Source organism: Zophobas morio, unplaced genomic scaffold (assembly GCF_036711695.1).
Source record: "Zophobas morio isolate AGI-343-1 ecotype UQ-CSIRO unplaced genomic scaffold, CSIRO_AGI_Zmor_V1 ptg000040l, whole genome shotgun sequence".
Taxonomy (NCBI): domain Eukaryota; kingdom Metazoa; phylum Arthropoda; class Insecta; order Coleoptera; family Tenebrionidae; genus Zophobas; species Zophobas morio.
This window is the reverse complement of record NW_026972145.1, coordinates 3929681-5037732: the sequence shown is the minus strand read 5'-3', so window position 1 is coordinate 5037732 and position 1108052 is coordinate 3929681. Positions and strand designations below refer to the sequence as shown.

Here is a 1108052-nt window from a genome sequence, read left to right as displayed (position 1 = left end):
GTGTATTGCTGGTTGCGTGCTATTTTGGTGACAGGCAATTTGGAAAAAACGGAAGTTACGTGGCACAAATACCGTCTCTGTGCGTACAAAAGTAAAATTAGATCACGTTTTTGTTAACATGGAAAGGCTGCACACAATTAGAATTTAATTTACTTTGTAAGTTTGATTTATTGTTGACATAACCTCAAAATTGCTTATTCAACACACAATACACGTGTCATTTATAACAATTTTTTATTTCCAGAAATAACGATTACAGTGTGCTACAAAAGTGTTCACAAAGACAAACTATATCAAAAGTCATCGTATATCTTGTTCTTTTACATGAATCCGATTTACGTGGACTCTTAAATCACATTTACGTCTACTTTTATGAGGACACTGCTCACACTTGTACCATTTAACATCATTCCCATCTGAGTGGCGATTCTTCATATGACTTTTTAAATAACTCAGCAGCTTAGTTTTAAATGGGCAACATTTGCACTGAAACGACTTGACATCCAAATGGTGGACAGTTACATGATCTTTTAATGTAGCTTTCTTTTTAGTTTTATACGAACAGCTCCCACATTCGTACCACTTAAACCCTTCATCCAAATGTCGAAAAATCACATGATTTTTTAAAGTCGATGCGAGTTTAGTCTTGAAAGGGCAATTTTCGCATTCGTACCACTTAATTTTTTCTTCAGCTAGATGTTTTGCGATGATGTGAGTTTTTAAACATTTTTTATACATGGTTTTGAATGGACACTGTTCGCATTCGTGCCACTTAACGTCTTCTGCGTTCGAGTGTACGGTGCTAACGTGGTCCTTTAAATTCGATTTTGACCTAGTTTTAAAAGGACATTTGTCGCACTTGTGCCATTCACCGTCTTGTTCGTCTAAATGGATGGCATTAATGTGTCTTTTTAAACCACCTTTTCGTTTACTTTTGAACGGACACTTGTCACATTCGTACCAGTTAAATTTCTTTCCGTTTGAGTGGCGATTGTTGATGTGATCGTTCAAATAACTTTTCAATTTGGCTTTATAAGGGCAAAATTTGCACTGGAATGATTTGACATCCAAGTGGTGGACAGTCACGTGTCTTTTTAAATAATCTTTTCTTTTACTTTTATATGAGCAGCTGACACATTCGTACCACTTTACTTCGTCCTCATTAGTGTGTTGACAAATTACGTGATCTTTTAAATTCGATCCCCGTTTAGTTTTGAATGGGCAATTTTCGCATTCGTACCACTTAATTGTTTTTTCGCCTAGATGTTTCCGACTCACGTGCGTCTTTAAACGTCTTTCACAGCCAGTTTTAAACGGACACTTGTCGCATTCATGTTGTTTGTTTAAGTGGCGACTTTTCATGTGCCGAATTAAATTATATTTGAATCTAGTTTTGTAGGGGCATTCCGTACAGTAATACCAACGTATTTCGTCACTATTGTGGGTGAAAATTCGAAGGTTTTCTTTCTTTCCCCTGCACGCTGAAATATGCTGAAGCCACTTTAACAAGAGATTTGTTTCAAAAGCGCACTTTTCGCAAACGTAGTTTTGTACACTGAAGTCGTCTGCACACTCTCTCTTGAGGCCGTGATATTTATTCAAGTGTTGTTTGAACAAAATTGTTAGTTCCGTTTTAAAATCGCAATCTTTGCAGTAGAACTCTTCGACTTTGGCGTTTTCGCATGTAAATTTTTTAAAGAAGGAACGGTGTCGTTTCATGTGGTTCACCATAAGAAAAAATGACGTAGTAAAATATGGGCATCGATTACAGTTGTGAACGTTTTTCCATGAAGATTTTCCGTCTGTTAGGAAGGCTTCACAGTATTCCAAAACTGACATTGTGGCCACCTAAAATCGTTTTATCACACAACGGTGGAATAATGGCAGTTTTTTTACCCAAATTTTGTTGGAGTGCAGTTAAAACCGGAAACAATAAACAATTTCAACCGGTCAATTAACTTACATAACCTTAAAATTCGGAACGGATGATTAGCACCAGAGAACATAAAGAAGCGTCATCAGTGTTGGTTTCTGACTAGGAATAAAATTAACTAGAAAACATGTCATAATATTTTTAACGACGCGTTTTAGTTTCGATAAATTGACACTAGATTTACCAGAATATTACAAGCTGCTTACTTGTTTGATCTACAGACCAGAGCGCACTCAGGCCAATGTCGACTCTAAACGTTCGGAAACGATTTGATTTATAAGCCACGATCCGTGATCTGATACACATCCTAACCTATAATTTCTTGCTGTTTCAACTTTCGAATTCTCAGTTTTTCGAAATTTCAGTTTGGGGACTTTTAATTTCTCAATTTTTCAATTTCTCGGTTTTCAGTTTTTCTCTTCAATTTTGCGATTTTTAAATATTTCGATTTTTCAATTTTTGACTTTTATAAACTCTTTATTTGTCGATTTTTCAATTAATTGATTTTTCAGGTTTTTTGGTTTTTCAATTTTTCTATTGTTTCAGGTTTCGATTTTTCAACTTCACTTTTTTGATTTTTCGATTTCTCAATTTTTCAATTTTTTAATTTCTCAGTTTTTCGACATTTCAGTTTTAGGATTTTTCAGTTTACTTATTATTCAATTTTTCGATGTTACGATTTTGCAGATTTTTGATTTTTCAATTTTTCGTTTCTCTAGATTCTCAGTTTTTGGATATTTCAGTTTTGGGATTTTTCAGTTTTTCGATTCGTCAGTTTTTCTTTCATTTTTCAGTTTTTCGATATTTCAGTTTTGGGATTTTTCAATACTTCTGTTCTTCGACTTTTCCATTTTTGACTTCTGGATTTTTCGATGTGTCGACTTTTTACTTTTTCGATTTTTAAATTTTAGATTTCTCAATTTTTTTGTATTTTAATTTTTCAATATTTAAAATTTTAGCTCTTCCATATTTCAATTTTTCAAATGTTTCGATTTCTTAATCTTTCGATTTTTCGTCTTTCCGGTTTTAGATTTTCTGTTTTTCAATTGTTGTTTTTTCAAATTTTCGATTTTTCAATTTTCAAATTTGACATTTATAAACGTTAATTTTTCGATTTTTCAATTAATCGATGTTTTGATTTTCCCATTTCTTGACTTTCGAGGGTTTCGATATTCCTGTTCAATTCTTTAATTTTTCGATTTTTCAGGTTTTTGATTTTTCATTTTTTAGTTTTTTTAAGGTTTCGATTTTTCAACTTCACTTTATGGATTTTTCGATTGCTCAATTTTTTAACTTTTTAGGTTCTCAGTTTTTGGATATTTCAGTTTTCGGATTTTTCAGGTTTTCCCGTTTTTCAGTTTTTCTTTCATTTTTCAGTTTTTCGATATCTCAGTTTTGGGATTTTTCAATATTTTGATTCTTCGACTTTTCGATTTTTGACTCCTGGATTTTTCGATGTGTCTATTTTTTTGCTTTTTCGATTTTTCAATTTTTCGATTTTTAAATTTTAGATTTTTTAATTTTTAAAGTTTTAGATTTTTCATTTCAGTTCTTTGATTTTTCAATTAATTGATTTTTTAGGTATTTTGGTGTTTCAATTTTTCTATTTTTTCAGGTTTCGATTTTTCAACTTCACTTTTTTGATTTTTCGATTTCTCAATTTTTCAATTTTTTAATTTCTTAGTTTTTCGACATTTCAGTTTTAGGATTTTTCAGTTTACTTATTATTCAATTTTTCGATGTTACGATTTTGCAGATTTTTGATTTTTCAATTTTTCGATTCTTTAGATTCTCAGTTTTTGGATATTTCAGTTTTGGGATTTTTCAGTTTTTCGATTCGTCAGTTTTTCTTTCATTTTTCAGTTTTTCGATATTTCAGTTTAGGGATTTTTCAATATTTCTGTTCTTCGACTTTTCCATTTTTGAGTTCTGGATTTTTCGATGTGTCCACTTTTTACTTTTTCGATTTTTAAATTTTAGATTTTTCAATTTTTTTGTATTTTAATTTTTCAATATTTAAAATTCTAGATTTTTCTAATTCTCGATTTTTCATTTTAGCTCTTCCATATTTCAATTTTTCAAATGTTTCGATTTCTTAATCTTTCGATTTTTCGACTTTCCGGTTTTAGATTTTCTGTTTTTCAATTGTCGTTTTTTCAAATTTTCGAATTTTCAATTTTTCAAATTTGACATTTATAAGCTGCTAATTTTTCGATTTTTCAATTAATCGGTGTTTTGATTTTCCCATTTCTTGACTTTCGAGGGTTTCGATATTCCTGTTCAATTCTTTAATTTTTCGATTTTTCAGGTTTTTCATTTTTCATTTTTTAGTTTTTTTAAGGTTTCGATTTTTCGATTTCACTTTATGGATTTTTCGATTGCTCAATTTTTTGACTTTTTAGGTTCTCAATTTTTTGATATTTCAGTTTTCGGATTTTTCTGGTTTTCCCATTTTTCAGTTTTTCTTTCATTTTTCAGTTTTTCGATATCTCAGTTTTGGGATTTTTCAATATTTTGATTCTTCAACTTTTCGATTTTTCAAATTTTCGATTTTTAAATTTTAGATTTTTTAGTTTTTAAAGTTTTAGATTTTTCGATTTCTCGATTTTTCATTTCAGTTCTGCGATATTTCAATTTTTCAAGTTTTCGAATGTTTCCATTTCCTAATCTTTTGATTTTTCGACTACCCGGTTTTAGATTTTCTGTTTTTCAATTGTCATTTTGTCAAATTTTCGATTTTTTAATTTTTCAAATTTGACTTTTATAAACTCTTAATTTTTCGATTTTTCAATTAATCGATGTTTTGATTTTCCTGTTCTTCAATTCTTTAATTTTTTGATTTTTCAGGTGTTTGATCTTTCAATTTTTCGTTTTTTTAAGGTTTCGACTTCACTTTATGAATTTTTCGATTGCTCAATTTTTTGACTTTTTAGGTTCTCAGTTTTTAGATATTTCAGTTTTCGGATTTTTCAGGTTTTCCCATTTTTCAGTTTTTCTTTCATTTTTCAGTTTTTCGATATCTCAATTTTGGGATTTTTCAATATTTTGATTCTTCGACTTTTCGATTTTTTGACTCCTGGATTTTTCGATGTGTCGATTTTTTTACTTTTTAAATTTTAGATTTTTTAATTTTTAAAATTTTAGATTTTTCGATTTCTCGATTTTTCATTTCAGTTCTGCGATATTTCAATTTTTCAAGTTTTCGAATGTTTCGAATGTTTCCATTTCTTAATCTTTTGATTTTTAGAATTCGCGGTTTTAGATTTTCTGTTTTTCACATGTCATTTTGTCAAATTTTCGATTTTTTAATTTTTCAAATTTGACTTTTATAAACTCTCAATTTTTAGATTTTTCAATTAATCGATGTTTTGATTTTCCGATTTCTTGACCTTCGAGTGTTTCGATTTTTCTGTTCTTCAATTCTTTAATTTTTTGATTGTTCAATTTTTCGATTTTTAAGGTTTCTATTTTTCGACTTCACTTTTTTGATTTTTCGATTTTTCAGTTTTTAGATATTTCAGTTTTAGGATTTTTCAATATTTCAATTCTTCGGTTTTTCTATTTTTGACTTCTGGTTTTTTCGATGTGTTTTACTTTTTCGATTTTTCAATTTTTGGATTTTTAAATTTTAGATTGTTCAATCTTTTGATATTTTAGTTTTTCAATATTTCTGAGTCTTTCGATTTTTCGACTTCCTGGTTTTAGATGTTCTTTTTTTCAATTTTTCGATTTGTTAATTTTTCATTCCCGATTTATCGAGATTTGATTGTTCAGGTTTTCGATTTGTCAGTTCTTCAATTTTTTATTTTGGCCTATTTCGGTTTCTCATTTTTTCCAGTTTTCCATTTTTTCGTTTTTTTATTTTTCCGCTTTTCCAATTTTTCAACTTTTAACTTTTTGTTTGTCAATTTCTCTATTTTTCAATTTTTCGACTTCATCACTTTTCGATTTCTCGTTCTTTTGATCATTCAATCTCTCAATTTTTTAATTTTTCGAATTTTAAATTTTTTGATTTCTCGATTTATCGAGATTTGGATTTTCCGATATTTTGATCGTCAATTTATAAATTGTTCAATTTTTAACTTTTCGATTTTTCGATTTTGGCCTATTTCGGTTTCTCAATTCTTCGACTTTTCGACTCCATGATTTGTTGATATTTTGATTTTTCGATTTCTCGGTTTTTCGATTTTCCAGTTTTTCGAAGTTTCGATTTTTCAGTTATCCGACTTTTTAAATTTGGGAGTTTCGATTTCTCAATTTTTCGTTATTCGATTTTTAAATTTTAGATTTTTGAATTTTACATTTTTTCGATTTTCTGATGTTTCATTTTTCGATTTTCAGTTCTTCGATATTTCGATTTTTCAATGTTTCGGTTTTACGATTTTTTAAGGTTTCGATTTTTCGATTATTCGATTTCTCGATTTTTCAAATTTTCGATTATTTTAATTTTTCATTTTTTTTTCTCACTGTTAATATCATACAGTGTATTGACAACAACCACAAAAATTGCCACTAAAAACATTTAAAAATTCATACAAAATAGAACACAGTGTTTCCAAAACATTTTCCCGAAAAAAATCCATTGGGTTATTACGATTTCAACAATATTCTTGGTTTAAGACGTTTAGATAGTATAAAACACAAATAAAGAATCAATTCTTAGTTAAACAAAATATGTAAAATCATCTAAATATGTACCAAAAATATTCACCTCGTCGTTATAAAAACCGACTAAACAACTATTTCCCGCAGAAATTATAGTCCAAACCAACCAAATCGCTTCTGAACGCTTAGAGTCGACATTGGCCTGAGCGCGCTCTGGTCTGTAGATCAAACAAGTTCTCAGGCGACAAGTTGTAGTGAAACAAGTTTTTTTATTCGCGTCGACTATTGGTATCATGTCAATAAGGGTGGTTTTGCAAAATCAGACTGTATGTCGCATCTATATTAATCTATGCCTACATAGTCTTTTATAAGTAGGAATGCCTCATCTATAGTTATATTCAATATCTATGGTTGTGACGTAAAAATCTTAGGTTAGAATTCTGTCGTTTTAGAAAATGGACCTAACACAGTGTTAAATATCACGAGGATAATTTTCATTAACACTACTTTAACAAGATTTAAAAGGTGACTAACATTGCATTTGCTTCCGTGGTGTAATCAAGCTATTTTAGGTGGCCACAATGTCGACTTTGGAATTTTCGAAAACACTGGCTTCACAGGGAAGATCTTCGTGGAAAAACATCCACAACCGTAAACTGTGTCCCTATTTTACAACATCAATTTTGTCTATGGGGAACCACGTGAGGCGACATCACTCATCTCTGGAAAAATTTACATGCTCCAGTGCCAAAATTGAAGTGTATTATTGTAAAGACTGCGATTTTAAAACCGATCTAACGATTCTGTTCAAACAACACATTAACATACATCATGGCCTTAAAAGTGAATCTAGAGAAGTTTTGTCAATCGAGGACTTCAGCATACAAAACTACGTTTGCGAAAAATGCGCCTTCGAAACGAATTTCTTGATAAAGTGGCGTCAACATACTTCTACATGCACGGAAAGGAAAGAAAATATTCAAAATCTGAGTTCTCCGAGCCAGAATGTCACGTACAAAGAAATTGTTGAATGGCACAAGTGCGAAAAATGTTCTTTCAAAACTAAATTGAAAAGATGTTTAAAAAACCACATGAATAACGTACACTCGCGAGCAGAAGACGTTAAATGGCACGAATGCAAGGAGTGTCCATTCAAATCTAATTATAAGGAATCTTTAAACTTACACGTGATTGCGAAACATCTAGACAACGAAAAAATTAAGTGGCACGAATGCGAAAAGTGCCCGTTCAAAACTAAATATCGCTCAGCTTTAAAACTTCACGTAATTAATCAACATTTGAGTGAAGAAGAAGTTAAGTGGTACGAATGTAAGGAGTGTCCGTTCAAGTCAAAATACAAGATATCTTTAAAGAACCACTTCAATGCGAAACATGTAGGGGAAGAAAAAATTAAGTGGCACCAATGCGAAAAGTGTCCGTTCAAAACTAAACATCGCTCGTCTTTAAGATCTCACGTGATTAGTCAACATTTGAGTGAAGAAGTTAAGTGGTTCGAATGTGCCAACTGTTTGTATAAAACTAGAAAAGAAAATAATTTAAAACTGCATATAAGTGCTTGCCATCCAGATATCGAATCACTTCAGTGTGAATCATGTCCATGTAAGGTTAAGGTAGGTCATTTAAAGGAGCGTATATACAACCACCATTCCGATTGTATGCGGTACAAGTGTGAACAGGCTGCTGAATTGCACATGTGCGAAAAATGTCCTTTCAAAACTAGATCAAAAATATTGTTAGCGCTCCTGGCGGGGACATCTGTTCCGTCCCCTCCACTCGCAAGGGTGGGCCAGAGCCACCACCCACTTTGAAATAAGGGTGGTGAGAACCACCAGGTAAAATGGAATTCAATACACAGACAGGACTGACTAAAATACTTCTCGACCGTGAGGTCACATATTCTCTAAATCTTTTTTGTATATACCTACACTTATTATTGTCAATATACTTCTATCCTACAAGTTTGCTGGTCTTATCATTATACAAACAAAAACAAATATATTTAGGGCCGTTTGCACGAACATTCGATTTAAGCATTCCTTAGCTAAGAAGTTTTTAACTTTAAGCAGTTCTTAAAGTACTTGGGTGTTGCACCAACGCATCTTAACGTTGACATAACAAAGCAATACTTAGCTAGTGACTTTATTTGAAATAACAAATTCTGTTGGTAACAGACACAAAACTGACATTTGTTTAACCTAATTTATCGCAATAACCTAACTAATTCACGTGTAGTCTGTAGTGTTGTTCTTTATTTTATTACAAAAATGGATTTTGATGCGTTTGAGGACGACCTCGAAGTTCTTGAATTAATCGAAGTGGGAATACCGCGACAAATTTATTTAAGAGCCGATCATTTTCATGATCTGCCGGATCTTCAGTTTTTTCAAAGGTTTCGGTTTAATTTCATTGTTTTGTTTTGGTATATAGGAGACAGTGGTTACCCTGTTCGTCGCTATTTTTTAACTCCAATGTTAAATCCACAAACACAAGGGGAGCAACTCTATAACGAAGCACACATTCGAACTCGCAATGTTATAGAAAGAACATTTGGGGTGTGGAAAAGAAGATTTCCCATTCTAGCCTACGGATGTAGATTGAAACAAGATACTGTGCTAGCAGTAATAATTGCTTGTGCAGTCTTACATAATATTGCCCGGGAAAGGGGTGAAGAAGACCCTCCATTGCCAGCAGAAATCAACCAACATGAATTACAACAGTTGATTGAAGCTGGCAACATTCCAGAAGTTCCGGCAGCAATTAATGGTCGGGAGAGAAGGGGAGCAGGACACGAGTTTAGGAGGAGTTACATAACAAACTTTTTTAATAGGCAACATTAAATATTTTATTATCATAAATCTATATTAGTAAATTTTAGTTTTTTTAACTGTTCTTTTTTTATTGCTATGTCCAGTTCCATAGCTTCTTTCTTTAGGGCAAATTCTGTTTTCCTCCGTTCCGTTTCCTTTTTCCGTTCTTCGAGTTGAATTTTCATTTCTTCTAGTTGCACGTCCGCTAACTGCAATTTTTTCTTGGCCAACTCATCATACATTTTCGATATGTGGCTAGAATGCAATGCCTGTAGTGTAGGCCTCCTCCTCGAAGAAATTGTATGCAGTTGTTGAGATCTGGGTGTTTTTAAATGGCCAGTTTTATAATCGCCCCAGTCGAGTTTTTCGAGAACATTCTGTAATTAAATTTTGAGTAGGAATCATAAAGCAGCATAGAGAATAACTTACCGGATTTTGAACCGGACAAGAATCCAATTTTCGTTTGATTGGCGTTGACGCAAAATTGCCTGCATCAGTTGATATAGTCTAAAAAAATAAAGAAAGTAAAAATAAAATGCGTGTATATTACAAGGTACATACAACTTGGCCGGCATCTAACGATTTCATTCTTCTTGATGTTACTGGTAGTGGTACTGATTTTGAGATAAAAGATGGTATTGCCCTTGAAGTTGGTGGTTTCGCAAACTAAAATATTTAAAGAAAAATTATCGAAATAAACACTAAAATTTAGAACTAACATCTTCTGGGTTTACCTCCTCGCTGAATTCATTTTCATCGTCATCTTCCTCATCATCTGGCAAAAGCTACAATTATAAACACATTTTAAACAAGCATGTAAAACAAAAAATTGTTAATCATACTTCCGATTCTCCAATGGTGTCTCCTCCAAAATTTGTTGGTAATCTATACACCGTCGTGGAATCCATTGCCGCTAAAGTTAACTCTAATTCTGGGCCACCATCCTGCGTTTCCGAAGGACCGCCTCCTGTTTCTCGAAAAACCATTCGATTTTCCGCCACAGTTTTCCTTGTCTCTTTTTTTTTGTTGTTGTACCACTTTTGAAGTGATATCATCGACCTTAGCACCCCTGCTGGACATTGGGCATTAAATTCGTCAGTGAGTTCTTGCCAACACTGCTGTTTTTCTCTATTTGTTACGGCATCCGTCTTTTTATTTTCCAAAACGTGACGCCGATCAATAATTAAAGATAAAACAAGAGCCCTCTCATCTGCCGTAAAATTCGCGCCGCGTGTTCTTTTGTTGTTAGTATTCATCTAAAACATAATTAATAATTGATTGCTACACTATATTTCTTATTAACTGGGTAATATTTTACCTTACCGTAACTTTTATTCAACACTATTATTACTCACAGCTCTCAAAAAACAAAACTAAACGAATATTAAAAAACACGTTATCACTATTCAGCCACAATGGCGAGAATGGTACCGAAATTTCGGATTCCCAGACAAACATTTCGGATTTTACTTTGCGGTCCAGGTAGATACCGGATGTTGCAGATTGTTTTTAAAAGCGTGTATTTCAATTTTGTTATGATCGTTTCCATGACATCCACCCGATCTCGGCCACATTCGGTTCTGTTCGGTTTTTAAGAATTGCTAAACAAATTTAAGTCGCCGATGAACTGCTACTTATATTAAGGACTTCATAGGGCGTTGTAAGCATTTGTTAAATGTTGGTGCAACGCATTTCTGCGCTTAAGAGCTGCTTAAATTTTAAGTAACGTTGGTGCAAACGGGCATCAATCTCTCAATTTTTCAATTTTTCGAATTTTAAATTTTTTGATTTCTCGATTTATCGAGATTTGGATTTTCGGATATTTTGATTGTCAATTTATAAATTGTTCAATTTTTTTTAACTTTTCGATTTTTCGATTTTGGCCTATTTCGGTTTCTCAATTCTTCGACTTTTCGACTCCATGATTTCTTGATCTTTTGATTTTTCGACTCAATTTTTCGTTATCCGACTTTTTAAATTTTAGATTTTTGAATTTTACATTTTTTCGATTTTCTGATGTTTCATTTTTCGATTTTCAGTTCTTCGATATTTCGATTTTTCAATGTTTCGGTTTTACGATTTTTTAAGCTTTCGATTTTTCGATTATTAGATTTCTCGATTTTTCAAATTTTCGATTATTTTAATTTTTCATTTTTTTTTTCTCACTGTTAATATCATACAGTGTATTGAAAACAACTACAAAAATTGTCACTAAAAACATTTAAAAATTCATACAAAATAGAACACAGTGTTTCCAAAATATTTTCCCGAAAAAAATCCATTGGGTTATTACGATTTCAACAATATCCTTAGTTTAAGACGTTTTGCTAGTATAAAACACAAATAAAGAATTAATTCTTAGTTAAACAAAATATGTAAAATCATCTAAATATGTACCAAAAATATTCACCTAGTCGTTATAAAAACCGACTAAACAATTATTTCCCGCAGAAATTATAGTCCAAACCAACCAAATCGCTTCAGACTGTATGTTGCATACATTAATACTCCTATTTATTTTTCAATTTTTGGATTTTACAATTTCTCAATTTTTCAATTTCTCGGTTTTCAGTTTTTCTCTTCAATTTTACGATTTTTAAATGTTTCGATTTTTCAATTTTTGACTTTTATAAACTCTTTATTTGTCGATTTTTCAATTCATTGATTTTTCAGGTTTTTTGGTTTTTCAATTTTTCTATTTTTTCAGGTTTCGATTTTTCAACTTCACTTTTTTGATTTTTCGATTTCTCAATTTTTCAATTTTTTAATTTCTCAGTTTTTCGACATTTCAATTTTAGGATTTTTCAGTTTACTTATTTTTCAATTTTTCGATCTTACGATTTTGCAGATTTTTGATTTTTCAATTTTTCGATTCTTTAGATTCTCGGTTTTTGGATATTTCAGTTTTGGGATTTTTCAGTTTTTCGATTCGTCAGTTTTTCTTTCATTTTTCAGTTTTGGGATTTTTCAATATTTCTGTTCTTCGACTTTTCCATTTTTGACTTCTGGATTTTTCGATGTGGCGACTTTTTACTTTTTCGATTTTTAAATTTTAGATTTCTCAATTTTTTTGTATTTTAATTTTTCAATATTTAAAATTTTAGATTTTTCTAATTCTCGATTTTTCATTTTAGCTCTTCCATATTTCAATTTTTCAAATGTTTCGATTTCTTAATCTTTCGATTTTTCGACTTTCCGGTTTTAGATTTTCTGTTTTTCAATTGTTGTTTTTTCAAATTTTCGATTTTTCAATTTTCAAATTTCACATTTATAAACGTTAATTTTTCGATTTTTCAATTAATCGATGTTTTGATTTTCCCATTTCTTGACTTTCCAGGGTTTCGATATTCCTGTTCAATTCTTTAATTTTTCGATTTTTCAGGTTTTTGATTTTTCATTTTTTAGTTTTTTTAGTTTCGATTTTTCGATTGCTCAATTTTTTGACTTTTTAGGTTCTCAGTTTTTGGATATTTCAGTTTTCGGATTTTTCAGGTTTTCCCGTTTTTCAGTTTTTCTTTCATTTTTCAGTTTTTCGATATCTCAGTTTTGGGATTTTTCAATATTTTGATTCTTCGACTTTTCGATTTTTGACTCCTGGATTTTTCGATGTGTCTATTTTTTTACTTTTTCGATTTTTCAATTTTTCGATTTTTAAATTTTAGATTTTTTAATTTTTACAGTTTTAGATTTTTCGATTTCTCGATTTTTCATTTCAGTTCTTCGATTTTTCAATTAATTGATTTTTTAGGTATTTTGGTGTTTCAATTTTTCTATTTTTTCAGGCTTCGATTTTTCAACTTCACTTTTTTGATTTTTCGATTTCTCAATTTTTCAATTTTTTAATTTCTCAGTTTTTCGACATTTCAGTTTTAGGATTTTTCAGTTTACTTATTTTTCAGTTTTTCGATGTTACGATTTTTCAGATTTTTGATTTTTCAATTTTTCGATTCTTTAGATTATCAGTTTTTGGATATTTCAGTTTTGGGATTTTTCAGTTTTTCGATTCGTCAGTTTTTCTTTCATTTTTCAGTTTTTCGATATTTCAGTTTTGGGATTTTTTTAATATTTCTGTTCTTCGACTTTTCCATTTTTGACTTCTGGATTTTTCGATGTGTCGACTTTTTACTTTTTCGATTTTTAAATTTTAGATCTGTCAATTTTTTTGTATTTTAATTTTTCAATATTTAAAATTTTTGATTTTTCTTTTTCTCGATTTTTCATTTTAGCTCTTCCATATTTCAATTTTTCAAATGTTTCGATTTCTTAATCTTTCGATTTTTCGACTTTCCGGTTTTAGATTTTCTGTTTTTCAATTGTCGTTTTTTCAAATTTTCGATTTTTCAATTTTTCAAATTTGACATTTATAAACTGTTCGATGTTTTGATTTTCCCATTTCTTGACTTTCGAGGGTTTCGATATTCCTGTTCAGTTCTTTAATTTATCGATTTTTCAGGTTTTTGATTTTTCATTTTTTAGTTTTTTTAAGGTTTCGATTTTTCGACTTCACTTTATGGATTTTTCGATTGCTCAATTTTTTGACTTTTTAGGTTCTCAGTTTTTGGATATTTCAGTTTTCGGATTTTTCAGGTTTTCCCATTTTTGAGTTTTTCGATATCTCCGTTTTGGGATTTTTTAATATTTTGATTCTTCGACTTTTCGATTTTTGACTCCAGGATTTTTCCATGTGTCGACTTTTTTACTTTTTCGATTTTTCAATTTTTCGATTTTTAAATTTTAGATTTTTTAATTTTTAAAATTTTAGATTTTTTGATTTCTCGATTTTTCATTTCAGTTTTTCGATTCGTCAGTTTTTCTTTCATTTTTCAGTTTTTCGATATTTCAGTTTTGGGATTTTTCAATATTTCTGTTCTTCGACTTTTCCATTTTTGACTTCTGGATTTTTCGATGTGTCGACTTTTTACTTTTTCGATTTTTAAATTTTAGATTTCTCAATTTTTTTGTATTTTAATTTTTCAATATTTAAAATTTTAGATTTTTCTATTTCTCGATTTTTCATTTCAGTTCTTCCATATTCCAATTTTTCAAATGTTTCGATTTCTTAATCTTTCGATTTTTCGACTTTCCGGTTTTAGATTTTCTGTTTTTCAATTGTCGTTTTTTTAAATTTTCGATTTTTCAATTTTGCAAATTTGACATTTATAAACTGTTAATTTTTCGATTTTTCAATTAATCGATGTTTTGATTTTCCCATTTCTTGACTCTCGAGGGTTTCGATATTCCTGTTCAATTCTTTAATTTTTCGATTTTTCAGGTTTTTGATTTTTCATTTTTTAGTTTTTTTAAGGTTTCGATTTTTCGACTTCACTTTATGGATTTTTCGATTGCTCAATTTTTTTGAATTTTTACGTTCTGAGTTTTTGGACATTTCAGTTTTCGGATTTTTCAGGTTTTCCCATTTTTCAGTTTTACTTTCATGTTTCAGTTTTTCGATATCTCAGTTTTGGGATTTTTCAATATATTGATTCTTTGACTTTTCGATTTTTGACTCCTGGATTTTTCGATGTATCGACTTTTTTACTTTTTCGGCTGTTTCAATTTTTCGACTTTTTACTTTTTAAAGTTTTAGATTTTTCGATTTCTCAATTTTTCATTTCAGTTCTTCGATATTTCAATTTTTCAATCCTAACCTATAATTTCTTGCTGTTTCAATTTTCGAATTCTCAGTTTTTCGAAATTTTAGTTTGGGGACTTTTCAGTTTACTCCTATTTATTATTTAATTTTTAATTTCTCAATTTTTCAATTTCTCGGTTTTCAGTTTTTCTCTTCAATTTTACGATTTTTAAATATTTCGATTTTTCAATTTTTGACTTTTATAAACTCTTTATTTGTCGATTTTTCAATTAATTGATTTTTCAGGTTTTTTGGTTTTTCAGTTTTTCCATTTTTTCAGGTTTCGATTTTTCAACTTCACTTTTTTGATTTTTCGATTTCTCAATTTTTCAATTTTTTAATTTCTCAGTTTTTCGACATTTCAGTTCTTCAATTTTTTATTTTGGCCTATTTCGGTTTCTCATTTTTTCCAGTTTTCCATTTTTTCGTTTTTTTATTTTTCCGCTTTTCCAATTTTTCAACTTTTAACTTTTTGTTTGTCGATTTCTCTATTTTTCAATTTTTCGACTTCATCACTTTTCGATTTCTCGTTCTTTTGATCATTCAATCTCTCAATTTTTCAATTTTTCGAATTTTAAATTTTTTGATTTCTCGATTTATCGAGATTTGGATTTTCCGATATTTTGATCGTCAATTTATAAATTGTTCAATTTTTAACTTTTCGATTTTTCGATTTTGGCCTATTTCGGTTTTTCAATTCTTCGACTTTTCGACTCCATGATTTCTTGATATTTTGATTTTTCGATTTCTCGGTTTTTCGATTTTCCAGTTTTTCGAAGTTTCGATTTTTCAGTTATCCGACTTTTTAAATTTGGGAGTTTCGATTTCTCAATTTTTCGTTATACGATTTTTAAATTTTAGATTTTTGAATTTTACATTTTTTCGAATTTCTGATGTTTCATTTTTCGATTTTCAGTTCTTCGATATTTCGATTTTTCAATGTTTCGGTTTTACGATTTTTTAAGGTTCTGATTTTCCATTATTAGATTTCTCGATTTTTCAAATTTTCGATTATTTTAATTTTTCATTTTTTTTTCTCACTGTTAATATCATACAGTGTATTGACAACAACCACAAAAATTGCCACTAAAAACATTTAAAAATTCATACGAAATAGAACACAGTGTTTCCAAAACATTTTCCCGAAAAAAATCCATTGGGTTATTACGATTTCAACAATATTCTTGGTTTAAGACGTTTAGATAGTATAAAACACAAATAAAGAATTAATTCTTAGTTAAACAAAATATGTAAAATCATCTAAATATGTACCAAAAATATTCACCTAGTCGTTATAAAAACCGACTAAACAACTATTTCCCGCAGAAATTATAGTCCAAACCAACCAAATCGCTTCAGACTGTATGTTGCATCTATATTAATCTATGCCTACATAGTCTTTTATAAGTAGGAATGCTCTATCCTCTATCTATAGTTATATTCAATATCTATGGTTGTGACGTAAAAATCTTAGGTTAGAATTCTGTCGTTTTAGAAAATGGACCTAACACAGTGTTAAATATCACGAGGATAATTTTCATTAACACTACTTTAACAAGATTGAAAAGGTAACTAACATTGCAATTGCTTCCGTGGTGTAATAAAACAATTTTAGTTGGCCACAATGTCGACTTTGGAATATTCGAAAACACTGGTTTCACAGGGAAAAACTTCGTGGAAAAACATCCACAACTGTAAACTGTGTCCCTATTTTACAACATCAATTTTGTCTATGGTGAACCACGTGAGGCAACATCACTCAACTCTGGAAAAATTTACATGCTCCGAAGCCAAAATTGAAGCGTATTATTGTAAAGACTGCGATTTTAAAACGGATCTAACGATTCTGTTCAAACAACACATTAACAAACATCATGGCCTTAAAAGTGAATCTAGAGAAGTTTTCTCAATCGAGGACTTCAGCATACAAAACTACGTTTGCGAAAACTGCGCTTTCGAAACAAATTCCTTGATAAATTGTCTTCAACATACTTCAGCATGCACGGAAAGGAAAGAAAATCTTCAAAGTCTGAGTTTTCCGAGCCACGAAGAAAATGGTGAATGGCACAAGTGCGAAAAATGTCCTTTCAAAACTAGATTGAAAAGAAGTTTAAAAACCCACATGAATAACGTACACTCGCGGGCAGAAGACGTTAAATGGCACGAATGCAAAGAGTGTCCATTCAAATCTAAGTATAAGGAATCTTTAAACTTACACGTGATTGCGAAACATCTAGACGACGAAAAAATTAAGTGGCACGAATGCGAAAAGTGCCCGTTCAAAACTAAATATCGCTCGGCTTTAAAACATCACGTAATTAATCAGCATTTGAGTGAAGAAGAAGTTAAGTGGTACGAATGCAAGGAGTGTCCATTCAAGTCGAAATACAAGATATCTTTAAAGAACCACTTGAGTTTGAAACATATAGACGAAAAAAAAATTAAATGGCACGAATGCGAAAAGTGCCCGTTGAAAACTAAATATCGTTTGACTTTAAAACATCACGTGCTAAGTCAACATTTGAGTGAAGAAGAAGTGAAGTGGTTCGAATGTGCGAACTGTTTGTTTAAAACTAAAAGAAAAAATAATTTAACACTGCATATAAATGCTCGCCATTCAGATATCAAATCATGTCCAGGTAAAATTAAGGTAGAAGGTCAGTTAAAGGAGCATTTATACAACCACAATTCCGATTGTAAGCGGGACAAGTGTGAACAGGATGCTCAATGCCACAAGTGCGAAAAATGTCCTTTCAAAACTAGATCAAAAAAGAATTTAAAAAGCCACATGAGTAACGTACATTCGCGGACAGAAGACGTTAAATGGTACGAATGCCAGAAGTGTCCATTCAAATCTAAGTACAAGGAATCTTTAAACAACCACTTCAATGCTAAACATGTAGAGAAAGAAAAAATTAAGTGGCACGAATGCGAAAAGTGCCCGTTCAAAACTAAACATCGCTCGGCTTTAAGATGTCACGTGATTAGTCAACATTTGAGTGAAGAAGAAGTTAAGTGGTACGAATGTGCCAGCTGTTCGTATAAAACTAAAAGAGAAAGTAATTTAAAACTGCATTTAAGTGATCGCCATTCAGATATCAAATCATTTCAGTCCCAATATTAAGACATTGAATTGTACGAAAATGTGAAAATTGTGCATTTAAAACCAAAAATAAATATACTTTAAAAAAACCCAAATTTATTTCATTTAGAAGACGGTAGCTCGACTGGGAACCGCGCACTCCGCTTCTGCCACGTATTTCGGTGTTGTTTACCTCAATTCAATTTTAAATGTTCAATTTCTATGACTCTGATATTAACGACAACTGAACAAGTGTTATTAAAGTTTCAAAAAGAAAAATTTTAAATAACAAATAATTCTTATGCGAGATTAAAATTGTCGTTAAACAAATGATTCCTCCCCTTTATTAAGTACCAAACCAACTAATTTAACCTGGCTAACTTAGAGCGTCCTTTCACCATACTCTCACTCACGAAACCCAAACAACAATGACGCAATTCACCTCCCACCACAAAGCGGCCATCTTTTCTACCACCCAACCCTCTGAAAAAAAATATACAACGGGTGGGTGGGCGGCGCTAAATTATACTTTTTCCTACTTTGCTAGTTTTTGTTTTGTAAATATTACAATGTCGAGAAAGCACGTGCTTTTTCACACCCAACGGTCACATAGTTTTGAACGGGTAATCTTCACACTCGTACCATCTAATTTTTTCTTCGTTCAGCTGTTTAGCCATTACGTGCTCCTTTAAGGATTTTTTATGCTTTGTTTTGAAGGGACACTCTTCGCAGTCGTACCATTTAACGCCTTCTAAATGAAATAAATTTGTGTTTTTTTTTAAGTATATTTATTTTTGGTTTTAAATGCACAATTTTCACATTCGTACCATTCATTGTCTTAATATTGGGACTGAAATGATTTGATATCTGAATGGCGAACAGCTATATGCAGTTTTAAATGAGTTTTTCTTTTAGTTTTATACGAACAGTTCCCACATTCGTACCACTTAACTTCTTCTTCACTCAAATGTTGATTAATCACGTGATAAGTTAAAGTCGAGCGATGCTTGGTTTTGAACGGGCACTTTTCGCATTCGTGCCATACAATTTTTTCTCCCTCTACATGTTTCGCATTGAAGTGGTTCTTTAAAGATTCTTTATACTTAGATTTGAATGGACACTCCTTGCATTCGTACCATTTGACGTCTTCTGCCCGTGAGTGTAAGTTTTTCATGTGTCTTTTTAAATTCTTTTTTGATCCAGTTTTGAAAGGACATTTTTCGCACTTGTGCCATTAACCATTCCGTCCACATTTGTACCGCTTACAATCGGAATGTTGAAGTGATTTGGTATCTGAATGGCGAACAGTTATATGCAGTTTTAAATTATTTTTTCTTTTACTTTTATATGAACAGTTGGTACATTCAAACCACTTAACTTCTTCTTTACTCAAATGTTGATTAATCACGTGATAATTTAAAGTCGAGTGATGTTTAGTTTTGAACGGGCACTTTTCGCATTCGTGCCATTTAATTTTTTCTTCGTCTGCATGTTTGAAATTGAAGTGACTCTTTAAAGATTCCTTATACTTAGATCTGAATGGACATTTCGTGCATTCGTGCCATTTAACGTCTTCTGCCCGCGCGTGGATGTTTTTCATGTGGTTTTTAAAACATATTTTCAATTTAGTTTTGAAAGGACATTTTTCGCACTTGTGCCATTCACCATTTTTTTCGTACGTGACATTCTCGCTCAGAGAACTCAGACTTTGAACATTTTCTTTCCTTTCTGAGCATTCTGAAGTATGTTGAAGCCAATTTATCAAGGAATTTGTTTCGAAGGCGCATTTTTCGCAAACGTAGTTTTGGATGCTGAAGTCCTCGATTGACAAAACTTCTCTAGATTCACTCTTAAGGCCGTGATGTTTGTTAATGTGTTGTTTGAACAGAATCGTTAGATCCGTTTTAAAATCGCAGTCTTTACAATAATACGCTTCGATTTTGGCTTCGGAGCATGTAAATTTTTCCAGAGAGGAGCGATGTCGCCTCACGTGGTTCACCATAGACAAAATTGATGTTGTAAAATGGGGGCACAATTTACAGTTGTGGACGTTTTTCCATGAAGATCTTCCGTGTGCAACGAGTGCTTTCGAATATTCCAAAGTCGACATTGTGGCTACCTAAAATTGTTTTATTACACTACGAAAGCAATTGCAATGTTGGTTACCTTTTAAATCTTGTTAAAGTAGTGTTAATGAAGATTATCCTCGTGATATTAAACACTACTATGTTTAATCCATGTTCTAAAAGGGCAGAGTTCTAACCTAAGATTTTTACGTCACAACCAAAGATATTGAATACAAGTATAGATAGAGCATGCCGTAGCAGGCCGTAGTTTAAATGAAATGACGTTTGAGGAGTGGTCGACTTATGTTGGCGACAGTGTTTGTTTCTAACTAAAGTCTTTGCCATTTCTATTGAAACACTACCTATTGAATTTGACTAAAATTTAGCAATTGCTAATAGTTTTCGGTTGATTGACAACGGCTTTTAGTTATAAAATTGTCTGAATATGAACGTTGCCAAATTTACGATCAACAAGTGGTGTTTCAATAGAAATGGCAAAGACATTAGGAATAAAATTAACTAGAAAAAAATGTCATAATATTTTTTTTGCGCTGCCATAGTTGTAATTGACATTTTACGTTGACACGTGGCGTGTCGTAATGGCAATGAAAAAGGATCTAGCGCCGCAAAATACAAACGAGGAATTTAAGCTTTGAAAAAATAAATTGATTATCACAAAGTAATTACTACTAATTGATAATCATGTATCTAAAGTTATTATAACAAAAAGTGGCTCGAAATTTTAAAAAAGCGCAATTTAAGTTGTAATCTTAAATAGGGGAATTTGTTGATCAAAATTTGGATTTGTAGTAATTTGACAGTTGACACTATTCGATGGTTTGGTTTATGTTGTTGACAACTATTATGTTATTACTATTTGTTAGTAGTTCTTGTTAATTAAAAAAACCGTTTAAACTTGATGTTATTCGCAACCTCACGCTGAATCATAATCACAAGATTCTCTCTGATCTGGAGCCGTAAATATAAATGTTTCCACTGGTAAGTATTTCAGACTTCTTGGGCTTGTGTCATTCTGCCGCTTTAAAAACGCTGTTAACTTATAAAATTTCGAATGATTTATATTATGTTTGATGCCAAGAGTGCTTTTCAGAACTGAATATATTGTCCACAGTGTGGAGGCTTTCATGATTTCCGACTTAATTTGGAAATAAACCAAGAGCGTCGTTTCAGAAAATTCGCGTATTTTATTTTCTTCGCACCACTTGATGAATTTTTGATATTCGGCTTCATATGGACCTGCGGATTTTGCAGGCAACAAATTTGCAGTTGCTTTATCTGCAATTTTCTGAATACGTGCACGATTTTCCATTTCAACTTTGAAATTAAAAATCTAGACCGGACAAATTGACAGATTGGTATTTGACGTATTTGGTAATAAATTCAATACCAACATAATTTCGGTTCAGAAATATTTATTCTTTTAGCGATTGAAAAATGTTATTTTTTCAAAAAGGCAGCGCAAAAAATATTGTATGATACTCGTGTGAAAACTCCATTGCATTACTCACTTACATACAGCGCTCGACTGCGTCTCGCGCCGTATTCCCGTTCGTAATGCAATGGACCGTTTTCAACACTTGTAACATAAGTAACTATTTCGTCATACCTCTTTGTTATTTGATCATATCCGTAGTGTCTCCATGGAAGTTATGTCATCGATAACAGCCACGGACGTTATAATAACAGCCGTGAACGTTATTTATTTGACAATATAATTATTTTTAATCAGATTTATTCCATCACGTTTTTCAATATATTACAAATTAGTACAACACTAAAATAACCTTCTCCAGCGAAAAGTAGTCATCTGGTGCTTCCAGAAGAAATCTGATGATTTGCTCATTTGTTAGGATTTTTGCCTTTTTTGGTTTATAAAATTCAGATTTGCGTTTCAGGAACATAAAAAGTTTTCCATATCTATAATAAACGTAACTTTTGAGTAATAAGACATAACTAAAAATGGAAAATACTAGCCCATAAATGTCGATATGTTCATGTAATTTCAAGCATGTCTTTAACATGGAAATTTTTGTCCATAAGCTGTTTGGCGAAAAATTTTTGCTCAATTGTGAGGCGTCGCAGAGCAAAATATCGTCACTAATCCTCTCAACGCCTCTCTTTTTACGCCATATTGTAAAATCCTGATATTCCTTTTCATACCTGACACTTGTCTTCAGAGGCAATAAATCCAAACTTGCAGCAGCCGCTTCATCGCGAATATCTTCGGGAATTTCACAAACAGCTACATTTTTACGCAACATGTCAAAATTTTATTTTTGGTTTATAAACATGCCGTTACTATGGATAAAAAGTTGAGACTACCTGATTCGTTTCTTAAATTTGTATTTTTTATGAGTATTTTTTAATTAACCAGTTTAGGTATGACGAAAAATACTGAACGAAATACGGCCGATAAATCGTATAACAGTCTCGGATAATATTTATACGCCTCGGCTATCAAACAATTATCCTCGACTGTTATACGCTTAATATCGGCCTAATAACGTTAAATACTATAACTGCCCATTCACAATGGACATAAGGCATAACAAGTACATAAAGCTTACATAAATACGTAAAGTTGATACGATGGAAAACGTATACCCCTGTTCACAGTGGACAAACGTAATTCTTATGCTTATGAACGTTTTATGTAATCCTTGTGTGCGTACACAAAGTTGAAACAAGTTCAACTTTGTGCACGAATTATGTCAAAATTATGTTAAAATCTAGGGACTTTTGAATGCTGCTATTGAATTCCCTTTGACAGTTGACACTTGGCACTTCACACCTTTGATTATATTATATAAATTATAATCAAAGCTTCACACTGCGAGCCTGTTCTGTACTGCGAGTTGTCAAGTTCGAATATCGTATGAAATTGTAGGTTAGATATTTTGATTGACTCAGTTTGAGGTTAGCCGTTTCTATGTTTAGCCGGGAGTTATTCCGTTCTGCGTTTGCGCAGTTTAATAATTCTTACAGAGTTCACTCTGTCCACTGTGAACGTAGATAAGCATAAGCCAGACACAAACCAAAAACGTAAATTATGTTATGCGCGTTATAATTCTCAGTTTTCCGAAATTTTAGTTTGGGGACTTTTCAGTTTACTCCTATTTATTATTCAATTTTTGGGTTTTACAATTTCTCAATTTTTCAATTTCTCGGTTTTTAGATATTTCAGTTTTAGGATTTTTCAATATTTCAATTCTTCGGCTTTTCTATTTTTGACTTCTGGATTCTTCGATGTGTTTACCTTTTTACGTTTTCGATTTTTCAATTTTTGGATTTTTAAATCTTTTACTATTTTAATTTTTCAGTATTTCTTAATCTTTCGATTCTTCGACTTCCTGTGTCCTGGTTTTAGCTGCTGTATTTATACTTATATTATATCTTTGGTTGTGACGAAAAAATCTTAGGTTAGAATTCTGGCGTCGTGGCGCGTCTGGAACAAATTCACTCATTTCCCGTACATTTTGTGTAGGATTTTTCATTGGAGAGGTTGGTAGAAAACTCAAATTGTTTGACCACAGAATACCATACAGTAAGGACAGCTTTTGAAAGGCCCATAATAAGAAATGCACGTAACGGACTAGAACAACAATAATCGACCGTTGGGTATGGTCATGACGTTTTTCCATGAAGATCTTCTCCATGTTCGAAGAGATTCAGTATACTCCAAAGTATACAACATTTTGCTTGCCTAAATCTCCAGAGATAATCGTCAAAGAGTGTCAGTTTAGAAATTTTGACCATCTGACCAGAATTCTAACCTAACTTTTTAAGTCAAAAAGGACGTGATTTTTTGAAAAATACAATTCGAGGCGGATAAGTGGGTGATTGTTCTCGTTTCACCTAAAACACAAAAAATCGATACCAAAAATGCAAATTTTCTGGCAGAAATAATTACAAAATTATTACCAGAGAAAGAGAAGGGTCATAGCACAGGACGTCATAGTTTAAATGTGTTCTCTGGTTTAAATTAAATGACGGTTGAGGCCGAGGCACAGAATATTATACAGTAAGGACAGCTTTTCAAAGGCCCATAAGAAATGCACGTAACGGACTAGAACAACAATAATCGACCGTTGGGTAAGGACATGACCTTGAATTTGGGCTAGAAACTGTAGTGGCAAACCTTGTTACTAAATAAAATTTACCACCATGTCAACATTGTGCGTCAAATTTGACATTTTAGATGTTTGGTATTTAACATTGTAACTGTGATTTATTATTTTTACTGAATAGAAAATGCGCGTTCGAACAAATAAATAGAATAAATAATCTTGTGGAAACTGTACACAGGGCACAGGGATGTGGTATGCTGGTATGGACACAGTTACGAGGACTGCTTTTATTTATCGGCGACATGAAAGTAAAATTGAGTTGGCAGAAAATAGTGAAACAAATCGTTTTTCTAGGGCTGCAACATAAAAGGTGAATGCTTCATGTAGCATCTTAAGCCCGCCACTCACGTTCCAACGCCGCAGTACAATTGTGTTGGATACGACGAAATTGAAGTGTTTTTGAACGTATGTGTATGCGATCAAGCAAATCGGTTGGATGTGGACGGTTGGTGAACAAGTCTGTCTGCAGCAGTACAATCGTGTTGTATTGGATGGAAATTTGATCATGTGTGGACATGACTCGACAGTGTATGTTATTCAAACCGTGAGAGCAGCTATAAAAGTACATTTTCGTCATTTTGTCGGACATGTTGTCATCACGATCGCAAATTTTTAACTGCAAGGTCGTAACGTGTGTGTGTATTGCTGCTTTTTAACAGAATTGTACAACAGTTGCATCAAATACAATTGTACTGCAGCGTTGGAACGTGAATGTCCAGCTTTGGGATTACCAAATGGTGGATCATCATCAAAGGCGTTGAAGTGACAGAGAAGTTTATCATATATGATGACATTACGTGCAACGGCAAAATAACTACATGTTTCACAGGTATATTTCATCAAGCATTTTTTCATTAAGTATCCACAGACATAACTTAAAGAATTTTGTTCCCCCATGTCCAAATGTCTGTAGTCTGTCATATTTACTTCGACAGATTTATGTGCAAAAGTTGTTCAGGTTAAAACTGTATTAATCATTTGACACTGGTTACTATCTTTAGATTCAATTGCTAGTAAAATAGATCCTAAATCATTACAACTATTGGCATTTTCACTGTGCTGTAAAAATTGCATACAAAATAATTTTTTATTGATTATAGAATAATATACTTCTTTATATTTCTTATCTTACAGATTCCAAGGGAAATTAAAGAAGCCCCTGAAGCAGGTTTTTTCATTGTGCCTGCAATCACGAGGTGGTCTACCACTGTAGTCCATGTTACTATGAAAAGGTTCTCAGAATCACTTCACTAATTTAACTAACAACAAAAATTCAACCAAAAACATCAAAGTACTTTTCCCAGGGAAGATGAAAATAACAGCGTTCACTTTCTGACTCTTCAAACGGTTCACACTTGGCGAAAATTGAAGGCGTTGACAAAATAGGTAGTTGATACGTTTATGCTGAAATTAACTCTTCATAACACACTCCAAAAATTGGTTTCAGTTTATTAATATTCATCCGATGTTTATATTCGTTCCTTTTACATTGTTTTACGGACGATCTGTATTTGTAATTTAGGCAACCAATATTCCACTTCGTTTCAAAAATCCCGCCTAATCAAAACGGTTGGGTAAGGACACGTTGTTCCAATATTTGACGAGCTGTCTCTACTGTATGATATACTATGGTCTGGTTCTAGGTACAAGGTCACTTGTGTCATTAGAGAAATGTACGGCATGCTCCATCTATACTTATATTCAATATCTTTGGTTGTGACGTAAAAATCTTAGGTTAGAACTCTACCCTCTTAGAACATGGATTAAACATAGTAGTGTTTAATATCACGAGGATAATCTTCATTAACACTACTTTAACAAGATTTAAAAGGTAACTAACATTGCAATTGCTTCCGTAGTGTAAGAAAACGATTTTAGGTAGCCACAATGTCGACTTTGGAATATTCGAAAGCACTCGTTGCACAGGGAAGATCTTCGTGGAAAAACGTCCGCAACTGTACTCTGTGCCCCTATTTTACGACATCAATTTTGTGTATGGTGAGTCACGTGAGGCGACATCGCTCATCTCTGGAAAAATTTACATGCTCCGAAGCCAAAATTGAAGCGTATTATTGTAAAGACTGCGACTTTAAAACGGATCTAACGATTCTGTTTAAACAACACATTAACAAACATCACGGCCTTAAGAGTGAATCTAGAGAAGTTTTGTCAATCGAGGACTTCAGCATACAAAACCACGTTTGCAAAAAATGCGCCTTCGAAACAAATTCCTTGATAAATTGGCTTCAACATACTTCAGAATGCTCGGAAAGGAAAGAAAATCTTCAAAGTCTGAATTCTCTGAGCGAGAATGTCACGTACGAAGAAAATATTGAATGGCTCCAGTGTGAAAAGTGTCCTTTCAAAACTGAATTCAAAAAAAGTTTAAAAGGACATATGTATTACCTACACTCGCGGGCAGAAGACGTCAAATGGTACGAATGCAAGGTGTGTCCATTCAAATCTAAGTATAAGGAATCGTTAAGGCGGCACTTCAATGTGAAACATGCAGAGGAAGAAAAAATTGAATGGCACAAATGCGAAAAGTGCCCGTTCAAAACCAAACATCGCTCGACTTTAAATTATCACGTGATTAATCAACATCTGAGTAAAGAAGAAGTAAAGTGGTTCGAATGTGCCAACTGTTCGTATAAAAGTAAAAGAAAAAATAATTTAAAACTGCATATAAATGCTCGCCATTCAGATACCAAATCACTTCAGCATTCCGATTGTAAGCGGTACAAATGTGGACGGGATGGTGAATGGCACAAGTGCGAAAAATGTCCTTTCAAAACTGGATCAAAAAAGAATTTAAAAAGGCACACGAAAAACGTACACTCACGGGCAGAAGACGTCAAATGGTACGAATGCAAGGAGTGTCCATTCAAATCTAAGTATAAAGAATCTTTAAAGAACCACTTCAATGCGAAACATGTAGAGGGAGAAAAAATTGAATGGCACGAATGCGAAAAGTGCCCGTTCAAAACCAAGCATCGTTCGACTTTAAATTATCACGTGATTTGTCAACATTTGAGTGAAGAAGAAGTTAAGTGGTACGAATGTGGGAACTGTTCGTATAAAACTAAAAGAAAAACTCATTTAAAACTGCATATAACTGTTCGCCATTCAGATATCAAATCATTTCAGTCCCAATATTAAGACAATGAATGGTACGAATGTGAAAATTGTGCATTTAAAACCAAAAATAAATATACTTAAAAAAAACACACACAAATTTATTTCATTTAGAAGACGTTAAATGGTACGACTGCGAAGAGTGTCCCTTCAAAACAAAGCATAAAAAATCCTTAAAGGAGCACGTAATGGCTAAACATCTGAACGAAGAAAAAATTAGGTGGTACGAGTGTGAAGATTAACCGTTCAAAACTATGTGACCGTTGGGTGTGAAAAAGCACGTGCTTTCTCGACATTATAATATTTACAAAACAAAAACTAGCAAAGTAGGAAAAAGTACAATTTAGCCCCGCCCACCCACCCGTTGTATATTTTTTTTCAGAGGGTTGGTTGGTAGAAAAGATGGCCGCTTTGTGGAGGGATGTGAATTGCGTCATTGTTGTTTGGGTTTCGTGAGTGAGAGTATGGTGAAAAGACGCTCTAAGTTAGCCAGGTTAAATTAGTTGGTTTGGTACTTAATAAAGAGGAGGAAGCATTTGTTTAACGACAATTTTAATTTTATCTCGCATAAGAATTATTTATTATTTAAAATTTTTCTTTTTGAAACTTTAACACTTGTTCAGTTGTCGTTAATATCAGAGTCATAGAAATTGAACATTTAAAATTGAATTGAGGTAAATAATACCGAAATACGTGGCAGAAGCGGAGTGCGCGGTTCCTAGTCGAGCTGGCGAAATTCACTGCGAGCTTGCGACCGTAACGACCTGTTCGTCTAGGTACTCTTGGGGTGCTACCGTCTTCTAAATGAAATAAATTTGTGTTTTTTTTAAGTATATTTATTTTTGGTTTTAAATGCACAATTTTCACATTCGTAAAATTCAATGTCTTAATATTGGGACTGAAATGATTTGATATCTGAATGGCGAACAGTTATATGCAGTTTTAAATGAGTTTTTCTTTTAGTTTTATACGAACAGTTCCCACATTCGATGATAATTTAAAGTCGAGCGATGTTTAGTTTTGAACGGGCACTTTTCGCATTTGTGCCATTCAATTTTTTCTTCCTCTGCATGTTTCACATTGAAGTGCCTCCTTAACGATTCCTTATACTTAGATTTGAATGGACACACCTTGCATTCGAACCATTTAACGTCTTCTGCCCGCGAGTGTAGGTGATACATATGTCCTTTTAAACTTTTTTTGAATTCAGTTTTGAAAGGACACTTTTCACACTGGAGCCATTCAATATTTTCTTCGTACGTGACATTCTGGCCCCGAGAACTCAGACTTTGAAGATTTTTTTTACTTTTAAAAAAGTGGCTTATTTGGCAGCATTAACTTTTTTCCTTTTTGTAATTTAATTTTTATTTTATTTATTTTTTCTTAAATAAACCTCTTTCTTTTTAGATGTATTTATTACATTATTTTTACAATGATAATTAAACCTCAAGTATTCGGGGAAAGAATGTGCGAATTGTCAAATTGTATACCTAAGTAATAAAATAAAAACTGTAACAAATCATCGTGTTTATAAATTAAATATGGACTTTTCTTTTTTCTTATTGCGATTCGCGATTTTGAGCAAACTACACAGTTTGCAATAAATTGCGTACACGCATCAATTTTTGAAATTGTAAATGAAGTGATACTTTTTAAATTGGGTGGCGACATCTAGGAATAGTTTAGGCAACGACCACCCAAGATGGCTTAAAATTCGGGTCAGAAAGAACAAAGGCGCCGACACAAGAGCATACGGTATTTGTGCATAAGAACATTCAGGACTGCCAACTTCGAAAAACAGTTGGCCTAGTGTCATTACAAAAAGGCGGGAAAGGCAAAACATCATTAATTGCTGTCACTATAGTCTGAACGCGCTTTTTCTATATTCTTCCAGAATGGAATCCATAAAGTGTTCTGTCTGTGACAAACAATTTAATTTTGTTACTTCCAGGAATAGACATTTTAGGCGTTTTCACCGTGATCAAAGTGTTGGTAGGATTTGCAAAACAAAGATTTTTTGTCCAATGTGTGGGGATGAACCAGAGAGAAATTTGAAATCCCATGAAGAACTCAAAACTCATCTTGAAATAAAGCATAATATAACATTAGAGGTAGAAGAATTGATACTAAGTCATGAAGGTTTTAAAAATTGGATTTGCGAAGAACGAAGAGATGTTAAATATATTAGCCGAAAGCAAAAGAAAGATGTGCGTTACCGCTATCAGCTGATATATTATAACTGCAACAGAAGCTACAATGGTACATTATTATTGTAATTTGTTAAGAATATATTGTATTATTGGACATTTTAGGCTATGAAAGTAAAGCGTTTAAGAGATTTCCAAAGGCAGGGGGTTGCAAGAAAATCTGTGGTACTTGTCCATCAAGAATCACTGCAAAAATTTTTGATGAAGGTATGTTATCTATGTGCACACTTTACTGTATATTAATTGCATCAATTGTTTATAGGAACTGTGAAAATTTAATATATAAAAACACATGTAGGACATGAAGATGAGCTGAGATATCAAGGGTTGACAAAAAATGAAAAACAAGAAATTTATTCAAAATTGACGAATGAAGTATGTAAAAAGAGAATATTAGAAGATGCTCGGACCATTAAAGGGGATAAATTGGAAAGACTACACTTATTAACAAAAATGGATTTGAGAAACATGAGTCAAAGTTTATCAAAAACTAGAAATGCTGATGATATGGCTGCAACACACAATAAAGGTTTTCCATGAATGGAATCAAAGTGGCCAAAATTATGGGTTTTTATTTAAACAAATTGGTAAGGTATATGATTATTATTTTGTTAGCATGTGGTTTTTTACAATTAGGTAAAATTTTTGTTTAAAATCTGTGAATTAAGAGAAATATTCATGCATGTAGATTGTAGTTGGTGGTGTTGGTTGTTTAGCACATGCTTAGCTTGGCTTGTAGGGGAAAGGCATTCCATTCTTAGAGATGAAGATTTTGCAGTGGGCTTTATGAACCAGGTGATGGAATCTAAATTGAAACAATTCACAAATATTATTTGTATGGATGGGACGCACAACACAAATATTAGAGGATGGGAGTTAACAACAGTTTTAGTTAAAGATGATAGGGGTGTTGGTTTTCCCGTTGCATTTTTAGTGTCTAGTAGAAAAGATCAGTTAATTTTTGAAATTTTTTTAGATGCTTTAAAGAAAAAAGTTGGTGAAAAATTATGTCCCACCTATTTTATGACAGATGATGACCCAAAATATTATAATGCATGGATAAACGTTATGGAAACAAAACCAAGACATTTGTTGTGTAGTTGGCATATTAGAAAAAATTGGAACATTCAAGCAAAATTAAAAAATACAGAATTGAAGAAAAATATGAAGACCGAGATGGGAAAAATTTTAAAGGAAACAAATGAAGATAAATTTAAAGAGCTATACGACAGTTATTTTCAGATACTTTTTGAAGCGGGGGAAATTAATTTTTTGAATTATTTAAAAAAACATTATTTTCAGAATATGGAACGTATTAAAATGTGGGCTCACTGTTACAGACTAAATGCTGGGATTAATACAAATATGGCAATTGAAAGTCTGAACAAATTTATTAAATATGATGAGTTGAATAAGAAGAGAAATAATACAATAGAGAAGTTATTGGAAATGTTAGACAGAGTAGTGGAAGACAAGGAATGGAACAGAATAATAGAAAGAGAAAGACCTTCTACAGAAACGTATCAAAGCAGAATTGTAAGAGACAGACATAGAAAAGCAGAAAATTTACAAAATATGGTGGAGGAAGTTGGTTTTGGAGAGTTTTCAGTAAGATCTAATTCCAGTAAGATTTATAAGGTTGTGTATGGAGACAGAGTGTGTAGAAATGATTGTAGGCTCACGTATTGTGTAGTTTGCCAAATCTGTTTGCATCATTACAAATGCCAGTGTCCTGAGTTTATGGTAAAAAATAACATGCATATGGTTGCTTTGTTTGAAAGGGAACGGTATGAATGTGGGTTAGGGCAGACTAAAGACACTTTTACAGATATAGAAGAACATAATTATTGGAAGAGAGTATTAATGGAAACAGAAAATGAACACAATCATTGTGATATGCAGAAAAATGAAGAAGTAAAAATGTTAATAGAAAATAATCAGCAAACACCGTTGCCATTGGATGATGAAACTTTTCGAAAATTAAAGCAGGAGTCGCTTAATAACACTTTGAATGCACTTAACATAGATGATTTTAAAGAACTGATGAGCAATATTGATGGATGGTTAAGAAAAAAAAACGAGAAGACTTTAACAAAGAAAAGAGTGCAAGAGACGCAGCAATATTATCCCGTAAGTGAACAAATATGAAGCAACACTAGAGAAATGAGTGGATTTTTGTAACATGGGTTATTAATAGGTTCTCATAGAATCACCTTTATAAATAATAGGATGAAAATTTTATTTCTACAATTTAGTAATTATAATTTTTATTACTGCTACTATTACTATGTATTTTTCTGTTAGGTAAAGATGAATTCTGTTGTTGTATTTTTTGTTGATTCAGATTATTTCTATAAAGCAAATACACATTTTTTACAAATACATTTCTATTTTATGCGTTTTTTGTATGTTACGCTTGATTGAAATAGCACATTAATTAATAAAAAAAACTAAAGTTGTATTATTAAGTTTCATTATGTTGGGTAAAAGAAGCAACAATCATATACAATTATAATCACATACGTTGGTTATTCAATGCAAGTAGGTATGTCTGGAGGAAAGCATGATTATACAGTTTTTGGTGTGACCCTAAGTACATTAATATTAAATTTTAAGGCAGGTTATACGCAAACACAAACGATGATCAACTTATTATGAATTATATTTATCATTTCGATACTAATTCTGTTGTGATAACTGGGGGTTAATCCATTTGGTAATTCGCCGAGATTACATATATTTCAATTTACCACATTTTTTAAATGACAAGTGTAAACACCTACGTTTGAATTTACCGGGTTTTTCAATGACAGCTCAGGCATGCGCATACATACAGGTTCTTAGGCACAAATACCGTATGCTCGACACAAGCTGTCTCTACTGATTGATATCTATACTGTGCCAATAGTTTGTGAATTTCTCTATTGACATAAGTGACCTTGTACCTTGAACCAGACTAATAAATCAAGTCAAACATTCCAACAGCCGAAATGTTTTTATTTTAATACCATAAGACATAAATTGCATTTGATGTGTTACTCCAAAATAATTAGGGGAACCAATATTTTCATTTTTAAATCATATAATTACATATTATTATATGATCTACGGTTTTTACACGCAAAATCCCTACCATTAAAAACTTACAATAAATTAAATCTTAGGCGTGTATTTTCTTGTGCTTATACAAAACCGATCCATTTTTAACCTTGTAAGAACACTGATCGTATTTGTATCACTTAATGTCCGTTCCAACCAAATGGACCTTTACATGCCCTTTCGAATTATTTTTCGTTTTACTTTTATAAGAGCATTTCGCACATACATACCGTTTCGGTTTTTCCGAATGATTAACATTTATGTACTTCTTTAAAAAAAATACAATCTTTCTTTATTAAAGTTATATACACAGCTTAATGCTACTACACCAAAATTATACAAAATTAAATCCTACACATGTACTTTTTTGTGCTTATAGAAAGCTGATATATCTTTAGTTCCATGAGAACATTGTTCGCATTTGTACCACTTAGCATCCGCTTCATCCAAATGGCGGATGTTTATATGCCGCTTTAAGTGCCTGCTGAGTTTCGCTTTATATGGACAATTTTCGCACTGAAATGATCTGATATCTGAATGGCGACCACTAATATGCCTTATCAAATATTGTTTACTTTTACTTTTGTACGAACAGTTCGCACATTCGTACCACTGAACTTCTTCTTCATTCACATGTGTAGAAATCACGTGATAACTGAAATTCGAGTGATGTTTAGTTTTGTACGGACATTTCTCGCATTCGTACCATTTAACGTTTTCGGCTTGCGAGTGTATGTTATTAATGTGCCTTTTTAAATTATTTTTTAATCTAGTTTTAAAAGGACATTTTTCGCACTTGTGCCATTCATCATCCGGTTCACATTTGTACAGCTTACAATTAGAATGGTGGTTGTATATATACTCCTTTGAATGACCCACTACCTTAGCCTTACATAGACATGATTTGCACTGAAGTGATTTTATATCTGAATGACGAGCAGTTATATGCAGTTTTAAACTATGTTTTATTTTAGTTTTAAACAAACAGTTTGCACATTCGTACCACTTAACTTCTTCATTCGAATGATGATAAAGCACGTGATGTTTTAAAGTCGAGCGATATTTAGTTTTGTACGGGCACTTTTCGCATTCGTACCATTTAATTTTTTCTTTGTCTGCATGTTTCACACTGAAGTGCCTCCTTAAAGATACCTTATACTTAGATTTGAATGGACACTCCGTGCATTCGTGCCATTGAATGTCCTCTGCCCGCGAGTGTACGTAATACACGTGTTTTTTTAAACGACTTTTAAATTTAGTTTTGTAATTACATTTTTTGCACTTGTACCATTCACCATTTTTTTTATACGTGACATTCTGGCTCGAAGAACTCAAACGATTTTCTTTCCTTTCCGTGCATGTAGAAGTGTGTTGAAGCTTTTTTATCAAGGAATTCGTTTCGAAGGCGCATTTTTCGCAAACGTAGTTTTGTATAGTGAAGTCCTCGATTGACAAATCCTCTCTAGATTCAGTCTTAAGGCCGTGATGTTTGTTAATGTGTTGTTTGAACGGAATCGTTAGATCCGTTTTAAAATCGCAGTCTTTACAATAATACGCTTCGATTTTGGCTTTGGAGCATGCAAATTTTTCCAGAGATGAGCGATGTCCTCGCACGTGGTTCACCATACATAAAATCGACGTTGTAAAATAGGGGCACAGTTTACAGTTGTGGACGTTTTTCCATGAAGATCTTCCGTGTGCAACGAGTGCTTTCGAATATTCCAAAGTCGACATTGTGGCTACCTAAAATTGTTTTATTACACTACGAAAGCAATTGCAATGTTGGTTACCTTTTAAATATTGTTAAAGTAGTGTTAATGAAGATTATTCTCGTGATATTAAACACTACTATGTTTAATTCATGTTCAAAAGGGCAGAGTTCTAACCTAAGATTTTTACGTCACAACCAAAGATATTGAATACAAGTATAGATAGAGCATGCCGTAGCAGGCCGTAGTTTAAATGAAATGACGTTTGAGGAGTGGTCGACTTATGTTGGCAACAGTGTTTGTTTCTAACTAAAGTCTTTGCCATTTATATTGAAACACCATTTGTTAATCGTAAATTTGGCAACGTTCATATTCAGACAATTTTCTAACTAAAAGCCGTTGTCAATCAACCGAAAGCTGTTACCAATTGCTAAATTTTAAGCAAAATCAACAGGTGGTGTTTCAATAGAATTGGCAAAGACAATAGAAAAAATGTAATAATATTTTTAACGACGCGTTTTGCTTTCGACAAATTGACACTAGATTTACCAGAATATTACAAGCTGCTTACTGTTTCCTTCACTTTAATTCATGATCTGATACACATCCCAACCTATGATTTCCTGCTGTTTCAACTTTGGAATTCGCAGTTTTTCGAAATTTTAGTTTACTTTTCAGTTTACTCCTATTTATTATTTAATTTTTAATTTCTCAATTTTTCAATTTCTCAGTTTTCAGTTTTTCTCTTCAATTTTACGATTTTCAAATATTTCGATTTTTCAATTTTTGACTTTTATAAACTCTTTATTTGTGGATTTTTCAATTTATTGATTTTTCAGGTTTTTTGGTTTTTCAATTTTTCTATTTTTTCAGGTTTCGATTTTTCAACTTCACTTTTTTGATTTTTCGATTTCTCAATTTTTCAATTTTTTAATTTCTCAGTTTTTCGACATTTCAGTTTTAGGATTTTTCAGTTTACTTATTATTCAATTTTTCGATCTTACGATTTTGCAGATTTTTGATTTTTCAATTTTTCGATTCTTTAGATTTTGAGTTTTGGATGTTTCAGTTTTGGAATTTTTCAGTTTGTCGATTCGTCAGCTTTTCTTTCATTTTTCAGTTTTTCGAAATTTCAGTTTTGGGATTTTTCAATATTTCTGTTCTTCCACTTTTCCATTTTTGACTTCTGGATTTTTCGATGTGTCGACTTTGACTTTAAATTTTAGATTTCTCAATTTTTTTGTATTTTAATTTTTCAATATTTAAAATTTTAGATTTTTCTATTTCTCGATTTTTCATTTTAGCTCTTCCATATTTCAATTTTTCAAATGTTTCGATTTCTTAATCTTTCGATTTTTTCGACTTTCCGGTTATAGATTTTCTGTTTTTCAATTGTCGTTTTTTCAAATTTTCGATTTTTCAATTTTTCAAATTTGACTTTTATAAACTCTCAATTATTCGATTTTTCAATTAATCGATGTTTTGATTTTCCCATTTCTTGACCTTCGAGTGTTTCGATTTTTCTGTTTCAATTCTTTAATTTTTTGATTTTTCAGGTTTTTGATTTTTCAATTTTTCGATTTTTTAAGGTTTCTATTTTTCGACTTCACTTTTTTGATTTTTCGATTTTTCAATTTTTAGATATTTGAGTTTTAGGATTTTTCAATATTTCAATTCTTCGGTTTTTCTATTTTTGACTTCTGGATTTTTCGATGTGTTTTACTTTTTCGATTTTTCAGTTTTTGGATTTTTAAATTATAGATTGTTCCATCTTTTGATATTTTAGTTTTTCAATATTTCTTAGTCTTTCCATTTTTCGACTTCCTGGTTTTAGAGGTTCTGTTTTTCAATGTTTCAATTTCTTAATTTTTCATTCTCGATTTATCGAGATTTGATTGTTCAGGTTTTCGATTTATCAGTTTTTCAATTTTTTATTTTTCCGCTTTTTCAATTTTTCAACTTTAAACTTTTTGTTTGTCGATTTCTCTATTTTTCAATTTTTCGACTTCATCACTTTTCAATTTCTCGTTCTTTTGATCATTCAATCTCTCAATTTTTCAAATTTTTCGAATTTTAAGTTTTTTGATTTCTCGATTTATCTTTTATAAATTGTTCAATTTTTAACTTTTCTCTGTTTTTCGATATTTCAGTTTTGGGATTTTTCAATATTTCTGTTCTTTGACTTTTCCATTTTTGACTTCTGGATTTTTCGATGTGTCGACTTTTTACTTTTTCGATTTTTAAATTTTAGATTTCTCAATTTTTTTGTATTTTAATTTTTCAATATTTAAAATTTTAGATTTTTCTATTTCTCGATTTTTCATTTTAGTTCTTCCATATTTCAATTTTTCAAATGTATCGATTTGTTAATCTTTCGATTTTTCGACTTTCCGGTTTTAGATTTTCTATTTTTCAATTGTCGTTTTTTCAAATTTTCGATTTTTCAATTTTTCAAATTTGACATTTATAAATTGTTAATTTTTCGATTTTTCAATTAATCGACGTTTTGATTTTCCCATTTCTTGACTTTCGAGGGTTTCGATATTCCTGTTCAGTTCTTTAATTTTTCGATTTTTCAGGTTTTTGATTTTTCATTTTTTAGTTTTTTTTAAGTTTCGATTTTTCGACTTCACTTTATGGATTTTTCGATTGCTCAATTTTTTGATTTTAGGTTCTTAGTTTTTGGATATTACAGTTTTCGGATTTTTCAGATGTTCCCATTTTTCAGTTTTTTTTTCATTTTTCAGTTTGTCGATATCTCAGTTTTGGGATTTTTCAATATTTTGATTCTTCTACTTTTCAATTTTTGACTCCTGGATTTTTCGATGTGTCGACTTTTTTATTTTTTCGATTTTTCAATTTTTCGATTTTTAAATTTTAGATTTTTTAATTTTTAAAATTTTAGATTTTTCGATTTCTCGATTTTTCATTTCAGTTCTTCGATATTTCAATTTTTCGAATTATTTAAATGTTTCGATTTCTTAATCTTTTGATTTTTCGAATTCGCGGTTTTAGATTTTCTGTTTATCAATTGTCATTTTGTCAAATTTTCGATTTTTTAATTTTTCAAATTTGACTTTTATAAACTCTCAATTATTCGATTTTTCAATTAATCGATGTTTTGATTTTCCCATTTCTTGACCTTCGAGTGTTTCGATTTTTCTGTTTCAATTCTTTAATTTTTTGATTTTTCAATTTTTCGATCTTTTAAGGTTTCTATTTTTCGACTTCACTTTTTTGAATTTTCGATTTTTCAGTTTTTAGATATTTCAGTTTTAGAATTTTTCAATATTTCAATTCTTCGGTTTTTCTATTTTTCACTTCTGGATTTTTCGATGTGTTTTACTTTTTCGATTTTTAAGTTTTTGGATTTTTAAATTTTAGATTGTTCCATCTTTTGATATTTTAATTTTTCAATATTTCTTAGTCTTTCCATTTTTCGACTTCCTGGTTTTAGATGTTCTGTTTTTCAATGTTTCGATTTGTTAATTTTTCATTCCCCATTTATCGAGATTTGATTGTTCAGGTTTTCGATTTATCAGTTTTTCAGTTTTTTATTTTGGCCTATTTCGGTTTTTTCCAGTTTTCCATTTTTTCGTTTTTTTTATTTTTTCGCTTTTCCAATTTTTCAACTTTTAACTTTTTGTTTGTCGATTTCTCTATTTTTCAATTTTCCGACTTCATCACTTTTCGATTTCTCGTTCTTTTGATCATTCCATCTCTCAATTTTTCAATTTTTGGAATTTTAAGTTTTTTGATTTCTCGATTTATCGAGATTTGGATTTTCCGTTATTTTGATTGTCAATTTATAAATTGTTCAATTTTTAACTTTTCGATTTTTCGATTTTGGCCTACTTCGGTTTGTCAATTCTTCGACTTTTCGACTCCATGATTTCTTGATCTTTTGATTTTTCGATTTCTCGGTTTTTTGATTTTCCAGTTTTTCGATGTTTCGATTTTTCAGTTATCCGAGTTTTTAAATTTGGGAGTTTCGATTTCTCAATTTTTCGTTATTCGATTTTTAAAATTTAGATTTTTAAATTTTACATTTTTTCGATTTTCTGATGTTTCATTTTTCGATTTTCAGTTCTTCGATATTTCGATTTTTCAATGTTTCGGTTTTACGATTTTTTAAGATTCCGATTATTCGATTATTAGATTTCTCGATTTTTCAAATTTTCGATTATTTTAATTTTTCATTTTTTTTTTTCTCATTGTCAATATCATACAGTGTATTGAAAACAACCACAAAAATTGTCACTAAAACCATTTAAAAATTCATACAAAATAGAACACAGTGTTTCCAAAACATTTTCCCGAAAAAAATCCATTGGGTTATAAAAAAAATATGTAAAATCATCTAAATATGTACCAAAAATATTCACCTAAAGTCGCGATCTTTTCTATAGAACCACTCCCTAGTGTAAATTTTCAAAATTTGTTTGGTGTAAGTGACCTTGACGGGTTTCTGGGGGAAAACATATGCGTCAAAAATTTGACAGGTTAGATGGCCCCATTGTCAATGTAGATATTTTATTTTAATAAATAGATGAACAGAACATACAGTCTGCACGGGATACAGTACGGCATAGCTGAGGGCAACCGAAACATTCGTGTTGTACTAGTTTCGATTGCCATGTCAACTATCGCTACCAACTGCATTCGGCGTAAAGTACTAGATGACAGGGCTACCAACTTGACTTTTTATCGAGTGGTTCCGTAGAAATGACCGCTACTGTAGTCGTTATAAAAACCGACTAAACAATTATTTCCAGCAGAAATTATAGTCCAAACCAACCAAATCGCTTCTGAACGCTTAGAGTCGACATTGGCCTGAGCGCGCTCTGGTCTGTAGATCAAACAAGTTCTCAGGCGACTAGTTGTAGTGAAACAAGTTTTTTTATTGGCATCGACTATTTAAAATTGTCGCTTGCCTTTGGCGGTTGAGGACTCCAATGTCACAGCATGTTCTGTGATGGAAGGTGTACGGCATGCCCCATCTATACTTATATTATATCTTTGGTTGTGTCGAAAAAATCTTAGGTTAGAATTCTGACATTTTGGAAAGTCTCGTTAACGTGGTGTCAAATATCACAGAGGATAATTTCTAGCAACACCACTTTAACAAGATTTAAGGTAACTAAAATTGGAACAGCTTCCGTAGTGTAATAAAACCATTTTAGGTGGCCACAATGTCGACTTTGGAATATTCGAAAGCACTCGTTTCTCGGACAAGATCTTCATGGAAAAACGTCCACAACTGTAAACTGTGCCCCTACTTTACAACATCGTTTTTGTGTATGTTGAACCACGTGAGGCGACACCGTTCATCTCTGGAAAAATTGACATGCTCCAGTGCCAAAATTGAAGTGTATTATTGTAAAGACTGCGATTTTAAAACCGATCTAACGATTCTGTTCAAACAACACATTAACATACATCATGGCCTTAAAAGTGAATCTAGAGAAGTTTTGTCAATCGAGGACTTCAGCATACAAAACTACGTTTGCGAAAACTGCGCTTTCGAAACAAATTCCTTGATAAATTGTCTTCAACATACTTCTACATGCACGGAAAGGAAAGAAAATATTCAAAATCTGAGTTCTCCGAGCCAAAATGTCACAAGTGTTGAATGGCACAAGTGCAAAAAATGTTCTTTCAAAACTAAATTGAAAGTATGTTTAAAAAACCACATGAAAAACGTACACTCGCGAGCAGAAGACGTTAAATGGCACGAATGCAAGAAGTGTTCATTCAAATCTAAATATAAAAAATCTTTAAACAACCACTTCAATGCGAAACATGTAGGGGAAGAAAAAATTAAGTGGCACGAATGCGAAAAGTGCCCGTTCAAATCTAAACATTGCGCGTCTTTAAGATCTCACGTGATTAGTCAACATTTGAGTGAAGAAGTTAAGTGGTTCAAATGTGCGAACTGTTGGTATAAAACTAGAAAAGAAAATAATTTAAAACTGCATATAAGTGCTCGCCATCCAGATATCGAATCACTTCAGTGTGAATCATGTCCATGTAAGGTTAATGTAGGTCATTTAAAGGAGCGTATATACAACCACCATTCCGATTGTATGCGGTACAAATGTGAACAGGCTGCTGAATGGCACAAGTGCGAAAAATGTCCTTTTAAAACTAGAGTAAAAAATAATTTAAAAAAGCACATTAATAACATACACTCGCGGGCAGAAGACGTTAAATGGTACGAATGCAAGGAGTGTCCGTTCAAATCTAAATATAAGGACTCTTTAAAGAGCCACTTCAGTTTGAAACATATAGACGAAGAAAAAATTGAATGGCACGAATGCGAAAAATGTCCGTTCAAAACTAAATATCGCTTGACTTTAAATTATCACGTGATTGGTCAACATTCGAGTGAAAAACAAGTTAAGTGGTACGAATGTGGGAACTGTTCGTATAAAACTAAAAGAAAAAATAATTTAAAACTGCATGTAAGTGCACTTCAGCATTCTAATTGTAAGCGGTACAAATGTGAACAGGATGCTGAATGCCACAAGTGCGAAAAATGTCCTTTCAAAACCAGATCAAATAAGAATTTAAAAAGCCACATGTATTACGAACACTCGCGGGCAGACGTCAAATGGCACGAATGCAAGCAGTGTCCATTCAAATCTAAGTATAAGGAATCTTTAGACAAACATTTCAATGCGAAACATGAAGGGGAAGAAAAAATTAAGTGGTACGAATGCAAAAAGTGCCCGTTCAAAAGTAAATATCGTTCGACTTTAAATTATCACGTGATTTGTCAACATTTGACCGATGAAGAAGTTACGTGGTACGAATGTGCGAACTGTTCGTATAAAACAAAAAGAAAAGACTCTTTAAAACGACATATAAGTGCTCGCCATTCAAAATAAAATCACTTTGGCATTCCGATTCTAAGCGGTGCAAATGTGAACAGGATGCTCAATGACACAAGTGCGAAAAATGTCCTTTCAAAACTAGATCAAAAAAGAATTTAAAAAAGCAGGCAGAAGACGTTAAGTGGTACGAATATTAAGACATTGAATTGTACTAATGTGAAAATTGTGCATTTAAAACCAAAAATAAATACATTTAAAAAAAACACAAATTTATTTCATTTAGGAGACGTTAAATGGTACGAATGGAACCCTACGTTGTGCTTTTGGAAAATGGCAGGATGCGTTCAGATTGTGTTTATAACGGGCGATAAATTTACTTATTTTTGGAGAGGTTGGTATGAATCAGAACAATCGTCATTGTCATAAAAATCAAGGTTGTCCTTGTGAAACTTTGATTTTATGATTTCACACCATGGTAATCAAGGTTTATAATTTCACAGTTAAATATTGGCGCCGTTTGGCAGTTTTATAATTTCATGGTTTAAATTTGTTAATTTTAACAAAAAGCACATTTTGCCACTAAAAATCTTCATATTACAGTTAATTAAGCCTAATTTGGTGGAAGCACAAATACTTTTACGACTCCCCAAATAAACTGGTAACTGGTAAACAATTTTGCGAAAACAACTCCTTCGGAGGGGTCTTTACTTATAAAAGATCGAAAGATCCAAAAAAGACCAGAGTCCTCTAGCCAGTTGCCTGTTTAGTGTGTGTTTGTGTTGTGACACAAGGGGGTAAGTGTTGACATCTCCAAAAATGTGTACGATTTCATAAAATGTTTATAAACTTTTGTTTTTATTAATATTTTTAAAGTTCAGTTTAATTTTGATGATAAATCGCCCTTTGTATTGTCGATTGGATAACGTTTTGAGATTTATACCTAATTTTAAAGATTAATTTGCATTGAAATTATTAGTTAAACAGTTATATTGTTTGATGAACGCTGATCACGCAACTACTATAATGTTCCTTACCAATTTTTGAATTTTAACCAAATTTTGAGTTATGTTACAAAATTTGAGTTATATTGCAAATTTTGAGTTATGTTACCAAATTTTGAGTTACGGTACCAATTTTGAATTTTGTTATATATTTGTTTTAGATTTTTTTTTAAATGTTTGTTTTTTTTGTTGAAACTCCTTTACAAGTCGATTTTTATATATTTATACATTCTACTAAAATATTTTCTATCAAAAAATTATTCAAAAATTTTTTATTAATCTGTCATTTTATATATAAATCAATACACAAAACTGACAAGATTTAGATTCTCATCACTTCACTAATCACCTATTTATCTGAACAATAATATTTATTTAAATTTAATTGTTTGATACTCTTTTCCGCACCCCTTATGAGGTAGAGTATTATAGGCACGTTTTTTACGTGATATCTCCAGTAAACCTATTCCAACATTACTATTTATTCCTGTGTGTGTTTATACTGGAAGGACAAAAGATTTATATGAACTACACATGACGCGAATGCAAATAAAAAATATTAATTGTACAATTTTTTCTTTACAATTTGTCTAATGGGTTGACTTGTTTAATAACGAGAATCTACTCTCTCCGGAAGTAAGACATATAAATAAAATTTTTCTAGGGCTCTATCATATTGTTTTCTCAAAATTTATCATCTCGTTGAATTAAGCATTATTTAAATTGGACATTTTATATATTCCGCTAAAAATGTACAAACCGCATTGTCTTATTGTCAGTTTGGTGTTACTGCAAAATGCTTCAGTTGCCCTTGCTTTATTTTCTATGCAAAGATTTTGGGAGAGTACATGCTGAACTAGATTTGCAGGGATGTAAAATGTTTTTCACAGTACAGTAGGATTAGTCGTGTTACTTGTTCTCTCATTTTGCAAATTTTACCAAAATAACGTTCGGTTAGTCTAAAGGATTTGTTGGATACATCGTCGCCCGAGAACTTGTATGATCCACAGACCGGAGCGCGCTCAGGCCAATGTCGACTCTATAAGCCTCCAGAAATTCTGCGGGAAATAGTTATTATTTAGATGCTTTTGTTTACACACGTCTCACATGTTTCACTCGATTTTGACACTCAACTATTTTTTTGTTTAACTAAGAATTAATACTTTCGTTGCGTTTGATACTAACGTCCTAAACTAGCAATACTAGTGGAACAGTAATAATGCAATAGATTTTTTTGGGAAAGTACAGTTATTTTTATGTTTTAGCAGCAATGTGTTCTATTTTCTATTAATTTTTACATATTTTTAGTCACAATTTTGGTAGTTATTTTTTTAGTTTTATTTTTCGCAATAATAAATAGTCCAAACATGAAAAAATTCGTCTAAAGAGTTTAGACAGTACTTCCCTCGCTGTCGGAAACTTGACGACTGCATGCGTATTGTGTTTTTTCTCATTACATTTTTGTAGTGGGAATTTAAAAAAAAATTGCGATGACGTCATCAACATTTTTGCAAGGACACGTATATCAGTTTGGGATAGATGTAGTGTAATACTAAGAATAAAATTATTATATTCTCAAATTTTCAGGAAAATGAATTGGGTCGTTTTGAATATTGATTTGTAATAATCAATAAAATAACGAAACAATTTACTCACGTATACGTATCCCAGGCAGCTGAAAATCGTGTATGTATAAACATTCTTAATTTAAGATGACAGGCGTAACAGCATACTTGAGAGTCAAACAGAGAAACTGTAAACAAAACGACCGTCGGTTTTATTGCTTCGACTTCCGCTTATTATATAAAACATTGGGTTTTATTTTAATTCTTGACGGTGAAATTCACAATTGGTTGATTATAAACATGTCTATTTCACATTCGCGGAACCAAGTGAGCGCATAAAACAAATGCAGGTCTGTAATGTTAAAATCGACGTAAATAAGCGTGCTACCCTTAAGTTTCAACCGAGTTTTTCCTTTAACAAATTTTGTGTCTACCAAATTGGGTTGGTTGGGGTGTAATACTAATAATAAGTGTTGCCTTTAATTTAATCAATAAAATAAATTGCCTTCATTAATTTTTTTGAACCACCTCTTAAGAAAATCTAAAAAATATGAATGGAATGATAAATCACAAGTACAAACTCATCATATTTTTTGCATTTTAGATAGGATTTATTCAGCAAAATTTAAGGGTGACGTCATCAATTTTTTTAGGAGGGATGAACAAATACATTTTGAACAAAAGTTTACCATGCTTATAATAACTTTAAAATATTCCCAAGATTTCAAAGCATTCGGTTTTGTAATTCCTAATTAAATCGATAAAATAAATTCACGCCTTCATTAATTTTTTTGAGTCACCCTGCATATGCAAATCCAAAAATATGAATGGAATGATAAATCACAAGTACAGACTCATCATATTTTGTACATTTTAGATACGATTTATTCGGCAAACTTTTGAGCTGACGTCATCAAGTTTTTGGAGGGGATAAGCAAATATATTTTGACTAAACATTTATTATGCTCTTTATGACCTTAAAACATCTGCAAGATTTCAGAGCATTCGGTTTTGTAGTTCCTGATTAAATCAATAAAATATATTTACGCATTCATTAATTTTTTTGAGTCACCCTGTATATGCAAATCCAAAAAATATGAATGGAGTGATAAATTACAAGTACAGACTCATCATATTTTTACAGTTTAGATAGGATTTATTCGGCAAACTTTCGAGCTGACGTCATCAATTTTTTGGAGGGGATAAGCAAATATATTTTGACTAAACATTTATTATGCTCTTTATAACCTTAAAACATCTGCAAGATTTCAAAGCATTCGGTTTTGTAGTTTCTGAGTAAATCAGTAAAATAAATTTACGCATTCATTAATTTTTTTGAGTCACTCTGTATATGCAAATCCAAAAAATATGAATGGAGTGATAGATCACAAGTACAGACTCATCATATTTTGTACATTTTAGATACGATTTATTCGGCAAACTTTTGAGCTGACGTCATCAGTTTTTTGTAGAAGATAACCAAATATATTTTGACTAAAAATTTATTATGCTCTTTATAACCTTAAAACATCTGCAAGATTTCAAAGCATTCGGTTTTGTAGTTCCTGAGTAAATCAGTAAAATAAATTTACGCATTCATTAATTTTTTTGAGTCACCCTGTATATGCAAATCGAAAAAATTTGAATGGAATGACAAATTACAAGAAGAGACTCACCATATTTTGTACATTTTAGATATGATTTATTCAGCAAAATTTTGTGGTGACGTCATAAATTTTTTAGGGGGGACGACCAAATACGTTTTGATCAAAAATTTACCATGCTTATGATAATTTTAAAATATCTTCAAGATTTCGAAACATTTGGTTTTGTAGTTCCTGAGTAAATCAGTAAAATAAATTTACGCTTTCATTTATTTTCTTGAATCACCCTGTATATGCAAATCCAAAAAATATGAATGGAGTGATAGATCACAAGTACAGACTCATCATATTTTGTACATTTTAGATATGATTTATTCCACAAACTTTTGAGCTGACGTCATCAAGTTTTTGGAGGGGATAAGCAAATATATTTTGACTAAACATTTATTATGCTCTTTATAACCTTAAAACATCTGCAACATTTCAAAGCATTCTGGTTAGCAGATTAAAAATTAAATTTCAAAATGTTGTTTTATAATTTTGATTTTTTTTCCAAAAATCTGGACGTTTCGGGTGAAAAGTCGATTCAGAGTTGTAAACTACATGTGTAGGACTGTGTTATTTTATACAATTGAAAACCCATTTACTATGTACAATTTTGAAGTGACGTCATCGCATTAGTGGTGAGGATGATTAGACAAATTTTGGTTAGCGTTTTACCATCTACATGATATTCTTAATATAAGTACAAAATTTCACAACAATCGGTCGAGTACTTTCGGAGATTATCTGTCTAATAAAAATCCGGGACAACAGACGGACAGACGGACAGACGGACGGACAGACGGACAGACGGACAGACGGACAGACAGACGGAAATGGGAGACCTATTTCTTCGTCTTCTAGGGGTCATGAAAGATCGAGAAAACGTAAAAGTAGAGAGTCGGCCGACGGACTCGATTACAATACTTCCTTTGCTTACGCTCGGGAAGTAAAAATGTAATAATATTTTTAACGACGCGTTTTAGTTTCGACAAATTGACACTAGATTTACCAGAATATTACAAGCTGCTTACTGTTTCCTTCACTTTAATTCAGATCACACGAATTACAGTTCTTCGTCTGAGAACTTGTTTGATCTACAGACCAGAGAGCGCACTTAGGCCAATGTCGACTCTAAGCGTTCGGAAGCGATTTGATTTATAACCCATGATCCGTAATCTGATACACATACTAACCGGTTTCGACCATAATTTTTTGCTGTTTCAACTTTCGAATTCTCAGTTTTTCGAAATTTTAGTTTGGGGACTTTTCAAGTTTACTCCTATTTATTATTTAATTTTTAATTTCTCAATTTTTCAATTTCTCGGTTTTCAGTTTTTCTCTTCAATTTTACGATTTTTAAATATTTCGATTTTTCAATTTTTGACTTTTATAAACTCTTTATTTGTCGATTTTTCAATTAATTGATTTTTCAGGTTTTTTGGTTTTTCAATTTTTCTATTTTTTCAGGTTTCGATTTTTCAACTTCACTTTTTTTATTTTTCGATTTCTCAATTTTTCAATTTTTTAATTTCTCAGTTTTTCAACATTTCAGTTTTAGGATTTTTCAGTTTACTTATTATTCAATTTTTCGAACTTACGACTTTGCAGATTTTTGATTTTTCAATTTTTCGATTCTCTAGATTCTCAGTTTTTGGATATTTCAGTTTTGGGATTTTTCAGTTTTTCGATTCGTCAGTTTTTCTTTCATTTTTCAGTTTTTCGAAATTTCAGTTTTGGGATTTTTCAATATTTCTGTTCTTTCTGTTTCTTTTCCATTTTTGACTTCTGGATTTTTCCATGTATCGACTTTTCAGTTTTTCGATTTTTAAATTTTAGATTTCTCAATTTTTTTGTATTTTAATTTTTCAATATTTAAAATTTTAGATTTTTCTATTTCTCGATTTTTCATTTTAGCTCTTCCATATTTCAATTTTTCGAATGTTTCGATTTCTTAATCTTTTGATTTTTCGACTATCCGGTTTTAGATTTTCTGTTTATCAATTGTCATTTTGTCAAATTTTCGATTTTTTAATTTTTCAAATTTGACTTTTATAAACTCTCAATTTTTCGATTTTTCAATTAATCGATGTTTTGATTTTCCCATTTCTTGACATTCGAGTGTTTCGATTTTCCTGTTATTCAATTCTTTAATTTTTTGATTTTTCAGGTTTTTGATTTTTCAATTTTTCGATTTTTTAAGGTTTCTATTTTTCGACTTCACTTTTTTGATTGTTCGATTTTTCAGTTTTTAGATATTTCAGTTTTAGGATTTTTCAATATTTCAATTCTTCGGTTTTTCTATTTTTGACTTCTGGATTTTTCGATGTGTTTTACTTTTTCGATTTTTAAGTTTTTGGATTTTTAAATTTTAGATTGTTCCATCTTTTGATATTTTAGTTTTTCAATATTTCTTAGTCTTTCCATTTTTCGACTTCCTGGTTTTAGATGTTCCGTTTTTCAATGTTTCGATTTGTTAATTTTTCATTCTCGATTTATCGAGATTTGATTGTTCAGGTTTTCGATTTATCAGTTTTTCAGTTTTTTATTTTGGCCTATTTCGGTTTTTTCCAGTTTTCCATTTTTTCGTTTTTTACTTCCCGAGCGTAAGCAAAGGAAGTATTGTAATCGAGTCCGTCGGCCGACTCTCTACTTTTACGTTGTCTCGATCTTTCATGACCCCTAGAAGACGAAGAAATAGGTCTCCCATTTCCGTCTGTCTGTCCGTCTGTCCGTCTGTCCGTCTGTCCGTCCGTCTGTCCGTCTGTCCGTCTGTTGTCCCGGATTTTTATTAGACAGATAATCTCCAAAAGTACTCGACCGATTGTTGTGAAATTTTGTACATATATTAAGAATATCATGTAGATGGTAAAACGCTAACCAAAATTTGTCGAATCATCCCCACCACTAAAGCGATGACGTCACTTCAAAATTGTACATAGTAAATGGGTTTTCAATTGTATAAAATAACATAGTCCTACACATGTAGTTTACAACTCTGAATCGACTTTTCACCCGAAACGTCCAGATTTTTGGAAAAAAAATCAAAATTATAAAACAACATTTTGAAATTTAATTTTTAATCTGCTAACCAGAATGCTTTGAAATGTTGCAGATGTTTTAAGGCTATACAGAGCATCATAAATCTTTAGTCAAAAAATATTTGCTTATCCCCTCCAAAAACTTGATGACGTCAGCTCAAAAGTTTGTGGAATAAATCATATCTAAAATGTACAAAATATGATGAGTCTGTACTTGTGATCTATCACTCCATTCATATTTTTTGGATTTGCATATACAGGGTGACTCAAAAAAATTAATGAATGCGTAAACTCTGAAATCTTGCAGATGTTTTAAGGCTATAAAGAGCATCATAAATCTTTAGTCAAAAAATATTTGCTTATCCCCTCCAAAAACTTGATGACGTCAGCTCAAAAGTTTGTGGAATAAATCATATCTAAAATGTACAAAATATGATGAGTCTGTACTTGTGATCTATCACTCCATTCATATTTTTTGGATTTGCATATACAGGGTGACTCAAAAAAATTAATGAATGCGTAAATATATTTTATTGATTTAATCAGGAACTACAAAACCGAATGCTCTGAAATCTTGCAGATGTTTTAAGGTCATAAAGAGCATAATAAATGTTTAGTCAAAATATATTTGCTTATCCCCTCCAAAAACTTGATGACGTCAGCTCGAAAGTTTGCCGAATAAATCATATCTAAAATGTACAAAATATGATGAGCCTGTACTTGTCATTTATCACTCCATTCATATTTTTTGGATTTGCATATACAGAGTGACTCAAAAAAATTAATGAATGCGAAAATATATTTTATTGATTTAATCAGGAACTACAAAACGGAATGCTCTGACATCTTGCAGATGTTTTAAGGTTATAAAGAGCATAATAAATGTTTAGTCAAAATATATTTGCTTATCCCCTCCAAAAACTTGATGACGTCAGCTCGAAAATTTGCCGAATAAATCATATCTAAAGTGCACAAAATATGATCAGTCTGTACTTGTGATCTATCACTCCATTCATATTTTTTGGATTTGCATATACAGGGTGATTCAAGAAAATAAATGAAAGCGTAAATTTATTTTACTGATTTACTCAGGAACTACAAAACCGAATGCTTCGAAATCTTGAAGATATTTTAAAATTATCATAAGCATGGTAAATTTTTTATCAAAATGTATTTGGTCGTCCCCCCTAAAAAATTTATGACGTCACCCCAAAATTTTGCTGAAAAAATGCCATCTTCAATGTGTAAAGTATGATGAGTCCATACTTGTGATTTATCACTGCATTAAAATTTTTAATATTTGCTTATACAGGGTGTCTGAAAAAAATTAATGACGGGGTGAATTGATTTTGCAAAACTGAATACTTAGAAATCTTGACGTTTTGAAGTTATTGTAAGCGTGGTAACTGTTTAATCAAAATGTATCTCTTTATCAACCAACCCCAAAAAAAATTCATTACGTCTTCTCACAATTTTGCTGAATAAAGTATATGATCTGACTATACTTGTAAAATTTTTGATATTTGCTTATACAGGGTGTCTGAAAAAAATTAATGACGGAGTGAATTGATTTTGCAAAACTGAATACTTAGAAATCTTGACGTTTTGAAGTTATTGTAAGCGTGGTAACTGTTTAATCAAAATGTATCTCTTCATCAACCCCAAAAAAAATTCTTTACGTCTTCTCAGAATTTTGCTGAATAAAGTATATGATCTGACTATACTTGTAAAATTTTTGATATTTGCTTATACAGGGTGTCTGAAAAAAATTAATGACGGAGTGAATTGATTTTGCAAAACTGAATACTTAGAAATCTTGACGTTTTGAAGTTATTGTAAGCATGGTAACTGTTTAATCAAAATGTATCTCTTTATCAACCCCAAAAAAAATTTATTACGTCTTCTCACAATTTTACTGAATAAAGTATATGATCTGACTACACTTGTAACTAATCATTGCATTCAAATTTTTTAACTTGCTTATACAGGGTGACTCAAAAAAAGAAATGAATCAGTCACTTTATTTTAGTGAATAAATCAAGAATTGCTAAACTGAATATTTTGAAATCTTGCAGATGGTTAAAATTGATTGTGAGCATGGTAAATTGTTAATGAAAATATATCTGTTTATTCCCCCGAAAAAATTCATGACGTCATCTACAATTTTTGCCAAAAAAGTTTAACTCAAAATGTGCAAAATATGATGAGTTTTAACATAAGCAACTGTGGCCTGTGGTTTAGTGGAGGTGGAGTGTGCAGTGCAATTAGAAGTTCCGGTAACAGATCCCGGCACTTCCAACTTTTTCGCCCATCAAATCAAGAACAGCACTTCCGATTTTCGCAACAATAATGTTATAATATTTATTTATTTGTTATTGTGTGTTCGTGAATAAGCACCATAAATAGCAAATGTTGAAATTTTTTCGGAAGAATATCTCTTAATCATTTTATATATTGTCAATACATGATTAACTTCGACTGTTAATGTTTATACATCGAGAGAAGCAGAGAAAAAGTACATATGCATTTGCTTCAGTTACGCCACTGACCGTGTCATTTCTTTATCGCACGTTGAGACATAGTTTATATAAACAAACTCCCAGCCATAGCAAAAAGCGGAAGTTGGAAACGACGAGCGGCGCGGGGGGAATCACTTGTTTGGGTGGCGAGACGAAACAGTTGCGATTGCGAAATGCGAAGCCAATTCGAAAAAAAGGTAAGTTGAAAAGATTGTGCTAAACAAAAGCAAAGAATGATGGAGTGACGTCCAACGTGTTCTGAGAGCGAGGGAAGTACTGTCTAAACCCTTTAGACCAATTTTTTTATTTTTCCGCTCTTCCAATTTTTCAACTTTTAACTTTTTGTTTGTCGATTTCTCTATTTTTCAATTTTCCGACTTCATCACTTTTCGATTTCTCGTTCTTTTGATCATTCAATCTCTCAATTTTTCAATTTTTGGAATTTTAAGTTTTTTGATTTCTCGATTTATCGAGATTTGGATTTTCCGTTATTTTGATTGTCAATTTATAAATTGTTCAATTTTTAACTTTTCGATTTTTCGATTTTGGCCTATTTCGGTTTGTCAATTCTTCGACTTTTCGACTCCATGATTTCTTGATCTTTTGATTTTTCGATTTCTCGGTTTTTGATTTTCCAGTTTTTCGATGTTTCGATTTTTCAGTTATCCGACTTTTTAAATTTGGGAGTTTCGATTTCTCAATTTTTCGTTATTCGATTTTTAAATTTTAGATTTTTGAATTTTACATTTTTTCGATTTTCTGATGTTTCATTTTTCGATTTTCATTTCTTCGATATTTCGATTTTTCAATGTTTCGGTTTGACGATTTTTTAGGGTTCCGATTTTTCGATTATTAGATTTCTCGATTTTTCAAATTTTCGATTATTTTAATTTTTCATTTTTTTTTTCTCATTGTCAATATCATACAGTGTATTGAAAACAACCACAAAAATTGTCACTAAAAACATTTAAAAATTCATACAAAATTGAACACAGTATTTCCAACACATTTTCCCGAAAAAAATCCATTGGGTTATCACGATTTCAACAATATTCTTAGTTTAAGACGTTTCACCTAGTCTTTATAAAAACCGACTAAACAACTATTTCCCGCAGAAATTATAGTCCAAACCAACCAAATCGCTTCTGAACGCTTAGAGTCGACATTGGCCTGAGCGCGCTCTGGTCTATAGATCAAACAAGTTCTCAGGCGACAAGTTGTAGTGAAACAAGTTTTTTTTATTGGCATCGACTATTTAAAATTGTCGCTTTCCTTTGGCGGTTGAGGACTCCAATATCTCAGCATGTTCTGTGATGGAATGTGTACGGCATGCTCCATCTATACTTATATTATATCTTTGGTTGTGACCAAAAGATCTTAGGTTAGAATTTTGGCATTTTCGAAAGTCTCCTTAACATAGGGTCAAATATCACAGAGGATAATTTCCAGCAACACCACTTTAACAAGATTTAAGGTAACTAAAATTGCAACAGCTTCCGTAGTGTAATAAAATGATTTTAGGTGGCCACAATGTCGACTTTGGAATATTCGAAAGCACTCGTTTCTCGGACAAGATCTTCATGGAAAAATGTCCACAACTGTAAACTGTGCCCCTATTTTACAACATCGATTTTGTGTATGTTGAACCACGTGAGGCGACACCGTTCATCTCTGGAAAAATTTACATGCTCCAGTGCCAAAATTGAAGCGTATTATTGTAAAGACTGCGATTTTAAAACCGATCTAACGATTCTGTTCAAACAACACATTAACATACATCATGGCCTTAAAAGTGAATCTAGAGAAGTTTTGTCAATCGAGGACTTCAGCATACAAAACTACGTTTGCGAAAAATGCGCCTTCAAAACGAATTTCTTGATAAAGTGGCGTCAACATACTTCTACATGCACGGAAAGGAAAGAAAATATTCAAAATCTGAGTTCTCCGAGCCAGAATGTCACGTACAAAGAAAATGTTGAATGGCACAAGTGCGAAAAATGTTCTTTCAAAACTAAATTGAAAAGATGTTTAAAAAACCACATGAATAACGTACACTCGCGAACAGAAGACGTTAAATGGCACGAATGCAAGAAGTGTTCATTCAAATCTAAATATAAAGAATCTTTAAAGAACCACTTCAATGCGAAACATGTAGGGGAAGAAAAAATTAAGTGGCACGAATGCGAAAAGTGCCCGTTCAAAACTAAACATCGCTCGTCTTTAAGATCTCACGTGATTAGTCAACATTTGAGTGAAGAAGTTAAGTGGTTCGAATGTGCGAACTGTTTGTATAAAACAAGAAAAGAAAATAATTTAAAAGTGCATATAAGTGCTCGCCATCCAGATATCGAATCACTTCAGTGTGAATCATGTCCATGTAAGGTTAAGGTAGGTCATTTAAAAGAGCGTATATACAACCACCATTCCGATTGTATGCGGTACAAGTGTGAACAGGCTGCTGAATTGCACATGTGCGAAAAATGCCCTTTCAAAACTAGATCAAAAATATATTTAAAACGGCACATCAATTACGTACACTCGCGGGCAGAAGACGTTAAATGGTACGAATGCAAGGAGTGTCCATTCAAATCGAAATATAAGGAATATTTAAAGAGCCACTTCAGTTTGAAACATATAGACGAAGAAAAAATTGAATGGCACGAATGCGAAAAATGTCCATTCAAAACTAAACATCGCTCGGCTTTAAGTTATCACGTGATTAGTCAACATTCGAGTGAAGAACAAGTTAAGTGGTACGAATGTGGGAACTGTTCGTATAAAACTAAAAGAAAACATATTTTAAAACTGCATTTAAGTGCACTTCAGCTTTCCGCTTGTAAGCGGTACAAATGTGAACAGGATGCTGAATGGCACAAGTGCGAAAAATGTCCTTTCAAAACTAAATCAAATAAGAATTTAAAAAGCCACATGTATTACGAACACTCGCAGGCAGACGTCAAATGGTACGAATGCAAGCAGTGTCCATTCAAATCTAAGTATAAGGAATCTTTAGACAAGCACTTCAATGCGAAACATGAAATGGAAGAAAAAATTAAGTGGTACGAATGCAAAAAGTGCCCGTTCAAAACTAAATATCGTTCGACTTTAAATTATCACGTGGTTTGTCAACATTTGAGTGATGAAGAAGTTAAGTGGTACGAATGTGCAAACTGTTCGTATAAAACTAAAAGAAAAGATAATTTAAGACAACATATAAGTGCTCGCCATTCAAAATAAAATCTCTTTGGCATTCCGATTGTAAGCGGTACAAATGTGAACAGGATGCTCAATGACACAAGTGCGAACAATGTCCTTTCAAAACTAGATCAAAAAAGAATTTAAAAAAGCAGGCAGAAGACGTTAAGTGGTACGAATATTAAGACATTGAATTGTACTAATGTGAAAATTGTGCATTTAAAACCAAAAATAAATACATTTAAAAAAAACACAAATTTATTTCATTTAGGAGACGTTAAATGGTACGAATGGAACCCTACGTTTACTTATTTTTGGAGAGGTTGGTATGAATCAGAACAATCGTCATTGTCATAAAAATCAAGGTTGTCCTTGTGAAACATTGATTTTATGATTTCACACCATGGAAATCAAGGTTTATAATTTCACAGTTAAATATTGGCGCCGTTTGGCAGTTTTATAATTTCGTGGTTTAAATTTGTTAATTTTAACAAAAAGCACATTTTGCCACTAAAAATCTTCATATTACAGTTAATTAAATCTAATTTGGTGGAAACACAAATACTTTTACGACTCCCCAAATAAACTGGTAACTTGTAAACAATTTTGCGAAAACAACTCCTTCGGAGGGGTCTTTACTTATAAAAGATCGAAAGATCCAAAAAAGACCAGAGTCCTCTAGCCAGTTGCCTGTTTAGTGTGTGTTTGTGTTGTGACACAAAGGGGTAAGTGTTAAAATCTCCAAAAATGTGTACGATTTCATAAAATGTTTAAACTTTTGTTTTTATTAATATTTTTAAAGTTCAGTTTAATTTTGATGATAAATCGCCCTTTGTATTCTCGATTGGATAACGTTTTGAGATTTATACCTAATTTCAAAGATTAATTTGCATTGAAATTATTAGTTAAACAGTTATATTGTTTGATGAACGCTGATCACGCAACTACTATAATGTTCCGTACCAAATTTTTGAATTTTAACCAAATTTTGAGTTATGTTACAAAATTTGAGTTATATTGCAAATTTTGAGTTATGTTACCAAATTTTGAGTTACGGTACCAATTTTGAATTTTGTTATATATTTGTTTTAGATTTTTTTTAAATGTTTGTTTTTTTTGTTGAAACTCCTTTACAAGTCGATTTTTATATATTTATACATTCTACTAAAATATTTTCTATCAAAAAATTATTCAAAATTTTTTTATTAATCTGTCATTTTATATATAAATCAATACACAAAACTGACAAGATTTAGATTCTCATCACTTCACTAATCACCTATTTATCTGAACAATCATATTTATTTAAATTTAATTGTTTGATACTCTTTTCCGCACCCCTTATGAGGTAGAGTATTATAGGCACGTTTTTTACGTGATATGTCCAGTAAACCTATTCCAACATTACTATTTATTCCTGTGTGTGTTTATACTGGAAGGACAAAAGATTTATATGAACTACACATGACGCGAATGCAAATAAAAAATTTTAATTGTCCAATTTTTACTTCCCGAGCGTAAGCAAAGGAAGTATTGTAATCGAGTCCGTCGGCCGACTCTCTACTTTTACGTTTTTTCGATCTTTCATGACCCCTAGAAGACGAAGAAATAGGTCTCCCATTTCCGTCCGTCCGTCTGTCCGTCCGTCTGTCCGTCCGTCTGTCCGTCCGTCTGTCCGTCCGTCTGTCCGTCCGTCTGTCCGTCCGTCTGTCCGTCTGTCCGTCTGTCCGTCTGTTGTCCCGGATTTTTATTAGACAGATAATCTCCGAAAGTACTCGACCGATTGTTGTGAAATTTTGTACTTATATTAAGAATATCATGTAGATGGTAAAACGCTAACCAAAATTTGTCTAATCATCCCCACCACTAATGCGATGACGTCACTTCAAAATTGTACATGGTAAATGGGTTTTCAATTGTATAAAATAACATAGTCCTACACATGTAGTTTACAACTCTGAATCGACTTTTCACCCGAAACGTCCAGATTTTTGGAAAAAAAAATCAAAATTATAAAACAACATTTTGAAATTTAATTTTTAATCTGCTAACCAGAATGCTTTGAAATGTTGCAGATGTTTTAAGGCTATAAAGAGCATCATAAATCTTTAGTCAAAAAATATTTGCTTATCCCCTCCAAAAACTTGATGACGTCAGCTCAAAAGTTTGTGGAATAAATCATATCTAAAATGTACAAAATATGATGAGTCTGTACTTGTGATCTATCACTCCATTCATATTTTTTGGATTTGCATATACAGGGTGACTCAAAAAAATTAATGAATGCGTAAATATATTTTATTGATTTAATCAGGAACTACAAAACCGAATGCTCTGAAATCTTGCAGATGTTTTAAGGTCATAAAGAGCATAATAAATGTTTAGTCAAAATATGTTTGCTTATCCCCTCCAAAAACTTGATGACGTCAGCTCGAAAGTTTGCCGAATAAATCATATCTAAAATGTACAAAATATGATGAGCCTGTACTTGTCATTTATCACTCCATTCATATTTTTTGGTTTGCATATACAGAGTGACTAAAAAAAATTAATGAATGCGTAAATATATTTTATTGATTTAATCAGGAACTACAAAACGGAATGCTCTGACATCTTGCAGATGTTTTAAGGTTATAAAGGGCATAATAAATGTTTAGTCAAAATATATTTGCTTATCCCCTCCAAAAACTTGATGACGTCAGCTCGAAAATTTGCCGAATAAATCATATCTAAAATGTACAAAATATGATCAGTCTGTACTTGTGATCTATCACTCCATTCATATTTTTTGGATTTGCATATACAGGGTGATTCAAGAAAATAAATGAAAGCGTAAATTTATTTTACTGATTTACTCAGGAACTACAAAACCGAATGCTTCGAAATCTTGAAGATATTTTAAAATTATCATAAGCATGGTAAGTTTTTGATCAAAACGTATTTGGTCGTCCCCCCTAAAAAATTTATGACGTCACCACAAAATTTTGCTGAATAAATCCTATCTAAAATGTACAAAATATGGTGAGTCTCTTCTTGTGATTTATCATTCCATTCAATTTTTTTCGATTTGCATATACAGGGTGACTCAAAAAAATTAATGAATGCGTAAATTTATTTTATTGATTTAATCAGGAACTACAAAACCGAATGCTTTGAAATCTTGCAGATGTTTTAAGGTTATAAAGAGCATAATAAATTTTTAGTCAAAATATATTTGGTTATCTTCTACAAAAAACTGATGACGTCAGCTCAAAAGTTTGCCGAATAAATCGTATCTAAAATGTACAAAATATGATGAGTCTGTACTTGTGATTTATCATTCCATTCATATTTTTGGATTTGCATATGCAGGGTGACTCAAAAAAATTAATGAAGGCGTGAATTTATTTTATCGATTTAATCAGGAATTACAAAACCGAATGCTTTGAAATCGTGGGAATATTTTAAAGTTATTATAAGCATGGTAAACTTTTGTTCAAAATGTATTTGTTCATCCCTCCTAAAAAAATTGATGACGTCACCCTTACATTTTGCTGAATAAATCCTATCTAAAATGCAAAAAATATGATGAGTTTGTACTTGCGATTTATCATTCCATTCATATTTTTTAGATTTTCTTAAGAAGTGGTTCAAAAAAATTATAGAAGTCAATTTATTTTATTGATTAAATTAAAGGCAACACTTATTATTAGTATTACACCCCAACCAACCCAATTTGGTAGACACAAAATTTGTTAAAGGAAAAACTCGGTTGAAACATAAGGATAGCACGCTTATTTACATCGACTTTAACATTACAGACCTGCATTTGTTTTATGCGTTCACTTGGTTCCGCGAATGTGAAATAGACATGTTTATAATCAGCCAATTGTGAATTTCACCGTCAAGAATTAAAATAAAACCCAATGTTTTATATAATAAGCGGAAGTCGAAGCAATAAAACCGACGGTCGTTTTGTTTACAGTTTCTCTGTTTGGCTCTCACGTATGCTGTTACGCCTGTCATCTTAAATTAAGAATGTTTATACATACACGATTTTCAGTTGCCTCTGATACGTAGGTATACGTGAGTAAATTGTTTCGTTATTTTATTGATTATTACAAATCAATATTCAAAACGACCCAATTCATTTTCCCGAAAATTTGAAAATATAATAATTTTATTCTTAGTATTACACTACATCTATCCCAACTGATATACGTGTCCTTGCAAAAATGTTGATGACGTCATCGCAATTTTTTTTTAAATTCCCACTACAAAAATGTAATGAGAAAAAAAACACAATAGGCATGCAGTCGTCAAGTTTCCGACAGCGAGGGAAGTACTGTCTAAACTCTTTAGACCAATTTTTTTTACATATTTTTAGTCACAATTTTGGTAGTTATTTTTTTAGTTTTATTTTTCGCAATAATAAATAGTCCAAACATGAAAAAATTAAAAAAATTAAAATTGGAAAATCTAAAATTTGGAAATCGAGAAATTGAACAATCGTATAACTGAAAAATCGAAACATCGAAAAACTGGAAAATCGAAAAAGTAAAAAAAAATGGAAAATCAGAAATTTAATGAATTCCGAAAATTGAAAAACTGAAATATGCATAGAAAAACTGAAAACTCGAGAAATCGAAAAATCTAGAATTTTAAAAATTGAAAAATTAAAATATCGAAAAGTTGAAAAATTGCGAAATCGTATCAGTGAAACATCGAACAATCGAAAAATCGAAAAATAAAAAAATGGAGAAATTGAAAATTTGAAGAATGGAAAAATTGAAAATGTCAAAAATTAAAATACTGAAAAATTGAAACATCAAAAGTTGAAAAATCGAAAAACCGAAAAATCTCAATAATGTACATATTTATAAACCACAAGTTCAGGATTATGCTACAAAAAAATTGGTAACGTCATCTCAAAATTTTGCTGAATAAATTCTACTAAAAAAGTGCAAAATATGATGAGTTTTTACTTGTAATTTAACATTGCATTAATATTTTTTTAGATTTGCTTATATACCTAGGTGGCTCAAAAAATTAATGAATGAGTCAATTTATTCTATTGATTAAATCAGTCTCGACTCACTCCATTTTCCCAGAAATTTTTGGAATACGGTTATTTTTAGTCTAATCCACATTGATTTACGTGTCCTTGCAAAATGTTGGTGATTTCATTACAAAATTGTGTACCTAAAGTAAAAATTTAACTCGAAAATGCTGGATATGTTTCATTGTATTTTAGGTGCGAGGGAAGTTCTGGCGAAACAACTTTCCACCAATTTGTTTTGCTGTTATACTTGAACATAAACAGTTTATTTTATAATTTTTAAAACATTATAAAAAAAATAAAAAGTTGTGTTAGACCATGGTACAAGGAGACATGGTATAGGCATCCGATGTACCAATTTAAAAATGGTCTGCGCATCCATTTGTGACGTTAGGTGGCATCAACGACCTTGTGATTCTTGTGAGCTTCGCTAGGGAAGTCTAGGGAATTTCAGCTTGAGTTGTCATTGCTCTGTCCAATACGTCAATTAGTTGTCGGATAACGAATTGTATTTTAAATTTCGCGCTAATTTCACCCCACTTGACGTCACACCCGATGCGTATGCCTATACCATGTCTCCTTCTACCATGTGTTAGACTGAACCTTGTGGGTTTCTCAATCTATTTTCCGCAGCATTTTAAACTTTCAACTCAATTTCTTTCAAAATACATACAAATGGATTTCGATGGTTATTTCCCTGTACCCTTCATTTGAAAATAAATAGGCTTATCTGGTGTTGTTTACCGATTTGCATTTTATGAGGGACTCCCTACAGTGACCATAATCTTTCCTCTCTTGGGTCGCTACCTGCCGTGGATCGGTACTTTGGGTTGCATAATTACAAAAAATAATTCTTCTCACTGAAACCGATTTTGCGGGCGACGACTGGGAACCCTTAAAGATACTGTGTCAAAGCGATCAAGTGTGATCTTCAAGCAAGTAAATGCGTGAAATTATATGTCATAAAGTTTCATTTTATTAAAGTTATATACATAGCTTAATGCTACTACAGCAAAATTATACAAAATTAAATCCTACGCATGTATTTTTTTGTGCTTATAAAAAACTGACCGATTTTTAACTCTATAAGAACAATGTTCGCATTTGTATCATTTAGCATCCGCTTCATCCAAATGGCGGCTATTTTTATGAATCGTTACATATCTACTGCATTTCGCCTTATATGGGCAATATTCGCACTGAAATGATTTGATTTCTGAATGGCGAACAGTTATATGCTCTTTCAAATGATCTTTCCTTTTACTTTTATACGAGCAGTTCGTACATTCGTACCACTTAACTTCTTCTTCATCCAGATGTTGAGAAATCACGTGATATTTTAAAGTCGATGCGAGTTTAGTTTTGAAAGGGCACTTTTCGCATTCGTGCCATTTAACGTCTTCTGCCCGCAAGTGTAAGTTCTTCATGTGCTTTTTTAAATTCTTTTTTGATCTAGTTTTGAAATGACATTTTTCGCACTTGTGCCATTCAGCATCCTGTTCACATTTGAACCGCTCACGATCGGAATGCTGAAGTGATTTGATATCTGAATGACGAGCACTTATATGCAGTCTTAAATTATTTCTTCTTTTAGTTTTATACAAACAGTTCTCACATTCGTACCACGTAACTTCTTCTTCGCTCAAATGTTGACATATCACGTGATACCTTAAAGTCGAGCGATGTTGAGTTTTGAACGGGCACTTTTCGCATTCGTGCCACTTACTTTTTTCCTTGTCTAGATGTTTTACATTGAAGTGGTTGTTTAAAGATTCCTTATACTTGGATTTGAATGGACACTCCTTGCATTCGTACCATTTAACGTCTTCTGCCTGCGAGTGTACGTTACTCATGTGGTTTATTAAATATTTTTTTGATCTAGTTTTGACAGGACATTTTTCGCACTGGAGCCATTGAGCATCCTGTTCACATTTGTACTGCTTACGATCGGCTTGCTGAAGTAATTTGCTAGTTGAATGGCGAGCACTTATATGCACTTTTAAATTAGTTCTTCTTTTAGTTTTATACAAACACTTTGCACATTTGAACCACTTAACTTCTTCTTCACTCAAATGTTGACAAATCACGTGATATCTTAATGTCGAGGAGTGTTTACTTTTGAACGGGCACTTTTCGCATTCATGCCATTCAATTTTTTCTTCCTCTACATGTTTCACATTGTAGTGGCTCTTTAAAGATGTCTTATACTTAGATTTGAATGGACACTCTTTGCATTGGAACCATTTAACGTCTTCTGCCCGCGAGTGTAAGTTATACATGTGTTTTTTAAAACTTTGTTTGAATTCAGTTTTGAAAGAACATTTTTCGCACTGGAGCCATTCAATATTTTCTTCGTATGTAACATTCTGGCTGGGAGAACTCAGACTTTGAATATTTCCTTTCCTTTCCGTGCATGTTGAAGTATGTTGAACACAATTTATCAAGGAATTTGTTTCGAAGGCGCATCTTTCACAAACGTAGTTTTGTATGGTGAAGTCCTCGATCGACAGATCCTCTCTAGATTCACTCTTAAGGCCATGATGTTTGTTAATGTGTTGTTTGAACGGAATCGTTAGATCCGTTTTAAAATCGCAGTCTTTACAATAATACGCTTCGATTTTGGCTTCAGAGCATGCAAATTTTTCCAAAGATGAGCGATGTCCTCGCACGTGGTTCACCATACATAAAATCGATGTTGTAAAATAGGGGCACAGTTTACAGTTGTGGACGTTTTTCCACGATGATCTTCCCCGTGCAACGAGTGCTTTCGAATATTCCAAAGTCGACATTGTGGTCACCTAAAATCGTTTTACTACACTACGGAAGCTGTTGCAATTTTAGTTACCTTAAATTTTGTTAAAGTAGGGTTAATGAAAATTATCCTTGTGGTAGTTAACACTACTGTAAGTCTAAAACGGCAGAGTTCTAACCTAAGATTTTTACGTTCTCAACCAAAGATATTGAATATACACCTTCCATGCTGTCAAAAATGTGTGAAAACATTACCCCGGAGAGTGGAGTGAGGGAGGAGAGGTTTATTGCACCTCAGTCCAGTGCTTGACGAGTTTAAATTTATAATTAGTAATAAAAATGGGACATTCATATTTTCCCGATATCCACCGATTATCAATTTCTACAAACGTCAGCTGTTAAACACAGAATATCAGTATACCATACAGTAGAGACAGCTCGTCAAATATTGGAACAACGTGTCCTTACCCAACCGTTTTTAGTAGGCGGGATTTTTGAAACGAAGTGGAATATTGATTGCCTAAATTACAAATACAGCTCGTCCGTAAAATAATGTTAATGGAACTGATATCATAAACATCGGATGAATATTAATAAACTGAGACCAATTTTTGGAGTGTGGTATGAAGACTACGAAGAAAATACCATTTTGAATGATAAAAAAAAATTGTGGTTATATTTATTTTATTCATTAATAAAAGTCTATCACTTTGCCAAGTTAATTTCATCATAAACACATCAACTACCTCTATTTTGTCAATGCCTTCAATTTTCGCCAAGTATGAACCGTTTGAAGAGTCAGAAAGTGAACGCTGTTGTTTTCATCTTCCCTGGGAAAAGTACTTTGATGTTTTTGGTTGAATTTTTGTTGTTAGTTAAATTAGTGAAGTGATTCTGAGAACCTTTTCATAGTAACATGGACTGCAGTGGTAGACCACCTCGTGATTGCAGGCACAATGAAAAAACCTGCTTCAGGGGCTTCTTTAAATTTCCCTTGGAATCTGTAAGATAAGGAATATAAAGAAGTATATTATTCTATAATCAATAAAAAATTATTTGGTATGCAATTTTTACAGCACAGTGAAAATGCCAATAGTTGTAATGATTTAGGATCTATTTTACTAGCAATTGAATCTAAAGATGGTAACCACTGTCAAATTATTAATACAGTTTTAAGCTGAACAATTTTTGCACATAAATCTGTTGACGTAAATATGACACACTACAGACATCTGGACATAAGCAAACAAAATTCTTTAAGTTATGTCTGTGGATACTTAATGAAGAAATGCTTGCTGAAATATACCTGTGAAACATGTAGTTATTTTGCCGTTGCACGTAATGTCATCATATATGATAAACTTCTCTGTCACTTTAACGCCTTTGATGATGATCCACCATTTTGGTAATCCTAAAGCTGGCCATTCACGTTCCAACGCCGCAGTACACACACATGTTACGACCTTGCAGTTAAAAATTTGCGATAGTGATGACAACATGTCCGACGAAATGACGAAAATGTACTTTTATAGCTGCTCTCACGGTTTGAATAACATACACTGTCAAGTCATGTCCACACATGATCAAATTTCCATCCAATACAACACGATTGTACTGCTGCAGACAGACTTGTTCAGCAACCGTCCACATCCAACCGATTTGCTTGATCGCATACACAGACGTTCAAAAACACTTCGATTTCGTCGTATCCAACACAATTGTACTGCGGCGTTGGAACGTGAGTGGCGGGCTTAAGATGCTACATGAAGCATTCACCATTTATGTTGCAGCCCTAGAAAAACGATTTGCTTCACTGTTTTCTACCAACTCAATTTTACCTTCATGTGGCCGATGTATAAAAGTAGCCCTCGTAACTGTGTCCATACGAGCATACCACAACCCTGTGCCCTGTGTACAGTTTCCACAAGATTATTTATTGTATTTATTTGTTCGAACGCGCATTTTCTATTCAGTAAAAATAATCAATCACACTTACAATATTAAATATCAAACACCTAAAATGTCAAATTTGACGCACGATGTTGACATGGTGGTAAATTTTATTTAGTAACAAGGTTTGCCACTACAGTTTCAAGCCAAAATTCAAGGTCATGTCCTTATCCAACGGTCGATTATTGTTGTTCTGGTCCGTTACGTGTATTTCTTATGGGGCTTTCAAAAGCTGTCCTTACTGTATAGTATTCTGTGTCTGAACGCATCCTGCCATTTTCCAAAAACACAACGTAAGGTTCCATTTTGTTAGACGATGACAGCCAAGGGCAAATTTTGAATTTTTCGCGGGCTTCCAATTTTTTTTCCACAAGTCAATTTAAGGCGGTATGTTTGGGTTATCACAACATGCCCTTTCAAATTCTTTTTCGTACTTCTTTAAAGAGAAACTTTACTTAGTTCTGAAGGGACACTCTTTGCATTCGTACAATTTAACGTCTACTAAATGAAATAAATTTGTTTTTTTTTTAAATATATTTATTTTTGGTTTTACAATTGCACAATTTTCACATTAGTACAATTCAAAGTCTTAATATTTGTACCACTTCATTTTCTTTTTCATCCAAATGTTGAGAAATCACGTGCCATTTAACGTCTTCTGCCTGCTTTTTTAAATTCTTTTTTGATCTAGTTTTGAAAGGACATTTTTCGCACTTGTGTCATTGAGCATCCTGTTCACATTTGTACAGCTTAGAATCGGAATGCCAAAGTGATTTTATTTCGAATGGCGAGCACTGATATGCTCTTTTAAAATATCTTTTCTTTTAGTTTTATACGAACAGTTCGCACATTCGTACCACTTAACTTCTTCATCACTCAAATGTTGACAAATCACGTGATAATTTAAAGTCGAGCGATATTTACTTTTGAACGGGCACTTTTCGCATTCGTACCACTTAATTTTTCCTTCCCCTTCATGTTTCGCATTGAAGTGCTTCTCTAAAGATTGCTTATACTTAGATTTGAATGGACACCCCTTGCATTCGTACCATTTAACGTCTGCCCGCGAGTGTTCGTAATACATGTGGCGTTTTAAATTCTTATTTGATCTGGTTTTGAAAGCACATTTTTCGCACTTGTGCCATTCAGCATCCTGTTCACATTTGTACCGCTTACAATCGGAATGCTGAAGTGCACTTACATGCAGTTTTAAATTATTTTTTCTTTTAGTTTTATACGAACAGTTCCCACATTCGCACCACTTAACTTGTTCTTCACTCGAATGTTGACTAATCACGTGATAATTTAAAGTCAAGCGATATTTACTTTTGTATGGGCACTTTTCGCATTTGTGCCATTTAATTTTTTCTTCCCCTACATGTTTCGCATTGAAGTGCTTGTCTAAAGATTCCTTATACTTAGATTTGAATGGACACTCCTTGCATTCGTACCATTTAACGTCTTCTGTCCGCGAGTGTACGTTTTTCATGTGCCTTTTTAAATACTTTTGTGATATAGTTTTGAAAGGACATTTTTCACACTTGTGCCATTCAGCAGCGTGTTCACATTTGTATATGGAATGGTGGTTGTATATACGCTCCTTTAAATGACCTACCTTAACCTTACATGGACATGATTCACACTGAAGTGATTCGATATCTGGATGGCGAGCACTTATATGCAGTTTTAAATTATTTTCTCTTCTAGTTTTATACAAACAGTTCGCACATTCGAACCACTTAAATTCTTCACTCAAATGTTGACTAATCACGTGAGATCTTAAAGACGTGCGATGTTTAGTTTTGAACGGGCACTTTTCGCATTCGTGCCACTTAATTTTTTCTTCCCCCACATGTTTCGCATTGAAGTGGCTGTTTAAAGATTCCTTATACTTAGATTTGAATGGACACTTCTTGCATTCGTGCCATTTAACGTCTTCTGCCCGAGAGTGTACGTTACTCATGTGGTTTTTTAAACTATTTTTCAATTTAGTTTTGAAAGAACATTTTTCACACTTGTGCCATTCAACATTTTCTTTGTACGTGACATTCTGGCTCGAAGAACTCAGATTTTGAAGATTTTCTTTCCTTTCCGTGCATGCAGAAGTATGTTGACGCCACTTTATCAAGAAATTTGTTTCGAAAGCGCATTTTTCGCAAACGTAGTTTTGGATGCTGAAGTCCTTGATTGACAAATCCTCTCTAGATTCACTCTTAAAGCCATGATGTTTGATAATGTGTTGTTTAAACAGAATCGTTAGATACGTATTAAAATCGCAGTCTTTACAATAATACACTTCGATTTTGGCATTAGAGCATGTAAATTTTCCCAGAGATAGGCGATGTCGCCTCACGTGGTTCACCATACACAAAACTGATGTCGTAAAATAGGGACACAGTTTACAGTTGTGAACGTTTTTCCACGAAGATCTTCCCTGTGCAACGAGTGCTTCCGAATATTCCAAAATTGACATCGTGGCCACCTAAAATCGTTTTATTACACTACGTAAGCTGTTGCAATTTTAGTTACCTTAAATTTTGTTAAAGTGGTGTCGCTGGAAATTATCTCTGAAATTATCCTCTGTGATATTTGACACTATGGTAAGGGCACTTTCCAAAACGCCAGAATTCTAACCTAAGATTTTTTCGTCTAGGGGACAGGTATTTCGGAATTATTACCAACGTGGAACAGGAACAAGTTGTTACCAGTTGGAAATTAAATCAGCTGCGAAAGCGAAACGTAACGATAAGTGAATATCGTTTTTGGCTATTTTGTGAAATTATTAAATTTGAACAATTAATTAATACTTTTATTGTAAAGTAGGAGTATAATATAAAAATTTATAAATGAACACAAACTGCAAATTATAAATAAAAAGTTTATACATATTTGAATAAAATAAACATATAAAATAATAATACAATAAATAATAATATAAGCAGAAAGGTAAAAAATTGAGAATTATTTGAAATAAAGAATTTTATTTAATAAAGGCACTGCGGTATTTGGATGCAGTCATACAATAATTTATATATTCAAGAATTAATATATTTTTTAATTTAGTTTTTTCCAATAAAATAGTAAACTAAGAAATTAGATAACAGCAACAAGAAACAACATATTAACGTCAATTTTCTCATAGAGGCTACGTTGGTTATAAATAAAAATTATTAAATCTTTATATTAAATAAAAACAATCTTAAGTATTTATCAATTTCAGATTCCGAAGGCAAAATCAGAAGACCAAAATCGTAACGTAACGCTAACTAGTACGTAAAGAAAAAAAAACAGTTTTATCTGTGGTAGAGCCGCATAGTAGGTAGGTATACGGGATGAAAGTGTTCTTCCTAGGAAACGCAATAACAAATTGTTCCAGAATCACTGTTATTTGGAACTGTTCCTGAAAAAAGTAAGAATTCCCCATCCCTATTTTCGTCACAACCAAAGATATAATATAAGTATAGATAGAGCAGCTAAAACCAGGAAGTCGAAAAATCGAAAGATTAAGAAATACTCAAGGTTTCTTAATAGTAATCACTATAAAGGGACCTTGAGAAATACTAAAAAATTAAAATAACAAAAGATTTAAAAATCCAAAATTGAAAAATCGAAAAAGTAAAAAGGTAGACATATCGAAAAATCCAGAAGTCAAAAATAGAAAAGCCGAAGAATTGAAATATTGCAAAATCCTAAAATTGAAATATCTAAAAAATGAAAAATCGAAAAATCGAAAAAGTGAAGTCGAAAAATAGGAACCTTAAAAAATCGAAAAATTGAAAAATCAAAAACCTGAAAAATCGAAAAATTGAGAGTTTATAAAAGTCAAATTTGAAAAATTAAAAAATCGAAAATTTGACAAAATGACAATTGAAAAACAGAAAATCTAAAACCGGGAAGTCGAAAAATCGATAAATTAAGAAATCAAAACAATTGAAAAATTCGAAAACTTGGAAAAAATTGAAATATCGAAGAACTGAAATGAAAAGCGACACATCGAAAAATCCAGGAGTCAAAAATCGAAAAGTCGAAGAATCAAAATATTAAAAAATCCCAAAACTGAGATATCGAAAAACTGAAAAATGAAAGAAAAACTGAAAAATGGGAAAACCTGAAAAATCCGAAAACTGAAAACCTAAAAAGTCAAAAAATTGAGCAATCGAAAAATCCATAAAGTGAAGTCGAAAAATCGAAACTTTAAAAAACTAAAAAATGGAAAATCAAAAACCTGAAAAATAGAAAAATTAAAGAATTGAACAGGAATATCGAAGCCCTCGAAAGTCAAGAAATGGGAAAATCAGATCATCGATTAATTGAAAAATCGAAAAATTAACAGTTTATAAATGTCAAATTTGAAAAATTGAAAAAGCGAAAATTTGAAAAAACAACAATTGAAAAACAGAAAATCTAAAACCGGAAAGTCGAAAAATCGAAAGATTAAGAAATCGAAACATTTGAAAAATTGAAATATGGAAGAGCTAAAATGAAAAATCGAGAAATAGAAAAATTAAAAATTTTAAATATTGAAAAATTAAAATACAAAATAATTCAGAAATCTAAAATTTAAAAATCGAAAAAGTAAAAAGTCGACACATCGAAAAATGCAAAAGTCAAAAATGGAAAAGTCGTAGAACAGAAATATTGAAAAATCCCAAAACTGAAATATCGAAAAACTGAAATATCGAAAAACTGAAAAATGAAAGAAAAACTGACGAATCGAAAAACTGAAAAATCCCAAAACTGAAATATCCAAAAACTGAGAATCTAAAGAATCGAAAAATTGAAAAATCAAAAATCTGCAAAATCGTAAGATCGAAAAATTGAATAACAAGCAAGGTTAGTTAATAGAGAACAGGTTACCACATAAACGAGTCTGTGGGCAAAATCGCTTACGGGGGAGGAGAGGTGTCAGCCCCATGTGACGTCAAAATGAGGTTGGTATTACTTGGGAATTTTTAGTAACTTGTAATTTTGAGTTGGTGTGACCGATCAGCTGATGCCTTTAATATGTACGATCTGTACCGCTAATTCTGACGTTTGGTGTTAGTACTGCGACTCGTGTAACCCTATTTTGCCTTGTGTTTTATGTACCACTAAGTATTTGCTCTGCGTAATTTGTAGTTTGCTAGTATACTACAATCAAAAGATTTGTTGATTTATAATCATGCCAGGACATTATTGTGCAGTGAAAAATTGTACAAACAATTCTGTGAAAGTAAGTACAAATATTTAAATTTTACGTAAATTGGTTTTGAAATAAATATTTACAGAATAGAAGTCTAAATTTGGAAAATGTAGATCCATGTCTAAGTTTCCACTCTTTTCCGCAAAACGCTAACGTTCGAAAAATGTGGGAAAAATATTGTCAGCAAGATGATGAATGGCAGTCAAAGAAAACTTCTAGAATATGTTCAATTCATTTTGAAGAATTGAACATATGAAATGAGATATAAAAATGAAGTTCTTAAAGGCCCACTCCGACAGCGACTCAAAGCAAATGGTATATACTAGAACCAAGCAAATTTATCATAGTACAACATATATCTATATTTTAGCAATCCCCAGCAAACCATTGGTTTTTACTCCACCCTTGAATGTGGTTGATTCATGTAATCCACCAGAGACCGAAGAAGTGCATCAAGCAAAAGTAGTTTATTTAGAAGCAGAAATAAAAAATCTCCAAACGCAAATTACAACACTCACTGATGAGAAACTTCAACAGCAGCAATATATTTCGTATTTAGAGAAGAAAATAAAAGATTTGGAACAAGGATTTACAAATCGGAAACAAATAATTAATGTTGGAGAATTATCAAAAATGTTTTCTCCATCATTAACGGAAAATCAAATTAATTTATTACTTAAAAGGAAAGCAAAAGTCAGATGGACAAGTGATGAAATATCTAAAGCTGTGTTGATCATGATTATTCATTGCCACCATGGGTGAGCCATGTTTCATATGGTGGTTTAACTGAACCCTCAGATCTGCTGAAGCAGGAGTGTCGATTATTGAATCATAGGTTTAAAGTAATAAATAGAAACAAAAAATTTCGTTTTAAGAAAAAAATTGTTACTCGGATGACCAATTTGTTAAAAAATATGGTGGAGCTCCCAGAAGAAATCACAAGGGCTTTTTTAAAACAGAGAACTTTAATTAGAATTAAATATTTAAATAATAAATCTGAAAATAAACAAAAGTATAAAAAATTTAAAAAATTTGCTAAAACTGTTTGATGTATGTAAATAAAAATTATTATAAAATTTTATGTATTTTTACTTACCAGTAGTGTTAATGTTTAGTAGTAATATTTTCACAAGTTTAATATTACAGTGAATTAAAGTGGTGTTTGCCTAACAAAAAAAAAATTAAATTTATTTGTGTTTAACCTAAAATGAAATGTTTTGATATATTACTAGAAAAGAAAAAGTAAACCAGTAAATGCAGATTTTCAGATTTTTTGCATACAAAAATCAGTTAATAGTGTCGCATTTGTTATTTTCAAGTTCTACTGGCAGCAAAACATTTTTCTTGAGGTTTATTAAATTGTTCTTTACACAGGATTGAAATTTGCGAAGTAGAAGCGGTCACTTGATTAAAAGTTTCCGTTTTTAGTGCGTTACTCGAGTATTTAAAACGGGCAATTTTCGCGCCATTTGAGAGCACCTTGTGACGTATCAATATGGCGTCCCAATGTGACAACCTTATCTATTAAATGACTTTGAATAACAAGTAAATTGAAAAATGTGCGCTGTGGTCTGTAGATCAGACAAGTTCTCAGACGACGAACTGTAATTCGTGTGACCTGAATTAGACTGAAGAAAACAGTAAACAGCTTGTAATATTCTGGTAAATCTAGTGTCAATTTGTCGAAACTAAAACACGTCGTTAAAAATATTATTACATTTTTTCTAGTTAATTTTATTCCTAGTTAGAAACGAACATTGTTGCCAACATAAGTCGAGGAGTCCTCAACCGTCATTTAATTTAAACTATTTCGCTTCTCTATGTTCTCTGGTGAAACTTTATGACATATAATTTCATAAATTTACTTGCTTGCAAGGTTAGTTAATAGAGAATCTATTAAATGACTTTGACTTGCTTGAAGATCACACCTGATCACTTTGACACTATATTAGATTCTTATTGTGATTAACATTTTTCGAAAACTTTTTGTTCAGGACAGTGAAAACCTTTCAATTCTTCTTCAACTTTAGTTTAAATGGCCTTTGCTATGTCGTAGGTGGAACCATTTGTGTATTCTTTTGTGTACCTTCAGAGTAGAACATTATAAGTTAAAGGACGCGTCGTGGCGCGTCTGGAACAATTCACTCATTGTTAATAAGTAAATTTTGTGTAGGGTGTTTCATTGGAGAGGTTGGTAGAAAACTCAAACTGTTTGACTTTTAATAGCTGACGTTTGTCGAAATTGATAATCGGTGGATATCGGGAAAATATTAATGTCCATTTTTTATTACTAGTTATAATTTAAATTCGTCAGGCACTGGACTGCGGTGCAATAAACCTCTCCTGCCTCACTCCACTCTCCGGGGTGATGTTTTCACACATTTTTGACAGCATGGAAGGTGTACATACGGCATGCTCCATCTATACTTATATTCAATATCTTTGGTTGAGAACGTAAAAATCTTAGGTTAGAACTCTGCCGTTTTAGACTTGCCGTAGTGTTAACTATCACACGGATAATTTTCATTAACCCTACTTTAACAAAATTTAAGGTAACTAATATTGCAACAGCTTCCGTAGTGTAGTAAAACGATTTTAGGTGACCACAATGTCGACTTTGGAATATTCGAAAGCACTCGTTGCACGGGGAAGATCATCGTGGAAAAACGTCCACAACTGTAAACTGTGCCCCTATTTCACTACATCGATTTTGTGTATGGTGAACCACGTGCGAGGACATCGCTCATCTCTGGAAAAATTTGCATGCTCTGAAGCCAAAATCGAAGCGTATTATTGTAAAGACTGTGATTTTAAAACGGATCTAACGATTCTGTTCAAACAACACATTAACAAACATCATGGCCTTAAGAGTGAATCTAGAGAGGATCTGTCAATCGAGGATTTTACCATACAAAACTACGTTTGTGAAAAATGCGCCTTCGAAACAAATTCCTTGATAAATTGTCTTCAACATACTTCAACATGCATGGAAAGGAAAGGAAATATTCAAAGTCTGAGTTCTCCAAGCCAGAATGTCACGTACGAAGAAAATATTGAATGGCTCCAGTGCGAAAAATGTCCTTTCAAAACTGAATTCAAAAAAAGTTTTAAAAACCACATGTATTACTTACACTCGCGGGCAGAAGACGTTAAATGGTTCGAATGCAAGGAGTGTCCATTCAAATCTAAGTATAAAAAATCTTTAAGGAGCCACTTCAATGTGAAACATGTAGAGGAAGAAAAAATTGAATGGTACGAATGCGAAAAGTGCCCGTTCAAAAGTAAACACTCCTCGACATTAAGATATCACGTGATTTGTCAACATTTGAGTGAAGAAGAAGTTAAGTGGTTCAAATGTGCGAAGTGTTTGTATAAAACTAGAAGAAAAAATAATTTAAAAGTGCATATAAGTGCTCGCCATTCAGCTATCAAATTACTTCAGCAAGCCGAACGTAAGCGGTACAAATGTGAACAGGCTGCTCAATGGCTCCAATGCGAAAAATGTCCTGTCAAAACTAAATCAAAAAAATATTTAATAAAGCACATGAATAACTTACACTCGCGGGCAGAAGACGTTAAATGGTACGAATGCACGGAGTGTCAATTCAAATCCAAGTATAAGGAATCTTTAAACAACCACTTCAATGCGAAACATGTAGAGGAAGAAAAAAGTAAGTGGCACGAATGCGAAAAGTGCCCGTTCAAAACTAAACATCGCTCGACTTTAAGTTATCACGTGATATGTCAACATTTGAGCGAAGAAGAAGTTACGTGGTACGAATGTGAGAACTGTTTCTATAAAACTAAAAGAAAAAGTAACTTAAAACTGCATATGAGTGCTCGCCATTCGGATATCAAATCACTTCAGCATTCCGATCGTGGGGGGTTCAGATGTGAACAGGATGCTGAATGGCACAAGTGCGAAAAATGTCATTTCAAAACTAGATCAAAAAAGAATTTAAAAAAGCACATGAAGAACTTACACTTGCGGGCAGAAGACGTTAAATGGCACGAATGCGAAAAGTGCCCGTACAAAACTAAACTCGCATCGACTTTAAAATATCACGTGATTTCTCAACATCTGGATGAAGAAGAAGTTAAGTGGTACGAATGTGCGAACTGCTCGTATAAAAGTAAAAGAAAAGATCATTTGAAAGAGCATATAAGTGTTCGCCATTCAGAGATAAAATCATTTCAGTGCGAATATTGCCCATATAAGGCGAAATGCAGTAGATATTTAACGATTCATAAAAATAGTCGCCATTTGGATGGAGCGGATGCTAAATGGTACAAATGCGAACATTGTTCTTATAGAGTTAAAAATCGATCAGTTTTGTATAAGCACAAAAAAACACATACGTAGGATTTAATTTTGTATAATTTGGGTGTAGTAGCATTAAGCTATCTATGTGACTTTAATAAAGTGAAACTTTATGACATAATTTCATACATTTACTTGCTTGAAGATCACACTTGATCACTTTGACACAGTATCTTTAAGGGTCTCTAGTCGTCGCCCGCCAAATCAGTTCCAGTGAGAAGAATTATCTTTGTAACTATGCAACCCAAAGTACCGATCCACGGCAGGTAGCGACCCAAGAGAGGAGAGATTATGGTCACTGTAGGGAGTCCGTCATAAAATGCAAATCGGTAAACAACACCAGATAAGCTTTACTATTTTGAAATGAAGGGTACAGGGAAATAACCATCGAAATCCATTTCTATCTATTTTGAAATATATTGAGTTGAAAGTTTAAAATGCTGCGGAAAATAGATTGAAGAAACCCACAAGGTTCAGTCTAACTTAACTTTTTATTTTCTTTATAATGTTTTAAAAATATATAAAATAAACTGTTTATGTTCAAATATAACAGCAAAAAAAAATTGGTGGAAAGTTGTTTCGACAGAACTTCCCTCGCACCTAAAATACAGTGAAACATATCCAGCATTTTCGAGTTAAATTTTTACTTTAGGTATACAATTTTGTGATGAAATCATTAACATTTTGCAAGGACACGTAAATCAATGTGGATTAGACTAAAAATAACAGTATTCCAAAAATTTCTGGGAAAATGGAGTGAGTCGAGACTGATTTAATCAATAGAATAAATTGACTCATTCATTATTTTTTTTGAGCCACCTAGGTATATAAGCAAATCTAAAAAAATATAAATGCAATGTTAAATTATAAGTAAAAACTCATCATATTTTGCACTTTTTTAGTAGAATTTATTCAGCAAAATTTTGAGATGACGTTATCAATTTTTTTAGTAGCATAATCCTGAACTTGTGGTTTATAAATACGTTATTGAGATTTTTCGGTTTTTCGATTTTTCAATTTTTGATGTTTCAATTTTTCAGTATTTTAATTTTTGACATTTTCAATTTTTCCATTCTTCAAACTTTCGATTTCTCCATTTATTTATTTTTCGATTTCTCGATTGTCCGATGTTTCACTGATACGATTTCGCAATTTTTCAACTTTTCCATATTTTAATTTTTCAATTTTTAAAATTCTAGATTTTTCGATTTCTCGAGTTTTCAGTTCTTTTATGCATATTTCAGTTTTTCAATTTTCGAAATTCATTAAATTTCTGATTTTCCATTTTTTTTTATTTTTCGATTTTCCAGTTTTTCGATTTTTCAATTATACGATTGTTCAATTTCTCGATTTCTAAATTTTAGATTTTCTAATTTTAGTTTTTTTTTTTTATTTTTTCATGTTTGGACTATTTATTATTGCTAAAAATAAAAGTAAAAAATTGGTCTAAAGAGTTTAGACAGTACTTCCCTCGCTGTCGGTAACTTGACGACTGCATGCCCATTGTGTTTTTTTTCTCATTACATTTTTGTAGTGGGAATTTAAAAAAAAATTGCGATGACGTCATCAACATTTTTGCAAGGACACGTATAAAAGTTGGGATAGATGTAGTGTAATACTAAGAATAATATTATTATATTCTCAAATTTTCGGGAAAATGAATTGGGTCGTTTTGAATATTGATTTGTAATAATCAATAAAATAAAGAAAAAATTTACTCACGTATACGTATCACAGGCAACTGAAAATCGTGTATGTATAAACATTCTTAATTTAAGATGACAGGCGTAACAGCATACGTGAGAGTCAAACAGAGAAACTGTAAACAAAACGACCGTCGGTTTTATTGCTTCGACTTCCGCTTATTGTATAAAACATTGGGTTTTATTTTAATTCTTGACGGTGAAATTCACAATTGGTTGATTATAAACATGTCTATTTCACATTCGCGGAATCAAGTGAACGCATAAAATAAATGCAGGCCTGTAATGTTAAAGTCGATGTAAATAAGCGTGCTATCCTTATGTTTCAACCGAGTTTTTCCTTTAACAAATTTTGTGTCTACCAAATTGGGTTGGTTGGGGTGTAATACTAATAATAAGTGTTGCCTTTAATTTAATCAATAAAATAAATTGACTTCATTAATTTTTTTGAACCACCTCTTAAGAAAATCTAAAAAATATGAATGGAATGATAAATCACAAGTACAAACTCATCATATTTTTTGCATTTTAGATAGGATTTATTCAGCAAAATTTAAGGGTGACGTCATCAATTTTTTTAGGAGGGATGAACAAATACATTTTGAACAAAAGTTTACCATGCTTATAATAACTTTAAAATATTCCCACGATTTCAAAGCATTCGGTTTTGTAATTCCTGATTAAATCGATAAAATAAATTCACGCCTTCATTAATTTTTTTGAGTCACCCTGCATATGCAAATCCAAAAATATGAATGGAATGATAAATCACAAGTACAGACTCATCATATTTTGTACATTTTAGATACGATTTATTCGGCAAACTTTTGAGCTGACGTCATCAGTTTTTTGTAGAAGATAACCAAATATATTTTGACTAAAAATTTATTATGCTCTTTATAACCTTAAAACATCTGCAAGATTTCAAAGCATTCGGTTTTGTAGTTCCTGATTAAATCAATAAAATAAATTTACGCATTCATTAATTTTTTTGAGTCACCCTGTATATGCAAATCGAAAAAATTTGAATGGAATGATAAATCACAAGAAGAGACTCACCATATTTTGTACATTTTAGATAGGATTTTTTCAGCAAAATTTTGTGGTGACATCATAAATTTTTTAGGGGGGACGACCAAATACGTTTTGATCAAAAATTTACCATGCTTATGATAATTTTAAAATATCTTCAAGATTTCGAAGCATTCGGTTTTGTAGTTCCTGAGTAAATCAGTAAAATAAATTTACGCTTTCATTTATTTTCTTGAATCACCCTGTATATGCAAATCCAAAAAATATGAATGGAGTGATAGATCACAAGTACAGACTGATCATATTTTGTACATTTTAGATATGATTTATTCGGCAAATTTTCGAGCTGACGTCATCAAGTTTTTGGAGGGGATAAGCAAATATATTTTGACTAAACATTTATTATGCTCTTTATGACCTTAAAACATCTGCAAGATTTTAGAGCATTCGGTTTTGTAGTTCCTGATTAAATCAATAAAATATATTTACGCATTCATTAATTTTTTTGAGTCACCCTGTATATGCAAATCCAAAAAATACGAATGGAGTGATAGATCACAAGTACAGACTCATCATATTTTGTACATTTTAGATATGATTTATCCCACAAACTTTTGAGCTGACGTCATCAAGTTTTTGGAGGGGATAAGCAAATATTTTTTGACTAAAGATTTATGATGCTCTTTATAGCCTTAAAACATCTGCAACATTTCAAAGCATTCTGGTTAGCAGATTAAAAATTAAATTTCAAAATGTTGTTTTATAATTTTTTTTTTCCAAAAATCTGGACGTTTCGGGTGAAAAGTCGATTCAGAGTTGTAAACTGCATGTGTAGGACTATGTTATTTTATACAATTGAAAACCCATTTACTATGTACAATTTTGAAGTGACGTCATCGCATTAGTGGTGGGGATGATTAGACAAATTTTGGTTAGCGTTTTACCATCTACATGATATTCTTAATATAAGTACAAAATTTCACAACAATCGGTCGAGTACTTTCGGAGATTATCTGTCTAATAAAAATCCGGGGGCAGACGGACAAACGGACAGACGGACGGACAGACGGACGGACGGACAGACGGACGGACAGACGGACAGACAGACGGAAATTGGAGACCTATTTCTTCGTCTTCTAGGGGTCATGAAAGATCGAGAAAACGTAAAAGTAGAGAGTCGGCCGACGGACTCGATTACAATACTTCCTTTGCTTACGCTCGGGAAGTAAAAATTAAATTTAAATGAATATGATTGTTCAGGTAAATAAGTGGTTAGTGAAGTGATGAGAATCTAAGTCTTGTCAGTTTTGTGTATTGATTAATATATAAAATGACAGGTTAATAAAAATAATTTTTTCAAAAAAAATATTTTAGTAGAATATATAAAATTATAAAAATTTGCATACTTTTAAATCAGTCAGCAATGAAAGAAGTCGACTTGTAAAAGAGTTTCATCAATATTGGTCAGCTAAGAGTATTTATGAGTATTATGACCCAAAGTACCTGGACTGATTACCTGGAAGGGTCGGTCGGCAAAGCTCCCTGCTGTGTAAAACTCAGCCATTTATTGAAACGGAAAACTTTGTAAATGGGGTTGCCTAGTTCCACTTTATTTTCATTAGTCAGTATTTTTTTAAAAAGCAAATATTTTGATAAATATAAATTTTAAACAAAAATGACCGGGTCTTCCCCATAGAGCTCAATGTTGTCTTTGCACTGGTATAAAAGTTGAAGCGAAAAATGCTCTCTCCTCGTCTAAAAATGCAAATTCCTTCGAAGAATGAACGATTAATTAAACACCAAACAATCACTTATTTTAAAAAATATTGTGTCTTCCCCAGAGATTTAGACATAATCTACCAACTGAAATGTCGATCTTTTTTTCAAAGTTGAAATTACGCCCGTAAAATGAAAATCTATTTAGCTCATTTTTCGGTCTGCTACTGGGCACCCTTAATGGCGTGGAAGGTGTACGTCATACTTATATTCAATATCTTTGGTTGTGACGTAAAAATGTTAGGTTACAACCATGATTACAACTCTGCCATTTTAGAATGCGGGGTTAAGATAGTGTTAAAAATCACGAGGATAATCATCATTAACACTACTTTAACAAGATTTAAAAGGTAACTAACATTGCAATTGCTTTCGTAGTGTAATAACTAATAAAACGTTTTTAGGTGGCCCACAATGTTGACTTTGGAATATTCAAAAGCATTCGTTGCACACGGAAGATCTTCATGGAAAAACGTCCACAACTGTAAACTGTGCCCCCATTTTACTACATCAATTTTGTCTATGGTGAACCACGTGAGGCGACATCGCTCCTCTCTGGAAAAATTTACATGCTCCGAAGCCAAAATTGAAGTGTATTATTGTAAAGACTGCGATTTTAAAACGGATCTAACGATTCTGTTCAAACAACACATTAACAAACATCACGACCTTAAGAGTGAATCTAGAGACGATTTGTCAATCGAGGACTTCAGCATACAAAACTACGTTTGCAAAAAATGCGCCTTCCAAACAAATTCCTTGATAAAAAGGCTTCAACATACTTCTACATGCACGGAAAGGAAAGAAAATCGTTTGAGTTCTTCGAGCCAGAATGTCACGTATAAAGAAAATGGTGAATGGTACAAGTGCAAAAAATGTAATTACAAAACTAAATTTAAAAGTCGTTTAAAAAAACACGTGTATTACGTACACTCGCGGGCAGAGGACATTCAATGGCACGAATGCACGGAGTGTCCATTCAAATCTAAGTATAAGGTATCTTTAAGGAGGCACTTCAGTGTGAAACATGTAGAGGAAGAAAAAATTAAATGGCATGAATGCGAAAAGTGCCCGTTCAAAAGTAAACATTGCACGGGTTTAAAAAAGCACGTGCTTAATCAACATTCGAATGAAGAAGTTAAGTGGTACGAATGTGCAAACTGTTTGTTTAAAACTAAAAAAAAATATAGTTTAAAACTGCATATAATTATTCGCCATTCAGATATCCAATCACTTCAGTGCAAATCATGTCTATGTAAGGCTAAGGTAGTAGGCCATTCAAAGGAGTATATATACAACCACCACTCCGATTGTAAGCTGTACAAGTGTGAACCGGATGATGAATGGCACAAGTGCGAAAAATGTCCTTTTAAAACTAGATTAAAAAATAATTTAAAAAAGCACATTAATAAAATACACTCGCGGGCAGAAGACGTTAAATGGTACGAATGCACGGAGTGTCCATTCAGATCTAAGTATAAGGAATCTTTAAACAGCCACTTCCGTTTGAAACATGTAGACGAAGAAAAAATTAAATGGTACGAATGCGAAAAGTGCCCGTACAAAACTAAACATCACTCGAATTTCAGTTATCACGTGATTTCTAAACATGTGAGTGAAGAAGAAGTTAAGTGGTACGAATGTGCGAACTGTTCGTATAAAAGTAAAAGTAAACAATATTTGATAAGGCATATTAGTGGTCGCCATTCAGATATCAGATCATTTCAGTGCGAAAATTGTCCATATAAAGCGAAACTCAGCAGGCACTTAAAGCGGCATATAAATATCCGCCATTTGGATGAAGCGGATGCTGAGTGGTACAAATGCGAACAATGTTCTCATAGAACTAAAAATATATCAGCTTTCTATAGGCACAAAAAAGTACATATGTAGGATTTAATTTTGTATAATATTGGTGTAGCATTAAGCTGTTTATATAACTTTAATAAAGAAAGATTGTGGCATATAATTTGATAAATTTACTTACTTGCTTCAGAACTGAGTATATTTTCTCTTTAAAGAAGCACATAAATGTTAATCATTCTAAAAAACCGAAATAGTATGTATGTGCGACATGCTCTTATAAAAGTAAAATGAAAAATAATTCGAAAGGGCATGTAAAGGTCCATTTGGTTGGAACGGACATTAAGTGATACAAATACGATCAGTCTTCTTACAAGGTTAAAAATGGATCGGCTTTGTATAAGCACAAGAAAATACACGCCTAAGATTTAATTTATTGTAAGTTTTTAATGGTAGGGATTTTGCGTGTAAAAACCTTCGATCATATAATAATATGTAATTATATGATTTAAAGTGAAAATATTGGTTCCCCTAATTATTTTGGAGTAACACGTCAAATGTAAAAGTTGTAGAGAATAGAAAACTATATCTAAATCATTTTTTATTCCTTTTGTAACACCTTATGTTATTAAAATAAAACATTTCGGTTGTTGGAATGATTGACTTGATTTATTAGTCTGGTTCTAGATACAAGGTCACTTATGTCATTAGAGAAATTCACAAACTATTGCTGTACGGCATGCTCCATCTATACTTATCTTCAATATCTTTGGTTGTGACTACGGTGTGGTGTGACGTAATAATCTTAGGTTAGAAAAACCGATAAATCGAAAACCTGAACAATCAAATCTTGGTAAATCGGAAATGAAAAATTAACAAATCGAAAAATTGGTAAGCAAACCATCCAAAAATTTAAACATCGAAAAAGTAAAAAGACACATCGAAAAATCTAGAAGTCAAAAATAGAAAAGCCGAAGAATTGAAATATTGAAAAATCCTAAAACTGAAACATCTAAAAACTAAAAACTGAAAAATCGAAAAACCAAGTGAAGTCGAGAAATAGATTTTACAATACATATTTTGATTTTTCGATTTTTAAGTTTCTCAATTTTAATCTTTCGATTTTTGATTTCTGTAATTTTTCGATTTGAACTTTTTTCGTTTCGATTTTAGATGTTTCAGTTTGTGCAATTTTCAATATTTTGTTTCTTCAATTTTTGATTTGCAAATTTTCTAGTGTTCATTTTAAATATGTAATAAATTATTATTATAATATTATTTCAATTTACCAATTTTCGTTTTTTTCCAGTTTTTGGATTAATTATTTTTAGTTTCTCCATTTTTAGTTTTCCAATGTTTCAATTTTTCGTTTCTTCAGTTCTTCGAGTTACAATTTTTGGATTTTCCTCTTTTTCGATTTTCTAATTTTTCGATTTTTAAACTTTCCGCATAATATAAATGGAAAAAATGCAAAATTGTAAAATAAAAAAGAACTTTGAAAACTCTAAAAATTGGAAATCAAGAACTTGAAAAATTGAAGAAACGAAAAATTCAAAAATCGAAAGAAGAAAAGTGCAAAACTGAAAAAAAAATGTATTGTAAAAGTGAAATATCGGAAATTAAAGAAGTCGGAACAATTAAAAATTGGAAACTCGAACAACTGAAAAATAAAGGAAATAATAAAATGAAAAAATGTGATATAAAATTGAAAAAATTACAATTAAAAAATCGGAAAAATGAAAAATAAAAATCAAAAATCTGAAAAAACTAAAAAAAAACTAATGTCTAAAATTAGGAAATTGCAAAAATTGGAATTGAAAAAGCGAAAAATTATGAAACTGAAACACGAAAAAATAAAAAACACAAAATATTCATTTTTCGCTTATTTAATTTTTCAAATTTTCAATATTCGATTTCCAATTTAAAAAATTAGGGTTATTATAAAAATAAAATTCGCAAAATCAAATCTTATAATTTTTCGAAAAATCTGGATTTATTTTCCTTCGACCAATTTTTTTAAGCCACATTTTTTCGTTTTTTTTTTCAATGATTTTTTTAATTTTCATTTTCTCGATTTTATAATGTTTCATTTAATCGATTTTGAAAAAGTAAAAAGGTAGACACATCGAAAAGTAGTCAGTCAAAAACAGAAAAGTCGAAGAATTGAAAAATCGAAAAATTGAATGTTTATAAAAGTCAAATTTGAAAAATTAAAAAATCAAAAATTTGAAAAACGACAAGTGAAAAACAGAAAATCTAAAACCGGGAAGTCGAAAAATCGAAAGATTAAGAAATCGAAACATTTGAAATAATATGGAAGAGCTGAAATGAAAAATCGAGAAAACTAAAATTTAAAAATCGAAAAAGTCGAAAAATCCAGAAGTCAAAAATGGAAAAGTCGAAGAACAGAAATATTGAAAAATCCCAAAACTGAAATATCGAACAACTGCAAAATGAAAGAAAAACTGACGAATCGAAAAACTGAAAAATCCCAAAACTGAAATATCCAAAAACGGAGAATCCAAAGAATCAAAAAATTGAGAAATCGAAAAATCAAAAAAGTGAAGTCGAAACATCGAAACCTTAAAAAAAATCGAAAAATTGAATAATAAGTAAACTGAAAAATCCCAAAACTGAAACGTCCGAAAACTGAGAAATTAGAAAATTGAGAAATCGAAAAATCAAAAACGTGAAGTTGAAAAATCGAAACCTGAAAAAAAAGAAAAATTGAAAAACCAAAAAACCTGAAAAATCGACAAGTAGAGTTTATAAAAGTCAAAAATTGAAGAATCGAAATTTTTAAAAATCGTAAAATTGAAAAAAAAATGAAAAAATGTGATATAAAATTGAAAAAATTACAATTAAAAAATCGGAAAAACGAAAAATAGAAATCAAAAATCTGAAAAATTGAAAAACTAAAAAAAAACTAATATCTAAAATTAGGAAATTGCAAAACTTGGAATTGAAAAAGTGAAAAATTATGAAACTGAAACACGAAAAAATAAAAAATACAAAATTATAATTTTTCGCTTATTCAATTTTTCAAATTTTCAATATTCGATTTCCAATTTAAAATATTAGGGTTATAAAAATAAAATTCGCAAAATCAAATCTTATAATTTTTCGAAAAATCTGGATTTATTTTCCTTCGACCAATTTTTTTAAGCCACATTTTTTCGTTTTTTTTCAATGAATTAATTTTTCGTTTCCTTATTTTTTCAAATTCTTGATTTTTATTTTTCATTTTCCTGATTTTTTAATTTTCATTTTCTCGATTTTATAATGGTTCATTTCATCGATTTTGAAAAAGTAAAAAGGTAGACACATCGAAAAATCCGGAAGTCAAAAATAGAAATGTCGAAGAATTGAAAAATCGAAAAATCAAAAAAGTGAAGTCGAAAAATCTGAAAAATCGAAAAATTGAATGTTTATAAAAGTCAAATTTGAAAAATTAAAAAATCAAAAATTCAAATATCGAAGAACCGAAATGAAAAATCGAGAAAACGAAAAATCTAAAATTTTAAAAATTGAAAAATTAAAATATCAAAAAACTGAAAAATCTAAAATTTAAGAATCGAAAAATTGAAAAAACGACAAGTGAAAAACAGAAAATCTAAAACCGGGAAGTCGAAAAATCGAAAGATTAAGAAGTCGAAACATTTGAAATAATATGGAAGAGCTGAAATGAAAAATCGAGAAAACTAAAATTTAAAAATCGAAAAAGTAAAAAATCGACAAGTCGAAAAATCCAGAAGTCAAAAATTGGATAAGTCGAAAAACAGAAATATTGAAAAATCCCAAAACTGAAATATCGAACAACTGCAAAATGAAAGAAAAACTGACGAATCGAAAAACTGAAAAATCCCAAAACTGAAATATCCAAAAACTGAGAATCTAAAGAATCGAAAAATTGAAAAATCAAAAATCTGCAAAATCGTAAGATCGAAAAATTGGATAATAAGTAAACTGAAAAATCCTAAAACTGACATGTCGAAAAACTGAGAAATTAAAAAATTGAAAAATTGAGAAATCGAAAAATCAAAAAAGTGAAGTTGAAAAATCGAAACCTGAAAAAATAGAAAAATTGAAAAACCAAAAAACCTGAAAAATCGACAAATAGAGTTTATAAAAGTCAAAAATTGAAAAATCGAAATATTTAAAAATCCTAAAATTGAAGAGAAAAACTGAAAACCGAGAAATTGAAAAATTGAGAAATTGTAAAAATCCAAAAATTGAAAACTAAATAGAAGTAAACTGAAAAGTCCGCAAACTAAAATTTCGAAAAACTGAGAATTCGAAAAATCCAAAAATTTAAAAATCGAAAATGTAAAAAGACACATCGAAAAATCTAGAAGTCAAAAATAGAAAAGCCGAAGAATTGAAATATTGAAAAATCCTAAAACTGAAACATCTAAAAACTAAAAACTGAAAAATCGAAAAACCAAAAAGTAAAGTCGAAAAATAGATTTTACAATACATATTTTGATTTTTCAATTTTTAAGTTTCTCAATTTTAATTCGATTTTTGATTTCTGTAATTTTTCGATTTGCACTTTTTTCGTTTCGATTTTAGATTTTTGAGTTTGTGCAATTTTCAATATTTTGTTTCTTCAATTTTTGATTTGCAATTTTTCTAGTGTTCATTTTAAATATGTAATAAATTATTATTACATAGTTTTTAAAAATTTTCACATTTTTACGATTTCAGTTTTTTTTTTTATTTTTCGATTTTCCAATTTTCGTTTTTTTCCAGTTTTTGGATTAATTATTTTTTTCGATTTTTAAGTTTCTCCATTTTTAGTTTTCCAATGTTTCAATTTTTCGTTTCTTCAGTTCTTCGAGGTACAATTTTTAGATTTTCCACTTTTTCGATTTTCTAATTTTTCGATTTTTAAACTTTTCGCATAAAATAAATGGAAAAAAATGCAAAATTGTAAAACAGAAAAATCTAAAATAAAAAAGAAATTTGAAAACTCTAAAAATTGGAAATCAAGAACGTGAAAAATTGAAGAAACGAAAAATTCAAAAATCGTAAGAAGAAAAGTCCAAAACTGAAAAAAAAATGTATTGTAAAAGTGAAATATTGGAAATTAAAGAAGTCGGAAAATTGGAAACTCGAACAACTGAAAAATAAAGGAAATAAAAAAATGAAAAAAATGTGATACAAAATTGAAAAAATTACAATTAAAAATCGGAAAAATGAAAAATAGAAATCAAAAATCTGAAAAATTGAAAAACTAGAAAAAAACTAATATCTAAAATTAGGAAATTGCAAAACTTGGAATTGAAAAAGTGAAAAATTATGAAACTGAAACACGAAAAAATAAAAAACACAAAATTATAATTTTTCGCTTATTCAATTTTTCAAATTTTCAATATTCGATTTCCAATTTAAAAAATTAGGGTTATTAAAATAAAATTCGCAAAATCAAATCTTATAATTTTTCGAAAAATCTGGATTTATTTTCCTTCTACCAATTTTTTTAAGCCACATTTTTTCGTTTTTTTTTTTTTCAATGAATTAATTTTTCATTTCCTTATTTTTTCAAATTCTTGATTTTTATTTTTCATTTTCCTGATTTTTCAATTTTCATTTTCTCGATTTTATAATGGTTCATTTCATCGATTTTGAAAAAGTAAAAAGGTAGACACATCGAAAAATCCGGAAGTCAAAAATAGAAATGTTGAAGAATTGAAAAATCGAAAAATCAAAAAAGTGAAGTCGAAAAATCTGAAAAATCAAAAAATTAAAGAATTGAAGTACAGGAAAATCAAAACATCGATTAATTGAAAAATCAATTTTTCGATTTTTCAATTAATCGATGTTTTGATTTTGATTGAATGTTTATAAAAGTCAAATTTGAAAAATTAAAAAATCAAAAATTCAAATATCGAAGAACCGAAATGAAAAATCGAGAAAACGAAAAATCTAAAATTTTAAAAATTGAAAAATTAAAATATCAAAAAACTGAAAAATCTAAAATTTAAGAATCGAAAAATTGAAAAAACGACAAGTGAAAAACAGAAAATCTAAAACCGGGAAGTCGAAAAATCGAAAGATTAAGAAGTCGAAACATTTGAAATAATATGGAAGAGCTGAAATGAAAAATCGAGAAAACTAAAATTTAAAAATCGAAAAAGTAAAAAATCGACAAGTCGAAAAATCCAGAAGTCAAAAATTGGAAAAGTCGAAAAACAGAAATATTGAAAAATCCCAAAACTGAAATATCGAACAACTGCAAAATGAAAGAAAAACTCACGAATCGAAAAACTGAAAAATCCCAAAACTGAAATATCCAAAAACCGAGAATCCAAAGAAACAAAAAATTGAGAAATCGAAAAATCAAAAAAGTGAAGTTGAAAAATCGAAACCTCAAAAAATAGAGAAATTGAAAAATCAAAAAACCTAAAAAATCGACAGAGTTTATAAAAGTCAAAAATTGAAAAATCCAAATATTTAAAAATCGTAAAATTGAAGAGAAAAACTGAAAACCGAGAAATTGAAAAATTGAGAAATTGTAAAATCCAAAAATTGAAAAATAAATAGGAGTAAACTGAAAAGTCCCCAGACTAAAATTTCGAAAAACTGAGAATTCGAAAGTTGAAAAAGCAGAAATTATGGTCGAAACCGGTTAGGATGTGCTGTGATGGAAAGTGTACGGCATGCTCCATCTATACTTATATTCAATATCTATGGTTCTTGATCTAAAAATCTTAGGTTAGAACACTGGTGTTTTGAAATGTGCTCTTAATAACACAGTGTCAATCAACACCACTTTCAACGAAATATAAGGTAATTAAGATTGCAATTGCTTCCGTAGCGTAATAAAACGATTTTAGGTGGCCACAATGTCGACTTTGGAATATTCAAAAACACTCTTTGCACAGGGAAGATCTTCGTGGAAAAACGTCCACAACTGTAAACTGTGCCCCTATTTTACAACATCACTTTTGTGTATGGTGAACCACGTGCGACGGCATCGCTCATCTCTGGAAAAATTTACATGCTCCAATGCCAAAATCGAAGTGTATTATTGTAAAGACTGCGATTTTAAAACGTATCTAACGATTCTGTTTAAACAACACATTAACAAACATCATGGCCTTAAGAGTGAATCTAGAGACGATTTGTCAATCGAGGACTTCAGCATACGAAGCTACGTTTGCGAAAAATGCGCCTTCGAAACAAATTTCGTGATAAAGTGGCGTCAACATACTTCAGAATGCACGGAAAGGAAAGCAAATCTTGAAAGTCTGAGTTCTCTGCTCCAGAATGTCACGTACGAAGAAAATATTGAATGGCTCAAGTGTGACAAATGTTATTACAAAACTAAATTCAAAAGTTGTTTAAAAAAACACGTGTACTACGTACACTCGCGGGCAGAAGACGTTAAATGGCACGAATGCAAACAGTGTCCATTCAAATCCAAGTATGAGGATTCTTTAAAGGTCCACTTCAGTTTGAAACATGTAGACAAAGAAAAAATTAAATGGCACAAATGCAAGGAATGTCCATTCGAATCTAAGTATAAGAAATCTTTAAGCAACCACTTAAATGCGAAACATGTAGAGGAAGAAAAAATTAAGTGGCACGAATGCGAAAAGTGTCCATTCAAAAGTAAATATCGCACGTCTTTAAAATTTCACGTGAATGCTCAACATTTGAGTGAAGAAGAAGTCAAGTGGTACGAATGTGCGAACTGTTCTTTTAAAAGTAAAAGGAAATATTATTTGAGACTGCATGAAAGTTGTCGACATCCAGATATCAAATCACTTCAGGGTGAATCATGTCCATGTAAGGTTAAGGTAGAAGGTCATTTAAAGGAGCATTTATACAACCACTATGCTGATTGTAAGCGATACCAATGCGAAAAATGTCCTTTTAAAACTAGAATACAAAGGAATTTAAAAAAACACATAATTAATGTACACTTGCCCGTAGAAGACGTTAAATGGCACGAATGCAAGGAGTGTCCATTCAAATCTAAGTATAAAGTATCTTTAAACAGACACCTGAGTGTGAAACATGTAGACAAAGAAGAAGTTAAGTGGTACGAATGTACGAGCTGTTTATATAAAAGTAAAAGAAAAGATAAACTGAAAGAGCATGTAAAAGTTCACATAAAGCGAAACGCACTTAAAGCGTCATATAAATAGCGGGTCGTTAACTGGTACAAATGTGAACAATGTTCTTACAAAGTTAAAGAGTGACTGGCTTTGTCTAGACACATAAAAATACATGTGTAGGATTTATTTTTGTATAATGTGGTTGTAGTAGCATTAAGCTGTGTATATAACTTTAATAAAGCGAAAGTTTATAACATATAAAATAAATTTGCTTAGTTGAAAAAATTAACGATGAATATTAGTAGAGTGAACGCAGACTGGTAACACTTGTCTGGTATCTTTCCTGGTCGACTTTCTACGTCGGTTATTATGTCGATAGTTCATTTAATTTTTGAGGTTATGTGCCTCAATTGTCAATTTAAGACGCGATATAACATTTTTTAAATTTTCTGTATGGAAAAATGATATTAATCTAGATGTGTTTGTATTGATGAGGCTGATACTTGTTTAAACTCCATATTAATTTAGTAAAATGAAAAAACTTTCAGAGTTTAAAAAATATATTTGTAGTCACTGCTACACGTGTTTCGGTACACAGTACCGTCTTCAGGCAGAAGAGAAACTGAAACACGTGTAGCAGTGACTACAAATATATTTTTTAAACTCTGAAAGTTTTTTCATTTTACTAAATTAATCTAGATGTGTCTACATCAAACTGCAGACCAGTTATTAAGTTATTAAGGGTCCCCAGTCGTCGCCCGCAAAATCGGTTTCAGTGAGAAGAATTATTTTTTGTAACTATGCAACCCAAAGTACGGATACACGGCAGGTAGCGACCCAAGAGAGGAGAGATTATGGTGACTGTATGAAGTCCGTCATAAAATGCAAATCGGTAAACAACACCAGATAAGCTTATTTATTTTCAAATGAAGGGTACAGGGAAATAACCATCGAAATCCTTTTCTATGTATTTTGAAAGAAATTGAGTTGAAAGTTTAAAATGCTGCGGAAAATAGATTGAGAAACCCACAAGGTTCAGTCTAACACAACTTTTTATTTTCTTTATAATGTTTTAAAAATATATAAAATAAACTGTTTATGTTCAAATATAACAGCAAAAAAAAATTGGTGGAAAGTTATTTCGACAGAACTTCCGTCGCACCTAAAATACAATGACACATATCCAGCATTTTCGAGTTAAATTTTTACTTTAGGTACACAATTTTGTGATGAAATCATCAACATTTTGCAAGGACACGTAAATCAATGTGGATTAGACTAAAAATAACAGTATTCCAAAAATTTCTGGGAAAATGGAGTGAGTCGAGACTGATTTAATCAATAGAATAAATTGACTCATTCATTAATTTTTTTGAGCCACCTAGGTCTATAAGCAAATCTAAAAAAATGTGAATGCAATGATAAATTACAAGTAAAAACTCATCATATTTTGCACATTTTTAGTAGAATTTATTCGGCAAAATTTTGAGATGACGTTATCAATTTTTTAGTAGCATAATCCTGAACTTGTGGTTTATAAATACATTATTGAGATTTTTCGGTTTTTCGATTTTTCAACTTTTGATGTTTCAATTTTTCGGTATTTTAATTTTTGACATTTTCAATTTTTCCATTCTTCAAATTTCGATTTCTCCATTTTTTTATTTTTCGATTTCTCGATTGTCCGATGTTTCACTGATACGATTTCGCAATTTTTCAACTTTTCGATATTTTAATTTTTCAATTTTTAAAATTCCAGATTTTTCGATTTCTCGAGTTTTCAGTTCTTCTATGCATATTTCAGTTTTTCAATTTTCGGAATTCATTAAATTTCTGATTTTCCATTTTTTTTTAATTTTTCGATTTTCTAGTTTTTCGATGTTTCGATTTTTCAATTATACGATTGTTCAATTTCTCGATTTCTAAATTTTAGATTTTCCAATTTTAATTTTTTTTTATTTTTTCATGTTTGGGCTATTTATTATTGCTAAAAATAAAAGTAAAAAATAACTACCAAAATTGTGACTAAAAATATGTAAAAATTAATAGAAAATAGAACACATTGCTGCTAAAACATAAAAATAACTGTACTTTCCCAAAAAAATCTATTGCATGATTACTGTTCCAATAGTATTGTTAATTTAGGACGTTAGTATCAAACGCAGTGAAAGTATTAATTCTTAGTTAAACAAAAAAATAGTTGAGTGTCAAAATCGAGTGAAACATGTGAGACGTGTGTAAACAAAAGCATCTAAATAATAACCATTTCCCGCAGAATTTCTTGAGGCTTATAGAGTCGACATTGGCCTGAGCGCGCTCCGGTCTGTGGATCATACAAGTTCTCGACCGACGATGTATCAAACGAAGCAGTTGAAATACCTGATATGTCACAGCGCAAAAAGTATTTCTCAAAAAACTTTCAAACCTTGATATCTTTTTAATCGAACAAAACACAATTTGCGAATGCAATAATCCAGAATGGTGCGCAGAAAAATCCTTTAGACTAACCGAACGTTATTTTGGTAAAATTCGCAAAATGAGAGAACAAGTAACACGGCTAATCCTACTGTACTGTGAAAAACATTTTACATCCCTCCAAATCTAGTTCAGCATGTACTCTCCCAAAATCTTTGCATAGAAAATGAATCAAGGGCAACTGAAGCATTTTGCAGTAACACCAAATTGACAATAAGACAATGCGGTTTGTACATTTTTAGCGGCATCGCCAGACGGCTTAATAAACAAAAACGCTATCGTAGAAATTTATAAAATGTCCAATTTATATAATGCTTAATTCAACGAGATGATAAATTTTGGGAAAATAATATGATAGAGCCCTAGAAAAATTTTATTTATATGCCTTACTTCCGGAGAGAGTAGATTCTCGTTATTAAACAAGTCAACCCGTTAGACAAATTGTAAAGAAAAAATTGTACAATTAAAATTTTTTATTTGCATTCGCGTCATGTCTAGTTCATATAAATCTTTTGCCCTTCTAGTATAAACACACACAGGAATAAATAGTAATATTGGAAGAGGTTTACTGGAGATATCACGTAAAAACGTGCCTATAATGCTCTACCTCATATAGGTGGTGCGTAAAAGAGTATCAAAAAATTAAATTTAAATAAATATGATTGTTCAGGTAAATAAGTGGTTAGTGAAGTGATGAGAATCTAAGTCGTGTCAGTTTTGTGTATTGATTAATATATAAAATGACAGTTTAATAAAAAATATTTGAATAATTTTTTCAAAGAAAATATTTTAGTAGAATATATAAAATTATAAAAATTTGCATACTTTTACATCAAATTATGTCAGCAATGAAAGAAGTCGACTTGTAAAAGAGTTTCAACAATATTGGTCAGCTAAGAGTATTTATGAGTTTTATGACCTAAAGTACCTGGACTGATTACCTGGAAGGGTCGGTCGGCAAGACTCCCTCCTGTGTAAAACTCAGCCATTTATTGAAAGGGAAAACTTTGTAAATAGGGTTGCCTAGTTCCACTTTATTTTCATTAGTCAGTATTTTTTTAAAAAGCAAATATTTTGATAAATATAAATTTTAAACAAAAATGACCGGGTCTTCCCCATAGAGCTCAATGTTGTCTTTGCGCTGATATAAAAGTTGAAGCGAAAAATGCTCTCTCCTCGTCTAAAAATGCAAATTCCTTCGATAAATGAACGATTAATTAAACACTAAACACTCACTTATTTTAAAAAATATTGTGTCTTCCCCAGAGATTTAGACATAATCTATCAATTGAAATGTCGATCTCTTTTTCAAAGTTGAAATTACGCCCGTAAAATGAAAATCTATTTAGCTCATTTTTCGGTCTGCTACTGGACACCCTTAATGGCGTGGAAGGTGTACGTCATACTTATATTCAATATCTTTGGTTGTGACGTAAAAATGTTAGGTTACAACCATGATTACAACTCTGCCATTTTAGAATGCGGGGTTAAGATAGTGTTAAAAATCACGAGGATAATCATCATTAACACTACTTTAACAAGATTTAAAAGGTAACTAACATTGCAATTGCTTTCGTAGTGTAATAACTAATAAAACGTTTTTAGGTGGCCCACAATGTTGACTTTGGAATATTCAAAAGCATTCGTTGCACACGGAAGATCTTCATGGAAAAACGTCCACAACTGTAAACTGTGCCCCCATTTTACTACATCAATTTTGTCTATGGTGAACCACGTGAGGCGACATCGCTCCTCTCTGGAAAAATTTACATGCTCCAACGCCAAAATCGAAGTGTATTATTGCAAAGACTGCGATTTTAAAACGGATCTAACGATTCTGTTCAAACAACACATTAACAAACATCACGGCCTTAAGAGTGAATCTAGAGAGAATTTGTCAATCAAGGACTTCAGCATCCAAGACTACGTTTGCAAAAAATGCGCCTTCCAAACAAATTCCTTGATAAAAAGGCTTCAACATACTTCTACATGCACGGAAAGGAAAGAAAATCGTTCTTCGAGCCAGAATGTCACGTATAAAAAAAATGGTGAATGGTACAAGTGCAAAAAATGTAATTACAAAACTAAATTTAAAAGTTGTTTAAAAAAACACGTGTATTACGTACACTCGCCGGCAGAGGACATTCTATGGCACGAATGCACGGAGTGTCCATTCAAATCTAAGTATAAGCATTCTTTAAAGAACCACTTCAGTTGGAAACATGGAGAGGAAGAAAAAATTAAATGGTATGAATGCGAAAAGTGCCCGTACAAAACTAAAGATCGCTCGACTTTAAAAAATCACGTGCGTAATCAACATTCAAATAAAGAAGTTAAGTGGTACGAATGTGCAAACTGTTTGTTTAAAACTAAAATAAAACATAGTTTAAAACTGCATATAACTATTCGCCATTCAGATATCCAATCACTTCAGTGCAAATCATGTCTATGTAAGGCTAAGGTAGTAGGCCATTCAAACGAGTATATATACAACCACCATTCTAATTGTAAGCTGTACAAATGTGAACCGGATGATGAATGGCACAAGTGCGAAAAATGTCCTTTTAAAACTAGATTAAAAAATAATTTAAAAAAGCACATTAATAAGATACACTCGCGGGCAGAAGACGTTAAATGGCACGAATGCACGGAGTGTCCATTCAGATCTAAGTATAAGGAATCTTTAAACAGCCACTTCCGTTTGAAACATGTAGACGAAGAAAAAATTAAATGGTACGAATGCGAAAAGTGCCCATACAAAACTAAACATCACTCGAATTTCAGTTATCACGTGATTTCTAAACATGTGAGTGAAGAAGAAGTTAAGTGGTACGAATGTGCGAACTGTTCGTATAAAAGTAAAAGTAAACAATATTTGATAAGGCATATTAGTGGTCGCCATTCAGATATCAGATCATTTCAGTGCGAAAATTGTCCATATAAAGCGAAACTCAGCACGCAATTAAAGCGGCATATAAATATCCGCCATTTGGATGAAGCGGATGCTAAGTGGTACAAATGCGAACAATGTTCTTATAGAACTAAAGATATATCAGCTTTCCATAAGCACAAAAAAATACATGTGTAGGATTTAATTTTGCATAATTTTGGTGTAGTAGCATTAAGCTGTGTATATAACTTTAATAAAGAAAGATTGTGGCATATAATTTGATAAATTTACTTACTTGCTTCAGAACTGAGTATATTTTCTCTTTAAAGAAGCACATAAATGTTTATCATTCGGAAAAACCGAAATGGTATGTATGTGCGAAATACTATTATAAAAGTAAAACGAAAAATAATTCGAAAGGGCATGTAAAGGTCCATTTGGTTGGAACGGACATTAAGTGATACAAATACGATCAGTGTTCTTACTAGGTTAAAAATGGATCGGCTTTGTATAAGCACAAGAAAATAGACGCCTAAGATTTAATTTATTGTAAGTTTTTAACGGTAGGGATTTTGCGTGTAAAAACCTTAGATCATAGAATAATATGTAATTATATGATTTAAAGTGAAAATATTGGTTCCCCTAATTATTTTGGAGTAACACGTCAAATGCAAAAGTCGTAGAGAATAAAAAACTATATCTAAATCATTTTTTATTCCTTTTGTAACACCTTATGTTATTAAAATAAAACATTTCGGTTGTTAGAATGATTGACTTGATTTATTAGTCTGGTTCTAGGTACAAGGTCACTTATGTCATTAGAGAAATTCACAAACTATTGCTGTACGGCATGCTCCATCTATACTTATCTTCAATATCTTTGGTTGTGACTACGGTGTGGTGTGACGTAATAATCTTAGGTTAGAAAAACCGATAAATCGAAAACCTGAACAATCAAATCTTGGTAAATCGGAAATGAAAAATTAACAAATCGAAAAATTGGTAAGCAAACCATCCAAAAATTTAAACATCGAAAAAGTAAAAAGACACATCGAAAAATCTAGAAGTCAAAAATAGAAAAGCCGAAGAATTGAAATATTGAAAAATCCTAAAACTGAAACATCTAAAAACTAAAAACTGAAAACTCGAAAAACCAAAAAGAGAAGTCGAGAAATAGATTTTACAATACATATTTTGATTTTTCGATTTTTAAGTTTCTCAATTTTAATCTTTCGATTTTTGATTTCTGTAATTTTTCGATTTGCAATTTTTTCGTTTCGATTGTAGATTTTTCAGTTTGTGCAATTTTCAATATTTTGTTTCTTCAATTTTTGATTTGCAAATTTTCTAGTGTTCATTTTAAATATGTAATAAATTATTATTACACAATTTTTAAAAATTTTCACATTATTACGATTTCAGTTTTTTTTTATTTTTCGATTTTCCAATTTTCGTTTTTTCCAGTTTTTGGATTAATTATTTTTTTCGATTTTTAAGTTGCTCCATTTTTAGTTTTCCAATGTTTCAATTTTTCGTTTCTTCAGTTCTTCGAGTTACAATTTTTAGAAATTCTACTTTTTCGATTTTCTAATTTTTCGATTTTTAAACTTTGCGCATAATATAAATGGAAAAAATGCAAAATTGTAAAATAAAAAAGAACTTTGAAAACTCTAAAAATTGGAAATCAAGAACTTGAAAAATTGAAGAAACAAAAAATTCAAAAATCGAAAGAAGAAAAGTGCAAAACTGAAAAAAAAAATGTATTGTAAAAGTGAAATATTGGAAATTAAAGAAGTCAGAACAATTAAAAATTGGAAACTTGAACAACTGAAAAATGAAATAATGTGATATAAAATTGAAAAAATTACCATTAAAAAATCGGAAAAATGAAAAATAGAAATCAAAAATCGGAAAAATTGAAAAACTAAAAAAAAACGAATGTCTAAAATTAGGAAATTGCAAAAATTGGAATTGAAAAAGCGAAAAATTATGAAACTGAAACACGAAAAAATAAAAAACACAAAATAATAATTTTTCGCTTATTTAATTTTTCAAATTTTCAATATTCGATTTCCAATTTAAAAAATTAGGGTTATTATAAAAATAAAATTCGCAAAATCAAATCTTATAATTTTTCGAAAAATCTGGATTTATTTTCCTTCGACCAATTTTTTTAAGCCACATTTTTTCGTTTTTTTTTTTTCAATGATTTTTTTAATTTTCATTTTCTCGATTTTATAATGTTTCATTTAATCGATTCTGAAAAAGTAAAAAGGTAGACACATCGAAAAATAGTCAGTCAAAAATAGAAAAGTCGAAGAATTGAAAAATCGAAAAATCAAAAAAGTGAAGTCGAAAAATTTGAAAAATCAAAAAATTAAAGAATTGAAGTACAGGAAAATCAAAACATCGATTAATTGAAAAATCGAAAAATTGAATGTTTATGAAAGTCAAATTTGAAAAATTAAAAAATCAAAAATTTGACAAAATAACAATTGAAAAGCAGAAAATCTAAAATCGGGAAGTCGAAAAATCGAAAGATTAAGAAATCGAAACATTTGAAATAATATGGAAGAGCTGAAATGAAAAATCGAGAAAACTAAAATTTAAAAATCGAAAAAGTAAAAAATCGACAAGTCGAAAAATCCAGAAGTCAAAAATGGAAAAGTCGAAGAACAGAAATATTGAAAAATCACAAAACTGAAATATCGAACAACTGCAAAATGAAAGAAAAACTGACGTATCGAAAAACTGAAAAATCCCAAAACTGAAATATCCAAAAACCGAGAATCCAAAGAATCAAAAAATTGAGAAATCGAAAAATCAAAAAAGTGAAGTCGAAATATCGCAATCTTAAAAAAAATCGAAAAATTGAATAACAAGTAAACTGAAAAATCCCAAAACTCAAACGTCCAAAAACTGAAAAATCAAAAAATTGAAAAATTGAGAAATCGAAAAATCAAAAAAGTGAAGTTGAAAAATCGAAATATTTAAAAATCGTAAAATTGAAAAGAAAAACTGAAAACCGAGAAATTGAAAAATTGAGAAATTGTAAAATCCAAAAATTGAAAAATAAATAGGAGTAAACTGAAAAGTCCCCAAACTAAAATTTCGAAAAACTGAGAATTCGAAAGTTGAAACAGCAGAAATTATGGTCGAAACCGGTTAGGATGTGTGCTGTAGATGTTGGCCACACTCGGATAGCATGGACACAGATTCCTCAATTTTTTCACATTTCAATTTGGGAACTTTTCATTTTTTGGATTTTACAATTCTTCCTTCTTTTCATTTTCCCCTTTTCGGTTTCTCAATTTTTCAACATTGCGTTTCTCAGTGTTTTCGAAATTTTAGTTCTGAGATTTTTCAGTTTTTTTATTCTTTAGTTGTTCAATTTTCCAATTTCTCGTCTTTCACTTTGTCACTTTCTCGATATTCAATTTTTCGATTACTCAATTTTTTGATATTTTTGTGTTGGGATGTTTAAATTTTTCGGTTCTTCAATTTCTCCATTTCTTGATTTTTTTGTTTTTCGAATTTTCAGTTTTTCAATTGTTCAATTTTCCGATTCTTTGCTGTACCGATTTTTCGGCTTTTCGTTTTCTCAATTTTTCAACTTTTCAGTTTTTGAATTAATGACGTTTCTAAATTTTCGATTTTTCGTTTTCTCAATTTCTCGATTAATAAATTTGCTCACTTTCCATTTTTCGATTTCCCTACTTCAATGTTTTGATTTATCAGCTGTTCAACTTTTCCATTCTTCAATTTTACGATTTTTCGGCTTTCGGTTTCCCAATTTTTCAACTTTTTATATATCTGTGTTTTTGATATTTTAGTTTTGGGAATTTTCAGATTTTTTATTCTTTAATTGTTCGATTTTTCAATTTGACACTTTCTGGATTTTCAATTTTTCGATTACTCAATTTTTTGATTCTTGAAATTCTCCATTTTTGATTTTTTCGTTCTTCGACTCTTAATTTTTCGATTTTTCAATTTTTCAATTTATGACCTTTCTAAATTTTCAATTTTTCGTTTTCTCAATTTCTCGATTAATAGATATTTTCATTTTCCCATTTCTCGATTTTCCTTTCTCAATGTTTCGATTTTTTAGTTTTTCATTTTTTCAGTTTTTCGATTTTTCGGTTTTTCGATTTCCCAATTTTTCAACTTTCTATTTCTGAATGTTTTCGATATTTTAATTTTGGGAATTTTCAGTTTTTTTTTTATTTTTTAATTATCTGATTTTTCAAAATTTTTCCATTACTCAATTTTTTGATATTTTTATGTTCGGATATTTCAAATTTTCGTTTCTTCAAATTCTCTATTTCTGTTTTTTCTTCGATTTTCGACTCTTGAATTTTTTGATCTTTCAATTTTTCAATTTATAACATTTCTAAATTTTTGATTTTTCGTTTTCTCAATTTCTCGATTAATAGATTTTTCATTTTCCCATTTCCAGATTTCCCGACTTCTCAATGTTTCCATTTTTTCCATTGTTCAATTTTTCTATTCTTCAATTTTTCGATTTTTTGGTTTTTCGATTTTCCAATTTTTCAACTTTCTTTTTCTCAGTGTTTTCGATATTTTAGGTTTACGAATTTTCAGTTTTTTGTTTGACACTTTCTCGATTTTCCGATTACTCAATTTTTTTATATTTTTATGTCGGGATTTTTCAATTTTTCGATTCTTCAAATTCTCCATTGCTTGATTTTTTCGATTTTCGACTCTTGAATTTTTCGATTCTTCAATTTTTCAATTTATGACGTTTCTAAATTATCGATTTTTCGTTTCCTCAATTTCTCGATTAATAGATTTTTTCATTTTTCCATTTCTCGATTTCTCCCGACTTCTCAATGTTCCGATTTTTCAGTTTTCCAATTGTTCGATTTTTCGATTTTTCAACTTTACGATTTTTTGGCTTTTCGACTTCTGAATTTTTCATTTTTCCATTTCTCCAGTTTATTTATTCTTTAATTGTTCGATTTTCAATTTCTCAATTTTTTGATATTTTTGTGTTTCAGTTCTTCAAATTCTCCATTTATTGATTTTTTTTATTTTCCGGCTCTTGAATTTTTCGATTTTTCAGTTATTCAATTTTCAATTTTTCGATTCTTCGATGTTTCGATTTTTCGGCTTTTCGTTTTCTCAATTTTTCAACTTTCCAGTTTTTGAATTAATGACGTTTCTAAATTTTCGATTTTTGTTTTCTCAATTTCTCGATTAATAAATTTTCTCACTTTCCATTTTTCGATTTCCCTACTTCAATGTTTTGATTTTTCAGCTGTTCAACTTTTCCATTCTTCAATTTTACGATTTTTCGGCTTTCGGTTTCCCAATTTTTCAACTTTTTATATATCTGTGTTTTTGATATTTTAGTTTTGGGAATTTTCAGATTTTTTATTCTTTAATTGTTCGATTTTTCAATTTGACACTTTGTGGATTTTCAATTTTTCGATTACTCAATTTTTTGATTCTTGAAATTCTCCATTTTTGATTTTTTCGTTCTTCGACTCTTAATTTTTCGATTTTTCAATTTTTCAATTTATGACCTTTCTAAATTTTCAATTTTTCGTTTTCTCAATTTCTCGATTAATAGATATTTTCATTTTCCCATTTCTCGATTTTCCTTTCTCAATGTTTCGATTTTTTAGTTTTTCATTTTTTCAGTTTTTCGATTTTTCGGTTTTTCGATTTCCCAATTTTTCAACTTTCTATTTCTGAATGTTTTCGATATTTTAATTTTGGGAATTTTCAGGTTTTTTTTTATTTTTTAATTGTCTGATTTTTCAATATGACACTTTCTCGATTTTCAATTTTTTGATATTTTTATGTTCGGATATTTCAAATTTTCGTTTCTTCAAATTCTCTATTTCTGTTTTTTCTTCGTTTTTCGACTCTTGAATTTTTTGATCTTTCAATTTTTCAATTTATAACATTTCTAAATTTTTGATTTTTCGTTTTCTCAATTTCTCGATTAATAGATTTTTCGTTTTCCCATTTCCCGACTTCTCAATGTTTCCATTTTTTCCATTGTTCAATTTTTCTATTCTTCAATTTTTCGATTTTTTGGTTTTTCGATTTTCCAATTTTTCAACTTTCTTTTTCTCAGTGTTTTCGATATTTTAGGTTTACGAATTTTCAGTTTTTTGTTTGACACTTTCTCGATTTTCCGATTACTCAATTTTTTTATATTTTTATGTCGGGATTTTTCAATTTTTCGATTCTTCAAATTCTCCATTGCTTGATTTTTTCGATTTTCGACTCTTGAATTTTTCGATTCTTCAATTTTTCAATTTATGACGTTTCTAAATTATCGATTTTTCGTTTCCTCAATTTCTCGATTAATAGATTTTTTCATTTTTCCATTTCTCGATTTCTCCCGACTTTTCAATGTTCCGATTTTTCAGTTTTCCAATTGTTCGATTTTTCGATTTTTCAACTTTACGATTTTTTGGCTTTTCGACTTCTGAATTTTTCATTTTTCCATTTCTCCAGTTTATTTATTCTTTAATTGTTCGATTTCCAATTTCTCAATTTTTTGATATTTTTGTGTTTCAGTTGTTCAAATTCTCCATTTATTGATTTTTTTTATTTTCCGGCTCTTGAATTTTTCGATTTTTCAGTTATTCAATTTTCAATTTTTCGATTCTTCGATGTTTCGATTTTTCGGCTTTTCGTTTTCTCAATTTTTCAACTTTCCATTTCTCAGTGTTTTCGATATTTTAGGTTTAGGAATTTTCAGTTTTTTGTTTGACACTTTCTCGATTTTCGATTACTCAATTTTTTTATATTTTTATGTCGGGATTTTTCAATTTTTCGATTCTTCAAATTCTCCATTGCTTGATTTTTTCGATTTTCGACTCTTGAATTTTTCGATTCTTCAATTTTTCAATTTATGACGTTTCTAAATTATCGATTTTTCGTTTCCTCAATTTCTCGATTAATAGATTTTTTCATTTTTCCATTTCTCGATTTCTCCCGACTTCTCAATGTTCCGATTTTTCAGTTTTCCAATTGTTCGATTTTTCGATTTTTCAACTTTACGATTTTTTGGCTTTTCGACTTCTGAATTTTTCATTTTTCCATTTCTCCAGTTTATTTATTCTTTAATTGTTCGATTTTCAATTTCTCAATTTTTTGATATTTTTGTGTTTCAGTTCTTCAAATTCTCCATTTATTGATTTTTTTTATTTTCCGGCTCTTGAATTTTTCGATTTTTCAGTTATTCAATTTTCAATTTTTCGATTCTTTGATGTTTCGATTTTTCGGCTTTTCGTTTTCTCAATTTTTCAACTTTCCATTTCTCAGTGTTTTCGATATTTTAGGTTTAGGAATTTTCAGTTTTTTGTTCGACACTTTCTCGATTTTCCGATTACTCAATTTTTTTATATTTTTATGTCGGGATTTTTCAATTTTTCGATTCTTCAAATTCTCCATTGCTTGAATTTTTCGATTTTCGACTCTTGAATTTTTCGATTCTTCAATTTTTCAATTTATGACGTTTCTAAATTATCGATTTTTCGTTTCCTCAATTTCTCGATTAATAGATTTTTTCATTTTTCCATTTCTCGATTTCTCCCGACTTTTCAATGTTCCGATTTTTCAGTTTTCCAATTGTTCGATTTTTCGATTTTTCAACTTTACGATTTTTTGGCTTTTCGACTTCTGAATTTTTCATTTTTCCATTTCTCCAGTTTATTTATTCTTTAATTGTTCGATTTCCAATTTCTCAATTTTTTGATATTTTTGTGTTTCAGTTCTTCAAATTCTCCATTTATTGATTTTTTTTATTTTCCGGCTCTTGAATTTTTCGATTTTTCAGTTATTCAATTTTCAATTTTTCGATTCTTCGATGTTTCGATTTTTCGGCTTTTCGTTTTCTCAATTTTTCAACTTTCCATTTCTCAGTGTTTTCGATATTTTAGGTTTAGGAATTTTCAGTTTTTTGTTTGACACTTTCTCGATTTTCCGATTACTCAATTTTTTTATATTTTTATGTCGGGATTTTTCAATTTTTCGATTCTTCAAATTCTCCATTGCTTGATTTTTTCGATTTTCGACTCTTGAATTTTTCGATTCTTCAATTTTTCAATTTATGACGTTTCTAAATTATCGATTTTTCGTTTCCTCAATTTCTCGATTAATAGATTTTTTCATTTTTCCATTTCTCGATTTCTCCCGACTTCTCAATGTTCCGATTTTTCAGTTTTCCAATTGTTCGATTTTTCAACTTTACGATTTTGTGGCTTTTCGACTTCTGAATTTTTCATTTTTCCATTTCTCCAGTTTATTTATTCTTTAATTGTTCGATTTTCAATTTCTCAATTTTTTGATATTTTTGTGTTTCAGTTCTTCAAATTCTCCATTTATTGTTTTTTTTTATTTTCCGGCTCTTGAATTTTTCGATTTTTCAGTTATTCAATTTTCAATTTTTCGATTCTTCGATGTTTCGATTTTTCGGCTTTTCGTTTTCTCAATTTTTCAACTTTCCATTTCTCAGTGTTTTCGATATTTTAATTTTGGGAATTTTCAGTTTTTTTTTTATTTTTTAATTATCTGATTTTTCAATGACACTTTCTCGATTTTCAATTTTTCCATTACTCAATTTTTTGATATTTTTATGTTCGGATATTTCAAATTTTCGTTTCTTCAAACTCTCTATTTCTGTTTTTTCTTCGTTTTTCGACTCTTGAATTTTTTGATCTTTCAATTTTTCAATTTATAACATTTCTAAATTTTTGATTTTTCGTGTTCTCAATTTCTCGATTAATAGATTTTTCATTTTCCCATTTCCAGATTTCCCGACTTCTCAATGTTTCCATTTTTTCCATTGTTCAATTTTTCGATTTTTTGGTTTTTCGATTTTCCAATTTTTCAACTTTCTTTTTCTCAGTGTTTTCGATATTTTAGGTTTAGGAATTTTCAGTTTTTTGTTTGACACTTTCTCGATTTTCCGATTACTCAATTTTTTTATATTTTTATGTCGGGATTTTTCAATTTTTCGATTCTTCAAATTCTCCATTGCTTGATTTTTTCGATTTTCGACTCTTGAATTTTTCGATTCTTCAATTTTTCAATTTATGACGTTTCTAAATTATCGATTTTTCGTTTCCTCAATTTCTCGATTAATAGATTTTTTCATTTTTCCATTTCTCGATTTCTCCCGACTTTTCAATGTTCCGATTTTTCAGTTTTCCAATTGTTCGATTTTTCAACTTTACGATTTTGTGGCTTTTCGACTTCTGAATTTTTCATTTTTCCATTTCTCCAGTTTATTTATTCTTAAATTGTTCGATTTTCAATTTCTCAATTTTTTGATATTTTTGTGTTTCAGTTGTTCAAATTCTCCATTTATTGATTTTTTTTATTTTCCGGCTCTTGAATTTTTCGATTTTTCAGTTATTCAATTTTCAATTTTTCGATTCTTCGATGTTTCGATTTTTCGGCTTTTCGTTTTCTCAATTTTTCAACTTTCCATTTCTCAGTGTTTTCGATATTTTAGTTTTGGGAATTATCAGTTTATTTATTCTCTAATTGTTCAATTTTCAATTTTTTGACTACTCAATATTTTTATATTTTTGTGCTGTGCTGTGATGGAAAGTTAAAGTCACTAGATAGATGGTTATCTAGGGACTTTAATGGAAAGTGTACGGTATGCTCCATCTATACTTATATTCAATATCTATGGTTCTCGACGTAAAAATCTTAGGTTAGAACACTGGTATTTTGAAATGTGCTCTTAATAACACAGTGTCAATCAACACTACTTTAACAAGATTTAAAAGGTAACTAACATTGCAATTGCTTCCGTAGCGTAATAAAACGATTTTAGGTGGCCACAATGTCGACTTTAGAATATTCGAAAACACTTGTTTCACAGGGAAGATCTTCGTGGAAAAACGTCCACAACTGTAAACTGTGCCCCTATTTTACAACATCACTTTTGTGTATGGTGAACCACGTGCGACGACATCGCTCATCTCTGAAAAAATTTGAATGCTCTGAAGTTAAAATCGAAGCGTATTATTGTAAAGACTGCGATTTTAAAACGGATTTAACGATTCTGTTCAAACAACACATTAACAAACATCATGGCCTTAAGAGTGAATTTAGAGAGGATTTATCAAGTGAGGACTTTAGCATACGAAACTACATTTGCGAAAAATGCGCCTTCGAAACAAATTCCTTGATAAATTGGCTTCAACACACTTCAGCATGCACAGAAAGGAAAGAAAATATTGAATGGCTCCAGTGCGAAAAATGTCCTTTCAAAACTGAATTCAAAAGAAGTTTAAAAAACCACATGTATTACGTACACGCTGAAGACGTTAAATGGTTCGAATGCAAGGAGTGTCCATTCAAATCTAAGTATAAGGAATCTTTAAAGAGACACAAAATTGATAAACATCTAGACGAAGAAAAAATTAACTGGCACGAATGTGAAAGTTGCCCGTTCAAAGCTAAACAGCTATCGACTTTAAAACAACACGTAATTTGGCGACATTTGGACGAAGAAGACGTTAAATGGTACGAATGTGCCAGCTGTTCGTATAAATCTAAAAGAAAAGATCAATTAAAAAGACATGTAACTGTCTACCACTTGGATGTCAAATCATTCCAGTGCATACATTGCCCCTATAAAGCTAAATTTGAAAGTTATTTAAAAAGACATATAATCAACTGCCACTCATCTCAAACGGATTTAAATTGGTTCAAATGCGAACACTGTCCTCATAAAAACAGACGTGAGGCAGGTTTACGAATCCACGTAAACCGTGTCCATTTAAGAAAACGAGACATCGAATGTGAATATTGTGCATTTAAAACCAAAACTAAACATAACTTAAAAACACACACAAATTTATTTCATTCCAAAGACGTTAAATGGTACGAATGCGAAAAGTGCCCCTTCAAAACCAAGTTTAAAAAATCGATAAAGGAGCACGCAATCGCTAGACATATGAACGAAGAAGAAATTACGTGGTACGAATGTGAAAACTGCCCGTTCAAAACCAAGTGGTCAGACGGTTTGAAAAGGCACATGATTTCTCGACATTTAGGCAATCAAGAAATGAAGTGGTACGAATGCCAAGAGTGTCACTTCAGAACTAAGTTTAGTTTCTCTTTAAAGAGGCACGTAAATACTAATCATTCGGAAAAATCGAATTGGTATGAATGTGCTAATTGTTCGTATAAAAGTAAGAAGAAAACTAATTTGGACGCGCATGTAAAGGTCCATTTAGAGAGCTGGCCGTATCAGTGTGAATATTGTCCATATAAGGCGAAACAGAACGCGTACTTAAAGCGGCATTTAAACAGGCTGCACTTGGTTGGAACGGACGTCAAGTGGTACAAATGCGATCAGTGTTCTTGCAAGTTTAAAGATGGATCGACTTTGTATAAGCACAAAAAAGTGCACGTGTAAGATTTAATTTGAAAGTATTGGTTCCCCTAGTATTTTGGTCAAATGCAAAAGTTGTAGAGAATAAAAACCTGTATCTAAATAATTCTTTATTCCTTTTTTGTTCAGGGTTAAAAAAATTATTTCTTTATAAAGAATATAAAAAATACTAATTTATTTATTCAAAATATATCTTAAAAATATACAAAATGAATAAACCATCTGATCATAACTTAATGTTGAAGTAATACAGAAATATTAGCAAATGTGTTTTAATCTTTTATTAATTCAAACTTGATACAAGGACAATAATTCTCGCCACAGTATAAACAGAGAACATAGAGAAGCGTCATATTAAAAATTAAATAAGATTATTTAATTTTTAATTTTTCAATTTTTCAATTCCTCGGTTTTCAGTTTTTCTCTTCAATTTTACGATTTTTAAATATTTCGATTTTTCAATTTTTGACTTTTATAAACTCTTTATTTGTCGATTTTTCAATTAATTAATTTTTCAGGTTTTTTGGTTTTTCAATTTTTCTATTTTTTCAGGTTTCGATTTTTCAATTTCACTTTTTTGATTTTTCGATTTCTCAATTTTTCAAATTTTTAATTTCTCAGTTTTTCGACATTTCAGTTTTAGGATTTTGCAGTTTACTTATTATTCAATTTTTCGATGTTACGGTTTTGCAGGTTTTTGATTTTTCAATTTTTCGATTCTTTAGATTCTCAGTTTTTGGATATTTCAGTTTTGGGATTTTTCAGTTTTTCGATTCGTCAGTTTTTCTTTCATTTTTCAGTTTTTCGATGTTTCAGTTTTGGGATTTTTCAATATTTCTGTTCTTCGAATTTTACATTTTTGACTTCTTGATTTTTCGATGTGTCGACTTTTTACTTTTTCGATTTTTAAATTTTAGATTTCTCAATTTTTTTGTATTTTAATTTTTCAATATTTAAAATTTTAGATTTTTCTATTTCTCGATTTTTCATTTTAGCTCTTCCATATTTCAATTTTTCAAATGTTTCAATTTCTTAATCTTTCGATTTTTCGACTTTCCGGTTTTAGATTTTCTGTTTTTCAATTGTCGTTTCTTCAAATTTTCGATTTTTCAATTTTTCAAATTTGACATTTATAAATTGTTAATTTTTCGATTTCTCAATTAATCGATGTTTTGATTTTCCCATTTCTTGACTTTCGAGGGTTTCGATATTCCTGTTCAATTCTTTAATTTTTCGACTTCACTTTATGGATTTTTCGATTGCTCAATTTTCTGCCTTTTTAGGTTCTCAGTTTTTGGATATTTCAGTTTTTGGATTTTTCAGGTTTTCCCATTTTTCAGTTTTTGTTTCATTTTTCAGTTTTTCGATATCTCAGTTTTGGGATTTTTCAATATTTTAATTCTTCGACTTTTCGATTTTTGACTCCTGGATTTTTCGATGTGTCGATTTTTTACTTTTTCGATTTTTGAATTTTTCGATTTTTAAATTTTAGATTTTTTAATTTTTAAAGTTTTAGATTTTTCGATTTCTCGATTTTTCATTTCAGTTCTTCGATATTTCAATTTTTCAAGTTTTCGAATTTTTCAAATGTTTCGATTTCTTAATCTTTTGATTTTTCGAATTCGCGGTTTTAGATTTTCTGTTTTTCACATGTAATTTTGTCAAATTTTCGATTTTTTAATTTTTCAAATTTGACTTTTATAAACTCTCAATTTTTAGATTTTTCAATTAATCGATGTTATGATTTTCCGATTTCTTGACCTTCAAGTGTTCGATTTTTCTGTTCTTCAATTCTTTAATTTTTTTATTTTTCAATTTTTCGATTTTTTAAGGTTTCTATTTTTCGACTTCACTTTTTTGATTTTTCGATTTTTCAGTTTTTAGATATTTCAGTTTTAGGATTTTTCAATATTTCTGTTCTTCGACTTTTCCATTTTTGACTTCTGGATGTTTCAATGTGTCGACTTTTTACTTTTTCGATTTTTAAATTTTAGATTTCTCAATTTTTTTGTATTTTAATTTTTCAATATTTAAAATTTTAGATTTTTCTATTTCTCGATTTTTCATTTTAGCTCTTCCATATTTCAATTTTTCAAATGTTTCTATTTCTTAATCTTTCGATGTTTCGACTTTCCGGTTTTAGATTTTCTGTTTTTCAAATGTTGTTTTTTCAAATTTTCGATTTTTCAATTTTTCAAATTTGACATTTATAAACTGTTAATTTTTCGATTTTTCAATTAATCGATGTTTTGATTTTCTCATTTCTTGACTTTCGAGGGCTTCGATATTCCTGTTCAATTCTTTAATTTTTCGATTTTTCAGGTTTTTGATTTTTCATTTTTTAGTTTTTTTAAGGTTTCGATTTTTCGACTTCACTTTATGGATTTTTCGATTGCTCAATTTTCTGCCTTTTTAGATTCTCAGTTTTTGGATTTTTCACTATTCGGATTTTTCAGGTTTTCCCATTTTTCAATTTTTGTTTCATTTTTCAATATTTTGATTCTTCGACTTTTCGATTTTTGACTCCTGGATTTTTCGATGTGTCGACTTTTTTACTTTTTCGATTTTTCAATTTTTCGATTTTTTAATTTTTAAAGTTTTAGATTTTTCGATTTCTCGAATTTTCATTTCAGTTCTTCGATATTTCAATTTTTCAAGTTTTCGAATATGTTTCGATTTCTTAATCTTTTGATTTTTCGAATTCGCGGTTTTAGATTTTCTATTTTTCACATGTCATTTTGTCAAATTTTCGATTTTTTAATTTTTCAAATTTGACTTTTATAAACTCTCAATTTTTCGATTTTTCAATTAATCGGTTTTGATTTTCCCATTTCTTGACCTTCGAGTGTTTCGATTTTTCTGTTCTTCAATTGTTTAATTTTTTGATTTTTCAGGTTTTTGATTTTTCAGTTTTTCGACTTCACTTTTTTGATTTTTCGATATTTCAGTTTTTAGATATTTCAGTTTTAAGATTTTTCAATATTTCAATTCTTCGGTTTTTCTATTTTTGACTTCTGGATTTTTCGATGTGTTTTACTTTTTCGATTTTTCAATTTTTGGATTTTTAAATTTTAGATTGTTCAATCTTTTGACATTTTAGTTTTTCAATATTTCCTAGTCTTTCGATTTTTCGACTTCCTGGTTTTAGATGTTCTGTTTTTCAATTTTTCGATTTGTTAATTTTTCATTCCCGATTAATCGAGATTTGATTGTTCAGGTTTTCGATTGATCAGTTTTTCAATTTTTTATTTTGGCCTATTTCGGTTTCTCATTTTTTCCAGTTTTCCATTTTTTCGTTTTTTTTATTTTTCCGCTTTTCCAATTTTTCAACTTTTAACTTTTTGTTTGTCGATTTCTCTATTTTTCAATTTTTCGACTTCATCACTTTTCGATTTCTCGTTCTTTTGGTCATTCGATCTCTCAATTTTTCAATTTTTTCAAGTTTTTTGATTTTTCGATTTATCGAGATTTGGATTTTCCGATATTTTGATTGTCAATTTATAAATTGTTCAATTTTTAACTTTTCGATTTTTCGATTTTGGCCTATTTCGGTTTCTCAATTCTTCGACTTTTCGACTCCATGATTTTTTCGATTTTTCGGTTTTTCGATTTTCCATTTTTTCGATGTTTCGAATTTTCAGTTATCCGACTTTTTAAATTTGGGAGTTTCGATTTCTCAATTTTTCGTTATTCGATTTTTAAATTTTAGATTTTTGAATTTTACATTTTTTCGATTTTCTGATGTTTCATTTTTCGATTTTCAGTTCTTCGATATTTCGATTTTTCAATGTTTCGGTTTTACGATTTTTTAAGGTTTCGATTTTTCGATTATTAGATTTCTCGATTTTTCAAATTTTCGATTATTTTAATTTTTATTTTTTTTTTTCTCACTGTTAATATCATACAGTGTATTGAAAACAACCACAAAAATTGTCACTAAAAACATTTAAAAATTCATACAAAATAGAACACAGTGTTTCCAAAACATTTTCCCGAAAAAAATCTTTGGCGGTTGAGGACTCCAATGTCAATAAGGGTGGTTTTGCAAAATCAGATTGTATGTCGCATCTATATTAATCTATGATTACACCCCAAACAAAAAAAAATCTAAAAAAAATAAAAAAGCAAATTTAGAAACAATAAAAATTAAAATACATTCTCAGCCAATAAAATATACAATAAAAACACAAACCATAAATCAAAATAATAAATTCTTAAACAATAAAAAATAAAATAAATTCTCAAAAGATAAAATTTCTGCAATGATTATAATGACTGTAATCCAAACACTAATAAACAATAATGATAACGTCATAACCCAACATCCCATATGATTCCGTAATTAATATGACATTTCTTGTTGACAAAACCAAACAAAACGATCACCGAAAACCTTAAAATGAAAAAGAAACAATGTTCTTCAAGGTCGGAGCACCTTTAGAGACGCTAGTGACCTCTTTATGTCGTTCCGTAAGCTCCCTATGTATTTCTTATGGAAACCTTAGATCATATAATATATGATCTAAGATGGAAACAGCTGATGCTTTCATAGCCCTGATTATAACTGTGTCATAACTACATACATGACATAAATATATGCTTATTATTATTATTATTTACCGCCTTATCTCTTTACAATATAATAGGGATATTTGTTACTTCAATGTTTTTCACCAACATAAATCAACAGCTGGCGGATGTGGATGTTTGGAATTTGAACGAGTAATAATTTTGTAATTATTTCTGCCAGAAAATTTGCATTTTTGGTATCAATTTTTTGTGTTTTAGGTGAAACGAGACAGTTACCCACTTGTCAACGTCTAATCCGCCTCGAATTGTGTTTTTCAAGAAAATCACGTCATTTTTGACGTAAAAATTTAGGTTAGAATTTTGATCAGAAGATCACAGTTTCTAAAACAACAACCACAAGACGGTTGTAGACAACCAAAATGTCAACTTTGGAGTATTCCGAATCGCTTCGACAATGGGGAAGATCGTCATGGAAAAACGTCCACAACTGTAAACTGTGTCTCTATTTTACAACATCGGTTTTCTTTATGGTGAACCACGCGAGACGACACCGTTCATCTCTGGAAAAATGTACGTGCGAAAACGCCAAAATTGAAGAGTTTCTTTGTAAAGACTGCGATTTTAAAACGGAACTAACGATTCTGTTCAAACAACACATTAATAAAAATCACAGCCTTAAAAGCGAGTCTAGGGACGATTTATCACTGCAGGATTTCAGTGTGCAGAAGTACGTTTGCGAAAAGTGCGATTTCGAAACAAATCTGTCGTTGAAGTGGCTTCAACATACTTCAGAGTGCACGGGAAAAAAAGAAAATCCCCAAAGTGTGAGTTCGGTGAAAGAGAATATGACGGATATTTTCTATTTGGAAAAAATTGATGGAGAAGGTTGGTATTGCTGTGCACTATGTTCCTACAAAGTCAGAAATGAAGCCATTTTAAAATGCCATATGGAAAAACATTATTTAAACGAACGATATGCGTGTAAGAAGTGTCCATTAAAATACGAATCGAAAAGAACTTTAAGAAATCACATAAAACGAAACCACTTAGATGAACGTGATCTTGAATGGCACAAATGTGAAAAATGTCCTTACAAAACTGTAGTTAAAAGTCATTTAACTAGGCACATAAACAACTTACACTTGAAAGAAGAAGAGGGTATATGGTACCAATGCAGTGAGTGTCCATATAAATGTAGGACGAAATCTTATTTAAAGACTCACGTGACTTTAAAACATCTAAATGAAGAAAAAATTACGTGGTATAAATGCGAACAGTGCGAATTTAAAAGTAAGCATAAATCATCTTTAAAAAATCACATAAATATCCATTTAAAGAAACAAAACGGGAATGGGCATAAGTGTGAAAACACTGAAGAATGCAATGAGTGTCTGCTCAACAAAAATAAGCCGTACGAATGTAAATATTGCTCGTTCAAAACTAAATGGGGGTCCTATTTACAAAAGCATGTAATTTCTCTACATTTGGATGACAAAGAAATTAATTGGCACCAATGTGACAAATGTCCGTACAGAAGCAAATTTATTTCCGAATTGAAGAAACACACAGATGTTAATCATTCAGAAGAACCAAAGTGGTATGAATGTACTAAGTGTTCGTATAAAACTAAAATAAAAAAATATTTAATGCGGCATGTACAGATCCATTTGGAAATCAGATTGTACCAGTGCAAATATTGTCCATATAGAGCGAGACGTGCTCCTGATTTAAACACTCATATAAGTCACCGCCACACAAATCAGATCAATCCCGATGGTAAGGATGTTAAATGGTACGAGTGTGAACAATGTCCTTTTAAAACTATAAAAAAATATTCTTTGAAAACTCACATAAACAACTTACACTTGAATGAAGAAGAGATCAAATGGCATCAGTGTAATGAGTGTCCATTTAAGGCGAAAAATGCGTATCGTTTAAAACGTCATGTAATTTCTAGACATTTGAATGAAGAAAAAATCAAGTGGTATGAGTGCGAATATTGTCCACATAAGACGAAACTCAAGACCTATTTAACGTCTCATATGAATACATGTCATTTTGAGTCTTTACAAAAGTAAAATTTAAACGTATTTTTATAAATACAAAGAAAACTAGATAAAGAGAATTATATTTATTTTTAAATTTTTGCGTAAGTACGCCTTCTGCTTTAATAGTAACTTTTAAATATTTTGTGACTAATTTTTAATTAAAATTTCAAGAGAAAAATAATGTTTTATTTTCTACACAAGGGTGTGCCATAAGTGTAGTATTATCCATTCACGATCTTTATATAGTCACAGTAGATGCCAATCTCTCTTTAACTGCTGTTGTAATTTTAGTTACCTTAAATCTTGTTAAAGTGATATTTGAAACTGTGTAAAGACATTCGGAAATGCTGAGTTCTAACCGAAAATTATAAATTGACTTGAGTTTTCCTACAAGGGAATTAAAAAATTATAATTACGTTATGAGCGCAACAATTTCGGTGAACATAACCTCAAAAATTGATACACCAATGGGGCTAGAGCCGCTAGAGCAGGACGTGCTAGTGAATTTTAATTTATAGCGCCCAGTGTTGACCCTAGCGCCACCATACATAACTGAGTGGAAACATTATTTGGGGCATCATTAAAATGAAAAAGAAAATGAAAACGTATTGAATTATATGCCAGAAGCTTTCACTTTATTAAAGATATATACACAGCTTAATGCTACTACACCCAAGTTATACAAAATTAAATCCTACACATGTATTTTTTTGTGCTTACACAAAGCTGATCGATCTTTAACTCTATAAGAACATTGTTTGCATTTGTACCATTTGGCATCCGCTGCATCCAAATGGCAGATATTTATATGACTCTTTAAACACTCATTGCGTTTCGCCTTGTATGAACAATATTCGCACGGAAATGATCTGATATCTGAATGGCGAACAATTACATGCTGTTTCAAACGCTCTTTTCTTTTACTTTTATACGAACAGCTCGCACATTCGTACCACTTAATTTCCTCTTCACTCAAATGTTGATTAATTACGTGAGATCTTAAAGTCGAGCGATGTTTAGTTTTGAATGGGCACTTTTCGCATTCGTGCCATTTAATTTTTTCTTCGTCTGTATGTTTCAAACTCAAGTGGTTCTTTAAAGATTTCTTATATTTCGATTTGAATGGACACTCATTACATTCGTACCATTTAACGTCTTCTGCCCGCGAGTGTAAGTTATTCATGTGCTTGTTTAAATTCCTTTTTATTCTAGTTTTGAAAGGACATTTTTCGCACTTGTGCCATTCGGCATCCTGTTCACATTTGTACAGCTTACAATCGGAATGGTGGTTGTATAGATGCTCCTTTAAATAACGTTTTAACTTAGCCTTACATGGGCAATATTCGCACTGAAATGATTTGATATCTGAATGGCGAACCCTTATATGCAGTTTTAAACGATGATTTATTTTAGTTCTAAACGAACAGTTCGCACATTCGTACCACTTAACTTCTTCTTCACTCAAATGTTGACAAATCACGTGAATTCTTAAAGCCGAACGATATTTAGATTTGAACGGGCACTTTTCGCATTCGTGCCACTTAATTTTTTCTTCCTCTACATGTTTCGCATTGAAGTGGTTGTTTAAAGATTCCTTATACTTAGATTTGAATGGACACTTCTGGCATTCGTGCCATTTAACGTCTTCTCCCCGCAAGTGTACGTTATTCATGTGGGTTTTCAAACTTCTTTTCAATTTAGTTTTGAAAGCACATTTTTCGCACTTGTGCCATTTAGCATTTTCTTCGTACGTGACGTTCTGGCTCGGAGAACTCAGATTTTGAAGATTTTCTTTTCTTTCCGTGCATTCTGAAGTGTGTTGAAGAAAATTTATCGAGGAATTTGTTTCGAAGGCGCATTTTTCGCAAACGTAGTTTTGTATGCTGAAGTCCTCGATTGACAAAACTTCTTTAGATTCAGTCTTAAGGCCGTGATGTTTGTTAATGTGTTGTTTGAACAGAATCGTTAGATCCGTTTTAAAATCGCAGTCTTTACAATAATACGCTTCGATTTTGGCTTCGGAGCATGTAAATTTTTCCAGAGATGTGCGATGTCGCCTCACGTGGTTGACCATACACAAAATGGATGTTGTAAAATAGGGGCACAGTTTACAGTTGTGGACGTTTTTCCACGAAGATCTTCCCTGTGCAAAGAGTGTTTTTGAATATTCCAAAGTCGACATTGTGGCCACCTAAAATCGTTTTATTACACCACGGAAGCAGTTGTAATTTTAGTTACCTTAAATCTTGTTAAAGTAGTGTTGCTGGAAATTATCCTTTGTGATATTTGACACTGTGTTAAGGGCACATTCCAAAACGCTAGAATTCTAACCTAAGATTTTTACGTCACAACCAAAGATATTGAATATAAGTATAGATAAGATAGAGCATTCCGTGCACCTTCCATGCTAGTTATAAAATAATGTGATTGAGACCTATGGAAGATATTTCGAGCAATTATTGAATACAAATATATATAAAAACTGAACGGTGTGAGTTGTTTATTTCAAAACAATTTCCTTACTTGGTTCCCACTCCAGACAGGGTTCTAGAGAAACGAAATACACTAGTCAAAATCGCAAGATTGATCACCCGAACAGAGGACATAGAGAAGCGTCATAATTTAAATTAAATGACGGTTGAGGCAGAGATAACAGAGATATGACAGCTTTTGAATGCTCCATAAGAAATGCATGGGAGCGAAGTGAACACAGAATTTGACGTAAAAGACGGTTGGGGGCACAACATTTGTGGTGGTAAACCTGATACCCTAACATCTATGTTAAATGTTACTAAATATATTACTAGTAAAAGTGACATAACGAACGAAAAACACGAACTCTGAGATAACCTCAATTAAATATGATGCGATGGTTTCAAATTATAAAAGAAAAGTCATGTTAACTGCATATGTATGTATGTATTTATTACAGTTACATACATTTTAACAAACAATATACTATTGGTAAGTACAGGAATAGTTCTATAAAAATAACATCGATAAGTAAACCGATGATTTTCTGCAGCTATAATTAATTATTAATCGATGAAACTGGCAAATGCTCTATAAATGGGACAAAATTTTTAATGTTTTTTAAGTTGCTTCTGTAGTTCCCTATTATGGAATTTCAATGTATAAAATATACGTAATCGCACAAATAATGACAAAAGGGGTAATCAAGGGGGAGATTACTACATGGATGCTATTAAGGCCAGCTGGTTTTTAAGTTGTCTAGGAACTTGAAGCGAAAGTGTATTATCTACTGAAGGCATTTTCTAATTGTTCAATGTAATATGCAAACTGTTCATACGAAACATTAAGATTGCCATAAGATAAAGTTTCAGAATTGTGGGCTTGGAAACGACAATAATGCAGTTCTAGAATTTCTGCCACATGCATTTGTATATTCACAGCATATCTGAGAAGAGTGTTTTAAGCATGCATCCACTGAGTGTCCACATATTTATCGTAAGATATTTTGTTCAACTAAATCAAACTCTTTGTACTCTATCCTATCTATTTTTAGGGCATTATGAGGTGGTTGGGAATTATTAATTATGGTGGAGATGTTGTACCTCTCACTTAAATTGGAGATATCTTCATTAGCAGATAAGAATTGTGGTGTGATCAGATGATTAAAACAGGACTTGCGTTCGTGGTGTATTTATTTTTTATGTTGTCGGTTCAGTAGATAAGGGAAAAGTGAAGAGTGTTGCTGTGATTTTGAAAATGAAAAGACAGGTCGGTAGAGAGCGGTGAAACGGTTGTGTCGAAAGGGTTCTTAGAAGGTACTCGAAATCTTCGAAGGATAAGAATTATTGGGAAGGGCGAACAAAAGATAGGTTTTACGACATGCAGGTGGACGAAGAGAAAGTTTCAGGATGATAGTGGTTGGAAGTCAATAAATACAGACTATATACAAATATTACATGTTGCACAATTTTGTGGGATTTGTTAGCCCCCACAAAATGTTGCTAAATCAAAAGCACAATTACCAGTTGGGTTGTGCTGCATATATTTTATACAGAACAATAGCTTGTATTTGGTTATATTGTGATGTAAATAACTATTAATAATATGAGGATAAAAATAATTTTATTAACACCCGCACAGAACTAAAAGTGACTAAAGTCATCTTTGCAATGAAAAGGTAACATTCAATATTATAACTGTATTTGTACCCCTTAAAGTGTCGTCCTTGAATTTCAACGTTAGGTTGTAATAACAATCGTCGAATGAGCTAGAGGGTACTCTTATTATTATCCTCGCTATAAAATTGTACAGTTTGTGTTGTGTATGCACATTTTAGAGTTTTAAAGGATAAGAAAAGTTAATACAAGTATTTTGAGTAATTTAATGTTTTTTTTTATCCATTTACTATTAATCAGGATGTAAACATTACAAAAGCACCAACAAATGTTAGATATAATACAATCATTTTCGAATAAACTTAATGATTGTAATTTTTTTAATCTTGTCTTTTTCCATTTATGAGGAACCTAGTATTTTTGGAAGAAAGATTAACCACTTTTGGTATATTCTTACGATTGGAAATATCCCTGGTAATCAAATAGCCGCGCTACGAAAGTTTCACTCAAATTTAAATAGCGCGCCCGAAAGTGACGGTTTGGGGCGCAGTACATAAGGACTATTGTCGCTTAATTTTGCGAGCTGTCATATCTCTTTTATCTCTGGTTGAGGAGTCCTCGACTTATGTTGGCAACCGTGTTTGTTTCTAACTAGGAATAAAATTAATGTGATAATATTTTTAACGACGCGTTTTAGTTTCGACAAATTGACACTAGATTTACCAGAATATTACAAGCTGCTTACTGTTTCAGTGTTTCCTTCACTCTAATTCAGGTCACACGAATTACAGTTCGTCGTCTGAGAACTTGTTTGATCTACAGATCAGAGCGCACTCAGGCCAATGTCGACTCTAAGCGTTCGGAAACGATTTAATTTATAAGCCACGATCCGTGACCCGATACACATCCTAACCTATAATTTCTTGCTGTTTCAACTTTCGAATTCTCAGTTTTTCGAAATTTTAGTTTGGGGACTTTTCAGTTTACTCCTATTTATTATTTAATTCTTAATTTCTCAATTTTTCAATTTCTCGGTTTTCAGTTTTTCTCTTCAATTTTACGATTTTTAAATATTTCGATTTTTCAATTTTTGACTTTTATAAACTCTTTATTTGTCGATTTTTCAATTAATTGATTTTTCAGGTTTTTTGGTTTTTCAATTTTTCTATTTTTTCAGGTTTCGATTTTTCAACTTCACTTTTTGGATTTTTCGATTTCTCAATTTTTCAATTTTTTAATTTCTCGGTTTTTCGACATTTCAGTTTTAGGATTTTTCAGTTTACTTATTATTCAATTTTTCGATCTTACGATTTTGCAGATTTTTGATTTTTCAATTTTTCGATTCTTTAGATTCTCAGTTTTTGGATATTTCAGTTTTGGGATTTTTCAGTTTTTCGATTCGTCAGTTTTTCTTTCATTTTTCAGTTTTTCGATATTTCAGTTTTGGGATTTTTCAATATTTCTGTTCTTCGACTTTTCCATTTTTGACTTCTGGATTTTTCGATGTGTCGACTTTTTACTTTTTCGATTTTTAAATTTTAGATTTCTCAGTTTTTTTGTATTTTAATTTTTCAATATTTAAAATTTTAGATTTTTCTATTTCTCGATTTTTCATTTTAGCTTTTCCATATTTCAAGTTTTCAAATGTTTCGATTTCTTAATCTCTCGATTTTTCGACTTTCCGGTTTTAGATTTTCTGTTTTTCAATTGCCGTTTTTTCAAATTTTCGATTTTTCAATTTTTCAAATTTGACATTTATAAACTATTAATTTTTCGATTTTTCAATTAACCGATGTTTTGATTTGCCCATTTCTTGACTTCCGAGGGTTTCGATATTCCTGTTCAGTTCTTTAATTTTTCGATTTTTCAGGTTTTTGATTTTTCATTTTTTAGTTTTTTTAAGGTTTCGATTTTTCGACTTCACTTTATGGATTTTTCGATTGCTCAATTTTTTGACTTTTTAGGTTCTCAGTTTTTGGATATTTCAATTTTCGGATTTTTCAGTTTTTCTTTCATTTTTCAGTTTGTCGTTATCTCAGTTTTGGGATTTTTCAATATTTTGATTCTTCGACTGTTCAATTTTTGACTCCTGGATTTTTCGATGTGTCGACTTTTTTACTTTTTCGATTTTTAAATTGTAGATTTTTTAATTTTTAAAATTTTAGATTTTTCGATTTCTCGATTTTTCATTTCAGTTCTTCGATATTTCAATTTTTCAAGTTTTCGAATTTTTCAAATGTTTCGATTTCTTAATCTTTTGATTTTTCGAATTCGCGGTTTTAGATTTTCTGATTTTCACATGTCAAATTTTCGATTTTTTAATTTTTCAAATTTGACTTTTATAAACTCTCAATTTTTAGATTTTTCAATTAATCGATGTTTTGATTTTCCCATTTCTTGACCTACGAGTGTTTCGATTTTTCTGTTGTTCAATTCTTTAATTTTTTGATTTTTTAGGTTTTTGATTTTTCAATTTTTCGATTTTTAAGGTTTCTATTTTTCGACTTCACTTTTTTGATTTTTCGATTTTTCAGTTTTTAGATATTTCAGTTTTAGGATTTTTCAATATTTCAATTATTCGGTTTTTCTATTTTTGACGTCTGGATTTTTCGATGTGTTTTACTTTTTCCATTTTTCAATTTTTGGATTTTTAAATTTTAGATTGTTCAATCTTTTGATATTTTAGTTTTTCAATATTTCTTAGTCTTTCGATTTTTCGACTTCCTGGTTTTAGATGTTCTGTTTTTAAATTTTTCGATGTGTTAATTTTTCATTCCCGATTTATCGAGATTTGATTGTTCAGGTTTTCGATTTATCAGCTTTTCAATTTTTCATTTGGGCCTATTTCGGTTTCTCATTTTTTCCAGTTTTCCATTTTTTCGTTTTTTTTTTATTTTTCCGCTTTTCCAATTTTTCAACTTTTAAGCTTTTGTTTGTCGATTTCTCTATTTTTCAATTTTTCGGCTTCATCACTTTTCGATTTCTCGTTCTTTTGATCATTCAATCTCTCAATGTTTCAATTTTTCGAATTTTAAGTTTTTTGATTTCTCGATTTATCGAAATTTGGATTTTCCGATATTTTGATTGTCGATTTATAAATTGTTCAATTTTTAACTTTTCGATTTTGGCCTATTTCGGTTTCTCAATTCTTCGACTTTTCGACTCCATGATTTCTTGATCTTATGGTTTTTCGATTTTCCAGTTTTTCGATGTTTCGATTTTTCAGTTATCCGACTTTTTAAAATTGGGAGTTTCGATTTCTCAATTTTTCGTTATTCGATTTTTAAATTTTAGATTTTTGAATTTTACATTTTTTCGATTTTCTGATGTTTCATTTTTCGATTTTCAGTTCTTCGATATTTCGATTTTTCAATGTTTCGGTTTTACGATTTTTTAAGCTTTCGATTTCTCGATTATTAGATTTCTCGATTTTTCAAATTTTCGATTATTTTAATTTTTCATTTTTTTTCTCACTGTTAATATCATACAGTGTATCGGTAACAACCACAAAAATTGTCACTAAAAACATTTAAAAATACATACAAAATAGAACACAGTGTTTCCAAAATATTTTCCCGAAAAAAATCCATTGGGTTATTACGATTTCAACAATATTCTTAGTTTAAGACGTTTTGCTAGTATAAAACACAAATAAAGAATTAATTCTTAGTTAAACAAAATATGTAAAATCATCTAAATATGTACCAAAAATATTCACCTAGTCGTTATAAAAACCGACTAAACAACTATTTCCCGCAGAAATTATAGTCCAAACCAACCAAATCGCTTCTGAATGCTTAGAGTCGACATTGGCCTGAGCGCGCTCTGGTCTGTAGATCAAACAAGTTCTCAGGCGACAAGTTGTAGTGAAACAAGTTTTTTTATTGGCATCGACTATTTAAATTTGGCGCTTGCCTTTGTCGGTTGAGGACTCCAATGTCAATAAGGGTGGTTTTCCAAAATCAGACTGAATGTCGCATCTATATTAATCTATGATCCGAATTTTGTACGTTGTCACTAAGTTCCTTGCCATAAATTAGAAAAATCTGCCGAGAACGCTAACACATACTTAATAGTAGGCCAGGCAAAAAGGGTTTTATTGAACTAACCACCCAAATTATGTCGAATTCATACCCATTTTTTCGGTATTTTTGTTAAATTTTGTTAAAAATTCTGCTAAGCAATATATCATTAATTTTCCACTGATACTCCTGTTAAAATTATGCGACGTATTTTGCATTAATTTGTGGTATATTTATTATTATTTAAATAAATTGCACCACTACCAAACATTTAATACCTTAGCGGTCTGTAAAAAACGTTGCTTAGTCACTGTGAGAAGTTTCAAGCAAATTTATTAAATTATATGCTATAAACTTTCGCTTTATTAAAGTTATATACACAGCTTAATGCTACTACAACCAAATTATACAAAAATAAATCCTACACATGTATTTTTGTGTCTAGACAAAGCCAGTCACTCTTTAACTTTGTAAGAACATTGTTCGCATTTGTACCAGTTAACGACAAGCTATTTATATGACGCTTTATTAAGTGCGTTTCGCCTTATGTGAACTTTTACATGCTGTTTCAGTTTATCTTTTCTTTTACTTTTATATAAACAGCTCGTACATTCGTACCACTTAACTTCTTCTTTGTCTACATGTTTCACACTCAGGTGTCTGTTTAAAGATACTTTATACTTAGATTTAAATGGACACTGCTTGCATTCGTACCATTTAACGTCTTCTACCGGCGAGTGTACATTAATAATATGGTTTTTTAAATTCCTTTGTATTCTAGTTTTAAAAGGACATTTTTCGCATTGGTACCGCTTACAATCGGCATAGTGGTTGTATAAATCCTGCTTTAAATGACCTTCTAACTTAACCTTACATGGACATGATTCACACTGAAGTGATTTGATATCTGGATGTCGACCACTTATATGCAGTCTCAAATTATATTTCCTTTTACTTTTAAACGAACAGTTCACACATTCGTACCACTTAACTTCTTCTTCACTCAAATGTTGAGCAATCATGTGATATTTTAAAGACGTGCGATATTTAGTTTTGAACGGACACTTTTCACATTCTTGCCACTTCATTTTTTCTTCCTCTACATGTTTCGCATTGAAGTGGTTGCTTAAAGATTCCTTATACTTAGATTTGAATGGACATTCCTTGCATTTGTGCCATTTAATTTTTTCTTTGTCTACATGTTTCAAACTGAAGTGGTTCTTTAGAGAATCCTCATACTTAGATTTGAATGGACACTCCTTGCATTCGTGCCATTTAACGTCTTCTGCCCGCGAGTGTACGTAGTATGTGTGTTTTTTTAAACAACTTTTGAATTTAGTTTTGTAATTACATTTTTCGCACTTGAGCCATTCAATATTTTCTTCGTACGTGACATTCTGGAGCAGAGAACTCAGACTTTCACGATTTGCTTTCCTTTCCGTGCATATGGAAGTATGTTGACGCCACTTTAACACGAAATTTGTTTCGAAGGCGCATTTTTCGCAAACGTAGTTTTTTATGGTGAAGTCCTCACTTGATAAATCCTCTCTAAATTCACTCTTAAGGCCATGATGTTTGTTAATGTGTTGTTTGAACAGAATCGTTAGATCCGTTTTAAAATCGCAGTCTTTACAATAATACGCTTCGATTTTGGCTTCGGAGCATGTAAATTTTTCCAGAGATGAGCGATGTCGCCTCACGTGACTCACCATACACAAAATCGATGTTGTAAAATAGGGGCACAGTTTACAGTTGTGGACATTTTTCCACGAAGATCTTCCCTGTGCAAAGAGTGCTTTCGAATATTCCAAAGTCGACATTGTGGTCACCTAAAATCGTTTTATTACGCTACGGAAGCAGTTGCAATTTTAGTTACGTTATATTTTGCTGAAAGTGCTGTTGATGAAAATTGTGATATTTGACACTATTATGTTCACATTCCAAAACGCCAGAATTCTAACCTAAGATTTTATGTCACAACCAAAGATATTGAATATAAGTACAGATAGAGCATGCCGTACACCTTCCTTCGAATGGAATTGAAAATAGGCGAGATCGTTAATCGCCATTACCCCACGTGTTGATTACAATATTTTTTCGACGATCCATAATTTTTAACATTGTTATGCAACCAACAATACTTTGACACTTCTGTCGATTTTATTTTATTTAAATTTGTTTCACAATACATTTTCGATTTAAAAAGCACTCTGTTGATTCAACTTTTAAATATCGCATTAATTTTAAAAAACTTTAAAATTGAAATAACAAACTTTATTAGATTGGTATGCAACCAACAATACATCGACAATTCTTTCGACTTTACTTTAATCGTTGATTAATGAGACTCATTATTTATCAATTGTGAACACCAAATTTTTTTGTAATTTTTGCATTAATAAATGATCGTCGGAAAAATCTATTATCTAACAGCTTTAATTAACAAAAATTTCACCAAACATCCGCTTCGAACTTTTTCATTCCCTAAAAAATTCCCCCAACGTCCTCAAATTCCCCCAAATTTAAACAGTCGATGCCAATGAAAAAACTTGTTTCACTACAACTTGTCGCCTCAGTACTTGTTTGATCTACAGACCAGAGCGCGCTCAGGCCAATGTCGACTCTAATAAGCGTTCAGAAGCGATTTGGTTGGTTTGGACTATAATTTCTGCGGGAAATAATTGTTTAGTCGGTTTTTATAACGACTAGGTGAATACTTTTGGCACATATTTAGATGATTTTACATATTTTGTTTAACTAAGAATTAATTCTTTATTTGTGTTTTATACTCGCAAAACGTCTTAAACTAAGAATATTGTTGAAATCGTAATAACCCAATGGATTTTTTTCGGGAAAATGTCTTGGAAACACTGTGTTCCATTTTGTATGAATTTTTAAATGTTTTTAGTGACAATTTTTGTGGTTGTTACCAATACACTGTATGATACTAACAGTGAGAAAAAAAAAATGAAAAATTAAAATAATCGAAAATTTGAAAAATCGAGAAATCAATAATCGAAAAATCGAAACCTTAAAAAATCGTAAAACCGAAACATTGAAAAATCGAAATATCAAAGGACTGAAAATCGAAAAATGAAATATCAGAAAATCGAAAAAATGTAAAATTCAAAAATCTAAAATTTAAAAATCGAATAACGAAAAATTGAGAAATCGAAACTCCCAAATTTAAAAAGTCGGATAACTGAAAAATCGAAACATCGAAAAACTGGAAAATCGAAAAACCGAGAAATCGAAAAATCAAAAGATCAAGAAATCGTGAACAATTTATAAATTGACAATCAAAATATCGGAAAATCCAAATTTCGATAAATCGAGAAATCAAAAAACTTAAAATTCGAAAAATTGAAAAATTGAGAGATTGAATGATCAAAAGAACGAGAAATCGAAAAGTGATGAAGTCGAAAAATTGAAAAATAGAGAAATCGACAAACAAAAAGTTAAAAGTTGAAAAACTGGAAAAGCGGAAAAATAAAAAAAAACGAATAAATGGAAAACTGGAAAAAATGAGAAACCGAAATAGACCAAAATAAAAAATTGAAAAACTGATAAATCGAAAACCTGAACAATCAAATCTCGATAAATCGGGAATGAAAAATTAACAAATCGAAAAATTGAAGAACAGAACATCTAAAACCAGGAAGTCGAAAAATCGAAAGACTCAGAAATATTGAAAAACTAAAATATCAAAAGATCGAACAATCTAAAATTTAAAAATCCAAAAATTGAAAAATCGAAAAAGTAAAACACATCGAAAAATCCAGAAGTCAAAAATAGAAAAGTCGAAGAATTGAAATATTGAAAAATCCTAAAACTGAAATATCTAAAAACTGAAAAATCGAAAAATCAAAAAAGTGAAGTCGAAAAATAGAAACTTTAAAAATCGAAAAATTGAAAAATCAAAAACCTAAAAAATCAAAAAATTAAAGAATTGAACAACAGAAAAATCGAAACACTCGAAGGTCAAGAAATCGGAAAATCAAAACATCGATTAATTGAAAAATCTAAAAATTGAGAGTTTATAAAAGTCAAATTTGAAAAATTAAAAAATCGAAAATTTGACAAAATGACAATTGAAAAACAGAAAATCTAAAACCGGGTAGTCGAAAAATCAAAAGATTAAGAAATCGAAACATTTGAAAAATTCGAAAACTTGAAAAATTGAAATATCGAAGAACTGAAATGAAAAATCGAGAAATCGAAAAATCTAAAACTTTAAAAATTAAAAAATCGAAAAATTGAAAAATCGAAAAAGTAAAAAAATCGACACATCGAAAAATCCAGGAGTCAAAACTCGAAAAGTCGAAGAATCAAAATATTGAAAAATCCCAAAACTGAGATCGAAAAACTGAAAAATGGGAAAACCTGAAAAATCCGAAAACTGAAATATCTAAAAACTGAGAACTTAAAAAGTCAAAAAATTGAGCAATCGAAAAATTCATAAAGTGAAGTCGAAACCTTAAAAAATCGAAAAATTGAAAGATCAAACACCTGAAAAATCAAAAAATTAAAGAATTGAAGAACAGGAAAATCGGAACACTCGAATGTCAAGAAATGGGAAAATCAAAACTTCGATTAATTGAAAAATCTAAAAATTGAGAGTTTATAAAAGTCAAATTTGAAAAATTAAAAAATCGAAAATTTGACAAAATGACAATTGAAAAACAGAAAATCTAAAACCGGGTAGTCGAAAAATCAAAAGATTAAGAAATGGAAACATTGGAAACATTCGAAAACTTGAGAAATTGAAATATCGCAGAACTGAAATGAAAAATCGAGAAATCGAAAAATCTAAAACTTTAAAAATTAAAAAATCTAAAATTTAAAAATCGAAAATTTGAAAAATCGAAAAGTTGAAGAATCAAAAATTGAAAAATCCCAAAACTGAGATATCGGAAAACTGAAAAATGGAAGAAAAACTGAAAAATGGGAAAACCAGAAAAATCCGAAAACTGAAATATCCAAAAACTGAGAACCTAAAAAGTCAAAAAATTGAGCAATCGAAAAATCCATAAAGTGAAGTCGAAAAATCGAAACCTTAAAAAAACTAAAAAATGAAAGCTCAAAAACCTGAAAAATCGAAAAATTAAAGAATTGAACAGGAATATCGAAATCCTCGAAAGTCAAGAAATGGGAAAATCAAAACATCGATTAATTGAAAAATCGAAAAATTAACAGTTTATAAATGTCAAATTTGAAAAACTGAAAAATCGAAAATTTGACAAAATGACATGTGAAAAACAGAAAATCTAAAACCGAGAAATCGAAAAATCAAAAGATTAAGAAATCGAAACATTTGAAAAATTCGAAAAGTTGCAAAATTGAAATATCGCAGAACTGAAATGAAAAATCGAGAAATCGAAAAATCTAAAATTTTAAAAATTAAAAAATCTAAAATTTAAAAATCGAAAAAGTAAAAAAGTCGACACATCGGAAAATCCAGGAGGCAAAAATCGAAAAGTCGAAGAATCAAAATATTGAAAAATCCCAAAACTGAGATATCGACAAACTGAAAAATGAAAGAAAAACTGGAAAATGGGAAAACCTGAAAAATCCGAAAACTGAAATATCCAAAAACTGAGAACCTAAAAAGTCAAAAAATTGAGCAATCGAAAAATTCATAAAGTGAAGTCGAAAAATCGAAACCTTAAAAAAACTAAAAAATGAAAAATAAAAAATCGAAAAATTAAAGAATTGAACAGGAATATCGAAACCCTCGAAAGTCAAGAAATGGGATAATCAAAACATCGATTAATTGAAAAATCGAAAAATTAACAATTTATAAATGTCAAATTTGAAAAATTGAAAAATCGAAAATTTGAAAAAACGACAATTGAAAAACAGAAAATCTAAAACCGGAAAATCGAAAAATCGAAAGATTAAAAAATCGAAACATTTGAAAAATTGAAATATGGAAGAGCTAAAATGAAAAATCGAGAAATAGAAAAATCTAAAATTTTAAATATTGAAAAATTAAAATACAAAAAAATTGAGAAATCTAAAATTTAAAAATCGAAAAAGTAAAAAGTCGACACATCGAAAAATCCAGAAGTCAAAAATGGAAAAGTCTAAGAACAGAAATATTGAAAAATCCCAAAATTGAAATATCGAAAAACTGAAAAATGAAAGAAAAACTGACGAATCTAAAAACTGAAAAATCCCAAAACTGAAGTATCCAAAAACTGAGAATCTAAAGAATCGAAAAATTGAAAAATCAAAAATCTGCAAAATCGTAAGATCGAAAAATTGAATAATAAGTATTGACAGAAATATCTCGTCAAGTAAGTTGATTATTATTGTTTTCAAATTTCCAAAATTGTTTGTTTAGGTACGCAGTTGTTCATTTTCCTTACAACACAATCTGACAGGAGGGATGATAACCTTAGAAGCTTCACATTGTGAGTTACATATCTTTCTCTTATTATTATTGTATCTAATATTTGTATTTCTTGATTTGTTTATTTTATATGTATTTAGATGTATGATAATAAATAGTTTACATTACATTCTGTATACTTTTTGTAATTTCATATGAGAATTTACATTAAAATAAAATGAATATATCGCAAATTATATTAATAACCCGCAAAAGTAGCTGGTTGCCTATACAGAAGCACGTGATCCGCCTATTCAAATTTACGCGCGTATAGTATAGTTGGCCAGCTGCACACCGAGGGCGCAAATTTGTTTCCATCGTTAACAACGTAGAACGTAGGTTTCATTTCTTATATTGAAGTTCTGTGGTTACAACACTGGTGTTTTGGAATGTGCCCTTAAAACGACATTGTCAATCAACACCACTTTTAACAAAATATAAGGTAACTAACATTGCAATTGCTTCCGTAGTATAATAACTAATAAAACGATTTTAGGTGGCCACAATGTCGACTTTGGAATATTCGAAAGCACTCGTTGCACGGGGAAGATCTTCGTGGAAAAACGTCCACAACTGTAAACTGTGCCCCTATTTTACGACATCAATTTTGTGTATGGTGAACCACGTGCGGCGACATCGCTCATCTCTGGAAAAATTTACATGCTCTGAAGCCAAAGTTGAAGCGTATTATTGTAAAGACTGCGATTTTAAAACGGATCTAACGATTCTGTTCAAACAACACATTAACAAACATCAGGACCTTAAGACTGAATCTAAAGAAGTTTTGTCAATCGAGGACTTCAGCATACAAAACTACGTTTGCGAAAAATGCGCCTTCGAAACAAATTCCTTGATAAATTTTCTTCAGCATAGTCCAGAATGCACGGAAAGGAAAGAAAATCGTCAAAATCTGAGTTCTGCGAGCCACAACGTCACGTACGAAGTAAATGCTGAATGGCACAAGTGCAAAAAATGTGCTTTCAAAACTAAATTGAAAAGAAGTTTGAAAAACCACATGAATAACGTACACTCGCGGGCAGAAGAAGTTAAATGGCACGAATGCAAGCAGTGTCCATTCAAATCTAAGTATAAGGAATCTTTAAACAGCCACTTCAATGCGAAACATGTAGAGGGAGAAAAAATTAAGTGGCACGAATGCGAAAAGTGTCCGTTCAAAACTAAACATCGCTCGGCGCTAAGAACTCACGTGATTTGTCAACATTTGAGTGAAGAAGAAGTTAAGTGGTACGAATGTGCGAACTGTTCGTTTAGAACTAAAATAAATCATCGTTTAAAACTGCATATAAGAGTTCGCCATTCAGATATCAAATCATTCCAGTGCGAATATTGCCCATGGAAGGCTAAGTCAAAGCGTTATTTAAAGGAGCATCTATACAACCACCACTCGGATTGTAAGCTGTACAAATCTGAACAGGATGCCGAATGGCACGAGTGCGAAAAATGTCCTTTCAAAACCAGATCAAAACAAAATTTAAAAGAGCACATGGGTTACATACACACGCGGGCAGAAGATGTTAAATGGTACGAATGCACGGAGTGTCCATTCAAATCGAAATATAAGAAATCTTTAAAGCTCCACTTGAATGCGAAACATGAAGGAGAAGGAAAAATTAAGTGGTACGAATGCGAAAAGTGCCCATTCAAAACTAAACATCCCACGGGTTTAAAAAAGCACGTGATTTGTCAACATTTAGGTGAAGAAGAAGTTAAGTGGTACGAATGTTCGAACTGTTTGTATAAAAGTAAAAGAAAAGATACTTTGAAATTGCATGTAAGTGCTCGCCATTCAGATATCAAATCAATTCAGTGCGGATATTGTCCATATAAGGCTAAGTTTAAACGTAATTTAAATATGCATATGTACAACCACCATTCCGATTGTATACGGTACAAATGTGAATAGGATGCTGAATGGCACAAGTGCGAAAAATGCCCGTTCAAAAATACATACATAAAAACACATGTGTAGGATTTATTTTTGTATAATTTGGGTGTAGTGGCATTAAGCTGTGTATATAACTTTAATAAAGTGAAAATTTATGGTGGTCGACTTTCTACGTCAATTGTTATGTCGATGGTTTATTGAATTTTTGAGGTTATGTGTATCAATTGTCAATTTAAGGAGGAGATGTTTGTTGGTCACACCACAGTATACTATACAGTAGAGACAGCTTGTCAAATATTAGAACAACGTGTCCTTACCCAACCGTTTTTATTAGGCGAGATTTTTGAAACGAAGTGGAATATTGATTGCCTAAATTACAAATACAACTCGTCCGTAAAACAATGTAAAAGGAGCTGATATAAACATCGGAAGAATATTAAGAAACTGAAACTAATTTTTGGAGTGTGGTATGAAGACTACGAAGAAAATACCATTTTGAACAATAAAAAAGAATTGTGTTTATATTTATTTTATTCATCAATTAAAGTCACTTTACCGAGTTAATTTCAACATAAACGTATCAACTACCTATTTTGTCAACGCCTTCAATTTTCGCCAAGTGTGAACCGTTTGAAGAGTCAGAAAGTGAACGGTGTTGTTTTTATTTTCCCTAGGAAAAGTACTTTGATGTTTTTGGTTGAATTTTTGTTGTTAGTTAAATTAGTGAAGTGATTCTGAGAACCTTTTCATAGTAACATGGACTACAGTGGTAGACCACCTCGTGATTGCAGGCACAATGAAAAAACCTGCTTCAGGGGCTTCTTTAAATTTTCCTTGGAATCTGCAAGATAAGAAATATAAAGAAGTATATTATTCTATAATCAATACAAAATTATTTGGTATGCAATTTTTACAGCACAGTGAAAATACCAATAGTTGTAATGATTTAGGATCTATTTTACTAGCAATTGAATCTAAAGAAAGTAACCAGTGTCAAATTATTAATACAGTTTTAAGCTGAACAACTTTTGCACATAAATCTGTCGAAGTAAATATGACAGACTACAGACATCTGGACATGGCGGAACAAAATTCTTTAAGTTATGTCTGTGGATACTTAATGGAGAAATGCTTGATGAAATATACCTGTGAAACATGTAGTTATTTTGCCGTTGCACGTAATGTCATCATATATGATAAACTTCTCTGTCACTTCAACGCCTTTGATGATGATCCACCATTTGGTAATCCTAAAGCTGGCCATTCACGTTCCAACGCTGCAGTACAATTGTATTCGATGCAACTGTTGTACAATTCTGTTAAAAAGCAGCAATACACACACACGTTACGACCTTGCAGTTAAAAATTTGCGATCGTGATGACAACATGTCCGACGAAATGACGAAAATGTACTTTTATAGCTGCTCTCACGGTTTGAATAACATACACTGTCGAGTCATGTCCACACATGATCAAATTTCCATCCAATACAACACGATTGTACTGCTGCAGACAGACTTGTTCACCGACCGTCCACATCCAACCGATTTGCTTGATCGCATACACAGACGTTCAAAAACACTTCTATTTCGTCGTATCCAACACAATTCTACTGCGGCGTTGGAACGTGAGTGGCGGGCTGAAGATGCTACATGAAGCATTCACCTTTTATGTTGCAGCCCTAGAAAAACGATTTGCTTCACTATTTTCCACCAACTCAATTTTACCTTCATGTGGCCTATATATAAAAACAGCCCTCGTAACTGTGTCCATACTAGCATACCACACCCCTGTGCCCTGTGTACAGTTTCCACAAGATTATTTATTCTTTTTATTTGTTCGAACGCGCATTTTCTATTCAGTAAAAATAATAAATCACAGTTGCAATATTAAATACCAAACATCTATTAAAATGTCAAATTTGACGCACAATGTTGACATGGTGGTAAATTTTATTTAGTAACAAGGTTTGCCACTACAGTTTCAAGCCAAAATTCAAGGTCATGTCCTTACCCAACGGTGGATTATTGTTGTTCTAGTCCGTTACGTGTATTTCTTATGGGCCTTTCAAAAGCTGTCCTTACTGTATGATATTCTGTGGTCACACTTTGGTAGCATCTTTGGACGTGACGTAAAAGTCTTAGGTTAGAATTCTGGGATCCTAGAATGTGTCCTTAACATAGTGTCAAATATCACAGGATAATTTCCAGCGACAACACTTTAACAAGATTTAAAGGTAACTAAAATTACAACAGCTTCCGTAGTGTAATAAAACGATTTTAGGTGACCACAATGTCGACTTTAGAATATTCGAAAGCACTCGTTGCACAGGGAAGATCATCGTGGAAAAACGTCCACATCTGTAAACTGTGCCCCTATTTTACAACATCGATTTTGATTATGGCGAACCACGTGAGACGACATCGCTCATCTCTGGAAAAATTTACATGCTCCAAAGCCAAAATCGAAGCGTATTATTGTAAAGACTGCGATTTTAAAACGGATCTAACGATTCTGTTCAAACAACACATTCACAAACATCATGGCCTTAAGAGTGAATCTAGAGAAATTTTGTCAATTGAGCACTTCAGCATACAAAACTACGTTTGCGAAAAATGCGCCTTCGAAACAAATTCCTTGATAAATTTTCTTCAACACACTTCAGAATGCACGGAAAGAAAAGAAAATCCTCAAAGTGTGAGTTCTCCGAGCCAGAATGCCACGTACGAAAAAAATGGTGAATGGCACAAGTGCGAAAAATGTCCTTTCAAAACTAAATTGAAAATATGTTTTAAAAACCACATGAAAAACATACACTTGCGGGCAGAAGACATTAAATGGCACGAATGCACGGAGTGTCCATTCAGATCCAAGTATAAGGAATCTTTAAAGAGTCACTTCAGTTTCAAACATGCAGACGAAGAAAAAATTAAATGGCACAAATGTGAAAAGTGCCCGTTCAAAACTAAATATCACTCGGCTTTAAAATACCACGTGATTAGTCAACATTTGAATGAAGAAGAAGTTACGTGGTACGAATGTCCCAACTGTTCATATAAAAGTAAATGCAAATATCGTTTGAAACATCATATAAGTGCTCGCCATTCCGATTATAACCGGTACAAATGTGAACAGGATGCTGAATGGCACAAGTGCGAAAAATGTCCTTTCAAAACTAGAATAAAAAGGAATTTAAACAAGCACATAAATCGCGTACATGCGCGGGCAGAAGACGTTAAATGGCACGAATGCACGGAGTGTCCATTCAAATCTAAGTATAAGGATTCGTTAAAGAATCACTTCAGTTTGAAACATGCAGAGGGAGAAAAAATTAAATGGCACGAATGCGAAAAGTGCCCGTTCAAAACTAAACATCGCACGACTTTAACTTATCACGTGATTAATCAACATTTGAGTGAAGAAGAAGTTAAGTGGTTCGAATGTGCCAACTGTTCGTATAAAAGTAAAAGAAAAGATCTTTTGAAACTGCATATAACTTCTCGCCATCCAGATATCAAATCACCTCAATGCGAATCATGTCCATGTAATGTTAAGGTGGAAGATCATTTAAAGCGTTTCAAATGTGAACAGGATGCTGAATGGCACAAGTGCGAAAAATGCCCTTTCAAAACTAGATTAAAAAAGAATTTAAAAAAACACATGATTAATTTACACTTGCCGGCAGAAGACGTTAAATGGCACGAATGCGAAAAGTGCCCGTACAAAAGTAAATACCGCTCGACTTTAAGATATCACGTGCTTTGTCAACATGTGGATGAAGAAAAAGTGAAGTGGTACGAATGTGCGAGCTGTTCGTATAAAACTAAAAGAAAATATAATTTGAAAGAGCATGTAAGTGTTCGCCATTGTGAGGTCAAATCATTTGAGTGCGAACATTGCCCGTATAAGGGGAAACACCGCAGTCATTTAAAGAGTCATATAAATCGCCGCCATTTGCATGGAGCGGATGCGAAGTGGCACAACTGCGATCGATGTTCCTATAGAAGCAAAGATAAATCAGATTTGACTAAGCACAAAAAAAAAATGCATGTGTAGGATTCACAACCAACTTGTCTGGTTGACTTTCCACTTCGATTGTTATGTCGATGGTTCATTTAATTTTTAAGGTTATGTGCACCAATTGTCATTTTAACTTCCAAATAAAATATCGCAAACGATCATTTCCACAACAATTTTTTCACTAGATTTAGGTAACTAAAGCTGCAGGTGCTTTCGTCGAATTTTTGATTAATTAGGATTATCCAAAGTACAAGGTCACTTATGTCATTAGAGGAATTCGTTCACCAGATGCAATCACTCCAAATAATTGAAGTTTGACTGGTTTTTGTTTATTATTTGATAAATAACAATAAAATGTACAACGCTAAAATAAAAAATTATATAAATCCAGCTTAATACTAGCATGCCCAACTAAAATAAAAATAAAATCTACATATGTATTTTTTTGTGTTTACACAACGCTGATTGATCTTTAACTCTAAAAGAACATTGTTTGCACTTGTACCACTTGGCATCCGGTCCATCCAAATGCCGGATATTTATATGATGCTTTAAACGATAGCCGCGTTTCGCCCTATATGGACAATATTCGCACTGAAACGGCCTGATATCTAAATGGGCCTTTACATGCGCTCGCAAATAGCATTTTTTTGTACTTTTGTAAGAACACTTGGCACATTCATACTGATTAGAATCCTTTGCATCTGAATGGTGGTTGTTCATATGGCATCTTACAGAACGTTTCAGCTTAGCTTTATATGGACATAATTTGCACTGAAATGATTTGATATCTGAATGGAGGGCAGTTATGTGCACTTTTAAGTTATATTTTCTCTTACTTTTATATGAACAGCTTGCACATTCGTACCATTTAACGTCTTTGATTGCCAAATGTCGAGAAATAACATGGTTTTTTAAATTTGACACCTGTTTAGTTTTAAATGGGCAACTTTCACATTCGTGCCACTTAATTTTTTCTTGGTCTAGATGTTTTGCAGTTTGGTGGATTTTTACAGATTTCTTATACTTAGTTTTGAATGGACACTCTTTGCATTTGTACCATGTAACCTCGCCTTTTTTAAAATTACTTTTTGATCTAGTTTTAAACAAACAATTCTTGTGACATTCACTGTTTTCTTCATCTAAATGATCCGTATTTTTGTGGACTGTTAAAGGCACTTTATATTCACTTTTACGTGGACAACAATTTTTCTGGTTCGAAGAATTCAAAATGCATGCTGAAGTGTGTTGTCGCCACTTCATTAAGAAATTTGTTTCGAAGGCGCATTTTTCGCAAACGTAGTTTTGGATGCTGAAGTCCTGGATTGACAGATCCTCTCTAGATTCATTCTTAAGGCCATGATGTTTGTTAATGTGTTGTTTGAACAGAATCGTTAGATCCGTTTTAAAAGCGCAGTCTTTACAATAATACACTTCGATTTTGGCTTCGGAGCATGTAAGTTTTTCCAGAGATGAACGGTGTCGCCTCACGTGGTTCACCATACACAAAATTGATGTCGTAAAATAGGGGCACAGTTTACAGTTGTGGACGTTTTTCCATGAAGATCTTGTCCGAGTAACGAGTGCTTTCGAATATTCCAAAGTCGACATTGTGGCCACCTAAAATCGTTTTATCACGCTACGGAAGCAATTGCAATCTTAATTACCTTAAATTTTGTTAAAGTAGTGTTGCTAACCTAAGATTTTTATGTCACAATTGATGTTCCGATTTTTTTTTAAATAACAGCAAGTTGCAGTTGAAACACACCAAAATTATAGATAGGACTTGAATTTTCCCGCAAGGGAATTGAAAATTAGAATTACGTTGGTAGCGCAAGAATTTTGATGCACATAACCCCAAAAATTGATACATGAACCAATGACAGAAGGTAATGACACGTAGAAGTTGGAAGAGATTGCACCAGAGAACATAGAGAAGCGTCATAGTTTAAATTAAATGACGGTTGAGGACTCCTCGACTTATGTTGGCAACACTGTTCGTTTCTAACTAGGAATAAAATTAACTAGAAAAAATGTAATAATATTTTTAACGACGCGTTTTACTTTCAGGTCACACGAATTACAGTTCGTCGTCTGAGAACTTGTTTGATCTACAGACCAGAGCGCACTCAGGCCAATGTCGACTCTAAGCGTTCCGAAACGATTTGATTTATAAGCCACGATCCGTGACCTGATACACATCCTAACCAATAATTTCTTGCTGTTTCAACTTTCGAATTCTCAGTTTTTCGAAATTTTAGTTTGGGGACTTTTCAGAGTACTCCTATTTATTATTTAATTTTTAATTTCTCAATTTTTCAATTTCTCGGTTTTCAGTTTTCTCTTCAATTTTACGATTTTTAAACATTTCGATTTTTCAATTTTTCACTTTTATAAACTCTTTATTTGTCGATTTTTCAATTAATTGATTTTTCAGGTTTTTGGTTTTTCAATTTTTGTATTTTTTCAGGTTTCGATTTTTCAACTTCACTTTTTGATTTTTCGATTTCTCGATTTTTCAATTTTTTAATTTCTCAGTTTTTCGACATTTCAGTTTTAGGATTTTTCAGTTTACTTATTATTCAATTTTTCGATCTTACGATTTTGCAGATTTTTGATTTTTCAATTTTTCGATTCTTTAGATTCTCAGTTTTTGGATATTTCAGTTTTGGGATTTTTCAGTTTTTCGATTCGTCAGTTTTTCTTTCATTTTTCAGTTTTGGGATGTTTCAATATTTTGATTGTTCGGCTTTTCCATTTTTGACTTCTGGATTTTTCGATGTGTCGACTTTTTACTTTTTCGATTTTTAAATTTTAGATTTCTCAATTTTTTTGTATTTTAATTTTTCAATATTTAAAATTTTAGATGTTTCTATTTCTCGATTTTTCATTTTAGCTCTTCCATATTTTAATTTTTCAATGTTTCGATTTCTTAATCTTTCGATTTTTCGACTTTCCGGTTTTAGATTTTCTGTTTTTCAATTGTCGTTTTTTCAAATTTTCGATTTTTCAATTTTTCAAATTTGACATTTATAAACTGTTAATTTTTGGATTTTTCAATTAATCGATGTTTTGATTTTCCCATTTCTTGACTTTTGGGGGTTTCGATATTTCTGTTCAATTCTTTAATTTTTCGATTTTTCAGGTTTTTGATTTTTCATTTTTTAGTTTTTTTAAGGTTTCGATTTTTCGACTTCACTTTATGGATTTTTCGATTGCTCAATTTTTTGACTTTTTAGGTTCTCAGTTTTTGGATATTTCAGTTTTCGGATTTTTCAGGTTTTCCCATTTTTCACTTTTTCTTTCATTTTTCAGTTTGTAGATGTCTCAGTTTTGAGATTTTTCAATATTTCGATTCTTCGACTTTTCGATTTTTGACTCCTGGATTTTTCGATGTGTCGATTTTTTTACTTTTTCGATTTTTAAATTTTAGATTTTTTAATTTTTAAAATTTTAGATTTTTCGATTTCTCGATTTTTCATTTCAGTTCTTCGATATTTCAATTTTTCAAGTTTTCGAAATTTTCAAATGTTTCGATTTCTTAATCTTTTAATTTTTCGAATTCGCGGTTTTAGATTTTCTGTTTTTCACATGTCATTTTGTCAAATTTTCGATTTTTTAATTTTTCAAGATTCACTTTTATAAACTCTCAATTTTTAGATTTTTCAATCAATCGATGTTTTGATTTTCCCATTTCGAGTGTTTCGATTTTTCTGTTCTTCAATTCTTTAATTTTTTGATTTTTCAATTTTTCGATTTTTTAAGGTTTCTATTTTTCGACTTCACTTTTTTGATTTTTCGATTTTTCAGTTTTTAGATATTTCAGTTTTAGGATTTTTCAATATTTCAATTCTTCGGTTTTTCTATTTTTGGCTTCTGGATTTTTCGATGTGTTTTACTTTTTCGATTTTTCAATTTTTGGATTTTTAAATTTTAGATTGTTCAATCTTTTGATATTTTAGTTTTTCAATATTTCTTAGTCTTTCGATTTTTCGACTAGATTATTTTAGATGTTCTGTTTTTCAATTTTTCAATTTGTTAATTTTTCATTCCCGATTTATCGAGATTTGATTGTTCAGGTTTTCGATTTATAAGTTTTTCAATTTCTTATTTTGGCCTATTTCGGTTTCTCATTTTTTCCAGTTTTCCATTTTTTCGTTTTTTTATTTTTCCGCTTTTCCAATTTTTCAACTTTTAACTTTTTGTTTGTCGATTTCTCTATTTTTCAATTTTTCGATTTCATCACTTTTCGATTTCTTGTTCTTGTGATCATTCAATCTCTCAATTTTTCAATTTTTCGAATTTTAAGTTTTTTGATTTCTCGATTTATCGACATTTGGATTTTCCGATATTTTGATTGTCAATTTATAAATTGTTCAATTTTTAACTTTTCGATTTTTCGATTTTGGCCTATTTCGGTTTCTCAATTCTTCGACTTTTCGACTCCATGATTTATTGATCTTTTGATTTTTCGATTTCTCGGTTTTTCGATTTTCCAGTTCTTCGATATTTCGATTTTTCAATGTTTCGGTTTTACGATTTTTTAAGGTTTCGATTTTCGACCCAACTAGCACAACATAACCTCAATCTGTAATAAACAGCACGAGGTCCCTGCGTAAGACAAAATTGACTCCGTCAAGGCTAGGAAGTGGGGTATCACGTTTATCGTCGCAGATCCTAAAAAAAAATCGATTCAGCAGATCGTTCACAATTTACTAATCAACTTTTAAAATTCGGACCGCAGTGAATCTATTACAATTCTCTAGTGTCTAGTGACTATAGTGTCATTGGTTGTATCAATTTTTGAGGTTATGTGCATCCAAATTCTTGGCGGCCAAAATCATAAACTAACCACGTTAACCACAAGTTAATTTATGCTCATAACAGAACATAATTCTAATTTTTCAATAACCCTACGGGAAAATTCAAGTCCTAATAATAATTTCTGGTGTGTTTCAACTGGAATTTGCTGCTATTTAAGAAAAAAAATCGGGTGTGACCACCATAAAAATCTTAGGTTAGAACTCTGGCGCTTTGGAAACTGCCTTTAACATAGTGTCAAATAAGATTTGAGGTAAAACTAACATTGTAGTGGCTTCTGTAGTATAATAAAACAATTTTAGGTGGCCACAATGTCGACTATCGAATATTCAAAAGCACTCGTTGCACGGGGAAGATCTTCCTGGAAAAACGTCCACAACTGTAAACTGTGCCCCTATTTTACGACATCGATTTTGTGTATGGTGAACCACGTGAGGCGACATCGCTCATCTCTGGAAAGATTTACCTGCTCCGAAGCCAAACTCGAAGTGTATTATTGCAAAGACTGCGATTTTAAAACCGATCTAACGATTCTGTTTAAACAACACATTAACAAACATCACGGCCTTAAGAGTGAATCTAGAGAAGTTTTGTCAATCAAGGACTTCACCATAAAAAACTACGTTTGCGAAAAATGCGCCTTCGAAACAAATTCCTTGATAAATTTTCTTCAACACACTTCAGAATGCACGGAAAGAAAAGAAAATCCTCAAAGTCAGAGTTCTCCGAGCCAGAATGCCACGTACGAAAAAAATGGTGAATGGCACAAGTGCGAAAAATGTCCTTTCAAAACGAAATTGAAAATATGTTTTAAAATCCACATGAAAAACATACACGCGCGGGCAGAAGACGTTAAATGGCACGAATGCACGGAGTGTCCATTCAGATCTAAGTATAAGGGATCTTTAAAGAGTCACTTCAGTTTCAAACATGCAGACGAAGAAAAAATTAAATGGCACGAATGCGAAAAGTGCCCGTTCAAAACTAAATATCACTCGGCTTTAAAATACCACGTGACTAGTCAACATTTGAATGAAGAAGAAGTTACGTGGTATGAATATCCCAACTGTTCGTATAAAAGTAAATGCAAATATCTTTTGAAACATCATATAAGTGCTCGCCATTCCGATTATAACCGGTACAAATGTGAACAGGATGCTGAATGGCACAAGTGCGAAAAATGTCCTTTCAAAACCAGAATAAAAAGGAATTTAAACAAGCACATAAATCGCGTACACGCGCGGGCAGAAGACGTTAAATGGCACGAATGCACGGAGTGTCCATTCAAATCTAAGTATAAGGAATCTTTAAAGAATCACTTCAGTTTGAAACATGTAGAGGAAGAAAAAATTAAGTGGCACGAATGCGAAAAGTGCCCGTTCAAAACTAAACATCGCTCGACTTTAACTTATCACGTGATTAATCAACATTTGAGTGAAGAAGAAGTTAAGTGGTTCGAATGTGCCAACTGTTCGTATAAAAGTAAAAGAAAAGATCTTTTGAAACAGCATATAACTGCTCGCCATCCAGATATCAAATCACCTCAATGCGAATCATGTCCATGTAATGTTAAGGTGGAAGATCATTTAAAGCGTTTCAAATGTGAACAGGCTGCTGAATGGCACAAGTGCGAAAAATGCCCTTTCAAAACTAGATTAAAAAGGAATTTAAAAAAACACATGATTAATTTACACTTGCCGGCAGAAGACGTTAAATGGCACGAATGCGAAAAGTGCCCGTACAAAAGTAAATACCGCTCGACTTTAAGATATCACGTGCTTTGTAAACATGTAGACGAAGAAAAAGTGAAGTGGTACGAATGTGCGAGCTGTTCGTATAAAGCTAAAAGAAAATATAATTTGAAAGAGCATATAAGTGTTCACCATTCAGAGATCAAATCATTTCAGTGCGAATATTGCCCATATAAGGCGAAATGCAGTAGATATTTAACGATTCATAAAAATAGCCGCCATTTGGATGGAGCGGATGCAAAGTGGCACAACTGCGATCGATGTTCCTATAGAAGCAAATATAAATCACATTTGACTAGGCACAAAAAAAAAATGCATGTGTAGGATTCTACCATGGGATTCACAACCAACCTGTCTGGTTGACTTTCCACCTCGATTGTTATGTCGATGGTTCATTTTATTTTTAAGGTTATGTGCACCAATTGTCAATTTAACTTCCAAATAAAATATCGCAAACGATCATTTCCACAACAATTTTTTCACTATAGTCTTTGCCATTTCTATTGAAACACCACTTGTTAATCGTAAATTTGGCAACGTTCATATTCAGAAAATTTTCTAACTAAAAGCCGTTGTCAATCAACCGAAAGCTGTCACCAATTGCTAAATTTTAAGCAAAATCAACAGGTGGTGTTTCAATAGAAATGGCAAAGACAATAGATTTAGGTAACTAAAGCTGCAGGTGCTTCCGTCGAATTTTTGATTAATTAGGATCACAAACTATCTACTCTATATAGTAGGTGGTTTGTGATTAGGATTAGTTTTGGGCGATTACGAATGATATAATCGAGATATCTCGATTATACCCGAATAATCGATCATTCGATTATCGTTTAGAAATCATTCGTTTATTTGATTATTCGTTTCGTTTTTCGTTTCGATTGCGCACGAGTACACGAACCGATTACGATTCGAGATTTCGAAATAATTCATTCGGATTCAGGCAACTAAGCATGGAAAACACAAACCATTTACTAGAGTAGATAGTTTGTGGTGGAAAATAATCGAAATCATTAGGTAAATTTAATTTGTTAGGTTGGTGGTAGTGTGTTACAAGTGTGACTGATTATAACTAACTGCATAATATAATAATTTACAAACATATTGGGCCGTATGATTTCCCTTTTGTTAAGCCAATCGGTTTCTAAAATTTTGATTACAATGAGTGAGAAAAGAATTAGGATAAAAGTATATATCAAAGAGAGAAAAAAAAAAACGAACGTCTCTAAATATTAATTAAGGGAAAAGACTACGGACCACTGACAATGAAACTATTTTCAATCAATAAATAAATCGTAATTGAATGTTCGATTTAGATTTCGTCAAGCCACGCATGCGCACTGGACAATAATCGAATTTTCGAGTGATTATTCGATTATTTTAAACGATTATTTCGATTCATTCGATTAGTGAAATATGTCGATTATGCCCAACACTAATTAGGATTGTCCAAGTACAAGGTCACTTATGTCATTAGAGAAATTCGTTCACCAGATGCAATCACTCCAAATAATTGAAATTTTTCGCCAGATATACATACCCCCTCTAAAGCAACTTTGGACCCATTTTCCCATATCTAGATAAATTTAGAACTTCATTAATATTGTTTCCAAATTTTGCGAACCTGTTTATCATCAAATTTAGACTTGAAATTTTACAAAAGCAGTTTTTGTTTATTACTTGATAAATAACAATAAAATGTACAACGCTAAAATAAAAAAATTTATACATCCAGCTTAATACTAGTATGCCCAACTAAAATTAAATTAAAACCTATATATGTATTTTTTTGTGCTTACACAACGCCGATTGATCTTTAACTCTAAAAGAACATTGTTTGCACTTGTACCACTTGGCATCCGGTCCATCCAAATGCCGGATATTTATATGATGCTTTAAGCGATAGCCGCGTTTCGCCTTATATGGACAATATTCGCACTGAAACGGCCTGATATCTAAATGGGCCTTTACATGCGCTCGTAAATAGCATTTTTTTGTACTTTTATAAGAACACTTGGCACATTCATACTGATTAGAATCCTCTCTATCTGAATGGTGGTTGTTCATATGGCACCTTACAGAACGTTTCAGCTTAGCTTTATATGGACATAGTTTGCACTGAAATGATTTGATATCTGAATGGAGGGCAGTTATGTGCACCTTTAAGTTATATTTTCTCTTACTTTTATATGAGCAGCTTGCACACTCGTACCATTTAACATCTTTGACTGCCAAATGTCGAGAAATCACATGGTTTTTTAAATTTGACACCTGTTTAGTTTTAAATGGGCAACTTTCACATTCGTGCCACTTAATTTTTTCTTGGTCTAGATGTTTTGCAGTTTGGTGGATCTTTACAGATTTCTTATGCTTAGTTTTGAATGGACACTCTTTGCATTTGTACCATGTAACCTCGCTTTTTTTTAAATTACTTTTTGATCTAGTTTTAAATAGACAATTCTTGTGACATTCACTGTTTTCTTCATCTAAATGGTCCGTATTTTTCTGGACTGTTGAAGGCACTTTATATTCACTTTTACGTGGACAACAATTTTTCTGGTTTGAAGAATTCAAAATGCATGCTGAAGTGTGTTGTCGCAACTTCATTAAGAAATTTGTTTCGAAGGCGCATTTTTCGCAAACGTAGTTTTGGATGCTGAAGTCCTGGATTGACAGATCCTCTCTAGATTCATTCTTAAGGCCATGATGTTTGTTAATGTGTTGTTTGAACAGAATCGTTAGATCCGTTTTAAAATCGCAATTTTTACAATAATACGCTTCGATTTTGGCTTCAGAGCATGTAAATTTTTCCAGAGATGAGCGATGTCGCCTCACGTGGTTCACCATACACAAAATTGATGTCGTAAAATAGGGGCACAGTTTACAGTTGTGGACGTTTTTCCATGAAGATCTTGTCCGAGTAACGAGTGCTTTCGAATATTCCAAAGTCGACATTGTGGCCACCTAAAATAGTTTTATCATGCTACGGACGCAATTGCAATCTTAATTACCTTAAATTTTGTTAAAGTAGAATTGCTAACCTAAGATTTTTATGTCACAATTGATGTTCCGATTTTTTTTTAAATAACAACAAGCTGCAGTTGAAACACACCAAAATTATAGATAGGACTTGAATTTTCCCGCAAGTTAATTGAAAATTAGAATTACGTTATGAGCGCAAGAATTTTGATGCACATAACCCCAAAAATTGATACATGAACCAATGACAGAAGGTAATGACACGTAGAGAACATAGAGAAGCGTCATAGTTTAAATTAAATGACGGTGTGGACTCCTCGGCTTATGTTGGCAACAGTGTTCGTTTCTAACTAGGAATAAAATTAACGAGAAAAAATGTAATAATATTTTAACGACGCATTTTAGTTTCGACAAATTGACACTAGATTTACCAGAATATTACAAGCTGCTTACTGTTTCCGTCACTCTAATTCAGGTCACACGAATTACAGTTCGTCGTCTGAGAACTTGTTTGATACTAAAGACCAGAGCGCACTCAGGCCAATGTCGACTCTAAGCGTTCGGAAACGATTTGATTTATAAGCCACGATCCGTGATCTGATACACATCCTAAACTATAATTTCTTGCTGTTTCAACTTTCGAATTCTCAGTTTTTCGAAATTTTAGTTTGGGGACTTTTCAGTTTACTCCTATTTATTATTTAATTTTTAATTTCTCAATTTTTCAATTTCTCGGTTTTCAGTTTTTCTTTTCAATTTTACGATTTTTAAATATTTCGATTTTTCAATTTTTGACTTTTATAAACTCTTTATTTGTCGATTTTTCAATTAATTGATTTTTCAGGTTTTTTGGTTTTTCAATTTTTCTATTTTTTCAGGTTTCGATTTTTCAACTTCACTTTTTTGATTTTTCGATTTCTCAATTTTTCAATTTTTTAATTTCTCAGTTTTTCGACATTTCAGTTTTAGGATTTTTCAGTTTACTTATTATTCAGTTTTTCGATCTTACGATTTTGCAGATTTTTGATTTTTCGATTTTTCGATTCTTTAGATTCTCAGTTTTTGGATATTTCAGTTTTGGTATTTTTCAGTTTTTCGATTCGTCAGTTTTTCTTTCATTTTTCAGTCTTTCGATATTTCAGTTTTGGGATTTTTCAATATTTCTGTTCTTCGACTTTTCCATTTTTGACTTGTGGATTTTTCGATGTGTCGACTTTTTACTTTTTCGATTTTTAAATTTTAGATTTCTCAATTTTTTTGTATTTTAATTTTTCAATATTTAAAATTTTAGATTTTTCTATTTCTCAATTTTTCATTTTAGCTCTTCCATATTTCAATTTTTCAAATGTTTCGATTTCTTAATCTTTCGATTTTTCGACTTTCGGGTTTTAGACTTTCTGTTTTTCAATTGTCGTGTTTTCAAATTTTAGATTTTTCAATTTTTCAAATTTGACATTTATAAACTGTTAATTTTTCGATTTTTCAATTAATCGATGTTTTGATTTTCCCATTTCTTGACTTTCGAGGGTTTCGATATTCCTGTTCAATTCTTTAATTTTTCTACTTTTCAGGTTTTTGATTTTTCATTTTTTAGTTTTTTTAAGGTTTCGATTTTTCGACTTCACTATGAATTTTTCGATTGCTCAATTTTTTGACTTTTTAGGTTCTCAGTTTTTGGATATTTCAGTTTTCGGATTTTTCAGGTTCCCCATTTTTCACTTTTTCTTTCGTTTTTCAGTTTTTGGGATTTTTCATTATTTCGATTCTTCGACTTTTCGACTTTTGACTCCTGGATTTTTCGATGTGTCGATTTTTTTACTTTTTCGATTTTTCAGTGTTTCGATTTTTAAATTTTAGATTTTTTAATTTTTAAAGTTTTAGATTTTTCGATTTCTCGATTTTTCATTTCAGTTCTGCGATATTTCAATTTTTAAAGTTTTCGAATGTTTCGAATGTTTCCAATTCTTAATCTTTTGATTTTTCGACTTCGGTTTTAGATTTTCTGTTTTTCAATTGTCATTTTGTCAAATTTTCGATTTTTTAATTTTTCTAATTTGACTTTTATAAACTCAATTTTTCGATTTTTCAATTAATCGATGTTTTGATTTTCCCATTTCTTGACATTCGAGTGTTTCGATTTTCCTGTTCTTCAATTCTTTAACTTTTTAATTTTTCAGGTTTTTGATGTTTCAATTTTTCGATTTTTTAAGGTTTCGACTTCACTATGGATTTTTCGATTGCTCAATTTTTTGACTTTTTAGGTTCTCAGTTTTAGGATATTTCAGTTTTCGGATTTTTCAGGTTTTCTCATTTTTCAGTTTTTCTTTCATTTTTCAGTTTGTCGATATCTGTTTTGGGATTTTTCAATATTTTGATTCTTCGACTTTTCGATTTTTGACTCCTGGGTTTTTCGATGTGTCGACTTTTTTACTTTTTCGATTTTTCAATTTTCCGATTTTTAAATTTTAGATTTTTTAATTTTTAAAGTCTTAGATTTTTCGATTTCTCGATTTTTCATTTCAGCTCTGCGATATTTCAATTGTTAAAGTTTTCGAATGTTTCAAATGTTTCCAATTCTTAATCTTTTGATTTTTCGACTTCGGTTTTAGATTTTCTGTTTTTCAATTGTCATTTTGTCAAATTTTCGATTTTTTAATTTTTCTAATTTGACTTTTATAAACTCAATTTTTCGAGTTTTCAATTAATCGATGTTTTGATTTTCCCATTTCTTGACATTCGAGTGTTTCGATTTTCCTGTTCTTCAATTCTTTAACTTTTTAATTTTTCAGGTTTTTGATGTTTCAATTTTTCGATTTTTTAAGGTTTCGACTTCACTATGGATTTTTCGATTGCTCAATTTTTTGACTTTTTAGGTTCTCAGTTTTTGGATATTTCAGTTTTCGGATTTTTCAGGTTTTCCCATTTTTCAGTTTTTCTTTCATTTTTCAGTTTGTCGATATCTGTTTTGGGATTTTTCAATATTTTGATTCTTCGACTTTTCGATTTTTGACTCCTGGGTTTTTCGATGTGTCGACTTTTTTACTTTTTCGATTTTTCAATTTTTCGATTTTTAAATTTTAGATTTTTTAATTTTTAAAGTCTTAGATTTTTCGATTTCTCGATTTTTCATTTCAGTTCTGCGATATTTCAATTTTTCAAGTTTTCGAATGTTTCCATTTCTTAATCTTTTGATTTTTCGACTACCCGGTTTTAGATTTTTTGTTTTTCAATTGTCATTTTGTCAAATTTTCGATTTTTTAATTTTTCAAATTTGACTTTTAGAAACTCTCAATTTTTAGATTTTTCAATTAATCGATGTTTTGATTTTCCCATTTCTTGACCTTCGAGTGTTTCGATTTTTCTGTTCTTCAATTCTTTAATTTTTTGATTTTTCAGGTTTTTGATTTTTCAATTTTTCGTTTTTTTAAGGTTTCGACTTCACTTTTTTGATTTTTCGATTTTTCAGTTTTTAGGTATTTCAGTTTTAGGATTTTTCAATATTTCAATTCTTCGGTTTTTCTATTTTTGACTTCTGGATTTTTCGATGTGTTTTACTTTTTCGATTTTTCAATTTTTGGATTTTTAAATTTTAGATTGTTCAATCTTTTGATATTTTAGTTTTTCAATATTTCTTAGTCTTTCGATTTTTCGACTTCCTGGTTTTAGATGTTCTGTTTTTCAATTTGTTAATTTTTCATTCCCGATTTATCGAGATTTGATTGTTCAGGTTTTCGATTTATCAGTTTTTCAATTTTTTATTTTGGCCTATTTCGGTTTCTCATTTTTTCCAGTTTTCCATATTTTCGTTTTTTTTTTATTTTTCCGCTTTTCCAATTTTTCAACTTTTAACTTTTTGTTTGTCGATTTCTCTATTTTTCAATTTTTCGACTTCATCACTTTTCGATTTCTCGTTCTTTTGATCATTCAATCTCTCAATTTTTCAATTTTTCGAATTTTAAATTTTTTGATTTCTCGATTTATCGAGATTTGGATTTTCCGATATTTTGATTGTCAATTTATAAATTGTTCAATTTTTAACTTTTCGATTTTTCGATTTTGGCCTATTTCGGTTTCTCAATTCTTCGACTTTTCGACTCCATGATTTCTTGATCTTTTGATTTTTCGATTTCTCGGTTTTTCGATTTTCCAGTTTTTCGAAGTTTCGATTTTTCAGTTATCCGACTTTTTAAATTTGGGAGTTTCGATTTCTCAATTTTTCGTTATACGATTTTTAAATTTTAGATTTTTGAATTTTACATTTTTTCGATTTTCTGATGTTTCATTTTTCGATTTTCAGTTCTTCGATATTTCGATTTTTCAATGTTTCGGTTTTACGATTTTTTAAGGTTTCGATTTTTCGATTATTAGATTTCTCGATTTTTCAAATTTTCGATTATTTTAATTTTTCATTTTTTTTTCAAATCAACTTTTAAAAATCGGACCGCAGTGAATCTCTTAAAATTCGCTAGTGTCTAGTGTCTATAATGTCATTGGTTGTATCAATTTTTGAGGTTATGTGCATCCAAATTCTTGGCGCCCAAAATCATAATCTAACCACGCTAACCACAAGTTAATTTATGCTCATAACAGAACATAATTCTAATTTTTCAATAACCGTACGGGAAAATTCAAGTCCTATTAATAATTTTTGGTGTGTTTCAACTGGAATTTAAAAAAAAATCAGGTGTGACCACCATAAAAATCTTAGGTTAGAACTCTAGCGTTTTGGAAACTGCCTTTAACATAGTGTCAAACAAGATTTAAGGTAAAACTAACATTGCAATTGCTTCTGTAGTATAATAAAACGATTTTAGGTGGCCACAATGTCGGCTATCGAATATTCAAAAGCACTCGTTGCACGGGGAAGATCTTCATGGAAAAACGTCCACAACTGTAAACTGTGCCCCTATTTTACGACATCGATTTTGTGTATGGTGAATCACGTGAGGCGACATCGCCCATCTCTGGAAAGATTTACATGCTCCGAAGCCAAACTCGAAGTGTATTATTGCAAAGACTGCGATTTTAAAACGGATCTAACGATTCTGTTCAAACAACACATTAACAAACATCACGGCCTTAAGAGTGAATCTAGAGAAGTTTTGTCAATTGAGGACTTCACCATAAAAAACTACGTTTGCGAAAAATGCGCCTTCGAAACAAATTTCTTGATGAAGTGGCGTCAACACACTTCCATATGCACGGAAAAGAAAGAAAATGTGCAAAGTCTGAGTCCCCCGAGCCAGAATGCCACGTACGAAGAAACTGGTAAATGGCACAAGTGCAAAAAATGCGCTTTCAAAACTAAAGCAAAATGGATTTTAAAATACCACACGCATAGCACACACGGGCGGGGAAAACATGATAAATGGCACGAATGCAAGCTGTGTCCATTCAAATCGAAGTATAAGGAATCTGTGAAAAGGCATCTAAGTGTGAAACATCTCGACGAAAAAGAAGTTCAGTGGTACGAATGTGCGAGCTGTTCCTATAAAAGTAAAAGAAGCGATAAGTTGAGACAACATGTAAGTGTTCGCCATCCAGATATCAAACCATTTCAGTGCGAACGTTGTCCATATAAGGCTAAGTTAATAAGTCATTTAAAGGAGCATATATACAACAACCATTCCGATTGTCCCGAAGGAAACGTTAAATGGCACAAATGTGAGAAGTGTCCATTCAGATCTAAGTATGAGATATCTTTAATCAGGCACGTAAAGAACCAACATGTAGATGAGTGGTTCAAATGTACGAGCTGTTCATATAAAAGTAAAGAAAAAGATAAGTTGGAGCAGCATATAAATGTTCGACATTTAGAAATCAGACCATTTCCGTGCGAATATTGTCCATATAAGGCGAAACACAGTAGTCATTTAAAGCGTCATAAAATTCAGATGCATTTGGACGTTAAATGGTACAAATGCTTTCTATGTTCTTACAAAACTAAAAACAAATTGGCTTTGTATAAGCACAAAATTAAATGTATAGATTTTCATTTTTAATAATTTGGTTGTAGTAGCATTAAGCTGTGTATGTAACTTTAATAAAGCGAAAGTTTATGGCATAATTTGTGTGTAAATCATAAAAGTCCCTATAAGAAGTTAAACTTAGCTCCGCCCACCCACCCGCCTCCATTTCGGAGATTAATTTTATCTACTTTGGTAGAAAAGTGGATCTTCTACAGAAATAAAAGTCGCTAAAACGAGAAGATTTTTATTAACCACAGTTCACGTGTTTTAAAATATCTCATTACAAACTTAAAAAAAATAAACATTACACATGTATTTTTTTGTGCCTACGCACATAAGCTCCATCCTTGGCTTTAAAAGAACATTGTTCGCATTTGTACCACTTAACATCCGCTCCATCTAAATGGTGGCAATTCATGTGCCGCTTTAAATAATCGTTGTGTTTCGCTGTATATGGACACAATTCACACTGAAACGATTTTACATCAGAATGGTGGATGGCTATATGTCTTTTCAAATTTTCTTTTCTTTTACTTTTATACGAACAGCTCGCACATTCGTGCCACTCAATCGGCTCGTGATGCTTTTTTACAGTTGAATGTTTTGTAATTAATTGTGTCTTTTTGACAGTCGAATGTTTGGCAGTTATGTGTGTCTTTAAAGACGACGTGTACTTGGTTCTGAATGGACACTCTTTGCATTCGTACCACTTGACATCTTCTCCTTTCAAATGCAAAGCGTTTATGTGCCTTTTTAAACTAGATTTTGTTTTGGCCTTGAATGAACATTTTTCGCACGAGTGCGATTCAGTACCTAGTTTGTGTAAATGGTCGCAGTTTGTGTGTGCATTTTTAAATGGACACTTGTCGCATATTGAGTGGCTGTGTCTCATGTGATATTTTAAATAACTTCTGAATTTAGCCTTGTATGGGCAATGTTTGCACTGGAAAGATTTGATGTCCGAATGGTGGATATCCATATGCACTTTCAAATTATCTTTTCTTTTACTTTTATACAGACAGCTGGCACATTCGTACCACTTAACTTCCTCTTCGTCCAAATGTTGACAAATCACGTGATATTTTAAAGTCGGGCGGTATTTAGATTTGAACGGGCACTTGGCGCATTCGTGCCACTTAATTTTGTCTTTGTCTAGGTGTTTTGCAGTGACGTGCGGCTTCAAAGACGATTTATATTTAGTTTTGAATGGACACTGGTTGCATTCGTACAATTTAAAGACTTCTTCTTTTAAGTGGACCCGATTTACGTGCCTTTTTATACTAAATTTTAACTTCGTTTTAAAGGGGCATTCTGGACAGTAGTACCAACGTGCTTGGTCAGTTTGGCTGAAGTCTGAACTGTTTTGAAGCTTTTTCTTTTTTGAGCATGCTGAAGTATGTTGAAGCCACTTCAATGAGAAATTTGTTTCAAAGTCGCACTTTTCGCAAACGTAGTTTTGAATGCGGAATCCGGATTCTCTTTTAAAGCCGTGATGTTTGAACAAGAGGGTTAGCTCCGTTTCAAAATTGCAGTCTTTACAGTAGTATGATTCAATTAAAGCCTCGGAGCAAGTAAATTTCTCCAGACATGAACGGTGTCGTTTCACGTGGTTGTTCATAAGAAAAAGTGATGTTGTAAAATAGGGGCATCGTTGACATTTATGAACGCTTCGCTGAGCTGCCAGTGCTTTCGAATATTCCAAAGTCGACATTCCTAAAATCACTTTAATCCACTACGATAGTAGTTGTAATTTTAGTTACCTGAATCCCATCAAAGTACTGTTAAAATTGGAAATTATCGTTTGCGATATTTTGTGATTTTGACACAACACATTCTGGAAAGTCAGTTTCAAATTATTTAGAAAGTTCTTAACAAGCCTGCAACATTTCCGAATTCCGATGCACATAACCTCGAAAACTGCACAACTACAGCGTTGCCATATCTACCGAATTTTCCTGCTTTATATGTATAATAAGTCTGCCATTTCTATTGAAACATTACCTATAGATTTTGCCTAAAATTTAGCAATTGCTAACAGTTTTCGGTTGATTGACAACGGCTTTTAGTTAGAAAATTGTGTGAATATGAACGTTGCCAAATTTACGATCAACAAGTGGTGTTTCAATAGAATGGCAACGACTATAATTTTCAAAAATTGTTCGAAATTTCGCTAAATACATTTTCTTGTAGATTTCGGGCCCCAGAAGTCATATCCGTTTTCATTTATTCGATAACTCCAATGGTTCTTCCAGAATCGTCCTTAGAAATATTCAAAAATATGCAAAAAACGCACAATTTTCAACTAAATTTTCGAAATTTCACTAAAAACATTTTCTTGTAGATTTTGGGCCACAGAAGTCATATCCGCTTTCATTTCTTTGATAACTCCAATGGTTTTCCCAGAATCGTCTTTTGATATATTCAAAAATATGCAAAATAACCCCAATTTCCCATCAAATTTTAACAAAATTTTTGAAATTTCACTTAATACATTTTCTTGTAGATTTCGGGCCGCAGAAGTCATATCCGTTTTCATTTCTTCGATAACTCCAATGGTTTTCCCAGAATCGTCGTTTGAAATATTCAAAAATATGCAAAATAACCCCAATTTTCCATCAATTTTCAACAAAATTTTCGAAATTTCACTTAATACATTTTCTTGTAGATTTCGGGCCGCAGAAGTCATATCCGTTTTCATTTCTTCGATAACTCCAATGGTTTTCCCAGAATCGTCCTTTGAAATATTCAAAAATATGCAAAATAATCCCGATTTCCCACCGATTTTCAACAAAATTTTCGAAATTTCACTTGATACATTTTCTTATCGATTTCGGGCCACAGAAGTCATATCCGTTTTCATTTCTTCGATAACTCCAATGGTTTTCCCAGAATCGTCCTTTGAAATATTCAAAAATATGCAAAATAACCCCAATTTTCCATCAATTTTCAACAAAATTTTCGAAATTTCACTTAATACATTTTCTTGTAGATTTCGGGCCGCAGAAGTCATATCTGTTTTCATTTCTTCGATAACTACAATGGTTTTCCCAGAATCGCCCTCTGAAATATTCAAAAATATGCAAAATAACCCCAATTTTCCATCAATTTTCAACAAAATTTTCGAAATTTCACTTAATACATTTTCTTGTAGATTTCGGGCCGCAGAAGTCATATCTGTTTTCATTTCTTCGATAACTACAATGGTTTTCCCAGAATCGCCCTCTGAAATATTCAAAAATATGCAAAATAACCCCAATTTTCCATCAATTTTCAACAAAATTTTCGAAATTTCACTTAATACATTTTCTTGTAGATTTCGGGCCGCAGAAGTCATATCTGTTTTCATTTCTTCGATAACTACAATGGTTTTCCCAGAATCGTCCTTTGAAATATTCAAAAATATGCGAAATAACCTCAATTTCCCATCAACTTTCAACAAAATTTTCGAAATTTCACTAAATACATTTTCTTGTAGATTTCGGGCCGCAGAAGTCATATCCGTTTTCATTTCTTCGATAACTCCAATGGTTTTCCCAGAATCGTCCTTTGAAATATTCAAAAATATGCAAAATAACCCCAATTTTCCATCAATTTTCAACAAAATTTTCGAAATTTCACTTAATACATTTTCTTGTAGATTTCGGGCCGCAGAAGTCATATCTGTTTTCATTTCTTCGATAACTCCAATGGTTTTCCCAGAATCGTGCTTTGAAATATTCAAAAATATGCAAAATAATCCCAATTTCCCACCGATTTTCAACAAAATTTTCGAAATTTCACTTGATACATTTTCTTATCGATTTCGGGCCACAGAAGTCATATCCGTTTTCATTTCTTCGATAACTCCAATGGTTTTCCCAGAATCGTCCTTTGAAATATTCAAAAATATGCAAAATAATCCCAATTTCCCACCGATTTTCAACAAAATTTTCGAAATTTCACTTGATACATTTTCTTATCGATTTCGGGCCACAGAAGTCATATCTGTTTTCATTTCTTCGATAACTACAATGGTTTTCCCAGAATCGTCCTTTGAACTACATAGTCATAGTTACTCCCCCCCAGACAAATTTGCATTTTTCTCGCTTATTTGAAGAGATCCGGCAAAAGCGAATATGGAATCATAATCCTGAGGAAATTCCGGGTCATATGATACCCCAACGGAATGTCATAGTTCCTCCCACCGGAGAGTCATAGTTACTCCCCCCAAAATTCATTTTACTCTTTTTGCCCTTTTCCTCATTTTTCTTCCTTTTTCGTCCTTTTTCGTTCTTGTCCGTCCTTTTTCGTCCTTCTTTCGTCCTTTTTCGTCCTCCTTTGTCCTTTTTCGTCCTTTGTATCCTTTTCATTCCATATTATCTTTTTTCGTCCGTTTTCGTCCTTTTTCGTCGGTGTCAAGTTCAACACTATGCTTAAAGAGCCATTCCTGCATTTCACATTTTTTACTAGAAAAAGTGGGACTGGAAACTAATAATAGAAACTAGAACAGTCTAATAAAAAAAGTAAAAAAAAAACGCTAATCGTATTTTTTTTGTTATACTATTTGCCATAAAATTTATTTGTTATTTCATGCATCTGACCTGACTTGACCAACCGTGACCTGACCTCTTCTAGTTAGAAAAATAGTCGAAAATGTCAATAGTGTCAAAATCAGTTTTATCTTATCAAATATTAGCCCCGCCCACCCACCCTCTGTTTTTTTTGGAAGGTATTTGATTTGCCAAAATCAGCCTTATCTTAGTAAGTCCTAGCCTCCCCCCTCTTCTATTTCTAAGGACAAATTCTACTTCTGTTAAGTATAAGGTCATTTATTTGATTCAGATCGGATAAAATCGATCACTGAAAAAGCGGCAGGGTGGGTGGGCGGGGCTAGTTATGTTCTTCTGTCGAGTGAGACTGGAGACTAATAATAGAATCTAGAACAGTCTAATAAAAAAAGTAAAAAAAAAAACGCTAATCGTATTTTTTTGTTATACTATTTGCTATAAAATTTATTTGTTATTTCATGCATCTGACCTGACTTTACCTACCGTGACCTCACTTCTTCTAGTTAGAAAAATAGTCGAAAATGTCAAAAGTGTCAAAATCAGTTTTATCTTATCAAATATTAGCCCCGCCCACCCACCCTCTGTTTTTTTGGAAGGTATTTGATTTGCCAAAATCAGCCTTATCTTAGTAAGTACTAGCCTCCCCCCTCTTCTATTTCTAAGGACAAATTTTACTTCTGTTAAGTATAAGGTCATTTATTTGATTCAGATCGGATAAAATCGATCACTGAAAAAGAGGCAGGGTGGGTGGGCGGGGCTAGTTATGTTCTTCTGTCGAGTGGGACTGCAAACTAATAATAGTTAGAATTCTAGTTCTAGTTCTGATAAAAAAAGTAAAAAAAACGCTGACCGTATTTTTTTTGTTATACTATTTGCTATAAAATTTATTTGTTATTTCATGCATCTGACCTGACTTGACTAACCGTGACCTGACCTCTTCTAGTTAGAAAAATAGTCGAAAATGTCAAAAGTGTCAAAATCAGTTTTATCTTATCAAATATTAGCCCCGCCCACCCACCCTCTGTTTTTTTTGGAAGGTATTTGATTTGCCAAAATCAGCCTTTTCTTAGTAAGTACTAGCCTCCCCCCTCTTCTATTTCTAAGGACTAATTTTACTTCTGTTAAGTATAAGGTCATTTATTTGATTCAGATCGAATAAAATCGATCACTGAAAAAGAGGCAGGGTGGGTGGGCGGGGCTAGTTGTGTTCTTCTGTCGAGTGGGACTGCAAATTAATAATAGTTAGAATTCTAGTTCTAGTTCTGATAAAAAAAGTAAAAAAAACGCTAACCGTATTTTTTTTTGTTATACTATTTGCTATAAAATTTATTTGTTATTTCATGCATCTGACCTGACTCGACCTACCGTGACTTTCCCTCTTCTAGTTAGAAAAATAGTCGAAAATGTCAAAACTGTCAAAATATTATCAAATATTAGCCCCGCCCACCCACCCTCTGTTTTTTTGGAAGGTATTTGATTTGCCAAAATCAGCCTTATCTTAGTAAGTACTAGCCTCCCCCCTCTTCTATTTCTAAGGACTAATTTTACTTCTGTTAAGTATAAGGTCATTTATTTGATTCAGATCGAATAAAATCAATCACTGAAAAAGAGGCAGGGTGGGTGGGCGGGGCTAGTTATGTTCTTCTGTCGAGTGGGACTGCAAACTAATAATAGTTAGAATTCTAGTTCTAGTTCTGATAAAAAAAAGTAAAAAAAAAACGCTAACCGTATTTTTTTTGTTATACTATTTGCTATAAAATTTATTTGTTATTTCATGCATCTGACCTGACTCGACCTACCGTGACTTTCCCTCTTCTACTTAGAAAAATAGTCGAAAATGTCAAAACTGTCAAAATATTATCAAATATTAGCCCCGCCCACCCACCCTCCTGTTTTTTTGGAAGGTATTTGATTTGCCAAAATCAGCCTTATCTTAGTAAGTCCTAGCCTCCCCCTCTTCTATTTCTAAGGACTAATTTTACTTCTGTTAAGTATAAGGTCATTTATTTGATTCAGATCGAATAAAATCGATCACTGAAAAAGAGGCAGGGTGGGTGGGCGGGGCTAGTTATGTTCTTCTGTCGAGTGGGACTGGAGGTTAATAATAGAATCTAGAACAGTCTAATAAAAAAAGTAAAAAAAAAAAAACGCTAATCGTATTTTTTTTGTTATACTATTTGCTATAAAATTTATTTGTTATTTCATGCATCTGACCTGACTTTACCTACCGCGACCCCACTTGGTTTTTACAGAATCTTACTTCGAAATATTCAAAAATATACAAAATAAAACCCCAATTTCCCATCAACTTTCAACAAAATTTTCGAAATTTCACTTAATACATTTTCTTGTAGATTTCGGGCCGCAGAAGTCATATCCGTTTTCATTTCTTCGATAACTCCAATGATTCTTCCAGAATCGTCCTTTGAAATGTTCAAAAATATGCAAAATAACTCCAATTTCCTATCAATTTTCAACAAAATTTTCGAAATTTCACTTAATACATTTTCTTGTGATGACGTCACTTCAACATTGTATATAGTAAAGGGGTTTTAAATTGTATAAAATAACATACTCCTGCTAGAGACAACATTGGTAAATTTGTACAGCGAAATATCGATTTTGCAGTTAAGCTCCGCCCCTCGGTCTGACAACGAATGAAAAATTCATCACGTTTGAGATCGAGATGGATGGGTGGAGCTTCTCTTTTCGTTTTCTTTGGATAACACGATTACTAAAGAACATATTTCACATGGTAATTTCTCGTAGAAAAAAAAATCGTCAGAATTGAGATAGGGCAGGTGGGTGTGGCTTATATTTTGCGTTTTTGTTTTCGTAATATACATAGCCATCTTTTCACAACAAGAAACTTAAAACTTGGTTACAATGGTACATTTTTGGAAGAAAATATCGATTTTGCAATTATGGCGGGATTGTTTGTAGTTTCTCTGTTTCACGTATACAATCTCAACAAGTTAGAGTTTAAAATGTTACTAAAACACACGGAAAATTTACTTTATTACTTTATTTAGACTCAAAAACTACAAAATCTTCCTCGCACTGATACTAGCTAACATTCAAATGAACTTTGACATGATTTTTTAAATACTTCTTTACTTTAGTTTTGTACGAACACTCTTCGCATTTGTACCACTTGACTTCTTTCTCGTCCAAGTGTCGACAAATCACGTGATTGTTCAAAGCCCATACCCGTTTAGTCTTAAACGGGCAATGTTTACATTCATACCACTTGACTTTTTCTTTGTCTTGATGTTTCGCATCTACGTGATTCTTCAAGTTTGGTTTATACTTGGTTTTGAATGGACACTCGTCGCATTCGTACCACTTAACGTCTCCTTCGTTCAAGTGTAAGCAATGTATGTGTCGTTTTAAACTGGCTTTTATTTTGGTTTTGAACGAACACTTGTCACAGTTGTACCATTCAACGTCTTGTTCATCCAAATGTGTTCGATTTATGTGGTCTCTTAAAGGTGCTTTGCACGTACTTTTATACGGACACTGGTCGCATTTGTACCACTTACCGTCTTCTTCAGTCAAATGTAAGGCGTTTATGTGTCTTTTTAAACTAGATTTTAATTTGGTTTTGAACTGGCACTTGTCACACTTGTGCCATTCGTCTAAATGGATGCAATTCATGTGCCTTCTTAAGTGGTCTCTCAACTTACTTTTATAAGGACACTGTTCGCATTCATACCACTTGACTTTTTCTTCGTCTAGATGTTGCACAGTTACGTGTATTTTTAAAGACGTTTTGTACTTGGATCGGAATGGACACTCTTTGCATTCGTACCACTTAACGTCTTCTTCGTTCAAATGTAAACAATTTACGTGACCTCTTAAACTAGCTTCCAATTTAGTTTTATATGGACACTTTTCGCACTGATACCACTTAATTTTTTCTTCGTCTGAATGCTTCGAATTCACGTGTGTCTTCAAAGAATGTTTATACCTAGTTTTGAACGGGCACTTTTCACATTTGTACCAATCACGGTCGTGTTCATCTGAATGGACCGAACTCTTCAAATGGAGGTTTTTTATATGCCGCCTTAAGTTACTTTTGGATTTAGTTTTGTACCCACATTCGGAACAGTAATACCAAAGTATTTCCTCAGTGACACTCTCGTTTTTTGTATTTTCTGAACAAGCCGAAGTATGCTGAAGCCACTTTAACGCGGAATTTGTTTCAAAGTCGCATTTTTCGCAAACGTAGTGTTGTACACAGAAGTCCTGACCTGATAAATCGTCCCCCGGTTCTCTTTTAATACCATGATTTTTATTGATGTGTTGTTTGAAGAAAATTGTTAGTTCGGTTTTAAAATCGCAGTTTTTACAATAAAACGGTTCGATTTTGGCGTTTTCACAGATGAATTTTTCCAAAGATGAGTGGTGTTGTCTCACGTGGTTCATCATGGGGCAGAGTGGACGTTTTTCAATGACGGACTTCTGAATAATCCAAAGTCGACATTTTGGTTGCCTAAAGTCGTTTTATTACACCAGGGAAGAAATTGAAGTCTTATTTACCTAAATCTCGTTCAAGACTATCGTCTTGTCTCCACTCTGTGGTATTTGACACTTCGTGCTAACCTCACATTTTTACGTCACGATTCATGTTTCTGGTTTTTGAAAAAAGGATGATGCTCCATTCCAATGTACTCACTTTGCTTTAGATAGATTTTGTTTAAATGAACTGAGAAATTATTTAAAATTTTGTTTATGTTGTTTACAAGCTTGCTACATTTTCGATACACATAACCTCAAACATTGATTGAATCAACCAATGACATCACAAAAACGTGAGGGTCAACTAGGAAATAAAAAAAAATTAATGTTTTTTCAAATTTTACTCAAAATACAAAACATATTATACAAAATGTTGTTATACATGTTTTTTTCTATGTAGATAAAACGATGTTTTATTTTTCGCTTTGTAAGGACAGTGTTCGCACTTGTACCACTTAACATCCTCTCCATCCAAATGTTTGGAATTCATATGAAACTTTAAATCCTCGCTGCGTTTACCCTTATATGGACAATATTCACACTCGAACGATTTAACCTCCAAGTGAACATTCACATGCCTGTTAAAATTCTTTTTCGTTTTACTTTTATACGAACAATGCGCACATTCAAACAGTTTCGTCGTTTGTGAATGCGCACAATGTATATGTTTCCGTAGATTTTCAGGAAATTTAGCTTTGAAAGAACACTCTGTACACTCGTACCACTTAACTTCGTTATCGTCCAAATGCAGCGAAATTACGTGCTTTTTTAAATTCAACAACCACTTACTTTTAAATGGACAATGTTCACACTGATACCACTTAACTTTTTCTTCGTCTAGATGTTTCGCGGTTATGTGTGCCCGCACCGATTTTTCGTACTTGCTTTTGAACGGACACTGTTTGCATTCGTACCACCTAACCTCTTTGTCGTCCAAGTGTAACCCATTTATGTGGTTTTTCAAATTACATCGTGCTCTGGTTTTAAACGGGCATTGGTCACATTTGTACCATTCGGCGTCTTCATCGTCTAAATGGATACGATTTACGTGCTTTTTTAGACATTCTTTACGCGTACTTTTATAGGGACACTTGTCACATGCGTACCGTTTATCTAAATGGAGCTCTGTTACGTGAATTTTCAAATTCCTTTTGACGTTACTTTTATAGGGACATTCTGAACAGTAATACCAACTTGGTTCGTCTGTCTGATGATTTAGTTGCTTTCCGGTGCAGGTTGAAGTGTGCCGAAGCCACATTAATGACAAATACGTTTCAAAGTCGCATTTTTCGCAAACGTAGACTGGTATGTGGAAATCCTCACCCCCAGATTCTCTTTTAAAACCGTGATATTCATCGATGTGTCGTTTGAACACAATCGATAGTTCCGATTTAAAATCGCAGTCTTTACAATAATAGGGCTCAATCTCGTTTTCACATTTGAAACGTTCCAATGATGAACGGTGGCGCTTCACGTGGTTGTTCATAAGAAAAAGTGATGTTGTAAAATACGGACACAGTTTACAGTTATGAATTATTTTTCTGGAAGATCTTGACCGTGCTGCTGAATATTCCATTGACGTTTGGGGTGCCTAAAACCGTTTTATTACACAGTGAAAGAATGCGGCATTCTTTTTACCCAAAACTTGTTGAAACCCAGTTAAAAAATTGAAACTGTCATAGACATAACCTCAAAATTTTTCTTCAACTTCTGCTACAATTTTTCGTTTTGGGTGGGCTTTCCTGTTTGTAGTTGGTGTCTGTTTCTACTCCAATTGAGACACCTTCAGGAATAAACGTTAAAAGTTAGGGAACGACGGTATTTTTGTATGTTGTCCACGTTCACAGCAGCTGTCTAGGGTTTTTCACTGACTGGGTTGGTAGAACTTTTGACAGGAATTTGACAGACGATGACAGATCTTTTATTATTCGATAAATAACGACAAAATTAGATAAAAAGTTATAAATACACTTATACCACTTCATTCAAATGCCGGTTTTCTATATGACGCTTTAAATGACCACCGCGCTTCGCCCTGTATGGACAATATTCACACTGATACGACCTAATATCCAAATGGGCCTTTACGTGCCCTTTTAAATTATTTTTTATATTACTTTTATACGGACACTTCGCACATTCATACCACTCCGTTTTTCCCGAATGATTAACAACCATGTGCTTCTGTAAAGACAAATTGTGTTTAGCTCTGTACGAACACTCCTTGCATTCCAACCATTCCACACTTTGTTTTTTTAAATGGACGACTTTTATATGGATTTCTAACGCCGTTTCATACCTAGTTTTATAAGAACACTGGTCGCATTTGTACCACTTAAACTTCTTTCCGTCTGAGTGGTGACTGTTCATGTGCTCGGTTAAATATCGTTTCAACTTAGCCTCATACGGACACAATTCACACTGAAACGATTTCATATAGTCGATATCTAAATGTCGAAGGGTTATATGCTCTTTCAAATTATTTTTTCTTTTACTTTTGTATAGACAGTTGGTACACTCGTACCACTTAACGTCTTCCGCCGATAAATGTCGAGACACTACATGTTTTTTAAAATTCGATGCGTCTTTACATTTAAACGGGCACTTTTCACATTCGTGCCATTTAATTTTTTCTTCGTCTAGATGTTTCACGGCTAGGTGCCTCTGCATAGATTTTCTATGCTTAGTTCTGAACGGACACTGTTTGCATTCGTACCATTTAACATCGTCTCCTTGTAAGTGAAATGAATTCATGTGGTTTTTTACACTTTTTTTTGCTTTAGTTTTGAAAGGGCATTCCGTACAGTGGTACCAACGTATTTCGTCAGTGATTTTCTCGTTCAGACAAGTCAATTTTTTTTTCGTTTCTATGCATGCTGAAGTGTGTTGACGCCACTTTATCAAGAAATTTGTCCGAAAGTCGCACTTTTCGCAAACGTAGTGTCGAATGGTGAAGTTCTCACTCGACAAATCCTCCTTAAGACCGTGATTTTTGCTAATGTGTTGTTTGAACTCGATCGTTAGTGTCGATTTAAAATCGCAGTCTTTACAATAATACGCTTCGATTTTGGCTTCGGAGCATGTAAATTTTTCCAGAGATGAGCGATGTCGCCTCACGTGGTTCACCATACACAAAATTGATGTTGTAAAATAGGGGCACAGTTTGCAGTTGTGGACGTTTTTCCATGAAGATCTTGTCCGAGTAACCAGTGCTTTCGAATATTCCAAAGTCGACATTGTGGCCTCCTAAAACCGTTTTATTACACTAGAGCCAACAATACAATCTTAGTACCTTAAAAATTACAATTTCTTCGCAAAAATGCAATTTTCGACTGACATAACCTCACAAATTGAATCAACCAATCAGAACGTTCCGGAAAACTGTTACCAACCGAATGTAAATAAAAAAATTCCTGTCAATTATTTATTGTTTAAAAAAATATACACATTTAGCACTTATAACAATTCGATTCCATGTACTGCAGTCATGTGCCTCTCCAAAAACAGTTTATGCATACTTCTGAAAGGACACTCGTTACATTCGTGCCTCTTAACGACTTTCTCATTCAAATGAAAGCAATTAATGTGTTTTTCTAAATTCGATTTGAGCCTGGTTTTGAACGCGCACTTTTCACACTTGTGCCATTTCCCGTCTTGTTGGTTTCGATGGATTCGATTGACGTGCTTTCTTAAAGACGTTTCAAATTTACCTTTATATGGACACTCTTTGCATTCGTACCATTTAAGCTCTTCTTCGTTCAAGTGGATGGAAATGATGTGTTTTTTCAAATAAGATTTTTGTTTGACTTTGTATGGGCACTTTTCGCATTCGTACCACTTAATTTTCTCGTCATTTAAGTGTTTCATACGTAGGTGGGACACTAAAGATGTTTTATACTTTGTTCTGAACGGACAATGTTCACATTCATACCATTGTCCATCCGAGTGGTTTTCTTTTATGTGTTTTGTTAACGGTTTTTTACATCTAGTTTTAAATGGACACTTGTTGCATGCATACCGCTCGTTTAAGTGCAGTTCTCTCATGTGAAGTTTTAATTTTGTTTTCGTTCTAGCTTTGTATGAACAATTAGTACAATGATAATATAAATGTGTGTCTTCGGGTGGCTCAAAATCGAAACTATTCTGGTTCACTCCTGTGCAAATTGAAGCATGCCAACGCCACTGTACTGTGATATCTGTTCGGAAGTGGCAGTTCTCACAAACGTACTTTTCTATGTCTCTATATTCTGTTTTAAAACGGTGACGTTTGTTGATGTGTTGTTTCAACAGAATCGTTAGTTCAGTTGTAAAACCGCAGTCTTTACAATAGTACTTTTCAATTGGGTGTCCACAATCGAATTTTTCCAAGGATCGGTGTCGTCTCACGTGGTTTACCAACAAGAAAAGCGAAGTTGTAAAATAGGGGCACAGTTTACATCTGTGGACGTTTTTTCTTGCTGCAGAAGCTTCCGAATATTCCAAAATCGACATTTTGTTGCCTAAAACCGTCTGATTATTAAAACAATACTTCATAATTTATATAAACCTATTTGAGTACATAACCTCAAAACGTCAAACAACTAATGACAGAACAAGGTCAAGGAGTACAATGAACAGGTGTTCTCATTCACAATTTGGTGTATTTTTTAAAAAACGTTACATTTATTAAAACCTACACATGTTTCTTTCTGTGTTTATAAAGCGCTGACCGACTTTTGCTTTTGTAGGTGCAGTGTTCGCACTCGAACCATTTAGCGCCAGTTCCATCCAAATGACAGTTATTTTTATGATCGGCTAAGCTGCCACCGTATTTCGTTTTAAATGGACAATATTCGCACTGATAGGGTTTGGTTTCCAAATGCACCCGTAAATGACTGTCTAAATTCGGCTTCGTTTTAGTTTTGTATGAACATTTCCCACATTCAAACCAATTCGGAATTTTTGAATGTTCACGTTTCATGTGCGTCTTCAATTTATGGCGAAATTTGGCTCTGAAAGGACACTGTTCGCATTCGTACCACTTAATTTTCTCATCATCTGAGTGTTTTACAATTAAGTGGGTCGCCAAAGATGTTTTGTATTTCGTTCGTAATGGGCATTTGTCACACTCGTACCATTTTTCAACGAAATGGTTTTCATTTATGTGTCGTTTTAGAGGTGTTTTATATCGACTTTTAAATGGACACTTGGTGCAGGCGTAGCGCTCGTTTAAATGGAGAGCTCTCACGTGGAATTTTAAATTTTTTTTAGTTCTAGATTTGTAGGAACAATAACTGCAGTAATAGTACAAGTGTAAGTCTTTAGGTGGCTCGAAATCGCAACTATTAGTGGCATTCTGTTCAATTCTTGTGCAAGTTAAAGCATGCCGAAGCCACTTTAACGAGAAATTTGTTTCAAAGTGGCACTTGTCACAAACGTAGTTTTCTAAGTTAAAGTCCTCTCTAGATTCGGTTTTAAAACCGTGATTTTTGTTAATGTGTTGTTTGAATAAAATCGTTAGTTCGGTTTTAAAGTCGCAGTCTTTACAATGGTACGTTTCAACTGGGTGTCCACAGTCGAATTTTTCTAGAGTGGAACGGTGTCGTCTCACGTGGTTTACCATCAAGAAAAACGAATTTGTAAAGTAGGGACACAGTGTGCAGTTGTGGCAATTTTTCCATGATTTTCGCCACGTCGTGGATGCTTCAGAATACTCCAAAATCGACATTTTGGGGCCTAAAAGCGTCCGATTATACTGGGGATGCAAATCCAATTTGATTACCTGAATGACACCTAACCTAACATTTTTACGTCAAACATGACATTTGTATTTTTGGAACAACGAATTACGCTGTTTTCGTTGATTTTGTTGTTAAATCAAGAAAGAGGGGCCGCTAAATTGTTTAAAAATTAGTTTATTACGGTTAAATCAACACGTTTTCGAACACATAACCTCAAATAATGACAGTGTTGACACAACAGGAACGTCAAGTGGGTATAATGAACAGGTGTTCTCATCTACAATGTTTTTTTCTGTGTTTATAAAAAGTTGACCGACTTTTGCTTTTGTAGGTGCAGTGTTCGCACTCAAACCATTTAGCGCCAGTTCCATCCAAATGACAGTTATTTTTATGGTCGGTTAAGCTGCCGCTGTATTTCGTCCTAAATGGACAATATTCGCACTGAAACGGTTTTCTTTCCAAATGCACCTTCAAATGACTCTTTAAATTCGGTTTCATTTTGCTTTTGTATGAACATTTCGCACATTTATACCATTCCGACTTTTTCGAATGGTCGCGTTTCATGTGCTCGGTTAAATTATAGCGAAGTTTAGCTCTGAAAGAACACTGTTGGCATTCGTACCACTTAATGTCAATTTCATCCAAATGTACGGAAATTACGTGTCTTCGTAAATTCGAAACGTGCTTGGTTTCAAATTTGCAACTTTTGCATTTGTAGGTTTTGAATTGTTCTTGTAGATTTGGGTGTTTTGCAACTGTGTGAAACTCTAGAGATGATTTGTGTTTGGTTTTGAAATGGCAGTTGTTGCATTCGTACCATTTAGCGTCTTGTCCACTCAAGTGGAGCGAATTTTGGTGTCTTTTCAGTTTGTGTTTAAATGTGGTTTTGTATGGACAGTGTCCACATTCGTACCATTTGCAGTCCTTTTTACACGAACACCTTTTAGCTTTCTCTCTGGTACATCGCGAAGTATGCTGAAACCACTTTAACGAGAAATTTGTTGCAAAGTCGCAATTTTCACAAACGTAGTTTTCGATAACCAAGTCCAGACTTGATGAATCGTCTCCTGATTCTTGCTTAAAGCCGTGGTTAGTGTCGATGTGTTGTTTGAACAGAATCGTGAGATCAGTTTTAAAGTTGCAGTCTTTGCAGTAATAAGGTTCAATTTTGGCGTTTTCGCATTTAAATTTTTGGGGAGATGAGCGGTGTTGTCTGACGTGGTTGAACATAAGAAAAAGCGTTGTGGTAAAATAGGGGCATTGTTTACAGTTGTGGACGTTTTTCCGGGAAGATCTTCCATAGGTTGAGAGTGCTTCGGAGTATTCCAAAGTTGACATTTCAGCCACCTAAAACCGTTTTATCACACTACTGAATAATGTTGGAGATTTTCTTACCCAAAACTTACGGCACAGTTAAAACTATTACTAATTTTCAAACAGAAATTATTTAAATATTTGTTCTAACAAACTTGCAACGTTTTCACTGTACATAACCTCAATTTTTTGTGCACTAGAGTATATCTGGTTGCCTATCTAGCAATTTCATTTAGAAATTTGTTTACAAACCTGTAACATTTCTAACCTCAAAAATTGTACCAACCAGTGACATTACAAAAACGTGGAGGGTCAACATTATCAGTTTTGTCGACATAAAAAAAAAAAACGTCCTGGATTCTTTTTCTTTAAAATTTTAATCAAAAGATAGCCACAAAATATAAATCATGTAAAACAAAGCGCTGACACCAATCCCTAACCCTACTGCACCAAATTTAAACCAAACTTATGCTTCTTCCTGTGTTTGGTCAAAGACGACCTATTCTTAATCTTGTACGGACAGTACTCACACTGGTACCATCTAGCTTCCGACTCATCCAAATGGTGGTTATTGATGTGACACTTCAACCCACCGCTGCGTTTCGCCGTATACGGACAAAACTCGCACTGATACGCACTAACCTCCACATGAACTTTCAAGTGCTTCTTTAAATTATACTTCGTTCGATTTCTATACGAGCACTGCGTGCATTCAAACCACTGCTCATTCTCTGCATGATTAACATTCACGTGCTTCCTCAAATTCGAGCTAAACGTAGTTCTATAAGGGCACTTCTCACACTCGTACCACTTGACGTCTTTCTCGTCCGTGTGCTGACAAATCATGTGATTTTTCAAATACGACGCCTGTCTAGTTTTAAACGGGCAATTCTCACAGTGATACCACTTGATGTTTTCTTCAACCGGGTGTTTAGCGTCTAGGTGCGTTTTCAAAGACGTTTTGTACCTAGTTTTAAACGGACACTTTTTGCATTCGTACCAGTTGACCTCTTCTTCGTTCAAGTGAAAAAAACTTATATGTCTTTTGAAGCTATTCTTGAATTTGGTTCTAAACTTACACTTTTCACAGGCGTACCATTCGATGTCTTGTTCGGCTAAATGGACGCGTTTTGTGTGCATTCTTAGCGCCGCTTTCCATTTAGTTTTGTATGAACACTTGTCACAAGGATATAGTTTAACCAATTTGTCTTTTACATAATCTCCGAGTATCGATTGGATCGTAATAGTTTCCTTCAAAGCGGCGTAGTCTTTCACAGGACTCACACTTGGAAGATTTTCTTTCGTGCAACTTAAAGTGTGCTGAAGCCACTTTAGCGAGAAATTTGTTTCAAAGTGGCACTTGTCGCAAACGTACTTTTGTACGTGGAAGTCCCCCAAATCGGTTCCAAACTCTCTTTTAATTCCGTGATTTTTGTTAATGTGTTGTTTGAACAAAATCCGTAATTCGGTTTTAAAATCGCAACTGTTGCAGTAATATAGTTCGACTTCGACGTTCCCGCAAGCGAAAAATGACGTAGTAAAGTAGGGTAAGAGTTTGCAGTTGTTGGCTTCGTTCCATGATGAAGTTCCCCATGCTCCAGGAGCTTCAGAGTATTCGAAAGTTGACATTTTTCTAAAAAAATTAATGAAGTTGACCTACTGACATTAATCGTTATTGGGGGGCTTCACACTCTATTTTGGACTTTTAATTACGTTACGAGGTCTACTCTACTTTTATCGCTTCATCGTCCACAAATTATTACAAATTTCTTCATAAATCTGAAACATGTCGGGTCAACATAACCTCAAAAATTGACAAAGAACAGGTGTGCTCATTGGGCATTCCACGTTACTTACGTGTATTATTATTACATTTAAGCACTGTATTTTCACAAAAAATAAAGCGTAGCACGTATTTACTACTGTTATTACTAAAACAACAGTGTAAAGATCGTGTTTGTGCATTGACAAAACGTGACGTGATAGGCAACCAACTATACACATCCACACTTTATTTAACAGAAAAAATCTACACATGTATTTTTTTTGTGTGTTTATACAAAGACGCTCTGTTTTTACTTCTATAAGGACAGCGTTCGCACTCGAACCATGTAACATACGCTCCATCCAAATGGTGGTTATTTATGTGCCGCTTCAAGTACTCGTTGTGTTTCGCCTTATATGGACAAAATTCGCACTGAAACGACTTTACCTCCAAATGGACCCTTACATGGCTTTTTAAACTATTTTTCGTTCTACCTTTATACGAACAATTCGCACACTCATACCATTCTGGTCGTTTCGAGTGATTACGATTCGTGTGCTTCTTCAAATTTTCAAGAAGCTTAGTTTTGAAAGAACACTCTTCGCATTCGTGCCACTGAACTTCATTATCATCCAAGTGTCGCGAAATTACGTGGTTTTTTAAATCCCACGCCCGTTTAGTCTTAAACGGGCAATTTTTACATTCGTACCATTTAATTTTTTCTTCAGGTAGATGTTTCGCGTTTATGTGTGTCTTCAAAGACGTTTCATACTTGGTTTTGAATGGACACTCACCGCATTCGTACCATTTAACCTCGTGAAATACCTTTATATGTTTGTTTAGAGTGTTTTTTAACCGGGTTTTAAACCGACACTTTTCACATGCATGCCATTCAGCGTCGTGTTCTTTCAAATGGTGAAGGTTTATATGGGTTTTTAAACCCGATTTACGTGTGGTTTTGAATTGACACTGGTCGCATTTAAACCATTTACCATCAGTTTCGCTTGAGTGGCGCTTGTTTAAGTGATCTTTTAAATAGCTTTCCAGTTTAGTGGTATACGGGCAATAGTTGCACTGGAGCGACTTAATATCTGAGTGGTGGGCGGTCACGTGCATTTTTAATTGACTTTTTCGTTTACTTTTATAACAACAGCTGACACATTCGTACCACTTAACTTCAGTTTCGTGCAAGTGTTTGGAAGTTACGTGACTTTTTAAACTCGACGGTAGTTTAGTCTTGAAGGGGCAATTTTCACATTTGTGCCACTTGATTCGTTCTTCGTCTACATGTTTCACAGTTACGTGCGCATTTAACGATGTTTTATATCTAGTTCTGAAGGGACAGTGTCTGCACTGGTGCCACTTAGCTTCTTGTTCGTTCAAGTGCAAGTAGTTTATGTGGTTTCTTAAGTAACTTTTGGCTCTAGTTTTGAAAGGACACTTGTCGCACTTGTGCCATTCACTTTCTTGTTCAGCTAAATGAGTTTGATTCACGTGGATTCGTAACGCTTGTTTATATCTACTTTTATATGGACAGTTGGAGCATTCGTAGCGTTTTTTGGAGTGACAGTTTGCGATGTGTCGTTGTAAATATTTTTTGAGGTTAGTTTTGTAGGAGCACTGCACGCAGAAATGCTCTTTTGGAAATCTCAGACTTTGAAGATCTCTGGGTTCTGGTTTAAAACCATGATTTTTGTTAATGTGTTGTTTGAACTCAATCGTTAGGTCTGTTTTAAAATCGCAGTCTTTGCAGAAATAAGGTTCAATTGTGGCGTTTGAGCACCTAAATTGTTCCAGACTTGGTCGGTGGTGCCTCAAGTGGTTCACCATAAAAAAGGGCGAAGTTGTAAAATAGGGACACAGTTGGCAGTTGTGGATGTTTTTCCATGGATAGTCTAAGGGTGACATTTCGGCCCCCTAAAACAGTTTTATCACACTAAGAAAGAATATTTTGTTACCCCAACCTCGAAAACCACATTCAACCTAACCTCAATTCAAAATCCCATAGACATTGTTTCCGCTTGAGACGTCTTTTAATTTTTGAACAGATAAAACACCAGAAGTTTAAATATTCAAAATTTTATTGAAATAAATTAACCTACAGATGCATTTTTTTGTGTGTGTAATAAGACGACTGATTTTTATTTTTGTACGAACAGTGATCACATTTATACCATACTACATCGGCCCCAACCAAATGTTTGCAGTTCACATGGCGCCTTAAATCACCGCTGCGCTTCGCCTTGTATGAACAATACTCACACTGATGCGACTTGATCTCCAGATGGACCTTCACGTGCTTTTTGAACCGAATTTTACTGTTACTTTTATACGAACAATTGTCACATTCGTACCATTCTGGTTTTTTTCGATGCCGAAGATCTATGTGTCTTTTTAAATTGGCTTTCTGTTTGGCTCTGAAAGGACACTCCGCGCATTCGTACCACTTAATCTTGTCTTCATCCAAATGCCGAGAAACCACGTGACGTTTTAAATGCGACGAGGTCTTACTTTTGAATTGGCAATCCACGCATTCGTAACACTTAATCGTTTTTCCGTTTGAGTGTTGAGTAACCTCGTGTGTCTTCAAAGAACTGCTGTACCTAGTTTTGAACGGACACTGGTTGCATTCGTACCATTTAACACGGTTTCCGTCTGAATGTCGATAGTTTATGTGATCTTTTAAGTAGTTTTCCAGTTTAGTTTGAAATGGGCAATATTTACACTGAAACGATTTGGTGTCTAAATGGTGGACGGTGATATGCGCTTTTAACAGATCTTTTCTTTTATTTTTATACGGACATTTGGGACATTTGTACCTCTTGACTTCGTCTTCATTCCCGTGCACGTTATTTAAGTGTTTATTTAAATTACTTTTGGATCTAGTTTTAAAAGCGCATTTGTCGCACCGGTGCCATTCGGCGTTTTCAGCATCTAGATGGATCATGTTAATGTGGATTCTTAAGGCTGTTTTACCTGAACATTTGTACGGACACTGGTTGCACGCGTGCCGCTTTTTACGTTTGAATTTGGCTTTAGTTTTGGTTTTCTGTCCTGTGCACGCTGAAGTGTGTTGGCGCCACTTTATCAAGAAATTAGTTTCGAAGTCGCATTTGTCGCAAACGTAGGTCCTGATGTGGAAATCGTCGCCTGGGAAATCGTCTCTGAATACGTGTTTATTGGTGTGTTGTCTGAACAGAATCGTTAATTCTGTTTTAAAATCGCAGTTTTTGCAGTAAAATAGTTCAAGTTTGGCGTCTCCGCAGACGAATTTGTGTTTCCTTCGATACATATCTCGTTCGGGGAATTCCAAAATAGATTTTGGTGCCTAAAACCGCCTTATTATTATTTAAAGGAAGCAAATGCAGCTTTGGTTACCTAAATTCCGTCGAGGCAGTTCTAACCTCACATTTTAACCTCAAAAATGACGTTTCGATTTTTTTTTAAATAACACAGGAGTAGTTTAGGTGATGATTAGTGCTTGAATATTCTTGTTCCAGCCAAAACGAACTAAAATTATACCAGACGTAAATCGTTCTTCGCCGGAAATAACAACAATTATAATAAAGTGAGGTTAGGGATCATACAATTTTATTAAGACTAAAACCCTACTTATACACAACTTACACATGAGTTTTTTTGTGTTTATACAAAGACGCCTTGTTTTTATTTTTGAAGGGACAGTGTTCGCACTGGTACCACTTGACTTCGTCTCCAACCAAGTGTCGACAGTTCAGATGACGCTTCAAACCCTCGCTGCGTTTCGCCTTATACGGACAATACTCACACTGATACAACCTGACTTCCAAATGCACCTTTAAATGTCTTTTCAAATTCACTTTTATCGTACTTTTATATGGACACTTGGCACACTCAAACAACTCTGGTTTTTCTAAATGGTTAAGATTTATGTGTCGGTTTAAATTAATCCTGTGTTTGGTTTTGAAAGGGCACTCTTCGCATTCGTACCACTCGATTTCTTTCTCGTCTAAATGCAACGAAATCGAGTGTCTTTTGAAAATCGACAACCATTTAGTTTTAAACGGGCACTTGTCGCACTCGTACCACTTGATTTTTTCCTCGTCTAGATGTTTCGCAGTCACGTGTAAGTTTAACGAGTTTTTGTGTTTAGTTCTAAACGGGCAGTCGTTGCATTCGTACCATTTAACATCCTCGCCTTTCAAGTGTAAGCAATTGATGTGTTTTTTTAGGCTCATTTTCTGTTGGGTTTTAAACGGACAGTGTTCACACTTGTGCCACTTGCTTTTCTTTCCAGTCATGATTTTGTTCAAATACAGGTTCATTTTTTCGGTGTGAGGTATATACTTGTACAAGTACGACTGGATATCCAAATGGACTTTAACGTGACTTTCTAAATGACTTTCACTGTCACTTTTATACGAACAATACTCACATTTGTACCGTTTTATTTGTTTCGGGTGTTTAACATTCACGTGTTTGTTTAGACTTACGTGACACTTGGTTATGAAAGGACAGTCTTCACATTCGTACCACTTGATTTCTTCCTTGTTTAGATGTCGCGCGACGACGTGTTTTTTCAAATGCGCCATCCGTTTCGTCTTGAATGGGCAATTGTTGCATTCGAACCACTTAATTTTCTCCGCCTCTAAGTGTTTCGTGAGGATGTGTCTCTTAAAAGACGCTTTGTTCGTGGTTTTGAACGGACAATGTTCGCATTCGTAGCACTTAACGTGGCGATTTGAATTGCGTTCCGATTTGGTTTCAACACAAGCATCTTGTTTCATGTGCCGCTTTAAATTGTTGTTGAATTTCGCCCTGTATGAGCAATTCGGACAGTAAAACCAACCTTTTCCGTTGGCTTGCTTGAAGCGATTTTCGTTCGAGCATGCTGAAGTATGCTGAAGCCACTTTAGTGAGAGATTTGTGTCGAAGTTACAGTTGTCGCAAACGTAGTTTTGTATGTGGAAGTCGTTGGGTTTTGTTTTCAGGTGATGTTTATCGATGTGTTGTTTGAACACAATTGTTAGTTCGGTTTTAAAGTCGCAGTTTTTGCAGTGGAAGGGTTCGATTTTGGCGTTCGAACAGGTGAATTTTTCCGGGGGCGACCGGTGTTGTCTCACGTGGTTCACCATGAAGAAGAGGGAAGTTGTGAAGTAGGGGCATAGTTTGCAAGTGTGGACGTTTTTCCACGAGGATTTTCCACGTGTTGAGAATGTTTCGCGATATTCCAAGGTGGACATTAGGGGCGCCTGAAATTGTCGTGTTACATTAGGGACTAAGTATGAATTGTGTGAGTTTTCTTGCCTAAATTTCGCACTAGATCGACTAGAACTAGGAGTTTGGCACTCCTAACCTCACAATTGTGCAACTGCACGAAATTAATAAACAGGTAGGCTCATTGTCAAATTTGGTTATGACGTTAAAAAAAATACACCTTTATTAAAGTTATTACACAGGTTAATGCTACTACATTAAACAAAATTAAATCCTATACATGTTTTCTTTTGTGCTTCCATAAAGATGATGAATTTTTAACTCTATACGAACATTGGTCGCATTTGTACCACGTAACATCCGCTCCATCCAAATGGTGGATATTTATATGCTGCTTTAAACGATTTTTGCGTTTCGCCTTATATGGACAATATTCGCACTGAAATGATTTGATATCCGAGTGGTGAACACTGATATGCGTTTTCAATACATCTGTTAGTTTACATTTATACGAACAGCTCGCACATTCGTACCACTTAACTTCTTCTTCACCCAAATGTTGACAAATCACGTGAGATTTTAAACCCCAGCTGTATTTAGTTTTGAACGGGCACTTTTCGCATTCGTACCATTTAACGTCTTCTGCCCGCGAGTGTAAGCGACGCATGTGGGTTTTTAAATACCCTTTTGCTTTAGTTTTGAAAGGACATTTTTCGCACTGCTGCCATTGAGCGTCCTGGTCACATTTGTACCACTTACAACCGGAACGGTGGTTGTCCATGTGTTTCTTTAAGTGACTTTCTACCTTAACCCTACATGGACATGATTCGGATTCGATATCTTTATGGCGAGTCATATGCTGTTTCAAATGATCTTTCCTTTTACTTTTATACGAACAGTTGGGACATTCGTACCACGTAACTTCTTCTTCACTTAAATGTTGACTAATAACGTGATGTTTTAAAGCCGAGCGGTGTTTGGTTTTGAACGGACATTTGTCGCATTGGTGCCATTTAACCTTTTCTTCCTCTACGTGTTTCACAAGGAAGTGGCTGTTTAAAGATCCCTTATGTTTAGATTTAAATGGACACTCCGTGCATTGGTGCCATTTAACGTCTTCCGCCCGCGAGTGTAAGTTATTCATGTGGTTTCTTAAACTTTTTTTGAATTTGGTTTTGAAAGGGCATTTTTGGCACTTGTACCATTCACCGTCTTTTTCATAGGTGATATTCTGGCTCAAACGATTTTCTTTCCTTTCTGTGCATGCAGAAGTATGTTGAAGCAAATTTATCAAGGAATTTGTTTGGAAGGCGCATTTTTCGCAAACGTAGTTTCGTATGCTGAAGTTCTCACTTGTCAAATCTTCTCTAGATTCGCTCTTAAGGCCGTGATGTTTGTTAATGTGTTGTTTGAACAGAATCGTTAGTTCCGTTTTAAAGTCGCAGTCTTTGCAATAATATACTTCGATTTTGGCTTCAGAGCATGTAAATTTTTCCAGAGATGAGCGATGTCGTCGCACGTGGTTCACCATACACACAACTGATGTCGTAAAATAGGGGCACAGTTTACAGTTGTGGACGTTTTTCCACGAAGATCTTCCCCGTGCAACGAGTGCTTTCGAATATTCCAAAATCGACATTGTGGCCACCTAAAATCGTTTTATTACACTACGGAAGCAATTGCAATGTTAGTTACCTTTTAAATCTTGTTAAAGTACAATTATCCTCGTGTTAAGTCTATATTTTAAAACGACACAATTCTAACCTAAGATTTTTATGTCACCAAAGATATTGAATAGATAGAGCTGTCGTTACACAGCATATATTAATTTCCGTACAGGTGCCGACCAATCACAACAAAGTACATCGGCGCTAAATTCAAACTGGCGCAAAGTCGAATATCATTGCTTTCATCTGAGTGGTCTGAGCATTTTTGAAGTTTTTAGCTTTTCGATTTAGGATTTCTCAGTTTCTCGATTTTTGTTTCGTCAGTTTTTCAGGTTTCAATGTTATAATTTTTAGATTTGACAGTTTCTTTTTTTATTTTTCAACTGTTGATTTTTTTGTTATCCGATTTTTTAATTTCGGTATTTCAAATTTTTTTCGTTGCTCAATGTTTCGTTTTTTTTTTCAATTTTTCAGTTATTGATTTTTTAATTTTACAGTGTTTCGATGTTTATTATGACATTTTTGGAATTTTCAGTTTAAATTTTTTGTATTTTTCGTTTTTTTAGTGTCTAGATATTTTTAATTAATCAGTTTTTCGATTTTAGTTTCTTTTTTAAATTTTTCGAATTTTTCAATTATCGAAGTTTTCAGTTTCTCAAGTTTTAAGATTACAATTTTTAAATTTCTCCGTGTTTCAAGTTTTGTTTTTTCTAGTTTTGATTTTCAATTTTGCAATTGTTAGATTTTTCTATTTTTTTTTAATTTCATTCTTTCATTTTTAAGGTTGCAGTTTGTCCTTTTCCAATTGTTGACCTCTTAATTATTCGATTTTGAGTTTTTTTATTTTTCGAGTTTTCAGTTTTTAGTTTTTTGATTTATCAATTTTCAGTTTTACAATTTTTCGATGTTTCGGTGTTACAGTTTTCCGATTTTTTGTTTTCTTTTTAAATTTCAGTTTTAATAAATTGGCTCTTTGTTGAAAAATTAAAAAACGATAAATTGGGAAAACGAAATATTAAAAATAAATTACTTCCAAGTAATTAATTTGTTTTACAATTTTTCCGTGTTTCGTTTTTACATTTTTCGATATTACAATTTTTTTATTTTTCCATGTTTCGTTTTTACAATTCCTTATTTTTTTAGTTTTCCGGTTTTCATTTTAAAATTTTTGGATTTATAAATTATTTTTTTTTGTATTTTTGATTATTTAATTTACAATTTTTCAATTTCTCGATTTTTAATTAATCAAAGTTTGCAGGTTTCAATATTACAATTTTTCGATTTTTCAATTATCCAATTCAATTTCTCAATTTTTCAATTTTTTGATATTTTAAGTTTCATTTTAAAATTTTTGGATTTCGAAATTATTTTTTTTTTTGAATTTTTGATATTATTTAATTTACAGAAATTTTTGTTTTTCGTTTTCTCAATTTTTCAATTTCTCCATTTTTAATTAATCAGGGTTTTCAGGTTTCTATATTACAATTTTTCGATTTTTCAATTGTTTTTTCAATTTTTCAGTGTTACAATTTTCCGGTTTTTTGATTTTTTAAAATTTCAGTTTTAATAAATTTGTCCTTTTGTTGAAAAATTAAAAAATGAAAAATTGAGAAAACGAAAAATTAAAAATAAATTACTTACCAAATTACTTTGTTTCGTCGATTTTTTGATTTCTCAATTCGAGATTTTTATATTTTTCGTTTTTTTAACTGATAATTTTTCGATTTTTCCGCGTTTCGTTTTTACATTTTTTAGTTTTTCGATTTTCATGATGAAAGTGTTGGATTTTTCAGTAAAATTTTTGTATTTTCGATTTTTTTATTTGTAGATATTTAATTTTTCGATTTTCTATCTCTTGAATTTTACAATTTTTCGTTTTTACGATTTTTCAATTCTTCGATTTTTAATTTGTCTCTATTTCAGGTTTCAATGTTACAAATTTTCGATTTTACAGTTTCTTCTTTTTCTCGGTTGATTTTCAAGTTTTCATTTCTTCAATTTTTCCATTTTTAATTTTTTTTTTTCAAATTTATAATTTTGTAATTGTTTCATTTTTAAATTTGCCGATTTGTAATTTTTCACTTTTTTCAAATAATTATTAGGGTTTTTATTATTCAATTGTACAATTCTTGGCTTTTCGATAATCCGATTTTTCAGTTTCTGTATTTTTTCAATTCTTCGATTTCTCAACTTCTAAATTTTTAGGTTTTTCAGTATTTCGTTTTTTCGATGTTACAGTTTTTTTAATTTTTCCATGTTTCGTTTTTATGATTTATTAATTTTTTAGTTTCCCGGTTTTCATTTTAAAATTTTTGGATTTCGAAATTCAAAATTTTTAATTTATAGAAGTTTTTGTTTTTCGGTTTTTCAATTTTTCAATTTCTCGATTTTTAATTAATCAAGGTTTGGAGGTTTCAATATCACAATTTTTGGATTTTTCAATTGTTTTTTCAATTATCCCATTGTTCAATTTCTGAATTTTTTCATTTTGGATTTTTCAATTTTTAAATTTTCGATATTTCAAGTTCAGTTTTTAAGTCTAATTTTGTCGGTTTTTTCAAGTTTTCTTTATTTTTTCAATTCTTCAATTTCTCAATTTTTGATTTTTAAATTCAGTTCTAAATTTCGGTTTGAAAAATTTGATATCGAAAAATTGCAGAATTGCTTCGTTTTATCGATTTTTCTATTTTTCGATTTTTAATTAATCAGGGTTTTCAGGTTTCAATATTACAATTTTTCGATTTTTCAATTATCCAATTCAATTTCTCAATTTTTCAATTTTTTGATATTTTAAGTTTCATTTTAAAATCTTCGGATTTTCAAATTAAATTTTTTTGTATTTTTGATATTATTTAATTTAGAGAAATTTTTGTTTTCCGTTTTCTCAATTTTTCAATTTCGCCATTTTTTATTAATCAGGGTTTTCAGGTTTCTATATTACAATTTTTCGATTTTTCAATTGTTTTTTCAATTTTTCAGTGCTACAATTTTCCGATTTTTTGATTTTTTAGAATTTCAGTTTTAATAAATTTGTCCTTGTGTTGAAAAATTAAAAAATGAAAAATTGAGAAAACGAAAAATTAAAAATAAATTACTTACCAAATTACTTTGTTTCGTCGATTTTTTGATTTCTCAATTCGAGATTTTTATATTTTTCGTTTTTTTAACTGATAATTTTTCGATTTTTCCGCGTTTCGTTTTTACATTTTTTAGTTTTTCGATTTTCATGATGAAAGTGTTGGATTTTTCAGTAAAATTTTTGTATTTTCGATTTTTTTATTTGTAGATATTTAATTTTTCGATTTTCTATCTCTTGAATTTTACAATTTTTCGTTTTTACGATTTTTCAATTCTTCGATTTTTAATTTGTCTCTATTTCAGGTTTCAATGTTACAAATTTTCGATTTTACAGTTTCTTCTTTTTCTCGGTTGATTTTCAAGTTTTCATTTCTTCAATTTTTCCATTTTTATTTTTTTTTTTTTTCAAATTTATAATTTTCTAATTGTGTCATTTTTAAATTTGCCGATTTGAAATTTTTCACTTTTTTCAAATAATTATTAGGGATTTTATTATTCAATTATACAATTCTTGGCTTTTCCATAATTCGATTTTTCAGTTTCTGTATTTTTTCAATTCTTCGATTTCTCAACTTCTAAATTTTTCGGTTTTTCAGTGTTTCGTTTTTTCGATGTTACAATTTTTTAATTTTTCCATGTTTCGTTTTTACAATTTCTTAATTTTTTAGTTTTCCGGTTTTCATTTTAAAATTTTTGGATTTCGAAATTCAAAATTTTTGTATTTTTGTTTTTGATCATTTAACTTATAGAAGTTTTTGTTTTTCGTTTTTTCAATTTTTCAATTTCTCGATTTTTAATTAATCAAGGTTTGCAGGTTTCAAATTGACAATTTTTGGATTTTTCAATTGTTTTTTCAATTATCCCGTTGTTCAATTTCTCAATTTTTTCATTTTGGATTTTTCAATTTTTAAATTTTTCGATATTTCAAGCTTCATTTTTCAGTTTTTAAGTCTAATTTTTTCGGTTTTTTCAAGTTTTCTTTATTTTTTCAATTCTTCGATTTCTCAATTTTTGATTTTTCAATTCAGTTCAAAATTTCGGTTTGAAAAATTTGATATCGAAAAATTGCAGAATTGCTTTGTTTTGTCGATTTTTCTGTTTTTAATTAATCCGGGTTTTCAGGTTTCAATATTACAATTTTTCGATTTTTCAATTATCCAATTCAATTTCTCAATTTTTAAATTTTTTGATATTTTAAGTTTCATTTTAAAATCTTCGGATTTTCAAATTAAATTTTTTTGTATTTTTGATATTATTTAATTTACAGAAATGTTTGTTTTCCGTTTTCTCAATTTTTCAATTTCTCCATTTTTTATTAATCAGGGTTTTCAGGTTTCTATATTACAATTTTTCGATTTTTCAATTGTTTTTTCAATTTTTCAGTGTTACAATTTTCCGATTTTTTGATTTTTTTAAATTTCAGTTTTTAATAAATTTGTCCTTGTGTTGAAAAATTAAAAAATGAAAAATTGAGAAAATGAAAAATTAAAAATAAATTACTTACCAAATTACTTTGTTTCGTCGATTTTTTGATTTCTCAATTCGAGATTTTTATATTTTTCGTTTTTTTAACTGATAATTTTTCGATTTTTCCGCGTTTTGTTTTTACATTTTTTAGTTTTTCGATTTTCATGATGGAAGTGTTAGCTTTTTCAGTAAAATTTTTGTATTTTCGATTTTTTTATTTGTAGATATTTTAGTTTTTCGATTTTCTATCTCTTGATTTTTCCAAATCTTGGTTTTTTCGATTTTTCAAATTCCTCGATTTTTTATTTGTCTCTTTTTCAGGTTTCAATGTTACAAATTTTCGATTTTACACTTTCTTCTTTTTCTTGGTTGATTTTCAAGTTTTCATTTCTTCAATTTTTCCATTTTTATTTTTTTTTTTTTTCAAATTTATAATTTTCTAATTGTGTCATTTTTAAATTTGCCGATTTGAAATTTTTCACTTTTTTCAAATAATTATTAGGGATTTTATTATTCAATTATACAATTCTTGGCTTTTCCATAATTCGATTTTTCAGTTTCTGTATTTTTTCAATTCTTCGATTTCTCAACTTCTAAATTTTTCGGTTTTTCAGTGTTTCGTTTTTTCGATGTTACAATTTTTTAATTTTTCCATGTTTCGTTTTTACAATTTCTTAATTTTTTAGTTTTCCGGTTTTCATTTTAAAATTTTTGGATTTCGAAATTCAAAATTTTTGTATTTTTGTTTTTGATTATTTAACTTATAGAAGTTTTTGTTTTTCGTTTTTTCAATTTTTCAATTTCTCGATTTTTAATTAATCAAGGTTTGCAGGTTTCAAATTGACAATTTTTGGATTTTTCAATTGTTTTTTCAATTATCCCGTTGTTCAATTTCTCAATTTTTTCATTTTGGATTTTTCAATTTTTAAATTTTTCGATATTTCAAGCTTCATTTTTCAGTTTTTAAGTCTAATTTTTTCGGTTTTTTCAAGTTTTCTTTATTTTTTCAATTCTTCGATTTCTCAATTTTTGATTTTTCAATTCAGTTCAAAATTTCGGTTTGAAAAATTTGATATCGAAAAACTGCAGAATTGCTTTGTTTTGTCGATTTTTCTATTTTTAATTAATCAGGGTTTTCAGGTTTCAATATTACAATTTTTCGATTTTTCAATTATCCAATTCAATTTCTCAATTTTTCAATTTTTTGATATTTTAAGTTTCATTTTAAAATCTTTGGATTTTCAAATTAATATTTTTTTTATTTTTGATATTATTTAATTTACAGAAATTTTTGTTTTTCGTTTTTTCAATTTTTCAATTTCTCCATTTTTAATTAATCAGGGTTTTCAGGTTTCTATATTAGAATTTTTCGATTTTTCAATTGTTTTTTCGATTTTTCAGTGTTACAATTTTCCGATTTTTTGATTTTTTAAAATTTCAGTTTTAATAAATTTGTCCTTTTGTTGAAAAATTAAAAAACGAAAAATTACGAAAATGAAAAATTAAAAATAAATTACTTCCTAGTAGGTAATACCAAATTATTTTGTTTCGTCGATTTTTTGATTACTCAATTCGAGATTTTTATATTTTTGGTTTTTTTAATTGATAATTTTTCGATTTTTCCGCGTTTCGTTTTTAAATTTTTCGATTTTCATTATGAAAGTGTTGGATTTTTCAGTAAAATTTTTGTATTTTCGATTTTATCATTTGTAGATATTTTAATTTTTCGATTTTCTATCTCTTGAATTTTACGATTTTTCGTTTTTTCGATTTTTCAATTCCTCGATTTTTAATTTATCTCTTTTTCAGGTTTCAATGTTACAAATTTTCGATTTTACAGTTTCTTCTTTTTTTCGGTTGATTTTCAAATTTTCATTTCTTCAATTTTTCCATTTTTAATTTTTTTTTTCAAATTTATAATTTTGTAATTGTTTCATTTTTAAATTTGCCGATTTGTAATTTTTCACTTTTTTCAATTAATTATTAGGGATTTTATTATTCACTTGTACAATTCTTCGCTTTTCCATAATCCGATTTTTCAGTTTCTGTATTTTTTCAATTCTTCGATTTCTCAACTTCTAAATTTTTCGGTTTTTCAGTGTTTCGTTTTTTCGATGTTACAATCTTTTTATTTTTCCATGTTTCGTTTTTATAATTTATTAATTCTTTAGTTTTCCCGTTTTCATTTTAAAATTTTTGGATTTCGAAATTCAAAATTTTTGTATTTTTGATTATTTAATTTATAGAAGTTTTTGTTTTTCGTTTTTCCAATTTTTCAATTTCTCGATTTTTAATTAATCAAGGTTTGCAGGTTACAATATCACAATTTTTGGATTTTTCAATTGTTTTTTCAATTATCCCATTGTTCAATTTCTCAATTTTTTCATTCTGGATTTTTCAATTTTTAAATTTTTCGATATTTCAAGTTTCATTTTTCAGTTTTTAAGTCTAATTTTTTCAGTTTTTTCAAGTTTTCTTTATTTTTTCAATTCAAAATTTCGGTTTGGAAAATTTGATATCGAAAAATTGCAGAATTGCTTCGTTTCGTCGATTTTTCTATTTTTCGATCTTTAGTTATTCAGGGTTTTGAGGTTTTACTGTTACAGTTTTTCGATTTTTCAATAATCCAATTCAATTTCTCAATTTTTCAATTTTTTGATATTTCAAGTTTCATTTTTAAATTTTTGGATTTTCCAATTAAAAATTTTTGTATTTTTGATATTATTTAATTTACAGAAATTTTTGTTTTTCAATTTTTCAATTTCTCCAAGAAAATGAAAAATTAAAAATAAATTACTTCCAAGTAGGTGATACCAAATTATTTCGTTTCGTCGAGTTTTTGATTTCCCAATTCGAGATTTTTATATTTTTCGTTTTTTTAATTGATAATTTTTCGATTTTTCCGCATTCCGTTTTTACATTTTTCGATTTCTCCATTTTTTAGTTTTTTGATTTTCATTATGAAAGTGTTGGATTTTTCTGTAAAATTTTTGTATTTTCGATTTTTTCATTTCATTTTAATCAGGATTTTCAGGTGTCAATATTACAAATTTTCAATTTTTCAATTATCCACTTGTTTAATTCCCCATTTTTTTTTCATTTTCCGATTTTCCAATTTTAAAATTTTTCGATCTTCCAAGTTTCATTTTTAAATTCTATACTTTTTAGACGTTTCAATGTTACACCTTTATAACTGTCAGTTCAAATATATTTTTTATTGACGATGCACATCCTGACCGATATAAGATCTATGATTCAATTGACATGTAAAAGCTGCGTTGCCAAACTTAGTGCTAATCATAGAGGAAAGAATGCGTAATTAAATTCCAGTTCTTTTTTCGAAAATTTTATTAAAACGGCAGTCACAAACTATAAATACCTAAAAAACTGTCCTAACACAAATATTTTACAACATAAACTAATTTAAATGGGCCTTCACGTGCTTCTTCAACAGAATTTTACTATTACTTTTATATGAACAGTTCGCACATTCATACCGTCCCGGTTTTTCCGGATGATACAAATTCACGTGCTTCTTCAAATTCGAGTTCTGTTTGGCTCTGAAAGGACACTCTCCGCATTCGTACCACTTGACTTTCTCATCATCCAAGTGTCGACAAACGACGTGACGTTTCAAATGCGACGAGTTCTTAGTTTTAAACTGACAATTCCCGCATTCGTACCACTTAATCGTCGTCACGTCTGAATGTGTTGTAATTGTGTGTGTCTTCAAAGAACTGCTGTACCTAGTTTTAAACGGACACTGATTACATTCGTACCATTTAACATCGGTTCCGTTTGAATGTCGGTTGTTCGTGTGATCTCTCAAGTAACTTTCCAGTTTAGTTTTGTATGGGCAATATTTACACTGAAACGATTTGGTGTCTAAATGGTGGACAGTTATATGCGTTTTTAGTCGATCTTTTCTTTTATTTTTATACGAACAGTGGGAACATTCGTACCACTTAACTTCTTCTTCGTTTAAGTGTTGCGAAATTACGTGATTTTTTAAACTCGTTGCATGTTTAGTCTTGAACGGGCAATTTTTACATTCGTACCATTTAATTATTTGTTCGTGTCGATGTTGCCGCGTCACGTGTCGCTTCAACGAGTCGTTGATTTTGGTTCTGAATGGACACTCGATGCAGTCGTACCATTTAACATCTTCGTCGTTCAAGTGGACGTTGTTTATGTGTCTTTTTAAGTTACTTTTTATCTTAGTTTTAAATGGGCATTTGTCGCATTCGTGCCACTCAGCGTCCGCATCGTCCAAATGGGTGTAATTTACGTGGACTTTTAAAGATCCTGTACTTGTACATTTGTATGAACACTGGTCACATGCATACCGTTTGTTCGATTGACGAAGACTCACAAGATTTTCCTTCTTCTGTGGACATGCTAAAGTATGGTGGAGCCACTTCAATGAGAAATTTGTTTCAAAGTCGCATTTTTCGCAAACGTAACTTTGTATGTGAAACTTCTCACTTGATAAATCGTCTCCAGGTTCTTTTTTAAGACCATGATATTCATCGACGTGTTGTTTGAACAAAACCGTCAGTTCCGTTTTAAAATCGCACTCTTTACAGTAAAATAACTCGATTTTGGCATTTTCGCAAGTTTCTTGTAGCAATCTAAACACAAATCAAAATATCAAAACAAAAACAACTTTCTAGACAGGTTTATCTTACAACTTTTTTCTTGTTTTCGAATAGCTAACCATGGGCACTTTTTGCCAGGGAATTGAACCCTTCTTCAGATATTTTTTCTTGGAATTTAAGGTACCTTAAACAAGACTTAACCTTACTTTTTTAATGTCACGAATATTTTCCCCGTTCCTCTAGTGCACAAGATAACCGCTAGGTGTCAGCCACTTTGCACGATTTTCCAAGAAAATGTCTGGAATGTGTCACTATTCCAAACTTGACATTTCGACTAAAGCAATTTCAGGTACATTGTAACATAACCTCAAAATACGTACGACCAACTACAGAACCAGAGAACATAGAGAAGCGTCATAGTTTAAATTAAATGACGGTTGAGGACTCCTCGACTTATGTTGGCAACAGTGTTCGTTTCTAACTAGGAATAAAATTAACTAGAAAAAATGTAATAATATTTTTAACGACGCGTTTTAGTTTCAACAAATTGACACTAGATTTACCAGAATATTACAAGCTGCTTACTGTTTCCTTCACTCTAATTCAGGTCACACGATTTAAAGTTCGTCGTCTGAGAACTTGTTTGATCTACAGACCAGAGCGCACTCAGGCCAATGTCGACTCTAAGCGTTCGGAAACGATTTGATTTATAAGCCACAATCTGTGACCTGATACACATCCTAAGTTATAATTTCTTGCTGTTTCAGCTTTCGAATTCTCAGTTTTTCGAAATTTTAGTTTGGGGACTTTTCAGTTTACTCCTATTTATTATTTGATTTTTAATTTCTCAATTTTTCAATTTCTCGGTTTTCAGTTTTTCTCTTCAATTTTACGATTTTTAAATATTTCGATTTTTCAAGTTTTGACTTTTATAAACTCTTTATTCGTCGATTTTTCAATTAATTGATTTTTCAGGTTTTTTGGTTTTTCAATTTTTCTATTTCTTCAGGTTTCGATTTTTCAACTTCACTTTTTTGATTTTTCGATTTCTCAATTTTTCAATTTTTTAATTTCTCAGTTTTTCGACATTTCAGTTTTAGGATTTTTCAGTTTACTTATTATTCAATTTTTCGATCTTACGATTTTGCAGATTTTTGATTTTTCAATTTTTCGATTCTTTAGATTCTCAGTTTTTGAATATTTCAGTATTGGGATTTTTCAGTTTTTCGATTCGTCAGTTTTTTTTTCATTTTTCAGTTTTTCGATATTTCAGTTTTGGGATTTTTCAATATTTCTGTTCTTCGACTTTTCCATTTTTGACTTCTGGATTTTACGATGTGTCGACTTTTTACTTTTTCGATTTTTAAATTTTAAATTTCTCAATTTTTTTGTATTTTAATTTTTCAATATTTAAAATTTTAGATTTTTCTATTTCTCGATTTTTCATTTTAGCTCTTCCATATTTCAATTTTTCAAATGTTTCGATTTCTTAATCTTTCGATTTTTCGACTTTCCGGTTTTCGATTTTCTGTTTTTCAATTGTCGTTTTTTCAAATTTTCGATTTTTCAATTTTTCAAATTTGACATTTATAAACTGTTAATTTTTGGATTTTTCAATTAATCGATGTTTTGATTTTCCCATTTCTTGACTTTTGGGGGTTTCGATATTTCTGTTCAATTCTTTAATCTTTTGGTTTTTCAAATTTTAAGTTTAGCTTTTTTTTGAGTTTCCCGATTTTTCACCTTCTCGGTTTTTAATTTTTCGATTTTTTTTTTTTCAAATCTGGAATTGTCTCAATGTTTAAACTGTTCGATTTTTCAATTTCATTGTTTTTCAGGTTTTAGAATTTTCAATTTCTTGATTTTAAATTTTTCGTTTCAATTGTCGGGCTTTTCAATTTTAAATTTTCCAGTTTTTCAATTTTGAACTTTTGAATGTTGTCATTTATGATTTTTCAATGTTTCAAGTTTTGCAGTTTTCCGGCTTTTCAATTTTTCATGGGTTCAAATTTTGATTTTCCAATTTCTATAAATTTTAATTTTTCGATTTTTTCAATTTTTAGATTTTTAATTTTCACGATTTTTCGCTTTTTAGTTTTTCAATTTAAATTTTTTTGTTATTCAGTTTCTTGATTTTTAATTTTTTGTTTCAGTTGTTTAAATTTTTTAGTTTTTTATTTATGAACTTTTGAATCTTTCCATTTTAGATTTTTCAATATTTCAAGATTTGCAAGTTTCCAGTTTTTCAATTTTTCCATTTCTTAAATTTTTTGATTTTCCAGTTTATATATATTTTAATGTTTTTTTTAATATTTAGGCTAGTTTTTCGATTTTTAATTTTTGAATTTTTCGATTTTTTTATTTTTCAGTTTTTCAATATCTAAATTTTTTAATTCTTCCATGTTTCGATTTTTCACTTTCACGTTTTTTCAACTTTTAGATCTTCAGTTTTTCAAGCCTCGAGTTATTTCAATTTCCAAAATTTTCGATTTTTCAATTTCTGTATTTTTAATGTTCCTTTTTAATTGTTGGAATTTTTAATGTTAAATTTTTCCGTTTTTCAATTTTTGAATTTTTCCATTTCCATTTTTGACTTCTGGAATTTTCGATGTGTCGACTTTTTACTTTTTCGATTTTTAAATTTTAGATTTCTCAATTTTTTTGTATTTTAATTTTTCAATATTTAAAGTGATTTTTTTTATTTCTCATTTTAGCTCTTCCATATTTCAATTTTTCAAATCTTTCGATTTTTCGACTTTCCGGTTTTAGATTTTCTGTTTTTCAATTGTCGTTTTTTCAAATTTTCGATTTTTCAATTTTTCAAATTTGACATTTATAAACTGTTATTTTATTGATTTTTCAATCAATCGTTGTTTTGATTTTCCCATTTCTTGACTTTCGAGGGTTTCGATATTCCTGTTCAATTCTTTAAGTTTTCGATTTTTCAGGTTTTTGATTTTTCATTTTTTAGTTTTTTTTAAGGTTTCGATTTTTCTACTTCACTTTATGGATTTTTCGATTGCTCAATTTTTTGACTTTTTAGGTTCTCAGTTTTTGGATATTTCAGTTTTCGGATTTTTCAGGTTTTCCCATTTTTCAGTTTTTCTTTCATTTTTCAGTTTGTCGATATCTCAGTTTTGGGATTTTTCAATATTTTGATTCTTCGACTTTTCGGTTTTTGACTCCTGGGTTTTTCGATGTGTTGACTTTTTTACTTTTTCGATTTTTCAATTTTTGGATTTTTAAATTTTAGATTGTTCAATCTTTTGATATTTTAGTTTTTCAATATTTCTTAGTCTTTCGATTTTTCGACTTCCTGGTTTTAGATGTTCTGTTTTTCAATTTTTCGATTTGTTAATTTTTCATTCCCGATTTATCGAGATTTGATTGTTCAGGTTTTCGATTTATCAGTTTTTCAATTTTTTATTTTGGCCTATTTCGGTTTCTCATTTTTTCCAGTTTTCAATTTTTTCGTTTTTTTTATTTTTCCGCTTTTCCAATTTTTCAACTTTTAACTTTTTGTTTGTCGATTTCTCTATTTTTCAATTTTTCGACTTCATCACTTTTCGATTTCTCGTCTTTTTGATCATTCAATCTCTCAATTTTTCAATTTTTCGAATTTTAAGTTTTTTGATTTCTCGATTTATCGAAATTTGGATTTTCCGATATTTTGATTGTCAATTTATAAATTGTTCAATTTTTAACTTTTCTATTTTTCGATTTTGGCCTATTTCGGTTTCTCAATTCTTCGACTTTTCGACTCCATGATTTCTTGATCTTTTGATTTTTCGATTTCTCGGTTTTTTGATTTTCCAGTTTTTCGATGTTTCGATTTTTCAGTTATCCGACTTTTTAAATTTGGGAGTTTCGATTTCTCAATTTTTCGTTATTCGATTTTTAAATTTTAGATTTTTGAATTTCACATTTTTTGGATTTTCTGATGTTTCATTTTTCGATTTTTCAATGTTTCGGTTTTACGGTTTTTTAAGGTTTCGATTTTGCGATTATTTGATTTCTCGATTTCTCAAATTTTCGATTATTTTAATTTTTCATTTTTTTTTTCTCACTGTTAATATCATACAGTGTATCGAAAACAACCACAAAAATTGTCACTAAAAACATTCATACAAAATAGAACACAGCCTTTCCAAAACATTTTCCCGAAAAAAATCCATTGGGTTATTACGATTTCAACAATATTCTTAGTTTAAAACGTTTTGCTAGTATAAAACACAAATAAAGAATTAATTCTTAGTCAAACAAAATATGTAAAATCATCTAAATATGTACCAAAAATATTCACCTAGTCGTTATAAAAACCGACTAAACAACTATTTCCCGCAGAAATTATAGTCCAAACCAACCAAATCGCTTCTGAACGTTTAGAGTCGACATTGGCCTGAGCGCGTTCTGGTCTGTAGATCAAACAAGTTCTCAGGCGACAAGTTGTAGTGAAACAAGTTTTTTTATTCGCATCGACTATTTAAATTTGGCGCTTTCCTTTGACGGTTGAGGACTCCAATGTCAATAAGGGTGGTTTTGCAAAATCAGACTGTATGTCGCTTCTCTATGTTCTCTGACAGAACACTGAAAGTCGAAGAACAAACATGGAACAACAAACAGGTGGGCTCATGATGTCCACTAATAAAATACAATTTTTTTTTTCGAAATTTTAATGAAAATGATGACTTTTCACATGTTTTCTTAAATATGAACCCAATTTAGCTGTGTAGGGACAATATTTACACAAATACGATTTTATATCCGAATGGTGGATATTGATGTGTTGCTTCAAGTTGGCTTTTCTTTTATTTTGATACGAACACTGTGCACATTTATACCACTCCGAGCTTTTGGAATGACGAACATTCACGTGGGTCTTTAAATCCGTAATGAATTTGGTTTTGAAAGTGCACTCTTCACATTCGTGCCACTTGACTTCTCCTTCATCCAGGTGTTTACGAATAACATGGACTCTTAATCCCGATAAGCGCTTAGTTCTGAACGGGCAATTTTCGCATTCGTACCACTTAATTTCTCCTTCGTCTGAGTGTTTTGCAATAACGTGGGTCTGCACACATTTTTTATACCGAGTTTTGAATGGGCACTGGTTGCATTCGTACCATTTAACTTCAGTTCCGTCTGAATGGTGATACTTTAAATGATCTTTGAAATATCGCTCCAATTTAGCTTTATACGGACACTGTTTGCATTGATACTTGATATCTAAATGGTGGACACTTGTATGCAGTTTTAAATGATCTTTTTTTGTACTTTTATAAGAACAGTTGGCACATTCGTACCACTCAACTTCTTTTTCATCCAAATGTTGACTGATTGTGTGCTTTTTTAAACTCGACGCTCGTTTAGTTTTGAATGGGCACTTGTCACATTTGTACCATTTAACTTTTTCTTCGGCTAGATGTTTCGCAATTACGTGTGGCTTCAAAGAAGTTCGATACTTGGTTCTGAATGGGCACTGTGTGCATTCGTACCATTTAATATCTTCTTCGTTGGAGTGAAACCAATTTATGTGTCTTTTCAAGCTATATTTTAGTTTTGTTTTAAATTGACACTCTGCGCAGTCATACCAACCTATTTTGTCATTTTGGTTGAAGTCCCTGCACGATGAAACGTGTTGAAGCCACTTTAACGAAAAATTTGTTTCAAAATTGCAATTTTTGCAAACGTAGTTCAGTACACTAAAGTTGTCACTTGGTTCTTTTTTAAGAGCGTGATGTTTGAACAGAATCGTTAGTGACGTTTTAAAATCGCAGTCCTTACAGTAAAAGGGTTCAATTTTGGCATTTTCGCAATCGAATTTTTCCAAAGGGAGGCGGTGTCGTCTCGCGTGGTTCACCATAGGAAAAAGTGACGTAGTAAAATATGGACATAGCGTACAACTGTGGACACTTTTCTTTGCAGATAGTTTTCGAACTATAAATGTTGTCGGGAAGTCCAAAGTTGACATTTTGGTTGCCTAAAACCGGCTTAGTAAACAAAGGAAACAGATGCACTTTGGTTACCTAAATCCCTTTGTGGCACTGTTTCGCGTCCCAATTAAACCAGAAATAATAAATTTAGATCACTGATTGCTAATACATTATAGGTTAGGGCAGGGTTGCCAATCGTGAAAACAAATAACACTAGTTCTATTACGAAATTTCTTTTAATCCACAAAATAAAACATCGTTTTTTTTGTCCTTCCATCGAAATGACGGTTCTTCATATAACTTAAAGTTAAAACCGTTTTATCAAACTAGGGAATAACGCTGGCACTTTTCTTACCCTTTTTGTTTCTTCTTGACGCACCTAACCTAACATTTCAAGGTTTTCTGAAAACCTTAGTAATTTAGACACGTTTCAAGTTTCTTGTTGTTGAAGTAAGTCTACACATATTAAGAAAAAAAAGGGAAAATGTAGCCCCACCCACCCGCCCTATCATAATTGTGATGATTTTTTTATTCGTCGTGAGCCAAGGGGGCGGAGCTTAACTGCAAAAACCTTATTTCTCTACGAGAAATTAATAACATGTTTTTGACTATCGTATCAATGAATACTATATATATTAAGAAAAATTAAAGCCAAAAATTAAGCCCCACCCATACCTGCCCTGATCTAAATAGTAATGAAGTTTTCATTCGTTGGTAGACCTAGGGGCGGAGCCTAATTGCAAAATCCATATTTCCTTGCAAAAATGTACCATTGTATTATAATCATTCTTTAAGTTTCTTGTTGTGAAAAGATGGCTATGCATATTAAGAAAAACAAAGGTAAAATATAAGCCCCGCCCACCCACCCGTGTCTCAGTTGTGATGAATTTTTTATTCGTTGTCACATAGAGGGGCGGAGTTTAATTGCAAAATCAATATTTTTCCACAAAAACTTACCATTTTAGATGTTTTAAGTTTCTTGTTGTCGAAATAAGTCTACACATACTAATAAAAAAGGCAAAATGTAAGCCCGCCCACCCACCCTATCTCAATTGTAATGATTTTTTTTATTCGTCGTGAGTCAAGAGGGCGGAGCTTAACTGCAAAATCCTTATTTCTATTTCTACGGGAAATTAAAAACATGTTTTAGAGTATCGTGTTGTTCAAAGAATACAAGGTATATTAAAAAATAATAATAATAAAGCCAAAGGTTAAGCCCCACCCACACCTGCCCGGATCTAAATATGTAGTAATGAAGTTTTCATTCGTTGCCATTTTAAACGTGTTTTGAGTTTCTAAGAATAAAAAAATCATCACAAACGAGATGGGGTGGGTGGGCGGGGTTTATATTTTCCCTTTCTTTCTTAATATACCTAGTATTCTTTAAACAACACCATACTTAAAAACATCTTTTTAATTTCTCATAGAGGAGTTTGCAGTTACGCTCCGCCCCCTTGGCTCACGACGAATAAAAAAATCATCACAATCGAGATATGGTGGGTGGGCGGGGCTACATTTTGTCTTTTTTTTTTTCTTAATATGTGTAGACTTATTTCGATCACAAGAAAATTGTCTAAAATTGTAAATTTGTAATAATCAACTTAAATCCTCCACTTTTCTTCTACAATTCCTTTAAATACGACAAAAGTTGAACCTCAAAGTTACTATCAACGGCATGTTTTTGAGTATCATGTTGTTCAAAGAATGCTAAGTTTACTAAGAAAAACGGGCAAAATATAAACCCCGCCCACCCACCCAATCTTAATTGTGATGATTTTTTTATTCTTGAAAACTTGAAACACATTTAAAAAGGTAAATTTTTGTATGGAAATATGGATTTTGCAATTAGGCTCTGCCCCTCGGTTTACGACGAATAAAAAAAAATCATCAGAATTGAGATGGGGTGGGTGGGTGGGGCTTATATTTTGCCTTTTTTCTCGATATACGTGGTAGTTTTTTCAGAACAAGAAACTTAAAACATGGTTAAAATGGTAAATTCTTCTAGACAAATATGAATCTTGCAATTAAGCCCCACCTATCGATATGACAACGAATGAAAAATTCATCACAATTGACAGCTGACGTCGAGGCGGGTATGGGTTGGGCCTAATCTTTGTCTTTATTTTTTTCTTAATATACACAGAATCCTTTGAACAACACAATAATCAAACAGATGTTTTTAATTTGTCATAGAGAAATAAGGATATTGCAGTTAAGCTCCGCCCTCTTGGCTCACGACGAATAAAAAAATAATCCGAATTGAGGTAGGGTGGGTGGTCGGGGCTATATTTTGCCTCTTTTTCGTAATATGTGTAGACTTAATTCGAACTTAAAACATGTCTAAAATGGTAAATGTAGTAAATTCACCACTTTTCTTCTACAACCTCTTTAAATACGGCAAAAGTTGAACATCAAAGTTACTAGTTATTATTCGCCGTGCGCCAAGGGGGCGGAGCTTAACTGCACAATATTTTTTTCTTTATAAGAAATTAAAACATGTTTTTGAGTATGGTGTTGTTTAAAGAATACTAGGTATATTAAAAAAAAAGGCAAAATATATACCCCGCCCGCCCACCCCATCTCGATTGTGATGATTTATTTTTATTCTATCAATTTTTCAAGGTAGATTATCATCAACAAATATAATTTTTCGTGTATTTTATTGAATGGGTTTTTAAGTATCGATTTTTATAAAAATCAAAAGCTTCCAATATTCTAAAATCGATACCTAAAAAGTTATTCAATAAAATACATGAAAAATCCATATCTGTTGATGACAATCTACCTTGAAAAATTGATAGAATAAAAATAAATCATCACAATCGAGATGGGGTGGGTGGGCGGGGTTTATATTTTCCCTTTCTTTCTTAATATACTTAGTATTCTTTAAACAACACCATACTTAAAAACATCTTTTTAATTTCTCATAGAGGAGTTTGCAGTTACGCTCCGCCCCCTTGGCTCACGACGAATAAAAAAAATCATCACAATCGAGATAGGGTGGGTGGGCGGGGCTACATTTTGTCTTTTTTTTTTTCTTAATATGTGTAGACTTATTTCGATCACAAGAAAATTGTCTAAAATTGTAAATTTGTAATAATCAACTTAAATCCTCCACTTTTCTTCTACAATTCCTTTAAATACGACAAAAGTTGAACCTCAAAGTTACTATCAACGGCATGTTTTTGAGTATCATGTTGTTCAAAGAATGCTAAGTATACTAAGAAAAACGGGCAAAATATAAACCCCGCCCACCCACCCAATCTCAATTGTGATGATTTTTTATTCTTGAAAACTTGAAACACATTTAAAAAGGTAAATTTATAAAAATGTAGATTTCTTTTCACAATATGAAACTTAAAATAGGGTTAAAATGGAAAATTTATATAAGGAAATATTGATTTTGCAATTAAGCTTCCCCGCATAATTGCAAAATCCATACTTCCTTGCAAAAATGTACCATGCTTTAAGTTTCTTGTTGTGAAAAGATGGCCATGTATATTAAGAAAAACAAAGGTAAAATATAAGCCCCGCCCACCCACCCGTGTCTCTGTTGTGATGAATTTTTTATTCGTTGTCACATAGAGGGGCGGAGTTTAATTGCAAAATCAATATTTTTTAAGTTTCTTGTTCTAAAAGACGACTGTGTATATAAAGAAAAAAAAAACAAAATATAAGCCCCGCCCACCCGCCCTATCTCAATTGTAATGATTTTTTTTATTCGTCGTGAGTCAAGAGGGCGGAGCTTAACTGCAAGATCCTTATTTCTCTACGAGGAATTAAAAACATGTTTTTGACTATCGTGTCCTTCAATGAATACTATTATATGTATATTAAGGAGAGATTAAAGCCAAAGTAGTAATGAAGTTTTCATTCGTTGCCATTTTAAACGTGTTTTGGGTTTCTAAGAATAAAAAAATCATCACAAACGAGATGGGGTGGGTGGGCGGGGTTTATATTTAGCCTTTTTTTCTTAACGTACATAATATTCTTTGAAGAACACGATACTCAAAAACATGTTTTAATTTCTTGTAAAGAAATAAGTATTTTGCAGTTAAGCCCTGCCCCTTTGGTTCACGGCGAATAAAAAAATCATCACAATTGAGACAGGGCGGGTGGGCGGGCTTACATTTTGTCTTTTTGGTGTAATATGTGTAGACATCTTTTCACAACATGAACTGAAATCTGTTTAAAATAAAAAAAAAAAAACAGTTAAAAGACGAGTGATTGCATCCGATGTACAAATTCCACTTAGTGACCTTGTACATTGTTCTTGTTCAGCGTTTTTCATTATTTATAATTTTACAAGTTTCGTGTAAGTAAACAAAGTATATTTCTTTAGAAACATAATTAATTGTGCTACTAACGATAAACTGACTGTGGGGTACCCTATGATGCATGAATAACAATAAAAACAGTATCATTAAATTTTATGAATTATTTATTATACATGATTTCGACGTAGCTATCACATTACTCGAAATTCATCAGAAAATTAAAAAAATATGACATTTGCAGACCGTGTAATCAGTGTAATCGTTATTTGTGGAAATAAAAAATTATCATAAATAAACCGTGTATTGTGTGTTGCATATGCATCTTTGAGGTTATGTCAAATAATAAATCAAACTTATTAAAGTAAACTAAATCCTGATCATGTATTGCCTTTTTGTGTTCACAAAAACGTGATCTAATTTTACAGAGACGGCATTTGTACCACGTAACTTCCGTTTATTCCAAATGGCATTTTCTTGTATGAGCCTCTAAATGATGTCTGTGTTTCGTCTTATGTGGACAATATTCGCACTCGTACCACTTGCAATGTTTGCAAATTACATGACGTTTTAAGTGACCCGGGACTTTACTTTTATATGGACACTCTTTACATTCGTACCAATTGACTTCTTCGTGTGACCGTTTTATGTGGGTTTTTAAATAAGATTTTGTTGTAGTTTTGTACGGACAATATTTGCACTGAAACGATTTAGCCGCCCCATGGACCTTTACATGATTTCTTAAATAACGTTTCACTTTAGTTTTATACGAACACGTCGCACACTCATACCATTGCGGTTGTTCTGAATGATTAACATCTGTGTGTTCCTTTAATCGTGAAATTAATTTAGTTCTGTACGGACAATTTGTACATTCGTACCACTGAATTTGCTCTCCATCTACGTGTTTCACATTTATGTGGATTTTGAAAGAATGTTTGTACTTAGTTTTGAATGGACACTTGTCGCATTCGTACCATTTAACGTCTTCTTCATTCGAATGAACTCTATTTATGTGTTCTCTTAAAGTATATTTTTTTCTAGTTTTAAGAGGGCACAGGTCACATTCGTACCATTTAATTTCTTCTTGAGCTGTATGTTTTGCTATTGCGTGATTCTTTAAATTAACTTTATACCTAGTTTTGAAGGGACACTCAATGCATCGGTACCATACACCATCTTGTTCATCTAAATGGACGCCATTTACATGTTTTCTTAAACTTGTTTTATATCTACTTTTAAACGGACACTTTTCACATGCATACGCCTTGCTCCAATGGCACCTTTTAATGTGATCTCTTACGTGGCTTTGGACTTTGGCTTTGAAGTTACAGTCCGTACAGCAATGCCAACATATTCCGTCTTGCAGATAACTCACACTTTGGAGATTTTCTTTTTTTCCCGTGCACTCTGAAGTATGTTGAAGCCACTTCAACGACAGATTTGTTTCAAAACTGCACTTTTTGCAAACGTAGTTTTGTATAACAAAGTCCTGACTTGATAAATCGTCTCTAGATTCGACTTTAACACCGTGATTTTTATTAATGTGTTGTTTGAACAGGATCGTTAGCTCCGTTTTAAAATCGCAGTCTTTACAGTAAAATAGTTCAATTTTGGCCTTTCCACAAGTGAGTTTTGCTAGAGGGGAACGGTGTCGTCGCACGTGGTTTACCATAAAGAAAAGCGATGTGGTAAAATATGGGCACAGTTTACAACGGTGAACATTTCTCCATGACGATTTTCCCCAAGCTCGAAAAGATTCCGAGTACTCCAAAACTGACATTGTGGTGACCTAAAACTGTTTTATTGCACTACGGAAGCAAATTCAGTTTCGGTTACCTGAGTTGGTGGCTTGGAAAAACATTCAAAACCTAACCTAACATTTTCACGCCAATCTTGACAGTTTACCATAGAATGATTTATTGTGGATTGCGCGTTTAGGAAGTCACGTAGGCAACCACCAATACACGATATTTTTAAATAAAACAATAATTTTCTTAAAAACTTTATTGAAAAGTTCAAATTAATCATTTACGTTAGGTTCGCACGTGCAGACTTTTCACGTGCTTTCTTAAATACGTCGCCACTTTAGCTTTATAGGGACAATATTGGCAACTGAACGACTTGATATCCGAGTGGTGCACCATCACGTGTTGCTTCAAACTATCTTTCCTTTTGTTTTTATACGAACAATTTACACATTTAAACCAGTCCGAGTTTTTTGAATGGAGAACTTTCACGTGCCGCTTAAAATCCACAAGGAATTTAGTCTTGAAAGGACACTCTTCGCATTCGTGCCACTTCAATTCGTCTTTATTTGCATGCCTACGAAGAACGTGAAGTCTTAAACTCGATGATTGTTTAGATTTAAACTGGCAATTGTCGCATTCGTACCATTTAATTGTTTCATCGTCTGAATGTTTCGCTATTACGTGTGTCTTTAGACATTTTTTGTACCTAGTTTTGAACGGACACTGACTACATTCGTACCATTTAACTTCAGTTCCATCTGAATGACAGTAGGTTGTGTGGTCTTTGAAATACCGTTCCAAGTTAGTCTTGTACGAGCAATATTCACACTGAAACGATTTAATATCCGAATGGTGTACAATCACATGATTTTTTAATTGATCTTTCCGTTTACTTTTATATGAACAGGTTGTACATTCGTACCATGTCACTTCTTCGTCGTTCAAGTGTCGCGAAATTACGTGATTTTTTAAAGTCGTCGAATGTTGGGTTTTGAATGGGCACTTTTCGCATTCGTACCACTTTTTCCTTTTTCCTTCATCCGAGTGTTTTATGACTACGTGCGACTTTAACGATTTTTCGTTCAAACTTTTAAAGGGACACTGAGTGCATTTGTGCCACTTGTCTGAATGTCGTTGGTTCATGTGGTCTTTTACATACCGTTTTAATTTAGCTTTGTAGGGGCAATATTTGCAGTGAAACGACTTGACGTCTGAATGTCGCAGAATTACGTGCTCTTTTAACCGATCTTTTCTTTTATTTTTATATGAACAGGTGGTACATTCGTACCATTTTAAACTATTTTTGTTCGTGCATGTCAAAGTATGTTGAAGCCATTTCAACGAAAAATTTGTTTCGAAATTGCAGTCTTGACAAACGTGGTTTTGTGTGTGGAAATCCTCACTTGATAAATCTCCAGGTTCTGTCTTAAGAGTGTGGTGTTTGTTAATGTGTTGTTTGAATAAAACTGTTAGTTCCGTTTTAAAATCGCAGTCTTTGCAGTAATAAATTTCGATGTTTGTGTTTTCGCACGTAAATTTTTCCAGACGGTGTCGTTTCACGTGATTCACCATAAGAAAAAATGACGTCGTAAAATATGGACATAGGTTGCAGTTGTGGACAGTTTTCCTTGTAGATTGTGTCCGTACTATCAGTGTTTCGGAGAATTCTAAAGCTAACATTTTGTTACAGGTTAAACAAGTGCTTGAGTCACCCCAGCTACAAGGAAACAAAATTATACAGGATTTAAGACACTTTCCGCTGGATATAATTACAAGAATTATAAACTTGGGTCGTGAAAACTAGTTGACAATTGAAGATTGAGGTTAGGACACTTGGAAGCTTTGACATTACGGCGCTTTCGGTCCATCGCTCTATCATAGATTAATATAGATGCGACATACAGTCTGATTTTGCAAAACCACCCTTATTGACATTGGAGTCCTCAACCGCCAAATTTAAATAGTCGATGCCAATAAAAAAAACTTGTTTCACTACAACTTGTCGCCTGAGAACTTGTTTGATCTACAGACCAGAGCGCGCTCAGGCCAATGTCGACTCTAAGCGTTCAGAAGCGATTTGGTTGGTTTGGACTATAATTTCTGCCAGAAATAGTTGTTTGGTCGGTTTTTATAACGACTAGGTGAATATTTTTGGTACATATTAAGATGATTTTACATATTTTGTTTGACTAAGAATTAATTCTTTATTTGTGTTTTATACTAACAAAACGTTTTAAACTAAGAATATTGTTGAAATCGTAATAACCCAATGGATTTTTTTCGGGAAAATGTTTTGGAAACACTGTGTTCTATTTTGTATGAATTTTTAAATTTTTTTAGTGACAATTTTTGTGGTTGTTTTCAATACACTGTATGATATTGACAGTGAGAAAAAAAAAATGAAAAATTAAAATAATCGAAAATTTGAAAAATCGAGAAATCTAATAATCGAGAAATCGGAAGCTTAAAAAATCGTAAAACCGAAACATTGAAAAATCGAAATATCGAAGAACTGAAAATCGAAAAATGAATCATCAGAAAATTCAAAAATCTAAAATTTAAAAATCGAATAACGAAAAATTGAGAAATCGAAACTCCCAAATTTAAAAAGTCGGATAACTGAAAAATCGAAACATCGAAAAACTGGAAAATCGAAAAACCGAGAAATCGAAAAATCTAAAGATCGAGAAATCATGGAGTCGAAAAGTCGAAGAATTGAGAAACCGAAATAGGCCAAAATCGAAAAATCGATAAGTTAAAAATTGAACAATTTATAAATTGACAATCAAAATATCGGAAAATCCAAATCTCGATAAATCGGGAAATCAAAAAATTTAAAATTCGAAAAATTGAAAAATTGAAAGATTGAATGATCAAAAGAACGAGAAATCGAAAAGTGATGAAGTCGAAAAATTGAAAAATAGAGAAATCGACAAACAAAAAGTTAAAAGTTGACAAATTGGAAAAGCGGAAAATAAAAAAACGAAAAAATGGAAAACTGGAAAAAATGAGAAACCGAAATAGGCCAAAATAAAAAATTGAAAAACTGATAAATCGAAAACCTGAACAATCAAATCTCGATAAATCGGGAATGAAAAATTAACAAATCGAAAAATTGAAAAACAGAACATCTAAAACCAGGAAGTCGAAAAATCGAAAGACTAAGAAATATTGAAAAACTAAAATATCAAAAGATTGAACAATCTAAAATTTAAAAATCCAAAAATTGAAAAATCGGAAAAGTAAAACACATCGAAAAATCCAGAAGTCAAAAATAGAAAAACCGAAGAATTGAAATATTGAAAAATCCTAAAACTGAAATATCTAAAAACTGAAAAATCGGAAAATCAAAAAAGTGAAATCGAAAAATAGAAACCTTAAAAAATCGAAAAATTGAAAAATCAAAAACCTGAAAAATCAAAAAATTAAAGAATTGAAGAACAGAAAAATCGAAACACTCGAATGTCAAGAAATGGGAAAATCAAAACATCGATTAATTGAAAAATCGAAAAATTGAGAGTTTATAAAAGTCAAATTTGAAAAATTAAAAAATCGAAAATTTGACAAAATGACAATTGAAAAACAGAAAATCTAAAACCGGGTAGTCGAAAAATCAAAAGATTAAGAAATGGAAACATTCGAAACATTCGAAAACTTGAAAAATTGAAATATCGCAGAACTGAAATGAAAAATCGAGAAATCGAAAAATCTAAAACTTTAAAAATTGAAAAATCGAAAAAGTAAAAAAGTCGACACATCGAAAAATCCAGGAGTCAAAAATCGAAAAGTCGAAGAATCAAAATATTGAAAAATCCCAAAACTGAGACATCGACAAACTGAAAAATAAAAGAAAAACTGAAAAATGGGAAAACCTGAAAAATCCGAAAACTGAAATATCCAAAAACTGAGAACCTAAAAAGTAAAAAAATTGAGCAATCGAAAAATTCATAAAGTGAAGTCGAAAAATCGAAACCTTAAAGAAACTAAAAAATGAAAAATGGGAAAACCTGAAAAATCCAAAAACTAAGAACCTAAAAAGTCAAAAAATTGAGCAATCGAAAAATCCATAAAGTGAAGTCGAAACCTTAAAAAATCGAAAAACTGAAAGATCAAAAACCTGAAAAATCAAAAAATTAAAGAATTGAAGAACAGGATAATCGAAACACTCGAATGTCAAGAAATGGGAAAATCAAAACATCGATTAATTGAAAAATCGAAAAATTGAGAGTTTATAAAAGTCAAATTTGAAAAATTAAAAAATCGAAAATTTGACAAAATGACAATTGAAAAACAGAAAATCTAAAACCGGGTAGTTGAAAAATCAAAAGATTAAGAAATGGAAACATTCGAAATATTCGAAAACTTGAAAAATTGAAATTTCGCAGAACTGAAATGAAAAATCGAGAAATCGAAAAATCTAAAACTTTAAAAATTGAAAAATCGAAAAAGTAAAAAAATCGACACATCGAAAAATCCAGGAGTCAAAAATCGAAAAGTCGAAGAATCAAAATATTGAAAAATCCCAAAACTGATATATCCCAAAACTGAAAAATGAAAGAAAAACTGAAAAATGGGAAAACCTGAAAAATCCGAAAACTGAAATATCCAAAAACTGAGAACCTAAAAAGTCAACAAATTGGCAATCGAAAAATCCATAAAGTGAAGTCGAAAAATCGAAACCTTAAAAAAACTAAAAAGTGAAAAATCAAAAACCTGAAAAATCGAAAAATTGAATAATTGAACAGGAATATCGAAACCCTCGAAGGTCAAGAAATGGGAAAATTAAAACATCGATTAATTGAAAAATCGAAAAATTAACAGTTTATAAATGTCAAATTTGAAAAATTGAAAAATCGAAAATTTGAAAAAACGACAATTGAAAAACAGAAAATCTAAAACCGGAAATTCGAAAAATCGAAAGATTAAGAAATCGAAACATTTGAAAAATTGAAATATGGAAGAGCTAAAATGAAAAATCGAGAAATAGAAAAATCTAAAATTTTAAATATTGAAAAATTAAAATACAAAAAAATCGTGAAATCTAAAATTTAAAAATCGAAAAAGTAAAAAGTCGACACATCGAAAAATCCATAAGTCAAAAATAGAAAAGACGAAGAACAGAAATATTGAAAAATCCCAAAACTGAAATATCGAAAAACTGAAAAATGAAAGAAAAACTGACGAATCGAAAAACTGAAAAATCCCAAAACTAAAATATCCAAAAACTGAGAATCTAAAGAATCGAAAAATTGAAAAATCAAAAATCTGCAAAATCGTAAGATCGAAAAATTCAATAATAAGTAAACTGAAAAATCCTAAAACTGAAATGTCGAAGAACTGAGAAATTAAAAAATTGAGAAATCGAAAAATCAAAAAAGTGAAGTTGAAAAATCGAAACCTGAAAAAATAGAAAAATTGAAAAACCAAAAACCTGAAAAATCAATTAATTGAAAAATCGACAAATAAAGAGTTTATAAAAGTGAAAAATTGAAAAATCGAAATATTTAAAAATCGTAAAATTGAAGAGAAAAACTGAAAACCGAGAAATTTAGAAATTAAAAATTAAATAATAAATAGGAGTAAACTGAAAAGTCCCCAAACTAAAATTTCGAAAAACTGAGAATTCGAAAGTTGTATTTATAATTGTATAAAACAGTTCACATTAAATACAGTTATCACTATTCAAGTGAAACAACCGTATGTGGCTTTTTAAACGCCGCTTTACTTTGGTTTTAAATACACACTTATCACAATTATACCACTCAGGACTTAGTTCTCGTTCTATCGAATGCATCCGATTTGCGTGGTACCTCACAGCTCGTTTACGTTTACTTTTATACGGACACTGGTCGCATTCGTACCAGTGAACTTTGTCGTCTGAATGCTGCGTCTTTCGAGAACTATTCGAATGCGTTAAAACGTGTCTTTTCAAGTGGTACTTCCTCGTACTTTTATACGAGCAGCTCGCACATTCGTACCACCTAGCTTTCTCCTCATCCACATGTTGCGAAATCACGTGATGCCTCAAAGTCGATTCATTTTGAGTTTTAAAGGGGCAATTTTTACAGTCGTACCACCTAATCTTTTTCTTTGTTTTTTTGTTTAAGTGTTGTGCATTCGCGTGTCTGCGTACCGATTGTTCGTACCTACTTTTAAAAAGACAGTGGTTGCATTCGTACCATTTGTGAAGCTTTGTTTCGGAATGGCAACGGTCTACGTGACTTTTTAGATATTTTTTTAATTTAGCTTTATACGGGCACGATTCGCACTGAAACGACTTGGTTTCTAAATGCAGGAGGGTGATATGCTCTCTTAGTCCGTCTTTTCTTTTACATTTATAGGAACAGCTCGCACATTCGTACCACTTAATGTCTTCGTCGTTCGAATGCACGGAAATTACGTGCCTATTTAAACTATTTTTTTTCTTGGTTTTGTACGGACATTCGACACAGTAAAACCAACGTATTTGGTCCGATTTAGTTTGCTTGCACGTTGACATATGTCGGAGCCATTTTAACGAAAATTTCGTATCAAAATTGCACTTTTCGCAGACGTAATTTTGGATGCTGAAGTCACTCGATAAATCGTCTCCAAACTCTCTCTTGAAAGCGTGGTGTTTGTTGATGTGTTTTTTGAACTGGATTGTCAGTTCGGTTTTGAAGTTGCAGTGTTTGCAGTAATAATTTTCGATTTTGGCGTCCGAACAAGTAAATTTGTCTGGAGATCGGTGTCGCTTGACGTGGTTGACCATATGAAAAAGCGACGGAGTGAAGTATGGGCACAGTTTACAGTTGTGGACACTTTTCCTTGTGGATTTTGCCAGTGCTACGAAGGGCTCAGAGAATTCCAAAGTTAACATTTTATTACCTAAAAGTAGCTTGTTATACTGGGGGTTAGAGAAACACGGGCAGCTGTGCTTACCTAGATCTGCACAAAGCACGAAATGCGAAATAAATCGGAAATAATTCGTCTAACCTAACATTTTAACGTCACGATTGACGTTTCGATGGACGCTTTAATACGTCGATCGCGATATCCGTGGAATCGAATTGTACCTGCAGCGCCTCTAGCGTGCACTAATATAAACTAAAATAAAATCTTAATTGATTAAAACAGACTTTTATTATTATTATTGTTACAAATTCGACTTAGTTTTGCTTATGGTGGTTTCTCATATGTTTCCTTAAATACGAACTCACTTTAGCTTTGTATGGACAATATTTGCAATGATACGATTTGACATCTGAATGGTGGACGTTTATATGTTGCTTCAAATTAACCTTTTTTCTATTTCTATAGGAACAATCCACACATTCATACCACTGCGTTTTTTCTGAATGATAAAAATTCACGTGTTTGTTTAAATGTCTCTGAAGTTTAGTTTTGAAAGAACACTCGTCGCACTCGTACCACTTGATTTTCTCTTCGTCCAAATGTCTACAAATAACATGGTTTTTTAATTCAGATGGCCGTATAAATTTCAATGGACAATGTTCGCATTTGTACCACTTAGTATTTCCGTTTGAATGTTTTACCATCATGTGTGACCTCACAGAACTTTCATACACACTTTTGAACGGACATTGATTGCATTCGTGCCATTTAACGTCATTTCCGTCTGAATGGTAGTTGTTTGTATGTTTTTTCAAACAACTATTCCATTTAGTTTCGAATGGGCAATATCGGCACTTGTATGATTTGATATCCGAATGATGCATTCTTATGTGCAGTTTTAAATTATCTTTTCGTTTACTTTTATACAAACAGCTTGTACATTTGTACCATTTAACTTCTTTTTCGTTCAAATGTCGGGAAATTACGTGATTTTTCAAAGTCGTTGGGTGTCTGGCTTCATATTGACACTTTTTACATTCATACCGCTTGATTTTGTCTACGCTTAGATGTTTCGTGGCTACGTGTCTATTCAAAGACGCTTTGTCCCGAGTTTTGAGTGGACACTGTTTGCATTCGTACCACTTACCTTCGTCGTCGTTCAAGTGTAAAGCGTTTATGTGTCTTTTTAAATTATATATTTTTTTCGTTTTAAATGGACATTGCGCACAGTAAAGCCAGTGTATTGTGACACTTTGAGGATTTTCCTTCGTTTTGAGACACACTGAAATATGGTGAAGCCACTTTAACGACAAATTTGTTTCAAAATGGCACTTTTCGCAAACGTAGTTTCGTACACTGAAGTCGTCTCTAGATTCCACTTTAACGCTGTGATGTTTATTAACGTGTTGTTTGAACAGAATCGTTAATTCCGTTTTAAAATCGCACTCTTTACAATAATATTCTTCAAGCTTGTTCGAGCATAGAAATTTTTCTTGAGATGAACGGTGTCGTCGCACGTGGTTGACCATACGAAAAAGCGATGTGGTAAAATATGGACATATTTTACAATTGTGGACACTTTTCCTTGAAGATTTTGCTCGTGCTTTGAAGGCTTCTGAGAATTCCAAAGTTAACATTTTGCCTAAAACCAACTTGTTGTTAGCTAGTTACCAAAAGCTCCTTAAACCGTTGAAAAAACCCCACAACTAACCTAAAATTTTAACGTCACGATTGGTTCAATTTTTTTTTTTTACTAGCAGCAGTTTGAATATTCTCGTCCCGGAAATAATTACAAGAATTATAAATTTGGATCACGCCGCTACTCTAGAGAAGTTAGGTTAGAATACTTGACAGCCATCACAGACTTAGTACAAACAGAGAACATAGAGAAGCGTCATAGTTTAAAATAATGACGATTGAGGACTCCTCGACTTATGTTGGCAACAGTGTTCGTTTCTAACTAGGAATAAAATTAACTAGAAAAAATGTAATAATATTTTTAACGACGCGTTTTAGTTTCGACAAATTGACACAAGATTTACCAGAATATTACAAGCTGCTTACTGGTTTGATCTACAGACCAGAGCGCACTCAGGCCAATGTCGACTCTAAGCGTTAGGAAACGATTTGATTTATAAGCCACGATCCGTGACCTGATACACATCCTAACCTATAATTTCTTGCTGTTTCACCTTTCCAACTCTCAGTTTTTCGAAATTTTAGTTTGGGGACTTTTCAGTTTACTCCTATTTATTATTTAATTTCTCAATTTTTCAATTTCTCGGTTTTCAGTTTTTCTCTTCAATTTTACGATTTTTAAATATTTCGATTTTTCAATTTTTGACTTTTATAAACTCTTTATTTGTCGATTTTTCAATTAATTGATTTTTCAGGTTTTTTGGTTTTCCAATTTTTCTATTTTTTCAGGTTTTGATTTTTCGACTTCACTTTTTTGATTTTTCGATTTCTCAAATTTTCAGTTTTTTAATTTCTCAGTTTTTCGATATTTCAGTTTTAGAATTTTGCAGTTTACTTATTATTCAATTTTTCGATCTTACGATTTTGCAGATTTTTGATTTTTCAATTTTTTGATTCTTTAGATTCTCAGTTTTTGGATATTTCAGTTTTGGGATTTTTCAGTTTTTCGATTCGTCAGTTTTTCTTTCATTTTTCAGTTTTTCGATATTTCAGTTTTGGGATTTTTCAATATTTCTGTTCTTCGACTTTTCCATTTTTGACTTCTGGATTTTTCGATGTGTCGACTTTTTACTTTTTCGATTTTTAAATCTTAGATTTCTCAATTTTTTTGTATTTTAATTTTTCAATATTTAAAATTTTAGATTTTTCTATTTCTCGATTTTTCATTTTAGCTCTTCCATATTTCAATTTTTCAAATGTTTCGATTTCTTAATCTTTCGATTTTTCGACTTTCCGGTTTTAGATTTTCTGTTTTTCAATTGTCGTTTTTTCAAATTTTCGATTTTTCAATTTTTCAAATTTGACATTTATAAACTGTTAACTTTTCGATTTTTCAATTAATCGATGTTTTGATTTTCCCATTTCTTGACTTTCGAGGGTTTCGATATTCCTGTTCAATTCTTTAATTTTTCGATTTTTCAGGTTTTTGATTTTTCATTTTTTAGTTTTTTTAAGGTTTCGATTTTTCGACTTCACTTTATGGATTTTTCGATTGCCAATTTGTTGACTTTTTAGGTTCTCAGTTTTTGGATATTTCAGTTTTCGGATTTTTCAGGTTTTCCCATTTTTCAGTTTTTCTTTCATTTTTCAGTTTTTCGATATCTCAGTTTTGGGATTTTTCAATATTCTGATTCTTCGACTTTTCGATTTTTGACTCCTGGATTTTTCGATGTGTCGATTTTTTTATCTTTTCGATTTTTCAATTTTTCGATTTTTTAGTTTTAGATTTTTTAATTTTTAAAGTTTTAGATTTTTCGATTTCTCGATTTTTCATTTCAGTTCTGCGATATTTCAATTTTTCAAGTTTTCGAATGTTTCGAATGTTTCCATTTCATAATCTTTCGATTTTTCGACTTTCCGGTTTTAGATTTTCTGTTTTTCAATTGTCATTTTGTCAAATTTTCGATTTTTCAATTTTTCAAATTTAACTTTTATAAACTCTCAAATTTTCGATTTTTCAATTAATCGATGTTTTGATTTTCCCATTTCTTGACATTCGAGTGTTTCGATTTTCCTGTTCTTCAATTCTTTAATTTTTTGACTTTTCAGGTTTTTGATTTTTCAATTTTTCAATTTTTTAAGGTTTCGACTTCAATTTAGGGATTTTTCTCAATTTTTTCACTTTTTAGGTTCTCAGTTTTTGGATATTTCAGTTTTCAGATTTTTCAGGTTTTCCCATTTTTGAGTTTTTCTTTCATTTTTCAGTTTGTCGATATCTCAATTTTGGGATTTTTCAATATTTTGATTCTTCGACTTTTCGATTTTTGACTCCTGGATTTTTCGATGTGTCAACTTTTTTACTTTTTCGATTTTTAAATTTTAGATTTCTTAATTTTTAAAATTTTAGATTTTTCGATTTCTGGATTTTTCATTTCAGTTCTACGATATTTCAATTTTTCAAGTTTTCGAATGTTTCGAATGTTTCCATTTCTTAATCTTTTTATTTTTCAACTACCCGGTTTTAGATTTTCTGTTTTTCAATTGTCATTTTGTCAAATCTTCGATTTTTCAATTTTTCAAATTTGACTTTTATAAACTCTCAATTTTTAGATTTTTCAATTAATCGATGTTTTGATTTTCCCATTTCTTGACATTCGAGTGTTTCGATTTTCCTGTTCTTCAATTCTTTAATTATCTGATTTTTCAGGTTTTTGATCTTTCAATTTTTCAATTTTTTAAGGTTTCGACTTCACTTTATGGATTTTTTGATTGCTCAATTTTTTTACTTTTTGGGTTCTCAGTTTTTGGATATTTCAGTTTTCGGATTTTTCAGGTTTTCCCATTTTTCAGTTTTTCTTTCATTTTTCAGTTTGTCGATATCTCAGTTTTGGGATTTTTCAATATTTTGATTCTTCGACTTTTCGATTTTTCACTCCTGGATTTTTCGATGTGTCGACTTTTTTACTTTTCAATTTTTTGATTTTTAAATTTTAGATTTTTTAATTTTTAAAATTTTAGATTTTTCGATTTCTCGATTTTTCATTTCAATTCTGCGATATTTCAATTTTTCAAGTTTTCGAATGTTTCGATGTTTCCATTTCATAATCTTTCGATTTTTCGACTTTCCAGTTTTAGATTTTCTGTTTTTCAATTGTCATTTTATCAAATTTTCGATTTTTCAATTTTTCAAATTTAACTTTTATAAACTCTCAAATTTTCGATTTTTCAATTAATCGATGTTTTGATTTTCCCATTTCTTGACCTTCGAGTGTTTCGATTTTTCTGTTCTTCAATTCTTTAATTTTTTGATTTTTCAGGTTTTTGATTTTTCAGTTTTTCGATTTTTTAAGGTTTCTATTTTTTGACTTCACTTTTTTGATTTTTCGATTTTTCAGTTTTTAGATATTTCAAAATTTTCAATATTTCAATTCTTCGGTTTTTCTATTTTTGACTTCTGGATTTTTCGATGTGTTTTACTTTTTCGATTTTTCAATTTTTGGGTTTTTAAATTTTAGATTGTTCAAACTTTTGATATTTTAGTTTTTCAATATTTCTTAGTCTTTCGATTTTTCGACTTCCTGGCTTTAGATGTTCTACTTTTCAATTTTTCGATTTGTTAGTTTTTCATTCCCGATTTATCGAGATTTGATTGTTCAGGTTTTCGATTTATCAGTTTTTCAATATTTTATTTTGGCCTATTTTGGTTTCTCATTTTTATTCAGTTTTCCGTTTTTTCGTTTTTTTTTATTTTTCCGCTTTTCCAATTTTTCAACTTTTAACTTTTTGTTTGTCGATTTCTCTATTTTTCAATTTTTCGACTTCATCACTTTTCGATTTCTCGTTCTTTTGATCATTCAATCTCTCAATTTTTCAATTTTTCGAATTTTAAGTTTTTTGATTTCCCGATTTATCGAGATTTGGATTTTCCGATATTTTGATTGTCAATTTTTAACTTTTCGATTTTTCGATTTCGGCCTATTTCGGTTTCTCAATTCTTCGACTTTTCGACTCCATGATTTCTTAATCTTTTGATTTTTGGATTTCTCGGTTTTTCGATTTTCCAGTTTTTCGATGTTTCGATTTTTCAGTTATCCGACTTTTTAAATTTGGGAGTTTCGATTTCTCAATTTTTCGTTATACGATTTTTAAATTTTAGATTTTTGAATTTTACATTTTTTCGATTTTCTGATGTTTCATTTTTCGATTTTCAGTTCTTCGATATTTCGATTTTTCAATGTTTCGGTTTTACGATTTTTTAAGGTTCCGATTTTTCGATTATTAGATTTCTCGATTTTTCAAATTTTCGATTATTTTAATTTTTCATTTTTTTTTCTCAGTGTCAATATCATACAGTGTATTGAAAACAACCACAAAAATTGTCACTAAAAACATTTAAAAATTCATACAAAATAGAACACAGTGTTTCCAAAACATTTTCCCGAAAAAAATCCATTGGGTTATTACGACTTCAACAATATTCTCAGTTTAAGACGTTTTGCTAGTATAAAACACAAATAAAGAATTAAGTCTTAGTTAAACAAAATATGAAAATCATCTAAATATTCACCTAGTCGTTATAAAAACCCACTAAACAACTATTTCCCGCAGAAATTATAGTCCAAACCAACCAAATCGCTTCTGAACGCTTAGAGTCGACATTGGCCTGAGCACGCTCTGGTCTGTAGATCAAACAACTTCTCAGGCGACAAGTTTTTTTATTGGCATCGACTATTTAAATTTGGCGGTTGAGGACTCCAATGTCATTAAAGGTGGTTTTGCAAAATCAGACTGTATGTCGCATCTATATTAATCCATGGTACAAATAGATTGGCGTCGGTTGTCAACATGAGCAGGCAACCAGCAATACATAATAAAAGCAAACAACCAAGTTTTCTTCAAAACTTTAATGAAAACATGTTCAGAAAATATAAAACCTACTATACAAAACCAATACACACACAAATCCCGTTGTTTTAATTTTGTTTGTGATGCTTGTTCACGTGCCGTCTTAAATACGCGTTCAATTTAGCTTTATACGGACAATCTTTGCACCGAAACGGCTTAATATCCGAATGGTGCAGCTCCATGTGATGCCTCAAATGAAACTGTTTCCTATTTTTAAACGAACAATGCGCACACTCATACCACTCCGGTCTTTTCGCATGAACATTCATGTGCGTCGCCAAATTCCTCGGAAACTTACTTTTATACGAACACTTCTCGCACTGGTACCACGTGGCTTTATCTTCATCCACGTGTTTCCTAATAACGTGAACTTTCAAATCGTACGCCGACTTCGCTCTAAACGCACAACTTTCACATCCGTGCCATTTAATCTTGCGTTCGTCTGAGTGTTTCGCAATCACGTGCGACTTGAACGACGATTCGTGCTTAGTTTTAAACGGACACTGCTTGCATTCGTACCACTTGACGTCGTTTCCGACTAGATGGCGGCTGTTCATGTGTTGCTTCAAACAACGGTTCCATTTAGTCTTGTATGGACAAAGCTCGCACTGAAAGGATTTGATATCCAAATGGTGGACAGTGATATGCGTTTTTAAATTGTCTCTGCGTTTGCTTTTATACGAACAGGTGTCACATTCGTACCATTTGGCTTCTTTTTCAACCAAGTGTTGGAACATTTCGTGGGTTTTCAAAGTCGTTGGGTGTTTGGCAGTCATGTGACGTCGCAAACTCGACTTGTCGCGGGTTTTGAATGGACACTCGGTGCATTCGTACCATTTACCATCGTCCTCGTTCAAGTGGGTGCAATTCACGTGTCTTTTTAAGCTGTTTGTGGTTTTGGTTTTGAAGGGACAGTCCACGCAGTAGTGCCAACGTATTTCGGTGGTTTTCTTGCGTGAGTTTCGAGGATTGTCGTCGGTTTGGCTGCACCCTGAAGAGTGCCGAAGCCACTCCAACGAAAAATTTGTTTCAAAGTTGCATTTATCGCAAACGTAGTTTTGTACATTGAAGTCGTCTTTTTTAAGGCCGTGTTTGTTTAAATGTTGTTTGAATAGAATCGTTAGTTCGGTTTTAAAGTCGCAGTCTTTGCAAAAATAAGCTTCAATTGAGGCGCTTCCACAGGTGAATTTTTCCAAAGGGTGTCGTCTGACGTGGGTCATCATTGAAAACACTGACGTAGTAAAATATGGACATTCTTTACAATTGTGGACGCTTTTCCTGGTAGATATTGCTGCAAAAGTTAACATTTTGGTAGTCACGAAGAACTAACCTCACTTTTTAATGTCACTTTTGGTGCTACAGCGCCTCTAGTGTTCGCTACGAAAAACAACAACTAAGATTTTTTTTTAATTTATTGAAACGGCAATTACAAAATATATAAGGCATGTAACAGAGTATATACATATCAAACCTGTGCTTCTTTAAAAATCCCTTTGTCTATGACGTTTCGCACTGACGTGTTTCTTATAAAACGCTTCACACGTAGTTCTATAAAAACACTCCTCGCATTCGAACCACTTAACATCCAAATGTTGGTCTCGCTCGTGAATTTTCAAAGTTGGTTTGTGCTTAGTTCTAAACGGACAATATTCACATTCGTACCACGTAACTGTCGCTTCGTCTGCGTGTTTCGCAATTGTGTGTTTCTTCACCGAAGTCCTGTACCTACTCTTGAACGGACAGTGGTCGCATTCGTACCATTTACGATCCTTCCCGTCTGAATGTCGATTGTTCATGTGCAACGTCAAATACGTATTCAATTTAGCTTTATATGGACAATACTGACATTTAAATGTCGCTTCATCAGTGTGACGAAAAATTTCGTGCCGTTTTAACAGTTCTTTCTTCTTGGTTTTAAATGAGCAGCTCGCACATTCGTACCACTTGGCTTCGTCGTCGTCCAAATGCTGCGAATTTACGTGATTTCGTAAACTAACCGCGTGTTTAGTTTTGTATTGGCAGTGGTCACATTTGTACCACTTTATGAGTTCGTCGTCTAGGTGTCTCACCGCCACGTGTCGTTTTAAAGCGTCTTTGTTCTTAGTTTTGAACGAACACTCAGTGCAGTCGTACCAAACCACGTCTTCTTCTCTCAAGTGCATGTTAATGGCGTGCTGTCTTAACGAGCTTTTTGTTCTAGTTTTAAAAGCGCATTTATCGCACTTGTGCCATATCGCTTCTTGTTCAGCTAAGTGCGCACAATTTATGTGGGTTTTCAACACTTGTTTATATCCGGTTTTAAATGGACACTTGTCACACGCATAGCGCTTGTTGAAGTGGTAATTGTCCAGATGACGGGTTAGAGTTTTATTGAATTTAGCTTTGTAGGAACATTCCGTGCAGTAATGCCAACGTCTCTCGACTAAAATTCGGCGTTTTGTCTTGCCCGTGCACGCGAAATTGTGTTGGACCCACTTCAACGAGAAGTTTGTTTCGAAGTTGCATTTTCCACAAAGGTAGTTCAGTACGGTGAAGTCGTCTCGCGATTCTGTTTTAATTCCATGATGGTGTTCGATGTGTTGTTTGAACTCAATCGTTAGCGACGTTTTAAAATCGCAGTCTTTGCAGTAGTACACTTCGATTGAGGCGGTTTCGCAGGCAAAATTTTCCAAGGGGGCGTCGTGTCGTGTCACGTGGTTGGCCATACGAAGAAACGAGGTTGTGAAGTAGGGGCACTCTTTGCAGTTGTGGACGTTCGGCCATGAGGATTTTCCCCAGGAACTAGAGGTTTCGGAGTACTCCATAATTGACACTGGATCAAGATTTCTAACCTAACATTTTGATGTCAAAAGTCACGTTGCTGTTTTTGGCTAAAATAACAACAGGTGTTGCTAAATGGTTGAATATTGTTGTATCAGCGAAAACGACGTAAAATTGCACCAAATCTAATAATTTATTATCGGGAATTATTACAAAATACAACAATTCCAAACAGGGTTGCCAATTTGTTCATAATTGAAATTTGACAGTTAATTGACATTTGTCACTTTATATTTAAAAAAATTAAAAAATCAGATTTACATGTGTGTTTTTTTATGTTTATAAAAATTTGTCCTATCTTTACACTTGAATGTACACTGTCCGCACTTGTGCCATTTAACATCCGTTCCACTCAAATGTCGGTTGTTCGTGTGATTCCTTAAATAGTCCTGGCGTTTCGCCTCGTATGGACAATACTCGCATTGGTACCATTTAACGTCCGTTCCATTCAAATGACACACTTTTAGATGAATCTTTAAATAGTGACTGCTTTTCGCCTTATATGGACAATACTCACACTGATACGATCTAACCTCCAAATGGGTCAGCAAATGTCTTCTTAAATAACTTTTCGTTCTACCTTTATACGTACACTTATCACATTCATACACATTTTGTAAATGACTTCCGCTTATGTGGTTCTTTAAAGACGAATTCAACTTGGTTTTGAACGGACACTCTCCGCATTCGTACCACTTAATCTTGTCTCCGTCCAAATGTTTCGTAGCTACGTGCACCTTCAAGTATCTTCTGGTCTTAGTTTTGAACGGACACTCTCCACATTCGTACCATTCTTCACTCAAGTGTACACAGTTAATGTGTGTTGTTAAATTGTTGTTTTTTCTCGTTTTGAAAGGGCACGCGTCACACTCGTACCACTTAATTTTGTCCTCGTCTACATGTTTGGCAGTTACGTGATTCTTTAAATATCCTTTGAATTTGGTTCTGTATGGACACTCTTTGCATTCGTACCATTCAACAAGATCTTCATTCAAGTGCCTGCAGTTTACGTGCGTTCTTAAATTATACTTTCGTCTCGTCCGATAAGGGCACTCTTCGCATTCGTACCATTTAATCTGGTCATCGTCTAAATGTCTCGCGGCTACGTGTTTCTTTAAATTTGGTTTATATTTGGTTTTAAATGGACACTCGTCACATTCGTACCATTTGATGAGTTCTTCGTTCAAGTGCATGCCGTTTATGTGTGTTGTTAAACTGTCTTTTCTTCTAGTCTTGTAAGGGCACTTTTCGCACTTGTGCCATTTATCGTCTTTGATTTTGGATTTAGTTTCACATGAATTACCGACACTGATTTTCTTTCCTGTGCATTGTGAAGTATGCTGAAGCAACTTCAACGAGAGATTTGTTTCGAAAGTACATTTTTCGCAAACGTAGTTTCGTACGACGAAGTCCTCACTTAGTAAATCTTTGGATCCTTGATGTTTGATAATGTGTTGTTTGAACAGAATCGTTAGTTTGGTTTTAAAATCGCAGTCTTTGCAATAAAACACTTCAATTGTGGCGTTTCTACAGGTGAATTTTTCGATTGGTGAACGGTGTCGCTTCACGTGGTTGAACATAAGAAAACTTGAAGTCGTAAAAAATTGACACAGTTTACAGTTGTGCATGTTTTTCCATGACGAGTTTCCAGTTGTTACGAATGCTTTACAGTATTCCAAACTTGACATTTTGGCCACCTAAAATCGTTCCAAAACGGCCACTTTTTAGCTTACCCAAATATTTATCTTCAGATTACTAACCTAACTTTTTGACGTCAAAAGTCTTTTGACTGAGGTGCTGCTACGTAGTTGAATATTCCCGCATCAGCGAAAACAACTTAAAATCATACCAAATGTAATGATTTTGCATCTGGAATGATTACAAAAAGTCCAAAAAGTGTTTATATTACTAATCAAGGTTATGAAGCAATGACAGTACAAACAGCGTTGCCAAACTGCCGCTAATTGAAATTTGACAGTTAATTGACATTTGTCACCTTTGTTCGAAAAAACAATCAAGAAAGAAGTTAATTATCTCCAATTCCCATTTAATAAATAAATCAATTAAATCCGAGTTAATTAAAAAATACATAACAACTCCGTTGCGAGAGATAACTTGACAAGTGGCAACATGTGGTGTTACCACCAGAAACACATTTAAATTACCAAATGTGTTGCAAAATCTTGAACTACGTTACCATAAACAAACTACTACTAGAGTGGTTTGTTTATGTACGTTACCAACCTAACTCTATCCCACGGGATACCGACAACACATATGTCAAATCGACGGGTAAGTACAATCGGAAATAAAAGTACGCCACCACAGTTTAAAAAAAATGTATTCCATAAAACATTTACACATATCTTCATGACAATTTTAATTAAAAACTAGGTACAAAATATACAGTATATTAAATCCTATACGTGTGTTTTTTTATGATTATACAAACTTTTCCTATCTTTAGTTTTGAATGTACACAGTTCGCATTTATACCATTTAACTTCCATTTCAGTCAAATGACGGTTATTTGTATGATTCCTTAAATAGACACGATGTTTCGCCTTGTATGAACAATGCTCGCATTGGTACCATTTAACGTCCGTTTCATTCAAATGACGGTTATTTGTATGATTCCTTAAATAGACACGATGTTTCGCCTTGTATGAACAATGCTCGCATTGGTACCATTCAACGTCCGTTCCATTCAAATGACGGTTGTATAGATGAAGTTTTAAATGGTCGCTGCGTTTCGCCTTGTATGGACAATACTCGCACTGATACGATCTTATCTCCAAATGGGTCAGTGAATGTCTTTTTAAAGAATATTTCGCTTTAGTTTTATATGGACACTTTTCACATTCATACACAATTTTTGAATGAGTTCTGCTTATGTGTCTCCTTAAAGTTAAATTCAACTTAGCTTTGAATGGACACTCTTCGCATTCGTACCACTTAATTTGGTCGTCTAATAAATGGTTCGCAGCTACGTGATTCCTTAAATATCTTTTGGATTTCGTTTTGAATGGACACTCCTTGCATTCGTACCACTTAATATCTTCTCCCTGTAAGTGAAAGGAATTCATGTGGTGTTTTAAACTCTTTTTTGTTCTAGTTTTGAAAGGACAATTTTCGCACTTGTGCCATGTACCATCTTCAATTTTGGATTTAGTTTCACATGAATTGCTGACACTGATTTTCATTCCTGTGCATTGTGAAGAATGCTGAAGTAACTTCAACGAGAGATTTGTTTCAAAAGTACATTTTTCGCAAACGTAGTTTCGTACGACGAAGTCCTCACTTGGTAAATCTTTGGATCCTTGATGTTTGATAATGTGTTGTTTGAACAGAATCGTTAGTTCGGTTTTAAAATCGCAGTCTTTGCAAAAAAACACTTCGATTTCGGCGTTTCCACAGGTGAATTTTTCGATTGGTGAACGGTGTCGCCTCACGTGGTTTATCATAAGAAAAAACGAAGTTGTAAAAAATGGACATAGTTTACAGTTGTGCACGTTTTTCCACGAAGACCTTCCAGTTGTTGCGAATGCTTTACAGTATTCCAAACTTGACATTTTGGCTACCTAAAATCGTTCTATTAGACCACGTTCGAATACTGGCACTTTTTTCCTTACCCAAACCTCGTTGGCACTATTAAAACCAGCACTGATGAAAAATGTATTCACATACAACACACCTAACCACAAAATTTAAAACAACAACTAAACCATAGAAAATCCTACAAGTAGTGAGGATATTCTATGAACTAAACCGATGAATTCCCCACGTGGTGTTCTCCCCGCCCCGGGAACTTGATTCGAAACGACCAATCACAGTCCAGCGGACACATGGAAGGGGTATATAATAACATCGCTTCTTGTTTGACAGGATTTTGAAATGTTGTGACAGATGACGACTGGTAACATGTAGTGCTACCAACAGTACCTCATTGAAATTACCAAATGGGTAGCAAGATCACAGTATACCATACAGTAGAGACAGCTCGTCAAATATTGGAACAACGTGTCCTTACCCAACCGTTTTGATTAGGCGGGATTTTTGAAACGAAGTGGAATATTGGTTGCCTAAATTACAAATACAGCTCGTCCGTAAAACAATGTAAAAGGAACTGATACAAACATCGAATGAACTGAAACCAATTTTTGGAGTGTGGTATGAAGACTACGAAAAAAATACCATTTTGAACAATAAAAAAGAATTGTGCTTATATTTATTTTATTCATTAATAAAAGTCTATCACTTTACCAAGTTAATTTCAACATAAACATATCAACTACCTACATATTTAACGGTCGATTATTGTTGTTGTTGTCCGTTACGTGTATTTCTTATTGGGCTTTCAAAAGCTGTCCGTACTGTATGATATTCTGTGGCAAAATCTTGAACCACGTTACCAACCTAACTCTATCTATCCCACGGGATACCGACAATATGTCAAATCGATGGGTAAGTACAATCGGAAATAAAAGTACGCCACCACAGTTTAAAAAAAATGTATTCCATAAAACATTTACACATATCTTCATGACAATTTTAATTAAAAACTAGGTACAAAATATACAGTAAATTAAATCCTATACGTGTGTTTTTTTATGAATATACAAACTTTTCCTATCTTTAGTTTTGAATGTACACAGTTCGCATTTATACCATTTAACTTCCATTTCAGTCAAATGACGGTTATTTGTATGATTCCTTAAATAGACACGATGTTTCGCCTTGTATGAACAATGCTCGCATTGGTACCATTTAACGTCCGTTCCATTCAAATGACGGTTGTATAGATGAAGTTTTAAATGGTCGCTGCGTTTCGCCTTGTATGGACAATACTCGCACTGATACGATCTTATCTCCAAATGGGTCAGTGAATGTCTTTTTAAAGAATATTTCGCTTTAGTTTTATATGGACACTTCTCACATTCATACACAATTTTTGAATGAGTTCTGCTTATGTGTCTCCTTAAAGTTAAATTCAACTTAGCTTTGAATGGACACTCTTCGCATTCGTACCACTTAATTTGGTCGTCTAATAAATGTTTCGCAGCTACGTGATTCCTTAAATATCTTTTGGATTTCGTTTTGAATGGACACTCTTTGCATTCGTACCACTTAATATCTTCTCCCTGTAAGTGAAAGGAATTCATGTGGTTTTTTAAACTCTTTTTTGTTCTAGTTTTGAAAGGATAATTTTCGCACTTGTGCCATGTACCATCTTCAATTTTGGATTTAGTTTCACATGAATTGCTGACACTGATTTTCATTCCTGTGCATTGTGAAGTATGCTGAAGCAACTTCAACGAGAGATTTGTTTCGAAAGTACATTTTTCGCAAACGTAGTTTCGTACGACGAAGTCCTCACTTGGTAAATCTTTGGATCCTTGATGTTTGATAATGTGTTGTTTGAACAAAATCGTTAATTCGGTTTTAAAATCGCAGTCTTTGCAAAAAAACACTTCTATTTCGGCGTTTCCACAGGTGAATTTTTCGATTGGTGAACGGTGTCGCCTCACGTGGTTAATCATAAGAAAAAACGAAGTTGTAAAAAATGGACATAGTTTACAGTTGTGCACGTTTTTCCACGAAGACCTTCCAGTTGTTGCGAATGCTTTACAGTATTCCAAACTTGACATTTTGGCTACCTAAAATCGTTCTATTAGACCACGTTCAAATACTGGCACTTTTTTGCTTACCCAAACCTCGTTGGCACTATTAAAACCAGAACTGATGAAAAATGTCTTCACATACAACGCACCTAACCACAAAATTTAAAACAACAACTAAACCGATGAACTCCCCACGTGGTGTGTGGTGTTCTCCCCACCCCGGGATCTTGATTCGAAACGACCAATCACAGTCCAGTGGACACATGGAAGGGATATCCAATAACAACGCCTCTTGTTGACAGGATTTTGAAATGTTGTGACAGATGACAATTAGTAACACGTAGTGCTACCAACAGTACCTCATTGAAATTACCAAATGGGTTCAAGATTTTCAACCATGTTACCAACCTAACCGTACTCCGATTGGACACCCGACGTATAATTACAACGAAAAACAAGAACATGCCACCAAAGTTTAAAAAAAATTTAATCCATAAAACATTTACACAAACGTAGTAATAAAAATGTATGAAGTATATTAAATCACAAGTGCTTTTTCTTGTGCTTACTCAAAGTTGACTTATCTTTACTTTTGAATGGGCAGTATTCACATTTGTACCATTTAACGTCCGCTCCTTTCAAATGGCGGTTATTTAGATGAATCTTTAAATGGTCCCTGCGTTTCGCCTTGTATGGACAATACTCGCACTGATACGATCTTATCTCCAAATGGGTCATGAATGTCTTTTTAAACAACTTATTGTTTTACCTTTATATGAACACATCTCACATTCATACACTGCCGTTTTTTTTAAATGTCTTCGGCGTATGTGTTTCTTTAAAGGCGAATTAAACTTAGCTTTGAACGGACACTCTTTGCATTCATACCACTTAATTTTGTCTTCTTCTAAATGTTTCGCAGTTACGTGTCTCTTTAAACATCCTTTGATTTTAGTTTTGAATGGACACTCTTTGCATTCATACCATTTAATATCTTCTCCCTGCAAGTGAAAGGAATTCATGTGGTTGTTTAAAGTCTTTTTTGTTCTAGTTTTGAAAGGGCAATTTTCGCACTTGTGCCATGTACCACCTTCAATTTTAGTTTCACGTGAATTGCCGACACTGATTTTCATTCCTGTGCATTGTGAAGTATGCTGAAGCAACTTCAATGAGAGATTTGTTTCGAAAGTACATTTTTCGCAAACGTAGTTTCGTACGACGAAGTCCTCACTTGGTAAATCTTTGGATCCTTGATGTTTGATAATGTGTTGTTTGAACAGAATCGTTAGTTCGGTTTTAAAATCGCAGTCTTTGCAAAAAAACACTTCAATTTCGGCGTTTCCACAGGTGAATTTTTCGAATGGTGAACGGTGTCGCCTCACGTGGTTGATCATAAGAAAAAGCGAAGTAGTAAAGAATGGACATAGTTTACAGTTGTGCACGTTTTTCCATGAAGACCGACCAGTTGTAGCGAATGCTTTACGGTATTCCAAACTTGACATTTTGGCCACCTAAAACCGTTTTGTTAGACAACGTTCCAATACTGTCACTTTTTAGCTTACCCAAACACTTACGAGCAACTTTTAGACGCACCTAACCTCAAAATTTAAAACGATTCGTATGAGGTAAAAAGTAAATACTCATTTTATAAACGCAAAAAAATGCAGAAGCTCGAAACTCGAAAAGGTACAAAGAATTTAGAGGCAAAACCTCCACAACTAGTCAAAACGTTTAATAAAAAGAGACAACTTGTCAATTGTCATACCCTCTACCATTGACATTATAATACTAGATAAATACAAATACATAATTACATAACCTCAAACATTGACATTTCGCAGTTCCGTGTCCTCACACTCCACAAAATTTTTTTGAATCATGTTTTGTTCGCGCCATTGCGGGTTTTCCAAATGTTTCACATACAGATGTTCCTTTAACGTGTTCCTGTATTTAGTTTTGAAAAAACATTCTTGGCATTCGTACCATTTAATTCCTGTAATTTCTGCAATTTCCGCATTATTCGCATGTCGACGTTTTACGTGACATTTTAAATGGAATCGCCGTTTAGCTTTGAATGGGCAATATTCGCATCTAAACCATTCAATTTGGTCCTCATCTAAATGTAGTGCATTTATGTGTGCCTTTAAAGACGCTTTATACCTAGTTTTGAATCCACATTCAGTGCATTCGTACCATGGAGCGTCTTCTTCATTAGCGTGAACGAACTTGGTGTGTTTTTTCAAACCGTATTTCACTCTGGTTTTAAACGGGCACTTTTCACATGTGTACCACTGGGCATCTTCCTCTTTTAAATGGTGACGGTTCACGTGGATTCTTAAATCTCTTTGACTTCTAATTTTGTATGGACAATGTTCGCATTCGAACCAACGTTTTCCATTCAAATGGTGCATGTCCATGTGACGTTTTACGTAACCTTTCACTTTAGCTTTATATGTACAAAATTTGCACTGATATTGTTTGTTGTTGGAATGATGGATGTCTGTATGCACTCTTAAATTACGTCTATCGTTACTTTTATATGTACAATTGTCACATTTATACCATTTAGCGCTTTTTTGGTTTAAATGTACACTATTTATATGTCTAGTTAACCAACCTTTTACTTTGGCCCTGAAGGGACACTCGTCGCAATAATGCCAACGTATTTCGCCGCTTAAATCCACATTCTGAACATTTTCGTTTTCCCTCGTGCATCCTGAAGTATGCTGAAGACACTTTAAAAACGAATTGCTTTCGAAACTACATTTCTCGCAAACGTAGTTTCGTATAACAAAGTCCTGACGTGATAAAACTTCTCTGGATTCTTTTTTAAAGCCGTGGTGTTGGTTAATGTGTTGTTTGAACTCAACCGTTAGTGTTGTTTTAAAATCGCAGTCTTTGCAGTAGAAAGCTTCGACTTCGGTGTTAGAGCAAGCGAATTTTTTCACGGGGAAGCGGTGTCGCCGCACGTGGTTCACCATATGCAAAAGTGATGTCGAAAAATAGGGGCATTGTTTACAGTTGTGGACGTTTTTCCATGAAGATCTACCCCATGCTGTAAAAGCTTCAGAATATTCGAGAATTGACATTCTGGTTGCCTGAAACGGGGTTATCACACTAGGGACGCAAATGTTACTTTGGTTACCTAAATATCCCGGAAGCACTGTTAAAATTCGAAATGGTTTCGATTCAAGAAACGTCATAACCTCACATTTTAACCTCAAAAATTTTTAGATGACACAACCAGGTGACAAAGAAAAGGTGTGTTCATTGACTAATCCACTTTATATTTTACAAAAACCAGTACGAAGTTACAACTAAATTAACCCTACACATGTAGTTTTTTAATATGCCTGGCCAGAGAAGTTTTATTTTTAATTCTGTAAGGACAGTATTCACATTTGTACCATTTGGCATCCATTCCATCCAAATGGTGGTAATTCACATGACCCTTTAAACAATCATTGCGTTTCGCCCTGTATGGACAATATTCACACTCATACAATTTGATCCCCAAGTGTACATTAACATGCCATTTTAAATCATTTTTCGTTCTACTTTTATACGAACACTTCGCACATTCGTACCATTCCGGTTTGCCCGAATGATTAACCTTCATATGCTTCCTTAAATACGACTCCAATTTGGTTCTATAAGAGCATATTTCGCACTCATACCACTTAACTTCCTTTTCATCCACGTGTTGAGAAATTATGTGCCGTTTTAAATCCGACGCCTTTTTACTTCTAAACGGACAATTTTCACATCCGTACCACTTAACTTTATCTTCGTCTAGATGTTTCGCAGTCACGTGCGACTTCAAATATTGATTATCTCGAGTTTTAAAAGGGCATTGTTCGCATTCGTACCATTTACCTTCGTCGTCGTTCAAGTGAAAATTGTTTATGTGTCTTTTTAAAGTACGTTTGCATTTGGTTTTGAACGAACACAGTTCACACATGTGCGATTCTCGGTCTCTGGAATGGATACGTTTTATGTGGTCTCTTAAATACGATCGATGCTTGCTTTTAAATGAACACTGTTCACATTCATACCACTTGACTTTTTCGTCCTCTAAATGTATTGCGTTTACGTGTTTCTTTAAACAATGTTTATACCTAGTTTTAAATGGACAGTCGTTGCATTCGTACCATTGAACGTCTTCTTCATTCAAGTGGAAGATTTTTAGGTGTTTTCGGTAACTATTTTTCAATCTGGATTTAAATGGGCACTTGTCACACGTATACCATTCGACGTCTTGTTCATCCAAATGTATCTGATTTATGTGGTTTAGTAAATCAATTTTGCGGCTGATTTTATACGGACACTGGTCACACTTGTACCATTTAATATCAATATCGTTTTTAACTGAATGACGATTCTTGACGTGCCTTTTTAGATAAGTTTCCACTTTAGTTTGAAATTGGCAATGTTTGCATTGAAGCCACTTGGCATCTAAATGTTGGACAGTTATGTGCACTTTTAAATTATCTTTTCGTTTGGTTTTATACAGACAGTTGGCACACTTGTACCACTTGACTTCCTCTTCGTCTTCATTCCAATCACGATAAATTGCGTGATTTTTTAAATGCAACGCCAGTCTAGCTTTATATTTAGTTTTATATGGACACTTGTCGCAACCATACCGACAAACCAAATCATGTTGGAGCCACTTTAACGAGAAATTTGTTTTGAAGTCGCATTTTTCGCAAACGTAGTCTTGTACGTGATACTCCGCGTCGTCCCCAGATTCTCTCTTAAGCCCGTGATGCGCATTAATGTGCTGTTTAAACAGAATCGTTAAATCCGTTGTAAAATCACAGTCTTTACAAAGGTAAGTCTCAATTTTTAAGCAAGTGAAATTTTCCACCGGGAAACAGTGAAGTCGTGTGTGGTTCACCATACGCCAACGTGAGGCTGTAAAATAGGGGCACTGGTCACAGTTGTGGACGTTTTTCCATGAGGATTCTTCAGAGGCTGTGACAGCTTCGGAGTACTCCAAAATTGACATTTAGGTTGCCTGAAACCGTCTTATTAGTATTAAACTTGGGAAGCAAATGCAACTTGAGTTACCGAAATCTCTTTGGAACACCGTTAAAACTGAAAAAGAGCGTCTGAGTTAAATGTTTTGGAAACTCTTATTACTTTCTAACCTAACTTTTATGTGTCAAAAATAAAGTCCCTAAATGTATCTAGGGACTTTGGGCAAAAATGACGTATGGTGTATTTTGACGGTAAATAAGTGACATTTAAGTCGTATTGTGGGTTGCCTACTTTGGGCGCAACTCAAATATTTAATTTTTTCCGACATGAAATAAAATTCTGATAAGTAGAATTAATTTAATACATTACAAGATTAAACTGTACATAATTGATATGTATTTTTTGTGTGCACCTTTAGGTGCTTTTGTAAATACCTTTTAATTTGACTTTTATACGAACATTTCCCACACTCATACCATTCTGATTTTTGTGTAAGATGGACATTTATGTGCTTCTTTAAATTATGTTTCGTTCTGCTTTTAAACGGACACTTTTCACACGCATACCATTCAACATCCTTTCTTTCCAAGTGCACCCGTTTCACGTGGACTCTTAAATCCGATTTACGTCTAGTTTTATGCGGACAGTGCTCACACATGTACCATTTCACATCATTTTCGTCTGAATGACAGTTCTTCATATGAGCGCTTAAATAACATTTTAATTTAGCTTTATATTCGCAATACTCGCACTGAAACGACTTGATATCCAACTGGTGGAGCGACTCATGCAATTTTAATTTGTCTTTTCTTTTACTTTTATACGAACAGCTTGAACATTCAAACCACTTAACTCCGTCCAAATGTAACGAATTAACGTGTTTTTTTAAACCACATTTTGTCTTGGTTTTAAACGGACATTGATTACATCGGTGCCACTCGATTTCTTTTTCATTCAAGTGTAAGTTGTTGATGTGTCTTTTTAGACTCCATTTGACTCTAGTTTTATAAGGACATTGTTCACACTTGTGCCATTTGCCATCTTCATCATCTAGATGGTTCAGATTTACGTGGTGTTTTAAACCTGATTCGTATCTACATTCATATGAACACTTGTCACAAGCAAACCGCTTGTTCAAATGGCGATTTGCCGTATGTTTGTTGAAATATGTTTTGTGGCTAGCCGTATACGAACATTCCACACAGGAATATCGTTGGACATTTTTCTCTCTTCTGATGCATACTGAAGTGTGCTGAAGCCACTTCAACACCAGGTTTGTTTCAAAGTCGCACTTTTCGCAAACGTAGCTTTGTAAGCTTGATAAATCATCTCTCTTAAGACTGCGATGTTCGTTAATGTGTTGTTTGAACAGAATCGTTAATTCCGTTTTAAAATCACAGTCTTTACAATAGTACGTTTCAATTTCAGCGTTTTCACAAGTAAATTTTTCCAAAGATGAACGGTGTCGCTTCACGTGGTTCACCATAAGAAAAAATGACGTAGTAAAGTATGGGCATTGTTTACATTTGTGGACGTTTTTCCATGAAGATCTTCCATGAGTTTTGAGTGCTTCAGAGTAGTCCAAGCTTGACCTAAAATAGTTTTATTTCATTGTGGATCGGCATTGGCACTTTTCTTACCCTTTTTGAAGCGACATAACCTCAACTTTTGGTTTTCACCGTGTACGTTTAACTTGTAGAATTAGGTATTGTACTATAACATACACAATTAAGACGATTTGAAACAACGATTGTACGACTTAGAACTTAGTTTTCAAGTATCTTTGGTCATCAATGCACTTGGTATATAACATAACCTTAAAGTACGAACCGACCAATCACAAACCAGTTAACATGGAACAACAAACAGGTAAGCTCAATCGACTTTTATTTTTTATTCATACAACTATACATAAGATGAATCGTTTTTAGTTTTCTGCTCACACTTTCTACAGAAATTCTAAAATTCTGACCGAATTTGTGGAAAGATTCCAAATGTTGTGAAAGTCCTAAATATTCCAACCTTTTCAAAGGTTGTAAGGCTTTCAAGGATGTCAAGAACTTTAAGGAGTACAAGAATTTCAGGAATTTCAAAAAAATAAAAGACGCTACAAAAGCCGGCAAGTTAAAAATTCTAAAGGGATTTCAGGGATTTAAAAAATTCCGAAGATTCCACAGATTTCAAATATTTAAAAATTGGAAACATGATAAAAATCCTAAAAATCTAAAAATAATAAAATCTGAAAGCTCTAAAGGTTATAGAAATTCTAGTTAAGCTAGAGATTCTAAAAATTCCAAAAATCTTAAAGAACTTAAAGAACCTGGGGTACTAATGATCCTAGAAATTGCGAATTTAAAGACTGAATACTCTAACGACTAAAGATTTTAAAAGCTCGAAAGGGTCTAAAGACTCTAAGGAACCAAAAGCTAAAATTCTGTTTCGAATACTTGAAAGATTCTAAAGGTTCTAGAGGAATTCCAAAAAACCAAAGATTCTAAAATTTGTAAAAATCGCGTGAACTCAAATGCCAAAGAGTTCTCGATCATCCGATTTTCTGAGTTTTCAGGCTTAGTTTTTTTTGATGTTGAATTCTTGGATTTTGAAAATTTTTGTTTTTTAAATTTTCCTATTTATCAACTTACTGGGATTTCAATGTTTTGATTTTTTGATTGTTCAATTTCTCGATTTTTTGAATTTTTAGTTTTTTATACGTTTTTTTTCAAAAATTTTCAGTTTTTCAATTTATTAACTTTACGATACTTCAGTTTGGCCCGATTTCGATTTCTCAATTTTTCGACATATTACTTCTTCGATTTCTCGATTCTTCATATTTTCGGTTTCTCGAATTTCTTCATTTTTCGATTTCTCAATTTTCCGATGTTTCAGTTTTACGATTTTTATTTTTTTTATTTTTCAGTTTTCAATTTTTGACGTTTCTAAATTTTTCGATTAATTGATTTTTTGATTTTGCCGTTTCTCAATTTCTCGATTTTTCAATTCTTTCTTCAATCGTGATTTTTCAATTTTTCCATTTCTAAATTTTTCAATGTTTCAGTTTTGGGTTTTTTCACTTTTCCGATTCTTCAATTTTCTTTCCATTTTTCAGTTTTTCAAGATTTCAGTTTTGAATTTTTTCACTTTTTCGATTTTTCAATTTTCCTTCCATTTTTCAATTTTTCAGTTCTGGGATTTTGCAATGTTTCGCTTCTTCAATTTTTCCATTTTTTGATGTTTCGATTTCTCGGTTTTTCAATTTTTCGATTGGTATTTTAATGTTTCAATTTTTAAGTTCTACATTTTCCGTTAATTTTTTTGTTTTCCTTGATGTTTTGATTTCTCGATTATTCGATTTTCCAAGTTCTCGGTTTACATTTTTTGGTTTTCCAATTCTTCGATTTTTAAATTGTTTAATTTATAGATTGTTCAATTTCTCGATTTCTAGATTTTTCAGTTTTTCGGTTTACCGATTTTTTTCATTTAAAATGTTTCAATTTTTCAATCATTAACTTTTCGATTTTTCAATTTTGGTCTAATTTAATTTCTTAATTTTTTGATTTTTTGACTCCTCTACTTTTGATGTTTTGATTTATCGACGTTTCAGTTTTTGAACATTCCGATGTTTCGATTTTTCGACTTTTTGGCTTTTCGAGTGTTCAATTTTTTGATTTTTGAATTTTAGATTTTTGTTTTTTTTGATTTTTTGGTGTTTCGATTTCCCAATTCTTCACTTTTTCGATATTTTAATTTTTCAATTTTTCGAATTTTTAAATTTTTGATTTTTCTTTTCTTTTATTTCTCAATTTTTGGATTTTTTAAATTTTACATTTTTCGATTTTACTAAGTTGCAATACTCAATTTTTTAGGGTTTGAATATTGAGAACTTATCAATTTCTGGATTTTCAATTTTCAGAAGAAATTGAAAACATGTTTATGAGTATTGTGTTGTTCAAAGAATACTAGGCATACCAAGAAACAAAGGTGAAATGTATGCCTCGCCCACCCACCCAATCTTAATTGTGATGATTTATTTATTTTTTGAAACTTAAAACACATTTAAAATGGTAAATTTTTGTAGGGAAATATGGATTTTGCAGTTAAACTCCGCCCCTTTGGCTCACGACGAATAAAAAATTCATCACAATTGAGATAGGGCGGGTGGGCGGGCTTTACTTTTTCCCTGTTTTTTCTTAATACACATAGCCATCTTTTCACAACAAGAAACTTAAAATATGGTTAAAATGGTACATTTTTCCAAGGAAATATATTTTGCAATTATGAGGCGGAGCCTAATTGCAAAATCGATATTTCCATATACAAATTTTCATTTTAAACATTTTAAGTTTTATGTTATGAAAAGAGGTGTACACATTTTAAAACAAAAAGACAAAATATTGATTTTTTATTGTTTCGATTTTTGGGTGTTTTGATTTTTCGATTTTTCCAATTTATTGTCTATTTTAAGTATATTTCATTTTTCAATTTCCGCCTTCTGCGGGAGTATTATTTGTTGTGCTGCACTTGACGGGCGAGGGAAGTTCTGTCGAAATAACCTTCGATCAATTTTTATACTTAGCACGTGGGGTTCTTACTAAGCATTTCTTATTTAACCGAACAATTATTAATTTAACGAAGCAGCTATTATTTCACCAAGCATATATTATTTTTACTGAGAATTTATTTTTTAACTGAGCATTTGCATCAGGTAGATTTAAAGAAGAATTGCTGGTTGCGTTTAAGACAACAAAAGGCGCCCAATTCAAACTTGTCTGTTGTCTAGCGTTCCCCCTTAAACTAGAATATTTTATTTTTTGTATTTTATTCCGGATCGAAATTTAACTACATACAATAAAAATACAGGGGATTTACACCTTCTATATTAACACTACAACAACCCATTGCCAGGAAACTATATCCTACACGTGTACTTTTTTGTGTTTACGAAAATTCGAACAATATTTAGTTTTAAAATTGCACTGTTCACATTTGTACCATTTGACATTCGTTCCATCCGAATGGCGGTTTTTCACATGGTTGTTTAAATAACTTTTCAACTTAGCCTTATATGGACAATATTTGCACTCATATGGTTTGATATCTGAATGGTACAGATTTATATGTATCTTCAACGTGCTTTTTTCGTCACTTTTATACGAACAGTCCGCACATTCGTACCATTCTGTTTTTTCTGAATTGTCACGCTTAATTTTTTCTTCGTTTACATGTTTCGCAGCTGCGTGTTTCTTCAACGACCCTTTGACTTTGGTTTTGAATGGACACTGATTGCATTCAAACCATTCAACACCCTTAATCAAATGAACCGATTTTACGTGTTCTTTTAAACTCGATTTCGTCCTGGTTTTGAGTGGGCACTGGTCGCATTCATACCATTTAACATCGTCTCGGTGAGAATGCCGACATTTCATGTGACGGTTTAAATAATTTTTTAATTTCGCCTTGTATGGACAAAATTGGCACTGGTATGATTTGATATCAGAATGTCGTACAATTATATGTTGTTTTAAATCACTTAATATTTTACATTTATACGAACAAGTAGGACATTTGTACCATTTAACTTCTTCTTCGTTCAAATGTAAAGAAATTATGTGTGTTTTTAAGTTACTTTTTATTCTGCTCTTGTATGGACAGTAGCTGCATTGGTGCCATTTAACGTCTTCGTCGTCCAAATGCACGAAAGTTATGTGTTTTTTTAAATTCCGTTTTGCTCTAGTTTTATAGGGGCATTTGTCACACTGGTGCCATTCAGCCTCTTCATCCCCTAAATGGATCCGATTTATGTGGATTTTCACGTCCGTTTTGTATCTACTTTTATAGGGACACTTGTCACAAGCGTGCCATTTATTAAAATGGACTTTGTGTCTGTGACGTCGCAAATCAATTTGAAATTCAGCCTTGTAGGGACATTTCGCACAGTAGTGCCAACGTATTTCGTCAGTCAAACAAGTCACATTTGGAGGACTGCTTTTATTCGTCTTGCATTCCAAAGTATGCTGAAGCCACTTCAACGCGAAATTTGTTTCAAAGTCGCATTTTTCACAAACGTACTTTTCTATGGTGAAGTCATCACTTGATACAATATCGCTGGGTTCTATTTTAAGGCCGTGGTGTGTGTTAAAGTGTTGTCTGAACACAATCGCCAGTTCGGTTTTAAAATCGCATTCTTTGCAGAAGTACGGTTCAATTTTGGTGGTTCCACAAGCGAATTTACAGTGTTGCGCGTTTTTCCATGAAAACCTCCCACCTGTTGCGAATGTTTCATCGATCAGAGACATTGTGACACCTAAAACCGTTTTATCACACTATAGACGAATTGGCAATTTTGGTATACAAACCTCGTTCGAACTTATTAAAATTTCTACAATTGGTTAACCTAACCTCACAAAATAAAACTGCCAGTCTCGATTCGTTCACAGTTGTAATCTAACGCTTTTCCACCACACACTATAACCGTGATGCTAAATTAATTAATTAATTAATTTACTTGTCTGCTAAAACAAAGAATCTGTGACAATTCAATCAGGTGATTTTTTAAATTTCCGCTCTAGTTACCTTGACGCACGTCAGCTTGATGACGCAAGCGTCACGGTTACGGTAACTAGAGCAGAAATTAAAAAATCACCACACTCTCCCGTAGTTGCTAAAATGGGTAATCAAACTTCGCAAATTGCTTTAGAACTTAGTTAAATTTGCAACGTTTGCGATTCACCTAACCTCAAAAATTTATCGGTCAACAAGGTGATAACGAACAGGTGTACCCATTCATTCCGTTTCGTCATGATAAATAAAAGTGGCATTTTTGAGTTAAAATTATTATTACTAAAACAAACAAACATTCAAATTAATACTACAACTGCACGTGTATTTTGTTGTGTTTACGAAAATTCGAGCTATATTTAGTTTTGAAAGGACACTCTTCACATTTGTACCACTTCACATTCGTTCCGTTTGAGTGTCGATTATTCACGTGATTTTTTAAATAACTTTTCAATTTCGCCTTATATGGACAATACTTGCACTTATATGGTTTATTATCCGAATGGTGTAAATTTATATGTATTTTTAACGTAATTTTTTCTTTACTTTTATACGAACAGTTGGCACATTCGTACCATTCTGGTTTTTCTGAATGTTGAAAATTCACGTGCTTCTTCAAATTTGAGTTATATTTACTCCTATAGGGACACTCTTCGCATTCGTACCATTTAACCTTCTCGTCATCCAAGTGTCGATATTTTATATGATTTTTTAAATGCGACGACTGCTTAGTTTTGAATGTGCAATTTTCGCATTCGTACCATTTAATTTTGTCTTCGTCTGAATGTCTAGCAACTACGTGTTTCCTTAAAGATCCTTTGATTTTTGTTTTGAATGGACACTGGTCGCATTCAAACCACTCAGCGTCGCCTCCAATCAAGTGAATTGCATTTATGTGTTTTTTTAAACTGTCTTTTAATTTAGTTTTAAGGGGGCACTGGTCGCATTCGTACCATTTAACATCGTCGTCATCTGAATGGCGGCATTTCATGTGACGATTTAAATAACTTTTCAATTTTGCCTTGTATGGACAAAATTTGCACGGATACGATTTGGTGTCTGAATGGCGCACGGTTATATGTTGTTTTAGATCGTTCGTTCGTTTACTTTTATACGAACAGTTGGCACATTCGTACCACTTAACTTCTTCTTTGTTCAAATGTAAAAAAATTATGTGGGTTTTTAAATTGCTTTTTATTCTGCTCTTGTATGGACAGTGGCTGCATTGGTGCCATTTCACGTCTTTGTCGTTCAAATGTACGAAAGTTATGTGCTTTTTTAAGTTGCCTTTTGCTCGAGTTTTATAAGGGCATTTTTCGCACTGGTGCCATTCAGCCTCTTCATCACCCAAATGGATCTGATTTATGTGGATTTTTAAATCTCTTCTATATCTACTTTTATATGGACACTTGTCACATGCGTGCCACTTAGTTACATGGATTTTTTCTCTGTGACGTCGTAAACCATTTTTAAATTCAGTTTTGTAGGGGCATTTTGCGCAGTAATGCCAACGCTTATTCCCCCTGCATGTCAAAGTATGCTGGAGCCACTTTAATGAGAAATTAGTTTCAAAGTCGCACTTTTCGCAAACGTACTTTTGTATGTGGAGGTCCTCACTTGATTGTCTTTTAAGGCCGCAATGTTTACTAATGTGTTGTTTGAATAAAAGCGTTAGGTCGGTTTTAAAATCACACTCTTTGCAATAATACGATTCAATTTTGGTGTTTTCACATGTAAATTTTTCTGGAGATGAACGGTGTCGTCTGATGTGGGTCACCATAAAGAAGAGCGATGTTGTAAAGTATGGACATAGTTTACAGTGATGTACGTTTTTCAATTTTTTTCCACCTGTTGCGATTCGTTGGCAGTATTCCAAAGTTGACATTTTGACACCTGAAACCGTTCATCACACTATAGAATAATTATGGTGATTTTATTACACTTGTACCTTCTCGTTGGAACACAAACTATTACAATTTTTGACACATATATGAGCCTTGAAGACACCTAACCTCACAAATTAAAATTTATTTAATTATAGATTCCTTTGAGTTATGGGGTTGTATTCACTTTGTCGCGTCATTATACAGATTTTTTAATTCTTTAAATTATTTAAAAAGCTATTTGGAAAATTCCAACATTTTCGATTCATTTAACCTCAAAATTTCAAACAACCAATAACATAACAAACGACCTAGAAAGTCAGTCAGGTGATAAACTTCATTGACTAGTTCGTACTGATTCTTTCGAAAATGTTGCTCCGTGACCATCGACACCCTATATTTTTGGAATCAGCACGTCGAGATCTACGTCCCTGAATTTTTTCAGAATTTTTAGACGACTTTTTTGAAAGTAAAAATTTCCCCTTCTTCAAATTTCGGCCAAATTTTCACATTTTCGAAACTCAACTGAATACATTTTCTTGTGGATTTCGAGACCTAGAACTCACTTCCGGTCTCGTTTCTTTGATAGCTGCAACCGCTTTTCCGGAATCGACCGTCGAAATATCGAAATTTTTAGAAATTCTCAAAAATTACCATTTCGCGCCGATTCTTTCGAAAATGTTGCTCCGTGACCATCAACACCCTATATTTTTGGAATCAGCACGTCAAGATCTACGTCCCTGAATTTTTTCAGAATTTTTGGACAACATTTTAAAGATTGAAATTTTTCCAATGGTCCCCACTTCTTCAAATTTCGGCCAAATTTTCACATTTTCGAAACTTAACTGAATACATTTTCTTGTAGATTTCGAGGCCTAGAACTCACTTCCGGTCTCGTTTCTTTGATAACTGCAACCGTTTTTCCGGAATCGACCGTCGAATTATCGAAATTTTTAGAAATTCTCAAAAATTCGCATTTCGCGCCGATTCTTTAGAAAATGTTGCTCCGTGACCATCAACACCCTATATTTTTGGAATCAGCACGTCGAGATCTACGTCCCTGAATTTTTTCAGAATTTTAAGACGACTTTTTTTAAAACTGAAATTTTTCCAATGGTCCCCCCTTCTTCAAATTTCGGCCAAATTTTGACATTTTCGAAACTTAACTGAATACATTTTCTTGTAGATTTCGAGGCCTAGAACTCACTTCCGGTCTCGTTTCTTTGATAACTGCAACCGTTTTGCCGGAATCGACCGTCGAAATATCGAAATTTTTAGAAATTCTCAAAAATTCGCATTTCGAGCCGATTCTTTCGAAAATGTTGTTCCGTGACCATCAACACCCTATATTTTTGGAATCAGCACGTCGAGATCTACGTCCCTGAATTTTTTCAGAATTTTTGGACAACATTTTTAAAACTGAAATTTTTCCAATGGTCCCCCCTTCTTCAAATTTCGGCCAAATTTTGACATTTTCGAAACTTAACTGAATACATTTTCTTGTAGATTTCGAGGTCTAGAACTCACTTCCGGTCTCGTTTCTTTGATAACTGCAACCGTTTTTCCGGAATCGACCGTCGAAATATCGAAATTTTTAGAAATTCTCAAAAATTCACATTTCGCGCCGATTCTTTCGAAAATGTTGCTCCGTGACCATCAACACCCTATATTTTTGGAATCAGCACGTCGAGATCTACGTCCCTGAATTTTTTCAGAATTTTTAGGCGACGTTTTGAAAAGTGAATTTTTTCCAATGGTCCCCCCTTCTTCAAATTTCGGCCAAATTTTGACATTTTCGAAACTTAACTGAATACATTTTCTTGTAGATTTCGAGGCCTAGAATTCACTTCCGGTCTCGTTTCTTTGATAACTGCAACCGTTTTTCCGGAATCGACCGTAGAAATATCGAAATTTTTAAAAATTCTCAAAAATTCGCATTTCGCGCCGATTCTTTCCAAAATGTTGCTCCGTGACCATCAACACCCTATATTTTTGGAATCAGCACGTCGAGATCTACGTCCCTGAATTTTTTCAGAATTTTTAGACGACTTTTTTTAAAACTGAAATTTTTCCAATGGTCCCCCTTCTTCAAATTTCGGCCAAATTTTGACATTTTCGAAACTTAACTGAATACATTTTCTTGTAGATTTCGTGGCCTAGAACTCACTTCCGGTCTCGTTTCTTTGATAACTGCAACCGTTTTTCCGGAATCGACCGTCGAAATATCGAAATTTTCAAAAATTCTCAAAAATTCGCATTTCGCCCCGATTCTCTCGAAAATGTTGCTCCGTGACCATCAACACCCTATATTTTTGGAATCAGCACGTCGAGATCTACGTCTCTGAATTTTTTCAGAATTTTTAGACGACTTTTTTTAAAACTGAAATTTTTCCAATGGTTCCCCCTTCTTCAAATTTCGGCCAAATTTTGACATTTTCGAAACTTAACTGAATACATTTTCTTGTAGATTTCGAGGCCTAGAACTCACTTCCGGTCTCGTTTCTTTGATAACTGCAACCGTTTTTCCGGAATCGACCGTCTGAATATCGAAATTTTCAAAAATTCTCAAAAATTCGCATTTCGTCCCGATTCTCTCGAAAATGTTGCTCCGTGACCATCAACACCCTATATTTTTGGAATCAGCACGTCGAGATCTACGTCCCTGAATTTTTTCAGAATTTTTAGACGACTTTTTTTAAAACTGAAATTTTTCCAATGGTCCCCCCTTCTTCAAATTTCGGCCAAATTTTGACATTTTCGAAACTTAACTGAATACATTTTCTTGTAGATTTCGTGGCCTAGAACTCACTTCCGTTCTCGTTTCTTTGATAACTGCAACCGTTTTTCCGGAATCGACCGTCTAAATATCGAAATTTTCAAAAATTCTCAAAAATTCGCATTTCGCCCCGATTCTCTCGAAAATGTTGCTCCGTGACCATCAACACCCTATATTTTTGGAATCAGCACGTCGAGATCTACGTCCGTGAATTTTTTGAGAATTTTTAGACGACTTTTTTTAAAACTGAAATTTTTCCAATGGTCCCCCCTTCTTCAAATTTCGGCCAAATTTTGACATTTTCGAAACTTAACTGAATACATTTTCTTGTAGATTTCGAGGCCTAGAACTCACTTCCGGTCTCGTTTCTTTGATAACTGCAACTGTTTTTCCGGAATCGACCGTCGAAATATCGAAATTTTCAAAAATTCTCAAAAATTCGCATTTCGCGCCGATTCTTTCGAAAATGTTGCTCCGTGACCATCAACACCCTATATTTTTGGAATCAGCACGTCGAGATCTACGTCCCTGAATTTTTTCAGAATTTTTAGACGACTTTTTTTAAAACTGAAATTTTTCCAATGGTCCCCCCTTCTTCAAATTTCGGCCAAATTTTGACATTTTCGAAACTTAACTGAATACATTTTCTTGTAGATTTCGAGGCCTAGAACTCACTTCCGGTCTCGTTTCTTTGATAACTGCAACCGTTTTTCCGGAATCGACCGTCTAAATATCGAAATTTTCAAAAATTCTCAAAAATTCGCATTTCGCCCCGATTCTCTCGAAAATGTTGGTCCGTGACCATCAACACCCTATATTTTTGGAATCAGCACGTCGAGATCTACGTCCCTGAATTTTGTCAGAATTTTTAGACAACATTTTTAAAACTGAAATTTTTCCAATGGTCCCCCCTTCTTCAAATTTCGGCCAAATTTTGACATTTTCGAAACTTAACTGAATAAATTTTCTTGTAGATTTCGAAACCTAGAACTCACTTCCGGTCTCGTTTCTTTGATAACTGCAACCGTTTTTCCGGAATCGACCGTCGAATTATCGAAATTTTTAGAAATTCTCAAAAATTCGCATTTCGCAGCGATTCTTTCGAAAATGTTGCTCCGTGACCATCAACACCCTATATTTTTGGAATCAGCACGTCGAGATCTACGTCCCTGAATTTTTTCAGATTTTTCAGACGACACTTTTAAAACTGAAATTTTTCCAATGGTCCCCCCTTCTTCAAATTTCGGCCAAATTTTGACATTTTCGAAACTTAACTGAATACATTTTCTTGTAGATTTCGAGGCCTAGAACTCACTTCCGGTCTCGTTTCTTTGATAACTGCAACCGTTTTTCCGGAATCGACCGTCTGAATATCGAAATTTTCAAAAATTCTCAAAAATTCGCATTTCGTCCCGATTCTCTCGAAAATGTTGCTCCGTGACCATCAACACCCTATATTTTTGGAATCAGCACGTCGAGATCTACGTCCCTGAATTCTTTCAGAATTTTTAGACGACTTTTTTTAAAACTGAAATTTTTCCAATGGTCCCCCCTTCTTCAAATTTCGGCCAAATTTTGACATTTTCGAAACTTAACTGAATACATTTTCTTGTAGATTTCGTGGCCTAGAACTCACTTCCGTTCTCGTTTCTTTGATAACTGCAACCGTTTTTCCGGAATCGACCGTCTAAATATCGAAATTTTCAAAAATTCTCAAAAATTCGCATTTCGCCCCGATTCTCTCGAAAATGTTGCTCCGTGACCATCAACACCCTATATTTTTGGAATCAGCACGTCGAGATCTACGTCCGTGAATTTTTTGAGAATTTTTAGACGACTTTTTTTAAAACTGAAATTTTTCCAATGGTCCCCCCTTCTTCAAATTTCGGCCAAATTTTGACATTTTCGAAACTTAACTGAATACATTTTCTTGTAGATTTCGAGGCCTAGAACTCACTTCCGGTCTCGTTTCTTTGATAACTGCAACTGTTTTTCCGGAATCGACCGTCGAAATATCGAAATTTTCAAAAATTCTCAAAAATTCGCATTTCGCGCCGATTCTTTCGAAAATGTTGCTCCGTGACCATCAACACCCTATATTTTTGGAATCAGCACGTCGAGATCTACGTCCCTGAATTTTTTCAGAATTTTTAGACGACTTTTTTTAAAACTGAAATTTTTCCAATGGTCCCCCCTTCTTCAAATTTCGGCCAAATTTTGACATTTTCGAAACTTAACTGAATACATTTTCTTGTAGATTTCGAGGCCTAGAACTCACTTCCGGTCTCGTTTCTTTGATAACTGCAACCGTTTTTCCGGAATCGACCGTCGAAATATCGAAATTTTCAAAAATTCTCAAAAATTCGCATTTCGCCCCGATTCTTTCGAAAATGTTGCTCCGTGACCATCAACACCCTATATTTTTGGAATCAGCACGTCGAGATCTACGTCCCTGAATTTTTTCAGAATTTGTAGACAACTTTTTTAAAAGTAAAAATTTTTCCAATGGTCCCCCCTTCTTCAAATTTCGGCCAAATTTTGACATTTTCGAAACTTAACTGAATACATTTTCTTGTAGATTTCGAGGCCTAGAACTCACTTCCGGTCTCGTTTCTTTGATAACTGCAACCGTTTTTCCGGAATCGACCGTCTAAATATCGAAATTTTCAAAAATTCTCAAAAATTCGCATTTCGCCCCGATTCTCTCGAAAATGTTGGTCCGTGACCATCAACACCCTATATTTTTGGAATCAGCACGTCGAGATCTACGTCCCTGAATTTTGTCAGAATTTTTAGACAACATTTTTAAAACTGAAATTTTTCCAATGGTCCCCCCTTCTTCAAATTTCGGCCAAATTTTGACATTTTCGAAACTTAACTGAATAAATTTTCTTGTAGATTTCGAAACCTAGAACTCACTTCCGGTCTCGTTTCTTTGATAACTGCAACCGTTTTTCCGGAATCGACCGTCGAATTATCGAAATTTTTAGAAATTCTCAAAAATTCGCATTTCGCAGCGATTCTTTCGAAAATGTTGCTCCGTGACCATCAACACCCTATATTTTTGGAATCAGCACGTCGAGATCTACGTCCCTGAATTTTTTCAGATTTTTCAGACGACACTTTTAAAACTGAAATTTTTCCAATGGTCCCCCCTTCTTCAAATTTCGGCCAAATTTTGACATTTTCGAAACTTAACTGAATACATTTTCTTGTAGATTTCGAGGCCTAGAACTCACTTCCGGTCTCGTTTCTTTGATAACTGCAACCGTTTTTCCGGAATCGACCGTCTGAATATCGAAATTTTCAAAAATTCTCAAAAATTCGCATTTCGTCCCGATTCTCTCGAAAATGTTGCTCCGTGACCATCAACACCCTATATTTTTGGAATCAGCACGTCGAGATCTACGTCCCTGAATTCTTTCAGAATTTTTAGACGACTTTTTTTAAAACTGAAATTTTTCCAATGGTCCCCCCTTCTTCAAATTTCGGCCAAATTTTGACATTTTCGAAACTTAACTGAATACATTTTCTTGTAGATTTCGTGGCCTAGAACTCACTTCCGTTCTCGTTTCTTTGATAACTGCAACCGTTTTTCCGGAATCGACCGTCTAAATATCGAAATTTTCAAAAATTCTCAAAAATTCGCATTTCGCCCCGATTCTCTCGAAAATGTTGCTCCGTGACCATCAACACCCTATATTTTTGGAATCAGCACGTCGAGATCTACGTCCGTGAATTTTTTGAGAATTTTTAGACGACTTTTTTTAAAACTGAAATTTTTCCAATGGTCCCCCCTTCTTCAAATTTCGGCCAAATTTTGACATTTTCGAAACTTAACTGAATACATTTTCTTGTAGATTTCGAGGCCTAGAACTCACTTCCGGTCTCGTTTCTTTGATAACTGCAACTGTTTTTCCGGAATCGACCGTCGAAATATCGAAATTTTCAAAAATTCTCAAAAATTCGCATTTCGCGCCGATTCTTTCGAAAATGTTGCTCCGTGACCATCAACACCCTATATTTTTGGAATCAGCACGTCGAGATCTACGTCCCTGAATTTTTTCAGAATTTTTAGACGACTTTTTTTAAAACTGAAATTTTTCCAATGGTCCCCCCTTCTTCAAATTTCGGCCAAATTTTGACATTTTCGAAACTTAACTGAATACATTTTCTTGTAGATTTCGAGGCCTAGAACTCACTTCCGGTCTCGTTTCTTTGATAACTGCAACCGTTTTTCCGGAATCGACCGTCGAAATATCGAAATTTTCAAAAATTCTCAAAAATTCGCATTTCGCCCCGATTCTTTCGAAAATGTTGCTCCGTGACCATCAACACCCTATATTTTTGGAATCAGCACGTCGAGATCTACGTCCCTGAATTTTTTCAGAATTTGTAGACAACTTTTTTAAAAGTAAAAATTTTTCCAATGGTCCCCCCTTCTTCAAATTTCGGCCAAATTTTGACATTTTCGAAACTTAACTGAATACATTTTCTTGTAGATTTCGAGGCCTAGAACTCACTTCCGGTCTCGTTTCTTTGATAACTGCAACCGTTTTTCCGGAATCGACCGTCTAAATATCGAAATTTTCAAAAATTCTCAAAAATTCGCATTTCGCCCCGATTCTCTCGAAAATGTTGGTCCGTGACCATCAACACCCTATATTTTTGGAATCAGCACGTCGAGATCTACGTCCCTGAATTTTGTCAGAATTTTTAGACAACATTTTTAAAACTGAAATTTTTCCAATGGTCCCCCCTTCTTCAAATTTCGGCCAAATTTTGACATTTTCGAAACTTAACTGAATAAATTTTCTTGTAGATTTCGAAACCTAGAACTCACTTCCGGTCTCGTTTCTTTGATAACTGCAACCGTTTTTCCGGAATCGACCGTCGAATTATCGAAATTTTTAGAAATTCTCAAAAATTCGCATTTCGCAGCGATTCTTTCGAAAATGTTGCTCCGTGACCATCAACACCCTATATTTTTGGAATCAGCACGTCGAGATCTACGTCCCTGAATTTTTTCAGATTTTTCAGACGACACTTTTAAAACTGAAATTTTTCCAATGGTCCCCCCTTCTTCAAATTTCGGCCAAATTTTGACATTTTCGAAACTTAACTGAATACATTTTCTTGTAGATTTCGAGGCCTAGAACTCACTTCCGGTCTCGTTTCTTTGATAACTGCAACCGTTTTTCCGGAATCGACCGTCGAAATATCGAAATTTTTAGAAATTCTCAAAAATTCGCATTTCGCAGCGATTCTTTCGAAAATGTTGCTCCGTGACCATCAACACCCTATATTTTTGGAATCAGCACGTCGAGATCTACGTCCCTGATTTTTTTCAGAATTTTTAGACAACATTTTTAAAACTGAAATTTTTCCAATGGTCCCCCCTTCTTCAAATTTCAGCCAAATTTTGACATTTTCGAAACTTAACTGAATAAATTTTCTTGTAGATTTCGAAACCTAGAACTCACTTCCGGTCTCGTTTCTTTGATAACTGCAACCGTTTTTCCGGAATCGACCGTCGAATTATCGAAATTTTTAGAAATTCTCAAAAATTCGCATTTCGCGCCGATTCTTTAGAAAATGTTGCTCCGTGACCATCAACACCCTATATTTTTGGAATCAGCACGTCGAGATCTACCTCCCTGAATTTTTTCAGAATTTTAAGACGACTTTTTTTAAAACTGAAATTTTTCCAATGGTCCCCCCTTCTTCAAATTTCGGCCAAATTTTGACATTTTCGAAACTTAACTGAATACATTTTCTTGTAGATTTCGAGGCCTAGAACTCACTTCCGGTCTCGTTTCTTTGATAACTGCAACCGTTTTGCCGGAATCGACCGTCGAAATATCGAAATTTTTAGAAATTCTCAAAAATTCGCATTTCGAGCCGATTCTTTCGAAAATGTTGTTCCGTGACCATCAACACCCTATATTTTTGGAATCAGCACGTCGAGATCTACGTCCCTGAATTTTTTCAGAATTTTTGGACAACATTTTTAAAACTGAAATTTTTCCAATGGTCCCCCCTTCTTCAAATTTCGGCCAAATTTTGACATTTTCGAAACTTAACTGAATACATTTTCTTGTAGATTTCGAGGCCTAGAACTCACTTCCGGTCTCGTTTCTTTGATAACTGCAACCGTTTTTCCGGAATCGACCGTCTAAATATCGAAATTTTCAAAAATTCTCAAAAATTCGCATTTCGCCCCGATTCTCTCGAAAATGTTGCTCCGTGACCATCAACACCCTATATTTTTGGAATCAGCACGTCGAGATCTACGTCTCTGAATTTTTTCAGAATTTTTAGACGACTTTTTTTAAAACTGAAATTTTTCCAATGGTTCCCCCTTCTTCAAATTTCGGCCAAATTTTGACATTTTCGAAACTTAACTGAATACATTTTCTTGTAGATTTCGAGGCCTAGAACTCACTTCCGGTCTCGTTTCTTTGATAACTGCAACCGTTTTTCCGGAATCGACCGTCGAAATATCGAAATTTTTAGAAATTCTCAAAAATTCACATTTCGCGCCGATTCTTTCGAAAATGTTGCTCCGTGACCATCAACACCCTATATTTTTGGAATCAGCACGTCGAGATCTACGTCCCTGAATTTTTTCAGAATTTTTAGGCGACGTTTTGAAAAGTGAATTTTTTCCAATGGTCCCCCCTTCTTCAAATTTCGGCCAAATTTTGACATTTTCGAAACTTAACTGAATACATTTTCTTGTAGATTTCGAGGCCTAGAATTCACTTCCGCTCTCGTTTCTTTGATAACTGCAACCGTTTTTCCGGAATCGACCGTAGAAATATCGAAATTTTTAAAAATTCTCAAAAATTCGCATTTCGCGCCGATTCTTTCGAAAATGTTGCTCCGTGACCATCAACACCTTATATTTTTGGAATCAGCACGTCGAGATCTACGTCTCTGAATTTTTTCAGATTTTTGGACAACATTTTTAAAACTGAAATTTTTCCAATGGTCCCCCCTTCTTCAAATTTCGGCCAAATTTTGACATTTTCGAAACTTAACTGAATACATTTTCTTGTAGATTTCGAGGCCTAGAATTCACTTCCGCTCTCGTTTCTTTGATAACTGCAACCGTTTTTCCGGAATCGACCGTCGAAATATCGAAATTTTTAGAAATTCTCAAAAATTCGCATTTCGCGCCGATTCTTTCGAAAATGTTGCTCCGTGACCATCAACACCCTATATTTTTGGAATCAGCATGTCGAGATCTACGTCCCTGAATTTTTTCAGAATTTTTGGACAACATTTTTAAAACTGAAATTTTTCCAATGGTCCCCCCTTCTTCAAATTTCGGCCAAATTTTGACATTTTCGAAACTTAACTGAATACATTTTCTTGTAGATTTCGTGGCCTAGAACTCACTTCCGGTCTCGTTTCTTTGATAACTGCAACCGTTTTTCCGGAATCGACCGTCGAAATATCGAAATTTTCAAAAATTCTCAAAAATTCGCTTTTCGCCCCGATTCTTTCGAAAATGTTGCTCCGTGACCATCAACACCCTATATTTTTGGAATCAGCACGTCGAGATCTACGTCCCTGAATTTTTTCAGAATTTGTAGACAACTTTTTTAAAAGTAAAAATTTTTCCAATGGTCCCCCCTTCTTCAAATTTCGGCCAAATTTTGACATTTTCGAAACTTAACTGAATACATTTTCTTGTAGATTTCGAGGCCTAGAACTCACTTCCGGTCTCGTTTCTTTGATAACTGCAACCGTTTTTCCGGAATCGACCGTCGAAATATCGAAATTTTCAAAAATTCTCAAAAATTCGCATTTCGCCCCGATTCTTTCGAAAATGTTGCTCCGTGACCATCAACACCCTATATTTTTGGAATCAGCACGTCGAGATCTACGTCCCTGAATTTTTTCAGAATTTTTAGACAACTTTTTTAAAAGTAAAAATTTTTCCAATGGTCCCCCCTTCTTCAAATTTCGGCCAAATTTTGACATTTTCGAAACTTAACTGAATACATTTTCTTGTAGATTTCGAGGCCTAGAACTCACTTCCGGTCTCGTTTCTTTGATAACTGCAACCGTTTTTCCGGAATCGGACGTCGAAATATCTAGATTTTTAGAAATCTGCAAAAATTCGCATTTCGCCCCGATTCTTTCGAAAATGTTGCTCCGTGACCATCAACACCCTATATTTTTGGAATCAGCACGTCGAGATCTACGTCCCTGAATTTTTTCAGAATTTTTAGACGACTTTTTTTAAAACTGAAATTTTTCCAATGGTCCCCCCTTCTTCAAATTTCGGTGAAATTTTGACATTTTCGAAACTTAACTGAATACATTTTCTTGTAGATTTCGAGGCCTAGAACTCACTTCCGGTCTCGTTTCTTTGATAACTGCAACCGTTTTTCCGGAATCGACCGTCTAAATATCGAAATTTTCAAAAATTCTCAAAAATTCGCATTTCGCCCCGATTCTCTCGAAAATGTTGCTCCGTGACCATCAACACCCTATATTTTTGGAATCAGCACGTCGAGATCTACGTCTCTGAATTTTTTCAGAATTTTTAGACGACTTTTTTTAAAACTGAAATTTTTCCAATGGTTCCCCCTTCTTCAAATTTCGGCCAAATTTTGACATTTTCGAAACTTAACTGAATACATTTTCTTGTAGATTTCGAGGCCTAGAACTCACTTCCGGTCTCGTTTCTTTGATAACTGCAACCGTTTTTCCGGAATCGACCGTCGAAATATCGAAATTTTCAAAAATTCTCAAAAATTCGCATTTCGCCCCGATTCTTTCGAAAATGTTGCTCCGTGACCATCAACACCCTATATTTTTGGAATCAGCACGTCGAGATCTACGTCCCTGAATTTTTTCAGAATTTGTAGACAACTTTTTTAAAAGTAAAAATTTTTCCAATGGTCCCCCCTTCTTCAAATTTCGGCCAAATTTTGACATTTTCGAAACTTAACTGAATACATTTTCTTGTAGATTTCGAGGCCTAGAACTCACTTCCGGTCTCGTTTCTTTGATAACTGCAACCGTTTTTCCGGAATCGACCGTCTAAATATCGAAATTTTCAAAAATTCTCAAAAATTCGCATTTCGCTCCGATTCTCTCGAAAATGTTGGTCCGTGACCATCAACACCCTATATTTTTGGAATCAGCACGTCGAGATCGACGTCCCTGAATTTTTTCAGAATTTTTAGACGACTTTTTTTAAAACTGAAATTTTTCCAATGGTCCCCCCTTCTTCAAATTTCGGCCAAATTTTGACATTTTCGAAACTTAACTGAATACATTTTCTTGTAGATTTCGAGGCCTAGAACTCACTTCCGGTCTCGTTTCTTTGATAACTGCAACTGTTTTTCCGGAATCGACCGTCGAAATATCGAAATTTTCAAAAATTCTCAAAAATTCGCATTTCGCGCCGATTCTTTCGAAAGTGTTGCTCCGTGACAATCAACACCCTATATTTTTGGAATCAGCACGTCGAGATCTACGTCCCTGAATTTTTTGACAACATTTTTAAAACTGAAATTTTTCCAATGGTCCCCCTTTCTTCAAATTTCGGCCAAATTTTGACATTTTCGAAACTTATCTGAATACATTTTCTTGTAGATTTCGAGGCCTAGAACTCACTTCCTGTCTCGTTTCTTTGATAACTGCAACCGTTTTTCCGGAATCGACCGTCGAAATATCGAAATTTTTAGAAATTTTCAAAAATTCGCATTTCGCGCCGATTCTTTCGAAAATGTTGCTCCGTGACCATCAACACCCTATATTTTTGGAATCAGCACGTCGAGATCTAGGTCCCTGAATTTTTTCAGAATTTTTGGACAACATTTTTAAAACTGAAATTTTTCCAATGGTCCCCCCTTCTTCAAATTTCGGCCAAATTTTGACATTTTCGAAACTTAACTGAATACATTTTCTTGTAGATTTCGAGGCCTAGAACTCACTTCCGGTCTCGTTTCTTTGATAACTGCAACCGTTTTTCCGGAATCGACCGTCGAAATATCGAAATTTTTAGAAATTCTCAAAAATTCGCATTTCGCGCCGATTCTTTCGAAAATGTTGCTCCGTGACCATCAACACCCTATATTTTTGGAATCAGCACGTCGAGATCTACGTCTCTGAATTTTTTCAGAATTTTTGGACAACATTTTTAAAACTGAAATTTTTCCAATGGTCCCCCCTTCTTCAAATTTCGGCCAAATTTTGACATTTTCGAAACTTAACTGAATACATTTTCTTGTAGATTTCGAGGCCTAGAACTCACTTCCGGTCTCGTTTCTTTGATAACTGCAACCGTTTTTCCGGAATCGACCGTCGAAATATCGAAATTTTTAGAAATTCTCAAAAATTCGCATTTCGCGCCGATTCTTTCGAAAATGTTGCTCCGTGACCATCAAAACTCTATATTTTTGGAATCAGCACGTCGAGATCTACGTCCCTGAATTTTTTCAGAATTTTTAGACAACATTTTTAAAACTGAAATTTTTCCAATGGTCCCCCCTTCTTCAAATTTCGGCCAAATTTTGATATTTTCGAAACTTAACTGAATACAATTTCTTGTAGATTTCGAGGCCTAGAACTCACTTCCGGTCTCGTTTCTTTGATAACTGCAACCGTTTTTCCGGAATCGACCGTCGAAATATCGAAATTTTTAGAAATTCTCAAAAATTCGCATTTCGCGCCGATTCTTTCGAAAATGTTGCTCCGTGACCATCAAAACTCTATATTTTTGGAATCAGCACGTCGAGATCTACGTCTCTGAATTTTTTCAGAATTTTTGGACAACATTTTTAAAACTGAAATTTTTCCAATGGTCCCCCCTTCTTCAAATTTCGGCCAAATTTTGACATTTTCGAAACTTAACTGAATAAATTTTCTTGTAGATTTCGAAACCTAGAACTCACTTCCGGTCTCGTTTCTTTGATAACTGCAACCGTTTTTCCGGAATCGACCGTCGAATTATCGAAATTTTTAGAAATTCTCAAAAATTCGCATTTCGCAGCGATTCTTTCGAAAATGTTGCTCCGTGACCATCAACACCCTATATTTTTGGAATCAGCACGTCGAGATCTACGTCCCTGAATTTTTTCAGATTTTTCAGACGACACTTTTAAAACTGAAATTTTTCCAATGGTCCCCCCTTCTTCAAATTTCGGCCAAATTTTGACATTTTCGAAACTTAACTGAATACATTTTCTTGTAGATTTCGTGGCCTAGAACTCACTTCCGTTCTCGTTTCTTTGATAACTGCAACCGTTTTTCCGGAATCGACCGTCTAAATATCGAAATTTTCAAAAATTCTCAAAAATTCGCATTTCGCCCCGATTCTCTCGAAAATGTTGCTCCGTGACCATCAACACCCTATATTTTTGGAATCAGCACGTCGAGATCTACGTCCGTGAATTTTTTGAGAATTTTTAGACGACTTTTTTTAAAACTGAAATTTTTCCAATGGTCCCCCCTTCTTCAAATTTCGGCCAAATTTTGACATTTTCGAAACTTAACTGAATACATTTTCTTGTAGATTTCGAGGCCTAGAACTCACTTCCGGTCTCGTTTCTTTGATAACTGCAACTGTTTTTCCGGAATCGACCGTCGAAATATCGAAATTTTCAAAAATTCTCAAAAATTCGCATTTCGCGCCGATTCTTTCGAAAATGTTGCTCCGTGACCATCAACACCCTATATTTTTGGAATCAGCACGTCGAGATCTACGTCCCTGAATTTTTTCAGAATTTTTAGACGACTTTTTTTAAAACTGAAATTTTTCCAATGGTCCCCCCTTCTTCAAATTTCGGCCAAATTTTGACATTTTCGAAACTTAACTGAATACATTTTCTTGTAGATTTCGAGGCCTAGAACTCACTTCCGGTCTCGTTTCTTTGATAACTGCAACCGTTTTTCCGGAATCGACCGTCGAAATATCGAAATTTTCAAAAATTCTCAAAAATTCGCATTTCGCCCCGATTCTTTCGAAAATGTTGCTCCGTGACCATCAACACCCTATATTTTTGGAATCAGCACGTCGAGATCTACGTCCCTGAATTTTTTCAGAATTTGTAGACAACTTTTTTAAAAGTAAAAATTTTTCCAATGGTCCCCCCTTCTTCAAATTTCGGCCAAATTTTGACATTTTCGAAACTTAACTGAATACATTTTCTTGTAGATTTCGAGGCCTAGAACTCACTTCCGGTCTCGTTTCTTTGATAACTGCAACCGTTTTTCCGGAATCGACCGTCTAAATATCGAAATTTTCAAAAATTCTCAAAAATTCGCATTTCGCCCCGATTCTCTCGAAAATGTTGGTCCGTGACCATCAACACCCTATATTTTTGGAATCAGCACGTCGAGATCTACGTCCCTGAATTTTGTCAGAATTTTTAGACAACATTTTTAAAACTGAAATTTTTCCAATGGTCCCCCCTTCTTCAAATTTCGGCCAAATTTTGACATTTTCGAAACTTAACTGAATAAATTTTCTTGTAGATTTCGAAACCTAGAACTCACTTCCGGTCTCGTTTCTTTGATAACTGCAACCGTTTTTCCGGAATCGACCGTCGAATTATCGAAATTTTTAGAAATTCTCAAAAATTCGCATTTCGCAGCGATTCTTTCGAAAATGTTGCTCCGTGACCATCAACACCCTATATTTTTGGAATCAGCACGTCGAGATCTACGTCCCTGAATTTTTTCAGATTTTTCAGACGACACTTTTAAAACTGAAATTTTTCCAATGGTCCCCCCTTCTTCAAATTTCGGCCAAATTTTGACATTTTCGAAACTTAACTGAATACATTTTCTTGTAGATTTCGAGGCCTAGAACTCACTTCCGGTCTCGTTTCTTTGATAACTGCAACCGTTTTTCCGGAATCGACCGTCTGAATATCGAAATTTTCAAAAATTCTCAAAAATTCGCATTTCGTCCCGATTCTCTCGAAAATGTTGCTCCGTGACCATCAACACCCTATATTTTTGGAATCAGCACGTCGAGATCTACGTCCCTGAATTCTTTCAGAATTTTTAGACGACTTTTTTTAAAACTGAAATTTTTCCAATGGTCCCCCCTTCTTCAAATTTCGGCCAAATTTTGACATTTTCGAAACTTAACTGAATACATTTTCTTGTAGATTTCGTGGCCTAGAACTCACTTCCGTTCTCGTTTCTTTGATAACTGCAACCGTTTTTCCGGAATCGACCGTCTAAATATCGAAATTTTCAAAAATTCTCAAAAATTCGCATTTCGCCCCGATTCTCTCGAAAATGTTGCTCCGTGACCATCAACACCCTATATTTTTGGAATCAGCACGTCGAGATCTACGTCCGTGAATTTTTTGAGAATTTTTAGACGACTTTTTTTAAAACTGAAATTTTTCCAATGGTCCCCCCTTCTTCAAATTTCGGCCAAATTTTGACATTTTCGAAACTTAACTGAATACATTTTCTTGTAGATTTCGAGGCCTAGAACTCACTTCCGGTCTCGTTTCTTTGATAACTGCAACTGTTTTTCCGGAATCGACCGTCGAAATATCGAAATTTTCAAAAATTCTCAAAAATTCGCATTTCGCGCCGATTCTTTCGAAAATGTTGCTCCGTGACCATCAACACCCTATATTTTTGGAATCAGCACGTCGAGATCTACGTCCCTGAATTTTTTCAGAATTTTTAGACGACTTTTTTTAAAACTGAAATTTTTCCAATGGTCCCCCCTTCTTCAAATTTCGGCCAAATTTTGACATTTTCGAAACTTAACTGAATACATTTTCTTGTAGATTTCGAGGCCTAGAACTCACTTCCGGTCTCGTTTCTTTGATAACTGCAACCGTTTTTCCGGAATCGACCGTCGAAATATCGAAATTTTCAAAAATTCTCAAAAATTCGCATTTCGCCCCGATTCTTTCGAAAATGTTGCTCCGTGACCATCAACACCCTATATTTTTGGAATCAGCACGTCGAGATCTACGTCCCTGAATTTTTTCAGAATTTGTAGACAACTTTTTTAAAAGTAAAAATTTTTCCAATGGTCCCCCCTTCTTCAAATTTCGGCCAAATTTTGACATTTTCGAAACTTAACTGAATACATTTTCTTGTAGATTTCGAGGCCTAGAACTCACTTCCGGTCTCGTTTCTTTGATAACTGCAACCGTTTTTCCGGAATCGACCGTCTAAATATCGAAATTTTCAAAAATTCTCAAAAATTCGCATTTCGCCCCGATTCTCTCGAAAATGTTGGTCCGTGACCATCAACACCCTATATTTTTGGAATCAGCACGTCGAGATCTACGTCCCTGAATTTTGTCAGAATTTTTAGACAACATTTTTAAAACTGAAATTTTTCCAATGGTCCCCCCTTCTTCAAATTTCGGCCAAATTTTGACATTTTCGAAACTTAACTGAATAAATTTTCTTGTAGATTTCGAAACCTAGAACTCACTTCCGGTCTCGTTTCTTTGATAACTGCAACCGTTTTTCCGGAATCGACCGTCGAATTATCGAAATTTTTAGAAATTCTCAAAAATTCGCATTTCGCAGCGATTCTTTCGAAAATGTTGCTCCGTGACCATCAACACCCTATATTTTTGGAATCAGCACGTCGAGATCTACGTCCCTGAATTTTTTCAGATTTTTCAGACGACACTTTTAAAACTGAAATTTTTCCAATGGTCCCCCCTTCTTCAAATTTCGGCCAAATTTTGACATTTTCGAAACTTAACTGAATACATTTTCTTGTAGATTTCGAGGCCTAGAACTCACTTCCGGTCTCGTTTCTTTGATAACTGCAACCGTTTTTCCGGAATCGACCGTCGAAATATCGAAATTTTTAGAAATTCTCAAAAATTCGCATTTCGCAGCGATTCTTTCGAAAATGTTGCTCCGTGACCATCAACACCCTATATTTTTGGAATCAGCACGTCGAGATCTACGTCCCTGATTTTTTTCAGAATTTTTAGACAACATTTTTAAAACTGAAATTTTTCCAATGGTCCCCCCTTCTTCAAATTTCAGCCAAATTTTGACATTTTCGAAACTTAACTGAATAAATTTTCTTGTAGATTTCGAAACCTAGAACTCACTTCCGGTCTCGTTTCTTTGATAACTGCAACCGTTTTTCCGGAATCGACCGTCGAATTATCGAAATTTTTAGAAATTCTCAAAAATTCGCATTTCGCGCCGATTCTTTAGAAAATGTTGCTCCGTGACCATCAACACCCTATATTTTTGGAATCAGCACGTCGAGATCTACCTCCCTGAATTTTTTCAGAATTTTAAGACGACTTTTTTTAAAACTGAAATTTTTCCAATGGTCCCCCCTTCTTCAAATTTCGGCCAAATTTTGACATTTTCGAAACTTAACTGAATACATTTTCTTGTAGATTTCGAGGCCTAGAACTCACTTCCGGTCTCGTTTCTTTGATAACTGCAACCGTTTTGCCGGAATCGACCGTCGAAATATCGAAATTTTTAGAAATTCTCAAAAATTCGCATTTCGAGCCGATTCTTTCGAAAATGTTGTTCCGTGACCATCAACACCCTATATTTTTGGAATCAGCACGTCGAGATCTACGTCCCTGAATTTTTTCAGAATTTTTGGACAACATTTTTAAAACTGAAATTTTTCCAATGGTTCCCCCTTCTTCAAATTTCGGCCAAATTTTGACATTTTCGAAACTTAACTGAATACATTTTCTTGTAGATTTCGAGGCCTAGAACTCACTTCCGGTCTCGTTTCTTTGATAACTGCAACCGTTTTTCCGGAATCGACCGTCGAAATATCGAAATTTTTAGAAATTCTCAAAAATTCACATTTCGCGCCGATTCTTTCGAAAATGTTGCTCCGTGACCATCAACACCCTATATTTTTGGAATCAGCACGTCGAGATCTACGTCCCTGAATTTTTTCAGAATTTTTAGGCGACGTTTTGAAAAGTGAATTTTTTCCAATGGTCCCCCCTTCTTCAAATTTCGGCCAAATTTTGACATTTTCGAAACTTAACTGAATACATTTTCTTGTAGATTTCGAGGCCTAGAACTCACTTCCGGTCTCGTTTCTTTGATAACTGCAACCGTTTTTCCGGAATCGACCGTAGAAATATCGAAATTTTTAAAAATTCTCAAAAATTCGCATTTCGCGCCGATTCTTTCGAAAATGTTGCTCCGTGACCATCAACACCTTATATTTTTGGAATCAGCACGTCGAGATCTACGTCTCTGAATTTTTTCAGATTTTTGGACAACATTTTTAAAACTGAAATTTTTCCAATGGTCCCCCCTTCTTCAAATTTCGGCCAAATTTTGACATTTTCGAAACTTAACTGAATACATTTTCTTGTAGATTTCGAGGCCTAGAATTCACTTCCGCTCTCGTTTCTTTGATAACTGCAACCGTTTTTCCGGAATCGACCGTCGAAATATCGAAATTTTTAGAAATTCTCAAAAATTCGCATTTCGCGCCGATTCTTTCGAAAATGTTGCTCCGTGACCATCAACACCCTATATTTTTGGAATCAGCATGTCGAGATCTACGTCCCTGAATTTTTTCAGAATTTTTGGACAACATTTTTAAAACTGAAATTTTTCCAATGGTCCCCCCTTCTTCAAATTTCGGCCAAATTTTGACATTTTCGAAACTTAACTGAATACATTTTCTTGTAGATTTCGTGGCCTAGAACTCACTTCCGGTCTCGTTTCTTTGATAACTGCAACCGTTTTTCCGGAATCGACCGTCGAAATATCGAAATTTTCAAAAATTCTCAAAAATTCGCTTTTCGCCCCGATTCTTTCGAAAATGTTGCTCCGTGACCATCAACACCCTATATTTTTGGAATCAGCACGTCGAGATCTACGTCCCTGAATTTTTTCAGAATTTGTAGACAACTTTTTTAAAAGTAAAAATTTTTCCAATGGTCCCCCCTTCTTCAAATTTCGGCCAAATTTTGACATTTTCGAAACTTAACTGAATACATTTTCTTGTAGATTTCGAGGCCTAGAACTCACTTCCGGTCTCGTTTCTTTGATAACTGCAACCGTTTTTCCGGAATCGACCGTCGAAATATCGAAATTTTCAAAAATTCTCAAAAATTCGCATTTCGCCCCGATTCTTTCGAAAATGTTGCTCCGTGACCATCAACACCCTATATTTTTGGAATCAGCACGTCGAGATCTACGTCCCTGAATTTTTTCAGAATTTTTAGACAACTTTTTTAAAAGTAAAAATTTTTCCAATGGTCCCCCCTTCTTCAAATTTCGGCCAAATTTTGACATTTTCGAAACTTAACTGAATACATTTTCTTGTAGATTTCGAGGCCTAGAACTCACTTCCGGTCTCGTTTCTTTGATAACTGCAACCGTTTTTCCGGAATCGGACGTCGAAATATCTAGATTTTTAGAAATCTGCAAAAATTCGCATTTCGCCCCGATTCTTTCGAAAATGTTGCTCCGTGACCATCAACACCCTATATTTTTGGAATCAGCACGTCGAGATCTACGTCCCTGAATTTTTTCAGAATTTTTAGACGACTTTTTTTAAAACTGAAATTTTTCCAATGGTCCCCCCTTCTTCAAATTTCGGTGAAATTTTGACATTTTCGAAACTTAACTGAATACATTTTCTTGTAGATTTCGAGGCCTAGAACTCACTTCCGGTCTCGTTTCTTTGATAACTGCAACCGTTTTTCCGGAATCGACCGTCTAAATATCGAAATTTTCAAAAATTCTCAAAAATTCGCATTTCGCCCCGATTCTCTCGAAAATGTTGCTCCGTGACCATCAACACCCTATATTTTTGGAATCAGCACGTCGAGATCTACGTCTCTGAATTTTTTCAGAATTTTTAGACGACTTTTTTTAAAACTGAAATTTTTCCAATGGTTCCCCCTTCTTCAAATTTCGGCCAAATTTTGACATTTTCGAAACTTAACTGAATACATTTTCTTGTAGATTTCGAGGCCTAGAACTCACTTCCGGTCTCGTTTCTTTGATAACTGCAACCGTTTTTCCGGAATCGACCGTCGAAATATCGAAATTTTCAAAAATTCTCAAAAATTCGCATTTCGCCCCGATTCTTTCGAAAATGTTGCTCCGTGACCATCAACACCCTATATTTTTGGAATCAGCACGTCGAGATCTACGTCCCTGAATTTTTTCAGAATTTGTAGACAACTTTTTTAAAAGTAAAAATTTTTCCAATGGTCCCCCCTTCTTCAAATTTCGGCCAAATTTTGACATTTTCGAAACTTAACTGAATACATTTTCTTGTAGATTTCGAGGCCTAGAACTCACTTCCGGTCTCGTTTCTTTGATAACTGCAACCGTTTTTCCGGAATCGACCGTCTAAATATCGAAATTTTCAAAAATTCTCAAAAATTCGCATTTCGCTCCGATTCTCTCGAAAATGTTGGTCCGTGACCATCAACACCCTATATTTTTGGAATCAGCACGTCGAGATCGACGTCCCTGAATTTTTTCAGAATTTTTAGACGACTTTTTTTAAAACTGAAATTTTTCCAATGGTCCCCCCTTCTTCAAATTTCGGCCAAATTTTGACATTTTCGAAACTTAACTGAATACATTTTCTTGTAGATTTCGAGGCCTAGAACTCACTTCCGGTCTCGTTTCTTTGATAACTGCAACTGTTTTTCCGGAATCGACCGTCGAAATATCGAAATTTTCAAAAATTCTCAAAAATTCGCATTTCGCGCCGATTCTTTCGAAAGTGTTGCTCCGTGACAATCAACACCCTATATTTTTGGAATCAGCACGTCGAGATCTACGTCCCTGAATTTTTTGACAACATTTTTAAAACTGAAATTTTTCCAATGGTCCCCCTTTCTTCAAATTTCGGCCAAATTTTGACATTTTCGAAACTTATCTGAATACATTTTCTTGTAGATTTCGAGGCCTAGAACTCACTTCCTGTCTCGTTTCTTTGATAACTGCAACCGTTTTTCCGGAATCGACCGTCGAAATATCGAAATTTTTAGAAATTTTCAAAAATTCGCATTTCGCGCCGATTCTTTCGAAAATGTTGCTCCGTGACCATCAACACCCTATATTTTTGGAATCAGCACGTCGAGATCTAGGTCCCTGAATTTTTTCAGAAATTTTGGACAACATTTTTAAAACTGAAATTTTTCCAATGGTCCCCCCTTCTTCAAATTTCGGCCAAATTTTGACATTTTCGAAACTTAACTGAATACATTTTCTTGTAGATTTCGAGGCCTAGAACTCACTTCCGGTCTCGTTTCTTTGATAACTGCAACCGTTTTTCCGGAATCGACCGTCGAAATATCGAAATTTTTAGAAATTCTCAAAAATTCGCATTTCGCGCCGATTCTTTCGAAAATGTTGCTCCGTGACCATCAACACCCTATATTTTTGGAATCAGCACGTCGAGATCTACGTCTCTGAATTTTTTCAGAATTTTTGGACAACATTTTTAAAACTGAAATTTTTCCAATGGTCCCCCCTTCTTCAAATTTCGGCCAAATTTTGACATTTTCGAAACTTAACTGAATACATTTTCTTGTAGATTTCGAGGCCTAGAACTCACTTCCGGTCTCGTTTCTTTGATAACTGCAACCGTTTTTCCGGAATCGACCGTCGAAATATCGAAATTTTTAGAAATTCTCAAAAATTCGCATTTCGCGCCGATTCTTTCGAAAATGTTGCTCCGTGACCATCAAAACTCTATATTTTTGGAATCAGCACGTCGAGATCTACGTCCCTGAATTTTTTCAGAATTTTTAGACAACATTTTTAAAACTGAAATTTTTCCAATGGTCCCCCCTTCTTCAAATTTCGGCCAAATTTTGATATTTTCGAAACTTAACTGAATACAATTTCTTGTAGATTTCGAGGCCTAGAACTCACTTCCGGTCTCGTTTCTTTGATAACTGCAACCGTTTTTCCGGAATCGACCGTCGAAATATCGAAATTTTTAGAAATTCTCAAAAATTCGCATTTCGCGCCGATTCTTTCGAAAATGTTGCTCCGTGACCATCAAAACTCTATATTTTTGGAATCAGCACGTCGAGATCTACGTCCCTGAATTTTTTCAGAATTTTTAGACAACATTTTTAAAACTGAAATTTTTCCAATGGTCCCCCCTTCTTCAAATTTCGGCCAAATTTTGACATTTTCGAAACTTAACTGAATACATTTTCTTGTAGATTTCGAGGCCTAGAACTCACTTCCGGTCTCGTTTCTTTGATAACTGCAACCGTTTTTCCGGAATTGACCGTCGAAATATCGAAATTTTTAGAAATTCTCAAAAATTCACATTTCGCGCCGATTCTTTCAAAAATGTTGCTCCGTGACCATCAACACCCTATATTTTTGGAATCAGCACGTCGAGATCTACGTCCCTGAATTTTTTCAGAATTTTTGGACAACATTTTTAAAACTGAAATTTTTCCAATGGTCCCCCCTTCTTCAAATTTCGGCCAAATTTTGATATTTTCGAAACTTAACTGAATACAATTTCTTGTAGATTTCGAGGCCTAGAACTCACTTCCGGTCTCGTTTCTTTCATAACTGCAACCGTTTTTCCGGAATCGACCGTCGAAATATCGAAATTTTTAGAAATTCTCAAAAATTCGCATTTCGCGCCGATTCTTTCGAAAATGTTGCTCCGTGACCATCAACACTCTATATTTTTGGAATCAGCACGTCGAGATCTACGTCCCTGAATTTTTTCAGAATTTTTGGACGACATTTTTAAGATTGAAATTTTTCCAATGGTCCCCCCTTCTTCAAATTTCGGCCAAATTTTGACATTTTCGAAACTTAACTGAATACATTTTCTTGTAGATTTCGAGGCCTAGAACTCACTTCCGGTCTCGTTTCTTTGATAACTGCAACCGTTTTTCCGGAATCGACCGTCGAAATATCGAAATTTTTAGAAATTCTCAAAAATTCACATTTCGCGCCGATTCTTTCGAAAATGTTGCTCCGTGACCAGCGACACCCTATATTTTTGGAATCAGCACGTCGAGATCTACGTCCCTGAATTTTTTCAGAATTTTTGGACAACATTTTTAAAACTGAAATTTTTCCAATGGTCCCCCCTTCTTCAAATTTCGGCCAAATTTTGATATTTTCGAAACTTAACTGAATACAATTTCTTGTAGATTTCGAGGCCTAGAACTCACTTCCGGTCTCGTTTCTTTCATAACTGCAACCGTTTTTCCGGAATCGACCGTCGAAATATCGAAATTTTTAGAAATTCTCAAAAATTCGCATTTCGCGCCGATTCTTTCGAAAATGTTGCTCCGTGACCATCAACACTCTATATTTTTGGAATCAGCACGTCGAGATCTACGTCCCTGAATTTTTTCAGAATTTTTGGACGACATTTTTAAGATTGAAATTTTTCCAATGGTCCCCCCTTCTTCAAATTTCGGCCAAATTTTGACATTTTCGAAACTTAACTGAATACATTTTCTTGTAGATTTCGAGGCCTAGAACTCACTTCCGGTCTCGTTTCTTTGATAACTGCAACCGTTTTTCCGGAATCGACCGTCGAAATATCGAAATTTTTAGAAATTCTCAAAAATTCACATTTCGCGCCGATTCTTTCGAAAATGTTGCTCCGTGACCAGCGATACCCTATATTTTTGGAATCAGCACGTCGAGATCTACGTCCCTGAATTTTTTCAGAATTTTTGGACAACATTTTTAAAACTGAAATTTTTCCAATGGTCCCCCCTTCTTCAAATTTCGGCCAAATTTTGACATTTTCGAAACTCAACTGAATACATTTTCTTGTAGATTTCGAGGTCTAGAACTCACTTCCGGTCTCGTTTCTTTGATAACTGCAACCGTTTTTCCGGAATCGACCGTCGAAATATCGAAATTTTTAAAAATTCTCAAAAATTCGCATTTCGCACCGATTCTTTCGAAAATGAGAATTAAAGAATCTGTACAATGAAGCGAAAAAGTGCGCTCGAAAAAAATCAGATTTATTAAACCTTAAAAAGTGTGTCAAGTTAACACTACATATCCATTTCACTATGCTATACCCAGGTGTGTTTTTTTGTGTTTACGAAAATTCGAACTATATTTATTTTTGTATGGACACAGTTCGCATTTGTACCATTTTACATCCTTTCCATCTGAATGGCAGTTGTTCGTATGGTTTTTTAAATAACTTTTCAATTTCGCCTTATATGGACAATACTCGCAGTGGTATGGTTTGACGTCTGAATGGTGCAGATTCATATGTATCTTTAGCTTATTTTTTTCTTTACTTTTATAGGAACATTTGGCACATTCGTACCATTCTGGTTTTTCCGAATGTTGAAAATGAATATGCTTCTTCAAACACGAATTAAATTTACTCCTGTAGGGACACTGTTCGCATTCGTACCACTTGACTTGTTCTTCATCCAAGTGTCGATATTTAAAATGATTTTTCAAATGGGCCGGCTGTTTAGCCTTAAATGTACAGTGTTCACACTTGTACCATTTGATATCCTTCCCGTCTGAATGTCGATTGTTCATGTGATTTTTTAAATAACTGTTCAATTTAGCCTTATATGGACATAATTTGCACTGATATGATTTAATATCCGAATGACGCACAGTTATATGAAGTTTTAAATCAGCTTTTCTTTTACTTTTATACGAACAGCTGCCACATTCGTACCACTTAACTTCATTTTCATCTAGATGTCGACAAATCACGTGTTTTTTCAGCTGCGACACCCAGTTAGTTTTAAATGGGCATTTTTCGCATTCGTACAATTTAGTTTTTGGTTCGCCTTGATGTTTCACACTTACGTGAATATTTAAATTCCTTTTGTACTTAGTTTTGAAAGGACAATCGCTGCATTCGTACCATTTAACGTCTGCTTCGTTCAAATGCAAGAAATGTATGTGGATTTTTAAACTATGTTTTATTCTAGTTTTATACGGACACTGATTGCACTGGTGCCATTTAATGTCGTCTTCGTTCAAATGCACGGAATTTGTGTGCTTTTTTAAATTTGATTTTGCTCGAGTTTTATAGGGACACTTGTCACAATTATACTGTTTATTCAAATGTTCAGTTTGCTTGTTTTCTTTATTTCCTGTACACGTTGAAGCATGCTGAAGACACTTCAATGAGAAATTCGTTTCAAAGTGGCATTTTTCGCAAACATAATTGTGTATATGAAAATCTGCACATTCTCTCTTCGGACCATGATACTGATTGACGTGTTGTTTGAACACAACTGTTAGTTCGGTTTTAAAATCACAGTCTTTACACAAATAGGCTTCAATTTTGGAGTCTGAGCATGAACGGTGTTGTCTCATGTGGTTCCCCATAAAGAAAGGTGACGTAAAATTCAATGAAGACCTCTCACCTGTTGGGAGTGCTTTAAATTCCAAAGTTGACATTTGTGACATCTAACCTAAAACCGTTTCATCACACTATAGAATTGTGGCAATTTTTTTACACAAACCTCGTCGAAACACAACCAAAGCCGGAAACTACTAAAAATTGCTTCAACCAATGCTGACGAGCCAACAAAGTATTTAGAAAACTCTTCACAATGTTTGTAGATTTTCGATTCACATAACCTCAAACATTTGAACAACCACAACCATAGATGTAGAAAGTAAAGAGGGCTTCTCTAATTGAAATTTAAAGACCATACTTGTTAAAAACACGATTTATTTTATAAACTTAATACAACCACAAAATTAAATTAAAGTAAATCCTACATATGCACTTTTTTGTGCCTATAAAAAGCCGATTTATTTTTAACTTTGTGCGGACATTGATCGCATTCGAACCACTTAATATCCTTTCCACCCAAATGGCGGCAATTTATATGGCTTTTTAACTGATCACTGCGCCTCCCTTTATAGGGGCAATATTTGCACTGATACGATTTGACCTCCAAATGGACCCTTATATGATGTCTTAAATTCTTTTTTGTTTTACTTTTATATGAACAGTTCGCACATTGGTACCAATCTTCCGAATCATCAACATTTGTGTGCTTTTTTTCATTTGAATGGGACTTTCTCTTATGATAATTTAAACAAGTTTTGCTTTCACTTCGAAATGGACAGATGGCACATTCGTACCACGTGATTTCTTTCTCATCCACGTGTCGAGTAATTAAATGACTTTTTAGATGCTGAATCCATTTGGTTTTGTATGGGCAAATTTTGCATTCGTACCATTTATTTTCTTTGTTTTGATGTTTTACAGTCACGTGCGATTTTAAATTTCGTTCATACTTGGTTCTGAATGGACACTTTTTGCATTGGTACGATTTAAACTCGCCTGCGTTCAAGTGTCCAGCATTTATATGTCTGCTGAAGCCGTTTTTGAATTTAGTTTTAAACGCACATTTTTCGCACTTATACCATTCAGACTCGTCTAAATGGGCACAATTTTCGTGGATTTTTAAAAGCGCTTTACTTGTACTTGTAAATTGACACTTATTGCAAGCATACCGCAAGTTTACAGGTATTTCGTCTGCTTGCTCAATATTAGAAGTCACACTGTCAGCACTTTCGTTCTTTTCCGTACATTTTGAACTATGTTGAATCCACTTTAACACCAGATTTGTTTCAAAGTCGCAATTTTCACACGAGTAAGTTTGTACGCGAAAATCGTCTCTACATTCTTTCTTAAGGCTGTGATGTTCGTTAATGTGTTGTTTGAACAAAGTCGTTAGTTCGGTTCTAAAATCACACTCTTTACAATAATACAGTTCGATTTTGGCGCGTTCACAGTTAAATTTCTTCGGGGATGAACGGTGTCGTCTCACGTGATTCACAATAAGAAAAAGTGAGGTTGTGAAATAGGGACATCGTTTGCAGTTGTGAACATTTTTCCGGGAAGAGCGTTCCCAGGATGCTCCAAGAGCTTTGGAGTAGTCCAGGGTGGCCATCTAAAATCGTTTTATCACACTGGGGAAGAATATTGAGGTTATTCTTACTCGAACCCTAACACACGTGTTGGTTGCCACAACAAAACACAACACACAACTGACAGATCGGCCATTGACATTTTGACATTGACACAACTAGACTAGAAAATGAATATCCCCAGATTTAGGGAATTTCAGACGCATTTATTGAAAACGATTACACAAAGTGATGCTTTTTTAATACAATTTTGTGTTACTTTTACATTTCATACATTCGTACTACTCGACTTTGTCTTCATCCACATGTTGAGAAATCACGTGACGTTTCAAATACCAGGTGTTACTAGTTTTAAACGGACAATTTTCGCATTCGTACCACTTGACTTTTTCCTCATCTAGATGTTTCCTAGTCACGTGTTTCTTCAACGACGTTCTGTGCTTAGTCTTGAAATCGCACTCTTCGCATTGGTGCCACTTCACCTCCTCTTCGTCGATATGTCGACAAATTATATGTTGTTTTAAGTGCGACGTTCGTTTAGTTTTGAATGGACACATTTCGCATTCGTACCAGCTGATTTTTTCTTCAGCTAGATGTTTCGCAGTGACGTGATTGTGCAAATTTCTTTTGTTCTTGGTTCGGAATGGACACTCTTTGCATTCGTACCACTCGACTTTTTCGTCGTCGAGGTGTTTACAAACCACGTGACGTTTCAAATGCGACGAGTTTCTACTTTTATATGGACAATTCGCGCATTCGTACCACTTAATTTTGTTCTCGTTTGAGTGTTTCGCGTTGTTGTGGAGTCGCAGATTTCGTTTATTCGTGGCTTTGAATTGGCATTGTTTGCATTCGTACCATTTAATGTCGTCTGCGTTCACGTGTAGCGCGGATGTGTGTCTTTTTAAGCCGTATTTCACGGTGGTTTTAAATGGACATTTGTCACATGTGTACCATTCGGCGTCTTGGTCTTGTAAATGAACACGTTTTAAGTGGTTTCCTAAAGTGACTTGATCTTTACTGGATGGACAGTGTCCATCTGAGTGTCGGTTCTTCATATGACTTTTCAAGTAACTTTCCAACTTGGTGTTGTATGGGCAAAATTCGCACTGAAACGATTTAACATCTAAATGGTGGAGAGTTATATGCTGTTTTAATTTATTTCTTCTTATACTTTTATAAGGACAGGTTGCACATTCGTGCCACTTCACTTCTTTTCTGTCCAAATGTCGAAAAAGTCTGTGGCTTCTTAAATTCGACGCGAGTTTTGTCTTGTACGGGCAATTGTCACATTTGTACCACTTAATTTTTCCTTCGTCTAGATGTTTGACAGTTATGTGAGTTTTTAAATATTTTTTGTACCTAGTTTTGAATGCACAGTCAGTGCATTCGTACCATTTAACGTCTTCTTCGTCCAAGTGGACGCAGTTTATGTGTCTACTTAAATTACTTTTCGCTCTAGTTCGGAAAGGGCACTTTTCGCAATTGTACCATTCACCGTGGTGTTCATCAGAGTGGATTCGGTTTATGTGGACTCTTAAATCCCGCTTGTGTCTGGTTTTATACGGACAGTTGTCGCATGCGTAGCGATGGTTCAAGTGGCGACTTGCTGTATGACGGGTTAAATTACGTTTGAGTTTAGCTTTGTAGGTACATTCTGTACAAGAATACCAAAGTGATTCGTCGGTTTTTATACTGTGAAGATTTTCTTTCATTTCGGTGCACTCTGAATCATGCTGAAGCCACTTCAAAGAGAGGTTTGTTTCAAAGTCGCATTTTTCGCAAACGTAATTTTGTATGTGGAAATCGTTACTAGATTCGCTCTTAACGCCGTGATATTTAGCAACGTGTTGTTTGAACAAAATCGTTAGTTCCGTTTTGAAATCGCAATCTTTACAGTGGTAGAGTTCAATTTTAACGTTTGTGCATGTAAATTTTTCCACAGGGTGTCGTTTGAGGTGATTTTCCATAAAGAAAAGCGATGTTGTGAAATAGGGGCATAGTTTACATCTGTGGACGTTTTTCCACAACGATCCGCTCCATTGACAAGTTGACATTGTGGTTGTCTACAACTGCTCTATTATTATATGGACGAATTAATCATTCTGGTTACCTAAAATCGTCGAACTAGGGTTAAAATTGGAAATAAAAAAATGTTTCAAGTAATGTTGCAGTCCTAACCTAACATTTTTACGTCATAAATTTGTTTTCCATGTATTTTCTCGTACCAGCGAAAATCAGGCACAATTGTTGGAAATGAAATAGTTTTCCACTACAAATAATTCCAGAAATTGTAAACTTGTATTATCTAACTGTCATCGTTATCACCAAACGCCACAGTTGTTAATTTTGGAAGTGAAACTAGGGGGGCGATTTTGAATTATTTTCACTTGAAGACGAGCCAAAAAGCGACTACGTTACAGAGCTTAGAGAACGGGGCCCCAGATGGGGGCCTTTTCCTTTTCGAGTCTTAGTGACATATAGGGTATTTTGTGTCTAGTATAAAGATATGGTGGTAATAACAGTGATGAACTTTAACGGAGTCAATTTTGTTTTTATTTTGGACTATCATATTTATCCTTCGCTCTACCTCTAAATGTACTTTTATTATTTTGTTTATTTGTTTATTATTTATTGTTATCAACATATCCTTAACTAACCAACGTAAAGACACAAAATACCCCAAATGTCACTAACTAAACTGCCTCAAACTTGCTATTTTTCAAAAAATGGAAACAAGATTTGACGCTCCTGAAACCATTAGAGGTCAGTCTAAAGATATTAAGAAAAAAAAGACAAAATATAGCCCCGCCCACCCGCCCTATCTCAATTGTGATGATTTTTTTATTCGCCGTAAACCAATGGGGGCGGAGCTTAACTGCAAAATACTATCTACATTAAGAAAAAATTAAAACGAAATATTAAGCCCCACCTATAACTACTTGCCCTGATCTAAATATGTAGTAATGAAGTTTTCATTCTTGGCTACACCTAGGGGCGGAGCCTAATTGCAAGATCCATATTTCCTTACAAAAATTTATCATTTTCAACGTGTTTTAAGTTTCTAAGAAAAAAAAAATATCACAAGTGAGATGGGGTGGGTGGGCGGGGTTTATATTTTGCCTTTTTTTCTCTTAATATAAGTAGTATTCTTTGAAAACACGATACTCAAAAACATGTTTTTAATTTCTTTGTAAAAAATAAGTATTTTGCAGTTAAGCTCCGTCCCCTTGGTTTACGGCGAATATGAAAATCATCACAGCCTATACCATGTCTCCTTCTACCATGGCTCCGCCCCATAATTTCAAAATCCATATTTCCTTCTAAAAAATTTACCATTTAAACCATGTTTTAAGTTTCTTGTTGTGAAAAGATGGCCATGTACGTTAAAAAAAAAAAACAAAATATAATCCCGCCCGCCCACCCTATCTCAATTCTGATGAATTTTTCATTCGTTATTAGACTGAAGGGCGGAGTAGCTGCAAAATCGATGTTTCTCTAAACAAATTTACCATTTTAAACCTGTTTTCAGTTTCTTGTTGTCAAAAGATGACTACACAAATTAAGAAAAAAAGGCAAAATGTAAGCCCCGCCCACCGCCCCTGTCTCAATTGTGATGATTTTTTTGTTCGTCGTGAGCCCAGAGGGCGGAGCTTAACTGCAAAATCCTTATGTCTCTACGAAAAATGAATAACATATTTTTGAGTATCGTGTTGTTCAAAGAATACCATATATATTATGAAAAAAACAAGGCAAAAATTAAGACTCACCCATAGCTATCCCAAGCTTAACTGTGATGAATGTTTATAAATAATTTTTATTTGTTTATCATTTATTGCCATCAACATAGCCTTAACAAACCAACGTAAAAACACAAAATACCCCAAATGTCACATATAACCATATAACAATGACAGATAAGAACACAGATTACCCCCTCGATAAGAATGATCATTGATCAGCAATGATCAGTTTATAATTTCTGTAATTATTTCGGGTGGCAAAAATTAAGCACGAGTGAGTACATGCACCACTTATCATCGTCTAATCTGCTGCAAACTGTTGCTATTTTAAAAAAAATGCAGTTTATGACGTAAAAATGTTAGGTTAGGTCTCTGACATTCCTGGAACCGTTAGAGGGTGAGACGGTTATTTTCAATTTTTACACTACTCTAACGAAATTCTAGGTAAGCAAAGTTTTATTATTTTATCTCTAGTGTAATACAGTTGTTTTAGACACTAAAATGCCAACTTTCGAGTATTCGAAAGCGTTAACAGAATGGGGAAGATCGTCGTGGAAAAACGTGCACACCTGTAAACTGTGCCCCTATTTTACAACATCAATTTTGTGTATGGTGAACCACGTCAAACGACACCGTTTTCCTGTGGAAAAATTCACATGTACAAACGCTGAAATTGACTTCTACCACTGTATAGACTGTGATTTTAGAACGGAACTAACCATTTTGTTCAAACAACACGTCGCTAAATATCACGGCCTTAAGACAGAATCTAGTGAGGACTTCTGTACACAAAACTACGTTTGCGAGAAGTGCAACTTTGAAACAAACTTCTCGTTAAAGTGGTTTCAACATATTTCAACATGCACTGTAACGAAAGAAAACCTTGAAAGTGTGAATTCCGACGAAATACGTTGGTATTACTGTGCGCAATGTTCGTACAAATCCAAACTCAAAGTTTACTTAAAACGTCACATTCAGAATAGCCATGCAGCCAAGCGTTTTACGTGTGACAAGTGTTTGTATAAAACTAGACATAAACGAGGTTTAAAATACCACATAGATCGAGTCCACTTAGGTCTAATAGATGATAAGTCGTGGAATTGCGAGAAATGTCCTTTCAAAACCAGAACAAGGTACAATTTAAAATTACACATGTATTACATGCACTCGAACGAAGACGAAGTTAAATGGTACGAATGCACTGACTGTGCATTCAAAACTAAGCAAAAAAATTATTTACAGATACACGTAAACGCAAAACATCTAGACGAAGAAGAAGTTACGTGGTACGAATGTGAACATTGTCCATACAAAACAAAAATCGCTAACGGTTTAAGAAGACATGTAATTTGTCGACATTCAGTGAAGAGAGAATTTAAGTGGCACCATTGTGCGATCTGTTCATATAAATGTAAAACGAGGAATCAATTAAAGCGACATTTAATTCGCCACCATTCAGATACGAAATCATTTCAATGCAACTATTGCTCATATAACACTAAACAGGAACATTATTTAAAAAGACATATGACGAACTGCCACTCGGATGGAAAGGATATTGAATGGTACACATGCGAACAGTGTCCATTTAAAACCACAGTGAAAAACGGTTTAAAAATACATACAGATGCCGTTCACTTGAAAAAAGACATTGTTAAACCGTTTAAATGCAAAGAGTGTGAATTCAAAACTACGAATCAAAAAAATTTAAGCACACACATCAATAGAAACCATTTAGACGAAAACAAAAGTAAAAGGTACGAATGCGCACATTGTCCCTACAAAACTGTGAACTCGTCGCATTTAAAATGTCACGTGGTTTCTAAACACCTGGACGACGAAAAAGTCGAGTGGTACGATTGCAAAGAGTGTCTATACAGAACTAAGAGAAAAATCCTTTTAAACTTGCACATAAGGTCGAGACATTTAGATGAAGAAGAAATTGATTGGCACGAATGTCAAATTTGTACGTTCAAAAGTAAACAAGCGCAGGGCTTAAAACAACATGTAGCTTCTCAACACACCGCTGAAGAAGAAATCAAGTGGCACGAATGTGGAGAGTGTCCTTTCAAAACTAAGTACCAGGGACAGTTAAAGAAACACATAACGAGAAAACATCGAGATGAAGAAAAAATTTAGTGGTACGAAAAACCAAGGACGGTGTGAATGTACGAACTGTTTTTATAAAAGTAACTAAAATTCTGTTGAAAAGGCATTACTTTGTACACTATGTTTTATCTTTTTATTAAAATTTTGAAAAACAACGATTTATTTGTTCATTTATTGTCAGCAACATATCTTTAAGGAACCAACGTAAAGACACAAAATTCCCCAGATGTAACATATAATAATGACAGATAAGTTTATAATTTCTGTAAATATTTGTGGTGGAAAAAATTAAGCGCGAGTGAGTACATGCACCACTTATCGTCGTCTAATCTGCTGTAAACAGTTGCTATTTTTCAAAAAACGGTAACATTATTTGTAGGTTATGACGTAAAAATGTTAGGTTAGGACTCTGACGTTCAAGGAACCGTTAGAGGGTCAGAGGGTTCATTCCAATTTTAATACTACTCAAACGGGATTTTAGGTAAGCAAAATAGCGGTTTTTTCTATAGTGTAATACACTGACTTTAGACAACCATAATGTCTGCTTTGGAATACTTGAAAGCATTAACAGAATGTGGACGATGGTCATGGAAAAACGTCCACAACTGTAAACTGTGCCCCTGTGGAAAAATTTACATGCACAAATACCGAAATTGAATTCTACCACTGTACAGTCTGCAATTTTAAAACGGAACTAACGATTCTGTTCAAACAACACGTTGCTAAATATCACGACCTTAAGACAGAATCTGGTGAAGATTTCCATATACAAAACTACGTTTGCGAAAAGTGCAACTTCGAAACAAACTTCTCGTTAAAGTGGTTTCAGCATGTTTCAACATGTACAAATAATATAATTTTAGAAGGACACAATGCTGAAGTGTACACATGTGAAAAGTGTCCGTTTAAAACCACAGTGAAAAACGGTTTGAAAAGACATGCAGGTGCAGTTCACTTGAAAGAAGACATTGTTCAACAGTATAAATGTAAAGAGTGTGAATTCGAAACTACGATTAAAAAGAATTTAAGAATGCACAACAATAGAAAACATTTAGATGAAAACAAGATTAAATGGTACGAATGCGCGAATTGTCCCTACAGAACTGTATACCAGTCGCATATAAAACGTCACATGATTTGTAGACATTTGGATGACGAAAAAATCAAGTGGTTTGAATGTGAAAATTGCCAATACAAAACAAAAATCGCGTCGAATTTAAGAAGTCATATGATGTTTCGGCACTTGGACAAGGAAGAAGTGAAGTGGCACGAATGTGCGATCTGTTCGTATAAATGTAAAATAAAGAGTAAATTAAAGGAGCATGCAATTCTCCACCATTCAGATATCAAATCATTCCAGTGCAAATATTGCTCATATAACAGTAAACTGGAAAGTTACTTAAAAAAACATATGAAGAACCGCCACTCAATTGAAGATGGTGTTAAATGGTACAAGTGTAGGCAGTGTCCATTTAAAACTAATGATAAAGTAGTTTTAGGAAGCCACTTAGAAGGACACGATTCTGAAGTGTACACATGTGAAAAGTGTCCATTTAAAACCACAGTAAAAAACGGTTTGAAGACATATAGGTGCAGTTCACTTGAAAGAAGACATTGCTAAACAGTATAAATGTAAAGAGTGTGAATTCAATGTCGGTTCTTCATGTGACTTTTCAAGTAACTCTCCAACTTGGTGTTGTATGGGCAATATTCGCACTGAAACGATTTAACATCTAAATGGTGCAGAGTTATATGCTGTTTTAATTTATTTCTTGTTATACTTTTATAAGGACAGGTCGCACATTCGTGCCACTTCACTTCTTTTCTGTCCAAATGTCGGAAAAGTCTGTGATTTCTTAAATTCGACGCGAGTTTTGTCTGGTACGGGCAATTGTCACATTTGTACCACTTAATTTTTCCTTCGTCTAGATGTTTGACAGTTATGTGAGTTTTTAAATATTTTTTGTACCTAGTTTTGAATGCACAGTCAGTGCATTCGTACCATTTAACGTCTTCTTCGTCCAAGTGGACGCAGTTTATGTGTCTACTTAAATTACTTTTCGCTCTAGTTCGGAAAGGGCACTTTTCGCAATTGTACCATTCACCGTGGTGTTCATCAGAGTGGATTCGGTTTATGTGGACTCTTAAATCCCGCTTGTGTCTGGTTTTATACGGACAGTTGTCGCATGCGTACCGATGGTTCAAGTGGCGACTTGCTGTATGACGGGTTAAATTACGTTTGAGTTTAGCTTTGTAGGTACATTCTGTACAATAATACCAAAGTGATTCGTCGGTTTTTATACTGTGAAGATTTTCTTTCGTTTCGGTGCATCCTGAATCATGCTGAAGCCACTTCAAAGAGAGATTTGTTTCAAAGTCGCATTTTTCGCAAACGTAATTTTGTATGTGGAAGTCGTTACTAGATTCGTTCTTAACGCCGTGATATTTAGCAACGTGTTGTTTGAACAAAATCGTTAGCTCCGTTTTGAAATCGCAATCTTTACAGTGGTAGAGTTCAATTTTGACGTTTGTGCATGTAAATTTTTCCACAGGGTGTCGTTTGACGTGATTTTCCATAAAGAAAAGCGATGTTGTGAAATAGGGGCATAGTTTACATCTGTGGAGGTTTTTCCACAACGATCCGCTCCATTGACAAGTTGACATTGTGGTTGTCTACAACTTCTCTATTATTATATGGACGAATTAATCATTCTGGTTACCTAAAATCGTCGGACTAGGGTTAAAATTGGAAATAAAAAAATGTTTCAAGGAATGTTGCAGTCCTAACCTAACATTTTTACGTCATAAATTTGTTTTCCATGTATTTTCTCGTACCAGCTAAAACCAGGCAAAATTGTTGGAAATGAAATAATTTTCCACCGCAAATAATTCCAGAAATTATAAACTTGGATTATCCAACTGTCATCGTTATCACCAAACGTCACAGTTGTTAATTTTGGAAAGTGAAACTAAGGGGCGATTTTGAATTATTTTCACTTGAAGACGAGCCAAAAAGCGACTACGTTACAGATCTTAGAGAACGGGGCCCCAGACGGGGGCCTTTTCCTTTTCGACTCTTAGTGACATATAGGGTATTTTGTGTCTACTATAAAGATATGGTGGTAATAACAGTGATGAACCTTAACGGAGTCAATTTTGTTTTTATCTTAGACTATCATGTTTATTCTTCGCTCTACCTCTAATAAATGTACTTTTATTATTTTGTTTATTTGTTTATTATTTATTGTTATCAACATATCCTTAACCAACCAACGTAAAGACACAAAATACCCCAAATGTCACTAACTGACCTGCTTCAAACTTGCTATTTTCCAAAAAATGGAAACAAGATTTGACGCTCCTGAAACCATTAGAGGTCAGTCTAAAGATATTAAGAAAAAAAAGACAAAATATAGTCCCGCCCACCCGCCCTATCTCAATTGTGATGATTTTTTTATTCGCCGTAAACCAATGGGGGCGGAGCTTAACTGCAAAATACTATCTATATTAAGAAAAAATTAAAACGAAATATTAAGCCCCACATATAACTACTTGCCCTGATCTAAATATGTAGTAATGAAGTTTTCATTCTTGGCCACACCTAGGGGCGGAGCCTAATTGCAAAATCCATATTTCCTTACAAAAATTTATCATTTTCAACGTGTTTTAAGTTTCTAAGAAAAAAAATATCACAAGTGAGATGGGGTGGGTGGGCGGGGTTTATATTTTGCCTTTTTTTCTCTTAATATAAGTAGTATTCTTTGAAAACACGATACTCAAAAACATGTTTTTAATTTCTTTGTAAAAAATAAGTATTTTGCAGTTAAGCTCCGTCCCCTTGGTTTACGGCGAATATGAAAATCATCACAGCCTATACCATGTCTCCTTCTACCATGGCTCCGCCCCATAATTTCAAAATCCATATTTCCTTCTAAAAAATTTACCATTTAAACCATGTTTTAAGTTTCTTGTTGTGAAAAGATGGCCATGTACGTTAAAAAAAAAAAAACAAAATATAACCCCGCCCACCCACCCTATCTCAATTCTGATGAATTTTTCATTCGTTGTTAGACTGAAGGGCGGAGTAGCTGCAAAATCGATGTTTCTCTAAACAAATTTACCATTTTAAACCTGTTTTCAGTTTCTTGTTGTCAAAAGATGACTACACAAATTAAGAAAAAAAGGCAAAATGTAAGCCCCGCCCACCGCCCCTGTCTCAATTGTGATGATTTTTTTGTTCGTCGTGAGCCCAGAGGGCGGAGCTTAACTGCAAAATCCTTATGTCTCTACGAAAAATGAATAACATATTTTTGAGTATCGTGTTGTTCAAAGAATACCATATATATTATGAAAAAAACAAGGCAAAAATTAAGCCTCACCCATAGCTATCCCAAGCTTAACTGTGATGAATGTTTATCAATAATTTTTATTTGTTTATCATTTTTTGCCATCAACATATCCTTAACAAACCAACGTAAAAACGCAAAATACCCCAGATGTCACATATAACCATATAACAATTGACCAGTAAAGTAAGGTTAGAATTTAGAATGCGCGGCAGTTCATAATTCAAAAATTCTACTATGGGTTTCTTATGGGAGCTTGATTTTACAGACAAAATACGCCGCATAGGTAGAAATCTTAACTAGTTCATGCTACAAGCGATAAAGACTGTACAATTATCTTCCTGTTACTAAAGGTTTAACTATATAAAAAGCTTCTGTTAAAGATATATTGCAAATTAAAAACAACGCTATCCATCGAAGTAACGTACATCGTTTCTAACGTCTTGCGCATGAGTGAAACGGAAAATCCAGAAACACTTGGGAAAGAAAAAGAACGCGAATATTTTGCGGTACTAGTGACGTTTAGATCGTGAAAATCCCCAAAATATGACAGTTGATTTCGTATTTTCATCACAACAAACAATCATAATCACAATTTTTGGATGATATATTAGTTCTGTGATATTGATTCACATTGGGCTGTATGTATCTGTGGACTGGTTTTTTTGTATTTGTTATTAATAATGACAGAAAGACATGTGTTAACAATAGGGGCAATTGCCATTTTTTTTGTTGGAGAAAATTCTTTACAGTCAAATAATGTAGCGAAAGTCAATTGGTATACTGAATTAAATGTGCTTGAAGAGTTTATTCGAGCTAGAATGCGAGAAGATTATGGTAAGTTAATGTATATTGATAAATTCTGTGTCAAGTAAAATTATGACGTATTTTGTTTTATTATGCATAGATATTCCTTACGAGAGGCAACATGTGAAACCCCAAGAGGTGCATTTGTATATCATCATATGGCTACACCTGCCCTACACGGACGTTATAATGTATTGTGGACCAATAATTTGCGTGCTTGAGACGTACATCTGAAGAAAAGTGAATCAGCTGAGGTCCGAGCTGTTGTCTCTGAAAATTCTTTTAATCCCCAAGTCAGCCTAAAAACAGCTAATGTTGAGGTACAACTTCATGAAAGCTTAGGACAAACTGATAGGAGCGAAGCACTGCTTTTGCTATTGGGCCCTGAACTAGAAAGATCTGAAGAAAATCTACTTCACAGTGTCGAAGAACTATTAGTGTCCGAGGAATATTTTAATGGCCCATCAAGAAAACAGTTTGTGGGTCAGTTTTTCACCAAAAGTGAATCAGATTTTGCATTAGGAAGTGCAATTTTTTATTGTAAAATACTTTTTTTTTGTTTTGAAATAAATTGTTCTTTAAATTGTGATTTTTTTTTTTAAAGGGGTGTTTCAGACCCAATTCGTACTAAAATGAGAGTGATTTTTACTTGTACATGAAAGGTTTAATCAGGAATGCTAAGTTTTTCCTTTTCTAGCAAAAATGTGTGAAAAGAAAAAAGCTTGGGATTGATGATGATTCTTAAATCAAAATTTGGCAATTGATTGAAAACATTTGCAAATATGAGATCTCCTTTATGTATTATTTTAAATTCACAGCCGTATCTGTAGCATCTGAAAATCAAAGCCATTTATGTGGAGGGGGAAGTCAATGGCAGTATGAACCACTGTACGACATACGTTCGAGGCAAATGTAGTGGTAAAAGTTGAATTTAAATATTTATTAAATATCGAGCGAGCAATATAATTTGTAATCGAGTCATTTCTTGATTTTCATTTGTTTCGCAAAAGTCACGTCGATGATTGATCCACCTAGTTCATAACTTCATAATTAAATTGACAGATCGAAAGAAAAAAATGGCGTGAACTCAGAACGGAATTTAAATAATGAATTAATGAATGATTAACCATTTAAATCTTCAGATTTTTTATTTAGTAAGACTCATCTTCTTTGTTTTGAACGTATCCTGAAATGTGGGGGCGAATTCGGTGAATATAATTCCATAAAGTCTGACCACAGTAAAGGAATCGACTTTTAAATCGATGATGGTTTGTTTTCACCTTAATGAGGTAAATCGACTTGTGCAAACACATTTTTCAGCCAAAAACAAACCAAAATTTTGAATATTCATCATTTACTTTTTAATAAAAAAAAATACACTTAAATTCACAATTAATTTCTATTAGAGCATTAAACACTTTATTTAAAGTCCCCATTCACAATAAATGCTGAAAATGTTCCCCATTTTCTTGTAAACACAGCAAAGCTCTTCTTCGAACTGCATCAATGACATTGTTCAACATAACCTCATTGTTGTTTATTTCGTTAATTTTTTCGGTTATTCTGTTCCTTAAATCTTCCAAATCATTAACAGGAGTACAATAAATTGTGTTCTTTAAATGCGGCCAGAGAAAAAAATCAGCAGGTGTAAGATCACATGATCTTGGAGGCCAGATGTGTTCAGTATTTCGACTAATGACTCTTTGGTCAAAAAACTCTCGTAATGTCGCTATTGTTATTTGAGCAGTATGTGCTGTGGCACCGTCTTGTTGGAAAAAACCAAAAGCTAATTCATCATCATGGAGTTCTCTTATGAATGGCCCCAAAATTTCTTCCAGATATCGAATGGCTGTTAAATTGCCTAAAAAATGATAAGTTGAGGAGGAAAGTTAAAACTTTAGTTTTCATTTTCTTACCATTAAAAAAGAATGGGCCTATGATGCGTCTTCGGCTAATTGCAGCCCAAACACCAATTTTTTGTGCATGAAGTGGGGCCTCAACATAAAAAGATGGTTTCTCTTGGCTCCACATTCGCATATTTTGGGAATTAACATAACCACTCAAGTGGAACCAAGCTTCATCCGTAAAAAATGTCTTCTCTAGCAGTTCATCATCAAATGTGTTCAAAAACCACTCACAGTATTCACGTCTGATTGGAAAATCCCCGTGATGTAATTCTTGCACACATTGTAATCGATAAGCAAATAATCCCAAGTCTTTTTTCAATATTGTTCGGCAAGTGCCATATGACAAGTCCACTTGTTGTTGCAAATGACGAACAGACGTTGTTGGGACTTCGTCCATGATTTCTCGAACATTTTCGATATTTTCAGGAGTTCTCTTGTTTTTTGTTTTGCCAGTTCCTGGTTTTCTTTGGAAAGACCCAGTTTCTCTGAACTGTCCCACACTACGCTTTAAAGCATTGCAAAAATTAGCATAATCCACAATATTGTTTGGAAATTGCTCTCTAAATTCGGTCCACGTGTCAGGAATTGAATATTGCCATTGTCCGTCGATTTTTTGACCATTTCGAAAGTAAGACTCAATCATAAAAGTCTTATGTTCCAATGTAAAAGCCATTTTTCATCAAGTTCTTGAATTTGTTGAAAATTTAAGCCAAAAAACGGCCCAAAATGAAAACAAGCTAGTTCTGAAAAGAACTGTTTTTTTAAGAGGATTTTCACTACGAAACACAACAAAAGAAAAAAATCGTTCGTTACGGCACTTCAGTTACTTAAAGAATTCAGAAAAAGATACAATTCAGTTCGAAAACACTTGGAAAACACAATCAACTTAACCTCAAACGTAACGAACAGTTGAACAGTGGTTCAAGTTACATCCAATATCGGTCAAGGTCTTACTGCAAATACCACAGGCGAATACATATTCAAATCATGTAAAAAATAGGGATGAATTTTAAAAACTGCAGAATTGCAAAACTGAACGACTCAGTACAATTTAAAATTTTTAGCATTAATTTTAATAAAATTTCCAAAACCCATTAATGCAGCTAAACGGCGGAACTGTAGACATCATTAATCGTCAGAATTTGGTAAGACACACGTACCTTGTTCAAATGTTTTTTGCAAATGTAACTCGATTACAAATTATATTGCTCGCTCGATACTACCGGTTCCGTTCATGTTTGGTATCAAGATCAACAGTAAAAATATCAGTCTTAATGGTACAGGTAGTGGGATATATAAGAAAATTACTTTAATGGTACAATTTAAGCGTTAAAGTGACGCCTCGATTTCACCCATAAGAATTACACGGGGAACTGAAATACGGGTCTCGTGTTATGAACTGAGTTCAAATTTCGCGCGTCATTCACTTTACTGGTCAATTACAGCAGATAAGAACACAGACTAGCAGACTACCCCCTCGATAAGAATGATCAATGATCATTGATCAGCAATGATCAGTTTATAATTTCTGTAATTATTTCGGGTGGCAAAAATTAAGCACGAGTGAGTACATGCACCACTTATCATCGTCTAATCTGCTGCAAACTGTTGCTATTTTAAAAAAAATGCAGTTTATGACGTAAAAATGTTAGGTTAGGTCTCTGACATTCCTGGAACCGTTAGAGGGTGAGACGGTTATTTTCAATTTTTACACTACTCTAACGAAATTCTAGGTAAGCAAAGTTTTATTATTTTATCTCTAGTGTAATACAGTTGTTTTAGACACTAAAATGCCAACTTTCGAGTATTCGAAAGCGTTAACAGAATGGGGAAGATCGTCGTGGAAAAACGTGCACACCTGTAAACTGTGCCCCTATTTCACAACATCAATTTTGTGTATGGTGAACCACGTCAAACGACACCGTTTTCCTGTGGAAAAATTCACATGCACAAACGCTGAAATTGACTTCTACCACTGTATAGACTGTGATTTTAAAACGGAACTAACCATTCTGTTCAAACAACACGTCGCTAAATATCACGGCCTTAAGACAGAATCTAGTGAGGACTTCTGTACACAAAACTACGTTTGCGAAAAGTGCAACTTTGAAACAAACTTCTCGTTAAAGTGGTTTCAACATATTTCAACATGCACTGTAACGAAGGAAAACCTTGAAAGTGTGAATTCCGACGAAATACGTTGGTATTACTGTGCGCAATGTTCGTACAAATCCAAACTCAAAGTTTACTTAAAACGTCACATTCAGAATAGCCATGCAGCCAAGCGTTTTACGTGTGACAAGTGTTCATATAAAACTAGACATAAACGAGGTTTAAAATACCACATAGATCGAGTCCACTTAGGTCTAATAGATGATAAGTCGTGGAATTGCGAGAAATGTCCTTTCAAAACCAGAACAAGGAACAATTTAAAATTACACATGTATAACATGCACTCGAACGAAGACGAAGTTAAATGGTACGAATGCCCTGACTGTACATTCAAAACTAAGCAAAAAAATTATTTACAGACGCACGTAAACGCAAAACATCTAGACGAAGAAGAAGTTACGTGGTACGAATGTGAACAGTGTCCATTCAAAACAAAAATCGCGAACGGTTTAAGAAATCATGTAATTTGTCGACATTCGGAGAAGAGAGAATTTAAGTGGCACCATTGTGCGACCTGTTCATATAAATGTAAAACGAGGAATCAATTAAAGCTGCATTTAATTCGCCACCATTCAGATACGAAATCATTTCAGTGCAACTATTGCTCATATAACACTAAACAGGAACATTATTTAAAAAGACATATAACGAACTGCCACTCGGATGGAAAGGATGTTGAATGGTACACATGCGAACAGTGTCCATTTAAAACCACAGTGAAAAACGGTTTAAAAACACATACAGATGCCGTTCACTTGAAAAAAGACATTGATAAACCGTTTAAATGCAAAGAGTGTGAATTCAAAACTACGAATCAAAAAAATTTAAGGATACACATCAATAGAAACCATTTAGACGAAAACAAAAGTAAAAGGTACGAATGCGCACATTGTCCCTACAAAACTGTGAACTCGTCGCATTTAAAACGTCACGTGGTTTCTAAACACCTGGACGACGAAAAAGTCGAGTGGTACGATTGCAAAGAGTGTCAATACAGAACTAAGAGAAAAATCCTTTTAAACTTGCACATAAGGTCGAGACATTTAGATGAAGAAGAAATTGATTGGCACGAATGTCAAATTTGTACGTTCAAAAGTAAACGAGCGCAGGGCTTAAAACAGCATGTAGCTTCTCAACACACCGCTGAAGAAGAAATCAAGTGGCACGAATGCGGAGAGTGTCCTTTCAAAACTAAGTACCAGAGACAGTTAAAGAACCACATAACGAGAAAACATCGAGATGAAGAAAAAATTTAGTGGTACGAAAAACCAAGGACGGTGTGAATGTACGAACTGTTTTTATAAAAGTAACTAAAATTCTGTTGAGAAGGCATTGCTTTGTACACTATGTTTTATCTTTTTATTAAAACTTTGAAAAACAACGATTTATTTGTTCATTTATTGTCAGCAACATATCTTTAAGAAACCAACGTAAAGACACAAAATTCCCCAGATGTAACATATAATAATGACAGATAAGTTTATAATTTCTGTAAATATTTGTGGTGGAAAAAATTAAGCGCGAGTGAGTACATGCACCACTTATCGTCGTCTAATCTGCTGTAAACAGTTGCTATTTTTCAAAAAACGGTAACATTATTTGTAGGTTATGACGTAAAAATGTTAGGTTAGGACTCTGACGTTCAGGGAACCGTTAGAGGGTCAGACGGTTCATTCCAATTTTAATACTACTCAAACGGGATTTTAGGTAAGCAAAATAGCGGTTTTTTCTATAGTGTAATACATTAACTTTAGACAACCATAATGTCTGCTTTGGAATACTCGAAAGCATTAACAGAATGGGGACGATCGTCATGGAAAAACGTCCACAATTGTAAACTGTGCCCCTGTGGAAAAATTTACATGCACAAATACCGAAATTGAATTCTACCACTGTACAGTCTGCAATTTCAAAACGGAACTAACGATTCTGTTCAAACAACACGTTGCTAAATATCACGACCTTAAGACATAATCTAGTAAGGACTTCCATATACAAAACTACGTTTGTGAAAAGTGCAACTTCGAAACAAACTTCTCGTTAAAGTGGTTTCAGCATGTTTCAACATGTACAAATAATATAATTTTAGAAGCACACAATGCTGAATGAATGGTTCACATGTGAAAAGTGTCCGTTTAAAACCACAGTGAAAAACGGTTTGAAAAGACATGCAGGTGCAGTTCACTTGAAAGAAGACATTGTTCAACAGTATAAATGTAAAGAGTGTGAATTCAAAACTACGATTAGAAAGAATTTAAGAATGCACAACAATAGAAAACATTTAGACGAAAACAAGATTAAATGGTACGAATGCGCGAATTGTCCCTACAGAACTGTATACCAGTCGCATATTAAACGTCACATGATTTGTGGACATTTGGATGACGAACAAATCAAGTGGTTCGAATGTGAAAATTGCCAATACAAAACAAAAATCGCGTCGAATTTAAGAAGTCATATGATGTTTCGGCACTTGGACAAGGAAGAAGCGAAGTGGCACGAATGTGCGATCTGTTCGTATAAATGTAAAATAAAGAGTAAATTAAAGGAGCATGCAATTCTCCACCATTCAGATATCAAATCATTCCAGTGCAAATATTGCTCATATAACAGTAAACTGGAAAGTTACTTAAAAAAACATATGAAGAACCGCCACTCAATTGAAGATGGTGTTAAATGGTACAAGTGTAGGCAGTGTCCATTTAAAACTAATGATAAAGTAGTTTTAGGAAGCCACTTAGAAGGACACGATTCTGAAGTGTACACATGTGAAAAGTGTCCATTTAAAACCACAGTAAAAAACGGTTTGAAGACATATAGGTGCAGTTCACTTGAAAGAAGACTGTTAGAGCCTCTGGCGGGGACCTGTTTCACCCCTCCCCACCCGTAAGGGTGGGAGCCAGAGCCACCCCCACCTTGGAACACAGGGTAGCATTCAATTCTTAATTCTTAACTCATTCATACACATTCAATTCTCAATTCTCAATTCGTAACTAACATTCAACTATCTCGACCGCACGGTCACATAATATTCTATTCTTATCATTCTTATTTATCCTAACACTTGTCACTAGCAATATACATTTATCTTACTGTTCGCTGGTCTTATTCATTTATACAAACTTTCGACATGGTCCTTCGAGCCGGATTAGCGACAGAATAACAGTGGTAGTGATAAGTGTAATTCTCAACATATCATTCATCGGCTGGAATTCAGCAAAGTAGTTATCAAAACATCACCTAGAAATCATCCGCGCAGTGTTCAACTATCGGTGACGACCGCGAGTGCTGTGCAAAATCCTCAAGTATCATTCAGCGTCAGCCAAGATAATTCTATCCAGGAATCCAGGATTCCAGGTAAGCTTTAATTCTGTTTGGTTGGTGTAATACATTTATTCTCGTACTCAAGATGGTGGTAATCCAAGACAATACTTTTGTTAAATTTTCAATTCTTCTCAGCGAAATAGATTCACATTCTAATTTTATATCAAATGTTGCAAATCATCAAAAAAGAGGCCACTTAAAGCGTCGATATGAAGACGTACAGCGAATTTATTCAGAATTACAAATGCTTGTAGTTCAGCAAAAATCCGAAACAATGGTAGTCCCAAATGACACGAGTAACACGGAAACGATCAAACCTATAATTTATAATATCAGAGACGTGCTAAATTATATTCAAAAAATATCCGAATTATATAAGGCTCTCATTGAGAAAACTAATCCATTGTGTACTTTCTCGAATTCATGTAAGATAAACACTAACGTACCAACCACGGATCTAGAAAAAGCTTGTCAAAACTTAACGCCTCTAAAGGTACACAAATTAAGAAATGGAGAACCCATCAAAATTCACAAAACCCATTTCAATGCTCTACGTAAATTGCGGTTCACTGTTGGTAAAAAATCCCCTCTTGATTCCGTTATTTCAAAAACTCCTAGTATAATATCAAATCGTTCAAAATTTCCAAATTCAACACCCAATGAAGAGAAAAATAATCTTTTTAACGATTGTTACAACTCCGAAGGCGTATCTCAAATTAATTTAGATAAAACTTCTAATGCAGAGTCATCTACCGCACTAGACAAAGTAAAAAGTCCTCCAGTTAATTCAAAAAACTGTGGCTCATTGTTAGTCTGTAACCAATTTAAAATTAGGTCGCAATATTTATGTGAATCCGTAGACTCAAATATTAAAGACAACACGTCAAACGTAGCAATACTCGACAAGAAAAAACATTCCGAAAATGCTAAACCCAAAATAACAAGTCATTTCAGTAAAAACCCACCGGTGCTTCAAAATACCGCGCTGGGGTTGATTCTTAGCGGCAGTTTTGCATATTTAAAAAATAATACTTCCCATCATCACAAAATTAGTTCAGCCCAAATTATTTCTCGGTTCTTGGAAGCTGAAACCGTCAAAACCGGAAGTAGGTCATTAAGCAGAGGGTTTAAAAGCGATCTTTGTGCAACCTCTTTTCAGTATACTACCACAGGCCATTCACCCGATGGCTATTTCATGGTCAAACACCCCTTTTCGGAAAATCAGCCGCGGTTTACACAAATGCATCCAAAGTGGCTATTATCAGTCGAGAGGAAGTTGGGGCATTCCACAGTCCCTTATTTCGAAAATCTACCTAAATTAGGAAATTCCCCAGAACTCGCTCTCCAACTGCTATTGTTAGCAGAGGGGCATAATCATAAACGTAACGAGGGTTTTATTGTCTCTCAAAGGAAGTACCTAGACCTTGTACACCTGAAGGTACTTAAGGAGAATTCCTCAAATAATTCCGTTTACCTGTCACACAATTGTATTCTAAATCCCCACATTTCTTCCAATAAACTTTGCGAGGTTGTTGACCGTTCCAATCTTAGTTCAAAGAGTTTAAATATGAATCGCCGGAGTTATAACGAAATTACTGGTAAAAACCATCTTGAGGGCGAGGGCGTGTGTGCGCTCGCTGTCAGGGTTAAAGCCGTCCTGAATTCGCGCCTTTCGAAGCCTCTGTCCAGCGACCGCAATAATTTGGTCGCATTTATACCTGGCCAGTGCCTCTTTCGGCCAGCCATCAACTGGTCCCTCAGGAAAAGACCACGCTGTCGTTCCCATCAACAGGCCATCCCTTGCCACCTCATCCACGCTTACCATCAACACTTCTGGAAGTCGTGGTACCTCGAATATTTGACCACACTGAAAGGCAGGTTAGGGTGGCAAAGGCCATCTTCCAACGTTCTAGGAATGGCTAGATGGGTCCTCGCGAAGGAGGAGAAATTTCCGCGTCTACAGTGGCGGTTAGGACGCGGCCCTCCAACATCATTTTGGAAAGGAAGTGGTGGTGTGTGTAGTGTCGGTGAAGTGCAAAAGATAATTTCGCAATCGCATGCATTATCAATCTCTTTAACCATATTGCATATATCTTGTCAATTTGTTATATACATCTCATTGTTGATTTATTTTACTATGTTCTAAGTATTCATATTTGTATTATTGTTATATTCATTCGCCATATTATTCACCCATCGTATTTTTCATTAATTTGGATTATTATAATTGTTGTAAATTTACATTTAGGTCTATTGTAAATATTGTGTATTCACTGATATTGTACACATGTAATTTGTTTTAGATATCTTTTTTTAAAGTTTAATGCATTTCTTCAGGTTCATTGCTTTCTGTAACAATGTCCACCCAATTCATGTAATTTCATCTGTATTTATCATTACTAAATCATGTTTTCATTCTAATGTTCCATATAGTTTATTTTTGATCTTAAAACAATGTAATTGTTTCAAGGCGGGGGGTATGTTAGAGCCTCTGGCGGGGACCTGTTTCACCCCTCCCCACCCGTAAGGGTGGGAGCCAGAGCCACCCCCACCTTGGAACACAGGGTAGCATTCAATTCTTAATTCTTAACTCATTCATACACATTCAATTCTCAATTCTCAATTCGTAACTAACATTCAACTATCTCGACCGCACGGTCACATAATATTCTATTCTTATCATTCTTATTTATCCTAACACTTGTCACTAGCAATATACATTTATCTTACTGTTCGCTGGTCTTATTCATTTATACAAACTTCGACAAAGACATTGCTAAACAGTATAAATGTAAAGAGTGTGAATTCAATGTCGGTTCTTCATGTGACTTTTCAAGTAACTCTCCAACTTGGTGTTGTATGGGCAATATTCGCACTGAAACGATTTAACATCTAAATGGTGCAGAGTTATATGCTGTTTTAATTTATTTCTTGTTATACTTTTATAAGGACAGGTCGCACATTCGTGCCACTTCACTTCTTTTCTGTCCAAATGTCGGAAAAGTCTGTGATTTCTTAAATTCGACGCGAGTTTTGTCTGGTACGGGCAATTGTCACATTTGTACCACTTAATTTTTCCTTCGTCTAGATGTTTGACAGTTATGTGCGTCTTTAAATATTTTTTGTACCTAGTTTTGAATGCACAGTCAGTGCATTCGTACCATTTAACGTCGTCTTCGTCCAAGTGGACGCAGTTTATGTGTCTACTTAAATTACTTTTCGCTCTAGTTCGGAAAGGACACTTTTTGCAATTGTACCATTCACCGTGGTGTTCATCAGAGTGGATTCGGTTTATGTGGACTCTTAAATCCCGCTTGTGTCTGGTTTTATATGGACAGTTGTCGCATGCGTAGCGATGGTTCAAGTGGCGACTTGCTGTATGACGGGTTAAATTAAGTTTGAGTTTAGCTTTGTAGGTACATTCTGTACAATATTACCAAAGTGATTCGTCGGTTTTTATACTGTGAAGATTTTCTTTCGTTTCGGTGCACTCTGAATCATGCTGAAGCCACTTCAAAGAGAGATTTGTTTCCAAGTCGCATTTTTCGCAAACGTAATTTTGTATGTGGAAATCGTTACTAGATTCGTTCTTAACGCCGTGATATTTAGCAACATGTTGTTTGAACAAAATCGTTAGTTCCGTTTTGAAATCACAATCTTTACAGTGGTAGAGTTCAATTTTAACGTTTGTGCATGTAAATTTTTCCACAGGGTGTCGTTTGAGGTGATTTTCCATAAAGAAAAGCGATGTTGTGAAATAGGGGCATAGTTTACATCTGTGGACGTTTTTCCACAACGATCCGCTCCATTCCAAAGTTGACATTGTGGTTGTCTACAACTACTCTATTATTATATGGACGAATTAATCATTCTGGTTACCTAAAATCGTCGGACTAGGGTTAAAATTAGAAATAAAAAAAAATGTTTCAAGGAATGTCGCAGTCCTAACCTAACATTTTTACGTCATAAATTTGTTTTCCATGTATTTTCTCGTACCAGCTAAAACCAGGCAAAATTGTTGGAAATGAAATAATTTTCCACCACAAATAATTCCAGAAATTGTAAACTTGTATTATCTAACTGTCATCGTTATCACTAAACGTCACAGTTGTTAATTTCGGAAAGTGAAACTAGGGGGGCGATTTTGAATTATTTTCACTTGAAGACGAGCCAAAAAGCGACTACGTTACAGAGCTTAGAGAACGGGGCCCCAGATGGGGGCCTTGTTCTTTTCGATTCTTAGTGACATATAGGGTATTTTGTGTCTACTATAAAGATATGGTGGTAATAACAGTGATGAACCTTAACGGAGTCAATTTTGTTTTTATTTCGGACTATCATGTTTATTCTTCGCTCTACCTCTAAATGTACTTTTATTACTTTTTATTTGTTTATTATTTATTGTTATCAACATATTCTTAACCAACCAACGTAAAGACACAAAATACCCCAAATGTCACTAACTAATCTGCTTCAAACTTGCTATTTTCCAAAAAATGAGAACAAGATTTGACGCTCCTGAAACCATTAGAGGTCAGTCTAAAGATATTAAGAAAAAAAAGACAAAATGTAGCCCCGCCCACCCACCCTATCTCAATTGTGATGATTTTTTTATTTGTCGTAAACCAATGGGGGCGGAGCTTAACTGCAAAATACTATCTATATTAGGAAAAAATTGAAACGAAATATTAAGCCCCACCTATACTTGCCCCGATCTAAATATGTAATAATGAAGTTTTCATTCTTGGTCAGACTTAGGGGCGGAGCCTAATTCCAAAATCCATATTTCCTTACAAAAATTTATCATTTTCAACGTGTTTTAAGTTTCTAAGAAAAAAAAATATCACAAGTGAGATGAGGTGGGTGGGCGGGGTTTATATGTTGCATTTTTTTTCTTAATATAAGTAGTATTTTTTGAAAACACGATACTCAAAAACATGTTTTTAATTTCTTTGTAAAAAAATAAGTATTTTGCAGTTAAGCTCCGCCCCCTTGGTTTACGGCGAATATGAAAATCATCACAATTGAGACAGGGCGGGTGGGCGGGGCTTACATTATTTCTTTTTTTCTTAATGTGTGTAGTCATCTTTTGACAACAAGAAACGATTTTGCAATTAGGCTCCGCCCCATAATTGCAAAATCCATATTTCTTTGAAAAAATGTACCATTTAAACCATGTTTTAAGTTTCTTGTTGTGAAAAAATGGCCATGTATGTTAAGAAAAAAAGCAAAATATAAGTACCGCCCACCCACCCTTTCTCAATTCTGATGAATTTTTCATTCGTCGTCAAACTGAAGGGCGGAGCGTAACTGCAAAAATATTTCGCTATACAAATTTACCATTTTAAAACTGTTTTCAATTTCTTGTCGTCAAAAGATGACTACACAAATTAAGAAAAAAAGGAAAAATGTAAGCCCCGCCCACCGCCCATTTCTCAATTGTGATGATTTTTTTATTCGTCGTGAGCCAAGAGGGCAAAACTGCAAAATCCTCCTTATGTCTCTACGAAAAATGAAAAACATTGAGTATCGTGTTGTTCAAAGAATACCATGTATATAATGAAAAAAACATGGCACCCATATCTGTCCCAAGCTTAACTGTGATGAACACTTAGATCATATAATAATATGATCTAAGGATGAACATTTATAAATATTTTTTATTTGTTTATCATTTATAGTCATCAACCTTAACAAACCAACGTAAAAACACAAAATACCCCAGATATCACATATAACAATGACAGATAAGAATAATCAGCAATGATCAGTTTATAATTTCTGTAATTATTTCGGGTGGAAAAAATTAAGCAGTAGTGAGTACATACACGACTTATCGTCTGATATTTAAAAAAAAAATGTTAACATGATTTGCGGTTTATGACGTAAAAATGTTAGGTTAGGACTCTGACATTCCTGGAACCGTTGGAGGGTGAGACGGTTATTTCCAATTTTTACACTACTCTAACGAAATTCTAGGTAAGCAAAGTTTTATTATTTTATCTCTAGTGTAATACAGTTGTTTTAGACACTAAAAATGCCAACTTTTGAGTACTCGAAAGCGTTAACAGAACGTGGACGATCGTCGTGGAAAAACGTGCACACCTGTAAACTGTGCCCCTATTTTACAACATCAATTTTGTGTATGGTGAACCACGTCAAACGACACCGTTTTCCTGTGGAAAAATTCACATGCACAAACGCTGAAATTGACTTCTACCACTGTATAGACTGTGATTTTAGAACGGAACTAACCATTCTGTTCAAACAACACGTCGCTAAATATCACGGCCTTAAGACAGAATCTAGTGACAACTTTTGTACACAAAACTACGTTTGCGAAAAGTGCAACTTTGAAACAAACTTCTCGTTAAAGTGGTTTCAACATATTTCAACATGCACTGTAACGAAGGAAAACCTTGAAAGTGTGAATTCCGACGAAATACGTTGGTATTACTGTGCGCATTGTTCGTACAAATCCAAACTCAAAGTTTACTTAAAACGTCACATTCAGAATAGCCATGCAGCCAAGCGTTTTACGTGTGACAAGTGTTCATATAAAACTAGACATAAACGAAGTTTAAAATACCACATCGATCGAGTCCACTTAGGTCTAATAGATGATAAGTCGTGGAATTGCGAGAAATGTCCTTTCAAAACCAGAACAAGGAACAATTTAAAATTACACATGTATAACATGCACTCGAACGAAGACGAAGTTAAATGGTACGAATGCACTGACTGTGCATTCAAAACTAAGCAAAAAAATTATTTACAGACGCACGTAAACGCAAAACATCTAGACGAAGAAGAAGTTACGTGGTACGAATGTGAACATTGTCCATTCAAAACAAAAATCGCGAACGGTTTAAAAAGTCATGTAATTTGTCGACATTCGGAGAAGAGAATATTTAAGTGGCACCATTGTCCGACCTGTTCATATAAATGTAAAACGAGGAATCAATTAAAGCTGCATTTAATTCGCCACCATTCAGATACGAAATCATTTCAGTGCAACTATTGCTCATATAACACTAAACAGGAACATTATTTAAAAAGACATATGACGAACTGCCACTCGGATGGAAAGGATATTGAATGGTACACATGCGAACAGTGTCCATTTAAAACCACAGTGAAAAACGGTTTAAAAACACATACCGATGCCGTTCACTTGAAAGAAGACGTTGTTAAACCGTTTAAATGCAAAGAGTGTGAGTTCAAAACTACGAAACAAAGAAATTTAAAGATACACATCAATAGAACCCATTTAGACGAAAACAAAATTAAAAGGTACGAATGCGCACATTGTCCCTACAAAACTGTGAGCTCGTCGCATTTAAAACGTCACGTGGTTTCTAAACACCTGGACGACGAAAAAGTCGAGTGGTACGATTGCAAACAGTGTCTATACAGAACTAAGAGAAAAATCCTTTTAAACTTGCACATAAGGTCGAGACATTTAGATGAAGAAGAAATTGATTGGCACGAATGTCAAATTTGTACGTTCAAAAGTAAACGAGCGCAGGGCTTAAAACAACATATAGCTTCTCAACACACCGCTGAAGAAGAAATCAAGTGGCACGAATGCGGAGAGTGTCAGTTCAAAACTAAGTACCAGAGACAGTTAAAGCAACACATAACGAGAAAACATCGAGATGAAGAAAAAATTTAGTGGTACGAAAAACCAAGGACGGTGTGAATGTACGAACCGTTTTTATAAAAGTAACTAAAATTCTGTTGAAAAGGCATTACTTTGTACACTATGTTTTATCTTTGTATTAAAATTTTGAAAAACAACGATTTATTTGTTCATTTATTGTCAGCAACCAACGTAAAGACACAAAATTCCCCAGATAGATAACAATGACAGATAAGTTTATAATTTTTGTAAATATTTCTGTTGGAAAAAATTAAGCGCGAGTGAGTACATGCACCACTTATCGTGTTCTAATCTGCTGTAAAATGTTGCTATTTTTCAAAAAACGGTAATATTATTTGTAGGTTATGACGTCAAAAAGTTAGGTTAGGACTCTGACGTTCCGGGAACCGTTAGAGGGTCAGACGGTTCATTCCAATTTTAATACTACTCAAACAGGATTGTAGGTAAGCAAAATAGCAACTTTTTCTATAGTGTAAAACACTGACTTTAGACAACCAAAATGTCAACTTTGGAATACTCGAAAGCATTAACAGAATGGGGACGATCGTCATGGAAAAACGTCCACAACTGTAAACTGTGCCCCAATTTTACAACGTCACTTTTCTTTATGGTAAATCACGTCAAACGACACCGTTCCACTCTAGAAAAACTGACTTGTGAAAACGCCAAAATCGAAGCATTTTACTGTAAAGACTGCGATTTTCAAACGGAACTAACGATTCTGTTCAAACTACACGTTGCTAAATATCACGGCCTTAAGAGAGAGTCTAGTGAGGACTTCGACATACAAATCTACGTTTGCGAAAAGTGCAGCTTCAAAACAAACTTTTCGTTAAAGTGGTTTCAGCATATTTCAACATGCACCAGAACGAAAACCGACGAAATACGTTGGTATTACTGTGCGCAATGTTCCTACAAATCTAAATACAAAGTTAACTTGAATCGTCACACTCAGAATAGCCACTGGGCCAAGCGTTTTGCGTGTAACAAGTGTTCATTTAAAACTAGACATAAACAAAGTTTAAAATACCACATAAATCGAATCCACTTAGGTCAACAAGTTGGTGAGTGGTGGAATTGCGAGAAATGTTCTTATAGAACTAGAACAAAGAACGATTTAAAAATACACATGTATTATGTACACTTGAATGAAGACGAGGTTAAATGGTACGAATGCAACCAGTGTCCTTTTAAAACTAAGTACAAATCGTACTTAAAGACGCACGTAAACGCAAAACATCTAGACGAAGAAAAAATTACGTGGTACGAATGTGAAAATTGTCCGTACAAAACAAAAATCGCGTCGAATTTAAGAAGTCATGTGGTTTTTCGGCATTTGAATAAGGGAGAAGTTAAGTGGCACGAATGTGCGACCTGTTCGTATAAATGTAAAACGAAGAATCAATTAAAGCTGCATTTAATTTTCCACCATTCAGATATGAAATCATTTCAGTGCAAATATTGCTCATACAACAGTAAACTGGAAACTTACTTAAAAAGACATTTAAAGAACTGCCACTCAGATGAAAATGATGTTAAATGGTTCAAATGCGAACAGTGTCCATTTAAAACTAAATATAAAGGAGTTTTAGGAAGCCACTTTAATCATATTCACTTAGAAGCACACGATCTCGAATGGTTCAAATGTGAAAAGTGTCCGTTTAAAACCACAGCGAAAAACAGCTTAAAAAGACACACACGTGCAATTCACTTGAAAGAACACATCGTTAAACAGTATAAATGTAAAGAGTGTGAATTCAAAACCACGAATAAAAAAAATTTAAAGGTGCACAACGCGACACATTCAAACAAAAAGAAAATTAAGTGGTACGAATGCGCGAATTGTCCGTACAGGACTGTGTACCAGTCGCATTTAAAACGTCACGTGATTTGTAGACATTTGGATGACGATAAAGTCAACTGGTATGAATGCAAAGAGTGTCCGTTCCGAACTAAGAGAAAAAGAGATTTAAACTTGCACATAAGTGCGAGACATTTAGACGAAGAAAAAATTAACTGGCACGAATGTGGAAGTTGTACGTTCAAAAGTAAACGAGTGGAGGGTTTAAAACGACATATAGTTTCCCAACACACCGATGACGAAAAAGTAAAGTGGCACGAATGCGAAGAGTGTCCTTTCAAAACCAAGTACCAAAGAGCTTTAAAGAAACACATAACGAGAAAACATTGACTAAAATTCTATTACTTTGTGCAACATGTTGTATCTTTTCATTAAAATTTTGAAAAGCCGATTTATTTGTTCATTTATTATTGTCAGCAACAGTCCTCGACAAACCAACGTAAAGACACAAAATTCCCCAGATGTCACTAACATCTTTCTTTTTCTATGGTTACTTCTACCGAACGTGAATGCTTAATTAAGTTTATCATTTCTGGGATTATTTCTGGTGGAAAAAATTAAGCACGAGTGAGTATATACACCACTTATCGACTTATCGTCGTCCAGTCTGCTGCAAACTGTTCCTATTTTTCAAAAAATTGAAACATGATTTGTAGGTTATGACACTAAAATGTTAGGTTAGGACTGACGTTCCTGGAACCATTAGTGTCAGACGGTTATTTCCAATTCTAACACTACTCAAACGGGATTTTAGGTAAGCAAAATAGCTAGCTTTTCTCTAGTGTAATATAGTGGTTTTAGACAACCAAAATGTCCACTTTGGAATACTCAAAAGCGTTAACACAATGGGGAAGACCGTCATGGAAAAACGTCCACAACTGTAAACTGTGCCCCTATTTTACAACGTCATTTTTCTGCATGGAAAATCACACCAAACGACACCGTTTCCCTGTGGAAAAATTTACATGCACAAATTCCGAAATTGAATTCTACCACTGTATAGTCTGCGATTTCAAAACGGAACTAACGATTCTGTTCAAACAACATGTCGCTAAATATCACGACCTTAAGACAGAATCTGGTGAAGATTTCCATATACAAAACTACGTTTGCGAAAAGTGCAACTTCGAAACAAACTTCTTGTTAAAGTGGTTTCAGCATGTTTCAACATGTACAAATAATATCATTTTAGAAGGACACAATGCTGAAGTGTACACATGTGAAAAGTGTCCATTTAAAACCACAGTGAAAAACGGTTTGAAAAGACATACAGGTGCAGTTCACTTGAAAAAAGACATTGTTCAACAGTATAAATGTAAAGAGTGTGAATTCAAAACTACGATAAAAAAAAATTTAAGAATGCACTACAATAGAAAACATTTAGACGAAAACAAGATTAAATGGTACGAATGCGCGAATTGTCCCTACAGAACTGTATACCAGTCGCATATAAAACGTCACATGATTTGTAGACATTTGGATGACGAAAAAATCAAGTGGTTCGAATGTGAAAATTGCCAATACAAAACAAAATTCGCGTCGAATTTAAGAAGTCATATGATGTTTCGGCACTTGGACAAGGAAGAAGTGAAGTGGCACGAATGTGCGACCTGTTCGTATAAATGTAAAATCAAGAGTAAATTAAAGGAGCATACAATTCTCCACCATTCAGATATCAAATCATTCCAGTGCAACTATTGCTCATATAACAGTAAACTGGAAAGTTACTTAAAAAAACATATGAAGAACCGTCACTTGATCAAAGATGGTGTTAAATGGTACAAGTGTAGCCGGTGTCCATTTAAAACTAATGATAAAGTAGTTTTAGAAAGCCACTTAGAAGTACACAATTCTGAAGTGTACACATGTGAAAAGTGTCCATTTAAAACCACAGTAAAAAACGGTTTGAAAAGACATTTCGGTGCAGTTCACTTGAAAGAAGACATTGCTAAACAGTATCAATGTAAAGAGTGTGAATTCAAAACTACAAATAAAAGATATTTAACGCTGCACAACAATAGAAAACATTTAGACGAAAACAATATTAAAAGCTACGAATGTGCGAATTGTCCATACAAAACTGTGTACCAGTCGCATTTAAAACGTCACGTGATTTCTAGACATTCGGATGCCGAAAAAATCAAGTGGTACGAATGCGAAGAGTGTCCATTCAGAAGTGAGAGTCAAAGGAACTTAAACTTGCACATAAGTGCGAAACATTTAGACAAAGAAAAAATTAACTGGCACGAATGTGGACGTTGTACGTTCAAAAGTATACGAGTGGAGGGTTTAAAACGACATATAATTAGACAACATACTGATGAAGAAGAAGTCAAGTAACACGAATGAGGCATTACTTTGTACATGTTTTATTTTTTTATTAAAATTTTAAAAAACTACTGAGTGTTGTATTTTTCACAATAAATGAACATAGTGTATGGAAAGGACTAAAACAATTTTTGTGATTATAAAAATCATTTATTTATTTTTTACTAACTAAATCATGCACGTGTTTCTGTCTGTGTCTATAGAAAGTCGAAACATCTTTAGTTTTGTGAGGACACCGTTCACATTTGTACCATTTAACATCGTCCCCAACCGCGTGGTGTTTGTTCACGTGTTTCTTCAAATACGCATCCAGTTTAGCCTTGTATGGACAATATTTACACTCGTACAACTTGGTATCAGAATGCTGGGTTTTCATATGTTTCGGCAAATTATACTTAATTTTAGTTTTGTACGAGCAATTCGCACATTCGTACCACTCTGGTTGTTCCAAATGTTTATTATTCACGTGCTCTTTTAACGATCCTTTGAATTTAGACTTGAAAGGGCACTCTTCGCATTCGTACCACTTGATTTTTTTGTCATCGAGATGTCGCGAAATTACGTGATTTTTAACAATGGATGGTTGCTTCGCTTTAAAGGGGCAATGTTCACATTCGTACCATTTAACTAGTTCTTCGTCTAAATGTTTCAACGTTATGTGTCTTTTCAAGGACGAGTTTTGCTTGGTTTTGAAAGGACACTGGTCGCATTCGTACCACGTAACGTCTTCTCCGTTCAAGTGAAACGAATTTATGTGTCTTTTTAAGCCACTTTTTTTCCTAGTTTTGTAAGGGCATTTTTCGCACTCGTGCCATACGATTTCTTGTTCGTTTAAATCGATGCAGTGGTCACACTTGTGCCATTTGCTCATCTGAGGGTTTAAATAACTGTTTAATTTTGTCTTATAAGGGCAATATTTGCACTGAAACGATTTAACATCCGAATGGTGGAGTAGCACGTGTCTTTTTAATATATATTTTGTTTTACTTTTATACAGACAGGTCGCACATTTGTACCACTTAATTTCTTCATCCAAACTTTCACAAATCACGAGACTTTTTAAACGCGACGCGTAATTTTGATTTTCTTGTTCCTTAATTTTTTCTTTGTCTCGATGTTTAGCATTTTTGTGTCTCGTTAACGACTTTTTATACTTAGTTTTGAACGAACACTCGTTGCATTCATACCATTTAATGTCTTTTTCGCTCGAGTGTAAGTAATTGATGTGATTTATCAAATTGCTTTTTGCTCTAGTTTTGTAAGAACACTTTCCGCACTTGTGCCATTCTGCGTCTTGTTCGTCCAAGTGGATCATATTTATGTGAATTTTTAACACTTGTTTGTACCTGCTTTTAAATGGACACTTGTCACATGCATACAGTTTGTTTAAATTTTCTTTCGTTCCAGTGCACTCTGAATTATGCTGAAGCCACTTTAACGAGTGATTTGTTTCAAAGTTGCACTTGTCGCAAACGTAACTTTGTACTCTGAAGTCCCCTGACAAACTCTCTGTAGGTTTTTTTTTAACATTGTGATACTCATTGATGTGTTGTTTGAACAAAATCGTCAGCTCTGTCTTAAAATCGCAGTCTTTACAGCAATAAGCTTCAATTTCGTTTCCACACGTGAATTTTTCCACAGCGAAACTGTGTCCTCTGACGTGGATCTCCATTACGAAAACTGATGTTGTAAAATAGGGGCATAATTTACAATTGTGGATGTTTTTCCATGGCTTTGTTGGCATTTTGGTCGTCTAAAACACCTTTATTACAACATTGAAGAATAATACAGCTTTTGTCTACCTAAATTAAAGGTTCAAGGAGTGTCAACAACATAACCTAACTTTTTTCGTCATAACTAAAAACCATTTTTTGAAAAGTAGAGACAGTTTGTGAACGTCGTAGACTGTGTGGAGCTGAAACTTGGAACGTGGGGGTCAATTTTGTAATTTTTCTGCTTGAAGACGACTCAAAATTCGATGACATCACAGTAACATTTGGGGTTTTTTGTGTCTTAACGTTGGTTTTGTTAAAGATCTGTGACATAAAAAAATCCAATCTACACATTTTCTAATTTTATTATTTATATTAACACCTAGACGTGTTTTTTTCTGTGTTTATAATGCATTTGGTTTTGAACACATGTGCAATTCTCTACGATCTGGAGTGGACACGCTTTATGTGGTTTCTTAAATTAGATTGATGTTTGCTTTTAAATGAGCACTCTTCACATTCATACCAATTGGCTTCTTCGTCCTCTAAATGTAGCGCATTTACGTGTTTCATTAAATAATGTTTATCCCTAGTTTTAAATGGACACTCATTACATTCGTACCACTTGCCTTCTTCGTCCTCTAAATGTATTGCATTTACGTGTTTTTTTAAACAATTCCTATACCTAGTTTTAAATGGACACTCGTTACATTCGTACCATTGCACGTCTTCTTCATTCAAGTGCATAAATTTTAGGTGTTTTCTGTAACTATTTCTTAATCTGGATTTAAATGGGCACTTTTCACATCTATACCACTCAACGCCTTGTTTATGACTAATTTCATTTTCAACTGGGTGACGATTCTTCACGTGCCTTCTTAGATAACTTTCCGCTTTAGTCCGAAATTGGCAATATTTGCATTGGAGCAATTTGACATATAAATGTTGGACGGTTATGTGCAGTTTTAAATTAGCTTTTCTTTTGCTTTTATGCGGACAATACGCACACTTGTACCACTTGACTCCTTTATACCTAGCTTTATACTGACATACTAAATCATGTTGAAGCCACTTCAATGAAAAATTTGTTTTGAAGTCGCATTTTTCGCAAACGTAGTGTTGTACGTAATAGTCATTGAACAAGTCATCCCCAGATTCTTTCTTAAGGCCGTGATGTGTATTAATGTGTTGTTTAAACAGAATCGTTAGTCCCGTTTTAAAATCACAGTCTTTACAGAAATAAGTCTCAATTTTGGAGTTTAAGCACGTGAAAATTTTCACAGGGAAACGGTGTCGTTTGACGTGATTTACCATAAAGAAAAATGACGTTGTAAAATAGGGGCACAGTTTACAGTTGTGGACGTTTTTCCATGAGGATTCTTCCCAAGCTGTGAGAGCTTCAGAGTACTCCAAAATTGACATTTTGGTTGCCTAAAACCGGCTCATTTGGCAGCAAATGCAAGTTGGGTTACCGAAATTTCTTTGCAACACTGTTACAACTGAAAATAAGCGTCTGAGTTAAATTTTTACGAAACTCTTATTACTTTCTAACCTAACTTATATGCGTCAAAAATAAAGTCCCTAAATATATCTGGGGACTTTAGTCGAAAATGACGTGAGTGACATTTATGTTGTATTGTGGGTTGCCTACTTTGGGCGCAACTCAGATTTTTAATTTTTTCGGACATGAAATAAAATTCTGAGATAGGGCAGGAGGGTGGGGTGACCTACATTTTGTTAGTCACAAACAAGTAAATTTTCACCACCAAATATATTTTTTATTGTACAACTTACAACATTTATATCCTAATTGTGTTTATGAACACAATTATCCCCATTTTCGTCACCCGAATGTCGAAATTTCACATGATTTTTCAAATGCCACACCCGCTTAGCCTTGAATGGGCACTTTTCACATCTGTACCACTTAATTTTCTCTTCATCTAAATGTTTCGCAACCACGTGCCTCTTCAAAGACGAACTATGCTTGGTTTTGAACGGACACTCCTTACATTCGTACCATTTAACCTCCTCTTCACTCAAGTGCAGCAAATTTGTGTGTTTTTTTAAACCCTGTGGCACTCTGGTTTTAAACTGACACTTGTCACACTGGAACCATTCGGCATTTTCTTTTTTTATATGGATAAGATTCACGTGCATTCTCAAATCCGTTTTACGTCTAGTTTTATAAACACATTGTTCACACTTGTGCCATTTAACATTCTTTCCGTCTGAGTGTCGATTGATAACGTGATCTTTCAAGTAACTTTTCAGTTTTGCTTTATACGGACAGAATTTGCACTGATACGACTTGATATCTACATGGTTGACTTTTATGTGCACTTTTAAATTATTTTTTCCCTTACTTTTGTAAGGACAGGTCGTACATTTGTACCATTTTACTTTATCTTCGTGCGAATGCTGACAAACTACGTGATTTTTTAAACTCGAAGCCCGCTTAGTTTTGAACGGGCAATTGTCACATTCGTACCACTTGATTTTGCCTTCGTCTACATGTTTCACAATCACGTGAATCTTTAAATAACTTTTGTACTTGGTTTTAAATGGACACTGGTTGCATTCGTACCATTTAACCTCTTGTTCGTTCAAGTGTATGTAGTTGACGTGGTGTCTTAAGTTGCTTTTGGCTCTACTTTTGAAAGGGCATTTTTCGCACTTGTGCCATTCTGCGACTTGTTCGTCTAGGTGGATCATGTTTACGTGGATTTTTAAAACGTGCTTATATTTACTTTTATAGGGACAGTTGTCACAAAAATAGAATTTAGATTCTAGACATCGTGTTTCATTGATTACCTTCATTCCTCTGCATATTACAGTATGCCGAAGCCACATTAACCATGAATTTGTCTTAAAGTCGCACTTTTCGCAAACGTAGTCTTGGATATTTTCACTCGATGATTGTTTTTTATGAGCATGATATTTACTAGTGTGTTGTTTCAACAGAATCATCAGCTCTGTTTTGAAGTCGCAATTTTTACAATAATAAAGTTCAATTTTGGCGTTTTCGCAGCGGAATTTATTCATCGTAGGAAAAAGTGACATTTTCGTTGCCTAAAACCGTTTTATTACACTAAGAACGAAGAAGGAGCTTTAATTACCGTTAAAGTTGGAAGAAATTATCATCAAACAAAGAATTCTAACCTCACATTTTTACGTCATAAATGATATTTCGATTTTGGAAGTTTAGGCAGTGATAAGCACATGAATGTTGTCCTTCCAGCTAAAACAAAGCAAAATTATACTACGTGTGTTCATTTTCACGTCTAAATAACCGCAGAGATGATAAATTACATTAAACACATCTTAGTAAAAAATTTAGTGCGGACATGTTGGTACTAGTAAATGACAGGTGTCAATCGCAGATCCCCACAAAATTTAAACAAATTAAGAATATTTATCTATAGTTTTATAAGGACAGTCTTCGCATTCACATCACGTCACTTTTTCCCCATCCGAGTGTTGTTTTTTTGCATGTTTTTTCAACAGCCAGCGCAAAATATTTCGAAATTTGGTTAATCGTTTTTCGGTGTACATAACCTCACAATTTAAATTCAAATGACATTTAACAACTGTCATCGAATCGCGATTCGATGTAACAATTCAGTTTACATCGAAATTTTTCGATGAAGGGGATCAAAACATTAGATTTTGCCAGTTTTTTTTTATAAAAAATACAATTTAACTAATGTTTGACAGCTACGTGTCTTTTTAAAGACTTTTTATGCTGAGTTTTGAACCGACATTGGTTGCATTCGTGCCACACAACTTCTTCCTCGTTTAGATGTTGACAAATCCCATGACTTTTTAAAGCCGATTCGTGTTTGGTCTTGAATTGGCAATTGTCACATTCGTACCACCGTACTTTTGCTTCGTCTAGATGTTTCGCAGTCACATGTCTGCCTAAAGATCTTTTATACTGAGTTCTGAAAGGACACTGGTTGCATTCGTACCACTTAATGTCTTCTTCATTCAAGTGACACGAATTTAGGTGTTTTTTTAGACTATGTTTCCACCTGGACTTAAATTGACACTTGTCACATGTATGCCACTCACCCTCACTTTCCTCTAAATGGTGGTTGTTCATGTGACTTTCCAAATAATTTTTTAATTTTGCTTTATACGGACAATATTTACACTGAAACGACTTGACATCAAAATGGCGGCGAAATATATGCATTTTTAGATCGTATTTTGTCTTGCTTTTGTGTGAACAGTTCGCACATTCGTACTTAATTTTTTGTTTGTTCAAGTGACTACTAGAATTGTGACTTTTTAAACAAGTCGCTGATTTAGTCTTGAATGGGCAAGTGTCACACTCGTACCACTCAACTTTTTCTTCACCTAGCTGCTTTGGAGTCACGTGCGCCTTTAAATTATTCTTGTACCTAGTTTTAAATGGGCAGTCGTTACATTCGTACCACTTAATGTCTTCTTTGTTCGTGTGTAAGTTTCTTGTGTGACAATTCAAAGTACTTTTTACTCTAGTTTTAAAAGGACATTTTTCGCACTTGTACCATTCAGCGGCTCGTTCATCTAAGTGGACGCAATTTATGTGGATTCTTAAGGCTGTTTTACGTTTACATTTAAAGGAACAATCGCCACAGCAATACCAACGTATTCCACGATATGTTTTTTGGTTCTTTCTCGTGCATCTTAAACAATGCTGAAGCCACTTCAACGAGAAATTTGTTTCAAAGTTGCATTTTTCGCAAACGTACTTTTGTATGTGGAAATCTTCGCTTGATAACTCTGTAGATTCTTTTTTAATACGGTGATATTTATCGATGTGTTGTTTGAACAAAACTGTCCATTTCGTACTAAAATCGCAGTGTTTGCAGTAACAGACTTCAATTTCGGCGATTTCGCACCCCAAAGTTAACATTTTGGTTGCCCAAAACCGTTTTATTACAAAAATCTGTGGCAGTTTTAACATAACCTCAAACTAGAGATGGGCTCACCGATTCAATTTTTATATTTGTAATTTCGATTCGCAATAAATGTTAATCGATTTATCGCTACTTTTTGGTTGTTGAGTAACCACAGTACTAAATATTTTTCGTTATGAATTTGTACTTGACATGTAATTCTAATTTGTTGTTAACATCAATAAGCACATCTCTAACCCGTCCCACTCATGTCTGACGTTTTCTTTGACAGTTCTAATACGAGATTGTTACTCTTCCAATGACATTGTAAACATAGACTGAACATTAATGAATAAATTTGGTCATGTGTTTATTTAATGGAAAAAAAACACTTTCTGTTTCGTTTCGCGGTATACACTTGTCATTGTCAGTGACATTTGCAGCGGTTACCAATCTTAAAAACAAATAACACTAATTCTGTTACGAAACTTATTTATTATATGTATTTTATTGTATAAAATAAACAAATAGTTTTTAGTGTGTATTATTCGCATTTAAATCATTTATCATCCGTTCCATCTGGATGTCGGTTCTTCATATGAGTCTTTAAGTAACTTTTCAGTTTGCTCTTGTACGGACACAATTTGCACTGGAACGACTTGATATCCAAATGATGTATAGTCACATGCATTTTCAAATGATCTTTCCTTTTACTTTTATACGAACAGCTCGCACATTCGTACCATTTCGCGTTCTCTTCATGTAACGACTTTATGTGTTGTTTTAAATACTCTTTCGCTCTAGTTTTAAATGGACAATATTTACACTGACTCCATTGAACGTCTTCGTTGTTCGAATGCAAATTGTTTATGTGTCTTCGTAAACTAGTCTGGGACCTAGTTTTAAAAACGCATTTTTCGCAGTAAAACCAATTAGCGTCTTCATCATCTAAATGGATCTGATTTATGTGGAGCTTCAAACCTGACTTTCGTGCACTTTTAAACGAACACTTGTCGCAAGCGTATTGCTTGTTCAAATGACGCGCTTCTATGTGAGCTTTTAAATAATTTTTCACTTTGGCTTTGTAGGGACATTCCGTACAGTAGTACCAACCGATTTCGTCGCTTTGCTTCAAGTAGGAGTTGTACTTGATGTTCTCCTTCGAAGAAACCACAGTTTTTGGTCGCTTGCAAAACGAAACATGTCGCAGCCATTTCAACGAAAAATTTGTTTTAAAGTTACACTTTTTGCAAACGTAGTTGTGTATATTGAAGTCGTCGTTTGATAAATCGACTCCGGATTCTCGGTGATGTTTGTCGATGTGTTGTTTGAACAGAATCATTAGTTCGGTTTTAAAGTGGCAGTCTTTGCAGTAATAGGGTTCCATTTTGGTGTTCTCGCAGGTAAATTCTTCCAGAAATAGACGGTGTTGTCTCACGTGGTTGAATATATGAAAAAATGATGTCGTAAAATAGGGACATTGTTTACAATTGTGGACGTTTTTCCACGAAGACCTACATTGTGCGATTGTATCACAATATTCCAAAGTTGACATGGTGACCAGCTAAACCGTTTTTTGAAACTAGGGTAAACACTGGTACTTTTTTACCCAAATCTGGTCGAATCAGGTTACTACATAACCTCAAAACGACGTAGCAACGTAGCAACCATGGAACTACAAACAGGTGGGCTCATTGTACTTTTACATGACCTGCGACGTCTTCACGTGCTTGTTTAAATCACCCATTGTCTTAGAGGCATTTCTTACTTAATTTCGCGTTCGTCCTACGAAGTTAACATTTCAAATTGCCTAAAATGTTTACAAATTTTTGTTTGTAAACATTGACACGCAAGGCTACCACCCGTAGAAACTAAAAAGCACGGAAGGTCGCTACATTGAATAAATAATCACCATATTAGCTAAAAACGACTGTGTAATGACCACTTAAACTAGAACATGATGTTCAACAATCGTATTTATATCGAATCGTTGGGTTCATTTTGATTTAATAATAATTATCCGTCAAATTTGATACCAACCGTAAAATAAAAGTCACTAGCAAACTCAATTTTTTACTAATCATTTTTGGACAATTTTTTTAACATGTAACACTTCTCATCCTCTTCGTGGCGCTTATTGTGGGTGTTCAAATTCGACCGATGTCTGGTTTTAAAAGCGCACTCTTTACATTTATACCATCTAGCTTCGGCATCATCCAAGTGCAGCGCATTGACGTGATTTTTCAAAGCATAGTTCAACTTGGCCCTATAAGGACACCTGTCACACTTAAACCATTTCACCTCGGTTTCGTCCAGATGGTTAGCAGTTATATGAATTTTCAGCGACGAGTGATACTTGGTTTTGAAACGACACTTGTCACATTCGTACCATTTAATATTTTCAGTGTCCACATGTTGCGAATTCACGTGTAGTTTCAAATTCCCGCTCTGTTTAGTTTTGTAGGGGCACTTTTCACACTCGAACCACACAATATCGCGCTCATCCACGTGCTGCACCTTCACGTGTCTTTTCAGCGACGATTTATGCTTAGCTCTGAATTGGCACATTTTACATTCGTACCACTGAACGTTTTCTCCGTCCAGGTGCGAGTTTTTGTGCACTTTTAAATTACTGTTGTGTTTGGTTTTGTACGGGCACTTGTCACATTCGTACCACTTGACGTCGGTTTCGTCGGAATGTCTCGATCTGACGTGGTTTTTTAAATTTGAGTTTCTTTTAGATTTGTAGGGGCAATTTTTGCATTCGTACCAGTATATCGAGTGTTCGTCTAAATGGAGCGCTGTTACGTGTCGTTTCAAGTCGCAGTTGTATTTAGCTTTGTAGGGACACTTTTTGCATTCGTACCACTTGATACTTTGTTCGGAATGTCGAACTAGAACGTGTCTTTTTAAAGACTTCTTCGTTTGATATTTAGTCGGGCAGTTTTCACACTCGTACCATTTACCCAAATGGTGCACTTCTACGTGGTCTCTGACGTATCGTTTTTGTTTGGCTTTGTATGGACACTTCGGACAGTGATATGGTTTATTTAGGGCACAAAATCTGGTGTGGTGGAGCCACTTTATTACGAAGTTGGTTTTGAAAGTGCATCTTTTGCATGCATAATCCTGGATGGCGTAGTGCTTTAATGAATCCTCAGTGTTTTGATTTTGAACGCAGTGACGGTCTCTGAAATGGCGTTTAAGCAAAAGTGCAAGTTCGGTTTGGAAGTTGCATTTGTCGCACAAATAACTGTCAATCTTGGAAGTTTGACAATTGAAAAAAGTAGGGACAAACTTTATTTCTTTCCCCAACATGTTGCTCCACCTGAAATAATAACTACAATTTCACTACAGTATGACGAAAGTGTTGGATTTTTCTCACTTAACACTGTGATGGCAAACATAACCTCAAAAATTGCTTCAAATTTATAGTTGTGTTTTGTTGCAATGTGGATTAATTATTAGCACAGTTGTTAGGTGTTCTCACTAGAATTGTCTTAATAAGTCCATAATTCTGGCCACAACCACGATATTACATGATAAACAACGTTTCAGATCGTTTAAAATATTCTGTTGGCACGCCTGCATTTGCTGTCAATATTGGGGGTTAGGCAACCAGTAAATCAACATTTAATTTTATTTATATTAACATAAATCGCCTACAAATAAATTAACTTCGCTAATTGTGTCCCTTCAGGTGCTTGTGTAACGACGACTCGTGTTTGCTTTTAAACGAACACTTATTGCACTCGTACCATTTGGCATCCCGTTCGTTTAAATGGTGCGCGTTGACGTGACTCCGCAGCGACGACTTGTGTTTAGTTTTAAAAGAACACTTCTGGCACTCATGCCAAATGGCATCGTCGTCCAAATGTCGCGCATTGATGTGTTTTTTCAACGAATAATTAACCTTCGCTTTAAACGGACACTTCTCGCACTTGTACCATTTAATCTCCTCTTCCTCTAAATGGTACGCGTTCAAATGCACGTTCAGCGACGACTTCCGCTTGGTTTTGAACGGGCACCTGTCGCACTGATGCCATTTAATGTTTTCGTCGTCCAGGTGCTTGGCATTGACGTGCTTTTTCAAATCCGAGTTAGTCTTAGCTTTGTGCGGGCACTGTTTACACTCGTACCATTTAATATTGCGCTCGTCTAGGTGCCACGCGTTGATGTGGTTCTTTAAATTGTGGTTGTGTTTGGTTTTGAACGAGCACTGGCCACATTTGTACCATTTAATGTCTTGTTCTTGTAAATGGTGCGCGTTTATGTGGCTTCGCAATTGATAGTTTCGTTTGGATTTGTAGGGGCAGTGTTTGCATTTGTACCACTTGATGTCTTCGTCGTTCAAATGTCGAGCGTTGATGTGTTTTTTTAAGTCGCCTTTTTCTTTGGTTTTGTGGGGGCACTTTTCGCATTCGTACCACTTGATGGCTTCAGCGTCCAAGTGTTGGCTGTTTATGTGTTTTTTTAAGTTCGAGTTGAGGTAAGTTTTGTAGGGGCATTGGGAGCACCGGTGCCAGAATATTTCGCCGTCGTTTAAATGCTTGAGGATTTTGTGTTGTTTCAAGTACCATTTGGATTTGTATTTGCAGTCGCATTGGTCGCAGTTGTACGTAGGGGGGCTCTTTTCGGTGCACCTGGTGGTGTGCCGGAGCCACTTCAGTGAGAAGTTTGTTTCGAAGGTGCACTTTCTACAAATGTAGTTGCGGATGGGGTTACAATGTAGCACTTTGTCTTTTTTAAGACTGTGACACTCCTGGACGTGCTGCTTGAAAACTAGGGTCAGTTTCGTGACAAAGTTGCAATCTTTGCAGGAGAAGTTTTCGATGGTTGAGTTTTCACAGTTGAAATTTTGAGGGGGCGAAGGGTGAGGTCTGACGTGGTTTACCATGAGGAGAAACGATTGGCAACTGTGGAGGTTTTTCGAGACTGGCTTTACATCAACAAGGTCTTCGGAGACTTCCAAACTTGACATTGTTGTTACCTAAATCAATTAATTTTTACAATTATTAAAATGTGACGGTAAATTCAATTTTTTTCACCTGGTATTTTGACGAAAAAGTGGCGAATAGTTTAAAGTTTAACAATTATTTACGTAGACATAACCTCAACAAGTAAATATTTAGCCAAGGTGGATAGTACAGAGGTCTGACTATTGCGTTTAAATGGCATTCGTTACGTCAGCGAAGCTGACCAATGACAAGTTGCGAAAATAAAACACTAAATTAATAATTGATTATTTATTATCAACTGTGGCTCTGCACGTGCCTATACAACACCGACCTACACTTCGTTTTAAACGAGCAATTTTTACATTCGTACCACTTAATATCCTCCCCGTCTAGATGCCGCGCGTTCACGTGACTGTTCAACGACGACCGATGTTTGGTTTTAAAAGGGCACGTTTGGCATTCGTACCATTTAATCTCGCCTTCGTCCAAATGGTGCAAATTCACGTGTTTTTTTAAATCCCGACTGGTTTTAGCTTTGTACGGGCATTTTTCACACTCGTGCCATTTAATCTCCTGCTCCTTTAAATGTCGCGCGTTCGTGTGTTTCTTCAAGTCGTAGCTTGACTTAGCTTTATATGGGCAATTTTCGCACTCGTACCATTTAATTTCGGCGTTATCTAAGTGTTTCACGTTGATGTGGATCTTCAAACAGTGGTAATACTTGGTTTTGAACGGGCACTTCTGGCACGGGTACCATTTAGTGTCGTGTTCGTCCAAATGGTTGATGTTTATGTGGGTTTTTAACGACTGTTGGAACTTGCTTTTGTAGGGGCAGATTTGGCATTCGTACCATTTAATGTCGGCGCCGTTTAAATGGCGCGCGTTTATGTGGCTGTTTAAGTACGGTTTGTGCTTGGTTTTGAATTGGCACTCTTTGCATTCATACCATTTAATGTCGTCTTCGTCTAAATGAAGAGCGTTGATGTGTTTTTTTAACTCCCAGCTAAATTTACCTTTGTAGGAACATTTGTCACAGTAGAACCATTTAATTTCGGTTTTATCCAAGTGTTTAACGTGGATGTGCATTTTCAAAGAGTGGTTGTACTTGGTTTTAAATGGACACTCTTGGCACGTGTACCATTTAATATCTTGTCCATCGGAATGGCGCCCGTTTATGTGACTTTTTAAATGGTAGTTTTGTTTAGTTTTAAACGGACACTTTTTACAAGCGTACCATTTAATATGTTGTTCACCCAAATGGTTGATTTTCGTGTGGTTTTTCAAAGACGACTTGTACTTGGTTTTAAAAGGGCACTCTTCGCATTCATACCACTGGTCCGAATGGTGTGCATTTACGTGGATTTTTAAATTTCGTTTCTGTTTGCTTTTGTACGAACATTCGGTGCAATGATACCAACTTATATTTTCGATTTTTTCGGACTTCATGGCTTCATTTTTTCTAATTTTAATGCACACTAAGACATGCTGAAACCACTTGATTGAGAAATTTGTTTCAAAGCTGCATTTTTCACAAATATATTTTCGAATTACGTATTGTTCTGGTTCTTTTTTGATACCATGACGGTCCTGAAGGTGTTGTTTGAAAAGGAGGGTTAGGACAGTCCGATAGTTACAATCTTGGCAGTAGTAACTTTCCACGTCGTGAGTTTCACAGTTGAAATGTGACGGAGACCAGTGTCGTCCGACGTGGTTCACCATTAGGAACGCCGACCTTGTGAAAAAGGGGCACACTTCGCAGTTGTGAACACTCTTCGGAGACTTCACATGTGTAGTGGAGGCTGCGGAGTATTCCAAAGTCGACATTCTGACCCCTATAAATTAATTACCACTAGAGTGTAGTACGAAAGACACGCTGAATTATCCTCACCTTACACCCCTATGTCAACATAACCTCAAAAATGTATCTTCTCTTAATTGTTAGTTCAAAGTACATTTACGCAAAAGTTCAAACTGTTAAAAATAGTGTATCAAAAAACAATAATTAGTAACATTATATTTAGATATTTCAGCTGAAAAAGGAGTTTTTTTTAACAAAAATCCAAGTCTAGGGACTTTTGTTTTACCACTAGATCACATTCCGATGTTTAGTATCTTGAATATTTGCATCGCACGTTTTGAACTTATTACAGATATGAGCTAAATTGTAATTTTAATATTTTTTTATCTTCTGAATTAGTTTAATTTGTCCGGTCCGACACTCTTGTTACAGTCTCTTGTCAATAATGTCAAATGATGTGCCAACATAAGAAAATGAAATAATTTTTCAGGTTACATTTTCCCAAACAAACATCTGTGAGGTGAGAAAACAAGCAATAATTTGACTGAAATAAATAAATTCAGGTGAATAGACACGTGAGTGTGCAACATGTGGCCGAAAAGGACGTGGTGTGGTACGAATGCCGCCAGTGCCCATATAAAGCTAAACGGGTGTCTTATTTAAAAAATCACGTACGAATACGACATCTGGACGACCACGATGTTAAATGGTATGGATGCGACCAGTGCCCGTATAAAGCTAAAGAAAAAGCGTATTTGAAAAAGCACATAAACGCTCATCACTTCAACAAAAAATAAAACTATTTTTTTAACGATTTTCTGTCTTTTTGTTTTTCGACATCCCAGAACTTACGTGTACGAGCCGCCACTGCTCTGACAGTTATCTAAATTACGTAATCTGTCATCGAATTTTGAGGTTATGTTAACATGTTTTTTTTATCTAAAATCGTCAACAATTATTAAAGGTAAGTGAAAACGAAACAGCTGTTTTGACCACGAGTAAAGCAACAAATTTAGGACCACAATGCCCCTCCAGAAGCCCCAAATTTGCACAACTTGTCCCTACTTCACAACATCAGTTTTTCTAACCGTGAGACATTCCCGAAGCCCCCACTCGTCGCACTTTGACTGTGAAAATGCCAGCATTGAGTCGTACACCTGCAAAGACTGCAATTTTTCCACAGGACTTAGAATTCACTTAAATGAACACACCTCCGATCAGCAACACTACGAAATGCAAAAGTACACCTGTGACAAGTGCGGTTTTGAAACGTACTTCTCGATGAAGTGGCTCCAACACAGCGTAAGGTGTTCGAGACACGGAAAGAACCCCGCGAAAAAGAAACTCCCTCAGTGGTACAATTGTGACCAGTGCCAGCGAAAGTATAAAGAAAAGTACTGTTTGAAAGTCCACAAAATCGCGAAACATTTACACGACAACGAGATACTTTGGCACCGGTGTGGTCAATGTCAATACAAAGCCAAATTAAAATCGAATTTAAAAAAACACACAAAGGCACACCACTCGGATCAAAATTTCAAGTGGTATGAATGCGACAAGTGTCCTTACAAATCTAGACAAAAAGGCAACTTAAACAGTCATATAAATGTGCACCATTTGGAAGGTCGTGATATAAAGTGGTACGAATGTGACAAGTGTCCATACAAAACTAAACACAAGTCGTCTTTGAATTCGCACGTAAATACCAACCACATGGACGGACAGGACGTTAAATGGTACGAATGCCAGAAGTGTCCCTATCGAACTAAAAAAATTTCGCATTTAAAACCCCACATCGTAGCGCGGCACCTAAACGCGCAGGAAATTAAATGGCACGAATGCAAACAGTGCCCATTCAAAGCTAAAACCAATTCCAATTTAAAGCAACACATAACCACGCAACATCTAGACAAACACAACATTAAATGGTACGAATGCGACAAATGTATATACAAAACCAAAGACAAGTCAGTGCTAAATCAACACATGAGTACGCACGACCTCGACGTACAAGATATTAAATGGTATGAATGCGAACATTGTCCATATACAGCCAAACGCAGCTCTCAAATCAAACAACACATAAATATACACCACTTGGACGCGAAAGACATTAAGTGGTTTGAATGCGACAAGTGTCCGTATAAAGCTAGAGATAAGTCGGCTTTAAAGCAACACGTCAATGCGCACCATTCGGACATGTGGTTTGAGTGCAAAGAGTGTCCGTATAAAGCTAAAACTAAGAGCCAGTTGAGGAGACACACGATCGCGCGCCATTTGGACGAAGGAGAGATTAAGTGGTTTCAGTGCGACAAGTGTCCATATAAAGCTAAAGAGAAGTCCCATTTGAAAAGACACGTGAATGCGCGGCATTTGGACACACATTAAATAAAACTGTGTCAAAATTGTGTGCACGAGCCGCCACTGCTCCGACAGATAACTTGTGCGCATGCGCAGCTGTCAAAGTTTGAGGTTATATAAATTATTATCAATAAAAACAAAAATTGATCATTTTTAACGAAAATTTGTTGATATTAAGTGTATTAGAAGCGACCTCAGGCACCAGAATGTCGATTCTGGAATTCTCCGATGTGAAACCCCGCCAAGAAAAAATCCAGAATTGTGAGCTGTGCCCCTATTTTACTACGTCGGTTTTTCTCATGGTGGACCACGTAAAACGACACCACTCAACGTTGCCACGTTTCAACTGCGAAAACTCCAAAATCGAGGATTATCGCTGCAAAGACTGCAATTTCCAGACTGATCTGACTCTCGTTTTCAGCCGACACGTCCAACTTCATAGCGAATCATCAAACCAAAACCCTGTTATTCAACAGTACTTTTGCGAAAATTGCAGCTTCGACACTCACTTCGCAATGAAGTGGCTCCAGCACACCCTAGACTGTCTCAAGATCCCCAAAATTGTACAATCCGACAAAATAAAGCACTTCTGTGATAAATGTCCATACAAAGCTCGGTACAAAGTTCACCTACAAAGACACGTAAACGCACGACATCTGGACGAAGGGGCCGTCACGTGGTACAAGTGCGAGAAGTGTTCATACAAAGCTAAACAAAAAGGCAATTTAAAAATCCACCAAATCGCTCGACATCTGGATGAACAAAACATCAAATGGTATCAATGTGAACAATGCCCATACAAAGCTAAACAAAAAAACCACTTGAAAAACCACACAGACGCACGACATTTGGATGAAAATATTAAATTACACGAGTGTGACAAGTGCCCATATACCGCTAAGTCCAATCACAATTTAAAAAGGCACGTGAAAGCACACCATTTGGGTCAACGGCGCACTGTTAAATGCTACGAGTGCACGAAATGTCCGTACAAATGTACCGATGGAAGTCTTCTAAAAAGACACGTTAACGTTAACCACTTGGTTGGAGACGATATTAAATGGTTTAAATGTGAGTGGTGTCCATACACAGCTAAAAGAAACGATCAGTTAAAGAGACACATTAACGGCCACCATTTGGTTGGAAACGACGTTAAATGGTTTGAATGCGAGAAGTGTCCGTACAAAGCTAGAGATAAGTCGGCGCTACGGCAGCACGTTAACGCCCACCATTCAGATCACTGGTTTGAGTGTGAGGAGTGTCCGTACAAAACCAAAACTGTGGTACAATTAAAAAGACACACGAGTCGGCGGCACTTGGACGAGAGGGAAATTAAGTGGTTTCAGTGCGAAAAGTGCAATTATAAAGCCAAGGAGAAGTCGCATTTGAAAAGGCACGTGAAGAGGTTGCATGTGAATGATAAGAAAATCTAGCTTAAAACCTTTAAATGTTAATAAAGTATTGTTTTATAAGTTGGTGCTACTGTTACTGATAAGTCGGTAAAACAGATTCCTACCTGTCAAATGGCAGGCTTTTGCAAGTTTGAAATTTAATAAAACTCGGAATTGTCGCAAATTCCACTTGTTTTTTTTATCAGTACTTGCTTAACAATTAAAGAATTAAAAACCTCGACAGACAAAATATAACCAAATTGTGGTTAACTTTAATTTGACAACTCGAGCTCACGAGCCGCCACTGTTCACCCAACTTTGAGGTTATGTTTGCAAGTTTGTTATTATAACTGCAATATGTGCGACAAAAAACGTTTCGACTGCGAAAACTCCACCATCGAGGCTTATTTTTGCAAAGGGTGCACCTTCCAAACTGACTTGACTCTTCTCTTCAAGCACCACAGACACGCTAAAAATGACAACGAAAAGTACATAATTCAGACGTACGTTTGCGAAGATTGTAACTTTGAAACAAACTTCTCGTTGAAATACCTTCAACATACAACCTTGTGTTTGGCGAATGAAAATAAAATAAGCGAGCTATACAGACACAGATGTGCCAAGTGTCCGTACATATCCAAGTACAAATCAAACTTGAAAAAACACACGATTTCGCGCCACTTGAGCCAGCAACACATCAAGTGGTACGAATGTACAAAGTGCCCCTACATAAGCAAATCCAACTACAACGTAATCAAACACAAGAGTATCCGACACACCGATGAAAACCCTAAATGGTTCAAATGCAAAAAGTGTCCCTTCAAAAGCAAGTACAAGTCGGCTTTAACAAGACACTCCAAAGTGTGTCATGTGGATATCACAAATATTAAATGGTATGAGTGCAAGTTATGTCCCTACAAAACCACACTCCTGTTCAACTTGCAAAGTCACAACATTAATCGCCACCTAGACCACCAAAAAATCAAGTGGTTTCGCTGTGAGGAGTGCCCCCATAAAGCTAAAAGCAAATCGACGCTAAAAACACATATAATCTCGCGACACTTGAACGAGCACAACATTCACTGTCACGAATGTGAAAAGTGTCACATGATAGCCAGTCGTGACTGTTGTGGTGATAAACAGAGCATTGAGTGGTACGTATGCAATCAGTGCACCCTTAGAACTAAGTATAAGTCAAATTTTAAAAGACACATGATTGTACGTCATGGAAATGTTAAATGGTACAAATGTAAAGTGTGTCCGTATAAAGCCAAGGACAATTATGATTTGAGGAATCACATCATCAGGCATCATGTGATCGGGCTGAAAATGAAAAACTATGAGTGCGAAAACTGTCCATATAGGACTCAACGGGCTTCAAGTCTGGAAGCACACGTAGCGATACAACACGCGGTTGAAGATAAGTCGGGGAAAATCGAGTTGAAGAGCGACATAAATGCGCGGATGAAGAAATTGTTAAATGTAGCGACTTTAAAATAAATTACTTGCTTTTAAAAAGTTTTTCATTGACGAGCCGCCACTGTCACACTTTTAAGGTTATATGACAGATAAACATAACCTCAAATATTTCTATTTACAATTAAATAAATTCGTTTTTAAGCGCCCCGACACAAGTATTAGGTGAGAATAGTCGCTGTCGTAACTAATAAAACAGTCAGTCAGTTTAGGTACACCAAATGTCCACTTCACAATATTTTGGCCCGAAGTGTGCAAAAGACAAATCCAGTCCATATTTTCCATCATCAGTAGGACGTTTCAACTGCGAAATCAACAACATCGAATCTTTCTATTGCAAAAACTGCAACATCGGAACACAACTGACGATTTTTTTCAAGCGTCACCTAGCAGACCACGCTCTCAAAAACCAAAATTCGCCCTACATCATACGAAAATACATTTGTGGCAAATGCAGCTTCGAAACCCACTTTTCAATGAAGTGGTTCCAACACACTCGAACGTGTCGAGGAAAAAAGGAAAATCCCCAAACATCAAAAAAATCCGTCTTAAAAACTTTCACTTGGAGCATTTGTGACCAGTGCGGGCGCAAATACAAGTTCAAATACAGCTTAGAAATGCACAAAATATCAAAACATTTAAAAGACGACGAAATCTCGTGGTTCAGTTGTACGAAATGCTCCTACAAAGCCAAACTAAAGTGCCACTTACACCGCCATATAAAGCGCCAGCATTTAAACGAACAAGCCTGCCAACTGTATTTGTGTGACAAGTGCCCATACACAACCAAATATAAAGCAACTTTGAAAACACACTCCACCAAGCACCACTCGGACGAAAGCAATATTAAACGCTACCCCCGTCACGTGATACAAGTGCGAGATGTGTGCATACAAAGGTAAACAAAAAGGCAATTTAAAAATCCACCAAATCGCTCGACATCTGGATGAACAAAACATCAAGTGGTACCAATGTGAACAGTGCACATACAAAGCTAAACAAAAAAAAAAACACTTGAAAAATCACACAGTGCGAAAAGTGCACTTATAAAGCCAAGGAGAAGTCGCATTTGAAAAGGCACGTGAAGAGGTTGCATGTGAATGAGAAGAAAATCTAGCTTAAAACGTTTAAATGTTAATAAAGTATTGTTTTACAAGTTGGTGCTACGTGCTACTGTTACTGCTAAGTCGGTAAAACAGATTCCTACCTGTCAAATGGCAGGTTTTTTCCAAGTTAGAAATTTAATAAAACTCGAAATTGTCGCAAATGGCACCAGTTCTTTATCACTACTTGCTTGACAAAGAATTAAAGACCTCGACAGATAAATTAAAACCAAATTGTGGTTAAATTTAATTTGACAATGCGAGCTCACGACCCGCCACTGCTCACCCAACTTTGAGGTTATGTTTCCAAGTTTGTTGTTATTGTAATCAATTTCTGCATTTTGAACGGTTTTCTGTCGCACTATGCGCGACAAAAAACGTTTCGACTGCGAAAACTCCACCATCGAGGCCTATTTTTGCAAAGGGTGCACCTTCCAAAGTGACCTGACTCTTCTTTTCAAGTACCACAGACACGCTAAAAGTGACAACGAAAACTACACAATTCAGACGTACGTTTGTGAAGATTGTAACTTTGAAACAAACTTCTCGTTGAAATACCTTCAACATACAACGTTGTGTTTGGCGAATGAAAATAAAATAAGCGAGCTATTCAGACATAGATGTTCCAAGTGTCCGTACATATCCAAGTACAAATCAAACTTAAAGAAACACACGATTTCGCGTCACTTGAAGCAACAAGACATCAAGTGGTACGAATGTACAAAGTGTCCCTACATAAGCAAATCCAACTACAATGTAATCAAACACAAGAGTATCCGACACACCGATGAAAACCCAAAATGGTTCAAATGCAAGAAGTGTCCCTTCAAAAGCAAGTACAAGTCGGCTTTAACAAGCCACTTAAAAGTGCGTCATGTGGATACCACACATATTAAATGGTACGAATGCAAGTTATGTCCGTACACAACCACAGTCCTGTTCAACTTGGAAAATCACAACATCAATCGCCACCTAGACCACCAAAAAATCAAGTGGTTTCGCTGTGAGCAGTGCCCCCATAAAGCTAAAAGCAAATGGGAGATAAAATCCCATGTAATCGCGCGGCACTTGGACGAGAACGACATTCACTGGCACGAATGTGAAAAGTGCCCATACCGAGCCAAACAACGTTGGAATTTAAAAAAACACATGATTACCCGTCATATGAGTGACGGTGGTGGTGATAAACAGAGCATTGAGTGGTACGTATGCAACCTGTGCACCCTTAGAACTAAGTATAAGTCGGTTTTTAAAAGACACAACATTGTACGTCATGGAGATGTTAAATTGTACGAATGTAAAGTGTGTCCGTACAAAGCCAAGGACAATTATGATTTGAAGGATCACATCATCAGGCACCATGTGGTCGGGCTGAAAATGAAAAAGTATGAGTGCGAAAAGTGTCCGTACAGGACTCAACAGGCTTCAAGTCTGAAAGCACACGTAGTGAAACAACATTCGGTTGAAGATAAGTCGGGGAAAACCGAGTTGAAGAGCGACATAAATGCGCGGATGAAGAGATTGTTAAATGTAGCGACTGCAAAATAAATTAAAGACATTTAAATGTTAATAAAGCATTGTTTTACAAGTTGGTGTTACTGTTACTGATAAATCCGCAAAACAGTTTCCTACCTATCAAATGACAGGTTTTTGCAAGTTTGAAATTTAATAAAACTCGAAATTGTCGCAAATTGCACTAGTTTTTTTTATCACTACTTGCTTAACAATGAAAGAGTTAAAGACCTCGACAGACAAAATATAACCAAATTGTGGTTAACCTTAATTTGACAACTCGAGCTCACGAGCCACCACTGTTCACCCAACTTTGAGGTTATCTTTCCAAGTTTGTTGTTATTGTAACTCCAATTTCTGCATTTTGAACGATTTTCTGTCGCATTATGTGCGACAAAAAACGTTTCGACTGCGAAAACTCCACCATCGAGGCTTATTTTTGCAAAGGGTGCACCTTCCAAACTGACCTGACTCTTCTCTTCAAGCACCACAGACACGCTAAAAGTGACAACGAAAACTACACAATTCAGACGTACGTTTGTGAAGATTGTAACTTTGAAACAAACTTCTCGTTGAAATACCTTCAACATACAACGTTGTGTTTGGCGAATGAAAATAAAATAAGCGAGCTATACAGACACAGATGTACCAAGTGTCCGTACATATCCAAGTACAAATCAAACTTAAGGAAACACACGATTTCGCGTCACTTGAAGCACCAAGACATCAAGTGGTACGAATGTACAAAGTGCCCCTACATAAGCAAATTCAACTACAATGTAATGAAACACAACAGGATTCGACACACCGATAAAAACCCAAAATGGTTCAAATGCAAGAAGTGTCCCTTCAAAAGCAAGTACAAGTCGGCTTTAACAAGCCACTTAAAAGTGCGTCATGTGGATACCACAAATATTAAATGGTATGAATGCAAGTTATGTCCGTACACAACCACAGTCCTGTTCAATTTGCAAAGTCACAACATCAATCGCCACCTAGACCACCAAAAAATCAAGTGGTTTCGCTGTGAGGAGTGCCCCCATAAAGCTAAAAGCAAATCGGCGCTAAAAACCCATGTAATCGCGCGACACTTGGACGAGCACGACATTCACTGGCACGAATGTGAAAAGTGCCCATACCGAGCCAAACAACGTTCAAATTTAAATAGACACATGATTACCCGTCATATGAGTGACGGTGGTGGTGATAAACAGAGCATTGAGTGGTACGTATGCAACCAGTGCACCCTTAGAACTAAGTATAAGTCGGTTTTTAAAAGACACAACATTGTACGTCATGGAGATGTTAAATTGTACGAATGTAAAGTGTGTCCGTACAAAACCAAGGACAATTATGATTTGAAGGATCACATCATCAGGTACCATGTGGTCGGGCTGAAAATGAAAAAGTATGAGTGCGAAAAGTGTCCATATAGGACTCAACGGGCTTCAAATTTGGAAGCACACGTAGCAAAACAACATTCGGTTGAAGATAAGTCGGGGAAAATCGAGTTAAAGAGCGACATAAATGCGCGGATGAAGAGATTGTTAAATGTAGCGACTGCAAAATAAATTAGTTGATTTTAAAAAGTTTTTCATTGACGAGCCGCCACTGTCACATTTTTAAGGTTATATGACAGATAAACATAACCTCAAATATTTCTATTTACACTTAAATAAATTAGTTTTTAAACGCCCCGACACAAGTATTAGGTGAGAATAGTCGCTGTCGTAACTAATAAAACAGTCAGTCAGTTTAGGTACACCAAATGTCCACTTCACAATATTTTGGCCTGAAGTGTGCAAAAGACAAATCCAGTCCATATTTTCCATCATCAGTAGGACGTTTCAACTGCGAAACCAACAACATCGAAACGTTCTATTGCAAAAACTGCAACGTCGGAACACAACTGACGATTTTTTTCAAACGTCACTTACAAGACCACGCTCTCAAAAACCAAAATTCGCCATACATCATACGAAAATACATTTGTGGCAAATGCAGCTTCGAAACCCACTTTTCAATGAAGTGGTTCCAACACACTCGAACGTGTCGAGGAAAAAAGGAAAATCTCCAAACGTCAAAAAAATCCGTCTTAAAAACTTTCACTTGGAGCATTTGTGACCAGTGCGGGCGCAAATACAAGTTCAAATACAGCTTAGAAATGCACAAAATATCAAAACATTTAAAAGACGACGAAATATCCTGGTTCAGTTGTACGAAATGCTCCTACAAAGCCAAACTAAAGTGCCACTTACACCGCCATATAAAGCGCCAGCATTTAAACGAACAAGCCTGCCAACTGTATTTGTGTGACAAGTGCCCCTACACAACCAAATATAAAGCAACTTTGAAAACACACACCACCAAGCATCACTCGGACAAAAGCAACGTCAAACGCTACCCGTGCGTCATGTGTCCATATGAAGCTAAAACAATGAAGACGCTAAAAGGCCACATGATTGCTTTCCACATGAACGACCAAGAAATTAAATGGTATGAATGCAAAGAGTGTCCGTACAAAGCTAAAACTAACACCCATTTGAAAAGTCACATAAACATGCGTCACTTGGACGAGAAGGACGTGAAGTTGTTCGAGTGCGAACAGTGCGATTTTAAAGCTAAAAGTAAGTCGAATTTGAATCGACATATAAGTGTCCGGCATTTAGATGAAGACAGTGTTAAATGGTACAAATGTGAACGGTGCCAATTCAAGACTAAAAGCAATTTTAATTTGAAACTGCATATAAACGCACGACATTTGGATAAAAAGGATGTTAAATGGTACGAATGCGACTGGTGCCCCTATAGGGCGAAACACGGGTCTAATTTGAGGAGGCACGTGAATTCGTACCACGTGGGGGCAAAGGAGTGCACGGACGAAGACGATTTTGTTTGACTTTTGTTGTATAAATTAAAGTAAATTTTAATTCGTGTATATTTTTTTATGCAAAAAATATTAGCGGTACGCCACTGCTTGTGCTAGGTGACATTTGACAGTTACATGTGAGGTTATGTCACAAATTCAAAATTGACCACTTTTAGGGGTAAACAAGTCCGAAATAGATATTCTCACGCCCCAAAATGTCGTTTCTGGAATACTCCGAGGAACTAGTCCCCACGAAACCGTCCAAAGTCCAAAACTGCAACATGTGCCCCTATTTCACGACATCGTTTTTCCTCATGGTAAGCCACGTTAACCGACACAAATCCTGGCGAAATTTTGTGTGTGAAAACACCACTATTGAACGCTATCGCTGCAAAGATTGCAATTTCGAAAGCGACCTGACGCTCATGTTCAAGCTTCATCTCCGAAACCACCATAGTATTCATAGCAAACCGCAAGAAAATGCACCACATTACTACGCTCGAACGTACATTTGTGAAAACTGCGCCTTTGAGTCCCACTTCTCACTTACGTGGCTCCAACACACTCTTTCCTGTGGCAAAAACGCAAACCGTGCACTCGAACGCAAAGGTTTGCAGTGGCATAAATGTGACCAATGTGACAGCAAATACGCGTCAAAGTCGTACTTAAAGATCCACAAGATCGTCAAGCACTTGAGCGACGACGATAGGATTTGGTACCGCTGCGAAAAATGCCCATTCAAAGCTAAAGTTAAATTTAATTTAAAAACGCATTACATGAGACAGCACGTGGACGAGCGAGACGTGAAGTGGTTTAAATGCGAAAAGTGTCTCTACAAAACTAAACAAAAACCCCATTTACGCAGCCACATACTCACGAACCATTTGGATGAAAACGAGATTAAGTGGTTTGAATGCAGGAATTGTTCGTACAGATCCAAGACGAAAATCGGGCTGAAAACGCACGTGAGTTATCGGCATTTGGACGGGAAAGATGTCAAGTGGTACGAATGCGAACAGTGCCCGTTTAAGAGCAAACATAAGGGTTCTTTGAATTACCACGTGGTTGCCCGACACACGGATGAAAAACACATTAAATGGTATGATTGCAAATATTGTTCGTACAAGTCTAAAGTGAAGCTGGTGGTGAACAAACATATAAAGAAGAAGCATGCGGATAAAGAAAAGTGTCGTGTAGACAATGTTGTTTTAAAAAGTCAAATCAATTTGCGATTGAAGAGGATTTTAAGCGACAGTAAAAGTGCCTGTATTGCATAATTAATAAAAATTTTGATATAATATAATCTTGTTTTAAATCCCTACTCACGAACCGCCGCTGTCCGTATGACAACACGTCAACTCGAAACGTCAAAGCGCTAGCCTTACATCTTAAACGCGAATTGTGAGGTTACGTTTCACAAACTTGAGGTAAAGAGGTTAAAAATCACAGAATGTATACAACTAAAATACAAATAATTTGTTTCAGGATCGAAAATGCCGTTTCTAGTATACTCCAAGGCTCACACGAAATCTTCCCCTAAAAAAATCCACAAGTGTGGACGATGCCCCTACTTCACCACATGGTATTTCCTCATGGTCAGCCACCTTAAACGGCACAAATGGCCACGAATTTTTACATGTGACAAGGCCACCGTTGAATCCTACTACTGTAAAGATTGCAATTACCAAACTACTGTGACTCTTCTTTTCATACTTCATGTTAGAAAACACCACAGTATTAAAAAGCAACGGCACGAAGATCCCCCACAGTACTCCGTCCGCAAGTACATTTGTGGAAACTGCCCGTTTGAATCCCACTTTTCGATGACATGGTACCAACATACTTTTTCTTGCCACAAAACCAAACAGATTCAGGAAGTCGCGAAGCAAGGAACAGTTTGGTACTACTGTGAAAAATGTTCATTTAAAACAAAACTATTGACAAATTTGAAAGGACATTGCAAGGTGATGCATGCCCCACCCGAATTAAAAGACAATTTTCTTTTAAAAAATCAAATGAGTTCGCGATTGAAGAAAATATTAAGCCACAGCAAAAGTGTGAATAAATTTAATTGTTAATAAAAATTAGAAATCTTGTTTCAACCCCAATCCACGAACCGTCGCTGTTCGAATGACAGTTTAAAGTGTCAAAGCGCCATCTTTAGCTTTACGTATTAAAACGTGAATTGTGAGGTTATGTTTTACAAACTTAGGGTAAAGAGGTTTAAAAATTACACAATGTATATAACAAAAACAAAAATAATTTGCTTCAGGACCGAAAATGCCGTTTCTAGAATACTCCAAGGCTCTGACGAAATCTTCCTCCAAAGAAGTCCATAAGTGTGGACTATGCCACTACTTCACCACATCGTATTTCCTCATGGTCAACCACATTCAACGCCACAAATCGCCGCAAATTTTTACATGCGAAAAAGCCACCGTTGAATCATACTATTGTAAAGATTGCAATTACCAAACTACCGTGACTCTTCTTTTCAGACTTCATGTTCGAAAACACCACAGTATTAAAAAAGCACGACAAGAAAATTCCCCACAGTACTCCGTCCGCAAGTACATTTGTGGAAACTGCCCGTTTGAATCCCACTTTTCGATGACATGGTCCCAACATACTTTTTCTTGCCACAACAAACCAAAACAAACCAAAACAACCAAACAAACTCAAGAAATCGCGAAGCATTTGAATGAGGGAATAGATTGGTACAACTGTGAAAAATGTGTATTTAGAACAAAGCTATTTAACAGTTTTAAAGGACATTGCAAGGTGATGCATTCATTAGAAATGGCTAAAAAGCCGTATGTATGCGAACAGTGCCCGTTTAAAAGCAGATACAAATCGTTATTAGACAGCCACGTGATTTCGCGACACATGAATAAATGCTACAAGTGCCAGTACTGTTCGCACGTGGTTAAAACGCACATTGATTTAATGATTCACACGAGAGAGGTGCACTTGCACAAAAAAGTGACTGGTTCCAGACAGCTTCTATGTGGCAGAAACCCACACAAACTTAAACACATTAATTTGCTTTAAAATAAAGTTAATAAAAATCAACCAAATATAATAAATGTTGTATTTAGCCCCTACTCACGAACCGCCGCTGTCTAAATGACAGTTGCAAATGTCATCTTTAAACGTGATTTGTGAGGTTATGTTTATAAAATGATATAGAATTAATTTCTAGACAAAGCATGAACAGGTGATAAAATACGCAATACACATTCGCATACTGAAACAGAAATGAAGATAAATTGTTTCAGATCCGAAAATGTCGTTCACAACCAAAAAGGTCCAAAGTTGTAGATTATGCCCTTACGTTACGACATGGGTTTATCTTATGGACAACCACGCCAAACGACACAATTCTCCGCAAGATTTTACCTGTACTAGAGACTCCGTTGAATCCTATTACTGCAAACATTGCAATTACCAAACCGATCTAACACTCCTTTTCAAACTTCACGTTAGAAAACACCACAGCAATCAAAAACAGAAGAAAGAAAACCCCCAACAGTACTCCGTCCGAAAGTACATTTGTGGAAACTGTCCGTTTGAATCCCACTTTGTGATGACATGGCACCAACATACTTCTTCTTGCCACAAGACTAAAAATAATTTGAACGACAACTTTAAAGCCCCCTGTGAAGAATCCGCACATAAAACAAGATTATATTACAATTTAAAAAAACATACATACCAGTATAACTGTGAACCGTGCACATTGAAAAGTTTAAATGAAAACGATATTAAGAAAGAAGATATGACCTTCTACAAATGCAAAAAGTGCCCTTATAAAAGTAAATCCAAAGTAGCTTTAAATAACCACGTGACTCTTCAACACGTAGATGAAGACGAAATTACGTGGTTTCAATGCGGAGATTGTTCTTATAAATCCAAAACAAAGCACGGTTTAAAAAAGCACATCAGTGTGAAGCATGTGGACGAAAAAGATATCAAATGGTACAAGTGTGAGCAGTGCCCGTTTAAAAGTAAATATAAATTTTCGTTAAATTGTCACGTGGTTTCGCGACACACGCACAAATCGTACAAGTGTCAATACTGTCTATATGAAGCTAAAACGAACACCAAGTTAACGTATCATACAAGAGGGGCACACATGGACAAAAAAGTAGCCGGGTCTGAAAAGGTTCCACCCATTCCACCCAAAGAAGAGCCCCCTTCAGCCGAAAACCCACCCGAATTGAAAGACAATTTTCTTTTAAAAAATCAAATGAGTTTGCGATTGAAGAAAATATTAAGCACAGCAAAACTGTCGTTGAATAATTTTTAATTGTTAATAAAAATTAAAAATGTTGTTTCAACCCTAATTCACGAACCGCCGCTGTTCGAACGACAGCGCAAATGTCAAAGCGCCATCTTTGGCTTTACGTCGTAAAACATAAATTGTGAGGTTATGTGTCACAAACTTAAGGTAAAGAGGTTAAAAATCACAGAATGGTATACAACTAAAATAAAAATAATTTGTTTCAGGAGCGAGAATGTCGTTTCTAGAATACTCCAAGGCTCTCACGAAATCTTCCTCTAAAAAAGTCCACAAGTGTGCACTGTGCCCCTACTTCACCACATCGTATTTCCTCATGGACAACCACGTTAAACGACACGAATCCCCGCAAAGTTTTACCTGTACAAGAGACTCCGTTGAATCCTATTACTGCAAACATTGTGGTTACCAAACCGATCTGACGCTCCTTTTCAAACTTCACGTAAGCAAACACCACAACATTCAAAAGGAGAAGACAGAAAATCCCCAACAGTACTCGGTTCGAAAGTACATTTGTGGAAACTGCCCGTTTGAGTGCCACTTCGTGATGACCTGGCACCAACATGCTTTTTCTTGCCACAAGACTAAAAATAATTTTGACGACGTAAAAGCCCGCTCCGAAGAATCCGAACATAAAACCAAATTATATTACAAAAAAGTTAAAAAGCCGTATGAATGCAAACAGTGCCCGTTTAAAAGCAATCGCATATCTTATCTCAACAACCACGTGATTAGACGCCATTTAAATGAAAACGAAATCAAGTGGTTGGAATGCAAACTTTGCCCTTATAGAGGCAAAACAAAACCAGCTTTACACGAACACGTCAAAAGGCGACATTTAAAACAAGGTTTGAAGTGGTACAAATGCAAAAATTGCCCTCATAAAAGTCAATCTAAAGGGGGTTTAAATGACCACGTGATTCGTCGGCATGTAGATGAAAACGAAATTACGTGGTTTCAATGCGGAGATTGCCCTTATAGATCCAAAACAAAGTTCGGTTTAAAAAAGCACACCAGTGTGAAGCATGTGGACGAAAAAGATATCAGGTGGTTTGAGTGTGAACAGTGCACGTTTAAAAGTAAATATAAATTTTCGTTAAATTGCCACGTGTTTTCGCGACACACGCACAAATCGTACAAGTGTCAATCCTGTCATTACGAAGCTAGAACGAGAACCGAGTTAACGAAACATACAAAAGGGGCGCACATGGACAAAACAGTAGCCAGTTCTGAAAAGGCTCCGTGTAAAGAAAAGCCCTCTTCACCTTCAACCGGAAACAATTTTCATTTCAAAAATCAAATCAGTTCTCGATTGATGACAATATTAAGCAACAACAAAAGTGTCGAATAAGTTTAATTGTTAATAAAAATAAATCTTGTTTCGACCCCAATTCACGAACCACCGCTGTCGAATGACAGGTGAAAACGTCAAACCTGCCAACGTAATAACGTAAAATATTTGAGGTTATGTTTGACGTTTTGTATTTTGTAAGCAAAAACCAAATAATTCTTGCTACAATTAACTTGTATGAATTTAGATTCGAAAATGTCGCCCCCTGAGCCCTTCAGCAACGTGAAAATCCCTGAAAGAGTCCACATCTGTAAAGTTTGTTCACACTTCTCGACTTCATTTTTCTTCATGGTGAACCACGTCCGACAGCACAGTTCGCTCTCACGATTCAACTGTGAAACCACCACAACTGAGTCTTATCGCTGCAAAGACTGCAATTTCCAAACCGAACTGAGCCTCCTCTTCAAACTGCACGTCGATCACCACCACAACATCGCAAAACCCAAAGAATACACCACTCGGAAATACAGTTGTGAAAAGTGCGCTTTTGAAACTCACTTCGCGCTGAAATGGCTCCAACACACTGTACAGTGCCCCCGCAACGAAGCCCCACGCCCGAAAAAGCAAAACCTTTCCAAGTGGTTCTGTGACCACTGCGAAGGCAAATACAAGGACGAATACTCTTTAAAAATCCACAAAATCGCCAAACACTTAAACGACAAGATAACTTGGTACTTGTGCGAAAAATGCCCCTACAAGACCAAACTAGACTCGAATTTACGAAAACACATGAAAGCGCGCCACTTATACCCACAAGAAATCAAGTGGCATCAGTGTAAAACGTGCCCATACAAAACTAAACGTAGCTCAAATTTGAACAAGCACATAATTGCGCGGCATTTAGAGACTCAGGACATAGTATGGTACGAATGCAAAAAGTGCCCCTATAAAACCAAGTTCAAGTCGTCTTTAACCGTTCACATAAACGGGCTACACCTCGACGAACAAGACGTTAAATGGTACGAATGCAAAAGTTGTCCGTACAAAACGAAACGAAAATGCCATTTAAAAACTCACACGATCGCGCGGCATACCGAAGAGCGCGATATTAAATGGTACAAATGCCAGATATGTTCGTACAAAAGCAAGTTCAACCATCAGGTGAAGCAGCACATGAAGGTACAACATTTGGATAAACAGGACGTTAAATGGTACGGGTGCCAGAAGTGTCCGTACAAAACCAAAGACAACGCGGCGTTGTACCAGCATATGGTTGCGCACCAGTTGAATGAAGAGGACTGTAAATGGTACGAGTGTAAAATGTGCCCTTACACCACCAAGTACAACGCGACTTTGAAAACCCATATTAATGTACACCATTTGGACGAAAAGGACGTTAAATGGTACCAGTGTGAGAAGTGTCAGTATAAGTGTAAAGATAACTCAGGCTTGAGGCACCACATTATCGTGTACCATTCAGATAAGTGGTACGAATGTAAAGAGTGCCCCTATAAAGCTAAAACGAGCTCTCAATTGCGCAGGCACATAATTGCGAGACATTTAGATGAACAGGACATTAAATGGTACCAGTGTGAAAAGTGTTCCTACAAGTCTAAAGAATATTATCACTTGAAAAGACACATAAAAGCGCGACATTTAAATGAGGATGAAACTACGACTGCACGAAGTGTTCATATTTAAGTAGTCATTAGTTTTTGTGATTTTCAATAAAAACGTAATTGTCGTACGAGTCGCCACTGGTCACCCTTGTTTGAATAGCAGTGCGCATGCGCGCCACAAACGTCAACTTTTGAGGTTATAAATCTTGGGTTATAAAATTATTACAATTTTTTTAAAGACAGTTGCACTAAACCCCCATAGTTTCTAGCACGTCCGCCCTCAGACGTCCCCCATGTTGCAACGCTTCAACTGCCAAACCTCCAACCTCGAAGTCCACTATTGCAACGACTGTAATTTCTACACCGAACTAACCCTCCTGTTCAAGCTGCACCTTCAAGACTGCCACGGCGTCAAAAAAGAGCACTACCAAGAGTACACCATCCAGAAATACTCTTGCCGGAAGTGCAAATTCGAAACCCACTTCTCCCTCAAGTGCGTCCAGCACGGTTTAACATGTCTACGACACCTCAAAAACCAAAAACCCGCCAAGACCCCAAAAACTATAAAACATTCCAAAGACGAAATCATCCACTGTACAGAGTGTCCATACAAAACCAAAACGAAGGCGCTTTTGAAAAGACACATAAATCGGCGCCACGTGGACGAAAAAGACACCAAAAAGTACCACTGCAGTGAGTGTCCGTTCGCCACTAAATACAAATCGTCGTTGAAAACGCACGTGAACGTGAACCATCTAGACGAGAAGGATGTTAAGTGGTACGAGTGTGACAAGTGTCCGTACAAGTCCAAAGACAATTCGGCGTTGAAGCACCACACGAACATGCACCATTCGGACACGTGGTACAAGTGCAAAGACTGTCCGTACAAAACTAGGACGACGCGGCTGCTCAAACTCCACAGAATCGCGAGACATTTGGACGAAAAAGACATCAAGTGGTACGAGTGCAAAAAGTGCCCCCACAAAACCAAAAGAAAAGATGCGCTAAAAATGCACGTGAAGACGCGACACTCGCAGGAAGCCCCCTTGTAACGTTTTTTAAAAACTTTGATCCATTTATGATAACTACGAGTTTGTGTATTTGAAATAAAAAATCCGTACTATTTTTATTATTGTGACGAGTCGCCACTGAAGTGAAGTCGCACTGCGCATGCGCACGACCCTTTTGTGTGGTCAACTATTATTATTATTAATAATAATAATAAAAATGTCGTTATTTAAGTGATCAAATAAACAATTAGCAACGAAATGTCGCTTCTAGAATTCACCGAACACTTCTCTCACGTGAAAGCCGCCTCCGAAAATGTCCACAACTGCAAAATCTGCCCCTACTTCACCACCTCTTTTTTCGTAATGGTCAACCACGTCCGACGCCACTACTCATCATTACAACGTTTTAACTGTAAAAACTCCAAAATAGAATTTTATTACTGCAAAGACTGCAATTTTCGAACGGAACTAACCCGTCTTTTCCAGCAACATCTCCGCGATCACCACAACACCAACCACTCGGAAAATTTACCCAACGAAGACTCCATCGACAAGTACGTTTGTGACAAGTGCGCCTTCGAGACCTATTTCTCGTTGAAGTGGCTTCACCACACCTTGGCATGTTTGCGCAAACCTAAACCAAAGTGTAGCTTGAAAACAGACACCGAGTTGTACCAGTGCGCCTTGTGCGAATTTAAAACCAAATACAAGGCGTCTTTGAGGGGCCACACGAACAACAAGCATTGCAGTGGCCCCAAGTTGGACGTTACGTGGCACGGGTGTGCGCAGTGTCCGTACAAAACCAAGCACAAATCGGCACTGAGGTCACACATTAACAATCACCATCTGGATGAAAAGGACGTGAAACGGTACAATTGCAGCCACTGTCCGTTCATCACAAAGCACAGAGGGTCGTTGAGGACACACATAAACATTAACCACTTGGACGAAAAAGCCACGAAATGGTTTGAATGTGACAAGTGTCCATATAAATCTAAAGAACGGTCAGGATTGAACCACCACACCGACGCTGTCCACTCGAACAAGTGGCACCAGTGCCAGGACTGTATATACAGGGCCAAAACGTCAAGACAGTTAAAAAAACACATAAATGCGCGCCACTTGCCCGAAAAAGACATAAAATGGTATCGGTGTAAAGTGTGTCCACACAAAACTAAACGAAACTACGATTTAAAAAAACACATGAAAATACGACACTCGCTCGACGAGAATGTAGTGTAGTGTGAATCTAACGATATAAAATAAACAATGAAATAAAACAGTCTCGTTTTTGAGGTTATGTACATATTTTTTGTGGTTATGTAATTAAAAGTGTCTCAAATCATTCTTTACAAGCTACAAACTCCCCAACGCACGAAAACACATCTCTAAACATAATAATCAGCAGTATTCTAATAAAATTATATTTTAAAGAATTTACTTTTTGAGGTTATGTATTCTTGATTCAGTTTTTGGGGTTATGTAACAGCTACAAAATGTCTCAAAACTTGCGCCGGGAAGCCCTAAAAGCGTTCAAGTCGCTCCACAGGGCACGACAGCACGTGTTTGAAGGTGACAACAACGCTCTAACCCAAGCACGGGCCAAAATAAACGAAGAATACAAAAAGTGCACACAAGTGTCCGACCCTCAAGCTATTCAAGAATTGATCGCTTATTCGAAAGCCATCGAGAACGAATTGAAGCTGACTGTGATTCAAGCGAGGGAAATTCAGCCGGGTCAGTACGAGGTTAACTTAAGGGACGACGTTGTGAGGTTGGACAATGTTCCGTTTAAAGACTGTAAATAGTAAATATAATAGTTAATAAATTCGCGTATTTTAGCTTCAGATCTGAAACATTTATTATCAACTTTATTAATCTTCAACACATATCACAGAACATGAAAATCTAAAATAAAAACTCATTTTGATGTTATGTTACAAAAAATACTATACATATAATACTTCTTAGCACTATTAACAGCCATTAAGGTCACCATTTTCGCCCCCTTGTTAATAAATGGAGTAATTTTTATCTAGAATCTCACGAATTTTTCCTACTAAAGGGAAAGGCTTGTTTTGTACATTTGGATCAAGCTTGCAGGCCCCCATGTGGTCGTCGGCGTTCAACGAATAAACCATGGCCCCTCCAAACTGATAGTCGCGCACGAATTCCGCCTTAAATGACAGACTCTGCTCATTATCGAATGACACCCATTCGGAACCTTTGGTAGCATAGGGACTCTTGGAGTCTAAATCAAAAACTGGCGAAATTTGATTCAGATCAAGAAATTTGCACACTTGTGTGTAGTCTACGAAGCCTAGACTTCCGAGCTTGCCGACGCCTCTGGCGGGGGCATACAGACCCCGATTATGCGAATTGGTTAATCTAAAAATTCACCATTAGTTGTGTATTAGTCACGGTTATAATCATACCGAAAAGTGTGTCCATAAGTGGGCAACCCGACCATAATTTTCGCCCTACTCATCCCCCTAGACACCCAATAATGCACCGTGTAGTTAATATTGAGGCTTCTAAAGTACCCCTTGTCGTCCTGAGATTCAAACAACGGCGAATTTAACCCCGTAAACGGCGTCACTTTACTGAAAAAATGAAAATCGTACGTCATCACACTAATAAAATCTGTAAACCTAAAAAAAACCACATTAATAACCTTGATTTTTTCCGCAAACAATTATTTACTCGTTTAAATAAACCACATCGTACGAATTATCTACGATCACAGCAGGCGCCGCCACCGCCACCGTCAACAGAAACTTGTGCCGGGTCTGCTTGTTAATCGTGGCCCGGATCTCCTCCAAAAGTTGCACAAAGTGCAGTTTCTGGTTCTTGTCGTGGTGAGGAATCTCGTTGGGGAATTCCCAGTCAAGGTCGACCCCGTCAACTTTGTGTTTTTTCACCAAATTCACGACCGAGTGGATGAAGGTTTTGCGGTTTGTGTGGTTGACCACCATGTCGCTGAAACCCGTATCATCCCCGGCGCCCCCCACCGACACTAGCACCTTCAAATCCGAGTTGAAAGTCTTCAAACTGGCCACCATGGAGAGGATTTGCAGCTCGTTCTCAGCCAGATTGATCGAATGATTTGCGATTGAAGCAAACCCGACCAAAATATGCGTGCACAAAAAAGGATCGATGTCTTGGGGCTGCAGGGTGTTGAAATCGTCAGTCGGGAAGTTGTAGTAGCACACGAGCTTAAAATCCTTGACTTCGTGGACACTGGGGGGCGCATGAATGTCGAAGTACTTGGAGCTTCTCGCGTCGCTGTAAGATTTGGCACGGTGTTTCAGCAGTGACGGCACTTCGACGTACGACTTGGGGTACAGCAGGGCTTCGTTCCCCTTAAGTATGATCGTGTAAATACCACAAAAAATGATAATTGGAACGGTGACAACAATCAGCAAAAATAAAGTCCGGCCGTCGAACCATCGTCTCCTGAAACACACGAAGTGAGAAAGTGGCCCCAATTCGCCCCTGTTTACCTGTTATCAGTTAACAAAACAAACTGAGAATGTCCGGAATATACGTCTGTCATTATATTTGTGGTTATGTCAGGTGATTGAAGGGTTTTTGTTTATATTGCGTCAGGCACACTGCGCAAACATCAACCAGTCGCGCGAAATTTAAAAATCGACGGATTCGTTTCCAAATACAAATAATAGCGAATTGAAATTTCGCAACGTGACCGAATTGTAGCACTTGTCTCCGAAAACGCACTAATTTTTATCGACAAAGCCAAGATTAAGGCAACAAAGCGACGGAATTATTTATTAGTGACTAAATTTGCGATAAGATAAAATGCTAATTTGACATTGTCGGCACAATGAAGTCAATAGTTGCGTTGCTTTTTACAATAGGAATTGTGGAGGTAATAAATAGGCTTAAATTAAACGAGTTTTAATGGTTTGTTTTAGGTTAGTTACGGTGTACGTGTTTGTAATATTACGTGCGAACCGAAGGATGAATTTTTGGGCGAAGAAACAAGCGAATGGAATGACTTCATGGACGATTTGGTACCTCACACTTTCGAGCCGCGGACTTTACGTTGCAAGAATTCGGACGGCCTAGCGACCATTGACTACAATTCTGATATTATATGGGATTTACGGTAAGCTGACTTTTCAAAAATGTTAAAACTTTATGATTTATTCGTTTTATTTTAGGTTTAGAATTTATAGCTCACGTACGGATGAGCAAAAGAAAACCCTAAATGACTGCTTTTGCGATTTCACAGATTGTCAGAGCGTAGAATTTAGGCAGTGCTTAGCAGAAGTAAGAACGGAAATGAATACTGAACTTATGTCAGTTATGGCTGTAGAAGTGGGCGCAGCACTTCAGCAGCTTGCCAGAGAGTGCTAACACAAGCTTTATTGGTGTTTTACTTTTGATTTAACATATTATTTTAAATAAAGTAGTCGCATGCAAACGAAAAATTGTATCATTTATTTGACAATTGCGCTCCGCGCCCTCTCTTAACAGCCACCTATTACGCACGGATTTATTGCTCTTCTACAATTTCGTTATACTTGGCACATTTAAGCTTAATTAAGAATAGATTTATCTTATTGTGGTGTATTAATGGTTGCCTACCACGACAATCTCAACAGAAAAAATAGGTTGGTAGCAACTTTTGAGGTTACGTCCGCCAAACGTCACAAATAATGACATTCATGTTTTGAAGCCCCAAAAATGGCTGCAGCGACAGTGCAACAATCCAGCGTAACAGATTATTTATCGAAAAAACAGAAAGAAAGCCCCAAAGACTTGGCTAACGAATGGGCGGAAATCGAAGAACTCCACAATAAAAAGTACGTACGAAAACCACCTCTCCACATTCTAATAATCACTTGATTGTAGATTGTGGCACCAACTCACTCTAAAACTACTCAAATTCATCAAAAAAAGCGAACTCCAGAAGGGCGACAACCTGATCCAACTCTACAACAGCTTCATCCAGACTTTCGAGAACAAGTACGTCGCTCATTTCTTTAATCAATTGCTAGAATTAAAATTTTAGAATCAACCCGCTTTCGCTGGTGGAAATCGGGGCTGTGGTAGCTGAACAGTTCAAGGAGCCCAAAGACGCTATCGCGTTTTTGGAAAAAACCGAAACTAAGGTTAAAATCAACACAGATGCGCAGAATTTGTGCAAGGTGTTAGTCGGGCAGTTGCAGCTCGACAAGTTGAACGATTTAGATGCCACGAAAAAAATAATCGAGGAAGTGGAAGCCACTCTTGATAACGCAGAGGGTGTAACTGCCGTACATGGAAGATTCTTTTTATTAGCTTCACAGTATTACCGGTAATCACAACCAAAATTAAGTCATTTTTCATTCTGTTTGGGTTTTGTTGTGTAGGATACAAGGTGACCATGCCCAGTACTATCGCACCGCTTTGAGATACCTGGGCTGCATCGACCTTGACACTTTATCATCGGAAGTCAAACACCAGCACGCGTTTTTCTTAGGTCTGGCGGCCCTTTTGGGCGAAGGAGTGTACAATTTGGGCGAACTGTTGGCCCATAAAGTTCTAGATTCTCTCAAGGCGACCGATACGGCCTGGTTGGTCGAACTACTATACGCTTTTAACTCAGGGGATATCAATAAGTATGAAGCGATGAGGCCCCAGTGGTCGAATATTGCAGATCTGGCGGCCCAAGAGTTGTTTCTACGGCAGAAGATTTCGTTGTTGTGTTTAATGGAGATGACGTTCAAACGTCCGTCTCACAATCGCCAACTGACTTTCAACGAAATCGCAAAAGAAACTAAACTACCGTTGAACGAAGTTGAAGTGTTGGTGATGAAAGCGTTGTCTCAAGGGTTGGTTAAAGGAGCAATCGATCAGGTAAGTCGCGCGCGCGGTTTTGATTATAGTGATTTTTAACGTCAAATTCCTAGGTTGCCGGTACTGTCAACATGACGTGGGTACAACCTAGGGTGCTCGACAGGTCCCAGATTTCTTCCATGGTGGAAAGACTCAACGAATGGTGCATCCATGTCAGCAGTATGGAACAACTACTAGAAGAAAAAGCGAGCGAAATATTAACTTTGTAATTTCTCATTTTGCGTTTGAAATAATTTAATAAATAATAATTCACAAAACTGTGTTGTTTTTGTTTGCGTGTAACCGATTGGCAACGGTCCAGCACCCAATGATTCGTCAAAATACGTAAATAAAAGTAAAAAGAAACTTTGAAATCGTGAAACGAATAAATCGAATTTAGTGACTTTTCTAGGGACTTTCGTTCCGTCTTCGTCTGATATGGCGGCATGGCTACTACAAGAGATTCGCCAGACGACGATGGCTACAAACACTTCACAGAAGACTCCCACAACGTCTCGTACGGCTCGAACAGCTCAAGTAAGCCCCCTCTAATCTCCCTTATCTTATCAGCAGCTCCGACAGCAAACACCCAACGAGGTCACCGCGTGACCCTTATCTCCACTCTCTTTAGGTTGCGAGTCGCGCAGCGCGCCTGTGCCCCCAAATCCGCAGTCCAACGCCAAAATCACTCTTATTTTAAAATGACAACTTAAACCCACCTCGAATTTTCGCACAAACCCGAAATGTTCCTACGTAATTACCTCAATTAAAAGCAATTAGTTGTTAATTAGTGTAATTGTAGACCCCCTTGATGAAATGGGCAGCCGCTCGAGCCTCAGCAGAGAAATCACCGAATCGATGGACCACTGGGAGATGAACTACCACGAAGCCGCGATTTTCCTAGAAGTAACCCCCCCACAAAAAAAAAACTGAAAAAAAACACTCATGATTTCTGTTTTCAGGAAGGTGAAAACAATGAGAAGTTTGATTCGCACCCAAGACACCCGTCAGCGCTTCCGGCATACCTTCTCGTCCACAACTCGTGGTACTACGGTTTGGACTTGACTTTCTCAATAATCTTGCTGCTGCTGGCATTAGCAGAAAGCCCCTCAGTTGATAAGTTTCAACTACCTGTAGGGATACACGGAACGCTCGAACTGGTCTCCCTGGGGGTTATCGGCGTAGAGTTAGCACTAAAGCTGCGCTGGATCGGTTGGACCATGATCCTGAAACACAAACGCACCATGGTTAAAGGAATAACCCTGTTCATTATGGTCCTAGAGTCTGTGATCGTTCTAGTAAGACAGTCGTCGCACTTTCGGGTCACGAGGGCCCTCAGACCCATTTTTCTGGTGGACACTAGGGCGTGCGGGGCTGTGAGGAGGTTCATTCGGCAGATTTTGCAGTCCTTGCCACCCATTCTCGACATGCTGGTTTTGCTACTCTTCTTTGTTTGCAGTTACTCTTTACTAGGTTATTTTTTGTTTAGTGAACACGCCACCAACTTGTATTTTCGTAGTTTGAGCGACAGTTTCGTCAGTATGTTCGTTTTACTCACCACTGCCAAGTAAGTCGTTTAGGGATTTTAGTTTCTTGCGGGTGTCACTTTCTAGGTTTTAGTTTCCCGGATGTGATGATGCCCTCGTACAAAGAATCGAAATGGAATGCGATTTTTTTCATTTCGTACATCTCCACGGTGCTCTACGTGTTAATGAACCTCGTAAGTTCTCACTAATTGTTAAAAATTTAAGTAGCAACTTTTGCGTTTAAGATGTTGGCAGTCGTTTATGAAACCTTCACCGGAATCGAAAAAGACAAATTCCGAAAGTTGTTATTACATAAAAGAAAAGCTTGTCAGTTGGCATTTCGGTTGTTGGTTAGTAAGCAGACCCCCAACATGGTCAGGTTTAAGCAGTTCCACGGACTGATGCGCTACTACTCACCCAGAACTTGTAAGTACTGTCAATTATCTAGGGTTTTTAGTTTTGACAACCGAAACTCAACTCAACCAATCGTTGCAGCCCAACGTGACGTCGTCCTAATTTTCCGCCAATTAAATACGTCGGGGACTGGATCTCTGACAGAAGACGAATTCTTGGGGATTTATGACGCGATCACTCTCAGGTGGCGCTTGAAGGACCCCCCGGACCCGTGGTTTTCGGCAGCTTGGCCCCCTTTGCGCATGTTCTGTCGAGCCGCACGTAAAATAGTAACTTGGGAATATTTCGAACACATTGTATGTATGTACTCCCACAAAACAATATACAAAAAAGTACTAATTTCAATAAATCTAGACGTTTTGATCGTCGGAAATGGCTTAGCGATGTTCATCCGAGTCCTCGAGTCTTCCGTGTCTCTAGAAGAGGGAGCAAAGAATTTCTGCGCTTCGTGGGACACTTACTTGTTCCTGACACGTATACCGGGTGTCCTTGTCACAATTTTTAGTAACTTTTACTTTTTAGTGTTTTTGGTTGAAGCTTTGTTGCGCATTGTGGGTTTGGGGTGGGGGGAATATATCTCTTCAGGGTGGAACTTCTTCGACTTGTCGGTAACCCTAGTCGCTCTGATTGGTTCCTTATTATTATTAGTACGACCCAACTTGACCGTGGTCGTAATACTACGCCCTCTTCGATTGTTACGATTATTTAAACTCAAAAAACGCTATAGGGACATTTTTGGCACTTTAGTGCTACTTTCGCCCTTGATGTGGTCCACCGCAATCGTCATGATGGTCATGTATTACTTCTTCGCCATCATCGGAATGGAACTGTTTGCCAAATACGAATTACGCGACTGTTGCACGTAAGATTTTTTCGACGACACGTCATTGTGACTAAACACACTTTACAGAGACACAGCAGTGAAAGACTTCTACAAGTACGACCCCACCGCGAACGCCACCATCGGATATTATTATTATTTGAACAATTTTTCAAACTTGTTGATCTCAGGGGTAACTTTGTTTGAACTGACCGTAGTTAATAACTGGTTTATCGTCATGGAGGCGTACGCTTCCGTAGCACACCCATCTTCACGCATCTTTTTTATGTTGTTTTATTTATTTACCATGGTTGTTTTAACCATCGTGGTCGCGTCGGTCCTCGAGGCTTTCCGCTTCAGGATCCAGTATAAGAAACAAACGTCAAAACGAGACGGTATGTATAGGAAAAGCGCCATTTTATATTTATTTAAAAACGCTTAATAGAGGAACAAATGCTTCATGAGGAAGTGGTCGTCGACTGGAATTCGCTCCAAAGACAGGTGCAGGAACCCAAACTCTTGGAATCGTTGCAGTTGGATTTTGTACCTGGGGTAAGATTTATTAGTGACTTTGGTGATTTTCGTGGTGTGAACCGGGTTTTTGTTAGGGTGTTTCGATTTATATCGGACGGCGCCGTCGGACCCGCGACGTCCTTCAGCGCCATATGTACATCTCCGAGATCGCCCAGTGGCTCCAAGAAGCCGAGGAACAAGAACGCATCACCGGAATCAACTTTGTTGAAGAATCTCACATCAACACTAGACTTATCCATTCAGAGGTTTAATCCGTTAGTGTTGCATTAATGATATTATTTAAATAGTAGGACCAATAAGTATTGTGCAATTGATTAACGTCGCTTCTATGTGATGTCAATAGGCAAACCTTCGTTAAAAAAATTGTAATTTGTAATTACCTAAGTGCAGTTTCAAGTAGGTAATACGTAGCACACGAACCCATGTGATAATGATAACAATGTACTAATAGCTAGTCTTCATATGTATCCGTTATTTTTACAAATTTTTATTAACTGATAATTTATTCAAATATATAGATATTTATTTACATTGGTGCGTTTTATTTCGTTGTGTTGGTAGTGTCAATTGACGTGTTATGGTGTTATTGAGGAAGCGCCATCTGCCGGTCTTTTCTCATTGTTGACATCTGACAAGGTGAGTGTTGGTGGTCGCGATATTGCAAAAATCGGAAATCATCGTGTGTTAAATAACATTCAAATCGAAATTACACCATTAACTAAACCCCACAGTTTCCCCTTGATGCGTTTCGAGTGATATTTTAGTGAATTTTGTAAGCAAATCTCGAACTAGGTTATGTTAACATGTCTCACGAATCTCACGATTGGGGCTAAAACCCCACTGCATGATGATCTTAGCACTTAGGACACCTCCGAAAGTCCGTGTCGACGCTACTATTCTGACCCTAAAACCTCCTCCAACCCCATACAACCCATCTTCTCTTGTTACAAGTGTTGTGATTGCAGATGGCTCCGACCGCCAAGGAAGAAAAGAAGCCGAAAGCGGCCAAAGACGCCTCTAGGACCGAAACCAAGCAAAAACGGGGGCGCGCACGCAACTATGACCTCGGTAACGGCGTGATGAGATTCTCGCGGACTTCCATGTACCACCGGAAGGCCCTCTACAAATTCATGGGCAAGAAAGTCAAAGCTACGAAGAAGCCCGCCAAACCCACCTTCGCCATCAAGGAAATCGGCGGCGAAAAGAACGGAAAGGAGCGCCGAGTGTCTTTGATCAAGCGCAGGAACTATTACCCCACTGAAGACAAGTAAGTCGCTTTGGCCCCCATAAAACCGGTCTTATGCTTGCACGTTTCAGGATTCGCAAACGCCCCGCTAAAAAAACCTTCAAGCAACACAAGCGTTACTTGCGGTCCACTCTGGCCCCCGGAACCGTGTGCATTCTTTTGGCCGGGTCACACAAAGGCAAGCGCGTCGTTTTCTTGAAGCAGCTGCGTTCGGGGCTGCTTTTGGTGACCGGACCCATGCGCATCAATTCGTGCCCGTTGAGACGGATTAGTCAGAGATACGTGATCGCGACTCAGACTAAGATTGACGTGTCTGGGGTGAAGTTGCCGAAGAATGTGAACGACGAGTATTTCAGGAGGCAGAGGGAGAAGCGCGCCAAGAAGGAAGAGGGGGATATCTTCCAGGCGAAGAAGGAGGCGTACAAAGTGAGCGATCAGAGGAAAACTGATCAGAAAGAAGTGGATAAGCAGGTTTTAGAAGCTATTAAGAAGCACCCCGATCGGAAGGTTCTTTTGGCGTATTTGTCTGCGATGTTCGGGTTGAGGTCTTCGCAGTATCCTCACAGGATGCAGTTCTAGATAGTGTTCCATGTTTTATTGATTTATTTGTAAAGTTTTTTCAATAAAATGTGGGTTCGTATTTGGGGATTTTTTTTCGGTTGGTAGTGTTTGTTTGGTCAATATTTTGAATCCGTGTTGAGTTCTTTGAAATCCATTAGTTAATTAATTAAAGGGAAATTAATAATGGAAAAAGGCACAGAAGGAGAAAAGGGGTCTGTTGTGACCGTGACGTCAAAGCAGTCGTCGAATTGCTCCGAAATTACCATTAAAGAGTTCTTGGATTTTCTTCGGACTGCGTATCAGGTAAATCGAGGTTTGAAAAATCGATTTTCGTTTATTTTGGCCAATTTAGCTGCAAGATAGTCTTGAAACCATGCTTTTGAACAACGGAATGACACAAGCTGTCGACTGGTTGAAATTAAAAGAGAACGATCTTGTCAAACCAAAAGAAACAGAAACAGAGCCTAAATTGAAAGCAGAGGACAAAAAAGGTATCACTAACAAAAACAGGAACAAACTTTAAATCCGAGTTTCGCAGATTTAGTGAAAAAAAAGAGCGAAGTTGGAAGTGAAGGGGATTCCATCAAAAGTAAGTTGAACGAGGTGCTGTCCGAAGGGCTCCTTGACTCAGTTTTACCCTATTTGGTCCCGAGTTCGTCTCATCCTGTTTCTAGAAGGAGCAGCGTGGGTAAAGTTCCATCAGGTAAAAAAGTGGGATTGCTTTTTTAGTAATAATTTTGAAAATGTGCAGAAAAACTAAGTCAAGCGGTTGTTTCTGCCACTTCGGTGGTAAAGAAGAAGAGTTCAGAGACTTTAAAGACTTCGCTTACGAAAACAGAGTGAGTATTGTGGGGGAAAATTGTAATCAATTTGATAATATTTAAACTCGCCGCCATGTCAATGATTGAGAGTCTCCGCTTAAAAAAGTAGTTCATCAGTTTTAATTAAATTTAACCAAAATATAATACTACAAATGCGAGAAAAATTAAAGACTTCAAACACAGAAGAACGAAGTATTGGTATAAGTCGGAACACTTCAATAGTTGGTCCACTGTGCAGAAGTTCAAACGGCGTAGGAATACAAAACAAAATTTGAACTTTTCTATTTAGGTATTTTGCGGCCGTAAGGTTTTAGTAACCAACTACCACATTCAAAAAATGTAAAAATTTTCAAAAATTCAAGCTCCGAGGTGGAGATCCACGTGTGCGACGAGGTCAAAAACATGAAAAAGGACTTTGTCTGCAACCAGAAGCTCCTCGTGGAGAAAATGGGCTACTTCGCGGAGGTCACCACCGGGCAGCGTCTGGAAGACATGGACATCTCCGTGCACTGCGACATCGGCATCTTCGAGTGGCTCATGAAATGGGTGAAAAAGGATTCGCTCCTGGAGGAAGACTGGCCCCAGCTGGACGCCCAGTGCGTCGTGCCCATCCTCGTGTCCGCCGCCTTCCTCCAGATGGAGCCTCTGCAGCACGACTGCCTCCTCTTCTGCCACCAGCACATGAACGAGATCCTCCGCACCGCCACCAACCTCTCCTGCTTGAACGACTCCATCCTGACGCGCCTCGCCGCCATGTACACCAACACGGAGGTGGAGATGATCAAGGACAGGAAGGACAAGATCCAGAGCAGGATCTATACGAAGTTGATCCAGTCGCTGGCGGAACCGTGGCCGGAGAGCGTTAGGGGCCACTGGAGCTCCGTGGCCAGAGTCTACAGGTATCGAGATGTACACCAATCGTGTATTAAGGGTTGCCTAATTACGCGTTTTATAATTAGATGTGGCAAATGCCAGCAGCTCGTGAGCCCCGCTGTGGCCCCCCAGATCCCGTGCGCCCCCTCGTGCATGCAGCTGCAGTGCGACGGGTCCATCCTCAGCCACCACGTGCGCGACCCCTCGTGGAACATCAACGACTACATCCTCAAACTTCACAAAGCGTTAAAAACCTGGCGCAAGGTGTACTGGAGGCTGTGGGGCGACGCTCATTTTCTGTATTGCACCACGTGCAAGCGCTTCTTCCCCGCCCACCAGATCGGCTGGTGCCGCCACCACCCAGATCCGCCGCAGTACTTCACGCTGGACGCCCAGAAGGCACCGCTCCCCGTAGGCAGGTATCCCTGCTGCGGCGAGCGGGCCTACCGCTTCCAGCTGCTCCAGGACTACTCCGGGTGTCAGTTCCGGGAGCACACGGTGTCGGCGAAGGACGTGCGGGACTCCGCCGTGCTGGCTCTCCTGGAGAACTACAGGCAATTGATAGAGGAGGAGCCGCCGCAGCTGATGTTCCCGGAGCGCCTGACGAGGTTGGTGGCGAGGGACCCCTCGGCCGGGGACTCCAAGAAGCTGGTGTGTAAGGAGAACTTCTGGTGGGAGGGGTTCCAGATAGTGCCGCCGAGACCCAAGCTGGGGCTGCTGACGGGGTTCGCCAACAGGCGGCTGATACAGGAGGCGGAGGCGGCGCCGGCGGCGGAAGAGTCGAGCGACGAATGCAGCGATGAGAGCTCGGGGACGACCTCGAGCGGATCGTCGTCGTCGAGCTCGACGAGGGGCAGCGCTGAGAGCAACCCGCCGCCCCCGCTTCAGAAGGTAACACGTAAAACTTCCTAAATAAAAGTTTCAAATTCGTAATTGAACTGGTGTAATTTGTTTTCAAGGTTGGTAGTTACTACAAATGTCACTGTCAAATAACAAATAAAATAAAACCCAAAATAACGAAATTTGGACAATTTCCCGTATTTCGAGCGCCGTGAGATGGTCTCCAGCTTCACACATTGTTAATAATAATTTATCGTTTGACATTTGTCGTACCAACCACAAACAAAATTCCCCAACATTTTTAAAACTACAATTTTTAATTTTTGTGTCGTCTAGGTGATCAAGCGAAAAAGGGCGAAGCGTGAAGGGCGCCTCTGGCAACATAACCTCTCGGCGAGAAGTAACCAAGACATACAAAGGGCCTACGAAGAAAACGCCATTAAAGAAATCACCACAATGTTAAATCGGCGAACCGCAACCATATCGGAAGGGATTTCCAAAAATCCGAAGGGCTTTTTGCGCAGCGCCACTCCATTAGGTACGTTTTCAGACACATTTTCAAAAACAAAAACCTTCAATTTATTCTACACTCTCTAATTTAACAACTCAATTATTTTTTCAAGTGTTTGTTGACGTGCTTCGTCAAATTCGACTTGTACTTGGACTTGTGGGGGCACTTTTCACACTCATACCATTTAGTCTCCCCCTCACCCAAATGTCGCGCATTCACGTGCCTCTTCAACACCGAATTGATTTTAGTTTTGTACTCGCACTGTTCACACTGAAACCACTTAACACACTCTTCGTCCACGTGATGTCCATTGATGTGGGTCTTCAAAGACGGCTTATACTTGCTTTTAAAAGAACACTTTTTGCATTCATACCACTGAATATCCTTTTCGTCCAAATGGTGCACGCTCGTGTGTCTTTTCAATTTCGAGTTTTCTTTAGCTCTATAGGGACACTTGTCACATTGAAACCATTTAATGTCCTCGTCGTTGGAATGCCGCGAGTTCGTGTGTTTGCTTAACGACGACGTATCTTTAGCTTTATATGGACACTCGGCGCATTCGTACCACTTAATATCGTCTTCGTTTAAATGGTGCACGTTCACGTGTCTTTTTAATTTCGAGTTTTCTTTAGTTTTGTACGGGCACACTTCACATTGGAACCATTTGATGTCTCGGTCGTCTAAATGTTGCGCGATCATGTGGCTCTTCAAGTGAGACTTCTGTTTAGCTTTGTACGGACATTTTTCACACTCGAACCATTTAATATCGTCCTCGCTCAAATGTCGAGCAATCGTGTGATTTTTTAAGTGAGATTTAGTTTTAGCTTTGTATGGGCATTTTTCACAGCGGTACCAAACCGTTTTAATCGACGGTGTGAGACTTTTTTTCTTTTTATTATTCAAACATGATGCACTATGTTGTAGCCACGTGAGGGAGAAGTAGGTTTTAAGACCACACTTTGTACAAATATACGGTCGTGGGGTGCATTCATTTTCAACACAATGTTCTTTCACGTGTTGTTTGAATACAAGAGTTAATTGTGTTTTAAAATCGCAGTCTTTGCAGTGGTAAACTTCAATGTTGCTATTCTCACAGTCAAAAGGCTGTGACTTTACAAAATATTCCAAAATTAACATCTTGATTATAACATTTTTCTGGGCAACATAACCTCAAAATTGTGTTCAATTCAGATCGATATAATGCGTGACGCGACGTTTCAGTGTACCTAAAATCATCAATTAATCCGTTTCTGGGCGATTTATATGTGCTTACGTATTTTTTGCATGAAATTTGATACTAATCGTTCAATTTTCTCACATAACCTCACTTTTCTAATACTAACGTATGCAACACACAATACACTATAATGTATTATTTCAGGTGGAATTTGGGTGCGTCTCGAAACCGAATGGAAAGAAATGTACTGTGCGTCCAACTCCCAGCAGAAGACTCGCAGCATCTTCACTGGAAAAATTCGCCCCAAACCACTGAAAATGTAATTAACCCCCAATAAACCCTCTGAATACGATTTTATTATTAAAACTTTACACTACACAATGTCTAGCACTGACGTGTCTGTTTAAAGCTACTTTATACTTAGTTTTAAAAGGACACTTTGCACACTCATACCAAACAATATCTTCGCCTTCCAAGTGATGAGAGTTTATGTGCAATTTTAAATTCCCGTTCGTTTTAGCTTTGTACTGGCAGTGCTCGCACTGAAACCACTTAATGTCCTTTTCGTCCAAATGCTGCGAAATTATGTGCAGCTTTAAATGGCCACTTCTTTTAGCTTTATATGGGCATTTGTCGCACTCGTACCACATGGTACTCCGTTCGTCTAAATGCTTAGCATTCGTGTGCTCTTTCAACCTAGAACTGTTTTTAGCTTTATATGGGCACTTGTTGCACTTGTACCATTTAATATCTTGCTCCCCTAGATGCAAGTTGCTTATGTGCTTTTTCAAGCTCTCTTTCTCCTTAGCTTTATATGGGCATTTGTCGCACGGAAACCACGTAATCTCCTGTTCTTTTAAATGTCGCGCGTTGACGTGCTTATGTAAAGCAAACTTTTGTTTAGCTTTATATGGACACTGTTTACATTCGTACCACTTTATAGTGTGTGTGTCAGAATGGTGAATGTTGGTGTGACATTTCAAGTGCACTTTTTGTTTAGCTTTGTATGGACACTGGTTGCATTCAAACCATTTAATCTCTTGTTCATTTAAGTGTCGAGCAATTATGTGGTTTTTCAAATGCAACCTCACTTTAGTTTTAAATGGACACTTTTCACATCTGCACCATTTTATATAGTGTTCGTCTAGATGAAGCGCGTTTATGTGTCTCGTTAGCTTTGAATTTTCTTTAGCTTTGTATGGGCACTGGTTGCATTGGTACCATTTAATGTCATTCTCGTCTAAATGCCGCGCTATTGTGTGTCGTTTCAACGTTGACTTCTTTTTAGCTTTGTATGGGCATTGTTGACACTCATGCCAAATATTATTGTCTTGTTGATTTGTCAAACATGTTGTGGCATGTCGAAGCCACCTTATTGAAAAATTCGTTTCAAAGGAACACTGTTCACAAATATAGTTTTTTATGGTGTAGTTGTTTTTATTTCCTTGCTTGCTGTGGTCTTGGAGGTGTTGTTTAAACACAAGTGTTAGTTTGGTTTGGAAGGAACAGTCCGTACAAGAATAAATTTCAATGTTGCTGGTTTCACAGTTGAATTTTTGTAAAGATGAGTGGCGTCTGACGTGGATGTTTTTTGTACGAGAGAGGTTAGCAACTAGTTTATGAGAATATTCTAGTATGGACATCTCAGTGGTTTTTAGGTAACTTGAAGTGTTTCTTTGCTTATTGTTTTGATGAATAATTGTGCCACAGGTGGGTTTCGCTCACTTCTTAACCTAAACATATTTATTACGTTTGTTGGACACCTAAAACAAATTGTGTGTGTTTTTCTTACTTACGGTGTTTAATTATAGTTGCTGTAATAGAAAAGGGACAAAATCACTCTGAAATTATCCAGTTTCGTTTTCTTAGCTAATAAAATGGAGGAAATATTTTTGATGTGTTTATATGAATTGTGTGTTGCCTATGTTGCACGCAGTTTTTGAGGTTATGTTGTCAACATCTATCTAAAACTGCAATTTCTTTTTAAATTTTAGACAATATAAACAAAAATGTCACCCCGGTGGTCTCACGAACGGTCTTCAACTACGTTTCTTCTAAAATATCCGCGATTTTGAATTGAAGTTTGAGGTTATGTTTCGAAAAAACAGGTACGAAAATTTCCACAAACAATATTGTTAGTTGTAAAAAAAATTATAAATGACTGTAGACAACCCGCGATGTCAATTCTGGAGCCGTCAGAGACACTTCCTGACAATCTAAAATCACCCAAAAATGAAGTTCGAAGCCACTTTTCTTCGTTGCGACATTTCAACTGTGAAAGCGCACCCGTGGAAACTTACCGCTGCAAAGACTGCAACTTCCAAACACAATTAACCCTTCTCCTCAAACAACACATTGATGACCATAAAAACAACCACCAAGAAAATCTACACCCCATCCAAAAATATATTTGTGGAAAGTGCCCCTTTGAAACCCACTTCTCTCTAACGTGGTTCCAACACACTACAGCATGCCCCAAAAATCGAAAAAATACCCAAAAACCCGAAATAGTGTGGTACCAGTGTGAAAAATGCTCGTACCGAGGCAAAGAAAAGCGCTACTTAAAAAACCACACACTTGTCCGCCACTCCATCGATCAAAACATCAAGTGGCACCAATGTCACCAGTGCCCCTACAAAACCAAGCACCGAGACCGCTTAAAAACTCACATAATCGCCCACCATTTGGCCGAGCGCGATATTAAATGGCACCAATGCCAGAAATGCCCGTACAAAGCTAAACTTAAAGCGACTTTGAAAGATCATGTCACTGCCCGCCATTTGGACGAAAGCAACATTAAATGGCACGAATGCGACAAGTGCCCGTTCAAAACCAAAAGAAGCTCGAATTTAAAGCAACACGTGAATTCGCGCCATTTGCTTGGGATGGATATTAAATGGTACGAGTGTGACAAGTGTCCGTATAAAGCTAAACAGTAGCATGGTTTGAAGAGTCACGTGATTACGCACCATTTGGACGTGGGGGATATTAAATGGTACGAGTGCCAGAAGTGTCCGTACAAAGCTAAATTGAAGACGACTTTGAAGGACCACGTGGTGGCGCGACATCTGGACGAGGAAAATATTAAGTGGTACGGGTGTGAAAAGTGTCCTTTTAAAACTAAAACTAAATCGAATTTGAAACAGCACGTAAATGCGCGACATTTAAATGAGAAGGATGTGAAGTGGTATGAATGCAAAGAGTGTCCCTATAGAGCTAAGCAACGGACTAATTTGCAGACTCACGTAAAAGCACGCCATTCAGATAAACAAGAAAACAAATAATTGTATTGTGTGTTGCATATGCACAACTTTGAGGTTATGTTTTTTCAAACAAGATTTTAAAATTTTTGATAAAATTTAAGAGATTGTGGCACAATTCTTGTCACAGCACTTTCGCACGACTTAATTCACCCATTTGAGTTACCACTACTCTTAATCGCTGAATCGAAACCAAATGTATTGATCCAAATATAATTTTGAGGTTAGGTAAGCCAAACCAAATGCTCCAATGTTCTAACAAAAGCGTAATTTAGCCAAACCAGGATGTCGATTCTGGAATACTCGTCCCCCACATCATTTTTTCTCAACGTGAACCATTTTAATTGTATGACCACCTCTATTGAAATTTACTTCTGCAAAGACTGCAACTTCAGCACCGAATTGACAATTTTGTTCAAAAAACACGCAAAAAGACATAAAAACCCATCAAATGAAGACTACACCACCATCCAAAAATATATTTGTGAAAAGTGTGGGTTTAAAACGCACTTCTCACTTGTGTGGTTGAAACACAGCCAAAATTGTTTGAAAAACAAAAAGACGTGGTATAAGTGTGACCAGTGCAAGAACCAATACCGATACGAAACCGGTTTGAGGAGGCACAAAGCCTCAAAACACTCAATCCATGAAATAATTTGGTACGAATGTGAAAACTGCCCATACAAAGCTAAAGAAAAACGCTATTTAAAAAGACACATAAACTCGCACCATTTTGACGATCAAAATATGGAACTGTTCAGATGCATGCTGTGTCCATATAAAGCTAAATTTAATTCGACTTTAAGATCTCACGTGATGACGCGCCATCTAACCAAGCAAAACATCAAATGGCACGAATGCCAGAAATGTCCATACAAAACTAAAAGAAGCTCCAATTTAAAGCAGCACATAAATTCGCGCCATTTGGACGGGCAGGATGTTAAATGGTACGAGTGTGACACTTGTTCATACAAAGCTAAACAGAAACGTTGCTTGAAAAGTCACATAATCACGCACCATTTGGACGAACAAGATATTAAATGGTACGAATGCCAGAAGTGTCCATACAAAGCTAAATTGAAGACGACTTTGCGGGATCACGCGATTGCGCGCCACTTGGACGAGGAAAATATCAGATGGTACAAATGCGAGAAGTGTTCGTTTAAAACCAAAGCCAAGTCCAACTTGAAACAGCACGTAAATGCGCGCCATTTGGACGAAAAAGACATTAAATGGTATGAATGCAAAGAGTGTCCGTACAAAGCTAAACAGCGCGCTAATTTGAGGAGCCACGTAAAAGCACGGCATTTGAATAAATTAAATTAAACTCATTAAAGTGTTGTTTTATTTAATGTGTATTGTGTGTTGCATATGTTTGGGTCAATTTTGAGGTTATGTTTTCGAACTTTTAATTTCAACGAAATTAATTAAGTGTGTGAATTAAATTTATTTATTTTAAAGATTCGTGAACGGTGTGTTTAAAACAAATAAATACCCGAATTAAATAACAAAATAAACTTTATTATCACAAGTGTCAATATCAAACATAACCTCACTTTTTATTTTTATTTTAATTATTACCCTCATTACGTCTTAAAATTGGATAAAAAATGGAAAAGTGAGTTCTAGTTGCTTTCTTGTTTGTCCAGATGCCGCGCTACCACATGTCTTTTTAAATTACAGCGATATTTAGCTCTGTATGGACACTCTTTGCACTCATACCATTCGACATTCTGCCCATTCGAATGCAGCGAATTCACGTGTTGCTTTAAATTGCCTTTTTGCTTGGATCTGTACGAGCACTGCTGGCATTCGTACCACTTGACTTCCAGTTCGTCCAAATGGTGCGTATTTACGTGTCTTTTCAAATGCGAATTCTGTTTAGCTTTATACGGACACTGTCCACACTCGTACCATTTAAGCACCTCATCGTCCACATGCTGCGTATTCTCGTGCATTTTCAAATGACTTTTGTACTTAGTTTTGTACGGACACTGCTTACATTCATGCCACTTGACGACTTTCCCGTGGAAATGGTGCGCGCTCACGTGACTCTTCAAACCGCAGCTATGCTTAGCTTTAAACGGGCACTTGTCGCATTCGTACCACTTAATCTCACGCTCGTCCAAATGGTGCGTAATCACGTGACTTTTCAAATAGTGTTTGTATTTAGCTTTATACGGGCATTTGTCACATTCATACCATTTACCATCCTGCTCGTGGCGCGCATTGACGTGCTGCTTTAAATTCGAACTGGTCTTGGTTCGGAATTGGCACTTTTGGCATTCGTACCATTTAATGTTTTCCTCGTCTAGGTGATGCGCGATTACGTGGACTTTCAAAGTCGATTTTAGTTTAGCTTTGTATGGACATTTCTGGCACTCGTGCCATTTAATATCGTGGTCGTCCAAGTGGTGCGTGATTATGTGGGTTTTGAGCCGCTCTCGGTGCTTAGTTCTGTAGGTGCACTGCTCGCATTCGTACCACTTGATGTCTTGGTCGTTGAAATGGTGGACGATTGTGTGATTTCCCAAGTGACGCTTTTCTTTGCCTCGGTATGAACACGAGTCACACTGATGCCAAATTATTTCGTCTTGGTTGGTTTTCAAGACATTTTTCGAACATTGTGTGGTGTGTTGAAGCCACGTCAGCGAGAAGTGGGTTTCGAAAGAGCATTTTCCACAAGTGTACTTTTTGGTTGGATTTTTTTGGTTGCTGTGTTGTTTGAAAAGAACGGCTAAGTCTGTTTGGAAGTTGCAGTGTTTGCAGAAATAGTTTTCCAGGGATGCGTCTTCGCAGTTAAAATGGGGCAACGAAGAGAGGTGGTTTGAGTATTCCAGAATTGACATCTCGGTGTGCCTGCAGTCATTACGGGTTTGTTAAGGCTGAACAGAATTGTTGGATCTTCATACCAGATAACATTAGGCAAATTTTCATTTTTTACATAACCTCAAAATTTGCGTTTTGTGTTATCCACAATGTATTTTGTTTGCGTAAATCCCTCAGTTATCGTTTTGTGAGACCAAATAAAGCACTATTTTTGCTTACATTCATCTAAAATTGGTAGAAATGTCTTATAACTGTTTCGAAAAACATAACCTCTAAAAATGGAAACGTTGGCTGTATTAAGGGTTGCATAGCTGTTATGTGACGATGTATGCAACACACAATACCCGATTTCGTTGACAAAAGAAATAATTCGAAAAATGCAGTGGAAACGAATTTAAACACTTGATTTTCGCACTTTTTACTACCCTATTTATTTGAATGTCGAAATTTTACATGTCGAAGCAAACAACTGTTTGTTTTGGTTTTATATGGACACTTTTCACACTCGTACCATTTGACATCTAGTCCTTCCAGATGTAAGGCATTCACGTGTATTTTCAAATTCGAACTAGATTTAGCTTTAAACGGGCACCTGTCGCATTCGAACCACACAATATTCTTTATATGCGAATGTTGCGTTTTCACGTGTCTGGTCAAATCCACATTTCGCTTACTTTTATAAGAGCATTTAACACATTCGTACCATTTAACACTTTCTTTATCTAAATGCTTAAATTTTATGTGCGCTTTTAACCCCGGCTTACGTTTAGCTTTAAATTGGCACTTTTCGCATTCATACCACTTGATGTCCTTGTCGCTCAAATGAAGCACTTTAACGTGACTCTTCAAAACATACTTTTCCTTAGCTTTATAGTCACACTTGTCGCACTCAAACCACTTTATACTTTGTTCATCCAAATGCCGATTCATTTCATGTCGCTTTAAATAACACTGGTGTTTAGCTTTATACGAACACTGTGCACAGTGGTACCAAATTCGTTCGTCGTCGTTCAAATGTTTCGAGATTTTGTGCATCCTCAAAGAGTATTTTCGTTTTAACTTTTGGCTGCACTGGTCGCACTCGTACCACCGATTTGTCGAATTTTTTGAACATTGAATTGTGTGGTGAAGCCACTTCAAAGCAAAATGTGTCTCAAACTTGCATTTGTCACAAAAATAGTTCCGAACGGTGTCGGATTCTTGGATGTGGCGGTGCTCTCGAAGGTGTTGTTTGAATAAAAGGGTTAATTTTGTTCCGAAAGTGCAGTCCTTGCAGTGGAAAATTTCAATGTTTTCGCAGTTGAAATGTTGCAAGGGGGCTTGGTGGCGCCTTACGTGGTTCACCATCAGGAAAGACGACGTCGTGGAGAAGGGACAGAGGTTGCAACGAGGGGGCATTTTCATGGGGGCGAACTTGTCGGAGTATTCCAGAAACGACATTTCAGGCTACCGAAAGTATTAATTAATTCCATTCGAATAAAACTAACCCTTTTCTTACCTAATATACGTCGTAAAACATGTTTATTTACAAAATACACGTCGGATGACATAACCTCAAAATACACAACATATGCAACACACAATACACGTATTTATAAATGCAGCTTTTTCAAGTGTCTCCGCAAAAGTCGCTCACTTTTAGCCTTATAGGGGCAATTTCGGCACTCAAACCGAACTTTTTCATGTTGCGCATTCACATGCCGTTTCAAATTATCGTTCCGTCGGGCTTTATAAGGGCACTTTTTACATTCATACCACTTAATATCTTTCACATCCAAATGGAGTTTCGTGTGCTGGTTTAAATTACTGGTGGTTTTAGCTTTATACGGGCACTTGTCACACCCGTACCACTTAACATCTTTGTCGTCCAAATGTTGCGCATTCATGTGACTTTTCAAATAATCGTTTCTTCGGGCTTTGTATGGGCACTTTCCGCATTCGTACCACTTGATCTCCTCTTTACCCAAATGGTGCAACTTCACGTGTTGCCTTAAGCTACTATGGGCTTTAGCTTTGTATGTACACTTCTCACACCTGTACCATCTGACGTCCTTTTCGCTCAAATGGTGCACGTTTATGTGTGACTTTAAAGTCGATTTTTGTTTAGCTTTGTATGGACATTTGTCACAAGCGTACCATTTAACGTCGTCTCCTTCCGCGTGAAACGCAATCGTGTGGTTTTTCAAGCCTGAACCCGTCTTGGTTTTAAAAGGGCACTCTTTACATCGGTACCACTTGATACTGTCTTCATCCAAGTGCTTAATTTTCACGTGTCGGGTTAAATCGTAGCGAATCTTAGATTTGTAGGTACATTTTTCGCACTTATGCCACTGGATCACTCCGTCGTCCACATGAAGCAAACTCGTGTGTCTTTTTAACGTTGATTTATCGTTGCTTTTGTACACACACTTTGTGCAGTAGTACCAACACACCTCGTTGCCTTTCGTGTGTTTTCTTATTTTGTGCATTTTTAACGACTCTTTGTGCTTGGATTTGAAGTCGCACTCGTCGCAGTCGTGCCACACATTCTCGTCCAGGTGTCTACAATTCGCGTGTCGCTTTAAATCGGATTTTTTTTTAGTTTTGTAGTCGCATTTTCTGCACCGATACAAATTTGTTGTGTGTTCGTCCACATGGACTAAAGTGTGTTGTTTTAACTTTGAGACGTATTTAGTTTGAAAGTCGCACTGGTCGCAACTGTACCACGTGAAAATTTCGCTTTTTGAGCATTTTATAGTATGTTGAAGCCATTTTATAGCGAAGTGAGTTTCAAAGTTGCAGTTTTGGCACACGTAGAGTTTCACGGCGAACTCGTTTGCAAAGTTTTTCAGGCTGTGGCGCTCTCCGAAGTGTTTTTTGAGGAGAAGGGTGAGTTCCGTTTGGAAGTTACAATCTTTACAGGAGAAAACCTCAATGTCGGAGTTTTCACAGTTGAAAGGTTGCATTGGTCCGTCTAAATTAATGACTGAGAGTTAGTTTTATTTGACTAATAAATAGGCATTGTCTCACCTTACACTAAGGTAAAATGGTTAAAAATTGTGGCCCCAGTTGTAATCGACAACAATATTAGGATCAATTTTTTTTTAATAGATTGCTTTTTTTACACTATTGGGTCACACTTCTTGTGTATTTGTACCTCGCGAGTCCAATTAAACACTTGAAAATTTAATAAATGGTTATAAATTCTTTATTGACGATAAAGTACATAACCTCAAATTTTGTAGTAGTGTATGCAACACACAATACACTTAACTCTAAAACCAACTACAATTTGCTTTATTTTTATTCGTCCCGATTTCGAATACTGGGTGTATTTATGTTACGTTCGTTTCGTTCAAATGGTGCACGTTTATGTGTCTATTCAAATCGCACTTCCTTTTAGCTTTGTACGAACACTTGTCACACTGAAGCCACTTGACATCCACCTGCCCTGAATGCTGCACATCAATGTGTTTCTTCAAATTGGACTTATCCTTACACTTATACGAACACTCTTTGCACCCATACCATTTAACATCCTGTCCGGTTAAATGCTGGGTGTTCATGTGCCGCCTCAATGGCGACCTCCACTTAGCTTTATACGGACACTTTTCACACTGAAACCAGATTATATCCTGTTCGTCCAAATGTTGCGAATTTATGTGCTCATTTAGCAACGCTCTGTGTTTAGTTACAAACGAACACTTTGAGCACCGACACCATTTAATGTCTTTTTCGTCCAAATGGTGCGAAATTACGTGACGGTTTAACTGTCTTTTGGCTTTAGCTTTATACGGACACTTGTCACACTCGAACCATTTAATATCCTGCTCGCTCGAATGGAGGGCGTAAATGTGTTGCTTTAAGCTAGAGCTTGTTCTAGTTTTGAACGAACAACTGTGACACTCGTGCCATTTAATATCGTCGTTGGAGTGATGAGCGAGCATGTGGCTTTTCAAAAGCGACCGCAGTTTAGCTTTAAATGGGCACTTTTCACATTTGCGCCACTTCGAATCGGGGTCATTTCGGTGAGTTTTCATGTGTCGGGTTAGAGTGTAGTTTTCTTTAGCTTGATAAGGACATTGTTGGCATTGATAACGCAGCGGTTTGGAATTTTTGTCTTCGGTGTCTTTTTTAGAGGGGTCTGGGTGGCGCGTATAGAAGTGTCTTTTTAATGTGAATTTTTCTTTAGCTTTGTAGGGGCACTTTTCACATTGGTACCATTTAATGGCGCTTTCGTCTAAATGTCGAGCGATTATGTGTCTTTTAAAGTTTGAACTGTCTTTGGTTTGGTACGGGCATTTTTGGCACTGATAGCGCAAATGGGTTAAATTTTGATTACCACTGTCTTTGTTTTTAATAGTCTGTTCTTCATTCTTTGTCCGGCATTTCGAAGAATGTTGAAGATATTTAATAGCAAAATGGGTTTCAAAGCCACAGTTTTTACAAACGTAGTTTTGAATTGTGTATTTGTTATCTTCTTGGTGCTCTTTTTTAACGAAATGGTGTTCTTGAAAGTGCTGTTTGAACAATAGGGAGAATTCAGTTTGAAAAAAACAGTCCTTGCAGGAGTAAATTTCGATGCTGCTAGTTTCACAGTTGAATTGTTTCATGGGTAACTGGTGGCGTCTGACGTGGTTCATCATGAGGTAGAACGACGTTGTGAAGAACGGACAAACACTACATCGATGGACATTTTTAAAGCTCATTGCAATTTTTGAGGAATATTCCAGAGCGGACATCGTGGATTCCTTGAAACAAATGCAATTATACAGTACGAAGCATATTGTGGCTTTCTCACCCAACACGATTAAAAAAAAATCTTCACAAACATAACCTCAAAATTTTTGTAAACCTGGAAAACAAAACGGTGCACGAATCGACGCTTCTGTTAACTAAAATTCGCCAGTTTTTGTCGTTTTAAGTGTAAAAACGAATAGAAAATGTTGCAAATGCAACAATAGTTGACACACATAACCTCACTTTTTGAATGACAGGCATATGCAACACACAATGCACCTATGATAATCCGTTGAGTATGCAACACACATTACGACAATAAAATTTCCAACAATTTTATTTATTTATTTTTATTGACAAATTATCTTCAGCGTTTCTGTCGAATGTCGCGCATTTAAATGCCTCTTCAAATGCGACTTTCTCTTAGTCTTGTACGCACACCTGTCACACTGAAACCACTTCATCTCCTCTTCGTCCAAATGGTGAAACTTGACATGTTGCTTCAAATTCGAGTTCTGTTTGCTTTTAAACGGGCACTTGTTACATTCGTACCACTTTATGTCCTTCGCGGTGAAATGTCGCGCGTCCTTGTGTTTATTCAGTCGCGACTTCTCCTTAGCTTTATACGGGCACTTTTCACACAGGAACCATTTAATATCCTGTTCGTTCAAATGCTGCGTGTTGACGTGCCGCTTCAAATGCGACCTCGTTTTAGCTTTATATGGACACTTATCACACTGAAACCAGTTAATATCGCGTTCATCCAAATGCTGCGAATTTGTGTGTGCATTTAGCGACGACGTGTGTTTTGTAATGAAGGGACACTTCGCACATTCGTACCATTTGATGTCTTTTTCGTCCAAATGGTGCGAAATCACGTGACGATTCAGCTGCCCTTTTTGTTTAGCTTTGTATGAACACTTGTCGCATTCGAACCACTTAATGTCTTGGTCGTTGGAATGGACGCCGTAGATGTGTTGCTTTAAATTAAAGCTTTTTTTGGTTTTGAACGGGCACTCATCACACTCGTACCATTTAATATCTCGCTCGTTTAAGTGGTGAGCGATCACGTGGTTTTTTAAAGTCGAGTTTAACTTAGCTTTAAACGGGCACTTTTCACATTTGCACCATTTAATGGCGTGCTCGTCTAGATGGCGCGAATTTATGTGTCTTTTCAGTTTGGAATTTTCTTTAGCTTTGTAGGGGCACTGGTTGCATTTGTACCATTTAATGGCGCTTTCATCCAGGTGTCGGGCAATTGTGTGTCTTTTTAAGCTGAAACTTTCTTTGGTTTTGTACGGACATTGTTGGCACTGGTACCGAAGCTGGGTTAAATTTGTCTCTTCAATGTCTTTGTTTTTCACGGTTCGTTTTTCTTGTTTCGTCAGACAAGCTAAAGAGTGTTGGAGCCATGTTACGGCAAAGTGGGTTTCAAAGACACATTTTTCACAAACGTAGTTTCTCATGGTGAATTTTTCGTGGTGCTCTGTTTTAATGGAGTGGTGCTCTTGGAAGTGTTGTTTGAACAGAACTGACATTTTTGTTTGGAAAAAACAGTCCTTGCAGGAATAAAATTCAATTTGCCCAGTTTCACAGTTGAAAGGTTCAAGATTTGACATCTTGGCTAAATCAAACCACTGGTTAGTACAATGTGAGTATAATTTGAGGGCTTTCTCACCCACTATTACGGGACTTCGTTGCTAAAAAATGTTTACCCTCGACATAACCTCAAACTTTGTTGGCAGCTCGCAAGCGAAAATCTATCCACGAGTCGACGATTTTGTTACACCCAAATGCATTAATTAAGTCTTTGTGTCTTTTAATGCCCAAACATTGTTAGAAAATGTGTTATTTTGATAACCACATAACCTCACTTTTGGTTATTTGAACATATGCAACCCACAATACACCATTGGTTGCTGTGTCTATGCAACCCACAATACACGCCCCAAAAATTCCAATTTGTACTACAAAGTCCAACAACACACCTATGAAACAACATTAGGGACTTTTTATTTTAGCCAACTATAACTACAAACTCAACTTCAAAACCAACCCTATTTCACCCTTTTCGTGGAGTCCATCAGCTCCGGACACGTGTAATTCACCAAAAAGCAGCATATTTTCCAGAAAACGTTCAGCTGCTTAACGCTGGTGACAGAATTGGGGAAAGTACCCTTCAAAATTTTAAACCCTTTAACAAACCCCAGTATTTTTTGCACGTGCGTTTGTAAATCACTGAAGTGGCTCGGTTTTCCCACTGGTTCTTGTTTCGTCGAGTTTCCGTTGTTCGGTTTGTCCACTTTGGTTTCGCTCCAACTCTTGATGATTTGCTCGTTGGTGACGTACGACGCAAACAAATCCGACGCTTTGATGACGAGCCCGTTCGAGTTTAGTTCGATCAGAGCCCTCGCCCGACCGTACGTTTTTTCCGCTTTAGTTTTATTGTCTTTGGAAGTTTCGAAAAAGGTTTCGTAGCACTCCACAATGACTTTGTGGGTGTTTTTGTCGTAGTTGAACTCGCAGTTGGTGACTAGGACGTCGGTGAGGAGTTTGATCCAGAACATCCAGATTTTGAGAACCGTGGTGAGGGATATATTGAAGCGATACGCTAAGTCGTTGTGCATTAAACCTAATCGTAGTCTACTTAAAACTAGAACTAGTTGAGGCACCATCCCGAGGTGTTGTTTGCGCACTTCTCCGGCTTCCCGTTTTCGAACTTTAAAGTACTCCGGCTCCAACATTTCCACGAATTTTTGAAAGTCGTCTCGTTTGGAAAAACCGGTGTAAAACTTGAGGAGTTGTTCATTGTCGGGGATAAGTCGCAAAGGGTAGGCCAACGTTTCTTGACTCATGTTCGTCTTCAGCAGATCGTGATTGATAACCTTGAGGCGCTGGATCTACAAAAAAAACAACATCCACATTTTTGTTTTTATAGTTTATACACAAACCTCGGCTCTACAGTTTTCGATTATTTTTAGTGTTTTCTTGCTATCCGTCTCCCGTTCCTCGATACACATTTCATACTCATCCTTCAAAAATTGTATGTATTCCAAATTCACCGCATAGTTGTGATCCACATGCTTCGTCGGCCTCTTCGGCGCCATCAACTTCTTCTGCTTGCTCAAGTCAATCATGTTCACTTCCATCACCGGCGGAAAAATTTCCTCGTGATCCACAATTATGTCTTCGCTGCTATACAGCGACTTGAAATTCAAAGCTAAAACCAAACTCTGAAAAACCGCCTCGCTCTAATTTCCACTCTTACGTTTACGCGAATAATGGCTAACTGATATTCTCAACCTCGGGAAAAAAAATACAGTGCTTGCAGTCATGTCCTTGATGCCACACAACCGATAGTGTTTTCCACAAATCACGTTCGAACGCAGTTTCCATGTCTGCTTGTTTCCGGGTTTGGTAATGTACTCGATTATGAGTTTGTGCCACATTGGCTTGATTCCGTAGAAGGCTACATGCTTCAGGTTTGTCTGGTTGGAGAGCAGAGAACAGTTCGGAATGCAGCACCTCATGGACTTCATTGCACCAAATTGGGCTAAAGCATGGCGCTAAACTAAAAAACACGAAACGTTAAAGGGCAAGGTGGACACAAACGACGCTTCAGAGGAAAATTTGCCCAGAAATGGGGTTGTTGTTTTGTGTTTGACAGGAATAGGTTACGTTATTTTAGTACGTTTTTGGCCGGTAGATGTCCTCGCGACTAACTGGTTCCGTGGAAACAAAAATCGTGATTGTGGCGCCATCTGTGCCAACGTAATGGAAATGTTTGTCTTCTTATTGTTGGTTGCATATATATACACAATCTCTATAATTCTTTACTAAATTTTTTAAACACGTTCACTTATGAGCTGACTATTGTGATTGTGGAAAACTTGATTCGTAACAAAAAAATTTAATCAGTTAAAAACATAACCTCAAAAATTGACTCAAAGTTCCGCACTAATTTGGCTTCTTCAATTCAGATTAATTAATTAACCCTCTGTCAGTCTTTTCGAATCAAACTTTGCCTTACAAACTCGACAACTTCATGAAAAAACCATATTAAAACCAATTCGGGAAACATAACCTCAAAACTTGTCAATGTATGCAACCCACAATACACCAATAAAACACTCCTTTTGTAGACATGACTTCATTCTATTATAAAAATTCTGAGCTTTACATTCGTGCCAAGTTCTCCTTACTTAAATTTAATTGCCACTTATTGAAGTGTTTTCTCAAGTGGGGCACATTTCGCACTGAAACCACTTAATATCCCGTCCATCGAAATGCTGGGAATACACATGTCCGTTCAACGACGACGCGATTTTGGTTTTAAACGGGCACTCCCTACACTCGTACCATTTCACGTCCTTTTCGTCCACACTTTTCGCGCGTTTTTTCTTTATTGTGTGACAACTCATGGTATGCTTCAACCATTTCATCACAAAATGGGTTTCAAATTGACACTCTTTACAAATGTAGCTTTTGATGACGTATTTCTCATCTTCTGGGTGTTCTTTTCTGATGGTATGGCGGGCTTGAAAGTGTTGTTTTAGCGCAATTGCTAAATCCGTTTGGAAAGGGCACTTCAAACAGGAGTACAATTCAATGTTGTTGGTTTCACAGTTGAACTGTTGGAGAGATGGGTGGCCTTTCAGGTGGCTTACCATGAGGCAAAGCGACGTTGTAGAGAAGGGGCAGATTTTACAGTGACGAGTATTTTTAAAGGAAGCTCGCAGTTTTACCATAAACTTATCCAAATCGAGCGACATTGTGGGTTTTTTTCTGTAGTACGAAATCCAATCTGCTAGGAGTAAATGGGTATTTTCCTCCTAGAAATTTATTCATTAACTAATTTGTGTGCAATTTAAGACAAAATTTGGTAGAAAAAAGAGTGCGTCAACCCAGGGGCGCACGTATGGAATTTTAACTCTTAAATAAAAACCAAAAATATGTTGCATTTGTATTTTTTGACAAAATGATGACGAAAAGAAAGGAGTTAAAACTCCAACAAGTATTTCAGAAATTGGTAAAATGATTAAATGAATGTTTATTAATAAAATTTGTCAATAAAATGTTTATGTATACCTGTAAAGGTTGGCGAGTTTGCAATATTTTCTGTGCATCTGCATATGGTTCATTTGGAAATGGTAGCAGCTCAGTCGTGCTATAAATGTCGAGTAAATGGGACCGCATTTTTAGATGATGGTAGTTTTCTTTTGATGGGTCCCGGTTATTGAGTAACGATGTAGCAAACGCAATAGCGTAGACTCCGCAGTCTGTATTATTGGGTTGCTGCCTAACTCCATGAAATTTGTACTGTGGTTTGTGCGGAAATAATCGATTAAAAAAAAATTCCATTTCTGGATACAAACTCTCCCTATTTAAACTATCATATATATTAATAACATTTCCATCATAATACGTGCAAATCCAGTGGGTTATTTGATGAGGTTGTCCAGAAACACCACTTATTATTTGGATGTGTTTTCGTAAATGAGATATTGGTCGAACAAATTGTGGCAAGGCAATTAGATGAACATCAATTGGTCTGAAATTTAAGAATCGACTTGCAATTATATCTTGAAAATTATTAATATGTTCTCCGTACAATTCACCACCGCTAATAATATCTTTCTTAAAATTTGCGGTGTTTTCTTGGTGTAATTTAATGTATCTAATTGACGCTGCAGATGGCTGTACTTGTACAAAAGATGACTTATATTGTTGTGTGAATGTGGACTGTAGTTGATGAAGTTGACGAATTGGAGCATCATTAATCATATCATCGTTTTCTTGTTCATTATTCAATCCCGAAAACTGTAGTGCCTCTGCTTTCTTCCGTTCTCTATATCTTTTACATTTTTCAGCATTTTTCTTTTTCTTCAACGTAATTTTTGATGGCTCTTCTTGTTCATACTTCAATGCCGAAAACAGTGGTGCTTCTGCTTTCTTTCGTTCTCTATATCTTTTACATTTTTCAGCATTTTTCCATTTTTTCAATGCTATTTCAGGCAGCTCTTGTTCATTATCCAGTGCCAATGGATCATACTTCCTTCTGTTTTTATTAACAAGAAAAGAAAAGAAAAATCATAAACTTAAGGAAAAATGTATTTTTTATAAAGGATATTATTTTCATTAAATTATCTAATCAAAGTATTTGCAAATATATCTACAAAAAAAAATCAACATTACTTACTTCAATTTGTTGTCACTATTCTCAATTTCTGGTGGCCCACTTTCACTTCTATCCATTGTCCCAGTAATGATATCATGAAAAAAATGTAAGTTTTGACTTGGCACAGCAGTACGCTTCAAGCACGGTCTCTTAGTTGGGACACCTTTCACACATTCCAACATTATTATACACCACAACTACCGAGATAAATGTGTACCTGGTAATATAAAATCATCTTTAGTAAAATGGAGAGAACACACTGTTGCATACTTCGTTGATCGCTTTCCCATATTTAGTTTCATTATCCATGCTTCAAGTTTATCCACTTTTTCTCTCATTCCTAACCTAAAAATATAAAGACGTTAAGCCACCAAATGATTAATTGACATTATTATCAATAACCTATGTTAAATGTACCATTACTTACTCATTTGTAATGAACACAAACGATTGCTCCTTGGTCGGAAACCTGTGAAAAGACAACTCTCGATTTTTACTTTTTCTGCTGTGGCAACCAAAAACGCAACAATTTATGTTACACACACTCATTTTTACTCAATATAACCATTTTGTTGTCTTTGCTTCTTTAATATATTGTACAAACTCAGAAAAACAAGCAAAAATTAATATCCACTCGCGTACAACTTCCACACATATTACCTGTTTTAATAGTTCGTCAACTGGGCGCGAGGTGTCGCATGAAAAGTGACGTATAAATAAAAGAGACTTTTTAGTTTTTACACTGTAATCGATGTGTTCCCAAATGTGAAGTGCTGCATTTAATAAATAAATTAATAAAGCAGTATTGAACTAGAGACTTTGTTTTTCTATGAAGATTTCTTCTAACTTCAGTTTTTAAAACTGAACGATAATTAGTATTAGTGTATTGTGTGTTGCATACGCTTGTTGATCCCAAAGTGAGGTTATTTATTTTAAGACAATTTAGAATTTGCTCATTTTCTACCAATTTATTTGTTTAAAAAGAAAGCGAGTATCCATAAATGAACTTTTTTTTAACTCAACCACCGATTTATGAACAATTTTCACACAAATTGTGAGGTTATGTTGCAGAGGACAATTTTTTGATTATTGTTACATGTATTAGGTGAGAAAGCCCCAGTTTTATTTTCGCATTGTACTCAATAGTATGAATTATTTCAGGCCTACGTTATGATGCACTACGTTAAACGAAACCAAGTACCTGTGCAACATCTTAACTGTGAAATCGACAACATTGAAATTTATTCTTGTAAGGACTGTTTTTTCCAAACCGAAATTTCAATACTGTTTAAACAACACATCCAAGACCATGATTCGGTTAAGCGAGACAAAATAAGGGAGAAATACACAATTAAGACTTATATTTGTAAGAAATGTCAATTCGAAACCTATTTTGCTCTAAAGTGGTTGCACCATACTATGACATGCGTGGTAAAGAAAAAAAATCAGATAATAAATACCAAGTGCCAAAAAGCTCCATTTGAAAGTAAAGAAAAATCCATTGTGAGTGTCCAAAGCTCCATTAAATGGCACAAATGTGAAAAATGTCCATTTCAAACTAAACTCAAAGGCAACTTAAAAAGCCACATAGTCGTTCGCCATTTAAACGCAGAAGACATCAAATGGTACAAATGTGAGGAATGTCCATTCCAAACTAAGATGAAAGGCAACTTGAAACATCACGTGATCGCTCGCCACTTGAACGAAGAAGACATAAAGTGGTACAAATGTGAAAAGTGTCCATACAAAGGTAAAAGAAGCTCAAACTTAAAACAACACATTATTGCCCTCCATGCAGATGAACAAGACATTAAGTGGCACCAGTGCACAAAATGCCCGTACAGAAGCAAACACTCGGGGCATTTAGAACGTCACAAGGCCACCCATCATTTGGACGAAAAAGACGTCAAGTGGTACGAGTGTCAGGAGTGCCCGTTCAGAACTAAAAATATGTCGTCTTTGCACAGACATGTAAATTCGCTGCATTTGGATGAACGGGACATCAAGTGGTTTCAGTGCGAAGTGTGTCCATATAAAGCTAAAAGGAGGTTCCATTTGAAGAGACATGTGAGTGCGCGGCATCTGGGGGCCACATGAAACCAAAGAAAACTCTTAATACGCACCGATTATGGTGTATAAAGCTAAAAAGTGTCTTTTATGAGTGTCGCTGTATTGTGTGTTGCATACATCAATGTCAAGTTTGAGGTTATGTATCATAAGTAACATTTAAACAATATTTTAATTTTATAATGTTGTATTTTCTCAAATAAAACACGAATTTTTGTTTTAGATTTATCACTTATTTAGCGACGAGGGGTTTGTTAGATTTAATCGAGGTGTCGAATTGTGTGTTGCATACTCAATAAGTGAGGTTATGTCATTTGACAAATTTAATTAATTTTCGTCCAAATTTTGTTTAAAAGTGAACATTAAAGTGTTTTAATTGCACAAATAAGTTCATTAATGAACTTCAAGGATGAAAAAGCAAATTTGATTTCGTGTTTCACAAAAAAAGTTAACATGTCGTTAAATTCGGACATTTTTATGGTTAAACTGAGAGCTTCCGCTAAAAATACTTATCACTGTAAGATTTGCCCCTTCTTTACAACGTCGCTTTACCTCGTGGTAAGTCACATGAAAGGGCACCCATCTCTACAACAGTTCAACTGTGAAACCAACAACATTGAATTGTATTCCTGTTTGAAGTGCTCTTTCCAAACAGAGTTAGCAACTGTGCTAAAACAACACTTTCAAGTCCGCCATACCATCAAAAAAGAACACCCAGAAGATGAGAAATACGTCATCAAAAGCTACATTTGTAAAAAGTGTCAATTTGAAACCCATTTTGCGATGAAATGGTTACAACATACCATCGGTTGTCTCAAAAAGTGTGAAAAAAACCCATACAAAACTAAAGATAATTCAACCTTAAGAAGACACATAATCTCTCGACATTTAGACAAAAGCGCCAGTAAATGGTACAAATGTGACGACTGCCCCTACAGAGCTAAACAAAGCAGTCAATTGAAAAGACACATAACCACGCGCCACCTTGAAGACCACGCCATAAAATGGCACAAATGTGAAAAGTGCCCGTTCCAAACTAAACTCAAAAGTAACTTAAGAAGCCACACGATTGCTCGCCATTTGAACGACGAAGAGATAAAATGGTATAAATGCGAACAGTGTCCGTACAAAAGTAAGAGGAGTTCGAACTTGAAACAACACATATTGAACGCCCATTCAAACGAAGAAGATGTAAAGTGGTACGAATGTCAACAATGTTCATATAAAAGTAAACACAAAAGCTATTTGACGCGTCACTTCACCATGAACCATCTGGACGAAAAGGATGTGAAATGGTACGAGTGTAGGGAGTGCCCGTTTAAAACCAAAATCGCGTCGTCGTTAAACGGACATGTATATTCAAAGCATTCGGACGAACTGGATATTAAGTGGTTTCAGTGCGGAATGTGTCCTTATAAGGCTAAAAAGAAGTACTTTTTGAAAAGACATGTGAATGCCCAGCATTTAGATCAACAAGGAATACGAAAATTTCGGTGTGAAGTGTGTCCGTTTAAAGCTAGGGGAAGTTCTCACTTGAAAAAACACTTCAATAAGTGGCATTTAAATTTAAGTAAGGAGGACTTGACACGGATGTAAAGATTAGAGTTGTAATAAAATAAAATTATGTCTAAATGTGTATTTATTGGTGTATTGTGGGTTGCATACATTAACGAATTTTGAGGTTATGTTTCCTGAATTGGTTTTAATTTAATCATATATCTAATAGTTAGTAGTATTAGATATATGGTTTTAACAGAGAACATGGTAGAAGCCAAATTAGAGCCTAACTATAATTCAATTTTTGAAATTATGTTTTTAACTGATTAAAATTTTTTGCTACCAATTGAACACACCTTTTCCTTGTCACCTGGTTGTTTATTTAATTTTTAAGGTTATGTACATCTCAAGAATCACATATTTGTAGAAAAATTTTAAAGTTTATCCCACGTCGGCTCTGTTGATTATTAGTGTTTTAAAAAACTTCTTCAATGAGGTAACAAATCCAGAAAAATAAATCCGGTGACCCAATTCAACTCACGCAAAAATGTTAGGTTATGACGTTTCTTGAATCTCGATCCCTTTCGAAACCACTTAGAATTTTAACTGTGTTTCAGTAACCAAAGTAACATTTGCGTCTCTAGTGAAATAATACAGTTTTAAACAACCAGAATGTCAGTTCTTGAATATTCCAAAGCTTTTACAGTATGGGGAAGATCTTCATGGAAAAACGTCCACAACTGTAAACAATGCGCCTATTTTTCGACATCACTTTTGCATATTGTGAACCGTGTGAGGACTTCTTACATAATGTAAATGACACCTGGTGAAGTGTTTCACCACCTGAAGCATTCTCTTAGCTTTATACGGACACACTGCACACTGTAATTTCCCAAATCCGACTTGATCTAAATGCTGGGCATTCACATGTCTTTTCAAATGGGACTTATCTACAGCCTTATAGGGACACATTTCGCACTGAAACCACTTTATGTCCTGTTTATTTGATTGGCTGTCCGTTATGAGTTGTGTCCAGTTCACACTCCTCTTACTTTTGTTCAGACACTCTTCACATTCGCACCATTTTCTGTCTTCGTCGTTCAAATGGTGAGCCATCATGTGACTTTTTAAGTCGCTTTTGAGTTTCGTTTGGAACGGGCATTTTTCACATTTTTGCCATTTAATGGCCTGGTTTTCAAGGTGGGTTGCGTCTGAATGTCGATCAATGATGTGCTGTCTTAACGTTGAATTATCTACACTTATGTATGGGCATTTTTCACACTTTTGGTATTTAACATGCGGTTTTTTTTTTATGAGACAACCGATGGTATGCTGCAACCATTTCAACGCAGAATGGGTTTCAAATTGACATTCTTTACAAACGTAGCTTTTGATGACGCATTTCTCATCTTGTGGGTGTTCTTTTTTGGTGGTATGGCGGGCTTGAACGTGTTGTTTTAGCGCAACTGCTAATTCCGTTTGGAAAGGACACTTCAAACAGGAATACAATTCAATGTTGCTGGTTTCACACTGTTGTAAAGATGGGTGGCATTTCATGTGGCTTACCAGGAGGTGAAACGACGTTGTAAAGAAGGAGCAAATTTTACAGTGATAAATATTTTTAGCGGAAGCTCTAAATTTAACCATATAGTTGTCCGACTCTAACGACATGTTAACTTTTTTTGTGAAGCACGAAACCAAATTTGCTGCGAGTAATTGGACGTTTTCCTATTAGAAGTTCATTAATTAACTTATCTGTGCAATTAAAACAATTTAATGTTCACTTTTAAACAAAATTTGGTCGAAAATTTTGTCCCTTAACATAACCTCATCACAGTATAGGCATTAATCACACAACAGGGATCGATACCAGAGAACATACTGTGCTGCAAGATTGAAGTATGCAACACACAATTCGACTTCGTGTTTAAATTCAACGAAATTCCTCGTTGCAAGATAACTAATAAATCGAAAATAAAAATTCGTGTTTTATTTAAAAAGCATCACATTATAAAATTAAAATAATGTTTAAGTGTTACTTATAATCATGGTCTTATAATTAATGATATATAAGTTCAAACTTGATGCAACACACGATTCATCCAAGCTAACAAAAACACTTTTTAGCTTTATACTTTGCAATCGATGAAATTACATTGAAGAAAAAGAAAAATGCTGAAAAATGTAAAAGATATAAAAAAAAAAACGGAAGAAAGCAGAGCCACTACAGTTTTCGGCATTGAATAATGAACAAAAAGAGCCATCAGCAATTACATTGAAGAAAGAGCAAAATGCCGAGAAAAGTGGAAAACACATAGAACAGAAAAAGACACAAATGATGCCAGTGAGCCAACAGGAATCCATGTTTATTCAATTAAATGAGTCGTCTTCAGTACAAGTACCACAGCATGAACGCGTAAATGTTATTAATGAAACTCCAGTTCGTCAACTTCATCAACAACAGTCCATATTTACACGAAAGTGACTTCTGCGGCCTGAAATCTACAAGAAAATGTACACTTTGAAATTTCGAAAATTTTGATGAAAATTGGTGGAAAATTGGTCTTATTTTGCATGGATTTGTAGTGTTCAAAGGACGATTCTAGATAAACCAATGGAGTTATCGAAGAAACGAAAGCGGAAATGATTTCTACGGCCTGAAATCTACAAGAAAATGTACACTTTGAAATTTCGAAAATTTTGATGAAAATTGGTGGCAAATTGGTCTTATTTTGCATGGATTTGTAGTGTTCAAAAGACGATTCTGGATAAACCAATGGATTTATCGAAGAAACGAGAGCGGAAATGAGTTCTATGGCCTGAAATCTACAAGAAAATGTAAACTTTGAAATTTTCAAAATTTTGATAAAAATTGGTGGAAAATTGGTCATATTTTGCCTGGATTAGTACTTTTCAAAGAACGATTCTGGATAAACCAATGGAGTTATCGAAGAAACGAAAGGGGAAATGATTTCTACGGCCTGAAATCTACAAGAAAATGTAAACTTTGAAATTTCGAAAATTTTGATGAAAATTGGTTAAAAATTGGACTTATTTTGCATGGACTTGTACTGTTCAAAGGACGATTCTGGAAAAACCATTGGAGTTATCGAAGAAACGAAAGCGGAAATGACTTCTGCGGCTTGAAATCTACAAGAAAATGTAAACTTTGAAATTTCGAAAATTTTGATGAAAACTGGTGGAAAATTGGTCTTATTTTGAATGGATTTGTAGTGTTCAAAGGACGATTCTGGATAAACCAATGGAGTTATCGAAGAAACGAAAGCGGAAATGAGTTCTATGGCCTGAAATCTACAAGAAAATGTAAACTTTGAAATTTCGAAAATTTTGATGAAAATTGGTGGAAAATTGGTCGTATTTTGTCTGGATTAGTACTTTTCAAAGGACGATTCTGGATAAACCAATGGAGTTATCGAAGAAACGAAAGCGGAAATGACTTCTGCCGCCTGACATTGACAAGAAAATGTAAACTTTGAAATTTCCAAAATTTTGATAAAAATTGGTGGAAAATTGGTCATATTTTACCTGGATTAGTACTTTTCAAAGGACGATTCTGGATAAACCAATGGAGGTATCGAAGAAACGAAAGCGGAAATGATTTCTACGGCCTGAAATCTTCAAGAAAATGTAAACTTTGAAATTTCGAAAATTTTGATGAAAATTGGTGGAAAATTGGACTTATTTTGCATGGACTTGTACTGTTCAAAGGACGATTCTGGAAAAACCATTGGAGTTATCGAAGAAACGAAAGCGGAAATGACTTCTGCCGCCTGACATCGACAAGAAAATGTAAACTTTGAAATTTCCAAAATTTTGATAAAAATTGGTGGAAAATTGGTCATATTTTACCTGGATTATTACTTTTCAAAGGACGATTCTGGATAAACCAATGCAGTTATCGAAGAAACGAAAGCGGAAATCATTTCTACGGCCTGAAATCTACAAGAAAATGTAAACTTTGAAATTTCGAAAATTTTGATGAAAACTGGTGGAAAATTGGTCTTATTTTGCCTGGATTAGTACTTTTCGAAGGACGATTCTGGATAAACCAATGGAGTTATCGAAGAAACGAAAGCGGAAATGATTTCTACGGCCTGAAATTTACAAGAAAATGTAAACTTTGAAATTTCGAAAATTTTGATGAAAATTGGTCGTATTTTGTCTGGATTAGTGCTTTTCAAAGGACGATTCTGGATAAACCAATGGAGTTATCGAAGAAACGAAAGCGGAAATGACTTCTGCCGCCTGACATCGACAAGAAAATGTAAACTTTAAAAGTTCCAAAATTTTGATAAAAATTGGTGGAAAATTGGTCATATTTTACCTGGATTATTACTTTTCAAAGGACGATTCTGGATAAACTAATGGAGTTATCGAAGAAACGAAAGCGGAAATGATTTCTACGGCCTGAAATCTTCAAGAAAATGTAAACTTTGAAATTTCGAAAATTTTGATGAAAATTGGTGGAAAATTGAACTTATTTTGCATGGATTTGTAGTGTTCAAAGGACGATTCTGGATAAACCAATGGATTTATCGAAGAAACGAAAGCGGAAATGAGTTCTATGGCCTGAAATCTACAAAAAAATGTAAACTTTGAAATTTCGAAAATTTTGATGAAAATTGGTGGAAAATTGGTCTTATTTTGCCTGAATTAGTACTTTTCAAAGGACGATTCTGGATAAACCATTGGAGTTATCGAAGAAACGAAAGCGGAAATGACTTCTGCGGCCTGAGATCTACAAGAAAATGTAAACTTTGAAATTTCGAAAATTTTGATGAAAATTGGTGGAACATTGGTCTTATTTTGCATGGATTTGTACTGTTCAAAGGAAGATTCTGGAAAAACCATTGGAGTTATCCAAGAAACGAAAGCGGAAGTGACTTCTGCAGCCTGAAATCTACAAGAAAATGTAAACTTTGAAATTTCGAAAATTTTGTTGAAAATGGTGGAAAATTGGTTTTATTTTGCATGGATTTGTACTGTTCAAAGGACGATTCTGGAAATACCATTGGAGTTATCGAAGAAACGAAAGCGGAAATAACTTCTACGGCCTGAAATCTACAAGAAAATATATCTAGTGAAATTTATTTAATTTGTCACCAAACATAACCTCACTGATTGAACTAACAGGTATGCAACACACAATTCAACTTTTTTTTTAATTCAAAGAAACTGCTCGTCGCAAGATCAGTAAAACATCATAAACCAAAAATTTGTGTTTAATTTGAAAAAATACAACATTATAAAATTAAAATAATGTTGAAATGTTACTTATAATCACGGTCTTATAATTAATGATACATAACCTCAAACTTGACATTGATGTATGCAACACACAATACGGCCACACCAACCAAAGACACTTTTTAGCTTTATACACCACAATCGATGCGTTTTAAGAGTTTTGTTGGTTTCACGTGGCCTCCAAATGTCGTGCACTCACATGTCTCTTCAAATGGAACTTCCTTTTCGCTTTATAGGGACACACATCACACTGAAACCACTTGATTTCGCATTTATCCGAATGCTGCGAATTTACATGCTTGTGCAAAGACGACGTATTTTTAGTTCTGAACGGACACTGCTCACACTCGTAAGTGTGAGTGGCCTTGTGACGTTCTAAATGCCCCGAATGTTTGCTTCTGTACGAACATTTTGTGCACTGGTACCACTTTATGTATTGTTCATCTGAATGAGCGGCATTGATGTGTTGATTCAAGTTTGAGCTTCTTTTACCTTTGTATGGACACTTTTTACATTTGTACCACTTTATGTCTTCTTCGTTCAAGTGGCGAGCGATCACGTGAAGTTTCAAGTTGCCTTTCATCTTAGTTTGGAATGGACATTCCTCACATTTGTACCATTTTATGTCTTCTGCGTTTAAATGGCGGGCGATTATGTGGTTTTTTAAGGTGCCTTTGTGTGTAGTATGGAATGGGCATTTTTCACATTGGTGCCATTTAATGGAGCTTTGCACACTTACGGTGGATTTTTCTTTGATTTCATCTGGACAGTTTTGGCACTTGGTGTTTATTATCTGATTTTTTTTCTTTACCACGCATGTCGCAGTATGCTGCAACCACTTTAGAGCAAAATAGGTTTCGAATTGACATTTCTTACAAATATAAGTCTTAACTGTGTAATTCTCCCTTATTTTGTCTCGCTTAACCGAATCATGGTCTTGGATGTGTTGTTTAAACAATATTGAAATTTCGGTTTGGAACAAACAATACTTACAAGAATAGATTTCAATGTTTTCGATTTCACAGTTAAATTGTCGCACCCGTACTTGGCGTCGTTTAACGTAGTTCATCATAAAGTGGCCTGAATCAATTAATGCTGTTGTAATATCCAAAGTACTTGATGGTAAATTTCTGGATGGTACTGCAGTTGGTTTCAAACGGTTTTGGCTGCTCCAACCTTGAATTGAAAATGAAAGGCATTACTACAATTTTTCCTGGAAACAGTATCTCTTTACCTGAGCATTCATAATCGTCTTGTGTAAAATGCCTTGAACACACCGCCATGCTGTTGTTAATTTTTTTTTCGATTTTAAGTTTCATTCCCCATAGTTTTCGGCGATCACACACCTCTGCAATTCCAAAGTCATTCAGCACACGAATTTTCTCATCCTCTTTAGGAAAAAGGTGAAAACTTAAATCAGGATTCTTTTTTCTTATCGATGAACAATTAAAAACGGAACAAGTTTGTTTACTATGAGCCATAGTTAGGTTAGGTGCGCTGTTCACATCTCAAATAACCGAATTGTTGATTAGAGTCCTATAAATCGGAACAGGGTATAACGAACTGAAGGAAATCACAAGAAAACTTGCTTCTAAACATGTAAAACACAGGTAAACACACCAGCGCTAACTCGAACTTGACCTGTTCATGACGTCAGTGCGTGTTGACACAGAACGTGAGTTAGAATAGCTTGAATTCCCTCACAATTTGTATGAACTTGATTACCGGCAAAATTGTTCACAAATCGTTGGTTGAATTAACCAAAGTTCATTTAAGAATACTCGCTTTCTTTTTTAAACAAAAAAATTGATAGAAAATGTTGCAAACTAATTCCATTAAAATCATAACCTCACTTTCAGACAACAAACGTATGCAACACACAATACACCGCAACCAATTTTCATTCAGATTTAAAAACTGAAATTACAAGAAATCCACACAGAAAACGAACTTTCCAGCTTAAAACCGCTTTATTACTTTATTTATTAAACGCAGCACATTTGTGTTTCTTCAAATTCGAGCTATTCTTTCCTCTGTACGTACACTTTCCACACGCGTACCACTTGGCGTCCTTTCCGTCCAGATGCCGCGCATTCACGTGACTTTTCAAATGGTACTTCTGTTTAGACTTGTACGGACACTCTTCACAATAAAACCACTGCACACTATTTTCGTCCACGTGCTGATTATTCATGTGTTTTTTCAAATCGATGTGTCGTTTTCCTTCGTACGGACACAGCGTACATTTATGCAATTTCACGTCCACTAGAAACGACTTCTTTTGCTCCACGTGACGCGCATTCATGTGTCTTTTTATATGAAAACTGAACTTGGTCTTGTAGGGGCATTTTTCACATTCGTGCCACTTAACGTCACGTCCGTCTGAATGGTGCGTGCTTACGTGAATCTTCAAATTGAACTTGTGTTTAGCTTTGTATGGACACTGGTCGCATTCAAACCATTTAATATCGTGCTCGTCCACATGGCGCGACGTCACGTGTTTTTTCAAAAGAGAGTTCATTTTGGTTGTGAAAGGACACTGTTCACACTTGAACCAACTAACGTCGTTTCCGGATAAATGGTTCAGGTATATGTGGCTTCTCAAGTAGGAGTTTTGCTTGGTTCGGAAAGGGCAGCTTTTACATTCGTACCACTTGATGTCTTTTTCTTCAAGGTGATGAAACTTGATGTGTCTTTGTAAACCCGAACTTCCTTTGGATTTATACGGACACTTGTCACAGTTGTGCCACTTGATGTACCTTTCGTCCAAGTGCCTAGCCACGACGTGCTTATTTAAAGAACCTTTTTCTTTGGTTTTGTACGGACAAACTTCACATTCGTACCACCGGATTTCTTCGTTATTCAAGTGAATAGCGTTTATGTGTCTTTTTAAATTCCCCTTTTGCTTAGTTTTGAACGGACACAAAGTGCATCGGTGCCACAGGATCTCCTCGTCGTTCAAGTGTTTCGAAATCGTGTGTGTTTTCAAACAATTCTTATACTTTGTTCTGAAATGACACTGGTCACATTTATACCACCCAGAAGCTCGGCGGTCCCTTGGAGGGTTCACCTTATTTCTGAAACACACATTAGTGTGTTGGAGCCACTTCATCGAGAAGTGGGTGTAAAAGTTGCACTTGCCACAAACGTAATTCGCGTACTGGAATTGTTTTTTAGTGTCACGATGTTCTTCGATGTGTTGTTTGAAACGCAGAATTAGTTCAGACTGGAAATGGCATTTCGTACAAGAGTACGTTTCAATGGGGTTTTCACAGTTGAAGAATGACAAGGGTGAGGTGTGCCGATTTTCGTGATTTTCCATCAGAAAAGGGGATGTTGTAAAGTATGGACAAACGTTGCAGTTGTGGATGGTGAAAGGGGTGGATTTTCCAGGAGGCATTTTGCTCCTCTGAAAGCGAGACTGTTATAAATGGTGTAGAAACGTTTATTACGTTGCGTTTACCTGACAGGATTCAATAGAAAGTCGTTCGAATGAGGGACATAACCTCAAAAAAGACGGGGGTTACCAATGAGCACTACCTAACGACGTTAAACATTAAAATCATTGCTTGAACTTAACGAATTTGGAATTGTTTACGTCGTTTCTTGTTAAAAATTCCGCAAATTTATTTTTCTTCGAAAAATGTATCCTAACCTCACAAATTCAATGAACTTCGGGTATAGGCAACCAACTATACACCTCCTTTTTTACAGTTATTTTCGCAATAAATGAGAATTTAAAGTCTGCATTCTGTATATATTTTACTTTACGAATTTTTAAAATCATATATTACTACTCTAGAGTAGCTACTTTACAATTAAATTGAATTGTGTGCTGCATAAGCAGTTTTTGAGGTTATGTTGTTTATTTACCATGGTGTATCAATAGATTTCTTCATGCATTTCGACTGCGCTAACACAACCATCGAAACCTACTACTGTAAAAATTGCGACTTCAAAACCTTATTAACTCTCCTTTTCAAACAACACACTAAAACACACGGAGAACAAATTCCGTCAATTAAAAACTACAAGATCCGAAAGTATGTTTGTAAGAAGTGCCCCTTTGAAACCCACTCCTTGCTCATGTGGCTTCAACACACCACAGACTGTTCCAAAACCAAAATGACCCAAATCCTGGACGTTATTAAATGGTATAAGTGCAGCCGCTGCCACACCAAGTACCCCAACCCATCTGCTTTAAGGCGCCACAAATCTTCCCAACACTTGGGTCACGCTTGGTACCAATGCATAAAATGCCCATACAGAGCCAAAGAAAACTACCTTTTGAAAAGACACATCAGTGCTCGCCACCTAGACGACAAAGACATCAAATGGTATAAATGTGAACAGTGCCCGTACAAAGCCAAACAAAGCAGCAATTTAAAATCGCACATTAACATCCACCATTCACACGAAAAAGACATCAAATGGTATAAGTGCGAACACTGCATATATCAGAGTAAATATAACTCCCATTTGAAAAATCACGTAAATGCACACCACTCCCTCGACCAAAATATAAAGTGGTACGAATGTAAATTGTGTCCATACAAAACCAAACAGAACTCGAATTTGAGGCTACACGTGACTGCGCGCCATTTGGACGAGAAAGACATCAAGTGGTACGAATGCAAACATTGCCCCTACAAAACCAAAAATAACTCAAATTTGAAAAACCACACGAAGGCGCGTCACTTGAGTGCGGACGATATCAAATGGTATGAGTGTGGGGAGTGTTGTTATAAAACTAAAAGGAATTATAGTTTGAAAAGACACATAAGTGCGCTGCATTAGTGTGAGATGTCCAACGAGTTATATAAATTAATGTTGTCAGTGTACTCTTCCAAAATTTGTCTTTCTTTTGGTAGTAAAGTGAAAATTAGCAATAAAACAAGTTTTTATTGATTCAATGCACAAAAGTGAGGTTAGAAACGACGTGTCAAAGTTATGCTCTAATTTGGTTTCTATCATTCAGATGAATTAATTAACCTTCTGTCAGTCTTTTCGGATCAAACTTTCCCTTATAAAGTCAACAGATTCATGAGAAAGTCATGCAGAAACCAAATTTTGAAACATAACCTCAAAATTTGTCAATGTATGCAACCCAAAATACACATTTTGTCAACACGACTTTATTCAATTACAAAAATTTCGAGCTTTACATCCGTGTCAATATCTCGCTATTTAAATTTAACTTCGCCGTAATCTATGTTGATCTAAATGCTGAGCATTCACATGTCTTTTCAAATGATACTTCCTTTTGCCTTTATACGGACACGCTTCACACTGAAACCACTTAATATCCCGTTCGTCCAAATGCTGCGAATTTACGTGTCCGTTTAACGACGACGCGCTTTTGGTTTTGAACGGACACTCCCTACACTCGTACCATTTCATGTCCTTTTCGTCCACATGGTGCATGACGACGTGACGCTCCAAGTGCCCTTTGTGTTTACTTTTATATGGACACTGTTGACATTCGTGCCACTTTATGTCTTGTTCGTCTGAATGTGCGGCCATTATGTGTTGTTTCAAGTTCGAGCTTCTCTTACCTTTGTACGGACACTGTTCGCATTTGTACCACTTGATGTCTTCGTCGTTCAAATGGCGAGCAATCGTGTGGTTTTTTAAGTTGCCTTTGAGTTTAGTTTGGAACGGGCATTTTTCACATTTGTGCCACTTTATGGCGTGCTCTTCGAGGTGGCGCGTGGTTATGTGTCTTTTCAATTGGCTGTTTTGTTTAGCTTTGTAGGGGCAGTCGTCACATTTGTACCATTTAATGGCGCTGTCGTCTAAATGTCGAGAGATTATGTGTCTTCTTAAGGTTGAATTCTTTTTGGTTTTGTATGGGCATTTTTGACATTTTTTGTCTGCAGCACGCGGTTTTTTGATTATGAGACAACCGATGGTATGCTGGAACCATTTCATCGCAAAATGGGTTTCAAATTCACACTTTTTACAAATGTAGCTTTTGATGACGTATTTCTCATCTTCTGGGTGTTCTTTCTTGTTGGTATGACGGGCTTGAAAGTGTTGTTTTAGCACAGTTGCTAACTCCGTTTGGAAAACACACTTCAAACAGGAATAAAATCCAATGTTATTGGTTTCACAGTCGAACTGTTGGAGAGATGGGTGGTCTTTCAGGTGGCTTACCATGAGGCAAAGAGACGTTGTAAAGAAGGGGCAAATTTTACAGTGATGAGTATTTTTACAGGAAGCTCTCAGTTTTACCATAAACTTATCCGAATCGAACGACATTGTAAATGGACGTTTTCCCCCTAAAAATTCATTAACTAACTTATTTGTGCAATTAAAATGACTTAATATTTACTTTCTAACAAAATTTTGTAGAAAATTTATTAGTCAGCTAACATAACCTCACTTATGAAGTATGCAACACACAATTCGACTAAAGTGGGGTTAGAATTAGAAACGACACATGTGTATTGTGTGTTGCATACATAACGTTGCACAAAATGGGTTCATCGTTTCATTTACTTTTTAATTAGTTTTATAGGGACACTTTTCACGCACATGTTTTTTTAAACTCGAAGTCCACTTAGTTCTAAACGGACACTTTCCGCACGCATACCACTTAATATCACTTTCTTCCGAATGACGCACGGTGTGTTGTCTCAAATTACAACTCCACTTTGTTTTAAAGTCACACTGCTCACATTGATACCACACAATGTCTTTTTCGTCCAAATGGTGGCTATTCACGTGCTTTCTTAAATAGCGGTTGCTCTTAGCCCTATATGGACACTTTTCGCACTCAAACCACTGAATACTACTTTCATCCAAGTGTCGCGCATCCATGTGTCTTTTCAAACACTGCTTTTGCCTCGTTCTGAACTCACACTTCGTGCATTCGTACCACTGTATATCCGTTTCTGCCAAATGGCGCAACTTGTGGTTTTTCAAAGAAGTGCTGTGTTTCGCTTTGTACGGACACTCACTACATTTAAACCACTTGATCAGGGTTTCATCTAGGTGCTGTGTCCTCATGTGTCGGTTCAAAGATTTTTTGTGTTTGGTTTTGTGGTTGCACTGGTTACACTTGAACCATTGGACTTTGCCGGCCAAATGATGGGGCGCGGATTTGTTTAGAGACATTGTTGGTTTAGTCTTGGCCCCCACACAAATTGAAGCATGTTGAAGCCACTTCATCGAAAAGTGGGTTGTGAAGGGGCACTTTCGACAAAGGTACTCTTGAATGGTGCATTCTTGGCGATGCTGTTGTTTGACGGTGTGTACGTTTTTGAGGTGGTGTTTGTAAAAACATATCAGCTCGGTTTGAAATTCACAGCTTTTGCAGTCGTAGGTCTCTAGACGCGCATTTTCGCAGTTAAAAGGGCGTCGAGGTAAATGGGCGTTGAGGGAAAACGATCTTGAACAGAGTGGATGAATCTTGCAATTTTTCTCTGAATGTTCAGAGGATGACATACTGCTGTACCTGCACATGGTAATTTTATTAAAGAATTAAGTGTACACCGAGACTAAGGTGTTTTTACCTAGAACGTTTGCCGACCAGACATAGTCCACCAACTGACTAAGATTTTAAGTTAATAAAACTTATCAAAGTTTTTTTCTCTTAAAAAAAACTTGGGTTAGAAATATGCCGTGTATTGTGTGTTGCCTATGCAACTTTGAGGTTATGTCAGTTTATTTTATAAATTGTACCAATTTGCTTCCGCATTATTCGCATTCAAACGGTTTGACCGTTAAATGCACATTTTGATGTTTTTTAAATTGCGCACTTGTTATTGCTTTTTTTTTTAATTCAAAGTTTGAAATTGAAATGGTAATTTTTGCTACTAACGCTAAGGTTGGCAATGAAATGACAACTGACATGATAAGACATTTCGCGCGGAAACTATTATTTGAGCATAACAACGTCTACAACCTGTGTGATAAGCGTGATTGATAGTAAAGGTATTTTTGTTTTTATTAATTAACAATCACATATGTATTAATAGTTATAAATTGTAACGTTGGTGACCCTTGAAAAGGTGCTAAATTGGTATTTTTTTTCGTTTAAAGGTTGGTACTGAATTGGCTAGTAGCCGTGCACAGCAATAGCACGTGTGTTCCGGATTGGATGTTTAGGTAAGTAAAGTGTTACTGTAATTCCCTAGTGTGATAAAACGGTTTTAGGCCCCCAAAATGTCAACTCTCGAATATTGTGAAGAACTCGCAACACGTGGGAGATCTTCATGGAAAAACGTGCACAACTGTAAACTATGTCCCTATTTTACCACATCGTTCTTCCTAATGGTAAACCACGTGCGAGGACACCGTTCATCTCAGGAAAAATTTACATGTTCGAACGCTAAAATCGAACCTTTTTACTGCAAAGACTGCGATTTTCAAACCGAATTCACGATCGTGTTCAAACAACACATCGATCAACATCAAAAAGAATCTCGAGACGATTTACCAAACGAGGACTTGGTTATCCAAAACTACGTGTGCGAAAAATGCGACTTCGAAACAAATTTCGTGTTAAAGTGGCTCCAACATGTTTCAGCATGCCCAGGGAAGAAAAAAAACCTCGAAAGTGAAAAAAATCTAACATACCATATCGGCTGGATGCTACTTGACGAAAACCGGTATTTACGACACAACATGGACAAGCGGCCTGCATGTGACAAGTGTCCATTTAAATGTCAAAGCAAAATCGACTTAAGGAACCACAGAAATCGCATCCACGCAGAAGAACAATATTCTGAGTGGCACAAATGTGACAAGTGTCCATTTAAAAGCGAATTCAAAAGTCAATTACAAAGACACATCAATTCGTTACACTTGAACGAACGCCTTAAATGGTACAAATGCAAAGAGTGTCCGTTCAAAACTAAAGATGAAGCGTCTTTACGCTTACACGTGAAACACCTAGATGAAAAAAAAAAGTGGAAGGAATGTGAAGATTGCGCCTACAGGAACAAACAGCTCTCATACTTAAAAGCTCGTATAACTTGTCGACATCTAAACAAAGACAAAGTCAAGCGGTACAAATGCGAAAATTGCCCCTTCGAAACCGCTTACCATTCGTCTTTAAAAAAACACGTGATTTGTCTACATTTGGATGACAAAGAAGTTAAGTGGTACGAATGCGAAGAGTGTCCTTATAGAAGCAAACTCGAGAAAGGTTTAAGGATGCACGTAGAACGTAAACATTCAAACACACTAGAAGAGTATAAGTGTGAGTACTGTTCTTATAAAAGTAATGCGAAGAAAAATTTAAAAAGACATGTGATGGTCCATTTGAACATCAGATCGCATCAGTGCGAATATTGTCCGTACAAGGCCAAAGACAAAACTTCTTTAAAGTGTCACATAAACAACCGCCATTTGGACGGGACGGATGTTAAGTGGTACAAATGCGAATACTGTCCTTTCAAAAGTAAAAACGGGTCGTCTTACAATTACCATAAAAAACACTCGTGGAGGTGTGGTTAATTTAATATAAGTTGGGTGTATTGTGCAATTATTAACGCAGAAAATAAAAATTAATAATGAACAAAGCAAAAACTGTTTTATTAACTTATGAAAACGCTCAAGAGTGGTTAGAAAATACAGGTGTATTGTGTGTTGCATACGTAACTTTGAGGTTATGTTTCTTTAAATTTTATTTTATTAATTTATTTACACATTTAAAACAATTTATCAAAACAAACACAACTAAAATGGGCAACTCATTAATAAAGAAACAATTTTAATACAAAATATAAAACGTGTTATACATGTCTTTTTCTGTGATCATAAAAATACGACGAATTTTTAGTCTTGTAAGGACAGTGCTCGCAGTTGTACCATTTAGCTTCCGCCCCATCCAAATGCCGGTAATTTATGTGACACTTTAAAGCAGAAATGTACTTCGTCTTGTACGGACAATACTCACATTCATACGATTTGATCTCCACATGAACCGCAACGTGCCTTTTTAGGTTACTTTTCGCTTTAGTTTTATATGAACAGCGCGCACATTCATACCATCTCGGTTTTTTCGAGTGGACACGATTTATGTGCCCCCTTAAATTCGAATTGGATTTGGTTTTAAAAGGACACTCTTCGCATTCGTACCATTTCAGTTCTTTTTCGCACAAATGTCGCGTATTTACGTGCTTTTTTAAATTCCCAGAATGTTTAGTTTTGTATGGGCAATTGTCACATTCGTACCACTTAATTTTTTCTTCGGATAAGTGGTTCGTAGTCACGTGTCTTTTTAAATATTTTTCGTGCTTAGTGGTGAATGGGCACTCTTTGCATTCGTACCATTTAATAATGTCTTCGTCATTCAAGTGGACGATGTTTTTGTGTCTTTTCACGGTGGTTTTAGTTTTCGTTTCACGAGGATATTTTTCAGCATCTTGTTCATGATTTAGACTCCGTTTTCTTTTGATTCTTGTGCATGCCGAACAATGTTGAAGCAACTTCAACGAGAAATTTGTTTCAAAGTTGCATTTTTCGCAAACATAACTTTTTACAATGAAGTCCTCACTTGATAAATCTTCTCTGAATTCTCTCTTGATGCAGTGATGTTTATTACAGTGTTGTTTGAACAGAAGCGCTAATTCAGTCTTAAAATCGCAGTTTTTACAGCAATAGGCTTCAATTTTGATAATGTGGCATGTTGACATTTTTTTAGCTAAAATTTATTATTACACTAAGGAAGCAAATTCATTTTTGGTTACCTAAATCGCTACACGGTCAATCCTGGAACTGATCGTCTGTGATTAAACTGAAAATCTCTCAAATACCTAAACATTAATAAAACTATGTTCTTTGTTGATTGACTGACAAGTTAGGTTAGAAACATGTGTATTGTGTGTTGCATACGCAGCTTTGAGGTTATGTCAAATCATTTTTATTCATTTAAATTACGGTTTAATTGTATTTGAACAAGGTTGTGGTAAGAAAAGTGTGACAAAACGGTTTCAGACAACCAAAATGTCAATTTTGGAGTACTCTGAATCTCTTCAAGCAGTGGGAAAATCTTCATGGAAAAACGTCCACAACTGTAAACAGTGCCCCCATTTTACAACGTCACTGTTGGGTATGGTGAACCACGTGCGACGACACCGCACCCCCCTGGAAAAATTTACTTGCTCCAATGCCGAAATTGAGTTGTTTTACTGTAAAGACTGTGATTTTAAAACAGAACTAACAATTCTGTTCAAACAACACCTTAGTAAACATGACAAGAAAGACGATTTGTCAAGTCACGACTTTGTTATACAAAAGTACGTTTGCGAAAAATGCGACTTTGAAACAAATCTGTCGTTGAAGTGGCTTCAGCACACTGCAGCATGCACTGGGAAAAAAAGTGTTACCGAAGAAATACATTGGTACTACTGTACGCAATGCCCCTACAAAGCTAAATACAAAAATTATTTACGACGTCACACCGAAAATTGCCATTTGAGCAAGCGGTACGCTTGTGACAAGTGTCCCTATAAAAGTAGACGTCGGAAATGTTTAAGAATCCACGTAAATTGTGTCCATTTAGACGAAAAAGACGCCGAATGGCACAAGTGCGAAAAGTGTCCTTTCAAAACCAAGTCAAAAACTAGTTTAAAAAGACACTCCGACAGCTTACATGTTGTTCAGTGGCACCAATGTGTCCAGTGTCCGTTCACAACCAAGCATAAAAGATATTTAAAAACCCACGTGGCTGTGAAACACGTAGACGAAGAAAAAATTAGGTGGTTTGAATGTAAAAATTGTCCATACAAAACCAAACGAATGTCGTATTTAAAAAGTCACGTTACGTTCCAACATCTAGACGAAGAAAAAAATAAGTGGTTTAAATGCGAAAATTGTCCATTCAAAACTACGTACAAATCGAGTTTAAAAAATCATATGATTTGTCGACATTTGGACGAAAAAGAAGTTAAGTGGTACGAATGCGAAGAGTGTTCTTTTAAAACTAAACTTCAGAAGAGTTTAAAGATGCACATAAATCGTAATCATTCGAAAACATCAGAACTATATGAATGTAAGTTCTGTTCCTATAAAAGTGAAGCCAAACGGAATTTAATAAGGCATGGGAAAGTCCATTTGGACGTCAGATCCTATAACTGCGAAGATTGTCCGTACAAGGCGAAAGACAAAACTTGTTTAAAGCGCCATATAAACAACCATCATTTGGATGGGACGGATATTAAATGGTACAAATGCGAACACTGTCCTTACAAGAGTAAAAATGGGTCCACTTTGTATCACCACAAAAAGTACAATTGTAGTTGTAAGATTTAATTTATAAACATTAAGTGCGATGTTGTATCTTGGGTTTTTTTTCATTAAAGTTTTTAAGGAACAAGAAAATTGAAATTTTATTTTTTACATTGTAAACGCTTAGAAGTTGGGATATAAATACGATGTGTATTGTGTGTTGCATACACAACTTTGAGGTTATGTCATTTTATTTTTATTAAATTGTTTAAAAATGTAAAATAATTATCACTGACACTAAATACGCTAAATTTTTAGAATCAACACGTCTAGATCTACATCGGTGAATTTTTTGAGGATACAGATTATACTGTACATTAAATTCATTAAAACACCACAATTCAGTTTTTTCTTCAAGTTTTAATGAAAAGATGGTTACAAAACATAAAACATGTTCCAACAATTACCTCACCAAACTAAAACGAACTATATCTTACACATATTTTTCCTATGATGATAAAAATTCGATGAATTTTTAGTCTCATAAGGACAGTGTTCGCACTTGTACCACTTCACTTCCGCCCCAGCCAAATGTAGATAATTTCTATGCCGCCTCAAATCGAACGTGCGTTTCGTCTTATACGGACAAAATTCGCACTGATACGATTTTTCCCTCGAATGGACCACTGCATGCCGTTTAAAATTTGTTTTCGATTTACTTTTATACGAACAGATGGCACATTGGTAGCACTCTAATTTTTTTAAATGCACGACCTTTTCTTTTTTGGATGAATGCTGACTATTCACGTGTCGTTGCAAATTCCACAAATGTCTAGATTTGAACGTGCAATCTTCACATTCGTACCACTTGACTTTTTTTTCGTCTAAATGCTTCAAAATTCGGTGTCTGTTTAAATTTCCCCTGATCTCAGTTTTAAACGGACACTCTTTGCAATGCAACCATGTAATGTCTTCTTCGTTTGAGTGCGTAATTATTCTGTGTTTGTTTAAATCGGTTTTTGTCGTGGTCCTGAATGGGAATTTTTTGCACTTCACTTCGGCGTCCTTTTTATGTAAATGGAATCGCTGGATGTGGCGTTTTAAATTTCCTTTATGACTAGTGGTAAATGGACAATTTACACATTTATGGCCTTTTTTGCGGTCTTGGTGTTTTACATTTACGTGGAGTTTTAAACTGGATTTATACTTTGTTTTGAATTCACATTCATCGCATTCGTACCATTTAACGTCTTGTTCGTGCATGTGTATGAACTTCAAGTGCTGATTTAAACTCTTTTTTAACCTACTTTTGAAAGAACATTTTTCGCACTTGTGCCATTCACCATCTTGTTCATCTAAGTGGCTCATTTTCATGTGGAAACGAATACTTTGTTTATATGGAGTAGTATATGGACACTTGTCGCACCTATACAGCTTGTTCAAATCGTGTTTTCTTGAATGACGTTTTAAATTTCTTTTGACTTTAGTTTTGTAGGAACATTCCCCACAATAATACCAACATATTCCGTCATTCTGTTTCAGAGAACTCACATTTTGAGGAGTTTCTTTCGTCCCTGTGCACTCTGAAGTATGCCGAAGCCACTTTATCCAGAAATTTGATCCAAAGTCGCATTTTTCGCAAACATAATTTTGTACACTGAAGACTTCACTTGATAGATCTTTTCCAGATTCTTCCTTATTGCCGTGATGCTCGTTAATGTGTACTTTGAACAGAATCGTTAGTTCTGTTTTAAAATCGCAGTCTTTACAATAATACGCTTCGATTTCGTGGTGACAAGCGAATTTTTTCACGGGGAAACGGTGTCGTCTCACGTGGTTTATCATACCCAAAAGCGATGTCGTAAAATAGGCGCACAGTTTACAGTTGTGGACGTTTTTCCATGATGATCTTTCCGAACTTTGAAGAGATTCAGAATATTCCAACATTTTGGCTGGTTCACACTAACCTAACTTTTTTACGTCAAAAATGACACTTCAATTATTTGATGAATAAGAATATTTTACTGCACTTTAGACGATGTTAATTTCACCAAAAACAAAGTCAGACTATTCCAAATAATTCTAAATAAAAATTAAAAACTTTTGCATAGAATTTTAGTCTCTAATAATTCTATGAACTTTTGGGTAGCATAACCTCAAAAACCAAAGATCTGTGTGCGATAGGCAACATACAATACACCAAAAAATTTGTACACGATGTAGCAACAAAAATACGCATTTATTAAACAAAAATATCTCCATTGGTTGTTAAAGTACAATCAAACGCTGATTTCATCCCCGTAATGTCTTGCTTTCACATGCCTCTTCAAATCAAACCTCTTTTTACTCCTATACGGGCACTTTTGGCACTCGTGCCATTTAACCTCCTTCTCGTCCAAATGGCACGAATTCACGTGGTACTTCAGGCGCGACTTTTGCTTAGCTTTATAAGAGCACTCCTTACACTTGTACCACTTAATCTCCTGGTCATCCAGATGCCTCACAATCACGTGCTGCTTCAAATTATGACTATAAACCGTTTTAAAAGGGCACTTTTTGCATTCGTACCATTTAATATCCTTCTTATCCAAGTGCCGCCTCACCGTGTGACATTTCAAAAGAAAATTCTGCTTAGTCTTGTACGGACACTCCTTGCACTCGTACCACTTAATCTCCTCCTCATCCAAATGCACATTATTCATGTGCCTTTTCAAATTATAGTCCTGTTTAGTCTTGAAAGAGCACACCCCACATTCGTGCCATTTGACATCCTCATCTTGCAAATGCAGCCTGTTTATGTGATTTTTCAAATAATAGTTTCTCTTAGTTTTAAAAGGACACTTGTCACACTTGTACCACTTGATGTCTTTCTCGTCCAAATGTTGCGCGATTACGTGCTTCTTCAAACATGAGGTCTGTTTCGACTTGTAGGGGCACTGCTCACATTTATACCACCGGATGTCTTTTTCGTCCAAGTGGTGGCGTTTCACGTGACGCTGCAAATAAGATCTGTGTTTAGCTTTGTATGGACACTTTGTGCATTGCTGCCAACGGATGTCGTCTTCGGTGATATGTTTCGAGCTTTTGTGGAGGTTTAAATTCCACCTGTATTTAGACTTATAGTCGCACTGGTCACAATTGTACCACGTAAAAACGTTTTTTCTTGAATTTTTAGTGGTTATTTTGCTACAAGTGGACGCATGCTGAAGCCACTTTATTAAAAAATGGGTGTCAAAGGAGCACTTGTTACAGATGTATTTCTGGATGGAGGGTTCAACCTGGTGTTCTTGTTTGATGTTGGTGTGGTTGTGACGATGGAGTTTATAAAAGAGGGTTAATTCGGTGTGGAAATTGCAATCTTTGCAATGGTAGACTTCGATGCGATTTTTACAGTCAAAGTGGGTCATCATGAATCGCCTAAAATCACCATTTGGTTAAATTTTTATTAAAAGAATAAAAATTAAGCGTCAACATAACCTCAAAATTTGACTTCTCATTTATCCTTAAATGCATAAGCGGTTAAATTTTGTGCAATTGCAGCCACGTGTGCTTCATTTTATGTGTAAATTTAGTGGAAACTTTCACATTTGCTAATAATATTTCATATATTAAAAAAAAATAGGAACTACATAACCTCACATTTTGAAACAAGTTATACAACACACAATTCACTATCAAAATATACACAAACTTAATTATTTATATAATTTATTTTATAAAACGTCGTTAAACCTCTCATTAATCAACTATGTTCAAATTATAATCAATTAAAATGTGCTGTTTTCCAATAACCAGTAATAACATAATTTAAAATAAGTTATGCAACACACAATTCAATATTATTAATCCTCTACCAATTGTAGGGGCACTCTTTACAAATGACAACCGTTCACATGCCTCCTCAAATTGGCATACTGCTTGGACCTGTACCGACACACTTCGCATTCGTACCATTTAACGCTCTCCTTATCCAAGTGATGCGCATTTACGTGAATTTTCAAATGCGCGTTCCGTTTAGCTTTGTACGAACACCTATCACATTTGTACCACTTGATGTCTTTCTCGCTGCAGTGGCGTTCCTTGACGTGCTTCTTTAAATTCGCTTTACGTCTCGAGCGGTGTGGGCACTGATCACACTTGAACCACTTCACGTCTTGGTCGTGCACTTTTACGTGTCGCTGCAAATAAATTTTGTGTTTGGCTATGTAGGTACATTTCGGGCAGGGGTGCCAACGGATTTCGTTTTCGGTCGGGTGTTTCGCGCTCTTGTGCATGTTTAAGTTGCATTTGTATTTGGATTTGTAGTTGCATCGGTCGCAACTGAACAAAGTGTAGATGTTTTTTCGGTGGGGGTTTTGTTTGGTTCGGGTACACGTTGTGATGTGCTGGAACCACTTCAAAGAGAAATGGGTGTCGAAATTGCACTTGTCGCACGTGTATTTGGGGATGGGGTAGTCAGGGGGCTGTTTAGTTTTGTGGTGGTTTTTGAGGTGGCGTTTAAAAAGGAGGGTCAGTCCCGTCTGGAAATAGCACTCTTTGCAGTAGTACACTTCGATCTGGCTATTCTGGCAGTTGAAATTGAGAAAAAGCGACTTATCGAGTAACATAACCTCAAAAATCAGTTGAGCGAAAAATAGATTAACGACGTGCCAAAATTCGTTTCTAACTAATCTTGGGTCTACGAATACGACATCGTTTGTAAATTTGTCCACAAATCACGAATAATATTAAAAATACTTTCCAATTAACACACACATAGCTCAAACATAACCTCAAAAAAATCGCATATATGCAACACACAATACACACCAGCTCGTTTTTAAATCTTTATTGATACATATAAATTTAGTGTCTCCTTTTTACGTGCGTTTTCAAGTCAGAACTGTGTTTAGCTTTAAAAGCACATTCTGTGCACTTGTGCCACTTAACCTCCTTTTCGTCCAAGTGGTGATTGATCCTGTGACTACGCAAACTCGAGCTGTCTTTGGCTTTAAACGGGCACTCTTTGCATTCATACCACTTGACGTGCTCTTCGTCCAAATGATGCACGTTTATGTGTAAATTTAAAGCTGATTTGTGTTTCGTTTTGTATGTACAGTTTTCACAGTGATACCACTTGACGTCCTTGTCGTCCAGGTGGCGACTGATCGTGTGGCTGCGTAAAACCGAACTGTCTTTAGCTTTGTACGGACATTCCTTACACTGAAACCATTTGACGTCGTTTTCGTCCAAGTGATGAACGTTAATGTGCACCCGTAAAGCCGACTTGTGTTTAGTTTTGTATGGACATTTGTTACACGTATGCCACTGAATATTGTCGTCTTCTGAGTGCTGGAATTTCACGTGTCTGGTTAAGTCGCTTTTTTGTTTTGATTTGTATGGACATTTGGCACATTCTTGCCATTGAATATCTTGTTTCGGGTGGTGTCTATAAGTGTGGCGTTTTAAATTCGAACTGTATTTGGTTTTGTATGGACACTCGTGACATTCGGACCATTTAATATCCGCACGGGTTGTACATTTCGCTTGAATTTTGTTATTCCGAGTCAGACATGTCGTAGTATGTTGATACCACTTAATCAAAAAGTGGGTTTCAAACCTACAGCGTTCACACACGTACGTTTGAATCGTGTATTCGGTTTCTTTTTTGACGTTGTGGTGTTTCTCAACGTGTTGTTTGAAAAGTAGGGTTAGGTCTGTCTGAAAGTTGCAGTTTTTGCAGAGAAAGGGTTCGATGTTGCTATTTTCACACTTGAAAGGTACCCCTGAGGAACAGTGGAGTCTCATGTGGTTCGCCAGGAGGAAAAATGAGGTCGTAGAATAGGGGCAAACTTCACAGTGGTGCACAAAATTTTCTGAATCCAGAATTGACATTGTAGTAAACTAAAAGACATCATGTAACTTGTCCCCAATTAAGTCTTACCTTACCTCATTATCAAAATAAAGTTCTTAACCTAACCTCAAAATCGAGCCAGTCAATTTTCAGCTTGTTCTTGTAATTACGAACACCATTTATGTTAAATTAACACGACAAAACGCTATTTCTCGACTTAAATAACACAAACTTGTTCTATTTTGATTGTTTATTGCCCAAAATTAACATGACAGAAGCAGAAATGTCAAATTTAGTTACTTTTGTTTTATAACTAGAAGCCCCAAACCAATAAACAAAAAAATAATCATTATTAGTCCAAATGGTGCGTAAAATTGGGCGTTTGCGTCTTTGTTCGTTTCACTCCAGTGACAAATCACCCACAAGCGAAAGTTTCAGCAACTTTAAAGTACTAATAAAACAACACAACCTCACTTTATCACCCACCGCGTGTATGCAACCCACTATACACATCGTTACTTATCCATATGCCTCGCAATCATGTGACATTTCAAATGGTAGCTCTGTTTGGCCTTATAAGGACACTTTTCGCACCCGAACCACTTCACCTCCCCCTTACTTAAGTGCCTCGCATTCACGTGCCTCATCAAATCACACTTCTGCTTACTTTTGTAATCGCACTTGTCGCAGTCGAACCACGTAACTTCCTTCCTCTCCGAATGCTGTCGCTTCATGTGTTTGTTCAAATTCGAGCTGAACTTGCTCTTGTAGCTGCACTCTTTGCACCCGTACCACTTGACTCTTTCCACGTCCACGTGGATCGCGTTCACGTGGCTTTTTAAATTCGAGACTTGTTTAGCTTTGAATGGACATTGTTCACACTTGTACCACTTGATGTTCTCTCCGAGCGAATGGTGCGCGTTGATGTGCGATTTCAAAATGTATCTTTTTTTGGCTTTGTAGGGACATTCGTCACATTTGTGCCACTTGACGTCTTCTTCGTTCGTGTGCCAGGCGTTTATGTGTCGCTTTAGGTAGCCTTTATGTTTGGCTTTGTATGAACAGGACGGACAGTGGAACCAACGAATTTCTGTGTCGTTGGTGTGTTGGAGGATTTTGTGGGTTTTTAGAGATTCTTTTATTTTGTATTTGCGCTCGCACTGGTCGCAGTAGTACCATGTGGTGACTGTGGTGCGGAGGTCTTCGAGAGAAGCCATGATTTGGCTGGTTTCGGTTAATCGGAAGCAAGCAATGGCGTGCTGAAGCCATTTCATTACGAAGTGGGTTTCAAAGTCGCACTTTTGACAAACGTAGCTGCGGATGGATTCTTCTTTTGTTAAACCTTCGTATTTGTGGTCTTGGAGGTGCAGTTTGAAACGAAGGGTTAGTTTGGTCTGGTAACTACACTGGGTGCAATGGTACTTCTCGATGGGGGCATTTTCGCACTCGAAGGGGCTTATCCTTGAATAGGGGAATCCAAACATGCTCGCCATAATAAATTCTGAAATAGTATTTTTTTAATTATTTAGTGTCACGTGGAAGAAATCAATTTTTTTTTTACCTGTTATAACATAACCTCACAATTTCTATTTCTGCATAGAACCACGTTTGATTCAGCTAGAGCCTCAAGTCACTCGAAAACTCGTGTTTTTCATTCTTTATCGTCTTTAAAACCGATTTTTGTGTTTAAACTATTCTTTTACCAACAAAGAACAACTGTATCAAACGTCAACACAGCAATGTATGCAACACACAATACATATTTTGAAAACTCAGTCAATTTTGGTGTTAAATCAGTAACAACTTTTCTACCAAACTTTGTTTTATTATAAACACACATAGGAGATCTTTTAATCTAAAATCTATAACTCCAACGAAAAGAATAACTACTTTCTCCCCTTATGTCTCGAAAAAATGTGTTTCTTCAAATGCGCGCTCTGTTTACCCTTATACGGACACATTTTACACTCGAACCATTTAATCTCCTCCCCTTCCGAGTGTCGCGCGTTCACGTGAACATCCAAATTCGCTTTACGTTTGGCTTTGTACGTACACTTGTCACACTTAAACCACCTAATATCCGACTCAGCATCCGAATGTCGCGCATTTATGTGTGTCTTTAAGTGAAAATTTCTCTTAGCTTTGTACGGGCACTCTTGACAATAAAACCACTTGATGTCTTTTTCGTTCAAATGTCGTGCATTGTTGTGACTTTTCAAATCGCCTTTCTGTTTAGTTTTATACGGACACTTGTCACATTCGTACCATTTAATTTCCGGACCGTCTGAACAGTGCGTAATTACGTGTCTTTGCAGTTGTGCTTTTTGTTTAGCTTTGTATGGACACTGTTTGCATTCGTACCACTTAATATCGTGCTCGTCTAGGTGCAATCGACTCACGTGTTTTCTTAAATTGGAATTATATTTAGTTTTGAATTGGCACTTTCCACATTGGTACCACTTAATGCTGTGCTCGTCCTTGTGGTGCACGTTCATGTGGCAGCTCAAGGACGAGTGGTGCTTGGCTTTAAACGGACACTTTTTGCACTTGTTCCATTTAATATCGTTCTCGTTTGAACAGTGTACGTTCATGTGTTTGTTCAAACCTGTTCTGTACTTGGTTTTGTAGGCACATTTTTCACACAAGTACCAGCGGATTTCGTCGTCACTGGCGTGTCTCAGGAGAATATGTTCCTTCAAAGCGTACTTTGTTTTGTATTTACAGTCACACTGCTCACAGAACCAAATGTACGCCTCTTTAGAAGTCACTAGCTTGTCTTTATGTCCTGAACATATTATCTGGTGTTGAAACCACTTCATCGAGAAGTACGTTTCAAAGTTGCAGTGTGCACAAACATAGTTTCGAATGATGTGGTTGCGTACTGATTCGTTGTCTCGGAGGTGCCTCTTGAGGTGCTGTTTGAAAAGAAGGGTTAGTTCAGTCTGGAAGGTGCAGTCTTTGCACGAAAACGCTTCAAGTTTGCTATTTTCACACCTGAAATGTCGCAAGGATGAGTAGTGGCCCGACTTTACGGAGTATTCTAGAATCGACATTTTTGCCTAAAATTATACATTGGTTGTTTTATTACGTTATAAAAGTGGCCACTACACCGTCTTACTTCTTATTGTGTTCGAATTTTGTAAACACTTTTACAAAATTTCATCAACATAACCTCAAAGTTGGGTGACATATGCAACACACAATACACCCATTTTTTTGACAAATTGCTCGAAATTAAAAATAAAACCCATCTTCGCGGAACTAAATTATTAATAAGGAACATAATAAGCGAAATTAGTTATTAGAACATAAAATTGTAATAAAATCAATTTCGTCCACAAACAAAATTGTCAATTGCAGCAACTATCACCAGTAGATGGCGCCATTAAATTTTCACTGCAAGCTAAAGAGCGCGAAATTTGACTTTTTAACACACAATCAAACCCAGAACTATTGAAAATTTATTAATTAAAGAAATACAACAATCACCGTGCTATTTTGTCTGCGTATGTCGCGCAATCATGTGTTTCCTCAAGTGGGCGTTTTGTTTACCCCTATACGGACACAGGGTGCACTCAAACCACGTAATTTCGTCCCCCTCCAAATGCCTTGCGTTCACGTGAGCTTCCAAATCACCTTTTCGTTTGGCTTTGTAAGCACACTTGTCACATTCATACCGCTTAACACCTACAGAATTCGCATCCAGATGGCGCGCATTCACGTGACTTTTCAAATGACAGTTTCTTTTAGCTCTGTATGGACACTCCGTGCAGCAAAACCACTTTATGTCACTATCGTCCATATGTCGCGCGTTTATGTGAATTTTCAAGTCCCATTTGAGTTTGGATTTGTACGGGCACTTGTCACACTGGTAGCTTTTAGGTTCTTTTGTTTTAACAACCCTGGATTTCCCCGAATGGCGCGACTTTATGTGAGTTTTCAAATGAAAATTCCTTTTAGCTTTGTACGGACATTCTTTACAGTAGTGCCACTTAATGTCTTCGTCGTTCAAGTGTCGGGAATTAGTGTGACTTTTTAATAGTCCTTTGAGTTTAGTTTTATATTGGCATTTATCACATTCGTACCACTCCACATCAGGACCATCCGAATGATGGGTGATTATGTGTCTCTGTAAATGCGCTTTTTGTTTGGCTTTGTACTCACACACGTGACATTCGTGCCATTTAATCTCTTGCTGGTCTAAATGAAATCTTCGGACGTGTTGGTGCAACGAAGTGTTGTGTTTCGTTCGAAATTCACACTTGTCACACTCGTACCACTTGGCACTGTGGACATCAGAGTGGTGCACGTTCACGTGGCACCGTAAAGACGACTGATGTTTAGCCTTAAAAGTACACACTTTGCATTGATACCATTTCACGTCACTTTCGTCCAAATGGTGCACATTCATGTGGTTTCTTAATCCCGCTTTATATTTAGTCCTGTAGGCACAAATTTCGCACAAAAACCAGCGGATTTCGTCGTCGTGTGAATGTTTCACCATAATGTGCGCCTTCAAGGCGTATTTCGTTTTATATTTACAATCACACTCCTCACAAAACCACGTGTAGGCGGCTTTCTTCGTTTCATCTTCATCAAAAATTAATTTTTCTGCGCTTCCAGGACACTCTAGTTGGTGTTGAAGCCACTTGATCGAAAAGTGGGTTTCGAAGTTGCACTTGGCGCAAACGTAGTTACGGATGGTGTGTGGGTCGTCTGTGGAATCTTTGTTTAGTCGGTGATGGGTTTCCTGGTGTTGTTTGAAAAGAAGGGTTAGTTCGGTTTGGAAGTTGCACTGTTTGCATGAGTATAGTTCGAGATTGCTGCTTTCACACTTGAAATGCAGCAGCGATGAATGGTGGATCTTGCGGTGGTGCGCCAGGCGGAGGTTGGAGACCGTAAAGTAGGAACAAGCGTCGCAGGTGTGGACTTTCACGGGGCAAAGCTCCGGTTTTGTTAAAGACTTCTCGGGGTATTCCCAAAGTGACATGTTGCCTAAATTCAAAGAGTGTTACAAAATTGTTCAAAATACTTTTCGAAAACATAACCTACAATATTTGGGAAAGTATGCAACACAGAGTACACGAGTGACAGTTCGTTGATAGATAGGCAACACACAATACACTTGTGTTAAGCTGTCACCAAAAATAAATTAGAACTGAACAAATAAATAGAATGTGAATGAAAATTAGAAAGATACAAAACCAAATACCGCAAATTATTGTGTAAATTAAACTGATATAAGATTTTTTTCTCACGTGAAAATTAAACGTCAAAAGGTGGCGCCACTGTCGACTCAACAATGCCAACCTTAACAAAATCAAACTTCAACCAGTTGCCCCATTGTCCCCAAAAAACACTCATTACTCTCAACTACATCTTTTTTCATCGTTAAAAGTAAATACAACAAATACACCTTATTGCGCTGATGTACATTAAAATGTTACATGTAAAAAAAAAAACACTTTTGAAACCTAGTTCTGATGGAAATAACTTAAGCGGTGGATTCAGCTAACTTCTCTGCCTTCTGTACGACCTCTTCGATCGGCCCGACCATGTAGAAAGCCACCTCTGGCAAATGATCTAAATCTCCACCCAAGATCTTCTGGAACCCTTTGATGGTCTCGGCAAGGGGCACCAATTTTCCGGCGTGTCCGGTGAACACCTCAGCGACCTGGAAAGGCTGCGACAGGAAACGCTGGATCTTCCTGGCCCTAGCCACCGTCAACTTATCGTCTTCAGACAACTCGTCCATACCCAGGATGGCGATGATATCCTGCAGAGATTTGTAATCCTGGAGGATCTTCTGGACGCCACGAGCCACGTTGTAGTGCTCCTGGCCGATGATGTTGGGGTCCATGATACGGGAAGTGGAGTCGAGGGGGTCCACGGCGGGGTAAATCCCCAACTCGGCGATGGCTCGCGACAGTACGGTGGTGGCGTCCAAATGGGCGAAAGTGGTGGCAGGGGCGGGATCTGTCAAGTCGTCGGCGGGCACGTAGATGGCCTGCACTGACGTAATGGAGCCCTTCTTCGTGGTGGTGATGCGCTCCTGCATGCTACCCATGTCGGTGGCCAGGGTGGGTTGGTAGCCCACGGCGGAGGGGATACGACCCAAAAGGGCGGATACTTCTGAACCGGCCTGAGTAAACCTAGACACAAATAATCATTTTTATATTTAAATGACCCGTTTCGACGCTCTTTACCTGAAAATGTTGTCAATGAAGAGTAGTACGTCTTGGCCTTCTTGATCACGGAAATACTCGGCCACGGTTAAACCAGTCAGAGCGACACGAGCACGAGCGCCTAAAAAAATCCAGATTTGGTTGAATTAATTTTCAAAATGTCTGAAAAATAATCACCTGGGGGCTCGTTCATCTGTCCATACACCAACGCCACCTTGGACGTCTTATCCTTCAACGAAATAACCCCGGACTCAATCATCTCATGATACAAGTCATTCCCTTCACGGGTCCTCTCCCCCACTCCAGCAAACACCGAATACCCACCATGGGCCTTGGCTACGTTGTTGATCAACTCCATGATCAACACAGTCTTGCCGACGCCGGCACCCCCGAACAGGCCAATTTTACCGCCCTTGGCGTAGGGGGCCAACAAGTCCACGACCTTGATCCCAGTGACCAGAATCTCCTGTTCGACGCTCATCTCGACGAACTCGGGCGCTTCGGCGTGAATGGGGGCGACTTTGTCGGTGGGAACGGGGCCCCTTTCGTCGATGGGTTCCCCAATGACGTTGATAATGCGGCCGAGGGTCTCCGCCCCGACGGGGATCCTGATGGGGAAACCGGTGTCACTGACGGGCTGGCCTCTGACCAGACCCTCGGTACCGTCCATGGCGATGGTGCGCACTGTGTTCTCGCCCAAATGCTGGGCCACTTCGAGGACTAGTCTGGGGGTGCGGTTGTGGACTTCGAGGGCGTTGAGGATGGGGGGCAGGTTTTCGTCGAATTGGACGTCCACGACGGCACCGATGACGGCCACGACGCGGCCGGAGCCCTTGCCGGCAGCAGCGGCCTTGGCGGCGAAGCCTCGAGCTGAAATAAAAGTGAGGTTATAAAACTAATTTTCCGCATAAAATAAACTCGCATGTCTTAGGTCCAAAAATCATTGAGTTCGTCGTCAATATTGCGAATTACATTTTAACCCCTTGATTTTATAAATTCGTTAAGTGAAAAAGGTGATTTACGTAAGGCAAGATGGCTGACACCCCTTATTATGTAACACGATTTTCGGGATTTCGGGAGGGTTTTGGGGTCAATGGGGGTGGCAGTGGGGTAAAAGCGACCACCTCGAGTCGTATTTAACTCAGTCTTGTGGAGTTTTCGTGGAATTAACGCGATTAAAAGTGACCGGTTGGTGGGAGACAAGAAGGCAAAAATTTGCGATTTTTCGGTGAAAAGCGGACTTACATGATCCATTGTACACGGAGACGATTTTCATGGACTCACTGCCGAGTTTTTCGATGGTTTTTCCAGCCAGGAGGCTGGAGCCTGCTCTTGCCACGGCGCCCAACATGATTGACCTGAGAGAGTGATTCTGGGAGTCGCCACTAGGACGATTTGTGGCAGTTCCTTTTGCGCCTGCGCACGATCGATTTTTTTAGGGGGCGCCAAATTCAATTGGAACGTAATTCTCTAAGTCAAATTCAGCAAAAGCAAAATTTTTTAATTAATCAAAGTCCTGTCATTAGTGTCAAAATTCGGAGAGGCGCCATCTCGTGACCGGACAAACTCAACTTGTGAAAACATAAAATATTTATTAGTTAAAAAAGGCATAAATAAGTGTCTTATTTCACAGTTGGTCTTTCTCTAAGCTGTCAAGGAATGCTGTACAAGAACGCAGACACTGCTTGTAGCACTTTTCAAAACCCTCGGAACCGGAATCCTGCAATTTGAATATTATAAAGCCACTACAAACTCAAAAATAGACGTGGCAACGTAGAGTAATCGGTTATAAAGATCCACACTTACATAATACGGATCCCTAATAATCTTATCACCTTGAGGGTCATAATCCCCCAGCAGTAATATTTTTGCTTTGGAATTTGCAGGCGCTTCACGCTTCAAACCATCAATATTATTTTGGTCCATCCCAAAGATGTAATCAAACTCTACAAAGTCCTCTGTTTCTATCTACAATCCAAAAATCACCAAAAAAAAATCGGGCAACCTTATTTACCTGTCGAGCTGTATTGTTATAATCAATTTTATATTTAGCCAAAACCGCTCTAGCCCTCGAGTCGGGCCTATTACCGCTGTGCCAGCCCCCAAGACCCGCACTGTCCACTTTCCACTCGTGCGAAATGCCTCTTTCTTTCAAAAGATGCAAAAAAACGGCCTCTGCAATTGGAGAACGACAAATATTACCTACAAAAAAATGGAGAATAAGCGACTGATAAACACGCTTTATGGTTACTAGAACTTGCCAAGACACACAAAAAGGGCCCCTTTTGCCATTTTTCGGATATATTGGGGTCTAAAACGTTCGTAAAAAGCTAGGTTAGAATGACGTAGAATGACACATGCGCTTTTGTGGATACTCGGTCAGTCAAAGCCACAATTTCGCACGAATTACTCATTGTTGTTTTAATTTCCTTATACTATAAAAAAATTACAAATTATTTATTTTGTAATGTTGTCAAAGTTATTGGTTGAAAGTCGTTCGCGTTTCTAAGAACGCAGCACCCATTTATTAATCAGTGCGTCAACCGTGAGCGCGGTACCGGAAGCTCACTCAATCGATTGTTTTGTGTCATAACAAGAAAGTGAGAAACCTGACCCAGAACAAGAATCTCTTTTACAGTTCGACAAAATTCCCGTGTTGTTTGACTAGAAAAGGCGGACACAATGAAATTCCAATACAAAGAAGAGCATCCCTTCGAGAAGAGGAAGTCCGAGGGCGAAAAAATCCGCCGAAAGTATCCCGATCGAGTGCCAGTAAGTAAAAGACGTCATTGCGTTAAATTGGCTCGAAAACAAAGAAAATCGCTCGTTTGTGCGTCATTTCGGTTGATTCGTGCCGTTTGGTCGTTGTTCTGCGATTTTCGATCGATTTCGCGTTATGTCGTCATTTGTCCAATGTTGTTTTTGTGCACAAAGATAAATAGGAATATGGCGCTTCAAGGTCGTAATTCTATTCTGTCACAATCAGGTGATCGTGGAGAAGGCCCCCAGGGCCCGCATCGGCGACTTGGACAAGAAAAAGTATCTAGTTCCTTCGGATTTGACAGTTGGACAGTTCTATTTTTTGATTAGGAAGAGGATTCATCTGAGGCCAGAGGATGCGCTATTTTTCTTTGTAAATAATGTCATTCCCCCTACGTCAGCTACGATGGGCTCTCTCTACCAGGCGAGTCATTTTTTACAAACTTTGGGGTTATTAACTCGTTGTCGTGTTACAGGAACATCATGAAGAGGATTTTTTCCTGTACATTGCTTATTCCGATGAGAACGTTTACGGTGCAGAGGAGCTTTAAATAATTTTACAAGTCATTAATTTTTATAACTATCTAATTAAAATAAAACAGCGGTAAACATAGTTTTTATTTTATATAACATATTTTTGCATATTGTTTGACTTGGTAAACTCAATTATTGTGATAGATTAGTGTTGTTCATGTTTTATTTGCTAGGGTTGAAATAAAGGTCTTATTTTCAGTATAGGTGTGACGCAGAGCAGAGGATTTATTTCATCCACATTTGAATCACGAGTATTAGAATTATCTTGTGTAGAATGTAGACAGACACAAATAAAAAGTTTAAAAATAATTTTCTTATCTTTGCAAAAAAAACACCGTTGTTTACAGTCCACTGAAAAACAATCTTGCTGAAAATTGTGGTGAGTCATGAGTGTGCCGCCTACTCAAAATGCGCACTATACAGTCTGTTACATCAGTTGCCGCAACTCGATTTCAAAACACATTTTTTAAATTTGTATGTAGGCAACCAATAAATCAATTATTTTTGTTTACAAAATATTTCACTGAATGCCTTGTAGTTATAATACGTTGAACGTCGTTTAATTAATTAATTGAGGATAACTGGAATAAAAACAAAATGGAAATGATAGAAATCTGACATTTCTGGATATATTTGATGTTCTCAAAAGAGGGCGCCTTAGGTTATCATCTGTCAAGAACAAAACAAATGTCATCGAATGTGTTCCACACTAGAGAATTGCGCAAAATTGGGGTTTCTGTATGATGGGTTGCATAATGTTTAAAAAATTGCCACGTCTGCAGTGTTGTGATTGTTCCAACATCTGTCTCATACGCATATACATATGTTTATTTAATAAGTATGCATCATTCTATAATGTAATGTGTCCAAAACCCCCAAAATTTCGTAATTTTTTCGACTTTTTCCGGTGTGAATCTGTCTCCGCGGTGGGGGTAATTGAACGCGACCCTTGACACGGGCTACGTTCACGCAAGTCAAGTGTCAACGCTCCGTTCTAAATATACCTGTCAAAGTTTGTTGTTATTTATTTATTTTTTCACTCGTCCCAACATGGACTTTGTGATATCGGACGTAGCGACTGTCGAACAAGACGACGACGACGAGCCCCTCTTCGAGGTGACAAAAGTAGTGACAGTAGTGAAAGAAAAGCGGCCCTACCAACACCAGACCCGAGAGGTTAGGCCTACAAAGTACATAAAAATATGCTTCGTGCCGCTGTGCCCCAACACCTCGAAGTCCACCCCCGAAAAGATGTTCATCACGATACCCGTGAACCCCGCGCGGCGAAAACTGTGGTTGGACGCCGTCGGAAAGAGCGCCGTGGGGAGGAACCCCAAGTCTCCGATGTTCTGTTGCCAGGACCACTTCAACGTGAGTATGCACCCGGTCTAGAGTCTCTCTGACGACCGTTTCCAGCTGAAGAAGGACATGAAGAACTTCGAGGAGCACCTCAGACGGGGCAAAGTGCAAATGTTGCTGTACCAGACCGTGGTGCCGCACATCTTCATCTGTAACAAATACGGGCACTTGAAGAGGAACGAGCGAATAGACGTGCTGCGGAAATTACACGAAGAGAGAGATCTGAAAATGTCGCAGGAGCCTGATGAAGTATGGGTGTTGTCGGTGTACGTAAAGTGTGCTAAATGTTGTGTTTAGGAGCAGGAGGAGGAGGTCACCCTTATCTCGAAACTAACGCCGCGCCAAAGATCCCTGGAAGCAGCTAAACAGAAACAAGTGGAAGAAGTATTGGTGAGTGGGGCTGCGCGGGTCGTTTGTAACCTCACTTTTTGTTTTTTTTGTTTTATTGAAGCCCAACAAGACAGTATTTATCGAGATGCCTGCTTTCGAATACGAAGATCAACCCGAATACGTCGAGATCAAAGAGGATGGGGTTGACACCATCGTTATCGATGATTCTGATTGAGTACTAACACACCTCATTATGCGTATTTATTTATTAAATAATATAGTTAAATCTCAGTTATCTATATATATGCAATTTAATAATATTGACTCATAAATAAAAGTATAATTTTATTAGGTTTTGTGATTCGTGCGATGGGGTCAACGGCCGCCATCTTGAAACCAACAAAGAGGTTATGTAGGGTTTACTAACCTGAAATGGCATTGGAACGTTATTTTTAGCCAAGATTGTACTGAACCGGCGATAAAAAACAAACCGACTCTTGTAACTACATCATTTATTTGCCGACAGAATACAGACACAGCAACTACCGCGGAATCACGTGACTAAAAATGGAATCGTCTTAATTTAATCATAAATATAAAAATATAAATATCCATTAATAAATTAAGTTGCAAATTTCATTGAACTCGAAACTGTTACATGAAACACAATAACCAACGAAAAAACAACACTAACATAAAAAAAAACACATTCAGCGTTACCAACATATGGATAAAACAAGTTTAAGCTACTTATTTCCTTAAACACTAGTTGTTGTATTGCTCCGGCAGTACGTACGAGATGTCGTCCCATGGGTGCCTGTACAAACCTTGCTTCAACCTCTTCTGGTCCATATAGTGCCCAATGAACCCTATCGAGCGCCCCAGAACGAACAACGAGTTGATGGCACCCATATTAATATACTCCTCTGCTTCCTCGCTACAAAACCAACTTTATCAAACCCACCAACCTAAACCCACCCTTACCTCGTAAAACTCCCGCAATTCCTCAACATATCCACGAAGGAGCACGCGATCACCCCGTCCACGTTCAAAATCAGATTCGGCTTCTTGCTCGTCGTGATCTTCTCCACCTCGAGGGCGTACTGCAGCAGCGGCGTCGCCGGGAAGTTCTGCATCACGAACTCCTTGACGATCTGCACCCTCTGGTCGGGGTTGTTGATGGACTTCACCCTGTGCCCAATCCCCATGATCAGCTGTCCCTTGTTGCGCATGTGGTTGACGAACTCGGCCGGGTGCATGCCGGTGTCGTAGGCCTCGCTGAACTGCTTGGCGGCGCCGTCCAAAGCCCCTCCGAACCGGTCTCCGATCGTCAACAACCCGGACACCAGACTCGACACCAGGTCTTTGCCGGCTCGAGCGCAGACGATGGTGTTGTGGGCCCCGGACACGGCCGGGCCGTGGTCCGCCGTCACCATGAGGCACATCTCGAAGAACTTGCACACGTAGGGCGGGAGGCAGCGCTGGAACCAGAGCAAGGAGATGACGCCGCCGATGCCGACGTTCTTCTGGAGCACGTCGGAGATGGGCATTCCGGCGTAGATGAGCTCCTGACCGCGCTCGTCGCAGATGGAGGTCATGAAGCTAGCGGGCTTGCGGATGAGGCCTGGATAAAGAATTTGTCAAAAAACATCCTGAACAACAAAAAAAAAACTACTATACCTAGTTCTCTCGCCCAGTTGTAGTCCATCGGGACCGTCGGAGGCGGCACTTCGGCCGCCGGTACGATCGCCCCCTGCGCCACCAACTTATTATACACCTCCTGGACGACGTCCCCCAGGTGGTCGAACGACGAAGGCACGTGAGCCCCCGCCCCCTTCAGCGCTTCGTTCTTGGCAGTGGCCGTCTCCTGGTTGGAGTTGGCGCAGGAGCCGGCATGCCCGAACTGCACCTCCGACGTGAACATGGCAGCGCACGTCCCAATGCACCACGCCACCAGCGGCTTCGTCACGATTTTATTCTTGAGGGCGTTGCATACCTCATACTCCTCGACTCCGCCCACTTCGCCCAGAAGCACAATCATCTTGACATTGTCGTCACCCTGATACCTACAAACGCACAACCAATCAGACACCGCTACACCCCAAACTCCACCCACCTCAAAATGTGATCCATGAACGTCGTCCCGGGATACCTGTCCCCGCCTATCGCCACGCCTTCGTACACGCCGTCCGTGGCCTTCGACACGATATTGTTGAGCTCGTTGGACATGCCCCCGGAGCGCGACACGTAAGCGACGCTCCCCGGGCGGTACAGCTTCGAGTGTAAAATGTTATCCATCATTCCACCAGTGTTGCCGATTTTGAAGCACCCGGGTTTGACTCCGCCCACGGTGGCCGGGCCTATGATAGACACGTTCTTCTCATTGGCGAGCTTGATCAGCTTGCGCGTTTGGTTCTCGGGGATGCCTTCGGCGATGATCGCGATGGTGCGGATCTGGGGGAACTCCATCGTCTCGATGGTGCTCTGGTAGGCCGAGCGGAGGGAAGCGAAGTTGACGAGGACGTCGGCCTCGGGGTGCTTGGTCATGGCGTCGTTCATTTTCTTGTACACTGGAAGGGGAGGGTTAGAGGGTGCGTGGGTGGCGCGGTGGGGGGTTTACCCGGGATGAGAATCTCCTTGTGTCCCCAGTAGTACTTTTGTTTGTGGTCGCCGGTGAAGGGGTAGATGATGGCGACGACGCTCGGCTCGCTTCGGCTGCACACGAAATCGAAGTCGAGCATGCTTTGGACGGCTCTAGTTTGCATGCCCCAAACGATGGATTTTGTTTTGTTTGTGAACATGGGAGTTTGGACTCCCGGTGTGTCACCCTTAACACAATTGAAACAGAGTAAATAACCAGTACACATCTAGAGAGGGGATAAAATTACCTTGTGCTTCTGTGGATAAACTACGTTCACTACGAGGTTTGGTATGACATCCTTTAAAAGTATACGGTGACATGTCAGTGAGTTTTGTTTGGCTTTGAAAGAGCGACAAGAGTACAGTTATGTACAAGTTAGAGCCTAGAGGATCTAGGGTGCGTTTAAAAAGAAAATTGAAGACAGGGAGGCGGTGCGTTAGTTATATGATAGAACTAGGCGGTTAATGCGCGTGTAACTATTGGTTTTTAAATCTTAAGCTGTTAGGTACTGGTTGGCCAAATGAACTGTGTCTGTGTGAACTGAAAGTCGACATAGTTCACTTACCTTTGTTTATTTCAAATCAATACTCATACAACATCTCATTTAGAAATAATAAAAAAAGATTAGATTAGCAGTTTAGTACGAAATATTAATAAGTAAAAGTTAAAAAACTATATACATATGTACATGTGACTGCGAATATATATAGAAATAAATATGATAGCAGAAAAAAACTAAACAACAACCTACGTGACGTAAATATAAAATGTATTATACAACACAAGTAACAGTAACAAATAATAAAATATGTATTAAGTAAGTGTATGAAAGAAGAACGAAGTCCGAAATGTACAAAGATGTTTCACACAACTCAAAACTACTACTGAGATTCTTATTTTTTTACAGTTTACGTCAATACATCATGTTGAATATTTTTTAATAATCTCCGAAAGTTTAACAATTTTAATATATAACCTGAGCATATGGTAGTATCAGATAATTCTGTAAGTCTTGTGCTTACGCTATAAATATAATCCCTATGATACAACTAACGGTAAAAATAGTAACCGGTATTTTAGCTCGAAATTATGTTATCAGGTAATTGTGCGACTTACTGCATTCTTATCACCGAGGACGAGTTTTATCGTTTTGTATAAAAATACAATAGAAATTCAACCCAACTGAAACAAAATACATATTAACGAGTTTTCATTTTTTATAATTCAGGCTCTACTAGCTTATCTCAAGGCAACTTTTGTCAATATATTTACATACACAAATTTGAGTCGGAATTTGTACTTAACGTTTATTACGGCCTAGACTTCGCTTCGGTTTCTCCATTAGTTTAAATTGCAAATCGTAAATTTTTACAACCAATTGTGACTTAAACATTTACATTTTTATATTTCCTTGTGTGTTTATAGGTTACGTTACTATTTGTAGTAACACCCTCCGTTTCAGAACGCAAATGATACGCCATTGACAGTTGATGCAACGTTCTTCTCATAGCATTTCCACTCTACATTCTTACATCATCACACATTTTTTTTTAATTAAAAACTGAATAATTAACACACATTTTACCTCGACTTTGATCGGTTTCATCGTTATTCTAAATTGCAAATTACAACTCCTTCGATATATTTAGCCGATTTAAATTTTTTTTACAATCCCGACAACATCCAGAATATGTCATCGCATCAAAGTGGGCGTCGACTCGAAATGTCAAATCGACATTTCACTTCATAACCTCAACCATCAAACCGACCCGCAAATTTCCAAATTCTACGTCAACTAACACCCCGTGCACCCTCCGCCCCCGAAAGGTGTCACCACCAAACCACCGACAGAAAAGACCACCACAGAACAAGACAACCACCCCACTTACCACTATCCTGCTGCACGCCGGCGCCGGCGCCCCGTCGCCCTCGTCCCTCTTGCTCGACGCCAGACTCTGCTTGTTCGGCTGCTTCTCCCCGCTCGGCAGGAGGAAATTGGCCGTGGCGAACTCCACGTTGTTCTCCTGGGGGATGGGGCGCGTCCCCAGCGCCATGCCGCAGATGGCCGTCATGTGCGTCTCCGGCCCGAAGACGTACAGCGGTATGCCGAGGGTCTGGCCCACCTCGCGCATCCTCCGCAGCCCCTCCTGGTAGTTGGGGCCGGCGCGCCGCACGAAGATCGAGATCTTGTGCTCGATGAGGCGCTCCTGGAACTCCACCAGCGCCGTGATGATGCCCCGGAAGGTGGCCGCCACGTTGGTGAAGTTGGCGATGCCGCCGCCGGTGATGAGCACCTTGCCCTGGGGGTGCTTCTCTTGCGTCATCAGCGACAAGATAGTTTTAGCGTACTCGTAAGTTTGCTGCTCGGAGGGGGCCCCCGAGTACTCGCCGTAGTTGGCGAGCTCCGAGGCGCCTCCGAGGTCGCAGATCGTGTCGCTGTAGATGACGGACGCGCCGCCACCGGCCACCATGGTCCAGATGCGGCCGGACTTGTTGAGGATGGTGAGCTTGAGGCTGGCGCCGGACTTGGCGTCGAGGTCGGCGATGTAGGCCTCCTCTGCGCAAAGAGAGGGAGTTTTTGAATAAATGAAATCCACCTGGTGGATTTTTCATTTTTTTTTTTTTTCAAATTTTAATGTTTGATTATACAGTTTTTCGGTATTTTAAATTTTACGTTCTTCTTTTCTTTCAAGTCTTCGATTTCTCCATTGTTCAAACACCTCAATTTTGGAAACTTCAATTTCTAACTAATCTTCGACCAATTTTTTATGATTATAAAAACCAATTAATCGTCTACACAATGTATGCGATTTTACATTTAAAACAGCGAAAATAACAATGCTAATTTTTTTACTAAATACTATTTAAAAAAAATGTTAAAGAATAGCAAGTACTTGTAAATTCAAGGTTATTTAAATCGGAAAACTTACGCCTCGATAAGAATCGAGCAACCAACAAATCTAGAACCCCGGTTCATGTTGAATTTGACATAACTCTTGTCAAACCCGCAGTGCTGCCACCCGCACCCCGATCCGCGCCAAAACTCACCAGGAAAAGCGTCCCTTCCGAACGGTGGCGGGTAATCGATCTCGCCCCACATCGGCTTACAGATAAAATCGGCGGTGGCGTCCAGCTTCGCCGCCAAATCCAAAATATAAATCTCGCTGTCAGTCACCACCAGCGGGTTGATCTCCAAGTACGTGAAATACAAATCCACGTAGAGCTTGTACAGGTGGAAGATGAACCTGGCGACGGTCTGCCTTTTAGCGGCCGCCACCTCCCCCAGGAGCTTGTCTTTGATGGTCTCTTCGTCCACGCTTTCTCCGATGGGCACGTCGAGCTTCACGGCCTTGGAGTCCACGTCGCCGATGTCCACCCCCCCTTGGTGGTAGAAGAGGATGGTGTCGGCGTGTCGGTGGGAATATATACAGACGTAGGCTTCTTCGTTGTCTTGGTGAGGCACGAACGGCTCGATGATGAAACTGCGGAGTTTGCCGGTGGCGGCGCCGACCTTTTGCTCCTTGTTCATACGGTCGGCTATCCATTGCTCTACCTCGGGGAGGGTCTTGTTGACGGCGATTAGACCTGAGGACGTAATGAACGTTGTAAAGTGTCATAAAGTCGACAGATGGCGGGTTTTATAGTTTGATTGGTCTGACGCAAGCGTTTTATTGGCGGTTTTTGGGTTACGTCAAACCGGGTGATTTTTGTGTTTCGTTTTTATTATTATTATTACTTTAATTAAAGACATGTTAATTAAGTACGTAGTCGATTCCAATTTTAAAAACGAACCATTTGATTTTAATTTAGCAAGGTTAGTGTCAAGGTCGTGGCACCGAATGGAATTTTTGTCAAATCGGAGGTGATACAAGGAAATACCACGCAGGTGTTTGCCACCGGAATCACGTACCTAAAACAATGACTTATATTCACCTAATTTCCCCCTCCGCTTGATCAGCTGATCTGGTTTCACCACCAACTTATCCGTCTTCAGCCACGGGTTGTTGGCCACCAAGTCCGCGATCTTGGTATCAGGATCGACCGCCGCAAATCTGCACGTCGCCGCCGCCGTCTCCTTCCCCAAATACTTATTCAGGAGACTCTTCCCCGTGGCTTCCCTTATCGCCTTCGCCGACATCTTGCTTCACCTGCAACCAAAACCCGACTTAAGCTTAACCCACCGGGAAACCCCGACTCTCTCAACCCGTAACCAAATTTCGAGGTCAACAAAGTACCTACTTACTTAAAATCGCACGAATAACAATCGCGGTAGTAACTCGAATGCGTTGACCTTGCCTGAGTAATGTATTCCAGGAATGTAGCGCTTAACCCAAGTGACTTAAGTCGTTCCGGCGCCAACTCGAATCTCGCTGCACTTCGGAGATGCGCTGGTCCGTATTATCGCGTCGAAAGCCCCCACGGAACTGACCGGATTCTGACAAATCGCGTGAATGAAGTATCGTACGATGTGGGCAAAGGGGGGACGCAACGTCCTATGCTATAGGCTTAGAGGTCATTACTTCGAGTGACACGATCGCTAATCTGACTGATTGCGCTCCGCGAACACCTGACGAGGCGAAATCCGATGCGATTTCGGGGGTTCGTTGCGGAAAGAGAGAGGAAGAACGAAAAAGATGGAACGAGCGCATCCTTGGTCGGGATCTCGGTCACTGGGTGATTGCCACTATCGGGTGCGTGGTCGGGCGGTGAACTCACAGAGTGAGCGGAACGTATTTTTGGAGCTTTGTTGCTTTGGATCGTTGTTGTTTGCTAAAAATAACGGAGGACTGAGGGGAAACCCTGAGGAGCGTGAAGCGACGTTAAATTAAACACTACATAAAAGATGAAATTGTCCTGACGTTAATATTTAAAAAGCACTAAAATAAATAAGTCAGAAAATTTACGTAATACGTGTATAAGTCGACATTAAAAAAACTTATCACAATTACCTCGGTAAAAATGAACCTTGTTACCACATTTCCTGGTTAATTTATTTTTTGTTTTGATTTTAATCGTTATAAGTGTAACAATTATTTATTCAAAGAGCCAGTTTTTTTTTACAGAATAAAGTAGGATATCAAATGTTACTTCTGGGCCGGGGTACTTTACGCCTTAAAAACAAAGCAAAAACCTACAAAGTTCAGACAGACGGAAGACTACTTGTTTTGTACTCTAGGGGTCATGAAACGTCGAGAAAATATATGTGACCATTCGTCCGATGAACTAGGAAGCTTTTTTCACGGATTTTCTAGGAACTTCCTTCACACATTCGTCACAATGTTTGTGCGACTAACATTGATATCTCAACGGTGGACGTCCTTGCATTTTGAACCAAGTTTTACTAAAAAACTTCTATTGATTTTTTTTTTTCGTTTATTTGCGACCAATTGTAGTTACACTTAATCAGTATATCACTTAATGCCAGACAACTCAAAACCAATTTGCAGTAAAAACAAACAAACCGCATCAAACCTACAACTAAATAGGCACAAGAGCACTCCATAATATCAGACAATTGAATTACTGTTCAGAAATTTACGTCAGTTGGTAACAATATTATCTGAATATTATTTAAAGATCATTGTTACTCCAAAACAAAAGATTACTGTAGGCAAATAGCTATATATGTCAGAATACACAAAAAAACATATTTTTGTATTTCTAAGCGTTATCTCGTCATTGCTTTGATCTCGTGACATTGATCCAATCTGGAGCGACCTCCACAAAGGGTACTGCAGGTCAGGAACCCGTGTTTACATTTATGCAATTTTGATTTTTTCGCAGTTACGCTGCGTTTTTATTTTTATGTCGGTATTTCCATAATTATATGTTCCGGGTAATGTTCCTGCTCATATTTATGAATGACAAGACAAGTGTCAAAACGTCACAGAGCAGTGATCGTGCAATCACCTCTTTAGCGCAATGATCGTGTGCGAGCACCTTAAGCACCTAAAACTTGAAACTAGCCAAAACCGCACACCGTTCCAAATTCTGCCACAAGCAATAATTTCGCAATAAATATTTAATTTCCCGTTAAACTTTATCGCGCACTTATCGCCTTAAAATTTTAAACTGACATTTTATGTTTGACAGATGACAGAAGCAATGATTTTGGTATTTTTAGCAAAAGCCGCTTTGTACTCACAATACGGCCAATTTTAGTCGGTCTCGAGTCGAAACAGCGCCAAGTTTCACTTCCAAAGTCACAAAAAGTCTCTTAGTAACACAAAGTTCTTGAATTTATAACAAACAAGGAACAAGACACCACGCTTCTTGTCATTTGATGCACAAAATGCGTTCATCGGGTGTGGACGCGCGGCGCGTTCATCGGACGCGCGCTAATGACAACACACGTAATCATACAAAAATAAATTTATTCGAATGAATTAACAACTGAGATGTTAAGTATCTCGCTTAAAATACGCTTCTATATCTTTGAAAGTTTTCCCTAGCGTTTCTGGAAGAAAGAAAAACATGAAGATTACCCCGCACAAGTTCACTAGCGCCATAACGTAAAACAAGCACTGGATTTTAATCAAGTCTAACACGAAAGGGAAAACTTTCACGGTAAAGAACATCAAAACGTACGCTATTGAAATCATTAAGCCACCTAGAACACCTCTAACTTTCACTGGGAGTAGTTCTCCTATCAAAGTCCACGGGATAACAAAATACCCCATCGAGCTAAAGCAAACATAACCTAGAACGCAATATAAAGCGATATTGTCGCTCTTGTCTTTCTGGATACTGAGTTTGGCAAGTTCGTCGGGCGGAATCACAGTGAAGTACATATAAATTCCAGCTACTAAACTAGTAAGGCACATGCCTAATCCCGAGATGAAGAACAAAGGTCTGCGGCCTATTCTTTTCGAGATCAGGGACGATACTATAGCCATGATGAATCTAATAGACCCCAGAAGAACCAAAGCTACAAATTCGTCCAAGCCTTTTTCAAAATGGCCGCCGATTTCTCTGAATAAATCGACAGCATAAAAAATTATCACGTAGCCACAGGACAACTGCTGGAAGACGAAAATAGTAAACAAGATAGTGAAAGGTTTGTACACAATCGGTTCCTTATACACTTTCAGCTGTTTCTTCATGCGGGTCAACCTTGGTTCTTTGTCTTTTGACTCCTGTGGTGGCTTTTTTGACGTCGTGTCCAGCAATCGTTCGTACTGATTTTCAAATATCTAAAAATGACACCTAATTATTTAATTTGAAAAAAAATAAAATGTACTTTTTGATCTTTGTATAGCCATTCCAGGGACTGCGCCGCACCACTTGGGTTATTTTTGAAAACGATTTGCCAGTGAGGGCTCTCTGGTATAAACCACAAACAGACCAGAGTAAGCAGGACCAAAAAACAGTTAATTAGGGCCATAACGCGCCACCTAAACCACAACCCTACAAACACAAAATAATAAAAATCACCACAAAAGTCACCAGTTACCTAAGACACAAGTGAATAAAATTCCAAAAGACACAAAAACGCTGTTAAGACTCAACAGCATTGTTCTGTAATTAGGGTGAGTGATTTCGCTCACATAAACCAAAGCAACGGTCGTCAGACCGCCACTAAAACCGGCTATAATTCTTGCTACATACAAATGATACACGTTTTTAGCACAAGCGTGCATTATCCAAGAAATCACAAACGGTATCGTCGCACAAATGCACAGTTTTTTTCGACCGAACTTATCCATTAAGGGTCCAATTATAAAAGACCCCAAGGGAAGCGCTATAGCCACTATACTTGCTAAAATAAAAAAAATATCGATGTTGGTTAAAAATAAATATCCCTAGTACCTATCCAAGACGCTTCCGACTTCGAAATCCGTATGTCGCTCTTCTTCTCGTCCAACTGCGGCAACAAGATGGCGCTGAACGACATATTGATTCCCGCCTGAATGACAAGACTGTGTGCGACGCAGCACGCTAGAATCTAAAAGCACCTTTAGAAGATTTACACATTTTTGTGTTAAGTAAAGCTTGGTTCACCTGTCGCAGCGAGCTCCTCCAAGGGATCGAATACACGGGTTTTTCTATTTTCGTTAAAATAAGGGCACTGTCTGTCATGACGTCACGTCGCGCTTCTTCCAATCGGAGGAGGTTTTCGGACGTTTTAGGTGGCTCCATGTTTAATGAAGTGCGTCTTTACTTTAAATCTCGTTAATTTGAGCAAACAAATAGGTGGATGGGATTTCGCGTTATCATTTCGTCAATTACGGAGACTGTCGTTGTACAAAGTCTGAAAGAAATTAAACAATAGAGAATGGTGGCAGCGAGTCAGACGAGTTTAATTCGAAAATGAGGACGAAGAAAGCAGTGAGTGGGTGGGCGACTGGACTTGATAACGTGACATTGACACTCGCTTTCCGTCTTTTTCGAATAAAGAGGTTGCTGAACGAGAAATTAAAATGCAAAAAAAGTGATAAACATGTTCGTGGAAAAAACTTACCGAAATTGGCTATATTGAGTAATGGGAGAGTTGTTATTTTCGACGATGTTTTGTTGTGATTACGATAATTATAGTTGAATAGACGGTTGTTATCGCAATCCTGCAAATTGCACAAGTAGAACTTTAACTTCTTAATCTTGTATATTAAACCTGTCATTTGTTATCTAATCTGGACGTTAGATCTTTTTTCGTGACTGTTTTTGAGAAATCGGCGCCAATTTTTTGAATTTCGCGCTAATAAAAATTTACGAGTTTAGTTTTTCGGGTGTTAGTATGCGTCAGTTTGTTGTAGAAGCGGCACAATTATAGCGCAGCCCGCTTTTCGAGGAAGTGGTTACAGTCAAGTCAAAGTGGCCATTATGTATATCGTCAATTACTTAATTCAATTTAAGTCTTACTATAAAGAAAATATCTCAAACAATACACACCTTGACGAAAGTGGGACGTTTGTGTTTTCTTCGTTTTTTATTTTCCAAAGTCGATTTAATTCATTAAAAATAAAACGCAAGTCACACTTACGCCGCTCGAGCTTCCTTATTTATTGTGTTTTCTCGTGAAATCTGCGCGAAGACATATGTTATCTAATTTTAGCAATTTGAAAAAAAAGCGCCACCCGCGCCCCTGGCGACTAGTTCCTCCACCACCCGCAGCTGCCTGCCTTACCGGCCCCTTATCAGGCAAATATTTTTGGGTGGGGTTTGTCAATTTTGTTTTCCGAGTGTCTAAATTTTTCCAAAAATCTTCCCCGCGCTCTCGGCTGCCCCAACGATTTCGAAAAGCGCGCAAAAACCGTTCCATAAAATGCTCAGTGTCGGGCAAATCTTATCGACCGAGTTTTTGAGGTTAGCAGGCCTTCCATTATAGTGACAGTTCAGGAGCTAACCTCGTTACGATTTCGTGAATGTTTTCGCTCGCAAAGTCGCCCAAACCGACTTTCCTCCCTCGTCGCCCCGTTCAGTAGAGCCGCTTTCGCCCCAGCGAGACTCTCCCCGAAATATGTGAGGTGGTGCTTGTGCTCAGCCTGTGAAAGTTCATTGCAAAATTATTTTCCACGACGCCATTTTGTAAGTATTTTGTGAGTCGAAAAGCGGAGATTCCGCGCGAGGTTCGGGCGGAACGCCGCCCCCGGCGGCCTCGTCGGCGCCTCCGCCCCCGTGCGGCGCGTTCGTGCGCCATCTGCGCCGCCCGCCCGCCGCGGCCCGCTCGCCCCCTCATCAGGGCCGTACTTTGTTTTTGCAGTGAGATGCGAGCGTAGCGACTTCGCGGGAGAGCATGGCGCCTGTCCCCAGACCGGGCAGCCTGAGGGACCCAGAGATCGCCGAACTCTTCTACAAGCATGACCCGGAGAAGATCTTCGAGGACCTCAGGGAGATCGGGCACGGCTCCTTCGGGGCCGTCTACTACGCGCGCTGTCTCCTCACCAAGGAGATCGTCGCGATCAAGAAGATGTCCTACACGGGCAAGCAGAGCCTCGAGAAGTGGCAGGACATCCTCAAGGAGATCCGCTTCCTCAAGCAGCTCAAGCACCCCAACACGATCGAGTACAAGGGGTGCTACCTGCGCGAGAACACGGCGTGGCTGGTGATGGAGTACTGTCTGGGCTCGGCCTCCGACATCATCGAGGTGCACAAGCGGCCCCTGAAGGAGGAGGAGATCGCGGCGATCTGCGACGGGGTGCTGTGTGGTCTGAGTTATCTGCACGATTTCGGCCGGATTCACAGGTGAGGGACGGCACAAATCTGACTCATTGGCGCTCGTTTGTGATCTTAAGAAATGTCACGCAAGGTCGGTCGTTGACTCGGAAATTTGAATACTGGGCTCGCAGTGGCGGTTTTACATCGAAAACGTGGTGGCGAAAAAATCGCAAAATTCGAATAGAAAAGTGCCGCTCGGCGGGTTCAAGGGAGTTCGTTTCAGTATTTTAGGACATAACAGGTGTTCTATATATGTATGTAGTTGGCTAGACTGTGGTGAAAAAAGAAACTTTGACGATGATTCATTTCCTTTGATTTGGTAGTGAAATACGCTGTTATTTCCTTTTCTGATATCTTCAAAAGCGAGAAGCTTTGACAGGTTGGAGAAACCGCAATATTTTAACGTAACAAGGCCGACAAAGGGCAAAACAACATCGAGAATTTTTTATCGTCTCGATTAATTATTGTTTACTTTGATAGCAAAAACTTGAAAAAGCCTTTGGGAAAGTGTAAATTTGCTAGCGCGTAATGTGTGTTGCATACCTTTTGTTTTTGTACAATTGGTGGACTTCTTGTTGGGTTGTGGGCATTTAAAAGACGATTTCCCATTTCCGTCGGTCTGACCATGATGATTTTGTTGCAGAGATAGACTTGTTACATGTTGTAAACTTTTAGATGAAAATTTTCTTTCTTTTCAAAAAATTTACGACGTTATTTTGTGTGGGCGGAACTGAGTAATTTTGATCCGCCTTTCATTGAAGAGGAAATCAAGTCAATCTTTGAAGTGGGCGGGCATAACTTAAATTTTTGCGAAATTTAGATTCTGCCGTTTGCCAAAATTAAATCCATTGTTCGTTTGGGAGCAAATAAATTTGCTCACTCAAAACGAGAGGGGGTGGGTGGGCGGGGTTAAAATTACATTTCTTTTGTGTAGATTCTAATTTTTAATTGATTCTCTAATTAGAAAACTGAACAATATAAGACCCGCCTTTCATTTTAAGTTCAATACAATTTTTCATTGCACGAGAAAAACGGGAAGTAGGTGGGGCTAAGGTTCGCCGTTTGTCTTATAGGCAATAAAGCATGTGTCAGAAATGGTGGGTGGAGATGTTTTTTAACTTTTTAGTGGTCTTTAATTGCGCGCTATTTTTCTCCAAGTAAAGGCAGACTTTAAAATAAATAAACGATGGCTAGTGGGCGGAGCTAGGGAATTTTATCCACCTTTCACCGAAGAGAAAATTACGTGAATTCGGGTGGGTGGAGCTAACTTCACTTTTTATCAAATTTAGTTTCTGCTGTTTGCCAATATAAAATTGAATGTTCATTTCGGAGCGAATAAATTTGCTCATTTTAAAGAGAAGGGGTGGGTGGGCGGGGTTAATTATTTGTGTTAATAGTGTAGTATTTGCCAAAACAAACTAAAATGAAATAAAATGAGTCCTTTAAGTAGAGAAGGGGTGGATAGATTTTCTAAAATTTGTATTTAGATTCCACTGGAGGTTAATTTTGCATATCTTTTTTTTAGTTTCCGGGATTTGCTAAAATAAAAGGTCTATGAGATAGAGAAGGGGCGGGTGGGTGGGCCTAATATTTTCTGTAGCAATTAAAACTAAAGGCATACCATTTATTTTTACGTAACATTGAAATTCAAAGCATTTTTTTGATAAGCTTTTGGTTAATATTTTTTGGGATATTACCAATTTATTCGAAAGGATTTTTTTTTCTTGAAATATTTTTGCTTCTTTTAGTTGCATTTTTTTGTCGCTTTTTTGGATTTTTTTAGTCTGATTTTTTTTGTTTGTTGCCTTTTTTGGTCCTCGTCTTTTTTTCTCCCAGCTCTTTGCCGTCTTTTTTGTTCCAATTTTTACTTTCTATTGTTGCCTTACTTTTGAGCATCTTTTTGTTGCCTTTTTTTGACACTTCGTTTGATTCTTTTTTAGTTGCATTTTTTGAACTTTTTTTTGTTGCCTTATTTTGGCAACATTTTCTTGTCGCCTTTTTTATCATAATTTTTTGGTATTTTCTGTGGCCTTTCTTTTGTGGTAATATTTTTAGTAGCATGTTTTTGGATTCTTTTTTTAATCGCGTTTTTGGTTTCTTGCTGCTTCTTTGACGATTTCTGTTTTTTTTCTTGCCTTTTTTTGGCTGCATTTTTTTGTCGTTTTTTTTTCCTTGCTTTTTTACTTCCCGAGCGTAAGCGTAAGCAGTAGCCCCGCCCACCCACCCGTTCTTCGTTTCAGTGACTACTCTTAATATTGTTCAGTCCTATCTTGGCAAGTTTTGGCCCGCCCACCCACCTTTTTTTTTTCTTTGAGGATATGTCATTTACCAAAATCAATCTTATGTTAACAAGTAGTAGCCCCACCCGCCCGCCCTTTATTTTCTTAGAGGCTGTCTCATTTGCCACAATCAATCTTATCTTAGCAGGTAATAGCCCCGCCCACCTACCCCTTCTTTTCTAGAGTTTGAGTTTAAGATCGATTTTGGCAAATCACATACCTTCTAAAAAAAGAGAGGGTGGGTGGGCGGGGCTAGTACCTGCTGAGATAAAACAGAATGTGGCAAATGAGATTTTTTCGTTCTTTCGATTTTTTTGGTGCTTGGGTTCTTTTTTTGATCGCATTTTTTGGTTTCTTGCTACCCTTTTTTGACGTTTTTTTTTGTTGCCTTTTTGGCTGTATTTTTCTTGACGTTTTTCTTGCCTTTTTTTAATTCGTTTTTTGTTGCATTTTTTCTTGTCCCTCTTTTTTTTGTCACTTTTTTGAGGTTCACTGCTTTAATCGTATTTTTTAGTTCTTTTGTTCGCTTTTTTTGTCACAATTTTTTGTTCTTTTCTTTTTTCGTATTTTTGTTGTAGTAATTTTTGAGTTCGGATTCGTTTTTTAGTCGCATGTTTCGTGACGCCGTTTGTGTCCTTTTTTTGTTCCGTTTCTTTGTCACCTTTTTTGCTACATTTTTTTGCCTTTTTTTGGTCGCTTTTTTCCTGTTTTTTTTTTTTTAATTCATTTTTTATCACTCTTTGACTATATTTTATTTTGTCGAATTTTTCTTATCGCTTTTTTTCTATTCATAATCATTAAAACAGTATGGGCCTTCAAAAATAAGAACAGTTTCTAAGATAAATTTGTCAAATTGTATTCTGCAGACTGCATTTTGTATACAATAGTCTTTATACGGCAAACTGTATATTAATAGTTAAAAACATGATGGTTCGCATTACTGCCATGATAATAGAATGCATTAAAATAGAAAAAATTAGCCCCGCCCACCCACCCTTTCTCTCATTTGGCGATTTTTAAATTTGCAATGAGATAAGGATAAGGGCATTTATTTTACCTAAGTAAAAGTAAATATTGAAAATCGTTTATTAGCCCCGTCCACCCTCCCCTTCTCTGTTTTGGCGCCTTTGTTATCAGATCTAGTATAAATTCTGCTCCAAGGGCGAGCGAGATTTGGGGGAAATAAGATTACAATTTGTTTTCCCTGTTTTGTCGTTTCTTGGATATAGATTTTAGTAAAAACCAAAATTATCGAAAATCGTGTTCAGTAGGTGCACATTTCATGAATACACGCCGATTCAAATGGCAACAGGAGTAATAAACATCAATTTCTCGCCGGAAGTTACGAGAACGGGTGCGGTTTCGTCGGTTAATTAATTGATGATTGAAGTAGTTTTTCAATCAAATAACGCAAGGTTCCATAATTAACCAAAATAGAGCGTGTGATTCGATCGAATGCCGCCATGGCAAAAAACAGATAAAATTGAGACGGAATAAATTTAGGATCAACACAAAAAAAACTTCGTTCTTAGACTTAATCCGCATGTTTTATTTATTTAGTAGAGAACAATGATATATCGCATCGATTTTTAGGAAGTTTCTAGGGTTTTTTTCTGATTTGTGGTTGTCGGTTGGCAGGGACGTGAAGGCGGGCAACATCCTCCTCACCGAGAACGGCACCGTGAAGCTGGCCGACTTCGGCAGCGCCTCGATAAAATGCCCGGCGAACTCGTTCGTCGGCACGCCATACTGGATGGCTCCGGAGGTCATCTTAGCCATGGACGAGGGCCAGTACGACGGCAAGGTGGACGTCTGGTCCCTGGGCATCACCTGCATCGAACTGGCCGAGAGGAAGCCGCCCTACTTCAACATGAACGCCATGGCGGCCCTCTACCACATTGCTCAAAACGAATCACCCACGTTGCAGTCTTCCGAATGGTCGGACCTGTTCAAGCACTTCGTCGAGGCTTGCTTGCAGGTGACTTACCCACCCCGTCGAAACTATCGCACAAATATTTTTTCCACAACCAGAAACTGCCATCCAACCGGCCGCCGTCGAAAATCCTACTCACTCACCAGTTCGTGACGCGGCCGCGCAGCCCCAACGTGCTCATCGACCTGATCCAGCGCACCAAGGCGGCGGTCCGCGACCTCGACAACCTCAACTACCGCAAAATGAAGAAAATACTCATGGTGGACAGCTGCGAGACGGAGAGCACGATCGACGTGGACGACACCCCCGACGAGCACGCGGGCGGCGACAGCTCCAAGAGCAACTCGGTCACGTCGGAGCACAGCGTCCACTCCGTCGGCGTCTCGGCGAGCAGTCAGTCGAGCAGCACGAACAGTTTGCCGGCTGGTAAGTCCTTCAGGTGTTGGTTTGCGTTCGGTTGACTTGATTTTGGTAGGCGCCGAAGACGGCACGGCGAGGAGGCACAAGACCTGCTTCAACCACGTGGCGGCGGCGGCGGCCGTCGGCGACCACGGCACGAACAACTTCGCCACGATCAGGACGACGAGTATCGTTACCAAGCAGCAGAAGGAGCACATGCAGGTAAGGGTCGATGGGAATTTCGAAACGATTTGCGCATGCGTGCGTGTTTGTTTTTTTGAAGGAGGAGATGCACGAACAAATGACAGGTTATAAGCGCATGCGACGCGAGCACCAGAGCGCCCTCTTGAAGCTCGAGGAGAAGTGCAAGATGGAGATGGAAAGTCATAAGAATCAGCTGGATAAGGAATACGAGGTGTTGTTGCAAAACTTCAGCAAGGAACTCGAAAAGTTACAGGTATTTGTTTATTTAATATAAATTTCATTAAAATCCAAAAATATTAAAAAATGATTGACGTTTTTAGGCGAAACACCAACAAGAACTGGAGAGGCGACTTAAGCAAAACACGGCCAGCGAAAAGAAGCTGATAAAAGACATCACCAGCAGACAGGAGAGCGACAGGAAGGCGTTCGATGCGCATAGGAAGAAGGAGTACAAGGCGAACAAAGAAAGGTGGAAACGAGAATTGTCTCAGGACGATTCGACACCAAAACGTCAACGGGATGCTACTTTACAGTAAGTTAATTCATAGTCAGTTCAAAAGCGTAACTCTGCCTCTTCCAGGACGCATAAAGACAACCTGAAGTTGGTGGACGCCCAGGACGAACAGAGATTAATCAGATGCCAAAAAGAATATTTAGAATTGGAAGTGCGAAAGTTCAGGAGAAAAAAGCTCCTGTCTTACCACAACCTAGAACAGGATTTGCTGCGCCAGGAATTGAATAAAAGACAACAACAACTCGAACAGGCCCACATGATGCTCCTCAGGCACCACGAGAAGACAAAAGAGCTGGAGTACCGACAACAGAAGGCCGTGCACGCCCTCCGCGAGGAGCAGGTAACTAAACCCATTAAAGTCGATTTTTTCAATCGTGACTTGGTGGCTTCCAGGTGAAGAACCAGCACGACACCGAGCTCGCCAACCAGACCGAGTACATGAGTCGGTCCGAGCGCGAGCTGCGCAAGAAGCACGCCCTCGAGGTGAAGCAGCAACCCAAGTCGCTCAAGCAGAAGGAAATGATGGTGCGCAAGCAGTTCCGCGAGACGTGCAAAGTCCAGACGAAACAGTACAAGGCGCTGAAGGCGCAGATCCTCGCCAACACCCCCAAGGAGGACCAGAAGGCGGTGATCAAGAAGCTGAAGGAGGAGCAGCGGCGCAAGCTCGCCTTGCTCGGCGACCAGTACGAGCAGAGCATCGCCGAGATGCTCCAGAAGCAGTGTCTGCGGCTGGACGAGAGCCAGGAGAGCGAGTGCGCGCAGATGAAGGAGCGCCTCCACTACGAGCTCGAGATCTTGATCGCGTACCAGAGCAAGAACAAGATGCAGGCGCAAGCGCAGCGCGACCGGGAGCGCAACGAGCTGGAGGAGAGGGTGGCGGTGCGGAAGTCGCTGCTCGAGCAGAAGATGAACTCGGAGACGCAGAGGTTCCTGGACGAGAGGGCGGAGAGGATCAGGATTTTGCACGAGCGGCAGGAGAGGGAGCTGGAGGAGTTCGACGAGGAGTCGGTGCGGCTGGGGTTCAGGTGGGTGTCGAGAGGCGAGTTGAGGGGGCGCTTTGACGGTGTTCTGTTTTCAGTGCCCTGGCGATAGCCGAGATATCACGGGAGAACTACGACGACGACGGCAGTTTGTCGGGTTCGATGCTAAGTCTAGCTCATTCCAATAGCTCTACGAGTTTTCCGCCGGGGTCGGTGTAGTCGGGGCGGCTCCAGTAGTGGGTTTTATCGGCTGAAGTCACTTTACAAGCGATATCTCGGTACTAGGTACTAGGGCGCGGCGTCGAGGCGAGATCGATTTGACCAGAATTGAGCGAGATATCGTGTGTAAATGTTTACATTTTAATTAACAATTATTTCGTTAATTGCTGTCACCAGAAATTTTGGTTTGAGTCTGTTGCCTATACAAATTAATAATTTTAATCGTAAGTGTAATTAAATTTAAAAAGACTAACAAATACCAAAAATGTGGATTGGTATTTACGCTTAATGTAAATTGAGCAATAATAATATAACGGCCAGGCCACAACTCACAGGAGGGATTAAATAGAGTGATGGAGTGGTGATATTATTATTGTTTCCTTTCCGGTTCCCCTTGTTTTGATAGCAGTATTTATTGATTAAATTATAGAGAGATCACTGTATATATTTTTCAATTTGTTTTTTAGTCAGTGCTCATGCGTTTACGTGTAAAATTCTGTTAATGGTAAATGTAATATTTTGTATTGTTTGATAGCATGACAAAATCAAATTTATACTGTTTTAGGAACAGTGTTTAGTAAACAAATGAATAGTGCAATTTATCCTTTATTTCGTTAGTATTTAATCACATCACAAACTATTTTCGATGTTAAGATTGTGATAATTATATTTCTGGTTACTTAAGTCGCGCGAGCCGGCTTAAGTCATGTTACTAGGCTACTCATGTAAATTTTTCATTTCATGTAAATGACTTTAGTAAGCGTAGAAGTTGCTTTAAGTCAGGCGGTCGCTAATTATCACGGAAATGTACATATTTACCGAACCTTAGGACTGTATTAAACTGAGGTTAGTTAGTTGTATGATGCAACGATTCTGTTCGTCTGAATAACTATTTATTTTCGCTGTGGCTACCAACAAAATATAACAAAATGTATTTTATACGTAAATAAAAATTATTGCTTTAACTGTTTTGCGCAGACTTTATATTTTCTCAATTACACAACGTATAAATCAACTAAAAATATTTTTTTTAATCTATTGGGTCGGAGAAAAGTCAGTCGGCACCATGATCCTGCAGTGCATTTCCCTGATCAATGGCACCGTGTACGCCACGCACTCGTCCCACCCGGGCGACCTCCACGCGCTCTCTCTGGTCTCCTTCCTCTTGTTCAAGTCTTCATAACCTAAAACGCGCCCAACTAAAATAACGTGCACATTCGACCGATTAACATACAATAAAAGTTCAAAAACTGCAAATTTTCAAAAAATAAATCAAAATTTTGATCCTAGTTAACCACGTGACATTTCACGGTTGCGCCATCTAGCGGCGCCAACTTACATCACAAAGGTTCTCGTCTTTGCTATATTGTCAGTGCACGCTTTCGTGTTTTTACGTTTTCGCCGCACTGACGTAACAATTATGTTTTTCAAAACAAAATAATAACTCCATTAATACGTAACTTACATAGTTTTTCCGCCACATTTACCCAACATTTGTCAAACCGGACTTTGGACCTACTTACACCAAATATGGTGCACGTTGTACAGCCTCCCGATCTGCGAGAAGAACCCGGCGAACGCCTCGTCATTATTCTGCCTGAAATTGATAGCCCTCGCCCAATTGTTCCCCCACTCGATCATCGTCCCCGGCTTCAGGGCGTACGACCGAATCTCGTACACGTTGTTCGGCTTCCTCAGCTGTATCTGCGGCCAGTAGCTGAACGCCAGAAGGTACTGCAAGTGCCTGGACCTCACCAGCTTGCCTTGGCACTCGACGATTTTTTTAAAGTCCTGTAACTCAATTACATAACTGTTTCAACCCTCAATTTCACTCACCTCGCTCTGGCTGGTGATCTCGTTAAACGTGTCGATTTTCTCGTACCCGCCCGTGAACTTCCACAAGTGTAGCGCTTGGTCCTGGTCCCCCACGTTCACGGTCCACGAGCCCACCAGCTCCACCTCGCCCGCCAGCGAGTTCTGCGCCTTGATGAAGTCGAGCGTCTGGGAGCTGAAACGAGAGCGAGTTAGCCCGAATCGGGGGGCTGGGGGGCGTTACATCGTGCTCAAGTAGGGGACTTTGGAGTCCGGCCTGAAGTTGTGTGTCTGTAGGGCGTAGATGATTTCTTTGTCGCTGAGCATCCGGCTGTGCGATTCTTTGGTCGGCTCGATTTTACGCACGAAGATTTTCGACAGCCAGGCATCGTTCTTGGGGGCGGAGGTGGTGAGGGTTCTACAAAAATTGTTTAAAACAAACGAATTGACATTGATGACATTTGTGACAAAAGGGCATTCTTTTGTTTTGGATCAGGTACCTGAGACTTTGTGGGAGTTTTTGGAAATATTTGAGAGTGTTGGCCATGTTTCGTCGCTGCACTTTCACGCGGGCTATTTTCAGCTATTTTTGTGTTTTTAAATGACATGAAGGTTATCAGTAACGTGAAATGATGTATTTTGGGGCATCGTTGTCAGCACTTTGGAGTTTGGTCGCGGGTGGGCGGGTAGAGGGCGCCACTGCACCGGCAAATTCGTTCAACCCGAATTATAGTTGCACGGGCAAAATTATCACCGGAGGACGTTAATAAACATATAAATCGTCGCATAATGGTATAAATACACCGGCCGTGGTCTAAAAACACCAGTCGGGGGCGGCGACAATCAGCTGATATTACAGGTTCCTGTAAAAGAGTGAGGTTATGTGTCGGGCTGGGAGGTGTAATTAAGTGTCCTGTTTTTTGGTGCCGTGCCCCCATGATTTTGCATTCACAGTCATGGGTAAGTCCCACACCATTTTAACGTTGTATCCTACCATCCCACCAACTTAATTATCGTTAGAAGATTAATAATCACCCTCCCTCCAATTATTTCTTTCAAATCATAGACGGTCAATCCGAAGTGAAGAAGCTCCAGCAGCACCTAGCCTTGCTCAAGCAAGAGTACGCCAAACTCCAGTCCAAGTACCACGAAATCGAGAACAAGTACGACGCTATCGCCGCCACCAGCGGAGACAGCTCCGAAGACACCTTCGCCGCACGGCTGCTCTCCACCGTAAGCACTCTATACAACTCGGAGACCTACAGCGACATCCAAATCAAACTGCCAGACCGCAAAATCAATGCCCATAAGTTAGTCCTAGACGCGCGATCGAACCTATGGAACGAGTCAATTCTACGCGACAAAAAAGAACTAGACTGGACCGAAATGGAGTCCGACGTCGCCGAAGCAATAATTTTATGGCTGTACACGAACAAAATCGACTTAAAATCCGAAGATATAACCCTGAAAGTGATCAGGAAGGCGTTCGAGTTCAAACTAGACAACCTAGTGGAGAGCTGCGAGCAGTTCTTGATTTACTCCGTCACGATAAGGACTTGCGTTAAGTTCTACTCGGTGGCCGAGGAAATCGGGGCGGAAAATCTGCGCGAGTACTGCTCGGGGTTGATTTCGACCCACTGGGACGACTTAAACTCGAGCGACTTCGAGCACATGTCGGGGCCGCTGTTGTACCAGATGCTGAAGAGCAAGACGCAGCTGCCGCTGCACTCGGCCGTGAGGCTGCAGCGGGAGGACGTGGTGTTTTTGTGTCTCGTGGAGAACTCGGCCAAGGTGAGTGAAAGTCAGTCGACGCGGATTTTTTTTTATTTGGTGCAAATATTTACAATTAGAGTAATGATAAAAATAATCACAGCTGTGGGAATAGTTCGTCCCGGGGCGCCATTACACAGATAGCTCTTGCAGTAGCAGTCGACGGTGGTGGCGGTGCGCAGGCCTTTGTCGTCGACGACCGAGCAGCCCTCTTTGTAGGGCTCTTCCATGACGACCTCGGGCTGCCATCGGCCGTTTTTGAAATTCTGGGTGATGTACTTCTGGTGGGCACAGTCGCGTTCGGTGGCGTTGATCGGGGACGGGATTTTCGCGGTGAAGTACTTCTTCATGCAGAACGTGGAGTAGGGGCAATCGACGATGAACTTGTCGGAGTAGTCGAACTCGGAGCAGAGGCGCACGGTCTCGTTGCTGATGAGGGGCGGTTTCGTGGTCGTGCATTTGTAGCAGCGGATGGCGCAGTCGGCGGAGAGAACTGAAAAACAAAAAAATGCGAGATTAATTAAAATAATCTAAAATTAGCTCCACCTTCCTATTACATTAAGCCCCGCCTATGTATCATTTTTCAATGAATGATTTTGATGAGATTTGAAATAGAAGGTGGATATTGTAGTGGCCAAGAGCTGACATTATTTATAAAAAAGAGGAGGGGCGGGTGGGCGGGGCTAACTTCTTTTACACTGCTAAAAATGAACATCGTAATTTTTTGACAAGGTCTTCAAATTTGAACAAACTCATGAGACGCTAGGAAGTCGCCAGATTTTTTCTAATTCTTAAAAAAAACATATTACGGTTCCTTGAGATTCTTCAAAATTTTTTGTAAAATAAAACAACGAGGACCCCCAAGACTTTTACAAACTTGTTCAAAAACGAAACATGACGGGCCTTCAAGGTTTTGAAGCTCCCTAAGATTTTTTGAAATTTTTTCAAAAACAAAACACCGGGGGCTCTCAATATTATTTGACGTTAAAAAAACGACTTTGGGGTCCTTGAGACTCTTTAAAAATTTTTCTGAAATAAAGCGTCAGGGACCCACAAAATTTTTACAGAATCTTTCAAAAACAAAACACCAAGGCTCTCCGAGATTCATTTTTTTTTTACAATAAAATACCAGAGGCTCACAAGATTTTTACGGACTCTTTCGAAAATAAAACAGTTGGGACCTCCGAGATTCTTTAAAATTTAAAACACTAGGGACTCCCGAGATTCTTTAAAATTTAAAACACCAGAGGCCCCAAAGATTCTTTCGAATTCTTTTAAAAACCAAGCACTAGGAGTCCCCGAGATTCTTTAATTTTTTTCTAAAATAAACTACCAGGGGCCCCAAGATTTTTACAGACTCTTTTGAAAATGAAATACTAGGAACCCCCGAGAAAATACCAGGGCCACTCAAGATTATTTCGAATTCTTTCAAAAACTTAGCAGTAGGAGCCCTCGAGATTTTTTTTTTCCTAAAATAAGACACCCAAGATTTTTTACACTCTTTCGAAAATGAAACACTTGGGATTCTTTGAAATTTAAAATACTAGGGACCCCCGAGATTCTTTAAAATTTAAAACACCAGAGGCTCTAAAGGTTGTTTAGAATTCTTTTAAAAATGAAACACCAAGGACCCCCAAGATATTTACAGACCCTTTCGAAAATGAAACACTAGGGATCCCCGAGATTTTTTAAAATTTAAAACACTAGGTGCCCTCAAGATTCTTTCGAATTCTTTCAAAAATCAAATACTAGGGACCGCTGAGATTTTTACCTACTTTTTAAAAAATGAAACACCAAGGACCCCTAAGATTTTTACAAGTTCTTTCAAAAATGAAACACTAGAACAACCGAGATTCTTTAAAATTTAAAACACCAAGGCCCCTCAAAATTCTTTCGAATTCTTTGAAAAACCAAGCTCTAGGAGCCCCCGAGATTCTTTACATTTTTTTCTAAAATAAAAAAATGAACCATTCGAGAGCCCCGAGATTCTTTAAAATTTAAAACATTCGCAAAATCAAATCTTATAATTCTCGAAAAATCTGTATTTTCATTTTTTAATTTTTCAAAGTTTCGGTTTCATAATTTTTCGTTATTCCAACTTTACTTTTATCAATTTTTCAATTTTAAAATTTTTTGATATTATAATTTTTCATTCTTCGCGTCTTCAGTTTCTCAATTTTAATTTTTCGATTTTTCAGTTTTTTGTTTCCTCAATTTTCAAGTTCTTTATTTATATTTTTCATTTTCCCGATTTTTTTATTTTCATTGTGTTTATTTTATTCACAACTTTTTGTTTCATTTCCTTTAATTTTTCAATGTTTCTTCCGATTTTACAATTTTTCGTTCGGTAGATTTTTGTAGAAAAGTATGTATATATTTTGCAATTGCTCCTCGGTCCAACAACGAATGAAAAATTCATCACAATTCAGATCAGGGTGGGTGGGCGGGGTTTAATCTTTGTTTTTTTTTTTAATATATAAAGCTTTCTTTCAACAACAAGATAGTTAACATGTTTTCAGTTTCTTGTTGGTAAAAAAGATTTTGCATATTAAGAAAAACTGGACAAAATATAAGCCCCACCCACCCACCCCTTCTCAATTGTGACGAATGTTGTATTCACCATGACCTTAGTTGCAAAATCCTCCTCTACAAGAAATTACCATATGGAACTTTCTAAAAGGGTAGAATTTTCTAGAGAAATTTAGATGTTATAATTAAATTCCGCCCCTCTCACAATTGAGATGGGGGCGGGTGGGTGGGGCTTAATCTTTCTTTTTTTTAATTCTTTCATGTTAAAAAAAATAGAAGTCCCTAAAATTCTTTCAAGATTTTTTTCTAAATAAAACACTAGAGACCACCAAAATTCTTACAGAGATTTTTTAAAATTTAAAACACTAGGGGCCGGCCCTCAAGCTTCTTTGACGTTAAAAAAAAGAAAAAGATTTTATGGGTTCCCAACATAAGTTCTTTTAAAAATAAAATATCAAGACCCTGGAGGTTTTTTTTTTCAATTTTACGCGTCTTTTTCTATTCTTCTGTTATTCACTTTTTTTTCTAATACAAGTTTCTTTTATTTGCAAATATAATAATAGCGACAGTTCGACCGATTTTATGATCCCGCCTTTTATAATTAGCTCCGCCCACTCGCTTTTTAATAACCCCGCCCACCCACAGCTTTATTTCCGTGAATAATTTTCTTAATTTTGAGATAAAAGGTGGATTTTATTCGTTAATACCAGAATCTAAAATTTAAAAAAGCCCACTGTCTCACATAAATTATAATTTGTAAAAAGGTAAAAAATAAGACACAAACAGAAGAATTCAATTTTATAAAATTTAACTCTGCAAAATTTTGGCATGACGTCATCAAATTATAGGTGGGGATGATCGGACAAATTTTAGTTAGGCTATTTCTAAAATACTTTTGATCTGATTTACCATGAAATATTTGAATCCAATTATTTTTTAATTCACCAAACAAACGGTTCATAAACAAATCGAAACAAACGTCTTTCGGTTCCACTCTTTTGTAACCCACTGCACCATCCCGACCCCCGACCGAGCGAAACCAGCCACCACACAACCCAACTCGTCTCACAGTCGTTATCAATTCGACCATTAATAATTTGATTAAATTAGGGGGGAGGTCGATGCTCTCGTGTTTTTTTTATTGAAAGGGGCGCCCACTTGTCATTTCCGGTTTGATTAAAGACGTGCGACCTTCGAGTAGTTTGATTAGGTGATGGATGACGACAGAAGAATTTTAATTGGGCTCGAGTCGATTTTTTGTGAAGAGTTCAAACACTTTGTTTGTTTGTCTTGTCTTTTTTTGCGAGGATTTGTGTAGGTTTTTGCAGAGACCAGATAAGTTTATCTCGGTTTAAGGAAAAATTTGCGTCCGGGATACTGGGAAGACATTATCGTCTGACGATAATGGCATGAGTGAAGAGGTTTTGTTTTCCCCTTCTGTTTTGTTTAATCGTTTCGGTTTCACTATAATGACTAGCAATTTATGATGATATAGCGGACAAAATATGAGAAAATAATTTCGGTCATGCGAAGTATAGTATGTATTAAATTATATGGTGTCTCCGAAACCGCGAATTCGAGTTTAGTGACCAGTTTTTAATGGAAGAATGAATAGACAATGATTAACACATCATGAGTCAGTTTTAACTGTTAAAGTTGCATTAGCAAAGCTATCTTTAATTGCAGTTTTTTTCAACCAGAAATTTTTAAGTTCGTTTCCATCCAAGATATTTCGCATAATAAATGTCAGAAGTGAACATAGCACGACATAATTTATGTTTATGTATTAATCTACTTGTTAAGACTTTGTGGAACAAGTAATTGTCTAGATATAACCGTTCTTAGCACTATTATTACTACAATCGTTGATAATGATAATAGTTTCTGCCTTGAATAATCTCTTGTGCAACGATTGCTTTGTGAGAATCGTTCACAATTCTGAACCTCAATCGAACTAATTGTTATACAATGCAATATTTGGCAAAAGTAGATTTCACCTTCAATGTATTTATTCCACTTACGTTCACTTTTTAATACCACGGAAAATAATTTTCTTTAACGAACGCCACCCACTTCCTGAGAAAATAAACACATAATTTTCCTAAGAGGTCATATTATTAGGCATTTAAAGCCAATTATTGGCCCATTAAAATTTATTGGTCCGTAAGGAGCGCATTTATGCGTTTTTATTTAGCGATAAAATTTTCAAGTCACATCGATGGCCATTTTCAACCAAATCGTGACTAATCCAGCCGTAGAAGGAAAATCTCTCCCATTTGGTGAACACAGTGTTTAATCGATGCAGAATTCGCAGCAGTCTTAAGAACAGAATGCAAACACGTGTCGCATTTTCACCGAATTCAGCGGAAGCGGTTATTTATCATCGACGTGGAATTTTGTGGAAGAACTAAAATAGGTCAGACCGAGCTCCCGGTTGGTTTTTAGCTTAAATTCAGCGGTTTTCAATCGCCAAATATTTACTTGCGCAATTAATGGACCGATTTATTTTTTTATCAAGAAAAATGTAGTTCGACGAGTTCGGTCATTACGAAACGCCGTTTTCATTTTTATCAGTTGTGCCAGTTGGAGATCGAAGAGGTTAACGGTTCGAATTTTTTTACGTAATGTGTTTCACAACACTTGTTCGATCGGTTTGACCAATTATTCGTGTGGCTTATCAGAATGTGGTTGTTTTGTTTAATGAAAGGCGCAGGAGACTGTTGGTTCTGTTCGAGTTTAATTGTTATTTGCGTGGTATCGGGTTTGTTGTAATCGAGCTGTCGCCGGTTAAATTGGAACTATGGGCGTTCGAACGCCGTTTTCTGGACGGGTGGTCGGTTCATGGAGCGTCACATTGTGGTAATTGCTAACTCATCGATAAGCAATTTCACTTTTCGATTACCACATCGGTGAAGATTGCAGGAATTCCGCGATGGTGTGCCAGTTCCGATTATAGATTGATTGGAAACGTTTATTTTGTTTTTACTTCCCGAGTGTAAGCTGAGGAAGTGTTTTATCGAGTCGTTTTCTGTCTGGCTGCCGTCTGTACGGATTTTTGTGTAGATGGTGACACGTGTGTGGTTTATGAATCCGTGTTGAATTTTTATCCTAGACATCGAGATTTTTGGAAAAATTAAAATTATAGAGACAATTTTATGATTTTTCAATTTTTCGATTTTCCAACTTTGCTTTTTCGACTTTTCCATTTCTCAGTTTTGCGATTTCTCTATTTCCCGGTGGTTCAGTTTAGGTATTTTTTAATTTTTCCATTCTTCAATTTTTCTTCGATTTTTTAATTTTTGGATATTTCAGTTTTAGGATTTTTCAATATTTCAATTCTTCAATTTTTCCATTTTTAAATTTTTGATTTTTTAAATTTCGAAAATCGACTTTTTGTTCAATAAAATAGGTGATTGGAACGAAAACCGGGTGGGTGGGCGGGGCCATTTTGAATTTTTATAAGCGTAGATTCGGCCACTGGACAAAATAAAGTTCAATTTTCATCAAATCGAATAAGCCAATGAAATTCAAAAGCGGACGTGGGTTAGTTTTAGCTATTCGTCTAGATTCCACTGTCATTAAATATAAAATGCACTTTTCGTCCAATAAAATGAGTGACAATAAGAAAACCGGGAGGGTGGGTGGGGCCACTTCGAAGTTTTTGTATTAGATTCATCCATTTTCATCTCACAGTAAATAAAATAAGCCAATGAAATGCAGACGCAGGTGGGTGGGGTTAATTTTACCTTTGAGACTATTTTACTACTACTTGTCAATATAAAATCCGCTTTTCGTCTCACAGCCAATAAAAATGAGTGACTAATTCCATTGGCTCTTAATTAAAGACGAATCTCATCTCGGCAAACGTGACTTTCTTTTTGAGCATTTTATAGAATTTACAGAAAATTTTAATATTTTAAGAGCTTTCAAAAGAGAAAGATAAAAATTAAAATTACATGTACGTTTTTTAATATTCTCAAACAAATTGATAAACAAAGAATAAACATATGGGACGGTTTTAGAAAGAGTTCAAAAAAAGATATCAAAATACACGGTGTCTAATTCAAATCTGTCTAAATTCCCCGCTTACCTTTTCTTATGGCATAAACTAAACATGTGACGTCATTTGACAGTTTAATCATAATAACATTTTATCAAGGCGGCAAATGTCAGTGTCCACTTCGTTGTGGCGTCATTTCTAGATAAAACCTAGACTCGCTTTGCACAAACCGAAAACAATAAAATATAGTGCGTTTAAAAGTGGTTAGAGTGGTGCACAGTTGAACATCTGTTGTGATATAACAATTTTAACAACAAGCAAAAAAAAATTTAGAAAAAGACGTTATAAAAGTGGTTTATATAATACTTCTGTACTATTATTTATTAAATAACAGTTGTTTGCCTTTATAATATTTATAAAAACTTGTAAATTCTCTAACCTTTCTCAATTTAATTTGTCCAAAAACAAGGAAATCACAAATTTTCGCCCATTCTTAAATAGCCACTTTGGCTATTTTTAAAAAATATAAATAAAACTAGTGTTTGTAAAGAATCTGTTCCTTGTTTCTAAACTCGAATTGGCACGCCTTCTCCGATCCAAACAAACGCTCAATTCCGACTTCGAATTAAACAAAAACCCTCGAACAGACCTAGAAAACTATTTCACAGCAATTATTTTTAACAACCGCAAAAACGTCAATCGGTTTCCAATTCTGTCCAAGCGCGAATTTTCGCTTTCGGTTCCACCCGAAGCCGCGAAGTTTGCGTGCCACGTGAAGCCAAATTTGCGTGTTTTCGCCGTTTGAATTCTATCAGTTGACACTCCCGACGCCGTTCTACTTTCAGGTTTTAATTAAAACGGAATCTATGTATTAATAATTGTCGGGAAGCCGCGAGGGGCGACAATGAATGCTTAGTTACAAGGACGCGAAAAATTCGCTCTCGTTGGCGCATTACGTCTTTATTGTTGGAAGAAATCAAGATCGTTGTAATGAATTTAAACAATTTTGTTGTTTTCGTGGTTTTCCGACTTTGTGTACCCGCAAGAAATCCTCTTACTTGTCAACACCAACACTAACAACTCCCTGAAGGCACCCATCTTCGAAGTCACCACATTTCATTCAAAAAAACTACGAACTGGTCATAACTACCACGACCGGAGTCAACGCGTTTTCGCCGTGACGGACAATGCCGTCTGCCCTCGCTGACGTTTATCAGCCAAACTAGTCCTCGCTCCGTCTCTCTCTACTTAAGTCGGAGTGGGAGGTTGAGTCATGTTGCGCGTTTCATCTGTTTTCTGCAAGGTCTTTGACTTTCGATTTTTTGTTTTTCGGTCTTTACTTGCCGAGCGTCAGAATTGTAATCGAATCCGGGGATTTCATGACCTCGCTCTTGAAAACGGCAAAAATAAAAAAAATCGGCGAATTTTTTCCCAGTTGAGCGACATCGTCAACGTGTGGAGTCCCACCGGAGAGCTGCCGCTCGACCTGGCCCTGAGGGGCCACAACGCCAGCATAGCGGTCACCCTCGTCCAGCACAACGCCGACATCAACATCCGGGACTCCCAGGGCGACACCCTCCTCCACCGCGCCATCAAGCACGAGGACTCCTTCTCGGCGCTGTTCCTCCTCGAGAACAACTGCAACGTCGCGCTCGCCACGCGCGCCGAAAACGACTCGGCGCTGCATCTGGTGGCCGGCGCGCCGAACCTGGAGGACGGCGCCAAGATCGCCGAGAAGCTCATCAACAAAAACGCGAACATCAACGCTCAAAACCGGCTCGGGTAGTAAGTGATCCGGACCTCTTGTCGATTGGTTGTTAATGTGTGTCTTAGCACCGCCCTCCATATCGCCATCCAAGCCGACAACCGCCCGCTCTTCGTCTTGCTTCTGGCCCAGGCCGCCCTCGATGTTAATTTGAAGACGGTCGACGAGCACGTGCCGCTCTACTACGCTCTACTCAAGTACGAGTCGGGCGACGACTCCGAGGAGTCGTACGCGTGTCAACTCCTGGTGAAGGGCGCCCACACGGGTGCGTTGTACTCCTCGAACTGCGACAGTCTTCTTCAGAAGGTGGTGGAGGATGGGGCGACGAACGCAGCGGTGTTTCTTTGCGACCACCTCACCAACGTTAATCACGTCAACGGCGACGGAGAGACGGCGCTGCATGCGGCGTGTGCGAAGAACTCGCCCCAGGTGGTGGACAAGCTGCTAGAACTAGGTGTCAACCCCAACTTGTTGACCAATGAGTTGAGACAATCGCCGCTGCACTACGCCGTCAAGAGCAACAGCGTGGAGTGCGTGGAGGTCTTCATCAAGAGGGGCGAAGGGGCTAACTTCAACGCGCGCGATATCAACGGGGAAACCCCAATCAGTCTGGCGCTAAATGAAGGTCACAAGGATCTGGTGCCTGTGTTGATCCGCGGGAACGCCGACGTTAACGTACGAAACGGAAAAGACTTCACGTTGTTGCACCAAGCCATCCTGAAGGAGGACGCCAAGACGGCGCTTTTCTTACTGGACAACGGGGCCGACATCAACGCCAAGTAAGTACAATTACTAAAATTTGACAAATCTTATTGGTTGAAGGACGGCGGAGTCGGAAACGCCCCTCCAACTAGCCATCCACTGTCGATTGGGCGAAGTGGTCGACGCTTTGTGTATTCGGGGCGTGGACATGTCAGCGCCTGACCGATTGGAGAACTGTCCCTTGTGGGCGGCGCTTGACTCCGGCCAGGACGATATCGCCAGCATTCTGGTGCGACATGGGGCGGATACTGATTGCTGGGGGCCGGGCCCCGATGGGTGCCGCCAAACGTTACTACACAAAGCAATCGATGAAAACAAAGAAGCGGTGGCTATTTTCTTGATCCAGTCTGGATGCGACCTGGACTCCCCCAGAATGCCTGGACCCAACGGAGAAGGGGGCGAAGAGGCAACCGATAGAGCGTCTCCGCTACACTTGTGTTGTCAATGGGGACTGGAAACCGTGGTCAGAGTAAGTTGAAGAATTTTTACGATTATACGCGCTATTTTTTTTTTTTTCCAAGACTTTGATCGAGCACCGCGCCAACGTGAACAGTCGCGACGCCGACAACAAGACTCCCTTGCACATCGCCATCGAGAACCAGCACCCAGAAATAATCTCGTTGTTGCTGAGTGTACCAGAGATCGACTTAAGTCTGAGAGATAAATCCGGTTTGAGTCCTTTCGCTACGGCTTTAACCTTCAGGAATAATAAGGCGGCGCAAGCGATCCTAGATAAATTACCATCAGCTGCTGAACAAGTACGTAGATTTTTTCCATTTTGACATTTCTTTTCGAGATCGAAAATTCTTGTGCTTTTTGTTCAAACAAAACAAGTGGAAGTGTTTCAAGGTTGGCTACGCTTATTAATTATTTGGAACAATTTTAAGTAGTTGTGTTTTTTTTTTAATATGCAAAAATGGTTCCTAGTTATACTGGCTGCAGGTGGATATTACACATCAAGATTGATGAAAGTCGATAGATTTGTTTTAATTTGATTTTAATGCATAAATTATGTAAATGGGACTTCCGGCATATACGAGAACGTACTTACCTGAATTTCGCCTCTTAAATTTAAATGTGTAAACGCAACGCTGTTGCGTCACGCTACATTAATTAAATGGACTCGTTCGTGTTAATGTTGTTTAATTTCTTTATCTCGTTATAATCAGGTGGAGGTTGATGGCAATTAATTGCGCCATTTAGTAGCTGTAATTATTTTTGTGACTAATTCTACATTAAGCCCAGAATCTCTGGGGAACGCCAATTCACTTTTTTTGGTCTAACACAACACGTAACAATTAGCGCAACGTTAAAAAAATCGAATATGATTGCCCCGCCTCTTGTAAATGGCCCCGCCCACCCACCCGTCCCTCTAGTGCGGCGAATCATTTTATTAACTCTGAGAAAAGAGGTGGATCTTATTCGTCAGTACTAGAATCTAAAATGGAAAATATTGCAATAAACCCCACCCACCCACCCCTCCCTCCCTCTCCGTTTCACTTCTGATTTTATTTGTCGGAAATGAAATATTTATTTTACATTGGCAAACTTTAAATAAATAATCAACATTCACACTTTGTTAGACACAGTTTTGTTTTAAGTGATCGTTCCAAAGCTAGTTTTGATTTGATTTTTTTAAGCATTCCATTCGTTACGTATCAATCTCAAAACAAAAAGTCCCTATGTTGTTTCAAAGGGAATTCGGATATTTTTTTACACTTCAATATTTTATCAAAAGAAATTTTAAGAGACGAAAAAAAGTTACATTTGATGTAATTTTAATCCCATTAATAATTTAAATAAATAAAAACAAAAACAAAAAGTCCCTATATTATTTCAAAGGCAACTCATATTTTTGAAATTTCAATATTTCATCAAAAAAAAGTAAAATAATAATAATAATAATAACGTAATATTATCCAACTCCGCAGTTCGACGCCAAGGGCCAAAACTTCCTCCACATCGCGATCAAGAAAGGGGACATCGAGAGCGCCCTCTTCCTCCTCACCGTCCGCGTGGACGTCAACTCCCGCGTCCAGGATCCCATGCTGACGCCGCCCCTGCACTTGGCGGCGCGCCACGGCAACGAAACCCTGGTAAGGAGCCTGATTCTGGCGGGGGCTCGCGTGGACGACAGAGACGCGCAAAAGTGAGTAACCACCCAGCCAAAAACCCCAACTGAAAATCGTTACGTAGACGTACGGCGCTTCACACGGCCTCCGAAGCAGGCAACGCCCCCGCGGTCTCCGCCCTGCTCCAAAACAACTCCGACTACGACGCCCTGGACATAGAAAACGACAACGCCCTGCATATCGCGGTCCGAGAAGGCCACTTGAACGTCGTCCGTGCCTTGCTAACCGAGTCCAGCATAGACGCCGAAGCCGTCAATCTGAAGGGGCGCAACCCCTTACACGAGTTGTGTAAGTACGGGAAGGACAACGCCGCCGCGATTTGCGAGCTGTTCTTGGAGTGTATGCCGGAGTATCCGATCAATAAGACTGATATTATGGTAAGTGGGTTTTTTGATTTGTGCATTCATTGAGTGATTTTAAGGGGAACTCGCCGCTGCTGTTGGCGTACATGAGGGGCAACGGGAATTTGTGTAGGGTTTTGGTAAAGGCGAAGGCGTGTTTGGCTACGGAGAATAACGAAAGAGTGACGATTTTTAACTACCAAGTTCCGAGCAAGCAGCTATTGAATAGGCTTCTGGACCAGTTGAGTCTGCCGGCGGTTTGGACTAACACGGACTCGTGCCAAGAGTGTGGAAAGAGCTTCTCGATAACGGTGCGTACTCACCATTGCAGGCACTGCGGACGAGCCTTGTGCAGCAAGTGCTCGGATCAAGAAGTCCCCATTATCAAGTTTGGGGAGAATAAACCGGTGCGCGTTTGTAATATCTGCTTCGACGTTTTAAAAACGGGGGGTAGTTAACTTACCCGCAACCACTAAGTAGACATTCCTGCTTATATTATTTTTGTAATTGTTTGTTATGGAGATTTTATTAAGTCTATTAATAGTGTAATAAATCATTGTATGTGATTTCTACTATTTATTGGAACATTAAATAACAAATTGCTCTATTGCATCGTTTTTACTTTGAATTATTACAGTTAAAAACCAAAGATACAAGTTTGAGGTTATGTTTTTTCTCACCCTTAATTCGTACTCGCAAATCAATTGAAAAATTCTAACAGTCGTGGACTGGCAACAATTCTTGTACTGGAAATTCCTCCATACAGGCCTATGTGGAATAAATTCCACTAGCCATCAACTTTCGCCCCATTTTGGCAAAAAAAAAAACAAATGTCATTTATATACAATTGTACGAACTAATAAAACACATACGTTTTGCATTGTTTTCTTCTTTCAAAAAGAATAAAACTACTATAGTTGCCCAACAAAAAAAAACAGGGGAAAAAGACGAATTTTAAGTGTTTTTGAAAGGGAAATTTGTTTAGACGAAACCGTATTCTTGTTTGGAAAAACGGTGTTTTTTCCTTGAAATGTTGACTATTTTGAAAAGAGTACGTTTGGAAAAACTTTTAAAAAAAGTCAACATTTCAAAAGTTACCTTGAAAACCAGAGTAAAAGCATTAAAACGTGTTGTGTTCTAAAGGGGCCATTATAGTAATAAACATTGGGGTTATTTGTTCTAGCTGCAGGGGATCAGTTGGTAGTAAATGTTCATTGATGGAAACATTGAATTTGGTTTAAATTTAGGCGCTATTATTTTGTTTAAAACAATTTGGTGACACATCGCTGTAACGAAACAACGCTGCAAAGGGATAACGGGAATTCATGTAGGAATTTACCCCTAACCACTAAAAGACATTCTTGTCTTTGAAGTCTATTAATAATGTAATAAATAATTTCTACTATTTATTGGAACATTAAATAACAAATCTACTATTGGAGCGTATTTACTTCAACCTGCTGAACAAGTCTTTGGTGACGCAGTGATCGAGGGCGTGCAAATAGTCGAAGAGTTCCTCGACGCAAGTCTCCGTAGTTTTCGACCTGGAGTTAACGCGGTCATTGCAAGTCTGGTACTTCTCGTACAGTTCCTTGCAGTGTGAGGTGTCCCCACACTTATCCTGCAACCAAAAGTCAACTACATTTTTGAGGTTATGTTTCCCCTCACCCTTAGTTCTTGTTGCGGGTCGACCAGTTCCTCCTCGGCCTCCGCTTCGGCTTCCTGCGCCCTAACCTTGGGTAAATTGAAGAATTTCTCGAACCACATTACGTTTTAATTCTACTTTAGCGACTTTTCCAACCCAACTTGCGTAACAACTGTCCGATTACCCCCGACGGCGCTGCCAACCTCACTCCGCCGATCTAAAAATAATCCGCGGCTTTTTCCTGGTGATTTTGCGTGCGTCGTGTTGGCGAGCCCGCCAGCAGCAACTTTGACGTGAGGGTAGGTTAGGAGGTTGAGTGCGTTTCGTTGTGCGTTAATTCGTGAAAATCGCGTGTTTTCCCGTGAAATAATAAACCCGTGAATGACAACTCGCTGAGAAAATAATTTTCCGATAGCCGTCGCCATTACAAGCGCTCATTACCATGCACGCATTCTCTATATTTGATCCGAGCTGATTTGTGATTGTTATTATTTACCATCCGCAATACCTCTTTGTATAGTAACTAAGGTAAGTGGTAGCGATGGCACGACGTCGAAAAAACACGTTTTTGCGTAGAATGAACGGTACAATGGAGCCACGCAGGAGCGACGGTCACACTCACGGTACGTCCAAGGGACCCAAAAACTACAAGTTGCTGGTCGACCCGTTTCTGGTCAAGGGGGCCGCCAAACTGTATCGGTACGACGGGGTTGTGCCCAACGACGCCTCGTACCGCCCGCCTGTCCCCCGTGACCCCAGATCCCATCTCACGAGAATCTGGACCAGGCTGGAAACGCTCGACCTGCCTGTACCAAGGTTTGCATTTGTTGGGGAGCAGGTTTGTTCGGAAGCTGCTCGTTGCGAAAACCGACAATTTAATCTCTATATGTTTATTAAAGACACTTAAATGCGACTAAACATAACCTCAATTTTACACAACTATTGTTGAGATTCACAGTTTCAAAGAGAGGGTGAGTAATTTCGACACAGCGCTGCCAGAAAGTCGCGTTGACAATCTTCGTTTTGTGGTATAATAAACAATTTCAAAAATTGGTGGCCAAGTCATCTGAAAATATAAAAATAACGTAGTCGTTTGAAAGTTGGGTAAAAACTAACGTTTTGTAACAAAAATACACGCTTGCAGAGTGTCTCAGCTTCAGCACTATTTTACAAAAAAAATTAAATTTGTGGTTTGTGACATAACCCCACTTTTAAAATTTCATGTAAATTGTTCATGGGAGTTGTAAATTTTACAATTTTGTCCATCGTGCGACGATTCTGAGTCGAACGGAACCGTTTTCAAAATACTCCATAGAGCTCCAAAGAAAAACCATAATTGGCCGAACTCATAACCTCACTTTTTGTGGGGCTTAATTTTGACCAAAAGTCTTTACTTGATGCAAAGCCGCAGAATCTACTAATATCGTTAATTGGACATTATTAATTACATTTATTAATAATAGAGCGCAATTGTTCGGTCCCCGCATGGTAATAAAATATTTTTGTTTATGTAAAGGATCAAGGACAGATTGTTTATGAGCCTTGTAGAATGACGAATCGTGGAGAACACACGCGACCTTAACACTTTACAATAACCTACAGGAGTAATTAGTGAAAGAAAAGTTGCACTTAGCTGTCACTCAGAGGGCCCCCATGTGAAGTACTTTTCTAGCCTGTTGAAGCTAATAATAATAAAATGCTAGTGCCGCTTTAAATACACCGAAAGTAGAAAATGTGGATCCCGTTCGGTCGTTTTCTGAAAAGGAAATTTCAATTTTCTTCTAGAAGTTATCTCATAACCTCACTTTTTTTATCTGGCTTTCTGTGCCTTTGGCGCTCGGTTCGTGAAGTAGAATTGGTGCCAAGTTTTCAATGAAAGCGTAAAATAAAACCCTACAATGTTTTTGTCTTTAGAATATAGGTAATTAAAAGTTGGGAGAACATAACCTCACTTTTGAATTTTCCTCAATGCCAGCGCCTTAAGTTACTTTTTGCTATAATAATGCGTAATTGTAACCTTTTAAATGAAAACATAGTACGTGGCGGCTAAAAATAGTGCTAATTCATTGTAGATATGAATCCACACACGGTCCATCACCTTAATGTGGCGGACAAGTATTACGTTACGTTTGACCTTGATTTAATACAATCCTCACTCATTATCGCTTGATTAAACATTTTCCAACCTTATCTGAATCGTGAAAAGTAGCTTTGCCGAAAAAAGTCGTTGCGCAACAATGTTACATCATCACAAAACTAACAGTAACGTTACGACGTAACTACGTAACATAACTCGTATCAGGTTATGTAGCAGCAATGTAACGTCATGTTACTGTTGCGAAAAGCCAAGTTTAATGACAAATTGAGCGGCAGCACAATCGAGTCGAATAAGAGAGTGCCTTTCTTTAGGTTCAAAATCGACACAAACTACGTCGGCGAACCTCCCTCCATCGAAGTGACGATTTTTCACTTGAACGACAACATTGACAAACAGTTCCTGAAAGATATGGTCCAGAAGTTCGGCGTCGTCGAAGAGCTCTTCATCTACTACCACCCCCAGACCAACAAGCACCTCGGCATCGGGCGCGTCGTGTTCGAGAGCGTCGCCGCCGCCAAGCTGTGCGTGGAAAAGCTCAACGACACCAGCGTCATGGGCCAGATCCTAGAAGTCTTCCTAGACCCGTTCGGCGAAAAGTGTAAAAAGAAATTCGAAGATTGTACAGTAGAAAAGCGGCCACCGCTCGTGATCGAAAACACCCCGAAAGCCGAACCCGAAAAGCCGAAAGTCGACGAAGAGGCGAAGAAGAAGGAGGAGAAGGAGAAGGACTTGCACGAAGAGATCAAGAAGAAGGACAGGGAGAGGGAGAGGGAGAGGGAGCGGGAGCGTGAGCGAGAACGAGAGAGGGAAAGGGAGCGGGAGCGGGAAAGGTATAGGGCGTACCGGAACGACTACGCCACGCCTAGCAGCTCGGACATGGGCTACGGTACGGCGTCGAGCGAGTTTTCGGCGAATTACGGGTCTGCGGGGACCACGCCTCTGGCGTACGACTACGCCCACAACATCCAGCTAGCGCACCAGTACCCGTACGCCACGCCCACGTACCACTGCACGCCGGCGGCCGTGTGGCCGATGGCCACGCCCCAGTGGCCGTCGGAGATGTGGGACCGGACGCCGGTCCCGCCCAAGTGGCCCGAAAAGGAGCACGCCCCCAAGGAGCACAAAGAGGAGAAAAAGGAGAAGAAGCGGAACAACGCCGTGGTGGCGCCCCCCACCACGAAAACCAAGAAGGAAAAAGAGAAGGAGGAGGAGGACGGGAAGACGCTGGATTTGGACACGCGGATCGCTCTCTTGCTGAAGGGACGCGGCACGGGCGAGAAAGCCCCGCCCTTTTTGCTGCTGGGCGGGGACTCGGACGACGAATCAAAGTCGTCGTTCGACCGGATGCCCAAGTCCGTGCCGATACCGACGTCCATCGACAGCGACGACGGTAAATATTGTTCTGGTGGTGGTCGCTTCGGTCCGACGCAACCGGACCGAGGCGATCATTTTATTGGTGTGCGTTGTATTTTGTGCGTTTGCTTCCGCCCCCTTTTCGAGTACGTACGTAGGGTTCTGCACGTTTTCTCGCATCGTTTTTGGTTACCTCCTATTTATTTTGTATTGTTTGTAGACCGGTCGAGTATTTCGCTTAGTGATATGCCGATTAATCCGCCAGCTCCAGATTTCGATTCAAGTTCTGTGAAAAACGACGACAATGCCCCGCTGTCGGTGCCTCCGTCGCCCTTTTTGTCCAAAGAGATTTATCTGGAGTGTCACAGGATGGCGCTGGAGCAGGTACGAAAAAGTTTCACTGTACATCGTTGTGTTGTGAAAATGGCGCAGTCGGTGGGATGACTTTTTAATTATTTTTTTCCGTGGTTGTAGGAAGTGGTGGCTCGGCAAAAGGAGGCCCTTGAGACCACCGCGCTCCTCAAACAAATCGACATGGCGAAGATCGGCAGCGACATCTCCTCCAGCGAAGACGAACTCCTCACCGGGGACAACTACAGTCCTATCGATCGGAAAAGTGTGAAGAACGACAAAGACGACGACCGGATGAGTCTGTCGCCGCTTAGTGACACCGAGCAGAAGATCGAGGAGTCGAAATTGGTGATGCCGATAAGCGGGGCTTACCCGTACCAGCAGTACCCGGGGTATCCCGGAATGCCCTATTCGTACCCGTACAGTCAGCACGACTGGAGGCAGTCGTACCCCTACACCCACCAGATGTACTTGACCGCCGCTTCTTCCTACACTCCTTATCCTTCCATGCACCCAATCCAGAACTACATGAGCTACCAAATCACCCCCAAACGCTCCGACAGTTTCAAAGACGATCCGCACTCTCCGACCATCAACGCGGTGATCCAACAAATAACGCAAGAACTCAAAGCCATCCTAAAAAAGGACTTCAACAAGAAGATGGTCGAGAATACGGCGTTCAAGAAGTTCGAAGCGTGGTGGGAGGAAGAGAGCAGTAAAGAGAACAAGAACAAGGAAGAGGTGGTCGAGAAACCTATTCAGAGTAGGGATAACATCAACGTTCTTCTGGAAGCCAACAGAGAGAATCTCTACTCGAATATAAACCTGGACAACGTCGGCTTCGGTTTAGGCTTGAAGGCGTCGCTCCCGAAGATGCCGAGTTTCAGACGAAAGAAGATTCCTTCTCCGATTCGAGAAGACGAGGATTCGAGGAAGTTGAGCGATAATGATGAGATCGTCCACGATTCGGACACCGAAGTCCCGTCGAGGCCGTTACGACGGATCCGGAAGCACTCCACGTCGACGAGTAGCTCAGAGAGCTCGAGCTTGAGTTCCGAGAGCGAGAGTTCTAGTTCGGATGAGAGTTCGTCGGACTCGGAAAGCGAAGTCGAGGCGAAAGTCGAGATCGTGAAGAAGGAAAAAACGCCCGAATTGATGGAAGTCGAAGAGGTGGAGGTGAAGAAACCGGAATCGACGAAGCCGAATCGGTACTCGAAGATCTACAAGAGCGACAGCGACCTCAGCGACGGGGAGATGGAGTTCTTGGAGCGCCGCAGGCGCAACACCGAGTGGATGGAGCAGATCGAGAAGGAACGACAACAGAGGGAGGAGGAGACGACGCCCGGAGTGCACATAGTGGACAAAAAGGTAATAACAAAGTGGGTAAAAGTCGGGTTTAACGATAAGTTTTCAAGCCTCCGACGCCCAAGATCGACGACGTGGAGATGAAAGACGACGAGGAAGAGGAAGGTGAGGTGATCGAGCGACTCGAGGATAAGTCGTTGGAGATGTTGGAGAACGAGAGGGAGGAGCTGTTGAGGCAGGTCAGAAATCCGGAGCCTCCTGAAGACGCGACGACGGTCTCCGAAGCGGACGAGGCGCTCGCGCAAAGCAGCAGCGACGACGAGAACCTAGAGGCCCGAAGAAAGAAGAAGGAGGAAGTCAAGGAGGAGATCAACGGGGTCTTGGAGGCGGAGAAGGCGGCGAAGAGGGTGTCGGAGTCGTCTGCCGGCGGCAGCAGCCCGAGTTCGCAGGTCACGTTGGAGCATTCGTACTGCATGCAACCGGTGGAGGTGTCAGCAGAGGCGACCCAGGAGAACCTGGTGCACGACCACGGCTACACCACCACCAAGGAGAAGGTAAGTCACACCTAACGATCAACGACAATCTAACTGTGTTGTATAGGAGCAACCCATCGTCAAAGAAAAACCTCCGCGACCACGTAAACGCAAAGACCACAAGAAACTCCAAGAGCTCCAGAACACCATGAACTACCGCGACGCTTACGACCGCTACAAACCCGAAGCGCCGTACACCATCCACACGGTCAAGCACAAAGAGCGCGACGTGATGAGTCAGATGGGGATTTTGTACGAGTTCCTCACCAAAGGGATAGACCACGAGGACATCCAGTACATGAAGCAGAGCTACGAGTTTATGCTGGCCGACGACACGATGGGCTACTGGTTGAACGACACCCATTGGGTGGATCATTGCGTCACGGATCTCTACTCCAGTCCACCGAAGAGGCGGAAAAAGGACGACTTGAAGGTGCACGCGAGCGGGTGCGCTCGGACGGAGGGCTACTACAAGATCGAAGCGCACGAAAAGGCCAAGTACAAGTACCACCACGCCAAGTCGAACGCCATCGTTTCGCCCAACGTGCCGGTCACGAAGATGCAAGGTGAGAACACCACGCCCCCGGTGACCTTGGCTAACGCGTTTTCTGGTTGTAGGTTTGTCGAGGGAGGCGCGGTCGAACCAGAGGAGGCTCCTCACGGCCTTCGGGGGCGACACGGACTCGGATCTCCTCAAGTTCAACCAGCTCAAATTCAGGAAAAAGCATTTGAAGTTCGCCAAGTCGGCCATCCACGACTGGGGCTTGTTCGCGATGGAGCCCATCGCGGCTGATGAGATGGTGATCGAGTACGTGGGTCAGATGGTACGACACAGCGTTGCTGATCTGAGGGAGAGGAAATACGAAGCGACGGGAATCGGGAGTTCGTACTTGTTCAGAATCGACCTGGAGAACATCATCGACGCGACGAAGTGCGGGAATTTGGCCAGGTTTATAAATCACAGTTGTAACGTAAGTGATCTTCATACTCCGACGACACGTTTTAATTTTTATTTTATAGCCGAATTGCTACGCGAAAGTCATCACGATAGAGTCGCAGAAGAAGATTGTGATTTATTCGAAGCAGAGTATAGGAGTGAACGAGGAGATAACGTACGATTACAAGTTTCCGATCGAGGACGAGAAGATTCCTTGTCTTTGTGGTGCGGCGACGTGTAGAGGAACTCTAAACTAAAAGGGGGGAACAGACTTTAAAACCGAGTTAGTTGCTATATATATTTTAAATTATCTTTTTTATTTGTATATATGTTTCTGTAAATAGTACTTGGTTATTTGTGCTTGTTTTTCATCACAAACACAAATAAATTCATTAACAGCTCGTCTTTCAAAAACTTTATTTCATTTTATTAAGTACAAAAACCCTACTCCTTTGTCGTCATTTTCGTCAAATGTTGCATATCTAGTTGCGACTGCGCTATGTCACTCAGGGCCGCCTGAACCTGCTCGAGCAGGTCCTGCCCCTTGCGGACGATAGCTTCAAGGCGTTCGGCGGCTTCTTGGTTTTCGGCTTCAAGTATTCGAAGGCTTTGAAATTGCAATTCCGTGGAACTTTCTTCGCTTGGCAGTGACTCGATCAAGGTGTCGATATCTTTGGCGCAGCGGGCGATCAGAGTGGTGAAGAGCTGGACGTAGTCTTCTTGGTTTTGTTGCTGGGGGGTTTGCGAACCGCTTCGGTCGAAACTGGGGAATTTGCTCGGAGGGGCGAACTGTTGCAGGATTCCGATGCTGTTGCAAAAGTGCTCGGCTTGCTACAACAACAATTATCACAAACAGAACTACAACATGGGGGCTGAAGCTCACCTGGTTTATGCAGTCTTGTAGTTGAGTCAAGCGGTCTGCCATTTTGAGTTGAGGTTATGTATGAAAATAAACCGAAATAATACTGCGGACGTTTTATCGTAGTGTACGAACTAAAAGCGGGATTAAATCATCATAAAATCATTATTTGCGGACTGAGTTCAACGACATTTTCTTAAAATAATAAACAATGAACCTAGTGACACAGGGCCGCCAACAGTTACATGTAAAAATAACCCTCCTTGTCACCTGTCAAAACAAAATCAGCTGTTTTTGACTTTCCAACACAACAAAACAAATATCGAAGAAAGCTCGAAAACGTAAAATAATGTCTACGAACAAACCATGGGACCGCCCATGGTCCATGGACGAAATAATCGAAAATTCAGACAACTGGAGCATCGCCGGCGACGTAGCCCTCCTCAACACCCTCAAGGCTTTCGCCGACGTAAAATCCACCCCCAATGTCAAAATTCGTAATAAAATTCGACTTCCAGAATTTACTAACCCGCACGACCGAAATCAACGGTAATTTACAAAACTTAACCAACACTCTGGACCAAACGAGCCTACAGTTAAATATAGCCCAAAACGAGTTCCAGAGCTTGCGTAACACCCAATTCATCGAAAGTCGCGTTTACGAGGACGACGAATCCTTGCCTCAACCCGACGTGGAAAACAAAACAAAAGTGGAGGAAAAGAATGACCACACTGAAGACATCCGCCTCGCCGCTCTAAAAGGATTAGAAGTCCTGGACGAATATTTCGACAAAGTCGAAGTTTCAGTGAGCGACAGCGAAGACGACGACATCGATCTACCAAAGTACTTTTCACTCTCAAACCAATTTTGATACTTAACCTCACTTTTCAGCTACGTTTTGCGACCCAAAGACTTGTACATCCAGCGCCCCCTGCCCTACGTCATCGGCTCCGCCGACTGGCACAAAAACTGGCACGTGGGGCTCGAGGACTCGTCGAGCGACAGCGAAACCGAGAAAGTCTCAGACAAGTTCAGTGAAAGCGACTCCGAATCAGACTTGCCAATTATCCAAGATAGGTCACAGGTAACAGTTACATTTCATAGCGCGCGACTTCCACTCAACTTTTCCCATTACATTATCATAGTATTATGTGGTCTGTTAATTCTTTCTTTCATTTCTGTAATAGTTGTCTTAGTGGTGAAATGGGGAATGTTTGGTTCTTTTTTCAGATCAAAGGCACGTCTGACACGAGTTCCGAGTTAGATTTTTCGCAAAAAATCGAGCCCAAGCATAAGGACTTTTTCAACTCGAGCGATAGCGAGAACTCGGTGCAGGCGCCCGTTTCGAATAAGAGCTTCGCTGAACAGTTGGCGGCGAAATTGGGGCACGTGGTGAGTCAGGAGTTTGAGGAACCGGAGGTGAACAGGAGGCCAATACAAAACCAAACGACAAATTATGGTAATATTTTTGAAATTTTGTGTGACAAAAATCAGGTTTGTGGTTGAAGGCGACATATTTTTCGACGAACCGCCGCCCCTGGACGAGCCCAAAGGACCTTTTTCTCGGGGCAGAGGGTTGTTCGACGACGACGACGATGACGACATCTCCATCACAAAACCGCCAAATGAAAGTCCTAAATTGTCAAAAAGCAAAGGCCTGTTTGACGAAGAAAGCGACGAAGACATTTTCTCAAAGACAAAACCAGAAAAGCAGCCACTTTTTAGCGAAGAACCTCCGGCTTTAGACGAGAAAAAGGTACATTAAAACTTTTTTTTCCAATTAAAAAATGTTACATTTTCTTGTAGAAACCTGTAGGTGGGGTGTCAATTTTTGGAGGTGGCAACCTTTTCGATAAAAAGTTACTAAGAAGGCAGCAGAGTTCTGACGACGATGAAGAAGCAGAAAAAGAACACGCAGAGACAACGTCGAAAAAAGTTAATTTGTTCGACGACGATTCGCTCGGGGGTTCGTCAAAGACCGTAAAGACGGAAGAAAATTCCAGACGAAAAGTGAATTTGTTTGACAGCGACGAAGAAACCAACAATTTGTTCAATGATGACGAAAAACCCGAGAAACCAAGTCCTGTGAAATTATTTGCCGACAACGAAACACCAAAAGAAAATCCACAAGTACAACCAGAGAAAAAAATAAGTTTGTTTGACGACGACGACGACCTATTCAAAGACGATCTCTTCTCCTCCAACACAAAGAAGAGTTTTACTTCTTGTTTATTCGACGACATTCCCGGAGACGATTTGTTCTCTTCCAAACCCGAAGAGAAGCCGAAATTGTCTGGGAGTTTGTTCGACGATGTGGTGATTCCGGATGACAAAAACTCCATCAATGTAGACAATACAGATAATACAAACTCTGCTGATCCACCACGTCTGTTTAGCAACAACTTACAAGAAGTTACAGACGGTGATAAAGTTGTTGACGAAACCGACTTCTTCAAACCTAACCTCAAATTCGACAACAAGCCAAAATTGTCACTTTTCGATTCGCCGCCCCCGGAGCCCGACGACTTATTCGGCGAACTTCCACCAAAGACCGACTTCAGACCGAACTTACCTTTATTCGACCCCAGCCCGCCCCCCGACGACGATTGGGACACAAAATCCGACAACTTATCCGAACCTGAAGATTTCACCCAGGACTTCGAAACACCAACGCCGAAGACGAATTTGTTCAGCGAGGAGCCACCAGCACTGGACTTTGAACCGTAAGAACGCATTTTTGCCTAATATACAATTAAAAAAGTGTTTTAAAGGGGCCTGAAAAAACCGGGTAAATTAAAACATAACCTCAACATCAACGTTGGTGCTTTAATGCCCGGATTTGTCCCTCCAAAGCGGCCTGAAAAAAAATCCGACAAGGAAGTTCGCACGTCGGAGGATGACGTAACCCCAACGTCCACCAGGGTAGCTGTGACGTCACCGCGGAAAGTCGCGCCTGCGTCGTTCGACGACGCAGATAAAGTCGAAGTTCTTCAGAGCGTTACCAAAGTAATTTGATTCAATTTAAGAGTTTTGTGTAACTGGGTGTTTCAGGATAGGGCCAGGGTGCCCCTAAATAGGCGCCCGTCGACGCGGAGGGGGCGCAAAGCCGCTCTGGAGAAGTCATCGAGCGACTTTAAGCTAGACGACGAGCAAGAAGTCGCCAAAAATATTCCAAAACCAGAAACCGAAGACAAACAACCAAATAACTTCCTAGAACAACTACAAAGTAGTCTGGACGCTAAAACTAAACAAAGTTCTTTGTTCGACGAACACATTCCACAGCCAAAAATTGAAGATAAACCACCAAGTGACACAAAAAACAGTCACTTGGAGGTTAAAAGTTCGTTGTTTGACGAAGTGAAGACTGAAGATTTCTTTGAAACGTCGAAACGTGCGGATAGTTTGTTCGACACGCCGGAGAAAGTGCCCAAACCGGTGAAAGCGGACTCGTCGAAAACCAACATTTTTGATGAGGAAGACGACGACGACGATTTATTTTCAGTCAAGAAACCTATTTCTCAAGCAAAAACGAAGAAGTCGCTGTTTGACGACAACGAAGACGACGACGACGACGATATTTTCAAGAGTTTCAGTAGTGCGAGCGTTACGAGTAAGTCAACTCCGACTCTCCACTCTGATTTTGTCGTTTTGTTTACAGAAACCGAAAGTCGAATAGCCAAAGAGAAAAAAGTGCCGAAAGTCTCTTCTGTGAAGAAGCTGGAGAACACCCAACCCGACGACGATCCCTTGTCCGCTCTACTAAAATAGTGTTACTGTTATAAATAAAAATCGCCCTTGGTGGACGCACATGACATCAATCCGCTCTATAAATACCTTTTTTTTTATTTTTTTTGAAAACAAAACTAAATCACACATTGAAGGCAAGCTTCAACCACGCTAAAATTGACTAATGGTGATAAATTGGAACGTAAATACTTACACAATATCAAATACTCGCTTACAAGTACGCACATCGGAATGGTTCAACAAAAAACAACCTCCCAAAAAATTAAATAACAAAAAGAGAAATATAAATAAGTGTGAAAAATTGAACTAATGTAGTAATCAAGGCAAATCCCAACCGCCCTCTAGTCCTTGGCGACCTTACTCTTCTTCTTGTGTATCCTCTTGTGGTAACTCTGAGCAAACGAATTAACTATCGACACCACAAAGTACAAAATCATCGCCACGACGAACTTCTCGAAAATCGAGCCTAAAATATTCCCGCTGTCTCCCCCCGGCGCGCCCCCTTTGTGTAACTTGGCCTTCTGCCCGTCCAAGAACGCCTTGAAAGGTACTTGCAGTTTTTCCCCCACCACCGGCACGTACTTAAGCCACTGCAGCGCCGTCACGATCAGAGTTTCATTAAAGGCGATTATAACGAACAGCTTCTGGATGTGCATCTTGATGACGGCCTTCCCGATTAAAGTAGCTCCAAAGAAGGTCCAGAACGGCACCAGGAAGTGGCCGCAGGTGATGCCAGCCAAATCAAACAACGGATTTGGAATCTACAAATCCAACTCAATTATTTATTACTTTTGGTTTCGAAGTACTAACGCTAGCGCAGCCGAGGATCCCCAAGAAACCGACCCGCTGCACCAGCTCTTCGACGAAGAGTTTGCCCCGCTCGATGAGGGTGAGATCCTTTTTGTTGCTTTGTTTGCGCTTCAGCTCCTCGAACTCTTTCAAGTCGTCGTCGTCGTCGTCGGGGTCGATCCTGGAAAATACTAACGTGGTGGAAAATTCAACACACGAGGGAGCGTCGTACCCGGAAAGCCTCGCCGCTCTGGCCATGAAGTACGGCGGCAGTTCCCCTAGAGCGGTTCCGGCGCCCCAGCACATCGCCTCTAACCTCACTTTTGACATTATTGTTAAAATAGACACAGCCAACGGGTTACGTTCGTCCGGACAGATAATTTCGTCGGGATATGGGGGCTCCGGGAAATTTAACGATTCGCATTCGTAAGCGGCCAGAGTTACGGCAGCTATATGAGGTCCTAGATATAATATGAATGTGTGAAGTCCGGTTCCTAGGCCTACTGAGGATAATATGCCTGGAACAACTCGGGTATTTTTTGTTTTTGGGTTGGCGGAAAAATACCTAATCCTATCCAGTATGAACACCACAGAAGTTTCTTGGTTAGAACGTCAATGTAGGATTGGTGAGGGCCGGCAGTTTTTACCAACAGGTACGATAACAGAAATGAGATTGTTAGTAATAAAACGATTTTCTTATGTTCTAAGATCCTAAAAAAAGAAAGAAAGTTTTAATGGCATCAAATGGGTGATTTTTTCTGCACCAATAAATGTGAACAATATTCAGCTCCACACATATTTAATTAATACTGTTATCGACACTCGTAAAAATCTTTAAATTGGTTTTACATAAAACATCGCCGGTTCTTTTACGTCACGCGTGGGTTAAAAACGTCATTACGCAATTATCAAAGATACCAAAACATTTTTTTTTTTTCGTTATCTTTGATATATATTTATAAACATTATGCGACATATTTAAAATTCTTTTCGAATTATCTTTTAATACGTTCACAATTTATAGTGTGTTTGAGCGACGAATTAAATGATGTAAAGTTTTGTGATGACGTCATCAAATTTTTGAAACGGACAAACAAAACATTTTTAAATAATTAAATTTGTGACGCAACATCTGTGCTAAATTTAGAATAACTTTTTCCCTTAATTACAATATTACATTTAAAATACAGAATTTTAAAACTATCTCCACAAAGTTACATTAGTTGTAAAAGCTGTTGCTACTGTATAATAAAAAAATCAATACAAAGGTAATTCACTATACATTGACATGAATAATGTGTCTATTTCCATTAACATGAGTTATTAGGCCGAGACGTCACTCGAGAAAAAAACTCGAGTGTTCAGTGAAAACTACACTCACAAATCTAATAATCATTGTGAAGGTCACTAAAATTAATTCCTGATTACTCCTACTCAACCAAATCAGAACATTGTTATCACGCGACCAAAACACATACCCGTCTCTCTCGCACTCTTAATTATTAGGGAAGTAGTTGGGTCAATGTAACCAACTTGAACAAACAACTGCTTAAACTTTTAGTCTCAATTATCTCTAATAGAAATTATATTTGTTTGCCCATTTACTAAATAACGGTCTCCATACCGCTACATATTGATTGCTTCTTCTCCCACGTCATAAAACAAAACTCACCTTTTCCCATACGTCGTTAAGAGCACAAACACCTCCTTCGTTGAATATTCTATCGTCGTTATGGGTCTCTTCCACAACACCAGACTTTCTCTCTCTTTCCTTTCAGTTTCCTTCCGCGTCCTCTCCGTATCACTAAAATCACCCGACGACGTCTCCTCGGGGGTCACCGCAGTTCCGTTCGTGGAATTGTTCTTTCGTTTCGAGGTCATTTTGTACCCTAGTCTTTGTAGCTAAAAAGAAAGCACATGAAAGCCGACGAAAGCACCCCACAAAAAAGCAAAAAACAAACACAAAAAGGTAACTGCAACGCAAAAAAACAAGCGACATCGTCGACTTCGCCACTCTCGACGGTAATGATGCAGGCGTCCATCGCTTATCGCTATCATCGACCTTTCACATCCAATGACAAACTAAGCAACAAAAACGGAGAAGCGTCTACACAGCAGGAAGACGGGGCAAAATCGACAGCGTGTATCCCGACACACACAACTTGCTCCATTTTGCCTGCTTCCCATTCACTACGATCCCATACCAGCTCCGCTTTATTCCCGCTAGTCTTTTGTCCCCTTTTTCGGCACTCAATCTTGAGTTGCTCCTTGGTCATAGCCAGCAACTCGTCGGCGTCTTTCTTAATCGAGTTAGTCGGCACATTGACACCCTTACTGCCCGCAGAAACCGAATTCTGCGCCGCTTTCGACCGGTTTTTTTTCCCTGCCATCCGGTATCATATGGTCAGTTTTGAGGCTACAAAAAAGTACGTTTACTAAAATAGATTTTCGGCCAACGATGCATCTAGTAAAATTAGAAATCAGCCGGCGGTCGCTGCCAATTCGGCCCTGGAATTGTTATATTAAAAGTGCGAGGGGGATACATAACCTCAATTGACGCCTGTGGGGGGAAGCACGATAAGAAGCCAGAAAGCTAAAGGGGGCGCGTGGGGGCACGCCAACGACTTACTTTGCTTAATTAAATTAAAAAACTTAACTAAAATCACACATCACCAAAACACAAAAGTGGAGTGACGAACTGGTAGTGACGTCATTGACGTAACGCACAGCTGCCAACCACACAAACCAACCAACAAACAAACGACTCAAAAAACCAAAAAAGTCTCCTTACTTACCTTCAAATGACTCAAACTGCGTACTTGATTTTTAATTATTATTATAATTTGATGTTTAGAATTAAAAACTACGTCAACTGTTATAAATCGTGGTAAAAAATAAGTTGAGTAGGCAACCAACTATACACGTCGTCGCACATTTACTGGCCTAAATTACTCCTAGTTCAAGCACCTCGTCCCCAAAACCAAAATTTCGCCGGGAGCACCCAGTAACCGTCTTCTAATTACCGAAACCACGAAACCGCCGCAAATCATTTCCACCAGGCTGCTAATTGCGGGCTCACCAATTAGGACCCATCACCTGCGACCAAAACCAAGAGCAATTATTTCAAACATAACCCATGAAAGCAGCAGCCAGAGCGCCAAAGCTCGTACTACCATCATAAAAGTCCCATAAAGCATTGACCTTCCAACACAAATTCATAGTCGGGCCCACCATCGCCACCACTCCACCTGTAGCCAACTCGACATACCTGTTGGGTTCAGACGGTGATGGTAATTGTACCATGAAAGAGGTTTAGCGTTCCATCTGAGCGAAAAAAACGCCAGTTTCGTCGAAAATCGGTGTTTCGCGGGTGCGTTTTCTCGAAAAACACAGTGACTGGGTGGTGAATTTGTAGTTTAGTGCGATTTTTTTGGATTTTAAGCGCTTTGGATTTAATCCGTGGTAAGTGGGAGAGGGGGTGTAGCGTCGGTGTACCAAGCACAACATTATTTTTCGATTTTTAATAAAGAATGGTGGTTTGGAATGAGAAAATGGTTAATTGGAAGAATTAGCATGAAAGTAAATTATACGGTTGTGCTTGAACTTTAGAAAAACATCCGGTGTCTGGGTAGACTACGAACGATGCGTGTTGCTATTAAAAATAAATTAAATGTTATCATGATCCACGATTTTGTGTGAGAATGTCAGAAATTGTGACTTTCATTTTTAGACGGTTTGTGTTTTTTGGTGTGTGTGTTGTAATTTGTGGTTTGGTTGAGAATTATGTAATTTCAAAATTTTAAATTTTTTCTTGGTAGATGCGAAGAAAACGTTAAGTAGAAAAGCGTGATTGGGGTTATAGAAAGTTAGTTTTGTCGTTTGAATTTTAGCAGCAGTTCTAAAATTGTAGTAGGGTTTTCTTGTTGTAAACATTCGATAATATAAATTTAAAATTAGTTATTAACATATTGTTGTTCTATAAACCCGTGTTAGTTCACTTTATTATTCCATTAATATGCAAATCTTAATCAGGTTTTCGCAGATAAAATCATTGGGTGATTTTTGCGAATATTATTTTCAAAAAGCAAGCGGCAATAATAATTACAAACCACGACGACGATAATCTTCATACCAAAATTATTATATCATTTAGTCATTTTATCACACATCTCTTAACTTATTAAACCTATCTTGATATTTTGACATTTCCACCACAAAAAACCCATTATATTCCCATTATCTTTGTTAAACACGTAAAATTGCGAACGCAAACAACCTTCACTCCTCAGATCCGCATAATGAATTTTTTCTTATCTCTCAGCTCCATTCTTTCATTAAGTGATCACATAATGACTTCACCTCCACCAAAAAAACCATCATCACCCAACTAAAATATCTTCTCTACCGTCATCAGCCGACTACAAACGGTAAACCGAACCTCTTCAAGGAAATCAAGATTCCTCACCCAAAATAATAATAAAGACTTGAAGATGCAGCATTACGTACCACCTGAAGAATTCCTATTCCGCAACAATCGTGGCAAAAATCACACCAAAATTCAGGATCGCTCTAATTAATTAAAAATTCCGAGCTTCGGTTTCTCAACGGTTATTATTTAATGCAATTACCGAAGACAATGGCTTTTGCAACGAAAACCGTGGGCTCAGAGCTATTGTCAAAGCGTTATGAAACGACATCACGTACGTTGGAAAGGACGATCAACCGAAAAATCATAGCGCACGGTTTCCTGCACGACCGGTTGTTGCCCAATCGCCAATAACAACCAGCAACCACTAATAAAGGATGCGAATTTCACCTTAATTAATCGATTTTTAGAAATTGGTTGACAGGTTTGGCACTAGGCCCGGTTTACACCGGCCACTTTTGCGAAATCTTTTAAGTGGTGTGACTGCTGGCTGCGGTATTGTTAAAAAGGTCAAGTGTGTGATTTTAGGTCACGTGCTGGTAATTACAGAGCGACAATGTAAATGTGTGCTATTAGTATTTCAAATACGACATAATATCCGAGCATTCAAGAGCACTTTCACGTTAACTAATGCGTACTTTCGAAGAACAAAAAGACGGCGTTGGAGTGCTGTTGATGTTGGGAACTGTTGTGTAATGGGGAAACCGCAAATTTGTTGGGTACATTTTTCCGAGTGATAATTTCCCGGTATTATGGATGCAGTTCGAGAAGTGCGTTTAATTAGATCGTTAAGGCAGTAGTTAACGGAGCATGTAATGAGGAGGTGGGTTTGTTGTGGACGGAGTGGTTTCGCTTACCATTGGTATCGATGATTTTGAAAATTGTTACACGTTATATTTTTGTAATCAGCATATCGAGATCTATATCCCAGAATTTTTTGCGGATTTTTGGACAACTTTCAAAATCTCAAAATTTTAATATGAAAATTTCGACCCATTTTCGAAAATTACCTAAACAAATTTTCTTGTAGATTTCGATCTACAGAAATTAATTTCGGCCTCCTACCATTTTGAACAGGTTTAGAAATGTTGGCGTTACAAAACGAGGTCAAGTACAAGCCGGCCACAATTTCACATCACCCAGTATATGCATAAACAACCCATAAACACACGGTGCCGCCTTTAATCAATAAACAACAACCAATTATTAATAAAATCCCCATAATTCTGCTCAAGAATCTCGATTTCCTTGAAACCATACATCTGTCCGCGCTTTCAATCCCCCCAGGCTTGCCACCTCCATAAATCAAAAAAAACTTTTCTTTTTCGATTCTTTGCGGCGAAATCGTCCATGTCTTCCGCGTCTGGTGACCTTCCGGCATGACCGGCGATTTTTCAAATCCATACACCCACAAACCAAACGTGGCAACCGTGTCAAGTGGGCGGTTCAAATCCACCCATAGAAACTCGAAATAAACAAAATTTTTAATTGAAAGTATGAAAAAACGTCTCATGATTGATTTCCAAACTTTCACATCATTAATTACGTTTCCGCAGCGCGTTTCCTTGTCGCTCCGCTGGAACAAAATTCCCCAAAAGCCAAGGTCGCTCTCCCCATAAATTTCATACTTTCTTGGTTTTTTAACGCGAAAACGGTGTTGAAAGCAAAATGAAACGCACCGCTAATCAGTTAAGTAAACAACAAATCTATTCTTTCCGACTTTCGATGGCCAGGACACTTGTTACGTAAAATAAAAAAACTACTGGGTGACAAAAACTCTTAAGCCATTACTATTCACGAAGTACCGTTACGTGTAAATTAATTAAAATGTGAAGATCGCTAACCCATAAGCCTACTTGAGGATTGTTTACGGTCGGTCGTGGCTGGCGGATTTTTGAATCGCGTTGGGTTTTATTCAATTCTGACAAAACAATGGGGTTCGAGAAAGCCAGACACGACTTGAATTGTTGGTTAATTCCAAATGACACATCGTTTTTTGCGCTTGAAAGTTGAAAGAGCGCCTAATTGAAACTGCTGAGCCCGGTATGGGTATGCGGTTTCTAGCGGACAAAGAGGAGGTGGCGAAAAAAGTGACCTTTATTTTGGTAAAAGTGCATTGTCGAAAAGGAGCGAGTTAGTGGCCTTTACGTCAGTCAGGAAAGGAATGCGAGGGTGTGATACAGGTTTAATGAGCTGGTTGTGTGGAGGGAATTTGGAGGATTTTTGGTGGTTGCTATGGGTTCTGGTTGGGAGCAAAACGTCTCCGGTGTGATGGGAACTAAGGTTAATTCGCTTGATCTTCAATGTGAGCTTGACCAACTTCCTGACCAAATACAAGGTCGTAGGAGCAACATTACAATAAAATTTAAAAAAGTGCATGAATATTCTAAGATTCTCGAAATGTTATGTTGTGAGTTTAGTACTTTTAAGGTTTTCGCTGACTCAGCATTTTTATTTTCAAAAATTTAAATCCATGTCTTGAGATGTGGAATTTCCGGTGACCCTGTTTAGCTTGAAAGGTTAACTTTAGTTTAGTTTACATTACAAACTAGTCTTCGTTTTCCACAAATCATAGAACTTATATTTCGTGTTTTGGACCTACGACATCATGAATTTCTTTTGTTAAAAAAAATCAGTTCTGCCCTTAAATTAGCGTTTAGAAATTTGTTAGAATTTCATTAAAAAATGGAAAAATGGACATTTCAAAGTTTAAACTGATAAAGTTTTTCGGTATTTTGATACCTAATTCTTGCAACTCAAAAAGTCACAAATAAAAAAAAAGGTTTAAAAAATGCTAGAAATTTTAAAGATTCTGAGGGTCCTAAAGTCTCGAGAAAATCTAGCTTTAAAGATCTTGAAAATTCTAAACTTGTAATAATTTTTAAATCTTAAAAATATTTAATGATTCTAAAGATCGTAAAGATCGACTCCAGATATTCTAAAGATCGTAAAGATCCGATAAATCAGAAAGATTAGAGAAATTTCAAATTGTAAATAAACTGAAGTTCCAAGATTCTACATATCAGAAAAACCTAACAAAATCCTAAAAATTTTAAAGATTCTGAGAACCCTAAAGATCCTGGAAATTCTAAACTTCTAAAGTGTTCAAAGTACCTAATGATTCTAAAGACCCCAGACAATCTCAAGGTCGTAAGATCCGATAAATCAGAAAGATTAGAGAAATTCCAATTGGAAATAAACTGAACTTCTGAAATTATTCTTAAATTATTTTGAATGATCCAATAAAATCCTAAAAATGTTAAAGATCCTTAGGATCCTAAAGTTCCTAGAAATTCTAGAGAGTCTTAAACAGTCTGGAAATCCTAAAGTGTCCAAAATGTCCAATGATTCCAAAGACTTCAGACATTCTAAAGACCTTAAATAGAGAAATTCCATCTTGTAAATGAAATAAAGTTCTAAGATTCTACATAGGTATAAGAAAAATCCAGCAATAAAGATCTTGCTAAAGTTTCCAAAAATTCTAAAGAGCTTTAGAGAGCCTGTAAACTCTAAACTTCTAATAATTCTAAAGCGTCCAAAATGGCCTATGATTCTAAAGACTCCAGATAAAGACCTTAAAGATGCGATAAATCAGAAAGATTAGAGAAATTCCAAAATGTAAATAAACTGAAGTTTTAAGATTCTATATCGGTATGAGAAAGATCCAACAAAATCCTAAAAATTTTAAAGATTCTGGAAATTTCTAATAATTCTAAAACGTCCAAAATGTCCAATAATTCTAAAGACTTTGGACATTCTAAAGACCTTAAAGATTCAGGAAATTCTAAACTTCTAATAATTCCAAAGAGTCCAAAATTTTCAATGGTTCTAAAGGCTCCAGATGTTTTAAAAAATTTAAAGATGTGATAAATTAGAAATATTAGAGAAATTCCAAATTGTAAAAAAAATTGAAGTTCTAAAATTTCACATATCAGAAAGATCCAACAAAATCCTAAAAAAATTTGAATACTCAGAGTGTCCTAGAGTTCCTACAGATTCTATAGAGCTGAAAATCCTAAATTTGTAATAATTCTAAAGTGTCCAAAATGTCCAATGATTCTAAAAACTGCAGACATTCTAAAGACCTTAAATAAAGAGATTTCAAAGTTTTAAGATTCTACACACAAGAAAGTTCCAAGAAAATCCTAATTTTTTTTAAAACCCTGAAAGTCCTAAACCTTCTATAAATTCTAGAGAGCCTTGGTATCCTAAACTTTTAATAATTACAAAGTGTCCAAAATTTTCAATGATTCTAAAAGCTCCAGATCTTCTAAAATCCTTAAAGATCCTATAAATCAGACAGATTAAAGAAATTCCAAATTGTAAATAAATTGAAGTTCTAAGATTCTACATAATACGAAAGATCCAACAAAATCCTTAAAATTTTAAAGATCCTAGAAATTATACAGAGTTTTAAACACTCGGGGAATCTAAACTTCTAATAATTCTAAAACGTCCAAAATGTCCAATGATTTTAAAGACTCCAGACATTCTAAAGACCTTAAAGATCCTAGAAATTCTAAACTTCTACTAGTATTTCCACAGTGTCCAAAATTTTCAATGATTCTAAAGGCTCCAGATATGCTAAAAAGCTTAAGAATGCGATAAATCAGAAAGATTAGAGAAATTCCAAATTGCAAAAAAATTTGAAGTTCTAATATATTCCTAAAAAATTTGAAAACCCAGAGTCTCCTAGAGTTCCTAGAGATTCTATACAGCCTTAAAGAGCTAGAAAATCCCAAATTTTGAATAATTCCAAAGTGTCCACAAAGTCCAATTATTCTAAAGACTCCAGACATTCTAAAGGCCTTAAATAAAGAGATTCCGAACTGTAAATAAAATTAAGTATTAAGATTCTACATCTACATACAAGAAAGATCCAAGAAAATCCTAAAAACTTTAAAAAACCCCAAGAGTCCTAAATCTCGTAGAAATTCTAGAGAGCCTTAGAGAGCCTGATAAACCTAAACTTTTGATAATTCTAAAGTGTCCAAAATGTGCAATGATTCTAAAGATTTCAGACATTCGAAAGACCTTAAAGATCGTATGAATCAGAAAGATTAAAGAAATTCTAAATTGTAAATAAACTGAAATTCTAAGATTCTACATAATACGAAATATCCAACAAAATCCTAAAAATTTTAAAGATCCTGAGGATTCCAAAGATCCTAAAAATTATAGAGAGCGATAAACGCCCTGGAAATCTAAACTTCTAATAATTCTAAAGCGTCTAAAATATCCAATGATTCTAAAGATTTGACACATTCTAAAGACCTTAAAGACCGTGGAAATTCTAAACTTCTAATAATTCCAAAGAGTCCAGAATTTTCAAGATATTCTAAAGACCTTTAAAGATGCAGGAAGATTAAAAAAATTCTAAATTGCAAATAAACTGAAGTTTTAAGATTCTATACCTATAATAGATCCAAAAAATCCTAAAATTTTAAAGATCCTGATGATCCTAAAGCTTCTAGAAATTATAGACACATTTAAACGCCCTGGAAACCTAAATTTCTAATAATTCTAAATCGTCCAAAATGTGCAATGATTCTAAAGACTCTAGACATTCTAAAGACCTTAAAAAGATCTGTATCCTGGAAATTTTAAAGTTTTAATAATTCCAAAGAGTCCAAAATTTTCAATGATTCTAAAGGCTCCAGATATTCTAAAAACTTTTAATAATCCGAAATATCCAGTAATTCTAAACACTGTAGAGTCTAGACGTTCTAAAGACCTTAAAAATTCTAAAAATAAAAAAAATAGATAAAAATAAATTGTAAATAAACTGAAGTTCCAAAGTTCTACATATCACAAAGATCCAAAGATCCTTAAAAATCCTAATAGTCCTAAAGTTTCTAGAAATTCTAGAGAGAATTTTTAATAATTGTGAACTGTCTAAAATGTCCAATGTTTTTAAAGACTCAGATATTCTAAAGACCTTAAAGATGCGATAAATCGGAAAGTTTAGAGAAATTCCAAAATGTAAGTAAATAAACTGAAGTTCTGATATTCTACATATTATAAGAAAGATCCAACAAAATTCTAAAAATTGTAAAGATCCTGAGGGTTCCAAAATTTCTAGAAATTCTAGAGAGCTTCAAAGATCTTGAAAATTGTAAACTTCTAATAATTTGAGTTCAAAATTTTCAGTGATTCTAAAGGCTCCAGACATTTTAAAGACCTTTAAAGATGCAGGAAGATTAAAAAAAATCTAAATTGCAAATAAACTGAAGTTTTAAGATTCTATGCCTATAATAGATCCAAAAAATCCTAAAATTTTAAAGATCCTGATGATCCTAAAGATTCTAGAAATTATAGACACATTTAAACGCCCTGGAAACCTAAATTTCTAATAATTCTAAATCGTCCAAAATGTGCAATGATTCTAAAGACTCTAGACATTCTAAAGACCTTAAAAAGATCTGTATCCTGGAAATTTTAAAGTTTTAATAATTCCAAAGAGTCCAAAATTTTCAATGATTCTAAAGGCTCCAGATATTCTAAAGACTGAAGTTCTAAGATTCTACATACTTTTAAGAAAGATCCTAAAAAATTTAATGATCATGGGTGTGCTAAAGTTCCTAGAAATCCTAAACTTTTAATAATCCGAAATATCCAGTGATTCTAAACACTCTAGAGTCTAGACGTTCTAAAGAGCTTAAAAATTCTAAAAATAAAAAAAAACAGAAATTTCAAATTGTAAATAAACTGAAGTTCCAAAGATCCTTAAAAATTCTGAAGGTCCTAAAGTTCCTAGAAATTTTAGAGAGAATTTTTAATAATTCTAAAATGTCCAATGTTTTTAAAGACTCCAAAGACCTTAAAGATGCGATAAATCGGAAAGTTTAGAGAAATTCCAAAATGTAAGTAAATAAACTGAAGTTCTGATATTCTACATATTATAAGAAAGATCCAACAAAATTCTAAAAATTGTAAAGATCCTGAGGGTCCTAAAATTTCTAGAAATTCTAGAGAGCTTCAAAGATCTAGGAAATCCTAAACTTCTAATAATTTGCGTGTTCAAAATTTTCAGTGATCCTAAAGGCTCCAGACATTTTAAAGACGTTAAAATCCGATAAATCCGAAAGATTAGAGAAATCCGAAATTGTAAAAAAAGCTGTAGTTCCAAAATTCTGCATATATGAAAGATTTAACAGAATCCTAAAAATTGTAAAGATTCTGAGGGTCCTAGCGATCCTAGAAATTGTAGAAAGCCTTAAATTAAAAAAAAAATGGTCTTAAGTTATAACATTTCGGGTTGGACCGTTCTTGAGTTGATCAATAAAATATATTGTCCCTTTCATTGATTTTTTGAGTCACTCTGTATAAGTACATAGGTAATTATAAAAATAATGAAAGAAAGAAAATCAGTTTTTTATTAAGTATGCATTAACAAGAAAAACAATGTAGGTGAAAAATTGAAATGAGATTTTCGTTTTTATTAGAAGAAATTAGAAACACTAGTGTGGAAAGCTTCGCAACACCCAGCCTACTTAGCGACCATTTATTCTACAAACATGTGTATAAAACAAGAATAAATTTAAACGCTTCCAAGAAATATTCTTGTTATTCGTCCAGTACTCTCGCTACACAGAAACAGACTCAAACGGATGCAGGAAAGCGAAATACATAAAAACTGCAGTACCGTTACCTGGTGCACCGAACTAACAATTTCCTCTCGAGTACCTAGTCGCTCTCGGCTTATAACTTATAACTTTTAAAATTAGATACAACCCAACATCATTCCTCCATCGCAATATTTACGACAAGTCTTCGAGATCTCGCTTCCTCGACACTCTTTAAAAGTTGTGCCATAAAACACCTCTTACGTAAACACCGCCAGCTTTATCCTCCGGCAAATATTTCCCCACGAATTTCTTCAGCTATTTTCGTGACATCACCGTTTTAGACTTTACCCAAAACCAGTCTTACCACGCACTTCATTCGACTATTTTCTTCCAGCTCCACAAGGACACGGCCCGTGCCATAATACCATGCCCTAAAATGGCCCTAAAACTCCGCAAAGACATCAAAAAGTCCTCCTACTATGTCTGGTTCTTGGGGGCTAAGGAATCCAAGGGCCTGCGCGGCTCCGAGTTCGTCCTCCCGGTCATCAAGCACCTCGAGGAGCGCGAGAAGGACGTGGAGCCCTTCAAAGTCACGCTCCAGGTGTCGCACAAGGGCCTGAAGATCATCCAGAATGTGGTCTCGCAGAAGGGCTCCAAGCCCAAGAACGAGACCATCAAGCACTTCATCCCACACAACACGATCACGTGCGTGTACCAGAAGGAGGACGTCATAGCGTGTATTTTGTTGCTGTTCAACCCCGTCACCAAGTGCCCCCTGCACGTGCACGCCTACAGGTGCGACAGCCTGGAGACGGCCAGCTTGCTCAAGCAGCAACTCCTGGTGCTGATCGAGCGGCCGGAGAACCAGAAGAAGTTCGCGGAGATAGAGGGCCGGCTGAAGGCGGCGAAGGAGGTGAAGAAGGTGGAGTCGTCGGTGGGGAGCGACACGGGGACGAGCACGAGGGAGAGCGAGTCGAGCGAAGAGAGGTAAAGAACGATTATGAATTTTTTTTCATTTTCAAAATAAAATGAGATTTTTAAGACAATTAAAATTTGGAAAAAAAATGATTTAACGTTGAAAAGTTTCGATATCTCAATTTTTAGATTTTTGAATTTTCCATTTTTTTCATTTTACGTTTTTCAATTTTTCAATTTTTGGATTTTAAGATTTTTCGGTTATTCAGTTTTATCGATTTTTCGATTTAGTTAGTTTTACCTTTTTGTCTACATTCCACTGCGACATAAAATCCAATTTTTGTCCAATAAAATGAGTGATTAGAACAAAAACTGGGTGAGTGGGCGGAGCCACGTTGAATTTTTGCAAGCCCAGATTCGGCTACTGGACAAAATGAAATTCGATTTTCACCTAATCCAATAAGCCAATGAAATTCAAAAGCGGGGGTGAGTTAATTTTTCTTCGTCCAATAAGCTGATCGATGAAAAGAAATCCGGGTGGGTGGGTGGGGCCACTTGCAAGTTTTTTATTGGATTCGACCATTTGCGGAATATAATTCAATTTTCATCTCCCAGTAAATCATATAAGCCAATGAAATGCAGGTGCAGGTGGGTGGGGTTAATTTCACCTCTTAGACGATTTTACTATTATTTGTCAATATAAAATCCTCTTGTCGTCTCACAGCCAATAAAATGAGTGATTAATTTCATTGGCTCTTAATTAAAGACGAATCTCATCTCGAGAAATATGACATTCTAGAACAGGTGACCGTGAAATTTTTCTTTTTGATTTGTGCATTTTATAGAATTTATAGAAAATTTTAGTTTTTTAAGAACTTGAAAAATAGAAACAATTTTGCCGAAAAAGTCCAGATTTAAGCAAAACGAGCTTTCGAAAGAGAAATAAATACCTACATAATAAAAGAAAATAAAATAAAAATTCAAAATTTTGGGTAAAAATGATTTTGAATAAGAAAATCTATTTTTCAGTTTTCCGATTTTTAAATTTTACATTTTGGATTTTTTAAATTTTTAGATTGTTCTAAATCTCAATTTTAGGCTTTCCTAACTTTTAAATTCTTCAATTTTTTGATTTTCCGACGCCTCGACGTTTAGATTTTTGGATTTTTGGATATTCTGATTTACCAATTTTTCGATTTTGATATTTTCCATTCTTTAACTTTCCGATTTTTCGGGTTTTTGATTTTTCAATTTGTCAGGATTCTTCAACTTCAAATTTTGATAACTTAGTTTTAGTTTTGGAATTTTTCGGTTTTTTAATTCTTCAATTTTTCAATTTTTCGATATTTGGGTTTTGGGATTTTCCACTTTTTCGATTTTTAAGTTTTCTTAAGAATTTTTCTATTTTAATCTTTTGATTTCTTAGATTTTAGATTTTTCAGTTTCTCGATATGTTGTTTTTTGGTTTTTCCGTTTTTAAAGTTTTTGGTAGGTATTTAAATTTACCTACTGATTTTATTCAGTTTTATCAATTTTTCGATTTCCCGATTTATCGAGATCTCGATGTTTCCATGTTTTATTTTTTTTAATTTTTCAATTTTTCAAATTTAAATTTTCCATTTTTTGAATTGAGACAATTTGGATTCCTCGATTTTTAGATTTTTCGATCTTCCAATTTTACGACTCTCAACTTTTGATTTCTGGATGTTTCAATTTTTTTTTTCTCAATTTTTCTACATTTCAATTTTGATATTACCTACATTTTTTGAGGCTCATTTTTCGATTTTCCAATTTTTTAATTTTTCGATTTATTGAATTTTTCGATTTTTCAGGTTTCTGATTTTTCAGTTTTTTGAGATTTTTTTGACTTTTTGTTTAATCAATTTTTCAAATGTTCGATATTTCTGTTTTGGGATTTTTCTGTTTTTCGATTCTTCAATTTTTTTATTTATCGATTGATCAGTTTTTCCTACCTATTTGATTTTGGGATTTTCCAATTTTTCGATTAATTTTCACTTTTTGATTTTTCAAATCTTAAATTTTTCGATTTTTCAATTTTTCGTTTTTTAAATTCTACGGTTTTCGATTTTTTTGATGATTCGATTTTTCAATTTTTCGATTTCCCAATTTTTCTACATTTCAGTTTTGGGGTTTTTCAATTTCTCGATTTTTCAATTACTCGTTTTTTTCATTTTACATTTTTTGAGATTTCAATTTATCGATTGCTTAATTTTTCAGAATTTCGAATTCTCAACGTTTCAACACTTCAATTTTGGAAATTTTTCCATTTCTGCTTTTTTAGTTTTTCCATATTTTAATTTTAGGTTTTTCGGTTTGTCGATTTCTTGATTTCTCGGTTTCTTGTTTTTCGATTTTAGAATTTTTGATTTTTCGACTTTCCATAATTAGTTTTTTCTATATTTTGATTCTTGGATTTTTGATTTTTCCAAATCTTCATTTTCGAATTTTTTATTTTTCGGTTTTTCAATTTACAGTATTTAGATATTCGAATTTTCAGATTGTTTCCTTTTCAATTTCTCTATTTTTCAGTTTTTCAGCTCTTCGATTTTTCGAATATTTCGATTTTTGATTTTTACTTTTCGATTTCTCAAATTTTGAATTCCATTCTTTAGTACCTATTTCGATTTTTCAATTTTTCGATTTATCGATTGATCAGTTTTTCGATATTTGAGTTTTCGGATTTTCCAATTTTTCGATTCTTCATTTTTTGATATTTTAATCTTTTGATTTCATATATTTTCGATTTTTTAATTTCTCGGTATGTCGTTTTTTGATTTTTCAACTTTTCGATTTTTCACTTTTCCTTTTTTAGATTTTACATTTTTTGATTTTTCACTTTTTGGGTTTTTAAATTTATCGATTATTCAGTTTTATCAATTTTTCGATTTCTCGATTTATCGAGATTTCGATTTCTCGATTTATCGAGATTTCAGTGTTTCGATTTTTCAATTTTTCCATGTTTCGATGTTTCGATTTCTTTTAATTTAAATTTAGCAATTTTTCAAATTTAAATCTTTCAATTTTTTCACTATTCAATTTTTCGATTTTTTGAATTTTAAATTTTTTGATTGCTCGATTGCTTGCATTTTTTTTCAGTTTTTCGTTTTTTAAATGTTATCTACATTTTTTGAGATTCCAATTTTTCGATTATTTACGATTTTTTAAATTTTAATACGTAGGTACATATTTCAATCTTTCAATATTTCCATTTCTCAACTTCCCGGTTTTTCAATGTTTAAAATTTCTCGATTTTAAAATTTTTGGATAAGTATTTCAACTTTCGGCACTTCTAAATCTTCGATTTTCTGAATTTTTGATTTTTAGACTTTCCGATTTATCGATTTCTCGACTTTTTAACTTTGTTTAGAATTTCTATTCAGAATTCAGTTCTTTAATTTTTCGATTTTTCAGGTTTTTGATTTTTCAAATCTTAAAATTTTCGATTTTCCAATTTTTTGATGATTCGATTTTTCAATTTTTCAATTTCCCAATTTTTCTACATTTCAGTTTTGGTTTTTTTTAATTGCTCGATTTTTCAGATTTTAGATTTTCGATTCCTCAATTTCTCGTTTTTTTGATTTTACATTTTTTGAGATTTCAATTTCACGATTGCTTAATTTTTCAAAATTTCGAATTCTCAGTTTTTTCAACATTTGGAAAATTTTCCATTTCTGCTTTTTTGATTTTTTTATATTTTAATTTAAAAATTTTCGGTTTATCGATTTCTTGATTTGTCGGTTTCTTGTTTTTCGATTAGAATTTTTGATTTTTCGACTTTCGATAATGTTTTGATTCTTGGATTTTTGATTTTTCCAAATCTCCATTTTCGATGTTTTTATTTTTCGATTTTTCAATTTTCGATTTTTAGATCTTCGAACTTTCGTTTCCCGATTTTGCGGATTTTCGTTTTTTCAATTATTTGATTCATCGAATTTCTGATTTTTTAATATTCGAATTATCAGTTTGTTTGTTTTTCAATTTCTCTATTATTCAGTTTTTCAATTCTTCGATTTTTCTAATTTTCGATTTTTGATTTTTTGAATTTTCAGTTCTTCAATTTTTACGTTCTTCAGTTTTTAGAGTTTCCAATTTTTTTACTTTGCGATTTCTCAGATTTTCAATTGCATTCTTTAGTTTTTCGATATTTGAGTTTTGGGATTTTCCAATATTTCGATTCTTCATTTTTTGATATTTTAATCTTTTGATTTCATACATTTTCGATTTTTTAATTTCCCGGTATGTCGTTTTTTGAATTTTCAATTTTTCGATTTGTCATTATTCCTTTTTTAGATTTTACATTTTTTGAATTTTCACATTTTGGGTTTTTAAATTTATCGATTATTCAGTTTCTTCTATATCTATATGAAGTTTCCAATTGCTCGATGTTTCGTCAAAATGTAAACAATCGCGAAAATTGAAAAATCGGATAATTCAAGAATGGAGAAACTGAAGAACTGAAAAACCGAAAAATCGAAATATTGTAACATCGAGAAATTGAGAAATGGTAAAACCAAAAATATCAATTGATCGAGAATTTCAAAAATAAAAAAAAATAAAATTTAAAAACTGCAAAAACTGATAAATTGGAGATTTAAAATATCGAAAAATGGCAAAATTGAACCATCGGAATTGATAAATCGAAAAAGAAGAAATCGAAAAATCGAAAATTTGAAGAATCGAGAAATTCAAGAATCCAAAAAATGGAAAAACCTCAAACTGAAATATTGAAAAATTGAGTAGGTAATCGTAAAGCTGAAAGTCGAGAAAGTGAAAAATAGAGAAATTGAAGCAAAAAAAAACTGAAATATCAAAAAATCCTGAAATCGAAGAATGTAAAATCGAAAAACAAAAACTGAAAAACCAGAATTTTAAAATTCGAGAAATTGAAAAAGCGAGAAATCGCGAAATCGAAAACCCAAAATGTAAACAATCGCAAAGATTGAAAAATTGGAAAGTCGAAAAATTGAAAAATTTTTCAATTGTTTCAATTTTTTGGTATCTCCCTTATTAGATTTATAAAATTTTTCAACTTTTCGATTTACAGATTTCTTCATTTTTCAAGTCTCCATTTCTCAATTTTCCAGCATTTCAATTTTGAGAACTTTTCAATTTTTGTCTTTTTAAAGTGTTCGATATTTTAATTTTTCAATTTTTAAAATTTTAGATTTTTCGATTTCTTGATTAGGTTTTTTCAAATTTCCAGTTCTGGGATTTTTTTAATTTATCAAATTTTAAATTTTAGACTTTTCGATTTTCGATTGTTCAATTTCTCGGTTTTTCGATTTTTCGAATTTTTAAATTTTTGATTTTTCAATTTTTAATTTTTCAATTTTACCATTTATCGATGGTTTAATTGTTTGACATCTCGGTTATTCGATTTTTAAATTTGTTCGATTTTTTAATTTTTAAATTTCTCAGTTTTTCGATATTTCAGTTTTAGGAATTTTCAGTTTTTTTATTTTTCAATTTTCGATTCATTGATTCTTGATTTTCCCATTTTTCGATTTGTGGATTTTTCAATGTATCAAATTTTCGGCTTTTCAAATCTTCAATTATTCGATTTTTCAGTTTTTCTATTTCCCAATTTTTCGATGTTTCAGTTTTGATTTTTCAATTTTTCGATTCTTCAATTTTTCTTCTATTTTTAATTTTTCGAAAATTCGGTTTTGGGATTTTTCAATATAAATTTCTTCAACTTTTCGATTTTTCGATTTCTCAATTTTTTCTTTTTACGTTTATTAGTTTTTCGATTTTTTGATGTTTCTCTCGATTTTTCAATTTTTCAACTTTTGAAATTTTGACTGTTCCGATTTGTCGATTTTTCAGTTCTTCGGTTTTTCAATTTGTCTAATTTTCAAGTTTTTGATTTTTCAGTTTTTTGATCATTCGATTTCTCGATCTTTCGATTTTTCGACTTCTTGGTTTTAGATCTTTCAGTTTTTCAATTTTTCGATTTTTCAGTTCATCGATATTTGAATTTTTCAATTTTTAAAATTTTAGATCTTTCGATTTCTCGATTTCTCTGTTTTTCGAGTTTTCGGATCTTCGATATTTTTCTTTTTCAATTTTTCGGTTTTTTAAATTTTTTATTTTTCGATTTTACGATTTTTTGATTCTTCAGTTTTTCTTCTATTTTTAATTTTTCGATTTTTAGGTTTTGAGATTTTTCAATATAGATTTCAACTTTTCGATTTTTCGACTTTTGGATTTCTCAATTTTCTTTTTTTACTGTTTTTAGTTTTTCGATTATGTGATGGTTCTACTTCTCAATTTTTCAATTTTTCGATATTTTAGCTTCTCAACTTTTGAAATTTTAGCTTTTCCGATTTGTCGATTCTTCAATTTATCGAATTTAAATTTTAGAATTTTTCCGTTTCTCAATTTTTCGTTTTTTTTTAATTTTTGATTTTTCGGTATTTTGTTTGCTCAGTTTTTCGATTTTTTAAATTTTCTCTTTTTCAATTTTTCAGTTTCGATTTTTTTTGCTCTGTTTTCCGATTTTTCGATTTTCCAATTTTTTGGTGATTCGATTTATCAATTTCTCGATTTTTCCATTTTTTTATTTTTCGATTTTAAAAATTTTTGATTTTTCGGCTTGTCGATTTTTGGACTTTTCGATTTCCCGGTTTTTGATTTTTCGACGTTCGAATTTTTTTTAATATCGATGTTTCAATTTTGGACTTGGATTTTTCGATTTGCAATATTTCGCTTTTTCTATAGTCTTGTATTTTTGATTTTTCGAAATCTTGATTTTCGAATTTTTGATTTTTCGGTTTTTCGATTTACGAATTTTAGATCTTCGAATTTTCAGTTTTCCGATTTCTCGGATTTTCGTTTTTTGTAATATTTAATTCTCAGAATTTTCGTGTTTTTTTTTATATTCGAATTTTCAGTTTTTGCGAATTTTCGATTTTGCGAATTTTCAAGTTTTGATTTTTCGAATTTTCAATTTTTTTACATTCCTCAGGTTTTAGGCTTCTCAATTATTTCACTTTTCGATTTTTCAGTTTTCTTTACTTTTATATTTTTTGATTTCTCGAGTTCTGGATTTTTTGACTTTCTGTAAAAGTTTTCAATTTTTGAACTTTCAGTTGTTCGATTTTTCGGAGTTGTTATGAACACTACTTCTATAAAGTAAAAACCCAAAAATCGCAAAATCATCAAAAAAGCCAGATTCATCATGCTTTACTTCAAGGACAAGGAAAGTTCAATCAAAATAATTCCCACCAATTTTTTATTACACTTACAAACACACCTAAAACAAATTATCAATATCTTTCCCCCACCGGTTTAATCGTCAACTCATGAACTTGAACATGTTCCGGAGTCGACAACGCATAAACAACCCCATCTGCAATATCTTCCGGTTTAATAAACGGCCTCTTCTTCAACGCCTCCCTCTTCTCTTCACTCACATTCTTATTCAAAACCGAGAACTCGCTAAAAACCAGCCCCGGACTAACACTCTACAACCCCAATCAAAATCAACCCCCAAAACAACCCCCAAACTCACCGTAACCCTAATCCTGGTCCCAAGCAGGGTCAACTCCTGCCGCAGCGTCTCCGTCAACGCCGTAATCGCGAACTTCGTCGCCGGGTAAACATTCATCTTGGGCGTGAACCCCACGTGGTGCCCGGCGATGCTATTAATATGCACTATATGTCCGCTGACGTCGTGCTTTCGCATCATCTTCACCGCCTCTCTCGTTGCCAAGCACAGCCCCAACACGTTCACCTCGAAGCTGGTCTTCCAGGTCTGCAGTTTTCCTTCGGATAGGAGCTCCTCGGTGAAGACTCCGGCGCTGTTGACGAGGATGTGGACGGGGCCGAAGTTGTCTTCGCCCCATTTGAAGGCGGAGAGGACTTGGTCTTCGCAGGTCACGTCGGCGTAGAAGGAGCAGAGTTTTCCGGGTTTGTCGGAGAGTTCTTTGGCGCGCTTGTCGATGGGTTCGGTTATGGGGGAGACGCCGAGGACCTGGGGGAAGGAAGGAGGAAGTTGGGGTTGGAAATGCGGGGGTGGTTACGTTTAGGCCTTTTTCGACGAGAGCGTCGGCGATGGCGGCGCCGATTCCCGAACTGGCGCCGGTGATTATGGCGGTTTTCCCCACCCATCGCGCCATGGAGAGGACCATTGTGGGGTGGGGTTTTGAAGTATGACGTTGTGGTTGTCAGGGTTGACAGTTTGGGTGATTGAAAATTTTCTGTATCTTTGAGTTTTCTGAACCTTTTACAAATATAAGATTTTATAAACTGTATTTTTTTAAAGTAGAATTTCCAAAATAATTTTTTGCAGAATTAAATTTCTGTTTTTTTTTTATTTTTAGATATTTAATCCATTTAGACAATTGGTAAATTTGAGTATTAGATTTTGAAAAATCGAAAAATAGGAAATTTAAAAAACCGAGAAATTTCAAAAGTTGAGAAATTAAAATATCGAAAAATTGAAAAATAGAAACATCAGATAATCAAAAAACTAAAAAACAAAAAGAAAAAATGAGAAATCCCAAAACCGAAATATCAAAAAATTAAAAATAGAAGAAAAATCGTATAATCGAAAAATTTAAAAATCAAAAATTTTAAAAATCGAAAAATTGAAAAATAGAAATATCGATGAACTGAAAAATCGAAAAACCGAGAAATCGAGAAACCCAAAATTTAAACAATCGTAAAAATTTAAAAATCGGAGAAATGAAGAATCAAAAAATTGAAAGACGGAAAAATCTAAAACCAAGAAGTCAAAAAATCGAAAATTAGATAAATTGAAAAGCCGAAAATTTGAAACATTGAAAAATCCACAAATCGATAAATGGGAAAATCAAGAATCAATGAATCGAAAAATTGAGAAATCTAAAAATTAAAAGTTCAAAAAAATTTAAAAATCGAATAACCGTGATGTCAAGCAATTAACACATCGAAAAATCGTAAAATTGAAAAATTAAAAATTGAAAAATCAAAAATTTTAAAATTCTAAAATTTAAAATTCGATAAATTAAAAAAATCCCAGAACTGAAAATTTGAAAAATCCTAATCAAAAAATCGAAAAATCTAAAATTTTAAAAACTGAAAAATTAGAATATCGAACACTTGAAAAAGACAAAAATTGAAAAATTCTCAAAATTGAAATGCTGGAAAATTGAGAAGCGAAAATTTTCAAAAAGTTTTGTAAATCTAATAACCCAGATACCAAAAAATCGAAACTGAAAAATTGAAAAATTGAAAATTTAAAAAATCGAAAAACTGAGCAAACAAAATACCGAAAAATCAAAAATTAAAAAAACCGAAATATTGAGAAACGGAAAAATTCTAAAATTTCAATTCGATAAATTGAAGAATCGACAAATCGGAAAAGCTAAGATTTCAAAAGTTGAGAAGTTAAAATATCGAAAATTAGATAAATTGAAAAGCCGAAAATTTGAAACATTGAAAAATCCACAAATCGATAAATGGGAAAATCAAGAATCAATGAATCGAAAAATTGAAAATTGAAAAATCGAAAAATTGAGAAATCTAAAAATTAAAAATTCAAAAAAATTTAAAAATCGAATAACCGTGATGTCAAGCAATTAACACATCGAAAAATCGTAAAATTGAAAAATTAGAAATTGAAAAATCAAAAATTCTAAAATTTAAAGTTTGATAAATTAAAAAAATCCCAGAACTGAAAATTTGAAAAATCCTAATCAAAAAATCGAAAAATCTAAAATTTCAAAAACTGAAAAATTAGAATATCGAACACTTGAAAAAGACAAAAATTGAAAAATTCTCAAAATTGAAATGCTGGAAAATTGAGAAGCGAAAATTTTCAAAAAATTTTGTAAATCTAATAACCCAGATACCAAAAAATCGAAACTGAAAAATTGAAAAATAGAAAATTTAAAAAATCGAAAAACTGAGCAGACAAAATACCGAAAAATCAAAAATTAAAAAAAAAACGAAAAATTGAGAAATGGAAAAATTCTAAAATTTAGATTCGATAAATTGAAGAATCGACAAATCGGAAAAGCTAAGATTTCAAAAGTTGAGAAGTTAAAATATCGAAAATTAGATAAATTGAAAAGCCGAAAATTTGAAACATTGAAAAATCCACAAATCGATAAATGGGAAAATCAAGAATCAATGAATCGAAAAATTGAAAATTGAAAAATCGAAAAATTGAGAAATCTAAAAATTAAAAATTCAAAAAAATTTAAAAATCGAATAACCGTGATGTCAACCAATTAACACATCGAAAAATCGTAAAATTGAAAAATTAGAAATTGAAAAATCAAAAATTCTAAAATTTAAAATTTGATAAATTAAAAAAATCCCAGAACTGAAAATTTGAAAAATTAGAATATCGAACACTTGAAAAAGACAAAAATTGAAAAATTCTCAAAATTGAAATGCTGTAAAATTGAGAAGCGAAAATTTTCCAAAAATTTTGTAAATCTAATAACCCAGATACCAAAAAATCGAAACTGAAAAATTGAAAAATAGAAAATTTAAAAAATCGAAAAACTGAGCAAACAAAATACCGAAAAATCAAAAATTTAAAAAAGCCGAAAAATTGAGAAACGGAAAAATTCTAAAATTTAAATTCGATAAATTGAAGAATCGACAAATCGGAAAAGCTAAAATTTCAAACGTTGAGAAGTTAAAATATCGAAAAATTGAGAAATAGAACCATCACATAATCGAAAAACTAAAAACAGTAAAAAAAGAAAATTGAAAAATCCAAAAGTCGAAAAATCGAAAAGTTGAAATCTATATTGAAAAATCTCAAAACCTAAAAATCGAAAAATTAAAAATAGAAGAAAAACTGAAGAATCAAAAAATCGTAAAATCGAAAAATAAAAAATTTAAAAAACCGAAAAATTGAAAAAGAAAAATATCGAAGAACTGAAAACTCGAAAAACAGAGAAATCGAATGATGTAAAATTTTAAAAATTGAACAATTGAAATATCGATTAATTGAAAAATCGAAAAACCGAAAAGTCGAAAAATCCAAAATTTAAGCAATTGTAAAAATCGAAAAATCGGAAAAATGAAGAATCGAAAAATTGAAAAACTGAAAGATATAAAACCAAGAAGTTGAAAAATCGAAAGATCGAGAAATCGAATGATCAAAAAACTGAAAAATCAAAAACTTGAAAATTAGACAAATTGAAAAACCGAAGAACTGAAAAGTCGACAAATCGGAACAGCTAAAATTTCAAAAGTTGAAAAACTGAAAAATCGAGAGAAACATCAAAAAATCGAAAAACTAAAAAAGGTAAAAAGAAAAAATTGACAAATCGAAAAATCGAAAAATTGAAGATTTGAATAGCTGAAAATTTGATACATTGAAAAATCCACAAATCTAAAAATGGGAAAATCAAGAATCAATGAATCGAAAATTGAAAAATAAAAAAACTGAAAATCCCTAAAACTGAAATATCGGAAAACTGAGAAATTTAAAAATTAAAAAATCGAAAAAATTTAAAAATCGAATAACCGAGATGTCAAACAATTAAACCATCGAAAAATGGTAAAATTGAAAAATTAAAAATTAAAAAATCAAAAATTTAAAAATTCGAAAAATCGAAAAACCGTGAAATTGAACAATCGAAAATCTGAAATTTCAAAAATAGAAAAATTAAAATATCGAACACTTTAAAAAGACAAAAATTGAAAAGTTCTCAAAATTGAAATGCTGGAAAATTGAGAAATGGAGACTTAAAAATGAAGAAATCTATAAATCGAAAGGTTGAAAAATTTTATAAATCTAATAAGGGAGATACCAAAAAATTGAAACAATTGAAAAATCGAAAAATACAAAATTTAAAAAATCGAAAAATTGAAATATCGATGAACTGAAAAATCGAAAAACCCAGAAATCAAAAATCAAAAAATTGAAAAATCGGAGAAATGAATCGAAATCCTGAAAATCGAAAAATTGAAGATTTGAAAAGCTGAAAATTTGAAACATTGAAATGTCGACAAATCGAAAAATCAATTAATCGAGAAATTAAAAAATTGAAAATTTAGATACGTCAAAAATTGAAAAATTGAAGAATAAAAACCTGAAAAATCCCAAAACCGAAATATCGAAAAATTGAGAAATCGAGAGTTGAAAATTCTAGAAATCTAAAAATGAAAAAATCAAAAATTTTTGAAAATCGTATAGCCCAGATGTCAAGAAATCAAAATATCAAAAAATCGTAAAATCGAAAAATCAAAAATTTAAAAATTCGGAAAATTGAAAAATAGAAGCATCAAAGAACTGAAAGATCGACAAATCAAGAAAGAGTAAAATTGAAAAATTGAAAAATAAAAAATTTAAAAATTCGAAACATTGTAACGCCGAAAAATTGGAACTCAGAAGTCGAAAAATCGAAAGATCGAGAAATCGAAACATTAAAAAACTGAAAAGTCTAAAATTTTAAATTTGATAAGTTAAAAAATTCCCAGAACTGAAAAATCGAAAAATAGTAATTAAGAAATCGAAATTATAAAATTTTAAAAATTGAAAATTTAAAATATCGAAATATTGAAAAATTGAGAAATAGAAACATCAAATAATCAAAAAATTGAGAAATCGAAAAGTCAAAAAAATCGAAAAATTGAAGAAAAAAAATATTGAAAAATCCCAAAACCGAAATATCGAAAAACTAAAAAATAGAAGAAAAATTGAGGAATCGAAAAATTGAAAAATCTCAAAGTTGAAACATCGAAAAATTAAGAAATAGAAAAACTAAAAACTCGTAAAATCGAAACATTAAAGAATTGAAAAACTAAAAATTCGAAACAGTTCTCAAAATTGAAATATTGAAAAATTGAGAAATCGAAAAGTCGAAAAATTATATAAATCAAACAACCGCGATGTCAAGGGATTGGAACATAAAAAAATCGTAAAATCGAAAATTAAAAAATCTTAAAAATCGAAAAATTGACCAAGGAACTGAAAAATCAAAAATTTAATAAAACGAAAAATTGATAAGCAGAAATATCGAAAAACTGAAAAATTGAAAAACAGAGAAATTGAGAAATCGAAAGATCTAAAATTTTAAAAATTGAAAAATTAAAGTATCGAAAAATTGAAAAATCTAAATTTAAAAATCGAAAAAAAACGAGCAATTGAAAAATCGAAAAAATGCAAATTTAGAAACGTCAAAAACCGAAAATTGAAGAAATCGAGAAATCGAAAATTTCAAGAATCGGAAAATTCAAGAATTGACAAATTGAAAAATTCTAAGACTGAAATATCGAAAGACCGAGAAATCGAAAATCCAAAATTTAAACAATCACAAAAATTGAAAAATGGTTGAAATGAAGAATCGAAAACCTGAAAATCGAAAAATTGAAAAACAAAAATCTAAAATTTAAATTCGATAAATTGTAAAATCGATAAATCGCAAAAGCTAAAATTTCAAAAATTGAAAAATCAAGAAATAGAAACATCAAATAATAACGGAAAATGTAGGTAAAAACTGAGGAATTTAAAAATCGAAAAGTCGAAAAATTGAATAAATTTGAATTTGAAAATCCCAAAACTGAAATATCAAACGATTAAAAAATAGATAGAAGAAAAATGAAATTGAGAAATAGAAAAACTGAAAAATCGAGACATAGAATTTCGCAATTTTTAAAATATGACAAATTATGTATTAATGTATGAAAAATATTCAGAATTTTTATATTGTTTCAGGCATTTTCAAAATCTTAACATGATCACTTTAGAAGTTTGAGAGGCAGATTTTTGACGATTGTTATATTTGATCTTTAAGTCAAAAAAATTAAAAAAAAAAAAACGAGAAATTGAATAATCAAAAAGTCGAAACATCAAGATCTCGATAAAAATAAAAAATCAAAAAATCAAAAATTTTAAAAATCGAAATATTGAAAACTCGAAAAACCCAGAAATCGAAAATCCAAAATCCAAACAATCGCAAAACTTGAAAAAACAGATAATTGAAGAATCTAATACCTGAAAATCGAAAAATCAACCTCAAGAAATCGAAACATCAAAAAACTGAGAAATCTAAAATTGAAAAACTTGATAAATTAAAAAATCTCAGAACTAAAAAATCCAGAAATCGAGAGATCGAAAAATCTAAGTCGAAAATTTGAAGTATCGAATATTGAAAAATTCCAAAACGGAAACATCGAAAAATTGAGAGATAAAAAAGTGAGACATCGAGAAATCGAAAAGTCGAAAACTCGCAGTCGAAAAATTGAAAAATCCAGAACCTGACAAAGAAAAATTGAAAAACCGAAATATCGAAAAACTGATAATTCGAAAGTTGAAGATATATTGCAAAATAGGTCTAGGTTTGAAACTATTGTAAAATTTGCCTACGATTAAACAATTTTTCGTCCCGTAGTAGCTGCTTTTCACAATTCAAAAAGTTTTTTATAAAATTAGCTATGGCTAACATTTTCGCTAATTTTAATATTTATAAGCTAAACAACTCTAATTTCGTAATTTCCGAGTAAATTTATTCCACGAGTTACCCTAATTTCAATAATTTTGAATCAATTCAATTCAAACCAAGCAACAAACGAAAGTAAATATCGAAAAAACGCAACTTCGGTAAAAGCGACTCACAAAAAACGCGTTTTTTATGCAATTTAAAATCAATCAAAACAACGACGGAAAGCGACGTTTCAAGGCCGCATCGATTAAGATTAACTTATAAAAAAAGTGAAAATGACACATTCGGTCCAATTTCAAACGAAAGTAATACATTATCCAGTAATTGCGTCTCCAATTATAAAAACCCAGCATCAAGAATTCGAAAAATTCTCACTGAAAACAACAACCAATATAAATAGAAAAGGTCAACAAGTGTGAGTAAGTATTGCAAAAAGCGCCGTTATGCTATTTACATTATTACAACAAATAAAGCCGACACGTGACTCGTATAAAACACATGCAAAAAAAGCCGACAATAGCGGATCTCGGTTTTCATCCTTGGAAAAAAGGACAAAACTTAACAGTTATCCAGCGAAGCATCTCCGTTAGGGCGCCATCTTGTACACTCACTTCTTGCAAAATACCTCCGCATAAATGATTTCTATATTCTCGAGATTCTTGCAGATTTTCTTCGGTTATTCGTGTCAACGGGTTAACGCAAACGCCGTTTCCTATTATTTCGATTTTGTAGGTTAATTTTTCACGGGGACGACAGTTGTTCGATAACTTTCATCATTGATTGGATAATTCATTGTTCGAGGAGGTCATCGTGTTGGATGCTCGACGAGATTGATTTTTAATTTGGATTCGATCCGTAGTTGCAAAACATCGCAATTGTGTGGATGCTTTATATGCAAATTTTTTACCTTGACGGTCTAAAAGCCAGCGTAATCGCTCAACTTGAAAGTTCTGTCACTCGTTGGGAGTTTTTTTGAATTGGTAATTATTTCACGTTCCTGCACCGTTATTTAAGGCTGTTGCAACCGTAATAAGGCAATATTTGAGATGTTGCCAAAAATAGATAAAAAATTTGTTTGGTTGTAAAATTTCAAGTGACCTTCTCAAAGTGTTTGAATAGAAAGCTGTGGATTTTTTTTTATTGAGGTGGCGGTTTTGCTACCTACCGAAATTATAGTTGTGCACTCTTGACTACGTCACAATGATCCACATAATGATATGGTCACGAATGAAACTTTGAACAAAGTACCACGGTACTTATGTTTTCTACCTGAGAAGGTACCCATGGTTTGTGCAGATTTCACACACTACGTTATAACAGGAATGTCGTTTTTTCATCAGTTGTCTTGCGAATGCGTCAAAAGTGGAGCAATTCAGGTATTCAATTTACGTCTGCTGCTGTTCGTGATTTTCTCCAGTGACGTTGCGACTGCTAAATTTATTTATTTTTTCCAGATTCGCCGTCGAAACCACGCGCGTGACCACCCTCTACGACTCCGTGGCCGCCGAACTCCGCGAGAAACTCAACAAGAACAAGGTCCCCATCCTGCTGCCGCCCCGCGACTACGACACCGTCCACCGCCAGAAGGGCAACCTCACCGGCATCGAACTCCGCCGCTGCCTCAACGCCAACATCGTGGGCCAGAACGCCAAAGGTCGCCGCCTCGAGAGCAGCGGCGGCAGCTCGGGCATCGGCTCCGACCACCCCCCCAGCCCCGACTCGCCCGACGCCACTGACGCCCGCTTCAACACCTTGGACAATCAAAGCACCAGCGGTGAGGAAATTTCCAACGCACGAAAGCAGAACCGTATTTAATTGTACCCTTAAACGGACTTTCGGAAGTCAGTGTCGTCGACTGCGACCAATAAGTGTTTGATGTTCAACTTTATAAATATCGTGTTATTGAATGAAAACTGCAAATGTTAAGAAAAAAAGTCAGAAAACAAGCCCACCCACCCACCCCAGTCTCATTTGTGATGAATTTTTCATTCGTTGTCAGATCGAGGGGCGGGGCTTAATTGCAACATCCATATTTGTCTACAAGAATTTACCATTTTAAACATCTTTAAATTTCTTGTTCTGAAAAGATGGCCATGTATATTAAGAAAAAAGGCAAAATATAAGCCCCGCCCACCCACCCTATCGCGATTGTGATGATTTTTTTATCATCGAGAGCCAAAGCAGCGGAATTTAATTGCAAAATCCGTGTTTTAAGTTTCTAAGAAAAAAAAAAAAAAATCGTCACAATTGAGATAGGGCGGGTGGGCGGGCTGACGTTTGCTTTTTGATTTTAATAAGTGTCTACTTCTTTTCACAACTTGAAATTTAAAACATGTTTAAAATGGAAAATTTTTATAAGGAAATATCATTTTACAATTAGGCTCCGCCCCATAATTGCAAAATCCAATTTCCTTGCAAAAATGTACCATTTTATCCATATTCTAAGTTTTTTGTTGTGAAAAGATGGCTATTTATATTAAGAAAAAAATGGCAAAACATATGCCCCGCCCACCCGCCCTATCTCAATCGGGATGCGTTTTTTATTCGTTGTCCGACCGAGGGGCGGAGCCTAACTGCAAAATCGATTTTTCCCCATACAAATTTACCGTTTTAAACATGTTTTAAGTTTTTTTTCGGTTTTTCCGCTTTTCAATGTTTCGTTTTTTAAAATTTTTGATTTTTCGATTTTTTGGTTGTTCGATTTCTCGATTTTTCGAGATTTAGGTGTTTCGACTTTTTGGTTGTTCAATTTCTCGATTTTTTGATTTTTTTTTGGTTTTTCGATATTTTGATTTTTAGATTTCTTGATTGCAACTTTCGGTTTCTCAATTTTTCGATATTTCAGATTCAGTTTTCACGTATCTAAATTTTCAATTTCTCAATTTCTGGATTAATTGATTTTTGATTTTCCCATTTTTCAATTTGTCGACTTTTCGATGTTTCGAATTTTCAGTTTTTCTATTTCTCAATTTTTCGATATTTCGGTTTTGGGATTGTTCTATGTAAATTTCTTCAATTTTTCGATATTTTAATTTGTATACTTTTGAATGTTAGTTTTTCCGATTTTCCGATTCTTCATGTCTCCGATTTTTCAATTTTTACGATTCTTTAAATTTTGGATTTTCGATTTCCCGATTTTTCGATTTTTCAGTTCATCCGCCATTTTTCAATTTTTTCAATTTCTTGACATTTCGGTTGTTAGATTTATAAAATTAAAGCCAAAGATTAAGCCCCACCCATACCTGCCCTGATATAAATAGTAATGAAGTTTTCATTCGTTCGTAGACCTAGGGGCGGAGCCTAATTGCAAAATCCCATATTTCCTAACAAAAATTTACGATTTTAAATGTGTTTTAGATTTCTAAAAATAAAAAAATCATCACAATTGAGACGGGGTGGGTGGGCGGGGCTTATATTTTTCCTTTTTTTCTTAATATACTTAGCAGTTTTTGAACAAAACGATACTCAAAATCATGTTTTTAATTCCTTGTAAAAAAATACTTATTTTGCAATTAAGCTCCGCCCCCTTGGCTCACGACGAATAAAAAAAAATCATCACAATTGAGATAATTTTAAATTTTAAAATTTGATAAATAATTGAAAAGTCAAAGATATAAAAAATCGAAAAATCGAGAAATCGAATAATCTAAAAATCAAAAAGTCCAATGATTTTTAAAATCGAATAACTGCGATGTCGAGAAATCAAAACATCAAAAAATCGAAAAATCAAAAATTTAAAAATTCGAAAAATTGAACAGTCAAAAAATCGAAACATTAAAAAATCAAAAAAAAATAAAAAAATCGGAGAATTAAAGAATTAAAAACCTGAAAATCGAAAAATCGAAAAATCTAAACCAAAAAGTTGAAAAAACACCAAAAAAGTGGTGAAAAAATGAAAAATCTAAAATTAAAGATCAAAAATTGAAAAATGGAAAAAGGAAAAAATCGAGATATCGATCAATTGAAGAACTGAAATATTGAAAAATCTTAAAATAGAAATGTCGAAAAATTGAAAAATCCCAAAACTGAAGCATCGAAAAATTTAAGAATTGAAAAACTGAAAAATCGAGAAATTGAAAATTCGAAAACTCGCAGTCGAAAAATTGAAAACTCAAAAACCTGAAAATCGAGAAATAAGAAAATCAAAAATCAATTACTTAATCGACTAACTGAGAAGTCAAAAAACTGAAAATTTAGAAACGTCAAAAACCAGGAAAATTGAAAAATCAAAAAATGAAGAAATGGAGAAAACAAAAATTTGAAGAATCGAAAGATTCAAGAATCCAAAAAACTGAAAAATTTCAAACTGAAATATCGAAAAATTGAGTAATCGGAAAGCTGACAATTGAGAAAGTGAAAACTTGAAAAACAGAGAAATTGAAGATTAAAAAAACTGAAATATCAAAAAATTGAAGAATGTAAAATCAAAAAAACCGAAACATTAAAAAACCAAAAAAAAAATTAAAAAAACGGAGAATTAAAGAATTGAAAACCTGAAAATCGAAACATCAAAAAATCGAAAAAATGAAAAATCTAAAATTAAAGATCCAAAAATTGAAAAATGGAAAAAGGAAAAAATCGAGATATCGATCAATTGAAGAACTGAAATATTGAAAAATCTTAAAATCGAAATGTCGAAAAATTGAAAAATCTCAAAACTGAAGCATCGAAAAATTTAAGAATTGAAAAACTGAAAAATCGAGAAATTGAAAAGTCGAAAACTCGCAGTCGAAAAATTGAAAACTCAAAAACCTGAAAATCGAGAAATAAGAAAATCAAAAATCAATTACTTAATCGACTAACTGAGAAGTCAAAAAACTGAAAATTTAGAAACGTCAAAAACCAGGAAAATTGAAAAATCAAAAAATGAAGAAATGGAAAAAAAAATTTGAAGAATCGAAAAATTCAAGAATCCAAAAAACTGAAAAATCTCCAACTGAAATATCGAAAAATTGAGTAATCGGAAAGTTGAAAATTGAGAAAGTGAAAACTTGAAAAACAGAGAAATTGAAGATTAAAAAAACTGAAATATCAAAAAATTGAAGAATGTAAAATCAAAAAAACCGAAACATTAAAAAACCAAAAAAAAAATTAAAAAAACGGAGAATTAAAGAATTGAAAACCTGAAAATCGAAACATCAAAAAATCGAAAAAATGAAAAATCTAAAATTAAAGATCCAAAAATTGAAAAATGGAAAAAGGAAAAAATCGAGATATCGATCAATTGAAGAACTGAAATATTGAAAAATCTTAAAATCGAAATGTCGAAAAATTGAAAAATCCCAAAACTGAAGCATCGAAAAATTTAAGAATTGAAAAACTGAAAAATCGAGAAATTGAAAAGTCGAAAACTCGCAGTCGAAAAATTGAAAACTCAAAAACCTGAAAATCGGGAAATAAGAAAATCAAAAATCAATTACTTAATCGACTAACTGAGAAGTCAAAAAACTGAAAATTTAGAAACGTCAAAAACCAGGAAAATTGAAAAATCAAAAAATGAAGAAATGGAAAAAACAAAAATTGGAAGAATCGAAAAATTCAAGAATCCAAAAAACTGAAAAATCTCCAACTGAAATATCGAAAAATTGAGTAATCGGAAAGCTGAAAATTGAGAAAGTGAAAACTTGAAAAACAGAGAAATTGAAGATTAAAAAAACTGAAATATCAAAAAATTGAAGAATGTAAAATCAAAAAAACCGAAACATTAAAAAACCAAAAAAAAAAAATTAAAAAAACGGAGAATTAAAGAATTGAAAACCTGAAAATCGAAACATCAAAAAATCGAAAAAATGAAAAATCTAAAATTAAAGATCCAAAAATTGAAAAATGGAAAAAGGAAAAAATCAAGATATCGATCAATTGAAGAACTGAAATATTGAAAAATCTTAAAATCGAAATGTCGAAAAATTGAAAAATCTCAAAACTGAAGCATCGAAAAATTTAAGAATTGAAAAACTGAAAAATCGAGAAATTGAAAAGTCGAAAACTCGCAGTCGAAAAATTGAAAACTCAAAAACCTGAAAATCGAGAAATAAGAAAATCAAAAATCAATTACTTAATCGACTAACTGAGAAGTCAAAAAACTGAAAATTTAGAAACGTCAAAAACCAGGAAAATTGAGAAATCAAAAAATGAAGAAATGGAGAAAACAAAAATTTGAAGAATCGAAAAATTCAAAAATCCAAAAAACTGAAAAATCTCAAACTGAAATATCGAAAAATTAAGTAATCGGGAAGCTGAAAATTGAGAAAGTGAAAACTTGGAAAACAGAGAAATTGAAGATTTAAAAAACTGAAATATCAAAAAATTGAAGAATGTAAAATAAAAAAAACCGAAACATTAAAAAACCAAAAAAAAATAAAAAAACCGGAGAATTAAAGAATTGAAAACCTGAAAATCGAAAAATCGAAAAATCTAAACCAAAAAATTGAAAAAATACCAAAAAAGTGAAAAATGGAGGAATCGAAACATCAAAAAATCGAAAAAATGAAAAATCTAAAATTAAAGATCCAAAAATTGAAAAATGGAAAAAGGAAAAAATTGAGATATCGATCAATTGAAGAACTGAAATATTGAAAAATCTTAAAATCGAAATGTCGAAAAATTGAAAAATCTCAAAACTGAAGCATCGAAAAATTTAAGAATTGAAAAACTGAAAAATCGAGAAATTGAAAAGTCGAAAACTCGCAGTCGAAAAATTGAAAACTCAAAAACCTGAAAATCGAGAAATAAGAAAATCAAAAATCAACTACTTAATCGACTAACGGAAAAGTCAAAAAACTGAAAATCTAGAAACGTCAAAAAACAGGAAAATTGAGAAATCAAAAAATTAAGAAATGGAGAAAACAAAAATTTGAAGAATCGAAAAATTCAAAAATCCAAAAAACTGAAAAATCTCAAACTGAAATATCGAAAAATTGAGTAATCGGAAAGCTGAAAATTGAGAAAGTGAAAACTTGGAAAACAGAGAAATTGAAGATTAAAAAAACTGAAATATCAAAAATTGAAGAATGTAAAATCGAAAAAACAAAAACTGAAAAAAAGTTGAAAATTCGAAAAATTGGAAAACCGAAAAATTGCGAAATCGAAAATCCAAAATATAAACAATAACAAAAATTGAAAAATCGGAGAATTGGAGAATCGAAAAAATTGAAATATCGATAAACGACGAAAAATTGAGAAGTTGAAAAACTGAAAAATGAAAGAAAACTGACGAATCGAAAAACTTAAAAATCCCAAAACTGAAATGTCCAAAAATTGAGAAATCGAAAAATCAAAAAAGTGAAGTTGAAAAATCGAAACCTGAAAAAATAGAAAAATTGAAAAACCAAAAAACCTGAAAAATCAATTAATTGAAAAATCGAAATATCAAAATATATAGTAGATCAAACAAGTAAGCAGCTTGTGATATTTTGGTAAATCTAGTGTCAATTTGTCGAAAGTAAAACGCGTCGTTAAAAATATTATAACCTTTTTACTTCCCGAGCGTAAGCAAAGGAAGTATTGTAATCGAGTCCGTCGGCCGACTCTCTACTTTTACGTTTTCTCGATCTTTCATGACCCCTAGAAGACGAAGAAATAGGTCTCCCATTTCCGTCTGTCTGTCCGTCTGTCCGTCTGTCCGTCTGTCCGTCTGTCCGTCTGTCCGTCTGTCCGTCTGTCCGTCTGTTGTCACGGATTTTTATTAGACAGATAATCTCCGAAAGTACTCGACCGATTGTTGTGAAATTTTGTACTTATATTAAGAATATCATGTAGATGGTAAAACGCTAACCAAAATTTGTCGAATCATCCCCACCACTAAAGCGATGACGTCACTTCAAAATTGTACATAGTAAATGGGTTTTCAATTGTATAAAATAACATAGTCCTACACATGTAGTTTACAACTCTGAATCGACTTTTCACCCGAAACGTCCAGATTTTTGGAAAAAAAATCAAAATTATAAAACAACATTTTGAAATTTAATTTTTAATCTGCTAACCAGAATGCTTTGAAATGTTGCAGATGTTTTAAGGCTATAAAGAGCATCATAAATCTTTAGTCAAAAAATATTTGCTTATCCCCTCCAAAAACTTGATGACGTCAGCTCAAAAGTTTGTGGAATAAATCATATCTAAAATGTACAAAATATGATGAGTCTGTACTTGTGAACTATCACTCCATTAATATTTTTTGGATTTGCATATACAGGGTGACTCAAAAAAATTAATGAATGCGTAAATATATTTTATTGATTTAATCAGGAACTACAAAACCGAATGCTTTGAAATCTTGCAGATGTTTTAAGGTTATAAAGAGCATAATAAATTTTTAGTCAAAATATATTTGGTTATCTTCTACAAAAAACTGATGACGTCAGCTCAAAAGTTTTCCGAATAAATCGTATCTAAAATGTACAAAATATGATGAGTCTGTACTTGTGATTTATCATTCCATTCATATTTTTGGATTTGCATATGCAGGGTGACTCAAAAAAATTAATGAAGGCGTGAATTTATTTTATCGATTTAATCAGGAATTACAAAACCGAATGCTTTGAAATCTTGGGAATATTTTAAAGTTATTATAAGCATGGTAAACTTTTGTTCAAAATGTATTTGTTCATCCCTCCTAAAAAAATTGATGACGTCACCCTTAAATTTTGCTGAATAAATCCTATCTAAAATGCAAAAAATATGATGAGTTTGTACTTGTGATTTATCATTCCATTCATATTTTTTAGATTTTCTTAAGAGGTGGTTCAAAAAAATTAATGAAGTCAATTTATTTTATTGATTAAATTAAAGGCAACACTTATTATTAGTATTACACCCCAACCAACCCAATTTGGTAGACACAAAATTTGTTAAAGGAAAAACTCGGTTGAAACATAAGGGTAGCACGCTTATTTACATCGACTTTAACATTACAGACCTGCATTTGTTTTATGCGTTCACTTGATTCCGCGAATGTGAAATAGACATGTTTATAATCAACCAATTGTGAATTTCACCGTCAAGAATTAAAATAAAACCCAATGTTTTATATAATAAGCGGAAGTCGAAGCAATAAAACCGACGGTCGTTTTGTTTACAGTTTCTGTGTTTGGCTCTCACGTATGCTGTTACGCCTGTCATCTTAAATTAACAATGTTTATGCATACACGATTTTCAGTTGCCTCTGATACGTAGGTATACGTGAGTAAATTGTTTCGTTATTTTATTGATTATTACAAATCAATATTCAAACGACCCAATTCATTTTCCCGAAAATTTGAGAATATAATAATTTTATTCTTAGTATTACACTACATCTATCCCAACTGATATACGTGTCCTTGCAAAAATGTTGATGACGTCATCGCAATTTTTTTTTAAATTCCCACTACAAAAATGTAATGAGAAAAAAAACACAATAGGCATGCAGTCGTCAAGTTTCCGACAGCGAGGGAAGTACTGTCTAAACTCTTTAGACCAATTTTTTCTATTGTAGTTAATTTTATTCCTAGTTAGAAACCAACACTGTTGCCAACGTAAGTCAAGGAGTCCTCAACCGTCATTTAATTCAAACTATGACGCTTCTCTATGTTCTCTGGCTTTACTTTCGTTAAGGAGAGTCGCGAACAAAAGATCGCGGCCGTGACTTTATGTCACGTTAAAAATGTTAAATGTTGCGGTTGCGTTGCGAGTGAAGTACCGTTCACACTTAATTAAAGATGGGACAATGCTTCCTTGGATTTTTTAGTTACGCGTTTTTTGAGTTGAAGGAACTGTTGACGAAAAATCGACACACTTTCGGCAATTGTTGCCTCTAACTATGTTCAAAAGGTCGATTAAAAGCTTTCTACGAACGCACTAATTATCGGGTGACGTCACAATCGACCCTGGAGGCTTGTAACGAGACTTTTACTTTCAGGTCGGACTTTCTTCAAAATTAATACTACTTTAGTCTTTCCTATTATCTCTACCACGGTCTAGGTAGTCGCATTTTGAGTCCACCGCCAACTACGTTTATTTGTGTGTTAAGTCACCCGCCATGAGGAATTGAATCTCTCTAAAAAATGCCAAGAATCCGCCTCGCCTCTCACATTTCCATTCCACTTCTTCGTCGCAACAAATTACGATTCCTCCGCAATAAATTCCGGTCTTGCCATAAAATCAGCCCGGTGACCTCTTGATCGGGAAATATGGAAATGCGCGTGGAAAGCTTTCTGGGTTAAGATCCTCGGATTGGTTCCGAACTACGGTTGTTGATTAATTAGGGGAACAATGCGACGTCTCACGCTGTCTTCGACTTAATTGCGCTTCCGGTGTAACAGGACGACACCCGGAAGCGGAGGCGAAGGCACGAGCAGATTTTGCGGGACTTTGAGCGAGACCACGAAATAAGGGTGTCACGGTTTTTAACGGTCGCTACGAGCCGATGCGTACAGAATCAGAGATTTTTGTGGTGGCAAACCTGAATTATTGGCAGCACTGTTAGCGACAACAGAGGTGTTTGATTGATTCGGCTAACCTCAAAAATTATTTGGATAACTAGCGACATCTACTGTAATAATTGTTAATATCTCTAGAAATATAAACCCCGCCCACCCACCCTGATTTCAATTGTGATTACTTTTTTATTCGTCGTGAGCCGGGGGGCGGAGCTTAATAATTACAAAATCCTTCTTTCCCTGGAATAAATGTTGTAAGTATCGTGTTATTGAAAGAAAACTGTAAATGTCAAAAACAAGTCAAAAAATAAGCCCCGCCCACCCACCCCAGTCTCATTTGTGATTAATTTTTCATTCGGTGTCAGACAGAGGGATGGATCCTAATTGCAAAATCCATTTTTTTCGAATTCTCGATGTTTCAGTTTTCTAATTTTACGATATTTCGATTTTTCAATTTTTCGACTTCCCAAATTTTCATTTCTCGATTTTTTTGATTCTTCAATTCTCCGATTTTTCAATTTTTGCGATTGTTTAAATTTTGGATTTTCGATTTCGCGATTTCCCGCTTTTTCAATATCGAATGTCTAAATTTTGGTTTTTCAGTTTTTGTTTCTTCGATTTCACGATTTTTTGATATTGCAGTTTTTTTTTTACTTCAGTTTCTCTATTTTTCACTTTCTCGATTTTCAGCTTTTCGATTACCTACTCAATTTTTCAATATTTCAGTTTGAGGTTTTTCAATTTTTTGGATTCTTGAATTTCTCTACTCTTCAAATTTTCGATTTTTCGATTTCTTCATTTTTCGATTTCTCAATTCTGATGGTTCAATTTTACAATTTTTCGATTTTTTAAATCTTCAATTTTTCAGTTTTTGCCGTTTCTAAATTTTCATTGTTTTTTATTTTTGAAATTCTCGATTAATTGATATTTTTGGTTTTACCATTTCTCAATTTCTCAACTTTACAATATTTCGATTTTTCAGTTTTTTAGTTCTTCAGTTTCTCCATTCTTCAATTATCCGATTTTTCAATTTTCGCGATTGTTTAAATTTTGATTCTTCAGTTTTCGTTTTTTCGATTTTTTATTCTTCGATTTTACGATTTTTCAATATTTCAGTTTGAGGTTTTTCAATTTTTTGGATTCTTGAATTTCTCGATTCTTCAAATTCACGATTTTTCGATTTCTCAATTCAGATGGTTAAATTTTACCATTTTTCGATTTTTTAAATCTTCAATTTTTCAGTTTCTGCCGTTTCTAAATTTTAATTTTTTTTTATTTTTGAAATTCTCGATTAATTGATATTTTTCGTTTTACCATTTCTCAATTTCTCGATGTTACAATATTTCGATTTTTCGGTTGTTCAGTTCTTCACTTTCTCCATTTTTCAATTACTTATCCGATTTTTCAATTTTCGCGATTGTTTAAATTTTGATTCTTCAGTTTTTGTTTTTTGATTTTTCACTCTCCGATTTAACGATTTTTTGAAATTTCAATTTTGGGATTTTTCAGTTTTTCGGTTCTTAAATTTCTCGATTATTCAAATTTTCGATTTTTTGGCCCTTTAATTGTTCAATTTTTGACGTTCCTAAACGTCAGTTTTTCGATTTTTCGAATTTTCGATTAATTGATTTTTTGATTTTACCATTTCTCGATTTCTGGACTTTTCAGTATTTCTGTTTTGCGATTTTTCAGGATATCGACTTTTCGATTTCTCGATTTTTTCTTTTTCGTTTCTTCCCTTTTTGATTTTTCAATTTTGCAATTTTTTACATTTTTTTGAAGTCAAAGAAAATTTGAAAAATCGAAAAACTAAATAAAAACGGAACAAATTGAAAAATCGAAAAATTGCAAATCTCTAGAGACCGAAAAATTGAAACACTGAGAAACCAAAAATTGAGGTTAAAAATCGGAAAAAATTAATGAATCGAAAAATTGGAAAGAAGAAAAACGAATCGAATCGAAAATTTGGAAAACCCAAAAATTGTAAAATCAATTAAATGATATTAAAATGGAAAAATTCTAAAATCGTAAAACTGAAAAAGTAAAAAAAAATGATAATTATTATTACATATTTAAAGTGAAAACTAGAAAAATTGCAAATCTAAAATTGAAAAATCGAGAAACTGAACAATGTAAAATTGAAAAAAACGAAAAATTGGAAACCGAAAACTGAAAAATCCAAATTTCATAAATTTCACCTTGGAAAAAGGACATTAGAAAACCGGAAAGTTGAAAAAGTCAGGAAAATAAAAAACCGAAACGAAAAATTGCAAATCCAAAAATTGAAGAAATGAAAAGATTTTTCAGTTTTTCGATTCTTCAGTTTCTCTATTTTTAATTTTTCGATTTTTTAATTTTTTTATTTCTCAATTTTCCGAAATTTCGGTTTTGAGATTTTTCAGGATACCGACTTTTCAATTTATTCGATTTCTCGATTTTTTCTTTTTCGACTTTAAAATTTAGACTTCTGAATTTTTTACTTTTTCGTTTTTTCCCTTTTTGATTTTTCAATTTTGCAATTTTTACATTTTTTGAAGTCAAAAAAAAGTTGAAAAATCGAAAAACTAAAAATCGGAACAAATTGAAAAATCGAAAAATTGAATCATTGAGAAACCAAAAATTGAGGAAGTTAAAAATCGGAAAAAATTAATGAATCGAAAAATTGGAAAGAAGAAAAACGAATCGAATCGAAAATTTGGAAAACCCAAAAATTGTAAAATCAATTAAATGATATTAAAATGGAAAAATTCTAAAATTGTAAAACTGAAAAAGTAAAAAAAAATTATAATTATTTTTACATATTTAAAGTGAAAACTAGAAAATTGCAAATTTAAATCGAAAAATCGAAAAACTGAAAAATGTAAAATTGAAAAAAACGAAAAATTGGAAACCGAAAAACTGAAAAATCCAAATATCATAAATTTCACCTTGGAAAAGGGACATTAGAAAACAGGAAAATTGAAAAATCAGGAAAATAAAAAGCCGAAACGAAAAATTGCAAATCCAAAAATTGAAGAAATGAAAAATTGAAAATTAAAATTGAAAAATTAAAAATTCAACACTCGTCAAATTGCAAATCTTAAAATTTTAAAATGAAAAATTGAAATTTAAAAACAAAAAATTATAAAAATGTAAAAACAAAACAAATAATTAAACCGAAACGAAAAATTGCAAAACAAAAAATTAAAAAATATATAAAATTGAAAAATCCAAAGATTGATAAATTACACATTAAAAAAAAAGCACTTTAAAGAACCGGAAAATTGGAAAAATCAGGATAAAAATTAAAATTGGGAAATTAATAATTCCAAACTCGTGAAATTGCAAATTTTAAAATTGAAATATCCAAACGTTGGAAAATCCAAAAACTGAAAAATTTAAAAACGAAAAATTGTAATTGGAAAAAAAAAATTATAAAATCGGAACATTGAAAAATTGGAAAAATGAAAATGAAACACAGCAAATAAAAAACCGAAACGAAAAATTGCAAAAACTAAAATTGAAAAATCGAAAAATTGGAAGCCGGAAAATTAAAAATCAAAAATTTGGTAAATTTCACATTAAAAAAAAAATAACATTAGAAAACCAGGAAATTTAAAAAAATAAGGAAAATAAAACCCGGAACGAAAAACTGCAAATCCAAAAATTAAAGAAATGAAAAATTGAAAATTAAAACTGAAAAATTAAAAATTCAAAACTCGTGAAATTGGAAAATCGAAAAACTGAAAAATTTTAAAATGAAAAATTGAAATTGTTTAACCGGAAAATTGTAAAAATCAGGAAAATGAAAAATTGAAAATTAAAATTGGAAAATTAATAATTCCAAACTCGTGAAATTGCAAATTTTAAAATTGAAATATCCAAACGTTGGAAAATCCAAAAACTGAAAAATTTTAAAACAAAAAATTGAAATTGGAAAAAAAATTATAAAATCGGAACATTGAAAAATTGGAAAAATGAAAATGAAACACAGCAAATAAAAAACCGAAACGAAAAATTGCAAAAAACTTATATTGAAAAATCGAAAAATTGGAAGCCGGAAAATTAAAAATCCAAATTTTATAAATTTCACATTAAAAAAAATGACATTAGAAAACCAGGAAATTTAAAAAAATAAGGAAAATAAAAACCGGAACGAAAAATTGCAAATCCAAAAATTAAAGAAATGAAAAATTGAAAATTAAAACTGAAAAATTCAAAATTCAAAACTCGTGCAATTGCAAATCTCAAAATTGGAAAATCGAAAAACTGAAAAATTTTAAAATGAAAAAATGAAATTGTTTAACCGGAAAATTGGAAAAATCAGGAAAATGAACAATTGAAAATTAATAATTCCAAACTCGTGAAATTGCAAATTTTCCAAACGTTGGAAAATGCAAAAACTGAAAAATTTTAAAACGAAAAATTGAAATTGGAAAAAAAAATTATAAAATCGGAACATTGAAAAATTGGAAAAATGAAAATGAAACACAGCAAATAAAAAACCGAAACGAAAAATTACAAAAACTAAAATTGAAAAATCGAAAAATTGGAAGCCCGAAAATTAAAAATCCAAAATTTGATAAATTTCACATTAAAAAAAATGACATTAGAAAACCAGGAAATTTAAAAAAATAAGGAAAATAAAAACCGGAACGAAAAATTGCAAATCCAAAAATTAAAGAAATGAAAAATTGAAAATTAAAACTGAAAAATTCAAAATTCGAAACTCATGAAATTGCAAATCTCAACATTGGAAAATCGAAAAACTGAAAAATTTTAAAATGAAAAATTGAAATTGTTTAACCGGAAAATTGGAAAAATCAGGAAAATGAACAATTGAAAATTAATAATTCCAAACTCGTGAAATTGCAAATTTTCCAAACGTTGGAAAATCCAAAAACTGAAAAATTTTAAAACGAAAAATTAAAATTGGAAAAAAAAAATTATAAAATCGGAACATTGAAAAATTGGAAAAATGAAAATGAAACACAGCAAATAAAAAACCGAAACGAAAAATTGCAAAAACTAAAATTGAAAAATCGAAAAATTGGAAGCCGGAAAATTAAAAATCCAAAATTTGATAAATTTGACATTAAAAAAAAATTACATTAGAGAACCAGAAAATTTTAAAAAATAAGGAAAATAAAAACCGGAACGAAAAATTGCAAATCCAAAAATTAAAGAAATGAAAAATTGAAAATTAAAACTGAAAAATTCAAAATTCAAAACTCGTGAAATTGCAAATCTCAACATTGGAAAATCGAAAAACTAAAAAATTTTAAAATGAAAAATTGAAATTGTTTAACCGGAAAATTGGAAAAATCAGGAAAATGAAAGATTGAAAATTAAAATTGGAAAATTAATAATTCCAAACTCGTGAAAGTTGCAAATTTTAAAACTGAAATATCCAAAAACTGAAAAATTTTAAAACGAAAAATTGAAATTGGAAAAAAATTATAAAATCGGAACATTGAAAAATTGGAAAAATGAAAATGAAACACAGCAAATAAAAAACCGAAACGAAAAATTACAAAAACTAAAATTGAAAAATCGAAAAATTGGAAGCCGGAAAATTAAAAATCCAAATTTTATAAATTTCACATAAAAAAAAATAACATTAGAAAACCAGGAAATCTAAAAAAATAAGGACCATAAAAACCGGAACGAAAAATTGCAAATCCAAAAATTGAAGAAATGAAAAATTGAAAATCAAAACTGAAAAATTCAAAATTCAAAACTCGTGAAAATGCAAATCTCAAAATTGGAAAATCAAAAAACTGAAAAATTTTAAAATGAAAAATTGAAATTGTTTAACCGGAAAATTGGAAAAATCAGGAAAATGAACAATAGAAAATTAAAATTGGAAAATTAGTAATTCCAAACTCGTGAAATTGCAAATTTTAAAACTGAAATATCCAAAAACTGAAAAATTTTAAAACGAAAAATTGAAATTGGAAAAAAAATTATAAAATCGGAACATTGAATAATTGGAAAAATAAAAATGAAACACAGCAAAGAAAAAACCGAAACGAAAAATTGCAAAAACTAAAATTGAAAAATCGAAAAATTGGAAGCCGGAAAATTAAAAATCCAAAATTTGATAAATTTCACATTAAAAAAAATGACATTAGAAAACCAGGAAATTTAAAAAAATAAGGAAAATAAAAACCGGAACGAAAAATTGCAAATCCAAAAATTAAAGAAATGAAAAATTGAAAATTAAAACTGAAACATTCAAAATTCAAAACTCGTGAAATTGCAAATCTCAAAATTGGAAAATCGAAAAACTGAAAAATTTTAAAATGAAAAATTGAAATTGTTTAACCGGAAAATTGGAAAAATCAGGAAAATGAAAAATTGAAAATTAAAATTGGAAAATTAATAATTCCAAACTCGTGAAATTGCAAATTTTAAAACTGATATATCCAAAAACTGAAAAATTTTAAAACGAAAAATTGAAATTGGAAAAAAATTATAAAATCGGAACATTGAAAAATTGGAAAAATGAAAATGAAACACAGCAAATAAAAAACCGAAACGAAAAATTGCAAAAACTTTCGTTTCGAAATTGTTTAACCGGAAAATTGGAAAAATCAGGAAAATGAAAAATTGAAAATTAAAATTGGAAAATCCAAAAACTGAAAATTTTAAAATGAAAAATTGAAATTGGAAAAAAAATTATAAAATCGGAACATTGGAAATTGGAAAAATAAAAATGAAACACAGCAAATAAAAAACCGAAACGAAAAATTACAAAAACTAAAATTAAAAATTCGAAAAATTGGAAGCCGGAAAATTAAAAATCCAAAATTTGATAAATTTCACATTAAAAAAAATGACATTAGAAAACCAGAAAATTTAAAAAAATAAGGGAAATAAAAACCGGAACGAAAAATTGCAAATCCAAAAATTGAAGAAATGAATAATTGAAAATCAAAACTGAAAAATTCAAAATTCAAAACTCGTGAAAATGGAAATCTCAAAATTGGAAAATCGAAAAACTGAAAAATTTTAAAATGAAAAATTGAAATTGTTTAACCGGAAAATTGGAAAAATCAGGAAAATGAAAAATTGAAAATTAATAATTCCAAACTCCTGAAATTGCAAATTTTAAAATTGAAATATCCAAACGTTGGAAAATCCAAAAACTGAAAAATTTTAAAATGAAAAATTGAAATTGGAAAAGAAATTATAAAGTCGGAACATTGGAAATTGGCAATATGAAAATGAAACACAGCAAATAAAAAACCGAAACAAAAAATTGCAAAAACTAAAATTGAAAAATCTAAAAATTGGAAACCGGAAAATTAAAAATCCAAAATTAGATAAATTTCACATTAAAAAGTAACATTAGAAAACCAGGAAATTTAAAAAATAAGGAAAACAAAAATGGAAATTTGAAATTGAAAACTTGAAGTATTTTAAAAATTATTATTATTATTTTATGTTTAGAATAAAAAAACGAAAAATTGAAAATTTTCATACTGAAAAAATATATATAAAATCAGAACATTGAAAAACCGAAAAACCGAAAAAACTAAGAAAATGAAAACCGAAACTAAACTAGAATTAAAGAAACAAAAAATTCGAAACTTTGAAAAATCGAATACAATTTTTATAATTTTTCTCTTGTTCGTTTGTAACGTGTTCGTATTTTTACACTTTGTTATTACGGAAAGATCCCGCTAATGAATTTTGAGGTTAGTAGAAACAATTTCACCAACAATGAAATTCGCATAAATTACTTGTGTCATAAATGTCAACGTGACAGCCAGGCATGCCACTACACAGTTCACTGAGTTTACATTTTTCAACCAATCTGTGCCGGAAAATAAACACAAACAATAATTTGACCTTTTCTGACCAATTTTGAGGCAATTTATTCCAAGCCCCGTTATAGCTTGACAACTTGCGCTGCCCCAAATCAAGTCCGGTAATTTTTTATTAATTTACCAAAATACTGTTATGCGCACACACAAGAAACCAAACCACAATTTCCATCACCCATCCACGAAAATAATCCGACTTGGCAATTTTTCAACACATTAACGAAACCGAGATGTTTATGGCCCGTCGATCAAATCCGATAGATACGTATGCAAGAATGCAAATTGGACGAATTAATTGGGCAAATTTTGGGTGGTCTTACCAAGCCGCGACCAGATGGTTGCGTTTGCATTTTTAGGAGCACTATTACAGTTTATGGGTGTTCCACAAACGTCGGATGATTTATTCGGAGAAGTCGCGGTGAGTGCGTGACTAAAGCCGATTAGACATTGTTGAAGCAAGCATCGAAAATCGAGTCTTCAATAATTTAAACAAGTTTTTGAGTTTCCTGGAAGACTACACTTTTCGCTAATTAAACCCAACAATGCCGTAAATCAGCAGCCCGCGTTCCCATCGCTTCCTCGCGCGATCCGTGCCAGAAGTCAGAGTTCAGCAGGTTGTCTTTGTTATTTTTTCCGTCGGCACCTGCTGCCTCTCGAGTATGCAAAAGGAGCTGAAAAGCACGCGGTATGTAGGCCAGTGGACCACATGTGGGTCTCCGCAGATAATCCATCAGCGAATTCGGCGTACGGGCGACCGGTATTGTTGCCGAAGAAAAAAGAAGTGCACTTTTCGCAAAAACCGAAGCCGAGGCTTCCGCATTCTCGGCGCGGCCTACAGCCGGTGGCGAGTACCTGCAGCGGCCTCGCCCAGACCCGCCCAGGTCGCGAAGATCCAAAGTAACACTCGCTTTTTTTTTAGATGAAGACTGGAACGGAAACCCCGCCGAGTCCACCCTCTACTTGATGCACGGCCCCCCTCAAGTCACCCTGCCCAGAGCCACCCGCGACAAGTCCCCCGAATCGCCCCGCTACTCCAGATACAGCGAAAAACCCCGCCCCACTACTAAAGACATCGCCAAGTACTTAGAAAAACCCATATCGAAGTACCTCGAGAAGCAGAAGTCGCTAGAACGGCAGAAATCCATCGAGCAACAGAAAACTCTAGAGCGGCAGAAATCCATCGATCGCCAGAAGTCGCTGGAGCGGCAGAGGTCCATCGAGCGACAGCACCCACTAGAGCGCCAGAAGTCCTTCGATCGGTACTACAACGACGACTACGAGCCGGAAAAGGAGAAACCCATGAAGTACTTCGAGGATGACGGGTTCGACGAAAACATAAGGTAACTAAACCCATCTAGGTACCATTTAACAAATAGTCACGCTGTTAACTGTTCGTACTAGGTATAGGAGTCGAGGTCGCTACGACGGTAACGACGCGTCGTACCCGTCGCGGTCGTACCAAGAACCCCCAGTGCCCAAAATCCGCCAGAAGTACGCCAACGAAGACAAGTACTACTACCAGTCGCGCTCCAAGTCGGCCCAGCACCGCCAACGCAGCCCCCCGTCCGAAGACGACAACACCTCCCCCAGAGACCGGTTCCAAGACGCCAAGGAAAAGTTCCTGTCTATGGAAAAAGAGAGAGGTACGCAGAAACTAGAGCCTCCGATTTCGCCAGTAACGAAAGATAAGCCTTTTATTAAGAGACACGAGAGCATGATGTACACAGAGTCGAGATCATCCAGACCTAGAGAAGAAGTCCGGTACCGGGAAGTGCCTCTGGGGAGGTACCGCGACAAGTACGACCCCAAGAGGCGGTCCATGTTTAATCTGATCGAAGAGGAGCACCGCAAGAACTCCAATGAAATCGCACGAGAGTTGAAGAGGAGGAGTTACATGGATGACGAAGTGGTTGATACTAGAGATACTAACTATAACTACTCTAAGTCGACTGCGGAGCTGGATCAAATGGGGGAGGGGAAGTACAAGAATCAGAAGAACTCGGCTGGGTATAGGCACAGTTACGCCGAGCCCAAACTGAGGATGGAGAAGGGAGGGAAGAAACACTTCGAGGTGTTGCATAGAACCAATAGTGTGACGAATAATGGTAGAGTGGGGATAGCAAGCGTCCATCCCTATTGAGTGCTCATGTATATATTTCAGGATCAGGAACCATGACAATAACACTAAGTCTAAGCGAGTTTTGTATATTTATTGTTCTTGACGTGCCTTTTTCATTTTTGAATCGGGGGTAAATTTTTGGAACGTACTAAACGCGCGGTGGCCATACAGTAAATTTAAAAGACACGAAATAGCTTGAAATAGTCAAAATAGATATACGTTATTTTCAAATTTTGCTATGTAATGTAAACACTGCCCTGTGATTTACCCCTTGTCAGTAACAAAGCTATTAATGGTTTTATTTAGTTATTTATATTTTTATATAATTTATGTAACTCTTTTGGTTTTATCTTGTATATTATATCAGATGTCTATTTAAACGAAATTATTTTTAATAAAACATTGACTTTTAATAAATCGTGACAATTCATTACGCACCTTCCAATTTCGAAAATTCGTCCATAATGCGTCGTGACACAAGGTTTATTAAATAAAACACCAGACTCACAATTCGACTATCGTTCAGGCGGCCCACAACATACCTTCAGCACAGAATAATCATTTCTCGTATTTTTTTGATATATTAATTTTAATATTCGAGATAATTATTATATTATTCAAACACAATTTAGACACTGTAGAGCAAACAAGGCTTATCAAGCCCGTCTATTAGTTTCTTCGCGTAAATGTATTATTGATATCGTTTTCAAATTACACCAAAATTGAAAAATCGAAAACTTAATAATTGAAAAATTGAAACATTTTAAATGAAAAAAATCGGTAAACCGAAAAATTGAAAAATTTATAAATCGAGAAATTGAACAATCTAAAAATTAAACAATTTAAAAATCGAAACATCAAGGAAAACAAAAAATTAACGGAACGTCTAGAACTTAAAAATTGAAAAATTAAAATACCTGTCGAAAAATTGAAAAACCGAGAAATCGAAACATCAAAAAATGGAAAAATTGAAGAACCGAAACTTTGCAAAATCTCAGAACTGAAATACTGAAAAACTGAAAAATGGAAGGAAAATTGAAAAATCGAAAAAGTGAAAAAATTCAAAACTGAAATCTTGACAAACTGCAAAATGGAAAGAAAATTGAAGAATCGGAAAAGTGAAAAAATCCAAAACTGAAACATTGAAAAATCCAGAAATCGTAAAATTGAAAAATCACAATTGAAGAAAGAATCGAAAAATCAAGAAATAGAGAAATGGGAAAATCAAAAAATCAGTTAATCGAAAAATTGAAAAATCGAAAAATTTAGAAACGTCAAAAATTAAAAACTGAAAAATCGAGAAATTGAACAATCAAAAAATCAAAACATTCAAATCCCAGTAAGTTGATAAATAGGAAAATTTAAAAAACAAAAATTTTAAAAATCCGAGAATTGAACAACAAAAAAAATCTAAGCCTGAAAACTCAGAAAATTGAATGATCGAGAACAAAAAATCTAAAATTTAAAAATTCGGCAAATTGAAAAATCATGGAACTGAAAAATCGAAAAGTCGAGATAGTGAGAAATCTAAAAGACTAAAACTTTAAAAACTGAAAAATTTAAAAACCGAGAAAACAGAATATCAAAAATTTGAAAAATTGAAGAAACGAAATATTGCAAAATTCCAAAGCTGAAATATTGAAAAACCTAAAAATGGAAGGAAAATTAAAGAATCGAAACAGTGAAAAAATCCGAAACTGAAACATTGAAAAATTGAGAAATGGAAAAATGGGAAAATCAAAAAAATTAGTCTAAAGAGTTTAGACAGTACTTCCCTCGCTATCGGAAACGTGACGACTGCATGCCTATTATGTTTTTTTTTTTCACATTAGATTTCAAAGCATTCGGTTTTGTAGTTCCTGATTAAATCAATAAAATAAATCTGCGCATTCATTAAATTTTTTGAGTCACCTGTATATCCGAATCCAAAAAATATGAAAGGAATGATAAATTATACAAGAAGAGACTCATCATATTTTGTAAATTTTAAATAGGATTATACGGCAAATTTTTGAGCTGACGTCATCAGTTTTTTGGAGGGGATAAGCAAATATATTTGGACTAAAAATTTATTATGCTCTTTATAACCTTAAAACATTTGCAAGATTTCAAAGCATTGGGTTCTGTAGTTCCTGATTAAATCAATAAAATAAATTTACGCATTCATTAATTTTTTTGAGTCACCCTGTATATGCAAATCCAAAAAATATGAATGGAGTGATAGATCACAAGTACAGACACATCATATTTTGTACATTTTAGATATGATTTATTCCACAAACTTTTGAGCTGACGTCATCAAGTTTTTGGAGGGGATAAGCAAATATTTTTATAGCCTTAAAACATCTGCAACATTTCAAAGCATTCTGGTTAGCAGATTAAAAATTAAATTTCAAAATGTTGTTTTATAATTTTGATTTTTTTTCCAAAAATCTGGACGTTTCGGGTGAAAACTCGATTCAGAGTTGTAAACTACATGTGTAGGACTATGTTATTTTATATAATTGAAAACCCATTTACTATGTACAATTTTGAAGTGACGTCATCGCATTAGTGGTGGGGATGATTAGACAAATTTTGGTTAGCGTTTTACCATCTACATGATATTCTTAAAATAAGTACAAAATTTCACAACAATCGGTCGAGTACTTTCGGAGATTATCTGTCTAATAAAAATCCGGGACGGCAGACGGACAGACGGACAGACGGACAGACGGACAGACGGACAGACAGACGGAAATGGGAGACCTATTTCTTCGTCTTCTAGGGGTCATGAAAGATCGAGAAAACGTAAAAGTAGAGAGTCGGCCGACGGACTCGATTACAATACTTCCTTTGCTTACGCTCTCATTTTCCCTCTGTTTGGAAAAAAGCTTGTATTACACCTGTATTTAAGAAGGATAATCCAGCCAAGATTGAAAACTATCGTCCAATAGCATTACTATGCAATTTCTCAAAAGTTTTCGAATCAACCATTTATAAACAAATATATTCTACACTGAAACATTCAATATCACCATATCAACACGGTTTTGTAGAAAAACGATCCACCATTACCAACTTAGCCTACTCTACGCAATATGTCTCTGAAGCTATAGATGGCAAAAGTCAAGTTGATGTGATATTTACGGATTTCACTAAAGCATTTGATACAATAGATCATTTCATATTATTACATAAACAAAATTAATTGGCTTTTCTGAATCACTAATACTTTTGTTAAAATCTTATCTTCGCGGCAGAATAAATTGTGTCAGATAGGTATAGAAATTATACCTCTCAAACTTTTACCCCTAATTCAGGCTCCAACTTAGGTCCGCTTCTTTTTCTGTTGTTTATAAATGACTTCCCAAATACCATCTTCAGTGAAAAGTTATTATTCGCAGATGACTTTAAAATATTCCACAGGATAGACAGTCTAAATGATTGTCTACTACTACAAAACAATTTACGTAATTTATATAAATGATGCACCCTAAATTGTCTAGCTTTAAACTTAGATAAATGCAAAGTTATGTCATTTTCAAATAAGAAAAAATTTATTGAATTATCATACAATATAAATGGCACTAACTTGACACGAACTACTGAGTTTAAAAACTTAGGTATTTTGTTTGATGAAAAACTCACTTTTGTCAATCACGTGAATGACATTGTCAGAAAAGCATTTGTAAACTATAGCTTTATATACAGAAATTGTAGAGATTTTACGAACGTGAAATACCTTATTACTTTATATTGTAGTCTGGTAAGGTCAAAATTAGAGTACGGTAGTCTTATTTGGTTCCCTATTTATGAGCCTCATAGTTGGCATATCGAGTCTGTTCAAAGAAAATTTTTAAAATTCGTAAGTTTTCTCCTTGACGGTAGATATCCTGAAAGAGGCTGTGACCAACATATGTTACTAAGAAGATTTAATGTGAATTTATTATCAACCAGAAGAATTATTTTAAGCCTTCACTTTTTATACAAACTAGTTAATAACATCATTGATAGCTCTCTGCTTTTATCAAAATTAAACTTTGCGGTATCTAGACATAATTCCCGCTAACATATTACATTTTACCCCAAAATAGGCCGAACAAATGTATCAAATAATTCACCGGTAAGTGTTATGTGTGAGCATTTTAATCAAATAGCTGATGAATGTGATCTTTATTTTACACCATTTAAAGAGATTTCTGATTATGTTATTAAGTATTTAGAATAAGCCTAATTTTTAGTTTTGTTATTGTCTTTAATTTCACGCCGTTTGCCTTAATCTTAAGTATTGTATATTTTCCTGTAATTGGGTGTAACCTGTAGGGAAATAAACTATTATTAAGACCCATTATTATTATTATAAATATATTTTGAAAATGATCTCTCGGCAAATGAAAACATATACGAGCACTTTTTTCGAGTAAACAATGAAGGGAGAAGTTACTGGGCGTAGGGCTTTTTTAAAACACCTCCTTTCTGGGATAAGTAGCTACTTACACGTGTTAAACAAAAGCTGTATTTTATATATTTTTTATTATTATTATAAATATGTTTATTAGTTTTATTAATTAACAAAGCAAAATATATATTAACGATAATATTACAATGAATTTTTAGTAATCATGTGTATTGAATTCAGGATCCTGAGTGGAGTAAAAATATTATAGTTCCCCAGTTTTAATTCGGTTTTGTGATAGTCCCTCATTGCGTAAAAGTTAATTTTCTTAACAATAGATTACTACGGCCGGTCCTGGCGCCTTGTTATAAAGCTGAGTTCCTTGCCATAAATTAGCAAAATCAGCCGAAAACTCTAACAATCAGCTTATGGTAAAGCAGGCGATAAGGGTTTTACCTGAAAGTCGCTTCCGTAAATTTTAGTGGCGCTCCTATCGGCAAACTACTGAACTAACGCCTCAAATTCTGTCGAATTGATACCCATTTTTTTCAATAACTGTTAGTTTTGGTTAAAAACTCTGCTAACCAATAGATCATTAATTTTCCTCTGATATTCCTGTTAAAATTATTCGACGTATTTTGCATTAATTTGTGGTATATTTTGATTTTAATAAACACATTATTATTTAAACAAACATTTAATGATTCTGCGCCCTGTAAAAAGTGATGTTTTATTCATGTGCGAATTTTCAAGCGATTTTATGATGGTTATGACTCAAAAAACTTGAAAAGAAAACATAAAATGGTGCTTTTTTACGATATTTCTCAGCCATATTTTTTTAGTTGACTGAACTGGTCTCTGCGCCCTAGAATACGAAAAAAGCTGCAGTTTGATGTATGACACATCAATATTAATATCATTTTTTCATACAAAAAACCAAAAAAATGTTATACCTCGTCTAGCGAGGCCCCTTAAAGAGGAACCTCCAAACTCCCCCCGCTCTCCAAATTCTTCAACAATTGAACAACGTTATAGTTCTTCCCCTTGCGCGCATAATCAATCGGCTTCCGCCCCTCCAAATCCCCCACATTTATGCTCCCACCCATCACGTCAACCAGCCCCACCACATTATAAATATTCCCCGTCTGACACGCATAATGTAAGGGCATGCGCCCCCACTTATCTTTCACGTCCCACTTCGCCCCCGCTCGGATCAAAAACCTCACAATATCCAACCCATGATTGAAATTCAAACACGCATAATGTAAAGCCACCCGACCTTGAGCATCCGGCACTACCAACTGCATCTCACTCTTGTCAATCAAGAACTGGACACAATTAACATCCGCATATTCGCACGCATAATGTATGGGAAGAAGTCCAGCAGCATCTGCCACCCCCACCCTCGAAATCCGATCGATCAACAATTTGACAATCAAAGGACTCTGGTAGACGTTCATGCAAGCGTAGTGAATCGGAAGCCGTCCTTGAGCGTCAACTTTATTGACTTTAGCACCTTTCAGAAGCAAAAATGACACAGTTAAAGCTTTACCGAACTCGCACGCATAATGTAATGGTTGTCGACCGTTCAAATCTTCACTGTCGATTTTCGCGCGTTTTTCTAACAGTAGCTGCACGATTTTGTCACCGTGGACGTAGTTCTTGCACGCGTTGTGAAGTGGAGTTTGACCTTTATTATCTGCGGGGTCGATTTTGTCGCTATGGCGCATTAAAGTTTGCACTGTGGTGGAAGATCCGCGTTCGCACGCATCGTGTAAAGGGAGACGGTTTTCGGAATCTGGGGTGTCGACAAGGGTGTTGTCGACCAATAAGTCGACGATTTCGGAGCCTCGGAAGTAGTTCTTGCACGCGTAATGTAAAGGAGTGCGGCCGTTGAAGTCCTGGACTGTTTTATCGGCGTGGGCTTGCATTAGTAAGTCCACGATGCGCGAACCTTGCTTCCAGTTCATGCACGCATAATGTAAAGGGGTGAGTCCGTTGACGTCCGGGACTTGGGTTTGGGCTGCTTGGTTTAGCAAAATTGTGACAATTTGGAGTCCACAGTCTTCGTTATCGCACGCATAATGTAAAGGGACTCGATTATAAATATCCACGTGGTTGAGGTACTTAGTGTCTAATAACATTTGTACTATATTGGGACCAAAGCGGCCATTCATACACGCATAATGCAGAGGGTGCCGATTTTTCTTATCTAGTATATTGGGACTTGCGCCTATCAGAAGCAGGAAGTCCAAAATGCGCAAACCGTCGATTTCGTTATCAGCACTGTAGTGGATAGGAGTCCGTCCGTGGTCGTCGGGGATGTAAGTTTTGACCCCCTTGGTCACCAGAAAGTGGACATTGGAAAATCTTCCTTGACAACAAGCGTAGTAAATAAGCTGATTGATATCCACGACGTGTTCGACAATTACGGAGAAGATTTCTTGTCCTTGGAGCTGACAAGCGTACAAGAGGATGTCCAGATTGTTACCCAAAGCGTCACGGAATGGCTTCTTCAAAGCGAACTCCTGCAGACACTGCCTCGACTCATAAATTAAAGCTACAGACAGCAGATACACCGGATCAAAATTATCATATGTCCGTTTCAGCTCCGGAACTTCATCGACATACTTGAAGATGACCGCATAGTCAAACACTACCGAGTAGTAGATCACCATAGCGGCACACTCATCGTCCAGACGCATCTTCGAATAAACCGACACCAGAAAAGGTAGCAACAACAACAACTTCGTCATTCGTGGGTCTTCAACCTTGACGAAATCTCTATAGACTTCTCCATACTGAAGCCTCTTGGCGTTGTCGTCCAAGTACCTACTATGAATGTTAAACCTCCCGAAGCCCATCTTCTGTATCTTGACAATCTCGTACTGCTTGCTCCACGCACACGACAATTCCAACACCCCTCGACCCACCAAATCCTTACTCTTCAAGTCTTCGGCAGAACACTCGTCCAAAAGCATCGAGTTCTTGTTCAACACCGCCGAATGGGCTCGCGACGTTTTGGTCAACATCAAGTCGAGAAAAAACCGGATATTATTATAATCGTCGTTTTGGGTAAATCTGGGGTCTCGTGCTTTGTTCTTGTCGTTGTCGAATAAGTACGCCGCTGCGAAGTACTCCCCGAAGGAGTTGTGGACGAACTCTGGTACCATTTCGTCGGATACAGTACTGATGAAACCCACGAAATCGCGTCTGGTTTTCACTTCGACGAGAAAACTGTCGGGTTTCTGGAAGTACGAAAGCAACCCTTTGTTACTCAAATACGTGTCAAAAGCCACCCTCTTGTAACACTCGAGTCGTTGTTCCATCTCCCGCACGAACTTCGCGTAGTTGTCTTCGATGCTCAAATCCAGCTTCAACTTCTCCACGTAGTGGACGTAGAACTTCTCTCGGACGAAGTTCTCGTACAAATCGAGAAGAGTGAACGTGCGGTTCAACAACTTCAAGTACTTTTTCTTGTTTCGGGAGAAGAGTTCCGTCAACATGTAGATCTGTAGTGGAACTCCAAGAACGTCGTTGTTGCAAAACGGCTGCATTTTGATTTCCACGGTTTTGAAAATCTCGAACAACTCGGAGTCTGCAAAGTTTAGTCGCTTCTGGATGTAAACGCGTTGTTCTTCACCACTGAACTGCTTTATCCTGTAGGAAAAGGTTTGTAGTTTTGTTTCTAGAAGAGTTTTGATCGTGTTTCGAGCAGTCACCCACTGTTTGATTTTCGTGCTCGAAATTTGCTTGATGGTGTTGATTATAGCGTCCAGACTTTCATTGGACACTTCGTCTAAACCGTCCCATATGATCCTGACTCGGCGTTTGGACATCAGGGTTTTGAAAATGTCTGCGTCGTCGTACTTTTGGCAGATATCAATCGCCAAGTTTGTTAGAAATACGTCGACGTCGACTTTTTGTCGACACAGTAAGGCGTACTTTCTGGCGTAGAGAAAAATCGTCCAGGTTTTGGACGAACTGTTTCGTTTTAAACTCTTCATCAGGGTGCTTTTTCCCATGCCTGAGTTGGCACAAACTATGTTTATGTTGTTTTCGCCGTCACCAAAAAGGTCGTACTCGGAAATGCCATCGTTGACGTACTCGTGGTTCAATCGGTACTTTTTGATTTCTTCGATGTTGGTCCCTCTCAACCATTCGTAACACTGTCTCACGTACTTGAATTGGTAACATTTTCTCTTTTTGGTGGCACAGAACTTATCGAATTCTTCCTGTGGGATGACCCTTTGGCTTACGTAGACGACGTTTCCGTTGGTTTTGTTGCAATGGTCAAGTCTTTCACTTGAGTCGAAGTCGAAGACTTCTACGTAGTCAAAAATACAACAAAAGAGTTCTACGTTTGGTAAGCCACTGATGACGAGGACGGTGTTTGTGGAGTCTTTGAGAAAACCCAAGTCGATGAAGATTTTCCAGAGGGTTCTCGTGACGTGGCAAGGTGGAAGAGACACTTCAGGTTGACCTATAACTAGCGGGCCATCGATCATTTGTACTAGATTATCGGTGGTGATGGTACCCCAAAATTGTGACTCCAAGTATAGACTTTTCAACGTTTCTTCTTTCTGCTCTTCGAGAGAGTACGTGAAAGCGTTCAAGATTTGATCACACAGAATATCAGAAATCGAAAGAAAGTTCTTTTGGACTTTGGCAGACACTACTATGAAGGTACCACCCAGCGGCATTGCTTGATACACCGCTGGGTGTTCTTCCACCACCAACGGACACTTCCCCAGCAACCACAGCACCTTACTCACATCCTTATCTTCCTTGTACAAATCGCTCCTCAGTTTAAACTCGCCACGAATTTGGTACTTGGTTCGAATTTCGTCGACTTTTGTCATCTCGTCGTCGTCTAGCAGCTCCACCACATCTTGCCACACCGTCTTAATCCTCCGGTAACTCGATTGAGCAACCGTCACCACTCGCATTTCCGCCACCACCTCTCTGAAAATTCGCCCTTTGTCGTTGACACCTCGACCACCACAAAACACCAAAGGTTTGACCAGTGGTCCCAAAACACACAACATAATCACCTTCTTCACCCATTCTTTGTACAACTTCTCTTTGCTTCCGCTTTTCACACTCCATCGACAAATGAAGCTACTAAATTCCGTGAAACTACCGTCGGTGGTGTGGAAGCGCTCGCAGAACGACTTAGACGTGATGGCTTCGAGCCGATCGACGTCCGCTTGAGCACTATAAAGTGAAAAATTGTTAAAAAACTTTTCATACTTGTTTGTGGTGAACTTGTGGCACCAGGGTTGGCTGTGGGTTGAAAATAAGTAGTTTTCGGTGACTGTTAATACTTGTAGGTCTAATTCTTCACCGCCGGTTTTGATTTTAAAATCTCTGTCTATCTGTGTGGAACAGTTGGTGAATAAAATTAGTTTGAGGTTCGGGATTTTGCTCAAGTTTTTGGTGTAGTCTTCAAGGTACTGGCTAATACTGAAGTTGCCTTTTTCGGATGTGAGGTTTCTGGTTCGTACGATCGTGTTTTTGCTTTGTTTGAGCTGGATGGCGTAGGTTTGTGTGGTGTTTTTTTGGTCATGGTATTTGATGTTGACGACGATGTCGTCAAAGGAACCGAATTTTTTGTCGTTGGATGAGAGGTAGAAGTCTTCGATTCTGTCGTCGGTTATGAGTTTGAGGAGCAAGTGGGTGATGTAGAGGTGTTCGTAATCCTTCCCTCTGTCAGTAGTGCCAGTCCTTTTTTCAAAAAGCTGAAAATTGTTATTATAATGTTAATTGTAATAGTTTTAAATTTAAATTACCAGCGATATTTTACGAATAGACTGACCGGATGAATTTGACGTATCTTCGTTCTAAAAAAAAAAAAAAAAACCTTCGCGTGATAAAATTTACAATGTCATGACCTTGCTCACACAATCACAAACATCTACATAACCTGCTAGCAATCAACAAACTAATGTAAAAAAAAAAAATAAAAATAAATATTGCTTTCAACAAATATAGTTAAATGACGAAGTCAAAGGAATTTGAAACTAAAACATGTGCACACAAAACAGCTTAACATATTTGTTTTAACTTTATTAATAAAAAAAAAGTTGTTACTCACCTGCAACATTCCAAGACCAACGACACTAATGAAGATGATGTTACGAATTTTCACAAATAATTACATCTTGTGCACGTCAGTAACATTCGTTCGGTGTCTATTTATGGCTTTTACAACTCTTTGTATATTTCATCACCGACAGAACCGGAAAAGGTAATCTTATCGTATTTGAACGTAGATAAATTACTATTATTTAAACAGTATTACACTTATTTGATGTTTATTTCTTGTTGCACAGTCTCAAACTGGGTTCCTCTTCGAAATGTTTTACATAAATCCTCAAAGATTTGCAGGATTTTCCAGACAGATTCAGCAATTCAAAGGGAAAACCCCAGAAAAATTATAATTACATGACTCCCTATCCTCGATTATGCAACACAATATACATCAAATCGTAAAATGTCAAAAAATTTAAAAGACTCCAAACGATTGTCATTGGTCGTTCCACTTTTTGAGGTTATGTACCTCAAAAATATTTGACCACAGGAAATTTGAAAATGCCTGGATTAAATTAAGTCCTGGTGGCCCAAATCTAAACGGTGACCAAAGTTGCATTTGCTTCCCTAATCTAATAAGACTATTTTAGGCATCAAAATGTCGATTCTGGAATATTCTGAATCTCTTAAAATTTGGGGAAGATCTTCATGGAAGAACGTCCACAACTGTAAACTGTGCCCATATTTTACAACTTCGCTCCTGGTTATGGTGAACCACGTGAGACGACACCGTTTCCCCGTGGAAGAATCCACTTGCACAAGCGAAATTGAAGCGTTTTATTGTAAAGACTGCGATTTTAAAACGGAACTAACCGTCCTGTTCAAACGACACATCAATAAACATCACTGCCGTAAAAAAGAGGATTTATCAAGTGAGGATTTCCGCATACAAAGCTACGTTTGCGTAAAATGCAACTTCGAAACCAATCTCTCATTAAAGTTGCTTCAGCATTATTCAGCATGCACAAAAAAGAAAAAAAATCTTGAAAGTGTGAACTCACACTTGAATAAAGAGGACATTAAATGGTACGAATGCAGTGAGTGCCGCTACAAAACTAAGCGTAACGCAAATTTAAAAAGACACATAGTTGCAAAACATCTAACTGAAGACAAAATTGAGTGGTATGAATGCGAAAATTGCCCATTTAAAGCTAGACAGAAGATTGATTTAAAAAGGCATCTAATTTCTCGGCATCTGAATCAAATGGAAGTTGAGTGGTTCAATTGCGAGAAGTGTCCATTCAGAACTAATTTTATTTCAGGGTTAGGGAGACATAGGTGTGTTAATGATTCAGAAAAACGAGAATGGTTTGAATGTGCAAAGTGTTCATATAAGAGTCAAACAAGAAAAAATGTAACAACGCATCAAATCGTCCATTTGGAGGCTAGACCGTATCAGTGCGATTATTGTCCATACAAGGCGAAACGCGAATTTCATTTAAAACGTCACGTAAATAGTCTCCATTTGGATGAAAGGGAAGCTAAATGGTACAAATGTGAATACTGCGCTTACAAAAGGAAAACTAAATCAAGTGTATGGCAACACACAAACAGAAAACATAAGTAGGATTTAGTTTACTTTATGCTTTGTGTAGTAGTGTTAAGCTGAATTTATTAAGTTGGTTTTTTTGTTTTGCTAGTAGTCTTTTATTGTGAATAATAATAATAATAAATGGATAAATAATGCGATTTCGTAAAGTTGGCAGCCTGCTAGAAACGTCAAAAACGTCAAATGTCAAGTCAAGACGCCATTTGTTTTGTTCGTGTTTGACCCAAACAATCTCCAAATATTTGTTTCAAGGTTTAGCGCGAAACTAAAACGAAAAGAAAATGTCGAGGTACGATTCTCACAGCGAAGGCCCGGGGTTCGTCGGTATAAGGTTTTGCCAGGAGTGGTGAGTGAAAAATTCGCCTCGCCCAACAAACCTCAACATGTTTTTGTCGCAGCAACAACATGTTGTACCCCAAGGAGGACAAGGAAAACAAGATTCTGTTGTATGCGTGTCGCAACTGCGACTACAAACAGCACGCGGACTCCAAGTGCATCTACGTCAATAAAATTATGCACGAAATTGAGTAAGTACTTTTGGTTCAGATGTGGTCAGAAATTATTAGCACGTTGATAACTGTGTTGCCATATCACAGGATTTAGAAAGTTTAGCATGGCTAACTAAGATCTGAGCATTCGTTGGGTAACTAGCGCCATCTCGCCATGCATTTTGAATAATTTTGATGTTATTCATATAATAATTAGTAATGAATGTTTTTTTTTTCTTTTAATATATCTGGTCATGAAGGCAACAGATGTTGAGTACATGGTATTTTCAGCATTAATGCTCAAATTTCGAACTTTTTCTAAAAAAAGAAATGGTAATCTTAAATGTGCGTCACGTATACCAAATGACGTAATAGGAATTATGTTTTGAAAAATTTGGATTTTTTTTTTTTTTCAATTACATATATTTTCTTTTATAAAATCTGAAGATATTATTTCATCATATCGCGATCCATAAAGAGATTTCTCGCATTTTTGAGCGTATGACAAAAATCAAAACTAAAAAATAAAGATAATGGCGATAAAAAGGGACGAGAAATAGAATTTCGGAGAGAACCGTTACAAAGAATTTTGAAAAGTTCCACGTTTGCTGAGAAATCGTTGGTTACAATTGTTAATACAATAAAGCCACAAGACAAATTTTTTCCTTTTTTATGAAAAAATTATATTAATGTAGTGTAGATGTATTATACTTGAAACTGCAGCTTTTTCATGTTCTAAGCCCCTGAAAACAGTTCAATCAACCAAAAAAATGTGACAGATAAATATCTGTGTTAAACATAATAGACTCGCTTGAGAATCCTCACAGTGAGAAAGTAACGTATTCTGAAAGCCCCCGTCATATTAAATATTTGTCAATAGTACAATTTATTTAAATAATAAAAAATATACCATATATTAATTCAAAATGCGTCGTACAGTTCTGATTTTTTTTTCCAAAAATCTTGGCATTTTATAAGATAAGACGGATTTTGGCACTTTTGACATTTTCGACCATTTCTCAACCAGAAATCATTTTCGGCTTCGTTTCTTCAAAAATTTCTACCGTTATTTCAAAATCGCCAATTGAAATATAACAATTTTTGCGGTTCCTTTAAAATCGCTCGGTATAAAATTTTTATAGATAAAAAGGAAATTGTTTTCAATTTTTGTTTCACAAAATACAATTAATTCAAGAATGCACTTTGTAGTTTTTATAGGTATTTTCACAGCATTTGATAAAATAGTACTGATTTGGCACTTTTGATATTTTCGACCATTTTTTAACTATTTTCGAAAATTACCGAAAGACATTTTCTTGTAGATTCGATATTCAGAAGTCATTTTCGACTTCGTTTCTTCGAAGATTTCTATGGTTTTTCCAAAATCGCCAATTGAAACATAGCAACATAATTAGCCCCGCCCACCCACCCGTATCTATTTTAGTGATTGATGAAATGAATGATCTTATACTAAACAGAAATAAAATTAGTCGTTAGAATGGGAAGAGGGGTGGGTGGGCGGGGCTAGCACTTGTTAAGATAAGACTGATTTTGGCAAATCACATACCTTCTAAGAAAAGTGAGGGTGGGTGGGCGGGGCTAGTATTTGATAAGATGAAACTGATTTGAAGTTTGGCATTTTCGACCATTTTTTAACCATTTCCGAAAACATGTTTTTGTAGATTTCAACATCCAAAAGTCATTTTCGGCGTCGTTCCTTTGGAAATTCCTGTTTTTCCAAAATCGCCAATTGAAATTTTTACAGTTCCGTCAAAATCGCTAAGTATAAAATTTGTGTAGATAAAAAGGGAAATTATTAATAATTTTTGTTTTACAGAATACAATAGTTGTAAGAGTGTACTTTGTGGTTTCATATATTCACAGAAATGTTTAAAATTTGTTTATTTGAGACAATAAAGAAATCACAACAGGTCAGATCACGTTAGGTCAAGTCAGGTCGGGTGCATGAAATAAGTAATAAATTTTGTAACAAATAGTATAACAAAAATTAGCCCCGCCCACCCACCCTGTCTCCTTTTCAGTGGTTGATTTTATCCAATTTGAATGAAAGTAATGACCTTATAAACAGAAATAAAATTAGTCGTTAGAATGAGAAGAGGGGGTGGGCGGGCGGGGCTAATATTTGCTGAGATAAGACTGATTTTGGCATTTTTGACATATTCGACCAAAAAAAAGTTAGGATTAGTGCTTTTTTTTACTTTTTTCACATCCTAGATACTATTAGTTGCCACTCCCACTCGAGAAAAGAACATAATTAGCCCCGCCCACCCACCCGGCCTCTATTTCGGTGATTGGTTTTATACGCTCTGAATGGATGGAATGATCTTATATTGAACAGAAATAAAACTAGTCGTTAGAATGAGGAGAGGGGGTGGGTGGGTGGGGCTAATATTTTCTAAGATACGACAGATTTTGGCAGATGACATATCCTACAAGAAAATAAAGGGTGGGTGGGCGGGGCTAGTATTTGATAAGATAAGACTGGATTTTGGCACTTTTGATATATTCGACCAAAAAAAAGTCACGATTAGCGCTTTTTTTACTGTTTTTACATCCTAGATCCTATTAGTTTCCACTCCTACTCGACAGAAGAACATAATTAGCCCCGCCCACCCACCCTGTCTCTATTTCAATGATTGGTTTTATCCGCTCTGAATGGATTGAATGATCTTATATTGGACAGAAATAAAATTAGTCGTTGGAATGAGAAGGGAGTTGGGGCTAATATTTCCCAAGATAAGACAGATTTTGGCAGATGACATATCCTACAAGAAAATAGAGAGTGGTGATTTTGGCAATTTTGACATATTTTTCAACTATTTTCGAAAATTAGTTAAATACATTTTCTTGTATATTTCAGTATCCAGAAGTTTTTCCAAAATCACCAATTGAAATGTAGCAATTTAAAAATATCTCGGTATAAAAATTTGTAGATGAAGGAAATTTTTATTAACTTTTGTTTTACAAAATACAATTGTTTTAAGAGTGTATTTGTGCCTTTTATAGGTATTTTCACAGAAATGTTTAAAATTTGTTTATTTGAGACAATACAGAAGTTAGAATAGGTCAGGTCAAGTCAGGTCATAGCAAATAATTCAACAAAAAAAGTTACGATTAGCGCTATTTTTTGACTTTTTCACATTCCGGATTCAATTAGTTTCAACTCTCACTCGACATAGAAACATAATTAGTCGTTAGAATGAGAAGAGGGTGGGTGGGCGGGGCTAGTTTTTGCCAAAATAAGACTGATTTTGGCAAATCACAAACCTTCCAAGAAAAGAGAGGGTGGGTGGGCGGGCCTAATTCTTTTTTTACGTAATGCGGTACATAGAGCAGAAATCTGCCTAATTTAATATTAAAAAATGCAAATAAAGACTACCCATTTGAATATAATTTATGTAATGTGTATTTACAGTGAACTGACCCACATCGTCGCTGACGTCATCTCAGATCCTACTCTTCCCCGTACGGAAGACCATCATTGTCCTGAGTGTAACCACAGGTAAATTCGTGCTCCCTTGTAACCTTTTCTATTATTTTTTTTAATGTTCAGAGAGGCGGTCTTCTTCCAAGCTCAGACCCGTCGCGCTGAGGAAGAAATGAGGTTGTATTACGTGTGCACAAACCCAATGTGCGCTCATCGCTGGACTGAGTAATCTCAAGAATAAACTAACTCTAGGTTTGATAATTTTATTAACCTAGTTGTTTTAAAACACATTATGGGCAGTCTTCAAGTGTTGTTTAATGTATGACTTATCAATAAAACACTTATCACAAGCGGGACACCCGAATGGTCTTTCTCCAGTGTGACTTAATGTGCTTTTGTAACTTATTGTCTTAGGACAAATGCCACAAAAGTACTTTTTCACTCTTTCTGGAACCTTCGCCTCCCGAATCCCGTGCACTCTCATGTAGAAACCGGACCATTGCTCAGGTGGGTCACGTGACAATCACGTGACAGTGACGTCATTGTTTGGTTGGAAATTGCACATTTTTGGGGTTAATTTTAATTTAACAACTATTCCGAATCTAAACCCAAAGAAATTGTCTCCAACATGTGTTTTTTTCAACTTCATCGAGGATATTAAACGTCAACAAAGTTAAAGGCTACAAACTGTTGTTATTGGTGGTTTCAATTTTTGAGGTTATGTCTCGAAAGTGATTGTTCACGTATAATTTTAAAGTGAGTCCTGGTGGCTCAAATATATTTCAGTGAGCAAAGTTGCATTTATAAGACTGTTTTAGGCACCAAAATGTCGATTTTGGAATATTCTGAATCTCTTCGAAGTTCGGGAAGATCTTCATGGAAAAACATCCACAACTGTAAACAGTGCCCCTATTTTACTTTTTTTATTTTTATTAAAATTTTAAAGAAAAAATATTTTCCAGTTGACTGACTTCCTCTCCTCGATTATGCAACACAATATACATCATTACTAGGTATAATCTATAATTATTTTTGACGATTTTCGGCTTCATTTCTACATCAACTTCAACCGTTTTTCCATAATCGCAATTAACATTAGAAGGGTGGAAAATAAAACATTTAGTTTTTTCACAATTTTATTTAAAAAATGCTTTAGTTGCTTTGATATGAACATTTCACGCATTCTCACCATTCTGATTTTTTGAATGGTTAAAATCCGTGTTTCTTTGAATCTCAAATAAATTTACTTCTGTACAGAGAACCAGATGATGTTTTAAATTCGCCTCGTATTTACTTCTAAATGAACAACTGCCACATCTGTACCATGTAATTTTTTTTTCAGTTAGATGTTGTAAAGTAACGTGTCTTTGTAAATAACGTATATGCTTAGTTCTGAATGGACACTGATTGCACTGGTACCGGTTAACGTCTTCTTTTTTGAAGTGTATGCACTCTATGTGATGTTTTAAAGATTGTTTATTTCGACTTTTATGGGGGCACTGGAGGCATCCATACCACTTAATTTTGTCTCCATTTGGATGTCTTACAATTCCGTGCGCCTTTAAATTTCTTTCATACCTAGTTTTGAACGGACACTCATTGCACTGGTACCATTTACCTTCTTGTTCGTCCAAATGGACTCTATTGATGTGGACTCTTAAAGCTCCAGGAAGTCCACTTTTGTACGGACACTTGTCGCAAGCATACTGCTTATTCGAATGATTGTTGGCTACATGACGTTTTAAACAGCTTTTGGATTTAGCTGTATAGGGACATTCCTCACAACACCAACGTATTTCATTGGACGAACTCACACTCTGACGATTTTTTTGCTTTCCCAGGCACGCTGAAGTGTGCCGAAGCCACTTCAACAACAAATTTGTTTCAAAGTCGCATTTTTCGCAAACGTAGTTTTTGACAACAAAGTCCTGGCTTGATGAATCATCCCCTGATTCTTTCTTAAGGCCGTGGTGTTTACGAATGTGTTGTTTAAACAGAATCGTTAGCTCCGTTTGAAAATCGCAGTCTTTACAGTAAAATGCTTCGATTTTGGCGTTTTCACAAGTCAGTTTTTCTAGAGTGGAACGGTGGCGTCTCACGTGGTTGACCATAAAGAAAAGCGATGTTGTAAAATAGGGACATTGTTTACAATTGTGGACGTTTTTCCACGAAGATCTTCCCCAAATTTTAAGAGATTCAGAATATTCCATGAGTGACATTTTGGTTACCTAAAACCACCTTATTATTATACTGGAAGATTAAATGCAACTTTGTTTACCTAAAACGTTCACCTTTTGACCAACCGATAAACAAAACAGTTTTAACCTAACATTCACATCAAATATAACGTTTCGACTTTTTGAAAAACACAACAATAAGTGCACGAATGTTATCGTTTTAACTAAAACACAGCAAAATTATACTGCAGAAATATACAAACGGCAGAAGTAATTATAGTAAATATTATTTGGTCAGGTTACAAACATTCACCACGTGATGGTGTATGTTGGTAAAACATGAAATATCCCTAAGTAGTAACTAGCAGGGTGCTAGCAGGTAACTAGAAAGAGTAATCATTTAGCTAGGGATATTTTTTGTTTGTCACCAACTTACGTCACCGGATGGTGGATATTTAAAATTTGAACAAATTATATTTTTGTAATTATTTCTGCCGAAAAATTGTCACATACAGTTCCAAAAATAGCCATTTGACCAAACGGTTTGCAGTTGAAAGTAGTAGATAAGGAATTTGTTTCTCCACGTTTGGTACTTTATACACAAAAACAAAAATATTATTCTGATTTAAGTTTAGTGATTCATAATTTCAAAAAGTTTGGTTGGTTATGCAACTAGTAATACACATAAATTGTACATTTCACGACTTATTTTTGCAATGTAATGTAAACAGAGCGCATCGATTTACTAAATGTTACTTTAATGCGTTACTACAATAATAATAGTAATACTAGTAGCTATCATCGATTTGTTGGGAGGGAATAAACCAAACTTTTTGACAGTCCTCAATTATTTGGTTGAATTTTGTTTCATGATTGCCAATAAGACAAATCCAAAGCTCCTAATTTTTTATAATCGTTAATAAATATTATATAATAAAAAAATCATGATATTTTTTTAATTGTTTTATTACTTACTCCGTTTTCGGGCATTTTTGGAAAAATATCCACTTTTATTTATTTATTCAATATCTGTGGGAATGGTAGTTCTCGAATTCACTAAATGTTGACGTTGAGCACCCTAACCTAACTTTTTATGCAATTTGTTGTTTGTGTGTTATTTGAACAAAGTTTTGTAACTATTTTTGACGGCAGTACATTTCTGCAGCGACTTTTGGTTGCAACTTATTTAATTTTTCCAAAAATCGAAATTATTTTTGACCCGAAAAAGTGAGGTTAAAACTGTGGTGTTTATCGAATAGTCTAGAGACGATTTAGGTAAACAAAATTGCATACACTTCCCCAGTGTAATAAGGCGGTTTTAGCTTATCAAAATGTCAACTTTGGAGTATTCCGAATCTCTTCGAGTTCGGGGAAGATCTTCATGGAAAAACGTCCACAACTGTAAACAATGCCCCTATTTTACAACGTCACTTTTCTTAATGGTGAACCACGTGCGACGACATCGTTCACCCGTGGAAAAATTCACATGCTACAATTCCAAAATCGAAGTCTATTACTGCAAAGATTGCGATTTTCAAACCGAACTAATGATTCTGTTCAAACAACACATTGATAAAAATCACGGACTTAAGAAAGAATCAAGTTGGGATTTTGTTGTTGAAAACTACGTTTGCGAAAAATGCGACTTCCAAACAAATTTCATGTTAAAGTGGCTTCAGCATTCTTCAGCATGTACAGGAAAGGAAGAGGACATATATGACAGTGAGTGTCCATTTAAAACTAAGCATAAAAACCTTTTAACGAGGCACGTTATTGTAAACCATCTAGAGAAAGCAAAAATCAAGTGGTACAAATGCAAACATTGTCCATATAAAAGTAAAATTAAAGCAAGTTTAAAAATCCACGTGAGTAATATACATTTAAAAGATGGCAAATTGTACACATGTGATAAGTGTCCATTTAAAACCCGATGGCAACAGAGTTTTAAACTACATACAAATTTGTTACACGCGACAGAAGAAAACATCAAATTGTACGAATGCAGGGAGTGTCCACACAAAACTAGGTATAAAGATAATTTAAGGACACACGTACTTGCACGACATCAAAACGAAAGAAAAGTTAAATGGTACGCTTGTGACAGTTGTCCATTTAGAAGTAAATGGAAGGCAAATTTAAGAAATCACGTAAAAGCTAAACATTCGGATGAAAATAAACGCTACGAATGCGAAAAATGTCCCTACAAAACTAGATTGAGTCGAACTTTAAAGAGACATATAACTGATATTCATTCAGAAAATCCAGAATGGTATGAATGTGCCAAGTGCTCATATAAAAGTAAAACAAAGCGCTCTTTAAAACAGCACGTAAAAGCCCATTTGCAGGTCAAACCGTATCAGTGCAAATATTGTCCGTATGTGTCGATACACAACGGTGATTTAAAGCGTCATATGGATTGCCGCCACATAAATCAAATCCATTCAGACGATGAAAGAGCTAAGTGGTACAAATGTGGAAAGTGTCCTTTTCAAACTAGGGGGAAATGCCATCTCAAACGACACATTAACAAAGTACATGAAGAAGACGTCAAGTGGTACGAATGTAAAGAATGTCCATATAAAACTAAACACCGGTGGACTTTGAAACGTCATGTAATTGGTATACATTTGAAGGAAGAACAAGTCACGTGGTACGAGTGCGAATATTGTCCATATAAGACGAAATTCAACAATTATTTAAAGTCTCATATAAAAAGACGCCATTTGAACGATACAAAAGCTAAATGGTAGAAATGTAAAAATCGATCCACTTTCTACAAACACAAAAGGGAAGGACACGTGTAGAGTTTTATTTTAATTGTAGTCTTAAAATATTTGTATCACAACTGTTTGTATTTTGCTTTCATTAAAATTTAAAAGACAGACTGATTGATTTTTGTGAAAGTTATATTTTTCGAAGTTTCTATACCGCTAAATTTTTTGAGAATTTTCAGACGACTTTTCTTTCTCTGAAAATGTGAAAAGTGTTCATACAAAACTAGATATAAGTGTTATTTTAAAAAGCATACAATTCCCGACATTTGAACACAAACAAAAATAAATGCCATGTATGTGGAAAATGTCGCTGCATAAGTAAACTTATTTCAGTATTAAACAACCACAGAAATGTTCATCATCCAGAAAAATCAAAACGCAGTTGTAAACACATAAATAAACGACAAATAGAATTTAATTTACTTTAAGTTTGGTGTAGTATTAAGCTGATTGTGTATAAGTACGGCTCTCGCTTTGATTCTAGCTTTAAAATATTTGTAATACACGTTTCATTTTTCTGACGATGTTTTTTTTGAAAAAACTGAATTGTGGTTCAAAATAAAGAGAATAAAAAGCCGTCTAAATGTTTGCAGTTGAAAGTAGTAGATAAGGAATTTGTATCTCCACGTTTGGTAGTTTATACACAAAAACAAAAATATTATTCTGATTTTAGTTTATTGATTCAACAAATTTGGTTGGTTATGCAACTGATAATACACATAATATGTACATTTCGCGACTTATTTTTACAATGTAATGTAGACAAAACGCATCGATTTATTAAATGTTAATTCAATGCATTACTACAATAATAATAGTAATACTAGTAGCTATCATCGATTTGTTGGGAGAAAATAAACCAGACTTTTTGACAGTCCTCAATTATTTGGTTGAATTTCGTTTCATGATTCCCAATAAGACAAATCGAAAGCTCCTAATTTTTTATAATCATTAATAAATATTATATAATAAAAAAATCATGATAATTTATTAATTGTTTTATTTGTCTAATAAACGACTTACACGTCCCGATAAATTAAAACTCAAATCGTACTTACTCCGTTTTCGGGAATTTTTGGAAAAATATCCACTTTTATTTATTTATTCAATATCTATGGGAATGGTAGTTCTCGAATTCACGAAACGTTGACGTTGAGCACCCTAACCTAACTTTTTACATAATTTGTTGTTTGTGTGTTATTTGAATAAAGTTTTGTAACTATTTTTACCGGTAGTACATTTCTGCAGCGACTTTTGGTTGCAACTTATTTAATTTTTCCAAAAATCGAAATTATTTTTGACGCGAAAATGTGAGGTTAAAACTGTGGTGTTTATCTAATAGTCTAGAGACGATTTAGGTAAACAAAATTGCATACACTTCCCCAGTGTAATAAGGCGGTTTTAGCTTATCAAAATGTCAACTTTGGAGTATTCTGAATCTCTTCGAGTTCGGGGAAGATCTTCATGGAAAAACGTCCACAACTGTAAACAATGCCCCTATTTTACAACGTCACTTTTCTTAATGGTGAACCACGTGCGACGACATCGTTCACCCGTGGAAAAATTCACATGCTACAATTCCAAAATCGAAGTCTATTACTGCAAAGATTGCGATTTTCAAACTGAACTAATGATTCTGTTCAAACAACACATTGATAAAAATCACGGACTTAAGAAAGAATCAAGTTGGGATTTTGTTGTCGAAAACTTCGTTTGCGAAAAATGCGACTTCCAAACAAATTTCGTGTTAAAGTGGCTTCAGCATTCTTCAGCGTGTACAGGAAAGGAAGAGGACATATATGACAGTGAATGGCACCAGTGTAATGAGTGTCCATTTAAAACTAAGCATAAAAATCCTTTAACGAGGCACGTTATTGTAAACCATCTAGAGAAAGCAAAAATCAAGCGGTACAAATGCAAACACTGTCCGTATAAAAGTAAAAATAAAGCAAGTTTAAAAATCCACGTGAGTAATATACATTTAAAAGATGGCAAATGCTACACATGTGATAAGTGTCCATTTAAAACCCGATGGGAACGGAGTTTTAAACTACATACAAATTTGTTGCACGCGACAGAAGAAAACATCAAATTGTACGAATGCAGTGAGTGTCCACACAGAACTAGGTATAAAGATAATTTAAGGAAACACGTACTTGCACTACATCAAGACGAAAAAAAAGTTAAATGGTACGCTTGTGACAGTTGTCCATTTAGAAGTAAACGCCAGGCAAACTTAAGAAATCATGTAGAAGCTAAACATTCGGATGAAAATAAACGCTACGAATGCGACAAATGTCCCTACAAGACTAGATTGAGTCGAAATTTAAAGAGACATATAATTCTTATTCATTCAGAAAATCCAGAATGGTATGAATGTGCCAAGTGCTCATATAAAAGTAAAACAAAGCACTCTTTAAAACTGCACGTACAGGCCCATTTGCAGGTCAAACCGTATCAGTGCAAATATTGTCCGTATGCGTCGATACACAACGGTGATTTAAAGCGTCATATGGATTGCCGCCACATAAATCAGATCCATTCAGACGATGAAAGTGCCAAGTGGTACAAATGTGGAAAGTGTCCTTTTCAAACTAGAGGAAAATATGATCTCAAACGACACATTAACAAAGTACATGAAGAAGACGTCGAGTGGTACGAATGTAAAGAGTGTCCATATAAAACTAAAAACCGGTGGACTTTGAAACGTCATGTAATTTGTAGACATTTGAAGGAAGAACAAGTCACGTGGTACGAGTGCGAATATTGTCCATATAAGACTAAATTCAACAATTCTTTAAAGTCTCATATAAAAAGACGCCATTTGAACGATACAAAAGCTAAATGGTACAAATGCAAACATTGTCCTTACAAATGTAAAAATCGATCCACTTTCTACAAACACAAAAGGGAAGGACACGTGTAAAGTTTTATTTTAATTGTAGTCTTAAAATATTTGTATCACAACTGTTTGTATTTTGCTTTCATTAAAATTTAAAAGACAGACTGATTGATTTGTTTGAAAGTTATATTTTTCGAAGTTTCTATACCGCTCAATTTTTTGAGAATTTTTAGACGACTTTTCTCTGAAAATGTGAAAAGTGTCCATACAAAACTAGATATAAGTGGTATTTTAAAAAGCATACAATTCCCGACATTTGAACACAAACAAAAATAAATGCCATGTATGTGGAAAATGTCGCTGCAGAAGTAAACTTATTTCAGTATTCAGTATTAAACAATCACAGAAATGTTCATCATCCAGAAAAATCAAAACGCAGTTGTAAACACATAAATAAACGACAAATAGAATTTAATTTAGTTTAAGTTTGGTGTAGTATTAAGCTGATTGTGTATAAGTACGGCTCTCGCTTTGATTCTAGCTTTAAAGTATTTGTAATACAGGTTTCATTTTTCTAACGATCTTTTCTTTGAAAAAACTGAATTGTGGTTCAAAATAAAGAGAATAAAAAGCCGTCTGAATGTTTGCAGTTGAAAGTAGTAGATAAGGAATTTGTGTCTCCACGTTTGGTGGTTTATACACAAAAACAAAAATATTATTCTGATTTTAATTTATTGGTTCATAAATTCAAAAATTTGGTTGGTTATGCAACTAGTAATACACATAATATGTACATTTCGCGACTTATTTTTACAATGTAATGTAGACAGAGCGCATCGATTTATTAAATGTTAATTCAATGCATTACTACAATAATAATAGTAATACTAGTAGCTATCATCGATTTGTTGGGAGAGAATAAACCAGACTTTTTGACAGTCCTCAATTATTTGGTTGAATTTCATTTCATGATTGCCAATAAGACAAATCGAAAGCTCCTAATTTTTTATAATCATTAATAAATATTATATAATAAAAAAATCATGATAATTTATTAATTTTTTTATTTGTCTAATATACGACTTACACGTCCCGATAAATTAAAACTCAAATCGTACTTACTCCGTTTTCGAGCATTTTTGGAAAAATATCAACTTTTATTTATTTATTCAATATCTTTGGGAATGGTAGTTCTCGAATTCACGAAATGTTGACGTTGAGTACACTAACCTAACTTTTTGTGTAATTTGTTGTTTGTGTGTTATTTGAACAAAGTTTTGTAACTATTTGTGCCGGTAGCGACTTTTGGTTGGAACTTATTTAAATGTTTTGAGCCTATGGGCGGATCATTTTTGCCTGCCCTCACCGAAGAAGGCGGTCCAAATCCTTCAAGGGCAGAATTTGTAGGTAAGCTCAAACTACAACGAAATTTACATTTGGTAAGAAGTATTTATGGCTCACACCAGTTCTCTCGAATTTGTCGGAGAAGATTTAGCAGGTAGTTGTTCCCACGAAATAATGGTCACTTTCGTTCCTGAGTAACGATGGTCCGGACAGGAATTATTTTGCTTTCTAACATCTTTCGACCAATTGTTCCGTATAAAAAATTTCATCACTTTTTCCAATTAAATACTCTTAAATGTTCATAATAAATAAATAAATAAATAAAAAAAAACGATATTGTCGTGTCCCCTCTAAAAAATTTATGACGTCACCTCAAAATTTTGCAGAATAAATCCTATCTTAAATGTATAAAATATGATTTATCACTGCATTAATATTTTTTAGATTTGGTTATACAGGGTGTCTCAAAAAAGTTAATGACTGGGTCAATTTATTTTATTGAAGAAATCAAGAATAGGAAAACTGAATACTTTGAATAAATATTGTAGATGTTTTGAAGTTTTTGTAAGCATGGTAACTTTTTCGAAAATTTGATTTATATGCGCAAAATCAAAAATCGGAAAAAATGAAATTCACAAATGCAAAAAACAGAAAATCGAAAAATACGAATCGTAAAAATCAAAAAAATAAAATGGCTAATTAAAAAATCGAAAATTCAATGAATCAAATACCTAGGTCGATCGAAAAGTGGAAATTCACAAACCTCAAAAATTGAAAAATCGAAAATTGAAAAACGGGAAAACCAAAAAATCGAAAAGTAATATTGAAAATTAAAAAAATCAAAAACAAAAATAAAAAAATCGGAAATTAAAATAATCAATATATATGAAGTAGAGAAAATTGCAAAGCCTAAAAACTGAAACGAACAGAAAAATCGAAAAAGCAAAAAATTGGAAAAACAAAAATTCGAAAAATCTAAAATCGAAAAAGTGGAAAATCGAAAATCTGAATAAAGAAACTTGGAAATTCTGAAAATTGGAAAATCGAAAACCAAAAAATCGGGAAGTAACAAAATTGAAGTCAAACAGTTGAGAATAGAAAAATTGAAAAACCGAAAATTATAAAAATCGACAATGGACAAATTGAAAATCGCAAAATTCGACTACTCGAATTTTCTAAAAATCGAAAAATCATAAAACTGAAAAATCCAAAATTCTAATGATCGAAAGTCTGAAAACTGAAAATCGAAAATTCTGAAAAGCGGAAAATAGAATATCGAAAAATTTAAAAGAAAGAAAATTGAAGTCTAAAAACCGAAGAATGGAAAAATTAAAAATCAAAAATTCGAAAAATCGAAACCGAAAAATTCAAAGATTTAAACAGAAAATCGAAAAATCAAAAATCTGGAAATTGAAACTCGAAAATTTGGAAAATCGAAAAGTAAAAAAATTGAAGTCTAAAAGCTGAAAAATGGAAAACTGAACAATCGAAAATTCGAAACTTTGCAAGATTGAAAAACCGAGAATTGAAATATCAAAAAACCGAAAAATGGAAAAATCAAAAATACAAAAATAGGAAAACCGAAAATTCGAAAATTCATAATATTGAAAACTCTAAAAGTCGACAATTCAAAAATCAAAAAATTGGAAATTAAAATAATCGAAAAATCGAAAAGTAAACAAATTGCAAAGCCTAAAAACTGACGAACAGAAAAATCGAAAAATCGTAAAATCAAAAAGTGGAAAATCGAAAACTGGAAATTGAAAAATCGAAAAATCGAAAATCGGAATATCGAGAATCGACAAATTAAAAAACCGAAAAATCGAAAAATTAAAAAAAAACAAAATTCAAAAATCGAATAATCCAAAACTAAAATAATAGAAAAGTGGAAAAGTAAAAATTGCAAGTCTCAAAACTGACGAACAGAAAAATCGAAAAATCAAAAAAAATCGAAAAATATCTAAAAATGGAAAATCGGAAAATGGAAAAACCGAAAAATCGAAAATCGAAAACTCGAAAAATCGAAAATGCGATGAAACAAATACTCGAAAAAGCGAAAAGTAAAAAAATTGCAAGGCCTAAAAATTGAAAAATCAAAAAATCGGAAAAATGAAAATCGAAAAAACGACGATCGAAAAAAAATAAAAAAATCGAAAAGTGGAAAATCGGAAAGTAACAAAATTGAAATCTAAAAGCTGAAGAAGGGAAAATTCTAAAAAGCAACAATCGAAAAAAGCAAAATTAAAAATTGAAAATTTGAAAAATGGAAAATCGAAAACTCGAATATCGAGAGAAAAATCGTAAAAATGATAATCGAAAAATCGAAATGCTCAAAAATCGAAAATTCGATTAATCAATATTCTAAAAATCGAAAAAACGGACACAAATCCACAAATCTGAAAAATCGAAAATCGAAATATGAAAAATTAAACAACCGAAAAACTGAAAAATTCCAAATCGAAAAATGGAAAAACCGAAAATTCAAAAATCAAACTATCGGAAAGTAAAATAATCGAAAAATGGAAAAATAAAACAAATTGCAGAACCATAAAAACTGAAACAAACAGAAAAATCTAAAAACCACAAAAGCGGAAAAACGAAAATCGAAAAATCGCAAATCGAAAAATCGTAAAATCAGAAAATGGAAAATCGAATAATCGAAAGTTGAAAAATCGAAGGTCGAAAAATAAAACAACCGAAAAATGGAAAATTTAATGATTGATGGAAAATCGAAAAATCGAGAATAGAAGAATTAAAAAACCGGAAAATTGAAAAATCGAGAATTCAAAATTCAAAAAAATCGGAAAGTAAAATATAATCGAAAAATGCAAAAAAATTGCAAAGTCTAAAAGCCGACGAACAGAAAAATCCAAAAATCTAAAAATGGAAAGACGAAAAATCGAAAATTGAAAGAATGCAAATCAAAAAATCGAAACATCGAAAAATCAAAAAAACGAAAAATTAAAAAATCGAAAAACGAAAAAACTGAAAACTCGAAAATTCAAAATTCCGCAAACTTGAAAAATCAGAAAATTGGAAAGTAATAAAATCGAAAAGTTGATAGAAAAATGGAAACTGAAAAATCTAATTCGATGAAACTGTTGGTTGAAAAAACGAAAAATTGAAAATCGAAGTGACCTTTTTTTGAGACAGGCTGTATAAGCAAATCAAAAAAATATTACTGCAATGACAAATCACAGGTATAGACTCATCATATCAAATTTTACGATGACGTCATGCATTTTTTGGCGAAGATAAGCAAATACATTTTGATCGTGGCTTTGAAAGTATTCTTCGACTTTCGTTCCACTTCAAAATTTACTCTTTGTACATTTCAGTGGTCACAACGAGTTCACTAACTACGCTGAAGTATGCAAAGATTAAATTTGTCACCGAAAAGATGTCGGAAGTAATAAATTATCCTATCGGTCGAAGAACGTTCGGTCCGGTGTTACACCACGACCCAAGAGAGACCGCAGTAAAGGATAACAAATGGAACGGATAAAATAAAGCGTCAAATATGATTGATAAACTTTAAACCAAAATTATGAAGTTTATAAACTGAACATTTTTTTTGCTTTTTGAAATGTAATACACTTCAAAAAATGTCCGTGACTTACTTTAATGTGAATTTTATAACTATGGTCGGCACAATTAGACCTAATATTAGTGTGATTTTGAGCATATTCTCGATGTTATTAGAGCAGGACAGGTTTTTTTTTCTAACTAATTGACAAGATTTCTATGTATTCAGTTTTGCAATCCTTGATTTCTTCAATAAAATAAATTGACTCAGTCATTATTTCATTTTGAGTCACCCTGTTTGTATAAACAAATCCAAAAAATATTAATGGAATGGTAAATCAAAAAGTATAGACTCATCATATTCTGAACATTTTAGATAGGGTATTTATAAAATTAAAACTAATTCAGGGTAAGAATTTGGTCAACACGTAAATTTCGTTGTAGTTTGAGCCTACCTACAAATTCTGCCCTTGGACGATTTGGACCGCCTCCTTCGGTGACGACAGGCAAAAATGATCCGCCCATAGGCTCAAAACATTTGCGTGTGATTGTACACTAACCTAACTTTTTGTGTAATTTGTTGTTTGTGTGTTATTTGAACAAAGTTTTGTAACTATTTGTGCCGGTAGCGACTTTTGGTTGGAACTTATCTAAATTTTCCAAAAATCGAAATTATTTTTGACGAGAAAATGTGAGGTTAAAACTGCGGTGTTTATCGAATAGTCTAGAGCACGGTTGCAGGAGACGATTTAGGTAAACAAAAATTGCATTTACTTCCCCAGTGTAATAAGGCGGTTTTAGCTTATCAAAATGTCAACTTTGGAGTATTCCGAATCTCTTCGAGTTCGGGGAAGATCTTCATGGAAAAACGTCCACAACTGTAAACAATGCCCCTATTTTACGACGTCACTTTTCTTAATGGTGAACCACGTGCGACGACATCGTTCATCCGTGGAAAAATTCACATGTTCCAATTCCAAAATCGAAGTATTTTACTGCAAAGATTGCGATTTTAAAACCGAACTAACGATTCTGTTCAAACAACACATTGATAAACATCACGGAATTAAGAAAGAATCCGACGACGATTCATCAAGTCGGGACTTTATTGTCAAAAACTACGTTTGCGAAAAATGCCACTTCCAAACAAATCTCGTGTTAAAGTGGCTTCAGCATTCTTCAGCGTGTACAGGAAAGGAAGAGGACATATATGAAAGTGAATGGCACCGGGGCAATGAGTGTCCATTTAAAACTAAGCGTAAAAATTGTTTAAACAGGCACACTATTGTAAAACATCTAGATAAAGAAAAAATCAAGTGGTACAAATGCAAACACTGTCCATATAAAAGTAAAAATAAAGCAGGTTTAAAAATCCACGTGACTAGTAAGTGTCCATTTAAATCCCGATGGGAACGGAGTTTTAAACTACATACAAATTTGTTACACGTGAAAGAAGAGAACATCAAATTGTATGAATGCAGTGAGTGCCCACACAAAACTAAGTATAAAGATAATTTAAGGACACACGTAATTGCACGACATCAAAACGAAAACAAAATTAAATGGTACGCTTGTGACAGTTGTACATTTAGAAGTAAACGCCAGTCCAATTTAAAAAATCATGTAGAAGCTAGACATTCGGACGAAACTAAACGCTACGAATGCGACAAATGTCCCTACAAAACTAGAATGAGTCGAAATTTAAAGAGACACACAATTCATATTCATTCAGAAAATTCAGAATGGTACGAATGTGCCAAGTGCTCATATAAAACTAAAACAAAATACTGTTTAAAACTGCACGTACAGGTCCATTTGGACGTCAAACCGTATCAGTGCAAATATTGTCCATATGCGTCGATACACAACGTTGATTTAAAGCGTCATATGGATTACCGCCACATAAATCAGATCCATTCAGACGATGAAAGTGCTGAGTGGTACAAGTGCGGAAAGTGTCCTTTTCAAACTAGGGGGAAATATGATCTCAAACGACACATTAACAAAGTGCATGAAGAAGACGTCGAGTGGTACGAATGTAAAGAGTGTCCATATAAAACTAAAAACCGGTGGACTTTGAAACGTCACGTAATTTCTAGACATTTGGAGGAAGAACAAGTCACGTGGTACGAGTGCCGATATTGTTCGTATAAGACGAAATTCAATTATTGTTTAAAGTCTCATGTAAATGGAAGCCATTTGGATGATGCAGAAGCTAAGTGGTACAAATGCGAACGTTGTTCTTACAAATGTAAAAATCGATCTACTTTTTACAAACACAAAAGGAAAGGGCACGTGTAGAGTTTTATTTTAATTGTAGTCTTAAAATATTTGTATCACCGCTGTTTGTATTTTGCTTTCATTAAAATTTTAAACAAAGACCGAGTGATTTGTTTGAAAGTTACATTTTTCGAGATTTCTATACCGCTGAATTTTTTGACAATTTCTAAACGATTTTTGCAAAAACGAGAATTTCCACCATGTATACAAATTTCAAAATATAACTAAATAAATTTCCGGTAGATTTAATCCAACCATTTTTCCCGAATCGTCCATTAAAATGTCGCAATTAATATTTGCCCCCCCTTGGCTCACGGCGAATAAAAAAATCTTCACAATTGAGATAGGGTGGGTGGGCGGGGCAACATTTTACTTTTTTTTTCAAAACGTCAAGATTCATGATTTAAAAAATTGAGATTTCCATATTTAGGACTCATCATTTCAGAATCCACATCGTTCAACGTAGGATTCATATTTTGAAGATTTTTTTATTATAAATTCCGAGGATCCATAACTTGAGAATTTTGGTATTTTAGGTTTCAGGAGTGACCACTTTGGTATTTCAGGATTATGTATTTCAGGTTTCCAAATTAATTAAAAACCCCGGAATTTAAAACTTGAATTTTGAAATTTAAATTCCTGTATCCTAAAATGCTGAAAAATAAAATTTTGAACACTGAAAGTTTGAATTTTAATCATAAACATGAAAATTCACAATTTGGAAATTCTTGATTAATCTGTGAAGTTTGAGATCTCAAATTTCGAAACATGAAATCTTGAATCTTAAAATTTTGAATCCGGAACTTTCGAAAATTTGAGTACTTGAAATTTTCAGGCCCGAAGCTATAAATCCCTAAAGATTATGAAATCCTGATTTATAAAAGACATTTCGGATTTCGTAATTTTAGGATTAGGATTTCAGGATTCAAGGTTTCATAATTATGGGTCTCTGGATTGAGGATTTCATCATTCCAAATTAGCAGATCCTCTTGAAGATTTTGCTATTCTGGTTTTCAGGATTCAGGATTTTAGGACTTCAGAAAAACTTGAAGTAAACTCGAGAAGGTTTAAGCTTCTATAAAAAAATACAGTTGGGGCCTCCGAGAAGGTTTAATCTTCTGAAAAAAAAGACAGTCGAGGCCCCCGAGAAAGTTTAATCTTCTGAAAAAAAAAGACAGTTGGAGCTCCCGAGAAGATTTAAGTTTCTATAAAAAAATACAGTTGGAGCCCCGAGAAGGTTTAATCTTCTGAAAAAAAAGACAGTTGGAGCCCCCGAGAAGGTTTAATCTTCTGAAAAAAAAAGAAAGTTGGAGCCCCCGAAAAGGTTTAAGTTTCTATAAAAAAATACAGTTGGAGCCCCGAGAAGGTTTAATCTTCTGAAAAAAAAAGACAGTTGGAGCCCCCGAGAAGGTTTAAGTTTCTATAAAAAAAATACAGTTGAGGCCCCGAGAAGGTTTAGTCTTCTGAAAAAAAAAGACAGTCGATGCCCCCGAGAAGGTTTAATCTTCTGAAAAAAAAAGACAGTTGGAGCCCCCGGGAAGGTTTAAGTTTCTATAAAAAAATACAGTTGGAGCCCCGAGAAGGTTTAATCTTCTGCAAACAAAGACAGTTGGAGCCCCCGGGAAGGTTTAAGTTTCTATAAAAAAATACAGTTGGAGCCCCGAGAAGGTTTAATCTTCTGAAAAAAAAGACAGTCGAGGCCCCCGAGAAGGTTTAATCTTCTGAAAAAAAAGACAGTTGGAGCCTCCGAGAAGGTTTAAGCTTCTAAAAAAAAAGACAGTCTAGGCCCCCGAGAAGGTTTAATCTTCTGAAAAAAAAAAGACAGTTGGAGCCCCCGGGAAGGTTTAAGTTTCTATAAAAAAATACAATTGGAGCCCCGAGAAGGTTTAATCTTCTGAAAAAAAAGACAGTCGAGGCCCCGAGAAGGTTTAATCTTCTGAAAAAAAAGACAGTCGAGGCCCCGAGAAGGTTTAATCTTCTGAAAAAAAAATACAGTTGGAGCCCCCGAGAAGGTTTAATCTTCTGAAAAAAAATACAGTTGGAGCCCCCGAGAAGGTTTAATCTTATGAAAAAAAAGACAGTCGAGGCCTCCGAGAAGGTTTAATTTTCTCAAAAAAAAATACAGTTGGAGCTCCGAGAAGGTTTAATCTTCTGAAAAAAAAAGACAGTTGGAGCCCCGAGAAGGTTTAATCTTCTGAAAAAAAAAGACAGTTGGAGCCCCCGAGAAGGTTTTCTGAAAAAAAAATAGTCGAGGCCCCCGAGAAGGTTTAATCTTCTGAAAAGAAAGACAGTCGAGGCCCCGAGAAAGTTTAATCTTCTGAAAAAAAAAGACAGTAGAGGCCCCCGAGAAGGTTTAATCTTCGGAAATAAAAAATATAGTTGGGGCCCCGGAGAAGGTTTAATCTTCTGAAAAAAAAAACAGTCGAGGCCCCTGAGAAGGTTTAATCTTCTGAAAAAAAAGACAGTTGGAGCCCTCGACAAGGTTTAATCTTCTGAAAAAAAAGACAGTAGAGGCCCCCGAGAAGGTTTAATCTTCCGAAATAAAAAATATAGTTGGGGCCCCGGAGAAGGTTTAATCTTCTGAAAAAAAAAACAGTCGAGGCCCCTGAGAAGGTTTAATCTTCTGAAAAAAAAGACAGTTGGAGCCCTCGACAAGGTTTAATCTTCTGAAAAAAAAGACAGTAGAGGCCCCCGAGAAGGTTTAATCTTCCGAAATAAAAAATAGGTGAAACCTTCTGTAAAAAAGCAACGACTGCCCATTCAAAACCAAGAATAAAATATATTTAAACAAGCACGTAAAAGTAAAATATCCAACCAAAGAAAAAATTAAGTGGTTTGAGTGTAAAAATTGCTCATTCAAAACTAGATGGGGGTCGAGTTTAAACAAGCACGTAATTTGTAGACATTTGGGCGACAAAGACGTCAAGTGGCACGAATGTGAAAAATGTCCCTACAGAATCAAATTTATATCAAGTTAAAAAACACACATATTTTAATCATTCAGAAAAACCAGAATGGTATAAATGTGAGAAGTGTTCGTTTAAAAGTAAAACAAAATACAATTTAATACAGCATCTTAACACTTTAACGCGTTATAGATCAGGTGCGTGCAGACGGTGAAGATGTTAAGTGGCACAAGTAAGAAATATGTTCTCTCAAAACTAGAAAAAAAAAAATGGTTTGAAAAATCACATAAGTGACTTACACTTGAAGAAAAATGACATCAGAGGGCACTAATGCGATAAGTGTTCATTTAAAGCTCAACAATCGTATTACTTGGAATGTCACATATTGTACAAAGGCGATCCTGTTCTTACAAAACTAAAATTAAATCACGACATAAATATGATATAGTATAAAGAACAAGTCGTTTTAAATTTTCAAGTAAATTAGAATTAAATAAGATGACATAACCTCAATGCAGCGTATGCAACACACAATACACGTGTTCCATGATCGTGTCAGATTCCCATATCGTTCTAACTAGAATTCTTTCCAAACCAATTATTACAAACTTGCACACTGCCTAGGGATTCTGGAAAGATGCTAAGACTTCTCGAAGAAATATAGCCAAAAATAACTTCTCGAGGTTGAAATGTACAAAGAATCTTTTTGTAAACTGATTTCCAATTTTTTTGGGCAATATATTTAGCAATGTGATAAATAAAACATTCATTCAGTTTTCTTCAAAATTTTACTGAAAACAAATAGTTACAACCAGTGCTAACACAAATATTTTAAGACTACAATTAAAACAAAAATCTACACGTGCCCTTTCCTTTTGTGTTTGTAGAAAGTAGATCGATTTTTACATTTGTACAAACAACGTTCGCATTTATACCATTTAGCTTCCGCATCATCCAAATGGCTTCCATTTACATGAGACTTTAAACAATTGCTGAATTTCGTCTTATACGAACAATATCTGCACTCGTACCACGTGACTTGTTCTTCCTCCAAATGTCTAGAAATTACGTGACGTTTCAAAGTCCACCGGTTTTTAGTTTTGTATGGACACTCCTTACATTCGTACCACTCGACGTCTTCTTCATGCACTTTGTTAATGTGTCGTTTGAGATCGTATTTCCCCCTAGTTTGAAAAGGACACTTTCCGCACTTGTACCACTCAGCACTTTCATCGTCTGAGTGGATCTGATTTATGTGGCGACAATCCATATGGCGCTTTAAATCACCGTTGTGTATCGACGCATACGGACAATATTTGCACTGATACGGTTTGACGTCCAAATGGGCCTGTACGTGCAGTTTTAAAGAGTGTTTTGTTTTGGTTTTATACGAGCACTTGGCACATTCGTACCATTCTGGATTGTCTGAATGAATAAGAATTGTGTGTCTTTTTAAATTTCGACTCAGTCTAGTTTTGTAGGGACATTTGTCGCATTCGTAGCGTTTAGTTTCATCCGAATGTCTAGCTTCTACATGATTTTTTAAATTGGACTGGCGTTTAGTTCTAAATGGACAACTGCCACAAGCGTACCATTTAATTCTTTTAGGGTCTTGATGTTGTGCAACTATGTGTTTCCGTAAATTATATTTATACCTAGTTTTGTGTGGACACTCGTTGCATTCGTACAATTTAATATTTTCTTCTTTCACGTGTGAGAAATTTATGTGGGCTTTAAAACTTTGTTTCAGTCTGGTTTTAAATGGACATTTGTCACACGTATACCATTTAGCATCTTTTAAATGTAGACTAGTCACGTGGATTCTTAAACCTACTTTATATTTACTTTTATACGGACACAGTTTGCATTCGTACCACTCAATTTTTGCTTTATCTAAATGTTTTACAATAACGTGTCTCTTTAAACAATTTTTATACTTGGTTTTGAATTGACACTGATTGCATTCGTACCATTTAGTGTCGTCTTTGTTCAAGTGTAAACACTCTATGTGTACTTTCAAGTTATTTTTTGTCCTTGTTTTAAACGGACAATTTTCACACTTGTACCACTCACCAACTTGGCTAGATGGCGTAAATACATGGATTTTATTTACGTGGCTTAATAAAGCTTGTTTATATCTAGTTTTATGTGGACATTGTTTGCATTCATACCACTTAATTTTATCCCCATTTGGGTGTTTCACAGTTACGTGCACTTTTAAATTTTGTTTATACCGAGTTTTGAATGAACAGTCAGTGCACAGGTACCATTCACCCTCTTGTTCATCTAAATGGATCCGACTCATGTGGATTTTTAAACTTCGGTGATATCTACTTTGAAAAGGACACTTGTCACAAGCATACCGCTTTTTCAAATGACTGTGTGCTATATGACGTTTTAAATTGGTTTCGAGTTTGGCTTTATAGGGACATTCCACACAGTAATACCAACTTTTTTCCTTTCCTGTACACGCTGAAGAATGCTGAAGCCACTTTAACACCAGATTTGTTTCAAAGTTGCATTTTTCGCAAACGTAGTTCTCGACAACAAAATCCCGACTTGATTCTTTCTTAATTCCGTGATGTTTATCAATGTGTTGTTTGAACAGAATCGTTAGTTCGGTTTTAAAGTCGCAATCTTTGCAATAATATAGTTCGATTTTGGCTTCACAGCATGTGAATTTTTCCACGGTTGAACTGTGTCGTTTCACGTGGTGCACCATAGAGAAAAGTGACGTTGTAAAATAGGGGCATTGTTTACAGTTGTGGACGTTTTTCCATGAAGATCTTCCCCGAACTCGAACAGAGTCAGAAAACTCCAAAATTGACATTTCGATAATCTAAAACCGGCTTATTACACTGGGGAAGCATATGCAATTTTGTTTACCTAAATCGTCTCTAGACTATTCGATAAACACCACAGTTTTAACCTCACATTTTCGCGTCAAAAATAATTTCGATTTTTGGAAAAATTAAATAAGTTGCAACCAAAAGTCGCTGCAGAAATGTACTACCGGCAAAAATAGTTACAAAACTTTGTTCAAATAACACACAAACAACAAATTATGTAAAAAGTTAGGTTAGGGTGCTCAACGTCAACATTTCGTGAATTCGAGAACTACCATTCCCATAGATATTGAATAAATAAATAAAAGTGGATATTTTTCCAAAAATTCCCGAAAACGGAGTAAGTACGATTTGAGTTTTAATTTATCGGGACGTGTAAGTCGTTTATTAGACAAATAAAACAATTAATAAATTATCATGATTTTTTTATTATATAATGTTTATTAATGATTATAAAAAATTAGGAGCTTTCGATTTGTCTTATTGGCAATCATGAAACGAAATTCAACCAAATAATTGAGGACTGTCAAAAAGTCTGGTTTATTCTCTCCCAACAAATCGATAATAGCTACTAGTATTACTATTATTATTGTAGTAATGCATTGAATTAACATTTAATAAATCGATGCGCTCTGTCTACATTACACTGCAAAAAAAAGTCGCGAAATGTACATATTGCATGTATCACCAGTTGCATAACCAACCAAACTTTTTGAAATTACAAATAACTAAACTTAAATCAGAAAAATCAAACGCATTACACAACTACTTTAAAGCTACAATTAAAGCAACAGACGTACTTATACACAATCAGCTTAAAACTACACCTAACTTAAACTAAATTAAAATCTATTTGTCGTTTATTTATGTGTTTACAAAACTATTACTTCATTTTAGTTTCGTAAGGACAGTGATCGCATTTGTACCATTGGCTTGCATTGCCTTAAATGTTGTCCATTTATATGTGCATCTAAACTATATTTGATTTTCGTCTTAAATGGACAATATTCGCACTTGAACCAGTTGATTTTGTCTTCATCTAAATGTCTACAAAGCACGTGACGTTTTAAATCCGTCCGTCTTTTAGTTTTATATTGACACTCTTTACAATAGTACCAGATGACGTTTTCTTGGTCTAAGTGTGAGTTGTTTACGGATTTTTTTAAATCAGATCTTGTTCTAGTTTTGTGCCATTCACCATCTGGATAGATCTGATTTAAATGACTCTTTGAACGACAACTGCGTTTAGATTTTTCTGGATGATGAACATTACTGTGGTTGGAAATTATATGCTTTTTTAAATTCCACTTGTACCTAGACTTGTATGGACACTCTTCACATAAATGCCATTCGCCATTTTGTTCATCTAAATGCGTCCCATTTATGTGTCTTTTTAAATCCGATGGATATCTAGTTTTATATGGACACTTATGGCATGCAAACTCCTTGATCAAATGGCTATTTTTCCTACTGTATGTGACATTTTCTTTCGGAGAACTCACACTTTGCAGATTTTCTTTTTTTCCTGCACAATCTAAACCATGTTGACGCCATTTCAACAACAAACTTGTTTCGAAATCGCACTTTTCGCAAACGTAGTTTTGCACACTGAAGTCCTCACTGGATAAATCGTCTTTAAAGCTGTGGTTTTTATTAATGTGTTGTTTGAACAGAATCGTCAGTTCCGTTTGAAAATCACAGTCTTTGCAGTAAAATGTTTCGATGTTGGCGTTTTCACAAGTCGGTTTTTCTGGAGTGGAACGGTGTCGTCGCACGTGGTTTACCATAAGGAAAAGCGATGTTGTAAAATAGGGGCACAGGTTACAATCGTGGACGTTTCTCCACGAAGATCTTCCCCAAGCTCGAAAAGATTCAGAAAACTCCAAAATGGACATTCTGGTTACCTAAAACCGCTTTATTACACTACAGAAAGTAAATTAATTTTGCTTACCTAAATCTGCAAGGAGCACTGCTGAAACTGGCAAAGAAAGTCTGCGATAATTGGTTTGGAAAGAAACCTAACCTAACACTTTCACGTATATAATGTTCGTGGTAGTCTGATAGTGCGCGACTGTTGACGAAAATAAACACTTGTCAAGTTTGAAACCATTTTAAACTTCATCAACCAGTGTTGACGTATGTTGGTAACAAACAAATATCCCCAACACTTGTCAACAGGTATGCAACATGTGGTGCAGTGAATGTTATCAGAATCACAGTATATCTGAATAGATAATAATAAGTTTGTATTATTTCATCCGCAAATTGTGATTTCTTCACAAAAACGAAACGACGTTGTTGACGTAAAAATGTTAGGTTAAGTTTCCGACATTTATTCAGGTAAACAAAGTTGCATTTGCTTCTCTAGGGTAATAGGTAGTTTTAGTCAACCAAAATGTCTTCATGGAAAAACCACGTGAGACGACACAGTTCATCGTTGGAAAAATTCACGTGCCACAACGCCAAAATTGAACCCTATTTCTGCAAAAACTGCGACTTTGAAACCGGACTAACGATTCTATTTAGACAACACGTTAGCAAACATCACGACCCTAAAAGACAATCTAGAGCCGATTCATCAAGTTGGGATTTTGTTATCGAAGACTACGTTTGCGAAAAATGCGATTTTAAAACAAATCTGTCGTTAAAGATGCTTCAGCATACTTTGACGTGCACTGGAATGAAAGAAAATCGCAGTAGTGTGAGTGTTCCGGAAAAGAATGTCACATACTACTCCACTTTCGACCAAACTGACGGAAAACGTTGGTTTGTTTGTACGGAATGTTCCTACAAAGCTAGAAAGGAAAGTATTTTAAAATCTCACATAGGTAAACACGATTCCAAGCAACGCTATGCATGTGACCAGTGTCCGTTTAAAACTAACTGGAAAATATCTTTAAGCAATCACATAAAACGCAACCACTTAGATGAACAAGATGTTGAATGGTACAAATGTGACAAGTGTCCTTTTAAAAATATAGTAAAAGAAGAGTTAACTAAGCACATAAAACACTTACACTTGAAAGAAGAAGAAGGTAATTGGTACCAATGCAATGAATGTCAATTCAGAACTAGGTACAAAAGGCGTTTAAAAAGTCACGCAATTTTGAAACATGTAGATGATGAAAAAATAAAGTGGTACGAATGCAAATATTGTCCACATAAAACTAGACATAAATATGCCTTAAATATCCACTTGAATTGTAAGCATGTGGATGAATATGGTGGCGAATGGTACCAGTGTACTGAGTGTCCGTATAAAACTAGGAATAACTACAGTTTGAAGCGACACACGTCTGCGAAACATTCAGACAAAGATAAAACGAAATGGTACGAATGTAGAAGTTGCCCATACAAAGCTAGACAGATCTGGCATTTACAAAAACATGTGATGTCTCGACATTTGAACGAAAAATAAGTTAAGTGTGTAAGATTTCGTCTAGTTTAAGTTGGTGTAGTATTAAGCTGATTGTATATAAATATAAATTTATTATTTTCCATATTAAACACTGTTTTTATGGACCACTTTCAACCTCGAGAACTTCGTGTGCACTTTTGTTAAGTGGCAATCTATATTTTTTAATTTCATGGAGAGGTCTGTCATGAATGTCAATAGTTATTTATGGAACGAATTGGTTAATAAAATCTATTAAAAAAATACCGAAATTATTAACTAATGTGTTTGTTACAATATTTTTTTGATAATGGAATTTTTATGTGGAAACTAGCCAACATGAAAGTAATTTTTGACGTAAAAAAGTTAGGTTAAATCAACATTCATACACGTCCAAGTTTTGTTTTAAATGCTTCAAGCAGATTCAAGTAAATAAAGTTGCATTTGCTTCTCTAGTGTAATAAGGCGGTTTTAGGCAACCGAAATGTCACTATTGGAGTATTCCGAAGCTCTCACAAAATGGTCCACAGTTCACCATTGGAAAAATTCACGTGCCACGACGCCAAAATTGAGCCCTATTACTGCAAAGACTGCGATTTTGAAACGGAACTAACGATTCTGTTCAAACAACACATTAATAAATATCACGGGCTTAAAAGCGAGTCTAGTCAGGATTTTGTTATCGAAGACTACGTCTGCGAAAAATGCGTTTTCAAAACAAATCTCTTGTTGAAGATGCTTCAGCACACTTTGACGTGCACAGGAATGAAAGATGGTGTAAATGCTCTAAAATGCTATTCTACTTTCAACCAAATTGACGGAAAACTGTGGTATTGTTGTACGGAATGTTGCTACAAAGCTAGAAAGAAAAGTATTTTGAAATCTCATATAGGAAAACACGATTTGAAGCAACGGTATGCGTGTGACAAGTGTCCATTTAAAAGTAACTGGAAGGGATCTTTGAGAATCCACGTGAAACGAATCCACTTGGATGAACACGACGTTGAATGGCACAAATGTGACAAGTGTCGTTTTAAAACTATAATAAAAGATGAGTTAACTAAGCACATAAACCACTTACACTTGAAAGAAGAGGAAGGTAAATGGTATGAATGCAATAAGTGTGAATTGAAAACTAGGTATAAAAGTCATTTAAAGACGCACGCAATTTTAAAACATGTAGATGAAGAAAAAATTAAGTGGTATGAATGCAAGTATTGTCCACATAAAACTAGATATAAACATGCCTTAAGAATCCACTTAAATAGTATGCATGTAGATGAATATGGGGGCGAATGGTACCAGTGCAATGAGTGTCAATTCAAAACTAGGAATAAATACAGTTTGAAGCAGCACACATCTGCGAAACATTCAGACAAAGATAAAACTAAATGGTACGAATGTAGGAATTGCCCATACAAAGCTAGGCAGAGGTGGCATTTACAAAAACACGTAATTTCTCGACATTTGAACGAAAAATGAGTCAAGTGTCACAAATTTATTTTATGTTAGTCATTTTTTAATGATCAAATTCTATAGAAAATAAAAAGTACAAAATTAAATTATGCAACCAAGTATACACTTTTCTTTATTCCATTTCTGTCCCAGTCCCCGATTTCATAGTATGGTAAAAATTGACCGATATTATATTCAAAAGAAAACCGTAAATATTTTGATCTGAGATTAGGGAAGAAAATTCTTAAAATCGTACATACATTTTAACTAGAAACAAGAAATTTTATTTAAAAATAAATACAGGTTTAAAAGTGGTTAACCGATATTTCTCTACAAAAATGTACCATCCTAAACACGTTTGAAAGATATTGTTATGAAAAAGATGAACATATTGTATGAAAAAAAAAACGTATTGAGATTGGGTGGGTGGGCTGCACCTATATTTTTTCCTTTTTTTTTTTTTTTTTCTTAATATGCACAGTCATCTTTTCACAACAAGAAACTTAGAACATGGTTGAAATGGTACATTTTTGCAAGGAAATATGAATTTTGCAATTATGGTGCGGAACCTAATTGTAAAATCGATATTTCCTTACATAAATTTTCCCTTTTAAACATGTTTTAAGTTTCATGTTCTGAAGAGAAGTCTACACATATTAAAATTAAAAAGCAAAATGTCAGCCCGCCCACCCACCCTATCTCAAGTGTGATGATTTTTTTTATTGGCCGTGAACCAAGGGGGTGGAGTTTAACTGCAAAATACTTATTTCTTTTCAAGAAATTAAAAACATGTTGTTGAGTGTCGTCTTGTTCAAAGAGTTCCATGTATATTAAGAAAAAAAGGCAAAATATACTCTCATTTGCGATGATATTTTTATTCTGAGAAACTTAAAACACGTTTAACATGGTAAATTTTTGTAGGGAAGTATGGATTTTAAAATTAGGCTCCGCCCCTAGGTCTGCCAACGAATGAAAACCTCATTACTGTTTAGATCGGGGCAGGAATGGATGGGGCTTAATTTTTGGTTTTAATTTTTTTTATAGTATTCTTCGAACAACAAGAATGCATATTTATAATTTCTCGTATAGAAATAAAGATTTTGCAGTTAAGCTCTGCCCTTTTGTCTCACGACGAATAAAAAAAATCATCGCAATTGAGATAGGGTGGGTGGGCGGGGCTATATTATGCCTGTTTTTTTCTTAACATGCGTAGACTTATCTCGACAACAAGAAATTTGAAACATGTCTAAAATGGTAAATATTTATTTGTAGTAAATCCACCACTTTTCTTCTACAACCTCTTTAACTGCGGCAAAAGTTGAACATCAAAGTTACTAGTTATTTATTCGCTGTGCGCCAAGGGGGAGGAGCTTAAATGCACAATACTTATTTCTTTATAAGAAGTTAAAAAATGTTTTTGAGTATGGTGTTGTTTAAAGAATACTAGGTGTATTAAGAAAAAAAGGCAAAATATAAACCCCGCCCACCCACCCCATCTCGATTGTGATGATTTATTTTTATTCTATCAATTTTTCAAGGCAGATTATCATCAACAAATATCATTTTTCGCGTATTTTATGGAATAACTCAAAGCTTCCAATATTCTACAATCGATACTTAAAAAGTTATTCAATAAAATACACGAAAAATCATATTTGTTGATGACAATTTACCTTGAAAAATTGATAGAATAAAAATAAATCATCACAATCGAGATGGGCTGGGTGGGCGGGGTTTATATTTTCCCTTTCGTTCTTAATATACCTAGTATTCTTTAAACAACACCATACTAAAAAACATGCAGTTATGCTCCGCCCCTTGGCTCACGACGAATAAAAAAAATCATCACAATCGGGATAGGATGGGTGGGCGGGGCTGCATTTTGTTTTGCTTTTTCTTAATATGTGTAGACTTATTTCGACCACAAGAAACTTAAAACATGTCTAAAATTGTAAATTTTGTAGTAATCAACTTAAATCCTCCGCTTTTCTTCTACAATCCCTTTAAATACGGCAAAAGTTGAACATCAAAATTACTATCAACGGCAACTTGGCAACGAAGTTTATAAATGACAATTTTCAGCTCTAAAAGCAATGTCAGCGAATTTTTCATTTGTTGTCAGAGTGGAAGGAGGAGCTTAATTTCAAAATCTATATTTATCAATAAAAAATGTACCATTTTAAACATGTTTTAAATATTTTGTTATGAAATGAAGATCGTATATTAAGAAAACAAAATTACTCAAATTTTTATAAATACAAAATTTGTATAAGCATATTTGTATTTTGTGACTATTTTTTAACTAATAAAATTTTAAAGAAATAAACAACTAAATGTTTCAGGGATATTTGTTATTTTACCAACATACAATAATAAGTTTTAATCTTTATTTCCATCGGAAAATTACAACATGCAGTATAAATTTAAAAGTTATTCAAAATTCAGATTTGTTGATGACAATCTACCTTAAAAAATTGATAGAATAAAAATAAATCATCACAATCGAGATGGGGTGGGTGGGCGGGGTTTATATTTTCCCTTTCTTTGTTAATATACCTAGTATTCTTTAAACAACACCATACTCAAAAACATGTTTTTAATTTCTCATAGAGAAAGAAGGATTTTGCAGTTAAGCTCCGCCCCCTTGGCGCACGACGAATAAAAAAATCATTACAATCGGGATAGGGTGGGTGGGCGGGGCTACATTTTGTTTTTTTTCTTAGTATGTGTAGACTTATTTCGACCACAAGAAACTTAAAACATGTCTAAAATTGTAAATTTTTGTAGTAATCGACTTAAATCCTCCACTTTTCTTCCACAACCCCTTTAAATACGGCAAAAGTTGAACAACAAAGTTAGTATCAACGGCATATTTTTGAGTATCATGTTCTTCAAAGAATGCTAAGTACACTAAGAAAAAAGGGCAAAATATAAACCCCGCCCACCCACCCAATCTCAATTGTGATGATTTTTTTATTCTTGAAAACTTGAAACACATTTAAAAAGGTAAATTTTTGTAAGGAAATATGGATTTTGCAGTTAGGCTCTGCCCCTCGGTTTACGACGAATAAAAAAAAATTATCAGAATTGAGATGGGGTGGGTGGGTGGGGCTTATATTTTGTTTTTTTTCTCAATATACGTGGTAGTTTTTTCAGAACAAGAAACTTAAAACATGGTTAAAATGGTAAATTCTTCTAGACAAATATGGATCTTGCAATTAAGCCCCGCCCATCGATATGACAACGAATGAAAAATTCATCACAACTGAGAGCTGAGATCGAGGCGGGTAGGGGTTGGGCCTCATCTTTGTCTTTATTTTTTTCTTAATATACACAGAATCCTTTGAACAACACGACACTCAAAAAGATGTTTTTAATTTGTCATAGAGAAATAAGGATATTGCAGTTAAGCTCCGCCCTCTTGGCTCACGACAAATAAAAAAATCATCAGAATTGAGATAGGGCGGGTGGGCGGGGCTATATTTTACCTCTTTTTCGTAATATATGTGGACTTAATTCGACAACAAGAAACAGCTCTAAAAGCAAAAGCGAATTTTTCATTCGTTGTCAGGGTGGAGGGAGGAGCGTAAATTCAAAATCGATTTTTGTCAATAATGTTATGAAAAGAAGATCGTATTTTAAGGAAAAAAAAAAAACAAAAAAAACTAATTTTTATAAATACAAATTTTGTATCAGCATTTTTTTATTTTGTGACTATTTTTTAACTAATAAAATTTTAAAGAAATAAACAACTAAATGTTTTAGGGATATTTGTTGTTTTACCAACATACATCAACATTTTAGAATTTATTTCCATCGGAAAATTACAACATGCAGTATAATTTTCTGGTTTATCTAAAACAAAAAACAATAACACACTTGTCACCGTCTGATCTGCGTTAAAATTTTATTTTTCAAAAATTCGAACCGTCATTTTTAACGCGAAAAAGTTAGGTTAAAACTCGGACCTCCCGAATGGTCGGTAGAGCAAAGTTTCAAAACCTCTGTAAAAGTTTTGGAAGGTAACCAAAGCTGCATTCGCTTCCCCAGTGTAATACTAATAAGACGTTTCAAGCAACCAAAATGTCAACTTTGGAGTATTCCGAATCACTTCGAGCCTGGAGAAGATCTTCATGGAAAAACGTCCACAACTGTCAACTGTGTCCATATTTTACAACATCGGTTTTCTTTATGGTGAACCATGTGCGACGACACCGTTCATCTCAGGAAAAAAATACGTGCGAAAACGCCAAAATTGAACCTTATTACTGCAAAGACTGCGATTTTAAAACGGAACTAACGATTCTGTTCAAACAACACATTAATAAAAATCACAGCTTTAAACACGATTTATCAATTGAGGACTTCAGTGTACAAAACTACGTTTGCGAAAAGTGCAATTTCGAAACAAATCTGTCATTGAAGTGGATTCAACACACTTCAGAATGCACGGGAATAAAAAAAAGTGTGAGTTCTGTGAAACAGGACACAAATATTTTCCACTTCAAGAAAATTGACGGAAAAAGTTGGTACTATTGTACCGAATGTTCCTACAAAGTTAGAAATAAATCCACGATAAAGCGTCATATGGGGAAACATGATTTAAACAAACGATATGCGTGTGATAATTGTCCATTTAAAACCAGATGGAAAAAAAGTTTAGAAGATCATTTAAAACGAAACCACTTAGACGAACAAGATGTTAAATGGCACAGATGTGAAAAATGCCCTTGGAAAAATATACGAAAAAGTCAGTTAATCAGGCACATGAACAGCTTACACTTGAAAGAAGAAGAAGGTGAATGGTACCACTGCAATCAGTGTCCATACAAAACCAGGCATAAATCTGATTTAAAAATCCACGCTATTTTAAAACATGAAGAAAAAGTTATATGGTACGAATGCGACCGCTGCCAATTTAAAACTAGGACCAAAAGATACTTAAAACACCACGTGAGTGTCATCCATTTAAAGAAACAAAACGCTAAATGGCATAATGAAACGTGTTCATTTGACGTAAATTCGTTTGAAGACGTTAAATTGAAAAATAAGCGGTATGAATGTAAATATTGCCCATTCAAAACTAAATGGCGCTTGAGTTTGCGAAGACACGTAATTTCTCAACATCTGGATGAGAAAGAAATTAAATGGCACGAATGCGATAAATGTCCTTTCAGAAGTAAATTTATTTCAGTATTAAAGAAACACAACGATTATAAACACTCAGAAGAATCAAGGTGGTATGAATGTGCGAAGTGTTCGTATAAAACTAAAATAAAAAGATATTTAATGCAGCATGTACACGTTCATTTTGACTTCAAACCGTATCAGTGCGAATATTGTCCATATAAAACGAAACGTAGTTGTTATTTAAAGATTCATTTAAGTCACCGCCACATAAGTCAGATGTATCCAGATGGTACAGATGTTAAATTGTAGCGTTAAAATATTTGTATTTTGTTACTATTTTTTCAGTATAATTTTAAAGTTAAAAAAGTAAGTAAATGTTTTATTTTCCTCATAACTAGAAAATTGTTGCTACGTAAAATGGGTTGCCTATGCAGAAATATTCAGGCGTTACTAGCTAGGGATATTTTTGTTTTTACCAACATACATCAACAGGTGAGCAGTGGTGCTAAGTTGAATAAACAATAAGTTTACAACATTTGTAATTATATCTGCTGGAAATTATTGCGGGTATTATTTACTCTATTTTAGCTGAAATAAAAACAACCACACACTTATCTTTTTCAGTCATTTCTCGCAATATCCAAACGTCATTTTTGACGTACAAATGTTAGGTTAAGTCCCCGACATTTCTTAAACGTTCAACCAGTTTTGTTTTAACAGTACCCCAAAGAGATTCAGGTAAACAAAACAGAATTTGCTTCTCCAGTGTCTAATACGCGGTTTTAGACAACCAAAATGTCAACTTTGGAGTATTCGGAAGCTCTGACAAAATGGGAAAGACTTTCATGCCAAAACGTTCAAAATTGTAAACTGTGCCCCTATTTTACAACATCAGTTTTACGTATGGTGAACCACGCAACCAGACACAGTTCATTGTTGGAAAAATTCACGTGCCACAGCGCCAAAATTGAACCCTATTACTGCAAAGATTGCGATTATGAAACGGGATTAACGATTCTGTTCAAACGTCACGTTAATAAATATCACAGCCTTAAAAGCGAATTTAGGGACAATTTATCAAGTGAGGACTTCAGTGTACGAAATTACGTTTGCGAAAAATGCGATTTTGAAACAAATTTGTTGTTAAAAATGCTTCAGCATACTTTAACGTGCGCAGGAAATAAATTAACGAATTATTTCGTTTTCAACCAAACTGACGGAAAACGTTGCTATTATTGTACGGAATGTTCGTATAAAGCCGGAAATAAAACGAATTTAAAACGTCATATGGGAAAACACGCTTTGAACAAACGGTATGCATGTGAGCAGTGTCCATTTAAAAGCAAATGGAAAGGAGCTTTAAGAATCCACGTAAAACGAAACCACTTAGATGAGCGAGATGTTCAATGGTACAAGTGTGAAAACTGTATTTTCAAAACTATAATAAAAGATGAGTTATTTAGACACGTAAACAACTTACACTTGAAAGAAGAGGAAGGTAAATGGTACCAATGTAACGAGTGTCCGTACAAAAGTCGGTATAAAAACAATTTAAAAACGCACGTAGTTGTAAAACATCTAGATGAAGACAAAATTAAGTGGTATGAATGCGAACAGTGTTTATTTAGAACCAAGCACAAAGGACGTCTGAAACACCACGTAAATGTCGTCCATTTAAAGAAACCAAACCCTGAATGTCATAAGTGCGACAAATGTCCGTTTAAAACCAGAAACAAACACAATTTAAATCAACACATAAATTTGTTTCACTTGAACGAACAAGACGTTAAATCGAACGAATGCAACGACTACCATCAATGTAAAAAATGCCCATTTAAAACCAGATGGGAGTCGAGTTTAGAAAAGCACGTGATTTCTCGCCATTTGGACGAAAAAGACGTTAAATGGCACGAATGCGACAAGTGTCCCTACAAAACTAAATTTATTTCAGTTTTAAAAAAACACACAGATGTTATTCATTCAGAGAAACCTAAATGGTATGAATGTGCCAACTGTTCGTACAAAAGTAAAATAAAAAACTATTTAAAACAACACGTACAGATCCATTTGGAAGTCAGGTTGTATCAGTGCGAGTATTGTCCATATAAAGGTAAACGTCGCACTGATTTAAAGTGTCATCAGAATGAGCGCCACATAAATCGGATTCCTGCAGACAGTCAAGACGCTAGATGGCACAAATGTGAACAATGTCATTTCAAAACTAAAAGAAAATCATATTTGAAACGACACATAATCAATTTACACTTGAAGGAAGAAGACATCAATTGGTACAAATGTAAAGAGTGTCCATACAGAAGTAAAACTCCGGCTCATTTAAACCGTCATATGATTTGTAGACACTTGGATGAAGAAAAAGTCAAGTGGTTCGAGTGCGAATATTGTCCGTTTAAGACGAGACTCAACGCTTATTTAAAGTCGCATGTAAATAAATGCCATTTGGATAAAATGGAAGCTAAATTGAACAAATGTATTTTGTGACGACTATTTTGTAATTAAAATTGTAAAGAAAAAATAATTGAGTGTTTTAGGGATATTTGTTATTTTACCAACATACGTCAGTTTAGTGTGAAAATGTGAGGTTAAAACTCGGACGTTTCGCGACTGGTCGGAAGATCAAAGTTTATAAACCTTGTAAGAGGTAATCTGAGTTGCATTCGCTTCCTCTCTGGAATGCTAATATTACGTTTCAGGTAACCAAAATGTCAACTTTGGAGTATTCCGAATCGCTTCAACAATGGGGAAGATCTTCCTGGAAAAACGTCCACAATTGTAAACAGTGCCCCTATTTTACAACATCGCTTGTCTTTATGGTGAACCACGCGAGACGACACCGTTCATCTCTGGAAAAATATACGTGCGAAAACTCCAAAATTGAAGATTATTATTGTAAAGACTGCGATTTTAAAACGGAACTAACGATTTTGTTCAAACAACACATTAATAAAAATCACAGCTTTAAAAGCGAATCTGGGGACGATTTATCACTGCAGGACTTCAGTGTACGAAATTACGTTTGCGAAAAGTGCGATTTTGAAACAAATCTGTCGTTGAAGTGGCTTCAACATACTTCAGAATGCACGGGAATAAAAAAAAGTGTGAGTTCTGTCAAAGAGAATCCAAATATTTTCCATTTCAAGAAAATTGACGGAAAACGTTGGTATTATTGTACGAAATGTCCCTATAAAGTTAGAAATAAAGCCAAGATAAAAAATCATATGGGAAAACATGCTTTAAACAAACAATATGCGTGTGATAAGTGTCCATTTAAAAGCAGATGGAATGTAACTTTAAGAAATCACATAAAACGAAAGCACTTAGATGAACGTGACGTGGAATGGCACAAATGTGAAAAATGTCCGTTCAAAACCATAATAAAAAATGAGTTAACTATGCACATAAACGGGTTACACTTGAAAGACGAAGAAGGTAAATGGTATCAATGCAATGAGTGTCCGTACAAAACTAGGTATACATATCATTTAAAAAGTCACGCAACTTTAAAACATGTGGATGAAGAAAAAGTTACGTGGTACGAATGCGAACAGTGCCAATTTAAAACTAGGACTAAAAGATCTTTAAGACACCACGTGAACGTGATCCATTTAAAAAAACAAAATTCCGAATGGTGGAAGTGTAAAAAGTGTTCATTTAAACCGGTAACTTTGTCAAAAGAATGCAGTGAGTGTCTGCTCAACAAAAATAAGTGCTACGAATGTAACTATTGTCCATTCAAAACTAAATGGAGGTTAAGTTTACAATACCATGTGACTTCGCAACATTTGGATGACAAAGAAATTAAATGGCACGAGTGTGACAAATGTCCGTACAGAAGTAAATTTAATTCAGAGTTAAAGAAACACAGAGATGTTAATCATTCAGAAGAAGCAAAATGGTATGAATGTGCGAAGTGTTCGTATAAAACTAAAGTAAAAAGCTATTTAGTGCAACATGTAACCGTTCATTTTGACTACAGACCGTATCAGTGTGAATATTGTCCGTATAAAACGAAACGTAGTTGTTATTTAAAGACTCATGTAAGTCACCGTCATATAAATCAGATCTATCCAGATGGTAAAAATGTTAAATAATCTAAGTAGTAGCCTTAAAATATTTTTTTCGGCACTTTTTGTATCTTGTCACTACTTTTTCATTATAATTTTTAAGTTAAAAAAGTAACTAAATCTTTTATTTTAAGCTATTGTAATCATGGTAAATCGTTAAGCAAATTTATTCGTTTGGCCCCTTCCAAAAAATTGATGACGTCATCTAAAACTTTTGCTTAATAAATCCTCTAAATAAACTAAAGTTCTAGAAATTGCAGAAATTTTAGGCTTTATCAAACTCCTAGTAATTCCCAAAGTGTTCAAAATTTCCATAGATTGGGAAGGGTCTAAAGACTCTAAGGACTCTAAGGGGTCAAAAGCTAAAATTCTGTTTCGATTACTTGAAAGATTCTAAAGGTTCTTGAGAAATTCCAAAAGGCCAAAAATTCTAAAACTCGTAAAAATCGCGTGAACTCTAATATACCAAAGATTTTAAAAATTCCAAAGACTTTAAAGAAAACAAAAATCGTAAAGATCGGAAAAATGCTTTCTTTAATTTTTATAAATCCTAAAAGCACTGAAGGCCTTGAACACCCTAATTACTATTTTATAAATCTTGGAGACTGTAAAGATTCCAGAGATTCCAAAAATTCCAAAGACTTAGACTCTTGAGATCTATAAATTTTAGAAAATCTGAAAAAATTTTAAAGTGTGGCAAAAGTGTGGTAGACCTAGAAATCTTGAAAATATTGGATAATATTGAGTTTCAAAATTTTGGTATAACTGGAGCTTGATAATTTTAGAGATTTTGGAAAATGTGGAAATTCTGGATATTTTGAAAATTATGCAAATTACGAAAATTCCCAAAAATTAAAAAAAAAAGAAAAAAATATTGAATCTCAAAGCAAAATATAAGCCCCGCCCACCCACCCTATCTCGATTCTGATGATATTTTTATTGGTCGTAAGCCAAAGGGCGGAGCTTAATTGTAAAGTCCTTATTTTTCTACGAGAAATTACCATATGAAATATGTTCTCAAGTAATCGTGTTATATAAAGAAAACTAAATGTATTAATTAAAAAAGAAAACGAAAAGAGAAGCTCCACCCATCCGTCTGCATCTCAATCGTGATGAATTTTTCATTAGTTGTCAGATCGAGGGGCGGGGCTTAAATGAAATATCCATATTTGTCTTCAAGAATTTACCATTTTAACCATGTTTTAAGTTCCTTGTAATGAAAAAACGACCACGTATATTGAGAAAACAGGCAAAATATAAGCCCCACCCACCCACCCCGTCTCAATTCTGATGATTTTTTTTTATTCGTCGTAAACCGAGGGGCAAAGCCAAACTGCAAAATCCTTATTTCCTTACAAAAATTTACCACTTTAAACGCGTTTTAAGTTTCTAAAAATAAAAAAATCATTACAATTGAGACAGGGTGGGTGGGTGGGGTTCATATTTAGCCCTTTTTTCTTAATATTCATAGCATTCTTTGAACAACACAAAACTAAAAAACATGTTTTTAATTTCTTGTAAAGAAATAAGTATTTTGCAGTTAAGCTCCGCCCTCTTGGTTCACGGCGAATAAAAAAATCATCACAATCGAGACAGGGCGGGTGGGCGGGCCTACATTTTGCTTCTTGTTTTAATATGTGTACACTTCTTTTCAGAACATGAAACTTCAAACATGTTTAAAGTGGAAAATTTGTGTAAACAAATATCGATTTTGCAATTAGGCTCCGCCCCATTATTGCAAAATCCATATTTCCTTGCAAAAATGTACTATTTTGACCTTGTTCTAAGTTTCTTGTTGTGAAAAGATGGCTAAGATGTTAAGAAAAAAAAAAGGCAATGTAAGCCCCGCCCACCGGCCCTATCTCAAATTTGATGATTTTTTTATTCTGTTATAACTGGAGTCTGATAATTTTAGAAATTTTGGAAGATGTGGCAATTCTGGCTGTTATGTGTACTTAGAAAAATCTGAAAAATTGGGCTAATTTGGAAAATCTGAACATTCTGGAAATTTTGAAAATTTTGTAAATTACGAAAATCCCCAAAAATTAAAAGAAAATACAAAAATATTGAATCTCAAAATTTCAAAAGTTTACACGATCTTAAGATTGTAAATATTCTAAAAATTCCAAAGTTTCCAAATGTTTGAAATATTTAAAAAGTCTCAAACCTTTCAAAAAATTTTAAAAGTCTTAAAGTTTTGATTTTGGCAAAGGAAATATCCTTTAAGAAAACAGAGGGTGGGTGGGCGGGGCTAACGCCTGCTAAAATAAGAGTGATTTTGGCAAATGACTTATCCAAACAGGAATACCTCAAGATTGTTTTAAATTTTTCAAAAAAAAAACCGGGGTCTTAAAATCAACTCAAAAACTGGATATCGACATCTACAAGAAAATGAGTTCAACTAAAAGTGCCAAAATTAGTGTGTCATCTTATCAAATACTAGCCCCGCCCACCCACCCTCTAGTGTCTTGGAAGGTATTTGATTTGCCAAAATTAGTCTTATCTTAGCAAATACCATCCCCACCCTCTTCTTATTCTAACGAGCAATTTTATTTCTATTTAGTATTATTATAAGATCATTCATTTCATTCAGACCGGATAAAATCAATCACTAAAATAGAGACAGGGTGGGTGGGAGGGGCTAATTATGTTCTTCTGTTGAGTTGACCTAACGTGAGCTGTTCTGTTCTGACCTTTCTATTGTCTCAAATAAACAAATCTTAAACATTTAAAACCACAAAATACATTCTTAAAATAATTATATTTTATGAAACAGAAATTAATAATTATTTCATTTTTCATCTGCAAAATTTTTATACCGAGCTGTTTTGACGGAACTGTAAAAATTGCTGTATTTCAGTTGGCGATTTTGGAAACGCGGTAGGAATTTCCGAAGAAACGAAGCCGAAAATGACTTCTGGATGTCGAAATCTGCAAAAAAATATTTTCAAGTATTTCGAAAATTGGTCGAAAATGTCAAAAATGCCAAAGTCAGTTTTATCTTGTCAAATACTAGCCCCGCCCACCCACCCTCTCTTTTCTTGGAGGGTATGTGATTTGCCAAAATCAGTCTTATCTTAGCAACTAGCTAAGATAAAACAACTTAATTCAAGTTCAGGTTTACCAACTCTCTCAATCAATTTTGATGACCCTTGATGTTTGAAATATTTAAAAGGTTTCAATCATCTTATACATCTCAGAGATTCTAAAGGTTCCAGAGATTCCAAAAATTTCAAAGATTTAAAGACTCTTGGAGTCTATTAATTTTAGAAAAACTGGAACTGTGAAAGCTCACTCTTCTCTAAATTTAAAGTCTTACCATTTTCTAGAATCACCAGTACGGTTTCATTTTGAGTAAGCAGCCATCTATTTACTTTTTAATTTCATAGATAGGTTGTCCATAAATGTGGATACACAGTTATTAAACGGACGAGTTGGTTAATAAAGCGTATTAAAAAACGCCGACATTATTATCTAGCCATTATAAGCAACGTTTGAGTAAAAAATTAGAAAATAATAACATAATTCAATTCCGGCTAGGGATATTTGTTATTTTACCAACATAAATCAATAATTGGTGTGTGTTGGTTGTTTGCAATCTGAACAAGTAATAATTTTTATAATTATTTCTACTGGAAAATTATCATATTTACTTTGTTTTTTTGTGTTTTAGGTGAAACGCACTTATTTTTCAAAAATCATCGTTTTTGACGTAAACATGTTAGGTTAGAATTGTGGTCAGAAAATCAAAATTTCGAAACCGACAATCACAGACGCTCATTTCTGGAAATCCAGGTAACCGAAGTTGCATTTGCTTGTAAAACGGTTTTAAGCAACCAAAATGTCAACTTTGGAGTACTCCGAATCTCTTCGGGCCTGGGGCAGATCTTCCTGGAAAAACGTCCACAACTGTAAACAGTGTCCCTATTATACAACCTCGGTTTTCTTTATGGTGAACCACGTGCGACGACACCGTTCATCTCAGGAAATTTATACCTGCGAAAACGCCAAAATTGAAGAGTATTATTGCAAAGAATGCGATTTTAGAACGGACCTAACGATTCTGTTCAAACAACACATTAATAAATATCACAGCATTAAAAGCGAACCTGGGGACGATTTATCAATTGAGAACTTCAGTGTACAAAACTACGTTTGCGAAATGTGCGGTTTCGAAACAAATCTGTTGTTAAAATGGGGCGACCATACTTCAGATTGCAGGGGAAAAAAAGAAAATCTCCAAAGTGTGAAAGAGAATACAAATATTTTCCGTTTCGAGAAAATTGACGGAAAAAGTTGGTATTATTGTACGAAGTGTAGCTACAAAGTTAGAAATAAAGCTAAGATAAAATGTCATGTGGGAAAACATGACGTAAACAAACGGTATGCGTGTGATAAGTGTCCGTTTAAAACCAGATGGAGTATAACTTTAAGAAATCATATAAAACGAAAACACTTCGACGAAGGAGATGTTCAGTGGCACAAATGTGAAAAGTGCCCATTCAAAACCATAATAAAAAGTTATTTCATTAGACACTTAAATAACTTACACTTGAAAGGTGATGAAGGTAAATGGTACCAATGCAATGAGTGTCTATACAAAAGTAGGTATAAAGATAATTTAAAGGATCACGTAATTTTAAAACATCCAGACAAAGAAAAAATAACTAAGGATAAAACATCTTTAACACATCGCGTAAATGTGATCCATTTAAAGAAAGAAAATGATTCAAAGACTCATATAAATCAGATCCATCCTGATGGTAAAGATATCGAATGGTATAAATGTGAAAAATGTCCTTTCAAAACTATGATAAAAAACCATTTAACTACGCACATAACCAACTTACACTTGAAAAAAGAAAAAGAAGAAGAAGAAGAGGGAGGTAAATGGTACCGATGCAAGCAGTGTCTTTACAAAAGTAGGTACAAAGGTAATTTAAAGGATCACGTAATTTCAAAACATCCAGAAGAAGACAAAATTACCTGTTATAAATGCGAACAGTGCGATTATAAAACCGAGGACAAAAGATCTTTAAGAAAACACATGAATGTAAACCATTTAAAGATACAAAGGGGGTCGTATTTACAACAGCATGTAATTTCTGTACAAGTGGATGGTAAAAATCTGAAATGGTACAAGTGTGAAAAATGTTATTTCAAAACTAGAAGAAAAAGTGGTTTAAGAAGCCACATAACCAATTTACACGTGAATGAAGAAGACATCCAATGGCACCAATGCAATGAGTGTTCATTTAAGGCTAAACACTTGTCTCAAGTGAAACGTCATGAAATTTGTAAACATTTGAATGAAGAAAAAATCAAGTGGTACAAGTGCGAATATTGTCCACATAAGACGAAACTCCAGAACTATTTAACGAATCATATGAATAGATGCCATTTGGAAAAAACGGACGATAATAAATGGCACAAATGCGATCAGTGCCAGTACAAAACTAAAATTATATCATTTATGGATAAACACAAAGAAGAACGACATAAATAGGAATTTACTTTAAGTTTGGTGTAGTAGCATTAAGCTGATAATTATTGTATAATTGTGTGTTTCAAGGAATTTGTTGTATGTGTATTTTATGACTATTTCTTCGTTAAAATTAAGAAAGAAACTAAGTGTATGACGTCTTCAGGTCATGATTGTACGTTACATGTATGTGTATTATTATCGCAGTGTTTGTTATATTATTGTTATTCACCTGTTTATCTATTATATTGAATATAAGTATTTCATGCATTTTCATCTTAATATTAAAGCAGCGATCTATCGTTTTTTAAGTTCATGGTGACAGGTGGGGAAAGCCGTCAGTGGCGTAGTCATATTTTGTTGTCTAAGGATCTTACAGAAATAAGATTCATTCCTTTCGCCAGATTTTCTAATTAATATTTCTAAATTTAGATGCAAAAAAATTGATGAAATACATAAACAGATAAAAATAATTAAAACTTGTAAAACAAATAGTGAAACAAATTTATTTTATGTTAGTCATTTTTTAATGATCAAATTCTATAGAAAATAAAAAGTAAAAATTAAATTATGCAACCAAGTATACACAGTCTCCGATTTCATAGCAAAAATTGACCGATATTACATTCAAAAGAAAACGGTAAATATTTTGATGTGAGTTTACGGAAAAAAATCTTTAAACTGCACATACATGTAAACAGAAACAAAAAAATTTTGCTTAAAAATAAATACAGGTTTAAAAGTGGATAACCGATATTTCTCTACAAAAATTTACCATCCTAAACACGTTTGAAGTGTTTTGTTATGAAAAGATGATACGATACTGAAAAACATGTTTTTAATTTCTCGTAGAGAAATAAGGATTTTGCAGTGAAGCGCCGCCCCCTTGGCTCACGACGAATAAAAAAATCATCACAATTGAGATGGGGCGGGTGGGCGGGGCTATATTATGCCTTTTAGAAACTTAAAAAATGTCTAAAATGGTAAATATTTGTAGTAAATCCACCACTTTTCTTCTACAACCTCTTTAAATACGGCAAAAGTTGAACATCAAAGTCGCTAGTTATTATTCGCCGTGCGCCAAGGGGGCGGAGCTTAACTGCATAATATTTTTTTCTTTATAAGAAATTAAAAAATGTTTTTGAGTATGGTGTTGTTTAAAGAATACTAGGTATATTAAGAAAAAAAGGCAAAATATAAACCCCGCCCACCCACCCCATCTCGATTGTGATGATTTATTTTTATTCTATCAATTTTTCAAGGTAGATTATCATCAACTAATATAATTTTTCGTGTATTTTATTGAAGAACTTTTTAAGTATCGATTTTTCTAAAAAATCAAAAGCTTCCAATATTCTAAAATCGATACTTAAAAAGTTATTCAATAAAATACACGAAAAATTCATGTCTGTTGATGACAATTTACCGTGAAAAATTGATAGAATAAAAATAAATCATCATAATCGAGATGGGGTGGGTGGGCGGGGTTTATATTTTCCCTTTCTTTTTTAATATACCTAGTATTCTTTAAACAGCACCATACTCAAAACTATGTTTTTAATTTCTCATAGAGAAAGAAGGATTTTGCAGTTAAGCTCCGCCCCCTTGGCTCACGACGAATTAAAAAAAAATCATCACAATCGAGATAGGGTGGGTGGGCGGTCCTACATTTTGCCTGTTTTTTTCTTAATATATGTAGACTTATTTCGACCACAAGAAACTTAAAACATGTTTAAAATTGTAAATTTTTATAGTAATCAACTTAAATCCTCCGCTTTTCTTCTACAACCCCTTTAAATACGGCAAAAGTTGAGCGTCAAAGTTACTATCAACGGCAACTTGGCAACGAAGTTTATAAATGACAATTTTCAGCTCTAAAAGCAAAATGTCAGCGAATTTTTCATTCGTTGTCAGAGTGGAAGGAGGAGCTTAATTTAAAAATCGATATTTATCAATAAAAATTTACCATTTTAAACATGTTTTAAGTATTTTGTTATGAAATGAAGTTCGTATATTAAGAAAACAAAATTACTCAAATTTTTATAAATACAAAATTTGTATCAGCATTTTTGTATTTTATGACTATTTTTTAAATAATAAAATTTTAAAGAAATAGACAATTAAATGTTTCAGGGATATTTGTTGTTTTACCAACATAAAATAGTAAGTTTTAATCTTTATTTCCATCGGAAAATTACAACATGCAGTATAAATTTAAAAGTTACTCAAAATTCAGATTTGTTGATGATAATGTACCTTAAAAAATTGATGGAATAAAAATAAATCATCACAATCGAGATGGGGTGGGTGGGCGGGTTTCATATTTTCCCCTTCTTTTTTAATATACCTAGTGTTCTTTAAACAACACCATACTCAAAACCATGTTTTTAATTTCTCATTGAGAAACAAGGATTTTGCAGTTGCGCTCCGCCCCCTTGGCTCACAACGAATAAAAAAATCATTAGAATTGAGGTAGGGTGGGTGGGCGGACCTTATATTTTACCTTTTTGCAAAGTCGATATTTACTAATACAAATTTTCCATTTTAAACATGTTTTAAGTTTCGTGTTGTGAAAAGAAGTCTACACATATTAAAACAAAAATGCAAACCGTAAGCCCGCCCACCCGCCCTATCTCAATTGTGATGATTTTTTTATTGGCCGTAAACCAAGGGGGCGGAGCTTAACTGCAAAATACTTATTTATTTACAAGAAATTAAAAACATGTTCTTGAGTATCGTGTTGTTCAAAGAGTTCCATGTATATTAACAAAAAAAGACAAAATATAAACCCCGCCCACCCACCCGGTCTCAATTGTGATGATTTATTTTTATGCTATCAATTTTTCAAGGTAGATAATCATCAAAAATATAATTTTTCGTGTATTTTATTGAAGAACTTTTTAAGTATCGATTTTTCTAAACAATCAAAAGCTCCAATATTCTAAAATCGATACTTAAAAAGTTATTCAATAAAATACACGAAAAATTCATGTCTGTTGATGACAATTTACCGTGAAAAATTGATAGAATAAAAATAAATCATCATAATCGAGATGGGGTGGGTGGGCGGGGTTTATATTTTCCCTTTCTTTCTTAATATACCTAGTATTCTTTAAACAACACCATACTCAAAACTATGTTTTTAATTTCTCATAGAGGAGTTTGCAGTTACGCTCCGCCCCCTTGGCTCACGACGAATAAAAAAAATCATCACAATCGAGATAGGGTGGGTGGGCGGGGCTACATTTTGCCTTTTTTTTCTTAATATGTGTAGACTTATTTCGATCACAAGAAAATTGTCTAAAATTGTAAATTTGTAGTAATCAACTTAAATCCTCCACTTTTTTTCTACAATCCCTTTAAATACGGCAAAAGTTGAACCTCAAAGTTACTATCAACGGCATGTTTTTGAGTATCATGTTTTTCAAAGAATGCTAAGTATACTAAGAAAAAAGGGCAAAATATAAACCCCGCCCACCCACCCAATCTCAATTGTGATGATTTTTTTATTCTTGAAAACTTGAAACACATTTAAAAAGGTAAATTTTTGTACGGAAATGTGGATTTTGCAATTAGGCTCTGCCCCTCGGTTTACGACGAATAAAAAAAATGACCAGAATTGAGATAGGGTGGGTGGGTGGGGCTTATATTTTTCCTTTTTTCTCAATATACGTGGTAGTTTTTTCAGAACAAGAAACTTAAAACGTGGTTAAAATGGTGAATTATTCTAGACAAATATGAATCTTGCAATTAAGCCCCGCCTATCGATATGACAACGAATGAAAAATTCATCACAATTGACAGCTGAGATCGAGGCGGGTATGGGTTGGGCCTAATCTTTGTCTTTATTTTTTTCTTAATATACACAGAATCCTTTGAACAACACGATACTCAAAAAGATGTTTTTAATTTGTCATAGAGAAATAAGGATATTGCACTTAAGCTCCGCCCTCTTGGCTCACGACGAATAAAAAATCATCAGAATTGAGATAGGGCGGGTGGGCGGGGCTATATTTTGCCTGTTTTTCGTAATATGTGTAGACTTAATTCGACAACAAGAAACTTAAAACATGCCTAAAATGGTAAATGTTTGTAGTAAATCCACCACTTTTCTTTTACAACCTCTTTAAATACGGCGAAAGTTGAACATCAAAGTTACCATCAACGGCAACTTGGTAACTAAGTTTATAAATGACAATTTTGAAGTCTAAAAGCAATGCCAGCGAATTTTTCATTCGTTTGTTTAGAGTGGAAGGAGGAGCTTAATTTCAAAATCGATATTTATCGATAAAAATTTACCATTTTAAACATGTTTTAAGTATTTTGTTATGAAATGAAGATCGCATATTAAGAAAACAAAATTACTCAAATTTTTATAAATACAAAATTTGTATCAGCATTTTTGTATTTTGTGACTATTTTTTAACTAATAAAATTTTAAAGAAATAAACAACTAAATGTTTCAGGGATATTTGTTATTTTACCAACATACAATAGTAAGTTTTAATCTTTATTTCCATCGGAAAATTACAACATGCAGTATAAATTTAAAAGTTATTCAAAATTCAGATTGTTGATGATAATCTACCTTAAAAAATTGATGGAATAAAAATAAATCATCACAATCGAGATGGGGTGGGTGGGCGGGGTTCATATTTTCCCCTTCTTTCTTAATATACCTAGTATTCTTTAAACAACACGATACTCAAAAACATTTTTTAATTTCTTGTAAATAAATAAGTATTTTGCAGTTAAGCTCCGTCCCCTTGGTTTACGGCCAATAAAAAAATCATCACAATTGAGATAGGGCGGGTGGGCGGGTCTACATTTTTCTTTTTTTTTAATATGTGTAGTCATCTTTTCACAACAAGAAACTTAAAACTTGTTTAAAATGGTCAATTTGTATAGGGAAATATAGATTTCTGTTTTTTTTTTTAATTCATACATTTAGTTTTCTTAGTATAACACATATAACATATTACACATGGCAATTTCTCGTAGAAAAATTAGTATTTTCAATTAAGCTCCACCCCTCGGCTTACAACGAATAAAAAAAATTCATCAGAATTGAGATAGGGTGGGTGGGCGGGGCTTATATTTTGCCTTTTTTTCTTAATATCGTAGCCATCTTTTCATAACAAGAAACTTAAAACATGGTTAAAATACTACATTTTTGCAAGGACATATGTTTTAAGTTTCATATTGTGAAAAAAAGTCTACAAATATTAATAAAACAAACAGGCATAATTTAGCCCCGCCCACCCGCCCAATGTAAATTGGGATGATTTTTTTATTCGCCGTGAGCCAAGGGGGCGAATCTTAACTGCAAAATTCTTATTTCTTTGCAAGAAATGAAGAACATGTTTTTGAGTATTGTGTTGTTTAAAAAATACTAGGTATACTAAGAAAAAAAGGCAAAATATAAACTGGTTTAACAAGTGTACCCAATATATAGCAACTGAAGTTACTAACTAGGGATATTTTCTATTTGGCCATTTTTGACGTAAAAATGTTGGGTTAAAGATTAAAGTTTCAAAATCTTTTTGTAAGAGTCCTGGAAGAATTTTTTTGGTAACCAAAGTTGCATTTGTTTCTCCAGTGTAATACTAATAAGACGTTTCAGGCAACCAAAATGTCAACTTTGGAGTTTTCCAAATCTCTTCGAACATTGGGAAGATCTTCATGGAAAAACGTCCACAACTGTAAACTGTGTCCCTATTTTACAACATCGCTTTTCCTTATGGTGAACCACGCGAGACGACACCGTTTATCTCAGGAAAAATATACGTGCGAAAAGGCAAAAATTGAAGAGTATCATTGTAAAGACTGCGATTTTAAAACGGAACTGACGATTCTGTTCAAACAACACATTAATAAAAATCACGGTGTTAAAAACGAGTCTAGGGACGATTTATCACTGCAGGACTTCAGTGTGCAGACGTACGTTTGCGAAAAGTGCGATTTCGAAACAAATCTGTTGTTAAAGTGGCTTCAACATACTTCAGAATGCACGGGAAAAAAAGAAAATCTAGCAAGTGTGAGTTCTGTCAAAGAGAATACAAATATTTTCCATTTCAAGAAAATTGACGGAAAACGTTGGTATTATTGTACGAAATGTTCCTACAAAGTTAGAAATAAAGCTAAGTTAAAATGTCATATGAGTAAACATGATTTAAACAAACAATATGCGTGTGATGAGTGTCCATTTAAAACCAAATGGAAAGGAAATCTAAGCAGTCTCATAAAACAAAAGCATTTATTATGCATGGGAAAAAAAGAAAATCTAACAAATGTGAGTTCTTCAAAAGAAAATACCACACATAGTTTCAATTTCAAGAAAATTGACGGAATACGTTGGTATTACTGTGCGCTATGTTCCTACAAATCTAGAGATAAAGCTAATTTAAATCGTCATATGAGAAAACATGATTCAAACAAACAACATGCGTGTGATAAGTGTCCATTTAAAACCAGTTATAAAGGAAATTTAAGAGATCACATAAAACGAAACCACTTAGACGAACGAGATGTTGAATGGCACAAATGTGAAAAATGTCCCTACAAAACTGTAAACAAAAGTCATTTAACTAGACACATAAACAACTTACACTTGAAAGAAGAACAAGGTGAATGGCACCAATGCAACGAGTGTCAATTCAAAACTAGGTATAAATGCCATTTAAAGACTCATGCAATTTTAAAACATATTACGTGATACGAATGCGAACAGTGCCAATTTAAAACAAGGGACAATAGATCTTTAAGACACCATGAGAATGTGAAACATTTAAAGAAACAAAATTCCGAATGGTGGAAGTGTAAAAAGTGTTCATTTAAAACCGTAAAAGAATACAATGAGTGTCTGCTGAACAAAAATAAGTTGTACAAATGTAAATATTGCCCATTCAAAACTACATCGGTGTCGTATTTACAAAAACATGTAATTTCTCTACATTTGGATGACAAAGAAATTAAATGGCACGAATGTGACAAATGTCCGTACAAAAGTAAAATTAAATCAGATTTAAAGAAACACAAAGATTATAAACATTCAGAAGAAGCAAAGTGGTATGAATGTGCCAAGTGTTCGTATAAAACGAAAATAAAAAGCAATTTAATACAGCATGTACATGTTCATTTTGATATCAAACCATATCAGTGCGAATATTGTCCATATAAAACGAAACGTACTTGTGATTTAAAGACTCATTTAAATCACCGCCACATTAATTTACTTTAAGTTTGGTGTAATAGTATTAAGTCGATGTATTTTATGACTATTTTTTCATTAGAATTAAGAAAAAATTAAACGTTTTATTTTCCACGTTAAATAAATATAATGCCTTAAAAAAAACATTTTCGTAATACGTAGATGCGAACGATCAAGTTTCCTCAATGACGTCACCAGGTCATGATTACACTTTACATATATGCTTATTATTATCATCACAGTGTTTGTTACTTAATATAGACAGAAAATTCACTTAAAACACTTCTCAATTCATGCTTCATGCATTTTCGGTAGGCAGCGATCTATTGTTTTTTAAGTTCATGGAGATGTATGAATATAGTTATTAGTGGTTATTTAACGACCGAATTGGTTAATAAAGACTATTAAAAACGCCGAGATTGTTAACTAGCCATTAATAAGTGTAGTTTCTGGAATAATATTATTAATAAAAATGTTGTTATCGTAAAACTAGGGGACTCGTTTAACAAGTGTAGCCAATATATACCAACTGAAGTTACTAACTAGGGATATTTTCATTTTCTATTTGAGACTACCTCAATCAACCTAACCTTTAAAATGTCAACAAATAATCATTTTTGTAATTATTTAAGCCGGAAAATGATTACATGTAGTGAAAATTACTGTGTTTTAGCTGAAACGAGAACTATCGAAAATAAATTTTAATGTGAAAATGTTAGGTTAAAGATTAAAGTGTCTAAAGCTTTTTGTAAGAGTCCTGGAACGATATTTTGGTAACCAAAGTGGCATTCGCTTTCCCCGTGTACTAATAAGAGGTTTCAGGCAACCAGAATGTCAACTTTGGAGTATTCCGAATCTGTTCGAGCATGGGGAAGATCTTCATGGAAAAACGTCCACAACTGCAAACTGTGTCCCTATTTTACAACATCGGTTTTCTTAATGGTAAACCACGTGCGACGACACCGTTCATCACAGGAAAAATATACGTGCGAAAACGCCAAAATTGAAGAGTTTTATTGCAAAGACTGCGATTTTAAAACGGAATTAACGATTCTATTCAAACAACACATTAATAAAAATCATAGCCTTAAAAGCGAATTTAGGGACGATTTATCAATTGAGGACTTCAGTGTACAAAACTACGTTTGCAAAAAGTGCGACTTTGAAACAAATCTATCGTTGAAGTGGCTTCAACATACTTCAAAATGCGTGGGAAAAAAAGAAAATCTAGCAAGTGTGAGTTCGTGGAAAGAAAATACTACATCTAGTTTCAATTTCAAGAAAATTGACGGAGTACGTTGGTATTACTGTGCAATGTGTTCATACAAAGTTAGAAATAAAACTAATTTAAAACGTCATATGAGAAAACATGATTTAAACAAACAATATTCATGTGACAAGTGTCCATATAAAACCAGATGGAAAGAAAATTTAAGCATTCACATAAAACAAAACCACTTAGACGAACGAGATGTTGAATGGCACAAATGTGAAAAATGTCCTTACAAAACCGTAAGAAAAATTTATTTAACGAAACACATAAACAACTTACACTTGAAAGACGAAGAAGGTAAATGGTACCAATGTGACGAGTGCCAATTCAAAACAAGGTATAAATGTCATTTAAAAACTCACGCAATTTTAAAACATGGACCGTGGCACGAATGCGAACAGTGCCAATTTAAAACAAGGGACAAAAGATCTTTAACACACCACGAGAAAGTGGTGCATTTAAAGAAACAAAATGCTGAAAAGCGTAAATCATTTAAAACCGAAAATTCGTTTAACTCGAACGATGAAGACCTTAAGAGTAAGTGCTACGAATGTGAATATTGCCCATTCAAAACTAAATTGGCGTTCAGTTTACAAAAGCATGTAGTTTCGCAACATTTGAATGACAAAGAAATTAAATGGCACGAATGTGACAAATGTCCGTTCAAAAGTAAATTTATTTCAAATTTAAAGAGACACAAAGATTATCATCATTCAGAAGAAGCAGAGTGGCATGAATGTGACAAGTGTTCGTATAAAACGAAAGTAAAGCACAATTTAATACAGCATGTACATGTTCATTTTGACATCAAACCATATAAGTGCGAATACTGTCCATATAAAACCAAACGTAGTTCTTTTTTAAACATTCATATAAGTAAGTACCACGAAAATCAGATCTGTTCAGATGGTAAAGATGTTAAATGGTACAAGTGTGATAAATGCCCTTTCAAAACTAGAGGAAAAGATTATTTAAAAAGTCACATAACCAACTTACATTTGAATGAAGAAGAGATTAAATGGCATCAGTGTAATGAGTGTCCATTTAAGGCAAAAAAAGCCTATCGTTTAAAATGTCATGTCATTTGTAAACATTTGAATGAGGAAAAAATCAAATGGTACGAGTGCGAATATTGTCCACATAAGGCGAAACTCAAGGAATATTTAACGGCCCATATAAATAAATATCATGTTGAAAAAACGGACGCTAATAAATGGCACAAATGCGATCAGTGTCCTTTCAAAACAAAATTTGTAACATTTCTTTATAAACACAAAGATGAACGACATAAATAGGACTTAATTTAAATTTTAATTTAAGTTTGGTGTAGTAGTATTAAGTCGATTGTATATATCCAAGTACGATTTAGTGTTTCAAGGAATTTGTTGTATTTCATCATAATTTTTTCATTAAAATTAAGAAACAAATTAAATGTTTTATTTCACATGTTAAACATAGGCAACAATGTGCAAATTTAGTGCTTTTTGGGTGGTTGGTAGTACTACTAGGGAATTTCTGTTCAGAGGGTTGGTAGAAGTTGATTTGGGGGATAGAGGGGGAGAGGCGTCACGTCGGTTTGTTTCAGTTTGTTTGGTGTGAGTGAAACCACGTGGTGAGTTAGCTTGTTAACTTAATGTGACTCGATCTTGAAATGTGTGGCAATTAGTAACTTTTATGAAATAGAAATATATCTGTGTCCTTGTTATGCTCCGTCTTTTCGACAGCAGGTATTTTTTGCTTCCAGTATGGCGATCCTGTTACTGTCATTTGGCCGTCAATTGCCTTGGTGGTAACACGTCTTCCACGACTGTTTGCTGGTTACCGGTGACACTTTCTCGTTGAATAGGGCTGGAGTTACTTTGGGACTGGAATAGTGTTCTTTCCGGTCCGTTAACTCAATAATTCTAGTACAGTCTGTCGTAACCTCAAATCGTAAACACATCAACCTTTCGTTGACAGATAGCGAAAATTACTAGCCTCGCGCTATCTTTGTTTAACACATAGGTTAGGTTCCTCTCTGTCGAATTCCGACCACAGGCAGTTTGCCGTACTTTCTAAAAGTAATAGTAGATCTAGTGACTTTATGTTAACTAGGTTAAGTTTAGTTGGTTTGGCAGTTGACAAAAAAGGGAAAGCCCTAACATGTGGTGTAAATTTGTTTTGTCGTTTATGTCAGGATTTGAATCGTTAACTGGTTCTAACACAATTTAACAGTTTGTTTAGATAAAGCACTTGTAATTTTGTTAACTTTGCAATTTCTCTTTCTCTGTCTCACAATTTCAGCTTCAGTGTTTGTTATTTTATTATTTAGCTTCTTATACTTTCAATATAGACAGAAAATTCATTTAAAACAGTTCTCAGTTCATGGAGATGTGAGCCAAAAGAATGAATATAGTTATTAGTAGTTATTTAACGACCGAATTAGTTAATGAACACTATTACAAAACGCCGAGATTGTTAACTAGCCATTAAGGGTAGTTTCTGGAATAATATTATTAATAAAAATGTTGTTATCGGAAAACTAGTGGACTCATTTAACAAGCGTTGCCAATATATACCAACTGAAGTTACTAACTAGGGATATTTTCAATTTGACCATCTCAATCAACCTAACCTTTAAAATGTGAACAAATAATAATTTTCGTAATTATTTAAGTTAGAAAATTAGCATATTTAATATCGATTTTTTGTGTTTTAGGTGAAACGAGAACAATCGCCCACTTATCAGAGTCTAATTCGCCTCGAATTGTATTTTTCCAAAAAAAAGTCAGGTTAGAATTTTGATCAGAAGATCACAATTTCTAAAACGACAACCACCGACGATCATTTCTGAAGATCTAGGCAACCGAAGTTGCGTTTGCCTGTGTATTAAGACGGTTTTAAACAATTAAAATGTCAACTTTGGAGTATTATGAATCTCTTCGAGGATTGGGAAGATCTTCATGGAGAAACGTCCACAACTGTAAACTGTGTCCCTATTTTACAACGTCGCTTTTCTTAATGGTGAACCACGTGCGACGCCACCGTTCATCTCAGGAAAAATATACGTGCGAAAACGCCAAAATCGAAGTGTACCATTGTAAAGACTGCGATTTTAAAACGGAACTAACGATTCTGTTCAAACAACACATTAATAAAAATCACAGTGTTAAAGGCGAATCTGGAGACGATTTATTACTGCAGGACTTCAGTGTACGAAATTACGTTTGCGAAAAGTGCGATTTTGAAACAAATTTGTCGTTGAAGTGGCTTCAACATACTTCAGAATGCACGGGAAAAAAAGAAAATCTAGCAAGTGTGAGTTCTGTCAAAGAGAATACAAATATTTTCCATTTCAAGAAAATTGACGGAAAACGTTGGTATTATTGTACGAAATGTTCCTACAAAGTTAGAAATAAAGCTAAGTTAAAATGTCATATGAGTAAACATGATTTAAACAAACAATATGCGTGTGATGAGTGTCCATTTCAAACCAAATGGAAAGGAAATCTAAGCAGTCACATAAAACAAAAGCATTTATTATGCATGGGAAAAAAAGAAAATCTAACAAATGTGAGTTCTTCAAAAGAAAATACCACACATAGTTTCAATTTCAAGAAAATTGACGGAATACGTTGGTATTACTGTGCGCTATGTTCCTACAAATCTAGAGATAAAGCTAATTTAAATCGTCATATGAGAAAACATGATTCAAACAAACAACATGCGTGTGATAAGTGTCCATTTAAAACCAGTTATAAAGGAAATTTAAAAGATCACATAAAACGAAACCACTTAGACGAACGAGATGTTGAATGGCACAAATGTGAAAAATGTCCCTACAAAACTGTAAACAAAAGTCATTTAACTAGACACATAAACAACTTACACTTGAAAGAAGAACAAGGTGAATGGCACCAATGCAACGAGTGTCAATTCAAAACTAGGTATAAATGCCATTTAAAGACTCACGCAATTTTAAAACATATTACGTGATACGAATGCGAACTGTGCCAATTTAAAACAAGGGACAATAGATCTTTAAGACACCATGAGAATGTGAAACATTTAAAGAAACAAAATTCCGAATGGTGGAAGTGTAAAAAGTGTACATTTAAAACCGTAAAAGAATGCAATGAGTGTCTGCTAAACAAAAATAAGTTGTACAAATGTAAATATTGTCCATTCAAAACTAAATCGGGGTCGTATTTACAAAAACATGTAATTTCTCTACATTTGGATGACAAAGAAATTAAATGGCACGAATGTGACAAATGTCCGTACAAAAGTAAAATTAAATCAGATTTAAAGAAACACAAAGATTATAAACATTCAGAAGAAGCAAAGTGGTATGAATGTGCCAAGTGTTCGTATAAAACGAAAATAAAAAGCAATTTAATACAGCATGTACATGTTCATTTTGACATCAAACCACATCAGTGCGAATATTGTCCATATAAAACGAAACGTACTTGTGATTTAAAGACTCATTTAAATCACCGCCACATTAATTTACTTTAAGTTTGGTATAATAGTATTAAGTCGATGTATTTTATGACTATTTTTTCATTGAAATTAAAAAAAAAAATTAAACGTTTTATTTTCCACGTTAAATAAATATAATGCCTCAAAAAAAACATTTTCGTAATACCTAGATGCGAACGATCAAGTTTCCTCAATGACGTCACCAGGTCATGATTACACTTTACATATATGCTTATTATTATCATCACAGTGTTTGTTATTTTATTATCAACCGCCTCAACTATTATACTTAATATAGACAGAAAATTCACTTAAAACACTTCTCAATTCATCCTTCATGCATTTTCGGCAGGCAGCGATCTATTGTTTTTTAAGTTCATGGAGATGTATGAATATAGTTATTAGTAGTTATTTAACGTCCGAATTGGTTAATAAAGACTATTAAAAACGCCTAGAATATTAATTAGCCATTCATGTAGTTTCTGGAATAATAATTATTAATAAAAATGTTGTTATCGTAAAACTAGGGGACTCGTTTAACAAGTGTAGCCAATATATACCAACTGAAGTTACTAACTAGGGATATTTTCATTTTCTATTTGACACTACCGCAATCAACCTAACCTTTAAAATGTCAACAAATAATCATTTTTGTAATTATTTAAGCCGGAAAATGATTACATGACTGAAAATTACTGTGTTTTAGCTGAAACGAGAACTATCGAAACGATATTTTAATGTGAAAATGTTAGGTTAAAGATCAAAGTGTCTAAAGCTTTTTGTAAGAGTCCTGGAAGGATATTTTGGTAACCAAAGTGGCATTCGCTTCTCCCGTGTACTAATAAGAAGTTTCAGGCAACCAAAATGTCAACTTTGGAGTATTCCGAATCTGTTCGAACATGGGGAAGATCTTCATGGAAAAACGTCCACAACTGCAAACTGTGTCCCTATTTTACAACATCGATTTTCTTAATGGTAAACCACGTGCGACGACACCGTTCATCACAGGAAAAATATTCGTGCGAAAACGCCAAAATTGAAGAGTTTTATTGCAAAGACTGCGATTTTAAAACGGAATTAACGATTCTATTCAAACAACACATTAATAAAAATCATAGCCTTAAAAGCGAATTTAGGGACGATTTATCAATTGAGGACTTCAGTGTACAAAACTACGTTTGCAAAAAGTGCGACTTTGAAACAAATCTGTCGTTGAAGTGGCTTCAACACACTTCAAAATGCGTGGGAAAAAAAGAAAATCTAGCAAGTGTGAGTTCGTGGAAAGAAAATACTACATCTAGTTTCAATTTCAAGAAAATTGACGGAGTACGTTGGTATTACTGTGCAATGTGTTCATACAAAGTTAGAAATAAAACTAATTTAAAACGTCATATGAGAAAACATGATTTAAACAAACAATATTCATGTGACAAGTGTCCATATAAAACCAGATGGAAAGAAAATTTAAGCATTCACATAAAACAAAACCACTTAGACGAACGAGATGTTGAATGGCACAAATGTGAAAAATGTCCTTACAAAACCGTAAGAAAAATTTATTTAACGAAACACATAAACAACTTACACTTGAAAGACGAAGAAGGTAAATGGTACCAATGTGACGAGTGCCAATTCAAAACAAGGTATAAATGTCATTTAAAAACTCACGCAATTTTAAAACATGGACCGTGGCACGAATGCGAACAGTGCCAATTTAAAACAAGGGACAAAAGATCTTTAACACACCACGAGAAAGTGGTGCACTTAAAGAAACAAAATGCTGAAAAGCGTAAATCATTTAAAACCGAAAATTCGTTTAACTCGAACGATGAAGACCTTAAGAGTAAGTGATACGAATGTGAATATTGCCCATTCAAAACTAAATTGGCGTTCAGTTTACAAAAGCATGTAATTTCGCAACATTTGAATGACAAAGAAATTAAATGGCACGAATGTGACAAATGTCCGTTCAAAAGTAAATTTATTTCAAATTTAAAGAGACACAAAGATTATCATCATTCAGAAGAAGCAGAGTGGCATGAATGTGACAAGTGTTCGTATAAAACGAAAGTAAAGCACAATTTAATACAACATGTGCATGTTCATTTTGACATCAAACCATATAAGTGCGAATACTGTCCATATAAAACCAAACGTAGTTCTTTTTTAAACATTCATATAAGTAAGTACCACGAAAATCAGATCTGCTCAGATGGTAAAGACGTTAAATGGTACAAATGTGAAAAATGTGCTTTCAAAACTAGAGGAAAAGATTATTTAAAAAGTCACATAACCAACCTACACTTGAATGAAGAAGACATAAAATGGCATCAGTGTAATGAGTGTCCATTTAAGGCAAAAAAAGCCTATCGTTTAAAATGCCATGTCATTTGTAAACATTTGAGTGAAGAAAAAATCAAGTGGTACGAGTGCGAATATTGTCCACATAAGGCAAAACTCAAGGAATATTTAACGGCCCATATAAATAAATACCATGTTGAAAAAACGGACGCTAATAAATGGCACAAATGCCATCAGTGTCCTTTCAAAACAAAATTTGTAACATTTCTTTATAAACACAAAGATGAACGACATAAATAGGATTTAATTTACTTCAAGTTTGGTGTAGTAGTATTAAGTCGATTGTATACATCCAAGTACGATTTAGTGTTTCAAGGAATTTGTTGTATTTCATCACAATTTTTTTCATTAAAATTAAGAAACAAACTAAATGTTTTATTTTCCACTTCCTGATATATTGCTGACTTTATTATAAAACTTTTGCATTTTTTTAAATGTATTCATATAAAAAACCTCCTACTGGTTACTTTACTTGACGCATTTGAATAATCTGAATTTAAGAATATCGTTAAAATCAAATTAATAAGTTAAACATAGGCAAGCATGTGCAAGTTTAGTGCTTTTTGTGTAGTTGGTAGCTCTACTAGGGAATTTCTGTTGAGAGGGTTGGTAAAAGTTCATTTGGTGGCTAGAGCTAACCACGTCGTGAGTTAGCTAGTTAACTAGGTTAAGTTTAGTTGGTTTGGTAGTTGACAAAAAAGGGAAAGCCAGTTTATGTCAGGATTTGAATCGTTAACTGATTCTAACACAATTTAACAGTCAGGAGTTTGTAATTTTGTTAGCTTTGCAATTTCTCACCTCATACAATTTTTCTCTATCTCACAATTTTAGCTTCAGTGTTTGTTATTTTATTATTTACCTTCTTATCTATTATACATGATACTGATGTGAATATGTAACAAATGCGTTAGTAAAATAAATCAATCACTGTCTTTTTTATTCTAACACGTTTTTTCTTGACCCTTTGGACCCATACAACAAATATCTAAAATTGTGTCTTAATATTCTTATTGATCTGGCATCTTCTGAGTGTTGGAGAAAGATTCATTGGTAGAATTCTTCAGGTTATTTTTGTGAAGGCTTGTCCCAATATGCTGAGTTATCAAAAACTTCTTTTCACATGCGATCTGAACAATAAAATTAATTCATTTTGTGCAAGAAAATATCAATAAATTACGGAAATTCTTTAGAATTGGAACTAATGAAAATAATTGTGACGAATTCAAAAATAGAGCAATGTTAAAAGTTTGGATGTCTTACTCAATTTTTATAGCACATTCTTCGAAAAACAGATTGAAAATTTTCATCTACCACGGGTTCCGGATAATTTTTATCCAGCCGTGGAGACTTGCAGCAATTTTTGCCTTTTTGGACTCGAAATTCACTTGTCACTACCAAAATAAGGACCGACAAAATTAAAAATGAAACGGGTAATATTTTAGGTAACCGTTATTTTACAACACTAGAAAATTCACTTAAAACACCTCTCAACTGTTTATAAATCGAAAATTTCTCCCCGGAACCACACACTAAATTTTTCAAATACGTCTCATGCTTCATGCATTTTCGGTAGGTAGCGATCTATCGTTTTTTAAGTTCATGGAGATGTGAACCCAGAGTATAAATATAGTTATTAGTAGTTATTTAACGACCGAATTGGTTAATAAAGACTATTGAAAAAACGCCGAGATTGTTAACTAGCCATTAAGGGTAGTTTCTGGAATAATATTATTAATAAAAATGTTTGTAGCGGAAAACTATGGCACTCATTTAACAAGCGTTGCCAATATATACCAATTGAAGTTACTAACTAGGGATATTTTCAATTTGACCATCTCAATCAACCTAACCTTTAAAATGTGAACAAATAATAATTTTCGTAATTATTTAAGCTAGAAAATTAGCATATTTAGTATCGATTTTTTGTGTTTTAGGTGAAACGAGAACAATCGCCCACTTATCAGAGTCTAATCCACCTCGAATTGTATTTTTCCAAAAAAAGTCAGGTTAGAATTTTGTTTGCCTGTGTATTAAGACAGTTTTGAACAATTAAAATGTCAACTTTGGAGTATTCTGAATCTCTTCGAGCATTGGGAAGATCTTCATGGAAAAACGTCCACAACTGTAAACTGTGTCCATATTTTACAACATCGCTTTTCTTAATGGTGAATCACGTGCGACGACACCGTTTATCTCAGGAAAAATATACGTGCGAAAACGCCAAAATTGAAGTGTACCTTTGTAAAGACTGCGATTTTAAAACGGAACTAACGATTCTGTTCAAACAACACATTAATAAAAATCACAGCTTTAAAAGCGAATCTAGGGACGATTTATCAATTGAGGACTTCAGTGTACGAAATTACGTTTGCGAAAAGTGCGATTTGGAAACAAATCTGTCGTTGAAGTGGCTTCAACATACTTCAGAATGCACCGGAAAAAAAGAAAATCTCCAAAGTATGAGTTCGGTGAAAGAGAATACGACACATAAAGGTTGGTATTACTGTGCACTATGTTCCTACACATCTAGAGATAACGGTAATTTTAAACGTCATTTGAGAAAACATGCTTTAAACAAACAATATGCGTGTGATAAGTGTCCATTTAAAACCAAATGGAAAGGAAATCTAAGCATTCACATAAAACGAACCCACTTAGACGAACGTGATGTTGAATGGCACAAATGTGAAAAATGTCCTTACAAAACTACGAAAAAAAGTCATGTAACTAGACACATAACCAACGTACACTTGAAAGAAGAAGAAGGTAAATGGTACCAATGCAATGAGTGTCCATACAAAAGTAGGATGAAATCTAATTTAAAGATTCACGTAATTTCAAAACATCTAGATGAAGAAAAAATTACGTGGTATAAATGCGAACAATGCCAATTTAAAACTAGACAAAAAGGATCTTTAAGAAAACATATAAATATCCACATAAAGAAACAGAAGTGTTCATTCAAAACTGTAAATTCATTCAACTCAAACAATGAAGACGTTAAATCGAAACAAAAAAAATAAGTGTTATGTATGTGAGGAAAAGATTGTTTAAAAACTAATATAAACAACTTACACTCGAATGAAGAAAACATCAACATTGAGACGATTGTATACATGAAAGTACGATTTAGTGTTTCAAGGAATTTCTTGTATGACAATTTTTTCATTAAAATTAAGAAAAAACTAAACGTTTTATTTTCCACGTTAAATACAATGCCTCAAAAAAAAAATCCGTAACATGCAGATGCGAATTTTGGGGTGGCGTGATAAATTTTTTAGGGGGGGTGAACAAATATATTTTGATAAAAAATTTACCATGCCTATGATAACTTTAAAAGATCTCCAAGATTTCAAAGCATTCGGTTTTGTAGTTCCTGATTAAATAAATAAAATATATTCACGCATTCATTAATTTTTTTGAGTCAGCCTGTATATGCAAACTGACGTCATCATTTTTTTGGAGGGGACAAGTAAATATATCTTTTGATCTAAGCTCATCACTTCGTGATAAATAACCGTATTATTTAACAGTGGATATTTAACCAAAAAGTTAATGTTTTAAATAACCGTAAAAAGCGATATATAACACAATTTACCAATTGATGTAGACAGAAAATTCACTTAAAAATTAAGCCTCAAGCTTCATGCATTTTCGGTAAGCAGCGATCTATCGTTTTTTAGGTTCATAGAGATGTGAACCCGAAGCTGTGCCCAAAGTATGAATATTGTTATAGTAGTTATATAACAACGAATTGGTTAATGAAGACTATTAAAAAAACTCCGAGATTGTTAACTAGCCATTAAGGGTAGTTTCTGGAATAATATTATTAATAAAAATGTTATTTTATGAAAACTAGGGCCATAGTAGGGTTGGTTGAGGCATGTCGACCAAATGAAAAATATCCCTAGTTAGTAACTTCACGACCTATCTATAAAATTAAAAAGATAATAGATCGCTGCGTACTTTTTCTGACATTGAGTTATTGAAAATAATTATGCACTTGGCGCTGCCACTATATATATGTTTTCTATGAAAACAGAGTAAAATCACTTCCATGTCAAGTCGATTTCCAAATGGGCCTTATACATTTTACCAAAAGTTTTAACCACATTGTGTAAACTTGTTTTTAAGATATTTATGAACTTATTAACATTTGATTCTTTTACGTAAATTTCATAGTTAGCTAAGGGGCATTTTGTACGACAAAATATATTTAAACAGTACGCTGTGATAACCCAAACATCCCGCGTTAAATTGTCACGTTAAAAAAAATTGGAAGCCCGCGAAAAATTCAAAAATTTGGCCTTCGCTATGATCGCCCAACAAAATGGAACCCTACATTGTGTTGTGTTGAAATCAAATTAAACGTTCTGAATAAATGTAAATATCTAAATATCAGCGACAGCAGCACCATAACGCAATAAGATTGTGGTGATCTAACTATGTCATAGGGGGCGTTGTAGCACGAGCGAAGTTTGGGGCTCCTGGTTGTGGCTGTTCTCCTACCCAGAACGGTGATTCAAGCAAAGAAACCTTGTTCATAATTTGATAAACGAAGGATGAGTCCTGACTAAATGAATTTCAAAATTCCTCGAGAGACGTATTGTATCTACAAACAAGTGAGACGTTTTTGAAGTGAATTTTCTATTTTAACAGATAAGGAGGTACATAATAATAATAAGCATATATTTGTGTAATGTATAATCATGACCTAAGGACATTTAGTTTCTTTCTTAATTCTAATGAAAAAACTACACCAAACTTAAAGTAAATTAAGTCCTATTTATGTCGTTTTTCTTGGTGTTTATAAAGAAATGTTACAACTTTAGTTTTGTAAGGACACTGATCGCATTTGTGCCATTTATTAGCGTCCGTTTTTTCAAAATGGCATTTATTCATATGAGACGTTAAATAAGTCTTGAGTTTCGTCTTATGTGGACAATATTCGCACTCGTACCACGTGATTTTTTCTTCATTCAAATGTCTACAAATTATATGAGATTTTAATTGATGCAAAAGTTTTGCCTTAAATGGACACTCATTACACTGATGCCATTTAATCTCTTCTTCATTCAAGTGTAAGTTGGTTATGTGCTTTTTTAAACAATCTTTTCTTCTAGTTTTGAAAGAACATTTATCACACTTGTGCCATTTAACATCTTTACCATCTGAATAGATCTGATTTTTGTGGCGCTTACTTATATGAGTCTTTAAATAATAACTGCGTTTCGTTTTGTATGGACAATATTCGCACTGATATTGTTTGATGTCAAAATGAACATGTACATGCTGTATTAAATTGTTTTTTACTTTGGTTTTATACGAACACTTGGCACATTCGTACCACTTTGCTTCTTCTGAATGATTATAATCTTCGTGTTTCTTTAAATCTACTTTAAATTTACTTCTATATGGACATTTGTCACATTGGTGCCATTTAATTTCTTTGTCATCCACATGTAAAGCAATTACATGCTTTTGTAAATTCGGCCTCCACTTAGTTTTGTATGGGCAATATTTACATTCATAGCGCTTATTTTTGTTGAGCAGACATTCATTACACTCTTTTGACAAAGTTACCGTTTTAAATGAACACTTTTTACACTTCCACCATTCGGGATTTCGTTTCTTTAAATGTATCACATTCTCGTGGTGTCTTAAAGATCTTTTGTCCCTTGTTTTAAATTGGCACTGTTCGCATTCGTACCACGTAACATGTTTTACAATTGCGTGAGTCTTTAAATGACATTTATACCTAGTTTTGTATGGACACTCATCACATTGGTACCATTTACCTTCTTCTTCTTTCAAGTGTAAGTTATTTATGTGCCTAGCTAAATAGTTTTTTATTATGGTTTTGAACGGGCATTTTTCACATTTGTACCATTCAACATCTCGTTCGTCTAAGTGGTTTCGTTTTATGTGATTGCTTAAATTTCCTTTCCATCTCGTTTTAAATGGACACTTATCACACGCATATTGTTTGTTTAAATCATGTTTACTCATATGACATTTTAAAACAGATTTACTTTTAACTTTGTAGGGACATAGCGCACAGTAATACCAACGTATTCCGTCAATTTGCTTGAAATTGAAACTGTAAGTAGTATTTTCTTTTGAACAACTTACACTTGCTAGATTTTCTTTTTTTCCCGTGCATTCTGAAGTATGTTGAAGCCATGTCAACGACAGATTTGTTTTGAAATCACACTTTTCGCAAACGTAATTTCGTACACTGAAGTCCTGCAGTGATAAATCGTCTCCAGATTCGACTTTAACGCTGTGATTTTTATTAATGTGTTGTTTGAACAGAATCGTTAGTTCCGTTTTAAAATCGCAATCTTTACAATGATACTCTTCAATTTTTGCGTTTTCGCACGTATATTTTTCACGAGATAAACGGTGTCGTCGCACGTGGTTCACCATAAAGAAAAGCGATGTTGTATAATAGGGACACTGTCTGCAGTTGTGGACGTTTTTCCATGAAGATCTTCCCCATATTCGAAGAGATACGGAATACTCCAATGTTGACATTCTGGTTGCCTGAAACGTCTTGTTAGTATTACACTGGGGAAGCGAGTGGAACTTTAGTTACCAAAATATTCTTCCAGGACTTTGAAGTTTTTGAAACTTTAATCTTTAACCTAACATTTTCAAATTAAAAATATCGTTTCGATGGTGGTAGCGTCCGATAGTTCTCGTTTCAGCTAAAACACAGTAAATTTACAGTACATGTAATCATTTTCCGGCTTAAATAATTATAAATTATTATTTGTTTACATTTTATAGGTTAGGTTGGTTGAGGTATGGTTAAATAGAAAATATCCCTAGTTAGTAACTTCAGTTGGTATATATTGGCTACACTTGTTAACCGAGTGCCCTAGTTTTCATAAAATAACAATTTTATTAATAATATTATTCCAGAAACTACCCTTAATGGCTAGTTAACAATCTCGGCGTTTTTTTAATAATCTTCATTAACCAATTCGTTGTTAAATAACTACTATAACAATATTCATATTTTGGGTTCACATCTCCATAAACTTAAAAAACGATAGATCGCTGCGTACCGAAAAATCTACTGTGCCGAAAATGCATGAAGCTTGAGACATGGCCGACTAGTATAAAGATTATGGCCTGTCCAAGAGGTACCATACGTGTTGCCATCTATTAATAATTATACTTAATAATTTTGATAAATTTTAATTTGGTTTGACATTATGAGACTTCAAAACGTGTAATGGTGGTTTGTTTCGGTATGAATGCATTTGTGCCTTTCAAAAAATGTTAATAATTCTTTTGTCGTGTTTGAATTATTAATAGATGGCAGCACGTATGGTACCTCTTGGACAGGCCATAATCTATACTAGTCGGCCTTGGTTTGGGCATGGCCGACTAGACTAGTACAAAGATTATGGCCTGTCCAAGAGGTACGATACGTGTTGCCATCTATTAATAATTACACTTAATAAATTAGCAAAATTTTAATTTGAGTTGACATTATGGGACTTCAAAACGTGTAATGGTGGTTTGTTTGGGTATGAATGCTGTTAAGTTTGATGGATTATGAATAAGAGCAGCGGACAGTCGTTTTATAGTTTTATTAAATAAATAACAAGTGTGTTCTAGAGCGAGTATGATATTATGACCGTTAGGTCCAGAGATTGAATATAAAGACTATGTTAACCGCTTGAAGAGTGCTTGAAGAGTGAATGATGAATAGTGAATGATGTTCCCTGTGTTTCAAGGTGGTGGTGGCTCTGGCTCCCACCCTTACGGGTGGAGAGGGGTGAAACAGGTCCCCGCCAGAGGCACTAACAAATGCCTTTGTGCCTTTCAAAAGGTGTTAATAATTCTTTTGTCGATTTTGAATTATTAATAGATGGCAGCACGTATGGTACCTTTGGCATTCCTTTGGACAGGCCATAATCTTTATACTAGTCGGCCATGGTTTGGGTTATCTCAGCGTACTGTTTAAATATATTTTGTCGCACAAAATGCCCCTTAGCTAACTATGAAATTTACGTACAAAAGCATGTTATTGCTCTACATGTGGATGACAAAGAAATTAAATGGCACCAATGTGACAAATGTCCATACAGAAGTAAATTTAAAGTAGGTTTAAAGAAACACGTGTAAGCGGCAACCGTTTATGCTGACGCCAGTAGTTCCCCGACCTTCGAGATGGCGGTGATGACGTCACCGCCTTGGGCGACGCTGGAGGGGAACGAGAGGACGCCAGTACCACTTCGGACACAAGCTGTGCACGTTGTTAATCATTTATATTTTCAAATAAATTCGTAAAAGACTTTTCTGGCTTATACACGAAGATTATAATCATTCAAAAGAAGCAAAGTGGTACGAATGTGCCAAGTGTTCGTATAAAACCAAAGTAAAAAACAGTTTAATACAGCATGTACATGTTCATTTTGACATCAAACAATATCAGTGCGAATATTGTCCATTTAAAACGAAACAGAGTTATTATTTAAAGACTCATATAAGTAAGCTCCACAAAATTCAGATTTATTCAGATGGTAAAGATGTTAAATGGTACAAGTGTGAAAAATGTTCTTTCAAAACTAGAAGAAAATATTGTTTAAAAAAGCACATAACCAACTTACACTTGAATGAAGAAAACATCAAATGGCATCAGTGTAATGAGTGTCCATTTAAGGCTAAACTTTTGCATCAATTAAAATCTCATATAATTTGTAGACATTTGAATGAAGAAAAAATCAAGTGGTACGAATGCGAATATTGTCCACATAAGACGAAACTTAAGACCTATTTAACTTCCCATATGAATAAATGGCATTTTGAAAAAACGGACGCCAATAAATGGCACAAATGCGATCAGTGTGCTTACAAAACCAAAATTGTAACATTTCTTTATAAACACCAAGAAAAACGACATAAATAGGACTTAATTTACTTTAAGTTTGGTGTAGTTTTTTCATTAGAATTAAGAAAGAAACTAATTGTTTTATTTTCCACTTTAAATAAATATACTGCCTCATTAGGTCATGATTACACATTACATAAATATATGGATATATCAGGTAAATTATTTGTTTGAATCACCGTTCTGGGTGGGAGAACAGCCACAACCAGGAGCCCCAAACTCCGCTCGCGCCACAACGCCCCCTATGACATAGTTAGATCGCCACAATCTTATTGAGTTATGCTGTTGCTGTCGCTGATATTTAGATATTTACATTTATTCAGAATGTTTAATTTGATTTCAACACAACACAATGTAGGGTTCCATTTTGTTAGGCGATCACAGCCAAGGCCAAATTTTTGAATTTTTCGCGGGCTTCCAATTTTTTTTAACGTGACAATTTAACGCGGGATGTTTGGGTTATCACAGCGTACTCTTTAAATATATTTTGTCGTACAAAATGCCCCTTAGCTAACTATGAAATTTACGTAAAAGAATCAATTGTTAATAACTTCATAATTACCTTAAAAACAAGTTTACACAATGTGGTTAAAACTTTTGGTAAAATGTATAAGGCCGATTTGCAAATCGACCTGACATGGAAGTGATTTTACTCTGTTTTCATAGAAAAAAAAAAATTTATAGTGGCAGCGCCAAGTATCTAATTTTTTTATGAAATTGAGTTATTCATGCGAAAATATTTAGAATACGAAGGTGCATAATTATTTTCGTAGCAATAACTCAATGTCAGAAAAAGTACGCAGCGATCTATTTTCTTTTTAATTTTATAGATAGGTCGTGAAGTTACTAACTAGGGATGTTTTTCATTTGGCCGACATGCCTCAACCAACCTAACCTATTAAATGTGAATAAATAATCATTTTTGTAATTATTTAAGCCCGAAAATGATTACACGTACTATAAATTTACTGTGCTTTAGTTGAAACGCCAACAATCACGGTCTAATCAGCTCAAATTGTATTTTTCAAAAAATCGAAACGTCATTTTTCACGTGAAAAAGTTAGGTTAAAGATGAAAGTTTTATAACCTTTTTGCATGAGTCCTGGAAGGATATTTCAGTAATCAAATTTGCATTCCCTTCCCCAGTGTAATACTAATAAGACGTTTCAGGCAAGCAAAATGTCAACTTTGGAGTATTCCGAATCACTTCGAGAATGGGGAAGATCTTCCTGGAAAAACGTCCACAACTGTAAACTGTGTCCCTATTTTACAACATCGGTTTTCTTTATGGTGAACCACGTGCGACGTCACCGTTCATCTCTTGAAAAATATACGTGCGAAAACGCCAAAATCGAAGAGTATCATTGTAAAGACTGCGATTTTAAAACGGAACTAACGATTCTGTTCAAACAACACATTAATAATAATCACTGCTTTAAAAGCGAATCTGGGGACGATTTATCACTTCAGGACTTCAGTGTACAAAACTACGTTTGCAAAAAGTGCGATTTCGAAACAAATCTGTCGTTGAAGTGGTTTCAACATACTTCAGAATGCACGGGAAAAAAAGAAAATCTAGCAAGTGTGAGTTCTGTGAAACAGAATACAAATATTTTCCATTTCAAGAAAATTGATGGAAAACGTTGGTATTATTGTACGAAATGTTCCTACAAAGGTAAATATCAATCTGTTTTAAAATGTCATATGGCAAAACATGATTTAAACAAAAAGTATGCGTGTGATAAGTGTCCATTTAAAACCGTATATAAAGCAACTTTAAGAGATCACATAAAACGAAATCACTTAGACGAGCGAGATGTTGAATGGCACAAATGTGAAAAATGTCCTTTCAAAACTCTACGAAAAAGTAATTTAAAACATCATATGAGAAAACATGATTCAAACAAACAGTATGCATGTGATAATTGTCCATTTAAAACCATATGGAAATTAACTTTAAGAAATCACATAAAACGAAACCATTTAGACGAACGAGATGTTGAGTGGCACAAATGTGAAAAATGTCCTTACAAAACTGTAATAAAAAGTGATTTAAAAACGCACATAAACAACTTACACTTGAAAGAAGAAGAAGGTAAATGGTATCATTGCAATGAGTGTCCATATAAAACTAGGGCTAAATCTAGTTTAAAGAGTCACGCAAATTTCAAACACCTAGATGAAGAAAAAGTTACGTGGTATAAATGCGAACAGTGTCAATTTAAAACTAAGGACAAACAATCTTTAAGACGCCACGTGAATGTGATCCATTTAAAGAAACAAGATGCCGAAAGGTGTATGGATAAAAAGTGTTCATATAAAACCGTAAATTCGTTTAAGAAAGACGTTAAATCAAAAGAATGTAAATATTGCCCATACAAAACTAAATGGGGATCGAATTTAAAAAGGCATGTAATTTCTCTACATTTGGATGACAAAGAAATTAATTGGCACCAATGTGAGCAATGTCCGTACAGAAGTAAATTTTATTCAAAGTTGAAGAAACACAGAGATGTTAATCATTCAGAAGAACCAAAGACTTGCTTAAATCACCACTACATAAATCAGATGTTTTTTGATGGTATAAGTGCGAAAAATGTTCTTTTTAAAAATATTGTTTAAAAAGTCACATAAACAAATTACACTTGAAGGAAGGAGACATCAAATGGCATCAGTGTAATGAGTGTCCATTTAAAGCTAAACATTCATATCAATTAAAACGTCATGTAATCTGTAGACATTTGAATGAAGAAAAAATCAAGTGGTACGAGTGCGAATATTGTCCACAGGAAACGAAACTCAAGACTTATTTAACGTCTCATATGAATAGATGCCATTTTGGAAAAACGAAAATTGAATGATACAAATGCGATCAGTGTCTTAACAAAGAAAACTACTTAAGAAGAATTATATTTGTTTTAAGTTTTTGGTAGTAGCCTTTAAATATTTGTATCATCACATTTTGTATCTCGTGACTACTTTTTCATTATAATTTTAAAGTAAAAAAAAGTAACCAAGTGTTTTATTTTCCTCATTATAACTAGTTATTTAATACACAAGTGTAAAAACCGCCATAAATAGATTTCGAAAACTAATAATTAAAAAACTAAACACTATTAGCAATCTCGAGTAAGAAATTAAAGTGTATTTGACTTAGGGGCGCTTTTCCAAATTTGGGGTTCACCACTACGCATTAGAACGCATTCTACCAGAAAAAACACAACGTAGGGTTCCACTTTTGTTGGCGATCACAGTTCAAAGTCCAATTTTGAATTTTCCGCGGGTTTTAAAATTTATCGCGTTGCATAAAAATTTTGTTTGAATATTTCAACCTCGAGAAGTTATTTTTGGTTTCATTTCTTCGAAAATCTTACCATTTTCTAGAATCACCAGTTAGTACAATCGATACCGTGCACTTTGAGTAAGCAGCAATCTATTTTCTTTTTAATTCCATAGATAGGTCGGCCATAAATGTAGACACACAGTTATTAAACGAACGAGTTGGTTAATAAAGCCTATTAAAAAACGCCGAGATTGTTACCTAGCCATTATAAGCAACGTTTGAGTAAAAAACTAGTAAATAATAACATAACCTAATTCGAGTTAGGGATATTTGTTATTTTACCAAAATAAATCAACAGTTGGTGGATGTGCATCGAGTAATGGTTTCTGTAATTATTTCTGCTGTTAAATTATCATATTTACTACAGATTTTGTGTGTTTTAGGTGAAACGAAAACAATCTAATCTGCCTCGAATTGTATTTTTCAAAAAGTCACGTCCTTTTTGACATAAAAAGTTAGGTTAGAAGGTTAAAATGTCAACTTTGGAGTACTCCGAATTACTTCGAGGCTGGGGGAGATCTTCATGGAAAAACGTCCACAACTGCAAACGGTGTCCCTATTTTACAACTTCGGTTTTCTTTATGGCGAACCACGCGAAACGACACCGTTCATCTCTGGAAAAATGTACGTGCGAAAACGCCAAAATCGAAAAGTTTCATTGTAAAGACTGCGATTTTAAAACGGAACTGACGATTCTGTTCAAACAACACATTAATAAAAATCACGGTGTTAAAGTCGAATCTAGGGACAATTTATCATTGCAAGACTTCAGTGTGCAGACGTATGTTTGCGAAAAGTGCGATCTCGAAACAAATCTGTCATTGAAGTGGCTTCAACATACTTTAGAATGCATGCGAAAAAAAGAAAATCTAACAAGTGTGAGTTCATCAAAAGAAAATACTTTGTGTAGTTTCAAAGTCAAGCAAATTGACGGAAAACGTTGGTATTACTGTGCGCTCTGTTCCTACAAATCTAGAGATACAGGTAATTTAAAACGTCATTTGAGAAAACATGCTTTAAACAAACAATTTGAGTGTGATAAGTGTCCATTTAAAACCAGATATAATGGAAGTTTAAGAGATCACATAAAACGAAACCATTTAGACGAACAAGATGTTGAATGGCACAAATGTGAAAAATGTCCTTTCAAAGCTGTCCAAAAAAATGATTTAATTAGACACATAAACAACTTACATTTGAAAGAAGAAGAAGGTGAATGGTACCAATGCAATGAGTGTCCATACAAAAGTAGAATGAAATCTAATTTAAAAATTCACGTAATTTCAAAACATCTAGATGAAGAAAAAATTACGTGGTATAAATGCGAACAGTGCCAATATAAAACTAGGCGTAAAGGATGTTTAAGGAAACACATACATATCCATTTAAAAAAACAGAATGCCGAATGGTGGAGATGTAAAAAGTGTTCATTTAAAACTCTAAATTCGTTTCACTCGAACAATGAAGACGTTAATTCAAAAGAATGCAATCAGTGTCTGCTCAACAAAAATAAAGGGTACGAATGTAAGTATTGCCCATTCAAAACCAAATGGAAGTCGAGTTTAAATAAGCATGTAAATACTCTACATTTGGATGACAATGAAATTAAATGGTACCAATGTGACGAATGTCCATACAGAAGTAAATATAGTTCAGATTTAAAGAAACACACAGATGTTAATCATTCAGAAGAACCAAAATGGTATGAATGTGCAAAGTGTTCGTATAAAACTAAAATCAAAAACTATTTAACACGGCATGCACAGACTCATTTTGACATCAAACCCTATTAGTGCGAATATTGTCCATTAGTAATATTAAGTCAGTTGTGTACTGCAAGCTATGACTATTTTTTCATTAAAATTAAGAAAAAAACGAAATGTTTTATTTTCCATACGTACTTGATTCTATAGTCATTTGAGGTGAAACTTTACAAAACGCACCATTCGACTTCGCACAAGCTGTTTCCACAGAACTATTGCGCAGCACCTCCTCAACACGTTCCTAACCTTCAAATGTTGTGCAAATGACTCCTTGTGTCAGAAAAAAATATTTAGTGTTCGCACCCTGTATTTCCACCTAGGCTCAATATAGGCACCCAAATCCTCATTACACACGCAATTTAATTCGCACAGATTCTAACAACTAAATTATCCATGGAGCAAGAAGTTCCACGTTAAAGAGTATGTTTGTAATGGGGTGTTTTGTGAAATTTTACCAAATTTTATCACTGATATTTTCCCACTAGTGAGAGAAGCAGGATTTCCAGCAGTCAGTGATTCAAATGTCGAAATTTAATTGTAATTATATCATCAGCCAGATTATTGTTGAAGTTTTAGTAATGAGAGTTCTAGATTTTAAATTAATTAATATAACACTTATTTAATTTTTCTGTATCACTAATCTAAACGTGGCCACTAAAAAAAGTTTAGTTTAAAAAGGTCAATTTCAAATGTAAATATTTAAAATTTCGAGATTTAGTGGCTCGATGTTCGAAGTTCAGAAACATAATTCCCACGTTTGGGATTTCATCAGATTCTGCATTTGAATAAGATTCTTTAGTTTAACGATTTTTGTATTTTATCGTTACGAAAACCAAAATTCCAGAGCTCTCGGATGTTGAAATTTCGTAATTTTGAAGTTCCCGTATTTCCCGGATTTAAATATTCTGCAAAAATCTGAATGTACGAAATTCCCAGATTGTTTGAAGCCAGATTCGGTTGCCAAAATCTCGAATTTCCTTGAAAGTTCCAAGAAATTCAAAAAAGTTCAAATAATAGGTTTGAAAAATTGGAAATTCAATTTTTCAATTTGTTGAATTCAGAGTTGTATCTACAACCACAGTTATAATCGCCCTTGTATATATTCAAAATTTCGAGTTCGATAATTTTAGAAATTCAGAAGATTCGTAGTTCATGAACAAAATGTCTACATTTGAGGTTCCATCAAAATTTGTATTTGAATCTGGTTCTTAAATTTTCGTATTTTATGATTCGTAATTGCAAAATTCCGGAGTTTTCGGATTTCGAGGTTGAATTACAAAGATTCTAACTTCAGAAACAAAATTTACGCGTTTAAAGTTTCATCGGAATCTGTATTTGAATCGGGTTGTCAAAGGTTCGGATTTTATGATTTCCTAGGTAATTACAAAATTCCGGAGTTTTCGGATTTCGAGGTTTCATAATTTCGAAATTCCGCGATTTAAAAATTTTGAAAATTTCACTTCCCAGTTGTTTGATTTAAGATTTGCTAGCCGAAATTCCGATTTTCCAAAATATAAAACTTGGGAGTTTCGAGAAATTGACAAAATTTGAAGTGATAATAAGTTTAAAATATTCGAAATTCTATTTTCAAAAGTTGAAATTTTTCGGTTTATTGAATTCAAAGTTGAATAGAAAATTTATTCCTCATAACTTAAACTTTCAAAATTCAAAATTTCCGTAACCCAAGTTATCATCCCTGTAAATATTCAAAATTTCCAGTTTCAGTGATTAGAATCGGGTTCTCAAATTTTCGGATTTTATGATTTCCTAATTACAAAATTCCGGAGTTTTCGGATTTCGAGGTTTCATAATTTCGAAATTCCGGGATTTAATAGTTTTGAAAAATTTGAATGTTAGAAGTGCCCAGATTGTTTAAAAATTTCGACTTTACAAAGTTTAAAACTTGGAAATTTCAGGAAAGTCACAAAATTTGAAATAACAAGTTTAAAAAATTCGAAATTCAATTTTCAAAAGTTGAAATTTTCCAATTTATTGAATTCAAAGTTGTCTCTACAAAATGTATTCTTCATTACTTAGTATTTCAAAATTAAAAATTCCCCTAACCTATCGCTGTAAATATACAAAATTTCGACTTTCCGGGACTCGATAATTGTCGAAATTCAGAAGATTCGAAGTACAAAAACAGAACTTCCATTTAAGGTTCTATCAGAATCTGTATTTGAATCGGGTTCTTAAATTTTCGTAATTTATGATTTCGTAATTTCAAAATTCCGGGATTTAAAAGTTTTGAAAAATTTGATTGTTAGATATGCTCAGATTGTTTCATTTAAGATCTGCTTCCTAAAATTTCGATTTTCCAAAGTTTAAAACTTGGAAATTTCAGGAAAGTCACAAAATTTGAAATAATAGTTAGTCTAAAAAATTCGAAATTCAATTTTCAAAAGTTGAAATTTTCCAAATTACTGAATTCAAAGCCATCTCTACAAAATTTATTCTTCATAACTTCAACTTTCAAAATTCAAAATTGGTTTACAGAACCCAAGTTATAATCGTTCCTGTAAATATTCAAAATTTCGAGTTTCCGTGACCCCATAATTTTCAAAGTTCCGAAACAGAATTTCCACATTTAAGAAGGTTTCATCAGAATCTGCATTTGATTCGAGTTCTTAAATTTTCCTATTTTATGATTTCGTAATTACAAAATTCCAGAGTTTTCGGATTTCGAAGTTTCATAATTTCGACATTCCGGGATTTAAAAATTTTGAAAATTTGAATGTACGAAGTTCCTAGTTGTTTGCCAAAATTCCGATTTTCCAAAATCTAAAAGTTGGGAGTTTATTTTTCTAGAGAGTAGGCCCTTTGCCAAAATCAGTCTAATCATCACAAATACTAGCCCCGCCCACCCGCCCTTTGTTATCCTAGAGAATAGGTCCTACAGAATTGTCGATTTCAAATAGCTAGTTCTGAAGAGAACTGATTAAACAATTAGAAAACACTAAAAACAGAACGAAAACGGATGCGTAAAAATATCATGTTTCCCTGTGTTTATAACCCATTGACTTAAGAATTTTGTATAAGGTGGTTCGCCCCCCTTTAAATTCCAACTGTTCCCTAGAATATGCCAAAAGAGTATCTACAGTGAAATATTCATCAAGTTGCCAAATTTATCGTTGCAGGTCTTTCCGAAACATATAATTTGTAAATAAATCCGTTGGTTTTCGCTTACCAGATACTGAGGTTTTTAAATTTTGGTCCCCTGTTTATAAAATTTTCGCCACAGTTGATGTTCACACCAATGAGAAAAAATTAAAAAACTTCTTCGAAAGAAAGATCGGGCCTGTCTTTTCGAAACTGCAAAAAACATTTTTTTATTGCAATTTTTGTTACGGTAAAACTATTTTAGGGATTTTCTTTTTAAATAATGTCGCAGTGATCTGTGAATCTGTCACAATGACAAATTATCTATGCTGACAAAATTAAAACTTTTGTTTGCTTGATTAAAAAATTGCGTCTAATAATTCTGATCTAATAAATGAAGTAGAAAAGTGGCACTCCAGCTCAAAGCAAATGTCAATCAGACTACTGACAGGCAAAAAACTAAATCATCAAATCAGTTTAATTTTCGGAATTTACGTTTAACATTCCCTTTTCAACGTTTCGATATTTTAAATTTTAGATTTTTCGATTTCTCGATTTTTTAGTTTTTCAAACTAAAATTAAAAACAATAGCCAACATGTAGCAGTTGAAGTTACTAGGTAAGGGTATGTTCTTTTTATCAACATAACCTCAATAACTTCAACTAACCTAAATTAAAATCTGAAAAAATAATTTTTGTAATTATTGAAGCCGGAAAATGATTACACGTACTGTAAATTTACTGTGCTTCAGTTGAAACGCCAACAATCACGGTCTAATCAGCTCAAATTGTATTTTTCAAAAAATCGAAACGTCATTTTTCACGTGAAAAAGTTAGGTTAAAGTTGAAAGTTTTATAACCTTTTTGCAAGAGTCCTGGAAGGTTATTTTAGTAACCAAATTTGCATTCCCTACCCCAGTGTAATATTAATAAGACGTTTCAGGCAACCAAAATGTCAACTTTGGAGTATTCCGAATCACTTCGAGAATGGGGAAGATCGTCATGGAAAAACGTCCACAACTGTAAACTGTGTCCCTATTTTACAACATCGCTTTTTTTAATGGTGAACCACGTGCGACGGCACCGTTCATCTCAGGAAAAATATACGTGCGAAAACGCCAAAATTGAAGAGTATTATTGCAAAGACTGCGATTTTAGAACGGAACTAACGATTCTGTTCAGACAACACATTAATAAATATCACAGCTTTAAAATCGAATCTGGGGACGATTTATCACTTCAGGATTTCAGTGTGCAGAAGTACGTTTGCAAAAAGTGCGATTTGGAAACAAATCTGTCGTTGAAGTGGCTTCAACATACTTCAGAATGCATGGAAAAAAAAGAAAATCAAACAAGTGTGAGTTTTGTGAAAGAGAATACAAATATTTTCCATTTCAAGAAAGGTGACGGAAAACGTTGGTATTATTGTACGAAATGTTCCTACAAAGTTAGAAATAAAGCTAAGTTAAAATATCATATGGCAAAACATGATGTAAACAAACAGTATTCGTGTGATAAGTGTCCATTTAAAACCGGATATAAAGCAACTTTAAGAGATCACATAAAACGAAATCACTTAGACGAGCGAGATGTTGAATGGCACAAATGTGAAAAATGTCGTTTCAAAACTCTACGAAAAAGTGATTTAATTAGGCACGTAAACAACTTACATTTGAAAGAAGAAGAAGGTGAATGGTACGAATGCAATGAGTGTCCGTACAAAACTAGGAGTAAATGTAGTTTAAAGACTCACGTAATTTTAAAACATCTAGATGAAGAAAAAATTACGTGGTATAAATGTGAACAGTGCCAATATAAAGCTAGGCTTAAAGCATCTTTAAAAAGACACATCCAGAGTACCCACTCAGGAAACGACTTGAATGTAACCCATTTGAAAAAAAAAACACTAATAAATGGCATAAATTTGAAAAGTGTTCATTTAAAACTGAAAATTGTCAGCTCAACAAAAATAAGCGGTATGAATGTAAATATTGTCCATTCAAAACCGCGCGGAGTTGGAATTTCCAAAGGCATGTAATTTATCTACATCTGGGTGACAAAGAAATTAAATGGCGCCAGTGTGACAAATGTCCATACAGAAGTAAATTCAATTCACAATTAAAGAAACACAGAGATGTTAATCATTCAGAAGAACCAAAATGGTATGAATGTGCAAAGTGTTCGTATAAAACTAAAATAAAAAACCATTTAATACGGCATGTACCAATTCATTTTGATATCAAACCCTATCAGTGCGATTATTGTCCATATAAAACGAGCCGCAATTGTTATTTAAAGACCCACATAAATGAGCGCCACATAAATCAGATCTGTCCAGATGGTAAAAATGTTAAATGGTACAAGTGTGAGAAATGTTTTTTCAAATCTAGAAGAAAAGGTGGTTTAAAAAATCACATAACCAACTTACACTCGAATGAAGAAGACATCAAATGGCATCAGTGTAATGAGTGTCCATTTAAGGCTAAACATTCATATAAATTAAAACGTCATGTAATCTGTAAACATTTGAACAAAGAAAAAATCCAGTGGTACGAGTGCGAATATTGTCCACATAAGACGAAACTCAAGAGCTATTTAACGTCTCATATGAATAGATGCCATTTTGAAAAAACTGATACAAATGCGCTCGAAAAAAAAAACACAAATAGGAAGCAATTTACTTTAAGTTTGGTGAAGTAGTATTAAGTCGATTGTACACTTACAAGGAATTAGTTGTATTTTATGACTATTTCTTCATTAAAATTCAGAAACAAACTAAAAACGTTTTATTTTCCCGTCAAATAAATATAAAGCCTAAAAAAAAACATTTCCATAACAGCGATCTATCGTTTTTTAAGTTGATGGAGATGTGAACCCAAATTTGAATATAGTTATTAGTGGTTATTTAACAACCGAATTAAAAAAACGCCGAGATTGTTAACTAGCCATTAATAAGTGTAGTTTCTGAAATAATATTATTAATAAAAATGTTGTTATTGGAAAACTAGGGGAGTCGTGTATAACAAGTGTGGCCAATAGATACTAATCGAAGTTACTAACTAGTGATATTTTCTATTTGACAATACCTCAACCAACCTAACCTATAAAATGTGATAAATAATAATTTTTGTAATTATTTAAGCCGAAAAATGATTACATGTACTGTAAATTTACTGTGTTTTAGCTGAAACGAGTACAATCAGGCGCTAGCACCGTCTAATCCGCTCAAATCATTTGTCACGTGAAAATGTTAGGTTAAAAATCATAACCTCTTTGCAAGAGTCGTAGAAGGATATTTTGGTAACCAAATTTGCATTCGCTTCTGAAGTGTAATACTAATAAGACGTTTCAGGCAACCAAAATGTCAACTCTGGAGTATTCCGAATCACTTCAAGCCTGGGGAAGAACTTCATGGAAAAACATCCACAACTGCAAACTGTGTCCCTATTTTACAACATCGCTTTTCTTAATGGTGAATCACGTGCGACGACACCGTTCATCTCAGGAAAAATATACGTGCGAAAACGCCAAAATTGAAAAATATCATTGCAAAGACTGCGATTTTAAAACGGAACTAACGATTCTGTTCAAACAACACATTAATAAAAATCACAGCGTTAAAGTCGAATCTAGAGACGATTTATCACTTCTGGACTTCAGTCTACAAAACTACGTTTGCGAAAAGTGCGATTTCGAAACAAATGTGTCGTTGAAGTGGCTTCAACATACTTCAGAATGCATGGAAAAAAAAGAAAACCTAACATGTGTGAGTTTTGTGAAAGAGAATACAAATATTTTCCATTTCAAGAAAATTGACGGAAAACGTTGGTATTATTGTACGAAATGTTCCTACAAAGTTAGAAATAAAGCTCAGTTAAGATATCATATGGCAAAACATGATTTAAACAAACAATATGAGTGTGATAAGTGTCCCTTTAGAACCAAATGGAAAGGAAATCTAAGCAATCACATAAAACGAAAGCATTTAGATGAACGAGATGTTGAATGGCACAAATGTGAAAAATGTCCTTACAAAACTATAATAAAATGTCATTTAATTAGGCACATAACCAACTCACACTTGAAAGAAGAAGAAGGTGAATGGTTTCAATGCAGTGAGTGTCCATATAAAACTAGGGCTAAATCTAGTTTAAAGAGTCACGCATTTCTCAAACATCCAGATGAAAACAAAGTTACGTGGTATAAATGCGATCAGTGCCAATTTAAAACTAGGGTCAAAACATCCTTAAAACGCCACGTGAATGTGATCCATTTAAAGAAACAAAATGCCGAAAAGTGTATGGATAAAAAGTGTTCATATAAAACCGTAAATTCGTTTAAGAAAGACGTTAAATCAAAAGAATGCAACAAAAATAAGCGGTTTGAATGTAAATATTGCCCATACAAAACTAAATGGGGGTGGAATTTGCCAAGGCATGTAATTGCTCAACATTCAGATGGCAAAGAAATTAAATGGCACCAATGTGACAAATGTCCATACACAAGTAAATTTAAAGAAGGTTTGAAGAAACACGAAGATCATAAACATTCAGATGAAGCAAAGTGGTACAAATGTGCGAACTGTTCGTATAAAACAAAAATAAAAGACAAGTTAATACAGCATGTACATGTTCATTTTGACAGCTAACAATATCAGTTCGACTATTGTCCATGTAAAACGAAACGTACTTTTACTTGAAAGACTCATTTAAATAACCACCACATAAATCAGATGCTTCTTGATGGTAAAGATCTTAAATGGCATAAGTGTAACAAATGTTCTTTTAAAACTAGAAAAGAATATTGTTTAAAACGTCACATAAACACTTTACACTTGAACAAAGAAGACATGAAATGGCATCAGTGTAGTGAGTGTCCATATAAGGCAAAAAATGCGCATGGTTTAAAATGTCATGTCATTTGTAAACATTTGAGTGAAGAAAAAATCAAGTGGTACGAGTGCGAATATTGTCCACGTAAGACGAAATTCAAGAACCATTTAACGGATCATATGAATAGATGCCATTTGAAAAAAACAAAGACACAAATGCGGTCAGTCTCTTTACAAAAGGAAAATTGAATCATATTTTTATAAACACAAAAATGATGCAGAGAATTATATTTACTTTGGTTTTTTAGTAGTAGCGTTGAAATATGTGTATCAGCACTTTTTGTATATTGTGATTACTTTTTCATTATAATTTTAAATATAAAATAACATTGAGTGTTTGGTTGTACACAAAATATTAATAGCTGCCTCACCTTGCGACGAAATTCCGGTTGGACGGTCCGGAATATCGCCGATATCAGAAACACGTCTGGCCGACCAAGCTTATGCGGCGACCTTCACGCCTTCGGTCAGGAGCGGGGTGCTCTAAAGCCGGAGACACGGAATTCAGGTGGTGAGCGCCCGCTAAAACTTCCTATTTTCTTCCCCATCCTCATTTTTTGTAAAGACCAATCTACAGTCAACGAACAAAACTGCTTGCAACGCGGAGTTAATTGTGACGGTCTTGTTGCATCCACCCTGCACATAATCATATAATAATTATATGATCTAAGCTTAAAACACCTTTCAATTGTTTATAAATCGAAAATCTTTGTAAAACGCGATCTACTGTTTTTTAAGTTCATAGTGATGTCAAACAAAAGTATGAATATGGGTATTATTAGTTATTTAACGACGCAGTTGGTTAATGAACACTATTAAAAAAACGCTGAGATTGTTAACTAGCCACAAGTGTAGTTTCTGGAATAATATTATTAATAAAAATTTTAAAATGTTGTTTTCGGAAAACTAGTAGGGCACTAGGGGACTCATTTAACAAGTGTAGCCAATAGATACCAATTGAAGTTACTAACTAGGGATATTTTCAATTTGACCTAACCTTTAAAATGTGAACAAATAATAATTTTTGTACATAATTAAGCCGGAAAATGATTACATGTACTGTAAATTTACCGTGCTTTAGTTGAAACGCCAACAATCACGGTCTAATCAGCTCAAATAGTATTTTTCAAAAAATCGAAACGTCATTTTTCACGTGAAAAAGTTAGGTTAAAGATGAAAGTTTTATAACCTTTTTGCAAGGGTCCTGGACGGATATTTTGGTAACCAAAGTTGCATTCGCTTCCCCAGTGTAATACTAATAAGACGTTTTAGGCAACCAAAATGTCGACTTTGGAGTATTCCGAATCACTTGGAGCCTGGGGAAGATCTTCATGGATAAACATCCACAACTGCAAACGGTGTCCCTATTTTACAACATCGGTTTTCTTAATGGTGAACCACGTGCGACGACACCGTTCATCACAGGAAAAATATACGTGTGAAAACGCCAAAATTGAAGAGTATTATTGTAAAGACTGCGATTTTAGAACGCAACTAACGATTCCGTTCAAACAACACATTAATAAAAATCACGGTGTTAAAGACGAGTCTAGAGACGATTTATCACTTCAGGACTTCAGTGTACGAAATTACGTTTGCGAAAAGTGCGATTTTGAAACAAATTTGTCGTTGAAGTTTCTTCAACATACTTCAGAATGCATGGGAAAAAAAGAAAATCTAACAAGTGTGAGTTCTGCGAAAGAGAATGCAAATATTTTCCATTTCAAAAAAATTGACGGAAAACGTTGGTATTATTGTACGAAATGTTCCTACAAAGTTAGAAATAAAGCTAATTTAAAATGTCATATGAGTAAACATGATTTAAACAAACAATATGTGTGTGATGAGTGTCCATTTAAAACCAAATGGAAAGGAAATCTAACCAGTCACATAAAACAAAACCATTTATTAGAGGAACGAGATGTTGAATTGCACAAATGTGAAAAATGTCCTTACAAAACTGTAATAAAAAGTCGTTTAACTAGACACATAAACAACTCACACTTGAAAGAAGATGAAGGTAAATGGTATCATTGCAATGAGTGTCCATATAAAACTAGGGCTAAATCTAGTTTAAAGAGTCACGCAATTGTAAAACATGGAACGTGGCACAAATGCGAACAGTGCGAATTTAAAACAAGGGACAAAAGATCTTTAAGCCACCACGAGAAAGTGGTGCATTTAAAGAAACAAAATGCTGAAAAGCGTAAATCATTTAAAACCGAAAATTCGTTTCACTCGAACAATGAAGACCTCAAAAATAAGTGCTACGAATGTAAATATTGCCCATTCAAAACTAAATTAGGGTGGTATTTAAAAAAACACGTAATTTCGCAACATTTGGATGACAAAGAAATTAAATGGCACGAATGTGACAAATGTCCGTTCAAAACTAAAATTAATTCAACTTTAAAGAAACACAGAGATGTTCAGCATTCAGAAGAAGCAGAGTGGTATGAATGTACCAAGTGTTCGTATAAAACGAAAATAAAAAGCAGTTTAATACGCCATGTACAGGTTCACTTTGATATCAAACCATATGAGTGTGAATACTGTCCATATAAAACCAAACGTCGTTGTTATTTAAAGATTCATATAAGTAAGTGCCACAAAAAGCAGACCTATTCAGATGGCAAAGATGTTAAATGGTACAAGTGTGAAAAATGTTGCTTCAAAACTAGAGGAAAATTTTGTTTAAAAAGTCACATAACCAACTTACACTTGAATGAAGAAGACATCAAATGGCATCAGTGTAATGAGTGTCCATATAAGGCAAAACATGCTTATCGTTTAAAACTTCATATGATTTGTAAACATTTGAATGAAGAAGAAATCAAGTGGTACGAGTGCGAATATTGTCCACATAAGACGAAACTCAAGAACTATTTAACGAATCATATGAATACATGTCATTTAAAAAAAACCGACACTAATAATGCAAATGCGATCATTGTCCTTACAAAAGCAAATTTATATAATTTCTTTATAAACACAAAGAAAAATGACATAAATATGATTTAATTTAGTTTGGTGTAGAGTGAGTGGTATTAAGTGTATTGTATACATGCATTACGGTTTTGTGTTTAAAGAAATTTGCTGTATTTTATGACGATTTTTTCATTAAAATTGAAAAAAAACTAAACTTATTCTCCACGTTAAATAAATATAATGCCTCAAAAAAAAAAAATTCCGTAACACGTATATGCGAACCATCGAATTTCCTCAATGATGTCATCAGGTCATACATGTACGCTTATTAGCATCACAGTGTTTGTTATTTTATTATCTAATCGATCGAAAATTGGTGTGAAATTGTAGATAATCTTCCGCTAGTTACGATTTTCAAATCGCCGTCGCGATATCTGGTCTAATAAACACGCAAATTGAGTTCAAAAATTCCAAAAATTTTCCAAAAAAGTGGTTAAAATTGGTTTAATTGACCCAAAATTGGTGTCAAATTGTAGATAATCTTCCGCTAGTTACGATTTCGAAATCGCCGTCCCGATATTTGGTCTAACGAACACGCGAAGTGAGTTCAAAACTTCCAAAAATTTTCCAAAAACGTGATTAAAATTAGTTTAATCGAACCAAAATTGTTGTCAAATTGTAGAAAATCTTGTGCTATTTACGATTCTGAAATCGCCATCCCGATATCTGGTCTAACGAACACGAAAAGTGAGTTCAAAATTTCCAAAAATTTTCCAAAAACGTGATTAGAATTAGTTTAATCGACCCAAAATTGGTGTCAAATTGTAGAAAATCTTGTGCTATTTACGATTCTGAAATCGCCATCCCGATATCTGGTCTAATGAACACGCGAAGTGAGTTCAAAATTTCCAAAAGTTTTCCAAAAACGTGATTAAAATTAGTTTAATCGACCCAAAATTGGTGTCAAATTGTAGAAAATCTTGTGCTATTAACGATTCTGAAATCGCCATCCCGATATCTCGTCTAACGAACACGAAAAGTGAGTTCAAAATTTCCAAAAATTTTCCAAAAACGTGATTAAAATTAGTTTAATCGACCCAAAATTGGTGTCAAATTGTAGAAAATCTTGTGCTATTTACGATTCTCAAATCGCCGTCGCCATATCTGGTCTAATAAACACGCAAATTGAGTTCAAAAATTCCAAAAATTTTCCAAAAAAGTGCTTAAAATTGGTTTAATTGACCCAAAATTGGTGTCAAATTGTAGATAATCTTCCGCTAGTTACGATTCCGAAATCGCCATCCCGATATTTGGTCTAACGAACACGCGAAGTGAGTTCAAAATTTCCAAAAATTTTCCAAAAACGTGATTAAAATTAGTTTAATCGACCCAAAATTGGTGTCAAATTGTAGAAAATCTTGTGCTATTTACGATTCTGAAATCGCCGTCCCGATATCTGGTCTAATAAACACACAAAGTGAGTTCAGAGTTTCCAAAAAAGTGGTTAAAATTGGTTTAATCGACCGAAAATTGGTGTCAAATTGTAGATAATCTTCCGCTAGTCACGATTCTGAAATGGCCGTCCCGATATCTGGTCTAATAAACACGCAAAATGAGTTCAAAATTTCCAAAAATTTTCCAAAAAAGTGGTTAAAATTGGTTTAATCGCCCCAAAATTGGTGTCAAATTGTAGATAATCATGTGCTAGTTACGATTCTGAAATCGGCCTCCCGATATCTGGTCTAATAAACATGCAAAGTGAGATCAAAATTTCCAAAAATTTTCCAAAAAAGTGGTTAAAATTGGTTAAATCGACCCAAAATTGGTGTCAAATTGTTGATAATCCTCTGCTAGTTACGATTCTGAAATGGCCGTCCCGATATCTGGTCTAATAAACACGCAAAGTGAGTTCAAAATTTCCAAAAATTTTCCAAAAAACTGGTTAAAATCCGTTTAATCAACCCAAAATTGGTGACAAATTGTAGAAAATCTTCTGCTAGTCGCGATTCTGAAATCGCCGTCCGGATATCTGGTCTAATAAACATGCAAAGTGAGTTCAAAATTTCCAAAAAAGTGGTTAAAATTGGTTAAATCGACCCAAAATTGGTGTCAAATTGTTGATAATCCTCTGCTAGTTACGATTCTGAAATCGCCGTCCCGATATCTGGTCTAATAAACACGCTAAGTGAGTTCAAAATTTACAAAAATTTTTCAAAAAAGTGGTTAAAATTTGTTTAATCGACCCAAAATTGGTGTCAAATTGTAGATAATCTTCCGCTAGTTACGATTCTGAAATCGCCGTCCCGATATCTGGTCTAATAAACACGCAAAATGAGTTCAAAATTTCCAAAAATTTACCAAAAAAGTGGTTAAAATTGGTTTAATCGACCCAAGATTGATGTGAAAATGTAGATAATCTTCGGCTAGTTACGATTCTGAAATCGCCCTTCCGATATCTAGTCTTATAAACACGCAAATTGAGTTCAAAATTTCCAAAAATTTTCCAAAAACGTGATTAAAATTAGTTTAATCGACCCAAAATTGGTGTCAAATTGTAGAAAATCTTGTGCTATTTACGATTCTGAAATCGCCGTCCCGATATCTGGTCTAATAAACACACAAAGTGAGTTCAGAGTTTCCAAAAAAGTGGTTAAAATTGGTTTAATCGACCGAAAATTGGTGTCAAATTGTAGATAATCTTCCGCTAGTCACGATTCTGAAATGGCCGTCCCGATATCTGGTCTAATAAACACGCAAAATGAGTTCAAAATTTCCAAAAATTTTCCAAAAAAGTGGTTAAAATTGGTTTAATCGCCCCAAAATTGGTGTCAAATTGTAGATAATCATGTGCTAGTTACGATTCTGAAATCGGCCTCCCGATATCTGGTCTAATAAACATGCAAAGTGAGTTCAAAATTTCCAAAAATTTTCCAAAAAAGTGGTTAAAATTGGTTAAATCGACCCAAAATTGGTGTCAAATTGTTGATAATCCTCTGCTAGTTACGATTCTGAAATGGCCGTCCCGATATCTGGTCTAATAAACACGCAAAGTGAGTTCAAAATTTCCAAAAATTTTCCAAAAAACTGGTTAAAATCCGTTTAATCAACCCAAAATTGGTGACAAATTGTAGAAAATCTTCTGCTAGTCGCGATTCTGAAATCGCCGTCCGGATATCTGGTCTAATAAACATGCAAAGTGAGTTCAAAATTTCCAAAAAAGTGGTTAAAATTGGTTTAATTGACCCAAAATTGGTGTCAAATTGTAGATAATCTTCCGCTAGTTACGATTCCGAAATCGCCGTCCCGATATCTGGTCTAATAAACACGCTAAGTGAGTTCAAAATTTCCAAAAATTTACCAAAAAAGTGATTAAAGTTGGTTTAATCGACCCAGAATTGCTGTCAAATTGTAGATAATCTTGTGCTAGTTACGATTCTGAATTCGCCCTTCCGATATCTAGTCTTATAAACACGCAAAATGAGTTCAAAATTTCCAAAAATTTACCAAAAAAGTGATGAAAGTTGGTTTAATCGACCCAGAATTGCTGTCAAATTGTAGATAATCTTGTGCTAGTTACGATTCTGAATTCGCCGTCCCCGATATCTGGTCTAATAAACACGCAAAATGAGTTCAAAATTTTCAAAAATTTACCAAAAAAGTGGTTAAAATTGGTTTAATCGACACAAAATTAGTGTCAAATTGTAGATAATCTTGTGCTAGTTACGATTCTGAAATCGCCGTCCCGATATCAGGTCTAATAAACACGCAAAGTGAGTTCAAAATTTCCAAAAATTTTCCAAAAAAGTGGTGAAAATAGAGTTAATCGAACGAAAATTGGTGTCGAATTGTAGATTATCTTCCGCTAGTTACGATTCTGAAATCGCCGTCCCGATATCTGGTCTAATAAACACGCAAAGTGAGTTCAAAATTTCCAAAAATTTTTGAAAAAAGTGGTTTTGAATTGGTTTAATCGCCCCAAAATTGGTGTCAAATTGTAGATAATCTTCTGCTAGTTACGATTCTGAAGTCGCCGTTCTGATATCTGGTCTAATAAACACGCAAAGTGAGTTCTAAATTTCCAAAAATTTTCCAAAAAAGTGGTTAAAATTGGTTAAATCGACCCAAAATTAGTGTCAAATTGTTGATAATCCTCTGCTAGTTACGATTCTGAAATGGCCGTCCCAATATCTGGTCTAATAAACACGCAAAGTGAGTTCAAACTTTGCAAAAATTTTCCAAAAAAGTGGTTAAAATTCGTTTAATCGACCGAAAATTGGTGTCAAATTGTAGATAATGTTCCGCTAGTTACGATTTTTAAAACACCTCTCAAAACTGCCGAGAATATTAACTAGCCATTAACATTTTCAGAAATAGTTTTATTAATAAATACGTTGTTATCGGGAAATTAGTGGACTCATTTAACAAGTGTAGCCAATAGATACCAATTTAAGTTACCAACTAGGGATATTTTCTATTGTGATTTTCTATTTGACAGTACCTCACCTAACCTAACCTTTAAAATGTGAACAAATAATAAATTTTGTAATTATTTAAGCCGGAAAATGATTACGTGTACTGTGAATTTATTGTGCTTTAGCTGAAACGTGAACAATCACGCCCTAACACCGTCTAATCTGGTCAAATTATACTGTTGAAGTCATTTTTTGCTTGAGAATGTTAGGTTAAAGTTTCATAACCTTTTTGTAAGAGTCGTGGACGGATATTTTGGTAACTAAAATTGCATTCCCTTCCCCAGTGTAATACTAATAAGACGTTTTAGGCAACCAAAATGTCAACTTTGGAGTATTCCGAATCTGTTCGACCATGGGGAAGATCTTCATGGAAAAACGTCCACAACTGCAAACTGTGTCCCTATTTTACAACATCGGTGTTCTTTATGGTGAACCACGTGCGACGACACCGTTTATCTCAGGAAAAATATACGTGCGAAAACGCCAAAATCGAAGAGTATCATTGTAAAGACTGCGATTTTAAAACGGAACTAACGATTCTGTTCAAACAACACATTAATAAAAATCACGGTGTTAAAGACGAATCTATGGACGATTTATCACTTCAGGACTTCAGTGTACGAAATTACGTTTGCGAAAAGTGCGGTTTTGAAACAAATTTGTTGTTAAAGTGGGGTGAACATACTTCAGATTGCAGGGGAAAAAAAGAAAATCTAGCAAGTGTGAGTTCTGTGAAAGAGAATACAAATATTTTCCATTTCAAGAAAATTGACGGAAAACGTTGGTATTATTGTACGAAATGTTCCCACAAATCTAGACATAAAGGTAATTTTAAACATCATATGAGTAAACATGATTTAAACAAACAGTATGTGTGTGATAAGTGTCCATTTAAAACCAAATGGAAAGGAAATCTAAGCAGGCACATAAAACAAAACCATTTATTAGAGGAACGAGATGTTGAATGGCACAAATGTGAAAAATGTCCTTACAAAACTGTAGTCAAAAGTCGTTTAACTGTACACATAAACAACTTACACTTGAAAGAAGAAGAAGGTAAATGGTATCATTGCAATGAGTGTCCATATAAAACTAGGTCTAAAGTTAGTTTAAAGAGTCACGCAAATTTCAAACATGGAACGTGGCACAAATGCGAACAGTGCGAATTTAAAACAAGGGACGAAAGATCTTTAAGCCACCACAAGAAAGTGGTGCATTTAAAGAAACAAAATGCTGAAAAGCGTGAATCATTTAAAACCGAAAATTCGTTTCACTCGAACAATGAAGACCTCAAAAATAAGTGCTACGAATGTAAATATTGCCCATTCAAAACTAAATGGGAGTGGCATTTAAAAAAACATATAATTTCGCAACATTTGGATGACAAAGAAATTAAATGGTACCAATGTGACAAATGTCCGTTCAAAACTAAAATTAATTCAAGTTTAAAGAAACACAGAGATGTTCAGCATTCAGAAGAAGCAGAGTGGTATGAATGTGCCAAGTGTACGTATAAAACGAAAGTAAGAGGCAGTTTAATACGGCATGTACAGGTTCATTTTGACATCAAACCATATAAGTGTGAATACTGTCCATATAAAACCAAACGTCGTTGTTATTTAAAGATTCATATAAGTAAGCTCCACAAAAAGCAGACCTATTCAGATGGCAAAGATGTTAAATGGTACAAGTGTGAAAAATGTTCTTTCAAAACTAGAAGAAAATATTGTTTAAAAGGTCACATAACCAACATACACTTGAATGAAGAAGACATCAAATGGCATCATTGTAATGAATGTCCATATAAGGCAAAACGTTCATATCAATTAAAACGTCATGTAATCTGTAGACATTTGAATGAAGAAGAAATCAAGTGGTACGAGTGCGAATATTGTCCGCATAAGGCGAAACGCAAGGACTATTTAACGAATCATATGAATACATGTCATTAAAAAAAAACTGACGCTAATAATGCAAATGCGATCAGTGTCCTTACAAAAGCAAATTCATATAATTTCTTTATAAACACAAAGAAAAATGACATAAATATGATTTAATTTAGTTTGGTGTAGAGTGAGTGGTATTAAGTGTATTGTATACATGCGATTACGGTTTTGTGTTTAAAGAAATTTGCCTTATTTTATGACAATTTTTTCATTAAAATTGAGAAAAAACTAAACTTCTTATTCTCCACGTTAAATAAATATAATGCCTCAAAAAAAATATATTTCCGTAACACGTATATGCGAACCATCAAGTTTCCTCAATGATGTCATCAGGTCATACATATACGCTTATTAGCATCACAGTGTTTGTTATTTTATTATCTAATCAATCGAAAATTGATATCAAATTGTAGATAATCTACAGCTAGTTACGATTCTGAAATCGCCGTGCCGATGTCTGGTCTAATAAACACGCAAAGTGAGTTCAAAATTTCAAGAAATTTTCCAAAAAAGTGGTTATAATTGGTTTAACCGACCCAAAATTGGTGTCAAATTGTAGATAATCTTCAGCTAGTTACGATTCTGAAATCGCCGTCCCGATATCTGGTCTAAAAAACACGCAAAGTGAGTTAAAAATTTCCAACAATTTTCCAAAAAAGTGGTTAAAATTGGTGTCAAATTGTAGAGAATCTTCTGCTAGTTACGATTCTGAAATCGCCGTGCCGATGTCTGGTCTAATAAACACGCAAAGTGAGTTCAAAATTTCCAAAAATTTTCCAAAAAAGTGGTTAAAATTGTTTTAATCGACCCAGAATTGGTGTCAAATTGTAGATAATAAGAATAAGAATAAGTTTATTGCACAACTAGAGCAGCGTACAAAAAGTTAGAATGCAGGCTAACCCTGATACTAAAACGATTCTGACTCATACCTACACACATTAAACATACAATATACAATTAGAATACGTAAATACGTAAAATAAATAAAACAACCTAACAAACATAGTCAAACTTAAAATCGACGAACATTAACATTTATGTCGTGACCATTTAAAATATCAGACTTAATTCTCTTTTTGATACAAGAACTGGATGCATTTAAATATAAAAAAAAATATTGTTAATATGTGATGCTAAGTAGGAGAAAGACGACTGAAACTTTGCAGTTCTGTGAACAGGAATTGTTAAGTTTGATGGATTATGAATAAGAGCAGCGGACAGTCGTTTTATAGTTTTATTAAATAAATAACAAGTGTGTTCTAGAGCGAGTATGATATTATGACCGTTAGGTCCAGAGATTGAAGACTATGTTAACCGCTTGAAGAGTGCTTGAAGAGTGAATGATGAATAGTGAATGATGTTCCCTGTGTTTCAAGGTGGTGGTGGCCCTGGCCCCACCCTTACGGGTGGAGAGGGGTGAAACAGGTCCCCGCCAGAGGCACTAACATACCCCCCGCCTTGAAACAATTACATTGTTTTAATACCAAATAATAGAATGTTAGAGTGATAACATGATATCATAATGATCAATTCAAATGAGAATACATGAGTAAGATTTACTACAATTAACATTGTATAGAATGGATTAACAGTGATTATCCAATATGGGTAGTAAACTAAGAATAGCGATTTACAACAAGTTGCCCACATACAATAAGAATGAATGTAATTTATAGGTACTTGGAATACACCAGAAAGAGAGATTTACAACTCTTTATCAGGTACAATACGAGTGGACAAACTTTATTTACAATAGTGTGTAGATAACCAGAACCCGAATTAGTAAATGGACAAGCCGTTTCCGAATAGGCGCACTTTATGATGCAATTTCGACACTGCACTACGCGAACAAGATCGTCTTTGCCGCGATGCACTTGCACTATTCGTTGTAATAGCCACCGCAACGGGTGCCGGTTGTCTTCTTTGATCGGTAGTACCAGCGCTCCAGTGCCGGGCACGTTTCTTGAGAGGGTTTGCCACCTGGATCTCCCCTGCAGCGTCGTATGATATTCCACTGACCAGCGCTTCCAAAAATGTTGGCGGCAGGATTCACTCAATTGCCAACGGGAAAGCATATTGACAGGAGTGTGGTCCTTTTCTATTGGAGTTGTCAATGGATGGCCAACGAGACAATGTCCCGGAGTCAGTGCGGCTAACTTCGTAACGTCGCTGGAAAGCGGCGTCACAGGGTGCGAATTCAGGACAGCTTCAATCCTGACCAAAAGCGCATGCATCACCTCGTACGTTAGATGGTTGTATCCGATAATGAGCTGGATGTGAGTTTTTACGAATTTAATCCACGCTACCCACAAACCACCAAAATTGGGCCCACGCGGGGGAATTAAAGTACATTGGATGTATTCTGGTTTTAGCTTATTCTGAAATTCTTTCCCTAATAGCAATTCGCTTAGCTTGCGCTTAGTACTTACGAAATTTGTGACGTCGTGAGAGTGAAGCCAAACGCACCGGTACATTTTCGATACGTCGCATGTGAGGACATGAATTAACGTAGTTAAAAGTTCGGGTTGAAAAACGGGGCCGGTTAATAAGTTGTCATTTAGGCTTAAATTGTTTGAGCTAAGATTTGAACGGTCAACAACCTCGCAGCGTTTAATGGAAGAAATGTAGGGATTGTAAAGACAATTGTGTGGCAGGTAACTAGGATTATTTAAAGAATTTCCGTTAAGTACCTTCAGGTGTACAAGGTCTAGGTACTTCCTTAGAAAGATAATAAAACCCTCGGTCAGTTTATGATTACGACCCTCTGCGGACCATAACGGTTGGAGAACCCCTTCTAGGGAATTTCTTAATTGAGGTGGATTTTTGAAATAAGGGACGGTGGAACGACCCAACTTTTGCGAAAAGAGGAGTTTAATTACGAAACGACCATCGGGTGAATGGCCGCTGGTATTTTGAAAAGGGGTTGCACAAAGAGAGGTTTTAAAACCTTTGCTTAATAACCCGCTTCCGGTTTTGACGGTTTCAACTTCCAAGAAATGAGAAATAATTTTGCTCAAACTAATCTTGCGATGACGGGAATTTCTTAAATGCCCAAAACTGCCATTAAGAATCAACCCCAGCGCGGTATTTTGAAGCGCCGGTGGATTTTTCATAAAATGATTTTGTATTTTAAGTTCGGCATTTTCTGAATGTTTGTTCTTATCAAGAATTGCTACGATTGACGTATCGATGCTATGAATATGTAATTCCACAGACTTGCCCAAATTTTCGGTGATGAATTGAGATTGACTCCCGATATCCAAGAAAACGCGACATTCTTTTACTTTACCTGATTGGCCCATTACGCGAATCAAACCGGTGGATAAAAGTACACTAGACGGAATAGCTAAATTACATTTCGAGGTGTCTTCAGGATTATCGGAATCCTCATCTGGTTTATTTTTGATTTCATTCTTGGGAAGGTTTGTTTCTGTGTGCAAAAGCGTGTGGTGCTTCTTATGACATTGTTTACAACGCCTAGATATGTAACAATTTTTCGCGACGTGATTACTTCTTAAACAATTGAAGCAACGATTCATTTTCTTTATTTGTTCCACTCTATCGTTGGGCGTTAAACTTGAAAAATTTGTACAATTGAATATGTTGTGCATTTGGGAACATATAAAACACGGGATTGATTGATTATTGCTTACTTGTACCTTGTTTGTGTTTGATCTTAATGATTTACCCAAATATTTGGTTTTGGATTCACATTGTTTACCGGTATCCAATAATGAGCTACAATCTTTCAAATTATCTGTATGATTTTTTATTGGAACTAACGCGGTGTCTGATTTTGGATTGGATGTGCTATCTATTTTAGTTTGGGACATGCCCACAGAGTTGCAAGAATTATTATCAGGATGATTTTTCGGTTTGTTGGATATTGAATTTGATAATAATTTGTGAGAATTCGGTATTAACTTATGCGTTTCTGAAATAATGACTTTTTTGTTGTCGATAGTTTTATAATTAATGAATAGTGCAGGGGTAAACCGCACCTTAACTGGAGCATTGGTAGACTTATGAAGTTTAATGGGTTCTCCATTTAGCATGTTGTCCACTTTTATGGGTTTTAGATTTTCACAACGTTTTTCGAGATGAGCATTGTTAGTATTTACATTAAACGAATTCGGGAAAGGAAGATGATACAACAAATCGGCTTTTTTGATTAGAGCAGTATATAATTCCGATATTTCATGGATATAGGTTTGCACGGGTCCGAGATTATAAACTGCGGGTTTGTTAGATTCTTCGCTACTCGTGTCATCTAAAAATACCACGATTTCCGATTTATGTTCAACTATAAGATTTTGTACGTTAGATTGTACCCGTTTCAAATCTTCCAACCTGCATCTTAACTCGCCTATTTTTTGGTGGTTTGTAACTTCCGAGATGAACTCCGCATGTGAATGTATATCATTAACAAGAACGATAAATTTCCAGAGAGATTCGTTATTCGACATCGTCAGTACGAGAATAATGAACTACGCAAAATGGACAAAACTAAAGCCTACCTGAGTTTCTTGATGAATGACCCTCGATGATTTGCACTGCACTCGCGGCCGTTACCGATTTTTGAATACTTGATGATTTAGGTGGAATGTTGAATTCCAAGCCACGATGATTTATCGAACTACACTTATCACTTATCACTGTTACTGATTTACTGTCGCTGATCCGGCTCGAAGGACCATGTTAAGTTTGATGGATTATGAATAAGAGCAGCGGACAGTCGTTTTATAGTTTTATTAAATAAATAACAAGTGTGTTCTAGAGCGAGTATGATATTATGACCGTTAGGTCCAGAGATTGAAGACTATGTTAACCGCTTGAAGAGTGCTTGAAGAGTGAATGATGAATAGTGAATGATGTTCCCTGTGTTTCAAGGTGGTGGTGGCCCTGGCCCCACCCTTACGGGTGGAGAGGGGTGAAACAGGTCCCCGCCAGAGGCACTAACAGGAATCTCGAGTCGTTGATCAACATGTCTTAAGTCTCTTATATTTATTTCATTTCTTTTAATCATTTTAGCAAAAAGATATTCAGGAACATGAGTTTCTAGAATCTTTTTAATGAAATTTACGTAAAGTAAGAAACGCTGTTCATTTAGCTTAAGTTCTTTTAAAAGTTTTATATATGGTGATTAAATGTTGAAATCTCGGTACGTTAATAATAAATCTCACACAACTATTTTGAATTTTTTGTAGTTTGATTTTGTCATACTCCGACAGACACGGACCATAGACTTGTGTACAAAAATTTAAGTTAGACAATACTATTGATTTAACTAAAATGAGTTTAGTGTCCTGATCTAAAGATTGTCTGAGAGGAGCAAGCTGCTTTAGTTGAAAATTACTTGAACGCCATAATGTAGAAACATGTTGTGAAAAATTCAGACATGAATCAAGGATTACACCTAAATTTTTAACAACACTTTCACAGGGAATTTGTTGTTCGTTAATGACTAAATTAAGATGAATGTTTGCCGTTAAAGTAGAGGAACCGAATATTATATTTTTACATTTTTTAGTGTTTAAATAAAAAGAATTGCAAGCAGTCCATTGAAAAATTTCTGCCAAATCTTCATTAATCTAAAGCCTAAATACATTTGAATATCATCAGCGTACAAGTGCAAGGTACAGTATTTAGGCACAAACTGAATATCGGATATAAATACTGAAAACAAGAGAGGACCTAAAATCGATCCCTGTGGAACTCCTCTTTTAATGTCACGAGTGGAAGAAGTGTCTTGACCTGTGACAGAGTTTATGCGACTAACCTGTTTTCTATTGTGCAAATAATTATTAAACCATTTTAAGGTAGAATTAGTTACACCGTAATAAGATAATTTTTCCAACAAGCAATATTTATTATTTGAAAATACTCTTTAAGTTGTTTATACATGAGCGATTCCGAAATTAATAACATAATTGGTTGTATAATTATCGTAAGTCATTTAATTCATTAACCTTAGATTGCTTGGGAATGGGTGTCACACATGATGTTTTCCATAGACTTGGTACAATACCGTTTTCAAAGCAGATGTTAATTATATGTGTCAAAGGTGCGCATACGAAAGGTAGCGAGAGTTGTAACATCTTAGCTGATATACCATCATGACCTGTCAAAGAGGGTTTTAACTTGAGAACTACATCCCTTACAGTTTCCTGATCTACAGGCGAATATTCAAATTTGTGGTTTTCAGAAACATTTGCACAATGAAGATATTCACGAAAAGAAAATGAAGCAGAAGTTTTTGGCACAGAGTCAACAAAAAAATTGTTTATAACATTAACATCCGAAAATTCAGGTGGAATAGAATTTTTAAGCTGTTTGGTATTAATAACATCCCAGTTTCTCAAATTTGCCCAAAAGAGCTTAGGATTTTTCGTGCAATTCTTCCTAAAATTGAACACTAAAAAATGTCGTTTCTCTTGCTTAAGAACAAAATTGTAGTAGTTCCTAATCTGACAATAGTATTTTCTAGCTACAATTGACCGAGACTGACAAAAACGACTCCGCGCTCTTTGTTTTAATTTTTTTAAGCGTCTTAAATTAGGTTTTATTAAAAACTGTTAAAGGAGCATGAATATCAAATAAGTTTAAAAGGCAGCAATTAAAATAGTTGACTTTATCATCGATATTTTTGATCACATAAATGCAGTTCCAGTCAATGTTTTTAGCATCATCATAGAATGTTGCTAAATCGAAATGTTTGTAAGTTCTAATAATTTTAACATGTGACTGAGAATTATCTGAAAAACAAATTAGACAATTAACACAGTGATGATCTGAAGGAAGAAAATCAGAAACCCAAGAGCTAATAACATTCATGTTACTGTTAGTTATAATTAGGTCAAGTAAGGATTCACAACCGTCGGTGACTCTAGTGGGTTCGTTAATTAATTGAATACAATCTAACTCATATAAAAGATCCTAAACATATCTACTTGCAGAGTCAACAGTAAGCATATCTATATTGAAATCTCCCAACAGAATAAAATTAGAAAAATTATTTAACAACAAAAAAGTGATTCCATCATAAGTATTATCATACTGGCGTACGAATAACTGGGGGGTCTATAGAACTCACCTACCACTAGACATTGACTACCTACTTTAATTTTAACCAGGATAAAATTAATATCTCCATATTTACTAGTATTATTAATAAATTCTAAAATTTCCTAGTGATAATTAGATTTAACGTATAAAACGACACCACCACCAAGAGAATTACGGTCACTCCTAGCCATATTGTACCCGGAAACAACAAAGTGAGCTCTGCACCAGGTTTCACTTACACCGATAGCGAAGTAATCATTTTCACATACAAAGTCCTTAAATTCATACATCTTATTATACGCAATGATCTTGCATTAATGTAACAAACTGACATTTCCCTAGAAGGACAATCTTGTTCTACGAAATTTGCGGGGGAAGCACCGTTTGCGAAAAAACTTATTAATGGTTACACCGTTAGGCCAAAACTCCGAGTTCATAACTGTTTCGGTCAGAGAGGCAGGAATTGTAATTTTAAAAGAAGAGTAGACTTCTGGCATTTTTGAATTAAGCTTTTCGCATGTCACTTAAGATGCTTGACATGAAAGTAATTAAGCTGTTTACATCAGTATCTGGATGAAGTCGGCTAACATGAAAAACAGCTGTAGTTTTCTTGATTTTGGGGACACCAGTTAAAGATGTACTAAACGACTTTCCAACAATAGGTTTGGATTTGACAGTAGTAGCATAAGAGCTTTTACGACCAACAGTAGTATCAGAGCTTTCACGACCAACAGCAGTATCAGAGCTTTCATGATTCTTACTTTTACCATGGGATGAGACATTCTCCCTATTTTTCTGGGACACCAAAGTAACATTGACCGGGTCAACTTTAAGATTTTCTTTGCGACTAGCACCTGCGATTGATAACGAAGTGGTTAAAATTTGTTTAATCGACCCAAAATTGGTGTCAAATTGTAGATAATCTTCCGCTAGTTACGATTCTGAAATCGCCCTCCCGATATCTACTCTAATAAACACGCAAAATGAGTTCAAAATTTCCAAAAATTTACCAAAAAAGTGATTAAAGTTGGTTTAATTGACCCAAAATTGATGTGAAAATGTAGATAATCTTCTGCTAGTTACGATTCTGAAATCGCCGTCCCTATATCTGGTCTAATAAACACGCAAAGTGAGTTCAAAATTTCCAAAAATTTTCCAAAAAAGTGGTTAAAATTGGTTTAATCGACCCAAAATTGATGTGAAAATGTTAATGATAAAATGATAATCTTCGGCTAGTTACGATTCTGAAATCGCCCTTCCGATATCTAGTCTTATAAACACGCAAAATGAGTTCAAAATTTCCAAAAATTTACCAAAAAAGTGATTAAAGTTGGTTTAATCGACCCAGAATTGGTGTCAAATTGTGGATAATCTTCCGCTAGTTAAGATTCTGAAATCGCCGTCCCGATATCTGGTCTAATAAACACGCAAAATGAGTTCAAAATTTCCAAAAATTTACCAAAAAAGTGATTAAAGTTGGTTTAATCGACCCAGAATTGCTGTCAAATTGTAGATAATCTTGTGCTAGTTACGATTCTGAATTCGCCGTCCCCGATATCTGGTCTAATAAACACGCAAAATGAGTTCAAAATTTTCAAAAATTTACCAAAAAAGTGGTTAAAATTGGTTTAATCGACACAAAATTAGTGTCAAATTGTAGATAATCTTGTGCTAGTTACGATTCTGAAATCGCCGTCCCGATATCAGGTCTAATAAACACGCAAAGTGAGTTCAAAATTTCCAAAAATTTTCCAAAAAACGTGTGAAAATAGAGTTAATCGAACGAAAATTGGTGTCGAATTGTAGATTATCTTCCGCTAGTTACGATTCTGAAATCGCCGTCCCGATATCTGGTCTAATAAACACGCAAAATGAGTTCAAAATTTCCAAAAATTTTCCAAAAAAGTGGTTAAAATTGGTTTAATCGACCCAAAATTGGTGTCGAATTGTAGATTATCTTCCGCTAGTTACGATTCTCAAATCGCCCTGCCGATATCTGGTCTAATAAACACGCAAAATGAGTTCAAAATTTCCAAAAATTTTCGAAAAAAGTGGTTAAAGTTGGTTTAATTGACCCAAAATTGATGTGAAAATGTAGATAATCTTCTGCTAGTTACGATTCTGAAATCGCCGTCCCTATATCTGGTCTAATAAACACGCAAAGTGAGTTCAAAATTTCCAAAAATTTTCCAAAAAAGTGGTTAAAATTGGTTTAATCGACCCAAAATTGATGTGAAAATGTAGATAATCTTCGGCTAGTTACGATTCTGAAATCGCCCTTCCGATATCTATCTTATAAACACGCAAAATGAGTTCAAAATTTCCAAAAATTTACCAAAAAAGTGATTAAAGTTGGTTTAATCGACCCAGAATTGCTGTCAAATTGTAGATAATCTTGTGCTAGTTACGATTCTGAATTCGCCGTCCCCGATATCTGGTCTAATAAACACGCAAAATGAGTTCAAAATTTTCAAAAATTTACCAAAAAAGTGGTTAAAATTGGTTTAATCGACACAAAATTAGTGTCAAATTGTAGATAATCTTGTGCTAGTTACGATTCTGAAATCGCCGTCCCGATATCAGGTCTAATAAACACGCAAAGTGAGTTCAAAATTTCCAAAAATTTTCCAAAAAAGGTGTGAAAATAGAGTTAATCGAACGAAAATTGGTGTCGAATTGTAGATTATCTTCCGCTAGTTACGATTCTGAAATCGCCGTCCCGATATCTGGTCTAATAAACACGCAAAGGAAGTTCAAAATTTCCAAAAATTTTCCAAAAAAGTGGTTAAAATTGGTTAAATCGACCCAAAATTAGTGTCAAATTGTTGATAATCCTCTGCTAGTTACGATTCTGAAATGGCCGTCCCAATATCTGGTCTAATAAACACGCAAAGTGAGTTCAAACTTTGCAAAAATTTTCCAAAAAAGTGGTTAAAATTCGTTTAATCGACCGAAAATTGGTGTCAAATTGTAGATAATGTTCCGCTAGTTACGATTTTTAAAACACCTCTCAAAACTGCCGAGAATATTAACTAGCCATTAACATTTTCAGAAATAGTTTTATTAATAAATACGTTGTTATCGGGAAATTAGTGGACTCATTTAACAAGTGTAGCCAATAGATACCAATTTAAGTTACCAACTAGGGATATTTTCTATTGTGATTTTCTATTTGACAGTAGGGATGGGCAGATTCGGTCATCACTACGAACGGATCGTTCATCGTTCGGTCCTTACGAAGACCCGGTCGTCAAATGTCGTTCATTTCGTTCATTTCGTTCATTTCGTTCATTTCGTTCACTTCGTTCACCGTTCACTTCGTTCTTAATCATTGAAGGCTCAGGGATCTATTGATGAATCATTCGGTCTTTCGGCTCTTCGGTCAATGGTCTTAGTTTCCCTTTTGCTTGAATCCGATCACTTTATAGGGAAGGTCATGCTCAGAACTATCGCATAGGTATTCGAAAAAAAAAACCCCGGCCCATTGAGCTGCCTTTTTTTTTCGAATACTGCATTGTGTGATACGTCAAATTAAATCGTTTGAAATATACCATGATCTGATTCGAAAAATTAATGATTTAACGTTTATTTGGTTTTGTCTACATTTAATTTTTTTTAATGCCTCCCATTTTTTTTAGACATTCATGTAACGATTTTTTTCTGAATTCTGTGATGTATAAATAATAATTTAATATTTAAAAAAAGTAACTTGAATTTGTGGACGCAAATAATTGTGTTAATAAATACATCAATAGCACTTTTGACACAAAAATTAAATTTGTTTTTATCACAGCTTCCAAGCAACTTTTGAGTAAAATATGGCATATGCTAAATCAAAGAATTAAAAAAAAACTAGAAGAATCTCTATACAATGTATACGGTGTATTAAAAAAAAGTTGAATGTCATAGATAAAAACAAATGAACGTTAAATGTTAAATATTCTTAATTAATCAGGTCGTAGCATATTCAAACGATTTAATTTGACGTCACACAATCCTGTATTCTAAAAAAATAACACGGATTTTTTTTTTATTAATAATCATTATAATAGTAATAATAATTCTTAATTTACATTTATTTTTTTAGTTTCTAATGTTCAGACGTTTATGAACATTGTATATTAGTTATCGTCATAAATTGTCATTTTTGTTCCCGGTTCCTAATTTAAATTCATACTACTGGAATTAATCTGTCTGGAAAACTTACGTTCTTACTTAATTTCATAAATAGCATAGCATGTGCTCCTAGTATTGGATACAGAACATAGAACTGTGCTGGAGCCATGATTCAAAGATCGAACGGAACCAAGATCCAGTCGTGACAATGTGAACGGTGAACGAGTGAACGAGTGAACGAAATGAACGAAAGAACGACTAGTTTGCGTTGGGAACGATTTCGGTCACTCGTTCATTCGAACGACCCGTTCAATTTGATTCGTTCGTTCGCGAACGACACCTCTCTATTTGACAGTACCTCACCTAACCTAACCTTTAAAATGTGAACAATAGTGATGCGACTTTGGTCCGAAAAACATCGAATCGATAAATCGATAAAGTTTGATTAGACCATTAATCGATTCAATTAATCACAAATCAAAATAATCGATTCGATTAAATCGTTTTGTGGAAAATGTTAAAAAAAGTTCCAACATTGTCATAAACTTTAATTGGAGTAAAAAAATAAAAAATTTGTGAACATTTTAAATGAAAATAAACTTAATACAATAAAATACAAAATCAATAATATTCAGTCGTAAACATAAAAATTAAATTTATCTCTTAAAACAAAAATATAATTGTAAATTATTCAAACCAGTACTTATCTTCAATACTGCTCAGGAATATTAAGTTTGACAAATGTGGTCCTGTTAGTCTAGACCGTTTGTCTGCTAAGATCTCTCCCGCTCTACTAAACAGTCTCTCACATGGTACGGATGTACCAACAACTGACAAATACTTGGTTGCAATTTTATACAATTCAGGAAACGCTATCTTTAACTGCTTAAAATACTGAATTGGATCATCATTTCGAGCAATAATCGATTGGTCTAAGTACTGCTTCAATTCTGTTGGCAAACCATTTCCACTATTTACATCTGAAATTCGAGATTCTTTACTAACAACCAAATTTTCATGAATATTCCATATATCATTACTATTATCAGAAACTGGTTTAAAAAATCCTTCAGAGTCTACCTCCCTTGTTTTTGTTGGAAACATTTTTGATATAATATTTAATGTATTTGATAACGATCGTGCGCTTTCAAAATGTATTTTCTTAAACCGAGGGTCAATAACAGTTGCTACTGCTAATATTTCATTTCTCTCAATAAAAGATTCCTCAGAATAGAAACGTTTCTGTACTTCATTACCCAAATTTGTGATGAGCTCTTTCCCAAACTCAGTAGAACCATCCAAACGATTTAAGGACAATTTTAAACAATGTGCCAGAGGAATTATTTTGCTTGCTGTTACATATTTTTCACCTGAAATTTCTGTAGTAAGTAATTGAAATGGCTTTAAAATTAAAACAACTTCTTCTAAAATTTCAATTTCATCATGATTAACCATAGTTGGATTTTTGTAATTAAATAGCACTGAACTTATGTAAGTTGCCAACAATAAAAATCTCTGCAACATTAGGTACGTTGAATTCCAACGAGTTTCACACTGCTGGATTAGCTTCAACGTTTTATTATTTGGCGCCCCATTTTGGATTTGTTGAGACTTCAATTCCTCAGTTGCCTTGGTGCTATGTTTAAAAAAGGCAACAATCTCTTTAACCTTATTGATAATATCACTTAGATGAGTTGTAAGTTTTAAGGCGTTTGTAACTACTAAGTTCAGTGTATGAGCGAAGCAGGGAAGATGTTTTTTTTTTCCAAAACAAAGGTATGCCCCCTTCACAACATTGCTTCCATTGTCCGTTACAATAGCCGTTACTTTTTCCTTGTCAATATTCCACTGCACACATAAATCATTTAATTTTTCACATATATATTCACCGGTGTGACTTTTTTCTAACATAATCACACCAATATTCACAGACTTTAATTCACCCATGTTAAAAAAGTGTACGGTGATTCCCATAAAACTTCGAGTGTTGAAAGAATCAGTCCATATATCCGTTGTTATTGTGAAATTTAAAACATTCTTAAAATCTTCTTTAATTTGAGAGCTAATAACTTCATACCGTTCATCCATCATATTCGTGAAAGTTTTTCGGCATGGTAGTTTGTACAGTGGAAGTGTAGTTTGTAAAAACTTCTTAAACCCTTTATTTTCTACAGTTTTCAGTGGCATGTTATCTACAGCCAGCATATACAAAATGGCATTTGTAATCTTACTGGCATTTCTACCACCTTCTAAAATTTAAATAAATTTTGTAATATAAATTGCTCAATTATTGAACAAACCTGTATATGAAGATACTTCTTCAAACACTTCAGTAACTTTTTTCTGTTTTCCTTTGATATGTGAAAATGATGAGCTATCCAAGATGCTTAAAGTTGTTGCTTCTGATAAATTCGATATATTATCACAACTTCTTTCAATTGTCCTGCTACCACTGCACCCAGGTTCGGATTGAATAATAGGGGATGTGGGCTTCTCGAAACATTGTCTTTTTTTACATGGCTCCTCTTGCTCTGATTTTGATTCTACATTCATTATCGATTTCTGATTCAAAGGGATCATAGGATGCTTCCTTTTCATGTGGCTGAGCAAATTAGTAGTATTACTATGATTTTTAACTATTTTGAGACAAAATCTACATCTTGAGGATATTGCATCGATTTTTGTAAAATATCGTTTAATAGATTTGGACGTTGGCATCGACATCCTAATATCTAAAATATTGAAAAAATATAAAATCGTGGTTTACCTAAACTCTACGAACAAAAAATCTGGCAAGATTAATACACGGATTAATAATTTTACTTACAAAAAAGGGGGATTTTACCACTTCCGCCAAATCTTCAATCTAGGCATTTCAGTATTTCACATGCACATACGATGATTTTACAAATGTGGGATGTAGGCACGATGTAGGTAACCATAGCAACAGCAAAACCAAAGAACCACACACAGAACAACATTCAATGCACAGCACGGTAACCAGTACCACGCAAATGTGGCTAAAGTCACTAGATTTTTCTAAACGGGTATTGATTTTTTTAGCCGATTCTCGTAAAAAATAATCGATTTAAATATTAATCGAAGTTTAAAATATCTACAGAAAATCGATTCTTTAGTATGAGATACAATCGATTATTCAAGAATCGAATCGATTTTTCACATCACTAGTGAACAAATAATAAATTTTGTAATTATTTAAGCCGGAAAATGATTAGGTAAAATTTTACAAAGAGCACTTCTCGATTTCGTACAAACTGTTTGCACAGAACTCTTCTACAGGACCCCCTGATCACGTTCCTAACCTTCAAATGTTGTGGAAATGCTTACTTTTGCCACAAAAAAATTATTAAATTTCCCATTTGCACACTCTTCAATGGCAAGTCGTTTCGAACATAACCAAACTTTTTATAGTCAACAACATGGGTAGGTGTAATATCGGGTTTTTAGTGGAGGCAGGGCGCTTCGCGCCCTGCACCCCATTACAAACATGCCCCTAAACGTGGCACTTCTTGCTCCGTGGATCATTTAGTTATTGGAATTCGTGCGAGTTCAACTGTGTGTGTGTCGTTGGTTGCCTACATGCGGCGCAACCAATAGGGTGCAAACCATAGGGCGAACACTAAATATTTTTTTCTGACACAAGGAAGCATTTCCACAACTTTTGAAGGCAAGGAACGTAATGAGGGGGTCCTGTAGAAGAGTTCTGTGCAAACAGTTTGTGCGAAATCGAGAAGTGCTCTTTGTAAAATTTGACCAATGATTACGTGTACTGTGAATTTATTGTGCTTTAGCTGAAACGTGAACAATCACGCCCTAACACCGTCTAATCTGGTCAAATTATACTGTTGAAGTCATTTTTTGCTTGAGAATGTTAGGTTAAAGTTTCATAACCTTTTTGTAAGAGTCGTGGACGGATATTTTGGTAACTAAAATTGCATTCCCTTCCCCAGTGTAATACTAATAAGACGTTTTAGGCAACCAAAATGTCAACTTTGGAGTATTCCGAATCTGTTCGAACATGGGGAAGATCTTCATGGAAAAACGTCCACAACTGCAAACTGTGTCCCTATTTTACAACATCGGTGTTCTTTATGGTGAACCATGTGCGACGACACCGTTTATCTCAGGAAAAATATACGTGCGAAAACGCCAATATTGAAAAGTTTCATTGTAAAGACTGCGATTTTAAAACGGAACTAACGATTCTGTTCAAACAACACATTAATAAAAATCACGGTGTTAAAGACGAATCTATGGACGATTTATCACTTCAGGACTTCAGTGTACGAAATTACGTTTGCGAAAAGTGCGATTTTGAAACAAATTTGTCGTTGAAGTGGCTTCAACATACTTCAGAATGCATGGAAAAAAAAGAAAATCTAACAAGTGTGAGTTTTGTGAAAGAGAATACAAATATTTTCCATTTCAAGAAAATTGACGGAAAACGTTGGTATTATTGTACGAAATGTTCCTACAAAGTTAGAAATAAAGCTCAGTTAAGATATCATATGGCAAAACATGATTTAAACAAACAATATGAGTGTGATAAGTGTCCATTTAAAACCAAATGGAAAGGAAATCTAAGCAGTCACATAAAACGAAACCACTTAGACGAACGTGATGTTGAATGGCACAAATGTGAAAAATGTCCTTACAAAACTAGAAGAAAAGATCGTTTAATAAGGCACATAACCAACTTACACTTGAATGAAGAAGGCATCAAATGGCATCAGTGTAATGAGTGTCCATTTAAGGCTAAACATGCATATAAATTAAAACGTCATGTAATCTGTAGACATTTGAATGAAGAAGAAATCGAGTGGTACAAGTGCGAATATTGTCCGTATAAGGCGAAACTCAAGGGCTATGTAACGAAACATATGAATACATGCAGTGGCGGCTGGTGGTGATTTTTGATGGGTGGGCAAACGGTTTTGTGTTTAAAGAAATTTGCTGTATTTTATGACAATTTTTTCATTAAAATTGAGAAAAAACTAAACTTCTTATTCTCCAGGTTAAATAAATATAATGCCTCAAAAAAAATATATTTCCGTAACACGTTTATGCGAACCATCAAGTTTCCTCAATAATGTCATCAGGTCATACATATACGCTTATTAGCATCACAGTGTTTGTTATTTTATTATATAATCGATCGAAAATTGGTGTATCTTCCGCTAGTTACGATTCAGAAATCGCCGTCCCGATATCTGGTCTAATAAACACGCAAAGTGAGTTCAAAATTTCCTCAAATTTTCCAAAAAAGTGGTTAAAATTGGTTTAATCGACCCAAAATTGGTGTCAAATTGTAGATAATCTTCTGCTAGTCACGATTCTGAAATCGCCGTCCCGATATCTGGTCTAATAAACACGCAAAGTAAGTTCAAAATTTCCGAAATAGATTATGTTCCGCTAGTTACGATTCTTAAAACACCTCTCAAAACCGCCGAAAATGTTAACTAGCCATTAACATTTTCAGAAATAGTTTTATTAATACATATGTTGTTATCGGGAAATTAGGGGACTCATTTAACAAGTGTAGCCAATAGATACCAATTTAAATTACTAACTAGGGATATTTTCTATTGCGATTTTCTATTTGACAGTTCCTAACCTAACCTTTAAAATATAAACAAATAATAAATTTTGTAATTATTTAAGCCGGAAAATGATTACATGTACTGTAATTTTAATGTGCTCTAGCTGAAACGTGAACAATCACGCCCTAACACCGTCTAATCTGCTCAAATTATACTTTTCAAGTCATTTTTTGCTTGAGAATGTTAGGTTATAGTTTCATAACCTTTTTGTAAGAGTCGTGGACGGATATTTTGGTAACCAAAGTTGCATTCGCTTCCCCAGTGTAATACTAATAAGGCGTTTTAGGCAACCAAAATGTCAACTTTGGAGTATTCCGAATCACTTGGATCCTGGGGAAGATCTTCATGGATAAACATCCACAACTGCAAACGGTGTCCCTATTTTACAACATTGGTTTTCTTAATGGTGAACCACGTGCGACGACACCGTTCATCACAGGAAAAATATACGTGTGAAAACGCCAAAATTGAAGAGTATTATTGTAAAGACTGCGATTTTAGAACGGAGCTAACGATTTTGTTCAAACAACACATTAATAAAAATCACAGCGTTAAAAGCGAATTTAGGGACAATTTATCACTTCAGGACTTCAGTGTGCAGACGTACGTTTGCGAAAAGTGCGATTTTGAAACAAATTTGTTGTTAAAGTGGGGTGAACATACTTCAGAATGCATGGGAAAAAAAGAAAATCTAACAAGTGTGAGTTCTGTGAAAGAGAATACAAATATTTTCCATTTCAAGAAAATTGACGGAAAACGTTGGTATTATTGTACGAAATGTTCCTACAAATCTAACCATAAAGGTAATTTAAAACAACATATGAGAAAACATGATTTAAACAAACAATATGCGTGTGATGAGTGTCCATTTAAAACCAAATGGAAAGGAAATCTAAGCAGTCACAAAAAACAAAACCATTTATTAGAGGAACGAGATGTTGAATGGCACAGATGTGAAAAATGTCCTTACAAAACTGTAATAAAAAGTCGTTTAACTGTACACATACACAACTTACACTTGAAAGAAGAAGAAGGTAAATGGTATCATTGCAATGACTGTCCATACAAAACTAGACGTAAATATAGTTTACAGAGTCACGTAATTTTAAAACACATTACGTGGTACGAATGCGAACAGTGCGAATTTAAAACAAGGGACAAAAGATCTTTAAGCCACCACGAGAAAGTGGTGCATTTAAAGAAACAAAATGCTGAAAAGCGTAAATCATTTAAAACCGAAAATTCGTTTCACTTGAACAATGAAGACCTCAAAAATAAGTGCTACGAATGTAAATATTGTCCATTCAAAACTAAATTAGGGTGGTATTTAAAAAAACATGTAATTTCGCAACATTTGGATAACAAAGAAATTAAATGGCACGAATGTGACAAATGTCCGTTCAAAACTAAAATTAATTCAAGTTTAAAAAAACACAGAGATGTTCAGCATTCAGAAGAAGCAGAGTGGTATGAATGTACCAAGTGTACGTATAAAACGAAAGTAAGACGCAGTTTAATACGGCATGTACAGGTTCATTTTGACATCAAACCATATAAGTGCAAATACTGTCCATATAAAACCAAACGTCGTTGTTATTTAAAGATTCATATAAGTACGCTCCACAAAAAGCAGACCTATTCAGATGGCAAAGATGTTAAATGGTACAAGTGTGAAAAATGTTCTTTCAAAACTAGAAGAAAATATTGTTTAAAAAGTCACATAACCAACTTACACTTGAATGAAGAAGACATCAAATGGTATCAGTGTAATGAGTGTCCATATAAGGCAAAACATTCATATCAATTAAAACGTCATGTAATCTGTAGACATTTGAATGAAGAAGAAATCAAGTGGTACGAGTGCGAATATTGTCCACATAAGACGAAACTCAAGAACTATTTAATGAAACATATGAATACATGTCATTTAAAAAAAACCGACGCTAATAATACAAATGCGATCAGTGTCCTTACAAAAGCAAATTTATATAATTTCTTTATAAACACAAAGAAAAATGACATAAATATGATTTAATTTAGTTTGGTGTAGAGTGAGTGGTATTAAGTGTATTGTATACATGCGATTACGGTTTTGTGTTTAAAGAAATTTGCTGTATTTTATGACAATTTTTTCATTAAAATTGAGAAAAAACTAAACTTCTTATTCTCCACGTTAAATAAATATAATGCCTCAAAAAAAAAAAAAATTCCGTAACACGTATATGCGAACCATCAAGTTTCCTCAATGATGTCATCAGGTCATACATATACGCTTATTGGCATCACAGTGTTTGTTATTTTATTATCTAATCGATCGAAAATTGGTGTGAAATTGTAGATAATCTTCCGCTAGTTACGATTCTCAAATCGCCGTCGCGATATCTGGTCTAATAAACACGCAAATTGAGTTCAAAAATTCCAAAAATTTTCAAAAAAGGGGGTAAAATTGGTTAAATCGACCCAAAATTGGTGTCAAATTGTAGATGATCGTCTGCTAGTTACGATTCTTATAACACCTTTCAAAACCGCCGAGAATATTAACGAGAATATTAACTAGCCATTAACATTTTCAGAAATAGTTTTATTAATAAATATGTTGTTATCGGGAAATTAGTGGACTCATTTAACAAGTGTAGCCAATAGATAGAGCAGCTTTCATAACGAAAGGGTACAGCTGGTGGGAGTGCGCAGAACATTGTTTTGGTTTGGCCTTACAAATATCGTGAGAGCAGTGGCAGCGGCGATGAATATTTCGACTTTGAAATATCAAAATATTATTTGTGTTAATAAAAATATCAATTTTCTATTTTATTAGCGTTGACATTATAGAAAATGAATTTAACGGTTTGTTAATGCTTTATTATGATGTATTAGTTGAATAAAAAACTAAGTAGAAGAAGTAAAAAGGTAACTTTTAGTGAGCAATAACAACTGATAAATTACTGTACAGTGTACAGTCAAGGCTACATAAACGACAATTATGCTAAAATATGAACTGTAATTATTATTTCGAGGTTAAACACAGAAAACGTTAAGCCTTATTGTAATCCGACTTTATAGTATTGACAATTTGCGCCAGAAAATTAAAAACCATGTAACTATAGTCATGGGTTGCTAATTCTCAGGGTTTTATCCCCGCTTTTATCTAAAGATTTAACTGTTGATTTAAGACTAGTCGATTATAAAATAGCGTATGATACTGGTTTATAATGCGGGGTTCGTGAAATTATTTACTCATGCTATAATCCCTATTGTTACGTAAGCGTATTTTTTACCAAACAAATAAATTTATTTTATTAAATGGTTCTGTATTCTATTGTAAAAATTGCTCTATTTTTCATTGTTTTTGAAAGAAACATAACTCAGCGGAAGCTGAGCCTCTCTTCTCAATACATCGATGTTACGCCACTGCTAGCCCGCCCGACTACAAGTCGCACAACTTAAGCCCCGCCCCTGTACCCCTTCTACCAATTTAATTTTCTATTTGACAGTTCCTAACCTAACCTTTAAAATTTAAGCAAATAATAAATTTTGTAATTATTTAAGCCGGAAAATGATTACATGTACTGTAAATTTAATGTGCTCTAGCTGAAACGTGAACAATCACGCCCTAGCACCGTCTAATCTGCTCAAATCATTTGTCACGTGATAATGTTAGGTTAAAAATCATAACCTCTTTGCAAGAGTCGTGGACGGATATTTTGGTAACCAAATTTGCATTCCCTTCCCCAGTGTAATACAAATAAGACGTTGTAGGCAACCAAAATGTCAACTTTGGAGTATTCTGAATCACTTGGAGCCTGGGGAAGATCTTCCTGGAAAAACGTCCACAACTGTAAACTGTGTCCCTATTTTACAACATCGGTTTTCTTAATGGTGAACCACGTGCGACGACACCGTTTATCTCAGGAAAAATATACGTGCGAAAACGCCAAAATCGAAGAGTATCATTGTAAAGACTGCGATTTTAAAACGGAACTAACGATTCTGTTCAAACAACACATTAATAAAAATCACGGTGTTAAAGACGAATCTATGGACGATTTATCACTTCAGGACTTCAGTGTACGAAATTACGTTTGCGAAAAGTGCGATTTTGAAACAAATTTGTCGTTGAAGTGGCTTCAACATACTTCAGAATGCATGGAAAAAAAAAGAAAATCTAACAAGTGTGAGTTTTGTGAAAGAGAATACAAATATTTTCCACTTCAAGAAAATTGACGGAAAACGTTGGTATTATTGTACGAAATGTTCCTACAAATCCAGAGATAAATCTAATTTAAATTGTCATATGAGAAAACATGATTTACACAAACAATATGAGTGTGATAAGTGTCCATTTAAAACCAAATGGAGTGGAAGTTTACGAAATCACATAAAACGGAAGCACTCAGATGAACGAGATGTTGAATGGCACAAATGTGAAAAATGCCCATTCAAAACCGTAATAAAAAACTATTTAGCTAGGCACATAAATAACTCACACTTGAAAGAAGATGAAGGTAAATGGTATCATTGCAATGAGTGTCCATATAAAACTAGGGCTAAATCTAGTTTAAAGAGTCACGCAATTGTAAAACATGGAACGTGGCACAAATGCGAACAGTGCGAATTTAAAACAAGGGACAAAAGATCTTTAAGCCACCACGAGAAAGTGGTGCATTTAAAGAAACAAAATGCTGAAAAGCGTAAATCATTTAAAACCGAAAATTCGTTTCACTCGAACAATGAAGACCTCAAAAATAAGTGCTACGAATGTAAATATTGCCCATTCAAAACTAAATTAGGGTGGTATTTAAAAAAACACGTAATTTCACAACATTTGTATGACAAAGAAATTAAATGGTACCAATGTGACAAATGTCCATACAGAAGTAAATATAATTCAGATTTAAAGAAACACAGAGATGTTCAGCATTCAGAAGAAGCAAAATGGTATGAATGTACCAAGTGTTCGTATAAAACCAAAGTAAAAAGCAGTTTAATACGGCATGTGCTTGTTCATTTTGACATCAAACCATATAAGTGCGAATATTGTCCATATAAAGCGAAACGTACTTATGATTTAAAGATTCATATAAGTAGGCTCCACAAAAAGCAGACCTATTCAGATGGCAAAGATGTTAAATGGCACAAGTGTGAAAAATGTTCTTTCAAAACTAGAAGAAAAGATCATTTAAAAAGTCACATAACCAACTTACACTTGAATGAAGAAGACATCAAATGGCATCAGTGTAATGAGTGTCCATTTAAAGCTAAACATTCATATCAATTAAAACGTCATGTAATCTGTAGACATTTGAATGAAGAAGAAATCGAGTGGTACGGGTGCGAATATTGTCCGTATAAAGCGAAACTCAAGGACCGTGTAACGCAACATATGAATACATGCAGTGGCGGCTGGTGGTGATTTTCGATGGGTGGGCAAACGGTTTTGTGTTTAAAGAAATTTGCTGTATTTTATGACAATTTTTCCATTAAAATTGAGAAAAAACTAAACTTTTTATTATCTACCTCCTTACCTATTAATCCTATTATACTTAGTGATGTGAGGTGGAAATATTTCCACTGGCGGATTTCTAACATAACCTCAAACTTTATATGTTATGCGCGCTTGATGGTGTTTATTATAGTATTTTCAGAAGTTCAAATCCTGCTACATCAATTTCATCTTTGAAACAATTGGAGCATTCAGACATACACACAAATTCCAATTTAGAAAGCACTTCTTCAACGTCTTTGAATACCGGAAGTTCATCAAAGATTCCTCCATTCTTTGAAACTATGAATGAGTTTGAAAAGGTGTGATTTTTTCCTTTGTAGAACCTGCAGTTTTACGAAAATTACAAATTATTCCTACAGAAAAAATGCCATGAAGCTTTAGCCAAAGCAATGTACATAAGTGGAACTCCATTAAGTATTGTGGAAAAACTGGTTTGCTATTTAAGACCAGTTTATCGATCTGAACAATGAAATCAATTCATTTTGTGCAAGAAAATATCAATAAATTACGGCAATTCTTTGGAATTGGAACTAATAAAAATAATTGTGTCAAATTCAAAAATAGAGCAATGTTAAAAGTTTGGGTGTCTTACTCAATTTTTACGGCACATTCTCCGAAACACAGATTGAAAATTTTCATCTACCAATGGTTTCGACCATAATTTCTTGTTGTCCCAACTTTCGAATTCTCAGTTTTTCGAAATTTTAGTTTGGGGACTTTTTAGTTTACTCCTATTTATTATTCAATTTTTGGATTTTACAATTTCTCAATTTTTCAATTTCTCGGTTTTCAGTCTTTCTATTCAATTTTACGGTTTTTAAATATTTCGAGTTTTCAATTTCTGACTTTTATAAACCCTTTATTTGTCGATTTTTCAATTAATTGATTTTTCAGGTTTTTAGGTTTTTAATTTTTCTATTTTTTCAGGTTTCGATTTTTCAAATTAACTTTTTTAATTTTTCGATTTCTCAATTTTTCGATTCTTTAGATTCTCAGTTTTAGATATTTCAGTTTTGGGATTTTTCAATATTTCTGTTCTTCGACTTTTCCATTTCTGACTTCTGCATTTTTCGATGTGTCGACTTTTTACTTTTTCGATTTTTAAATTTTAGATTTCTCAATTTTTTGGTGTTTTAATTTTTCAATATTTAAAATTTTCGATTTTTCGATTTCTCGATTTTTCATTTCAGTTCTTCGATATTTCCGTTTTTGTTTTCGAATTTTTCAAATATTTTGATTTCTTAATCTATCGATTTTTCGACTTCTCGGTTTTAGATTTTGTTTTTCAATTGAAGTTTTTTCAAATTTTCGATTTTTCAATTTTTCAAATTTGACATTTATAAACTGTCAATTTTTCGCTTTTTTCATTTTCCCGTTTCTTGACTTTCGAAGGTTTCGATGTTCCGGTTCTTCAGTTCTTTAATTTTTCGATTTTTCATTTTTTAGTTTTTTTAAGGTTTCGGTTTTTCTACTTCACTTTTTGGATTTTTCGATTGCTCAATTTTTCGACTTTTTAGGTTCTCAGTTTTTGGATGTTTCAGTTTTTGGATTTTTCAGTTTCTCTTTCATTTTTCAGTTTTTCGATATCTCAGTTTTGGGGTTTTTCAATATTTCGATTCTTCGACTTTTCGATTTTGACTTCTGGATTTTTCGATGTGTCTACCTTTTTTCGATTTTTAAATTTTAGATTTTTTAATTTTTAAAATTTTAGATTTTTCGATTTGTCGATTTTTCAGTTCAGTTCTTCGATATTTGAATTTTTCAAGTTTTCGAATTTTTCAAAGGTTTCGATTTCTTAATCTTTTGATTTTTCGACTTCCCCGTTTTGGATTTTATGTTTTTCAATTGTTATTTTGTCAAATTTTCGATTTTTTAATTTTTCAAATTTGACTTTCATAAACCCTCAATTATTCAATTAATCGATGTATTGATTTTCCCATTTCATGACCTGCGAGTGTTTCGATTTTCCTGTACTTCAATTAGATAATTTTTTGATTTTTCAATTTTTCGATTTTTTAAGGTTTCTATTTTTCGACTTCACTTTTTTGATTTTTCAATTTTTCAGTTTTTAGATATTTCAGCTTTAGGATTTTTCAATATTTCAATTCTTCGGGTTTTCTATTTTTGACTTTTCTTCTTTCGATTTGCAATTTTTGGATTTTTAAATTCTTGATTTTTCAATCTTTTGATATTGTAATTGTTCAGTATTTCTTAATCTTTCGATTTTTCGACTTCCTGGTTTTAGATATTCTGCTTTTCAATTTTTCGATTTGTTAATTTTTCATTCCCGATTTATCGAGATTTGATTGTTCAGGTTTTCGATTTATCAATTTTTCAATTTTTTATTTTGGCCTATTTAGGTTTCTCAGTTTTTCAAGTTTTCCATTTTTTCGTTTTTTGATTTTTCCGCTTTTTGTTTGTCGATTTCTCTATTTTTGGATTCCATCGCTTTTCGATTTCTCGTTCTTTTGATCTTTCAATCTCTCAATTTTTCAATTATTCGAATTGTCGATTTTGGCCTATTTCGGTTTCTCAATTGTTCGAATTTTCGATCTTTTGATTTTTCGATTTCTCGGTTTTTCGATTTTCCAGTTTTTCGGTGTTTCGATTTTTCAGTTATCCGGTTTTTTAAATTTGAGAGTTTCGATTTCTCTATTTTTCGTTATTCAGTGTTTAAATTTTAAATTTTTGAATTTTACTTTTTTTCGATTTTCTGATGTTTCATTTTTCGATTTTCATTTCTTCGATATTTCAATTTTTCAATTTTTCGGTTTTACGATTTTTTAAGGTTTCGTTTTTTCGATTATTAGATTTTTCGATTTTTCAAATTTTCGATTATTTTAATTTTTCATTTTTTTCTCTCACTGTTTTGATTCTTCGACTTTTCGATTTTTGACTCCTGGATTTTTCGATGCGCCGATTTTTTGACTGTTTCGATTTTTCAATTTTTCGATTTTTTAATTTTTAAAGTTTTAGATTTTTCGATTTCTCGATTTTTCATTTCAGTTCTGCAATATTTCAATTTTTCAAGTTTTCGAATTTTTCAAATGTTTCGATTTCTTAATCTTTTGATTTTTCGAATTCGCGGTTTTAGATTTTCTGTTTTTCACATGTCATTCTGTCAAACTTTCGATTTTTTAATTTTTCAAATTTGACTTTTATAAACTCTTAATTTTTAGATTTTTCAATTAATCGATGTTTTGATTTTCCCATTTCTTGACATTCGAGTGTTTCGATTTTTCTGTTCTTTAATTCTTTAATTTTTTGATTTTTCAGGTTTTTGATTTTTCAATTTTTTGATTTTTTAAAGTTTCTATTTTTCGACTTCACTTTTTTGATTTTTCGATTTTTCAGTTTTTAGATATTTCAGTTTTAGGATTTTTCAATATCTCAATTCTTCGGTTTTTCTATTTTTGACTTCTGGATTTTCCGATGTGTTTTACTTTTTCGATTTTTCAATTTTTTGATTTTTAAATTTTAGATTGTTCAATCTTTTGATATTTTACTTTTTCAATATTTCTTAGTCTCTCGATTTTTCGACTTCCTGGTTTTAGATGTTCTGTTTTTCAATTTTTCAATTTGTTAATTTTTCATTCCCGATTTATCGAGATTTGATTGTTCAGGTTTTCGATTTATCAGTTTTTCAATTTTTTATTTTGGCCTATTTCGGTTTCTTATTTTTTCCAGTTTTCCATTTTTTCGTTTTTTTTATTTATCCGCTTTTCCAATTTTTCAACTTTCAACTTTTTGTTTGTCGATTTCTCTATTTTTCAATTTTTCGACTTCATCACTTTTCGATTTCTCGTTCTTTTGATCATTCCATCTCTCAATTTTTCAATTTTTCGAATTTTAAGTTTTTTGATTTCTCGATTTATCGAGATTTGCATTTTCCGATATTTTGATTGTCAATTTATAAATTGTTCAATTTTTAACTTTTCGATTTTTCGATTTTGGCCTATTTCGGTTTCTCAATTCTTCGACTTTTCGACTCCAAGATTTCTTGATCTTTTGATTTTTCGATTTCTCGGTTTTTCGATTTTCCAGTTTTTCGATGTTTCGATTTTTCAGTTATCCGACTTTTTAAATTTGGGAGTTTCGATTTCTCAATTTTTCGTTATTCGATTTTTAAATTTTAGATTTTTGAATTTTACATTTTTTCGATTTTCTGATGTTTCATTTTTCGATTTTCAGTTCTTCGATATTTCGATTTCTTAAGGTTTCGATTTTTCGATTATTAGATTTCTCGATTTTTCAAATTTTCGATTATTTTAATTTTTCATTTTTTTTCTCACTGTTAATATCATACAGTGTATTGAAAACAACCACAAAAATTGTCACTAAAAACATTTAAAAATTCATACAAAATAGAACACAGTGTTTCCAAAACATTTTCCCGAAAAAAATCCATTGGGTTATTACGATTTCAACAATTTTCTTAGTTTAAGACGTTTTGCTAGTATAAAACACAAATAAAGAATTAATTCTTAGTTAAACAAAATATGTAAAATCATCTAAATATGTACCAAAAACATTCACATTTTAGTCGTTATAAAAACCGACCAAACAACTATTTCCCGCAGAAATTGTAGTCCAAACCAACCAAATCGCTTCTGAACGCTTAGAGTCGACATTGGCCTGAACGCGCTCTGGTCTGTTGATCAAACAAGTTCTCAGGCGACAAGTTGTAGTGAATCAAGTTTTTTTATTGGCATCGACTATTTAAATTTGGCGCTTGTTTTTGGCGGTTGAGGACTCCAATGTAAATAAGGTAGGTTTTGCAAAATCAGCCTGTATGTCGCATTTATATTAGTCTATATGGTTTCATGCTTTACTCATTTAACAAGTGTAGCCAATAGATACCAATTGAAGTTACTAACTAGGGATATTTTCTATTTGACAGTATCTCAATCAACCTAACCTCTAAAACGTTTTGTAATTATTTAAGCCGGAAAATGATCACGTGTACTGTAAATTTACCGTGTTTTAGCTGAAATGCGATCAATCACGCCCTAGCACCGTCTAATCTGCGCAAATTGTATTTTTCAAGTCATTTTTACCGTGAAAATGTTAGGTTAATAATCAAAGTTTCATAACCTTTTTGTAAGAGTCGTGGACGGATATTTTGGTGACCAAATTTGCATTCGCTTCCCCAGTGTAACACTAATAAAACGTTTCAGGCAACCAAAATGTCAACTTTGGAGTATTCCGAATCACTTGGAGCCTGGGGAAGATCTTCATGGATAAACATCCACAACTGCAAACGGTGTCCCTATTTTACAACATTGGTTTTCTTTATGGTGAACCACGTGCGACGACACCGTTCATCACAGGAAAAATATACGTGCGAAAACGCCAAAATCGAAGAGTATCATTGTAAAGATTGCGATTTTAAAACGGAACTAACGATTCTGTTCAAACAACACATTAATAAAAATCACAGTGTTAAAAGCGAATCTGGGGACGATTTATCACTGCAGGACTTCAGTGTGCAGACGTACGTTTGCGAAAAGTGCGATTTTGAAACAAATCTGTTGTTAAAATGGGGCGAACATGCAGAATGCACCGGAAAAAAAGAAAATCTAACAAGTGTGAGTTCGTCACAAGAAAATACTTCATGTAGTTTCAATTTCAAGCAAATTGACGGAATACGTTGGTATTACTGTGCGCTATGTCCCTACAAAGGTAAATATCAATCTGTTTTAAAATGTCATATGGCAAAACATGATTTAAACAAACAATATGAGTGTGATAAGTGTCCATTTAAAACCAAATGGAGTCTAACTTTAAGAAATCACATAAAACGAAAGCACTCAGATGAACGAGATGTTGAATGGCACAAATGTGAAAAATGTCCATTTAAAACCAAATGGAAAGGAAATCTAAGCAATCACATAATACGAAAGCACCACGATGAACGAGATGTTGAATGGCACAAATGTGAAAAATGTCCGTACAAAACCGTAATAAAAAGTGAGTTAAGTATACACCTAAAGTATTCACATTTGAAAGAAGAAGAAGGTAAATGGTATCAATGCAATGACTGTCCATACAAAACTAGACGTAAATATAGTTTACAGAGTCACGTAATTTTAAAACACATTACGTGGTACGAATGCAAACAGTGCCAATTTAAAACAAAGGACAAAAGATCTTTAATACACCACGAGAACGTGGTGCATTTAAAGCAACAAAATTCCGAATGGTGGAAGTGTAAAAAGTGTTCATTTAAAACGGTAACTTTATCAAAAGAATGTAATGAATGTCTGCTCAACAAAAATAAGCTGCACGAATGTAAATATTGCCCATTCAAAACTAAATCGAAATATTATTTAGAAAGACATGTAATGTTTCAACATTTGGGTGACAAAACTAAATGGCACCAATGTGACAAATGTCCGTTCAAAACTAAATTTATTGAAAATTTAAAGAAACACAGAAATGTTAAGCATTCAGAAGAAGCACAGTGGTATGAATGTAGCAAGTGTTCGTATAAAACGAAAGTAAAGCACAATTTAATAAAGCATGTAACCGTTCATTTTGACATCAAACCATATAAGTGCGCATATTGTCCATATAAAACGAAACGTAGTTGTTATTTAAAGATTCATATAAATCACTACCACAAAAATAAGATCTATTCAGCTGGCAAATATGTTAAATGGTACAAGTGTGAAAAATGTTCGTTCAAAACTAGAGGAAAAGGTTATTTAAGAAAGCACATAATCAACATACACACGAATGAAGAAGACATCAAATGGCATCAGTGTAATGAGTGTCCATTTAAGGCTAAACATTATTATATAATAAAACGTCATGTAATCTGTAAACATTTGAACAAAGAAAAAATCAAGTGGTACGAGTGCGAATATTGTCCGCATAAGGCGAAACTCAAGGACTATTTAACGAAACATATGAATAAATACCATTTAGAAGAAACGGACGCAAATAAATGATGAAAATCCGATGCGAACGAAAATTGTAACATTTCTTTATAAACACCAAGAAAATTTACATAAATAGGATTTAATTTATTTTAAGTTTGGTCGAGTAGTATTAAGTAGATTATATACATGTGAATACGGTTTTGTGTTTCAAGGAATTTGATATATTTTATGACAATTTTTTCATTAAAATTAAGAAAGAAACTAAATGTTTTATTTTCCACATTAAATAAATATAATGCGACGAGGTATAATTTTTTTTTTGTTTTTTATATGAGAAAATGATATTAATATAGATGTATCATACATCAAACTGGAGCTTTTTTCATATTCTAGAGCGCAGACACCAGTTCAATCAATTTAAAAAATATGGCTGAGAAATATCTTAAAAAAAGCTCCATTGTATGTTTTCTTTTCAAGTTTTTTTAGTCATAACCATCATAGAATCGCTTCAAAATTCGCACATGGATAAAACATCACTTTTTACAGGGCGCAGAGTCATTAAATGTTTGTTAGTGGTACAATTTGTTTAAATAATAATGTGTTTATCAAAATCAAAATATACCGCAAATTAATGCAAAATACGTCGAATAATTTTAACAGGAATATCAGAGGAAAATTAATGATCTATTGGTTAGCAGAGTTTTTAACAAAAACTAACAATTATTGAAAAAAATGGGTATCAATTCGACAGATTTTGAGCCATTAGTTCAGTACTTTGCCGATAGGAGCGCCACTAAAATTTACGGAAGCGACTTTCCAGGTAAAACCCTTATGGCCTGCTCTACCATAAGCTGATTGTTGGCGTTCTCGACTGATTTTTACTTCCCGAGCGTAAGCAAAGGAAGTATTGTAATCGAGTCCGTCGGCCGACTCTCCACTTTTAGGTTTTCTCGATCTTTCATGACCCCTAGAAGACGAAGACATAGGTCTCCCATTTCCGTCTGTCTGTCCGTCCGTCTGTCCGTCTGTTGTCCCGGATTTTTATTAGACAGATAATCTCCGAAAGTACTCGACCGATTGTTGTGAAATTTTGTACTTATATTAAGAATATCATGTAGATGGTAAAACGCTAACCAAAATTTGTCTAATCATCCCCACCACTAATGCGATGACGTCACTTCAAAATTGTACATAGTAAATGGGTTTTCAATTGTATAAAATAGCATAGTCCTACACATGTAGTTTACAACTCTGAATCGACTTTTCACCCGAAACGTCCAGATTTTTGGAAAAAAAATCAAAATTATAAAACAACATTTTGAAATTTAATTTTTAATCTGCTAACCAGAATGCTTTGAAATGTTGCAGATGTTTTAAGGCTATAAAGAGCATCATAAATCTTTGGTCAAAAAATATTTGCTTACCCCCTCCAAAAACTTGATGACGTCAGCTCAAAAGTTTGTGGAATAAATCATATCTAAAATGTACAAAATATGATGAGTCTGTACTTGTGATCTATCACTCCATTCATATTTTTTGGATTTGCATATACAGGGTGACTCAAAAAAATTAATGAATGCGTAAATATATTTTATTGATTTAATCAGGAACTACAAAACGGAATGCTCTGACATCTTGCACATGTTTTAAGGTTATAAAGAGCATAACAAATGTTTAGTCAAAATATATTTGCTTATCCCCTCCAAAAACTTGATGACGTCAGCTCGAAAATTTGCCGAATAAATCATATCTAAAATGTACAAAATATGATCAGTCTGTACTTGTGGTCTATCACTCCATTCATATTTTTTGGATTTGCATATACAGGGTGATTCAAGAAAATAAATGAAAGCGTAAATTTATTTTACTGATTTACTCAGGAACTACAAAACCGAATGCTTCGAAATCTTGAAGATATTTTAAAATTATCATAAGCATGGTAAATTTTTGATCAAAACGTATTTGGTCGTCCCCCCTAAAAAATTTATGATGTCACCACAAAATTTTGCTGAAAAAATCCTATCTAAAATGTACAAAATATGGTGAGTCTCTTCTTGTGATTTATCATTCCATTCAAATTTTTTCGATTTGCATATACAGGGTGACTCAAAAAAATTAATGAATGCGTAAATTTATTTTATTGATTTAATCAGGAACTACAAAACCGAATGTTTTGAAATCTTGCAGATGTTTTAAGGTTATAAAGAGCATAATAAATTTTTAGTCAAAATATATTTGGTTATCTTCTACAAAAAACTGATGACGTCAGCTCAAAAGTTTGTCGAATAAATCGTATCTAAAATGTACAAAATATGATGAGTCTGTACTTGTGATTTATCATTCCAATCATATTTTTGGATTTGCATATTCAGGGTGACTCAAAAAAATTAATGAAGGCGTGAATTTATTTTATCGAATTAATCAGGAATTAGAAAACCGAATGCTTTGAAATCTTGGGAATATTTTAAAGTTATTATAAGCATGGTAAACTTTTGTTCAAAATGTATTTGTTCATCCCTCCTAAAAAAATTGATGACGTCACCCTTAAATTTTGCTGAATAAATCCTATCTAAAATGCAAAAAATATGATGAGTTTGTACTTGTGATTTATCATTCCATTCATATTTTTTAGATTTTCTTAAGAGGTGGTTCAAAAAAATTAATGAAGTCAATTTATTTTATTGATTAAATTAAAGGCAACACTTATTATTAGTATTACACCCCAACCAACCCAATTTGGTAGGCACAAAATTTGTTAAAGGAAAAACTCGGTTGAAACATAAGGGTAGCACGCTTATTTACATCGACTTTAACAGTACAGACCTGCATTTGTTTTATGCGCTCACTTGGTTCCGCGAATGTGAAATCGACATGTTTATAATCAACCAATTGTGAATTTCACCGTCAAGAATTAAAATAAAACCCAATGTTTTATATAATAAGCGGAAGTCGAAGCAATAAAACCGATGGTCGTTTTGTTTACAGTTTCTCTGTTTGACTCTCACGTATGCTGTTACGCCTGTCATCTTAAATTAAGAATGTTTATACATACACGATTTTCAGTTGCCGTATACGCGAGTAAATTGTTTCGTTATTTTATTGATTATAAAAAATCAATATTCAAAACGACCCAATTCATTTTCCCGAAAATTTGGGAATACAATAATTTTATTCTTAGTATTACACTACATCTATCCCAACTGATATACGTGTCCTTGCAAAAATGTTGATGACGTCATCGCAATTTTTTTTAAATTCCCGCTACAAAAATGTAATGAGAAAAAAACACAATAGCCATGCAGTCGTCAAATTTCCGACAGCGAGGGAAGTACTGTCTAAACTCTTTAGACCAATTTTTTTTTATTTGTTTCTTTTTAATAACAAAATATTTCTATCTTCTTGATATATGACAAAAAATCGTATTATTTATGTGTAATACTTTTTCTATCACAAAAAACCGATCTACCGAAAAAACGCCGAAATTTACCGAAAACCATCGAAGGAATCTACCGATAGCAAGCGAAACGGCGTGGCAACGCTGTATTTGACACTACCTCAATCAACTTAACGTTTAAAATGTGAACAAATAATCATTTTTGTAATTATTTAAGACGGAAAGTGATGACATGTACTGTAAATTTACTGTGTTTTAGCTGAAACGCGCACATTCACGCCCTAGCACCGTCTAATCTACCGAAATTGTATTTTTCAAAAAATCGAAATATCATTTTTCACGTGAAAATGTTAGGTTAAATATCAAAGTTTCAAAACCTTTTGGTAACCAAATTTCCATTCCCTTCCCCAGTGTAATACTAATAAGACGTTTCAGGCAACCAAAATGTCAACGTTGGAGTATTCCGAATCACTTCGAGCCTGGGGAAGATCTTCATGGAAAAACGTCCACAACTGTAAACTGTGTCCCTATTTTACAACATCGCTTTTCTTAATGGTGAATCACGTGCGACGACACCGTTCATCTCTGGAAAAATATTCGTGCCAAAACGCCAAAATTGAAGTGTATTATTGTAAAGACTGCGATTTTAAAACGGAATTAACGATTCTGTTCAAACAACACATTAATAAGTATCACGACATTAAAAGCGAACCTGGGGACGATTTATCAATTGAGAACTTAAGTGTACAAAACTACGTTTGCGAAAAGTGCGGCTTCGAAACAAATCTGTTGTTGAAGTGGGGTGAACATACTTCAGAATGCACAGGAAAAAAAGAAAATACTGCATGTAGTTTCAATTTCAAACAAATTGACGGAATACGTTGGTATTACTGTGCGCTCTGTTCGTACAAATCTAGAGATACAGGTAATTTAAAACGTCATTTGAGAAAACATGCTTTAAACAAACAATTTGAGTGTGATAAGTGTCCATTTAAAACCAAATGGAAAGGAAATCTAAGCAATCACATAAAACGAAACCATTTAGACGAACGAGATGTTGAATGGCACAAATGTGAAAAATGTCCTTACAAAACTATAATAAAATGCCATTTAATTAGGCACCTAACCAACTCACACTTGAATGAAGAAGAAGGTGAATGGGTTCAATGCAGTGAGTGTCCATATAAAACTAGGGCAAAATCTAGTTTAAAGAGTCACGCAAATTTCAAACATCTAGATGAAGAAAAAGTTACGTGGTATAAATGCGAACAGTGCCAATTTAAAACTAAGGACAAAAAATCTTTAAGACGCCACGTGAGTCTAATCCATTTAAAGAAACAAAATGCCGAATGGTGTATGGGTAAAAAGTGTACATATAAAACCGCAAATTCGTTTAAGAAAGACGTTAAATCAAAAGAATGCGACAAAAATAAGCGGTTTGAATGTAAATATTGCCCATACAAAACTAAATGGGGGTGGAATTTAAAAAGGCATGTAATTTCTGTACATTTGAATGAAGAAAAAATCAAGTGGTACGAGTGCGAATATTGTCCACATAAAACGAAACTCAAGAGCTATTTAACGTCTCATATGAATAGATGCCGTTTTGGAAAAACGAAAGTTGAATGATACAAATGCGATCAGTGTCTTAACAAAGAAAACTACATAAGGAGAATTATTTTTATTTTAAGTTTTTGGTAGTAGCCTTTAAATATTATTTTGTATTATCATATTTTGTATCTTGTGACTACTTTTTCATTATAATTTGAAAGTAAAAAAATTGGTCTAAAGAGTTTAGACAGTACTTCCCTCGCTGTCGGAAACTTGACGACTGCATGCCTATTGTGTTTTTACTTCCCGAGCGTAAGCAAAGGAAGTATTGTAATCGAGTCCGTCGGCCGACTCTCTACTTTTACGTTTTCTCGATCTTTCATGACCCCTAGAAGACGAAGAAATAGGTCTCCCATTTCCGTCTGTCTGTCCGTCTGTCCGTCTGTCCGTCCGTCTGTCCGTCCGTCCGTCTGTCCGTCCGTCCGTCTGTCCGTCTGTTGTCCCGGATTTTTATTAGACAGATAATCTCCGAAAGTACTCGACCGATTGTTGTGAAATTTTGTACTTATATTAAGAATATCATGTAGATGGTAAAACGCTAACCAAAATTTGTCGAAACATCCCCACCACTAAAGCGATGACGTCACTTCAAAATTGTACATAGTAAATGGGTTTTCAATTGTATAAAATAACATAGTCCTACACATGTAGTTTACAACTCTGAATCGACTTTTCACCCGAAACGTCCAGATTTTTGGAAAAAAAATCAAAATTATAAAACAACATTTTGAAATTTAATTTTTAATCTGCTAACCAGAATGCTTTGAAATGTTGCAGATGTTTTAAGGCTATAAAGAGCATCATAAATCTTTAGTCAAAAAATATTTGCTTATCCCCTCCAAAAACTTGATGACGTCAGCTCAAAAGTTTGTGGAATAAATCATATCTAAAATGTACAAAATATGATGAGTCTGTACTTGTGATCTATCACCCCATTCATATTTTTTGGATTTGCATATACAGGGTGACTCAAAAAAATTAATGAATGCGTAAATATATTTTATTGATTTAATCAGGAACTACAAAACCGAATGCTCTGAAATCTTGCAGATGTTTTAAGGTCATAAAGAGCATAATAAATGTTTAGTCAAAATAAATTTGCTTATCCCCTCCAAAAACTTGATGACGTCAGCTCGAAAGTTTGCCGAATAAATCATATCTAAAATGTACAAAATATGATTAGCCTGTACTTGTCATTTATCACTCCATTCATATTTTTTGGATTTGCATATACAGAGTGACTCAAAAAAATTAATGAATGCGAAAATATATTTTATTGATTTAATCAGGAACTACAAAACGGAATGCTCTGACATCTTGCAGATGTTTTAAGGTTATAAAGAGCATAATAAATGTTTAGTCAAAATATATTTGCTTATCCCCTCCAAAAACTTGATGACGTCAGCTCGAAAATTTGCCGAATAAATCATATCTAAAATGCACAAAATATGATCAGTCTGTACTTGTGATCTATCACTCCATTCATATTTTTTGGATTTGCATATACAGGGTGATTCAAGAAAATAAATGAAAGCGTAAATTTATTTTACTGATTTACTCAGGAACTACAAAACCGAATGCTTCGAAATCTTGAAGATATTTTAAAATTATCATAAGCATGGTAAATTTTTGATCAAAATGTATTTGGTCGTCCCCCCTAAAAAATTTATGACGTCACCCCAAAATTTTGCTGAAAAAATGCCATCTTCAATGTGTAAAGTATGATGAGTGCATACTTGTGATTTATCACTGCATTAAAATTTTTAATATTTGCTTATACAGGGTGTCTGAAAAAAATTAATGACGGAATGAATTGATTTTGCAAAACTGAATACTTAGAAATCTTGACGTTTTGAAGTTATTGTAAGCGTGGTAACTGTTTAATCAAAATGTATCTCTTTATCAACCCCAAAAAAAATTCATTACGTCTTCTCACAATTTTACTGAATAAAGTATATGATCTGACTACACTTGTAACTAATCATTGCATTCAAATTTTTTAACTTGCTTATACAGGGTGACTCAAAAAAAGAAATGAATCAGTCACTTTATTTTAGTGAATAAATCAAGAATTGCTAAACTGAATATTTTGAAATCTTGCAGATGGTTAAAATTGATTGTGAGCATGGTAAATTGTTAATGAAAATATATCTGTTTATTCCCCCGAAAAAATTCATGACGTCATCTACAATTTTTGCCAAAAAAGTTTAACTCAAAATGTGCAAAATATGATGAGTTTTAACATAAGCAACTGTGGCCTGTGGTTTAGTGGAGGTGGAGTGTGCAGTGCAATTAGAAGTTCCGGTAACAGATCCCGGCACTTCCAACTTTTTTCACCCATCAAATCAAGAACAGCACTTCCGATTTTCGCAACAATAATGTTATAATATTTATTCATTTGTTATTGTGTGTTCGTGAATAAGCACCATAAATAGCAAATGTTGAAATTTTTTTTGTGATCGGAAGAATATCTCTTAATCATTTTATATATTGTCAATACATGATTAACTTCGACTATTAATGTTTATACATCGAGAGAAGCAGAGAAAAAGTACATATGCATTTGCTTCAGTTACGCCACTGACCGTGTCATTTCTTTATCGCACGTTGAGACATAGTTTATATAAACAAACTCCCAGCCATAGCAAAAAGCGGAAGTTGGAAACGACGAGCGGCGCGGGGTTTGGGTGGCGAGACGAAACAGTTGCGATTGCGAAATGCGAAGCCAATTCGAAAAAAACTGTTGAAGAGTGAGTGTCATTGAGGATATATATCTCCAAATTTTAAAAATTGGACCAAGTTACAATAATTGTTGCCAGGTAAGTGCAGATATTTTGGATTTGCATATACGGGGTGATTCAAGAAAATAAATGAAAGCGTAAATTTATTTTACTGATTTACTCAGGAACTACAAAACCGAATGCTTCGAAATCTTGAAGATATTTTAAAATTATCATAAGCATGGTAAATTTTTGATCAAAACGTATTTGGTCGTCCGCCCTAAAACATTTATGACGTCACCCCAAAATTTTGCTGAATAAATCCTATCTAAAATGTACAAAATATGGTGAGTCTCTTCTTGTAATTTGTCATTCCATTCAAATTTTTTCGATTTGCATAAACAGGGTGACTCAAAAAAATTAATGAATGCGTAAATTTATTTTATTGATTTAATCAGGAACTACAAAACCGAATGCTTTGAAATCTTGCAGATGTTTTAAGGTTATAAAGAGCATAATAAATTTTTAGTCAAAATATATTTGGTTATCTTCTACAAAAAACTGATGACGTCAGCTCAAAAGTTTTCCGAATAAATCGTATCTAAAATGTACAAAATATGATGAGTCTGTACTTGTGATTTATCATTCCATCCATATTTTTGGATTTGCATATGCAGGGTGACTCAAAAAAATTAATGAAGGCGTGAATTTATTTTATCGATTTAATCAGGAATTACAAAACCGAATGCTTTGAAATCTTGGGAATATTCTAAAGTTATTATAAGCATGGTAAACTTTTGTTCAAAATGTATTTGTTCATCCCTCCTAAAAAAATTGATGACGTCACCCTTAAATTTTGCTGAATAAATCCTATCTAAAATGCAAAAAATATGATGAGTTTGTACTTGTGATTTATCATTCCATTCATATTTTTTAGATTTTCTTAAGAGGTGGTTCAAAAAAATTAATGAAGTCAATTTATTTTATTGATTAAATTAAAGGCAACACTTATTATTAGTATTACACCCCAACCAACCCAATTTGGTAGACAAAAAATTTGTTAAAGGAAAAACTCGGTTGAAACATAAGGGTAGCATGCTTATTTACATCGACTTTAACATTACAGACCTGCATTTGTTTTATGCGTTCACTTGGTTCCGCGAATGTGAAATAGACATGTTTATAATCAACCAATTGTGAATTTCACCGTCAAGAATTAAAATAAAACCCAATGTTTTATATAATAAGCGGAAGTCGAAGCAATAAAACCGATGGTCGTTTTGTTTACAGTTTCTCTGTTTGACTCTCAAGTATGCTGTTACGCCTGTCATCTTAAATTAAGAATGTTTATACATACACGATTTTCAGCTGCCTGGGATACGTATACGTGAGTAAATTGTTTCGTTATTTTATTGATTATAAGAAATCAATATTCAAAACGACCCAATTCATTTTCCCGAAAATTTGAGAATATAATAATTTTATTCTTAGTATTACACTACATCTATCCCAAACTGATATACGTGTCCTTGCAAAAATGTTGATGACGTCATCGCAATTTTTTTTTTAAATTCCCACTACAAAAATGTAATGAGAAAAAACACAATAGGCATGCAGTCGTCAAGTTTCCGACAGAGAGGGAAGTACTGTCTAAACTCTTTAGACCAATTTTTTTTTTCTCATTACATTTTTGTAGTGGGAATTTAAAAAAAAATTGTGACGACGTCATCAACATTTTTGCAAGGACACGTATATCAGTTGGGATAGATGTAGTGTAATACTAAGAATAAAATTATTGTATTCTCAAATTTTCGGGAAAATGAATTGGGTCGTTTTGAATATTGATTTCTTATAATCAATAAAATAACGAAACAATTTACTCACGTATACGGCGCCGGTGTGTAATATCTAGAGAGCGGATTTCTGTCGGGCTAGGCAAGGCCAAACTCGGTACGGCTCGTACGGGATGCGAATTCATTGCGGTTGCGGACTGCACTTCGTTTATTTGAGATTAGAATAACGCTGTTTCGTTGCACTCTGCTGTTAATTCCCGTTCTCATTTACTTAGCCGTTTGATTAATAAATCGTATATTATATTTATGGAATTAGTACCGATTAAATTCAGTGATTATCTATCACCCGGAGATCCAGCACGTCCCCCCCTATAATCGTGACGTAGCCCGACAGAAATCCGCTGTTTAGTAATATGAGGGGCAACTGAAAATCGTTTATGTATAAATATTCTTAATTTAAGATGACAAGCGTAACAGCATACGTGAGGGTCAAACAGAGAAACTGTAAACAAAACGACCATCGGTTTTATTGCTTCGACTTCCGCTTATTATATGAAACATTGGGTTTTATTTTAATTCTTGACGGTGAAATTCACAATTGGTTGATTATAAACATGTCTATTTCACATTCGCGGAACCAAGTGAGCGCATAAAACAAATGCAGGTCTGTAATGTTAAAGTCGATGTAAATAAGCGTGCTACCCTTATGTTTCAACCGAGTTTTTCCTTCAACAAATTTTGTGTCTACCAAATTGGGTTGGTTGGGGTGTAATACTAATAATAAGTGTTGCCTTTAATTTAATCAATAAAATAAATTGACTTCATTAATTTTTTTGAACCACCTCTTAAGAAAATCTAAAAAATACGAATGGAATGATAAATCACAAGTACAAACTCATCATATTTTTACTTCCCGAGCGTAAGCAAAGGAAGTATTGTAATCGAGTCCGTCGGCCCACTCTCTACTTTTACGTTTTCTCGATCTTTCATGACCCCTAGAAGCCGAAGCAATAGGTCTCCCATTTCCGTCTGTCTGTCCGTCTGTCCGTCCGTCTGTCCGTCCGTCTGTCCGTCTGCCGTCCCGGATTTTTATTAGACAGATAATCTCCGAAAGTACTCGACCGATTGTTGTGAAATTTTGTACGTATATTAAGAATATCATGTAGATGGTAAAACGCTAACCAAAATTTGTCTAATCATCCCCACCACTAATGCGATGACGTCACTTCAAAATTGTACATAGTAAATGGGTTTTCAATTGTATAAAATAACATAGTCCTACACATGTAGTTTACAACTCCGAATCGACTTTTCACCCGAAACGTCCAGATTTTTGGAAAAAAAATCAAAATTATAAAACAACATTTTGAAATTTAATTTTTAATCTGATAACCAGAATGCTTTGAAATGTTGCAGATGTTTTAAGGCTATAAAGAGCATCATAAATCTTTAGTCAAAAAATATTTGCTTATCCCCTCCAAAAACTTGATGACGTCAGCTCAAAAGTTTGTGGAATAAATCATACCTAAAATGTACAAAATATGATGAGTTTGTACCTTTGATCTATCACTCCATTCATATTTTTTGGATTTGCATATACAGGGTGACTCAAGAAAATTAATGAATGCGTAAATTTATTTTACTGATTTACTCAGAAACCAGAAAACCGAATGCTTTGAAATCTTGCAGATGTTTTAAGGTTATAAAGAGCATAATAAATGTTTAGTCAAAATATATTTGCTTATCCCCTCCAAAAAATTGATGATGTCAGCTCGAAAGTTTGCCGAATAAATCCTATCTAAACTGTAAAAATATGATGAGTCTGTACTTGTAATTTATCACTCCATTCATATTTTTTGGATTTGCATATACAGGGTGACTCAAAAAAAATTAATGAATGCGTAAATATATTTTATTGATTTAATCAGGAACTACAAAACCGAATGCTTTGAAATCTTGCAGATGTTTTAAGGTCATAAAGAGCATAATAAATGTTTAGTCAAAATACATTTGCTTATCCCCTCCAAAGAATTGATGGCGTCAGCTCGAAAGTTTGCCGAATAAATCCTATCTAAACTGTACAAAATATGATGAGTCTGTACTTGTGATTTATCACTCCATTGATTTTTTTTTTGCATTTGCATATACAGGGTGACTCAAAAAAATTAATGAATGCGTAAATTTATTTTATTGATTTACTCAGGAACTACAAAACCGAATTCTTTGAAATCCACTGCGAAAAAAAAAATATAATAGGCATGCAGTCGTCACGTTTCCGACAGCGAGGGAAGTACTGTCTAAACTCTTTAGACCAATTTTTTGCATTTTAGATAGGATTTATTCAGCAAAATTTAAGGGTGACGTCATCAATTTTTTTAGGAAGGATGAACAAATACATTTTGAACAAAAGTTTACCATGCTTATAATAACTTTAAAATATTCCCATGATTTCAAAGCATTCGGTTTTGTAATTCCTGATTAAATCGATAAAATAAATTCACGCCTTCATTAATTTTTTTGAGTCACCCTGCATATGCAAATCCAAAAATATGATTGGAATGATAAATCACAAGTACAGACTCATCATATTTTGCACATTTTAGATACGATTTATTCGGCAAACTTTTGAGCTGAGGTCATCAGTTTTTTGTAGAAGATAACCAAATATATTTTGACTAAAAATTTATCATGCTCTTTATAACCTTAAAACATCTGCAAGATTTCAAAGCATTCGGTTTTGTAGTTCCTGATTAAATCAATAAAATAAATTTACGCATTCATTAATTTTTTTGAGTCACCCTGTATATGCAAATCGAAAAAATTTGAATGGAATGATAAATCACAAGAAGAGACTCACCATATTTTGTACATTTTAGATAGGATTTTTTCAGCAAAATTTTGTGGTGACATCATAAATTTTTTAGGGGGGACGACCAAATACGTTTTGATCAAAAATTTACCATGCTTATGATAATTTAAAAATATCTTCAAGATTTCGAAGCATTCGGTTTTGTAGTTCCTGAGTAAATCAGTAAAATAAATTTACGCTTTCATTTATTTTCTTGAATCACCCTGTATATGCAAATCCAAAAAATATGAATGGAGTGATAGATCACAAGTACAGACTGATCATATTTTGTACATTTTAGATATGATTTATTCGGCAAATTTTCGAGCTGACGTCATCAAGTTTTTGGAGGGGATAAGCAAATATATTTTAACTAAACATTTATTATGCTCTTTATAACCTTAAAACATCTGCAAGATGTCAGAGCATTCCGTTTTGTAGTTCCTGATTAAATCAATAAAATATATTTACGCATTCATTAATTTTTTTGAGTCACTCTGTATATGCAAATCCAAAAAATATGAATGGAGTGATAAATGACAAGTACAGGCTCATCATATTTTGTACATTTTAGAGATGGCAAACTTTCGAGCTGACGTCATCAAGTTTTTGGAGGGGATAAGCAAATATTTTTTGACTAAAGATTTATGATGCTCTTTATAGCCTTAAAACATCTGCAACATTCCAAAGCATTCTGGTTAGCAGATTAAAAATTAAATTTCAAAATGTTGTTTTATAATTTTGATTTTTTTTCCAAAAATCTGGACGTTTCGGGTGAAAAGTCGACTCAGAGTTGTAAACTACATGTGTAGGACTATGTTATTTTATACAATTGAAAACCCATTTACTATGTACAATTTTGAAGTGACGTCATCGCATTAGTGGTGGGGATGATTAGACAAATTTTGGTTAGCGTTTTACCATCTACATGATATTCTTAATGTAAGTACAAAATTTCACAACAATCGGTCGAGTACTTTCGGAGATTATCTGTCTAATAAAAATCCGGGACAACAGACGGACAGACGGACGGACAGACGGACAGACAGACGGAAATGGGAGACCTATTTCTTCGTCTTCTAGGGGTCATGAAAGATCGAGAAAACGTAAAAGTAGAGAGTCGGCCGACGGACTCGATTACAATACTTCCTTTGCTTACGCTCGGGAAGTAAAAAAGTAACCAAGTGTTTTATTTTCCTCATTATAACTAGTTATTTAATACACAAGTGTAAAAACCGCCATAAATAGATTTCGAAAACTAATAATTAAAAAACTAAACACTATTAGCAATCTCGAGTAAGAAATTAAAGTGTATTTGACTTAGGGGCGCTTTTCCAAATTTGGGGTTCACTACTACGCATTAGAACGCATTCTACCAGAAAAAACACAACGTAGGGTTCCACTTTTGTTGACGATCACTGTTCAAAGTCCAATTTTGAATTTTCCGCGGGTTTTAAAATTTATCGCGTTACATAAAAATTTTGTTTGAATATTTCAACCTCCAGGAGTTATTTTTGGTTTCATTTCTTCGAAAATTTTACCATTTTCTAGAATCACCAGTTAGTACAATCGATACCGCATGATACCGTGCATTTTGATTAAGCAGCAATCTATTTGTTTTTTAATTTCATAGATAGGTCGGCCATAAATGTAGACACACCATTATTAAACGAACGAGTTGAAAATTAGAAAATAATAACATAACCAAATTCGAGTTAGGGATATTTGTTTACCAAAATAAATCAACAGTTGATGGATGTGCATAGAGTAATGTTTTCTGTAATTATTTCTGCTGTTAAATTATCATATTTACTACAGATTTTGTGTGTTTTAGGTGAAACGAAAACAATCACGCATTTATCACCGTCTAATCTGCGTCGAATTGCATTTTTCAAAAAATCACGTCCTTTTTGACGTAGAAAGTTAGGTTAGAATTCTAGTCAGATGGTCAAAATTTCTAAACCAACACTCTTTGACGATCATCTCTGGAGATTTAGACAAGCAAAATGTCAACTTTGGAATATACTGAATCAGTTCGAGAATGGGGAAGATCTTCATGGAAAAACGTCCACAACTGTAAATTGTGTCCCTATTTTACAACATCAGTTTTCTTTATGGTGAACCACGTGCGACGGCACCGTTCATCTCTGGAAAAATATACGTGCGAAAACGCCAAAATTGAAGAGTACCATTGTAAAGACTGCGATTTTAAAACGGAACTAACCATTCTATTCAAACAACACATTAGTAAAAATCACAGTGTTAAAAGCGAATTTAGGGACAATTTATCACTGCTGGACTTCAGTGTGCAGAAGTACGTTTGCGAAAAGTGCGGTTTTGAAACAAATCTGTCGTTGAAGTGGGGTCAACATACTTCAGAATGCATGGAGAAAAAAGAAAATACTACATGGAGATTCAGTTCCAAGCAAATTGACGGAATACGTTGGTATTACTGTCCACTATGTTCCTACAAAGCTAAATATAAATTTATTTTAAGATATCATATGCCAAAGCATGATTTAAACAAAAAATATGAGTGTGATAAGTGTCCATTTAAAACCAAATGGAAAGGAAATCTAAGCAATCACATAAAACGAAACCACTTAGACAAACGAGATGTTAAATGGCACAAATGTGAAAAATGCCCATTCAAAACCATGTTAAAAACCTATTTAACTAGGCACATAAATCACTTACACTTTAAAGAAGAAGAAGGTGAATGGTTTCAATGCAGTGAGTGTTATTTCAAAACAAGGAATAAATATCGTTTAAAGTCTCACGAAATTGTAAAACATGTTACATGCTACCAATGCGACCAGTGCCAATTTAAAACAAGGGACAAAAGATCTTTAAGAGACCACGTGAATGTGATCCATTTAAAGAAACAAAACACCGAATGGTGGAAGTGTAAAAAGTGTTCAATTAAAACCGTAAATTCGTTTAAAAAAGACGTTAAATCGAAAGAATGCAGTCGGTGTTTGCTCAACAAAAATAAAGGGTACGGATGTAAATATTGCCCATACAAAACTCGATGGGAGTCGCATTTAGAAAAACATGTATCGTCTCTACATTTAGATGACAAGGACATCAAATGGTATCAATGCAGTGAGTGTTCATTTAAGGCTAAACATTCGTATCAATTAAAATATCATACAATTTTAAAACATGTGAGTGATGAAAAAATCAAATGGTACGAGTGCGAATATTGTCCGCATAAGGCGAAACTCAAGAACTATTTAACGAAACATATAAAGAAATGCCATTTTGATAAAACGGACGCTAATAAATGGCACAAATGCCATCAGTGTGCTTACAAAACCAAAACTGTATCATTGCTTTATAAACACCAAGAAAAACGACATAAATAGGACTTAATTTACTTTAAGTTTTATTTAGTTTAGAATTAAGAAAGAAACTAAATGTTTTCCACTTTAAATAAATATATGCTTATTATTATTATTATTATTAAGACCCACCACTGACCCGGAAATGACCGGCATTCAGGCAAGACTTCTATCATTACGGGTACTAAGACCAAGTAATGATATGAATTGATTAGATTAACAGAACAACTTTCGAGATTCTAGAATTACAGCATACAAATTAGTCTGCTATTATTCTCTAATCTCACCCCATCCCCAAAAGTCCAGCGTAACTACCGACCATTTATCCGCGCATCACATGAAAAGTGACCTACACTACTCTGACCTACTGGTGCTAATCTAATCTGACTGACATGATCAGACTGTTCAAGAAACTTACGAACAATATGACATGTTCCTAACAAAACAGCTTTTTGAATTTTGACAATTATTGAATCATTCAAATGCAAAGACTTTAAATTCTCAACTAAGCTATTTGGAACTACACCTACATTAGAGATAACTAGGGGTAGAATTGAAATTTTTTTAAGATTCAACATGGATTTCATTTCTATCGATAATTGTAGATATTTTGAAATCTTGGTGTCGTATGTTTGAATAATGTTGTTTGTGTTAGGAATAGCAATGTCAATAAGAATGGCTTCGTTCGTGTGTTTTTTGATAAGTATGATGTCTGGTCTGTTAGCTGTAATGTTTAAGTCTGTAAGTATTGTGCGATCCCAGTATAATTTGTATTTGTTATTTTCAAGGAATGGAGACGGAATATAAGTGTAATAGGGTGTCGTATCTTCGATTAAGTTCATAAGTGTTGCTAATTCTTTGTGAATGATTTTGGCTGCGTTGTCGTGTCTAGCTTTGTAATCAGTTTGTGCTAGGATGCTGCAAGAAGAGATTATGTGCTGGATCGTTTCAGGTTTTGCTTTGCATAGGCGACAGCAGTCGTTTTTTATGTTCGGATCTTTGATGATGTATTTTCTATAATTCTTGGTATTGATTACTTGGTCTTGAATAGCAAACACAAATCCTTCTGTTTCGGCATACAAACTTGATTTTTTTAACCAAATCAATGACATCTTCTTATTGACATGATTTTCTTCTAAGTCTTTGTAGAATTTTCCATGTAGTTGTTTTTGTTTTAGCCCACTTATTATTTTATCTATTGTGTGGGGGGTGTGGATTTCTTCGGTGTTCGACAGATTTAAGGGTGTGTGGTTCAAATCTGCTCTTGTGATGGTGCGAAACATTTCATTTCTTTCCGCTCGTTTCAAGAAATACTTCTTCAAATCTGAAATTTGTATCTGATATAAGTTTTCTAAGTTCTGGAAACCCCTTCCTCCATTCTGTCTTGGTAATGAGAATCTTTCAATCGACGATTTTGGGTGATGCCTTCTATACTGTGTGAAGATTTTCCTTGTTGCGATGTTTAAATTTTCAAGATCAGTTTTGGACCATTTAATGACTCCAAAAGAATATTATAATATTATTATTATTATTATTATTATTATTAAGACCCACCACTGACCCGGAAATAACCGGCATTCAGGCAAGACTTCTATCATTACGGGTAAAGACCAAGTAATGATATGCATTAATTAGATTAACAAAACAACTTTCGAGATTCTAGAATTACAGCATACAAATTAGTCTGCTATTATTCTCTAATCTCACCCCATCCCCAATTTCCCGCCAATTTTCAACAAAATTTTCGAAATTTCACTTAATACATTTTCTTGTAGATTTCGGGCCACAGAAGTCATATTCGTTTTCATTTCTTCGATAACTACAATGGTTTTCCCAGAATCGTCCTTTGAAGTATTCAGAAATATTCAAAATAACACCAATTTTCAACAAAATTTTCGAAATTTTACTTAATACATTTTCTTGTAGATTTAGGGCCGCAGAAGTCATATTCGTTTTCATTTCTTCGATAACTACAATGGTTTTCCCAGAATCGTCCTTTGAAATATTCAAAAATATGCAAAATAACCCCAATTTCCTATCAATTTTCAACAAAATTTTCGAAACTTCACTTAATACATTTTCTTGTGGATTTTGGGCCGCAGAAGTCATATTCGTTTTAATTTCTTCGATAACTACAATGGTTTTCCCAGAATCGTCCTTTGAAATATTCAAAAATATGCAAAATAACCCCAATTTCCCACCAATTTTCAACAAAATTTTCGAAATTTCACTTAGTACATTTTCTTGTAGATTTCGGGTCGTAGAAGTCATATCCGTTTTCATTTCTTCGATAACTACAATGGTTTTCCCAAAATCGTCCCTTGAAATATTCAAAAATATGCAAAATAACCCCAATTTCCCACCAATTTTCAACAAAATTTTCGAAATTTTACTTAATACATTTTCTTGTAGATTTAGGGCCGCAGAAGTCATATTCGTTTTCATTTCTTCGATAACTACAATGGTTTTCCCAGAATCGTCCTTTGAAATATTCAAAAATATGCAAAATAACCCCAATTTCCTATCAATTTTCAACAAAATTTTCGAAACTTCACTTAATACATTTTCTTGTGGATTTTGGGCCGCAGAAGTCATATTCGTTTTAATTTCTTCGATAACTACAATGGTTTTCCCAGAATCGTCCTTTGAAATATTCAAAAATATGCAAAATAACCCCAATTTCCCACCAATTTTCAACAAAATTTTCGAAATTTCACTTAGTACATTTTCTTGTAGATTTCGGGTCGTAGAAGTCATATCCGTTTTCATTTCTTCGATAACTACAATGGTTTTCCCAAAATCGTCCCTTGAAATATTCAAAAATATGCAAAATAACCCCAATTTCCCACCAATTTTCAACAAAATTTTCGAAATTTTACTTAATACATTTTCTTGTAGATTTAGGGCCGCAGAAGTCATATTCGTTTTCATTTCTTCGATAACTACAATGGTTTTCCCAGAATCGTCCTTTGAAATATTCAAAAATATGCAAAATAACCCCAATTTCCTATCAATTTTCAACAAAATTTTCGAAACTTCACTTAATACATTTTCTTGTGGATTTTGGGCCGCAGAAGTCATATTCGTTTTAATTTCTTCGATAACTACAATGGTTTTCCCAGAATCGTCCTTTGAAATATTCAAAAATATGCAAAATAACCCCAATTTCCCACCAATTTTCAACAAAATTTTCGAAATTTCACTTAGTACATTTTCTTGTAGATTTCGGGTCGTAGAAGTCATATCCGTTTTCATTTCTTCGATAACTACAATGGTTTTCCCAAAATCGTCCCTTGAAATATTCAAAAATATGCAAAATAACCCCTATTTCCCACCAATTTTCAACAAAATTTTCGAAATTTCACTTAATACATTTTCTTGTAGGTTTCGGGCCGCAGAAGTCATATCCGTTTTCATTTCTTCGATAAACACAATGGTTTTCCCAGAATCGTCCTTTGAAATATTCAAAAATATTCAATTGGTCGTTTTTTATAACGACTAATATTTTTGGTAAAAACTAAGAATATTGTTGAAATCGTAATAACCCGATGAATTTTTTTCGGGAAAATTTTTTGGAAACACTGTGTTCTATTTTGTATGGATTTTTAAATGTTTTTAGTGACAATTTTTGTGGTTAATTTCGATACAGTGTATGATATTAACTGTGAGAAAAAAAAATGAAAAATAAAAATAATCGAAAAATCGTGAAATCGAAACTCCCAAATTTAAAAAACTGGATAACTGAAAAATCGAAATACCGAAAAACTGGAAAATCGAGAAATCGAAAAATGAAAAGATCAAGAAATCGTGGAGTCGAAAAGTCGAACAATTGAGAAACCGAAAAAGACCAAAATCGAAAAATTAAAAATTGAACAGTTTATAAATTGAGAAATTGACAATCAAAATATGGAAAAATCCAAATCTCGATAAATCGAGAAATCAAAAAACTTAAAAATTCGAAAAATTGAAAAATTGAGAGATTGAAAGATCAAAAAAACGAGAAATCGAAAAGTGATGAAATCCAAAAATAGAGAAATCGACAAACAAAAAGTTAAAAGTTGAAAAATTGGAATAGCGGAAAAATCAAAAAACGAAAAAATGGAAAACTGGAAAAACTGAGAAACCGAAATAGGCCAAAATAAAAAAATTGAAAAACTGATAAATCGAAAACCTGAACAATCAAATCTCGATAAATCGGGAATGAAAAATTAACAAATCGAAAAATTGAAAAACAGAACGTCTAAAACCAGGAAGTCGAAAAATCGAAAGATTAAGAAATATTGAAAAATTACAAAATCAAAAGATTGAAAAATCAAAAATTTAAAAATCCAAAAATTGCAAATCAAAAAAGTAAGTAGGTAGACACATCGAAAAACCCAGAAGTCAAAAATAGAAAAGCCGAAGAATTGAAATATTGAAAAATCCTAAAACTGAAAAACCGAAAAATCAAAAAATTGAGGTCGAAAAATACAAACCTTAAAAATTGAAAAATTGAAAAATCAAAAACCTGAAAAATAAAAAAATTATAGAATTGAAGTACAGGAAAATCGAAACACTGGCAGGTCATAAAATGGGAAAATCAAAACATCGATTAATTGAAAAATCGAAAAATTGAGAGTTGATGAATGTCAAATTTGAAAAATTGAAAAAACGAAAATTTGAAAAAACTTCAATTGAAAAACAGAAAATGTAAAACCAAGAAGTCGAAAAATCGATAGATTAAGAAATCAAAACATTTGAAAAATTCGAAAACGTAAAAAACGGAAATATCGAAGAACTGAAATGAAAAATCGAGAAATCGAAAAAGTGAAAAATCCCAAAACTGAGATATCTAAAAACTGAGAATCTAAAGAATCGAAAAATTGAGAAATCGAAAAATCAAAAAAGTGAAGTTGAAATATCGAAACCTTAAAAAAATCGAAAAATTGAAAAATCAAAAACCTGCAAAATCGTAAGATCGAAAAATTGAATAATAAGTAAACTGAAAAATCCCAAAACTAAAATGTCCAAAAACTGAGAAATTAAAAAATTGAAAAATCGAAAAATCAAAAAAGTGAAGTTGAAAAATCGTAAAATTGAATAGAAAGACCGAAAACCGAGAAATTGAAAAATTGAGAAATTGTAAAATCCAAAAATTGAATAATAAATAGGAGTAAACTGAAAAGTCCCCAAACTAAAATTTCGAAAAACTGAGAATTCGAAAGTTGGAACAACAAGAAATTATGGTCGAAACCGGTTAGGATGTGTATCAGATCACGGATCATGGCTTATAAATCAAATCGTTTCCGAACGCTTTTAGAGTCGACGTTGGCCTGAGTGCGCTCTGGTCTGTGAATCAAACGAGTTCTCTGACGACGAACGGTAATTCGTGTGACCTGAATTAGAGTGAAGGAAACAGTAAGCAGCTTGTAATATTCTGGTGAATCTAATGCCAATTCGTCGAAAGTAAAACGGTTTAATTAAATCCCACAACTGTTTCTTCGAACATTTTTTGTCAAATTCAACACTATGTTTAAAGAGCCATTCCTGCATTTCACATTTTTTACTGGAAAAAGTGGGTGGTTTATCCAACTGAAGCGAATGATACGGTACACCGTCTAAAACCACCACACATTTTTGGTTCAACTTTGCCAATGCAGGAATGAGCTGATTAACCACCCAATTTTGAAAAATTGTCCCGTCCATCGTTTTATGATAGTCTCTATCGTTATTTTTCGAATTTAAAAAATTGTTACAACCATCCAAGAACCCCGTTGAACAACCCGCGTGGAGAATAGTAAACCTTGATCCTTCACTTTTAATTTTGGTGGGATTGCTTTTTAGATCAGTATTGTGCACCCAGCGACGAATGGACGAACCATTTTGATAGATCCATGTTTCATCCAAATACACGAAAGTCAAATTTTCACAAGAATTTAGAAACTGTAAATATGTTCTCAGAAAAGTAATTTTCATGTTTTTGTTCGCATAGAATTTTGCGACCATTTACTTCGCAGTGTTTATAACCCATTGACTTGAGAATTTTGTATAATGTGGTTCGCCCCCCTTTAAATTCCAACTGTTCCCTAGAATATGCCAAAAGACTATCTACAGTGAAATATTCGTTTTTTTTCATGTTTTTAAATTTTGGTCCCCTGTTGATAAAATTTTCGCCACAGTTGATGTTCCCACCTATGTGAAAAAAAAAAAAAATTAAAAACTATCCAGCGTATTTTTACATTACAGAAAATATGTTCGAGAGCCTCATAGTTACTTCTTCGAAAGAAAGATCTATATTATCTATGCTGACAAAATTAAAACATTTATTTGCTTGATAAAAAAATTGCGTCTAATAATTCTGATCTAATAAATGAAGTAGAAAAGTGGCAATCCAACTCAAAGTAAATATCAATCAGACTACGGACAGACAAAAAACTAAATCATGAAATCAGTTTATCCCATGGTTTATCCAACTTAAAGAAAAAATATCAAAGCCTACTTTAATATATAAAGATCGTGAATGGATACTACTACACTTATGGGAGACCCTTGTATATTAAATAACCAGTCATCATGTAGAAAATAAAACATTTATTTTACTTACATAAAAACTTAAAATTAAAATTGAATTGTCTTTATGTAGTTTTCTTTGTGTTTATAAAAATGATTAAATTTTATTTTTGTAAAGACACTGATCGCATTTGTATCATTCAACTTTCGTTTTTTCAAAATGGCATTTATTCATATGAGACGTTAAATAGGTCTTGAGTTTCGTCTTATGTGGACAATATTCGCACTCGTACCACTTGATTTTTTCTTCATTCAAATGTCTAGAAATTACATGACGTTTTAAACGATACGCATTTTTCGCCTTAAATGGACACTCATTACACTGGTGCCATTTGATCTCTTCTTCATTCAAGTGTAAGTTGTCTATGTGAGTTTTCAAAGAATATTTTTTTATAGCTTTAAAAGGACACTGTTCACACTCGTACCATTTAACATCCGTACCGTCGGGATTGATCTGATTTGTGTGGCGGTGAGTTATATGAGTGTTTAAATTAGGAGCACGTCTCGCTTTATATGGACAATATTTGCACTTATATGGTTTAGTATCAAAATGAACCTGTACATGCTGTATTAAACTGCTTTTTACTTTCGTTTTATACGAACACTTGGCACATTCATACCATTTTGGTTCTTCTGAATGATTAACATCTCTGTGTTTATTTAATTCTGAAATAAATTTGCATCTGTATGGACATTTGTCACATTGGTGCCATTTAGCTTCTTTATCATCCAAATGTAGAGTAATTACATGTTTCTTTAAATTGGACCCCCATTTAGTTTTGAATGGGCAATATTTACATTCATAGCGCTTATTTTTGTTGAACAGACACTGATTGCATTCTTCAGTATTTTCACACTTATGCCCATTCCCGTTTTGTTTCTTTAAATGGATATTTATGTGATTTTTTAAAGATGATTTATGCTTACTTTTAAATTCGCACTGTTCGCATTTATACCACGTAATTTTTTCTTCATTTAGATGTTTTAAAGTCACGTGAGTCTGTAAATAAGATTTCGTCCTACATTTATATGGACACTCACTGCATTGGTACCATATACCTTCTTCTTCTTTCAAGTGTAAGTTGTTTATGTGCCTAGTTAAATTACTTTTTATTACAGATTTGTAAGGACATTTTTCACATCTGTGCCATTCAAGATCATGTTCATCTAAGTGGTTTCGTTTTATGTGATTTCTTAAAGTTCTTTTCGATTCGTATTTTAATGGACACTTATGACACGCATATCGTTTGTTTAAATGTTTTTCCATATGGCATTTTAAAATAGCTTCATTTCTAACTGTGTAGGAACATAGCGCACAGCAATACCAACCTTCTCCATCAATTTTCTTGAAATAGAAAATATCTGTCATATTCTCTTTCACAGAACTCACACTTTTGAGATTTTCTTTTTTTCCCGTGCATTCTGAAGCATGTTGAAGCCACTTCAACGACAGATTTGTTTCAAAATCGCACTTTTCGCAAACGTACTTCTGCACACTGAAATCCTGCAGTGATAAATCGTCTCTAGATTCGACTTTAACACCGTGATTTTTATTAATGTGTTGTTTGAACAAAATCGTTAGTTCCGTTTTAAAATCGCAGTCTTTACAATAATACACTTCAATTTCCGCCTTTTCGCACGTATATTTTTTCTGTGATGAACGGTGCCGTCGCACGTGGTTGACCATTAAGAAAAGCGATGTTGTAAAATAGGGACACAGTTTACAGTTGTGGACGTTTTTCCATGAAGATCTTCTCCATGTTCGAAGAGATTCAGTATACTCCAAAGTATACAACATTTTGCTTGCCTAAATCTCCAGAGATAATCGTCAAAGAGTGTCAGTTTAGAAATTTTGACCATCTGACCAGAATTCTAACCTAACTTTTTAAGTCAAAAAGGACGTGATTTTTTGAAAAATACAATTCGAGGCGGATAAGTGGGTGATTGTTCTCGTTTCACCTAAAACACAAAAAATCGATACCAAAAATGCAAATTTTCTGGCAGAAATAATTACAAAATTATTACCAAAGAAAGAGAAGGGTCATAGCACAGGACGTCATAGTTTAAATGTGTTCTCTGGTTTAAATTAAATGACGGTTGAGGCCGAGGCACAGAATATTATACAGTAAGGACAGCTTTTCAAAGGCCCATAAGAAATGCACGTAACGGACTAGAACAACAATAATCGACCGTTGGGTATGGTCATGACCTTGAATTTTGGCTTGAAACTGTAGTGGCAAACCTTGTTACTAAATAAAATTTACCACCATGTCAACATTGTGCGTCAAATTTGACATTTTAGATGTTTGGTATTTAATATTGTAACTGTGATTTATTATTTTTACTGAATAGAAAATGCGCGTTCGAACAAATAAATAGAATAAATAATCTTGTGGAAACTGTAAACAGGACACAGGGGTATTGTATGCTAGTATGGACACAGTTACGAGGGCTTCTTTTATATATCGGCCACATGAAGGTAAAATTGAGTTGGTAGAAAATAGTGAAGCAAATCGTTTTTCTAGGGCTGCAACATAAAAGGTGAATGCTTCACGTAGCATCTTAAACCCGCCACTCACGTTCCAACGCCGCAGTACAATTGTGTTGGATGCGACGAAATTGAAGTGTTTTTGAACGTCTGTGTATGCGATCAAGCAAATCGTTTGAATGTGGACGGTCGGTGAACAAGTCTGTCTGCAGCAGTACAATCGTGTTGTATTGGATGGAAATTTGATCATGTGTGGACATGACTCGACAGTGAGAGCAGCTATAAAAGTACATTTTCGTCATTTCGTCGGACTTGTTGTCATCACGATCGCAAATTTTTAACTGCAAGGTCGTAACGTGTGTGTGTACTGCTGCTTTTTAACAGAATTGTACAACAGTTGCATCCAATACAATCGTACTGCGACGTTGGAACGTGAATGGCCAGCTTTAGGATTACCAAAATGGTGAATCATCATCAAAGGCGTTGAAGTGACAGAGAAGTTTATCATATATGATGACATTTCGTGCAACGGCAAAATAACTACATGTTTCACAGGTGTATTTCATCAAGCATTTCTTCGTTAAGTATCCACAGACATAACTTAAAGAATTTTGTTCCCCCATGTCCAGATGTCTGTAGTCTGTCATATTTACTTCGACAGATTTATGTGCAAAAGTTGTTCAGCTTTAAACTGTATTAATAATTTGACACTGGTTACTATCTTTAGATTCAATTGCTAGTAAAATAGATCCTAAATCATTACAACTATTGGCATTTTCACTGTGCTGTAAAAATTGCATACCAAATAATTTTTTATTGATTATAGAATAATACACTTCTTTATATTTCTTATCAATCACGAGGTGGTCTACCACTGCAGTCCATGTTACTACGAAAAGGTTCTCAGAATCACTTCACTAATTTAACTAACAACAAAAATTCAACCAAAAACATCAAAGTACTTTTCCCATGGAAGATGAAAACAACAGCGTTCACTTTCTGACTCTTTAAACGGTTCACACTTGGCGAAAATTGAAGGCATTGACAAAATAGGTAGTTGATATGTTTATGTTGAAATTAACTTGGTAAAGTGATAGACTTTTATTAATGAATAAAATAAATATAAGCACAATTCTCTTTTATTGTTCAAAATGGCATTTTCTTCGTAGTCTTCATACCACACTCCAAAAATTGGTTTCAGTTTATTAATATTCATTCCATGTTTATATCAGTTCCTTTTACATTGTTTTACGGACGAGCTGTATTTGTAATTTAGGCAACCAATATTCCACTTCGTTTCAAAAATCCCGCCTAATAAAAACGGTTGGGTAAGGACAGAGATAATTGACCAGTAAAGTGAATGACGCGCGAAATTTGAACTCAGTTCATAACACGAGACCCGTATTTCAGTTCCCCGTGTAATCCTTATGGGTGAAATCGAGGCGTCATTTTAACGCTTAAATTCTACCATTAAAGTAATTTTCTTATATATCCCACTACTTGTACCATGAAGACTGATATTTTTACTGTTGATCTTGATACCAAACACGAACGGAACCGGTGGTATTTAATAAATATTTGAATTCAACTTTTACCACTACATTTGCCTCGAACGTATGTCGCACAGTGGTTCATACTGCCATTGACTTCCCCCTCCACATAAATGGCTTTGATTTTCACATGCTAGAGATACGGCTGTGAATTTAAAATGATACATAAAAATATCATATTTGCAAATGTTTTCAATCAATTGCCAAATTTTGATTTAAGAATCATCATCAATCCCAAGCTTTTTTCTTTTCACACATTTTTGCTAGAAAAGGAAAAACTTAGCATTCCTGATTAAACCTTTCATGTACAAGTAAAAATCACTTTCATTTTAGTACCAATTGGGTCTGAAACACCCATTTAAAAAAAATCACAATTTAAACAACAATTTATTTCAAAACAAAGAAAAAGTATTTTACAATAAAAAATTGCACTTCCTAATGCGAAATCTGATTCACTTTTGGTGAAAAACTGACCCACAAACTGTTTTCTTGATGGGCCATTAAAATAGTCCTCGGACACTAATAGTTCTTCGACACTGTGAAGTAGATTTTCTTCAGATCTTTCTAGTTCAGGGCCCGATAGCAAAAGCAGTGCTTCGCTCCTATCAGTTTGTCCTAAGCTTTCATGAAGTTGTACCTCAACATTAGGCTGACTTGGGGATTAAAAGAATTTTCAGAGACAACAGCTCGGACCTCAGCTGATTCACTTTTCTTCAGATGTACGTCTCAAGCACGCAAATTATTGGTCCACAGTACATTATAACGTCCGTGTAGGGCAGGTGTAGCCATATGTTGATATACAAATGCACCTCTTGGGGTTTCACATGTTGCCTCTCTTAAGGAATATCTGTGCATAATAAAACAAAATACGTCATAATTTTACTTGACACAGAATTTATCAATATACATTATGTTAGAGCCTCTGGCGGGGACCTGTTTCACCCCTCCCCACCCGTAAGGGTGGGAGCCAGAGCCACCCCCACCTTGGAACACAGGGTAGCATTCATTCTTAATTCTTAACTCATTCATACACATTCAATTCACAAGTCTCAATTCGTAACTAACATTCAACTATCTCGACCGCACGGTCACATAATATACTATTCTTATTATTCTTATTTATCTAACACTTGTCATTACCAATATACATTTATCTTACTGTTCGCTGGTCTTTATTCATTTATACAAACTTTGACACATTAACTTACCATAATCTTCTCGCATTCTAGCTCGAATAAACTCTTCAAGCACATTTAATTCAGTATACCAATTGACTTTCGCTACATTATTTGACTGTAAAGAATTTTCTCCAACAAAAAAAATGGCAATTGCCCCTATTGTTAACACATGTCTTTCTGTCATTATTAATAACAAATACAAAAAAACCAGTCCACAGATACATACAACCTAATGTGAATCAATATCACAGAACTAATATATCATCCAAAAATTGTGATTATGAATATTATGATTGTTTGTTATGATGAAAATACGAAATCAACTGTCATATTTTGGGGATTTTCACGATCTAAACGTCCCTAGTACCGCAAAATATTCGCGTTCTTTTTCTTTCCCAAGTGTTTCTGGATTTTCTGTTTCACTCATGCGCAAGACGTTAGAAACGATGTACGTTACTTCGATGGATAGCGTTGTTTTTAATTTGCAATATATCTTTAACAGAAGCTTTTTATATAGTTAAACCTTTAGTAACAGGAAGATAATTGTACAGTCTTTATCGCTTGTAGCATGAACTAGTTAAGATTTCTACCTATGCGGCGTATTTTGTCTGTAAAATCAAGCTCCCATAAGAAACCCATAGTAGAATTTTTGAATTATGAACTGCCGCGCATTCTAAATTCTAACCTTACTTTACTGGTCAATTAGGACACATTATTTTTCATCCCCTGATTTATTTTTTTATTTCAATTTTATTACTTTTTAAGTTTGTGCAGTCTTCATTAATAACAATATATAAAAGTGTTTGTCCTCCGGCTGACTGATTCATCAACGTAACTACTGGAGCTAGAAACACGAAACTTGGACAGAAGGTTCCTTTCGTAATGTAAGCATCCATTACCCCTAGGTGGGTGAAATAAGGACTGAAAGTTTGGAGTTAGAGTCCCGTGAATTTTTAAATACGACGGGGGGGGGGGGGGGGGGGTGAAACAAAGCTACTATTCTATAACATAGAAGTATAATACAGTGCATCTTTTTTATAAGTGGCCATAGAGATTTCCATGTTAAATTTTATACCCCATGTTAACTTATGTTTGAGTAAAGATTCAGAGCTGAAATTTTTATTGGATGTAATTTAGGTTATCTTTTGTTGATTTTATTAAAAGTCGTGTTTTAAATTAAAGGACATTTCTTTAAAAAAGTTATAATATTTGGATATTTTTGTCGCTAATATTATAGGCAGCCATGTAAAAACAGACATTTACCTGACCTATCTAACTTGGTTATAAATTTGATATTGTTCTGTATTTAATAAACTTTTGTTGTGCTTATAAAAGTATGTCATAGCTAATCTCGCTGAGATAGTCTCTGTTTTGTATGATTTGTTCACGTCTTACAGGCTGAGGCAAACCATAGTACTCTAAACATTGTCTTCCTAAAGACAGCACCGTGTCTTTAATGGAAATCAGACACTTGTTGTACACTTCATTTATAATTTGAACACTCTCTTGACACTCTGACGGAACTTGCCAAACCCAAAGCTTTGCATGATGACTGGTATGTGGGATAAACGACACTATCAATAGTTTTTAAATCCGAGAATTATGTTGGCCCTTCATTGCATGAAGAAGAGAATCAAGGTAGAAACATTCGGCCTTATTAGGGTGAACGGTGTACATTCTGTCCAAAGCTTGATCTCTTTTGACTCCTGGCGAACCATCGACATTGTTGCCACGTTTTCGTCTCTCAAATTTTGGTACTTTTCCACACATAGTATGAAGGTACTTCAACATAAAGAAGGATTTTTGCAAAATTATCCGTTTTGCAAAGCTCAAAAAATGATAGAAGAGTAGTTTTCTGTGAATTATTTACCTTTTCAGTTACATTATTAAAGTCGTTAGGATTAAAATAGACAGCAGGTCATTTTCCAAGTACACTGTGAGATGAAAAACCGCTTGAAATTGTTCATGTATAGGAAAGGCTCCAGCTGCTAATACATCGACCACTTTCATATAATTTGACCTCATCATTATCATTTTCACGACCAAATAATCCTGGTTGGATCCTTTATTAACATATTTGGATATATATTTAATAGATTTTACAGAGTTACAATACTCTATGTTGATGTGAGCAGAAAAAGTTCAAGACAAAACTGGATTGTACGGTACCACGCATCTGTTATCTAGGGTTACACCATAGAATTCAACCGTGAATCCACCATCCGCGGGACCTCTTCGCCGGTATTGAGGGTAGCTGTCATCGCCTGTTTGGGTTTCTTTCAGGAGAATTCAAGGATATTTTTTGCTACAGCTACCTCCTTACATACACAGGAACACAAAATTAGAATACTTAAGGGAGAAATACTCTGACAATTTGTGACATAAAACGCAACCGTCAACGCTGTTTGGCCTCACGCGTCCGACCGCAGACCGCGTTCGCGTCGCAGTCGCTTACTCGCCCTCCCTATTTCTATACAACTTCTTAAATTTAAAACGATTAGAACTGATTTTTCCAATAATCCTACTACGTCTAATATGCGAAAAACATATTTAACTATTTTAAACTTTGATTTTTAACCACTTTTGGATTAATACTTAACTTCTCGTGTTGCTCACATTTCCACGCAAATTATATTCCGTTGGGGGTGAATATCAAAAAAAATTTAAAATCAGTCAGTCAAGACAAACAATTTTACAGATTACCAAGTTCCAAGTAACAAATGTGTTGGAGGGTATTAATACAGCATTTCAAGTAAATATCGCCATACAAATATTTTTTCTCATATAAACTTTGTCACCTCATTTGATCTTCTTAGGGGTAGAATCCCAAAAATAGCTGAAATACGCGTTACATTATTTGTGTTGAAGAGCATTAATATCAAGTTCCACGCAAAAATTTACAATAAAAATATTTTCCCATACACAATTGGTTACCACGTTTCACCCCCTTAGGGGTTGAATCTTGGAAAATGCTGAAATACCTGTTTTATTATGTGTTGAAGAGCATTAATACCAGGTTCCACGTGAAAATGTACAACAGAAGTAGTTTTCCCGTACAAACTTAGTCACCACTTTTTACACCTTTAGGGGTTGAATTTCTGAAAATGGTGAAATACGTGTTTCGTTACTTGTGTTGAAAAGCATTAATACCAAGTTTCACGTAAATATTAACAACAGAAGGGGTTAGAAAATAGTCTTCCTGTACAAACTTTACCACCCCTTTCCACCCTTTTAGGGGTGGAATTTCCCAAGTTCCTTTCTTAGTGGATGCTTATATCACAAAAGGAAACTACTGTCCAAATTTCATGTTTCTAGCTTCAGTAGTTTAGACCCTGCGTTGATGAATCAGTCAGTCAGGACAAACAATTTTATATGTATAGATAATTAATATATATTACTTTTCCTGTGCGGCTTTAGCTCGGCTCGCATCGACGTATGCGGCCGGCCTCCGTATCGGTTCCTAGGCGCTGTTGCCAGTTCGCACAGCACGGCTTGTTAGTAAAGGAGGCAGTGATAAGGCCGATTTGGAAATCGACTTGATATGGAAGTGATTTTACTCTGTTTTCATAGAAAATATATATATATATATATATATATATATAGTGGCAGCGCCAAGTATCTAATTTGTTTATGAAATTGAGTTATTCATACGAAAATATTTAGAATACGAAAGTGCATAATTATTTTCGTATCAATAACTGTCAGAAAAAGTACGCAGCGTTCTATTTTCTTTTTAATTTTATAGATAGGTCGTGAAGTTACTAACTAGGGATATTTTTCATTTGGCCAACATGCCTCAACCAACCTAACCTATTAAACGTGAACAAATAATCATTTTTGTAATTATCTAAGCCCGAAAATGATTACACGTACTGTAAATTTACTGTGCTTTAGTTGAAACGCCAACAATCACGGTCTAATCAGCTCAAATTGTATTTTTCAAAAAATCGAAACGTCATTTTTCACGTGAAAAAGTTAGGTTAAAGATGAAAGTTTTATAACCTTCTTGCAAGAGTCCTGGAAGGATATTTTAGTAACCAAATTTGCATTCCCTTGCCCAGTGTAATACTAATAAGACGTTTCAGGCAACCAAAATGTCAACTTTGGAGTATTCCGAATCACTTCGAGAATGGGGAAGATCTTCCTGGAAAAACGTCCACAACTATAAACTGTGTCCCTATTTTACAACATCGCTTTTCTTAATGGTGAACCACGCGAAACGACACCGTTCATCTCTGGAAAAATATACGTGCGAAAACGCTAAAATTGAAGAGTATCATTGTAAAGGCTGCGATTTTAAAACGGAACTAACGATTCTGTTCAAACAACACATTAATAAAAATCACAGCTTTAAAAGCGAATCTGGGGACGATTTATCACTTCAGGACTTCAGTGTACGAAATTACGTTTGCGAAAAGTGCGATTTCGAAACAAATTTGTCGTTGAAGTGGTTCCAACATACTTCAGAATGCACGGGAAAAAAAGAAAATCTAGCAAGTGTGAGGTCTGTGAAAGAGAATACAAATATTTTCCATTTCAAGAAAATTGACGGAAAACGTTGGTATTATTGTACGAAATGTTCCTACAAAGTTAGAAATAAAACTAAGTTAAAATATCATATGGCAAAACATGATTTAAACAAACAACATGCGTGTGATAAGTGTCCATTTAAAACCGTATATAAAGCAACTTTAAGAGATCACAAAAAACGAAACCACTTAGACGAGCGAGATGTTGAATGGCACAAATGTGAAAAATGTCCTTTCAAAACTCTACAAAAAAGTAATTTAATTAGGCACGTAAACAGCTTACATTTGAAAGATGAAGAAGGTGAATGGTACCAATGCGATGAGTGTCCATACAAAACTAGGAATAAATGTCATTTAAAGACTCACGCAATTGTAAAACATGTTACGTGGTACGAATGCGAACTGTGCCAATTTAAAACAAGGGACAAAAGATCTTTAAGACACCACGAGAATGTGATACATTTAAAGAAACAAAATGCCGAATGGTGGAAGTGTAAAAAGTGTTCATTTAAAACGGTAACTTTGTCAAAAGAATGTAATGAATGTCTGCTCAACAAAAATAAGCGGTATGAATGTAAATATTGCCCATACAAAACTAAGTGGAGGCCGAATTTACAAAAGCATGTAATTGCTCTACATGTGGATGACAAAGAAATTAAATGGCACCAATGTGACAAATGTCCATACAGAAGTAAATTTAAAGAAGGTTTAAAGAAACACGAAGATTATAATCATTCAGAAGAAGCAAAGTGGTATGAATGTGCCAAGTGTTCGTATAAAACCAAAGCAAAAGACAATTTAATACAGCATGTAAATGTTCATTTTGACATCAAACAAAATCAGTGCGAATATTGTCCATTTAAAACGAAACGCAGATATTATTTAAAGACCCATATAAGTAAGCGCCACAAAAATCAGATCTATTCAGATGGTAAAGATGTTAAATGGTATAAATGTGAAAAATGTTCTTTCAAAACTAGAAGAAAAGATTGTTTAAAAAGGCACATAACCAACTTACATTCGAATGAAGAAGACATCAAATGGCATCAGTGTAATGAGTGTCCATTTAAGGCAAAACTTTTGCATCAATTAAAATCTCATATAATTTGTAGACATTCGAATGAAGAAAAAATCAAGTGGTACGAGTGCGAATATTGTCCACATAAGACGAAACTCAAGACCTATTTAACCTCCCATATGAATAAATACCATTTTGAAAAAACGGACGCTAATAAATGGCACAAATGCCATCAGTGTGCTTACAAAACCAAAACTGTATCATTGCTTTATAAACACCAAGAAAAACGACATAAATAGGACTTAATTTACTTTAAGTTTGGCGTAGTTTAGAATGAAGAAAGAAACTAAATGTTTTCCACTTTAAATAAATATATATTTATTATTATTATTGGTATTATTATTATTTACCGCGTTATCTGTTTACAATACAAAATACGCGAATGTGGATGTTCACAATTTGAGCGAGTAATAACATAGATTAATATAGATGCGACATACAGGTAGATTTTGCAAAACCACCCTTATTGACATTGGAATTCTCAAGCGCCAAATTGAAATAGTCGATGCCAATGAAAAAACTTGTTTCACTACAACTCGTCGCCTGAGAACTTGTTTGATCAACAGACCAGAGCGCGCTCAGGCCAATGTCGACTCTAAGCGTTCAGAAGCGATTTGGTTGGTTTGGACTATAGAGTTGTTTGGTCATTTCAAAATATAATTTTCAACAAAATTTTTGAAATTTCACTTAAAACATCCTGTAGATTTCGGGTCGCAGAAGTCATATCCGTTTTCATTTCTTCGATAACTACAATGGTTCTCCCAAAATCGTCCTTTTAAATATTTAAAAATATGCAAAATCACCCCAATTTCCCGTCAATTTTCAACAAAATGTTCGAAATTTCATTTAATCCATTTTCTTGTAGATTTCGAGCCGCAGAAATCATATTCGTTTTCATTTCTTCGATAACTCCAATGGTTTTCCCAGAATCGTCCTTTGAAATATTCAAAAATATTCAATTGGTCGTTTGTTATAACGAGTAGGTGAATATTTTTGGTACATATTTAGATGATTTTACATATTTTGTTTAACTAAGAATTAATTCTTTATTTGTGTTTTATACTAGCAAAACGTCTTAAACTAAGAATATTGTTGAAATCGTAATAACCCAATGGATTTTTTCATTTCAAGAACTGGGAAAATGAAAACATCGGATAATTGTAAAATCGAAAAATTGACAGTTTATAAATGTGAAATTTGAAAAATTGTAAATTTGAAAAAACTTCAATGGAAAAACAGAAAATCTAAAACCGACAAGTCGAAAAATCGATAGATTAAGAAATCAAAACATTTGAAAAATCGAAAATTTTAAATATTGAAAAATTAAAATACCAAAAAATTGAGAAATCTAAAATTTAAAAATCGGAAAAGTAAAAGGTCGACACATCGAAAAATGCAGACGTCAGAAATGGAAAAGTCGAAGAACAGAAATATTGAAAAAACCCAAAACTGAAATATCGAAAAACTGAAAAATCCCAAAACTAAAATATTTAAAAACTGAGAATCTAAAGAATCGAAAAATTGAGAAATCGAAAAATAAGTAAACTGAAATGTCCAAAAACTGAGAAATTAAAAAATTGAAAAATTGAGAAATCGAAAAATGAAAAAGGTTAAGATGAAAAATCGAAACCTGAAAAAATAGAAAAATTGATAAACCTAAAAACCTGAAAATTCAATTAATCGAAAAATCGACAAATAAAGGGTTTATAAAAGTCAAAAATTGAAAAATCGAAATATTTAAAAATCGTAAAATTGAATAATAAATAGGAGTAAACTGAAACTAAAATTTCGTAAAGCTGAGAATTCAAAAGTTGAAACAGCAAGAAATTATAGATTAGGATGTGTATCAGATCACGGATCGTGGTTTATAAATCAAATCGTTTCCGAACGCTTAGAGTCGACATTGCGAAATTTTTTATTCCAATTTTTTTGTTGCAGTAAAACTATTTTAGGGATTTTATTTTTAAATAATGTCGCAATGATCTGTGAATCTGTCACAATGACAAATCATCTATGCTGACAAAATTAAAACATTTGTTTGCGTCTAATAATTCTAATCCAATAATAACTGAAGTAGAAAAGTGGTAATCAAGCTCAAAGCAAATGTCAATCAGACTACTCACAGACAAAAAACTAAATAATCAAATCAGTTTGTCCAACTTAAATAAAAAATATAAAATATCAAAGCCCACTTTACTATATAAAGATCGTGAATGGATAATAGTTACCACACTTATGGCAGACCCTTGTGTATTAAATAACTAGTTATCATGTAGAAAATACAACATTTTTTTTTCTCTTAAAATTTTAATTAAAAATTAGTCACAAAATATTTAAAAGCTACTATTAAAGCAGAAGGTGTACTTACATAACAACTTAAAAATAAATATAATTCTCTTTGTGTAGTTTTCTTTGTATTTATAAAAATACGATTAAATTTTACTTTTGTAAAAACTGATCGCATTTGTATCATTCAACTGTCGTTTTTTCAAAATGACACGTATTCATATGAGACGTTAAATAGGTCTTGAGTTTCGTCTTGTGTGGACAATATTCGCACTCGTACCACTTGATTTTTTCTTCATTCAAATGTCTAGAAATTACATGACGTTTTAAACGATACGCATTTTTCGCCTTAAATGGACACTCATCACACTGATGCCATTTGATCTCTTCTTCATTCAAGTGTAAGTTGTTTATGTGAGTTTTCAAAGAATATTTTTTTACAGTTTTAAAAGGACATTGTTCACACTCGTACCATTTAACATCCTTACCATCGGGATTGATCTGATTTGGGTGGCGGTGACTCATATGAGTGTTTAAATCAGGAGCACGTCTTGCTTTATATGGACAATATTTGCACTGATACAATCTGATTTCCAAATGGATCTGTACATGCCGCATTAAATACTTTTTTATTTTAGTTTTATACGAACACTTGGTACATTCATACCACTTTGGTTCTTCTGAATGATTAACATCTCTGTGTTTCTTTAATTCTGAAATAAATTTGCTTCTGTATGGACATTTGTCACATTGGTGCCAATTAATTTCATTGTCATTCAAATGTAGAGAAATTACATGTTTTTGTAAATAGGACCCCCATTTAGTTTTGAATGGGCAATATCTACATTCGTACGGCTTATTTTTGTCGAGCAGACACTCACTGCATTCTTCATCGTTTTCACACTTATGCCCATTCCCGTTTTGTTTCCTTAAATGGATATTTATGTGATTTTTTAAAGACGATTTATGCTTAGTTTTAAATTCGCACTGTTCACATTTATACCACGTAATTTTTTCTTCATTTAGATGTTTTAAAGTCACGTGAGTTTTTAAATAAGATTTCGTCCTACATTTATATGGACACTCACTGCATTGGTACCATATACCTTCTTCTTCTTTCAAGTGTAAGTTGTTTATGTGCCTAGTTAAATCACTTTTAATTACACTTTTGTAAGGACATTTTTCACATCTGTGCCATTCAAGATCACGTTCATCTAAGTGGTTTCGTTTTATGTGATTTCTTAAAGTTCTTTTCGATTCGTATTTTAATGGACACTTATGACACGCATATCGTTTATTTAAATAATGTTTTTCCATATGGCATTTTAAAATAGCTTCATTTCTAACTTTGTAGGAACATAGTGCACAGCAATACCAACCTTCTCCATCAATTTTCTCGAAATAGAAAATATCTGTCGTATTCTCTTTCACAGAACACACACTTTGGGTATTTTCTTTTTTTTTCGTGCATTCTGAAGTATGTTGAAGCCACTTCAACGACAGATTTGTTTCAAAATCGCACTTTTCGCAAACGTACTTCTGCACAGTGAAATCCTGCAGTGATAAATCGTCCCGCGATTCGCTTTTAACACAGTGATTTTTATTAATGTGTTGTTTGAACAGAATCGTTAGTTCCGTTTTAAAATTGCACTCTTTACAATAATACTCTTCAATTTTGGCGTTTTCGCACGTATATTTTTCCTGAGATGAACGGTGTCGTCGCACGTGATTCACCATTAAGAAAACCGATGTTGTAAAATAGGGACACAGTTTACAGTTGTGGACGTTTTTCCATGACGATCTACCCCATTCTCGAAGTGATTCGGAATACTCCAAAGTTGACATTTTGGTTGCCTAAAACGTCTTATTAGTATTACACTGGGGAAGGGAATGCAAATTTGGTTACCATAATATCCGTCCACGACTCTTACAAAAAGGTTATGAAACTTTGATCATTAACCTAACATTTTCACGATAAAAATTACTTGAAAAATACAATTTGAGTAGATTAGACGGTGCTAGGGCGTGATTGATCGCGTTTCAGCTAAAACACAGTAAATTTACAGTACATGTAATCATTTTCGGGCTTAAATAATTACAAAACATTTTAAAGGTTAGGTTGGTTGACGTATGGTCAAATAGAAAATATCCCTAGTTAGTAACTTCAATTGGTATCTATTGGCTACACTTGTTAAATGAGTCCACTAGGTTTCCGATAACAACATTTTTATTAACAATATTATTTCCGAAATTGTTAATGGCTAGTTTTGTAATAGTCTTCATTAACCAATTCGGTCGTTAAATAACTACTAATAACTATGTTTTACATCTCCATGAACTTAAAAAACAATCGATCGTTGCCTACCGTATATCTAATACTACTACTATTAGATATATGTTGCCTACCGAAAATGCATGAAGCATGAAACCATAGACTAATATAAATGCGAGATACAGGCTGATTTTGCAAAACCACCCTTATTGACATTGGAGTCCTCAACCGGCAAAGACAAGCGCCAAATTTAAATAGTCGATGCCAATAAAAAAACTTGTTTCATTACAACTTGTCGTTTGAGAACTTGTTTGATTAACAGACCAGATCGCGCTCAGGCCAATGTCGACTCTAAGCGTTCAGAAGCGATTTGGTTGGTTTGGACTATAATTTCTGCGGGAAATAGTTGTTTGGTCGGTTTTTATAACGACTAAGTGAATATTTCTGGTACATATTTAGATGATTTTACATATTTTGTTTAACTAAGAATTAATTCTTTATTTGTGTTTTATACCAGCCAAACGTCTTAAATTAAGAATATTGTTGAAATCGTAATAACCCAATGGATTTTTTTCGGGAAAATGTTTTGGAAACACTGTATTTGTATGAATTTTTAAATGTTTTTAGTGACAATTTTTGTGGTTGTTTTCGATACACTGTGTGATATTAACAGCGAGAAAAAAAAATGAAAATTAAAATAATCGAAAATTCGAAAAATCGAGAAATGTAATAATAGAAAAAACGAAACCTTAAAAAATCGTAAAACCGAAAAATTGAAAAATCGAAATATCGAAGAAATGAAAATCGAAAAATAAAACATCAGAAAATCGAAAAAAAGTAGAATTCAAAAATTTAAAATTTAAAAACCGAATAACGAAAAATCGAGAAATCGAAACTCCCAAAATTAAAAAGTCGGATAACTGAAAAACCGAAACATCGAAAAACTGATAAATCGAAAAATCAAAAGATCAAGAAATGGTGGAGTCGAAAAGTCGAACAATTGAGAAACCGAAATAGGCCAAAATTGAAAAATCGAAAAGTTAAAAATTGAACGATTTATAAATTGACAATCAAAATATCGGAAAATTGATGAAGTCGAAACATTGAAAAATAGAGAAATCGACAAACAAAAAGTTAAAAGTTGAAAAATTGGAAAAGCGGAAAAATAAAAAAAAGAAAAAATTTAAAACTGGAAAAATGAGAAACCGAAATAGGCCAAAATAAAAAATTGAAAAACCGATAAATCGAAAACCTGAGCAATCAAATCTCGATAAATCGGGAATGAAAAATTAACAAATCGAAAAATTGAAAAACAGAACATCTAAAACCAGAAAGTCGAAAAATCGAAAGACTAAGAAATATTGAAAAACTAAAATATCAAAAGATTGAACAATCTAAAATTTAAAAATCCAAAAATTGAAAAATCGAAAAAGTAAAACACATCGAAAAATCCAGAAGTCAAAAATAGAAAAACCGAAGAATAGAAATATTGAAAAATCCTAAAACTGAAATATCTAAAAAGTGAAAAATCGAAAAATCAAAAAAGTGAAGTCGAAAAATAGAAACCTTAAAAAATCGAAAAATTGAAAAATCAAAAAATTAAACAATTGAAGAACAGAAAAATCGAAACACTCGAAGGTCAAGAAATGGGAAAATCAAAACATAGATTAATTGAAAAATCGAAAAATTGAGGGTTTATGAAAGTCAAATTTGAAAAATTAAAAAATCGAAAATTTGACAAAATGACAATTGAAAAACATAACTTCCAAAACGGGGAAGTCGAAAAATCAAAAAAAAAATTCGAAAACTTGAAAAATTCAAATACATATCGAAGAACTGAACTGAAAAATCGAGAAATCGAAAAATCTAAAATTTTAAAAATTAAAAAATCTAAAATTTAAAAATCGAAAAAGTAAAAAGGTAGACACATCGAAAAATCCAGAAGTCAAAAATAGAAAAGCCGAAGAATTGAAGTATTGAAAAATTCTAAAACTGAAATATCTAAAAATTGAAAAATCAAAAAATCAAAAAATCAAAAAAGTGAAGTCGAAAAATAGAAACCTTAAACAATCGCAAAATTGAAAAATCAAAAATCTGAAAAATCAAAAAATTAAAGAATTGAAGTACAGGAAAATCGAAACATTCGAAGGTCATGCAATGGGAAAATCAAAACATCAATTAATTCAAAAATCGAAAAATTGAGAGTTTATGAATGTCAAATTTGAGAAATTAAAAAATCGAAAATTTGACAAAATTACAATTGAAAAACAAAATCCAAAACGGGGAACTCGAAAAATCAAAAGATTAAGAAATCGAAACCTTTGAAAAATTCAAATATCGAAGAACTGAACTGAAAAATCGAGAAATTGAAAAACCTAAAATTTTAAAAATTAAAAAATCTAAAATTTAAAAATCGAAAAAGTAAAAAGGTAGACACATCGAAAAATCCAGAAGTCAAAAATCGAGAAGTCGAAGAATCGAAATATTGAAAAACCCCAAAACTGAGATATCGAAAAACTGAAAAATCCGAAAACTGAGACATCCAAAAATTGAGAACCTAAAAAGTCAAAAAATTGAGCAATCGAAAAATCCCAAAAGGGAAGTAGAAAAACCGGAACCTTAAAAAACTAAAAAATGAAAAATCGAAAAATTAAAGAATTGAAGAACAAGAATATCGAAACGTTCGAAAGTCAAGAAATGGGAAAATGAAAAAAGCGAAAAATTGAAAAACAGAAAATCTAAAACCGAGAAGTGGAAAAATCGATAGACTAAGAAATCAAAACATTTGAAAAATTGAAATATGCAAAAGCTGAAATGAAAAATGGAGAAATCGAAAACTCTAAAATTTTAAATATTGAAAAATTAAAATACCAAAAAATTGAGAAATCTAAAATTTAAAAATCGAAAAAGTAAAAAGTCGACACATCGAAAAATGCAGAAGTCAGAAATGGAAAAGTAGAAGAACAGAAATTTTGAAAAATCCCAAAACTGAAATATCTAAAAACTGAGAATCTAAAGAATCGAAAAAATGAGAAACAGAAAAATCAAAAAAGTGAAGTCGAAATATCAAAACCTTAAAAAAATCGAAAAATTGAAAAATCAAAAACCTGCAAAATCGTAAGATCGAAAAATTGAATAATAAGTAAACTGAAAAATCCCAAAACTGAAATGTCCAAAAACTGAGAAATTAAAAAATTGAAAAATTGAGAAATCGAAAAATCAAAAGATCAAGAAATGGTGGAGTCGAAAAGTCGAACAATTGAGAAACCGAAATAGGCCAAAATGAAAAAATCGAAAAGTTAAAGATTGAACAATTTATAAATTGAGAAATTGACAATCAAAACATCGAAAAATCCAAATCCCGATAAATCGAGAAATAAAAAAAAATTAAAAATTCGAAAAATTGAAAAATTCAAATATCGAAGAACTGAACAGAAAAATCGAGAAATTGAAAAATCTAAAATTTTAAAAATTAAAAAATCTAAAATTTAAAAATCGAAAAAGTAAAAAGGTAGACACATCGAAAAATCCAGGAGTCAAAAATCGAGAAGTCGAAGAATCGAAATATTGAAAAACCCCAAAACTGAGATATCGAAAAACTGAAAAATCCGAAAACTGAAACATCCAAAAATTGAGAACCTAAAAAGTCAAACAATTGAGCAATCGAAAAATCCAAAAAGGGAAGTAGAAAAACCGGAACCTTAAAAAACTAAAAAATAAAAAATCGAAAAATTAAAGAATTGAAGAACAAGAATATCGAAACGTTCGAAAGTCAAGAAATGGGAAAATGAAAAAAGCGAAAAATTGAAAAATCGAAAATTTGAAAAAACTTCAATTGAAAAACAGAAAATCTAAAACCGCGAAGTCGAAAAATCGATAGATTAAGAAATCAAAACATTTGAAAAATTCGAAAACATAAAAATCGGAAATATCGAAGAACTGAAATGAAAAATCGAGAAATCGAAAAATCGAAAATTTTGAATATTGAAAAGTGAAAATACCAAAAAATTGAGAAATCTAAAATTTAAAAATCGAAAAAGTAAAAAAATGCAGAAGTCAGAAATGGAAAAGTCGAAAAACAGAAATATTGAAAAATCCCAAAACTGAAATACATATCTAAAAACTGAGAATCTAAAGAATCGAAAAATAAAAAAAGTGAAGTCGAAATATCGAAACCTTAAAAAAATCGAAAAATTGAAAAATCAAAAACCTGCAAAATCGTAAGATCGAAAAATTGAATAATAAGTAAACTGAAAAATCCCAAAACTGAAATGTCCAAAAACTGAGAAATTAAAAAATTGAAAAATTGAGAAATCTAAAAATCAAAAAAGATAATATGAAAAATCGAAAAACTGAGAATTCGAAAGTTGGAACAACAAGAAATTATGGCCGAAACCGGTTAGGAAGTGTATGAGATCACGGATTATGGCTTAAAAATCAAATCATTTCCGAACGCTTAGAGTCGACATTGGCCTGAGTGCGCTCTGGTCTGTGGATCAAACAAGTAAGCAGCTTGTAATAGTCTGGTAAATCTAGTGTCAATTTGTCGAAAGTAAACCGTGTCATTAAAAATATTAAGACATTTTTTCTAGTTAATTTTATTCCTAACACTGTTGCCAACATAAGTCGAGGAGTCCTCAACCGTCATTTAATTTAAACTATGACGCTTCTCTATGTTCTCTGATGAAACGTATTTAAAAAATTTAGTGTTCATGGTTCCGGAGAGAGATTTTCGATTTATAAACAATTGAGAGGTGTTTTAACTGAATTTTCTAGTGTTGCAAAATAACGGTTATCTAAAACTTTACCCGTCTCATTTTTAATTTTGTCAGTCCTTATTTTGGTAGTGATAAGTGAATTTCGAGCCCAAAAATAAAAATTATCCGGAACCATCGGTAGACGAAAATTTTCAATCTGTTTTTCGGAGAATGTGCCGTAAAAATTGAGTAAGACACCCAAACTTTTTAACTTTTTAATTGCTCTATTTTTGAATTTGACACAATTATTTTTATCAGTTCCAATTCCAAAGAATTTTCGTAATTTATTGATATTCTCTTGCACAAAATGAATTGATTTTATTGTTCAGGTCGATAAACTGGTCTTAAATAGCAAAACAGTTTTTCCACAATACTTAATGGTGTTCCACTTATGTACATTACTTTGGCTAAAGCTTCATGGCATTTTTTCTGTAGGAATTATTTGTAATTTTAGTAAAACTGCAGGTTCTACAAAGGAAAAAATCACACCTTTTCAAACTCATTCATAGTATCAAAGAATGGAGGTATCCTTGATGAACTTCCGGTATTCAAAGACCTTGAAGGAGTGCTTTCTAAATTGGAATTTGTGTGTATGTCTGAATGCTCCAATTGTTTCAAAGATGAAATTGATGTAGCAGGATTTCTAATAAGCACTTCCGAAACTGAAATGTTACCTTGAACTTCTGAAGAGACTATAATAAACACCGTCAAGCGCGCATGACATATAAAGTTTGAGGTTATGTTAGAAACCCGCCAGTGGGAATGTTTCCACCTAGTGATGTGAGTGTATAATACAGGCTGTATAATACCACGGTTTAAAACTGTATTATACGGTATGTATAAAATGTTTTTATACCACTGGTATAAAATTAAATTTTTAGGTTATATCAATCGTAGTTTTTTTAACTTATTAAGTTACATTAAAAGCAATTTATCATTGCAAAATAATATTTATGATTATGAGGATGACAATGAGAATATCCTCAAATTGCAAGACGATGTATTTAGATAATGATGTCGACATTGCCGAAGATAACATCACGTAGTTGATGAAGGTCAATAAAACAATAGTCTCTACTTTTGTTAATTTTTTTTTTTAATTGAGAAAAATGTTTTATTTTCATATTTACATAGTTTATTGTTTTTTTTTTTATAATAAATTCTTCGTGAAGTGTTTTTCTTTTATTCTCTCTACTAATTAGTAAATCACCAGATGACGTTTACCATAAAGCTAAAAATGAAAAATGTTGGCGCCAAAATTTGAATATAATACCATATAAAATACCGTATAAAACGGTATTATACCATGGTTTTATACCGCAAAAATAAAATACGGTATTTTTACATCACTATTTCCACCTCACATCAGACATCAGTATAATAAGATTAATAGGTAAGGAGGTAGATAATAAAATAACAAACACTGTGATGCTAATTTTTGAGGCATTATATTTATTTAAAGTGGAGAATAAAACATTTAGTTTTTTTCTTAATTCGAAACTACACCAAACTTAAAGTAAATTAAGTCCTATTTATGTCGTTTTTCTTGGTGTTTATAAAGCAATGATAGAGTTTTGGTTTTGTAAGCACACTGATGGCATTTGTGCCACTTATTAGCGTTCGTTTTATCAAAATGGCATTTATTTATGTGTTTCGTTAAATAGTTCTGGAGTTTCGCCTTATGTGGACAATATTCGCACTCGTACCATTTGATTTTTTCATCACTCAAATGTTTCAAAATTGTGTGATATTTTAATTGATACGAATGTTTAGCCTTAAATGAACACTCATTGCATTGGTGCCATTTGATGTCTTTGTCATCCAAATGTAGAGACGTTACATGTTTTTCTAAATACGACTCCCATCGAGTTTTGAATGGGCAATATTTACATTCGTACCCTTTATTTTTGTTGACCAAACACCGATTGCATTCTTTCGATTTAACGTCTTTTTTAAACGAATTTACGGTTTTAAATGAACACTTTTTACACTTCCACCATGCGGTATTTTGTTTCTTTAAATGGATTACTTTCTCGTGGTGTGTTAAAGATCTTTTGTCCTTTGTTTTAAATTGGCACTGTTCGCATTCGTACCATGTAACATGTTTTACAATTGCGTGAGACTTTAAACGATTTTTATTCCTTGTTTTGAAATGACAGTCATTGCATTGAAACCATTCACCTTCTTCTTCTTTCAAGTGTACGTAATTTATGTGCCTGGCTAAACTGTTTTTTATTCTGGTTTTGTATGGGCACTTTTCACATTTATGCCACTGAATATCTCGTTTGTTTAAGTGGTTTCGTTTTGTGTGATTGCTTAGATTTCCTTTCCATTTGGTTCTAAATGGACACTTATCACACTCATATTGTTTGTTTAAATCATGTTTTGCCATATGACATTTTAAAACAGATTTATATTTAGCTTTGAAGGAACATAGCGCACAGTAATACCAACGTATTCCGTCAATTTGCTTGAAATTGAAATTATATGTGGCATTTTCATTTGAAGAACTCACACTTGGGATATTTTCTTTTTTTTCCACGCATTCTGAAGTATGTTCACCCCACTTTAACAACAAATTTGTTTCAAAACCGCACTTTTCGCAAACGTACGTCTGCACACTGAAGTCTTGCAGTGATAAATTATCCCTAAATTCGCTTTTAACACTGTGATTTTTATTAATGTGTTGTTTGAACAGAATCGTTAGTTCCGTTTTAAAATCGCAGTCTTTACAATAATACACTTCAATTTTGGCGTTTTCGCACGTATATTTTTCCTGTGATGAACGGTGCCGTCGCACGTGGTTTACCATAAAGAAAATCGATGTTGTAAAATAGGGGCACAGTTTACAGTTGTGAACGTTTTTCCATGAAGATCTTCCCCACGCTCGAAGAGATTCAGTATACTCCAAAGTTGACATTTTGCTTGCCTAAATCTCCAGAGATAATCGTCAAAGAATGTCAGTTTAGAAGTTTTGACCATCTGACCAGAATTCTAACCTAACTTTTTAAGTCAAAAAGGACGTGATTTTTTGAAAAATACAATTCGAGGCGGATAAGTGGGTGATTGTTCTCGTTTCACCTAAAACACAAAAAATCGATACCAAAAATGCAAATTTTCTGGCAGAAATAATTATAAAATTATTACCAGAGAACATAGAGAAGCGTCCAGGGAGGGTATTCTATGGAAGCGTCATAGCACAGGACGTAATAGTTTAAATTAAATGACGGTTGAGGCACAGAATACTATACAGTAAGGACAGCTTTTGAAAGACAATAAGAAATGCACGTAACGGACTAGAACAACAATAATCGACCGCTGGGTAAGAACATGACCTTGAATTTTGGCTTGAAACTGTAGTGGCAAACTTTGTTACTAAATAAAATTTACCACCATGTCAACATTGTGCGTCAAATTTGACATTTTAGATGTTTGATATTTAATATTGTAACTGTGATTTATTATTTTTACTGAACAGAAAATGCGCGTTCGAACAAATAAATAGAATAAATAATCTTGTGGAAACTGTACACAGGGCACAGGGGTGTGGTATGCTCGTATGGACACAGTTACGAGGGCTACTTTTATACATCGGCCACATGAAGGTAAAATTGAGTTGGTAGAAAATAGTGAAGCAAATCGTTTTTCTAGGGCTGCAAAATAAAAGGTGAATGCTTCATGTGGCATCTTAAGCCCGCCACTCACGTTCCAACGCCGCAGTACAATTAATTGTGTTGGATACGACGAAATCGAAGTGTTTTTGAACGGCTGCGATCAAGCAAATCGGTTGGATGTGGACGGTTAGTGAACAAGTCTGTCTGCAGCAGTACAATCGTGTTGTATTGGATGGAAATTTGATCATGTGTGGACATGTCTCGACAGTGTATGTTATTCAGACCGTGAGAGCAGCTATAAAAGTACATTTTCGTCATTTCGTCGGACTTGTTGTCATCACGATCGCAAATTTTTAACTGCAAGGTCGTAACGTGTGTGTGTACTGCTGCTTTTTAACAGAATTGTACAACAGTTGCATCCAATACAATCGTACTGCGACGTTGGAACGTGAATGGCCAGCTTTAGGATTACCAAAATGGTGAATCATCATCAAAGGCGTTGAAGTGACAGAGAAGTTTATCATATATGATGACATTTCGTGCAACGGCAAAATAACTACATGTTTCACAGGTGTATTTCATCAAGCATTTCTTCATTAAGTATCCACAGACATAACTTAAAGAATTTTGTTCCCCCATGTCCAGATGTCTGTAGTCTGTCATATTTACTTCGACAGATTTATGTGCAAAAGTTGTTCAGCTTTAAACTGTATTAATAATTTGACACTGGTTACTATCTTTAGATTCAATTGCTAGTAAAATAGATCCTAAATCATTACAACTATTGGCATTTTCACTGTGCTGTAAAAATTGCATACCAAATAATTTTTTATTGATTATAGAATAATACACTTCTTTATATTTCTTATCAATCACGAGGTGGTCTACCACTGCAGTCCATGTTACTACGAAAAGGTTCTCAGAATCACTTCACTAATTTAACTAACAACAAAAATTCAACCAAAAACATCAAAGTACTTTTCCCATGGAAGATGAAAACAACAGCGTTCACTTTCTGACTCTTTAAACGGTTCACACTTGGCGAAAATTGAAGGCATTGACAAAATAGGTAGTTGATATGTTTATGTTGAAATTAACTTGGTAAAGTGATAGACTTTTATTAATGAATAAAATAAATATAAGCACAATTCTCTTTTATTGTTCAAAATGGCATTTTCTTCGTAGTCTTCATACCACACTCCAAAAATTGGTTTCAGTTTATTAATATTCATTCCATGTTTATATCAGTTCCTTTTACATTGTTTTACGGACGAGCTGTATTTGTAATTCAGGCACCAATATTCCACCTCGTTTCAAAAATCCCGCCTAATAAAAACGGTTGAGTAAGGACACGTTGTTCCAATGTTTGACGAGCTGTCTCTACTGTATGGTATACTGTGGTATCGGCAACAATGTTTATATTTCTGGCATATTTTTTAACCTTTATTTTAATAAAACATAAGTTAACAAAAAAAGTTCAGGGAATTTTTATTCTTCTGCATCGAATACCGACAAACTCACTACATTTTCATTGCCAACCCTACTATAGAAAGATCCTGAACCGATAATAGGTACAATCACACGCAAATGTTTTGAGCCGATGGGCGGATCATTTTTGCCTGTCGTCACCGAAGGAGGCGGTCCAAATCGTCCAAGGGCAGAATTTGTAGGTAGGCTCAAACTACAACGAAATTTACGTGTTGACCAAATTCTTACCCTGAATTAGTTTTAATTTTATAAATACTTACTCTGAATTAGTTTTAATTTTATAAATACCCTATCTAAAATGTTCAGAATATGATGAGTCTATACTTTTTGATTTACCATTCCATTAATATTTTTTGGATTTGTTTATACATACAGGGTGACTCAAAAAAAAAAATTGCTGAATCAATTTATTTTATTGAAGAAATCAAGAGTTGCAATACTGAATACATAGAAATCTTGTCAATTAGTTAGAAAAAAAAAACCTGTCCTGCTCTAATAACATCTAGAGTATGCTCAAAATCACACCAATATTAGGTCTAATTGTGCCGACCATAGTTATAAAATTCACATTAAAGTAAGTCACGGACATTTTTTGAAGTGTATTACATTTCAAAAAGCAAAAAAAATGTTCAGTTTATAAACTTCATAATTTTGGTTTAAAGTTTATCAATCATATTTGACGCTTTATTTTATCCGTTCCATTTGTTATCCTTTACAGCTTTGTTGTGACCACTGAATTATACAAAGAGTAAATTTTGAAATGGAACGAAAGTCGAAGAATACTTTCAAAGCCACGATCAAAATGTATTTGCTTATCTTCGCCAAAAAATGCATGACGTCATCGTAAAATTTGATATGATGAGTCTATACCTGTGATTTATCATTGCAGTAATATTTTTTAGATTTACTTATACAGCCTGTCTCAAAAAAAGATCACTTCGATTTTCGATTTTTCGTTTTTTCGACCAACCATTTCATCGAATTAGATTTTTCAGTTTCAATTTTTCTATCAACTTTTCGATTTTATTACTTTCCAATTTTCTGATTTTTCAAATTTGCGGTATTTTGAATTTTCGAGTTTTTAGTTTTTTCGTTTTTCGATTTTTTAATTTTTCGTTTTTTTGATTTTTCGATGTTTCGATTTTTTGATTTGCCCTTCATTCAATTTTCGATTTTTCGTCTTTCCATTTTTAGATTTTTGGATTTTTCTGTTCGTCAGCTTTTAGACTTTGCAATTTTTTTGCGTTTTTCGATTATATTTTACTTTCCGATTTTTTTGATTTTTCAATTCTCGATTTTTCAATTTTCCGGTTTTTTAGTTCTTCTATTCTCGATTTTTCGATTTTCCATTAATCATTAAATTTTCAATTTTTCGGTTGTTTTATTTTTCGACCTTCGATTTTTCAACTTTCGATTATTCGATTTTCCATTTTCTGATTTTACGATTTTTCGATTTGCGATTTTTCGATTTTCGTTTTTCCGCTTTTGTGGTTTTTAGATTTTTCTGTTTGTTTCAGTTTTTATGGTTCTGCGATTTGTTTTATTTTTCCATTTTTCGATTATTTTACTTTCCGATAGTTTGATTTTTGAATTTTCGGTTTTTCCATTTTTCGATTTGGGATTTTTCAATTTTTCGGTTTTTTAATTTTTTATATCTCGAGTTTCGATTTTTCAGATTTGTGGATTTGTGTCCGTTTTTTCGATTTTTAGAATATTGATTAATCGAATTTTCGATTTTTGAGCATTTCGATTTTTCGATTATCATTTTTACTATTTTTCAAAATCTCGATATTCGAGTTTTCGATTTTCCATTTTTCAAATTTTCAATTTTTAATTTTGCTTTTTTCGATTGTTGCTTTTTAGAATTTTCCCTTCTTCAGCTTTTAGATTTCAATTTTGTTACTTTCCGATTTTCCACTTTTTGATTTTTTTATTTTTTTTCGATCGTCGTTTTTTCGATTTTCATTTTTCCGATTTTTTGATTTTTCAATTTTTAGGGCTTGCAATTTTTTTTACTTTTCGCTTTTTCGAGTATTTGTTTCATCGAATTTTCGATTTTTCGAGTTTTCGATTTTCGATTTTTCGGTTTTTCCATTTTCCGATTTTCCATTTTTAGACATTTTTCGATTTTTTTTGATTTTTCGATTTTTCTGTTCGTCAGTTTTGAGACTTTGCAATTTTTGCTTTTCCACTTTTCTATTATTTTAGTTTTGAATTATTCGATTTTTGAATTTTGTTTTTTTTTCATTTTTTGATTTCCGATTTTTTAATTTTTCGATTTTTCGGTTTTTTAATTTGTCGATTCTCGATATTCCGAATTTCGATTTTTCGATTTTTCAATTTCCAGTTTTCGATTTTCCACTTTTTGATTTTACGATTTTTCGATTTTTCTGTTCGTCAGTTTTTAGGCTTTGCAGTTTGTTTACTTTTCGATTTTTCGATTATTTTACTTTCCAATTTTTTGATTTTTGAATTGTCGACTTTTAGTGTTTTCAATATTATGAATTTTCGAATTTTCGGTTTTCCTAGTTTTCGATTTTTGATTTTTCCGTTTTTCGGTTTTTTTATTTTTCAATTCTCGGTTTTTCAATCTTACAAAGTTTCGATTTTTCAGATTTGTGAATTTCCAGTTTTTCGATCGACCTACGTATTAGATTCATTGAATTTTCGATTTTCGGTTTTTCCATTTTTAGATTTTTGATTTTCCAGTTTTGTATTTTCAGATTTTCTGTTTTTCGCATATCTGAATTATCAAATTTTCGATTTTTCGGCTTTTCGACTTTTCGATATTTGATTTTCGAATTTTCGATTGTTCAGTTTTCCATTTTTCAGCTTTTAGACTTAAATTTTTTTACTTTTCGATTTTCCAAATTTTCGAGTTTCAATTTTCAGATTTTTGATTTTTCGAATTTTTGATTTTTGATTTTTTCATTCTTCGGTTTTTAGACTTCAATTTTCTTTCTTTTAAATTTTTCGATATTCTATTTTCCGCTTTTCAGAATTTTCGATTTTCAGTTTTCAGACTTTCGATCATTAGAATTTTGGATTTTTCAGTTTTATGATTTTTCGATTTTTAGAAAATTTGAGTAGTCGAATTTTCGATTTTTCAATTCATCGATTTTTCCATGTTCAATTTTTCAATTTAAATTTTGCAATTTTCAATTTGTCCATTGTTGATTTTTATAATTTTCGGTTTTTCAATTTTTCTATTCTCAACTGTTTGACTTCAATTTTGTTACTTCCCGATTTTTTGGTTTTCGATTTTCCAATTTTCAGAATTTCCAAGTTTCTTTATTCAGATTTTCGATTTTCCACTTTTTCGATTTTAGATTTTTCGAATTTTTGTTTTTCCAATTTTTTGCTTTTTCGATTTTTCTGTTCGTTTCAGTTTTTAGGCTTTGCAATTTTTTTCTACTTCATATATATTGATTATTTTAATTTCCGATTTTTTTTATTTTTGTATTTGATTTTTTTAATTTTCAATATTACTTTTCGATTTTTTGGTTTTCCCGTTTTTCAATTTTCGATTTTTCGATTTTTGAGGTTTGTGAATTTCCACTTTTCGATCGACCTAGGTATTTGATTCATTAAATTTTCGATTTTTTAATTAGCCATTTTATTTTTTTGATTTTTACGATTCGTATTTTTCGATTTTCTGTTTTTTGCATTTGTGAATTTCATTTTTTCCGATTTTTGATTTTGCGCATATTAATCAAATTTTCGAAAAAGTTACCATGCTTACAAAAACTTCAAAACATCTACAATATTTCAAAGTATTCAATTTTGCTATTCTTGATTTCTTAAATAAAATAAATTGACTCAGTTATTAACTTTTTTGAGACACCCTGTATAACCAAATCTAAAAAATATTAATGCAGTGATAAATCACAAGTATAAAAACTCATCATATTTTATACATTTAAGAAAATTTTGAGGTGACGTCATAAATTTTTTAGAGGGGACACTCGACAATATCGTTTTTTTTTTATTTATTTATTTATTATGAACATTTAAGAGTATTTTATTGGAAAAAGTGATGAAATTTTTTATACGGAACAATTGGTCGAAAGATGTTAGAAAGCAAAATAATTCCTGTCCGGACCATCGTTACTCACGAACGAAAGTGACCATTATTTTATGGGAACAACCACCTGCTAAATCTTCTCCGACAAATTTGAGAGAACTGGTGTGAGCCTTAAAAATTTCTTACCAAATGTATATATAAGTACTGTCCGTCCCGTTATTGTCAATAAAATTTTATAGGGTAAAATGTGAATTTCGTTGTAGTTTGAGCCTACCTACAAATTCTGCCCTTGAAGGATTTGGACTGCCTTCTTCGGTGAGGGCAGGCAAAAATGATCCGCCCATAGGCTCAAAACATTTGCGTGCGATTGTACACTAGCGTAACATAAAACATAGTTCAGTCTAGGGATATTTGTTATTTTACCAACATAAATCAACAGTTGGTGGATGTGAGTATTTGCAATCTAGAACGACTAATAATTATTGTAATTATTTCTGCTGCAAAACCATCATATTTACTACAGATTTTTTGTGTTTTAGGTAAAACGAGCACAATCACACACTCATCACCGTCTAATCTTCCTCGAATTCTATTTTTCGACAAATGACAACGTCACTTTTGACGTACAAATGTTAGGTTAGAACGGTCAAAATTTCTGAACATTCAGATAACCAAAGTTGCATTTCCTTCCCTAGTGTTGTATTAATACGGTTTTAAACAACCAAAATGTCAACTTTGGAGTATTCCAAATCACTTCAAGCCTGGGGAAGATCGTCATGGAAAAACGTCCACAACTGTAAACAGTGCCCCTATTTTACAACATCGCTTTTCTTTATGGTCAACCACGTGCGACGACACCGCCTCCCTGTGAAAGAATTCGCTTGCCGAAGCGCCGAAATTGAATCATACCACTGTAAAGACTGCAATTTTAAAACGGAACTAACGATTTTATTCAAACAACACATTAATAAAAATCACAGCGTTAAAAGCGAATCAAGGGACGATTTATCACTTCAGGACTTCAAAATCCAAAATTACGTTTGCGAAAAGTGCGATTTAGAATCAAACATGTTTTTAAAATGGGCTCGACATACTTCTAAATGCACGACAAAAAAAAGTGTGAGTTGTGTGAAAGAGGAAACCACGTATATGTTCCATTTCAAGAAAGTTGACGGGAAACGTTGGTATTACTGTGCACTGTGTACCTACAAAGTTAGAAATAAAGCAATTTTAAAATGTCATATGGGAAAACATACTTTAAGTAAACAATATACGTGTGATAAGTGTCCATTTAAGTGCAGGTGGAAAGGAAGTTTAAGCAATCACGTAAAACGAAACCACTTAGATGAACGAGATGTTCAATGGCACAAATGTGAAAAATGCCCTTTTAAAAGTGTATTAAAAAGTTATTTAACCAGACACGTAAACAACTTGCACTTGAAAGAAGAAGAAGGTAAATGGTTTCAATGCAATGAGTGTCCATACAAAACAAGGGTGAAAGGTAGTTTAAAAACTCACGTAATTTTAAAACATCGAGATGAAGAAAAAATCGAATTAAACAAACAAAATGCAGAAAAGCGTAAGTGTAAAAAGTGTTCATTTAAAACCATAAATTTGTTTGACTCGAACGAAGAAGACGTTAAATTGCAAGAATGTAAGGAGTGTCTGCTCAATAAAAATAAGCGCTATGAATGTAAATATTGTCCATTCAAAACCAAGTGGAAGCCGAATTTACATAAGCACGTAATTACTTTCCATCTGGACGATAAAGAAGCTAAATGGCACCAATGTGACAAATGTCCATACAGAAATAAATTTAGAGCAGAATTACGGAAACACAAAGAAGTTAATCATTCAGAAGAACCAAAATGGTATGAATGTGCCAAGTGTTCGTATAAAACTAAAATAAAAACCTACTTAAAACAGCATGTACCGATTCATTTCGAGAGCAAACCGTATCAGTGCGAATATTGTCCATACAAATCGAGACGCAACCGTGATTTAAAAACTCACATAAACGACCGCCACATATTTCAGATAAATCCTGATGGTAAAGACGTTAAATGGTACGAGTGTGAAAAATGTTCGTTCAAAACTAGAAAGAAAAAATGTTTAAAAAATCACATAACTAACATACACTTGAGCAAAGAAGACATCAAATGGCTCCAGTGCAATGAGTGTTCATTTAAGGGTAAATATTTGTATCAATTAAAACGGCACGAAATCGCTGTGCATTTAAACGACGACAAAATCAAGTGGTTCGAGTGCGAATATTGTCCACATAAGACGAAACTCAAGAGCTATTTAACGTCCCATATGAATAGATGCCATTTTGAAAAAACGGACGCTAATAAGTGGCACAAATGCGATCAGTGTCCTTACAAAACCAAAATTGTGTCATTTCTTTATAAACACCAACAAGAACGACATAAATAGGATTTAATTTAGTGTAGTAGTATTAAGGCGATTGTATACATTAAGTACGGGTTTTGTTGTATTTTATGACTATTTTTTCAATAAAATTGAAAAAACAAAATTGTGGTTATTTTTTCATTATCGACCTATTTTCGACGATTTATAGTTAGAACAGGCAGAAAAAATTTGTTTCTTATAGATCGTAAGATCACAAAAAATGCTAAATCGTGCAACTTATGTTACTCAAAATTTTTTAATGTTCCGTAATCCAGTATTTTTAAGGTATTAGCTTTATTAGTTTAAGAAAATATATAAATTCTAAATATTTTAATACAGACTAACCGGCAAAAATTTTGGCACAATTTGGAAAAAACCTCTAAATATTTTGAATCAGAAAAGCTGAAAAGAACGGATCTAAAAATACAAACGAAGATTCTTGTAGATGTCAGAAGTCACAAAAACGTCTAAATTTTAACAGTTTGTGGACAAAATATAAATTCTAATAAATATTTTAACCGAAATTCTGCTAGAAAAGTTTTGAGAATTTTGTTTTGTGAACTAAACATCTAAATATATAAAGAAAATTTCTTTTAGATCCCAAAGTCACAAAAAAGACTAAATTTTGCAAATTATGTAACTAAATTTTTTTATTGTTAGCGTTATTAGATTCAGAGCAATTTAAATTCTAATTATTTTCATAGAGACTTTACCGACAAAATTTTTGAAAATTTCGGCATATTTTCGAAAAATCTGAAAATACTTTGGGTCATGAAAACTCAAAAAATAGCTCTAAAAATATAAACGAAAATTCTTATGGATCCCAAAAATCACGAAATCTAAGGCTAAATTTTGATAATCAGTTTCAAATTATGCAACTCAATTTTTTAAATGTTACGTAAATCACTTTTTTAAAATATTTGCAATGGTACCTTAGATATTTTTTACTTAAAAAAATTTTTAATTTAATGTTTACATTAACTTGAGATCGTCTACTTTCTTTTGATTGAGCGAATCGACTTCAATAAATATTGATTTTCTAGCCGAAAGAAGACTACACATATTAAGCAAAAAAGGACAAAATATAAGCCCCGCCCACCCGCCCGATCTTTATTCTGATGAATTTTTCATTCATAGTCAGACGCAGAGGCGGAGAGTAATTGCAAAATCCAGCTTTTCCTACAAAAATATAAGCCCCGCCCACCCGCCCGATCTCAATTGTGATGAATTTTTCATTCGTTGTCAGACAGAGGGGCGGAGCGTAATTGCAAAATCCAGATTTCTTTACAAAAATTTATTATTTTGTGAACAAAGATAAATTCTATATATTTTAACCGGAACTCCGCCAGAAATATTTTGAAAATTTGAGCACACTTTGAAAAACAACTAAAATTCATAATGCTTTCATAAAAAAATGTCTAAAAATATAAATAAAATTTCTCGTAGATCTCAAAATCTACAAAAATGTATCTAAAACAAATGTTTTCTTGATAATTTTCTTGCAGATAAATTTTTTTAATTGCATATAATTTTTTTACAAAATCTGAAAATATTATTCGATCACTGAAATTCATATCAGAAGAAGACAGACAAAAGAAGAAAAAAGGCAAAATATAAGCCCCGCCCACCCGCCCGATCTCTATTGTGATGAATTTTTCATTCGCTGTCAGACCGAGGGGCGGAGCGTAATTGCAAAATCCAGATTTCCCTATAAAAATTTTATGTTTTGGAAATTTCAACACATAAAAAGAAAACAAAAATTCAGAATTATTTCAATTCGAAAAGCTGAGAACAAAAGACCTAAAAATACAAAGAAAATTTCCTGTAAATTCCAAAATCACAAAAAAGCCAAATTTTGATAATTACTTTCAAATTATGCAACTCATAACTTTTTGAATGTTGCGTTATTAGTTTGAAAAAATCAATAAATTTTAAATATTTTAATTGAGACTTTTTACCGAGGAATCTGTAATTTGACTATTTCGGCACATTTTGGAAAGAACTGAAAATAATTTGGAACAGAAAAACTGAAAAGAAAATCACAAAGGTCTAAAAATATAAACGAAAATTCTTGTAGATGCCAAAAATCACAAAAACGTCTGAATTTTGACAGTTTGTGAACAGAATATAAATTCTCAATGTTTTGACTAAAACTTCACAACAAAATTTTGAAAATTTTGGCACATTTTGGAAAAAATTGGAAACATGTTGGATCAAAAAACCTGCAAATAACAGATTTAACAATACAAACAAAAATTGTTGCAGATCCCAAAAATCATAAAAAGTCCAAATTTTGAAAATCATTTAAAAATAAATAACTTACAATTTTTAAAATCCAGCATTACAGTTCGTGGAAAAAACTTGAATTTTAAGTGTTTTCACTCACATTTTTTGCAAAAATATAAATTTTAAAGATTTTAACAAAAATTTCCCAACTAACATATTGAAAATTTCGGCAATTTTCGAAAAAAACTGAAAATACTTTAGGTCAGAAAAGCTGAAAAAAACAAGTCTAAAAATATAAACGAAAATTTTTGTGGATTCCAAAAATTACGAAATCTAAATTTTGACATTTTGTGAACAAAATATAAATTTTAAGTGTTGGACTAAAATTTCGCCACAAAGTTTTATGCGATATGTCGACTTAAAAAATATTGAATTTCTATCCAAAAGAAAACTACACATATTAAGAAAAAAAGGGCAAAATATAAGCCCCGCCCACCCACCCTATCTCAATTGTGATGAATTTTTTATTCGTTGTCAGACAGAGCCAGAGCGTAATTGCAAAATCCAGATTCCCATACAAAAATTTACATTTTGAATGCCTAATTTTATATTTTGGAAATTTCAAACTAAAATTCAGAATTATTTCAATTCGTAAAGCTGAGAAAAGTTCCTGTAGATCTTAAAATCACAAAAAAGCCAAATTTTGATAATCACTTTCAAATTATGCAACTCATAATTTTTTAAATGTTAGCGTTAAGTTTGAAAAAAAAAATCTAAATATTTTAACTGAGACTTTTTTATCGAGAAATAATTCGAAAGTTTGGACACATTTTGGAAAAAACTGAAACTATGTTGGAACAGAAAAGCTGAAAAGAACAGGTCTAAAAATATAAACCAAAAAATTCTTGTACATCCCAAAAATCACAAAAACGTTTAAATTTTGATAGTTTGTGAACAAAGATAAATTCTCTCTATATATTTTAACTGAAACTCCGCCACAAAGATTTTGAAAATTTTAGCACACTTTGAAAAACAACTAAAATTCATCATGCTTTCAGAAAAAAAAACAAAAATATAAAGAAAATTTCTTGTAGATCTCAAGATCTCCAAAGATTTATCGAAAACAAATATTTTCTTGTTAAGTTCCTTGCTGATAAATTTTTGAAATGCGTATAATTTTTTACAAAATCTGAAAACATTATTCCATCACTGGAATTCATACAACAATCCAAAAAGAGATTTTAAGCGTTTGACAAAAATCTAAACTTAAAAATAAAGGTAGTGGCGATAAATATAAGTTTATAGGCAAATTTCATTGTCGCTAGATGGCGCTCCAGAAATGTCAAAAACTGACAGTTACCTAACCTAACTTTAATTCAACAGTTTTGGCGATAACTATCAGAACTTTGCGATTTTCATTTGGTATCTTATTTGTTTACGCTTTTATTATTATATAAGGTGTGTCGACTGTATTTATTGTGTTTATAATTTGTAGTTTCTTGCTTTGAAAATATGGCTATGATATAAAGAAAAAAAAAAGGCTAAATATAAGCCCCGGCCACCCATCCTGTCTCGATTCTGATGATTCTTTTTATTGGTCGTAAGCCGAAGAGCGGAGCTTAATAGGAAAACAAATAAAATTCAGATTGTCTTCAATTCGAAAAGCTGAGAACAATAGACCTAAAAATATAAAGAAAATTTCGTATAGATCGTAAGATCACAAAAAATGCTAAATTGTGCAACTTATGTTACTCAAATTTTTTTAATGTTACCTAATCCAGTATTTTTAAGGTATTGGCTTTATTAGTTTCAGAAAATATATGAATTCTAAATATTTTAATACAGACTTTAACCGGCAAAAATTTTGGCACATTTTGGAAAAAACCTCTAAATATTTTGAATCAGGAAAGCTGAAAAAAACGGGTCTAAAAATACAAACGAAGATTCTTGTAGATGTCAAAAGTCACAAAAACGTCTAAATTTTAACAGTGTGTGGACAAAACATAAATTCTAATAAATATTTTAACCGAAATTCTGCTATAAAAGTTTTGAGAATTTTAGCACATTTTGAAAAACAACTAAAATCCAATTTGAAAAGCTGTGAACTAAACATCTAAATATATAAAGAAAATTTCTTTTAGATCCCAAAGTCACAAAAAAGACTAAATTTTGCAAATTATGTAACTAATTTTTTTTATTGTTAGCGTTATTAGATTCAGAGCAATTTAAATTCTAATTATTTTCATAGAGACTTTACCGACAAAATTTTTGAAAATTTCGGCATATTTTGGAAAAATCTGAAAATACTTTGGGTCATGAAAACTCAAAAAATAGCTCTAAAAATATAAACGAAAATTCTTGTGGATCCCAAAAATCACGAAATCTAAGGCTAAATTTTGATAATCAGTTTCAAATTATGCAACTCAATTTTTTAAATGTTACGTAAATCACTTTTTTAAAATGTTTGCAATGGTACCTAAGATATTTTTTGTTATTTAAAAAAAAAATTAATTTAATGGTTACATTAGCTTGAGATCGTCTACTCTCTTTTGACTGAGCGAATCGACTTGAATAAATATTGATTTTCTAGCCGAAAGAAGACTACACATATTAAGCAAAAAAGGGCAAAATATTAGCCCCGCCCACCCGCCCAATCTTAATTGTGATGAATTTTTCATTCGTTGTCAGACAGAGGGGCGGAGAGTAATTGCAAAATCCAGCTTTTCCTACAAAAATATAAGCCCCGCCCACCCACCCGATCTCAATTGTGATGAATTTTTCATTCGTTGTCAGACAGAGGGGCGGAGCGTAATTGCAAAATCCAGATTTCTTTACAAAAATTTATTATTTTGTGAACAAAGATAAATTCTATATATTTTAACCGGAACTCCGCCAGAAAAATTTTGAAAATTTGAGCACACTTTGAAAAACAACTAAAATTCATAATGCTTTCATAAAAAAATGTCTAAAAATATAAATAAAATTTCTCGTAGATCTCAAAATCTCCAAAAATTTATCTAAAACAAATGTTTTCTTGATAATTTTCTTGCAGATAAATTTTTTTAATTGCATATAATTTTTTTTACAAAATCTGAAAATATTCACTGGACTTCATATCAGAAGAAGACAGACAAAAGAAGAAAAAAGGCAAAATATAAGCCCCGCCCACCCGCCCGATCTCTATTGTGATGAATTTTTCATTCGCTGTCAGACCGAGGGGCGGAGCGTAATTGCAAAATCCAGATTTCCCTATAAAAATTTAGCATTTTGAACACCAAATTTTATGTTTTGGAAATTTCAACACATAAAAAGAAAACAAAAATTCAGAATTATTTCAATTCGAAAAGCTGAGAACAAAAGACCTAAAAATACAAAGAAAATTTCCTGTAAATTCCAAAATCACAAAAAAGCCAAATTTTGATAATTACTTTCAAATTATGCAACTCATAACTTTTTGAATGTTGCGTTATTAGTTTTTCAAAAAATCAATAAATTTTTAATATTTTAATTGAGACTTTTTACCGAGAAATCTGTAATTTGACTATTTGGGCACATTTTGGAAAAAACTGAAAATAATTTGGAACAGAAAAACTGAAAAGAAAATCACAAAGGTCTAAAAATATAAACGAAAATTCTTGTAGATGCCAAAAATCACAAAAACGTCTAAATTTTGACAGTTTGTGAACAGAATATAAATTCTCAATGTTTTGACTAAACTTCACAACAAAATTTTGAAAATTTTGGCACATTTTGGAAAAAAAATTGGAAACATGTTGGATCAAAAAACCTGAAAAGAACAAATTTAACAATACAAACAAAAATTGTTGCAGATCCCAAAAATCATAAAAAGTCCAAATGTTGAAAATCATTTAAAAATAAATAACTTACAATTTTTAAAATCCAGCATTACAGTTCGTGGAAAAAACTTTATAAATTTTAAAGATTTTAACAAAAATTTCCCCACTAAATAACATATTGAAAATTTCGGCAATTTTCGAAAAAAACTGAAAATACTTTAGGTCAGAAAAGCTGAAAAAAACAAGTTTAAAAATATAAACGAAAATTTTTGTGGATTCAAAAAATTACGAAATCTAAATTTTGACATTTTGTGAACAAAATATAAATTTTGAGTGTTGGACTAAAATTTCGCCACAAAGTTTTATGCGATATGTCGACTTAAAAAATATTGAATTTCTATCCAAAAGAAAACTACACATATTAAGAAAAAAAGGGCAAAATATAAGCCCCGCCCACCCACCCTATCTCAATTGTGATTAATTTTTTATTCGTTGTCAGACTGAGAGGCAGAGCGTAATCGCAAAATCCAGATTCCCATACAAAAATTTACATTTTGAATGCCTAATTTTATGTTTTGGAAATTTCAAACTAAAATTCAGAATTATTTCAATTCGAAAAGCTGCGAACAAAAGATCTAAAGAAAAGTTCCTGTAGATCTTAAAATCACAAAAAAGCCAAATTTTGATAATCACTTTTAAATCATGCAACTCATAATTTTTTAAATGTTAGCGTTAAGTTTGAAAAAAAAAATCTAAATAATTTAACTGAGACTTTTTTATCGAGAAATAATTCGAAAGTTTCGACACATTTTGGAAAAAACTGAAAATATCTTGGAAAAAGAAAAGCTGAAAAGAACAGGTCTAAAAATATAAACCAAAAAATTCTTGTACATCCCAAAAATCACAAAAACGTTTAAATTTTGATAGTTTGTGAACAAAGATAAATTCTCTCTGTATATTTTAACTGAAACACTGCCACAAAGATTTTGAAAATTTTAGCACACTTTGAAAAACAACTAAAATTCATCATGCTTTCAGAAAAAAAAAAACAAAAATATAAAGAAAATTTCTTGTAGATCTCAAGATCTCCAAAGATTTATCGAAAACAAATATTTTCTTGTTAAGTTCCTTGCTGATAAATTTTTGAAATGCGTATAATTTTTTACAAAATCTGAAAACATTATTCCATCACTGGAATTCACATAACAATCCAAAAAAAGATTTTAAGCGTTTGACAAAAATCTAAACTTAAAAATAAAGGTAGTGGCGATAAATATAAGTTTATAGGCAAATTTCATTGTCGCTAGATGGCGCTCCAGAAATGTCAAAAACTGACAGTTACCTAACCTAACTTTAATTCAACAGTTTTGGCGATAACTATCAGGACTTTGCGATTTTCATTTGGTATCTTATTTGTTTGCGCTTTTATTATTATATAAGGTGTGTCGACTGTATTTATTGTGTTTATAATTTGTAGTTTCTTGCTTTGAAAAGATGGCTATGATATAAAGAAAAAAAAAAAGACTAAATATAAGCCCCGCCCACCCACCCTATCTCGATTCTGATGTTTTTTTATTCTGGTATGTAGGAACAACCGTTCCCACAAAATCAGGTGTTCTACCTGAGGGCAGTCATAGTAATTGTATAAATGTAAATACTTCCTATCTTTCGTCTACCTGCCCTAAGATCCTACATACTTTCTCTTTTCCCTTCTAGAATTTTCTAAACTCCGTTTTTACCTACTTCCACCTCTTCGAAACCGAGCTTACCTGTGTACCATTTTAAACACCCTTCCTTCTTCTCCCTGGCACCCTCGAATAGTAAACAACGAAATAAAATCTCAAAACCGTACCGTCGCTTTTAAATCACCAACGATACCCACAGGTATAACTGGAGCCTGATAATTTTAGAAATTTTGGAAAATGTGGAAATTCTGGTCATTTTGTGTACTTCCAAAAATCTGAAAAACTGGGCTAATCTGGAACAAATGCGTCAATTTATTTTATTAATTTAATCAAGAACTTTCTCGACACCAAACTTAAAACAAATTAAATCCTATTTACAAAAAAATATCTGTTTCTTTAAATCTGTAATACATTTGTTTCTGAATGGACAAACTTCACATTCACGCCACTGAACTTTTCCCCTCATCCAAATGTCTCCGAATTACGTGCTTGTTTAAACTCGACGCCCATTTAGTCGTGAATGGGCAACTTTTACACTCGTACAACTTAGTTTTTTCTTCATTCAGATGCTTCGCTTTTACATGCTTGTCCAAATATGCTTTAACCATGGTTTTAAACGGACACCCATTGCATTCATACCACGTAGCGTCGTTTTCATTCACGTGAAAAAATTTTACGTGTTGTTGTAAAGCACTTTTCACTGTGGTTTTAAACGAACACTTATCACATACATGCCACTTAGCATTCTTTTTCACGTGGCTTTTATTCACGTGTATTTTTAAATACGCTTTATTCCTAGTTTTATATTGACACTGTTCACATTCATACCACGTAATTTTATCCTCGTGTAAATGTTTTAAATTCACGTGAATCTTCACATAACCTTTGTACTTAGTTTTGTACGAACACTCGTTGCATCGGTACCATCTAGCTTCATCGTCTTTCAAGTGTAACTTTACGTGGCTATTTAAGTAAGGTAGTGACGATAAATATAAGTTTATAGGCAAATTTCATTGTCGCTAGATGGCGTTCCAGAAATGTCAAAAACTGACAGTTACCTAACCTAACTTTAATCCAACAGTTTTGGCGATAACTATCACGACTTTGCGATTTTCATTTGGTATCTTATTTGTTTGCGCTTTTATTTTTATATAAGGTGTGTCGACTGTATTTATAGTGTTTATAATTTGTAGTTTCTTGCTTTGAAAAGATGGCTATGATATAAAGAAAAAAAAAGGCTAAATATAAGCCCCGCCCACCCACCTTATCTCGATTCTGATAATTCTTTTTATTCGTCGTAAGCCGAAGAGCGGAGCTTAATAGGAAAGTCCTTATTTTTCTACGAGAAATTATTATATGAAATATGTTCTTCAATAACCGTGTTATATAAAGAAAAAAGAGAAGCTCCACCCATCCGTTTGCATCTCAACCGTGATGAAGTTTTCATTCGTTGTCAGATCGAGGGGCGGGGCTTAATTGCAAGATCCATATTTGTCTTCAAGAGTTTACCATTTTAACTATGTTTTAAGTTTCTTGTAATGAAAAAACGACCACGTATATTGAGAAAAAAGGCAAAATATAAGCCCCACCCACCCACCCCATCTCATCTCATCTCAATTCTGATGATTTATTTTTATTCGTCGTAAACCGAGGGGCAAAGCGTAACTGTAAAATCCTTATTTCCTTTCAAAATTTTACCACGCGTTTTAAGTTTCTAAAAAAAAAAATCATTACAATTGAGACGGGGTGGGGGGATGGGGTTTATATTTTGCCCTTTTTTCTTAATATTCATAGCATTCTTTGAAGAACACAATACTCAAAAACATGTTTTTAATTTCTTGTAAAGAATTAAGTATTTTGCAGTTAAGCTCCGCCCTCTTGGTTGACGGCGAATAAAAAAATCGTCACAATTGAGACAGGGCGGGTGGGCGGGCTTACATTTTGTTTTGTGTTTTAATATGTATACACTTCTTTTCGGAACATGAAACTTCAAACATGTTTAAAGTGGAAAATTTGTGTAAAGAAATATCGATTTTGCCATTAGGCTCCGCCTCATTATTGCAAAATCCATATTTCATTGCAAAAATGTACCATTTTAACCTTGTTCTAAGTGTCTTGTTGTGAAAAGGGGGCTGAGATGTTAAGAAAAAAAAGCAAAATGTAAGCCCCGCCCACCCGCCCTATCTCAAATTTGATGATTTTTTTATTCTGGTATAACTAGTGCCTGATAATTTTAGAAATTTTGGAAAATGTGGAAATTCTGGTCATTTCGTGCACTTTGGAAAATCTGAAAAATTGGGCCAATTTGGAAAATCTGAACATTATGAAAATTTTGAAAATCTTGCAAATTACGAAAATTCCCAAAAACTAAAAGAAAATAAAAAAATACTGTATATCAAAATTTCAAAAGTTTACACAATCTTAAGATTAGAGATATTCTAAAAATTCTAAAGTTTCGAATTGTTTGAAATATTTAAAACGTTTAAAACCTTTCAAAAATTCTAAAAATCTTAAAGTTTTCATACACTAGAATAATAGTAAAGGTACCAAAGACGCTAAATAAACTAAAATTTTAGGTTCTAAATAGAAGAAACATTCAACAAAATCTTAAAAATTGTAAAGATCTTGGAAGTATTAATGTTCCTAGAAATTATGAAAATTCTAAACTTTCTAGAATTTGTGAAGTATCCAAAATTCCCAAAGATTGTTAAGAACTCTGAAAACTCTAAAGATTCTAAATACTCTAAGGACTCAAAGGTTTTTAAAATTCTGTTCCAAATATTTCAAAGATTCTATAATTTTTAAAAAACGCATGAACTCTTAACATGAAAAAAATTTTGAAGATTCCAAAGACTCTAAACAAAACAATAATCCTAAAAGTCTAAAATTTATAAAAACTGAAGAACGCTTCCTTTAATTTTTATCAGTCCTACAAGTATTAGGGGTCTTGAACACCCTTATCATTATCTTATACATCTCAGCGATTCTAAAGATTCCAAAGATACAAAAAATTTCAAAGATTTAAAGACTCTTGGGGTCTATTAATTTTAGAAAATCTGGAACTTCTGGAGGTTTCAAAAATATACTCAATTCTAGAAATTCTAAACATTTTACTGAATTTGTGAAAATATTCCAAATAGTGTGAAAATTCAAAGTCTTCTCTAAATTTCAAAGATTTTGAAGATTCTAAAGTTGCCAAAACCCTAAGGAGTCTATTAATACTAAATTGATATATGTGCCCTTGCTAAAATGTTAATCACGTTATCAAAAAAAAACCCAAAGACAATTTTTGGTTGATTTCGGATTGTAAAAGCACTTTTCCAGAATCACCAAAATGAACTAATACCATTTTTGGGATATTTTAAAAGGTTCATTTTGACGTAAAAAATTTCGAAAATCTCAGTCTGGGTTCATCAACCGACTATGTTTTTCGAATTAGCTTATCAATATGCATATTCCACAAATGTTTGTACATTTTTAGACAACTTAACAAAATATCGATTTTTCAAAACCTCCCCCTCTCCCGTCTGTGATTTTTTCTGAGTTCTTTCTAAAATTATTTAAAGAAATTTGTTTGTTGATTTCGACTTGCAGAAATCATTTTCAGCAACATTTTTTAAAACATTCCAACCACTTTTCCAGAATCATCAAAACGAAACATAGACATTTTTGACATTTCAAAAATTTTATTTTGAAACTGAAAATTGAAAATCTTGGTCTGAAATCGTCAACAGGTCATGTTTTTTAATCAGTTCATCGATATTCTTATACCAGAAAAAAATTTGTTCCTCGAAAATTACTAAAAGTCATTTTTTTATCGATTTTGACTCACAGAAATCATTTTCGGCAACATTTTTTCGAAAACTCGAGCCGCTTTTACGGAACCATGAAAATTAAACATTGCGATTTTTGGTATATTATTTTAAAATTTTATTTTTTGAACCGGCTGTTTTTTGAATCAGTTTGTCGATATCTATATCCTAAAATGTTTGTGGATTTTTAGACAACTCTGGTTAAAACTAAATTTTTCAATGCCCCCAATGAAATTTTTGACTTTTATCAGAACATTTTCGAAAATTGCCCAGCCATTTTTTTGTTGGTATAGATTCACAGAAGTCATTTTCGGAAACATTTCCTAGAAAATTACAACCACTTTTCAAAATTTCAAAATGAAATATAGATACCTACTTTTAGCATTTCAAAAATTTTTGGGAAACTTAAAAAAATCGATTCTGTAATGAAAAATTTTGGAAATTTTGGTCTGGGTCCCTTAACAGGCTGTTTTACGGATCAGTTCGTCGATCTCTGTATTCGAGAATTTAGTGTGGACTTTTAAGAAGCTTTCCCAAAAGCTCAATTCTTCAAAGTTCTGATGACATTTTTGACGTCTTTCAGGGCATTGTCGAAAATTACCTGAAGACATTTTTTGTTGATTTCGACTCGTAGAAGCTTTTCTTAGAAAATTTGAACTATTTTTCCAGAACCATCAAAATAATATATAGCTATTTTTGGAACATTTTAAAAATTTCATTTTGAAGGTGAAAATTTCGAAAATCTTTCTCTGGGGCCGTTAACAGACCAGTTCTTTGATATCTATTTTCTAGAATTTTCTCTGAATTTTTAAGCAACTCTACCGAAAGCTCAGTTTTTCAAATTTCGCTAGGAAATCTTTGACTTTTCAACAAGCAATTTTGAAAATTACCCAAAATTTGGTAATTTCACATTGTAGAAACACTTTTCCAGAATCACCAAAATGAATCACGGTCATTAATGTTTTTTTTTAAATCTAACTCTTAACATGACAAAAATTTTAAAGATTCCAAAGACTCGAAACAAAACAAAAATTACAAAAATCTAAAAATCGTATAGTAATAAGAACGCTTACTTTAATTTTTACAAGTATTAGCGGTCTTGAACATCCTAATTATTATCTTATACATCTCAGACATTCTAAAGATTCCAGAGATCCCAAAAATTTCAAAGATTTAAAGACTCTTTTGGGGTCTATTAATTTTAGAAAATCTGGAAACATCTAGAAAGTGCGAACAATCTGGAAGACCTAGAAGTCTTGAAAACTGATAAAAATGTTGAATTCTGGCATATCAGAAGATTGATATTTTTATAACATTTAGAAAGTCTGGAACTTCTGGAAGTTTCAAAAATTTACTCAATTCTAGAAATTCTAAACATTTTACTGAATTTGTGAAAATATTCCAAATAGTGTGAAAATTTAAATTCTTCTCTAAATTTCAAAGATTTGGAAGACATTAAGGATGCCAAAACCCTAAGGAGTCTATTAATACTAAATTGATAAATGAAAAAACTGATTATAAAGATAAAAAAAAAAGAATTCTCAAAGTTAAAGTTGATAATAATTTTTCGAAATTTCCAGTTTTCGTATTTTTGTATCCTTTTTACTCCTCGAGTGTAAGTAAAAGAAGTATTGTAAACTACTAGGGAAACCCAAGATTATTTCAAACTCTTTCAAAAATTATCAGGGGCCTCCAAAATCGTTTCAAACTCTCACAAAACACCAGAAGCCCGAAATGAAATGAGATTACGGGTCATTGAATGGAATGTCAAATATTGTATATTTGGTTGCATAACTCAATTCTTCTCTAATTTTTAAAGATTTTGATTATCGAAAAAATATTGTAACTAACACGTTAGTCAATGGCTGGTTAACAATCTCGACGTTTTTTAGTGCTTTCATTAAGCAACTCGCTCGATAAAAAATCTATTCACATACATGGCTGACATCTCGATGAAGTTAAAAAAAAATAGATCGCTGCATACCAAAACTGAACTTCTCATGTCGGATTGACTAATGGTGTTTCTGGGAAAATGGTAACACTTTTCAAAGAAATGGATCCAAAAATAATTTCTCCAAATGAAAAAGTTGCAAAAGATTATTTAATATAAAAAATACAATTATTTGTTTTTTATTATTATTATTATTTTACAAGTTACAATGCAGACTGCAGACCAGTGACGACTGCATTGTGCACCTAGTGGTGTGTGGTGGGGGTAGATATATACATCCTACCTCCAGGCATGTGAAACAACTGTACGTGTAGTTCTAACTTGTGTTTGAATCTTGTTTCAAATGAACACTTTTCACACTGATTCTTTGAATGCATATTACTCACGTGGTTTCTTAAATATCTTTCAGTCCTAGTTTTAAATTGGCATTGTTCGCATTTGTACCACTTAATTTGTTCTTCATCTAGATGTTTTAAAATTACGTGCTTATTTAAGCAATTTTTATACCTACTTTTGAATGGACACTCATTGCACTCGTACCATTTAACTTCATCTTCTGTCAAGTGTAATTTTGAGTGAGTATTAAAATGACCTTTTGTTATGGTTTTATAAGGACATTTTTCACACTTGTACCATTCAAGATCTTTTTCATCAGAGTGCTTCCGTTGTGTGTGTATTTTTAAGGCAGATTTATATTTACAGTTATATGGACACAAGTCGCATGCATACAGTTTGTTCAAATCGTGGTTTTTGATGTGACTTTTTAAATTCTTTTCAAGTTTACTTTTGTAGGGACATTTCGGGCAGTAATACCAACGTATTTCGCCACTTTGCTTGCTTTCGGGATTTTCTTTTTTTCCCGTGCATTCTGAAGTATGTTGGCCCCACTTTAACAAATGATTTGTTTCGAAATCGCACTTTTCGCAGACGTAATTTCGTACACTGAAGTCCTCAATTGATTCAACTTTAAGGCTGTGATTTTTGTTAATGTGTTGTTTGAACAGAATCGTTAGTTCCGTTTTAAAATCGCAGTCTTTACAATGATACTCTTCAATTTTGGCGTTTTCGCACGTATATTGTTCCTGAGATGAACGGTGTCGTCGCACGTGGTTCACCATAAAGAAAAACGATGTTGTAAAATAGGGACACAGTTTACAGTTGTGGACGTTTTTCCAGGAAGATCTTCCCCATGCCCGGAGTGATTCAGAATACTCCAAAGTTGACATTTTGGTGGTCTGAAACAGAGAATGTTCTCTGGTCTGAAACGTCTTATTAGTATTACACTGAGGGGAGAATGCAACTTTAGTTACCAAAATATTAATCCAGGAGTCTCACAAAGATTAGACAGTGGTAGTTCTCGTTTCAGCTAGAACATAGTAAATTTACAATACACGTAATAATTTTCCGGCTTCAATAATAGCAAAAATTATTTTTCCCGGCTTTAATTTAGGTTAGTTGAAGTTATTGAGGTTATGTTGATAAAATAGAAATATCCTTACCTAGTAACTTCAACTGCTACATGTTGGCTATTGTTTTTAATTTTAGTTTGAAAAACTAAAAAATCGGGAAATAGAAAAATCTAAAATTTAAAATACCGAAACGTTGAAAAGGGCATATTAAACGTAAATCCAACTAAGGAACCTTGCAAAGAACCTAAGTTGTGATCGGAAAACTAGAGAAATCGTTCAAAAAGTGTAGCCAATATATACCAATTGAAGTTACTAGCTAGGGATATTTTTAATTTATCCATATAATAATAACAAATCAGTGTTTGTTGATTAACACGTGACCAGTAGGTGATGGGTGTTTAAAATCTTAATAATTATAATTCTTGTTATTATTTCTATTGGAAAATATCACCCGCTTTTCGCGTCGTTTTTGACGTAAAAATGTTAGGTTAGTTTCTTAACAAGTAAACAAAAAGTTGTATTTGCTTCCCCATTAGTGTAATAAAACGATTTTAGGCAACCAAAATGTCAACTTTCGAATCATGGAAGAACGTCCACAACTGTAAACTGTGTACCTATTTCACAACATCGCTTTTCTTTATGGTAAACCACGTCAGACAACACCGTTTCCTTACGGAAAAATTCGCTTGTGGAAGCGCCGAAATCGAGTTCTACCACTGCAAAGACTGCGATTTTAAAACGGAACTAACGATTCTGTTCAAACAACACATTAGTAAAAATCACAGCTTTAAAGACGATTCATCCAGTGAGGAGTTCATCATACGAAACTACGTTTGTGAAAAATGCAGCTTTGAAACAAACCTGTCGCTAAAATGGCTTCAACACACTGCAGCATGCACAAAGAACAAAGAAAATCTTGATTGGTATTACTGTACGGAATGTCCCTACCGAGCTAAAGTCAAAAGTAACTTAAAATGTCATCAAGAAAGCCGCCATTTGAACAAACAATATGCCTGTGATAAGTGTCCGTTTAAAACTGGCTGGAAAGCCGCTTTAAAAATCCACATAAACCGAATCCATTTGGACGAACAAGACGTTAAGTGGCACGAGTGTGACAAATGCCCGTTCAAAACTAAAACAAAAAGCAGCTTAAAAAGACACATCGACTACGTACACCTGACCAAAGACGACATTAAATGGTACGAATGTGATAAGTGTCCATTCAAGACTAAGTATAAATCGAATTTTAAAAATCACGACATTTTGAAACATCTAGACGAAGAAAAAATCAAGTGGTACGAATGTAAAAGTTGCCCGTTCAAGACTAAGCTGCTGTGGAGTTTGGAAAAGCACGTGATTACGCGACATTCGGACGAAAGGCAGTGTAAGTGGTACGAATGTGGCAAGTGTTCGTACAAAACCAAATCGATTTCAACTTTGAATAAACACAGGAATGATAATCATTCGGAAAAACCGGAAGGGTATGAATGTGTGAAGTGTTCGTATAGAAGTAAAACGAAAAGGAATTTGCAGCGGCATGTAAAGGTCCATTTGGAGGTTAAATCGTATCAGTGCGAATATTGTCCGTATAAAGCTAACGCCAATTATCTTTTGAAGCATCATGTGAATAATCGCCATTTGGATGAAACGGAGGTTAAATGGTACAAGTGCGAAAAGTGTCCGTACAAAATTAAAAATCAATCGTCGTTCTACAAACACAAAAGGAAAGTGCATTTGTAGGACCTAATTTATTTTGTGTGGTAGTTTTTCATTAAAATTTCCAAAAAAAACAGAGTTGAATGTTTATTTTCCCAGTTTTTAAGGTTAGGAAAGTAGTTTCAAACTGAATTGCCAATGTGTACCAATTGAAGTTACTAGTTACTATCTAGGGATATTTACTATTTTACAAACATACGTCACCTAACCTAAACGTCAAATCTTTCAAATTGTAATTATTTAAGCCGGAAAGTGATTACATGTACTGAAATTTGCGTGTTTTAAATTTAAATGAAACGAGAACAATCGCGCCCAAGCACCGTCTAATCTGCTCAATTTTGACGTGAAAATGTTAGGTTAGAGATCAAAGTTTCAAAACCTTTGTAAGAGTCCTGGAAGGGTATTTTGGTAACAAAGTTGCATTCGCACCTCAGTGTAGTACTAATAAAACGTTTCAGGCTACCAAAATGTCATCTTCATGGAAAAACGTCCACAACTGCAAACAGTGTCCCTATTTTACAACATCGGTTTTCTTACTGGCGAACCACACGCGACGACACCGTTCCTCTCTGGAAAAATATACGTGCGAAAACACCAAAATTGAAGACTATTATTGTAAAGACTGCGATTTTAAAACCGAACTAACGATTCTGTTCAAACAACACATTAATAAATATCACGGCATTAAAAACGAATCTGAGGACGATTTATCACTGCAGGACTTCAGTGTACAAAACTACGTCTGCAAAAAGTGCGATTTCCAAACAAATTTTTTGTTAAAGTGGGGTCAGCACACTTCAGAATGCTGTGGAAAAAAGGAAAATCTGCTAAGTGTGAGTTCTGTGAAAGAAAATATTTTCCATTTCAAGAAAATTAACGGAGAACGTTGGTATTACTGTGCGCAATGTTCCTATAAATCTACGAGAAAAAGCAGTTTAAAATGTCACATGGAATGGCGCCATTCGAACACGTGGTATGCATGCAACAAGTGTCAATTTAAAAGTAAATCTGAAACAGGTTTAAAATACCACGTAAAACGAAGACACATAGACGAACAAGACGTTGAATGGCACAAATGTGACAAGTGTCCATACAAAACCGCAACAAAATGCTACTTAAATAGCCACGTAAAGTTACACTTGAAAGACGATGAAGCTAGATGGTACCGATGCAACGAGTGTTCGTACAAAACTAAGTACAAAGGTTATGTGAAGATTCACGTGAATTTAAAACATTTACACGAGGATAAAATTACGTGGTATGAGTGTGAACAGTGTCAGTATAAAACTAGGAATAAAGCGTATTTAAAAATACACGTGAATAAAAGCCACGTGAAAAAGAATGCCAAGTGGCATGTATGTGATAAGTGTTCATTTAAAACCACAGTGAAAAGTGCTTTACAACAACACGTAAAATTTTTTCACGTCAATGAAAACGACGCTACGTGGTATGAATGCAATGGGTGTCCGTTTAAAACCATGGTTAAAGCATATTTGGACAAGCATGTAAAAGCGAAGCATCTGAATGAAGAAAAAACTAAGTTGTACGAGTGTAAAAGTTGCCCATTCACGACTAAATGGGCGTCGAGTTTAAATAAGCACGTAATTCGGAGACATTTGGATGAGGGAAAAAGTTCAGTGGCGTGAATGTGAAGTTTGGTCATTCAGAAACAAATGTATTACAGATTTAAAGAAATATGTTTTTTTGAGATTCATGATTTTGTAAATAGCATTTAATTTATTTTAAGTTTGGTGTAGAGAAAGTTCCTGATTAAATTAATAAAATAAATTCACGCATTTGTTCCAGATTAGCCCAATTTTTCAGATTTTTGGAAGTACACAAAATGACCAGAATTTTCACATTTTCCAAAATTTCTTAACTGCAAAATACTTATTTCATTACAAGAAATTAAAAATATGTTTTTGAGTATTGTGTTGTTCAAAAAATGCTACGAATATTAAGAAAAAAGGGGCAAAATATAAACCCCACCCACCCACCCTATCTTAATTGTAATGATTTTTTTATTTTTAGAAACTTAAAACGCGTTTAAAGTGGTAAATTTTTGAAAGGAAATATGGATTTTGCAGTTAGGCTTTGCCCCTCGGTTTACGACGAATAAAAAAAATGATCAGAATTGAGACGGGGTGGGTGGGTGGGGCTTATATTTTGCCTTTTTTCTCAATATACGTGGTCGATTTTGCATTACAAGAAACTTAAAACATAGTTAAAATGGTAAATTCTTGAAGACAAATATGGATCTTTCAATTAAGCCCCGCCCCTCGATCTGACAACGAATGAAAACTTCATCACGATTGAGATGCAGACGGATGGGTGGAGCTTCTCTTTTTTCTTTATATAACACGATTATTGAAGAACATATTTCATAAGGTAATTTCTCGTAGAAAAATAAGGACTTTACAATTAAGCTCCGCCCGTCGGCTTACGACCGATAAAAAAAATCATCAGAATCGAGATAGGGTGGGTGGGCGGGGCTTATATTTAGCCTTTTTTTTTCTTTATATCATAGCCATCTTTTCAAAGCAAGAAACTACAAATTATAAACACAATAAATACAGTCGACACACCTTATATAATAATAAAAGCGCAAACAAATAAGATACCAAATGAAAATCGCAAAGTCCTGATAGTTATCGCCAAAACTGTTGAATTAAAGTTAGGTTAGGTAACTGTCAGTTTTTGACATTTGTGGAGCGCCATCTAGCGACAATGAAATTTGCCTATAAACTTATATTTATCGCCACTAAAGTCGCGATCTTTTCTATAGAACCACTCCCTAGTGTAAATTTTCAAAATTTGTTTGGTGTAAGTGACCTTGACGGGTTTCTGGGGGAAAACATATGTGTCAAAAATTTGACAGGTTAGATGGCCCCATTGTCAATGTAGATATTTTATTTTAATAAATAGATGAACAGAACATACAGTCTGCACGGGATACAGTGCGGCATAGCTGAGGGCAACCGAAACATTCGTGTTGTGCTAGTTTCGATTGCCATGTCAACTACCGCTACCAACCGCGTTCGGCGTAAAGTACTAGATGACAGGGCTGCCAACTTGACTTTTTATCGAGTGGTTCCGTAGAAATGACCGCTACTGTACCTTTATTTTTATGTTTAGATTTTTGTCAAACGCTTAAAATCTCTTTTTGGATTGTTATATGAATTCCAGTGATGGAATAATGTTTTCAGATTTTGTAAAAAATTATACGCATTTCAAAAATTTATCAGCAAGGAACTTAACAAGAAAATAAAAATCGATAAATCTTTGGAGATCTTGAGATCTACAAGAAAGTTTCTTTATATTTTTTTTTTCTGAAAGCATGATGAATTTTAGTTGTTTTTCAAAGTGTGCTAAAATTTTCAAAATCTTTGTGGCGGAGTTTCAGTTAAAATATACAGAGAGAATTTATCTTTGTTCACAAACTATCAAAATTTAAACGTTTTTGTGATTTTTGGGATGTACAAGAATTTTTTGATTTATATTTTTAGACCTGTTCTTTTCAGCTTTTCTGTTCCAAGATATTTTCAGTTTTTTCCAAAATGTGTCGAAACTTTCGAATTATTTCTCGATAAAAAAGTCTCAGTTAAAATATTTAGATTTTTTTTTTAAACTTAACGCTAACATTTAAAAAATTATGAGTTGCATAATTTGAAAGTGATTATCAAAATTTGGCGTTTTTGTGATTTTAAGATCTACAGGAACTTTTCTTTAGATCTTTTGTTCTCAGCTTTTCGAATTGAAATAATTCTGAATTTTAGTTTGAAATTTCCAAAACATAAAATTAGGCATTCAAAATGTAAATTTTTGTATGGGAATCTGGATTTTGCAATTACGCTCCGCCTCTCAGTCTGCCAACGAATAAAAAATTCATCACAATTGAGACAGGGTGGGTGGGCGGGGCTTATATTTTGCCCTTTTTTTCTTAATATGTGTAGTTTTCTTTTGGATAGAAATTCAATATTTTTTAAGTCGACATATCGCATAAAACTTTGTGGCGAAATTTTAGTCCAACACTCAAAATTTATATTTTGTTCACAAAATGTCAAAATTTAGATTTCGTAATTTTTGCAATCCACAAAAATTTTCGTTTATATTTTTAGACTTGTTTTTTTCAGCTTTTCTGACCTAAAGTATTTTTAGTTTTTTTCGAAAATTGCCGAAATTTTCAATATGTTAGTGGAGCTTATATTTTGCTTTGAGATTCAATATTTTTTTCTTTTCTTTTAATTTTTGGAAATTTTCGTAATTTGCAAGATTTTCAAAATTTCCAGAATGTTCAAATTTTCCAAATTAGCCCATTTTTTGAGATTTTCCGAAGTACACAAAATGACCAGAATTTCCACATTTTCCAAAATCTCTAAAATGACCAGTTATACCAGAATTTTCAAATTCAACTTTTTCCAATATTTTCAAGAAAGCATTTTCCCGATCTTTACGATTTTTAGGTCTTTAAGATTTTTGTTTTCTTTAAAGTCTTTGGAATTTTAAAATCTTTGGCATTTTAAGAGTTCGCGCGATTTTACAAGTTTTAGAATCTTTGGCCTTTTGGAGTTTCTCTAGAACCTTTAGAATCTTTCAAGTATTCGGAAGAGAATTTTAGCTTTTGACCCCTTAGAGTCCTTAGAGTCTAGACCCTTTAGAACCTTTACAATCTATGGAAATTTTGAACAAATTCTCTATCTTTTTTGTATTTGACACTAAAAACAATAGCCAACATGTATTATATGAAGTTACTAGGTAGGGATATTTTCTATTTTACCAACATAACCTCAATAACTTCAACTAACCTAAATTAAAATCTGAAAAAATAGTTTTTGTACTGTAAATTTACTATGCTTTAGTTGAAACGAGAACATCACGCCCTACCATCGTCTAATCTGCTCAAATTGTATTTTTGCAAAAAATCGAAACGTCATTTTTGACGTGAAAAAGTTAGGTTAGAGAAGACCAAAGTTTCAAAGCCTTTGTGAGACTCCTGGAACTATATTTTGGTAACCAAAGTTGCATTCTCTCCTCAGTGTAATACTAATAAGACGTTTCAGGCAACCAAAATGTCAACTTTGGAGTATTCCGAATCACTTCGAACATGGAGAAGATCTTCATGGAAAAACGTCCACAACTGTAAACTGTGTCCCTATTTTACAACATCGGTTTTCTTAATGGTGAACCACGTGCGACGTCACCGTTCATCTCAGGAAAAATATACGTGTGAAAACGCCAAAATTGAAGAGTATTATTGTAAAGACTGCGATTTTAGAACAGAGCTAACGATTCTGTTCAAACAACACATTAAAAAAAATCACGGTGTTAAAAGTGAATCTGGGGACGATTTATCACTCCAGGACTTCAGTGTACGAAATTACGTCTGCGAAAAGTGCGATTTTGAAACAAATCTGTCCTTGAAGTGGGGCCAACATACTTCAGAATGCACGGGAAAAAGAGAAAGTCTCCAAAGCAAGCAAAGTGGCGAAATACGTTGGTATTACTGTGCGAAGTGTCCCTACAAAGGTAAACTTGAAAGGTATTTACAAAATCACGTAAAAAAACACGATTTGAACAGACAGTATCCATGCAACTTGTGTCCATTTAATAGTAAGTATAAATGTGCCTTAAAAATGCACACAAAACGGAAGCACTCTGATGAAAAAGATCTTGAATGGTACAAGTGTGAAAAATGTCCTTACAAAACCATTACAAAAGGTCATTTTAATGTTCACTCAAAAGTACACTTGAAAGAAGATGAAGTTAAATGGTACGAGTGCAATGACTGTTCATACAAAAGTAAGAGTAAATATACCTTAAAGAAGCACGTAACTTTTATACATCTAGATGAAGGACAAATTAAGCGGTATGAATGCGAACAGTGCCCATTTAAAACTAAAGCTAAAAGATATTTAAAAAGCCACGTGAATAAAGTCCATTTAAAGAAACATAACACTGAATCGCATATGTGTGAAAAGTGTTCATTTAAAACCACATCCAAACAGAGTTTACAACAACACGTAAATTTGTTTCACGTGGATGAAAAAGACACTAATTGGTACGAATGTAATGAGTGTCCATTCAAAACCAATGTAATATATTTAAACAAGCATGTCGATGGAGAACAACTAAAGAAAGAAACAATTAAGTTGTACGAGTGTAAACATTGCCCCTTCATGACTAGTTGGCCTCCGGATTTACGAAAGCATGCGATTACTGGACATTCCGACGACAATGGAGCTAAGTGGCACCAGTGTGAAAAATGTTCGTACAGAACTAAATCGATTTCAACTTTGAATAAACACAGAAATGTTGATCATTTAGAGAAAACAAAATGGTATGAATGTACGAAGTGTCCGTATAAAAGTAAAATAAAATACTATTTAAAACAACATGTAGACTCGCATTTGGAGGTGAAACCGTATGAGTGCGAATATTGTCCATATGCATCGAAACGTCGTACGAATTTACAGCGTCATTTAAAGTCACATGAATCACATCCATCCACAAAGTAAAGATGTATTTTTACACTAAATAAATATTATTTAAAAATGTTTATGGCAATCTATTTTTTCAGAATCTCATGATTATTGCATTTTATTAATTTAACAAAATTAAATCACATCGAATATTTTGAAATGAGACATGCATTTTTGGTACGCAGCGATCTATTTTTTTCAACTTCATAGAGATGTCAGCCATGAGTTTGTAAATAGATTTTTAACGAACGAGTTGCTAAAAAACGTCAAGATTGTTAGTCAATCATTGACTAACGTGTCAGTTACAATATTTTTTCGATGATCTAAAGTCTTTAAATATTGAAGTAAAAATTGAGTTATGCAACCAAATAAACATCTATAAGTATCACTTTGGACTTCTAGTGTTTTGTGAAAGATTTTGAGGGCTCCTGATAATTTTGAAAGAGTTTGAAAGAATCTTGGGATCCTCTATATATTTTTTTAATATGAAACAATCTTCGAGACTCCTTGAAAGAGTTTGAAAATATCTCGAGAGCTCCTGGTGTTCGTCTTATCAAAGAGTTTGAGGAAATCTTAAGGACCTCTAGTGTCTATTATTAAAGAATGTTTGAAAGAATTTCAAAAGATCTTGGCAGTTCCTTTTGAACCCATCAACTGTTCCCTGATCAATCATCTGTTTTTTTCTTAAAATGCATAGCATTCTTTGAACAACACGATACTCGCAAACATGTTTTTTATTTCTTGTAGAGAAATACGAATTTTGCATGGTTAAAATGGTAAATTCTTCTAGACAAATATGGATCTTGCAATTAAGCCCCGCCCATCGATATGACAACGAATGAAAAATTCATCACAATTGACAGCTGGGATCAAGGCGGGTATGGGTTGGGCCTAATCTTTGTCTTATTTTTTTCTTAATATACACAGAATCCTTTGAACAACACGATACTCAAAAAGATGTTTTTAATTTGTCATAGAGAAATAAGGATATTGCAGTTAAGCTCCGCCCTCTTGGCTCACGACGAATAAAAAAATCATCAGAATTGAGGTAGGGTGGGTGGGTGGGGCTATATTTTGCCCCTTTTTCGTAATATGTGTAGGCTTAATTCGACACTAGAAACTTAAAACATGTCTAAAATGGTAAATGTAGTAAATCCACCACTTTTCTTCTACAACCTCTTTAAATACGGCAAAAGTTGCACGTCAAAGTTACTATCAACGGCAACATGGCAACAAAGGTTATAAATGACAATTTTCAGCTCTAAAAGCAATGTCAGCGAATTTTTCATTCGTTGTCAGAGTGGAAGGAGGAGCTTAATTTCAAAATCGATATTTATCAATAAAATTGACCATTTTAAACATGTTTTAAGTATTTTGTTATGAAATGAGGATCGTATATTAAGAAAACAAAATTACTCAAATTTTTATAAATACAACATTTGTATCAGCATTTTTGTATTTTGTGATTATTTTTTAGTTAATAAAATTTTAAAGAAATAAACAACTAAATGTTTCAGGGATATTTGTTATTTTACCAACATACAATAATAAGTTTTAATCTTTATTTCCATCGGAAAATTACAACATGCAGTATAAATTTAAAAGTTATTCAAAATTCAGATTTGTTGATGACAATCTACGTTAAAAAATTGATAGAATAAAAATAAATCATCGCAATCGAGATACGGTGGGTGGGCGGGGTTTATATTTTCCCTTTCTTTCTTAATATACCTAGTGTTCTTTAAAAAACACTATACTCAAAAACATGTTTTTAATTCCTCATTGAGAAACAAGGATTTTACAGTTGCGTTCCGCCCCCTTGGCTTACAATGAATAAAAAAAATCATCACAACTGAGATAGGGCGGGTGGGCGGGGCTTACATTTTGCCTTTTCTTCTTAATATTTGTAGTCATCTTTTCACAACAAGAAACTTAAAACTTGTTGAAAATGGTAAATTTGTATAGGGAACAATCGACTTCTGGTTTACTTTTTGAATTAATACATTTAGTTTTTTTTGTATAACACATATAACATATTTCACATGGCAATTTCTCGTAGAAAAATTAGGATTTTACAATTAAGCTCCACCCCTCTGCTTACGACGAATAAAAAAATTCATCAGAATTGAGATAGGGTGGGTGGGCGGGGCTTATATTTTGCCTTTTTTTTTTAATATCATAGCCATCTTTTCGCAACAAGAAACTTAAAACATGGGTAAAATAGTTCATTTTTGCAAGGAAATATGGATTTTGTAATTATGGGGCGGAGCCTAATTACAAAATGGATATTTTCTTCTACAAAGTTTCCATTTTAAACATGTTTTAAGTTTCATGTTGTGAAAAGAATTCTACAGATGTTTATTAAAACAAAAATACATAATGTAGGCCCGCCCACCCGCCCTATTTTTATTGTAATGATTTTTTTTATTCGCCGTGAACGAAGGGGGCAGAGCTTAACTGCAAAATTATTATTTCTTTGCAAGAAATTAAAAACATGTTTTTGAGTACCGTGGTGTTCAAAGAATACAATGTATATTAAAAAAAAAGACAAAATATAATTTCTCGTATGGAAATAAGGATTTTGCAGTTAAACTCTGCCCTCTTGGCTCACGACGAATAAAAAAAAATCATCACAATAGAGACAGGGCGGGTGGGCGGGCCTACATTATCCCTTTTTTTTTTTCTTAACATGGGTAGACTTATTTGGAAAACAAGAAACTTAAAAAATGTTTAAAATGGTAAGTTTGTATAGGGAAAAATCGATCTTGCAATTACGCTCCGCCCCTCGGTCTGACAACGAAGGAAAAATTCATTACGATTGAGATGCAGACGGATGGGTGGAGCTTCTCTTTTGGTTTTCTTTTTTAATTAATTCATTTAGTTTATACAAAGAGTATAACACGATTACTTACGAACACATTTCACATGGTTATTTTTTGTAGAAAAATAAGGATTTTACAATTAAGCTCCACCTCTCGGCTTACGACCAAAAAAAAAAATCATCAGAATCGAGATAGGGTGGGTGGGCGGGGCTTATATTTTGCCTTTTTTTTTCTTAACATATATAGCCAGCAAGAAACTTAGAACATGGTTAAGATGGTACATTTTTGCAAGGAAATATGGATTTTGCATAAGGGGCGGGGCTTAATTGCAAAAACGATTTTTTCCTATACAAATTTACCATTTTAAACATGTTTTAAGTTTGGTATTGTGAAAAGAAGTCTACACACATTAAAACAAAAGACAAAATGTCAGCCCGCCCACCCGCCCTATCTCAATTGTAATGATTTTTTTATTCGCCGTGAAGCAAGGGGGCGGAGCTTAACTGCAAAATTCTTATTTCTTTGCAAGAAATTAAAAATCATGTTTTTGAGTATCGTGTTGTTTAAAGAATATATTGTATATTAAGAAAAAAGAGGGAAAATATAAACCCCGCCCACCCACCCCATCTCATATGTGAAGATTTCTTTTATTCTTGCAAACTTAAAATACGTTTAAAATGGTAAATTTTTGTAGAAAAATACGGATTTTGTAATTAGGCTCCACCTCTTTTTTCTTAATGCATTAGTATACCATGAACAAGTCAAAAACATGTTTTTAATTTCTCGTATAGAAATAAGGATTTTGCAGTTAAGCTCTGCCCTCTTGGCTCACGACGAATAAAAAAATCATCACAATTGAGAGAGGGCGGGTGGGCGGGGCTATATTATGTCTTTTTTTTTCTTAACATGCATAGACTTATTTCGACAACAAGAAACTTAAAACATGTTTAAAATGTTAAATTTGTATAGGGAAATATCGATTTTGCAATTACGCTCCGCCTCTCGGTCTGACAACGAATGAAAAATCCGTCACGATTGAGATGCAGACGGATGGGTGGAACTTCTCTTTTGGTTTTCTTTTTTAATATAATACATTTAGTTTATACAAAGAGTATAACACGATTACTTACGAACACATTTCACATGGTTATTTCTTGTAGAAAAATAAGGATTTTACAATTAGGCTCCGCCTCTCGACTTACGACCAATAAAAAAAAATGATCAGAATCGAGATAGGGTGGGTGGGCGGGGCTTATACTTTGCCTTTTTTTTTCTTAATATCATAGCCATCTTTTCACAACAAGAAACTTAAAACATGGTTAAAATGGTACATTTTTGCAAGAAAATATGGATTTTGCTATTATGAGGCGTAGCCTAATTGCAAAATCGATATTTCCTTATACAAATTTTCGATTTTACACATGTTTTAAGTGTCATGTAATGAAAAGAAGTTTACACATATTAAAACAAAAAGACATAATGTAGGCCCGCCCACCCGCCCTGTCTCAATTGCAATGATTTTTTTTTATTCGCCGTAAACTAAAGGGGCGGAGCTTAACTGCAAAATTCTTATTTCTTCACAATAAATTAAAAACATGTTTTTGAGTGTCGTGTTGTTCAAAAAATACTATGTATTTTAAGACAATCAGGGCAAAATATAAACCCCGCCCACCCACCCTGTCTCAATCGTGATGATTTTTTTATTCTTAGAAACTAGAAACACGTTTAAAATGGTACGTTTTTGTCGAGAAATGTGGATTTTGCTATTAGGCTCCGCCCCTGCGTTTGCCAACGAATGAAAACTTCATTACGATTTAGATCGGGGCAGGAATGGGTGGGGCTTAATCTTTGGTTTAATTTTTTCTATATTCTTTGAACAACAAGATACTGAAAAGCATGTTTTTAATTTCTTGTAAAGAAATTAGTATTTTGCAGTTAAGCTCCGCCCCTTTGGTTCACGGCGAATAAAAAAAATCATCACAATTGAGACGGGGCGGGTGGGCGGGGCTATATTATGTCAAAGTCATTTAATATTATATTATTAACTAACCTTGATATTATGTCTTGTTATTTTCTGAACATGCGTAGACTTATTTCTAAAGCAAGAAACTTAAAACATATTTAAAATGGTAAATTTGTATAGGAAAAAATCGTTTTTGGATTTACGTTCCACCCCTCGGTCTGACAACGAATGAAAAATTCATCACGATTGAGATGCAGACGGATGGGTGGAGCTTCTCTTTTGGTTTTCTTTTTTAATTAATACATTTAATTGTCTTTATATAACACGATTACTTAAGAACATATTTCACATGGTAATTTCTCGTAGACAAATAAAGAATTTAGAATTAAGCTCCACCCCTCGGCTTACGACGAATAAAAAAAATCATCAGAATCGAGATAGGGTGGGTGGGCGGGGCTTATATTTTGCCTTTTTTTTTCTTAATATCATAGCCATTTTTTCACAACAAGAAACTTAAAACATGGTTAAAATCAGAGATTGCTTAGTTAAAATAGCACACTTTTGCAAGGAAACATGGATTTTGCAATTATGGGGTGGAGCCATTTTAAACATGTTTTAAGTTTCATGTTGTGAAAAGAAGTATACACATGTGTATTAAGACAGAAATACATAATGTAGGCCCGCCCACCCGCCCTATCTCTGTTGTAATGATTTTTTTATTCGTCGTGAAGCAAGGGGGCGGAGCTTAACTGCAAAATCTTATATCTTTGCAAGAAATTAAAAACATGTTTTTGAGTATCGTGTTGTTCACAGAATACAGTGTGTATTAAAAAAAAAGACAAAATATAATTTCTCGTATGGAAATAAGGATTTTGCAGTTAAACTCTGCCCTCTTGGCTCACGACGAATAAAAAAAATCATTACAATAGAGACAGGGCGGGTGGGCGGGTTCTATATTATGCCTTTTTTTTTCTTAACATGCGTAGACTTATTTCGACAACAAGACACTAAAAACATGTCTAAAATGGTAAATATTTGTAGTAAAACCTCCACTTTTCTTTTACAACCCATTAAATACGGCAAAAGTTGAACATCTGGCAACACTGCTAAGCAGGGATATTTCTTATTTTACCAACTTCCAGCAGGTGGTAGATGTTTCAAATTTGAACATACAAAAACTTATACGATTGTAATTATTTCTGCCGGAAAAGGATTACCAGTGGTATAAATTTGCTATGTTGTATCGGAATCAAAAACACTTATTATACGCCCTATCACCGTCAAATTGTTATTTTTCAAAATCAAAACGTTAAAAAGTGAGGTTAAAAGTGTCGTGATTCCCGAAACGCCAAAAAGTCGGTAATCACTTGCATTCGCTTGTAAAGTGTAATACTAATAAGCGGTTTTAGGCACCAAAATGTCAACTTTGGAGTACTCCGAATCTCTTCGAGCCTGGGGCAGATCTTCCTGGAAAAATGTCCACCGCTGTAAAGTGTGTCCCTATTTTACGACATCGCTCTTCTTAATGGTGAACCACGTGCGACGACATCGTTCATCTCAGGAAAAATATTCGTGCGAAAACGCCAAAATTGAAGACTATCATTGTAAAGACTGCGATTTTAAAACGGAACTGACGATTGTGTTCAAACAACACATTAATAAAAATCACAGCTTTAAAAACGATTTATCAATTCACGACTTCAGTGTACAAAACTACGTCTGCGAAAAGTGCGATTTTGAAACTAATTTCTCGTTAAAGTGGCGTCAACACACTTCAGCATGCTCGGGAAAAAAAGACAATGTCCAAAGTGTGAGTTCTTTAGAAGACAACCTCCCGTATTATTCCGCTTTCGACCCAATTGACGGAAAACATTGGTTTCACTGTGCCAGTTGCTCCTACAAAGTTAGAAAAAAATCGAATTTAAAAGGTCATTTACGAAGTCACGATTCGAAGAAGCGGTATGCGTGCGACGAGTGTTCATATAGAACTAAATATCGAAGAGGTTTAAGAGAGCACATAAAACGAAACCACTTAAACGAACGAGATGTTGAATGGCACAAGTGTGAAGAATGTCCATTTAAAACTAGAACACAATGTGATTTGAAAAGACACATGAAGAACATACACTGCAAAGAAGAAGACGTTAAATGGTACCAATGTAATGAGTGTCCGTTGAAAACTAGGTATAAAAATTCGTTAAGACAACACGTAGATGTCATCCATTTAAAGAAACCAACTAAGTGGCAAAAGAGGAAGTTAATGATGTTAACTAAGTCAATATTATCAAAATGTACTAATTGAAGTTACTAGCTAGGAATATTTTAATTTACGTTAAGTTTGGCGTGGTTTGGCCGTATTTGTGTGTATAACACGTCTCAGTAAAATTTTGCAAAAAAAAAAACAGTGTTTTATTTTCCACTTCAAACAAATTCGATTTTTTCAACTGAATGACAGTTACTAGTTAGTTACTAGATAGCTAGGGATATTTGTGATTTTACCAACCCACATCAACAGGTGGTGGATCTTCAAAATTTAAACAACTAATAATTATACTAATACAGGGTATAAATTTGCTGTACTTAATTTAAAACCAAAACAATCACGCCCTATCTCCGTCTGATTTACCCCAAATTATTTTCCAAAAAAAAACAAACGTCAATTTTGACATAAAAATTAAAAATGTTAGGTTAGAACTGTCAGACGATAATTTTGTGTTTTAATAGTGCCCCAACGAGACTTCGGTAACCAAAGTCGCATTCGCTTCATGTAACACTAACAATCCGGTTTTAGGCACCACAATGTCAACTTTGGACTACTCCGACTCACTTCGAGCCTGCAGCAGATCCTCCTGGAAAAACGTCCACAACTGCAAATTGTGCCCCTATTTTACAACATCGCTCTTCTTTATGGTGAACCACGTGCGACGACACCGTCTCCCCGTGAAAAAATTCAGTTGCCAAAGCGCCAAAATCGAATTATACCAGTGTAAAGAGTGCGATTTTAAAACGGAACTAACGATTGTGTTCAAGCACCACATTAATAGACATCACAGCCTTAAACACAAAAAAAACGACTGGTTTTACTGTACACAATGTTCCTACAAAGCTCAACACAAACGGTATTTGAAAAGTCACCTAGAAAAACACAATTTGAACAAGCCTTATGCCTGTGATCAGTGTCCATTTAGAACTAGACAAAAACGAAATTTAAGATTCCACGTAAACCGAATACATTTAGATGAACACGATGCTACGTGGCACAAGTGCCAAAATTGTCCGTTTAAAACCAGAACAAAAGCGACTTTAACAAGACACTTAAGTACCTTACACTTGAACGAAGAAGACATTAAATGGTACCAATGCACCGAGTGTCCATTTAGAACTAAATACACAAGTTCATTGAAGCTCCACGTCACTCTGAAACATCTAGACAAAGAAAAAATTAACTGGTACGAATGCAAACAGTGTCCATATAAAAGTAAGTTAAAAGTAGGGTTAAGACTCCACGTAAATCGTCACCACTTAAAATACATAAAAGTAGAAGACGCTGTATGGCACCAATGCAAAAAGTGTCCATTTATAACTCGGATTAAAGGTAATTTGAAGGCACACGTCACTACGAAACATCTACCAGACAAAGAAAAAATCAAGTGGTACGAATGTGAACAGTGTCCGTTTAAAAGTAAACGTAAACATAGCTTAAAAAGGCACGTGGATGTTGTCCATTTATTAAAGAAACAAAATCGTGTTTCGGATCATTTAAAGCGTCATTTAATTTGTACACTTTTGGATGAAGAAAAAATCAAGTGGTACGAGTGCAAAAAATGCCCTTTTAAAACTAGCAAAAAATATGGTTTAAAAACTCACATGAACAACTTACACTTGGACGAAGATGATATCAAGTGGCATCAGTGTAGTGAGTGTTCTTTCAAGGCTAAACACTCGTATCAAGTAAAGCGTCACGTGATTTGTAGACACTTGGATGAGGAAAAAGTCAAGTGGTACCAGTGCGAATATTGTCCACGTAGGACGAAACTAAGGAGTTATTTAACGTCGCATATGAATAAATGCCACTGGGAAAAAACCGAAGCTAATAAATGGTACAAATGCGATCAGTGTCCTTACAAAAGTAGAATTAAATCGTGTCTTTATAAACATACAGAAAAACGACATATATAAAATTAAAGTTTTTAAGAAAAACAAACTGAATGTTTTATTTTCGGCATAAATAGTGTGTACCTTTACCACAATTTGTTTATTTTTCATTTTGATACTGTTATCACGTTTTTCACATGAAATTCAAGAATATAAAAATTCAAAACAAAGATCTAAGAATTCATGACGATGAAGGTAAGCGAAGAAAAATGTTGCTGCCTCTGTGGGAATCGAACCTCACGTTACCCGCTTGCCGGGGGGGTATCCTGACCACTAGACTACGAGGCCGCTTATTTTTCTCCGCTTACCAATGAGTTGTTGTGCCGCGACAAAGATATTGCCGAAGATTATTCAAAAACTCAGAAATTGCAAAAATTTGTGAAAGGGAAACGCGAAAAACCTTAAGATTCCCGAAATTCCAGAATTCAATTAATCAACAATTCAATACATCAAGAATTTAAGATTTTAAAAATCAAATTAATTGTTCGAGGATCCAAGGATCCAAAGTTCCAAGAATTCAAGACCTGAAGCAGCCAAGAATTTAAGAAATCAACACTACAAAAATTCAAGAATTCAAGAAATGAACGAACCAAGAGTTCACGACTTCGTCCTTTTCGTCTTTTTTGTCCTTTGTTCTTTTCGTCCTTCGTCCTTTTCGTCCTTCGTCCTTTTCGTCCTTCGTCCTTTTCGTCCTTGTCGTCCTTTTCGTCCTTTTTCGTCTTTTCGTCCTTTTTGTCCTTTGTCCTTTTCGTCCTTTTTGTCTTTCGTCTTTCGTCCTTTTAGTCTTTTTCGTCGTTCGTCTTATTCGTCCTTGGTTCTTTTCGTCCTTTTGGTCTTCCGCCTTTTTGGTCCTTCGTTCTTTTCGTCCTTTTTCGTTTTTTTTTTCGTCCTTTTCCGCCCTTTTTCGTGGTTTTGTCATTTTTCGTCCTTATTCGTCCTTTTCGTCCATTTTCGTCCTTCTTGATACTTTTCGTCCTTCTTGGTCCTTTTCGTACTTCTTAGTCTTTTTTCGTCTTTTTCGTCCTTTTTCGCCCTTTCTGTCTTTTTTCGTCCTTGATCCTTTTTCCTCTCTTTTCGTCATTATTCGCCATTTTCGTCCTTTGTCGTCCTTTTCTGTCCTTTTTCATCTGTTTTTGTCCTTTTTGTACTTTTTCGACCATTTTCGTCCTTTTTGGTCCTTTTTCATCCTTCTCGTCCTTTTCGTCCTTGTTCGTCCTTTTCGTCCTTTATTGTGCTTTTTGTTCTTTTTCGTCCTCTTTGTCTTTTTTCGTCCTTCTTGGTCCTTTTTCGTCCTTTTCGTCCTATTCGTACTTTTCGTTCTTTTTCATCCTTTTCGTCCTTTGTCGTCCTTTTTCGTCCTTAGTCCTTTTTCGTTCTTGTCATCCTTTCTCCTCCTTTTTCGTCGTTTTTCGCCCTTCTCGTCCTTTTCGTCCTTTTTCCTCCTTTTTCGTCCTTTTCGTCCATTTTCGTTTTTCTTTGTCGTTTTTCGTCCTGTTCGTCCTTTTCGGTCCTTTTTCGTCTATTTCATCCTTTTCGTCCTTTTTCGTCATTTTCGTCCTTTTCGTCCTTATTCGTCCTTTTCGGTCCTTTTTCGACCATTTCCGTCCTTCTTGGTTCTTTTTCGTCCATTTCGTCCTTTTCGTCCTTTTTCGTCCCTTTCACCCTTTTTCAAACTTTTCGTTCTTTTTTCGACCATTTTCGTCCTTCTTGGTCCTTTTCGTCCTATTCGTCCTTTTCGTCCTTTTCCGCCCTTTTTCGTCCTTTTGGTCCTTTTTCTTCCTTCTTCGTCCTTTTCGTTCTTTTTCGTCTTTTTCATCCTTTTTCTTCCTTTCCGGTCCTTTTTCGACTATTTTCGTTCTTCGTGGTCCTTTTTCATTCTTGTCGTCCTTTTCGACCTTTTTCGTCATTTTTGGTCCTTTTTGTCTTTTGTTCGTCCTTTTCGACCTAATTCGTCCTTTTCGACCTTTTTTGTCATTTTTCGTCCTTTTTCGTCCGTTTTTGTGCTTTTTGTCCTTTTTCGATCTTTCCTGTCTTTTTTCGTCGTTTTCGTCCAATTCGTCCTTTTTCGTCCTTCTTGGTCCTTTTCATTATTTTTCGTCCTTCTTGGTCTTTTTTCATCCTTCTCATCGTTTTCGTCCAATTGATCCTTTTCGTTCTTTTCCGTCCTTTTTCGTCCTTTTCGTCCATTTTCGTCCTTTTTGGTCCTTTTTCGTTCTTTATCGTCCTTTTTCGTCCTTGTCGTCTTTTGTCGTCCTTCTTGGTCCTTTTTCGTCCTTTTTCGTCCCTTTCATCCTTTTTCATCCTTCTTGTTTTTTTTTCGCCCTTTCCATCCATCTTGGTCCTTTTTCATCCTTTTCGTCCTTTTTCGTCCTTCTTGGTCTTTTTTCGTCCTTTTCGTCCTTTTCGTCCTTTTTCGTCGTTTTCGACCATTTTCGTTCTTCTTGGTCCTTTTTCATCCTTGTCGTCCTTTTCGGCGTTTTTCGTCCTTTTTTTGTCCTTTTTGGTCCTTTTTCGTCCTTTTCGTTCTTCTTCGTCCTGTTCAGTCCTCTTTCGAATATTTTCGTCCTTCTTGGTCCTTTTTGTCTTTTTTCCTCCTTTTCGATCTATTTCGCCCTTTTTGTCCTTTTCGACCTTTTTTGTCATTTTTCGTCGTTGTTCGTCCTTTTTTGTACTTTTTGTCCTTTTTCGATCTTTCCTGCCTTTTTTCGTCGTTTTATGTCCAATTCGTCTTTTTTCGTTCTTTATCGTCCTCCCTGGTCCTTTTTCATCCTTCTCGTCCTTTTCGTCCTTCTTCGTCCTTCTTGGTCCTTTTTCGTCCTTTTCATTATTTTTGGTCCTTTTCGTCCTTTTCGGTCCTTTTTCGACCATTTTCGTCCTTCTTGATCCTTTTTCATCCTTCTCGTCGTTTTCGTCCAATTCGTCCTTTTCCGTCCTTTTTCGTCCTTTTCGTCCAGTTTTGTCCTTTTTGGTCCATTTCATTTTTTATCATCCTTGTCGTCTTTTGTCGTCCTTCTTGGTCTTTTTTCGTCCTTCTTCGTCCCTTTTTGTCCTTTTGTCGTCCTTCTTGGTCCTTTTTCGTTCTTTGTCGTCCCTCGCATCATGGCCGGCACGCACGGTAATCTCTCGCTCTGCGGAAAATGTAAAAGACAACCAGTTACTTTTGTGAAATGTAAATGTTGTGCACAGTGTTTCCATCTAAGTTGCGCCAAGCTACTTACTCATGTAACTATAATTGATGACAAAACAGTATATTGTTGTGGAAAAGAAAACCTTGAAACCGAGAAACCTAACAAGAAACCCAGTTATCGACAATTGGACGATCAAATAAATTGGGAAACTGTAAGTCCTCAAATTTTCAAATATATTATTAGTGAAAAAAATGCAATGATCGATGAGCTACGAGACAAAATTAACCTATTAAATAATCAACTGAATCTAAAAACCGATTCATACTTCGAAGAAAAACCTGCTGTATCAGCCAATAATGTCAAGTCGCCGACAAAAAAGTATGGCAATAAGAAAAACGTACCAGATGTAAACATCAAGAAAAGCGAAAGTAAGCAGAATTTAAGCAAAAATTCATTATCTGAATTTGGACGCCCAGCTGAAAAGAAGCAAGATCAAGAAGAAAATAGTGTAGACGAAGATACTCAAAATGACGTTAAAGAAGAATGGACTGAAGTCGTCAGTAAGAAAAAACCTAATAAACGTTTCAAAAATGTAGTGATTATCGGAAAACAAGAAAATCAGGGCGAGGTTGTACTCAGAACTGTACCTAAATACCAACAATTGCATGTTTATAGATTAGTACCGGAAACCACTACCAATGACTTGCAAGAATTTTTGAAACCTAATTTTCCCGAGGTGCTGTGTGATCAACTGTCAGCTAAACATCCGGAACAGTACTCATCTTTTAAGGTTTCCCTGTATTCCAATCATATTGCTGAAGCCATGAAGCCAGAAATATGGCCAAAGGGTGCCTGTGTAAGGAAGTTTTTTCAGATCAGGTTGAAGGACTCGCTAACGAAATAGTAAAAAAGTTCTCACCAACAGGACATAATTGCGACTCATTTAAGGTAGATGATAATATTTGTGATACAGATAAATTAAATATCTTTGTTATTAATATACAGTCACTTAGACCTAAATTGTTAGAGTTCGAATATCTTTTAGAGAAAGAAAAAGTTTCAGTGGCTGCTATTAGTGAGCACTGGCTAAAACACGACGAAATGGAAAGCCTTCATTATAAAAATTATCATGTAAAATCACATTTTTGTCGCTCGTCATGTGTTAATGGAGGTTCAATGATTATGTCTGAAAAACTACTTGACTGTTCGTCCATAAACTTAATTGTCAATCTATCAATAGAATGCCAGTGCGAAATTTCTGCTGTAAGATTAGTCAAAGTTAATATTGTATTAATAAACATCTACAGACCGCCTAAAGGTAATATTTGCCTTATGTTAGATGTATTAGCATCAGTTTTTACTAATATTAACACTTTAAGTGAAAATATTTTTTTAGTTGGTGACTTTAATGTTAAATTTAACAGCAATGATCCATTGGAGTCTCGTCTATGTGATCTTTTATTAAGCTATGGGTTAAAACCAACTGTTACTTTTCCAACTAGATTAAATAACTGTTTAGATAATATATTTACAAATGTCAACAAATCTTACTATACAATCACTAAAGTAGAATCTTTATCGTCTGACCATTGTGGTATCAAGTTAGCAATTAATTATCCAAGCATCAAAAATAATCTTAAATGTAATAATAATAATTGTTATAAAATTAGTCGCCCTATTAATGACGAAAGAAAATGTATCTTTTACAATCTTGTTAACGCGGTAGACTGGAGCTTTGTACAATCTCAGGACATGAACATAAATTCAAAATTTAGCTATTTCACCAACATCTTAACTGAACTAGCAGCTCTTGCTTTTCCTCAGAAAATAGTTAAAATTAACGGCACTCGTAGATCTCAAATAAAATGGTTTAACAGTGAACTGAAGCAGATTCGTGACCATTTACATTTTTTAACAGATTTGCATAAGTCTATAAATTCGGAAGAAACGAGGAAGGCAAGAAATATGCAACGTCAGTTATATCGCGATAAACTTAAATTAGCAAAAATAAGCTGTAATAGTCAATTCATTGATAATGCAAGCAATAAGCCTAAAGCGATGTGGCAAATAATTAATGAATCTGAATAATAAAAACTATCAAGGATATTATCATTACTCCTCTTACTAGGCTCATAAATTGTTGCATACGAGCCTCAGTGTTCCCTGATTGCTTAAAAACGGCTAGAATTATCCCCATACACAAAAAGGGTGACAGGAATGACCTGAACAACTACAGACCGATATCCATATTGCCTGTATTTTCCAAAATTTTTGAGAAAGTGTTGCATACGCAATTATATTCCTATTTTGAAAAAAATAATTTATTTTCGAATTTTCAATATGGATTTAGAAAGGAACGCAGCACTAAAAATGCTCTCCTTAAACTAGTCGAAACATTTAATAACTGTTTTGAAAATCGTGAGTTTGGAATTGCCAGCTTTCTGGACCTCAGTAAGGCTTTTGATTGCGTCCCCCATGGTATCTTACTCAACAAAATTCGTAAGTACAACATTAGTGATAATAGCTGTAATCTGATGGCATCATTTCTTGACAATCGCTATCAAATAGTATCATTGGGAAATTTAAATTCTAAATGTCTAAAAGTTCATCATGGTGTGCCACAAGGCTCCGTCCTCGGACCACTGTTGTTCTTAATTTATATCAACGATTTTCCTGCATTCATGCAAAGTCAAATTTTACTTTTTGCCGATGATACTACTTTGATTAATACAGGATCCACTGTTGATGCCACTATTGATCAATGGAAGATGACGCAATCAAAAGCCTGCAGATGGTTCAATGCAAACTGCTTGACCTTAAATCAAGATAAAACAGTCAATATGTCATTTTCATTAAAAAAATCGATATGTGATGAATTTAATAAATCAGTAAAATTTTTAGGTCTGCATATTGACAATACCCTCCAATGGAAAGATCACGAGGAACTAATTGCAAAAAAAATCAGTAAGGGTATATTTTTATTACGCAATCTATCTTGTAGAGTTCCAGCTGGTACACTACGTACTGCGTATTTTGCATTATGCCACACGCATATTTCGTATGGATTATTGGTTTGGGGTCATTCCTGCATTCGAAATAGAATTTTTAAAATCCAACGTAGAGCGATCAGGGTAATTGCAGGTCTCGGATATAGAGAAGACTGTCGACACCAGTTTGTTAAATTAAGTATTCTAACATTGCCAGCATTATATATTTATGAATGCTTAATATATGTAAAATATAATATTTCAAATTATAATATTAGTTCGGACATACACTCTTACAATACAAGACACAATTCCGACCTATGTCTCAAAAAGATACGTTTGTGTAAATCACAAACTGGTGTCGACTATTATGGAATTAAATTTTTCAATAAATTGCCTAAGAATGTGCAGTGTTTGCCGTTTAAAACTTTTAAAAATATATTAAAGAAATTTTTAATAGAGAAGGCATTTTATAACTTTGAGGAATACCTGTGCAACAAGTATGATTTTAGTTGTTATATTTAGTTTTATTATTTGTATTTTTTACATGTTCATTGTCTGACTTATGCAAAAACTATATGTTACAAGCATCAATAAAATATTCTATTCTATTCTATTCTATTCTTTCGCCCTTTTTCGTCCTTTTTCGTTCTTCTTGGTCCTTTTTCGTCTTTCTTGATCTTTTTTCGTCCTTTTCGTCCTTTTTCGTGCTTTCGGTCCTATTTCGTCCTTTGTCGTCCTTTGTCGTCCTTTGTCGTCCTTTTTAGTCGTTTTCGTCCTTTTTCGTCCTTTTCGTCCTTTTTCGCCCTTTTTCGTCCTTTTGGTCCTTTTTCTTCCTTCTTCGTCCTTTTCGTTCTTTTTCGTCTTTTTCGTCCTTTTTCGTTCTTTTCGGTCCTTTTTCGACCATTTTCGTTCTTGGTCCTTTTTCATTCTTGTCGTCCTTTTCGGCGTTTTTCGTCCTTTTTTGTCCTTTTTGGTCCTTTTTCGTCCTTATCGTTCTTTTTCGTTCTTTTTCGTCCTGTTCGGTCCTCTTTCGAATATTTTCGTCCTTCTTGGTTCTTTTTCGTCCTTTTTGTCTTTTTTCGTCCTTTTCGACCTTTTTCGTCATTTTTCGTCCTTTTTCGTCCTTTTTTGTGCCTTTTGTCCTTTTTCGATCTTTCCTGTCCTTTTTCGTCCTTCATCGTCCTCCTTGGTCTTTTTTCATCCTTCTCGTCCTTTTCGTCCTTTTTCGTCCTTCTTGGTTCTTTTTCGTCCTTTTCATAATTTTTGGTCATTTTCGTCCTTTTTCGACCATTTTCGTCCTTTTCGTCTATTTTCGTCCTTTTTGGTCCTTTTTCGTTCTTTATCATCCTTGTCGTCTTTTGTCGTCCTTCTTGGTCTTTTTTCGTCCTTTTTCGTTCTTATTGGTACTTTTTCGTCCTTTCTCGTCCTTCTTGATCTTTTTTCGTCCTTTTCGTCCTTTTTCGTGCTTTCCGTCCTATTTCGTCCTTTGTCGTCCTTTGTCGTCCTTTTTAGTCGTTTTCGTCCTTTTTCGTCCCTTTCGTCCTTTTTCGTCCTTTTCGTCCTTTTTCGCCCTTTTTCGTCCTTTTGGTCCTTTTTCTTCCTTCTTCGTCCTTTTCGTTCTTTTTCGTCTTTTTCGTCCTTTTTCGTTCTTTTCGGTCCTTTTTCATTCTTGTCGTCCTTTTCGGCGTTTTTCGTCCTTTTTTGTCCTTTTTGGTCCTTTTTCGTCCTTATCGTTCTTTTTCGTTCTTTTTCGTCTTGTTCGGTCCTCTTTCGAATATTTTCGTCCTTCTTGGTTCTTTTTCGTCCTTTTTGTCTTTTTTCGTCCTTTTCGACCTTCTTTGTCATTTTTCGTCCTTTTTCGTCCTTTTTTGTGCCTTTTGTCCTCTTTCGATCTTTCCTGTCCTTTTTCGTCCTTCATCGTCCTCCTTGGTCCTTTTTCATCCTTCTCGTCCTTTTCGTCCTTTTTCGTCCTTCTTGGTTCTTTTCCGTCCTTTTCATAATTTTTGGTCATTTTCGTCCTTTTTCGACCATTTTCGTCCTTCTTTGTCCTTTTTCATTCTTCTCGTCGTTTTCGTCCAATTCGTCCTTTTCCGTCCTTTTTCGTCCTTTTCGTCTATTTTCGTCCTTTTTAGTCCTTTTTCGTTCTTTATCATCCTTGTCGTCTTTTGTCGTCCTTCTTGGTCTTTTTTCGTTCTTCTTGGTCCTTTTTCGTCCGTCTTGGTCCTTTTTCGTCCTTTTCCTCCTTTTTCGTCCTTCTTGGTATTTTTTCGTCCTTTTTCGTCGTTTTCGTCCATTTTCGTCCTTCTTGGTCCTTTTTCGTGCTTTTCGTCCTTTGTCGTCCTGTTTAGTCATTTCCGTCCTTTTTCGTCCTTTTCGTCCTTTTTCGTCCTTTGTCGTCTTTTTTCGTTATTTTCGTCCTTTTTCGTCCTTCTTGGTCCTTTTTCGTCCTTTTCGTACTTTTCCTCCTTTTCGTCCTTTTCCGTCCTTTTTCGTTCTTTTCCTCTTTTTCGTCTTGTTTCGTCCTTTTCGTCCTTTTTCGTCGTTTATGGTCCTTCTTGGTCCTTTTTCGTCCTTGTCGTCCTTTTTCGTCGTTTATGGTCCTTCTTGGTCTTTTTTCGTCCTTTTCGTCCTTCGTCCTTTTCGTCCTTTTGGTCTTTCGTTTTTTTTGGTTTCAAGAAATCAAGACTTTAAAAATCAAATTAATTATCCGAGGATCCAAGGATCCAAAGTTCCAACAATTCAAGACCTGAAGCATCCATGAATCCAGGAAATCAACACGACAAAAATTCAAGAATTCAAGAAATGAACAATCTAAGAGTTCAAGACCTAAAGATTTCAAAGATCAAATAAATAATTTGATAATTCAGGAATTTAAAAATCCAATAAATCAGTTGTTTAAGAATACAGAATGAATAAACAAGAGTGAAAAAGAAGAAAGGAAGAAGATAGAAAGAAGAAAGAAGGAGTAACGGAAGAAAAGTAAGGAGGGAGAAGAAAGAAGAAAAGAGAAAAGATAAAGGGATGAAAGATAAAATCAACACTCCAAAAATTCAAGAATTTAAGAAATGAATATTCCAAGAGTTCAAGAATTCCAGATTTCAATAATCAAAGAATTGCAGTAATTTGGTTTGCGAAATTCGGCACAGACAAATTTATGAGAAAGTTTATCTTCAAATCCACTTACAAACCCTTCCACTGAACATAATCCATAAGCGAAAAGATGCATGTAGTGATAAACGAAGCTGCCAATCTGCCCGAGACGAAGCCGAGGGTTATTGTATTTTTTTTGCAGAACAGTTTTTTTTGGTCTGAATAAATCCTAAAATTCAACTTATTTCATATATTCAGGCGATTCAGGAGAAATAGTGACAGTTTTTCCAGAAATGAGTCCGAAAATAATTTGTTGAAATCGAAATCTATAAAAAAAATTTTTAGCCAATTTTAGAAAAAATAATAGGGTAGGTAATTAGAATCGAGAACAAGTTGCCTATAATTGTGATTTTGAAACAAAACTGTTGCCTTCCCTGACGAAAGCACCACGAGCCGCTACTGGTACAGTAGTGGTTTAAAAATTTTGGCTCCAAAAATCCGCTTAACCTAACCTCAAAATAAAAAAATAAATAAATTTCACCGAGTCGGCGCCGTTTTAGCAATAAATTTTATTACAATTCAATTGATACATTTGTAATTATTGCAGGTAAAGTAAAAACTGTCGAAAAGTCCATGTTGTGGCTAAACTAATGATTATAACGTTGCCAATGCGAAAGACCACCCTGACAACAAATGAACACTTTATTCAGAAATTCACTAATGAAACCAATTGCAAGCGACTATTTACATACGATAGGCACTAGTATATCTTGAAGTAGTTAACCAAAACTGAACAAAAAACATTTAGGCCAACCAACAATCAAAGAAAGTATACAGTCAACAATCTGTTTTTTTTCGCTCCATTAAATGCATTTTTCACACAACAATCATACAAATTTACACAAAACTATACATCCTCCTTAATTTTACGTTATTTATGCTTTAACTGTACATTAGAAACTTAAATTTACCTAAAAACCAACACATCTCGACTACTCAACATTTTAATAAGTAAGTACGTTTTTAAAAAATAAATAAATTTTGATTCTTTTTAGTGAAATTCTTTAAACTTTAGCTTTCAACTTATCTAAATCACATGATTACACGTCTAAACCGGTTCATTCCCCGTTGACCTCATCGTAGTGCGCGAACTTCAAAAACACCTGTTCCAACGTGGTTTGGCTGAAGCTGTACTCCTCGATGTCCAACTCCGTTTTAGCTGAAACAGTGACTCGTGTATTTGGATTGGTGTCACCCGAAAATTACCTTTCTCCAGCTGCATGAAACAGTTAGCTAAAGAAGGAACACTTTGTTGTGGAACACTGAAGACGAGCCTGTCGGCGAAGCTCTCCTGCAGGGTGGCGTCGTGGAACAGCCCACTGACGAACTCCCGGAGTTCGCTGGGTCGATCGCCCGAAGTAGACGTAGGCGTTCGGTCGCCACCTCGCAACTTCATCTCCAGAGTGTACCCTGCTCCGTAGAGGTTCTTCAGGTGCTGGGTGGACCCCAGACACCTCAGTTCGCCCTTGACCATGATCCCGACGCGCGAACACAGCGCGTCGGCCTCCTCCATGGAGTGCGTGGTCAAGATAGCCCCTCTGGAACCCTGAAAACTGGCCAGGATGGTGTCCCACAGGAACCGCTTGCTGCGAGGGTCCATCCCGGTGCTGGGTTCGTCCAACAGGACCACCTTCGGGTTGCCGACCATCGCCATGGCGAACGAGAGCTTGCGCCGGGTTCCCCCGGAGCACTGCTGGGCTTGCTTATCCGCGTGCTCGTGGATCTGCAGCCCCGACAGGTACAAGTTGACGATCTTCGGGATATCCCCGAACGGGACTCCTACAACACAATTTTAGACCGCATAGACCCCGATTTGGCGGATTTTACCTCGGATGGCGGCGTAGCACTCCAGGTGCTCCCGCACGGTGATGTTCTTCCAGAGGGCGTCGTGCTGGGGGCAGTACCCCAGGAGCTGGAAGGCGTCGTTCATGTTCGAGGTGATGTTTTCGCCGCCGATTTGGACGCGGCCTCTGGTGGGGGCCTCCTCGGCCGTGATTATCTTCATGGTGGTGGTTTTGCCGGCGCCGTTGTGGCCCAGGAGGCCGAAGACCTCGCCGGCGTCCACGGCTAAGGAGAGGCTCTTCACGGCGATTTTCGAGGTGATGGGTTCTTCGTCGTGCTTGCAGCAGCACTCGCACTTGATCTCGCTCTTGGTGTACTCTTTGTGGAGGTTCTGGACCATGACCACGGGCGGGTTCACCACGTAGCAGTCCATCAGGTTCTTCACCTTCTGGCGCTCGCCTTTCACGTCTTGGTCCTCGTTCTCGCCGATGTCGCTTAGTTCGTTGATGTCTTCGGTGGCTTCGTCCACGTCGCGTTTCTGCAAAAAAATAACGTCGAGTTTTTTTTTCTCAATTTTTTATTTTTTGTTTAGTCAGTTTTTCAAGTTCTCGATTTATATTTTTCATTTTCACGCTGCCTATTCAGTTTTTCAAAATTTTAATCTTTTGACTTTTCAGTTTTTAGATTTTTCAAAATACATATACTTTTACGTATTTTCATTTCTGAATTTTCAATTTTAGAATTTTGCGATTTTAAAATTTTTTTTGTTCAAAAAGTGAAAGATTTTAAAAATCATAATTATATTTTGTACTATTGCGCAATAAATTCTATCTAAATCTAATTATTATTACATATTTGAAATGAAAACTAGAAAAATTGCAAATCCAAAAATTGAAAACCGAAAATTGAAAAATCCAAAATTTCAAAAATTTCGCATTGAACATAAGAATTATAAAATCGGAAGTTGTAACCCGAAAATTTGTAGATATCAAAAATTAACGTATCGAAAAACTGAAAAATTTTAAAAAATTAAAAATTTAAAAATCCAGTAATTGAAAAATGGAAAAATTCTAAAATCAAGAAATGCAAATTCTAAAAATTTAAACATCTGTAAGTTGGAAAATCAAAAAATGAAAAATTTAAAAATGAAAAACTCGAGAATGCATATGGTAGATTTGGGGAAACAAAAAAAAATGAAAAATTGAAAAATCAAAGAATCGAAATTTTGAAACAATTTTAATTGAAAAAAAAAATATATAAAAAAATTGAAACGAAAAATTGCAATTCAAATATTTGAAGAAATGAAAAATTGAAGAATCGAAAAATTAAAAATTAAAAATTGAAAATTGAAGAAACAAAAAAGTTGAAAAATCGCGATTGGATAAATTGAAGAAAGAAAAAACTGACCAAATGAAAAATTTTAATATCATTACTACATATCGAAAATGAGGACTAGAAAAATTTGAAACTAAAAATTGAAAAATCCAAAAACTCAAAAATTTCGAATTAAAAAAAGAAAAATTATAAGAGCGAAACATTAAAAAAATAAAAACCGAAACGAAAAATTGTAAATCGAAAATTTGAAGAAATGAAAAATAAAAAACCGAAACACTGAAAATCGAATAATTAAAAAAATCAAGAAAATAACGAAAAAGACAAATTAAAAATTGGAAAACTGTAAATCGAAATTTGAAAGATCCAAAAACTGAAAAATTTCTAATTAAAAAAATTTAAAATCAGAAGAATGAAAAAACGAAAAACTGAAAAAAATTAAAACCCGAAACGAAAAATTGCAAATGGAAAACTTGAAGAAATGAAAAATAAAAAATCAAAAATACAAGTACTTATAAAATTGGAACACTGAAAATCGAATAAGTGAACAAATCAAAAAAATAAAAATCGCAACAAAAAAATTGAAAATTAAAAATTGAAAACCCGAGAAACTCAAATCGAAAAATTGCAAAATCTAAAAATTGAAAATTAGAAGTTGGAAAAGTAAAAAACTTGAAACTCGAAAACTGAAAATTTCAAACTAAAAGTTGAAGAAACTAAAAACTGAAAAATCATGAAAATGAAAAATCTTAAGTAGAAAAAACCAAAAATTAAAAAATCCGAAAGTTGAAAAATAGAAAAATGGAAGAGGAAAAGCTGCAAATCGAAAAACTGAAAAATTTCGAATTAAAAAAAATTATTATAAAATCAAAACACTGAAAAACCCAAAAAATTGAAAAAATAAAAAATCAAAACGAAAAGTTGCAATCGAAAATTTGAAGAAATGAAAAAGAAAAAGTCTAAAAATTGAAAAACTGAAAATTGGAAATACAAAACAATGATAAAATTGAAACAGTGAAAATCGAATAACTGAAAAAATCAAGAAAATAAAACCAGAAAGGAAAACTTGAAAAATTAAAAATTGAAAGCTCGAGAAATTCAAATCGAAAAATTGCAAAATATAAAAATTGAAAAATTTAGTTGGAAAAGTGAAAAACTAAAAATTCAAACTCGGAGATTCGAAAATTTGCAAATCGGAAAATTTTAAAAATCCAAAAACTGAAAAATTTCGAATCAGAAAAATTGAAAAATTTAGACGTTGGAAAAGTGAAAAACTAAAAATTTAAACTTGGGTACTCGAAAATTTGCAAATCGAAAAATTTTAACAAACCAAAAACTGAAAAATTTCGAATAAAAAAAAAGTGTATATAATCAGAACACTGAAAAACCGAAAAATTGAAAAACTAAAAAAAAATAAAAAACAAACGAAAAATTGCAAATCGAAAATTTGGAAAAGTGCAAAATAAAAAATCGAAAAATTGAAAAATAAAAAATAAAAAAAAAATTAAATCTGAAAGTTGAAAAATCGAAAAATGGAAAACCGAAAATCTGCAAATCGAAAAATTTGAAAAATCCAAAAACCGAAAAATTTCGAATTAAAAAAGAATAATTATAAAATCAGAACATAATTTCATTCATTCAATAATAATAAACAAAAAGCCAAACGAAAAATTGCAGATCGAAAATTTGAACAAATGAAAAATAAAAAATCGAAAAATTGAATAAAAAAATTTCACATTGAAACACTGAAATTCGAATAATTGAAAAAATCAAGGAAGTAAAAACCGAAACAAAAACTAGAAAAATTAAAATTTGAAAACTCGAGAAAATCGAAAAACTGCAAAATCTAAAAACTGAAAAATTTGCAAGTTGGATAAGTGAAAAACTAAAAATTTAAACTTGAGAACTCGAAAAATTGTAAATCAAAAAACTGAAGAACCGAAATATTTCAAACTAAAAATTGAAAAATTCAAAAACTACAAATCGAAAAAATGAAAATTCCTAAGACTGACTGAAATTAAAAAAAAATTAAACAGTGAAAAACCGAAAAAGTGAAAAAATAGGAAATAAAGTATCGAATTGAAAAATAAAAAATCGAAAAATTGAAAATACAAAAGTATATAAAATTGAATAACTGAAAAAACTGAAACAAAAAATTGAAAAAAAAAATTGAAAACTCGATAAACTCATTTGAAAATTTGCAAAACCAAAAAATTGGAAAATTAACTAAAAATTTAAACCTGAAAACTCGAAAAATCGCAAAATCGAAAAACTGAGGAACTGAAAAATTTCAGACGAAAAATTGAAGAAAGAAATTAAAAATTGAAAAATCATGAAACGGAAAAATCTAAAATACAAAAAACCAACAATTAAAAAATCTGAAAGTTGAAAAATCGAAAAATTGAAAAATCAAAAAACTGAAAAATTTCGAATTAAAAAAAAAATAAAATCAGAACAGTAAAAAATCGAAAAATTGAAAAAATAAAAAAACAGAAAACTGACACAAAAAAGTGCAAATCGAAAATTTGAAGAAATGCGAAATAAAAAATTAAAAAATTGGAAATGCAAAAAAATATAAAATTGAAACACGGAAAACCGAATAATTGAAAAAATCAAGAAAATAAAAGCCGAAAGGGAAAATTGAAAAATTAAAATTTAAGTTTGAAAACTCAAAAAATTGCAAATCGAAAAACTGAAGAACTGAAAAATTTAAAACTAAGAATTTAAAAATCTTGAAACTGAAAAATCTAAAATAGAAAAAACGAAAAAGCGAAAAAACCGAAAGTTGAAAAGTCAAAAAATGCAAATCCGAAAAACTGCAAATCGAAAAAAATTTTGAAGTTGGAAAAGTGAAAAACTAAAAATGAAAATTCATGAAATTGAAAAATTTAAAATAGAGAAAACGAAAAACTAAAAAACCGGAAAATTTAAAAAATCAAAAATCAAAACGAAAAATTGCAAATCGAAAATTTGAAGAAATAAAAAAGAAAAAATCAAAAAATTGAAAAACTGAAAATCGAATAATTGAAAAAATCAAGAAAATAAAAACCGTAACGAAAACTTGAAAAATTAAAAATTGAAATATTTAGAAGTTGGAAAAGTGAAAAACTAAAAATTTAAACTTGGAACCTCGAAAATTTGCAAATCGAAAAATTTGAAAAATCCAAAAACCGAAAAATTTCAAATTAAAAAAATATATATAAAATTAGAACATTGAAAAACCGAAGAATTGAAAAATAAAAAAATAATAAAACACCGAAACAAAAATTGCAAATCGAAAATTTGAAAAAGTGCAAAATAAAAATCGAAAAATTGAAAAATTAAAAATACAAAAAATATATAAAATTGAAACTCTGAAAATCCAATAATAATTTAAAAAATCAAGTAAGTAAAAACCGAAACAAAAAATAGAAAAATTAAAAATTGAAAAATTTGCAAGTTGGAAAAATGGAAAAAAAAATTGGAAAATCAAAAAAGTGTAAATCGAAAAATTGAAGTGAACTGAAATATTTCAAACTAAAAATCGAAAAATCATTAAACTAAAACATCTAACATAGAGAAACCAAAAAATTAAAAAATCTGAAATTTGGAAAATCAAAAAATGGAAAATTGAAAAACTGAAAAATCCAAAGACTGAAAAATTCCAACTTAAAAAAATATATAAAATCAGAACAGTGAAAAACCGAAAAATTAAAAAAATAAAAGATAAAGTATCGAAACGAAAAATTTGAAGAATTGAAAAATAAAAAATCCAAAAATTGAAAAATTAAAAATACAAAAAATTATAAAATTGAAACACTGAAAATCGAATAACTGAAAATATCAAGAAAATAAAAACCGAAACGAAAAATCAAAAATTGAAAACTCGAGAAACTCAATTGAAAATTTGCAAAACCGAAAAATTTAGAAGTTGGAAAAGTAAAAATTTAAACCTGAAAACTCGAAAAATTACAAAGCGAAAAACTGAGGAGCTGAAAAATTTCAAACTAAAAATTGAAGAAGGAAACTAAAAATTGAAAAATCATGAAACGGAAAAATCTAAAATACAAATAACGAACAATTAAAAAATCTGAAAGTTGAAAACTTGGAAAATGAAAAACCGAAAAACAGCAAACCGAAAAATTGAAAAATCCAAAAACTGAAAAATTTCGAATTAAAAAAAAACAAAATCGGAACACAGAAAAACCGAAGAATTGAAAAAATAAAAAATAGAAAACCGAAACAAAAAAGTGGAAATCGAAAATACAAAAAATATAAAATTGAAACACTGAAAATCGAATAATTGAAAAAATCAAGAAAATAAAAACCAAAACAGAAAATTGAAAAATTAAAAATTTAAGTTTGAAAACTCGAAAAATTGCAAAACGAAAAACTGAAGAACTGAAAAATTTAAGACTAAAAATTGAAAAATCGTGAAACTGAAAAATCCAAAGCGAAAAAACCGAAAGTTGAAAAGTCAAAAAATGTAAATCCGAAAAAATTGAAAAATATGAAAAATCCAAAAACTAAAAGAATTTTGAGTTAAAAAGGAAAATTATAACATCACAACACTAAAAAACTGAGAAATCGAAAAAATATAAATCGAAACAATAATTGTAAATCTAAAATTTGAAGAAATGAAAAATAAAAAATCGGAAAATTGAAAATACAAAGAAATTATAAAACTGAAATACTGAAAATCGATAATTGAAAAAATCAAAAAAATAAAAACTGCAACGAAAAATTGAAAAATTATAAATGAGAGGAAAATTTGAATTTGGAAAAGTGAAAAACTAATAATTTAAACTTGAAAATTCGTAAAATTGAAGAAATGAAAAATTTCAAACTAAAAATTGAAAAATCATGAAACTGAAACATCTAACATAGAGAAACCAAAAAATTAAAAAATCTGAAATTTGGAAAATCAAAAAATGGAAAATTGAAAAACTGAAAAATCCAAAGACTGAAAAATTCCAACTTAAAAAAATATATAAAATCAGAACAGTGAAAACCCGAAAAATTAAAAAAATAAAAGATAAAGTATCGAAACGAAAAATTTGAAGAATTGAAAAATAAAAATCCAAAAATTGAAAAATTAAAAATACAAAAAATTATAAAATTGAAACACTGAAAATCGAATAACTGAAAAAATCAAGAAAATAAAAACCGAAACGAAAATCAAAAATAGACTACGAATTGAAAAATTGGAAAATCCAAAAACTGAAAAATTTCGAATTAAAAAAGAAATTATAAAATCAAAACAGTGAAAAACCGAAAAACTGAAAAAAATAAAAAACCGAAACGAAAAATTGAAAATCGAACATTTGAAGAAATGAAAAATAAAAAATCGAAAATTTGAAAAATTGAAAATTGAAAATCCGAGAAACTCAAATCGAAAAACTGCAAAACCTAAAAATTGAAAAATTTAGAAGTTGGAAAAATTTCAAACTAAAAACTTAAACTTGAAAACTCGAAAATTGCAAATCGAAAAATTGAAGAACTAAAACATTTCAAACTAAAAATTGAAAATTAAAAACTGAAAAATCTAAAATAGAAAAAACGAAAAATTAAAAACCTGAAAGTTGAAAAATCAAAAAATTTGAAAAATCCAAAAACTGAAAAATTTCGAATTAAAAAAAAAAATTAAATCAGAACACTGAAAAACCGAAAAACTGAAAACAAAGAAAATGAAAAATTGAAGAATTGAGAATTTTACCCCACTGGTTTTTACTTTATAGAAATTATCAGAAACCAATTCGCAAAATTTGTTTTTAATTTTTCAAAAAAATGAAAAAACAGTATTTTTTAGGTTGCACTTGAGTAGCGAGGGAAGTTCTGTTGCAATAACCTCGACAAACTCATATCGTATTTTGATCCTTGGAAAAGGATTAGTCCATGGGATATATTCGTGCAAGGAATCGAGGGGTGGGTGGGCGGGCAGCTGTTACTTACCATTAACTTGAAGGCGTCTCGAACCCTTCCTCCACTCTTGCGTATATCCAGTATCAGCAGCATGAAGAACCAAAACGGGATGTTGACGACGATCCCGACCAGCATGACCACGATCTCATCAGTCATATAGTCCATCAGTGTGAGAGTATTGCACGTGGAGTTGACTTTACACATCATATAAACCCTCTGTATATAGTAGATGATAGCGTACGGTATATACATCGCATTCAGAATGGAAAAAAGTATATGCAGAACCAACGCCGCTTTCCCTCCAATCCGCAGCATATCCAACATACTCACAAGAAAAAACGGGATGCAGCCGAGGAACGTAGCGATATTGGGTAAAATAGACTGGGCGGAGTCGGTCTTGTCGAAAATGTAACTAACACAGGTACTAAAAAGAATGGACGAAGGGCAGTAGAGGAACGTGAGTGTCCCAAGCGTGACCAAAGCCGGCCACCCTTTGAACGCCGGGATATCGAACAACAGGATAATCAGGATCAAAGCGGCGCAAATTAGGACCATGAGGGCCGCTAGCACGACGAAGTAGGTGATGAAGTACATGCAGAAGGACAACCCGTTGACGCGCAGCTGGTTCTTGGCTTTGATTTCCCGGTCGTAGACCATATCGATGGCGAGACTCACGGGGACTAGGACGAAGATCATCCCCATGAAGGTGCTAGCGGAGAAGACTCCTAGGTTGAACTCTTCGGGCTGCGAGGTTTGTTGGAATGGTAACGAAATGACCTCGATGGGTTCCCATTGACCTTTTAAGATTCGCTCTGGACTCATCAATCGATAGAGACCGTTACTGATAAGGTTGATGATAATGGGTAGACTATGCTGGGCTGTGTCGTTATAGATAACCGTCACGCTACTGCCATAATTCTCGTTACTGAACACGTTGACGTTTAAAGCCGCCATGTGGGGCGACATGTCCAACAAGAGGGAGAAGTTTCCGTCGTATGGGTCTATCCTTTTCACACCCACTTGTCTCAGTTGGTCGTACAAGTCGTCTAAGTTTTCGTCGGACCCATTGTGGATGGCGAATGTCGTTTGATCCCCATACGTGGTACCATTTAAGCCCAATGGGGTCAACTTAACCTCAATTGTTTGCATGCTGTTCAAATAGAGCACGGTGGCTGCCAACCCTAGTGGTAGCACGATCATGAAATAGAGCTTCTGGAGGTCGCGGATCAACCGCAACACTCTTAGTCTTAGTAGGGCTACCAGTGTCTGAAAAACATTGGGGTGACACTCGATTTTTTCCAGCCCGATTCCAGTGATCGGGGATTTGGTTTCGCTGATGATTTCGAGACCTCCGATTTGAGTGGCATCGCCGCCCCCTTTGCCATCCTGCGCCGCCGCATTGTTGCCTTCGTTTTGCAACGACTGGTAACTAGTACTCTTGCTTTGGAGGCTCAAACTGCGACTGAGAGCCCGATTTCGTACCATCTTCTTCGACAGGTTGTCCATGGTACCTTCGGTTTCTTCGTCGCGCTCCAGGTGCAGGAACACCTCTTCGAGGGTAGTCATCGACACTCCGTAGCTCGAAATCCCCAACTTGCTCGACTTGTTGTTGATTTCTTGCTCAATAGCGGAGAACAAAGAGGCGAAGTTGTCGACCGCGTTATGAGGGAGGATGAAACTGAGCTCGCGACCATGGCGACGAGCCTTTTCGGCTTTAGGGACGTGCGAGGTCACCAGACGCGTGATGGCATGCTCCCGACAAATCCCGTCAAGCACTAGGGTCAAGTGGTACCCAATCCCGAATTTGTTCTTAAGGAAAAGGGAGCTGCCGCAGCAGCGGATGCTCCCTCGGGACACCACAGCCTTGCGATCAGCTACACAAAACAAACTCGGGTTAGCTTTGTCACCTTCAGGACGTCCAAACCCACCTAGAATATCCGCCTCGTCCATGAAATGCGTCGTCAATAAAATTACCTTCCCGTGACGTCGGTTCTGGAGCACCGACCACATGTGGCGTCTCGAATAGGGATCAACACCTGCTGTGGGTTCGTCTAGAATGATGATCTTGGGGTCCCCGATCACGGCTATCCCGATTGAGAGCTTGCGCTTTTGTCCACCACTCAAGTGTTTAGCAGACGCGTTAGCCTTCTCAGTCAGGTCAATGTCCCTCAACGTCTTCATAACCTCGAATTCGCGCAGGTTTGCCGGAATTCCCTGAAAAACACCTTCACAGGACTTTAATCCAACTAACGCGACTTACCTTGACCGCGGCGAAGAACTCTAGGTGCTCCTTGGGGGTCAAATTGTCAAACAAAATGTCATGTTGTGGACAAACCCCGGTCATTCTTCTGATTTCGTCCATGTCGTTAGGGTCTCTGACGTCGTACCCGAAAATGTACGCTGTACCCGACGTGGGGGCTGTCAGCCCCGTCAAAATGTTAAACAGCGTGGTTTTACCAGCCCCATTGTGCCCCAAAATCGCCGTAATCTGTCCTTCGTATATCGTCAAGTTGATTCCATTGATGGCTTTGATTTCGGGCTTGCGACAATGCTGTAATAACACTTCCATGACTAAAAACTCTTCCAAATGAGTAAATACTTACGTGAAAACTCTTAAACATGTCGACGATTCGGATGGCCTCTCGCCCTTTCATTTCCCTCGAGACGGGTTCCACGTCGCCGTTGTTGTCTTCGCCGGTGGTTAAAGACCCAACTGAGCCCCCATTCGCTAGCGGTATCTATAACCAACGCTTAGAGTGTGACTAAACGCAGTTGGGGCTTACCCTCTGGACTGGCTTCTTCGAGCACCAGAACGAAGGTTTGAAGCAGAAAAAGGGCGATCTTTTGATGCCGTGTTCACTTGGTATGACGCAGTCGAGGTAGTAGGCCAGGAGTCCGTAGATGACTAAGTCGAGGGCCATCATGATCAGGCTGCCGCCGAATGGCATTCCGGGGCCGGACCATAAGTTGTCGAAGTTGACTCCTTCGCCCTTTAGTTCCATGACTAAAGCCTGTATGGTGTGTTATTATTGGTGGTTTGCTGGAGGCAATAACTTACTTTGTCCATGGCTAGGGCGAACCCCGACGAGCTTATCAGAGACACGATCCAGAAGGCCACCGAGCTGGATCCGTCCACGAACACTTGGATGAAGTAGAAGAGGCTCATGATGTTGACGGCGAAGTTGCCCAAGATCCCGGCGGTCTAAACAAAAATGTGGGAGGTGTAGAGGGGTTACTGAGAAGCGGGGTTGGGGGTGTGTCAATTCAGGCTTATTTTGTGATTGACCACCCAGAAGGTTTGGCATCTTTAAAAAAGAGTCAGTTGGGACCCCCGAGAAGGTTTAATTAACATTTAAAAAAAAAGTCAGTTGGGACCCCCGAGAAGGCTTAATTAACATTTTTAAAAAAGTCAGTTGGGACCCCCGAGAAGGTTTAATTAACATTGTTAAAAAAAGTCAGTTGGGACCCCCGAGAAGGTTTAATTAACATTTTTAAAAAAGTCAGTTGGGACCCCCGAGAAGGTTTAATTAACGTAACAAGGACTGAAAAATCTAAAATAGAAAAAACCAAAAATTAAAAAATTGAAAGTTAAAAATCGAAAAATGGAAAACCGAAAGACTCCAAATCGAAGAACTGAAAAATCCAAAAACTGAAAAATTTCGAATTAAGAAAAAATATATCAAATCAGAACACCGAAAAATCGAAAAATAAAAAAAAATATAAAACCAAAATCAAAAATTTGAAGAAATGAAAAATAAAATCGAATAATTAAAAAATCAAGAAAAAACACAAAATAAAAAAAATATATAAAATCAAAACACTGAAAAACCGAAAAATTGAAAAAAATAAAAAACTTAAAATTAGAATAAAAAATGGAAAAATTGATAAATTGAAAACGAAAAAATCAAGAAAATAAAGACTGAAAAGAAAAATCGAAAAATTAAAAATTCCAACTCGAGAAACTCAAATTGAAAAATTGCAAAATTTCAAAATTGAAAAATTTAGAAGTTGGAAAAGTGAAAAACTAAAAATTGAAACGTGAAAATTCGAAAAATTGCAAATGGAATCAGGAAAATAAAACCTGAAACGAAAAATTGAAAAATTAAAAGTTGAAAGTCGAGAAACTCAACTGAAAATTTGCAAAATCGAAAGTATGGAAAATTTAGAAGTGAAAAACTCAAAATTTAAACCTGAAAACACAAAAAATTATTGTAAATCGTAAAATGAAGAATTGAAAAATCTAAAATAAAAAAAACGAAAAATTAAAAAATCTAAAAGTTGAAAAATTGAAAAATGGAAAATCGAAAAACTGCAAATCGAAAAATTTGAAACATCCAAAGACTGAAAAATTTAAAATTAAAAAAATGTATATATAAAATCAACACTGACAAAAGAATAATTAAAAAACAGTAAAAATCCGAAACATTAAAAAAAAAGACATATGGCGCCCCCGATAATGTTTTACATTTTTAAAAAAAGTCAATTGGGACCCTCGAGGTTTAAAATTCTTAAAAAAGTCAGTTGGGGCGTCCGAGAAGGTTTAATTAACATTGTTAAAAAAAGTCAGTTGGGACCCTCGAGAAGGTTTAATTAACATTGTTAAAAAAGAGTCAGTTGGGATCCCTGAGAAGGTTTAATTAACATTTTTAAAAAAAGTCAGTTGGGACCCTCGAGAAGGTTTAATTAACATTGTTAAAAAAGAGTCAGTTGGGACCCCCGAGAAGGTTTAATTAACATTGTTTAAAAAAGTCAATTGGGATCCCCGAGAAGGTTTAATTAAGATTGTTAAAAAAAGTCAGTTGGGACCCCTGAGAAGGTTTAATTAACATTGTTAAAAAAAGTCAATTGGGACCCATGAGAAGGTTTAATTAACATTTTTAAAAAAAGTCAGTTGGGACCCCCGAGAAGGTTTAATTAACATTGTTAAAAAAGAGTCAGTTGGGATCCCTGAGAAGGTTTAATTAACATTGTTAAAAAAAGTCAGTCGGGACCCTCGAGAAGGTTTAATATTCTTAAAAAAAGACAGTTGGGACGCCTGAGAAGGTTTAAAATTCTTAAAAAAAATCAGTTGCCCCCCCGAAAGGGTTTAATTAACATTGTTAAAAAAAGTCAGATGGGACCCCCGAGAAGGTTTAATTAACATTTTTAAAAAAGTCAGTTAGGACCCCATAGAAGATTCAATTAACATTGTTAAAAAAAAGTCAGTTGGGACCCCCGCGAAGGTTTAATTAACATTTTTAAAAAAGAGTCAGTTGGGATCCCTGAGAAGATTTAATTAACATTTTTAAAAAAAGGCAGTTGGGACCCCTGAGAAGGTTTAATTAACACTGTTAAAAAAGTCAGTTGGGACCTCCGAGAAAGTTTAATTAACATTTTTAAAAAAGTCAGTTGGGACCCCCTAGAAGGTTAAATTAACATTGTTAAAAAAAGTCAGTTGGGACCTCCGCGAAGGTTTAATTAACATTTTCAAAAAAAGTCAGTTGCGACCCTGGATAAGGTTTATTATTCTTAAAAAAAGTCAGTTGGGACCCCCGAGAAAGTTTAATTAACATTTTTAATAAAAGTCAGTTGGGACCCTCGAGAAGGTTTAATATTCATAAAAAAAGTCAGTTGGGACCCCCGACAAGGTTTAATTAACATTGTTAAAAAAAGTCAGTTGGGACCCCTGAGAAGGTTTAATTAACATTTAAAAAAAAAGTCAATTGGGACCCTCGAGAAGGTTTAATATTCTTAAAAAAAGACAGTTGGGACGCCTGAGAAGGTTCACAATTCTTAAAAAAAATCAGTTGCCCCCCCGAAAGGGTTAATTAACATTGTTAAAAAAAGTCAGATGGGATCCTGGAGAAGGTGTAATATTCTTAAAAAAAGTCAGTTAGGACCCCTAGAAGATTTAATTAACATTTTTAAAAAAGAGTCAGTTGGGATCCCTGAGAAGGTTTAATTAACATTTTTAAAAAAAGTCAGTTGGGACCCCCGAGAAGGTTTAATTAACACTGTTAAAAAAGTCAGTAGGGACCCCCGAGAAAGTTTAATTAAATTTTTTAAAAAACTCAGTTGGGACCCTCGAGAAGGTTTAATTAACATTTTTAAAAAAAGTCAGTTGGGACCCTCGAGAAGGTTTAATATTCTTAAAAAAAAGACAGTTGGGACCCCTGAGTAGGTTTAATTAACATTGTTAAAAAAGAGTCAGTTGGGACCCCTGAGAAGGTTTAACTAACATTTAAAAAAAAAAGTCAATTGGGACTCCCTAGAAGGTTTAATTAACATTGTTAAAAAAAGTCAGTTGGGACTCCGACAAGGTTTCACGTTCTTAAAAAAACACATTTGGCGCCCCCGAGGTTTTACATTTTAAAAAAAGTCAGTAGGGACCGCGAAGAAGGTTTAACATTCTTAAAAAAAGACAGTTGGGAACTCCGAGGTTTTAACATTCTTAAAAAAAGTCAGTTGGGACCCCTGAGAAGGTTTCACGTTCTTAAAAAAACACATTTGGCGCCCCCGAGAAGGTTTTACATGCTTAAAAAGACAGTTTGGACCCCCGAGAAGGTTTAACATTGTTAAAGAAAGTCAGTTGGGACCCCCGAGAAGGTTTCACGTTCTTAAAAAAGACATTTGGCGCCCCTGGGAAGGTTTTACATTTTTAAAAAAGACAGTTGGGACCCCCGAGAAGGTTTCACATTCAAAAAAAGACATTTGGAGCCCCCGGGAAGATTTTACATTCTTAAAATAAGTGAGTTTGTACCCCAAGAAGGTTTCACATTAAAAAAAAAGACATTTGGAGCTCTTGAGAAGGTTTCGCATTCTTAAAAAAGACATTTGGCGCCCCAGAGAAGGTTTTACATTCTTAAAAGTAACAAAAAACCAAAGATTATGCATTTTCTGTAGCCGCCCCGATCTCAATTGTGATGAATTTTTCATTCGTTATCAGAGTGAGGGGAGGAGCTTAATAGCAAAACCGATATTTCTCTACAAAAGTTCACAATTTTAAACATGTTTTAAGTATTTTGTAATAAAAAGAAAAACCCATATTAAGAAAAAAAAATGCAAAATATAAGCCCCGCCCACCCACCCTATCTCAAATGTGACGGTTTTCTTAAATCATCGTGAGCCTGGAGGGTGGAGCTTAATTGCAAGATCCAATTCAATTGTGATGAATTTTTGGTTGGTTATCTGAGTGAGGGGAGGAGCTTAAATTCAAAACCGATGTTTCTCTACAAAAATTTACCATTTTAAACACGTTTTAAGTATTTTGTACTGAAAAGAAGAACGCATATTAAGAAAAACAGAGGCAAAATGTAAGCCCCGCCCACCCGCCCTATCTCAAATGTGATATTTTGTTTTTAAATAGTCGTGAGTCGGGGGTGGAGCTTAACTGAAAAATCCTTATTTTTCTACAAGAAATTAGCATCTGAACCATGTTTTTAAATAATCGTGTTGTGTAAAGTAAAAAAGAAAGCCAAAGACTTTAAGCCTCACCTATACCCGCCCCCATTTCAACTGTGATGAATTTTTCAGTCGTTATTAGAGTGGGGGGAGGAGCTTAATTTTTTTTAATTGAAAAGAAGAAAGTATATTAAGAAATAAAAGGCAAAAATAGAAGCCCCACCCACCCACCCTATCTCAATTGTGATGATTTTTTTTAATCGTCGTGAGGCAGGAGGGAGGAGCTTAACTGCAAAATCCTTATTTTTCTACAAGAAATCACCATATGAAACATGTTCTTAAGTAATCATGTTGTTCAAAGAAAACTATCGGTATTAAGTAGAAAAGAAAGCCAAATATTAAGCTCCACCTTTATATCCACCCCGATTTCAATTGTGATGAATTTTTCATTCGTTATCAGACTGGAGGGAGGAGCTTAATTTCAAAATCGATATTTCTCTACCAAAATTTATCATTTTAAAGATGTTATATATAAATAGTCAGTCAAAATTTCTGAAGTCGTTTACGTTGTCTACGTCGTACGCCCAACCCTGCTGCAAAGCCAACTTACCCTGGACTTGTCGAAGAACGGCGTTATCATGAACCCGAACATGATGATCGAGAGAGAGTACAGCAAGACTAGTAGGAAAATGAGTAGGAAATTGGTGTTTTGAAACACTTGCAGCGTGAAGAGGAGGACGCAACACACTATGGACAGGAAGAGTACGAAGACCCCGTAAATGATGAACCAAGAGAGCCAAAACACCGAGTCTTTAAGTCCCATGATCTTCATTCCCTCTTTGATCCGGTTCTCCTTCTCGCCGACGATGAGAATGAGTAGGTAGGTGATGAACTGCGACAACGCCATCACCATGTACAGCGGGATGATGATGCGGAAGGCCACCATCCAGTCGCCCGTGTGGGCCTTCTTCGGGAACATCTCCAGCGTGATTTTGGGCACGTTGAGGTCCCGTCCTGTGTCGATCTGCAACAACCGTACAAAATACTGTCCCTGGACCCACAACCTGATCAGTACTCTTATTTTCGTGTAGTCCAGGAGGGCCTGCAAGGCCACGAATCCCGAGTAGTAGTATTGATTGACGGGACAGCTTTTCCCGGTTTCTATGGGGAAAACGTTGGCACCTGACCAGAACTCCGACGACTCCCTGCAGGACGCCGGCGAGCTGTACAGGACGGTGGTCGACGGAGTCTCGAACTTGGAGGGGTTCGACCGGATCTTGTACCTGAGGGAGCCGCTGATGGGCCGCGGGTCCTCGAACAGAACGGCTATGGGGATGTCGTCCGGCTCGGACCAGTAGGCGGTGAGGAGGTCCTCGTTCGTGGGAAAGATCAACCAGTTGATGGGGTGCAAACCGGGGTTGTTGTGGTGCATGGTCTGCCAGAGGTCGTTGACACGTTTCAAGAAGTCCTACGAGGGTGGGTTTAGTAAGGGTGGACTCACGATTAGGACTTACTTGGGTTTCGTTATTGTTCGGCACTACGGCTACGGTGTGGTTCTTCAGCTGCTGGAAATAGGCGAAGAGGTCGGCTTCGCCGCGCGGAGTGTCCATAACCGGGAAATTCGGGTTCGGGATTATTACCTTGAGGGCGATCAGCACCCCGAGCGAGTAGAGGGGGAGCAGGACCTCCTGGAGCACAAAACAAAATAATTGATTTGTAGTAGCCACCTTCGAACCCAATTTTTTTTTAATTTAAAATTAAGGTCACGTAGTCATCCACCACAACAAACAAACCCCACCAGAACTACCAACCCAACCACCTTTCACTCCAAAGCAACCCATTACCGCCGTGGTTTTCCTCTTCTCCCTCTTCTTGAGCAGGATGTTCCTCTTCAGCATCGCCTTCAGCTGCGCCCAGTAAATCGAGACGTGGCTCTCCCCCATGCCGACGTGTCGTCCGCTTCGCGCTCGCCCTCACTTTATTCCATCCGCTCGCCTGCAAATCAAACACGAACGTCTTTGTGGTGAGGCGCCATTTCACCGGGAATCACTGCCCTACGTCAAAACTTCCACATTGCGACCCCTACGCCGCCGCCATTTTCCCGTGGTGGCGGTCGATCGGCGCGGAGACGGCGAGAGCGCGCTTACAACGGGGAATCGGCGGCGCGCTGCGGCGGCGGCTGCATTTCCACGGCTGTTCGGGGCGTTTTCGCGACGGCTTTTCCGGAGAGAGGCTTTCGACGGTCGAGCGAACGCGGGGGTGGTGCTGTTGGCGGCGCGATGACGGCACTGAGGAAAAAGGGGACGAAGGGGCGCGCCGGCGCGATGAGCGCTGGAAGGGGATGAATGGGGGGTATACAGGGTGGACAAGGGAAGCGGCGATATTGATGGGTTATTCATGGCTTCGGGAAAAGTGGTGACGTCATTTTTTGAAATTTGTCTGAAGTGGGTTTGAGATGGGGTGGGTTTTTGGGTCGTGAGGCGGGATGTGTTCGAAGAGGTTGGTGTACGAGGGGCGGTTAAGAATTGGTTGCACAGGACCGCGGAGGCATTGTTTTGAATACTCCTCGTATGAGCCGAATTGTTTATTGATTGATAGAAACCGCTCATTTGGTTTCCCGAAAATTGGGGGAACTCGATATTAGCGTTGTGGTTAGTGTTGCTTTGTAGGGGAAGGTGGGAGTGGATGGAATATCTGAGAAAGTGAACGTTATATCTTTTAATTAATAAGTTAAATTTATTTCATTTAATTAAATATCTACGAAAAAAATTAATCGTGTTTTCTAACGAATTATGAAGTCCTCCAGACCAGTTTCAAGGTTTTGTTGGAATTTTCAAAAAAAAAAGTTCGTATTAAATATTTCAACACACTAACAAAATAGAAAAAAAAATGATCAATTTATTTGGACACAATGAAACACATCTAAAAAAAAATGAGAAAAAGCCACAAAAGGCTGTAAAAAAGCGAAAATAAAAAAGGGCGCCAAAAATAAAAAACAACAAAAATCAAGAAAAAAGGGCAATTTAAAAAATTACAAAAAATGATCAAAAAAAGATGAGAAAAAAAGCTGATGAGTAAAAAAAACCTAATAAAAAAAAAGTAATGAAAATGTGACGAAGAAAAAAGCGATAAAACTAGGACAAAAAAAGACAACAAAAAAAACTATAAATAAGGGACTAAAAAATAACACGAAAAAAGGACCAAAAAAAGGAGACGAAAAAAAGGAACAAAAAGCTATAACAAAAAAAGGCAACTAAAAATAAAAGTAACAAAAAACGACAAGAAACAATGCGACAAACAAAATCTAGCAAAAAAAAAACGAAAAATATCGAAAAAAGAGCAATAAAAAAGAGTCAAAAACGGGTTACAAAAAAAACGATCAAGAAGAGGTCACAAAAAAGGTGACAAAAAATGATAAAAAACACGACAAAGAAAGGACAAAAATCCTCAATATAAAAACAACAAAAAAAGCCACAAAAAACTTCAAAAAAAAAAATAAAAAAATAAGTTAAAAAACACAAAAAAATTAAGCGATAAAAAAGCACAAAAAAAAACAACGAAAGACTAAAACACGATTTAAAAAAGGCGACTTAAAAAGAGACAAAAACCGGTTGCAAAAAAAAGAGCGATTAAAAAAAAGCGACACCGAAAAAGCCACAATAAAGATGACAACAAAAAAGAAAAAAAAACCGACAAACATAGGCAACAAAAAAACGATAAAAAACATCAAAATAGACGAAAAAATCGCTAAAAAATTTTACAAAAAAGGGATTAAAAAAATCGTACAAAAAAAGGTGGCACAAAAAAGCGGGGAAAAAGAGACAACGAAAGGCCACAATAAAGATGATCAATAAACAAACACGAAAAAAATGCGATAGCGAAAAAACTTGCATATAAGAGCAACAAAAAAAGAGGATCAAAAATCGAAAAAAAAAGCGTCAACTATTTGACGCTTTTTTTTGACTATTCAAAACCCTGTTACAAAAAAAAAACGGTGGTAAAAGGGACCGAAAAAAGCGTTAAAAAAAGGCTGAGAAAAGGGCGAGCATAAAGAAAAATGAAAAATAAAATACCACAAAAAGCGACTGAAAAAAGAAATTAAAAAAATGACCAAAAATCGTCAAAAAAGTCAACAAAAATGTCGCAAAAATATAAAAACCTAAAAAAATGATCACAAGGAATACATATAACAAAAAAATGGCAAAAAACGGAAGACAAAAGAAAAGTAACCAAAAAAAAAATTATATAAAAACGATGATAGACATGACAAAAAAGTTCAAAAAAATTCCAACAAGAGAAAAGCCGACAAAAAATCAATAAAGCAACAAAGAACAAAGAAAAATCGTAAAAAAACAATAAAAAATGGGAGCCAGAATTGCTACAAGACATCGATAAAAAAGGCCGTAAAGGAGTGAAAAAATGGTTACATAACATGCAAAAAAGTGGTAAAAAAGGGGTTCGAAAAACGACAAAAAAAGTCAAAAAAGACAACAAAAATGCGAATAAAGACCAAAAAATTGATAAAAAAAGTCACAATCAAAAACCGGTTAGAAAAAAAGCGATAAAAAAGAGATCGAAACAAAGCGTCAAAAAAAAAAGCCTGAGAAAGGGCGACGATAAACAAAAGTGAAAAACAAAAGACCACAAAAGGCGACCGAAAAGGAGATTAAAAAACAACTAAAAAGTCAAAAACTGGTAACAAAAAATGCGATAAAAAATGGGACCAAAAAAACTCACAAGGCTGACAAGAAAAGATAAAAAACAGCAAAAAATCGTCAAAAAAATAACAACAAAAATGCCACAAAAAAACGATTAAAAAAGCTATAAAAAGACTGAAAAAATGGTCATAAGAAACACAACAAAAGAGCGGTAAAAAAAGACGAAAAACTTAAAAAAGTCGAAACAATACAACAAAAAAAGATCATAAAAAAGGTGTCCAAAAAAGCGACAAAAAAAGGGCAGCAGGAAGGTGATAAAAAAAATAAAAAAACGACAAAGAGAACAAAATTGATAAAAAAATGGCAACAAAAAAAGGTGACAAAAAATCGAAAAAAGAATGGCATTAAAGAGTGAAACCCGGTTACAAGGGGCGATAAAAAAGGTGGTAGAAAGGCGTCAAAAAAAAGTGAGAAAAAAACATCGAAAATGCCACAATTAAGTTGAGCAAAAATAGAGAAAAAAAAAAGAAACAAAAGCAACAAAAAAAAAGGAAAAAAATCATGAGAGAAAAAAAGGTAAAAAAAAACAACAAAAAACGCTAACAAAAATAGCACCACAAAAACTCGATAAAAAGGCTATAAAAGAGTAAAAAGGTGGTCACAAGAAACATCACAAAAGAGTGGTAAAAAAAGTAAGACAAAAAAATGTAAAAAAAGTCGAAAAATTACGACCAAAAAAATTATAAAAAGGTAACCGAAAGAAGCGACAAAAAAAGTCACAAGACCAAAAAAAAACATAAAAACCCGTCAAAGAAACAGCAAAATTTGTCGAAAAAAATGACAACAAAAAAATCAATAAAAAAAGAACGATAAAAAAGGTGGTACAAAGCGTCAAAAAAAAGAGACAGACAAAAATGGCCATGAAAAGACCACAACAAAACTTCCAAACAAAAGCAATAAAAAAGCGACAAAAAAGATGGTGAGAAAAAAAAAGGGTAAGTAAAACAAAAAGAGAAAAAAAGTCCACAAGGGTGACAAAAAAAAAAGATAAAAAAACGGCAAAAAAAATCGTAAAAAAAAGACAATGGGAGCAAAAATTGCTACAAGAAATCGATAAAAAAAAGGTTGTAAAAAAGTGAAAAAAATGGCCACAAAAATTTCAAAAAAGCGGTAAAAAAAAGAAGGCAAAAAACCCAAAAAAAAAGGCGACCGAAAAACGACAAATAAAGTCAAAAAAAAAACAACAAAAATGCTAATAAATGCCAAAAAATTGATACAAAAAAGGGATTAAAAAAAGGTGAGACAAAAACGCGGAAAAAAAGAGATAATGAAAAGCCGCAATAAATGTGAACAAAAAACAAAGAAAACGACAAAAATATGGAATCAAAAAAACAAGAAAAAAAGCGACAACGAAAAAACTTGCATAAAAAAGCAATAAAAAAACGGCAAAAAACGAAAAAAAAAGGTCAAACAATAAAAAACTGGTTAGAAAAAAAGCGGTAAAAAAGGGACCGAAAAAAGCTGAGAAAGGGCGACGATAAACAAAAGTGAAAAAAAAGGCCACAAAAGGCGACCGAAAAAAAAGATAAAAAAAACAATTAAAACGTCAAAAATTCAAAAACTGGTTGCAAAAAAGACGATAAAAAATGGGACCAAAAAAAAAAGACGTCAAAAAAAAGGCTGTGAAGAGGGCGACCATAAACTAAAAGTCAAAAAGAAAAGGCCACAAAAAGCGAGCGAAAAAAAGAGATAAAAAAACGGCTTAAAATCGTCAAATATATATATATAGAAAAAAGACAGGGATGACAAAATGCTGAAAAAAATTACAACAAAAAAAATCGACAAAAAATCGATAAAACACCAAAGAAAAAACTTCCAAACAAAACCAACAAAAAAAAATTGGTCTAAAGAGTTTAGACAGTACTTCCCTCGCTGTCGGAAACTTGACGACTGCATGCCTATTGTGTGTGTGAGTAAAGTAAATTTACGCTTTCATTTATTTTCTTGAATCACCCTGTATATGCAAATCCAAAAAATATGAATGGGGTGATAGATCACAAGTACAGACTGATCATATTTTGTACATTTTAGATATGATTTATTCGGCAAATTTTCGAGCTGACGTCATCAAGTTTTTGGAGGGGATAAGCAAATATATTTTGACTAAACATTTATTATGCTCTTTATAACCTTAAAACATCTGCAAGATGTCAGAGCATTCCGTTTTGTAGTTCCTGATTAAATCAATAAAATATATTTACGCATTCATTAATTTTTTTGAGTCACTCTGTATATGCAAATCCAAAAAATATGAATGGAGTGATAAATGACAAGTACAGCCTCATCATATTTTGTACATTTTAGATATGATTTATTCGGCAAACTTTCGAGCTGACGTCATCAAGTTTTTGGAGGGGATAAGCAAATATATTTTGACTAAACATTTATTATGCTCTTTATGACCTTAAAACATCTGCAAGATTTCAGAGCATTCGGTTTTGTAGTTCCTGATTAAATCAATAAAATATATTTACGCATTCATTAATTTTTTTGAGTCACCCTGTATATGCAAATCCAAAAAATATGAATGGAGTGATAGATCACAAGTACAGACTCATCATATTTTGTACATTTTAGATATGATTTATTCCACAAACTTTTGAGCTGACGTCATCAAGTTTTTGGAGGGGATAAGCAAATATTTTTTGACTAAAGATTTATGATGCTCTTTATAGCCTTAAAACATCTGCAACATTTCAAAGCATTCTGGTTAGCAGATTAAAAATTAAATTTCAAAATGTTGTTTTATAATTTTGATTTTTTTTTCAAAAATCTGGACGTTTCGGGTGAAAAGTCGATTCAGAGTTGTAAACTACATGTGTAGGACTATGTTATTTTATACAATTGAAAACCCATTTACTATGTACAATTTTGAAGTGACGTCATCGCATTAGTGGTGGGGATGATTAGACAAATTTTGGTTAGCGTTTTACCATCTACATGATATTCTTAATATAAGTACAAAATTTCACAACAATCGGTCGAGTACTTTCGGAGATTATCTGTCTAATAAAAATCCGGGACAACAGACGGACAGACGGACGGACAGACGGACAGACGGACAGACGGACAGACGGACAGACGGACGGACAGACGGACAGACGGACAGACAGACGGAAATGGGAGACCTATTTCTTCGTCTTCTAGGGGTCATGAAAGATCGAGAAAACGTAAAAGTAGAGAGTCGGCCGACGGACTCGATTACAATACTTCCTTTGCTTACGCTCGGGAAGTAAAAAGAGAGAAAAAAAAATAATGAGAAAAAGGAGTGAGGAAAAAAGTGAAAAATAAAAACTCACAAGGCTGACAAAAAAAAGATAAAAAACGGCAAAAAATCGTGAAAAAAACAGCAACAAAAATGCCACAAAAAAACGATTAAAAAAGCCATAAAAAAGAGTGAAAAAATGGCCATAAGAAACACAACAAAGGAGTGGTAAAAAAAAAGACGAAAAACTTAAAAAAGTAGAAACAATACAAAAAAAAAGATCATAAAAAAGGTGTCCAAAAAAGCGACAAAAAAAGGGCACTAGGAAAGTGATAAAAAAAATAAAAAAACGACAAAGGGAACAAAATCGATAAAAAAAATGACAACAAAAAAAGGTGACAAAAAATCGAAAAAAAAGGAAATTAAAGAGTGAAACCCGGTTACAAAGGGCGATAAAAAAGGTGGTAGAAAGGCGTCAAAAAAAAGTGAGAAAAAATATCGAAAATGCCATAATAAAGTTGAGCAAAAATAGAGAAAAAAAAATGAAACAAAAGCAATAAAAAAAGGAAAAAAAATCATGAGAGAAAAGGGTAAAAAAAACAACAAAAAAAAGCTAATAAAAATAGTACCACAAAAACTCGATAAAAAGGCTATAAAAGAGTAAAAAAGTGGTCACAAGGAACATCACAAAAGAGTGGTAAAAAAAGTAAGACAAAAAATGTAAAAAAAGTCGAAAAATTACGACCAAAAAAAAATTATAAAAAGGTAACCGAAAGAAGCGACAAAAAAAGTTACAAGACCAAAAAAAAAACATAAAAAAACTGTTAAAGAGACAGCAAAATTTGTGGAAAAAAATGACAACAAAAAAGACGACAAAAAATCAATAAAAAAAGAACGATAAAAAAGGTGGTACAAAACGTCAAAAAAAAAGAGTTAAAAAACCGTCACAAAGATAGACAAATGCTTTAGAAAGGGCAGGTAATAAATAAAAAAAAATCGAAAAAAGTCCACCCAAAAAAAAAAAGAAAAAAAATCCGACAAAGAAAAACTTGCAAACAAAAACAACAAAAAAGCGCTAATAAAATCGAAAAAACGTCAATCAGTCAAAAACAGGTTACAAAAAAAGTGATAGAAAAAGGGCCCGAAAAAACCGTCAAAAAAAAGACTGGGAAAAGGGCGATAATAAACAAAAGTGAAAAAGAAAATGCCACAAATGGCCATCGAAAAAAGAAATTAAAAAACGAATAAAACAATTGTCAAAAAAATGTCACAGTAAAAGAACAAAAAAAGTAAAGAAAAGATGGTCACAAACAACAAAAAGTAGCAAAAAAAAGGAAGAAAAAAAATCATCAAAAAAATCTCCAAAAAAAAATGATAGAAAAACGACAAAGGGTCAACAAAATTGGTCTTAAAAAAATGACAACAAAAAAAACCGCAATAAAAAATAGACAACTAAAGAGTGAAAAAAGAGTGATAAAAAAGGTGGTACAAAGGGTCAAAAAAAAATTGGCGACCAAAAAAACGACAATAAAAAACAAAAGGCAACCAAAAAGAGTGAAAATACTGTCGCAACAATACCAAAAAAAAAAGTCGAAAAAGAAAGAGCCGAAAAAAATCCATCCAAGAAAACAAGAAAAAACTTGCAAACAAAAGTAACAAAAAATCGCCAAAAATGGAATAACGCGATAAAAATGCAACAAAAAAGGCAGCCAATAAAGCGAAAATCAGGGCCAACTTTTTCACATTTTTTCTCTAAAAATAATTTTCAAAAACCCCATTTCCAAATTTTCTCCTCGACTACGACCAAATTTAAAACCCACCGAAAACACAAACCTCCGCCTCGCAACCCTTCCGTTTTAATATTTACCCTCTTCCAGCCCACCTGCCCACCCATCCCTTTCCCACCCAACCCAGTAAAAAATCAGATGTTTCCTTCACATAGCCACCCCTCGGATTACAGAAACAATCGATACAATGGGGTGCACAATGCGAATTAAATTATGAATATGTCGCCGGCCGTCGAATAAACCACCCCAGTTGCGACCACGCACGCTTTTAATGACTCATTCCACTTTTTTATCTGTTTCAAACCCTAATTACGTATTGATCAGCTGGAAAAACGTTAATAATTGATCGGATTTTGTCAGGTCGTTTTCGGCCTTGAGCCGGTGCAGCCGCGGCCAGAAACAACGCCGCGCCACGTAATCGCAAAAAGGGCCGCTTCGAAGCGCGTTTTCTCTGCTCAAGCCTGTACTCTCGGCGGGAAATTCGAGTAATTAATCGAGGGCGCGCCGGCCCATCCTCGCCCGATAAATCTCTCCCGTTTGATTTCCCGGGCGGAGTCTCGTGACGTCACGGCTTTTCGCTTGTTCGTGCTTGACGTACGCCTCCGCGATTTCTAATTAAGGAGATTAAGGAGACTTACCCGGAATGGGCCGGTTTTAGGTTAGTTCTGGCTCGGGTTGGACAGCTGCCACTTTCAATGTCACATTTTCGCCGCCTACGCTGACGCGCGAAATTATTTTCATTGATGATTAATATTCCGTGAAGCGGGAATATAGAAGATGGAAGGTGAGCGCTCCATTTGTGGCGGAAATATGCGTGACGTAATTGGAACGAGCGGAAGTCCGAACACGAGAAATTTTTTTTAATGACTTGAATTATAATAATAACAACAAAAGGCGATGATGATAGTGCTTATTATTATTTATAGCGTTATGTTATGAATTACGACGGAAAAAAACAAAAAAAATTGTGCGACCGTGACAGGACTCGAACCTGCAATCTTCGGATCCGAAGTCCGACGCCTTATCCATTAGGCCACACGGTCTACGTACAGTGTAGGAGCGCAGCGGTAGATTAATGGCATACCACAGCGATAAGACAACGAGATTAGGCAACCAGTTATACACACAACAATGACATAATTACTTACAAAATTTTCCACAACTTGTACCCAAAACTCTTACACCAAACCATACACTCACTTAAATTATTACTAAAAACAACAACACCTGATTATAGTAATAATCAAGTCCCAATTACCCCATCAAAGTGTAAACAAGGGTCGACGCGCCAAACTGGTTGCCTACCCTCACCGCTCCAGGCCACCACTGGAAATTACCTAATAAGAGACCGGAAGTGCAAATGGGAGGAAGTTTGCTTGACTAAATTAGAACCCTAGAAGCTCTAACGAGTTCATTTCGTTAGGAAAAACGGACTAAAACACACGAACTTCCATTCTCACCCTCTATAAACACAGCCAATAAACTTATAACTTTGTTACATCTGAAGCGATTCCATCTATCACTCCAGAAGCATCCCTCCACGACATTCCATTCCATGAATTCGTAAAGAGATATGCGAAGGCGGGTTGGAAAAATGCCGCAATAAATAGCCAAGCGAAGCGGTGGAGGAATAGGAATAGTTGAGTAATGCGGAGACAGGTTTTTGATGGGTTTGTGAGATGGAGAGGCCGTTTTTTTGGATTCAAATGTGGCGGGTTTGAATGTTTGAGGGTTGTTGGGGGTGATAAAGGATGATCGAAGAGTGGAGGACTCACCGACTTGTTCTTAATTGGGGATTGTTTTCACTCGGAGTTGTTGAGTTTTGTGCGGCTGGAATGTGTTGGTGTGGTGCGCCCACAGGTGTGATAAGATAAGGATGTAAGAAAAAGTGATAAGGGGCGTTTTGTGGGTTAATAATGACTTTTTGTAGGTGAAATGTACATTGTAATTGGAATTTTTTGTACAATGGGCGATGTAGAGTTGTTTTTTTGCAATTAATATACACATACTTGGTTTGTTTTTTATAGCAAACTTTATCATTTGTCATGTTAATAAAAAGTGCCATTAAAGGCCACAAAAAAGCCGAAATGGACGAAAAAACAAAAAAAACAACATCAAAAAACGGATTAAAAAGCTTAACAAAAAATGCGACCAAAAAGTTACAAAAAAGAGCAAAAAAACGACAAAAAAGTTAAAGAAAAGACGACAGAAAAAAGACGATAAAAACTAAGAAAAAATTACTAGAGATCTTAGGGGCTTTGAAAATCCTGAAAACTCTGACCAAAGACTTTAAATATTTAAAAGATTCAAGAGTTTCTATAAATTGTAGAGATTTTAAGATTCTGGAAATTTCAAAAACTGAAAATCTGGGACCTTTGAAGATTTCAAAGATTGTAACGGTTCCAGAAATTCCAAAAATTCTGCATATGTATGCCGAGATTTTAACAATTCTAAAGATTCTTAAGATTCTGGAGATTCTGAAGATTCTGAATGAAAATACTCAAATTTTTAGTGATTCCGAAAATTCCGAATATCAAAGTACGCATTTGGAAGATTGAGGATTCCAAAAAATCTGAATACTGAACATTATAAAGATTCCAAACGTTCCTAGACCAGAGATTCCAGAAATCCCAAGGATTCAATCTAGAGATTTTAACGATTCTGAATATTTGAAAGATTGAATATTCCGAAGATTCTGAAGGATGTAAAAGATTTCAGAGATTTCAAAGGTTCCAAAACTTCCAGAGATTCTAGTAATTCTAAAGATACTGGAGATTCTGGAGGTTGTGAATATTCTGAAGATTCCAAAATTTCTGACAATTCTGAAGATTCTGAGTATTTCGAAAGCTGAGGATTTCAACCAATCTGAAGACTTTAAAGATTCCGAAGAATCTGAATACCTTGAATATTCTGAAAATTACAAGGATTTGAAAGGTTCTAGAGATTTTGGAATCTCCGGAATCTCTAGAACCTTTCAACCAACAGTCATAAAAGCGATAAAAAAGCCACAAAGGAAAGGACGAAAAAGAGTAAAAAAAGATTATTCAAAACATAAAAAATAAACAACAAAAAAGAGCAAAAAACGTTTCATAAGAGCACAAAAAGTGGCAACGAACACAAAAACAAAAAGAAAAAGGTGATAAAAAATTAAAAAAAGGGCCATCGAGAAAAGAGGAAACAAAAAAACATCAAAAAGGGGACAGAAAAGGTCTAAAAAAATGAGAAAAAACGACAAAAAAAAGAGCAAAAATGGTAATAAAAAAAGACGACAGAAAAACGACCAAGGAAAAAGCCAAAAAGTAATAAAAAAGAAATAAAAAAGATGATAAAAGAGACAAAAATTTACAACAAATTCAACAAAAAGAAAATATAAAAAAAGAATGACAAAATTGACGAAAAAAGACTACAAAAAGTGGAAAAAAGGGTTAAAAACGATAAAAATCTGAGGAATATAAGGAGTTCGAAGAATGCAAGGATTTCAGTAAATTCAGAGATTTATTCAAAATTCTAGATATTCTACAAATGACTGATATTTTATGATTCTGAAAGTTCTGAGGATTCTGGAGATTATGAAGATTGAAGATCTGAGAACTTTGAAGATTTCAAAAATTCCAACGGTTCCAGAAATTCCAAAAATTCTGCATGTAGGTATACAGAGACTTTTAAAAGGCTAAAGATTGTCAAGATTCTTAAGATTCTCAAGATTCTGAAGATTGCAAAAAACCTGAAGACTGAAGATTCAGATGACCCTGAAAATTATAAAGATTTCAAAGGTTCCATAGGTTCCAGAAATTTCAAAAATTCCTTATAACCGAGACCAGAGATACCTGAAATTCCAAGGATTATGGATATTCTAGAATCTAGAGATTCTAACGATTACAAAACTTCCAGAGATTCTAGGACTTCTAAAGATACTAAAGATTCTGGAGTTTTTGAAGGTTCTGAAGGATATAAAGATTCTGACAATTCTGAAGATTCTTAAGATTCTCAAGATTCTGAAAATTTGGAATAATTCAAACTAAGGATTTCAAGATTTTTGAGTAGTTCGAAAGTTGAAGATTTAAAGAAATCTGATTCTGAAGATTTAAAAAGTTCCAAAATTTCCAGAGATTCTAGGTATTCTAAACACACTGAAGATTCTGGAGTTTCTGAAGGTTCGGAAGAATCCAAAAACTCTGAAGGTTGTAAAGAACCCTAAGATTTTGACAACTCGGAAGATTCTTAAGATTCTCAAGATTCTGAAGATTCGGAGTATTGTAAAACTGAAGATTGCACAAAATCTGAATACTTTGAAGATTCCGAAGATGCTAAATATTTTTCGAGATTCCAGAAATTCTGAAGGTCCCAAAGATTCTGACAGTTCTGAAGATTTTAACGATTCTGAAGATTCTCAGCACTTCGAGAGCTTAAGATTTCGGCAATTCTGAAGACATCAAGGATTCCGAAGATTCTTGAAGATTACAAAACTTTCCAAAAATTTCAAAAAAGAAAAGCAAAAATGGTCATAAAAAATGACATAAAAAACGAGATGGAAAAAGGGCCAAAAAAAGAGTTAAAAAATTGAAAAGAAAGAGCAAAAAAGACAAAAAAAAGACAAAGAAGAAAGCAAAAAGAACACTAAAATAAAAAAGGCGAGAAAAAACAAAAAAGGAGAGCAAACAAGCGATAAAAAAGCTAAAAAAGAAAGAACTAAAAAAGGAGCAAAAAAGGTGATTAAAAAGAGTGAAAACAGGTTGATCAAAAAGAGAGAAAAGAAAGGCGATAAAAATGGGACAAAAAGAAAACAAAAAAAAAGACGAAAAAAAAATAAAAAACAAAAATTGTCATAAAAATGCCATTAAAAAACACAAAAAAGCGAGCTGTCCGAAAAAAGCAAAAAAATAACAACAGAAACAAAAAAAAAAGAGCAGGAAAAACGGCGAAAAAGCTGAGAAAAAAGACTACAGAAAAAAGACAAAAAAAGACGATAAAAATCAACGACAAAGAAATAGCAAAGAGAAAGCCACAAAAAAAAGTAACAAAAAAATATGATGCAGACAATAAAAAATTCACAAAAAAAATCAAGGATTATAACAAGCGCCAGGAATCCAAGGAAAAAAAAACAATTAAAAAATTCAATTTAACATGAAAAAAGAAAAAAAAAGAATCACAAGAACACTGCAAAAAGAACTAAAAAAAACGAGGCGAAAAAGGTTAAAATGACAAAAAAAACGGAAACAAAAAACGCCAAAAAAGAGCTACAAAAACATCAAAAACCGACAAAAAGAGAGTAAAAAATGGTCATCAACAAATTATATAATAAAAAGTACAAACAAGCAACAAGAAAGTAATCAAAAAGGGCGGAAATGTCACAAAAAAATCACAAAAAAAAAGACAAATAAAAGCGATAAAAAAGACGATAAAAAACCAGCCAAAAGAACAGAAACAAAATTATTATTTTCGAAAAAAGGACAACAGAACAAACGAAAAAGAAAAGAAAAAATCAAGGACAAAAAACTTAAAAAAATAGGACAAAAAAACAAAAAAACAACGAGCAAAAAGGCGTTAAAAAAGCGGCAAAAATTAAAGACAACAGATTCAACAAAAAAGCTTCATAAAAAATGCAAAACAAAAAAGCTACAAAAAAGTGAAAAATGGCCAAGAAAATAAACTTAAAAAGTGCGATAAGAAGAGGGAAAACGCCATAAAAAAATATTTAAAAAAATAATTAAAAAGAAGGCCCTAACATTGTGTGTCGGACAAGGATTTTGAAAGTTTCTAGAGATTCCAGAGATTCCAAAATTTTCAAAATTTCGGATATTTCGAGACTCTGAGTAGTCTAGAGATTCCGGAAATTCTCAGAGCAAACAAGAGTCAAAATGCGATAAAAAAGCTACAAAGGAAAGGACGAAGAAAAGAGTAAAAAAAAGGTTATTCAAAACAAAAAATAAACAACAAAAAAAAAGAACAAAAAAACGTTTGATAAAAGAAAAAAAAATGGCAACCAAAACAAAAGCAACAAGAAAAAGGTGACAATAAATTCCAAAAAAAAGGCGATCGAGAAAAGAGGAAACAAAAACTGCGAAAAAAAGAGAGAAAACAAAAGGCGATAAGAAGAGACCAAAAAAATGTCAAAAAACAGTCAAAAAAAGGCGACACAAATCGGAAAAAAAAGAGCAAAAAACGGTAACAAAAAATGCCATTAAATAAGCCAGATAAACGAAAAATCAAAAATTAAACATTAAAAATGGAGTAAAAAGTTCCACAAAAAGTTACAAAGAAAGTGCGAAAAGAACACAAAAAAGTTGAAGAAAAAGACAACAGAAAAAAGACCAAAGAAAAAGTCACAAAAAAAGATGATAAAAAAGACAATAAAAAATTCACAACAAATTCAACAAAAAAAAAAAAAACAAAAAAAAGAATAACAAGATTGTCGAAAAATGATTACAAAAAATGGGAAAAAGGGGTTAAAAACGACCAAAAACAAAAATCCAAGGAGCTCGAGGTATACAAGGATTTCAGTAGACGTAGAGATTCCAGAGATTCTACAAATTGTAGAGATTTTAAGATTCTGAAGGTTCTGGAGATTCTGGAGATTACGAAGACTGAAGATCTGAGATCTTTGAAGACTTCAAAGATTCCAACGGTTCCAGAAATTCCAAAAATTCCGCACACTGAGGCTTTCAAAATTCTAAAGATTCTGGAGATTCTGTAGAGTTTGAATGGAGGTACAGAAGTTTTTAAAGATTCAGAAAATTCTGAATATTCAAAGTAGGTATGTGGAAGATTGAAGATTCCAACAAATCTGAAGACTGGGAATCCAGAAGATCCTGAAAATTATAAGGATCTCAAACGTTCGATAGGTTCCAGAAATTTCAAAAAATCCGTATAGTCGCGACGAGGATTCTGGATATTCTAGAATCTAGAGATTCTAACGATTCCAACGATTTCAAAACTTCGAGAGATTCTAGGGATTCTAAAGATACTGAAGATTCTGGAGTTTCTGAAGGTTCTGAAGAATCCCAAGATTCTCACAATTCTGAAGATCCTTAAGATTCTCAAGAATCTGAAGATTTGGTATAAGTATTTCAAAATTGAAGATTGTAAAAAATCTGAACACCATTCAGATTTCGAAGATTTTAAATATTATATTCTAAAGATACGAAGATTCTGGAGGTTCTGAAGATTCTGAAGATTCCAAAATTTTTCACAATTTTGAAAATTCTGAGGATTTTGAGTATTTCGAAAGCTGAGGATTTCAACAAATCCGAAGACTTTAAAGATTCCGAAGAATCTGAATACTTTGAATATTCTAAAGATTACAAGGATTTGAAAGGTCTAGAGATTCCAGAGATTGCAAAATTTTCAAAATTTCGGATATTTCGAGACTCTAGAGTAGTCTAGAGGTTCCGGAAATTCTCAGAGCAAACAACAGTCATAAATGCGATAAAAAAGCCACAAAGGAAAGGACGAAAAAAAGAGTAAAAAAAGATGATTCAAAACATAAAAAATAAACAACAAAAAAAGAGCAAAAAACGTTTCATAAGAGTACAAAAAGTGGCAACGAAAACAAAAACAAAAAGATAAATGTGACAAAAAATTTAAAAAACGGCGATCGAGAAAAGAGGAAACAAAAAAAAATACAAAAAAAAACGTCAAAAAAGGATGATAAAAGGGAACAAAAAAGGTTTAAAAAAATTGAAAAAACGACAAAAAAGAGCAAAAATGGTAATAAAAAATGTATTTACAACAAGCGAGATGGACGAAAGAAACAAAACTTAAACGTCAAAAACGGTATAAAAAGCTCCACAAAAAAATGCGAGAAAAGGTACAAAGAGAGAGCGAAAAAACGACAAAAACTTAAAAAAAAGGACGACAGAAAACCGACTAAGGAAAACGCCAGAAAAAAAGAAAAAAGTAATAAAAAATAAATAAAAAAGATGATAAAAGGGACAATAAAAATTCACAACAAATTCAACAAAAAAAAAATACATAAAAAAAAATGACAAAATTGCCGAAAAAAGACTACAAAAAGTGGAAAAAAGGGTTAAAAACGACCTAAAATAAAAATCTGAGGAATATAAGGAGTTCGAGGAATGCAAGGATTTCAGTAAATTCAGAAATTTATTCAAAATATTCTAGAGATTATGAAGACTGAAGATCTGAGAGCTTTGAAGATTTCAAAAATTCCAAGGGTTCCAGAAATTCCAAAAATTCTGCATATAGGTATACAGAGACTTTTAGGTCTAAAGATTGTCAAGATTCTGAAGATTTGGAGTATTTTAAAACTGAAGATTGCAAAAAATCTGAAGACTGACGATTCAGAAGATCCTGAAAGTTATAAAGATTTCAAACGTGCCATAGGTTCCAGAAATTTCAAAAATTCCGTATACCCGAGACCAGAGATTCCAGAAATTCCAATGATTCGGGATATTCTACAATCTAGAAATTCTAACAATTCCAACGATTCCAAAACTTCCAGAGATTCTAGGAATTCTAAAGATACTGAAGTTTCTGAAGGTTCTGAAGAATCCAAAGATTCTGACAATTCTGAAGATTCTTAAGATTCTCAAAATTTTCAAGATTTGGAGTAGTGCAACACCTTTCAGATTTCGAAAATTCTAAATATAATGATTTCAAGGTTCCAGAAATTCCAGAAATTTAAAAAATCCAGATATTCCGTCACTTTAGAGTTTCCAGAAATTCCAAAAATTTCGGACATTCCGAGATTATGGAGATTCTGAAGATTCTGAGTACTTCGAAAGATGAAGATTCCAATAAATCTGAAGTCTTTAAAGATTCTGAAGATTTCAAAGGTTCCAAAATTTCCAGAGATTCTAGGTATTTTAAAAACACAGAAGATTCTGGAGTTTCTGAAGGTTCTGAAGAATCCTAAGATTCTGACTGTTCTGAAGATACTTAAGATTCTCAAGATTCTGAAAATTCGGAGTATTGCAAAAATATTTGCAAAACTGAAAATTGTACAAAATCTGAACACTGAAGATTTCGAAGATTCTAAATATTATAGGAATTTCAAGGTTCCAGAAATCCCAGAAATTAAAAAAAATCCTTATATTGCAGAAATTCTGAAGATTTTAACGATTCTGAAGAATTTCAGCACTTCGAGAACTTAAGATTTCAGCAAATCTGAAGACATTAAGGATTCGGAAGATTCTGAATACTTTGAATATTCTGAAGACTACAAGACTTTCAAAGGTTCTAGAGATTCCAGACATTCCAGAAATTTCAAAAAAAAAGGAAAAATGGTCATAAAAAATGACATAAAAAAATGAGATGGAAAAAGGGCCAAAAAAATGAAAGAAAAGAGCAAAAAAGAGGTATTAAAAAAAATGGAATGAAAAATAACGACAGAAAAAAAAGAGCAGAAAAAACAACGAAAAAGTTGAGAAAAAAGAGTACAGAAAAAAGACAAAAAGAGACGATAAAAATCAACGACAAAAAAAGAGCAAAGAAAATCCAAGGATTATAACAAGTTCGAGGGATCCAAGTATTTCAGTAAATTCAGACATTCTATAAATGAAAAAAAATCAGACAAACAAAAACAAGACCAAAAAAAAATTCTCAACAATTTCAACAAAAAAAAAAATACAAAAAAAGAGAATCACAAGAAGATTAAAAAAAGAACTAAAAAAAAGAGGAGAAAAGGGTTAAAACAAAAAAAAAAATAAAACAAAAAGGGCCAAAAAAAGAGCTACAAAAAACATCAAAAACCGACAAAAAAGAGAGTAAAGAATGGTCATCAAGAAATTATATAATAAAAAGTATAAACAAGCAACAAGAAAGTAATAATAAAGGGCGGAAATGTCACAAAAAAATCACAAAAAAGACAAATAAAACCGACAAAAAAGAAAGTAAAACCGCCAAAAGAACAGACAAAAAATTATTATATTCGAAAAAAGGACAACAGAACAAACGAAAAAGAAAAGAAAAAATCAACGACAATAAACTTAAAAAAATAGGACAAAAACACAAAAAACGAGCAAAAAGGCGATAAAAAGTGGCAAAAATTAAAGACAACAGATTCAATAAAAAAAATTCACAAAAAATGCAAAACAAAAATGTGATAAATGGCCTAGAAAATAAACTTAAAAAGTGCGATAAAAAGAAAATTTTACACCAAAAAGTGTACAAAAAAAAGGTCTAGAAAAAAATCAAAAAAGCGGAAATGAAAAGGAGAAAAAAAGGTTAACAAAATAAAAAAAGTGATAAAAGCAATCGAAAAGAAAGCAACAAAAATTGACAAAAAAATGCGACTGACAAAGAAAAGAGTAAAAAAGACTAACAAAAGACGCCAGAAAGGGCGAAAACAGGATGATAAGTCATCTAAAACACGAAAAAAAGTTGAAAAAGAGACAATACAAAAAATGGGACAAAGAACGATAAAAAAAACGACAAAAAGGGTGAAGAAAACGACTAGAAAAAGTGACAACAACGGTGAAAAATACAATTGCAGACCCACAACACTTGTATAGTTTCCCCAGTTCTGATTCGGTTTTATGATGTGGAAAAATTAACTTCCTTTACAATAGATTACGATTACTATTGCCGCTGATCGGGTAGTCATAAATAAGGATTTAACCATGCCGTTACAATTATATCATATAATGGTTACACTCTTATTTATGACTGTCCCATCAGCGGCAGTAATAATCTATTGTCAAGGAAGTTAACTTTTGTACAATGGAGTATTATCATAAAACCGAATTAGAACTGGGGAAACTATACAGCAAAAAATTTAGTTAAACTCTGGAAGTAGTAATAATCAATTAAAGTTTGATTTGTTTTAACATTTCAGTTGGTAATCCTGATGCTTTATGAGAATTATTAGTACAGCATCATGCCGTTGGCATATATTTGAAAGGATGGAATTTGAAATGATTAACTTTATATTTTAATATAATATGTACAATGCCCAGATGTGCAAAATTCTTGAGAAAATCATAAACCGAACGTTTCTACTCACACAAAAAGTATTTATTTTACACAGCAAGTAAGAAAACCCGGCTAGAGGGAAACGAAACCGAAATTAGGGCCCGAATTCGCGTAAAGTCAAGGGAGCGTAACACCACAACCGCACTCAAAATTCACTTAACTTACCGCAGAACCTCGAGCATTACTCTAAAATATTACAAAATACAAACACGACGCACTTCCAAATCAAAATAATCAAAAAAAACGTTCCCTCGGTTCGCACACTCGCAACGTTCGACCTTTTCCTTTGTTTTCTCCTCGCTTATTTAAATTCCGCCTCGACTAAGGTTTATTTTTAACGGAATAAAAGTGCAAACTTTTATCCCAGCAGTTCCAATAAAAAGAGCAAAACGCCGCAGTCTCGAGCACCAAATGTTCGCTCTGAAATATCAATGCGGGAGACGAACATCCGACTTTTTGCATCGCATTGCATAAAACTCCTCATCCTCATGTTCGCAAAACAACGAAAAGTGCAGCCACTTGCAGCACCGAAAACCCCAACAAACCCCCACTCTAATTAATCAAAACCAAAACACATTGTGAGGGGGCCCACGACCCCCTTTCCAATTTTCGCATCCCCCGTCCCACGTGTGCGAGCCCCCGCGCATCGATCCCCCCCACGCGCCGGCGCCGCGACGCCGCCGCCGCGTGCTCTTCAGTCGATCTCGAGCGTCGCGACGCTATGCCATGGCCCACAACGCCCACTGGCACGAGCGTCTCTTCGGCCAGCAACTGCTGCGCTACGAGAACGGGGCCTTCGGGTTCGCGGGGGCGCAGGAGGCGCTGTACAGCGCCAACATCACGGGGGTGTACTTCTCGTTCGCCAACATCAGCCAGCAGAGCGACGACTTCGTGAAGAAGTTGCGGCTGCTGTACGAGAGGCTCAACCAGGACTGCTGCGAGGTGAAGAAGCTGGAGGTGGTGCAAGTGGTGCTGTGGGCGAACAACGATGTGTTCAGTGACTTTGAGAACAGCCACAGGGACAGCCTGGTGGGCATGCCGTGGTTCGCGGTGCCGTTTAGTGAGATCGAGCTGAAGGTGAGTTGGTTTTGTTTAGTTTTTTGCTCGAGGGTGAACTGAAGAAGTTGTTTTTGGTTGATTTATGGCTTTGTTGTGACAACTATGTGCAATAAAGGGCGTTCAGGATGCCTAAATAAATAATGTTATTGGTTTTATGGGAGGGATGCGGGGTTTAACAACCCGTTCGAGTTCTTGGGGTATCTACATTTTCACAAACATTTTATCGAAAGAAAAAAAAAGTCATTAATCACGAAAACCATTTTTTTTCTTTTGAAGTAGGTATGGCAGACGTAATATTTGTGTACAAAGAGAGTCTAAACTGTTCATTACTAAATGTATTTTCATACTAATTAATTTTGAAATTCCTTCTATTGTACTCCTGGGAGACGGAACTGTGGAGTCTAATTTATTACTCATAAAATTACGTTTGTGTGGAAGTAAATTTTCAGAATAACAAAACACAACTAATGGCAAAAACTGTCTCGTCGGTAAATTGGTTTTTATTGAAGCGACATTTTATTAGAGAATTTTAAATTGTATGTATGCTGAAACGGGATATTAGTCGGAGCAGGTTATATCAGGTCAGGTCAGGTCACTGATTCACTTTTCTACATTTTTTCAATACGTAAATTGATCTGTTTTGCGTTACTTATAAAACGAAATTTTCTTCTTTAAGATTTCACTTATAGCGAGTGAAGCGAGTGGTTAAAAAATCCCACAACGTCATTTTTACCGTTGACAGATGTAATTTTTGAAAATTTTTATCGGAATTTTGGACCGTCAATTAATGGTGTTGCCAACATCATTATTTTAAAAATAAATTCCTTGGAGTGCCACAGGATCGGTCTTTTGGTCATATGATATTATTCAATCTGACCTGATCAGGCCTGAATGATGTTGATCGATTTTGATTTTTCAATTTTTTGAATATTTGAGTGTTTCGATTTTTCATTTTTTTCAGTTTTGAAAATTTTTAATTTCTCTGTTTCAGTTTTTCGATTTTTCAATTTTTGTGGTTTTTAAATTTTGGATTTTGGAGTCTCGATTTTTCGACTTACCAAATTTTTAATTTATGAATGTTAGTTTATTGAATTTTCCATTTTTCAATTTTTTTGTTATTTAGATTTCTCGATTTTTCACGTTTTCGATATTTCTATTTTTCAATTTTTTATTTTTCAGTTTTTGATTTCTCAATTTCGATTTGTTGATATGTTGGTTATTCCATTTTTTAAATTTTTCGCCTTTTCTATTTTTAAACTTTTCGATTTCATTTTTGATGAAGTTTTAGATATTTTGATTTTTCAATTCTTCGGTTTTCCAATTTTTCGTTATTTAAAATTTTTGACTTTTCAGTACTTTGCTCAATTTTTCGATTTTTTAAATTCTCCATTTTTCGATTTTTCAATGCTTCGATTCTACGATTTTTTGATGTTCCGATTTCTTTTTCGATTTTTAGATTTCTTGACTTTCTCGATTAAGAACTTTTCAATTTCTATATTTTTTAATTTTTCAAGATTTTTTGATGGTTCAATTTCCCGATTTTCAAATTTTTCGATTTCTTGGTTTTAGATTTTTCGGTTTTTCAATTTTCAGGTTTTCGATTCTTTGGATTGTTTAACTTTTGGATTTTCGATTTCTCGGTTTTTCGACTTTTCAGTTCTTCGGACATTTTTATTTTTCAATTTCTCGACTTTTAAAATTTTTGATTTTGCAGTAGGTACTTTGCTCAGTTTTTCGATTTTTAAATTTTAGATTTTGAATACTCGGTTTTTTGAGTTTTCAAATTTTTAATTATAAATTTTAGTTTTTTGAATTTTCCATTTCTCGATTTTTTTTATTTGAATTTCTGAACTTTTCAATTCTTCGATTTTTCCAATTTTCTTTTATTTTTCAATTTTTCGATATTTGAGTTTTGGGATTTTTCAACTTAATTGTCTTCAATTTTTCTATTCTTCTTTTTTTCGATTTTTTGGATTGTATAATTTTTGGATTTTAGGTTTCTGGGTTTTTCGATTTTTCAGTTTGTCCGACATTTCTATTTTTCAATTTTTTGATTATTCAGTACATACTCTGATTCCTCAATTTTTCGATTTTTTAAATTTCCTATTTTCGATTTTACGATTTTTTGATGTTTCGATTTCTTTTATCGGTTATTCGATTTATAAAATATTTTAACTTTTCGATTCTTAGGTTTCTTGGTTTTTATGAAGTTTTCGATTTCTTAATTTTTCAGCAATTCAATTTTTGCGATTGATTAAATTTTGGATTTTTGATTTCTCGGTTTTTCGATTTTTGAATTCTTCCGATATTTCTATTTTTCAATTTTTCGATTTTTCGATTTTTTAACTGTTTGATTTTCCAGTACTTTTCAATTTCTGGATTTTTCAATTTTAAGAGATTGTTTCGATCTCCAGACCTTTCGATTTTTCAACTTCTTGGGGTTAGATTTTTCGGTTTTTCAATTTTTCGATTTGCAGGTTTTCAATTCTTCATTTTTCCGATTTTTCAATTTTTACGATTGTTTAAATTTTGGATTTTCGATTTCTCGGTTTTTCGATTTTTCTTTTATTTTTCAATTTTTTTAATATACCGGTTTTGAGATTTTTCAATGTTATGTAAATGTCTTCAATTTTTCCATTTTTCTTCTTTTCGATTTTTGAGATTTTTTTAACTTTTGGATTTTCGATTTCTCGATTTTTATAAAGTTTTCGATTTCTGTATTTTTCAGCATTTCAATTTTGAGAACTTTTCAATTTTTCTAGATTTTAATTTATCAACTTTCGAAATTTTAGTTTTTCCGATTTTTCAGTTCTTCGAGATTTTCAATTTATCGAATTTTTGAAATTTTAGATTTTCAGTACTTTGCTCAATTTTTGGATTTTTTAAATTCCCATTTTTTTTATTTTTCTTTTGTGTTTCAATTCTCCGATATTTCGGTTTGGGGATTTTCAATATATGTAAATGTCTTCAATTTTTCTATTTTTCCACATTTTCTATTGTTACACTTTTGGTTTTTGGATCTGTGGATTTTTCGATTTTTCAGTTCTTCGATATTTCAAATTTTCAATTTTTCGACTTTATATTTTTTTTTTCAGTACTTTGCTCAATTTTTCGATTTTTAAATTCTCTATTTTTCAATGTTTCGATTTTTCCTTCATTTTTCAGTTTTTCGATATTTTGGTTTTGGGATTTTTTAACATAAATATTTTTCAATTTTTCGATTTTTTAAAATTTTTGATTTTTCAGTGCTTTGCTCAATTTTTCGATTATTTAAATTTCTTATTTTTAGATTTTACGATTTTTTGATGTTTTCGATTTTTCTTTTATTTTTCAATTTTTTTAATATACCGGTTTTGAGATTTTTCAACATTATGTAAATGTCTTCAATTTTTCCATTTTTCTTCTTTTCGATTTTTGAGATTTTTTTAACTTTTGGATTTTCGATTTCTCGATTTTTCAGTTCTTGCGATATTTATATTTTCCGATTTTTATAAAGTTTTCGATTTCTGTATTTTTCAGCATTTCAATTTTGAGAATTTTTCAATTTTTTTTATTTTCATTCATCAACTTTTGAAATTTTAGTTTTTCCGATATTTCAGTTCTTCGATTTTTCAATTTATTGAATTTTTAAATTTTAGATTTTCAGTACCTACTTTGCTCAATTTTTGGATTTTTTAAATTCTCAATTTTTCGATTTTTCTTTTATTTTTCAATTCTCCGATATTTCGGTTTCGGGATTTTCAATATATGTAAATGTCTTCAATTTTTCTATTTTTCCACTTTTGCTATTGTTTAACCTTTGGTTTTTGGACTTTATAAATTGTTGATTTTTCAGTACCTTGCTCAATTTTTCGATTTTTAAATTCTCTATTTTTCAATTTTTCGATTTTTCTTTCATTTTTCATTTTTTCGATATTTCGGTTTTGGGATTTTTAACATAAATGTCTTCAATTTTTCCATTTTTCTACTTTTCGATTTTTTGGATTGTTTAACTTTTGGATTTTCGATTTCTCGGTTTTTCGATTTTTCAGTTCTTCCGATATTTATACTTTTCAATTTTCCGATTTTTATAGTTTTCGATTTCTCCATTTTTCAGCATTTCAATTTTTAGAACTTTTCAATTTTTGGATTTTTCAATTTTTCGAAATTCTAGTTTTGCCGATTTTTCGATTTTTCAGTTCTTCGATTTTTCGATTTGTTGAATTTTTAAATTTTCGATTTTTCAGTTTTTCCATAGTTCTATTTTTCAATTTTTAGACTTTTTAAGTACTTGATTTTTCAGTACTTTGCTCAATTTTTCGATTTTTCAATTCTCAATTTTCTGATTTTTCAATTTTTGGATTTTACGATTTTTTGATGTTCCCATTTCTTTACATCTTGATTTTCGGTTTATAAAATTTTTCGACTTTTTCAAGTTTTAGATTTCTCAACTTTTCCGCGTTTCAATTTTAAGAACTTTTCAATTTCTGGATTTTTCAGTTTTTTGAGATTTTAATTTTTCAACTTTTGAAATTCTAGTTTTTTCGAATTCTCGGTTTTTCGGTCCCTCGATTTTTCAATTTATCGAATTTAAATTTTAGATTTTTCAGTTTTTTAATGTTTCGATATCTGGATCTTTGGATTCTTCGACTTCTTGGTCTTAGATTTTTCTGTTAGGTATTCAATTTTCCCATCGAGTTTTAGATTCTTATCGATGTTTCAGTTTTTGAAAATTTCTGTTTCGACTTTTCAATTTTTTTAGTTTTAAAAGTTTTTATAATTTCTCGATTTTTCAATTTTTCGGTTCTTCAATTTTTCGATTTTTCAATTTTTTAATTTATGAATGTTAGTTTTTTGAATTTTTCATTTTTAGATTTTTTTTGTTCAGATTTTTGGACAATTTTTCTTTAATTTTTCAATTTTTCGATATTTGGGTTTTGGGATTTTTCAACATACCTAAATGTCTTCAGTTTTTCAATTTTTCTACTTTTCGATTTTTTGGATTGATGAACTTTTGGATTTTCGATTTGTCAGTTTTTCGATTTTTCAGTTCTTCCGATATTTCTATTTTTTAATTTTTCGAGTTTTAAAATTTTTGATTTTCAGTACTTTGCTCAATTTTTCGATTTTATAAATTTCTTATTTTTCGATTTTACGATTTTTTGATATTTCGATCTCGGTTATTGAATTAATAAAATTTTTCGACTTTTCGATTTTTAGTTTTCTTGATTTATATAGAGTTTTCGATTTCTCAATTTTTCAGCAGTTCAATTTCGAGAACTTTTAAATTTTCAAATTTTTCAATTTTTCGAAATTATAATTTTTCAACTTTCGAAATTTTAGTTTTTCCGATTTTTCGATTTTTCAGTTCTTCGATTTTTCAATTTTTGCGATTATTTAAATTTTGGATTTTCGATTTCTCGGTTTTTTAATTTTTCATTTCTTCGATATTTTTATTTTCAATTTTTCGACTTTTAAAATTTTTGATTTTTCAGTACAGTACAGTGCTTAATTTTTTGATTTTTTAAATTCTCTATTTTTCGAGTTTTCAATTTTCCGAGTTTCCGATTTTTTGATGTTCCGATTTTTCGACATCTTGATTTTCAGTTTATAAAAATTTGCGACTTTCGATTTTTAGATTTCTTGATTTTTAAAGTTTTCAATTTATGGGTTTTTCAATTTTTTGAGATTTTAATTTTTCAACTTTCAGTTCTTCGGTTCTTCAATTTATCGAATTTTGACATTTTAGATTTTTCTGTTTTTTGATGTTTCGATTTCTCGATATTTAGATTTTTCGACTTCTTGGCTTTAGATTCTTCGGTTTTCCAATTTTTCGATTTTCAGGTTTTGGATTCTTCATTTCTCCGATTTTTCAATTTTTTACGATTGTTTGAATTTTGGATTTTCGTTTTTTTGGGTTTTTCAATTTTTCGGTTCTTCCATATTTCTATTCTTCAATTTTTTGACTTTTTAAATTTTTGATTTTTCAGTACTTCGCTCAATTTTTCGATTTTTTAAATTCTCTATTTTTCGATTTTCCGATTTTTTGATGTTCCGATTTCTTGACATCTCGATTTTCAGCTTACAAAATTTTTCAACTTTTAAATTTCTTGATTTTGCAATTTTTCGATATTTTAATTTTTCAACTTTTGAAATTTCAGCTTTTCCGCTTTCTCGATTTTTCAGTTCTTCGATTTTTCAATTTATCGAATTTAAATTTTAGATTTTGCAGTTTTTTAAAGTTTCGATATCTAAATCTTTGGATTTTTCGACTTCTTGGTTTTAGATTTTTCTGTAAGGTATTCAATTTTTCGATCTTCAGGTTTTCGATTTTTCAGCTTTTGCGTTGTTTAAATTTTTTGTTTTTTCAGGTTTTTGATTTTCGATTTTACGTTTTTCAACTTTCGATTTCTCAATTTTTCGATATTTCAATTTTGGGAACTTTTCAGTTTATGAATTTTTCAATTTTTAGATATTTTAATTTTTTGATTTTTTGATGTTTCGACTTTTTGGATTTCAATTTTTCGATTTTAAACATTTTTGATTTTTCCATTTCTGTTTTAAAATTTTTCGATTTTTCAATTTTTGGAATTTTTAAATTGTACATTTTTCAGCTTATCGCTGTTAAATTTTTCGGTTTTGCAACATTTCGATTTTAAAAATTTTTGGGTTTCCCGTTGCCTGTCTACTTTAAATATATTATGTCCGATTAATTACTCAGTCTTCTACGTTGAGGAAACAAAATCAATAAAATTTCATTTTCTTTTAAGTGCTGATGTTTGTGATCTGAACGTGCTAATAGTCGAATTCCTTCGAAATATCTAAACTGTCGAAGTTAAGCATGTACTGAGAAATTCAGAATAGAGTTGGCGAAAAATGGGCTTGTCAAGCCGCCCCCGCCATAATTCATCAGCCCTTGAGTAAACAGACCTCGACAAGGGCGGCTCAAGACCTTCCAGTTCCCCCGAAATTGCGTATTATGGAAAACACTCCGTTTGTGTACGTATTACGTCCGCTCAATTAATCTGGACGGATCTCCCCTCCAAAAATGCACCCGGAGCATAAACCTCCCGATTTACGGCCTCTTCCGGTCGTCGGCTCCGTTTCCAGCGTAAACGCGCGACAAATTTATTCCAGATTTTTTCGCTCCCTACAGCACTCGGACAACTCCGCCAATTAAACAAAAGTGATTAGTGCCCGACACCACTCCGATTATTCCATTAATCGAACGCCATCCGAAACTCTCCGCAGTTTAAACAAAGGCCGGGGGCGGCGCGCCGCCACTTCTCCGTCCCTTTGTTCGATAGCTATAGATGCGTTTTCGATAAAGTGGCGGCGATCCCTTTACGCGATTTAATTAAAGCGAAACTTTTTCGGGGACGGAGTTCGGGGTGAATAATAAGCCGGATTTATGGCGGCGTTGAGGGATGAAAAGTGGCGAGGAGGGGAAAAATCTCGCAGGAATGTGGAGGCGTTCGATTGATAAAAGCGGGATTTTTGTGGGCGCTGAAGGGTGACAGGGGACGAAAAAATTGTTATACTTAGTTGACTCTGGTTTGAGAGCGACAACTCCCCAGCGATTAAAATTTTTCGGTTGTGAAATCCGTGAGCAAACAAACTCCCTCAGCCGTCAGCCAGCCGATCGACTGTGTTTACATTTTTTGCCCTCTGGTTTACAGAGCTCGGCCTTCTGGAATGCACGTGTCAACAAATTAAGCAACCGAAGTGAAGACTCGGACCTGGATCGATCCAGGATCCAGTGGAACTCGAAACCGACGGATGCCGTTTATAAAGTTAGACTGACACATAAATTCGGACGGGGAAAGCAATTTTCTGCTCACGTAGCACGCGTCGGGGAGGGTTATTTCTTGGCACGTGAAAACAACTCGATTTTGAGAAATGTGGAAAAGTGCGAGTGGGCGAAGGAGATGAGGAGTTATGGAATGAGTGGCCGGGTGGAGTGGGTTCGGAATGGGGTTTTAAATGGTAAAGGGTGCTGTGGCTTAGGTCGTTTGCGTAATTTGAAAATAGCCCGGGGTTTAGTGTGGGGCCTTGTAATGTATATTTTTAATGAGGAGCTAATTTATTTGGACAATATTTAAAAATTGTCTAAAAATACTGCAAAGTAAGAAGTTTTCAGCATTTTCTTTTACTTTTTGTATATATACATACATATATCTACATAATTATCTTTGTAAAATATTCAGAAAATGATTTATTTCGACGGAACTTCCCTCGCCCCTGAAGTACGATCTAACAAATCCTGCTTTGAAAAATCGTAAAATTTAATTTTGCCAAGTTTTACTTTTTTGTCATATCTTCCATGGCATTCTCAATTTCTCAGTACATGCTTAACTTCGACAGTTTATATACTTCGAAAAATTCGACTATTAGCACGTTCAGATCACAAGCATCAGTACCTAGAAGAAAACGAAATTTGATTGATTTTCTTTCCTCAAATATATTTTAAGTAGACAAACAACGGGAAACCCAAAAAAAAACTGAAAAGTTCCCAACGTTGATACGTTGAAAAACTGAGAAATGTAAAATCGAGATATGGGGAGATATGAATATCGAGAAATTGAGAAATCGAAAAATTTTAAAAACTGAAAAATTGAAAAATCGAAAAAATGAAATATCGAAAACTTTAAAAACAGAAATTTGGAAAATCAAAAATGTTTAAGATCGAAAAATCGAAATCCAAAAAGTCGAAAAATCGAAAGATCAAGCGGTCGAAATATCAAAAAAGTGAAAAATTCCTAAACTGAAAAGTTCTCAAATTTGAAATATCGGAAAATTGAGAAATCGAAAGTTGAAAAATCGTAAAATCGAAAATCAAAAACCTGAAAAATAAAAAATTTAAACAACGCAAAAATTGAAAAATCATAATATCGAAACACCAAGAAAATTAAAAATCTAAAATTTAAATTCGATAAATGGAAAAATCGAGGAACTGAAAAATCGAGAAATCAGAAAAACTGTAATTTCAAAAGTTGAAAAATTAAAATCTCGAAAAACTGAAATGGAAAATTTGAAAAATCGAAAAATTTGGCCAACTACTGAAAAATCAAAAATTTAAAAAGTCGAAAAATTGAGAAATAGTAAAATAGAAAAATTTAAGATATTTATATTGAAAAATTCCAAAACCGAAATATCGAAAAATTGAAAAATAAAAGAAAAATTGAAGAATCTAAAAAGTGAAAAGTTGAGAAATCGAAACAAAAAAAACGAAAAGTGAAAAATTCTGAAATTGGGAAATTTTCAAAATTGAAATGCTGAAAAATTGAAAAATCAAAAACTTGAAAAATCAAGAAATGTCGAAAAGTCGGAACATCAAAAAATCGTAGAATCGGAAAATTGAAAACTCCAAAAATTGAGAATTTAAAAAATCGAAAAACTGAGCAACGTACTGAAAAATAAAAAATTTAAAAAGTCGAAAAATTGAAAAATCGGAAAATCGGAAAAACTAAAATTTCGAAAGTTGAAAAATTAAAATCTCGAAAAATTGAAAAATCTGGAAATTGAAAAGTTCTCAAAATTGAACTGCTGAAAAATTGAGAAATCAAAAACTTTATAAAAATCAAGAAATATAAAAATCGAAAAGTCGAAAAATTTTATAAATAGAATAACCGAGATCGAAACATCAAAACATCGCAAAATCGAAAAATAAGAAATTTAAAAAATCGAAAAATTGAGAAATAAAAGAAAAATTGAGAATCTAAAAAGTGAAAAGTCGAGAAATCAAAACATCAAAAAAAAATCGAAAAGTGAAAAATCCAGAAATTGGGAAATTCTCAAAATTGAAATGCTGAAAAATTCAAAAATCAAGAAAACTAAAAATCGAAAAGTCGAAAAATTTTATAAACCGAAAATCAAGATGTCGAAAAATCGGAACATCAAAAAATCGTAAAATCGAGAAATTGAAAACTCGAAAAATAGAGAATTTAAAAAATCGAAAAACTGAGCAAAGTACTGAAAAAAAAAATTTAAAAAGTCGAAAAATTGAAAAATCGAAGAACTGAAAAATCGAAAAATCGGAAAAACTAAAATTTCGAAAGTTGAAAAATTAAAATCTCGAAAAATTGAAAAATCCAGAAATTGAAAAGTTCTCAAAATTGAACTGCTGAAAACTTGAGAAATCAAAAACTTTATAAAAATCAAGTAAACCAAAAATCGAAAAGTCGAAAAATTTTATAAATCGAATAACCGAGATCGAAACATCAAAAAATCGCAAAATCGAAAAATAGAGCAAAGTACTGAAAAATCAAAGATTTAAAAAGTCAAAAAATTGAAAAATAGAAATATGGAAGAACTGAAAAATCGAAAAACCGAGAAATCTAATATCCAAAATTTAAACGATCAAAAAAATTGGAAAATTGGTGAAATGAAAAATCGAAAATCTGAAAATCGAAAAATTGAAAAACGGAAAAATATAAAATCAAAAAGTAAAAAAATCCAAAGATCGACTAATTGAAACATCAAAATACTGAAAAATTTCAATGTAAAAAATTCGATAAAATGAAAAATCGAAGAACTGAAAAATCGAAAAACCGAGATATCGAAAATCCAAAATTTAAACATTGGCAAAACTTGAAAAGTCGGAAAAACTAAAATTTCGTAAGTTGAAAAATTTTATAAATCGAATAACCGAGATCGAGACATCAAAAAATCGTAAATCTAAAAATAAGAAATTTAAATAATCGAAAAATTGAGCAAAGTACTAAAAAATAAAAAATTTAAAAAATCGAAAAATTGAGAAATAAAAGAAAAATTGAAGAATCTAAAAAGTGAAAAGTCGAGAAATCAAAACATCAAAAAAAATCGAAAAGTGAAAAAGTCAGAAATTGGGAAATTCTCAAAATCGAAATGTTGAAAACTTCAAAAATCAAAAACTTGAAAAATCAAGAAATCTAAAAATCGAAGTCGAAAAATTTTATAAACCGAAAATCAAGATGTCACAAAATCGGAACATCAAAAAATCGTAAAATCGGAAAATTGAAAACTCGAAAAATAGAGAATTTAAAAAATCGAAAAACTGAGTCAAGTATTGAAAAACAAAAAATTTAAAAAGTCGAAAAATTGAAAAATCGAAGAACTGAAAAATCGAAAAATCGGAAAAGCTAAAATTTCGAAAGTTGAAAAATTGAAAAATCCAGAAATTGAAAAGTTCTCAAAATTGAACTGCTGAAAACTTGAGAAATCGAAAACTTTATAAAAATCAAGAAAACTAAAAATCGCAAAATCGAAAAATAAGAAATTTAAACAAATCGAAAAATTGAGAAATCGAAAATCGAAACGTTCATCAATCCATAAAATCGAAAAGTACAAAAATAGAAAAATTGAAGACATTTAGGTATGTTGAAAAATCCCAAAACCCAAATATCGAAAAATTGAAAAATGAAAGAAAAATTGAAAAGTCCAGAAATCAAAACAAAAAAAAATCGAAAAATGGAAAATTCAAAAAACAGATTTATAAATTACAAATTTGAAAACTCAAAAAACCGAGAATTCAAAATTCAAAATTTAAAACACCGCAAAAATTAAAAAAGCAGACAATTGAGGAATCGAAAAACTGAAAAATCAATAAACTGAGTAAAGTACTGAAAAATCAAAAATTTAAAAAGTCGAAAAATAGAAATATCGGAAGAACTGAAAACTCGAAAAACCGAGAAATCGAAAATCCAAAAGTTAAACAACCCAAAAAATCGAAAAGTAGAAAAATGGAAAAACAAAGTTTAAAAAATCGAAAAATTGAGCAAAGTACTGAAAAATCAAAAACTTAAAAAGTCCAAAAATTGAAAATTTGAAATGCTGAGAAATTTAGAAATCGAGAACTTCAAAAATCAATCGAAAAATCGAAAAACAGAAATCAAAAATCCAAAAGTTAAACAATGGCAAAACTCGAAAAGTGGAAAAATAAAAAAATTGAGTATTTGAAAAATCCAAAAATTGAGCAAAGTACTGAAAAATCTAAAATTTAAAAATTCCATAAATTGAAAAGTCGAAGATCTGAAAAATCGGAAAAACTAAAATTTCACAAATTGAAAAATTAAAATCTAGAAAAATCGAAAAGTTGTAAAAACTGAAATGCCGAAAAACTGAGAAATGGAAAACTTGAAAATGTCGAAAAATTGAAAAATCGAAAAATAGAAAATTTAAACAATCGAAAAATTGGGCCAACTACTGAAAAATCAAAAATTTAAAAGTCGAAAAAATGAGAAATAATAAAATAGAAAAATTTAAAATATTTATATTGAAAAATTCCAAAACCGAAATATCGAAAGATTGAAAAATAAAAGAAAAATTGAAGAATCCAAAAAGTGAAAAGTCGAGAAATCGAAACATCAAAAAAAAAACCGAAAAGTGAAAAACCCAGAAATTGGAAAATTCTCAAAATTGAAATGCTCAAAAATTGAAAAATCAAGAAATCAAAAAATCGAAAAGTCGAAAAATTTTATAAACCGAAAATCAAGATGTCGAAAAATCGGAACATTGGAAAATTGAAAACTCGAAAAATAGAGAATTTAAAAAATCGAAAAACTCAGCAAAGTACTGAAAAATAAAAAATTTAAAAAGTCGATAAATTGAAAAACTGAAAAATCGAAAAATCGGAAAAATTAAAATTTCGAAAGTTGAAAAATTGAAAAAACTGGAAATTGAAAAGTTCTCAAAATTGAACTGCTGAAAAATTGAGAAATCGAAAACTTTATAAAAATTAAGATAACTAAAAATCGAAAAGTCGAAAAATTTTATAAATCGAATAACCGAGATCGAAAAATAAGAAATTTAAAAAATCGAAAAATTGAGCAAAGTATTGACAAATCAAAAATTTTAAAAATCGAAAAATTGAAAAATAGAAATATCGGAAGAACTGAAAAATCGAAAAACTGACAAATCGAGAATCCAAAAGTTCATCAATCTAAAAAATCGAAAAGTAGAAAAATTAAAAAATTTAAGACATTTAGGGAGGTTGAAAAATCCTAAAACCCAAATATCGAAAAATTGAAAAATTAAAGAAAAATTGTCCAGAAATCGGAACAAAAAAAATCGATAAATGAAAAATTCAAAAAAACTAACATTCATAAATTAAAAATTTAAAAACCACAAAAATTGAAAAATCGAAAAATTGAAGAACCGAAAAATTGAAAAGTCGAAACACAGAAATTTTCAAAAACTGAAACATTGATAAGTCGAAAAATCCGACTGTTGAAGAATCTAAAACCTGAAGGTCGAAAAATTGAATACCTAACAGAAAAATCTAAAACCAAGAAGTCGAAGAATCCAAAGATCCAGATATCGAAACATTAAAAAGTTGAAAAATTAAAATCTCAAAAAACTGAAAAATCCAGAAATTGAAAAGTTCTTAAAATTGAAACGCGGAAAAGCTGAGAAATCTGAAACTTAAAAAAGTCGAAAAATTTTATAAACCGAAAATCAAGATGCGAAGAAATGGGAACATCAAAAAATCGTAAAATCCAAAAATTAAAAAATCGAAAAATCGAGAATTTCAAAAATCGAAAAATTGAGCAAAGTACTGAAAAATCAAGTACCTACTTAAAAAGTCTAAAAATTGAAAAATAGAAATATGGAAAAACTAAAAAATCGAAAATTCAAAATTTAAACAATCGCAAAAATTGAAAAATGGTAGGAATGAAGAATCAAAAACCTGAAAATCGAAAAACCGAAAGATCTAAAACCAAGAAGTCGAAAAATCTCAAGATCGAGAAATCGAAACACCAAAAAACTGCAAAATCTAAAATTTAAAAATTCGACAAATCGAAAAAGCCAAGAACTGAAAAATCGAAAAATCTGCAAAACTTGAATTTCGAAAAATTGAAAAATCCAAAAATTGAAAAGTTCTCAAAATTGAAATGTTGAAAAATTGAGAAATCGAAAACTTTATAAAAATTGAAAAATTGAAAAGTATAAATATCGGAAGAACTGAAAAATCGAAAAACCGAGAAATCGAAAATCCAAAAGTAAAAAAAATCTCAAAAATCGAAAAAAAGAAAAATTGAAAAATTGAAGACATTTACATAATATTGAAAAATCCCAAAACCGGAATATTAAAAAAATTGAAAAATAAAAGAAAAATCGAAAAACCGAGAAATCGAAAATCCAAAAGTTCATCAATCCAAAAAATCGAAAAGTAGAAAAATAGAAAAATTGAAGACATGTTGAAAAATCCCAAAACCGAAATATCGAAAAATTGAAAAATAAAAGAAAAATCGAAAAATTGAAAAATGGAAAAGCAGAGAATTTAAAAAATCGAAAAATTGAGCAAAGAACTGAAAAATCAAAAACTTAAAAAGTCGAAAAATTGAAAATTTGAAATGCTGAAAAGTTGAGAAATCGAGAACTTTAAAAATCATCGAAAAATCGAAAAACAGACAAATCTAAAATTCAAAAGTTAAACAATGGCAAAACTTAAAAAGTGGAAAAATAAAAAATTGAGAATTTGAAAAACCCAAAAATTGAGCAAAGTACAGAAAAATCTAAAATTTAAAAATTCGATAAATTGAAAAGTCGAAGAACTGAAAAATCGGAAAAACTAAAATTTCACAAGTTGAAAAATTAAAATCTAGAACAATCGAAAAGTTGTCAAAACTGAAATGCCGAAAAACTGAGAAATGGAAAACTTGAAAAAGTCGAAAAATTGAAAAATCGAAAAATAGAGAATTTAAAAAGTCGAAAAATTGGGCCAACTACTGAAAAATCAAAAATTTAAAAAGTCGAAAAAATGAGAAATAATAAAATAGAAAAATTTAAGAAATTTATATTGAAAAATTCCAAAACCGAAATATCGAAAAATTGAAAAATAAAAGAAAAATTGAAGAATCTAAAAAGTGAAAAGTCGAGAAATCGAAACATCAAAAAAATCGAAAAGTGAAAAATCCAGAAATTGGGAAATTCTCAAAATTGAAATGCTGAAAAATTGAAAAATCAAAAACTGAAAAATCAAGAAACCTAAAAATCGAAAAGTCGAAAAATTTTATAAACCGAAAATCAAGATGTCGAAAAATCGGTACATCGGAAAATTGAAAACTCGAAAAATAGAGAATTAAAAAAATCGAAAAACTGAAAAATAAAAAATTTAAAAAGTCAAAAAATTGAAAAACAGAAAAAATTGAAAAACTTAAAAATCGAAAAATCGGAAAAACTAAAATTTCGAAAGTTGAAAAATTAAAATCTCGAAAAATTGAAAAATCTGGAAATTGAAAAGTTCTCAAAACTGAACCGCTGAAAAATTGAGAAATCAAAAACTTTAAAAAAATCAAGAAAACTAAAAATCGAAAAGTCGAAAAAATTTATAAGTCGAATAACCGAGATCGAAAAATAAGAAATTTAAAAAATCGAAAAATTGAGCAAAGTACTGAAAAATCAAAAATTTTAAAAATCGAAAAATTGAAAAATAGAAATATCGGAAGAACTGAAAAATCGAAAAACTGACAAATCGAAAATCCAAAAGTTCATCAATCCAAAAAATCGAAAAGTAGTAAAATTAAAAAATTGAAGTCATTTAGGTATGTTGAAAAATCCCAAAGCCCAAATATCGAAAAATTGAAAAATTAAAGAAAAATCCAAAAATCGGAACAAAACAAATGGAAAAATAAAAAATTCAAAAAAATAACATTTCATAAATTAAAAATTTGAAAACTCGAAAAACCGAGAATACAAAATCCAAAATTTAAAAACCGCAAAAATTGAAAAATCGAAAGTTCTCAAAATTGAACTGCTGAAAAATTGAGAAATCGAAAACTTTATAAAAATCAAGATAACTAAAAATCGAAAAGTCGAAAAATTTTATAAATCGAATAACCGAGATCGAAAAATAAGAAATTTAAAAAATCGAAAAATTGAGCAAAGTATTGACAAATCAAAAATTTTAAAAATCGAAAAATTGAAAAATAGAAATATCGGAAGAACTGAAAAATCGAAAAACTGACAAATCGAGAATCCAAAAGTTCATCAATCTAAAAAATCGAAAAGTAGAAAAATTAAAAAATTTAAGACATTTAGGGAGGTTGAAAAATCCTAAAACCCAAATATCGAAAAATTGAAAAATTAAAGAAAAATTGTCCAGAAATCGGAACAAAAAAAATCGATAAATGAAAAATTCAAAAAAACTAACATTCATAAATTAAAAATTTAAAAACCACAAAAATTGAAAAATCGAAAAATTGAAGAACCGAAAAATTGAAAAGTCGAAACACAGAAATTTTCAAAAACTGAAAGAGAATCCAAAGATCCAGATATCGAAACATTAAAAAAATGAAAAATCTAAAATTTAAATTCGATAAATTGAAAAATCGAGGGACCAAAAACTCGAGAATCTGAAAAAACTAGAATTTCAAAAGTTGAAAAATGAAAATCTCAAAAAACTGAAAAATCCAGAAATTGAAAAGTTCTTAAAATTGAAACGCGGAAAAGCTGAGAAACTTGAAAAAGTCGAAAAATTTTATAAACCGAAAATCAAGATGCGAAGAAATGGGAACATCAAAAAATCGTAAAATCCAAAAATTGAAAAATCGGAAAATTGAGAATTTGAAAAATCGAAAAATTGAGCAAAGTACTGAAAAATCAAGTACTTAAAAAGTCTAAAAATTGAAAAATAGAAATATGGAAAAACTGAAAAATCGAAAATTCAAAATTTAAAAATGGTAGAAATGAAGAATTAAAAACCTGAAAATCGAAAAACCGAAAGATCTAAAACCAAGAAGTCGAAAAATTTCAACATCGAGAAATCGAAACACCAAAAAACTGCAAAATCTAAAATTTAAAAATTCGACAAATCGAAAAATCGAAGAACTGAAAAATCGCAAAATCGGCAAAACTAGAATTTCGAAAAATTGAAAAATCCAAACATTGAAAAGTTCTCAAAATTGAAATGCTGAAAAATTGAGAAATCGAAACCTTTATAAAAATCGGAAAATTGAAAAGTATAAATATCGGAAGAACCAAAAGTTAAAAAAATCTCAAAAATCGAAAAAACGAAAAATGGAAAAATTGAAGACATTTGCATAATATTGAAAAATCCCAAAACCGGAATATAAAAAAATTGAAAAATAAAAGAAAAATCGAAAAACCGAGAAATCGAAAATCCAAAAATTGAAAAATCGGAAAAATGAAGAATCGAAAACCTGCAAATCGAAAAATTGAAAAACGAAAAATCTAACCCCAAGAAGTCTAAAAAACTAAAGATCGGGAAATCGAAACATCAAAAAACTGAAAAATCTAAAATTTAATAATTCGATAAATTGAAAAATCGAAGAACTGAAAAATCGAAAAATCGGAAAAACTAAAACAAAAACCGATAAGCTGAAAAATCTATAATTTAAAAACTTCAAAAACTGAAAAATAGAAATATTGGGAGATATAAATATCGAGAAACTGAGAAATCGAAGAACTGAAGAATTGAAAAATTTAGAAACAGAAAATTGAAAAATCAAAAATTTTTAAAATCGAACGACCAACAGTCAACAAATCGAAATTGAGAAACAAAAAAACTGAAAACCAAGAAATTGAAAAATAGAAATATCGAAAAATTGAAAAATCGAAACAGAAATATTCAGTTGAAAAATTGAAATAGACTAAAATCGAAGAGTTAAAAATTGAAAAATTTAAGTCAAGTCAGATTGAATAATATCATATGATCGCAAAAGAAGTCCTGTGATAGTCCATGGAATTTATTTTTAAAATAATGATGTTGGCAACACTAACACGTTTCTTCTTGAGTTTGATAAAAATTAGTAATTCTTCTGAATCTTGTACTTCCCCTACCCCATTTGATCCTTTTGAATTTTTGTTTTTGTTTCAGACAAAACTTTCGCGGAGGTACCGGATAAAATCAGGAGTGCCAACTTTAGTACTCTTGGACCGGGACGGCGGCACCATTAGCGTGTCGGCGCAAGAGCGTCTCCTGGAGGATCCCATGGGAACTTCGTTCCCGTGGCGACCACGTCCTGTCGACCAGGTCCCGCTTTTAATATATATTCACATAGAGTACTAACTTTTCCTGGTTCAGGTCCTGAAGGACGTAGTCCTCCAGCAAGGCGGCACCTACTGCAAAGAGCACCCCTCCACCAAGGAGGAAACCCGCTACGGCGACCTCCCCGACGCCGTCCGCGGCTTCTACTTCTCCGCCAACTGGTGCCCCCCCTGCCGCGCCTTCACCCCCCAGCTCGCCGAAGTCTACCACGTCATCCGCAAGCGCGAGCCCGGCTTCGAGATCGTCTTCGTCAGCAGCGACAGGTGAGCACCACAAAGACGCGATAAGCGAAACAGGGGTCGGCCGCCCCCGGCGAAGGGGCGGCGGTGCATGCAGACATTAATTACAAGTTATGGTGCGCGTCGACGGACCTGTAATGGGATTGCGGCGTTACGCGGATGACACGTATCGTGCACAATTAACGGGTGTCACCGGGGGCGGCGCAGACAAAAAGGACAAACAAAGGAACGGCGCTATATAGACATGCGGATTTTAATCCGTCGGGGATTTACGGTTATGGTGACAGGCAGCGACTCGATTTTGTGAAAGATCCATCGAGTATGTGTAGCTTGTCGGTTGACTAATATTCACACCGCGATTGGCTGCGTGACCCAAATAAAGCGAGCGATCCCGATTCCGAACCGGCGCAACCCCTAAAATAAGCATGGGAATGGCAAATTATTTCATTCGCGTTCCTCCCTCAGTTGGATATTTGCAATAACCCTCACCGAAATTTTATGTGCCGTTCTTTCCATCCCCTTTCCGTTTATTTCTTTGGAACTTTTTTTTATCAATCAAAAGGCGGCGGCAGTTCTCGTCCATTTAGCACCCTCGACACAAACATTTTAATAAATTCCGCACAACTCACCCCCAGAAACGAGCGCCATTATTTTTAGCCCCGTCCTGAATTTTCTTCGCTCTGTGTTTTTAACGTAATTCGAGTTTCGTTCGAACAAAAGAAACAGACGTTAATTTGCGTGCTAATACTAAACAACACGTCTTTTTCGGCATGAACGCGTAATAAAAATTTTAATCTCGCCGTTAATTGGCAAAACATCCCTTTTTCGAAGCTCGCGTGTCATCGCAACCCTCCGCAATAAATCGTAGGGGTATTATCCAACAATAGCGTTTTGCCAAAAGAAGTAAATTTATTTGCATAAAATTTCCAAGTGGTTTTATTGTTTGCTCGAAAGGGACGGCGAAGACCGTATTTATCTAAATTCGGGGAATAATCAGCCATTTACATGCCACCGGAACTTCCAGATACTTCCACCCGTGTCGAGGGGTAAAACGGGAGACCTACTTTTCCACATTCTTACAATTTAGAACACAGATAAGCCGCAAAAAATCCAGCTTCCCTAATCTCCAAAAACCACCCGAACTACCCCGAAGCACGAAAACAAACAACAAAAACCGTCATCTCCCCTCAGGAGCTTCTTCACTAAATTAAGCCGACTTTCCGCCGACCTTTAATTAAAGTAAACTTGGCAAAAAGCAAAGGGTTGCGTCGCCACGCCAACGCACCCTGTCTGAATCGTCACCGTTTAATATTTGGCTTGGCCGTTCCTCCACTGATGACATTGTAAATTTGAATATTTCATTAACGTTGTGACAAACTTATGCGCGGACGAGCCGCCCCTTGCCATTTAACGGGGGTTGTCGGATTAGGCTCAATTTTGTGAGATTAAGGAAAACTTTGTCTTATCTGGAGGGTTGAAATTCGGCTGATGCGTGTGCACAAGTCGAACCACCGTTTTTACGGCGTCGTTAAAATGGTTTATGGGTGGAGGAATGGCTTGACCTTATTTTTGGACGCTGGGGAGGAGCGAGTGGGGGCGCAGATGGCGAATGGACAGGGTTCGGGTTGGTCTTGCAGGGGCGACGGACGGCGCGAAGGTCGAAAGTGTCGTGTCTCTGGTAGCTGTGACGTCGATTCATTAAAATTTTGGACTATAGGGACTACAAGGTTTTCAGGAATTTCAAAAAATTAAAAAAAGCTTGAAAATTCCGCAGATTCCACAGATTCCAAATATTTAAAAATTGCAAAGATGATAGAAATCCTAAAGATCGAAAAATATTTAAAATTCTAGAGATATTGAAGTATCTAAAAATAATGAAAATCTGAAAGCTCTAAAGATTATAGAAATTCTAGGACTCTAGGGGTCAAAAGCTAAAATTCTGTTTCGAATACTTGAAAGATTCTAAAGGTTCTAGAGAAATTCCAAAAGGCCAAAGATTCTAAAACTTGTAAAATCGTGTGAACTCTTAAAATACCAAAGATTTTAAAAGTTCTAAAGACTTTAAAGAAAACAAAAATCTTAAAGACCTAAAAATCGTAAAGATCGGAAAAATGCTTTCTTTAATAATTTTTATAAATCCTAAAAGCACTGAAGGCCTTGAACACCCCAAATATTATTTTATAAATCTTGGAGACTGTAAAGATCCCAGAGATTCCAAAAATTCCAAAGATTTAGACTCTTGAGATTATAAATTTTAGAAAATCTGAAAAAAAGGTTGAATTTAAAAATTCTGGTATAACTGGAGCCTGATAATTTTAGAAATTTTGGAAAATGTGGAAATTCTGGACATTTTGTGTACTTCGGAAAATCTGAAAACTTGGGCTAATTTGAAAAATCTGAACATTCGGAAAATTTTGCAAATTACGAAAGTTCCCAAAAATTAAAAGAAAAGAAAAAAAATATTGAATCTCAAAGCAAAATATAAGCCCCGCCCACCCACCCTATCTCAAGTATTAGGGGTCTTGAATTATTATTATCTTAAACATCTCAGACATTCTAAAGATTCCAGAAATTTCAAAAATTTCAAAGATTTAAAGACTCTTTTGGGGTTTATTAATTTTAGAAAATCTGGAAACATCTAGAGAGTGTGAAAAATCTGAAAGACCTAGAAATCTTGAAAACTGAGAAAAATGTTGAGTTCTGGCAGATCAGAAGACTGATATTTTTATAATATTTAGAAAATCTGGAACTTCTGGAAATTTCAAAAATTTACTCAATTCTAGAAATTCTAAACATTTTACTGAATTTGTGAAAATATTCCAAATAGTGCGAAAGTTTAAAGTTTCTCTAAATTTCAAAGATTTCGAAAATTCTAAAGGTGCCAAAACCCTAAGGAGTCTATTAATACTAAATCGATATACGTGCCCTTGCTGAAAAATTGGGCTAATTTGGAAAATCTGGAAGATTCTGGAAATTTTGAAAATTTTGCAAATCACCCAAATTCCCAAAAATTAAAGAAAAGAAAAAATATTGAAACCCAAAGCAAAATATAAGCCCCGCCCACCCACCCTATCGCGATTCTGATGATTTTTTTTATTGGTCGTAAGCCAAAGGGCGGAGCTTAATTGTAAAGTCCTTATTTTTCTACGAGAAATTACCATATGGAATATGTTCTTAAGTAATCGTGTTATATTCTTTGTATAAACTAAATGTATTAATCAAAAAAGAAAACCAAAAGAGAAGCTCCACCCATCCGTCTGCATCTCAACCGTGATGAATTTTTCATTAGTTGTCAGATCGAGGGGCGGGGCTTAATTGAAAGATCCATATTTGTTTTCAAGAATTTACCATTTTAACTACGTTTTAAGTTTCTCGTAATGAAAAAAACGACCACGTATATTGAGAAAGAAGGCAAAATATAAGCCCCGCCCACCCACCCTATCTCGATTCTGATGATATTTTTTATTGCTCGTAAGCCAAAGGGCGGAGCTTAATTGTAAAGTCCTTATTTTTCTACGAGAAATTACCATACGAAATATGTTCTTAAGTAATCATGTTATATAAAGAAAACTAAATGTATTAATCAAAAAAGAAAACCAAAAGAGAAGCTCCACCCATCCGTCTGCATCTCAACCGTGATGAATTTTTCATTAGTTGTCAGATCGAGGGGCGGGGCTTAATTGAAAGATCCATATTTGTCTTCAAGAATTTACCATTTTAACTGTTTTAAGTTTCTTGTAATGAAAAAACGACCACGTATATTGAGAAAGAAGGCAAAATATAAGCCCCGCCCACCCACCCTATCTCGATTCTGATGATATTTTTTATTGCTCGTAAGCCAAAGGGCGGAGCTTAATTGTAAAGTCCTTATTTTTCTACGAGAAATTACCATATGAAATATGTTCTTAAGTAATCGTGTTATATAAAGAAAACTAAATGTATTAATTAAAAAACAAAACAAAAAGGGAAGCTCCACCCATCCGTCTGCATCTCAATCGTGATGAATTTTTCATTGAATTTTTCAGATCGAGGCGCGGGGCTTAACTGAAAGATCCATATTTGTCTTCAAGAATTTACCATTTTAACTATGTTTTAAGTTTCTTGTAATGAAAAAACGACCACGTATATTGAGAAAACAGGCAAAATATACGCCCCACCCACCCACCCCAACTCAATTCTGATGATTTTTTTTATTCGTCGTAAGCCGAGGGGCAAAACCTAACTGCAAAATCCATATTTCCTTTCAAAAATTCACCACTTTAAATGCGTTTTAAGTTTCTAAAAATAAAAAAATCATTACAATTGAAACAGGGTGGGTGGGCGGGGCTTCATTTTGCTTCTTGTTTTAATATGTGTACACTTCTTTTCACAACATGAAACTTCAAACATGTTTAAAGTGGAAAATTTGTGTAAAGAAATATCGATTTTGCAATTAGGCTCCGCCCCATTATTGCAAAATCAATATTTCCTTGCAAAAATGTACTATTTTAACCTTGTTCTAATTTTCTTGTTGTGAAAAGATGGCTAAGATGTTAGGAAAAAAAGGCAAATTGTAAGCCCCGCCCTATCTCAAATTTGATGATTTTTTTATTCTGGTATAACTGGAGCCTGATAATTTTAGAAATTTTGGAAAATGTGGAAATTCTGGTCATTTTGTGTACTTCGCAAAATCTGAAAACTTGGGCTAATTTGGAAAATGTGAACATTCTGGAAATTTTGAAAATTTTGCAAATTACGAAAATTCCCAAAAATTAAAAGAAAAGAAAAAAATATTGAATCTCAAAGCAAAATATAAGCACCGCCCACCCACCCTATCTCGATTCTGATGGTTTTTTTTATTGGTCGTAAGCCAAAGGGCGGAGCTTAATTGTAAAATCCTTATTTTTCTACGAGAAATTACCATGTGAAATATGTTCTTCAGTAATCGTGTTCTATAAAGAAAACTAAATGTATTAATTAAAAAAGAAAACCAAAAGAGAAGCTCCACCCATTCGTCTGCATCTCAACCGTGATGAATTTTTCATTAGTTGTTAGATTGAGGGGCGGGGCTTAATTGAAAGATCCATATTTGTCTTCAAGAATTTACCATTTTAACTATGTTTTCAGTTTCTTGTAATGAAAAAACGACCACGTATATAGAGAAAAAAGGCAAAATATAAGCCCCACCCACCCACCCCGTCTCAATTGTGATAATTTTTTTTTATTCGTCGTAAGCCGAGGGGCAAAGCCTAACTGCAAAATCCATATTTCCTTTCAAAAATTTACCACTTTAAACGCGTTTTAAGTTTCTAAAAATAAAAAAATCATTACAATTGAGATAGGGTGGGTGGGTGGGGCTAGTACTACCCAAAAATTAAAAGAAAATAAAAAAAATTGAATATCAAAATTTCAAATTTTAGATATTCTAAAAATTCCAAAGTTTCCCCAACTGTCTTTTTTTTAATGTGAAACCTTCTCGGGGGTCTCCAATATATTTTTCTAAGAAGATGAAACCTTTTTTTTTCTGTTACACTGTGACTAGTAACTTCCCACTCTACAGAAGAACAAATAATTAACCCTGCCCACCCACCCGTCTCCATTTCGGTATATAATTTTATCTGCTCTAAATGAAAGGTGGATCTTATATAGAAAAAAAATTCGCCACTAAAATAAAAAGAGGGAGGGTGGGCGGTTCTAGTACTTGTTAGGATAAGACTGATTTTGGCAAGTCACATACCTCTAAGAAAAGAGAGGGTGGGTGGGTGGGGCTAGTACTTGCAACGATAAGACTGAACAATATTAAGAGTAGTAACTGGAATGAAATGGCCCCGCCCACCCACCCGTTCTCCCATTTTGTTTGTTTTTACTCCTTTGAGGTTATGATCAAAAAATAATTTCGCAAAGTCAAATTTTATAATTTTTCAGAGAAACAGTGTTTGGTGGACTGTACTTCAGAAGCGAGGGAAGTTCTGTCGAAATAACTTTCGCCCACCTACTCATTCTTCATACCAGTGACAATTCTTAATATTGTTCAGTCTAATCGTTGCAAATTTTAGCCCCGCCCACCCACCCTCTATTTTTTTGGAGGTATGTGACGTGCCAAAATCAGTCGTATCTTAACAAATACTAGCCTCTTGTTATTTTAGCGACTAATTTTATTTCTGTAAAGATCCAACTTTCATTCAGAGCAGATAAAATTGTCACCGAAATGGAGGCGGGTGGGTGGGCGGGGTTAGTTATATGTTCTTCTGTACAGTGGGGGTGGTAAGTAACTGATAGAACGTAGGTTGTAAAAAGCGCTAATCGTGACTTTTTTGTTATATTTATTTCTTATTTCAGAAGAAAAAAATAGAGAACGGGTGGGTGGGCGGGGCTAAATTTAACTTTTTTCTAAAGAGTATTTTATGTCATTTACTAAAATCAATCTTATCTTAATAAGTACTAGCCCCTAAAAGGTATGTCGTTTGAAAAATTCATCACAAAAATACGGATTTTGCAGTTAAGCTCCACCCTCCCGGCTCACGACGAATAAAAAAAATCATCACAATTGCGATGATTTGGAAAATCTGAACATTGTGGAAATTTTGACAATTTTGCAAATTACGAAAATTCCCGAAAATAAAAAAATATTGAAAATCAAAATTTCAAAAGTCTACACAATCTTAAGATTAGAGATATTCTAAAAATTCCAAAGTTTCCAATTGTTTGAAATATTTAAAACGTTTTGAACTATCCAAAATTCCCAAAGATTCTTAAGACTCTAAGGACTCTGAAAACTCTAAAAATTCTAAATATTCTAAGGACTCAAACGTTAAAAAAGTTTTTAAAATTCTGTTCCAAAAATTTGAAAGATTTAAAGACTCTTGGAGTTTATTAATTTTAGAAAATCTGGAACCATCTAGGAAGTGTGAAAAATCTGGAAGACCTAGAAATCTGAGAAATGAGAAAAATATTAAATTCTGTCATATCAGAACACTGATATTTTTAAAACATTTAGAAAATCTGGAACTTTTGGGAATTTCAAAAATTTACTCAATCCTAGAAATTCTAAACATTTTACTGAATTTGTGAAAATATTCCAAACAGTGCGAAAGTTCAAAGTCTTCTCTAAATTTCAATGATTTCGAAGATTCTAAGGGTGCCAAAACTCCAAGGAGTCTATTAATACTAAATCGATATATGTGCCCTTGCTGAAAAAATGGACTAATTTGGAAAATCTGGAACATTCTGGAAATTTTGCAAATTACAAAAATTCCCAAAAATTAAAAGAAAATAAAAAAATATTGAATATCAAAATTTCAAAAGTTCACATAATTTTCAAGTAGATATTCTAAAAATTCCAACTGTCCTTCTATAAGTAAAGCGAAACCTTCTCGGGGGCCCCAAGTGTCTTTTTTTTAATGTGAAACCTTCTTGGGGGTCCCATATATCTTTTTTTAAGACGATGAAACTTCTTTTTTTTCTGTTACACTGTGACTAGTACCTTCCCACTCTACAGAGGAACAAATAACTAACCCCGCCCACCCACCCGTCTCCATTTCGGTATATAATCTTATCTGCTCTGAATGAAAGGTGGATCTTATACAGAACTCAAATTGGCCGCTAAAATGAAAAGAGGGGGGTGGGCGGGGCTAGTACTTGCAACGATAAGACTGAACAATATTAAGAGTAGTAACTGGAATGAAATGGCCCCGCTCACCCACCCATTCTCCCATTAATTTTCTTGTGAAATAAAAAATAAATCTTGTAACAATGTGACGACAAAAAAAGTTACGATTCGAAATTTTTAAATTTTGAAGAAGTTGTCTAAAAATCCGCAAAAAATTCTGTCGATTTGTAAAATATAGCGTGTTTACACAGGTTCGCTTATCAGCAATTACATCACAAAATAACGCCAATTTCATCGACCCAGAAAAATAATTCAGTGACATTTCTTTGTTTGACGTTTGAGCTAAACATCCCGTTTTATCCCGTTCCAGAGCCGCCTTAATTTCATTCAAAACCCTGCGATTACCGCCTGATCCTCCCTAATTGAGTTTTTTAATTTGAAACTCAGTCACCCCTTCCGCCCGCTTAACTTTCATAAATATTTATGAAACCGCCTCCCATCTTTTATTTTTACTGTTATTTCGTGTCCAATAAATTAAGTGGACAAGTATGCAACGAAGGGTCCCAAAGGGCCGTAAATTTTCACCGTTTGATATTTTAAACATTAACGTTTGCGTGCCGCGAGCGCAGGGTGCACTACCCTTATCATGACTCACCCGACCTGAAGATTACGACAATTCGGGCTGAATCACTGCGAAAAACACAGCGCAGTTTTTTGTCGCGCTAAAAGCGCTAAGTTAATTAAACCGAGCCCCCATTAGCGACACCATTTCCTAAAAAGGCCGCTACATCATTTAGTACACTCTGTATCTTCCCCGCAACATAATAACTGCCATCGGGGTTGAATTATTGATGACTAAGTACCGACACGTTGCGTAGACTCAATTAAAAGCCACCACTCCGTCTCCACCCCCGAATAAAGGAAACTTACAAGGAAGAGTAATTTGCGGCGGTAGACATCGACGTTGTGCATAATCTGAAACCTTCATTACGGAGATTTCGTTAGTCTTGTGGGGTAACGATCTCCGGAGTTTCTTTCGGGATTAGCCTGCAGGAACGGCAGGAATTATCCCGGTAGTCGTGGCTTCAATCGATAGCCACATGTGCGGTAAATAGCGGCATGTAATGACTGAATGATTTATGTCCTTTTGTTCGCGCTCAGAATACTGAGAGCTTTTTAAGGAGGCGACGCTAAAGGTGAGCCCGGAGACGGTCCGGGGAATGAATATTTTACGTTGTGGCAAAAGTGCTGGTATGCGTCGGTGATTTTTTTTTTTTTCTGTGTGGGGACGACGTCCTTAATGCGAAATACGCACTGGAGGAAATAAGTCGGGGAAATCCGGCGTCATTACGGAGACTTTAATGGTGTGGAGATAAGTTCTTGCATTCGGTGATGGCTTTTTCAATTTTGGCTAAACGAGCGCTTGTCGTTTACTGAATTCAGGTGTAGCAGGGCGGACGACTGGGGATTATACCGGAGCCCTTTTTACACATTTACTTATTCAAAAACGATTCATTGGTGTCCCTGACAAGCTAAATTATTAAGAAAAATTTCGTTGTCGCTAAAATATGACTTTAAAAATTTTTTGTGATCATTGATGTCTATGGAACTGACGTATCCTTGACAGGTAGATGTCGAAAATTGTTGACTATTCGTTCTTCTGTAGCTTGTGTCTGCATGACAAAAATTGACCATTTTGAATATGTTTTAACTATTTTGGAACGAAAAGAACGTATATTAAGAAAAAAAGAAAAGGCAAAATATTAGCCCCGCCCACCCACCCTACCGCAATTGTGATGATTTTTTTTATTCGTCGTGAGCCGGGAGGGTGGAGCTTAACTGCAAAATCCGTATTTTTGTGATGAATTTTTCAAACGACATACCTTCTAGGGGCTAGTACTTATTAAGATAAGATTGATTTTAGTAAATAACATAAAAGACTCTCTAGAAAGAAGGTAAATTTAGCCCCGCCCACCCACCCGTTTTCTATTTTTTTTCTTCTGAAATAAGAAATAAATGTAACAAAAAAGTCACGATTAGTGCTTTTTTACAACCTACTTTCTATCAGTTACTTACCACTCCCACTCTACAGAAGAACATATAACTAACCCCGCCCACCCACCCGCCTCCGTTTCGGGGATAATTTTATCTGCTCTGAATGAAAGTTGAATCTTATACAGGAATAAAATTAGTCGCTAAAATGAGAAGAGGGAGGGCTAGTATTTGTTAAGATACGACTGATTTTGGCACGTCACATGCCTCCAAGAAAATAGAGGGTGGGTGGGCGGGGCTAAAATTTGCAACGATTAGACTAAACAATATTAAGAATAGTCACTGGTATGAAGAATGGGTAGGTGGGGGAAAGTTATTTCGACAGAACTTCCCTCACTTCTGAGCTACAGTCCACCAAATACTGTTTCTCTGAAAAATTATAAAATTTGACTTTGTGAACTTTTATTTTTTCATGATACCCTCTATGGAGTAAAAACAAACAAAATGGGAGAACGGGTGGGTGGGCGGGGCCATTTCATTCCAGTTACTACTCTTAATATTGTTCAGTCTTATCGTTGCAAGTACTAGCTCCACCCACCCACCCTCTGTTTTCTTGGAAGGTATGTGACTTGCCAAAATCAGTCGTATCTTAACAAACACTGGCCCCGCCCACCCTCCCTCTTCTCATTTTAGTGACTAATTTTATTTCTGCATAAGATCCACTTTTCGTTCAGAGCAGATAAAATTAATCACCGAAATGGAGGCGGGTGGGTGGGCGGGGTTTAGTTATATGTTTTTCTGTATAGTGACTTTTTTGTTGTGTTATTTGTTATAAGATTTATTTTTTATTTCAGAAGAAAAAAAAAGGAAACGGGTGGGTGGGCGGGGCTAAGTTTATTTTTTCACCAGAGTGTCTTATAGGCCAGCAATAGCCCCACCCACCCTCTGTTTTCTTGAAGGTATGTGACTTGCCAAAATCCGTCGTATCTTAACAAATACTAGCCCCGCCCACCCTCCCTTTTCTCATTTTAGTGACTAATTTTATTTCTTTATAAGATCCACCTTTCCTTCAGAGCAGATAAAATTAATCACCGAAATGGAGACGGGTGGGTGGGCGGTGTTAGTTATATGTTCTTTTGTAAAGTGGGAAAGTAATGAATTCTAAGAGAGAACAGGGAAAAGAGAAAGTGGGGGTGCGGCATGGAAGTCAAGTTGAAGGGCACATAAAGAAGAATAGATATGGACAGCAAGGAACAAAAAGCTAGAGTAAGTAGCACAAAGAAAGAAGTAATAAGAGAGAAAAAAAAAGGGAAAAGAACCAGTGAAAGCGGAAAAAATGGCAAGAAAAAGGGGAAAGAGAAGGAGAAAGAGAGATAAAACGTAGAGAAAACCAGGCAGAAAGAGAAAATAATAGGGCGAAGAGAGGAGTAACAGGAGGAATTGGCAAAGAGAGAAGGAAAAGTGGAGAAAAACTGGGAAAGAAAACCAGAAAATACAGAGAGAGAAAAAAACACAGCGAGGTATAGAGAGAGAGTAAATGGGGGGAAGAGAGAAGTAAAAAGAAGTATTGGCAAAGAGTAAGAAAAAAAAAAAGAACGAAAAATTAGAGAAAAAGAGACGAATCAAAAAAAAGGGAAAATAGGAGTAACGGGCACGAGAAAAGTGAATTAGAGAAGAGTGAAAAAAGAACAAACAGAGAAAGAATTGAAAATCGTGGTCCGAGACCACAAAAACCCTACATTTTTCGAATAAGCACGTCGAACTACGTTCCAGAATATTTTGCGGATTTTTAATCAATTTTTTCAAAATCTCAAAATTTCTAATGATAACTTTTTTTGTTGTACTATTAATTGTTACAAGATTTATTTCTTATTTTAGAAGAAAAATAAATGGGGGAACGGGTGGGTGGGCGGGGCTAAGTTTAACTTTTTTCTAGAGAGTCTTATAGACAAGCTCTATCCCCGCCCACCCTCACTCATTTCATTCCAAATATTACTCTTAATATTGCTCAATCTTATCTTAACAAGTACTAGCCCCGCCCACCCCCCTCTCTTCTCATTCTAGCGACTAATTTTATTTCTGTATAAGATCCACTTTTCATTCAGTGCAGATAAAATTGATCATAGAAGTGGAGGCGGGCGGGTGGGCGGGGTTTAGGTATATGTTCCTTAGAATGAGAGTGGTAACTGATAGAAATAAGGCTGTAAAAAAAGCGCTAATAGTAGTTGCAAGAACTAGCCCCACCCACCCACCATCTGTTTTCTTAGAGGTATGTGACTTGCAAAATCAGTCTTATCTAGGCAAGTACTAGCCCCGCCCACCCTCCCTTTTCTCATTTCAGTGACTAATTTTATTTCTGTATAAGAACCACTTTTCATTCAGAGCAGATAAGATTGATCACCGAAATGGAGACGGGTGGGTGGGCGGGGTTAGTTTTATTTTCTTCTGTAGAGTGGGAGTGGTAAATAATATAATATACAATTTTGAAGATTTCATTTAAAAAATGAATTCTAAGAGAAAACGAAAAAAGAGAGTGGGGGTGCGGCATAGAAGTCAAAAGAGAAAAATAGAGGTATCCAGTGAAAGGGGCAAAAAGACAGAGTAAGTAGCACAAAGAAAGGAGTAATAGGGGAGGAAACAAAAAGAAGGGAAAAAAACAGTGGAAGTGGAAATGACAGCCGGAAAAAGGGGAAAGAGAAGGAGAAAGAGAGATAAAACGTAGAGAAAACAAGCTAGAAAGAGAAAATAATAGGGCGAAGGGAGGAGTAACAGGAGGAATTGGCAAAGAGAGAGAAGGAAAGATGGAGAAAAAGAGTGGAAAAAGAAAACAAAAGGACAAATAACGAACAAACGCGGAAAAGACGAGAGAAAGACAGAAAGCAGAGAGAATGTAAATGAAAAACAGATAAAAGAAAAGCTGGGGGAAGAGGAGAAAGAGTGTTAAAGAGAAAGCCAACAAATATAGAGAGGTGGGAAAACTAGAAAAGAGGTGGGAGTATGGGAGAGAAATTGACAAGACTGTACATAAAGAATGGTGGAGAGGTATAGAATGAAAGGGGTAGAAAGAAAGGAGCAAGAGAAGAGTAGAATGAGGAGAAACAAAGAGAACGAAAAAACCAGGAAACGGGAACAAAAAGAGAAAATAAGAAGGGGGAAGTGAGGAGTACCAAGAAGATAACGAAGAATTGGCAAAGATAGAGAAAAAGAGAATGAAAGAAAGCGGAAAGAGAGAGGACGGTAAAACGGAAGTAATGGGAGGAAAGACAGAGAATGGGCAGGGAGAGAAAAAGAAGAGTGAGTAAGAGAACAAAAGAAAAAAAAACGGAAAGGAAGAGACAAAGAGAGAGGTGAAGAAAAGAGAAAACTCGGGGAGCATAGAGGGATAAATGAGGAAGGAAATAGTGACGGAAGAGGAGAAAAAATGAGGAAGTGTCAGAAAATAATATAGCGATAGAGAGAACGGAAAAAAGTGGGGAGACAAATTGAGAGAACGCCACACATCCAAGCGTAAAGACTTATATGAAGGCGCAAAAAGAAAGGGTTGAAGTAGGGAGAAGAGACGAGTAACAGGAGGAGAAACAACGAGAACGAAAAAGAACCATAAAAGCGGGAAAAGATGGGAGGAAGGGAGGGAAAAAGTCGAGAAGGAGAGCGAGAGATGAAAGCTACAGAAGAAGGAACAGAAAGAGCAAATAAGAATGAGGCAGGAAGGAGTAATATGAGAAAATGAAAGAAGTATTGGCAAAGAGAGCGAAGGAATCAAAAAAAGAGGAAAACAGGAGTAACAGGGAAAAGCAGAATGGACACGAGAGAAGTGAATAAGAGAAGAGTGAAAAAAACAGAAGATAGGAGAAAAGAGGGGAGGAAAAAAGAGAAATCCGGGGGAAAAGGAAAGAGAACAAAAAGTGGGAAACGAAGCCACAAAATATATAGAGAAAAAAATTGAGGCAACGGCACACAGCCAGGTATAGAAAGAAGGGATAGAAAGAGAGTAAATAGGCGGAAGAGAGAAGCAAAAAGAAGTATTGGCAAAGAGAGAGAAGGAAAGAAAATAACGAAAAATTAGAGGAAAAAAGACGAATAAAAAAAAAGGGAAAAAGAGGAGTAACGGGAGAAGAGCAGCACGGGCACGAGAAAAGTAGATAAGAGAGGAGCGAAAAAAAGAACAAAAGGAAAAAGAATAAAAAATCGTAATCCGAGACCACAAAGACCCTATATTTTTCGAATATTATAAAATTTATTTCTTATTTCAGCGGAAAAATAAATGGGAGAACGGGTGGGTGGGCGGGACTAAGTTTAACTTTTTCCTAGAGAGACTTATAGACAGGCAATAGCCCCGCCCACTCTCATCCATTTCATTCCAGTTACTACCAGTAATATTGTTCAGTATTATCGTTGCAAGTACTAGCCCCACCCACCCACCCTCTGTTTTCTTAGGGGTATGTGACTTGCCAAAGTCAGTCTTATCCTAACAAGTACTAGCCCCGCCCACCCTCCCTCTTCTGATTTTAGCAGCTAATTTTATTTCTGTATTCATTCAGACGAGATAAAATTTATCACCGAAAGGAGGCGGGTGGGTGGGCGGGCCAAGATATTTGTTCTTCTGTAGAGTGGGATCGAAATTAGCCTGTAAAAAAAGCGCAAATGGTGACTTTTTTGTTGTATTATTTATTATAAAATTTATTTTTTATTTCAGAAAATTAATGAGAGAGATTATAAGATTTATTTCTTATTTCAGAAGAAAAAATCAGAGAACGGGTGGGTGGGCGGGGCTAATATTAGCTTTTTACTAGACAGTCTTATAGGCAAGCAATACGCGCACCCACCCGCCCCCTCTTCATTCTGGTGACTACTTTTAGTACTGTTGATTATTGCCTTATTAGAATCTTCGGCAAATTTGTTAAACCGTTGGTGAGAAAAAAGATATTTTTTTTTAATTTCAAAAATTACCAAAACACATTTTCTTGTAGATTTTGACCTCTAGAAGTTATAGTGGGCTTCGTTTCTCTTACGATTTTTTCGGAATCGCCTCTTGAAATATGACAATTTTTAAGATTTCATAAAAAAATTGAATTCCAAGTCGAATATTCCGAAAATCGTGATCGGAGACCACAGACTTCCTATATTTTTCGAATAAGCACATCGAGATCTACAACCCAGAATTTTTTGACGATTTTTAGACAACTTTTTCAAAATCTCAAAATTTCCTTATGAAAGATTTCATACATAAATTGGATTAACCCATTTCATTCCAGTTACTACTCTTATTATTGTTCAGTCTTATCGTTGCAAGTACTAGCCCCACCCACCCACCCTTTTTTTCTTAGAGGTACATGACTTGCCAAAATCAGTCTAATCTTAGCAAGTACTAGCCCCGCCCACCCTCAGAGCAGATAAAATTAATCATTGAAATGGAGGCGGGTGGGCGGGCGGGGTATATGTTTTTCTGTAGAGTGGGAGTGAGAACTGAGCGAAGTTAGGCTGCAAAAAAGTCGCTAATTGTGACGTTTTTGTTGTATTTGTTATAAAAGTTAGTTCTTACTTCAGAAATAAAGAATTTTTTGCCGATATTTAGGAAATTTTTTCAAAATGTCAAAATTTCCAGTTGTGAAAATTTCGACCATTTTCGAAAATTACCTAAATACATTTTCTTGTAGATTTCAACCTCTAGAAGTTATTTTCGGCTTCGTTTCTCCGATGACTTACAATTATGTCGGAATCGCCCCTTGAAATATGCCAATTTTTAAGATTTCATAAAAAAAATTAAATATTTCGAAAATCGCACAAACACGCTATATTTTCTTGCGAATTTTTAGACATCTTTTTCAAAATCTCACTTTTCCAATATGAAAATTTTGACGCTTCGCCAAATCTCTTGATTCCAATCACCTCCCTAAACGAACGAAAATTGCCAAAATGAAAAACCCAATTACGCCAAGATCAGTCGCTAATGAAAGGGTTCCGGATGAAATTAAAGCCGCCCTGAAGCAACGGAAATTTCGCTGATGAGATTCAAAGTGCTTTCTGGGCCGGCGACCCGGGGCAAAAATTGGGGGAATCGCAGCCAATTTGCGTCCATTGTGCTCGAACTGGCAACGATTTTCCTAATCATAATCCGATTTTTCCGCCCGACATTCGAAATAAACAACCAAAAATTGCAGGAGCGCCGAATCGTACGCTTCGTACGTCGAAAACATGCCCTGGCTGATCGTCCCGTGGCAGCAGGCCGCGGTCAGGGCCGAACTGGCCCAGCTATACGGCATCCGCGGCATCCCCACGCTGCTGCTGCTGGACCGAAACGGGCACATCATCACCACGGACGCCAGGACCGAACTGGCCGAAGACCCCATGGCGCAGGTAATAACTCTCACACATTATCACCATCATCATCATTATTATTATTATTATTATTGTTATCATTGAAGAACTTCCCGTGGAAGCCGCGCGCCGTCAACATCCTCACCGAGCGCTACGCCAACAAACTCCACGACTACCCGGCGATCGTTCTGTTCGTGGGTGAGTTAAGTAATCTTAACCTAGATAAGTAATCAAACTACTTACATGTTTGTTTCGTTTATGGCTGCTTGTTTTATCTTAGTAGTGCACTATCAGTTTCACTCAAACACAACATCAAAACATCCTCTATAATCCAAAAAAAGAAATGACGTCTTGCGCTTTTTTCCTTGTTTGGTTCACCAATCTCGTGATTGGTAATTTATGGGAACGTAAATACAGTGGTGGTTGTGAGCAGGGCAGGACTCTTGAATTTATCGCCCGGTTGTTGTCAGTATGACGTATTATGTCGTTTTTAAGAGTGTGGACTAGTGTAGAGTGTTAGAGAGGAATATAGACATGTTTAATGTGAAAAATTTTTTATTCGTTGTCAGATAGAGGGGCGGAGTTTAATTGCAAAATCCGTATTTTTATACAAAAATTTACCATTTTAAATATGTTTTAGGTTTCTTCTTCTTCTTTCGATCTCCTTCCCTTTTGAGAGAATAAGAATATTCATTCCCTATTTTTTCTCAAAATAGTCTATGTTATACAATACGATCATGCCTCAAACATATGGACTTTGCAGTTAAGCTCCGCCCCTCAATCTCATAACGAATAAAAAATTTATCACAATTGAGACAGGGGTGGGTGGGTGGGGCTTAATTTTTGACTGTTTTTTCTTAACATGTGTAGTTTTCTTTCAACAATACGATAGTCAAAACATATTCAATATGGTATTTTCTTGCGGAACTTTGCATTTAAGCTCCGCCCTTCGCCTCACGACGAATAAAAAGATTTATTACACTTGAGATAGGGCGGGTGGGTGGGGCTTATCCGTTGATTTTCTTAATACACATTCTTAGTCTTTTTTGAACAATAAAATACTTAAAATATCGAATCGTAAATTTCAGGATAGAATTATATTTTAAATATCGTGTTGTTCAAAATAAGCATACTTACAATAAGAAAAAGAAGCCAATAATTAAGCCCCGCCCACCCGCCCCATCTCATTTGTGATGAATTCTTTATTCGTTGTCGGACAGAAGGGCGGAGTTTAATTGCAAAATTCATATTTTTCTACAAAAATTACCATTTTAAACATGTTTTAGGTTTCTTCTTTTTCTTTCGATCTCCTTTTGCTTTTGAGAGAACAAGAATATTCATTCCCTATTTTTTTGTCAAAATAGTCTATTTTCTAAAATATGATCATGCCTCAAACATATGGACTTTGCAGTTAAGCTCCGCCCTCCAATCTCATGACGAATAAAAAATGCATCACAATTGAGACAGGGCGAGTGGGTGGGGCTTAATTTTTGACTGTTTTTTCTTAACATGTGTAGTTTTCTTTCAACAATACGATAGTCGAAACATGTTCCATATGGTATTTTCTTACGGAACTTTGAATTTAAGCTCCGCCCTTCGCCTCACGACGAATAAAAAGATTAATTACACTTGAGAAAGGACGGGTGGGTGGGGCTTATCCTTCGGTTTTTTTAATACATATATATCGTCTTCTTTCAACAATAAAATACTTAAAATATCAAATGGTAAATTTGTGGTTAGAATTATGTTAAAAGAATCGCGTTGTTAAAAACAGATATAATTACGTTAAGAAAAAGAAGCTAATAATTAAACCCCACCCACCCGCCCCTATTTCAATTGTGATGAATTTTTTATTCGTTGTCAGATGGAGGGGCGGAGTTTAATTGCAAAATCCATATTTTTCTACAAAATTTACCATTTTAAACATGTTTTAGGTTTCTTCTTTTTTTATTTCGATCTCTTTTTGCTCTTGAGAGGATAAGAATATTCATTCTGTATTTTTTCTCAAAATAGTCTATTTTCTCCAATACGATCGTGCCACAAACATATGGACTTTGTAGTTAAGCTCCGCCCCTCAATCTCATAACGAATAAAAAATTCATCACAATTGAGACAGGGGCGGGTGGGTGGGGCTTAATTTTTGACTGTTTGTTCTTAGCATGTGTAGTTTTTCATTTTTGCCATTCTTTTCTAGTTTTTTTTCCCTTTATAGTCGTCTTTTTTGTAATTTTTTATCGCGATTTTAGTCCTTTTTTACGATCTTTTTTGCTGCAATTTTTTTACCTTTTTTTGACTCCTTTTTTTAGTCTATTTTTTTTGTTTTTTTTCGAGTTTTTTGACCATTTTTTCGTCAATTAATTGTAACTTTTTTAGTCGCATTTTTTAACGATTTTTTATCACTTTTTGAAATTGCGTATTTTTTTTATTTGCATTTTTTCAGGAGATTTTTTTGCTTTTTTTGTCCCCTTTTTGGTGCCTTTGTTGTTTTTTGTTCCTCTTTTATGTTTTCTTTTGTTGTGATTTTTTCGTAATTTTTTTATTTCCTTCTTTTGTTTGAATTTTTGTGGATTTTTTGAACTTTTTTTGGCCATTTTTTAAGTATTTTGTTACCCTTTTTGGTCCTGTTTTTATGGTTTTTCTTTCATTTCCTTCATTTAGTAAAATTTTTATAATTTCTTTTCGCCTTTTTTGTCACTTTTTGTCTTACCTTTTTTGGTTCGCGTTTTTAAATTTTTTTTTGTCGCTTTTTTACGACGTTTTTGGCCCTCTTTTATGGTCTTCTTTTTGTTGCCATTTTCTGTGACTTTTTTTGACTCCCTTCTTTTAGTCTCATTTTTTGTGGACTTCTTTTCTCATTTTTGACCTTTTTTCGTCTTTTTATGTAATATTTTTTTTAGACACTTTTTTAAGGATTTTTTCTGTTTTTATTACACTTTTTTGTCCCCTTTTTAATGTCCTTTTTTCGCCCATTTTGACTTCATTCTTTTAGTAACATTTTTGTCTTTTATTCGCCTTTTTTTGTCATTTTTTGAAATTTGTTTTTTTTTCAGGAGACTTTTGTTTTTTTGTCCTCTTTTTTGGTACCTTTGTTCTTGTTTTTTGCTCCTCTTTCATGTTTTTTTTGTTACATTTTTTTTGTGACCTTTTTTTGATTTCCTTCGTTTAGTTTCACTTTTTTGTGGATTTTTGGACGTTTTTTTGTCATTAGAATTTTTTTTTTAGTTTTTTTGTCCCTTTATAGTCTTTTTTTTGTAATTTTTTATCGCGATTTTGGTCCTTTTTTACGGTCTTTTTTTTGCTGCAATTTTTTTTTTGACCTTTTTTTGACCCCTTTTTTTAGTCTAATTTTTTAGTGTTTTTTTTCGGGTTTTTTGACCATTTTTTCGTCAATTATTTGTAACTTTTTTAGTCGTATTTTTTAACGATTTTTTTTATCACTTTTAGAAATTCCGTGTTTATTTATTTGCATTTTTTCAGGAGATTTTTTTGCTTTTTTTGTCCCCTTTTTTGGTGCCTTTGTTGTTTTTTGTTCCTCTTTTATGTTTTCTTTTGTTGCGATTTTTTCGTCACTTTGTTTTTATTTCCTTCTTTTGTTTCGCTTTTTGTGGATTTTTGGAACTTTTTTTGGCAATTTTTTAAGTATTTTGTTACCCTTTTTGGTCCTGTTTTTATGGTCTTTCTTTCATTTCCTTCATTCAGTTAATTTTTTTTTTGTCGCTTTTTTACGACGTTTTTGGCCCTCTTTTATGGTCTTCTTTTTGTTGCCATTTTCTGTGACTTTTTTTGACTCCCTTCTTTTAGTCTCATTTTTTGTGGACTTCTTTTCTCATTTTTGACCTTTTTTCGTCTTTTTATGTAATATTTATTTTAGACACTTTTTTAAGGATTTTTTTCTGTTTTTATTACACTTTTTATTAGTCCCCTTTTTAACGTCCTTTTTTCACCCCTTTTGACTTCCTTCTTTTAGTAACATTTTTGTCTTTCATTCGCCATTTTTTGTCATTTTTTGAAATTTGTTTTTTTTTCAGGAGACTTTTGTTTTTGTTTGTCCTCTTTTTTGGTACCTTTGTTCTTGTTTTTTGCTCCTCTTTCATGTTTTTTTTTTGTTACATTTTTTTTGTGATCTTTTTTTTAATTTCCTTCTTTCACTTTTTTGTGGATTTTTTGGACGTTTTTTTGTCATTTTCTTTTGTTTTTGTCACTCGTTTTGGACCTGTTTTTATTGCCTTCTTTTGATTTCCTTCATTTAGTGACATTCATCATTCTTTTCACCTATTTTGTTCGCATTTTTTTCAGTAGAATTTTTTTTATAGTTTTTTTTGTCCTCTTTCATGGTCTTTTTTGCTGCAATTTTTTTTGACCTTTTTTTTGTTTTTTTCGGGTTTTTTGACCATTTTTTCGTCAATTATTTGTAACTTTTTAGTCGCATTTTTTAACGATTTTTGTATCGCTTTTTGAAATTCCGTGTTTTTTGTTTGCATTTTTTCATGAGATTTTTTTGTTTTTTTTTTGTCCCCTTTTTTGGTGCCTTTGTTGTTTTTTGTTACGTTTTGTTCCTCTTTTATGTTTTCTTTTGTTGCAATTTTTTCGTCACCTTTTTTTTTGATTCCCTTCTTGTTTCACTTTTTTGTGGATTTTTTGAACGTTTTTTTTGGCAATTTTTTAAGGATTTTGTTGTCCTTTGTTTTTGTTACCCTTTTTGGTCCTGTTTTTATGGTCTTTCTTTGATTTCATTCATTTAGTAAAATTTTTATAATTTCCTTTCGCCTTTTTTGTCACTTTTTGGCTTACCTTTTTTTGTTTGCATTTTTTTCAATTTTTTTTTTGTCGTATAGCGTTTTTGGTCCTCTTTCGCGGTCTTTTTACTTTTTTTTTTATTCCTTTTTTTAGTCTAATTTTTGTTTTTTCCGGTTTTTTTGACCATTTTTTCGTCAATTATTTGTAACTTTTTTTAGTTGCTTTTTTTAACGATTTTTTTGTCCTTTGTTTTTGTTACCCTTTTTTGGTCCTGTTTTTATGGTCTTTCTTTGATTTCCTTCATTTAATAAAATGTTTATAATTTCTTTTCGTCTTTTTTCTCACTTTTTGACTTACCTTTTTTTTGTTCGCATTTTTTTCATTTTTTTTTTGTCGTTTTTATCGCGTTTTTGGTCCTCTTTCGCGGTCTTTTTACCTTTTTTTTATTCCTTTTTTAGTCTAATTTTTGTTTTCTTCAGTTTTTTTGACTATTTTTTCGTCAATTATTTGTAACTTTTTTTAGTTGCTTTTTTTAACGATTTTTTTGTCCTTTGTTTTTGTTACCCTTTTTTGGTCCTGTTTTTATGGTATTTCTTTGATTTCCTTCATTTAGTAAAATTTTTATAATTTCTTTTCGGCTTTTTTCTCACTTTTTGATTTACCTTTTTTTTGTTCGCATTTTTTTTTAATTTTTTTGTCGTTTTTTTATCTCGTTTTTGGTCCTCTTTCGCGGTCTTTTTACTTTTTTTTTTAATTCCTTTTTTAGTCTAATTTTTGTTTTTTCGTTTTTTTTTGAGCATTTTTTCATCAATTATTTGTAACTTTTTTTAGTTGCTTTCTTTTAACGATCTTTTTGTCCTTTGTTTTTTTACCCTTTTTGGTCCTGTTTTTATGTCTTTCTTTGATTTCCTTCATTTAGTAAAATTTTTATAATTTCTTTTCGCCTTTTTTGTCACTTTTTGACTTAACTTTTTTTTGTTCGTATTTTTTCAAAAATTTTTTGTCGTTGTTTTTATCGAGTTTTTGGTCCTCTTTCGCGGTCTTTTTACCTTTTTTTTTATTCCTTTTTTAGTTTAATTTTTGTTTTTTTTTTCGTTTTTTTTGACCATTTTTTCGTCAATTATTTGTAACTTTTTTTAGTTGCTTCTTTTAACGATTTTTTTGTCCTTTGTTTTGGTTACCCTTTTTGGTCTTGTTTTTATGGTCTTTCTTTGATTTCCATCATTCAGTAACATTTTTATAATTTCTTTTCGCCTTTTTTATCACTTTTTAACTTACGTTTTTTTTGTTCGCATTTTTTTTTTATTTTTTTTTGTCGTTTTTATCGCGTTCTTGGTCCTCTTTCGCGGTTTTGTTACCTTTTTTTTACTCCTTCTTTTTAGTCTAATTTTTTATTTTTTCGGTTTTTTTGAGCATTTTTTCATCAATTATTTGTAACTTTTTTTAGTTGCTTTTTTTAACGATTTTTTATCCTTTGTTTTTGTTACCCTTTTTGGTCCTGTTTTTATGGTCTTTCTTTGATTTCCTTCATTTAGTAAAATTTTTATAATTTCTTTTCGCCTTTTTCGTCACTTTTTGACTTCCCTTTTTTTTGTTCGCATTTTTTTTCATTTTTTTGTCGTTGTTTTTATTGCGTTTTTGGTCCTCTTTCGCGATCTTTTTACCTTTTTTTTTTTATTCCTTTTTTAGTCTAATTTTTGTTTTTTCGGTTTTTTGACCATTTTTTTGTCAATTATTTGTAACTTTTTTTAGTTGCTTCTTTTAACGATTTTTTTGTCCTTTGTTTTGGTTACCCTTTTTGGTCTTGTTTTTATGGTCTTTCTTTGATTTCCATCATTCAGTAACATTTTTATAATTTCTTTTCGCCTTTTTTATCACTTTTTAACTTACCTTTTTTTTGTTCGCATTTTTTTTTTTTATTTTTTTTTGTCGTTTTTATCGCGTTCTTGGTCCTCTTTCGCGGTTTTGTTACCTTTTTTTTTACTCCTTCTTTTTAGTCTAATTTTTTATTTTTTCGGTTTTTTTGAGCATTTTTTCATCAATTATTTGTAACTTTTTTTAGTTGCCTTTTTTAACGATTTTTTTGTGCTTTGTTTTTTTACCCTTTTTGGTCCTGTTTTTATGGTCTTTCTTTGATTTCCTTCATTTAGTAAAATTTTTATAATTTCTTTTCGCCTTTTTTGTCACTTTTTGACTTACCTTTTTTTTGTTCGCATTTTTTTCAAATTTTGTTTGTCGTTGTTTTTATCGCGTTTTTGGTCCTCTTTCGCGGTCTTTTTACCTTTTTTTTTTTAATTCCTTTTTTAGTCTAATTTTTGTTTTTTTCGGTTTTTTTGACCATTTTTTCGCCAATTATTTGTAACTTTTTTTAGTTGCTTTTTTTTAACGATTTTTTTGTCCTTTGTTTTTGTTCCCCTTTTCGGTCCTGTTTTTATGGTCTTTCTTTGATTTCCTTCATTTAGTAAAATTTTTATAATTTCTTTTCGCCTTTTTTCTCACTTTTTGACTTACCTTTTTTTTGTTCGCATTTTTTTCAAATTTTGTTTGTCGTTGTTTTTATCGCGTTTTTGGTCCTCTTTCGCGGTCTTTTTACCTTTTTTTTTTTATTCCTTTTTTAGTCTAATTTGTTTTTTTTTCGGTTTTTTTGACCATTTTTTCGTCAATTATTTGTAACTTATTTAGTTGCTTTTTTTTATGATTTTTTTGTCTTCTGTTTTTGTCACCTTTCCTAGTCCACTAATTACCTTTTTTTTCACTTTTTTTTCTCATTTTTTATGACATTTTTGATCCTTTTTTTGCAATTTCTTGTGCCCTTTTTTGACTCCTTTCTTTTAATCTGATTTTTAGTGGCTTTTTTTGACATTTTTTAGTCTATTCGACTGAACCATTTTTTTTTTGTAAAAATTTTGAAAAATCAAAACTCAGTTTTGAATTGATGAGTTGTCGGTGATTTCGGATTTGGAATTGGCGGAAGATTATCTACAATTTAAGACCATTTCTCAGTCGATTAAAACCATTTTAACCATTTTTTTTTTTTTTTGAAAAACTTGGGAAATTGTACATTCACTTTTCCCGTTTATTTGTTTTTGGTAATGGAAAATCCTTCTTTTATTTTAACACCAAGCAATTGGTTCCCTGAAATAGAGAAGGGGTGGGTGGGCGGGGCAAACTTTTTTTAGTTACAAAATTATAATTTCATCTCCGCTCTCTCCACCTCATTTCCAGACGGCGAAGAAACCGAGCTCCAGTTCGCCGAGTCCGTGCTCTCCCCCGCCGCCGACTCCTACTACAAAAAACACAACATCAACTTCAACTGCGCCCCCGAGGATTTCTCGTCCAATTGCGAGGACGACCACTACTTGCAGTTCCTCATTGGCTTGGACTCCGAGACCAGCGACATCCTGCGCGACCTGATTGGCCTGGACGACGTGGTGCCCCTCCTCGTCGGGATCGACATCCCCAACCGGCGCTTCGCCGTCATGGAGTACGGGGTGGAGATCACCGTGGACGCGGTGAGCGACTTCGTCGAGAAGTTCCAGAAGGGCGAGGTCAAGTTCATCGACGTCAACGATAGGGTGGTCGAGGATGAGCATTAGTGCAATATGTAGATAGTTAGGTTAGGTTTGTTATAGGCGATATGTTCGTATTTTTCAATACTTTTATAGATGGCGCCGCCATTGTACAGTCGATGTGGTAGATTAAAGAGTTACTATAGCGATTTGGGGTTTAATTCGTCACTCGGTATATACAAAAATAAATTATGTTAGGTTATGTACACTACTTGTCGAACAACGCTGTCAAAGCGTCGAAGAAGCGGGTGCGGTCTTTGGTGAAGATCTCGAAATCTGAAAATAATAATAATAATAATAAACATAATAAAATGGCTAGATTGCTAGATTTTCTCACAAGACGTGTCAAAGTAGTCCGAAAGGACGTCGTAGTTGATGTTTTCGGCGGCTTCTTCAAATGCACGACCCAAATTACTACACAAATTAGAAAACACAAATAAAAAAATTTGTTTTTCTTAAATTAAATCAAAACGTACTTTTTCGGCGACAGCTGCCGCAACGGGGGGATCCCCAGCACGATGCAGGTCCCCAGCTCCAGGTTTTTGGGGGCCGAAATGATCAAAGGTAAGTCCGGGGCCTTTTTATTCTTGGACATGGACACGTAAGCCCTCAGAATGAATTGCGCCAAAAGCAGCAAAATGTGCTGGTTTGAAAGCATATACCAGTCCAAGCTGCCCTGAAAGTCCGTTTTCGTTTCATTATTATTATTATTAATTTCGTATTCCCTTACTTCTTGTATTATGTAATAAACGAAACTTCCCGCTGTAATAATTTGCTTCATGTCTATTGCCGCTTGTACCGTCTTAAATAAAGTCTTTGTAATCGTCTTGGCACGCTCTATTGCCTTTTGTAGAGTTTCTTTGTGGCGTCGTGATAAGCAGTCAAGCGCCGAGTTGAAGCACTCTTCGGGTTTGTCTCGAGGCTGAAAAGTTTTATTTGCATGTAATGTTCGTTTTTGGTGTACGGGCTCCTCAAATCTGCAAACTTGGCGCGATGTGCATAATTTTATGGTGGTTCAACAAGTCCGATAAATTAAGAAGAGGGACTCGCCACAAGTTGCGACAGAAAAAATGATTTTTTAAGACGGTTTTCATCATAGTTTTCCACTATTATTTATAATTGAGGAAACATTCGGCGTGATAGTTACAATATTGGACTCAAAGAGTGGAAGAACATGACTCTTTTAACAAGTCCAAATAATTAAGAAGAGGGACTCGCCACAAATTGCAGAGGAAAAGAAAATTTTCAAACGATGGTTTTGTTATCAATATTTTTCCAAAATTGTTTAAAATGATTTTTATTTACAATATTAGGTGCGATATTTACAAAATTTTATTTAAAAACGAAAAGAGATTAGTATTTTAATAAGTCCGAATATTAAACATCACCCTTTGCAGTTAAGCTCCGCCCCATGATCTCACAGCGAATAAAAAATTCATCACAATTGAAATCGGGGCGGGTGGGTGGGGCTTAAACTTTGGCTTTGTTTTTCTTAAAATGTGTAGTTGTCTTTCAACCACACGATACTTAAAATATGGTATTTTCTTGTAGAGAAATATGAACTTTGCAGTTAAGCTCCGCCCCCCGTTCTCACAACGAATAAAAAATTCGTTAAAATTGAGATCGGGGCGGGTGGGTGGGGCTTATCCTTCGATTTTCTTAGTACATACACATAATTTTCTTTCAACCATAAAATAATTAAAATATGAAATGGTAAATTTGAAGTTAGATTAATGTTTTAAATGGCGGGTTGTAGAAGAGAAACCAATAATTAAGCCCCACCCACCCACCCCTACCTCATTTGTGATTAATTTAGTTTAACTCTAAAATCCATATTTTTCTAAACAAATTTACCATTTTACATATGTTTTAAGTTTCTTCTTTTTCTTTCAATCTTCTTTTGCTTTCAAAAATAAAAATATTCATTCCCTATTTTTTTCTCAAAATACTCTATTTTCTACAATCCGAGCATGTCTCAAACATGGAATTTGCAGTTAAGCTCCGCCCCATGATCTCACAACCAATAAAAAATTCATCACAATTGAAATCGGGCGGGTGGGTGGGGCTTAAACTTTGGCTTTGTTTTTCTTAATATGTGTAGTTTTTTCTTTCAACCACACGATACTTAATATGTTTCACTTGGTATTTTCTTGTAGAGCAATTTTTTTGCATTTAAGCTCCGCCCTCCCCGTCTCACGAGGAATAAATAGATTAATCACAATTGAGATCGAGTCGGGTGGGTGGGGCTGATCCTTCGATTTTCTTAGTACATATACATAATCTTCTTTCAATCATAAAATAATTAAAATATCAAATGGTAAATTTGAGGTTAGATTAATGTCTTAAATGCCGGGTTGTTCAAGAGAAATCAATAATTAAGCCCCACCCACCCACCCCTACCTCAATTGTGATGAATTTTTTATTCGTTGTCAGATAGAAGGGCGGAGTTTAATTGCAAAACTCGTATTTTTCTACAAAAATTTACCAGTTTAAACATGTTTTAGTTTTTTTTTCTGCTTCTTCTTTCGATCTTCTTTTGTTTTTGAGAGAATAAAAATATTACGTGACTATTTTTTCTTAAAATAGTCTATTTTCTACAATTCGATAATGTCTCAAACATATGGATTTTGCAGTTAAGCTCCGCCCCATGATCTCACAACGAATAAAAAATTGATCACAATTGAAATCGGGCGGGTGGGTGGGGCTTAAACTTTGGCTTTGTTTTTCTTAATATGTGTAGTTTTATTTCAACCACACGATACTTAAAACATGGTATTTTCTTGTAGAGAAATATGAACTTTGCAGTTAAGCTCCGCCTCCCGACCTCACAACGAATAAAAAATTCATTAAAATTGAGATCGGGGCGGGTGGGTGGGGCTTATCCTTCGATTTTCTTAGTACATACACATAATCTTCTTTCAACCATAAAATAATTAAAATATGAAATGGTAAATTTGAGGTTAGTTAATGTTTGAAATACCGGGTTGTTGAAGAGAAACCAATAATTAAGCCCCACCCACCCACCCCTACCTCATTTGTGATGAATTTTTTATTCGTTTTCAGACAGAGGGGCGGAGTTTAATTGCAAAATCCATATTTTTCTACAAAAATTTACCATTTTAAACATGTTTAAGGTTTTTTCTTCTTCTTTCGCTTTTGAGAGAATAAAAATATTCCTTCGCTATTTTTTCTCAAAATAGTCTTTTTCTACAATACGATCGTGTTTCAAACACACGAATTTTGCAGTTAAGCTCCGCCCACTTATCTCACAACGAATAAAAAAATTCATCACAATTGAAATCGGGCGGGTGGGTGGGGCTTAAACTTTGGCTTTGTTTTTCTTAATATGTGTAGTTTTCTTTCAACCACACGATACTTAAAACATGGTATTTTCTTGTAGAGAAATATGGACTTTGCAGTTAAGCTCCGCCCTCCGATCTCACAACGAATAAAAAATTCATTACAATTGAGATGGGGCGGGTGGGTGGGGCTTATCTTTCGATTTTCTTTGTATATACACATAATCTTCTTCCAACCATAAAATAATTAAAATATGAAATGGTAAATTTGAGGTTAGATTAATGTTTTAAATGCCGGGTTGTTGAAGAGAAATTAATAATTAAGCCCCACCCACCCACCCCTACTTCAATTGTGATGAATTTTTTATTCGTTTTCAGACAGAAGGGCGGAGTTTAATTGCAAAATCCGTATTTTAAAAAAAAAAATTATCATTTTAAACATGTTTTAGGTTCTTTCTTCTGCTTCTTCTTTCGATCCTCTTTTGATTTTGAGAGAATAAAAATATTCATTCCCTATTTCTTCTTAAAATAGTCTATTTTCTACAATACGATCCTGTCCCAAAACATATTGATTTTGCAGTTAAGCTCCGCCCCATGATCTCACAACGAATAAAAAATTCATCACAATTGAAATCGGGCGGGTGGGTGGGGCTTAAACTTTGGCTTTGTTTTTCTTAATATGTGTAGTTTTCTTTCAACCACACGAGATTTAATACATGGTATTTTCTTGTAGAGAAATATGAACTTTGCAGTTAAGCTCCGCCTCCCGATCTCATAACGAATAAAAAATTCATTACAATTGAGATGCGGCGGGTGGGTGGGGTTTATCCTTCGATTTTCTTAGTACATACACATAATCTTCTTTCAACCATAAAATACTTAAAATATCAAATGGTAAATTTGAGGTTAGATTAATGTTTTAAATACCGGGTTGTTGAAGAGAAATCAATAATTAAGCCCCACCCACCCACCCCTACGTCAATTGTGATGAATTTTTTATTCGTTGTCAGATAAACGGGCGGAGCTTAAATGGAAAATCCATATTTTTCTAAACAAATTTACCATTTTAAACATGTTTTAAGTTTCTTCTTCTTTTTCTTTCAATCTTCTTTTGCTTTTAAAAATAAAAACATTCATTCCCTATTTTTTTTTTTTCAAAATAGTCTATTTTCTACAATACGATCGTGTCTCAAACATGGGTTTTGCAGTTAAGCTCCGCCCCCTGATCTCACAACGAATAAGAAATTCGTCACAATTGAAATCGGGCGGGTGGGTGGGGCTTAAACTTTGGCTTTGTTTTTCTTAATATGTGTAGTTTTGTTTCAACCACACGATACTTAAAACATGGTATTTTCTTGTAGAGAAATATGAACTTTGCAGTTAAGCTCCGCCCCCCGATCTCACAACGAATAAAAAATTCATTAAAATTGAGATCGAGGCGGGTGGGCGGGGTTTATCCTTCGATTTTCTTAGTACATACACATAATCATCTTTCAACAATAAAATAATTAAAATATCAAATGGTAAATCTGAGGTTAAATTTATGTTTTAAATATCGGGTTGTTGAAGAGAAGCCAAAAATTAAGCCCCACCCACCCACCCCTACCTCAATTGTGATGAATTTTTTATTCGTTGTCAGACAGAAGGGTGAAGTTTAAATGCAAAATCCATAGCTTTATACAAAAATTTACCATTTTAAACATGTTTTAGGTTTCTTCTGCTTCTTCTTTCAATCTTCTGTTGCTTTTGAGAGAATAAAAATATTCTTTCCCTATTTTTTCTTAAAATAGTCTATTTTCTACAATTCGGTCGTGTCTCAAACATATGGATTTTGCAGTTAAGCTCCGCCCCATTATCTCACAACCAATAAAAAATTCATCACAATTGAAATCGGGCGGGTGGGTGGGGCTTACACTTTAGCTTTGTTTTTCTTAATATGTGCAGTTTTTTTTCAACCACACGATACTTAATATATGTTTCACATGTTATTTTGTACAGAATTTTTTTTGCATTTAAGCTCCGCCCTGCCCGTCTCACCAGGAATAAATAGATTGATCACAAATGAGATGGGGCGGGTGGGTGGGAGGTCCGAATAGTTAAGAAGAGGGACTCGCTACAATTTGCAACTGAAAAGATGATTCTTTTACACCGGTTGTCATCAATATTTTTGCACTGTATAGATTATTTATAATTGGCGACATATCAGGTTCGATTTTACTATATTTCACTTGAATGTGGAAGAACGTGAGTTTTAACAAGTCCGTTTGTTTAAGAAGAGGGACACGCTACAACATTGAAAGAAGTGAAAATAAAATAAGTAATCAGAAAAAAACCAACAAGTGTGCAAACTTGAGAAACCCCAACCAAAAAACGCAAAACTGTCCTCACCGACGACTCCAGTATTGCCAACATCGCATACACAATATCCGATGCACAATATTTGTTCCTATAGCCAAACTGTAAAACGAAAGACGTGAAAATTAAGTCCTCTAGATTGTACTTTTCCGACAATTTCTCCAAACTCTCGTGAAATTCCTTTCTTAATTGTAAATCCATAGATTCGAACGACTGCTGACTTTGGGCCACCGGTAATCTACACACATTTACAAAAATCAAAAAAAATTAAAAATTGACACAAAAATATTTCCAAAGTACCCCATGTCTGCCAACAACTCGTACAACTTCTTGCTCCCCCTATGCGACCACAACTTCATCTTACACGCCGTAAACATCGAATATTTTAAACTAGATTCCACACACCAGTGTCTATAAAGCACCAATTTCAAGTCTTTCTCGAACGAGATTTTCAGCGAAGTTGCCACGTCGGCGTCGTTGGAGCGATTTTTTAAACGAGTTGTGTGCGCTTGTAATTCCCCGGCCGCCAACACATACTGAGTGTTCTCTATTTTGCTGAAGAGAAATTGCTCGGTTAAGGCCACTATTGCCAACCAGAGGAGGTCCTTGTCGTCTTTATTTAACAACCAGGCTAATTTATACATGGCAACTGCGCTCTAAAACGGTTTTAATAATTTTATCCCCTCATTATAACAATAATTAAAAAAAAAAATTAACTTACTGCTTTTGCATAGTACGTATATTGTGAGTACTCCGCAATAATATCAAACCTCCTCTGCTCCCACAGTCTTCGCTCTCGTCGCCTCATTATTGCCTCTTCATCTAATCTCCTTTTCTTGGCAGCCCGCCCCTCACCCTCATTTTCCTCGTCTTCGTCCTCACCTCCACTCTCGTCGTCACTCTACACCAACATTAGTAACTAATAACTTACTATTCAAGCACTTACATCATCTCTGTACACTGCCTGAAACTCAGGAACCTCTGCGTCTTCGTTAGGCCCCCACAACAACCGAACTTGTCCATCACTAAATATATTATCTAAATGAGTCGGTCTGTGCGCGTCTATCACGAAGAAAACCGCATCGTCTGCCGGCTCTAGCACGTCCACTAAGTTAACAGTGCCCCCACAATTAATCAACACGAAATATTTTACATCGGCACAGTGTTCTTGGTGGGAGCGCTTCAGGTCCTCGACGCCGCGCACCACGCACAAGGTGTAACGCACTTCCTTGTGTTTGAGGATGCTCTGAAGGATTTTTAGGGCACAGATGCTGTCGATGTCATAATGAACGAGAAGCAAAATTCGCTGAAATTTTACAAATAATGGTGGAAATTTCACCAGAGACACTTACCTTTCCTGTCAGAAACTCGTAAAATTCATTTTTTAGGTCTTCTACATACATTTTTTTCACGAAATTTGAATATTATTGGGGCATTCTAACCTCAAAAGCCGCCAAAACAACAAACCGTTATTAGAACTGGGGGGGCAGGGGTGCCAACGTAACGTGGGTAGTGGGGTTCAGGGCGATTAAAACCAAGTGTGGCATGAGGGGCACGAGCCAAAGCAGCAGATCAACTGAACTGATTTACCAGTGTCCATTTATAACGAATTAGTTAATGAGTTTCTAATTTGTTCGTGTAAATAGCCAAGGATTTTGACCAACAACAAAAACCAAAATTCCCTAGTAATTTATGAATGCGAAGAATGACACGAATGACATTTGTCTGGTGGATTTAAAATAAGGCGGCAAAACACTAAAGTTGTCAACTCTGGTATATTCTAAAATATATTAACACAATGTACAAAAACTAAATACAAACTGTCTTCGGTACCCCAAAACCCCCTTAAGCGTCTTTGACTTGGTAGTACCTCGTCACGATCGGCGAAAACGGCGCTACCATGACCTGAAACTCGGCATCGCTCAAACTCGTTGGTACCTTCCCACTTTCAATAGCCTCATGGGACGGACACACATGTGCACAAAAATACTTGGGCTCCGGGGGCGGCATTTTCTTCCCGCTTTTCAGCTCTTCGTCCCGATACTGCGTCCTCTGCTGCGCCACGAGCGTGTCGTGCACCGCCGCCCCCACACCGCGTTCGCGACACGCCACCTCCACCACCTCCCTCTCCCGATAAACATTCTCCACCACCCCCGCCAACACCTTGTCCGACAACAAATTCGAAAACTCGGTAACGTCAGCCACCGTCCACTGGCAGTGCGAATTTTTGGGGCGCACTTGGGCCAAGGAGGCCCGCACCGAAAACTGGGGGACCTCGCAGTGCTTCACGCTCATGTAAAAAATGTTGTTGTAGTCGACCAGTTGGAGCGACCCGTAGTCGGTGAAGAAGACGTGCACTTGGTTCTGGTCCCACAGGTCCTGGGGCAAGCCCACGATTCGCCCTCGGTAGTAGTTGCCGTCGGTGAAAGCCACACAGGGCATGTCGAGCTGCAGGTTGTCGGTGGGCATTTTGTACTTGTTGCGATTGAGGTAGTAGTACTGGAAGAGGTGCTTCTGGAAGATTTCGAGCTCCTGGAACTTCACCACGATCCAGAACTTCGAGGGGTCGTAGATGTGGGAGACTTTGAAGTTGATGGGTTGGCCGGGATTGAAGTTGCACTTGGTGAAGCAGGTGGGGATGGGCTTCTGGTCGACGTAGAAGAGGTCGTCCGAACCCATTTCGACTTAAACGAGTTTAAATAGTTGAGAAAATAAATCACAATAACCTAAAACGTCAAATTCAAATTAGTGCATAATAGTGCCAACCTAAATACCGACAATCGCCGCAGTATTTTTATTTACATTATTAACACAGCTAAAAATTAAAAATAAGCCCCTATTTCCTCCTGTTGCAACTAAATTAATCACAAAACTTGTCGGTTTTTTTTTTAAACAACATCCACACAAATTTGTCAACAAACCTGAAAACCCGAAAACCACCAAATCGCTAACCCAGATAAGAAAAACACATGGCTTTTACCTGTGATAAGAGATAACTTCGTAAACAGTTGCTTGAACACGTGCCAACCAGCCGCAGCATGTCTCGCCCGGAGCATTTAGCCCCTCCGGAAATCGTAAGTCGCTTCCACTGCACCCCCCAAACCTAACCTCACTTTTTTAGTTCTACAACGAAAATGAGGCCCGAAAATACACCCAAAAGTACGTACAGCCCCCTTTCGCCCTCTTAACTTCACCCAACTCTTTTTAGCTCCCGAATTATGGACATTCAAATGCAAATGAGCGAACGTGCCGTCGAACTGTTGCTTTTACCAGAAGACGAGCCCTGCTTTCTCCTGGATATTGGGTGCGGGTCGGGGCTTAGTGGCAGTGTCCTTGAAGACCAGGGCCACTTTTGGGTGGGAATGGACATATCGACAGCGATGCTAGGTACTGGTTTTATAATAAAAAATGTGACTTTAGTTTTGGTTTTAAGATATCGCGCTTGAGAGAGAAGTGGAGGGCGACGTTCTGCTGACTGACATGGGGCAAGGGTGCCCCTTTAGAGCCGGGACTTTCGACGGGGCTATCAGTATTTCGGCGCTCCAGTGGCTATGCAATGCCGACAAAACCACACACAAGCCGGTTCAAAGACTGTATAAATTTTTCAGTAGTTTGTATGCTTGTTTGGTGCGTTTGTTGTACAAGGGGGCGACTTTGGCTAATTGAGGGGTTTCAGAGTCGGTCTGCGAGGGCTGTGTTTCAGTTTTATCCGGAGAATAGCGAGCAGATGGAGCTGGTTACGGCACAAGCGATGAAGGCGGGGTTTTATGGGGGCGTCGTCGTGGACTACCCGAACTCCACTAAAGCGAAAAAATTTTTCTTGGTGTTGATGACGGGGGGAAATGTGCCTTTACCCAAAGGTTTGGGGAGTGCAGAGGAAACTCAAGGTCAGTTGGTTCACTGTCAGTTGGAAATGGTTAATTTGTCTCCCTAAGGACCCCCAACTGTCACAATTAATAAAAAAAAAAATTGGGTTTTCAGTGGGATTCGAACCGGCGTCACACTAAAATCGACCACATTTTTCAATTTTATATCGACAAAACGTTTCAAACAGACTGTATAAAAGGTGTCTTGATTAATCGTTATCTTATCAACGTAAATAATGCGAAAAAAAAACTTTGTCAGGTGTGGGGTTCGAACCCACGCTCTCTTTCGAGAACCAGAGCTTAAATCTGGCGCCTTAGACCGCTCGGCCAACCTGACTAGTAAAAGAGGACGGGTTATAGCGGTACTTAAACGTACAATATTGCACAACATTCCAAATTTAGAAATTGCGTTTCAAATTTTTTATTTTATCTTTACACGAATAAATAGTGAAAGCTTTTAGGTGTTTCGTATATTTCGAAACGAGAGCAGATCAAAAAAGCTCGAGGAAAGCCGCTGAAGAAGAGCCGGGATTGGATCTTGGAAAAAAAAGAACGCAGGAGAAGACAAATGAAGGACGTTAGGGCCGATTCTAAGTACACAGGGCGCAAACGAAGCGGCAGATTTTGATAAAAATAGACCTTATTATTTAATTTTATTTTTACTAATTAATAAAAAGTTTTGTTTATTTTCGTAGCCATATTTTTCCAAAACACAAAAAATTGATTTAATTTAACCACAAGACACAAAAATAGTAATACTGGATGTGGGTGTACACGAACGATTTATTTTAGTTGCGTCTGAAGCAAAAAAAGTTGGACGGGCCTGTCCGGGATTTGAACCCGGGACCTCTCGCACCCGAAGCGAGAATCATACCCCTAGACCAACAGGCCGTTGATACATGACTCGTACAGAGAGGAAATTATGGTACATGCTTTCGTCCGTTACTCCTCAACCGCCAAATACACAAAAACACTTCGAATAACCCGGCAGCCGCCTCGTCCAACCCTCTTGTTACCATTCCACCCGTGACTCCAGCAACCAAAATCTAGTAATTTTTTATTTGAAACTGTCCCCATCCGGGTTTACATAACCTCGCTTTTTATTGATCTCAAAACAGCCAAAACATCGTCTCCGAAACAAAAATCCTGACATGGACCCCCCGCAACGCGAACACGACATCTTCAAAGACACCCCGGTTCGGCTTTTAGGTAAACTATGACTTATTGTAGTTAGTTTGGTTGATTTTGGGGCTGCAGGTTACGCCAACGAAGTCGGAGAAGCGCTGCGGGGCTTCATTGGGACCAAATGGGTGCGCTTCTCCTACCAAGTCGCTACGCTGTACGTGGTGGCAGACACCCTCGACAAAACGGCGAAATCCCTATCTGTATACTTTTGACTGTCTTTTGACTTTTGAGTGACGATTTAGTTTTAGAGGGGCAAAGACACCGTGACGAAAACGGTGTTCGTGACTACGGATACTCTGATTTGGCAGATGTTGGCTTCGGTGATCATTCCAGGCTTCACGATTAATCGTGTGTGCGCTTTCACTGACTATGTGTTAATTAGGACGAAAATGCCTGTGACTAATAGGATGGTCGTGGTCACAGGTGCTGGTTTAGCTGTGATACCTTTCATTATTAAACCCATTGATAGACTAGTGGATTATTTGCTCGATCGTAGTTTTCGAAAGTTGCAACCTTAGTACTACAGAGTCATTGAGGGATTTAACATTCCTTAGTTGTTTAGAGTGCCAAAGAGCTAGTATTCGTAGTACGACGGTTTAGTGCGATAGCCCCTTGTTAGTGATTGTTGTGACGTGTGGCACCCCTGTTTAGTGCAAACAGTTGGTAATGTTATTGTTGATTTGTTATTAATAAAATTTCGTAGGCACTTTGTAGTTATTGTTAGAGTTTGAATATGTCGAGGGCTAAAATAATCGAGCTGGACGATACCAACACTTGTGAAATGTAAATCCAAGAAATTTTTTTGAAAGTGAGGTTATGTTTACTTTGTGTCGTAGATGCGATAACGCTCTAGCCAAGTACACCTGCCCCAAATGCCAAATCCGCTACTGCTCACTAACATGCTACCAATCCGAAAAACACCTCCAGTGTTCAGAAGAATTCTACAAAAGTTGCATCGAAGACGAACTCGCCCATGAAACCAACGAAGAATCCAGGCGGAAAATGCTGGACATTTTGAAACGGAACCACCTGGAGAATAACGTGGACGATAGTGAGCTGGACTCGGACGACGAGGAGGTGGCGGACATCGCGGACCGCCTGGCCGGGGTGGATTTAGACGACGCCGACCAAGTCTGGGACAAGCTCACCCAAGACGAGCAACAAGAGTTCATCGCGTTCTTAAAGTACCCCCCGACTGTCTAAACCCCAATAAATTAATAATCGTCCCATTCTAGGTCTGAAGACGTCACCAAGTTGATACCAAGTTGGACCCCTTGGTGGTCACACTCTTCCAAAAACGTGGAAGACGTGCAGACGTCCAGCGAGTACAAAAAAGAGTGCCCCCAGCTCTTAAAAATCAAAAGTTTTCACGAAATTTCGGTAAGTAGTGACTGGGAAAATTGGGGTGTTTGAAGTTGGTGTTGCAGAAAAAGAAACCGGCGAATTGCGTCAAATACAATTTGATTAACGTGGTGGCTGCTTATGCGTTCGCTACGCGGTATTTTAACGGCGAGCACCACGATTTTTGCAAGGAGGTTATAACGTGCGTGGTGGCGATTTCCTTGTGCTTGAAAATAAACCAGAATTTCGAGGACTTCGAGACTGCTGTGAAGTCAGTGGAGTTCCAGTGCACCGAGGTACGTGTAAATGGGGGCTCAGTGTTCAACTAATCCCTGAATTTTTGAGGTTAGTTGGCCACGCGCTGTCACTCGAAAAGCGCCACCTAGTGACAAATCTAGTGATTTTCGTTCCAGAGCGACTGGATCGTCGCGGACTCGGAAAATTTCAAGCTCCTCAGGGACGACCTCGACAAAATCCTCAAAGGGCCGGGTACAAGCGAGCCCAATTTCTACACCTTATGCGCCCTTTCGGACCTCCACACCCTTTTGAGCTCGTCGCTCATAAATAAAGACCACAAGACCTCCTTCAGCAAGAACTTCCCCAACGACCACTTCCCCGAGGTCAAACTAGAGTCAAAAAACAAAATCAAGAGCTGTCTCAAAAAAGTTGAGTATCTTCTATCGTTTGCCAAAGATCATACAATGTAGGTTCAATTTTTGTGGATAATTTGTGGTACAAAGTCCGGTTTGATTGCTTTGGAGAGCGACTCGGCATACATATCCAATCTTTGCGTCATCTGTACAAAAAAATTATTGTAAAAATTAATGTGACTGAAGTGGTGTTATTACCTGAAAGTTCCAGTGATCCCTGATTTGCCGGCAGAGGTTTAGGTCGAGCTCGGCGATGAGGAGGCCGGTTCTGGTCCGGGATAAACCCTAAAATTTGTTGTTAAGTGTGGATTTAGAAAAAATTGTGTGTGTATACCGTGGAGCGGGAGCCATCGGGTGCGGCAATGTAGCTAGCGCCGTAAAAGTAACCAAAGTCTTTATGGGCGGGTTTACCATCCCCGGAGGTGAATTCAGTCTCAAAGACTTCAGTCCCGACTCGGTTTATCGCACAAGTGAAATAACTATTAGCGATAGCGGCATTTCGGGCTTCAATCCCCCATAAGGGTTCACTCAGCGTGCCGACTGTAGCAGACGGATTAAAAACAATTTCGGCCCCGTTCACCCCAAACATAAGCCAGTTGAGAGGGTGGTGACGCCCGTAGCAAATATTAACACCAATTTTACCAAATTCGGTCTACAACACCCCCAAATAACCAAATTTCAACCCATTTAATAAATAATTACTTGAAAAACGGGATGCCCAGTGTTGCCTTCAACATAATAAGTCGATTCATTAAAATCCCCAACTCTAGGTATATGGTTTTTGCGGTGCTTCCCCAAATAGTCGCCATAATTATCTATAACCACCGCCGTGTTCCAAATCGTGTGACCATGAACATCATCACGTTCCAAAATCGGCGAAATTATAACCATATTGTAACGTCTAGCGAGTTCTTTCAAGAAGGCTGTGGTGGGACCGTCTTCAGCACTCTCCGCGTACTCGCACCACGGGTACTTCTCCCGAGTACAGAAAGCAAAAGGCATATCTAAAAAAATACGTCGTATTGAAACGTCTTTCCAACGTGTTTGTGACGTGTTTACTCCACGCCTCCTGCAAACAAAACACGTTGACCCCTCCAGTGGCGGCCGTGTCGATCGCTTTTTCGGCAAGCTTGAATAAAGCATTTCTCTGGTCTTTGATTGGCGAATTCGGGGGCAGAGGAAGCTTGTTTTGGAAAATACCCACCCGGACTACTCTCGGAGCCCTGAGTTGCTCCTGGGCGCTGTCGAAGCGGCACGACACCAACTCTAGGTCATAGTCGCGGGCTTTAGTCTCAGCGTCAGGTAAGTGCAGTTGGCTTTATTTACAAAAGAGACATAAAAGAGACAAAAGTTGGATTAAGTAATTAATCTTACGTCGTGTGAGTGCCGTACAGCACGTTTCGGATTTGCTGGTGGTCTTCAGGGGGCAGTTTCGACAGGATTTTTTCGACGCTCTCGAACTGTTGCTGGGACGACATTTTGTGCTGTTTTATAAATAGGATTGAGTGTGTTTATCGTGGTCAAGGACGAAACGCACTCGGTTTGTTTATTGTATGAGTTGCTTTATTCGTGCTTGTTTACCTATTTGGAGGATTTTCGTCGTTTCAGATATTTCTTTTGTAGTAAATTGTTACTAAAAAAGAAATAGCTGGAAAGGTGGAGACAGTCGGCGCTTGATGGACACTAATAAAGAAGGATGTGGGATAGTTTCAAAATCGGGTTTGTTTTCTTCTGAATTCTTGTATTTTGAGTTAGAATTCGTTTGAAAATGTACCTGATGGTGAAACGTTATCGGGGCTGGAAACAAGAAAGAGCGATTTTTGAAATGTTTATTAAACCATTGCCAAGTGTAGTGTTGTTTTATTTTAGATATTCTTTCAACCATGGTTATACGCATTCCAAATTTACCTGCAATCCCCAGTTTGTCATTCATTTTTAAATTCGCTAAATTTAAGCTGCTATTTTTTTTTTTAAACGAATTTAGTCGTCTTTCTGCTGTAATAAATTTCGCTAGCACTATTTTTTTATATAAAAGTAATCACTAAATGGAGGCGGGTGAGTGGGCGGGGTTTACGATATGTTCCTTGGAGTGGGAGTGGTAACTGATAGATATAAGGCTGTAAAAAAACGCTAATCGTAGTTACAAGAGCTAACCCCACCCACCCACCCACTATTGTCTTAGAGATATGTGACGTGCAAAATCAGTCTTATCTTGACAAGTACTAGCACCGCCCACCCTCCATCTTCTCATTCTAGAGACTAATCTTATTTCTGTATAAGATCCACTTTTCATTCAGTGCAGATAAAATTGATCACCGAAATGGAGGCGGGTGGGTGGGCGGGGTTTACAATATGTTCCTTGGAGTGGGAGTGGTAACTGACAGAAATAAGGCTGTAAAAAAGCGCTAATCGTAGTTACAAGAGCTAGCCCCACCCACCCACCCTCTATTTTCTTAGAAGTATGTGATTTGCCAAAGTCAGTCTTATCTTAACAAGCACTAACCCCGCCCACCCTCCATCTTCTCATTCTAGAGACTAATCTTATTTCTGTATAAGATCCACTTTTCATTCGGTGCAGATAAAATTGATCACCGAAATGGAGGCGAATGGGTGGGCGGGGTTTGCAATATGTTCCTTGGAGTGGGAGTGGTAACTAATAGAAATAAGGCTGTAAAAAAGCGCTAATCGTAGTTACAAGAGCTAGCCCCACCCACCCACCCTCTATTTTCTTAGAGGTATGTGACTTGCAAAACCAGTCTTATCTTGGCAAGTACTAGCCCCACCCACCCTCCCTTTTCTCATTTTAGCGCCCACCCTTACCCATTTCATTGCAATTACTACTCTTAATATTGTTCAGTCTTATCGTTGCAAGTATTAGCCCCACCCACCCACCCCTATTTTCTTAGAGATGTGACTTGCAAAATCAGCTTGATCTAAACAGGTACTAGCTCCGCCCACCCTCCCTTTTCTCATTCTAGCGACTAATTTTATTTCTGCATAAGATCCACCTTTCATTCAGAGCAGATAAAATTTATCACCGAAATGGAGACGGGTGGGTGGGCGGGGTTAGTTTTATTTTCTTCTGTAGAGTGGGAGTGATAAATAATATAATATACAATTTTGAAGATTTCATAAAAAAATTGAATTCTAAGAGAAAACAGGGAAAAAAGAGAGTGGGGGTGCGGGATAGAAGTCAAAAGAGAAAAATAGAGGTATCCAGAGAAAGGGGAAAAAGATAGAGTAAGTAGCACAAAGAAAGGAGTAATAGGGGAAGAAACAAAAACAAGGGAAAAAACATTGAAAGTGGAAATGACAGCCGGAAAAAGGGGAAAAAGAAGGAGAAAAAAAGATAAAACGTAGAGAAAATAATAGGGGGAAGAGAGGAGTAACACGAGGATGTGGTAAAGAGTGAAAAAAAAACAAAAGGAAAAATAACTAACAATCGCGGTAAAGACGAGAGAAAGCCGAGAGAATGTAAATAGAAAAGAGAGGAAAGAAACTCTGGGGGAAGAGGAGAAAGAGTGTGAAAGAGAAAGCCAGAAAATATAGAGAGGTGGAAAAACTAGACAAGAGGTGGGGGTATGGGTGAGAAATTGACAAAAGTGTACATAGAGAATGGTGGAGAGGTGTAGAATGAAAGGGCTAGAAAGAAAAACTCAATAGGGGTAAGAGAAGAGTAAGTAAGTAAGTAAGTAAGTAAGTAAGTAAGTAAGTAAGTAAGTATTTATTAATGACCGTTAGGGTACATAAGTCAAGTCAGATGAAATTACAATATAAAGAGTTTAAAATTATACAATTTACAAGATAATTCAAATCGAATGGTAAAAACTACACAGGACATCGCTACAATTTAAAAATTCATCGAGAGAGTAAAATGCGTTTTTTAATAAAAAATTTCTTATAGTACGGCTAAATTGCGAAAAAGGTAAGTTAGCAATACGTTTCGGTAATTTATTGAATAATTTGGGCCCATAATAATTGATGGCATTTCTACTTCTACCTACACGATAGAATTCGGTGTAAATGCTATGGGTAGATCTCGTGATTAATGACATATTTGTGAGATTATTATAAGTGGTGAGATTAGACTTCACATATAATAAAGCATATAAAATATAAAGACAGGGCACGGTGAGAATACTTTTTTCTTTAAAATAATTTTTAACACAAGCTCTGTAAGATAGACCTCCAATAATTCGAACTACTCGGCGCTGCAATTTAAAAACGGTTTTTAAATGACTGCTGTGGCCCCAGGTTATAATGGCATAGCTAAAAATACTTTGAAATAAAGAGTAGTATATCATCATAAGGATCTGCTCACTAACCTCATATTGCAAATTCCTAATAAGAAAAGTTGACTTGGACAATTTTTTACAGATATCAATGACGTGATTATCCCAGCATAATTTCGGGTCCAGTGTCACACCAAGAAATTTGACACACCTCGGATTGTCAATCTCAGAAATGTAACGAAGGGAAAACACCATTTTTTGAGTTTTCAGTACATTAAGCGTTAATCTGTTTGAAGTAAACCATTCACTAGCAGCATTAATATCTTGTTCCATCCTGTCCAAGAGAGACGGGATGTCTGAGTCCACACTATAGCAAGTAGTGTCATCCGCAAAAAGTATGATTTTATTGTCTAGATGTTTAGCCAAGTCGTTAATGTATAACAAAAAGAGCAACGGACCTAAAATCGAGCCTTGTGGCACTCCTATGTTAACTATTGTCATTTCAGAGTATACATTATTAAACAGAACAGTAGAAGGAGAGACAAAGAAAACGAAAAAAGCAGGAAACGGGAACAGAAAGAGAAAATAAGAAGGGGGAAGTGAGGAGTAACAAGAAGATAACCAAGAATTTGCAAAGATAGAGTAAAAGAGAATTGAAGAAAGCGGAAAGAGAGAGGACGGTAAAACGCATGGGTTAAATTTAAGTAATGGGAGGAAAAGCAGAGAATGGGCAGGGAGAGAAAAAGAAGAGTGAATAAGAGAACAAAAGTAAAAAAACGGAAAAGAAGAGACAAAGAGAGAGGCGAAGAAAAGAGAAAACTGGGGGAGTATAGAGGGAGAAATGATGAAGGAAAGAGTGAGCGAAGAAGAGAAAAAGTGAGAAAGGGTCGGAACATAATATAGCGATAGAGAGAATGGAAAAAAGTGGGGAAACAAATTGAGAGAACGCCACACATACAAGCGTAATGACTTATATGAAGGCACAAAAAAAAGGGTAGGGAGAAGAGACGAATAACAGGAGGAGAAACAAAGTGAAAGGAAAAGAAACAATAAAAGCGAGAAAAGATGGGAGGAAGTAAGGGAAAGAGACGAGAAGAAGAGCGAGAAATGAAAGGTACAAAAGAAGGAACAGAAAGAGCAAATAAGAATGAGGCAGGGAGGAGTAATAGGAGGAAACGCAAGAAGTATTGGCAAAGAGAGCGAAGGAATTATAAAAACGGGAAAACAGGAGTAACAGGGAAAAGCAGAACGGACACGAGAGAAGTGGATAAGGGAAGAGGGAAAAAAGAACAGAAGAGAAAGGATGAAAATAGGGGAAAAGAGGGGATGAAAAGAGGGAAAGTCGGAGGAGAAGGAAAAAGGAGAAAAACTGGTAAAGAAAACCAGAAAATATAGAGAGAAAAAAATTGAGACAACGGCACACAGCGAGGTATAGAGAGAAGGAATAGAAAGAGAGTAAATAGGGGGAAAAGAAAAGTAAAAAGAAGTATTGGCAAAGAGAGAGGGAAAGAAAAGAACGAAAAATTAGAGGGAAAAGACGAATAAAAAAAATGGGAAAAAGAGGAGTAACAGGGAAGAGCAGAACGGGCACGAGAAAAGTGGATAACAGAAGAGTGAAAAAAAAAAACAGAAGAGAAAGGACGAAAATAGGGGAAAAGAGAGGTGGAAAAAAGAGAAAGCCGGTGGAGAAGGAAAGAGGAGGAAAAGTGGGAAAGGAAGCCAAAAAATACACAGAGAAAAAAATTGAGGCAACGGCACACAGTGAGGTATAGGGATAGAAAGAAAATAAATAGGGGGAAGAGAGAAGCAAAAAGAAATATCGGCAAAAAGAGAGAAGGAAAGAAAAGAACGAAAAATTAGAGAAAAATAGACGAATCAAAAAAAGGGAAAAAGAGGAGTAACGGGGGAAAAGCAGGACGGGCACGAGAAAAGTGGATAAGAGAGGAGCGAAAAAAAGAACAAAAGGAGAAAGAATCGAAAATACGTGATCCGAGACCACAAAGACCCTATATTTTTCGAATAAGCACGTCGAAATCTACGTCCCAGAATTTTTTGCGGATTTTTAGACAACTTTTTCAAAATCTCAAAATTTCGAATAATCCTAACTTTTCTTGTTGTACTATTGTTACAAGATTTATTTCTTATTTCAAAAGAAAAATAAATGGGAGAACGGGCGGGTGGGCGGGGCTAAATTTAACCTTTTCTAGAGAATCTTTTATAGGCTAGCAATAGCCCCGCCCACCCTCCTCCGTTTCATTTCAGTTACTACTCTTAGTTCAGTCTTATCGTTGCAAGTACTAGCCCCACCCACCCACCCTCTATTTTCTTGGAGGTATGTGACTTGCCAAAATCAGTCTTATCTAAACAAGTACTAGTACCGCCCACCCACCCTCTTCTCATTTTTTTTTCTGTAGAAGATCCACGAATTTCGTCTTCTTTCTGCTGCAATAAATTTCGGTAGCACTATTGTTTTATATAAAAGTAATCACTGAGATGGAGGGGGTGGGTGGGCGGGGTTTATTATATGTTCCTTTGAGTGGGAGTGGCAACTGATAGAAATAAGGCTGTAAAAAAGCGCTAATCGTAGTTACAAGAGCTAGCCCCACCCGCCCACCCTCTATTTTCTTAGGGGTATGTGACTTGCAAAATCAGTTTTATTTTGACAAGTACTAGCTCCGCCCACCCCCCCTCTTCTCATTTTAGCGACTAATTTTATTTCTGTATAAGATCCACCTTTCATTCAGAACAAATAAAATTAATCACCGAAATGGAGGCGGGTGGGTGGGCGGGGCTAATATTAGCTTTTAACTAGACAATCTTATAGGCAAGCAATAGGCCCACCCACCCACCCCCTCTTCATTCTGGTGACTATTTTTAATACTGTTAATTATTGACTTATTAGAATCGTCGGCAAATCTGTTAGACCGTTAGTGAGAAAAGAGATAAATTGTTTGTTTAAATTTAGAAAATTATATAAACACATTTTCTTGTAAATTTCGACCTCTAGAAGTTATTTTCAGCTTCGTTTTTCCGATAACTTTTACAATTTTTTCGGAATCGCCCTTTGAAACATGGCAATTTTTAACATTTAATGAAAAAATTGAATTCCAAGTCGAATATTTCGAAAATCGTGATCCGAGACCACAAACACCCTATATTTTTCGAATAAGCACGTCGAAATCTACATCCCAGAATTTTTTCCGGATTTTTAGACAACTTTTTCAAAATTTCCACTATGAAAATTTCGACCATTTTCGAAAATTACCTAAACACATTTTCTTGTAGATTTCGACCTCCAGAAGTTATTTTGAGCTTGGTTTCTCCGATGATTCTTGCTATTTTTTCAGAATCACCCCTTGAAATATGGCAATTTTTAAGATTTCATAAAAAAATTGAATTCCCAGTCGAATATTTCGAAAATCGTAGTTTTATAAGAAAGTTGTGGTACCAGAGACTTTCAAGTCTCGTATGGTACTTCTAAACCCTGCTTTAAATGTGAATGCTGCTTTAATTTTTCAGAAACTGGGTTTATCTACGTTTATCTCCAAAGTTGCTTGTTTATCTCTAAAAAAAGTGAGGTTAAGATTTTTAGTTTAAGTCATTTTGTAAATAAGTAACACTAGGGACTACACCAGAGCGCCCGCATCCAAATTTTATTTAGTCATTTTAAGAAAAAATTCACTTCGACTTTTCACGGGCGCCGGTCTAAATTTTTCCTTGTGGTACCTGAGCAAGTCCCAATCGCCCCTGCATAACATAGTATCAAGTAATAATAATCTAAATGCATTTTTATTTTATTATGACGAGTAGTATGATTAGTATGTAGGACATAGCAAATACCCAATACATTAATTGTGATTATGTCATACTACAAAAAAGCTTGCTCCGGCCCTGCCGCCGGTTGGTACGGCGTCACGTTGGCAGCCCTCGCCGCTGACACCTGTCAACAATGTCATAACCCGTACTAGTGCCTTACAAATTGTTATTGTTGTTGTTTACGATTAAATGATGCGTTTGTTGCAATAATCGCCCCGATTATGTTAGAAAAAATGTCTCCGTTCCGTAAAAAGAAATCCGAGAAGAGTTTCCCCGTCAAAGTGTGCACACTAGACGCGGAACTCGAGTTCAACTTACAGGTAGATCCGCCAGCCAAGCGGCTCAATTTCTAAAAAATCGCATTCTAGTGGAGAGCTACAGGCCGGGACTTGTTCGAATTAGTCTGTCGCACGATCGGTCTGCGAGAAACGTGGTATTTCGGGCTCCAATATGAGGATTCGAAGGGATTCATATCGTGGCTGAAACTAGACAAAAAAGGTATGACGGGACGCAGGCGGTCGTTGGACGGGTTTAAGCCGTGATTGCTTGCAGTACAAGACCAAAGCATACAAAAAGACCCCCAGAGCACCGTCTCCTTCATGTTCTTCGCCAAGTTCTACCCGGAAGAGGTGGCCGAAGAGCTCGTGCAGGAAGTCACGAAGCACTACTTTTTTTTGCAAGTGAAGCAAGCCATACTCTCTATGGACGTGTATTGTCCACCTGAAGCTTCGGTTTTGTTGGCGAGTTACGCCGTCCAAGCCAAGGTACAATCGCACGCAAATGTTTTGAGCCCATGGGCGGATCGTTTTTGCCTGCCCTCACCGAAGAAGGCGGTCCAAATCCTTCAAGGGCAGAATTTGTAGGTAGGCTCAAACTACAACGAAATTTACATTTGGTAAGAAGTATTTATGGCTCACACCAGTTCTCTCAAATTTGTCGGAGAAGATTTAGCAGGTAGTTGTTCCCATAAAATAATGGTCACTTTCGTTCGTGAGTAACGATGGTCCGGACAGGAATTATTTTGCTTTCTAACATCTTTCGACCAATTGTTACGTATAAAAAATTTCATCACTTTTTCCAATAAAATACTCTTAAATGTTCATAATAAATAAGTAAATAAAAAAAAAACGATATTGTCGAGTGTCCCCTCTAAAAAATTTATGACGTCACCTCAAAATTTTCTTAAATGTATAAAATATGATGAGTTTTTATACTTGTGATTTATCACTGCATTAATATTTTTTAGATTTGATTATACAGGGTGTCTCAAAAAAGTTAATGACTGAGTCAATTTATTTTATTTAAGAAATCAAGAATAGCAAAATTGAATACTTTGAAATATTGTAGATGTTTTGAAGTTTTTGTAAGCATGGTAACTTTTTAGAAAATTTGATTAATATGCGCAAAATCAAAAATCGGAAAAAATGAAATTCACAAATGCAAAAAACAGAAAATCGAAAAATACGAATCGTAAAAATGAAAAAAATAAAATGGCTAATTAAAAAATCGAAAATTTAATGAATCAAATACCTAGGTCGTTCGAAAAGTGGAAATTCACAAACCTCAAAAATCGAAAAATCGAAAATTGAAAAACGGGAAAACCAAAAAATCGAAAAGTAATATTGAAAATTAAAAAAACAAAAACAAAAATAAAAAAATCGGAAATTAAAATAATCAACATATATGAAGTAGAAAAAATTGCAAAGCCTAAAAACTGAAATGAACAGAAAAATCGAAAAAGCAAAAAATTGGAAAAACAAAAATTCGAAAAATCTAAAATCGAAAAAGTGGAAAATCGAAAATCTGAATAAAGAAACTTGGAAATTCTGAAAATTGGAAAATCGAAAACCAAAAAATCGGGAAGTAACAACAGTTGAGAATAGAAAAATTGAAAAACCGAAAATTATAAAAATCGACAATGGACAAATTGAAAATCGCAAAATGTAAATTGAAAAATTGAACATGGAAAAATCGATGAATTGAAAAATCGAAAATTCGACTACTCGAATTTTCTAAAAATCGAAAAATCATAAAACTGAAAAATCCAAAATTCTAATGATCGAAAGTCTGAAAACTGAAAATCGAAAATTCTGAAAAGCGGAAAATAGAATATCGAAAAATTTAAAAGAAAGAAAATTGAAGTCTAAAAACCGAAGAATGGAAAAATTAAAAATCAAAAATTCGAAAAATCGAAACCGAAAAATTCAAAGATTTAAAAAGAAAATCGAAAAATCAAAAATCTGAAAATTGAAACTCGAAAATTTGGAAAATCGAAAAGTAAAAAAATTGAAGTCTAAAAGCTGAAAAATGGAAAACTGAACAATCGAAAAATCGAAAAGCCGAAAAATCGAAAATTTGATAAATCAGATATGCGAAAAACAGAAAATCTGAAAATACAAAACTGGAAAATCAAAAATCTAAAAATGGAAAAACCGAAAATCGAAAATTCAATGAATCTAATACGTAGGTCGATCGAAAAACTGGAAATTCACAAATCTGAAAAATCGAAACTTTGCAAGATTGAAAAACCGAGAATTGAAAAATCAAAAAACCGAAAAATGGAAAAATCAAAAATCGAAAAATAGGAAAACCGAAAATTCGAAAATTCATAATATTGAAAACTCTAAAAGTCGACAATTCAAAAATCAAAAAATTGGAAAGTAAAATAATCGAAAAATCGAAAAGTAAACAAATTGCAAAGCCTAAAAACTGACGAACAGAAAAATCGAAAAATCGTAAAATCAACAAGTGGAAAATCGAAAAATCGAAAATCGGAATATCGAGAATCGACAAATTAAAAAACCGAAAAATCGAAAAATTAAAAAATCGGAAATCGAAAAATGAAAAAAAAAAATTCAAAAATCGAATAATCCAAAACTAAAATAATAGAAAAGTGGAAAAGTAAAAATTGCAAAGTCTCAAAACTGACGAACAGAAAAATCGAAAAATTAAAAAAATCGAAAAATACCTAAACATGGAAAATCGGAAAATGGAAAAACCGAAAAATCGAACATCGAAAACACGAAAAATCGAAAATTCGATGAAACAAATACTCGAAAAAGCGAAAAGTAAAAAAAATTGCAAGGCCTAAAAATTGAAAAATCAAAAAATCGGAAAAATGAAAATCGAAAAAAAATAAAAAAATCGAAAAGTGGAAAATCGGAAAGTAACAAAATTGAAATCTAAAAGCTGAAGAAGGGAAAATTCTAAAAAGCAATAATCGAAAAAAGCAAAATTAAAAATTGAAAATTTGAAAAATGGAAAATCGAAAACTCGAATATCGAGATTTTGAAAAATCGTAAAAATGATAATCGCAAAATCGAAATGCTCAAAAATCGAAAATTCGATTAATCAATATTCTAAAAATCTAAAAAACGGACACAAATCCACAAATCTGAAAAATCGAAAATCGAAATATGAAAAATTAAAAAACCGAAAAATTGAAAAATCCCAAATCGAAAAATGGAAAAACCGAAAATTCAAAAATCAAACTATCGGAAAGTAAAATAATCGAAAAATGGAAAAATAAAACAAATCGCAGAACCATAAAAACTGAAACAAACAGAAAAATCTAAAAACCACAAAAGCGGAAAAACGAAAATCGAAAAATCGCAAATCGAAAAATCGTAAAATCAGAAAATGGAAAATCGAATAATCGAAAGTTGAAAAATCGAAGGTCGAAAAATAAAACAACCGAAAAATGGAAAATTTAATGATTAATGGAAAATCGAAAAATCGAGAATAGAAGAATTAAAAAACCGGAAAATTCAAAAATCGAATAATCCAAAACTAAAATAATAGAAAAGTGGAAAAGTAAAAATTGCAAAGTCTCAAAACTGACGAACAGAAAAATCGAAAAATCAAAAAAATCGAAAAATACCTAAAAATGGAAAATCGGAAAATGGAAAAACCGAAAAATCGAACATCGAAAACACGAAAAATCGAAAATTCGATGAAACAAATACTCGAAAAAGCGAAAAGTAAAAAAAATTGCAAGGCCTAAAAATTGAAAAATCAAAAAATCGGAAAAATGAAAATCGAAAAAACGACGATCGAAAAAAAAAAAATCGAAAAGTGGAAAATCGGAAAGTAACAAAATTGAAATCTAAAAGCTGAAGAAGGGAAAATTCTAAAAAGCAATAATCGAAAAAAGCAAAATTAAAAATTGAAAATTTGAAAAATGGAAAATCGAAAACTCGAATATCGAGATTTTGAAAAATCGTAAAAATGATAATCGCAAAATCGAAATGCTCAAAAATCGAAAATTCGATTAATCAATATTCTAAAAATCGAAAAAACGGACACAAATCCACAAATCTGAAAAATCGAAATATGAAAAATTAAAAAACCGAAAAATTGAAAAATCCCAAATCGAAAAATGGAAAAACCGAAAATTCAAAAATCGAACTATCACAAAGTAAAATAATCGAAAAATGGAAAAATAAAACAAATTGCAGAACCATAAAAACTGAAACAAACAGAAAAATCTAAAAACCACAAAAGCGGAAAAACGAAAATCGAAAAATCGCAAATCGAAAAATCGTAAAATCAGAAAATGGAAAATCGAATAATCGAAAGTTGAAAAATCGAAGGTCGAAAAATAAAACAACCGAAAAATGGAAAATTTAATGATTAATGGAAAATCGAAAAATCGAGAATAGAAGAATTAAAAAACCGGAAAATTCAAAAATCGAATAATCCAAAACTAAAATAATAGAAAAGTGGAAAAGTAAAAATTGCAAAGTCTCAAAACTGACGAACAGAAAAATCGAAAAATCAAAAAAATCGAAAAATACCTAAAAATGGAAAATCGGAAAATGGAAAAACCGAAAAATCGAACATCGAAAACACGAAAAATCGAAAATTCGATGAAACAAATACTCGAAAAAGCGAAAAGTAAAAAAAATTGCAAGGCCTAAAAATTGAAAAATCAAAAAATCGGAAAAATGAAAATCGAAAAAACGACGATCGAAAAAAAATAAAAAAATCGAAAAGTGGAAAATCGGAAAGTAACAAAATTGAAATCTAAAAGCTGAAGAAGGGAAAATTCTAAAAAGCAACAATCGAAAAAAGCAAAATTAAAAATTGAAAATTTGAAAAATGGAAAATCGAAAACTCGAATATCGAGATTTTGAAAAATCGTAAAAATGATAATCGAAAAATCGAAATGCTCAAAAATCGAAAATTCGATTAATCAATATTCTAAAAATCGAAAAAACGGACACAAATCCACAAATCTGAAAAATCGAAAATCGAATTATGAAAAATTAAAAAACCGAAAAATTGAAAAATCCCAAATCGAAAAATGGAAAAACCGAAAATTCAAAAATCGAACTATCACAAAGTAAAATAATCGAAAAATGGAAAAATAAAACAAATTGCAGAACCATAAAAACTGAAACAAACAGAAAAATCTAAAAACCACAAAAGCGGAAAAACGAAAATCGAAAAATCGCAAATCGAAAAATCGTAAAATCAGAAAATGGAAAATCGAATAATCGAACATCGAAAACACGAAAAGTCGAAAATTCGATGAAACAAATACTCGAAAAAGCGAAAAGTAAAAAAAATTGCAAGGCCTAAAAATTGAAAAGTCAAAAATCTGAAAATTGAAACTCGAAAATTTGGAAAATCGAAAAGTAAAAAAATTGAAGTCTAAAAGCTGAAAAATGGAAAACCGAACAATCGAAAAATCGAAAAGCCGAAAAATCGAAAATTTGATAAATCAGATATGCGAAAAACAGAAAATCTGAAAATACAAAACTGGAAAATCAAAAATCTAAAAATGGAAAAACCGAAAATCGAAAATTCAATGAATCTAATACGTAGGTCGATCGAAAAACTGGAAATTCACAAATCTGAAAAATCGAAACTTTGCAAGATTGAAAAACCGAGAATTGAAAAATCAAAAAACCGAAAAATGGAAAAATCAAAAATCGAAAACTAGGAAAACCGAAAATTCGAAAATTCATAATATTGAAAACACTAAAAGTCGACAATTCAAAAATCAAAAAATTGGAAAGTAAAATAATCGAAAAATCGAAAAGTAAACAAATTGCAAAGCCTAAAAACTGACGAACAGAAAAATCGAAAAATCGTAAAATCAAAAAGTGGAAAATCGAAAAATCGAAAATCGGAATATCGAGAATCGACAAATTAAAAAACCGAAAAATCGAAAAATTAAAAAATCGGAAATCGAAAAATGAAAAAAAAAAAATTCAAAAATCGAATAATCCAAAACTAAAATAATAGAAAAGTGGAAAAGTAAAAATTGCAAAGTCTCAAAACTGACGAACAGAAAAATCGAAAAATCAAAAAAATCGAAAAATACCTAAAAATGGAAAATCGGAAAATGGAAAAACCGAAAAATCGAACATCGAAAACACGAAAAATCGAAAATTGGATGAAACAAATACTCGAAAAAGCGAAAAGTAAAAAAAATTGCAAGGCCTAAAAATTGAAAAATCAAAAAATCGGAAAAATGAAAATCGAAAAAACGACGATCGAAAAAAAATAAAAAAATCGAAAAGTGGAAAATCGGAAAGTAACAAAATTGAAATCTAAAAGCTGAAGAAGGGAAAATTCTAGAAAGCAACAATCGAAAAAAGCAAAATTAAAAATTGAAAATTTGAAAAATGGAAAATCGAAAACTCGAATATCGAGATTTTGAAAAATCGTAAAAATGATAATCGAAAAATCGAAATGCTCAAAAATCGAAAATTCGATTAATCAATATTCTAAAAATCGAAAAAACGGACACAAATCCACAAATCTGAAAAATCGAAAATCGAAATATGAAAAATTAAAAAACCGAAAAATTGAAAAATCCCAAATCGAAAAATGGAAAAACCGAAAATTCAAAAATCAAACTATCGGAAAGTAAAATAATCGAAAAATGGAAAAATAAAACAAATCGCAGAACCATAAAAACTGAAACAAACAGAAAAATCTAAAAACCACAAAAGCGGAAAAACGAAAATCGAAAAATCGCAAATCGAAAAATCGTAAAATCAGAAAATGGAAAATCGAATAATCGAAAGTTGAAAAATCGATGGTCGAAAAATAACCGAAAAATGGAAAATTTAATGATTAATAGAAAATCGAAAAATCGAGAATAGAAGAATTAAAAAACCGGAAAATTCAAAAATCGAATAATCCAAAACTAAAATAATAGAAAAGTGGAAAAGTAAAAATTGCAAAGTCTCAAAACTGACGAACAGAAAAATCGAAAAATCAAAAAAATCGAAAAATACCTAAAAATGGAAAATCGGAAAATGGAAAAACCGAAAAATCGAACGTCGAAAACACGAAAAATCGAAAATTCGATGAAACAAAACTCGAAAAAGCGAAAAGTAAAAAAAATTGCAAGGCCAAAAAATTGAAAAATCAAAAAATCGGAAAAATGAAAATCGAAAAAACGACGATCGAAAAAAAATAAAAAAATCGAAAAGTGGAAAATCGGAAAGTAACAAAATTGAAATCTAAAAGCTGAAGAAGGGAAAATTCTAAAAAGCAACAATCGAAAAAAGCAAAATTAAAAATTGAAAATTTGAAAAATGGAAAATCGAAAACTCGAATATCGAGATTTTGAAAAATCGTAAAAATGATAATCGCAAAATCGAAATGCTCAAAAATCGAAAATTCTAAAAATCGAAAAAACGGACACAAATCTGAAAAATCGAAAATCGAAATATGAAAAATTAAAAAACCGAAAAATTGAAAAATCCCAAATCGAAAAATGGAAAAACCGAAAATTCAAAAATCGAACTATCACAAAGTAAAATAATCGAAAAATGGAAAAATAAAACAAATCGCAGAACCATAAAAACTGAAACAAACAGAAAAATCTAAAAACCACAAAAGCGGAAAAACTAAAATCGAAAAATCGCAAATCGAAAAATCGTAAATTCAGAAAATGGAAAATCGAATAATCGAAAGTTGAAAAATCGAAGGTCGAAAAATAAAACAACCGAAAAATGGAAAATTTAATGATTAATAGAAAATCGAAAAATCGAGAATAGAAGAATTAAAAAACCGGAAAATTGAAAAATCGAGAATTCAAAAATCAAAAAAATCGGAAAGTAAAATATAATCGAAAAATACAAAAAAATTGCAAAGTCCAAAAGCTGACGAACAGAAAAATCAAAAAATCTAAAAATGGAAAAACGAAAAATCAAAAAAACGAAAAATTAAAAAATCGAAAAACGAAAAAACTGAAAACTCGAAAATTCAAAATACCGCAAACTTGAAAAATCAGAAAATTGGAAAGTAATAAAATCGAAAAGTTGATAGAAAAATGGAAACTGAAAAATCTAATTCGATGAAACTGTTGGTCGAAAAAACGAAAAATCGAAAATCGAAGTGACCTTTTTTTGAGACAGGCTGCATAAGCAAATCTAAAAAATATTACTGCAATGACAAATCACAGGTATAGACTCATCATATCAAATTTTACGATGACGTCATGCATTTTTTGGCGAAGATAAGCAAATACATTTTGATCGTGGCTTTGAAAGTATTCTTCGACTTTCGTTCCATTTCAAAATTTACTCTTTGTACATTTCAGTGGTCACAACGAGTTCACTAACTACGCTGAAGTATGCAAAGATTAAATTTGTCACCGAAAAGATGTCGGAAGTAATAAATTATCCTATCGGTCGAAGAACGTTCGGTCCGGTCTTACACCTCGACCCAAGAGAGACCCCAGATAACAAATGGAACGGATAAAATAAAGCGTCAAATATGATTGATAAACTTTAAACCAAAATTATGAAGTTTATAAACCGAACATTTTTTTGCTTTTTGAAATGTAATACACTTCAAAAAATGTCCGTGACTTACTTTAATGTGAATTTTATAACTATGGTCGGCACAATTAGACCTAATATTAGTGTGATTTTGAGCATATTCTCGATGTTATTAGAGCAGGACAGGTTTTTTTTTCTAACTAATTGACAAGATTTCTATGTATTCAGTTTTGCAATTCTTGATTTCTTCAATAAAATAAATTGACTCAGTCATTTTTTTTTGAGTCACCCTGTATGTATAAACAAATCCAAAAAATCTTAATGGAATGGTAAATCAAAAAGTATAGACTCATCATATTCTGAACATTTTAGGTAGGGTATTTATAAAATTAAAACTAATTCAGGGTAAGAATTTGGTCAACACGTAAATTTCGTTGTAGTTTGAGCCTACCTACAAATTCTGCCCTTGGACGATTAGGACCGCCTCCTTCGGTGACGACAGGCAAAAATGATCCGCCCATAGGCTCAAAACATTTGTGCACTTGATTAGTTCGATTGTTTGCCGCATGGCGCCACTTTCGCATTTTATTATTGCTTTCAGTTTGGAGATTTCGATTTAGACACTTATAAGCCGGGAATGCTAGCGAACGAAGACTTGCTACCTCAGCGCGTGATCGACCAATACCAAATGACGTTGGACATGTGGGAGGAGCGGATAAGGGTGTGGTATTCGGACCACAGGGGCATGTCGAGGGACGAGGCGGAAATGGAATACTTGAAAATCGCCCAAGATCTCGATATGTACGGTGTTAATTATTTTCCTATTACGAATAAAAAAGAGACTGAGTTGTGGTTAGGTGTGACTCCCTTAGGCCTCAATATTTACGAAAAAGAGAATAAGTTGCAACCAAAAACGACGTTCACGTGGGCGGAAATAAGGCACATCAGTTTCGACGACAAAAAATTCATCATCAAACCGGTGGACAAGAATTCTCCAAATTTCGTCTTCTTTAGTCAAAAAGTTAGGATGAATAAATTGGTAAAGAGTAAAACCCGGGTTTGAAAATAAATTAATCTGTTTTTTGTGTGTGTCCAGATTCTAGATTTATGCATGGGCAACCACGACCTGTTCATGCGAAGACGAAAACCCGACTCCATGGAGCTCCAACAAATGAAGGCGGCGGCGAAAGAAGAGAAACAGCGACGACAAATCGAGAGAAACCGCCTGGCGCGTGAAAAGCAGCTGCGCGAAGAGGCGGAGCGAGAGCGAGCCAATCTGGAACAAAGGTTGCTTCAGTACCAAGAGGAAATCCGGCTGGCCAATGAGGCTCTGGTAACACTTCTTACCCCCTCCTATTTCTCGTGTAGCTCGTCGTGATTGGTTGCAGAAACGCTCCGAAGAAAGCGCCGACCTCCTGGCCGAGAAAAGCCGAGTGGCGGAAGAAGAAGCCATTCTTCTTAGTCAGAAGGCGTCGGAAGCCGAACAGGAAATCACCCGTTTACGACTCACCGCGATGCGCAAGGAAGAGGAAAAGGTTACGCTGGAACGTAAGACTCGGGAGGCGGAAATGTTGACGGCTCGACTGGTCGAGGACTCGGAACGACGTGCCGCCGAAGCGAACCGGCTCAAGGAGGAGTTGCTGAGGGCCAGGGCCGCCGAAAAGTTAGCCAAAGAGAAACTGCTGGATTTTTTAAGTCGGGGCTCGTTTACCAGCTCAGCCACCACCAGCCCCATCTCAGTACGTGAGAAAGTAATCGGTTCGGTAGTTTTAGCGGTTTTTTTATTCTCGAGCGTAAGCTGAGGAAGTATTGTAATCGAGTTCATCCAGTTGGTAAAAGTCAACAAAAAATTGGGTGATCGTCTCCAAAATTTACGATAGTAAATTTGTTCTTATTTTTATAAAATAAGACAATCTTGTACTTGTGGTGTATGAATCCGTGTTGAGTTTTCAGCCTAAACAACCAAATTTTTGAAAAAAAAAATCGAAATTATATAACATTTTGCAATTTAACGTTGAAAGAAAACAAAACAATTTTTCGGTATTACAATTTTTCGTTTTAAAGAAATTAAAGAATCGAAAAATTATAAATAAGTAAATAAATAAATAAATTTACGTATAAATGAAAAAGCTTTAAAATCCAATAATGAAAACAATTAAAAAAATCTAAAATCGAAAACTGAAATAATGTTGTTTTTTTAATTATAATTATTATTACATAATTAAAATGAAAACTAGAAAAATTGCAAATCAAAAATTGAAAAATCGAAAATTTGAAACTCAAAAATTGTAAATCGAAAAACTGAAAAATTTTGAAATAAAACAACACCGAAAAATTGGAAAATACAGAAAAAACCAAAACGAAAAATTGAAAAAACAAAAGATTGTAAAATCGAAACATTAAAAATTCGAAAAATCGTAATAATAAAGAAAATAAAATACCGAAACAAGAAATGGAAAAATTAAAAGTTGAAAACTCGAGAAATTTTGAATCGAAAATCTGCAAATTTAAAAATTGAAGCAACAATAAAATTGTAAAATAAAAAAATTATAACTAAGTAAATTAAGAAATAAATTTACGTATAAATGGAGAAGTTTTAAAATTCAATAATTGAAAAATGAAAAAATTCTAAAATAGTAAAACTGAAAAAATTAAGATTCTTACATAATGAAAATGAAAACTAGAAAAATTGACAATCAAAATTTGAAGAAACGAAAAATTAAAAAATATAAAAGCAGAAAAATTTCACATTGAAAAAAGAAAAATTTTAAAATCAAAACAATGAAAAATTGAAAACATAAAGAAAATGAAAAACCGAAACGAAAAGTTGACAAATCTAAAAAGTGAAACATTCAAAACTTGGAAAATCGAAAAACTGAAAAAAAAACAAAAAAATGAAAAACCAAAAAATTGAAAAAACGAAAGATTAAAAAATCGGAACATTGAAAATTCGAAAAATTGTAAAAATAAAGAAAATAAAAACCGAAGCAAAAAATTACAAATCGAAATTTGAAGAAAAAAAAAATTAAAAAAAACCATAATTGTAAAATCAAAAAATTATAAAATAGTAAATAAATTTACGTACAAATGAAAACTTTAAAACCAAAAATTGACAAAAAACGATAAAAATTGTAAAATCGTAAAATTGAAAAAAAAATTTAATTATAATTATTACATAATTAAAATGAAAACTAGAAAAATTGCAGATCAAAAATTGAAGAAACAGAAACTGAAAAATCTAAAATTGAAAACCGAAAAATTTTAAACTCAGAACAACGAAAAACCGAAAACTTGAAAAAAATAAAGAAAATGAAAATCCGAAACGAAAAATTACAAATCGAAAAATTGAAAAAACAAAGAATGTAAAATCGAAACATTCAAAAATGGAAAAATCGTAATAATAAAGAAAATAAAATACCGAAACAAGAAATTGAAAAATTAAAAGTTGAAAACTCGAGAAATTTTGAATCGAAAATCTGCAAATTTAAAAATTGAAGCAACAATAAAAATGAAAAATTGAAAAATCGCAAATCGAAAAATTGAAGAAACGAAAACTTGAAAACCCCCAAAATTGTAAAATCAAAAAATTATAAATAAGTAAATAAATAAATAAATAAATAAATTTACGTATAAATGAAGAAGTTTTAAAATTCAATAATTGAAAAATGAAAAAATTCTAAAATAGTAAAACTGAAAAAAATTAAATTCTTACATAATTAAAATGAAAACTAGAAAAATTGACAATCAAAATTTGAAGAAACGAAAAATTAAAAAATATAAAAGCAGAAAAATCGAAAAATTGAGAACCAAAAAACTGAAAAAATCAAAAATTTGAAAAATTTCACATTGAAAAAAGAAAAATTTTAAAATCAAAACAACGAAAAATTGAAAACATAAAGAAAATGAAAAATCGAAACGAAAAGTTGACAAATCTAAAAAGTGAAACATTCAAAACTTGGAAAATCGAAAAACTGAAAAAAAAACAAAAAAAAAAGAAAAACCAAAAAATTGAAAAAACGAAAGATTAAAAAATCGGAACATTGAAAATTCGAAAAGTTATAAAAATAAAGAAAATAAAAAACCGAAGCAAAAAATTACAAATCGAAATTTAAAGAAAAAAAAATTAAAAAAAAACCATAATTGTAAAATCAAAAAATTATAAAATAGTAAATAAATTCGCGTACAAATGAAAACTTTAAAACCAAAGATTGACAAAAAATGATAAAAATTCTAAAATCGTAAAATTGAAAAAAAAAATTTAATTATAATTATTACATAATTAAAATGAAAACTAGAAAAATTTCAGATCAAAAATTGAAGAAACAGAAACTGAAAAATCTAAAATTGAAAAAGCGATGAATTAAAAAATCTTAAAACATGAAAAATTTTAAATTGAAAACCGAAAAATTGCAAAATCCAAAAATTGAATATTTTCACATTGAAAAAAGAAAAATTTTAAACTCAGAACAACGAAAAACCGAAAACTTGAAAAAAATAAAGAAAATGAAAAACCAAAACGAAAAATTACAAATCGAAAAATTGGAGAAACGAAAAATTGAAAAAACAAAGAATGTAAAATCGAAAAATCGTAATAATAAAGAAAATAAAATACCGAAACAAGAAATTGAAAAATTAAAACTTGAAAACTCGAGAAATTTTGAATCGAAAATCTGCAAATTTAAAAATTGAAGCAACAATAAAAATGAAAAATTGAAAAATCGCAAATCGAAAAATTGAAGAAATGAAAACTTGAAAACCCCCAAAATTGTAAAATCAAAAAATTATAAATAAGTAAATAAAGAAATAAATAAATAAATTTACGTATAAATGAAGAAGTTTTAAAATTAAATAATTGAAAAATGAAAAAATTCTAAAATAGTAAAACTGAAAAAAATTAAGATTGTTACATAATTAAAATGAAAACTAGAAAAATTGTAGATCAAAAATTGAAGAAACAGAAACTGAAAAATCTAAAATTGAAAAAGCGATGAATTAAAAAATCTTAAAAGTTGAAAAATCGAAAAATTGCAAAATCCAAAAATTGAAAATTTTCACATTAACAAAAGAAAAATTTTAAAATCAGAACAACGAAAAATCGAAACGAAAAATTGAAGAAATGAAAAATTGAAAAAACACAAAATATAAAAAACTGTCGAATTGCAAGGCGAAAATTTGAAGAATTGAAAAATTAAAAAAATGAAAAGTTGAGAAATTTTGAATCGAATAATTGCTAAATCTAAAAATTGAAGAAACAAAAAATTAAAAATCGTAACAATAAAGAAAATAAAAGACCAAAACGAAAAATTAAATAATCGAAAAATTGAAAAATTATAAATTGAAAACTCCAGAAATTTTGAATCGAAAACTGCAAATTCAAAAATTGAAAATGGCCAAAATTGTAAAATCGAAGAATTATAAATTAGTAAATAATTAAATTTACGTATAGACGAAAAACTTGGAAACCAAAAATTGTCAAAAAGTGACAAAAATTTTAAAATCGTAAAAATGAAAATTAGAAAAATTGCAAATCAATAATTATAGACGCGGCAAATTGAAAAATCGAAAACTGAAAATTTTAAAATTGAAAAGACTAAGAATTAAAAAATCTAAAAAGCTGAATAATCGAAAAATTAAAAACCGAAAAATTGGAAAATCCAAAAATTGAAAAATTTCACATTGAAAAAAGAAAAATTTTAAAATCAAAACAACGAAAAACCGAAAACTTGAAAAAACTGTTGCTTCGTGACCAACAACATGCTATATTTTTGGAATCAGCGTCTCGAGATCTACGTCCCCGAATTTTTTCATAATTTTTAGACAACTTTTTTAAAATTGAAATGTTTCAATGGTCCCCCCTTCTTCAAATTTCGCAAAAATTTTGACATTTTCGAAACCCAACCAAACACATTTTCTTGTAGATTTCGAGCTCCAGAACTCAAATCCGTCTTCGGTTTATTGATACCTGCAACCGTTTTTTCAGAATCGACCGTTGAAATTTCGAAATTTTTGAAATTTTCAAAAATTCGCGTTTGGCAGCGGTTTTTTCGAAACTGTTGCTTCGTGACCATCAACATGCTATATTTTTGGAATCAGCGTGTCGAGAACTACGTCCCTGAATTTTTTCATAATTTTTAGACAACTTTTTTAAAATTGAAATTTTTCTATGGTCCCCCCTTCTTCAAATTTCGCAAAAATTTTGACATTTTCGAAACTCAACTAAATACATTTTCTTGTAGATTTCGAGCTCCAGAACTCAAATCCGGCTTCGGTTTTTTGATACCTGCAACCGTTTTTTCAGAATCGACCGTTGAAATTTCGAAATTTTTGAAATTTTCAAAAATTCGCGTTTGGCAGCGATCTTTTCGAAACTGTTGCTTCGTGACCATCAACATGCTATATTTTTGGAATCAGCGTGTTGAGAACTACGTCCCTGAATTTTTTCATAATTTTTAGACAACTTTTTTAAAATTGAAATTTTTTAATGGTCCCCCCTTCTTCAAATTTCGCAAAGATTTTGACATTTTCGAGACTCAACTAAATACATTTTCTTGTAGATTTCGAGCTCCAGAACTCAAATCCGGCTTCGGTTTTTTGATAGCTGCAACCGTTTTTTCAGAATCGACCGTTGAAATTTCGAAATTTTTAAAATTTTCAAAAATTCGCGTTTCGCAACGATTTTTTCGAAAATGTTGCTTCGTGAGTGAAATCGAAAAATTCTAAAATTATAAAATGAAAACAATGTTTTTTTTTTTAATTATAATTATTATTACATAATTCAAATCAAAACTAAAAAAATTGAAAAAACGAAGAATGAAAAAATCCAAAAGCTGAAAAATTGAGAACCGAAAAACCCAAAAATGGAACACTTTCGAAAAATTATAAAGTAGTAAATAAATAAATTTGCGTATAAGTGAAAAACTTTAAAACCAAAAATTGACAAAAAATGACAAAAATTCTAAAATCGTAAAATTGAAAAAAAAAATGTTTAATTATTATTACGTAATAAAAATGACAACTAGAAAAATTGCAGATCAAAAAAAATTGAAAAACCTAAAATTGAAAAAGCGAAGAATTAAAAAATCGAAAAGATGAAAAACCGAAAAATTGCAAAATCCAAAAATTGAAAATTTTCACATTTGCAAAGTCTAAAAAACAAAAAAAAATTGAAAATTTGTTAATTGTAAATCGAAAAATTCAAAAAACAAGATTGTAAAATCGTAACATCGAAAAATCGTAATAATAATGAAAATAAAATACTGAAACAAAAAATTAAAAAATCGGAAAATTGAAAACTCGAGAAATTTTGATTCGAAAAAACGAAGAATGAAAATCTTAAGGCTGAAAAATCGAAAAATTGAGAGCCGAAAAATTGAAAATTCCCAAATTTAAAAAAATTCATATTCAATAAAAGAATTTAAATCAGAACAACGAAGAACCGAAAAATTTTAAAAATATGAAAAATGAAAAACCGAAAGGAAAAATTACAAATCGAAAAATTGAAGACATGAAAAGTTGAAAAATCTAAAAAGTTGAACATTCAAAAGTTGGACAATCGAAAAACTGAAGAAATAAAAAAAATAAAAATCGAAAATTTGAAGAAACGAAAAATTGAAAAGGCAGAAGTTTGAAAGAAACAAAAAAAAAGTGAAAAAACAAAAAATTAAAAGTCGTAATGATAAAGAAAATAAAAGACCAAAATGAAAAATTAAAGAATCGAAAAATTGAAAAATTATAAATTATTAAATAATTAAATTTACGTATAAACGAAAAACTTTAAAAATTGTCAAAAAATGACAAAAATTTTAAAATCGTAAAAATGAAAATTATAAAAATTTCAAATCAAAAATTGAAGAAACGGAAAATTGAAAAATCGAAAATTGAAAATTCTAAAATTGAAAAAACTATGAATTAAAAAATCTAAAAAGCTGAATAACCGAAAAATTAAAAACCGAAAAATTGGAAAATCCAAAAATTGAAAAATTTCACATTAAAAAAAGAAAAATTTTAAAATCAGAACAACGAAACCCAAAAAATTGAGAAAACAAAGAAAATGAAAAATTACAAATCGAAAAAATCGAAGACATGAAAAGTTGATAAATCTAAAAAGTGAAACATTCAGAAATTGGATAATCGAAAAAAATTAAAAAACAAAATATCAAAAAATCGGAACATTAAAAAATAAATGAAAAATAAAAAAATGAAAACTTGAGAAGTTTTTCATCGAAATTTAAAAATTGAAGAAACAAAAAAAAGAAAAATTGAAACATCGCAAATGGAAAAATTGAAAAAAAACGGAAAATTCAAAAAAAGAAAGAAATTTTCAAAAATTCGCATTTCGCAAAATGTTTTTTCGTGACCATCAACATGCTATATTTTTGGAATCGGCGTGTCGAGATCTACGTCCCTGAATTTTTTCATAATTTGTAGACAACTTTTTTAAAATTGAAATTTTTCAAATTTCGCAAAAAATTTGGCATTTTCGAAACTCAACTAAATACATTTTCTTGTAGATTTAGAGCTCTAGAACTCAAATCCGGCTTTTCCAGAACCGACTGTTGAAATTTCGAAATTTCTGAAATTTTCAAAAATTCGGATTTCGCAGCGATTTTTTCGAAAATGTTGCTTCGAAAAATTGTAAATAAGTTAGTTTAAAATTCAGTAATTGAAAAATAAAAAAATCATAAAATTATAAAATGGAAAAAATGTTTTTTTTTAAATTATAGTGATTATTACATAATTAAAATGAAAACTAGAAAAATTGAAAAAAGCAGAATTAAAAAATCCAAAAGCTGAAAAATTTAAGCCGAAAAACCCTAAAATGGAAAACTTTCACATTGAAAAACAAAAATTTTTAAAGCAACAACGAAAAACAGAAAAAATTAAAAAGTAAAGAAAATGAAAAACCGAAACGAAAAAGTACGAATCGAAAAATTGAATCAACGATAAATTGAAAAAAAAACCAAAGACTCTAAAATCGGAAAAAATTGTAAAAATTAAGAATATAAAAAACCGAATCGTAGAATTGTCGAAAATTTGAAGAAATGAAAAATTAAAAAATTTAAAGTTGAGAAATTTTGAATCGAAAAATTGCAAAATCTAAAAAAACGAAGAATGAAAAATCGAAAGCCTGAAAAATCGAAAAATTGAGAGCGAAAAATTGAAAAATCCAAAATTACAAAATCACATTGAATAAAAAAAAAATTAAATCAGGAGAACGAAAAACCGAAAAATTTTAAAAATATGGAAAATCAAAAACCAAAAGTTTCCTTTACATATATTATTTACATATATTACAAATCAAAAAATTGAAGACATGAATAGTTGGAAAATCGAAAAACTGAAGAAATGGAAAAATGAAAACTAGAAATTTTGAATCGAATAACTGCAAATTTAAAAATGAAGAAACCAAAAAAAAAGTGTAAAAAAATTGAAAAATCGCAAATCGAAAAATTGAATACCCTAAAATTGTAAAATCGAAAAATTATGAACAAGTAAATAAATAAATAAATTTACGTAGAAATGAACACGTTTTAAAATCCAATAATTGAAAAATGAAAAAATTCGAAAATCGCAAAACTGATTTTTTTTAAATTATAATCACTATTACATAATTAAAGTAAAAACTAGAAAAATTTCAAATCAAAAATTGAAGAAACGAAAAATCGAGAAACTGAAAAAACGAAGAATGAAAAAATCGAAAAGGTGAATAATCGAAAACCCATAAATTGAAAAATCCAAAATTTAAAAAATTTCACATTGAATAAAAAAAATTTTAATCAGAAGACCGAAAAACCGAAAAAATTTTAAAAATATGGAAAATGAGAAACCGAAACGAAAAATTACAAATCGAAAAATTGAAGAAACGAAAAATTGAAAAAGCATAGGTTTAAAAAATCGACAAATCGAAGAAATGAAAAAATAAAAAATTACAACTTGAGAAATTTTGAATCGAAAAATTGCAAAATCTAAAAATTGAAGTAACACAAAAAAAAAAGAAAAATTGAAAAATCAAAAGAAAAAAAAACGTAATAATAAAGAAAATAAAAGACCAAAATGAAAAATTAAAGAATCGAAAAATTGAAAAATTAGAATTTGAAAACTCCAGAAATTTTGAATCGAAAACTGCAAATTTAAAAATTGAAAAACTCCAAAATTGTCAAATCGAAAAATTTTACATTTACGTGTAAACGAAAAACTTTAAAACCAAAAATTGTCAAAAAGTGACAAAAATTTTAAAATCGTAAAAGTGAAAATTAAAAAAACTGAAAATTCTAAAATTGAAAAAACTGAGAATTAAAAAATCCAAAAAGCTGAATAATCGAAAAATTAAAAACCGAAAAATTGGAAAATCCAAAAATTGAAAAATTTCACATTGAAAAAAGAAAAATTTTAAAATCAGAACAACGAAATCCAAAAAATTGAGAAAATAAAGAAAATGAAAAATTATAAATCGAAAAAGTCGAAGACGTGAAAAGTTGAAAAATCTAAAAAGAAAAACTAAGAATAAAAAATCTAAAGGCTGCAAAATCGAAAAATTGAGAGCCGAAAAATTGAAATATTTCACAGTGAATAAAAAAAAATTAATCACAACAAAGAAAAACCGAAAAATTTTTTAAATATGGCTAATGAAAAACCGAAAGTAGAAATTAAAAATCGAATGAAGACATGAAACGTTGAAACATCTAAAAAGTGAAACATTCAAAAGTTGGAAAATCGAACTGAAGAAACAAAAATAAAAAAACCCTAAAATTGTAAAACCGAAAAACTATAAACAAGTAAATAAATAAATAAATTTAGTTAAAAATGAAAACGTTTTAAAATCCAATAATTGAAAAATAAAAAATTCTAAAATCGTAAAACTGATTTTTTTAATTATAATCACTATTACATAATTAAAACAAAAACTAGAAAAATTTCAAATCAGAAATTGAAAAAACAAAGAATGATAAAATTCAAAGGGTGAAAAATCGAAAGCTCAGAAATTGAAAAATCCAAAATTTAAAAAAATTCCACATTGAATAAAAAAAAATTAAATCAAGAACGAAAAACCGAAAAAGCATAGGTTTAAAAAATCGAAAAATTGAAGAAATGAAAAAATAAAAAATTAAAATTTGAGAAATTTTGAATCGAAAAATTGCAAAATCTAAAAATTGAAGAAACAAAAAAAAATCGAAAAAACAAAAAATTAAAAATCGTAATGATAAAGAAAATAAAAGACCAAAATGAAAAATTAAAGAATGGAAAAATTGAAAAATTATAAATTATTCAATAATTAAATTTACCTATAAACGAAAAACTTTAAAACCAAAAATTGTCAAAAAATGACAAAAATTTTAAAATCGTAAAAATGAAAATTAGAATAATTGCAAATCAAAAATTGAAGAAACGGAAAATTGAAAAATCGAAAACTGAAAATTCTAAAATTGAAAAAACTGAGAATTGAAAAATCGAGAAAGCTGAATAATCGAAAAATTAAACACCGAAAAATTGGAAAATCCAAAAATTGAAAAATTTCACATTGACAAAAGAAAAATTTTAAAATCAGAACAACTAAACCCAAAAAATTGAGCAAATAAAGAAAATGAAAAATTACAAATCGAAAAAATCGACGACATGAAAAGTTGAAAAATTTAAAAAGTGAAACATTCAGAAGTTGGAAAATCGAAAAAAATGAAAATATTAAAAAACCTTAATAAAAAATAAATGAAAAATGGAAGAAACAAAAAAAAAAGAAAAATTGAAACATCGCAAATGGAAAAATTGAAAAAAACGGATTATTCAAAAAACCTCGAAATTTCGAAATTTTTGAAATTTTCAAAAATTCGCATTTCGCAGCGATTTTTTCGAGACTGTTGCTTCGTAGCCATCAACATGCTATATTTTTGGAATCAGTGTGTCGAGATCTACGTGCTTGGATTTTTTCATAATTTTTAGACAACTTTTTTAAAATTGAAATTTTTTAATGGTCTTCTTCAAATTTGGCAAAAATTTTGACACTTTCGAAATTCAACTAAATATATTTTCTTGTAGATTTCGAGCTCTAGAGCTCAAATCCGGCTTCGGTTTTTTGATACCTGCAACCGTTTTTCCAGACTCGACCGTTGAAATATCGAAATTTTTGAAATTTTCAAAAATTAGCGTTTCGGAGCGATTTTTTCGAAAATGTTGCTTCGTGACCATCAACATGCTATATTTTTGGAATCAGCGTTTCGAGGTCTACGTCCCTGAATTTTTTCATAATTTTTAGACAACTTTTTTAAAATTGAAATTTTTCAATGGTCCCCCCTTCTTCAAATTTCGCAAAAATTTTGACATTTTCGAGACTCAACTAAATACATTTTCTTGTAGATTTCGAGCTCCAGAACTCAAATCCGGCTTCGGTTTTTTGACACCTGCAACGGTTTTTTGCAGAATCGACAGTTGAAATTTCGAAATTTTTGAAATTTTCAAAAATTCGCGTTTGGCAGCGATTTTTTCGAAACTGTTGCTTCGTGACCATCGACATGCTATATTTTTGGAATCAGCGTGTCGAGATCCACGTCCCTGAATTTTTTCATAATTTTTAGACAACTTTTTTGAAATTGGCATTTTTTAAAAATTTTTTAAAAATTTTTGTGAAATATTCAAAAGTTGGAAAAACGAAAAACTGAAGAAAAAAAAATGAAAGTCGAAAAATTGAAAAGACAAAAGATTAAAATTCGCAACATTCAAAAATCGAAAAATTGCAAATCGAAAATTTGTAGAAAAGAAAAATGAAAAAAATTAAAACTAGAAATCTTGAATCGAAACATTCCAAAATGTAAAAATTGAAACAAAAAATTATCAAATCGAACATTTGAAATAAATAAAGAAAATAAAGAACCGAAACGAAAATTTGCAAAAATCTAAAAATTGAAAAAACAAAAAAAAATGAAAAATTAAACAGAAAATTGGTAAAAATCCAGGTAGTGTGTTATTGGTTTTTACTTTATAGAGGTCATCAGAAAACAAAAATAACTTTAATATTTTTTTTTTCCAGTCTGTTACTACTTTGTACTCATCATCTTTGAGTCCGTGTCTGGGCGCGGACTTATCACTCTTGGACGCCGACGTCGGGACTTCCCCTGATCTCAACCTCACCCTCAACGCCTACGACCTGGCCAACGCCGACACCGACCAGCTATCCCTGGAAATCGAGAAAGAAAGGTAGATTCGCATCCAGCGCCCCTAGAAAAGTGACGTCACGATTTCTTTGCAGGGGTTTCTGCCTGGAAAAACAGAAGCACCTCCAGCACCAACTCCGAGAGCTCCGCACCGAGATCGCAGTTCTAAAAGTAGCCGAGAAGCAAACCGAGTTCGACCAGCTGCACAGCGAGCAGGTCAAACTCGGCGAGAACAAGTATTCCACCCTGAAAAAGAGCAAATCGGGCTCGACGAAGTCCCGAGTCGCATTCTTCGAAGAACTGTAATATTTCCTGTAACAGATAAATAAATTTTATCATTTTTAAATCCGCCTGTCACCCCCCCGCAAAATCTAGACTTTCCACGACACCCAGAAACACTCGCGCTCGTGCGCGCCGAACCCGTCCCCGGAATTCGAATTTCCCGCGGCGTCGAACAGGTGTTATGAGATCAAGTTACCTTACAAGAACAAGTAGATTCTCAGTTGTTTCGTGACCTTTCACTAGCGATCTTGATTTAAATGTTGAGCGAGAACGGCGTCCGTCGCTGAGCAAAACAAAACCGCATCGGAGGGAGCCGCCCCAGCGCCGTAAGTAGCACGCATCCCTGCGGGTTTCGGGGTTGGCGGCGATTACGCCGTTCGCGAAAACGCACAAAGACCCTGAAGGCGGGCGGCCGAAACGGGTCGGGCGGCGTAAATCGCGTCACGTGACCGCCGCTGCTCTTTTTTGTTCTTTGAGTGAGAGTACCGCTCCGGAGGAATTATGAATGAAAAGGTGCAGATGTGTGAATGACCCACCTGTGTGACGTAATTCTTAGATAAACCGCCCACAGCGGTGTTTTTATGTCTGGCTGTTTTACAGCCGGGTTATTTATTGGTCGGATTCGGTAAGTGGGCCTCGGACCGCGATGTGGCAACGGCGCGTTTTCGAAAAGCGCTAAATGTCGGCGCATAAAAAGCGTCGTTATGGGTTTAGCCTTGGGAAACGCGAGGAATGTTCATGGTTTTTCTTTTCGATCGAGTGGACGCTTGTTACCAGTTTTTTCGAGCCGATACCGGATTCCGCCGATGTGCGAAAAAACGGCGCGGGGAACTGCGCCGAGGGGCGGAGGTCGGACTGGACGGAGCCGGGAAATTCGTTGGATGGGTTCGGAGTGGGTATGCGGAAAAGTGCCGAAGTGGTCCGGATCAGTGGCGGCTCGTCAGGGGGGGCCAGTTAGGCCAGGCCGAGTCTGTCACCGAACTTGTCAATTTGCGAGATTCATTTTTATTTTAAACGCAAGAATATAATTTAAAGCTATTTTGAAATCACCTGATTTTACTGTTGTTATTATTTTTTTAATTACAAAAAGCGTTATCTAATTTATTCACTTGCGTTCGGAAGCACAAATCGTGCCGGGAAGTTTAAATATTTTTACTGCGAGGAGCAGCAGCTGAGGCCGGCCGACTACAAGAATAAACGTCGAATAATGTCATATCTGCTATCGCTCTCTGTTTAGCGGAATTAAAGAGAAATAGCTATAAAGACTGATACGTGTCTGATACCCTCTGATTAACGCGCCTGCAGCAGTGATTGGTCAAATGTCTGCTAAAATCGGCCGGCCTTTTGGCAGTACATCAAGTTGTTATAGCGCTATCACCTTCTGTTTGTATAAGTTAGAAGGCAATAGCGATGAAACCGTACAATATTACGTTTCATCACTCCACTTCTGCCGTGCACTTTTCCATGCGGTTCCCCACTACCAGCACCGGCCGGCCGCTGTCTGTATATTGTGAATTTCTGCAGTCTTCACGTGGATGAAATTGGTTTAGGTTTGTTTCTAATTTCAGTAACAATGACAACAGTTAGTAAGAGCATTAGTAACTGATTTAAATTTTGATGCTGTTACACATCTATTAAATAATGACTTTCGACTTTTAACGTACGATGATCAATTCCTGGGATATAAAAGAAATGACCCGTTCGGAGCCGCGCATGCAACATTTAATCGAAGCACGGAGCAATAATAACGTCAGCTCCGGTGCAATAGCATATTAATAATTAATAATTAATACAGCATGGTATGAAAATTATGAATGGCTGACGGGGAGCAAGTCAAAAAACAAACTATTTTGTTGATATTGTTTAATTTTTGAATATGATGTTGACAATAAATTCAAAAAAACTTCAGAAAAAGAGTTTTGCCTCTGGTCGTCTGGTACGATTGACATATTGAGTTACCGTGCTCTTTTGCCATCTTCCTAATTTCTCAACCCTGCTCCTGATGATGCTACTTACGAAAATGTAGAAGCCTCCGAAATTATTTCTGTCTTTAATTTTAATCATATACCTACCATCCACATCAGCATATGTTGAACGCAGTTTTTCAGCTTTAAAGCGAATTACAAATTTTACTAGAAACTCCATTAGTCAAAATCGATTATCCAAATTATTCGTTTTAGCAATAGAAAAAGAAGTGCTTACAAACTTAACGGAAGATCAAAAGTTCTATAATCAAGTAATTGACCACTTTGCCAATACAAAACAAAGACGCATTGAATTGGTTTATAAAAATTTCTAATTTACTTTTTTAATTTTGTTTTTTACTAATAAATAGTTGTTGACGTTTCATGTTATATTTTTTGTTAGAATGTGTTACTTTATAACTTGAATGTTATTTTCATTTTTATTTGAGCTTATTGTCGTTATTTTATTATTATAGATGGCTTATATTGTATAAGTATATGCTTTACTTTATACCTATTTGAAGAATATTTTTTATTTTGTTTTACCAAGTTGTTAGGACTATATGAATTAACACCATACAGGAAGCAAATTATAGATAATGACTGACTTGAGGTCCCTGGTTCTTGTATTCTATGTCTTAAAACTTTGGGTTACTCACTGCTGGCCGACCCAACCAAAATAGTCACGAGCCGCCACTGGTCCGGATGCTGTGACGTCACGTGTTGTTGGACAGTTGGTAGCAACAAACGAGTTTTCAGGAAAGCGGACGTTGAGTTTAAATATTTATTCATGCCACCAAGTAGCTAAATATTCTAGTTTTCACGTGATATTATTTTTAATACAATACAGCTGGTAGTTTAGAGGCATAATTGATGGCTTGAAACGTATCTTTAGGAAATTATACGCGTATTTTCAGCGATTAAGACTAATAATTATTTTCTTCAGACTGTTCTGTTTTAAGTATAATTTTTACTTCCCGAGCGTAAGCAAAGGAAGTATTGTAATCGAGTCCGTCGGCCGACTCTCCACTTTTACGTTTTCTCGATCTTTCATGACCCCTAGAAGACGAAGAAATAGGTCTCCCATTTCCGTCTGTCTGTCCGTCCGTCTGTCCGTCCGTCTGTCCGTCTGTTGTCCCGGATTTTTATTAGACAGATAATCTCCGAAAGTACTCGACCGATTGTTGTGAAATTTTGTACTTATATTAAGAATATCATGTAGATGGTAAAACGCTAACCAAAATTTGTCTAATCATCCCCACCACTAATGCGATGACGTCACTTCAAAATTGTACATAGTAAATGGGTTTTCAATTGTATAAAATAACATAGTCCTACACATGTAGTTTACAACTCTGAATCGACTTTTCACCCGAAACGTCCAGATTTTTGGAAAAAAAATCAAAATTATAAAACATTTTGAAATTTAATTTTTAATCTGCTAACCAGAATGCTTTGAAATGTTGCAGATGTTTTAAGGCTATAAAGAGCATCATAAATCTTTAGTCAAAAAATATTTGCTTATCCCCTCCAAAAACTTGATGACGTCAGCTCAAAAGTTTGTGGAATAAATCATATCTAAAATGTACAAAATATGATGAGTCTGTACTTGTGATCTATCACTCCATTCATATTTTTTGGATTTGCATATACAGGGTGACTCAAAAAAATTAATGAATGCGTAAATATATTTTATTGATTTAATCAGGAACTACAAAACCGAATGCTCTGAAATCTTGCAGATGTTTTAAGGTCATGAAGAGCATAATAAATGTTTAGTCAAAATATATTTGCTTATCCCCTCCAAAAACTTGATGACGTCAGCTCGAAAGTTTGCCGAATAAATCATATCTAAAATGTACAAAATATGATGAGTCTGTACTTGTAATTTATCACTCCATTCATATTTTTTGGATTTGCATATACAGAGTGACTCAAAAAAATTAATGAATGCGTAAATATATTTTATTGATTTAATCAGGAACTACAAAACGGAATGCTCTGACATCTTGCAGATGTTTTAAGGTTATAAAGAGCATAATAAATGTTTAGTCAAAATATATTTGCTTATCCCCTCCAAAAACTTGATGACGTCAGCTCGAAAATTTGCCGAATAAATCATATCTAAAATGTACAAAATATGATCAGTCTGTACTTGTGATCTATCACTCCATTCATATTTTTTGGATTTGCATATACAGGGTGATTCAAGAAAATAAATGAAAGCGTAAATTTATTTTACTGATTTACTCAGGAACTACAAAACCGAATGCTTCGAAATCTTGAAGATATTTTAAAATTATCATAAGCATGGTAAATTTTTGATCAAAACGTATTTGGTCGTCCCCCCTAAAAAATTTATGATGTCACCACAAAATTTTGCTGAAAAAATCCTATCTAAAATGTACAAAATATGGTGAGTCTCTTCTTGTGATTTATCATTCTATTCAATGTTTTTCGATTTGCATATACAGGGTGACTCAAAAAAATTAATGAATGCGTAAATTTATTTTATTGATTTAATCAGGAACTACAAAACCGAATGCTTTGAAATCTTGCAGATGTTTTAAGGTTATAAAGAGCATAATAAATTTTTAGTCAAAATATATTTGGTTATCTTCTACAAAAAACTGATGACGTCAGCTCAAAAGTTTGCCGAATAAATCGTATCTAAAATGTACAAAATATGATGAGTCGGTACTTGTGATTTATCATTCCAATCATATTTTTGGATTTGCATATGCAGGGTGACTCAAAAAAATTAATGAAGGCGTGAATTTATTTTATCGATTTAATCAGGAATTAGAAAACCGAATGCTTTGAAATCTTGGGAATATTTTAAAGTTATTATAAGCATGGTAAACTTTTGTTCAAAATGTATTTGTTCATCCCTCCTAAAAAAATTGATGACGTCACCCTTAAATTTTGCTGAATAAATCCTATCTAAAATGCAAAAAATATGATGAGTTTGTACTTGTGATTTATCATTCCATTCATATTTTTTAGATTTTCTTAAGAGGTGGTTCAAAAAAATTAATGAAGTCAATTTATTTTATTGATTAAATTAAAGGCAACACTTATTATTAGTATTACACCCCAACCAACCCAATTTGGTAGACACAAAATTTGTTAAAGGAAAAACTCGGTTGAAACATAAGGGTAGCACGCTTATTTACATCGACTTTAACATTACAGACCTGCATTTGTTTTATGCGCTCACTTGGTTTCGCGAATGTGAAATAGACATGTTTATAATCAACCAATTGTGAATTTCACCGTCAAGAATTAAAATAAAACCCAATGTTTTATATAATAAACGGAAGTCGAAGCAATAAAACCGATGGTCGTTTTGTTTACAGTTTCTCTGTTTGACTCTCACGTATGCTGTTACGCCTGTCATCTTAAATTAAGAATGTTTATACATACACGATTTTCAGTTGCCTCTGATACGTAGGTATACGTGAGTAAATTGTTTCGTTATTTTATTGATTATAAGAAATCAATATTCAAAACGACCCAATTCATTTTCCCGAAAATTTGAGAATATAATAATTTTATTCTTAGTATTACACTACATCTATCCCAACTGATATACGTGTCCTTGCAAAAATGTTGATGACGTCATCGCAACTTTTTTTTTAAATTCCCACTACAAAAATGTAATGAGAAAAAAAACACAATAGGCATGCAGTCGTCAAGTTTCCGACAGCGAGGGAAGTACTGTCTAAACTCTTTAGACGAATTTTTTTTATTTGGAAACCTTCATCCGGCGAACAGCTAGTTTCATGTTTTATCGACTGGTCGTTTTTTTTGGAGTTTTTTTGGTCTAACTTTTTCCGCTTTTTGTTTTGTCGCTTCTTTTGGACTTTTTTTATGATTTTTTTCACGTTTTTGTCCCCTTTTTGTCGCATTTTTGTGGCTTTGTCGTTTTTTTTTCGGTTTTTGTGTTTTTGTCTTGACTTTTTCTTAGTCGTACATTTTAACGTTTTTTTTTTGTGTCTCTTTATCACTTTGCCACTTCTCTGTCGTTTTTAGGTTGTCTTTCCTTCGTTTTTTTGAAACGGGCACAAAAGTCAATCAAATTTTTCCCGGCTTTTTTTTTTGGACTTTTTTTTCTTCTTTTTTTTTAGTGATATTTTTGCGGACTTTTTCCTCGCTTTCTTATCAGTTTTTTTGTACGTTTTTTATGGGCCTTTTTTAAATGGTATTTTGTACCTTTTAATTGTCGTTTTTTTATATAATTTTTCGGCTCTTTTTGATCTCGTTTTGTAACATTTCATTAATTTTTTTGGTCACTTTTCCCTATTTTTTTGTGATCTTCGGGTCGTTTTTAATCGTTTTTGTTACCTGTTTTCGTCGTTTTGTTGTTTTTTTTTGTCATTTTGTTGAATTTCTTTGTTTTACCGTTGCTTCACCTTTTTTTTTTTATTTTTCAGAATGTCTTTTCTTGTTGTTTTTTAATTCCACGAGTTATTTAATCGCTTTTTGCACTAGCACCTTTTTTGGCTTTTTGTTCGTCTCTTATCTACTTTGTTTGTCGCTTTTTTTGCTCTCTTTTTGGCTCGTTTGGCGTTTTTTTGGCCCTTCTTAATCTCATTTTTGTGCTCTTTTTCCTCACTCTCTTATCAGTTTTTTTTTTCCACATTTTTTTATAGGTTTTTTTAATTGTCTTTTTTATTATTATTTATTTCATTTGTTTTATTATTATGGATTTTATAGTTCCCTTGTTTTAGTAATTTTTTGGGTCCCTTTTTTAAATCGTGTTTTGCAGTAACCATTTTGTTGTTTTTTTTTATCGTCTTTTCGTCCCTTCTTGATCTCATTTTACTGTCACTTTTCACCAATTTTTTTCGCGTCTATTTTTTTATGTGACTTTTTTTGGGTCTTTTTTGTTGTTTTTGTCACCTATTTTTGTCATTTTCTTATTTTTTAACATCTTTCATCTTTTTTTGTTTTTTATCGTTTTTTTTATTCCTAGAGTTTTTTCACTAGTATTTTTTTGACATTTATTTTTTTTCTTATCTAATTTTGTTTCCTCTCACCTTTTTTTATCTTATTTTAACCCATTTTTGGTCTCTCTTTTCTCACTTTTTTTGTTTCTTGTGACCTTTTTATCGTGATTTTAACCGTTTTTTGCATTTTTGCCCAATTTTTTTGGGACTTTTCTCTTGTTTTTTATTAAGCCCTATTTTCATGGTCTTTTTCAGTTGTTTTTTTTGTGGTCTTTTTTGGTCCTTTTTTGACTTGTTTGGTGTTTTGTCATCGTTCTTTTGGCTCCCATTTTGTGTGTTTTTTTTGGCTCTTTTTCGGTTGTGTTTTTTTTGTAGCGTTTGCTGTTTTTTTGTCCTCTTGTTTAATCTCTTTGTTTTATCTTTTTTTCACTTATTTTAGCATTTTTCGTCTCTTATATAATTTGTTTGTCGCCTTTTTTTGCTCTTTTTTGGCTTGCTTGGCGTTTTTTTTGTCCCCTTTTTAGTCTCATTTATGTGTTTTCTTTCTCGTTCTATCGTTATCAGCTTTTTTTTCCACTTTTTTTTTAATGGGTTTTTTTTATTTATTTTTTGTTAATGTTTTTAATACTATAGAATTTATAGATCCTTTGGTCCTTTTTTGGGTCGTTTTTTGTTGTTTTTGTTACCTATTTTTGTCATTTTCATGTTTTTTAACGTCTTTCATCTTTTTTTTGCGAATTTTTTGCGTGCTTATTTTGTTTTTTTTTTTTTTTGTTGTCCTTTTGTTTAATCCCATTTTGGACTCCGCTTTTTGGGAAGGGGCTTCTATGTTTTTTACAGTTTTTTATTTCTAAAGTTTTTTCCATTACATTTTTTTGGCATTTTTTCGTCTCTCTTATCTAATTTTTTTTCTCTGACCAATTTTTTTACCCTTTTTTGTTTTTTTTTGTGTCACTTTTTTTGATTCTTGTGAACTTTTTATCGTTGTTTTAACCGGTTTTTGTATTTTTTCCACATTTTTTTGGGACTTTTTTCCCACTTTTTATTTTTTTACCGGTTTTGTGTTTTTTTGGGCTTTTTTGCTTTGTGTTTCTTGGCATTTTTTTCTTTTTCTCATTTTTTGACACCCTTTTAATGTTCTTTTTAAATTGTTTTTTTTTGTTTCTTTTGTTGACGTTTTTTCGTCTTCTTTTAGTCTCATGTTTTTGGTGGTTTTTTTTTGTGGTTTTTTGGATTTTCTGTCACCTTTTTCTTTTTAGCATTTTTTTAACCCTTTTTTGGTCCCTGTTTTGTCACTTTTTTGTTGCTTGTAACTTTCTTATCGTTGTTCTAACCTCCTTTTTGTCTTTTTGTATTATGTTCAGTTATGGTTTTTTGTGGCCTTTTTTGGTTGGTTTTTGGCATTTATTTCGGCTCTTTTATCTATTTTTTTTTGGCTTCTTTGGCGTTTTTTTTGCCTCCCATTTTGTGTTTTTTCCTTTTTTGTTTTTGTTTTTCGGTGCACTTTTTTGCCTTTTTGTTCTCGTTTTTTTTCGCTTTATATTTTGCAGTTTTTCAAGTCGCCATTTTTAATCGTTTTTTTGTTTCTTTTTTTATCTTAATTTTTATTATTTTTTTGTTCCTTTTTTTGTATTGTTTTTTTTTTCTCATTTTTTGACCCCCTTGGTTTTTGAGTTCTGTTTTTTTTTGTTTCTTTTTTTCCGTTTTTTTGTTCTCTTATAAATCTGATTCTTGTTCGATTTTTTTTTGACGTGTTTTCGTATCCTTTTTGGACGTTTTTTGGCGTCTCTTTATGGTCTTTTTTGAATTTTCTGGCACTTTTTTCTATCTTTTATCATTTCTTTAATCCTTTTTTGGTTTCTCTTTTGTACCTTTTTTTGTTTCTTGCGGCCTTTTTATCGTTGTTTTAACCGCTTTTCGTACTTTGGTCCCATTTTTTTTTTTGGAACTTTTTTCCCACCTTTTTTGGTCTTTTTCAGTTATGTTTTATTTGTCACCTTTTTTTTTGTCACTTTTGCTTTATTTGGCTCCTTTTTTCGTTTTATTTAGGTTGTTTTTTTAGCTTTTTTTGTTGTTTTTTTTTATATTATTTGTTTTATCGCATTTTATAGTAGCCTTTTTTCATCTTTTTTTTCGGCTCTTTTTTATGTATATTTTTATCATTTCTTGCTCCGCATGGCTTTTTTGTATGTTTTTTGTCCCATTTTTTTGATACTTTTTTTTCGACTTTTTTTTCAGATTTTTTGTTCTCGCTTTTCTGTTACCATTTTCTTTTTAACATTTTTTTTTTCACTTTTTTGTTTTTTTTTTTGAGACCTTTTTATCGTTGTTTTAACCGTTTTTTGTATTTTTGTTCAATTTTTTGGGACTTTTTTGTTTTATTTACCTATTTTTTTCGTTTTTTTTTGTTGCTTTTTTTGATCTTCATTTGTTTTATCGTTTTTTGTAGTAGAATTTTTTATCGTTTTTTCGTTTTTTTAATCTAAATTTTTGTCATTTTTTTGCTTCGTTTTTGATCGCTTTTTTGTGTCATTTTTGTATGTTTTTGTCCCATTTTTTTGACACTTTTTTTTTCGACTTTTTTTTTCTGATTTTTTGTTCTCGCTTTTCTGTTACCATTTTCTTTTTAACATTTTTCTGGTCACTTTTTTGTTTTTTTTTTTGAGACCTTTTTTATCGTTTTTTGTATTTTTGCCCAACTTTTTTGGGACCTTTTTGTTTTATTTGCCTCTTTTTTTCGTTTTTTTTTTGTTGCTTTTTTTGATCTTATTTGTTCTATCGCTTTTTGTTGTAGAATTTTTTATCGTTTTTTCGTTTTTTTTTAATCTAAATTTTTGTCATTTTTTTGCTCCGTTTTTGGTCGTTTTTTGAGACCTTTTTATCGTTGTTTTAACCGTTTCTTGTATTTTTGTCCAATTTTTTTGGGACTTTTTTGTTTTATTTGCATATTTTTTTCGTTTTTTTTGTTGCTTTTTTTGATCTTATTTGTTTTATCGCTTTTTGTAGTAGAATTTTTTATCGTTTTTTCGTGTTTTTTTATCTAAATTTTTGTCATTTTTTTGCTCCGTTTTTGGTCGTTTTTTGAGACCTTTTTATCGTTGTTTTAACCGTTTTGTGTATTTTTGCCCAATTTTGTTGGGACTTTTTTGTTTTATTTTTTTCTGTTTTTTTTTTGTTGCTTTTTTTGATCTTATTTGTTTTATCGCTTTTTGTAGTAGAATTTTTTATCGTTTTTTCGTTTTTTTTACCTAAATTGTTGTCATTTTTTTGCTCCGTTTTTGATCGCTTTTTTGTGTCATTTTTGTATGTTTTTGTCCCATTTTTTTGACACTTTTTTTTCGACTTTTTTTCTGATTTTTTGTTCTCGCGTTTCGGTTACCATTTTCTTTTTAACATTTTTTTGGTCACTTTTTTGTTTTTTTTTTTGAGACCTTTTTATAGTTTTTTGTATTTTTGCCCAATTTTTTGGGACCTTTTTGTTTTATTTGCCTTTTTTTTCGTTTTTTTTTTTTGTTGCTTTTTTTGATCTTATTTGTTTTATCGCTTTTTGTAGTAGAATTTTTTATCGTTTTTTCGTTTTTTTTAATCTAAATTTTTGTCATTTTTTTGCTCCGCTTTTAGTCGTTTTTTGTGACCTTTTTTCTCGCTTTTCTTTTAACATTTTCTTATCCCTCTTTTGTCACTTTTTTTTGCTTATTCGTGACCTTTTTATTGTTGTTTTAACCATTTTTTTTTATTTTTGCCTTATTTTTTGTCACTTTTTTCCCATCTCTTTCTAACCCCCCTTTTAATGGTCTCTTTCAGTTATGTTTCATTTGTCACATTTTTGTTTTATTTGGCTTGTTTTTTTTTTGTTCTTTTTAGCCTTTTTTGTCGTCTTCTCGTTTCTTTTTTATCTCGATTTTTATCATTTTTTGTTCCGTCATTACCCGCCTTTTTATTTTTCCCACCATTTTTTGACACTTTTTTTGAACCCCCTTTTAATGTTCAGTCATGTTTTTGTTTTTCTGTCACCTTTTTCTTTTTAACATTGTTTTTACCCCGGTTTTGTCACTTTTTTGTTCTTTTTTGTAACCGGTTTTTTTTTTATTTTTGCCACATTTTTTTGACACTTTTTTCCACCTTTTTTTAACCCTCCTTTTTTATGGTCTTTTTCAGTTATGGTTTTTGTGGCCTTTTTTGGTCGTTTTATTTGTCAATTTTTTTGGCACTTTTTTTTGTTTTGTTTGCCTCTTTTTTTCGTTTTTTCGTCTTTTTTGTCGGTTTTTGTTCTTTTATTGAATGTCATTTTTTGTCCGTCTTTTTTTTTGGCGTTTTCGTCCCCTTTTCGAATCGAGAGCTCGTAAAGTGTGGACGCGTTGCAAGTTACTCGATTAAAAATGAAATGCAAAAAGTGTAAAGCCAGTTTATTAAGTGGTGTAAAATGCAATGTTTGTTTGTCTTATTATCACACAAGTTGTGGAAAGTTGCTCAGTAAAGGGAAGTTCAATTCTGAAGATGTTATATTGTGCTGTAATCGACCCTGTTCTCCGTTTACCGAAGACACTACTCCTGAGCCAAATGATATCATCGATTTATCAAACATCACTGAACCAGTTGATGCGACCATGTTTAAGTATGTCATGCAGCAGAAAGATGTGATCATTGAAGAACTACGGTCTAAAATCGATCTCGTACAAGAAAAAATTTGCCTTCTAGAACAACTGGAAAAAGAACGGCAAAAACTCTCCCAGTCCTCTATCACACCAGTCGCTGCTAAGCAAGATAAGCAAAAGGTAAACAAGGAAAATGGTGGAAGTTCTGTCAAAGTTTCTGTCAAAGGTTTAAGAAGTCCTGCGATGTCATCAAAAAGTCCTGCGATGTCATCTAAAAGTCCTGCAATGTCATCAAAAAGTCCTGTGATGTCATCACCCAACATAAAGTCTATACAGCCCACAATGAAAGTACAGCCAAAGGCTCTTCCAAAACGCCATAATGATGAATGGAATCTAGTTGAGAAGAAAAAACGTAAAGCCGTAGTTGGTTGTTTCGCTGCTGCAGGTTGCAGTTTGAAAGCTATACCAAAACTAATGGATCTGCATGTTTATAGGTTACACCCAGATACCAAAAAGGAAGACGTACTAACGTTTGTTAAATCTCATTTTCCCGAAGCAAAATGCGAGGAACTGGAAGCTAAACACAAAGGCGAATATTCATCTTTCAAGCTGTCTGTATATGCTGACAATTTCGGAAAAGCCCTGGATCCCAACATCTGGCCTGTAGGAGCATGTGTTCGCAAGTTTTTTCATTTTAAAAAAAATTAACGAGTAAAGCGGTAGTTAGTGATAGCTATTTTTCAATTTTCCATTTAAATGTACAATCGATTAGGAAAAAAGTTGATGAAGTAGAGGTAGTTTTACATAACATTGAAGAATCTTATGATGTTTTATGTTTTACAGAACATTGGTTAACAAACTATGAGTTGGATTTATTAAAATTGGGTAGTTTTAAGATAGCCTCTGCCTATACCAGGAAAGATAATGGTTATGGCGGTGTTGTGATACTAGTAAACGATAAAATTAAATACCAAGTTATTGATGTTTCAAAGTTTTGTAATGTAATTGACATTGAGCTTGCAGCCATTAAAGTTAATAAACCCAAACTAATCATAATAACTGTATACAGAGCACCAAAAGGCAATCTGGAAGTTTTATACTCTAATTTGACTAATTTATTTAATTTTATCAATATAATCGATTCAGATGTTATTATTAATGGAGACTTTAACATACATTTTGACCGCAAAACCAAACAGACTCTAGAGTTCCTTAACTTTTTAAAATCTTATAATTTGAGACCTCTAATCTTTGAGAACACGCGAGCAAATTCGTGTATTGATAATATACTTACAAATATCGCACATGATTGTAGGCACCAGGTCATGGAGACTCATTTATCTGACCATCGTGCTGCTACTGTAGAAATTCCACATAATCGTCATAAGTCAAAAGACTGCTCGAAAGTTGTATCATATCAACCTTTTACGGAAGTAGGATTCTTTAATTTTTTTAATATTATTAGTGATTGCAATTTTGATTTTATCAATGATGCTGGACTTGATACAAATACCAAATTTAACTTATTCACCAAATTAATTTCTGATAAAGTAAACATGGCCTTTCCTATAAAAGTAAAAAGAATAAAAAATGTTAAAAAGGATGATACTTACTGGTATGATGAGAAATTACATAAAATGAAACAAAATGTAGACCTGTTACACGAATTACACAATCAAAATCCTAATGACCCAACTTTTGTGACCTATTTTCAAAAATATAGAGAATTGTTTAGAACCGAAGTTAAGAAAAGAAAAAAAACCTTTAATGACAACCTAATTAAAAATTCTACTAATGTAGCAAAGGACAGCTGGAAATTAATTAATAGCAAACGATTAGCTAGTAGCAATAATTATTCAGAAAAACTGACTGCGGAGGACTTCTCTACATTTTTTGGTGATATCCCACATAATTTGGAGAATAATTTAAAATTATCAAATACGGATCCAATTCAGCTAATGCACAAAAATTTGACTCCGGTGAACTCTGTTTTCAATTTCAGAGAGATAACATTTAATGAAGTAAGAGATACAATTGATTCCATCAAAAAAAAGAAAAGTAAGGACTACTACAACATAAGTATCACCATTGTTAGGAATATTAAGAATCTCATTCTAGTTCCACTCACAAGATTGATCAATCGGTGTATTAATGAAAATCTTTTCCCATCCTGTCTCAAGGTGACCAAAGTAATCCCTATCCACAAAAAGGGCAACGTAGATGATGTTGATAAATATAGACCAATCTCTATAACGCCTATTTTTGGGAAAATTTTAGAAAAGATTATGCTTAAACAACTTGAGGAATACGTTAATAAACAAAATATATTGAACCAACGCCAATTTGGTTTCCAACATGGCAAAAGTACAACCATGGCTATTAATAGGCTTGTTGATGAGGTCATTACCTGTTTCGAAACAAAACAATTCTTAGGATGCACATTTTGTGATCTATCAAAAGCTTTCGATAGTATTAATCACAACATTCTAATAAACAAGCTTGAGTTGTACGGATTGTCAAATGGAGCTTTACAGCTTATTTTTAGTTTTCTCCACAATCGCCAGCAGGTTGTTCTGTTTAATAATGTATACTCCGAAATGACAATAGTTAACATAGGAGTGCCACAAGGCTCGATTTTAGGTCCGTTGCTCTTTTTGTTATACATTAACGACTTGGCTAAACATCTAGACAATAAAATCATACTTTTTGCGGATGACACTACTTGCTATAGTGTGGACTCAGACATCCCGTCTCTCTTGGACAGGATGGAACAAGATATTAATGCTGCTAGTGAATGGTTTACTTCAAACAGATTAACGCTTAATGTACTGAAAACTCAAAAAATGGTGTTTTCCCTTCGTTACATTTCTGAGATTGACAATCCGAGGTGTGTCAAATTTCTTGGTGTGACACTGGACCCGAAATTATGCTGGGATAATCACGTCATTGATATCTGTAAAAAATTGTCCAAATCAACTTTTCTTATTAGGAATTTGCAATATGAGGTTAGTGAGCAGATCCTTATGATGATATACTACTCTTTATTTCAAAGTATTTTTAGCTATGCCATTATAACCTGGGGCCACAGCAGTCATTTAAAAACCGTTTTTAAATTGCAGCGCCGAGTAGTTCGAATTATTGGAGGTCTATCTTACAGAGCTTGTGTTAAAAATTATTTTAAAGAAAAAAGTATTCTCACCGTGCCCTGTCTTTATATTTTATATGCTTTATTATATGTGAAGTCTAATCTCACCACTTATAATAATCCCACAAATATGTCATTAATCACGAGATCTACCCATAGCATTCACACCGAATTCTATCGTGTAGGTAGAAGTAGAAATGCCATCAATTATTATGGGCCCAAATTATTCAATAAATTACCGAAACGTATTGCTAACTTACCTTTTTCGCAATTTAGCCGTACTATAAGAAATTTTTTATTAAAAAACGCATTTTACTCTCTCGATGAATTTTTAAATTGTAGCGATGTCCTGTGTAGTTTTTACCAGTCGATTTGAATTATCTTGTAAATTGTATAATTTTAAACTCTTTATATTGTAACTTCATCTGACTTGACTTATGTACCCTAATGGTCATTAATAAATACTTACTTACTTACTTACTTACTTACTTTTATCCTCATTTTCTTGATGTTTTTTTGTGGCTTTTTTCTAGCTTTTCTGCCCACCTCTTCCTTTTATCACTTTTTTTCCATCTTTTGCATTGGACATCTAGTTCTTTTACGTCTTTTTCGCAACTTTTTTTGGCGCCTTTTTTGTCATTTTTGGCCTCCTTTTTATTTTATTTGTTTTTAGTCGCATTTCGTAAAAGCGTTTTTTTCGCTTTTTTATCGAGTTTTCATCCCCTTTTTTATCTATTTTTTTCCAACGGGGGGGGGGGGGGGGGGAGGGGGGTGTTGGGTGTTTTTTCATAGATTGTTTTTCGCTTTTTTCCACTCTTTATTTGTTCCCTTTTTATCGCATTTTTCGTTTTAGTCGTGTTTTTTGTTGCTTTTTTGGTTTTTCTTTAGTCACTTTTTTTATTTTTTGGCACCTTTTAGTCTCGCTTTTTTGTCGTTTTTTAAAAATTTTACACCGTATATTTGACGATAATCACCGCAATAAAAATTGAAAAACTCAATCAGAACTATTTATTTAAGGAAATCTAAACCACAATGACCTGTTTTGATGCAATTTCTAAACAAAGATTGCGCTATCGCGATAATCCTCGCAAATATTGCACTCTCATCAAGCACCTGTTTACCTCATTAATCCCCCAGTTTCACCGGAAATGCCCCCATTCTTCACCCAACTCCAACCTGGACCAAACCCCAGCTATTGACCTTTCCTAATCCCCACGCAACATTTTCCCAAAATTACACTTAATAGCACACTCGTTTTTTCCCGTTTAGATTTCATTCCGTCAATTAAACCATCGCAAGCCCTCGGGAAAAGAGACCGAAAATAACAATCTCCTCGTCTGCGGCTCAGACGTAACGGTAAACTTCCGAAACAACGTAATAAATAACAGCGAGCACTCATTATCGACCCAATCGGACTTTTGCAGGTGCACCATGCTGAAAATCCTCCTCCTCCTGGCGACGGCGTCCACGGCGTGGACGTCGCGCGGCGAGCACAGGGTGCGTTGACCACCATACAGGGTGTCCCCCTCAAACCGTGTTTTTTAGGTCCACAACATCATTTTGAACCCCGAGAAGTACTCCAGGTGCCAGACCACCAGGATCCAGCAGGTGGTGGCGTCTCCGGGGTACGAACCCGTTACTATCGACAACAACGTGTGCGTGGGGTGGTGCTATAGCTATAGTATACCTAGCACGCAGCCGGCGGAACCGGGAGAGGTGATTGGTCCGTATTGTGACAGCTGTCAACCAGTGGAAACGAAGTGTTACCACGTGAGCAGTCACACCAACCGTGGTTATTAAATTGTAACTAAATTTGTCCACAGGTCACTTTACAAACGGATGGTAAGAATGCCGAAGCCCCGAAGACTTTCCAAAAACGGGTACAAATTATCAAGAGGTGTCTCTGCAAGAGCTGCGAGACCGTCCAGAAGGAGGATTGCGAAATTACGGGGCAGACGACGTTGGAGCTTCCGCACGACCTCTTCTCCAATCAAACCCAAGAACCGGTGCCCGAGGTCCCCGAACTCCTGCATTTCCCGAGTCATAAGCGCCCCCCGATTGTCAACTTCGACGTCACCAACACCACCACCGAGCAACGCTACGACCTCAACTCCAAACTCATCAACTTGCTCAAGAGCATCCAGAGCGAAGGCGAAGACACTAACATCAGCTACGACAAAAACCAGCTCCAAGACCTTCTGAAGATCATCGAAGGCTCGGAGAACGAACTCAGCGACAAGAACCTGATGGAGTTCGTGAACTTCGTCAACATCCACAACTCGGAGGACCTGGAGCTCGACTTGAGTCGCCTGAAAGAAGTGTTGACTTCCTTCCAGAAAAACCAGAACGTGGTGCCTCCACAAACCAACAACCTGGAGATCGAGCAAGACCTGAAAAAATACGACCTTCCAGACACTTTCGGGTTGGAAGAAAGCCAAATCAAGCACCACCTCGGCGACGAGGTCCACGTGGGGCTGAACGTGGGCCACCTGGTGAAGGGCCCCCACGGCAGCATGGTGCTAGCGCCGAACTTGAAGGTCGAGGAGAAGCTAAACATAGACTCCGACGTGCTCAAACCCAACCACGACGGGGTCGTCATAGCCTACGAAAGCCACAGGAAAACTAACAATATTTTGACGAATTGAAAACCGAAATAAATTTCGAGATTCTAGTCCGTTTTGTCGATTTCGAAAAATGTAAATTTGGGTTGTCAGATACGTAAGTTTTGGCTCTTTCCAACATACAGCTTTAAATTGTACAAAAGTCGGGGTGAACCAGCCAGAGTTTTGCTTTTGATTTTTTTCAAGTTTCGTTTGTTGTTAGTTTTTAAGTGCTCTTGGTTTATTTCTGCGTGGTTTTCCCCTTCGTCGTCTGTTTCTTTAGGTTTAAATTAGAGTGAGCAAAAAATAACTATTCGGGTCGCAAATTGCAGCTATTTTTGTTACTAATCTGAGTTCTAACGAAATTAACTAACTGGACGCTAGTGTGTGTGGTTTTTCACTGAGTTGTATCGAAATTGTAAAGGCTGTGTGCTTTTTTTAGTCAAAATATTTTTTACTTTCTTTACTTTTGTTGTCATAGTTTTATATATTTTTATGTACTAATCTGTTTTAACAAGATATAATATATTCGATTTCTCTTTTTCGTGACTTTGTTTTCGTTATCGTGACGTCTCAAATCTCAGAAGTCTGATTATCATACTTAAAATATTAGCGACAAGGTTAAGCGCTATTTTATTCTCACGAAGCGACAAAAGATAATAATTTTGACTATTATTGGACACAATAATGCAGGAGATTATATAATAAGGTTATTAACGAACTTGTGGGAAAAATAGCACATTGACGTCAACATAAAAGATTGTGTGTGAATCGCCAAATTGTTGTTAAAAGTTGATAACCTCATTTTAGCAAAATTTTTTAGTCTGAGTGGTAAAATTAGCTATATTGTGACTCTGGAAAATTTTCTACAGGTTACAAATAAATGGGGGGAAATGCTATCGTAACTCTCGGCTTCGCCTCGGGGAAATTAGCAGCTTGGTTTCTTGTAAGTTGTCTACATTAAATTTAGTGATAATCGAATTTTACAGAGGATTTGTAAAAGATACTCAACCTATTTTTTTATTTTTTTTTTTTTTGAGAAAAATGGAAAAAAATAAACTTGAAAAGTTTTGAGAAAAATTCAAGTTAGTGATATTTAGGCGGAAAAAATTGTTGTATACAAAATTTTCCACAGGTTACAAATAAACCTGAAAAAATTATAAACCTCGGCTTCGCCTCGGGAAGATTAGTAGCTTCGTTTCTTATAAAATAGGAGTAGTTTATTAAATTTAGTAATAATTAAATCTTATAGAGAATTTGTCGAAGATTACCGATTTTTTTTTAAGAATTTATGTTCCAAGGAACTGAGAAAAATGGAAAAAATAATTTTGAAAAATTTTGAAAAAAACTAAAATTAGTGATGTTCAGCCAGAAAAACTTCTACAATACAAAAAAATGTACACAGATTATACAAATAAATGAAAAAAAAACTGTAATCCTTCTTATAAGTTGAATTTATTAAACTTAGTACTTATTGAATCTGATGCAGACTTTGTCAAAAATTACAACTCTATTTTTTTCGAATTATTGAGTATAATGGAAAAAATAATCTAGAAAAATTTTGAAAAAAATTAATGTTAGTGATATTTAGGGGGACAAAAGTTATGTTATATACAAAATTTTCAGAGGTTACAAATAAATCAGAAAAAATTATAAACCTCGGCTTCGCCTCGGGGTGATTAGCAGCTCCGTTTCTGATAAATTGAGTTTATTAAATTTAGGAATAGTTAAATCTTATAGAGAATTTGTCGAAGACTACCGATTTTTTTTTTTAAGAATTTATGTTCAAGAAACGGAGAAAAATGGAAAAAATATTTTTGAAAAATTTTGAAAAAAATTAATGTTAGTGATATTTAGGAGGACAAAAGTTATGTTGTAGACAAAATTTTCCATAGGTTACAAATAAATGAGGAAAATTATAAACCTCGGCTTCGCCTCGGGTGGATTAGCAGCTTCGTTTCTAAGAGATTGAGTTTATTAAATTTAGTAATAATTAAATCTTATAGAGAATTTGTCGAAGATTATCGATTTTTTTTTAAGAATTTATGTTCAATGGAACTGAGGAAAATGGAAAAATAATTATGAAAAATTTTGAAAAAACCTAAAATTAGCGATATTCAGCCGGAAAAAATTTCTACAATACAAAAAAATGTACACAGATTATACAAATAAATGAAAAAAAAATCTATAACCCTCGGCTTCGCCTCGGGGAGATTAGCAGCTTCATTTCTTATAACTTGTCGAAAAAAATTAATGTTACTGATATTTAGGGGGACAAAAGTCATGTTGTATACAAAATTTTCCATAGGTTACAAATAAATGAGAAAAAATTATAAACCTCTGCTTCGCCTCGGGGAGATTAGCAGCTTCGTTTCCTATAAATTGAGTTTACTAAATTTAGTAAAATTAAATCTTATAGAGAATTTGTCCAAGATTACTGATTTTTTTAACAATTTATGTGCAAGGAACTGAGAAAAATGTAAAAAATAATTATGAAAAATTTTGAAAAAACCTAAAATTAGCGATATTCAGCCGGAAAAAAATTCCACAGTACAAAAAAATGTACACAGATTATACAAATATGTGAAAAAAAAACCTGTAACCCTCGGCTTCGCCTCGGGGAGATTAGCAGCTTCATTTCTTACAAGTTGAGTTTATTAAATTTAACCATAATTGAAACTTATAGAGGATTTGTCAAAGATTACCCATATTTTTTTTAGCATTTATGTTCAAAGAATTGAGAAAAAATGGAAAAAATAAACTAGAAAAATTTCGAAAAAAATTAATGTTAGTGATATTTAGGAGGACAAAAGTCATGTTGTATACAAATTTTCCATAGGTTACAAATAAATGAGAAAAAATTATAAACTTCTGCTTTGCGTCGGGGAGATTAGCAGCTTCGTTTCCTATAAATAGAGTTTACTAAATTTAGTAAAATTAAATCTTAGAGAATTTGTCGAAGATTACTGATTTTTTTAAGAATTTATGTTCAAGGACCTGAGAAAAATGTAAAAAATAATTATGAAAAATTTTGAAAAAACCTAAAATTATTCAGCCGGAAAAAATTCTGTAATACAAAAAAATTTACACAGATTAAAATAAATCGAAAAAAAAACACTGTAACCCTCGGCTTCGCCTCGGGAAGATTTAGCAGCTTCATTTCTTATAAGTTGAGTTTATTAAATTTAGTAATAATTGAAACTTATAGAGGATTTGTCAAAGATTACACATATTTTTTTTAGAATTTATGTTCAAAGAATTGAGAAAAAATGGAAAAGATAATTTTGAAAAATTTTGAGAAAAACTAAAATTAGCGATATTCAGTCGGAAAAAATTCTGTAATACAAAAAAAATTACACAGATTACAAATGAATAAAAAAAAACTGTAAATCTCGACTTCGCCTCGGGGAGATTAGCAGCTTCTTTTCCGACAAATTGAATTTTATTAAACTTGGTGTGTACTTATTGAATCCTATAGAGAATTTTTCAAAGACTACAAATAAATTTTTTTGGAATTTATGTTGAACGAATGGGAGAAAAATGGGAAAGATAAACTTGAAAAGTTTTGAAAAAAATTAAAATTAGTGATATTTAGGCGGAAAAAATTATGTTGTATAGAAGATTTTCCACGGGTTACAAATAAATGAGAAAAAATTATAGACCTCGGCTTCGCCTCGAGGAGATTATCAGCTTCGTTTCCTATAAGTTGAGTTCGTTAAGTTTCGTAATAATGAATTCTACAGAGAATTTGTCAAAGAATACTAATTTTTTTTTAGAATTTGTGTTCAAGCAGCTGAGAAAAATGGAAAAGGTAATTTTGAAAAATTTTGAGAAAAACTAAAATTAGCGATTTTCAGCCGGAAAAAAATCTGTAATGCAAAAAAATACACAGATTACAAATGAATAAAAAAAAAAATGTAACCCTCGGCTTCGCCTCGGGGAGATTAGCAGCTTCTTTTCCGACAAGTTGAATTTTATTAAACTTAGTATGTACTTATTGAATCTAATAGAGAATTTTTCAAAGACTACAAATAAATTTTTTTGGAATTTATGTTGAACGAATGGGAGAAAAATGGGAAAAATAAACTTGAAAAGTTTTGAGAAAAATTAAAATTAGTGATATTTAGGCGGAAAAAATTATGTTGTATAGAAAATTTTTCACGGGTTACAAATAAATGAGAAAAAATTATAGACCTCGGCTTCGCCTCGAGGAGATTATCAGCTTCGTTTCCTATAAGTTGAGTTCGTTAAATTTCGTAATAATGAATTCTAAGAAAATTTGTCAAAGAGTACCAATCTTTTTTTAGAATTTGTGTTCAAGGAACTGAGAAAAATGGAAAAGATAATTTTGAAAAATTTTGAGAAAAACTAAAAGTAGCAATATTCAGCCGGAAAAAAATTCTGTAATACAAAAAAAATACACAGATTACAAATGAATAAAAAAAAACTGTAACCCTCGGCTTCGCCTCGGGGAGATTAGCAGCTTCTTTTCCGACAAGTTGAATTTTATTAAACTTAGTATGTACTTATTGAATCCTATAGAGAATTTTTCAAAGACTACAAATAAATTTTTTTGGAATTTATGTTTAACAAATGGGAGAAAAATGGGAAAGATAAACTTGAAAAGTTTTGAGAAAAATTAAAATTAGTGATATTTAGGCGGAAAAAATTGTTGTATAGAAGATTTTCCACGGGTTACAAATAAATGAGAAAAAATTATAGACCTCGGCTTCTCCTCAGGGAGATTATCAGCTTCGTTTCCTATAAGTTGAGTTCGTTAAATTTCGTAATAATGAATTCTACAGAGAATTTGTCAAAGAATACTAATTTTTTTTTAGAATTTGTGTTCAAGCAGCTGAGAAAAATGGAAAAGATAATTTTGAAAAATTTTGAGAAAAACTAAAATTAGCGATATTCAGTCGGAAAAAATTCTGTAATACAAAGAAAATTACACAGATTACAAATGAATAAAAAAACTGTAACCCTCGGCTTCGCCTCGGGGAGATTATAAGCTTTTTTCTTATAAGTTGGATTTATTAAACTTAGTGTATACGTACTGGTTCCTATAGAGGACTACAAATCTATTTTTTTTTTAAGTTATGTTAAATTAATCGAAAAATATGGCAAAAAAATAAACTTGAAAAGTTTTGAGAAAAATTAAAGTTTGTGATATTTATTAGGCGGAAAAAAATTATGTTGTATACAAAATTTTCCATATGTTACAAATAATTGGGAAAAAACTATAAACCTCGGCTTCGCCTCGGGAAGATTAGCAGCTTCGTTTCTAATAAGTTGAGTTTATTAAATTTGGTAATAATTGAATCTTAGAGAGAATTTGTCAAAGACTACCCAATTTTTTTTAGTATCTATGTTCAAGTAACTGAGAAAAATGGAAAAGATAATTTTGAAAAGTTTTGAGAAAAATTAAAATTAGCACTATTCAGCCGAAAAAATTCTGTAATAAAAAAAAAGTACACAAATTATAAATAAATGGAAAAAAATGACAAAAAATACTGTAACCCTCGGCTTCGCCTCGGGGAAATTAGCAGCTTCGTTTCCTATAAGTTGAGTTCATTAAATTTCGTAATAATGAATCCTATAGAGAATTGGTCAAAGATTACAAATCTATTTTTTTTTGGTATTGATGTTAAATTAATTGAGAAAAATGGAAAAAATAAACTTGAAAATATTTGATAAAAATTAAAGTTGGTGATATTTAGGCAGAAAAAGTTATGTTGTATACAAAATTTTCCATAGGTTACAAATAAATAGGAAAAAACTATAAACCTCGGCGTCGCCTCGGGGAGATTAGCAGCTTCATTTCTTATAAGTTGACTTCAATAAATTTGGAAATAATTGAATCTTAGAGAGAATTTGTCAAACATTACCCAATTTTTTTCAGTATTTGTGTGCAAGGAATTGAGAAAAATGGAAAAGATATTTTTGAAAAATGTTGAGAAAAATTAAAATTATCATTATTCAGTCGGAATAAATTCTGTAATACAAAAAAATGTACACAAATTATAAATAAATGGAAAAAAAATACTGTAACCCTCGGCTTCTACTCGGGGAGATTTGCAGCTTCGTTTCCTATAAGTTGAGTTCATTAAATTTCGTAATAATGAATCCTATAGAGAATTGGCCAAAGATTACAAATCTATTTTTTTTTGGTATTGATGTCAAATTAATTGAGAAAAATGGAAAAAATAAACTTGAAAATAGTTGAGAAAAATTAAAGTTGGTGATATTTAGGCAGAAAAAGTTATGTTGTATACAAAATTTTCCATAGGATACAAATAAATGGGAAAAAACTATAAACCTCGGCTTCGCCTCGGGGAGATTAGCAGCTTCATTTCTTATAAGTTGAGTTCAATAAATTTGGAAATAATTGAATCTTAGAGAGAATTTGTCAATGATTACCCAATTTTTTTTAGTATTTGTGTACAAGGAATTTAGAAAAATGGAAAAGATGATTTTGAAAAATGTTGAGAAAAATTAAAATTAACACTATTCAGCCGGAAAAAATTCTGTAATACCAAAAATTTACACAGATTATAAATAATATATATAAATAAATTTCGTAATAATGAATCCTATAGAGAATTTGTCAAAGATTGCAAAACTATTTTTTTTGTTATTGATGTCAAATTAATTGAGAAAAATGGAAAAAATAAACTTGAAAATATTTGAGAAAAATTAAAGTTACTGATGTTTAGGCGGAAAAAATGATGTATACAAATTTTTTTATAGGTTACAAATTAATGAGAAAAATCTAATAAACCTCGGCTTCGCCTCGGGAAGATTAGCAGCTTCGTTTCTTATAAGTTGAGTTCATTAAACTCGGTAATAATTAAATTTTAGAGAGAATTTGTCAAAGATCACCCAATTTTTTTTAATATTTATGTTCAAGGAATTGAGAAAAATGGACAAGATAATTTTGAAAAATTTTGAGAAAAATGAAAATTAGCACTATTCAGCCGGAAAAAAATCTGTAATACAAAAAAATGTTGACAGATTATAAATAAATGAAAAAAAAATGAAAAAAAAAACTGTGACCTTCGGCTTCGCCTCGGGGAGATTAGCAGCTTCGTTTCCTATAAATTGAATTTACTAAATTTAGTAAAATTACATCTTATAGAGAATTTGTCGAAGATTACTGATTTTTTTTAAGAAGGAACTGAGAAAATGGAAAAAATAATTATGAAAAATTTTGAAAAAACCTAAAATTAGCGATATTCAGCCGGAAAAAATTCTGTAATACAAAAAAATTTACACAGATTACAAATAAATCGAAAGAAAAAAAACTGTAACCCTCGGCTTCGCCTCCAGAAGATTTTAAACTTGATTTGAAACTTATAGAGAATTTGTCAAAGATTACACATATTTTTTTTAGAATTTATGTCAAAGAATTGAGAAAAAATGGAAAAGATAATTTTGAAAAATTTTGAGAAAAACTAAAATTCGCGATATTCAATCGGAAAAAATTCTGTAATACAAAAAAAATTACACAGATTACAAATGAATAAAAAAAACTGTAAACCTCGACTTCGCCTCGGGGAGATTAGCAGCTTCTTTTCCGACAAGTTGAATTTTATTAAACTTAGTATGTATACTTATTGAATCCTATAGAGAATTTTTCAAAGACAACAAATACATTTTTTTGGAATTTATGTTGAACTAATGGGAGAAAAATGTGAAAAGTAAACTTGAAAAGTTTTGAGAAAAATTAAAATTAGTGATATTTAGGCGGAAAAAATTATGTTGTATAGAAAATTTTCCACGGGTTACAAATAAATGAGAAGAAATTATAGACCTCGGCTTCGCCTCGGGGAGATTATCAGATTCGTTTCCTATAAGTTGAGTTCGTTAAATTTCGTAATAATGAATTCTAAGACAATTTGTCAAAGAACACCATTTTTTTTTTTAAATTTGTGTTCAAGGAACTGAGAAAAATGGAAAAGATAATTTTGAAAAATTTTGAGAAAAACTAAAATTAGCGATATTTAACCGGAAAAAATTCTGTAATACAAAAAAAAAATACACAGATTACAAATGAAAAAAAAAACTGTAAACCTCGACTTCGCCTCGGGGAGATTAGCAGCTTCTTTTCCGACAAGTTGAATTTTATTAAACTTAGTATGTATACTTATTGAATCCTATAGAGAATTTTTCAAAGACAACAAATACATTTTTTTGGAATTTATGTTGAACTAATGGGAGAAAAATGTGAAAAGTAAACTTGAAAAGTTTTGAGAAAAATTAAAATTAGTGATATTTAGGCGGAAAAAATTATGTTGTATAGAAAATTTTCCACGGGTTACAAATAAATGAGAAGAAATTATAGACCTCGGCTTCGCCTCGGGGAGATTATCAGATTCGTTTCCTATAAGTTGAGTTCGTTAAATTTCGTAATAATGAATTCTAAGACAATTTGTCAAAGAACACCATTTTTTTTTTTAAATTTGTGTTCAAGGAACTGAGAAAAATGGAAAAGATAATTTTGAAAAATTTTGAGAAAAACTAAAATTAGCGATATTTAACCGGAAAAAATTCTGTAATACAAAAAAAAATACACAGATTACAAATGAAAAAAAAAAACTGTAAACCTCGACTTCGCCTCGGGGAGATTAGCAGCTTCTTTTCCGACAAGTTGAATTTTATTAAACTTAGTATGTATACTTATTGAATCCTATAGAGAATTTTTCAAAGACAACAAATACATTTTTTTGGAATTTATGTTGAACTAATGGGAGAAAAATGTGAAAAGTAAACTTGAAAAGTTTTGAGAAAAATTAAACTTAGTGATATTTAGGCGGAAAAAATTATGTTGTATAGAAAATTTTCCACGGGTTACAAATAATTGAGAAGAAATTATAGACCTCGGCTTCGCCTCGGGGAGATTATCAGATTCGTTTCCTATAAGTTGAGTTCGTTAAATTTCGTAATAATGAATTCTAAGACAATTTGTCAAAGAACACCATTTTTTTTTTAAATTTGTGTTCAAGGAACTGAGAAAAATGGAAAAGATAATTTTGAAAAATTTTGAGAAAAACTAAAATTAGCGATATTTAACCGGAAAAAATTCTGTAATACAAAAAAAAAAATACACAGATTACAAATGAAAAAAAAAACTGTAAACCTCGACTTCGCCTCGGGGAGATTAGCAGCTTCTTTTCCGACAAGTTGAATTTTATTAAACTTAGTATGTATACTTATTGAATCCTATAGAGAATTTTTCAAAGACAACAAATACATTTTTTTGGAATTTATGTTGAACTAATGGGAGAAAAATGTGAAAAGTAAACTTGAAAAGTTTTGAGAAAAATTAAAATTAGTGATATTTAGGCGGAAAAAATTATGTTGTATAGAAAATTTTCCACGGGTTACAAATAAATGAGAAGAAATTATAGACCTCGGCTTCGCCTCGGGGAGATTATCAGATTCGTTTCCTATAAGTTGAGTTCGTTAAATTTCGTAATAATGAATTCTAAGACAATTTGTCAAAGAACACCATTTTTTTTTTTAAATTTGTGTTCAAGGAACTGAGAAAAATGGAAAAGATAATTTTGAAAAATTTTGAGAAAAACTAAAATTAGCGATATTTAACCGGAAAAAATTCTGTAATACAAAAAAAAATACACAGATTACAAATGAAAAAAAAAAACTGTAAACCTCGACTTCGCCTCGGGGAGATTAGCAGCTTCTTTTCCGACAAGTTGAATTTTATTAAACTTAGTATGTATACTTATTGAATCCTATAGAGAATTTTTCAAAGACAACAAATACATTTTTTTGGAATTTATGTTGAACTAATGGGAGAAAAATGTGAAAAGTAAACTTGAAAAGTTTTGAGAAAAATTAAACTTAGTGATATTTAGGCGGAAAAAATTATGTTGTATAGAAAATTTTCCACGGGTTATAAATAATTGAGAAGAAATTATAGACCTCGGCTTCGCCTCGGGGAGATTATCAGATTCGTTTCCTATAAGTTGAGTTCGTTAAATTTCGTAATAATGAATTCTAAGACAATTTGTCAAAGAACACTTTTTTTTTTTTAAATTTGTGTTCAAGGAACTGAGAAAAATGGAAAAGATAATTTTGAAAAATTTTGAGAAAAACTAAAATTAGCGATATTTAGCCGGAAAAAATTCTGTAATACAAAAAAAAATTACACAGATTACAAATGAATAAAAAAAACTGTAAACCTCGACTTCGCCTCGGCTTCTTTTCCGACAAATTGAATTTTATTAAACTTGGTATGTACTTATTGAATCCTATAGAGAATTTTTCAAAGACAACAAATACATTTTTTTTGAATTTATGTTGAACTAATGGGAGAAAAATGGGAAAAATAAACTTGAAAAGTTTTGAGAAAAATTAAAATGAGTGTTATTGAGGGGGAAAAAATTATGTTGTATAGAAAATTTTCCACAAGTTACAAATAAATGATAAAAAATTATAAACCTCGGCTTCGCCTCGGGGAGATTATCAGCTTCGTTTCCTATAAGTTGAGTTCGTTAAATTTCGTAATAAGAGAATTTGTCAAAGAATACCAATTTATGTTAAATTAACTGAGAAAAATGTAAAAAAAAATCCATAGGTTACAAATAAATGAGAAAAATCTGTAAACCTCGGCTTCGGCTCGGGGAGATTAGCAGTTCCATTTCTTATAAGTTGAGTTGATTAAATTTGGTAATAATTGAAACTTACAGAGAATTTGCCAAAGATTACCCAATTTTTTTTAGTATTGAGAAAAATGGACAAGATAATTTTGAAAAATTTTGAGAAAAATTAAAATTAGCACTATTCAGCCGGAAAAAAATCTGTAATACAAAAAAATGTTTACAGATTATAAATAAATGAAAAAAAAATAACAAAAAAAACTGTAACCCTCGGCTTCGCCTCGGGGAAATTAGCAGCTTCGTTTCATGCAAGTTGAGTTCATTAAATTTCGTAATAATGAATCCTATAGAGAGTTTGTGAAAAAATACAATTTTTTTTTAGAATTTATGTCCAACGACCTGAGAAAAATGGAAAAGATAATCTTGTAAATTTTGAGAAAAACTAAAATTAGCGATATTCAGCCGGAAAAACTTCTGTAATACAAAAAAAAATACAAAGAATACTTCTGTAATACAATGAAAAAAAAAGTCTAACCCTCGGCTTCGCCTCGGGAAGATTTGCAGCTTCTTTTCTTATAAGTTGAATTTATTAAATTTAGTACGTACGTGCATATTGAATCCCAGAGAATTTCTCAAATGTTACAAATCTATTTTTTTTTAATTTATGTTAAATTAACTGAGAAAAATGTAAAAAAAAAATTCATAGGTTACAAATAAATGAGAAAAAACTGTAAACCTCGGCTTCGCCTCGGGAAGATTAGCAGCTTCGTTTCTTACAAGCTGAGTTCTTTAAACTTGGTAATAATTACATTTTCCGAGAGAATTTGTCAAAGATTACCCAAATTTTTTTAGTATTTATGTTCAAGGAATTGAGAAAAATGGACAAGATAATTTTGAAAAATTTTGAGAAAAACTAAAATTAGCGATATTCAATCAGAAAAAAATTTGTAATACAAAAAATTGTACACAGAACACAAATAAATGAAAAAAAGTGTAATGCTCGGCTTCGCCTCGGGAAAATTAGCAGCTTTTTTTCTTATAAGTTGAATTTATTAAATTTAGTACGCACTTATTGAATCTCATAGAAATTTCTCAAAGATTACATATCTATTTTTTTTCGAATTCATGTTAAATTAATTGAGAAAAATGAAAAAAGTAAACTTGAAAAATTTTGACAAAAAATAATATTAGTGATATTTAGGGGGACAAAAGTCATGTTGTATACAAAATTTTCCATAGGTTACAAATAAATGAGAAAAAATTATAAACCTCGGCTTCGCCTCAGGGAGATTAGTAGCTTCGTTTCCCATAAATTGAGTTTACTAAATTTAGTAAAATTAAATCTTATAGAGAATTTGTCGAAGATTACTGATTTTGTTAAGAATTTATGTTCAAGGAACTGAGAAAAATGGAAAAAATGATTATGAAAAATTTTGAAAAAACCTAAAATTGACGATATTCAGCCGGAAATAACTTCTACAATACAAAAAAATGTACACAGATTATACAAATAAATGAAAAAAAAACCTATAACCCTCGGCTTCGCCTCGGGGAGATTAGCAGCTTCATTTCTTACAAGTTGCGTTTATTAAATTTAGTAATAATTGAAACTTATAGAGGATTTGTCAAAGATTACCCATATTTTTTTTAGAATTTATTTTCAAAGAATTGAGAAAAAATGGAAAAGATAATCTTGAAAAATTTTGAGAAAAAAAATAATTACTGTAACTTTGCCTTGGGGAGATTAGAAGCTTCGTTTCTTATAAGTTGAATTTATTAAACTTAGTACTTATTGAATCTGTTACAGAATTTGTCAAAGATTACCACTCTATTTTTTTTCGAATTTATTGAGAAAAATGGAAAAAATAAACTAGAAAAATTTCGAAAAAAATTAATGTTAGAGATATTTAGGGGGACAAAAGTCATGTTGTATACAAAATTGTCCATAGGTTACAAATAATTGAGAAAAAATTATAAACCTCGGCTTCGCCTCGGGGAGATTAGCAGCTTCGTTTCTTATAAATTGAGTTTACTAAATTTAGTAAAATTAAATCTTATAGAGAATTTGTGGAAGATTACTGATTTTTTTTTAAATTTATGTTCAAGGAACTGAGAAAAATGGAAAAAATAATTATGAAAAATTTTGAAAAAACTTAAAATTGGCGATATCCAGCCGCAAAAAACTTCCACAATACAAAAAAATGTACACAGATTATACAAATAAATGAAAAAAAAAACCTATAACCCTCGGCTTCGCCTCGGGCAGATTAGCAGCTTCATTTCTTATAAGTTGAGTTTATTAAATTTAGTAATAATTGAAACTTACAGAGAATTTATCAAAGATTACCCATATTTTTTTTAGAATTTATGTTCAAAGAATTGAGAAAAAATGGAAAAGATAATCTTGAAAATTTTTGAGAAAAAAAATTACTGTAACTGCCTTGGGGAGATTAGAAGCTTCGTTTCTTATAAGTTGAATTTATTAAACTTAGTACTTATTGAATCTGTTACAGAATTTGTCAAAGATTACAACTCTTTATTTTTTCCAAATTTATTGAGAAAAATGGAAAAAATAAATTTGAAAAGTTTCGAAAAAAATTAATATTAGTGATATTTAGGGGGACAAAAGTCATGTTGTATACAAAATTTTCCATAGGTTACAAATAAATGAAAAAAAATTATAAACCTCGGCTTCGCCTCGGGGAGATTAGCAGCTTCGTTTCCTATAAATTGAGTTTACTAAATTTAGTAAAATTAAATCTTAGAGAATTTGTCGAAGATTACTGATTTTTTTAAGAATTTATGTTCAAGGACCTGAGAAAAATGGAAAAAATAAATATGAAAAATTTTGAAAAAACCTAAAATTAGCGATATTCAAACGGAAAAAACTTCCACAATACAAAAAAATGTACACAGATTATACAAATAAATGAAAAAAAAACCTGTAACCCTCGACTTCGCCTCGGGGAGATTAGCAGATTCATTTCTTATAAGTTGAGTTTATTAAATTTAGTAATAATTGAAACTTATAGAGGATTTGTCAAAGATTACCCATATTTTTTTTAGAATTTATGTTCAAAGAATTGAGAAAAAATGGAAAAGATAATCTTGAAAATTTTTGAGAAAAAAAATTACTGTAACTGCCTTGGGGAGATTAGAAGCTTCGTTTCTTATAAGTTGAATTTATTAAACTTGTACTTATTGAATCTGTTACAGAATTTGTCAAAGATTACAACTTTTTATTTTTTCCAAATTTATTGAGAAAAATGGAAAAAATAAATTTGAAAAGTTTCGAAAAAAATTAATATTAGTGATATTTAGGGGGACAAAAGTCATGTTGTATACAAAATTTTCCATAGGTTACAAATAAATGAGAATAAATTATAAACCTCGGCTTCGCCTCGGGGAGATTAGCAGCTTGGTTTCCTATAAATTGAGTTTACTAAATTTAGTAAAATTAAATCTTAGAGAAATTGTCGAAGATTACTGTTTTTTTTAAAGAATTTATGTGCAAGGAACTGAGAAAAATGGAAAAAGTAATTATGAAAATTTTTGAAAAACCTAAAATTAGCGATATTCAGCCGGAAAAAACTTCTACAATACAAGAAACTGTACACAGATTATACAAATAAATGAAAAAAAAAAAATCTATAACCCTCGGTTTCGCCTCGGGGAGATTAGCAGCTTCATTTCTTACAAGTTGAGTTTATTAAATTTAGTAATAATTGAAATTTATAGAGAATTTGTCAAAGATTACCCATATTTTTTTTAGAATTTATGTTCAAAGAATTGAGAAAAAATGGAAAAGATAATCTTGAAAATTTTTGAGAAAAAAAATTACTGTAACTGCCTTGGGGAGATTAGAAGCTTCGTTTCTTATAAGTTGAATTTATTAAACTTGGTACTAATTGAATCTTATGAAGAATTTATCAAAGATTACCCATCATTTTTTTTTAGAATTAATGTTCAAAGAACTGAGAAATATGAGAAAAATAATCTTCAATAAGTTTGAAAAAAACTAAAATTAGCGATATTCAGTCGGAAAAAATTCTGTAATACAAAAAATTTACACAGATTACAAATAAATGGAAAAAAAATGAAAAAAAAAACTGTAACCCTTGGCTTCGCCTCAAGGAGATTAGTAGCTTCATTTCTTGTAAGTTGAGTTTATTAAATTTAGTAATAATTGAAACTTATACAGGATTTGTCAAAGATTACCCATATTTTTTTTAGAATTTATTTTCAAAGAATTGAGAAAAAATGGAAAAGTAATCTTGAAAAATTTTGAGAAAAAAAAAAATTACTGTAACTTTGCCTTGGGGAGATTAGAAGCTTCGTTTCTTATAAATTGAATTTATTAAACTTGGTAATAATTGAATCTTATAGAGAGTTTGTTAAAGATTACAAATCCATTTTTCAAATTCATGGTGATAAGCATATTGGAAAAAATAGAAAAAATAAACTTGAACAGTTTTGAGAAAAGTATCAAATTTAGGATTAAAAAGAAAAAACAATTTCAAACGAAATTTTTCAAAACTTTGCTCTGGGACCATCCAAAAGCTAAATTTTTTCAACCTTCTTCCAACTACCTCCAAAAATTACTTAAAAATTTTTTTATCGCAGATTTCAGCCTCAAGAAGCTAATTTTGGGCTTAATTTTTGGAAAAATTCTAGTACTTTTCCAGAATCGCCCACATGAAATAAGTTAAAATTTAAAAAACTTTATATTTCAGATTTTACAAATTTTTCCAAATTCCAATTGTTTCCCTTATGAAAATTTCGATCTTTTTTCTACAATTTTCGAAAATTGGGTAAAGGATTTTTTTAAAGACACCAAATTAAGCCTCTTCTGGTAGTAAGACATGAAATAAACGAGAAAAAACGAAACTATGTTTAAAAATGTTAAAACTTGAAATAATAGATGGTCCTGTGATTCGCACAGGAAAGAAAAAAAATTAAGGAAACTCTCAAATTGGCGACAAATGGAACCGTCACGTAAATTATTGTGTTGCTAATTGCAGACGTTATTTACGCTTACCTTCACTTACGACGTATGATAATGATAGTAATTATAAGTAGAACAGCCTTAGTAGTTCTAATTTAAACAAATACTCGTCGTTGTATAAAACAAACAAGTGTAAACGGCCAAGGTAAGTACGACCGGACTAACAGAGGTGAGTTCTCTAATTACTCACCTCATATTTTTACCTTTGTTAGTTAGTTCCGTCGATTTGCTGCACATCCAATAATTATTACATTTTAATAATAGTGAAATCATCGCTTTAGACGTCAAAATTTATGCAAAAGATAGTACATTTGAACATCACTCGCCCACAGCAACAATGGCACTCAATAAAACTGGCTTAACGTGCCAAAGATAAATACCATTCTAGATAAGCATATATCGCGATTAATCTTACTCTAAACGAACGAACTTTAAATTTCTCATACATGCCCACTAAAATGCCACATTACTATACCAAAATCACCGTTTCCACTATGATAAGACCCCACCTTCCGACCTCCACCGACCGCATACTTTAATGTTTTACTCGATAATAGTTCAATTATGACCAGTCAACGCACAAACACAAAATAAACGTCGCCAGACTTTCACATTCCGCTTTTTGTGAACGCACTTTCATGGACAGGTGAGTCTTGAAAAAATACAAAATATCGCAGTTTAGGTCTAGCTAAAAACAATCCAGGTTTTGAACATTTTTTCTTTGCCGTTTTTGTACAACAAAAGAACTTTATCGCTCGAAAACAGGTCCTGGATATTGTGTGATCGTGCGAAGATGGTGCGGGTTCGACGATCTCTTTTTTTTATTTCCATGGTGGTGGTTGCGTCAGTTCGAATTTGGCGCGCGTCACGTGACTAACCCTGTCATCCGAACTATTTATAATTGGCCGTCATCGCCTGTCAGCTCTCGTGTCATTTGGTGTGTGAAATTGGCTAAAACAGGTCGTGTTCGCAAAAATCTCGCACTTTCCCAAAAAATTCCATGTGTCCTTCACGAAAAAGATTAAAATAGTCCGAGAGAAAAGCACGAATCGCGCTATCTAGTGTGCGTCGCCCGCGTGCTCCGGCCCCACAAAAAGTCGTTTTTCCGGGTTATCAGGCATGAAAATGAAGATTTATAGGGTTTTAATATTAAACCAGGTCATTAGAAGCCCCTTGACTGTGTCCAGTAGTGAGAATTCGATCTAAGTCCCCTTCGCAAGAAAGTGAGGTTAAGTGACGTAATCCAGGGCTATCAGAGACCGTTTCTTCGTCGTCGAGCTACGAAAATTTGTTATTATGTGTACGAGTGATCTGAATAGGTACAATCGTGTGAATTATTTGAGCCAGTGCTTGGATAAAGTCAGCGGAATTGTGACGAATAAGATGCACAATGTAGAGTCGAGTTTCGTCACGTGCAGCATCGGATACAGGGCGAGGAACGACCCTGGCGACTGACAAAAGTGCTTCGGGGGCTGCCAGGATGGCTATTTGACACTGACTTGATGCTTCGTACCAGATTGATTCAATGTTCGATGTGCAGGTGAGGCTGAGGGCTGGGGGGTAAATCACGATTGTTTGGGTTTGGTTGCAGGATGGCGCGCGATTGCACAACGAGGTTATTTTTAGGCGGCTTATCTGCGATGATTGGAAATCGAAAGTTAATATGCAAAGATTTGGGAGTAGTTGTGGCTAGTAGCGACTTGGGTCGCGGTTGAGTACTTAGTCATACTTTGGAGAGGTGGGTTACTCATAGAAAAGGTATTTGTGGGGTTTGATATGTGCAACTAGAGCTTTTCCGAGCGATTTTCCACCATAAATCACCGTTTTCCTGTTAGATAACGAAAAACGCTAGGTGGAAAATTCTCGGAAGTAACAATGTTGCGAAATATTTAAATAGTTGATTATCTGGGAAATGCATGACGCATTTTTACAGATTATTTGTAGATGGTTGTTGTTTAAAAGTCGCCATTTTGATGTTATTATTTAATCTAATTTTAATTTCTGCTTGACGCTCATTAATCTGACCTCATTTGGACTGTTTAGAGAGAAGGAACTTCTTTAATCATTTTTAATTACTTGTTGATAAAAGATATAAGATTTTTTTTCATACTAAATGTTCAATTGTTTCGCAGATGCATTCTAATTTCAAGGCTTTCTCTTCAAGAATTGCATTATTCATAAATTTTCTATGTAAAAATTCTGCTTTGTTTATTAATTAGTGTTATTATTATTATTATTATTATCGTTACTGTTGCTAGTAAAAATTACGGGAAAAACCTCGTCGTGGTAAGCGATTTTTTTTTTAAATCAGGTTACAATATGGTTTTTGATGTAGTGTGAAGTGTAACTTGATTAATGATGTACTCATGTGACAATCATACGACGTCGTCAAATATAGGTATCATTAATAACACAATGTACAATAATTTTTTTAGTTCAAAGAGCAGAAAAAACATTTATTTTGATCTTAAAAGTGCGGGACAACTTGTCGTTAAATTTGGCTTTTATCGGAGAAGCTTCAAAGAATAAATTGTAATTTAGAATCTTCAAATTCTTCAAAATTTTTGGTATTTCAGTTTCCGAAATCTTGGCAATTTGAAGTAAGATTCGTTAGAAACTGTAAAATCTGTAGAACATTTAGAATATTCAAACTTTTCAGAATATGTAGAGTTTCTGAAATCTCTAAGCTCGCAATTTTTGGAATTCGTGGAATCTCTGGAATTTTTGAAATCTTTAGAATATTTATTTATAATTTTGGGAATCCTCAAATTCTTGAAATCTTCAGAATTTTTGGAACCTTAAGTCTTCGAAATATTCGAAAACTTTAGAATCTTTAGAATCTCTAAAATCTAACGTTTCTCGAATCGCTAGAATCTCAAAACGCTTTCCAGCCCCGCCCACTCGCATTCTCTTTTCTTAGAGGGCACCTCATTTGCCAAAATCAGTCTTATCTTGACGGATACTAGCCCCGCCCACCCACCCTCTCTTTTCTTGAAGGGTATGTCATTTGCCAAAATCTGTCTTATCCTAGCTAGTAGCTGTGATTTTGGCAAATGACATATCTTGTAAGAAAAGAGAGGGCGGGTGGGCGGGGCTAGTAGCTACTAAGACAAAATTGATTTTGGCAGATGACATACCTTCCAAAAAAAGAAAGGGTGGGTGGGCGGGGCTAGCAGCTGCTAAGATAAAACTGATTTTAGCAGATGCTAGCCCCACCTACCCGCCCTCTAATTTCTAAGAGAGATCTTATTTGCCAAAATCAGTCTTATCGTAGCAGGTACTAGCCCCGCCCACCCACCCTCTCTTTTCTGGGAAGGTATCTCATTAGATGAATTCAGTCTTATCGTAGCAGGTACTAGCCCCGCCCACCCGCCCTCTCTGCTCTTAGAGGATATTTCATTTGCCAAAATCAGTCTTATTTTGGCAGTTACTAGCCCCGCCCACCCACCCTATATTTTCTTGGAAACTATGTGATTTGCCAAAATCAGTCTTATCTTAGGTAGTAGCTGCTAAGATAAAACTGATATTGGCAAATGAAATACCTTGTAAGAAAAGAGAGGGTGGGTGGGCGGGCTAGTACCTGCTACGATAGGACTGATTTTGGCAGATGACATACCCTTTAAGAAAAGAGAGGATGGGTGGGTGGGGCTAGTACCTGTTAAGATAAATTTGATTTTGGCAGATGACATACCCTCTAAGAAAAGAGAGGGTGGGTGGGTGGAGCGAGTACCTGTTAAGATAAAACTGATTTTACAGACGCTAGCCCCACCCACCCGCCCCCTCTTTTCTAAGAGAGATCTCATTTGCCAAAATCAGTCTTATTTTGGCAGTTACTAGCCCCGCCCACCCACCCTCTATTTTCTTGGAAACTATGTGATTTGCCAAAATCAGTCTTATCCTAGGTAGTAGCTGCTAAGATAAAACTGATATTGGCAAATGAAATACCTTGTAAGAAAATAGAGGGTGGGTGGGCGGGGTTACTACCTGCTACGATAGGACTGATTTTGGCAGATGATATACCCTTTAAGAAAAGAGAGGGTGGGTGGGTGGGGCTAGTACTTGTTAAGATAAATCTGATTTTGGCAGATGGCATACCCTCTAAGAAGAGGGGGTGGGTGGGTGGTTGGGGATAGTACCTGCTAAGATAAATCTGATTTTGGCAGATGACATACCCTCTAAGAAAAGAGAGGGTGGGTGGGTGGGGCCAGTACCTGTTAAGATAAAACTGATTTTAGCAGATGCTAGCCCCACCCACTCGTCCTCTCTTTTCTAAGAGAGATCTCATTTGCCAAAATCAGTCTTATCGTAGCAGGTACTAGCCCCGCCCACCCACCCTCTCTTTTCTTAGAAGGTATCTCATTAGATCAAATCAGTCTTATCTTAGCAGCTACTAGCCCCACCCACCCACCCTCTCTTTTTTTGGAGGATATGTCATTTGCCAAAATCAGTCTTATTTTGGACCTTCAATCTTTGAAATATTCGAAAACTTCAGAATCTGTAGAATTTCTAGGATCTAACATTTCTCGGATGGCTAGAATCTATAGTCTTTAGAATCTAAATTACATAGAATCTAGATTCGTCAGAAAGTTTAAAATCTGTAGAATATCAAGATTATTCAAAATTTTCAGAATATTTAGAGTTTCTGAAGTTTCTAGCGATTCTAACATTTCTCGAATGGCTAGAATCTCAGTACGCTCTATAGTCTCTAGAATCTGAATTACTTAGAATCTAGATTCGTTAGAAAGTCTAAAAGCTATAGATTATTCAAATTTTTCAGAAGATTTAGAGTTTGTGAAGTTTCTAGCCTCGGAATTTTTGGAATTCGTGGAATCTCTGGAATCTTTAGAATATTCATAATCAGAATTCAGAATCTTTAGACTCTTTGGATTCTCTAGGCTCCTATTGTCCTAAATCTTGGGAATTTCTAAAATCTCTGAAATCATCGGGAGCTTTGAATCTCTCGAAATGTTTGTGATCTTTAGAATTTTGGGACCTTCAGTCTTCGAAATATTCGAAAACTTCTGAATCTTTAGAATCTAGAATCTAACATTTCTCGAATTGCTAGAATCTCAAAACGCTCTCTAGCCCCGCCCACTCGCCTTCTCTTTTATTAAAGGGTATGTCATTTGCCAAAATCAGTCTTATCCTAGCTAGTAGTCGTGATTTTGGCAAATGACATATCTTGTAAGAAAAGAGAGGGTGGGTGGGTGGGGCTAGTAGCTACTAAGATAATATTGATTTTGGCAAATGATATACCTTCCAAAAAAAGAGAGGGTGGGTGGGCGGGGCTAGCTGCCGCTAAGATAAAACTGATTTTAGCAGATACTACCCCACCTACCCGCCCTCTAATTTCTAAAAGAGATCTCATTTGCCAAAATCAGTCTAATCGTAGCAGGTACTAGCCCCGCCCACCCACCCACTCTTTTCTTGGAAGGTATCTCATTAGATGAATTCAGTCTTTTCTTACCAGATACTAACCCCGCCCACTCCCCTCCCTTCTTTTAGAGGATATTTCATTTGCCAAAATCAGTCTTATTTTGGCAGTTACTAGCCCCGCCCACCCACCCTCTATTTTCTTGGAAACTATGTGATTTGCCAAAATCAGTCTTATCCTAGGTAGTAGGTGCTAAGATAAAACTGATATTGGCAAATGAAATACTTTGTAAGGAAAGAGAGGGTGGGTGGGTGGTGCTAGTATCTGCTAAGATAAAACTGATTTTGGCAGATGACATACCCTTTAAGAAAAGAGAGGGTGGGTGGGTGGGGCTAGTACCTGTTAAGATTAAACTGATTTTGGCAGATGCTAGCTCCACCCACCCGTCCTCTATTTTCTAAGAGAGATCTCATTTGCCAAACTCAGTCTTATCCTAACAGGTGCTAGCCCCGCCCACCCACCCTCTCTTTTCTTAGAAGGTATCTCATTAGATCAAATCAGTCTTACCTTATCAGGTACTAGCCCCGCCCACCCACCCTCTCTTTTTTTGGAGGATATGTCATTTGCCAAAATCAGTCTTGTTTTGGAGCTTCAATCTTTGAAATATTCGAAAACTTCAGAATCTGTAGAATCTCTAGGATCTAACATTTCTCGAATAGCTAGAATCTATAGTCTTTAGAATCTGAATTACTTAGAATCTAGATTCGTTAGAAAGTCTAAAATCTATAGATTATTCAAAATTTTCAGAAGATTTAGAGTTTGTGAAGTTTCTAGCCTCCGAAATTTTGGAATTCGTGGAATCTCTGGAATCTTTAGAATATTCATAATCCTGGGAATTTTCAAATTCTTCAGAATCTTTAGACTCTGGATTCTCTAGGCTCCTATTATCCTAAATCTGGGGAATTTCTAAAATCTCTGAAATCATCGGGAGCTTTGAATACGTCGAAATGTTTGTGATCTTTAGAATTTTGGGACCTTCAATCTTCGAAATATTCGAAAACTTCTGAATCTTTAGAATCTAGAATCTAACATTTCTCGAATTGCTAGAATCTCAAGACGCTTTCTAGCCCCGCCCACTCGCCTTCTCTTTTCTTAAAGGGTATGTCATTTGCCAAAATCAGTCTTATCCTAGCTAGTAGCTGTGATTTTGGCAAATGAGATACTTTGTAAGAAAAGAGAGGGTGGGTGGGTGGGGCTAGTAGCACTAAGATAAAATTTATTTTGGCAGATGACATACCTTCCAAAAAAAGAGAGGGTGGGTGGGTGGGGCCAGTACCTGTTAAGATAAAACTGATTTTAGCAGATGCTAGCCCCACCCACCAGCCCTCTATTTTCTAAGAGAGATATCATTTGCCAAAGTCAGTCTTATCGTAGCAGGTACTAGCCCCGCCCACCCACCCTCTCTTTTCTTGGAAGGTATCTCATTAGATGAATTGAGTCTTTTCTTAGCAGATACTAGCCCCCCCCCCCCCCCCTTCTCTTAGAAGATATTTCATTTGCCAAAATCAGTCTTATCTTGGCAGTTACTAGCCCCGCCCACCCACCCTCTATTTTCTTGGAAACTATGTGATTTGCCAAAATCAGTCTTATCCTACGTAGTAGCTGCTAAGATAAAACTGATATTGGCAAATGAAATACTTTGTAAGAAAAGAGAAAGTGGGTAGGTGGGGCTAGTATCTGCTAAGATAAAACTGATTTTGGCAGATGACATACCCTCTAAGAAAAGAGTGGGTGGGTGGGTGGGGCTAGTACCTGTTAAGATTAAACTGATTTTGGCAGATGCTAGCTCCACCCACCCACCCTCTCTTTTCTTAGAAGGTATCTCATTAGATCAAATCAGTCTTATCTTATCAGCTACTAGCCCCGCCCGCCCACCCACCCTCTCTTTTTTTGGAGGATATGTCATTTGCCAAAATCAGTCTTATTTTGGACCTTCAATCTTTGAAATATTCGAAAACTTCAGAATCTGTGGAATCTCTAGGATCTAACGTTTCTCAAATGGCTAGAATCTAGAGTCTTTAGAATCTAAATTACATAGAATCTAGATTCGTTAGAAAGTCTGAAATCTGTAGAATATCTAGATTATTCAAAATTTTTATAATATTTAGAGTTTCTGAAGTTTCTAGCGATTCTAACATTTCTCGAATGGCTCAATACGCTCTATAGTCTCTAGAATCTGAATTACTTAGAATCTAGATTCGTTAGAAAGTCTAAAATCTATAGATTATTCAAAATTTTCAGAGGATTCAGAGTTTCTGAAGTTTCTAGCCTCGAAATTTTTGGAATTTGTGGATTCTCTGGAATCTTTAGAATATTCATAATCCTGGGAATCTTCAAATTCTTCAGAATTGTTGGGATTTTTAGAAGAATATCCGTTAATCTTCAAAATCTTTATATAGTTCTTTAGAATCTCTGAAATCTCTCGAGTCCTGGAATATACAGATCCTTTGGGATTACTGGAATTTCTGGAACTTTTAGACTCTATTAAAGTCTTTGGAATCTGTATAATCTTCAAAATTTTCGAAGTCTTCAGTCTTCAAAATTGTTGTGATCTTCAGCTTTGGAAATATTCAAAATCTTCATATTCTTTGGAATTTCTGAAACTTGGAATTTATTGAAATCTTTGGAATTTTTTTTCTTCAAAATCTTCGAAGTGTTCAAAGTCTTCAGATCTTTAGAATCTCTGAAATTTCTATTCTGTGAACATCCAGAATCTTTGGGATTTCTGGAATAACTGAAACCCTTGGAATCTTTATAATCTTCAGAAATTTTAGAGTCTTAGGTCTTCGAAATATTCAGAATCTTTAGACTCTTTGGATTTTCTAGTCTCCTATTTTCCAAAATATTGGGAATTACTAGAATCTCCGAAATTCTTGGAGTTTTGAGAATTTTTAGGAAATATTCGAAAACTTCAGAATCTGTAGGATCTCTAGAATCTAAATTACTTAGATTCTTTTATATTAACCTACAGAGATTATCATGAAAAAATAACAAATTCTTAGAATCAATTTTAATTTTTTTACATAAAAACACGATAATTCAGTCCTCAAAAATGTGCTGATTAAAAACGTAAGATTTTTTTTTAAATTAAATATTTGTCAAATAAGTTCAAATGCATTCTAGTTTCAAGGCTTCCACTTAAAAAATTGCATTATTCAAATAATTGTCTAAGTAAAGTTCGTGTTATTAATGTTTTATTAATTAGTGTTATTATTATTAGAAGATCCAATCATGGGAAAACCACTTTCATGTTAAGCGATATAATTTATATGTAATCATTTATCAATTTTTTTCAATAACGTTCGAAATTGTCGAATGACTCATGTGACAGGCATGTAACATCAAATATAGGATGGTCAAATATATAACTTCAAAATCTATTTTTTAGTGCATTCAAATTTAGCTTTTACTTCAGAACTTTCATTTAATTTGGTTTGGTAATAATAACAATAAGCTTTAAAAAATTCCTATAGACAAGGATACTAGTTCATCAGAGATCGAAGTTCATATCACATATGTATTATTTAACTTACTATAATTCTTCACATGTGTTCATCAAAACACCAACAGTCCAAATAAATATTGTAATAAAAGTTGGAATAAATAAAGGCCCAGATAACACAACTCACTTGAGATTACGCACTCGAGTCCGATTGTTACATTAATAGTCAACGCGTTTCGAACGAAATTTCAACCTCCATCAGTGCAAAAACCGTCCAAACCCAAAAAACCGCGATTTACCCGTCGCCGTTCCGTCGAGCCCCTCTGACCCCCCTTTTCGCAGATTCTTGATAATTGTCCTTACCGTGAAGATTAGAAGTTGGTAGTACGGACCGTACCGAAGAAGAAAGAACCGAATGAACTTTAAAGAGTGATGAAATACGGCATAAGTTAGCAGTAAATCAGTGTGAACAAGTACTTAGTTTTTTCAATTGACTTAAACTGTGCTTTATTACTTAAACCAGTGATTTAATTGTGCAATAATGGCGTTCATCAAGAAAGACTACTCGAGATTCTCCTGGAGGCGGAAGAAGAAAGACAAGAACATACAGGAGCAGCACGCGGAGCTCCTCAAAGGTTAATAGCTAGACCTAAACCGCCCACCATCCTCATTTTATTATCAATATTATTATTATTGTTTTTGTTTCGAGTAGGTACCATGCAGACGCCTGGCTACTTGATGTACATAAACAAGGGACAGGATGACGAGATGGAGATATGTTGCTTCCGGACCAGCCGGCTGAAGATCGTTTTCACGTACTTAGTTACGGTACTTACAGGTGGCGCTCTGAGACTTATTTTTCATTGGATACCTCATTGGTACGTTTTCGCCACGTGCAACGCCTGCGGCGTCGGCGACGCCGAGAAGGTTCTAGTCAAGGTGCCTTCGTCCGGTTTTGCGACTTCCGGTTAACTTGTGTGTTTTTAGGAGATATTTGGGGGGAAGCACACGATTTACCACGTCAAGGACTTGAAGGTGTTGACGCCCGAGAGCGTGCAGAAGCTGAAGGACGATGATGGGAGTTTCGGTGGTGGCGGAGGCGGCGAGAGCGAGGTGGCGGCGTTGTCGGTGCATTTCGAGAACGGGGAGTGGAGGGAGTTGGACAAGTAGGTATTTGTTGTGTTGGGGATTAGATAGCGGTAATTAGATGTTTGGGTTTGAGCAATAACAGTTTCATACGCAAATAGTGGTTATCGGTGACCTTACGACTGATTTTTGTGGAGTTGGTTAATTTAGATTGTCGAGTGGAGAAGAGGGGAATCGTCGCAAGCGGGAATCTATGAAATTTAGAATTTTCGAAATCCGTAATTTTTTGGATTTTTGTAATCATTGGAATCTCTGGAATCTCTAGAGTTTCGGAGTATTCCGAATTTTCTGGAACTTTGGGAATATTGATAATCTTTAGAATCTTGGCAATCTTCAAATTCTTCAGTTTTCTAAATCTTAGGAATTTCTAGAATCTCTGAAATCCTTGGAATCTTTGTAATCTTCAAAATTTTTGAGACCTTCAGTCTTCGAAATATTCGAAAACTTCAGAATCTGTAGAATCTAGAATCTATAAAATCTAGAGAATATACATAATATTCAAAATCTTCAGAATATTTAGAGTTTTTGGAATATCTGGTCTCGGAATTTCTGGAATTTGTGGAATCTTTGAAATCTTTGGAATATTTATGATCCTAGGAATCTGTGAGTCTTTGGAATCTTTGGATTCTCTAGTCTGCGAATATCCGAAATCTGTTGAATCTTTGAAATCTTCGAAATCTTTGTAATCTTCACAATTTTTGCGATTTTTAGGCTCGGAATTTCCGTAATTCTTGAATTTTGTGGAATCTCTGGAATCTTTGATATCTTTAGAATATTTATAATCCTGGGAATATTCAAAGCCTTAAGAATTTTTGTGATCTTCAGTCTTGGAATTATTCAAAATCTTCATTATCTTTAGATTCTCTGAAATGTCTTGGGTCTCGGAATATTTAGAATCTTTGGGATTGCTGGAATTTCTGAAACTTTTGGAATTTTTTGAAATCTTTGGAATCTTTTCTTCAAAATCTTCGAAGTCTTCAGTTTTCAGAATTTTTGGAATATTTATTCTTCGAATTCTTCACAATCTCTGGAATCTTTAGTCTCGGAATTTCTCTTAATCTTTAAATTTTGTGGAATTTCTGAAATTCTTGAAATCTTCAGAATATTTATAATTCTGGGAATCTTCAGTCTTCAGAATTTTTGTGATCTTGATCTTGGAAATATTCAAAATCTTGATATCATTAGATTCTCTGAAATCTCGCGGGTCTAGAAACATTTACAATCTTTGGGATTCTGGGAATTTTAGGAATCTTTTCTTCAAAATCTGCAATGTCTTCGGAATTTCTGGAATATTTAGTCTTCAAAATCTTCAGAATTGTTAGAATTTCTGGAATCTTTGAACCTTTATTCGAAGGATCTTCAAAGGCTTCAGAATTTTAGTGATCTTCAGTCTAGAAAATATTCAGAATCTTCATATTCCTTAGAATCTTTGAAATCTCCGGGATCTCGGAATATTTAGAATCTTTGGATTATTGGGAATTTTGAGTCTTTTTTCTTCAAAATCTTCGAAGTCTTCAAAGTTTTCAGAATTTTTGGAATATTTATTCTTCGAAATCTTCAGAATTTTTAGAATTTCTGGAATCTTTGAACCTTTATTCGAAGGATCTTCAAACGCTTCAGAATTTTAGTTATCTTTAGTCTAGAAAATATTCAGAATCTTCATATTTCTTAGAATATTTGAAATCTCAGGGATCTCGGAATATTTAGAATCTTTGGATTATTGGGAATCTTGCGAGTCTTCTTTCTTCAAAATCTTCGAAGTCTTCAGTTTTCAGAATTTTTGAAATATTTATTCTTCGAATTCTTCACAATCTCTGGAATCTTTAGTCTCGGAATTTCTCTTGATCTTTAAATTTTGTGGAATTTCTGAAATTCTTGAAATCTTTAGAATATTTATAATTCTGGGAATCTTCAGTCTTCAGAATTTTTGTGATCTTGATCTTGGAAATATTCAAAATCTTGGTATCATTAGAATCTCTGAAATCTCTCGGGTCTAGAAATATTTACAATCTTTGGGATTACTGGGAATTTTAGGAATCTTTTCTTAAAAATCTTCAATGTCTTCAGAATTTCTGGAATATTTAGTCTTCAAAATCTTCAGAATTGTTAGAATTTCTGGGATCTTTGAACCTTTATTCGAAGGATCTTCAAAGGCTTCAGAATTTTAGTGATCTTCAGTCTAGAAAATATTCAGAATCTTCATATTTCTTAGAATCTTTGAAATCTCCGAGATCTCGGAATATTTAGAATCTTTGGATTATTGGGAATCTTGCGAGTCTTTTTTCTTCAAAATCTTCGAAGTCTTCAAAGTTTTCAGAATTTTTGGAATATTTACTCTTCGAAATCTTTGGAATTTTTTAGAATTTCTGGAATCTTTGAACCTTTATTCGAAGGATCTTCAAAGGCTTCAGAATTTTAGTGTTCTTCAGTCTAGAAAATATTCAGAATCTTCATATTCCTTAGAATCTTTGAAATCTCCGGGATCTCGGAATATTTAGAATCTTTGGATTATTGGGAATCTTGCGAGTCTTTTTTCTTCAAAATCATCGAAGTCTTCAAAGTTTTCAGAATTTTTGGAATATTTATTCTTCGAAATCTTCAGATTTTTTAGAATTTCTGGAATCTTTGAACCTTTATTCGAAGGATCTTCAAAGGCTTCAGAATTTTAGTGATGTTCAGTCTAGAAAATATTCAGAATCTTCATATTCCTTAGAATCTTTGAAATCTCCGGGATCTCGGAATATTTAGAATCTTTGGATTATTGGGAATCTTGCGAGTCTTTTTTCTTCAAAATCTTCGAAGTCTTCAAAGTTTTCAGAATATTTGGAATATTTATTCTTCGAAATCTTCAGAATTTTTAGAATCTCTGAAATCTTTGAAACCTTTTGAATATTTATTATAATTCTGAGAATCTTCAAAGAAATATTCAAAATCTTCAGATTTTTGGGAATGCTGAGAATCTTGGGACTTTTTTTCTTCAACGTCTTCAGAATTTTTTGACTATTTAGCCATCGAAATATTTGGAAGTTTTGGCATCTTAGATCTTCGAAATATCCGGAATCTATGGAACCTCTGGTCTGTGAATATCCAGAATCTTTGGGATTTCTGGAATAACTTAGAATCTCAGGAATGTATAGTCTCGGAAAATCCGAAATCTTTGGAATTTCTGGAACTTTTAGAACCTTTATAATAGTCAGAATCTGCGAAATCTTCAGAATCCTTAGAATTTCTAGATTTTCTAGTCTCTGAATATGCAGAATCTTTGGGATTTCCGATCTTTGGGTTTTCTGAAAAAACTGAAATCTTTGGAATGTTTATAATTTTTAGTGTTGTAAATATTCAGAATCTTTAGAATCTCGGAATATCCAAAATATTTGGAATTTCTGGAATATTTGGAGTCTTTAAAATCTTCGAAATCTATAATCTTTAGAATGTCTGGGATTTTCAGCCTTAGAAATATTCAAAATCTTCATATTCTTTAAAATCTCTTGAGTCTCGAATAGCCATAATATTTGGGATTATTGGAATTTCTGAAACCTTTGAAATCTGCTGATATCTTTAGAATCTTAATAATCTTTAAAATTTTTGGAATATTCAATCTTCGAAATCTTTATAATCTTTAGAATTTCTGGATTTTCTAGGCTCTGAATATCCAGAATCTTTGGGATTTCAAATCTTTGGGTTTTCTGGAAAAAAAAAATCGATGAAATCTTTATAATATTCAGTGTTCGAAACATTCAGAATCTTTAGAATTCAGAAAATCCAAAATATTTGGAATATTTGGAATCTTTAAAATTTTTGAATTCTCTATAATCTTCAGAATTTTTAGGATTTTCAGCATTGGAATTATTCACATTCTTCATATTCTTTAGAATCTCTGAAATCTCTCGAGTCTCGGAATATCCAGAATATTTGGAATTATTGGAATTTCTGAAACCTTTGGAAACTTTATAATCTTCAAAATCTCCGAAGTCTTCAAAATTTTTGGAATATTTAATTTTCGAAATCTTCAGAATTTTTGGAATTTCTGGATTTTGTAGACTCTGAATATTCAGAATCTTTGGGTTTTCTGGAAAAACTGAAATCTTTGGAATCTTTATAATTTTCAGTGTTCGCAATATTCAGAATCTTTAGAATCTCAGAATACCTAAAATATTTTGAATTTTAGAATATTTGAAATCTTGAAAATCTTCATATTTTTTAGAATCTCTTAATTCTCTGAATAGCCAGAATATTTGAGATTTGGAATTTCTGAAACCTTTGGAATCTTTATAATCTTCAAAATCTTCGAAGTCTTTAAAATTTTTGGGAATATTTATTTACTCTTCGAAATTTTCAGAATCCTTAGAATTTCTGGATTTTCTAGTCTCTGAATAACCAGAATGTTTGGGATTTCCAATTTTTGTTTTTTTTTTGGAAAAACTGAAATCTTTGGAATCTTTATAATCTTCAGTGTTCGAAATATTCAGAATCTTTAGAATCTCGGAATATCTAAAATATTTGGAATTTCTGGAATATTTGAATCCTTTAAAATCTTCGAAATCTATAATCTTCAGAATTTTTGGGATTTTCATCCTTGGAAATATTCAAAATCTTCATATTTTTTAGAATCTCTCAAATCTCTCGAATCTTTGAATATCCAGAAAAATTTTCGGAAACCTTTGGAATCTTTATAATCTTAGAAGTATTCAAAATTTTTTGAAATATTTAATCTTCAGAATCCTTAGAATTTCTGGATTTTCTAGTCTCTGAATATCCAGAATCTTTGGGATTTCCGATCTTTGGGTTTTCTGTGAAAACTGAAATCTTTGGAATCTTTATAATCGCAGTGTTCGAAATATTCGTAATCTTTAGAATTCGGAATATCCAAAATATTTGGAATTTCTGTAATATTTGAAGTCGTTAAAATCTTCGAAATCTATATAATCTTCAGAATATTTGGGATTATTGGAATTTCTGAAACCTTTGGAATCTTTATAATCTTCAAAATTTTTGGAATATTTAATCTTCGGAATCTTCAGAATTTTTAGAGTTTCTGGATTTTCTACTCTCTGAATATCCAGAATCTTTGGGATTTCCAATCTTTGAGTTTTCTGGAAAAACTGAAATCTTTGGAATCTTTATAATCTGCAGTGTCCGAAATATTCAGAATCTTTAGAATCTCTGAATATCTAAAATATTTGGAATCTTTAAAATATTCGAAATCGATAATCTTCAGAAATTGGATATATTCATAGTCTTTATATTCTTTGAAAGTTCTCGAGTCTCTGAATAGCCAGAATATTTGGGATTATTGAAATTTCTGAAACCTTTGGAATCTTTATAATCTTCAAAATTTTTGGAATATTTAATCTTCGAAATCTTCAGAATCCTTAGAATTTCTGGATTTTCTGGAAAAACAAATTTTTGGAATCTTTATAACCTCAGTGTTCGAAATATTCAGAATATCCAAAATATTTGTAATTTCTGGAATATTTGGGGTCTTTAAAGTCTTCTAAATCTCTGTAATCTTCAGAATTTTCGGGATTTGCAGCCTTGGAAATATTCAAAATCTTCACATTCTTTAGAATCTCTGAAATATCTCGAGTCGCAGAATAACCAGAAAATTAGGGTTTATTGGAATTTCTGGAACCTTTGGAATCTTTATAATCTTTAAAATCTTCGAAGTCTTCAAAATTTTTGGAATATTTAATCTTCGAAATCTTCAGAACCTTTAGAATTTCAAATTTTTGGATTTTCTGGAATAACTGAAATCTTTGGAGTCTTTATAATCAGCCTTCGAAAAATTCAGAATGTTTGGAATTTCTGGAATGTTTGGAGTTTTTGAAATCTTCGGAATCATTGTAATCTTTTTTTTGGGATCTTTAGCCTTCGAAATATTCAGAATCTTCATATTCTGTAGTCTCTAGAATTTTCTATTCTCACAATATCTGGAATTTTGGAATTTCTGGAATATTTGGAATGTTTATAATATGCAGAATTTTTAGTATCAGTTTTCTTTCTAGAATTTTAGAAATCTTCGAAATGTTTATAATCTTCAGAATTTTTGGGATCGTCCGTCTCGAAATATTCAGAATCTTCATATTTTTCCGAATCTCTGGAATACTCGGAATCATTGAAATTTCTGGAACCTTTGAAATCCTTATAGTCTTCAGTTTTCATAATTTTTTGGAATCTTCAGCCTTCGAAATCTTTAGAATGTTGCGGCTAATTCTATATTTGAGTTTGAGCAATAACAATTTTTGTAAAGTTGCTTGATTTAGATTGTAGTAGTCGAGAAGAGGGGAATCGCCGCTTGCGGCGATTCCCCTCTTCTGCTCCTATCGAACTTAGTTCTGATCCAGTAACTTTAACATTCAGATTATTCATGTTCAACTGCAAAAAAGTAACCTACATCTGGGACTGCCGCAAGCACGAATTCGTCAAACTCCACGGCTTGGACCAATCCGTCTCCAGCGACACCCTCCACAAAAACCAAGGCCTCACAGCCAGCGAACAATTCACCCGACGCCTGGTCTACGGCCCGAACAAAATCATCGTCAAAGAACTCTCCATCCTCACCCTCCTCTTCCTCGAAGTCCTCAACCCCTTCTACATCTTCCAAATCGGCAGCTTCATCCTGTGGTTCCTCGACGACTACTACTACTACGCGGCCGCCATCATCACCATGTCGGTCTTCGGCATAAGCATGACGGTGCGCCAGACGCGCAAAAACCAGCGCAAACTAAAATCGACCGTGCACAGCTCGGACATCTGCACAGTCTTGCGCCGGACGAGCAAGAGCGACGGCAGCGGCGACGTCAAGTACACGACGGAGCCGATGTCCACCGAGCTCTTGGTCCCGGGCGACGTGCTGGTGATCCCGTCGCACGGCTGCGTCATGCACTGCGACGCAATTCTGCTCACGGGGAACTGCATCTTGAACGAGTCCATGCTGACGGGGGAGTCGGTGCCGGTGACCAAGACCGCGCTCCCGAATCTAGCGGAGATCGTCTACGACGCCAAGGAGCACGCAAGACATACGTTGTTTTGTGGCACCCAGGTGATACAGACGAGGTACTTCGGGAACGAGAAGGTGTTGGCGGTGGTAGTAAGGACCGGGTTTTCAACGGCCAAGGGTAGGTCGTCACTCTTGACAAAAAATAATAATAATAAAAACGGGATTTGCTTTGTCGTTGTAGGTAGTTTGGTCCGAAGCATTCTCTACCCGCCCCCTGTGGACTTCCGCTTCGAGAAGGACTCCTACAGATTCGTTATGCTTTTAGCTGCAGTCGCTCTAGTCGGTTTTATTTACACCGTCATCACCAAAGTGAGTGTGTTTACTGGCTCCATAACCGGTTGTGATTGTTGATTTTACTAGGTGATGCGCGGCGTTTCGTCCCGCGACTTGGTGATCGAAGCCTTCGACTTGATCACGATCGTGGTACCCCCAGCCCTCCCCGCCGCCATGACCGTCGGCCGCTTCTACGCCCAAATCCGGCTCAAGAAGAACAAAATTTTTTGTATTTCCCCGCGCTCGATTAACGTTTCGGGTTCCATCGACTGCGTCTGCTTCGACAAGACGGGCACCCTGACCGAGGACGGGCTCGACTTGCTTTGTGTCGTTCCGATCAAAGAAAAAAATTTTCACATGCCGGTGAAGAAAGTGAGCGCTTTACCGTCAGACGTGTTTTTCTGCGGTTTGGTGTCGTGCCACTCGTTGACCATCATCGACAAGCAAATTGTGGGGGACCCGTTAGATTTGAAGATGTTTGAGAGCACCAAGTGGGTCATGGAAGAGCACGATGTTGCAGATAACAGTAAATTCAATATGATTTTTCCGACTGTGTTGAAACCCCCGAGGAACGACGATGACCTACAGATCGGGATAATTCGGGAGTTTCCGTTCTCGAGTAGTTCGCAACGCATGGGGGTGATTGTGAGGAAACTAACTGCGCAACATTTCGAGTACTATGCTAAAGGTTCGCCGGAAATGATACTCAACTTTGTTCGCGATGAGAGCGTACCGAGTGACTTTCACGATGTTCTGGAAAGTTACACTCAAGAGGGATACAGGGTGATCGCGTTAGCGCACAAGGAACTTAAGCTATCTTACGCCAAAGTCAATAAAGTCCAACGGGACGCGATTGAAAAAGATATGACTTTGTTGGGTTTGATAGTCTTGGAGAATCGCTTGAAACCGGAAACCACGCCGTGTATTCAAGCTTTAAACGACGCCAGTATTCGGGTCGTCATGGTGACGGGTGACAATATCCTGACTGCGTTGAGTGTGGCTAAAGATTGCGATATTGTGACGCCGCGTCAGAGCGTCATCACTGTAAACATCGACAATAGCACGCCCCCGAAGCTCTACTACACGCTCACCAACACGAAAAATAAAAACTCGAATGAGTATAGTGTGATGACGGATAGCGCAAGCATTGTCAGTTTGGACACAATCGAGAGTCAAATTCAGAGTATCACTACCAACAGCACGGTGAAAGTAGAAACGAAAAAACCCCAAAGTTTGTATAATAATTACCGGTTTGCGATGACGGGGAAGGTGTGGGGGGTGGTTAAGGAGCACTATCCTGATTTGCTGCCGAAATTGGTGACCAGGGGCACGGTGTTTGCTCGAATGTCACCAGAACAGAAGCAACAACTGGTGCAAGAGTTGCAAACGCTTGGCTACTGCGTGGGTGAGTGTTGCTACGTTTGTAAACAAAGCAGAGGGGAACCGCCACGTCTCGACGTTGTAGCGATTCCCGTCTGTCGTTATCGGACTTACTAAATTTGTGTTTTTTTGTGTTTGCAGCTATGTGCGGAGATGGGGCAAACGATTGTGGTGCTCTGAAGGCGGCCCACACTGGAATCTCGCTTTCCGAAGCCGAGTCGTCCGTGGCCAGCCCCTTCACGAGCCGCAACGCCAACATCTCTTGCGTTTTGAACGTGATCAAAGAAGGCCGCGCCGCCCTTGTCACCAGTTTTGGTATTTTCAAGTACATGGCGGCGTACAGTCTGTGTCAGTTCGTGTCGGTGCTGATTTTGTACAGTATCGACTCGAACCTCACCGACTTGGAGTTTCTATACATCGATTTGTGCATTATTTCGATTTTCGCGTTTTTCTTCGGGAAGACGGAAGCCTACTCGGGGAAGCTCGTCAAAGAGACACCCTTGAGTAGCTTGATTAGCGTCAGCCCGATTCTGTCGTTGTTGTTGCAAATGTTGCTTGTGATCGCAATCCAAGTGGGGGCTTTCGAGCACCTGAAGATGCAAACTTGGTACACGCAGTTCGACGCCAGTCAAGTGAGCGACAAAGACGAGGTGGCGTGCGTGGAGAATTTCGTCATTTTTACAGTGTCGAGCTTCCAATATATTATTTTAGCTGTGGTTTTCTCTAAGGGGAAACCCTACAGACGGAGTATTTTTTCCAATTATGGATTCGTGTTGAGCGCCATTTTGATGGTGGGGTTTTCGGTGTACTTGGCGCTGTGGCCGGCTGCCTTCTTCGTCGAGCAGTTCGAGCTGGTGCAGCCGCCGAGTTTCGACTTTTGTTTGTACTTGTTGGTCTACGCTGTCGTGAATTTCGTCCTGAGTATCTTTATCGAGCAAGCGGTTATTGATTACTTGGTGTTCAAGAAGTTGAGGTTCAAGTTTCACAATGTGGATAAGTCTAAAAGGAGGTATCTTGCGATTGAGCGCGATATCGATTTGGACACGAAGTGGCCGGTTTTGACGTCTGATTTCAAGTCGGCGGCTAGTCCTTTGAATCCGTTGCCGACGTGCACGGCCGAGATCGTTGTGGAGAAGGAAAAGTTCGACAAGAATCACGTTTTGAATAAGTTGTATGAGGGGGAAGTGCGGCGGTTCATCCCCAACGGTCAATTACTACAGGATGATCTTCCTTTTTCGAGTTTGCCTTCCGAGTCTAGTCCTAGTTTAAGCGAGACTTATAAGAGTTTTCCTAGTAATACTAGCTACGATTTGGCGAATTCGCAGACTAACATAGCGGAGCTTCCGTTCGACTCTGTAGCCGTTAGTGTCCCGGAGCGCGACAATTTAGCCAGTTTTAACTCGCTGGGTCGGAGTCCAAAGAACGTAGCACCAACGAAGGAGCTAGAAATGAGCTACTTAGAAAATAGGTGACTTAGCTTTAAGATTTTGAACTAGCGAAAAAAGTATTAAATGTACCAATGTATCTCTTCGTTGTGTTTCTCTTCATCCATATCAAGCTGAGGGTATCTACGGCTTAAGTGCTACTAAGTTCCTTTATTTTTACAATTTTATATAAGAGTAATCTAAACATCACTGTACTTAGGGTTAATAAAAGATTTATTTGCTCAAGTGATCGATGATGTCACCCAGTCCCACCAACGACCTAATCATAAAAAAAATATCCATTTATTTACAACGTACAGTGTAGAGTGCAACAGTCCACAAAAGGTAACAAACAATAATTTAATTAGTATTAAGCCACGTCAATCACACCGAGATCATCGAAAAATATCAATTTTGAGGTTATAAACCTGGAAACGCGTCTGCGATAATTCGATGAAACAATATCAAGTGACTGAGAATATCTACTCGAAGCCGCGACGTTTGCGCTTCATGCGGGCGTACGGACCCACGTCGGGGTCCATGATAAAGTCGTACAGAACCGCCGTCCACGAGTGGTGCTGAGGCAGGTCGTCGTAGAACTCGGGCGCGATTTTCTTCACCTCGGGTAACCTCGACCCCGGCACGTACGGAAAATCGTGGTGCTCGTTGTGGTAGCCCACGTTGAAGGTGATCCAGTTCAGCGGCCCGTAGTAACTATAAGTCTCGTACCCCTTTTTGAACATGTAGTGCTCCGAAATGAAGTGTCCGGCTACTGGGTGCAGCCCCATGGCCATCACCGAGCCGAAAATTAAATACCCTAGGACTCGTCCGCCTGAAACAGTACTTTTAGTGTGTTGTCGCGACGGCTGAAAGTCGCTCACCGAAAAAGTACACTACGATCGCATCAAAAATTATTTGTATCACAGTATTGATGAATTCGAGCATGGTGGGTTTCTTGGGGTAGGTCACTAGGGGTCTGAATGCGTAGAAGAAGGGCTGCAGGACCACCCAGAGGAATTTGCCGAAGGTGGTGCAAAAGAGCTTAGCTTCGAGGTACGTCGGGATGTCGGTGTCCTTGAGCTCGTCGCCTTGGTACTGAAGTCAAGTGTGCGATAAGTTAACAATGGAGTTGCGTTTCCATTGAACAGATAATGAGGCAGTTTGAGTAAATTGTACACAATTGAGTGCAATTAAGTGGGTTTTAATCTTAATTGGTGTACGCGGAAAATCGTTGTCGAGTTCTTGGCCACTTTTGTGTGTTCAACTTGGCATTAAATTTGGACTTCAATGTTGTTGTTTCGAAAGGAGAATAAGAAATGGTAATGGATGTCTTTAGTTAAAAAATATCATTTTCGTATATACAGGGTGAGTTACTAGACGCGCTTTTTTGATATCTCAGTTTTTTTGAGTAGCATGCACAGCACACAATTTGGTTTTTTTAAATAGAACATACTGTAGATTTTTATCTAATGCAAAGGTTCACTAAAAAATCGTAATAACGTAATTTTTACAATCAATCAATGTTGCAATATTTTATCGACGGATAAACAGAGGTATGCGCTTTGTTATAGTATCAAATAAATAAAATTTTAATATACAGGTGTTGTAAAAAATAAACTTGCTACAAAAAATCCAAAAAAATTAAAATGACGTGGCAACATCGCATCTGAATTTCACAAATGAATTGTAGTTATAAAGCCTAATGAGAGCTCAAACAGAATATGCAAAAATGAACTCCATGAAAAACTAAATTATATACAGAGTGTTCAAAAAGGCCGCACCAATTCTATGACACCTTGTTCCGGACTGTTTATGGAACAGAGAAAAATAATTAAAAAAAATCTTTTGTCCAATTGTTGAAAGTTTCAACAAAACTAAAAACTTCGGATTTTTTGATGATTTTTTTCGAAGTTAATCATGTATTGATGAGTTGGTGTGCCATTTTTGATAATCTTCCACCAGCTACAAGTCCGAAGTCGCAATTACGACATTTATTCAAATGAACGTGAAAAGTGAGGTTAGAATTTTCAAAATTTTTCCAAAAAACGCCATTAAAGTTGGTTCAATCGTCTGACAATTGGTGTTCAATTGGTGGTAATTTTCCACCAATTGCGAATGCGAAATTATAATCACGATATCTATTCAAATAAACGCGAAAAGTGAGGTTACGATTTTCAAAATTTTCCCCAAAAAGATTTTAAAAATTGGAAAATTGAAAAATCGAAAGTCGAGAATAAAAAAATTCGGAAATCCGCAAAAAAGAAAAATCAAAGAACTGAAAAATCCAGATCGACAAATTTAAAAAATCTAAATAATAAAATGCCGAAAAATTGAAGAATACAAAATTTAAAAATCGGGAAATCGAAACATCAAAAAATCGAATAATTAGAAAATAAAGAAATCGAATAATTAGAAAATCGAAATAGTGCAAAATTTCCAAACTGAAACATGGAAAAATTGAAAAACTGACACATTGAAAAATTGAAAAACGGAAAAATTGAAGAATTGGAGGATTGGGGAATTCGAGAACTTGAGAGATAATGATTTGGAGAATTGGAGAAAAATTTTAAATGTAAAAGTTGCGAAATTGAAAAATGGAAAAATCAAAGAATCGGAGAATTGAAGAATTGGGAAATTGCGAAATTGGGAAACTGGGAAATTGGAGAATCAGGGAATTGAACAATTGGAAATTTTTGAAAAAATGAAAAATTGAAAAAATTTAAAATGTAAAAGTTGAAAAACTGAAAAACTGAAAAATCGAAGAACAGAAGAATTGGGGAATTGGAGAACTTGTGAGTTAGAGATTTTTGACAATTGGAGAAAAAATGAAAAATTGAAAAAATAAAATTAAAGAAATCGAAGGAACGAACAATGGGAAGAACCGAAAAATCGGAGAAATGGAGAAGTGGAGAATTGGAGAGTGGGAGAATTGGGAAATGGGAGAATTGAAGAATTGGAGAAATGGAGAATTGGGAAATTGGAGAATTAGAAAAAAATGTAAAAGTTGAAAATTTGAAAAACGGAAAAATCGAAAATTGAAGAAATGGACAAATCGAAAATTGGAGAATTGGGGTAATGGGAGAATTGGGGAATTGGAGAATTTGAGAATTAGAGATTTGGAGAAAAAATGAAGAATTGAAGAAATGTAAAAGTTGAAAAACGGAAAAATCGAAGAATCAAAGAATCGGAGAAATGGAGAATTGGAGAATTGAAGAATTGGGGAATTGCCGAGTTGGGGAATTGAAGAAATGGAGAATTAGGATATTGGAGAATTGAGAAATTGGGAAACTGGGAAATTGGAGAATTGAACAATTGGAGAATTGGAAAAAAAAGGAAACACTGAAGAAATTAAAAATGTAAAAGTTGAAAATTAAAAAAATTGTAAAACAGAAAAATCGCATAATCGAAGAATTGGAGAATAGGAGGATTGGAGAATTGAAGAATTTGAGAAATGGAGAATTGGGGAATTCGGAAATTGGAGAATTTGAGAATCAAGAGATTTGCAGATAAATTGAAAACTTGAAAAAATGTAAAGCTTGAAAAATTGGAAAATGGAAAAATCAAAGAATCGAATAATCGAAGAACCGGAGAACTGGAGGATGGGATAATTGGGAAACTGGGAAATTGGAGAATTGAATAACTGGAGAATTGGAAAAAAAATGAAACATTGAGGAAATTAAAAATGTAAAAGTTGAAAAATTGAAAAACGGAAGAATCGAAGAATTGGAAAATGGCAGGATTGGAGAATTGAAGAATAATGGAATTTGGGAATTGAGGAATTGAAGAAATGAAAAATTGGAGAATGGCAGAATTGGGAAATTGGAGAATTTGAGAATTAGAGATTTGGAGAAAAAATGAAAACTTGAAAAAAATGTAAAAGTTGAAAAATTGAAACACGGAAAAAGCGAAACAGTGAAGAAATTCAAAAAGTAAAAGTTGATATTTCGAAAAATTGAAAAACGGAAAAATCGAAGAATTGGAGAATTGAAGAATTAGAGAATTTGGGAATTGGGTAGTTGGGGACTTGAAAAATTGAAGAAATGAAAAATTGGAAAAATGGAGAATGGGAAAATTGGGAAATTGGAGAATTTGAGATTTGGAGAAAAAAATGAAAATTTAAAAAATTGAAAAGCGGAAAAATCGAAGAATCGGAGAATTGGAGATTGGGATAATTGAGGAATGAGAGAATTTGAGAATTGAAGAATTGGAGAAATGGCGAGTTGGGGAATTTAAGAAATGAAGAATTGAAAAATTCAGAAATTGGGAAATTGGAAAAAATGAAAGATTGAAGAAATCAAAAATGTAAAAGTTGAAAATTCGAAGAATTAGGGAATTTGCGAATTGGGGAATCGAAGAATCGAAGAACTGGAGAATTGGAAAAAAATGAAACATTGAAGAAATTAAAAATGTAAAAGTTGAAAAATTGAAAAACCGAAGAATCGAAGAATTGAAAAATGTCAGGATTGGAGAATTGAAGAATTAGGGAATTTAGGAATTGAGGAATTGAAGATATGAAAAATTGGAGAAATGGAGAATGGGAGAATTGGGAAATTGGAGAATTTGAGAATTAGAGATTTGGAGAAAAAATGAAAACTTGAAAAAATGTAAAAGTTGAAAAATTGAAACACGGAAAAAGCGAAGAATCAAAAAATCGAATAATCGAAGAAACGAAGAATCGGAGAAATGGAGAATTAGAGAATGGGATAATTGGGAAATTGGAGAATTGGGAAATTGGGGAATTGAACAATTGGAGAATTGGAAAAACAAGACAGTGAAGAAATTAAAAATGTAAAAATTGATATTTCGAAAAATTGAAAAACGGAAAAATCGAAGAATTGGAGAATGGAAGGATTGGAGAACAAGAATTGAAGATTTAGAGAATTTGGGAATTGGGTAGTTGGGGACTTGAAGAATTGAAGAAATGAAAAATTGCAAAAATGGAGAATGGGAAAATTGAGAAATTGGAGAATTTAAGATTTGGAGAAAAAATGAAAAGTTGAAAAATTGAAAAACGGAAAAATCGAAGAATCGGAGAATTGAAGAATTGGGGAATTGGCGAGTTGGGGAATTGAAGAAATGAAGAATTGGAGAAATGGAAAATTCAGAAATTGGGGAATTGGAAAAAAATGAAACACTGAAGAAATCAAAAATGTAAAAGTTGAAAATTTGAAAAATCGAATAATCGAAGAATTGGAGAATGGGAGGATTGGAGAATTGAAGAATTAGGGAATTTGCGAATTGGGGAATTGAAGAATTGGAGAAATGGAGAATTGGGGAATTCGGAAATTGGAGAATTTGAGAATCAAGAGATTTGCAGATAAAATGAAAACTTGAAAAAATGTAAAGCTTGAAAAATTGGAAAATGGAAAAATCAAAGAACCGAATAATCGAAGAACCGGAGAACTGGAGAATGGGTTAATTGGGAAACTGGAAAATTAGAGAATTAGGGAATTGGGGAATTGAACAACTGGAGAATTGGAAAAAAATGAAACATTGAAGAAATTAAAAATGTAAAAGTTGAAAAATTGAAAAACGGAAAAATCGAAGAATTGGAAAATGGCAGGACTGGAGAATTGAAGAATTAGGGAATTGAGGAATTGAAGAAATGGAGAATGGGAGAATTGGGAAATTGGAAAACGGAAAAATCGAAGAAATGGAGAATGGGAGGATTGGAGAATTGAAGAAATGAAAAATTGGAAAAATGGAGAATGGGAAAATTGGGAAATTGGAGAATTTGAGATTTGGAGAAAAAATGAAAAGTTGAAACATGGAAAAACGGAAAAATCGAAGAATCGGTGAATTGGAGATTGGGATAATTGGGGAATGAGAGAATTTGAGAATTGAAGAATTGGAGAAATGGAAAATTCAGACATTGGGGAATTGGAAAAAAATCGGAGAATGGGAGGATTGGAGAAATGAATAATTAGGGAATTAGAGAATTGGGGAATTGAAGAATTGGAAAAATGGAGAATTGGGAAATTGGAGAAATAGAGATTTGGAGAAAAAAATGAAACATTGAAGAAATTAAAAATGTAAAAGTTGAAAAATTGAAAAACGGAAAAATCGAATAATCGAAGAGTTGGAGAATGGGAGAATTGAAGAATTCGGGAATTGGGGAGTTGGGGAATTGAAGAACTGGAGAAATGGGGAATTGGAGAATTTGAGAATCAAGAGATTTGGAGATAAAATGAAAACTTGAAAAAATGTAAAGCTTGAAAAATTGAAAAACGGAAAAATCGAATATCGAAGAACTGGAGAAATGGAGAATTGGAGAATGGGATAATTGGAAAATGAGAGAATTGGGGAATTGAAGAAATGAAGAATTGGAGAATTGGGAAACTGGGAAATTGGGAAACTGCGAAATTGGAGAATTGGGGAATTGAACAACTGGAGAATTGGAAAAAAATTAAACATTGAAGAAATTAAAAACGTAAGGGTTGAAAAACGGAAGAATCGAAGAATTGGAGAATGGGAGGATTGGAGAATTGAAGAATTAGAGAATTTGAGAATTGGATTGTTGGGGAATTGAAGAATTGGAGAAATGGGAGAATTGGAAAATCGGAAAATTACAGATTTGCGGAAAAAATGAAAACTTGAAAAAATGTAAAAGTTGAAAAATTGAAAATCGGAAAAATCGGGGAATCGGAGAAATGGAGAATTGGATAATTGGGAAATGGAAGAATTGGGGAAATGGAAAATTGAGAAATTGGGAAACTGGGAAATTGGAGAATTATTGAATTGGGGAATTGAACAATTGGAGAATTGGAAAAAATGAAACATTGAAGAAATTAAAGATGTAAAATCTGAAAATTTAAAAAACGGAAAAATCGAATAATCGAGGAATCAAAGAATTGAAGAATGGGAAGAAGATTGGGAAATTGAGAAATTGGAGAATTAGGGAATTGAACAATTGGAGAATTGGAACAAAAATGGAAAATTGAAGAAATCAAAAAAGTAAAAGTTGAAAATTTGAAAAATTGAAAAACGGAAAAATCGAAGAATCGAAGAATTGGGGAATTTTGGAATTGTAGAAAAAATGAAAAATGTAAAAGTTGAAAAATCCGATCGGCAGAAAATTGGTGTCTAATTGTAGCTAATCTTCAACTAATTAATATTTCAATATCAACGTCAAGACATGTATTCAAGTCTATCGAAACATCGAAATATCAATAAACCCCAAATTAGGAAAATCTAAAATTTAAATTATCGGAAATTTTAAAATTTTAAAATTGAAATATATATAACTTTAAAAATTGGGAAATTGAAAAATCGAAAGTTGGGGAAAAATTTGGAAACTTTGCAAACAGAAAAATCAAAAAATTGAAAAATAGGAAAATTGAAAAAAAAAAATTTAAAATTGAAAAACGGAAAAATTGAAGAATTGGCGAATTGCGGTATTGGGGATTTGGAAAATTGGGGAATTGGAGAACTTGAGAATTAGAGATTTGGAGAATTGGAAAAAAATGAAAAATTGAAAAAATAAAAAAAGCAGAACTTGAAATTTTGAAAAACGGAAAAATCGAACAAATGGAGAATCGAACAATTGGAGGATTGGGGAATTGAGGAATTAGGGAATCGAACAATTGGAGAAAAAATGAAAAATGTAAAAGTTGAAAAATTGATCGACTGAAAATTGGTGCCAAATTGTAGACAATCTTCCGCTAATTACGAATCCGAAATCGCCGTCACAATTATCTAAATAAACGTGTAAAATTAATTTAAAATTCTACATTTTACCCTACGATTGAGTAGCTGCAACGCCAACATTATTATTTTAAAAATAAATTTCACAGCCTACTAACCACCTTTTTTTTTTGAAACACAGAAATATTAACACAATATCGAGAAGTGCGCTTAGTGACTCACCCTGTATATCACCCTGAGACCTCTATTAAATTTTAGTGATAAAAACGATGTTACTTATACACAAATCCGTTTTTCCGGTAATACGATAGACATAAAAAAAATAGACAACAACTGACTCATGGACAAAGTCCTCAAAATAAACCATCTATTTGTCGTAAAAATGGTCGTTTATAGACTCAGTATGTGAACCGTAACTTGTTTCCAGGTCGTTACAAGTGCAATAATGGGGATTTCAGGGACGACATAAAAAAAATTCTTGAAAATAAATACAATAAATATACGATGACGTTATTAACCCACGGCACCACCCCACACCCACCTTATGATGTTCCAGGTGGTACTTCCTGAAGCTAATCGAGATGGGTATCCCAATGGGCAGGTTCGCGAAGAACCCGAACATCTTGTTGTAGAAGGGCCTCCCGTGGCCGAACGCCAGGTTGTGCGAGATCTCGTGCACGGCTGCAAGCACTCCGTCACACCCAGCTCTCAGCCGGCGCCCACTTACCCAGCATCAGCGAGTGATTGATTACGCCTCCGAAGCAGTAGCCCACCAGGAAGATGGTGGGCCAAGATCTATCCTTCATCACGAACAGCATCGCGAACTGGGTCAGGACCATGAGCGTCACCACCCATTTGAAGTTGGGGTCGTAGCCGAACAGCCGCTTGATCTGCGGGTACTTCTCTGGAAAAGGGCGGCTGTCAGTTTAAGCGCTTTCGCACCGGAAGCGATCCTAACCTAAGATTACTTTTCGCCGGCTGGCGTGGGGCTCCTCGGTGTACACCCATTCGAAGTCCGTCCTCGACACGTGCTGGCCCATCTTCACCTTGCAAAACAGCAACGATTTAATCCGCTCTTTTAACCGGACTGAGTCACATTTTGCGCTAAACGGTCTAATTGCGGTTACGTCATTTGTGTCAACTTGACAGACGGATTACCAACAGCGGTTGCCAGGCGCCGGAAAAAAATCGTCACGGGGAAAAAAACACCAGACCAGACAAATTATAATAATAATTATTATAATAATTACAATAAGACACCCACAACCCACAACCCACAAGCACTTGGCGAAAAAAACACCACATTTATTACAACCGGAAATAACTCGAGAGGGGATTACGATTCCAGCCCACGTGATTTGTTTATTTAGTGATAAAAACTCTCACCGGAAATAAAAAAAAATCGTCACGGACGAGGCCCCGGAGGGATTCGAACCCTCGATCTCCTGTTTACTAGACAGGCGCTTTAACCAACTAAGCCACGGCGCCGTTGTTACTCTTTTGGAATGATTCGGACTTCAGGGTTGTGCGGTGTTTGGTGTTATCAGTCGTGATAAGAGATTTGTCGGACTTACGGTAGTCTTGCAGTTGGGTGGCGATCTGGCGGCTGGTTATCTTATTGTTGGCTTTTGGTTTTTGCGAACTGTGATATCATGGAACTACTTATAAAAACGATTTGGGGAACAATAGGTTTTCCGTTATCTTTATAATGGTTTGACTACGTGATTGCAAGCGGTACACAAGCGGAATGATTATTTGCTATGTATTTTATTCGGTTTATCTTCCTACGTGTGGAGTTATTTGAACTACATAAATATCTGTTTGATATGTAATGGAAATGTTCTGGTTGGGATTGGTGGGAAAAATTCGTTTGAAAATGTAGAGTGGTATTTATTGTGTTATTGCTTATAAAGTCGTTTCATTGCTAGTTTTACTTTAGTTGTTAGCATATATTTTAGTGTTACTGTCGAACGAGCAATAGAATTTCTAATTGAGTCGTCCTTGGAACGAATTAGCGTGTCGGTGATTAAGCCGTACTGATAAATGTCAAAAATGACAGTTGTAAAATTGTAAGAGACGACCTACGTGATTTGGTGACTAATGCACCTGACAAATAAAAAAAAATCGGCTAAAGGTTTTGTATGGTACTTCAATCATGCTTAGAGTGGTGACATAAAGCTTGTCAGGTCAGGTCAGATTTCTTTGATGATAATTTTTATCAAAAATTAACCAATAAAATTAATTGCTTTATTTTTTTTAATCAACTTATAGGCATAAAAAATGTATCTAAGTAATAAATTGAGAAATCCAGAAATTGGAAAATTCCCAAAATTAAAATGGTGAAAAATCGAGAACTTGTGTAATCGAAAAATCAAAAAGTCGACAATTGAAAAATCCCAAAACTGAAATGTCAAAAAATTGAAAAATTGAAAAATCGAGATAAAGAAAACAATCGAAAAATCGAAACATCGAAAAATCGAAAATCGGAAATAAAAAAATTCGAAAATCTGCAAAATAGAAAATTCAAATTACTGAAACATCGGGAAATCCAAAAAGTTAAAATTTAAAAAATCGGAATATTGAAGTATCGAACAATTGAAGAATCAAAAAATTAAAACATCGAGAATTCGAAACATCAAAAAATCGAAAAATTGAAAAATGAAGGGATCGAAAAAGCGAATAATTGGAAATTCGAAACTGAAAAATTCCCAAACTGAAACATCGAAAAATTGAGAAATTGCAATATTGACAAACCGAAAATTTAAAAATCAAAATTTTGAAAAATAAAAAAATAGAAAAACAAAATGAAAAATTGAAAAGTTGACAAAATTAAAAATGTAGAAGTTGAAAAACTGGAAAACTGAAAAATTGAAGAATTGAAGAACTGAAGAATTAGAGAATAGTAGAGTTGAAGAATTAGAGAATTGGAGAATTGGGGAATTGAGAAATTGGGATATTGGAACATTGGAAAATTGGGAAATTGGAGAATTGAGGAATTGGGGAATTCGGGAATTGGTTAATTGGGGAACTGGAGAATGAGGAATTGGGGCATTGTGGAAATGGGGAATTGGGAAATTGAGGATATGGGGAATTGGGGAATTCAAAAACTGAAAAAATTAAAAATGTAAAAGTTGAAAAATAGAAAAACTGAAAAATTGAAAAACTGATATTGAAACATTGGTACATTGAAAAACTGAAAAATAGTAAAATTAAAGAATTAGAGAATTGAAGAAATCAAGAATTGGAGAATGGGAGAATCGGAGAATTGAGGAATTCGGGAATTGGGAATTGAGGAATTGGGAACTGGAAAATTGGGGAATCGGAGAATTGAGGAATTCGGGAATTGGGAATTGAGGAATTGGGAACTGGAAAATTGGGGAATTGGGAAATTGAGGAATTGAGAAATTGTAGAACTGGAAAGCTGGAGAACCAGCGAATTGGAGAATTGAAACATTGAAGAATTGAAAAGCAGATACAATTGAACAGGAATTGAAGAATTGGAGAATTGAAGAATGGAAGAAATGGAGAATTGGGAAATTGAAGAAATGGAAAATTGGAGAATTGGACAATGAGAGAATTGAAGAAATGGAGAATTGGGGAATTGCGAAATTGGGGAATTGGTAAATTGAGGAATTAGAGAATTAGGGAATTTTGGTATTCAGGAAGTGGTGAATTGAGGAATTGGGAAAAAAGCAAAAAATGAAAAATTGAATAATTGAAAATGTTGAAAATATAAAAAATTAAAAATTTAAAGGTGGAATTGAAAAATTGAAAAATTGAAAAATTGAAAAATTGAAAAATTGAAACATTGAAAAATTGAAAAATTGAAAAGTTGAAAAGCTGAAAAGTTGAAAAATGGAAAAATGGAAAAATGGAAAAATTGGAAAACGATAAATTGAAAAATTGACATTGCAAATTTGAAAAATTGGTAAACTGAAAAACTGAAAAATGGTAAATTGGAGATATGGGAATTTGAGAATGAGGAATTGGGGAATTGGAAAATTTGGGAATTTCGGAATTGGAAAATTGGAAAATTGAGGAATTAAGAAATTGGGGAGCTTGGAGAATTGAATCATTGAAGAATTGAAAAAAATTAAGAAACGAAGAAACGAAGAAACGAAGAATGGGAGAAATGGAGAATTGAAGAATTCGGGAATTAGGGAATAATTGGGAAACTGGGAAATTGGGAAATTAGGGAATTGGGGAATTGGGAAATTGGACAATTGGAGAAAAAATGAAAAATCGAAAAAATGAGAAATTGAAAAAATTAAAAATGTAAAAGTTGAAAATTTCAAAAATTGTTAAGCGGAAAAATTGAAGAATCGAAGAAATGAATAATCGAAAAATGGAAGATTTGAAGAATCGAACAATCGGAGAATCGGGAAATTGGAGAATTAGGGAATTCGAGAATTTAAGAATTGAAGAATTGGAGAATTTAAGAATTGAAGAATTGGAGAATTTAAGAATTGAAGAATTGGAGAATGGAAGAGTTAGTAATAGGAGAATTGGAAAATTGAAGAATTAGGAATTGGGGAATTGGGAAATTGGGGAATTGGGGAATTGAAGAATTGAAGAAATGAAGAATTAGAGAAATGGAAAATTGAAGATTTGGGGAATTAGGAAATTGAAGAATTGAGGAATTGGGGAATTGAGGAATTGGGGAATTGAGGAATTGGGGAATTGAGGAATTGGGGAATTGAGGTATTAGGGAATTGGGAAATCGAGAAATTTTGAAATTCGGAATCTGAGAAATTGGAGAATTGGGGAATTGGAGAATTGGAGAACTAGAGAATTGAAGAATTGAAAAACTGAAAAAATTAAAAATGTAAAACTTGAAAAATAGAAACACTGAAAAATTGAAAAACTGATATTGAAAAATTGAAAAGTGGTAAACTGAAAAACTGAAAAACGGTAAAATTAAAGAATTAGAGAATTGAGGAATTCGGGAATTGGGAATTGAGGAATTGGGAAATTGGAGAAGTGGAAAGCTGGAGAACCGGAGAATTGGAGAACTGAAACATTGAACAATTGAAAAACTGATGCAATTGAACAGGAATTGTACAATTAGAGAATTGAAGAATTAAAGAAATGGAGAATTGGAGAATTTTACAATGGGAGAATTGAAGAAATGGAGAATTGGTGAATTGCGGAATTGGGCCATTGGGAAATTGAGGAATTGGAGAATTAGGGAATTTTGGAATTGGGGAACTGGGAAAAAAGAAAAAATGAAAAATTGAATAATTGGAAATGTGAAAAATAGAAAAAATTAAAAATATAAAGTTTGAATTGAAAACTAGAAAAATTGAAAAAATGAAACATTGATAAATTGAAAAGTTGAAAAATGGAAACGTGGAAAAATTGAAGAATTGACGAGTTGACGATTCGAAGAATCTCTGAAGAATTGCAACATTGAAGAATTGAAAAACTAATACAATTGAAAAAAATGAAAACATGAAAAATTGAAAAAATGAAAGAATGAAAAACTCAAAAATGTAAAAGTTGAAAAATAGAAAAATTAAAAAACTGACATTGAAAATTTGAAAAATTGGTAAACTGAAAAACTGAAAAATGCTAAAATTAAAGAATTAGAGAATGGAAGAATTGGAGACATGGGGATTTGAGAATTGAGGAATTGGGAAATTGGAAAATTGAGGAACTGAAGTATTGGGGAATTAAAAACCTGAAAAAATTAAAAATGTAAAAGTTGAAAAATAGAAAAATTGAAAAATAGAAAAACTGATATTGAAACATTGGTACATTGAAAAACTGAAAAATTGAAAATTAAAGAATTAGAGAATTGGAGAATTGGAGAATGGTAGAATTGAGGAATTCGGGAATTGGGAATTGAGGAATTGGGAAACTGGAAAATTGGGGAATTTTGGAATTAGGGAATTGGGAAATTGAGGAATTGAGAAATTGTAGAACTGGAAAGCTGGAGAATTGGAGAATTGAAACATTGAAGAATTGAAAAGCTGATACAATTGAACAGGAATTGAAGAATTGGAGAATTGAAGAATGGAAGAAATGGAGAATTGGGGAATTGAAGAAATGGAAAATTGGAGAATCGGACAATGAGAGAATTGAAGAAATGGAGAATTGGGGAATTGTAAAAAAAAAGAAACGAAGAAACGAAGAAAGGAAGAAAGGAAGAAACGAAGAAACGAAGAAACGAAGAAACGATGTAAAGGTTGAATTGAAAACTACAAAAATTGAAAAAATGAAACATTGATAAATTGAAAAGTTGAAAAATGGAAACGTGGAAAAATTGAAGAATTGACGAGTTGACGAATCGAAGAATCTCTGAAGAATTGCAACATTGAAGAATTGAAAAACTAATACAATTGAAAAAATGAAAACGTGAAAAATTGAAAAATGAAAGAATGAAAAACTCAAAAATGTAAAAATTGAAAAACAGAAAAATTAAAAAACTGACATTGAAAATTTGAAAAAATTAAAGAGACTGGAAGAATTGGAGACATGGAGATTTGAGAATTGAGGAATTGGGAAATTGGAAAATTGAGGAATTAGGAAATTGGGGAGCTGGAGAACCGCAGAATTGGGAAATGAAGAAATGAAGAAATGAAGAAATGAAGAAATGAAGAAATGAAGAAATGAAGAAATGAAGAAATGAAGAAATGAAGAAATGAAGAAATGAAGAAATGAAGAAATGAAGAAATGAAGAAATGAAGAAATGAAGAAATGAAGAAATGAAGAAATGAAGAAATGAAGAAATGAAGAAATGAAGAAATGAAGAAATGAAGAAATGAAGAAATGAAGAAATGAAGAAATGAAGAAATGAAGAAATGAAGAAATGAAGAAATGAAGAAATGAAGAAATGAAGAAATGAAGAAATGAAGAAATGAAGAAATGAAGAAATGAAGAAATGAAGAAATGAAGAAATGAAGAAATGAAGAAATGAAGAAATGAAGAAATGAAGAAATGAAGAAATGAAGAAATGAAGAAATGAAGAAATGAAGAAATGAAGAAATGAAGAACTGAAGAACTGAAGAAACGAAGAAACGAAGAAACGAAGAAACGAAGAAATGAAGAATGGTCAATTGTGCAAGTGGGCAATTCGGGAATTCGGGAATTGAGGAATTGTGGAATCGGGAAATTGAGAAATTGGGAAATTGGGAAACTAGGGATTTGGAGAATTATTGAATTGAGGAATTGATAAATTGGACAATTGGAGAATTGAAGAAAAAATGAAACATTGAAAAAATGAGAAATTGAAAAAATTAAAAATATAGATGTTGAAAATTTGAAAAATTGAAAAACGGAAAAATTGAAGAATCGAAGAAACGAATAATCGAAGAATGAAAGATTCGAAGAATCGAAGAATCGAACAATCGGAGAATTGGAGAAATAGGAAATTGTAGAGTTTAAGAATTGAAGAATTGGAGAATTGGAGAACGGGAGAGTTGGTAATGAGAGAATTGGGGAATTGATGAATTGGGGAACTGGAGAATTCCGTAATTGGAGAATTGGGGAATTGAAGAATTGAAGAAATGAAGAATTGGAGAACTCAAAAATTGAAGAATTGGGGAATTGGCAAATTTTGAAATTGGGAAACTCAGAAATTGGAGAATTAGGGAACTGGAGAATTGAGGAATTGGAAAATTGAAAAAAAAAAATGAAAAATTGAAAAAATGAGAAATTGAGGAAATTCAAAATGTAAAAGCTGAAAAATTGAAAAATGCAAAAATCAAAGAATCGAAGAAGAATTTAAGAATTGAAGAAATGAAGAACCGGGGAAATGGAGAATTGAAGAATTGAAGAATTGAAGAATTGGAGAATTGGAGAACGGGAGAGTTGGTAATGAGAGAATTGGAGAATTGATGATTGGGGAATTGGAGAACTCCGTAATTGGGGAATTGGGGAATTCAAGAATTGAAGAAATGAAGCATTGGAGAAATGAAGAATTGGAGAAATGGAAAATTGAAGAATTGGGGAATTAGGAAATTGGGGAATTGGGAAATTGGGAAATTTTGAAATTGGGAAACTGAGAAATTGGAGAATTGGGGAATTGGAAAATTGAAAAAAAATTAAAAATTGAAAAAATGAGAAATTGAGGAAATTCAAAATGTAAAAGCTGAAATTTTGAAAAATGGAAAAATTGACATTGCAAATTTGAAAAATTGGTAAACTGAAAAACTGAAAAATGGTAAAATTAAAGAATTAGATAATAGAAGAATTGGAGATATGGAAATTTGAGAAAGAGGAATTGGGGAATTTGGGAATTTCGGAATCGGAAAATTGGAAAATTGAGGAATTACAAAATGGGGGAGCTGGAGAACCGGAGAATTGGAGAATTGATTCATTAAAGAATTGAAAAAAATTAAGAAATAAAGAAACGAAGAAACGAAGAATGGGAGAAATGGAGAATTGAAGAATTCGGGAATTAGGGAACTGAGGAATTGGGAAATTGAAAAATTTGGAAACTGGGAAATTGGGGAATTAGGGAATTGGGGAATTAGGGAATTATTGGGGAATTGGGAAATTGGACAATCGGAGAATTGGAGAAAAAATGAAAAATTGAAAAAATGAGAAATTGAAGAAATTCAAAATGTAAAAGCTGAAAAATGGAAAAATCAAAGAATCGAATAATCGAAGAAGAATTTAAGAATCGAAGAATTGGAGAACGGGAGAATTGGATAATTGCGTAATTGTGGAATTGGGGAATTGAAGAATTGAAGAAATGAAGAATCGGAGAAATTGAGAATTGAAGAATTGGGGAATTGAGGAACTGAGGAATTGGGAAATTAGGAAATTTTGAAATTGGGAAACTGGAAATTAGAGAATTAGGGAATTGGGGAATTGGACAATTGGAGAATTAGAGCAAACATGAGAAATTGAAAAAATTAAAAATGTAACAGACAACAAATTTGAAAAATTAAAAAATCGAAGAATAGAAGAATCGAAAGATCGAAGGATCGAAGGATCGAAGAATCAAAGAATCGAAAATCGGGGAATAGGAGAATGGAAGGATTGGAGGATTGGAGGATTAGAGAATTAAAGGATTGGGGAATTGGGGAATTGAGGAATTGGGAAATTCGAGAATTGGAGAATTAAATATTTGTAGAAAAAATTAAAAATTGAAAAAATAAAAAATGTAAAAGTTGAAAATTTAAAAATTAAAAACGCAAAAATCGAAGAATTGAAGAATCGAAGAATCGGAAAATCGGAGAATCGGAGAATTGCGTTATTAAGGAATTGGAGAATTGGGGAATTGGTAAATTGGAGAATTGGAGAATTGGGAAATTGAAAGATCCAAAAACTAAAACATCGTACAACCGAGAAATTGAAACATTGAAAAAATCGAAAAATTGAAAAAATAAAGCACTGAAAATCCTAACTTTTGAAAAATGAAAAAATAACGCTTGGAAGATTGATAATTTGAAAAAAATAGAGAAATTGAAAAATCGGAAAATGGATATTAAAAAAAGCGAAAAATCAAAAAACAACAAAAAATGTATTCATCTAGGAATAAAAAAAATGGAAAACAAAAAAAATTATAACGTCGACAATTTAAAAAATTAAAATTCGAGAAATTGAAAAATTACAAATCGAAAATTTTGAAAAATAAAAAATCGAGAAATTCTTGAATCGAAAAGTAAAAAATTGACCAAATGAAAAATTGGGAATTTTTAAGCTTGAAACATTGAAAAATTCGATTCCGAGAAACAAAAAATATCAAAAAATTTAAAAAAGGAATAATTGTAAAATTGAAAAATCTAAAAATATTAACTCACAAAACATCGAGAAGTCGAAAAGTTGAAAAATTGACTTGTTTTAGATTTAACTAAAAGTTGTTACGTAATATATTTACTATTATTGAATGAAATCTGTTACTGAAGTACTGATAATGTTTTCAATAGAACTATGGAATTACGAAACAAAAAAAAATTTACATAGTAACACGAATCAGATTTGTAATCTAACAACGATTGCAAAATTGCATCAACGCAAATCGACGTTAACTGGTTGGCTGACAATCAAGAAACAATTTTTTATCTGAAAAAAATAAAATACTTATATGCATGTAAGTACCATTTAAAAAAAATATATATATTATGGTGGAATCTCAGATATTAGCAAAAAGTAAAAAAATGTGAAAATCGTCTCACAAACTCCATAAAAATTTGCTATCTAAATTTTTAATAGACCTCGACCACTAAAATATTTTAAAATCCAACACTGAATAAATTTTAGATACATAACATTTTCTGTTATCTTTCGAACGGATAATAAAAACTGCACTAAAATGAATTAAACATAATTCAGTGCTTAATCCGTTTAAACTCGTCCTATTTCCACACAATATTCGCACAGATAAAAGAGCATGTGGGATTATAGTTGAAATCACATCGTCTATAAATATGACGAACGAAAAACTTCATTAGCACACGTCCAGATTAAAAATTGATAAATGAGAAAATCCCAGCCAATTACGTCAACGCAACCTTATCAGACGAAATAAAAGATCGGTATCACAGAATGAACACTAATAGACAGTATCTCGGGTCATTGGTCACATGACTTAAAAAAACAATTTCCTCCGAAATGATTCGAATATAATACGTGCTAGAACAAACAAAAACGCGAAAAAATATTTGTCGTAGCCAAAGCACACACTCTTGACCGAAATAAAAACAAGCAATATTTGTTATTTATTAGATTCCCGATTTGGCAAATATGTGTTCAAGATAACGTCGATATTGCACTTGTGTACACAAACTTACGCAGAAAAAACGGTCAAGTCCACAACACAAATCACAAAACTTTCCTCATCACATATATCTTACGTTATACACAGGCTACTGCTCGCACTCACTGTGACGTGCTTTAGCTGGAACTGGAAGGCTCGCTTTGGGACGATGTTGGCATTTTTCCGATAAAGCGCTGATAGTATTTGCAGTTCTGGTTACCAGGCAAAACAAAAACTAATCTAATTTCAGGAGCTTTATCTGTCATTGTTTATAATCGTTCGTCGGAATTGGCGTGAGTAATCTTTGGAAAATCTTGGTTTCGCGGGTCGATAAGACTGTCTGCAGCTGGGTAATCTTTACGTGATTATTGTGTGGTTACGGAGATTAGATTAAATTTTCATTGAGGCGACTGTGTTTACTGCTGTGCTATTGATGTATCGATAGCCGCGTAAATAGAGCGAGAGGTGTTATAACAGGGTCATGCTTTTTGCGTTCTGCGGCTTGCAGAATTGGGTGGTTATGCGTGAATTTCCGCATGCGTGGCGACCAATCACGGCGAAGCATTAATGCCGTCAAATTTATGTTTGTTTGAAGTGGACATGTTTTTTTATTTTTCGTTTATCCAAATTTTGGATTTTTCAATTTTGCACATTTTTTGGTTTTTGATTTTTCCGTATTGCGATTTTTCAATTTTTCAAATTTGAAGGAAGTGAAGAAACTACAAAAAATATATATAGAAATTAAAAAAGAATAGAAAACACGAAAAATTTAAATTCGAGGAAGTGAAAATTTAGAAATCGAAAATTACAAGTCCAAAAATGGAAGAAATGAAATCCAAAAATTCGAACCCCAGACATAAAATTTGTAAAATAGTTGAGAAATTCAAAAATTGCGAATCGAAAAATTAAAGAAATGAATAACTGAAAAATCGAAAATTGGGAAATTCAAATTTTGAAAAATCCAAAAATTAAAATCTAGGAAGTGACAAATCGAAACACTGAAAAATTTAAAAACTGGAGAGGCAAAAAGATTGAAAAATAAAATTAAAAAATCGGATATTTAAAAGTCAAAAATTGAAAAATTGGGAAATCAAAAATAAAAACATCTAAAAATCCAAAAAAAAACGAAAAAAGGAAAACTTGAAAAATCAAAAATTTAAGAATAAAAAATTCTAATATTTCAAACTGAAAATGAAAAAAGACAAGAATTGAAACATGAAAAAATCTAAAATTGAAAAATCAAAAAAATCTCGAAAATCCAGAAAATTGAGAAAATTTTGAAAATCCGGAAAGTCCTGAAAATCTGGAAAATTTAGAAAATCAAGAAAATCTGAAAAATCCAGAAAATCTGGAAAATCTGGTAAATTCAGAAATCCAGAAAATTTAGAAAATCTAGAAGTCCAGAAAATCTGGAAAATTTAGAAAATTTGGAAACATGTTTTGAATTACACAGGTTTTTACCGTAAATAAATCATATCAAATCGAATCGAATGTTTTTGATGAATGATTTTTGATTTGGAAAATCTGGAAAATTGAAGGTATATAGAAAATCTGGAAAATTCAGAAGATTCAGAAAATCCGGAAAATCCAGAAAATCTGAAAAATATGGAAAACACAGAAAATCTAGAAAATTTAGAATATCCAGACAACCCAGTAATCTGGCAAATCTGGAAAAACTAGCATGTCGGGAAACTTTGGAAAATCTTGTAAATACGAAAAATCTGGAAAATTTTGAAAATCCAGAAAGTCTGAAAAATCTGGAACATTCAGAATATCTGGATAATCCAAAAATCTGGAAAATCTAGAAAATAAAAAAAATCTAAAAATGTGTAAAATACAGAAAATCTAGAAAGTTTAGAATTTTCAGAAATTTCATAATCGAAGGATGAAGTACGCAGGACGAAGGATGGAGGACAAAGGACGAATGACGACGAAGGACAATGGACGACGAATAAGGACGAAATACGACGAAGGACGACGAAGGACGACGAAGGACGACAAAAGATGAAAGACGACGAAGGACAAAGGACGACGAAGGACGAAGGACGATGAAGGACGACGAAGGATGATGAAGGATGAAGGATGAAAGATCAAGGACGAAAGACAAAGGACGACGAAGAACGACGAAGGACAAAGGTCGACGAAGGGCGAAGGACAACGAAGTACGAAGGACGAAGGACGAAAGCCAAAACACCAATGACGAAGAACGAAGGACGAAAGCCAAAACATCAATGACGAAGAACGAAGGACAAAGGACGAACTATGAAGGACTTAGGGCGAAGGACGAAGAAGGTCGAAGGATGAAGCACAAAGGACGACGAAGGATGACGAAGGACGACGAAGAATGACGAAGGACGAAGGACGAAGTAAGAAAGATGAAGCACAAAAAGGACAAAAAAAGACGGAGAAGGACGAAAGAGGACGAAAAAGGACGCAAAAAGACGAAAAAGGACAAAAAAGGACGAAAAAGCACCTTCAAGGACGGAAAAGGACGAAAGAAGACAAAAGGACGAAAAAGGACGAAAATGACCAAGAAGGACGAAAGAGAACGAAAAAGGACGAAAGAGGACGATACAAGACAAAAAAGGACGAAAATGGTCGAAAAAGGACCGCAAAGGGCGAAAAAGGACGAAAAGGACGTAATGGACGAAAAAGGACGAAAAAAGACGAAAAGGACGAAAAGGACGAAAAAGGACTAAAAAGGACCTTAAAGGACGAAAAATGACGAAAAGGACGAAAAAGGGCGAAAAAGGACGAAAAGGACGAAATGGACGAAAAAGGACCAAGAATGACGAAATAGGTCGAAAAAGGACCGAAAAGGACGAAAAAGGACGAAAAGGGCGAAAAAGAACGAAACGGACGTAAAACAACGAAAAGGACGAAAAAGAACCAAGAACGACTAAAAAGGACGAAAAAGGACGAAAAAGGCGAAAAGGACGAAGAACGAACGATGAAGGACAAAGGACAAAGGACGATTGACGAACAACGAACAGCGGAGGACAAAGGACGATTGACGAACAAAGAACGGCGGAGGACGAAGAACGAAGGACAAAATCTGGAATATCCAGAAAATCTCTAAAATCTAGAAAATTTGGAAAATCCAAAAGTCTGGAAAAGCCAATAATCTGGAAAATCCAGAAAATCTACAAAATCCAAAAAATCTGGAAAATCCAGAAAATGTAGTAAATCCAGAAATCCAGAAAATTTTGCAAATCTGGAATATTTAGAAAATCCCGAAAGTCCAAAAAAACTGCAAAATCCAGAAAATTTGGAAAATCGAGAAAATCTGGAAAGTCCAGAAAATCTGGAAAGTCTAGAAAATCTGGAAAGTCCAGAAAATCTGGAAAATCAAAAGTCAGTAAAATCCAGAAAATCAGGAAAATCCAGAAAATCAAGACAATGCAGAAAACCAGAAAATCAGGAAAAAAAAATAAAAAAAATCGAGATACTCTGTCAAAATCTGGAAAATCGGGCAAATTTGGAAAATTTGGAAAATCCAGATAATAGCGAAAATCTTGAAAATACAAATAATCTGCAAAATCTCGAAAATCCAAAATATCTAGAAAATCCAGAAAATTTGAAAAATCTGGAAAATCCAGTAAATATAGACAATGTAGAAAGCCAAAAAATCAGGAAAATCCAGAAAATAAAAAATCGAGATAATCTGGCAAAATCTGGAAAATCGGATAAATCTGCAAAATTTAGAAAATTTAGAAAATCCAAATAATCGCGAAAATATTGAAAATCCAAATAATCTGGAAAATCTCGAAAATCCAAAATATTTAGAAAATCCAGAAAATTTGAAAAATCTGGAAAATCCAGAAAATATAGACAATGCAGAAAGCCAGAAAATCAGGAAGTTCCAGAAAATAAATAAATCGAGATAATCTGGCAAAATCTGAAAAATCGGGGAAATCTGGAAAATTTGGAAAATCTTGAAAATCCAAATAATCGCGAAAATCTTGATAATTCCAAATAATCTGAAAAATCTCGAAAATCCAAAATATCTAGAAAATCAAGAAAATTTGAAAAATCTGGAAAATCCAGAAAATATAGATAATGCAGAAAGCGAGAAAATCGGGAATATCCAGAAAATAAAAAAATCGACTTAATCTGGCCAAATCTGGAAAATCGGGCAAATCTGAAAAATTTGGAAAATCTTGAAAATCCAAATAATCGCGAAAATCTTGAAAATCCAAATAATCTGGAAAATTTCGAAAATCCAAAATATCTAGAAAATCCAAAAAACTTGAAAAATCTGGAAAATCCAAAAAATCTCGGAGGTTTCGAAAATTCAGAATATCCAAAAAAAATAGAAAATCCATCTGGAAAATCTTGGAAGTCCAGAAAATCCGGAAATTCCAGAAAATTTGAAAATTCTAGAAAATCCAGATCTGAAAAATATGGAAAATTTAGAAGATCCAAAAAGTTCAGAAACTGAAAAATCTGAAAATTTCAGAAAATCTGAAATATCTGGAAAATTAAAAATATCCAGAAAATCGGAAAAATCGGCAGAAAGACATACGGTAGGGGTCATGAAACGTCGAGAACACATAGAAGTAGCAATTCGTCTGATTGACTCGCTAATTATACTTGCTTCGCTTTCGCTCGGAAAGTAAAAATTGGGAAATGAAAAAATTAAAAATTAAAAATTGAAAAAATAGAAATAAAAAAGTGAAATGTAAAATAAAAGGTCGGAAAACTGAAAGGTCAAAGATAAAAATTTCTATAAATTGAAAAATCCAAAAAATGAGAAGTCAAAAAATTGAAAAAGTAGAATTCAAAAATCGGGTATTTACAAATCAGAAATGGACGACAAATAAATAGCTAGAATTAGCAAAACCTAAAAACCTAGAAAATCGGAAAAAAATTGGTAAATCAGTTGTTCAGAAAAGAAAAATTTAAGAATGAAAAATAAAAAGATTCCAAATAAAAAATAAAAAAAAATGGAAAGCCAAAAATATTTAAAATTGAAAAATCAGAAGCTGAGAAAACGGAAAACTGTGAAATCGGGGAAATTAAAAATTGAAAAAACAAAAATTGGAAAATCGAACAAATGAAGAAACCAAAAATTGAAAAATCAAATCTGTAGATCCGAAAAATTGCTTACCAAAAAATTGCACAAACGAAAAATTTCAAAAAAATCGATCAACTGAAAAATCGAAAAACTGCTACTCCTAAAACCTTCAAACATCGCTCACAAGACAGCCACGGAACCCACCCCAAAAACCCTCTTTCCCCTCCCGCAGCCACTTTGCCTACTTCGTTAAATCCAGCAAATTTATATAAAGTTCCAAAAGAATTTTAATTCGAAACGCCGACAGCGGGAGGTTCAATATTGACCCAACCGATGGTAGACGAATAAAATTTAATTATCTCGGTTGCGCAATTAAAAGTGCATTAAAAAGCAATTAAGTTCAAGATTGATTATTGACGATAACGTCTTGCGATAATGATAAATGAAATTTTGTCGAGAGTTCGAGTTTATCTGCTGGATATAAATCGTAAGTGCGGAGCTTAAATAAAACACTTCGGAGGAAAAAAGGTAAACAGATAAAGCACGTGTTTTATGGAGAAAATATTTGTAAATGTTTTTTTATTATTCTTCAAAATAGTGCACCTCCACGCAACAAATATTACAAATTATAAAGTAAGTAGTTAAAATTCCGGTGAAGTAATCCTACATTTGAAATTTAAATGCCGATTCCGCTCCTAGTACTCGTAGTCTTTCGTTTGAATACATTACGCTTTAAGTGCGAAATCGTATACAATAAAGCCGGCGTAGTCCGTTTGTGCAGAAGAGGGGAACCCGAAAATAGCATAACTGGGTAGTCAGACATTGGAACAACATTCCGAATGAACAATACTCCGCATCCCCATGAATTTTTCAAACCCTTTCGCTCTCGATCTCGTTGATCGGGCCAGCCAGGTCCGGCGTTTCCTTAATCCACTTGAAAGCTTTTACTGCCTTTTCCTCCAGCAGACACGTCCGCTTTGATGGCCCGAAGTTTGCTTTTCTTTCGCAAAGTTTTTCGACCAATTTGGAGCGACAGGCCGGCCTCCGCACAACTTTAATGCGATTTTTTAAATGAAACTTCGTAAACTGCGTAAACAGAATTATTTATCGGGTGGCTGTTTGTGATCGAGAAACAGATTTCCGCTTTTCGGCAAATTAGCGATTAAAATCGGAGGTTAGGAGGGTTTTTGTGGCGGAGAGACAAGTGGAGGAAGTTAGGTTGAGTTAGTCTTATTTAAAATTAGAATCCATTTTCAGTTTTTCGATTGCTTATTTTATATTTTTGAATTTTTTTTGTTTAATTCCTCAATTTTTGATTTGCCAATTTTTATTTTTCAATTTTAGATGGTTTGATTTTTCAGTTTCTCAAATTTTTCGGTTTTTCCGTTTATTATTTCTTCATTTTTTTTAATTTTCAAGTTTTCAATATTCTAGGTACATATTTTAATTTTTTAATTATTAAGTTTCACTATTTTGGATTTTCCAGATTTTCCACTTTTGAAAATTTCGACTTTTCAATTTTTAGATTTTTTATCAATTTTACGATGTTCATTTTATGGTAATTTTTCAATTTCTGATTTTTCAATTTTAGATTTTTCAGTTTTTTATTTTTCATTTCCCAATTTTTGTTCTCAATTTTTGATTTTTCAATTTGAAATTTTTTAATTTATAATTCTCAATTTTTCATTCTTCCATTTTTTCGATTTTCCAGTTTCAAAAGTTTAGTTTTTCTCCTTTCCAGTTTTCGATTACTTATTTTTGAATTTTCGAATTTTTCTTTTTTTGATTTCTTAATTATTGATGTCCCAATTTTAGATTTTCTTGTTAAATTTTTCAATTTTTCGTTCTTCAGTTTTCAGTTTAGGTGTTGTTTTTTTCAAATTTTGTCTTTTCAATTTTTCTTTTTGCAATTTTTCGATTTTTCAATTTCTCAATTTTTAATGTTTCCATTTTCCCGATTGTACAGTTTTCGTTTTTTCATTTTTCGAATTTTCGCTTTCTAAATATTTTAATTTTTAAATTCTCAATTCATCGATTCAGTTTTTCGTTTTTTCAGCTTTTGATTTTCAATCGCCAGATTTCCGATTTTTCAGTTTTTTCACTTTGAAAATTCCAATTTTTTATAATAGTTTTTACTTCACTTTTTCCGATTGTTCAGTTTCTTATCATGTAATTTTTTTATTTTTTATTTTTTGGTTTCCTCTATTTAAAATTTTTCAGTAATTCGATTTTTCAGTTTTAGAATTATGCAACCTTCCGATTTCTGACTTTTTATATTTAATTTTCAAATTACTAATTTTTAAATTTGAATTTTGAATTTTGTATTTTGAATTATAAATTTTGAATTTTGAATTTCGACTTTTAAATTTTGAATTTTGAATTTTGAAGTTTGAAGTTTGAAGTTTGAATTTTGAATTTTAAATTTTGAATTTTGAATTTTGAATTTTGAATTTTGAATTTTGAATTTTGAATTTTGAATTTTGAACTTTGAATTTTGAATTTTGAATTTTGAATTTCGAATTTGGAACTTCGTTCGAACTTCGAACGTTGAATCGTCAAATTCTCAGAACAACAGAATCCTCAATTCTTCAGAAAACTATAATCCTCAAATCTTCAGAACACCATAATCACCAAATCTTCAGAACACCAGAATCCTCAAATCCTCAGAACCTTCAAATTCCCAAATCTCCAAAACACCAGAATCCTCAAATCTTCAAAATACCAGAATCCTCAAGTCCTCAAATCACCACAATCCTCAAATCCTCAGAACACCATAATCCTCAAGTCCTCAGAACATCAGAACCCTAAAATCCTCAGAACACTAGAATCTTCAAATTCTCAGAACATTATAACCCTCAAATCCTCAGAAAATCAAAATCTTAAAATTATCAAAAGACTAGAATCTTCAAATCGTCAGAATACCATAATCCTCAAAACCCCAGATCGCCAGAATTCTAAACTCTCAGAACACGAGAATCCTCAAATCCTCAGAACATCAGAATCTTCAAATCCTCAAAACACCAGAATCCGCAAATCCTCAGAACACCAGAATCCTCAAATCCTCAGAACACGAAAGTCCTCAAATCCTTAGAAAACCAGAATCCTCAAATCCTCAAAGCATCAGAATTCTCAAAACCTCAAAACACCAGAATCCCCAAATCCCCAAAATACCAGAATCCTCAAATCCTCAGAACACTAAAGTTTTTAAATCCTCAGAACATTAAAACCCTGTCTCATGGAAAACCCGAAAAATGTGGAAAATTCAGAAATGATCCAGAATTTGCAATATACGGAAAATCCAATTGCTTTGTATTTCCTACGTTGGCTAAATCAATAAATAAATCAAATCCAGCAAATCGAAAAAATCCAGAAAATTTAGAAAACCCAGAAAATCAGAAAAATCTTAAATATCTGGAAAATTCGGAAGATCCAGAAAATCCAAACAATCCAAATAATTTAGAAAGTCCAGAAAATCCAGAAAATCTTGAAGAATCAGAAAAACCAGGAAATTCAGAAAAATCCGGAAAATCCAGAAAATCTGAAAAATTCAGACGATCCAGAAAACCTGGAAAATTCACAAAATCTGGAAAATTCGGAATATATAAAAATTCCAGAAAATCTGAAAAATTCGGAAGATCCTGAACATCCAGAAAATTTGGAGAATATAGTAGTTCAGAAAAACTGGCAAATCGATAAATTCCAGAACATCTGGTAAATCGTGAAAATCCAGACAATCTGCAAAATATAGAAGATCCAAAAACTTCAGAAAATCTAAAAAATTAAAAAAAATCCAAATAATTTGGAGAGTCCAGAAAAATCAGAAAATCCAGAAGATCCGAATAATTTAGGAAGTCTGCAAAATCCAAAAAGTCCAGAAAATCTGAAAAATCTGGAATTTTCGGAAAATCTGGAAAATTCAGAAGATTCAGAAAATTTAGAAAATAGACAAAATCTGGAAAATTCGGAAATTCAACAGAATCCAGTCTGAAAAATCTAGAAAATTCGGAAAATCCAAAAAATCCAAAAAGTCCAAATGATTTAGAAGTCCAAAAAATTCAGAAAATCAAGAAAATTTAAAAAACCAGATAATTCAGAAAACCCAGAAAACCCAGAAAATCCAGAAAATCTGGTAAATCCAGAAAATCCAGAAGATCCAGAAAATCTGAAAAATTCAGAAAAATCAGAAAATTTGGAAAATCTAGAAATTAGACAAAATCTGGAGAATCTGGAAAATCTACAGAATTCCCAAAATCTGGAAGATTCAGAAGATTAAAAAAATCCAGGAAATCTGGAAAATTTGGAAAATAGACAAAATCTGAAAAATTCGGAAATCAATAGAATCCAGAAAATGTGGATGATCTGGAAAATCCAAAAAATTTGGAAATTCAGGAAAATCCAGAAAATTTGGAAAAACCAGGAAGTCTGAAAAATCTAGAAAATTTGGAAAATCCAAAAAATCCAAAAAGTCCAAATAATTTAGAAGTCCAAAAAATTCAGAAAATCCAGAAAATTTGGAAAAACCAGAAAATTCGGAAAACCCAATAAATCCAGAAAATCTGGAAAATCTTGAAAATCTGGAAAATCCACAAAATCTATAAGATCCAGAAAATCTGAAAAATTCAGAAAAATCAGAAAATCTGAAAAATCTAGAAAATAGACAAAATCTGGAGAATCTGGAAAATCTACAGAATTCCCAAAATCTGGAAGATTCAGAAGATTAAAAAAATCCAGGAAATCTGGAAAATTTGGAAAATAGACAAAATCTGAAAAATTCGGAAATCAATAGAATCCAGAAAATGTGGATGATCTGGAAAATCCAAAAAATTTGGAAATTCAGGAAAATCCAGAAAATTTGGAAAAACCAGGAAGTCTGAAAAATCTAGAAAATTTGGAAAGTCCAAAAAATTCAAAAAGTCCAAATAATTTAGAAGATCAAAAAATTCAGAAAATCCAGAAAATTTGGAAAAACCAGAAAATTCGGAAAACCCAGAAAATCCAGAAAATCTGGAAAATCTTGAAAATCTGGAAAATCCACAAAATCTATAAGATCCAGAAAATCTGAAAAATTCAGAAGAATCAGAAGATCTGAAAAATCTAGAAAATAGACAAAATCTGGAGAATCCGGAAAATTTACAGAATTTCGAAAATATAGAAAATCCAGAAGATACAGAAAATCTGAAAAATTCAGAAAAATCAGAAAATTTGGAAAATCTAGACATTAGACAAAATCTGGAGAATCCGGAAAATCTACAGAATTAAGTAAGTAAGTAAGTAAGTAAGTAAGTAAGTATTTATTAATGACCGTTAGGGTACATAAGTCAAGTCAGATGAAATTACAATATAAAGAGTTTAAAATTATACAATTTACAAGATAATTCAAATCGAATGGTAAAAACTACACAGGACATCGCTACAATTTAAAAATTCATCGAGAGAGTAAAATGCGTTTTTTAATAAAAAATTTCTTATAGTACGGCTAAATTGCGAAAAAGGTAAGTTAGCAATACGTTTCCCAAAATCTGGAAAATTCAGAAGATTAAAAAAATCCAGGAAATCTGGAAAATTTGGAAAATAGACAAAATAAGGAAAATTTGGAAATTCAACAGAATCCAGAAAATGTGGATGATCTGGAAAATCCAAAAAATTTGGAAAATCAGGAAAATCCAGAAAATTTGGAAAAACCAGGAAGTCTGAAAAATCTAGAAAATTTGGAAAATCCAAAAAATCCAAAAAGTCCAAATAATTTAGAAGTCCAAAAAATTCAGAAAATCCAGAAAATTTGGAAAAACCAGAAAATTCGGAAAACCCAATAAATCCAGAAAATCTGGAAAATCTTGAAAATCTGGAAAATCCACAAAATCTATAAGATCCAGAAAATCTGAAAAATTCAGAAAAATCAGAAAATCTGAAAAATCTAGAAAATAGACAAAATCTGGAGAATCCGGAAAATTTACAGAATTTCGAAAATCTAGAAAATCCAGAAGATCCAGAAAATCTGAAAAATTCAGAAAAATCAGAAAATTTGGAAAATCTAGACATTAGACAAAATCTGGAGAATCCGGAAAATCTACAGAATTCCCAAAATCTGGGAAATTCAGAAGATTAAAAAAATCCAGGAAATCTGGAAAATTTGGAAAATAGACAAAATAAGGAAAATTTGGAAATTCAACAGAATCCAGAAAATGTGGATGATCTGGAAAATCCAAAAAATTTGGAAAATCAGGAAAATCCAGAAAATTTGGAAAAACCAGGAAGTCTGAAAAATCTAGAAAATTTGGAAAATCCAAAAAATCCAAAAAGTCCAAATAATTTAGAAGTCCAAAAAATTCAGAAAATCCAGAAAATTTGGAAAAACCAGAAAATTCGGAAAACCCAATAAATCCAGAAAATCTGGAAAATCTTGAAAATCTGGAAAATCCACAAAATCTATAAGATCCAGAAAATCTGAAAAATTCAGAAAAATCAGAAAATCTGAAAAATCTAGAAAATAGACAAAATCTGGAGAATCCGGAAAATTTACAGAATTTCGAAAATCTAGAAAATCCAGAAGATCCAGAAAATCTGAAAAATTCAGAAAAATCAGAAAATTTGGAAAATCTAGACATTAGACAAAATCTGGAGAATCCGGAAAATCTACAGAATTCCCAAAATCTGGGAAATTCAGAAGATTAAAAAAATCCAGGAAATCTGGAAAATTTGGAAAATAGACAAAATAAGGAAAATTTGGAAATTCAACAGAATCCAGAAAATGTGGATGATCTGGAAAATCCAAAAAATTTGGAAAATCAGGAAAATCCAGAAAATTTGGAAAAACCAGGAAGTCTGAAAAATCTAGAAAATTTGGAAAATCCAAAAAATCCAAAAAGTCCAAATAATTTAGAAGTCCAAAAAATTCAGAAAATCCAGAAAATTTGGAAAAACCAGAAATTTCGGAAAATCCAGAAAATCCAGCTGGAAAATCTTGAAAATCTGGAAAATCCACAAAATCTAGAAGATCCAGAAAATCTGAAAAATCTAGAAAAATCAGAAAATCTGGAAAATCTAGAAAATAGACAAAATCTGGAGAATCCGGAAAATCCACAGAATTCCGAAAATCTGGCAAATTCAGAAAATCTGAAAAATCAGGAATATCCAGACGATCCAGGAATTCAGAAAATCTGGAAGATCCAGAAAATCTTTTAAATTTTGAAAATACAGAAAATCTGGTACATCCAGGAAATAATAAAAAAAAAATTCAGATTATCTAAAAAATCTGGAAAATTCAAAATATCCAGAAATCAGTTGTGTAAAATCGACAGACAGCTAGTCAGACGGAAACGTAGCATTGCTTTTTTCGTACGGTAGAGCTCATGAAACGTCGGGAAAACATATAATCCTCAAATCCTCAGAACACCAGAATCCTCAAATCCTCACCTCATATTCCTCAAATTCTCAGAACATCAGAATGCTAAATGCTCAGAACACGAGAATCCTCAAATCTTCAGAACACGAGAATCTTCAAATCCTCAAAACAGCAGAATCGTCAAAACTTCAAAACACCAGAATCGCCAAATCCTCAAAATACGAAAATCCTCAAATTCTCAGAACAACAGAATCCTCAAATCCTCAAATCACCATAATCCTCAAATCATCACAACACAAGAATCTTTAAATCCTCACGACGCGACACCAGAATCCTCAAATCTTCAGAACACGAGAATTCTCAAATTCTCAGAACACCAAAATCCACATACCCTCAGAACAGGTGAATCCTCAAATCCTCAGAACACCAAAATCCTCAAATTCTCAGAACACCAAAATCCTCAAATCCTCAAAAGTAAAAAATAAGGAGAGAAACAACAATAAAATCTTCTACAAAGCAGCGATTAAAACGAAAGGTAAAAATAAACAACAAAAAAGGAAACTACAAAAAGTGACAGAAAATCAAAAACGACAAAAAAATGGTCAAAAAATACCACAGCAGAATAGAAAAAATCCATGAAAATTTGAAAAACGCAATTATCCTAAATGACCCAAAAAGGGTACCTGAAAACGCCAAAAAAATGCATCTAAAAAAAGGGAGTCAAGAAGAAAAAGTAACAAAAATGTAGAAAAATTAACCACTAAAAATAAATTAACAAAAGAGTCCACGAAACGTGAAGAGAAAAAAAAAACAAAAAGCGATAAAAAAGTAGAAGAGAAAATATAAAAGAACGACAAAGGTTCATGAAAACGTGACAAAAATGCGAAAATAGAGAATACAAAAATCCACTATCATAAACCAACGAAAGGAGGATGGCAAAAAAGGTGTCAAAGGTCTGAAATTAATGGTGATAAAGCGATTTCGGAAAGTAGAAACCAAAAACCCAATCTCTAAACAAACCTCAAACAAAAAATCACGAAACATCTAAACTACACCCCATCAGAATATGCTTCCATCCTGTCACAGTCCGTCCTTCCAATCCCAATTAAAACCCGGCGCATCCACCATTTTTCTAATTTAATACCCGCCCATCAAAACTGTCGGAGCAAATTCTCTCCCTAAAATAACGAGCAAACATCGACTTCCGACTCGTAAAACAGGCGAAAAAATTTGCATCCCATCGATCCGAATTTCACTTTTAATAACCAGGAGAAGTCGTCCGAGCGAAACTTTGAGCGTTATTAAAGCTTCTTTCGTAAATTTATTAAGGGCGAGTCCGAGGCTAAAAGCCCGTTATTACCGAAAGTTATGCCTTTAAAAGGGTTTTATTTAATGACCTGTGGGCGATGACCGCGAAGCGATTTATCGCAGGTATAAACCAGTTTTGACGTTTTCGAGTCTTTTCGCGTTTTTCTTTATGGAGGATGACGTGGGGCGACTGCGAAGAGGTTTCTGGAAGAGGTAATGGAGAAGTGTGCGGGATAGGCAACACGCTATACGCTAGTGCTGGCTTGCGTGTATAACGGGTTGCATAATACTTTGGACATCAATGGAATTAGTAATGAGGATTATGATAAACCCGGAGTTATTTAAGGGGTTATTTATTGATTACGGACCTGATAAGAATGGAAACACGATTTGGATGTAAAGAAGAAGTTTATTTGATGAAGATACAAACAGAACTAACTTAATTATGCCAACTAACTCTACGTGTCAAAGCAATGGAAGATTGTAAAATTTGTTGTAGGGTGTGTTCCATTTTAGCATTTTTTTTAACTGGAAATTGGCCAATTAAAAAATTGGAAAATTAAAAACTGCAGATAAATTAATAATAGCAATTGAAAAATCTAAAAATGATAAAAAGATAAAAAAAATGAAAAATCGAAAAATTAAATAACTGAAAAATTGAAGAATTCAAAAGTTGAAAAATGCAAGCATTAAAATCGAAAAGCTTGAAAAACCGAAAACTGAAAAAGCTGAAATTGAAAATCAAAAATAAAAAAATTAAAAATTAAATAAATTCAAGAGTTTAAAAATCAAAAAAATTAAGTTTCTAGAATATCTGAAAATAGAAAATTCGAAAATAAAAAATTTAAATCCGGAATTTTGAGGAAAAGAAAAATTAAAAAAAAAATTATACACACAGGAACGCAAACATCGGATATGTAAATGGAAAATCAAAAATTAAAGAAACTGGAAAAAAAAAATTTAATTGGCAAAATCCATAAATGAGAAACGTTGAAAAACTGAACTCTGAAAACTGAAGACTGAAGACTGAAAACTGAAGACTAAAGACGGAAGACTGAAGACTGAAGAACTGAAGAACTGAAGACCGAAGAACTGAAAACTGAAGACTGAACAGTGAAAATTGCAGCCTCAAGGCTAAAGGTTGAAGGCAGAAGATTGAAGATTGAAGACTGAAGATTAAAAACTGGAGATTGAAAAATCAAAATTCAAATTCAAAATTCAAAATAGATAATTCATAATTCCAAATTAGATATTCTGAATTGAAAAATAAATATTGAAAAATCAAAAATTGAAAATTAAAAATAAAATGAAAAATTAAATAAATGAAAAATTGTAGAACAGGAAAACCAAAAAATTCAAAAGTTTAAAAATCAAAAAAATAAAGTTTCTAGAATATCTAAAAATAGAAAAATTAAAAAATTAAAAATTAAATCCAGAATTTGAGAAATCGAAAAATTGAAAAATAGGAACAAAGAAATAATAAAAAAAATTAAAACTCACAAGAACGCAATGATGGGATATGTAAATGAAAAATCCAAATTTGAGAAATTGGAAAAACGAAAAATTACTGAAGAACTGAAAACTGAAGAGCTGAAGACTAAAGAACTGGAGACTGAAGAACTGAAGAACTGAAGACTAAAGAACTGAAACCTGAAGACTAAAGAACTGAAACCTGAAGAAGTGAAAACTGAAAACCTGAAGAGTGAAGACTGAAAACTGAAAACTGAAGATTGAAAACTGAAGAATGAAAACTGAAAACTGAAGACTGAAGACGCAAGACTGAAGACTGAAGAACTAAAGACTGAAAAACTGAAAACTGAAGACGCAAGACTGAAGACTGAAGAACTGAAGACTGAAAAACTGAAAACTGAAGACGCAAGACTGAAGACTGAAGAACTGAAGACTGAAAAACTGAAAACTGAAGAACTGAACACTAAAGAACTGGAGACTGAAGAACTGAATAACTGAAGACTGCAGACTGAATAACTGAAGACTGAAGAACTGAAGACTGAAAAACTGAAAACTGAAGAACTGAACACTAAAGAACTGGAGACTGAAGAACTGAATAACTGAAGACTGCAGACTGAATAACTGAAGACTGAAGAACTGAAGACTGAAGAACTGAAGACTGAAGAACTGAAGACTGAAGAACTGAAGACTGAAAAACTGAAGATAGAAGAACCGAAACCTGAAGAAATGAAGACTGAAGACTGAACATTGAAAATTGAAAATTGAAGACTCAAGACTGAACGCTGAAGGCTGAAGATTGAAGATGGAAGACTGAAGACCGAAGACTGGAGATTGAAAAATCAAAATTCATAATTAAAAATTAAAATTCGGAATTGGAAATTGAGAATTGAGAATTGGGAATTGGGAATTGAGAATTGAGAATTGAGAATTGGGAATTGGGAATTGAAAATTGAGAATTGAGAATTGGGAATTGGGAATTGGGAATTGGGAATTGGGAATTGGGAATTGAGAATTGAGAATTGGGGATTGAGAGTTGGGAATTGGGAATTGGGAATTGGGAATTGGGAATTGGGAATTGAGAATTGGGAATTGGGAATTGGGAATTGAGAATTGGGAATTGAGAATTGAGAATTGGGAATTGGGAATTGGGAATTGGGAATTGAGAATTGCGAGTTGGGAGTTGGGAGTTGGGAGTTGGGAATTGGGAGTTGGGACTTGGGATTGGAAAAACGAAAAATTACTGAAGAACTGAAAACTGAAGAGCTGAAGACTAAAGAACTGGAGACTGAAGAACTGAAGAACTGAAGACTAAAGAACTGAAACCTGAAGAAATGAAAACTGAAAAACTGAAGACTGAAAAACTGAAGATAGAAGAACCGAAACCTGAAGAAATGAAGACTGAAGACTGGAGATTGAAAAATCAAAATTCATAATTAAAAATTAAAATTCGGAATTGGAAATTGAGAATTGAGAATTGAGAATTGGGAATTGGGAATTGGGAATTGAGAATTGAGAATTGGGAATTGGGAATTGGGAATTGGGAATTGAAAATTGAGAATTGAGAATTGGGAATTGGGAATTGGGAATTGGGAATTGGGAATTGAGAATTGAGAATTGAGAGTTGAGAATTGGGAATTGGGAATTGGGAATTGGGAATTGGGAATTGGGAATTGGAAATTGGGAATTGGAAATTGGGAATTGAGAATTGAGAATTGGGAATTGAGAATTGAGAATTGGGAATTGGGAATTGGGAATTGAGAATTGTGATTTGGGAGTTGGGAGTTGGGAGTTGGGAGTTGGGAATTGGGAGTTGGGACTTGGGATTGGAAAAACGAAAAATTACTGAAGAACTGAAAACTGAAGAGCTGAAGACTAAAGAACTGGAGACTGAAGAACTGAAGAACTGAAGACTAAAGAACTGAAACCTGAAGAAATGAAAACTGAAAAACTGAAGACTGAAAACTGAAAATTGAAGATTAAAAACTGAAGACTGAAAACTGAAAATTGAAGATTAAAAACTGAAGACTGAAAACTGAAAACTGCAGACTGAAGACTGAACTCTGAAAACTGAAGACGCAAGACTGAAGACTGAAGAACTGAAGACTGAAGAACTGAAATATGCAGAACTGAAGATTGAAGAACTGAAGACTGAAGAACTGAAGATTGAAGAACTGAGGACTGAAGAACTGAAGACCGAAAAACTGAAGAATTGAAGGCTGAAAACTGAAGACTGGAGATTGAAAAATCAAAATTCAAAGTTCAAAATTCATAATTAAAAATTAAAAATTGAAAATTAAAAATTAAAAATTAAAAATTAAAAATTAAAAATTAAAAATTAAGAATTAAGAATTAAGAATTAAGAATTAAGAATTAAGAATTAAGAATTAAGAATTAAGAATTAAGAATTAAGAATTAAGAATTAAGAATTAAGAATTAAGAATTACGAATTAGAATGAGAATTGAGATTTGAAAATTGAGAATTGAGAATTGGGAATTCGGAATTCGGAATTGGGAATTCGGAATTGGGAATTTGGGATTGAGAATTGGGAATTGGGAATTGGGAATTGAGATTTGAGAATTGAGAATTAAAAATTAAAAATTCGAAATTGCAAATTCGAAGTTTGAAGTTCGAAATACGAATTTTCAGAGGATTTTGAGGATTATGGTGTTCTGAGGATTTGCGAATTCACTAGAAAATCCTCAAATCCTCAGGATTCTGGTATTCTGAGGATTTGAGGAATTGTTCTGAGGATTTAAGGATTATTGTATCCTGGTGTTTTGAGGATTTGAGGATTCTTTTCATTTCTTCGATAATCGATTTTTCCAGAATCTCGAATTGAAACATGCCAATTTTTAACTTTTTTTTAACTTAAATTTCAAACTAAATATTTTAAAAATCTTGGTTCGAGACCATAAAAATGCTATATTTTTCGAATCAGCACGTCGAGAATTCTTTGTGGATTTTAGGCAACTTTTTCAAAAATTTTACGAAAATTTTGAATTTTTCGACTATTTTCGAAAATTATCAAAAGACATTTTCTTGTAGATTTCCACTTCTAGAATTTACTTAGACCTCATTTTTCGATAATTTCTACCATTTTTTCAGAATCGCACAGTGAAAGATCGCAATTTTTAAGAATAAAAAAAAATCAACACAAATTTTTTATTCGTTCTTTTTGGCGCTTTTTGTTTGCATTTTTTGTGTTTTTTGTCATTTTTTATTTGTTTCCTCTTTATATCGCTTTTTTCTTTGCATTTTTGAAGTACTTTATTTCTTGTTTTTTTTGCATTTTTTTGTAGCCTTTTTTTTGTCGCCTTTTTTTCTCTTTTATTTGGATTTAAAAAATACATTTTCAGATTTAATATTTTTAAGTCTTCACTCCCTACTTCTTGAACGCACGACGAAATCTATATTCCGAAATTTTTTGACAACTTTTTCAAATTCAAAATTTTCAGTGTAAATTTAACAAATTTTTGTCAATTTTTGTAAATTAACTAAACACATTTTGTTATAAATTTCGATCTCCAGAGTTAGTTTCTGAGGATTTGAGGATTCTGGTGTTCTGAGGATTTGAAGATTCTGGTGATCTGAGGATTTTAAGGTTCTGAGGTTCTGAGGATTTGAAGATTCCGGTATTCTGAAGATTTTAGGATTTTGGTGTTAAGAGGATTTAAGAATTCTCGTGTTCTGAGGATTTGAGGAATATGATGTTCTGGGGTTTTGAGGATTATGGTGTTCTGAGGATTTGAGGAGTTTGATGTTAAGAGGATTTGAGGTTTCTCGTGTTCTGAGACTTTGAAGATTTGGGGTTTTTGGTGTTCTGAGGATTTTTGAATTCGGTTGTTGTGAGGATTTGTGAATTCTGGTGTTCTGAGATTTTGAGGATTATGATGTTCTGAGGATTGGAGGATTCTGGTCTTCTGGGGATTTGAGGATTTTGGTGTCCTGAGGATTTGCGGTTTCAAGCGTTCTGTGTATTTGAGGATTATGATGTTCCGACGATTTGAGGATTCTGGTGTTCTGAGGATTTGAGGATTCTGGTGATCTGAGGATTTTAGGATTCTGATGTTCTGAGGATTTGAAGATTCCGGTTTTCTAAAGATTTTAGGATTTTGGTGTTAGAGGATTTAAGAATTCTCGTGTTCTGAGGATTTAAGGAATATGATGTTCTGAGGATTTGAGAATTTTGGTGTTCTGAGGATTTGAGGATTTTGATGTTAAGAGAATTTGAGGATTCTCGTGTTCTGAGAATTTAAGGATTTGGGGTTTTTGGTGTCCTGAGGATTTTTGAATTCGGTTGTTTTGGGAATTTGTGAATTCTGGTATTCTGAGAATTTGAGGATTATGATGTTCTGAGGATTTGAGTATAAACGCCTTTTGGCCTCGGGACCTTTTTTGACACCCTTTTCTTGTTCTGTTTATTTGTGTAGTGACCTTTTGTTATATTCAGGGAATTTTTGTTCTTTACTCTCGCATTTTTACGCACTGTCTGTTCTTTCTTTGTTGCATTTTTTTGGGAAATTTTATTGTTTTTGTGTTTATTTTTATTTTTTTTGTCACTTTTTTTAGTTTTAATTGTTTGTTCTTGATTTTTTCGTCGTTTGTTTGTGTTGCCTTGTTTTTTAGTGTTTTTTTTGTGACCTTTTTTGTAAACATTTTTCACTCCCGACTATTAGTTGCATTTCTTTTTTTTTTGTCGTCTATACCTAAAAAGGGCTAAAACATTGACTACAAATAAAATAAAACAACTTACAAGCCCCAGATGCAAAATATATTTCTAATTTCGAGATATAAATGATTTTGAATCATCCCTTTTAGTCACAGTTAAAGAAATCAGAAGAAAACATCACGAAAATTTACAATCACAGAAAAGTGTCATGAAATATGCAACAAGTACATAAATTTTCGACCAGAAAATTATATAACCCCATCTTTTTGAATCACTTACGTCAACAGAAAATGCACAGAGCAAAACCTTGGAATAAAGAAATTTGATCGCAGTTTATACACCGGACATTGCTTTCGCCGCAGTTCTGCTACAACATTATCGATGACGTCACAACTAAATTTCGTCGACCAATGTGACCCCCAGCCTTCAAAATTATGATATTTACGATTGTCTCAGATCTCACAATCTGCCTTCTCCGAAATTTCGTAAGCCGCCAACTTGATTTAATAGTAGCGGAACATCGACTGAAATATCTTATTATTCTCCGTTGTTCGTCTCCGCTTATCACCAGCCAACGCCGACTCACCTTTTTCTCCGGAGCGTCGCCGAACTTCCCCAGCCGCCTTATCTCGTAAAATATGAAACGTCAGAATCGGTTTACATAACCGTGCATTAGCCCCCTAATAAATCACAACAAATAACTCAACTTCCGAAAATTTAAACGGAAGTTTGGACTCGGGAATAAAACAGCTCATTAATCACACAACGGTTACCCATAAAACGACTTTATTCAACTTAAAAATACGTTGTACTCGTAATCCTCGAAATAAATAGTCACGTGACGTCGGCCGAAGTCACGTGGGCTCGTTGCTCTCGACCTTCTTGCTCGTTATGCTCTGGACGATGAGGTTGAGGCAATCCAGGCTGGAGGCGGTGCTGGCGACGTCGAAGCCTGCAAAGAGATGACGTTTGAAAAAATGACAGCGAGCCGCCATCTTGTGCCACCCAGGCAATGGCGTCTTTACAAATCATTTCACTTTGTACTACTTCAAATAACACCTGAACTTTGTGTATCTGGATATTTATTTTTATACACCTCATTATTTTAATAGTTCGCATAAATCAGGAGTCGGTGCGCGGTTTCCGGGAGCGGCTCGCGCGACCGCGGCGTTAGGATCTAGCAGGCCGCGCCGGTGTGCCGCTCGGTCGCGACGGCGCTCCGAACGGGTCTAAAAGCGTCCAGCCGGCATCTAGATGGCTTTGACAGGACAGATCTTGTAATGATACAATTTACAAAGTTGGGTTTATTTATATCTATAAAATATCGTTTTACTGGTTGATACGTATTTTTGGACGCCACTGACTTTAACAACTATTTGAATAACAGACGAAAGACGTGCGTTTTTATTTTTCGCTCCTGACATATACTGACTATAATTCGTTCCATTTTATGAGTTTCGCGTTCGAGAGGACGATTTATGGACGGTGTAGCGATTTTTCCCGAACGATTTTTCACGTTTTGAGCGGCGATTTTTTCCGGAGATAATCGGCCATTCGTTCTGTTTATTTTTAATGTTGGCGCTGAAAGGTCATTATAAATTTATAAAATAAATAACTCGGGAGAGGTGTTTGCTTGCGAGGGATAATGGGGGCGGCCGGGGACGGCGAACGAGGCCGGCGGGATTTCGGGGTTGCGAAAATTAATGGGGGCGGCCGGCTTTTGAGTTTTATTTGACGAGAAGGTGGGATTAAGGTGTCGACGTCTATATCGCGGGTAAAAGCCGGGTTTGACGGGATGTTGAGATGGAGTGTTTGCATTATTTTTGTTAAGTGCGTCAAGAATGCGGACGATTGTATTTTTAGACGCTGCAACTAACAAAATTGCACTTTGTCTCTGTTACAATTAATTTTGCGGTGTCGGACTTCGGCCAACAAATTTTAATCGTGATGACTCCGTTCGTTGGCATCATATTTTTTCAAAGACAAATTGCAGAAATGTACGGGAAAATAGTTGCATTAATTTCAATTTTAAAAATTGGAAGACTTAATCATCTGAAGGTGTTTTATTTTTTTTTGTTGCAATTTTTTGTATTCTTTATTTTTCTGGTCATCATTTTTTTTGTCTCCCTTTCCATGACCTTTTTTGGAGGTGTTTTGTCCTTTTTTTTGAAGCATTTTTTGGTAATTTTTTTACAACTTTTTCAAATTCAAAATTTTTCGGTATGAAAATTTCCGCAAATTTTTGACAATTTTCGTAATTTAACGAAAGACATTTTCTTATAGATTTCGATCTCCAAAAGTTTCATTTCTTTGATAATTCCTACGATTTCTCCAGAATCTCGAATTGAAATATGTCAATTTTTAGTATTTTTTTAAAATTATTTTTTAGCCAAATATTTTTACAATCTTGGTCCGAAACTATAAAAATGCTATATTTTTCGAATCAGCCCTTTTTTTGACGCCAATTTTTTGTCGCCTTTTTTTCTCTTTTATTTGGATTTGAAAAAATACGTTTTCAGATTTGAACGCATGACGAAATCTATATTCCGAAATTTTCTTCCAACTTTTTCAAATTCAAAATTTTTCATATGTAAATTTCGACGAATTTTTGTCAATTTTTGTAAATTAACTAAAGATATTTTGTTATACATTTCGATCTCCAGAGTTGGTTTAGGCCTCATTTTTTCGATAATTCCTACGATTTTCAGCATTTCCTAAAAAATTGAATTTCAAACCAAATATTTCTAAAATCTTGGTCCTAGACCATAAAATCGCTATATTTTTCGAATTAGCACGTCGAGATCTATGTTTTAGAATTTTTAGTCAATTTTTTCAAAATCTCTATGAAAATTTTGAGTTTTTCCATTATTTTCGAAAATTGTCCAAAATTATTTTCTTATACATTTCGACTTCTAAAAGTTACTTTGGCCTTTTAAAAAAAAAAATTCAAAATTTTATTCGTTTTCTTGGTGATTTTTGTTTGTATTTTTTGTCGCCTTTTTTCTCCTTTTCTTTGGCTCCTCGTTTGCTACTTTTTTATCATTTTGCCCGCCCATTGCTTTTTTATTCGTCTTATATTTTTCGCTTTTTTTTTCGCACTTATGTCGCTTTTTCCGACTCGTTTGACGCCTTTTTTGTTGTTTTTCTCTTATTATCACTTGTTTTTTTTATTATGTATGAGTTTCCCCTTTATATAAATTTTTTTACCCTTTTTTCGTCATTTTGTTTTCCCTTCCATTTTTATTGCTTTTTGGCTCTTTTTGGCCGATTTTTTTGTTCGAATTGTCCTGGACACTTTTTTGTAGCTTTTTTGTCCTTCATTTTTGTTCGTTTTTTGTATTTTTTTGTCATTTTTTTTCTTGTCATCATTTTTTGTCATCGATTCTGGAAATCGCTCATTGAATTGTCGTAATTTTTAAGATTAAAAAGAAAAAAAACTTCAATATAAACTTTTTATTCGTTTTTTTTTGGCGTTTTTTGTTTGTATTTTTACTAGTTTTTTTAGAATCTAGAGATTCTTGAGGTTGGAAATTCTTTAGAAGTTCTGAAAATTCTAGAGGTGCTAAGTATTCTAGATATTCTAAAAATTCTAGTCATTCTGAAGATTCTCGAATAGTAAGTAGTTTCCGGCAACTTTAGAATTTCCACAATCTTGAAAATCTTTCAAATCTCTAGAATTTGTAAAATTTTCCGAATTTTAAGAACCTCTACAATTGTTGGAACCTCCAGACTCTCAACTTTTAGAATTTTTTTAATGTTTAAAATCTCTAGCATCTTTAGAATCTGCTGATTCTCAAGAAAATCTAAAACCTGTAGAATTCCTAGAATCTCCAGAATCTCTAGAATTGCTGTAATCGAAAACTCTAAAAATTTGGATTTCTTGGAATCCTTGGAATTTTTTAGCATCTTCAGAATCCCTAAAATCTCTAAACGCATAGGAATTTCTAGAATTTTTAGAATTTCTAGAATTTCACGAACCTTCAATATCTTTAAAATCTCCAGAATAATTGGAACTGCTACTCTAAATTTAATAAATAAACTTTGAAATTTCTGGAATTTTTTAAACCTTACAATCAATTTTAGGAATCTGTGAAATCTTTAGAATTTCTAAAACCTCCAGTTTTCTAGGATCTTTAGATTCTAGAGATTCTTTAGAATTCTCCGAACCTTTAGAAAATATAGAATCTTTAGAAACTTTGGAATTTCTAGAATATTTAAAATCTCTAGAATCGCTACAATCACTAAATTCTAAAATTGTGCAGTATCTAAAATCTCTAATATTCTACAATTTTTAGAATTACTAGAACCTTGGAATCTCTGGAAACTCTCAACTTCTGGATCCTATGAAATCTCTAGAATTTTAGAACGTCTGGAATCTTCAGAATCTCTATAATCTTAAAATCTTTGGAATTGTTAAAATCTCTAGATTCTAAATTTTATACAATCTCCAGAATCTCTAAAGTCCTCACAATTTCTAGAATTACTAGAATTTTTGGACACTGAATTTCTAGATTCTACGGAATCTTTAAAATATTTAGAATTTTTAGAATCTCCAGAAAGCCAAGGATCTCTTAGAAACCTTTAGAATCTTTAAAACTACAATTTCTACGATTTCCAGAATCTCTAAATCTACTAGAATTTGTAGAATTATTAGAATCTTTAGAACGTCTGAAATCTTCACAATCTCTATGTTCAATATAAATTTTTTATTCGTCTTTTTGGCGTTTTTTGTTTGTATTTTTTCTAGTTGTTTTGACATTTTTTTTTTTCTCTTTATATCGTCCATTTTATCGCTTTTTTGTTTGAATTTTTGGAAGTACTTATTTTTTGTTGTTTTTATCGCCTTTTTTCTTGTCACCATTTTTTTGTATTCTTCATTTTTTTGGTCACTATTTTTTTTGTTTCTCTTCCTATTATCCATTTTTTGAAGCATTTTTTGGGATCATTTTCAAACTCAATATTATTAAATCTTGCACCGGGAGCATAAATCGCAATTTTTTTTTAATTACCACAGAATTTTTTGGCAACTTTTTCAATTTCAAAATTTTCCATTATGAAAATTTCGGCAAATTTTTATCAATTTTAACTGAAGACATTTTCTTATACATTTCGATCTCCAGAAGTTGGTTTCGGCCTCATTTCTTCGATAACTCCTACGATTTTTCCGAATCTCGAATTGAAATACGGCAATTTTGTCATCGATTCTGGAAATCGCTCATTGAAATGTCATAATTTTTAAGATTAAAAAAAAATTCGATATAAACTTTTTATTCGTCTTTTTGGCGTTTTTGTTTGCATTATTTCTAGTTTTTTTAGAATCTCTAGTATTTTTACAACTCCTAGAATTTTAGAATCTAGAGATTCTTGAGGTTCTGAAAATTCTAGAGGTGCTAAATATTCTAGATATTCTAAAAATTCTAGTCATTCTGAAGATTCTCAAATAGTAGTTTCCGGCAACTTTAGAATTTCCACAATCTTGAACATCTCCAAAATCTCTAGAACCTGTAAAATTTTTTGAGTTTTAAGAATCTCTACAATTGCTGGAATCGCTAGACTCTAAAACGTTTGGAATTTTTTTAATGTTTAAAATCTCTGAAATCTTTAGAATCTGCTGATTCTCAGGAATCTCTAAAACCTGTAGAATTTCTAGAATCTTCAGAATCTCTAGAATTGCTGCAATCGCCAAACTGTAAAACTTTGGATTTCTTGGAATTCTTAGAATCTTTAACATCTCCAGAATCTCTAAAATCTCTAGAGGCATAAGAATTTCTAGAATTTCCCGAATCTTCATTATCTTTAGAATCCGACAGTCATTAAAATCTCCAGAATAACTGGAATTTCTACACTCTAAGATTTGTACCACATGTAGAATCTCTAAATTATCTACAATTTTTAGCATAGCTAGAATCTTTGAAATTTCTGGAATTTTTTAAATCTTTACAACCAATTTTAGGACTCTTTGAAATCTTTAGAATTTCTAAAACCTCCAGTTCTCTAGAATTTTTAGAATTCTCCGATCTTTAGAAACTATAGAATCTGTAGAAACTTTGGAATTTCTAGAATCTTTAAAATCTCTAGAATCGCTACAATCGCTAAATTCTAAAATTGGGCAGTGTCTGAAATCTATAAATATTTTACAATTTTTAGAATTACTAGAACCTTGGAATCTCTGGAAATTCTGAACTTCTGGATCCTATGAAATCTCTAGAATTTTTAGAACTTCTGGAGTCTTCAGAATTTCTATAATCTTAAAATCTTTGGAATTGTTAAAATCACTAGATTCTAAATTTTATACAATCTCCAGAATCTCTAAATTCCCCACAATATCTAGAATTACTAGAATTTTTGGACACTGAATCTCTAGATTCTATGGAGTCTTTAAAACATTTAGAATTTTTAGAATCTCCAGAAGGTCAAGAATATCTTAAAAACCCTTAGAATCTTTAAAATGTCTAAAACATTTTGCCTTTGAATCATTAGAATCTCTAGAATTGTTGACGCCGTTAAACTCTAAAACTACAATTTCTACAATTTCCAGAATCTGTAAATCCTCCAGAATTTGTAGAATTATTAGAATCTTTAGAACGTCTGAAATCTTCAGAATCTCTATGTTTAATATAAACTTTTTATCCGTCTTTTGGGCGTTTTTGTTTGCATTTTTTCTAGTTTTTTGACATTTTTTTTTGTTTTCTCTTTATTTCGTCCATTTTATCGTTTTTTTGTCTGCATTTTTGGAAGCATTTTTTTATTGTTGTTTATTATCGCTTTTTTTTCTTGTTACCATTTTTTTGTATTCTTCATTTTTTTTTGGTCACTATTTTTTTTGTTTCTCTTCCTCTTATCCTTTTTTTGAAGCATTTTTTGGGATCATTTTCAAACTCAATATTTTAACATCGGGAGCATAAATCGCATTTTTTTTTTAATTAACCCAGAATTTTTTGGCAACTTTTTCAATTTCAAAATTTTCCATCATGAAAATTTCGGTAAATTTTTGACAATTTTCGGAATTTAACTAAAAACATTTTTTTATACATTTCGATCACGAGAAGTTAATTTCGGCCTCATTTTTTAACGATTTTTCCGAATCTCGAATTGAAATATGGCAATTTTTAGGATTACAAAAAAAAAAATTGAATTTAAAACTAGATATATCTACAATCTCTAAACACGCTATAATTTTCGAATTAACACTTCAAGACCTATGTGCTAGAGATTTTTAGGCAACTTTTTCAAAAATTTTATGAAAATTTTGACGGTTTTTGGACTATTTTATGACATTTTTTGTCTCCTTTGGAGTTTTGGAGACCTTTTTTTGCTGCCTTTTTTTGTCACCTCTTTTTTATCATTTTGTCCCTTCCATTGCCCTTTTATTCGTCTTTTTTTTGTATTTTGTCTAGCTTTTTTCGACTCCTTGTTTGACACTTTTTTGTGCCTTTCCTTTCTTATTAGTTTTGTTCATTATTTATGAGTTTCCCTTTTATATTAATTTTTTTCCCTTTTTTCGGCACTTTTTGTCTACCTTCATTTTTTAATTGTTTTTTGGCTCTTTTTTGGCCGCCTTTTTATCCTTCAATTTTGTTCGTTTTTTCTTTTTTTTTGTATTATTTTCTCCCTTTTTGTCCTGTCACCATTTTTTGTCATCTTTTATTTGTTTCTTCGTTATATCGCCTTTTTTGTAGTCTTTTTTCTTGTTACTATTTTTTGTATTTTTTATTCACCATTTTTGTGTCTTCTATTTTTTCTCCCTCTTCTTTTATCCTTTCTTTGGACGTGTTAGACAGATAATCTTCGAAAGTACTGGGTCGATTGTTGTCAAATTTTGTATTTGTATTAGGAATATCATGTAGATTGGTTTTAAATTGTATAAAATAACATAGTCCTACACATATAGTTTACGACTCCGTCTTGAGTTGTTACCCGAAACCTGCAGATTTTTGGCAAAAAGTCAAAAATATGAAACATTTTGCAATTTAATTTTGAATCTGCAAAAGCGAATGCTTTGAAATCTTGCAAATATTTTAAAGTTAGGATAAGCATAATAAATTTTTAATCAAAATATATTTACTTATTCCCTACAAAAAATTGATGACGTTAGCTCAAAATTTTTCCTAATAAATCCTATCTAAAATATCCAAAATATGATGAATCCATGTTTGAGATTTATCATTCCTCCCCTTTTTTCCCAGAGGATATGTTATTTGCCAAAATTAGTCTTATCTTAGCAAAGACTAGCCCCGCCCACCCGCCCTCTATCTTCTTAGGCTATGTCATCTGCCAAAATCAGTTTTCTCTTAGCAAATACTAACCCCACCCACCCACCCCCTATTTTCTCAGAGGATTATGTCATTTGCCAAAATCAGTCTTATCTTACCAATTAGTAGCTAAGATAAGATTTATTTTGACAAATGACATAACCTATGAGAAAATAGGGGGCGGGTGGGCGGGGCTAATACTTGCTAAGATAAGACTGACTTTGCCTCCATTAATCTTGTAAAAACTTGTTAAATTAAAAAGGTGTTAAATTGCAAATTTCCAATTTTTTGAGGTAATTTTTGTGGATTTAAAAAAATATTTTCTGATCCAATATTTTTAAATCTTGCATATAAATTTTTTGACAACTTTTTCAAATTCAAAATTTTTCGATATGAAAAAAAATCGCTGATTTTTGACAATTTTCAAAATTTAACGACAACACTTTCTTGTAGATTTCGACCTCTAGAATTTACTTTCGGCCCTTTCTTCGACAACTTTTACCTTTTTTTCCAGAGTCGCTCATTTAAATACGATTTTTTGAATTTTAGGCTCGCATTTTAACCTTCTTTTTTTCAGTTTTATCCCGTTGGAAGAATCCCAATCCTGTTAGTATTTTCGTCGTTCTCATTTTGTTTACTCCCCTAAAAATCAATCCCAACTATCGATAACCATCGCCAATTCCGCCCAAACACCCCCATAAACAATCCACCGTGTTCCCCCCATACATCATCCAAGTTTCGGCCGTTCCGAGGACAAACAACACTTCGAAAGCATCAGTTTAATTTTAAAAGATCCAGATGTGGGGCCAACTAATGCCTAAATCGTGTCTAAACGCCGCTTTCGGTGGCTCAGTCAAAATAGACCAGAAATAGACAAATTGCCCAGATACGGTTAAGCGGAGTGGATACAAGCAGGTCCGCCCATTTGCTTCCTGTAGGAACAACACATATATATTTAAGAGGCGTCACATTCCAGCCACGTGAAAACTTAATTAGCACCGTCAGCTGCCTCCTCGATCTCCGCTACCCGAAATCGGAAAAATCGGTGCCGCCGCCGCCGCGCCGCCTCTTTATTTTTCATTATTTTTCGCTAGATAAAGCCGCTGCACCCAATTGCTGACTTATGACCCGGAACAGATACCCTTTTTTTTCCTCCACATTTATTCAATTCTAATTTTAACCGGTCGTGATTCCGGGCGAATTCCTGGGATTTATCGAGTTTCCGCTCGAGTCGGACGTTTCGAAAAAGCGGCCCTCGTCAGTATTCGAAAAATCCGCCGCCAGGAAACCGCCAAATTAATCCCGGCTTTCCGATGCCGTTTAGGTGAAATACGTCTCGTGTCGGGCCGGTCTATAAACACATAAATCTCGGAGCGAATATTTAATACGCCTAAATATACTTAAGGTAGCGGATGTTGTAAAAATCGGATCGGTCTCGAGAGAGCGAGGGTGGTGGGAACGCCGCCACTTACGCAGACAAAGTACCTGTCGACAGTTATTTTAGTGCGAGGGAAATCAGAGGCAGAGCGCCGCCGAATGCAAGAACAAGGAGCGCTTTAAGCCGCTAAGTGGCACCGTTTCGGATTTCGGGACGGCTTTTAGGTGGACCGGGATGGATTTTACTTTTGTCTGACTAGTTTGTACTGGATTTTAAAGTTTCTTTTAATTGGACGAAATAGAATTCAATTTTTATTTCACAGTGAATAAAATAAGCCGATGAAATCCAAAATTGAAAGTGGGTGGGCTTAATTTTACCTTTTTTGTCTAAATTCCGATATTTATCAACGGAAAACCACTTTGCGTCCTATAAAATGAGCGATCAGAAATAAAACGGGGTGGGTGGGCGGGGTCACTTTGAAGTTTGAATCTCAGAGAATTCGAGGGAATTCGGAAAAATCTGAGAAAATCTAAAAAGGTAAAAAATTCTAAAAAAAAATCACATGTAAAAAATCTAGATGTTCTAAAAATATATAGTCCACTGAATTAAAAAAATGTTGTAAAATTTCTCGAAAAATCCTGAATATATCCAAGAATATCGAGGAAATATCCTGAAAAATGCAATTTCTGGAGAATCTGATAGAATTTGAAAAAATCCGAGAGAATCCTAATGAATCCCAAAGAATGCGGAAGAATACGAAAGAATACAAAAAAATTTAAGAGAACCGAAGAGAATGCAAAAGAATCCGGAAAATTCCGAAATAACACGACAGAACCTGGTAGAATCCGATGCAGTAGAATCCAGAAAAATCCTGAAAAAAATCCCAGAGAGTCCTGGTGAATTCGAGTGAATCCGAATAAGTCTAAGGGAATCGAAAAAAAATCGAAAGAATCCGAAAGAATCCTAGAGACTCGGAGGAAAACCCAAAGAATACGAAAAAATCCAAGAGAAGTGAAAGGAATTTAAGAGAATCCGGAAAAATCTCAGGGATTCCTAGAGAATCCGATAGAATCATAAAAAACCCAGAGAATCCGAAAAAATCCGAAAGAATACCGAAGAGAATATAAGAAAATACAGAAGAATTGGAGAGAATTCGACAGAATCCTAATGAATCCAAGAAAATACGGAAGAATATGAGAGAATACAAAAAAATACAGGAAAATTCGAGAGAATTCGAAAAAATATGAAGAAACACGAAAGAATACAAACAATTTTAGACACCGGGGAAAAAAAATTCATCGAATCTGAAGAAATCCCAAAGAATACATAAATCTGAGAGAATCCCAAAGATTTCGAGTGAATTCAAGGGCATATAAATATATCTAAGAGAATCGGAGAGAATTCGAGAGAATCCGGAAGAATCTGGAAGAATCCAGGAACATATAAAAGAGGCAAACATTTCTAAAAAAAATCCAGTTTTAAAAAATCTAGTTTTTCAAAAATAGTCTACTTAATTAAAAAAATATATATATTGTAAAATTTCCCGAAGTATCCGAAATAAATCCAAGAGGATCGAGGAAAATTCCAGAGAATCTGAAAAAATCCGAGAAAATAAATTAATAATCTAAGAGAGACTCCGAAAAAAAAAATATGAAAAAAATACTGAAGAATACGAAAAAATCTAAGAGAGGGAGAGAATTAGAAAGAATTCGAAAGAATCAAGAAAAATCCGAAATAATACGAGAAACTCCTAGAGAATCCGATAGAATCCGATTCGATAGAATCCAGAAAGATCCTGAAAAAATCCCAGAGAATCCTGGTGAATTCGGGTAAATATAATAAGTGTAAGAGAATCGAAAAAAGTTCGAAAAGATATGGAAAAATACAAGAGAATATGAAAAAATCCAAGAGAAGCGAAAGGAATTTAAGAGAATGCGGAAAAATCCCAGGCATTCCTAGAGAATCCGATAGAATGATAAAAAACCGAGAGAATCCGAAAGAAGGCGATAGACTCCTGGATAATCTGATCGAATATGAAAAAATCCGAAAGAGTCCGAGTGAATTCGAGAGAATATGAAAAAAATACTAAAGAATACGAAAAAATCCAAGAGAAACGAAAGGAATTTAAGAAAAAGTCTGAGGGATTTGTAGAGAATACAAGAAAATAGAAAGGAGAATTGGAGAGAATTCGACAGAATCCTAATGAATTCGAGAAAATACGGAAGAATATGAGAGAATACAAAAAAATACAGGAAAATTCGAGAGAATTCGAGAGAATCCGAAAAAATGTGAAAAAACATGAAAGAATACAAAAAATTTTAGACATCGGGGAGAAAAAAATCCGAAAGATTCCTGAAGAATTCCATGGAATCTGAAAAAATCCGAAAGAATACAGAAATCCGAGAGGATTCCAAAGATTTCGAGTGAATTCAAGAGAATGTAAATAATATATCTAAGAGAATCGGAGGGAATTCGAGAGAATCCGGAAGAATCCGGGAACATCTAAAAGAGGCAACAATTTCGAAAAATAGTCCAATTTTTAAAAAAATCTAGTTTTTTTCAAAAATAGTCCATTGAATTAAAAAAAAATATATTGTAAAATTTCCTGAAGTATCCGAAATAAATCCAAGAGGATCGAGGAAAATTCGAGAGAGACTCCGAGAGAATCCGAAAGAATACCAAAGAATTCCAAAGAATTCAGAAAATTTCGAGAGCATCCCAAAGGGTCCGAGTGAATTCGAGAGAATATGAATAAATTTAAGGGAATCGGAGAGAATTCAATAAAATTTAAAAGAGGTCAAAATTTCTACAAAAAAATTATTATTACAAAAATAGTCTATTAAAAAAAATTCTAAAATTTCCGAAAAAATCTGAAATAAATCTAAGAGAATGAAGGAAAATTAGAGAGAATCCTGAAAAATCCGAGAAAATCTTAATAAATCGGAGAGAATACGGAACAATCCGAAAGAATACAAAAATCCGACAGGATCCCAAAGAGTCCGAGTGAATTGGAGAGAATTCGAGAGAATCGGAGAGAATTCGAGAGAATCCGGAAAAATCCGAAATAACAGGGGAAACTACTAGAGAATCCGATAGAATCCAATTCGATAGAATCCAGAAAAATCCTGAAAAAATCCCAGAGAACCTTGATAAATTCGAGTGAAGACGAATAAGTCTAAGAGAATTAAAGAAAATTCGAAAGTAGACGGAGAAATACGAGAGAATACGAAAAAATCCAAGACAAGCGAAAGAATTCGGAAAAATCCCAAGAATTCCTAGACAATCCGATAGAATCATAAAAAACCGAGAGAATCCAAAAGAAGCCGATAGGCTCCTGGATAATCTGACCGAATATGAAAAAATCCGAAAGAGTTCCAGTGAATTCGAGAGAATATGAAAAACTGTAACTGAGTCCAAGAGAATTGAGAAAAATAAGAGAGAATCCTGAAAAATCCTAAAGAATCCCGGGAATTCCTGGAGAATCTGATAGAATTTGAAAAAATCCGAAAGAATCCTAACGAATCCTAGATAATACGGAAGAATACGGAAGAATACGGAAGAATACGGAAGAATACGGAAGAATACGGAAGAATACGAAAGAATACAAAAAAGATAAGGGAATCGGAGAGAATTCGAGAGAATCCGAAAAAGGCCGAGAGGGATACAGATAAATCTAAAAGAATAATAATAATCTAAGAGAGATTCCGACAGAATACGAAAAAATACGAAAGAATACGAAAAAATTTAAGCGAGTAGAGAGAATTCGAAAGAATTCGGAAGATTCCGTAAGGCACCTTGAGAATTTGATGGAATCTGAAAAAACCCGAAAGAACACAAAAAATCCGCGGGAATCACAAAGAGTTCGAGTGAATTCGAGAGAATATGAACCAATTTAAGAGAATCCGAAAGAAGCCGGAAAAACCCGAAATAACACGAGAAACTCCTATACAATCCGATATAAACCGATTTGATAGAATCAGGAAAAATCTTGAAAAAACCCTAGCGAATCCTGGTAAATTCGACTAAATATGAATAACTCTAAGAGAATGGAAGAAAATTCGAAAGAATACGGAACAATACGAGAGAATACGAAAAAATACAGGAGAATTGGAGTTCGGGTGAATTGGAGAGAATATGAATAAACTTAAGAGAACCGGAGAGAATTCGAGAGAATCCGGAAAAATCCGAAATAACGTGAGAGAATCTGGTAAAATCTGATTCGGTAGAATCCAGAAAAATCCTGAAAAAAATCCCAGAAAGTCCTGGTGAACTCGAGTGAATACGAATATAAAATAATCCGGAAAAGTCTCAGGGATTCCTAGAGAATTCGATGGAATCATAAAAACCCAGAGAACCCGAAAAAATCCGACAGAATACGGAAGAATACGAGAGAGTACAAGAAAATACAGGAGAATTGGAGAGAATTCGACAGAATCCTAATGAATCCCAGAAAATACGGAAAATTATGAGAGAATACAAAAAAATACAGGAAAATTCGAGAGAATTCGAGAGAATCCGAAAAATATAAAAAAAACGCGAAAGAATACAAACAATTTTAGACACCGGACAGAAAAAAATCCGAAAGACTCCTGAAGAATTTCATGGAATCTGAAGAAATCCGAGTTGATTCGAAAGATTTCGAGTGAATTCAAGAGAATCCGGAAGAATCCGGGTACATGTAAAAGAGGCAAAAATTGCTAAAAAAATCCAGTTTTAAAAAAATCTAGTTTTTTCAAAAATACTCCACTGAATTAAAAAAATATATATATTGTAAAATTTCCCGAAGTATCCGAAATAAATCCAAGAGGATCGAGGAAAATACGAAAGATTACGAAAAAATTTAAGACAATGAAAAGAATTAGAGGGAATTCAGAAAAATTCGAGAGCATTCCAAAGGGTCTTCGTGAATTCGAGAGAATATGAATAAATCTAAGGGAATCGGAGAGAATTCGAGAAAATCTAAAACAGGTCAAAATTTCTACAAAAAATTATTATTCCAAAAATAGTCTACTAAAGAAAAAATATATATTCTGAAAAAAATCTAAGAGAATGAAGGAAAATTAGAGACAATTCTGAAAAATTCGAAAGAATCCCAGGAATTCGTGGGGAATCTGTCAGAATTTAAAAAATCCCAGAAAATCTTAATAAATCGGAAAGAATACGGAAGACTACGAAAGAATTCGAGACAATCGGATGAAATATGAAAAAAATACAAAAGAATACGAAAGAATCTAAGAGAGGCAGAGAATTAGGAAAAATCCGAAAGAACACAAAAATCCGACAGGATCCCAAAGAGTCCGAGTGAACTGGAGAGAATTCGAGAGAATCCGGAAGAATCCGGGAAAATCTAAAAGAGGTCAAGATTTCTAAAGAAAATCAAAATTTTAAAAATCTAGTTCTCCGAAAAATATTCCACTGAATTAAAAAAATATGTAAAATTTCCGAAAGAATCCTAAATAAATCCAAGAGGTTTGGGAAAAATTAGAGAGAATCCTGAAAAATCCCCAGGAATCTGAATATTGTAAAATTTCCCGAGGTATCCGAAATAAATCTAAGGCGATCGAGGAATATTCGAGAGAATCCGAAAAAACATGAAAAAATACTAAAGAATAAGAAAAAATTTAAGGGAGGGAGAGAATTCGAGAGAATTCAAAAGAATCAAGGAAAATCGAAAATAACACGAGAAACTTCTAGAGAATCCGATAGAATGCCATTCGATAAAATCCAGAAAGATCCTGAAAAAATCCTAGAGAATCCTGGTGAATTCGAGTAAATACAATCATTCTAAGAAAATCGAAAGAATACGGAAAAAGTTCCAAAGAATACGGAAAAATACGAGAGAATACGAAAAAATCCAAGAGAAGCGAAAGGAATTTAAGAGAATGCGGAAAAATCCCAGGAATTCCTAGAGAATACGCTAGGATGATAAAAACCGAGAGAATCCGAAAGAAGTCGATAGACTCCTGGATAATCTGATCGAGTATGAAAAAATCCGAAAGAGTCCGAGTGAATTCGAGAGAATATGAATAAATCTAAAAGAATCCGAGAGAATTCAAATAAATTTATGAGATAATAATCTAAAAGAGGCACCGACAGAATCCGAAAGTATATAAAAAAAATGCGAAAAACTATGAAAAAATCGGAAGAAAAGGAGAGAATTCGAAAGAATACTAAAATCCGACAAGATCCCGAAGAATCCGAATGAATTCGAGAGAATATGAATAAATTCAAAAGAATCGGAGAGAATTCGAGAGAATCCGGAAAAATCCGAAATAACACGAGAAACTCCTATAGAATCCAGAAAAAGCCTGAAAAAATCCCAGAGAATCCTGGTAAATTCGAATAAATACAATAAGTGTAACAGAATCGAAGAAAATTCGAAAGAATACGGAAAAATACGAGAGAATACGAAAAAATCCAAAAGAAGCGAAAGGAATTTAGAAGAATTCGGAAAAATCACAGGGATTCCTACAGAATCCGATAGAATCATAAAAAATCGAGAAAATCCGAAAAAATCCGAAAAAATTCAAAAAAGTCAAAATAAAAAAAATGCCGAAATCAAAAATCTAGTATGTTCTAATTTAGTGTACGGAATTGAAAAAAAAAATATTGTAAAATTTCCTATAGAATCGAAGGAATGCGGGAAATTCTTAGAAGAACCCATTAGAATAAAATCCGACAGAATACGAAAAAATCCAACAGAATCGAAGAGCATTGCAGTAAATCAAGGAAAATCCCAAACAATCTTAGAGACTCTGAAGGAACCGAAACAACACTAGAGAATTCGATAGAATCCAACAAAAAAAGAGAGAATCCGAAAGAATCCAAAAAAAGGTAAAAATTTCTAGAAAACTAAATGCAGAAATAAAAAATCTAGCAGTTCCTAAATTAGTCTACTGACTTTAAAAAAATCATTACATAATTTTCGGTAGAATCGGGAAATTTCTAGAGAACCTGATAGAATCCAAAAAAATCCGACAAAATACGAAAAAATCCAAGAGAATCGGAGATATTTCGAGTAAATCCGGAAAAATTCTTAAGAATCGAAAGATTCCTAGAAAATCTGATAGAATCTGGAAAAAACGAAATAATATGAAAAACTCCGAAGTAATCCGAGAAAATACGGAAGTATACGAGAGAATCCGGAAAATCCGAAAGAATCCTAGACAGTCTGATGAATTTCATATAGAGGGTAAAACGCTAGACTATTGTAAACATTCTTTTTTTAAAGTTTAGAACTATTCAAGAAAGTCTATTATCGAAATAATTTGGTTTCAATTGTAATAATAAATCTCTAGATTTTAAAAAACACACCTTCGTCTTTTTCTTAGCGTTTTTGTGGTCTTTGCTGTGTCTTCCTTTTTTATTGTTTGCAAATTTGAATGATTAGGATCGCTGATTATTATGTAAAATAAAATAATTGTATATAGGACGAAACCCGAGCAGACGCCAGCCTTAAGAAAACTCCTCGCAAACCCTAAGTTGTTTGATTTCTCACATTTCGTTTCTCATTCAGCAGTCCCGTCGATGGACCGAATGCAGCGCCCCATAAACCCGCCGCCGCCGTAATACCTTTCATTTATTTTTGAGCAAAAGCCCACGTTCTGCTCAGTTTTTGTTCGCTCCCTCGCCTGCCACATCAATAAACTCCGAAGAAAATCTCCTCCTTTCGCGTTATAAAGATGTCAAAGGATAAATGGACTTCCATTAGGAGTTTACGACTGTTGTTAAATACCAGAGATAATCACCGATGTTGAATTTACGCCGAAATTAAGCCGCCAACAGTGAGAAAATGAGGCAGTAAAAATTATTTTGGTCGCCTCCACCCAACTCCTTCAGACGTCAATAACTCTTCCTGAATTAAAAAAAGGCCAGATGAAAGCTTTCCACCTCCGAATTGAAAATTTATCACGCTCATGTAAAAAACCCATCGATTCGGGATGGTTTATTTAGCGCGGACGGCCCGAAATAATCGATCACGGCGCAGAGACGGACCGGAAACGGCCTGAAGTGGACATCTGTGCTGCGACAGATACAACTTGGGATGAAATAAAATTTAATATGACAGAAATACACCCTACTCACGCACTCAGGACGGTTTTTTCCTTGCAGCTGAAGTTGACGTTTTAAATAGGACTCGTTTAGCATTTATTTGAGTTGACGTCATCGGAACGTTGGTGGGGAATAATTATAGTAATGATATTAATACACCCGAGTGTACAGTCGTTTGCTCTAATTATTTTAGAGTGAAACATTAAATACAAACATTGTAGAGAATTAAAAACTGTATATAAATTATTTTTATATTTACTAACATTTAAAGAAATATATATAATGTCTGCATTTTTTAGAAATATTGACCTTTTTTGGATTGTTTGGGATTTTTCAGATTCTCTTAAATTCTCTTCAGTTCTCCTGGATTTTTCCTATTCTCTCGTATTTTCCCGTATTCTTTCGCTTTCCATCCATTCTTTCGGATTCTTTCGAATTCTTTTCGATTCTCTTAGACTTATTCGTATTCACTGGAATTCACCAGGATTCTTTCGCATTTTTAAGGCATTTTCCGGATTCTACCGAATCGGATTCTAGCATTCTCCAGGAGTTTCTCGTGTTATTTCGGATTTTCCCGGATTCTTCTGGATTTTCTCGAATTCTTTCCAATTCTCTTAGATATAGGTATTCATATTCTCTCGACTTTACTCGGACTCTTTGTGATCCTCTTGGATTTTACAAAATTTTGTTTAAAATTCAGTAGACTAATTTAGGAGGTGTTAAATTTTTAATATTTGCATTTTTTTTTAGAAATATTGATCTTTTTTGATTTTTTAGGATTCTTTCGGATTCTCTATGTTTTTGTTTGGATTCTATTGGATTTTCTAGGAATCTCTTAAATTCCCTCCGCTTCTCTAGGATTTTTTCGTATCCTCTCGTATTTTTCCGTATTCTTTTGGTTTCCTTCAGTGTTTCTAGGATTCGTTCGCATTCTTTCGAATTCTCTCCGATTTTTTCGGATTTTCTAGAATTGTTTTGGATTTTTCTCTCGAATTTTCTCTGATTCTCTTACGGTTATTCATATTCTCTCAAATTCACTCGGATTCTTTTGGATCCTCTTGGATTTTTAAATTTTTTTGAGTTTTTTCAAATTCCACCAGATTCTCCAGGAATCTATTAGCTTGTTTCTGATTTTTTAGAATTCTCCCGAATTCCCTCCGCTCTATTAGATTTTTTCGAATTCTCTCGAATTCTCCTGTATTTTTTGTATTCTCAAGTATTCTTCCGTATTCTCTCGAATTCATTAGGATTTTTTGAAATTCTATCAGATTCTCTAGGAATTCCTGGGATTCTTCTGGATTTTTCAGGATTCTTTCTAATTTTTCTCGATTCTCTTGGATTTATTTCGGATTTTTCCGGAAATTTCACACTACTTTTTTTTTTAATTCAGTAGATCATTTTTGTAAGAACCAAATTTTTTAAATCTGGATTTTTTTTAGAACTTTTGATCTCTATTAGATTTTCTCGTATTCTCCCGGATTCTCTAGAATTTTTTCGGATTCTCTCAGATTTATTCATGTTCTCTGGAATTCACTCGGACTCTTTGTGATCTTCTCGGATTTTTGTTTTTTTCGAATTTTTTTTAGATTCCATCAAATTCCCCAGAAGTCTTTCGGATTATACCGAATTCTCTCGAATTCTCTGTGCTTTCTTAAATTTTTTCGTATTCTTTCGTATTTTTTCATATTTTTTTGTATTCTTAGATTATAATTATTATTCTCTTAGATTTATCCATATCCTCTCGGATTTTTTCCAATTTTCTCGCACTTTTTCCGATTCTCTTCTATTTTTTTGTATTCTTCTGCATTCTCTTGGATTCATTAGGATTTTTTCGGATTTTTCTTTGACTTGTTGACATTCTCCAGGAATCCCTGAGATTCTTTCGGATTTTTCAGGGTCCTATCTAATTTTTCAGGGTTCTCTCTAATTTTTTTCGATTCTTTTGAATTTATTTCGAAAATTTTACAATACAAAAGTCAGTGGACTATTTTTGGAAGAACTCGATTTGTAAAATTTGGATTTTTTCAGATTCTATCAGAATTGTCTCGAATTCTCCCCGCTGTCTTAGATTTTTTCGTTTTCTTTCATGTTTTCATATTTTTTCGGCTTCTCTCGGAATCCCTCTTATTCTATTAGATTTATCTATTTTCTCTCGGATTTTTTCGGATTTTTTCGAATTTTCCCCGATTTTCTTGTATTTTTTTTATATTCTCTCGTATTCTTCGGTATTCTCTTAGAAACAGTAGGATTCTATCAGATTGTCCAGGAATTCCAGGGTTTCTTTCGGATTTTTCAGGATTTTCTCTAATTTTCCTCTAATCTCTTGAATTTATTTCTGATTCTTCCGGAAATTTTACAATCTATGTTTTTTTTTTAATTCAGTAGGCTATTTTTGGAAGAACTAGATTTTTTTGAAGTTTTACCCTCTTTTAGATTTTCTCGGATTCTTAGATTTATTCAGATTCTGTCAGATTCTCCAGGAGTCTATCGACTTCTTTCGGATTTTTCCGAATTGTCTTGACTTCTCCCCGCTGTCTTAGATTTGTTCGTATTTTTCGTATTTTTTCGGATTCTCTCGGAGCCTTTCGTAGATTCTTATTCTCTCACATTTGTCAGTTTTGTCAAGGATTTTTTCGAATTCTCTCGAATTCTTTCCGATTCTTTTGTATTTTTTTGTATTCGTTCGTATTCCTCCGAATTCTTACGTATTCTCTCGGATTCGTTAGGATTCTCTCGAATGTTTCCAATTTCTATCAAATTCTCCAGAAATCCTTGGGATTCACTCGGATTTTTTAGGATTCCGTCAAATTTGTCTCCATTCTCTTGGATTTATGGCGAATTTTTCCGAAAATTTTACAATAATTTTTTTTTAATTCAGTGGACTATTTTAAGAAGAACTAAGTTTTTAAATCTGATTTTTTTTTAGAAAATTTATATTTATATTTATTCATATTCTTTTAAATTCACTCGGACTCTGGGATCCCCTCGGATTTTTGTATACTTTCTGATTTATTTCGGATTCCATCAGATTACCCAGGAGTCTGTCGGCTTCTCTCGGACTTTTTTACGAGTTTTCCGGATTCTACCGAATCGGATTCTATCGCATTCTCCAGGAGTTTCTCGTGTGATTTCCCATTTTCCGGATTCTCTCGCATTTTTTCGAATTTTCTCCGATTCTCTTAGATCGGTTCATATTCTCTCGACTTCACTCGGACTATTTTTTTTTAATTCCGTAGACTACTTTTTTTAGACATTTTGACCTTTTTTGGGATATTTTTCGGATTATTTCGGATTCTCTGTTTTTTTTTTGGATTCTATAGGATTCTCCAGCAATCTCTCGGACTTTTCCGTATTCTCTTAAATTCCCGCCGCTTCTCTTGGATTGTTTTGTATTCTTCGTATTTTTCCGTATTCTTTCGGTTTCCTTCAGTCTCTAGGATTTTTTTGGATTCTTTCAAATTTTCTCCGATTTTCTTAGACTTATTTGTATTCACTCGAATTCATCAGGGTTCTTTCGGATTTTCTAAGGATTTTTTCAGATTCTACCGATTCGGATTCTATCGGATTTTCTGAAGGCTCTCGTGTTACTTAGGATTACTTCGTATTCTCTCGGATTCTCTCGAATTCTTTTGGATTCATCCAGATTCTGTTGAATTATCTCCGATTCTCTTAGTTTTATTCATCATATTCTCTCGAATTCACTCGGACTCTTTGGGACCTTCTCAAGATTTTTGTTTCTTTGGGATTTTTTCAGATCTCATCAAATTATGCAAGTGTTCATCGGCTTCTCTCGGATTTTTTAGGATTTTTCCGGGTTCTATCGATTCGCATTCTTTCGGATTCTCTGGAATTCTTTTGTATTTTTCCGAATTCGCTGAAATTCTCTCCACTCGATTTAATTTTTTCGTGTTTTTCGTATTTTTTCATATTCGTTCGAACTCTTTTGGAGTCTCTCTTAGATTATTATTCTGTTAGACTTATCTGTATTCTCTAGAATTCTCTCGGATTTTTTCCGACTCTCTTATATTTTTTTGCAATCTTTCGTATTCGTCCGCATTCTCTCGGATTCATTAAGATATATTCTCTCTGATTTTTGAAATTCTATCAAATTTTCCAGGAATCCCTGGCATTTTTTCGGATTTTTCAAAATTCTCTTTTACTTTCCTGAATACTCTTGGATTTACTTTGGATTTTCCGGAAATTTTACAATATTTTTTTTTAATTCAGTAGACTATTTTTAGAAGATATAGATTTTTTAAATCGGATTTTTCTTTTTTTTAGAAATTAGATTTTTTTTGGTTTCTTCCGGATTTTCTCGAATTCTCCCCGATTCTCTCAGATTTATTCATACTCTCTGGAATTCACTCGGACTCTTTGTGATCTTCTTGGATTTTTGTTCTTTCGAATTTTTTCAGATTCGATCAAATTCTCCAGGAATCTTTCGGATTTTTCCGAATTTTCTCGAATTTTCCCCGATCTCTTAATTTTTTTCGTATTCTTGCGTATTTTTTCGTATTCTATCGGAGTCTCTCTTAGATTATTATTCTCTTAGATTTATCTACATCCTCTCGGATTTTTTTCGAATTCTCTCGCATTCTTTCCGATTCTCTTATATTTTTTTTTGTCTTTTTTCGTATTCTTCTGCATTGTCTTCGATTCTTTTGGATTTATTTCGGAAATTTTACAATATTTTTTAAAGTGGGTGGACTATTTTTGGAATGACTCGATTTTTAAAATTTGGATTTTTTAAAAAATTTTGCCCTGTTTTGAATTTTTCGGATTCTTCCGGATTCTCGGATTCTCTTAGATTTACTCATATCCTCTCGGAATCTTTCGGATTTTTTCAGATTAATTTGTGTGATTCTTGTGGAAATTTTACAATATATATATTTTTTTAATTCAGTAGACTATTTTTGGAAGAACTAGATTTTTTCGATCTGTTTTTTTTTTAGAAATTTTGACCTCTTTTAGATTTTCTCGGAGTCTTCCAAATTCTCTCGAATTATCTCCGATTCTATTAGATTTATTCATATTTTCTCGAATTCACTTGGACTCTTTCGAATTTTTTCAGACTCTATCAGATTCTCCACGATCTTTGGGATTCTCTCGGATTTTTCAGGATTCCCTCAAATTTTTCTTCATTCTCTTGGATTTATTGCAGATTTTTCCGGAAATTTTACAATATTTTTTTTTAATTCAGTGGACTATTTTAAGAAGAACTAAATTTTTAAATCTGATTTTTTTTTTTTGAAATTTGCCGTCTTTTAGATTTTCTCGGATTCTTTTCGATTTTCTTTGATTTTTTCATATTTTATTGAATTCGTTCTGAACCTTTGGGACTCTCCCGATTTTTTGTATTTTTTCGGATTTTTTCAAATTCGATGAAACTCTCCGGTCTCTAAACTTTTTTTTTATTTCGTCTTTTTTCTCCTGTATTTTGTATTATCTCATATTCTTCTGTATTCTCTCGGATTCATTAGGATTGTCTCGGATTTTTTCAAATTTCATCAGACTCTCCAGGAATCTCTGGGATTCTTTCGGATTTTTTAGAATTCTCTCCGCTCTCTGAGATTTTTTCGTATACTGTAGTATTTTTTCATATTTTTTCGGATCCTCTAGGAGTCTCTTAGAATATTATTCTCATAGATTTATCTGTATTTTCCCGGATTTTTTCGTATTCTCTTGAATTCCCTCCGATTCTCTTGTATTTTTTTTTTCAAATTTTATCAGATTCTCTAGAAATCCCTGGGATTCTTTCGGATTTTTCAGGATTTTGTATAATTTTCCTCAATTTTCTTGGATTTATTTAAGTTAGGATTCTTCGAGAAATTTTACAATATTTTTTTAATTCAGTGGAGTATTTTTAGAATATGTCGATTTTTCCGGGAATTTTTACCTCTTTTAGATTTTCTCGGATGTTCCCGAATTCTCTCTAATTCTCTTGTATTTTTTTGTATTCTGTCATATTCGCCAAGAATTCCCGGAATTCTTTCGGATTTTTCAGTATTCTCTTTAATCTTCCTCAATTCTCTTGAATTTATTTAGGATTCTTGAAAACATTTTACAATTTTTTTTTAACTGAATTTAATTCAGTTTTTAAATCTGTATTTTGTTTTTTTTTTTAGAAATTTTGACCTCTTTTAGATGTCCTCGGATTTTTCCGAATTCTCTGAAATTCTCTTCGTTCTCTTAGTTTTTTTCGTATTCTTTCATATTTTTTTTATATTTTTCCGGATTCTCTCGAATTCTCTCTAATTCTCTTGTATTTGTTGTATTCTATCATATTCGCCAGGAATTCCTGGAATTTTTTCGGGTTTTTCAGGATTCTCTTTAATTTTCCTCAATTCTCTTAGATTTATTTAGGACTAGGTATTGAAGAAATTTTACAATATTTTTTTTAATTCAATTTTTAGAAGATCCAGATTTTTTAAATTTGAATTTTTTTGAGAAATTTTGATCCCTTTTAGATTTTCTGGGATTTTTTCGAATTCTTTCGTATTTTTTCATATTTTTTCGGATTCTCCCGGAATCTCTCTTAGATTATTATTTTCTTAGATTATCTGTATTCTCTCGGATTTTCTCGGATTCTTCCGGATTTTCTCGGATATATTCTTCCGTTTTCTTTTGGATTTTTCAGGATTTTCTCAAATTTACTCGATTTTCTGGGATTTATTTCTTCCGGAAATTTTACAATATTTTTTTTAACCCTGTAGGTTATTTTTGAAAGATTTAGAATTTTTAAATCTGGATTGCCGTGATTTCTTTAAAGTTTGTGAACCGTAGTAAAATGCAGCCGGAAATTTTGTCCTCTCTAAAATAATAAACCTCGACTCGTTGGGTATTTGTGGTGCTTTTGAAGTGAGGCACAATTCAATATATTTTTTTTTCAACATATAATTTAATTTCCACATTTTCACAGCCTGAAATTTATTTTCTGTGAATCTATAAATGTGTTCGATTAACTATAATTAATTAATTAGGTGAACTTTAGGGATTTTCTCGACGCCGCCATATTTAAATATGGCGAACTATAAAAATCGATGACTAAAAAAAATAAATCACAGAAGGCTTATCACAAACAGTTGTTCATATACTGTGTATCTATTCCAATTACACAATGATACTGATAAGTCTGTGATTATAAATAAATCGATTTTTGTTGACAAGATAAGATAAAACACGCAGTGAAAAAAAACTGTCAGGTGTGGGGTTCGAACCCACGCTCTCTTTCGAGAACCAGAGCTTAAATCTGGCGCCTTAGACCGCTCGGCCAACCTGACTCCTACCTAAAGCCTAGATTAGAAGCCTCAAAAACCAATACTTTCAGCTGATAACAACTGATTAGATATGTATCAGTGATAAGCAAACACAAAACGATACTCCAACTATTTGCTTATCACTCATTAGTTGCTACGCAAATGTGTTGTACGTGACGTCATCAAACCCCTAGCGGGGCGAAACATAACACCTCCAGGCTAATTTCCTCCTCCGGTCATTCCCTTGTCCATTCTAATTCGCCGCCCCGCGGCGACGCCGCGCGAATTTCAATTCGCCCTTTGATTATCTCCAAAAACTCGGCCACAAAGCGGCCGCCGCCCGCCCCCGAAACAACCCGCCCCGCGCCGCCCCCGATCATTCCAGGGCCGTAATAATGTAATCGCAGCCGCGTTGATTCCCAATGCAGAACTAACAATACCGCAGAAACTTCCATTTCCGGCGAGTGCAGATGCAAAGCACGTACAGGCTGGAAACACCGGAAAAGTTGCCGCCGGTATGTATTCTGCGAGATGTATATGATGGAAATTGGGTTAGCGTGGCGTTTCTGTATTGTTGTCTTTTCGTGTTTGTCGAGCGAGAATGAAAATTCGTGTTTATTCGAGGGTTCTTTTATTCTTTTAATTGTCGGGGGCGGCCGGTGACGGATGGTGAGCCGCACAAAGCGGAGGGATGATGGCGGCTTTATGGAGTGGGTGGGTGCTTAATCCGGGCAAAAAATTCGCACGGGTTGCAGACGATTTTTCATCGACGGTCTTAATGTGTCGGTCGGTTTAATTATTATATTTGCGAGTTTAGTCGCTGTTTTTTTTTTTGTAGTTTTATCGTGAAAATTCACCTGGTTTTGTCAATCTAGTAGAAGAATTGGAATTTCCGCAAAGATGGAGGTAATAAAAGTCTATGGTTCGTGAAGTTGTAAATTTTGCTTTACATAAACTGTCGTCAGAACTTTCTTTTCATTGTAGCACACTTTTCCTTAAATTAAAAATAGATCTACCGACATATGTTACATTTCGTTGTATCAATACGGCTCCGATAACTCATTTCGAAGCGTCAGATTTTTTATTTATGAATGTTTCGTTTTTGTTGGCGTAGTTTTGTTGGCACTTTTTATCTAAACAAATGTATTGATCTGATTGTGAATTCCGGAATTTGGTGGCACCTTTTTGGTAGCACGAAACTTAAACCTTTTAGGAGAAAGTTCAAGGTTCCAGTATTACAAAATTTATTTGTTGTTTTTTCGTAAGAATATTTTTAGTGTGTAGAGAATTAATACTAACATAACGTTACTTTGTTTGAAAAATTTCCGGGAAATTCAATGCGTCGTTTTCCAGTTTTTTAAATTTTTGTTATGAAAATTTCTATAAGTTAGTGCTACCATAAAAAAAAAGAAGGGAACCTCCAGGAGTCTTTCAAATCCTATCAGGAGCTTCCAAGGTTGTTTTAAATCCTAGAGATTCCGGATTTCTTTCCAAATTCTTCTAAAATAAAACATTGGGGACCCCAGAGTTTTTCTTTTGCAAATTCTTGAAAAAAGTCACTTGGGACTCCTACCAGTTTTTCAAATTCTTTACATTTTTTTTCATTTTTTGATTTTTCAACTTTTCGATTTTCATTTTTTGGGATTTTCCATTTTTGGTTCTCCATTTTTCAAGTTTCTTTAAATTCATGGTTTTCAGATTTTTGCCTGATTTTTGTATTTTTCAATTTTTCAGGTTCTAGACTTTGGTTTTTTTTTACTTTTGCAGTTTACGTTTCAAGTTTTCGAATCAAATTTCTTTCGATTTCTCACTTTTTAATTTTTGAATGTTTCCTTTCTTCAGTGTTTTGGAGTTTTTTATTTTTCTTGAATTTTCAGTTTTTTATTTCTCCAGTTATTCAATTTTTCACCTTATGATTTTTTTAATTTAATTTTTAACTTTTTCAATTTTTCGTTTCTTCAATTTTCGGGTTTTGAAATTTAAATGTTTCTCAATTTTCCGATTTTTCAATTTTAGGATTTTTTAAAGTTTTCTTTCAATTTACGTTTTTGCAATTTTTTCGACTCTTTAATATCGAAGTTTTTAATTTTTCAATTTTTAGAGGTTTTCATTTTTTGGATTTCCCAATTTCTTTCCAATTTTTGGAAATAATTTTTTCAATTCAAATAGATATTTCCGATTTCTTTTCAAATTCTTCAATAAATAAAACACTAGGGACCCCCAAGAGTTTTTCTTTTGCAAATTCTTGAAAAAAAGTCACTTAGGACTCCTACCAGTTTTTCAAATTCTTTAATTTTTTTTTTCATTTTTCGATTTTTCAACTTTTCGATTTTTATTTTTTGGGATTTTCCATTTTTAGTTCTCTATTTTTCAAGTTTCTGATTAGGATTTTTCGATTTTTCAACCCCTAAATTTTAGAGTTTTTCATTTCTTTAAATTAATGGTTTTTCAGATTTTCACCTGATTTTTGTATTTTTCGATTTTTCAGGTTCTAGACTTTGTTTTTTTTTACTTTTCCAGTTTACGTTCCAAGTTTTCGAATCAAATTTCTTTCGATTTCGCACTTTTTAATTTTTGAATGTTTCCTTTCTTCAGTTTTTGGAGTTTTTTATTTTTCTTGAATTTTCAGTTTTTTATTTCTCCAGTTATTCAATTTTTCACCTTATGATTTTTTTAATTTAATTTTTAACTTTTTCAATTTTTCGTTTCTTCAATTTTCGAGTTTTGAAATTTAAATGTTTCTCAATTTTCCGATTTTTCAATTTTAGGATTTTTTAAAGTTTTCTTTCAATTTACGTTTTTGCAATTTTTTCGACTCTTCAATATTGAAGTTTTGAATTTTTCAATTTTTAGAGGTTTTCACTTTTTGGATTTCCCAATTTCTTTCCAATTTTTGGAAATAATTTTTTCAATTCAAATAGATATTTCCGATTTCTTTTCAAATTCTTCAATAAATAAAACACTAGGGACCCCCAAGAGTTTGTCTTTTGCAAATTCTTGAAAAAAAGTCACTTAGGACTCCTACCAGTTTTTCAAATTCTTTAATTTTTTTTTTCATTTTTCGATTTTTCAACTTCGATTTTTATTTTTTGGGATTTTCCATTTTTAGTTCTCTATTTTTCAAGTTTCGGATTAGGATTTTTCGATTTTTCAACCCCTAAATTTTAGAATTTTTCATTTCTTTAAATTAATGGTTTTTCAGATTTTCACCTGATTTTTGTATTTTTCGATTTTTCAGGTTCTAGACTTTGTTTTTTTTTACTTTTCCAGTTTACGTTTCAAGTTTTCGAATCAAATTTCTTTCGATTTCTCACTTTTTAATTTTTGAATGTTTCCTTTCTTCAGTTTTTGGAGTTTTTCATTTTTCTTGAATTTTCAGTTTTTTATTTCTCCAGTTCTTCAATTTTTCACCTTTTGATTTTTTTAATTTAATTTTTAACTTTTTCAATTTTTCGTTTCTTCAATTTTCGAGCTTTGAAATTTAAATGTTTCTCAAATTTCCGATTTCTCAATTTTATGATTTTTTAAAGTTTTCTTTCAATTTACGTTTTTGCAATTTTTTCGACTCTTCAATATTGAAGTTTTGAATTTTTCAATTTTTAGAGGTTTTCACTTTTTGGATTTCCCAATTTCTTTCCAATTTTTGGAAATAATTTTTTCAATTCAAATAGATATTCCCGATTTCTTTTCAAATTCTTCAATAAATAAAACACTAGGGACCCCCAAGAGTTTTTCTTTTGCAAATTCTTGAAAAAAAGTCACTTAGGACTCCTACCAGTTTTTCAAATTCTTTAATTTTTTTTTTCATTTTTCGATTTTTCAACTTTTCGATTTTTATTTTTTGGGATTTTCCATTTTTAGTTCTCTATTTTTCAAGTTTCGGATTAGGATTTTTCGATTTTTCAACCCCTAAATTTTAGAATTTTTCCTTTCTTTAAATTCATGGTTTTTCAGATTTACACCAGATTTTTGTATTTTTCGATTTTTCAGGTTTTAGACTTTGGTTTTTTTTGACTTTTGCAGTTTACGTTTCAAGTTTTCGAATCAAATTTCTTTCGATTTCGCACTTTTTAATTTTTGAATGTTTCCTATCTTCAGTTTTTTGGAGTTTTTTATTTTTCTTGAATTTTCAGTTTTTTATTTCTCCAGTTCTTCAATTTTTCACCTTTTGATTTTTTTAATTTAATTTTTAACTTTTTCAATTTTTCGTTTCTTCAATTTTCGGGTTTTGGAATTTAAATGTTTCTCAATTTTCCGATTTTTCAATTTTATGATTTTTTAAAGTTTTCTTTCAATTTACGTTTTTGCAATTTTTTCGACTCTTTAATATCGAAGTTTTTAATTTTTCAATTTTTAGAGGATTTCACTTTTTGGATTTCCCAATTTCTTTCCAATTTTTGGAAATAATTTTTTCAATTCAAATAGATATTTCCGATTTCTTTTCAAATTCTTCAATAAATAAAACACTAGGGACCCCCAAGAGTTTTTCTTTTGCAAATTCTTGAAAAAAAGTCACTTAGGACTCCTACCAGTTTTTCAAATTCTTTAATTTTTTTTTCATTTTTCGATTTTTCAACTTCGATTTTTATTTTTTGGGATTTTCCATTTTTAGTTCTCTATTTTTCAAGTTTCTGATTAGGATTTTTCGATTTTTCAACCCCTAAATTTTAGAATTTTTCCGTTCTTTAAATTCATGGTTTTTCAGATTTTCATCAGATTTTTGTATTTTTCGATTTTTCAGGTTCTAGACTTTGGTTTTTTTTGACTTTTGCAGTTTACGTTTCAAGTTTTCGAATCAAATTTCTTTCGATTTCGCACTTTTTAATTTTTGAATGTTTCCTTTCTTCAGTTTTTTGGAGTTTTTTATTTTTCTTGAATTTTCAGTTTTTTATTTTTTATTCAATTTTTCACCTTATGATTTTTTTTTAATTTAATTTTTAACTTTTTCAATTTTTCGTTTCTTCAATTTTCGAGTTTTGAAATTTAAATGTTTCTCAATTTTCCGATTTTTCAATTTTATGATTTTTTAAAGTTTTCTTTCAATTTACGTTTTTACTTTTTGGATTTCCCAATTTCTTTCCACTTTTTGATATAATTTTTTCAATTTTTCTGGTTTCGGAATTTTTCCCATTTTCGTCCCCTCATTTTTCAATACTGAATTAAAATTTTTTCATTTTCAACTTCTTAATTTTGGAATTATCGTTTATTTACATTTATGATTTTTCAATTTTACAATTTTTCGACTTTACACATGTATTTTTAGATGTATATTCTAATATTTCGATTTTGCAATTTTTCATTTCTTTAATTTTCGGGTTTTCAAAGTTAAATATCTCTCGATTAATTTTTTCTTAATTTTCTATTTTTTGTTTCTTCAGTTTTTCCATTTGTCAACTTCTGATTTTTCTAATTTTCTGCTTCTGAACTTTTCCTCTCTTTAATTTTAAGATTTCGCAATTTTCCAATTTTACAATTTTTGGAGTTATCTTTAAATTTACGTTTTCGCAATTTTTTATTCTTCAATATTTGGAGGTCAAGAGATCACACTAGGGACACCCAAGAGTCTTTCTATTCCTTTCAAATTTTGACACCAAAAGTGTTTAAAATTCTTTCAAAAATAAAACACCAGGAACTCCAGAGATTTTTTCACATTACTAAAAAAAGATTCTTGATGCCTATAAGAAGAGTCTTTTAAATTATTTAAAATTTTAAACACCAGGGGCCCTCGAAAGTGTTTAAAATTCTGTCAAAAATGAAACACCAGATATCTCCGAAATTGTTTCAAATTCTCAAAAAAAGATATTAGGACCCCAGAAAGTTTTTAATTATTTCAAATTTTAAACACCAGGGGCTCCGAAGAGTGTTATAAATTCTTTCAAAAATAAAACATCAGATATTTCAGACTTTTTCTATTAGATTCTTTTAAAAATAAAACACTTAGGACTACCTGGACTTTTTAACTTTAAAAAACAATAAAACATTGTTTTAAACTCCAGGAACTGTCGAAATTTTTTCATATTCCTCAAAAAAAACAATAATTGGGGTTTCCAAGGGTTTTTCAAATTCTTTCAAATTTTAAACATCAGGTACAATCAAGAGCGTTTTAAATTTTTTGAAAAATAAAATACCAAGGACTCTATTTTTTTACAATTTTCGAAAAAAAAACGACTAAAGGCCCCCAAGAGTCATTCAAATTTTTTCTACTAAACTAAAACACCAGAGAATCGAAATTTTGTTCAAATTCTACAGAAAAAAGCGACTAAAGACCACCAAGAGTCTTTCAAATTTCAACAAATCTTTCAAATTTCAAACATCTGGTGCCCCCAGAAATGTTGTAAAATTCTTTCAAAAATAAAACACTAGGGACTATCCAAATTGTCTCACATTTTCAAAAAAAAGATATTACAGACCCTCAAGAGTCTTTCAAATTCTTTCAAATATAAAACACCAGATATTTCAGATTTTTTTTCAAATTCTTCAGAGAAAAAAAGATTAAATACCCCCAAGAGTCTTTCTAATTTTAAACATGAAGCCCCTGAGAGTGTTTTAAATTCTTTCAAAATTAAAACAGCAGGGACCCACATTTTTTTCACATTCTTCGGAAACAAGCGACTAAAAACCCTTAAGATTCCTTAAAATTATTCCAAATTTTAAAAATCGAAAAATTTAAAACTGACAACCGGCAAAATCGTAGGCCGAAAAATTTAAGGAACAAAAATTGAAAACTCAAAAAATTAAAAAGCGGAAAAGACAAATCGCAAATTGACAACCGTAAAATTGAAAAAAAAACCTAAAAATTGAAAAAATATGAAATCTGAAAACTCAAAATTTGTTAATTAAAAAGTTGAAGAATTCGTACACTGAAAATGGAAAAATTTTAAAATGAAAAATCGACTAACTAAAAATCGGGAAATTAAAAAAAAACAAAAATTTAAATGTTTGTAAACGTTTTTTAAATGAAAAATTGCAAAATTAAGATCGAAATAAAACATTGAAAAATAAAAAATCCAAGAAATGAAAAACTGAAAAATCGAAAAATTGAGAAAGTGAAAATCGATAAATTTAAAAATCAAAAATTAAAATATCTGCATGTCAAAACAAAAATCAAAAAGTTGTAAAGCGACAAACTAAAAAATCTGAAAATTGAAAAATAAAAATAAAACATTGTAAAATTAGAAGAACGAGAAAATCTAAAAACTGAAAAATCGAGAAACCGAAAAATTGAAAATTGAAAAGTCGGATGACTAATATTGAAACATTCAAAAATAAAAATTTGAGAAACTGAAAAATTGAAAACCGAGAAATTGAAAACCGAAAAGTTACAATTGCAAGGTTTAAAAAGCAAAAAATTGAAGAAGTGAAAAATTTGCAAAAAAACAAATCTAAAAACCAAAAATTCCAAAAATGGGAAATTGAAAAATTTTAAAATTCCAAGTTGAAAACACCGAAAAATCAAGAAATAGAAAAATTCGGAATTTGAAATCCTCAAAAATGGGGAACGCGAAAATTGCAAAATAAAAATATAAAACTAGAAAAAAACAAAAAATCAGATAAATGAAAACAATTAAGAATTCAAAAGTTGAGAAAGCGAAAATTGATAAAATTTAAAATTGAAAATTAGAAAAATTCCAAGTAGAGAATTGAAGAATCTAAAAATTGTAAAATCGAAACACTGAAAACCTCACAGTTGACAGAAAAATCGAAAAATTAGAAAATTGAAAATCGAAAAACTGAGAAATCAAAAAAAAAAATGAAAAAACCTAAACGAAAAATCGAAAAACTAAAAAATTCAACTTGAAAAATTGAGAATTGAAAACTAGAAACTTCTAAAACGAAAAATTGAGGAATCTCAAAATTGAAAATTGAACATTTGAAGAAACAAAACTCGAAAAATCGAGAAATTGAAAAAATCGAATTTTGAAAACTCGAAAAATTGCAAAATAGAAATAGAAAAGTGGAAAAACCTAAAAACGGAATAATTGAAAAAATCAGGAATTAAACATTCAAAACTTGAGAAATTTTAGAAATTTTTAATTTTGAGATTGAAAACTTGAAAAATTCCAAAAAGAAAATTGAAGAATCGAAAAATTGTAAAATCGAAACACCGAAAAATCTCAGTCGAAAGAAAAATCGAGAAATTAGAAAATTGAAAAATTGAACAATCGAAAAACTGAAATGTCAGAAAATTGTAGAATTAGAAATTCGAAAAAAAAAAAATGTAATTGAAAAATCAATTAATTGCAAAATCCAAGTTGAAAAATTTTAAATTGGAAACTAGAAAATTTCTAAATCGAAAAATTGAAGAAGCGAAAATTGAAAATCTCCAAAAATGGGAAACACGAAAAATTGCAAAATAAAAATAGAAAAGTAGAGAAAAATGAAAAAATTTAAGCATTCAAAAGTTGAAAAATCGAAAAATCCTTAAAATTTAAAATCGAAAACTAGAAAAGTTCAAAAATTCCAAATAGAAAATTGAAGAATCTAAAAATTATAAAATTGAAACACTGAAAAACCTCACAGTTGACAGAAAAATCGAAAAATCAGAAAATTTAAAAACTGAGAAATCGAAAAAAAAATGAAAAAATCTAATCGAAAAATCGAAAAACTAAAAAATTCATGTTGAAAAATTGAGAATTGAAAACTAGAAGATTTCTAAAACGGAAAAGTTGAAAATACCGAAAAATCAAGAAATTAAAAAATTCGGAATTTGAAATCTCAAAAAATGGGAAACACGAAAAAGCCGAAACATGGAATAATTGAATAATCAGAAAATCGAAAAAATATATAAATTGATAAATTTAAAACTGAAAACTACGAAAATTGCAAATCGAAAAATTGAGGAAACGAAAAACTGAAAATAAAAAATCAAAAACTCAAATGTCTAAAAATTACAGAAACAAAAAATTGCAAAATAAGAAGCGTAAAACTAAAAAGTCGAAAAATAGAACAATGAAATGAATAATTGATAAATCGGAAAATTAATCGAAAAATTCCAAAATGAAAAATTGTGGAAACGAAAATTTAAAAATTGAAAATTTGAAATTGCAGCTCGAAAACTTGACGAAACAAAACAGGAAAATTCGAGAAATTGGAAAAATCGGATTTAGAAAACTCCAAAATTGAAAAACTCGAAAAACTACAAAATAGATATAGAAAAGTGAAAAATCCGAAAATTCGAATACTTGAAAAATCAGGTTGAAACATTCAAAACTTGAAAAATAAAAAAATTGTAAATTGGAAACACCGAAAAATCCCACAGTGGAAAGAAAAATAGAGAAATTAGAAAATTAAAAAATCGAAAAATAGAGCAATCGAAAAATTGTAGAAGTAGAAATTCGACAAAAAAACGAAAATATCTAATTGAAAATCGATTAACTGCAAAATTCTAGTAGAAAAATTTTAAACTTAAAACTGGAAAATTGATAACTAGGAAAATTCCATATAGAAAATTGCAGAAAAATTAGAAAATTGGAAATAGAAAAATTCAAGTCCGAAAATTGTAGATTTAAAATTCGAAAAAATGAAAAATACAAAAATCTAATAAAAAAATCGAAGAACTAAAAAATTCAAGTTGAAAAATTGAGAATTGAAAACTAGAAGATTTCTAAAACGAAAAAGTTGAAAATACCGAAAAATCAGGAAATTAAAAAATTCGGAATTTGAAATCTCAAAAAATGGGAAACACGAAAAAGCCGAAACATGGAATAATTGAATAATCAGAAAATCGAAAAAATATATAAATTGATAAATTTAAAACTGAAAACTACGAAAATTGAGGAAACGAAAAACTGAAAATAAAAAATCAAAAACTCAAGTGTCTAAAAATTACAGAAACAAAAAATTGCAAAATAAGAAGCGTAAAACTAAAAAGTCAAAAAATAGAATAATGAAATGAATACTTGATAAATCGGAAAAATAATCGAAAAATTTAAAAATCAGCGATCGTAAAATTGAAAAATCGAAAATTTCCAAAATGAAAAATTGTGGAAACGAAAATTTGAAAATTGAAAATTTGAAATTGCAGCTCGAAAGCTTGACGAAACAAAACAGGAAAATTCGAGAAATTGGAAAAATCGGATTTGGAAAACTCCAAAATTGAAAAACTCGAAAAACGACAAAATAGATATAGAAAAGCGAAAAATCCGAAAATTCGAATACTTGAAAAATCAGATTGAAACATTCAAAACTTGAAAAATAAAAAAATTGTAAATTCGAAACACCGAAAAATCCCACAGTTGAAAGAAAAATAGAGAAATTAGAAAATTGAAAAATGGAAAAATTGAGCAATCGAAAAATTGTAGAAGTAGAAATTCGACAAAAAAATGAAAATATCCAATTGAAAATCGATTAATTGCAAAATTCTAGTAGAAAAATTTTAAACTTAAAACTGGAAAATTTCCAAATCGAAAAACTGAAGGAACGAACATTGAAAACTTGAGTTGAAATTCCATATGGAAAACACCGAAAAATCAAGAAATTGAAAAATTCGGAATTTTAAATCTCCAAAAATGGGAAAGACAAAAATTGCAAAATAAAAATAGAAAACTATAAAAAACGAAAAATCAGCAATCTGAAAAAGTTTTAGAATTCAAAAGTTGAGAAATAGAAAAATTGATAACTAGGAAAATTCCATATAGAAAATTGAAGAAAAATTACAAAAATTGAAAATAGAAAAATTCAAGTCCGAAAATTGTAGATTTAAAATTCGAAAAAATGAAATATGCAAAAATCTAATCAAAAAATCGAAGAACTAAAAAATTCAAATTGAAAAATTGAGAATTGATAACTAGAAGATTTCTAAAATGAAAAATTTGAAAATACCGAAAAATCAAGAAATTAAAAAATTCGGAATTTGAAATATCAAAAAATAGGAAACACGAAAAAGCCGAAACATGGAATAATTGAATAATCAGAAAATCGAAAAAAATATAAATTGATAAATTTAAAACTGAAAACTACGAAAATTGCAAATCGAAAAATTGAGGAAACGAAAAACTGAAAATAAAAATTGAAAAAAAAACTACAAATTGAAAAAATATGAAATTCGAAAAATTCAAAATTTGTTGATTCAAAGTTGAAGAATTTGGGAAATGTACACTGAAAAATGGTAAGATTGTAAAATGAAAAATCAAGAAACAAAAAATCGCGAAATTAAAAAAAACAAAAATTTAAATGAAGTAAAAATTTTTTTAATGAAAAATTGCAAAGTCAAAATTGAAAATAAAAAATACAAGAAAAAAAGAAATAAAAAACTAAAAATTCGAAAAATTATGAAGTGAAAAATCGAGAAAGCGAAAATAGAAAAATTAAAAATTCAAAAATTAAAATATCTGTATGTTACAAAAACGAAATAATACAAAATAAAAATCGAAAAATTATAAACCGACAAAGAAAAATTGCAAAATTCTAAAATTAAAACAACGAAAAAATCTGAAAATTGAAAAATCGAGAAATGGAAAAATTGAAAATTGAAAAGTTGGAAATATTGAAAGTCGAAAAATTCAAAAATAAAAACTCGAGAAACTGAAAAATTGAAGAAATGGAAAATTTGCAGAAAAGGTAATCCAAAAACCAAAAATTCAAAAATAGGAATAATTGAAAAATTTAAAAACTAATAAGCTAAAAAATTTTAAAGTTAACAATCGAGAAATTGAAAAATCCAAGAATTTGTAGAATTAAAAATTAAAAAAAATGGAAAATTAAAAAATTTAAGTTGAAATATTTTAAAACTGAATGCTACATAATTTCTAAATTGAACAAATAAAGAAACGAAAAATCAGGAAAATGAAAAAAATTAAACATTCAAAATTTGAGAAAGCGAAAAGCGAAACTAGAAAAATTACAAATAGAAAATTGAAGAATCTAAAAATTGTAAAATCCAAACACTGAAGACCTCACAGAAAAATCGAAAAATTAGAAAATTGACAACCGAAAAACTAAGAAATCGAAAAATTGAAGTCGAAAAATCAAAAATTAAAAAAATTCAAGTTGAAAAATTGAAAATTGAAAATTTGAAATTGCAGCTCGAAAGCTTGACGAAACAAAACAGGATAATTCGAGAAATTGAAAAATCGGGAAAAGCAAAAAATCCGAAAATTCGAATACTTGAAAAATCAGATTGAAACATTCAAAACTTGAAAAATAAAAAAATTGTAAATTCGAAACACCGAAAAATCCCACAGTTGAAAGAAAAATAGAGAAATTAGAAAATTGAAAAATCGAAAAATTGAGCAATCGAAAAATTGTAGAAGTAGAAATTCGACAAAAAAATGAAAATATCCAATTGAAAATCGATTAACTGCAAAATTCTAGTAGAAAAATTTTAAACTTAAAACTGGAAAATTTCCAAATCGAAAAACTGAAGGAACGAACAATGAAAACTTGAGTTGAAATTCCATATGGAAAACACCGAAAAATCAAGAAATTGAAAAATTCGGAATTTTAAATCTACAAAAATGGGAAAGACAAAAATTGCAAAATAAAAATAGAAAACTATAAAAAACGAAAAATCAGCAATCTGAAAAAGTTTAAGAATTCAAAAGTTGAGAAATAGAAAAATTGATAACTAGGAAAATTCCATATAGAAAATTGCAGAAACATTACAAAAATTGAAAATAGAAAAATTTAAGTCCGAAAATTGTAGATTTAAAATTCGAAAAAATGAAAACTGGAAAAAGTTGAAACATGTGTTTTAGGTTAAAGAACAACAGAAAAACCATAGTTTTGATAACGACAGTTGTGGCAACTTTTTCATAACCGACTTGACCCACAAATGTATATTTATAGAACCTCCGAATAAAACTGTCATATTTTACTTAAACTAGTACCAAATTTTGTGCATATAAATCCGCCCCCTCGTAATAACAACAAACCATCTCTCCTTATTTTCTCCGTATTTTTGGACGGCCCCTGCGTCGTCTACGCCACAACCCCATCTGAAATTCCATCTTTCCTCATTAATCCGACCTTATGAAATAAATCGTACCGTTCGGGAGCCCAGCCGTCACCCACCCGTATCACTCGCTCCCCGACAGATGTTCATTTGTAACTTTAAAAGTTAACTTGTTATCGTCTCTTTTCGCTTTAATCCCACACTCAGCGAAAGAATTGATTTATAACACAAAGCGCAATTCAAAAATCACCGCCTTTCTAATTATTCCGAGCGCCGTGCCAAAAACTAATCAGCATAAATTATCGACGCATACGCACGCAAAAACAAAAACAGATGCGACCAAAAAAACGGCACAAAATTCGACGACATAAAAAAAATCTGCCCCGGCCAGAACCGGAGCGGCAAAAAAGGTAGGAAGTTAGGAGAGATTGATCGGATGTCAACGTTAAGCTGTGATTAAGTGGCTTTTAAAAGGTTTCGCACTTCGGGGTCTATCGATCGGCGAGGACGTCACCAAACGGAAAAAAGGCTATTTCGAGACAGAACTTCCCTCGATCCTGAAGAATGTAACGTACAAAAAACTTGTTACAACTCTACCGATTTTTCGCAAAAAGCTGCCCGAATTTGCGTGTAATACGTCAAAATTAGCGGCCTATCGCGTTACGTGCTGTCACTCAGCGCTCACTAATTCCCACCGAATGAATCCGAAATTATTCCGGCATGAAAAACGACATTTCGTTCGAACTCGCCACCCGCCGCATTTAATTTTCATCGGAAAGTCTTCCGCGCGAAATATGCTCGAGAGGTGGATTTGGGGCGCTCATTTGAATATTAATGGAAAAATTCGCCGACACAATCATTTCGCCGTTTTCGGGTTCGAGTGGGGTCGGCGGCGAGGTGACCAACCCCGGCTGTCGCCCTGGAACTGGGACAGTTTATCCAGCGGGAGTAGTTTATTAGGTACGGAGGCGGAAAGGTTTTAAGGCTTTCAAGGATTTCAGGGATTCCAAAAATTCCGAAGATTCCACAGATACCAAATATTTAAAAATTGGAAAGAAAAATATTGAAAATTCTAGAGATACTTAAGTATCTAAAAATAACGAAAATCTGAAAGCTCTAAAGATTATAGAAATTCTAGTGGTTCTAGATTCTTGAGATTCTAAAGATTCCAAAGTGGTTTGAAAGATTCAAAAAGTATAAAAGCTTTCACGGATTACATACACTAGAAACTGCGAATTGTAAAGACACTTAAGATTCTAAATAAATTAAAGTTCTAATGTTCCAAATATAAAAAAGATCCAACGAAATCTTAAAAATTTTAAAGAACCTGGAGGTACTAATGATCCTAGAAATTGCAGAAATTTTAGGCTTTATAAAACTCCTAGTAATTCCAAAAATGATCAAAATTTCCATAGATTGGAAAGGCTCTAAAGGGTCTAAAGACTCTAAGGACTCTAAGGGGTGAAAAGCTAAAATTCTGTTTCGAATACTTGAAAGATTCTGAAGGTTCTAGAGAAATTCCAAAAGGCCAAAGATTCTAAAACTTGTAAAAATCGCGTGAACTCTTAAAATACCAAAGATTTTAAAAATTCCAAAGACTTTAAAGAAAACAAAAATCTTAAAGACCTAAAAATCGTAAGGATCGGAAAAATGCTTTCTTTAATTTTTATAAATCCTAAAAGCACTGAAGGCCTTGAACACCCTAATTATTATTTTATAAATCTTGGAGACTGTCAAGATTCCAGAGATTCGAAAAATTCCAAAGATTTAGACTCTTGAGATCTATAAATTTTAGAAAATCTGAAAAAATTTAGAAAGTGTGGGAAAAATGTGGTAAATCTAGAAATCTTACCAATTTTGGAAAATTTGGAAATTGTGGTCGTTTTGTGTGCTTCGGAAAATCTAAAAATATTACTTCGTGACCCTAGGCATGCTATATTTTTGGAATCAGCACGTCAAGATCCATAATCTCGAATTTTTTGAGAATTGTTAGACGACATTTTCAGAAAATTTACCTTTGAAACATGTTTTAAATTTCTTATTGTGAAAATTTTTCATTTTTCGATTTTTCAATTTTTTCGATTTCTTGACATCTCGGTTATTAGATTTATATAATTAAAGCCGAAGATTAAGCCCCACCCATATCGGCCCCGATCTAAATAGTAATGAAGCTTTCATTCGTTGTCAGACCTAGGGGCGGAGCCTAATTGCAAAATCCATATTTCCTTACAAAACAAAAATTTACCATTTTAAACGTGTTTTGGGTGCATAAGAATAAAAATATATCACAATTGAAATCGGACGGGTGGGCGGGCTTTATACTTTGCTTTTTTTCTTAATGTACATAGTAATTTTCAAAAAACCCGATACTCAAAATCATGTTTTTAATTTCTTGTAAAGAAATAAGTACTTTGCAGTTAAGCTCCGCCCCCTTGGTTCACGGCGAATAAAAAAGTCATCACAATTGAGACAGGGCGGGTGGGCGGGCTTACATTTTTGCCTTTTTGGTTTAATATGTGTAGACTTCTTTTCACAACATGAAACTTAAAATATCTTAAAATGGAAAATTTGTATAAGGATTTTGGAATTAGGCTCCGCCCCATAATGCCAAATCTATATTTCTTCCCAAAAATATATCATTTTGACCATGTTTTAAGTTTCTTGTTGTGAAAAGATGGCTATGGTATTAAGAAAAGAAAAGGCAAAATATAAGCCCCGCCCGCCCACCCTATCTCAATTGTAATGATATTTTTCATTCGTCGTGAGTCAAGAGGGCGGAGCTAACTGCAAAATTCTTATTTCTATACAAGAAATTAAAAACATGTGTTTCAGTATCGTATTGTTCAAAAAATACTACTTATGTATATTAAGAAAAAATTATGGCCAACGATTAAGCCCCACCAATACCTGCCCTGATCTAAATATGTAGTAATAAAGTTATCATTCGTTGCCAGACCTAGGGGCGGAGCCTAATTGCAAAATCCGTATTTCCTCACAAAAATTTACAATTTTAAACGTGTTTTAGGTTTCTAATAATAATAAAAAAAAATCACAATTGAGATGTGACATGAGATGATATATTGTGCCTTTTTTTCTTAATGTACATTTCTTTGAACAACACGATACTCAAAAACATGTTTTTAATTTCTTGTAAAGAAATAAGTATTTTGCAGTTAAGCTCCACCCTCTTGGTTCATGGCGAATAAAAAAATCATCACAATTGAGACAGGGCGATTGGGTGGGCTTACATTTTGCCTTTTTGTTTTAATATTTGTAGACTTCTTTTCACGACATGAAACTTAAAATATGCTTAAAATGGAAAATTTGTATAAGGATTTTGGAATTGGGCTTCGTCCCATAATTACAAAAATCCATATTTCCCTCCAAAAATGTATCATGTTTTAAGTTTCTTGTTGTGAAAAGATGGCTACTGTATTAACAAAAAAAAGGCAAAATATAAGCCCCGCCCACCCACCCTATCTCAATTGTAACGATTTTTTTTATTCGTCGTGAGTCAAGAGGGCGGAGCTTAACTGCAAAATCCTTATTTTTATACAAGAAATTAAAAACATGTGTTTCAGTATCGTGTTGTTCAAAAAATACTACTTATGTATATTAAGAAAAAATTATGGCCAACGATTAAGCCCCACCAATACCTGCCCTGATCTAAATATGTAGTAATAAAGTTATCATTCGTTGCCAGACCTAGGGGCGGAGCCTAACTGCAAAATCCGTATTTCCTTACAAAAATTTACAATTTTCAAACGTGTTTTAGGTTTCTAGGAATAAAAAAAATTGTCACAATTGAGATGTGATATGAGATGATATATTTTGCCTTTTTTTCTTAATGTACATTTCTTTGAACAACACCATACTCAAAAACATGTTTTTAAGTTTTTGTAAAGAAATAAGTATTTTGCAGTTAAGCTCCGCCCCCTTGCTTCACGGCGAATAAAAAAATCATCACAATTGAGACAGGGCGGGTGGGCGGGCTTACATTTTTGTCTTTTTGTTTTAACAGGTGTAGACTTCTTTTCACAACATGAAACGTAAAATATGCTTAAAATGGAAAATTTGTATAAGGATTTTGGAATTGGGTTTCGTCCCATAATTACAAAATCCATATTTCCTTCCAAAAATGTACCATTTTAACAATGTTTTAAGTTTCTTTTTGTAAAAAGATAGTCATGTATATTTAGAAAAAAAGGCATAATATAAGCCCCGCCCACCCACCCTATCTCAATTGTAACGATTTTTTTACTCGTCGTGAGTCAAGAGGGCGGAGCTTAACTGCAAAATCCTTATTTCTTTACAAGAAATTAAAAACATGTGTTTCAGTATCGTGTTGTTCAACAAATACTACTTATGTATATTATGAAAAAATTATAGCCAATGATTAAGCCCCACCAATACCTGCCCTGATCTAAATATGTAGTACTAAAGTTATCATTCGTTGCCAGACCTAGGGGCGGAGCCTAACTGCAAAATCCGTATTTCCTTACAAAAATTTGCAATTTTAAACGTGTTTTAGGTCTCTAATAAAAATAAAAAATTATCACAATTGAGATGTGATATGAGATAATATATTTTGCATTTTTTTCTTAATGTACATTTCTTTGAACAACACCATACTCAAAAACATGTTTTTAAGTTCTTGTAAAGAAATAAGTATTTTGCAGTTAAGCTCCGCCCCCTTGGTTCACGGCGAATAAAAAAATCATCACAATTGAGACAGGGCGGGTGGGCGGGCTTACATTTTGCCTTTTTGTTTTAATATTTGTAGACTTCTTTTCACGACATGAAACTTAAAATATGCTTAAAATGGAAAATTTGTATAAGAATTTTGGAATTGGGCTCCGCCCCAAAATTGCAAAATCCATATTTCCTTCCAAAAATGTATCATTTTAACTATGTTTTAAGTTTTTTGTTGTGAAAAGATGGTTATGGTATTAAGAAAATAAAAAGGCAAAATATATGCCCCGCCCACCCACCCTATCTCAATTGTAATGATTCTTTTTTATTCGTCGTGGGCCAAGAGGGCGGAGCTTAACTGCTAAATTCTTATTTCCCTACAAAAATTTACTATTTTAAACGTGTTTCAAGTTTCTAAGAATAAAAAAAAATCATCACAATTGAGATGGGACGGGTGGGCGGGGTTTATATTTTGCCGTTTTTTCTTAATGTACATAATATTCTTTGAACAATACCATACTCAAAATTATGTTTTTAAGGTTCTTTTAAAGAAATAAATATTTTGCAGTTAAGCCTCGCCTCTCTTGATTCACCGCGAATAAAAAATTATTACAATTGAGATAGGGCGGGTGGGCGGGCTTACATATTTTCTTCCAAAAATGTACCATTTTAACAATGTTTTAAGTTTCTTTTTGTGAAAAGATGGTCATGTATATTAAGAAAAAAAGCCCCGCTCACCCGCCCTTCACCAATTGTGATGATTTTTTTATTTCTCGTGAGCCGAGGGGTGGAGCTTAATTGCAATCCTCATTTTTTGTCAAGAAATTACCAAGTGAAACATAATCTTAAATAGATATAATCATGTTGTTTAAAGAAAATTATATCTGTTAAGTAAAAAAGAAAGTCAAAGACTAAGCTATGTCCCTCCCCCTCCATATCTCACTTGTGATGAATTTTTCATTTTTCATTATTTAAATTTCCTGTTGGGAAAAGGAGACTACATATATTAACAAAAATAAGGCAAAATATAAGCCCCGCCCACCCACCCTATCTCAATTGTGGCGAATTTTTCATTCGTTGTCGAACAGAGGGGCGGAGCATAATTACAAAATCCATATTTCCATACAAAAAATTACCATTTTCGAATTTCACTCCGAATATTTTGAAAATTTTTAGACGACTTTTTCAAAAATGATTTTTTTTTTTTGGAATTTGTATGAACTTGGTACATAAACACAACCTAGGATTATAATGATCGATAAATACTTTTATTTGACATTCATAGTTCAAATCGACAGTGCTGCCGCCACAGGTCGGAAAGTGGGTCATTTCTGACCGATTACCCGTCATTACTGACCGCGTCCGACTCGTTGAAAAATGCGTCCGTGGAATCGCTGCGTTTCTAACGATTTTCCAACTTTTCAGCTGACTGATGGCGAACAAAAACCATTTCCAACTTCGCTTTCCCGGTTCTCGAGTTTTTTAAAGTCCGACGTTATTAGCAATAAACGAGTTTCGGATTGTGGATCTCCAGAGGCGTTTATTCGCCGCGAACACGCCACTAAATCACATTTCGTCTCGCGCACAACGGTAATAATAGTATTACATACATCTGGGTCGCTCTTCGTTTATTTATTTGACGTCTGGTACTTGGCTAAAGCAGCCAGTGCATAAAGAGCCCGGCATATATCATACGAAGCGCTTTGTACATCACATTACGCGTTACCGGCGTCGGGAGCACCTCCGACAATTAAAAGGATAAAAGAACGTTGGAATAACGAGTTTTCGGGTGGGGTAGACAGGCACGAAAGGGCAACAATGGTGAAGGGTGGGAGAATTTCGCGGGTGTACATGACGATGGTAATAAATAATGCGAATTTTCGCAAAACTTCGAGAAATTGTGTTAACGTTTGAAATCGGTTTTCGGTGTTTGGAGCGTTAGGCAGATATTTATTGTGTCTTTTCCGAAAGTTGTTATAGTTGGGTTTGCTGTTTAACTCCACATATGTTAGATTAAAGTAGTGTCAGGTCAGGTCAGGTCAGGTCAGGTCAGTTTAGAAATTTTTCAAAGATTTTTCGCTGTTTCGATTTAAATTTTTTTGGTATTTTATATTTTTAACTTTTTCGATTTTTTTCAATTGTAACATTTTTCCGTGTTTCGATTTTACAATTTTCTGTTTTTTAAATTTTTGGAAACTTCAATTTTCAGTTTTTCAACTTTCCATTTCTTCAATTAATCGATTTGCCATTTTCTTTGTTTTAAATTTTAAATGTATATGTAAATTTTCAAATTTTTTGATTTCCCAATTTTTCAGTTTCTCCGGTTTTTGCATTTTTTTTTAATTGCAAGATTTTTCACTGTTTCGAGTTTATATTTTTTGGTTTATTAAATTTTTCAATTCTTTGATTTTTGAATTTCTAAACTTCTCCATTTTTTGAACTGAGATTTTTCAATGTTTCATTTTACAATTTTCCATTTTTTCAATTTTTGGATTTTAATTTTCCGCCTTTTCGATTTTTCGATTCTCAAATTTTTCCATTTGAATTTTTCAAAGTTTTCAGTTTTATATTTGTCAATTTTAAATTTTTGTGATTTTTAATTTTTCAGTTTTTCGATTTTCAATTTTTGAATTTTAATTCTTTTTCCAATTGTGAGATATTTCGGTGTTTCAATTTACATTTTTTTTTAATGTTGGATTTTCCTTGTTTTTTTAATTTTTTAATTCTGTAACTTTTCGATTTCTGAATTGTATGTTTTTACTTTCCCGATTTTTTGTTTTTTAGTTTTGGGATTATTGATTTTCCAATTTTTTTTAATATTCAGTGTATCAATTTTTTAATTTTTACATTTTTCGTTTTCTTAATAATTATCCCATTTGTTTTTTTTTTGTTTTTCGAATTTTATTTTGCATTTTTTAGTTTTTCTATTCCCTAGACATTTAATTTTTCGATTTTTCAGTTTCAATGTTTCTAGTTTTCAGTTTTAAATGTTTCGATTTTGATTTTTTTTGTATTTTTTCACGATGTTTTCGATTTTTGCATTTTTGGATTTTTGGATATTTCAATTTTGGATTTTTCAGTACTTGTTCCAATTTTCATTTCTTGTTTTTTAACTTTTCGATTTTCAATTTTTTGTTTCTTCAATTTGTCCATTTGCAATTTTCTCAATTTCCGTTTTGAATTTGTCTTCCATTTTTTGGAATTTTTAGTTTTTCGATTTTTAATTTTCCATTTTTTTGATTTTTAAATTTTCCATTTTCTCTATTTTTCATTTCTTCAATATTTCGATTTTAAAATGTTTTCGGTTTAAAACTTTCCGATTTTGTATTTTTGAATTTTAATTTTTTTTATTTTTCGTTGCTTCAGTTTCAAATTTTTTGATTTTTGGTTTTGGATTTTCCAATTTTTTGGTTTTTCAATTTCCCGATTTTCTAATTTTTAATTTTTCAATTTTTTGATTTCTCAATTTTTTGATGTCTCAATTTTTCGATTTTTTTTCAATTGTAAGATTTTTCCGTGTTTCAATTTTACAAGTTTCTGTTTTATAATCTTTTTAAAATTTCAATTTTTGATTTCTCAATTTTTCAGTTTCTCCATATTCATTTTCTCAATTTTTTTTATTGCAAGATTTTTCACTGTTTCGAGTTTATAATTCTTCGATTTTTTTTTTCAATTTTTCCAAATTTTTTTCAATTGTGAGTTTTTTCAGTTTTCGATTTTTAATTTTTTTTGTTTTTCAACTGCCCGATTTTCCAGTCTTTTATTTTTCAATTTTTAAGTTTTACAATTTTTCGTTTTTCAATTTACGATTTTTTAATTTTTTGATTTTTCAATTTTTTGAATTTTTTAAATTTTTTTCAATTTTGGGACTTTCCAGTATTTCAATTGTACAATTTTTGTTTTTTCATTCTCTTGATATTCCAATTTTTGGTTTGTTCAATTTCCCATTTTTTTCAATTTTTGGATTTTAATTTTCCGACTTTTCAATTTTTCGATTCTCAAATTTTTCCATTTGGATTTTTCAAAGTTTTCAATTTTACATTTATCAGTTTTAAATTTTTGTGATTTTAAATTTTAAAATGTTCGATTTTTCTACTTTTTTGAATTTTATAATTTTGTAATTTTTCGATTTTTTCTGAAATGTACCATTTTTACTTTCCCGATTTTTTGTTTTTTAGTTTTTCAATAATTGATTTTCCAATTTTTTTAAATTTTCAGTGTAGCAATTTTTTAATTTTTACATTTTTCGTTTTCTCAATTATCCCATTTGTTTTTTTTTTTGTTTTTCGAATTTTATTTTGCATTTTTTAGTTTAGTAGTTTTTATGATCTCTAGACATTTAATTTTTCCATTTTTCACTTTCAATGTTTCTAGTTTTCAGTTTTATTTGTTTCTATTTTGAATTTTTTTGTCTCTTTTCACGATGTTTTCGATTTTTGTGTTTTTGGATTTTGGATATTTCAATTTTCGATTTTTCAATACTTGTTCCAATTTTCATTTCTCGTTTTTTAACTTTTCGATTTTTCAATTTTCTGTTTCTTCAATTTGTCCATTTGCAATTTTCTCAATTTCCTGTTTTGAATTTGTCTTCCATTTTTTGGAATTTCTGGTTTTTCGATTTTTAGTTTTCCGTTTTTTGATTTTTAAATTTTCGATTTTCTCAATTTTTCATTTCTTCAATATTTCGATTTTAAAATGTTTTCAGTTTAAATCTTCTCGATTTTGGATTTTTGAATTTTTTATTTTTTTATTTTTCGTTACTTCAATTTCAAATTTTTTTATTTTTGGTTTTGGATTTTCCAATTTTTTGATCTTTCAATTTCCCGATTTTCCAATTTTCAATTGTTCAATTTTTTAACTTTTCAGTTTTTTATTTTTGAATTTTTTGATATTACAATTTTTTGATTTTCAATTTTTCCATTTTCTGATTTTTCCATTTTTCCAATCGAGGTTTTCAGTGTTTTGTTTTACAATTTTCCGTTTTTCAATTTCTGGATTTCTCAATTCTCGATTTTTCAGTTTTTACAATTTCTAGTTTTGCGATTTTCCATTTCTCATTTTTCAGCTTTTCGATTCTTCAATTTTTCGATTTTTCAGTATTCCAATATTCGTTTCTTGTTTTTTTACTTTTCGATTTTTTAATTTTTACATTTTTCGTTTTCTCAATTATCCCTTTTTTTTTTGTTTTTCGAATTTTATTTCGCATTTTTTAATTTTTGTAATCCCTGGACATTTAATTTTTCGGTTTTTCAGTTTTAAATATTTCGATTTAGCATTTTTTTGTCTCTCTTCAGGATGTTTTCGATTTTTCCATTTTTGGATTTTTGGATTTTTCAGTTTTCGATTTTTCAGTTTTCGATTTTTCAGTACCTGTTCCAATTTTCATTTCTCGTTTTTTAACTTTTCGATTCTTCAATTTTTTGTTTCTTCAATTTGTCCATTTCCAATTTTCTCAATTTTCTGTTTTGAATTTGTCTTCCATTTTTTGGAATTTTTAGTTTTTCGATTTTTAATTTTCCGTTTTTTTGATTTTTAAATATTCGATTTTCTCAATTTTTCATTTCTTCAATATTTCGATTTTAAAATGTTTTCAGTTTAAATCTTCTCGATTTTGGATTTTTGAAGTTTTAATCTTTTTATTTTTCGTTACTTCAATTTCAAATTTTTTTATTTTTGGTTTTGGATTTTCCAATTTTTTGGTTTTTCAATTTCCCGATTTTCCAATTTTCAATTGTTCAATTTTTTAATTTTTCAGTTTTTTATTTTTCAATTTTTTGATTTCTCAATTTTTGATATTACAATTTTTTGATTTTAAATTTTTCGATTTTTCCGTATTCCAATTTTCGTTTCTTTTTTTACTTTTCGATTTTTTAATTTTTACATTTTTCGTTTTTTCAATTGTCTCTTTTGTTTTTTTTTTGTTTTTCGAATTTTATTTCGCAGTTTTTACTTTCTGTAATCCCTGGATATTTAATTGTTCGGTTTTTCAGTTTTAAATGTTTCGATTGTGCATTTTTTTGTCTCTTTTCACGATGTTTCCGATTTTTGCATTTTTGGATTTTTGGAATTTTCAATCTTTCATTTTTCAGTATTTGTTCTAATTTTCATTTCTTATTTTTTAACTTTTCGATTTTTCAACTTTTTGTTTCTTCAATTTGTCCACTTACATTTTCAGTTTAAAACTTTTCGATTTTGGATTTTTGAATTTTGAATTTTTTTATTTTTCGTTACTTCAATTTCAAATTTTTTGATTTTTGGTTTTGGATTTTCTAATTTTTTGGTTTTTCAATTTCCCGATTTTCCAATTTTCAATTGTTCAATTTTTTAATTTTTCAGTTTTTTATTTTTCAATTTTTTGATTTCTCAATTTTTTGATTTCTCAATTTTTCAATTTTTTTCAATTATAAGATTTTTCAGTGTTTCAATTTTACAATTTTTCGTTTTTACAATTTTTTAATTTTAAATTTTTCAATTTTTGATTTTTGCATTTCTTCAATTTTTGATTTTTCCATTTCTTCAATCGAGGTTTTCAGTGTTTCATTTTACAATTTTCCGTTTTTCAATTTTTGGATTCCTAAATTCTCGATTTTTTAATTTTTACATTTTCTAGTTTTTCAATTTTCCGATTTTTTAATAAATGGAATTTTCAATTTTTCGGTGCTTTAGTTTTCTGATTTGCAATGTTTCCAGTTTTCAGTTTTCAGTTTTTAGATTTTTCGACTTTGCATTTTTCTATTTTTCAGTATTCCAATTTTCTTTTCTTGTTTTTTAACTCTTCGATTTTTTAATTGTTCTTATTTTTCAATTTTTTAATTTTTCCATTTACAATTTTTCTCAATTTTCTGTTTTAAATTTATTTTTCAATTTTTGGAATTTTCAGTTTTTCTGTTTTTTCAATTCTTGATTTATAATTTTCGGATTTTTAAGTTTTGCGATTTTTTCTTCAATTTTGAGATTTTCGGTTGTTTCTATTATTTATAATTTTTCTTTTTTTCAAATTATCGATTTTTCAGTTTTCGGTTTTTCAGTTACTTGATTTTCAAATTTTTGAATTTTGAATTTTACGATGTTTCAATATTTCGATTTGAAATGTTTTCTGATTTAAATTTTCCGATTAATTTCTAAATTTTGCTATTTTTCGATTTTCTATTTCTCGTTTGTTACGTTTTTAGTTTCCCGATTTTTAATTTTTCGATATTTCATTGTTGCAAGAATTTTTCAATTTTTCGATATTTCTTTCATTTCAGGCATTTTTCGATGTTTCATTTTACAATTTTTCGTTTTTTCAATTTTTTATTTTTCATTTTTTATTTTTTTTAACTTTTTCGTTTTCTAAATCATCGGAATTTCCAGTTTTTTAATTTTACGAACTTGGAATTTTTTCTTATTTTCAACTTATTCAGTATTTAATTTTTTGATTTTTTTATTTTTCAATATGCAATTTTTCTATCTAGATTTTCAACTTTTTTGATGTTTGATTCTTATTATATTGGTTCATTTGGATAGGTTATAGGGGTTATGAAACATTAACCAACCATGAAATTATAGACCGTTCATCGAACAGATGGACTGATCACGTGCGTATCATGTGTTGAGCTGTGTGAAAACTATTGGTTTGAAAAGATCACGTGAACATTACGCACTTTTACAACTCCATCTGTTCAGTAAACGGAGAAAAACCGAAATAAAAAAAAGTTTTAGAATTTCGACAAGATATTCTTAGAAAGGAATAAGACGTCTTACCAGTATTTGGTGTGGGATACCTCGCCTCCCCGAACCCCTGCAGCCGATCCGAGACGAAATGCGCCGACGAGCAGTTCTGGAAGAAAAACAACCCAAACTTTAGGTGTATAAAATGGAAAAATGGATTTAGACAGGAAGAGAGGAATCGAGATGATTTAGTCGCGGATTGGGCTGCCAAGAATGATGGATGGCCACGCACAAGGAAGAAAAAAAAGGAAATTTGTCAGTTCTCGTGCGGCTACCCAACAACTACACGCCGCATTTAAAATTTCTTCCCGAATAATTAATCCATCCCGGCGTCTATTTCGAAACAATGGAGTATTGAGCGGCCGCCAAACAATCCTAGTAAATTCCCTCGGCTCTGATATTTCTTTTTTTACAAGGAGGAAAGAAGTCGTAAAGTGCGGCCGGATTGCCGATATGGGGTCACCATTCCAATTAACACTCTCGTACTTCACATACGCGGGATATTGTACAACGTGTTTCGATTTTCTGTAATTTCGGAGCGCTGTCTGGCGCGATTCCAGGATGTGTTAGTGGGAACGCGACAGACACTGGATTAATAGCCGCAACTAACGGACAAGATTCAGATTAAATTCCTCCGCTTTCATAACAGTATTAATGCGAGCCAAATTTATGTGGCTGCGACGGTGCAATGGCTTGTGTGCATACAGTGTACGAGAGTCCAAAAGGGCGAGAATTAACCGAAAGGGTTAGGGTTTTGGGGGTTCAGAGGGCTGGGCCATCTGCTCAGCGCACAGGCTATTTTTGGGAGATCTAGCCGTTTCGGTTATGCCAGAGGTCTTCTGTTCAGAGATCATGCATGACAATGATGTTTTTAGTAGTTTGTTGTTTTTACTTTTTTTTCTTTTTGATTCTTTTTCAAAACTTGTTTCTCTAACATCGCCACGTGTGTGCTTTTCTTTGTTTGGAAGTGTGAACGAACTTAAAACTGAAAGAATGGAGGTTAAAAAAAGTTTTCGTTTCTTAAATTTTAAGATTTTTGCGATTTTTAGATTTTTCAGTTTTTCTAATATATACGATTTTTAGTTACTTTTTCGATTTTTTGCTTCTCAGTTTTTAATTTTTCGATTTTTCATTTCTTAATTTTTGGGCTTTTTAAGTTTACAATTTTGCAAATTTTTTTGGTTTTTTATGAATTTTTTGATTTTTCAACTTCAATTTTAAGTTTTTCCATTTTTTCAATTTTATGATTTTACAGTCTTTCTATTTTTCTTTTAGATCTTTAATTTCAAGATTTTTAATTTTTCGAATTTTCGATCATTCGTTTTTTTAATTTTTCAATTTGCAATTTTGCTAGTTTTCATTAAGTTTTGAAATTTTTCGATTTTCCAACGTTTTCGTTCCCTATACTTTCCGCTTTTTCGCTGTTGCAGTTACATGTTAGGTTTTTAAATTTTTCAGTTTTTCTTTTTGATAATGTTCAGACATTTTTCGATTTTTGAATTTTCTGTTTTTTATGATTTTTCAGTTATTCAATTTTTTGATTTTTTATTTTAGATTTTTATTTGGCAATTTTTCGTTTCAATCATTTTTTGTTATTTTCACTTTTGATTTTTTCGTTTTTGATTTAAAGCTTCTCGATTTTAATTTCTCAATTTTTCGTTTCTTGGAATTTCTCAATTTTTGAATTTTATATTTTTCCGTTTTATCAATTATCCTATTTTTCAATTATTGAGGTTTTAGAATTTTGTTTTGAAAATTTTCGTTTCTTTAGTTTTTCGATCTTTTAATTTTACAGTTACGCCATATTTTTCCACTTTTAACTTCTCGATTTTTAATTTTACGTTTATTATTCCTTTATGGAGTTTAAATTTTTCAGTTTCTGATTTTTTAAATTTTCGATTTTTTGCCCATGGTTCGATAATTCCATTTTTCGATTAAGTTTTTCCATTTTTATTTCGAAAATTTTCGTTACTTTGATTTTTCGATTTTTTAATTTTTTAATTTCGCAATTATTTGATCTTTCATTTTCCTGATTTTTAATTTTATAGTTTTTGAATCATTTTTCGATTTTCTGTTTTCAACCCTTTGATTTTTGTTTTTTAAATTTGACAGTTTTTCAAATTTTCGAGTTTTCAATTTTTGAATTTTCTGTTTTAGATTTTTACTTTACTTTACTTTTCGTTTTTATAATTTTTGATATTTTAATTCTTAATATTTTTTCTCGCGATTTTTAGTTTCTCGATTTTAATTTTTCTGTTTTTCATTTCTTGGAATTTTCGAATTTGTTGTTTTTCGATTTTTAATTTTTCATTTCTCGATTTTTAATTTTTCAATTCCTTGATTTTTAATTTTTCAATTTCCCAATTTTTCAATTTTCTCTTTTCCCATTTTTAAGTTATATTTTTTGATTCTTAATTTTTAATTTTTAATTTTTTATTTCTTTAATATATGGATTTTTAATTTTTCATTTTTCCAATTTTAAATTTTTCGATTTTTTAATTTTACAATTTCACAAATATTCGATTTTTCATTTTCTCGATTATTAATTTTACAGTTTCCCCATTTTTAGTTTTTTTATTTATGCATTGTTTAGGTTTTCGATTTTTATTTTGAAAATTTTCATTTCTTTAATTTTTGTTTTTTTTAATTTAGCAATTTTGCAAATTTTTTGATCTTATAGAATTTTCCAGTTATTCTGTTTTTGATTTTTGTTTAAGATTTTTAATTAGAACTTTTGGTTTTTACAATTTTTGATATGTATTTTAATTTTTGTTTTTTTTACATTTTAGTTTCGCGATTTTAATTTTTCAGTTTTTTATTTCCTGGAATTTTCCATTTTGTTGTTTTTTGATTTTTCAACGTCTCAACTTATAATTATTTTTCCATATACGTTAATTTTTAATTTTTCAATTTCTCGATTTTTGAATTTTCTATTTTTTCGATTTTTCAGTTATTCCATTTTCGACTGTTTCGGCTTTTGATTTTATTTTGAAATTTTTTGTGTTTATGATTTTTATTTTTTTTTCGATTTTATATCCTCAATTTTCAAAATTTCATTTTTAGTTATTTAATTTATGGATTTTTAATTTTTCAATTTCCCAATTTTAAAATTTTATATTTTTCCAATTGTTCATTTATTCCATTTTTCGATTATTTAGTTTGCGAAAATTTTCATTTCTTTAATTTTTCGATTTTTATTTTTATAATTTCGCAATTATTCGACTTTTCGCTTTCTCGATTTTGAATTTTACAGTTTCACCATTTCTAGATTTTTCGTTTTTCCGATTTTTCAGTTTTTCCATGTTTCGATTGTTTAAGTTTTTGATTTATTTTGAAATTTTTTGTTTTTTTGATTTCTGTTTTTTTTTTCATTCGACAATTTTGAAAATTTTTCGATTTTTCAATTTTGCGATTTGAAATTTTTTTCTTTTACAAATTTTCAGTTATTCTATTTTTTGATTTTTTGATTTACAATTTTTCGTTTTTATAATTTTTTGTTATTTTAATTTTTGATTTTTTCTTTTTTCGATTATAAGTTTCTCGATTTTAATTTTTCAGTTTTTAATTTCTTAGAATTTTCAATTTTGTAATTTTTCGATTTTTCACTTTCTCAATTTTTAATTTTTCAACACTTTGATTTTTAATTTTAGATTTTGGCAATTATTCAATTTTTGATTTTTACAGTTTCGCCGTTTAGGTTTTCGACTGAAATTTTTCATTTTTAGATGTTTAGCTTCTGGATTTTTAGTTTTTCAAATTTTCATTTCTTTCATTTTCGTTTTTTTTTAATTTGACAATTTTGCAAATTTTTCGATTCTAAAATTTTCTTCTTTTATGATTTTCCAGTTACTGTATTTTCGATTTTTATTATTTTTTGATATTTTAATTCCTGATTTTTTCTTTTTCGATTTTCATTTTTCAGTTTTTCATTTCTTGGAATTCGATTTTGTTTTTTCGAATTTTCAAATTCTCGATTTCAATATTTTTAGTTTTTCAAATTTTCAGTTTAATAAGTTTGCAGTGTTTCGATTTTACAATTTTTCCGTTTTTAGGCATTTTAATTTTTCATTTTTTCAAAATTTGCCAACTTTCGTTTTTTGACTTTTAATTTTTCAATTTTTCAAATTTCTTTGTCTTCACTTTTTCTATCTGCAATTCTTTTAATTTTCGATTTTTCAGCTTCTCGATTTCTAATTTTTCAATATTTTGCTCTTTAACTTTTGAATTTTTCGGTTTTTGAAATTTCAATTTTTCCTATTTTTCAGTTATTCCATTTTCGATTTTTGTTTTGAAATTTTTCATGTTTATAATTTTTAACACTTTAATTTTAGTTTTTTTTTTGGATTTTTAGATGGTCAATTTTTAATTTTTCAATTTCTTAGTTTTTTATTTCTTTAATTCATCGAATTTTTAATTTTTAATTAATTTCGATTTTACCATTATACAGTTTTTAGACATTTTAATTTTCAGATTTTTCAAATTTTGCATCCATATTTTTAATTTTTAGATTTTTTGTTTCTCAATTTTGATTTTTTCAATATTTCACTTTTTTTTTAGTTTTTCGCTTAGCAAATTTTTTGGTTTTCTATTTTAAACATCTGAATTTTTCCACTTTACAACATTTGAATTTTGCAATTATTTTTAATTACTATTTTGCTATTTTTCGATTTTTCTATTACGGATTTTTAAAATTTTCAATTTCTCAATTTAAAAATTTTGTATTTTTCCGATTTTCAGTTTTTCAGTGTTTTAGGTTTTCAATTTCCAAATTAAAATTTTGCGCTTTTGTGAGTTTTAGAAACTGAAAATCGAAAAAAACACAAAAATTAAAATATATTTGGGTTTTTTCGATTTTTAGTTTCTCGATTTTTAATTTTTCGAGTTTTTAATTTAACAATTTTGCAGTGTTTCGATTTTACAATTTTTCCATTTTAATTTTCATTTTTTCAAAATTTGCCATCTTTAGTTTTTTGACTTTTAATTTTTCAATTTTTCAAATTTCTTTGTTTTCAATTTTTCTAGGTGCAATTTTTCTGGTTTTCAACTATAAATTTCTCATTTTTTTTTCATCTTCCGCCTTGTTCTGCTTTTTTGTTTTTTTTTTAATTTTTCGATTTTAAATTTGAAATAATGTGCTTTTATAATTTTCTGATATATGTACGTACTTTCGATTTTTAATTCTTCAATTTTCGATTTTTATTTTGCAATTTTTCGTTTTTATATTTTTTGATATTTAAATTTTTCCTTTATCTTTCTTTTTCTATTTTAAGTGACTCGATTTCTAATTTTTCAATATGTTGATCTTTAATTTTTGAATTTTTCGATTTTTGAAATTTCCATTTTTCCTATTTTTCAGTTATTCCATTTTCGATTGTTTGGGTCCGCGATTTTTATTTTGAAATTTGTCATGTTTATAATTTTTAGACGTTTCAATTTTTGTTTTTTTTGGATTTTTATATGGTCGATTTTTAACTTTTCATTTTCTCTGTTTTTTATTTCTTTAATTCATCGTATTTTGAACTAAACAATTTTGCATTATCATTATTCAGTTTGGATACATATTTTTATTTTTAGATTATTTTTTTCCTGATTTTTTATTTCTTGATTTTTCAATTTTTCGATTTTTTGTTCTTTTTCTTTTAGCAGTTTTTCGATTTTTAATTTAAAATTTTTGGTTTTTATATTTTTTTTATATAGGTATTTTCAGTTTTTAACTTGTCGATTTTTAATTTCTCAGTTTTTTTTCCAGACTTTTTTAATTGACACTTTTACAACCTTTCGATTTTACAATTTTTCAGTTTAGATTTTTAAAATTTTAAATTTTAAATGAAAACAAAACAAAAAGGAAACGAAAGGAAAAAACACATAGAAAGTAGAAATATAATACGGAAAAAAAGGTAAGGCAAAGAACCTTAGAGAAAAATTACGCAGAAAAGAGAAAGATAAGAATGACAGAGAAGTAAGAAGGGGGAGAGAGGGGGAGTGGAAGAGACACGAAGATGAAAAGAGAGAGGAGAGGAAAAGACTATAAGAGAAAGGAAAAGGAAAAAGAGGGGGGTGAGAAACAAATACGGGAGGGGAGAGAAGAAAAGGAAATCGGAACGAACGGGAGAAAGAAAGTGAAGAAAATATCGAGGTTAAGGATAGAGGGGGAGAGCAAAACACAACAGGTGAGAAAAATGAAAAGGAGGGGCACAGTTATTAGCGAAAGTCAGACAGAGAAGGAAACAGAGCAGGGAAAAACTAAAGAAGATAAGGAAAAAAAAGGAGGAAAAACTAGATAAAGAAAGAAAAAGTACGCAAACATATTTCCTACAAAAATCCTCGCCATCATCTGTCTCACTTATTTTCCAAGCCGTCACTTTTGCAACATCTGCTTTAACAAAAACCGCAACAAAACTCTCCCAACATTTGTCCCGTCCATCCTCCACATTCCCTTTTCCCTTTTTCTCCCCCACATTGGCAGCGTTTCAGCGGGGCACCACGCAAGAGCGCCCGGCGACCGCACAAATCTCGCCGCCGCCAGCCCGCGTGCCGCAACGTCAATCCGAAAATCCGAAAGAACGCAGCCGGACGCCGCCCCCAAGAATTATGAAAATATGAACGACATTTTTCACGAGAACGTCACTGATTTACGACCTGGCACACATCTCGAACCGTCGTGTAAGTGATTTTTATTCTTCACTTACGCCCACCGCAGCGAAAAAAATCGCGAAAAAATCGGCCAGGAGCGCGAGACCATTTCTCAAGACCCAAAATCCCGATTCGAAGACCAGATCGGCGGGAAATGGGCCAACCGGGAGGCGAACAATCCGTCACGGCCGATGGAGCCGAGGTGGGAACACGTCGACGTGATTTATTATTCATTAAGGCACGGAGACAAAAACGCGCGTTGCTAAGCGACGTGAGGCGTTCGGCAGGGCGCCGCGGTAGTCCTGGGCTAATCGCGGGATTTCGGAGTGATGTCGGGTGAATTTTTTCCTGCTGAGAGTGAACTGTCAAATTTTGTAGGAATCACAATTTTTCGGTTTCCCCTTTTCTCGATTTTACAACTTTTTGGTTACACAAGTTTTCATTTTGTAAATTTTTTTCCATTTTTCAATTTTGCAATTTTTCGATATTACAATTTCTCAATTTTCGATTTTTCTGTTTCTCAATTTTTCATTTTTCCATTTTTCAATTTTTCGTTTCTTCAATTTTTCAAGTTCTTGATCGCCAATTTTTAGATTTTTTAAAGTTTTCATTTTATACTTTTTCGATCTTCATTTTTGATTTTTCGATTTTTCATTTTTTTGATTCGAAAATTTGAAAAATCGAAAAATCGAAAATCGAAAAACAAAAAAATCGAAAAAAATGGCAACTCGTAAAAATGGAAAATGGAAAAATTGTAACAATGGAAGACTGAAAAATTGAAAAATTAAATATGTATCGAAAATTGAAAAATTAAAAATTGAAAAATTAAAATTAAAAATTGAAAAAGTGAAAAATTTTACAATTATAGTTATTATGAAACATTCAAAATGAAAACAAAAAAGCTGCATAAAAATTGAAAACTTGAGTAACTAAAAAAAGTAAAATTGAAAAAACCAAAAATTAAATATCTAAAAAAATTGTTTGTTTCTTCAATTTTACAGTTTTTGAAATTGTTTGGGGTTTTAAGTAATCAGATTTTTCAATTTTGCAATTTCTCGATTTTTAAGCTATCGAATCTTCGATTTTTATTTCACAGTTTGTCGAATTTTAAGTTTTTTATTTTTCGATTTTTTAGGTTCTGTTTTCAATTCTCTTTTTTTTTTAATTTTGAAATTTTACCATTTTTCGATTTTCAATTATTCAATTTCGTGATTTTTATTAGTTCAATTTTTTAAAATTTTCTGTTATTCCAATTTTCAATTTTTTGTTTAAAATTTTTAATTTACAATTTTTCGTTTATTTGTAATTTTCATATATATTTGAATTAGTGACGAAGTGACGTAGTGACTGACTGAGTGACTGAGTGGCTGACTGACCAATGACTTAGTGACTAGGTGAATTGTTGGCAGAGTGCTTTAGTGACCCAGTGATCCCGTGACTTAGCAAATAAGTTACTTATTGACTTATTGACTCAGTGATTGACTGACTTTGTGACATAGTGACTTACTAATTGACTGACTGACTAACTGAAAAAATTCCAAATTAAAAATTGACGAAATGAAAATGAAAAAAATCTAAATGTTGAAAATTTTCACACTGAAAAAAAAGGAAATTATAAAATCAGAACATTGAAAAACTAAAAATCGGGAAACTTAAAAATCGAAAAAAATTAATGAATCGACAAATTGGAAAACCCAAAAATTGTAAGATCTAAAAATTGAAAAATTAAAATATCGAGAAATTGAAAAATAATTCAAAAAGTGAAAATTCAAAAATTATAAAAAATGAAATCTAAAAAGGATGCAAAAATTGGAGAACGAAAAACTGAAGATTTGAGAAACTAAAACATCCAAAATTGAAAAAAGGAAAAACTAAAAAATCGAAAGGTTGAAAAATCCGTTTTTAAATTTTTTGTTTTGTTCAATTTTACAATTTTTGGAATTGTTTGGGTTTTCAGTTATCAAATTTTTGAATCTTTCAATTTTGCAGTTTTCCAATTTTTAATTAATCTTTTATTTTGAAATTGTTTTTTTATAGTTTTTAGATACTTTTTCACTTTTTAGTTTCTCTATTTTCGATTTTTCTTTACTTTTTTACCGTTTTCTAATTTTTGAGTTTTTCGATTTTTAAATTTTCTATTTTTCTAATTTTTCGTTATTTAGCCTTAGCGACTCAGTGACTTCCAGACTTGCTGATTTAGTCACAGGACTAAGTGATTTACCGAGTGAGTGACGTAGTGACTTATAATTATCTAGTGAAGAAGTGACTTAGCGACTTAGTGTCCCCCTGATTTAGTGACTTAGCAGGTTAGTGACTGATTGACTAAGTTACTGACTGACTTAGTGACTGACTGATCGACCAATGACTTAATGATTAAGTGACTTGTTGACAGAGTGCTTTAGTGATCCACTGAGCCAGTGACTTACTGATTCAGTGATCTAGCGACTTTGCGACTGACTGACTGACTAAATGAATGACTAACTGACTGACTGACTGACTGACTTATTGACTGACTAACTGAAAAAATTGCAAATTACAAATTGAAGAAACGAAAAATTAAAAAACCTAAAAGTTGAAAATTTTCACACCGAAAAAAGGGACAATTTTAAAAGAAGCGCATTAAAAATCCAAAAAATTGGAAACATAAAAAACAAAAAATTGAAACGAGAAATTGCAAATCGAAAAATTGAAGAAACGAATCGAAAAAAATTGAAATTGAACAATGGAAAATTTGTAAAAGTAAAGAAAACAAAAATGCACTTTTTAATTTCTCAATTTTTTAATATTTCGATTTGCAATTTTTCCATTTTTGGATTCACAATTTTTCCATTTTTAGACATTATAATTATTCGATTTTTCAAAGTTCCAATTTTTCATTTTTCGATTTTGATTTTTTTTTTGATTTTTCAATTTTTAGCACGTATTTCTACATTTTCGATTTGCAATTTTCCTGGTTTCATTTTCTAAGTTTCTCAATTTTGAAACCTTTGGATCGTTCAATTTTTCAATTTTTAGCTCTTTGTATAATTTTATGATTTTTGAAATTCTTTTAATTTTTTATTTATTGGATTTTCAATTTTTCTGGTTTTTAATTTTTCAATTTCTGGATTTTTAACTTTTCAATTTCTTGTCGATTTTGAATTTTGCAATTTTTCACATTTTTTTATTTTTCGTTCCATTTTTCGATTTTTGTAAATTTTTATTTTACAATATTTGAATTAGTGACAAAATGACCTAGTGACTGGATGATTGACTTAGTGATTGATTGACTGACTTCCGGACTTACTGATTTAGTGACAGGACTAAGTGATTTAGCAAATGAATGACGTAGTGACTAATTAACACGTGAGGAAATGACTTAGCGACTTAATGTGTCCGTGATTTAGTGACTTAGCAGTTTAGTAACTCATTGACTAAGTTACTGACTGACTTAGTGACTGACTGATCGACCAATGACTTAATGACTAAGTGACTTGTTGGCAGAGCGCTTTAGTGATCCACTGAGTCAGTGACTTGGTAACACAGTGACTTTGTGACGTAGTGACTTACTGATTCAGTGACCCAGCGACTTTGCGACTGACGGACTGACTAAGTGAATGACTAACTGACTGACTGACTGATTGACTGACTGACTGACTGATTTATTGACTGACCAACTAAAAAAATTGCAAATTAAAAAAATTGAAGAAACGAAAAATCAAAAAATCTAAAAATTGAAAATTTTCACACCGAAAAAAGGACAATTTTAAAAAAAGCACATTAAAAAAACAAAAAAATTTAAACAAAAACAAAAAATTGAAACGAGAAATTGCAAATCGAAAAATTGAAGAAACGAATTGAAAAAAATTGAAACTGAACTATCGAAAACTTGTAAAAAAAAGAAAACAAAAAAGCACTTTTGAATTTTACAATTTTTCGATATTTAGACATTTTAATTTTTCCAATTTTCGTTTTCCGATTTTTAATTTCTCAATTTTTCAATTTTTCGATTTGCAAGTTTTTCGTTTTTGGATTCACAATTTTTCCATTTTTAGACATTATAATTATCCAATTTTTTATATTTCGATTGTGATTTTTTTTTGATTTTTCAATTTTTAATATTTCTAAATTTTCGATTTGCAATTTTCCTGGTTTCCTTTTCTAAGTTTCTCAATTTTGAAACCTTTGGATCGTTCAATTTTTAAATTTTTGGCTCTTTATATAATTTTACGATTTTTGAAATTGCTTGAATTTTTTATTTATTGGATTTTCAATTTTTCTGTTTTTTAATTTTTCAATTTCTGGATTTTTAATTTTTGCAATTTTCACATTTGATTTTTCAATTTCGCGATTTTTTATTTGAATTAGTGACGAAATGACGTAATGACTGGATGATTGACTCAGTGACTGATTGATTGACTGACTTGTTGACTCATTGACTGGATGACTCAGTGCCTTAGGGACTCAGTAACTTCCAGACCTACTGATGTGGCGACAGGACTAAGTGACTTAGCGAATGAATGACGTAGTGACTCAATTAACCAGTGAAGAAGTGACTTAGCGACTTAGCAGATTAGTGCCCATTGACTTAGTAAATAAATGATCTGTTGACAGGGTGCTTTAGTGATCCACTGATCCAGTGATTTATTCTGAGTCAATAAGTGACTTAGTGACTCACTGACTAGTGACTAATTGAATTGTGACCTAGTGAATGACTGACTAAAAAAATTGCAAATTAAAAATTGAAGCAACAAGAAATGAAAAAACCTAAAAGGTGAAAATTTCCACACTGAAAAAAAAATAAAATTATAAAATCAGAACATTGAAAAACCAAAAAATTGAAAATATAAACAAATAAAAAACTGAAACGAAAAATTATAAATGGAAAAATTGAAGAAATGAAAATTGAAAAATCGAAAAATTGAAAACTCCTTAAATTGCAAATCCAAAAATTGAAGAAACAAAAAAAAAGGAATAATTGAAAAATTCAAGTTAATAATCGTAAACAATTTTCATAATTTTCCAAAGAAACGAGATTTGTTGGGTCAATTTTTCCAGGAGCGTACTCTCGCTAGCCCTTTATAAATTTCGTTGTCTGCTGAATTAATCGCGGCCTCGGTAACAAATTTCTGGCGCTTTTTCTCCCAGAAAAAAAATTATGATTATTATTAAACGGGGAATCGCATTGTTTCCGTCGGCTCCATAATTTATAAGCGACGCCGCCGGCAATTCCAGCGTCGGTTCCCATAGGTACGCTGTGAGTGTGTTACGAGATAACGCAATCGAAGAGGAACAAACTCTTATTTACTCCCTGGGTTATTTATAGGAGCGTAAATATGCACATGCTTCACAATTAAGTCGATCTGGGCTCGCGCTTTAACCAAATTACGGCCTTTGAGGTTTCGACGGACCCTTCAAAGGAGCGTATTTGATTAGGGAATAGGAGCCTGGACCCCAGAAATTTTACAGAAAGTTAAACATCGGGTTGTAGAAAAAATAGTGCACACGAGTCGCCTCCAATAAAATAAATTAAATTATCAATACGAATTTACGGGATAATAAAATAGCCAGATTGTAAAAGCGACCACAAACGACAGCGTCGATTTATGAGTGTAACCTCAATCTTAAAATTCTTCAAACTTTTCTCTACGACTACGCCAGAAACGCGAAACAAGAAAAAAGCCATCACGTCGATGTGTCTTCCGATCGCTCCTTGAACTGCGCCTCCCTCGGGAACTCCCCGAAATTGTCCCGCAGCCGCGACCCATAAAATTATTTTCATTTTTCATCGATCCCCGCATTTATGGCATGGAAATTTTCGTCCCTGGGCGTGGAAGCGTCCGCTCGCTTCCAGGTTGGTACGTCTTCGGACGAATTTAATGGGAAGCCACGTGCGCGAAACGTCACTATTTTTAGTGACTTTGGTTTTCGGTTGGTAATTTTAGCCGCGTATTTTTGCTCGTTTTGTCGCTGTATTGTGTATTTTTTTATGGCCTCACTAGATTAAAGCGCCTTTAATGAAGCCATCCACTCATCCGTACACGCTCAAAGAATGCAATAAAACTTTGTTTTCATTTTTCTTCTTTTTTTAACAAAGTGCTGGCATTTTTCCACGCGTCTCAGCTTATTTGTAGTTCTTTATTTTGTAATTGATTGTTGTAATTTTTCTGGCGAATTTCATATCGGGCTATTTTTGGCGCGATTTTGCGAAAGTCGGAGCTCGTAAAAGAGACGTTTCGAAAGTGGCCATAAATTCGGCGTTTAATTGACGCGCTCGAAAATATTATATTTTGTGTGGAGATTAATTACCGTCTGCATGTCCCCTCGCGAGTACCAAAATAAAAATCCATGTCGAAACATGCGAGCCTTTAAAATCGTCATTATTAAAGTTGGAGTGAGATTTATATTAAAAGTAAACATATGCGGTCCATGTGTTCCGACACAATACGATACGCTATAAACATGTTCACATGTAATCATTGTTATACGCTTTGTAAATGAGACAAAGTTACATAATGACCCCGAAGTGGAGCTGGCGGCTCGGAAGCACGTGGTGGAGGGAGTTTTTCTTTGGCGGTGGGAATTATTCGACAGCTATGTCGACGCTTTTTTCGGGGAATATTTTTAGAGAGTTAACGACAATTAAGGAAACTAAACAGACTGGAAATGACAGCTGGAGGACTATTATCAAGCCGAGGTAGATTTATCAAACATAGATCAACACTTTCTAGATATTTCCAAATTTTCTAAAATTAAAAAACACCAAGAAATTTTTGGAACCTCTGAAGCATTCTTCAGATTTTTAAGATATTTGTTTTTTAAGGGTCTTTGGAATGTTTAAAATTTTTGTCACGTTAAGAGTCCAAATTTTTGGAAAAAAAAATCAAAATTATAAAACAACATTTTGCAATTTAAATTAGAAATCTTGCAGATGTTTTAAATTTATAGCAAGCAAAAAAATTTTTTTATCAAAATTTTCGCTTATCCCCTCCAAAAAATTGATGACGTCATCTTCAAATTTTGCCGGAGAAATACTATCTAAAGTATGTAAAATATGATGAGTTTATAGTTGTGATTTATTACTGCATTCGTATTTTTTAGAATTGCTTAAACAGGGTGACTCAAAAAAATAATGACTGAGTTTAAGAGGGGCAAAATAAGTTTTTTCTTATAAAGTGCTAGCCCCGCCCACCCACCCCCTATTTTTTGGAAGGTATATGATTTGCCAAATTCAGTCTTATCAAGGCAGGTACTTGCCCCACCCACCCACCCTCTATTTTCTTGGAAGGTATGTGATTTGCGAAAATCAGTCTTATCTTAGCAAATACTAGCCCCGCCCACCCGCCCTTTATTTTCTTGGAATGTATGTGATTTGCCTAAATAAGACTTATATTAGCAAGTACTAGCAAGTACTACCCTCTGAGAAAATAAAGGGCGGGTGGGTGGAGCTAGTACTTGCCAATATAAGACTGATTTTGGCAAATCACATACTTTCCAAGAAAATAGAGAGTGGGTGGGTGGGGCTAGTACTTGCTAAGATAAAATTGATTTTGCCTCTATTAATTTTGTAAAAATTTGTGAAATTTAGAGGTGTCATATTACGAATTTCCATAGTAACGAGTTAAAATATCTAAATCTACCCGAAATATGCAAAATATCATGAGTTTTTACTTATGAGTTATCATTGCATTCATATTTTTTAGATTTGCTTGTACAGGTGACTCAAAAAAATTAATGGATGTACCATTTATTTTATTGACTACGTCAGGAACAGCTCATTCTATTTTTCAGATTTTTAGAAGTACACAAAATGACTAGAATTTCCACATTTTTCAAAATTTATAAAATTATCAGGCTCTAGTTATACTAGAATTTTGAAATTCAACCTTTTCCAATATTTTCAAGATTTCTAGGACTACCACATTTTCCACACATTTTCTAATTTTTTCATAAAAATTAAAGGAAGCATTCTTCAGATTTTTACGATTTTTAGATTTTTAGGATCTTTGTTTTGTTTAGAGTCTTTGGAATCTTTAAAATTTTTGTCATGTTAAGAGTTCATGCGCTTTTTACAAATTATAGAATCTCTGAAATGTTTGGAACAGAATTTTAAAAACCTTTTTAACGTTACTTACGTTACGTCCTTAGAGTATTTAGAATCTTTAGAGTTTTCATAGTCCTTAGAGTCTTAACAATCTGTGGGAATTTTGGATACTTCGAAATTTCTAGAAATTTTATAAAGTTTAGAATTTTTATAATTTCTAGGAACATTGATACTTCCAAGATCTTTACAATTTTTAAGATTTAGTTGGATGTTTCTTCTATTTAGAACCTAAAATTTTGGTTTATTTAGCATCTTTGGTGCCTTTACTATTATTTTAGTGTATGGAAACATTAAGATTTTTAGAATTTTTGAAAGGTTTGAAACCTTTTAAATATTTCAAACATTTAGACTCTTTGGAATTTTGACAATATCTACAATCTTAAGATGGTGTAAACTTTTGAAATTTTGAGATTCAATATTTTTGTATTTTCGTTTAATTTTTGGGAATTTTCGTAATTTGCAAAATTTTCAAAATTTCCAGAATGTTCAGATTTTCCAAATTCGCCCAATTTTTCAAAATTTCCTAACTACACAAAATAACCAGAATTTCCAAATTTTCCAAAATTGGTAAGATTTCTAGGTCTACTACATTTTTCCCACACTTTCTAAATTTTTTCAGATTTTCTAAAATTTATAGATCTCAGGAGTCTAAATCTTTGGAATTTTTGGATTTCTGGAATCTTTAGTCTCCAAGATTTATAAAATAATAATTAGGGTGTTCAAGGCCTTAGTCCTTTTAGGATTTATAGACGTTAAAGATTTTTGTTTTGTTGATTAAGTTCCAGATTTTCTAAATACAAATATCAGTCTTCTGATATGCCATAATTCAACATTTTTCTCAGTTTTCAAGATTCCTAGCTCTTCCAGATTTTTCACACTTTATAAATATTTTCAGATTTTCTAAAATTAATAGACCCCAAGAGTCTTTAAATTTTTGAAATTTTTGGAATCTCTGGAATCTTTCGAATCTCTGAGATAATAATTAGGGTGTTTAAGACCCCTAATACTTGTAGGATTGATAAAAATTAAAGGAAGCATTCTTCATTACGATTTTTAAATTTTTAGGATCTTTGTTTTGTTTAGAGTCTTTGGAATCTTTAAAATTTTTGTCATGTTAAGAATTCATGCGTTTTTTACAAATTATGGAATCTCTGAAATGTTTGGAACAGAATTTTAAAAACCTTTTTAACGTTTGAGCCCTTAGAGTATTTAGAATCTTTAGAGTTTTCGGAGTCCTTAGAGTCTTAACAATCTTTGGGAATTTTGGATACTTCAGAATTATTAGAAATTTTATAAAGTTTATAATTTTTATAATTTCTCGGAACGTTAATATTTCCAAGATCTTTACAATTTTTAAGATTTTGTTGGATGTCTCTTCTATTTAGAACCTAAAACTTTGGTTTATTTAGCATCTTTGATGCCTTTACTATTATTCTAGTGTATGAAAACTTTAAGATTTTTAGAATTTTTGAAAGGTTTGAAACCTTTTAAATATTTCAAACATTTGGAAACTTTGGAATTTTTAGAATATCTACAATCTTAAGATGGTGTAAACTTTTGTAATTTTGAAATTCAATATTTTTTTATTTTCTTTTAATTTTTGGGAATTTTCCTAATTTGCAAATTTTTAAAATTTCCAGAATGTTCAGATTTTCCAAATTAGCCCAATTTTTCAGATTTTCCGAAATGTACAAAATGACCAGAATTTCCATATTTTGCAAAATTTCGGAAATTATCAGGCTCCAGTTATACCAGAATTGTGAAATTCAACCTTTTTCAATACTTTCAAGATTTCTAGGTCTACCACATTTTTCCCAAACTTTCTAAATTTTTTCAGATTTTCTAAAATTTATAGATCTCAAGAGTCTAAATCTTTGGAATTTTTGGAATCTCTGGAATCTTTACAGTCTCCAAGATTTATAAAATAATAATTAGGGTGTTCAAGGCCTTCAGTTCTTTTAGGATTTATAAAAATTAAAGAAAGCATTTTTCCGATCTTTACGATTTTTAGGTGTTTAAGATTTTTGTTTTCTTTAAAGTCTTTGGAATTTTTAAAATCTTTGATATTTTAAGAGTTCACGGGATTTTTAAAAGTTTTAGAATCTTTGGCCTTTTGGAATTTCTCTAGAACCTTTAGAATCTTTCAAATATACGAAACAGAATGTTAGCTTTTGACCCCTTAGAGTCCTTAGAGCTTTTCCAATCTATGGAAATTTTAACCCTTTGGTAATTACTAGGAGTTTTATAAAACCTAAAATTTCTGCAATTTCTAGGTTCTTTAAAATTTTTAAGATTTTGTTGGATCTTTTTATATTTAAAACATTAGACCTTTTTTTTAGAATCTTAAGCGTATTTATAATTCGCAGTTTCTAGTGTATGTAATCCGTGAAAGCTTTTATATTTTTTGAATGTTTCAAACCACTTTGGAATCTTTAGAATCTCTAGAATCTAGAATCACTAGAATTTCTATAATCTTTAGAGCTTTCAGATTTTCATTATTTTTAGATACTTCAGTATCTCTAGAATTTTAAATATTTTTAGACCTTTAGGATTTTTATCATCTTTCCAATTCTTAAATATTTGGAATATGTGGAATCTTCGGAATAGTAGTACTTGCTAATATAAGACTGATGTTGGCAAATCACATACCTTCCAAGAAGATAGGGGGTGGGTGGGCGGGGCTAGTACCTGGTAAGATAGGACTGATTTTGGCAAATCACGTACCTTCCAGGAAAATAGAGGGTGGGTGGGTGGGGCTAGTACTTGTTAAGACACGATTTATTTCAGCAAATGACATATCTTCTGAGAAAATAGGGGGATGGTGGGTGGGTCAAGTACTTGTTAAGATAAAACTGATTTTGCCTCTATTAATTTTGTAAAAACTTGTGAAGTTTAGAGGTGTCATATTACAAATTTCCATAGTAACGAGTTAAATTCCCAAATCTACCAGAAATATGCAAAATATCATGAGGTTTTACTTGTGAGTTATCATTGCATTCATATTTTTTAGATTTGCTTGTACACGTGACTCAAAAAAATTAATGGATGTTCAATTTATTTTATTGATTACGTCAGGAATCGTCATTTTCAGATTTTTCGAAGTACCTACACAAAATGACCAGAATTTCCACATTTTTCAAAATTTCTAAAATTATCAGGCTCCAGTTATACCAGAATTTTGGTATTCAACCTTTTTAAATATCTTGCAAATTTCTAGGTCTACCACATATTTCCCACACTTTCTAAATTTTTTCAGATTTTCTAAAATTTATAGATCTCAGGAGTCTAAATCTTTGGAAGTTTTGGATTTCTGGAATCTTTACAGTCTCCAAGATTTATAAAATAATAATAATTAGGGTGTTCAAGGCCTTCAGTGCTTTTAGGATTTATAGAAGTTAAAGATTTTTGTTTTGTTGATTAAGTTCCAGATTTTCTAAATGTTATAAAAATACCGATCTTCTGATATGTAATAATTCAACATTTTTCTCAGTTTTCAAGATTCCTAGCTCTTCCAGATTTTTCACACTTTCTAAATATTTTCAGAATTTCTAAAATTAATAGACCCCAAGAGTCTTTAAATCTTTGAAATTTTTGGAATCTCTGGAATCTTTAGAATCTGTGAGATGTATAAGATAATAATTTTTACGATTTTTAGATTTTTAAGATTTTTTTTTGTTTAGAGTCTTTGGAATCTTTTTGTCATGTTAAGAGTTGATGCGTTTTTTACAAATTATAGAATCTTTGAAATATTTGGAACAGAATTTTAACAACCTTTTTAACGTTTGAGTCCTTAGAGTATTTAGAATCCTTAGAGTCCTTAGAGTCTTAACAATCTTTGGGAATTTTGGATACTACAGAATTACTAGAAATTTTGTGAAGTTTAGAATTTTTATAATTTCTAGGAACATTAATACTTCTAAGATCTTCACAATTTTTAAGATTTTGTTGGATGTTTCTTCTATTTAGAACCTAAAACGTTGGTTTATTTAGCATCTTTTTTTAATGTGCTTCACTATTATTCTAGTGTATGAAAACTTTAAGATTTTTAGAATATTTAAAAGGTTTGAAACCTTTTAAATATTTCAAACATTTGGAAACTTTGGAATTTTTAGAATATGTACAATCTTAAGATTGTAATTTTTTTGAAATTTTGAAATTCAATATTTTTTTGTTTTCTTTTAATTTTTGGGAATTTTCGTGATTTGCAAAATTTTTGAAAATTCCAGAATGTTCAGATTTTCCAAATTAGCCCAATTTTTCGGATTTTCTGAAAATCAGAATTTCCACATTTTTCAAAATTTCGAAAATTATCAGGCTCCATTTATACCAGAATTTTGAAATTCAACCTTCTTCAATATTGTCAAGATTTCTAGGTCTACCACATTTATCCCACAGATTATAAATTTTTTCAGATTTTCTAAATTTATAAATCTCAAGAGTCTAAATCTTTGGAATTTTTGGAATCACCTGGAATCTTTACAGTCTCCAAGATTTATAAAATAATCATTAGGGTGTTCAAGGCCTTCAGTGCTTTTAGGATTTATAAAAATTAAAGAAAGCATTTTTCCGATCTTTACGATTTTTAGGTCTTTAAGATTTTTGTTTTCTTTAAAGTCTTTTTTTCTTTTTTCTTTTTTACAAGTTTTAGAATCTTTGGCCTTTTGGAATTTCTCTAGAACCTTTAGAATCTTTCCAGTATTCGAAACAGAATTTTAGCTTTTGACCCCTTAGGGTCCTCAGAGTCTTTAGATCCTTTAGAGCCTTTCCAATCTATGGAAATTTTAACACTTTGGTAATTACTAGGAGTTTTATAAAGCGTAAAATTTCTGCAATTTCTAGGATCATTAGTACCCCCAGATTCTTTAAAATTTTTAAGATTTTGTTGAATCTTTTTTATATTTGGAACATTAGAACTTTAGTATATTTAAAATCTTAAGTGGCTTTACAATTCGCAGTATCTAGTGTATGTAATCCGTGAAACCTTTTACACTTTTTGAATCTTTCAAACCACTTTGGAATCTTTAGAATCTCTAGAAACTGGAATCACTAGAATTTCTATAATTTTTAGAGCTTTCAGATTTTCATTATTTTTAGATACTTCAGTATCTCTAGAATTTGAAATATTTTTAGATCTTTAGGATTTTTATCACCTTTCCAATTTTTAAATATGTGGAATCTGTGGAATCTTCGGATTTTTGGAATAGAAAGAATTCGAGGTAAAATGAAAAATATGAATAATTCCGGAACAGTCCGGGAAAATATGAGAGAATACAAAAAATCCGAGAGAATCTAAGAAAATTCAAGGGAATCTGCGAGAATCCAAAAGAATACAAGAGAACCCGAAAAAAATCCGATTGGATCTAAGATAATCCAACCAAATTCCGAAAGAATCCAAAAGAAACACAGAAAAACCGCAAAAATCCGAAAAAATATGGAAGAAGACGAAGAAAACCGAAAATATACCAAAAAATCACAGCGATTCAAGAGAATCCGGCAGAATACAAAAGAATACAAGATTATTTGACAAATATCTGAAGGGATCGAAAAAATCCGGAAGAATTCAAGAGAACTCCAGAAAGTCCGAGAGAATCGGCGATAAGTCGGAAGAATCCGGAAGACCACGAGATAATCCAAAAATATCCAAGATCTGGGAGAATACGAGAGAATCGACTAAATTTCAAGAGGATCCGAAAAAATAACAAAAAATACAAAAAAACCGAGAGAACACGACCAATAGAAGAAAATCCAAAAAAGAGAGAATTCAAGAATCGGAAAGAATTCTTTTGCATTCTTTTGAATTTTTCCGAATTCTTTCTGAGTTTTGCGCATTGTCTCGAATTCTCTCGGGCTTTTCGTATTCGTTCAAAGTCTCTCGGAATCTTGCGAATTCTCTCGAATGCACTTTTGGAATCTTCTGAATCCTTAGGGTTTTTTAAGATCTTTAGAATGTTTGGGATCTTTAGGACCTTGAAGAATTTGAAATTTTGGTAATCTTGGAATACTTGGAATCCTTTGCATCCTTGGAAGCCTTAGAAGTTTTAGCATCTCGAGAATCTCTAGAATCTCTCAAATTTCTACAAAATCTAGAATATTCAGAATTCCCTGGATTTTTTAGATTCTCTCGCATTCTTCCATTTTTTAGAATTCTCTGAAATCAATTTCGATTTTTTAATGAAAATGAAAAATCCAAGAAACCAACCGAAAAAATGTAAAATTTTCGAACCGAAAAATTAAAAAATACAATAATTGAAAAATCGGAAAATAGAACAATACAAAATTTTGATATGTTAAAAATGGAAGCATTGAAAAATCGAAATATCTGAAATTCAAAAAATCGAAAAATTTAAAAATTGACAATTCCAGAAAAGTAAAAACTAAAAAGAAAAATGTGAAATTTGAAAAATCGAAAAATCTAATATTTAATAAATGAATAATTGGAAAATTTAGAAATAACATTGCGAAATGTCAAAAAATCGGAAAAATCAAAAAATTGATAAGCCGAAAAGTCGAAAAATCGAAAAATCCAAAATTTAAAAAACCTGAAAAATTGAAAAATAGAAAAAGTGTTGAATCAAAAATTGACAAAACAAAACATCGGAAAATTGAAAGTTCGAAACTTGAAACATCGAAAAATTAAATGCAAAAAATTGAAAAAACGAAAAAATAAAAATCGAAAAAATGACAATTTGAGAAAAGAAAAACCAAAAAGAAAAATGTAAAAAAGGATGTCATTTGCCAAAGTCAGTCTTATCTTAGCAACCACTAGCGAGTACTTGCTAAGATAAGACTGATTTTGGCAAATCACATACCCTCCAAGAAAATAGAGGGTGGATGGGTGGGGCTAATATTTGATAAGATAAGACTTATCTTATCTATTAATCTTGTAAAAACTTATGAAATTTAAAAGTGTAATATTACAACTGTCCATAGTAACGGGTTTAATTCCTAAATCTACCGGAAATATGCAAAATATCATGAGTTTTCACTTGTGAGTTATCATTGCATTTATCTAAATTTGTTCAGATTTTCTAAAATTTATAGATCTCAAGGGTCTAAATTGTTGGAATTTTTGGAATCTCTGGAATCTTTACAGTCTCCAAGATTTATAAAATAATCATTAGGGTGTTCAAGGCCTTCATTGCTTTTAGGATTTATAAAAATTAAAGAAAGCATTTTTCCGATCTTTACGATATTTAGGTCTTTAAGATTTTTGTTTTCTTTAAATACTTTGGATTTTTTAAAATCTTTGATATTTTAAGAGTTCACGCGATTTTTACAAGTTTTAGAATCTTTGGCCTTTTGGAATTTCTCTAGAACCTTTAGAATCTTTCAAGTAATCGAAACAGAATTTTAGCTTTTGACCCCTTAGAGTCGTCAGAGTTTTTAGACCGTTTAGAGCCTTTCCAATCTATGGAAATTTTGAACACTTTAGTAATTACTAGGAATTTTATAAAGCCTAAAATTTCTGCAATTTCTAGGATCATTAATATCCCCAGATTTCTTAAAATTTTTAAGCTTTTGTTGGATCTTTTTTATATTTGGAACATTAGAACTTTAGTTTATTTAGAATCTTTAAGTGTCTTTACAATTCGCAGTTTCTAGTGTATGTAATCCGTGAAAGCTTTTATACTTTTTGAATCTTTCAAACCACTTTGGAATCTTTACAATCTCTAGAATCTAGAATCACTAGAATTTCTATAATCTTTAGAGCTTTCAGATTTTCATTATTTACTTCAGTATCTCTATAATTTTAAATATTTTTAGATTAGAGGATTTGTATCACCTTTTCAATTGTTAAATATTTGGAATCTGTGGAATCTTCGGAATTTTTGGAATTCCTGAAATCCCTTTAGAATTTTTAAATTGCCGGCTTCTGTGGGGTTTTTTAATTTTTTGAAATTTCTGAAATCCTTGTAGTCCTTAGAGTTTTTGGCATCCTTGAAAGCCTTAAAACTTTTGAAAGGGTTAGAAAATTTAGGACTTTCACAACATTTCGGTCAGAATTTTAGAATTTCTGAAATTTCTAGAATTAACTAAAAATTCTAAAGATTCTAAAAGTGCTAGGATTCTAAAGATTTTTTTTAAATCGTAAAATTTCTGATAAATTTGATTGTCTAGCAAGCCTATGAAATCTGGAAATATTGAAAGTTCGGAATTTTTGGAAAATTTTCAAACATTATAGAAAAGCTGAAAACTTGGAAGGGTAGAACATTTGGGAAATATAGATATTCTAAAAAATTCAGAAATCAAAAAAATCCTAAAAACAAAACTTCTAGGGAATTCTAGAAAATTTAGGAGTGAGAATTGGAAGGAATCCGAAAGACTCGGAGAGTCCGAGAGAATACGAGACAAGATAAGATTGATTTTGCCAAATGATATCTCTAAGAAAAGAGAGGGCGGGTGGGTGGGGCTAGTGGTTGCTAAGATAAGACTGACTTTGGCAAATGACATTCTTTTTTACATTTTTCTTTTTGGTTTTTCTTTTCTCAAATTTTCATTTTTTCGATTTTTATTTTTTCGTTTTTTTAATTTTTTGCTTTTAATTTTTCGGTGTTTCAAGTTTCGAACTTTCAATTTTCCGATGTTTTGTTTTGTCAATTTTTGATTCAACACTTTTTCTATTTTTCAATTTTTCAGGTTTTTTAAATTTTGGATTTTTCGATTTTTCGACTTTTCGGCTTATCAATTTTTTGATTTTTCCGATTTTTTGACATTTCGCAATGTTATTTCTAAATTTTCCAATTATTCATTTATTAAATATTACATTTTTCGATTTTTCAAATTTCACATTTTTCTTTTTAGTTTTTACTTTTCTGGAATTGTCAATTTTTAAATTTTTCGATTTTTTGAATTTCAGATATTTCGATTTTTCAATGCTTCCATTTTTTACATATCAAAATTTTTTATTGTTTTATTTTCCGATTTTTCAATTATTGTATTTTTTAATTTTTCGGTTCGAAAATTTTACATTTTTTCGGTTGGTTTCTTGGATTTTTCATTTTCATTAAAAAAAAATCGAAATTGATTTCAGAGAATTCTAAAAAATTCGGAAGAATGCGAGAGAATCTAAAAAATCTAGGGAATTCTGAATATTCTAGATTTTGTAGAAATTTTAGAGATTCTAGAGATTCTCGAGATGCTAAAACTTCTAAGGATTCAAAGGATTACAAGTATTCCAAGATTACCAAAATTTCAAATTCTTCAAGGTCCTAAAGATCTCAAACATTCTGAAGATCTTAAAAACCCTAAGGATTCTGAAGATTCCAAAAGTGCATTCGAGAGAATTCGCAAGATTCCGAGAGACTTTGAACGAATACGAAAAGCCCGAGAGAATTCGAGACAATGCGCAAAAATCCGAAAGAATTCGGAAAAATTCAAAAGAATGCAAAAGAATTCTTTCCGATTCTTGAATTCTCTCAGAGTTTTTTGGATTTTCTTCTATTGGTCGTGTTCTCTCGGTTTTTTTTGTATTTTTTGTTATTTTTTCGAATCCTCTTGAAATTTGGTCGATTCTCTCGTATTCTCCCAGATCTTGGATATTTTTGGATTATCTCGTGGTCTTCCGGATTCTTCCGACTTATCGCCTATTCTCTAGGACTTTCTGGAGTTCTGTTGAATTCTTCCGGATTTTTTCGATCCCTTCGGATATTTCTCAAATAATCTTGTATTCTTTTGTATTCTCCCGGATTCTCTTGAATCGCTGTGATTTTTTGGTATATTTTCGGTTTTCTTCGTCTTCTTCCATATTTTTTCGGATTTTTGCGGATTTTCTGGGTTTCTTTCGGATCCTTTCGGAATTTGGTTGGATTATCTTAGATCCAATCGGATTTTTTTCGGGTTCTCTTGTATTCTTTTGGATTCTCGCAGATTCCCTTGAATTTTCTTAGATTCTCTCGGATTTTTTGTATTCTCTCATATTTTCCCGGACTGTTCCAGAATTATTCATATTTTTCTTTTTACTTCGGATTCTTTCGTATTCTCTCGGAATCTCCTGGATTCTTTCGGATTTTTGAGAGAATTGTATACATTTTTCGTATTTTCTCGGATTTTCTTATTATTCTCTAATATTTTTTGGAAGATAATTTGAAAATAATTCCAGAAAAACAGATAGAATCCGACAGAATTCGTAAGAATTTGGAAATTTCCGAAAGAACTTGAAAGAATGGGAGAGAGCACGAAAAAATCCGTGAGAACAAGAAAAAAATCTGAAACAATCTAAAAGAATTCGAGAGAATCCGAGACAGTCTAGAAGAATCCGAAAGTATATGAGAGAATCAGAAAACTATCAAAGGATTTGAAAGAATCCGAGAAAATCTCAGAGAATCCTAAAATAATTGAGAGAATCCGACAGAATTTGAAGAAATCGGAGGAACCCCGGAGAACCCGAAAGAATTCAAGCCAATTCGAAAAAAGACGAGAGGAACCGGAAGAATCCGAGTGGATCCAAGGATTAGCAAGCAACTCAAAAACCCTAGGAATCTGAGGACCTTAAAGAAGTAAAAAATATTTTTCAGATCTTTCGAATTCTTTCATATTTTTCTTGTACTCTCGAATTCTGTCGGATTCTTCCGGATTCTCCAGACTCTTCTCAGAATTTGTTACTATGGAAATTTACAATTTTTTTTAACACTTTTAAATTTCACACGTTTTCACAAGATTAATAGGGGCGAAATCAGTTTTATCTTAACAAGTACTTGTTCCGCCCACTAGCCCCCTATTTTCTCAGAAGATATGTCATTTGCCGAAATAAAGTGTGTCTTAACAAGTACTAGCCCCACCCACCCACCCTCTATTTGCTTGGAAGGTGTGTGATTTGCCAAAATCAGTCTTATCTTAGCAAGTACTAGCTTCACCACCCGCCCTTTATTTTCTCAAGGGGTAGTAGTTGCTAGTACTTGCTAATGTAAGTCTTATTTTGGCAAATCACATACATTCCAAGAAAATAAAGGGCGGGTGGGCGGGGCTAGTACTTGCTGAGATAAGATTGATTTTGGCAAATCACATACCTTCCAAGAAAACAGAGGGTGGGTGGGCGGGGCTAGTACTTGCCTTGATGAGACTGATTTTGGCAAATCACATACCTTCCAAGAAAATAGAGGGTGGGTGGGTGGGTCTAGTACTTGCTAAGATAAGACTGATTTTGGCAAATGCCATACCCTTTGAGAAAACAGGGGGGGGGGGGGGGGGCTAGCACTGATAAAAAAGCTTATGTTGCCCCTCTTAAACTTGTTAAATTTAAAAGGTGACGAGTTAAATTCCTAAATCTGATTGGATGTTTGTTTTTAAGTCAGTCATTAATTTTTTTGAGTCACCCTGTTTAAGCAAATCTACAAAATATGAATGCAGTAACAAATCATAAGTACAAACTCATCATATTTTGCATATTTTAGAAAGTTTTTATCCGGCAAAATTATGAGATGACGTCATCAATTTTTTGGAAGGGGCTAAAGGAATAAATTTTGCTTAACGATTTACCAAGATTTCAGAGCAACAGGTTTTGCAGTTTCAAAGTTATATTGCAAAATATTGTTATTTTGTTTTTGATTATTTCAGTCTTTTGACATAAAAAAACACCACAGGGCCTCAAATTCTTACAGATTAAAACAGAAAATCGAGAATCTTTTACTTTCAAAGTGTTTCAAAAGCACGTGGTGTCCAGGAAACGCCGCTCTCGCCTGATTCCTCATTATTGGCATTATTTCAACGCGTGTTTAAAACGCTATAAAACTAGCATTTGCGCGTACAGAAGCTGTCAGCGATTCGGAGTTTTCGTTTTGTAAACTGGCTCGTATAGCTTTCAGCTTAAGCTACGGCAATTATAAATTTAAAGGAGATTACCCGTCGAGGAGAACCTCTGGACCCACCACGCGAACGCATTGGCCGACGCAAATGAGAATTTACACGGGCGGAGTCGGGTCAGAAATCGGGATTGTCGGGACTGAAGATTCGGAGGAATTTTCGGCAATATTGGAGTGCGAGGGGGTGCTGATACGATAAATAGCCGGGCTGGGGTCTCCCCACGAGCGTGGCCTTGCGTGAAAAATTGGTTGTCAAATTGTGGTGGCAAAAACTGGCGACGAGATGTGATCGAGTGGTTAAGTCGGCGAAAATGGCGATGATGAACGACAAATTATTGTTTATTGGGGGAACAAAAATAAGAGTGGCAACTATGTACGGTATCTATTAAACATTAAGTGCGAAAAAAGCAAACTGCCATAACTCTAAAGTTGTATCAAAATCCCCCTACTCCGTTGACATAACTTAGATTTTATATTGACAAATAATAGAATCTAGGACATTTTTTTTAATAAAATTTTTATTCTTATGCGAAAAACCGCTTTGCCGTCAGCATTTAAATACACTTATTTATTTTTTAGAAATCATATAAAGTAGAACCAATGAGGCATGATTGTAATCGCCGCCCCTCTTCTCATGGTCAATGAAATGATTTGTTAAGGTGGGGCTTGTCCGACTGGGAGGAGCATCAATAACGTTCCTTTTTATACATAATGCCCACTTCTGTTATGTTTATTTAACACCAGCTTAATCTTTTATGGATACTTTGTTTACAATTTTTATCTATTTCCTCACCAGTGGTTTAACAGATTTGTCTGAGATTCCAATAAGATAATATAGTTGTCATTAATTAACAATATTAAGAGTAAACACTACAATCAAGAGAGGGGTGGTGGGCGGGGCTATTTCTTGCTCGTAAGACTATTAAAAAAAAGATAAACTTGACTCCGTCCACTTTCTTTCTCTTTCACTGATTGATAATTTTATTTACTGTAAAATACGAAGACAGTTAGAACCCCCGAGAAGATTTAACATTAAAAAAAAAATACATTTGGGGCCCCCGAGAAGGTTTTACATTAAAAAAAAAAATACATTTGGGGCCCCCGAGAAGGTTTTACATTTTTAAAAAAGACAGTTAGGACCCCCCTGAGAAGGTTTCACATTAAAAAAAAAATACATTTGGGGCCAACGAGAAAGTTTTACAGTTAAAAAAAAAATACATTTGGGGCTCCCGAGAAGGTTTTACATTTTTAAAAAATTGGTTTAAAGAGTTTAGACAGTACTTCCCTCGCTGTCGGAAACTTGACGACTGCATGCCTATTGTGTTTTTTTTCTCATTACATTTTTGTAGTGGGAATTTAAAAAAAAATTGCGATGACGTCATCAACATTTTTGCAAGGACACGTATATCAGTTGGGATAGATGTAGTGTAATACTAAGAATAAAATTATTATATTCTCAAATTTTCGGGAAAATGAATTGGGTCGTTTGAATATTGATTTGTAATAATCAATAAAATAACGAAACAATTTACTCACGTATACCTACGTATCAGAGGCAACTGAAAATCGTGTATGTATAAACATTCTTAATTTAAGATGACAGGCGTAACAGCATACGCGAGAGCCAAACAGAGAAACTGTAAACAAAACGACCATCGGTTTTATTGCTTCGACTTCCGCTTATTATATAAAACATTGGGTTTTATTTTAATTCTTGACGGTGAAATTCACAATTGGTTGATTATAAACATGTCTATTCCACATTCGCGGAACCAAGTGAGCGCATAAAACAAATGCAGGTCTGTAATGTTAAAGTCGATGTAAATAAGCGTGCTACCCTTATGTTTCAACTGAGTTTTTCCTTTAACACATTTTGTGTCTACCAAATTGGGTTGGTTGGGGTGTAATACTAATAATAAGTGTTGCTTTTAATTTAATCAATAAAATAAATTGACTTCATTAATTTTTTTGAACCACCTCTTAAGAAAATCTAAAAAATATGAATGGAATGATAAATCACAAGTACAAACTCATCATAGTTTTTGCATTTTAGATAGGATTTATTCAGCAAAATTTAAGGGTGACGTCATCAATTTTTTTAGGAGGGATGAACAAATACATTTTGAACAAAAGTTTACCATGCTTATAATAACTTTAAAATATTCCCAAGATTTCAAAGCATTCGGTTTTGTAATTCCTGATTAAATCGATAAAATAAATTCACGCATTCATTAATTTTTTTGAGTCACCCTGCATATGCAAATCCAAAAATATGAATGGAATGATAAATCACAAGTACAGACTCATCATATTTTTACAGTTTAGATAGGATTTATTCGGCAAACTTTCGAGCTGACGTCATCAAGTTTTTGGAGGGGATAAGCAAATATTTTTTGACTAAAGATTTATGATGCTTTTTATAGCCTTAAAACATCTGCAACATTCCAAAGCATTCTGGTTAGCAGATTAAAAATTAAATTTCAAAATGTTGTTTTATAATTTTGATTTTTTTTCCAAAAAGCTGGACGTTTCGGGTGAAAAGTCGATTCAGAGTTGTAAACTACATGTGTAGGACTATGTTATTTTATACAATTGAAAACCCATTTACTATGTACAATTTTGAAGTGACGTCATCGCATTAGTGGTGAGGATGATTAGACAAATTTTGGTTAGCGTTTTACCATCTACATGATATTCTTAATATAAGTACAAAATTTCACAACAATCGGTCGAGTACTTTCGGAGATTATCTGTCTAATAAAAATCCGGGACGGCAGACGGACAGACGGACAGACGGACAGACGGACAGACGGACAGATGGACAGACGGACAGACGGACGGACAGACGGACGGACGGACAGACGGACGGACAGACGGACGGACAGACGGACGGACAGACGGACGGACAGACGGACGGACAGACGGACGGACAGACGGACGGACAGACGGACGGACAGACGGACAGACAGACGGAAATAGGAGACCTATTTCTACGTTTTCTAGGGGTCATGAAAGATCGAGAAAACGTAAAAGTAGAGAGTCGGCCGACGGACTCGATTACAATACTTCCTTTGCTTACGCTCGGGAAGTAAAAATGAAAGAACACGGTGGGCGGGGTTAAGTTTAACTTTTTTCTACAATCTTTTATTTACAGACAGTAACCCCGCCCGCCCACCCTCTATTTTATTAGAATCTATTTTATTAGCGTAATTTGTCGAAATTAGGCTTTTTTAAAATCAAATTTTATGGGTATAGTTTTTCAGAAAAGCAGTATTTGTTGGGCTGTATTTCAGAAGCGAGGGAAGTTCTGTCGAAATAGCCTTCGACCAATTTTTTAGCCTATACATTGTAAATTGACAAATATAAACAATGTCTAGAAAAAGATTTCTATGAATATTTTAGTTGCCAATAATACATTGATAAATTAAAGATTTAAATTGTGACGTCGCGAATCGTGACGTCACGACATATTCAAACAAAGGAATAGCTTCCCGAACATTCCCGAACGTGTTGTTGCGTCAGCCAACCAGTATTTAACAATTTTTTTAGCCTGTACATTGTAAATTAACTAATATAAACAAACAATGTCTAAAAAGATTTATGTAAACATTTTATTTGCCAATAATACATTGATAAATTAAAGATTTAAATTGTGACGTCGGGAATCGTGACGTCACGACATATTCAAACAAAGGAATAGCTTCTCGAACATTCCCGAACGTGTTGTTGCGTCAGCCAACCAGTATTTAACATTTTTTTTTAGCCTGTACATTGTAAATTAACAAATATAAACAAACAATGTCTAAAAAGATTTATATAAACATTTTAGTTGTTATAATACATTGATAAATCAAAAATTCATATTGTAACGTGGCGAATCGTGACGTCACGACGTATTCAAACAAAGGAATAGCTTCTCGAACATTCGCGAACGTGTTGTTGCGTCAGCCAACCGGTATTCAACCAATTTTTTAGCCTGTACATTGTAAATTAACAAATATAAACAAACAATGTTTAAAAAGATTTATATAAACATTTCAGTTGCCAATAATACATTGATAAATTAAAGATTTAAATTGTGACGTCGGGAATCGTGACGTCACGACATATTCAAACAAAGGAATAGCTTCTCGAACATTCCCGAACGTGTTGTTGTGTCAGACAACCAGTATTTAACAATTTTTTTAGCCTGTACATTGTAAATTAACAAATATAAACAAACAATGTTTAAAAAGATTTATATAAACATTTCAGTTGCTAATAATACATTGATAAATTAAAGATTCATATTGTGACGTCGCGAATCGTGACGTCACGACGTATTCAGACAAAGGAATAGCTTCCCGAACATTCGCGAACGTCTTGTTGCGTCAGCCAACCGGTATATATACAGGTCGGCGGCCACTTTTGGGCAGTCTGAGTTGAACGTTCACCACGTGAAGACGTCTGTTCCGAATAAGGAAAGTAAGGAAACAATTTCGCAACTAAGTGGCGAATTTATTTATTTATTTATTTTTAAAATTATTCGTTGTATATAATAACACATGGTGATAAATGACAGATTTACAATTATTAATGAAATCAACTCGTGCAAACACTGCTAAGAAACTATCATGACACAATTAAATAATATTTAAACAATTCAGTTTGTTTAAACATTGTTGAATTGCAATTTTCCGGGCAAAGTATGAAAAATAATTTTAGTAATCTCATGGTGACACACCATGACGTCACTGTCACGTGACCACTTGAGCAAAGGCACGGTCTTCGGTCCGTTGTGTTCAGTTTTGATTTCGATCTGGTGGCAGCAACGTCGGAGCATTCGGAGCCCCGTTCTGGCGTAAAACTACCACGTTTTCGCGAATTTCTAATTCATTGATAATAAATATTAATGAAAATGTTCTGCATTAGCTCTGTGAACACGAAACAAAGTGTGCATTTTTCCAAAAATTCCCAAAAACGGAGTAAATACGGTTGTAGTTTTAATTTATATATACTGTTTAAATATGATAAGTATTAATTAATATAATTAAAGCCGTTTTCCTACAAACGTGAACATATTAAAAACGTGCAATGTTCCAGTCAAAATATGAAAAATAATGTTTGCAATCTCATCGTGATGTTTGATGACATCACTGTCACGAGAGCCACCTGAACAAATATTGCGGTTTTCGGTTAGTTTTGATTTCGGTCTGGTGGCAGCAACATCTGAGCATTCGGAGCTCCGTTTTCGCTTAAAAGTAGCCCGTGTTCGCGAATTTCTAATTTATTGTTTTTCTCATGGCAAGACGCACTCCAGACCTCCTCGTATTGTTTGGTTCTTGCTGGGCAACAACAACGAGCGAGCACAGTCATCGCTCTTTGGTGGCAAACGTGGAGAAATTTGTATATTGTAACTTTTGTAATTGAACCATTTTGTACTGTATATTGTATGTGTTACTAACTTAACTTGGGTCTTGCCAATTTAGCTCCAGTGGTGCAAATGCTTTGTTTTCACGGTGCATTTGCTTGGGTTTTAATTTTGCAACAGTGCATTCTTTGGTTCCGAGACTGAATTCTCCATGTCGTCAGACGCTTTGGCCTGGGGGGGTTCTCTGGGCCCTTAGACGCTGGGTCATCATCCTAAAAGGATGAGGTTCATCATCCCAAAGGGATGAGGTCAGTCGGCCCTGTATCTATGCGGCTGCGTTCTCCCTTGGGCGTGTGAGCGCTGCGACCTATAGATTTCGTTTCGAGTTCCATCGGTGTGCTTGCTTGGGTTTTCATTTTGCAACAGCGCATCCTTTGGTTCCAGGTCTGAATTCTCCATGTCGTCAGGAGCTCTTGGTCTGGGGGGGTTCTGTTGGCCCTTAGACGCTGGGTCGCATCATCCTATAAGGATGAGGTCAGTCGGCCTTGGATTTATGCGGCTGCATTCCTGCCTTGGGCGAACGAGCACTGCGACCAATAGATTTCGTTCCGAGTTCCATTGGTGTGCTTGCTTGGGTTTTCATTTTGCAACATTCTCAATTTTTGGTGCAATTTCTTCCGGTGATGAATTGGGTACTAACTTTGCATTTGTTTTGTATCTAAATTGTATCTGTATCTGTAGTGTATTCTGTATTGTAGTTAGATTGTAGGTACCTGTATTGTATTTCTTTTGTATTGTACTGTATAACGTTCTATCCCTCATTAACAAATCCTAGCCCTCTCCTTTCCTAGCGAGATCTGCTCCAGACCTTCCCGTGGTTCTTGCTGAGCATCAACTATCGAGGACAGAAAATTCAAATTCAAAACCAGCAAAGTTTCACAAAAATCTTGAAAATCGCTCGTTGGTGGCCAACGTGGAGCAAAAGAGACTTTTGTAACTCAGCTAACTTTGTTAACTTTGTATTCTTAAGGAAACAAAAATGTATTACATTTAATTTATTATTTATAAGGACAAATGTGAAGACAAGTTGTTAACAAATTTTTCCTTCATTCTCCCTTTTTTTCCTCGGCAACTTCTACCTTTAATAGGAGTCGTTTCTTTGATAAGCGTCATCACTAAATCAGCAATGTTAGTGTTTTGGAGGGGATAAGCAAATATATTTTGACTAAACATTTATTATGCTCTTTTAAACCTTAAAACATCTGCAAGATTTCAAAGCATTCGGTTTTGTAGTTTCTGAGTAAATCAGTAAAATAAATTTACGCTTTCATTAATTTTTTTAAATCACCCTGTATATGCAAATCCAAAAAATATGAATGGAGTGATAGATCACAAGTACAGACTCATCATATTTTGTACATTTTAGATATGATTTATTCCACAAACTTTTGAGCTGACGTCATCAAGTTTTTGGAGGGGATAAGCAAATATTTTTTGACTAAAGATTTATGATGCTCTTTATAGCCTTAAAACATCTGCAACATTTCAAAGCATTCTGGTTAGCAGATTAAAAATTAAATTTCAAAATGTTGTTTTATAATTTTGATTTTTTTTCCAAAAATCTGGACGTTTCGGGTGAAAAGTCGATTCAGAGTTGTAAACTACATGTGTAGGACTATGTTATTTTATACAATTGAAAACCCATTTACTATGTACAATTTTGAAGTGACGTCATCGCATTAGTGGTGGGGATGATTAGACAAATTTTGGTTAGCGTTTTACCATCTACATGATATTTTTAATATAAGTACAAAATTTTACAACAATCGGTCGAGTACTTTCGGAGATTATCTGTCTAATAAAAATCCGGGACGGCAGACGGACAGACAGACGGAAATGGGAGACCTATTTCTTCGTCTTCTAGGGGTCATGAAAGATCGAGAAAACGTAAAAGTAGAGAGTCGGCCGACGGACCGATTACAATACTTCCTTTGCTTACGCTCGGGAAGTAAAAAGATAGTTAGGACCCCCCGAGAAGGTTTCACATTTAAAAAAAATACGTTTGAGACCACCGAGAAGGTTTCACATTAAAAAAGAAGTACAATTAGGGCCCCCGAGAATGTTTTTACATAAAAAAACAGTTGGGACCCCCGAGAAGATTTAACATTAAAAAAAAAAATTGGTCTAAAGAGTTTAGACAGTACTTCCCTCGCTGTCGGAAACTTGACGACTGCATGCCTATTATGTTTTTTTTTCTCATTACATTTTTGTAGTGGGAATTTAAAAAAAAATTGTGATGACGTCATCAACATTTTTGCAAGGACACGTATATCAGTTGGGATAGATGTAGTGTAATACTAAGAATAAAATTATTGTGTTCCCAAATTTTCGGGAAAATGAATTGGGTCGTTTTGAATATTGATTTCTTATAATCAATAAAATAACGAAACAATTTACTCACGTATACGGCGCCGGTGTGTAATATCTAGAGAGCGGATTTCTGTCGGGCTAGGCAAGGCCAAACTCGGTACGGCTCGCACGGGATGCGAATTCATTGCCGTTGCGGACTGCACTTCGTTTATTTGAGATTAGAATAACGTTGTTTCGTTGCACTCTGCTGTTAATTCCCGTTCTCCTTTACTTAGCCGTTTGATTAATAAATCGTTAATTATATTTATGGAATCCAGCACGTCCCCCCCTATAATCGTGACGTAGCCCGACAGAAATCCGCTGTCTAGTAATATGAGGGGCAACTGAAAATCGTTTATGTATAAACATTCTTAATTTAAGATGACAAGCGTAACAGCATACGTAAGAGCCAAACAGAGAAACTGTAAACAAAACGACCATCGGTTTTATTGCTTCGACTTCCGCTTATTATATAAAACATTGCGTTTTATTTTAATTCTTGACGGTGAAATTCACAATTGGTTGATTATAAACATGTCTATTTCGCATTCGCGGAACCAAGTGACCGCATAAAACAAATGCAGGTCTGTAATGTTAAAGTCGATGTAAATAAGCGTGCTACTCTTATGTTTCAACCGAGTTTTTCCTTTAACAAATTTTGTGTCTACCAAATTGGGTTGGTTGGGGTGTAATACTAATAATAAGTGTTGCCTTTAATTTAATCAATAAAATAAATTGACTTCATTAATTTTTTTGAACCACCTCTTAAGAAAATCTAAAAAATATGAATGGAATGATAAATCACAAGTACAAACTCATCATATTTTTTGCATTTTAGATAGGATTTATTCAGCAAAATTTAAGGGTGACGTCATCAATTTTTTAGGAGGGATGAACAAATACATTTTGAACAAAAGTTTACCATGCTTATAATAACTTTAAAATATTCCCAAGATTTCAAAGCATTCGGTTTTGTAATTCCTGATTAAATCGATAAAATAAATTCACGCCTTCATTAATTTTTTTGAGTCACCCTGCATATGCAAATCCAAAAATATGAATGGAATGATAAATCACAAGTACAGACTCATCATATTTTGTACATTTTAGATACGATTTATTCGGCAAACTTTTGAGCTGACGTCATCAGTTTTTTGTAGAAGATAACCAAATATATTTTGACTAAAAATTTATTATGCTCTTTATAACCTTACAACATTTGCAAGATTTCAAAGCACTCTTAAATGTCGGAAAAATGCTTTCTTTAATTTTTATAAATCCTAAAAGCACTGAAGGCCTTGAACACCCTAATTATTATTTTATAAATCTTGGAGACTGTAAAGATTCCAGAGTTTCCAAAAATTCCAAAGATTTAGACTCTTGAGATCTATAAATTTTAGAAAATCTGAAAAAATTTAGAAAGTGTGGGAAAAATGTGGTGGACCTATAAATCTTGAAAATATTGGAAAAGGTTGAATTTAAAAATTCTGGTATAAATGAAGCCTGATAATTTTAGACATTTTGGAAAATGTGGATATTCTGGTCATTTTGAGTACTTCGAAAAATCTGAAAAATTGGGCCGATTTGGAAAATCTGAACATTCTGGAAATTTCAAAAATTTTGGAAATTACGAAAATTCCCAAAAATTAAAAGAAAATACAAAAATATTGAATCTCAAAATTTCAAAAGTTTACACTCTTAAGATTGTAGATATTCTAAAAATTCCCAAATTTTTCCAAATGTTTGAAATATTTAAAAGGTTTCAAACTTTTCAAAAATTCTAAAGTTTTCATACACTAGATTCACTAGAATAACAGTAAAGGCACCAAACATGCTAAATAAGCTAAAGTTTTAGGTTCTAAATAGAAGAAACATCCAACAAAATCTTATAAATTGTAAAGATCTTGGAAGTACTAATGTTCCTAGAAATTATAAAAATTCTAAACTTTATAAAATTTCTAGTAATTCTGAAGTATCCAAAATTCCCAAAGATTGTTAAGACTCTTAGGACTCTGAAAACTCTAAAGATTCTAAATACTCTGAGGACTCAAACGTTAAAAAGGTTTATAAAATTCTGTTCCAAATATTTCAAAAATTAACATGACAAAAATTTCAAAGATTTCAAGTGACTCTAAACAAAACAAAAAACCTAAAATTCTAAAAATCGTAAAAGTCTGAAGAATTCTTCCTTTAATTTTATATCAATCCTACAAGTATTAGGGGTCTTAAACACCCTAATTATTATCTAATACATCTCAGAGATTCTAAGGATTCCAGAGATTTCAAAAATTTCAAAGATAGATTAGACTCTTCAGATCTATAAATATTAGAAAATTTGAAAAAATTTAGAAAGTGTGGAGAAAATGTGGTAGACCCAGAAATTTTGAAAATATTGGAAAAGATTGAATTTCAAAATTCTGGTATAACTGGAGCCTGATAATTTTAGAAATTTTGAAAAATGTGGAAATTCTGGTCAATTTGTGTACTTCGAAAAATCTGAAAAATGGAATGAGCAGTTCCTGACGTAATGAATAAAATAAATTCAACATCCATTAATTTTTTTGAGTCACATGTACAAGCAAATCTAAAAAATATGATAACTCACAAGTAAAAACTCATGATAGTTGCATATTTCGGGTAGATTTAGGAATTTAACTCGTTACTATGAAAACTTGCAATTTAACACCTTTTAAATTATCAAGTTTTCACAAGTTTAAGAGGGGTAAAATAAGTTTTTTCTTAGCAAGTACTAGCCCCGCCCACCCACCCTCTATTTTCTTGGAAGGTATGTGATTTGACAAAATCAGTCTTATCAAAGCAGGTACTAGCCCCGCCCACCCACCCTCTAGTTTCTTGGAAGGTATGTGATTTGCCAAAATCAATTTTATTTCAGCAAGTACTAGCCCCGCCCACCCACCCTTTATTTTCTTGGAATGTATGTGATTTGCCAAAATAAGACTTATATTAGCAAGTAGTAACAAGTACTACCTTCTGAGAAAATAAAGGGCGGGTGGGTGGGGCTAGTATTTGTTAATAGCAGACTGCTTTTGGCAAATCACATACCTTCCAAGAAAATAGAGGGTGGGTGGGTGGGGCTAATACTTGCTAAGATAAGACTGATTTTGGCAAATGACATATTCTCTGAAAAAATAGCCTCCAAATATTCTAACCCTTTCAAAGGTTTTAAAGCTTTCAAGGATACCAAAAACTCTAAGGACTACAAGGATTTTAGGAATTTCAAAAAATTAAAAAAAGCTAGAGAAGCCGGAAATTTAAAAATTCTAAAGGGATTTCAGGGATTCCAAAAATCCGAAGATTCCACAGATTCCAAATATTTAAAAATTGGAAAGATGATAAAAATCCTAAAGATCTAAAAATATTTAAAATTCGAGAGTTACTGAAGTATCTGAAAATAATGAAAATGTGAAAGCTATAAAGATTATAAAAATTCTAGTAATTCTAGATTCTGGAGATTTTAAAGATTCCAAAGTGGTTTGAAAGTTTCAAAAATTATAAAAGCTTTCACGGGTTAAATACGCTAGAAAATGTGAATTGTAAGGACACTTAAGATTCTAAATAAACTAAAGATCTAATGTTCCAAATATAAAAAGATCCAACAAAATCTTAAAAAATTTAAAGAAACTGAGGGTACTAATGACCCTAGAAATTGCAGAAATTTTAGGCTTTATAAAACTATTAGTAATCCCCAAAGTGTTCAAAATTTCCATAGATTGGAAAGGCTCTAAAGGGTCTAAAGACTCTAAGGATTTTAAGGAGTCAAAATTAAAATTCTGTTTCGAATACTTGAAATATTCTAAAGGTTCTAGAGAAATTCCAAAAGGGCAAGGATTCTAAAACTTGTAAAAATCGCGTAAACTCTTAAAATACCAAAGATTTTAAAAATTCCAAAGACTAAAAATCGTAAAGATCGGAAAAATGCTTTGTTTAATTTTTATAAATCCTAAAAGCACTGAAGGCCTTGAACACCCTAATTTTTATTTTATAAATCTTGGAGACTGTAAAGATTCCAGAGATTCCAAAAATTCCAAAGATTTAGACTCTTGAGATCTATAAATTTTAGAAAATCTGAAAAAAATTAGAAAGTGTGGGAAAATGTGGTAGACCTAGAAATCTTGAAAATATTGGAAAAGGTTGAATTTCAAAATTGTGGTATAACTGGAGCCAGATAATTTTAGAACTTTTGGAAAATGGAAATTCTAGTTATTTTGTGTACTTCGTAAAATCTGAAAAATTGGGCTAATTTGGAAAATCTGAACATTCTGGAAATTTTGAAAATCTTGCAAGTTACGAAAATTCCCAAAAATTAAAAGAAAATAAAAAAATATTGAATCTCAAAATTGCAAAAGTTTACACAATTTTAAGATTGCAGAAATTCTAACAAATCCAAAGTTTCCAAATGTTTGAAATATTTAAAAGGTTTCAAACCTTTCAAAAATTCTAAAAATCTTAAAGTTTTCATACACTAGAATAATAGTAAAGGCACCAAAGACGCTAAAAATTATAAACTTTATAAAATTTCTAGTAACTCTGAAGTATCCAAAATTCCCAAAGACTGTTAAGACTCTAAGGACTCTGAAAACTCTAAAGATTCTAAATACTCCAAGGACTCAAACGTTAAAAAGGTTTTTAAAATTCTCTTCCAAATATTTCAAAGATTCTATAATTTGTAAAAAAACGCATCAACTCTTAACATGACAAAAATTTTAAAGATTCCTAAGATTCTAAACAAAACAAAAATCCTAAAAATCTAAAAATCGTAAAAAGCTGAAAAATTCTTCGTTTAATTTTTATGAATCCTCCAAGTATTAGGGTTCTTAAACATCCTAATTATTATCCTATACATCTCACAGATTCTAAAGATTTCAGAGATTCCAAAAATTTCAAAGATTTAAAGACTCTTGGAGTCTATTAATTTTAGAAAATCTGAAAATATTTAGATAGTGTGAAAAATCTGGAAGAGCTAGGAGTCTTGAAAACTGAGTAAAATGTTGAATTATGGCGTATCACAAGACTGATATTTTTATAACATTTAGAAAATCTGGAACTTAATCAACAAACCAAAAATCTTTAACTTCTATAAATCCTAAAAGCACTGAAGGCCTTGAACACCCTATTATTATTATTATTTTATAAATCTTGGAGACTGCAAAGTTTCCAGAAATCCAAATCTTCCAAAGATTTAGACTCCTGAGATATATAAATTTTAGAAAATCTGAAAAAATAGGAAAGTGTGGAAAAATGTCGTAGACCTAGAAATCTTGAAAATATTGGAAAATATTGAATTTCAAAATTCTGGTATAACTGGAGCCTGATAATTTTAGAAATTTTGAAAAATGTGGAAATTGTGGTCTTTTTGTGACTTCGAAAAATCTGAAAAATGGAGTGAGCCATTCCAGACGTAATCAATAAAATAAATTGAACATTCATTAATTTTTTTGAGTCACCTGTACAAACAAATCTAAAAAATATGAATGCAATGATAACTCACACGTAAAAAAAAATGATATTTTGCATGTTTCGGGTGAATTTAGAAATTTAACTCGTTACTATGTAAATTTGTATTATGACACCTCTAAATTTTACAAGTTTGTACAAAGTTAATAGAGGCAAAATCAGTTTTATCTTTACAAGTATTTGGTCCGCCCACCAGCCCCCTATTTTCTCAGAAGATATGTCATTTGCCGAAATAAATCTTGTATTAACAAGTACTAGCCCCACCCACCCACCCTCTATTTTCTTGGAAGGTATGTGATTTGCCAAAATCAGTCTTAGCTCAACAAGTACTAGCCCCGCCCACCCACCCTTTATTTTCTTGGAATATATGTGATTTGCCAAAATAAGACTTATATTAGCAATTAGTAGCAAGTACTATCCTTTGAGAAAATAAAGGGTGGATGAGTGGGGCTAGTACTTGCTAATAGCAGACACATTTTGGCAAATTACGTACTTTCCAAGAAAATAGAGGGTGGGCGGGCGGGGCTAGTCCTTGCTGTGATAAGACTGATTTTGGCAAATCACGTACCTCCCAAGAAAATAGAGGGTGGGTGGGCGGGGCTAGTACTTGCTAAGATAAGGCTGATTTTTGCAAATCACATACTTTCCAATAAAATAGAGGGTGGGTGGGCGGGGCTAGTACTTTGCTAAGATAAGACTGATTTTGGCAAATCACATACTTTCCAATAAAATAGAGGGTGGGTGGGCGGGGCTAGTACCTGCTAAGACAAGATTGATTTTGGCAAATCACATACTTTCCAAGAAAATAGAAGGTGGGTGGGTGGGACGAGTATTTGCTAAGAAAAGACTGATTTTCGCCCTGTTAAACTTGTAAAAACTTGATAAATAATTTAAAAGGTGTTAAATTGTAAATTTCGATAGTAACGAGTTAAATTCCTACATCTGATTGGATGTTTATTTTTTAACAACTCAGTCATTAATTTTTTTAAGCAAATCTAAAAAATATGAATGCAGTAATAAATCACAAGTTTAAACTCATCATATTTTGCATATTTTAGATAGTATTTCTCCGGCAAAAATTTGAGATGGCGTCATCAATTTTTTGGAGCGGATAAGCGAATATATATAAAAAATTCTTTTGCTTGCTATAAATTTAAAACATCTGCAAAATTTTAAAGCATTCAGCTAGGCAGATTTAAAATTAAATTGCAAAATGTTGCTTTATAATTTTGATTTTTTTCCAAAAATTTGGACTCTTAACATGACTAAAAAAAAATCATAAAAATCTGAACAATGCTTCCTTTAATTTTCAAAATTTTCCTTTTAAAAATTCCTAAAAATTAAAAGGAAAAAAAAATTTGAACCTCAAAATTTCAAAAGTTTACACGATCTTAAGATTGTAGATATTCTAAAAATTCCAAAGTTTCCAAATGTTTGAAATATTTAAAAGGTTTCAGACCTTTCAAAATTTCTAAAAATCTTGAAGTTTACATACACAAAAATAATAGTCAAGGCACCAAAGACGCTAAATAAACTAAAGTTTTAGGTTATAGAAGAAACATCCAACAAAATCTTAAAAATTGTAAAGATCTTGGAAGTATTAATGTTCCTAGAAATTATAAAAATTCTAAACTTTATAAAATTTCTAGTAATTCTGAAGTATCGAAAATTCCCAAAGACTGTTAAGACTCTAAGGACTCTGAAAACTCTAAAAATTCTAAATACTCAATGGACTCAAACGTTGAAAAGGTTTTTAAAATTCTGTTCCAAATATTCCAAAGATTCTATAATTTGTAAAAAACGCATGAACACTTAACATGACAAATATTTTAAAGATTCCAAAGACTTTAAACAAAACAAAAATCCTAAAAATCTAAAAATAGTAAAAATCTTAAGAATGCTTCTTTTAATTGCTATCAATCCTACAAGTATTAGGGGTCTTGAACAGCCTAATTATTGTCTTATACATCTCAAAGATTCTAAAGACTCCAGAGATTCCAAAAATTTCAAAGCTTTAAAGACTCTTGAGGTCTATTAATTTTAGAAAATCTGGAAATATCTAGAAAGTGTGAAAAATCTGGAAGACCTAGAAATCTTGAAAACTGCGGAAAATGTTTAATTCGGCCATATCAGAAGACTGATATTTAGAAAATCTGGAACTTCTGGAAATTTCAAAAATTTACTCAATTCTAGAAATTCTAAACATTTTATTCCGATTAATTACGGTCTGACGCCTGGTGCTCCACAAGGTTCACCTTGACACCCCCGCTGTTGTCCGTTCGCATCAACGACGTCGGAAATCAGCGTCGGTAATGAGGGGCAAGAACTGGGTTTCGCTTTTTGTGCCGTGAAAAAATTTCCAACTCATAATCGCCTCGGGCGGGCTCTCGATGGAGGTCGATACTTCATTATGTGACGAACAAACTCCCCCGAAAAAAATTTGATCGATTGAATAATTTCGCCTAGCGGAAAATCCCGATTTCCACACGGATGGCCGCATTAATAGGAGAGGTCAGAAATCGAAAGGAAAATGTGAAAGGGGGAAAAACAAAGCAGGGTAAATTTAGCCCGGCTCTGAAATTGCAAAAAAAATAAAACCACAACTGTCAGGTGTGGGGTTCGAACCCACGCTCTCTTTCGAGAACCAGAGCTTAAATCTGGCGCCTTAGACCGCTCGGCCAACCTGACTATAACTCAAACCTGGTACACCGTAAACAAAAACCGCAAACCTGTCACTGATAAGATAACTTTATCAGATAATTTTTGCACTCAGTAAAAACGTCAAAACTGATACGTTTCGAGCAAAACCAACACCAGATAACAAAAAAAAAACTCCCTATCCCTATCCGACAATCGATCTCCCGCCTAATCCTTTTTATTTACCAAACTTCCAAATTTACTTCGCCTCTTTTAAACCCCGTCAAGCCAAACCCAATTTTTCCCCCAAAAACCGGCTCCCGAAGCGCGTTCGAAACAATTACACTTCTTGTCTCATTTCTCCCCCAGCTATCGATTTTGTGTGTCGCTAAAGATGTTTCGAGGCTCAAATGGCCCATTGTTCCCTTAATATGGGTCCCATTGTTCCTAAACATTAATTAAAACAGAACTTCCAACAGCAATCAACATTAATAAATAAAATAAATCGCGCCGAAGTCGACTACTGTTGCCTATTGTGGGATCGGTAGCGTAATTCCGAGTGGGGTAATTAAATTTCAATAACGACAAACAAATCTCGCGAAAAATAAACTGCCACTTACTACGTAATTGGGGGCGGCGGAGATGATGTTCTCGGTGTCGGCCGGCGACTTGGCGCCCTGGAGGATCTCCTCCAGGTACTCGATGTACTCGATGGCGCTTCGCAGGATCTCCACTTTGGGGAGTCGTTGACCCGGGTTGTTGCAGGTACGGCGTTTCAGGACTTCAAAGGCTTCGTTCACCTGGAAGCAGTTATACACAGTCAAATCGAAACTTTAATTGAGAAAGTTTGAATCATAATCTTGGGATCGAGGAAGTTCGGGCGAAACACGGTTTTAATTAAGTTTTTAAGGTGCGTGAGAGCCTCGCAAAAACTAAACCCTTTTGGATTTGGCTGAGAAGCCGTAATCTTCAAATAAACTTATTATTAAAGAGCGGATTTTAGGCTGAAAAATTGGTCGAAAGTTATTTGAATAGAACTTCGCGAGCTTCTGAAATATAGTCCAACAAATACTGATTCTCTTAAAAATTTTAAAATTTGATTTTTTGGGAAATTTTACTTTTTCGTGATAGATAGTTTTACTCTATGGAGTAAAAACTATATAGAAGGTACTATTCACAGTGTAATGTAAAAAGGTTTGACATTTAAAACAAAGACATTTGGGCATCCTGACAAGGTTTCACTTTGGAAAAAAATGACCGTTGGGACCCCCGAGAAGGTTTTACATTAAAAAAAAAAAAACACGTGAGTACCCCGAGAAGGTTTCACATTAAAAAAAAACATTTGCAACCCCTGAGAAGGTTTTACATTTTTAAAAAACACAGTTGGGACCCCCGAGAAGGTTTCACTTTAAAAAAATTACATTTGGGGCCCCGAGAAGGTTCTACATTTTTAAAATAAACAGTCGGGACCCCCGAGAAGGTTTTACATTAAAAAAAAAACACGTGGGTATCCCGAGAAGGTTTGACATTAAAAAAAAAACATTTGGGCAACCTGAGAAGGTTTCACTTTGGAAAAAAATGACCTTTGGGACCCCTGACAAGGTTTTACATTAAAAAAAACACGTGGGTACCCCGAGAAGGTTTGACATTAAAAAAAAAACATTTGGGCAACCTGAGAAGGTTTCACTTTGGAAAAAAATGACCTTTGGGACCCCTGACAAGTTTTACATTAAAAAAAACACGTGGGTACCTCGAGAAGGTTTCACATTAAACAAAAAACATTTGGAACCCCTGAGGAGGTTTTGCATTTTTAAAAAAGACAGTTGGGACCCCGAGAAGGTTTTACATTAAAAAAAATTACATTTGGGGCCCCGAGAAGGTTTTACATTTTTAAAAAAGACAGTTGCGACCCCCGAGAAGGTTTTACATTTTTAAAATAAACACTTGGGATCCCCGAGAAGGTTTCAAATTAAAAAAATTACATTTGGGGCCCCGAGAAGGTTTTACATTTTTAAAATAAACAGTTGGGACCCCCGAGAAGGTTTTACATTAAAAAAAAACACGTGGGTACCCCGAGAAGGTTTGACATTAAAAAAAAAACATTTGGGCAACCTGAGAAGGTTTCGCTTTGGAAAAAAATCACCTTTGGGACCCCTGACAAGGTTTTACATTAAAAAAACACGTGGGTACCCCGAGAAGGTTTGACATTAAAAAAAAAACATTTGGACAACCTGAGAAGGTTTCACTTTGGAAAAAAATGACCTTTGGGACCCCTGACAAGGTTTTACATTAAAAAAAACACGTGGGTACCTCGAGAAGGTTTCACATTAAACAAAAAACATTTGGAACCCCTGAGGAGGTTTTACATTTTTAAAAAAGACAGTTGGGACCCCGAGAAGGTTTTACATTAAAAAAAAATTACATTTGGGGCCCCGAGAAAACTTTACATTTTTAAAAAAGACAGTTGCGACCCCCGAGGAGGTTTTAAATTTTTAAAATGAACAGTTGGGATCTCCGAGAAGGTTTCAAATTAAAAAAATTACATTTGGGACCCCGAGAAGGTTTTACATTTTTAAAATAAACAGTTGGGACCCCCGAGAAGGTTTTACATTAAAAAAAACACGTGGGTACCCCGAGAAGGTTTGACATTAAAAAAAAAACATTTGGGCAACCTGAGAAGGTTTCACTTTGGAAAAAAATGACCTTTGGGACCCCTGACAAGGTTTTACATTAAAAAAAACACGTGGGTACCTCGAGAAGGTTTGACATTAAAAAAAAGCATTTGGGCAACCTGAGAAGGTTTCACTTTGGAAAAAAATGACCTTTGGGACCCCTGACAAGGTTTTACATTAAAAAAAACACGTGGGTACCTCGAGAAGGTTTCACATTAAACAAAAAACATGTGGAACCCCTGAGAAGGTTTTACATTTTTAAAAAAGACAGTTGGGACCCCGAGAAGGTTTTACATTAAAAAAAAAATTACATTTGGGGCCCCGAGAAGGTTTTACATTTTTAAAAAAGACAGTTGCGACCCCCATGAAGGTTTTACATTTTTAAAATAAACAGTTGGGATCCCCGAGAAGGTTTCAAATTAAAAAAATTATATTTGGGGCCCCGAGAAGGTTTTACATTTTTAAAATAAACAGTTGGGACCCCCGAGAAGGTTTTACATTAAAAAAAAATACATTTGGGACACCGAGAAGGTTTTACATTTTTAAAAAAGACAGTTGGGATCCCCGAGAAGGTTCTACATTAAAAAAAATTTACATTTGGGGCCCCGAGAAGGTTTTACATTTTTAAAAAAGACAGTTGGGACCCCCGAGAAGGTTTTACATAGAAAAAAAATTACATTTGTGGCCCCGAGAAAGTTTTGCATTTTTAAAATAAACAGTTGGGACTCTCGAGAAGGTTTCACATTAAAAAAAAATACATTTGGGGCCGGAGAAGGTTTTACATTTTTAAAATAAACAGTTGGGACCCCCGAGAAGATTTTACATTTAAAACAAAAATATTTGGGGACCCCGGAGAAGGTTTTACATTTTTAAAAAAGGCAGTTGCGATCCCTGAGAAGGTTTTACATTAAAAAATAAAACCACTTGAATACCCCGAGAAGATTTTACATAAAAAAATAGACATTTGGCGCCCCCGAGAAGGTTTTACATTTTTAGAAAAGACAGTTGGGACCCCTGAGAAGGTTTTACATTAAAAAAAAATTACATTTGGGGCCCCGAGAAGGTTTTACATTTTTAAAAAGACAGTTGGGACCCCCCGAGAAGTTTTTACATTAAAAGAAACACTTGAGTACCCCGAGAAGGTTTCATATCAAAAAAAGATATTTGGAATCCTCGAGAAGGTTTTACATTAAAAAAAAGACAGTTGGGCCCCGAGAAGGTTTCACATTGGAAAAATATGATAGTTGGGACGCCCGAGAAACTTTTACATTAAAAAATAAAAAATAGTTGGGACCCCTGAAAAGGTTTCAGAGTTAGAAAAAAGAAGGTTTTACATTAAAAAAAAAAACGCTTGGGGTCCCCGAGAAGAATTTACATTTTTAAAAAAGATAGTTGGAACCCACGAGGTTTCACATTAAAAAAAAGATAGTTGGGACCCTCGAGAAGGTTTTACATTTGAAAGAAAAACATTTGGGGACTTCGAGAGGTTCTATTTTAGAAAAGAAATGACAGTTGGGACACCCGGAGAAGGTTTTACATTAAAAAATAAAAGGCAGTCTGCAGCCCCGAAAAAGTTTCATCTTCTTAAAAAAAAGACAATGGGGAACCCGAAGAAGGTTTTACATTAAAACAAAAGACAGTTGGGACTCCCGAGAAGGTTTTACATTTTTAAAAAGACACTTGGGACCCTTGAGAAGATTTCACATTCTTACAGAAATATATTTGGGCCCCCCGAGGAGGCTTTGCATTAAAAAAAAATTGCTCGAAAATTGTTTCGACAGAACTTCAGCACATTCATTTTATGTAACGCATGTGGGCAGGGCTAGTACTTGCTAAAATAAGATTGACTTTGGTAAATGAGATACCCTCTAAGAAAATAAAGAGTAGGTGAGATTTTGGAAGTCTCTTGGAAAAAAAATATTGTTTTATTTTTCTGTACGAATCGTTTACATGATCTGTACTAGCTTCGCCCACCCACCCTCTCTTTTTTGCTAATATCGATCTTATTTTAACAGGTACTAGTCCCGCCCACCCACCCTCTGTTTTCTTAGAGGGTACGTGATTTGCTAAAATTAGTTTAATCTAAGGAGATACTAGCCCCACCCACCCACCCTCTCTTTTCTTAGAGGGTATGTGATTTGCCAAATTCAGTTTTATCTTAGCAGGTACTAGCCCCGCCCACCCACCCTCTCTTTTTTCAGGGGATGCGTTATTTGCCAAAATCGGTATTAAACTCAAACTCACGAAGAGGAAGTGGGTCGGTGGGGCTAGTACCTGCTAAGATAAGACTAGTTGTGGCAAAGTTAGTTCTTGTTAGGGTAAGATTAATTTTAGTAAATGACATATCCTCGAAGAAAACAAGGGTGGGTGGGCGGTCATAAAACTTGCTAAGATTGAACTGAACAATATTAAGAGTAGACACTGGAACGAAAAAGGGGTGGGTGGGCGGTACTACTGCTTGCTCATAAAATTAGTAGAAATTAAATTTAGCCCCCCCACGTTTTTCCTTCATTTCGCTGACTTATTTTATTTAGTGTAAAATGGAAATTAAAAAATTACAGTGTTGTATTCCAGAAATGTTCTGGGAAAATGGAGTGACGCATTCTTAATCTAATCAATAAAATAAATTGGCTCATTCTTTAATTTGTACCATATAAGAAAATAAAGGGTGGGTGGGAGGTGCTGGTACTTGCTAAGAAAACACTAATTGTGGCAAATTACATATCACGCAAGAAAATAGAGGGCGGGTGGGCGGAGCTAGTATTTGTTAAAATAAGATTAATTTTGGTAAATGACTGAACAATATTAAGAGTATTACTGGAATGAAGAGGGGGTGGGTAGGCGGGGTTATTGCTTTCTTATAACGGATTCTGTGGAAAAAGTTAAACTTAGCCCCGCCCACCCACCCTGTCTTTTCTTAGAGAATTTCTCATTTGCCAAAATCAGTTTAATCTTAGCAGGTACTAACCCCGCCCACCCACCCTCCCTTTTCTTAGAGGGTATGTCATTTGCCAAAATCGATCTTAAACTCAAACCGAAGAAACGAGAGGGTGGGTGGAGGGGGGTGCTAGTACCTGCTAAGATAAGACTGATTGTGGTAAAGAGAAACTCTCTAACAAAATAAAGCGCGGGTGGGCGGGGCTAGTACTTGATAAAATAAGATCGATTTTGGAAAATCATATATCCTCGAAGAAAAAAAAGGGTGGGTGGGTGGGGCTAAAACTTGCCAAGATAGGACTGAACAATATTAAGAGTAGTCACTGGAACGAAGAAGGGGTGGGTGGGCGGGGCTACTGCTTGCTCAGAAAACTAGAACTGACTTATTTTATTTAGTGTAAAATGGAAATTGAAAAATAGCAGTATTATATTCCCAAAATTTTCTGGGAAAATGGACTGAGCCGTTTCTTATCTAATCAATAAAATAAATTGACTGATTCTTTATTTTTTTTTAAATTACCCTATTTATTACAAAATCAGTTTCATCTTACCAGGCCATAGCCCCGCCCACCCACCCTCTCTTTTCTTAGGACGTATGTCATTTGCCAAAATCTGTTTTATCTTAGCAGGTACTGGCCCCACCCACCCACCCTCTCTTTTCTTGAGTTCAAGATTAAGACCGATTTTGGCAGATGACATACCTTCTAAGTAAATAAAGGGCGGGTGGGCGGGGCTAGTATTTGCCAATATAAGACTGATTTTGGCAGATGATATACTCTCTAAGAAAAGAGAGGGTGGGTGGGCGGTGCCAGTATTATTCGTACAGAAAAACAAAACAATGCTTTTGACTTAAAAGTAATTGCAAACATAACTCATTACTTCTAAAGTAATTGAATTACGTTAATGAATTACTTCCGACCACTGCGTAAAAGTAGAGTCGGCGGATGGACTCGAATAATTAAAAGTTTGTACAAATATCACTTTATAAATTGAGTTGATTTTTAAGTAAACATACCTTAGTTTCTCAAAATTTTAAGATATAAAGAACTAACTTTTTGAAGTTAAATATTTTGCTTAATTGATGAAACCGGTATAGTTCAGATTTTATTTAAATGAGTACAGAATAGTGAACTAGTGATTAATTCATTTTGAAAAAAAAAGAAAACACAAAAATGCAAATTTGCTTTTCGACTCGACGCTGAATGTATTAAATTAAAAAAAAAATGTCACAGTTTTCTATAATATAATTTTTCCTTGCTTAATAAAACAATTTTGACATCATTCAAAACAAATCACCCTGCCTTCTTCAAAAATAAAAAGTCGCTTCATGTAGGTACGATTCTGTTAAATCAAAAAGTATCTCAATTGAGTTACGTCTTTTTCTAAATCAAATTTAACAAATTTAATCAAATGCCGGGAACATCGAAACTTGTCTGGTTGATGCATTTTGATTTTTTACATCCGACAATATCAAAATCGGTATTTTGGAAAAATTGGAGTTAGGCATTTTGAAAACTACGCCGACGATATAAAAAATAGGGGAGATGCAGTTGCATATAATCTCCTCTCTACTAATAATATACGAAGTGCCACAAATAAATTAGCAACATTCGCTGCGCTATATTTTACGGCTTCGATAGGTTCGGTTTTTTCATTTTCTAGAGGGGAAGATAAAAATTGAGCAAAATCATGTAATTCGAAGCTACAAACAGCGATCAAGGTACTCACTGTGTTAATTTGGATGATTCAATTTGTTGAAGACCCTTTAAAGAGTAGTTTTGAGTCCACGAAAAACGTCTTTTTCTTCTTTTCCGCAAAAAGCAATTATTAGCTATTTCAGAATCGTCGGGCCGATTCTCCGGCATATTCGTGTATTTTTAGAGAACCCACATCAAAACTTTTAACATGAGTTTTAACCACACTTCGATTGCTTGCGGAAAATGAGGCAGCGGAATTTCATCCAGCCACTTATCATTCTTTTTTAGAAATCTGCATTCATTCTGAGAGTTGCTAACCCATTTTTCATGCAACTTTCAGACAGCTTCCGCAAAAGTTACTGCAATCGATTGTCCTCTCGTTCGGAGAGTGGCATTATTTGTCGCACTTTGTCCACGATCTTGCCGTAATTATCAAACTGTCTTGATTTACGACAAATGGAAACGTCTATTTGGTTAAGATTAACCCAGTTGGTTTAGTTTCGTTATTGTTTGTTGTATTTCTTGAGTTTGACGTCTCCGTTGTTCGGAATTTAAATGCTGTAAAGTTTCCGCCTTGAAAGATCTCGTTTGGGGTGAGGTCAAACTTGTTTCTGTTGGTGTTTCGCAGAAATGTGCTCGATATATTTCTTCCAGTTTTCCCCGACGCAATTTTATCCGCAAAATTCCGAATTCGTTTTTTCGCCACAGGTATCCGAACTCATCTACATCGCCGATAATTGCGTGGCAACAAAAATTCAGAAAACGTTCCTCGACCATGTTAAAAATAAATTAACAGCGGTCGTTCACAAAATACAAAATTACCAAATTTTTTATTCATTAATTCACCCTTCGCCCGCTGCTTGCGAATTTGAAATGTAAATGCGGCCGTTTCAATCGACGCTCATTATTTTGTTACGATTTGTGGAAAGCACACCGTATTATTCTTAATTATCAAACGGGCCCGTTTCGGCCGTTGTGGATCGCCTCTTCAGCGACTGATACAAAAATAATGAGTAAAGGGCGGGTTCTAGGACAAATGTGTTTCCTACTTGTTTTTGTCTATTTGATATTTCAATATATCAACATAAATAAACACTTGAGCTTCAGATTGCTATTACCTAGTTCTGAAGGACAAGGAGTGTTATTTATGCCTCTGTTTTTAAAGAGGTGGATTTGTCAGACTATACTTATGGCCTTCTACCAGTTTTTTATTGATCAAATTAAGGACCTCCTTTTTTAGCTTTGCTTATACAGGGTCACTCAAAAAAATTAATGAATCCGTCAATTAACCATGACAAATTGTTAATCAAAATCTATTTGTTTATTCCCCCCAAAAAATTGATAACGTCATCTGAAAGAATGTGCAAAATATGATGAGTTTTTACTTGTGATTTATCACTGAATTCACATTTTTTAGCTTTGCTTCACTCAGAAAAATTGGCGAATGAGTCAATTTATTTTATCGATTAAATCAGGAACGGCTCACTCCATTTTCCTAGAAAATTTTGGGAATACAACACTGATATTTTTCAATTTCCATTTTACACTAAATAAAATAAGTCAGTTCTAGTTTTCCGAGTAAGCAGCTTTTTATTTTTGAAATAATAAATAGGGGGCTAAAGTACGATATTATAATAAAATTTCAACATCTATTTTATAATATCTTATATACTGAGTGCTATGTTATATTTTTCAAATACAGGCCTGTGTTTGATTTTTTGCAAAAAACTATATCTTACAGACTTTTTTACTCTCATATACACTTATAAAAATGAAAATGAAACGCTCTGTATATTAGCATTTCATTTAATTGATATCATAAAATATTCAATGAATACAATTTTTTAACCGTCAAGTCAAAATTTTGAGAAAAGTGAATCAATATATATACATATGTATCTTTATTAGAAAAAAGTTGTATGATTTTTGTAGTGACATACAGAAAATAGAGGGCGGGTGGGCGGGGCCAGTATTTCCTAAGATATGACTGATTTTGGCAAATCACATACCTTCCAAGAAAATAGAGGGTGGGTGGGTGGGGCTAGTGTTTGATAAGATAGGACTGATTTTGGCAAATGAAATACCCTTTAAAAAACGAGAAGAAATAACCACGGAGGTCTCTGGTGTTTTCTTTGTGAAATTATTTGAAAAGATCTTGAGACCACTAGATGTTTTACTTTTGAAAGAGTTTGTAAGAATCTTGGGATCCCTATATTTTTTTTAATATGAAACAATCTTCGAGACTCTTGTGTTTCGTTTTTGAAAAAAATTTGAAAAGATCTTGGAGGCTCCTTTTGCTTCTTTTGTCTTTTAGACTGTAAGAAATCTTGGGGGTTTAGGGTGTTCTATTTTTACAAGAATTTGAAAGTTTCGTGAGCTCTTTGTATTTAATTCTTTTTGGAAGAGTTTGAAGGACTCTTGAGGTTTCTTAATGTTTTTTAGGACTTCAGGTGTTTTGTTTTCTAAAGAGTTTTTTTCTAAGAATGTGAAAGAATCTTGTGGTCACATAGTGTTTTTTTATGTCAAAGACCCGTCGATGTTCTTGATGGTTCTATTTTTGAAAGAAATTGAAATAATTTCGGGGCTCCTTGATGTTTTGCTTTTGAAAGAGCTTGAAAGAATCTTGGGATCCCGTGGTGGTTTTTTATGTAAAACAATTTTCGGGAATCGTTGTTTAATTTTTGAAAAAAAAAATTGAAAAATGATCCTGACGGCTCCTGGTGTTTTGTTTTTGAAAGAGTGTGAAGGAATTTTAGAGTCCCCTAGGGTCTTTTTTTAAGATTATGAATTTAGGACTTTTGTGTTTTATTTTTGAAGGAAGATCGAGATATCTTGCAGGATTTTTTTTTTGTTTTTAGAGAATTTAAAAGAATGTGAAAGGATCTTGTGGGCTGCGGAAATTTTATTTTAAATTTATGTTTTCTTTTTGAAAGAGTGAAAGATCCTTGATTTTTTGTTTTTTAATGTGAGAGAATCTTGAGAACACTTTTTGTCTTTTTTTTAGAACATAAAAGAATCTTGAGGTCCTATGGTAGTTTTTTTATGTCAAGGATCCTTGAAGGTTCTTGATTGTATTTTTCAAAGAACTTGAAATAATCTCGGGGATTCCTGATGTTTTGTTTTTGAAAAGTATTTGAAAAGATCTTGAGGGATCGTGTTGTTTTGCTTTGATAGAGTTTGAAAGAATCTTGGGATTCCCTAGTGTTTTTTTTTTGTGAAACAATCTTCGAGGTGCTTTAACGTTTTCTTTTTGAAAGAATCTGAGAAAATCTTGATAGCTTCTGGTGTTTCGTCTTATGAAAGAGTTTGACGGAATCTTAAAGACCTCTAGTGTCTATTTTTAATGAATGTTTGAAAGAATTTCAAAAGATCTTGGCTGTTCCTTTTTTTTAAGAGAGTTTAAAAGAATCCAAAGGATCCTTTGTCTTTTTTTAACTTTAAACAGTCACGAAGACCATTTGAATTTTTTTGGGAATAATTTGATAGAATCTTTGGATCTCCTAGTATGTGTGTGTGTGTTTGTTTTAAGAATGTGAAATCTTGGGCGCAATAGTGTTTTGTGTTTGAAAAGAATTATAAAAAAAGTATTCTTTTGGTTTTTTGTACGAATCGTTTACCTGACCTGTTGGGATTATTATGTCTGGTTCTTCCCACAAAATCAATCGTAACAGGTACTAGCCCCACCCACCCACCCGTTCTTTTCTTATAAGATATGTGATTTGCCAAAATCAGTTTTATCTAAGAAGATACTAGACCCACCCACCCACCCTCTCTTTTCTTAGAAGGTATGTGATTTGCCAAAATCAGTTTTATCTTAGGAAGTACTAGACACCCCCCACCCACCCGTTCTTTTTTTACAAGATGTGATTTGCCAAAATTAGTTTTATCTTAGCAGATATTAGCCCCGCCCACCCACCCATTCCTTTCTTAGAAGGTATGTGATTTGCCAAAATCAGTTTTTTCTTAGCAGATACTAGCCCCGCCCACCCACCCTCTCTTTTCTTCAGTTTAAGACCGATTTTGGCAAATGACATACCTTCAAAGAAAAGAGAGGGTGGGCGGGCGTGGCTAGTATCTGCTAAGAAAAAACTGACTTTGGCACATCACATACCCTCTAAGAAGAGGGAGGGTGGGGGGGTGGGGATAGTACCTCCTAAGATAAAAGTGATCTTGGCAGATGATATACCCTGTAAAAAAAGGGAGGGTGGGTGGGCGGGGCCACTAATACTAGCCCCGCCCACGCACCCTTTCTTTTCTTAGTGTTTTGTGTTTGAAAGACTTTGAAAAATTCTTAAGAAAAAAGTATTGTTTTGTTTTTCTGTACGAATCGTTTACTTGACCTGTTGGAATTATTATATCTGGTTCTTCTTCAAAGCGAATTTTATTTAACCCAGCAGGGAATTAAAATCTAAAGCGAATTTAGCGCATAATTTGTAAAGGCACCATGATACATAATTTTGAGGATTTAGGTATTCCTGTTTGGAAAGAATTTGAAAGTGCTTTGGAGCCTCTAGTGTCTTTTCTAATAATTTAATTAAATTTTTTAGAGGATACGTCATTTGCTAAAATCAGTCATATCTTAGCAGGTACTAGCCCCACCCATCCACCTGTTTTCTTAGAGGGTATGTGATTTGCCAAAATTAGCTTTACTTTAGCAGATAGAAGCCCCGCCCACCTACCGTCTCTTTTCTTAAAGGGTATGTTATTTGCCAAAATCGGTCTTAAACTCAAACTTAAGAAAAGACAGGGTGGGTGGGGCTGGTATCTGTTAAGATAAAACTGATTTTGGCAAATCACATACCCTTTAAGGAAAGAGAGGGTGGGTGGGCGGGGTTATAATACCTTCCAAAAAAAAACTGAATCTGGCAAATCACATATCCTCTAAGAAAAGAGAGGGCGGGTGGGTGGGGCCAGTAGCTACCTCTCTTCTTATAGTGTTTTGTGTTTGAAAGAGTTTGAAAGATCCTCAGGAAAAAAGCATTGTTTTGTTTTTCTGTACGAATTGTTTACCTGACCAGTTGGGATTATTATATCTGGTTCGTCCCACAAAATCAATCGTAACAGGTACTAGCCCCACCCACCCGCTCGCTCTTTTCTTAAAAGGTATGTGAATTGCCAAAATCAGTTTTATGTTAGGAAGTACTAGCACCACCCACCCACCCGTTCTTTTGTTACAAGATGTGATTTGCCAAAATTAGTTTTATCTTAGCAGATATTAGCCCCGCCCACCCACCCATTCCTTTCTTAGAAGGTATGTGATTTGCCAAAATCAGTTTTTTCTTAACAGATACTAGCCCCGCCCGCCCACCCTCTCTTTTCTTGGAAGATATGTCATTTGCCAATATCGGTCTTAAACTCAAACTGAAGAAAAGAGAGGGGGGGTGGGAGGCTCTAGTATCTGCTAAGAAAAAACTGATTTTGGCACATCACATACCCTCTAAGAAGAGAGAGGGTGGGTGGGTGGGGACAGGACCTCCTAAGATAAAAGTGATCTTGGCAGATAATATATTCTGTAAAAAAAGGGAGGGTGGGTGGGCGGGGCCAGTAATACTAGCCCCGCCCACTACCCTTTCTTTTCTTAGTGTTTTGTGTTTGAAAAACTTTGAAAAATTCTTAAGAAAAAAGTAGGTATTGTTTTGTTTTTCTGTACGAATCGTTTACCTAACCTGTTGGAATTATTATTATATCTGGTTCTTCTTACAAAGCGAATTTTATTTAACCCAGTAGGGAATTAAGATCTAAATGCAATTTAGGACATAATTTGTAAGGAAACCATGATACATAATTTTGAGGTTTTAGGTACTCCTGTTTGGAAAGAATTTGAAAGTGCTTTGGAGCCTATAGTGTCTTTTCTAATAATAGTTAAATTAAATTTCTTAGAGGATACGTCAGGTACCAGAACCACCCACCCACCCTTTGTTTTATTAGAAGGTATCACATCTGAAAAATTATGAAATTGATTTTGGGGAATTTTATTTTTTCGTGGTAACCTCTATGCAGTAAAAACTATATAGAAGGTACTAGTCACAGAGTAATATAAAAAAAGAAGGTTTCACCTTCGTAAAAAAATACATTTGGAGCCACCGAGAAGGTTTTACATTTTTAAAAAAGACAGTTGGGATCCCCCAGAAGGTTTTACCTTTAAAAAAGACATTTGGGAGCCCCGAGAAGGTTTCACATGAAAAAAAGACATTTGGCGACCCCGAGAAGGTTTTACATTTTTAAGAAAGACTGTTGGGACCCCCGAGAAGGTTTCACATTTAAAACAATGATAGTTTGGACCCCCGAGAAGGTTTTACATTTTTAAAAAAGACAGTTGGGACCCCCGAGAAGGTTTTACATTTAAAACAAAAACGTTTTGGGGACCACCGAGAAGATTTCACATTGGAAATAAATTACAGTTGGGACCTCCGAGAAGGTTTTACATTAAAAAAAAACCCTTGTGTACCCCGAGAAGGTTTCACATTAAAAAAGAGACATTTGCAACCCCCGAGAAGGTTTTACATTTTTAAAAAAGGCAGTTGGGACCCCTGAGAAGGTTTTACATTAAAAAATAAAAAACAGTCTGGACCCCCCAGAAGGTTTCACATTTAAAACAAAAAGATTTGGGGACCCCCGAGAAGGTTTCATATTAAAAAATAAAAGATAGTCGCAATCCCCCAGAAGGTTTCAGGTTTAAAAAAAAAGACATTTGGGAGCCCCGAGAAGGTTTTACATTAAAAAAAAAACACCTGGGAACGCCGAGGAGGTTTCACATTAAAAAAAGAGACATTTGCAACCCCCGAGAAGGTTTTACATTTCTAAAAAAGGCAGTTGGGACCCCTGAGAAGGTTTTACATTAAAAAATAAAAAACAGTCTGGACCCCCCAGAAGGTTTCACATTTAAAACAAAAAGATTTGGGGACTCCCGAGAAGGTCTCATATTAAAAAATAAAAGATAGTCGCAACCCCCCAGAAGGTTTCAGGTTTAAAAAAAAGACATTTGGGAGCCCCGAGAAGGTTTTACATTCAAAAAAAAACACCTGGGAACGCTGAGGAGGTTTCACATTAAAAAAAGGACATTTGGAACCCCCGAGAAGGTTCTACATTAAAAAAAAAGACAGTTGGGACCCCCGAGAAGGTTTCACATTTAAAACAAAGACAATTGGGACCCACGAGAAGGTTTTACATTTTTAAAAAAGCCAATTGGGATCCCTGAGAAGGTTTTACATTTAAAAATAAAAGACAGTCGGGACCCCCGAGAAGGTTTCCCATTTCAAACAAAAACATTTTGGGGACCACCGAGAAGATTTCACATTGGAAGAAAATGTCAGTAGGGACCTCCGTGAAGGTTTCACATTAAAAAATAAAAGATAGTCGCGACCCCCAGAAGGTATCATCTTTAAAAAAAGACATTTGGGAGCCCCGAGAAAGTTTTAGATTAAAAAAGACCACTTGGGAACACCGAGAAGGTTTTGCATTAAAAGAAAACCACTTGGGTACCCCGAGAAGGTTTCCCATTAAAAAAAAGACATTTGGAACCCACGAGAAGGTTTTACATTTTTTAAAAAAGCAGTTGGGACCCCGGAGAAGGTTTTACATTAAAAAATAATAGACAGTCGGGACCCCCGAGAAGGTTCCACATTAAAAAATAAAAGATAGTCGCGACCCCCAGAAGGTTTCACCTTAAAAAAAAAAGACATTTGGGAGCTTGGAGAAGGTTTTAGATTAAGAAAAACCACTTGGGAACCCCGAGAAGGTTTCACATTAAGAAAAAGACATTTGGAGCCCCGAGAAGGTTTTACAGTGGAAACAAATAACATTTGGGAATCTCATTTGTCAAAATTGGTCTTATTTTAACAGGTACTAGCCCTGCCCACCCACACTCTCTTTTTTTAGAGGGTATGTTATTTGCCAAAATCAGTTTTTTCTTAGCAGATACTAGCCCCACCCACCCACCCTCCCTCCCTTTTCTTGGCGGGTATGTCATTTGCCAAAATCAGTTTTATCTCAACCAGCTAGTACTTGCTGGTTAAGATTGATTTTGGCAAATCACATGCCCTCCAAAAAAATACAGGGTGGGTGGGCGGGGCTAGTATTTGAATAAGATAAAACTGATTTTGGCACTTTTGACCACACTTCAACTATTTTCGAAAATTACCTGAAATAATTTTCTAGCCCCGCCCGCCCGCCCTCTATTTCTTTAGAGAATGTCACTTGCCAAAATCAATTTTAACAGATACTAACCCCCCACCCACCCTATCTTTTATTAGAAGGTATGTCATTTGCCAAAATCAGTTTTACCTTAGCAGGAAATAGCAGATGGGGTTATAATACATTCTAAGATAAAACTGACTCTGGCAAATCACATACCCTCTAAGAAACGAGAGGGCTTCTCATAGTATTTTGTGTTTGAAAAAGTTTGAAAGATTCTTAGGAGAAAAGTATTGTTTTGTTTTTCTATAAGAATCGTTGTGCATCAGCGAGTTTAGCACAGAATTTGTTCGGAAACCATGATACATAAGTTCCTCAAATATCATTTTAATCACTTTGAGATGTATTTTTGTGTGAATTGCATTTTGCATTTCTCTGGATAATAAGACCCGGATTTGGTTGATATTCGTGGTACTCTGTTACTTATTAGTTAAACTAAAATCTACGAATATCACTGTGGTTTTGAAATTTGCTTTAAAATTTTACTTAATAAGAAGAAAGAAAAACAACTTTGGTAAATGTTTTGTTTAATTTGTGAAAACCAATCTCTTTCCACATCTTTTGGTGTGACACACGTCTATGTACTCATTTTAATAGGGAAATATAAAAACGCCGAGTTTTTTTTTCAGTTTTCAACCTATTATAAGACCGTAAAAATCTCGAAAAATATAACTTTCAAACAAATCAATTTCATGAAATAAAATTTAACCATATTACGTTTTATTTATTGTTTTTATAGGATTAATTTTAATGATTCCTTTATTTTATTGTTTAAATCAAGAATCAGCAACGACTCACTCCATTTTCCCGAAAATTTGCTAGTACTTGTGAATCCAGTACCGTTATTATTAGTTTTACACACTCTCGGACGCACCTTCCTCAGCCTCCGCCTCTCCCTCAGCGTGGCCGCTTTCCTCCTGTCGATGGCCACCGTCTTCTTCTTGCACGCTTTGCACGCCCACGCCAGGCACTTCCTGGGTCCCCCCGTGTCGCAGTTGTTGTTCTGGGGCTCCAGGACATGGCTCAGCTCCTTCTCGTCGTCGCTCTCCGCCGAACTCTCGCCGCTCGCGTAGCCCGTGTCCGACTTGGCCCCCTTGCCCTCCTCCCCCTTCCCCTTCTTGTCGCCGTGGTAGAAGAAGTTGCTCTTTTGGTAGTTCTGGTAGAAGCTCTGGTAGAAATTCATCCCGAGTACCACACACGACCAACGCGCGCGTTCGCATTTGTACAAACTAAAATTTCGAATTTGTCTCTCCCTACTTAAGTATGCAGCGTCTTCGTCTGACGTGAGTGTCGCTCCTGTTTTGTTTTTCGTGCGCTTTTTGCTTTATTTTTGTTCCCGGGGAGCCTAAATTGATCCGATTCGTACAAATTGGAGGGATTTATCACGTTAGCGTGAGAATTAATTTTGTAATATTTTGATCGAGAGGGCGCCGGGAACGCCCACCGGGGCCGACTTAGCCAATGGCGGGGCGGCGTGCGGAAGGGCACGCCTAGTTGCTAAGTATAAACAACAATTTTTCAGCTGCGGCGCTTTTGGAGCGTGACAATTTTTATATAATGTAAATATCCCATAATTCAGTGTCCGCGCGGGTTATTTTTGATTGGTTTTTCTGGACCGTCACACAACTCATTATTATTATTATCATTTTAGAAGTGTGAAAAAATTCGACGAGGTTTTATCGGGCCGATCGCCTCAATTCCGCCCCGTTTGCCTTCACAGCGACAACTTTTATCCACGTACTTAGCTGACCCCCCATTACCTCGTCAAAACATACATTCTCGTAAAAATCCCACCCCCGAGCCGCCCCCGGAGCCGCTCGCACTTATCTCTCCGTTTCTAAGGGTGGCATCATCCACCCTTACTTTGACCCGAATTCTCGCTCGTTGGCCTACAAGGGATGCGCCGCCACGGAAGAGCGGACCGCTTCGGCGGCCGCCGCCGCCGGCGTGGGGCAGGTCAGGGCGGATTCGATTGTATGGAAAATGACGTATTGTTTTGGAATTGGCGATCGGGGGCGGGGAAGGAAGTATGTGAAAGATTGTGTTTCCGGAGTAATTTCCGAGATCGTTGAGTCGAGTTATCAAGAAGTCGGCGGTGGGAGCGACGTGGATTGATGGAGGCGGCGGGGGCCGTGGGGGCGGGTGAAAAGTGGCGTTTTTGTGCGGCTTTGATGGGAATGGTTGTGAGAATATTGAATTAATAGTTGTGGAGTTGGTTTGGGGGATTTTTTTTTATTAAAGTGAATGTCTGGATGTTTGGTTAGGTAGTGATTTGTACATCGACATAACTTATTTATGTGGATCGATAATAGGTCGGGTCAGAGTAGGTCAACTTGGGTCATGTCAGATCATGCTAAGGTGGGTCAAACGAAAGTATTTAGATCAGGTTAGCCGAAATCAGGTCATGTTAAGTCATGTCAGGTCATGTTAAGTCAGGTCACGTCAAGTCAGGTCATGTTAAGTCAGGTCACGTCACGTCAAGTCAGGTCATGTTAAGTCAGGTCAAGTCAATTCAAGTCAGGTCAATTTAGACCAAGTCAAATTAATTAAAATCAGATTAGGTCAGATTAAGTATTTTCAGTTCAAGTCATGTTAGGCCAAGTCATGTCAGTTCAAGTCATGTCAGGGGAAATTATCTGAGATCAAGCCAAACGACTCAATTTAGATTATTTCAAGTAACAGAGTTTAATTTATTTTAATTAATTTATTTTTTTATTAAGAAACTCAGTATATTTTATTTGTATTGTGTGTCTAGATAGTTCTGTTTATTAATTTTATTCTGTATTTAAATAATATGAAAATTAGTGCAACAAAATCAGTCTAAGAAGGTATAAGCCCCGCCCACCCACCCTCCCTCTCCTTTTTAGAGGGTATATAATTTGCCAAAATCAGTATCATCTTAGCAAGCTAAGGTAAGACTGATTTTGGCAAATCACGTACCTTCCACGAAAAGAGAGGGTGGGTGGGCGGGGCTAGTATTTTATGAGATGAAACTAATTTTTGGCACTTTTGACATTTTCGACTTTTTTTTTACATTTTTCACATCTTTTTTCCACTCCCACTCAATAGAAGAACATAATTAGCCGCGCCCACCCACCCTGTCTCCTTTTCAGTGATTGATTTTGTCCGATCTGGATGAAATGAATGATCTACTGAACGCAAATAAAATTGGTCGTTAGATATTTGCTAAGATAAGACTGATTTTGGCAAATCACATATCTTTAAAAAAAACAGAGGGTGGGTGGGCGGGGCTAATATTTGACAAGATAGAACTGATTTTGGCACTTTTGACATTTTCTAGCATTTTTCAATTATTTTCGAAAATTAATTGTCGACGTTTTCTTGTAGATTTCGATATCCAGAAGTTATCTTAGGCTTCATTTCGTCGGAAATTTGTAGATAAGAAAAGAAATAATTATTAATTTTTGTTTCACAAAATTCAATTATTTTAAGAATTTACTTTGTGGATTTTATATAAGTATTCACAGAAAAATTTTAAATTTGTTTATTTGAGATAATACGGAAGTCAGAACAGGCTAGGTCAAGTCAGGTCAGGTGCATGGAGTAAGAAATAAATTTTATAGCAAATAGTATAACAAAGAAAGTTACGATTTGCGCTTTCGTTTTACTGTTTTCACATCCTTTTTCTACTTTCACCCAACAGAAGAACATAATTAACCCCGCCCACCCATCCTCATCGTTTTCAGTGATTGATTTTGTCCGACCTGAATGAAATAAATGATCTTATACTGAAAAGAAATAAAATTAGTCGTTAGAATAAGAAGAGGGGGGTGAGTGGAGTTAGTTCTTACTAAGATAAGACTGATTTTGGCAAATCACATAGCTTTCAAGAAAATAGAGGGCGGGTGGGCGGGGTTAGTATTTGATATGTCAGGACTGTGTTTGGTACTTTTTCATATCCTTTTTCCTCTCCTACAAAACAGATGAAAATAATAGCCCCACCCACCCACCCGGCCTCCATTTGGGTGATTGATTTTATCTGCTCTGAATGGATGAAATGATCTTATACTGGACAGAAATAAAATTAGTCGTTAGAATGAGAAGAGGGTGTGAGCGGGTGGGGCTAATATTTGCTAAGATAAGACAGATTTTGGCCCATGACATATCCTACAAGAAAATAGAGGGTGGGTGGGCGGGGCTAGTATTTGATAAGACAAGACTGATTTTGGCACTTTTGACATATTCGACCAAAAAAAAGTTACAATTAGTGCTTTTTTACTTTTTCCACGTTCTAGATTCTATTAATTTCCACTCCCACTCGACAGAAGAACATAATTAGCCCCGCCCACCCACCCGGCCTCCATTTCGGTGATTGGTTTTAACCGCTCTGAATCGGTGGAATAGTCTTATATTGAACAAAAATAAAATTAGTCGTTAGAATGAGAAGAGGGGGTGAGTGGGTGGGGCTAATATTTGCTGAGATAAGACAGATTTTGGCCCATGACATATCCTACAAGAAAATAGAGGGTGGGTGGGCGGGGCTAGTATTTGATAAGACAAGACTGATTTTGGCACTTTTGACATATTCGACCAAAAAAAAGTTACAATTAGTGCTTTTTTACTTTTTCCACGTTCTAGATTCTATTAACTTCCACTCCCACTCAACAGAAGAACATAATTAGCCCCGCCCACCCACCCGGCCTCCATTTCGGTGATTGGTTTTAACCGCTCTGAATCGGTGGAATAGTCTTATATTGAACAAAAATAAAATTAGTCGTTAGAATGAGAAGAGGGGGTGAGTGGGTGGGGCTAATATTTGCTGAGATAAGACAGATTTTGGCCCATGACATATCCTACAAGAAAATAGAGGGTGGGTGGGCGGGGCTAGTATTTGATAAGACAAGACTGATTTTGGCACTTTTGACATATTCGACCAAAAAAAAGTTACAATTAGTGCTTTTTTTTACTTTTTTCACATCCTAGATTCTATTAGTTTCCACTCCCACTCGACAGAAGAACATAATTAGCCCCGCCCACCCACCCGGCCTTCATTTCGGTGAACGGTTTTATCCGCTCTGAATCGGTGGAATGATCTTATACTGAACAGAAATAAAATTAGCCGTTAGAATGAGAAGAGGGGGTGGGTGGGTGTGGCTAATATTTGCTAAGATAAGACAGATTTTTGCAAATGACATATCCTACAAGAAAATAGAGGGTGGGTGGGCGGGGATAGTTTTGATAAGATAAAACTGATTTTGGCATTTTTAATATTTTTGGACGATTTTCAACAATGTTCGAAGTATTAGTTGAACTCATTTTCTTGAAAAATTAAAAAAAATCTTGAGGTTCTAAGTATTCTTGTTTGGAAAGAATTTGAAACTGATTTGGAGTCTCAAGTGTCTTTTCTTATAATAATTTAACTAAATTTCTTAAAGGATAACTCATTTGCCAAAATCACTCTTATTTTAGCAAGTACTAGCCCCGCCCACCCACCCTTTCTTTTCTTGGAAGGTATGTGATTTGCCAAAATCAGTCTTATCTTAACAAGTACTAGCCTCGCCCACCCACCCTTTCTTTTCATGGAAGGTATGTGATTTGCCAAAATCAGTCTTATCTTCTCTGTCTGCGAGAAATTGAAAAATAAAAAACTGAAAAATTCTGAAATCGTAAAACTGAAAAACTGAAAATTTAAAAAAATCATAATTATTATTACACATTCAAAATGAAAACTAAAAAAGTTGTATAATAAAAAATTGAAGAAACAAAAAATTGAAATTTGACTAAAAGTTGAAAAATCAATTTTTAAATTTGTGTCTTCAATTTTGCGAGTTTTGAAATTGTTTGGGTTTTTCAATTATCGGATTATTACTTTTACAATTTCTGGAATTTTAAGTTGTCTACATATTTTTCGATTTTCTAGGTTCTCAATTTTTATCTTGTAATTCTTTTTATAATGTTTAGATACTTTTTCACTTTTTAGCTTCTTCTTTACGAACTTATGATTGGCGTTTTTTTTTACTTTTTTCACATCTTTTTTCCACTCCCACTCGACAGAAGAACATAATTAGCCCCGCCCACCCACCCGGTCTCCATTTCGGTGATTGGTTTTATCCGCTCTGAATGGATGGAATGATTTTACAGTGAACAGAAATAAAATTAGTCGTTAGCATGAGAAGAGGAGGTGGGTGGGTGGGTGGGGCTAATATTTAATAAGATAAGACTGATTTTGGCAAATCACATACCCCCCAAGAAAATAGAGGGTGGGTGGGCGGGGCTAGTTTTGATAAGATAAAACTGGTTTTGGCATTTTTAATATTTTTGGACGATTTTCAACAATTTAAGTTGTGTGTTTTTCGATTTTTTAGGTTCTCAATTTTTATTTTGTAAATCTTTTTATAATGATAGATACTTTTTCAGTTTTTAGCTTCTTCTTTACGAACTTACGATTGGCGTTTTTTTTTTACTTTTTTCGCATCTTTTTTCCACTCCCACTCAACAGAAGAACAAAATTAGTCCCACCCACCCACCCTACCTCTATTTTAGTGTATTTTAGAATAAGAAGAGGGGGGTGGGCGGGGCTAGTATTAGATAAGATAGAACTGATTTTGGCACTTTTGACATTTTCGACCATTTTTCAACTATTTTCGAAAATTAATTGAAATCATGTTCGTAGATTTCGATATCCAGAAGTCATTTTTGGGTTCATTTTTTCGGAAATTCCTACCTACTCCCACTCAACAAAAGAACATAATTAATACCGCCCACCCACCCGCCTCGTTTTCAGTGATTGATTTTGTCCGATCTGAATGAAATGAATGATCTTATACTGAAAATAAATAAAATTAGTCGTTAGAATGAGAAGAGGGGGGTGGGTGGGGCTAGTACTTACTAAGATAAGACTGATTTTGGCAAATCACATAGCTTCCAAGAAAATAGAGGGTGGGTGGGCGGGGCTACTATTTGATAAGATAAGACTGATTTTGGTACTCTTTCATATCCTTTTTCCACTCCTACAAAACAATAGAACAAAATTAGCCCCGCCCACCCACCCGGCCTCCATTTCAGTGATTGGTTTTATCCACTATGGATAAGTGGAATGATCTTATATTGTAGTTCTAGGTATTCTTGATTGGAAAGAATTTGAAACTGCTTTGTAGCCTCTAGTGTCTTTCCTTATAATAATTTAATTAAATTTCTTAAAGGATAGGTCATTTGCCAAAACCACTCTTATTTTAGCAGGTACTAGCCCCGCCCACCCATCCTCTGTTTTCTTCGGGAATATGCCATTTGCCAAAGTCGATCTTTTTTTGCAAGTACCATTCCCGCCCACCCACCCTCTCCTTTCTCAGGGAATATGTCATTTGCCAAAATCTGTTTTACCTTCTCTGTGTCTTCGAGAAATTGAAAAATAAAAAACTGAAAAATTTTGAAATCCTGAAATTGAGAAAGTGAAAATTTAAAAACTATAATTATTATTACGCTTTCAAAATGATAACTAAAAAAGTTGCATAATCAAAAATTGAAGAAACGAAAAATTTTAAATTTATCTAAAAGTTGAAAAAAGTCGAAAAATCGTTTTTTAAATTTGTTTCTTCAATTCTGCGATTTTTGAAACTATTTGGGTTTTTCAATTATCGGATTTTTACTTTTACAATTTCTTGAATTTTAAGTTGTCTGTTTTTCGATTTTTTAGGTTCTCAGTTTTTATTGTGTAATTCTTCTTTTTAATTTTTAGATAGTTTTTCACTTTTTATCTTCTTCTTTACGAACTTACGATTGGCGTTTTTTTTTACTTTTTTCACATACTTTTTCCATTTCCACTCAACAGAAGAACATAATTAGCCCCCCCTACCCACCCTATCTCTGTTGTAGTGATTGATTTTATTCTTAGTTAGAATAAGACGAGGGGGGGTGGGGCTAGTATGTGCTAAGATAAGACAGATTTTGGCAAATGACATATCCTACAAGAAACTAGAGGGTGGGTGGGCGGGGCTAGTATTTGATAAGACAAGACTGATTTTGGCAGAACATAATTAGCCCCGCCCACCCACCCGGTCTCGATTTCGGTGATTGGTTTTATCCGCTCTGAATGGATGGAATGATCTTATCCTGAACAGAAATAAAATTAGTCGTTAGAATGAGAAGAAGGGGTGGGTGGGTGGGGCTAATATTTGCTACGATAAGACAGACTTTGGCAAATGACATATCTTACAAGAAAATACAGGGTGGGTGGGTGGGGCTTGTATTTGCTAAGATAAGATTGATTTTGGCACTTTTGACATATTCGACCAAAAAAGTTACAATTAGCGTTTTTTTACATTTTTCGCATCCTAGATTCTATTAATTTCCACTCCCACTTAACAGAAGAATATAATTAGCCCCGCCCACCCACCCGGTCTCCATTTCGGTGAGCGGTTTCATCCGCTCTGAATGGATGGAATTATCTTATACTGAACAGAAATAAAATTAGTCGTTAGAATGAGAACAGGGGGTGGGTGGGTGGGGCTAATATTTGCTAAGATAAGACAGATTTTTGCAAATGACATCTTACAAGAAAATAGAGGGTGGGTGGGCGGGGCTAGTTTTGATTCTCTTAGGGGTTATGTCATTTGCCAAAATCAGTCTTATCTTAGCAAGCATTAGCCCCGCCCACCCACCCTTTCTTTTCTTGGAAAGTATGTGATTTGCCAAAATCAGTCTTATCTTCTCTACATCAGGGAGAAATTGAAAAATTAAAAACTGAGAAGTTCTAAAATACTAAAATTGAAAAATTGAAAATTTTAAAAATTATAATTATTATTACACATCCAAACTTAAAAATAAAAAGTTGCATAATTAAAAATTGAAGAAACGAAAAATTGAAATTTATCTAAGAGTTGAAAAAGTTGAAAAATCGATTTTTAAATTTGTTTCTTCAATTCTGCGATTTTTGAAATTGTTTGGGTTTTTCAATTATCGGATTTTTACTTTTACAATTTCTTGAATTTTAAGTTGTCTGTTTTTCGATTTTTTAGGTTCTCAATTGTTATTTTGCAATTCTTCTTTTTATAATTTTTATATACTTTTCACTTTTTAACCTCTTCTTTACGAAGTTACGATTGGCGTTTTTTTTCACATCCTTTTTCCACTCGCAGTGAGTGGGGCTAGTATTTGCTAAGATAAGACTGATTTTGGCAAATCACATACCTTCCAAGAAACTAGAGGGTGGGTGGGTGGGGCTAGTATTTGATAAAATAAGAATGTAACGGTTCAAATTTATGTTATTTAAAAAACAATGCTTAGGGCGAGCGGAGCGAGCATTCTCCCAATACATATCTATTTATAGTAAAAAAAAGTTAAAAACAATAGCACTTGTAGACCCCAGATAAGCCCAATCCATCAATCACTAAAAATATGTCGACACGTGTCGACATCCGGGACTTGTGGAACTCCGAGATTCTCCTCCTATTTTAAATCCTCCTCAGAATTATTAATGACTCTCTCCTATTAAACATTCTCTTCGCCCCACGCAAATACGGCGTAATGAAAATTAAGCACAAAATCCTCCTCCACCACATATGCGTTCCCTTCCCGAGCCCCAACTACGTCCAAACTTCCCCAAATCTGGCAACATCGATTCCTTGATAAGTTCGCACCTTATTGGATTAAACAATTATCGAAACCGCAACGGTCCAACTTTCGTTCCTGTCCTGCAGCATGCATCCGCAACAGGCGCCCCATCCCCGCGCTCCTGCAGGAACGTTGCAGGAGCAGCGAAGCCAGCCGATCCAGTCGCTCCCCTTCATCCCTGCCGAGATCCTGCGAGCGCCGTCGACATCCCCCGAAATAATGATCTGCTTTGCCTCAGTCGGGGATGCTGGATGGTGGTCGCAGGGGTGTGTTTTTCCGTGCACATATTGTGTCCCAGAACCGATTCCTCCTCCTGGTTTTTTTCCCGTTCCGTTGCTTTTGGCACTCTGCGACCCAGCCGCTGCGAGGATGTCGGGCCGGTCGATGTGCGAAAAGTGCAGCAAGTGCACCCTCGGCTCCAATGAATAAATAATGTCTTGGGAGAGCCTCAACTCGCACGACTTCATCAGGTAGTGGTATCTTGAGTGATCGTTCGTCGCGGTGATTGGTTACGAGAGCTCGTTATTGTGTCACGGTCTGCGCTGGAGGGGAGGAAGTCGTGGCACGGTTTAGTTAAACTTTCCTTTTTGCTTTGCGAACGAAAGATTGATAAGGGAAGTATTAGTGGGAGGTTGGCAGGTCGTGGAATACGGGGGTGTAGGTTACCAGTTGTTGGGCGAGTTTTTTTGGATGGGGTGTCTGCGGGGATGATGACGTGGTATTAAATGTGAGTTTTTTGCAGCGGGGGCGTGAGCCACCAGCTCAGCGCCACCAGACTTCTGTCGTCCCCCGACGGCTCGCGGCACCCCCTAGACGGGCTAGAGCAGGTATGGCCGTGGAACGCGTCGTACTCGAGTCTGCACAGGGACACCTACACGGAGGTGCGCACCCCGAGGCCGCCGCTGTTCACCTGGGGATGCTTCAGGGCGTGCAGGGCGCGGATCTACCACAGCATCGCCAAGAGGAAGGTAAAAATCCTTAAAATAAGTTCCGCGTCAAAATTGGATATGAGTCTAAAAAGGGGATTTTAGCCCAAAAAAAGTCACTATATGTCCTAAAATAGGCGAAAAACGGGGTTTGAGCAACCCAAAAATTCGAGAAAGCGATAAAGTTACCCTCCTCGATTCAAATGCAATAAATATTTAGTGAAATTAAACTTAATCCTATGAATAAAATAAATGCGGTCCTAGAAGGCAGTTATATTTTTCCAGTTTGGGAAGTCTCATTCCCACAGGTATATGTATCCTACCAGTGCAAAAAAGAGCCAGTAATTAACTGAAAACTTAAGTGTTGCAAGTTCTTTCAAAAATAGAATCATCAAGAACATCGTCAGGTTTTTGAAGTAAAAAAACACAATGTGACCACAAGGTCCTTTCACATTCTTAAAAAAAACTCTACGAAAATAAAACATCTGAAGTCTTAAAATAACATTAAGAGACCTCAAGATTCCTTCAAACTCTTCCAAAAAGTATTAAATACCAAGAGCTCGCGAGACTTTCAAATTCTGCCAAAATAGAACACCCTGAATTCCCAAGATTCCTTCACATTCTAAAAAAAAATTAAGCAAAAGAAGCCTCAAAATTTTTTTCAAAAAGAAAACGCAAGGAGTCTCGAAGATTATTTCATAAAAAAGTAAAACACCTGGATGCCCCAAGATCTTTTCAAATAATTTCACAAAGAAAACACCAATGATCCCCAAAATTTCTTAATCTCGCTTTAAAATTGAAACCACCAAGAACGTCCAACAAACTTTCAACAAAACACAAGTACATACTTGTGTAGTCGTAGTTCCTAAGATATGACTGATTTGGAAAATCACATATCCTCTACGAAAATAAAGGGCGAGTGGGCGGGGCTAGTATTTGATAAGATAAGACTGATTTTGGCAGATGATATACTACTTAAAGAAATAGAGGGTGGGTGGGCGGGGTAGTACTTGCAAGTAGTAGCTACCGCCAACCTCTTATAATATTAAATAGTAAATATATCATTTACCAAAATCATTTGTATTTTGGTAAATACTAGCCCCGCCCACCCGCCCTGTATTTTCTTAAAGAGTATATGATTTGCCAAAATCAGTTTTATCTTAACAAGTACTAGCCCCGCCCACCCACCCTTTGTCTTCTTAGAGGCTATGTGATTTGCCAGAATCATTCTTATCTTGTTCAAATAGATAGCCTTTATTTATTTATTTACATTTATATTACATTATGCAGATTGTTGCTCTATGTACTGAATTAAGAAAAAAAATACTAGCCCCGCCCACCCACCCTCTATTTTCTTAAAGTAAGTCATTTACCAAAATCACTCTTATCTGAGTAAGTGCTAGCACCGCCCACCCTTCCCCTTCTTTTCATTCTAACGACTAATTTGATTGCGTTCAGTGGAACATTCAGAACGGATAAAATCAATCACTGGTGGACGGGGCTAATTATGTTCTTCTGTTGTGTAGGAGTGGAAAAAGGATGTGACAAAATGCCAAAATCAGTCTTATCTTATCAAATACTAGCCCCGCCCACCCACCCTCTATTTTCTTGGAAGCAATGTGATTTGCCAAATTCAGTCTTAACTTAACAAGTACTAGGCCCGCCCACCCGCCCTCTTTTTTCTTAGAGGATATATCATTTGCCAAAATCAGTCTTATCTTAGGAAGAAAAGATTTTGGCAAATGATATACTGTCCAAGAAAATAGAGGGCGGGTGGGCGGGACTTGAACTTGCCAAGATACAAGATTGTTTGACATTAATAAACCACTAGAGTACCAAGATTACTTCAAACCCTTTCAAAATTATTAGGACTATCACGAATATATACCAAATCCCAATCTTATTATTCAGAGAAATACAAAAAGCAATTCACAAAAAAATAAATCTCAAAGTCGTTAAAACCATATTTGAAGAGCTTATGTATCATGGTTTAATTTCTTCGATTTTTTCTGCAACAATAACAAATAAGAAGGATGCCTTCCTGTAAACTGAAGAAAAGAGAGAGTAGGTGGGTGGGCGGGGATAGTACCTGCTAAGATGAAATTGCCAAAATCAGTCTTATCTTATCAAATACTAGCCCCACCCACCCACCCTCTGTTTTGCTGGAAATTATGTGATTTTCCAAAATCTGTCTGATCTTAGCAAATATTAGCCCCACCCACCCACCCCCTCTTCTCATTCTAACGACTAATTTCATTTGTTCAGTATAAGATCATTCCATCCATTCAGAGCGGATAAAACCGTTCACAGAAATGGAGGCCGGGTGGGTGGCGGGGCTAATTATATTCTTCTGTTGAGAGGGAGTGGAAATTAATAGAATCTAGGATGTGAAAAAAGTAAAAAAAGCGCGAATTGTAACATTTTTTGTCGAATATGTCAAAAGTGCCAAAATCAATCTTGTCTTAGCAAATACAAGCCCCGCCCACCCACCCTCTATTTTCTTGTAGGATATGTCATTTGCCAAACTCTGACTTATTTTAGCAAATATTAGCCCCACCCACCCATCCCCTCTTCTCATTCTAACGAATAATTTTATTTCTGTTCAATATAAGATCATTCCACCGGTACAGAGTGGATAAAACCAATCACCGAAATGGAGGCCGGGTGGGTGGGCGGGGCTAAATATGTTCTTCTGTTGAGTGGGAGTTGAAAAAGGATGTGAAAAAAAGAAAGACTATTTGCTATAAAATTTATTTCTTATTTCATGCACCTGACTTGACTTGACCTAACGTGACTTGACTTGTTCTGGCTTTTCTATTGTCTCAAATAAACAAATTTTAAACATCTTTGTGAATATTTCAAAGGACGATTCTGGGAAAACCATTGGAGTTATCGAAGAAATGAAAACGGATTTGACTTCTGCGGCCCGAAATCTACAAGAAAATGTATTAAGTGAAATTTCGAAAATTTTGTTGAAAATTGGTGGAAAATTGGGGTTATTTTGCATATTTTTGTATATTTCAAAGGACGATTCTGGGAAAACCATTGGAGTTATCGAAGAAATGAAAACGGAAATGACGTCAGCGGCCCGAAATCTACAAGAAAATGTCTTCAACTAATTTTCGAAAATAGTTGAAAAATTTTCGAAAATGTTAAAACAACTCTCTGCTTTTACGTTTTCTCGATCTTTCATGACCCCTAGAAGACGAAGAAATAGGTCTCCCATTTCCGTCTGTCTGTCCGTCTGTCCGTCCGTCTGTCCGTCCGTCTGTCCGTCCGTCTGTCCGTCTGTCTGTCCGTCCGTCTGTCCGTCCGTCTGTCCGTGTGTCCGTCTGCCCCCAGATTTTTATTAGACAGATAATCTCCGAAAGTACTCGACCGATTGTTGTGAAATTTTGTACTTATATTAAGAATATCATGTAGATGGTAAAACGCTAACCAAAATTTGTCTAATCATCCCCACCACTAATGCGATGACGTCACTTCAAAATTGTACATAGTAAATGGGTTTTCAATTATATAAAATAACATAGTCCTACACATGTAGTTTACAACTCTGAATCGACTTTTCACCCGAAACGTCCAGATTTTTGGAAAAAAAATCAAAATTATAAAACAACATTTTGAAATTTAATTTTTAATGTGCTAACCAGAATGCTTTGAAATGTTGCAGATGTTTTAAGGCTATAAAGAGCATCATAAATCTTTAGTCAAAAAATATTTGCTTATCCCCTCCAAAAACTTGATGACGTCAGCTCAAAAGTTTGTGGAATAAATCATATCTAAAATGTACAAAATATGATGAGTCTGTACTTGTGATCTATCACTCCATTCATATTTTTTGGATTTGCATATACAGGGTGACTCAAAAAAATTAATGAATGCGTAAATATATTTTTGACGTCACCCTTAAATTTTGCTGAATAAATCCTATCTAAAATGCAAAAAATATGATGAGTTTGTACTTGTGATTTATCATTCCATTCATATTTTTTAGATTTTCTTAAGAGGTGGTTCAAAAAAATTAATGAAGTCAATTTATTTTATTGATTAAATTAAAGGCAACACTTATTATTAGTATTACACCCCAACCAACCCAATTTGGTAGACACAAAATTTGTTAAAGGAAAAACTCGGTTGAAACATAAGGGTAGCACGCTTATTTACATCGACTTTAACATTACAGACCTGCATTTGTTTTATGTGCTCACTTGGTTCCGCGAATGTGAAATAGACATGTTTACAATCAACCAATTGTGAATTTCACCTTCAAGAATTAAAATAAAACCCAATGTTTTATATAATAAGCGGAAGTCGAAGCAATAAAACCGATGGTCGTTTTGTTTACAGTTTCTCTGTTTGACTCTCACGTATGCTGTTACGCCTGTCATCTTAAATTAAGAATGTTTATACATACACGATTTTCAGTTGCCTCTGATACGTATACGTGAGTAAATTGTTTCGTTATTTTATTGATTATTACAAATCAATATTCAAAACGACCCAATTCATTTTCCCGAAAATTTGAGAATATAATAATTTTATTCTTAGTATTACACTACATCTATCCCAACTGATATACGTGTCCTTGCAAAAATGTTGATGACGTCATCGCAATTTTTTTTTAAATTCCCACTACAAAAATGTAATGAGAAAAAAAACACAATAGGCATGCAGTCGTCAAGTTTCCGACAGCGAGGGAAGTACTGTCTAAACTCTTTAGACCAATTTTTTTGAAAAGAAACTAGTTGCGCCCAAGATTTCACATTCTTAAAACAAACACACACACTGGGAGATCCAAAGATTCTATGAAACTATTTCCAAAAAGAAAATTCAAATGTCCTCGTGATTGTTTAAAGTTAGAAAACACTAGAGACCCTTAAGAAGTCCTAAAATAACATTAAGACACCTCAAGATTCCCTCAAACTCTTCCAAAAAGAATTAAATACCAACACCTCGCGAAACTTTCAAATTCTGCCAAAATAGAACACCCTGAATTCATAAGATTCTTTCACATTCTAAAAAAAAAATAAGCAAAAGAAGCCTCCAAATTTTTTTCAAAAACAAAACGCAAGGAGTCTCGAAGATTATTTCATATTAAAAAGATATATAGGGGATTCTTTCAAACTCTTTCAAAAGTAAAACATCTGGAGGCCTCAAGATCTTTTCAAATAATTTCAAAAAGGAAACACCAGAGACCCCTGACATTATTTTAAGTTCTTGCAACAATAAAACACCAATGATCCCCAAAATTTCTTCATCTTCTTTTAAAATTGAAACCATCAAGAACGTCCAACAAACTTTCAACAAAACACAAGTACTTGTGTAGTCGTAGTTCCTAAAATACGACTGATTTGGAAAATCACACATCCTCTAAGAAAATAAAGGGCGGGTGGGCGGGGCTAGTATTTGATAAGATAAGACTGATTTTGGCAGATGATATACTACTTAAAAAAATAGTGGGTGGGTGGGCGGGGTAGTACTTGCAAGTAGTAGCTACCGCCAACCTCTTATAATATTAAATAGTTTAATATATCATAGTATATCATTTACCAAAATCATTTGTATTTTAGTAAGTACTAGCCCTGCCCACCCCCCTCTATTTCCTTGGAAACTATATGATTTGCCAAAATCAGTTTTATCTTAACAAGTACTAGCCCCGCCCACCCACCCTTTGTTTTCTTAGAGGCTATGTGATTTGCCAGAATCATTCTTATCTTGTTCAAATAGATAGCCTTTATTTATTTATTTACATTTATATTACATTATGCAGATTGTTGCTCTATGTACTGAATCAAGAAAAAAAAATACTAGCCCCGCCCACACACCCTCTATTTTCTTAAAGTAAGTAAGTCATTTAGCAAAATCACTCTTATCTGAGCAAGTGCTAGCACCGCCCACGCTTCCCCTTCTTTTCATTCTAACGACTAATTTGGTTGCGTTCAGTAGAACATTCAGAACGGATAAAGTCAATCACTGGTGGGCGGGGCTAATTATGTTCTTCTGTTGTGTAGGAGTGGAAAAAGGATATGACAAAATGCCAAAATCAGTCTTATCTTATCAAATACTAGCCCCGCCCACCCACCCTCTATTTTCTTGGAAGCAATGTGATTTGCCAAATTCAGTCTTAACTTAACAAGTACTAGTCCCGCCCACCCGCCCTCTTTTTTCTTAGAGGATATATCATTTGCCAAAATCAGTCTTATCTTAGGAAGAAAAGATTTTGGCAAATGATATACCGTCCAAGAAAATAGAGGGCGGGTGGGCGGGGCTAGAACTTAACAAATTACAAGATTGTTTGACATTAATAAACCACTAGAGTACCAAGATTATTTCAAACCCTTTCAAAATTATCAGGAGCCCCCAAAATCTTTTCAAACATTTTCACAAAACATCAGAAGCCTAAAGTGATATTTATAGTTTTTAGTTTAACTAATAACACAGTACCAAGAATATAAACCAAATCCCAGTCTTATTATTCAGAGAAATACAAAAAGCAATTCACAAAAGAATACATCTCAAAGTCGTTAAAACCATATTTGAAGAGCTTATGTATCATGGTTTAATTTCTTCGATTTTTTCTGCAACAATAACAAATAAGAAGGATGCCTTCCTGTAAACTGAAGAAAAGAGAGAGTAGGTGGGTGGGCGGGGATAGTACCTGCTAAGATGAAATTGCCAAAATCAGTCTTATCTTATCAAATACTAGCCCCACCCACCCACCCTCTGTTTTGTTGGAAATTATGTGATTTGCCAAAATCAGTCTGATCTTAGCAAATATTAGCCCCACCCACCCACCCCCTCTTCTCATTCTAACGACTAATTTCATTTCTGTTCAGTATAAGATCATTCCATCCATTCAGAGCGGATAAAACCGTTCACAGAAATGGAGGCCGGGTGGGTGGGCGGGGCTAATTATATTCTTCTGTTGAGTGGGAGTGGAAATTAATAGAATCTAGGATGTGAAAAAAGTAAAAAAAGCGCTAATTGTAACATTTTTGGTCGAATATGTCAAAAGTGCCAAAATCAATCTTATCTTAGCAAATACAAGCCCCGCCCACCCACCCTCTATTTTCTTGTAGGATATGTCATTTGCCAAACTCTGTCTTATTTTAGCAAATATTAGCCCCACCCACCCATCCCCTCTTCTCATTCTAACGAATAATTTTATTTCTGTTCAATATAAGATCATTCCACCGGTACAGAGTGGATAAAATCAATCACCGAAATGGAGGCCGGGTGGGTGGGCGGGGCTAAATATGTTCTTCTGTTGAGTGGGAGTTGAAAAAGGATGTGAAAAAAGGAAAGATTATTTGCTATAAAATTTATTTCTTATTTCATGCACCTGACTTGACTTGACCTAACGTGACTTGACTTGTTCTGGCTTTTCTATTGTCTCAAATAAACAAATTTTAAACATCTCTGTGAATATTTCAAAGGACGATTCTGGGAAAACATTGGAGTTATCGAAGAAATGAAAACGGATATGGCTTCTGCGGCTCGAAATCTACAAGAAAATGGATTAAGTGAAATTTCGAAAATTTAGTTGAAAATTGGTGGAAAATTGGGGTTATTTTGCATATTTTTGAATATTTCAAAGGACGATTCTGGGAAAACCATTGGAGTTATCGAAGAAATGAAAACGGATATGACTTCTGCGGCCCGAAATCTACAAGAAAATCTATTAAGTGAAACTTCGAAAATTTTGTTGAAAATTGGTGGAAAATTGGGGTTATTTTGCCTATTTTTGAATATTTCAAAGAACGATTCTGGGAAAACCATTGGAGTTATCGAAGAAATGAAAACGGATATGACTTCTGCGACCCGAAATCTACAAGAAAATGGATTAAGTGAAATTTCGAAAATTTTGTTGAAAATTGGTGTAAAATTGGTCATTTTTGCCTATTTTTGAATATGTCAAAGGACGATTCTGGGAAAACCATTGGAGTTATCGAAGAAATGAAAACGGATATGACTTCTGCGGCCCGAAATCTACAAGAAAATGTATTAAGTGAAATTTCGAAATTTTTGTTGAAAATTGGTGGAAAATTGGGGTTATTTTGCCTATTTTTGAATATTTCAAAGGACGATTCTGGGAAAACCATTGGAGTTATCGAAGAAATGAAAACTGATATGACTTCTGCGACCCGAAATCTACAAGAAAATGGATTAAGTGAAATTTCGAAAATTTTGTTGAAAATTGGTGTAAAATTGGTCATTTTTGCCTATTTTTGAATATGTCAAAGGACGATTCTGGGAAAACCATTGGAGTTATCGAAGAAATGAAAACTGATATGACTTCTGAGGCTCGAAATCTACAAGAAACTGTATTAAGTGAAATTTCGAAAATTTTGTTGAGAATTGGTGGAAAATTGGGGTTATTTTGCATATTTTTGAATATTTCAAAGTACGATTCTGGGAAAACCATTGGAGTTATCGAAGAAATGAAAACGGATATGACTTCTGCGGCTCGAAATCTACAATAAAATGTATTAAGTGAAATTTCGAAAATTGTGTTGAAAATTGGTGGAAAATTGGGGTTATTTTGCATATTTTTGAATATTTCAAAGGACGATTCTGGGAAAACCAGAGTTATCGAAGAAATGAAAACGGATATGTGTTCTGCGGCCCGAAATCTACAAGAAAATGTATTAAGTGAAATTTCGAAAATTTTGTTGAAAATTGGGGTTATTTTGCATATTTTTGAATATTTCAAAGGACGATTCTGGGAAAACCATTGGAGTTATCGAAGAAATGAAAACGGATATGACTTCTGCGGCTCGAAATCTACAAGAAAATGTCTTCAACTAATTTTCGAAAATAGTTGAAAAATTTTCGAAAATGTTAAAACTGCCGAAATCAGTTATATCTTATCAAATACTAGCACCGTCCACTCTTCCCCTTCTTTTCATTCTAACGACTAATTTTACTGTGTTCTGTAGAACATTCAGATCGGATAAAATTAATCACTGAAAAGGAGACAGGGTGGGTGGGCGGGGCTAATTATGTTCTTCTGTTGACTGGGAGTGGAAAAAGGATGTGAAAAAAGTAAAAAAAACGCCAATCGTAAGTTCGTAAAGAAGAAGCTAAAAAGTGAAAAAATACCTAAAATTTATAAATAGAAGATATACAAAATAAAAATTGAGAACCTAAAAAATCGAAAAAGAGACAACTTAAAATTCGACAAATTATAAAAGTAAAAATACGATAATTGAAAAACCCAAACAATTTCAAAAATCGCAAAATTGAAGAACCAAATTTAAAAATCGATTTTTCAACTTTTTTCAACCTTTAGATTAATTTCAATTTTTCGTTTCCTCAATTTTTGATTATGCAAAAGGATATGAAAAAGTGGCAAAGTCAGTTTTATCTTATCAAATATTAGTCCCGCCCACCCACCCTCTATTTTCCTGGAAACTATGTGATTTGGCAAAATCAGTCTATCTTATCAAATACTAGCCCCGCCCACCCACCCTCTCTTTTCTCAGAACGTATGTCATTTGTCAAAATCAGTCTTATCATAACAATTACTAGCCCCACCCACCCACCCTCTCTTTCCTTAGAAGGTATGTTATTTGCCAAAATCACTCTTATCTTATCAAATACTAGCCCCACCCACCCACCCACTCTCTTTTTTCTTGAGTTCGAGTTTAAAATCGATTTTGACAAATGAAGAATCTTAAACAAATCAACAACTTTAAAAGTCGAAAAATTGAAAGTCTGAAAAATCTAAAACAGAGAAGTCGAAAAATCGGGAGATCGAGAAATTGAAACTTCAAACAATTGTAAAACGTAAAATTAGAAAATTCGGACAATTGAAAAATAGAAAAGTCGAAAAATCGAAAGGTCCAGTAGAAAATCGAAAAATCGAAAATTTGAAAAATCCAAAAATGGAAACTTCAAAAAAATAGTAAAATCGAAAAAGTTAAAAATCAAAAAATGTAAACTTTTAGAAATCGAAAAATTGAAAAATCGAAAAAACGAGAAATCGACGAATTAAAATATCTAAAATTTATAAAATCGAAATTGAAAAAACGAAAAACTGAAGAATTGTAAAATTGAAAAAAAAAATTAAAGTTGAACATCGAAAAATTGGAGCATCAAAATCTCAATAAATCCAGAAATCGAAGTACATATTGAAAAATAGAGAAATCGAAACACCAAAAAATCGAAAAATTCATAAATAAAGAAAACGAGAAATCGAAAATTTGAAAAATCAAAAAATCGAAACCTCAAAAAATAGTAAAATCGAAAAAATGAAAAATTGAGACATCCGAAAACTGAAAAATTGGAAAATTCAAATGAAAAATCTAGAAATTGAAAGTCAAAAAATCGAAAAATCGAGAAATCGAAATAGCCCAAACGGAAAATTAAAAATTACGAAAAAAAAAATCGGAAAATTGAAAAATACAAAAATCGGAACACCAAAAAGTCGGAAATTAAAAAATCTAATATTTAAAAAATGGAGAGATTAAAATATCCAAAAATTAAAAAATCTAAAACTTGAAAAATCGAAAAATGTAAAATTGAAGAAATTGAAAAATTTTAAAAGCTAAAAACGAAAAATCGAGAAATCGAAAAATAAAAAATGTGAAAAATCGAAATTGAAAAATCGAAAAATTGAAGAATCGTTAAACTGAAAAATTCATTAAATTAAAAAATCCGAAAACTGAAATGTCGAAAAATTGTTCTTCCAAAAAAAGGGAGGGTGGGTGGGCGGGGCTAGTGTTTGATAAGATAAGAGTGATTTTGGCAAATAACATACCTTCTAAGAAAAGAGAGGGTGGGTGGGTGGGGCTAGTACCTGCTAAGATAAAACTGATTTTGGCAAATGACATACGTTCTGAAAAAAGAGAGGGTGGGTGGGCGGGGCTAGTATTTGGTAAAATAAGAGCGATTTAGGCAAATGACATACTCTCTCTTTTCTTAGAGGCCATGTCATTTGCCAAAATCAGTTTTACCTTAGCAAGTAATAGCCCCACCCACCCACCCATTTTAAAAGTCGAAAAATTGAAAATCTGAAAAATCTAAAACAGAGAAGTCGAAAATTCGGGAGATCGAGAAATCGAAATTTCAAACAATTGTAAAACGTCAAATTAGAAAATTCGGACAACTGAAAAATAGAAATGTCGAAAAATCGAAAGGTCCAGTAAAAAATCGAAAATCTAAAATTTGAAAAATCCAAAAATCGAAACTTCAAAGAAATAGTAAAATCGAAAAAGTTAAAAATCAAAAATGTAAACTTTTAGAAATCGAAAAATTGGCTAGTGTTTGATAAGATAAGAGTGATTTTGGCAAATAACATACCTTCTAAGAAAAGAGAGGGTGGGTGGGTGGGGCTAGTACCTGCTAAGATAAAACTGATTTTGGCAAATGACATACGTTCTGAGAAAAGAGAGGGTGGGTGGGCGGGGCTAGTATTTGGTAAAATAAGAGCGATTTAGGCAAATGACATACCCTCTGAAAAATCTAAACCAGAGAAGTCGAAAAATCAGGAGATCGAGAAATCGAAATTTCAAACAATTGTAAAACGTAAAATTAGAAAATTCATACAATTGAAAAATAGAAAAGTCGAAAAATCGAAAGGTCTATTAAAAAATCGAAAAATCTAAAATTTGAAAAATCCAAAATTCGAAAGTTCAAAAAAATAGTAAAATCGAAAAAGTTAAAAATCAAAAATGTAAACTTTTAGAAAACGAAAAATTGAAAAATAAAAAAAAACGAGAAATCGAGGAATTAAAATATCTAAAAATTTATAAAATCAAAATTGAAAAAACGAAAAACTGAAGAATTGTAGAATTGAAAAAAAAAAATAAAAATTGAACATCGAAAAATTGGAACATCAACTTCTCAATAAATCCAGAAATCGAAGTAGGTACATATTGAAAAACAGAGAAATCGAAACACCAAAAAATCGAAACATTCAAACATAAAGAAAACGAGAAATCGAAAATTTGAAAAATCAAAAAATCTAAACCTCAAAAAATAGTAAAATCGAAAAAATTAAAAATTGAAAAATCCGAAAACTGAAAAATTGGAAAATACAAATGAAAAATCTAGAAATGAAAAGTCAAAAGATCGAAAAATCACGAAATCGAAATGGCCCAAACGGAAAAATAAAAATTAACAAAAAAAATCGGAAAATTGAAAAATTGAAAAATCGGAAAATCGAAAAATTCAAAAATCGAAACACCAAAAAATCGGAAATTAAAAAATCTATAACTTGAAAAATCGAAAAATGTAAAATTGAAGAAATTGAAAAATTTTGAAAGCTAAAAACGAAAAATCGAGAAATCGAAAAATATAAAATGTGAAAAATCGAAATTGAAAAATCGAAAAACTGAAGAATCGTAAATTGAAAAATGCATTAAATTAAAAAATCCGAAAACTGAAATGTTGAAAAATTGATCTTCCAAGAAAAGAGAGGGTGGGTGGGCGGGGCTAGTATTTGATAAGACAAGAGTGATTTTGGCAAATCACATACCTTCCAAGAAAAGAGAGGGTGGGTGGGCGGGGCTAGTACCTGCTAAGATAAAACTGATTTTGGCAAATAACATACGTTCTGAGAAAAGAAAGGGTGGGTGGGCGGGGCTAGTATTTGCTAAAATAAGAGCGATTTAGGCAAATGACATACCCTTTGAAAAATCTAAACCAGAGAAGTCGAAAAATCGGGAGATCGAGAAATCGAAATTTCAAACAATTGTAAAACGTAAAATTAGAAAATTCATGCAATTGAAAAATAGAAAAGTCGAAAAATCGAAAGGTCCAGTAAAAAATCGAAAAATCTAAAATTTGAAAAATCCAAAATTCGAAACTTCAAAAAAATAGTAAAATCGAAAAAGTTAAAAATCACAAAATGTAAACTTTTAGAAATCGAAATTGAAAAAACGAAATACCGAAGAAATGTAAAATTGAAAAAAAAATAAAAATTGAACATCGAAAAATTGGAATGTCAACTTCTCAATAAATCCAGAAATCGAAGTACATATTGAAAAATAGAGAAATCGAAACACCAAAAAATCGAAACATTCAAAAACAAAGAAAACGAGAAATCGAAAATTTAAAAAATCAAAAAATCGAAACCTCAAAAAATAGTAAAATCGAAAAAATGAAAAATTGAAACATCCGAAAACTGAAAAATTGGAAAATTCAAATGAAAAATCTAGAAATGAAAAGTCAAAAAATCGAAAAATCGAGAAATTAAAAATTAACGAAAAAAAAATCGGAAAATTGAAAAATTCAAAAATCTTGAAATTGAAAAATAGAAAAATCGAAAAATTCAAAAATCTAAAATTTAAAAAATGGAAAAATTAAAATATCCAAAAATTGAAAAATCTAAAACTTGAAAAATCCGTCTTATCCGTCAAGTACAAGCCCCACCCACCCACACTCTCTTTTCTCAGAGCTGTACTTCCTAAGATAAGACTGATTTTGGCAGATGATATATCCTCTAAGAAAAAAGAGGGCGGGTGGGCGGGGCTAGCATTTGCTAAGATACGATTGACTTTGGCAAATCATATACCTTCCAAGAAAATAGTGGGCGGGTGGGCGGGGCTAGTACTTCGTAAGATAAGACTGATTTTGGCTAATGATATACCTTCCACTAAAATAGAGGGTGGGTGGGCGGGGCTAGTACTTGCTTGATACAAGATTGTTTGACATTAACAAACCACTAGAGGAACCCAAGATTGTTTCAAACTCTTTCAAAATTATCAAGAGCCCCCAAAATGTTTCAAGTCAAAATTAATCGCATAAAGTAATTGTAAAAGTAATTGAATTACTTCCGACCGAACTAGTGATTAATGCATACTGAGAAAAAAACACAAAAACGCAAATTTCTTTATTATTAATTCTATGCCATTAGAAAAAATCCAATACATAACATGAAATACAAAGAAAAATTGTTGAATAATAATTATTATTGTGTTAAATGGGGACCTTACTTTTTTAAAAGGAAGCACTTTTTCAAGAATGGTACAATTATCCAAAAGTTCATTTTCATTAACACTTCCAATTTTTGACATATTGGTTATGTAGGTCGACCAGGGGGTTAAACTGTACAACCAGCACAAGCAGCAGCAAGCCGTTCGGAAATGGAAGTCAGCCCTCAAGGCGATTCGCAAGCGGGAGGACAAGTTCGTGCTCCTGGGGTACCTCTGCCAGGCTTACATGGACTGGGGGAAGTACAGGTGAGTGAATTTCACCAAACTTCAGTGAAAAACTAAACGTAAAAAAAATATCTATGTACATATTAAATTTGTAAAGTTCACGAGTAACGAGCGCCCCCGATCGCGGCGCGCTCCGCCACAAAGCAAACACTTTTTAATTTCGATTCAAATTCCCTTCACTTCTGATAAAGTAAAACACACAGATTAATTCAGCACGAAAATTCCTCCCTAATGCGAAATTGACAATCCGCTAATGTTTATTCAGCCTGCAAATCTCCCCGAAAACAAAGGGTTACTTTTTTACGGCGACTCAACTTTTCGACAACACTCCACAAAAAATCCATAAATTCCCTTTTAAAAACTTCTCCAACTTTTTACACTTTTTACGCTTGCCGTTACATCGCAATAAGCCTAATTCGGCGCCCGTTCAAACCGGCGGCCTCATCAACAACAAAAACTGGAAACTTATTTATGCAGAACTTTGTTCGGGGGAGGTCGGCGCTGATTTCTTCGGAGGCGCGATTTGGAAACGCGATTTTTTTGATAACGGGGATGATGGCGCGAATTTGTTTCCAGTGGGCGAGTACATGGTGGAGCGTATGACGAAATATTGACGTGGTTGAAATAATGATTTCAGGATTTCAGGATTGTAATATGCGGGATTTCAGGATTCACAGTTTAAAGACTTAGAATTTCTGAATTAAACTATTCGGAATTTCAGATTTCAGGATTTCACGTATCTAACATTAAGTGTGTACCTACTTTGAACTTTATAGTTAAAGATTTCAGTGTTGCAAATTTTACAGTTTCCGAATTTGAAATTCCAAGGTTTAAGATTTAAGATTCAAGATTTCAGACTTTTCGAATTAACATTCTCAAATTCAGTGTTTAAATTTTAAAAATACACAACTTGAGGTTTCAGGAATCAAAGATTTAGGATTTTACGACTTTGGATCGAGTATCATAATTTTAGATTTCAGAATGTCAAGAATTCAAAATTCACAGTTTTAGGTCTTCAGGATTGTGATTTTCGGATTTCGTATTTTCGACTTTTAGAACGTCAAAATTAGGAATCTGAAAATTTTGTATTTCTGGATGCAAGATTCTAGTGTTTAAATTTTGAAAATCCTCAATTCAATGATTAGGAATCACAAATTTAGTACTTCATGACTGTGAATTTTGGGATTTAGAATGCCAAGATCAGGATTTGAAAATTCAAAATTCCAAGATTACGATTTGTGATTCAGTTTTTTCGGATTCAGGGTTTTTGGAAATATGAATTCCAAAATTTCCTGATTTCGTATTTCTGGGTTGAGAATTTCGGTATTTGAAATTTCAAGATTCGTGACTTGAAGATTTTATTATTCTGAATTCCAGATTCAAAGTTTTAGGTCTTCAGAATTGTGATTTTCGGATTTGGTAATTTCGACTTTTAGAACGTCAAAATTAGGAATCTGAAGATTTTTTATTTCCAGATGCAAGATTCTAGTGTTTAAATTTTGAAAATCCTCAATTCAATGGTTTAGGAATCACAAATTTAGGATTTCATGACTGTGAATTTTGGGATTTAGAATGCCAAGATCAGGATTTGAAAATTCAAAATTCCAAGATTACGATTTGTGATTCAGTTTTTTCGGATTCAGGGTTTTTGGAAATATGAATGCCAAAATTTCCTTATTTCGTGTTTCTGGGTTGAGAATTTCGGTATTTGAAATTTCAAGATTCATGACTTGAAGATTTTATTATTTCGAATTCCGAATTCACAGTTTTAGGTCTTCAGGATTGTGATTTTCGGATTTCCTAATTTCGACTTTTAGAACGTCAAAATTAGGAATCTGAAGATTTTTTATTTCTAGATGCAAGATTCTAGTGTTTAAATTTTGAAAATCCTCAATTCAATGATTAGGAATCACAAATTTAGGATTTCATGACTGTGAATTTTGGGATTTAGAATGCCAAGATCAGGATTTGAAAATTCAAAATTCCAAGATTACGATTTGTGATTCAGTTTTTTCGGATTCAGGGTTTTTGGAAATATGAATTCCAAAATTTCCTGATTTCGTATTTCTGGGTTGAGAATTTCGGTATTTGAAATTTCAAGATTCGTGACTTGAAGACTTTATTATTTTGAATTCCAGATTCACAGTTTTAGGTCTTCAGAATTGTGATTTTCGGATTTCGTAATTTCGACTTTTAGAACGTCAAAATTAGGAATCTGAAGATTTTTTATTTCCAGATGCAAGATTCTAGTGTTTAAATTTTGAAAATCCTCAATTCAATGGTTTAGGAATCACAAATTTAGGATTTCATGACTGTGAATTTTGGGATTTAGAATGCCAAGATCAGGATTTGAAAATTCAAAATTCCAAGATTACGATTTGTGATTCAGTTTTTTCGGATTCAGGGTTTTTGGAAATATGAATTCCAAAATTTCCTGATTTCGTAATTCTGGGTTGAGAATTTCGGTATTTGAAATTTCAAGATTCATGACTTTATTATGCTGAATTCCGGATTCACAGTTTTAGGTCTTCAGGATTGTGATTTTCGGATTTCGTAATTTCAAGTTTTAAAACGTCAAAATTAAGAATCTGATGATTTTGTATTTTTGGGTTCCGGGATAGTTTAAATTTTGAAAATCCAAAATTGAGTGTTTTAGGAATCACAGATTTAGGACGTCATGACTGCGGATTTCGGGTCTCATAATTTTAGGTTTCAAAATGTCAAGATCGGGATTTGAAAATTTGGAATTCCAAGATTACGAATTGTGATTCAGGGTTTTTGGAATTACGGATTTGCGGGTTCGAGTGATTAAATTTCGAAAATCCACAATTGAGTGTTTTAGGAATCACAAGTTTATGGTTTCATGACTCTGGATTTGGGGTATCATAATTTTAGGATTTAGAATTTTAGGATCGGGATGTGAATATTCAGAATTTCTAGATTACGATTTTGGATTTAACGTTTTAGGATTCAGGGCTTTTGGAATTTTGATTTCCATAATTTTGTGATTTCGTATTTTTGGATTTAGAATTTCGTCCTTTGGAATTTCTAGATTCATGATTTTATTCTGAATTCCAGATTGACAGTTTTGAGTCTTCAGGATTATGATTTTCGGGTTTCGTAATTTCAAGTTTAAAAAGTCAAAATTAAGAATCTGAATATTTTGTATTTCTGGATTTCGGGTTCTAGTGTTTAAGTTTCGAAAATCTGCAGTTGAGTATTTTAGGAATCACAGGTTTAGGATTTCATGACTGTGGATTTGGGGTTTCATAATTTTAGGATTCAGAATGTCAAGATGGGGATTTAAAAATTCAGAATTCATAGATTACAATTTGTGATTCAGGTTTTAGGATTCAGGATTTTTGGAATTATGGATTTGGGTGTTCGAGTATTTACATTTCGAAAATCTACAATTCAGTGTTTTAGGAATCACAGGTTTTGGATTTCATGACTGTGGATTTGGGGTATCATAATTTTAGGATTCATAATGTCAAGATCAGAAGTTGTAAATTCAGAATTCCTAGATTACGATTTGTGATTCAGCGTTTTAGGATTCGGGGCTTTTGGAATTATGATTTCCAGAATTTTGTGATCTGGTATTTTCGGACTGAAAATTTCGGCATTTGGAATTTCCAGTTCATGATTTTATTCTGAATTCCAGATTAACAGAAGTAATTTTCAAGTTTCGTAATTTCAAGTTTTAGAACGTCAAAATTAAGAATTTGATGATTTTGTGTTTCTGGATTCCGGGTTCTAGTGTCTAAATTTTGGAAATCCAAAATTTAGTGTTTTAGGAATCACAGGTTTCATGACTGTGGATTTAGGGTCTCATAATTTTAGGATTCAGAATGTCAAGATCGGGATTTGAAAATTCACAATTCCTAGATTACCATTTGTCACTCAAGTTTTAGGATTCAGAGTTTTTGGAATTATGGATTGGCGTGTTTGAGTCTTAAAATTTTGAAAATCTACCTTTGAGTGTTTTAGGAATCACAGGTTTAGGATTTCATGACTATTTATTTGGGGTATCATAATTTTAGGATTCAGAATATCAAGGTCGGGATTTGAAAATTCAGAGTTTGTAGGTTACGATTTGTGATTCAGATTTTAGGATTCAGGATTTTTGGAATTATGGATTTGCGGGTTCGAGTGTTTAAATTTTGAAAATTTACGATTGAATGTTTAGGAATCACAGGTTTAGGATTTCATGACTGTGGATTTGGGGTATCGTAATTTTAGGATTCAGATTGTCAAGATCGGGATTTGAAAATTCAGAATTCCTAGATTACAATTTGTCACTTAAGTTTTAGGATTCAGGGTTTTTGGAATTATGGATTTGCGTGTTCGAGTGTTTAAATTTTGAAAATCTACAATTGAGTGTTTTAGGAATCACAGGTTTCATGACTGTGGATTTGGGGTATCATAATTTTAGGATTCAGAATGTCACGATCGGGATTTGAAAATTCAGAATTCCTAGAGTCGGAATTTAAAATTTCAAGGTTCATGACTTGAAGATTTTAGTATTCTAAGCTTTGAAGGTTAAAAACCTCTTGATTTTCTATTTCTGGATTGCGAATTCTATAGGTGTATAAATTTTGAAAATTCACAGCTTGAGGATATTAGGAATCACCGAATTAGAACTTCATGACTCTGGATTTCGAGTATCATGACTTTTGGATTCAGAATATCAAGATCAATACTTCAAAAAAATCACAATTTCAAGATTATGATTTGTGATTGCGTGTTTTAGGATTCATGGTTTTTGGAATTATGATTCTAAAATTTCTTGATTTCGTATTCTGGACTGACAATTTCGGCATTTGAAATTTGAAGATTTTAGTATTCTGGAATCCGGATTCACAGTTTTAGGACTTCAGGAATGTGATTTGCAGGTTCCGTAATTTCATGTTTTAGAACATCAAAGTGCAGGGTTTAAGGGACTAAGATTTCAAGATTAAAAATTTCTTGATTTTATATTTCTGGATTGTGGGTTCTATAGGTGTTTAAATTTTGAAAATCGGCAGCTTGAGGATCTCAGAAGTCACCGATTTAGGATTACATGACTACGGATTTCTGGTTTCATAATTTTAGTATTAAGAATGTCAAAATCAAAATTTCAAAATTCACAATTTCAAGATTATGATTTGTGATTCGGTGTTTTAGGATTCAGGGTTTCTGGAATTATGATTCTAAAATTCCTTGATTTCGTATTCTGGACTGACAATTTCGGCATTTGAAATTTCGAGATCCATGATTAGAAGATTTTAGTATTCTGTAATCCGGATTCACGGTTTTAGGACTTCAGGAATGTGATTTGCAGATTCCGGAATTTCAAGTATTAGAACGTCAAAGTGCAGGATTTAAGGGACTAAGATTTCAAGATTAAAAATCTCTTGATTTTATATTTCTGGATTGTGGGTTCCATTTTTGTTTAAATTTTGAAAATCCGCAGCTTGAGGATCTCAGAAGTCACCCATTTAGGATTACATGACTACGGATTTCGGGTTTCATAATTTTAGTATTATAAGAATGTCAAAATCAAAATTTCAAAATTCACAATTTCAAGATTATGATTTGCGATTCGGTGTTTTAGGATTCAGGGTTTCTGCAATTATGATTCTAAAATTTCTTGATTTCGTCTTCTGGACTGACAATTTCGGCATTTGAAATTTCGAGATCCATGATTTGAAGATTTTAGTATTCTGGAATCCGGATTCACAGTTTTAGGACTTCAGGAACGTGATTCGCAGGTTCCGTAATTTCAGGTTTTAGAACGTCAAAGTGCAGGGTTTAAGGCACTAAGATTTCAAGATTAAAAATTTCTTGATTTTATATTTCTGGATTGGGGGTTCCATAGGTGTTTAAATTTTGAAAATCCGCAGCTTGAGGATCTCAAAAGTCACCGATTTAGGATTACATGACTACAGATTTCGGGTTTCATAATTTTAGTATTGAAAATGTCAAAATCAAAATTTCAAAATTCACAATTTCAACTTTATGATTTGTGATTCGGTGTTTTAGGATTCACAGTTTTTGGAATTATCGATTCCAGAATTTTATGATTTCGCATTTCTGTCTTGAGAATTTCGGCATTCGACGTTTCAAGATCCATGACTTAGAGATTTTACTAGTCTGAATTCTGGATTCAAAGTTTTAGGACTTCAGGACTTTGATTTTCGAAATTCTTAATTTCAAGTTTTAAAACATCAAAGTGCGCGATTTAAGGAACTGAAATCTCAAAATTAAGAAACTCATGATGTTGGATTTCTGGTTTGCGGGTTCCCGTATTTCAGTTTTGAAAAACCACAGCTTGAGTATTTCAGGAATCACAGATTTAGGATTTCATGACTGTAGATTTCGGCTATCATAATTTTAGGCTTCAGAATATCAATATCAGAATTTCAGAATTCAGAATTTCAAAATTATGATTTAGGATTCGACGTTTTAGGATTCAGGGTTTTTGGAAATATGGATTCCAGAATTTCATGATTTCGTATTTCTGGCTTGAGAATTTCGGAATTTAGCATTTCAAGGTCCATGAATTTCGGGTTCAAAGTTTTAGGACTTCAGGGTTTTGATTTTCGGAATTCTTAAATTACAAGTTTTAGGACATTAAAGTGGGCAACTCAAGGGACTGAGATCTCAATATTAAAATATTGAAAAATTCAGGAATTTAGGATTTCATGACTGTGGATTTCGGGTATCATAATTTTAGGATTCGGAATACCAAGATCGGGATCTGAAAATTCAGAATTTCAAGATTACGATTTGTGATTCGGGTTTTAGGATTCAAGGTTTTTGGAATTATGGATTCCAGAATTTCGTGATTTCGTATTTCCGGTTTGAGAATTTCGGCACTTGAAATATCAAGCGACATGATTTGAAGATTTTATTATTCCGAATTCCAGATTCACAGTTTTAGGTTTTCGGGACTGCCATCTTCGGATTTCATAATTTCGACTTTTAGAACATCAAAATTAGGACTCTGAAGATTTTGTATTTCTGGATTCTAGTGTTTAATTTTTTGAAAATTTTCAATTTAATGGTTTAGGAATCACTAATTTAGGATTTCATGGCTGGATTTCGGGATTTAAAATGCCAAGATCAGGATTTGAAAATTCAGATTTCCAAGATTACGATTTGTGATTCGGGTTTTAGGATTCAGGGTTTTTGGAAGTATGAATTCCAGAATTTCGTGATTTCGTATTTTCGGCTTAAGAATTTCGGCATTTGGAATTTCCAGATTCATGATTCTATTCTGAATTCCAGATTGACAGTTTTGAGTCTTCAGGATTGTGATTTTCGGGTTTCGTAATTTCAAGTTTTAGAAAGTCAAAATTAAGATTCTGATGATTTTGTATTTCTGGATTCTGGGTTCTAGTGTTTAAGTTTCGAAAATCTACAGTTGAGTGTTTTAGGAATCACAGGTTTAGGATTTCATGACTGTGGATTTGGGGTTTCATAATTTTAGGATTCAGAATGTCAAGATCGGGATTTAAAAATTCAGAATTCCTAGATTACAATTTATGATTCAGGTTTTAGGATTCAGGATTTTTGGAATTATGGATTTGCGGGTTCGAGTATTTACATTTCGAAAATCTACAATTGAGTGTTTTAGGAATCACAGGTTTAGGATTTCATGACTGTGGATTTGGGATATCATAATTTTAGGATTCAGAATGTCAAGGTCGGGATTTGAAAATTCAGAATTCCTAGGTTACGATTTGAGATCAAATCCGTAATTCCAAAAACCCTGAATCCTAAACCGCTGAATCACAAATGGTAATCTAGGCATTCTGAATTTCCAAGTCCCGATCTTGACATTCTGAATCCTAAAATTATGTTTCCCAAAATCAACTGTCATGAAATCCTAAATCTGTGATTCCTAAAACACTCGGTTCAAGTGTTTAAATTTTGAAAATCCACAACTGAGTGTTTTAGGAATCACAGATTTAGGATTTCATGACTGTTGATTTGGGGTATCATATTTTTAGGATTCAGAATGTCAAGATCGTGATTTGAAAATTTAGAATTTCGGCATTTGAAATTTCAACTTACATGACTTGAGGAGTTTAGTATTCTGGATTCCGGATTCACACTTTTAGGACTTCAGGAATGTGATTTTCGGATTCCGTAATTTCGAGTTTTAGAACGTCAAAGTGCAGCATTTAAGGGACTAAGATTTCAAGATTAAAAATCTCATGATTTTCTATTTCTGAATTGCGAATTCTGTAGGTGTATAAATTTTGAAAATCCACAGTTTGAGGAAATTAGGTATCACCGAATTAGGATTTCATGAGTATGGATTTCGGGTATCATAATTTTAGGATTCAGAATGTCAAGATCGAGATTTCAAAAAATTCACAATTTCAAGATTATGATTTGTGATTCGGTGTTTTAGGATTCATGGTTTTTGGAATTATGACACTAAAATTGTAGTTGTAGGACTGTGATTTTAGGTTTCGTAATTTCTAGTTTTAGAACGTCAAATTTTGGAATTTAAGGGACTGAGATTTGAAGATTAAGAATCTCATGATTTTGAAATTTTGGATTACTTTCTGGTTTTTAAATTTTGAAAATCCATAACTTGAAAAATTCAGGAATCACAGATTTAGGATTTCGTAAGTACGGATTTCGGGTATCATCATTTTACTAATCAGAATGTCAAGATCAGGATTTCAAAATTCCCAATTTCAAGATTATGATTGGCGATTCGGCGTTTTAGGATCCAGTATTTTCGTAATAATGGATTCCAGAATTTCATAATTTCGTATTTCTCGTTTGATAATTTTGACATTTGAAACGTCAAAATCCATGATCGTGGATTCCGAATTAACAGTTTTAGGATTTCAGGACTGTGATTTTAGGACTTCAGGATTATGACTTTTAGGTTTCCTAATTTCAAGTTTTAGAACGTCAAATTATGGGATTTTTAAGGGGCTGAAATTTCAAGATTAAGAATCTCATGATTTTGAAATTTTGAAATTTTGGATTGCGGATTCAGGTCTTTAAATTTTGAATGTCCATAACTTGAAAAATTCAGGAGTCACAGATTTAGGATTTTATGAGTGCGGAATTCGGAGATCATAACTTTAGGATTCAGAATGTCAAGATAAGTATTTCAAAATTCCCAATTTCAAGATTATGATTGGCGATTCGGCGTTTTAGGATCCAGTATTTTCGGAATAATGGACTCCAGAATTTCATAATTTCGTATTTCTCTTTTGATAATTTTGACATTTGAAACTTCAAAATCTATGATCGTGGATTCCGAATTCACAGTTTTAGGATTTCAGGACTGTGATTTTAGGACTTCAGGATTATGATTTTTAGGTTTCCTAATTTCAAGTTTTAGAACGTCAAATTATGGATTTTTTTAAGAGACTGAGATTTCAAGATTAAGAATCTCATGATTTCGAAATTTCGAAATTTTGGATTGCGGGTTCAGGTCCTTACATTTTGAAAGTCCATAACTTGAAAAATTCAGGAATCACAGATTTAGGATTTCATGAGTGCGGAATTCGGAGAACATAATTTTAGGATTCAGAATGTCAAGATCAGGATTTCAAAATTCCCAATTTCAAGATTATGATTGGCGATTCGGCGTTTTAGGATCCAGTATTTTCGGAATAATGGACTCCAGAATTTCATAATTTCGTATTTCTCGTTTGATAATTTTGACATTTGAAACTTCAAAATCCATGATCGTGGATTCCGAATTCACAATTTTAGGATTTCATGACTGTGAATTTTGGGATTTAGAATGCCAAGATCAGGATTTGAAAATTCAAAATTCCGAGATTACAATTTGTGATTCAGTTTTTTCGGATTCAGGGTTTTTGGTAATATGAATGCCAAAATTTCTTCATTTCGTGTTTTTGGGTTGAGAATTTCGGTATTTGAAATTTCAAGATTCATAACTTGAAGATTTTACTATTCCGAATTCCGGATTCACTGTTTTAGGTTTCCAGGGCTGCCATTTTCGGATTTCGTATTTTCGACTTTTAGAACGTCAAAATTAGGAATCTGAAGTTTTTTATTTCTGGATGCAAGATTCTAGTGTTTAAATTTTGAAAATCCTCAATTCAATGGTTTAGGAATCACAAATTTAGGACTTCATGACTGTGAATTTTGGGATTTAGAATGCCAAGATCAGGATTTGAAAATTCAAAATTCCAAGATTACGATTTGTGATTCAGTTTTTTCGGTTTCAGGGTTTTTTGAAATATGAATTCCAAAATTTCCTGATTTCGTATTTCTGTGTTGAGAATTTCGGTATTTGAAATTTCAAGATTCATGGCTTGAAGATTTTATTATTCTGAATTCCAGATTCACAGTTTTAGGTCTTCAGGATTGTGATCTTCGGATTTCGTAATTTCGACTTTTAGAACGTCAAAATTAGAATCTGAAGTTTTTTTATTTCTGGATGCAAGATTCTAGTGTTTAAATTTTGAAAATCCTCAATTCAATGGTTTAGGAATCACAAATTTAGGACTTCATGACTGTGAATTTTGGGATTTAGAATGCCAAGATCAGGATTTGAAAATTCAAAATTCCAAGATTACGATTTGTGATTCAGTTTTTTCGGATTCAGGATTTTTGGAAATATGAGTTTCAAAATTTCCTGATTTCGTATTTCTGGGTTGAGAATTTCGGTATTTGAAATTTCAAGATTCATGACTTGAAGATTTTATTATTCTGAATTCCAGATTCACGGTTTTAGGTCTTCAGGATTGTGATTTTCGGATTTCGTAATTTCGACTTTTAGAACGTCAAAATTAGAAATCTGAAGATTTTGTATTTCTGGATGCAAGATTCTAGTGTTTAAATTTTGAAAATCCTCAATTCAATGGTTTAGGAATCACAAATTTAGGATTTCATGACTGTGAATTTTGGGATTTAGAATGCCAAGATCAGGATTTGAAAATACAAAATTCCAAGATTACGATTTGTGATTCAGTTTTTTCGGATTCTGGGTTTTTGGAAATATGAATTCCAAAATTTCCTGATTTCGTATTTTTGGGTTGAGAATTTCGGTATTTGAGATTTCAAGATTCATAACTTGAAGATTTTATTATTCTGAATTCCAGATTCACAGTTTTAGGTCTTCAGGATTGTGATTTTCGGGTTTCGTAATTTCAAGTTTTAGAACGTCGAAATTAAGAATCTGATGTTTTTGTATTTCTGGATTCCAGGTTCTAGTGTTTAAATTTTGAAAATCCAAAATTGAGTGTTTTAGGAATAACAGATTTAGGACATGACGTCCTAAATCCTCGGGTCTCATAATTTTATGTTTCAAAATGTCAAGATCGTGATTTGAAAATTTGGAATTCCAAGATTACGAATTGTGATTCAGGTTTTAGAATTCAGGATTTTTGGAATTATGGGTTTGCGTGTTCGAGTGTTTAAATTTTGAAAATCTACAATTGAGTGTTTTAGGAATCACAGGTTTCATGACTGTGGATTTGGGGTATCATAATTTTAGGATTCAGAATGTCACGATCGGGATTTGAAAATTCAGAATTCCTAGAGTCGGAATTTAAAATTTCAAGGTTCATGACTTGAAGATTTTACTATTCTAAGTTTTGAAGGTTAAAAACCTCTTGATTTTCTATTTCTGGATTGCGAATTCTATAGGTGTATAAATTTTGAAAATTCACAGCTTGAGGATATTAGGAATCACCGAATTAGAATTTCATGACTCATGATATTTCAAAAAAATCACAATTTTTCACAGGAATGTGATTTACAGGTTCCGTAATTTCAAGTTTTAGAACGTCAAAGTGCAGGATTTAAGGGACTAAGATTTCAAGATTAAAAATCTCTTGATTTTATATTTCTGGATTGTGGGTTCCATAGGTGTTTAAATTTTGAAAATCCGCAGCTTGAGGATCTCAGAAGTCACCGATTTAGGATTACATGACTACGGATTTCGGGTTTCATAATTTTAGTATTGAGAATGTCAAAATCAAAATTTCAAAATTCACAATTTCATGTTTATGATTTGTGATTCGGTGTTTTAGGATTCACAGTTTTTGGAATTATCGATTCCAGAATTTTATAATTTCGCATTTCTGTCTTGAGAATTTCGGCATTCGACGTTTCAAGATCCATGACTTAGAGATTTTACTAGCCTGAATTCTGGATTCAAAGTTTTAGGACTTCAGGACTTTAATTTTCGAAATTCTTAATTTCAAGTTTTAAAACATCAAAGTGCGCGATTTAAGGAACTGAAATCTCAAAATTAAGAAACTCATGATGTTGTATTTCTGGTTTGCGGGTTCCAGTATTTCAGTTTTGAAAAACCACAGCTTGAGTATTTCAGGAATCACAGATTTAGGATTTCATGACTGTAGATTTCGGCTATCATAATTTTAGGCTTCAGAATATCAATATCAGAATTTCAGAATTCAGAATTTCAAAATTATGATTTAGGATTGGACGTTTTAGGATTCAGGGTTTTTGGAAATATGGATTCCAGAATTTCATGATTTCGTATTTCTGGCTTGAGAATTTCGGAATTTAGCATTTCAAGGTCCATGAATTTCGGGTTCAAAGTTTTAGGACTTCAGGGTTTTGATTTTCGGAATTCTTAAATTACAAGTTTTAGGACATTAAAGTGGGCAACTCAAGGGACTGAGATCTCGATATTAAAATATTGAAAAATTCAGGAATTTAGGATTTCATGACTGTGGATTTCGGGTATCATAATTTTAGGATTCGGAATACCAAGATCGGGATTTGAAAATTCAGAATTTCAAGATTACGATTTGTGATTCGGGTTTTAGGATTCAAGGTTTTTGGAATTATGGATTCCAGAATTTCGTGATTTCGTATTTCCGGTTTGAGAATTTCGGCACTTGAAATATCAAGAGACATGATTTTAAGATTTTATTATTCCGAATTCCAGGTTCACAGTTTTAGGTTTTCGGGACTGCCATCTTCGGATTTCATAATTTCGACTTTTACAACATCAAAATTAGGACTCTGAAGATTTTGTATTTCTGGATTATAGATTCTAGTGTTTAATTTTTTGAAAATTTTCAATTTAATGGTTTAGGAATCACTAATTTAGGATTTCATGGTTGGATTTCGGGATTTAAAATGCCAAGATCAGGATTTGAAAATTCAGATTTCCAAGATTACGATTTGTGATTCGGGCTTTAGGATTCAGGGTTTTTGGAAGTATGAATTCCAGAATTTCGTGATTTCGTATTTTCGGCTTAAGAATTTCGGCATTTGGAATTTCCAGATTCATGATTTTATTCTGAATTCCAGATTGACAGTTTTGAGTCTTCAGGATTGTGATTTTCGGGTTTCGTAATTTCAAGTTTTAGAAAGTCAAAATTAAGAATCTGATGATTTTGTATTTCTGGATTCTGGGTTCTAGTGTTTAAGTTTCGAAAATCTACAGTTGAGTGTTTTAGGAATCACAGGTTTAGGATTTCATGACTGTGGATTTGGGGTTTCATAATTTTAGGATTCAGAATGTCAAGATCGGGATTTAAAAATTCAGAATTCCTAGATTACAATTTATGATTCAGGTTTTAGGATTCAGGATTTTTGGAATTATGGATTTGCGGGTTCGAGTATTTACATTTCGAAAATCTACAATTGAGTGTTTTAGGAATCACAGGTTTAGGATTTCATGACTGTGGATTTGGGATATCATAATTTTAGGATTCAGAATGTCAAGGTCGGGATTTGAAAATTCAGAATTCCTAGGTTACGATTTGAGATCAAATCCGTAATTCCAAAAACCCTGAATCCTAAACCGCTGAATCACAAATGGTAATCTAGGCATTCTGAATTTCCAAGTCCCGATCTTGACATTCTGAATCCTAAAATTATGTTTCCCAAAATCAACTGTCATGAAATCCTAAATCTGTGATTCCTAAAACACTCGGTTCAAGTGTTTAAATTTTGAAAATCCACAACTGAGTGTTTTAGGAATCACAGATTTAGGATTTCATGACTGTTGATTTGGGGTATCATATTTTTAGGATTCAGAATGTCAAGATCGTGATTTGAAAATTTAGAATTTCGGCATTTGAAATTTCAACTTACATGACTTGAGGAGTTTAGTATTCTGGATTCCGGATTCACACTTTTAGGACTTCAGGAATGTGATTTTCGGATTCCGTAATTTCGAGTTTTAGAACGTCAAAGTGCAGCATTTAAGGGACTAAGATTTCAAGATTAAAAATCTCATGATTTTCTATTTCTGAATTGCGAATTCTGTAGGTGTATAAATTTTGAAAATCCACAGTTTGAGGAAATTAGGTATCACCGAATTAGGATTTCATGAGTATGGATTTCGGGTATCATAATTTTAGGATTCAGAATGTCAAGATCGAGATTTCAAAAAATTCACAATTTCAAGATTATGATTTGTGATTCGGTGTTTTAGGATTCATGGTTTTTGGAATTATGACACTAAAATTGTAGTTGTAGGACTGTGATTTTAGGTTTCGTAATTTCTAGTTTTAGAACGTCAAATTTTGGAATTTAAGGGACTGAGATTTGAAGATTAAGAATCTCATGATTTTGAAATTTTGGATTACTTTCTGGTTTTTAAATTTTGAAAATCCATAACTTGAAAAATTCAGGAATCACAGATTTAGGATTTCGTAAGTACGGATTTCGGGTATCATCATTTTACTAATCAGAATGTCAAGATCAGGATTTCAAAATTCCCAATTTCAAGATTATGATTGGCGATTCGGCGTTTTAGGATCCAGTATTTTCGGAATAACGGATTCAAGAATTTCATAATTTCGTATTTCTCGTTTGATAATTTTGGCATTTGAAACTTCAAAATCCATGATCGTGGATTTCGAATTCACACTTTTAGGATTTCAGGACTGTGATTTTAGGACTTCAGGATTATGATTTTTAGGTTTCCTAATTTCAAGTTTTAGAACGTCAAACTATGGGATTTTTAAGGGGCTGAAATTTCAAGATTAAGAATCTCATGATTTTGAAATTTTGAAATTTTGGATTCCGGGTTCAGGTCTTTAAATTTTGAAAGTCCATAACTTGAAAAATTCAGGAATCACAGATTTAGGATTTCATGAGTGCGGAATTCGGAGATCATAATTTTAGGATTCAGAATGTCACGATCAGGATTTCAAAATTCCCAATTTCAAAATTATGATTGGCGATTCGGCGTTTTAGGATCCAGTATTTTCGGAATAATGGATACCAGAATTTCATAATTTCGTATTTCTCGTTTGATAATTTTGAGATTTGAAACTTCAAAATCCATGATCGTGGATTCCGAATTCACAGTTTTAGGATTTCAGGACTGTGATTTTAGGACTTCAGGATTATGATTTTTAGGTTTCCTAATTTCAAGTTTTAGAACGTCAAATTATGGGATTTTTCATGGGGCTGAGATTTCAAGATTAAGAATCTCATGATTTTGAAATTTTGGATTGCGGTTCCAAGTCTTTCAATTTTGAAAATCCATAACTTGAAAAATTCAGTAATCACAGATTTAGGATTTCATGAGCGCGGAATTCGGAGATCATAATTTTAGGATTCAGAATGCCAAGATGAAGATTTCAAAATTCCCAATTTCAAGATTATGATTGGCGATTCGGCGTTTTAGGATCCAGTATTTTCGGAATAATGGATTCCAGAATTTCATAATTTCGTATTTCTCGCTTGATAATTTTGACATTTGAAATTTCAAAATCCATGACTTGAAGTTTTTATTATCGTGGCTTCCGAATTCACTGTTTTAGGACTTCTAGATTGTGATTTTTAAAACTTTAGGACTGTGATTTTTGGGTTTCGTAATTTCAAGGTTTAGAACGTCAAATTATGGGATTTAAGGGACTGAGATTTCAAGGTTAAGAATCTCATGATTGTGTAAGTTTAGATCACGACTTCTAGTGTCTAAATTTTGAAAATCCACGACTTGAAAATTTCAGAAAATATAGATTTCGGATTTCATGTCTATGGATTTCGAGTATTATAATTTTTCAAAAGTGAGTGTTTTAAGAACCACAGATTTAGGCTTTCCTAGATTACGATTTGAGATTCAGCGTTTTAGGATTCAGAGTTTTTTGGAACTATGAATTCCAAAATTTTGTGATTTCGTATTTTTGGCTTGAGAATTTTAAGATTCATCATTTGAATATTTTACTATTCTGAATTTCAGATTCACAAATGAGATATCCTCTAAGAAAAGAGAGGGTGGGTGGGTGGGGCTAGTACCTGCTGAGATAAGACTAATTTTGGCAAATCACATACCTTCCAAGAAAACGGAGGGTGGGTGGGCGGGGCTAGGACTTGCTCAGATAAGACTGATTTTGGCAAATCACATACCTTCCAAGAAAACAGAGGGTGGGTGGGCGGGGCAAGTTCCTGTTAAAATAAGACTGATTTTGGCAAATCACATACCTTCCCAGAAAACAGAGGGTGGGTGGGCGGGGCTAGTACATGCTAAGAAAAACTGGTTTTGGCAAATGAATTCCAGATTCACAGTTCTTCATTGTATGTTTTCAACACTCGTTCTTCCCTCAAAAAAATTTTTGATTTCGCAAATATTCCGAGAAATTTACTTTGAACTTGTTTTCACGTCTTCGGCTCGGGAAAATTAGTTACCGCTGCTGTTTTCGTCCCCGATGGATAGAATTTACAATCTACCAACTACAGGCCAAAGATTCCCAGTTAAAACATCGTGACGCCGTTTCGCCTTCACCCTTTTATACTTTTTCAATCTTCTTGTTCAAGTTAGAGTCACACAACTTTTCGCCTTTATGCTCTAACAAGTTCCTTTTCAAGTCTTCTGGCGCTAATGTTTAAAGAAACCAACTCCGACCGCACACTCTCAACAATAACAAACACACTTCCACAAAACAACAATATCGGTGTTTATTTTCCGAACTTTGTACTTCAGCTCGGTTGGTCAATTACGAGGGCGTGGCTAAGCACAGATGACCCGCTCTCCCCTTTTTATCCCGAACTAATTAGCTACAGCAATTTTTTTAATTACCAACCGAATTAAGAAAAACTCGTTTATAGTAATAATGAAATTTCAACCTCCCGAGCCATTTAATTCGCTCAGACGCACTCAATCATCGAATCGTTTTTGCGAAATCATCCAAACCCTTAATTTTATTCAACAAGAAAGCGGAATCTGTCAATCCCGCACTTCCGAACCTTGCATCTGACACAGGAAATATTTCCCAATTAAATCCGGCGCTCCTTGAGCCCTCGATTGGATGAACTCTTCAATAATTATCCTTCACTTCCCACCCTCACTACTTATTTAGATTAATTCGCGCAATTCGGGGCGCTGATGGAGCGGCATTAATAATTCCAATTAATTCGCTTAAGCACGTCGGGGATTAGCGCGAAAAATCGCGCGTTGGCATCCCCTCCGCAAACCCGTGACGTCACTCCGAAAATCATCCGACGCAACGTCACTCTGTTTACACAGTATTAAAAAAGACAGAGCATGCGGGAGCCTGGAAGGTGCGCTCGAAGTCTTAATTCCTCTCGATTCGTTGAACCGGAAGAATTTTTAAGGGTGTTTGTTCGAGTCGCTGCCGTAAAAAGGGGAAAAATTGAAAGTTTATGTTTGTTTTTCCAATAAATCGCTCGTTCGGGCCGGGCTGATACCCCGGAACGGGAATGGGTATTTAAATTTTATGGAGCCGGAGGTTTTACAACCGTGTCACTTTGTACTAAAAACGCCGAACTAGAGAGCCGATTACTTCGCCGAAAATATTAATACCGGCTGGAAGTTCATCATCGACGCTCGCCGGCTTCTTGAGGACCTCTGGGAGTTTTTATGTGCCCGAGGTCGGGACGATTTTTTCCGTACACGACATTAAACTCGAATCCCGATGGATGGATTCCGGAGTTGATTCGCACGGAATTCTTCCGGGCGACCGGACCGCGGCTCTTTTTGTTCGTGATGATGCCGCTCTAAACGGCCCGGAATTAGGGTTATTGCGATGTAGCGGCGAGGAAGAAGTAGTTGGACGCTTTGGAGGATTTATGGAGTCACCGGACCGGAGTTTGAGTAAATTTTTATTAATTTCAAATTTAACATCCCTTAAAAGAAATCTCCAACTACTTACAATATCATCTCCTCATCTGCAATGCAAATCTCCCTAACAAAGCCGGTAGTCCACCCCTGATGCAATAAAGACGGGCTCGAGCCTCGTCGTTTTGTCCAGACACCGAAATGCCCTTTTTCTCCCTTTAAACGAGTCTTTTGCCTTGCAGGGACGCCCTGGAGTACGCCCACAGGCAGTTGTTCATCAGCGAGGAGCTCGACAACCCCAACATGCGGGCGGAGTCCTACCTGAGTCTGGCGAGGGCGCACCAGCGTCTAGGAGGGCTGGAGAGGTATGCAGGCGTGTTTAACGTGTGGCCTGCTTACAGGCGCATTGTCGTACGGTTGTTTGCCTATGCAGACGGCGCTCCGGAAAGTTTTAATTGGGTATCGGGGAATGCGGCAGGGGCGCGAGGTTAATTGATTAGGGTGTTTTTGCGGGGCGGTAATTAGCGGATTAATGGGGAAAGTTTGCGAGATGGATGCGGCGGCAGGTGGCGGCGAAGCTGACTTGAAATGTACCGCGTGATCATGTGGATTCGTTTTGTTTAGTCTCTGGAATCAATATATTTTTTTTTATTTCTAAAATTATCAGGTCTCCAAGATTTATAAAATAATAATTAGTGTAAGTTTTATAATCTTTGGCCTTTTGGAATTTCTCTAGAACCTTTAGAATCTTTCAAGTATTCGAAACAGAATTTTAGCTTTTGACCCCTTAGAGTCCTTAGAGTCTTTAGACTCTTTAGAGCCTTTCCAATCTATGGAAATTTTGAACACTTTAGGAATTACTAGGAGTTCCATGAAGCCTAAAATTTCTGCAATTTATAGAATCATTAGTACCCACAGGTTCTTTAAAATTTTTAAGATTTTGTTGGATCTTTTTTATATTTGGAACATTAGAACTTTAGTTTATTTAGAATCTTAAGTGTCTTTACAATTCGCAGTTTCTAGTGTATGTAATACGTGAAAGCTTTTATACTTTTTGAATTTTTCAAACCACTTTGGAATCTTTAGAATCTCTAGAATCTAGAATCACTAGAATTTCTATAATCTTTAGAGCTTTCAGATTTTCGTTATTTTTAGATACTTCAGTATCACTGGAATTTTAAATATTTTATCATCTTTCCAATTTTTGAATATTTGGAATCTGCGGAATCTTCGGAATTTTTGGAATCCCTGAAATAATCCCTGACTGTTTTCATTTTTTAGTTTTTCAATTTGTCTATTTTTCAAGGTTTCGATTTTTCGAGTTGACTTATTTGATTTTTTGATTTTTCGATTTTTCAATTTTTCAATTCTTAAAATTTTTCAGGTTTTGGATATTTCAATTTTGGGATTTTTCAGTTTTTCTTTCATTTTTCAATTTTTGGAAATTTCAGTTTTGGAATTTTTCACTTTAGTTATTATTCAATTTTTCGATTTTACAATGTCTCAATTTTTCATTTTCACAATGTTTCAGTTTTGTGTTTTTCCAATTTGTCTCCTCTTCAATTTAACGATTTTGAAATATTTGGTTTTTGCATTCTTTCAAATTTGACTTTTATAAACTCTCAGTTTTTTATTTTTCATTTCTTCAATTCTTCAGTTTTTAAGTTTTTAGATTTATGATTTTTGAATTTTTCAGTGTTTTAAGGTTTTCTCAGTTTTTGGTTATTTCATTTAGAGATTTTCAGGTTTTCCATTCTTCAGTTTTGGGTTTTTCAGATTATTTATTATTCAATTTTTCGATTTGACAATTTCTGTTTTTCTTCAATTTCTTGAGTTTCAATTTTTTGATTTCTGAATTTTTTCCATTTCTTGATTTTCCTTTACGTTTTTTCAATTTTTCTCTTCAATTTTACTATTTTTAAATACCTCGGTTTTTCAATTTTTCAATTTTTGACTTTTCTAAATTCTCAATTTTTCGATTTTTCAATTAATCGATGTTTTGAATTTCCCATTTCCTGACTCTCGACTGTTTCGATTTTCCAGTTCATCAATTCAATTTTTCGATTTTACAGGTTTTTGATTTTCAATTTTTCGACTTCACTTTTTTGATTTTTCGATTCCTCAAATTTTCAATTTTTTAGATTTTCAGTTTTGGAATTTCGATTCTTCGACTTTTCGATTTTTGACTTCTGGATTTTTCGATTTCTAAAATTTTAGGTTTTTCGATTCCTCGATTTTTCATTTTAGTTCTTCAATAATGAACATTTTTTAGTTTTCGAATTTTTCAAATGTTTCGATTTCTTAATCTTTCGATTTTTCGATTTACCGGTTCTAGATTTTTCAAGTTTTCAAATTTGACTTTTACAAACTAAATTTTTTGATTTTTCAATTAATCGATGTTTTGATTTTCCCATTTCCTGACTTTCGACTGTTCCGATTTTCCAGTTCATCAATTCAATTTTTCGATTTTACACGTTTTTGATTTTCAATTTTTCGACTTCACTTTTTGATTTTTCGATTTCTCAAAATTTCAGTTTTTTAGATTTTCAGTTTTGGAATTTCGATTCTTCGACTTTTCGATTTTTGACTTCTGGATTTTTCGATTTTTAAAATTTTAGGTTTTTCGATTCCTCGATTTTTCATTTTAGTTCTTCAATAATGAACATTTTTTAGTTTTCGAATTTTTCAAATGTTTCGAATTCTTAATCCTTCGATTTTTCGATTTACCGGTTCTACATTTTTCAATTTTTCAAATTTGACTTTTACAAACAAAATTTTTTGATTTCTCAATTAATCGATGTTTTGATTTTCCCATTTCCTGACTTTCGACTGTTCCGATTTTCCAGTTCATCAATTCAATTTTTCGATTTTACAGGTTTTTGATTTTCAATTTTTCGACTTCACTTTTTGATTTTTCGATGTCTCAAAATTTCAGTTTTTTAGATTTTCAGTTTTGGAATTTCGATTCTTCGACTTTTCGATTTTTGACTTCTGGATTTTTCGATTTCTAAAATTTTAGGTTTTTCGATTCCTCGATTTTTCATTTTAGTTCTTCAATAATGAACATTTTTTAGTTTTCGAATTTTTCAAATGTTTCGAATTCTTAATCCTTCGATTTTTCGATTTACCGGTTCTAGATTTTTCAATTTTTCAAATTTGAATTTTACAAACTCAATTTTTCGATTTCTCAATTAATCGATACTCTGATTTTCCCATTTCCTGACTTTCGGCTGTTCCGATTTTCCAGTTCATCAATTCAATTTTTCGATTTTACACGTTTTTGATTTTCAATTTTTCGACATCACTTTTTGATTTTTCGATTTCTCAAAATTTCAGTTTTTTAGATTTTCAGTTTTGGAATTTCGATTCTTCGACTTTTCGATTTTTGACTTCTGGATTTTTCGATTTCTAAAATTTTAGGTTTTTCGATTCCTCGATTTTTCATTTTAGTTCTTCAATAATGAACATTTTTTAGTTTTCGAATTTTTCAAATGTTTCGATTTCTTAATCTTTCGATTTTTCGATTTACCGGTTCTAGATTTTTCAATTTTTCAAATTTGACTTTTACAAACTAAATTTTTTGATTTTTCAATTAATCGATGTTTTGATTTTCCCATTTCCTGACTTTCGACTGTTCCGATTTTCCAGTTCATCAATTCAATTTTTCGATTTTACACGTTTTTGATTTTCAATTTTTCGACTTCACTTTTTGATTTTTCGATTTCTCAAAATTTCAGTTTTTTAGATTTTCAGTTTTGGAATTTCGATTCTTCGACTTTTCGATTTTTGACTTCTGGATTTTTCGATTTCTAAAATTTTAGGTTTTTCGATTCCTCGATTTTTCATTTTAGTTCTTCAATAATGAACATTTTTTAGTTTTCGAATTTTTCAAATGTTTCGAATTCTTAATCCTTCGATTTTTCGATTTACCGGTTCTAGATTTTTCAATTTTTCAAATTTGAATTTTACAAACTCAATTTTTCGATACTCTGATTTTCCCATTTCCTGACTTTCGACTGTTCCGATTTTCCAGTTCATCAATTCAATTTTTCGATTTTACACGTTTTTGATTTTCAATTTTTCGACATCACTTTTTGATTTTTCGATTTCTCAAAATTTCAGTTTTTTAGATTTTCAGTTTTGGAATTTCGATTCTTCGACTTTTCGATTTTTGACTTCTGGATTTTTCGATTTCTAAAATTTTAGGTTTTTCGATTCCTCGATTTTTCATTTTAGTTCTTCAATAATGAACATTTTTTAGTTTTCGAATTTTTCAAATGTTTCGATTTCTTAATCTTTCGATTTTTCGATTTACCGGTTCTAGATTTTTCAATTTTTCAAATTTGACTTTTACAAACTAAATTTTTTGATTTTTCAATTAATCGATGTTTTGATTTTCCCATTTCCTGACTCTCGACTGTTCCGATTTTCCAGTTCATCAATTCAATTTTTCGATTTTACAGGTTTTTAATTTTCAATTTTTCGACTTCACTTTTTGATTTTTCGATGTCTCAAAATTTCAGTTTTTTAGATTTTCAGTTTTGGAATTTCGATTCTTCGACTTTTCGATTTTTGACTTCTGGATTTTTCGATTTCTAAAATTTTAGGTTTTTCGATTCCTCGATTTTTCATTTTAGTTCTACAATAATGAACATTTTTTAGTTTTCGAATTTTTCAAATGTTTCGATTTCTTAATCTTTCGATTTTTCAATTTACCGGTTCTACATTTTTCAATTTTTCAAATTTGACTTTTACAAACTAAATTTTTTGATTTCTCAATTAATCGATGTTTTGATTTTCCCATTTCCTGACTTTCGACTGTTCCGATTTTCCAGTTCATCAATTCAATTTTTCGATTTTACAGGTTTTTGATTTTCAATTTTTCGACTTCACTTTTTGATTTTTCGATTTCTCAAAATTTCAGTTTTTTAGATTTTCAGTTTTGGAATTTCGATTCTTCGCCTTTTCGATTTTTGACTTCTGGATTTTTCGATTTTTAAAATTTTAGGTTTTTCGATTCCTCGATTTTTCATTTTAGTTCTTCAATAATGAACATTTTTTAGTTTTCGAATTTTTCAAATGTTTCGAATTCTTAATCCTTCGATTTTTCGATTTACCGGTTCTAGATTTTTCAATTTTTCAAATTTGAATTTTACAAACTCAATTTTTCGATTTCTCAATTAATCGATACTCTGATTTTCCCATTTCCTGACTTTCGACTGTTCCGATTTTCCAGTTCATCAATTCAATTTTTCGATTTTACACGTTTTTGATTTTCAATTTTTCGACATCACTTTTTGATTTTTCGATTTCTCAAAATTTCAGTTTTTTAGATTTTCAGTTTTGGAATTTCGATTCTTCGACTTTTCGATTTTTGACTTCTGGATTTTTCGATTTCTAAAATTTTAGGTTTTTCGATTCCTCGATTTTTCATTTTAGTTCTTCAATAATGAACATTTTTTAGTTTTCGAATTTTTCAAATGTTTCGATTTCTTAATCTTTCGATTTTTCGATTTACCGGTTCTAGATTTTTCAATTTTTCAAATTTGACTTTTACAAACTAAATTTTTTGATTTTTCAATTAATCGATGTTTTGATTTTCCCATTTCCTGACTCTCGACTGTTCCAATTTTCCAGTTCATCAATTCAATTTTTCGATTTTACACGTTTTTGATTTTCAATTTTTCGACATCACTTTTTGATTTTTCGATTTCTCAAAATTTCAGTTTTTTAGATTTTCAGTTTTGGAATTTCGATTCTTCGACTTTTCGATTTTTGACTTCTGGATTTTTCGATTTCTAAAATTTTAGGTTTTTCGATTCCTCGATTTTTCATTTTAGTTCTTCAATAATGAACATTTTTTAGTTTTCGAATTTTTCAAATGTTTCGATTTCTTAATCTTTCGATTTTTCGATTTACCGGTTCTAGATTTTTCAATTTTTCAAATTTGACTTTTACAAACTAAATTTTTTGATTTTTCAATTAATCGATGTTTTGATTTTCCCATTTCCTGACTCTCGACTGTTCCAATTTTCCAGTTCATCAATTCAATTTTTCGATTTTACACGTTTTTGATTTTCAATTTTTCGACTTCACTTTTTGATTTTTCGATTTCTCAAAATTTCAGTTTTTTAGATTTTCAGTTTTGGAATTTCGATTCTTCGACTTTTCGATTTTTGACTTCTGGATTTTTCGATTTCTAAAATTTTAGGTTTTTCGATTCCTCGATTTTTCATTTTAGTTCTACAATAATGAACATTTTTTAGTTTTCGAATTTTTCAAATGTTTCGATTTCTTAATCTTTCGATTTTTCAATTTACTGGTTCTACATTTTTCAATTTTTCAAATTTGACTTTTACAAACTAAATTTTTTGATTTCTCAATTAATCGATGTTTTGATTTTCCCATTTCCTGACTTTCGACTGTTCCGATTTTCCAGTTCATCAATTCAATTTTTCGATTTTACACGTTTTTGATTTTCAATTTTTCGACTTCACTTTTTGATTTTTCGATTTCTCAAAATTTCAGTTTTTTAGATTTTCAGTTTTGGAATTTCGATTCTTCGACTTTTCGATTTTTGACTTCTGGATTTTTCGATTTCTAAAATTTTAGGTTTTTCGATTCCTCGATTTTTCATTTTAGTTCTTCAATAATGAACATTTTTTAGTTTTCGAATTTTTCAAATGTTTCGATTTCTTAATCCTTCGATTTTTCGATTTACCGGTTCTAGATTTTTCAATTTTTCAAATTTGAATTTTACAAACTCAATTTTTCGATTTCTCAATTAATCGATACTTTGATTTTCCCATTTCATGACTTTCGAGTGTTTCGATTTTCCTGTTCCTCAATTCTTTAATTTTTCGAGTTTCTGATTTTTAAATTTTTCTACTTTTTTTAAGGTGTCAATTCTTGGAATTCAGTTTTTTGATTTTTCGTTTTCTTAATTTTCCAATATTTTAGATTCTCGGTTTTTGGGTATTTCATTCGATGTGTCGATTTTTTAACTTTTCGAATTTTTAATTTTTTGATATTTCAATTTTTCAATTTTTCGAATTTTTCAAATGTTTCGTTTTCTTAATCTCTAGATTTTTAGACTTCCCTGTTTTAGATTTTCTGTTTTTCAATTGTTCGTTTTTCAGATATTCAAATTTTTAATTTTTCATTTTTTAAATTTTCATATTTTTCAATAATCTGATTTCCCGATTTATCGAAATTTTGAGTGTTCAGTTCCTCAATTTATCAGTTTTTTAATTTGTCACTTTTCGATTTTTATTTTTTCGCTTTTAGATTTTTTGATTTTCCAATTTTTCAACTTTTAACTATTCGTTTTTTCGATTTTGGCCTATTTCGGTTTCTCAATTTTTCGAGTTTTCGAGTTTTCGACTTTATGACTTTTCGATTCCTCGGTCTTTTAATCTTCCGATTTCTCAATATTTTGGTAAAATTGCAAAATTCAAAAATCTAAAATTTAAAGAAATGAAAAATTGAGAGATTGAAAATCGAGAAACTAAAGTTTGAAAAAATGTCTAAAATTTTTTTTTAATTCCAATTAGGTAGAGTTTTCAATTTTATTAATTTTTGCAACTTTCTGGTTTGCAATTTCTCTCGTTTAATTTTTTTTTCGAATTTTTTGGGTGTTCAATGTTCTGATTTTATAATTTTCCTCTTTTTCGGTGTGAAAATTTTCAACTTTTAGGTTTGTTCAATTTATAATTTGCAAATTTTTTCAGTTAGTCAGTCAGTCAATCAATCATTAAATCAGTCTTCAGTCAGTCAGCCTGTAAGTCGCTAAGGCACTGACTCAGTCACTAATTCCGTGAGTCAAGGAATCACTAAGTCACTAATTCAGTGAGTCAATAAGTCACTGGGTCACTAAATCAGTAAATCACAGAGTCAATAAGTCACTAAATACATAACTAACTAATTTGTTAAGTCACTGGATCAGCGGATCACTAAATCACTTTGCCAAGAAGTCACTTAGTCACTAAGTCATTGGTAAGTCAATAAATAAGTTAATAATTCACTAAACTGCTACGTCATTAAGTCACGGAGACACTAAATCGCTAAGTCACTTCCTCACGAGATAATTGAGTCACTACGTCACTCGTTCGCTAAGTCACTAATAGTCCTGTCATTAAATCAGTAAGTCTGGAAGTCACTGAGTCGCTAAAGCACTGAGTCAATCAGTCAATCACTGAGTTACTAAGTCAGTCAGTCAGTCAGTCAGTCAGTCAATAAGTTACTAAGTCAATCAATCAGTCACTAAGTCACTTCGTTACTAATTCAAATGTCTAAAAATTATAAAAACGAAAAATTGTAAAATAAAAATTTACAAACATCGAACAATGGAACTGAAAAATCGAAAAATGGCAAAATTAAAAAATCAAAAAAATGAAGAAATGAAAAATCGTAAAATTAACAAAGGAGAACCTAAAAAGTGAAAAAGTATATAAAAATTATAAAAAGAACAATTACAAAATAAAAATTAAGAACCTAAAAAATCAAAAAATAACAACTTAAAATGCGACAAACTGTAAAATTAAAAATTTGATAATTGAAAAACCCAAACAATTTCAAAAATCGCAAAATTAAAGAAACAAATTAAAAAATCGATTTCTCAACTTTTTTAGTTTTCATTTTGAATGTGTCATAATAATAAAATTATAATTTTGAAAATTTTCACTTTTTCAATTTTATGATTTTATAATTTTTCAGTCTTTAATTTTTCAATTTCTCGAAGGCACAGAGAAGAAGTAAGACTGATTTTGGCAAATGATATACCCTCTAAGAATATAGAGAGAATAAGTCACTGAGTCACTAAATCAGTAAATCACAGAATCAGTAAGTCACTAAATAACTAATTTATTAAGTCACAGGATCAGTGGATCACTAAAACAATCTGCCAAGAAGTCACTTAGTCACTAAGTCATTGATCAGTCAGTAACTTCGTTAATGATTCACTAAACTTCTATGTCATTAATGACTTAAGTCACTGAGACACTAATCAGTTAGTCTGGAAGTCACTGAGTTACTAAGTCAGTCAGTCAGTCAATCAGTTACTAAGTTAATCAATCAGTCACTAAGTCACTTCGTTATTAATTCAAACGTCTAAAAATTACAAAAACGAAAAATTGTAAAATAAAAATTTACAAATATCGAAAAACTGAAAAATCAGAAAAATAGAAAATGTAAAATTTAACATTGAAAAACTGTAAAATTGCACAATTAAAAAATAAAAAAAATGAAGAAATGAAAAATCGTAAAAGTGACAAAGGAGAAACTAGAAAGTGAAAAAGTGTCTAAAAATTATAAAAAGAACAATTACATAATAAAAATTAAGAACCTAAGAAACCGAAAAATAGAAAACTTAAATTTCGACAAACTGTAAAATTAAATATCTGATAATTGAAAACCCCAAACAATTTCAAAAATCGCAAAATTAAAAAAACAAATTAAAAAATCGATTCTTCAACTTTTTTAGTTTTCATTTTGAATGTGCCATAATAATTATAATTTTTCAATTTCTCGAAGACCCAGAGACGAAGAAAAGAGAGGGTGGGTGGGCGGGGCTAGTACCTGCTAAAATAAGAATGATTTTGGCAAAAATGACGTATCCTTTAAGAAATTTAGTTAAATTATTATAAGAAAAGGCACTAGAGGCTCCAAAGCACTTTCAAATTCTTTCCAAACAGGAATACCTAGAAAATAGTTGAAAAATGGTCCAAAAATGTTAAAAGTGCCAAAATCAGTTTTATCTTAACAATTGCTAGCCCCGCCCACCCACCCTCTATTTTCTTGGAAGTTATGTGATTTGCCAAAATTAGTCTTATCTTATCAAGTACTAGCCCCACCCACCCCCCTTTTCTCATTCTAACGACCAATTTTATTTCTGTTCAGTATAAGATTATTCAATCAGCGCCTATCGTAACTTTTTTTGTTATACTATTTACTATAAAATTTGTTTCTTATTTCATGCACTTGACTTGATTTGACTTGACTTGACTTGACCTAATGTGACCTGACCTGTTCTGACTTCTCTATGATCTCAAATAAGCAAATTTTAAACATTTCTGTTAATCTACAAGAAAATATCTCCATCTACTTTTCGAAAATGGTTAAAAAATGGTTGAAAATCTCAAAGATAAGACTGGATCACTAAAACAATCTGCCAAGAGGTCACTTAGTCACTAAGTCATTGGTCAGTCAGTAACTTCGTTAATGATTCACTAAACTTCTCTCATTAATGATTTAAGTCACTGAGACACTAAATCGCTAAGTCACTTCCTAACGGGATAATTAAGTCACTACATCACTCATTCACTAAGTCACTGATGGTCTTGTCACTAAATCAATTAGTCTGGAAGTCACTTAGTCGCTAAGGCACTAAGTCAATCAGTCAGTCACTGAGTTACTAAGTCAGTCAGTCAGTCAATCAGTTACCAAGTCAATCAGTCACTAAGTCACTTCGTTATTAATTTAAACGTTTAAAAGTTACAAAAACGAAAAATTGTAAAATAAAAATTAACAAACTTTGAAAAACCGAAAAATGTAAAATTAAGAACCGAAAAACTGCAAAATTGCACCATTAAAAAATCAAAAAAATGAAGAAAAGAAAAATCGTAAAATTGACAAAGGAGCAGCTAAAAAGTGAAAAAGTATGTAAAAATTATAAAAAGAACAATTACAAAATAAAAATTGAGAACCTAAAAAATCGAAAAATAGACAACTTAAATTTCGACAAACTGTAAAATTAAAAATCTGATAATTGAAAAACACAAACAATTTCAAAAATCGCAAAATTAAAAAAACAAATTAAAAAATCGATTTTTCAACTTTTTTAGTTTTCATTTTAAATGTGTCATAATAATTATAATTTTGAAAATGTTCACTTTTCAATTTTAGAATTTTTCAGTCTTTAATTTTTCAATTTCTAGAAGACCCAAAGACGAAAAAAAGAGAGTTAGGTGGGCGGGGTTAGTACCTGCTAAGATAAAACTGATTTTGGCAAATGATATACCCTCTAAAAATGTAGAGGGCGGGTGGACGGGGTTAGTATTTGCCAAAATAAGATCGACTTTGACAAATCACATACTCCCTAAGAAAAGAGAGGGTGGGTGGGCGGGGCTAGTACCTGTTAAAATAAGAGTGATTTTGGCAAATGACTTATCCGTTAAGAACTTTAATTCAGTTATTATAAGAAAAGATACTAGAGGCTCCAAAGCATTTTCAAATTCTTTCCAAACAGGAATACCTAGAAAATAGTTGAAAAATGGTCCAAAAATGTTGAAAGTGTTCAAATCAGTTTTATCTTATCAAAACTAGCCCCGCCCACCCACCCTCTATTTTCTTGTAGGATATGTCATTTGCCAAAATCAGTCTTATCTTAGCAAATATTAGCCCCACCCACCCACCCCCTCTTCTCATTCTAACGACTAATTTTATTTCTGTTCAATATAAGATCATTGCACCGATTCAGAGTGGATAAAACCAATCGCCGAAATGGAAACCGGGTGGGTGGGCGGGGCTAATTATTTTCTGTTGTGTAGGAGTGGAAAAAGGATATGAAAAAGTGCCAAAATCAGTCTTATCTCATCAAATAGTAGCCCCACCCACCCACCCTCTATTTTCTTGGAAGCTATGTGATTTGCCAAAATCAGTCTTATCTTAATAAGTACTAGCCCCACCCACCCCCCTCTTCTCATTCTAACGACTAATTTTTTTTCTGTTCAATATAAGATCATTGCACCGATTCAGAGCGGATAAAACCAATCACCGAAATGGAAACCGGGTGTGTGGGCGGGGCTAATTATTTTCCGTTGTGTAGGAGTGGAAAAAGGATATGAAAAAGTGCCAAAATCAGTCTTATCTTATCAAATAGTAGCCCCGCCCACCCACCCTCTATTTTCTTGGAAGCTATGTGATTTGCCAAAATCAGTCTTATCTTAATAAGTACTAGCCCCACCCACCCCCCTCTTCTCATTCTAACGACTCATTTTTTTTTTGTTCAGTTTAAGATCATTAATTTCATTCAGACTAGATAAAACTAAAACTGTCACTAAAATAGACACAGGGTAAGAGGGCGGGGCTAGTTATGTTCTTCTGTTATGTAGGAGTGGAAAAAGGATGTGAAAAAGTAAAAAGAAAAGCGCCAATCGTATTTTTTTGGTTATACTATTTACTATAAAATTTATTTCATATTTCACGTACCTAACGTGACCTAACCTGTCCTGATTTTTCTATTATCTCAAATAAACAAATTTTAAACATTACTGTGAATCTACAAGAAAATGTCTTCAAAAGTTTTATCTTATCAAATATTAGCCCCGCCCACCCACCCTTTATTTTCTTGGAAGGTATGTGATTTGCCAATATCAGTCTTATCTTAGCAAATACTAGCCCCCACCCTCTTCCCATTCTAACGACTAATTTTATTTCTGTTCAGTATAAGATCACTCAATCAGCGCCAATAGTAACTTTTTTTGTTATACTATTTGCTATAAAATTTATTTCTTATTTCATGTACTTGACTTGACTTGACTTGACTTGACCTAACGTGACCTGACATGTTCTGAGTTCTCCATTATCTCAAATAAACAAATTTTAAACATTTCTGTGAATTTTCGGAAATAGTTAAAAAATGGTCGAAAATCTCAAAGATAAGACTGATTTTAGCAAATCACATACCTTCCAAGAAAATAGCGGGTGGGTGGGCGGGGCTAGTACTTGCTAAGATAAAACTGATTTTGGCAGATGACATACCTTCCAAGAAAAGAGAGGGTGGGTGGGTGGGACCATGTACCTGCTACGACTGATTTGACAGATTTTCTAACCTTGCAACAAAACAACTGACCCTAACATGACAAATTTCATTTTTCATTAGGGATCTTTGCATTTACCAAATTGGTTTCCAACCAAATTACTAAATTTCCATGGCCCACCTTCGCCTAAAACAATCCCGAGCCGTATAAGTACAACATATACAAAACCTAAAGCAGATTTTTTCCAACTTCGAGACGCTATTCCGTGATCAAAGCCCACCCGAGCAGATAGCGCTTCCCATCCCCGCTCCCTAAATAAAAAATAATGTTTATTCTCCAGCGCGGCTCCTCGGAAAAAACCCGCATTCCGCGAATTTCTCGTCCTTAAGCAGGACGTATGTTCTTTGCGGGCCGTAATCAAATAGAATCAGAATTGACGGGAATGCGGTCGTCCCGGGGACTCCGGAGTGACCTTTAAACTTTTCCGCGGCCCGACTTGTTCGAGTTTGTGGACGTAAGGTCAGGGCGTAACTCCGAAAATGCAATAATCGGCCTTTTCGTGCGACTCACGGGTTTATTGTGATCGGATTTGTCACTCGATATCCTTGAAAGGAGTCCTGGAGGATTTAATGGCGGGGCCGGGCGCAAAAAGAGGACGATGTAAGGGGAGACCTGAGGGGGTGAGGTGGCGACGCGACGATAAATTATAAAATGGCGAACAAGTCGGACATTGAAAAGTTCAAGAGGGTCAGATTACTAAAGAGAGCAGTTTTTGGCTTGACATTCGTGAAAATTTCGCAAACACGACTAACTACCGCCATGCGGACCCGGAATGACCACCGGAGCGTAAAAACAAGCGTCGTCGCAATGATAAATTACAGCATGCTAGTGAAGTCACACTTAACGTCATTGTGCTTCGGCTAATTCAGTTGAAGGATGGAGATTAGCATAAAGACACGGCTTCTTTCCGATTCGTCCCTTATGATTAATGACCCGGAGGCAGTTTTTGCCCGCTCCGGGTGCTTGTTAACGTTTCTCGTGGATTTTAATTAATTAAAGGAGATTTATAACCGGAACAAGAAGACTCGGGCGGCAGCTTTGCGCAACGAGAGCTTTGTCTTTGTCTTTGTCTTTGTAGTCTTGAAGAGCGCCAGGAAATAACGACCTCGACGTCCCTCTGAAATTACATCCATCGTGGCCTAATCCCGTTGACGTTTCATTTTGGTGTATTGTTGGTTGCATACTTATGTTTGTATTTTTTTTTGTGCAGAGCTCTTGCGTACGCCCGCCACTCCCTCTACAACGAATGCGAGCAGTGCACCACCGCCGGCCACGTGCACCTCACCGTGGGGTCGGTCTACCTGGAGCTGGCCGGCTTCAACAAGGCTCTGGATAGTTTTCAGCACGCTCATCGCATAGCGCAGGCTATTCACGACCCGGCGCTGGAGCTCCAGGTGTACGTGGGGCTGTCGGAGCTGTTCAGCCGGCTGCAGGACGCCGATAAGAGTGCGAAGTACGCCTCCAAGGCCTACGATTTGTCGAGGTCGCTGCAGCTGGGGGACCTGAATTCGCGCCACCACCGGGCCGCCCTGCTGCAGATGGCGTCCGCGCTGCGCAAGCAGGGCGAGCTGGGGGACGCGCACGACTACTGTTCGGTAAGAGACGCCGCTAAAGTACTTGATTATACAAGCTACGTCTTTGTATTTTTGTAATTAGAAATATTTTGTCAAATTTGGTTCTTTAAATTCGGGATTTTTTCAGCCAGCAGAATCTAAAAATGCAAATTTAAATTGGTGAGGTTCTAGGATGCTGGAGAATTTAATTTCCAAAACTAGTGGTTTATAAATCCGCGTTGAATTTTTATTTTCTCGATTTTTGGAAAAAAATTCAAAATTGTAGTAACAATTTTTCGGTTTCTCAGTTTTTCGAATTTTCTTTCGACTTACCGATTTTTCGGTTTCTCGACTTTTTGACTTTCGATTTCAGAGTTTTTCCTATTTGAGTTTTGGAATTTTTTGGTTTTGGATTATTCAGTTTTTAGATCTTTAAATTTTTGGATACTATTTCAGTTTTGGGATTTTTCAAATTTTCGACTCTTTAATTACTTGATTATTCAAATTTTCGATTTCTCATTTTTTTTAATTTTCGATTTCTTGATTTTTCAACTTTTCGATATTTTAATTCTTTTATTCTCCCATTCCGCGATTTCTGGATGTTCCGGTTTTGCAATTTATAAATTCTCCAATTTTTCGTTTTTTCGTCTTTTCGATTTGCCGATCTTTCAATTTTGCGATGATTTAGTTTAAGGATGTTTAAACTTTTCGATTTTTCAAATTTTCGGTTCTTCGATTTATCAATTTTTCGATTTTTTAAAGTTTCAATGTTTTGATTTCTCCTTTTTCCGGTTTTTCATTTCTCAATTTTTCAAATGTTCGATTTCTCAATTTTTTAAATTTTCAATTTCTCAATTCTACATTTTTTCGATATTTCGATTTTTTGATTCTTCCATTTCGTAATTTCTCGATTTTTCCGGTTTTTCAATTTTTCAGTTCTTCATTTTTCGTTTTTTCGGGGTTTGTTTCTTAATTTTTCAGTTTTTTAAATATTCAACTTTTCGGTTTTTCATATTTTTGATTTGCTGAGGTTTCAATTTTTCGATGATTCAGTTTAGGGATTTTTCAGTTTTTCGATTTTTCAATTTTTCTTCGATTTTACCATTTTTCGACTTTTCAGTTTTTCGATTTGCCAATTTTTCGATATTTTACTTTAAGGATTTTTCAACTGTTCGATTTTTAAAATTTTTGACGTTTTAATTTTTCGATTACTCGATTTTTCAACTTTTCGATATTTCGATTTTTTTAATTTGCCATTATTTCGGGATTTCTCGATTTTTCAAGTTTTTGATTTTTGAATTTTTCGATTTTTCAAATGTTGGAGTTTTCGGCTTTTCGTCTTTTCGATTTCCTATTTTTTTATTTTTGGATTTTCAGTTTTGGGAATTTTTAATTTGTCAGTTTTTCGATATTTCGGTTTTAGGATTTTTCTTTTTTTCGATATTTCATTTTTTGATTTTTCCATTTGGCGATTTCTTGATTTACCGATTTTTCAATTTTTCAATTTTCCGGGTTTTTGATTTTACAATTTTTCTATTTTTGGACTTTTCACTTTTTCGTCATTTCGATTTCTCGATTTTTCAATTTTTCGACTTTTCAATTTTCCTTTGACTTTTCAATTTTTGGATTTTTTGGTTTTTCGATTATCAATCTTACGTTATTTCAATTTTAGGATTTTTTAATTTCTCGATTTTTTCAAATTTTCGATTTAACTTAATTTTTTTAATTTTCGATTTCTCGATTTTTCAGCTTTTCGATATTTCAGTTTTATAATTTTTTGATTTTTCGCGTTCTTGGTTTTACAATTTTTCAATTTCTGGATATTTTGGTTTTAGAATTTTTTAATTTTCGGTTTTTTAAATTTTCGATGTTTTAAATTCTCGATTCCCGATTTTTCAATTTCTCGATTTATTAAATTTTCAATTTCTCAATTTTTTTAATTTTCGATTTCTCGGTTTTTCAACTTTTAGATATTTCGCTTTTTTTTTCTGATTCGCAGATTTCTGATTTTTCAAACTTTCGAGTTTTCGGTTTTTCGTCTTTTCGATTTCCCGATTTTTCAATTTTTTGATTTTTCAATTTTCCTTCGACTCTTCAATTTTTCGATTTTTAGGTTTTTCAACATTTCAAACTTCCCATTTCTCGATTTTTCAACTTTTCGCTATTTCGATTTTTGAGTTTTCCATTTCGAGGTTTCTCGATTTTCCGATTTGTCAATTTTTGAATTTTCGATTTGTCGACTTTTCAGTTTTTCGTCTTTTCGATTTCTCGATTTTTCAATTTTTTGACGATTCAGTTTTGGGAATTTTTCAGCTTTCCTTCGATTTATCAATTGTTCAATATTTCAGTTTTAGGATTTTTAATTTTTCGCTTTTTTAAATTTCCGATATTTTGTTTTTTCGATTTTTCGATTTATTAAATTTTAAGTTTTTCCACATAAAATTTTTCAATTTTTCGATATCTCAAAGATTCTACTTCTTGATTTTTTGATTTGTCAGTTCTTCGATTTTCGATTTTCCAATTTTTCCAAATTTTAGATTTTTCATGTTCCGATTTCTCGATCTTTCGATTTTGCGACTTCTCGATTTTCCAGTTTTTCAATTTTTCAATTCTTCAATTTTTCGATTTTCCAATTTTTCAGGTTTTTCGATTTATCAGTTTTTTGATGTATCAGTTCAAGGGTTTTTCAGTTTTTCGACTTTTTAAATTTTCGATGTTTTGATTTCTCCTTTTTCCGGTTCTTCATTTCTCAATTTTTCAGATGTTCGATTTCTCAATTTTTGTAATTTTCAATTTCTCAACTTTCCATCTTTTCGATATTTCGATTTTTTTATTTTACAATTTCGTGATTTCTCGATTTTCCGGTTTTTCAATTGTTCAGTTCTCCAATTTTTGTTGTTTCGGGGTTTGTTTTTTAATTTTTCAGTTTTTTAAATATTCAACTTTTCGGTTTTTCATCTTTTCGATTTGCTGAGGTTTCAATTTTTCGATTATTCAGTTTAGGGATGTTTCAGTTTTTCGATTTATCAATTTTTCGATATTTTACTTTTAGGATTTTTCAATTGTTCGATTTTTAAAACTTTTGACAATTTAATTTTTCGATTTTTTAATTTTCCGATTTTTCAGGTTTTTGATTTTTGAATTTTTCGATTTTTTAAATGTTGGGGTTTTCGGTTTTTCGTCTTTTCGATTTTCTAATTTTTTATTTTTGGATTTTCAGTTTTGGGAATTTTTAATTTGTCTGTTTTTCGATATTTCGGTTGCAGGATTTTTCTTTTTTTCAATATTTCATTTTTTGATTTTTCCGATTTGTCAGTTTATCAATTTTTCCATTTTCCGGGTTTTTGATTTTACAATTTTTCTATTTTTCGATTTTTCAATTTTTCGTCTTTTCAATTTCTCGATTTTTCAGTTTTTCGACTTTTCAATTTTCCTTTTACTTGTCAATTTTTGGATTTTTTGGTTTTTCGATTTATCAATCTTACGTTATTTCAATTTTAGGGTTTTTTGTTTTTTCCATTTTTTAATTTCTCGATTTTTTCAAATTTTTGACTTCACTTAATTTTTTTAATTTTCGATTTTTCGATTTTTCAGCTTTTCGATATTTCGATTTTTTGATTTTTCCATTTGGCGATTTCTCGATTTCCGATTTGTCAGTTTTTAATTTTTTGATTTTTCGCGTTTTAGGTTTTACAATTTTTTAATTTTTAAAACTTTCGGTTTTTCAAATTTTCAATTTTTCGTCTTTTCGATTTTTCAGTTTTTCGATATTTCAGATTTGGGATTTTTCGGTTTTTCAATTTCCCTTCGATTTATCAATTTTTCGATTGATTAATTTTTTCAATATTTCAGTTTTAGGATTTTTCATTTTCTCCATTTTTTAAAATTCCGATATTTTGATTTCTCGATTTTTCAACTTTTCGAAATTTCGATTTTTTGAGTTTTCCATTTCGCGGTTTCTCGATTTGCCGATTTGTCGACTATTCATTTTTTCGTCTTTTCGATTTCTCGATTTTTCAATTTTTTGAGGATTCAGTTTTAGAATTTTTCCATTTTCCGATTTTTCAGTTTTCCTTCGATTTATCAATTGTTCAATATTTCAATTTTAGGATTTTCAGTTTTTCGATATTTTAAATTTTCGATGTTTTGTTTTCTCGATTTTTCGATTTTTTAAATTTTCCAATTTTCAATTTCTCGATTTTTGGTGTTTTCAATTCTTCGGTTTTTAATTGCACAGTTTTTCCAAATTTTAGATATTTCATGTTCCGATTTCTCGATCTTTGGATTTTACAACTTCTGGATTTTTCAGTTTTTCGATTTTTAAAATTTTTGATTTTCTAATTTTTCGATTTTTTAAATTTCCCATGTTTTGATTTTTCGATTTCTCGATTTTTTAAAGTTTCCATTTTTAAATTTTAGATTTTTCCGTTTTCAATTTTTCAATTTTCCAAGTTGAATTTTTGGATTTTTCAGTTCTTTGATTTTTCTATTTTTCAATTAATTGTTCGAATTTTTAATTAATTTTTTACTCAATTTTTTGACCTTTCGCGTTTTTGACATTTTCCAGTTTTTCAACTTCGAAATGTAAATTTTCTTTAGATTTTTTCATTTTTCGGTTTTTTAATTTTTTATTTCTCGATCTCTCGATTTTTCGAGATGTCGGTTTTAGATTTTCCGGTTTTTCAATTTTTGGATTTTTGGAATTTCTGATTTTTCAATTTTCCTTCGACTTTTCAATTTTTCGATATTTTAATTTTAGAGTTTTTCAATTTTTGGATTTTTCATTTCCTCGATTTTTCAACTTTTCGATATTTCGATTTTTTGATTTTTCCATTTCGCGATTTCTCGATTTTCCTCTGTCAGTTTAATTTCTCGTTTTTTCAATTTTTCGTTTTTTTAATGCTTCCATTTTTTGCTTTTTGGACTTCTCTGTTCTTCGATTTTTCTATTTTTCAATTTTAGACTTTTTCAATATTTTATTTCCCGATTTTTCGGTTTTTCGATTTTTGAATTTTTTAAATTTTACATTTTTCAATAACTATTAATTTTTGGTTTTTTCCAAAACACCAAAATTCCCAAATCCTCAAAACACCTAAATCCTCAAGACTAAAATCCCCAAATCCTCAAAACACCAAACTTCCCAAATTTTCAAAACACCATAGAATTGAAAAATCCAAAAATCGAGAAATCGAAAAATTACTGTATCGAAAAATTGAAAAATCGAGAAATCAAATCAACGAAAAATCGGAAAATTGTGAAATTTAATGTGGAAAAATCTAAAATTTAAAAAATCGAAAAACTGAAAAATTGAGAATTCAAAATGTCAAAAATTTGGAAAAATCGAGAAATTGTGAAGTCCAAAAAATTAAAATATTGAAAAAGTGAAAATCGAAAAACCGAAAAATCGAAAAACTGATATATCGAAAGAAAACTGAAAAATCAAAAAGTAGGAAAATTTAAAAACCCCCAGAAATCAAAAAACCTAAAAATCTAAAAATTGAAAAATCGGAAAATTGATTAATTAAAAAACACCAAAACTCAATCATCGAAAAATTTAAGAATTGAAAAATTGAAAAACCGGAAAATCCAGAAATCGAAAATTAAAAAACTTTTGTTAAATCGAAAGTTGAAAAATTGAGAATTTTTAAAAAATTGTAAAATCCTAAAACTGAAATATTGAAAAACTGATAAATCTAAAAACCGAAAAATCGAAAAATAGATAAATAGAAGGAAAACTCTCGATCTTTCCATTTTTTTATTTCCCGATGTTTCAATTGTTCGATTTCTCGGTTTTTCGATTTTTAAATTTTTCGATTTCACTATTTTTAAATTTTTTAATGTCAATTTTTCGACTTTTTGAATTTCCAATTTCTCGATTTTTCAAGTTTTCGATTTCTTAGTGTTTCAACTATTCAATATGTCGGGTGTTCAAGTGAAAAAGTCATCAAGTTGGTATTGATATTGAGTTAAATCGAAAATTTGAAAAAATTGATAAATTGAAAAATGGAAAAACCTAAAAATCGAAAAATTGAAAAATCGAAGAAAAATTAAAAAATCGAAAAATTGATAAATTCCAAATTTGACCATCGAAAAATTGGCGAAAACCTGAAAAGTGGAAATCGAAAATTTTAAAAATGGAAAAATCAAAAACCTGAAAAATTGAATAATCGAAAAACCTAAAAATCAAAATTGAAAAATCGAGGGAAAACTGAAAAATAAGAAAATTGAAAAATCCCAGAATTGAATCATGGAAAAATTGACAAAAACCCGAAAAGTGGAAAAATTGGAAATTTTAATAATCGAAAAATTGAAAAATCAAAAACCTGAAAAATTTAAAAACTGAGAAATCGAAAATTAAAAAAGTTGAATTAAATCAAAAATTTGAAATATTGAGAAATTGAAAATTCGGAAAACCTAAAAATTGGAAAATTCCGAAATTCAGTTATCGAAAAATTGACGAAAACCCGAAAAGTGGAAAAATCAAAAACCTGAAAAATTAAAAAATTGAAAAATCCAAGGAAAATTGAATTCAATTGAAAAATCCCATTTTTAAAAAATATAAGAATTAAAAAATTGAAAAATCGAGAAATACAAAAATTAAAAAAATTGAGAAAATCGAAATTTTGAGAAATTGAAAAATCGAAAAATTAACAAATCGAGAAATTGAAAAAACCTAAAACTGAAATATCGAAAAATTGATAAATCTAAAAACCTAAATATCGAAAAATTGATAAATTGAAGGAAAACTGAAAAATCGAAAAATTGAAAAATCGAAAAAATTAAAAATCTCAAAATTGAATCATCGAAAAATTGACAAAAAGTGAAAAGTGGAAAAATCGAAAAGCAAGAGCTTGAAAAATTGAAACACTGACAAATCGAAAAACGAAAAATCGGAAAATTGATTAATTGAAAAACACCAAACCTCAATCATCGAAAAATTTAAGAATTGAAAAACTGATAAACCGGAAAATCGAGAAACGGAAAAATCAAGAAATCGAAAATTAAAAAACTTTGGTAAAATCGAAAATTGAAAAATTGGGCAATTGAACAATTGAAACTTCAAAACATTGAAAAATTGTAAAACCGAAAAAATATCGAAAATTTAAAGAATCGTAAAATCCTAAAACTGAAATATTGAAAAACCGATAAATCTAAAAACCGAAAAATCGAAAAATAAATAAATAGAAGGAAAACTCTCGATCTTTCCATTTTTTTTTATTTCCCGATGTTTCAATTTTTTCGATTTTTAAATTATTCGATTTCACTATTTTTAAATTTTTTAATGTAAATTTTTCGACTTTTTGAATTTCCAATTTCTCGATTTTTCAAGTTTTCGGTTTCTTAGTGTTTCAACTATACAATATGTCGGGTGTTCAAGTGAAAAAGTCATCAAGTTGGCATTGATATTTTATTAACATTGTCGTATGTCTACAATAAACCTAAAATTCAGTCGATGACAGCTAAATAACTAAGATGGCCGCCGATTCAGTGGTACCGATCATGGTAGAAGGAGACATGGTATAGGCATACGCATCGACTGTGACGTCAAGTGGGGTGAAATTAGCGCGAAATTTAAAATACAATTCGTTATCCGACAACTAATTGACGTATTGGACAGAGCACTGACAACTCAAGCTAAAATTCCCTAGACTTCCCTAGCGAAGCTCACAAGAGTCACAAGGTCGTTGATGCCACCTAACGTCACAAATGGATGCGCAGACCATTTTTAAATTGGTACATCGGATGCCTATACCATGTCTCCTTCTACCATGGTACCGATCAAGTGAAAAAACTAGTAATATTTGTCCGCACTCAAATTTAAGTTGGCAACAATTAATTTTTTAAATTAAGCACCACATTCAATCGGTGTGATAAAATCAGCCCAAATGCTTCAATATTGCCCAACTAAATTTGAGTGCGAACAAATATTACCATGTTTTTCACTTGATTGGTACCACTGAATCGGCGGCCATCTTAGTTGATTAACTGTCATCGATTAAATTTGAAATGACAATTATATTTGTCAAGACCCTGGAATAAAAATGATCTGATTAATTCTGCTAAATCTCCACGATTCTATATTTGATCTGTCAAATGTTAAAACCGCTACCAACCTCACAACATAAAGTTCCCGAGATGAAATTTTTTGTACTTGCGTCCGCTTGTATAATCTAGTACTTCACCCACAGCCAACCCAAGTACCTACTTCCTGGTTTCAGGAGGCCACCCGGCTGGCGCTCGTGTCGGGGGACCAGGCCACGTACGCGCGCAGCATCCGCATCATGGGCGACATCTACAGGAAGAAGACCGACATTAACGTGAGGGCGGCGACCAGCCTTAACTTGACTGTAAGTGGGCGGTTTCAGAAAGCCTTCCGGCAGTACGAGACCGCCATGGGGTCGGCCGCCGCCATGGGGGACCGCGTCATCCAGATGGAGTCGATGGATGGGGCGGCGAGGTGTCTGGAGGCGCTGCGGCTCCAGCACAAAATCTGCAACTGCCGACCATTAGAGTTCAACACAAGACTGTTAGAAGTAGCTAGTTCCGTCGGTGCTAAAGTGAGGCTTGCACGGCTCGATTTCAGGCGAACTTGACGGCTGCTGTGTTGTAGCTGCTGGTGAGGACGGTGCGCATGCGGCTTTCGCGCATCTACCACGCTCTAGGTGACGAGGACCAGAAGCTCCACCACGAGAGGGTGGCGTTCCGACTCCAGCAGGACCTGGATTTGATGTGCGGGGGCTGCGGCTCGCCGTACGGGCTCGAGAGCGACTCCCTGGAGGCTTTGCCGTGCGCTCATATCTTACACGCGAGGTAAGCGGCGGCCAACTTCGTTTTTACTTCGTCTAGACTGTGAAAAAAGTGATCCTCTATTTCCGTCTGTCTGTCTAACTGTCTGTCAGATTGTCGACAAATTTTGTATATATATATTAGTGAATCATAAACAAAATACCTATATCCTCAAATTCTCAAAACACCAAAAGCCCCAAATCATCAAACCACCAAAATACTCAAATCCTCAAATTGTCAAAATACCAAAATCCTCAAATACTCAAAACACCAAAATCCTCAAAACAGCAAAACCACAAATCCTCAAAATGCCAATATTTTCAAATAATCAAAATACCAAAATACCCAAATCTTCAAAATATCAAAATCCTCAAATCCTCAAAACACCAAAATCCCCAAATCCTCAAACCACCAAAATTCCGAAATGTTCAAAACAGCAAAACCTCAAATCCTCAAAATGCTAATATTTTCAAATAATCAAAATACTAAATTCCCCAAATCTTCAAAATATCAAAGTCTTCAAATCCTCAAAACACTAAAATCCCCAAATCCTCAAACCAGCAAAATCCCCAAATGTTCAAAACACCAGAATTCTCAAATCCTCAAATCACAAAATTCCCCAAATACTCAAAACACCAAAATCCCCAAATCCTCAAAACAGTGAATCCCCCAAATCCTCAAAATACCTAATTCCTCAAATTCTCAAAACACCAAAAGCCCCAAATCCTCAAATCATCAAACCACCAAGATACCCAAATTGTCAACATCCTCAAATGTTCAAAACACCAGAATTCTCAAATCCTCAAAACACAAAAATCCCCAAATATTCAAAACAGCAAAACCTCAAATCCTCAAAATGCTAATATTTTCAAATAATCAAAATACTAAATTCCCCAAATCTTCAAAATATCAAAATCTTCAAATCCTCAAAACACTAAAATCCCCAAATCCTCAAACCAGCAAAATCCCCAAATGTTCAAAACACCAGAATTCTCAAATCCTCAAATCACAAAAATCCCCAAATACTCAAAACAGCAAAACCTCAAATCCTCAAAATGTTAATATTTTCAAATAATCAAAATACTAAATTCCCCAAATCTTCAAAATATCAGAATCTTCAAATCCTCAAAACACTAAAATCCCCAAATCCTCAAACCAGCAAAATCCCCAAATGTTCAAAACACCAGAATTCTCAAATCCTCAAATCACAAAATTCCCCAAATACTCAAAACACCAAAATCCCCAAATCCTCAAAACAGTGAATCCCCCAAATCCTCAAAATACCTAATTCCTCAAATTCTCAAAACACCAAAAGCCCCAAATCCTCAAATCATCAAACCACCAAGATACCCAAATTGTCAACATCCTCAAATGTTCAAAACACCAGAATTCTCAAATCCTCAAAACACAAAAATCCCCAAATATTCAAAACAGCAAAACCTCAAATCCTCAAAATGCTAATATTTTCAAATAATCAAAATACTAAATTCCCCAAATCTTCAAAATATCAAAATCTTCAAATCCTCAAAACACTAAAATCCCCAAATCCTCAAACCAGCAAAATCCCCAAATATTCAAAACACCAGAATTCTCAAATCCTCAAATCACAAAAATCCCCAAATACTCAAAACAGCAAAACCTCAAATCCTCAAAATGCTAATATTTTCAAATAATCAAAATACTAAATTCCCCAAATCTTCAAAATATCAAAATCCCCAAATGTTCAAAACACCAGAATTCTCAAATCCTCAAATCACAAAATTCCCCAAATACTCAAAACACCAAAATCCCCAAATCCTTAAAACAGTGAATCCCCCAAATCCTCAAAATACCTAATTCCTCAAATTCTCAAAACACCAAAAGCCCCAAATCCTCAAATTGTCAGAATACCAAAATCATCAAATACTCAAAACATCAAAATCTTCAAATCCTCAAAAGACCAAAATCCGCAAAATCCTCAAAACAGCAAAACTTCAATTCCTCAAAATGCCAATATTTTCAAATAATCAAAATACTAAAATCCCCAAATCTTCAAAATATCAAAATACTCAAATCCTCAAAACACGAAAATCCCCAAATCCTCAAACCACCAAAAGCACCAAATCATCAAACCACCAAAATACTCAAATCCTCAAATACTCAAAACACGAAAATCCTCAAATCCTCAAAAGACCAAAATTCCCAAATCTTCAAAACACCAAAATTCTCAGCGTTTCCTGTGACCTGGAAATTTCGAGAGTCCTCAAAAATCTCAATCACGAAACATCAAACAATTCAAAAATCCAAAATTGAAAAAATTTTAAAATTGTAAAATAAAAAAACCGACGAACTGAAAAATCCAAAAATCGAGAAATCGAAAAATTGAGAAATCGAAAAAGATTGAAAAATTTACTGTGGAAAAATCCAAAATTTAAAAAATCGAAAAATCATGAAATTCTAAAACTGAAATATCGAAAAACTAATAAATCAAGTAAAACTGAAAAATCGAAAAATCGAAAAATTGGAAAATCCCAAAATTGAATCATCGAAAAATTGACAAAAACCGAAAAGTGGAAAAATCGTAAAATTTAAGAAATCGAAAAATCAAAAACCTGGAAAACTGAAAAAGTGAGAATTCGAAAAGCCTAAAAATCGAAAAATTAAAAAATTTAAGGAAAATTAGATAATTGAAAAATCCTAAAATTGAAAAGCTGAGAATTTTAAAAGCCTAAAACTCGAAAAATTAAAAAATCTAAGGAAAATTGGATAATTAAAAAATTCTAAAACTGAATTGAACTGAAGAATTGAAAAATTGAAAATCCGGAAAATTGAAAAATGGAAAGATAAGAAATCGAAATACGGAAAAGTTGAAAAATCGAGAATTCGAAAATTAAAAAAATTTGAAAAATAGAGAAATTGCAAAAATCGAAAATTTCAAAAATCTAAAAATTAAAAATCGGAGGAAAATTCGGTAATTGAAAAATCCCAGAACAGAATCGTCGAAAAATTTAAGAATTGAAAAACTGAAAACCGAAAAATCTAGAAATGGAAAAACCTAAAAATCGAAAAATTGAAAAGTCGAAGGAAAACTGGATAATTGAAAATCTCAAAACTGAGTCATCGAAAAACCGGAAAATCAAGAAATAGAAAAATAAAAAAATCTTAATATGGAAAAATTGACCACGAGAAATAGAAAATGAAAAAATTAAATTCAATCGAAAATTTGAAAAATTGAGAAATTGGAAAAATCGAAAATATAAAAAATTGAGAAAATTAAAAATCCAAGGAAAATTCAGTAATTGAAAAATTCCAGGACTGAATCATCGAAAAATCCAGAAATGAAAAAATCAGAAAATCGAAATATGGAAAAGTTGAAAAATCGAGAAATCGAAACTTTAATAGAGTTAAATCGAAAAACCCAACAATCGAAAAATTGAAAAATCAAAAAATTGAAAAATCCCAAAACTGAATCAAACAGTGGAAAAATCCTAAAATTTAAAAAATCGAAAAATGAAAAAATCGAAAACCTGAAAAATTGAAAAACTGAGAAATGGAAAAGCCTAAAAATTTAAAAATTGAAAAATCGAAGTAAAGTTGGATAATTGAAAAATCCCAAAATTGAGTCATGGAAAAATGTAAGAATTGAAAAACTGAAAAAGTGGAAAATCGAAATAAGGAAAAGTTGAAAACGAAAATTTGGAAATAAAAAAATTAGTTTAATCGAAAATTGGAAAAATCGAAGGAAAATTCAGTAATTGAAAAATCCCAGAAGTGAATAATTGAAAAATTTAAGAACCGGAAAATTGAGAATTGGAAAAATGGAAAAATCGAAATATGGGAAAGTTGAAAAACGAGAAATAGAAAATTAAAAAAATTGTGTTAAATCGAAAATTAAAAAAATTGTGTTAAACTGAAAATTTGAAAAATGTAGAAATTGAAAAATCGAAAAACCTAAAAATCGAAAAATTGGTAAATCGAAGGAAAACAGAAAAATCGAAAAACTGCAAAATCCCAAAATTGAATCATCGAAAAATTTACGAAAACCCGAAAAGTGTAAAAATCGAAAATTTAAAAGATTGAAAAATCAAAAACCCGAAAAACTGAAAAAATTGAAATGGAAAAATCAAAAAATCAAAACATGGAAAAGCTGAAAAATCGAGAAATCGAAAATAAAAAAAAAATGAATTGAATCGAAAAATGAAAAATTGAGAAAATGAAAAATTGAGAAATTGAAAAATCGAAAATTTTAAAAATCGAACAATTAAAAATCAAAGGAAAATTCAGTAATTGAAAAATCCCAGAAGTGAACAATTGAAAAATTTAAGAACCGGAAAATCGAAAAATGGAAAAATCGAAATATGGAAAAGTTGAAAAACGAGAAATAGAAAATTAAAAAAATGTGTTAAATCGAAAATTAAAAAAATTGTGTTAAACTGAAAATTTGAAAAATGTAGAAATTGAAAATCGAAAAACCTAAAAATCGAAAAATTGGCAAATCGAAGGAAAACAGAAAAATCGAAAAACTGCAAAATCCCAAAATTAAATCATCGAAAAATTTACGAAAACCCGAAAAGTGTAAAAATCGAAAATTTAAAAAATTGAAAAATCAAAAACCCGAAAAACTGAAAAAATCGAAATGGAAAAATCAAAAAATCAAAACATGGAAAAGCTGAAAAATCAAGAAATCGAAAATAAAAAAAATATATTTGAATCGAAAAATGAAAAATTGAGAAATTGAAAAATCGAAAATTGAAACAATCGAAAAATTAAAAATCAAAGGAAAATTCAGTAATTGAAAAATCCCACAAGTGAATAATTGAAAAATTTAAGAACGGGAAAATCGTGAAATGGAAAAATCGAAATATGGAAAAGTTGAAAAACGAGAAATAGAAAATTAAAAAAATTGTGTTAAATCGAAAATTAAAAAAATTGAGTAAAATTGAAAAATCGAAAAATTGGTAAATCGAAGGAAAACAAAAAAATCGAAAAACTGCAAAATCCCAAAACTGAATCATCGAAAAATTTACGAAAACCCGAAAAGTGGAAAAATCGAAAATTTAAATAATTGAAAAATCAAAAACCTGAAAAACTGAAAAATCGAAAAACCTAAAAATCAAAAATTTTTCAATTGAATTCAATTTCCCTTCGATTTTTGAAGGAAAATTGAATTCAATTGAAAAATTCCAAATCTGAACCATCGAAAAATTTAAGAATTGAAAACCTGAAAGACCGGAAAATCGAGAAGAGGAAAAATCAAAAATCAAAACATGGAAAAGTTGAAAAATGGAGAAATCGATAATAAAAAAAAAAAATAACTGAAACGAAAATTTGAAAAATGGAGAAATTGAATAATCGAAAATTTAAAGAATCGAAAAATTTTAAAATCATAAACCTGCAAAATATCAAAGGAAAATTGGTTGATTGAAAAATCCCAAAACTGAATTGGCAGAAAAATTTAAGAATTGAAAAACTGAAAAACCGGAAAATCGAAAACTCGCAAAAAGCGGAATATGGAAAAGTTGAAAAATGGGAAATCGAAAATTAAAAAATTGAGTTAAATCGAAAATTTGAGAAATTGAGAAATTGAAAAATGGATAATTTACAAAATTCAAAAATTCAAAAATCCTAGAACTGAAATATCGAAAAATTGATAAATCGAAAAACCCAAATGTCGAAAAATTGATAAATCGAAAAAAAAAAGAAATTTCGAAAAATTGAAAAATCCCAAAATTGAATCATGGAAAAATTGGAAAACCCGAAACGTGGAAAAAATTAAAATTGAAAATGTCGTAAAATTGAAAAATCAAAAACCTGAAATCGAAAATTTAAAAAGTTTAATTAAATGAAAAATTTGAAAAATTAAGAAATCGAAAAATCGAAGATTAAAAAATTGAGAAATTGACCTGAAAAATTGGAAAACTGGGAAATCAAGAAATGCAAAAGTCATAAAATCAAAATATGGAAAATTTGAAAAATCGAGAAATTAAAAAATCCTAAATTTAAAAAACCGAAAAATTGAAAAATTCAAAAGTTGAAAAATTGCACAATGATAAAAATAGGATCTGCCGGAAAATTGGAAAGAAAAGAAAAGAAAAAACCGAAACGAAAATTTATAAATCGAAAATTTAATAAGACATGAAAAATTGAAAAATGGAAAAATTGCAAATTCTATAAATTGAAACATTCCAAAGTTGGAAAATCAAAAAATTGAAGAAACAAAAAAATGAAAAACTGAAAAATTACAAATTGAAAAATTGAAAAAACTGAAACTGAAAAAAAAATGGTTTTCACTTTATAGAATTTATCAATAAACAAAAACCGCCAACAATTTCTATAACATTTGATAAAAGCGCTACGCTTCAGAGACTAGGGAAGTTCCTTCGAAATAACTTCGGACCTATTTTCGTGTAGAGATGAAGTTGGCCGTTCACGTTTTGTTCGCAGATGTGCCTACGACTTGTTCCGGCGGAGCAAAAAGAAGAAGAGGTCGTGCCCCGAATGCGATAGGACTAGTTCTAGGTTATACTTGAATTGTACAGATTACAACCCGTCGTACAGTCCGGTTCCGTTGTCTGTCTGTTCTTCCGACAGCCACTGTACCTCGCACCAAGCCACGAGTTCGGTTTAGTCGTTCACAGGCCAACATTTGTGGACGCCCCGTCCGATGGGGCGTCCTTCAGCTGAATCTCTCTCGGTTTCGGTTTCTCTTCGACCACCGTACAATCAATCAATCATTCAACGAACAATCATCACTGGAGCATTTCTTTAGCGTTTAGGCCAGATTCTGTAGAGTAGTAAATGTAGGTGTTAAAATTCTATTGGAAATGACGCACTCTCCTTCCATGCACTACTTTGAACTAAATATTTTCCGAGTTGTAGGTCGCTAGTTTCTTTCTTTCTAGTCCGGAATCATGATATCACGTGTCGAGCGGACGATTTTGTGTAAATATGGAGGTTTTTATTGTAAATATTGAAAGACTTATTGTACATAAGATTTAATCAAATTAAAAGGATTATGCGATTTTTATTACATTATTTTCACCTATCCCCTATGTATTAGGTTAAGCTCGACTGGACCGTCAATTTTCACGATTAATAAAAGTATACAAGAGTATACAAAGTGGACTAAAATAATAAAATTTTGAGTTTATGTTTTAGAATATTTCGTTAAAAGTATATATATTTTGAACCCTGTCGCCAATGAAGCATTTTACGTAGTGCGATTAAAAGATCTAGAATATTTAGAATAAATATATGAATTGCTGGAAACGTTAGACTCTAAAACTTTGGATTTTTTCGAATCTTTAGCATTTCCAGAATCTTCAGAACCTCTAAAATCTTTAAAACCTCTAGAATTTCCAGAATCTTTAATCTCCAAAATCACTGGAATCGCTAGTCTCTAAAACTTTGTATTTCTTTATTCTTTAGAATCTCTAGAATCTTTAACTAACATCTACAGAACCTCCAGAATATCTAGAATTTCTAAAACCTCTAGAATTTCTAGAATTTTTAGAATTTCTAGGCTCTAGATTCCTTGAAATCTTTAAAATCTTTATAATCTCCATCATTTTAGGAATTGCTAGAATTGGTCGAATCCTTAGAGTCTTTAGCATCTCCAGAATTTCCAGAAGATTTATAATCTCTAAAACCTCTAGAAAATCTAGAATCTTTTGAATTTTCAAAATATCTAGAATTTCTCGAATCTTTAAAATCTCTAACCTCTGGAACTGCTGTAAGCAATAGACCGTAAAACTTTGGATTTCTTGGAATTTTTAGAACTTTTGGTAAATCTCTTGAATCTCTAGAATCACCCAAACCTCTACAATCTCTAAAACGTCTAGAACTCCTAGAATAAATTTTTAGAATCTCTAGAATTCCTGGAACTACTAAACTCTTAACATTTGAATTTCTTCAAAAATGTTTAGAATCTCCCGAAACTTTAACTAACAACTACAGAATTACCATAATCTTCATAGTCTTTAGAACATCT

General features: G+C 33.8%; 182 protein-coding genes, 9 long non-coding RNA genes and 3 other non-coding genes across 277 annotated transcripts in view; 94 read left to right on the top strand and 100 right to left on the bottom strand.

Annotated features, from left to right (window-relative positions):
- The window catches only part of LOC135140626 (facilitated trehalose transporter Tret1-like), a 1682-nt gene extending 1501 nt beyond the window's left edge, over positions 1–181 (top strand). The window contains exon 2 of the mRNA XM_064071260.1: positions 1–181. This exon is cut by the window's left edge and continues 1306 nt beyond it. The gene's annotated coding sequence lies outside the window, so the exon portion shown is untranslated.
- Positions 1–1985, bottom strand: part of LOC135140625 (zinc finger protein 708-like) — a 2118-nt gene extending 133 nt beyond the window's left edge. The window contains exons 1-2 of one of the 2 annotated variants that reach the window (XM_064071258.1): positions 1897–1985; positions 363–1848 (exon numbers count right to left, since the gene is read on the bottom strand). In XM_064071258.1, the coding sequence (XP_063927328.1) occupies positions 363–1839 (1477 nt within the window). In that variant the 5' untranslated portion in view covers positions 1840–1848; positions 1897–1985. Of the gene's footprint in view, positions 1–220; positions 1849–1896 lie in introns of those variants that run through there. The other variant, XM_064071257.1, reaches the window with a different exon arrangement.
- A 7406-nt stretch (positions 1986–9391) lies between these two features.
- LOC135140673 (uncharacterized) lies at positions 9392–11068 on the bottom strand. Its single transcript, XM_064071318.1, has 6 exons — positions 10685–11068; positions 10209–10622; positions 10086–10151; positions 9928–10032; positions 9796–9873; positions 9392–9743 (listed from the first exon to the last, which is right to left on the bottom strand). Exons 2-6 carry the CDS (start codon positions 10620–10622, stop codon positions 9408–9410), a joined length of 999 nt encoding a protein of 332 aa, XP_063927388.1. The 5' UTR covers positions 10685–11068; the 3' UTR covers positions 9392–9407.
- Positions 11069–16472: 5404 nt separating this feature from the next.
- LOC135140400 (zinc finger protein 711-like) lies at positions 16473–18181 on the top strand. Of its 2 annotated transcripts, XM_064070928.1 has the most exons (3): positions 16473–16566; positions 16614–18008; positions 18040–18181. In XM_064070928.1, the coding sequence occupies exons 2-3, from the start codon at positions 16623–16625 to the stop codon at positions 18064–18066; spliced, it is 1413 nt and encodes a 470-aa protein (XP_063926998.1). In that variant the 5' UTR covers positions 16473–16566; positions 16614–16622; the 3' UTR covers positions 18067–18181. The 2 variants fall into 2 exon arrangements, with proteins under 2 accessions (XP_063926998.1, XP_063926997.1); XM_064070927.1 differs by having other exon boundaries at positions 16614–18181.
- Positions 18182–18847: 666 nt separating this feature from the next.
- Positions 18848–20377, bottom strand: LOC135140433 (uncharacterized). The gene is made up of 2 exons (XR_010282251.1): positions 20247–20377; positions 18848–20199 (listed from the first exon to the last, which is right to left on the bottom strand). It is a non-coding gene; the product is annotated as an uncharacterized LOC135140433 (long non-coding RNA).
- Positions 20378–24361: 3984 nt separating this feature from the next.
- On the top strand, positions 24362–25897 carry LOC135140675 (uncharacterized). The gene is made up of 4 exons (XR_010282282.1): positions 24362–24542; positions 24589–25123; positions 25429–25680; positions 25742–25897. It is a non-coding gene; the product is annotated as an uncharacterized LOC135140675 (long non-coding RNA).
- Positions 25898–25979: 82 nt separating this feature from the next.
- LOC135140660 (zinc finger protein 142-like) lies at positions 25980–73596 on the top strand. Of its 5 annotated transcripts, XM_064071300.1 has the most exons (6): positions 66486–66586; positions 66640–66735; positions 67207–67305; positions 67363–67395; positions 71657–71720; positions 71768–73596. In XM_064071300.1, the coding sequence occupies exon 6, from the start codon at positions 71777–71779 to the stop codon at positions 73529–73531; it is 1755 nt and encodes a 584-aa protein (XP_063927370.1). In that variant the 5' UTR covers positions 66486–66586; positions 66640–66735; positions 67207–67305; positions 67363–67395; positions 71657–71720; positions 71768–71776; the 3' UTR covers positions 73532–73596. The 5 variants fall into 5 exon arrangements, 4 of the variants coding, with proteins under 4 accessions (XP_063927372.1, XP_063927369.1, XP_063927370.1 ...); XR_010282279.1 differs by lacking the exons at positions 66486–66586; positions 66640–66735; positions 67207–67305; ... (1 more) ...; positions 71657–71720; positions 71768–73596 and adding exons at positions 25980–26125; positions 26173–29397; positions 30398–31950; XM_064071302.1 differs by lacking the exons at positions 66486–66586; positions 66640–66735; positions 67207–67305; positions 67363–67395; positions 71657–71720 and adding exons at positions 25992–26125; positions 26173–26457 and having other exon boundaries at positions 72068–73596.
- LOC135140668 (zinc finger protein 99-like) lies at positions 33008–34628 on the bottom strand. Of its 2 annotated transcripts, XM_064071312.1 has the most exons (3): positions 34526–34628; positions 33442–34478; positions 33008–33390 (listed from the first exon to the last, which is right to left on the bottom strand). In XM_064071312.1, the coding sequence occupies exons 2-3, from the start codon at positions 34467–34469 to the stop codon at positions 33087–33089; spliced, it is 1332 nt and encodes a 443-aa protein (XP_063927382.1). In that variant the 5' UTR covers positions 34470–34478; positions 34526–34628; the 3' UTR covers positions 33008–33086. The 2 variants fall into 2 exon arrangements, with proteins under 2 accessions (XP_063927382.1, XP_063927381.1); XM_064071311.1 differs by having other exon boundaries at positions 33008–34478.
- Positions 39500–41549, top strand: LOC135140388 (zinc finger protein 208-like). Its single transcript, XM_064070903.1, has 2 exons — positions 39500–39580; positions 39628–41549. The coding sequence occupies exon 2, from the start codon at positions 39637–39639 to the stop codon at positions 41332–41334; it is 1698 nt and encodes a 565-aa protein (XP_063926973.1). The 5' UTR covers positions 39500–39580; positions 39628–39636; the 3' UTR covers positions 41335–41549.
- LOC135140662 (zinc finger protein 142-like) lies at positions 52435–54471 on the top strand. The gene is made up of 2 exons (XM_064071304.1): positions 52435–52526; positions 52574–54471. Exon 2 carries the CDS (start codon positions 52583–52585, stop codon positions 54287–54289), a length of 1707 nt encoding a protein of 568 aa, XP_063927374.1. The 5' UTR covers positions 52435–52526; positions 52574–52582; the 3' UTR covers positions 54290–54471.
- Positions 60285–62409, bottom strand: LOC135140664 (zinc finger protein 142-like). Its single transcript, XM_064071306.1, has 2 exons — positions 62131–62409; positions 60285–62083 (listed from the first exon to the last, which is right to left on the bottom strand). Exon 2 carries the CDS (start codon positions 62072–62074, stop codon positions 60395–60397), a length of 1680 nt encoding a protein of 559 aa, XP_063927376.1. The 5' UTR covers positions 62075–62083; positions 62131–62409; the 3' UTR covers positions 60285–60394.
- On the bottom strand, positions 62795–64284 carry LOC135140658 (uncharacterized). Its single transcript, XR_010282278.1, has 3 exons — positions 63875–64284; positions 63343–63828; positions 62795–63037 (listed from the first exon to the last, which is right to left on the bottom strand). It is a non-coding gene; the product is annotated as an uncharacterized LOC135140658 (long non-coding RNA).
- LOC135140663 (zinc finger protein 142-like) lies at positions 64526–66626 on the bottom strand. The gene is made up of 2 exons (XM_064071305.1): positions 66516–66626; positions 64526–66468 (listed from the first exon to the last, which is right to left on the bottom strand). Exon 2 carries the CDS (start codon positions 66457–66459, stop codon positions 64762–64764), a length of 1698 nt encoding a protein of 565 aa, XP_063927375.1. The 5' UTR covers positions 66460–66468; positions 66516–66626; the 3' UTR covers positions 64526–64761.
- LOC135140674 (uncharacterized) lies at positions 68937–70201 on the top strand. The gene is made up of 3 exons (XR_010282281.1): positions 68937–69198; positions 69254–69483; positions 69539–70201. It is a non-coding gene; the product is annotated as an uncharacterized LOC135140674 (long non-coding RNA).
- Positions 73597–78237: 4641 nt separating the features above from the next.
- LOC135140350 (zinc finger Y-chromosomal protein-like) lies at positions 78238–79955 on the top strand. Its single transcript, XM_064070841.1, has 3 exons — positions 78238–78350; positions 78405–79538; positions 79590–79955. Exons 1-3 carry the CDS (start codon positions 78238–78240, stop codon positions 79891–79893), a joined length of 1551 nt encoding a protein of 516 aa, XP_063926911.1. The 3' UTR covers positions 79894–79955.
- Positions 79956–86504: 6549 nt separating this feature from the next.
- LOC135140613 (zinc finger Y-chromosomal protein 2-like) lies at positions 86505–88106 on the top strand. The gene is made up of 2 exons (XM_064071238.1): positions 86505–86595; positions 86643–88106. The coding sequence occupies exon 2, from the start codon at positions 86652–86654 to the stop codon at positions 87957–87959; it is 1308 nt and encodes a 435-aa protein (XP_063927308.1). The 5' UTR covers positions 86505–86595; positions 86643–86651; the 3' UTR covers positions 87960–88106.
- A 3571-nt stretch (positions 88107–91677) lies between these two features.
- LOC135140349 (zinc finger protein 142-like) lies at positions 91678–127780 on the top strand. Its single transcript, XM_064070840.1, has 3 exons — positions 91678–91895; positions 91950–92221; positions 126497–127780. The coding sequence occupies exons 1-3, from the start codon at positions 91678–91680 to the stop codon at positions 127636–127638; spliced, it is 1632 nt and encodes a 543-aa protein (XP_063926910.1). The 3' UTR covers positions 127639–127780.
- On the top strand, positions 102929–104719 carry LOC135140667 (zinc finger protein 43-like). The gene is made up of 2 exons (XM_064071310.1): positions 102929–103016; positions 103064–104719. The coding sequence occupies exon 2, from the start codon at positions 103073–103075 to the stop codon at positions 104654–104656; it is 1584 nt and encodes a 527-aa protein (XP_063927380.1). The 5' UTR covers positions 102929–103016; positions 103064–103072; the 3' UTR covers positions 104657–104719.
- On the top strand, positions 109322–111279 carry LOC135140497 (zinc finger protein 808-like). 2 transcript variants are annotated; one of them, XM_064071071.1, is made up of 2 exons: positions 109322–109354; positions 109421–111279. In XM_064071071.1, the coding sequence occupies exon 2, from the start codon at positions 109582–109584 to the stop codon at positions 111238–111240; it is 1659 nt and encodes a 552-aa protein (XP_063927141.1). In that variant the 5' UTR covers positions 109322–109354; positions 109421–109581; the 3' UTR covers positions 111241–111279. The 2 variants fall into 2 exon arrangements, with proteins under 2 accessions (XP_063927141.1, XP_063927140.1); XM_064071070.1 differs by having other exon boundaries at positions 109325–109365.
- Positions 111819–113738, bottom strand: LOC135140609 (zinc finger protein 142-like). 2 transcript variants are annotated; one of them, XM_064071232.1, is made up of 3 exons: positions 113699–113715; positions 113449–113644; positions 111819–113401 (listed from the first exon to the last, which is right to left on the bottom strand). In XM_064071232.1, the coding sequence occupies exon 3, from the start codon at positions 113390–113392 to the stop codon at positions 111905–111907; it is 1488 nt and encodes a 495-aa protein (XP_063927302.1). In that variant the 5' UTR covers positions 113393–113401; positions 113449–113644; positions 113699–113715; the 3' UTR covers positions 111819–111904. The 2 variants fall into 2 exon arrangements, with proteins under 2 accessions (XP_063927302.1, XP_063927301.1); XM_064071231.1 differs by having other exon boundaries at positions 113449–113738.
- LOC135140671 (zinc finger Y-chromosomal protein 1-like) lies at positions 119669–121417 on the bottom strand. The gene is made up of 2 exons (XM_064071316.1): positions 121197–121417; positions 119669–121149 (listed from the first exon to the last, which is right to left on the bottom strand). Exon 2 carries the CDS (start codon positions 121138–121140, stop codon positions 119830–119832), a length of 1311 nt encoding a protein of 436 aa, XP_063927386.1. The 5' UTR covers positions 121141–121149; positions 121197–121417; the 3' UTR covers positions 119669–119829.
- Positions 127781–131856: 4076 nt separating the features above from the next.
- LOC135140672 (zinc finger protein 64-like) lies at positions 131857–133501 on the bottom strand. The gene is made up of 3 exons (XM_064071317.1): positions 133308–133501; positions 132480–133260; positions 131857–132431 (listed from the first exon to the last, which is right to left on the bottom strand). The coding sequence occupies exons 2-3, from the start codon at positions 133249–133251 to the stop codon at positions 132070–132072; spliced, it is 1134 nt and encodes a 377-aa protein (XP_063927387.1). The 5' UTR covers positions 133252–133260; positions 133308–133501; the 3' UTR covers positions 131857–132069.
- Positions 133502–136380: 2879 nt separating this feature from the next.
- LOC135140661 (zinc finger protein 208-like) lies at positions 136381–138686 on the top strand. The gene is made up of 2 exons (XM_064071303.1): positions 136381–136714; positions 136764–138686. The coding sequence occupies exon 2, from the start codon at positions 136773–136775 to the stop codon at positions 138534–138536; it is 1764 nt and encodes a 587-aa protein (XP_063927373.1). The 5' UTR covers positions 136381–136714; positions 136764–136772; the 3' UTR covers positions 138537–138686.
- A 7046-nt stretch (positions 138687–145732) lies between these two features.
- LOC135140501 (zinc finger protein 711-like) lies at positions 145733–147230 on the top strand. Its single transcript, XM_064071075.1, has 2 exons — positions 145733–145956; positions 146006–147230. Exon 2 carries the CDS (start codon positions 146015–146017, stop codon positions 147191–147193), a length of 1179 nt encoding a protein of 392 aa, XP_063927145.1. The 5' UTR covers positions 145733–145956; positions 146006–146014; the 3' UTR covers positions 147194–147230.
- Positions 147231–147388: 158 nt separating this feature from the next.
- On the bottom strand, positions 147389–149065 carry LOC135140490 (zinc finger protein 142-like). The gene is made up of 2 exons (XM_064071064.1): positions 148921–149065; positions 147389–148873 (listed from the first exon to the last, which is right to left on the bottom strand). The coding sequence occupies exon 2, from the start codon at positions 148869–148871 to the stop codon at positions 147465–147467; it is 1407 nt and encodes a 468-aa protein (XP_063927134.1). The 5' UTR covers positions 148872–148873; positions 148921–149065; the 3' UTR covers positions 147389–147464.
- A 5652-nt stretch (positions 149066–154717) lies between these two features.
- Positions 154718–156502, bottom strand: LOC135140670 (zinc finger protein 142-like). Its single transcript, XM_064071315.1, has 2 exons — positions 156250–156502; positions 154718–156202 (listed from the first exon to the last, which is right to left on the bottom strand). Exon 2 carries the CDS (start codon positions 156136–156138, stop codon positions 154774–154776), a length of 1365 nt encoding a protein of 454 aa, XP_063927385.1. The 5' UTR covers positions 156139–156202; positions 156250–156502; the 3' UTR covers positions 154718–154773.
- Positions 156503–156554: 52 nt separating this feature from the next.
- LOC135140564 (zinc finger protein 711-like) lies at positions 156555–159565 on the bottom strand. The gene is made up of 3 exons (XM_064071168.1): positions 159521–159565; positions 157867–159474; positions 156555–157819 (listed from the first exon to the last, which is right to left on the bottom strand). The coding sequence occupies exon 2, from the start codon at positions 159463–159465 to the stop codon at positions 158200–158202; it is 1266 nt and encodes a 421-aa protein (XP_063927238.1). The 5' UTR covers positions 159466–159474; positions 159521–159565; the 3' UTR covers positions 156555–157819; positions 157867–158199.
- LOC135140348 (zinc finger Y-chromosomal protein-like) lies at positions 156605–157714 on the bottom strand. The gene has a single exon (XM_064070839.1). It carries the CDS (start codon positions 157712–157714, stop codon positions 156605–156607), a length of 1110 nt encoding a protein of 369 aa, XP_063926909.1.
- Positions 159566–159633: 68 nt separating the features above from the next.
- On the bottom strand, positions 159634–163474 carry LOC135140543 (zinc finger protein 43-like). Its single transcript, XM_064071138.1, has 3 exons — positions 163418–163474; positions 161990–163295; positions 159634–161943 (listed from the first exon to the last, which is right to left on the bottom strand). Exon 2 carries the CDS (start codon positions 163284–163286, stop codon positions 162222–162224), a length of 1065 nt encoding a protein of 354 aa, XP_063927208.1. The 5' UTR covers positions 163287–163295; positions 163418–163474; the 3' UTR covers positions 159634–161943; positions 161990–162221.
- LOC135140346 (zinc finger protein 711-like) lies at positions 159685–160272 on the bottom strand. Its single transcript, XM_064070838.1, has one exon. The coding sequence runs from the start codon at positions 160270–160272 to the stop codon at positions 159685–159687; it is 588 nt and encodes a 195-aa protein (XP_063926908.1).
- LOC135140345 (zinc finger protein 37-like) lies at positions 160901–161935 on the bottom strand. Its single transcript, XM_064070837.1, has one exon. It carries the CDS (start codon positions 161933–161935, stop codon positions 160901–160903), a length of 1035 nt encoding a protein of 344 aa, XP_063926907.1.
- Positions 163475–163620: 146 nt separating the features above from the next.
- Positions 163621–166935, bottom strand: LOC135140665 (zinc finger protein 142-like). 2 transcript variants are annotated; one of them, XR_010282280.1, is made up of 2 exons: positions 165120–166935; positions 163621–165041 (listed from the first exon to the last, which is right to left on the bottom strand). XR_010282280.1 is itself a non-coding variant. In XM_064071308.1 (2 exons), the coding sequence occupies exon 2, from the start codon at positions 164889–164891 to the stop codon at positions 163704–163706; it is 1188 nt and encodes a 395-aa protein (XP_063927378.1). In that variant the 5' UTR covers positions 164892–165041; positions 165120–166582; the 3' UTR covers positions 163621–163703. The 2 variants fall into 2 exon arrangements, 1 of the variants encoding a protein (XP_063927378.1); XM_064071308.1 differs by having other exon boundaries at positions 165120–166582.
- LOC135140676 (uncharacterized) lies at positions 166718–167136 on the top strand. The gene is made up of 2 exons (XR_010282283.1): positions 166718–166752; positions 166825–167136. It is a non-coding gene; the product is annotated as an uncharacterized LOC135140676 (long non-coding RNA).
- Positions 167137–167235: 99 nt separating this feature from the next.
- On the bottom strand, positions 167236–168319 carry LOC135140344 (zinc finger Y-chromosomal protein 2-like). Its single transcript, XM_064070836.1, has 2 exons — positions 167290–168319; positions 167236–167246 (listed from the first exon to the last, which is right to left on the bottom strand). The coding sequence occupies exons 1-2, from the start codon at positions 168317–168319 to the stop codon at positions 167236–167238; spliced, it is 1041 nt and encodes a 346-aa protein (XP_063926906.1).
- A 282-nt stretch (positions 168320–168601) lies between these two features.
- Positions 168602–170416, bottom strand: LOC135140666 (zinc finger protein 845-like). Its single transcript, XM_064071309.1, has 2 exons — positions 170314–170416; positions 168602–170258 (listed from the first exon to the last, which is right to left on the bottom strand). Exon 2 carries the CDS (start codon positions 170247–170249, stop codon positions 168651–168653), a length of 1599 nt encoding a protein of 532 aa, XP_063927379.1. The 5' UTR covers positions 170250–170258; positions 170314–170416; the 3' UTR covers positions 168602–168650.
- Positions 170417–170432: 16 nt separating this feature from the next.
- LOC135140669 (zinc finger protein 711-like) lies at positions 170433–171998 on the bottom strand. The gene is made up of 2 exons (XM_064071313.1): positions 171919–171998; positions 170433–171871 (listed from the first exon to the last, which is right to left on the bottom strand). Exon 2 carries the CDS (start codon positions 171860–171862, stop codon positions 170498–170500), a length of 1365 nt encoding a protein of 454 aa, XP_063927383.1. The 5' UTR covers positions 171863–171871; positions 171919–171998; the 3' UTR covers positions 170433–170497.
- A 7767-nt stretch (positions 171999–179765) lies between these two features.
- Positions 179766–181388, bottom strand: LOC135140524 (zinc finger X-chromosomal protein-like). Its single transcript, XM_064071112.1, has 2 exons — positions 181124–181388; positions 179766–181066 (listed from the first exon to the last, which is right to left on the bottom strand). Exons 1-2 carry the CDS (start codon positions 181153–181155, stop codon positions 179854–179856), a joined length of 1245 nt encoding a protein of 414 aa, XP_063927182.1. The 5' UTR covers positions 181156–181388; the 3' UTR covers positions 179766–179853.
- A 4317-nt stretch (positions 181389–185705) lies between these two features.
- LOC135140343 (zinc finger protein 142-like) lies at positions 185706–187149 on the bottom strand. The gene is made up of 2 exons (XM_064070835.1): positions 187060–187149; positions 185706–187013 (listed from the first exon to the last, which is right to left on the bottom strand). The coding sequence occupies exon 2, from the start codon at positions 187002–187004 to the stop codon at positions 185706–185708; it is 1299 nt and encodes a 432-aa protein (XP_063926905.1). The 5' UTR covers positions 187005–187013; positions 187060–187149.
- Positions 187150–191596: 4447 nt separating this feature from the next.
- On the bottom strand, positions 191597–193124 carry LOC135140447 (zinc finger Y-chromosomal protein-like). Of its 2 annotated transcripts, XM_064070995.1 has the most exons (3): positions 193080–193124; positions 192122–193032; positions 191597–192069 (listed from the first exon to the last, which is right to left on the bottom strand). In XM_064070995.1, the coding sequence occupies exons 2-3, from the start codon at positions 193021–193023 to the stop codon at positions 191994–191996; spliced, it is 978 nt and encodes a 325-aa protein (XP_063927065.1). In that variant the 5' UTR covers positions 193024–193032; positions 193080–193124; the 3' UTR covers positions 191597–191993. The 2 variants fall into 2 exon arrangements, with proteins under 2 accessions (XP_063927065.1, XP_063927063.1); XM_064070993.1 differs by having other exon boundaries at positions 191597–193032.
- A 142-nt stretch (positions 193125–193266) lies between these two features.
- LOC135140579 (zinc finger Y-chromosomal protein 2-like) lies at positions 193267–201638 on the bottom strand. Of its 2 annotated transcripts, none has more exons than XM_064071187.1 (2): positions 201619–201638; positions 193267–194708 (listed from the first exon to the last, which is right to left on the bottom strand). In XM_064071187.1, the coding sequence occupies exon 2, from the start codon at positions 194669–194671 to the stop codon at positions 193277–193279; it is 1395 nt and encodes a 464-aa protein (XP_063927257.1). In that variant the 5' UTR covers positions 194672–194708; positions 201619–201638; the 3' UTR covers positions 193267–193276. The 2 variants fall into 2 exon arrangements, with proteins under 2 accessions (XP_063927257.1, XP_063927256.1); XM_064071186.1 differs by lacking the exon at positions 201619–201638 and adding an exon at positions 194765–195077.
- LOC135140496 (zinc finger autosomal protein-like) lies at positions 198609–200024 on the bottom strand. The gene is made up of 2 exons (XM_064071069.1): positions 199913–200024; positions 198609–199858 (listed from the first exon to the last, which is right to left on the bottom strand). The coding sequence occupies exon 2, from the start codon at positions 199848–199850 to the stop codon at positions 198654–198656; it is 1197 nt and encodes a 398-aa protein (XP_063927139.1). The 5' UTR covers positions 199851–199858; positions 199913–200024; the 3' UTR covers positions 198609–198653.
- LOC135140580 (zinc finger Y-chromosomal protein 1-like) lies at positions 200095–201675 on the bottom strand. Of its 2 annotated transcripts, none has more exons than XM_064071190.1 (2): positions 201537–201675; positions 200095–201477 (listed from the first exon to the last, which is right to left on the bottom strand). In XM_064071190.1, the coding sequence occupies exon 2, from the start codon at positions 201460–201462 to the stop codon at positions 200140–200142; it is 1323 nt and encodes a 440-aa protein (XP_063927260.1). In that variant the 5' UTR covers positions 201463–201477; positions 201537–201675; the 3' UTR covers positions 200095–200139. The 2 variants fall into 2 exon arrangements, with proteins under 2 accessions (XP_063927260.1, XP_063927259.1); XM_064071189.1 differs by having other exon boundaries at positions 200095–201467.
- A 4761-nt stretch (positions 201676–206436) lies between these two features.
- On the bottom strand, positions 206437–207588 carry LOC135140342 (zinc finger Y-chromosomal protein 2-like). Its single transcript, XM_064070834.1, has one exon. The coding sequence runs from the start codon at positions 207586–207588 to the stop codon at positions 206437–206439; it is 1152 nt and encodes a 383-aa protein (XP_063926904.1).
- Positions 207589–207773: 185 nt separating this feature from the next.
- On the bottom strand, positions 207774–211301 carry LOC135140537 (zinc finger Y-chromosomal protein 1-like). Of its 3 annotated transcripts, none has more exons than XM_064071129.1 (2): positions 210949–211301; positions 207774–210885 (listed from the first exon to the last, which is right to left on the bottom strand). In XM_064071129.1, exon 2 carries the CDS (start codon positions 209170–209172, stop codon positions 207850–207852), a length of 1323 nt encoding a protein of 440 aa, XP_063927199.1. In that variant the 5' UTR covers positions 209173–210885; positions 210949–211301; the 3' UTR covers positions 207774–207849. The 3 variants fall into 3 exon arrangements, with proteins under 3 accessions (XP_063927199.1, XP_063927198.1, XP_063927197.1); XM_064071128.1 differs by having other exon boundaries at positions 209361–210885; positions 210922–211296; XM_064071127.1 differs by having other exon boundaries at positions 209361–210885; positions 210949–211296.
- A 307-nt stretch (positions 211302–211608) lies between these two features.
- LOC135140341 (zinc finger protein 142-like) lies at positions 211609–213454 on the bottom strand. The gene is made up of 2 exons (XM_064070833.1): positions 212821–213454; positions 211609–212769 (listed from the first exon to the last, which is right to left on the bottom strand). The coding sequence occupies exon 2, from the start codon at positions 212758–212760 to the stop codon at positions 211609–211611; it is 1152 nt and encodes a 383-aa protein (XP_063926903.1). The 5' UTR covers positions 212761–212769; positions 212821–213454.
- Positions 213455–215279: 1825 nt separating this feature from the next.
- Positions 215280–220006, bottom strand: LOC135140694 (zinc finger protein 845-like). The gene is made up of 5 exons (XM_064071340.1): positions 219963–220006; positions 219883–219909; positions 217955–219829; positions 216372–217907; positions 215280–216320 (listed from the first exon to the last, which is right to left on the bottom strand). The coding sequence occupies exon 3, from the start codon at positions 219818–219820 to the stop codon at positions 218138–218140; it is 1683 nt and encodes a 560-aa protein (XP_063927410.1). The 5' UTR covers positions 219821–219829; positions 219883–219909; positions 219963–220006; the 3' UTR covers positions 215280–216320; positions 216372–217907; positions 217955–218137.
- On the bottom strand, positions 215353–217898 carry LOC135140340 (zinc finger protein 142-like). Its single transcript, XM_064070832.1, has 3 exons — positions 216636–217898; positions 215608–216320; positions 215353–215527 (listed from the first exon to the last, which is right to left on the bottom strand). The coding sequence occupies exons 1-3, from the start codon at positions 217896–217898 to the stop codon at positions 215353–215355; spliced, it is 2151 nt and encodes a 716-aa protein (XP_063926902.1).
- A 129-nt stretch (positions 220007–220135) lies between the features above and the next one.
- On the bottom strand, positions 220136–221594 carry LOC135140491 (zinc finger protein 142-like). Its single transcript, XM_064071065.1, has 3 exons — positions 221559–221594; positions 221433–221505; positions 220136–221384 (listed from the first exon to the last, which is right to left on the bottom strand). Exons 2-3 carry the CDS (start codon positions 221447–221449, stop codon positions 220166–220168), a joined length of 1236 nt encoding a protein of 411 aa, XP_063927135.1. The 5' UTR covers positions 221450–221505; positions 221559–221594; the 3' UTR covers positions 220136–220165.
- Positions 221595–224605: 3011 nt separating this feature from the next.
- Positions 224606–226507, bottom strand: LOC135140482 (zinc finger protein 711-like). The gene is made up of 3 exons (XM_064071056.1): positions 226363–226507; positions 226146–226315; positions 224606–226093 (listed from the first exon to the last, which is right to left on the bottom strand). The coding sequence occupies exon 3, from the start codon at positions 226083–226085 to the stop codon at positions 224706–224708; it is 1380 nt and encodes a 459-aa protein (XP_063927126.1). The 5' UTR covers positions 226086–226093; positions 226146–226315; positions 226363–226507; the 3' UTR covers positions 224606–224705.
- Positions 226508–226657: 150 nt separating this feature from the next.
- On the bottom strand, positions 226658–228487 carry LOC135140339 (zinc finger protein 91-like). Its single transcript, XM_064070830.1, has 2 exons — positions 228296–228487; positions 226658–228240 (listed from the first exon to the last, which is right to left on the bottom strand). Exon 2 carries the CDS (start codon positions 228230–228232, stop codon positions 226658–226660), a length of 1575 nt encoding a protein of 524 aa, XP_063926900.1. The 5' UTR covers positions 228233–228240; positions 228296–228487.
- Positions 228488–252961: 24474 nt separating this feature from the next.
- LOC135140599 (zinc finger protein 90-like) lies at positions 252962–254620 on the bottom strand. Its single transcript, XM_064071212.1, has 2 exons — positions 254463–254620; positions 252962–254411 (listed from the first exon to the last, which is right to left on the bottom strand). The coding sequence occupies exon 2, from the start codon at positions 254404–254406 to the stop codon at positions 253027–253029; it is 1380 nt and encodes a 459-aa protein (XP_063927282.1). The 5' UTR covers positions 254407–254411; positions 254463–254620; the 3' UTR covers positions 252962–253026.
- A 44-nt stretch (positions 254621–254664) lies between these two features.
- LOC135140600 (zinc finger protein 142-like) lies at positions 254665–255990 on the bottom strand. Its single transcript, XM_064071213.1, has 2 exons — positions 255963–255990; positions 254665–255908 (listed from the first exon to the last, which is right to left on the bottom strand). Exon 2 carries the CDS (start codon positions 255906–255908, stop codon positions 254721–254723), a length of 1188 nt encoding a protein of 395 aa, XP_063927283.1. The 5' UTR covers positions 255963–255990; the 3' UTR covers positions 254665–254720.
- A 59-nt stretch (positions 255991–256049) lies between these two features.
- LOC135140616 (zinc finger protein 142-like) lies at positions 256050–258420 on the bottom strand. 4 transcript variants are annotated; one of them, XM_064071244.1, is made up of 2 exons: positions 257999–258420; positions 256050–257957 (listed from the first exon to the last, which is right to left on the bottom strand). In XM_064071244.1, the coding sequence occupies exon 2, from the start codon at positions 257940–257942 to the stop codon at positions 256167–256169; it is 1776 nt and encodes a 591-aa protein (XP_063927314.1). In that variant the 5' UTR covers positions 257943–257957; positions 257999–258420; the 3' UTR covers positions 256050–256166. The 4 variants fall into 4 exon arrangements, with proteins under 4 accessions (XP_063927314.1, XP_063927313.1, XP_063927315.1 ...); XM_064071243.1 differs by having other exon boundaries at positions 256050–257951; XM_064071245.1 differs by having other exon boundaries at positions 256050–258012; positions 258067–258420.
- A 1351-nt stretch (positions 258421–259771) lies between these two features.
- LOC135140584 (zinc finger protein 142-like) lies at positions 259772–261892 on the top strand. The gene is made up of 2 exons (XM_064071194.1): positions 259772–260072; positions 260122–261892. Exon 2 carries the CDS (start codon positions 260130–260132, stop codon positions 261765–261767), a length of 1638 nt encoding a protein of 545 aa, XP_063927264.1. The 5' UTR covers positions 259772–260072; positions 260122–260129; the 3' UTR covers positions 261768–261892.
- A 1467-nt stretch (positions 261893–263359) lies between these two features.
- LOC135140597 (zinc finger protein 711-like) lies at positions 263360–264842 on the bottom strand. Of its 2 annotated transcripts, none has more exons than XM_064071209.1 (2): positions 264458–264842; positions 263360–264416 (listed from the first exon to the last, which is right to left on the bottom strand). In XM_064071209.1, the coding sequence occupies exon 2, from the start codon at positions 264399–264401 to the stop codon at positions 263385–263387; it is 1017 nt and encodes a 338-aa protein (XP_063927279.1). In that variant the 5' UTR covers positions 264402–264416; positions 264458–264842; the 3' UTR covers positions 263360–263384. The 2 variants fall into 2 exon arrangements, with proteins under 2 accessions (XP_063927279.1, XP_063927278.1); XM_064071208.1 differs by having other exon boundaries at positions 263360–264410.
- Positions 264843–265840: 998 nt separating this feature from the next.
- Positions 265841–267479, top strand: LOC135140455 (uncharacterized). Its single transcript, XR_010282254.1, has 2 exons — positions 265841–266920; positions 266991–267479. It is a non-coding gene; the product is annotated as an uncharacterized LOC135140455 (long non-coding RNA).
- A 796-nt stretch (positions 267480–268275) lies between these two features.
- Positions 268276–269996, bottom strand: LOC135140453 (uncharacterized). Its single transcript, XM_064071002.1, has 2 exons — positions 268807–269996; positions 268276–268751 (listed from the first exon to the last, which is right to left on the bottom strand). The coding sequence occupies exons 1-2, from the start codon at positions 269468–269470 to the stop codon at positions 268327–268329; spliced, it is 1089 nt and encodes a 362-aa protein (XP_063927072.1). The 5' UTR covers positions 269471–269996; the 3' UTR covers positions 268276–268326.
- Positions 269997–270206: 210 nt separating this feature from the next.
- On the top strand, positions 270207–272350 carry LOC135140452 (zinc finger protein 142-like). Its single transcript, XM_064071001.1, has 2 exons — positions 270207–270530; positions 270580–272350. Exon 2 carries the CDS (start codon positions 270588–270590, stop codon positions 272223–272225), a length of 1638 nt encoding a protein of 545 aa, XP_063927071.1. The 5' UTR covers positions 270207–270530; positions 270580–270587; the 3' UTR covers positions 272226–272350.
- A 73-nt stretch (positions 272351–272423) lies between these two features.
- LOC135140437 (uncharacterized) lies at positions 272424–277028 on the top strand. 3 transcript variants are annotated; one of them, XM_064070976.1, is made up of 3 exons: positions 272424–272493; positions 272575–272676; positions 272724–277028. In XM_064070976.1, the coding sequence occupies exon 3, from the start codon at positions 274379–274381 to the stop codon at positions 276437–276439; it is 2061 nt and encodes a 686-aa protein (XP_063927046.1). In that variant the 5' UTR covers positions 272424–272493; positions 272575–272676; positions 272724–274378; the 3' UTR covers positions 276440–277028. The 3 variants fall into 3 exon arrangements, with proteins under 3 accessions (XP_063927046.1, XP_063927047.1, XP_063927045.1); XM_064070977.1 differs by having other exon boundaries at positions 272430–272676; positions 272724–273648; positions 273693–277028; XM_064070975.1 differs by having other exon boundaries at positions 272430–272676.
- Positions 273068–273859, top strand: LOC135140338 (zinc finger protein ZFAT-like). Its single transcript, XM_064070829.1, has one exon. The coding sequence runs from the start codon at positions 273068–273070 to the stop codon at positions 273857–273859; it is 792 nt and encodes a 263-aa protein (XP_063926899.1).
- A 2939-nt stretch (positions 277029–279967) lies between the features above and the next one.
- LOC135140571 (zinc finger protein 142-like) lies at positions 279968–282093 on the top strand. The gene is made up of 2 exons (XM_064071178.1): positions 279968–280272; positions 280322–282093. Exon 2 carries the CDS (start codon positions 280331–280333, stop codon positions 281966–281968), a length of 1638 nt encoding a protein of 545 aa, XP_063927248.1. The 5' UTR covers positions 279968–280272; positions 280322–280330; the 3' UTR covers positions 281969–282093.
- A 43-nt stretch (positions 282094–282136) lies between these two features.
- Positions 282137–286216, top strand: LOC135140692 (zinc finger X-chromosomal protein-like). 5 transcript variants are annotated; one of them, XR_010282286.1, is made up of 5 exons: positions 282137–282216; positions 282298–282395; positions 282447–284384; positions 284474–284571; positions 284619–286216. XR_010282286.1 is itself a non-coding variant. In XM_064071338.1 (3 exons), the coding sequence occupies exon 3, from the start codon at positions 284628–284630 to the stop codon at positions 286155–286157; it is 1530 nt and encodes a 509-aa protein (XP_063927408.1). In that variant the 5' UTR covers positions 284291–284384; positions 284474–284571; positions 284619–284627; the 3' UTR covers positions 286158–286216. The 5 variants fall into 5 exon arrangements, 2 of the variants coding, with proteins under 2 accessions (XP_063927408.1, XP_063927409.1); XR_010282288.1 differs by having other exon boundaries at positions 284610–286216; XR_010282287.1 differs by having other exon boundaries at positions 282298–282399.
- Positions 286217–286221: 5 nt separating this feature from the next.
- On the bottom strand, positions 286222–288149 carry LOC135140695 (zinc finger Y-chromosomal protein-like). The gene is made up of 2 exons (XM_064071341.1): positions 287948–288149; positions 286222–287898 (listed from the first exon to the last, which is right to left on the bottom strand). The coding sequence occupies exon 2, from the start codon at positions 287887–287889 to the stop codon at positions 286300–286302; it is 1590 nt and encodes a 529-aa protein (XP_063927411.1). The 5' UTR covers positions 287890–287898; positions 287948–288149; the 3' UTR covers positions 286222–286299.
- Positions 288150–288298: 149 nt separating this feature from the next.
- Positions 288299–289279, bottom strand: LOC135140337 (zinc finger protein 711-like). Its single transcript, XM_064070828.1, has one exon. It carries the CDS (start codon positions 289277–289279, stop codon positions 288299–288301), a length of 981 nt encoding a protein of 326 aa, XP_063926898.1.
- Positions 289280–289613: 334 nt separating this feature from the next.
- LOC135140457 (zinc finger Y-chromosomal protein 2-like) lies at positions 289614–291227 on the bottom strand. 3 transcript variants are annotated; one of them, XM_064071006.1, is made up of 3 exons: positions 291151–291227; positions 290977–291098; positions 289614–290929 (listed from the first exon to the last, which is right to left on the bottom strand). In XM_064071006.1, the coding sequence occupies exon 3, from the start codon at positions 290918–290920 to the stop codon at positions 289664–289666; it is 1257 nt and encodes a 418-aa protein (XP_063927076.1). In that variant the 5' UTR covers positions 290921–290929; positions 290977–291098; positions 291151–291227; the 3' UTR covers positions 289614–289663. The 3 variants fall into 3 exon arrangements, with proteins under 3 accessions (XP_063927076.1, XP_063927077.1, XP_063927074.1); XM_064071007.1 differs by having other exon boundaries at positions 291170–291223; XM_064071004.1 differs by having other exon boundaries at positions 290977–291227.
- A 401-nt stretch (positions 291228–291628) lies between these two features.
- Positions 291629–293103, bottom strand: LOC135140458 (zinc finger Y-chromosomal protein 2-like). Its single transcript, XM_064071008.1, has 2 exons — positions 291829–293103; positions 291629–291778 (listed from the first exon to the last, which is right to left on the bottom strand). Exons 1-2 carry the CDS (start codon positions 292809–292811, stop codon positions 291721–291723), a joined length of 1041 nt encoding a protein of 346 aa, XP_063927078.1. The 5' UTR covers positions 292812–293103; the 3' UTR covers positions 291629–291720.
- Positions 293104–293302: 199 nt separating this feature from the next.
- LOC135140335 (zinc finger protein ZFAT-like) lies at positions 293303–294298 on the bottom strand. The gene has a single exon (XM_064070827.1). It carries the CDS (start codon positions 294296–294298, stop codon positions 293303–293305), a length of 996 nt encoding a protein of 331 aa, XP_063926897.1.
- Positions 294299–294803: 505 nt separating this feature from the next.
- LOC135140467 (zinc finger protein 64-like) lies at positions 294804–296319 on the bottom strand. Of its 2 annotated transcripts, none has more exons than XM_064071026.1 (2): positions 296129–296319; positions 294804–296083 (listed from the first exon to the last, which is right to left on the bottom strand). In XM_064071026.1, exon 2 carries the CDS (start codon positions 296059–296061, stop codon positions 294820–294822), a length of 1242 nt encoding a protein of 413 aa, XP_063927096.1. In that variant the 5' UTR covers positions 296062–296083; positions 296129–296319; the 3' UTR covers positions 294804–294819. The 2 variants fall into 2 exon arrangements, with proteins under 2 accessions (XP_063927096.1, XP_063927095.1); XM_064071025.1 differs by having other exon boundaries at positions 294804–296071.
- Positions 296320–296375: 56 nt separating this feature from the next.
- LOC135140504 (zinc finger Y-chromosomal protein 2-like) lies at positions 296376–297875 on the bottom strand. The gene is made up of 2 exons (XM_064071078.1): positions 297792–297875; positions 296376–297733 (listed from the first exon to the last, which is right to left on the bottom strand). Exon 2 carries the CDS (start codon positions 297722–297724, stop codon positions 296426–296428), a length of 1299 nt encoding a protein of 432 aa, XP_063927148.1. The 5' UTR covers positions 297725–297733; positions 297792–297875; the 3' UTR covers positions 296376–296425.
- Positions 297876–297974: 99 nt separating this feature from the next.
- On the bottom strand, positions 297975–299894 carry LOC135140680 (zinc finger Y-chromosomal protein-like). The gene is made up of 2 exons (XM_064071321.1): positions 299590–299894; positions 297975–299533 (listed from the first exon to the last, which is right to left on the bottom strand). The coding sequence occupies exon 2, from the start codon at positions 299523–299525 to the stop codon at positions 297996–297998; it is 1530 nt and encodes a 509-aa protein (XP_063927391.1). The 5' UTR covers positions 299526–299533; positions 299590–299894; the 3' UTR covers positions 297975–297995.
- Positions 299895–299962: 68 nt separating this feature from the next.
- On the top strand, positions 299963–300314 carry LOC135140684 (uncharacterized). The gene is made up of 2 exons (XR_010282285.1): positions 299963–300019; positions 300071–300314. It is a non-coding gene; the product is annotated as an uncharacterized LOC135140684 (long non-coding RNA).
- Positions 300315–300352: 38 nt separating this feature from the next.
- Positions 300353–301917, top strand: LOC135140681 (zinc finger X-chromosomal protein-like). Of its 3 annotated transcripts, none has more exons than XM_064071324.1 (2): positions 300353–300463; positions 300683–301917. In XM_064071324.1, exons 1-2 carry the CDS (start codon positions 300418–300420, stop codon positions 301885–301887), a joined length of 1251 nt encoding a protein of 416 aa, XP_063927394.1. In that variant the 5' UTR covers positions 300353–300417; the 3' UTR covers positions 301888–301917. The 3 variants fall into 3 exon arrangements, with proteins under 3 accessions (XP_063927394.1, XP_063927393.1, XP_063927392.1); XM_064071323.1 differs by having other exon boundaries at positions 300397–300463; positions 300504–301917; XM_064071322.1 differs by having other exon boundaries at positions 300404–300463; positions 300516–301917.
- Positions 301918–302057: 140 nt separating this feature from the next.
- Positions 302058–303332, top strand: LOC135140682 (zinc finger protein 64-like). The gene has a single exon (XM_064071325.1). The coding sequence runs from the start codon at positions 302067–302069 to the stop codon at positions 303291–303293; it is 1227 nt and encodes a 408-aa protein (XP_063927395.1). The 5' UTR covers positions 302058–302066; the 3' UTR covers positions 303294–303332.
- A 276-nt stretch (positions 303333–303608) lies between these two features.
- On the top strand, positions 303609–304751 carry LOC135140334 (zinc finger Y-chromosomal protein-like). The gene has a single exon (XM_064070826.1). The coding sequence runs from the start codon at positions 303609–303611 to the stop codon at positions 304749–304751; it is 1143 nt and encodes a 380-aa protein (XP_063926896.1).
- Positions 304752–304813: 62 nt separating this feature from the next.
- LOC135140683 (zinc finger X-chromosomal protein-like) lies at positions 304814–310278 on the top strand. The gene is made up of 3 exons (XM_064071326.1): positions 304814–304892; positions 304940–309054; positions 309102–310278. Exon 2 carries the CDS (start codon positions 306194–306196, stop codon positions 307376–307378), a length of 1185 nt encoding a protein of 394 aa, XP_063927396.1. The 5' UTR covers positions 304814–304892; positions 304940–306193; the 3' UTR covers positions 307379–309054; positions 309102–310278.
- LOC135140333 (gastrula zinc finger protein xFG20-1-like) lies at positions 304949–305629 on the top strand. The gene has a single exon (XM_064070825.1). The coding sequence runs from the start codon at positions 304949–304951 to the stop codon at positions 305627–305629; it is 681 nt and encodes a 226-aa protein (XP_063926895.1).
- On the top strand, positions 307729–308913 carry LOC135140332 (zinc finger Y-chromosomal protein-like). The gene has a single exon (XM_064070824.1). It carries the CDS (start codon positions 307729–307731, stop codon positions 308911–308913), a length of 1185 nt encoding a protein of 394 aa, XP_063926894.1.
- LOC135140331 (zinc finger Y-chromosomal protein-like) lies at positions 309111–310241 on the top strand. The gene has a single exon (XM_064070823.1). It carries the CDS (start codon positions 309111–309113, stop codon positions 310239–310241), a length of 1131 nt encoding a protein of 376 aa, XP_063926893.1.
- A 148-nt stretch (positions 310279–310426) lies between the features above and the next one.
- Positions 310427–312179, top strand: LOC135140330 (zinc finger protein 142-like). Its single transcript, XM_064070822.1, has 3 exons — positions 310427–311465; positions 311697–312111; positions 312176–312179. Exons 1-3 carry the CDS (start codon positions 310427–310429, stop codon positions 312177–312179), a joined length of 1458 nt encoding a protein of 485 aa, XP_063926892.1.
- Positions 311553–314544, top strand: LOC135140688 (zinc finger protein 142-like). Of its 3 annotated transcripts, none has more exons than XM_064071332.1 (4): positions 311553–311638; positions 311697–312424; positions 312484–313428; positions 313490–314544. In XM_064071332.1, exon 4 carries the CDS (start codon positions 313498–313500, stop codon positions 314518–314520), a length of 1023 nt encoding a protein of 340 aa, XP_063927402.1. In that variant the 5' UTR covers positions 311553–311638; positions 311697–312424; positions 312484–313428; positions 313490–313497; the 3' UTR covers positions 314521–314544. The 3 variants fall into 3 exon arrangements, with proteins under 3 accessions (XP_063927402.1, XP_063927404.1, XP_063927403.1); XM_064071334.1 differs by having other exon boundaries at positions 313476–314544; XM_064071333.1 differs by having other exon boundaries at positions 311697–312432.
- On the top strand, positions 312492–313262 carry LOC135140329 (zinc finger protein 462-like). Its single transcript, XM_064070821.1, has one exon. The coding sequence runs from the start codon at positions 312492–312494 to the stop codon at positions 313260–313262; it is 771 nt and encodes a 256-aa protein (XP_063926891.1).
- Positions 314545–314557: 13 nt separating the features above from the next.
- Positions 314558–317566, top strand: LOC135140686 (zinc finger protein 142-like). 2 transcript variants are annotated; one of them, XM_064071329.1, is made up of 3 exons: positions 314558–314661; positions 314721–315999; positions 316050–317566. In XM_064071329.1, the coding sequence occupies exon 3, from the start codon at positions 316058–316060 to the stop codon at positions 317501–317503; it is 1446 nt and encodes a 481-aa protein (XP_063927399.1). In that variant the 5' UTR covers positions 314558–314661; positions 314721–315999; positions 316050–316057; the 3' UTR covers positions 317504–317566. The 2 variants fall into 2 exon arrangements, with proteins under 2 accessions (XP_063927399.1, XP_063927398.1); XM_064071328.1 differs by having other exon boundaries at positions 314721–317566.
- Positions 314729–315862, top strand: LOC135140328 (zinc finger protein 142-like). The gene has a single exon (XM_064070819.1). The coding sequence runs from the start codon at positions 314729–314731 to the stop codon at positions 315860–315862; it is 1134 nt and encodes a 377-aa protein (XP_063926889.1).
- Positions 317567–317591: 25 nt separating the features above from the next.
- LOC135140689 (zinc finger protein 142-like) lies at positions 317592–318550 on the top strand. The gene is made up of 2 exons (XM_064071335.1): positions 317592–317631; positions 317684–318550. The coding sequence occupies exon 2, from the start codon at positions 317715–317717 to the stop codon at positions 318471–318473; it is 759 nt and encodes a 252-aa protein (XP_063927405.1). The 5' UTR covers positions 317592–317631; positions 317684–317714; the 3' UTR covers positions 318474–318550.
- A 139-nt stretch (positions 318551–318689) lies between these two features.
- On the top strand, positions 318690–319673 carry LOC135140327 (zinc finger Y-chromosomal protein-like). The gene has a single exon (XM_064070818.1). It carries the CDS (start codon positions 318690–318692, stop codon positions 319671–319673), a length of 984 nt encoding a protein of 327 aa, XP_063926888.1.
- A 54-nt stretch (positions 319674–319727) lies between these two features.
- On the top strand, positions 319728–320322 carry LOC135140691 (complex III assembly factor LYRM7). Its single transcript, XM_064071337.1, has 2 exons — positions 319728–319838; positions 319901–320322. The coding sequence occupies exon 2, from the start codon at positions 319928–319930 to the stop codon at positions 320237–320239; it is 312 nt and encodes a 103-aa protein (XP_063927407.1). The 5' UTR covers positions 319728–319838; positions 319901–319927; the 3' UTR covers positions 320240–320322.
- On the bottom strand, positions 320268–322154 carry LOC135140687 (chitinase-3-like protein 2). The gene is made up of 4 exons (XM_064071330.1): positions 321935–322154; positions 321135–321887; positions 320867–321082; positions 320268–320819 (listed from the first exon to the last, which is right to left on the bottom strand). Exons 1-4 carry the CDS (start codon positions 321985–321987, stop codon positions 320444–320446), a joined length of 1398 nt encoding a protein of 465 aa, XP_063927400.1. The 5' UTR covers positions 321988–322154; the 3' UTR covers positions 320268–320443.
- Positions 322155–322211: 57 nt separating this feature from the next.
- On the top strand, positions 322212–322885 carry LOC135140690 (uncharacterized). Its single transcript, XM_064071336.1, has 3 exons — positions 322212–322320; positions 322367–322560; positions 322616–322885. Exons 1-3 carry the CDS (start codon positions 322276–322278, stop codon positions 322809–322811), a joined length of 435 nt encoding a protein of 144 aa, XP_063927406.1. The 5' UTR covers positions 322212–322275; the 3' UTR covers positions 322812–322885.
- A 206-nt stretch (positions 322886–323091) lies between these two features.
- Positions 323092–324553, top strand: LOC135140396 (26S proteasome non-ATPase regulatory subunit 13). The gene is made up of 5 exons (XM_064070922.1): positions 323092–323260; positions 323310–323423; positions 323470–323754; positions 323810–324296; positions 324350–324553. Exons 1-5 carry the CDS (start codon positions 323142–323144, stop codon positions 324503–324505), a joined length of 1161 nt encoding a protein of 386 aa, XP_063926992.1. The 5' UTR covers positions 323092–323141; the 3' UTR covers positions 324506–324553.
- Positions 324554–324694: 141 nt separating this feature from the next.
- Positions 324695–328100, top strand: LOC135140696 (two pore channel protein 1-like). Of its 2 annotated transcripts, none has more exons than XM_064071343.1 (11): positions 324695–324812; positions 325078–325181; positions 325238–325842; positions 325896–325995; positions 326047–326227; positions 326297–326515; positions 326570–326689; positions 326738–327077; positions 327126–327430; positions 327481–327587; positions 327644–328100. In XM_064071343.1, exons 1-11 carry the CDS (start codon positions 324722–324724, stop codon positions 327818–327820), a joined length of 2349 nt encoding a protein of 782 aa, XP_063927413.1. In that variant the 5' UTR covers positions 324695–324721; the 3' UTR covers positions 327821–328100. The 2 variants fall into 2 exon arrangements, with proteins under 2 accessions (XP_063927413.1, XP_063927414.1); XM_064071344.1 differs by lacking the exon at positions 324695–324812 and adding an exon at positions 324907–325028.
- A 17-nt stretch (positions 328101–328117) lies between these two features.
- On the top strand, positions 328118–329455 carry LOC135140700 (large ribosomal subunit protein eL6). Its single transcript, XM_064071350.1, has 3 exons — positions 328118–328205; positions 328535–328836; positions 328887–329455. Exons 2-3 carry the CDS (start codon positions 328535–328537, stop codon positions 329392–329394), a joined length of 810 nt encoding a protein of 269 aa, XP_063927420.1. The 5' UTR covers positions 328118–328205; the 3' UTR covers positions 329395–329455.
- A 42-nt stretch (positions 329456–329497) lies between these two features.
- On the top strand, positions 329498–333950 carry LOC135140697 (SANT and BTB domain regulator of class switch recombination). Its single transcript, XM_064071345.1, has 8 exons — positions 329498–329679; positions 329729–329867; positions 329915–330079; positions 330128–330215; positions 330560–331096; positions 331157–331961; positions 332247–332448; positions 333803–333950. The coding sequence occupies exons 1-8, from the start codon at positions 329560–329562 to the stop codon at positions 333919–333921; spliced, it is 2175 nt and encodes a 724-aa protein (XP_063927415.1). The 5' UTR covers positions 329498–329559; the 3' UTR covers positions 333922–333950.
- On the bottom strand, positions 332466–333775 carry LOC135140699 (zinc finger Y-chromosomal protein-like). Its single transcript, XM_064071349.1, has 2 exons — positions 333695–333775; positions 332466–333647 (listed from the first exon to the last, which is right to left on the bottom strand). Exon 2 carries the CDS (start codon positions 333556–333558, stop codon positions 332521–332523), a length of 1038 nt encoding a protein of 345 aa, XP_063927419.1. The 5' UTR covers positions 333559–333647; positions 333695–333775; the 3' UTR covers positions 332466–332520.
- On the bottom strand, positions 333936–335692 carry LOC135140698 (zinc finger protein 711-like). 3 transcript variants are annotated; one of them, XM_064071346.1, is made up of 3 exons: positions 335615–335692; positions 335391–335568; positions 333936–335331 (listed from the first exon to the last, which is right to left on the bottom strand). In XM_064071346.1, exon 3 carries the CDS (start codon positions 335239–335241, stop codon positions 333967–333969), a length of 1275 nt encoding a protein of 424 aa, XP_063927416.1. In that variant the 5' UTR covers positions 335242–335331; positions 335391–335568; positions 335615–335692; the 3' UTR covers positions 333936–333966. The 3 variants fall into 3 exon arrangements, with proteins under 3 accessions (XP_063927416.1, XP_063927417.1, XP_063927418.1); XM_064071347.1 differs by having other exon boundaries at positions 335391–335562; positions 335615–335682; XM_064071348.1 differs by lacking the exon at positions 335615–335692 and having other exon boundaries at positions 335395–335549.
- Positions 335693–335775: 83 nt separating this feature from the next.
- On the top strand, positions 335776–336882 carry LOC135140326 (zinc finger Y-chromosomal protein-like). The gene is made up of 2 exons (XM_064070817.1): positions 335776–336459; positions 336538–336882. The coding sequence occupies exons 1-2, from the start codon at positions 335776–335778 to the stop codon at positions 336880–336882; spliced, it is 1029 nt and encodes a 342-aa protein (XP_063926887.1).
- On the top strand, positions 336124–338184 carry LOC135140324 (zinc finger X-chromosomal protein-like). Its single transcript, XM_064070816.1, has 2 exons — positions 336124–337081; positions 337134–338184. Exon 2 carries the CDS (start codon positions 337144–337146, stop codon positions 338182–338184), a length of 1041 nt encoding a protein of 346 aa, XP_063926886.1. The 5' UTR covers positions 336124–337081; positions 337134–337143.
- Positions 338185–338358: 174 nt separating this feature from the next.
- On the bottom strand, positions 338359–339862 carry LOC135140718 (zinc finger Y-chromosomal protein-like). The gene is made up of 2 exons (XM_064071378.1): positions 339771–339862; positions 338359–339717 (listed from the first exon to the last, which is right to left on the bottom strand). Exon 2 carries the CDS (start codon positions 339705–339707, stop codon positions 338484–338486), a length of 1224 nt encoding a protein of 407 aa, XP_063927448.1. The 5' UTR covers positions 339708–339717; positions 339771–339862; the 3' UTR covers positions 338359–338483.
- Positions 339863–340113: 251 nt separating this feature from the next.
- LOC135140323 (zinc finger protein 64-like) lies at positions 340114–341127 on the bottom strand. Its single transcript, XM_064070815.1, has one exon. It carries the CDS (start codon positions 341125–341127, stop codon positions 340114–340116), a length of 1014 nt encoding a protein of 337 aa, XP_063926885.1.
- LOC135140717 (zinc finger Y-chromosomal protein-like) lies at positions 341050–342789 on the bottom strand. 2 transcript variants are annotated; one of them, XM_064071377.1, is made up of 3 exons: positions 342702–342789; positions 341186–342640; positions 341050–341133 (listed from the first exon to the last, which is right to left on the bottom strand). In XM_064071377.1, the coding sequence occupies exon 2, from the start codon at positions 342630–342632 to the stop codon at positions 341280–341282; it is 1353 nt and encodes a 450-aa protein (XP_063927447.1). In that variant the 5' UTR covers positions 342633–342640; positions 342702–342789; the 3' UTR covers positions 341050–341133; positions 341186–341279. The 2 variants fall into 2 exon arrangements, with proteins under 2 accessions (XP_063927447.1, XP_063927446.1); XM_064071376.1 differs by having other exon boundaries at positions 342697–342771.
- Positions 342790–342902: 113 nt separating this feature from the next.
- On the bottom strand, positions 342903–344646 carry LOC135140715 (zinc finger autosomal protein-like). The gene is made up of 2 exons (XM_064071374.1): positions 344468–344646; positions 342903–344417 (listed from the first exon to the last, which is right to left on the bottom strand). Exon 2 carries the CDS (start codon positions 344406–344408, stop codon positions 343002–343004), a length of 1407 nt encoding a protein of 468 aa, XP_063927444.1. The 5' UTR covers positions 344409–344417; positions 344468–344646; the 3' UTR covers positions 342903–343001.
- A 110-nt stretch (positions 344647–344756) lies between these two features.
- On the bottom strand, positions 344757–346308 carry LOC135140322 (zinc finger X-chromosomal protein-like). The gene is made up of 2 exons (XM_064070814.1): positions 346085–346308; positions 344757–346030 (listed from the first exon to the last, which is right to left on the bottom strand). The coding sequence occupies exon 2, from the start codon at positions 346023–346025 to the stop codon at positions 344757–344759; it is 1269 nt and encodes a 422-aa protein (XP_063926884.1). The 5' UTR covers positions 346026–346030; positions 346085–346308.
- Positions 345867–352834, top strand: LOC135140719 (zinc finger Y-chromosomal protein-like). Of its 2 annotated transcripts, none has more exons than XM_064071381.1 (2): positions 345867–346057; positions 351746–352834. In XM_064071381.1, exon 2 carries the CDS (start codon positions 351755–351757, stop codon positions 352679–352681), a length of 927 nt encoding a protein of 308 aa, XP_063927451.1. In that variant the 5' UTR covers positions 345867–346057; positions 351746–351754; the 3' UTR covers positions 352682–352834. The 2 variants fall into 2 exon arrangements, with proteins under 2 accessions (XP_063927451.1, XP_063927449.1); XM_064071379.1 differs by lacking the exon at positions 345867–346057 and adding an exon at positions 351416–351689.
- On the bottom strand, positions 346398–348144 carry LOC135140716 (uncharacterized). Its single transcript, XM_064071375.1, has 3 exons — positions 347675–348144; positions 347358–347626; positions 346398–347306 (listed from the first exon to the last, which is right to left on the bottom strand). The coding sequence occupies exons 1-3, from the start codon at positions 347943–347945 to the stop codon at positions 346464–346466; spliced, it is 1383 nt and encodes a 460-aa protein (XP_063927445.1). The 5' UTR covers positions 347946–348144; the 3' UTR covers positions 346398–346463.
- On the bottom strand, positions 348544–352131 carry LOC135140714 (uncharacterized). 3 transcript variants are annotated; one of them, XM_064071371.1, is made up of 6 exons: positions 352045–352131; positions 351012–351053; positions 350802–350929; positions 350606–350747; positions 349495–350464; positions 348544–349238 (listed from the first exon to the last, which is right to left on the bottom strand). In XM_064071371.1, the coding sequence occupies exons 1-6, from the start codon at positions 352062–352064 to the stop codon at positions 348642–348644; spliced, it is 1899 nt and encodes a 632-aa protein (XP_063927441.1). In that variant the 5' UTR covers positions 352065–352131; the 3' UTR covers positions 348544–348641. The 3 variants fall into 3 exon arrangements, with proteins under 3 accessions (XP_063927441.1, XP_063927440.1, XP_063927443.1); XM_064071370.1 differs by lacking the exon at positions 352045–352131 and having other exon boundaries at positions 348545–349238; positions 351012–351270; XM_064071373.1 differs by lacking the exons at positions 351012–351053; positions 352045–352131 and having other exon boundaries at positions 348547–349238; positions 350606–350801; positions 350855–350929.
- Positions 352835–353104: 270 nt separating the features above from the next.
- On the top strand, positions 353105–354247 carry LOC135140321 (zinc finger Y-chromosomal protein-like). The gene has a single exon (XM_064070813.1). The coding sequence runs from the start codon at positions 353105–353107 to the stop codon at positions 354245–354247; it is 1143 nt and encodes a 380-aa protein (XP_063926883.1).
- Positions 354248–354505: 258 nt separating this feature from the next.
- Positions 354506–356034, bottom strand: LOC135140443 (RE1-silencing transcription factor-like). Its single transcript, XM_064070988.1, has 2 exons — positions 355715–356034; positions 354506–355639 (listed from the first exon to the last, which is right to left on the bottom strand). Exons 1-2 carry the CDS (start codon positions 355817–355819, stop codon positions 354917–354919), a joined length of 828 nt encoding a protein of 275 aa, XP_063927058.1. The 5' UTR covers positions 355820–356034; the 3' UTR covers positions 354506–354916.
- A 3254-nt stretch (positions 356035–359288) lies between these two features.
- On the bottom strand, positions 359289–361281 carry LOC135140623 (zinc finger protein 711-like). Its single transcript, XM_064071255.1, has 3 exons — positions 360981–361281; positions 360651–360923; positions 359289–360592 (listed from the first exon to the last, which is right to left on the bottom strand). The coding sequence occupies exons 2-3, from the start codon at positions 360895–360897 to the stop codon at positions 359586–359588; spliced, it is 1254 nt and encodes a 417-aa protein (XP_063927325.1). The 5' UTR covers positions 360898–360923; positions 360981–361281; the 3' UTR covers positions 359289–359585.
- A 94-nt stretch (positions 361282–361375) lies between these two features.
- On the bottom strand, positions 361376–363066 carry LOC135140622 (zinc finger Y-chromosomal protein-like). Of its 2 annotated transcripts, none has more exons than XM_064071254.1 (2): positions 362880–363066; positions 361376–362837 (listed from the first exon to the last, which is right to left on the bottom strand). In XM_064071254.1, the coding sequence occupies exon 2, from the start codon at positions 362814–362816 to the stop codon at positions 361395–361397; it is 1422 nt and encodes a 473-aa protein (XP_063927324.1). In that variant the 5' UTR covers positions 362817–362837; positions 362880–363066; the 3' UTR covers positions 361376–361394. The 2 variants fall into 2 exon arrangements, with proteins under 2 accessions (XP_063927324.1, XP_063927323.1); XM_064071253.1 differs by having other exon boundaries at positions 361376–362825.
- Positions 363067–363269: 203 nt separating this feature from the next.
- LOC135140503 (RE1-silencing transcription factor B-like) lies at positions 363270–364313 on the top strand. The gene is made up of 2 exons (XM_064071077.1): positions 363270–363570; positions 363622–364313. Exons 1-2 carry the CDS (start codon positions 363275–363277, stop codon positions 364211–364213), a joined length of 888 nt encoding a protein of 295 aa, XP_063927147.1. The 5' UTR covers positions 363270–363274; the 3' UTR covers positions 364214–364313.
- A 222-nt stretch (positions 364314–364535) lies between these two features.
- Positions 364536–367040, bottom strand: LOC135140620 (zinc finger protein 711-like). 2 transcript variants are annotated; one of them, XM_064071249.1, is made up of 3 exons: positions 366934–367040; positions 365918–366875; positions 364536–365697 (listed from the first exon to the last, which is right to left on the bottom strand). In XM_064071249.1, exon 3 carries the CDS (start codon positions 365675–365677, stop codon positions 364610–364612), a length of 1068 nt encoding a protein of 355 aa, XP_063927319.1. In that variant the 5' UTR covers positions 365678–365697; positions 365918–366875; positions 366934–367040; the 3' UTR covers positions 364536–364609. The 2 variants fall into 2 exon arrangements, with proteins under 2 accessions (XP_063927319.1, XP_063927321.1); XM_064071251.1 differs by lacking the exons at positions 365918–366875; positions 366934–367040 and adding an exon at positions 365751–365883.
- On the bottom strand, positions 365921–366883 carry LOC135140319 (zinc finger protein 99-like). The gene has a single exon (XM_064070812.1). The coding sequence runs from the start codon at positions 366881–366883 to the stop codon at positions 365921–365923; it is 963 nt and encodes a 320-aa protein (XP_063926882.1).
- A 411-nt stretch (positions 367041–367451) lies between the features above and the next one.
- On the top strand, positions 367452–368942 carry LOC135140430 (zinc finger protein 142-like). The gene is made up of 2 exons (XM_064070970.1): positions 367452–367528; positions 367577–368942. The coding sequence occupies exon 2, from the start codon at positions 367586–367588 to the stop codon at positions 368879–368881; it is 1296 nt and encodes a 431-aa protein (XP_063927040.1). The 5' UTR covers positions 367452–367528; positions 367577–367585; the 3' UTR covers positions 368882–368942.
- Positions 368943–369120: 178 nt separating this feature from the next.
- LOC135140653 (zinc finger protein 711-like) lies at positions 369121–370233 on the bottom strand. The gene is made up of 2 exons (XM_064071294.1): positions 370117–370233; positions 369121–370070 (listed from the first exon to the last, which is right to left on the bottom strand). Exon 2 carries the CDS (start codon positions 370060–370062, stop codon positions 369160–369162), a length of 903 nt encoding a protein of 300 aa, XP_063927364.1. The 5' UTR covers positions 370063–370070; positions 370117–370233; the 3' UTR covers positions 369121–369159.
- A 139-nt stretch (positions 370234–370372) lies between these two features.
- LOC135140318 (zinc finger Y-chromosomal protein 2-like) lies at positions 370373–371680 on the top strand. The gene has a single exon (XM_064070811.1). It carries the CDS (start codon positions 370373–370375, stop codon positions 371678–371680), a length of 1308 nt encoding a protein of 435 aa, XP_063926881.1.
- Positions 371681–372082: 402 nt separating this feature from the next.
- Positions 372083–373543, bottom strand: LOC135140317 (zinc finger protein 761-like). The gene has a single exon (XM_064070810.1). The coding sequence runs from the start codon at positions 373541–373543 to the stop codon at positions 372083–372085; it is 1461 nt and encodes a 486-aa protein (XP_063926880.1).
- Positions 373544–373816: 273 nt separating this feature from the next.
- Positions 373817–375224, bottom strand: LOC135140566 (zinc finger Y-chromosomal protein 2-like). 2 transcript variants are annotated; one of them, XM_064071172.1, is made up of 3 exons: positions 375074–375224; positions 374165–375013; positions 374022–374109 (listed from the first exon to the last, which is right to left on the bottom strand). In XM_064071172.1, exons 1-3 carry the CDS (start codon positions 375091–375093, stop codon positions 374103–374105), a joined length of 876 nt encoding a protein of 291 aa, XP_063927242.1. In that variant the 5' UTR covers positions 375094–375224; the 3' UTR covers positions 374022–374102. The 2 variants fall into 2 exon arrangements, with proteins under 2 accessions (XP_063927241.1, XP_063927242.1); XM_064071171.1 differs by having other exon boundaries at positions 373817–375013.
- Positions 375225–375468: 244 nt separating this feature from the next.
- Positions 375469–376353, bottom strand: LOC135140316 (RE1-silencing transcription factor-like). Its single transcript, XM_064070808.1, has 2 exons — positions 376350–376353; positions 375469–376274 (listed from the first exon to the last, which is right to left on the bottom strand). The coding sequence occupies exons 1-2, from the start codon at positions 376351–376353 to the stop codon at positions 375469–375471; spliced, it is 810 nt and encodes a 269-aa protein (XP_063926878.1).
- A 55-nt stretch (positions 376354–376408) lies between these two features.
- Positions 376409–379166, bottom strand: LOC135140552 (zinc finger Y-chromosomal protein 1-like). Of its 2 annotated transcripts, XM_064071150.1 has the most exons (3): positions 378991–379166; positions 377525–378930; positions 376409–377479 (listed from the first exon to the last, which is right to left on the bottom strand). In XM_064071150.1, the coding sequence occupies exon 2, from the start codon at positions 378920–378922 to the stop codon at positions 377945–377947; it is 978 nt and encodes a 325-aa protein (XP_063927220.1). In that variant the 5' UTR covers positions 378923–378930; positions 378991–379166; the 3' UTR covers positions 376409–377479; positions 377525–377944. The 2 variants fall into 2 exon arrangements, with proteins under 2 accessions (XP_063927220.1, XP_063927219.1); XM_064071149.1 differs by lacking the exon at positions 378991–379166 and having other exon boundaries at positions 377525–377938.
- Positions 379167–379233: 67 nt separating this feature from the next.
- On the bottom strand, positions 379234–380617 carry LOC135140551 (zinc finger X-chromosomal protein-like). Its single transcript, XM_064071148.1, has 2 exons — positions 380548–380617; positions 379234–380488 (listed from the first exon to the last, which is right to left on the bottom strand). Exon 2 carries the CDS (start codon positions 380480–380482, stop codon positions 379316–379318), a length of 1167 nt encoding a protein of 388 aa, XP_063927218.1. The 5' UTR covers positions 380483–380488; positions 380548–380617; the 3' UTR covers positions 379234–379315.
- A 305-nt stretch (positions 380618–380922) lies between these two features.
- Positions 380923–382419, bottom strand: LOC135140315 (zinc finger protein 711-like). Its single transcript, XM_064070807.1, has one exon. It carries the CDS (start codon positions 382417–382419, stop codon positions 380923–380925), a length of 1497 nt encoding a protein of 498 aa, XP_063926877.1.
- A 377-nt stretch (positions 382420–382796) lies between these two features.
- On the bottom strand, positions 382797–385000 carry LOC135140451 (ATP synthase subunit beta, mitochondrial). Its single transcript, XM_064071000.1, has 4 exons — positions 384860–385000; positions 383792–384484; positions 383636–383735; positions 382797–383581 (listed from the first exon to the last, which is right to left on the bottom strand). Exons 1-4 carry the CDS (start codon positions 384963–384965, stop codon positions 382924–382926), a joined length of 1557 nt encoding a protein of 518 aa, XP_063927070.1. The 5' UTR covers positions 384966–385000; the 3' UTR covers positions 382797–382923.
- A 186-nt stretch (positions 385001–385186) lies between these two features.
- Positions 385187–385984, bottom strand: LOC135140549 (low molecular weight phosphotyrosine protein phosphatase 1-like). Its single transcript, XM_064071146.1, has 4 exons — positions 385876–385984; positions 385629–385816; positions 385421–385582; positions 385187–385334 (listed from the first exon to the last, which is right to left on the bottom strand). The coding sequence occupies exons 1-4, from the start codon at positions 385904–385906 to the stop codon at positions 385242–385244; spliced, it is 474 nt and encodes a 157-aa protein (XP_063927216.1). The 5' UTR covers positions 385907–385984; the 3' UTR covers positions 385187–385241.
- A 190-nt stretch (positions 385985–386174) lies between these two features.
- Positions 386175–387217, top strand: LOC135140550 (gamma-aminobutyric acid receptor-associated protein). The gene is made up of 3 exons (XM_064071147.1): positions 386175–386386; positions 386601–386798; positions 386851–387217. The coding sequence occupies exons 1-3, from the start codon at positions 386297–386299 to the stop codon at positions 386923–386925; spliced, it is 363 nt and encodes a 120-aa protein (XP_063927217.1). The 5' UTR covers positions 386175–386296; the 3' UTR covers positions 386926–387217.
- Positions 387218–387684: 467 nt separating this feature from the next.
- Positions 387685–388945, top strand: LOC135140514 (uncharacterized). The gene is made up of 4 exons (XM_064071100.1): positions 387685–388279; positions 388325–388516; positions 388565–388657; positions 388719–388945. Exons 1-4 carry the CDS (start codon positions 387959–387961, stop codon positions 388830–388832), a joined length of 720 nt encoding a protein of 239 aa, XP_063927170.1. The 5' UTR covers positions 387685–387958; the 3' UTR covers positions 388833–388945.
- Positions 388946–389092: 147 nt separating this feature from the next.
- On the bottom strand, positions 389093–397536 carry LOC135140508 (ATP-citrate synthase). Of its 5 annotated transcripts, none has more exons than XM_064071085.1 (10): positions 397384–397536; positions 395172–395386; positions 394287–394823; positions 393128–393795; positions 391486–391536; positions 391218–391425; positions 390714–391167; positions 390278–390663; positions 389582–390221; positions 389093–389534 (listed from the first exon to the last, which is right to left on the bottom strand). In XM_064071085.1, exons 2-10 carry the CDS (start codon positions 395374–395376, stop codon positions 389363–389365), a joined length of 3321 nt encoding a protein of 1106 aa, XP_063927155.1. In that variant the 5' UTR covers positions 395377–395386; positions 397384–397536; the 3' UTR covers positions 389093–389362. The 5 variants fall into 5 exon arrangements, with proteins under 5 accessions (XP_063927155.1, XP_063927156.1, XP_063927153.1 ...); XM_064071086.1 differs by lacking the exon at positions 397384–397536 and adding an exon at positions 395478–396070; XM_064071083.1 differs by lacking the exon at positions 397384–397536 and adding an exon at positions 395482–396070.
- A 59-nt stretch (positions 397537–397595) lies between these two features.
- LOC135140511 (facilitated trehalose transporter Tret1-like) lies at positions 397596–400233 on the bottom strand. Of its 3 annotated transcripts, XM_064071094.1 has the most exons (7): positions 400128–400233; positions 399700–399799; positions 399240–399489; positions 399048–399183; positions 398692–398997; positions 398479–398645; positions 397596–398431 (listed from the first exon to the last, which is right to left on the bottom strand). In XM_064071094.1, the coding sequence occupies exons 3-7, from the start codon at positions 399375–399377 to the stop codon at positions 397640–397642; spliced, it is 1539 nt and encodes a 512-aa protein (XP_063927164.1). In that variant the 5' UTR covers positions 399378–399489; positions 399700–399799; positions 400128–400233; the 3' UTR covers positions 397596–397639. The 3 variants fall into 3 exon arrangements, with proteins under 3 accessions (XP_063927164.1, XP_063927162.1, XP_063927165.1); XM_064071092.1 differs by lacking the exon at positions 400128–400233 and having other exon boundaries at positions 399700–399832; XM_064071095.1 differs by lacking the exons at positions 399700–399799; positions 400128–400233 and having other exon boundaries at positions 399048–399193; positions 399240–399326.
- A 125-nt stretch (positions 400234–400358) lies between these two features.
- On the top strand, positions 400359–408892 carry LOC135140510 (serine/threonine-protein kinase Tao). Of its 2 annotated transcripts, none has more exons than XM_064071091.1 (10): positions 400359–400763; positions 400939–401420; positions 405311–405650; positions 405704–406031; positions 406090–406226; positions 406288–406461; positions 406529–406740; positions 406789–407062; positions 407116–407747; positions 407801–408892. In XM_064071091.1, the coding sequence occupies exons 2-10, from the start codon at positions 400972–400974 to the stop codon at positions 407919–407921; spliced, it is 2667 nt and encodes an 888-aa protein (XP_063927161.1). In that variant the 5' UTR covers positions 400359–400763; positions 400939–400971; the 3' UTR covers positions 407922–408892. The 2 variants fall into 2 exon arrangements, with proteins under 2 accessions (XP_063927161.1, XP_063927160.1); XM_064071090.1 differs by having other exon boundaries at positions 406081–406226.
- On the bottom strand, positions 408888–410391 carry LOC135140513 (protein NipSnap). Its single transcript, XM_064071099.1, has 5 exons — positions 410234–410391; positions 409978–410151; positions 409758–409929; positions 409445–409712; positions 408888–409105 (listed from the first exon to the last, which is right to left on the bottom strand). Exons 1-5 carry the CDS (start codon positions 410278–410280, stop codon positions 408957–408959), a joined length of 810 nt encoding a protein of 269 aa, XP_063927169.1. The 5' UTR covers positions 410281–410391; the 3' UTR covers positions 408888–408956.
- A 181-nt stretch (positions 410392–410572) lies between these two features.
- On the top strand, positions 410573–423642 carry LOC135140507 (rabankyrin-5). The gene is made up of 9 exons (XM_064071082.1): positions 410573–410693; positions 410800–411524; positions 419468–419817; positions 419866–420576; positions 420620–421028; positions 421081–421317; positions 422491–422708; positions 422756–423068; positions 423113–423642. Exons 1-9 carry the CDS (start codon positions 410690–410692, stop codon positions 423488–423490), a joined length of 3345 nt encoding a protein of 1114 aa, XP_063927152.1. The 5' UTR covers positions 410573–410689; the 3' UTR covers positions 423491–423642.
- On the bottom strand, positions 411542–419401 carry LOC135140515 (uncharacterized). The gene is made up of 2 exons (XM_064071101.1): positions 419091–419401; positions 411542–411996 (listed from the first exon to the last, which is right to left on the bottom strand). Exons 1-2 carry the CDS (start codon positions 419128–419130, stop codon positions 411557–411559), a joined length of 480 nt encoding a protein of 159 aa, XP_063927171.1. The 5' UTR covers positions 419131–419401; the 3' UTR covers positions 411542–411556.
- Positions 423643–424425: 783 nt separating the features above from the next.
- Positions 424426–424963, bottom strand: LOC135140517 (cytochrome b-c1 complex subunit 6, mitochondrial). Its single transcript, XM_064071104.1, has 2 exons — positions 424701–424963; positions 424426–424653 (listed from the first exon to the last, which is right to left on the bottom strand). Exons 1-2 carry the CDS (start codon positions 424797–424799, stop codon positions 424480–424482), a joined length of 273 nt encoding a protein of 90 aa, XP_063927174.1. The 5' UTR covers positions 424800–424963; the 3' UTR covers positions 424426–424479.
- Positions 424964–424967: 4 nt separating this feature from the next.
- On the top strand, positions 424968–431668 carry LOC135140505 (histone-lysine N-methyltransferase SETD1). 3 transcript variants are annotated; one of them, XM_064071080.1, is made up of 9 exons: positions 424968–425205; positions 425254–425493; positions 427087–428165; positions 428349–428512; positions 428603–429847; positions 429895–430338; positions 430385–430883; positions 430936–431288; positions 431338–431668. In XM_064071080.1, the coding sequence occupies exons 2-9, from the start codon at positions 425255–425257 to the stop codon at positions 431509–431511; spliced, it is 4197 nt and encodes a 1398-aa protein (XP_063927150.1). In that variant the 5' UTR covers positions 424968–425205; position 425254; the 3' UTR covers positions 431512–431668. The 3 variants fall into 3 exon arrangements, with proteins under 3 accessions (XP_063927150.1, XP_063927151.1, XP_063927149.1); XM_064071081.1 differs by having other exon boundaries at positions 424968–425493; positions 428394–428512; XM_064071079.1 differs by having other exon boundaries at positions 424968–425493.
- LOC135140516 (mediator of RNA polymerase II transcription subunit 21) lies at positions 431655–432368 on the bottom strand. The gene is made up of 2 exons (XM_064071102.1): positions 432138–432368; positions 431655–432085 (listed from the first exon to the last, which is right to left on the bottom strand). The coding sequence occupies exons 1-2, from the start codon at positions 432177–432179 to the stop codon at positions 431699–431701; spliced, it is 429 nt and encodes a 142-aa protein (XP_063927172.1). The 5' UTR covers positions 432180–432368; the 3' UTR covers positions 431655–431698.
- A 6-nt stretch (positions 432369–432374) lies between these two features.
- Positions 432375–435947, top strand: LOC135140509 (WASH complex subunit 2-like). Its single transcript, XM_064071089.1, has 9 exons — positions 432375–432582; positions 432632–432957; positions 433006–433198; positions 433345–433573; positions 433623–433870; positions 433921–434837; positions 434886–435120; positions 435166–435724; positions 435773–435947. The coding sequence occupies exons 1-9, from the start codon at positions 432463–432465 to the stop codon at positions 435880–435882; spliced, it is 2937 nt and encodes a 978-aa protein (XP_063927159.1). The 5' UTR covers positions 432375–432462; the 3' UTR covers positions 435883–435947.
- On the bottom strand, positions 435938–439389 carry LOC135140512 (vacuole membrane protein 1). Of its 2 annotated transcripts, XM_064071096.1 has the most exons (7): positions 439280–439386; positions 438855–439066; positions 438323–438552; positions 437216–437361; positions 436883–437168; positions 436672–436831; positions 435938–436622 (listed from the first exon to the last, which is right to left on the bottom strand). In XM_064071096.1, exons 2-7 carry the CDS (start codon positions 439038–439040, stop codon positions 436203–436205), a joined length of 1428 nt encoding a protein of 475 aa, XP_063927166.1. In that variant the 5' UTR covers positions 439041–439066; positions 439280–439386; the 3' UTR covers positions 435938–436202. The 2 variants fall into 2 exon arrangements, with proteins under 2 accessions (XP_063927166.1, XP_063927167.1); XM_064071097.1 differs by lacking the exon at positions 438855–439066 and having other exon boundaries at positions 439280–439389.
- Positions 439390–439901: 512 nt separating this feature from the next.
- Positions 439902–484692, top strand: LOC135140582 (uncharacterized). The gene is made up of 5 exons (XM_064071192.1): positions 439902–440112; positions 449039–449631; positions 465428–465747; positions 483122–483542; positions 483604–484692. The coding sequence occupies exons 2-5, from the start codon at positions 449081–449083 to the stop codon at positions 484340–484342; spliced, it is 2031 nt and encodes a 676-aa protein (XP_063927262.1). The 5' UTR covers positions 439902–440112; positions 449039–449080; the 3' UTR covers positions 484343–484692.
- On the bottom strand, positions 456811–457851 carry LOC135140659 (farnesol dehydrogenase-like). The gene is made up of 3 exons (XM_064071297.1): positions 457605–457851; positions 457094–457555; positions 456811–457046 (listed from the first exon to the last, which is right to left on the bottom strand). The coding sequence occupies exons 1-3, from the start codon at positions 457710–457712 to the stop codon at positions 456849–456851; spliced, it is 768 nt and encodes a 255-aa protein (XP_063927367.1). The 5' UTR covers positions 457713–457851; the 3' UTR covers positions 456811–456848.
- A 4794-nt stretch (positions 484693–489486) lies between the features above and the next one.
- On the bottom strand, positions 489487–494960 carry LOC135140534 (uncharacterized). Its single transcript, XM_064071123.1, has 3 exons — positions 494797–494960; positions 494492–494542; positions 489487–494440 (listed from the first exon to the last, which is right to left on the bottom strand). Exons 1-3 carry the CDS (start codon positions 494803–494805, stop codon positions 489671–489673), a joined length of 4830 nt encoding a protein of 1609 aa, XP_063927193.1. The 5' UTR covers positions 494806–494960; the 3' UTR covers positions 489487–489670.
- A 279-nt stretch (positions 494961–495239) lies between these two features.
- LOC135140593 (zinc finger Y-chromosomal protein-like) lies at positions 495240–496478 on the top strand. Its single transcript, XM_064071204.1, has 2 exons — positions 495240–495335; positions 495383–496478. The coding sequence occupies exon 2, from the start codon at positions 495391–495393 to the stop codon at positions 496357–496359; it is 969 nt and encodes a 322-aa protein (XP_063927274.1). The 5' UTR covers positions 495240–495335; positions 495383–495390; the 3' UTR covers positions 496360–496478.
- A 51-nt stretch (positions 496479–496529) lies between these two features.
- On the top strand, positions 496530–500633 carry LOC135140594 (DNA-directed RNA polymerase II subunit RPB9). The gene is made up of 4 exons (XM_064071205.1): positions 496530–496687; positions 496740–496868; positions 500266–500352; positions 500404–500633. Exons 1-4 carry the CDS (start codon positions 496623–496625, stop codon positions 500504–500506), a joined length of 384 nt encoding a protein of 127 aa, XP_063927275.1. The 5' UTR covers positions 496530–496622; the 3' UTR covers positions 500507–500633.
- Positions 500634–501430: 797 nt separating this feature from the next.
- LOC135140526 (RE1-silencing transcription factor-like) lies at positions 501431–503534 on the bottom strand. The gene is made up of 2 exons (XM_064071115.1): positions 502556–503534; positions 501431–502505 (listed from the first exon to the last, which is right to left on the bottom strand). The coding sequence occupies exon 2, from the start codon at positions 502494–502496 to the stop codon at positions 501453–501455; it is 1044 nt and encodes a 347-aa protein (XP_063927185.1). The 5' UTR covers positions 502497–502505; positions 502556–503534; the 3' UTR covers positions 501431–501452.
- Positions 503535–503547: 13 nt separating this feature from the next.
- Positions 503548–505338, top strand: LOC135140525 (zinc finger X-chromosomal protein-like). The gene is made up of 2 exons (XM_064071113.1): positions 503548–503729; positions 503777–505338. The coding sequence occupies exon 2, from the start codon at positions 503786–503788 to the stop codon at positions 505202–505204; it is 1419 nt and encodes a 472-aa protein (XP_063927183.1). The 5' UTR covers positions 503548–503729; positions 503777–503785; the 3' UTR covers positions 505205–505338.
- Positions 505339–506400: 1062 nt separating this feature from the next.
- On the top strand, positions 506401–508626 carry LOC135140411 (zinc finger Y-chromosomal protein-like). The gene is made up of 2 exons (XM_064070940.1): positions 506401–506586; positions 506634–508626. Exon 2 carries the CDS (start codon positions 506643–506645, stop codon positions 508152–508154), a length of 1512 nt encoding a protein of 503 aa, XP_063927010.1. The 5' UTR covers positions 506401–506586; positions 506634–506642; the 3' UTR covers positions 508155–508626.
- Positions 508627–509242: 616 nt separating this feature from the next.
- On the top strand, positions 509243–515459 carry LOC135140736 (zinc finger Y-chromosomal protein 1-like). Of its 4 annotated transcripts, none has more exons than XM_064071409.1 (3): positions 509243–509378; positions 513545–513692; positions 513741–515459. In XM_064071409.1, the coding sequence occupies exon 3, from the start codon at positions 513750–513752 to the stop codon at positions 515238–515240; it is 1491 nt and encodes a 496-aa protein (XP_063927479.1). In that variant the 5' UTR covers positions 509243–509378; positions 513545–513692; positions 513741–513749; the 3' UTR covers positions 515241–515459. The 4 variants fall into 4 exon arrangements, with proteins under 4 accessions (XP_063927479.1, XP_063927475.1, XP_063927477.1 ...); XM_064071405.1 differs by having other exon boundaries at positions 509243–509509; positions 513384–513692; XM_064071407.1 differs by having other exon boundaries at positions 509352–509378; positions 513569–513692.
- A 3480-nt stretch (positions 515460–518939) lies between these two features.
- Positions 518940–521247, bottom strand: LOC135140729 (zinc finger protein 91-like). Its single transcript, XM_064071388.1, has 2 exons — positions 521012–521247; positions 518940–520964 (listed from the first exon to the last, which is right to left on the bottom strand). Exon 2 carries the CDS (start codon positions 520953–520955, stop codon positions 518982–518984), a length of 1974 nt encoding a protein of 657 aa, XP_063927458.1. The 5' UTR covers positions 520956–520964; positions 521012–521247; the 3' UTR covers positions 518940–518981.
- Positions 521248–521735: 488 nt separating this feature from the next.
- On the bottom strand, positions 521736–685402 carry LOC135140744 (RE1-silencing transcription factor-like). Of its 4 annotated transcripts, none has more exons than XM_064071418.1 (3): positions 685266–685402; positions 685077–685132; positions 521736–522875 (listed from the first exon to the last, which is right to left on the bottom strand). In XM_064071418.1, exon 3 carries the CDS (start codon positions 522864–522866, stop codon positions 521865–521867), a length of 1002 nt encoding a protein of 333 aa, XP_063927488.1. In that variant the 5' UTR covers positions 522867–522875; positions 685077–685132; positions 685266–685402; the 3' UTR covers positions 521736–521864. The 4 variants fall into 4 exon arrangements, with proteins under 4 accessions (XP_063927488.1, XP_063927487.1, XP_063927489.1 ...); XM_064071419.1 differs by lacking the exon at positions 521736–522875 and adding an exon at positions 683895–685025 and having other exon boundaries at positions 685266–685323; XM_064071417.1 differs by lacking the exon at positions 685266–685402 and having other exon boundaries at positions 685077–685245.
- Positions 523101–524478, top strand: LOC135140742 (zinc finger Y-chromosomal protein-like). The gene is made up of 2 exons (XM_064071416.1): positions 523101–523311; positions 523358–524478. The coding sequence occupies exon 2, from the start codon at positions 523367–523369 to the stop codon at positions 524387–524389; it is 1023 nt and encodes a 340-aa protein (XP_063927486.1). The 5' UTR covers positions 523101–523311; positions 523358–523366; the 3' UTR covers positions 524390–524478.
- On the top strand, positions 524579–525939 carry LOC135140471 (zinc finger Y-chromosomal protein-like). Its single transcript, XM_064071030.1, has 2 exons — positions 524579–524793; positions 524841–525939. The coding sequence occupies exons 1-2, from the start codon at positions 524775–524777 to the stop codon at positions 525845–525847; spliced, it is 1026 nt and encodes a 341-aa protein (XP_063927100.1). The 5' UTR covers positions 524579–524774; the 3' UTR covers positions 525848–525939.
- Positions 529620–531259, top strand: LOC135140475 (zinc finger protein 711-like). Its single transcript, XM_064071048.1, has 2 exons — positions 529620–529842; positions 529896–531259. Exon 2 carries the CDS (start codon positions 529904–529906, stop codon positions 531257–531259), a length of 1356 nt encoding a protein of 451 aa, XP_063927118.1. The 5' UTR covers positions 529620–529842; positions 529896–529903.
- LOC135140732 (zinc finger protein 808-like) lies at positions 531433–578112 on the top strand. 4 transcript variants are annotated; one of them, XM_064071399.1, is made up of 5 exons: positions 531433–531517; positions 531575–531688; positions 531737–533438; positions 533500–533609; positions 576287–578112. In XM_064071399.1, exons 3-4 carry the CDS (start codon positions 531746–531748, stop codon positions 533538–533540), a joined length of 1734 nt encoding a protein of 577 aa, XP_063927469.1. In that variant the 5' UTR covers positions 531433–531517; positions 531575–531688; positions 531737–531745; the 3' UTR covers positions 533541–533609; positions 576287–578112. The 4 variants fall into 4 exon arrangements, with proteins under 4 accessions (XP_063927469.1, XP_063927467.1, XP_063927468.1 ...); XM_064071397.1 differs by lacking the exon at positions 576287–578112 and adding an exon at positions 573878–575576; XM_064071398.1 differs by lacking the exon at positions 576287–578112 and adding an exon at positions 533662–535120 and having other exon boundaries at positions 533500–533602.
- Positions 538058–540773, top strand: LOC135140399 (zinc finger protein 99-like). Of its 2 annotated transcripts, none has more exons than XM_064070926.1 (2): positions 538058–538080; positions 538706–540773. In XM_064070926.1, the coding sequence occupies exon 2, from the start codon at positions 538874–538876 to the stop codon at positions 540536–540538; it is 1665 nt and encodes a 554-aa protein (XP_063926996.1). In that variant the 5' UTR covers positions 538058–538080; positions 538706–538873; the 3' UTR covers positions 540539–540773. The 2 variants fall into 2 exon arrangements, with proteins under 2 accessions (XP_063926996.1, XP_063926995.1); XM_064070925.1 differs by lacking the exon at positions 538058–538080 and adding an exon at positions 538601–538639.
- Positions 546017–556153, top strand: LOC135140745 (zinc finger Y-chromosomal protein 2-like). The gene is made up of 2 exons (XM_064071422.1): positions 546017–546085; positions 554317–556153. The coding sequence occupies exon 2, from the start codon at positions 554326–554328 to the stop codon at positions 555310–555312; it is 987 nt and encodes a 328-aa protein (XP_063927492.1). The 5' UTR covers positions 546017–546085; positions 554317–554325; the 3' UTR covers positions 555313–556153.
- Positions 548295–550376, top strand: LOC135140624 (zinc finger protein 208-like). Its single transcript, XM_064071256.1, has 3 exons — positions 548295–548343; positions 548398–548497; positions 548547–550376. The coding sequence occupies exon 3, from the start codon at positions 548556–548558 to the stop codon at positions 550290–550292; it is 1737 nt and encodes a 578-aa protein (XP_063927326.1). The 5' UTR covers positions 548295–548343; positions 548398–548497; positions 548547–548555; the 3' UTR covers positions 550293–550376.
- Positions 550548–553645, top strand: LOC135140629 (RE1-silencing transcription factor-like). Of its 2 annotated transcripts, XM_064071262.1 has the most exons (3): positions 550550–550609; positions 550742–551640; positions 551696–553645. In XM_064071262.1, exon 3 carries the CDS (start codon positions 551890–551892, stop codon positions 552970–552972), a length of 1083 nt encoding a protein of 360 aa, XP_063927332.1. In that variant the 5' UTR covers positions 550550–550609; positions 550742–551640; positions 551696–551889; the 3' UTR covers positions 552973–553645. The 2 variants fall into 2 exon arrangements, with proteins under 2 accessions (XP_063927333.1, XP_063927332.1); XM_064071263.1 differs by lacking the exon at positions 550742–551640 and having other exon boundaries at positions 550548–550609.
- LOC135140734 (zinc finger protein 761-like) lies at positions 554048–587763 on the top strand. 3 transcript variants are annotated; one of them, XM_064071403.1, is made up of 3 exons: positions 554048–554114; positions 554168–554267; positions 585534–587763. In XM_064071403.1, exon 3 carries the CDS (start codon positions 585543–585545, stop codon positions 587175–587177), a length of 1635 nt encoding a protein of 544 aa, XP_063927473.1. In that variant the 5' UTR covers positions 554048–554114; positions 554168–554267; positions 585534–585542; the 3' UTR covers positions 587178–587763. The 3 variants fall into 3 exon arrangements, with proteins under 3 accessions (XP_063927473.1, XP_063927474.1, XP_063927472.1); XM_064071404.1 differs by having other exon boundaries at positions 554072–554267; XM_064071402.1 differs by lacking the exons at positions 554048–554114; positions 554168–554267 and adding an exon at positions 585240–585481.
- Positions 560514–562646, bottom strand: LOC135140444 (zinc finger protein 99-like). 2 transcript variants are annotated; one of them, XM_064070989.1, is made up of 3 exons: positions 562606–562646; positions 562421–562532; positions 560514–562368 (listed from the first exon to the last, which is right to left on the bottom strand). In XM_064070989.1, exon 3 carries the CDS (start codon positions 562357–562359, stop codon positions 560605–560607), a length of 1755 nt encoding a protein of 584 aa, XP_063927059.1. In that variant the 5' UTR covers positions 562360–562368; positions 562421–562532; positions 562606–562646; the 3' UTR covers positions 560514–560604. The 2 variants fall into 2 exon arrangements, with proteins under 2 accessions (XP_063927059.1, XP_063927060.1); XM_064070990.1 differs by lacking the exon at positions 562606–562646 and having other exon boundaries at positions 562421–562589.
- On the top strand, positions 565583–567743 carry LOC135140583 (zinc finger protein 711-like). Its single transcript, XM_064071193.1, has 2 exons — positions 565583–565848; positions 565901–567743. Exon 2 carries the CDS (start codon positions 565910–565912, stop codon positions 567350–567352), a length of 1443 nt encoding a protein of 480 aa, XP_063927263.1. The 5' UTR covers positions 565583–565848; positions 565901–565909; the 3' UTR covers positions 567353–567743.
- On the top strand, positions 568154–569938 carry LOC135140739 (zinc finger protein 711-like). The gene is made up of 2 exons (XM_064071411.1): positions 568154–568401; positions 568457–569938. The coding sequence occupies exon 2, from the start codon at positions 568547–568549 to the stop codon at positions 569864–569866; it is 1320 nt and encodes a 439-aa protein (XP_063927481.1). The 5' UTR covers positions 568154–568401; positions 568457–568546; the 3' UTR covers positions 569867–569938.
- LOC135140731 (zinc finger protein 91-like) lies at positions 573594–580894 on the top strand. Of its 2 annotated transcripts, none has more exons than XM_064071395.1 (2): positions 573594–573825; positions 579098–580894. In XM_064071395.1, the coding sequence occupies exon 2, from the start codon at positions 579107–579109 to the stop codon at positions 580844–580846; it is 1740 nt and encodes a 579-aa protein (XP_063927465.1). In that variant the 5' UTR covers positions 573594–573825; positions 579098–579106; the 3' UTR covers positions 580847–580894. The 2 variants fall into 2 exon arrangements, with proteins under 2 accessions (XP_063927465.1, XP_063927464.1); XM_064071394.1 differs by lacking the exon at positions 573594–573825 and adding an exon at positions 578957–579045.
- On the bottom strand, positions 598890–601534 carry LOC135140677 (E3 SUMO-protein ligase ZBED1-like). The gene is made up of 3 exons (XM_064071319.1): positions 601180–601534; positions 600653–601084; positions 598890–600601 (listed from the first exon to the last, which is right to left on the bottom strand). Exons 2-3 carry the CDS (start codon positions 601074–601076, stop codon positions 599040–599042), a joined length of 1986 nt encoding a protein of 661 aa, XP_063927389.1. The 5' UTR covers positions 601077–601084; positions 601180–601534; the 3' UTR covers positions 598890–599039.
- Positions 601659–603372, top strand: LOC135140431 (zinc finger protein 711-like). The gene is made up of 2 exons (XM_064070971.1): positions 601659–602295; positions 602348–603372. Exon 2 carries the CDS (start codon positions 602357–602359, stop codon positions 603281–603283), a length of 927 nt encoding a protein of 308 aa, XP_063927041.1. The 5' UTR covers positions 601659–602295; positions 602348–602356; the 3' UTR covers positions 603284–603372.
- LOC135140615 (zinc finger protein 711-like) lies at positions 603977–606087 on the top strand. Its single transcript, XM_064071242.1, has 2 exons — positions 603977–604207; positions 604260–606087. The coding sequence occupies exon 2, from the start codon at positions 604269–604271 to the stop codon at positions 606006–606008; it is 1740 nt and encodes a 579-aa protein (XP_063927312.1). The 5' UTR covers positions 603977–604207; positions 604260–604268; the 3' UTR covers positions 606009–606087.
- Positions 607469–609421, top strand: LOC135140436 (zinc finger Y-chromosomal protein 1-like). Its single transcript, XM_064070974.1, has 2 exons — positions 607469–607677; positions 607730–609421. Exon 2 carries the CDS (start codon positions 608265–608267, stop codon positions 609381–609383), a length of 1119 nt encoding a protein of 372 aa, XP_063927044.1. The 5' UTR covers positions 607469–607677; positions 607730–608264; the 3' UTR covers positions 609384–609421.
- Positions 614386–616582, top strand: LOC135140621 (zinc finger protein 142-like). The gene is made up of 2 exons (XM_064071252.1): positions 614386–614601; positions 614654–616582. The coding sequence occupies exon 2, from the start codon at positions 614663–614665 to the stop codon at positions 616427–616429; it is 1767 nt and encodes a 588-aa protein (XP_063927322.1). The 5' UTR covers positions 614386–614601; positions 614654–614662; the 3' UTR covers positions 616430–616582.
- On the top strand, positions 619912–649772 carry LOC135140730 (zinc finger protein 91-like). 4 transcript variants are annotated; one of them, XM_064071391.1, is made up of 3 exons: positions 619912–619958; positions 620014–620137; positions 647921–649772. In XM_064071391.1, exon 3 carries the CDS (start codon positions 647930–647932, stop codon positions 649679–649681), a length of 1752 nt encoding a protein of 583 aa, XP_063927461.1. In that variant the 5' UTR covers positions 619912–619958; positions 620014–620137; positions 647921–647929; the 3' UTR covers positions 649682–649772. The 4 variants fall into 4 exon arrangements, with proteins under 4 accessions (XP_063927461.1, XP_063927463.1, XP_063927462.1 ...); XM_064071393.1 differs by lacking the exon at positions 647921–649772 and adding an exon at positions 620190–621494; XM_064071392.1 differs by lacking the exon at positions 619912–619958 and having other exon boundaries at positions 619973–620137.
- LOC135140738 (zinc finger protein 729-like) lies at positions 630429–632161 on the top strand. The gene is made up of 2 exons (XM_064071410.1): positions 630429–630505; positions 630561–632161. The coding sequence occupies exon 2, from the start codon at positions 630733–630735 to the stop codon at positions 632092–632094; it is 1362 nt and encodes a 453-aa protein (XP_063927480.1). The 5' UTR covers positions 630429–630505; positions 630561–630732; the 3' UTR covers positions 632095–632161.
- Positions 638626–640820, bottom strand: LOC135140448 (zinc finger protein ZFAT-like). 2 transcript variants are annotated; one of them, XM_064070996.1, is made up of 2 exons: positions 640634–640820; positions 638626–640578 (listed from the first exon to the last, which is right to left on the bottom strand). In XM_064070996.1, exon 2 carries the CDS (start codon positions 640415–640417, stop codon positions 638756–638758), a length of 1662 nt encoding a protein of 553 aa, XP_063927066.1. In that variant the 5' UTR covers positions 640418–640578; positions 640634–640820; the 3' UTR covers positions 638626–638755. The 2 variants fall into 2 exon arrangements, with proteins under 2 accessions (XP_063927066.1, XP_063927067.1); XM_064070997.1 differs by having other exon boundaries at positions 640645–640820.
- LOC135140592 (uncharacterized) lies at positions 643028–644533 on the bottom strand. Its single transcript, XR_010282267.1, has 2 exons — positions 643866–644533; positions 643028–643504 (listed from the first exon to the last, which is right to left on the bottom strand). It is a non-coding gene; the product is annotated as an uncharacterized LOC135140592 (long non-coding RNA).
- On the bottom strand, positions 651770–653887 carry LOC135140397 (zinc finger protein 208-like). Its single transcript, XM_064070923.1, has 3 exons — positions 653828–653887; positions 653635–653772; positions 651770–653582 (listed from the first exon to the last, which is right to left on the bottom strand). Exons 2-3 carry the CDS (start codon positions 653635–653637, stop codon positions 651912–651914), a joined length of 1674 nt encoding a protein of 557 aa, XP_063926993.1. The 5' UTR covers positions 653638–653772; positions 653828–653887; the 3' UTR covers positions 651770–651911.
- LOC135140493 (zinc finger Y-chromosomal protein-like) lies at positions 660139–661999 on the bottom strand. Its single transcript, XM_064071067.1, has 2 exons — positions 661905–661999; positions 660139–661838 (listed from the first exon to the last, which is right to left on the bottom strand). The coding sequence occupies exon 2, from the start codon at positions 661675–661677 to the stop codon at positions 660286–660288; it is 1392 nt and encodes a 463-aa protein (XP_063927137.1). The 5' UTR covers positions 661678–661838; positions 661905–661999; the 3' UTR covers positions 660139–660285.
- LOC135140733 (zinc finger protein 64-like) lies at positions 668262–670419 on the top strand. 2 transcript variants are annotated; one of them, XM_064071401.1, is made up of 2 exons: positions 668262–668331; positions 668423–670419. In XM_064071401.1, the coding sequence occupies exon 2, from the start codon at positions 668610–668612 to the stop codon at positions 670317–670319; it is 1710 nt and encodes a 569-aa protein (XP_063927471.1). In that variant the 5' UTR covers positions 668262–668331; positions 668423–668609; the 3' UTR covers positions 670320–670419. The 2 variants fall into 2 exon arrangements, with proteins under 2 accessions (XP_063927471.1, XP_063927470.1); XM_064071400.1 differs by having other exon boundaries at positions 668317–668367.
- A 140-nt stretch (positions 685403–685542) lies between the features above and the next one.
- Positions 685543–686965, top strand: LOC135140741 (zinc finger protein 142-like). Of its 3 annotated transcripts, XM_064071415.1 has the most exons (3): positions 685543–685662; positions 685731–686656; positions 686709–686965. In XM_064071415.1, exons 2-3 carry the CDS (start codon positions 685740–685742, stop codon positions 686716–686718), a joined length of 927 nt encoding a protein of 308 aa, XP_063927485.1. In that variant the 5' UTR covers positions 685543–685662; positions 685731–685739; the 3' UTR covers positions 686719–686965. The 3 variants fall into 3 exon arrangements, with proteins under 3 accessions (XP_063927485.1, XP_063927484.1, XP_063927483.1); XM_064071414.1 differs by having other exon boundaries at positions 685543–685678; positions 685731–686965; XM_064071413.1 differs by having other exon boundaries at positions 685544–685662; positions 685731–686965.
- A 130-nt stretch (positions 686966–687095) lies between these two features.
- LOC135140740 (zinc finger Y-chromosomal protein 2-like) lies at positions 687096–688652 on the top strand. The gene is made up of 2 exons (XM_064071412.1): positions 687096–687299; positions 687350–688652. Exon 2 carries the CDS (start codon positions 687359–687361, stop codon positions 688535–688537), a length of 1179 nt encoding a protein of 392 aa, XP_063927482.1. The 5' UTR covers positions 687096–687299; positions 687350–687358; the 3' UTR covers positions 688538–688652.
- A 3023-nt stretch (positions 688653–691675) lies between these two features.
- On the top strand, positions 691676–693447 carry LOC135140494 (zinc finger protein 142-like). The gene is made up of 2 exons (XM_064071068.1): positions 691676–691900; positions 691952–693447. Exon 2 carries the CDS (start codon positions 691961–691963, stop codon positions 693404–693406), a length of 1446 nt encoding a protein of 481 aa, XP_063927138.1. The 5' UTR covers positions 691676–691900; positions 691952–691960; the 3' UTR covers positions 693407–693447.
- A 7216-nt stretch (positions 693448–700663) lies between these two features.
- LOC135140449 (zinc finger Y-chromosomal protein-like) lies at positions 700664–702359 on the top strand. The gene is made up of 2 exons (XM_064070998.1): positions 700664–700718; positions 700947–702359. Exon 2 carries the CDS (start codon positions 700955–700957, stop codon positions 702332–702334), a length of 1380 nt encoding a protein of 459 aa, XP_063927068.1. The 5' UTR covers positions 700664–700718; positions 700947–700954; the 3' UTR covers positions 702335–702359.
- A 4151-nt stretch (positions 702360–706510) lies between these two features.
- On the bottom strand, positions 706511–709774 carry LOC135140314 (uncharacterized). The gene is made up of 3 exons (XM_064070806.1): positions 709522–709774; positions 706580–706696; positions 706511–706524 (listed from the first exon to the last, which is right to left on the bottom strand). The coding sequence occupies exons 1-3, from the start codon at positions 709772–709774 to the stop codon at positions 706511–706513; spliced, it is 384 nt and encodes a 127-aa protein (XP_063926876.1).
- A 2298-nt stretch (positions 709775–712072) lies between these two features.
- LOC135140633 (cholesterol transporter ABCA5-like) lies at positions 712073–784143 on the bottom strand. 2 transcript variants are annotated; one of them, XM_064071269.1, is made up of 14 exons: positions 784023–784143; positions 729818–729968; positions 729488–729661; positions 729049–729441; positions 728584–728997; positions 723652–723795; positions 723377–723604; positions 723197–723331; positions 722854–723144; positions 722522–722807; positions 720624–722467; positions 713406–713898; positions 712785–713357; positions 712073–712737 (listed from the first exon to the last, which is right to left on the bottom strand). In XM_064071269.1, exons 2-14 carry the CDS (start codon positions 729914–729916, stop codon positions 712637–712639), a joined length of 5175 nt encoding a protein of 1724 aa, XP_063927339.1. In that variant the 5' UTR covers positions 729917–729968; positions 784023–784143; the 3' UTR covers positions 712073–712636. The 2 variants fall into 2 exon arrangements, with proteins under 2 accessions (XP_063927339.1, XP_063927340.1); XM_064071270.1 differs by lacking the exon at positions 784023–784143 and adding an exon at positions 738322–738385.
- On the top strand, positions 726199–726876 carry LOC135140641 (uncharacterized). The gene is made up of 3 exons (XR_010282271.1): positions 726199–726244; positions 726506–726574; positions 726848–726876. It is a non-coding gene; the product is annotated as an uncharacterized LOC135140641 (long non-coding RNA).
- On the bottom strand, positions 738654–738726 carry Trnar-ucg (transfer RNA arginine (anticodon UCG)). Its single transcript has one exon. It is a non-coding gene; the product is annotated as a tRNA-Arg (tRNA).
- LOC135140635 (nucleoredoxin-like) lies at positions 749264–792234 on the top strand. The gene is made up of 6 exons (XM_064071273.1): positions 749264–749692; positions 767472–767627; positions 767679–767905; positions 783623–783818; positions 783887–783977; positions 791742–792234. The coding sequence occupies exons 1-6, from the start codon at positions 749342–749344 to the stop codon at positions 792110–792112; spliced, it is 1392 nt and encodes a 463-aa protein (XP_063927343.1). The 5' UTR covers positions 749264–749341; the 3' UTR covers positions 792113–792234.
- LOC135140634 (cell division control protein 45 homolog) lies at positions 792227–799396 on the bottom strand. The gene is made up of 9 exons (XM_064071272.1): positions 799092–799396; positions 798686–799045; positions 798461–798640; positions 798040–798395; positions 797773–797977; positions 792816–793007; positions 792562–792761; positions 792423–792499; positions 792227–792361 (listed from the first exon to the last, which is right to left on the bottom strand). The coding sequence occupies exons 1-9, from the start codon at positions 799140–799142 to the stop codon at positions 792294–792296; spliced, it is 1689 nt and encodes a 562-aa protein (XP_063927342.1). The 5' UTR covers positions 799143–799396; the 3' UTR covers positions 792227–792293.
- Positions 799397–799513: 117 nt separating this feature from the next.
- Positions 799514–800639, bottom strand: LOC135140638 (tudor domain-containing protein 5-like). Its single transcript, XM_064071276.1, has 2 exons — positions 800514–800639; positions 799514–800465 (listed from the first exon to the last, which is right to left on the bottom strand). Exon 2 carries the CDS (start codon positions 800416–800418, stop codon positions 799585–799587), a length of 834 nt encoding a protein of 277 aa, XP_063927346.1. The 5' UTR covers positions 800419–800465; positions 800514–800639; the 3' UTR covers positions 799514–799584.
- Positions 800640–800663: 24 nt separating this feature from the next.
- On the top strand, positions 800664–802291 carry LOC135140639 (probable 18S rRNA (guanine-N(7))-methyltransferase). Its single transcript, XM_064071277.1, has 6 exons — positions 800664–800813; positions 800861–800898; positions 800948–801126; positions 801173–801366; positions 801416–801626; positions 802067–802291. Exons 1-6 carry the CDS (start codon positions 800778–800780, stop codon positions 802231–802233), a joined length of 825 nt encoding a protein of 274 aa, XP_063927347.1. The 5' UTR covers positions 800664–800777; the 3' UTR covers positions 802234–802291.
- A 133-nt stretch (positions 802292–802424) lies between these two features.
- On the bottom strand, positions 802425–802496 carry Trnap-cgg (transfer RNA proline (anticodon CGG)). Its single transcript has one exon. It is a non-coding gene; the product is annotated as a tRNA-Pro (tRNA).
- Positions 802497–802542: 46 nt separating this feature from the next.
- LOC135140640 (mitochondrial fission process protein 1) lies at positions 802543–803496 on the top strand. Its single transcript, XM_064071278.1, has 3 exons — positions 802543–802814; positions 802863–802990; positions 803039–803496. The coding sequence occupies exons 1-3, from the start codon at positions 802757–802759 to the stop codon at positions 803306–803308; spliced, it is 456 nt and encodes a 151-aa protein (XP_063927348.1). The 5' UTR covers positions 802543–802756; the 3' UTR covers positions 803309–803496.
- LOC135140637 (zinc finger HIT domain-containing protein 2) lies at positions 803482–804961 on the top strand. The gene is made up of 5 exons (XM_064071275.1): positions 803482–803573; positions 803627–803974; positions 804026–804170; positions 804218–804427; positions 804545–804961. Exons 1-5 carry the CDS (start codon positions 803524–803526, stop codon positions 804836–804838), a joined length of 1047 nt encoding a protein of 348 aa, XP_063927345.1. The 5' UTR covers positions 803482–803523; the 3' UTR covers positions 804839–804961.
- Positions 804785–806376, bottom strand: LOC135140636 (beta-ureidopropionase). Its single transcript, XM_064071274.1, has 6 exons — positions 806156–806376; positions 805841–806097; positions 805484–805785; positions 805116–805433; positions 804980–805066; positions 804785–804927 (listed from the first exon to the last, which is right to left on the bottom strand). The coding sequence occupies exons 1-6, from the start codon at positions 806257–806259 to the stop codon at positions 804841–804843; spliced, it is 1155 nt and encodes a 384-aa protein (XP_063927344.1). The 5' UTR covers positions 806260–806376; the 3' UTR covers positions 804785–804840.
- A 6544-nt stretch (positions 806377–812920) lies between these two features.
- Mer (Merlin) lies at positions 812921–835064 on the top strand. Its single transcript, XM_064071385.1, has 8 exons — positions 812921–813149; positions 813198–813327; positions 813382–813593; positions 822178–822615; positions 822673–822909; positions 822965–823315; positions 834595–834761; positions 834814–835064. Exons 1-8 carry the CDS (start codon positions 813051–813053, stop codon positions 835022–835024), a joined length of 1845 nt encoding a protein of 614 aa, XP_063927455.1. The 5' UTR covers positions 812921–813050; the 3' UTR covers positions 835025–835064.
- Positions 835065–835175: 111 nt separating this feature from the next.
- On the top strand, positions 835176–852798 carry LOC135140725 (uncharacterized). Of its 2 annotated transcripts, XM_064071387.1 has the most exons (5): positions 835176–835326; positions 850926–851012; positions 851081–851153; positions 851202–851426; positions 851480–852798. In XM_064071387.1, exons 3-5 carry the CDS (start codon positions 851088–851090, stop codon positions 852299–852301), a joined length of 1113 nt encoding a protein of 370 aa, XP_063927457.1. In that variant the 5' UTR covers positions 835176–835326; positions 850926–851012; positions 851081–851087; the 3' UTR covers positions 852302–852798. The 2 variants fall into 2 exon arrangements, with proteins under 2 accessions (XP_063927457.1, XP_063927456.1); XM_064071386.1 differs by lacking the exon at positions 850926–851012 and having other exon boundaries at positions 835178–835326.
- A 15555-nt stretch (positions 852799–868353) lies between these two features.
- On the top strand, positions 868354–888086 carry LOC135140601 (polyamine-transporting ATPase 13A3-like). Of its 2 annotated transcripts, XM_064071214.1 has the most exons (8): positions 868763–869423; positions 877102–877394; positions 877472–877698; positions 877747–877925; positions 884266–885027; positions 885091–885214; positions 885266–886583; positions 886700–888086. In XM_064071214.1, the coding sequence occupies exons 2-8, from the start codon at positions 877301–877303 to the stop codon at positions 888028–888030; spliced, it is 4035 nt and encodes a 1344-aa protein (XP_063927284.1). In that variant the 5' UTR covers positions 868763–869423; positions 877102–877300; the 3' UTR covers positions 888031–888086. The 2 variants fall into 2 exon arrangements, with proteins under 2 accessions (XP_063927285.1, XP_063927284.1); XM_064071215.1 differs by lacking the exons at positions 868763–869423; positions 877102–877394 and adding an exon at positions 868354–868529.
- Positions 888087–888266: 180 nt separating this feature from the next.
- On the bottom strand, positions 888267–906540 carry LOC135140602 (sphingolipid delta(4)-desaturase DES1). Of its 4 annotated transcripts, none has more exons than XM_064071219.1 (6): positions 906432–906540; positions 896585–896672; positions 896354–896530; positions 896168–896307; positions 888864–889077; positions 888267–888814 (listed from the first exon to the last, which is right to left on the bottom strand). In XM_064071219.1, the coding sequence occupies exons 2-6, from the start codon at positions 896664–896666 to the stop codon at positions 888465–888467; spliced, it is 963 nt and encodes a 320-aa protein (XP_063927289.1). In that variant the 5' UTR covers positions 896667–896672; positions 906432–906540; the 3' UTR covers positions 888267–888464. The 4 variants fall into 4 exon arrangements, with proteins under 4 accessions (XP_063927289.1, XP_063927288.1, XP_063927287.1 ...); XM_064071218.1 differs by lacking the exon at positions 906432–906540 and adding an exon at positions 897201–897791 and having other exon boundaries at positions 896585–896767; XM_064071217.1 differs by lacking the exon at positions 906432–906540 and adding an exon at positions 897201–897791.
- On the bottom strand, positions 897041–897114 carry Trnat-agu (transfer RNA threonine (anticodon AGU)). Its single transcript has one exon. It is a non-coding gene; the product is annotated as a tRNA-Thr (tRNA).
- Positions 906541–926921: 20381 nt separating the features above from the next.
- On the bottom strand, positions 926922–1035495 carry LOC135140642 (transcription factor SUM-1). The gene is made up of 4 exons (XM_064071280.1): positions 1035132–1035495; positions 1019379–1019558; positions 976407–976482; positions 926922–927093 (listed from the first exon to the last, which is right to left on the bottom strand). The coding sequence occupies exons 1-4, from the start codon at positions 1035438–1035440 to the stop codon at positions 926996–926998; spliced, it is 663 nt and encodes a 220-aa protein (XP_063927350.1). The 5' UTR covers positions 1035441–1035495; the 3' UTR covers positions 926922–926995.
- Positions 1035496–1044103: 8608 nt separating this feature from the next.
- Positions 1044104–1107078, top strand: LOC135140655 (43 kDa receptor-associated protein of the synapse homolog). 2 transcript variants are annotated; one of them, XM_064071296.1, is made up of 9 exons: positions 1044104–1044297; positions 1044570–1044795; positions 1058791–1058942; positions 1077168–1077290; positions 1090954–1091338; positions 1099516–1099614; positions 1099663–1099854; positions 1099908–1100107; positions 1106507–1107078. In XM_064071296.1, the coding sequence occupies exons 1-9, from the start codon at positions 1044260–1044262 to the stop codon at positions 1106688–1106690; spliced, it is 1599 nt and encodes a 532-aa protein (XP_063927366.1). In that variant the 5' UTR covers positions 1044104–1044259; the 3' UTR covers positions 1106691–1107078. The 2 variants fall into 2 exon arrangements, with proteins under 2 accessions (XP_063927366.1, XP_063927365.1); XM_064071295.1 differs by having other exon boundaries at positions 1044104–1044300.
- The last annotated feature ends 974 nt before the right edge of the window (positions 1107079–1108052 follow it).

What these genes read in the sequence shown, in the direction of transcription:
- LOC135140634 (XM_064071272.1), bottom strand. Translation starts at nt 799,142, where the DNA reads ATGTATGTAGAAGACCTAAAAAATGAATTTTACGAGTTTCTGACAGGA. An exon ending in ACGAGTTTCTGACAGGAAAG is followed by an intron (nt 799,046 to 799,091) that starts GTAAGTGTCTCT and finishes GTAAAATTTCAG; the next exon opens with CGAATTTTGCTTCTCGTTCA. An exon ending in CGGCAGCTGTCGCCGAAAAA is followed by an intron (nt 792,500 to 792,561) that starts GTACGTTTTGAT and finishes TAATTTGTGTAG; the next exon opens with TAATTTGGGTCGTGCATTTG.
- LOC135140715 (XM_064071374.1), bottom strand. Translation starts at nt 344,408, where the DNA reads ATGTCCGCTCTGGAATATTCCTCAAAAATTGCAATGAGCTTTAAAAAT.
- LOC135140700 (XM_064071350.1), top strand. Translation starts at nt 328,535, where the DNA reads ATGGCTCCGACCGCCAAGGAAGAAAAGAAGCCGAAAGCGGCCAAAGAC. An exon ending in TATTACCCCACTGAAGACAA is followed by an intron (nt 328,837 to 328,886) that starts GTAAGTCGCTTT and finishes TGCACGTTTCAG; the next exon opens with GATTCGCAAACGCCCCGCTA.
- LOC135140653 (XM_064071294.1), bottom strand. Translation starts at nt 370,062, where the DNA reads ATGTCAACATGCCACATTATCAAAATTGAAGCCTATTGCTGTAAAAAC.
- LOC135140580 (XM_064071190.1), bottom strand. Translation starts at nt 201,462, where the DNA reads ATGTTAACTTTGGAATTCTCAGAAGCCTTCAAAGCACGAGCAAAATCT.
- LOC135140552 (XM_064071149.1), bottom strand. Translation starts at nt 377,470, where the DNA reads ATGTCAATTCTGGATTCAGAAAATTTTGTGCACCACTGTGAAGTTTGC.
- LOC135140508 (XM_064071085.1), bottom strand. Translation starts at nt 395,376, where the DNA reads ATGTCGGCGAAGGCGATAAGGGAAGCCACGGGGAAGAGTCTCCTGAAT. An exon ending in CAAGCGGAGGGGGAAATTAG is followed by an intron (nt 394,824 to 395,171) that starts GTGAATATAAGT and finishes TTACGTCCTCAG; the next exon opens with GTCTAATCGCCGTCAACAAG. An exon ending in AATTGCGGGAGTTTTACGAG is followed by an intron (nt 389,535 to 389,581) that starts GTAAGGGTGGGT and finishes TTGGTTTTGTAG; the next exon opens with CGAGGAAGCAGAGGAGTATA.
- LOC135140698 (XM_064071346.1), bottom strand. Translation starts at nt 335,241, where the DNA reads ATGTCCATACTAGAATATTCTCATAAACTAGTTGCTAACCTCTCTCGT.
- LOC135140665 (XM_064071308.1), bottom strand. Translation starts at nt 164,891, where the DNA reads ATGTCAACTTTCGAATACTCTGAAGCTCCTGGAGCATGGGGAACTTCA.
- LOC135140490 (XM_064071064.1), bottom strand. Translation starts at nt 148,871, where the DNA reads ATGTCGACTTTGGAATATTCGAAAGCACTGGCAGCTCAGCGAAGCGTT.
- LOC135140668 (XM_064071311.1), bottom strand. Translation starts at nt 34,469, where the DNA reads ATGTCGACTTTGGAATATTCGAAAGCACTCGTTGCACACGGAAGATCT.
- LOC135140512 (XM_064071096.1), bottom strand. Translation starts at nt 439,040, where the DNA reads ATGGCAGGGAAAAAAAACCGGTCGAAAGCGGCGCAGAATTCGGTTTCT. An exon ending in GCGGGAATAAAGCGGAGCTG is followed by an intron (nt 438,553 to 438,854) that starts GTATGGGATCGT and finishes CTTTCTTTTTAG; the next exon opens with CTACAAAGACTAGGGTACAA. An exon ending in GGATCCTCGGCTGCGCTAGC is followed by an intron (nt 436,623 to 436,671) that starts GTTAGTACTTCG and finishes TTGGATTTGTAG; the next exon opens with ATTCCAAATCCGTTGTTTGA.
- LOC135140669 (XM_064071313.1), bottom strand. Translation starts at nt 171,862, where the DNA reads ATGTCGATTTTGGAATATTCGAAAGCACTCGTTGCACGGGGAAGATCT.
- LOC135140349 (XM_064070840.1), top strand. Translation starts at nt 91,678, where the DNA reads ATGAAAATCTATTTAGCTCATTTTTCGGTCTGCTACTGGACACCCTTA. An exon ending in ACTTTAACAAGATTTAAAAG is followed by an intron (nt 91,896 to 91,949) that starts GTAACTAACATT and finishes AAACGTTTTTAG; the next exon opens with GTGGCCCACAATGTTGACTT. An exon ending in CAAACATCACGGCCTTAAGA is followed by an intron (nt 92,222 to 126,496) that starts GTGAATCTAGAG and finishes AATCTAAAGAAG; the next exon opens with TTTTGTCAATCGAGGACTTC.
- LOC135140341 (XM_064070833.1), bottom strand. Translation starts at nt 212,760, where the DNA reads ATGTCAAGTTTGGAATACTGTAAAGCATTCGCAACAACTGGAAGGTCT.
- LOC135140453 (XM_064071002.1), bottom strand. Translation starts at nt 269,470, where the DNA reads ATGGCTTTTACATTGGAACATAAGACTTTTATGATTGAGTCTTACTTT. An exon ending in AGGCCCATTCTTTTTTAATG is followed by an intron (nt 268,752 to 268,806) that starts GTAAGAAAATGA and finishes ATCATTTTTTAG; the next exon opens with GCAATTTAACAGCCATTCGA.
- LOC135140503 (XM_064071077.1), top strand. Translation starts at nt 363,275, where the DNA reads ATGTTGTTTATTTACCATGGTGTATCAATAGATTTCTTCATGCATTTC. An exon ending in ATCCTGGACGTTATTAAATG is followed by an intron (nt 363,571 to 363,621) that starts GTATAAGTGCAG and finishes ATCTGCTTTAAG; the next exon opens with GCGCCACAAATCTTCCCAAC.
- LOC135140543 (XM_064071138.1), bottom strand. Translation starts at nt 163,286, where the DNA reads ATGTCAACTTTGGAATACTCCGAAGCACTCTCAACCTATGGAAGATCT.
- LOC135140655 (XM_064071295.1), top strand. Translation starts at nt 1,044,260, where the DNA reads ATGTCTTGGGAGAGCCTCAACTCGCACGACTTCATCAGGTA. An exon ending in CGTCTAGGAGGGCTGGAGAG is followed by an intron (nt 1,077,291 to 1,090,953) that starts GTATGCAGGCGT and finishes TTTTTTGTGCAG; the next exon opens with AGCTCTTGCGTACGCCCGCC. An exon ending in GCTCATATCTTACACGCGAG is followed by an intron (nt 1,100,108 to 1,106,506) that starts GTAAGCGGCGGC and finishes TTTTGTTCGCAG; the next exon opens with ATGTGCCTACGACTTGTTCC.
- LOC135140613 (XM_064071238.1), top strand. Translation starts at nt 86,652, where the DNA reads ATGTCGACTTTGGAATATTCAAAAACACTCTTTGCACAGGGAAGATCT.
- LOC135140599 (XM_064071212.1), bottom strand. Translation starts at nt 254,406, where the DNA reads ATGTCACAAATGTCAACTTTGGAATTTAAAGCACTCCCAACAGGTGAG.
- LOC135140321 (XM_064070813.1), top strand. Translation starts at nt 353,105, where the DNA reads ATGTCGTTAAATTCGGACATTTTTATGGTTAAACTGAGAGCTTCCGCT.
- LOC135140436 (XM_064070974.1), top strand. Translation starts at nt 608,265, where the DNA reads ATGAGAAAACATGATTTACACAAACAATATGAGTGTGATAAGTGTCCA.
- LOC135140688 (XM_064071332.1), top strand. Translation starts at nt 313,498, where the DNA reads ATGTCGTTCACAACCAAAAAGGTCCAAAGTTGTAGATTATGCCCTTAC.
- LOC135140635 (XM_064071273.1), top strand. Translation starts at nt 749,342, where the DNA reads ATGGCCCACAACGCCCACTGGCACGAGCGTCTCTTCGGCCAGCAACTG. An exon ending in GACCACGTCCTGTCGACCAG is followed by an intron (nt 767,628 to 767,678) that starts GTCCCGCTTTTA and finishes TTCCTGGTTCAG; the next exon opens with GTCCTGAAGGACGTAGTCCT. An exon ending in GTCTTCGTCAGCAGCGACAG is followed by an intron (nt 767,906 to 783,622) that starts GTGAGCACCACA and finishes CAAAAATTGCAG; the next exon opens with GAGCGCCGAATCGTACGCTT.
- LOC135140515 (XM_064071101.1), bottom strand. Translation starts at nt 419,130, where the DNA reads ATGGGTGCCTTCAGGGAGTTGTTAGTGTTGGTGTTGACAA. An exon ending in GTTAGTGTTGGTGTTGACAA is followed by an intron (nt 411,997 to 419,090) that starts GTAAGAGGATTT and finishes TTTGTTTTTCAG; the next exon opens with TTCTCTCCGCCGACTGCGCC.
- LOC135140697 (XM_064071345.1), top strand. Translation starts at nt 329,560, where the DNA reads ATGGAAAAAGGCACAGAAGGAGAAAAGGGGTCTGTTGTGACCGTGACG. An exon ending in TTCTTCGGACTGCGTATCAG is followed by an intron (nt 329,680 to 329,728) that starts GTAAATCGAGGT and finishes TGGCCAATTTAG; the next exon opens with CTGCAAGATAGTCTTGAAAC. An exon ending in GAAAGCAGAGGACAAAAAAG is followed by an intron (nt 329,868 to 329,914) that starts GTATCACTAACA and finishes CGAGTTTCGCAG; the next exon opens with ATTTAGTGAAAAAAAAGAGC.
- LOC135140583 (XM_064071193.1), top strand. Translation starts at nt 565,910, where the DNA reads ATGTCAACTTTGGAGTATTCCGAATCACTTCGAGAATGGGGAAGATCT.
- LOC135140633 (XM_064071269.1), bottom strand. Translation starts at nt 729,916, where the DNA reads ATGGGGGAGAGCCACGTCTCGATTTACTGGGCGCAGCTGAAGGCGATG. An exon ending in AGTTCTTCGCCGCGGTCAAG is followed by an intron (nt 722,808 to 722,853) that starts GTAAGTCGCGTT and finishes GGTGTTTTTCAG; the next exon opens with GGAATTCCGGCAAACCTGCG. An exon ending in TTTCATGCAGCTGGAGAAAG is followed by an intron (nt 712,738 to 712,784) that starts GTAATTTTCGGG and finishes TCACTGTTTCAG; the next exon opens with CTAAAACGGAGTTGGACATC.
- LOC135140717 (XM_064071377.1), bottom strand. Translation starts at nt 342,632, where the DNA reads ATGCAACCTTTCAACTGTGAAAACTCCGACATTGAGGTTTTCTCCTGT.
- LOC135140670 (XM_064071315.1), bottom strand. Translation starts at nt 156,138, where the DNA reads ATGATGAACCACGTGAGACAACACCACTCATCTTTGGAAAAATTCATC.
- LOC135140345 (XM_064070837.1), bottom strand. Translation starts at nt 161,935, where the DNA reads ATGTCGATTTTGGAGTATTCTGAAGCATCCACGACGTGGCGAAAATCA.
- LOC135140524 (XM_064071112.1), bottom strand. Translation starts at nt 181,155, where the DNA reads ATGGTTAGCTATTCGAAAACAAGAAAAAAGTT. An exon ending in TCGAAAACAAGAAAAAAGTT is followed by an intron (nt 181,067 to 181,123) that starts GTAAGATAAACC and finishes ATTTGTGTTTAG; the next exon opens with ATTGCTACAAGAAACTTGCG.
- LOC135140339 (XM_064070830.1), bottom strand. Translation starts at nt 228,232, where the DNA reads ATGTCAACTTTGGAATACTGCCAACGAATCGCAACAGGTGGAAAAAAA.
- LOC135140616 (XM_064071244.1), bottom strand. Translation starts at nt 257,942, where the DNA reads ATGTCAACTTGTCAATGGAGCGGATCGTTGTGGAAAAACGTCCACAGA.
- LOC135140517 (XM_064071104.1), bottom strand. Translation starts at nt 424,799, where the DNA reads ATGTGGTTCGAGAAATTCTTCAATTTACCCAAGGTTAGGGCGCAGGAA. An exon ending in ACCCGCAACAAGAACTAAGG is followed by an intron (nt 424,654 to 424,700) that starts GTGAGGGGAAAC and finishes TTTTGGTTGCAG; the next exon opens with GATAAGTGTGGGGACACCTC.
- LOC135140692 (XM_064071338.1), top strand. Translation starts at nt 284,628, where the DNA reads ATGTCCACTTTGGAATACTCAAAAGCGTTAACACAATGGGGAAGACCG.
- LOC135140388 (XM_064070903.1), top strand. Translation starts at nt 39,637, where the DNA reads ATGTCGACTTTGGAATATTCGAAAGCACTCGTTTCTCGGACAAGATCT.
- LOC135140317 (XM_064070810.1), bottom strand. Translation starts at nt 373,543, where the DNA reads ATGTTGGAATATTCTGAATCTCTTCAAAGTTCGGAAAGATCATCATGG.
- LOC135140342 (XM_064070834.1), bottom strand. Translation starts at nt 207,588, where the DNA reads ATGACCCACGTCAGACGACACCCTTTGGAAAAATTCACCTGTGGAAGC.
- LOC135140344 (XM_064070836.1), bottom strand. Translation starts at nt 168,319, where the DNA reads ATGTATCGAAGGAAACACAAATTCGTCTGCGGAGACGCCAAACTTGAA.
- LOC135140671 (XM_064071316.1), bottom strand. Translation starts at nt 121,140, where the DNA reads ATGTCGACTTTGGAATATTCGAAAGCACTCTTTGCACAGGGAAGATCT.
- LOC135140526 (XM_064071115.1), bottom strand. Translation starts at nt 502,496, where the DNA reads ATGTCACTCATGGAATATTCTGAATCTCTTAAAATTTGGGGAAGATCT.
- LOC135140430 (XM_064070970.1), top strand. Translation starts at nt 367,586, where the DNA reads ATGTCAACTCTCGAATATTGTGAAGAACTCGCAACACGTGGGAGATCT.
- LOC135140458 (XM_064071008.1), bottom strand. Translation starts at nt 292,811, where the DNA reads ATGTTAAAACTGCCACAGATTTTTGTAATAAAACGGTTTTGGGCAACC. An exon ending in AATGAAGAAGACATTAAGTG is followed by an intron (nt 291,779 to 291,828) that starts GTACGAATGCAA and finishes AAAGATCTTTAG; the next exon opens with GCAGACATGTGACTGCGAAA.
- LOC135140318 (XM_064070811.1), top strand. Translation starts at nt 370,373, where the DNA reads ATGTCAATTTTGGAGTACTCTGAATCTCTTCAAGCAGTGGGAAAATCT.
- LOC135140687 (XM_064071330.1), bottom strand. Translation starts at nt 321,987, where the DNA reads ATGACAGACGTATATTCCGGACATTCTCAGTTTGTTTTGTTAACTGAT. An exon ending in GTTTTGTTAACTGATAACAG is followed by an intron (nt 321,888 to 321,934) that starts GTAAACAGGGGC and finishes CGTGTGTTTCAG; the next exon opens with GAGACGATGGTTCGACGGCC. An exon ending in ACTTATGGACACACTTTTCG is followed by an intron (nt 320,820 to 320,866) that starts GTATGATTATAA and finishes GTGAATTTTTAG; the next exon opens with ATTAACCAATTCGCATAATC.
- LOC135140496 (XM_064071069.1), bottom strand. Translation starts at nt 199,850, where the DNA reads ATGTTAACTTTGGAATTCTCTGAGCCCTTCGTAGCACTGGCAAAATCC.
- LOC135140334 (XM_064070826.1), top strand. Translation starts at nt 303,609, where the DNA reads ATGTGCGACAAAAAACGTTTCGACTGCGAAAACTCCACCATCGAGGCT.
- LOC135140690 (XM_064071336.1), top strand. Translation starts at nt 322,276, where the DNA reads ATGAAGTCAATAGTTGCGTTGCTTTTTACAATAGGAATTGTGGAG. An exon ending in TTACAATAGGAATTGTGGAG is followed by an intron (nt 322,321 to 322,366) that starts GTAATAAATAGG and finishes GGTTTGTTTTAG; the next exon opens with GTTAGTTACGGTGTACGTGT. An exon ending in GATATTATATGGGATTTACG is followed by an intron (nt 322,561 to 322,615) that starts GTAAGCTGACTT and finishes GTTTTATTTTAG; the next exon opens with GTTTAGAATTTATAGCTCAC.
- LOC135140620 (XM_064071249.1), bottom strand. Translation starts at nt 365,677, where the DNA reads ATGTCGTTCGATTCGGATAAGTTTATGGTAAAACTGAGAGCTTCCTGT.
- LOC135140323 (XM_064070815.1), bottom strand. Translation starts at nt 341,127, where the DNA reads ATGTCGTTTCTGGAATACTCCGACAAGTTCGCCCCCATGAAAATGCCC.
- LOC135140319 (XM_064070812.1), bottom strand. Translation starts at nt 366,883, where the DNA reads ATGTGCAGGTACAGCAGTATGTCATCCTCTGAACATTCAGAGAAAAAT.
- LOC135140504 (XM_064071078.1), bottom strand. Translation starts at nt 297,724, where the DNA reads ATGTCAAGTTTGGAAGTCTCCGAAGACCTTGTTGATGTAAAGCCAGTC.
- LOC135140315 (XM_064070807.1), bottom strand. Translation starts at nt 382,419, where the DNA reads ATGTCACTTTGGGAATACCCCGAGAAGTCTTTAACAAAACCGGAGCTT.
- LOC135140324 (XM_064070816.1), top strand. Translation starts at nt 337,144, where the DNA reads ATGTCGATTCTGGAATACTCGTCCCCCACATCATTTTTTCTCAACGTG.
- LOC135140661 (XM_064071303.1), top strand. Translation starts at nt 136,773, where the DNA reads ATGTCGACTATCGAATATTCAAAAGCACTCGTTGCACGGGGAAGATCT.
- LOC135140683 (XM_064071326.1), top strand. Translation starts at nt 306,194, where the DNA reads ATGCGCGACAAAAAACGTTTCGACTGCGAAAACTCCACCATCGAGGCC.
- LOC135140579 (XM_064071187.1), bottom strand. Translation starts at nt 194,671, where the DNA reads ATGTTAGCTTTAGAATTCTCCGAAACACTGATAGTACGGACACAATCT.
- LOC135140624 (XM_064071256.1), top strand. Translation starts at nt 548,556, where the DNA reads ATGTCAACTTTGGAGTATTCCGAATCTGTTCGAGCATGGGGAAGATCT.
- LOC135140594 (XM_064071205.1), top strand. Translation starts at nt 496,623, where the DNA reads ATGTCGAGGTACGATTCTCACAGCGAAGGCCCGGGGTTCGTCGGTATA. An exon ending in ATAAGGTTTTGCCAGGAGTG is followed by an intron (nt 496,688 to 496,739) that starts GTGAGTGAAAAA and finishes TTTTTGTCGCAG; the next exon opens with CAACAACATGTTGTACCCCA. An exon ending in AAAATTATGCACGAAATTGA is followed by an intron (nt 496,869 to 500,265) that starts GTAAGTACTTTT and finishes GTGTATTTACAG; the next exon opens with TGAACTGACCCACATCGTCG.
- LOC135140677 (XM_064071319.1), bottom strand. Translation starts at nt 601,076, where the DNA reads ATGTCGATGCCAACGTCCAAATCTATTAAACGATATTTTACAAAAATC. An exon ending in AGAAGTATCTTCATATACAG is followed by an intron (nt 600,602 to 600,652) that starts GTTTGTTCAATA and finishes TTTAAATTTTAG; the next exon opens with AAGGTGGTAGAAATGCCAGT.
- LOC135140497 (XM_064071071.1), top strand. Translation starts at nt 109,582, where the DNA reads ATGTCAACTTTGGAGTATTCCGAATCGCTTCGACAATGGGGAAGATCG.
- LOC135140629 (XM_064071263.1), top strand. Translation starts at nt 551,890, where the DNA reads ATGTCAACTTTGGAGTATTATGAATCTCTTCGAGGATTGGGAAGATCT.
- LOC135140494 (XM_064071068.1), top strand. Translation starts at nt 691,961, where the DNA reads ATGTCAACTTTGGAGTATTCCGAATCACTTCGAACATGGAGAAGATCT.
- LOC135140571 (XM_064071178.1), top strand. Translation starts at nt 280,331, where the DNA reads ATGCCAACTTTTGAGTACTCGAAAGCGTTAACAGAACGTGGACGATCG.
- LOC135140337 (XM_064070828.1), bottom strand. Translation starts at nt 289,279, where the DNA reads ATGTCAATTTTGGAGTACTCTGAAGCTCTCACAGCTTGGGAAGAATCC.
- LOC135140696 (XM_064071343.1), top strand. Translation starts at nt 324,722, where the DNA reads ATGGCTACTACAAGAGATTCGCCAGACGACGATGGCTACAAACACTTC. An exon ending in GAATTACGCGACTGTTGCAC is followed by an intron (nt 327,078 to 327,125) that starts GTAAGATTTTTT and finishes CACACTTTACAG; the next exon opens with AGACACAGCAGTGAAAGACT. An exon ending in ACAAACGTCAAAACGAGACG is followed by an intron (nt 327,431 to 327,480) that starts GTATGTATAGGA and finishes AACGCTTAATAG; the next exon opens with AGGAACAAATGCTTCATGAG.
- LOC135140330 (XM_064070822.1), top strand. Translation starts at nt 310,427, where the DNA reads ATGTCGTTTCTGGAATACTCCGAGGAACTAGTCCCCACGAAACCGTCC. An exon ending in GAAGAGGATTTTAAGCGACA is followed by an intron (nt 311,466 to 311,696) that starts GTAAAAGTGCCT and finishes AATTTGTTTCAG; the next exon opens with GATCGAAAATGCCGTTTCTA.
- LOC135140505 (XM_064071079.1), top strand. Translation starts at nt 425,219, where the DNA reads ATGGCACGACGTCGAAAAAACACGTTTTTGCGTAGAATGAACGGTACA. An exon ending in ACAGGATGGCGCTGGAGCAG is followed by an intron (nt 428,513 to 428,602) that starts GTACGAAAAAGT and finishes CCGTGGTTGTAG; the next exon opens with GAAGTGGTGGCTCGGCAAAA. An exon ending in TTATAAATCACAGTTGTAAC is followed by an intron (nt 431,289 to 431,337) that starts GTAAGTGATCTT and finishes TTTATTTTATAG; the next exon opens with CCGAATTGCTACGCGAAAGT.
- LOC135140411 (XM_064070940.1), top strand. Translation starts at nt 506,643, where the DNA reads ATGTCAACTTTGGAGTATTCTGAATCTCTTCGAGTTCGGGGAAGATCT.
- LOC135140600 (XM_064071213.1), bottom strand. Translation starts at nt 255,908, where the DNA reads ATGGCCACCCTGGACTACTCCAAAGCTCTTGGAGCATCCTGGGAACGC.
- LOC135140682 (XM_064071325.1), top strand. Translation starts at nt 302,067, where the DNA reads ATGTCGATTCTGGAATTCTCCGATGTGAAACCCCGCCAAGAAAAAATC.
- LOC135140537 (XM_064071128.1), bottom strand. Translation starts at nt 210,876, where the DNA reads ATGTCAAGTTTGGAATACTGTAAAGCATTCGTAACAACTGGAAACTCG.
- LOC135140457 (XM_064071004.1), bottom strand. Translation starts at nt 290,920, where the DNA reads ATGTCACTTTTTCCTACGATGAATAAATTCCGCTGCGAAAACGCCAAA.
- LOC135140662 (XM_064071304.1), top strand. Translation starts at nt 52,583, where the DNA reads ATGTCGACTTTGGAATATTCGAAAGCACTCGTTTCTCGGACAAGATCT.
- LOC135140680 (XM_064071321.1), bottom strand. Translation starts at nt 299,525, where the DNA reads ATGTCGACTTTGGAATACTCCGCAGCCTCCACTACACATGTGAAGTCT.
- LOC135140637 (XM_064071275.1), top strand. Translation starts at nt 803,524, where the DNA reads ATGTCGAGGGCTAAAATAATCGAGCTGGACGATACCAACACTTGTGAA. An exon ending in GATACCAACACTTGTGAAAT is followed by an intron (nt 803,574 to 803,626) that starts GTAAATCCAAGA and finishes TTTGTGTCGTAG; the next exon opens with ATGCGATAACGCTCTAGCCA. An exon ending in AAAGTTTTCACGAAATTTCG is followed by an intron (nt 804,171 to 804,217) that starts GTAAGTAGTGAC and finishes TTGGTGTTGCAG; the next exon opens with AAAAAGAAACCGGCGAATTG.
- LOC135140741 (XM_064071414.1), top strand. Translation starts at nt 685,740, where the DNA reads ATGTCAACTTTCGAATCATGGAAGAACGTCCACAACTGTAAACTGTGT.
- LOC135140348 (XM_064070839.1), bottom strand. Translation starts at nt 157,714, where the DNA reads ATGAACAACCACGTGAAGCGCCACCGTTCATCATTGGAACGTTTCAAA.
- LOC135140343 (XM_064070835.1), bottom strand. Translation starts at nt 187,004, where the DNA reads ATGTCAACTTTGGACTTCCCGACAACATTTATAGTTCGAAAACTATCT.
- LOC135140686 (XM_064071328.1), top strand. Translation starts at nt 316,040, where the DNA reads ATGAATTTAGATTCGAAAATGTCGCCCCCTGAGCCCTTCAGCAACGTG.
- LOC135140493 (XM_064071067.1), bottom strand. Translation starts at nt 661,677, where the DNA reads ATGTCAACTTTGGAGTATACTGAATCTCTTCGAGCGTGGGGAAGATCT.
- LOC135140719 (XM_064071381.1), top strand. Translation starts at nt 351,755, where the DNA reads ATGATGCACTACGTTAAACGAAACCAAGTACCTGTGCAACATCTTAAC.
- LOC135140739 (XM_064071411.1), top strand. Translation starts at nt 568,547, where the DNA reads ATGTCAACTTTGGAGTACTCCGAATTACTTCGAGGCTGGGGGAGATCT.
- LOC135140332 (XM_064070824.1), top strand. Translation starts at nt 307,729, where the DNA reads ATGTGCGACAAAAAACGTTTCGACTGCGAAAACTCCACCATCGAGGCT.
- LOC135140566 (XM_064071171.1), bottom strand. Translation starts at nt 375,093, where the DNA reads ATGAGAAGTCAAATTTTGAG. An exon ending in ATGAGAAGTCAAATTTTGAG is followed by an intron (nt 375,014 to 375,073) that starts GTTATGTTGACG and finishes TGGTGATTTTAG; the next exon opens with GCGATTCATGATGACCCACT.
- LOC135140621 (XM_064071252.1), top strand. Translation starts at nt 614,663, where the DNA reads ATGTCAACTTTGGAGTATTCCGAATCACTTGGAGCCTGGGGAAGATCT.
- LOC135140475 (XM_064071048.1), top strand. Translation starts at nt 529,904, where the DNA reads ATGTCAACTTTGGAGTATTCCGAATCACTTCGAGCCTGGAGAAGATCT.
- LOC135140609 (XM_064071231.1), bottom strand. Translation starts at nt 113,392, where the DNA reads ATGTCGACTTTGGAATATTCAAAAACACTCTTTGCACAGGGAAGATCT.
- LOC135140525 (XM_064071113.1), top strand. Translation starts at nt 503,786, where the DNA reads ATGTCAACTTTGGAGTATTCCGAATCTCTTCGAGTTCGGGGAAGATCT.
- LOC135140729 (XM_064071388.1), bottom strand. Translation starts at nt 520,955, where the DNA reads ATGTCAATTTTGGAGTTTTCTGACTCTGTTCGAGTTCGGGGAAGATCT.
- LOC135140636 (XM_064071274.1), bottom strand. Translation starts at nt 806,259, where the DNA reads ATGTCGTCCCAGCAACAGTTCGAGAGCGTCGAAAAAATCCTGTCGAAA. An exon ending in CTGGGCATCCCGTTTTTCAA is followed by an intron (nt 805,434 to 805,483) that starts GTAATTATTTAT and finishes GGGGTGTTGTAG; the next exon opens with ACCGAATTTGGTAAAATTGG. An exon ending in GGGATCACTGGAACTTTCAG is followed by an intron (nt 804,928 to 804,979) that starts GTAATAACACCA and finishes TTTTTTGTACAG; the next exon opens with ATGACGCAAAGATTGGATAT.
- LOC135140322 (XM_064070814.1), bottom strand. Translation starts at nt 346,025, where the DNA reads ATGTCAAATCTTGAACCTTTCAACTGTGAAACTGGGCAAATTGAATTT.
- LOC135140335 (XM_064070827.1), bottom strand. Translation starts at nt 294,298, where the DNA reads ATGTCAACTTTGGAATATTGTGATACAATCGCACAATGTAGGTCTTCG.
- LOC135140329 (XM_064070821.1), top strand. Translation starts at nt 312,492, where the DNA reads ATGCCGTTTCTAGAATACTCCAAGGCTCTGACGAAATCTTCCTCCAAA.
- LOC135140736 (XM_064071409.1), top strand. Translation starts at nt 513,750, where the DNA reads ATGTCAACTTTGGAGTATTCCGAATCTCTTCGAGTTCGGGGAAGATCT.
- LOC135140638 (XM_064071276.1), bottom strand. Translation starts at nt 800,418, where the DNA reads ATGGGTTCGGACGACCTCTTCTACGTCGACCAGAAGCCCATCCCCACC.
- LOC135140593 (XM_064071204.1), top strand. Translation starts at nt 495,391, where the DNA reads ATGTCGATTCTGGAATATTCTGAATCTCTTAAAATTTGGGGAAGATCT.
- LOC135140718 (XM_064071378.1), bottom strand. Translation starts at nt 339,707, where the DNA reads ATGTCAATTCTGGAATACTCAAACCACCTCTCTTCGTTGCCCCATTTT.
- LOC135140467 (XM_064071026.1), bottom strand. Translation starts at nt 296,061, where the DNA reads ATGTTGGGGAAAGAAATAAAGTTTGTCCCTACTTTTTTCAATTGTCAA.
- LOC135140314 (XM_064070806.1), bottom strand. Translation starts at nt 709,774, where the DNA reads ATGATAAAGAACGAAAAAGGACCAAAAAGGACGAAAATAGACGAAAAG. An exon ending in GACGAAAAATGACGAAAAAG is followed by an intron (nt 706,697 to 709,521) that starts GTCGAAAAGGAC and finishes ATCTTACAGCAG; the next exon opens with AAATTTCGCACTGGCATTCT.
- LOC135140597 (XM_064071209.1), bottom strand. Translation starts at nt 264,401, where the DNA reads ATGTCAACTTGTCAATGGAGCGGATCGTTGTGGAAAAACCTCCACAGA.
- LOC135140444 (XM_064070989.1), bottom strand. Translation starts at nt 562,359, where the DNA reads ATGTCAACATTGGAGTATTCCGTATCTCTTCGAATATGGGGAAGATCT.
- LOC135140448 (XM_064070996.1), bottom strand. Translation starts at nt 640,417, where the DNA reads ATGTTGTATACTTTGGAGTATACTGAATCTCTTCGAACATGGAGAAGA.
- LOC135140742 (XM_064071416.1), top strand. Translation starts at nt 523,367, where the DNA reads ATGTCTTCATGGAAAAACCACGTGAGACGACACAGTTCATCGTTGGAA.
- LOC135140622 (XM_064071254.1), bottom strand. Translation starts at nt 362,816, where the DNA reads ATGCCTCCTGGAAAATCCACCCCTTTCACCATCCACAACTGCAACGTT.
- LOC135140731 (XM_064071395.1), top strand. Translation starts at nt 579,107, where the DNA reads ATGTCGACTTTGGAGTATTCCGAATCACTTGGAGCCTGGGGAAGATCT.
- LOC135140734 (XM_064071403.1), top strand. Translation starts at nt 585,543, where the DNA reads ATGTCAACTTTGGAGTATTCCGAATCTGTTCGACCATGGGGAAGATCT.
- LOC135140681 (XM_064071323.1), top strand. Translation starts at nt 300,523, where the DNA reads ATGCCCCTCCAGAAGCCCCAAATTTGCACAACTTGTCCCTACTTCACA.
- LOC135140733 (XM_064071401.1), top strand. Translation starts at nt 668,610, where the DNA reads ATGTCAACTTTGGAGTATTCCAAATCACTTCAAGCCTGGGGAAGATCG.
- LOC135140443 (XM_064070988.1), bottom strand. Translation starts at nt 355,819, where the DNA reads ATGTCGTTAGAGTCGGACAACTATATGGTTAAATTTAGAGCTTCCGCT. An exon ending in CAACGTCGTTTCACCTCCTG is followed by an intron (nt 355,640 to 355,714) that starts GTAAGCCACATG and finishes TCCTGTTTGAAG; the next exon opens with TGTCCTTTCCAAACGGAATT.
- LOC135140449 (XM_064070998.1), top strand. Translation starts at nt 700,955, where the DNA reads ATGTCAACTTTGGACTACTCCGACTCACTTCGAGCCTGCAGCAGATCC.
- LOC135140582 (XM_064071192.1), top strand. Translation starts at nt 449,081, where the DNA reads ATGGCCCTAAAACTCCGCAAAGACATCAAAAAGTCCTCCTACTATGTC. An exon ending in GGACAATCAAAGCACCAGCG is followed by an intron (nt 465,748 to 483,121) that starts GTGAGGAAATTT and finishes CTTTTTTTTTAG; the next exon opens with ATGAAGACTGGAACGGAAAC. An exon ending in GGGTTCGACGAAAACATAAG is followed by an intron (nt 483,543 to 483,603) that starts GTAACTAAACCC and finishes TGTTCGTACTAG; the next exon opens with GTATAGGAGTCGAGGTCGCT.
- LOC135140714 (XM_064071370.1), bottom strand. Translation starts at nt 351,133, where the DNA reads ATGAGTGTGTGTAACATAAATTGTTGCGTTTTTGGTTGCCACAGCAGA. An exon ending in AGATGATTTTATATTACCAG is followed by an intron (nt 350,748 to 350,801) that starts GTACACATTTAT and finishes AATGTGTGAAAG; the next exon opens with GTGTCCCAACTAAGAGACCG. An exon ending in AAACTCGCCAACCTTTACAG is followed by an intron (nt 349,239 to 349,494) that starts GTATACATAAAC and finishes ATAAATTTCTAG; the next exon opens with GAGGAAAATACCCATTTACT.
- LOC135140550 (XM_064071147.1), top strand. Translation starts at nt 386,297, where the DNA reads ATGAAATTCCAATACAAAGAAGAGCATCCCTTCGAGAAGAGGAAGTCC. An exon ending in AGTATCCCGATCGAGTGCCA is followed by an intron (nt 386,387 to 386,600) that starts GTAAGTAAAAGA and finishes TGTCACAATCAG; the next exon opens with GTGATCGTGGAGAAGGCCCC. An exon ending in CGATGGGCTCTCTCTACCAG is followed by an intron (nt 386,799 to 386,850) that starts GCGAGTCATTTT and finishes GTCGTGTTACAG; the next exon opens with GAACATCATGAAGAGGATTT.
- LOC135140699 (XM_064071349.1), bottom strand. Translation starts at nt 333,558, where the DNA reads ATGTTAATTTTGGAATATTTTGTAAAGTCACAGCCTTTTGACTGTGAG.
- LOC135140338 (XM_064070829.1), top strand. Translation starts at nt 273,068, where the DNA reads ATGCTGAATGAATGGTTCACATGTGAAAAGTGTCCGTTTAAAACCACA.
- LOC135140673 (XM_064071318.1), bottom strand. Translation starts at nt 10,622, where the DNA reads ATGAATACTAACAACAAAAGAACACGCGGCGCGAATTTTACGGCAGAT. An exon ending in AGGAGGTAAACCCAGAAGAT is followed by an intron (nt 10,033 to 10,085) that starts GTTAGTTCTAAA and finishes TAAATATTTTAG; the next exon opens with TTTGCGAAACCACCAACTTC. An exon ending in CTTGTCCGGTTCAAAATCCG is followed by an intron (nt 9,744 to 9,795) that starts GTAAGTTATTCT and finishes ATTTAATTACAG; the next exon opens with AATGTTCTCGAAAAACTCGA.
- LOC135140482 (XM_064071056.1), bottom strand. Translation starts at nt 226,085, where the DNA reads ATGTCTCTGATCGATGAAACATTCGCAACAGGTGGGAGGTTTTCATGG.
- LOC135140551 (XM_064071148.1), bottom strand. Translation starts at nt 380,482, where the DNA reads ATGTCGATTCTAGAATACTCCGTAAAGTCGGGCCACTACTCATCCTTG.
- LOC135140451 (XM_064071000.1), bottom strand. Translation starts at nt 384,965, where the DNA reads ATGTTGGGCGCCGTGGCAAGAGCAGGCTCCAGCCTCCTGGCTGGAAAA. An exon ending in CTCCGTGTACAATGGATCAT is followed by an intron (nt 384,485 to 384,859) that starts GTAAGTCCGCTT and finishes CTTTTATTTCAG; the next exon opens with CTCGAGGCTTCGCCGCCAAG. An exon ending in TTCATTGACAACATTTTCAG is followed by an intron (nt 383,582 to 383,635) that starts GTAAAGAGCGTC and finishes ATTTGTGTCTAG; the next exon opens with GTTTACTCAGGCCGGTTCAG.
- LOC135140509 (XM_064071089.1), top strand. Translation starts at nt 432,463, where the DNA reads ATGTCTACGAACAAACCATGGGACCGCCCATGGTCCATGGACGAAATA. An exon ending in GACGACATCGATCTACCAAA is followed by an intron (nt 432,958 to 433,005) that starts GTACTTTTCACT and finishes CTCACTTTTCAG; the next exon opens with CTACGTTTTGCGACCCAAAG. An exon ending in TTCTTCAGAGCGTTACCAAA is followed by an intron (nt 435,121 to 435,165) that starts GTAATTTGATTC and finishes TGGGTGTTTCAG; the next exon opens with GATAGGGCCAGGGTGCCCCT.
- LOC135140730 (XM_064071391.1), top strand. Translation starts at nt 647,930, where the DNA reads ATGTCAACTTTGGAGTATTCCGAATCACTTCGAGAATGGGGAAGATCT.
- LOC135140452 (XM_064071001.1), top strand. Translation starts at nt 270,588, where the DNA reads ATGCCAACTTTCGAGTATTCGAAAGCGTTAACAGAATGGGGAAGATCG.
- LOC135140399 (XM_064070926.1), top strand. Translation starts at nt 538,874, where the DNA reads ATGTCAACTTTGGAGTACTCCGAATCTCTTCGGGCCTGGGGCAGATCT.
- LOC135140326 (XM_064070817.1), top strand. Translation starts at nt 335,776, where the DNA reads ATGTCAATTCTGGAGCCGTCAGAGACACTTCCTGACAATCTAAAATCA. An exon ending in GCTCGAATTTAAAGCAACAC is followed by an intron (nt 336,460 to 336,537) that starts GTGAATTCGCGC and finishes GCTAAACAGTAG; the next exon opens with CATGGTTTGAAGAGTCACGT.
- LOC135140725 (XM_064071387.1), top strand. Translation starts at nt 851,088, where the DNA reads ATGCTGAAAATCCTCCTCCTCCTGGCGACGGCGTCCACGGCGTGGACG. An exon ending in CGTCGCGCGGCGAGCACAGG is followed by an intron (nt 851,154 to 851,201) that starts GTGCGTTGACCA and finishes CGTGTTTTTTAG; the next exon opens with GTCCACAACATCATTTTGAA. An exon ending in TGGAAACGAAGTGTTACCAC is followed by an intron (nt 851,427 to 851,479) that starts GTGAGCAGTCAC and finishes ATTTGTCCACAG; the next exon opens with GTCACTTTACAAACGGATGG.
- Mer (XM_064071385.1), top strand. Translation starts at nt 813,051, where the DNA reads ATGTTAGAAAAAATGTCTCCGTTCCGTAAAAAGAAATCCGAGAAGAGT. An exon ending in GCTGAAACTAGACAAAAAAG is followed by an intron (nt 813,328 to 813,381) that starts GTATGACGGGAC and finishes GATTGCTTGCAG; the next exon opens with TACAAGACCAAAGCATACAA. An exon ending in GGCTGGCCAATGAGGCTCTG is followed by an intron (nt 822,910 to 822,964) that starts GTAACACTTCTT and finishes GATTGGTTGCAG; the next exon opens with AAACGCTCCGAAGAAAGCGC.
- LOC135140664 (XM_064071306.1), bottom strand. Translation starts at nt 62,074, where the DNA reads ATGTCGACTTTGGAATATTCGAAAGCACTCGTTGCACGGGGAAGATCA.
- LOC135140745 (XM_064071422.1), top strand. Translation starts at nt 554,326, where the DNA reads ATGTCAACTTTGGAGTATTCCGAATCTGTTCGAACATGGGGAAGATCT.
- LOC135140740 (XM_064071412.1), top strand. Translation starts at nt 687,359, where the DNA reads ATGTCATCTTCATGGAAAAACGTCCACAACTGCAAACAGTGTCCCTAT.
- LOC135140327 (XM_064070818.1), top strand. Translation starts at nt 318,690, where the DNA reads ATGTCGCTTCTAGAATTCACCGAACACTTCTCTCACGTGAAAGCCGCC.
- LOC135140732 (XM_064071399.1), top strand. Translation starts at nt 531,746, where the DNA reads ATGTCAACTTTGGAGTATTCGGAAGCTCTGACAAAATGGGAAAGACTT. An exon ending in GGAAGCTAAATTGAACAAAT is followed by an intron (nt 533,439 to 533,499) that starts GTATTTTGTGAC and finishes TGAGTGTTTTAG; the next exon opens with GGATATTTGTTATTTTACCA.
- LOC135140601 (XM_064071214.1), top strand. Translation starts at nt 877,301, where the DNA reads ATGGCGTTCATCAAGAAAGACTACTCGAGATTCTCCTGGAGGCGGAAG. An exon ending in TTTTCAACGGCCAAGGGTAG is followed by an intron (nt 885,028 to 885,090) that starts GTCGTCACTCTT and finishes CGTTGTAGGTAG; the next exon opens with TTTGGTCCGAAGCATTCTCT. An exon ending in AACGCTTGGCTACTGCGTGG is followed by an intron (nt 886,584 to 886,699) that starts GTGAGTGTTGCT and finishes TTGTGTTTGCAG; the next exon opens with CTATGTGCGGAGATGGGGCA.
- LOC135140350 (XM_064070841.1), top strand. Translation starts at nt 78,238, where the DNA reads ATGTTAGGTTACAACCATGATTACAACTCTGCCATTTTAGAATGCGGG. An exon ending in ACTTTAACAAGATTTAAAAG is followed by an intron (nt 78,351 to 78,404) that starts GTAACTAACATT and finishes AAACGTTTTTAG; the next exon opens with GTGGCCCACAATGTTGACTT. An exon ending in GACGAAGAAAAAATTAAATG is followed by an intron (nt 79,539 to 79,589) that starts GTACGAATGCGA and finishes CTCGAATTTCAG; the next exon opens with TTATCACGTGATTTCTAAAC.
- LOC135140584 (XM_064071194.1), top strand. Translation starts at nt 260,130, where the DNA reads ATGCCAACTTTCGAGTATTCGAAAGCGTTAACAGAATGGGGAAGATCG.
- LOC135140340 (XM_064070832.1), bottom strand. Translation starts at nt 217,898, where the DNA reads ATGTCAATTCTCGAATATTCTGAAGCTTTTACAGCATGGGGTAGATCT. An exon ending in CGGAACTGCGAAATGTCAAT is followed by an intron (nt 216,321 to 216,635) that starts GTTTGAGGTTAT and finishes AAACGGTTTTAG; the next exon opens with GTGGCCAAAATGTCAAGTTT. An exon ending in CATTTAAAAAAAACGGCAGT is followed by an intron (nt 215,528 to 215,607) that starts GTATGAATGTGA and finishes TTTGGAGATAAG; the next exon opens with ATCGTATCAGTGCGAGTATT.
- LOC135140659 (XM_064071297.1), bottom strand. Translation starts at nt 457,712, where the DNA reads ATGGTCCTCTCCATGGCGCGATGGGTGGGGAAAACCGCCATAATCACC. An exon ending in TCGTCGAAAAAGGCCTAAAC is followed by an intron (nt 457,556 to 457,604) that starts GTAACCACCCCC and finishes TCCTTCCCCCAG; the next exon opens with GTCCTCGGCGTCTCCCCCAT. An exon ending in GGACCAGGATTAGGGTTACG is followed by an intron (nt 457,047 to 457,093) that starts GTGAGTTTGGGG and finishes TTGGGGTTGTAG; the next exon opens with AGTGTTAGTCCGGGGCTGGT.
- LOC135140623 (XM_064071255.1), bottom strand. Translation starts at nt 360,897, where the DNA reads ATGGCTCATAGTAAACAAACTTGTTCCGTTTTTAATTGTTCATCGATA. An exon ending in AGACGATTATGAATGCTCAG is followed by an intron (nt 360,593 to 360,650) that starts GTAAAGAGATAC and finishes TTTCAATTCAAG; the next exon opens with GTTGGAGCAGCCAAAACCGT.
- LOC135140514 (XM_064071100.1), top strand. Translation starts at nt 387,959, where the DNA reads ATGGACTTTGTGATATCGGACGTAGCGACTGTCGAACAAGACGACGAC. An exon ending in GTTGCCAGGACCACTTCAAC is followed by an intron (nt 388,280 to 388,324) that starts GTGAGTATGCAC and finishes GACCGTTTCCAG; the next exon opens with CTGAAGAAGGACATGAAGAA. An exon ending in AACAAGTGGAAGAAGTATTG is followed by an intron (nt 388,658 to 388,718) that starts GTGAGTGGGGCT and finishes GTTTTATTGAAG; the next exon opens with CCCAACAAGACAGTATTTAT.
- LOC135140639 (XM_064071277.1), top strand. Translation starts at nt 800,778, where the DNA reads ATGTCTCGCCCGGAGCATTTAGCCCCTCCGGAAATC. An exon ending in ATTTAGCCCCTCCGGAAATC is followed by an intron (nt 800,814 to 800,860) that starts GTAAGTCGCTTC and finishes TCACTTTTTTAG; the next exon opens with TTCTACAACGAAAATGAGGC. An exon ending in GAGTGCAGAGGAAACTCAAG is followed by an intron (nt 801,627 to 802,066) that starts GTCAGTTGGTTC and finishes GAAAGCTTTTAG; the next exon opens with GTGTTTCGTATATTTCGAAA.
- LOC135140516 (XM_064071102.1), bottom strand. Translation starts at nt 432,179, where the DNA reads ATGGCAGACCGCTTGACTCAACTACAAGACTGCATAAACCAG. An exon ending in TACAAGACTGCATAAACCAG is followed by an intron (nt 432,086 to 432,137) that starts GTGAGCTTCAGC and finishes TTGTTGTTGTAG; the next exon opens with CAAGCCGAGCACTTTTGCAA.
- LOC135140660 (XM_064071299.1), top strand. An exon ending in CTACTTTAACAAAATTTAAG is followed by an intron (nt 71,721 to 71,767) that starts GTAACTAATATT and finishes AAACGATTTTAG; the next exon opens with GTGACCACAATGTCGACTTT.
- LOC135140602 (XM_064071219.1), bottom strand. Translation starts at nt 896,666, where the DNA reads ATGGGCCAGCACGTGTCGAGGACGGACTTCGAATGGGTGTACACCGAG. An exon ending in CAATCACTCGCTGATGCTGG is followed by an intron (nt 896,308 to 896,353) that starts GTAAGTGGGCGC and finishes GAGTGCTTGCAG; the next exon opens with CCGTGCACGAGATCTCGCAC. An exon ending in ACCACCTGGAACATCATAAG is followed by an intron (nt 889,078 to 896,167) that starts GTGGGTGTGGGG and finishes ACTTGACTTCAG; the next exon opens with TACCAAGGCGACGAGCTCAA.
- LOC135140501 (XM_064071075.1), top strand. Translation starts at nt 146,015, where the DNA reads ATGTCGGCTATCGAATATTCAAAAGCACTCGTTGCACGGGGAAGATCT.
- LOC135140615 (XM_064071242.1), top strand. Translation starts at nt 604,269, where the DNA reads ATGTCAACTTTGGAGTATTCCGAATCACTTGGATCCTGGGGAAGATCT.
- LOC135140534 (XM_064071123.1), bottom strand. An exon ending in CTATTCGTAAAATATCGCTG is followed by an intron (nt 494,441 to 494,491) that starts GTAATTTAAATT and finishes AACAATTTTCAG; the next exon opens with CTTTTTGAAAAAAGGACTGG.
- LOC135140744 (XM_064071418.1), bottom strand. Translation starts at nt 522,866, where the DNA reads ATGTCCATTTTGGAGTTTTCTGAATCTTTTCGAGCTTGGGGAAGATCT.
- LOC135140642 (XM_064071280.1), bottom strand. Translation starts at nt 1,035,440, where the DNA reads ATGAATTTCTACCAGAGCTTCTACCAGAACTACCAAAAGAGCAACTTC. An exon ending in AGAGGCGGAGGCTGAGGAAG is followed by an intron (nt 1,019,559 to 1,035,131) that starts GTGCGTCCGAGA and finishes AACTGCTTCCAG; the next exon opens with GTGAACGAAGCCTTTGAAGT. An exon ending in GTATCCCACACCAAATACTG is followed by an intron (nt 927,094 to 976,406) that starts GTAAGACGTCTT and finishes ATCTCTTTGCAG; the next exon opens with GCTTCGACGTCGCCAGCACC.
- LOC135140564 (XM_064071168.1), bottom strand. Translation starts at nt 159,465, where the DNA reads ATGTCGACTTTGGAATATTCGAAAGCACTGGTTACTCGGACAAGATCT.
- LOC135140667 (XM_064071310.1), top strand. Translation starts at nt 103,073, where the DNA reads ATGTCGACTTTAGAATATTCGAAAACACTTGTTTCACAGGGAAGATCT.
- LOC135140437 (XM_064070976.1), top strand. Translation starts at nt 274,379, where the DNA reads ATGGTGGTAATCCAAGACAATACTTTTGTTAAATTTTCAATTCTTCTC.
- LOC135140738 (XM_064071410.1), top strand. Translation starts at nt 630,733, where the DNA reads ATGTCAACTTTGGAATATACTGAATCAGTTCGAGAATGGGGAAGATCT.
- LOC135140507 (XM_064071082.1), top strand. An exon ending in GCTCAAAACCGGCTCGGGTA is followed by an intron (nt 419,818 to 419,865) that starts GTAAGTGATCCG and finishes TGTGTGTCTTAG; the next exon opens with CACCGCCCTCCATATCGCCA. An exon ending in GGGGCCGACATCAACGCCAA is followed by an intron (nt 420,577 to 420,619) that starts GTAAGTACAATT and finishes TATTGGTTGAAG; the next exon opens with GACGGCGGAGTCGGAAACGC.
- LOC135140691 (XM_064071337.1), top strand. Translation starts at nt 319,928, where the DNA reads ATGTCTCAAAACTTGCGCCGGGAAGCCCTAAAAGCGTTCAAGTCGCTC.
- LOC135140689 (XM_064071335.1), top strand. Translation starts at nt 317,715, where the DNA reads ATGTTGCAACGCTTCAACTGCCAAACCTCCAACCTCGAAGTCCACTAT.
- LOC135140666 (XM_064071309.1), bottom strand. Translation starts at nt 170,249, where the DNA reads ATGTCCACCTTGGAATATCGCGAAACATTCTCAACACGTGGAAAATCC.
- LOC135140716 (XM_064071375.1), bottom strand. Translation starts at nt 347,945, where the DNA reads ATGAAGTCCATGAGGTGCTGCATTCCGAACTGTTCTCTGCTCTCCAAC. An exon ending in TAGCCATTATTCGCGTAAAC is followed by an intron (nt 347,627 to 347,674) that starts GTAAGAGTGGAA and finishes GTTTGGTTTTAG; the next exon opens with CTTTGAATTTCAAGTCGCTG. An exon ending in TCGAAAACTGTAGAGCCGAG is followed by an intron (nt 347,307 to 347,357) that starts GTTTGTGTATAA and finishes TTTTTTTTGTAG; the next exon opens with ATCCAGCGCCTCAAGGTTAT.
- LOC135140328 (XM_064070819.1), top strand. Translation starts at nt 314,729, where the DNA reads ATGTCGTTTCTAGAATACTCCAAGGCTCTCACGAAATCTTCCTCTAAA.
- LOC135140640 (XM_064071278.1), top strand. Translation starts at nt 802,757, where the DNA reads ATGGACCCCCCGCAACGCGAACACGACATCTTCAAAGACACCCCGGTT. An exon ending in CACCCCGGTTCGGCTTTTAG is followed by an intron (nt 802,815 to 802,862) that starts GTAAACTATGAC and finishes TTGGGGCTGCAG; the next exon opens with GTTACGCCAACGAAGTCGGA. An exon ending in AAACGGCGAAATCCCTATCT is followed by an intron (nt 802,991 to 803,038) that starts GTATACTTTTGA and finishes ATTTAGTTTTAG; the next exon opens with AGGGGCAAAGACACCGTGAC.
- LOC135140346 (XM_064070838.1), bottom strand. Translation starts at nt 160,272, where the DNA reads ATGAGAGAACTGCACTTAAACGAGCGGTATGCATGCAACAAGTGTCCA.
- LOC135140510 (XM_064071090.1), top strand. Translation starts at nt 400,972, where the DNA reads ATGGCGCCTGTCCCCAGACCGGGCAGCCTGAGGGACCCAGAGATCGCC. An exon ending in AGGAACTCGAAAAGTTACAG is followed by an intron (nt 406,462 to 406,528) that starts GTATTTGTTTAT and finishes TGACGTTTTTAG; the next exon opens with GCGAAACACCAACAAGAACT. An exon ending in ACGCCCTCCGCGAGGAGCAG is followed by an intron (nt 407,063 to 407,115) that starts GTAACTAAACCC and finishes GGTGGCTTCCAG; the next exon opens with GTGAAGAACCAGCACGACAC.
- LOC135140431 (XM_064070971.1), top strand. Translation starts at nt 602,357, where the DNA reads ATGTCAACTTTGGAGTATTCCGAATCTGTTCGAACATGGGGAAGATCT.
- LOC135140663 (XM_064071305.1), bottom strand. Translation starts at nt 66,459, where the DNA reads ATGTCAATTTTGGAATATTCGGAAGCACTCGTTGCACAGGGAAGATCT.
- LOC135140447 (XM_064070993.1), bottom strand. Translation starts at nt 193,023, where the DNA reads ATGTCAGTTTTGGAGTACTCGGAATCTTTTCGAGCTTGGGGAAAATCG.
- LOC135140695 (XM_064071341.1), bottom strand. Translation starts at nt 287,889, where the DNA reads ATGCCAACAAAGCCATGGAAAAACATCCACAATTGTAAATTATGCCCC.
- LOC135140333 (XM_064070825.1), top strand. Translation starts at nt 304,949, where the DNA reads ATGTCCACTTCACAATATTTTGGCCCGAAGTGTGCAAAAGACAAATCC.
- LOC135140511 (XM_064071094.1), bottom strand. Translation starts at nt 399,377, where the DNA reads ATGGAGCCACCTAAAACGTCCGAAAACCTCCTCCGATTGGAAGAAGCG. An exon ending in GGAGGAGCTCGCTGCGACAG is followed by an intron (nt 399,184 to 399,239) that starts GTGAACCAAGCT and finishes AGGTGCTTTTAG; the next exon opens with ATTCTAGCGTGCTGCGTCGC. An exon ending in GTCGGAAGCGTCTTGGATAG is followed by an intron (nt 398,998 to 399,047) that starts GTACTAGGGATA and finishes TTTTTATTTTAG; the next exon opens with CAAGTATAGTGGCTATAGCG.
- LOC135140396 (XM_064070922.1), top strand. Translation starts at nt 323,142, where the DNA reads ATGGCTGCAGCGACAGTGCAACAATCCAGCGTAACAGATTATTTATCG. An exon ending in GAAGAACTCCACAATAAAAA is followed by an intron (nt 323,261 to 323,309) that starts GTACGTACGAAA and finishes ACTTGATTGTAG; the next exon opens with ATTGTGGCACCAACTCACTC. An exon ending in TTAAAGGAGCAATCGATCAG is followed by an intron (nt 324,297 to 324,349) that starts GTAAGTCGCGCG and finishes TCAAATTCCTAG; the next exon opens with GTTGCCGGTACTGTCAACAT.
- LOC135140549 (XM_064071146.1), bottom strand. Translation starts at nt 385,906, where the DNA reads ATGGCAAAAGGGGCCCTTTTTGTGTGTCTTG. An exon ending in ATAACAATACAGCTCGACAG is followed by an intron (nt 385,583 to 385,628) that starts GTAAATAAGGTT and finishes TTTGGATTGTAG; the next exon opens with ATAGAAACAGAGGACTTTGT. An exon ending in TTATTAGGGATCCGTATTAT is followed by an intron (nt 385,335 to 385,420) that starts GTAAGTGTGGAT and finishes TTCAAATTGCAG; the next exon opens with GATTCCGGTTCCGAGGGTTT.
- LOC135140400 (XM_064070927.1), top strand. Translation starts at nt 16,623, where the DNA reads ATGTCGACTTTGGAATATTCGAAAACACTGGTTTCACAGGGAAAAACT.
- LOC135140513 (XM_064071099.1), bottom strand. Translation starts at nt 410,280, where the DNA reads ATGGCCAACACTCTCAAATATTTCCAAAAACTCCCACAAAGTCTCAG. An exon ending in AAACTCCCACAAAGTCTCAG is followed by an intron (nt 410,152 to 410,233) that starts GTACCTGATCCA and finishes CAATTTTTGTAG; the next exon opens with AACCCTCACCACCTCCGCCC. An exon ending in CAACGTGCACCATATTTGGT is followed by an intron (nt 409,106 to 409,444) that starts GTAAGTAGGTCC and finishes GGCGCGTTTTAG; the next exon opens with GTTATGAAGACTTGAACAAG.
- LOC135140694 (XM_064071340.1), bottom strand. Translation starts at nt 219,820, where the DNA reads ATGTCAATTTTGGAGTACTCCGAAGCTGTCACAGCCTCTGAAGAATCC.
- LOC135140672 (XM_064071317.1), bottom strand. Translation starts at nt 133,251, where the DNA reads ATGTCGACTTTGGAATATTCGAAAGCACTCGTTACTCGGACAAGATCT. An exon ending in TGCAAGCTGTTCATATAAAA is followed by an intron (nt 132,432 to 132,479) that starts GTAAGAGAAAAT and finishes CCCTCCATTCAG; the next exon opens with ATATCAAATCATTTCAGTGC.
- LOC135140331 (XM_064070823.1), top strand. Translation starts at nt 309,111, where the DNA reads ATGTCCACTTCACAATATTTTGGCCTGAAGTGTGCAAAAGACAAATCC.